Source organism: Lepus europaeus, chromosome X, assembly GCF_033115175.1.
Source record: "Lepus europaeus isolate LE1 chromosome X, mLepTim1.pri, whole genome shotgun sequence".
Classification (NCBI taxonomy): domain Eukaryota; kingdom Metazoa; phylum Chordata; class Mammalia; order Lagomorpha; family Leporidae; genus Lepus; species Lepus europaeus.
The window spans coordinates 16,087,061-17,240,493 of record NC_084850.1 but is presented as its reverse complement, the minus strand read 5'-3'; the positions used below and the strand labels follow the sequence as shown (position 1 = coordinate 17,240,493).

The 1,153,433-nt window shown below is 38.4% G+C and overlaps 3 protein-coding genes and 4 pseudogenes across 9 annotated transcripts; 3 read left to right on the top strand and 4 right to left on the bottom strand.

The window, feature by feature from the left end:
* Positions 1–87,493: 87,493 nt before the first annotated feature.
* Positions 87,494–222,805, bottom strand: LOC133752489 (securin-like; annotated as a pseudogene).
* Positions 105,482–105,573, bottom strand: LOC133753842 (small nucleolar RNA U3; annotated as a pseudogene).
* A 30,646-nt stretch (positions 222,806–253,451) lies between the features above and the next one.
* On the top strand, positions 253,452–254,192 carry LOC133752488 (putative MAGE domain-containing protein MAGEA13P). The gene is given in 1 exon segment (XM_062182996.1): positions 253,452–254,192. A coding segment is annotated over 1 exon segment (741 nt).
* A 27,390-nt stretch (positions 254,193–281,582) lies between these two features.
* LOC133752487 (trifunctional purine biosynthetic protein adenosine-3-like) lies at positions 281,583–306,226 on the top strand. Its single transcript, XM_062182995.1, has 2 exons — positions 281,583–281,647; positions 304,908–306,226. The coding sequence occupies exons 1-2, from the start codon at positions 281,583–281,585 to the stop codon at positions 306,187–306,189; spliced, it is 1,347 nt and encodes a 448-aa protein (XP_062038979.1). The 3' UTR covers positions 306,190–306,226.
* Positions 306,227–403,070: 96,844 nt separating this feature from the next.
* FGF13 (fibroblast growth factor 13) lies at positions 403,071–1,126,140 on the bottom strand. 7 transcript variants are annotated; one of them, XM_062183982.1, is made up of 8 exons: positions 1,126,101–1,126,140; positions 1,125,191–1,125,593; positions 1,080,315–1,080,524; positions 700,407–700,574; positions 530,693–530,803; positions 525,205–525,308; positions 405,981–406,179; positions 403,071–404,470 (listed from the first exon to the last, which is right to left on the bottom strand). In XM_062183982.1, exons 3-8 carry the CDS (start codon positions 1,080,361–1,080,363, stop codon positions 404,334–404,336), a joined length of 768 nt encoding a protein of 255 aa, XP_062039966.1. In that variant the 5' UTR covers positions 1,080,364–1,080,524; positions 1,125,191–1,125,593; positions 1,126,101–1,126,140; the 3' UTR covers positions 403,071–404,333. The 7 variants fall into 7 exon arrangements, with proteins under 7 accessions (XP_062039966.1, XP_062039969.1, XP_062039967.1 ...); XM_062183985.1 differs by lacking the exons at positions 1,125,191–1,125,593; positions 1,126,101–1,126,140 and adding exons at positions 701,188–701,284; positions 1,081,180–1,081,278; XM_062183983.1 differs by lacking the exons at positions 1,125,191–1,125,593; positions 1,126,101–1,126,140 and adding an exon at positions 1,081,940–1,081,957.
* Positions 994,728–995,386, top strand: LOC133753502 (serine/threonine/tyrosine-interacting protein-like; annotated as a pseudogene).
* Positions 1,126,141–1,129,072: 2,932 nt separating the features above from the next.
* On the bottom strand, positions 1,129,073–1,129,150 carry LOC133753836 (U2 spliceosomal RNA; annotated as a pseudogene).
* Between the last annotated feature and the right edge of the window lie 24,283 nt (positions 1,129,151–1,153,433).

Here is a 1,153,433-nt window from a genome sequence, read left to right as displayed (position 1 = left end):
AACTCTGCCACTGCAGAGTGAAAGCAGCAATAGATGGTATGTAAGTGAGTGAGTCTAGGTGTGTTCCAATAAACCTTTATTTACAAAGACAGAAAGCCATATTTGCCCACATGCTATAATTTATAAGCTACTGATTTAAGGCATATTACATAATATGACCAAGATTGATCCTGATGGAAAAAGGACATAAGACCCAGCCATTCTCCCTCATTGCCCAAAGGAGATAAACACTGGAATGTATTCCTTGCCCTTGAAACTCCATTGGGTCTCACACCCTATTGCTTTCATACCTCACTCTGCATTATTTTCCAGATTCCCAAGGCCTTCCCCAGTTCCTAGAATTCCCCTCTGCTGCTGCCCCCTACATCCACTGTCCATGGAAATTGGGGCTTTCTGCCACATGCTCCATCTTGTACACACAGGCAGTTGGTCACCCACCTCTGCAGATTTATTTTCACTGAATAAATTCAGTCTGGCTGTAAATTCGTTCACTGCCTCCTCTCTGTTCTATGACTCTTTTCCTAACATTTTGGTGCCCCATGTGAGGCAGCACCAATTGCAACTCTTTTCCTAACAGATCCTGTGTGGAAAAGCTAGTAACAAAATTAAGAATAAGGGCCGGCGCCGTGGCTTAACGGGCTAATCCTCCGCCTTGCGGCGCTGGCACACCAGGTTCTAGTCCCGGTTGGGGCGCTGGATTCTATCCCAGTTGCCCCTCTTCCAGGCCAGCTCTCTGCTATGGCCAGGGAATGCAGTGGAGGATGGCCCAGGTCCTTGGGCCCTACACCCGCATGGGAGACCAGGAGAAGCACCTGGCTCCTGCCTTCGGATCAGCATGATGTGCCGGCTGCAGCGGCCATTGGAGGGTGAACCAACGGCAAAAAGGAAGACCTTTCTCTCTGTCTCTCTCTCTCTCTATCCACTCTGCCTGTCAAAAAAAATAAATAAAATAAAACAAAAGATTTATTAAAAAAATAAAAAATTAAGAATAAGATCTCAAAATTCTTAGCATTATTAGTGTTCATCCTAGTATTTTGTTATAATATCAAAATATTATAAAGAACCTGTATGTCAAACAATAGATTGATTTACTAAATTTTACAGTAGAAAAGCAACAGAAAATTATGCAACCATCCAAAAGGGTAAAAAAATTATGGTGTTTGAGATGCAAAAGTATTCTGGAAATATTAAGTACAAAATCAGAATAGAAAAGGTTTGCTTGTGTTATTTCCCTAGGCTCATAACTAGAATTCTTACTTCAAAACATTCATGTTATCCCACAGTTAGAATAATAATTTAAGAATTAAAATTTAAATGTGTCACTTCCATTTTACAAATCCATCCATGAAGGACTTCCATCATATTGTATTACACCACTTTATGTTATCTGGCCTTCATCTATCTCTTTAGTGTCATTTGTTATTATACCCTTCTTACTTATACCCTATACTCTAGCTAGTACTATCAACTCCATTTATGCTCCTGGATGCCTTTTACACCTCAAGATCTTTGCATTTTCCATTTTCTCTACCTGTCATATCTTTCTTCTCATCCTTCAGATCTCAGTTGAAACAGCACCTTTCCCATAAGCAGCTCTATGCCCATATATCAGCTTGAAGAAAGAACTTCACCATGCTACCCCCATCAGATTACAAGTTACTTTTCTTGAATGGAGAATTTTAAGATAGTTCTGTAGCCTTACATGTGTGAGGAGCGAAAGAAAGTGGGGATTTTTGTGTGGACAGATGAGGGAAGAAATATAGAAGCAAACCATGGCAGTATACAAGCATTTATACACCAAAAGGCTTGTCCTTGTTCAATTATATTGTTGAGCAGGCATTTTGTGTTGTAGAATGAGGGTATACATGTAGTAACAAACCAGAATTCATACATCGAAAATCTTGCCACTGATCAACAACTTAGTTGGGTGTGCCCCAGCCCTCTACCTGAGGGCAGCTTAGGGAAATCTCATCTGACCTGCACTCAGGGAGCTATTAAGCCTATTATGAATTTCTTGGTGGAATTTTTGGAATTCCATACATGGGAATCCCTCCACCCAGCAATATCCTAGAAAGAGTGTGTGGGGTGACAAATGGAGGATCCAACCCCAAATCTGTAAAAATTCCAGTTTGAATGCAGACTGGGCTCTCAGATTTTTCCTGAGATGCCTGCCTGATCTGTCAGGTGTACTCGCTTCATTATTTCTCTTCATTAAACCTGGCTAGCATGCTTACAGCTATAAAAACAAAATAAAACAGCAACAACAACAAACAGCACTCCATTCTTTCTTTCTCAAGTTATCTTTCTCTAATTACTTGTTTATTTTCTTTGGAGCTTTTTAAAAATCTTTTAATTATTCTGCTTGTTTATTGTCTGTCTTCTCAATTGGTGTGTAAGTTCCAAAAGAACAAATGATTTATCAGAGGATACTACAGGCACATTGGAGACACTGAGAACACATTTGTTGAATGAGCAAATGAATCCCATGCATAACAGAATGTAACATTTTAAACAAATTTATTTATTTATTTGAGGCAGAGTTACAAAGAAAACAGAGAGAGAGAGAGAGGTGGGGTGGGGCAGAGAAATCTTCCACCCACTGGTTCTCTCTCCAAATGGCTGCAACAGTCAGGGCTGGGCCAGGCCAAAACCAGGAGCCAGGAACTCCATCTGGGTCTGTCTCCCACATTGATGGCAGGGGCCCAAGTACTTGGGCCATGCTCTGCTGCTTGCCCAGGCTCGTTAGCAGAGAGCTGGATTGGAAGTGGAGCTGCTGGGACTCCAATTGATGCTTGTATGGGACGCTAGTGTCATAGGCAGTTTACTTAACCAGCTGTACCACAACAGCAGTTCCACAAAAGCACAGATTTTAAACTGTTAGAATATGCCAATAATAGCAGAGCTTTTCTTATCCCCTCTCCACTACCCCCCCCCATAGCACAAATGGTTTGTACTCAAATAACCTGTTCGTTAAAGCCTCAGTAATATTATACTCAATGTTTTAGTAGTTAAAATTACTTTACACATAGGATTCATTTAAATTATTTACTGCCCTAAAAAGATATTCATGTTTCTTAAGAAACTAGTGACCCATTTTTTTTTCCTTTTCACAGAAGGTAGCAGATGTTTTCAACTAACAAGCAATAAAAACACAAGATTTTCATTAAATTTTCAAAGCTTTTTTACCCTTATGAAAAAGAGCATCCATATTCACTGGAAGTCTAGCTAGTGGTACTTTCAATGGCTATTGCATCTGCTTTGCATGTATATCACCTCCATGTAGCCAGAAATATCTAACTTGAAGAGTCTCTTAAAACATATACTGCCCCATGCAGAAGTCTATACTTATACATTCAGCCAGGAACATATTTAATCCCTTCCTTTAACCCAGAACACATGCACACATAGGCAAATAAACGGGCATAGTTAATTAGCCCAGATAGGCAGTTTCTCAAATTGGCTCAAATGCCAGTTTTTTCTTATTTGCACCAATACTATCTTGAGTTCACATCATCCTTTATTCCTCAAATTCTCCCTCTGTGGAATAGAAGTTGTTTAATGGGTATAATTCTTGGACAATCGCAAATTTTTAAAGCCATCTTAATGCCACTTGTTGGAACATGGTCCTTGGCCAATGGATCTGACCTGGGAAACATTGCTCACTCTGATTGTTTTTGATGTAAAACAGTGACTGTCGGACCCATTGTCAGTTATAACTAGTTCAGTTTAAAAGAAATCTTTTGCTCAGTTCAAATGATGGCTGAATTTAGGCAACTAAACAGTGGCAAATGTTCAACATCCAACTCTGCAGAAAGTGAATGTACGTGTAGCATACATAGTTTATTTAAATTTTGCTGATAATGGACGTTTAGCATTTGAGTAACAAACAAAAAATACAATGTTCTTATTTAAAAATTATATGCATCCAATACTTTCTCACACAATGCTTTCGTTGATTTCTACTGACCTCTTGTATCCATAGACAACATATGGCTAAAATGTATCCAGGATTTGACAAATGGAGTCACACTCCAAACACTGAATTCCTTTCTCAAATGTGTTATGTGGACTATGTTAAATTGTCACTCTTATATAAATTATATCAATAAACTAAAACTTCTTTTACCTTCAACATTATTGATTATGATAGTGCTATCAGATTAGTTTTTTGTAAAAATTGTTGGAATTAGATCATTTTACCTCCTGTATTGTTTAATTAATGGCTATGTTTAAGAAGTGGTGCACAAAATACCTAATAGTTAAACAATTCATTTTCTTTAAAAAGATTTATTTTACTTGAAAGTCATGTTACACAGATAGAGAAGGAAAGGCAGAGAGAGAGAGACACACACACACACACAGAGAGAGAGAGAGGTCTTCCATTCGCTGGTTCACTCCCCAGTTGGCCACAACGGCCAGAGCTGTGCTCTGAAGCCACGAGCCAGGGGCTTTTTCTGGGTCTTCCACACAGGTGTAGGCCCAAGGACTTGGGCCATCTTCCACTGCTTTCCCAGGCCATAGCAGAGAGCTGGATCGGAAGTGGAGCAGCTGGGACTCGAACTGGCACCTATATGTGATACCAACACTGCAGGTGGTGGCTTTACCCGCCACGCCACAGTGCCGACCCCAAAATATTCATTTTCATAAGTTGGTAAAACCTGATTCCGTGTGTATTACTGAGAAAACTGACCTAACTGCTTTTTTTTAAAAAGATTTATTTATTTGAAAGTTAATGTAAGAGCAAGAGAGAGAGAGAAAGTAAAGAGTGATCTTTCATCTTCTGGTTCACTCCCCAGGTGGCCACAGCTCTGCGGCTGAGCCAGGTTTAAGCAAGAAGCCAGGAACTCCATCCAGGTCACCCAATGGGTGGCAGAAGCCCAAGTATTTGGGCCATCTTCTGCTGCCTTCCCAGGCACATTAGCAAGAAGGTGGATAGAAAACGAAACGGCCAGGACTCAAACTGGTGTTCTGATATGGCATGCTATTATCACATGTGGTAGCTTAATCCACTGTGCCACAACATCAGCTTCATAATCAATTCTTAAAATATATCTATGGAGGCCAATGCTGTGGTGCAGTGGGTTAAAACCCTGGTCTGCAGTGCCAGCATCCCATGTGGGTACCAGTTCTTGTCCTGGCTGCTGTTCCACTTCCAGTACAGCTCGCTGTTTATGCACCTGGGGAAGCAGCAGAGGATGGTCCAAATCCTTGGGCCCCTGCACCTTCCTGGAAGACCTAGAGGAAGCTCCTGGCTCCTGGTTTTGGATCGGCTTAGCGCTGGCCACTGTGGCCATTTGAGGAGTGAACCCGCTAATGGAAGACCTTGCTCTCTCTCTGCCTCTACTTCTCTCTGTAACTTTCTTCAAATAAATAAAACAAATCTTTAAAAAAATATATATCTATGGTACATGTGTATTTGTATCTGTGTATACTAATTTATGTGGTTTCATTCAGTTTCATTATTATCATTAAATATTCTGAATCTTTGTCAAAGTTTTCACTCTCAGATATCTTAGAAGTTAGAACACCCTAGCCAACTCTAGCAAAGATGTTCTAATATAATGCAGTCACTACATAGTTTTATGAAGTAAAATTGACCTTACCTTTAACCATCTGATTTCTTTCTACTCTTCTTATCTCCTTCACTCAGAATCCATTTTCTCCTTTCTGGTATGCAAAGTTCTCCAACAACGAATTCCTTATGTCCTTTCTAAGTTCAGAGGAAGTTCTTATTTCAGAAATGTTCCAAACACCAAAGGCAATAGAGAGAATTCCTTCTAGACAAAATGTTTATCAGAGAGTAAACTGGACAAAACAGATTTTCTCATGTTTGGTGAATATCCACTACCCTTATAACTAGTCTAGGTATTCTATTTATGAAGCTTTAGTGTATACACTTAATTAAAATAATAGACTCCTTAATAACAAGACAAGTGATCTTCAAGAAATGGTGACATTTTGTCATACAAAAAGCCTACAAATTGCTCATTAAAAATTAAATAATGAGACAGAGGTCTTCATTCATGGTTGGGAAATCAGTTTAGAGACAGGAAATGAAGGGGAGTAAATCAGGATTACTTTTTATGCGAAAATGAGACATTTTCTCTACTGTCCTTTTTTCACTTGGTCAGCTTATACTCACCCTTAAAGTCCTAGTATAACCATCACATTTTAGGGAAGTCTTCTCTTACGTCCCTGGGTCTTCTATGTATTAGGTCAAACCATATGAAATTTTAGGTTACAAAAGTGATAAAATAATGGCATTATAATATGCCCAACTTAATACTTCTATCATCATAACACCTATCACACTGGATTCTAGCCAACCTGTTTACTTGTTGGTGTTCCCTATTTAATTTTGATCTTTGTAACTTGTCATTCTAGATCTAGTTAGAAATCTTTAGTGATATTTATTGAATAAATGTATGAACCAACAAGCAGTATAATCTTCTCAGGGCAAAACATGACACCAGTAACTTTTTTTTATTAAAATATTGATTTAAAAATAAGTACCCTGGAAATTTTCAAATTTACATTTGACAGTAAGTTACCTCAGGTGACAAACTTCTAAGCCAATAGAGTATTTATTGTTTATTTTGTAAAAGTTAAAAATAGGTAGCTAAATTGAGGTGCTTCAAATGGGTAGTATAGACTTCACTGGGAAAAAATTGGTTGGAAATCAGTAAAATTAGAAAGGATGGCCTGCAAGGTATGGTTTTATCCAGAAAAGCATATTGGAACTCATAGTAGATGGTTCTCTATTAAGCATTGAAGTTATCAAAATGCCATATGTTACCAGTAAGAGTCAGATGCCTATGTAGTCATTTCATAGACTGAACAGTGTAGCAATTCTAAATTTATATTTTCCTTTAATTATCTTTAATTAATTATGAACCAATGCTTATTACCTTGTAATGTGTATATGAATCACGTGTTAAAATGTTAAATGTTAAAATGCAGATTCCAATTTTGTATGTCTTCTAAGATTCTGCATGTGTAATAAGCCCCCATGTTCTTGATATCTGGAACATGTTTTGAATAGCAAGGAAGCAGAGGATAGTAGAGAATGCAACTAGAGAAGCAGGAGAAGAGGGCTGCTTTACTCCTATTTCCTTGGTGTCTAATAGTTATTCAGACTCAGACTTAACAAAACTTTATTGATCACCTAATAAGGACATACAGTCTGGACATTATACTAAGATCTTGCATGTATTCTACCTTATTAGACCATATGGACTGCTTGTTACTATTGCATTTTCTTTCTTCTTCTTTTGGAAAAAGTTTATTTATTTTCACCTTCTTGAAAGGCAGAGAGAGAGAGAGAGAGAGAGAGAGAGAGAATATGAATCAATTTTCCATCTGCTGGTTTACTTTCCAAGTGCTCAGAACAGCCACAGATAGGGGGCCAGGCAAAAGCCAGGAGCCCAGAATTCCATTCATGTCTCCAACTTGGGAGGAGACACTCATTTCAGAAATGTTTCAAACACTTAGGCTATCATCTATTGCTACTGAGATGCATTAGCAAGCAGCTAGATTGGAAGCAGAACAAGAGGGATTCAAATGGGCTCTCCAATATGGAATGCCTGGCATTCCAAGTGATGGCTTTACACACTGCATCACAATGACAGCCATTGATTTTTCCATTTAAAAGTGACATTGAAATCTGGTCTTGGTATTGTCAGTAATTTTCATCTCTCATTTGCTTGGCAAACCTGTATTAAGATCTTAGTATGTTATATGCACAACACCAAACCCTGATTTGAAATTAAATTCAGACCCACAGGTTTTTAATGGGTAGAGACTGAAGCCATGTAAGTAATTTGTAAGTACAGAGTTTTGGATTTGTAACTCCTCAGAGTTAATAAAAAATGGAGAGAAGATAATATGTCTTAGGCGGAATTGGTCAAAAGTCCCTGCTATATGAGAACAAACTACATACTGAGCACAGGGCACAATATCTTGGGAATCAATGGCACTTAACCAGAATTAATTGACCACGTGTGTAATGGCATGCAAAATCGTTACTGAGATGGATAGTAATTAGGCTGCACTGATAAAGTCATTTACTCTAATGACAGTAATGATCCTTTTTTGGATAAATTCTGATAATGAGTAGTTTGAGAGACAAATCTGGTACCCTGTGCCATGAAGAGTGAGTTGAATCCATGGCAACTATTGACAAGAACTTGGGCTTCAGGGTGCTGCACAGAAAGACAGAGAAGTAGATTAGGGAGACCTATTAGGCCAGTTGAACTTTGGCATCCTTCATATTTGGGATCCAGTTATAGATGTTGCTGAAAGCATTTAAATTAGGTTCTGAACTTCTGCAATATCCCCCTTTCTACAGTTTCTACCAATTCTCCTGCATTGTCAGTCTCTTGAACTATCCTCCCTGCTCAGATTTAGAATAGAACAGTTTAACAGCCCATATTTACATTGGCCAATGGCACTTGTTTGAATTAGAAACACAGAGGTTCCTAGTAGGGTGTTATCACCACCAAGTCCCTCCCTATTCCTTTCCCAGGCCATAACCAGCTTTTTAAAAAAAAAACTTTATGGATATGAATATTTTAGGTCATGTCTGACCCAGTCAATGGATCATTTTTTTAAAGATTTTATTTAATGAATGCATTTTTCATAGGTACAACTTTAGGAATATAGTGGTTCTTTCCCCCATACCTGCCCACCCACCCCAACTCCCATCCCACCTCCTACTCCCTCTCCCATCCCTTTCTTCATTATGGTTCATTTCTAGTTTAACTTTGTATACAGTGGACCAACTCTACGCTAAATGCAGATTTCAACAGTTCGCATCCCCCACATACAACTTATAAGGCACAGTTTGAGAACAAATTTTTCAGTTAATTCTCATAGTACAACTCATTAAGGACAGAGATCCTACATGGGGACTAAGTGCACAGTAACTTCTGTTGTTCATTTAACAATTAACACTCTTATTTATGACATCAGTGATCACCTAGGCTCCTGCCATGAGCTCCCAAGGCTATGGAAGCCTTTTGTGACCACAGACTCCATCAGTATTTGGATGAGGCCATAAGCAAAGTGGAAGTTCTCTCTTCCCTTCAGAGAAAAGTACACAATGGATCATTTTTAAATGATATCTTCTTCCCCATTATTTCTAGAAAGGGGAATTTTAAGAAAACAATTGAGGAGAATTGGTGGATTCAACAACATAAAAATTAACTGACAGTGGGCATTTGGCCTACTGGTTAAGACACCATTTGACATGCCTACATCCCATATAGACTGCTTGTTTGATTCCTAACTCTGCACCTGATTCTGGCTTCCTGCTAATATACAGTCTAGGAGGCAGCAGGTGATGGCTCAATTACTTTGGTCTCTAACACCCATGTGAGAAACTTGGATTGAGTTCTTAGCTCTTGGCTTCATCCTGACCCAGCCCCTGTTATTGTGATCACTTAAAAAGTAAACTAGTTGATGGGAACTCTTAACTCACTCTCTCTCGCTCTTGCTCTCACTCTATTTTACTATAAAATTAAAAATTAAAGTATAAAGCAAATTCATCATGAAGAAAATTAAATTTTAACAAAAATAGGAAAAACTTTGGTAATACCCATGATAAAGTATAAGGCATTTTATTTTATATATTTCTTATATTTTATAAACACACATGTATGCATGTAAACACACATATATGGCTCTCAGAAATCAAAAAAAAGTAAATGTGCTATATTATAGAGAACAGGTAAATATTGTAAATCTACTAATTAAAAATTTTAAAGTACAAGAAATGAAATATTGTGAAAAGTGTTCAAATAATCAATAAGAAGGAAATAAAAACAAGGATAAGTTACTTTTTCATATAAATATGACTACAAGTTGACAATATACAGCTTTGAGAATGGTAAAGGGAAACAAATAAGATAAGTTACTATTTTTATATATCCTTAGTTGGACTGTGATGTGCTATAATCTTTCTGGAGGAAAATATACTATTTGTTAATAATAACTACCACAAAGTTGTGCTAATGCTCTGACTCAGTAACATTGTCAGTTGAAATTTATTCTCAAGGATAAATGTTGTGTGGGCATTTAGTGCAGTGATTAAGATGCCATTTGGGATGTGTACATTCTATATCAGAGTCCCTTGTTCAAGTCCTGGATCCTCTGCTTCCTTTTTTTTTTTTTTTTTGACAGAGTGGATAGTGAGAGAGAGAGAGAGACAGAGAGAAAGGTCTTCCTTTGCCATTGGTTCACCCTCCAATGGCCGCAGCGGCTGCGGCCAGCGCACAGCACTGATCCGAAGCCAGGAGCCAGGTGCTTCCTCCTGGTCTCCCATGGGGTGCAGGGCCCAAGCACTTGAGCCATCCTCCACTGCCTTCCCGGGCCATAGCAGAGAGCTGGACTGGAAAAGGGGCAACCAGGACAGAATCCGGCACCCTGACAGGGACTAGAACCTGGTGTGCCGGCACTGCAGGTGGAGGATTAGCCTATTGAGCCACGGCGCTGGCCAATCCTCTGCTTCTAATCCAACTTCCTGCTAATGTGCACCCTGGGAGTTAGCAGATAATGACTACTTGAGTCCCTGCCATGCAAGTGGGAGACCCAGATTGAGTTCTAGACTCTTGGCTTCAGCCTGGCCCAGCCATGCGTTTTGTGGGCATTTGGGGAGCGAACCAATAGAATGAAAGACCTCTGTCTACCTAGCTGTCTTCCTGTCTCTCTCTACCTTTGAAATCTCTGACTCTCTGCTCTTAAAATAAATAACAATAAATATATTAAGATAAGTAAATAAACATTCTGAAAAGAATAAATTGATTATAACCAGGAATGTGTAAAAATGAGTGATATGGATACCCGTTTCAGTATTATTAGTAATATTAAAGTGTGGGAAAACCTATATGTTCATAGGAAATTTAATAAGTACATTGTGGTATATGCATATAATAAAATTTTATTCAGTCATTAAAAACAATTCTGGTGTGAAGTATTGACATAAATATTTTTAAAATTGAAAAAATGAGTAAATCATGTATCAGAAAAGTTTTAAAAATTATAAATATAAGTAGGAAAAAATTCTTGGTTACATACCAAAATATTTATAATGACTGACTCTGGAAGAAAGATTAATTGATTTTCTGCTTTACTGTATGGTCTTCAATTCATGTTCTTACTATGGAATTAGAGAAAAGATGATAATTTAAAACAAGAAAAAATTTATCACAAATTCTACTTGGAGAAAAAGGGCTTTAGATATTCATGTTATGAAACATTGTTTGTGAAAGCTAGTAGAAGCTCTCATGAACTATTCAAAAATGAAATGGGAATTTTAAAAGTTTTTTTTAAAATTGGGTATAAATGACATAATAAACAGATATTAAGTGTATAACCATGAATTTTGATAATTGTATGCATATAATAAACTACCACTCAATCAAGATATAGCAAATTTATAAAACCATAGAAATATTCCTTTGTGTCCCTTCCAAAGCAATCCCCACCACTCAATTCCCACATTTTTGGATATCTATTATGACAGATTTGGGTTATTCACTATCTTTTATTGAGTTTTAAGGAGTTCTTTATATATAATGTGACTTCAAGAAATTTGTGGAAATAATGAATTAAAAGATAAGCTTATTTGGAGACAAATTTTTTGAAATCTACACGTATGTATTCATAATATGCATTTCTGTGAAAATTTTGAAGATCCTGTATATTCATGGATTTCGACAAATTTTTACATCAAAATCATTGTATCTTTTAATTGCAGTTTCCATGAACTTTTTGATTTACCTTTGTATTCTTGATATAAATCCCTTGCTGCTCAGCATAACATGGGAACTTGTTAGAATTTTGGAATTTCAGGACCCACACCAGCATAACTGGATACAAATCTACATTTTTAACAATATCTCATAAACATATAAAGTTTGAGGAGTACTTATCTATGCAAAAATGTAACATCTCACCTTTAGTCTTTACTGTAATCTTATTGTGAGTTTTTCTTCCCACATCAATGTTATAAAGTATGTAGTGATAAAATACTTCTTTAACCTCTGACATTTTTAACATTAGGGTAAAATAAGTTTTGCCAACATGTGGATGGGTAGATTTGCATGTTCAGTTGTTCTTAGTCATCAATATTTAGTTCAACTTCAGATACTCTACTGCAACCGGGGAGTTTAAGTGGAACAGCTGGATTAGTTTATATATTTTAGAAAACTGGTTTCCTTGCATCACTTGAGCAACCACTGAGTCAAGCAATGCCTTTTGTCTACCATTTGCTAGTTCCTGTGGTAATTCATTTTGTTCCTGCTCTGACAAAATTCCATTTAAAACTCAGAAACTTATTGGGCAATCAATTTTTTTCCTCTGAATTCTTAGTTATTTTCAGAGTGACTTAAGGATAAATACACATTTTTTCCATTAATTTGCCCACCTCTCTTTAAAACATGTCAGTGCAGGTGAATTAAGTAATGTGAACCATGGCCTGAATAGCAATTGTACTTTACTGAATTATACTCTACTGAATTATACTGACGTCTGCACTTAAAAACATTCAAATGGCTAGTGCTGTTGAGCCAGCTTTTTTTTTTTAAGACTAACTTGTTTATCTGAAAGGTAAAGCAACAGAGAAAGGGGGAGCAACACAGAGAGAAAGACTTTGCATCTGCTGGTTCACTCCCCAGTTGGCTGCAACAGCCAGGGGTGGCCAGGCTAAAGCCAGGAGCCAGGAACTCCATTTGTATCTCCCACACGGGTGGCAGGGGCCCAAGCACCTGAGCCATCCTCTGCTGCCTTCCCAGCCATATTAACAGGAAGCTGGATGGGAAGCTGAGTACTGGGATTTGAACCAGCATTCTAATCTGGAAATCCAAAATCACAAACAACAACCTGTGACACTGCAACATAGGACAGTTGTTCAACTGCTGTTTTTTACTAGGGCATTTGTTGATCATTATGGCAGACATGTGCTTGCACCCATATGTTCCACTTTACTATGAAAATGAGGGTTGAGGTAGGCTTGAATAATCCTCCAAGTCTTAAATAGGGCTATTCTATTTTCTGTAGGCAATGAAATCACTGACTAAGGAATATGCCCAGTGGGTTGTGGAAACCTAGACTACAGGCCAAGTTCTCCTTACTAGCTATGTGAGTCTGGTTAAATTAACTAGCCTCCTCTTGTCTCAGTTTCCCTCATACATGAAATGGCATAAGAAAAATGTGGAGATCAAATTCAATAATGCCAGAAAAACATTTTGACAATTTTATCTATAGTATGTTTTCATAAATCATGCTGTAATATGCAATTGTTCTTTTATAGGTTCTTTTTTTTAGGATTTTATTTATTTATTTGAAAGGTAGAATTACAGACAGAGAGGGGGAGAGTCAGAGAGAAAGGTCTTCTATCCGCTGGTTCACACCCAGATGGCTGCAACAGCCAGAGCTGGGCCATCCAAAGCCAGGAGCCAGGAGCTTCTTCCGGGTCTCCTATGTGGGTACAGGGGCCCAAGGACTTGGGCCATCTCCACCACTTTCCCAGGCCATAGCAGAGAGCTGGATTGAAAAAGGAGCATCTGAGACACCAACCAACACCCATATAGGATGCTGGCACTCCAGGCGGAGGCTTAGCCCACTGCACCACAGTGCCGGCCCCTCATAGGTTCTTTCCTAGATTCATGTGATCATTATAACCCATAACTTTTTCCATCCTGGAATCTAAGTTTGCCTTTCTTGTATGTGTGCATTTAAGTATTCATGCATGTATGTAGGTTTACACACATGAATAGATGAGTGATGTATTTGCATTTGGGCTACCAAAGAGAGACTTGAAAAGCTGTGGATAATTAGTGCTGATTAAAGCAGGCAAGTAACCATTAAAACAGGTTTCTTAACCATTGCAATTAGATGTTTGTTTTGAAGTATTTCACCAGTGACTATGAGCAGCAGTGCTCAGAGATAGGAGTTGTTTCCAATGTTCCTTTTCATTATGCCAGCTGAAGGTGAAGGATAGATTCAGGACTTGCCATCTCTGCCTGCTAAAAAATAAAATGTCACATCATTTTTTTAATGTGCTGTATCAGAAATCCTGGGAGATCTCTGGACACAAGGTTAGAAAGGTGATAATTAAGCCTGCACAGAATTTTCTTCTTGCTAGGAAAAGATTTTTTTTTTAAATGAGAGAGTCTGCTGGGTCAGATAATATTCCGCAAAAAGAAATGACTGGTAAAAGGCACAGAACGACTTTTCATTTTCTGATACCAGCTTTTGGAGCAGGGCTTATTTCTAAATTTTCTTAAGTTCGACTGATTTCCAGTTAGGACAGAAAGGTCTGTAGTAAACTGTTTTCATTTGGAGTAATGGGCAAGCATATAAATGCAGAAACACAGAATGGCAACCAGTTGTTTGTTTTCTTTTCTTTTTTTCTTTCTTTTTCTTTTTTTTTTTTGGACAGTGAAAAGTCAGAGACTAAAGTTCTTTATGGTGTGTCTCCTGAGTTAAGAAGCTAAAACCCTCTCCACCTATTTCTTTCTCTCTCTTCCCTTGGCAGCCTACATAAAGTGTGTTTCATGATGTACCTGCCTCTTGGGATTTTATTTGAGTGTAAATTCATGAGCTTCTACTGCAAAGGTAAGAGCTTCATAGGAAATCAGCTTAATAGCTAAAGGTTACTCTTAAATATTACATTGCACATTTATTTTTATGCCCACCTTGCAAAAATGCTTACCACAGAGGTGTGTGCCAGAAAGCACTATTGATTCAAGAGCCTTTGCTGCATCTTGGTGTATGCTCTCATTAGGCCAGCACCTACGATGTGAAGGACACTCTTTCCTGCAGCAGGAAATACATGAAAATGGCTGGGAAAATAGTGTGCTAGTGACATCACATCCTTGTTCCTGCTTCTCCATTACTGAGTACACACTCCCTTAGCCTTTGATCATGTTGTTTCTCAGAATTCTGAGGTCATCAGAGAGTAAGGCGATGTTTCCCAGCTTGAATTCTCTTAGCATTCTGCAGCTAGCCTGCTTTCCTTATCCCATCTCTCTCCTGCTATTCACATTTGCTTGTTGCTTTCTCATTTGGTGACTGGATATCTAGAAGGAAGTGCATCAGCTTCAGCATTTTTAACTTCCTTTTCTTTAAAAAAATGATATAGTAAAAAGAACTATAAGACAGACTTGTGTTTCACCCTAGGCTTGGATACTGTATCAGTTCATTCAGGCTGCTATAATAAAATGCCATAGACTGAGCAGTTTATAAACAACGGAAATGTATTGCTCACAGTTCTGAAGACTGAGAAGTCCAAGATTGGAATGCCGGAAGATACAGTGTCTGGTGAGAGTCTGCTTTCTGGTTCATCTTTCTACCATATTCCCATGATAGAAGTGGTGCAAGACCTCTCTGGGACTTTTGTAAGGTCACTAATCTCATTCATAAGGGCATGATATAATTACCTCTCAAAGGCCCTATCTCCTATACTATCATCTTGGGGGTTATGTTTCAACATATAATTTTGGGGGAACCAAACATTCATACTATAGCAGTCACTCATTAGCTCTGTGCTCCTGGTCTGGTGACTTTATGTCTCCAAACTTCATTTTTCTGATCTACAAAAGCAAGATAATAAGAGCTCACCTACAGTTAACAGAAGAATTAAAATAAATAATATGTCTAACATTTGAGATAGTGTCTGATACATTGTAGCCACTTTACAAATGTTAATCTTTAAGACTTAATATTTCTCCAAGCCTGAAGCAGTCCTCATTTCAATACAGGATATCTCAGAGGCCCCAGGTGCTTCTTGCTGCCCTGAATCACTCAAGGACAGTAGCATACATATACTACTTGTCTTTCTTTCCTGATCCTGCTCACAGACTTCCTGGTATTTCTTCCATCTCAAACATGACTCCCAAATTCCTCCTATATCAGTATTACAAGGTTTTAGACAAATTAAAAGTAGCTCCTGTTCTCACAATCATTGAGGACCTTTGACCTGTAGCATCTGACAATCTCGTCCTTAACCTGGAGGCTTTTCTAATGGAACTATTACCTTATATCTTGGTGACTTGTGAAAGCCTTGATTTTTTCTCACACCCACAGATTCTTGATTCTAGCTAAGCTGTGAGGAGGAAGGAGGAAAAGTTTATCACTTACACCAAATCTCTGAACAAACATCATAATGACTGGCCATGACCAAGATCCAGCTGCAAGGCAGGCAGAGACATTGGGCTTCATTTAATTCACTTCAAGGCTTTGTGAACTTGAACTTGGCTAAGATACTTAAGTCAATTTTAGCATCATGGTATCTCATGATTGAAAAAGCAGAGCTCTAAGCAGCAGTTGCCAGTTTTCTGGTATCTAATATTAGGGGACTCTCATGTTTGTTCTTCAGTATGGGCCATTTGGACCTAGATGATCTGAAGATTTCCAAGCCTTTACTCCAGAGCTGGGAGGAGGCTAAATAAATCATCAGCTTTGCTGAATTTCCTGATTGCATCTACATAAACCTAAAGCAAGTAGTAGAAAGAAGAACAACTCCAATAAAGTTAGCTCTTTGGAAGTCCACCCAAAATAGGTTAGGTAGGGATTACAGGAAGCTCCTCAGAGGTAGCATTATCAAAGCAATAATTTCAATATCATATAATCTTACAGAACAGAGTGGTATACTGGAAAACACATGAGTCTTCGGTCTAGCGGAACTACCTACCAAACCATTCCATGCAGTGCTAAAGCCCCAAACTCCAAGTTAGTTTTTCCTTTTATTTAGAATAGAATACTCTCCTATAACTATTTTATATATTTTGTCTTTATTACTACAATTTGTGTTACCACTTTCAGAAGACATAAAACAAAACTTCTTTTGCCTTCTTATCCCTAATGACATAGTTTGATCCTTATTTCAGCAGAGAGTGGGGCTAACAAGACAGGATACCAGCTCTGGGTCCTACAGCAGGCTTTCCACCACTCAGGTCCAGCTTCTGCATCAGACAAGTGCACAATGATATACGTTGACTGATTGGATTAAGAAATGAATGTAAAATGAAAATAATAATCACACTCAGCCTGAAGCAATCTTTTGGAGAATAAATGAAAAGATATATGCATTTAGCACCATGCCTGGCACATAGCAGTAAGGGGTTCAATAAATGTGAGTTCCTTCCCTCTTGTCTGCTTCCATTCCTTGGCATCCACATAGTCCCTCCACCTTCCAGGCAGCCTTGTTCCAACTGCTGTAGCAAATATTTCATTTCAGGCTGTCTTCCCTCAGCACCTCCAGAGACTGCCTCCCACGCAGCTGGTGTGCGCATTCAGATGGCAAGTGACTCAGGGACAGTGTCAACAGGGTGATGGAAACCGCGACAGCAGAAAAGGGTAGTCTGCAGGCAAAAATAACTACTGTGAGCCCAAGTGCCCATTGATCAAGCTGAGAAGAGGCACTTTGGAGGATTGGAGGTTTTGCTAAAACTGAATTTGCTCGAATATTTCAAGGTTCTTACTCATTTTAATACTTTTCCAAATTAGAGAAATCCAACAGGAAGCAAGGCTGATAATTTACACACAGTATTACAGGGCATACACTAGGTTTCAAATTTACTTGAGAGATGATTTGTGCTCAGTGATACCCTAAAGAAATGGGGGCTGTGGGAGTAGTGGCTCTGCCACTCAGGACCCTGTGACACAGCCCAGGTTGATGAAATGGTGTACTCTTTTTGGACTCATCCTCCTGTCAGCTTTCTGTGACATGGTTTTTCCCTATTCTCTTGCCTTTTTGAACATTTCTATGTCATATGTGATGTTCCCTCCTTCCTCTTCTTTGCCTTCTTGTCCTTCCTTTTGTAAACTCCTTTCTTTCGGGGTCATTGATCCCCACCCCCACTCCCACTACACCACGAGTTCTCCTGTGCCTTATGTGACCTACAATTTGATCTGCCAGATTATCCCAGTTGTCTCATTCATTCTCAAGAGTTTATAGCTAGAAAGTATAGCATTTGAAAAAATTCTCAAGGATTAGAAGTCCTGGAAAAGAGAATGAGCCTCGTAGATAGGTCGTGACGTTCCCTTCACAGGAAGTACAAAAGCAGAAGCTCAAAGGCTCATTGATGAAGGTGTTGGCAAGAGGGTTTTAGTATCTCATCAATTATCTTAAGAATTCTGGGATTCTCTTTACTTAGTATATACTAAGCTGATCTTCTGTATATGAAGATAATTGAAAATGAATCATGATGAAGAATGGGATGGGTGAGGGAGTGGGAGATGGGATGGTTGCAGATGGGAGGGAGGTTATGGGGGAAAAGCTGCTATAATTCAAAAGTTGTACTTTGGAAATTTATATTTATTAAATGAAAGTTGAAAAGAAAAAAATAATTCTGGGATTCTATAGTCGTAGCAACACTAACCCTCTCATTTTACTTGAGAAAATAAAGGCTATACATTAAAGGACATGCAGTACCTGAACAGGTTTCCTGACTCCTGAACTTTTCTCACTATCACCCACTGTCTCTTCAGACTTACCTCTGACCTCACTTGCTCTGAAAAGTTCTCTCTGATTAAATGCATTTCAGGCTGGGGTGCATTTTATTTCCTATTAAACATCTTTTGTTCCCAAACAAATCCTGTTACCACCAATGACTCTACTCACACACCCACAAGGACAGGCATTACCATTTTTATGAAGAAATTTCTTTGTGCCAAGGTGCTCAATGTACCATTGCTAATAAAAATAATCAAACTTGGTAGGAGTTACTAGCAAATTTGGCTAGTAACCTCACCCTTTCAAGTTATGTCCATGCCTCTGTTCTTGATTACTTATGGTTACTTAGTCAAGGAAACTTGATTCTTGGCTGGCACTGCTAAGTAAAACTTTATGCAAGATGAAGCAGAACAAGGAACGTAGTCAGAATCTTGCCTTCAGAAGACTTAGAATCTTCTTGGGAAGATAGCACACATGGCAGAATGTGAGTTGAGAACAATTACAAGTGACATACCAATTGGCCGGCGCCACGGCTCACTAGGCTAATCCTCCGCCTTGTGGCACCGGCACACCGGGTTCTAGTCCCGGTCGGGGCACCGATCCTGTCCTGGTTGCCCCTCTTCCAGGCCAGCTCTCTGCTGTGGCCAGGGAGTGCAGTGGAGGATGGCCCAAGTGCTTTGGGCCCTGCACCCCATGGGAGACCAGGAGAGGCGCCTGGCTCCTGCCATCGGATCAGCGCCGCAGCGCACCTACCGCGGCAGCCATTGGAGGGTGAACCAACGGCAAAAAGGAGGACCTTTTTCTCTGTCTCTCTCTCTCACTGTCCACTCTGCCTGTCAAAAAAAAAAAAAAGTTCCCACAAGTGACATACCAATAAACACATAATTGTATTCTTTAACCTAAAACTGTATGTAAAGGCTTAGGGCATGTTAAAATAAAAAAATCAGGGCTACTTTTCTATCAAATATCATTCTTCATAGTTTGTCTTCCATTGTCATAATCAACAAACATCAATGGATACTTTCTTTGTTGGCTTGGGAGAAGAGAAGACGTCTATGTCAGGTAGGGGATCTAGACTGTGTATGCATCAGGCTGCAAAAAGCAGCAAGTGTTCAGAGCTAAGAATGTTTAGATATGTAAAGTACAGAGGTGGTGAAACCACAGATCCAGAAGGTCTGAAGAGAAATGGAAGGCAAAGGTGTGTCAAAGCTGTGGAATCTATAGAGAAAGGAGGTTTAGTTTGCTAGAAAGTAATCATTGGAGCTAATCATTGAAGATAGAAGAGCCCAATTGTGTAAAGCTCAGATAATACATTAAATAAAGGACTTTCTATTTATTCTGTAGCCACTAGGGCACCACTGAAGATTTTTGAAAGGAAGAGGATACATTTTTTTAAAAGTATTTGCTTGACTTCCAGGCATGGGTTGTTAGTAATAGTGGTGGAAGAATGATCATGCAGATGTGCTTATGGAGCCACAGTCTCAACATGTGGATTTTTCAGGAAGAAATGGGTAAAACTGGAGTCCTTGTTTTGGTTTTGATATTTATGGAAAACAATGCACTCCATTTTTAAAGGCAAAAATCAAAGGATGGTGTTTACTTAAAATCAGAAGAGCAGTCTTTAATGATATGGGGTATTTGACCTCTTCTTCTAGTTTCATGTTTTAAAGAAATACAAGAACAAGGTGAATATTGATTTCTTCTTTTCATTACGCATGAGTAACAGGATCTCATATGCCAGTGAATATTCTTCTTTCTTTAAGACTAAATATGCTGAAAATACTACTTATTTCCTAAATAACAATTCTGCCACATTACAATGAACTTTAAAAATAAGCTTTTGTCCCAGATGATACAATCCCTTGTTATTTACCATACTCACTTTCAGATTTAGTCCTAATATATAATTTATTTTCCATAGCTATTATTACAGCACTTATGTAATTGCCATTAAAGCCTATGAATTAAACAAATGTGTTTTAATAGATACCAAACCACATTAAATAAGCCAAGATGTTTATTTTAATACAGTTAAAATAAAAATGTTTTGACACATTCTACTATAACTCCTCAAACTTTACCTACACTTGAAGGTGTGCAAAAGGTTAGAAGTCCCTCTAATATTTTGTAAGTCTGACATCCCAACAGCATACACTGTTGAAATTTTTTAGGATCATTATACTTTTAAGAGCAGATGAAGAGGGCTTTAAAATCTAGTCTCTAACAGTTGTGATATTTATTTAATTCTTTCTGTAATAATAGCAGCTGCCTTTACTGTATGCTTTCTGAATGCCAAACTCAATACCAACCGACTTAATACATTAATTATCCAATTAATTTCTTTATAACATCCAAATAGGATAACAATTATCCACATTTTGCATTGAAGAGAACCAATGCTAGAAAGATTAGTGACTTCTCCAAGATCACAAAGTTAGAGTGGGATTTCAAATTTAGAGCAGCCTCATTCTTGTATCTGAACTGTTAACTGACAATCTATGATTTCAGTTTAGAAGGTAAAAGCAATAATTAGTGTTCCTGTTATTTAGTGCCTCACCCTCCGCTCCCATGTAATTATTTTGTTTTGTTGTATTTCAGTGGTAGCAAGAACCCTACAGAACTCTTGATGGGATCAATCAATGTGGTATGAGCCACCCTGGAGCTGACATTAAATGCATAGATTCTGTGGGTATTAGGCACATTGGAAAGCTGTCCTGGCCAAGCGTTTGGAGGATTCCACCTAGCAGGAAATTGTTTCTTTCTCCCACGATATTGATTTCCAGTTCCCAGCTACTAGGAATCACTTGCATAAATTATATCTTCTCCAATTTCTGTATCACAATTCCATCACAATTCCTATTGTGGTTACAAGATGAGGCTTAGCATGTAATTAAACTCAGATTTTATTTCATCAGTCCTTTAACAAATACTCATTGAATACCTTGTATGCATCTGACATCATATTTGATCTATTTTTGTTACTCACTTGTATTCATGTGGATGTTTTTTGCTGCTTTCACTTGAAGTTCAGTTCTCTTTTTTTGCATTATTTGTTGCTTATTTTTTCTATTATATATTTGGGGAAATAGAATCTTTCTAAGCAGTCTTCTCTTTGACCTCTGGGCTAGTCCTTTCAAACATGTCAGGAGTGATTCTTCAGAAGCCCTCTGAGCTCTCACAGTCAGTGCTGTAAGTGGAACAGGGTCAGTTTCCTGGGCATAGAAACTGTGCATTCATTCAGGGCTTGAGCTTAGAAGAATCTCACACATTATTAAATGTTCTACTGTCACTGTCTTGAAATTCTAAATGACTTTTGACCAAGGTGCCTCACATTTTTATTTTGCACTTGGCTTCACAAATTATAAGGCTGGTCCTGCGTGGACCCATGGTCCTATTGCAGCCAGGGAAAGCTGTACTCTTTCAAATGGTCCTTCCTAGTATCATGTAAATCCTCCAAAATTGATTAAATAAGAGTGAGAAGTTGAGGGGCTGGCACTGTGGCGCAGCAGGTTAATGCCCTGGCCTGGAGCTCAGGTATCCCATATTACGCCGGTTCGAGACCTGGCTGCTCCACTTCGATCCAGCTCTCCGCTATGGCTTGGGAAAGCAGTAGAAGATGTCCCAAGTTCTTGGGCCCCTGCAACCATGTGTGAGACCTGGAAGAATCCCCTGGCTCTTGGCCTAGGATTGGCACAGCTCCAGCCATTGCGACCAATTGGGGAGTGAACCACCGGATGGAAGACCTCTCTCTCTCTCTGCCTCTCCTCTTTCTGTGTAACTCTTTCAAATAAATAATTTTTTTTAAAAAGAGTGAGAAGTTGAATGGTCAATTTACCTTCTTCAGTGGAGTCTTCTCTCCAGTGACCAGTTTTAAACATCTTTGAATTATCTAACATTTTTAAATTTTTTTCTGCAGTCAGTCATATTCCTGGTTTTAAGTGGTGGAGTCATAAAACTTGGACTTCATTCAGTTCTGTCACTTACTCATAAAGTGATGTTAGTCACTTAGTATCTTTCGGCCTCCATTTCCTATCCTTACAATGGCAATAATAGTGTCTACCTTACATACCTGTAAAAATGATTGTGAAACTTAAATCTTTGGAAACTGTCAAATGTTGTTCAAACTTTTCAATTCAGTATAATTGTTGATTCTTTCAAAAGTTTATGTACAATAAATTAAGTTTCTCTATTTGACAGAATAAGTAGTTTTGCTTATAAAACAAATAAACAGAAAACTGTATTAATTAAGAAATGAATAAAAAATAGATAAAAAAGGAAACATTCAGATCAAATAGAGCAAAAAAGAAACTTTCAGAGAATGTTTGAAATTTCTTGTGTTGAAATGTATTAGAGTAATTAAACAAAAGCCAAGATATTTTCAGGGTCATGCTGCATTTCTCATTATTTTAAATAACAATTAAGATCTCAGGATGATCATTTCCCAGTTATAAATCTATTGTCCTTCTGTCCATTGGCTTAACACTTCAAAAAGTAGAACTGGACATATTTGGAAGGAATTACACCTATTTTTCTATCAAATCCCTTGTACTCACCTTTCTCCTGTCTTTTTATTTGTTGACAGCTAATATTAAATTCTTGCTGTTATTTTTAGAGAAAAGGAAGAAATATATAAAATGGTATTTCTCCTGTATGTCAGAAGCTACTGCCAATCTCCCACTCCCTTTTCCTTTTCTAGTTTGCTGTGGACAATTATCCAGGTATTACATTTACTGAAAAAAATTAATCACAGGAGCCTGCACCTGCCAGAACTACCAGTCTCCTGTCCTGTCAGCTGGTATGAAATGAGAAGCCTATGCGTTTTTTGTTTGTTTGTCTTTTTTTTTTTTTTTTTGCAGGTTGTACTCTGAAGTAATTTTCCTCTTCTCATCTGTGGCTGTTCTAACAATTTTCTGGAAAGTTGGTTCATCTACTGATTTATATAGTGAGTTCATTTTTAGGCTCATTTGCCACATTTCGTGAATAACATGCATAATGTGCATTACTGATTTACAAGCTGGGCTTTGTTTCTATTTCTTTCAAGTCTAGAATTTGCTTCTTGGCTAAAAACATCATATTTCCAGGTTAGTAGACAACTAGATGGGCCATATGCTCCTCCAAAAATTTAGAGGGCTTGGTTGTCTCGTTACCAATTCTAGGGCTGCTTCATCCCAAGCAGCTCGTTTTGAAGGCAGGCAGCCTTGCCTAATTTGTGCATAAATGATTCCAGCACATAAAATGTCTGCACAACAGTACCATTAAGGTGGTCAAAAATATTAATCAACCATTTGTTGCCCTATTTTGTTTATCATATAAACATGGATACACATGTAAAATTTAGAGTTAGAAAGCAATTTTAAAGTTTCTTATATTTCATTTCATTTGGTCATATTAGTGAGTCATTCATAAATAAACCTTTATGTTCCTATGGCTTAGCCTGTGGTCTTAACATACATCCTATCTTAGCACTTTGGCTGTTTTTTTTTTTAATAGTGTCCTCTGAGATGTTTCACTAGATTTGTCAGATTTACTTCTCTGCACATCAAATGCCCCAAGGCAGACTGAAGTACTTTGAAAGGCATATATGTGCATAGCTTTAAGCAAAATATATCACCTTTCAGAACATTAATGCCAATAGGGAAACAAAATGGAATTACATCATTTATCTTCAAACTAGCAAAGGAGGACTATTTCTGATTGGCTGTGTTTGAGCCCCTGAGATGAAGGTTGCTAATGGCAGCAGGGCCAGAAGTATGTACAAGCGTTCATGGAGTAATTGTCTCCCCAACAGGAGGCAGGCTGTCCAAGATCAAGGGAAGAACATTGTGCATGTGAATAGTATGCTCTACCTTTGATGACTTGGACAGAAGACAGCTGGTTGTCATCTCTTGGCTTCCAATTATGTGTATGGTTTCTTCTGTAAATCTGATGGGTTGCTAGCCTTTAGTAAGGAGGTGATAGATAAAACACTGTGGAGAATAGTGGCTAAGAGCAGAAATTTTGTAGCCAAGTTGCCTGGGATCAAATTCTGGCTTTGTCGTTTACTAGTTGGGTGGCCTTTGGGAAGTTTCCTCATGCACGGAAAGAAGTCTGCTTCACATTACTGTAAGAATAAAATGAACTCATATATGTAAAAAAAAAATGAGCACAGTACTTGGCATACTGTGGATGCTGGGTAGTAGCTATTGTTATTATTAGTGATTTGTAAGCTAAAAAGATCTGTAATTGCTGATTAGTATGGTATTTTGTCCTGGAGTCTTAGAAAACCCAAAATATCAGGACTTTCAGTGCACCTCAGCCATACCAATACTGAATACTGAGCCACTGTGCTCTTCATTTAACTGAGCCATTGATGTTGAATGGAATACTCCTCTGCCTCTACCCTCACCGTACACACCATACACACTCTATAACTCCTCCACAGAACTTTTCCTAGGCCATATCCATAGACATAGAACACAAGTAGGCCCATACATCACACTTTGATATGTTATTCAAAACACACTCACACATACTCTGCATATACCCACAAACACATGGTCTCTCTCTTTCCCTTGCTTATTCCAAGAACATTAAATGCAATAATGACATTGACAACATGTAGGTTTAGAACAGTGATCCTGGCCCACATTGCACCCCATCAGGCCACTTCTTCCATAGTGCTATGTGCCTCGCCCATCCTAATTGAAGCAATATACTCTGGCTGGCCTTGTACAACCCCTGTCCAGCTGGCTGCTAGGGAAATCAACATGCCTCACATTAACTAAATGAGTGAGACTTTCATTACCTGAAGTTCAAAGCTCTTCTTTTCTGACTCTATATGGGTGCCAAATCACTGAAAGAGTCCCCTCCTGCATCACCATTACTACAATAACTGCTGCTGCAGAGGTCAGTGAAATATTATAGCATGAAACATGAGTGAGTTTTATTCCCTTGCCTGAGCCTCTCTGTTGCTTCTGCAGCCTGTGTAAGCTATGAGTTGTTCTAACAGACATGTCATTTTCTTCCATAGTTTGGGAGCTGGGCATTAGTAATTATGTCAGAAAAAAACATAGCATATCTGAAGCTTTAACTTATTTGAACAACCTGAATTCTCTGCAACACTGGTCCAGGTCTCAAGCCAGTGGCTGAGAACAGTAGGAAGTAGGAAAGGCTGGTACTTGGTGGAAATTCAATTTCAGAAAATAAGAACCCCCCTACCTCCTGCTGTCCTTTCCAGCTGCCTGCTTAGGCAGTGGCCATCCCTTCAGGCTTAGGCAGCGTTTATGAAGCACTCTCCAGTCTCAAATTTTCTTCCACTCTTTAAAAACTCTTTCTCCCCAGTGCCCTGTCAGTTGATGCATCAGAGCAATAACACAGACATCAAGGTGTTATAGGAAAAGCACCCAGCCTCCATCTGACCACAATCCTGCCATAAGAACTTGTGCAAGACATTTCTCCACTTCTCTCTGGATGTTTCTCCATTAGCTATGTGAGGGTTATAAGCCATGTTTTTGAACTTCCTCTTTGGTGGATTGCCTGAGATTTACCATTTGTGGTTTACTCATTTATTTTAAAAGCAGAAGAGGTTATGCCCTAGGTCTAAAACATCCCTCTAGTATGGGAAGTGCATTTGTCCCTAAAACCAACAGAAATTCATGGACCAGGGCATTGAGTAAGGAAGCATGGCTTAAAAGACATTACTACTTGTAACTGGAAAGCACTTCACCATATGTCACTTTCTACATCTGAAGATATTTGTATTCTGAAGCCAGGACCAAGAACCCAGGAATAGTATGGCAAAATGAGAAGGAAAAGACATTGCAGTGGGAGAACCAAACTCCTGTCCTTCTACGCCATATACTTCTTGGGTTACCAATTCACATCTCCCCTGAAGATCCTTGAAAGATCTATCTTTCAAAAGGCAGAGTTGGATTAGATGGTGGCTTTTCCAGTTATTATGGTTGGTTGTTATCCTTAAGAGTCTCACATAGAATATAATCTGTTCTAGAGGCACACACTCTGTCCCCAATTTTGTACATGTGTTTGGTCGCCAGGGCAAACAGGAAAGCAGATGTGTATGACAGACCTTAGTGCCGCCACCAGTCACCAGGTACACATTGATACTGATGTCAATGTCAGCAGGTCACCTTGGTGTCTGGACAACAGCATATTCATATTACTTCCTGACTTAAATAAAAACACCACCAAGTGTCTGACAGATGAAGAATGTGGGTCCTTCATGGCTGCATTATCTACTCCCACTATCAAGGAAACTGACAATCTGATCATATGAGCTGATAGATATGGTGGAGCTGTGTAAAATATGAAGCATAGTAGATATGAGAGCTATTATTAAAATAGTAAAACACTTATTTAGATAGAAGTACTGATGAAACACTGTGGTCAGTTCTTGCCATTTCTACTGAAATAAGTGATTAATTGTAGCATGTACCTAATCTCAGTAAGGTTACCCACTGTTGTATTTATAAGACCCTCCCAGCATGAATGGAAGGGAAAAAAATCAGCTATCAGCCTTTTGGTCCTACAACACTTAATTTAGTTTCAGTAGAACTTTTAGATCTTCCTTAATAAGAAAATGCCAGATTTTTCTAGGCTGTAATCTAGTTATCAAATACCTTGCTAAAGTGATTAAAATTGATTAAAATGAGGAAGAAATACTCTGTTAAAAAGGAAAGAAAAAAATTATTGGATTTCTATGCTTTGGGAAAGATTGAATTAACTTGATTTTCATTGGATAAAGGACACTTTAAAAGATTCTAATCGTATTCCAAGTCTGAACATGGTTTTTTGGAATGCCTCAGGACAAGTGTCACTGTCACTTTGTTTCATAAACACAGATATCTTTTAATGCATAGGTAATGAACTTTACAGAGGCTTTTTTTTTTGACAGGCAGAGTGGATAGTGAGAGAGAGAGAGACAGAGAGAAAGGTCTTCCTTTTTGCCGTTGGTTCACCCTCCAAAGGCCGCTGTGGCCGGCGCACAGCGCTGATCCCAAGGCAGGAGCCAGGTGCTTCTCCTGGTCTCCCATGCGGGTGCAGGGCCCAAGCACTTGGGCCATCCTCCACTGCCTTCCCTGGCCAAAGCAGAGAGCTGGCCTGGAAGAGGGGCAACCGGGATAGAATCCGGCGCCCCAACCGGAACCAGAACCTGGTGTGCCAGCGCCGCAAGGTGGAGGATTAGCCTGTTAAGCCATGACGCTGGCCTACAGAGGCTTTTTGAAGCATACTCACTTAAAACAGATATTTATTTACAACTACTTTTGCTGAATCAAAATATAAAGGGCTTAGTTCAATTTTTTAAAAAATTATTTATTTTACTTGAAAGTCAGAGTTACAGAAAGGCAGAGGCAGAGAGAGAGGAGTCTTCCATCCACTGCTTCACTTACAAAATGGCTGCAATGGCTGGAGCTGGGCCAATCCAAAGCCAGGATCCAGGAGCTTCTTCCAGGTCTCCCATGCCAGTGCAAGGGCCAAGGGCTTGGGCCATTTTCTACTGCTTTCCCAGGCCATAGCAGAGAGCTGGATCAGAAGTGGAGCAGCCAGGACTTGAACTGGCACCTATATGGGATGCTGGCACTCTGCAGGCAGCGGCTTTACGCACTACACAACCACAGTCCCGGCCCTGTTAGTTCAATTTGAAACACTTGCATTTTCCAATCTGAATACAGAGAATTATGACTGCACAGCTTCTCATTTTCATAACCAAGAGGTGGCAGTATTACATCCATTATGTATTCACTGCACCATGTATCATTTAACAATAAAAATTGAAATGTGCAAGTAAAACATGTAACAAATATCTCTGTCCTTTCTAAATGGCTGCATCAGTGATAGCCACTAAAAAGCATTCATTAAAGTGTGATGTTTACTTCTAAACAGCAATCACCCTCTCCCCTTCAAAATAATCAAAGCTAGGAAGCACAATTTATTACCTCTAGTGAGTTTATTGCAGCTCTGGGAATCTGTGTGCATCTCCTTCACTTGTTTTCTGGCAAACACTCACCTCCTTCCCCAACATACATTAAATTTTTTTTTTAAATCACAAGATGTCCCAAATTAACATGCTCTATATATTTACATAAAATAATTTAGAAAAAACTAAGTGAATGAATTGAATATAAACATCATCATATTAACTCAGTAGTGCTATTAAAAATAGACATTTGAAATCAAACCCTTTTTGTGATTGCTCAAGATTTCTTTGAGCACCTGCTAAGTTATGACGTGTAACTTGTGACTTGAGTTAAGGTCCAATTAAATTTTATCTAAACTACATAAATCTGTTCTCCTTTATTTGTGGTTTTCTGTTTCTAACTAGTCTTGGAGGTCAAAGCCAGTAATAGCCAAACCAAAGAAACTTGAAAACTTGCATATTTTCGATCACCAGCTTCTTATAAAACTACTAATATTGCGGCCGGCGCTGTGGCATGGTGAGTAGAGCTGCCGCCTGCAGTGCCAACACCCCATATGGGTGCCGGTTTAGGTCCCAGCTGCTCCACTTCTGATCCAGCTCTCTGATGTGGCTTGGGAAAGCAATGGAAGATGGCCCAAATCCTTGAGCCCCTGCACCAACGTGGGAGACCCAGAAGAAGCTCCTGGCTCCTGGCTTCAGATTGGCGCAGCTCAGACCATTGCGGCCATTTGGGAAGCGAACCAGCAGATAGAAGACTTTTCTCTCTCTGCTTCTACTTCTCTCTCTGTGTTTAACTCTGACTTTCAAATAAATAAATAAATAAATAAATAAATAAATAAATAAATCTTTTTAAAAAACTCAAATTTAAAAAGCAGTACCATAAATGTATCTGAGCAGTCAGGAATGAGTATTTGAAATAGAAATTCTTAGAAAAATATTTTAAACAGAAACTGAGTACTTTACATTTGATCACATAGAAATTTAGGTATTTCAAACTTTCTGTCACAGGAAGATAGGATGTTATTTTAAACCATGAAGTACATTTTGCATTATTTTTAAATACCCACTATCGCCAGTACTAAGCCGTGTGAGTGTTTGGAAATATTTTGTTGTTTAGATCTATGCTACTGATAAAAATCAGTACATAGTATAACTGTAGAGTGTGTTTGTTGTACAGTTCTAAACATTATCTAAAAAAATTTATAGGGCACTTAGATCATCAATATTTGACATAAGTCAAAATATTTCCAGTTCTCAATTTCCGCAAAAGTATGTTACAGTCTAGATACGATACTGATAGTTCTGACTAACTGTGGGCATTAGAATGTTTTAGATATATCATTTTAAAATTCTTATTGTATATTCTGTTTTAAATTATAAATTGTAATTGTAATGGGAAAGAACATTGAGTATTTTTAATATATGGCATAAATAGTAAACACTTTCTCAGTGTGCTTGGACTGAGTATGTAGTTTTGGAAAATTTACTTATGGACAGGATTCAAAGAATACATGTGAAGATTATGTAGGAGGATGATAAAGAAAAGTGGTGTTGTGCCAGTGGCCAATTGAATAGATCAAATATTCCTTTACAATAACTTCAAAGTGAGAAAGGATTTTAATTTCTGAAAAGGGCAGGGGATTAATTTAATTATTTGTGATCCTCATAAGAAATCTTTCCATTTCATCATTCGGTGGAATAATCTTAAGTCTAGAATTCACTTTTTTTTAAAAAGATTTATTTTGTTTATTTGAAAGACAGAGTTACAGAGAGGTAGAGACAGAGAGAGGTCTTCCATCTGCTGATTCACTCCCCAGTTGGCTGCAATGGCCGGAGCTGTGCTGATCTGAAGCCAGGATCCAGGAGTTAGGAGCTTCCTCCAGGTCTCCCATGTGGCTACAGGGGCCCAAGGACCTAGGCTGTCTTCTAAGTGGAGCAGCCAGGACTCTAACCGGCGCCCATATGGGATACCAGCACTGCAGGCGGCGGGTTCATCTGCTACGCCATAGCGCCAGCACCTAGAACACACCTTTAATATAATTTGATACATTAGGTTGTCATCTCCCACAATGTGGAAATAAAAATGTATTTTAAAGTTGCAATTCAGTGAACATTTGCTTCCTTTATATGTGGTTGTGTCTGAGATGTGATGTTTCATAAACCCTCACAATCCTCTGTGTACGAATAATCCGGTCACACACTCATGTTCTCTATTTTCACACCTTGTTAAGAGATTTATTCCAGAGAAAGATGTAGGCTTGTCAGCAAGAGCTGAAAACTGTAAGAATAGCATGAACATTTGATTACTCTTTGATTAGTCACAATATACCAAATACTTCGCTCAGAGATTTCTATGATAATCCCATGTAATCTTTACAATCATCACTTCAGGTAGGAACTGTTATTATCCCTATTTGACCAATTAGGAAACTGAGACTCAGATGTGACCTGACTTGTTCAAAGTCACATAGCTCCTAATTGCCAAGTACATGCAACAAAATTCCACATTGAGGAGGCAACACTACCACTAATGATAACACCCCCTATTTACTGAGTTGCATTATGTGTTAGACACTATGGTAAGCATTTTACAAGCATCAGTTCATTTAATTCTGACAACAACCCTATAAAGCTGAGCAAATGGAGATACAAAAATTGCATAACCTGCATAAGGGTATATAGCCGGTAACCTGAGAGTCAAATCTAGGACTCTCTAGACTCCAAAACTCTTAAGTATTTGGCTTTAAAATAGAACAAAGAGTGAAAGGTGACTCAGCTTATGAAAGCACAAACAATTCTGGAGCTGTCCAAAGATGTGAAATTGAATTTGGTGCTTTTGTTTTTTAACTCCCACCAAAAGCAGAGCCTGAGACTCTCTCCATAAACAAACTCGAATGTTTTCCTTTCACTCAATATAGCATTTAGCTTTTTCCTATGAAAAGGGGCTACTCCATGAGGACACATACTAATGCCAACCTTCTGATTCTGGAAAATTATTTTTTAAAGATTTATTTATTTATCTGAAAGGCAGAGTTACACACACACACACACACACACACAGAGAGAGAGAGAGAGAGAGAGAGAGAGAGAGAGAACCAGAGAGAGAGAGAGAGAGGTCTTCCATTTCATTGGTTCACTCCCCTATTAGCCACAACGGCTGGAGCTGTGCCGATTCCAAAGCCAGGAGCCAGGAGCGTCCTCCATGTCTCCCACGTGGATGCAGGGGCCCAAGGACTTGGACCATCTTCCACTGCTTTCCCAGGCCATAGCAGAGAGTTGGATCAGAAGTGAACCAGCCGGGTCTCGAACCGGTGCCCATATGGGATGCCAGCACTGCAGGCGGTGGTTTTATGCACTACACCACAGCGCCGGCCCCCTGGAAAATTATTAATGACATCAACTTGAAGATCTTACCCATCTAGATATTACTTTACAGATACAAGTGGTTCCTTGCCACCATTCATACCATCAAGATATCATGAAAAAAAAAAGATCCTTTTGGATCTTACAGACACTTTAGAGTGGTGCTGGTTGACGGACTTTCTGAATTCTGGCCTGGCCTATTTGTACTCAATGGGACAAATCACTAAGGACTAAGATCTGAGATCTGAAGCAAGGAGTCTAAAGTGGAGATGTTTCATACAGATTGATAAATATAGCAATTATTTGCAAATACTTTTCATTTTATGGATTATAGTGCAGACCCAGTACTATAGAGCATCCTGTTTCTCAGCAAAAAATAAAGGAGGGGGGTGCTTTGGGGCATAAACTGTACCATGGGGCAGAGCCATCTACAAAAGATCACAATTAAAGCAAACTTTCTTTCACTTTGTGCCAAAGATATGATTTATACCCCAGTCTCCAAGCTTAAAAAAAGCTCATGTGCAAAGATAGAGACATCTAAGCCTTGAATTATTAAAGTTGTCAGTCCCTATTTTTAAAAAGTCAACTTAACGTGCAGTCAGTCCTAGATTTCTGAGCCTCATTTTCATTTGCAGAAGGCAGCAGCTAGGATGTTGGCGTCATCTCTCTATTTCTTTATTAAGTAATGAACAATCTGAAAATGTGAATTATTTGTAATCTACCCAAACATAAAAAAGACATGAAATCCAATCACCATCAGTTCAAGTTTGGGTCCAGTGGCAGTCTTGTCTTTGGAAATCTAAATATTAAATCGCACCTATCAGCATATGCATTAGAATGCATTGCAAGCTTGTCTGTTGGGCTTTGCCTTCTATTGTCAAGCAAGTTCTGGTAAATATTATGAAAGAGCTTGGTGATGCAGTCTTATCTCAGAAGTTTTCTGTTCAAGCATTGTGGACGAATATGGGTAATTTCAACCAGAGTAAACACAATGGAAATAGGACTTTAAGAGAAAACTCTTTCTCAATGCCCCAGATTTCTCTTGTTTAAAGTAGGATAGCAGATTCACACATACCAAGGTATTTTGGGACTATTTATTATATGCTAAACAATAAGGTTGTCACAATGAACAAGAAAGAGCCTTTCCCTTCATGGAACTTATAGCTTATGTGGAGAGACAGCCAGTAAATACATAAATAAATAATATAATTTCAGAGAGTGGTGTGTTTTGAAACATAAAACATGAAAAATAAATCAGAATAAGAGAATATAGAGAGATGGAAAAGATAGGTGGACTAACTTTTAAATAGAATGTTCCAGGAGGATTTCTTTGAGGAGAGAACTTTTGAGCCAATGCAAGCATTTTGGGGAAAATCTTTCCAGGCAGAAGGAAACAGAAAGTAAAGAAAGACTCTAAGGTAGGTGTGCTGAATATATCCGAGTTACAGAGTGAAAGTTGGATCAGATAGAGAAAATTTGAGGGCAGTAGAAGTGTGGTAAGATCATAGAAGACTTTCTAGGTGATGGTAAGGACTATGGACTTTCTAAGTATAATGGGAAGCTGTTGGGATTTAATCACGGTTGTGGTTTAATTTAATTTATATTTATTAAATGCTGCTAATGCTGTGTGGTCAATAGAGTATAAGAGGGACAAGGATGCAAACAATCCATAAAAGAAATTATGTTAACATAAACCTTGATTGTCATCAGTAGAGGTGGTATGACTTAGTCAGATTTGGAACATATATTGGAGTTAGAGCCAACACGATTTCTTTATAGATTAGATATAATATTTGAAGGAAAAGGAGGTGCCAAGAATGATTAGGAGGTTTTAGGGCTGACAAGTAAAAGGTTCTAGTTGCAATTAAGTGAGATCAGAAAGACTGAGAGAACACAGTGTGGGAGAAGAATCAAATTCTTGTAGAAATATGAATTTTGATGTTGTTATGGACTGAAGTGGAAATGATAAGGTAGCAGTTGAATATACGTATCTAGAGCTTAAGAATAGTTATATATAGTGAGAGGGTCTTGGGCATTTTCAATGTTATAGTTTTGAAACTGTGGAAATAGGAAAGGTAAATCCCTATGGATAAAGGGTAGGTTGAGAAGAGTTACAAAGATTAAACCTGGATCACTCCAATACTAAGAGGTCAATTCAGTCAACACTACCATGTACTGAAAATGTAGATCAACTTACTTAACAAAAATATTAATAAACCATTTACTGTGTGAATATGTAGAAACACAATGTGACCTTGCCAGGTATTGGTATCAGAAATTGATTAGCATTTGTCATAGTCTAAATATTCATACATAAATTTGACAGTTTATAAGCACTTTTTATTATAATCCAGTAAGATCAATATTGTTATTACATAATTTCTTTCTGACTCATAGTAGAAATAGTTGTCTGTACTCATTGTCTTTTTTTCTTTACCTGTAGTTGTCTTCTCAACCAACCGGCTTCACTATAAGTCTTAATTAACCACCCTATCATGTTTCTCAGTAACTTCTATGTGGATAGATTTTTGTCCAAATTCAAGTTTCATTATATTTAATCTCTCAGCAAATTTGATGATTTATTACCCCCCCCCTTTAAAAACACCTTTTTCTTCTGCTTCTCCCAACATACTAGCTGTTCCTTCTTAGTTTCCCTTTTTGGCTCTACCTCATCTTGATTGAATCAGAGACCCAATAACATGGAACACAAACCTGTGTCAAAGTTCTAGAGAGTGGGTTGAATACAGTGCCATTGCTTTGAAAATAGATTAGAGGACAAACCACATCTTGATTTCTAATTTATTTATTTATTTATATTTTTTAAGGAATACAAATTTCTTAAGTAGAACTTTAGGAATATAGTGATTCTTCCCACCATACCCACCCTCCCACTCACACTCCCATCCCTCCTCCTCTTCCTTCTCCCCTTCCCAGTCCCATTCTTCATTAAGATTCATTTTCAATTAGCTTTGTGCACAGAAGACCAACTCCATACTAACTAAAGATTTCAACAATTTGCACACACACACACACACACTAAATTGTTTGAGAACGAATTTTACAGTTAACTCTAGTAATACAATGCATTGACGACAGAGATCCTGCATGAGAGTTAGTGCACAGTGACCCTCTTGCTAATTTAACAATCAACACTCTTATGTATGTCATCAGTGACCACCCAAAGCTCTTGACATGAGCTGCCTAGGCTATGGAAACTTTCTGAGTCCACAAACTCCGTCAGTGTTTGGACAAGGCCATAAGCAAAGTGGAATTTCTCTCCTCCCTTTAGAAAAAAAGTACATCCTTCTGTGATGGTCAATTCTTTCCACTGGTATCTCACAGAGATCCTTCATGTAGGACATTTTTTCCAAAGTGTCTTGGCTTTCCATTCCTGAAATGCTCTCGTGGGCTTTTCTGCCAAACCAGAAAGCCTTAAGGGCTGATTCTGAGGTCAGATTGCTATTTAAAGCAATTGTCATGCTGTGAGGACTGCTTCCCATGTTAGAGCATTCTCTCCTTTTTAATTCTATCAGTATTACCAGACATTTCATCTTATTTATATGATCACTTTAACACCTAATCCTATCTATATGTTCACTTTAACAAAATATGATCACTTTATCAATTAAGATGGCATTTTTACCACCACACTTAATGGGATTTGAAGTCCCATGACAACTTTTTAAACTGTATCCTTAGAAACAAGTCCGTAGGAATGTATGCAGAACTTTACAGCTTTACAGTTACAAGCTTTCTCCTCGTTCTCTTATTCTCACTCTTATTTTTTACTGAGATGTATTTTCAGTTGACTTTATACACATATGATTAATTCTATGTTAAAAGTTCAACAAATAGTATGAAGAAAAAAATGAAAAAACAACACCAAAAAAAAAATGAAACTGCTCCTCAACAGTCAAGACAAGGGCAGCTCAAATCATCCCTTCTTGAAGTGCCAATTTCACTTCTACAGATTTTGTTTTAGGTGCTCTATTAGTTCCTACAGATCAGGGAGAACATATGGCATTTGTCCCTTTGGGACTGGCTTATTTCACAAAGTATGATATTTTCTAGATTCATCCATTTTGTTGCAAATTGATTTTTTTAAGTGAAGCAATCATTGGGGTGGGCATTGTGGCACAGTAGGTTAAGCCACTGCTTGGGATGTCTGCATTCCATATTGGGGGGCCTGGGATTGAGCCCCATCCCTTCTTAATATATAGCATCCTGCTAATGCATCTGCAAGGTAATAGATGGTGGCCTATGTATTTGAGTTCCTACCATCTACGTGGGAGACCCAGATGGAGTTCCTGGCTCCTGGCTTTGGTGTGACCCAGCCCCAGCTGGTAGTGAACATTTAGAGTGAACCAGCAGATGGAAGGTCTTTCTCTCATTCTCTGTCTTTTTGCCTTTGAAATAAATAAATAAATGAGTAAACTAATCTTTAAAATGATACAATCATAGAAGGGTGAGGGAAGCAAAACTTGTGTTGGAATAGAACTTTCAAAATGATATTAAGGGAATTTACATATGATTTTCAATTTTTTTAAATTCAATGTGTTTAAGAAATTTTTAGATCCTGAATCTATACATTTAAAATTGGGTTGGTGGAAGAGTTTTCGCCAATAAAATACTGATAGCATTAACTAGTTCTAGAGGTTCTTCTCATCACCAGTATTCTGAGTATTACCAAATGATACTTATAGTAAAAGAGAAACCAAATTTTGACATAAGGCAAAAAAAGAGGGGAAGCAGCAGATTTCATGGGAAATGTGTATTAGGAAATATTAGTCATGGATTTCTAATGTACATTTATATGGGGGTACAGGACATTATTTTAATATATATACACAGTGCAAACCAGTCAAACCAAGCAACTAGCCTTACATTGACTCTTCTTCCCTTAGTGTTTGGAGTCTATCACCTCTTTGCTTTCAGTTCTTTATACAACATAGAATATGTTATTGTAAACTCTAGTAACCCCACTGTGCTATGGTACCTGTTACAAAATGCCCCCTGTTCTCCCTTCTCCCACCCTTCCCGGTCTCTAATAATCACTATCCTATCTTCAGATTGACTTTTGAATTTTTTAAGATTTGTTTACTTATTGAAAGAATTAGAGGAAAGAGAGAGGGAGAGGGAGAGGGAGAGGGAGAGGGAGAGGGATCCTCCATCCACTGGTTCACTCCCTGAATGGCTGAAACAACCAGGGATGCACCAGACTGAAGCCAGGAGCCAAAATCTTTTTCCTGGTCTCTCATGTAGGTGTAGGGGCGCAAGCACCTGGGCCACCCTCTGTTGCTTTCCAAGGCATATTAGCAGGGAGCTGGATTGGAAGTGGAGCATCCAGGAGTCAAATGAGTGATCATATGGGATGCTGGCATTGCAGGTGACGGCATTATCTGCTACACCACAATGCTGGCCACACAGGTTGACTTTTTAATAAAGCTTTATTTATACATTTATTTGACAGAATTCCCATCAATTTGTTCATTGCCCAAATGCTCACAACAGCTGGGACTGAATCAGACTAAATCCAGGAGGTGATAGTTAATCAAAGTCTCCCACATGGGTGGCAGGGACCCAAATACTTGACCCATCACCTGATTTCTCTTAGAGTGCACATTGGCAGGAAGCTGGATTAAAGAGCAGAGTAGGGACTCAAACCTAGAATTCTGATATGGTGTGTAGATGTTCCAAGCAGAGTCTTAAATGCTAGGCCAAATGTCCACCCTTAACTACTTTTTTATTTTCCACATATGTAAGTAATCATGCAGAATTTGTATTATGTAAACCCATGAGTTGGCAATCAATAGGATGACAATAAAGTTTGAAGAAAAATGAAGTGAAGTTCCCAAGTTTATTTTGGAATTCAATACTTTTTAAAAATTTATTCATTTATTTGAAAGACAGATTGGAGAGAGAGGGAGAGAGAGAGGGAGAGAGGGAGGGAGAGAGAGCGCAAGAGAGAGACAGAGAGAGAGAAACATTTATCTGCTGTTCACTCCCCAATATGCTGCATCAGCCTGGTCTGGGACAGGTCAAAGCCAGGATCTCCATCATAGTCTTTCACATAAGTGGCAGACTCAAGTATTTGGGACATCTCCTCCTGCCTTCCCAGGTGCATTAGCAGGGAGCTGGATGAGAAGTGAAACAGCCAGGACTTAACCTGGCACTCCAATATGGGATGCCTGTGTCAAAAGCAGTGGCTTATCCTGCTTTGCCACAACACCAGCCTCTGGGATTAAATCTTTTAATTTTTACTTTTCATTTACCTTTTTGAAGTATGCTTGTATTGACTACCATTTGAAGGGTTTACCTGGCAGGCTTCATAAATCAAAGAATCCCCAGTGTGCCAAGGAAAGAAAGAGATCATCTCTCTGGGTGCAAAGCCTATAATCATGACCCCAGCCACTTTGGTAAATAAAGGAAGCTCTCAGCTTGGAAAAGAGCAAGAGCTTACAATGTGGATTTTAGTCATACATGCACACATACACACACACACACACACTCACACACACACCCCATATACAACCTAACAGTTAAAAATCAACTCCAGACAGTGTTCTTCGTGGGAAAATAGCCAAGCCAACACATGCATAAATTGTTGGTTGACACAATTATTCCCAGAGTTGATTGTTTAAGTTAATTTATCAAAACTATTGTCTTGATGAGAGCTAGTAAGGAGAAAGAGAAACAAACACCATAGTATTGCATAATTATAACCACATTAACCATTTCTTTCTGTTTCTCATCACGATGCAAGGCTTACCGTATATCACTGTGCACTGACAGCTCTAACAGAAGGAAAAATAAAGCAAACAATTAGCCTAGTGTAAAAGATATAAAATAATTCACAATTCATGAATTGGCTGCTCATTCATACTTTCTGTGATTCTAACAGAGTTGATGGATACAACAGTGAGTGATTTTGCACAAATTTGATTTAATCTTTGAAAACAACATTTGACATCAGGATTATTTAAAATACGATTTCTTGTTGTAGTATGTATGTAGAACAGGCTTTTTCTGACAGAGGTAAATCTCATTGATAAACTCTGGTATAACCTTCCTAGGTAGGCCTGGAACAAGACTCAGGGCACCATTGTCACTACTGCAAAAGTGCCATACAATGGACTAAATGTTTGTGTCTTCCGTCAAATTCAGATGTTGAAGCCTGAATCTCTAATGTGAGGGCTGTTTCAAGGTGAGGTATTTAGGATGTGATTAGATTACAAGAGTGGAGCCTTAATCAATGGCATTTGTATCCCCTTTGAAAAGAAACACACGAGAAGTGATATCTTTCTCTCCCTCTCTCCCCTTCCCTCCCTGTTCTCTCTCCCCCAGTCTCTCTATGGCACCTGAATATTCAATGAATTGACAATTATCTGCAAATGAGGATATGGACCAACCCTTTAAGTCAAACATACCAGCACCTTGCTCTTGTACTTCAATGGCCTCTAGAATTAAAGAAATAAATTTCTATTATTTAAACCACTTAGATTATGTTATTCTGTTACAGTAGCCTGCACAGACTAAAACACATGCCTGATGTATACATTTTAATTGGGATACAGTTTCACAGATATGGGCATAATTTGAAGTACTCATAATTCCTAGTAGATTCCAACTCAAATTAGCTTATGGAAAACTGAGAACTGATTTTAAAAATTATTTTTATTAAAAATTTAGATTGAGATGCAATACTTGTACATTCTTATGGGCTACAGTACAATATTTAAACACATTTACACACCATAAAGTGATCAGACAAGGCAACTACAGTTTTCCATTTTCCTTCATTGTTCTTTATATTTGGAGCCTACCAGCTCTTCTTTTCCAGTTCTTTAGACAGCATAGTACGAACTAGTCAACTAAACTCTACAACTTGTTACTTTTATCTGAATGTCTTTTGGTATCTATTATCCAAATTCCCTACATCCCTTTCCCTCCACCCTTCCCAATATCTAATAATCACTAGCTTAAGTTCAAATCAACTATTTTTATTAACTTCTGCAAATGAGAAAGTACATGTGATATTTAAGTCTTTCTGGGTCTGGCTTATTTCCCTTTCCATCCATTTTTGTAGTAAATGTCAGGATTTAATTCTTCTCATGTCCAAATACCATTCCATTTTGTGTATATACCACATTTTAAAAATCACTCACCATCGACAGACACATAGGTTGATTTAATAACATGGCTATTGTGAATAGTGCTGCAGTGAAAATAGAAAAGTATCTCTTTCAAATGTAGAGTTCAATTCCTTCAGATACATATGCAGAAGTTGCATAACTAGATTATATGCGAGACCTATTTTGAGTTTTTTTTTTTTCTCGACAGGCAGAGTTAGACAGTGAGAGAGAGAGAGAGAGAGACAGAGGGAAAAGGTCTTCCTTTTTCCGTTGGTTCACCCCCCAAGTGGCCGCTACGGCCAGTGCATTGCAGCCAGCGTGCTGCTCCAATCCGAAGCCAGGAGCCAGGTATTTCCTCCTTGTCTCCCATGAGGGTGCAGGGCCCAAGGACCTGGGCTATCCTCCACTGCACTTCCCGGCCACAGCAGAGAGCTGGACTGGAAGAGGAGCAACCAGGACAGAATCCAGCGCCCCGACCGGGACTAGAACCCGGGTGCCAGCGCCGCAGGCGGAGGATTAGGCTAGTGAGCTCCGGCGCTGGCCTATTTTGAGTTTTTTGAAGAACCTCCAGATTGTTCTTAAATGGATGTACAAATTTGCCTTCTCATCAGCAGAGTATAAGGGTTGTCTTCTCTCCACCTTCTTATAGCATTTATTATTATTATTATTATTGCTTTTAAAATAGCCATTCCAGTTGGAGATCCTCTAAGGGTAATCTGATGTTTCTCTCTTGCACATCTTAGAATTTTTCTTTATGTTTCACTGTGGTGAGTTTGAGGATCTCCAATTAGACTCACAGCAGACTTCTCATCAGAAACCCTACAAGCTAGAAGGGAATGGCGAGACATAGCCCAGGTACTAAGAGAGAAAAACTGCTAGCCCAGAATATTATATCCTGCAAAGCTCTCATTTGTGAATGAAGGTGAAATAAAGACTTTTCATAGCAAACAGAAACTGAAAGAATTTGTTGCCACTCGTCCTGCCCTACAAAACATGCTTAAAGATGTGTTACACACAGAAACACAGAAACATGGTCATTAATATGAAAGAGGTAAAGGAAGGAAACCTCACAGCAAAAGATCACAGGAAGCTCAATTTCTTTTTGACATAGAATTAAACTCTGATTCTCTGTTAAAGCAATGTGTTAAAGTAATCTATTATGTTCTCTTGATTTCTGTTAAATTCTAATTGTTCTCTTGATGTCTGTTAAATTCTAATTGTTCAAAAACAGCTGAATTTTTATTAAGAGCTATGGGTTATTTAAATATGTGCTTATTTTCAAAGATTTGAATAATCACCTTGTAAGAGTGATGAACTTTGGTCTATGTTATGTCATGATTTTAAGGAATCTTATTTCAACCAGATATTTTGGATTTTGAGCCTTCTTGGCATTCTTGACAAGCATTCAAAAAATCAAAGTTTCAAACAATCTGGTCTCTAAAATTTCCAGTAAATCCTGGACTTAGGCTTTTCCAGTTTGGGCCCAACTGAAAAAAATCGAAGGACCTATGTCTCTCATCTTATAGAGACACCAACTACTCAGGCTATTTGGATTATAGTAGAAGTACTGTCAAGATGTGATGTGGTAACAAACTTTAAGTTTCTATAATGGAAAATGTTATTAATACAAAGGTTTGAGAATTAAAAAATCTAATGATCTTGTGTTACTGGACATGATAGTTATCTTAATGAGAAAGCCCCAGAGGACTAAAGGGTTCAATAATTGTAAAATCCTACAGGTGCTTTGAAAAATACTGTGAAGTAAGCAAGTGCCTCTTGTTGGTTGATGAGTTTATAATTTTAAACATGGCGACTTAAAGTCTTTTGTCATCCACAGTTATATATGATGTGCTGCTCATAAAACTAAAGCGTTGTTGGTTCTGTGTTTAGCTGTCCTCCTATAGGTTGCTATGGACTTTTTCCAGCTACTTTTATTGTGTTCAGTACTTTGGGATGGCTCTGGAAACAGATGAAGCCAATAATGTATTAACAGTACCAACTGAGAGAAAGTATGGTTAACTGAGGTTACTAAAAACAAAAAGCAATTCAAATCAATTGGCAATCTACAAAAAGAGTTAAAGATTTTAAAAGCTATTATTAAAATTGCTATATTGGTCTATTATGCTATGTTATATGTGTGTACATATTGTATGTCCACATGGGGAAATTTTATTAAGAGTTTTATTTTAAATGGCTTATAGATAAGATTGTCCATAAATTTAAGCCGCTAAAATCAATCAAAGATACATTTTAATTTGTGTGACCTGAATCTGTGTATCATATGTTTTAAACGTGTTGGTAGAAAGAAACGAAAAACATTTTAGATGGTTGTGCTTAAGTTTACTGGCTAAACAAACTACACCATGTTAGATATTTAAGAGGTGTTTTCAAATACATGATTCTTAAAATTTATAGAAGGCATTGGACCTTCTGGTAAACGTTTTCTTAAGTTGTTATCTAATGGTTGAAACTATTTGCTAAGTATTCATATAATATTGCTATTGTCAGCAAGCGATCTAGGACTTGCTCCCTCATTTCTCTATTCTAAGCCCAACTTGTTCTTTCATTTCTCTATTCTCTTCAAGGTAGGAAACTAATTCTATTATGAAGGAATCTGTAGGATGCACAGTTTAATCTTTAGACCTTATAAAAGAGATGGCTAACATTTTTCTGTAATAGCATAGCCAAAATAAGAGATTAAATAATAATCTCATAGCTAGATTTACTTCACCATCAGCGAAGTATACAGTAAGTAGAAAAAACCTCACTTTCAGACCAAAGGGAAAGAAAGTTTTAAAGTGAGAATATAATTTTCCTCATGGGCATTGTCTACCTTAGAAAAACTACTGCAGAACATGCCTGTGACTATAGACTTGTAGTTCAGGCCACCGAAGATTAGAGATGGGACTTGGGCACTCCCTTGACTTGCATCCTCTGGTCTGCTTTAACACAAACCAGGAGGAAAAGAAAGCTTGCCATCAGAAGCAATGGGTGGCAGGCCTATTAATGGCTGATCTGTACAGTGATCTGCCCTCAAGGAGACCCAACAGGCCAGTTCACTGCAGTGGCTTTCAATGTGGTAAGCCTGGGCTTCAGCAGAAGTCAGCTTGTGAAGAACCCTGGCAGCTCTGCCAAGAGTTGGATCACTGGAAATGGACCTACCCTGGAGTCGAAGGATGCCTAGGTCAGAGCCACAGATCTTATTGGCTCTAAGCTGAAAAGCCCTTCACTCAGCCCAACTTCCAATGTGACCACTGCAGCTGAGGGGATGGCCAAGTAGGGTCAGCAACATTGCAGGCAGAACTGTAAATTTCTTGTTAGAGATGCCCCCTGCCTTTACCTGGCCAGCTCTCCTCCCAGGCCAGCCAAGTAATGAAAGTCAACAGAGTGCCTTCCCCTAGGAGGTTCACACCTCCCTTAGGATATACCCCATGTGAAGAGATAGATAGGTCTGGGCCTCTGAATTTACAAGGCCTAAAGCCCACCAGATTATTATCAAGCCCCTTCTATCAGGTTCTATTTGCCTCTCAATCAGAAAACTTAATTGTAGCTTAGACAGCACCTTTCTTAGCTCCTCTAGTGATGACTCTGTCCTTTGTTCTAGGCCCTGTCTAGTGCACTTGGGCCTCATTCCTTTGTAATCATAACCTCTACTCTACCACCAATGGCTCTACTCCCAACCTGTGTGTACTGATGGTCCTCTTCCCCACTTCATGCTGTATAATTGTTCAAACCTGGTAAATGCCACTCTTAGGATCATTGGTTACTATCCTCACTCTGTCTTTTATGACCTTGTCTAAATATGATCCGAGTCGGCAAACTTGGAAGGCTTCCATAGCCTTGGCAACTCATGATGACAGCCTAGGATGGTTACTGGCGCCATAAACTAGAGTGTCAATTTGTTGGGTCAACAACAGGAGCCACTGTGCACTTGCTCCTCATGTGGGATCTCTGTCCTTAATGTGCTGTACATTGAGATTTAATGCGATAACTAGTACTCAAACAGTCTGTTTCACTTTGTGTTTCTATGTGTGTGCAAACTGTTGAAATCTTTATACTAAATTGATCTTCTGTATATAAAGAGAATTGAAAATGAATCTTGATGTGAATGGAAGGGGAGAGGGAGCGGGAGAGGGGAGGGTTGTGGGTGGGAGGGAAGCTATGGGAGGGGGAAGCCATTGTAATCCATAAGCTGTACACTGGAAATTTATATTCATTAAATAAAAGTTAAAAAAAAGTTAAAAAAAAGATATTTTATTTTTGGAGATTTTGTAAATACTATTGCTCTCATAATTTCTTTTTCATTGAGTTCTTTTGGTGTACAAAATGCTACTGATTTCTGGGACTTTACTGACTTATCAGTTCTAATAGTGCACAGGTGGAGTCTTAAGTTACTCTCTACATAGAATCATATCATCTCCAAATAGGAATAATTTCACTTCGTTATTTCATACTTATATGCTTTTTATTTCTTCCTTTTCCCTAAGTGATCTGAAGTTTTAAGTACTAGATTTAATAAGAGCAGTGAGAGTGGACAACTTTGTGTGGTTATAGATGTTAGATAAATGCATTCAGGTATTCCCTATTCATTATAATGTTGGCTGTATATTTATTACATTGATGAATATTCCTCCTATACCTAATTGTACAAAGTTTTTATAATGAATGGATGTTGAATTTTATGAAATTCTGATTATGTTAAGACTTGGGCCATCTTTTACTACTTTCCCAGGCCACAGCAGAGAGCTGGATTGGAAATGTAGCAGTCAGGGCTTGAACTGGAGCCCCTATGGGATGCCAGCACTGTAGGCGGCTTTACTCATTATGCCACAGCACTGGCCCCTGTTCTGCTTTTTTATGTAGGCACTCCATAACTATATATTTTCCTTTCCTTTTCAAAATCTGTACCACTTTGCTGTCTTTCTCATTTCTGTGATGCAGTGTTTTCTTGATTTTATTCTACTCTCTGTATTCTCTGTTATCTCCTTGGGTATGTGTATAATCAATCTTTTGAATTCTTTACAAGGCATTTTGTCAATTCTCTCTCTCTCTCTCATCCTTTTCCTCTCTCTATCCCTCTCTTTAGTTTGTTACTAAACCATCATTGTGTTCATTTGAGAGAATCATAAAGCCTTGGTTTATTATACTTCCTGTGTCAATATAGCTACTTGCATCTCTGGTTGACTACTTGTTTCTATTCCTTTTAATGTGTGACTTTGATGATAAAAGACATTTTCCTGAAGATGTCTCTTCAGATATCAATTTGGTAGGCTACTTTAGCTTTATTTTAAGTGGTATCCCATAGTATAGTCTCCCTGCATCTTCTTCCACAGCAATTGATGGTATTAGCAGTTTGGGAATGGGGTCCTCTCCTCAGGTCTGAGAGGGGAGCATGATTCTTAATGGTAGTCTGATGGATAAATTCTGGGGTTGAAGGCTGCTGGCCCTCAGTGTTGGAACACTGGTCTCTTGGGTAGCTATGTTGACAGGAGCATTGTTGAGGTTATGTTAGTAAGACACATTCAAAGTTCAGCAAGTGCATTTGAGTCCCAACAGTGCCAGCCCCAGGTTTCTATGCAATGTTCTGCCCTCCAAGACCAATACAGCAAGGGATAGTGTCAAAGCTCCATTTTCTATGGGCTGCCTGCTGCTGAGGTGGACTTGTGCATGAGACCATGGAAACCAACCACAGATTATGCTGGCTGGACTATAAATCCAATCAACTGCATCCACGAATCTCACTTGAAACCAGGGCATATTTGGGACTCTGGCCACAGGCAGTGGCCTCAGAATAGGGACTGTTAGTATCTGTCCTGTGATGATTTTACCAAATCAGAGATTCAGTCTTATGCACACTTTGGTACCATACTATCCAGTGGCTAGAGTCATTTCTCTTGGTGTCTACCCATGGTTGGGGTAGAGATGATGAAAGCAATCCCTTTGCTACTCAGGCTGACCCTAAATAAGAACACACCAGAATCTTGCCATTACAGGGCCCCACACTCTCTTGCAAATATATTTCATGCCCTCAAGAGGCTGGAGGTGATGCAAACTGAAACACTTGTCTTCTTGTCAGTGTATAGATTTCTACGTTATGCCAAAGGAGATCTTGAGTCTCTCTAAGTACTGGTCTAATGGAAAGGGGTCTCTTGTCTCTATCTGGTGTTGGGTCTCACTATATTGGGACTGGTGCTGAGGTTTAAGCCAAAGCCCTGAGCCTAATTCTTGGCCCTACTCCCCTGTGGTTGAAATCTTACTCCGTGCTGTTGGCTTGAGGTTGGGGAGAGGTAATGGAGGCAGTCTCAGTCACTCAGGCTGACACTAATCTATCTGGATTGCACTTGGGTCTCTGTCACCAGCCCCTGTGCAGAGTCAGGGTGCCTGATGATGCTGGTGGTGATACAGGCTGAAATGAGTCCATCCCACTGGAGCACTTGTCTCTGCCTGATGCTGGCGCTGAGTTGCTAAGAAAAATCTTAAGTTGACTTTTTCAGCCTACTCCACAGTGGCTGGATTCTTGCTCTGCTGTCTGCTGGAGGTTGGAGGGGTGGAGGCAGTCCTTTTGCCAAAAGCTCAGTTCACAGGTACTGCCAGGGGGTCAGAGGCTGTGAGGCCCCATCTAACTTGAGATTCTACTGTACCAGTCCTGGTACTGGGATTCAAGTATAAGGTTTGGATTTTATCTCCTTTTCCTCCCTTGAGTGGGAAGCATCTCTCTTCAATTTGTGCAACTTGGAGCTCGAAGAGGGGGTGATGTGGCAACTCTCTTGCTTTATTCAACAAATCTTTTTCTTATTGTTACACTGAAACCAGACACTGCGGTCTTTCACTTGGTTTCATTGGATTTTGTAAAGTTGAATTGATACATGAATTGATCAAATTGATGTTTTGAAAGGTGAATTGATACATGAATTCAAATTGATGTCTCTGTAGGGAGATTGCCAAAGCATCTTACTCGATTACCATCTTGCTCCACCTCTGAGATTTATTGATTTAGTTTACCAAGTATAGAAGAATGAAAGATATACGTGGTTGTTTCCAATGACTGGAGCGAGAAATTTATTAATCCCTGAATTTACTCTTTTTTTTCCATTTCCAGTCTGTTTCTCAATGTATATTACTTATATTCACTCAGATTAGCATTTAAAATACTAGGGATGAGATCCTATTGTCCCAGCTTGGGTCAGGATCCCACTTTTACATCAATGAATGGTCTCTTGAGCACTACCTCTGTGTAATATAAGATTACTTATGCCCCCACAAAGCTTGTAGAAATCCTGGAAATGTGTTTTTTGGATATACGCCAACCATGTGGTTTTACCTGGAATTAGTACTGAAGAAATAGTTACTACTTGCTTGAGGTTTGAAGCTGTTCATATCTCAATCTAGATTGAAAGAAAACCAAACACAATGAAACAAGAGGAAAAATTTGTAACCACATATGTGTATATTCATATATGTTCAATAAATAAAGGGGTTTCATTTTGCTGGACTCCTTTCTAGACATACAGATACCTGTGTCGGGGTTGGCAGAACCTCATTGATCAGCCATCAAGAAACAGAAACAGAATCTGAGTGAAATTATGTATTTTTATAGTTGGAAGACGTGGTTTGGACCTCTTGCTGAAGAAATTCCATATTACTTCCACTCAAGTCTATACCATGAAACCTATATATGGAGCTAGTTGGGTTGATAGACCAACATTTACCCAGGTAGCAACATGGAAGATGAATGCAAACCTTGGGTGAAGAGGATTCAGAGGGACAAAGAGGAGAGACTTCTAGACTTGCCTGTATAACATACGTCTTAGACCCTGACTGAGTTGTCCTTACCCATTATGAAAGCAAGGGTACAGAGAAAAACAAGTGCTCCAAAAGGAAGAGCAAGCAATAAACAGATGTATATCTGCACCAAATGACACTTTTTGCCTATCTTGTCAATCATATAAATAATTTTTCTTTCACACCTGAGAAAAAAGTGAAAAGTAGAGGAGGCTTTATAATGTCTCTGATTCTACTTTCTCCTAGAGAGTGAATCAAAATGCTTTGACAGGAACATGAGGACTAAGGAATAGGATGCTTATTCCCACAAAATATTTTACATACCCATAGCATAATATAATTGCATTTTTACTTTACAGTTTTTAAACTTTTTGTGTCATAATTTCTGTTATTTACATTGTCTTCCAAATTATAATGACTGTAGAGTGTCTCATCATTTTGAAGATGACTGTTTTGCTATATAATTTATAATTATTAAATATTTAGGTGGTTTGTCATTTTTCTGCTCTAGACTGTTTTAAATGGATAACCAATATATCAGTGATAGGGGAATATTCCAATATCACTACCAACTTTGAGAGCACTGTGGATGAACAGAAACATTTTGGTTTTGAGTGCATTAAAGACTATAAGAGTCACTTCATTAATGTTCTCTTTCATTTCTTTGATTGTTAAAGAAATATATTCTTGTTTACTACTAGAATTTCCATTTATAAGTAGTGCTTATCCATTATTCATTTATCTATTTTCTAAATGCTTTTCTCATCAATTTTTATATTTTAGATTATATAGGCATTAACCCTTTGTTATACTTACTTTCTTCTCATCTATTGATAGTTTTATTAGTTTTGTGTGCATTTGGAAGTTTAATTTTTATGGAATCCACATTACTCATTTTTGCTTGTAAATTCTTCAACAGCCTCAAAGCTAAGAATAGTATCAACCTGTTGCTTTGATACCTTTGTGGGGATAGAGTTAGTAAAAAATCATGTCACACTTCCGAAAATGTTTCATAAGAATCAAAGCAACATAGAACTAAGCCACAGTTTGTAAATCAATTAGTTAAGCCTCAAGTTTATTTTTTCCTTGTTCATGCTGAAAAAGACTTTTTCTCTTCAAGCAACCAAATATGGATCACAGCGGGAAGTATTAACTTCTAACACTTTCTGAAGAGCACAAACCTTCTGTTATTCCATTCACATAAAATACCAGTTGACAGATGGTACTTGCCAGAAAATAGGGAAGAAAGGCATTTGAACAGAGATTTATAAATTGAAAATTCTCTCAAGAGAAGTACCTTTCTATTTGGTTGGATATTTAAGAGACAATAACTCTAGGGCCAGAATAGGAAAATGGAAAGAAGACAAGGAAAAAGGGAAATTTGAAACTAAGGCTTATTTGATTTTTAACTATCTTTGTGACTTTCATTCCTCTGAGCTATCTGATAGTTTTAATAAGGGGATTAGAATAATTTATTAAATCTATGTTCTGGTAGTATTCTGAATTTTCCATCCACCCATCTATTCAATAAATATGTCTTGAGCCCATAACTATGTGGCAGACACTCCACATGTTATTAGAAATTCAATGTGAAATAAGAAACAGTCCCTACCTTCACTGACCTTTAATAGTGAAGAGGAACACATAGGTAACACACTTAAATTCCTTGTGATCAATTCTATAGTGATGGTGGAGAGTTAGAACTATGCACTGGGTGCTAAGGGAACACAACTGAAGATCACCCTCTCTCCCACTCCCACTCCATCTTCATGCCTTCCTCAGCACAAGCTGGAATGTCAAGAAGAAGATTTCTGGGAGAGGGCACACTAAATTAAAACTTAAAAATAAGTGGGATTTAGCTAAACAGAGAAGAGGTATGGGCAGACAAGGAAATCTACAAAGAGGAATCAGTAGATGGGAAGGCTGAGTGACATCAAACAGTTGGAAGCATGTGGAGAAATAGAAGGTCTGATGGTACTAGAATTTGTAGTGTAAAGCAGAATAAATCAGTGATAAGACTAGAGAATAGGGTTCATCTCATGGAGGATTCCTTGCGTTAGGCTAAGGAATCTGAGATTTATTCTCTAAGAAATGGAAAGCCATTACAGAGTTTTAAGTATATTTATATCTTTGTCAGATTGGTATTATGGTAGAAGGATGCAGAGTGGATTGGAGGAAAGTACAGGTGGAGGCAGGATCAGGATAACACACTGAGAAGCTATTGTCACAAGCCAGGTGTGATTGCAAATTCTTAAAAAGAGAGTGATTGAATATGGTTGATCAGGTAGTTCATTGCACAGGAGTATGTGGCTAAGGAAGCCAAAGGAAGTTTGAAATCCAATCTGTGCTCCATTTTCCAAGTCTGTGCCTCAGTAAAAGGCTTAACCCTTTTGGAAAATGAGACACTGTTTTCTTTCTTTTTTTTATTAAACTTTTATTTAATGAATATAAATTTCCAAAGTACAGCTTATGGGTTACAATGGCTTCCCCCCTCCCATAACTTCCCTCCCACCCGCAACCCTCCCCTTTCCTGCTCCCTCTCCCCTTCCATTCACATCAAGATTCATTTTCAATTCTCTTTATATACAGAAGATCAGCTTAGTATATATTAAGTAAAGATTTAAACAGTTTGCCCCCATATAGCAACACAAAGTGAAAAAAATACTGTTGGAGTACTAGTTATAGCATTACATAACAGTGTACAGCACATTAAAGACAGAGATCCTACATGATATTTTTAAATATTAATTTTCTATGCCATTTCCAATTTAACACTAGGTTTTTTTTTTTCATTTCCAATTATCTTTATATACAGAAGAGACACTGTTTTCTAAAGGCTACATTGGTCCTGAAGGTGGATATTACATACATGGACACAAATTTGTGGAATATTTAGGAAGGGCGTAGGTAGTACTTTTAAAAATCACTGTTAGCGTCAACGAATTCAACTATTTGATATTTAAAAAAAGTATTAGGGGGCATTGATTGTTCCGTCACCGAATGTGCAATGCAGAAAGTCTTAACTATATAAAATTAAGTTCATTTATTTAAAACAAGTTCACCAAAGTTAACAGCAGTTGTTAGTTGGGACATTTCCACCAGCCTGTGTGGCACATGAGTGCCATCAGCTGAGATGGACTATGAAAGAGGTTGATAAGACCTGATATTGCCATAGTGCCCCATGATCTTCAGGCAAATTCACTTTCTTAGTTGTTTTTTACTTTAATACAAACATCCTAAGGAAGGCAGAGAAAATCGTCTTATTCCCTTAAATGAAGAGACCTAGGATCAGAAAAGTTAAGGGACTAGGCGTATTCTTACACATAGACACAAAATGAGAACACAGGTTCCTATGCTACTAGGCCAGTGTTCTTTCCTTCACACAAACATGCCCCCAAAACTACTCTGCCTATTGCAATATCATTGCTAAAATGAGAGACACTATAGATGAAATAGTCTGAGAGACGCTATAGATGAAAATTTATATATTTAATTTTTAGCAATCCTCATGTAGAAGTCATATTGATACTTAGAGTTAATTAGCAAAAACAGTTTGTTCAGCTAGAAAAAAAACTAAGTGTCAGTCTCATTAGACTGATGAAGCTATCTGAATTGGGGGAGGATCCTTTTCTCTGGCATTCATTATAGCATCTGTTCCTCTGGTTCCTGGGTGAGCTGTCAAAGGCTGGATAACAAATTAACCAACCCAAACCTCAGCAAAATAGATGAATGGATGCAACAACAAGTCCTAAGCATTTTATACATGCCAAGATCTACACTGAATGCTGGCTCAAGATCTTATTTCTGGGTTAACTATAGGACAAAGTGTCTGCTCTTTCGGGTCTTAAGGATTGGTGGGAAAGGCAAACAGTCAAGGGCAATGGACTGTGATGAGGACTTTAAAGGGAATGAGTCTAGTGTTCTAGATATTAGCTTACCAAGAAAGTAAGCTCTTATGTCACATTCTGTGATGGGGAGAATGAGGAAAATCATTACAGAAGAGCTATCATGATTAGCATCCTAAGGTAGAACTTAACATACCAAAGAGAACAAAGGCAAGTGGAGAAAGTATTATATCTGATAGCCAGAAAAGGAAGTGCAAAGGCCTAGCAAGAAAATGTATTTGAGTTGCAGTATTATTAGGGTTTTATGGAGGAAACAGAACCATATAAGATGTATATGTATATACAAGGATACTTAAAAAATTTAATGGAAAATGGAACAAATAGTTGCAAACTATGCAACTGATAAGGGATTAATACTCAGAATCTATAAAGAGCTCAAGAAACTCAAACAGAACAAAACACAGAATCCAGTTAAGAAATAGGCAAATGACTTGAGCAAGAATTTTTCAAAAGAGGAAATCCAAATGGCCAGCAGACACATGAAAAATGCTCAGGATCACTAACCATCAGGAAAATGCAAATCAAAACCACAATGAGGTTTTACCTCACCCCCATTAGAATAGCTTTCATACAGAAATCAACAAACAATAAATGTTGGTGAGGAATGGGGGGGTGAGTACTCTGATTCACTATTGGTGGGAACGTAAACTAGTACAGCTATTATGGAAGAAAATATGTATATTCCTCAGAAATCTGAAAAATAGGTCTACCACATGACTCAGCCATGTTTATTTAAATGGATTGGGAATTTATCCAAATGAAATGAAATCAGCATATGAAAGTTATCTGTACCCCCATGTTTATTGCAGCTCAGTGCACAATAGCTAAGATATGGGATCAACCCAGATGTCCGTCAACTGATGACTAGATAAAGAAAATGTGGTATATATATATATACACTATGGACTACTACTTAGCCATAAAATAAGAATGAAATCTTTTCTTTTACAATAAAATGGATGCAACTGAAACCATTATGCTTAGTGAAGTCAGGCCTCAAAAGACAAATACCATATGTTTTCCCTAATTTGTGATAACTAATAGAGTACCAAAATGTAATGTATATGAGTGATTGACATTTTGAGATTTGATTATTGTTTACAACCCTAATCTCTACTGTTGAGGAACAGTGTTTTTTGTTCTATATTTTGAATTCTTTACTTATTAGAGGGGTAAGCTTATGATTATAAAATAAACTAAAAGTATGTCATTGTAAAAATTAAAAAGAAAGAATAAGAATGGAAGGAGACAGGAGGGTGGGAAGTTATCATTACGCTCATAAATATCTCTCTCTATATATGCATATATATACACATATATATACACACAAATGAAATACCTGAAATTTGTTCAGATTTTATAAATAAAATAATTTAAAAATTTTTAAATGTAAGCATGTTTTTTATTAATATATATTTCTATGAACTTTTTGAAGAAAATGTTTTGTGCCAAAATAAACTTAGCTTTTAATTTTTGGTGAAATTTTTGAGGTACCCAAGTGTCTGAGTACGTGTGTAGGGGGACTGTATGTTTTAAAATAACATAAAGCTCTTTAGTCCAAAAATATTCCAATGAGTACCTGAACGGCAATTACCTGAAAAGTGTATGCATAGATTTGTGTTCATATATATAATATATATATATGAAATAATGTTAATTAGAGCAGAATACAGATATGCTGGCATATAGGCTCCCTACTAATGATCCTGATAAAGCAGCCTGGGTACCTGCCACCCATGTAGGAGACCCAGACGGGACTCCAGGCTCCCAGATTTGGCTTGGCCCAGCCCTGGCCATTGCTGCTATTGGAGGAGTGAACCAGTAGGTGGAAGATCTCACTGTCTTTCCCTTTATCTCTGTCTCTCCTTCTCTCTTTGTATCTCTGCCTTTCAAATAAAAATAAATAAATCTTCAAAAACAAACAAAAAAGCTACAGAGACATATGGGGTCCAATGGAAATGAATATAATTACATGAGAAAATAAGGATTGTATTTGAGTGCAGTGAAGAGCTACATAAGGCCCTGATATTTAACTTTACAGCAACTCATCTGACTACAGAGTAAAACTTGAGTAGGAAGGATAGAGCATGAAGGATTAGCAACTGGAAGACCAGGAAGGAGAAAAATTGCTGTGAGTTAAGCAACAGATGTTGTTATCCTGGACAAAGAAAATGGTTGTAGAGATGAAGAAAGTGGTTGGAATTCAGAGAAAATTTGGAGGTAGTAAGCCAATAATTGGTTATACCCAGCCTGATGCACTGCAGCCATCTGGGGAGTGAACCAGCAAATGCAATATTTCTCTTAGTCTCTCTCCTTCTCTCTGTAGCTCTAACATTCAAATAAAAATTATTTAAAAAGAAAAAGAGGAAGATGTAGTGTATAATCACACCAGGGTTTCAGTTTGGGGCACTGAGTAAATAGATATTTCACTTACTGAAATAAAGCAAAAGTAGGAGAAGGATGTTTTAAGGAATTATTAAGATGCCCTTTTATACATATTGAGTATTAGATATGCTGAACTTCTAGCTAGCATCATGAAGGAATATAGAGAGATATTTAACCTTATCCTTTCTAAAGCAGTGAAAAGTGTTTTTAGACTACTAGGATTCTATTACCATTTTTCTCTTCATCAGGCAAATATATTATAACTTCCTTTTTTGCTTTCTTAATTTTTAATTTTTTAAGGTGAACAAATTTCCTGTATTTCATATACAAAGATTAAGGAGCATAGTGATACTTCTCACCCTACACTCTGTCCTAGCCACACTCCCACCCTCTCTCATCCTTCTTTCTTAAGATTTCTTTTATTTATTTTGAAAGACACAGCTAGAGAGAGAGAGAGAGAGAGAGAGAGAGAGAGGTCTTCCATCCACTGGTTCATTCCCCAAATAGCCATAAAGGCCCAGAACTGAGCTGATCCAAAGCCAGGAACCAGGAGCTTCTTCTGTGTCTCCCACAGGGGTGTAGTAGGGCCCCAATGTTTTGGGCCATCATCTGCAGTTTTCCCAGGTGCATTGGCGGGAATCTGTATAAGAAGTGGAGTAGCTGGGACTCAAACCAGCATTGCCAGCTGGGGCTTTAAACCTACTGTACCACAATGCCTGCCCATTGTCCTTCTTTCTCATTATTTCTTATAATTTTTACAATGATTTACTTTGTTTATTTTATACTTATAAGATCAACTCTACACTAAGTAAAGAATTCAACAAATAGTAAGAAGAACAAAAAATCATTGTTCCTGAACAGTAGGGCTATAAATAATTATCAAATCTCAAAATGTTAATTTCACTCATATACATTATATTTTTGTACTCTATTAGCTACCACAGATCGTGAAAACATATGGTATGGGACTGCCTTATTCCCATGCTGGGACTGCCTTATTTCGCTAAGTATAATGGTTTTCAGTTATGTTCATTTTGTTGCAAAAGATAGGATTTCATTTTTTTTACAGCTGAGTAGTAGTCAATACTATACACATACCACAGTTACTTTGTCAATTCACTAGTTGATGGACATCTGGGTTGATTCCATATCTTAGCTATTGTGCAATGAGCTACAATAAACATGTAGGTACAGATAACTCTTTCATATGCTGATTTCATTTCATTTAGATAAATTCCAAGGCATGGGTTGGCTGGATCATGTGGTAGACCTGTTTTTCATATTTCTGAGGAATATAAATACTATTTTCCAAAATGGCTTACTAATTTATATTCCCACCAACTATAGATTAGGGGACCTTTCCCTCCCCTCTCCTTTCCAGCATTTATTGTTTGTTGATTTCTGTATGAGAGCTATTCTAACTGGGATGAGGAGAAACTTCCTTGTGGTTTTGATTTACATTTACCTGATGGCTAGTGATCCTTAGTATTTTTTCATGTGTCTGCTGGCCATTTGAATTTCCTCTTTTGAAAAACTCCTGTTCAAGTTATTTGCCTGTTTCTTAACTGGATTCTGTGTTTTGTTGTGTTTGAGTTTCTTGAGCTCTTTATGGATTCTGGATATTTATCTTTATCAGTTGCATAGTTTGCAAATATTTTCTCCCATGCTGTCAATTGCCTCTTCACTTTACTAAGTGTTGCCTTTGCAGCACAGAAGCGTCTCAGTTTGATTTAATCACATTTGTTTATTTTGGCTTTGATTGCCTGTACTTGGGGTTTTTCCAAAAAGTCTTTGCCCATTCCAATATCTTGCAGGTCTCCAGTGTTCTGCTCTAGTAAATTGAAGGTATCAGGACTTAGATTTAGATCCTGAACCACTTCAAGTTGAGTTTTGTGTAAGGTGTAAGATATTGGTCTTGTTTCATACTTCTGTATGCAGAGATCCAGTTTTCCTAGCACCAGTTGTTGAAGAGACTGTCTTTTGTACAGGGATTGATTTAAGCTCCTTGTCAAAGATTAGATGATTGTAGAAGCATGAGCTGATTTCTAGAATTTCTATTCTGTTCCATTGATTTACATGTCTTTATTATTTGCCACCATCAAGCTGTTTTGATTTTAACTACCCTGTAGTGTGTCTTAGAATTTGGTATTGTGGGGGACTGGTGCTGTGACATAGTGGCTAAAAAGCCATTGCCTGCAGAACCAACAACCAATATGGATGCTAGTTGGAGTTCTGGCTGCCCCACTTCCAATGCAGCTCTCTGTTATAGCTTGGAAAGCATTAGTAGATAGCCCAAGTCCTTGGACCCCTGAACCCACATGGGAGACCTGGAAGAACCTACTCGCTCCTGGCTTTAGATCATTGCAGCTCCAGCCATTGCAGCCATCTGTGTTATGAATCAATCTCTCTCTCTCTCTCCCTCTCTCCCTCTGCCTCTCTGTAACTCTGTCTTTCAAATAAATACATAAATCTTTAAAAAAATTTGTATTGTGATGTCTCTGGCTTTGTTTTTGTTGTTTAAGATAGCTTTTGGTATCTGTGATCTTTTATGTTTCCATATCGACTTTAGGTTCTTTTTTCTAGAGTGATATTTTGATTGGGATTGCATTGAATCTTTAATTTTCATTCTGTAGTATGTACATTTCGATGATATTAACTCTTTCAATCCATGAATATGGAAGATTTTTCCATCTTTTGTGTCTTCTATTTCTTTCTTTAATGTTTTATGATTTTTATTGTAGAGCTTTTTCACATTCTTTGTTAAATTTCTGAAGTATTTAAATTTTTTTATTCATTTAACCTTTAATTTCAGCATAGTTTTAATTTTACAAAACAAAAATCTTTAAGTAGGACAGAATGTGCCCTTATATTCCACATTCAACTTCTTCTGTTATTAACATCTAGATCAGTATCATACTAAACCATACCTAGCTTCCTCTTTTTTTAAAAAAATTAAGTTATACAAGTTTCATATATTTGATTGTTTATAGCCCTTGTCCCTTCCATTGAGGAATAATCTTTCACTTAGTTTGTTTTGTTTTATTTTCTTTTATTTTTTTTTCATAATATTTGCTGATCTCCTCTACTTATAGTAAGGTTTACTATATTATCACTAATTATACTGATAACAGATCATTGTAAAAATTCAGAATAGTATTTAATTTTTATGGCTATTGTGAATAGGACTGATCTTACAAGTTCTTTCTCAGCTGTGGCTTTGTACGTGTATACAAAGGCTACTGAAATTTTTGTGTTAATTTTATATCCTGCAACATTACCAAAATCGCATATAGGTTCCAATAATATCTTAGTAGAGTCTTTTGGTTCTCATGCATATGGAATTACATCACATGGATAATCTGACTTTCTCCTTTCTCATTTGTATCACTTTGATTTCTTTTTCTTGCCTAATGGCTGTGGCTAAATCTTCCATGACCAAATTGAATAGCAACAATGAATTAGACATCTTTGTCTCTTTCCAGATCTTAGTGCAAATGCTTCCAAGTTTTCTCCATTTAATATGATGCTGACTGTGGGTCTGTCATAAGTTGCCTTGATTATGTTGATGAATATTATTTTTTACCCAATATGCTTAAAGTTTTTATCAAGAAAGAATGTTGTACTTTATCAAATGCCTTCTCTGCATCTATTGAGATAATCATATGCTTTTTATTCCCCAGTTTACTAATTTGGTATATCATATTTATTGATTTGATTATATCGAACTGTCTTTGCACACCAGGGATAAATCACACTTGGCCCAGGTAAATGATCTTTCTGATGTCTTGTTGGATTTTATTATCTGGTATTTTGTTGACTTTTGCATCTATGTTCATCAGGGGTATTGGTCTATAGTTCTCTTTCTTGTGTCTTTTTCACTTTTGGAATGTAGGAGATCTAGGCATGGTAGAAGGTTTTTGGGAGGATTTCCTCCATTTCAGTTGCTTTGAATAACTTGATAAGAATTGGAATTAGTTCTTTTTAAATGTCTGGTAGAATTGAGCAGTGAAGCCATCCACTTCTGGGCTTTTCTTTGTTGGGATGGTATTTATTACTGATTTATTCTCCATCTTGGTTATTAGTCTGTTTTTGTTATCTATGGCTTCATGACTCAATTTTGGTAAATTGTATGTGTACAGCAATCTATATATTTTTCCAGATTTTCCAATTTGTTGGCATATAACTGTGTGTATTAATTCCCAATGATCATTTTTATTTCTGTGGCATCTGCTGTTACATCTCTTTTTCATCTCTAATTTTATTGATTTGGATCTTCTCCCTCACTTTTGGTTAGTTAGGCCAATAGAATATCAATTTTATTTTTTCAAAAAAAAACAGCTTTTCATTTCACTAATATTTTGTATGTTTGTTTCAGTTTTATTTATATCTTCCTTGATTTTAATTATTTCTTTTCTCCTATTAGTTTTGGTTTTGGTTTCTTGTTTTTCCAGGTCCTTGAGATGCATTGATAGCTCATTTATTTGATGCCTTTCCAATTTCTTGATGTATGCACCAATTGTTATAAATTTCCCTCTTAATACTGTTTTTGTTGTGTCTGATAATACAGCTTTTGCTGTATTAGATATGTTATATTATCATGTTCCTTTGTTTCTGGGAATTTTTGATTTTCCCTTTGATTTCCTCTATGAGCCACAGTTCATTCAGGAGTGTGTTGCTTAATCTCCATGTGTTTGTTTATTTTCTAGAGACTGTTAGGTTGTTACTTTCCAGCTTCATTCCACTGTGGTCAGAAAAGATATATGGTATGATTCCAATTTTTGAATTTGCTGAGACTTGCTTTATTGCCTGCATATGGTCTATTCCAGATAAACTGCTGTGCACTGATGTAAAGAATTTGTGTTCTTCAATTGTGGAATAATATACTCTGTAGGTGTCAGTTAGATCCATACTATTATTAGCTCTTTGTTTCTTTGTTGATTATCTGTAGTTAATATATCCATTGTTGATAGTGGTGTGTTGAAGCCCCCCATTACTATTTTATTGGAATCTATGTCTCCCTTCAGATTATTAACATTTGTTTGAATAGCCAGGTGACTTTGCATTGGGTGCATATACATTTACTACAGTCACATTTTTGTGTTGAATTGATCCTGTAGTCATTGCATATTGCCTTTCTTTATCTCTTTTTTTTCATTTTCAATTCTTTTTATATACAGATCAGTTTAGTATATATTAAGTAAAGATTTCAACAGTTTACACCCACATAGAAACACAAAGTGAAAAATACAGTTTGAATACTAGTTATAGCATTAAATCACAATGTACAGCATATTAAGGACAGAGATCCTACATGAGGAGTAAGTGCACAGTGACTCCTGTTGTTGACTTAACAAATTGACACTCTTGTTTATGGCATCAGTAATCACCCTAGGCTCTTGTCATGAGTTGCCAAGGCTATGGAAGCCTTTTGAGTTCACCAACACTGATCATATTTAGACAAGGTCGTAGTCAAAGTGGAAGTTCTCTCCTCCCTTCAGAGAAAGGTACCTCCTTTGATGACCTGTTCTTTCCACTGGGATCTCACTCGCGGAGATCTTTCATTTAGGTCATTTTTTTTTCAGAGTGTCTTGGCTTTCCATGCCTAAAATACTCTCATGGGCTTTTCAGCTGGATCTGAATGCCTTAAGGGCTGATTCTGAGGCCAGAGTGCTGTTTAGGACATCTGCCATTCTATGAGTCTTATCTCTTTTAACAGTTTTTGTGTAAAGTCTCTTTTGTCTGATATTAGGTTAGGTACACCTGGTCATGTTTGCTTTCCATTAGCATGGAATATCTTTTTCCATCCTTCTACTTTCATTGTGGGTTTATTTTTGTTGGTGAGGTGTGTTTCTTCTAGGCAGCAAATAGATGGTTCTCATTTTTTAAATCCATTCAGCTGGTCTGTATCTTTTAATTCAAGAATTCAGGTCATTTACATTCAACATTATTATTGATAAGTAATGACTTGACCCTGCCTTTTCTCCATAAATATTTCAATTGTTTGCTTTGGATTTCTTTTGTATTTTTACTAGGTTTTTGCTTTCACATTCTTTCATATTTATAAGTATCTTTCTTTGTTTCTCTGTTTAGCACATCCTTAAACATCATTTGTATGGCTGGATGAGTGATGGCACATTCTTTCTAGTTCTGTTTGTTATGGAAGGTTGGAAGGTTTTATTGTACCCCATTCATAAATGAGAGCTCTGCATGGTACAGTGTTCTGGGTTGACAGTTTTTTCCTTTTTCAACAATTATTTATTTATTTATTTATTTATTTAAAAGACAGAGTTATAGATAGAGAGAGGAAGAGACAGAGAGAGGTCTTCCATCCACTGATTCATTTCCCAAATGGCTGCAATGGCTGGAGCTGGACCAATCCAAAACAAGGAGCCAGGAGCCAGGAGCGAGGATTCTCTTCTGGGTCTCCCACATGTGTGCAGAGGAACAAGCTCTTAGGCCATCCTCTACTGTATTCCCAGGCCATGAGCAGAGAACTGGATTGGCAGATGAGCAGCCAGGACACAAACTGGTACCCATAGGGGATGCCAGCACTGCAAGTAATCGCTTAGCCTACTATGCCACAGTGAAGCCACTAAAGTTTTTTCTTTTAAGATTTTTACTACGTGACTCCATTCTCTCTTAGCCTATAGTGTTTCTGATTAGAAATCGGCTGTGAGTCTAATTGGCAATGCTCTGAGCATAATCTGACATTTTCCTTGTGTACATTTTAGAAAACATTCTGTATGTTTTCTGTTGAAATTTTGACTACAATATGTTGTAGTGAAGTTCTTTTCTGGTCATGTTTATTAGGAGTTCTACGTGCTTCTTGTACTTAGATGTGTCCTCTCCAAATTAAGGATGTTTTCTCTTATTATTTAATTGAATAGGCCTTCTAATCCAGTCTCCTTCCACACCTTCAGGAACTCCTGATATCTGTATGTTGGGTCCTTTGATAGTATCCCATAAATCTTGAACATTGTTTTTAATTTTTATTTCTTCTTCTTTTTTGTTGTTCTGAGATGTTTCCAAAAAATTATCTTCTAGCTCAGATATTCTTTCTTCTGCCTCACCAAGTCTGTTTTTAAGTCTTTACACTGCATTTTTTATTTGACATTTTGAATTCTTCACTTCTAATATTTGATTTCCCTTCAAAATCTCAATCTCATGGGAAAATTTTTCATCCATGTCATGTATGGATTTCTTTAATTCATGAGTTTACTTCTCATTGCTTTTGTGTAATCATGTGATCATTCTTTTGAATTCATTTTCAGGCATTTAATCAATTACTTTGTCTTCACATTCTAATATTCAAGTGTTTTTGTGTTCTTTGGAGGAGTCATATTGTCTTCCTTGTTCTTGTTTGTTAAATTTCTGGATTTATTTTTAGGCATTTGTGGAAATATTTGTTGTTTTTGTCCTCTGATGGATTTTAACTTTGAACTATACCTCTGCAGCTTAATGGAATGCCTGCTCTTTCAGTGAATACCAAGAGGTTTGTGCTGGGTGTAGCCATGGAGCTCTGGTCAGTGTCCAATGGTGGGGCAAGAATCCAGGGTGACACACCAATTGGGTGTGGGAGATCTCTATTTTCAGCAAGGGAGAGGATATTATTATGACTGTTGGCATGATCACAATCTTACCTTCTCTCTTCCAAGGTGATCACTGACCAGGTATAGCCCACAGTGGGTAACAAACTTCTACCCATGCTGGAACATGAACCGTACAAAGATTCTGTGTGGTCCTCAGTGTGAGCAGGGAACCTTCTACAATGACCACCTAGGCCATCAGGGAGTTCTGAGCCTCTGAAGCCAGACACAGTGATTTCCCAGAGACACAGCTACACCCTGCACCCTATCATGAAGTCACCAATTTACTCCAATCAAAAAATGCAAGGCTCCCATCATCATGGCATGTAGAGGATCCACTAAGCCCAATGAGCCTGCCATGTCCATGGACACAGCAGAGACATTCCAAGAGCCAGTTGCTTCTGAGTGCTCTGTGTTGGCAGTTTGAGCCACAGAGCCTGTGATAGTTTGAGAGGATGGGAGCATTTCACAGTCATATGTGGATGTCCAGCCCCCTGTCAACCCTCCCATCCACACTTAAATTCAGTGTATAACATGGCTTTTTCCCTCTGGTAAAATTTCTAGTCACAGGTGCAGCTAAGAGCCACTGCAGCCAGTACTGGTGTCAAAAATGGTGCCTTCTCCTTGCTAGTAGCCAAGCACCCATGTGGGGAGAAACAAATGTGTTTTTATTCTACTGGATTAGGCAAGTACCCTGACCCTAACTATGGCTCTAGGCTGGACTCAAAGACAGTGTGTTTCGCAAGGCTCTCCCATAGGCAATATCACCAGTGGCATGTGCTGCCTCAGGCTGCTCTCACTTCACTCTCCAAAGCTGGAATCTCCTCCAGCTCCTGGCTGTGGAGGTCATTGTTGCGCATCCTCACCTTCCATATTTCTCCCCAGTGTCCCTCTTCCTTCTGTATAATTTCCATTGCAAACTTCCCTTCAACTCTCCTCCCCTGGGAATACACTTCCTCTACATTTTTTTTCCCTGTAATTTTCCACTGGTCAGAATCAGCATGTTTTTTCCCTATTCAGCCATCTTGGCATCCTGCACCACTTCCTCTTAATATTTCCATAAACTAAAGATTGTCAGGGTTCCTCCACAGAGTTACTGCATATGTAATTTAAAATGACATGATGAAGTTGCACATAGTAGTAACCAAAAAACATTTTCCTTAACCTTGAGAATTTTAGATTAAGATGATATAATCAATTTGAAGGCACCATATTCCAAGCTATTTCTATTGTCTCCAGTGTCTTGGCAAATTACTTGACTTAGAATCATAAAAATTAAATTCAGAGGCCTCTGAATTTACAAGGCCTAAAGCCCACCAGATTATTATCAAGCCCCTTCTATCAGGTTCTATTTGCCTCTCAATCAGAAAACTTAATTGTAGCTTAGACAGCACCTTTCTTAGCTCCTCTAATAATGACTCTGTCCTTTGTTCTAGGTCCTGTCTAGTGCACTTGGGCCTCATTCCTTTGTAATCATAACCTCTACTCTACCACCAATGGCTCTACTCCCAACCTGTGTGTACTGATGGTCCTCTTCCCCACTTAATGCTGTATAATTGTTCAAACCTGGTAAATGCCACTCTTAGGATCATTGGTTACTATCCTCACTCTGTCTTTTATGACCTTGTCTAAATATGATCAGAGTCGGCAAACTTGGAAGGCTTCCATAGCCTTGGCAACTCATGACGACAGCCTAGGACGGTTACTGGCGCCATAAACTAGACTGTCAATTTGTTGGGTCAACAACAGGAGCCACTGTGCACTTGCTCCTCATGTGGGATCTCTGTCCTTAATGTGCTGTACATTGTGATTTAATGCTATAACTAGTACTCAAACAGTCTGTTTCACTTTGTGTTTCTATGTGGGTGCAAACTGTTGAAATCTTTATACTAAATTGATCTTCTGTATATAAAGAGAATTGAAAATGAATCTTGATGTGAAAAGAAGGGGAGAGGGAGTGGGAGAGGGGAGGGTTGCGGGTGGGAGGGAAGTTATGGGAGGGGGAAGCCATTGTAATCCATAAGCTGTACACTGGAAATTTATATTCATTAAATAAAAGTTAAAAAAAATTAATAGAAATAATAAGAAAGGAAGAAGTAGGCAATGTGTGAGTGAGGGAGTGATGGTGGGTAGGGTGGGAAATATAATTTTTCTCTTTAAACTCTGTATATAAAATACCTGAAATTTGTTCCCTTTATATAAATTTTAAAAATTATTATTATTGTTACATATTTATGTATTTTTATTTGAAAGGCAGAGAGGCAGAGAGAGAGAGAGAGAGAGAGAGAGATCTTCCATGCATTGGTTCACTCCCCAAATGGCCACAACAGCCACAGCAATGCCGATCAAAAGCCAGGAGCCAGGAAAATTCTTCAGGGTCTCCCACGCAGGTGCAGAGGCCCAAGGACTTGGACTGTCTTCCACTGCTTTCCCACGGCAGAGCAGAGAGCTGCATCGGAATCGGGACTCAAACTGGTGCCCTTACAGGATTCTGGTACTGCAGTCAGCAGCTTTACCCACTACACCACAGTGCCAGTCCCTAAAAAGGTATTTTAAAAAGCTATTTGACTCAGGTTATGTCAAATGGACTTCCAGGATTCTCGCCTATGTTGTTCTCTTGCATTTTTACCCTCATGGAATCCAGTGGGTTCCTTTTATTGTGTAAATAAGATAATGTTATTCCTTTGCTTTAACTTTCCCATAGCTGCTGAGTAAAAGCCAGTGCTGAATAATTCTTAGTAAAAGTCAAAGCTCTGCTAGGACTTGCATCATATAGCATCTGTTACCTGACTATTTCACTTGTCTTAGCCCATTCTCGCCCAAATTCCTCCTATTTTAGCTAAGGTGGTTTCCTTGGTATTCCACAAGTACACTAGGTATACCTCTTTTAGTGTCACCATATTTGCTTTTTTTCTTTTTCTGCCTAGAATGCTCTTTTGTCAAATGTCAATATAAATACCTTCAGTTTTAACTTTTATGCCACTTCTTTGAAGAAGCCCTCCCTGAAATAAAGTTTATGTAAACATGCCAAATTCAGTGCTCACCCCTTTCTCCTACTACATCCACCAGACAAGGAGAGTAACTTGGAATGCACAAATGAACAATTTTATTTTACAAAACATATCCTGAGTTAAGGCAGTGTGGTATGGCAGGAATCAGGAGTAAATACAGAAAGGACAATTGTGGATATAGGTGGCCTACTTCTGCCTAGTCTTTCCACTCACTTCTAATAACTTTTTCTTTTTCTAGCATTTCACTGTACAGGCATATTTCTAGTATTGCCTTCTGCTGTTTAAATGGAATATTTCTAGTTCTCCTAGCTCCAATTTCTCTGTCTCAGTTACCTAACTCTATAAGGAAGGAGCCCTGATTTGGCTTAATAAGGTAGAAGTCAGTGTCATAGTGATGGCTGGGGCTCTGGGACCTGCAGTTCCTCTTCTTTCTCCATGAGGCCCAGAATCTTATCATCTGTAGCCTCTTACTGCATTACATGTTTTTGTCTATTTCTAGCTCTTTTTCAAAAAGAATAGGGTATGAACTATCCTTCAAGAGAGAGAGAGATCTAAATTTTCTGTGGAGTGATGAATGGTTGTGTTGACTCAGAGACCATTTAGGGGGTGTCATAGGAGAGGACACCATCTGAAATCTAGCTCTTCCATTTTCCAACTCAGGAGTCTATGTCTTATTTCCCATTTGAGCACCTAGAATCAGATTTTTTTTTCATTTTCAATTCTCTTTATATACAAAGATCAGTTTAGTATAAATTAGGTAACGATTTCAACAGTTTGCCCCCATATAGCAACACAAAGTGAAAAAAAAATACTGTTGGAGTACTAGTTAAAGTATTAAATAAGAGTGTACAGCACATTAAAGGCAGAGATCCTACATAATATTTTTTAAAAAATTAATTAATTTTCTATGCCATTTCCAATTTAACACCAGGTTTTTTTTTTTTCATTTCCAATTATCTTTATATACAGGAGAACGATTCAGTATATAATTAGTAAAGACCTCATCAGTTTGTACCCACGCAGAAACACAAAGTGTAAAAATACTGTTTCAGTACTAGTTATAGCATCACTGCACATTAGACAACACATTAAGGACAAATCCCACATGGGATGTAAGTACACAGTGACTCCTGTTGCTGACTTAACAATTTGACACTCCTGTTCATGGCGCCAGTAATCTCCCTAGGCTCTAGTCATGAGTTGCCAGGGCTATGGAAGCCTTTAGGGTTCGCTGACTTTGATCTTATTCCGATAGGGTCCTAGTCAAAGTGGAAGTTCTCTCCTCCCTTCAGAGAAAGGTACCTCCTTCTTTGATGGCCCCGTTCTTTCCACTGGGATCTCACTCACAGAGATCTTTCATTTAGGTCTTCTTCTTTTTTTCTTTTCCATGGTATCTTGGCTTTCCATGCCTACAATGCTCTCATGGGCTCTTCAGCCAGATCCGAAAGCCTTAAGGGCTGATTCTGAGGCCAGAGTGTTGTTTAGGACATCTGCCATTCTATGAGTCTGCTGTGTATCCCACTACCCATGTTGGATACTTCTCTCCCTTTTTGATTCTATCAGTTAGTATTAGCAGACACTTGTCTTGTTTGTGTGATCCCTTTGTTTCTTAGACCTATCCAAGCCATCGAATGTGAACTGAAATTGATCACTTGGACTAGTGAGATGGCATTGGTACATGCCACCTTGATGGGATTATATTAGAATCCCCTGGCACATTACTAAGTCCATCATTTGGGGCAAGACTGATTGTGCATGTCCCAAACTGTGCATCTCCTCCCTCTTTTTCCCATCTCATATTTAACAGGGATCACTTTTCAGTTAAAATTAAAACACCTAAGAATAATTGTGTGTTAATTACAGAGTTCAACCACTAGTACTAGAACAACAACAACAACAACAAATACTAAAAAGGATAAAGTATTACATTGTACATCTAGAGTCAGGACAAAAGCTGATCAGGTCATTGTTTCTTATAGTGTCCATTTCACTTCAACAGGTTTCCCCTTTGGTGCTCAATTGTCGCCGATCAGGGAAAACAAATGATATTTGTCTGTTTGGGACTGGCTTAATTCACTCAGCATGATGCTTTCCAGATCCCTCCATCTTGTTGCAAATGACTGGGTTTCATTGTTCCTTACTGCTGTATAGTATTCTATAGAGTACATGTCCCATAATGTCTTTATCCAGTCTACTGTTGATGGGCATTTGGGTTGGTTCCAGGTCTTAGCTATTGTGAATTGGGCTGCAATAAACATTAATGTGCAGATGGCTTTTTTATTAGCCAAATTAATTTCCTTTGGGTAAATTCCAAGGAGTGGGATGGCTGGGTTGAATGGTAGGGTTATGTTCTGGTTTCTGAGGAATCTCCAGACTGACTTCCATAGCGGCCTAACCAGTTTGCATTCCCACCAACAGTGGGTTAGTGTCCCTTTTTCCCCACATCCTCTCCAGTATCTATTGTTGGTAGATTTCTGAATGTGAGCCATTCTCACCGGGGTGAGGTGAAACCTCATTGTTGTTTTGATTTGCATTTCTCTGATGGCTAGTGATGTTGAACATTTTTTCATGTGTCTGTTGGCCATTTGGATATCCTCTTTGGAAAAATGACTATTGAGGTCCTTGGCCCATCTCTTCAGTGGGTTGTTTGTTCTGTTGTTGTGGATTTTCTTGATTTCTATGTAGATTCTGGTTATCAACCCTTTATCTGTAGTATAGTTTGCAAATATTTTTTCCCATTCTGTCGGTTGCCTCTTCACTTTCCTGACTGTTTCTTTTGAAGAAGAGAAACTTCTCAATTTGATGAAATCCCAAATGTTAATTTTGGTTTTGACTGCCTGTGCTCCTGGGGTCTTTTCCAAGAAGTCTTTGCCTGTATCTATATCTTGCAGGGTTTCTCCAATGCTCTCTAATAATTTGCTGGATTCGGGTCATAGATTTAAGTCTTTAATCCACGTTGAGTGAATTTTTGTGTAAGGTGAAAGGTATGGGTCTTGCTTCAAGCTTCTGCACATGGAAATCCAATTTTCCCAGCACAATTTATTGAATAGACTGTCCTTATTCCAGGGATTACTTTTGGATCTTTGATCAAATATAAGTTGGCTGTAGATGTTTGGATTGATTTCTGGTGTTTCTATTATGTTCCATTGGTCTATCCATCTGTTTCTGTACCAGTACCATGCTGTTTTGATAACAACTGCCCTGTAGTATGCCCTGAATTCTGGGATTGTGATGCCTCCGGCTTTGTTTTTGTTGTACAAGATTGTTTTGGCTATTCGAGGTCTTCTGTGTCTCCATATGAATTTCAGCATCATTTTTTCCAGATCTTAGAAGAAGGTCTTTGGTATCTTGATTGGTATTGCATTGAATGTATAAATTGCTCTTGGGAGAATAGACATTTTGAAGATATTGATTCTTCCAATCCATGAGCATGGAAGATTTCTCCATTTTTTGGTATCCTCTTCTATTTCTTTCTTTAAGGTTTTGTAATTTTCATTGTACAGATCTTTAATGTCCTTGGTTAAGTTTATTCCAAGGTATTTGATTGTTTTTTTAGCTATTGTGAATGGGATTGATCTTAGAAGTTCTTCCTCAGCCGTGGCATTGCCTGTGTATACAAAGGCTCTTGATTTTTGTGCATTGATTTTATATCCTGCTACTTCCAGAAATATATTGAATAGCAGTGGTGAGAGTGGGCATCCTTGTCTGGTACCAGATTTCAGTGGAAATGCTTCCAACTTTTCCCCATTCAGTAGGATGTTGGCCATGGGTTTTTCATATATTGCTTTGATTGTATTGAGGAATGTTCCTTCCATACCCAGTTTGCTTAGAGTTTTCATCATGAAAGGGTGTTGTATTTTATCAAATGCTTTCTCTGCATCTATTGAGAGAATCATATGGTTTTTCTTCTGCAGTCTGTTAATGTAGTGTATTACGTTGATTGTTTTGTGGACGTTGAACCATCCTTGCATACCAGGGGTAAATCCCACTTGGTCTGGGCGGATGATCTTTCTGATGTGTTGTTGCATTCTATTGGCCAGAATTTTATTGAGGATTTTTGCATCTATGTTCATCAGGGATATTGGTCTGTAATTCTCTTTCAATGCTGCATCTTTCTGCGGCTTAGGAATTAAGGTGATGCTGGCTTCATAGAAAGAATTTGGAAGTTGGGCTGAGTGAAGGGCTTTTCAGCTTGGAGCCAATAAGATCTGTGGCTCTGACCTGGGCATCCTTCGATTCCAGGGCAGGTCCATTTCCAGTGATCCAACTCTTGGCAGAGCTGCCAGGGCTCTTCACAAGCTGACTTCTGCTGAAGCCCAGGCTTACCACATTGAAAGCCACTGCAGTGGACTGGCCTGTTGGGTCTCCTTGAGGGCAGATCACTGTACAGATCAGCCATTAATAGGCCTGCCACCCATTGCTTCTGATGCCGAGCTTTGTTTTCCTCCTGGTTTGTGTTAAAGCAGACCAGACGATACAAGTCAAGGGAGTGCCCGTGTCCCATCTCTAATCTTCGGTGGCCTGAACTACAAGTCTATAGTCACAGGCATGTTCTGTAGTAGTTTTTCTGAGGTAGACAATGCCCATGAGGAAAATTATATTCTCACTTTAAAACTTTCTTTCCCTTTGGTCTGAAAGGGAGGTTTTTTTTTCTACTTACTGTATACTTCGCTGATGGCGATGTGAATCTAGCTATGAGATTATTAGTTCTTATTTTGGCTATGCTATTACAGAAAAATGTTAGCCATCTCTTATAAGGTCTAAAGATTAAATTGTGCATCCTACAGATTCCTTCATAATAGAATTAGTTTCCTACCTTGAAGAGAATAGAGAAGTGAAAGAACAAGTTGGGCTTAGAATACAGAAATGAGGGAGCAAGTCCTAGATCACTTGCTGACAATAGCAATATTACATGAATACTTAGCAAACCGTTTCAACCCTTAGATAAGAACTTAATAAAACATTTACCAGAAGGTCCAATGCCTTCTATAAATTTTAAGAATCATGTATTTGAAAACACGTCTTAAATATCTAACATGGTGTAGTTTGTTTAACCAGTAAACTTAAGCACAACCATATGAAATGTTTTTAGTTTCTTTCTACCAACAAGTTTAAAACATATGATACACAGATTCAGGTCATACAAATTAAAATGTATCTTTGATTGATTTTAGCAGCTTAAATTTATGGACAATCTTATCTAAAAGCCATTTAAAATAAAACTCTTAATAAAATTTCCCCATGTGGACATACAATATGTACGCACATATAACATAGCATAATAGACCAATATCAAAATCCAAAATATCTGGTTGAACTAAGATTCCTTAAAATCATGACATAACATAGACCAAATCTGATCATTGTTACAAGGTGATTATTCAAGTCTTTGAAAATAAGCACATAGTTAAATAACCCATAGCTCTTCATCTCCTCCCTCTCTTTTTCCACTCTTAGATTTGGGGGAAGCCATTGTAATCCATAAGCTGTATAATGGAAATTTATATTCATTAAATAAAAGTTAAAAAAAAAAGAAAGAAAAGCAGTGGAGGATGACCCAAATGCTTGGGCCACTCAGCAATGTGGGAGACCCGGAGAAAGCTCCTGGCTTCCAACTGACCCAGCTCCAGGCACTGCAATAATTTAGGGAGTGAATAAACAGTTGGAAGACCTCTATCTCTGCCTCTGCTTCTCTCTGTGTGCAAATCTGCCTTTCAAATAAATAAATAAGCCTATTTTTTAAAAAAATAGATGAGGACTGGCGCTGCGGCTCAATAGGCTGGCTAATCCTCTGCCTTGCGGCGCTGGCACACCGGGTTCTAGTCCCAGTCGGGGCTCCAGATTCTGTCCCGGTTGCCCCTCTTCCAGACCAGCTCTCTGCTGTGGCCAGGGAGTGCAGTGGAGGATAGCCCAAGTCTTGGGCCCTGCACCCCATGGGAGACCTGGAGAAGCACCTGGCTCCTGCCTTCGGATAAGCACGGTGTGCCGACCACAGTGCACTAGCTGCAGCGGGCATTGGAGGGTGAACCAACGGCAAAGGAAGACCTTTCTCTCTGTCTGTCTCTCTCTCACTGTCCACACTGCCTGTCAAAAAAAAAAATAGATGAGACAACTTGCTCTACCAGATACCAATGATTATTATAAAGATATAATATTATGACGAAAGTGCTGATGGTACATGATAGCTGAGTAGACCAGTGGAAGGAAAAACACAGAAACAGATCAGTAAATAAAGAGACAGTGGTTTACAATAATAATGCCACTGCAGAGTGGTGGAAAATAATCTTTTCAGTAAATGGTATTGGATAGGTCAAATGAATACGCATGAAGAGAAAAACTGATCTATCATAGATAGAATCTATCCCAAGTGATTTGTAGGGATAGATGTTTAGCATAGGGGTTAAGACACCACTTGGGATGCTTGCACCCCATTTCAGAGTGCCTGGTTTGGGTCTTTGTTGCTCTGCTTCTGATGCAGCTTCCTTCTAATGCATACTTTAGAAAGCAAGTAGTGATGGGTCAAGAACCTGGGAATCTGAAACCCATACGGGAGACCCGAATTGAGTTTCTGGCTCCTGGCTTCAGTGTGGCTCCACTCCAGCGGTTTCAGGCATTTGGAAGGTACACTAGAGGATGGGAGATATCTCTCTGTTTCTTTCTCCCTGAGTTTTAAATAAATGTAAAGGATATTAATGTTAAAAAACAACAACAAAGAAATAAACAAGTGTTTTGCAGCTATATATATGAAAGCTGAATAATAAGAACATCAACAATAATAATGGAAAATAATATACAACAGTATTTTTAAGATCCTGGATTAGAAAACAGAATCAGCCCTTAAGGCATTCAGATCTGGCTGACGAGCTCATGAGAGTATTTCAGGCATGGAAAGCCAAGACACTCTGGCAAAAAAAAGAAAAACCTAAATGAAAGATCTCTGCGAGTGAGATCCCAGTGGAAAGAATGGGCCATCAAAGAAGGAGGTACCTTTCTCTGAAGGAAGGAGAGAACTTCCACTTTGACTATGAACCTGTCAAAGTCGGTGAACTCAAAAGGCTTCCATAGCTTTGTCAACTCATGACTAGAGCCTAGGGAGATTACTGACACCATAAACAAGAGTGTCAAATTGTTAAGTCAACAACAGTTAAGTCAGTTAAGTCAACTGTGTACTTGCTCCTCATGTAGGATCTCTGGCCTTAATGTGTTGTCCAATGTGAAGTAATGCTATAACTAGTACTGAAACAGAATTTTACACTTTGTGTGCCTGTGTGGGTGCAAACTGATGAAATGTTTACTTAATATATACTGAATCGATCTTCTGTATATAAAGATAATTGAAAATGAATCTTGATGTGAATGGAATGGGAGAGGGAGCGGGAGATGGGAGGGGAGAGGGTGGGAGGGAAGTTATGGGGGGAAAAAGCCATTGTAATCCATAAACTGTACTTTGTACTCTTATATTTACTAAATAAAAGTCTAAAAAACAAAACAAAAAAAAAAAGAATTTGGGAGGATTCCCTCTTTTTCGATTGTTCTGAATAGTTTGAGAAGAATTGGAGTTAGTTCTTCTCTAAATGTCTGGTAGAACTCAGCAGTGAATCCATCTGGTCCTGGGCTTTTCTTTGTTGGGAGCGCCTTTATTACTGTTTCAATTTATGTGTCAGTTATGGGTCTGTTTAGGTTTTCTATGTCTTCCTGGCTCAATTTAGGTAGGTTGTATGTTTCCAAGAATCTGTCCATTTCTGATAGATTTCCCTGTTTGCTGGCATACAAGTCCTTGTAGTAATTTCTGATGATTCTTTTTATTTCTGTGGTGTCTGTTGTTATGTTTCCTTTTTCATCTCTGATCCTATTGATTTGGGTCTTTTCTCTTCTTTTTTTAGTGAGTTGGGCCAATGGGGTGTCAATTTTGTTTATTTTTTCAAAAAACCAGCTCCTTGTTTGGCTGATTTTTTGTAATGTTTTTTTGGATTCAATCCTGTTGATTTCTTCTTTGATTTTAATTATTTCTCTTTTCCTACTGGGTTTGGGTTTGGTTTGCTGCAGATTTTCTAGATCCTTGAGATGACTTGAAAGCTCATCTATTTGGTGCCTTTCCAATTTCTTGATGTAGGCACCTATTGATATTAACTTTCCTCTTAACTCTGCTTTTGTTGTATCCCAGAGGTTTTGGTATGTTGTGCTGTTATTCTCATTTACTTCCAGAAAATTTTTGATTTCTCTTCTAATTTCTTCTATGACCCATTGTTCATTCAGGAGCATGTTGTTCAATCTCCATGTGTTTGCACGTGCTCTGGGGATTCCTGAGTTGCTAATTTCCAATTTCATTCCTTTGTGGTCGGAGAAGTTGCATGGTATGATTCTAATTCTTTTGAATTTGCTGAGACTTGCTTTATGGCCTAGTATGTGGTCAATCCTAGAGAAGGTTCCATGTACTGCTGAGAAGAATGTAAAGTCCTTAGATGTAGGATGAAATGTTCTGTAGATATCTGTTAGATCCATTTGGGCTATAGTGTCATTTAAATCTACTGTCTCCTTGTTGATCTTCTGTCCTGTTGATCTGTCTATCTCTGAGAGTGGAGTATTGAAGTCGCTATTGAAGTCCCCCAGAACTATTGTATTGGGGTCTAAGTCTCCCTTTAAGTCCCTTAACAAGTCTTTTAAATAAGCTGGTGCCCTGTGATTAGTTGCATATACATTGATAATCGTTATATCTTCCTGTTGAATGGATCCCTTAATCATTAAATAGTGCCCCTCTTTGTCTCTCCTGACAGTTTTTGTGGTAAAGTTTATGTTGTCTGATAATAAGATGGCTACGCCCGCTCTTTTTTCATTTCTGTTGGCATGGTATATGTTTTTCCAGCCTTTCACTTTCAGTCTGTATGCATAATTGTTGGGAAGATGAGTTTCTTGTAAACAGCAAAAATATGGGTTTTGTTCCTTAACCCAATCAGCCAATCGGTGTCTTTTAACTGGACAGTTCAAGCCATTAACATTCAATGTGACTATTGAGAAGGAGTAACTTTGCCCTGCCATTTGCCAAAGATATTTTCTAATATATGGTTTGAGATTCCTGTGATCTTTTGCTGTGGGGTTTCCGTCCTTTACCTTCTTTCATATTGATGACCGTGTTTCTGTGTTTCTGTATGTAATACATCTTTAAGCATCTTTTGCAGGGCTGGACGAGTGGCGACAAATTCTTTCAATTTCTGTTTGCTGTGCAAGGTCTTTATTTCGCCTTCATTCACAAATGAGAGCTTTGCAGGATATAATATTTGGGCAGGCAGTTTTTCTCTCAGATTTTTATTTCCTAGAGAATATGATTTTGTTTCTTTTCTGTCATGTTCCCTCTCATCAACTCTTTTCCCATGCTAGTCAAGGAAAATGGGGTCAGGGTGAGGGTTGAAGTAAATCAAAGGGACTGGTTTTCTTAGAATGTATCATTTGAGTTAGGTTCTATTCTTGTCGTGTTTCCTCATCCTCTGTATCTATAATGCCATGATTGTCCCTGAAGCATCAGGCTAACAAACACCACACGACTGAGAAAATTTTTACTATTGTTTCAAGGCAGTTGGAGTTGGCTTAGCAACTTGTCTATTATATTCAACAGACACATTCAAACTGTAAATAAGGTTTCATCATTAGCTCTTTCCATTTTAATTTCTCACATATGTACTGTATTTCTGCTTGCCAGAGTGACAGCTCACTATCATCGAGGAAACACAGGTATTGGAATAAAATTCCCAAGCAGAGAAATGGAAACTACACAAGAAATTCAATGTACATTCCGCTATGCTGCATCTTATCTTAGAAGAAGGAAGACCACATGCAGTTAGAGTTGGAAATCTAGGACAAGAAATGGGAATTCCAACTCCTGCAGCTCATTCGCTGTTTCAAACTAGTTAGTTACTTTATACTTCCACAGCTTTTCCAAGAGGCTCACACTACTGGGAGGACCCTCTTGGAGTGGACTTCCTCTACCTATCAATACCTGCTTTTCTTTCAAGACTCAAGTCAAGACCCACCTACTTTGAAAAACCCTCTAGTAATATTCAAAGACTGATTTTATTTTTCATGAACCTGTAACATTTTTTAAATTTTATTTTGGAAACACGTTTATAGAAGGTTACAAAGTTAGTATAGGTAATTTCTATAAATCATTCACTCAGCTTTCTCTGATGTTAACATCTTGCAGAATCATTGTAGTTTATTAAAACTAAGAAATTATCATTGTTTTCATACAACTTACTATATACCTTATTTGAATTTAATCAGTTTTTCTATTGATACACTTTTTCTGCTGCAGAATCCTATACTGTATCTAGCTGTCATGTTTCCTTAATCTTCTCCATTGTATTACAGTTTCTTAGTATTTCCTTGTTTTTCACAACTTTGATTCTTTTGAAGAACACTGGTCAAGAATTTTTTAGAATGTCATATTTTTCCACTGTAAAGTTACTATGTTTACCTTTTTATATTCTGTTCTTTACATCCTACATACTGCCCTCCCCAAAGAAGAGAAGAATCAAGTTCCATTTTCAGAGAGCTGAATATCAAAGAATTTTTAGATATTTATTAAAATAACCACAGTGACTAATAAATATTTGATTAGATATCCTGAGTCTGTGCATATATCCCATTTCTCCTGAAAGTTTTGCCATCAATATTTATCATTATAGTGGTTCAATAATGATTTTCTATTTATTTCATTAATTCCACATTTACAATTGGAATTTTTCCATGAGGAAGATTTTTCTTAAAAATCCATTTATTATCTTCATATGGACTCATTGGTATGTATTTTATATTTTATATTATAACATGATACTGTCATAATTTGTTTTCTTGATCATGTTTTCAAGTGTTACACATAGGGAGCTATTTTAGTTTAACTCCAAGGTCCTTTTGACATGACCCGTGACATATTATGATACTTTCTAAATATGAGTCCTCCTTTCCCAATGTGATATGAGTCCTGGAAGACAGATGTATTATATTTTCCATCTTTGTGTTCCTGAAACCTGAATACAGTGCTGGACATGCATAGTGGGTCCATGAATTAATTAGGGGAACAGAGAAATGGGAATGGAAGATTTATCACAGAAATAAAAGAAAAATATGTCACTTTACCGAAACACAAGAACATATGTGACTACAGGAAATTTGGACTCACAGATATTTGTAAGGAATTCATCATTTTCATTGGGAATTTACCTAACCTAGTTGTAGACTAATTTATAAATAGAATTGCTGCAGCCAAAGAAGGGGTAAGGATGAATGGGTGATCAGAGATAGGATGTCACACGTGTTGAAAATGTATATTGTGAAAAGCACTTGGAAGTAGTCAATATACCTTCCTTGAAAGTGGGGGTCTCAAAAGGTCTTTCTGACTGAGAAATCCTCACTGACACACCAGCCAGCCAGATTCCTTCCAGGATCAGGAGAGTAGTTGGCAAAGATTTTAGAGTAAAGCTATTCAGTCATATTGTTTGGCAAGATAATTTAATACTTAAAGATAATATCTCAATGTTTCTTACTTTCATTTTGGATCTGCATTTTTCAGAGAGAAAAAGCTAGCAAGTGGCAACATTTTAGAAAATCTCTAATTTTCATCCATTTTTGGTAAGGACAATGATACTCAGGTTTTTTTGGTAGAAAGACTAAAGTTCCTGAAGGCAAAACTGTATGAAACCTGGCCAGGATGTTCTTGGCATCAGCAAAGAGCTTACTGAGCTAGAAAAGGCTGTACTTTGGCTAACCCATAGCTCTCCTGGCCTCACAATGTGCAGAAGAGGAAGATGGCCATCATCTTTGGATGTGATGTGAAAAATTTTCTAGAACATTGTATAGTCGGCTGTGAAGTCAGCCAGACTGCTCTACCTCTTGTTATATAACCTTGAATAAATTACCTACCTTCCAACTTTCTCAGCCTCAGTTCTTTTATCTGAAAAGTGGTAATAAAATTACCACAAAGATAGTTGGTTTTAATGAGATCAGAGATATTAAGGCCCTAAAGAAGTGGCTGGTTCACAGTAGGTGATCAAAAGAATGACACCTATTTTGAAAGGTTTCCAAACCTCGTGTTCCTTAAGTGCTTCCTCTTGTGATCCAGTCTTCTTGTCTACCCTGTCATAAGTACTTGGTGCTGTCTTACTCCATCCCAAATGTGAGAACAATTTATCACCCTTCTTTCATACAGCCACCCCATCTCACCCTTTGGCCTGCAATCTTTCCTTCTGGTTTTGCTCATGTTTGTAGCTCTCCTGACAATGGCTCCAAAAAGGTTGCAACATGTTACCTGCAGCAAAATCTGCCCAGACCAACCTCTTTCTTGCATTTATTGCACTCTCATCAAACCATCTTGTGGCTCTCTTCACAACAAAGCATGTTCCCACAGCACATCCTAGCAACATGGGATGAGGTTTCTTGTGTTTTTCCCTGAGTAAACATTTTGCTTTCTGATCAAGTATCACAAGCTTCCCCCCTCAATGAAGTAAAGATGAGGGAAAATTTACTCCTCATCAGCCAGAATCCCATGAAAAAATTCCTCACACATGAGAATTTATCATCACTTGAAAGCCCTGGTGAGAATGCAGTGATTACTTCAGATTCCTTCACTTCTGAGTAACATGAATCTAAAAGCACAGAGTTCTAGTAGACATTTCATATTCCTCTGCCCAGTCAGACTGGCAGAGATGAATTTTTGTGTTATGAGCCTTTAGGTGAGACTCTGGCTTGCATAGCACATTACACCCTATAAGCTGACAATAAATAATACAAACATATCATAAATATCTATAAAATTATATGCCTGGGCCTCTTGCAGTGTAAGATATAAATCCTGTAATCAAGACCTAATTGACCATTTTTTAGGACACCAGTTTGCTGCCATAAATCTCCAGCCTCCAGGATTGTGATTTGATCTGTGCAGCTGAGAAGAAAGTTGGTAAGTGGGCAGGATATTTGTTTCTAGAAATTTGAGGAGAAACAATAAAAGAAAGAGCTGAAAATGATTCAGTGTGGTCAATGGGGCAAGAGAGAGATTACAGAGCTTAAATTGTGTTTTTCCAGGCATCAGGCGAGCTGTATCATTAAGGAAAACAGCACGTAACAAAAGGTGAAACAGAGGGTATCTCAAGACTCATCATTAAAATAATTTCACTGCCTTATATTTGTAAGCACTTAGTCAAGGATAGAAAGCTATAAGCTTCCTTACAGGATAGGTCTCCAGAATAGGAGGACAAGGTCAGCCAGTGTCACTCTGATTGGGATAATAAGAATTGAAAAGGAAATAGATGGGGTTAGCCATCTGTGGAAATCTTTTCAGAAGCAACCAACCCTAAGAGATGGCTTGAAAATGTGCTGCTAATGAAATGAAGGCAAGTTCCTAAAATTTCCTTGGGAAGATGCCAATCAAAATGTCATGCATTTAATATCTGCTGTAATCTCAGAATTGTTAATTTGATTGGGAGTCATAGGAGCTGGCATCATATAATTACTTGCTGAGTGACCTTGGGGAAGTTCTTTGACCTCTCTGAGACTCAATTTCTTCATCTGCAACATAGAAACAGCTTATACCTATGAGATAAAATTTCTGTGCTATGTGGAAGTGTTCATTGCAAACTATTTAGAAAATAAATGATAATAATCCTAGAATATTAGTTTCATGATGATGATGACGAGTATGTAAGTGAAAAAAAATCCCAGTAGACAAGGCTTTAGGAGAATTGTAGTGTGTATTCCTCTTAACTATGATTTTCACTAGAATTTTGTGCTTGGTTAGGCATATCTTAGGATGTATGCTACTGTTCCCTGCCTTCCTCCTTTAACACTGCCAGACATAATTGCCAATGATTTGTCATCCAAAGTTTTCACTTGTCTCAGAGTCATTCCTTCCACCTGAAGACAAATATCTCTCCTTTCCTTGCTGAGGTCTCTCCTTCCTTACTTCAAAGCACCTCCTACTTCTTGCCACCAACTTCATGTAATGGAGGTGGTAGAGAGAAATCATGGTGTGTTTCCCTATAATATGTTTCTCTTTTTTCCTACCACTTTTCTTTGGCTTATTGTTCCACAAATACATACACATGTAGAATAAGTCAAATTGAGGGGCTGGCACTGTGGCATAGTGGGTAAAGCCACCTCTTGCAGTGCCATCCATGAGGGTGCTGCTCCACTTCTGATCTAGCTCTCTGCTATGGTCTAGGAAAGCTGTAGAAGATGGCCCAAGTTCTTGGGCCCCTGCACCCAAGGGAGACCCGGTAGAAGCTCCTGGATCCTGCTTCAGATGGGCACAGCTCCGGCCATTTCGGTCATCTGGGAAGTGAGCTGGCAGATGGATGACCTCTCTCTCTCTGCCTCTCCGTAACTCTACCTTTCAAATAAATAAATAAAATCTTTAAAAATATTTAAAAAGAATAAGTCAAATTGAAAGAGTGTGGTGGGGCTGTCATGTAGCACCTAGATTAAGGTGCCACCTGCAAAACCAGATTCCCATAACAAGGAATCAGTTGGAGTCCCAGATGCTCTGCTTCTGGTTCTGCTGCCTACTAATGTACCTGGGGAAGCAGCAAAAGTTGGATGGAGTTCGTACCTCTTTGCTTGAGCCTGATCCATCCCTGGCTGTTGCCATTTGGGGAGTGAACGGTCTGGTGGAAGGTCTTCTCTCTCTGTCTCTGCTTTTCTCTCTTACGCTGCATTTCAAATAAATAAAATAAATATTTTTCAAAGGTAGATGCCATTCACTAGATAAATAATGTCAGCTTTTGATCTAAATTCCCTTTTGGGGAGAGATCACTTGGTTCATTTGTTTTGGGTCTCTCCTAGAATCTAACACCATGTTCCTAATTATATAGTGGCTTATGGTGCTATAGTCCTAGGAGACTAACAAGTTTCTATCCAATATGGTATTTTATCATGTGATTTTACAACTGATGTCAAGTCCATGTGCATTTTCTATCCATGCTTCCACTTCCACCAGCTGTTTTTGAAATCCTGCTCTAGAACTGCTTACTAGTCAAGATTGTATCAACTTTGCCAATGTATTGTTAAAAACATACTGTATTTTAATTGCTTTGGAAAACATTTGAGGCAGTCTTCTTCAATGAAAGGATCATTACATGAAGTTGTCAGGGGAATATGGGTTCAAATTATCAGACTACCATTAATTAATTATGTGATCTTGGACAAATAACTTTATCTATAGAACTTGAGTTTCCTCATCTGTGAACTTGAGATCACTGCTTCTCTGACTACCTCATGGAGCCATTGCAAGGTTTTCACAGAACCCTACATTTGTGTCTCCTATAGCATTGAATATGATGTGCTTTATTTTTATGCCTATCATTTTTATGATTATACTTCATGATTTATGTTTATGAATATATTTTATATTTTATTTTTTTTCATGCCTCCTCTGTGACAGCAGCAGTTTCCTGAGGACAGAACTCTCTGTATTCCAAGATTCTAGCAAAAAGCCTGGCACATAGAGGTGGTTAATGATATTTGTTCAAAGAAGGAGCACATGAATGAATAGGGTAATTATTGTAAAATTACCTTGATAATATAAAAATTATTCAAAATTGTTCCAAAATGTCTTTATAAGGCCAGCATTGTATCCATTTGCATTCTCATTTTATAGATAAAGTAACAGGGGTAAAGTGCATTGTCCAAAGTGATACAATGAGTTGGTGATGGAGAAAAGTGGAGCCCCGGTCTTTCTTTTTCTTTTAATTTTACCCCCAGTCTTTTGACTCCTAGTCCAGGTCGTTTTCCACTGTTGAAAACTGTCACTAGTATTTCTATCTGTATTGTTAATCTCATTGGCTGGAGTTTTCAGATATCTTACTATGCTTGTGGTACTCCTCAACGTGGCCTGGGCTAGGACTTTTCAGAAACATGATTGAGTGTAAAGGTGGTTAGTAGTGTGTAAGTGCCATCATGCAGCTTTATTTATTAATCAGTTTCCTTTTTCTTCTTTTTATTAAACTTTTATTTAATGAATATAAATTTCCAAAGTACAGCTTATGGATTACAATGGCTTCCCCTGTCCCATAACTTCCCTCCCACCCGCAACCCTCCCCTTTCCCGCGCCCTCTCCCCTTCCATTCACATCAAGATTCATTTTCAATTCTCTTTATACACAGAAAATAAGTTTAGTATATATTAAGTAAATATTTCAACAGTTTGCCCACACACAGCAACACAAAGTGAAAAAATACTGTTGGAGTACTAGTTATAGCATTAAATAACAGTGTACAGCACATTAAAGACAGAGATCCTACATGATACTTTCTTATTTTTATTTTTTTTTTAGTATTCCCAAGATGTAAACTTCTTTTTTTTTTAACTTTTATTTAATGAATATAAATTTCCAAAGTACAGCTTATGGGTTACAATGGCTTCCCCCCTCCCACAACCTCCCTCCCACCCGCAAACCTCCCCCCTCCCGCTCCCTTTCCCCTTCCATTCACATAAAGATTCATTTTCAATTCTCTTTATATACAGAAGATCAGTTTAGTACATATTAGGTAACGATTTCAACAGTTTGCCCATATAGCAACACAAAGTGAAAAAACTACCATTGGAGTACTAATTATAGCATTAAATAATAATGTACAGCACATTAAAGACAGAGATACTACATAATAGTTTTTTTTAAAAAATTAATTAATTTTCTATGCCATTTCCAATTTAACACCAGGTTGTTTATTTTCATTTCCAATTCTCTTTATATACAGAAGATCAATTCAGTATATAATTAGTAAAGACCTCATCAGTTTGTACACACACAGAAACACAAAGTATAAAAATACTGTTTCAGTACTAGTTATAACATCACTGCACATTAGACAACACATTAAGGACAGATCCCACATGGGGTGTAAGTACACAGTGACTCCTGTTGCTGACTTAACAATTTGACACTCCTGTTCATGGCGCCAGTAATCTCCCTAGGCTCTAGTCATGAGTTGCCAGTGCTATGGAAGCCTTTAGAGTTCGCTGACTTTGATCTTATTCCGATAGGGTCACAGTCAAAGTGGAAGTTCTCTCCTCCCTTCGGAGAAAGGTACCTCCTTCTTTGATGGCCCCGTTCTTTCCACTGGGATCTCACTCGCAGAGATCTTTCATTTAGGTCTTTTTTTTTTCCATGATATCTTGCCTTTCCATGCCTACTATACTCTCATGGGCTCTTCCGCCAGATCCGAATGCCTTGAGGGTTGATTCTGAGGCCAGAGTGTTGCTTAGGACATCTGCCATTCTACGAGTCTGCTGTGTATCCCGCTTCCCATGTTGGATCTTTCTCTCCCTTTTTGATTCTATCAGTTAGTATTAGCAGACACTTGTCTTGTTTGTGTGATCCCTTTGACTCTTAGACCTATCAGAGCCATCAATTGTGAGCTGAAGATAATCACTTTGACTAGTGAGATGGCATTGATACATGCCACCTTGATGGGATTGCATTGGAATCCCCTGGCACATTTCTAACTCCACCATTTGCGGCAAGTCAGATTGAGCATCTTCCAAATTGTACATCTCCTCCCTCACTTTTTCCACTCTTAAATTTAACAGGGATCACTTTTCAGTTAAAATTTAAACACCTAAAAATAATTGTGTGTTAATTACAGAGTTCAACCACTAGTACTAGAACAACAACAACAACAACAAATACTAAAAAGGATAAAGTATTACATTGTACATCAACAGTCAAGACAAGAGCTGATCAGTTCAATGTTTCTTATAGTGTCCATTTCACTTCAACAGGTTTCCCTTTTGGTGCTCAGTTAGTTGTCACCGATCAGGGAAAACAAATGATATTTTTCTCTTTGGGACTGGCTTAATTCACTCAGCATGATGTTTTCCAGATTCCTCCATCTTGTTGCAAATGACCAGGTTTCGTTGTTTCTTACTGCTGTATAGTATTCTATAGAGTACATGTCCCATAATGTCTTTATCCAGTCTACTGTTGATGGGCATTTGTGTTGGTTCCAGGTCTTAGCTATTGTGAATTGAGCTGCAATAAACATTAATGTGCAGATGGCTTTTTTATTAGCCCAATTAATTTCCTTTGGGTAAACTCCAAGGAGTGGGATGGCTGGGTAGAATGGTAGGGTTATGTTCAGGTTTATGAGGAATCTCCAGACAGACTTCCATAGTGGCTTAACCAGTTTGCATTCCCACCAACAGTGGGTTAGTGTCCCTTTTTCCCCACATCCTCTCCAGCATCTATCCTTGGTAGATTTCTGAATGTGAGCCATTCTCACCGGGGTGAGGTGAAACCTCATTGTGGTTTTGATATGCATTTCCCTGATGGCTAGTGATCTTGAACATTTTTTCATGTGTCTGTTGGCCATTTGGATTTCCTCTTTTGAAAAATGTCTATTGAGGTCCTTGGCCCATCTCTTAAGTGGGTTGTTTGTTTTGTTGTTGTGGATTTTCTTGATTTCTTTGTGGATTCTGGTTATCAATCCTTTATCTGTAGTATAGTTTGCAAATATTTTTTCCCATTCTGTCGGTTGCCTCTTCACTTTCCTGACTGTTTCTTTTGCAGTACAGAAACTTCTCAATTTCATGCAATCCCAAATGTTAATTTTGGTTTTGACTGCCTGTGCTGCTGGAGTCTTTTCCAAGAAGTCTTTGCCTGTGCCTATATCTTGCAGGGTTTCTCCAATGCTCTCTAATAATTTGATGGTTTCGGATCGTAGATTTAAGTCTTTAATCCATGTTGAGTGAATTTTTGTGTAAGGTGATAGGTATGGGTCTTGCTTCAAGATTCTGCACATGGAAATCCAATTTTCCCAGCACAATTTATTGAATAGACTGTCCTTATTCCAGGGATTAGATTTGGATCTTTGGTCAAATATAAGTTGGCTGTAGATGTTTGGATTGATTTCTGGTGTTTCTATTATGTTCCATTGGTCTATCCATCTGTTTCTGTACCAGTACCATGCTGTTTTGATAACAACTGCCCTGTAGTATGCCCTGAAATCTGATATTGTGATGCCTCCGGCTTTGTTTTTGTTGTACAAGATTGCTTTAGCTATTCGAGGTCTTCTGTGTCTCCATATGAATTTCAGCATCATTATTTCCAGATCTTAGAAGAAGGTCTTTGGTATCTTGATTGGTATTGCATTGAATGTATAAATTGCTTTTGGGAGAATATATATTTTGATGATATTGATTCTTCCAATCTATGAGCATGGAAGATTTCTCCATTTTTTGGTATCCTCTTCTATTTCTTTCTGTAAGGTTTTGTAGTTTTCATCGTAGAGATCTTTAACGTCTTTGGTTAAGTTTATTCCAAGGTATTTGATTGCTTTTGTAGCTATTGTGAATGGGATTGATTTTAGAAGTTCTTCCTCAGCCGTGGCATTGCCTGTGTATACAAAGGCTGTTGATTTTTGTGCATTGATTTTATATCCTGCTACTTTGCCAAACTCTTCGATGAGTTCCAGCAGTCTCTTAGTAGAGTTCTTTGGGTCCCCTAAATAAAGAATCATATCATCTGCAAAGAGGGATAGTTTGAGTTCTTCCTTCCCGATTTGTATTCCTTTAATTTCTTTTTCTTGCCTAATAGCTCTGGCTAAAACTTCCAGAACTATATTGAATAGCAGTGGTGAGAGTGGGCATCCCTGTCTGGTACCAGATTTCAGTGGAAATGCTTCCAACTTTTCCCCATTCAGTAGGATGTTGGCCATGGGTTTTTCATATATTGCTTTGATTGTATTGAGGAATGTTCCTTCCATACCCAGTTTGCTTAGAGTTTTCATCATGAAAGGGTGTTGTATTTTATCAAATGCTTTCTCTGCGTCTATTGAGAGAATCATATGGTTTTTCTTCTGCAGTTTGTTAATGTAGTGTATTACGTTGATTGTTTTGCGAATGTTGAACCATCCCTGCACACCGGGGATGAATCCCACTTGGTCTGGGTGGATGATCTTTCTGATATGTTGTTGCATTCTATTCGCCAGAATTTTATTGAGTATTTTTGCATCTATGTTCATCAGGGATATTGGTCTGCTATTCTCTTTCAATGTTGCATCTCTTTCTGTCTTAGGAATTAAGGTGATGGTGGCTTCATAGAAAGAGTTTGGGAGGATTCCCTCTTTTTCAATTGTTCTGAATAGTTTGAGAAGAATTGGAGTTAGTTCTTCTCTAAATGTCTGGTAGAACTCAGCAGTGAATCCATCTGGCCCTGGGCTTTTCTTTGTTGGGAGGGCCTTTATTACTGTTTCAATTTATGTGTCAGTTATGGGTCTGTTTAGGTTTTCTATGTCTTCCTGGCTCAATTTAGGTAGGTTGTATGTTTCCAAGAATCTGTCCATTTCTGATAGATTTCCCTGTTTGCTGGCATACAAGTCCTTGTAGTAATTTCTGATGATTCTTTTTATTTCTGCGGCATCTGTTGTTACGTTTCCCTTTTCATCTCTGATCCTATTGATTTGGGTCTTTTCTCTTCTTTTTTTAGTTAGTTGGGCCAATGGGGTGTCAATTTTGTTTATTTTTTCAAAAATCCAGCTCCTCGTTTGGCTGATTTTTTGTAATGTTTTATTGGATTCAATCCTGTTGATTTCTTCTCTGATTTTAATTATTTCTCTTTTCCTACTGGGTTTGGGTTTGGTTTGCTGCAGATTTTCTAGATCCTTGAGATGACTTGAAAGCTCATCTATTTGGTGCCTTTCCAATTTCTTGATGTAGGCACCTATTGATATTAACTTTCCTCTTAACTCTGCTTTTGTTGTATCCCAGAGGTTTTGGTATGTTGTGCTGTTATTCTCATTTACTTCCAGAAAATTTTTGATTTCTCTTCTAATTTCTTCTATGACCCATTGTTCATTCAGGAGCATGTTGTTCAATCTCCATGTGTTTGCACGTGCTCTGGGGATTCCTGAGTTGCTAATTTCCAATTTCATTCCTTTGTGGTCGGAGAAGCTGCATGGTATGATTCTAATTCTTTTGAATTTGCTGAGACTTGCTTTATGGCCTAGTATGTGGTCAATCCTAGAGAAGGTTCCATGTACTGCTGAGAAGAATGTAAAGTCCTTAGATGTAGGATGAAATGTTCTGTAGATATCTGTTAGATCCATTTGGGCTATAGTGTCATTTAAATCTACTGTCTCCTTGTTGATCTTCTGTCCTGATGATCTGTCTATCTCTGAGAGTAGAGTATTGAAGTCCCCCAGTACTATTGTATTGGGGTCTAAGTCTCCCTTTAAGTCCCTTAACAAGTCTTTTAAATAAGCTGGTGCCCTGTAATTAGGTGCATATACATTGATAATCGTTATATCTTCCTGTTGAATGGATCCCTTAATCATAATATAGTGCCCCTCTTTGTCTCTCCTAACAGTTTTGTGGTAAAGTTTATGTTGTCCGATATTAAGATGGCTACGCCCGCTCTTTTTTCATTTCTGTTGGCATGGTATATCTTTTTCCAGCCTTTCACTTTCAGCCTGTATGGATCATTGTTGGAAAGATGGGTTTCTTGTAAGCAGCAAAAAGATGGGTTTTGTTCCTTAACCCAATCAGCCAATCGGTGTCTTTTAATTGGACAGTTCAAGCCATTAACATTCAATGTGACTATTGAGAAGGAGTAACTTTGCCCTGCCATTTGCCAAAGATACTTTCTAATATATGGTTTGAGATTCCTGTGATCTTTTGCTGTGAGGTTTCATTCCTTTACCTTCTTTCATATTGGTGACCGTGTTTCTGTGTTTCTGTGTGTATCACATCTTTAAGCATCTTTTGCAGGGCTGGACGAGTGGCAACAAATTCTTTCAATTTCTGTTTGCTGTGCAAGGTCTTTATTTCACCTTCATTCACAAATGAGAGCTTTGCAGGATATAATATTCTGGGTTGGCAGTTTTTCTCTCTTAGTACCTGGGCTATGTCTCGCCATTCTCTCCTAGCTTGCAGGGTTTCTGAAGAGAAGTCAGCTGTGAGTCTAATTGGAGATCCTCTGAGAGTAATCTGACCTTTCTCTCCTGCACATTTTAGAATCTTTTCTTTATGTTTCACTGTGGTGAGTTTGATTACGACGTGTCGTGGTGAGGATCTCTTTTGATCATGTTTTTTAGGGGTTCTGTGAGCTTCCTGTACTAGGATGTCTCTGTCCTTCTCCAAACCTGGGAAATTTTCTGCTAGTATCTCACTAAAAAGGCCTTCTTATCCTTTCTCCCTCTCCATGCCTTCAGGAACTCCTAGAACCCGAATGTTGGGTTTTTTAATAGTATCCTGTAGATTCCCGACAATATTTTTTAGATTTCTAATTTCTTCTTCTTTTCTTTGGTTTGCCTGTTTCCTTTCCTGTTCTCTGTCTTCTAATTCCGATATTCTCTCTTCTGCTTCACCCATTCTGTTTTTAAGGCTTTCTAATGTGTTTGTCATTTGATCTATTGAATTCTTCATTTCATTATGGTTTCTCGTCACTATCTCTGTTTCATGTTCTACTAGTTGATTCATTTCATTTTGATTCCTCCTTAATATTTCATTTTCGCGAGAGAGGTTTTCTATCTTGTCCATTAAGGATTTCTGTAGTTCAAGAATTTGTTTTTGAGAGCTTCTTAATGATCTTACCAATTTTTTGAGATCCGCTTCTTGCATTTCTTCTATCTCATCATCTTCATAATCTTGGATTGGGGTGCCTTTTTCATTTGGGGGCATGAGAGTGACTTCCTTGCACTTGTTGCTTTGGTTTCTACGTTTGTTTGGCATCTTGGAGGTGTGGCCAAAGAGCTGTTTGGTTCTTCAGTGTTGCCTAGGCTGTGCTTCCAGCGCTGGGGCTCAAATTCTGTGGGTGGGCTTCTGTAGCTGGGTTTGCTGTTTTCCCAACTCTAGTGGCCCCCATGTCCGTGGCTCGATCAGTGTGGCTCGGGTCGGGTTGGCACGGCGTAGCTGGGCGCTGTTAGTTGCGGCTCAGGGCGGCTCTGTGTGGCTCGGCAGCTGGGCGCTGCTAGGTGCGGCTCAGGGCGGCTCTGTGCGGCTTGGCAGGGCTCGGCAGGGCTCGGCGGGGCTCGGCATGGCGCGGCGCAGCGCGGCGCGGCAGTGGGCCACCCCACACTCCTCGCAGGTCCTCCGTGTCACATCCACCAGATCCGGAAGAGTCTCCTCTGCAGTTTTTTCCTCTGAGTTTCTTCTTAAGGGTTCAGTAACTCCACCCTTGTTAAAATTTTTCTTCCCAAACTGCTGTGTGCGTCCTCACTCTTCCGCCATCTTGACTCCGCCCCCTATGATACTTTTTTAAAAATTAATTAATTTTCTATTCAATTTCCAATTTAACACCAGGTATTTTTTTTTCATTTCCAATTATCTTTATATACAGAAGATCAATTCAGTATATAATTAGTAAAGATTTCATCAGTTTGCACCCACACAGAAACACAAAGTCTAAAAATACTGTTTCAGTACTAGTTATAGCATCACTTCACATTAGACAACACATTAAGGACAGATCCCACATGGGATGTAAGTACACAGTGACTCCTGTTGTTGAAGTAACAATTTGACACTCCTGTTCATGGCGCCAGTAATCTCCCTAGGCTCTAGTCATGAGTTGTCAGGGCTATGGAAGCCTTTAGGGTTCGCTGAATTTGATCTTATTCCGATAGGGTCCTAGTCAAAGTGGAAGTTCTCTCCTCCCTTCGGAGAAAGGTACCTCCTTCTTTGATGGCCCCGTTCTTCCCACTGGGATCTCACTAACAGAGATCTTTCATTTAGGTCTTTTTTTCCCATGGTATCTTGGTTTTCCATGCCTACAATACTCTCATGGGCTCTTCAGCCAGATCCAAATGCCTTAAGGGCTGATTCTGAGGCCAGAGTGTTGTTTAGTACATCTGCCATTCTATGAGTCTGCTGTGTATCCCATTTCCCATGTTGGATATTTATCTCCCTTTTTGATTCTATCAGTTAGTATTAGCAGACACTAGTCTTGTTTGTGTGATCCCTTTGACTCTTAGACCTATCAGAGTCATCAATTTTGAACTGAGATTGATCACTTGGACTAGTGAGATGGCATTGGTACATGCCACCTTGATGGGATTGTATTGGAATCCCCTGGCACATTTCTAACACCACCATTAGGGGCAAGTCCGATTGAGCATGTCCCAAATTGCACATCTCCTCCCTCTTTTTCCCATCTCATATTTAACAGGGATCACTTTTCAGTTAAAATTAAAACACCTAAGAATAATTGTGTGTTAATTACAGAGTTCAACCACTAGTACTAGAACAACAACATCAACAACAAAAAATACTAAAAAGGATAAAGTATTACATTGTACATCAACAGTCAAGACAAGAGCTGATCAGGTCATTGTTTCTTATGGTGTCCATTTCGATTCATCAAGTTTCCCCTTTGGTGCTCAGTTAGTTGTCACCAATCAGGGAAAACAAATGATATTTTTCTCTTTGGGACTGGCTTAATTCACTCAGCATGATGTTTTCCAGATTCCTCCATCTTGTTGCAAATGACTGGGTTTTATTGTTTTTGACTGCTGTATAGTATTCTATAGAGGACATGTCCCATAATGTCTTTATCCAGTCTACTGTTGATGGGCATTTGGGTTGGTTCCAGGTCTTAGCTATTGTGAATAGAGCTGCAATAAACATTAATGTGCAGATGGCTTTTTTATTAGCCAAATTAATTTCCTTTGGGTAAATTCCAAGGAGTGGGATGGCTGGGTTGAATGGTAGGGTTATGTTCAGGTTTATGAGGAATCTCCAGACAGACTTCCATAGTGGCTTAACCAGTTTGCATTCCCACCAACAGTGGGTTAGTGTCCCTTTTTCCCCACATCCTCTCCAGCATCTATCCTTGGTAGATTTCTGAATGTGAGCCATTCTCACTGGGCTGAGGTGAAACCTCATTGTGGTTTTGATATGCATTTCCCTGATGGCTAGTGATCTTGAACATTTTTTCATGTGTCTGTTGGCCATTTGGATTTCCTCTTTTGAAAATTGTCTGTTGAGGGCCTTGGCCCATCTGTTAAGTGGGTTGTTTGTTTTGTTGTTGTGGAGTTTCTTGATTTCTTTGTAGATTCTGGTTATCAACCCTTTATCTGTTGCGTAGTTTGCAAATATTTTTCCCATTCTGTCGGTTGCCTCTTCACTTTCCTGACTGTTTCTTTTGAAATACAGAAACTTCTCAATTTGATGCAATCCCAAATGTTAATTTTGGTTTTGACTGCCTGTGTTTCTGGGGTCTTTTCCAAGAAATCTTTGTCTGTGCCTATATCTTGCAGGGTTTCTCCAATGCTCTCTAATAATTTGATGGTCTCGGGTCGTAGATTTAGAACTTTAATCCATGTTGAGTGAATTTTAGTGTAAGGTGATAGGTAGGGATCTTGCCTCACATTCTGCACGTGGAAATCCAATTTTCCCAGCACCATTTATTGAATAGACTGTCCTTACTCCAGGGATTGGTTTTGGATCTTTGATCAAATATAAATTGGCTGTAGATGTTTGGGTTGATTTCTGGTGTTTCTATTATGTTCCATTGGTCTATCCATCTGTTTCTGTACCAGTACCATGCTGTTTTGATAACAACTGCCCTGTAGTATGTCCTGAAATCTGGTATTGTGATGCCTCCAGCTTTGTTTTTGTTGTACAAGATTGCTTTAGCTATTCGAGGTCTTCTGTGTCTCCATATGAATTTCAGCATCATTTTTTCCAGATCTTAGAAGAAGGTCTTCGGTATCTTGATTGGTATTGCATTGAATGTATAAATTGCTTTTGGGAGAATAGATATTTTGATGATATTGATTCTTCCAATCTATGAGCATGGAAGATTTCTCCATTTTTTGGTATCCTCTTCTACTTCTTCTTTAAGGTTTTGTAATTTTCATTGTACAGATCTTTAATGTCCTTGGTTAAGTTTATTCCAAGGTATTTGATTGTTTTTTTTAGCTATTGTGAATGGGATTGATCTTAGATGTTCTTCCTCAGCCGTGGCATTGCCTGTGTATACAAAGGCTGTTGATTTTTGTGCATTGATTTTGTATCCTGCTACTTTGCCAAACTCTTTGATGAGTTCCAGCAGTCTCTTAGCAGAGTTCTTTGGGGCCCCTACATAAAGAAACATATCGTCTGGAAAGAGGGATAGTTTGAGTTCTTCCTTCCCAATTTGTATCCCTTGAATTTCTTTTTCTTGCCTAATAGCTCTGGCTAAGACTTCGAGAACTATATTAAATAGCAGTGGTGAGAGTGGGCATCCCTGTCTGGTACCAGATCTCAGTGGAAATGCTTCCAACTTTTCCCCAATCAATAGGATGTTGGCCGTGGGTTTTTCATATATTGCTTTGATTGTATTGAGGAATGTTCCTTCCTTACCCAGTTTGCTTAGAGTTTTCATCATGAAAGGGTGTTGTATTTTATCAAATGTTTTCTCTGCGTCCATTGAGAGAAGCATATGGTTTTTCTTCTGCAGTCTGTTAATGTGGTGTATCATGTTGATTGTTTTGCGAACATTGAACCATCCCTGCATACCTGGAATGAATCCCACTTGGTCTGGGGGGGATGATCTTTCTGATGTGTTATTGCATTCTACTGGCCAGAATTTTATTGAGGATTTTTGCATCTATGTTCATCAGGGATATTGGTCTGTAATTCTCTTTCAATGCCGCGTCCTTTTCCAGCTTAGGAAGTAAAGTGATGCTGGCTTCATAGCAAGAATTTGGGAGGATTCCCTCTTTTTCGATTGTTCTGAAAAGTTTGAGGAGAATTGGAGTTAATTCTTCTCTAAATGTCTGGTAGAACTCAGCAGCGAATCCATCTGGCCCTGGGCTTTCTTTGTTGGGAGGGCCTTTATTACTGTTTCAATTTCTGTCTCAGTTATTGGTCTGTTTAGGTTTTCTATGTCTTCCTGGTTCAATTTAGGTAGGTTGTGTGTGTCCAAGAATCTTTCCATTTCTGATCGATTTCGCTGTTTGCTGACATAGAAGTCCTTGTAGTAATTTCTGATGATTCTTTTTATTTCTGTGCTTTCTGTTGTTATGTTTCCATTTTCTTCTCTGATTGTATTGATTTGAGTCTTTTCTCTTCTTTTTTTTTAGTTAGTTTGACCAATGGGGTGTCAATTTTGTTTGTTTTTTTCAAAAAACCAGCTCCTCGTTTGGCTGATTTTTTGTAATTTTTTTTGTTTTGTTTTGTTTTAATCCTGTTGATTTCTTCTTTGATTTTAATTATTTCTCTTCTCCTACTGGGTTTTTGTTTGCTTTGCTGCAGATTTTCTAGATCCTTGAGATGACTTGAAAGCTCATCTATTTTTTGCCTTTCCAGTTTCTTGATGTAGGCACCTATTGATATAAATTTTCCTCTTGACACTGCTTTTGTTGTATCCCAGAGGTTTTGGTATGTTGTGCTGTTATTCTCATTTACTTCCAGAAAATTTTTGATTTCTCTTTTAATTTCTTCTATGACCCATTGTTCATTCAGGAGCATGTTGTTCAATCTCCATGTGTTTGCACGTGCTCTAGGGATTCCAGAGTTGCTAATTTCCAACTTCATTCCTTTGTGGTCTGAGAAGCTGCATGGTATGATTCTAATTCTTTTGACTTTGTTGAGACTTGCTTTATGGCCTAGTATGTGGTCAATCCTAGAGAAGGTTCCATGTACTGCTGAGAAGAATGTAAATGCTTTCTTTGTAGTATGAAATGTTCTGTAGATATCTGTTAGATCCATTTGGGCTATAGTGTCATTTAAATCTACTGTCTCCTTGTTGATCTTCTGTCCTGTTGATCTGTCTATCTCTGAGAGTGGAGTATTGAAGTCCCTATTGAAGTCCCCCAGAACTATTGTATTGGGGTCTAAGTCTCCCTTTAAGTCCCTTAACAAGTCTTCTAAATAAGCTGGAGCCCTGAAATTAGGTGCATATACATTGATAATCGTTATGTCTTCCTGTTGAATGGATCCCTTAATCATAATATAGTGCCGCTCTTTGTCTCTCCTAACAGTTTTTTGTGGTAAAGTTTATGTTATCTGATATTAAGATGGCTACGCCCGCTCTTTTTTCATTTCTGTTGGCATGGTATATGTTTTTCCAGCCTTTCACTTTCAGTTTGTATGCATAATTGTTGGAAAGGTGAGTTTCTTGTAAGCAGCAAAAAGATGGGTTTTGTTCCTTAACCCAATCAGCCAATCAGTGTCTTTTAACTGGACAGTTCAGGTCATTAACATTCAATGTGACTATTGAGAAGGAGTAATTTTGCCCTGCCATTTGCCAAAGATACTTTCTAATATATGGTTTGAGATTCCTGTGATCTTTTGCTGTGAGGTTTCATTCCTTTACCTTCTTTCATATTGGTGACCGTGTTTCTGTGTTTCTGTGTGTATCACATCTTTAAGCATCTTTTGCAGGGCTGGATGAGTGGCGACAAATTCTTTCAATTTCTGTTTGCTGTGAAAGGTCTTTATTTCACCTTCATTCACAAATGAGAGCTTTGCAGGATATAATATTCTGGGCTGGCAGTTTTTCTCTCTTAGTACCTGGGCTATATCTCGCCATTCTCTCCTAGCTTGTAGGGTTTCTGATGAGAAGTCAGCTATGAGTCTAATTGGAGATCTTCTGAGAGTAATCTGGACCTTTCTCTCTTGCACATTTTAGGATCTTTTCTTTATGTTTCACTGTGGTGAGTTTGATTACGACGTGTTGTGGTGAGGATCTCTTTTGGTCATGTTTATTAGGGGTTCTATGAGCTTCCTGTAGTAGGATGTCTTTATCCTTCTCCAAACCTGGGAAATTTTCTGCTAGTATCTCACTAAAAAGGCCTTCTAATCCTTTCTCCCTCTCCATGCCTTCAGGAACTCCTAGAACCCGAATGTTGTGTTTTTTAATAGTATCCTGTAGATTCCTGACAGTATTTTTTAAATTTCTAATTTCTTCTTTTTTTCTTTAATTCGCCTGTTTCCTTTCCTGTTCTCTGTCTTGTAAGTCTGATATTCTCTCTTCTGCTTCACCCATTCTGTTTTTTAAGGCTCTCTAATGTGTTTGTCATTTGATCTATTGAGTTCTTCATTTCATTGTGGTTTTTTGTCACTATCACATTTTCATGTTCTACTAGTTGTTTCATTTCATTTTGATTCCTCCTTAATGTTTCATTTGCCCGTGACAGATTTTCTATCTTGTCCATTAAGGATTTCTGTAGTTCAAGAATTTGTTTTTGAGAACTTCTTAATGTTCTTATCAATTTTTTGAGATCTGCTTTTTGCATTTCCTCTATCTCATCATCTTCATAATCTTGGATTGGGGTGTCTTGTTCATTTGAGGGCATCATAGTGTCTTCCTTGCTCTTGTTACCTCAGCTTTTACGTTTGTTGTTTGGCATGTTGGAGATAATTTATGTTTTTTTTTTTTTTGGCTGTGGTGTTTTTTTCTCATTATACTATTCCTCTAAGTGGGCTGTCTGCTTTGATGGATCCTTAGAGGCTGTGATGGGTGTGGCCAGAGAGCTCTGTTTGATTCTTCAGGTTTAAGGGTGTGGTAAAAGTGACTCACCCAGTTTGTTCTCTCCCTTGCTCCTTGCTGCATCTCTCTCTCTCTCTCTCTCTCTCTCTCTCTTTTCTGACTCAGTTGGGAAGTAATTCCACACAGCTGAGTGGAACTGAGGGTAGTTGAAATCTGGCCTCTGTGAGTATTCGTTTGATCTACCGCTGGGGCCACACAAAAAGTTTATGCAGCCCTCAATGTGTTCTCAAGTTTCGCCACAGTCCCAAGGTTACAGAGTTTGCGTACTTGGTGAGTTCGCTCCCCCCTCCTCAGATTTTCACAGTCTCAGATTGTTAGCTCCACCTGCTTTCACCAGATTCTAACCTCCTGTTATTTCTCCCGACCAGAGTCAAATTTTTCTGTTTGTCTACTCACGGTTGCTGCTTTACAGATGTAAAATAGCACCTGCTCTTTGTCCTGCTCGGCTTTGTAAGGTGAGTGGAGAGAGAGGCTAGTGTCCGTGCTGGTTCCCCTGATTTATTTGTTTTTTTTTTCTCTCCTCCAGTCTGCCTGGTGAAATTTCCTCAGTGGTGTCTCAGGCCTCTGCCTTCCCTCTTCAATGGCTCGATTTTCTGAGGTTTTTGTCTTACCTCCCATTCCCTCGCCAGGGAGATTCTGTGGCTTGGCTCCCGTGACTGGGCTTCCACGTGGTGGGCTCCCTCTGGGTCCTCTGTGTCACATCCACTAGATCCGGAAGCATTTCCTCTGCAGTTTTTTTCTTGAGTCTTTTCCTGAGGCTACAGTAACTCCACTTTTATTAAACTATCTTTTCCCAGACTATTGGTGCATGCCCTCACTATCCACCATCTTGGCTCCACCCCCCAGTTTTCTTTTTTATGTAGGACATTAGGCTAGTAAAGTCTGTGCAAAAAGATACAACTTTTGAGCCAGGTTTGGCTCAACAAGAAATTGATACCCCAAAACTGAAGCTAAAATATTTGCAAGAGTGACTACAATTTGCAGATAATCAGACAATTGACAGGAAGTCAGGCTCCTCTAAAGCATTCTAAACCACTTTCTTCTCAGGGAACCAAATAACTTGGCCTTACCTTATTAGGAAACTGTTACCCTATAATACTTTACAGCTAAAATGAATGTTGAAGGAGCAATAATCACCTTTATGAAACAAGTGTAGGCCAGATTTCAGGAGACCTGCAATTGCATTGTGGCATCTCAATCAATTACATTGAAATAGCAGCAGCTGCAGAGGCATGGTTACCATAGAAACAAAATAAGCAGAGCTTATAGAATTGGACAACAGGACCTAAGCACCCTATGCACTTCTATGTGAAGACAGTTCAGAGTGTAATTATGCCAACTCATGCAACACACAAATAGCCATATTAATACACAGAGCACAATCCCTGAAATCTTCCCTGAGGGTTCCCCTCTGGGACTGTATCACAGTAAATACACTGAGTAAACAAACCTAAATGGGCTCCACCACAACCCTGTACTGGACGTCATTCCGTGCTAGAATCGGTTGGTCATTCTGTATGCTCCACCATCATTCTCCTGCATTAAGTACAACTTATCCTTTCTCATGTGATCCTACTTTTGGATCAGCAATAACTCTCCCTTTATATTGTTACCAGAGTCATATTTTTAAAATTTAAGTATATGATCATGTTACTATCTAATAAAACTCTTTCCACAGGTTCCTCTCAACCTCTCATATTTTCAAAAATATATACTGGGGTTCCTTTACCCAATAAGTGTGAGAAGTGCTTCTGAATATATTCCCACTTCTCATAATTCACCCTACATACTGGTGTATTGAGAACTCTAAAAAGAGTATCATAGAAAATCTCTTTGTTTGAACACAGTGCTTCCATACTCATTTGGCCACAGAGCTTTTTTTTTTTAATTATACCTTTATCAACATGTCCAAGACAGTGTTACACTAACTTATCAGTCTCTTCAACATCTAAACCTTGTAACACTTTCGAAAAAAATAGTTGGGTAGTATGTCAATATCTGGAACAATTTACATATCCTTGGTATTTTGTTTAGTTTTGAACTTAATGTCCTTGTATTTTATTTTAAAATTTTATAATTCTACATATATATGGGGTACAGTGTGATATTTCAATATACGCTTAAAATGTGTACTGATCAAATCAGAGCATCAATATTTCCCCCCTCTTTGATTTTACTGTTAAAACTTGGAGCTCCTTTCTTCTATTTGTTTATAAAATACAGAAGAGGTTATTGTGAACTATAGTCTCCCCACTATGTTGTGTAACAGTAGGAACTAATACTTTTGATCTAATTCTGATTTAGTACCATTATCTAACCTCCCTACATGCCATCCAACCCCTAGGTATATATTCCTAATAGAAGTTAGAAATTGACAAGGAACTTCAATTCCTAGTGGATACTTAAGATTTTCCATAGAGTGAACCCTAATATAAGCTGTGAAGTTTGAGTGATGATGTTGCATTCATCAATTGTAACAGATTATACTGCTAGGGTGAGTGATGTGTGCAGTAGGAGAGGTTGTGCATGCATGGGGACAGGATTATATGGGAATAATTATATAAAACAAACAAAAAACCTCATATTTTCTAAGCAACTTGTAACTAAAAAGAACATGGGCTTTTTTTTTTTCATGTAACTAAGAGATAGTGTGTTTTCATTGACTCTTTTTTTTTATTTCTAAGTTGCCAAAAAAATCCTGGGGGTTATATTGATATGTAGCTCATTGGTTTGTTTTAGATAAAGTGATAAACTTTGTTTTGCTCAGCAATTTTAGTCCCACAGGAAAAAAAAATACTGATTGGAATGTACAGAGTTTCCAGATCTGTTAGAAACAAATTTCTGTTGGTAAACCAAAACAGCTTTCAAGCAGAGAGAATAACCCATGTAAAGGTAAAGTAACATAAGAAAAGAGGTTGTAAAGAGTGGTAGGTGATGAGGCCAGGTTGAAAACACCCTTTAGTGTCACTTTCAGAGTTTTTAAATCCAGTAGGCCAACAGGATTAAGTCAAAGGTGTGTTCATTTCAGCAATAGTGATGGCATTTTAGGAAAAATGTACAAGAAAAGCAAAACTAGTCAGGAAATGCAGCTGCAGCCAGTGAATGTTTCTGGAATTGACAAGAAAACTTTAAGATTGATAAAGAATGACCTGATTTTTAGGAGTGGGATTTTTAGTGTCCACATCATCTCTGAACTAAATTATCACAAGTGTATTTTAAATGTTCTCCCAAGTCCAGTCTTGTCCCCTTCTAGCCCCACCAACACAGGTTTTATATTCCAATCAGAGTCACAGATCAGTGGTTCTCAAAATTTAGTGTGTATTGGAATTTCCCAGAGGACCTGCTGAGCAATACCTTTATGGGAGGGCTGATAATGTATACTCTTAATATCTCCCAGATGATGCTTCTGATGCTTGTCCTTAAACCACACTTCGAGGACCACTGATATAAAAAAAAATGTTATCAACTTCCTGCTGAAAATGCCTCAATATTTCCTTGGTGCCACAAGGAAAAACCTAATCTGCCTAACAAGTTTGTAGATTATCTGGCCTTTGCTCTTGTCTTTCGTCTCATATCTCACCCCTCCCCTTGTTTCCAATTTTTGCTTTTTGTTTAATGTCTCTGTGACTATATGTATTTTCCCATCTGTGTGAAACTACCAATAGGTCACTTTCTCCATCAAACGAATTTCTATTTGTTGTTAAAAACTAAAATTATCCATAATTTATACAAATACTCCTCCTATCTGAAAGAGATGCTGTTTATTTGTGTTGCTAAAACATCTTGTATTAATGTCCATGGTTGTAATTACCATGAGATTTTACAATGTCTATTTGCATATTTGTTTTCTCCTCCAAAATATGTGCATGTGAAGGACAGGATTTTGTCTTGTGGTTCATTCATTTATCTGTTAGTTCAGAACCTAGCACAGTGCCTTCACATAAGGAAAACCCAATTAAAGTTGAATAAGTAAGAAAACTAATGAGTAAATAGGTCACAGCTTTGAAGGTAAGTGCTAGTATAACACTCATTGTAAAGATGAGGAAACTGAAGCCCACAGCCACAATCACAGCTAGTAGGCCATCACTAGCACCCCTGTATGTCTGGCCCCAACAGTTTCTTTTTTTAAAGATTTATTTATTTATTTGAAAGGAGAGTTGTAGAGGCAGAGAGAGAGAGAGAGAGAGAGGTCTTCCATCTGCTGGTTCACTCCCCAATGACCACAATGGACAGAGCTAGGCGATCTGAAGCCAGGAGCCTGGTGTTTTCCCCAGTCTCCTACACAGGTGCAGGGGCCCAAGGACATGGGCCACCTTCCACTGCTTTCCCAAGCCATAGAAGAGAGCTGGATTGCAAGTGGAACAGCCTGGACTCAAACAGGCGCCCATAGGGGATGCCGCTGCTGCAGACAGTGGCTTTACCTGCTACACTACAATGCTGGTCCACAAAACATTTTTATTTTAACCATTGTCTTGTATTGTACAATTGATTGGCTGTGTAGAACCAAGTGTCCTGTGAGATGCATCTACATTCACACATGTAAATATTAAAAATTACCATGGCCAGAAGGTATATCTGAGAAGTAATATTAATGTTACTGCTCCTTGAAATAGGCCTCAGAAATGCTCCTTCCCTTTATCCCTCAGTGAAGGGAAATTGGTACACAGCAACAAGACTCCATAGCAAAGCAAAAAGAAGAGACCAAGCTTAGGATATCAAAATCAAACACACACACACATACACACAGGAGCAAAATTGGACAGAGAGTTGAATGGTGATTGAGGCCTACTGAAGCTTCAGCCAACCCCATGAGGAGCTCTGTAGCAACTAATGCCCAACAGAGGTACCTCCAGTAGAAAAGGATGCCCAGACTCTTATACTCTCACCTTGCTATTGAATTATAGCCACCAAAGACAGAAATAATTGTGGATGGGGTGGATCAGATGAGACAGAATCAGAAGCAGCTCCCAGTTGAAGGTATTCTGTCCATTGCACTCTTCATACCTGGGCAGCAAGTTCTCCCTTCAAGGCTGAGCATCTCTGTGTCCACCAAAGTCCACTACTTCTGCCTTCCCCTGAGACTCACTTCATAAGAGTGAAGAGTAGTTATTCCAAACTTTTGGTAGGCCTCTTCCTGAGAAGAAACTCAGAAAAAGGAAGTTAGTACAACAAATATAGTACATTCCACTGTAGTTAGTCTTGCACTTGCAATTGATGCTTAGTGTCAGTCCTATAATATCCAATGTAAATTACCCTCATCTTTTCATATATTACTTGTTGGCATTGGTGGCTTCCCTGTCATGATGACCTTGATTCCATCCCTGAGTGATATGAGTCTCTGGTCACCATAACTCTCTCAGGCTAGACTCTTGAACTTCATTATTCAGAGTTACATTGACACAAGGTAGGTACAAAAAGATGTCCACGTTTACCACCTGGGTTCCTTTACTATTATTTTTTTAAGATTTACTTATTTATTTGAAAGGCAGAGTTACAGAAAGGCAGAGGCAAAAAGAGAGAGAGAGGGCTTCCATCTGCTGATTCACTCACCAGATGGCTGTAATGGCTGGAACTGAGCTTATCTGAAGCCAGGAGCCAGGAGCTTCTTCTGGGTCTCACACACAGGTGCAGGGGCCCAAGGACTTGGGCCATCTTCCACTGCTTTCCCAAGCCATAGCAGAGAGTTGGATCAGAAGAGCAGTAGCCAGAACTCAAGCCGGTGCTCATATAGGATGCTGGCACTGCAGGTGACAGCTTTACTGCATAGCGCTGGCCCCTCCATTACTATTTGTATAACAACATGCCTATCTCTTCTTGGTAATTAGTCAATGACTACCGGCAAGATGATGACTGTTTCCCCAAGGACAGATTATGAAGTCCTGTATTTGCAGTTGTAGATGGTAATTCAATGTTATATTGGCTGTAACCCCTAGTAAAAGTGTGCTTATTTTGATGAAAGGGACTACTACTATAAATATGTGGAGCCTACCATTCCAGGGACAGGAAGCAAAACATCACCAATTTGGTGATAGGGAGTAATAGTGAGTAGAGCCATCCCATTGCATTCATTCAATTGGTCTAGGATCACGTAGTCATCCTTTTGCATCACAACACTATATATGGCTTTGATTTAATTCATATATTTCATCCTGGATAATAGAACTCTATTCACACAATGGCCTTCAAGTTGACACTTCAGCTGTGTCTTATGTAGTCCTTAGCAGCAGTAATGTCATGACGGAAGAGACTCCTACCACCAATTTGTATCCTCATTTAATTATTCAGTAATGGCAACTCAGTGTTGGCTTCTACTCTCAGGAATTTGAACATTTGACATAATCAGAAGCTAAATCAGCTGTGGTGAGTGAGAACCCATCCTGTTGGTATCCTGTGTAGCCTCAATTTTTGTCTCTATGTACAGTTCTTGAGTGACCCGTGTCAGAAACTAGCAAATGTTAATAGAGTATCTCATTTTGTCTATGGTTTTTCAATGCCTCTATCATACTAGATGCTCTCTGGTGAGTGTTACAGTGTGAAAGAAAGTTCTATACACATTTACCTACTCATATGTTTCCAACTACATGCTGCTAGCATGGAGTCCCTTCTCCCTGACCTTCTAACACTTTTCTGTTTTCAGATAACTATTAGTCCAACAAGCCATTTGCCACTACTAATGATTAAATGGCAACTTTTTCTTCATAAAAAGGTAGATCTCATGGTGCATTGCTGAAATTATTGGGAAAATTGTTCAGCAATATTGTCTTTCCTGCCCACCAATGAATGACATTGTATTGCAGCTGCTATTCACTTTTGGTTTTCACTCATCTATCAAGCCAATTAATCTCTAAATCAAGCTTGGGTTTTTTTCATCAGTTAGCATGTGGGATACCCAATATGCCCATATGCATGACTGAGAGGGAAGATAGTGCAAATGTGGTAGAGATCACTGGGATCTGGGCTACTGGTTCACCTGGCTTCTTGGTACACTCTGATGTTACTTGCACTTGACCCCCTATGTTGTATGTCCTCCTTATGATGGGTTGTTTCTGGGTCTATAAGGCCTTTTGATTGGTGGGACTGACAAAACCCAACTCATAGAGGAAAATTATAGATGCATGGTCACTTGGGGTCCTAGGATTAGATAACTCTATCTATGCCAGTGCCATGTATCGTACCAAGAGTTTTTCCTTTCTTTTTTTCAGATGGCATTTTAAAATCCCTACTGAATTTACCATGGTCTTGATCCAGAACACTGGGAGCTCATATTGTTATTCTCCCACTGAAGCTTTCTATAAGCTTCCCAGATTATCTTTTCTCACATGGATATATCCAAAACCATAGGGTCTGCAATGATATGACTTAAGTAACAGGGATGCCTAGATGTTACCCTGCCTTAGAAATCTATTCTGCTCTATACCTGTCTCCATCTAGCAGCTTTGCTTTTCACTTTATATATGAACTAGATCAGTAGTTCAAAATGCAAAATATGTTCTCAGTAAAATGTAAAGATTCAGGGCTTCCTTCTTTGTAGTAGAGGCAGCATGTGTAACAGTTTGTCTTTTCCTTCAGTGAGAAGGTCCCAGCATACTTCTGACAGCTGAATGTTTAAAAACTATATTGATCTGAAAGGCTTTTGAATCTTTTAGTATTTATATTCCACCTCTTGGAGTAGACTGCATGTGTTTAATCAAGGTTTCCAGCTTGCTGACCTCATCTTGCTTATATTCCCAATTAGCACGAAATCATTGATTTAAAGGATCAATGTGATATTCTGCAGGACGTACAGATTGCTTAGATTGCTCCAGCTAACTTTATAGCAAGGGATCAGAGATTTCACACATTGTAAGGGCAAAACTAAAAATGTATTTAGATGCTCATCATTAAGCTGTTTTTGCTCCTATTTGTGATAAAAAATAATTTTCCAAATCAGTGGCCACATACCATGTAATCATATTAAAATCCTCTAATAACCATCTCATATGTACACTATGGCTTAGATGTAAGCCACATATCATCTAATATCTACTCTGTTTCTGCAGGGACCAGACTGGTGAATTACATGGAGATATGATGGAAAGTATCACCTCTGTACCCCTCATATCCTTAATTATGATAATAACTTCTGCTAACCTCAGGATATAATATTTTCTTCAATTTATTACCTTTATATGAAGTGAGAGGGCAGCTGCTATCTTGAAGGTGAAGGACACAGAATGTAGGTTGTTTCAACTAGTATGATGATTGAATTATTCCTTTGGAAACAGAGAAATAACCACTGGGTCAATTCATTGACCAGCAGACCGAGAGTAAGTCAGATCTTTGCCAAGATTTTGTTCATGATCTGGACTTCAGCATGTCTCGCATGTCTCTACCCTAACAGAAGAGGCATGACTTTTACTTACATCTTGTTTTCTACAAGTGGGTCAATGTAGCCACTTCTAGCTGTAGGAAAAACTGGCAAGGTGAGTACCTATGCTGATTACTAATCTAAATACAATCTGAGTTCTGTTAAGAAAAAGTAGAAAATAGTTAGTAGATAACTAAACTGTGCCTACAACAGTAATGCCTATTGGATCCAAGAGATTTATTTTTTGTTATGACACAAACATTTTGTACTTAATTTATATATAACCAGTTGGGAAGAATTACAACAATATTGAACACTGTTCTTTTTCAGTTTATGTATATACAATGCCGGAGTTTCCTGGCCTTGGTGAGGCCATATCCTTCGAAGCAATGACCATATGACTGAACAACATCTCTTTGTCCCAAGCTTTCCAGCTTTCCAGAATCCAATTTTCCCTGAACTAATGTGAACCATTAGCAATCCTTTGTGCTTTGTGCTTTCTATAAGGGAGAGAGAGAAAGCCAATATTTCATTAGTCTAGGATTATGGCCTTCCTACTTTTGGTGATAAAATTACCTTTTTTACAAAGTGATGATGATAGTAACTTTTAATTACATTGTAATTAATTTGCTTAATATCATTGGTAAAATTAAATTTCTAAAATATATGTAACACTAGAATTGAAAGGAAAGATGATTCAGATTTTAACCAATTTTTCTTACTGTCAGATAATGGCACACGTCAGTGTCCAGAAGAACTTTCAGTTTAATTATATATTTCAAATCATCTGAATTACACAGGATAAAGGTTGTTTCTTCAATATCATTCAACTTAGGCCAAGTTTCCTAATGCACATGAGGCCATCATTTGACTCAACTTAAACCATTTAAACAATCCTTTTCTATGGGAGAGGAACCTCTTTCTTTTTTAAAAAAAAGTGTTTTATTTGGGGCCAGTGCTGTGGCATAGTTGGTAAAGCTGCTGCCTGCAGTGCTTGTATTCCATATGGGTGCTGATTCTAGTCCCAGCCATTCCACTTCAAATCGAGCTCTCTGCTATGACCTGGGAAAGCAGTAGAGGATGACCCAAGTCCTTGGGCTCCTGCTCCTGCATGGGAGACCCGGAGAAATATACTGGCCCCTGGCTTCAGCCTGGCCCAACTCCAAATGTTGCGGCCATTTAGGGGGTGAACCAGTGGATGGAAGATCTCTCTCTCTCTCTCTATCTCTCTCTCTATCTCTGTAACTCTGCCTTTCAAATAAATAAATCTAAAAAAAATTATTTATCTCTCACATGAACACTTAAATCCACTGATTCTTCTTTCCCTCTGAACAGGACTATCAAGTGTTCTCATCAAAGGACATTTGATGGATTGCTTGAAGTGCTGGAAAAAGAGGGAGCTTTAGATTCTAAGAGATAAACAGGAAAAGTGTGAAAGAAGCTGTTACTTTTGCTTGCCTTTGGGGTAACATATCTAAAAAACAATCATATTTTATACATCTAAGATCAAATTTCTCTTAGCATTTTCACTCTGCATTATTAAGCTAAAATAATTTTTAGTTCCTTTTTGCATGTAACTGCAGGTCCAAAAAACAACATTAGTTATTCTGGCCTAGCTTTGTAATCCTAAGAAGCAAACCAGAACATGGAAGAAAATGCATCCCATTGCACCTATACCACTTACTACCTATACTATGATGTTTGAAATTTGATGAATACAATGAATTACAAGCGTATGAGAGCTAAATTATAGCAGACTTATACCACATCATTCAAATCATCTCTTGCATCTAAATATCATTTAAAGTTACTAAAGACCTGCTTTTAGCCATTACCTCATTTGATCTTCCTTGTTCTCCTATAAAATTACCAGAACATGGCAATTGTTAGTACTGATCACAAATATTTAAACTCTTTCTCCTTGCATTAGAAAAATTGCTCTTCTCTGCCCACTTAAAAGTATAGTCACAAGATTTGCCTTGGCTGATGAAGTATTAAGTGGAAGTGTCATATCCCAGTGGAGACCTGTAGAGCCAGTTCAGACTTTGCAACATTCTTTCCCTTTGTCAGAGCAACCAGCATTGTCCAAGCCTGGATCCCAGACAAAGAATGAGAATTTAGGGTAAGTACCCAGACTACAAAGAATGAATACGTATTATAAATGAAAAATAAACCTCTGTAGTTTTAAGTCACTAAGATTTTAAACTAGTTCATTATTGAGATTAGTTCATTATGGCAGCATACCCTAATTTATCCTGAGGTAAGGCAAGATTGCAGTGGCTTGATTCTGAGCAAAAAAATTGCCTGCAAAAAGCAGAAACCCATTCAAGCTATGTTGAGAAAATATGCTACAAATGTATTTCAGAAAATCCAAGTGTAAGAGACGTAGCCAATTCTTGCAAAATCTGTCAGATATTAGACAGTATCTTTATTCTGATTTCTCTCTCTCTCTTTGTTTTACTCTCTCTCTGTCTCTCTCTCTACACACACACACACACACACAGACACACACATCACATCACATTTCTTTCATTCCTTTCTCCTAACTTATCCATCTGCAAATGTCTCAGCATGCCTTCCCTCAGCAAATGGCTGCCTTATTCCTTGAATGAACATTAAACTTCTAGAGAATTAGGTTTCAAAACAGTCAGATGTCCTTCACTGGATCATTCAGCTCTGATGAAGGTCACAAGGTCATGTGAGAAGTAGGCTGCCCACTTTGCCCTGTAGGAGAGGCATATTCTCTAAGAGGGAATGGGCTGAAATGATAGGCATTTCCAGTTCACTGGTTAAAATTAGTATACTTCAGAGCAAAGAACAGAATTCAGATGTTCTGACTTCTAGCTCAGGGCTTTTCTCGTCACAATCATCTGCTATATCTTCAAACTGTAATATTTGGAAGAAATAATTGAATCTAAACTCTAATCCTAATACTTTTTATACTGGTTTGCTATTATGCATTTTTCTTAAAGTATGCACAAAACTAAACTCGTATATCACAGAAGATGCTCATGCTTCACTGGACAACAAATCAAAACTCCTAAAATTTATAGCTGTATAATATTCATTGTAATTGCCTTATTCTCTTGATTTTTTTGTATTTTTTCTGCACTAAATTTTCTTTGTACTAAATCCATTTAAGAAATCAGAAACAGAAATTTATTTTTGATGCTCTACACATTCAGAAAAACTTCTCTAGTAGGAAACTATAGAAATGATCCCTGAAAATATAGTCTTAAACTCATTTTTGATTATCTTCTCCAACTTTCAAAGTTAGTTATATTTTTCTATCCAGATATTTTGGCTCAAATTATCTCCCCCAAGTTATCATTAATAAAGAAATTGTAACATCATGAAGGTCAACTTAGTGAATTATTTACCCAAATTAATAAATATATCATTTTGAGTCTCTTATGATGTTAGTCTCATTTTTGTTGAGTTCTCTTAAATTTAATATGCAAAACTCAATATTCTTTGAAAATTTCTGCACAATTGACTGAACTAATGTACATTAAGTGAGCAGTAATAACTTTATCATATCTCTGTGAATAGAAATGCTGGGATTCCCATAGGGTCATTTAATCCCTAATATTGATAATAATTGTTTAATATAAGGATATAAGAGATTTATCTTCTCTTTTCTCCCTATACTACTTTACTTATTGTGTCTATTTAGGTACCTGATTATGGCATAACAGTGTTTTTTATCACATATTCTCATTAGTAACCAATACTTGAAATGTTTTTAAATTCACAGCTTTTAGGTTTCTAGACAAATGCTTAATGCAAAGCTTCATTTGGAGACAACATATTGTCATAGAAAGAGCTCATTCCAGAATTGAAAAACCTGAATTTTAGTTCTACTTTTGTTTCTTTATTAAATATAATCAACGTTCTACAAATCATGTAGATTTTGAGCTTGCATTTTCTCATCTGGAAAATATGAGCTGTAATGCTGCTCCCCCAATTTCTCATGCTCACTGTAGTTTCAAAGGTGATATACGTGAGAGTTGTTTTAGACACTGAGAAACAATATATGAATAGTACATACCATTGCCATTTTTAGGAACCTATCTCATAATAAGCTCTTCAAAATCAACACTCAGAGAAAACTTAAGAATAATCTTAAATAGAAAATACACGATCCCTGACTTAGCAGCATCTGAGTTATAAATGATTCATACACGCAGTTTGCCACAGTTATCCCAATTGTTATGGCCAATGTAAAACCAACTGGAATTTTCAGACAAACTGTAGGTTCATAAATGGAAGGAAAGAAGAAGATATATAAAAATATATCACTTTTAGAAGAGTACCAATGATAGATTCCTTGTCATACCTAATAGCAGACAACCAAATCCTAAAACTCATGTGCCCTCTTCAAGGTTTTTCACTGCAAGAAATTCTACCAATTATAGACTCCACCACATTAATGGGCATCGTCTTTGAAAATGTGAAAGCCTTTTCTTAACCCTTACTCTTTAAAAATTGAGGTTTTTGTTGAGATGAGGAGGTAGACATTTTATGGCTGGTAATAGTTTGTGGGGATGTAAATCTGGGTGATTTTCTCTGTTGGAGAACCAGGACAATATGAAGGTATTAGAATCTAAGACTAAGGAACAGGAGGGACGTTATGAGGATCATAAACATGAACTTCATATATTAGAAGAAGTACCTATGGTCACCCTATAACCTGAAATGGAAGAAACACTATTCCTTTACTTTTTCTTTCTCTTCCTCCGCTTCCTCCTTTTTGTCCTTCTTCTTTCAACACATGAACTCCGTGTTAGGGCATATGGTTACTAATATCCAGATGCTCCCTTTACCCCTACATTACATTTCGGGAATGCTGTACTCAGTTTGCAGAAATCAGAGCAATGAGATCAGATCTAGTTTCATTTCCAACCATAAATTGCATATGAAGACATACAGCCTTTTAGATCAATCCCCTTAGATTGACTGATTTTCTGTGTCTTAGATCAGTTTGTTTGTCTTATCACTCCCTGGATGTATGTGTGGGAAACATAGAAACATAGGAAGAAAAATATTGGATTATTTCAATAGTCACGTGTATATGAGACAACTGAAGAAAATGACACTGCTTTTCCATTTAAAATTCAATTTATATTTGAGGGCAAATTAAATTCCTCATCTTGAACTGTATGCAAAAGGTTAATATTGATAACAAATATTTTTTGAGCACTTGCCATATATCAGACAATGTGGTATATAATGTGATATATTTCAAGATATGGAAACCATTCTCCACATCGTAAAATAGCTTACTATCTAACAGAAAGCAGATGTAGACATCAAGTAGCATTGCAATATGAAAAATACTTTCTTAGGGGGACACACAAGGTTCTATGAGAGAATAGGAAAATTTTCTGAAGAACATGTTTTCAAACAAGTGAGGAAGAAATTAGAAGAGTACTCAAGAGAGAAGGAATATAATGTGCAAAGTTCAGCATTGAGATAAATCATAATATTTGAAGTGAAATTTCTCATTTTTTTTAGAAAAAAGAAGTTTATTCTCTTTTTTGTAACCTAGAAACATTTTACTTAATGCATACAAACTTCATGCATTTAAAATATATAAATTTAGGAACATAGTGATTCTTCCCATGGTACTATCCCTCCTGCCTGCACTGCTAACCTTCTTCCTCCTCTCTCCCTATTCCCATTCTTTTTTTTTTTTTTTACAATTAACTGTATACACATAAAATTAACCCTATACTAATTACAGACTTCAACAAGTACTATGGGAAAAAAAACCTGTTCCTAATGAACCAAGACAATGGGTGTTCAAAATCATCATATTCCAAAGTGTCAATTTCACTTCTATAGATTACCTTTTAGTTTACCGCTGATCAGGGAGAACATATGGTAGCAAATTTACAATTTGACTAAAAGGTAGAGTTAGGTAAAAAATGTGGGAAGATTAGCAAGAAACAAGACTGGCAGGGGGCCTTATAAGTTTTATTTTTAACATATTACTGTGGTTCTCCAATTACAAATGATGATAACTTGGAAAGATTTTGGAGTCAGATGAGGGCAATAAATAATACTTTTCTACCACATCTGAGGTCAGAAACAACTAATGGGGAAAAAAAGGAAGGCAGAGAAATGTAGATAAAAATATCAAATGTGGGCCGGCGCCATGGCTCAATAGGCTAATCCTCTGCCTTGCGGCGCCAGCACACCGGGTTCTAGTCCCGGTCGGGGCACCGATCCTGTCCCGGTTGCCCCTCTTCCAGGCCAGCTCTCTGCTGTGGCCAGGGAGTGCAGTGGAGGATGGCCCAAGTTCTTGGGCCCTGCACTCCATGGGAGACCAGGATAAGCATCTGGCTCCTGCCAACGGAACAGCGCGGTGTGCCGGCTGCAGCGCGCCTACCGCGGCGGCCATTGGAGGGTGAACCAACGGCAAAAAGGAAGACCTTTCTCTCTGTCTCTCTCTACTGTCCACTCTGCCTGTCAAAAAAAATATCAAATATGTTGGAAAGCATGTTTTTATACCTGTTATAATGGCAGGTAGACTTGTTAATATTGCATCCATAATTTGAATTTATGGATCAAAGTATAGGCACTATCAGAAAGCCATTGTCTTCTCTTACATCAGATGAGCCTACAAAATTATAGCATGGAGAATCAGAGAATACATGCTTCCTTCAAGGCAAATTGCCTTCCAAAATGGATCCTGGGAACTAAAAGACATGAGTATGCCAATGTACCATAATGTACAATAATAGATGCAACAGCAACAACTAACTCATCCAGACTTAGGAAATTAAAATATGAGAACACAAACATAAGAGTTCTCAAAACTAGCAAAATGAGATGGAAGAAAAAATGTTATACTACAAAAGAGGAAGAATAAAATTGGTATTAGATTGTTCACCAGCAATCTGTGTTTCTGTGCATTTATTGATTAGCCATCATCCTTCAATATGCTATTACACAACCACATAGTTGGATCATGCAAATGTGTAACTTCTTAAGAAAAAGTAAGGGACTATTTGGGATGAGATCAAACATGTTTGGTAAATTGTGTATAGAATTATAGGATGAAAATTATTGTCTCTTAGAAGGTTGAAAGTGTTACACCAATGGGTTTTCCAGCATCTTTGTTTTTCTTAATTTTCTGTAATAACCTCCCATCGTCATTTTAAAATTCTGAATATCCAGGTAATTGATTTCTTGGTTTAGCACTCTGTGTTTCTTATTTGTCTGATACATTCATTTCTTTTTTGATATGTTCTAAAATGTGTGCAATCTCAATAACATTTTCTTCTAGTATTTCCTGAGAGTTCCTTTTAGTTTTCTGATTGTCATTGCTTCATATGGACCTGCTCTTTCATGTCGCTGTCTTCAAATATCTAGTTAGGGTATGCCCTTCATATTTTAACATTTAGCAAGAAAAAAATATTTGTATATCCAAGAAGCTTGTTCATTCACAAATTTTGCTTTAACGAGGGAAATCGGAGGAAGGGTGGGAGCATTGGCAAGAGAGAGGGCAGGGTGGGATGTATCACTATATGCCTAAATCTGTATATATGAAACACATTGAATTTACTACCTTAAATAAAATAAAAAAAGAAAGCAAGAAATAGAAATTTTAAAAATCTAACTTTATACATAAAAAAGGAGAGCAATCTGTTTCATAAAGTGAACCAACAGGAGGCAAAATCATGGAGGTGCTATTATACTAGTTACCTTAATATCCCCAAATATGAACCATTAAACTTTTTAGAAAATTATTTTATGATTTTGTTTGCATTTTGTTTGTTTCCCTGGGAGAGAAATTCTGGTAGTTGGTGGTAAAAAGTTAATAAGCTTAAGTTTGTTGAGGTTGCATTTCTCTTTAACAGTTCCTTTTTATAAAAAGCAGTCTCTCAATGATTCTGCAAGTGAAAATAACTCTCTCCTCAGCTGTTTACTATAGCTCGTCTATCCCATTCATCAGTCACTACTCCTGCATCTACTCTAGAACATTTTCTAGAAATTTCTAGACATCTCTTTTCCATCAATGATTTCCTCTGGTTATTTTTATGATAGTGGGTTAAAGGGTGCCTCAGGGAAAAGTGGGGTTCAAAATGTATGTTCTGGGGCCGGCCCGTGGTGCTTTCCCCTGGGAAAGCAGTGGAAGATGGCCCAAGTGTTTGGGCCCCTGACCCACGTGGGAGACCAGAAGGAAGCACCTGGTTTCTGGCTTCAGATTGGCACAGCTCCAGCAGTTGCTGCCATATGGGGTGTGAACCAATGGAGGGAAGATCTCTGTGTGTCTCTCTGTCACTATCTGTAACTCTACCTCTCAAATAAAATAAATAAAATCTTTAAAAAGATGTATGTTCTGCTATCCTGAACTGGAAGCATTTGTAAGTACTTCAAATTCTGACACTGTTAGGTTTCTTCATCAAATGATACAATACTGACAGTATCAATACATAAGAGTGCCTGCTAGAGCATGAGAGAAATATATGTTCTCCATTTGATAAAGATATTTGTTGTAAAGCCAAGGCTATACAGACAGTTGTGACAAAGATGTGAAGACATATGAAACAGAATAGAGAACTCAAACAATCCTAATTATAGAAGTGTAATAGATATTTATATCTAAATATTGGAAAAATGATATGTGTACATATATATTACATTCTAGATTAGTATGTAAAGTACAAAATATTTAATAAAATTTGGAACAATGGGTTTTTCCATATGAGACAAAAAATTGTATCCCAGTTTCATATCACACAAAAATCAATTCCAACTGGAAATCTGTATATATGAAATATCTGAAATTTATAAACCTTAAATAAATTTTTTAAAAAGAAAAGCAACAACAAAACCATGAGTTTGAAAAAAAATCAAAATCCTTAAAGCAAAAAAAAGGTAAATTTGAAAGGAAAACTTTTTTTTACGTTTACATAATTTTTTTTTATTTAATGAATATAAATTTCTAAAGTACAGCTTATGGATTACAATGGCTTCCCCCCACATAACTTCCATAACTTCCCTCCCACCTGTAACCCTCCCCTTTCCCACTCCCTCTCCCCTTCCATTCACAACAAGATTCATTTTCAATTCTCTATATACAGAAAATCAGTTTAGTACATACAAAGATTTCAACAGTTTGCCCCCACGTAGCAACACAGAGTGAAAAAATACTGTTGGAGTACTAGTTATAGCATTAAATAACAGTGTACAGCACATTAATGACAGAGATCCTGCATGATGTTTTTTTTTAAAAAGATTGATTAATTTTCCATGTAATTTCCAATTTAACAACAAGGTTTTTTTTGTTTATTTTCAATTATCTTTATATACAGAAGATCAATTCAGTATATACTAAGTTAAGATTTCATCAGTTTGCACCCACACAGAAACATAAAGTGGAAAAATACTGTTTTAGTACTAGCTATATCATTACTTCACATTGGACAACCCATTAAGGACAGATCACAAATGGGATGTAAGTACACAGTGACTCTTGATGTTGATTTAACAATTTAACACTCTTGTTTATGGCGTCAGTAACCTCCCTAGGCTCTAGTCATGAGTTGCCAAGGCTATGGAAGCCTTTAGGGTTTGCTGACTTCGATACTATTCTGACAGGGTCATAGTTAAAGTGAAAATTCTCTCCTCCCTTCGGAGAAAGGTACCTCCTACTTTGATGGCCCCGTTCTTTCCACTAGGATCACACTCGCTGAGATCCTTCATTTAGGTCTTCTTCTTCTTCTTCATCTTTTTCTTTTTTTCCCAGAGTGTCTTGGTTTTCCATGCCTAAAATACTCTCATAGGCTCTTCAGCCAGATCCAAATGCCTTAAGGGTTGATTCTGAGGCCAGAGTGCTATTTAGGACATCTACCATTCTATGAGTCTGCTGTGTCTCCCCCTTCCCATTTTGGATCCTTATCTCCCTTTTTTGGTTTTATCAGTAAGTATTAGCAGAGATTAGTCTTGTTTGTGTGATCCCTTTGACTCTTAGATCTATCAGTGTGATCAATTGTGAACTGAAATTGATCACCTGACCTAGTGAGATGTCATTGATACGTGCCACCTTGATGGGATTGCATTGGAATCCCCTGGCATGTTTCCAACTCCACCATTTGGGGCAAGTCCGACTAAGCATGTCCCCAATTGTATATCACCTCCATCTCTTTTTCTCATTCTTATATTTAACAGGGATCACTTTTCAGTTAAAATTTAAACACCTAAGAATAATGGTGTGTTAATTACAGAGTTCAACCACTAGTACTAGAACAAAAAATATACAAAAATGGATAAAGTATTACATTGTACATCAACAGTCAGCACAAGAGCTGATCAAGTCACTATTTTTCATAGTGTCCATTTCACTTCAACGGGTTTCCCCTTTGGTGCTCAGTTAGTTGTCACCAATCAGGGAAAACAAATGATATTTGTCTCTTTGGGACTGGCTGAATTCACTCAGCATGATGTTTTCCAGATTGCTCCATCTTGTTGCAAATGACAGGGTTTCATTGTTTTTGACTGCTGTATAGTATTCTATAGAGTACATGTCCCATAGTTTCTTTATCCATTCTACTGTTGATGGGCATTTGGGTTGGTTCCAGGTCTTAGCTATTGTGAATTGGGCTGCAATAAACATTAACGTGCAGACAGCTTTTTTGTTTGCCGATTTAATTTCCCTTGAGAAAATTCCAAGGAGTGGGATGGCTGGGTTGTATGGTAGGGTTATGTTCAGGTTTCTGAGGAATCTCCAGACTGACTTCCATAGTGGCTTAACCAGTTTGCATTCCCACCAACAGTGGGTTAGTGTCCCTTTTCCCCCACATCCTCTCCAGCATCTATCCTTGGTAGATTTCTGAATGTGAGCCATTCTCACTGGGCTGAGGTGAAACCTCATTGTGGTTTTGATTTGCATTTCTCTGATTGCTAGTGATCTTGATCATTTTTTTATGTGTCTGTTGGCCATTTGGATTTCCTCTTTGGAAAGATGTCTGTTGAGGTCTTTGGCCCATCTCTTAAGTGGGTTGTTTGTTTTGTTGTTGTGGAGTTTCTTGATTTCTTTGTAGATTCTGGTTATCAACCCTTTATCTGTTGCGTAGTTTGCAAATATTTTTCCCATTTTGTCGGTTTCCTATTCACTTTCCTGACTGTTTCTTTTGAAATACAGAAACTTCTCAGTTTGATGCAATCCCAATAGTTAATTTTGGCTTTGACTGACTGTGCTCCTTTGGTATTTTCCAAGAAGTCTTTACCTGTGCCTATATCTTGCTGGGTTTCTCCAATTCTCTCTAATAATTTGATGGTGTCTGGTCGTAGATTTAAGTCTTTAATACATGTTGAGTGAATTTTTGTGTAAGGTGAAAGGTAGGGATCTTGCTTCATGATTCTGCACGTGGGTATCCAGTTTTCCCAGCACCATTTATTGAATAGACTGTCCTTACTCCAGGGGTTGGTTTTGGATCCTTGATCAAACGTGAGTTGGCTGTAGATGTTTGGGTTGATTTCTGGTGTTTCTATTCTGTTCCATTGGTCTATCCATCTGTTTCTGTACCAGTACCATGCTGTTTTGATAACTACTGCCCTGTAGTATGTCCTGAAATCAGGTATTGTGATGCCGCCGGCTTTGTTTTTGTTGTACAAGATTGCTTTGGTTATTCAAGGTCTTCTGTGTCTCCATATGAATTTCAGAATCATTTTTTCCAGATCTGATAAGAGTGCCTTTGGTATTTTGATTGGTATTGCATTGAATCTGTAAATTGCTTTGGGGAGAATGGACATTATGATGACGTTGATTCTTCCTATCCATGAGCATGGAAGATTTTTCCATTTTTTGGTATCCTCTTCTATTTCTTTAAGGTTTTGTAATTTTCATCGTACAGATCTTTAATGTCCTTGGATAAGTTTATTCCAAGGTATTTGATTGTTTTTGTAGTTATTGAGAATGGGATTGATCTTAGAAGTTCTTCCTCAGCCATGGTATTGTCTGTGTATACAAAGGATGTTGATTTTTGTGCATTGATTTTATATCCTGCTACTTTGCCAAACTCTTCTATAAGAGTTCCCATAGTCTCTTAGTAGAGTTCTTTGGTTCCCCTAAATAAAGAATCATAGCATCTGCAAAGAGGGATATTTTGAGTACTTCCTTCCCAATTTATATCGCTTCAATTTTTTTTTCTTGCCTAATAGCTGTGGCTAAGACTTAGAGAACTATATTGAAGAGTAGTGGTGAGAGTGGGCATCTCTGTCTGGTACCAGATCTCAGCGGAAATGCTTCCAACTTTTCCCCATTCAATAGGATACTGGCCGTAGGTTTTTCATATATTGCTTTGATTGTATTGAGGAATGTTCCTTCCATACCCAGTTTGCTTAGGGTTTTCATCATGAAAGGGTGTTGTATTTTATCAAATGCTTTCTCTGCGACTATTGAGAGAATCATATGGTTTTTCTTCTGCAGTCTGTTAATGTGGTGTATCACGTTGAATGTTTTGCGAACATTGAACCATCCCTGCATACCAGGGATAAATCCCACTTGGTCTGGGTGGATGATCTTCCTGATGTGTTATTGCATTCTATTGGCCAGAATTTTATTGAGTATTTTTGCATCTATGTTCATCAGGGATATTGGTCTGTAATTCTCTTTCAATGTTGCATCTTTTTCTGGCTTAGGAATTAAGGTGATTCTGGCTTCATAGCAAGAATTTGGGAGGATTCCCTCTTTTTCTAATGCTCTGATAGTTTGAGGAGAATTAGAGTTAATTCTTCTCTAAATGTCTGGTAGAACTCAGCAGTGAATCCATCTGGTCCTGGGCTTTCTTTGTTGGGAGGGCCTTTATTACTGTTTCAATTTCTGTCTCAGTTATGGGTCTGTTTAGGTTTTCTATGTCTTCCTGGCTCAATTTAGGTAGGTTGTGTGTTTCCAGGAATCTTTCCATTTCTAATAGATTTCCCTGTTTGCTGGCATAGAAGTCCTTGTAGTAATTTCTGATGATTCTTTTTATTTCTGTGCTTTCTGTTGTTATGTTTCCTTTTTCATCTCTGATTGTATTGATTTGAGTCTTTTCTTTTTTTTAGTGAGTTGGGCCAATGGGGTGTCAATTTTGTTTATTTTTTCAAAAAACCATCTCCTCGTTTTGGCTGATTTTTTGTAATGTTTTTTTGGATTCAATCCTGTTGATTTCTTCTTTGATTTAATTATATCTCTTCTCCTACTAGCTTTGGGTCTGGTTTGCTTCTGATTTTCTAGATCCTTAAGATGAACTGAAAGCTCATCTATTTGGTGCCTTTCCAATTTCTTGATGTAGGCACCTATTGATATTAACTTTCCTCTTGACACTGCTTTTGTTGTATCCCAGAGGTTTTGGTATGATGTGCTGTTATCCTCATTGACTTCCAGAAAATTTTTGATTTCTCTTTTAATTTCTTCTATGACCCATTGTTCATTCAGGAGCATGTTGTTCAATCTCCATGTGTTTGCACGTGCTCTAGGGATTCCAGAGTTGCTAATTTCCAACTTCATTCTTTTATGGTCTGAGAAGCTGCATGGTATGATTCTAATTCTTTTGAATGTGCTGAGACTTGCTTTATGGCCTAGTATGTGGTCAATCCTAGAGAAGGTTCCATGTACTGCTGAGAAGTATGTAAATACTTTCTGTGTTGGATGAAATGTTCTGTAGATATCTGTTTTGTCCATTTGAGCTATAGTGTCGTTTAAATCTACTGCCTCCTTGTTGATATTCTGTCCTGTTGATCTATCTCTGAGAGTGGAGTATTGAAGTCACCCAGTACTATTGTATTGGGGTCTAAGTCTCTCTTTAATTCCCTTAACAAGTCTTTTAAATAAACTGGTGCCCCGTAATTAGGTGCATATACATTGATAATTGTTATATCTTCCTGTTGAATGGATCCCTTAATCATTATATAGTGCCCCTCTTTGTCTCTCCTAATAGTTTTTGTGGTAAAATTTATGTTACCTGATATTAAGATAGCTACGCCCGCTCTTTTTTCATTTCTGTTGGCATGGTATATCTTTTTCCAGCCTTTCACTTTCACTCTGTGTGCATCTTTCTTAGAAAGATGTGTTTCTTCTTAGCAGCAAAAAGATGGGTTTTGTTCCTTAACCCAATCAGCCACTTGGTGTCTTTTAACTGGATTGTTCAGGCCTTTAACATTTAATGTGACTATCAATAAGTAGTAAGTTTGCCCTACCATTTTTGGGTTTCCTGTGATCTTTTGCTGTGAGGTTTCCTTCCTTTACCTTCTTTCATATTGATGACCATGTTTCTGTGTTTCTGCATGTATCACATCTTTAAGCATCTTTTCAGGGCTGGACTAGTGGCGATGAATTCTTTCAATTTCTGTTTGCTATGAAAAGTCTTTATTTCACCTTCATTCACAAATGAGAGCTTTGCAGGATATAATATTCTGGACTGGCAGTTTTTCTCTTTTAGTTCCTGGGCTATATCTCACCATTCCTTCCTAGCTTGTAGGGTTTCTGATGAGAAATCTGCTGTGAGTCTAATTGGGGATCCTCTGAGTGTGGTCTGACATTTCTCTCTTGCACATTTTAGGATCTTTTCTTTATGTTTCACTGTGGAGAGTTTAATTACAATGTGTCGTGGTGAGGATCTCTTTTGGTCATGTTTATTAGGGGTTCTATGAGCTTCCTGTACTAGGATGTCTCTGTCCTTCTCCAAACCTGGGAAATTTTTTGCTAGTATCTCACTAAAAAGGCCTTCTAATCCTTTCTCCTTCTCCATGCCTTCAGGAACTCCTAGGATCCAAATGCTGCTTTTTTTAATAGTATCCTGTAGATTCCCGACTATATTTATTAGATTTCTAATTTCCTCTTCTTTTCTTTGGTTTGACTGTATACTTTCCTGTGCTCTGTCTTCTACGTCCAATATTCTCTCTTCTGCTTCACCCATTCTGTTTTTAAGGCTCTCTAATGTGTTTGTCATTTGATCTATTGAATTCTTCATTTCATTATGGTTTCTTGTCTCTATCACAGTTTCATGTTCTACTAGTTGTTTCATTTCATTTTGATTCCTCCTTAATATTTCATTTTCACGAGAGATTTTCTATCTTGTCCATTAAAGATTTCTGTAGTTCAAGAATTTGTTTTTGAGAGCTTCTTAATGATCTTACCAATATTTTGAGATCTGCTTCTTGCATTTCTTCTATCTCATCATCTTCATAATATTGAATTAGGGTGTCTTTTTCATTTGGGGGCATCCTAGTGTCTTCCTTGCTCTTGTTACCTTTGTTTCTACGTTTGTTTGGTTTCTTGGAGGTGTGGCCAAAGAACTCTGTTTGGTTCTTCATGGTTGTTCTCTGTCTTGCTGTTTTGCTATTTTTTTCTTTTATTAAACTTTTATTTAATGAATATAAATTTCCAAAGTACAGCTTATGGGTTACAATGGCTTCCCCCCTCCCAAAACTTTCCTCCCACCCACAACTTCCCTCCCCGTGCAACCCTCCCCTTTCCCGCTCCCTCTTCCCTTCCATTCACATCAAGATTCATTTTCAATTCTCTTTATATACAGAAGATCAGTTTAGTATATATTAAGTAAAGATTTCAACAGTTTGTCCCCATATAGCAATACAAAGTGAAAAAAAATACTGTTGGAGTACTAGTTATAGCATTAAATAACAGTGTACAGCACATTAAAGGCAGAGATCCTACATAATATTTTTTTAAAAAAGTTAATTAATTTTCTATGCCATTTCCAATTTAACACGGTTTTTTTTTTCATTTCCAATTTTCTTTATATACAGAAGATCAATTCAGTAGATTATTAGTAAAGATCTCATCAGTTTGTACCCATGCAGAAACACAAAGTGTAAAAATACTGTTTCAGTACTAGTTACAGCATCACTGCACATTAGACAACACATTAAGGACAGATCCCACATGGGATGTAAGTACACAGTGACTCCTGTTGCTGACTTAACAATTTGACACTCCTGTTCATGGCGTCAGTAATCTCCCTAGGCTCTAGTCATGAGTTGCCAGGGCTATGGAAGCCTTTAGAGTTCGTTGACTTTGATCTTATTCCGATAGGGTCATAGTCAAAGTGGAAGTTCTCTCCTCCCTTCAGAGAAATGTACTTCCTTCTTTGATGGCCCTGTTCTTTCCACTGGGATCTCACTCACAGAGATCTTTCATTTAGGTCTTCTTCTTTTTTTTCTTTTCCATGGTATCTAAGACTCAGTTGGAACGAAATTCCACACAGCTCACAGGGTTGCCTAGGTTATGGAGTTTGTTTTACATATGTAAAATGGTGCTTGCTCTTTGTCTCCTAGTCTTTGTAAGGTGAGTGGAGAGAGGCTAGTGACCCTGCAGGTTCCCCTTATTTATTTGCTTTTCTTTCTCTCCTCCAGTCAGCCTGGTGCAGTTTCCCCTCTTGAGACCTCAGCCCACGCTCTATCCTTCCCGGCCAATGTCTCGGGTTACCTTTCCTTCCAGCGCTGGGGCTCAAATTCTGCGGCTGGGTTTCTGTGGCTGGGCTCGCTGGGTTCCCCGCTCTCACGGCTCCTGCAGCTCCCGTGCCGTGGCTCGGCGCGGTAGTGGGCCACCTTGTTCTCCACGTAGGACTTCTGTGTCACATCCACTAGATCAGGAAGAGTTTCCTCTGCAGTTTTTTTTTTCTGAGTCTCTTCCTGAGGATACAGTAACTCCACTTTTGTTAAACTATCTTTTCCCAGACTGTTGGTGCATGCCCTCACTCTTCCACCATCTTGGCTCCGCCCAGGAAAACATTTTTTTTTTCAAAAAAAGGAAGAGGGAATGTAGGAATTAGGGATGGAGATAGGATATTAAATCTATATATATGAAATACAATGAATCTGTTTCCATTATATAAATAAATTTTAAAATAAATAAAACAAATGATAAAAATAAATAAAAAGTCTCAGAATATAATGTAGAAGAAAATTTGTAGACCTCATGGTAGGTAATGATACCTACAAGATACAAAAATCTTAAACTACAAAAGATAATAAATTGTATTTAGAATTGGAAATTCTGATTACTTAAAAGCCATTTAAATATTGGAAAGAAAAACCACAGATTGAAAAAATATAGCCAACACAGTCACAAAATTTTATTTTCATGATATATATATATATATATATAAACATCTATTAACCAATTAATAAAACAGGTTACTACAAATTAAATCTATAGGTGTTTTCTAATTGTGAAAACATGAATGACAAACAACTTATGAAAACATGCTCAAGCTCATTAATAATAGGGAACAAAATCACGTATCATTCTATTATACTTGTCACATTGGTATATGTCTGAAAATGCTAAATATTTGGAAGTTGATGAAGCAAAGGAACATCATAAACTGCTGATAGAATATAAAAGGTATAACCATTTCAGAAAACATAGCCTGGTAAAGCTAAGCATGTGTATATATTACAACCTAGCAGCTTAATTCTAAGCATAGCCCCAAATCACTGGCTTTTAAATACTCATGACCCACAATGTACATCATGAACCAGTGTATATTTATTTACATGTATTTTAACCAACGTTGAAATGTATCATGTATGTTTCAAAACCATATTCTCTATTATTGCATTTATGCATTGTGATATTTTGTGGTCTATTTTCTGCTTATTTTCTTTGAATCCTGATTGGTATTCTACCACTAATTGATCATGTGTATGTTTCTGGAAAACATAGCTTTAAAAGAAGCTTTTAGGTATTCACCTGAAGACATGGAAAAGGACATTCATAGCTGTCCTCCTTAAAATTTCAAGAAAAAATATTTCAAATGTTCACTGACAGTCCAACTGATAATGAAGTTATGGCTCATGTACACAATAGAATACTGTTGAAGTGATGTCTGGGAGAATGAATGCCTTACAACTACACACCACAACATGAATGGCAACTTGAAATAAATTGAGTAAAAAGACATGTCAGAATATATTCATTTATATAACTGTTTAGATAAAAAATACACAAATTCCATACTATATTTTAGAGAAACATATTTATCTGATACATTATTGTGTGTAAGAAAAGCAATGTAATGATTTGAACAAAATTAAGAAAAGTGAATTGCTTGTGTAAATGAAATTTGGATGCCATGGAAGAGGGGTGCACTTGGCAAATTAACAGTATTGGAAATGTTCTCTGTTCATTTTATCAATAGTATTTATTTTTACAGTTCCATTTTATCTATAATTTACATATCTATGGGGTACAATGATACATTCATATACTGAGTGATTAAAAAGTATATATAATCGGGCTGGCGCCGTGGCTCACTACGATAATCCTCTGCCTGTGGCGCCGGCACTCCGAGTTCTAGTCCAAGTTGGGATGCCGGATTCTGTCCCGGTTGCTCCTCTTCCAGTCCAGCTCTCTGCTGTGGCCCAGGAAGGCAATGGAGGATGGCCCAAGTGCTTGGGCCCTGCACCCTCTTGGGAGACCAGGAGGAAGCACGTGGCTCCTGGCTTCGCATTGACACAGCGTGCCGGCCATAGTGGCCATTTGAGGGGTGAACCAAGTAAGACCTTTCTCTCTCTCTCTCTCTCTCTCTCTCACTGTCTAACTCTGCCTGTCAAAAATTAATAAATAAAAAATTAAATATATATATAATTGTAGGTTTTTATATAGATATTATATTTATAATTTTAAAATGTAAAAGAACATACTATTACTTTATTTAGCAAAATTTAGTAAAGGCTTATTAAGTTCTAGTTTCTAGGGATACAATAGTGGACAAAAAGAGAGACATTCCTGGTGTCACAATGCTTCATTTTAGTGAGGGAAGACAGACAATAAACAAGACTAATCAGTAAAATGATTTATATTTTAGATAACAATAATTGCTGAAGGTAAAACATAAATCAGGAAAGGAGAAACAATATTGTGGATTACGAGAAAAATAAGAGTAGAATATGAAGTCTGAGAAGTGATGAGAGCAGATCTAAATGAGCTGAGAAGCCATTATAAGGTGTCAGGCACAGCAGTGGCTGGGACTTGAGATATTTTCATGAGACCACTGTTACTTATAGTGATATAATTTGAATTAAAAATTTGCTGTCATAATTTTTCTCCTGTACTGTTTCCATGAATATTAAAAATAAATTTTTAAATATATCAAGTATCAAACTCTAACAAATGAGAACTGTTAATAATTTTGAATGTTTTTTAGCAGAAAAGTAATATAAGAGAAACAGTAGAATCTTTAAGAAGTCATTGTTGGTGAAGTGGCTAAAGTCAAGGAAATGGGATTGGCAGCTCTTATTGTAGTCCACCTGTGAGACAATGTGGCCACCTGGATTTTCTGATCAATATTAAAGTGGGGCTTCAGGGCATTTGCTTCTTTATCTTGTCTTGATATATGCATCAGTTTATCCAGTCCCCATTTTCTGTAAAACTTTCTTTTCACTTTGAAGTAGTTCCAAAAGGGAGTGACTATCAGGAATTCAGGTAGGAGCTACATGTTGTTATGTAGAGATCATAGTTTCTAAAGAGATGTTATCTGAAAAACCACACAGCTATTTATTATTCAGAGACTGGGAATACTTTCTAGAGCTAAATTTCATGCACCAAAGATGTCCTTAAAGAGAAGTTTGAAAAATAAGTGCAAAAATAATGGCATGGTTGTCTGCCTCATATGTCAGTCATCGTGTCTTATACTTTTCACAGATTCACTAAGGGAGTGAGCTGAAAAGCAGAAATTGATATTTATTTGCAGAATTATTGTTAAGTTCCACCTTAGATGATATGAATATGTGAGATTTAATGTGTAAGAAGTTTTGAAAAAATAAAAATGACAGAAGAGTGAATTCATACCATATAAATCATATTAACAAGCACATTCTTTGCTATTCATTGTAGCTCTGCAGGTTACCAATTTATTTTTCTTTAGAAGGTCCTATAAACTATATCGTTAGACATTGACCACTCAGCAAATTAGCATTTTCAAAGTCTCTCTGGTTTAGATAAATTATAAGAGACATGGGAAATGACAGGTATGTGGAGGGAAATATAAAGAGTCATTTTAATTGATTTACTTTCCTCATACCCAAAATCAGATACTAGACATGTAAAACAAGGGAACATCCTGATATTAATTTGACATTGAGATGTTAGGGCAAAACAAATACAAATGAGACATATATTCATGCCACAAGATTTGCTACCGACATAGAGGAACATTTTGGCTCCAGGCCATTGTTTAAAATGGAGCTGATGCTGCTCAGTGCTGTTACAATGTTCTTTAGAACTTTGGCCAGATTCCCTTGTTGTACAAGAATTTCATTTCACTTATTATTGCTTAAAATACGTGAATTGGAATTTAGATTTGGCAATTTTTTTTCTTTTCTTTCTTTTTTTGGACAGGCAGAGTTAGTGAGAGAGAGAGAGAGAAAGGTCGTATTCCATTGGTTCACCCCCCAAATGGCTGGCATGCCACGCCAATCCAAAGCCAGGAGCCAGGTGCTTCCTCCTGGTCTTCCATGCGGGTGCAGGGCCCAAGCACTTGGGCCATCCTCCACTGCCTTCCTGGGCCATAGCAGAGAGCTGGACTGGAAGAAGAGCAACCAGGACAGTATCCGGCGCCCCAACCGGAACTGGAACCCAGGGTGCCGGTGCCGCAGGCGGAGGATTAGCCTAGTGAGTTGCGGCACCGGCCAAGATTTGTCAATTTTGTCACTCCAAATTTGTATTAGGTGTATGGGATGATAAAAAGTATAAACTGAATGTCCTATGGTTGACGTAAGGTGTAGATTAATGGGGTTGAATGTGTTTCAATATAAACTAATGGTTTGTTTTCAATAAAAATTATTCACTCAGAAGTGAATCAGTCAGAAGCACCTTAGGGCAGATCCTCCTTCAGTTAAAAAAAATTAGCAAGGAAGCCAGGGAAAATGGTCTTATGTGATGTTCCTCAAGGACTAGCCATCCTCCATAAGGAAGACTGTCCCCAGAGGCCTGAAACCCTTGGTTCTCCCAGTGGTAGGAAAGTGTCAGGCAGAGGGGATACACCAAAGGAGGCTCTTAGCAAGTGAATGAGTAATGAAATAAACCAAGCCTTACATTGAATCCTACTGAGACTTAGAGAGCTTACATTTACCAAGATTTTTCTGAGGGAGAAGATTAAAGCCATTTAAATGTCAAATAAGTCATAAAATAAATTACCATTGTTTTACATTTATTTTTTGAGTCTTTACTCAGCTATTTCACTATTTCTAACACAGAACTGTGCTGAGCATTTTATTTGTTCATTCTACAAACATTTATTAGACAACAATGTGGCAGACATATTGCTCAGTGCAGGTATAAAATAATGAAGAAAATAGATATGATCCCTCTACTCAAGAATTCAATACTCTAGTATGAAAGGCAAATATTAAGCAAATTAATCTATAAATATTTGAATGGATACATGTATACAAATTGAGGTAAGTGCTCTAAAATAAAATAATTGTGTGCAATAAGGGAGAATAGTAGAGTTACTTACAACTAATTGTGTTAGAGAAGGCTTCTCAGAGAAACTAATTCATTTCATTTAAAACTCAAAATAACTATAAGTGAAAGGTATTGTTATTATCCCTTTTTTGTAGACAAGGGAGTTTTTTAGTATTGCTTTTTCATTTTTTAAAAATTTTGTTTTTTAATAGATTCAATATATTTCATAGATACGATTCTAATATAATGATATTCCCTTCCTGCTTCCCACTGTCCCTCTCACCCTTCTTCCTTTTCTCTTTCTCTCTCTCTTTCTTTCTCTCCTTTTTGAGATAATATATTTTAAATTTACATTACAGTAAAAAGGCTTAGTGCTTCACCAAATAAGAAGCTTAAAAAGTAAAAAAGAAAAGAAGATCTTAGTTTAGTGGGAATATAGACAATGGCTTATAAACAATAATTGAATACAAAAATGACCATTTCACCCATATACAGCAAATTTTAAGCTAATCACACATCATTAAAAATAGTAAGTGCCACCAGATAACTGAGCTTGTATCAGGAAGAAACTGGAATCAAACCATGGCTACCTTATCCTGTATTGTGTGCTCTTAACTATTGACCTATACCAGCATCAGGTTGAGCCTGAACTGCTTCTTCAGAGTTGTCTGTGCTGCAAACAACAACACATTCTGTACCACCTAACAATGGTTATCTTCTGACACTGAGCAAGGGATTGGATATAGTGCCAAGAGCCAAAGAGGTAATAAGACCCAGCCAAAAAGAGAGAGTCATGGATTCACAGTAAGACATATTGAAATGTTTCATATTTGTTTTTTGTACTTTGACATGAATCTGCTTAAAAATTGAAGTTCGTGTATATTTGTTCAATTCTCCACATTTTCCCAAAAAATGTTTAAGTACAGTTGTCAGGCTAGGAAATTTTTAGAATTGCTTTTATTAATAAGGCACCCAGTTGTATGTAGACCAAGTATTTGATCCAATAAATAAAAAGAACAACAAAATAAAATCAAATAAATCCGAGAAAATTTAATAAAAGCAAAATTAATAAACACAAAGAGCACAGAAGATATTAACAAAGGCAAAAACAGATACTTTGGAGAAAACAGATAGACAAACAGCCAGAAAGAGCTGCTGTCAGATGTAGGAAACATTTCCTTATATTTTCTATTGTCAAATGTACCATTTTTTGCTAATTTCATTTCTTCCATCACAAGAAAAAAGCAGCCCTGTTATTTAGCACAATGCCCATGGCTTTTCTTTACACTGAAGGAATACATATCTTCTTCCTTTTGTATTTTCCTAATAAAATTTAATTAGTACTGGTTACAAACTTACTGTGGACTCTGACCTGTGCCTGAGACCATATCCTGAAACGACAGAATGGTGGGACCAATACATGGGCTGATGCCTCACGCCCCTGGCTCGTGCTATATTGTCCTATTTGCTTTCACTTAAAAGATGCAATTTCTTAAAGAATACAATCATAAATTTCAGTACTGTGACCACAGAGCCTTAAACTTCAAGTGTGAGGTCATTCTGAACAAGGAGCCCTGTGTGACCATGTTGAAAATATAAAACCAACCATGGTGGATCAAATGATTGTACATTGCATAGGAACCTTTGCCAATTAAACTCTTGAAACTTTAATAGGCAAGCATACTGAGATAATTACACCAGATGGTACATTCTCAACAATATACCAGTAAAATATTTCTTCTATATAATGACTGTTTAATTTTTGGAAATGGATTCCTGAAACAATTAAATCAACAAATACTTGCACCCTCACTGTGCTCTGCCAGAAATCAACAAAGGTAGAGACCAGCTTTCTGTTCTCCAAAAGATTACAGTCTTGTTGGACAGGAGAAACAAGGGATGATCACTAAATGTATATCTAACTTATCTTTCTTAATAGCTGTATGATCATCCATCTTGTGCCACTATTTATTAAAATATTCCCCTGTTGTTGGGTAATCATATTGTTTCCAGTTATATTAGATTTTTTTTATTTCTTAAAATAAGCAGATAACTTTTGCTGTGTAATTAGCCACACCTAAATTTAATGGATTAAATAGAAATTATTTATTGATTTCCATGATTATATGAGTAGTTTGGGAAGCTTTTCTCTTCTGGGTCAACTCAGCTGATCTCTTTTGTGTTCACTCTTGTGTTTGACAAATTTTGCAAGATTGGTCCTCTGTGGTAGACTCACTCATGTCTCTGACAGTTGGTAGTGACAGTGCTGACAGGTACATGTGTCTCTCATGTAACATTCTGGATAGGTTCATTCACATGGTGGTCTTATGTTTATATCATATTTGCTAAAATCCATTGGCCAAGTCAGTTGCTTGGGTAGATTAAAGGGATAGAAATAGAATCCTCCTCGTAACTGGATAAAAGCTTAATTTTTACAATATCTCACACCAGTTTTTCTGATATTATGTAATTTGCTTTAGTAAATAAATTTCTACAAAGTTGATGATTTTGTTTCTCTAAGATAAAGTTCTGGAAAGGGATAGGCTAGAGTAATGTGCATTTTTAATTTTAATAGGGATTACAATTGTTTCCAGAAGCACTATTATCATCTATATTTTACCAGCAATTAATTACTGTTCTTTTCCTTGCATCTTCACCAGAAAAGATGTTATTGCTATTCTTTTCTTTTCATAATCAAATGGATAAAATGGTGTTTCACTATTTAATTTTTATGTTTTTACTACTAATTTGTAATAAACCTAAAATATATTTCAATGGATACATTTGTTGAAAAATTGTTTTTTTTATCATTTAGTCCATTTATTTTCATTTTATTTGAAAGAAACACCCACACACACACACACACACACATACACACAGACCTGAAAGATTATTTCTTAAGTTGATTGAGGACAAGTAGTGAAGAATGCTCAAATAATTTGGACATAGAACCTGTATATGTTTATTTATTGATATAAAACACACACATAAATCAAGCATTTGGATTTTAGAAGAATTTCATGATCAAAGAGCACATGGAGTGCATGTAATAGAAAGTATTGAAAGTTCTTTTTCAGATTATATGTCTCTTGCACCAATGGACAAAGCTAAATATAACAATTTCACCAGAAAAAAAGGGTACACACAAATAATGGAGATAATTAGATGTTTCAGTAGTATACAAATTACTATTTTGGATAGGTCCTAGCAAAAAATAAGCCATTTGTGTCATTCTTATTTTTACACTAAATACTGCATGCCTTCTGATGGAAGTGGTGAAGTGATTAACTGATGATGAGTTTCTTTTATCTTTAATCTAGTAATTGAGGAGTTGGTATTGAGTTCTGTTATTGTCTTAGGGAACAACATTTAACAAAGATTGGCATTGTTAAATTCATAATCTTAGTTAATAAATATTGGAGAAATCAAAGCCTAAAAATTAAAATACACTGGAGACATCCTTGAGTATGTATAAGCACATATATTTCCAAAGTATATAATGAGTCAAGTGACATTTGTGATTTCTTCCTATATATCATATCTAGGGTTAAGTATTCTGGCTAGCCAAAATTCTTTCATGACTCATTAATGTGCCAAAAATCATGTAATGCTTAATTTACATTATTGCATGTTTAAAAATTACGATAGTTTTCTTCATTATAGAATTAACTACAAATTATCTGATCTATGCAGAGATCATTTTCACATGATAAAGTAAATAGAAATGGCAATAGCCTTACCTCTATCCCTCCAGGAAAAGAAATGGAATATAATATTTTTCACTTAAAAAAATCTGTTATTAGGTAGATGTTCAGTGAAATAAGCCAGACATAGAAAGATAAATACTGCTTATTCTCCTGTATATATTGGAGCTAAAAATAAGAAAAAAACCTCAATCTGAAAAAAAAGGTGATTACTATAGGCTGGGAGGAGTAGGGAGAGAGTCTGGAGGGAGTTTGGATTAAAAAAAATGTGGGAAGCTGAGTGTGATTCATTAATTGTGGCAAATATATTGTATTAATATGGATTGTTACTAAAAACATAATCTTGTGTAGGGTATACAGGAACTCTTTGTACTACTTCACAATTTTTGTTTTGTACATATAAAATTATCCTGAAAAAAAGTTTACAGATAAAAGGCAATGATAGCTTTGGGAAGTGATTATATATTGTCCAAATCAGCCATTAAAAGAAGATTCACCAGAATTTTGTCTTCCTTCATTTTTATTAGCTGGTTAAAATATGAAATTTTGGATGGCCTGAGTTATGAATTCTGATAAACAAAATAGTTGCTGTTAAATATCAAAACATTTGGCTAAAAAAATGGCCAAAGAGGTCCAGGTATCAGTTAAGATGTTGTTTGGGGCCGGCGCCGCAGCTCATTTGGCAAATCCTCTGCCTGTGGCGCTGGCACCCCAGGTTCTAGTCCCGGTTGGGGCACCGGGTTCCATCCCGGTTCCTCCTCTTCCAGTTCAGCTCTCTGCTGTGGCCCGGGAAGGCAGTGGAGGATGGCCCAAGTGCACCCGCATTAGAGACCAGGAGGAAGCACCTGGCTCCTGGCTTTGGATCGACACTGTACGCTGGCCATAGCGGCCATTTAGGGGGTGAACCAACGGAAGGAAGACCTTTCTCTCTATCTCTCTCTCTCACTAACTCTTCCTGTTAAAAAAAAATGTTGCTTGGGACATCCATACCCCATAATAAAGTGTTGGATTCCAGTCCCAGTTCTGCTGTCAGTCAAGGTTCCTGTGAATGTGTACCCTGGGAAGCAGCAGTGAATGGTTCAAGTAGTCAGGTCCCTGCCGTATACATGGAAGCCCAAATTGAGTTCCCATCTCCTGGCTTTGGCCTGGCCCAGCCCCTGCTGTTGTGGACCTTCAGGGAATGAATCAGTGGATAAGAGGTTTCTCTGTCTTTGAAATAAATAAATGAATGAATACACAAATAAAAACTTTGTACAATTTGACAAGAAAAACCAATCCACAAATATATTCTGAGCACCTAAAATATAGACAATCTCACTAGATCAGACAATCTTTGAGGCCCTGTCTACTTGAACTGTCTAATCCTAGAGTGTTTATGAGTATACAAAAGACAAAAAGATCACTTCGATATATAGATGATGAGAAAAGCTAAATTTGTAGAACTTTGATGGATAACTGGAATCTTAATAGTTAGAAATAAGAAAATGGGCATGAGAAAAATGCAGGCAGCAAAATACAATGTGGATTCAGGTAATTGTACATAAACCATGCTTCTGTTGAAAACCATAATAATGTGGGAAGTTAAAAATCAATTTAAGGATTCTTTTTTACCTTATCCCCTAAGTAATAGAGAGTTGTAGAAGGTACTTGATTAGGAAAAATATATTTTTTTCTGTATTTCAGAAATCTATTTTTGTATTTGGAATACAAGTATGACAGCTGGCTAACTATGTATTGTGTGTGTCTCCTTATTCAAATTAAAGAAAACATGTAATTGAAGGTGCGTGAGGCTTTTTCCTTCCTTTTGCAGTCTTTCTTTCACAATGTCATGTGGTTTTATATTTTCTGTTTAATGTCAATCTAAGAAAAAGTGAAAATTTTTAAATTGCTACCATTATCATTCATCTTCATTTGGTTAATGTGAGTCCAGTAGTCAAAGAATATATCACATCTTTTCACTTGTATGCAAAATCTCTAGAAGTATACAATTAATGCTTTGTGGCCTATCCCTGAAGGGTGCCTAGAGTTGAACAGAAGGGAGAAGCACAAGCCAGACTTGGAAAGATCGAAAAGAGAAATAGAAAATACTCCTCAGACTTGGAGCTGGCTGACAGAGTTTGTACATGAGGCATATTCATGTACTCCTTTAAGCCTGACTACTGCCAGGTTGCTCCTCTCATTAGCCACTGAATCTATGCACTGCACTCTGGAAGAAAAAAAGGATTACAAGTGACTCCAAAAGGCATTTAAACCTGAGTATTGCAATGTGTTCGATATTTGTTTTGGAGGTGGTTGGGCAAGAGATTTATCTCCAGCAAGATGCTGGGCATCCCACTGGGCATTGGGATGCTGTCAGCATGGGATGGGAATGGCTGCCACCATTACCCACCCTGAGATATGGGCATGTATGCCTAACTTCAACACTCCTTATACTTTTACCTATGCTCCTGCTGGAAGCAGAGGAGAGAAGCACCAGAGCAGAAATGGATACCAGGAAGGGCATAAGGTGGCAGAGGGTAGGAGAGAAGGTGGCGAGAAAATGTCCTAGGAAATATGTCAGAAAGTGAGTCTACAGATGAGCCAAGAATCCAAACATCCAGAGTGTGCACCATTGTCACTTATAACTTAATCAAGCTTAAAAGTACACTTTTCAGGGCCAGCGTTGTGGCATAGTCCTGGATGCTGCACGTCTAATCCAGCTCTCTGCTATGTCCTAGGAAAGTAGTAGAAGATGGCCCAAGTACTCAGGCCCCTGCCACCCACGTGAGAGACTCGAATGAAGTTCCTGGCTCCTGATTTAGGCCTGGCCCAGCACTGGCCATTGCAGCCTTCTGCAGAGTGAGCCAACAGATGGAAGATACTCTCTTTCTCTCCCTCTCTCTCTCTCTCTCTCTCTCTCCAAGGTGTAATTCTGATTTTCAAATAAATAATTTTTTTTAAAGAAAGTACAATTTTCAAGAGAAAATACTTTTCAAAATGTTAAACTGCAACTTTGTTGGGTCTTAGTCCACCCGTACAAGGATGGACTGGGTCCGAGGAAAGGTAAGTGCGCCGCTCGCCCGTTCCCCAGCCTCCTGGTCCCGGAGACAATCAGACGCAGTGGGGAGCCAAGTCTAGCAAGGACCTTCTGCATAATAGTACCTTTTATAACACAAAACTGCAGAGTCATTGGGGCAGGGCTAAGGACCAACCAATCACTTAAAAAATCACCTTATGGGGGGATTTCTATAGGAATAGCCCTATGTCTATACACTTGTTACTAGTTTTGTTACCTCCCTTGTTGTTGCGCAGCCAATTAGTTTTAGTGGTAAACAACTTTGGATTCCGCCCATCTTACTTCCTCTGGGCGCCATCTTACTTGGCTCCAGCTCGGGCGGGGGCACCCGGGCCGGGCCTGGCCTGGCCTGGCCTGGCCAGGCTCATGCCCCACAGATTCCCCCTTTTTGTTTTAGCACGCGGTCCCTGTCTTAGGTTGCCCCCAGCCGTCCTTGCCCTTACCCGTCATTGGTAACCCAGGCAGCTTGGCCATGAGCCCTGTCTTAGGTTGGTGCAGGACGCTGGGTGCTTTACCCGTCTTGGGGTGTCGCGTGACTTGTAATTATGGGGGCGTGGTGAGCTTTCTCCACCGCCTGTCTTAGGTTGTTCCGGTCCATCTGGAATCTTACCCGTCATTGGCAATGTGGAGAGCACCGGGAGCGCTTTCCCAGTTCAGGGGATCGTAGCCCTCTATGGCTAGCAGCCTCTGGTAATGAACCTCAACCTGTCTTACCCTTGTTGCCTCTATGCGCTGTTGCATAAACTGTATAAGCCTATTCATTATGCATGGGCCAATAGCAAGGATTAAAAGCAGGGCAAGAAGCAGTCCAAGAAGAGAGAAGAGGTAGGGAAAGAGTCCATTAAGGCTTATCCAAAAGAGGCTTTCTTGGAGTTCTCTTCGTCTTTTTCAGGTCCTCCTGAAGTGTTTTGATGATCTCGTTTGGGTCATCAAATCCCCCGTCACTGGGCTGGGCACTTCAGGATCACAGCGAAGAGTAGTGTCCACATCATCGCCTGCCTTTCGATTTCCATCTCCATCCATTTCTGGAAGAGGAAAGACAAGGGGATCTCCCTCAGGGGCAAACTGCTCCCTGGGTGGGTTGTTACTTGCATCGGGCATAGGCCTGATATTTCTGGCCGGTATTCAAATTGGAGTCAACTCCCCTAAGGGGAACACACAGCCAAATCCTCTTCCCAACTGAATCAGCAGGTCAGGCCCTCTCCAGAGTGGGGTGAGAGGGTCTCTCCATCTCTGAGGTTTAGGGGTTAAATGTCCCCAATGTTTTTGGAACCTTGACTCCCTTGACCCTTTCAAAAAATTTAAAATATTGATGGTGAACAAGGCCTTATGTAACTGTAGATGGGGGGTAGCCACTCCCCCTTTTTGTTTTAATAACTGTTTTTTGAGGCATTGATGGTTTTTTTCCACCATAGCCTGTTCCTGTGGGTTGTGAGGAATTTTAGTAGAGTGTTGAATCATTTTACATCTTGGCAGCACTTTTAATTTAAACATCCCAATTGGTTATTATTGGTTATTATCTCTATAAGATGAGAGACATATCTTTTGACATCTCCAGGGGCCCTTTTGGAGATACCAAAAGTTTAGAGAATTTAGAACTTTGATTTTTAGAAAGTTTGTTAAAGGTGCCAAGAGAACTTAAGAGTATCTGGTTAGAATAGAATTTTTTAACATCCTGAAATGATAACCCTTCATTAGACAGGGTGATCTTAACACTTTTAGAGCAGATCTAATTATAACGATATTTAACAATGTTTTTTATTAATCTGAACTTAACAGAGACAGTAGAGTATACACTAGATTACCTTGGAAACCAGAAATAAACACCTTGAACATAAGAGTTAGCACACAAAATCCACACATAACTCAGAACTATTTAACAGAGCTAAAAAGGACCTAACTTTAGAAATGGCAGAGTAACCCATTAAGCAGACACTGTTAAAATAGACATTACGGTTTTTGTAAAAACAGATTCCAAGATTTACGATTGAGACCATTTTCAGATATTTGCCAACATTAGTACACATTTTTTTACTTTAACTTTAGGTCAATGTAATTTTGGCATTAGCACATAACTTAAAGAAAACTCTGTAAACAATTTTAAAGTTGTAAACCTTTTAAAACCTTTCATGACTTGCTCACACCTTCTGAAACTTTATACCTGTAGTTACTTTTACATAGTCTTGAATTGTCATGTATGGACAATCTATGAGAATACATGCTAACAAACTCAAAAAGTCTCTCTTATCGAATTTAAGATGTGAAAAGTACACAATACATAAGACACTGAGTTATTAATGAATACCATACCATTAACTCCTCCTGGACAGTAAACATGGACACTAGTACATGTTTACAACTTTGAAAAGATCTTCATCGTTAAGAGAAACAAATTTAAAGCATAAAACCGAGCAAGTGAGCTACCAAGCAAACCGAAGGGCTTTGGTATTAACTTAATTTTTTGAACCAATCTGTATTGGCTTACTTTAGTTAACAATATAAGGGCTTGTATATACAGAATTTACTCTCACTTTTATAAGACCACTCTAGCTGGAAAGCAAAAAACATGAATACAGCACAGGTCTGACATTATTCACAACATTTTAATATACTTTGCATAATTTGAATTGACTCAAACAGTTGTTACTTTAACAAATTTAGAGTCCCATCCATTGAGAGTTCCAGGGATCCTACTGGAAGTCCCAAAGTTGGTAGACTCCATTTGAGAATTTAAACTGTTAGAGAGTCAAACCACTCATCCAAAAACCAGTACGTATAACCTGAGTATTTTAACCAAGGCTGTGGGGTAGATCTGATCAGAGTTAGTTAATCACTCAAACATTAAAGACAGCAAATCCAATAAAACACGAAACCTTCAAGACACGTGCAAACTCTCAGATAAGTTAACTACAGCAGCACAGAAAAGATCTGGTCATCAGCATGGGAGCCCATTGCTTAGGACAGGGAAATACATCTGAAACAAAGCGGCAGGGAATGAGAGACTTCCGTAGTGCTGGAGAAAAAGTCTTATTAACTGCAAATAAAGACTCATTAGGTTGGAAAGGGTTAATGGATTGAGGTTTTTGTTCTTTTAGGTAAGGCCAGTGGTAGCCAAAGGCATTTTTTTTTTCTTCCCCCTCCTAGTGAGGACAGCATTAAATTGTAAATGGAGAGGAAAAAAGCAGCCCAAGGACTAGTCTCCCTAGAGTATCTGGCTGTGGCCTGCAAGGGTGCAACAGGCTACACTGACTGGAAGAGAGTGCAGAGAAAAGCCATGGTCCCCCATTTACAGGGAAGACTGTACACGTAGGGGCCTAGCAGGACTGGCTGTGGGGTTGAGTAGGCACGCTGTGTACAAGATGGCGGCTGGCGATTCAAGGGAGGGGAATAACCATAAAGGGGTGGCCACATGGGCGGAATTGGAGGCGCAGTGCGTTGAGGCAGTGTTGGGCTTTTAGGGGTTGCCGCCACACCTGAAAGTTCCACCTTAGTTTTAACTGCCTCTGGGGATTTATGAGCCTCCCTCAGGCCAGCGCAGGCCTTCAGATGATTAGCATTCATTTCTTCCCAAACAAGCATTTTAACAAACTGATCCCGAAGGTCCCCAGCCAGCAACTTACAACGGAGACTGTGTTTGACCCTAGCTACAAAATTTGGCAATGACTCTCCTGGCTTTTATCGCACCCTCGCGATGGGAGATTCGGTGGGCCCCTCATCCAGCTTGTACCAAGCATTAAGTCCTGCCTGCCTCACTTGTTCACGGTATGGAGCAGGCAGCGCAGCTTGCTGGATCCCCGTAGAGAACCCTTCCCCCATCCCAGTCCCAGCCAGCATAGCGTATGTAATAGGGATAGCTGGCTGGGCTACTCGGTTAGTTTCGGCCCTCACCCGGCACTCCTCCTTAAGGAAGGCGCACCACTTTATGAACTGGAAACTCGCGGGGACTGCCTTGGCCACGTCCAACCAGCCCTCGGGGACACATGGTTGATAAGCTATGTGTTGTAGCAGAGTTTGGGCCCAGGGGGAATTTGGCCCGTCTTCTGCCACTGCCTTGCGAAGCTCCTTTAAGTCCTTCGCTTCCCAGGGATACCACTCCAGAGCTCTGTTGCTGCCTGGAGCTAAATTAACAGGGTAGGCCTGAGGCAGCAGGTTCCCTGGCCCAGAGTTCACTTCCCTATGCTGCTTTATGTCCACCGGATAAGCTTCCGCAAAGGTCGCCTCATTTCTCTTCTCCCCTCCTGGGCAATCATAAGTGCCCCGATCACAAAGCTCCCTCCGTGGCTCTACATAGGGGGAGGCCGCCTCTGCCCCGGGGAGGTATGGGGGTGGTCCCGGCCCTTCTAGGGTGGATGGGCTAGGTGGGACGATTTTTACTTTTGTTTTTACCTCAACAGTTCTTGCCTCCACAGGCTCTCTGCATTCCTGACCAAACTTAGCCCATTTTCTCTCCCCGCCATCTTCCTCTGAGGCTTTAGGCTCTCCCAAGTCTTGCACTTCCTCTTTCTCCCTCTCGCCTTCCAAAGCTAGGGTTATAGCATCAGGGTGGAAGGATGCTTTAAGGGCGGTATCAAAGTGTCTCTCCCTCTTAAGGGTGAGTTTTTCCACCCATGACCAAGTGTTCCAAGAAAAGAGATTGGCCGTCTGAATCCAAAGGGCCAAGGTTATGACAGCTACCCAGACACTTTTTAACATATAGCGTAAGGCCTTTAAGGCCAGGTCCTTTTGGGACGAAACTGCATAAACCATACTAAGGTTTTCACTTACCCTGAGAGACTGCTTAGCCTCGGCCGAAAAGTAACTGTTCATGCCGCACGTTGGGCGCCAGATGTTGGGTCTTAGTCCACCCGTACAAGGATGGACTGGGTCCGAGGAAAGGTAAGTGCGCCGCTCGCCCGTTCCCCAGCCTCCTGGTCCCGGAGACAATCAGACGCAGTGGGGAGCCAAGTCTAGCAAGGACCTTCTGCATAATAGTACCTTTTATAACACAAAACTGCAGAGTCATTGGGGCAGGGCTAAGGACCAACCAATCACTTAAAAAATCACCTTATGGGGGGATTTCTATAGGAATAGCCCTATGTCTATACACTTGTTACTAGTTTTGTTACCTCCCTTGTTGTTGCGCAGCCAATTAGTTTTAGTGGTAAACAACTTTGGATTCCGCCCATCTTACTTCCTCTGGGCGCCATCTTACTTGGCTCCAGCTCGGGCGGGGGCACCCGGGCCGGGCCTGGCCTGGCCTGGCCTGGCCAGGCTCATGCCCCACACAACTTCAGAGGATTAAACCCTCAGTTCAGGGATTTTCTGAGCATAGAGTCTTCTGCAACTACACTGATTACATGGCTATGAAGCTGAGCCTCATGGCAGGCATGTGGGAGGTATGTAAAAAAAAGGTGGCTGGAGTTAAAGAATGGATTCAGTTGTGAGGCAGTTGTTATAGCTTGAATAAGAGGGCTGGGGCACAAGCAGTGTCAAAGTGGATGGAAGGAGGGAAAACCATTTGTGGACTGTGGTTAGAAATACATTTGGAGACATAGAGATGAGTACGTGCCAGGAAGTATATGGGGAAAGGAGAAAGAACTTGGAAGCTGAATGGCTCAGGGAGGCCAAAGGCAGTATTTTCTTGGATCAGAAATTGTGACCTGAGAACTTCCTCAGGATACTGCATTGGCAGAGTGCAGCACTGTAATGCCAAAGGCAAAATTATGTGAAAATGAGTTTAAAACTGTAAAGCAGAAAGGGAATCTTTCCCAGAGGTATTCAGTCCTTCATCTCTTAGCCTCTCTTACAGCTTTCTCTTTTTATCCTCTGTCACTGTAGCTACAGTCTCTGTATACATATTTCCAGGAATTCTTAAATTACTCTATGTTTTTACTCTGCCATTTTATGCTTCTCTGGGAACATAATTCAGCTTCTTGCTTATAGCTGTATGTCATCCTTGGATTGTTTGCCCATATATTGTGAGACAGCTACTTCTCCTATCTATATATAATGAACACTTCCTTTATTTTAATCATCCATATAGTTCTTTTTTTGAAGATTTATTTATTTATTTGAAAATCAGAGTTACACAGCAGGAGAAGGAGAGGCAGAGAGAGAAAGAGAGAGAGAGAGAGAGCGTCAAGGACTTGGGTCATCTTCTACTGCTTTCCCAGGCCATAGCAGAGAGCTGGATTGGAAGTGGAGCAGCCAGGACCTGAACCAGCACCCATACGGGATGCTGGCATTGCAGGTGGCGGCTTTCCCGCTAAGCCACTCCGCAAGACCCATGAACACTTTCAAAGACTCCTTATCAAAATGAGTCTTTTTGTCTTTCCCTCCCTGGCCTACATCTCCAAATTTCTTTTCTATTCCTCTCTGTGACCTTAAAGGAGCAGAGAAGAAAAGCCATAGCAGTATTTACCAAGGGTCTTTTCCTTTTTATCTATTTCTTTTCTTCCTGTACAGTAACATACCAGTTGCTCAGAAACTTTTGATGTTAAAGTTATTGATGCATACTTTTTACATAATTATATCTGTATGGTTTAAGAAATTTAGCTAAATGTATACCCTATGTAACACTACAGAAATCTCAATATAGAACATTTTCATTACTCAGAATGTCCCCTCATACACTTTGCAATCAGTGCCTGCACCCTATCATCTTATACAACTGCTGATTTCTATCAATGATAGAATTGCTAGTTTAATATGAGATAAAAATAGAGTCATCCAGTATGCACTATTCTATCTGGTTTCTTTCACTTAAGATAAGGACTTTGAGGTTTATTTATGTTGCTTCTTAACACTAAGTACAATTTCATTGTAAGACTCTGCAATTAATTTATTCATTCAATCAATCACTGATGGACATTTGAGTTATTTCCAAGTTTTTGTTCTATTATGAACAAAGCTGTCATGGACATTTATGTAAAAATCTTTGTATGGACATATGTTTTATTTCTTTTGGATTAATATCCAGGAGTGAAGTAGCTAAGTCATTAGGTAAGTGTATATTTAAATTCATATGAATCTGCCAAACTGTTTTCTATGATTGTTGCATCATTTTACACTCTAAGTAGCATGTATATGTGATCTAGTTGCTCCACACACTTGACAATATTTGATGTTGTCAATCTGTCCTATTTTAACAGGTTTAATGAGTAAAAAGTAGTTTTCCTTGAGTTTTCTTTCTTGCTTTTTAAAAATATCCATTAAAGAAAGGCTTTATTATTACAAATCACACAAACTACCCAGCAGTAAGATATTTAAATATCAATGTCATAATACACAGGGCGAAAAGAATGCTTAAAGGAGATGGCCACCAATCAGATTCCCATGGTAGAGAAGACATCTTTATAGGCAAAGAGGGTCCCAGCTGTAACAGCTTTTCGAGTTCTTTCTCCTTATCAAGGATCATGAGAGGCACTACATCCAAGGGGAGTTGTGTGACCTGGTGCTCTTCATGTAGGTCAAAACTCTGAAAATCTAGAGGATTTAATTAAAAGAATTTTTCTACTTCTGAATAGGTGTCATCTGAGACAGGAACAGAGGATTTTGCTTTAACGTACTTCTTGGTCATCTTTTAGGCTTGACTGTTTTTGTTTGACGGGTCCATTCATCTTCCTGGACTTTTCTGTAGCTCTGTTGACAGTTCTCAAAGCCTTTCTGGCAGCTTTATGTAAGGCTAGTGGAGCCTCAAACCGATTACCAACAAGTGGCTTTGAAACCTCAGATCTCCCATCTAAGGCTTTCACTGACAGCCCAGACCCCAGCTTCAGCCTTTCTGATACAATTCCCCATTAGCCGGGTGAGAGTCTTCTAGGATTTTTTTTTAAGAGGCAGAGACAGAGAGACAGAAAGAGACAGAGCTCTTACCTGCTAGTTCACTCCTTAAATTCCTTCAACAGCCATGGCTGGGACAATCAGTCGGGAACTGAGCCAGGGCCAGAGCTAGGAGCTGGGAACTCAATCTAGTCTCCCAGGTGGGTGGCAGGGACTCAATTACTTGCCTCTCAGGATGTGCACTAGCTAGAAGCTGGGAAACTAAGTTGAGCACTCTCATATGGCACATGGGTATCATAAGCAGTTCTTTAACTACCAGGTCAAATTCCTGCCCCCAACATTTGTTTTATTACAAGTCTGATGACAAATTATACCAGTTTTATGTATTGTAAAATATATGAGTATTTTATCTTCATTGTTGAAGACTATTTTGTTGGAAATAGCCAGGTGGAAACATTTTATTTTTTCTTTCAAGTACTTTAAATATGATACTTCACAGTCTGCTGGCCAAGATAGTTTTTAATGGGAAGACATCATCAATTCTAATGATGGCTACTTCTGTGTAATTGTGTTTTATACTATGGCTGCCTTCGAGATTTTATCTTTATTTTGGTTCAGTAATTTGATTATAATGTGATCTATTTTGATTGTTTGGGAGGTATTGAGAACCAGGATACATCCAATATGTTATATTTGGGAAAATTTTGATCATTACTTTCCTTCATTTTAATTTTCTTATGTGCACGTGTGTCCACGTGCGCGCGTGCGTGTGTATAGGAGAGAGGGAGAGAGAGAGAGAAACTGTTCCATTAGGGTTCCCTACCCCCGAAAGCCTGCAACAGCAGAGACTAACCCAGGGCCAGGACCAGAATCTGGGAATGTGATCCAGGCCTCCCATGAGGATGGCACGAACCCAATTACTTGAGTATCACCACTGCTTCTTAGGGTCTACAAGGGTGGGAAGTTAGAGTCAGGAGCTGGAACCTCAGCACTCCAATGTTACAAATGGATGTGCTAAACATCTGTCCCTGAGCATTAGTTACACATTTTTCTTTACTTTGTTACTAGCTTCACCTATTTTTGAGACTACAGTTACAATAGTGATTTATCTTTCACTATTATCCCACAGATCTTTGAAGTTCTGCTTATATTTGTCAATCTCTTTTTCTCTATGTTTAGATTGGATAATATTGTTTTCTGTGTTCAAATCACTGTGTCATTATTCTGTGATCTTCAAACCACAATCTGATGTTAAGTCCACATAGTAATTATTTATTTTAACTATTGCACTTTTCACTTCTAGAAATTCAGTTTTTATATTTGCACTTTCTGTGCTAAGATTCTTTATCTTTTCACTCACTAATATCATGTTTTGCTTTAAATGCTTAATTTTTTTATTTAAAAGGCAGAGAGATAAAGAAAGAGAGAGAGAGACAGAGATCTCCTATCGTCTAGACCACTTTCCAAATGCCCACAACAGGCAGGGATGGACCAAGCAACCATCACTGCTGCTTACCAGGATGTGCATTAGCAAGAAGTTGGATTCTGGAGCAGAGCTGGGACTCCAATCAAAGCACCCAGTATGGGATTCAGGTGTACCAAGCAGCATCTTAACCAAGATGCCAAATGTCTACACCATTCCTTTAATCATTTTAACAAATTTTCTTTAGTTGTTCCAATGTTTTTATGATAGCTGCTAGATAACATTTATGTGCTAAATACAAAGTCTGTATCATCAATGGGTCAATTTCTCCAGACTTTTCTCCCTTTGACTATGTGTCACATTTTCCTATTCCTTTGCATTCCTACTATTTTTAATTGGTAGCTGATTCTATTTATGACACATTTAAAACATTTTAGATTCAGTTATCTTTATATGGAAAGGTTTTATTTCCAATAACCGGCAAATTGTCTTAAATTGTAATATTTTAAGATTATACTTTATTATGTAAGATTCTATGAAAATTGCATATTATTTCCCAAGCTTCTTCTACTTGGTGTAACTCAGCTTCCAAACATCATATTCTCAGAAATTTTGTCAGGGTTTGGTTTTCATCTGTTAGAGTAAATCCAGAATTAATTAATGAATTAATTTTTTTAAAAAAGATTTACTTATTTATTTGAAAATCAGAGTTATACAGAGAGAGGAGAGGCAGAGAGAGAGAGAGAGAGGTCTTCCATCCACTGGTTCACTCCCCAATTGGCCGCAACAGCTAGTGCTGCGCTGATCCAAAGCCAGGAGCCAGGAACTTCTTCAGGGTCTCCCACACGGGTGCAGGGGCCCAAGAACTTGGGCCATCTTCTACTGCTTCCCAGGCCATAGCAGAGAGCTGTATTGGAAGTGAAGCAGCTGGGTCTCGAGCCGGCGCCCATGTGGGATGCTGGCGCTTCAGGCCAGGGCATTAACCCTCTGTGCCTCAGCGCTGGCCCCATGAATTAATTTGAAAGGCAAAGTGACAGAGGGGAAGCAGATGGTAAAGGGGGAGAGAGAGAGAGAGAGAGAGGAGAGAAAGAGACATCTTCCATTTGCCAGTTCATTCTCCAAATAGCTACAGCAGCCAGGGCTGGATCAGGCCAAAGCCAGGAACCAGGAACTCCATGGGAGTCTCCCACATGAGTGGCAGGGATGCAAGTATTTGAGCCATCATTGGATACTTTCCCAGTTGCATTAGTTATGAAGGTGTGTGAAACTTTATGGTTTCTCTGCTCGGTGCTCAGGATATTATTGAAGTGATAATGAGGGCTTTATACTTGGTTAATTCTGCCTTTCAATGTTTTCCAGAGCTGAGTGACCTCCAGTATCTCTGTTCCATTCTCAACCTCATAGCAGCTACTATCTAGGAAGCAGCATGGCCCTCACCTGCACTTGCAGAGGTCAGTCAAGAAACCATGCAGTGGGGCAATTCTTGTGTCAAAGCAGGAAAACCACCCCCTGCGACGCCAGCATCCCATATGTGTACCAATTCTTGTCCTAGCTGCTCCACTTATGATCCAACTCCCTGCTAATGGCCTGGGAAAGCAGCAGAAGATGGCCCAAGTGTTTGGGCCCCTGCCAACCACATGGTAGACTCATGAACCTCCTGACTCTTGGCATTGGCTTGGCTCAGTCCTGGCACTTGTGGCCATCTGTAGAAGTGAATCATTGGATGGAAGATCTCTCTCTCTCCCTCTCTTTCTCTCTCTCTAATTCTTTCCCTTTCTATGTAACTCTGAGTTCCAAATAAATATATAAATCATTTTTAAAGATTTATTTATTTATCTGAAGAGTTACACAGAGAGAGAAGGAGATGCAGGGAGAGAGAGGACTTCCATCCGCTGGTTCACTCCGCAGATGGCCGCAACAGCTGGAGCTGTGCCTATCCGAAGCCAGGAGCCAAGAGCTTCTTCTAGGTCTCCCATGTGGGTGCACAGGCCAGAGAATCTGCCCATATTCTACTGCCTTCCCAGGCCACAGCAGAGAGCTGGATCGGAAGTGGAGCAGCTGGGATTTGAACTGACTCCCATATGGGATGACGGCACTGCAGGCGGCAGCTTTACCCACTACCACAGTGCCGGCCCCAATATAAATCATTTTTAAAAATAAAAAGAAATATTGCAGTAACTGTCTTCAGAACCCAGGGTGTCCCACCTCTATGCAGCTCCTGTACTTGCAGTACACAAGCCTGCACATTCCAGGCATTTCAAGCTCCCCAAACTTTCATTTCTGCCTTATCAGTTCAATGGGACTTAAACAAGATTTATTTATTTATTTGAAAGGCAAAGTTACATATATATATATGTATGTATGTGTATATATATATATATATAGAGAGAGAGAGAGAGAGAGAGAGATCTTCTATCTACTTGTTCACTCTCCAGATGGCCGTTAAGGCCCAGGGCTGAGCCAGGCCAAAGCCTGGAGCTTCATCTTGGTCTCCAACATGGGAGGCAGAGTCCATCCTCCACTGCTTTCTTAAGCCAATAGCAGCAAGCTAGATTGAAAGTGGAGCATCTGGGCCAGAAAGCAGGACCAATGTGGGATGTGGGCATCAGAGGCAGCAACTTTACCTGCTACACCACAATGACCCCAATGAGACTTCTATTCTTTGCTTTGATTCAAGTCCTCTGTACTGTTCTTGAGTATTTGTCTTCAATCATAGAGCTGTCTGTTATCCAAAGTCTAAAAATTATTGCTTTATTTATTTTGTCCAGTCTTACACAGGGGAGGCTTATTTTGGTACCAATTATTGTATCAAGATAAAAAACATTATTGTGTTTGTTCAATACCTTTCTTTCTGGTAGCTTCTTGCAATCATCTTTTCTCTCATTCTGGATCTTTAATTTGTCTACTTTTAATATACTTATTGTAATTTCATAAAATTACACTTATAAAGCCTGACTTAGTATGTTGACAGTAAAGAGATAGTGTTAATTATACTAAATAATAGCACCTTGAAAGTTTCATTATTTGTATTGCTATTTACTACTTCATTTAGGAATTATTTGTAAGATTGTTAATTATGTACCATTGAGTTTTATAATTTTTCATATAATTAATGCATGTGGAAACTTTACTATGATATATATATATATATATATATATATATATATATATACATTTCGACACATACTATACAGATCAAATGCTTTTCCTCATGGAACTTATTGGCCAGTGAGGGAAGAAGACAAGTAAACAGATTATTGACACAATACTCATGTTGTTGGATTATTTACTGCAATATCTGTGAATAATAGAATAGTATTGATACTTTCCTGATTGATCTGTTGTAAATTATCCTTTAATGTGATTATTCCTGGACATCATATTTTTCCATCAGCCTATGCTCATACTTTTGTCATTTAGAAATCTTCCTTGGTATTTGTTTATCAGCTACAAAATCAGACCCTTTAATTCTTGCTACACCAAGTAACACAACATAAACTTTTTCAGATATAACATTTTAGACACATACACATAAGTCAGCTGAATTTTAAAGAGGTATTTTAATCAAACCTTATAAATATACCATAACAATAGTAAAAGAAATAAAATGTAATTCCTTTGTTCCTTTACATAGAATAGTTAATCATCCAATAATCCAACAGAAAATACTTTCATGATTAATCCACAACTGAGAATGTTATAGTTGGTCTCTCCAAATGTATGGTGAGAGAGAAAGGTTTAAGGAAAAGCACTAAAAAACCCAGCCTTCTCTTTAGAGTTGAAATAATTCTAGTTGATAGGTTAAGTATTGACCTATAAAAGTGCAGAAAATAGGCCAGGAAAGAAGGGGTAAGCCTGGCAGAAAGAAGTTGAAGTGTGGTTGCTTTAGAGTTATAAAACTCCTATACCTGATCAAAGAAAGGAAGGCCAAAGGGCTTCTTTCAAGTGCTGGAAAAGGAAGTTTCAGAACATTCTCATGAAAAATAAGCAATGAGCTTGCTAAACTGCTAACTGGGTTTCCTGGAGACATTTTCTGTCCTTTTATTACAACATCAGCAATTTAATCATTTTTATGAGAAGAAAGAAGAGCTTGTTAAAAACTCCTGCTCTGACTTTTCTCTTTTTTTCCCCTCTTTCTTGCATTCTGTTCAAAATCAACCAGTAAATGAAAAACCTACTCAGCTCATTAGTGTAAAAGGAAATAGGAGACATACTGAATAACAAATAAGTAACCAATCTTAAAAATACCTGCTAATTGGTGAAGTACTAAAGAGCAGTGCAAATGATGGACTTTTCATGGTGCTATATTTAATACAATTGCAATTCATCCATAAAAACTTCATTTTAGAGGAGATGGAAAAATGGAGCTTTATATGAGAAAAAAGTGGGTTTTCAAATATTAAATGTTCATAGGATATTCAGATGCTTAAGAAGATGGTATGAATAAAATCTCAGCGACAGGAGTAGATGTTTTGCATAGTAGTTAAAACGGGTGCTTGTGATGCTTGTTTCCCCAGAGTGCTTGAGTTTGAGTCCCAGCTCTTTTTCTGATTCCAGCTTCCTGATGATGTACACTCTGGGAGGCAGCAGCAGATGACTTAAGTACTTGAGTCCCTGCTACCCATGAGGGAGTCCAGGATTGAGTTCCAGACTCCTGGCTTTGGCCTGGCCCAGCCTCCACTGCTTCAAACATTTGAAAAGTGAACCAGTGAATGAGAGAACTCTTTCTGTCCATCTGTCTGCCTTTCCGTCTTTATCTCCATTTCTGTCTCTGGCTTTCAAATAAATTTAAATAAATAAATTTTAAAATTCTTTTGGGGTCAGGGTTGTGGTACAGTAGGTTAATCTATCCTTTGGGGAATGCCTGCCTCCCACATCAGAGTGGCAAGTTTAAGTTTCCATTCCTCTACTCTTCTGATCCAGATTCCTAGTAATGCATCTGGGAGGCAGCAGTCATATGATAGCTGAAGTACTTTGGTTCCTGCCACCCACATGTGGGACCCGAATGCAGTTGCTGACTGCTGGCTTCTGGCTTTGGCTCTGCTCAGCCCTGGCTGTTGCCTGCATTTGGGGAGTGAACTAGCAGATGGAAGATCTTTCCGTGTCTTTCCCTCTCTGTCACTATGCCTGTCAAATAGATAAAATAAATCATTTAAAATTGTTTTAAATTAAGTAAAATCTTGGCAATGATTTATTTGCTTATCTTGATTCTTTGAAATTTTAGCTTAGGGTATCTAGGTTCTTAATGCATTTCACAGAAAAATTGCATGGGCTAAACAGCAAATCTTTAGCATCAGCAAAACAAACAAAAAAACCTTGATAATTTCCTGATCTTTGTGGAATGGGGCATAGAAAATGGAAGAAAATGGATGTCTTCTCTCTTTGATTGTTAAGTTTCAAAAAACAATAATATATATGTTTATAGACAGAGCTTCCAACATTATTTGAAATGCTATGAGTGTCTGCTCAATCAAAAGAACAAAGACTCTAAAACACAAACTCTGTACATTCTTTCATTTTAAGATTGATTCTGTGTGAAAAATTATGATTTGTGGAGCCAAAATTCTTGGGTTCATATAATATCTTTGCAATTTATTTACTTAATTTCTCTGTACCTGAGTTTGTTCATTTTTTAATTGGACAAGAAATCATATCTTCTTTTCAAGGTTGTGAGGATTTAATGAAATTATTTATGTAAAATACCCAATAGAGTTTTGTAAAAAAGTGGATATTTAATAAATAAACATTGTTTCTAACCAAAATGAAAAATCCATGAAGTAGTAAACTCTGAGCTACTCATAATTGCCTGCCCTAAGTGTCAGATGCATAATAAACACATGATAAGTAAATATTGAATGAGTGACACAAATTACACTCTTTTTAAAATTACATGGATTTGGTCATAGCAAAGCTGGCCTTGGCTGCTATTGGTGAATTCTATTAGAAAGCAACCAGTTTAGCCAACAACAGAGTCCTAGGTAGGAAAAAGTTACTTCTGCCTTTGTTCCTGTATAATGCAGATGCTTACTACAACACCTAGCCACTAGAGGGCAGAGAGATAGCAATCTGGCCCTCTGTCAACATAGCAGATAGAATTTTAAAGAGAAATATGGTTTTGGTTCAAATTTTTTGGTATTTCGTCTTTAAATTATTCTACCATATCAGTAATATACAATAATATCTCTGACATGTAATATGCATCTAGAAAGATTCTTCCTGGATGCCATGATTTAATCTGTGTTTGTTCAAGACTAACAGATACAGCAGAAAAATTAAAAAAAAATTCATTTTTCTTTTTCTTTTGCTAAAGTGTTAGCATATACATTTGATCATCATTGACTTGGTTATAAGTAACCATAACAATATTTACACTTCTCTTAGTCTCTTACAATTTTGATTACTTTCTTAGTTGAATTGAGTCCTCTAGAAGAATACAAATATAAATTTCAAAATCCCAATTTATCAATAGTTGAAATGAGAAAATTAAGGGAAATGGTTAAATGTAAGATATTAGTAAGTTCTGATTTTATTAAACTATAGCAAGATCCTCATCTGAAAGGGAGCAGAGACAGTTGGCAACCCTCAAGCATGTGCCCATTGTATGGACAAGTGAACTCTGGTAAACCTTAAGAAGGAGAACCAACCATCTCTGAGACTTTGAAGATTACTGTGGTGCTAACAAGTGAATTTTATCTGAAATCCATGGTATTCTTACTAGAATTATAAATTTCTTTTTTCAGTACACTTTAAAAATATGTGACAAAATAAACATTTTAGTCTTTCTATTCTATTGACATATTGTGTGGTTACTTTTGTTTTTCTTATTTTACTTATTTGAAAGGCAGAAAGGCAGAGAGAGAAACAGTTATTCATCCACCGGTTCAGTCCACAAATGGCTGCAATGGGTGGCAGGGCCCAAGTAGTTGGGCCATATTCCACTTCTTTCCCAGGTGCATTAACAGGAAAGTAGAGCAGCAGAGACTCAAACTCACACTCCATATGGGATGCCAATGTAGTAAGGGGCTGCTTAACCCACTTTGCTACAATGCCAACCCCTAATTTTCTGACTATGAAGTTAACCTCAATTAATTGGAAAGTGAAATATTGTGGTGGATAAAAGACCTAGAATCAGAATCCATGCTGATAACATTTAACCTTTGATAATATCCCTTTGTCTTTCTGTATCTCTGTTTTTTCACCTATAAAACAAGAGGCCTGAGGCTGGCGCCTTGGCTCACTTGGTTAATTCCCCGCCTGTGGTGCTGGCATCCCATATGGGCGCTGGGGTCTAGTCTCGGTTGCTGCTCTTCCAGTCCAGCTCTCTGCTGTGGCCCGGGAAGGCAGTGAAGGATGGCCCAGGTGCTTGAGCGCCTGCACCCACGTGAGAGACAAGAAAGAAGCACATGGCTCCTGGCTTCAGATCGGTGTAGCTCTGGCTGTGGCGGCCATCTGGAGAGTGAACCAGCGGATCGAAGACCTCTCTCTCTCACTGTTTAACTCTATCTGTCAAAGAATTATATATATATATATATATATATATATATATATATATATATATAACAAGAGGGCATAATCCTCAAATAATGCAACTGTAAAGTGTTGCCTTAAGTATCAAATGCTCCTTCTTGTCTACTTTCAATATATTATATGATCCAAGAAACACAGAGACCTGCAAGTTTTAAATATTTTTTAGCTTTAGGTATGTAGATTTTCTTATTCTTATTAGTTGCTATTCAATATGATTAAGCATATTTAACAACATACATAGCCTTTTACAAAGCAGTACAGAAAGTTTGGAGCATTGTCATCACATTTCTTAAAAACGATCAACATATTTGCTATAAAAAATTTGCCAAAATGATAAAATGTTCCTTTTGACTACAATATAAGCAATAGACTGGGTAGCTTTCCATGAGTAGAAAACCTAGCTGTGTCACTTGGTTTTAAAAATTCTAGCTATTTTATTTTAGATTAGAAGTGTGTTGGCTTGGACTTTCTCCAGTCTTTCTAACCTATGCAATCTACACATAAGGGAAATAGAAATGACTAAGCTCATTTAGATAGGCACACAGATATCTGTCAATCAGTAACCCAAGCCTTCTTGCAGAACCAGTACAATTGGAGAAACTGACCTCTTTCATTTTAGGCTCCCTTAAGACTCAGAGGCAAATATGGAACTATTAAATGTACAAATGAATTTTGGCTAAGTTCGGGGGAAAGGGAAAAAACTGAAAAAAAAATTAAAAATTACTAGAAAATTGCTGTTCTCGTACAGAAGCATGACTTACTTTTATCACATTATTGCAAATAACTTAATTTTAATGGTTTTATTGGGACATATCTCACATTTAATAGAACTGACCAATATAAAGTGGAAAATTCACGGCTTTAGTATATTCACAGTGTTGTACAAACATTGCCATTATGTAACCTTGGGCTTTTTTTTGGTCACTCCAGAGAAAAAACTCTGTATTCATTAAATAGTAAAACGCTATTCTCCTCCTCCTTGCCCTTGGGAGTCACTAATTGACTTTCTGTCTCCGTGGATGTGCCTATTCTGGACATATCATGCCAATGGAATCATCCACTCTGTGGCCTTCTTTCACTTAACACATTTTAAGCTTCATCCATGTTCAAATATGTATTAGCACATTGTTCTATTTCATTGCCAAATAATTTTCAATTGTATAGATATATCAAGGTTTATTTATTTGTGTTGCTATGGACATGTAAATTACTTCTATTTTTAGACTGTTATGAGTAAAGTTACCATGCCAATTCATGTACAAATTTTTATATATCTTTAGGTTTTCATTTCTTGGTTGTACTTAGCAGCGGAATTCCTGGTTCATAGGATAATTATTGCGTTTTAAGAATTCTTTATATATTCTGAAATAAGTGTCTTGTTGATATTATCTTGAATATTTTTCACTTTGGATTTTTTCACATTATTGAAAATATCTTTTCACATCCAATGTTTAAAATTTTGATGAAGTCTATTTTATCTATTTTTCTTTTTTTGAGTGTGTTTTAGTGTCATGTTCAAAACTATTGCCCAAACCAAGTTTGCATTTTTTTACTCCCATGTTTTATTTTAGAATGGTGTCACTTTGGGTAAATTCCAAGGAGTGGGATGGCTGGGTTGTATGGTAGGGTTATATTCAGATTTCTGAGGAATCTCAGACTGACTTCCATAATGGCTTAACCTGTTTGCATTCCCACCAACAGGGGGTTAGTGTCCCTTTCTCCCCACATCCTCTCCAGCATCTATTGTTGGTAGATTTCTGAATGTAAGACATTCTCACCTGGGTGAGGTGAAACCTCATTGTTGTTTTGATTTGCATTTCTCTGATGGCTAGTGATCTTGATCATTTTTTTATGTGTCTGTTGGCCATTTGGATTTCCTCTTTGGAAAAATATCTATTGAGGTCCTTGGCCCATCTCTTAAGTGGGTTGTTTGTTTTGATGTTGTGGAGTTTCTTGATTTCTTTGTAGATTCTGGTTATCAACCCTTTATCTATTGCGTAGTTTGCAAATATTTTTCCCATTTTGTCGGTTTCCTATTCACTTTCCTGACTGTTTCTTTTACAGTACAGAAACTTCTCAATTTGATGCAATCCCAAATGTTAATTTTGGTTTTGACTGACTGTGCTCCTTTGGTATTTTCCAAGAAGTATTTGCTGGTACCTATATCTTGCAGGGTTTCTCCAATGCTCTCTAATATTTTGATGGTGTCAGGTCGTAGATTTAAGTCTTTAATCCATGTTGAGTGGAAATTATGTAAGGTGATAGGTAGGGGTCTTGCTTCATGCTTCTGCATGTGGAAATCCAATTTTCCCAGCACCATTTATTGAATAGACTGTCCTTACTTCAGGGATTGTCTTTGGATCCTTGATCAAATACAAGTTGGCTGTAGATGTTTGTATTGATTTCTGGTGTTTCTTTTCTGTTCCATTGGTCTATCCATCTATCCACTCCTTGGAATTTACCCAAAGAAAATTAAATTGGCAAACAAAAAAGCCATCTGCACATTAATGTGTATTGCAGCTCAATTCACAATAGCTAAGACCTGGAACCAACCCAAATGCTCATCAAGAGTAGACTAGATAAAGAAATTATGAGACATGTATTCTATAGAATACTATACAGCAGTCAAAAACAATGAAATCCGGTCATTTGCAACAACATGGAGGAATGTGGAAAACATTATGCTGATTGAATTAAGCCATTCCCAAAGGGACAAATATCATATGTTCTCCCTGATCGGCGGCAACTGAGTACCAAGGGGGAAACCTGTGGAAGTGAAATGGACATTATGAGAAACTGTGACTTGATCAACCCTTGTCCTGACTGTTGATGTACAATGTAATACTTTATCCCTTTTAGTTTTTTTTTTTTTGTTGTTGTTGTTGTTTTAGTACTGGTTGTTGAACTCTGTAATTAACACACAATTATTCTTAGGTGTTTAAATTTAACTGAAAAGTGATCCCTGTTAAATATAAGAGTGGGAACAAGAGAGGGAGGAGAAGTACAATTTGGGACATGCTCAATCGGACTTGCCCCAAATGGTGGAGTTAGAAATGTGCCAGGGGATTCCAATGCAATCCCATCAAGGTGGCATGTACCAATGCCATCTCACTAGTCCAAGTGATCAATTTCAGTTCACAATTGATGGTTCTGATAGGTCTAAGAGTCAAAGGGATCCCACAAACAAGACTAATGTCTGCGAATACTAACTGATAGAATCAAAAAGAGAGAGAACGATCCATCCTGGGAAGCGGGATACACAGCAGACTCATAGAATGGCAGATGTCCTAAACAGCATTCTGGCCTCGGAATCAGCCCTTAAGGCATTCGGATCTGGCTGAAGAGCCCATGAGAGTATTTTAGGCATAGAAAGCCAAGACACTCTGAAAAAAAAAAAAGTCGGCGAACTCCAAAGTCTTCCATACCCTTGGGAACTCATGACTAGAGCCTAGGGAAATTACTGACTCCATAAACAAGAGTGTCAAATTGTTAAGTCAACAACATGTTTCACTGTGTACTTACTCCTCATGTGGGATCTTTGTCCTTAATGTGTTGTCCAATGTGAATTAATGCTATAACTAGTGCTGAAACAGTATTTTACACTTTATGTTCTGTGTGAGTGCAAACTGATGAAATCTTTACTTAACATATACTAAATAGATCTTCTGTATATAAAGAGAATTGAAAATGAATCTTGATGTGAATGGAATGGGAGAGGGAACGGGAGATGGGAGGGGTGCGAGTTGAGGGAAGTTATGTGGAGGGAAGCCATTGTAATTCATAAATTGTACTTTGGAAATTTATATTTACTAAATAAAAGTAAAAAAAGAGAATTGTGTCATTTTAGGCATTATATTTAAGTCATTGATTCAGTTGGTTAATTTTCTGTATGATATAACACAGGTATTAAACATCCTCATTCTGCATGTTGTTGTCTAATTGTCCCAGCATCATTAGTTGAAGAGTCTGTTTTTCCCATCGAATGTTGTTGAGACATTATCAAAATCAATTGATCTTAGTTGTGCTTCTTTCTACACTCTCAGTTCTATTCTAATGATCTCTGTCTATATGTGTATTCCAATGATCTATATGTATATGTCTACCCTTCAGGTTGGTACCATACTTTCTTGATTATTATAGGTTTGTATTAGTGTTTTGAAGATTTCTTTGCCTATTATGGGCCACATAAGTTTCGGTATGAATTTTAGAATCAACTAATTTACCTCTGAAAAGACAAACTAACACACAATTGCATTGGATCTGTAAATCAATTTGGGGAGTATTGCCATATTAATAACATTTAAGCTTCCAATCCATGAACACAAGATGTTTCTCATTTGTTTAGGTATTCTTTAATTTCTTTCAATAAATAATTTTGTAAAACGAAAATTTTTCTGGGATGTTCTTTGGAAGTCATCCATCTCCTATTACACTATGACATATCTTCCTAGCATCCTTATTGTCTCATCTTTTGGATAATATAATATACTTGAGGTTCAAACATATCTGAGTTTAACACCAGCTCTGTCACTTAAAGTCTGGGGGATAATTTGAAAATCCATTCAGTTTTCTTTGTCCCAATGCCATCTTCTTTAAAATTGAAACAAGGATCTACTTTAGGACTGCTGTAAGAAATCAATAAATATTGGAAAATGTCTGCATGGTTTCTGGGACATGGTAATCATTCAATAATTGCTACTCTCCTTCTTACTCCTTAGTCACATCAAAGAAATATTGGGGCTGACATTGTGGCACAGTAGGTTAAGCTGCTGTTTGCAACAAGGCATCCCATATCAAAGTGCTGACTGGAGTCCCAGCCACTCCACTTTGAATCCAGCTCCCTACCAATTTGCCTGGGAAATCAGTGTATGATGGCCCAAGTGCTCAGGACCATGCCACCCCATGTGCGAGGCCTGAATAGAGCTCCTGACTCCTGGCTTCCACCTGGACCATCCCAGAACTTTGCAGCCATTTGGGGAGTGATCCAACAGATGAAGGATCTTGTTTTCTCTATGCCTCTCGGTCTTTCTCTGCCATTTTTACTTTCAAATACATAAATAAATAAATCTTTAAAGAAGAGAACTGTTTCTTTAAGGTAAATGGCAATGGATCAGGGGAAAACTAATCACTGGCACTGTGCTACACTTCTAGGTAGTAGATGTATTAAGTTTCTTAAAATAGTTATTTCAGGGGCCAGCGCTATGGCATTGCAGGTAAAGCCACCACCTGCAGTGCTAGCATCCCATATGGGCGCCGGTTCGAGTCCCAGCTGCTCCACTTCTGATCCAGCCTTCTGCTATGGCCTGGGAAAGCAGTGGAAGATGGTCCAAGCCCTTGGGCCCCTGCACCCGTGTGGGAGACCCGGAAGAAGCTCCTGGTTCCTGGCTTCAGATCAGCGCAGCACTGGCCGTTGCAGGTAACTGGGGAGCGAACCAGCAGATGGAATACCTCTGTCTCTCTCTCTCTCTCTCTCTGCCTCTCCTCTCTCTGTGTAACTCTGACTTTCAAATAAAAAAATAATTCTTTTAAAAAAGTCATTTCAGTAGCTATTGAAGGTTTTAGGACATTTGCCTTTCAAATCACACACTAGAATCCACTCCCCCATTTCTGCGTTAAACATTTACTATAGGCATGATTTTGTGATGAATCTATGTAAAATAAAAATAAGTATTTGCCTAAAGTTACTGACATTGGAAATGAGAATGCTGAAAATAAAAAGCTTTCATAAAGGTATTACCTGTAAGTATATTCTCAAGAGGATTTTTCAAAATTAGTGGTATGAGGCATCAGAGGAAGAAATGATCAAATGTGGACTTGAATGATCTGTAAGGCTTTATATAAATAAGGTAAACTTAGAGTTGGTGTTGAATAGCCTTAAATAGAAAGAGCAATGGGGGAAAGAGAATGGCATGAGTAAAGGCCATGTGACAATGAAGGTTATATGTTTGTAGGTGAGGTGTCCTTGCTCCAGGTTAAAAAGCTTTGTGTGATTTTTTAGGCCTGACTATACGTAATTACAAAGGCTTTACCTGACAGGCCTCACAAAACAAAAGTTGTCTTCCTCATACCAGACTAAGTTCACAGCCAGGGAATTGAAGTCTTTGAGGGAAGTCTCAATCAAGGACTTAGGCCCCCTTGGCAAGTCATGCTTTTCTTAACATATTTTCTTTCCTAGCCCTTGAATCTTCATTCTTAAGTCTCTCTGTCTGAGGCCTTGGACAGAGGTCTTCTCTAGATTCCTCTGCCAAAGATTTATTATTGAGGGGAAGGAAGGGAAAACTTTTTAAAGATTTATTTATTTTACTTAAAAGTCAGAGTTATACAGAGAGAGAAGGAGAGAGAGAGAGAGAGAGAGAGAGAGAGAGAGAGAGAGAGAGTCTTCAATCCTCTGGTTCACTCCTCAGTTGGCTGCAACAGCTGGGACTGTGCCTATCAAAGCCAGGAGCCAGGAGCTTCTTCCAGGTCTCCCACATGGGTGCAGAGGCCCAAGGACTTAGAACAACTTCCACTGCTTTTCCAGGCCATAGAAGAGAGCTGGATCAGAAGTAGAACAGCCGGGAGTCGAACAGGCGCCCATATGGGATGCTGGCACTGCAGGTGGCGGATTTACCCACTACACCACAGTGCCGGCCCCAGGGAAAACTTTAAAAATAATTTTCACCACTCTGATTCAGAGACCTGTACTTCTTTATTGGGAGCTTGCCCATCCTCTAACCAACCTCCTTTCCTAACTTTTGTTCAGGCTGAGATGACCTCCATGTTGGCACTGATCAACCTGACTCTCAATGTGACTACCATTCCATGGAAGAATGTGGAACACGGTGAGTCGGCATTTTCTTGGGTTCTAGCTTCTTACTTATACTACTGCAGTGAGTTATTAAAGATTTAACTCTTTTGTTTTTGCTGTGTTACTTTAATCAGATTCTCTAACATGTAGCAATTCAGCAATCTCTCAGCTCAGCTGAGCTCCTGAGAGCAGAAGTAAATAAGAAATTTTAGAGAACTGAAGGAAAAGTCATTGAGCCAAGGTTATGAAAGAACAGACAGCAGAGAATCCAAGGGAGTAGGGTCTAATTAACAACACTTCAGGGATTACATTCTGGATGAATCAGGTCCAAATCTTATGTTTAGTATTTATACAACTTCATTCTGAGTGAAAACTCCAGACAAAATGAGTTTGGCCCAATTTAGGACACATAACCACTTTGGGTATCTTGTTTGATGGTCCACAAGATGGAGTCCAATGGAGGATTGGGTAGTTCCCCTGAGAAAAAGTCACTACCAGAAGATGAAAGGATGCTGCTAGGGAAAAAAGACATGAATATTGTAGGGAACCAGAATTTGGATTTGAGAAACTATGGATTCTAGTTTCTGAGGTTCATGCAGTTCATGTAGAGGTGTAGTGAAGAGATTGAAGAGGAATATCCAGGGAGTATCATGAGGCATCTTAAAAGACTAAAAAATTGATTCTTTAGCCTTTAACCACAGGAAACCATTAAAATATTTTGTTAGTGAAACTGTGTGACAAAAATTTGATTTAGGATGATTAGCCTGGTAACATAGGATAAATTGGGAAGGTAAGTGGTTACAGTAAGAGTGTAAGTGAGTAGTATTATCTGCATGAGGGAGAATGAGTTCAAAGAAACTACTAGACATGATAAGGTAGATTTTTATAACTGGCCACTTGGATGAGGAGTTGGATAATGGAAGATGAAGCCTGGCCAACAGATAGTTTGGGAAGTGAAGTTCTCTTTTCTCTTACTTTGAGAGAGAGAGAGAGAGAGAGAGAGAGAGAGAGAGAGAGAGAGAGACTGGGACTGTGCCTATCAAAGCTAGGAGCCAGGAGCTTCTTCTGGGTCTCCCACATGGGTGCAGAGATTAGGCTATATTTCTATGGTGACTTAGAGCTCTCAATTTTCTTCATTATATGAGTCTAAAAAAAGTTTCTCCTAAGGAATAATTGAGACAGAAAAGATGCCACATACTTAGTAGATACTTGGATGTGTTTTGATTTATGCATATACGCATAACACAAACTTTCATTAAAATCAAGATAATGAATATATACATCAACTCCAAAAGTTTCCTTGTTTCCTTTGTTTTTAGTTTTATTTTTGTGTTATAAACACTTATCATGAGATCTAAAACCCTCTTAAATATGCTTTAAAATGCACAATATTGTTAAAGATTGAACTATGCTGTATGGTGGGTCTCTAAAACATATTCTTGCATAACTCAAACTTTATGTCCACTGAGCAACAGCTCATTCTCCCCTCTTCTCAGCCATTGACAACAACTTCTCCTCTCTGCTTCTATGAGCTTGACTATTTTAGGTACACCAGGTATGTGAAATCATGTCATATTTGTCTTTTTTTTTGTGACTGGCTTATTTCAATTTTTAAAAAGTTTTATTAAGGAAACAAATACCATGTATTTCGTATATAAAAGTTATAAGAGCATAATGATACTGCCTGTTCTACCATTCATCCCTCCCTCACTCCTACCCTCCTTCCTTTGTTATTTTTCTTTTAATTTTTATAGATATACTTTTAACTTACTTTATAATCACAAGCTTAACCCCCCACTAAATAAAGAATTCAACAAGTAGTAAGCAGAGAATCCACTTTTCCTCAGGAATGTAAGTAAAGACTATAAAAATTAATCAAATCTCAAAATGTCGATTTTGCTCATATACTTCAATTTGTTTGTACTCTCTATATCAGTTACCACAAACAAGTGGAAAGCATGATGTTTGTCTTTTTTGGGACTGGCTTATTTCACTAGCATAAGGTGTTTATTTCACTTTCAAAGACTGAATAATATCCCATTGTATGAATACACCATGTTTTATATATATATATATATATATATATATATATATATATACAATTATGGCTTTTACATATATAAGATATATATACATATATGCTTTCCATTTCAATTCTTTTGGATATGTGTCTAGAAGTAGAATCGCTGTATCATATGACAATTATATCTTAAAAATTTTTGAGCAATCTCCATACATAATGATTTCATTATTTTACTTCTACCAATAGTGTACATAGGTTCCAATTTCTTCACATCCTTTCTATCACTTGTTGTAGTTTGTCTTTCTGATAATAGCCATTCTGATGGATATGATATAAGATCTCTATTGTGGATTTTATTTACATTTACCTGATGATGAATAATGCTGAGGAACTTTTTTTTTTTTTTTTGACAGGCAGAGTGGATAGTGAGAGAGAGAGACAGAGAGAAAGGTCTTCCTTTTGCCGTTGGTTCACCCTCCAATGGCCGCTACGGCCAGCGCATCGTGCTGATCCGAAGCCAGGAGCCAGGTGCTTCTCCTGGTTTCCCATGCGGGTGCAGGGCCCAAGGACCTGGGTCATCCTCCACTGCACTCCCGGGCCATAGCAGAGAGCTGGCCTGGAAGAGGGGCAACCGGGATAGAATCCGGCGGCCCAACCGGGACTAGAACCCGGTGTGCCGGCGCCACAAGGTGGAGGATTAGCCTGTTAAGCTACGGCGCCGGCCTAATGCTGAGGAACTTTTATATAACTATTGGACACTTGTTTGTGGTCTTTGGATAAATGGCTAGCGAAGTCCTTTGCCCATTTTTAAATTGGATCATTTGTTTTGTTTTTGTTCTTACTATTGGGTTATACCATCTATCTCAGGGTTGTACCATATCTATTTTAGATATTAATGTCTTATCAGATAAATAGTTTGCAAATATTTTCTCTCATTCTGTATGTTTATTTACCTTGTTGTGAAACTGATATTTGGTTCAATATGTACCATGCATATATTTTTTTCTTTGGTTACCTGTTGTTTTGGTAGTATACCCATGAAATCTGATTTACTACTGTTGACATAACTCTAAAAAAATTGGAGAAGATGTATAACCCTGAGACTTGTTTATGAAATGGGAGGAAGAGGCATGGCACATGCATGTACTATACAAGCTATTTGATGCACTGCCCTAAGTAAAAGGGATTTATGGCTTACTACAGCCAGGCTTTGTAAAATTTGGAGAAGGTACACAACTCTGTGACCTCTCTCCTATAAGAGAATGAGTAAAGTTTAATGTGTGAAGCTACAGAATATGTTTGAAACATTCCCAGAATATATAACCATGCTTATTGGTGAAGTCTTCTTACTGTCAAAGCCAGTCTGTAAAGACTGGGAGTTATGGCTATTTCTTCAAATGTGCAAAATCAATCAACACTAAGCTGATAAGGAATACAAATAATCAGGAAAATAAAACACCCAAAGGAATAAAATCAATCCTGATAAAGAATTCAAAATAAATAGTCTTACAGAAGCTCAGTGAGTTACAAGAGAAAACAGACAATGAAAGGAAATCAGGAAAATGATGCATGAACACAATCTCTACAAAGAAATAAGTAGCCATTAAAAAAAGAACCAAACAGAAATTGTGGACCTAATACAATAAAGCAGATTGCTTAGCAGAAATTTTACAGGCCAGAGAGGGAAGGCTGATATATTCAAACTGTTCAAAGAAAATAGAACTGCCATATCAGCAGACAATGGCTCAAGTACTTGAGTCTCTGTCATCCATATAGGAGACCCTGATTGAGTTCCTAGTTCCTGGCTTGGGCCTGGCCTATGGGGTGTGAACCACCAAATGAAAAAAATCTCTGTCTTTCACACTGTGTCTTGCTACCTTTCAAATAAATGAATGGAGCTTTTAAGAAAGGAAAAAAACTGCCATCCAATAATAGTATATACAACAAAGCTAGTCTTCAAAAATGAAGGAGAGACTAAAGAAATTTTAAAACAGACAAAAGCTTAGGGAGTTCATTGTCACTGTACTTGCCTTACAAGGAGTGCTAAAGCAAATTCTTCAAGTTAAAATGAAAAGATGCTGCACAGGAATATGAGAACACACAGAAAAGCAAAGCTTATTGGTAAAACTAAGTATGTAGACAAATATACTGCAATACTCTAATAATATATAAACAGCATACATTTAGAATGAAAGGTTAAAAATGAAAATGTTAACAATTTTATGTATGGGGCAGGCATTGGAGTGCAGCAAGTTAAGCCACCACTTGGGATGCCACATCCTTTACTGGAGTGCTGATTTGAGTCCCAACTATTCTGCTTCCAATCCAGCTCCTTGCTAATGCACCTGGGAAGGCAACAGAAGATGGTCCAAATGTTTGGGTCCCTGGCACCCAAATAGGAAATCCAGATGCAGTTCTGGGCATGTGACTTCAGCCTGGCCAAGCTCTGGATGTTGTAGGCATTTTTTAAAATTTATTTATTTAAGACGTAGAGTTACAGACAGTGAGAGGGGGAGACAGAAAGAAAGGTCTTCCTTCCATTGGTTATCTCCACAAATGGCCGCAATGGCCAGAGCTGTGCCAATCTGAAGCCAGGAGCCAGGTGCATCTTCCTGGTTGCCCACGTAGTTGCAAGGGCCCAAGCATTTGGGCCACCTTCTACTGCCTTCCCAGGCCACGGCAGAGAGCTGGACTGGAAGAGAAGTAGCCAGGACTAGAACCAGTACCCATATGAGATGCCGGCACTGCAGGCGGAGGATTAACCTACTGTGCCAAGTTGATGGCCCCATGTAGTCATACTGAATTGAAGATCTCTTTCTGTCTCTCTCCCTCTCCCCTGCCTCTCTCAATCACAGTGACTTTCAAATAAATAAAAATCTTTAAAAGTAAAAATAATAACCATATCTGTAAGAGTTTGTTAGTGGGTATACAATATAAATGGAATTTATAAATTGTAGCATCATTAACGAAGTATGGGAATGAGACATAGACAAGACACATAGAGTATTTATATGTGATTGAATTTAAGATGTTGTCAGTATGAACTGTTACAATTATAAGAAAATACCTTTAAAAAATAGAAATGAATCAAAGCATATTACTACAAAAATCAGTGAAACGCAAAGCAAGACAGCAAGAGAGACAAAGAACAGAATATTTATAAGAATGACAGAAAACAATGAACAAATGATAATAGTATGTTCTTTATGAATTATTACTTTTTAAGATTTATTTATTTATTTGAAAGGAAAATTTACCGAGAGGCAGATGCAGAGAAGGAGAGAGAGAGAGAGAGATAAAGAGAGAGAGAGTGAGAGAGGGAGAGGGTGAGAGAGAGAGAGGTTTTCCATCTGCTGGTTCACTCTCCAAATGGCCGCAACGGCCAGAGCTGGGTCTATCAGAAGCCAGGAGCTGGGAGTTTCTTCTGGTTCTCCCACGTGAGTGCAGGGGCCCAAGGGCTTGAGCTATCTTCTACTGATTTCTCAGGCCATAGCAGAGAGCAGAATCAGAAGTGGAGCAGCCGGGACTTGAACTGGCATCCATAAGGGATGCCAGTACTGCAGGCAGCAGCTTTACCCACTATGCCACAGCGCTGGCCTCTGAATTATTACTTTAAATATATATATGTATATATATATGTATATATATATATATAAATGCACTAACCCCACCCATAAAAAGACGTAGGAGCTATAGAGTTAAAATATCAATATCTGATTATATGTCCTCAAATGAAGCTAGTTTTATATATGTATGCATATATATATATATATATATAAATTTTGTTTTAGAAAGATCTATAAGTAGGCCTGTGCATGTGTCATTAAAACATATATGACAATTCTTTAGACCTCATGCTGGAAACTGTTACTAAGCCACTTATTTTGGTTTGTGTCCCAATGCACAGGAGATAATTGGTCAGGAGTTGCTGTTTCCTACCATCCCACAGGAACAGACACATACATCCTTATATTTACATAGTTCTTTTCAGATAGTCTAATCTTTGCATTTTAATCTACTACATGTTTCACTCTGTGAGGTAGGAAATGCAATAATATATCCATTTTCTTGCTTAGAAAACCTAGGCCTAAGGAGTTGAAGTGACTTGCCAAAGGGAACATAGCTAAAAGGTAGAACTAGAACCAGAATTCAGTTGTTCTGATTCTTAGGCCAGGAATGTTAAATTATACTATCCTGTGAAAAGAGTTCATAGCCTTTGACCTTTGAAGGAATTTAGATTGAATATAAAATCCTAGGTGAAAGAGTGTAATAACAGATGACTATATTATAAGCATATGGATCCTCGAAAATCAGATAGATTAACTTTATTTCCAAGCAAGAATAAGAATTAAATAGAAGATGTGTGTTGTAGAATGATGTGTTTGTGGTAGTGTCTATAATTTCTCTTCTATTTTACAATATTTTCTATTATTTTAACACAACACGTGGTTAAGTATTAGGTGTTTTAAAAGAAGCATACTTGTTGAAAGGATTGATGTAAAAAGTGGAAAGGAGCTGGCCCGCGGCTCACTAGGCTAATCCTCCGCCTGCGGCACCAGCACGCCAGGTTCTAGTTCCGGTCGGGGCTCTGGATTCTGTCCCGGTTGCCCCTCTTCCAGTCCAGCTCTCTGCTGTGGCCCGGGAGTGCAGTGGAGGATGGCCCAAGTGCTTGGGCCCTGCTCCCGCATGGGACACCAGGAGAAGCATCTGGCTCCTGGCTTCCGATCAGTGCAGTGCGCTGGCTGCAGTGCGCCGACAGAAGTGGCCATTGGGGGATGAACCAATGGAAAGAAAGACCTTTCTCTCTGTCTCTCTCTCTCTCACTGTCCACTTTGCCTGTCAAAAAAAATAAAAAAAATTAAAAAAAATTTTAAAAAGTGGAAAGGTAGAAATGGATCAGTCACACTGTATTTATACATCTCATTCCTATCCCTTGTCTATAGTATGGAACATATTCATGAGTTGGGTACGGATATTACTTATTATGGATGATGATAATGTGTTCTAGAGCACTGGGCTCTATTTTTCTCACTTCCAAGGAGTGCTAGAGGAGAAGAGAGCCAGATTTCAGATTTCAGGGCATCATTTGCCCATCAGAGTGGAACAAGGTTCCCACTAATCCTTCACTCCAAGTCTGGGACTCTAGAAATAGGAGAGGGACTTAATAACTCATTGATTTGTTGCTTTCCAAAATACAAAGGAGGGGAAAGCCTAACAATATTGCCTCAGCTACATTATCTTCTTTAAGATGAAAAAAATTAAAACTCAACTCATTCCTCTGACTCAGTCTTTCCATCGCTGTTGTATTTTTCAAAGGAAATATAAAAAAGATACCAGTTAAAATCTGAGCATCAGGTTGTCTTTAGGCTTTATTTGTTACAAAAAGGAAAAACTCACAGACTTTATCATTATTTAACCCAATTTATAAGTTCAGATAATTACAAAGAGAACATTCAAAAATACATTCCTATGTCCATCAGTCCATCCATCCATCAAAATGAGGCAGAGGCATAGAAATCATCCTTTTGTGCCACTGCTTTTATCATCAAACCTCACAAATATTGCATTAGGAAAAGGTCATGATAAACACCTCATGAAATACTGATTATAATATGTGTTTGGTATTCAATTGCATAATGTTTATCTGTGTGGTGGTGGGATTAAATCAGTAGATATATATTTTTTTTTCAATTTGAATTGATTCCTCCCAAGAACATCTTTGTTTCTAAAGCCTCTGGCACTTGCCGCAACATGCCTGTTACTGACAACAACAATAATAACAAAATAATTAGCAAACGGAAAATGGCTACTACTAACAGAAAATCTTAGAATAAACTGATCTACTGGGCTCCCCCACCTCCATCAAATTACTATAACTTTACAGTATTTGGTAAAATTTTTCAATTTTTTCCATCAGTTTGGAATCCTTTTGAAGACCCATCTAAGACAGTGTGTATTTTCTGCTGGTACTGCACCCTGAAAATAAATAGCAGGTGTCTTGCTTGAAATATTTGCAATTTGAATCTGAAGAACCAATGTAAATAGAAAGGACACCTTAGTAAAATGAAGATTTAGCATTTCTTTTTACATTATATACATCAATTAACTGAGCTCACACAAAGTGCCAGGTACTTTGCTAATTGACAAGGACAGAAACCCAGATAGGAAAAGGTCCTTAGAATCACGGCCCTCAGGTTCTATTGGGAGATACAGAAGTAAAAGGAAATGATTCCAATATAGTGTAGTGAAAAACCTGATATAGTTGATCATATTACATGTACCAAACAGAGGAGGAGCCAAGCCACTTAGATGGAAGTAAAGGGAGGCTTTCCTGAGGTGAGGATATAGAATTTGGCTCTTAGAATATGACTAGAAATACTTAAGACAAAGTAAGATGCATAAGGACAATGTGGAAAGAGTAAAAACTGTTATGTAGTATGACTGGTAGAGCCAAATATGTGGGCAAAGTAAAAAATAAAATAAAATAAAAAAGGCCCACTGGCTTTTTGTATTGATTTAAAGCTTAATCATTTGAGTACAATGAATATTTAGAGACTGTATGATATAAAAAGAACAATCAGAATAAGCTATTATGTCTTCCTGAATCTCATTTAAAACCTAATTAGATCTGGTAGGAAGCTGGCAGAGTCCTGTCTGGGTGGAAGGAGATAGATCTGTCACTGTAAAAAAAAAATGTCAAAAGTCAGCTTATTTCTCCACAAGCCTAGCATTTCTCTTTAAACTCCAATTTGCAATGCCATAAGGGTAGGTACCCGTGTTAAAAGAGCCATGTTGGTTTATAAAGTTTTTCAGGTATGTTCTGATTCTTACAATACCCTTTGAGGTGTGGACAAATAGGACATGTGTTATCATCCATTTTACCTATGTGCCAACTGAGCACAGAAAAGTAAGGTAACTTGTCCAAAGTCAGAAAGCATGTCAAGTTGTGGAGCTAGGACCAAAATCCAGAATGTCTTATACTAAAACTTTTATTTTCTACTATGCCACACACTATTTACCAAAATCTGCAACAAATTATCCTATAAAATTATAGTTATACTTAACTTGTTCTATGGCAAATATTACTGAAATTGTATCACATTAATAAATTCTTCAAAATAAATCTACTTATATAATCAAATCCACCTTAAGAGACAGGTAGGTATCAGATAACTTTTATCCAGAAATCTTCAAAGTTGAAAATTATATATTCTTTTGCACCTAGTTCATTGCCCTAGGAGGGTTGACTTGTGTAGATTCATGCCAACAAGCCTCCTTGCCTTCAACTTCTCACTAGGTTTGGCCAATGAGAGACATTGTCAGGTGAGAGTAAAAGGGTAAAACGAAGTGCAGTATGTATGCCCCTGATTTCCATTCTCCTAACCAACAGTGAGATGGCCATGTTCCTCTAATGGTGGCCACAGTTCTTGTCAAGTGGACTTTTCAATATAATGCCTGCCTGGATTCCAGTGATTATTCTCAAGAACTATTATTTTAAATACAAATATTGCTGTGGACTTGCAACCCAAATTGACTTCCCTCTGACAGTATTTTCTTATACTTAAAATGGGAAGCCCTTGAGCATGAATTCTGTGTTGCAGATTAGCTCCTGCAGCTCTAGCAAAAAGAAAAGTGTCTATAAAAATCAGAGAGCTGCCAGCGCCATGGCTCACTTGGTTAATCCTCCGCCTGCAACACTGACATCCCATATTGGCACTGGGTTCTAGTCCTGGTTGCTCCTCTTCCAGTTCAACTCTCTGCTGTGGCCCAGGAAGGCAGTGGAGGATGGCCCAAGTGCTTGGGTCCCTGCACCCGTGTGGGAGACCAGGAAGAAGCACCTGTCTCCTGGCTTCAGATTGGAGTATTGCCGGCCATAGTGGCCATTTGGGGAGTGAACCAATGGAAGGAAGATCTTTCTCTGTCTCTCTCTCACTGTCTATACCTCTACCTGTCAAATAAATAAGAAAAAAATCACAGAGCTAATGGGAACAACTATCTGTATGTTAGAGCAAGTCCTGTATCAGTATATGCTCATTATATAGCTTAAAGGAGCACGGCAATTTGGAAAGTAAGATTTTGCAGGGTACCTTAACACTGAGGCATATTTCTGAAGTCCTACCTCAGACTGCTGTAACGCAGAGAAAGCAGAAACAAATATGGCAACAGATAAATGTATTTGGTGTTTAAACTTGCATTTATGGGGCCAGCATTGTGGTGTAAAGGATTAAGCCACCACCTACAATGCCTCCATCCCTGTGGGAGCTACACTCCTAATGTGCCTAGAAAAGCAGCGGCTGATGGACCAAGTCCTTGGGCCCCTGAATCCAGGTGGGGCACCTGGAGGAAGTTCCTGGCTTCTGGCTTCAGCCTGGCCTAGTCTCGGCCATTGCAGCCATTTGAGGAGTGAATCAGTGGATGGAAGATCTCTCTCTCTCTCTCTCTCTCTCTCTCTCTCTCTCAACTCTGCCTTCACATAAACAATAATAAAACTTTAAAATACATAGAAACCTACATTCAGCTATTTTTGATAGATTTGCTGATATGTTCAGTGAAACAAATTCTCATTTCATTCAAATAACTCATGCATTTTGCTGTTAGTGTTCATCAAGTTGAACATTTAACTAAATTATCAGTTGCAGTGGTTTTCTGTAGCAGACAGTAGGTTCTGAGGAACTCTTATGCATGGATGAGAGAAAAGTAACTTTTGAATGAACATCCACAAATGATTGCCAGAAATAAAGCACCTAGTATGATATAGCAAAAAGATTCTTAAATTATCCTGGCAACATTATTGAAAACTTTTAGAACAATGCAAACAATTTGGTAGTTACTTCTAAAATTGTATGAAAACTAGGACAGCTTCCCTACAAAGAAACAAAGTAAAGAATTGGTTGCCAGGATGTTTCTGGTTTCTGTGGGTTTTAAAAAGTCCCAGTTTTTCTCTCAATCTGGAACATCTAATTATTATCATGAAAAGGAATATTTGGTTCTGATGTCTTACATATTTACTGTCTTTAAAATATAACCAGGGGACTGTAGTCCTTAATGTTTACATTTATCTAGTCTCTTGTCCCCAGCTTTGCACTGCTTATTTAATCTAAATTAATGGACCATATTCAAATCAAAGAATGCTAAACTAATTAAAGCGGGAAAGTCTAATTTGACACTTTATACTCAAAGATTTATTGCAGACATTCACAATTTGAATTTGATTGCGCTTATTGAATCAAGCCAGGAAGCCCTTTTACTCTAATGATTGGGGTAGGTTAATCTATAACGAAGTTGAACCTAAAATTAGAGGTGGAAGTTAAATTCACTTCAACATTACAGTATATACTGTTTAGGTGCTAGAGACTGTGTGGATAGCCCGATGACTCAGCCTCATTCCTTACCTACTTTCAAGGAACCCACAGTCTACTAAGAAACATGGAAGAGAAGAGATAATATCATAAAGAGTGTATCTTTCTCTCTTCTGTCAGAATGACACTCTTCTGAAAAGACTCTATCTTCCAAAGATGCAGTTCAACAAACTTTAACAAGACACCTACTGTATGTTGGAAAATGGTACTTGTGTTAGGAAATGGTAATTTGTAGATAAAGTCTTTGTTTCTGTCATTGAGGTACACCTGAAAGAGACAGAAAAAGAAACAGACATTATAACAGAGTAGAAGCCGGCGCCGTGGCTAACTAGGCTAATCCTCCGCCTTGTGGCGCTGGCACACCGGGTTCTAGTCCCGGTCGGGGCACCGATCCTGTCCCGGTTGCCCCTCTTCCAGGCCAGCTCTCTGCTGTGGCCAGGGAGTGCAGTGGAGGATGGCCCAAGTGCTTGGGTCCTGCACCCCATGGGAGACCAGGATAAGAACCTGGCTCCAGCCATCGGATCAGCGCGGTGCGCCGGCTGCAGCGCACCTACCGCGGCGGCCATTGGAGGGTGAACCAATGGCAAAGGAAGACCTTTCTCTCTGTCTCTCTCTCTCACTGTCCACTCTGCCTGTCAAAAAAAAAAAAAAAAAAAACAGAGTAGAAATAGGGAGATACATGAGCACAATGAAGAGAAACACAATTTGTTATAGAAAAGTTAGAGATGATGTGGTATTGGCAATTGATATGTTCAATAAATATTGTAAATGCCCACTACATACCAAGCCATGGGTGTAAAAAGATGAATAAGACTTAGTTCATTCCCTAGAGGAGCTCACAATTTCAGTGGAGTTGTATATTGCAATGCTCTAAAAATGTTTACATCAAACAGGATATTTTAACCAAAAAATGTGTGTGTGTATGTATACGCACACACACACACACACACACACATATATATATATATATATTTACACATGATATATATTTTTGAAATCTTTGACCTTCTGAAAGATATATCACTGGATAAACTGAGAAGCCACTAAAAGTTTTTAGGATAGGCATAATAAACCATGTATACTTAAAGAATTGAACTGTCAGTTAGATGAGGTTAATAATTTTACTGAGTTGTAATTGTTTAAAAATAATTAAACAGCTAAAGTTCAAAAATAATTCACAATACAGTTACGTAAGTTATATAAATTAAATTATAGTAGATTGTTTCTTTTTTGGATTAAATTCTGATTTATGACTTCAGACCATTTATACAATATCAAAATTAATCTAAAAAGTGTAAATTTTTGTCTACTACTTTTTAGCTATTTTATGATAAATGATATACCTAGAAAAATAATACTTTTCTATAATATAACAATGCTCAGTGGTTCACAAAATTATTGCTTTATTATGCTTCTGTACAATCAGCATTTATGAACTAAGTAAAAAACTTCATACAGTTATATACAGAAATTTTTTTGTATTTATATAGGTCATTTTTTTCATTTTCTAAAATTCACAAATATTAAGACTGCATGTCATTTACCCCAACAACTTCCATTCTATGGCTAAGATTGGTTACATTTTTATGATATTTTACATACGTCACCAGCAGGTGACTTTCTTGTGAGTTCTATTCTTCCTCACATAAATTTTTATCACTGAGAACTACATGAGCTTGGCAGAACAGTCATGTCACTCTCAGAGGGCCATGCTTTTGAGTCCACTGTCTTCATTCAAGTAAATACTGAAAGTTGCAAGAAATATGAGAGGGAGATAAAACATTACATCATTGTTCCTGGGGGGTCACTTGAAAATATTGTAGGCTTCCAATATTAAATACAAGAGCACTGTTCCATACTATACAAAGAGCCATACTTTTATATTTTAACACACATACCTGACAATATCTCTAATGTTGGGCATACAAAACCAAGATCTTAGAAGTAAATTTGACCACCTCTCCAATCTTTCATATGGTTGTTGTCAAGTGTTGTATTTTCATCTTCCTTTTGGTGGTTTATGCCAGGGATTGGCAAACTTGTTCTGTAAAGATGGAATAGTAAAGTTTTTTATATTTACAGGCCGTAGGATGTCTGACACTACCATTTCACTGCTGATGTAACATAAAAGTAGCCATAGACAATAGGTAAATGAACAGGAGTCACTGTGTTCCGGCAAAGCTATGCTTACAAAAACAGGTGGTAGACTGCATTTGCAGACCCTAGTTTGTCAACTTGTGCATTGTATGAGCGGTTTTCAATAAGTTTATTGAAAATGTGTGTTCTCTTTTAAAAATTTTATTAACAATAATTGTACATATTTATGAACTAAAGTGAGGCATTTCAATATATGCACACAACTTATGCTGATTTAATTATGATAATCAAACATTTCCCCTTGTCTTACATTACTTTATAATTAGAACATTGGAGCTTCTTTCTTCTACTTGCTCATAGACTATACTAGGTTATGTGAACTCTGTTTACCCCACTATGTTGTGTAATAGTAGGAACTTATTCCTTCAATCTAACTCTGATTCGTTACCAGTAATCCAAACCTGGTCTATCCCCTTTATCCCTCCAAGCATCTAAAAATCGCTCTTTGTTCAGATTGAGGTTTTTAGATTTCACACAAGAAAAACATGCAGTATTTGTCTTTCTTTGTTTAGATTATTTCACTTAATGTGATTTCCTACAGTTCCATCTATTTTGATGTAAATTACAGGATTTTATTCTTTTTATTGGCTGAAAATGATATTCTATTGTGTATATATACCACATTTAATTCAATTTCTCTGTTAATATTTTGAAACTCTCATATAGTTAGAACTTTGTTCAGCTTTACTTTCACAATCTCTGCATTTATTTTTTAAAAAGATTTATTTATTTATTTATGTATTGAAAAGCAGAGTGGTAGAGAAAAATCTCTCTCTTTCTCTCTCTCTCTCTCTCACTCTCTCACACACACACACACAGAGAGAGGGAGAAGGAGGAGGGGAGAGAGAGAGAGAGAATCTTCAGTCTGCTGGTTCATTTTCTAAATAGCCACGTGTGCCGGGGCTGAGACAGGCTAAACTTGGGAACCTGGAATTCCATTCAAGTCTCTCACATGGGTAGCAGGGACCCAAGTACTTGGGCGATGCCCTGCTGCCTTCCTGGGTGGTGGATCCGAAACAAAGCAGCCAGGACTTGAATCAGCACTCCAATATGGGATACCTGTGTAGAATGTGGTGGCTTAAATGGCTACTCTACAATTCTGGCCCTCCCCCTTTTCTGTTAATTTTTGCAAGCCTTTACTTAGAGGTTAAATCAGCTTCGTGAAATACTTCCTTCATGGGCTTTTCAGAGAAGGTCTTTCAACCACAATCAGGGGCTGGCGCTGAGGTTTAGCGTGTTAAGCCGCTGCCTGCAGTGCTGGCATCCGATATGGTTGTTGGCTCCACTTCCGATTTAGCTGTGCTGTGACCTGGAAAAGAAGTATAAGATGGCCCAAGTCCTTGGGCCCCTGCATCTGCGTGGCAGACCCAGAAGATTCTCCTGGCTCCTGGCTTCGGCTAGGCGCAGCTCTGTAAGTTGCCATCTGGGAAGTGAACCAATAGAAGGAAGAACTCTCTCATCTCTCTCTCTCTCTCTCTCTCTCTCTCTCTCTCTCTCTCTCTCTGCTTCTGGCTCTCTGTAACTCTGAATTTCAAATAAAAATAAATCTTAAAAGAATCTTTATCTGAAAGCAAGAATTTCCTGAAAATTGTCAGTCTATCACTCCTAACTTAATTTGATTGATATGAATTTCAAGTTTTATATAAAAATTACAAATCTTGGTTGTTTTTTCAAAAAGACATACTCTAATATAAAATCACATCTACTCTATATTTACAACATTTAAAAATAATATAAATATGGATACACAAAGGACATGAATTTTTGAGAAAAATATTTTATTTGTAGGTGCTTATTTTTCTACTTACATTTGTTCAATAGATACATTTTCAGTTCTTGTTTCAACTGACTCAACTTTGTTTTCCTTGAAGAAAAAATATTTCTAGCATTCATCTAAGATGGTATAATATCAAAATCTAAGTAAAATGACATTGTTTCCCTTTTCAAATATTCCAGATTCTCAAAGACTACTTAAGGGGAAGTTCTTGAGAGCTCTCTGTAGTTATGTTGCTCAGATCACACAAGCATGTTGAATGCTAATTCCTAGGAGTATTTATTGGTTCCTTCCTCAGAGGCCTATGTGCCTACCTTGTGTACTAAAAATTGGTAGCCTCTTGGCATAGGGACTACATTACCTAGTCACAGTCCAAGTTCCATCAGTATTATTTGTGTTGTTGGTTTAATCTCAAATATATGTTGATTTTGTTGCCCTTGTCAATGGCTATTTGAAAAAAAAACCTGCTAATAGTGGGTTTAATATTTACTTTAATATTTCGCTTTAATATTACTTATTACATATTTATTATATATTTAATATTTACTTTAATATTTCACTTTAATATTAATTACTCTCATACCTTTTGATGGGGAATATCATAATGTAATATTCTTTATCAGTTATCTTTGTTTGCATAAGAAACTTCCTTGAAACTTAATGGCTTAAACAACTATGTCTTGTCTCTCAAGATTCTTTGAGTCTCCTAAGATATTTTTCTTGTATGGGATGGGCTGATTGATGTATGTTGATTCACTGATGTGTATGTGTTCAGCCATTGGTTGACTGGTGCCTGGCTGGCCTCACTCACAAGTCTTGCACTTGTCTGACTATTGACTGAGACACATTGATTCTCTTCTGCATGGCATGTAACCAAGGTTGTCCTCTTCAGGGCCAAGACATTTATGCCACACTATCTAAAAATATTGCTTGCTGACAACCTACTACTGAACCCCTCTCCCAACAACTGCCAAAAATTGCTTCTTAGCCCAATATCATACTCATTCACTAAGGGCAACCCTTATCTAATGACTGGTTGGTACAGAGATAAAACATGCCTGGCCCCTTTGCCTCAACTTTGAGTGAATTTGAAGATCATCTCAACTCTAGAGCTTTCCAAGGGATCACCTGAGATCTCTGTTTTAAATGTCTTGCAGTCCAACTTCACCCTGCGGCCAATCCTATGTTTGTTATTGTTTCGCTGTTGCTCCCCACACCCAACTCTCCAAAAAACAATAAAAAAATCCACTTCATACTTGGAAATCTCCATCCCTAAATCTGTTTTCTGGGGAGCATGACCAGAGACATCCTACATGTGACCTTTTAACCTCCATCAGGTTTTTCTGAGCTCACTTATCAGAGAGTTGTTCCAGGGTTCCCAAGCACACAAAATTAAGTCTGGTGTTTGGAGACTTGGGCTCAGAACTTGCAGTTTCTCTCTGTCACATTATTTTGATCCAACATCAGTTAGTAAAAATAAATTTGACTAGATTACATAATCTTTACAGCATTGATGATGATACTTTTTCAATGATTACTTTGTGCTAGACACTGTTCTATGCAATATATATATATATATATATATATATATATATATATACAACTTTTATTAATTCCATTACCTTATCAAGTAGGTATTGTTGCTACCATTTTTTTTACAAAAGAAGAAATGGTAGACTTTCTTCATATATTTCCCAAAACAAGCTAAATTGCATGAAATTTGTGAACTATCTCTGATTCTGTCTTGGAGGTGGGTGACAGAGTTCTGTGATATACAAACCAATCATTCCATTGGGTGATTTCAGTTTGGAAATTTAAATAATTGAACAATGCTGATGGTAGTTAAATTTTTGATTTATCTTAGAATTTTGCGAAGTGACTGAAATTAGTTGAAGGAAAGATATTAAGGGAACTCACTTATTTTGGTTTTTATTTGGACTCTTGGAATGTTGTAGCCTTTAGTGTGCTTGTGCTCATGCACCTTAACCATATTTTGTTCACTGAGGGATTCCAATGCTGAAAGAATTTCATTTGAAGAATCAGTCTAGTGTGTAGGCAAACCATTGCTGTGCACCAGAGCAGACATTTTAGGTATGAAGCCAGCTCATATTTGAGTAACGGTGGATTTAGTTACTGATCCCATGTATTTATACTGTCTGACTTTTATTTTAATGATTCATTTTCTCCAATCTCCCTTGATAATCAGAAGCTATTTTTAAGGCTATTCAAATATTGCAGAGGAAGTATGGATTTAGAATAGAACATTAACAGCCAAATACTATTTCTCTCTTCATTCTCATAACATAAAAGTCTAGAAACTATAAGAAAATTTGAGAGTGGTGTTGCGATATTTTCACTCCACTGAATGACAGGAAGAATATTTGGTCTGATTAGGTGTTTGGGTATTACTTTTCTCCCTCACTACTCAACATAAACTTGACAAAAAGACTGACCTTTCCATATGGTAAAGATTATCATTTAGTCATGGGAATACAAGATGCAGTTTCCCCCTTGCTAGACTTGTCAAACAAGCTTCTGTAGTTTAAATACCATGCAGTTTCAATGGTACATCTTTTTGTATCTTTTACTTGAAGGTCTAATAGTTCACTGTTACTTGCTCTGGAGCTAGAACCCTAAAACATGATTTACAATGAGAACATGTATACCATTTCCACATTAATATAATCAACTAAAAACCACTTTGAAGGTGGGGCACTATTCAGTTGTATTCTTTGATAACTGATTTACAAGGATTTTTCATAGAAGTTTGGTGAAGAGAGGATATAGCATAACTACTTCTTGTACAACATAGCCATTGGCTTCAAAATAATCAAAATCATGCCCATGAGACAATTAGTAAAATCACTAATGAAAGATGACTAAACACCAATAAAGTTTGAAAGATTCCCAAAGAATTGCAGCTAACCAAATCAGATTATTAATTTGTATTTTATTGAATTTATCACTTATTGAGGAAATCAAATTAACAGAGATCAATGTTAAGCTTTGTGAGCTCAGTATTATTATTGACATTACTCACAGAGTAAGATTTTCACCCACCCAGGGAAATAATTTTGATTAATTTCTCAGTGGACTAAGGAAAGATTCTCTTTCATTTCTAACTCCTAGAATTGTTACTTCATTCTCTTCAGTAGTTGGTGGAAAGCATAATTCTCTGAATTTTCTAGGTCATTTATGCCCCTTTTTTGCAATATAGTTTATTTTTTCTAGTATTTTTTAAGTAGAACAGGACCATAACCTTGATGACAGAATTCCTAGGGTCCCTTGATACTCTTCCCTACAGGCCACTGGGTATTGCGTCTGCCTGATTCAGTAAAAATTCTCTGTAAGGAAATTCCCCAAACTGAAAGATAAAATAATGTGCTAAAATACTTTCAGCAAATAATTTGTTATAACTCAGCTAAAAATGTATAGAGCTCCCTGATTTTTCAGCTGTGCCTCTATTTATATTTATACAATTGAGATTTCAAATAAGAAGAAATTAATATCATTTGAAAAATTTCCCCAAATAAGTCCAAATACAAGCCTTACAACAGTTTGTTTTCTTAAGTCCTCCAATTTCACAGATGTCATCCTGTTCCAAGAGAATTAAAATCGACTCATCAGATAATTGTATACATACACAGTTATTTTCTTCGGTATTCAAATCCCTTTGAAATTGTCTTCCCTTTAGCTCTTAATTTCTTATTAAGTGTGTTTTTGGTACACGACTGAAATTATCATTAAATTGCCACAGATGGTTCTGCCTTGATCACATTTTTCCTCATTCTTTCCCTTGATGTAGCTAGAAGCTAGCTTTCTGCTTTGATCTGATATTTAGAAAAATAAAAATGCAAATATCATTTTATACCACAAACTGGACTTTATTTTTATTATTCTAAGAATTCCTCAGGTGGTGTTTGTTAATACTGAGGTTTAGTTGTATGATTATTCCTAGCCATGTTCTTGTGGATTAATTTCCTGAAATACATTTAAACTGATTAGTTTTGGCAATCAACTGTAAGCCTTTATTGAGATCATCAAAATAAACCCATTTTTAATTCATTCATGTATTCACATGTTCCAGATGGATGCGTTTTCAGATCAAAATTTCAAGCCACATTCCCCAGCTTTTCAGTTTTCTGTAAATCTGGAGGATGGTGGCCCTTGCTCACAGCCACATGCCCATACACAAAAAAGGATTTCAAATGCCAATGTTGATTTTCATAACCAATTTTCCCCAGTTTGTGTGTGCTTTTTTGTTGTTGTTTTATGCTGGGTACCTAGTGGAAGTTCCTTCCCAGTATCTTTAGAGAAAAACTCACCCCTTGACTTCAGGTTGGGAGTTCTTTAAAGATAGAAACTTTGTTAACCTTGATTGTAGACCCTGAAGATCTGGTCTGATGCTGTGGACTGTGTGTACATTTGTGGTGAATGAAATATAGACTGATTATCTAGAAAACACAGGGTGCAAAGACACTATTAATTAGGATTTAAATTATATAATTTATTAAATAACATTTAATAAGTGCTATGAAATTAACCAAAAAGACATATCAGTGTCCTTTAAAATAGCCAACACTATTGAAATGAGAGAGGTAAATATGAATACAAACAGTTTAGAAAAAATGCAGCATCAGACTATAGCAAATAAAAGGCTTGGCCTTCCCACATCTAGCATGTGCCCTTAGTTCTTTCTTCTGCCACATCACCTGTGGAAGAATTAAAGAAGGGAAACTACATAGAAGGTGATGCTTTGCTTATCATTCTATTCTCTTGTGTTTTATCCTGTTCTTGGTAGGTACCTGTGTTTGTACACATGTGAAATAAATAGTAGTAATGATATAGAATTTGGAGCTTAAAATAACATACCTCAGTTTCAGTCCATTACTGTGACCCCAAACAGCAGCACAGAGAAGATGAAACTGGTTAATGTCCAAGTTGAATTCCTTCCGAATATCAAAATATTGATGATGTTAAAATAAAAGAGATAGGCTACAGAGTTAATTTTAATTATCTCATCTCTTAATGATCCATGTTAAAAATAAGCTACCAGGAAAAAAAAGAAAAAAAAAAACTCATGTGGAGTTTACCTCTATACTCCATTTTATCAACACTTTCAGTTCATTACTAATGGTTTTTGTGAAGCAAGAATGATGCATTTAAAAATAATGCACAACATGAGATGAAAGTACACAGTGACTCCTGTTGTTGATTTAACAATTTGACACTCCTGTTCATGGCGTGAGTAATCTCCCTAGGCTCTAGTCATGAGTTGCCAAGGCTATGGAAGCCTTTAGGGTTCGTCGACATCGATCTTATTCTGAGAGGGTCATAGTCAAAGTGGAAGTTCTCTCCTCCCTTCAGAGAAAGGTACCTCCTTCTTTGATGGCCCCATTCTTTCCACTGGGATCGCACTCGCAGAGATCTTTCATTTAGGTTTGTTTTTTTGTTTGTTTTTGTTTTCCCACAGTGTCTTGGCTTTCCATGCCTACAATACTCTCATGGGCTCTTTAGCCAGATCCGAATGCCTTAAGGGCTGATTCTGAGACCAGAGTGCTATTTATGACATCTGCTATTCTATGGGTCTGCTGTGACTCCCGTTTCGCATATTGCATTGTTCTCTCCCTTTTTTATTCTATCAGTTAGTATTAGCAGACACTTGCTTGTTTGTGTCATCCCTTTGACTCTTAGACCTATCAGAGTCATCAATTGTGAACTGAAATTGATCACTTGGACTAGTGAGATGGCATTGGTGCATGCCACCTTCATGGGATTGTATTGGAATCCCCTGGCACATTTCTAACTCGACCATTTGGGGCAAGTCCAATTGAGCATGTCCCAAATTGTACTTCTTCTCCCTCTCTTTTTCCCACTCTTATATTTAACAGGGATCACTTTTCAGTTAAAATTTAAACACCTAAGAATAATTGTGTGTCAATTACAGAGTTCAACCACCAGTACTAGAACAAAAAAATGCTAAAAGGGATAAAGTATTACATTGTACATCAACAATCAGGACAAGAGCTGATCAAGTCACTGTTTCTCATAGTGTCCATTTCACTTCATCAAGTTTCCCCTTTGGTGCTCAGTTAGTTGTCACCAATCAGGGAAAACATCATATTTGTCCCTTTGGGACTGGCTTAATTCACTCAGCATGATGTGTTCCAGATTGCTCCATCTTGTTGCAAATGACCGGCTTTCATTGTTTTTGACTGCTGTATAGTATTCTATAGAGTACATATCCCATAATTTCTTAATCCAGTCTACTGTTGATGGGCATTTGGGTTGGTTCCAGGTCTTAGCTATTGTGAATTGAGCTGCAATAAACATTAATGTGCAGATGGCTTTTTTATTAGCCAAATTAATTTCCTTTGGGTAAATTCCAGGGAGTGGGATGGCTGGGTTGTATGGTAGGGTTATGTTCAGGTTTCTGAGGAATCTCCAGACTGGCTTCCATAGTGGCTTAACCATTTTGCATTCCCACCAACAGTGGGTTAGTGTCCCTTTTTCCCCACATCCTCTCCAGCATCTATTGTTGGTAGATTTCTGAATGTGAGCCATTCTCACCTGGGTGCAGTGAAACCTCATGGTGGTTTTGATTTGCATTTCCCTGATTGCTAGTGATCTTGAACATTTTTTCATGTGTCTGTTGGCCATTTGGATTTCCTCTTTGGAAAGATTTCTGTTGAGGTCCTTGGCCCATCTCTTAAGTGGGTTGTTTGTTTTGATGTGGAGTTTCTTGATTTCTTTGTAGATTCTCTTTATCAACTCTTTATCTGTTGTATATTTTGCAAATATTTTTTCCCATTCTGTCGGTTGCCTATTTACTTTCATGTGGGATCTTTCCTTAACGTGTTTTCCAATGTGAAGTAATGCTATAACTAGTACTGAAACAGTATTTTTACACTTTGTGTTTCCGTGTGGCTGCAAATTGATGAAATCCTTACTTAGTATATACTGAATTGATCTTCCGTATATAAAGATAATTGAAAATGAAAAAAAAAACTTGGTTTTAAATTGGAAATTGCATAGAAAATTAATCAATTTTTAAAAAATGTCATGTAGGATCTCTGTCTTTAATGTGCTGTACATTGTGATTTAATGCTATAACTGGTACTCCAACAGTATTTTTCACTTTGTGTTACTATGTGGAGGCAAACTGTTGAAATCTTTCCTTAATATATACTAAACTGATCTTCTGTATATAAAGAGAATTGAAAATGAATCTTGATGTGAATGGAAGGGGAGAGGGAGTGGGAAAGGGGAGGGTTGCGGGTGGGAGGGAAGTTTGGGAGGGGAAAGCCATTGTAATCCATAAGCTGTACTTTGGAAATTTATATTCATTAAATAAAAGTTTTAAAAAAATAATGCACAACAAAAGCCATGCAGGAAGTGATATCCCATGACAGTGTGCATTGTTTGTATTCCCTTTCTCCCAACAAAGTATCTTTAGGTTATTTTGGATAAACTGCCCTTCGTTCCCTTCCAAAGTCTGGTGTCCCAGACTTCGTGCTCCTTTGCAACACTCTGCTAAATCCTTTGAGAAATATTTCATATATTTTGGAGAACTATAATAGAGTATTAGTACTTGGCCTCTTCATTCTACTAATAAAGATAGCAAGAATCAAGCAGAAAAGTATTTTGCCCAATGTGTAACAGCAAGATAGTTAACAATAAATGCCAATATAAAATAAATATACCACAATCAAAGACTTGAAAAACTGTTGTACATAGATTTTCAATGCATTACTGTTCCTACACAAAAAAAGCATTTGCAATGAAATGAGAATTTTGATAAAATTGAGTATAGAGTTAGGCCCCAAATAGAATGGACAATTTTCTTCTTCTTTTTTTTCTTTCTTTTTTTATATCATGGGTCTGAGCACAAAAACACAGCAAGCATGAAAACTAAGCATAGATTGTTAGAATTTTAGCACTGGGAAATGCTGATAATGACAATAATTATATCACCAACAGGAATAGATCCTCCCATTTATTTATTTTCCTTATAGTTGAAAGTAAAATCATATAGGCGGGGCAGGGGGGCGGGGAGATGGTGAGAGCTATTCCAGCTACTGGTTCACTCTCCAAAGGCTTGCTGCATCCAGGGCTGGTCCAGGCCAAAGCCAGGATCATGGAACTCAATTTGGATCTCCCATGTGGATGGCAGAGACCCAAATTTCTGGGCCATTATTAGCTGCCTCCGCGGGTGTACATTATCAGGAAACTGGATTGGAAGTAGAGAAGCTGGGACTTGAACAAGACACTTCAATTTCGGATGAGGGAGTCCCAAGTGACAATTGCTATGCCAAAAACCCACTGCATAGTTTTAGTTCTTTTTTTGTATAATCTATATAAAGTAGTTCTTTTTAATATAGCATATAGTTTCTCTCTCTCTCTCTCTCTCTCTCTCTCTCTCTCTCTCGCTACCTCTCATCTCTATATCTCTATCCTAATCATTTCTGGAAGTGAGCCAGAACTCAAAACCAGTTAGATTTCAGGTGTCCCAAGTGGCATCTTAATCAGTATGACAAATGTTCACACCCATGAACCTTGTTGTCTTTAATGTTATGGAATCAACAACTTTCCTTTTATAGATTCCTTTGGATTTTTACACAGTCATGTGGTCTGTGAATAAAGTCACTTTACTTATTTTTTTCTGCCAACGCCTTTTATTTCTTGCCATACTTCCTGGACTAAGTACTCCACAACACTGTCAAGTAGAACTGATGAGAGTTGACATCCTTACCTTATTCTTGACCTTAGGGGGAAACATATATTTTACTGTTAAGTGTAGTGAATGGTACTTATTACAGCTTAATAAACTAACATAAAACATAGTGAAAGCCACACCTACTTATTATTTCTCACAATCAATGGATTAGCCAGAGGCTTTCAGTGCTAGTAAATTGATCATCTAACTCACATGTTTGCATTAAACATGATATTCATCTATGGGCTTGACTCAACTTGCATCCTAGAGCAGCTAGGCCTCTCTCCAAAATTTTACAGTCTTTCTCTCCATGTTATCTTTATAATTCAATGATCTAGGCAAAATTTCCTTACATGGATGCAAGCAATTAAAAGTGGAAACTGTAACATCTCATAAAATGTAAGGATAGAAGTCACATAAAGACATTTCGCCCACAGTCTATTGGTCAATAGAATCTCCTAATTCAAGTAAAAGAGAAAGTAAGCCCCACTACGTTTTGATAATAGAGGTATATATAAATGGTTGTGAGAAATTGTTGGTTGCTATATTTACAGAAAATTTACTATATCGGCTGCGGGATTTTTAACAGATGCCATATATCTGATTATGAAATTACCTTAAAATCTTAGATTCCTGAGAATTTTGCCATAAGTGCTGCATTTTATCAAATAATTTTCCCATGTTTATTGAAATGGTCATAAAACACTGCTTCAGAAATTTCATGGGAAGATAGAATTGAAAAGGACACTTGAGATCCAAGATTGCTGAATAGTGAGAAGCTTTACTGACCTCAGCCACAGAGAGACACCAGAAAAAAATGAAGGACCACTTTCCCAGAGGACAGATTGAGAGAAATTTTCAGTGGAGAAATGACAAAACAGAACAAAGATTCTGTAGGGGCAGTGAGGGGATAAGACAGATGCATCTCTGTGGCCACCTGTGTTGCCAGCCACACATCTATACAACTGGCTTCTACCTGGAAACACTGTCTTCCCAAGACAAGGTATGAGGGAGGTGCCATGGCTACTGTACTGTCAGCTTTAGCTTAAGAAGAATGCCACAGTCCCCACTGATTTCAAATACAGCCTGGGGAGCTAACTAGAGTCTGATTGACTACTTTCCTCTGGAAAGGGAAGCCATGTTGCTTTCCTCACCTATCCAACCCCCTACCAGCCAGACTCAATTTGCTGTGGTAGGACCATTGCTGAAAGCTATTTTGACTTAGCAGACTGAAAGCAGTCTCGCTGCTACCAGAAGCCACTAGAGCCAGAGAAAGGACAATTTACAGTGGTGCAGAGACCCCCCTACATCCTGAAAACGTGGGAATACTGGACATAAGACTGGGAGCTGTGCTTACTCATTGTATGTGACCCAGGGAAGTTCCCCTCACATTCTTGGGACTAGCACCAGAAGCAGCTCATAAAACATCAGAGGACCAGACCTGAGGAAATTTCCTCTGTACCTGCTAGCACATGGTGCTGTGAGTCCCAGGAACAAGGCCCAACATCACCCTTGCCTACCACATGGAGACTGGAGGCAGTTCCATCTGTGCCTTTCAGAGCTGGGATTGTTTATCCTGGCATCACAAACTTTGGAGTAAATTGCACTCACTCAGAATCTTTGGATTGTTCTATCTGCATCAATCTTTTTCAGGTAGGTGGCTACTACCATCTTTAATTCTGGACTCCCACTCTGGGAAATGTGGATATTGATCCACTGTATCTTATAACACCAGAATTGTAAAAATCAATACTAACTTCTTCAAACCCAGTGGAATCTACCTGATGGGACCTAGGGAAGAACCTGCCGGAATACTACCTCTCTGGACTCATATCTGCCAGTGAAAAATCTCCTGTATATCTTGTAGTCATCCTGTAAGATTGGAACAGATTCCAGTTCACATCCCTTAGTTCTGGGATTTGGAATTTTGGTGTTATGATCCCCAGCAACAGTCACACTACCAGCAGGGTCTGGGGGAGGTCCCATCCATATCACATGGTCCTAGAGTTACAACTCATTCAGACTTACTAGAGGGACATGAGGACAGCTCTTTGTCTCTCAAGAATGAGGTGCTGACTATCACACGACCTAGTGTGACTGACAACCAACACCCTGGGGACAGAAAATACACAACCTAGGAAGCCCATATTCAACTGAAAGTCACACTTCTACCCCCCAAAAATGGTTATATAATAGACAATTGTGTTACTTATAGACATTGTTGTCCTTGACTAAAGGAAAAAAAGTAAATCAGAATTTATACTCTGGACTCACTTAGAACCAAATCAAAGCAACAAGCCAAGTGATGTCTTGCATTCCAACTAAACTATAAACTCCTTTCCAACAAAAAAGAGCAGAGACTATTACACCAGATGCACAGACTTCAATGTAGGAATACAAGAAACTTGAAGAGGTAACATAGCATCACACCTCTGAAAAAATAAAATAGTTCTCAAGAAATAGATACTGACCTAAAGGGAATCAATGAAATGCTAGAAATAAAATTTAAAATAACGATTATAAGGAAACTCAGTGCAATGCCAGAGAATACATATAGATAGCTTACAGAAACTTTGAAAACAATAGGTGACATGAATGAAAAGTTCACTAAGGATACAGAAATAATTAAGAAGAATCAAACAGAAATAACTTCAATCAAAAGTAAAACTAGGCCGGCGCCGTGGCTCAATAGGCTAATCTTCTGCCAGTGGCACTGGCATACCGGGTTCTAGTCCCGTTCAGGACGCCGGATTCTGTCCCGGTTGCCCCTCTTTCAGTCTAGCTCTCTGCTGTGGCCCGGGAGTGCAGTGGAGGATGGCCCAGGTCCTTGGGCCCTGAACCCGCATCGGAGACCAGGAGAAAGCACCTGGCTCGTGGCTTCGAATCAGCACGGTGTGCCAGCCGCAGTGCACCGGCCACAGTGGCCATTGGAGGGTGGACCAACGGTAAAGGAAGACCTTTCTCCCTGTCTCTCTCTCTCATTGCTCACTCTGCCTGTCAAGAAATAAAAAAAAAGTAAAACTAGACAAATGGAATTATATCAATCTCAGAACCTTCTGCACATCAAAGGAAACAGTAGCGTGAAAAGACATCTGACCAAATGGGAAAAAAAATTGTTGCAAGTTACTTACCTGCAATGGATTAATAATCAGAATACATCAATCAGTGATTCAAAAAACTCAACAAGAAAAAACCCACCAATCCAGTTAAGAAATGGGCAAAGGACCAAAATAGATAGTTTTCAAAAGAAGAAACACAAATGGCCAAAAACTATATGAAAAAATGATCAACATCACTCTCCATCAGGGAAATGCAAATCAAAGCCACAATGAGATCTCACCCCATCCCAGTCAGAATGTCTATTATTCAAAAGACAGCAAGAAATGTGGTTGAGTATGTGGTGAAAGGGTAATTTTTATACAGCGTTGGTCGGAAGTTAGTGCAGACTTCTGAACAACGGTATGGAGATTTCTTAAAAATATAGAAATAGACTTGCCATATAATCCAACAACCATACTTCTGGGTATATATCCAAAAGACATGAACACATTGTATCAAAGAGTTACCTGCACTGCCATTTTTATAGCAGCACTGTTTACAATAGTGGTATATAAGGTTTAATCACTTGTTTGACCACAATTTGAAACAAAGTTTGACAAAATACTACATTTGCACCAAAACAACTGTTTACAATAGCCAAAATATAAAATCAACCAAGGTGTCCATCATCAAATGAATGGATAATGAAAATATGGTACATATTAACATTGGAAATTCAGCTAAAAAGAAAGAAAAAATTTTACAACTTATGGAAAAAATGTATGCATCTAGATGACATCACGTTGAGTAAAATAAGAGGGACAGAGAAAGACAAATGCTGTACGTTCTCCCTTATTTGTGGGAACTAATTTTTTAAAAAATATGAAAAGAAAAAAATAGAAATGCCTGTGTATAATAGTTTTGGTGCAAATATAGTGTTTTGTCAAACTTTGTTGTAAATTGTGATCAAACCAATGATTAAGCCTTATATACTATAGTTTTGATTTGTGACTATTTTAAAATTATGTATATATGAGTGAAGTTCAAACATCTTTTCATTTAATTATTGTTTATAATAATTGTTTATTGCCTGTATTCCTGTTAAACTGTGGTCTTTTTACTTTTTTATTTGTTGAATTCTTTATTTAGTGGAGCATTAAGCCTTTGCAATAATATAAATTAAAGATATGTAATCTTAAAAATAATAAATATTAAATTAAGGTGATGCTGCCAAGGCTATGGAAGCCTCTTGAGTTCACAAAAATTCTGCCTTTATTTAGACCAGGCCATAATCAAAGTGGAATTTCTCTCTTCCCTTAAGAGAAAGGTACCTCCTTCTTTGATGGTCTAGTCTTTCCACTGGGATCTCACTCACAGAGCTCTTTCATTAGGTCATTTGTTGCTACAATGTCTTGGCTTTCCATGCCTGAGAAACTCTCATGGGTTTTTTAGGTGCATCCAAATGCCTTAAGGGCTGATTGTGAGGCCAGAATGCTGTTTATGGCTTTTGCTCTTCTATGAGTTTGCTGAAAAGATACACTTTTAAGTCCCAATACAGTAATCCTTTCTGGTATAATAATGATAAATGGTGTCTCTATCAGCATGTTAACTATGTCTGCAAATAACAGATCCCTTTACCATAAATCATATGTAAAAACATTGCTCAGATATGTTAAACTGTGTTTCACGTCCAATGCACTTTTGCTGCACACAAATTGTCTCTTAGTTAAAATATTTCAATATATTGCATCTTTATAATGTTCTGGAGTTATTGTTCCAAATACAGAAACTGGGCCATTGTCAAGAAGTAGCATCAGACCAGCGCCGCGGCTCACTTGGCTAATCCTCTGCCTGCGGTGCCGGCACCCCAGGTTCTAGTCCTGGTTGGGGCACTGGATTCTGTCCCGGTTGCCCCTCTTTCAGTCCAGCTCTCTGCTGTGGCTCGGGAAGGCAGTGGAGGATGGCCCACGTACCTGGGCCCTGCACCTACATGGGAGACCAGGAGGAAGCACCTGGCTCCTGGCTTTGGATCGGCACAGCGCGCTGGCTGTAGTGGCCATTTGGGGGGTGAACCAACGGAAGCAAGATCTTTCTCTCTCTCTCTCTCTCTCTCTCTCTCTCTCTCTCTCTCTCACTGTCTAACTCTGCCTGTCAAAAAAAAAAAAAAAAGAAGTAGCATCATATAACACAGACACCACTAGTGGTATAACATGAGGAACCCAAGGTGTGTTCTGCCCAGCATCATTTTTGCCACTCACCATTTACTGCATAACATTCAGACAGATGGAAAATCTCTTTTAAAATGCAAACAATCCAAGGTTAACATGTGAACTCAATAATAAACTCAAATAACAATTACTAAGACATGCATAGAACTCTGTATTTTATTAGCTATGATTACACCTTAAATAATATATTTTATCTTCCATAACTTATTTGATTTTCATTAGAACCATATGATTTAGAGGATTTTAGTAATAATATAAGCAGTACTAGTAGTAACAATTATAACCTTTATAGAATGCATACTATTCAGTAGACATTGTTCTAAGCACTTTATATATACTAATACATTTAATCATCAGAGTAACCTTAAAAGGTAAGTTATATATGCATATTACCAATTTTTAAAGATAATGAGGCCAGGCCAAGGAATGATTAAGTACCTTTCCCAAAGGAATAGGAGTTAGGTAATTGGTGACTCAGGATTCTAACCCTGGCATTCTGGTTCTTAGGCCCTATGTTATTAACCGCATGCCCAAATCCTTTATTTGTTCATTTACTCAGGAATGATTTACTGAATGCATACCTTATGCCATATATTTCTGAAGGCTTTATAGAGATCAACAAAGAACAGTTTTGATCTCTCTCCACAAAAGCTTTTATTCTGAACATGTTAAATAGTGAAGTAAATTTCAGTTAGTGATTTTATATAAGGAAAACAAAAGTAATGTGAAAGACACTCATGCAAGTGGAATTAATTTATTTTTCAAAGGTTTACTAAGGACTAATTGACAATTAAAATTGTATATTTTTAAGTTATGCAGCTTGATGATTAGACAGATGTATAGATTGTGAAGTAATCAACAAAATCTAGTAAATATACATTTTCTCACACATTGTTGCTATCTTCCATTCTTTCCTTCCTTTTCTTCTTCCTTCCCCCTCTTTTTTCTTCTTTGTTTTCTTTCTTTCCTTCCTTCATCTTTCTATCCATTTTCTTCCCTTTTTCCCTACTTCACTTCCTTCTTTCTTTTTTCCTGATGGTGAAAATAAGCTTCCCCCCTCTTAGCAAATTTCAAATATAATACAATATTGTTAACTAGAGTCACATTATTGTACCTTAGATTTGCCAGTCTTTCTCATCTGTGTATTTAAACTTTGTTCCCCTTGACCAGCATATCTTTATTTTCCCTCCTATTATTAGCCCCATCATTAGTTGCAATAGCCAAGATATAAAAACAACCTAAATGTCCATCAATGAATGAATGAATGAATTATGAAATGATGCTGTATATACACAATTAAATACTATTCATTCTTAAAAGCAGGAAAAAATTCCTGTCATTTGAGACAAAATTGAAAAACCTGGAGGACATGGTGCTAGGTGTAATAAGCAGGGCCCAGAAAGACAAATAGTAAATGATCTCACTCTTATGGGGTTGAACTACCTTTTTACTGGAATCTCAGAATAAGAGGAAAGAAGCTGTCATGTAGAAGATTTGGGGACAGAGTTCATCATGAAGTGAGAGAATAGTGATGGTTCTAAGGTGAGAATGGCTGAAAAGAAAGGGGAAATGGTAGGAAATGAATCTGGCTACAATGTAGAAAATGAGGAAATGTGTAGTGGAACCTGAAGTCAGAGATGTCAATGGATTTAATTCCATAGAAGAATGTTGGATTTTGCTCTGATTGTACTGGGGAGCAATGGAAGGCTTTATGCAGGGGAGTGTCATAGTGTGATTTAAGTACAAAATGGCTGTTTCTGGCTATTTTGCGGAGAAAGGACTTTACAGTGTCAAAGTGGAAGTGAGAAGACTGATTTGTGAGAAGTAAATGGATATGGGCATGTTTTGGACTCACAGGTAGGAAGGAGAAAACCTGCAGGAGAATTCAGGTTGTCTGCTCCTCATAAACTAGTTTCAATTCTAGCACCCAGGAAATTGCTATTTTAATTGTCTGGTAGTTGTGTGAGGGAAATGTACAGAAGGTAGAGAGGACAAGGACCAGGACAGGGAAGGGAAAGAGAAGAAAAGGAAGGGAGAAGAGAAGAAATATACCTTGATGTATGGAGCTCTGAGGAGTATCTTTCAAGTGAGTTGCCGCTGTTGGGGCTTTAGGCAGTAGAAAGTCTCTAGATTTGGAGGAATAGATACACAGCATTACAGAATAGTAGGAGGAAAATTCAGCTTAGAAACTCTGTTCATTAAAGACTAAAGTCAGGTAAATTCTAAGTGGCTTATAAGATGACAAGCACAGTATCTGTGTTTATGCTCATAAAAGTGATTTCCTCTTTATGCTCCCAATTGACACCTCTCCCCCAAATTAGCAAGATTTTAGAATTCAATCAAACATATTTTTTTTCTTTTGTGTCTTCCATTTTCCCATTTTTTTTCAAGTAGAAATGTGTACAAGCAAAGCATATATATTCCATACATCCCAACCAGTGTAGTGTTCTATGATAATGTTCAGGCTCTCTAATGATCTGAGTCGTCTTCACGGATATCTGTAGGCTCTTCTCTGGGATGTGAAGTCTACATTATTCTGGAAAGTAGTAGCACTAATGGATTGGTCAAATAGTTTAAGTATTAGTTGCAACCAGATCCAACTGATGAAACTGTGTTTTTAAGCATTCTGTATGTAAGGTACAATATATCCAAAGCCTCTTTGTATATTAAGTCAAGTTGCAGCCAATAGTTCCTGAAAATCCTTTGAACAAAGTTGGCAAGACTCAGAGGATCACGCTCTTTCAACCTTTGTTTTCCTTCACTGTCCTTCTCTCATCAATACCTGCTCTAAGGGAAAGATTTGAAAATCATTTTAGAAGTACAAGTATCTAAGAAGGCTCTTGAAAGTATCTATTTACTCCTCCAGGAAGATTCTCATTTTAACAAGTAAAGAAATCCTGAGCTAAAAAAAATGAAACTTAAGTTATGAAAACATTTGCTTTGTTGTTGTGGAGTTTCTTGATTTCTTTGTAGATTCTGGTTATCAACCCTTTATCTGTAGCATAATTTGCAAATGTTTTTTCCCATTCTGTCGGTTGCCTCTTCACTTTCCTGACTGTTTCTCTTGAAGTACAGAAACTTCTCAATTTGATGCAATCCCAAATGTTAATTTTGGTTTAGACTGCCTGTGTTTCTGGGGTCTTTTCTAAGAAATCTTTGCCTGTACCTATATCTTGCAGGGTTTCTCCAATGCTCTCTAATATTTTGATGGTTTCCGGTCGTAGATTTAAGTCTTTAATCCATGTTGAGTGAATTTTTGTCTAAGCTGAAAGGTAGGGATCTTGCTTCATGCTTCCGCATGTGGAAATCCAATTTTCCAGGACCATTTATTGAATAGACTATCCTTATTCCAGGGATTGGTTTTAGATCTTTGATCAAATATAAGTTGGCTGAAGATGTTTGGATTGATTTCTGGTGTTTCTATTCTGTTCCATCGGTCTATCCATCTGTTTCTGTACCAGTACCATGCTGTTTTGATAACAACTGCCCTGTAGTATGTCCTGAAATCTGGTATTGTGATGCCTCCGGCTTTGTTTTTGTTGTACAAGATTGCTTTGGTTATTCGAGGTCTTCTGTGTCTCCATATGAATTTCAGTGTCATTTTTTCCAGATCTGAGAAGAATGTCTTCAGTATCTTGGTTGGTATTGCATTGAATGTATAAATTGCTTTTGGGAGAATAGACATTTTGATGATATTGATTCTTCCAATCCATGAGCATGGAGGATTTTTCCATTGTTTTGGTATCCTCTTCTATTTCTTTCTTTAAAATTTTGTAATTCTCATTGTAGAGATCTTTAACATCCTTGGTTAAGTTTATTCCAAGGTATTTGATTGTTTTTGTAGCTATTGTGAATGGGATTGATCTTAGAAGTTCTTCCTCAGCCGTCGCATTGCCTGTGTATACAAAGGCTGTTGATTTTTTTTATTGAACTTTTATTTAATGAATATAAATTTCCAAAGTATAGCTTATGGGTTACAATGGCTTCCCCCCTCCCATAACTTCCCTCCCGCCCGCAACCCTCCCCTTTCCCGCTCCCTTTCCCCTTCCATTCATGTAAAGATTCTTTTTCAATTCTCTTTATATACAGAAGATCAGTTTAGTATATATTAGGTAAAGATTTCAACATTTTGCCCATATAGCAACATAAAGTGAAAAAACTACCATTGGATTACTAATTATAGCATTAAATAACAATGTACAGCACATTAAAGACAGAGATCCTACATTTTTTTCAAATTAATTAATTTTCTATGCCATTTCCATTTTAACACCACGTTGTTTTTTTTCATTTCCAATTCTCTTTATATACAGAAGATCAATTCAGTATATAATTAGTAAAGACCTCATCAGTTTGTGCCCACACAGAAACGCAAAGTATAAAAATACTGTTTCAGTACTAGTTATAGCATCACTTCGCTTAGACGACACATTAGGGACAGATCCCACATGGGATGTAAGTACACAGTGACTCCTGTTGCTGATTTAACAATTTGACACTCCTGTTCATGGCGTCAGTAATCTCCCTAGGCTCTAGTCATGAGTTGCCAGGGCTATGGAAGCCTTTAGAGTTCGCTGACTTTGATCTTATTCCGATAGGGTCACAGTCAAAGTGGAAGTTCTCTCCTCCCTTCAGAGAAGGGTACCTCCTTCTTTGATGGACCAGTTCTTTCCACTGGGATCTCACTCACAGAGATCATTCATTTAGGTCTTTTTTTTTTTCCATGGTATCTTGGCTTTCCATGCCTACTATACTCTCATGGGCTCTTCCGCCAGATCCGAATGCGTTGAGGGCTGATTCTGAGGCCAGAGTGTTGTTTAGGACATCTGCCATTCTATGAGTCTGCTGTGTATCCCGCTTCCCATGTTGGATCTTTCGCTCCCTTTTTGATTCTATCAGTTAGTATTAGCAGATACTTGTCTTGTTTGTGTGATCTCTTTTACTCTTATCCTGCTACTTTGCCAAACTCTTCTATGAGTTCCGATAGTCTCTTAGTAGAGTTCTTTGGGGCCCCTAAATAAAGAATCATATCGTCTGCAAAGAGGGATAGTTTGAGTTCTTCCTTCCTAATTTGTATCCCTTTAATTTCTTTTTCTTGCCTAACACCTCTGGCTAAGACTTCCAGAACTATATTAAATAGCAGTGGTGAGAGTGGGCATCACTGTCTGGTACCAGATCTCAGTGGAAATGCTTCCAACTTTTCCCCATTCAATAGGATGTTGGCCGTGGGTTTTTCATATATTGCTTTGATAGTATTGAGGAAGTTCCTTCCATACCCAGTTTGCTTACAGTTTTCAACATGAAAGGGTGTTGTATTTTATCAAATGAATTCTCTGCATCTATTGAGATAATGATATGGTTTTTCTTCTGCAGTCTGTTAATGTGGTGTATCATGTTGATTGTTTTGTGAACATTGAACCATCCCTGCATACCAGGTTAAATCCCAATTGGTCTGTGTGCATATCTTTCTATTGTGTTGTTGCATTCTATTCGCCAGAATTTTATTGAGTATTTTTGCATCTATGTTCATCAGGGATATTGGTCTGTAATTCTCTTTCAATGTTGCATCTTTTTCCGGCTTAGGAGTTAAGGTGATGGTGGCTTCATAGCAAGAATTTGGGAGGATTCCCTCTTTTTCAATTGTTCTGAATAGTTTGAGAAGAATTGGAGTTAGTTCTTCTTTAAATGTCTGGTAAAATTCAGCAGTGAATCCATTTGGTCCTGGGCTTTTCTTTTTTTTTTTTTCTTTTTTTTTTTTTGGGGGGGGGTGTTTGCCAATCTTTTTTTTTATTAAACTTTTATTTAATGAATATAAATTTCCAAAGTACAGCTTATGGGTTACAATGGCTTCCCCCTCCCAAAACTTTCCTCCCACCCACAACCCACCCCCCTCCCGCTCCCTCTCCCCTTCCATTCACATAAAGATTCATTTTCAATTCTCTTTGTATACAAAAGATCAGTTTAGTATATATTAGGTAACGATTTCAACAGTTTGTCCCCATATAGCAACACAAAGTGAAAAGAAAAGAAAAAAAATACTGTTGGAGTACTAGTTATAGCATTAAATAACAGTGTACAGCACATTAAAGACAAAGATCCTACATAATATATTTTTTAAATTAATTAATTTTCTATGCCATTTCCAATTTAACACCAGGTTTTTTTTTTTCATTTCCAATTATCTTTATATACAGAAGATCGATTCAGTATAAAATTAGTAAAGATCTCATCAGTTTGTACCCATGCAGAAACACAAAGTGTAAAAATACTGTTTCAGTACTAGTTACAGCATCACTGCACATTAGACAACACATTAAGGACAGATCCCACATGGGATGTAAGTACACAGTGACTCCTGCTGCTGACTTAACAATTTGACACTCCTGTTCATGGCGTCAGTAATCTCCCTAGGCTCTAGTCATGAGTTGCCAGGGCTATGGAAGCCTTTAGAGTTTGCTGACTTTGATCTTGTTCCGATAGGGTCACAGTCAAAGTGGAAGTTCTCTCCTCCCTTCAGAGAAAGGTACCTCCATCTTTGATGGCCCCGTTCTTTCCACTGGGATCTCACTCACAGAGATCTTTCATTTAGGTCTTCTTCTTTTTTTCCTTTTCCATGGTATCTTGGCTTTCCATGCCTACAATACTCTCATGGGCTCTTCAGCCAGATCTGAATGCCTTAAGGGCTGATTCTGAGGCCGGAGTGTTGTTTAGGACATCTGCCATTCTATGAGTCTGCTGTGTATCCTGCTTCCCATGTTGGATCTTTCTCTCCTTTTTTGATTCTATCAGTTAGTGTTAGCAGACACTTGTCTTGTTTGTGTGATCCCTTTGATATTTAGAACTGTCTAAGCCATCGAGTGTGAACTGAAATTGATCACTTGGACTAGCGAGGTGGCATTGGTACATGCCACCTTGATGGGATTGTATTGGAATCCCCTGGCACATTTCTAACTCCTTCATTCGGGGCAAGACTGATTGTGTATGTCCCAAACTGTGCATCTCCTCCCTCTCTTTTTCCACTCTTATATTTAACAGGGATCACTTTTCAGTTAAAATTTAAACACCGAATAATAATATTGTGTTATTTACAGAGTTTAACCACTAGTACTAGAACAACTACAACAACAACAAATACTAAAAAGGATAAAGTATTACATTGTACATCTAGAGTCAGGACAAAAGCTGATCAGGTCATTGTTTCTTATAGTGTCCATTTCACTTCAGCAGGTTTCCCCTTTGGTGCTCAGTTAGTTGTCACCGATCAGGGAAAACAAATGATATTTGTCTCTTTGGGACTGGCTGAATTCACTCAGCATGATGTTTTCCAGATCCCTCCATCTTGTTTCAAATGACTGGATTTCATTGTTCCTTACTGCTGTATAGTATTCTATGGAGTACATGTCCCATAATTTCTTAATCCAGTCTACTGTTGATGGGCATTTGGGTTGGTTCCAGGTCTTAGCTATTGTGAATTGAGCTGCAATAAACATTAATGTGCAGATGGCTTTTTTATTAGCCAAATTAATTTCCTTTGGGTAAATTCCAAGGAGTGGGATGGCTGGGTTGTATGGTAGGGTTATGTTCAAGTTTCTGAGGAATCTCCATACTGACTTCCATAGTGGCTTAACCAGTTTGCATTCCCACCAACAGTGGGTTAGTGTCCCTTTTTCCCCACATCCTCTCCAGCATCTATTGTTGGTAGATTTCTGGATGTGAGCCATTCTCACCGGGGTGAGGTGAAACCTCATTGTGGTTTTGATTTGCATTTCTCTGATTGCTAGTGATCTTGAACATTTTTTCATGTGTCTGTTGGCCATTTGGATTTCCTTGGCCCATCTCTTCAGTGGGTTGTTCTGTTGTTGTGGATTTTCTTGATTTCTTTGTAGATTCTGGTTATCAACCCTTGGACTTTTCTTTGTTGGGAGGGCCTTTAAGAGAGGGGCCAAGGACCTCAATAGACTTTTTTCAAAATGCCCATCAAAAGTAGACTGGATTAAGAAATTATGGGACATGCACTCTATGGAATACTATACAGCAGTCAAAAACAATGAAAGGCGGTCATTTGCAATAAGATGGAGGAATCTGGAAAACATCATGCTGAGTGAATTAAGCCAGTCACAATGAGACAAATATCATTTGTTTTCCCTGATTGGTGACAACTAACTGAGCACCAAAGGGGAAACTTGATGAATCGAAATGGACACTATAAGAAACAATGACCTGATCAGCTCTTGTCTTGACTGTTGATGTACAATGTAATACTTTATCGTTTTTAGTATTTTGTTGTTGTTGTTGTTATAGTACTAGTGTTTGAACTCTGTAATTGACACACAATTATTATTCGGTGTTTAAATTTTAACTGAAAAGTGATCCCTGTTAAATATAAGAGTGGAAAAAGAGAGGGAGGAGAAGTACAATTTGGGACATGCTCAATTGGACTTACCCCAAAATGGTGGAGTTAGAAATGTGCCAGGGGATTCCAATGCAATCCCATCAAGGTGGCATGTACCAATGCCATCTCACTAGTCCAAGTGATCAATCTCAGTTCACAATTGATGACTCTGATAGGTCTAAGAGTCAAAGGGATCACACAAACAAGACTAGTGTCTGCTAATACTAACTGATAGAATCAAAAACGGAGAGAATGATCCAACATGCACTCTGGCCTCAGAATCAGACCTTAAGGCATTCGGATCTGGCTGAAGAGCCCATGAGAATATTGTAGGCATGGAAAGCCAAGACACCCTGGTGAAAAAAAAAAAAGAAGACCTACATGAAAGATCTCTGCATGTGAGATCGCAGTGGAAAGAATGGGGCCATCAAAGAAGGAGGTACCTTTCTCTGAATGGAGGAGAGAACTTCCACTTTGACTATGACCCTATCGGAATAAGATCAAAGTGGGAAAACCCTAAAGGCTTCCATAGCCTTGGCAACTCATGGCTAGAGCCTAGGGAGATTACTGACGCCATCAACAAGAGTGTCAAATTGTTAAATCAACAACATGAGTCACTGTGTACTTACATCTCATGTGGGATCTGTCCTTAAATTGTTGTCAAATGTGAAGTAATTCTATAACTAGTACTAAAACAGTATTTTACACTTTGTGTGTCTGTGTGGGTGCAAATTGATGAAATCTTTACTTAGTATATACTGTATTGATCTTCTGTATATAAAGATGATTGAAAATTAAAAAAAAACCTGGTGTTAAATTGGAAATTGCGTAGAAAATTAATTAATTTTTTAAAAAATATCATGTAGGATCTCTGTCTTTAATGTGCTGTACACTGTTATTTAATGCAATAACTAGTACAACTACGGTATTTTTTTCACTTTGTGTTGCTATGTGGGGGCAAACTTTTGAAATCTTTACCTAATATATACTGAACTGATCTTCTGTATATAAAGAGAATTGAAAATGAATCTTGATGTGAATGGAAGGGGAGAGGGAGCGGGAAAGGGGAGGGTTGCGGGTGGGATGGAAGTTATGGTGTGGGGGAGCCAATGGAATCCATAAGCTGTACTTTGGAAATTTATATTCATTAATAAAAGTTAAAAAAAAGAAAACATTGGTTACAAAGGCTTGCTTCATTTGATTATGAAGGTTGGCAAGTTCCACCTACAAAATGGTCCAAGAAGCAAGTGTGCACTTTCAGTCCAAAGAGAATCTGTGGAAACTTGAGTGAGAATAGAAAATGTAGTCTTTAAGGACAAAATGGGTTTGAGTGTTCAGGAAAGTCTTCATGAGGTGTAGACTTTTCAAAGGAATTTAAAGAAGAGGTGAAATTTTTGTTTAATTATACTGAGAAGAAAGAATTACTGATTTAGAAATAGGAAGTCCTCTGTGGAGTGTATTGGTCACAGAAAGTTTCTGACTTTTGATTGCTTGACCTTGGATTTTATTGCTTTAGAATGGTGTGAAAGCAATGAACATTTAGTAGAAACTGTACTTCCACTCTTGAAATTTAATCTTTTCCCAGGCTAAGGAAATGGGATCCAATCCTCTCTTGCAATGATGTGTGGCTAGAGAAAGCAGCTCCCAATCAGTCCCACAGTCATGAAGGAGTAACAATGCACTCTATGTTGCTATGCTAAGATGATCAATAAGTTAAGTGGATTCAGTGCATTTGCTTTTACAATATTTTTAATTTACAATGGGTTTATTAAACTATAACCCCATTTTTAAGTCAAGTAACAACTATATATGTATTTATATGGTCTTATAATAGTAATTTGAGTCAGATGGGTCAAATATATTGTATCATATTGTTACCTAAGTGCTTTTATTTCTTCATCACTTTACACAATGGGTAGTTCGAGACATCCTAAAATATCTGAGTGTTAGGCATCTCTATCTGAAATTGTGAAGTTAGGGAGGAAGTGGTATTATCCAGTGTGTGTACAATGTACTAGAAAGAACTCCTTCCTCAATGATCTTTGCTCTCTAATTTCATAATAAGTAACATATAAAGTAAATAGCTGTTTTCATATGCCTCAGTAAAGGCTTAAGTCTGTCATTCATACTAAAGTGTGAATGATTTTGAGCAGTTAATTGAATACTATCTTTATGAACTCATATAATGTCAGTTAATTAGAGAGACTTACTAGATGTCACATCCCAACACTTACTGATAGTTTTGTCGCCACCAAGAGCTTTCCTCTTTGTGCATTCTCGAGATTAAATGTCTTTAGCTCCTTCAAATGCTGGAGGATGTTGAGGTTTCAAATCCAGTTGCCATCTTGATGCTTCTCCCTCAAATAGATCACTGTGTATATAAAGGTCCTACAAATGTCACACCAAGAATAGTATAAAATTTTCAGGTACATTTTCACCAGTGCACAGTTGAACAGGCCTAAAACCCTTTCTAGATATTGATCATCTATTAATATAGTGTCATTTCACTGTTGATTCATGGAATGCATTATTTAAAATAGCAAATCTTTCTCATGTCTTTCACTACTTATAAGTCAAATTATCACAAAATTGTGGTATTGTACCTGTGGAGTTTGTTTTACACACGAAGTAGGATGTTGAAATGCTTCACTATTGAATTTCATATGAAAATGTAAACTCAAGATGATATAAAGTGACAAAAAATATGGGAAAAATTGATTCTCAAAAAAAATCTATTCTCCAATATAATACTATCGTTACTGGCTTTGTATCTACTTATGATTGGATTAGCATATCAGCTATGTTGTCACTTCATTCATTAATATACATACATAATTAATATGACAAGGAATAAAATGGAGACCCAGTAGAGGTGGGTTAACACTGACCTACTAATTAGGACAAATGCTATTTAACAAGTCATGTATTAAAACAGTTGTCTGGTCCCAGTTTATCCATCTTATACAAAGGATACTAATACAGGTTTTATAAAATACCACATAGAAATAGTTATGCCACACCATTTTCACAGTATGCCCTTTACCAGTCTAACACAATTCACTATAATTCATCTCATTAACCTACTCTCAAAACATATTTTTCTCAGTGTCTCTACATCTAATAAGCCACTTATCCTTCTGGTCACTTAGGATTGAGTACTAAACCCTCTCTGATACTTTTATCTCTCTCTTCCCATGATTAATTAAACCCAAAGTTGATTGCTAGTTATTTTATTATAATAATCTGGCATTCTTATGTCTCAATTTTGTTCTTTCACCACACTAAACCAGGCCCTTATCACTTCAGACATGGACCACCGCAAAAGTTTAACTGATTTCCTTTTATCTGGTGACAGTGTGAAGAATGGTTCCCTCCGGTTTCTGTCACATTGAAAATGCAAGCATTTTTCTCTTCTGTAAACATTTATTAGACATTGTGAGGGCTCTTTCTTATCTCTTCCAACCTATTTTCACACAATTTTACGCCAAAGATTATAACATCAACTCCCATATCTTTGTTCACAAAATATTGCACAAATACTATCTAATAGCAGTTAATTAAAGCTTGAATCCACTGAATCAAGTCACTTATAAACAGTGTGTATGGGATATTTTTGTAGAACTTATGTGAACATGGATAGATGCAATTTTTTTTTTTTTGAAACAAGAACACCAAACAACATTGAAATCATCTGAATAGTATTTTGGTAAAGTATTAAGAATTTGTCACTTGAGAATCTTCCAAAGTAATGGGATGCAACTTGAAACAAATTTATTGACAGACAAAATGCTCTGAGTTCAATTCTTTACCTGTAGTGTTAGGCAGAATCATATTTGGCAGTAAAATCAATCAAAAGACCTCCAGAGACTCATTAAAACCAGATAATGCTGAAGCATAGTAAAATGGTTTCCATTTGGACCATGGTGCCAACTTAATAGATGTACAAAAATAAAATGATTAAGTATTTCTTGTAAGGACATACGTCTAACTACGCAGTTCCTAAAAACAGTAAATATATATACACTTATTCAACACAGTTGACCAAATTTGTTTGAACCATAAAACCTAAACACAAGTGATAAGAGAATGATGACATGATCCCATACCAAGCCGACTTCAGACTACTGAAAATGAATAAATGAATAAAATTGTTTTAAAATTGATGTGTAAGTACATAAATATCCATCACATGTATGATATAAAAATAAAAATAATCACTTTAAAGGAAAACTATGTATTGATAGGCACATGGTTCATTGGTACTCAGTCCTGCATATGATACGCATTTATCTTAGGTCTTACAGAAATTAGAAATTTTTTTTCTAGTCACAAGAATAATTCATTCTCATTGTAGAGCATATGGACATGGAGAGAATACAAAGAGAAAATGACATTTACCTGGAATCCTAACATTCAGATAACTTGTTACTCCTATTACCATTTGATGAAAACGTGTTTTAATATATTACAGTATATAATTGTGCATATTTGCAAATATGTATTTTCTGCAATAAGATAATTATTTTCTAAATCTTGTAATTTATATAAAGGGAATATATTTCATATATATTTTTAAGAGCATAATGGTACTTTCTACCCTACCCTCCCTCCTCCTTCCTTATTTTTCTTTCACTTTTTACAATGAAATACTTTAAATTTACTTTATAATCAGAATCCTAACCCTCCACTAAATAAGGAATTCAACAAGTAGTAAGTAGAAAAACCATTATGCATCAAGGGTATAGACAAGGGCTGTAAACAATAATCAAATCTCAAAATGCCAGTTTCACTCATGTGCATTACTTTTTTTTTTTTACTTTGTATAATAGTTACCGCAAACCAGAGAAAACAAATGCTACTTGTCATTTTCTGATTGCCTTATTTCACTAATACTATTGATTTCCAATTGCATTCATTTTATTGTGGAAAGAGATTTCACTCTTTTTTATGGCTGAGTAGTATTCCAGCATGTAGAAACACTATGATTTCTTTATCCAGTCATGAGTTGATGGGCATCTGGGTTGATTCCATATCTTAGCTATTATGTGGGTACAAATAACTGTTTCATAGACTGATTTCATTTCATTTGGGTAAATTCCCAGGAGTGGGGAGGCTGGGTCATTATAGTAGATCTATTTTCAGATTTCTGGGGAATCTCCACACTTTGTTCCATGATGGTTTTTACTAATTAACATTCCGCAAAACAGTATATTAATGTGCCTCCCCCCCCCCATCCTTGCCAATATTTGTTACGTTTGATGTTTGGATGATAGCCATTCTAACTGGGATGAGGTGAAACCTTATTGAAGTTTTTATTTGTATTTTCCTGATAGCTAGTAATCCTGAGAATTTTCTTGTGTATCTGTTGGTCATTTGTATTTCATCCTTTGAAAAATGCCTGTTTATATCCTTTACCCATTTCTTAACTCGATTGTTGGCTTCATTGTTGTTGAGTATCTTGAGCCTTTTATGTATCCTAGACATTAAACCTTTATTAGATGGGTAATTTGAAAATGTTTTCTCCCACTCTGTTGGTTGTCTCTTTACTTCATTGACTATTTCTTTTTCAATGCAGAACCTTCTTAGTTTGATGTAATCCTATTTGTCTATTTTTTTGCTTTTATTGCCTGTGCTTCTGGAGTCTTATCAAAGAAGGTTTTTCCTATGCCTGCATCATGCACTATTTCAACTATGTTTTCCTCCAGTATTTTGATGGTTTCAGGTCTTAGATTTAGATCCCTGAAGACTGCAATTTTTTTTTAAATTTTTGTATAAGGTGTAAGGTTATGTTCTGGCTTCACACTTCTTCATGCAAAGATTAATTTATCACCAGTGGAAGAGACTGCCCTTTCTCCAGTGAATGATTTTAGCTAATTTATCAAAGAATACTTGATTGTAGGTGCATGGATTAATATCTGGGGTCTCTAAGTTGTTATGTTGATCCACATGCATATTCATGTGCCAATACCAGACTGTTTTAATTATACCTACCTTCCAATATGTTTTGAAATCTGTATTGTGATGCCTGACAATTTATTTTTGTTGTTTAGGATTGCCTTAAATATTCAGGGAATCTTATGGTCACATATGAATTTCAGGTTCATTTTTTTCCAGATTTGAGAAAAATATTTTTGTTATTTTTGGTGGGATAATACTGAATCTAAAAATTGTTTTGGGTACTACGTGCATTTTGATGATATTTATTCTTCTAATCCAAGAACATGGGAGATTTTTTTCATCTTTTTAACTTTTGTTTAATAAATATAATTTTCCAAAGTACAGCTTTTGGATTACAGTGGCTTTTCCACCCCCCATAACTTCCCTCCCACCCGCAACCCTCCCATCTCCCACTCCCTCTCCCATTCCATTCACATCAAGATTCATTTTAAAATATCTTTATATACAGAAGATCAATTTAGTATGTATTAAGTAAAGATTTCAACAGTTTGCACAAACACAGAAACACAAAGTGTAAAGTACAGTTTGAGCACTAGTTATAGTACACAATAAGGGCAGAGTAAGTGCACAGTGACTCCTGTTGTTGACTTAACAATTGACACTCTTGTTTATGGCATCAGTAATCACCCTAGCCTCTTATCATGAGTTGCCAAGGCTATGGAAGCCTTTTGAGTTTGCCACCTCTGATCTTATTTAGACAAGGTCATAGTCAAAGTGGAAGTTCTCTCCTCCCTTCAGAGAAAGGTACCTCCTTCTTTGATGGCCCCATTCTTTCCACTGGGATCTCACTTGCAGAGATCTTTCATTTAGGTCTTTTTTTTTTCAGAGTGCCTTGGCTATCCATGACTGGAATACTCTCATGGGCTCTTCAGCCAGATCCGAATGCCTTAAGGTCTGATTCTGAGGCCAGAGTGCTATTTAGGACATCTGCCATTCTATGAGTCTACTGTGTATCCTGATTCCAATGTTGGATTGTTCTCTTCTTTTTAGTTCTATCAGTTAGTATTCACAGACACTAGTGTTGTTTATGTGATCCCTTTGACTTTTAATCCTATCATTAAGATCAATTGTGAACTGAAACTGAAACTTGGACTAGTGAGATGACATTGGACATGCCACCTTGATGGGATTGAATTGGAATCCCCTGGCACGTTTCTAACTCTACCATTGAGGAAGACCGATTGAGCATGTCCCAAATTGTACATCTCCTCCCTCTATTATTCCAACTCTTATATGTAATAGGGATCGTTTTTGAGTTAAATTTAAACACCTAAGAATAATTGTGTGTTAATTAAAGAGTTCAACAAATAATATTAAGTAGATAAAAAAATACTAAAAGGGATAAAGAAAAAGAAATTAAGCGGATACAAATTGGGAAGGAAGAACTCAAACTATCCCTCTTTGCAAATGATGTGATTCTTTATTTAGGGGATCCAAACAACTCTACTAAGAGACTATTGGAACTCATAGAAGAGTTTGGCAAAGTAGCAGGATATAAAATCAATGCACAAAATCAACAGCCTTTGTATACACAGGCAAAGCCACGGCTGAGAAAGAACTTCTAAGATCAATCCCATTCACAATAGCCACAAAAAAATCAAATGTCTTTAAAAAACTTAACCAAGGACGTTAAAGATCTCTACGATGAGAATTACAAAATTTTAAAGAAAGAAATAGAAGAGGATACCAAAAAATGGAAAAATCTTCCATGCTCATGGATTGGAAGAATCAATATCATCAAAATGTCTATTCTCCCAAAAGCAATTTATACATTCAATGCAATACCAACCAAGATACTGAAGACATTCTTCTCAGATCTGGAAAAAAATGACACTGAAATTCATATGGAGACACAGGAGACCTCAAATAGCTAAAAATAGCTAAAGCAATTTTGTACAACAAAAACAAAGCTGGAGGCATCACAATACCAGATTTCAGGACATACTACAGGGCAGTTGTTATCAAAACAGCATGGTACTGGTACAGAAACATATGGATAGACCAATGGAACAGAATAGAAACACCAGAAATCAATCCAAACATCTACAGCCAACCTATATTTGATCAAGGATCTAAAACCAATTCCTGGAGCAAGGACAGTCTATTCAATAAATGGTGCTGGGAAAACTGGATTTCCACATGCAGAATCATGAAGCAAGACTCCTACTTTACACCTAACACAAAAATTCACTCAACATGGATTAAAGATCTAAATCTACGATTTGACACCATCAAATTATTAGAGAACATTGGAGAAACCCTGCATGATATCGGCACAGGCAAGGGCTTTTTGGAAAGACCCTAGAGGCACAAGCAGTGAAAGCCAAAATTAACAATTGGGATTGCATCAAATTGAGAAGTTTCTGTACTTCAAAAGAAACAGTCAGGAAAGTGAAGAGGCAACTGACAGAATGGGAAAAAAATGTTTGCAAACTGTGCAACCGATAAAGGAGTAATAACCAAAATCTACAAATAGATCAAGAATTTCCACAATAGCAAAACAGACAACCCACTTAAGTGATGGGTTAAGGACCTCAATAGACATTTTTCAAAAGAGGAAATGCAATTCGCCAACAGACACATGAAAAAAAAATGTTCTGGATCACTAGCAATCAGCAAGATGCAAATGAAAACCACAATGAGATTTCATCTCACCCCGATTAGAATGGCTCACATACAGAAATCTACCAACAACAAATTCTGGTGAAGATGTGGGGAAAAGGGACACTAACCCACTGTTGGTGGGAACACAAACTGGTTGAGCCACTATGGAAGTCAGTCTGGAGATTCCTCAGAAACCTGAACATAACCCTACCATACAACCCAGCCATCCCACTCCCTGGAATTTACCCAAAGGAAATTAAATTGGCAAATAAAAAGCAGTCTGCACCTTAATGTTTATTGCAGCTCAATTCACAATAGCTAAGACCTGGAACCAACCTAAATGCCAATCAACAGTAGACTGGATAAAGAAATTATGGGACATGTACTCTATAGAATACTATACAGCAGTAAAAAAAAAAAAAAAACAAAAAAAAAAAAACAAAAACATGACATCTGGTCATTTGCAACAAAGTGGAGGAATCTTCAACACACCATGCTGAGTGAACTAAGCCAGTCCCAAAGGGACAAATATCATATGTTCTCCCTGATTGGTGACAACTAACTGAGCACCAAAATGGAAACCTGTTTAAGTGAAATGGACACTATGAGAAACAGTGACTTGATCAGCCCTTGTCCTGACTGTTGATGTTGATGATTTTTTCATATTTTGTGTCTTCTATTTCTTTCCTTAATGTTCTGTAATTTTCACTGTATAGATCTTTCAAATCTTTGGTTACATTTATCCCAAGGTATTTAACTATTTTTGTTGCTACTGTGAATTGGATTAATCTTATAAGTTCTTTCTCAGACATGGTGGTATGTGTATTCAACATCTATTTATTTTTGAGTGTTTATTTGATATTCTGCATGTTTGCTGAACTCTCTAATTAGTTCCAGTAATCTCTCAGTAGAATATTTTTTCCCGTATGTATACAATCACATAATCCCCAAACAGTCATAATTTGACTTCCTCCTTTCACATTGGTATATTTTTGATTTCTTTTTCTTTGCTAATGGTTATGGCTAAAACTTCCAAAACTATATTGAATAGTATTGATGAGAGTAGGCATCCTTATCTGATTCTGGATCTTAGTGGGAATGCTTCCAACTTTCCCCCATTCAATATGATGATGTATGTGTGTTTGTCATATATTACTTTGATTGTATTTAGGAATGTTCCTTCCATACCCAAATTAAACTATTCAAAACAATTCAAAGGTAGGGAATTTTCCCAAGCTCCCTTGATGAGGCCAGCATCACCTTAATTCCAAAGACAGAAAAAGATACAAATAAAGGAGAACTTTAGACCAATATCCCTTATGAATTGACTCAAGAATCCTCAACAGAATACTATTTAATTGAATCCAGTCACACATCAAAAAGATCATTCGCCTGAACCAAGTGGGTGCTGTGGCTTATTGGGTAAACCCCTAACTGCAGGTTTAGCTTCACATATGGGCACCTGTTCAAGTCGCTCCATTTCTGATCTAGCTCCCTGCTAATGTACCTGTTAAAGTAGTGTAAGATGGCTCATGGACTTGTGCCCCTGCACCATGTGGGAGACATGGAAGAAGCTCCTGGCTTCAGCATGGTCCAGTCCTAGTTGTTGAGGCCATTTGTGGAGTGAACCAGTGGATCAAAAATCTCTCTCTCTCTCTCTCTCTTCACCTCTAATTCTCTCTCTCGTAATTTTGCTTTTTGAATAAGGAAAATGTCTTAAAAAACAAGAATAGCTGTGAAGGACTGGCGTTAGTTCTTCTTTAAAAGTTTGGTATAATACAGTAGTGAAGCCATCTTGTCCTGGGCTATTCTTTGTGATGGTTTTTATTACTCATTAATTCTCTCTCTTGGTTATTGGTTTACTTAGGCTTTCTATATCTTTTTTTTAATTTTATTTAATGAATATAAATTTCCAGTGTACAGCTTATGGATTACAGTGGCTTCCCCCTCCCATAACTTCCTTCCCACCCGCAATCCTCCCCTCTCCTGTTCCCTCTCCCCTTCCATTTGCATCAAGATTCATTTTCAATTCTCTTTATATACAGAAGATCAATTTAGTATAAAGATTTCAACAGTTTGCACCCACATAGAAACACAAAGTGAAACATACTGTTTGAGTACTAGTTACAGCATTAAATCAAAATGTACAGCACATTAAGGACAGAGATTCCACATGAGGTGCAAGTGCACAGTGACTCCTGTTGTTGACCCAACAAATTGACACTCTAGTTTATGGCGCCAGTAACCACCCTAGGCTGTCGTCATGAGTTGCCAAGGCTATGGAAGCCTTCCAAGTTTGCCGACTCTGATCATATTTAGACAAGGCCATAAAAGACAGGGTGAGGATAGTAACCAATGATCCTAAGAGTGGCATTTACCAGGTTTGAACAATTATACAGCATTAAGTGGGGAAGAGGACCATCAGTACACACAGGTTGGGAGTAGAGCCATTGGTGGTAGAGTAGAGTTTATGATTACAAAGGAATGAGGTCCAAGTACGCTAGACAGGGCCTAGAACAAAGGACAGAGTCATTATTAGAGGAGCTAAGAAAGGTGCTGTCTAAGCTACAAGTAATTTTTCTGATTGAGAGGCAAATAGAAGGGGCTTGATAATAATCTGGTGGGCTTTAGGCCTTGTAAATTCAGAGGCCCAGACCTATCTATCTCTTCACATGGGGTATATCCTAAGGGAGGTGTGAACCTCCTAGGAGAAGGCACTCTGTTGACTTTCATTACTTGGCTGGCCTGGGAGGAGAGCTGGCCAGGTAAAGGCAGGGGGCATCTCTAACAAGAAATTTACAGTTCTGCCTGCAATGTTGCTGACCCTACTTGGCTGTCCCCTCAGCTGCAGTGGTCACTTTGGAAGTTGGGCTGAGTGAAGGGCTTTTCAGCTTAGAGCCAATAAGATCTGTGGCTCTGACCTGGGCATCCTTCGATTCCAGGGCAGGTCCATTTCCAGTGATCCAACTCTTGGCAGAGCTGCCAGGGCTCTTCACAAGTTGACTTCTGCTGAAGCCCAGGCTTACCACATTGAAAGCCACTGCAGTGGACTGGCCTGTTGGGTCTTCTTGAGGGCAGATCACTGTACAGATCAGCCATTAATAGGCCTGCCACCCATTGCTTCTGATGGCGAGCTTTCTTTTCCTCCTGGTTTGTGTTAAAGCAGACCAGAGGATGCAAGTCAAGGGAGTGCCCATGTCCCATCTCTAATCTTCGGTGGCCTGAACTACAAGTCTATAGTCACAGGCATGTTCTGTAGTAGTTTTTCTAAGGTAGACAATGCCCATGAGGAAAATTATATTCTCACTTTAAAACTTTCTTTCCCTTTGGTCTGAAAGGGAGGTTTTTTCTAATTACTGTATACTTCGCTGATGGCGAAGTGAATCTAGCTATGAGATTATTATTTAAGTTCTTATTTTGGCTATGCTATTATAGAAAAATGTTAGCCATCTCTTTTATAAGGTCTAAAGATTAAATTGTGCATCCTACAGATTCCTTCATAATAGAATTAGTTTCCTATCTTGAAGAGAATAGAGAAATGAAAGAACAAGTTGGGCTTAGAATAGAGAAATGAGGGATCAAGTGCTAGATCGCTTGCTGACAGTAGCAATATCACATGAATACTTAGCAAACAGTTTCAACCATTAGATAACAACTTAAGAAAACATGTACCAGAAGGTCCAATGCCTTCTATAAATTTTAAGAATCATGTATTTGAAAACACCTCTTAAATATCTAGCATGGTGTAGTTTGTTTAACCAGTAAACTTAAGCACAACCATATAAAATGTTTTTAGTTTCTTTCTAACTAAAGAAAGGCTTTCTATATCTTTATGACTCAATTTTAGTAAATTTTATGTGTCCAGACATCTACCTATTTCTTCTGGTTTTTCCAATTTGTTGGCAAAAAACTGTAGTAATTCCTGATGACTGTCTTTATTTCACTGGTATCTGTTGTAACATCTCCTTTTTCATATCAGATTAATTTGGATATTCTCCTTTTTTTCTTTGGATTATTTGGGCCAATGGTATATCAATTTATTTTTGAATTTTTTCAAAAAAAAACACACAGCTGTTCATTTCACTGATGTTTTGTATATTTTTTGTTTCAGTTTTGTTTATTTCCTCTGTAATTTTTATTATTTCTTTCCTCCTATTATTTTTTGGTTTGCTCTGTTCTTGTTCTTCAAGATACTAGAGATGAATTTTTAGATCATTTATTTTATGCCTTTCCAAAATCTTGACTTAGGCACTAATTGCTATACATTTTCCTCTTAATTTTGCTTTAGCTCTATCCTATAACTTTTGATATATTGTATTGCCATCTCCACCCATTTCTAGGACTTTTTGGCCCCCTCTTTGATTTCTTCTATGACCTGCTTTTCATTCAAGAGTGCACTGCTGAGTCTCCATGAGTTTGCATATTTTTAGTTTCTTTTTTTTTTTTTAGCTTTTTTTAAAAAAGATTTTTTTTAACTTTTATTTAATGAATATAAATTTCCAGTATACAGCTTATGGATTACAATGGCTTCCCCTTCCCATAATTTCCCTCCCACCCGCAACCCTCCCCTCTCCCGCTCCCTCTCCCTTTCCATTCACATCAAGATTCATTTTCAATTCTATTTATATACAGAAGATCAATTTAGTATAAATACTTCAACAGTTTGCACCCACATATTATTAATTTCTAGCTTCATTCCATTGTGGTCAGAAAAGATACATGGATGCAATTTCAAAGTTTTTGAATTTGTAAAGACTTCTTTTATGGCCTAACATGTGTTCTATCTTAGAGAAAGTTCCCTGCACTGATGAAAAGAATATTTAATCTGCAGCTGTGGGATGAAATATTCCATAGATATCAATTAGGTCCATTTCTCCAATGGTGTATTTTTTTCTGTTTTTGTTGTTGTTGTTGTTGTTGTTGATGATGTTGTTTATTTTTTGTCTAGTGATCTTTCCAAAGATGAAAGTAGGGTTTTGAAGTCCCATATTATTATTGTATTGGAGTCTAGGTCTCCCTTTAGATCCATTAACTCTTATTTTAAATAACAAGGTGCCCTAGCATTAGGTGCATATGCATTTACTACAATCACATCTTCCTGATGATTTGATTTCTTAATCATTACATAATGCCCTTCTTTGTCTCTTTTAACAGTTTTTGTGTTATAGTCTATTTGTCTGATATTATGATGTCAACTTCTTCTAATTTTTGATTTCCATTATCATTGGATAACTTTTTCCAACCTTTCTTTTTCAAACTGTGTATATCCTTGTTGCTGAGATGTGTTTATTATAGGCAAAAGTTAGATGGGTCTTTTTTCAATCCATTCAGTCAGTTTGTATCTTTTAATTGGAGAATGTAGGCCATTTGCATTCAAGAATATTATTAATTAGATACCATGGAAAAGAAAAAAAAAGAAGAAGGCCTAAATGAAAGATCTCTGTTAGTGAGATCCCAGTGGAAAGAATGGGGCCATCAAAGAAGGAGGTGCCTTTCTCTGAAGGGAGGAGAAAACTTCCACTTTGACTATGACCCTGTTGGAATAGGACCAAAGTCAGCGAACTCTAAAGGCTTCCATAGCCCTGGCAACTCATGACTAGAGCCTAGGGAGATTACTGACGCCATGAACAGGAGTGTCAAATTGTTAAGTCAGCAATAGGAGTCACTGTGTACTTACATCCCATGTGGGATCTGTCCTTAATGTGTTGTCTAATGTGCAGTGATGCTATAACTAGTACTGAAACAGTATTTTTACACTTTGCGTTTCTGTGTGGGTGCAAACTGATGAGATCTTTACTAATTATATACTGAATCGATCTTCTGTATATAAAGAGAATTGGAAATGAAAAAAAAAACAACGTGGTGTTAAAATGGAAATGGCATATAAAAGTAATTTAAAAAATATTATGTAGGATCTCTGTCTTTAATGTGCTGTACACTGTTATTTAATGCTATAACTAGTACTCCAACAGTATTTTTTTTCATTTTGTGTTGCTATATGGGGGCAAACTGTTGAAATCTTTACTTAATATATACCAAACTGATCTTCTGTATATAAAGAGAATTGAAAATGGATCTTGATGTGAATGGAAGGGGAGAGGGAGCGGGGGTGGGGAGGGTTGCTGGTGGGAGGGAATTTATGGGAGGGGGGAAGCCATTGTAACCCATAAGCTGTACTTTGGAAATATTTATTCATTAAATAAATGTTTAATAAATGAACAAAAAGAATATGATTAAGTAATGACAGTCTTGCCATTTTGTATAAATATTCCTATTGTTTGTTTTATATTTTCTTTGTATTTTTACTAGGAGGTTTTCTGCATTCATGTTCTTTCATGCTGATGAATTTCTTTCTCTGTTTTTGTCTGTAGCACATCCTTAACTATCATTTATAAGTCTGGATGAGTGGTGGCAAATTATTTCTATTTCTGTTTGTTTTAGAAGGTCTTTATTTAACTTTCACTTATAAGTGAGAGCTTCCCTATGTACAGTATTCTGGGTTAACATTATTTTTCTTTTAGTACTTGGATTATGTCTCTCTTAGCCTGTAGGGTTACCGATGAGATATAATTCTGTTATTCTAATTGCAGATCAGTTGAAGGTAATCTATTGTTCCTCTCTTGCATATTTCAACATTTTTGTTTATGTTTTATTTTCAACATTTGACTATAATGTGTCATGGTGAAGGTCTTTTCTGATAATTCCTATTAGGAGTTTTATGTACTTCCTTTACTTGATTATCCCTACCTTTCTCAAAATTAGGCAAGTTTTCTGCCATTATTTCTCTGAATATTCCTTCTTATACAACCTGTCTTTCCACACCTTCAGGAACTCATGAGACAAATATGTTTCATAGTCTCCCATAAATCTTAAACACTGTTTTCAGTTTGTCCAATTTCTTCTTCTTCTTCGTCTTTGTCTTCATCTTCTTTTCTCTGACTGAGATATCCATAACGATCTATATTCTAGCTCAGATATTCTTTCATATGTCTCACCAATTCCATTGTTAAGGCTTTTCACTGTATTTTCTTTTTGACATGTTGAATTCTTCATTTTTAATATTTCAGTTTGATGTATCTTTAAGATTTCTGTCTCCCAGCAGAATTTTTATTCCATGTCATATATGGATTTCTTCAAATCATATATTTGCTTCCATGTTTTCTTGAGTAATATTATGACCATTCTTTAGAATTCCTTTCCAGGCATTTTATCAATCTCTTCATCTTCACACTGTTATTGAAATGTTGTGTTCCTTTTGGGGAGTCATATTGTCTTGTTCATGTTTCCTGTATTTATGTTTATTTTTAAGCATCTGTTTTTCTCTTCTGAGTGTTTTATCTTTGATATATGCCTCTATGGCTTAGTAGAGTGTCTGCTCCTTCATCAGATATCCTGAGGCATGTGCCAGGTGGGGCCAGAGAGCTCTGGCCAGTGCTCAAGTATAGAGCAAGAGTCCAGAGTTACACTGAAGTTGGGCATGGTAGATCGCTACCATCAGCAGTGGGGAGGGTATGATCACAGCTAGCATGTTCATAGCTTAGGCCCTCTGCCAATGTGAACCAACTGCCCAGGGTGAACTTAGAGCACCAATTCACCCCACCACCCAGGTGCATGAACTGCACAAAACATCTGTGTGTCTCTTAGAGTGAACAGGGAGCCCTCTGCGATGACCCACTCCAGCACTCAGTTAACTCTGAAGCCACTGAAACCATACCTAGTGATTTCCCAAAGACCCAGCCACAGCCTATATCCTATGGAACAGTCATAGGATTCCCACAGTCACAGAGCGCAGGGCTCTCATAGTCACAGGTACTAGGGGGCTACTACTCCCTATCCGTGAAAAGATCCTTGGCCTTCCCAGAGCCAGGTTTTTGCCACAGAGATCAGTCAGTGCTGCTCCATGCAAGTCAAGTTTGGGAGTCTTGATAGAGTGTGTCTAAGTGAGGTGGGGCACTTCATAGGCCTAAGTGGGCACCCTGTCTCGTGTCAATCTTCCAGGCCAAACTCTAAGTCAGTAGTGTCCATGGGTTTATCCTTATAATAAAATCCCCCAGTTGCATACAGGCCACATCAGCCTCTACTGACCTTACCAAGATGGAGCTTCCTTCCCTGTTTATCACTTGGCAATTTGGTGGGAGGAGGGAAGGAAAGCATTGTGCTCTCCCTTCATGGAATTAGGTGGGCACTCTGCACCTCATCCCACTAGCGCTTCAGACCAAACTCAAAGTCAGTGGGGACTGTGAGATTCTTCCTCAGGCAATATAAGCAGTGCCATGGGCTGCCACATGCTCCTCTCACCTAACTTCAAGAAGATGATGTTCCCCCCAGCCACTGGCTGCAGGAGTAGCTGGCAGTGACTTGCTCATCATTGTGTGATTGTACCATCTCTGCTGCTCCATGATGTGGTGTCTCTCTTCTTTCTCGAGATTGCCCTATGAATATATATATATATATATAAATCTATTCTTATCAACTTTAAGCTTTCTGTTGATTTTTTATTAGAACAGGTAAAGTGAAGAACATATGTGTTGTCAAGATCACGATTGCTTATTTTACCAACTATTCTGAAGTAGCTTTCTAAAATATCTTCTTGAAGGCATAACAACTTCCAACAAAATGGGGAACATTTCAGTTACCATCAACAAGTGTCCGGTAGGTCCCCTTCCTTGGAAGACTGAGTGTTGTACTTCTTGGAAGCCTTTCCTGTAAGAAAAATTGGGTATTGTGAAGATTTCTTGTTAGTGAATCAGAAAACCTGAGCTGTGCTTCTGAGTGTGCCACTTAATTGACACTAACCTCATTTTGTGACTATATATAGAATTGGGGGTTTCAGGAGAGGGAAATATTTTAAATTATCTGAAAACTCACTGAAGACTTATTCTAATCTAGACAGAAAATGTGAGTGATTAATATATGACACTGAATATTGAATGATTGAACAGAACCTTTACCTCAGAAAGTCTAATATGTTTTAACTACAGCATTAAACTAACTAGAGATATAGGAAAGAACAAAGGAAAAATGTTGTGTCAGCCCTTCTGAAAATACTTTTCAGTGAAAACACCATAAAACACCATAAATAGGTCTCTTATAATTAAATATATAAAAATAATCATTAAACAATGTTAAGTCACTGATACTTTGAAGTTGGATTCTTGACCCCCTGTTGGCCCTTTTCTATCATAACATTCCTTTTTGCTTGTCTATTTTTATTCTTTTTTTAATTCTGAAGCCATGAATCCATGAAACTACAAGATAAACACCATGAGAAGCCTCAAATTGTGTAATTCATTACACAAAGGTTTTGAAATATAAGAGGTCTTTAAAAAGTTCATGGAAAATGACTATTATGTGAAAGCTATGTGTGGATTTTAAATTTTTGCAGAAAAATACTTATCTTTTAATTTCACTTTTCCATGAAATTTTTCAAGTCCTTCATGTATCATCATGTGTCTTATATTCGCTTTTTATAGTAAGAGATTTTTATTTTTAACAAAATGTTTAATGCTTAACTTTCTTAATGTAGAAATACGTAAAATATTCATTAGTATCCCCAGGTTTTCAGGGTTATTTAATCACAACATTTTGATGCATTTTATGTCAGTATTTTATTGATTATGTTTAGCTAAACATTTTAGATATTATCTTAAGATAATATATTTTTAATTTACAATTATAGAAAAAGTCTTAATGCTCCACTAAATAAAGACTTCAACCAATCTGTGCAGAGGTTTTTTTTCACACTGAGTTCTAGCTGTAAAACAATTTCCCATGTGACTACCAAAGATTCACAAGTGTAATTTTTATAGGAATAGCATATCCCATGATAGGATTTTTTATTATTTTACTTAACCATTGAGTGAAAATATTTGGAAGGCTTTGGCACATATTGTGAAATTTCCTTCCTGAAAATTTATTTCATTAAACCCTCTCAGAAGCTCCCATGGGAATATCCTCCTCTTGGACTCTCTGCAGCACAAAATGCACTAAGGCATTGCCAGTGTCAACACAAGAACTCAAGTGGTATTGATAAACAATGTGACCAAATAATATACAAGAAATAATGTATTTGAAAGTATTTTCATCTTGACTAATGGATGAAGTGCAAGCTAAAGAAAGAAATTAACAGTGAAATATCTTTTTTTAAAAAAACATGAACAAAGTATCTTATATTCATCTTAAAATAGACTAGGAGAACAACTGTATGAAGACCCTCTGTTTCTTTTTTGGGTGAATTTTATCAATTCAAGAAGGAAGAACAGCATCAACTATGTGATTCCTTAAGACCTTACAACTGATGAAGTAGAATAGGAATGACAGAGAACTCTGATGAGGTCTCACAGCGATAAAAGTGCTGGGGCCAGTGAAAAGCAAAAACCTGCAAATCTCATATTCCTGTCATTAAATCTTTATTTTTTTTAAACTTTTATTTAATGAATATAAATTTCCAAAGTACAGCTTATGGATTACAATGGCTTCCCCCCTCCCATAACTTCCCTCCCACCCGCAACCCTCCCCTTTCCCGCTCCCTCTCCCCTTCTATTCACATCAAGATTCATTTTCAATTCTCTTTATATACAGAAGATCAGTTCAGTATATATTAAGTAAAGATTTCAACAGTTTGCCCCCATATAGCAACACAAAGTGAAAAAATACTGTTTTAGTACTAGTTATAGCATTACTTCACAAAGAGACAAATATCATTTTGAAACAGTGACTTGATCAGCCCTTGTCCTGACTGTTGATTTACAATGTCATACTTTATCCCTTTTAGTAGTTTTTTTTTTCTTTTCTAGTACTAGTGGTTGAACTCTGTAATTAACACACGATTATTCTTAGGTGTTTAAATTTTAACTGAAAAGTGATCCCTGTTAAATATAAGAGTGGGAAAAAGAGAGGGAGCAGATGTACAATTTAGGACATGCTCAACTGGACTTGCCCCAAATGGTGGAGTTTGAAATGTGCCAGGGGATTCCAATACAATCCCATGAAGGTGGCATGTAGCAATGCCATCTCACTAGTCCAAGCGATCAATTTCAGTTCACAATTGATCACTCTGATAGTTCTAAGAGTCAAAGGGATCAAACAAACAAGACTAGTGTCTGCTAATACTAACTGATAGAACTAAAAAGAAGAGAACAATCCAACATGGGAAGCGGGATACACAGTAGACTCATAGAATGGCAGATGTCCTAAATAGCACTCTGGTCTCAGAATCAGCCCTTAAGGCATTTGGATCTGGCTCAAGAGCCCATGAGAGTATTGTAGGCATGGAAAGCCAAGATACCCTGGTGAAAAAAAATAAAAAGAAGACCTAAATGAAAGATCTCTGCATGTGAGATCCCAGTGGAAAGAATGGGGCCATCAAAGAAGGAGGTACCTTTCTCTGAAGGGAGGAGAGAACTTCCATTTTGACTATGACCCTCTTGGAATAAGATCAAAGTGGGAAAACCCTAAAGGCTTCCATAGCCTTGGCAACTCATGACTAGAGCCTAGGGAGATTACTGACACCATAAACAAAAGTGTCAAATTGTTAAATCAATAAGAGGAGTCGCTGTGTACTTATGTCTCATGTAGGATCTGTCCTTTATGTGTTGTCCAATATAAATCTTTATGTTTTCAACACCAATCACAGCTAACCTCAGAAAGAAAGGAAAGAAGCCACAATTTCTGGCCACCTGCCCTTTTCTTCTGCACTGTTTGTGGATTTGCCTTTTTTTTTTAAACTTTTTTTTGACAGGCAGAGTGGACAGTGAGAGAGAGAGAGACAGAGAGAAAGGTCTTCCTTTGCCATTGGTTCACCCTCCAATGGCCGCCGCGGCCGGCGTGCTGTGGCCGGCGCACCGCGCTGATCCGATGGCAGGAGCCAGGGGTTTATCCTGGTCTCCCATGGGGTGCAGGGCCCAAGCACTTGGGCCATCCTCCACTGCACTCCCTGGCCACAGCAGAGAGCTGGCCTGGAAGAGGGGCAACCGGGACAGAATCCGGTGCCCCGACTGGGACTAGAACCCGGTGTGCCTGCGCCGCAAGGCGGAGGATTAGCCTAGTGAGCCGCGGCGCTGGCTTGTGGATTTGCCTTTTTAAGAATTGCATTCTCCAAAAAGGGAGAGAAAGATGCAACATGGGAAGTGGGATACACAGCAGACTCATAGGATGGCAGATGTCCTAAACAACACTCCGGCCTCAGAATCAGCCCTCAAGGCATTCAGATCTGGCTGAAGAGCCCATGAGAGTATAGCAGGCATGGAAAGCCAAGATATCATGGAAAAAAAAAAAAGACCTAAATGAATGATCTCTGTGAGTGAGATCCCAGTGGAAAGAACGGGGCCATCAAAGAAGGAGGTACCCTTCTCCGAAGGGAGGAGAGAACCTCCACTTTGACTATGACCCTATTGGAATAAGATCAAAGTCAGCGAACTCTAAAGGCTTCCATAGCCCTGGCAACTCATCACTAGAGCCTAGGGAGATTACTGACGCCATGAACAGGAGTGCCAAATTGTTAAGTCAGCAACAGGAGTCACTGTGTACTTACACCCCATGCGGGATCTGTCCCTAATGTGTCGTCTAAAGCCAAGTGATGCTATGACTGGTACTGAAACAGTATTTTTATACTTTGCGTTTCTGTGTGGGCGCAGACTGATGAGGTCTTTGCTAATTATATACTGAAGTGATCTTCTGTATATAAAGAGAATTGGAAATGAAAAAAAAAAACAACCTGGTGTTAAAATGGAAATGGCATAGAAAATTAATTATTTTGGAAAAAAAAATTATGTAGGATCTCTGTCTTTAATGTGCTGTACATTGCTATTTAATGCTATAATTAGTAATCCAATGGTAGTTTTTTCACTTGATGTTGCTATATGGGCAAAATGTTGAAATCTTTACCTAATATATACTAAACTGATCTTCTGTATACAAAGAGAATTGAAAATGAATCTTTACATGAATGGAAGGGGAAAGGGAGCGGGAGGGGGGAGGGTTGCGGGCGGGAGGGAAGTTATGGGAGGGGGGAAGCCATTGTAACCCATAAGCTATACTTTGGAAATTTATATTCATTAAATATAAGTTTAATAAAAAAAAAAGAATTGCATTCTCTTCCCCTCATTCAGATTGTTCCCTTCTTTGCGTTGACCATTAAGAGGGCAAAGCCAGGAAGAAATATTGGGGATGAAGGAAGACAAGAAAACTTTTGAAAAACTAAGATTTTACACATGAAGTACATTGTCCTGTTATTCTATTACTAGACATAGGAAGCTGGAAGATGGGATTGTGTGTTAGTTGAAGGAAGGAGTAAAGGATAGGGAGCATGCTTGGTTTCTTCTCAATGACCTGTGGGGCCCTCTTTCTGAAAGGCATGGGAAAATTATAGGAGAAACAACAAAGCAATGTCATCTGCAATTTGATATTTTAAATCAGTACTACCTGGAAGCAAGAGAACAGAATTAAAGATACATAAATCTTCTGCATTGGCACTGGGGTCAACATACCACTAGTTCCTAGCAATACAGCCACAATCCCCAGCTGAGGACTTTGTTGAGAAGAACAGGGCATCTAAAGTTTGCATAGAATCAATGGGTAGTCTAAATAATATCAAGATAATAAGGGAGTGATGAAGAAGAAAGGCATTTAGGGAGGCAGCAAAAAGCTACTTTTTTGTTAAGTGATCTCTTCAGAGCTAATAAGATTTCTCAAGACAGCTCTTGGCAGAGCCTTTGGAGAAAAGAAAATTCAACCTTATAATGGAAAGCAAAGTATTAATTAATGACTGCTAAAGCATGTGTCAAATATTTCCTAATCACATGTCCCTAGAAGGAAAGCAATAGTAACTCCCAATCTGGTTGATCTTCAGTAACTTGTTCCTGTACTACTCTGCCTATTGTCTGCATCCATTTTAATTGGCTAGAGCCCAATTAGGCAATTGTCCTTCTTGAGGGGATTTTTAAATCATAAAATATCTTGCTTCATTTTGTCTGATATACTTCATGGCCATTAAGATATCTTCCAAAATGTCACTATGGCATTCTGGGGGATTCACATGAAGCAAACTTCCCTTATCTTATATTTAATAGCCCAATGCTGCCCCCCTGCTTAAGGGCTGACATTCATTATCTCATGGGGCTTGGTGAATGAGTAAATATAAGTTAAGTTTCAGGTACCAGATGGTTTAGGAGACCCAGGCAAAGCCTGCTAAGTCTCCTTGTTAGCTTTGCCTTCTATTACTCCTTGTAGGGCATTCTCATAACTGTTCATCCTCATGGATATGAAGAGACCACAGGACATGTAGCTACTCAAAAATTCATAGAGCAGGCGGCCGCATGGTTCAATAGGCTAATCCTCCATCTGTGGCGTTGGCACACCAGGGTTCTAGTCCCGGTCGGGGCACTGGATTCTGTCCCGGTTGCCCCTCTTCCAGTCCAGCTCTCTGCTGTGGCCTGGGAGTGCAGTGGAGGATGGCAAAGTGTTTGGGCCCTGAACCTGCATGGGGGACCAGGATAAGCACCTGGCTCCTGGCTTTGGATCAGCGTGGTGTGCCGGCCGCAGCACACAGGCCGCAGCAGCCATTGGAGGGTGAACCAAAGGAAAAGGAAGACCTTTCTCTCTGTCTCTCTCTCTCTCTCACACTCCACTCTGTCAAAAAAAAAAAACATAGAGCAAAACAAAGTCTAGAAAGATTCATTAGCAGCAGGGATACTTTGGGAAGGTGCCCTTGAACATCACCTATAATTGGCGGAGCAGTTGAAGCAATAGTAGTACAAAATGGTCAGTGGCTACATCTCTAAAGTTGACAAAGTCTGGGGTTGGACCCAGACCCAAGCTAGTTACTTGTAACTGATCTGTATATATAGAGAATTGAAAAATGAATCAATGTGAATGGAAGGGTAGAGGGAGTGGGAAAGGGGAGGGTTGTGGGTGGGAGGGAAGTTATGGGGGGGGGGGAAGCCATTGTAATCCATAAGCTATACTTTGGAAATTTATATTCATTAAATAAAAGTTAAAAAAATAAGCATTTAATGTCTTGCATCACATGGCTCTATCAAGTTTCTTGCTGCCATTTCAATCAGCTCATAATTAGTGGGTGAGGAGAAAAAGCACCATAGAATAAGAGCAACAACCATTCAGTCAGAGGTATGAATGTGGGAGAGGCTGTGAGTATGAGTAAAATATAGGTTAAAATTTAAACATGAAGATTCTAAAATGGAATATTAAGCCTATTCCTATAAGCAAGCATAGGAGTATAGTGCAGATGAATTAAAGTTCATGATGCCTGCACATAATCTCATAACATAGCGGTGGTCCTATCAAGAGACAGTGAGACTGTCTGTAATAGCCAAATATCTTTTATAGTTTGATATAATGCTATCAATGTCACTATCTGGACATGAAAACCTGTTTGAAAAAAGGTAAGAAATTCACAGAGATGAGTGATCTACAAAGTGGGAGGTATCATGGTATAATAAGGATACAGACTTTGGAGTCAGACAAACTCTAGGTTTAAATCTCAGATTTACCATTGAATGTATAATCTATGATTTCCATCCATTTGGCTTCAGTGTTCCCATTTGTCAAATGGAAATAATGATAACACCTACTATGAAGAATTAATGTAAGCCGGCGCCACGGCTCACTAGGCTAATCCTCTGCCTTGCGGCGCCGGCACACCGGGTTCTAGTCCTGGTCGGGGCACCGATCCTGTCCCGGTTGCCCCTCTTCCAGGCCAGCTCTCTGCTGTGGCCAGGGAGTGCAGTGGAGGATGGCCCAAGTCCTTGGGCTCTGCACCCCATGGGAGACCAGGATAAGCACCTGGCTCCTGCCATCGGAGCAGCACGGTGCACCGGCCGCAGCGCACTGGCCGCGGCGGCCATTGGAGGGTGAACCAACGGCAAAAGGAAGACCTTTCTCTCTGTCTCTCTCTCACTGTCCACTCTGCTTGTCAAAAAAAAAAAGATTATAAAAAAAAAGGAATTAATGTGGATTAACCAAAATAATGTGTATAAAGACCTTATCAATGGTCTGGCACATAATAAGTGCTCAGAAAATGGTTATTCATTTCCACTCCACTTTATGCTCATTTTCCCCTGGCCTCTTTGAATAAATTAAAAAAAAAAACTTAAGACACAGATACAAAAATGGGCCTATAAAGGGCAGAAAATGAAGGGTAATTAAGCATAACATTCTTTTCTACAGACTGAAGCCAGAAACATCTCATTTCTACCTTCTTTGTTATAAAGGTTCTTCAATAACAATTTGAGCCACAAAGAAAATGGTAATTAAAATAATTCATTAAACCATAATACTTAGAGGCCATTGTTGTGGAACTGTAGATTAAACTGCCACCTTTGATACCATATCCCACATGCATAGCCAGTTCAAGTCCTGGCTGCTCCACTTTCCATTCAAACCCCTGCTAATGCACCTGGGAAGGCAGTGGAAGATGGCCCCATGCTTGGGCCTTTGCCATCCATGTGGGAATCCCAGATGGAATTCTAAGCTCCTGGCTTCAGCCTGTCCCAGCCTTGGCCATTGTGGCCATCTGATGAGGGATAGCAAATGGAAGATCTCTCACTCTTGCTTTCAATTTTGCTCTCATTTTTGCGCTCTCTCTCTCTCTCTCTCTCCTCTCTCTTTCTCTCTCTCTCTAACTTCTGTCTTTCAAAAGAATAGATAAATCACTAGAAAAAACTCAGAACACTTAATATCATATTACAAGGGTAATGATGGAAATGTTAGTGCCTTTTAAATGTTCCTTTGTCTGGTCTGTGTATCTTTTCTCTGAAGACTTCAGAAAGATTATCTTGATAAGGTATAGGCTTGTCAGGGTAGGGTATGCTCAGTTGGGAGGCTGGGTGGTTTTCCAGTTTTACCCTCAAATACCTGAGAATGGCCCACATTCATGAAGATCTAATATTAATTCACTGGAGACATCTAGGAATTAGAATTGGGTTTAAAAAAATCTTTATCAGCATCCTTTTCTGAAAATGGTGGGGAAGAAAGCCAAAAAATAAATATTATTATTGGGGAGGATGCAAACAACAGTATTGCCAAGCAGGTGGCCCTACTTGTATCTTGCCTAGGATCAGCCATAAAGGTTTCTCTCCAGGAAAACTTATGGGGTAGTGGCTGAAAGCCAAGACATTACAAAGAATTTAATTCAGAAAATAGCTGAGAAATACAAATGCTTATTAGAGTCAAGTTGTTTCCCAATTAGACTCTGCAGGTGCATTAAGAACTGCTGAGAAAATGAAAACATGTTACAAATATATGTAAAACTCAAATTTCCTATGTTTAATTTACTTGGAGACAAAGTAGAAGTGATTTCTTTATAAAAAGATGCACACTAGGATTTTCTATCAATAGTACATTTAGAATGAGTTTTCTCTATATGCAACTCTGCACTAATAAGCCTATTGGGCAAAGGCATAAAATCCTGGATAAAAAAGGAAACAGGTGATGATTTACGATGAGCCAAAGAAAGCAAGCATGAACCAGTCACAACTCTTGCCATTTGTTCAACTTCCTTCTCGTTGGTCATACTGTGCTAACCAATCACCAAGAACAGCTAAAAAAATTACCTAAAGGACTATTATAAATGTAGCTACTGAATTGTCTGGAGCCAAATATTGCCATAAATTTCCTATATGTGCCAGCATTAATTAGTAAGTTTTACATTTGGTAGTTTCATATAGTTCAAACGTGTTAAGTATTGATTATAGGCACCCAGGTGGTACATGAATGTCAGCTCTAGCTCTTTGGTAATGGAGGAGAAACCATAATTTAGAAAAGCTAAATGGAAGTAAAATTACTTTCTATTAAAATTAAAGGAAATCATTAACTAACTTCATTAAGGCAAGTGAGAACTGTTAGGAATAGAAATTACATATCACAAAATCATAAAGTCTGCAGATAGAGCAGTAAGCGTGTAATCTATTTCTCTTCTAAATTTTTCTGATGTTACCTCAAAACCTTGCTAGAAACATAAATCATTTTCCTATGCCCTTTCCTAGAGTTATAAATGTTACATAAGAGATTCAAAGTATCCTGTATTATATGATACTTGCTAAATTGTTATTCATGTGTTATTTCCTGGTGTTGTATTCTGACCAAAAGAGTCTATACAATGAAGAGTAATGTTAAAATAATCCAAGTGTTTATTTAATATTTGTTTTTAAAGATTTACTTATTTATTTGAAGAGTAGAGTGGCAGGAACTTAAGTACTTGGACCATGATTGGCTGCTTTTCATGCACATTAGCATGGGTCTGGATCAGAAGTGGAGGAACTAGGACATGAATCAGTACTCGAATGTGGGATACAGGTGTATCAAGTGGCCTAACCCACTGTGTTAGCATGCCTGCCCCTTCATTTGCAGTTAAAGACTGCTATACTAGTCTCAGTAGTGCATGGATAGCAACCTCAAAGTCTATAATTGAAGAAGATTCAATATAAAGAAAAATTTTACAAAGTTGTATGTATGGTGGGGGAACTCAACAGAGATGGGGACAAAGATCTGGAGGAAAGCTGCTATCGTGTCTAAGACTGAAGGAACCAGGGGAGGACCTGCTGTTACTAGAACTCAGTGGGAGCTGTAGCTGTGGGAGAATGGTACCTCTATAGGAATTATAACCCTGAATAAAGAATGGCAACTGCTGCCAAAAGCATAGCCAAGTTTGGTGCAGAGTAAGGAATAAATACCATAGCCAATATCTTCCACTTTCCATTTGTTTTAAAGATTTTATTTATTTATTTGATAGGTAGAGTTAGAGACAGAGAGGGAGAGAGAGAGAGGTCTTCCATCTGCTGGTTCACTCCCCAATTGGCCAAAACGACCAGAGCTGGGCCAGGAGCCTAGAGCTTCTTCCAGGTCTCCCACATGGGTACAGAAGCCCAAGGACTTGGGCCATCTTCTACTGCTTTCCCAGGCCATAGCAGAGAGCTGGATCAGAAGTGGAGCAACCAGGACATGAACTGGCACCCATAAGGGATGCCTGGGCCACAGTTGGAGGATTAGCCTACTAAGCTGCAGTGCCCCTCCCCCAATTTTCCATTTTTACACTTTTGTCCTTTTGCCATTCACTGCCCTCACACCAATGCTGGAATCTGACCAGAAACCCCAGTTAGTCACATGGGAGATGCAGTATCTAGAACTTGCAGTAGCACAAACATAGTAGAGGATGATAATGAGTCTAAAGACCAAATGGAGACTAACCAGTATAACTAGGAATAAGGATTTGGAAACCAGAGAAGGTCTTTCTTTAAATGTCACTTTTCAATTTCTTCCATTTTCTTCACAAATCAGTTTCACTCCTCAGATCTTCTAACAATCCCTCTGTGTCTACCCTCTATGTACCTCTTATTAATGTCTTCTGCTCCTTAATTAATTTTCAGTTATTAATAATTTATCTCTTTACTGTTGATTCATTCTGCATCACAGGGCTACAGAAATGAGTTGATGAAGGGAGAATCCTCTTCACAGCCTGCAGGAAGAGAAATTGATATATATGAACCTTGAATTATCTCTTTTCAAAACCTAATTTTAAAATAAGACATAAAATAAGTGTGCATATGAGGGGGATTCAAAAATTCATGGAAAATCTGCATTATCTTTGAATTACATTCTTCCACAAATATTTTGAAGAACCTGTTGTGGAGGGGTCAGTTTGATGTTTTGATACATACAATGCATAATGATCAAATCAGATTTATTAGCATATATATCACCTAAAATACTTATCATTTCTTTGTGTTGAAAATTTTAAACTTCTCTTTTCTAGCTCTTTGAAAACATGTAATAATATTGTTACTAACTATAGCCACCATCCTGTGCAATAGATCACCAAAACTTATACCTCATAGCTGTAATTTTATACCTGTTAGCCAACTTCTCCCTAATCCCCTTCATCCTTTTCAGCCTCTGGAAACCATTATTCTGATGTCTACTTCTGTGAGATCAAGTTTTCTAGCTTCTACATAGGTGAAAACAGGTTGCTTTTGTCTTTCTTTCTTTGGCCTATTTCATGTAACATAATATCCTGGTTCAACCATATTGTCACAAATAACAGGATTTCTTTTTTCTTTTAAGGCTGAATGGTATTCAATTTTATGTCTATATCGACTTATCCATCAATTGATACTTTGATTGATTCCATATCTTGGCTACTATGAATAGTGCTTCAATAATTGTTGGGTTGCAGATATCTCTTCAACAAAACAATTTCATTTCCCTTGGTTATATGCCCAGTAGGAAACTGCATACTGTTTTGCATAATGACTACTAATACACATTTCCAGCAATGGAGCATAAGAGTTCCCTTTTTTCATATCTTCACCAGCACTTTTATTGTCTTTTTCCTAGTAACCATTCTAACTAGAAAAAGAAAATCGCTTACTGTGTCTTTGATTAGCATTTCTCTAATGAGCAGTGATGTGGAGAAATTCCTGTTGGCTATTTATGTCTTTTTTGAAAAATGTGTATTCAATTCCTTTGCTCATTTTTCAGTCAGATTGTGTTTTTGCTATTGAGTTGTTTGAGTTTCTTATATATTCTGAATATTAATCTTTTGTCATATGAATAGTTCACAAATATTTTCTCCCATCATGTACGTTGTCTCTTCACTGTTTTATTTTCTTTGCTGTGCAGCAGAAGCTTTTAGTGTCATTTAATCACATTTCTCTGGTTTTATTTTCATTGCCTGTGATTTTGAGGTCATATCCAAAAACTTTTAATCTTTTCCAATATCCTGAAGTCCTTCTCTTTATTTTCTTCTAGTAGTTTCTTAGTTTATGTTGTTAAATTTAAGTCTTTAACCAATTTTGAGTTTATCTGAGCAAACAAAATCATTGAATAATTCATTTATTAATACGTATTTATTAATGATTATATACCTTTACAATAGTGTTTCGAAAGTTATATTCTCACTTCCGCTTCCTTGCTGCAATTATTACCACCATTCAGTTGTCATTCCATTAAAACTATACTTCTATCCCTCAGGGTTTTTAGTCTTCTGTTTTGACTCATCCAGGATGGAATATCACCACGCTTTCCACAAATTCTTACCTCTTTGACTAGGAGTTGGAATATCCTACAAAGAAGTACAATGTTACTAAAAATAAACATCTATAAATTATATCAATAGAATTATTGGCCAGCAATTAGAGGAATTTATCATCTGCTGGGTGTGGTCAAATAAAGAGAGGTCTGTTGTGACCACTTTCATCCCTGTGTGCCTAAACTGTACTGGTACGAAGCAACATCACAGACCTCACATGGGAGAGAAAAATAGGAGTAATCCAGCTAGCCACTATAGAAATAGACAAGCAAATAATAACAAATCTAGGAAGTAATGATGAGGCCATTACCCAGAGCTGCTATAATTTATAATCTAAAATTTTCTATTTGCAAAGTTGGGGGAGATTGAGAGCAAGAGCAATATAGAGAGAGAATGAGAGAAAGCAATAAGAAAATCTGAGACATGCTGGATTCAAATCATACAACAGGAAAAAAAAAGAATCCTCTAAGAAGGGGTACATGTTGGTTTAACAGAATAGCTAATAAAAATGTGTTCAATGAATTAAAAAAATCTCCTTTGTTGTTGGTATAACATGGACAGATCTGGAGGACATGATGTAAGTAAAATAAGCTAGACACAGCAAGCAAAAATATTTCATCATCTAATTAATGTAGTGGAATCTTAAAAAAATCAAATATATAGAGAAAGGGGATAAAACATTATGCCATGTAAATGACAATATACTCTTGTTTAGCACATTATAAAATAAATGGAGGGGGGAATAGTGAGGGCTATTGGGGTACTAGTAATGTTTTGTTCTTTAATTGGAAGTTGATTTTAAGTGTGATCAGATGACCAAAAAACTCATTGATCTGCATATGTAAGTGTATTTCTTAGTATATATACTTCATTTTAATAAAATGTTTAAAAAATAAAACAGTGGTAATAGATGGAGATAGGGGAGATAATGAGATATAGGTCAAAGGATACAAAGTAGCAGTATGTAAAATAAACAAGTCTAGAGAACTAATGCATAACGTGAAGACTACAGTTAATAGAATTATATTCTTTTTTTTAATTTTTTATTTTTTTTGACAGGTAGAGTGGATAGTGAGAGAGAGACAGAGAGAAAAGTCTTCCTTTTTGCCGTTTGTTCACCCTCCAATGGCCGCTGCGGCCGGCACATCGTGCTGATCCGAAGCTAGGAGCCAGGCGCTTCTCCGGGTCTCTCATGTGGGTGCAGGGCCCAAGGACTTGGGCCATCCTCCACTGCCTTCCCGGGCCATAGCAGAGAGCTGGCCTGGAAGAGGGGCAACCGGGATAGAATCCGGCGCCCCAACCCGGAATAGAACCCGGTGTGCCGGTGCCGCAAAGCGGAGGATTAGCCTGTTAAGCCACGGCGCCGGCCAATAGAATTATATTCTACTGGGGATTTGTGTTAAATAATGGATTTTATTTTTTAAAGTTTTTATTTAATGAATGCAAATGTCATAGGTACCGCTTTAGGTGTATTAGTGGTTCTTCCCGCCATACTCGCCCTCCCACCCCCCTCCCATCCCACCTCCTACTCCCTTTCCCATCCCATTTTTCATTAAGATTCATTTTTACTTATCTTTTATACAGAAGACCAACTCTATACTAAGTAAAGATTTCAACAGTTTGAATTCCCCCACACACAATGTATAAAGTAATATTTGAAAACAAGTTTTACAGTTAATTCTCATAGGACAACTCATTAAGGACAGAGGTCCTACATAGTGAGTAAGTGCACAGTGACTTCTGTTGTTAATTTAACAATCAATGCTCTTTAAATAATATATTGTAACTATTCTTGTCACACAAAAAAGCAACTATGTGAGATGAAATGAAATATATGTCAATCTGCTTTACTATAGTAACTATTTTACTTTACTATAGTAACTATTTTACTATAGTAACTATTTGTATCCTATAACATCACGTTGTAAGCCTGAAATATACACAATAAAACTTATTTAAGAAAATAAATTTATTCTAAGAAACATGAACTAAAATTAATCTTGCTTTTAGAGGTAAATGGAGGTTTAATGACAATGTCTCATCAAATAGAAAATATCTATGAAGAGATAGAAATTATCAATAAATAATCTTGCATTTCACATCAAGGAACTAGAAAATGAAGGACAAACTGAGCCCAAAGTTGGCCAAAACAAGCAAATAACAAAAAAAGACATAAATAAATAAAATAGAGACTAGAAAAACAACAGAGAAAACTGACAAAACTGAGTTCATTTTGAAAAGCCATAAGTATCCCAATTTGCAACAAAATGAATACAACTGGAAACCATTATACTTAGTGAAGTAAGCCAGTCACAAAAGGACAATTTTTTTTCATTTATTAAACTTTTATTTAATGAATATAAATTTCCAAAGTACAGCTTATGGATTACAATGGCTTCCCCCCTCCCATAACTTCCCTCCCACCCGCAACCCTCTCCCCCTTGCTCCCTCTCCCCTTCCATTCACATCAAGATCCATTTTCAATTCTCTTTATATACAGAAGATCAGTTTAGCATATATTAAGTAAAGATTTGAACAGTTTGCCCCCACATAGCAACACAAAGTGAAAAAAATACCGTTGGAGTACTAGTTATAGCATTAAATAACAGTGTACAGCACATTAAAGACAGAAATCCTACATAATATTTTTTAATTAATTAATTTTCTATGCCATTTCCAATTTAACACCAGGTTTTTTTTTTTCATTTCCAATTCTCTTTATATACAGAAGATCGATTCAGTATATAATTAGTAAAGATTTCATCAGTTTGCACCCACACAGAAACACAAAGTGTAAAAATACTGTTTCAGTACTAGTTATAGCATCACTTCACATTAGACAACACATTAAGGACAGATCCCACATGACATGTAAGTACACAGTGACTCCTGTTGCTGACTTAACAATTTGACACTCTTGTTTATGGCGTCAGTAATCTCCCTAGGCTCTAGTCATGAGTTGCCAGGGCTATGGAAGCCTTTAGAGTTCGCTGACTTTGATCTTATTCCGATAGGGTCCTAGTCAAAGTGGAAGTTCTCTCCTCCCTTCAGAAAAAGGTACCTCCTTCTTTGATGGCCCCGTTCTTTCCACTGGGGTCTCACTCACAGAGATCTTTCATTTAGGTCTTATTCTTTTTTTTTTCCCATGGTATCTTGGCTTTCCATGCCTACAATATTCTCATGGGCTCTTCAGCCAGATCCGAATGCCTTAAGGGCTGATTCTGAGGCCAGAGTGTTGTTTAGGACATCTGCCATTCTATGAGTCTGCTGTGTATCCTGCTTCCCATGTTGGATCATTCTCTCCTTTTTGATTCTATCAGTTAGTATTAGCAGACACTAGTCTTGTTTGGGTGATCCCTTTGACTCTTAGACCTATCAGAGCCATCAATTGTGAACTGAAATTGATCACTTGGACTAGTGAGATGGCATTGGTACATGCCACCTTGATGGGATTGCATTGGAATCCCCTGGCACATTTCTAACTCCACCATTTGGGGCAAGTCAAAAGGACAAATTATTATATGGTCTTTCTGATCTGTGCTAACTAATGGAGTACTGAAAATGTTATCTATAGGAGTAAAACTGACACTTTGAGATGTGATGACTTTGAACAGCCCTGGCCTGGACTGTCAGAGAGCAATGTTTTTCTTGTTTGTTTGCTTTTGTTCTTTATTTAGTGTAGGTTTAATCTTATGAGTCTAAAAATTAACTGAAAATTGACCTCTGTAAGCATTAATAATGGGAAAGGAAAAGGGAGGAGGAAGAAAGGCGGGAGGGAGGTGGGGGGAGCATCATGTTTCCAAATCTGTATATATTAAATTCATGAAATTGCATTCCTTAATGAAAATTAAAAAAATAAAAGAACTGAAAACAAAACAAAAATAGAAACAAAATTAGGAACCCAAAATGGTAAAAAAAATTAGTGAATGATAAAATGGTTTAAACACTAGTTAATAAAAAATACAAGAGAAAAAGACCCATAAACAGTCTTCAAACTGTTAGCACTATGCTTTGAATAGATTCCCCAAAGTTCCTATATTAGACACTTGATCCCAACTGTAATAGTGATTGGAGGTGTGGCGCATTGAAAAGTGTTTGGACTATGGCAGCACCACCCGCATGAATGGATCAATGCCATTACCTTGGGTAAGGAACCCACTTGTGTACTCTGAAACAACTCAATAACAGGAAAGTAGCAATCAGATTTAAAAATATGTGAAGCACCTTAATAGACAGTTCCCCCAAGGAAGACATACAAACACCCCATAGGTTCATGAAAAAAAATGTTCAAAATCAATAATCCTTAAGGAAATACATATTAAAATCAGAATGAGATATAACTCCACACCTGTTAAAATAGCTATTATCAAAAAAATGAAAGACTGGAGTGAGTATTTGACACAGTAGTTAAGACACTGCTTAGGACACCCAAATCCTATATCAGAGTGCATGCATTTGAATCCTGACTCTACTTTCAATACCAGCTTCATGCTAATGTGCACACTTAAAGGCAGCAAATGGAGGCTCAAGTACTTGCCACCCATCCCCATCTCTATTTCAATCTCTCCCTGTCTTTATCCATTTCAAATAAACTTAAAATAACATTTTAAGAAGTAGAAATTGAACTGCTATTACATGATAATAAAAGTGCTGTACGACAAAGAAAAGGAGAAAAGCTTAGAGTTAGTGGGGGAGAAATGATCCATTACTAATAAGGGAACCCCAATAAGATTAATAACTTATTTCTCACAAGAAACATTGAAAGCAAGAAGGCAGTATAATAACATTCCAAGTGCTTAAAGAAATTATCACCCATGAATTCCACTTCCAGGAAAACTATTTTATAAAAATAAGAAAATAAGATTGCTACCAAATAAACAAAAACTGAGAGGATTCATTTATACCAGTTCTTCCTCATAATAGATATTATTGGAATTTCTTCAGGCTGAAAGCACATGACCCCAAATGGTAACTAAAGTCCACACAAAACAATAGAGAATTCTGGTGAAGAACATCATTATACATGATAGTAAAAATGATTCATGTCAGCATAAATGTTGGAGTGAGAAAATCCAAACTCCCATTCCATAGAAACATCAAACGTCACGCAGAAACTGCAAGAAACAACTTGGTCAGAATTATAGAAAATAGTCAAAAGTTTACAGTAATCAAGAAAATAGTGAATGTAGGAAAAGACAACTTAATGGGACAGGAAAGTCTCATAGTGTTTAACCTGCTTTTGCCCTCACCATCTTGTGGAAGTGGTTTTGGTCTGTAAGTAATCTTGGTTCTGGAGGGAGTAGAGCGGATCTCATTCACGGAATATTGTATGTGTCAGCTCTAACCTCTCTAAGTGCTACTTGAAAAACTGACATGAGGCAATCGTGCCTGCTTTTGCCTAGTTAAGATTCAGGCTAGAAAAAAAAATATTCAACTACATGAGAAATTGAACTAAAAAGTCTCAGATGCTGGGAGGCGAAAAACATAGTAGAAACATAGCATAGACCACTACGATAGTTTGAATGTGGTTTCTCTCCTCCAAAACTCATGTTGAAATTTGGTCCCTACTGTAATAGTGTTAAGAGGCATTGGGACCTTTAAGAGACGTTTGGGTCACAGTAGTGCCACCCTTAGGATGAGAAAATTTCCACATATTTGGGACTGAGTTGCTACTCAACCGAGTGGAGGAGTTCTCACTTTCTCATGACTGGATTAGTTACTGTGAAAACAGATTTTTTTTTTTTGACAGGCAGAGTGGATAGTGAGAGAGAGAGACAGAGAGAAAGGTCTTCCTTTTTGCTGTTGGTTCACACTCCAATGGCCGCTGCAGCCGGCGCATCTCGCTGATCCGAAGCCAGGAGCCAGGTGCTTCTCCTGGTCTCCCATGTGGGTGCAGGGCCTAAGGACTTGGGCCATCCTCCACTGCCTTCCCGGGCCATAGCAGAGAGCTGGCCTGGAAGAGGGTCAACCAGGATAGAATCCGGCACCCCAACCGGGACTAGAACCTGGTGTGCCGGCACCGCAAGGCGGAGGATTAGCCTGTTAAGCCACGGCGCCAGCTGAACAGATTCTTCTAAAAGTGAATTTGGCTTCCTAATTCTCTTTTCTTGCCACGTGATCCCTCCTGTCCTCCCACTGGGTTATTAAACACAATTAGGCCCTCACAGAAAGTTGAACAGATGCCAGGACCACGGTCTTGGATTTCCCAGGCTCCAAAACCATAAGCCAAAATAAACTACTAGTCTTTATGAATGATCCAGTCTGTGGTATTCAGTTGCAGCAACAGAAAACAGAATAAGAGTACCATCCAAGGTACAGGGAAAAAATCCAGGTGGAGTATTTCTTTGTGCACTAAGGATTGTCAAAGCAGCACTGCATATGTAGTAATTCAGAAAGCCATGTAGACACAGGGCAAGATACTTACAATGAAAAGACTTGAGAAGAATCTAAGCTTTCACATTGAGCTAAATCCTAGACTCAATGCGAGTTTACATGGCACAGAGCTAGCTAATCAGTAAAGACTGAGAGGTGTTGTGTATGCTTCTGGAGTTCGAGGAAATTTATTTCAAAACACTAGTTGATCACAGGCTACAGGACAGAGACTTCAGTGACAATACATGACATAGAATAGTTCTTACAAAAATAATTTTAGTCACTAAACAGACTACTGTGGCCTTTAATAATTAGAAGAAACAGCACACTCTAGGAAAGGGGGAGAATTTCATTGAGAAACTAGTGTTTGAGGTAGGCCTTAAGGAATGAGAAGATCTAGCTGCAATAAAATAATGAGAGTAAGGAGAAGAAAGATTTTTAACATTGAGAAATACCTTGAAGCCAGAGTATGTAAAACAACTATGTCTAACCTTGATTTTAGGGAAAATCAACTTCCAAGATATAAGGCCCAGACTCTCTTTGGAGGAAGAGAAGTTTAGTATATTATCCTAATTTTACAGATGAGGAAAACGAGGTAAAGAAATAAGACTTTAAAACCAACATTTTGAGGATCTAGAACATGAGCAAGGCCTTAAGTAATGGTTTCTAGTCTAGCTTTTATTATTATTATTATTATTATTCTCTAGTGTCATCATTTTGTACAACAGGGGAAATAAGTTCTGTGATACTAGAAAATAATTCACCAATGTCTTCTTTTAAATAGTTTCACACATCAAGGAGAAAAAAGCAGAGATATCATTAGTTGAAAATTTTTGTTTGTACATGTATCTAGAATCATCTATCAGTACTGAGGGATATTTAGAATCATCTATCAATCTTCCTTTGAGAGATTTTCTGACTTTCAAGTCTATTCTAAGAATTATCCTTAAGAGCATATTTTATACTGCTGCATTATACTAGATGAATATTTTACTCATTAAGCAGGCCTCACATCTTTCCCCTATTCTTCATGCCTACTGCCACTGACCCAAGCCAGGTTTTTGTTGAATCTTCTCTACACTGCTGCAATGGTATCTTCACTTTTCTCATATTCTTTAAATTTAGCTTTCATGCAACAACCAATGGGTTATCTAAATGCAGATCTAAGCATCTGTATTTGCTATTGCAAAAAAAAAAATGAACAAACAAGTAAAATTTAGCAATGTTTTAATCCAAATGGATTAATGCATTATTATGGAGGACTTCAGTCATGCAGTGCCACATAGTATCTCTCTGTATATAAGGGTACTTCAAAAGGTTAATGGAAAATGAAATTAAATGATAAGCTTACTATGAAATTCAGGCACAACTATTTTAAAATACGCATTTTCTATAAATGTTTTGAAGATTATGTTTAAATGCCTTCAGTGGTTTTAAAACTTTAATTGGAAAACAGAAATAACATTCACAACACCAGTACTCCAAAAGAAAAGGGTATATATAATTCAGAATTAGAATGTATATAATTAAGACCCAGATGCACGATAAAGGTACCATAGGAATTATTTTCTTAGTTTCAGAAAATGCTTTGAGGAAGTCTTTTTAAAAAGTAATTAATATACCTTTCAAGTGTCCATATTCATATGTATGTACACAAATGTAATTTTAAAACATTTTAACTGATGTAACCATTGTACATATTTATGGAGCACCATATGACATTTCAGTACATATATACATTGTATAATGTCCAATAAGAGCATACAGATCTATCTCTTTAAACATTTGCTATTCTTTACCGGGAAGTGTCTATATTCTTTTGTTTTACTTTTAGTTTTTGAAATACATGCATAAATTAAAACACATGTAATGCTGTACAATTCCATCAAGTTCTCAGACTCATTAATAATAACGATACCTCTCATGGAGACTCAGATTACTTTCCAGTACAGTTTTTCACACTGCTCAACACCTTCTCTTTCCTTCTTAGCCCTAATGGCTTTTCATGTTGCTGAAAGGAGTTTTTCCTCATCATCACAGTGAAATGCCAGGCTTATACTAACTACCTCCTGGAAACAGGAGCTAACAATCTATTACACCAAACTCTGAGAATCAATTAAGCTAGTTTATTGAACCAATGAGTCAAATTTTCATCAAGCATCCTTTCCAAGGCCCTAAAGCACAACCGGTCTTTCCTTAGATATCAGTTTGTCTCAGCATTTGCCCTTCTTTCTATTTTTCATTTCTATTTGTCCATTTTGTCAAAAGACATATGGTGTATTTGGGGGCCAGGGATGTAAGTATTAGTAAAGACCATAAATAAAAATTTGTGAAAAAGATGTTAAGGATGAAAAGGGAAAAAAAATCAAATGTTAACTATTTGAAAATCCTAAAAATTTTTTTAAAAATCTAAATCCACCAAAATGTCACAAAACCTTAAAGAAAGCTGCATGATAATAAAGTAATATATCTGTCTTGTTACTTAATATGAAGACTCCATAGTATATAAATTTTCATTTTTTTAAATTGCTGAATATACTAAATGCAAAAAGAATAATGAATTTCTGGAATTTGAAATTAATCTTCTTCTTTCAGGAAGAATAAATGTATGTGATTCATCAAAAATGTGTAAATGAAAAAAATTAGAGGGTACTTAAAATACAAACTAATTTTAATAGCATACTGTTATCACAGAAAAAGTTCATTCAGTGAAACAAAGTGGGAATTCTTGACAGATGGCTCATATATCAGTTATAAATACATAATTAAAATGCCATGACAGTTTAGTAGGAAAAGGAAAAGGAAGGGTGGCATACATGTTGTAACAAAATTCAGCAAACCAGTAAAACATTATATAAGGAAAAACTATGATGAAAAGAAAATTGAAGTCATATGACAAAGCAGAAAAAAATCCCTACTACATAAAGTCATATTGCAAATCAGTAAGTACAAGAGCAACATTTCCTCTAAGTTGGCAAATGTATGAATTCAAGAAAAATAAATAGAAGTCCAACATGAAGACAAGATAAAATATGAAAAAGTTCATTTTCAAAAATAATAAAGTAATGTAACTAGAAACACAATTTCACCTATTACATTTGCAAAATAAAATAAAATTATAATAACTCACACGGGCAATGGAATTGAGAATGGGAATATTGATAGAACAAATTAGAAAAGTAACCTGATGGGTCTCTGGAAATGATCCAGAAGCAAGTATTAAAAACCCTAAAAACGTGCATTAGCTAAGACACAGCTATTCTACTTTTAGGAATTTATCTGAAGTAAACATGGAAATATAGAGGTTTAACTGCAAAAATGCACACTTTAGTATTACACTTCATTTGGACTCCAAATCTAGATGCACCTCAGAATCATGTAAGTAATTCTTTTTTAAAATGGCCTTTTCTAGAGAATATGTCAATTCTGGTTTCTGATTTCAGATTTCACCAAAGGATACACATATTTAAGAAAAAAACAAAGATGTGAAAAATATAAATAGAAGAGCAGTAAAACTGAGATACAAAAACCAAAAAGAATCAACAAAATCAAGGGCAAGTTCCTTTGAAAAGTCAATAAAATTGATCAACTTCCAGCCAGATTGACCAAGAAAAAATACAAAACATATAAATATGAAGAATAAAAGAAAAAATTCTATTAAAAGGATAGTAATGGAAAACCAAGACAACACTATGGTGATAAATTCTATAATTTAAATGAAATGATAAAATCCTCAAAAGGTAAAAGCTCCCAAAACTTACTGAGGGAGGCCAGATAACCTAATAATGCCATGCAATTCTAAGAAATTGAATTTATAATGTAGAAACTTCCGAAAAAGAAAAAAAAAATTCTATTCCAGGTGGCTTCACTGACAAATTTAATGAAATTATCAAGAAAAAAGTAATAACTTTGCAGAAATTCTTCCAGAATATATAATAGGAAGGAACTCTTTCTAATTCAATTCTGAGAGTAACATTATGCTAATAAGGAACCAATGATGTGACAACAAAGGAAAACCACACTATATTCCTCATAAATATCAACCCCCAAATCCTCAGCAAAATGCATTCAACATTTCAAAAGGATAATGCATCATGACCAAGTGGAGTTTATCTTGGGCATACAAGGCTACTTCAACATTGGAGTAATTTACCATATCAACAGACAGAGGAAGAAAATCATAGGGTCATCTCAGTAGATATGAAAGAAGACTTTGACACAATTTAATATCCATTCATGATTAAAATAATAAATACCTTTCCAGAAATCTATTAGTAGAAAAGAATCTGGTAAAGGCTCTCTCAAAAAAGTCTGCATTTTTAATTGATGATCTACTTTCCTTGTTTCTTTACTAACTGAACAGTGACTTTTATTCACAGCAGAAAATTCACTACAATATTTTGAGACATGTGATTAGTGGGGAATGTTCTAAGTTCACCAATGAGTAAACATCTACCAGGGAGCCTAGGATCTTTCTACTGTTTGGTTCCTCCTGAAAATAAACTTCATGTCTCTTATTCTGTTCTGTTAGACACATAGCTATATTATTTGCTGTTAAAGATCAGGAAGTCTAACAGCATTTTAGCTAGATTTTTAAAATGATTCTTTTCCTTTCAGATCACCTCAAGTTCAACACACATGTTTTCCTGGGGCATGTGTAGTTTGGGGTCTTTTTTTTTTCACAAAAGCAATTTTATTTGTTTAACCCAGTAAATATGAACATAAATTACCTTTCCATTTTTATTCTTTTAAACTTTTATTTAAGGTATACAAATTTCATGTGTTTCATATATACAGACTCAGGAACATAGTGATGCTTCCAACCCTGCCCTTCCTCCCACCCACACTCCCACCTTTCTTCCTCTTCCTTCTCCTATTTCCATTCTTATTTTTTACTAAGATCTATTTTTAATTAACTTTATATACATAAGACTAACCCTAAACTAAGCAAAGAGTTTAACAAATAGTATGAAGAAAAAAGCACTGTTCCTCAACAGTAGAGACAAGGGCTGTTAGAAATCATCACATCTTAAAAGTGTCAATTTCACTGCTCTGGAGATTACCTTTTAAGTACTCTGTTAGTTACCACAAAGCAGGGAGAACAGACTGGCTTATTTCACTAAATATAATGGTTTCTAGTAGCATAAATTTTGTCGCAAATCACAAGATTTCATTTTTTACAGCTGAATAGTATTCCATAGTGTACATATACCATAATTTCTTTATCCAGTCTTCAACTGATAGACATCTGAGTGGATTCTATGTCTTAGGTATTGTTCGTTAAACTGCAATAAACATGAGCGTACAGAAAACTCTTTAATATGCTTAGTTTATTTCCCTTGGTAAATTCCCAGGAGTGGGATGGCTAGATCATATGGTAGGGCTATATTCAGATTTCTGAGCTTTCTCCATGCAGTCTTCCACAGTGGTTGCACCAGTTTACATTCCCATCAACAGTGGATTAGGGTACCTTTTTCAGTTTGGGTCTTCTAATCCAAAACTTTGCTCTCGCTTATCCAAGAAAAGTTAGTTCTCATCTTGTTATTTCTTTCTGTAACTGCTAATGTTTTGGTCCTTTCTGTTATGATAAGCCATTTACTATTCTTCTATCCACTGTTTATTTTCAAAATTTTGTTTATTGTTCTGTTGTGCATGTATCTATGTTTCTGATCCTTTTGTGGTTGTAATTTTGTATATATTTCATTTATTTGTGTTGTTTTAATGAGATTTAGGTTGGCAGCACAGGTAAGTACAAGTTTTCATGTACAATTTTAATAGCTTTATTGTTCTGTAATTTACAAAACATACAATTAGATCACTCTAGTTGTAGATTTCAATAAACTTAATAAATTTACAAAATTGTTCTATTTCCCTCCCAGTCCAGGTTTAGGACATTCTATCAAGTCCAAAAGTTCACCCCTGCCCATGTGTCATCAATATTCCCTCCCAGACCCAGAAGAAAGTGATCTGTCTTCTGTCTATATAGATTTATCTTATTTAGATGTTGTATATGAACAGAATCATGCAGTACATAGTCTTTAGTATCTGACTTTTTTCACTTAGAATTGTTTTTGAGGTTCATTCATGTTGTATAATTATAAGTTTGCTATTCTGTTTCTTCTTATTGATGACTAGTATTGCACTGTAGACAAGGTATATTTTGTTTATTCTTTCACTAGTTAATGGGTATTTGGATAGATTTCAGTTCATGACTATTATGAAAAGATGCTTCTATGAGAACATCTTTGCATACCCCGTGGTTAGATATCTAGGAGTAGAATAATTGTGTTGTTTGGTATGTTTGTGATTAACTATATCAGAAATTGTCAAACTGTTTTAAACGTGCTTGCAACATTTTACATTCTATCCAACAATGTATTTGGTTCTAATTTTTTCCAAATTACAGTTAACAGTTGTTGTTACACACATTTTAGATTATAGGCACTCTAGTGGGTGTGTACTGTTACATCATCATGGTTTTAATTTTCATTTTTTGTTGACTAATGATGCTGAGTATATTTTTCATGTGCTAATTTCCTATTTCTGTATCCTTTTTGCTGAAATGTTTAATCAAATATGCTCCCCATTCCTTAGTTGGGTTGTGTGCTTTATTGATGTGTAGGAAGGCTTTGATTATTATTGATACAGTCTTATCAAATATGCAATATGGATGTATTTTTCTCTCTGTTTTTCAATTGTCTTTGAATTTAGTACCCTTTGATGCATAAAAGCTTTTGAGTTAAAAAAGTTCAATTTGTCAATATTTTCTTTTATGGATTATGAATTTGGATGTCATATTTTAGAATGTGATTGGGGCCGGCACTGTGGTGAAACAGGTTAATCATCTGCCTGCAGTGCCAGCATCCCATATGGGCACCGGTTCTGGTCCAGGCTGCTCCTCTTCAGATCCAACTATCTGCTATGGCCTTGGAAAGCAGTGGAAGATGGCCCAAGTGCTTGAGCCCCTATACCCACATGGGAGACCTGGAATAGGCTCCTGGCTCCTGGCTTTGGATCGGGCCAGCTCCAGCCATTGCAGCCATTTGGGGAGTGAACCAGTGGATGGAGGACCTTTGTCTCTCCCTTTAACTGCCTGTAACTGTACCTCTCAAATAAATAAGTAAAAGCTTTAAAAAAAGATTGTGACTAATCGAGCATCACAATTTTTTCTAAAATTTTATAGTTTTACATTAGAATGATAGATTTTGAATTAATGTTTTAAAGATTTATTTATTTTGAAAATCTGAGTTACTAAGAAAGAGGGAGAGACAGAGAGAGACATCCATCCATTGGTTCACTCTCCAGATGGCTGCAATGGCCCAGGCCAGGCTATGCCAAAGCCAGGAGCCAGAATATTCTTCTGATTCTGCTACATCAGTGGCAGGATCCCAAGCACTTGGGCCATCTTTCACTGCTTTTCCCAGGCCACTGGAAGAGAGCTGGATTTGAATTGGAGCAGCTGGAACACAAACCAGTGCCCATATGAGACACTCCCATAGCAGGCAAAAATTAACTGTTATATAATGTGTCCTAGTAAGAACATCTTTTTGTATATGTTATCTAAATTTTCCAGGGCCAAATTTTCCAGGGCCATTTGTTGAGAAGGCTATCTTTTCTTTGTCAAGTTGACATGGCAACTTTATTGAACATCAACTGACCACAAATGTAAGGATGTACTTTGAGAAATTCTGTTCTGCTCTGGTAATAGATATGCCTACCTATACCACTGTCAGACTGATTTTATTAATGTAGTTTCATAGTAAATTTTGAAACTAGGAAATGCGGATTCTTAAGTGTTGTTCTTTTTTCAAGATTATTTTGCCTATTATGTATGTTTAGCATTTCCACATGGATTTTAGGAAGAACTTGTCAATTTCAACTGAAAAGCTGCCTGGAAATTTGACTGCATTGAACCTATGGATCAATTTGTCATTGTAACATTATTAACAGTTATCATCCATGAACATCAAATGTATTTTCATTTATTTAGATTTTCTTTAATTTTCCCAACAATGTTTCATTGTCTTTAGTGTAAAAAACTTACACTTTTTTCAAATTTTTCAAAACATTTTTCATTTTATTATGAAAAAAGATTTTCTTAATTTTATTTTCATTTTATTTATTGCCCAACAAGAAATACCTTATGATGGTTGTTTGCAGAGTTTTCATGTAAAATAATAATTGCATGATAGTGCATGAAAATATATAAAAAATATATTTTCTAGGACCCTTTTCAATAATTCCATGCATGCGCTAGCTCCCTCAGAAATCCATGGTCCAATGATTAATTACTTCTATATAAATAGAAACAACTGGGCACCTAGAAGTGTGATTTAAAAAAAATAATAAATCTTGCTTTCTAAATTTAGCATGTGTGAGAGGATGTGGCACTGGGGCGCAGCTTATTAAACTTCTATTTGCAAAGCCAGCTTCCCTTATCAGAATCCCAGTTCAAGTCACAGCTGCTCTGCTTCCAAACCATCTCCAATTGAATGGGTCTAGAAAGACAGTGGAAAATGACCCAGGTCCTTATCACCCATATGAGAGACCCTAATGCAGTTCCTGGCTTCTGGTTTTGGCCTGGTCCAGCCCTTGCTGTTGCAACCATTTAGGGAGTAAAATAGCAGAAAAATGCTTTCTCTTTCTCTCCCTTTCTCTCTCTCTCTCTCTCTCTCTCTCTCACTCTCAACATAATGGAATACCAGCATCACAGGCGGTGGCTTTACCCTCTGTGCCACAATGTGGCCTCTGAAAATCAGGTTTATTAGAGAGTGTAGTTAAATTTTAGAGGTATGATGATTAAGAAGTATGGAAATAAAATAATTTTGAGTAGATGCATTCTATAGGTCTGATTTCTTTACTCATGGCAATAAAATTTTTATTATGGCAGTAAACATTTTTACACGTCTTGAACGGAATTTATACGTTAACTAGGGCCACAATACACGATGTGACAAACAACCACACCATCTCATTGGCATAAATAGTAATCATTTCTGTAGCTCCCAATCCAGTTGATCAGTCAATCAAACTGAACTCTGCTGGACATCTCAGTTAATCTAAATTTTGCTTGCTTATACATTTAGAGGTCAACCAATCTAGGCTGGGTTTTGCTGTGGTACCAAATCCATTTCATTTTCTGTCATTCTTTTTGTTCTAATCACATGGCCTGAGTCATATTCTTATTCTGGCAACAGGAGAGTTCCAGACATAAGTGTAAACATGTGAGTCCCTTGAGCCCTAAATTTGAAACTGTCTTATTGTTATGGCCATCTTCTTCTACTCTCCAAGACAAATCACACACTCTTACTCCAGTTTGAATTTGGGAGCACACTACTCCCACATGTGCATAGGGAGGGTTCTGGAATTTGAAATAACACAATCAATAATAGTACAATAAAGATAATAGATTATTAAGTTCTGAAATCAACATGTGTTCAGTCGTGGTTACCCAAAACTTATTTTGACAGTTTCTCCCTTAGCTTCTCTCAAAATGACCACCAATAATGCCCACTAAGAATCACTCAAAGACTACTGGAAATATCTTAATATCTGTTCTTTTGTTCTGTTTTCTATGATGTAAGTAAATTGATACATTTCTAATACAGGACTGTATTTATATGGTGACCTACACAGTGTGTTCTAAATAGCAAACATTTATCTAAATAGTAATTTCAAATATCATAACTAATATACTTAATTTGATTTAAAAATGGCTTTGTACTTTTAAAGCTACTCTGAGCATTTTTCTTCATTTGGGCATTATTCCCTCTGTCAGCCAGCTCTAATGTATGTATGTATGTTTCAACATTCCCTTAAGCTTCTTGTATAGAGGAGACTTACTGGGTTCTTCAGCAGTTGGCCAGATTCACATAACTACTAAATGGTAGAAATATCTCAATGTGTAACAAAAAGAAAAGAAATATTTGACATGTAATTAGACTGTACTTATTTAGTAAATTATATTGAGAGAAGAGGAAAATTGCATTTTGAACAAATATGTCAAGAAGCTGGTATTCTATCCTAATTTGTAGTTTCACTATAGGTTTCCATTCAAATGTGACTAAAAATTATTTCACTCAGTGAATTCTAAATATAGGAAAAATGAAAAACAAAAACCAGTTTATTTAAACTCTGGATTTCCTACAAATATTTTTCAGTTAGTAAAAAAGCTTTATCCTGTTTCATAGTCTAAAATTCCGTAAGAAGTCACATGGCACTCAACACCAGCCCTGCAAAATGCTATGGAAACTAGGTGAATAACAAGTTTGAGTCTATTTAGCTATGTTTGGATAAGAGCTATTGGTTCAGTACAAGTCCTCATCTACCTACAAATCTATTGATCTACTAGGAAACTTGCTGCATCTCCTTTTGATTCAATTCAGTTTATTAAGTTCCTGCATTTACAAAGCCCATAATAAATTCTGAATACATTTGGACATGATTCTTAAAGGCACAAATTTAAGAAAGGAGAGAAATACTAATGATAAGAACTAGTTTACTAGTGCTTACTATGTACAAGGCAGGGTGTTAAGTGTGTTAAAATCACTATGTCATTTAATTGTCCCAACACTAATAAGTAAGTATTACCATTATTCTCATTTTACAGATGAAAGAACAGAAGCTTAGAATAGTTAAGTAACTGGTGTATGGCTTCACAGACAGTAAAAAGACAGGGATTGAATTTGAACAAAGTTCTGTTGGTTTTAGTATTCATTGCCACTATTCAATAAGTGATAAGTTAGGAAAAAGTTGCAATAGTATAAAAAGATGGAATATGTTAGATATTAAGGAAGGGGACCATAAGGGGTGAGATGCAGAAGGGAATTCCAGACAGAGAATGCATGAACAAATCTAAAATATTACAGAGCATAGTTGGGTAATTGCAAGGAATTCTGGCATGGCAGGTGCATTTGGAGTATGAGGGGGAGGGAAAATGTAGGAAAATGATCCTGAAATGATAGTTTGGAGTGAGTATGTCTCATATTTTGAATTTTTTTTATAAACTAGGTTTTATTTTCTGAAGGCAGAAAGCTTCCCCAGAGGTGTTTTAGAACACAGGGTGACAAGTTCAAAATAATGAGATCTTTGTGCTTGTTTAAGTGGTGCTGCCATGTGCTATTATTCAGAAAGCTGCAAGCTTCTATTATGATACACTAGGATTTATCTTGGGTATACAAGGCTGTTTCAGCATTCAAATATCAATCAGAATAATTCACTATATAAACAAAGATTGAAAAACCAGAAGAACATCTCGATAGACACTGAAGAAGCACTTGACACAATTTAACATCCATTAATGACAATTTTAAAAATCCCAAAAAGCAAGTAGTAGAAAGAAACCAGTATGAGTGGAGAAGAAAGTCAGCTTGAAAAGCTCAGGATTGGGACAATTTTATTACTAAACACATGAATGCTATATTAAATAATACTCATCTGCAAATGTTTGTAAAAGTTGGGCTATTTGAAATTTCTCAAGTGGGTAAAATTGAGAATAATAACTCAGGAATCTCAAGATTCTATTGGGAAATAGATGAATTACATGTGGAAAGAAATATGTGTATAAAGAAAGAAATGTGTATAAAGGTTTTTTCTGAAATTAATTCTTTAATGAGCCTGTACAATATCACATTAGGCCTGAAATAAACTTTGCTATCCTATTGAAGTTCTTGTTTTGTTCAATTTTTCCACCCTGACTATCCCTTAATTTGACATCAATGTCCTTGCACCTAATGATCTTTCTCCCTGGAATGGCCTTCCCCTGTTGTTTTGCTTGATTTAATTCTTTTTAAACTTTTATTTAATAAATATAAATTTCCAAAGTACAACTTTTGAATTATAGTGGGCCCTCCATAACCTCCCTCCCACCCGCAACCATCCCGTCTCCCACTCCCTCTCCCATTCCATTCTTCATCATGATTTATTTTCAATTATCTTTATATACAGAAGATCAACAGACAGATTTCAACAGACTGCACCCACAAAGACACACAAAGTATAGAGTACTGTTTGGGTAGTAGTTTTACCGTTAATTCGCATAGTACAACATATTAAGGACAGAGGTTCTACATGGGGAGCAGGTGCACAGTGACTCCCATTGTTGATTTAACAATTGACACTCTTATTTATGACATTAGTAATCATCCGAGGTTCTTGTCTTGAGCTGCCAAGGCTATGGGAGCCTCTTGAGTTCACGAACTCTGACCTTATTTAGACAAGGCCATCTTCAAAGTGGAAGTTCTCTCCTCCCTTCAGAGAAAGCTACTGCCTTCTTTGATGGCCCGTTCTTCCCACTGGGATCTCACTCACAGAGATCTTTCATTTAGGTCATTTTTTTTTTGCCACAGTATCTTGGCTTTCCATGCCTGATTCAATTCTAATGGGCATATAAGACTTAGCTTGGGGGGCTGGCACTGTCGTGTAGCGGGTAACATCACTGCCTGCAGTGCCAGCATCCCATATGAGCACTGGTTCAAGTCCTGGCTATTCCACTTCCAATCCAGCTCTCTGCTATGCCCTGGGAAAGCGGTAGAAGACGGCCCAAGTCCTTGGACCCTGGCACCCACGTGGGAGACACAGAAACTCCTGGCTCCTGGCTTCGGCTCTGCACAGCTCCAGCCGTTGCAGCAATCTGGTAAGTGAAGCAGCAGATGGAAGACCTCTCTCTCTCTCTCTCTCTCTCTCTCTCTCTCTCTCTGCCTCTGCCTTTCTGTAACTCTGCCTTTCAAATAAAAAAAAATTAAAAAAAAAACACTTAGCTTGGGCATTACCACCTTCTCCCATTAGCAACCTTAGCACATTTTCTCCACCCAAACCTTAATTACGTGCACATTTTGTGGGCAAATAAAACCTATTGCACTCACCTCTAGCTTCTATTATAGTTCTTCTTTACTGAATTGCAGTATTCTCTTTATTTTCCTTGTCCCAATGACAGTGAGGCTCATGAGTCATGAGTGAAAGGGCAGTTTTATTCATCTTTGTGGCTCTAATTTTTGTATTATATCCCCATATAACAGCATTTGTAATGAAATGTTTGCCAAATGAATGAATACATATGTTTCTGCACAGCTAATACCTCTAAGAGGCAATTTGACTGCTTACGCGCAATGATTTTAATGTTAAGTGCTATAAAATAAAATGAAATAGCCTTTTTTAAAATTAAAGTTTACTTTTATTTAATGGCTATATATTTACAAGGGAGAACAAATGTTGAAGCTAAAAATCAGATGAAAATGAACTATTGCATTACTCTTACTCTAAGAGTGAATACAAAGACACTTATATGATATACCGATCATTTTTAAATATTATATTCTTTTATCACAGCAAACCCAAGACAAGGTCAACTCTACTTCTGGGTGTTTTGCATTTGTTCATAACAGTCAATTTTAATTTCCTTAATTTTTTTTAAATTAAACTTTTATTTAATGAATATAAATTTCCAAAGTACTGCTTATGGGTTACAATGGCTTCCCCCTCCCGAAACTTCCCTCCCACTCGCAACCCTCCCCTTTCCCGCTCCCTCTCCCCTTCCAATCACATTATGATTCATTTTCAATTCTCTTTATATACAGAAGATCAGTTTAGTATATATTAGGTAACGATTTCAACATATTTAATGTCATATAACAAAGATGCTATGTTACAGAAATATTAATTTTGAACACTCATTGTGTTTGGACCAAGACATAGGATTCATCTTTTTTGACTTTCAACGCATTGACAAAAATATTTTTGTAGGCATACTTTAGTAATCTGAGGAAAGACATCTCATATATGACAAATTGAGTTTGTTATTATGTAATTAAAACCAACTCTCAGCTCTTCAGTCTTCCATAGAATTTTTAAGGATAAAAGTAGCTCCAAGGGACCAACGTTGTTGTGTGGAGAGTAAAGCCTCTGCCTGGGACATGTGCATCCCATATAGGAGCTGGTTCATGTCCCAGGTGATCTTTTAATTTGTTTTTGCTCAAGGCACTTCCTTTTACTAGCAGGCATGTGTCACCAGTTCAATGTGATCTCTATCTCTTTTTTTTCTTTTTATTACTATAAAGAGAACAGATTTCATGTATTTCATATGTACAACTCTTAAAAAGTCAACCATACTGCCCTCTTTCCCTCTATAGCTCCCTGCTAATGGCCTTACAAAAGCAGTAGAAGATGGCCTAAGATGGCCACCCACGTGAAGACCTGGAAGAAGCTCCTGACTCTTGGCTTTGACTTGGTCCAGCCCTGGCCATTTCAACCATCTGTGGAGTGAACCAGCAGATGGAGGACTGGTGTTTCTCCTTGTCTTTCTCTCTTTATGTAACTCTGATTTCAAATAAATACATAAATCTTCAAAAAATGTTGCCCTAAATGGTTTTCCTGAACTCCACATACAAATATACAGAAACTAGCTAGTTTTTGCATTAGCATATGAGACTACAGTACTACAAAATGCAAACATTAAATATAGAACTCCTGAATACGTCATATGTTACTCTTCGGTAACATAGCATCTTTGTTATATGACATTTTAGATGAATTATTTTCTTTTAGGAGGAATTTAGGATTCAAGCTCCCCCTTCTGTTAGGGATGATGCTTTTATCTACAATGATGACTTTGTGCCTTGCTTGGAATGTACAGGACCTGGAGATCCATGCTCTGCTGCTAGTTATACGATGGATTTGGCAGGCTGGTGGCTGAGCTGAGATTGGCCCAGAACATATTACACGGCAGTGCAGAAGTTCTGGTCTAGGTCTAGCATGGTTACTGCCTCTATAATCTAAGAATGATGTTTACACAATAGGAGCTCAATATATTTTATATAATCTAATTTATATACATATATATGTAAATTAGAAAATCATTCTACTTGATCATCTTTTTCAAATTCATTTGATTCTTGTATATACAGTGATATCATTATTTTATGTTTATTTTCATATATTTGAAAGAAAGAATGACAGACACAGACAAATAGACAGAGACAGATATTTTCTTTTTTTTACTTTTTTATTTTTTTATTTTTTTAAAATTTTTTATTTAGTAAAAATAAATTTCCAGTGTACAGTTTATGGATTACAATGGCTCCCCCCCCCATAATTTTCCTCCCACTCACAACCCTCCCATTTCCCGCTCCCTCTCCCATTCCATTCATATCAAGATTCATTTTCAATTATCTTTATATACAGAAAATTGATTTAGTATATATTAATTAAAGATTTCATCAGTTTGCACCCACACAGAAACACAAAGTGTAAAATACTGTTTCAGTACTAGTTATAGCATTACTTCACATTGGACAACAATTTAAGGACTGATCCCACCTGAGAAGTAAGTACACAGTGACTCCTGTTGTTGACTTAACAAACTGACACTCTTGTTTATGGCGTCAGTAATCTCCCTAGACTCTAGACATGAGTTTCCAAGGCTATGGAGGCCTTTTGAGTTCGCCGACTTCGATCTTATTCCGAGTGGGTCCTAGTCAAAGTGGAAGTTCTTTCCTCCCTTCAGAGAAAGGTACCTCCTTCTTTGATGGTCCTGTTCTTTCCACTGGGATCTCACTCACAGAGATCTTTCATTTAAGTTTTGTTTTTTTTTTTTTTTTTGCCACAGTATCTTGGCTTTCCATGCCTACAATACTCTCATGGCCTCTTCATCCAGATCCGAATGCCTTAAGGTCTGATTCTGAGGCCAGAGTGCTGTTTAGGACATTTGCCATTCTATGAGTCTCCTGCGTATCCCGCTTCCCATGATGGATCTTTTTCTCCCTTTTTGATTCTATCAGTTAGTACTAGCAGACACTAGTCTTGTTTGTGTGATCCCTTTGACTCTTAGACCTATCAGAGTCATCAATTGTGAACTGAGATTGATCACTTGGACTAGTGAGATGGCATTGGTACATGCCACCCTGATGGGTTTGTATTGGAATCCCCTGGCACATTTCTACCTCCACCATTTTGGTCAAGTCCAATTGAGCATGTCCCACATTGTACATCTCCTCCGAGAGACAGATTTTTTTCAATCTGCTGGCTCACTCTTCAAAAGCCTGCTACAGCCAGGGATGGACCAGGCCAATGCCTGGGGCCTGGAACTCCATCCAGGTCTCCCCATGGGTAGCAGAAACTGAGGTACTTGGGCCATCACTCATTGCCTTCCAGGATGCATTAGCTGGAAATTGAATCAGAAGCAGAGTATCTAGGTCTCTTTCCAGCACTCTGTTAGGAGATACAGTTGTCCCAAGAGGCAGCTTAACCTATTGTTCCCCACTGTCTCCCATAGGTAATTATTTTAATACCCTTGCTTAGATTGGACCTTATTTTTCAAATATATCATACCTTCATAATCTTCATAAACTTCTCCCAGAAACCAGAAGTTAGATTGTTATACATATCTTATTGAAATCATTGCCTCCTGGCAAGCCAGTTGTCAGGTCCAGAATTTCATTCACATGTATGATTTCAAAGTCTATACTTACATATATATCCTCATCCATATCTATAAATTAGTCTGTATATGCTTAAAAGGACTAAATTCTAGTGGGAATAGCTATATGCATTCCCAGTGTTGTTAGACCTATGCCTTTAAAACTATAACAAGATGTATGAGGGTACTTTGCAACTTTATAGCAACTTAAACCTCTCATTCAAAAACAGTGTAACTGAGATGTTAGTGTCCAACAAAGATGTTTTTGACATTATAAAGTCTCATATACTAAATAATAAAAATATATCTTGTTATAAATGAGATCATGATGAATAAAGAAATTAAAAATTCTCTCCTATCAACAGGAACAGTAAAAATTTAGAAATTAAATTGTCATATAGTATGTTGAGTATGTTTACTTTATGTAATGTTTTAAAAGTGTCTTGCATTAGATAGCTCTTAGGGAGTACATTATCAGTACAGCTTCTTTTCATATTGTATTATTGCTCTCTTAAAATCCAAGCATTTCTTTTTAAGATATCCTTAAGGAAAAACATGGTTTAATTGCAAGGAGAGAAACCAAAAGAAATACTTTTGGCACAGAAAGTTTGTACTCTGCCAGAATATACATACATAAGAACAGACAGAGGATAACAAAAATGAGTTTATTCTCCTTCCAGAGCACATTGTTTACTAGAGGCTCCTCAAGATGAAGGGAAGGAGGTTTGAATAACACATAAAGGGTATGATATTCACACTCAGCAACAAAAAGAAGATAAGCATAAATTCAATTAAACATTATTGAGTATCTCCTAAATGCCATAACCTCATCTTTGTTCTCCATTGTAACATATAAAATTTTGCTACAGGGCCATCGTACCATCTTCTACATACATGCATGCCTTTCCACTTCTGTTACCTGAAGACAAGTATATTTTTTTACTGACCTGTTGATTTCTAGGCTCCAGCAGTTTCTGGCACAAAACAACTGATTCATATACTTTTTTAAATACACACCGAAGTTCTGAGTATCTGCTTCACAGCAGGCTATGATACAGAAGGCTCCCAGAGCCATGTCCATTTTGATGAGAGCTGGCTACCAACGAGAGTGACAGCAACTTTCCAGTTAAAATGAGCCTCATGAAGGTGAATGAGGGTGATTACCCTACGTGGAAAGTTTGAGGAAGACATCAAGAATGTATGAGTTGTTTGGATGATCTGGTAAAATCATTCCTAGAAGAGAGAGCTGTGTGTGCACAGACATATAAGTTTCAAACAATGTAACTTTCATTGGTTAATGAAACTTCAACAGGTATGACACGACCCCCATTCTGACCCACAGCACAGGTGGAGGAAGGTTACACCTGCGCCCAGCCTGCACCTCAAGCTCCGCAAACCCATGCTCATCCCGGAGGTTACAGTATGCACTGTGAGTAGCCTGCACAAGAGGAAGGTGTGCTCAAAGAGAAGATGCTACTGACCTGCGAAGGAAGCAGCAGCACCTGTGTGCATGTGATGGTGTAGGTGTGAGTCATGAAAACCCATGCCACTGGACCGTGTCAAGTGTGTGGGTGCTGAGATGGCATAGGACTTGGAGCCTAGTGACTGGAATGGCTTTAACTGAAGCCCGCAGCTCCAACCCTTTGGGGCTCTTCAGCTTTAACCCTCACTTCATCTCCCCAACCTGATGCAGGATGGTGTGATTTCCTCGCCCCTCCCCCTGGTGTGTGTGGGAATGGAGTGTCCAGGGGCCTCCAATGTAGGCCTCACTCATATATCTCTCCTCTGCCTTCACTCCTGCCACTCACCTTCCTACCTCTCCTGCCTGTATTTCTCCATGTGCCTCTTTCTCCAGCCAGAAAAAAAATGGGTTGAGTCCTCAAGGAGGCTATCTGAGGAGGAAAGTGGAGGCATCTGGGGTATGTTTTCCTCTACTTCCCACTCCAAGCCAGAGGGGCTCCAGCCAGGGTTAGGGGAGAGAGCGGAGCTGGCCCTGTGACATTGCGCCACATTGCTGCTTCCCTCTCACTTCAGCCACCTGGGCTTCCCGCTCTTCCATTCTGCTGTTTAGGTGAGGAGGAATGGGGTGCAATCTATAACTTGTACCTCTCTGGTCTGTGTTATTTGGTTTTAAAAAACTCTTTTCTGTAGAACATTAAAAAAAAAGAACTTCCAGTGGATACTAGAAAAAAAAAAGTCATTCAGAACTCCTATTTCTACATCCTCCCCACACCCAATAAGTCCTCAGATCTTGTGGAATTTGCCTCTTACAAAAGATTCTGAATCTTTGATGCCCCTTTTATCCCTGCAGGCACAGGCTAGTTAGGTGGCTAATCATTTCATACCTAGACTCTGTCAGTAGCTTCCTAAGTGACTTTCATGCCTTTAATTGCACTGTTTCTTCTCCTTGCCCAGGCTATCTTTTGCATGGAAAACAGTGTGATTTGGGGCCGGCACTGTGGCTCAGCAGGTTAACACTCTGGCCTGAAGCATCGGCATCATCAGTATCCCATATGAGCACCGGTTAGAGTCCCAGCTGCTCCACTTCTGATCGAGCTGTCTGCTATGGCCTGGCAAAGCAGTGCAAGATGGCCCAGGTCCTTGAGCCCCTGCAGCCACTTGGGAGACCCGGAAGAAGCACCTGGTTCCTGGCTTTGGATCACGCAACTCCGGCCATTGCGGGCAACTGGGGAGTGAACCAGCAGATGGAAGACCTCTCTCTGTTTCTCCTTCTCTGTGTAACTCTGACTTTAAATAAATAAATCTTTTTTTTTAAAGAAAGGAAACAGTGTGATTTGTCTAAAATGTAAATGAAATTATAGTACTTTATTAGCTAAGTCATCTCTATGGATCCCAACAGTACATACAATTAATTTTATATTTTGTGTTGCATATGTGCCCTGCTACTTGTTTTTCCAGTCTCTGTAGGATGCTTTCTCATTGTTTTCCCATATTCAGGGTCAGAAAGTTAAAAACTGGTACTCTCATTGTAGGCATGGAAAGCCAAGATACCATGGGAAAAAAAAAAACCTAAATGAAAGATCTCTGTGAGTGAGATCCCAGTGGAAAGAACGGGGCCATCAAAGAAGGAGGCACCTTTCTCTGAAGGGAGGAGAGAACTTCCACTTTGACTAGGACCCTATCAGAATAAGATCAAAGTCAGCGAACTCTAAAGGCTTCCATAGCCCTGACAACTCATGACTAGAGCCTAGGGAGATTACTGACGCCATGAACAGGAGTGTCAAATTGTTAAGTCAGCAGCAGGAGTCACTGTGTACTTACATCCCATGTGGGATCTGTCCTTAATGTGTTGTCTAATGTGCAGTGATGCTGTAACTAGTACTGAAACAGTATTTTTACACTTTGTGTTTCTGCATGGGTACAAACTGATGAGATCTTTACTAATTATATACTGAATCGATCTTCTGTATATAAAGAGAATTGGAAATGAAAAAAAAAAAAACCCTGGTGTTAAATTGGAAATGGCATAGAAAATTAATTAATTTAAAAAATATATTATGTAGGATCTCTGTCTTTAATGTGCTGTACACTGTTATTTAATTCTATAACTAGTACTCCAACGGTATTTTTTTCACTTTGTGTTGCTATATGGGGGCAAACTGTTGAAATCTTTACCTAACATATACTAAACTGATCTTCTGTATATAAAGAGAATTGAAAATGAATCTTGATGTGAATGGAAGGGGAGAGGGAGCAGGAAAGGGGAGGGTTGCGGGTGGGAGGGAAGTTATGGGAGGGGGGAAGCCATTGTAACCCATAAGCTATACTTTGGAAATTTATATTCATTAAATAAAAGTTTAATAAATGAAAAAATAGTGGTACTCTCAGGATAGCTAATAATTTGGCTCCTGATCATTCAATATTCTTTCAATACAACTTCAACCATTTTTCTTTTTTTAAATAAAAATCTATTTATTTACTTATTTGAAAGGCAGAGTTACAGAGATAGGAAAGCACACACACACACACACAGTGAGAGAGAGAGGTGGGTGGAGGGAGAGTGCCCTTCTCTCTGCTGATTCATCCCCCAAATGGCTACAATGATAAGGGCTGGGCAGGGTGAAATCCCAGAGCTCGGAACTCGAGCTGGGTCTCCTATGTGGATGCCAGGGTCCCAGGCACTTGGGCCATCTTCTGCTGCATCCCAAGCCATTAGCAGGGAGCTGAATCTTAACTGGAGCAGCCTGGTCTTGAAGTGGTGCACATATAGGGTGCTGGTATTACAGGTGACAGCTTAATCCCCTGCACCATTAATCCATTTTTAAAAGTGAGGATAGGAACAAATGAATTTCCCAATGAAGAAACTTTGTTTTTATGTTTAATACAAAGAATTGATTTAATTTATTCGATACAATTTCCTAAGCTTGCTAACTTCTTAGAAAGCAGAGTGAACCACTTACAACCTAGTATTGTCTGAAATTTCTAATCCCAAATAAATTCCCCCATAGTTCCCTGTTGAACTTAGGTAACCAACCTCTGGTTGGGTTTAACTGTGCAAACTGTAGAAAGAACCTGCATCTCCCCTGTGGGTATCACAGTCAGCATTCAAAAATAAAAAGCATGAATACAATTTTTTTAATTGCTATGTTGTCCTGAATATTTCAATCAAAAAGTCTGATTTCTATTTTACCAGTTAAACAATTACATGCAGATTGAAACATGATGTCATTTATCTATTTAAACCATTTAATGTTTAGCACTCATAATAGATTGACACCCTGTGCAGCTGCATGACTGGTCTCCCCCTGAATCTGGTTCTGTCCCTGCCTAACTTTTGCCTGAACATACTGTATACTTGCAAGTTTTCAACGTGTCATAGTTTTCTTAACATTTGCTTTCTGGATATACTGTTCTTTCTTCTTCAACACCTGTCATTTTTTTTTCTCACTGAGTTTTTATTTTGGAAATATATGTTTTATTGAAAAATTATAAACACATATAATTATGGGGAACACATTGCTGTTATGCTATATGTGTACAGGGTGGAATGATTGAAACAAGGTAATTAACATAGACATCACCTTAAATAATAATCGTTTATTCCTCTTAACTACAACTTTCTACTCTTTGACCATCATCTCTACAAATCCCCCTTTCCTAGCCTTTGGCAACCACTATTTTCCATTCTGCTTCCATGAATTTGGTTGTGTTACCTTCCACATGCAAGTGAGAACATTCAGTATTTGTCTTTCTGTGTCTGGTTTATTTCTTTTAGTATAATGTCTTCCACCCTCATCCACATTTTGAAAATGACAAAATTTTTTGTTTCCTTTAAGGGAGAAATAGTATTTCAATTTTGATATATAGAACAATTTTTTATTCACTCATCAATGGGAATTTAGGTTGTACAACTTGGCTATTGTAAATAATGCTGGAATGAACATGGAAGTGGAGATTTTTCTTTTTCACACTGATGTCAAGATTTCTTTTCCATGTCATCTACGAAGCTTTCCACAAACCTCTCCCTTTGCTAAACTTCAAAAAGAGGAAGCTACTCCCTACATGACTCCTACGTTTGTCTTCAATCATTGCGTAGCAAGTATTATCAGGATAGATTATCAGATGTTTGTAATCAAAATTGGGAGTTAAACTTAGAAATGTTTAGATATCCGCAAAGATAACTGGTATTCCACTACATACATAGGAGTTTACAGTTCAGATGTGAAGTGCTGAGAAATAGCTTTCCATGTTTTCTCAGATTTTTGCGAAACTTGAGAGCAGAGCATTGTATGTGGAAGTTCTGAATGTGGGAATTTATTTCACATGGAGTTAGAATTCTCAAAAATACAGCAGAATTAGGCCATTCAAGATGTCAATTGTGATGAAAGGATTATTTAATGAAGGGTATTAACAAGTGAGAGCAACTACACTTTTGACTTAAAAAGAAAAAAAATGTGAGGCCTGCATTGAGGCATAGGGTAAAGCTGCCACCTGCAATGCTGACATCCCATATGGGTGCCAATTGTAGTGGCTGCTCTATTTTCAATCCAGCTCCCTGCTAATAGCCTGAGGAAAGCAGAGGAAGGTGGTCCAACTGCTACCTATGTGGGAGACGTGAAACAAGATCCTGCTCCTGCCTTTGGCCTGGCCCAGCCCCTGCCATTGTGGCCATCTGGGGAGTGAACCAGCAGATGGAAAATTCTTATTCTCCCTCTCTCTCTCTCTCTCCCTCCCTCCCTCTCTCTTCCTGTCTTCTCCTCTCTCTGTAACTCTTTCAAATAAATAAATAAATCTTAAAAAATAATGTATACTTCATGCCACTTGTCTGCCTTACAAACTCTTATTCATCATTTTGATTCTCAAAACAGTCAACACCTCTATGAAACTTTTCCACATTTCCTAGAAGAGTTAGATTTACCTTTCCAATGCTATATTTATATCTTTATCTACTTTAATGCTTTTTGAACAGTATAAATATTGCTAGTTTACATGTTTTTCTTTTTTTTCAAGGCAAGCAACAAATAAATAAGGAAGAATGCAATCATTCTCTTACAATTTACTTATTGTAAGTGGGTTCAATGTAAAAGGAGAAGAGGGATATCTGAAATTGGGCTGATAATAGGATAACTATAAGCAAATTGATAACCAGAGTAGCCTAATACATAGAACAAAGTATGATATAGTTGTGTGGTAGTGCAGAGGTGCTGAGGAATATTACTGCATGGTCAGTAAAACAACCTTGGGACATAACATTATGTGCTTATAGAGAGTATGTACAGATGATGATAAAGAGCAAGACACATAATATGGAGGGCATGGTACATAAAAGTTACATTGTTTGAGCTTAAAACCTTTATACATTATTTTTAGTAACAAGCATGCTAGAAAAGTTTAATGAAGAGAAATAATGAAGAGAGTACACCTGACAGAAGGAGAAGGCATCTTGGTAAAGAACTTAGAGCTCCATCTGCATCAGACTAGAGTTTTTATGGATGTTAGTGTGGGTCTTCTTTTTCCCCCTCCCTACACTCTTTCTGGGAGATTGCTGGGTGGAAGGCCTTCTGATGTGGAATTCCTCCCAGAACTTCATAATAGCCACCTTGATGAAGGGCAGATGAAATTCCCCTGAGCTGCCCTCAGAGAGAGTTCTGGGACATATCCAACCAGAGTATTGAACAATGACAAAACTTTTGATGTGTAAATTCTGATTTGCTTCCAAGGCTTGCTTCCTTGTTCCATAACATAGAAATTACCATTTTTCTTCTGCCTCTCATAATGCACATAGGTTCATGTCTGTCTACCTAGTTACCTTCACGTTCCCTCCTCAAGAAAAGTAACCACGATGTTATGGGGGTAACGTGGATGAAGGTTCATCTTCTGTATTTTCCTCAGAGCTGACATATGGGCACAGAGCTGCTTATGGGAATTCTTCTCTTGCTATCTGTCCTATGGTGTTTTCAGGTGGCCTAGAAAATGATTGCTTTGCATGGTCCAGAGGACTGATCATATTTAAAGGGATAGGCTGGAAGCCCTATCCGACGTACATCTGGAGCTGGTTGGCTTATACTCTGTTAAAGACAAAACAAGACACATGGTGCTGTTTGTCTATTATTTAGTTTAATATTTAAAACTTCACTACAATGTAGACGTTATTGTAATCATACAGCTTAGAGATTTTAAATAACTGACTCAGAGTTGAAAAACTGATAACTAAGAAAAGGTACAATACTATCCTAGAACTGCCTATGTTCAAAAGCATTTTCTAGTACATCAGTTTTTCTCAATTTGTGTTTAATATAGCACTGTTATATGCACAAAGTGCCAGAAATTGTTAAACTAGTGTTCCATAATATTGGATTCTGAGGTCAAAAAGTTAAGAACACTGAAATAACAATGTTATTCATTTATATAAACTGTATAATTCCTCTGACTTCTTGATATGCTGAGGTTCATTATGAATCAGTAATTTCCTAAATTAATTTGATTAGAGTATTCCTTTGTTCACAGGCCATTTATTCCCAACTCTCATCACACAAATTAAAGTTTGGGAAATGCTACTTTCAGCATTTGATAGCAAATATCATCTGTATAAAAATCATACTTTGTTTACAGAGGAAATGTAACCAACACAAAACTTTTCATGACTTTCACTCCCTCATTGTCACTCAGACATTATGAACAAGTGGATCATATGAATCAGAGATCCTATGATCCAGTTCACAGTGTTAGCCTTCAATCTGTCATTCTATTGCAGATGTACCAAAATGGACTTATTCCATGCTGGGGGCATTGCCATTTCCCTTTTCATGGGTTCTGGAGAAGAAATGCTCCCCTCTACCTTGGAAATACTAGCCAAGTATAATTAAAGATGAACAAAAATATACCCATGACCTTATACCAATTTTGGAAGTAAGAGTATAAGTCTTCTTACATTAACTATACTTTATATGTACAACTCCTGATTGCAAACTCCTTAGGAAAAAACACACTATTTTGTTATTATACAGCTAGGCAGTCTACCCACTCTTCTTTGATCAGTGCCTTACTTTATATGGGCATTTGATATTGAATTGTTCTCTGTATTTGAGAACCTATCCCATATTGTCGGATTTTGACTATGTAAAGAGAGGAAGATGAAGATACTAACTAAATAGTAGAGGCATCTTTTTTATATTTTTATGAAGCTGTGATTCATTTGAATTGCTTTACTATCATCACCTCAAAGTAAGTGTAATCTGCACCAACTGCTATTTTTTCAAAGGCAACTTACATTATAGTTCCATCTGATATTTAAAGTAAATACATAAGAATGAAATTTTAACAAAATTTTGCATAGCAGTTAGAACTATAAAGTCTAGAATCAAACCATGTGGACTCCACACCTTAGTATCAAGTTTTCATAAAATAAGTAACATTCTCTCTGTGCTTTGGTTTCCTCAACTATAGACTAAAGGTAATAATCATCACTGCCTTACAGAATTTTCAATGAATTTAATGAAGTATGACATGAAGGTACTTCCAATAGTTCATGGAAACTGGAGTTAAAAGATAAGTTTATTTGGTGTAAAAATATATGCCTAGCTTCTCATAATACATTTTTCTATGTACTTTTCATGTATTTACATTTTATTTATGTATTTGAAAGGCAGGATATCAAAGAGAAGGAAAGAAAGGGAGAAGACAGAAAGAAAGAGAGAGAGAGTGAGAGAGAGAGAGGAAAGAAGGAAGGAAGGAAGGAAGGAAGGAAGGAAGGAAGGAAGGGAGGAAGGGAGGAAGGGAGGGAAAGAAATTTCCATCTGTTGGTTCACTTCCCAAATGTAAATCCATTAAAGCCACTCTATCAAGCAAGTCAAGTGAGGGTTCCAGAATCCAAGAAGAAGGTGATGCAAGCATCATGCAGGCCCAATTAGATCCTGTATTCTTTCTCAGTGACATGCTAGAAAAGAAGGTGGCTGAGTTGGTGAAGTTCCTGAGTGTCAAGTATGTAACAAAGGAGTCCATCACAGAAGCAGAAATGCTGAAGAGTGTCATCAGAGAGCATGAGGATGACTTCTCTGTGATCTTCAAGAAGGCCTGTGAATGTGTGGAGGTGGTCTTTGGCATCGAGGTGAAGCAGGTGGATCCCATAAGTCACACCTATTTGCTCATAAAAAGCCTGGATCTCACCTAAGATGGGAGGCTGAGTGATTAGCAATGCATTCCCAAGAATGGCCTCCTAATCCTTATTCTGGGTGTAATCTTTATGGAGGGCAACCATGCCACAATGGAGAAAATCTGGGAGGTGCTGAATATGGTAAGCATGTTTGCTAAGAAGAAAGCTTTCATCTGTGGGGAGCCCAAGAAGTTCATCACCAAAGAATTAGTGCAGGAAGAATACCTGGAATACCAGCAGGTACCCCACAGTGATCCTGCATGCTGTGAATTCCTCTGGGGCCCAAGGGCTTATGTTGAGACCAGCAAGATGAAGGTCCTGGAGATTTTCTCTAGGATCAGTGGGAGTGTTCCCACTTCCTTCCCATCCTTGTATGAGGAGGCTTTGAGAGAGGAGGAGGAGAAAGCCAAAGCTACACTTTCCAACATTGATAATTTTGTGGTGGCCAGTTCACAATCAAGATCCATGTCCAAAAACTTGTGATTTTTCACTCTGTTTCTGAAGAGGGCAAAGTGTTAAGTAATGGAGAGCTGTATGTCAATTTATTCCCCCTTTGGTGTTTTTTCAAATGTTACTTCTTTTAAAAGGTGTAGTAGCTTCAGGATCCTGGTTCTTAAATCACACTGGTCACATTTATTTCTTATTAGCAGATTTAAGAATAACAATTTTGGCTGGCGCCGGCACCCCTAGTTCTAGTCCCAGTTGGGGTGCCGGTTCTGTCCCAGTCGCTCCTCTTGCAGTCCAGCTCTCTGCTGTGGCCCGGCAAGGCATTTGAGGATGGCCCAAGTACTTGGGCCCTGCACCCGCATGGGCGACCAGGAGGAAGCACCTGGCTCCTGGTTTCGGATCAGCGGAGTGCCAGCCATAGCGGCCATTTAAGGGGTAAACCAACGGAAGTAAGCCCTTTCTCTCTGTCTCTCTCACTGTCTAACTCTGCCTGTCAAAAAAAAAAAAGAATAACAATTTTGCTATTCTGTAAAACAAATTGGAAAACGTTTCTTCTGATTTTGTGATCTTAAAGAATGTAAGTTGGCATTGGAATAGGAACACCTTAGAAATGTGAAAGATCCTTCATGATTCTGCACGTGGAAATCCAATTTTCCCAGCACCATTTATTGAATAGACTGTCCTTACTCCAGGGATTGGTTTTGGATCTTTGGTCAAATATAAGTTGGCTGTAGAAGTTTGGATTGATTTCTGGTGTTTCAATTCTGTTCCATTGGTTTATCCATCTGTTTCTGTACCAGTACCATGCTGTTTTGATAACAACTGCCCTGTAGTATGTCCTGAAATCTGGTATTGTGATGCCTCCGGCTTTGTTTTTGTTGTACAAAATTGCTTTAGCTATTCGAGGATTCCTGTGTTTCCATATGAATTTCAGCATCATTTTTTCCCCATCTGAGAAGAATGTCTTTGGTATTTTGATTGGTATTGCATTGAATCTATAAATTGCTTTGGGGAGAATGGACATTTTGATGATGTTGATTCTTCCTATCCATGAGCATGGAAGATTTTTCCATTTTTTGGTATCCTCTTCTATTTCTTTCTGTAAGGTTTTGTAGTTTTCATTGTAGAGATCTTTAACGTCTTTGGTTAAGTTTATTCCAAGGTATTTGATTGTTTTTGTAGCTATTGTGAAAGGGATGGATTTTAGAAGTTCTTCCTCAGCCATGGCATTGCCTGTGTATACAAAGGCTGTTGATTTTTGTGCATTGATTTTATATCCTGCTACTTTGCCAAACTCTTCTATGAGTTCCAATAGTCTCTTAGTAGAGTTCTTTGGGTCCCCTAAATAAAGAATCATATCATCTGCAAAGAGGGATAGTATGACTTCTTCCTTCCCAATTTGTATACCTTTAATTTGTTTTCTTGCCTAATGGCTCTGACCAAATCTTCCAGTACTATATTGAATAGCAATGGTGAGAGTGGGCATCCCTGTCTGGTACCAGATCTCAGTGGAAATGCTTCCAACTTTTCCCCAATCAATAGGATGTTGGCCGTGGGTTTTTTCATAAATTGCTTTGATTGTATTGAGGAAAGTTCCTTCCATACCCAATTTGCTTAGAGTTCTCTTCATGAAAGGGTGTTGTATATTATCAAATGCTTTCTCTGCATCTATTGAGATAATGATATGGTTTTTCTTCTGCAGTCTGTTAATGTGGTGTATCACGTTGATTGATTTGCAAACATTGAACCATCCCTGCATACCAGGGATAAATCCCACTTGGTCTGGATGGATGATCTTTCTGATGTGTTGTTGTATTCTATTTGCCAGAATTTTATTGAGGATTTTTGCATCTATGTTCATCAGGGATTCATCAGGCATATTGGATTTCCACGTGCACAATCATGAAGCAAGACCCCTACCTTATAGCTTACACAAGAATTCACTCAACATGGATTAAAGACTTAAATCTACGACCCCACACCACCGAAATATTAGAGAACATTGGAGAAAACCTGCAAGATATAGGTACCAGCAAAGACTTCTTGGAAAAGACCCCAGAAGCACAGGCAGTCAAAGCAAAATTTTAACATTTGGGATTGCATCAAATTGAGAAGTTTCTATACTTCAAAAGAAACAGTCACAAAAGTGAAGAGGCAACAGACAGAATGGGAAAAAATATTTGCAAACTATACTACAGATAAAGGGTTGATAACCAGAATCTACAAAGAAATCAAGAAACTCCACAACATCAAAACAAACAACCCACTTAAGAGATGGGCCAAACACCTCAACAGACATTTTTCCAAAGAGGAAATCCAAATGGCCAACGGACACATGAAAAAAATGTTCAAGATCACTAACAATCAGCGAAATGCAAATCAAAACCACAATGAGCTTTCACCTCACCCCGGTGAGAATGGCTCACATTCAGAAATCTACCAACAATAGATGCTGGAGAGGATGTGGGGAAAAAGGGACACTAACCAACTATTGGTGGGAATGCAAACTCGTTAAGCCACTATGGAAGTCAGTCTGGAGATTCCTCAGAAACCTGAACATAACCCTACCATACAACCCAGCCATCCCACTACTTGGAATTTACCCAAAGGAAATTAATTTGGCTAATAAAAAAGCCATCTGCACATTAATGTTTATTGCAGCTCAATTCACAATAGCTAAGATCTGGAACCAACCCAAATGCCCATCAACAGTAGACTGGATAAAGAAATTATGGGACATGCACTCTATAGAATACTATACAGCAGTCAAAAACAGTGAAACCCGGTCATTTGCAACAACATGGAGGAATGTGAAAAACATTATGCTGAGTGAATTAAGCCAGTCCCAAAGGGACAAATATCATATGTTCTCCATGATCGGTGACAACTAACTGAGCACCAAAGGGGAAACCTTTTGAAGTAAAATGGACACTATGAGAAACAGTGACTTGATCAGCTCTTGTGCTGACTGTTGATGTACAATGCAATACTTTATCCATTTTATTATTTTTTTGTTTTGTTCTAGTACTATTGGTTGAACTCTGTAATTAACACACAATTATTCTTAGGTGTTTAAATTTTAACTGAAAAGTGATCCCTGTTAAATATACGAATGGGAAAAAGAGAAGGAGGAGTTGTACAATTTGGGACATGCTCAATCGGACTTGCCTCAAATGGTGGAGTTAGAAATGTGCCAGGGGATTCCAATTCAATCCATTCAGGGTGGCATGTACCAATGCCATCTCACTAGTCCAAGTGATCAATTTCAGTTCACATTTGATCACGCTGATAGGTCTAAGAGTCAAAGGGATCCCACAAACAAGACTAGTGTCTTCGAATACTAACTGATAGCATCAAAAAGTGAGAGAATGATCCATCCTGGGAAGCGGGATACACAGCAGACTCATAGAATGGCAGATGTCCTAAATAGCACTCTGGCCTCAGAATCAGCCCTTCCTTAAGGCATTTGGATCTGGCTGAAGAGCCCATGAGAATATTGTAGGCATGGAAAGCCAAGACTCTGTGGAAAAAAAAATAACCTAAATAAAAGATCTCTGTGAGTGAGATCCCAGTGGAAAGAACGGGGCCATCAAAGAAGGAGGTACCTTTCTCTTAAGGGAGGAAAGAACTTCCACTTTGACTATGACCCTGTCGCAATAAGGTCAAAGTCAGTGAACTCAAAAGGCTTCCATAGCCTTGGCAACTCATGCTAGAGCCTAGGCAGCTTACTGACGCCATAAACAAGAGTGTCAAATTGTTAAATCAACAACAGGAGTCACTGTGTACTTACTTCTCAGGTGGGATCTGTCCTTAAATTGTTGTCCAATGTGAAGTAATGTTATTACTAGTACTGAAACAGTATTTTACACTTTGTGTTTCTGTGTGGGTGCAAACTGATGAAATCTTTACTTAATATATACTAAATCTATCTTCTGTATATAAAGATAATTGAAAATGAATCTTGATGTGAATGGAATGGGAGAGGGAGTGGGAGATTGGAGGGTTGCGAGTGGGAGGGAAATTATGGGGGGGGAACCATTGTAATGCATAAACTGTAGTTTGGAAATTTATATTTACTAAATAAAAAAAAAATAAGGTAGACCCCCCCAAAAAAAAGAAATGTGAAAGATCCTAGTAATAACATAGATGATATTAGTAAATTCTGGAAAAAATGTGAAGTATGGTCAATCCTAGTATTCTTGTATCTCTTTATCTGTCATTTGAAAAATAAAAGATATATATTGCTTGGCTTTTTCAAGAATGTCTGAGAAATTAAACCTTAACAAATGGGATCCCTGGTTCACTTGCTCATTTCTCCTCCAATCATCCATTGAACATCTGTTCACTGTGAACCATTGCGTTAGTTGTGATACCAAGAGGAGCAGGGAAGATGATGATGAGATGTTTTCTAAAACATAAGGAGCAAGGAAAAGGAAGAATGAGGGAAGACTCGGCTGGCGCCATGGCTCACTAGGCTAGGTGTGCCTTGCGGTGCCAGCACACCGGGTTCTAGTCCCGGTCGGGGCACCGGATTCTGTCCCGGTTGCCCCTCTTCCAGGCCAGCTCTCTGCTGTGGCCAGGGAGTGCAGTGGAGGATGGCCCAAGTGCTTGGGTCCTGCACCCGATGGGAGACCAGGAGAAGCACCTGGCTCCTGCCATCGGATCAGCACGGTGCGCAGGCCGCAGCGCGCCTACCATGGCGGCCATTGGAGGGTGAACCAATGGCAAAGGAAGACCTTTCTCTCTGTCTCTCTCTCTCACTGTCCACTCTGCCTGTCAAAAAAAAAAAAAAAAAAAAGAATGAGGGAAGACTCCAGATGTGAGCAGTCAAATGTAGATGCCCTGATCCAAGGCAGTTTGAGGAAAGCTGTAGTTCTTTCTGTGGGAGTTAATTTTGAGTTAAGCTGTGGAATTGGGACAGGGGCCAGACTCTCAGACACTGTGTCTTACAGATGAGAGAAGAGCCTGGAATCAAAAATTGCTTTTATTAGTTTCTTCTGGATTATGGACAAATCAGAACGAAAAATAAAAATCTCTACCTGGGCCAGGTATAGAAGGTGCCCAGTGCTCTTGTCCTGGTGCGGTTGAGACCGTGCACAAACTAGCTGTGTGATACAAATCTGCAAGGATTTCCTGAGAAGTAGATTTTTAATTTGAGGTGGTGCTTAGGCTGGCTTCCTTCCCCTGGCATGGGAGGGCCAGTACCCACTCCATTAAAAGGATATTTTAATTAGGTGCACTGAATTGCAATTTGAACAACTGTAATGGGGACTAGATTTTTGGCGTGGATAAAAATAATGGTTTGGACAGAGATGGAGGGAAGAAAGGATTTAGTACATGACTAAAATTCTAGGAGCTTTGACTTGCATTCAGTTGGGAAAAATTCCACCACATTTCAAATTAAATAAGACCTACCAGTAATAGAAATTTATTGTATTTTATTTACAAAGCAATATTTCTGGCCCATTTAATGTATCATATTTTAGAATTCTGCATATTATCTGGGATATGTGTCTGTGTCTGATATCTGTATCTCCTCTCCCCCCTCCCCAGCCAACTACAACAGGCAAATACACACAGACACATACACAATCTCAGAGAAAGTGATAGATTAGATTTGGGGTAAAAATATTAGAAATAACTACCATTTGTTAAAGATCCAATATACATCAGGCACTGTTCTTTTAGTATTACATATATTGCAGCAGTTCTACAAGACAGGACTTATCAAACCCATTTTATAGAGAAATGAAATTGTGGCTCTTATCACTTGGGAATTTGCCTGAGACCACATGGCGAGTAAATGACAGGACTGGGACTTGGTCATTGACTTGAATTCATTGAGACACACCCTGTCTTCACTTCTCCCATCCTGAGAACGAACTTCTGTCTCAATTGATTTCTCTTTCAGTAGTTTTGCAGGCAACAAAATAAACCTACAGCCAAGATACTAAAAGCAGGCCTACAAAAGGTGGGCAACACAAGAATCAAAATACAACTTGGGGATTCTATGTGGGCTTTATTAATCTAGAGTCTTCCCACCTGAATCTCAGGAAGCTGGGGAGCTGACTCTGCCCTAGATCTGGCAGTTTTGTCCCAACCCAGCACTTTCACGCATTACAGTACCCTTCTCTTGTGTCCTCTGTGAGTCTACCCAGTGGAACTTGGTGTGCTTACAAGCTCATTACTGAGTGCTCTTCCTCTAATGGCTGTGCTCTTATCTTATAGAAGGGCCCAAAATCACGTGCCCTTCCCCTAACATAGAGCATTCCTCCTCCCTAATGAAATCTCCTGCATGTTCCATCCCTCTTTTTTGAACCTCTCTGATAGCAACAGCCCAATCAACCTAAAAGTGTACTTTGAGGGATGTTTTGACACCTAGTCATCTTCAACAATTTTCAAGTTGTTTCTCACATAGACTGATGAGTCACAGTTGATTTTCACAAAATCTAATAGTTCTGGGATTTAACATTAAAGTTAAGTGGGAGAGACTTTGAAATCAACCTGATGCTGGCAGTAGAGCTTTAATAAGATGTGTTAGTTGAATCAGTCCACTGAATACATTGACAGATGATGATTGAAACACGAAATTTCATAGGCAGATGAAGAAGGACTATAGAAATTACATGTTAACAAATAGTTACAAGAGGCCAAATTCTTCAAACCCTGGACTCCTCCTAGGAGGTGAGGAGTGGATGCTTGGTAGACATTCTAGCTCTGATAAAAAAAAGAATCTGTTTAACCATTCTTCTATTGCTCATGTCTGTTTCTGCCCCCACGGTGAAATCCTGATGTGCAGTTTACTAAACGCCACCTTTACAGATGTTCAGGAATGTTCAGTCAAGTGGAGAGTGGTGGATGCTCCTAAGTTAATTTTTTTCCAACACACACACACACACACACACAGGTTACCTATATTTTTATTGGAATTACACTGAATTATATATTAATTTGCAGAGGATTGATATCTTTAAAAATGAGTTTCATAATCCAAGGACATGGTAGATCTATTACTTAAATATTCTTTAATTTTTCTTGGCATAGTAAAACATTAGCTGTTTTACTATGGTAAATAGTGTGTCTTTTGATCACCAAGGATTCATTCAAAGTGCCTAGGAATTTTTGATCACCAAGGATTCATTCAAAGTGCCTAGGAATATAACTGATTAGTATACGTTGATTTTGTATTGGCAGCCTCTCTCAATAATTGACAATATGAATTAAGCAAAAATTAGGAAGTACATGGAATTTTTGACAAAGAAATGCCAACTCATTTAATTGACATTTATAGGATATTTTGCAGAACAATGGCAATACAAAAAAAGTTTTAAAGTGTGTGTGAAATATTTACCAACTTAGATGGTATTTTAGGCCAAAGAAAGTTCAAATAATTTAAGAAGATCTAAAGCCTACAAAGTATGAACTCTGGTTATGATGATAAGAAAATATATATAAATAGCAAAGATATCTGAAAAATCTCTAAGCACTTGAAAACTAACTAATACACATCTAATAACTCATGGTTCAAAAAGAAATAGGACAATGAATTCATTTGCTATGATCAACGATTAGAAACATCCAAACCTGAATAACAATATATCTAATAAAGAAATTGAATTTTTAATTAATAAGAGAGAATTTCCAGCCTAGTAAGATTTACAGAAGCTATTGCACAGGCCAATGTAGAATTTCCTGTTAACATTTAAAGCATTCTTTAAAACCTAAGTGTGGTCTTGTAATTGAAAGTAGCAGAAAAAGTTGGCAAATTTCAAGGTAAATTTGGTTTTCTCAGAAACGTCTACAATAAATTAAGAGGGTCACTATAAAAAGGAATGATTTTTTTATTTAGCATCTACTACATGACAGTTTATGGGAGAGGTTAGAAGTGCTGATCCACATCTTTTCTTCCTCTCTTTCCTGGACAGTTCAGCTGTCGGTAGGCAGGAACTAGCATGCCATTTTCATGCTGTTTCTCCCATTCAGCAGCAAACATGTCAACCACATGTCAAGACAGTGGAGGTGCAACATGAAAACAGCCTGGATAGCTGTGTGGCCTGAAACGAGAGATCCCCTCCCAATTCACATAAGATTAATGTGAATAAAAAACTCCACTTTTATCCTGTTAAGTCATTGAACTTTCAGATTTTGTCTGTTGCATCAGGTAGCAGTTACTTAGCTGCTTAATAGCTTTTATAATATTTTAACATCCACATAAATATATTAAATGTATGTTTATATTAATTTATGTTTATATTACTTAAGTATTTATATTACAAAAGAAACTGTGAAGATATATTCATTGCAGAAAATTCTTTTTTAAAAGATTTACTTTTTTATTTGAAAGTGTTGCAGAGAAGGAAAAACAGAGAGAGACAGAGAGAGAGACAGAAACAGCTTTCATTTCCAGATGGCCACAATGATGAAGGCTGGGCCATGCCAAAGTCAGGAGCAAGAGCTTCATCTGGGTTTTGCTCATGGGTAGCAGGAACCCAAACATTGGGCCATCTTCTTCTTTTTCCAGGCCATTAGCAGGGATATGGGTAAGAAGTGGACCAGCTAGGACAGGAACTAGTGCTCATATGGGATGCCAGTGTCTCAAGTGGCAGTTTTACCTGTTGCACCACAACACTGGCCCTAGAAAATTCTGAAAATAAAAATTGGTCACAATTCTTGACTTGACAAAGTTTCTCCAAAAATTCAGGCCCCTCCTCAGAGGTAACCACAGTGAACAATCTAATGTTTAATATTTTAAGGCTGTTCTAGGATTTCTTTCATAGATGGTTATGCTATAAAAGTATATTGTGTTTTTTTAAGTGGGTTGTTTGTTTTGTTGTTGTGGATTTTCTTGATTTCTTTGTAGATTCTGGTTATCAATCCTTTATCTGTAGTATAGTTTGCGAATATTTTTTCCCATTCTGTTGGTTGCCTCTTCACTTTCCTGACTGTTTCTTTTGAAGTACAGAAACTTCTCAATTTGATGCAATCCCAAATGTTAATTTTGGTTTTGACTGCCTGTGCTGTTGGAGTATTTTCCAGGAAGTCTTTGCCTGTGTCTATATCTTGCAGGGTTTCTCCAATGCTCTCTAATAATTTGATGGTTTCGGGTCGTAGATTTAAGTCTTTAATCCATGTTGAGTGAATTTTTGTGTAAGGTGATAGGTATGGGTCTTGCTTCAAGCTTCTGCATGTGGAAATCCAATTTTCCCAGCACCATTTATTGAATAGACTGTCCTTATTCCAGGGATTAGATTTGGATCTTTGGTCAAATATAAGTTGGCTGTAGATGTTTGGATTGATTTCTGGTGTTTCTATTCTGTTCCATTGGTCTATCCATCTGTTTCTGTACCAGTACCATGCTGTTTTGATAACAACTGCCCTGTAGTATGTCCTGAAATCAGGTATTGTGATGCCTCCGGCTTTGTTTTTGTTGTACAGGATTGCTTTGGCTATTCGAGGTCTTCTGTGTCTCCATATGAATTTCAGCATCATTTTTTCCAGATCTGAGAAGAAGGTCTTCGGGATCTTGATGGGTATTGCATTGAATGTATAAATTGCTTTTGTGAGAATAGACATTTTGAAGATATTGATTCTTCCAATCCATGAGCATGGAAGATTTCTCCATTTTTTGGTATCCTCTTCTATTTCTTTCTGTAAGGTTTTGTAGTTTTCATCGTAGAGATCTTTAACGTCTTTGGTTAAGTTTATCCCAAGGTATTTGATTGTTTTTGTAGCTATTGTGAATGGGATTGATTTTAGAAGTTCTTCCTCAGCCGTGGCATTGCCTGTGTATACAAAGGCTGTTGATTTTTGTGCATTGATTTTATATCCTGCTACTTTGCCAAACTCTTCGATGAGTTCCAGCAGTCTCTTAGTAGAGTTCTTTGGGTCCCCTAAATAAAGAATCATATCATCTGCAAAGAGGGATAGTTTGAGTTCGTCCTTCCCAATTGGTATCCCTTTAATTTCTTTTTCTTGCCTAATTGCTCTGGCCAGAACTTCCAGAACTATATTGAATAGCAGTGGTGAGAGAGGGCATCCCTGTCTGGTACCAGATCTCAGTGGAAATGCTTCCAACTTTTCCCCATTCAATAGGATGTTGGCCGTGGGTTTTTCATATATTGCTTTGATTGTATTAAGGAATGTTCCTTCCATACCCAGTTTGCTTAGAGTTTTCATCATGAAAGGGTGTTGTAGTTTATCAAATGCTTTCTCTGCGTCTATTGAGAGAATCATATGGTTTTTCTTCTGCAGTCTGTTAATGTAGTGTTTTTTTAACATGTATGGCAATGAAGTACATATTCATCTGACACTTACCTTTGCCACTTATGGATGCATGACCTTTCCATGACAACACATATAGATCTATTTCACTTTCCTAAGTATATCCTAAAATTCTAAAGAACATATTATCATAATTAATTAAATAGTATCCTCCTGATGGACACATTTATTTCTCATTTTAGCATGATTAATTGAACTTAACATATTTGAAAACACATTCTGGGGCAAATGTGTATTTTTTTCTCATAAGAAAGACATTTTAAAGTGGAAAGTTGGGCTAAAGTGGAAAGAATATTTAGTTGTGGGGCAAAATTATAGATGAGAAAATTTGTCTTAATGTTGTTTTAATTTATATTTCTCCATTTTCTCATTAAATTACATTGAAAAATTAAGTTAATCTCTCATCTATATCAAGCTGGATTTATATGGTGAAGTCCAGAGTAACAGGAATCCTCTTGGGTATGACTTAAAATTCTGAAACACCAACAGAACATTTTCCCTTTGCATCAGGGGGAGACAAGGATTTTGTGAGCAAGCAAGGGCAGGGAACACTAGAGGAATGCAGTAGAAAGCAATTGCCAGAGTCCGTGAGGAGAACACGTGCAACACCAGTTCTCAGAGGCTAAGGCTGGCTGTGGTTCACAGCTCTGGTATAATGTGAAGAAGTGACCAAGAAAAGAGAAGGCGAAGATCTTGCATGGGGAGCATGGTGGTATGAGACAACTGAAGAGAATAGGCTTGGGGAATCCCTTAAGCATTGTTGGTAGCCTGAAGCCTCAGTATGGCCTGGGTAGACAGGGAGTGGACTAGCAGCATGTCAGACCCAGGTCCTTGCTTCAGCATCACCCCTGTTTCCTGTCAGGAAGAGCATGGCTGACTCCATGCATCATTTTTGATGATCTTCCTTTCCTGACCACTCTACTGTTCTAGGATGTCCTAAGATGAAGTGATACTTGCTGTAGGCTGGCCCATGCCCCTCTTCTGTGGGCTATGGAAGCTCATGAATTGAGGGGCCTGGAGACTGGCAGATGAGACTGGCAGGAATGCCAATGAGCAGAGAGAGGGAGCACAGAGCAGGTAATCTCTAGGAAAAATTGCCTCATTGACTCTGCAGATAAAGGGTTTGGGGCAGAAATGCCTTGAAAATGTCACAGATGGTGTCTCCAGGTCAGACTGCCTCTCTTGGACTTGGTGCTATTGGCACCTTAGAGAACAGGTGTCCTGTGCCTGTGACTGCTGGCTCATGTTGCCGCCAGATGCTGTCTGGATAGAGGACTATCCCAGCGTGCAGATATTGCATGGAAAACCCATGAAGATGGCATGATTCCTTGTTAAAGTAGCAGGAGAATGTTGGGCCAAAAGCAAGATGCACTATGCATCAAGCTGTTGAGGTTATGCCGCCCTTTAAGATGATGTATAGGACTGGGGATGAGATATCCACAACAATCTCAGGGATGGTTTCCCATGAGAATTCTGAAGTTACCCGAGCCACTCTAGTAGTTTAACTTGTTTTCCCCCAGAGGGCCAAAAGTTCCAAGCATAATACAAAGTCCAAAGTTTGAATGAACAAATGTGATCCTCTGATGCTTTTTCAAATACATTCCTACATATATGCAGCAAACATTGAATGCATGTGGAGAAAAAATATAGATTTAGAAAACATTGAGGTTTGTGTACATCAGGGCTCATACCTCTCTTGAAGCATGATTGGTAAGCAAAATCACACAAAACTTCATGAATCTAGGGAATAGTTTAAAGGAAATACTTAGATAGAACCAAAGATAGACAAATAGGATTTCAACAAGCTAAATTGCTTCTGTGAGGCAAAGGAAATAATCAGCAGCATGAAGAGACAAGCTACAGAACAAAAGCAAATATAGCAAACTCTATGCTTGACAAATATTTAATACCTAGAATATATAAGGAAATCAAACAACTCAATAGTATAAAATAATAATCTACTTAAAATATTTCTGCATTTCTTAAAGGAATTCATACAAATTGACAACAGGTACATGAAAAAATGCTCAACATGGCTAATCACCAGAGAAATGCAGATCAAAACAGAATGATATACCACCTCACTCCAATAATTTGGCTATTTTCAAAAATACAAAAGATAGCAAGTGTTGGTGAAGATGTAGAGAAAAGACAACTTCTTTATGATGTTTATAGGAATATAAATTAGTACAGTCATTATGGAAAATAATATGGAGCTTACTAAAAATACTAAAAACATAGCTAACTATTATCCAGTAAGCCTAATACTGAATATATATCCAATGGAAATGAAATTAGTCTGTAGGCCGGCACTGTGGCTCAATAGGCTAATCCTCCACCTTGAGGCGCTGGCACACCCGGTTCTAGCCCCGGTCAGGGCACCGGATTCTGTCCCGGTTGCCCCTCTTCCAGGCCAGCTCTCTGCTATGGCCAGGGAGTGCAGTGGAGGATGGCCCAAGTTCTTGGGCCCTGTACCCCATGGGAGACCAGGAGAAGCACCTGGCTCCTACCATCGGAACAGCGCGGTGCGCCGGCCTCAGCGCGCCGGCCACGGCGGCCATTGGAGGGTGAACCAACGGCAAAAGGAAGACCTTTCTCTCTCTCTCTCTCTCTCTCTCTCTCTCTCACTGTCCACTGCCTGTCAAAAAAAAAAAAAGAAATTAGTCTGTACAAGAGATGTCTGCAGGCCCATGTTTATTGCAGCATTATTCAAAATAGCCAAGAAACGATAAGCCAAGTTTAAATCTAATGTGAATAGATAAATAAAATATGGTATATATACACAATTGGATAGTACTCACTTGCAGAAAAAGGATGGGATATTTGAAGCCACATGGATGTAATTGGAGGTCATGATGTTAAGTGAAATAAGCAAGCATATAAAGACAAGTATCAAACCATCTCACTAATTTGTGGAGTCTAAAAAGATAATCTTATAGAAATTAAATATAATGGTATTTGTCAGAGTCTACGGAGGGACTGGGGAGGACAGAAGGAGAAATGTTGATTACTGAGTACTAATTTTATAGCTAGATAGGGGTGAGAAATTCCATGGTTATACTACACAGAAGGTTGGCTACAGATAGTGATAATGCACTATATATTTCTGCATAAAGAGAAAAAAAAATAGAAGATAGGATGTTTGCATGTTTTCACCATGGGAAAATGTTAAGTGTTTGAAGAGACGAAATATATTTACTCTGTTTGGTTGGTATACAATGTATACATGCTTCAAAACATCATATCGTGCCCCATAAATATGCATGATTTTTATTTTTGTTAAAATATCTTGTAAAACAAAAATTAGAAAAAAATCCAGTGTTTCTTTAAATACACGCCAGTGTCCATGTCTGTATATTTGTGGCTTATAATGTGTGTGTGTGTATATATGTGTGTGTGTGTAGTTATATATAAGATTTTATATCTCAGATCATATTTGAGACTCTAGTATTGTAGGAACCAAGCCCAGACACTTACTCCTCTAAACTAATGTGTCTGTTTTAGGCAGATTGCAGCTCTGCAGTAATTAATGTTTCTCAAAAAAAAAAATAGGCAAAAGGCTGGATGCAATCTGGGTCTCAGGTTCTAGGAGGTCATGGCTCCATTATCCATCCTTCATCTAACTTAGAACAGTGGTGTCAAAATATTAGTTTATGGACCTGTCATTCACTCTGTAACCTTCTAAAGAAAATCAGTCCATGAACATGAGGAAAGCAGAGTACTGTGACTGCAGTGAGAACTGTAAGACTAGAATCCTGTCCATTCAGTTCCCTCCCTTCTGCCTTCAGTGTAGCAGGCCCTGGCAGTCAACCAGAAAACTCTAGGCTTCCCTTGAGCACAACTAGAAGACCTAGATGACCATTTCTAAGACATGAACTTCATCATACTCCTTTGCAGGCATCCATTTGTCAACACAGAATGGATTCCATTCTGAACAATGCACTGAATCCCAATTTTCCCTCTTAGCTGTCTGATATAATTAGCAATCCATGGCCCACCAACCTCAGCATCTCCAACATACCTTAATTTTGTTTAAACTATATTTTCATAGGTTATACAAAACTGAACTTATCTTTCTTTTCCTTTCAGTACATTTAAAGATAATACCCTAGGGGCCAACTTTGTGGTGTAGTGGGTAAAGCTGCTGCCTGTGACACGAGCAGCCAAGGAGTCCTGCTTTGTGCCCCGGTTGCTCCACTTCCAATCCAGCTCCTTGCTACTGTTATGCCCAGTTCAGTTGTCACGAGAGACCACCAAGGAGCCGATACCTCTGTAAACCGCACGAGAGTTTTATTGCAGGTCCGGGCCTGGACTCTCAATCAACACCAACGCAGTGGGCCTGAATTGAAAGCCCTGACCCTTCAGTTAACAGGGTTTTTATAGGGTTTTTAGAGACATTCTATACATCATGGTACCATTTAGCAAATCATCTCATCCCACGGGAAATTCAAAGGACATCTCTTAGAACTGATTGGTGCATCCAGTGGTGGGAACGGACCTACTAAAGGTGGTTGGATGGCTTTGGGGTTGATGCCTTTTGAATTGATTGGCCGAAGCACAGGGTCCGAGCTGCTGGGGTGTACGTACCGAACTGCAGGGTCTTGGGTAGCTATCAATCACCTTATCTGCCCTGAGAAGACACCAGGGACTCTAGGTATTTCTCTGTTATCTGTTAATCGGCTGTTGCTAAGAGAGTTTATTGCAAGGGGAGTTCATTTATTTACTTTTAGGAGCTTCTGGCTTAGGGTTCAGGGCCTGGTCAGGCCCAAGTTACAAGATGGAGGCCTAATTTAAAATAGTTACACCTTGATCCTGGCTCAGGTCTCACACTACTGACCTGGGAAAAGCAGCAGAGGATGACCAGAGTGCTTGGGCCCTAGGTCTCCAAGTGGGAGACCCAGATGAAGCTCCTGGCTCCTGGCATTGGCCTGGTTCAGCCCTGGTCTTTGTGGCCACTTGGGGGTGTGTACCAGCATGTAGAAAATTCTCTCTCTGCAATTCTTTTGAATAAATAAATAACTTTTTTTTTAAAAAAAGACAATATCCTACCATGCTTTGGTTTTTATTTCTTTTGACAGGAAATCTGTCACCCTTATTAGTAATTTGTATTTGTTTTTCCTCCAGTTACTTTAAAGATTTTCTCTTTATCTATGGTTTTAAGCAATATGATTATGATATTCTTTGGTAGAGTTTCTTCATGTTTCTTGGATCTGTAGTTCATATTGTATAGTGAATTCGCAACATTTTCATTAATTATTTCTTTAAATACTTTTTCCAAACCTCTTTGAGCCTCTTTTTCAGGATATCCAAAGGCATGTATACATGAGGGCCATGTGAAGTTGCCCCACAGCTTGCCAGTGTTCTCATTATTAGCTTCAAGCATTTTTCCCTTCTTTGTTTTTCATTTTGGAAAGTGTCAACTGCTCTATCTTCAAGTACATCAATTTTTCTTTTGCAATTTCTCATCTCCATTCCCAGTGTGATTTTTACTTAGACAATGTAATGTTCTTCTAAGTTCACTTGAGACTTTTCTTGTACCTTTAATATCTGTATTTAACTTTGCCGTGTATTTAGTGAACATATGAAAAACTGTTATAATAACTGCTTTAATATTCTTTTCTATTAATTCTATCATATGTATCAGTCTAAATCAACAGATTTTCCTCCTTAATATCAAACGTAATTACATGTTTCTTTCATATCTGGGAATTTTGATTGGATGTCACATATTGTGAATTTGAAATTGTTGAGTGCTAGATATATTAATACACACACATATGTATACATAAATTTTATCAATAGATATTTTAAGCTATTTTCTGGGACACAGTTAAGTTATTGGAAATTTAATGGTCTTTTCAGTTTTTGCTTTTATATTTTATTAGGTAAGATAAGAACAGTGTATTGTTTGGGACCAATATTTTCTTATTACTAAGGCAACACTCTCACTCTGCCTAAAAATTCTATTAATTATGATGATTTCTGCTCTGACTGTCAGAGAAAAGAACTATTCCCAGGCCTGTGTGAGCTCCAGGGTTTCCTCAATTCTAGGAGACTGTCAGTTCACCCTCTGTGCATTCTGGCCTGTATTATCTCCCCATGCAGTAAGTGGGGACAATTGTAGGGCTCACCTTATTGGTTTTTCATTTATCAGAAATCACTGCTCTTCATTGCCTGGTGTCCATTAAATTGAAAATGATTGTTTCATGTATTTTATCTGGATTTTTGCTACACCAGGTAGGAATGAAAATTCAATTCTGATCCCTATATCATGATCAGAAGCAGACATTCTCTAATCCAAATTAAAAACCTAAAAAATGATATGTCAAAAATTTCAAATTTACTGAAATAAAAACCAAAATTGAAAGACTGTGGGACATATATTTATGTTTATATAGACAAATTTATATATATCAGGGAGAACATGGAGCAAAATAGTAGCAATGTTTTCTCTGCTAGTTGAAATATAAGTTTCTTCATTACTTATGGTTTCAAAATTTAAAAATATTTCTGAAACATAGGAATTATCTTCATAATAATAAAATATTATGGATTTTAAAAATGTAATATAGACTACCAAAAATAAACATAACTTCTCTAGGTTGTTCCTTTGCAATACTGACCAATCTCTTGCTGAATTCTACTTAGCCTTTGGCAGCTCTGGTTATTTAACTGGAAAGATATAAAAATTTACCATCTAATTACTAGACTCTGATTAGTCATAAAACTTTCCCCACAATTTCAAATTTAATTCTGCACAGATGAAAATTCATCTTCTTTTGAAAGCCTTTGTGCCATAAAAAGTATTAACTTATATTTTCAAAGAGGGGATTATATTTATATCTAAACCATACTTTCTAAGACATAATTGAATCAAATATTTATATGAAGGATAAAATCTAAGTGATGTTAGAAGGAATTATAATGATCACATTTTTATTATGTTTCTTTATATTTTTCTTGTCAAAGCTCAGAACAAATAAATTATGTTATTTAAAATATATATTCTTCAGTCACTCTCACTAATTGCAAGTTGTGCTTAAAAACACACATTTATTTAAATACTCCTTGGTTTTCTTATGAATGATGCAATATTTTCACAATGGCAATTAACATTTCCTTTCACGCACTGTTACTCAATACATGGTTTCTTTATGTAACACATTTTTATCTTTCACAAAAGAAATACATGTGAAAATGTTGTGATTCATGATTTCATTATTACTTCTCTATACATTATATACTTTGTTGTTAATTAGATGTTGCATACTGATTTTCTGTGCTCAACAATTTCACCATTTTAATGTTTTCATTCAAACACTTTCCAAAGAAATATTAAAAGCCACTAACGTGATCCTGTACAATTTTTGTGCTTTGTTTCTCATCAGTGTATTATTTGTTGCTTTCTTTTTACTTTTTTTAAAATTTTTTTTATTTGCAAGGCAGAGTTACAGAGAGACAGAGGCAGAGAGAGAGAGAAAGAGAGAGAGATCTTCCATCACTAGTTCACTCCCCAAAATGGCCATAATGGCCGGAGCTGGGCAGATCTGAAGCCAGGAACCAGGAACTTCTCTCTTGTCACTCTTGCAGGTGCAGGGGCCCAAGGACTTGGACAATCTTCTACTGATTTCGCAGTTCATAGCAGCTGGACTGGAAGTGGAGAAGCTGGGACTCAAACTGGTGCAAATATGCAATGCTGGCACTGCAGACTGTGGCTTTAACCCACAGTGCTGGCCCCTTTCTTTTTGATGTTTAGAAGACTTACAAGACCTCTTTCCCTATGGAACATTTTGTTTCTTTGTATTTCAGACCATGGTCCTTTTTCAAAGTGTTATTTAAGGTATACAAATTTCTTGTATTTCATATATATAGATTTAGGAACATAGTGATACTTCCCACCCTACCCTTCCTTCCATCCACATTCCAAACATTTTCCTCTTCCATCCTGTTCCCACTCTTTACAAAGATCTGTTTTCAGTTTGCTTTATGCTCATAAGATTTACCCTATACTACATAAAAATATTGAACAAATAGTATGAAGAAAAAAAATACTGTTCATCAACAGAAGAGAAGGGCTATAAGTAATCATTGAATATCAAAGTGTCAATTTCACTCCAATACAATTCATTTTAGGTACTCTCTTAGTTACCACAGATTAAGGAAAACATATGGTACCACTCTTTTTGCAACTGGTTTATTTCACTAAGTATGATGGTTTCCAGTTGCATCCATTTTGTTGCAAATTACAGGATTCCATTTTTTATAGATGAGTAGTTCTTCATAGTGTATATATACCATAATTTCTTTATCCAGTAATCAGTTGATGGACATCCAGGTTAGTATCATATCTTAGCTATTATAAAATGAGCTGCAATGAACATAGGGGAACAGATAATTCTTTCATATGCTGATTTCATTTCCTTTGGGTAAATTCCCAGGAGTGGGATGGCTGGATCATAAGTAGGTCTATACTGACATCTCTGAGGTTACTCCATACTGTCTTCCATTGTGGCTTCACTAGTATACACTCTCACCAACAGTGGATTAGAGTACCTTCCTCCTGTATCCTCCCCAGCATTCGTCATTTGTTGATTTCTGTATGAAAGCCATTCTAACTTGAGTGAGGTGAAACCTCATTGTGGTTTTGATTTGTATTTCCCTGATGGTTAGTGATCCTGAGCATTTTTTCAAGTGTCTGTTGGCCATTTAAATTTCTTCTTTTTTAAAAATACCTGTTCAATTCCTTTGTCCATTTCTTAACATTTTTGTTTGTTTTGTAGCTGTTGAGTTTCTGGAGCTCTTTATAGATTCTGGATATTAATGCTTTTTCAGTTGCAAAGTTTGTGAATATTTTCTTCCATTCTGTCAGTTGTCTCTTCACTTTGCTGAGTGTTTCTTTTGCAATGCAGAAGATTCTCAGCTTAATGTAATCCATTTTTCCATTTTGGCTTTGATTGCCTGTGCTCCTGGGGTATTTGTCAAAAAGTCTTTGCCTATGTCAATGTCTTGCAGAGTTTCCTCAGTGTTCTCTAGTAATTTGATGCTATGAGATTGTGGATTTAGGTCTTTGATCCATTTTGAGTGGATTTTTGTGCAATGTATAAACAATGTGTAAGGTAGGGGACTTGTTCATACTTATGTATGGGGAGATCCATTTCTCCCAGCATCATTTGTTGAAGAGAATGTCCCTATTCTAGAGGGTGATTTTAGCTCCTTTGTCAAAGATAAGTTAGTTTTAGATGCAAGGATTGATTTCTAGTGTTTCTATTCTGTTCCATTGGTCTATGAATCTGTTTTTTTTTTTGCCAGTACTAGGCTGTTTTGATTATAATTGCCTGCAGTATATCTTGAAATCTGGTATTTTGATGCTTCTGGCTTTAATATCCATCAATCCCTGAGTTTTACAAAATGATTTGTATACAAAGTTGTTTCTATAGATTTTGTAAAACATGTACATCTTATTTATTGACAATAAAATCATTTCATAATATTTAAATTTTTCAATTTTAGAAAGGTAGGTTTGTTTTCTCAGTAAATATTACATGTGAATTAATGAGTTCCAATACTAGGGCAGGCATTGTGGTGCAGCAGATTTAATGGTTGCTGGGACTCCTCGCATCCCCTAACAGAAAGCTTCCAGTCCAGCTTCCTGCTAATGAGCCTGGAGCAGCGGCAGATTATGGTTCAGGTATTTGAGTCCCTGCAACCTACATAGGAGAACTAACTGACTCCTGACTTCAGCATGACCCAGCCCAGGCTGTTGGAGGCATTTGGGAAATGAACCAGTAGATAGAAGATTCTTTTTCTCCTTCTTCTGCTCTAGCTCATGCTCTCCCTCTCAATCCCTCTGCCTTTCAAATAAATAAATAAAACAGTTTTTAAAAGCACCAATATCTTTGCCTATGCCATTAAAGAGAAAAACAGAGAGCCCCAATTCCTATTTTCACTGCACAAATAACCACAAGGTTTTGCAGTAGGCAAAGCCAGGAGCAAGGAAATGAATCCCAATCTTCCCCATGTGTGGTAGTGATCCAACTACCTGAGATATTGCCTACTGCTTCCAGAGGTGCATATTAGGGGCCCACAATAGCAGGAAGCTATAATTGGAAGTGAAACTAAGACTTGAACTTAGATGCTTTGATATGGAGCATAAGTATCCCAAGTGGCATCTTATCTGATAAAACACATATCTTCCCTCAATATTGTTTTCTTTTAAACCAACACATTTAATATTTTTAAAGATTTATTTATTTATCTGAAAGAGTTACATAGAAAGAGAAGGAGAGGCAGAAAGAGAGAGAGAGAGAGAGAGAGAGAGAGAGAGAGAGAGGTCTTCCATGTGCTGGTTCACTCCCCAACTGGCCTCAATGGCCAGAGCTGTGCCAATCTGAAGCCAGGAGCCAGGAGCTTCCTCCAGGTCTCCCACGTGGGTGCAGGGGCTCAAGGACTTAGGCCATCTTCCCCTGCTTTCCAAGGGCACAGCAGAGAGCTGGATCGGAAGTGGAGCAGCTGGGTCTCAAACCAGCACCCACATGGGATGCCAGCACTCAGGCCAGGGCATTAACCCACTGCGTTACAGCGCCGGCCCCCATATTTAAAATTTAACCATCATTTTCTTCTTGAAAAAATAAAGCTATTTCCATTTATCACCTTGCTTGTTTTATGCATACTTGTTAAAGATCTATGTAATTTAGTGAATTTTGCACTTTGAAATAATTATAAACTATTACTATTTTATAATATATTTATTAATTTATATAATCATAATCTGCATCTTGTCATTTTTATCCCTTCTTCAAGCTTTTGTATCACATGTACTTTTCTTTATAAGAACATTTTCTACACTAAAGCTTTTCTCAAAAGCAATGCTTTTTAATTGTCTTACAAAATATTTTTTGGAAACTTCAGTTTATCTGATTTATTTGAAGCAAATTATTTTCCCATTGTTATTGTTAATTATATTTCTATTTTAACTATGTTGATTTGTGCTCTTGTCTATATTATTATTATCCTTCAGATTGCCTTGAGATTTTTTTTACTTCCTTACAGTTTCTTAAGTTGTACACTTGTGTCACTGAATTAGTATCATCTTCCTTTCTAAGAGCATTTTATGACATAAATTTCCAGTAAGCACTGCTTTAGCTCAATACCATAAATTTTGATATATTATTGTAAAATTTTCATTCAATTCAAAACATGTATAAATTCATCCAATAATTTTCTTTGAAGCATGAGTTAATAAAAATATACCACATAATTTCCAAATATCTGTGAACCTGTGAATATAGCAAAAATTAATATTGAGGCCTAATATATCAGAGCAAGGAGTTTTTCCCTAATGTGCTGTACAATGGGAGTCATTGATGATTTATGTGAAGTACACTGATATGATCAGATCTATTTCCAGAGAAATCAATCTTGAAGGAAAGAATTGCTAGCAGTTGGAAGTAGGTACGTAAGTAGGAGTTTGCAAGACATTCTAGCCATCTATGCCATATTATGCAGTCACATGTGTTGAATTTATCTCTGTTTCTAGTGGATCATTTCTCTAAGTAGTCATGTCACTTTAAATTTAAATCCCAATTTGAATGTACTAGCAAATGCTCTAGTTAGCTTCATCTAAAATCTTAATTAGTACATATTTTAACTAGCTACACGAATGATCAGTTTAACTATTATGCAAGCCAAGTCAGTGAAATCACTCAAAGGAGGTTAAAACTGTTAATGGAGCTATTTTCATTTAATTTACAATTTTCATACTGTATATAATTGCTACTTATCTACATATAACCTAGAATGTAACTGACATGAGACATTATTAGTATAAAATAAGAATCTTATAAAATTTTGCCTAATTATTTTGATTTGTGTACCTAGAAGTCCAGTCGGTACATACAGTTTAAAGCTTTTATGTTATTTTCAATTAGAATGATTATTTCAACAAATATCTTGAAACTTACAAATGCTATGAAAGTAAAACAATTATCACCTAATACGTATGACTTAAAATGTAAAAGATGGGCTAGACTCATAAAATCACATTATGTTTATGTTCTATTTAGTAAAGATTCTGCATTTTAAACACTTTCACTAATTTTTTAATATAGCTGAGTGTTATAACATCCATATTATATTAGTGGAAGAAGGGGCAAACATTTGAAGTCACAGCCCTACACTTAAAATAATCTAGTAGCACTTTCATGTTGATTTCCTCGGATTTTAAAAAAATGTTTTAATGTATTCACTTACTTATTAGAGAGAAAGAGAGAAAGAAAGAAAGAGAGAGAGAAAGAGAGAGAGAGAGAGAGAGAAATCTTTCATCCACTGATTCACTCTCCCAAATGAGTGCAACAGTTGGGGCTGGGCCATGCCAAAGCCAGCAGCCAGGAGCTTCATCAGGGTCTCCCACATGGGTGTCAGGGGCTCAAGGACTTTGGCAATCTTCAAAGCCCTGCTTTCCCAGAAACATTAATAGGGATCTGGATCAGAAGCAGAGTGTCCAGAACTTGTACTGGTGATCCCCATGCCAGTGTCACAAGTAGCAGCTTAACCTGCCTGCTATGCTACAATGCTGGCATCTATCCACTTTCTAAGTGGCTCTTTGGTGCTGTGGCATAGCAGGTAGAGCCAATGCCTGCAGTGCCAACATCCCATGTAGGCAATAGTTCTGGTTCTGGCTGCTCCACTTCAGATCCAGTTCCCTGGTAATGTGCCTGGAAAAGCAGCGGAAGATGGCCCAAGTCCTTGGTTCCCTGTACCCACATGGGACACCAAGAAGTGCCAGATTCCTGTTGCGGCCATATAGGGAGTGAATCACCAGATGGAAGACCTCTCTCTCTCTCTAACTCTGCCTCTCTGTAACTCTACCTTTCAAATAAATAAATCAATCTTTAAAAAAAATAAGTGGCTCTTTGCATTGGAGAGACACATGAATCATCAACTGGTGTAAAGGGTATTTCAAAGAGTATGTGGAAAATGGAATTTAAAGATACATTTACTTTGGTGCAAAACAATTTTGAAATCATTTCACAAGAAAGTCTCATTCTAAGGTCACAAGACAGCTTTCAAAGAACACTTAAGAACTTTGTCAGTGGCATCCTTCATATGGATTCAGGATGTGGACCTTTTTCTGAATGTGATTAAAGTTAGGGAAAAGGGAACTTTTGCCAAGAAAATTCTGTCCTATGTGAATAAAACTTCTAATTTAGGGGCTGCATTATGGCTCAGGAGTGTTAAGCCATAGCCTGTCATGGCAATATCCCATGTTGGGAACACTAGTTCAAATTCTGGCTGCTCTACTTCTGGTCCAACTCCCTGCTAATGCACCTGGGAAAGAAGCAGATCAGGACCCATGCAATTGGGCCCTGACACTTATGTGGAAGACCTGGGTGGACTTCCTATCTCCTGGCTTTGGCTTGTCCCAGCTCTGGCCATTGTGATCATTTGAGGGATGAACCAGTGGATGGAAGAGCTCTTCCTCTCTGTCTCTGTCTCTGTCTCTCTCTATGTCTCTCTCTCTCTCTCACTTTGCCTTTCAAAGAAATAAAATAAATATTAAAGTAAGAAAATGACTGGGGCCAGCGCTGTGGCGTAGCGGGTAAAGCTGTCACCTGCACTGCCGCCATCCCATATGGGTGCAGATTCGAGTTCCAGCTGTTCCACTTCCAATCCAGCTCTCTGCTGTGGCCTGGGAAAGCAGTAGAAGATGGCCCAAGTTCTTGGGCCCCTGTACCTGAATGGGAGACCAGGAAGAGGCTCCTGGTTCCTGGCTTTGGATTGGCCCAGTTCTGACTGTTGCAACCATTTGAGGAGTGAACCAGTAGATGGAACATCTCTCTCTCTCTCTCTCTCTCTCTCTCTCTCTCTCTCTGCCTCTCTGTAACTCTGCCTTTCAAATAAATAAATAAATCTTTAAAAAATGACACCTGTTCTAGAAAACATAATTTTATAATTTACCATATAATTTCAGAGAATTGTTATATTCCTCCCAGTTGTGGATTGAATTATATATCCCAAAAAGATAGATTGAAACCAACACCCTTTCCCAGTATCTGTTAATGTAATATTATTTAGAAATAGAGTCTTTGCAGATATAATAAAAACATTAGGGAAAGACTTAATCAAATGTAACTTGTATCCTTTCACAAAGAGGGAAGACACAGACACAACTGAAGGATGCCATGTGACTATGGAGGCAGGAAATCCATTGTTCATCAAATGTTTAGAGAAAACATAATGGTTAGTGTTATATATTTCTGTTAGCCGTCACAGAGCACACCGAAAACTGGAGTAAGGGAAAGAGTTTATTGGGAGAAACCCAGCAGACTGCTGGAGGGGAGGGACGAAGAAGGATAAGAGAGAGAAAGGGAGTATAAGAGAGAGAGAGACAGAGAAGAGGAGCTATTGAGGAGAAAAGATAGAGCGGAGAAAAGAGCCAAGAGAGCACGTGTTCAGGAACAGCTCCTTTTAAAATTTTGCCCTAGAACAGGCAGGAAAGCAGGAGCAGCGAATCCCATTAGGATGGGGGTGGAGCTTGACAACAGCGGTTGGGCCATGTGGCCACCCGGCTTTCAGCAATGGCGGTGGGAGCCAGGACATACGATGTAAATCAGGGTGTAGATCATGCCATAGATAAAACTGCGCCAGTTTCCTAACAGTTAGAATCAGACAATCAGTCATTCATTAAATGTTTAGTGCATGCCTGTCTGACTCCATGATAGACACTGATAACACAGAGACAAATAAGATACAGTCCCTACGCTCAAGGAATTTTGTTGATGGGAAAGACACAAAACAGTGAATATAGTACATGATATTAAGAGAGCCATCTGATCCATTCAGGGTTAGTGAGAGGGCATTTAACAGACTGTTGTCCTACGGGAGATAGTAATTGAGTTGAACTTTAAAATTGGCAAGTAAATTCCAGGGAGATGTTAAAGCATGAATTCAAGTTAAGAAATACTGTGCTACATGTGACATACATATACTAAAAATGCATTTTCTATTTATCTGAAATTAAAATTTAACTATGTGTCCTATATTTTCTAAATTTGGCAGCTCTATAAGTGGAGAACTGAAAGCATTTCCAACTTGTTGGATTATCAAGTGTAAAGCAGATGTTGTAAGAGATGATGCTGAAAAGATAAGCAGATGTCAGATCATGAAAAATTAGGTTTTCTAAGTCAGGCAGCTTGCATTTAGATCTGAGGAAACTAGTGACCCACTAACAAGTCCTTAGCAGAGTAGTAGTAAAATAATTCTCTCTTGGTATATTACTCTGACAACATGTGAAGAACATATTGACTTGAGAAAATTAGAGACAACAAATCTATGAAATGGCCTAAAATATTTGAAAGTTGGATTAATCCAGGAGAGATACTGGTAGCTGAAAGTAATGCAGTAGTTTGTAGAGCTAAAGATTTAAGTAGTAAATTACAGAAGTTGGTGACAGACTGAAGGGAATGTGAGCGATAAGAAGTCTACAATGACAACAAAGATCCTATTCTAGTGAAAAAAGGGCGACTCTTTTTAGGAAAGATGACAAGTTATGTTTTGCACATGTTGCTATGGTAGTGCTTGCAGACTAGCCAGTTCAAAATGACCAGAAGTCATCAGAACAATAGTCGATGCTGATAACATAGAATTAATAGTAATTAGGATAGAATTAAAATTATAAAAGACAGAGAACCAATTAAGAATGTTCATAGTTGTAGTAGGCAGAATTTAACTCTTCTTAATGGAAAATGCCACTCAATGTAATTCTAATTTTAGTTCATCCATATCCCACAAAAATTCAATACAATGGAAGTACAATTATGACTAAAGACTATACTCATTGTAAACCATGTAGTGGAGTTCTGGGTTGTATGATTCATGGATTTTTTTTTTGTATTTTATAGACTGGAATATAATGTTTAAAATTGAATCTAGCAATAAAGTAATTGTAAAAAAGCTAGCAATCAATATTTATTATAGTATGCATATATCATTCTCATCACAAGACATGGCCTAGCATGGACAAACAAGATGATTTATGAGGGTTGTTCATAGCAAATGGAATTTAAAAATAAGTTTATCTTGGTGCAAAAATATTTTTAAAATCCCTGCATAGTTTTTTTTTTCTTAACATTCATTTTCTGTGAACTACAGGAAGACCTTTCCCATTTGTTCAATGCAGGCATTTATAAAAGGAAATTATAGACTTTACTTCAGCTTAAAACTCACATTGGTTGTATGTTTAGATGTGAAATGAACTTGTTCAATTGAATATCATTGAATACAATGATGTGGGTGATAAGATGAAATTCAGATGAAGAGTAATTTAACTCAGAGCGTCAGGACATTTGTTAAATAAAACTGAGTCTTTCATAGCTTCTTAGGGCTCTAAAATAAGCACAAAAATAATAAGTACATAGGTGGATTATAGGGAATCTAACATGTTAGGCATAAAGCTAAAAAATATCTGCATGATATCTTACACAATTTTTATAGAAATCCTGTGAATTGGGTGTATGGTCATTCTTATTTTATCATTGAGAAAATTTAATCTTAGAGAAATTACTTAATATTTACAAAAATATAGTAATTTTCTAAGTCTACACTTAGGAATGTTATCCATATTCACAAATAGATTTGTTTCTATCCCTTTTGTATATGTTTTTATTAAGTAACAAATAAATATATGCACAAGAGCGATCAAAAGTTTCATGAAAAATGGAATTTCAAAATCAGATTTATGGGGCGGGTGCTGTGGTGTAGCGGGTGAGGCCGCCACCTGCAGTGTTAGCATCCTGTATGTGCACCGGTTTGAGTCCTGACTGCTCCACTTCTGATCCAGCTCTCTGCTATGGCCTGCGAAAGCAGTAGAAGATGGTCCAGGTCCTTGGACCCCTGCTCCGGTGTGGGAGACCCATAGAGGGCTCCTGGCTCCTGGCTCCAGATCAGCACAGCTCAGGCCTTTGCGGCCGACTGGGGAGTGAACCAGCAGATGGAAGACCTCTCTCTCTGTCTCTGCCTCTCCTTCTCTCCCTGTGTAACTGTGACTTTCAAGTAAACAAATAAATATTTAGAAAAATAGATTTATCTTGGTGAAAACAACTTTTGAAATCCAATATGTATAAGGGTGTCTTCAAAAAGTTCATGGAGATGACGTTCTGGAGACCACCTCCTCATAGAGAGCCATTTGAAAAGCTATTCTCTCACGGAGTCAAGTGAGATAGGTAGGCAGCTAGATTAGGATCACTGAGTTGTAGGTACCTGCAAGTCACTGCCCCTCTGCCCCATTTGTAATTCTATTTTACTTGTCAATCAAAATCCCCCCTTTCCCTGGATGCATCTGCTTCACCCAGGACCTGGGGGAAGACACCATGAAAATATGGATATTAAGTTCCATGTGGAATTTCTGCAGGTATCATAAAATTACCAGGTAGCTTCATGCATGTAGAGGCACTACCTACCCCCTCATGAAAGAGGCCTAAAACTTGGGAGAGGGCTCTTTTCTGCCAGAAATCATGAATGGAGTAGATGCAGGAGTTGCTGGAGTGCTCTTTGTACCTACTTTTCCCCACCCCATTCTGTTTTTGGGCCCACTGTCCACTCATTTAGGATATCTCTCTGTGTCAGGCAACCTATGATCGTGTGTGTGTGTGTGTGTATGTTTTCTCACCTTTTGAATAAAATTTGTTATGACTTTGTACACTATATATATATATATATATATATATATATATATATATATATAAGCGCTTGGAATGCTTCTCTTTGTGCTTGATGAGGACTTGGAATAAAAAATTAATACTCCACTCTCCCACATCAGAAGCCAGATGAGACTACAATATTTCATTTTGGTATAATAATAAGAAAAGTCCTATTTTAGAAAGCAGGAAAGAAAAAGCTACCTGTTTTCACCCCTCCCCCAGCTCCAAGAAGTGCTTGGAGACACTTCTTGTGGGGAAATGAATCCCAGTTTCAGGCTCACTGCAACAAAATTCACAGTCAGACTCCACCTTCCAGCATTTCCCTCCAGGACTATAAATGTAGGTCAGATATTTGGAGCCTCCAAAGCCAGGAAGCCTCCACCATCCCTCCCCCAACTGCCAAGAGAAGGTAAAGCAAGATTCCAGACTCTTTGGAGAGAATGAGAGGGCATTTATGGCATTGCCTTGGGACTCAAAGTCAAGTCTGCCTCCTGAAACCCAAAACCTGATAAAGCCCAGAGTTTTTATCCCCAATTGGTAATCACAAATAAAGCATCTGAACAGGCATGATATCAGGAAGATACTTATGCTTCAAGGAATGGACTCACCACGGCATGTATAACCAGGCCTCAAGCAGACCAAGTGGGAACCCCGAGGACTGAGGCCTGGTGACTCTGTGACCCAGACATGTGTCAGCCTAGCACCAGTCTAGGCAGCCACAGGGTTCAGTTTATCAGCTTCCTCAACCCTTTGCAGACAGCTAGATGTCAAGGTGCTCTGTCTTGGGATTCAATACAGAGTGATGAAGTCCCACATTGAGAAGATACTCATGGTTTCTATCCCTAGACAAGTGTCTATGAATGGAGTCTCTGAACTTGTCCTGGTATTAGGAAAAGACCTGTGCCTTGATGAGACTGATTTGTTTGGGCATGTATCATCATCAGACTCAAACAGGCCTGGTGTGAACTCCCAAGATTATGCAGGGCCTGATAACTGTGAGACACAAGTATGACCCATCTAATGCCTGCCAGTATAATTGTGGGGCTACCTCTATCATTCTTCCTAAAACTTTGTGCAGACAAAAAGGAATAATAGGGTTGTTTTGGGACTCCATGCCCGGCTGGTAAAACCCAACGTTGTGGAGACCCTAATGGTCCCTTTCCCCAGGCAAGTGCCTGCAGTCAGAACTGGACCTGCTTCAGTTCCAGCTAGAGTACTATGGTCCTAGTTGATCAGTCTTTTACCCAAAGCCAGCATCACCAGTAGCTAATAAGAACAGCATTGGGCAGTGAGTCCATCTCAGCAGTGGACAAACAACAACAGAGTAAGTTTGGTCCTACCCATAGGCTGCACTGGTCTTTGGGCTGTGGGGTTTGTGTATGATCCAGCACTGAGGCATTTGGTGGATACAGAAAAAGGATTCTGAGCCAATCCCAGCTCCAGGAAGAAGCTTGAGGAGATCAACTACTCCTTTTATGTATTCCCCAGATTTATTCTAAGCAACATATTAAGTGTTTATTTGGGACAAACTTGAGTTTGGAAGTTATTATAGAATTGAAATAGTGAAAAATGTCTACAGTGAATCTGGAGCAAACCACAGTTTAGTGTGCTATTTAGTGCTGAAACAGAGGAAACATCAATAGATTAAGAAAATAAACATTTAGAATTTCTAGAAGTCAAAAGTGAACCTAGATTACTAGAAATAACATTTCAATGTGAAGATGTCATATACCAACATGTATCAAGAATTTCCAAGGAACCACAATCTGCCTTAAAGTGCACAAAAGGATGCTGGACTCAGTTGGGAAGTAATTCTGCACAGCTGAGTGGAATTGAGGGTAGTTGAAATCTGGCCTCTGTGGGTATTCGTTTGACCTACCCGTGGGACCACACAAAGAGTTTATGCAGCCCTCAGTGTGTTCTCAAATTTCTCCACAGTCTCTCACCGGGTTGCCAAGGTTACCGGGTTTGTGTACTCAGTGAGTTCTCTCGACCTCCCCTCGGATTTCACAGTCTCAGATCGTTAGCTCCACCTACTTTCACTAAATTCTAACTTCCTTCCTGTTATTTCTCCCGACCAGAGTCAAGTTTTTCTGCTTGGCTACTCGTGGTTGTTGCTTTACATATGTAAAATGGCGCCAGCTCTTTGTCTTGCTTGGCTTTGTAAGGTGAGTGGAGAGAGAGGCTAGTGTCCCTGCCGGTTCCCCTTATTTATTCGTTTTTTTCTCTCCTCCAGTCAGCCTGGTGCACTTTCCCCAGTGGGACCTCAGGCCTTGTTCTGCCTTTCCCCACCAATGTCTCGGGTTACTGAGAGGTTTTTGTCTCACCTCCCCTTCCAGCGCTGGCGAACAGATTCTATGGCTGGGCTTCTGTGGCTGGGCTCCCGCGGGTCCCGGCTCTCGCGGCTCCACTCCCTTGGCTCAGCGGTGGGCGACCTTGCTCTCCCCGTAGGTTCTCTGTGTCACATCTACTAGATCCGGAAGAGTTTCCTCTGCAGTTTTTTTTCTGAGTCTTTTCCTGAGGCTACAGTAACTCCACTTTTATTAAACTATCTTTTCCCGGACTATTGGTGCGCACCCTCACTATTCTGCCATCTACAGGGCAGTAGTTATCAAAACAGCATGGTACTGGTACAGAAACAGGAGCTAGGGACTCCATCTGTATCTCCCACGTGCATGACATGGGTACAAGTACTTGGACCATATTCTGATGCCGTCCCAAGGAGCATTGTCAGAAATGGAGAATCTGGAACTCGAACCAGTGCTCTGCTATGGGATGTTGATTTTTCTAGCAGCAGCTTAACCCTTTATACCATGATGCTTACCTTGAAAAAAAATTTTTAAAGGTCATGGAAAATGTATTATGAAAAAAAATTGCATGAATTTCATTTTTTTTGCATAAAAACTTTCTAAAGTAAATAATTAATTTGAAAGTCAGACACAGAAATAGAAAGAGACAGACAGAGGATCCCCTATATGCTGATGCACTCTGAAAAAGCCCATAACAGTCAGATTTGGGTCAGATGGTATCCAGGAGCCAAGAACTCTTTCTGAGTCTCTCACAAGAGTGGTAGGAACCCAAGTACTTCAGATTTCACCTGAGCCTCTGAAGTTGTGCATTAGCAGGAAGCTATTAATGGCAGCAGAGGCTGAATTCAAACCCAGGCCCTCCGATATGGGGTACAAATATTCCAAACATCTTAACCGCTACATCAAATTCCTACCCCTTTACCTTTTAATTATATTTTCCACAAACTTTTGAAGTGCAATATATATATATATATATATATATATATATATATATCCATGTATATAAGAAAATAGGTAGCCTAAGAAAGGTGCTGTCTAAGCTACAATTAAGTTTTCTGATTGAGAGGCAAATAGAACCTGATAGAAGGGGCTTGATAATAATCTGTTGGGCTTTAGGCCTTGTAAGTTAAGAGGCCCAGACCTATCTATCTCTTCACATGGGGTACATCCTAAGGGAGGTGTGAACCTCCTAGGGGAAGGCACTCTGTTGACTTTCATTACTTGGCTGGCCTGGGAGGAGAGCTGGCCAGGTAAAGGCAGGTGGCATCTCTAACAAGAAATTTACAGTTCTGCCTGCAATGTTGCTGACCCTACTTGACCATCCCCTCAGCTGCAGTGGTCACTTTGGAAGTTGGGCTGAGTGAAGGGCTTTTCAGCTTAGAGCCAATAAGATCTGTGGCTCTGACCTGGGCATCCTTCGACTCCAGGGCAGGTCCATTTCCAGTGATCCAACTCTTGGCAGAGCTGCCAGGGCTCTTCACAAGCTGACTTCTGCTGAAGCCCAGGCTTACCACATTGAAAGCCACTGCAGTGGACTGGCCTGTTGGGTCTCCTTGAGGGCAGATCACTGTACAGATCAGCCATTAATAGGCCTGCCACCCATTGCTTCTGATGCCGAGCTTTCTTTTCCTCCTGGTTTTTCTTAAAGCAGACCAGAGGATGCAAGTCAAGGGAGTGCCCAAGTCCCATCTCTAATCTTCGGTGGCCTGAACTACAAGTCTATAGTCACAGGCATGTTCTGTAGTAGTTTTTCTAAGGTAGACAATGCCCATGAGGAAAATTATATTCTCACTTTAACACTTTCTTTCCCTTTGGTCTGAAAGGGAGGTTTTTTCTACTTTCTGTATACTTCACTGATGGCGAAGTGAATCTAGCTATGATATTATTATTTAAGTTCTTATTTTGGCTATGCTATTACAGAAAAATGTTAGCCATCTCTTTTATAAGGTCTAAAGATTAAATTGTACGTCCTACAATATGAAAGAAGGTAAAGGAAGGAAACCTCACAGCAAAAGATCACAGGAAGCTCAATTTCTCTTTGACATAGAATTAAACTCTGATGCTCTGTTAAAGCAATGTGTTAAAGTAATCTAAAAACAAGAAGCTTAACTTACAAGGCCTAAAGCCCAACAGATTATTATCAAGCCCCTTCTATCAGGTTCTATTTGCCTCTCAATCAGAAAACTTAATTGTAGCTTAGACAGCACCTTTCTTAGCTCCTCTAATAATGACTCTGTCCTTTGTTCTAGACCCTGTCTAGCACACTTGGGCCTCATTCCTTTGTAATCATAACCTCTACTCTACCACCAATGGCTCCACTCCCAACCTGTGTGTACTGATGGTCCTCTTCCCCACTTAATGCTGTATAATTGTTCAAACCTGGTAAATGCCACTCTTAGGATCATTGGTTACTATCCTCACTCTGTCTTTTATGACCTTGTCTAAATATGATCAGAGTCAGCAAACTTGGAAGGCTTCCATAGCCTTGGCAACTCATGACGACAGCCTAGGGTGGTTACTGGCACCATAAACTAGAGTGTCAATTTGTTGGCTCAACAACAGGAGCCACTGTGCACTTGCTCCTCATGTGGGATCTCTGTCCTTAATGTGCTGTACACTGTGATTTAACACTATAACTAGTACTCAAACAGTATGTTTCACTTTGTGTTTCTATGTGGGTGCAAACTGTTGAAATCTTTATACTAAATTGATCTTCTGTATATAAAGAGAATTGAAAATGAATCTTGATGTGAATGGAAGAGGAGAGGGAGTGGGAGAGGGGAGGGTTGTGGGTGGGAGGGAAGTTATGGGAGGGGGAAGCCATTGTAATCCATAAGCTGTACACTGGAAATTTATATTCATTAAATAAAAGTTAAAAAAAAATAAATAATAATAAAAAAATGGTGATTCTCATCTAAAAAAAAAGAAAATAGGTAGCCTAATTGCATACTATTATTGTCAAAGTAAACATTTTTTATTTCATTGCTGGGTTTATGATTCATATCATAAAATCTTCTTCAAAAGAAATAGTACAACATGAATCCCTGCCTCTGTAAACACCTATGCAATTAAACAGCAAACCTACTGTTTTGCCATATGTCAATTTTCCTTTCTCTGTTTGAGACACAGAATATCAGAATTCAAAACTGTTTTAAAGTTTATCAAGTCCAAGCCGCCTTTCTATCTCAGCATCCCTCTCTGATATCCCTGATATATTATTTTTATGTTCTTGCTCAAATATCTACAGTGATTAGGAAAACAGAGGTCACCCATTTCAATGCAAGCTTCTGTGGTAGGTCCTAAATCTGTTTTAGAATAATATGCTAAGGCACAGTCTGTGTAACATTAGTCTTTTTAAAGAACTCCTTTGTTTTTTTTTCCCCTTTAATTATCCAGGCCTTGCCTTCTATGATTTGTGTGGTGACTTAAAATATGCCTGCATATTCTTTCTTACAAGTCTTCAGAAATGGTTCTCAATCTACCTCTCCTCCACCTTTTGAGTACAAACTGGATTAGTGAGTAAAATATGGTATAATTGACTGCATAACTATGACATAGAAGGCACTGAAGTTTTTCTTTATTGTTCTTCTTGGACAACTTGCCCTGGGGAAATCCAGGTGCCATGCTGCAAGGTCACTCAGTCAACAGTAGGAGACATTCATGTGGTGAGGCACCAAAGCCTGACGCCAAAATCTATCAAGAAAATCAAATATCATGCCAAGAGCCATGCAAGTGCACCCTCTTCAAAGTAGATTCTTCATACTCCACCCTTCATATATGACTGAAGTCCTGATTGACATCTTAGCGGCAACCTCATGAAACATATTGAACTAGTGCTAACCTGTTTAGTTCTTTCAAGAAACTGTAAGATGATAAAAGTTTCCATTTTAAAGCTGCTAAATTTGGGGGGCTATTTGTTGTACAGTAAGAAATAACTAATATGATATAGTTTCCAGGTCTTTTCACAAACATAGCCTCATCCTCTGGACATGTTAAATTTTGTTGATGTATATCATAACATCTAACACAATAACAGATCAAAGTTATTCTGACTCTTGCCACTCTACTTATTGTGAAATATGCTGAACTATTTTAAGAGGTACAACATAAAGTGTGAACTTGCAGTGAACTGAATCCTCAATTTTTTTTTAATATGAACCTTTGACAAGTCATGCTTTGTGCATCCTATGCTTATATAACTGAATCTTAGAAACCTACACCACAAATTCAACATTTGTTTATATTAAATATTACCTTATTTGGTTTCAAACGCTTCCACAAAGCTGAATAAATCATGTTGCTTTTTATTTGATGATAACATGAAATTATAAGAAATAAGGATTCATATGAAATTGTTTTTATGAAATTGTAAGAAATAATACAGAGAGATCCTATAATAGCCTCTGGCAGTTTGTCCTATTATTGGTAATACTTTTACTTAACTATAGTACATCACAACCAGGTAATTGATTTTAATTCAATCTCTTAGCCTCACTCAGACCTCATGAGTTTTAGGTGCACATGTGTGTGTGTGTGTGTCTGTGTTATTTTCATCAAATATGTAGATTCATAAATCAACTATTACTGTCAAGTGCAGAACAGTTAAAAACCACCACAAGAACCCTTGCACTGTCCTTTTCTAACCACATCAAATTAACTTCCTCCCCTAACCCATCCCATACCCTTGTTAATCACTGATGCACTCCTCAGTGAAAATAGCCCAGTAGGTGACTGATAAGACATTGTGCCTGCATAGAAGCACTAAAATATTGAACAAGAGATGTCAGAATACCTATATCTGAACTCTGGAAAATAGGTGAATAGATACAGAAACAAATGAAACAAGAAACAGAGGGAGAAAACAACTTTGAAATGGTAGGAAAAATGTTTAGTGTTATTTACTTGCTCATGCCCTATCCACATCCCTGGCTTTCTAGCTACCCTGAATATAGCATTCCCCATGAGGTAGTCAGGTCATTCATTCTGAAGGGAACACAGCAGACCTTATTCTCAAAGCACTGTATTGATCTGTTTTGATCCACTTGTGGGTTATTCAAAGGACTGATGCAAAGTGCTTGTCTTTGTTTTGCCTGAATCAGAACCAAACCTCCCTTCTTCCTCTCTCCCTCCTTCCCTCCCTCCCTCCCTCCCTCCCTTCCTTCTTTTCTCTTCTTCCCTCCCTCCCTCCCTCCATCCCTCCATTCCTTTCTTCCTTCCTTCCTTCTTCCTTTTTGTCTCTTTCTCCCTCCCTCCCTCCCTTCCTTACTCCCTCCCTTCCTTCCTTCCTTCCTTCCTCCCTTCTTCCTTTTTTTCTTCCTCCTTCCCTCCCTTCCTTCATTCCTTCCTTTTTCTTTCTTCTTTCTTTCTTTCTTTCTTTCTTTCTTTCTTTCTTTCTTTCTTTCTTTCTTTCTTTCTTTCTTTCTTTCTCTTTTCATCTACTAGAAAGGCAGAGTGGGGGCCAGTGTTGTGTTGTAGCAGCTAAAGCTGCTGCCTATAACACTGGCAACCTATATGGGCACCAGTTTTAGTTTCGGCTGCTCCATTTCCAATCTGGCTCCCTATTAATGCACCTGGGAAAGCAGCAGAGGATGGATCAAGTGCTTGGGCCGTTGAACCCATATGGGAGACTTGGAAGAAGCTCCTGGCTCCTCTGTTATTGATCTGACCCAGCCCTGGCCATTGCAGCCATTCGTGGAGTGAACCAGTAGATGGAAGATCTCTCTCTCTCTCTCTCTCTTTCTCTCTCTCTCTCTCTTTATCTCATAAATAAAATAAATTCATCAGAAATTTAAAATGATATTTTAAGACATATGAACAATGTGCCACTGGAGGCCAGAAATCATAGATGAGGCAAACTGTTGACATATTGACAGCCTGGGAGGAAATCGTGGAAGAAAATTTCATTCAAAATTAAGGTATTGAAAATTTCCATATACAAGGGAATTTGGAAAGCCATGCATGAGTTCAGGGAAAGATCCATGTTCAAAAAGGTCTGAGAGTACTCTAAACTTTCACCTCTGATTAATCTTTAGGCTAAGTGCAAGAAGGAAATAAAAACAAAGGTACAATTGTAAATGACTAAGCTAAGTCTCAATACTGAGACAACCTGCAAAACACTTATACATATTTTCCACCTTTTGGACTAAATTATTCCTAAATATTTTATTCTTTTTGACACTATTATAAATGGAATTTTATTATTAATTGGCTGTTTTGTCTGCCTTGTTATATGGAAACACAGCTGATTTAAACACTATAACTCTGGAATAAACTACACACATAGACCAATGGAGTAGAATAGAGAGCTCAGAATACATTACCACACACAGGGCAACTGATCTTTAACAAAAGTGCCAAGAATACAAGAGGAAAATATAGTATCTTCAATAAATGGTGTTGGGAAAACTGGATATCCATTTGAAAAAGAATGAAATTAAATATTTTTCTAACAAAACTCACAAAACTATAAAACAAACTAAAACAAACTAAACTAACAAACTAAGCAAATAAACTAAGCAAATAAACTAAATAAACTAAATAGCTTCTGTACAACAAAATAAATTATCAAAAGAACAAAAAGGCAATCTATGGAATGGTAGAAAATATTTTCTAATTGTATATCTAAAAGGCTAATATCTAAAATTCATAAGAAATTCACATAATTCAATAGCTGAATAAAAGAAACAACCACCAAACAACCTAATCTTAAAAAGGAAAAGAACCTGAATAGGTCTTTATCCAAAGAATTACAAATGTCAAAAAAGATAACTGAAAAAGTACTCAACATTACTAATCATTAAGGAAATGCAAATCAAAACATAATGAGATATAACCTCACACTTACTAAAATGGCGATTGCCAAAAATACATATTGCAACATGATAAAAAAAAAAGTTGGTGAGCATGTGGAAAAAACAAAACCCCTGTGCAGTGTTGGTAGGGATGCAAATTGATACAGTCATTAGGCTTTCTATAGCTAAGGCTCATGGAAAAAGCAAAAGTACCATACAATTCAGCAATCTGTCTACCAGGTATATATGCAAAGGAAATGAAATCAGTATCTCAAAGAGATATTTGCACCCTCGTATCCATTGCAGCATTATTCACAATACCCATGATATGGCAACAAACTAAGTGTTCATTATTGCATTAATGAAAAAAGAAAACATAATATACTCAATGGAATATTAATCAGACATAAAAAGAAGGAATCCCTGCCATCTACAATGTGAATGAACATGGAGGATATTATGTTAAGTGAAATAAGCCAGACACACAGAAAAGACACATATTATATGATTTCACATAAATGTGGAATCTAAAAATGCCAAACATATAGAAGAAGAGAGTATAATAGTGGTTTCCTGGGGCTTGGGGTTAGGAAAAATGAATCAAAGAATACAAATTTTCAATTAAAAGAAGAATATGTTCTGGATATCTAAGGTATAATATTGTGCCTACCATTAATAATTCTATAGTGTTTACTTGAAATTTGATAAATAAGCAGATTTTAAGTGTCCTAGCCACATATACACAAACACAGAATTGATAATAATCTGTGATAATGAACGTGCTAATTATTTTGACTGTAGTAATAGGTACAAACTGTATACTGATTGCATTGTTAACTTGCAATTTTTATTTGTCAATCAAATGTTTTAAAATAAAAGGATAATAATTGATAGAATGGGATTTTAAAATATTTTGGGGTGTCAATTTTCTTTTTTTTTCTTTTTTCAATATTTACTTATTTTATTTGAAAGGCAGAGTTACAGAGAAAGAGGGAGAGACAGAGAGAGAAAGATTTTCCATCTACTGTTTCATTCCCCAAATGGTCACAACGGCCCGAGCTGAGCCAATCCAAAGCCAGGAGCCAGGAGCTTCTTCAGGTCCCCCATGCAGATGCAGGGACCCAAGCTCTTGGATCATCTTCTACTGCTTTTCCAGGCCATAGCAGAGAGATGGATTGGAAGTGGGGCAACCAGGACTCGAAACAGTGCCCATACGGGATGCCGGCATTGTAGGCGGCGGCTTTACCTGCTATGCCACAGTGCCAACCCCTTATAGAATGGAATTTTAAAAAAGTAGGTCCCCATATATGCTGTATATAAAAGACATTTTATTTATCTTTTTATTTAATCTCCTTGCTTTTGTCAGTTGTTAGAGACTACCAACATCCTTTGCCTAGTGTTCCCTACATTTTCTAACCATATCAACCCCATCTCCATTTCTATCTTCACAGTCTCTCTCTTTTCCCTAATTCTACCTTCAATTTATAATGATTATATTGGGTCCATCGGGTTATTTCAGGATACTATCTCTATCTAAAGTAATTTATTTAATCACATATACAATGTCCCTTTTACCATGTAAATTAATGTGCAGATTCTGAAGATGAGGAGGTGAACATAATTTATAGATCACTATTCAGCCTAACATATTTTGCTTAGCTGAAATCCAGACATATTGTTTAAACAGCCTAGTTAGTCTTTCAAGGATCACCAGTCAAATTCACTCATTTAACTGCAATGCATTGAATGAAATAGAAAAAACCACCATAAACTGGATATAACAACTACCCTGCACCAAATCCTGGACACACACAGACTTATCTAGGATCATGATAACTCTTATTTACTGCTAGTCACACACTTTGCCTATCTCAGGGCAATACTTGGAGTACTTTTCAGACTTAATGTAATTGGTTCATAATTCATTTCAACATATCTTCACTAAGATATTATTTTGGCTGTTTGTATTAGTGACTTTAATTTTCCCATAATAAAAATACAGTAATTATTTGTGTTGGTAAGTAGAACAAACTGATACTTAGGGGCCGGTGCCATGGCTCACTTAGTTAATCCTCCACCTGCGGCGCTGGCATCCCACATGGGCGCCGGGTTCTAGTCCCAGTTGCTCCTCTTACAGTGCAGCTCTCTGCTGTGGCCCGGGAGGGCAGTGGAGGATAAAATGTACCCAATGCTTATTGCTGTTCAATTCACAATAGCTAAGATGTGGAATCAACCCAAATGCCCATCAATTGAGGACTGGATAAAGAAATTATGGGATATGTACACCATGGAATACTAATAGAGGTTTAAAAAAAAAGTGAAATCCTGTTGTTTACAACAAAATGGATGAAACTGGATGAAATGGATGAAACAAAATGGATGAAAGCATCATACTTAGTGAAATAAGCCAGTTCCAATACCATATGTTCTCCCTGATCTGTGATAACTAATAGAGCACCTGTAAAGGTAATATATAGAAGTGAAATTAACATTTCAATATGCAATGACTTTGAGGAGCCCTTGTCTCAACTGTTGAGGAACAGTTTTTTTTTTCCATACTATTGTTGAACTCCTTATTTAGTATAGAGTTAATTGTATGTGTAGTATGTGTATAAAGTTAACTGAAAATAGATCTTAGAAAAAGTAATAATGGGAATAGGAGAGGAAGGAGGAAGAGGGGTGAGAGTGAGTTGGAGATTGGGTACAGTGGGAAGAATCACTATACTCCTAAAGTTGTATTTATGAAATGCATGAAGCTGGTATTCCTTGAAAAAAAAAAAAGGTTTCTGGGGAAAAAATAGTGCAGGAGACCAACCCTCTTCTTGTCCATATGAATAAGGGCTGCCATTTACTATAATCCACTCATTGTATAATAATCCATGACTTAGAATTTTTCTAACATATATATCTTGTATATAAGGTATATCATTAATTTTCCCCATCTGATTTCAAAGATGCAGAAATTTCAAAATTTTGACTAAAACATAAAGAAATACTGAAAACAAAAACACCTACAGTTTTTCCATTCCGAAATAACAACTATTAACACTGAAGTAACCTTCACATTTGTATAGATTTATGATGGATGATTTTGTGTGCATGGGATCATACCACACGTTCTATTTTGAAGACAAAATTTTCATTTAACTCTATGTTATGGGCATATTCCTAAATAAATGAATGTGAGTTTAAAAAAAAAACCTGATACTTAGTTATTATGACCATATTTACAAAAGACAAGAAAATAGATAAAAAACTTAGAAAAGCTAAAAAGTTCTTTAAATATATGTAAAAATAAAATGAGAATGTATTTAAAGTACTTCAGTATGTATTTAATACGTGCAAAATACAAAAGACTGTGAGGTACATATATACATGAATGTAAAAATATCTGTATAGATACATATACATATATATAGTTAATTTTCATGTAAAAACTTGAAATACATGCATAACTTTTCATAATTAATATTTTGTATGAAATTTTTGAAGAAATTTCTATATAAAATATGTATGTATATCCCCCCCTTAAAATGTGAAACCATATCCAAATGGTAGCAGGTTTTCTAATCCTTACCATACTAGATCTTCAAAGGAAGTTTCCCATTACCAACTAAAATTGATTCTTAATGTATAAAAGGAAATCTTTGTTCAGGAGTTCAGATTCAAAGTTCCATCAGTATCTGTGGCAATTTTACTGGCTGCAAATATTTTTTTAAATATTATGCAAAATTCCATTCTATCTTCTCCGCCAGTTGGTCACAAAGAGAGTTGTGGAATATTTGTTCTCTCATTGTTTGATTCCAAAATGATCTTAGAGTCTTATTGTTGAAACACTATCTGCTAGGTTTGTTGCATCTGTCTACTTAATAAACCTGTAGTCTAGGTATTCATCAAACATGTTGACTGAGTGAGGTCGAAAACAAACTAAAGCAGGAAGGTCCTTTTATACCCTTAGCAATATTTAGGACATTCTTTTTTGCAACTACTTAAGACTGCTTTAGGGTTTGCTAAGTTACCCTCCTCCTCTTTCCCTCTCCTTTCAGCTTATGCTATCTGTTTTGGTGATCAAGTGCTTTGCTTTTATTTACACATATATCTAGTTGGGTTATTTTAATATAAGGGAATTACTATGGATCTCTCTTTAAGCTTCATTTCTATTCTGTGCCACTAAATCCAAAGGATAGAAATCTTTTAGAGACTGTGGATGTTGTTAATACTTCTATAGTATCTACCACAGTTGCAGTTAGCAGCAACTGAGGATTTGCCTAACCCTTCTTTTCCACATACATCAAGTCACATGATTTTTTAAGTAAGTGGTATATATTGATATTTCATTGTTTCTGTGTTTTTCTTTGTTTCCGTTTGTCTTTCTAAGCTGTGAGCTGAGAGGGTTCAGAGCCAGACTTTGAAATGAGTCAGCTGTGTGGGGCCCAGACACTGAAAGAGGTTTCCGTAGCAACGGGAGATGTGTGGGAAAGCCTTCTGCACACTATAGCTTAGGAAGGAGGATTTACTGAGTGAGGTGCAAAGCCTACCCTCTATCCTGATGGTATTTTCTTAGTACAGGAATACTCGATTTGTGTTAGTTTGAGCTAATAAACATAATAAAATTTCTTCTCAAGGCAAACTGTTCATTATTTGAACACATACTGTTTTGAAAATAACCATGCAATAAATAAAGCACTATCAACCAAAGGAGGTAAGCTTTAGTCAATGGAAAATAGCTAAGGGATCTTATTGATCTAATCACAAACATGTTCACTGCAACAATGAATTCAGTCTGGTAAAGGTCTTTCCTCCATACTTTTCTTTATAAAGTGGTCCTTAAATATATAGAAAATATCTGACACCTAGCAGCCAGTTTTCTAGAAGATATATTCATCTTACAAGCAGTCCTTATTTGGCCTGCAGTTAGTTGACGCAATTGGTTATAATGGTACTAAGCAGGCCACGTTTTCTGGTTCGGTTCCCTATTCTCTAAACTCCGGGTATTTGCATTGTGATGCAGGTATTGGGCAGTAGTGAAAAAAATCAGTGTATTTCCACATCTAGTATTGAAGAAATAACTCCAAAATCATTCTGGGAATCTCATCCTTCTGTAATATAGAAGTTAAGTATTGCTTGAGGTTTTGAAAGTCCATAACAAAGTCTATCTGATCTAAAAAAATTCAATCAGACAATTAGAGTAACTGTAAATAAATCCCAAAATATGAAAGATTTTATGAAACATTGTATCTCAAACAAGACCCAAAGTTGTTTGTTAGGTCACGGGTATCACCCCATAGTCTTGGGGCTATGGTGAGAAATTGGTTTATTAAGAACCATTCTAGGCTGGCGCCGCGGCTCACTAGGCTAATCCTCTGCTTGCAGCACCAGCAATCTGGGTTCTAGTCCTAGTTGGGGAGCCAGATTCTTTCCCGGTTGCTCCTCTTCCAGTCCAGCTCTCTGCTGTGGCACGGGAAGGCAGTGGAGGATGGCCCAAGTGCTTTGGCCCTGCACCCACATGGGAGACCAGGAGGAAGCACTTGGCTCCTGGCTTCAGATCAGCACAGTGCGCCGGCCGTAGCAGCCCTTTTTGGGGTGAATCAATGGAAAGAAGATCTTTCTCTCTGTCTCTCTCTTTCTCACTGTCTAATTCTGCCTGTCCAAAAAAAATTTTCCATTCTCTACACTCATCTTTCCCTTGCGCCTTTTTTTTTTTTGGAAGATTTATTCATTTACATGAAAGGCAGAGTTAGAGAGAGAGAGAGAGAGAGAGAGAGAGAGAGAAACCTTAGTTCCACTGGTTCACTCTTCAATTGGCCGCAAGAGCCAGGGTGGGCCAGACTGAAGCCAGGAGACAGGATTCTCTTCTAGGTCTCCCATGTGGGCACAGGGGCACAATCACTTGGGCGATCTTCTGCTGCTTTCCCAGGTGCATTAACAGAGGGTTGGATCAGAAGTGGAGCAGTGGAGACTCAGATATATAGCCATATGGGTATAAATCATAGGTGGCAGCTTAATCTCCTACACCAGAATGCCAATCTATGCCCTAAACTCTTGTTACCATTCTGCAAAATAAATAAATAAATAAATAAATAAATAAATAAATTCCCTTAGAGAATTATTCATGGATTTCTGAAATGATATACATTCTACCTATAACTACCTCAAATTTGTGGTCACAATAATTAAAATATTAGTTGATCTTTTAAAATGGGACAGTTGGAGCAAGCATTGTGGTTAGTGGGTAAAGCTTCCATCTGCAATGCCAGCCGGTTTGTGTCCCATCTGCTCTGTTTCTGATCTAGCTCCCTGCTAATGGCCTGGGAAAGCAGTGGATGATGGCACAAGTACCTGGGCCCCTGCCACCCGTGTGGTAAACGTGGAAGAAGCTCCTGGATCCTGGCTTCATTGCTGCCAACTGGATAGTGAACCAGTGGATGGAAGATGTGTGTGTGTGTGTGTGTGTGCGTGTGTCTGTCTGTCTGTCTTCCTCTCTCTCTGTAACTCTGACTTTCAAAATAAATAAAATATCTCTTTAAAAAATAAAAATGATGTCTATGTACTTTGAGTACACAAAGAGGAAAAAATATATGAGTTTTCTCTTTTTAGGATCTTCAAATACAAATGTGGATGGATGAAAAGAAAAGGGAAAATAGTATACAGTCAATTAAGGTTTTTGATTACTAACCACAAACTGACTCTGGCTAACTTAAGCAAAAATAAAAACCGTATTGAAAGGACACTTGATAGCTCACAGAATCAACAACAGGTTTGAAAAAACAGATTCAGAAAATAGTCAATAACCAAAGGTAACTTGGTAGAGAGAAATACAAAGTCACTCCATAACACAATTGATAATATTGACCCATTACTGTCCCCTAAGTGTGAGCTGTGAAAGTTATCTTCACTGTCTGTCCTTGCAACTGTGTTTGGCTCAGTAGTGCTGTCCTCCCTACAAGCTATTACCTGCAGACTCTGCCATGATACATATTGACCAGATATGGTTGAAACAAAATTATGAGATATTATTCCTCTGTGCTCCATATTATATAAGAAATTAAGGGTATTAAGTTATGAGTTGCTTTAAAGTTATTTTCATGCATTTCACCAATATCATTCATTAATATCTAGTTCAGCCCTTCAAATTTCATAATGCCTCCCTTCTCAAACCACTCATTGCCCACAGGGAGTCCTCTTTTTTATTTATTTTCTTTTTTTAATATTTTATTTATTTATTTGAGAGGTAGAGTTACAGACAGTGAGAGGAAGAGACACAGAGACAGAGAGAGAAGTCTTCCATCCACTGGTTCACTCCCCAAATGGCCGCAAAGGCCGGATCAGTGCCGATCTGAAGCCAGGAGCCAGGTGCTTCTTCCTGGTCTCCCACGCAAGTGCAGGGGCCCAGGGACTTGGGCCATCTTCTACTGCTTTCCCAGACCATAGCAGAGAGTTGGATTGGAAGAGGAGCAGCCGGATCTAGAACCGGCGGCCATATGGGATGCTGGCAGTGCAGGCGAAGGATTAACCTACTGCACCACAGCGCCAGCACCATGTCCTCTTTAACTTGGGAAGACATTTTCCTTCAATACAATATTCTTAAAATTGGCTAATTTAATAAAAGGAAGGGGGGATTCATATTTAGCTGGCTACTCTGACTAGAAAGATACAATGCAGGAATTTTCAACCTGATTGCATCATGGTCATTAAAGGGAAAATGTGATTATGCTTACTTCACTTCTGTAAGAAAAAGTCCCAGTGCACTAGTTTTTACAGCATGCATTTTCCTCTCATTCAATAAAGCAAATTATTTGTTAGGGGCTGTGAGAGACCACATATTCTCCTGGTTTTGCTTCTATTCCAGTAAATGTCCAAAACTTGACTTCAAGTAGAGTGTTTTGGGTTTCAGTTCTGGTGGCATTTCTTTTAAATCAACACTCATTTGTCAAGAACTCCTAGAAAGCTAAAGAACAGTTTAACATCTAGGTACTGATAACTCCAAAAATTTACATTTCCATACTAAATGTCTCCTCTGATATCCAGATATCCATCTGTGCCTCTGTGTACTTATCATTTACTCTCTGATATTTCAAATTCAACTTTTCTACAAAATCTTACCCTACCACCCGGGTCTTCTTCCAAAAAGCCATGACTCAGTGAAAAGCTGTAGCATCCTTCCAACTTTCTAAGTCAGAAATTTAGGAGCCAACCACAGGGGGAATTCTAAAGTTGCATAGAAAAAAAGGAATGAAAAATAAGTTTATTTTGATTAAAGAAATTGAAACCATTATACTTAATGAAATAGACCAGTCCACAAGACACACACCCTGTGTTTCCCCAAGCTGTGGTAACTAACAGAGTATCTAAAAGGTAATGTATAAGCGTGAAATTGACATTTTGAGCTTCAATGATTGTTTACAGCCCTTGTCTCCACTGTTGAAGAACAGCATTATCTTCTTCTTACTATTTGTTGAACTCTTGGTGTAGGGTTAATCTTATGAGTATAAAGGAAACTGAAAGCAGATCATTGTAAAAATTAAGAGGGGGAAGAGGAGAGGAAAGAGGGTGGGTTGGGTGGGAAGTTTGTACACCTTTAATATAGTTTAAAAAGGAGAAATTGAAATCCACACGCATGAGAAGTCTTCAAAAGCTTCATGGAAAATACATATTATATAAAAATAAGCATGGCTTTCAAAGTATTTATGTGAAATAAACTTATGTTTTAATTACATTTTCTGTGAACTTTTTGAAAACTGTCTTGTCCCTCACTGCCTATAGCCAATCTATCACCCATTCTGTGACTATCCCCAGCTAAATATGCCTCTAATCTATCCTTATTGGTCCCTTTCTACAGCTATCCCCCTAGTCTAAACCATCATCTTGTTTAACATGGACAACCATAATTTGCTTTTTACACAGCAGACTTAGAATATAAGATGAATAGTGCCCTAGGAATTAGGAATTGCTAGATTCAGCAGTTCTCAAGTCATAGGAGAGGAATAAGTTCAGGGACTCATGGCCAAAAGTGAGTTGTTAGAACTGAGTGTGAAGAGATGCACAACCTTAAGAAAAATAATATGAAAGACATGCATTCATCTACAGAACAGTCTAGGGTCATAGTAGATGAGAAAATTTTAGTAGAGACTGTAAGGATTAGGATTAAGGAGTTGAGAAACTTGCATTCATTTTCTGCAGAGAAGGTAACTTGCACCAATGACTCTTAAGATGATCCTGAATCTGCCTTTGGGGATGAAACTTGGTCATAGTAAAGACTCATTATGTTGAGTTGGCACCTAGCATATAATTTGTCTTCCAGGAAGGTCTGCTCTAGCTCCTGGGTTAATTTAGTTCTGCCTGCTAAATCCAAATCTAGGGAAGGAGATAAAATGATAAACAGGGATATACTGATGAATACAGAGAGAAAGGGAACTGAGGTGCAGTTATTGAAAAGAGCAAGAAAGACGTTCTTAAACATTGGGGAGAGGCTTCACCTATAGCTAACTCTATTTTTCAAAATCCTCTTTCAAAAATCATAAGAAACTTTATCACACATTTACAATTAGACATGAGTATATCACAATACTATGCATCTCCTTTTACCAGTCTCCCCTTCCTTATTGCCTTCTCACCAATTCTTCTCTGCTATTCTTTAAACACGCTAGGCTTGCCCCAGCCTTGGGAATTTATACTTGCTATTGCTTCTGCCAAGACCCATCTTTTTTCACATACTCTCATCATAGTCTCCCTTTATCAGATGTTCTTCTTGACATTTTCCACCTGAAGTTTCTATCTGCCTTATTCTCCATACTCTCTCCCCAATAGAATCTACTAAAGTTCTCTCTCTCTCTCTCTTCCTCTCTTCCTCCTTCCCTCTCTCCCTCACTATCTCTCCCCTTACTTGTGATAACCATAGCATTTTACAATGGTGCCAGACTTCTAGTATACATTCAGTAAATATTTGTTACTTGAAAAACATGAATATGTAATCTAATGCAACCTAGTCATGAAATACCCTAGAGAAAACCCTTCATATTAATTACTAACAAATGCTAAGAAAGAAAGTTTTACTTACTTGAGAAGCATCAATCTGGTTGGATAGCATCCAGGAACTATGACAATCCCTGCCAACACCCACTCAGAACCCCCTTTGCCCCATCCATCTGCTAAGTGTTTCTATTAGTGTATTTGCCTTGCGGCTTTGTTTTCAGTCCCATCTAAACTTTCTCTTGCCCAAAGGAAGAAGTAAAATCTCAGTACATATTTAGCCTTTTCCTATTCAGGACTTCATGTTATTTCTTTTCCTAGGCCTTCTGAACCACAACGCCATCTCCTCAGTGGCTGTCCTCCAGCCAGACCACCTGCCCTGTTCACCACATTGCTGAATTAAAACAGATTCTGATTTTCCATAGACTTAGTGAAGTACCTGCCTCAAATTGGAAATGTGCAAACTAAATTGTGCATGGGTAGAAAAATTGTGGGAATACCTTTTCAAGCTGCTTTTAGTAGCTCTTTGGGTAGTTGTACTTATGACAATGAGTAGCATAAGATTGCATATATGCTCATTAAAGCTTAGAAAAATTAGCAAGAACTAAGTTTTTTCAGAATTCAAAAAGGGAAATGTATACTTATTTATACAAAACCAAAATAAGCACTAATTATAATACTGAAATTATTTTGGGCATTCATTTCTATGATGGTTTTACATGGGGTATTTTATGAAAGTGGCTAATCAAGTTTTCTGGTATAATAGAAAATTCAGCTCCTAGTGCACTAGAGTTTAGGAGCTATGGAAGGACCATGATATTTATAGTAAAGACATATTCAAAATTCCCACCTCTTCTTCAGAATGATTTTTCCAACATTAATTTTGGAGATAAGAAATAAAAATTCCTACCAGGTTGTTTTATATTTAGTTGTAGTTGGAATGTTTTCATGACTAATCTCAGGTTGAGCATGGTACAGATAAAAGAGACATGAAATGAGAACAAGAATATAGTCACTTACTGTACACACACAAAAAATTTCAACTCTCAGCAAGTTAACCTCACTTCTTTGAATCTCAATTTCTCCATGTAAACAATGAGGAGATTGAGTAATAACAGTTCTCAAGTGAGAGTTGTACAATATTCCTAGGGTGTATTTTGGAAACGTATAGTGGTATTGTCGCAATTTGGCAGGCATATGTCAGAGATATTAAGAGTTCTACAATATACATGACAGTTTTGTACAATCTAGAATTGTCTCTTTCAAAATGCCAATACTGCCCCTCTGGGGAAACACAGAACAGGATAATTTTTTAAAAATCATTTTCCAGCTCTGACATTCCAAGATCCTGTCATACTACCTCTTTTAACCCTACTGATATCCACATGTAAACTTCTTCTATTTGTAGCCAAATGAACACTTTTAAATCTTTTATTACAGTTGATACTTTTTATTTGATGGAAGTATGCACTGAATATGACAAAACAACACAAAATATGAAAGAAAGGGAAAATGGGCATATGCAGTTCCAAGGTTTCTATGTATTTTGTGAAGTGATAGAATATTAACTCTATGCAGACTATGAAAAGTTAAAGAAATATACTGTAATCTTTAGGGTAAATACTAAAATAAAAATCAGAAAGATATAAAGCTACTAGGCCAAAAGAAAAAATTAAATGAATTCCATTGAATAGTGGACAGGTAAAGGAGTATTAGAAGAAAAGCAACAAAAGGGACATTAGAAAATAATTAGAAAAATTGCAGACCTAAATCTAACCATAGCGAATAATATTATAAGTTTTGAAGGTAAATAAACATTCCAGCAAAAATGTGTTATCAGAGATACACTAGAAATATTGAAAAAATTTATTGAAATATTATTGATGGTAAAAAGATATAAATGTAAACAGTATACATAGGAAGGGAAGCGTCACAATATAGCATAAGATAAAATAAACTTCAACGAAAAAATGCTACCAAAGATAAAGTAGGGCATTTCACAACAAAACTGGGGGGTTCCGTTTATCAGGAAGACATAACAAACATAAGCTTATGACCCTAATACCATGTTACAAAATAATGAAACAAATTTGACAGTGTGAAAGAGAAAGTTATACACATCCGTAGTGACAGCTGGTGATGTGAACATTCTTCTTTCAGCAATCGAAGAACATGATAAAATAAATCTGCCAAGATGTACAAAATGTGAACAACTCTCTCCAATGATTATGAGTTAGTTTATATTTGTAGAACTCTGTACCTTCCAATGACAGAGTGTACATTCTTCTCAAGTGCAGATAGACCAATGTCTGGATAAATGAAGATGAAGTCTAACATATTTAATAGGACTGAAATCATTCAGGGTATGTTCTCTAATCACAATTGAATGAAATTACAAGTCAATAACAACAATATATCTCGAAAGAAGACGAACACTTGGGAACTAAGCAACTCACTTTTAAGTGATGAGAAGATAAAGCATTAATCACAAAGAAAATTAAGAAATATTTTCAACTGAATAACAACACTGAAACTATAACATATATGTTTTGTAATATAGATGAAGTAGCATTTACAAGAATACTTATAGCCTTAAGCATATAGAAAGAAGTGCTTCACATCAAAAAAAGCTAGAGAGAAAAGAGCAAAGATATCCTTTAATCTTCAATAAGTGAAAGGAAATAAATAATGAGTATAAAAAAAGACATCCATGTAACGGAAAACAGAAAAACATTAGTGAACATAAAGAAAATTGAAAGCTGAAAAATGCAATTTATCAAATAGAAAAATAAAACAGAAAATCTAAATTGGACAATGAACCTTAAGGAAATCGAATTTGATTTCACTTTTATCAACTGTTTAAGAAGAAAAAAAAAATAATCTTTAAAAAACTTCCTGGGTCCAGCATTGTGGCACAGTGAGTTAATCTGCTTCCCGCAATGCTGGCATCCCATATGGGTTTCTGTCCCCACTGCTGCTCCTCTTCCAATCCAGCTTCCTTCTAATACCCTGGGAAAATGGTCCAAGTGTTTGGGCCCCTGCCACTCATGTGCAAGACCCAGATGAAACTCCTTTCTGGGCCCCTGCCACCTACGTGGAAGTTCCAGATGAAGGTCCTTTCTCCTGGCTTCTGCCTCTCTCAGCTCTGGCCCTTGCAGCCATTTAGGGGGTGAACCAGATGGAAGATTCTCTCTGTGTGTGTGTGTGTGTGTATGTCTGTCTTCTCTCTGTGTAACTTCCAAATAAATAAATCTTTTTTAAAAAATAGAAAAGTATATATATCATAACCATTTATAATTTTCATCCTGGGAGCATAGGATTTTTTTTTTCAAAAACAAAACAACAACAACAAAAAGCCACAAGGATGGGAACTTGCCCAAATGGTTAAGATGCTGCTCAAGATGACTTGCATTCCATATCAGGTGTCTGGGTTTATGTCCCAGCTCTGCTTCCCATTCCAGCTTCCTGAAAGTTCAGACCTGTGGGAGGCAGCAGCTGATAGCTGTCACTCATGTGGGAGTCCCAGATTAAGCTTCCAACTTGTGACTTTGGTCTAACCCTGCTTGTTGCCAGCATTTGGGGAGTGAACAAGTCCAGGAATACCTCTCTTTGTCAATCTGTCTTTCTCTTTGTCTCTCTGCATCTCAAATAAGTAAATCAACAAATTTTTAAAAATCAATGTAATGTTCCATTTGTATTGAATAGAGGACAATTAGCATTTGGCAAAATTAAATATCCACTCATAATAAGAATCTTCTATAAACTGTGTATCAAAGGGGATGTTGTTATTGGGATAGCTTCATCCGGTCTTCACAGCAATGTATTTAGCCTTGTGAGGAAAATTGTAGCCCAGTCTTCACTTCAGTACTCCTCTCCAGCACCTGATGGTTGTGGTGACCAGATCTTAGGGGACCTACTTCTAACTCCAACAAGAATCTACAGCCATTCGCTGCTACCTGTCCTACGATCAGGTCATGTCAAGGCTTTTGTCCACATTACCAGTGGAGGATTGCTGGAAAATATCCCCAGAGTCCTCCCTCCGAAATGTGGTGTGGATCTAGATGCCTGGACCTGGAGGATCCCTAGGATCTTCTCATGGTTACAGCAAGAAGGGCAGCTCTCTGAAGAAGAGATGGTCAGAACATTTAACTTTGGGCTTGGGACTGCCCTCGTGGTATCAAATGATCAGACAGAGCGGATTCTGAGGGACATTCGGCAGTACCAGGAAGAAGCCTGGGTGATTGGCAGTGTGGTCGCTTGTCCTGAAGGTTCCCCTCGTGTGAAAGTCAAGAAGCTGGCTGAAGCCATGCAAATGAATGGCTCAGTACTGGAAAACAGCTCCCTGAAAAATCATTGCTCCGTCCAACCCAGAAAGGCAAGAGTGGCTGTCTTAATATCCAGAACAGGCTCAAACCTCCAGGCACTCATAGACAGTACTCAGGATCCAAATAGATCCTCACACATTGTTGTTGTCATTTCCAATAAAGCTGCAGTCACGGGCTTAGAGAAAGCAGAAAGAGCTGGTATTCCAACCAGAGTAATTAATCATAAATTATATGAAAATCGTGCAGAATTTGACAATGCAGTTGACCAAGTTCTTGAAGAGTTCTCCACAGACATAGTCTGTCTTGCAGGATTCATGAGAATTCTCTCTGGTCCCTTTGTTAGAAAATGGAATGGGAAAATGCTCAACATCCACCTATCCTTACTCCCTTCTTTCAAGGGTGCCAACGCCCATGAGCAGGCTCTGGAAGCTGGAGTCACAGTCACCGGCTGCACCGTGCACTTTGTATCTGAAGATGTAGACACCGGACAAATTATTTTACAAGAAGCTGTTCCCGTGAAAAGGGGTGACACTGTTGCAACTCTGTCTGAAAGAGTAAAATTAGCAGAACATAAAGTATTTCCTGCAGCCTTCCACCTGGTGGCCTGTGGAGCTGTATGGCTTGGAGAAAATGGTAAGATCTGTTGGGTTAAAGAGGAATAAAGCCTAATTCCAGAGTGGAGCTGTTTTGAAAGAATTGTGACTATTTACATGGTAGTGTTTTTTTGTTTTGTTTTGTTTTGTTTTATTGTGGACTTGGCCCAAAAGGCTACTAATGTGCCTGGAAAAGCAGTGCAATGGCCCAGATACTTGGTGCCTGGCTTCAGCCCTAGCTGTTGCAGCCATTTGGGGAGTGAACTAGCAGATGGAACGTCTCTTTTTGTCCCTCCCTGTCCTTCTCTCTGCCACTCTGTCTTTCAAATAAATAAATAAATAAATCTTTTTAAAAAAACTTTATCAGTCCTATAAAATGCACAAAACCCTGCAGTCACAGGTGTCTGGCACAGTAGTTAAGTTACTGCTTAAGACACCTGCATCACATATTAGAGTGCATGGTTTGGTCCCAGCACCACTTCTTATTCAGCTTACTGCTATTTGAACCCTTGGAGGCATCAGGCAATAATGCAAGTACTTGGGTTGCTGCCACACAGCTTGCAGACTCTGAGTTCTGGGCTCCTAACTTTATTCTGACCCAGTCCTGGATTTTGCAGATATTTGGGGAGTGAATCAGTCAATGGAAGATTAATTTCTCTCTCTCTCTCTCTCTCTCTCTCTCAAGTAAAATTTAAAAATTAAATAAATGATGTTTAAAAACCTACAGCCAACATTTTATTTCACAGTGAAATATTGAATATTTCTCCCCTTCAAACAAGGGAAGGTTTCTCAACTTTGTTGTATCTATTTAGAGCACTTCTGGATGTATGTATGTCAAGAAAAAAAGAAAAGAACAGCATAAACATCATTGAGGAAGAAGCAACAGAATTTTTGGTTTTGGATCTTATGAAGGTATATGTAAGAAATCACAAGAAAACTACTAGTAGAACTGATTTATGTTTTATAACAAGGTAGCATGATACAAGGTTAACATATAAAACCAGCCATATTTTCATAAAGAAATTGGAAAATTAAAAGTAAAGCAATACAATTTACAATAGCAAAAATAGTCATCAAATTCCTAGAAATGAATCTAATGACAGATGTTTAAGACCTCTAAACTGAAAACCACAAACCATTGCTGAGAAAAATTACAACCTAAATAGTTGGAAACAAATGTGTTCGTGAATTGTAAGACAATATTTCCCAAATGTCAATTATCTTCAAATTTATCTATAAAATCAACGGAGGTTAAACATAATTGTAACATGTTTTTTTGTACAAACGCACAATGTAATTCTCCAAATATGAGTCGAATTTAAGGGATCTAGAAAAGCGAAAGCCTGTGGAAAAATGACCATGAATTTGGAGAAATGCAGTACTTACATTTCGATGGGTATCACAAAATTCTATTTTTCAAAGCAATATGGAACTGGCTTAAGTATTAAAAGAATAAGGTCTTACTTTGGAAATTTATATTCATTAAATAAAAGTTAAAAAAAGAATAAGGTCTGCCAAAAAATCCACACATTTACAATAATTATTCCCTTTTAAAAGTCATTAAGACAATCCAACATTGAAATAACTATCTTTAAAAAATGGCTGTAGAGGCCGGCGCTGCGGCTCACTTGGCTAATCCTCCGCCTGCGGCGCCGGCACACAGGGTTCTAGGCCCAGTTGGGGCGCCAGATTCTGTCCCAGTTGCTCCCCTTCCAGTCCAGCTCTCTGCTGTGGCCCAGGAGGGCAGTGGAGGACTGCCCAAGTGCTCCCACATGGGAAACCAGGAGGAAGCACCTGGCTCCTGGCTTCAGATTGGAGCAGCATGCGCTGGCCGTAGCGGCCATTTAGGGTGTGAACCAACGGAAAAGGAAGACCTTTCTCTGTCTCTCTCTCTCTCTCTCACTGTCTAACTCTGCCTGTCAAAAAACATAAAAATAAAAAAAATAAAAAATGGCTGTAAAAAGACTTTTTCAAAAAATACTGTAAATAAATATTTAACTCTGGTTAATAATATGTATGCTCAAGCATTTCTTAATGAAGTGAACTGATACCTACTACTCATTTCAAAATGCATTAAAGAAAATGATATAAACTGATAGGTAAAATGATAGATATGTGATAAAGCAGGTGTTATAAATTATTAATTCTAAAATTTACATAATGTGTATATTGGTGTTCATTGGCAACTTTTTGAATTCCTCAAATATTTCATTATAAAGTGTTGGTAATAATACAATAAGCAGAAAAAGGCTATAGGTGAATATATTTATAATGAGAAGAAATTGTCTGCAAGACATATTAGGTGAAAAAAAAATCAAGGCACAGATCGGTCTGTGTAGTACACTTCCTTTTGTGGATTATATTTGTGTGGTTGTTTCTGTATATGTACATGTGTGGTATCAATATGAATATATATATATATTTTTTCCTGTATCTAATTCATATTTTTATGAATTAACATGATGCAAGCCGGCGCCGCAGCTCATTAGGCTAATCCTCCACCTTGCGGCACCTGCACACCGGGTTCTAGTCCCGGTCGGGGCACTGATCCTGTCCCGGTTGCCCCTCTTCCAGGCCAGCTCTCTGCTGTGGCCAGGGAGTGCAATGGAGGATGGCCCAAGTCCTTGGGTCCTGCACCCCATGGGAGACCAGGAGAAGCACCTGGCTCCTGCCATCGGATCAGCGCGGTGCGCCAGCCAAAGCACGCCTACCGCGGCGGCCATTGGAGGGTGAACCAACGGCAAAAGGAAGACCTTTCTCTCTGTCTCTCTCTCACTGTCCACTCTGCCTGTAAAAAAAAAAAAAAAAAAACAAAAAAAAACAAAAAAAACACAACAACAACAACAACAAAAAACAAAAAAAAACCAAAAAAAACATGATGTACTCCAGTTGCAATCATTTTGATGCAAATTATATTTCTTTTTTATAGCTAAATAATATTACTTTACATATAAATATACAAATATACACACATCTTATTTTTTTTCTATTCATATAATGATGGTCACCTTAGTTGATTCCATATTTTGACTATTGTGATCAGTACTGGTATAGACATGATGTTGAAGGTATCTCTTTGATACAATGTGTTCGTGTCTTTGGGAGTATATACCTAGTAGTGTGATTGCTGGTTCATACAAGTGTATTTCTAGTTTTTAAAGAAATATCCATATTGTTTTCCACAGTGATTGCACTACTTTACATTCCAATCAACCGTGGATAAGTGCTCCCCTAGCTCCACATCTTCACTAGCATTTGTCACCCTTTGTATTTTGGATTATAGGCATTCTGAGAAGGATGGGGTGATATCTCTTTGTGATTTTGATTTAATGCATAATATTTTTAATGAGTAGGCAAGATGGTTAATGATGATTGCATTATGGCTGCTTCAGTGTGTGGGTGCTGGGATTAGAGGGAGATGAACTTTTCATTGTATAGCATTCTGTATAAAATCTTACCATTTTAATGTATTACTTTATCAAATAGTATGTAAAAGCTAAAAATAAGTCAAATATTAAAAAATACAAACCAATTCAGACATCTCTTTCTCATCCCTATTTAATGAGTGAGCAATGGACACAGCTTATTAGGAGACACAAGAACTTGGAATCCAATTGCCCTATGCTACACATTTGGGCAGACAAGTAATCAATTTCAGGAAGAGCAGTATACACATGCACACCTGTATGGATTTTTAGACAAGTTATTTAAATTCTCTGAGCTTTTCTTGCTAATCTGTATTATAGAGATAATTATATAAGACTGCAATTTTTAATTGCATGGCGTATGCAAATACATGGGTGGAAGAAGTTCTCCTCAAAGGTCTTAACTCTCATAATAATAAACCCCAAGTAGAGTGGTGAAAGAAATTGACTAAACATCATTAGACTTGCTGAGTTTCAATGATACAAAGCATCTCTCTTCAAAAGAGACATCATATGAGCCCAAATGCTTGGGAAATCATTGATAAACTGTCAGAGTTCATTTATGTACTTGAGGAAAGAAATGCTGCATGCTATACAAGCTGATAAGGAGGGATCAGCTCATTTTTAATTCATCCCTGATGTCTGAATGCCTGGGAATTTTTTTTTTTCAGATGAATCCAAGTCCTATACTGACTTCCCTGCCCTTGACCCATTCATTAATGCCAAAAGTTATATAATAAATTATACAAAGAAATTCACTAAGCTATTAATTTTTCTGGCACTTAAGGATTACTCTTTATATAGCTAGAAAAATTATTTATGCAAACACTACTTTTCTTAGATTCTTCATTTGATGAGGCTTATTTAAATATCGGAAAGCTGTAGTGACATGACATAGCCATAATGATTATTAAAAATGCATATATACATCTGGTCCAGAGTTAGTTTTACAAATTTTCACATCTGATTCTGTACAAAAAAGAAAAAAAAATCATTACTAGGTAGGAGAAGGCTAATAGCCTTTCTATGTTTCCATTATTCCAATATATGGAGGTACTCCTGGATGTGTGTTCTATTAGATCAGCATTTGATAAATTCAGCGAATGCTGGAAGTCTTCAAAGAGCTCATGGAAAATGTGTATTATGGAAAATCTATGCATTGAATTTAAAGTATTTTGCACCAAAACAAACTTACCTGCTAATTCCAGTTTTCATACTCTTTTTAAAGTACTCTCATATTTATTGAGAGCCTAACTATTGTGCCCTGTGCTATCATAGCCACAGTAATGATAATGCTGTACAAATATTGGGTTCTAGTTTTTGTAGTTTTCATTCTTATTGGGGAAGATAGATAATAAATAAGCAAATAGATATGCAGTAAGATAGATTTCTTTCTCATTTTCATTTATTATTTTTCATATTTGAAAGGTAGACAGTAAGAGACCTTTCATCCACTGGTTCTCTCCACAAATGCCAACAACAGCCATAGCTGGGCCAGGCTGAAGCCAAGACCTTGGAACATGATCTGGGTCTCTTTTGTGATTAGCAAGGATCAACATATTTGAGCCATTATCTGCTGTTGGCAGGGTGCATATTAGCAGGAAGCTGAATCAGAAGCAGAGGAGCCAGGACCACAAATAGGCACTCTGTTATGCAATGTAGATATCTTAAATGGTATCTTAACTACTGTGTCAACCTCCTGCCCCTAGGATAATTTTAGATAGCATTAACCACTAAGAAGACAATGAAAGAGGATGGTGTGATAGTGACTTAAAGTGAGGGCAGAACATCTCTCTTTAGATTGGACAGGGAAAGCCACTCTGAGGGGGTGACATATGAGCTAAGACTTCAGTGATGAGAAAGAGTAAGCTATATGTGGATCTGGAGGAAGACAACAAATTAATGAACACCACTGACAAGTAACAACAAGGACTGATTTTTAAATATTCATGTACTCATTCAAATGACAACTTCTGGGCTCCAACTCCAACTATTCAGGTTCACTAGGCCAAAATTGCTCACTCACATCTGCACTTTAGCAAGCCTCACACCCACCCCCAGGATATTTTTGATTCTGACAACCTATGATTCACATTTTGAGAAACACGGACTTTGGGACTCTGTAGGTGGAAATATATTTTCATGATGAACCCCAATATAGGCTGGGGAATTGAGAGTTTTGGGCCTAGAGAAAGGAGCCCTATAATTGTATAACTCTAGAGGCATGGGTGACAATAGAATAAGTGTCCAGGTGGAATCTAGTAGGTTTATCAATCAAAGCTGGTAGACGATGCAAGCAGATAGATCAGCTTATGCAGACCACGGGTCTAGTCAGACAAGTTTGCCATAAGCAGAAATCATTGAGATCTCTAAGAGTTACTGGCTGTTCTGAAGACAGACTGCCTTCTTCCTTACTTCATATTTTTTACTGTGAGGGTGGAGACTTGAGCTTCCAGGTGTTGATTAACAAAAAGAAGGCTTCAGAACTCTGCATATGTACTCTGCCTAAGGGAAACGTGGGTTAAGATGTTAAGTTTTACCTCTCCCATTGCTGCATTTCTCTGTTAAAAGAATCTAAATATTGTTTACTGAGAGAAACCTGGGTAGCAAGGAGATGTAATCCACTTTTTGTTTCCAATCCAGATGATGATAATGAGCTTCACCGCATTCTAAATACAGATTTCTGTTTGGAGGAACATCTTGGCTTTTTCAATTAACAGTAATTTCATATGCTATTGCTTATCCTTTGTTCTTTTTCTCTGAGTTCATCCAATTACTGCATACTACTTTTGTTTTCTTAGCTCTAGACACTAGTTTTATACTTTTTTCTTATGTGGTTTTGGATTTTGTCCTAATTATAATCTATTTCCAATTGTATTTCAAATCATGGTGAAATGCTTTATATTTTTTGGCATGTATTAAAAGAGTAGATAAAGTATCATCTGCTATATGGGACATAATGTAAGTGAAAAACACAGTTATTAAAAATCTAAAGCAACACTTTTTATCTATTTAAACTATTTTCAGTGTATACTATATGCACTTTCAACTAAATTGCATCCTGTGTGGGCTTTGTGGTACAGTGTCATATGCTGCTGTGTGCAACTTCTGGATCTCATATCAGAATACTTTGTACTTAATTTGGTCTCTGCTCATAATCTAGCTTTCTGCTAATGCACCTGGGAGGAAAAGATGATGGCCTAAGAACTTGGGTTTCCACTGCCCATGTGAGAGATCTGGATGGAGGTCCTGGCTTCAGCCTGGCCCAGCCTTGCAGGTGCAGGCACTTGGAGAATGAACTAGTGGATGAAAGATATCTCTGCCACCTTACCTTTAAAATAAATGAATCTATTCAAAACATATCAATTAAATTGTATTTCCTTTTCAAACCAATGAATTCAGAAATAATCTTTTTTGTTGATTAAACAATCAACACAGGGACCAAGTCATACTTTCCTGGCTTTAACTTGGTGTGGAAATCAGATCATATGAGGAAAAAAGAGGTTTTACCATATTCCCAAAATATTTCAAAAGAAAGCAATGACTGGCATAAAATTTCCCAAGATACCACTGTTTATTTTTTGAGTAACAACTATCTGATAAGCCTTTTAATTAATGTCTTCCAAACAGTACTTGCAATGTATACTCTATACTTTAAGCTTTTGCAATGTTATATTGTTTTCAAACATAGCTATGGACTTTTGTATGGCAGGACACTTCTATCATGCTTTTCTATGATCCCATGATCTCAATCAAAATGCTAGGGTCAGAGTGATATCCCAAAAGTATACTCACGGGTATGAGTTTCAGTGTTGTTTCTCCTTCAATGCACTGGCTACATTTGTATTAAATAAACGACCATGAAATTGAATAACATTAATTTTTCTAACCCAATTGTTCATCTCCAACTGTACTGAATCATGCTTTTGTTCTTCTGTGGGCTCTTAGGCTAACTGATCTGGTGGGAAAAAAGAAATGTGGAATAGACAGGTGCTTTCAAAAATACTGTGAAGTAAGCAAGTGCCTCTTGTTGGTTGATGAGTTTATAATTTTAAACATGGCGACTTAAAGTCTTTTGTCATCCACAGTCATATATGATTTGCTGCCCATAAAACTAAAGCATTGTTGGTTCTGTGTTTAGCTGTCCTCCTATAGGTTCCTATGGACTTTTTCCAGCCACTTCCATTGTATTCAGTACTTTGGGATGGCTCTGTAAACAGATGAAGCCAATAATGTATTAAAAGTACCAACTGAGAGAAAGTATGGTTAACTGAGGTTACTAAAAACAAAAAGCAATTCAAATCAATTGGCAATCTACAAAAAGAGTTAAAGATTTTAAAAGCTATTATTAAAATTGCTATATTGGTCTATTATGCTATGTTATATATGTGTACATATTGTATGTCCACATGGGGAAATTTTATAAAGAGTTTTAATTTAAATGGCTTATAGATAAGATTGTCCATAAATTTAAGCTGCTAAAATTAATCAAAGATACATTTTAATTTGTGTGACCTGAATCTGAGTATCATATGTTTTAAACTTGTTGGTAGAAAGAAACTAAAAACATTTTATATGGTTGTGCTTAAGTTTACTGGTTAAAAAACTACACCATGTTAGATATTTAAGAGGTGTTTTCAAATACATGATTCTTAAAATTTATAGAAGGCATTGGACCTCCTGGTACATGTTTTCTTAAGTTGTTGTCTAATGGTTGAAACTGTTTGCTAAGTATTCATGTGATATTGCTATTGTCAGCAAGCGATCTAGGACTTGCTCCCTCATTTCTCTATTCTAAGCCCAACTTGTTCTTTCATTTCTCTATTCTCTTCAAGGTAGGAAACTAATTCTATTATGAAGAAATCTGTAGGATGCACAATTTAATCTTTAGACCTTATAAAAGAGATGGCTAACATTTTTCTGTAATAGCATAGCCAAAATAAGAACTTAAATAATAATCTCATAGCTAGATTCACTTCGCCATCAGGGAAGTATACAGTAAGTAGAACAAACCTCCCTTTCAGACCAAAGGGAAAGAAAGTGTTAAAGTGAGAATATAATTTTCCTCATGGGCATTGTCTACCTTAGAAAAACTACTACAGAACATGCCTGTGACTATAGACTTGTAGTTCAGGCCACCGAAGATTAGAGATGGGACATGGGCACTCCCTTGACTTGCATCCTCTGGTCTGCTTTAACACAAACCAGGAGGAAAAGAAAGCTCGGCATCAGAAGCAATGGGTGGCAGGCCTATTAATGGCTGATCTGTACAGTGATCTGCCCTCAAGGAGACCCAACAGGCCAGTCCACTGCAGTGGCTTTCAATGTGGTAAGCCTGGGCTTCAGCATAAGTCAGCTTGTGAAGAGCCCTGGCAGCTCTGCCAAGAGTTGGATCACTGGAAATGGACCTGCCCTGGAGTCGAAGGATGCCCAGGTCAGAGCCACAGATCTTATTGGCTCCAAGCTGAAAAGCCCTTCACTCAGCCCAACTTCCAAAGTGACCACTGCAGCTGAGGGGATTGTCAAGTAGGGTCAGCAACATTGCAGGCAGAACTGTAAATTTCTTGTTAGAGATGCCCCCTGCCTTTACCTGGCCAGCTCTCCTCCCAGGCCAGCTAGTAGTGAAAGTCAACAGAGTGCCTTCCCCTAGGAGGTTCACACCTCCCTTAGGATGTACCCCATGTGAAGAGATAGATAGGTCTGGGCCTCTTAACTTACAAGGCCTAAAGCCCACCACCAGATTATTATCAAGCCCCTTCTATCAGGTTCTATTTGCCTCTCAATCAGAAAAATTACTTGTAGCTTAGACAGCACCTTTCATAGCTCCTCTAATAATGACTCTGTCCTTTGTTCTAGACCCTGTCTAGAGCACTTGGGCCTCATTCCTTTGTAATCATAACCTCTACTCTACCACCAATGGCTCTACTCCCAACCTGTGTGTACTGATGGTCCTCTTCCCCACTTAATGCTGTATAATTGTTCAAACCTGGTAAATGCCACTCTTAGGATCATTGGTTACTATCCTCACTCTGTCTTTTATGACCTTGTCTAAATATGTTCAGAGTCCGCAAACTTGGAAGGCTTCCATTGCCTTGGCAACTCATGATGACAGCCTAGGGTGGTTACTGGCACCATAAACTAGAGTGTCAATTTGTTGGGTCAACAACAGGAGCCACTGTGCACTTGATTTGATGCCATAACTAGCAATCAAACAGTATGTTTCACTTTGTGTTTCTATGTGGGTGCAAACTGTTGAAATCTTTATACTAAATTGATCTTCTGTATATAAAGAGAATTGAAAATGAATCTTGATGTGAAAAGAAGGGGAGAGGGAGAGGGAGAGGGGAGGGTTGCGGGTGGGAGGGAAGTTATGGGAGGGGGAAGCCATTGTAATCCATAAGCTGTACACTGGAAATTTATATTCATTAAATAAAAGTTAAAAAAAAATCCTAAAAAAAAAGAGAAATGTAGAATAGACACATTTCTAACAGTTTTTTTTTCACTCTCCACTAGAAAATTCTACAGCTCTCTGCTGTGGCCAGGGAGTGCAGTGGAGGATGGCCCAAGTCCTTGGGCCCTGCACCCCATGGGAGACCAGGAGAAGCACCTGGCTCCTGCCATCGGATCAGCGCGGTGCACCGGCCACAGCACGCCTACCGCGGCGGCCATTGGAGGGTGAACCAACGGCAAAAGGAAGACCTTTCTCTCTGTCTCTCTCTCACTGTCCACTCTGCCTGTCAAAAAAAAAAAAAAAGAAAATTCTATAACCTTAAGTCCCCCAGTACTATTGTATTAGAGTCTAAGTCTCCCTTTAAGTCTCTTAACATATCTTTTAAATAAACCGGTGCCCTGTATGTAATTAGGTGCATATAAATTTATAATAGTTACATCTTCATGTTGAATTGAACCCTTAATCATTATGTAGTGCCCCTCTTCGTCTCTCTTAACATTTTTTGTGTTAAAGTTTATTTTGTCTGACATGAATATGGCTACACCAGCTCTTTTTTGGTTTATGTTGGCATGGAATATCTTTTTCCAACCTTTCACTTTCAGTCTGCATGCATCTTTGTTAGAAAGGTGTGTTTATTGTAAGCAGCAAATAGATGGGTTTTGTTCCTTAATACATTCAGCCAGTCTGTGTCTTTTAACTGGATAGTTGAGGCCATTAACGTTCAATGTGACTATTGATATGTAGTAAATTTGCCCTGCCATTTTCCCAAAAATATTTCTTTATATATGCCTTGAGCTTTCTGTGATCTTTTACTGGGAGGTTTTCTTTCCTTTACCTTCTTTCATATTAATGGCCATTTTTCTGTGTTTCTGTGTAACACATCTTTAAGTATCCTTTGCAGGGATGGAAGAGTGGTGACAAATTCTTTCAATTTCTGTTTTCTATGAAAGGTCTTTATTTCACCTTAATTCACAAATGAGAGCTTTGCAGGATATAATATTCTGGGCTGGCAGTTTTTCTCTCTTAGTACTTGGGCTATATCTTGCCATTCCCTTCTAGCCTGTAGCGTTTCTGATGAGAAGTCAGCTGTGAGTCTAATTGGAGATCCTCTGAGAGTAATCTGACATTTCTCTCTTGCACATTTTAGAATCTTTTCTTTATGTTTCACTGTGGTGAGTTTGATTACAATGCGTTGTGGTGAGGATCTCTTTTGGTCATGTTTATTAGGGGTTCTATGAGCTTCCTGTACTAGGATGTCTCTGTCCTTCTCCAAACCTGGGAAATTTTCTGCTAGTATCTCACTGAAAATGCCTTCTAATCCTTTCTCCCTCTCCATGACTTCAGGAACTCCTAGAACCCAAATGTTGGGTCTTTTAATAGTATCCTGTGGATTCCCAACAATATTTTTTATATTTCTAATTTCCTCTTCTTTTCTTTGGTTTGACTGTATACTTTCCTGTGCTCTGTCTTCTAAGTCCAATATTCTCTCTTCTGCTTCACTGATTCTGTTTTTAAGGCTCTCTAATGCATTTGCCATTTGATCTATTGAGTTCTTCATTTCATTTTAGTTTCTGGTCAGTATCTTAATTTCATGTTCTCCTAAATTCCTCATTTCATTTTGATTCCTCCTTAATATTTCATTTTCACAAGAGAGATTTTCTATCCTGTCCAATAATGATTTCTGTAGTTCAAGAATTTGTTTTTGAGAACTTCTAAATGTTCTTACCATAAATGTTTTGAAATCCATATCTTGCATTTCTTCTATGTCATCATCTTCATAATCTTGAATTGGGGTGTCTTGTTCATTTGGGGGCGTCATAATGTCTTCCTTGTTCTTGTTTCCTCGGTTTCTGCGTTTGTTGCTTGGCATTGTGGAGATATTCTTCGGCTTCTTCTTTTTTTTTTCCCTCACTGTGGTGGTTTTTCTCGTTATACTATGACTCTAGATTAAGTGGACTGTCTGCTTTTGATAGATCCTTAGAGGCTTGTGATGTGTGCCAAAGGAGACACACCTAGGTTAGGCGTGGTAAATCTCTCTCTCTCTCTCTCTCTCTCTCTCTCTCTCTCTCTGTCTCTTTTATTGAGAAGGGAAGTAATTCCTCACAGCTGAGTGGAATTGAAGTCAGTCAGTGTCTGAGCTCTGGCCCCTGTGGGCAGTGTCTGAGCTCTGGCCCCTGTGGGTATAATATTCATCTGCTCTGTCCCAAGGACCAGACAAAGAATCTGTGCAGTCCACATGTAGGCAACATTCCCAAAATATTGGGCAGTTTTTTCCACTGCAATAAATCATTATTTTGTATGAATAAATGATTAGCAATATGTCTGTGACCACTCCAATTCCATTTAAACTTGCTTAAAAGCTCCTCAATTGATTTGTGGCTTAGCTAGGGGAATGTGTTCTAAATGTTGGTCTAACTTCAGTTTTAAAATGTGGATTATGGCATGAATAGTAGAATAAATTCTAAACTACAGTTGGAAGAATTGATTCAAGGCCAGACCCTATCAGTTATTAGTCAGTGACTTGAAAAAATTATCACAATTCTCTAAGGCTCTGTAATGCTGCCTTTAATTTAATTTAACCAGTTCTGCAAAGCCCTTGTCGCTATACAAGGTAACATTTTGTATGTAGGAATTGAGGCCTAAATGTATTGGGGGGGCATTATTCAGTCTACCACTTGCTCCATTAGACCTGTGAGCTTCTTGAGGGCCTACTTTCTTATTAGCTTTTAAAATCTCTGGTATATCACACATAGCAAATGTTCAGCAAATGTTCCCTGAATGAATACAATTCTGTTTCATTCTCACACTATTACTGTAAATTTCTTCAACTAAGATATTGTGTCTTTAGCTTCTTCATAGCTCCCAATTATTCTACAGCAGCATAGATGTCAAGAAATGTCAATACAATAAAGGTGATATGGCAGGATAAAAACCAGGTTTATAACACACTGAATAATAGTGAACTTTAGGGCATTACTCCTGATTGGGCAAGTTTCATGGCATAGTGAGTAAAGCCACCTCCTGTGATGCTGGCTTCTCATGTGGGTGCTGGTTTGTGTCCCAGCTGCTCAATTTCTGCTTCAACTAACTGTTCATGACCTGGGAAAAGCACCAGAAGATAATTCAAGTGTTTGGACTCCCGCCACCCATATGGGAGAGCTGGATGAAGCTCCTGGGTCCTGGCTGTGGCATGGCTCAGCATTGGGTGTTGCAGCCAACTGGGGAGTGAACCAGCAGAAGGAAGTTCTCTCTGTCTCTCCCTCTCTGTTTTTCAGATAAATAAGCAAATCTTTACATATTTTTCACCTGAAAAAATAGGGTGTTCTCCTTTAAAAGCTTTTTTTTAAAAAAACGTTTATTTTATTTATTTGAAAGAGCTACAGAGAGAGGTGGAGACAGAGAGAGTGGTCTTCCATCTAATGGTTCACTCCCTAGATGGCTGCAATGACCAGAGCTGCACCGATCTGAAGCCAGGAGTCAGGAGCCTCTTCCAGGTCTCCCACATGGGTGTTGGGGCCCAAGGACTTCAGCCATCTTCCACTGCTTTCCCAGGCCATAGCAGAGAGCTGGATTGGAAGAGGAGCAGCCAGGACTAGAACTGGCGGCCATATGCGATGCTGACGCTTCAGGCCGGGGCTTTAACCCACTGTGCCACAGTGTCGGCCCTCCTTTAAAAGCTTTAAAAATTATTATTCTCATCCCTTCCAACCATAGTTATATTAAAGCTCAGAGAGGGAACTATGCTTACTGAACTTAATTTCTGAAACTACTGCCTTGAAACCATTGTGTTCAAAAGGTTAATAGGGCATTTCTCTCCTTTATTTGGGTGTTGCTAATGTTTCCTCTTGTTCACACTCAAAGGAAAATAGCATGAGTTCTAAGATACCATATAAGTATATTAGCAGTGGTGCAATTTCCAACAAGCAAAACAAGTTAAAAATCTGTAGCACAAATTCATATGTGCAAAAGCACAACAATCATTTGGAGAGAAAGAGCAGACCAGTATCAGTCAATCAGTAAGTCAGGCAATTTACTGTATGTAGTTTAATGGATTACATAAAACCCTCCTTGAAAGAAGGAATGGAGTGTTACTCATACTCACATGCATGAATTTATGTTAAATAGATGACACAATATCTCCCCAAAGGGACACATATCTTAGCTTGCATATTACATGCTCTGAACAACTTTAAATCAGTTCTATCAGTAAGACAGCCAAGCTGATCAGGTTTACTGTGGACCAATATTTGCATTCACTCGGATATAACTTATATTTGCTATCTCCAAACATCATCATACAGCTCTTAGAACTGACTCCCACACATTCAAGAAATGGTCAATAAAATTACTGATGACAAAGATCTTAGCTTTTCTTTCACAGATATCCACAGCTTTCCTGAAAATTAAAAAAAAAGTCAATCACAATTTCATTGTGTTGCATGAGAATCATTTTTGCATAGTCTGATCAGGTACTATTTGTGTGCCCTTAAGCAGACCCTTCCTAGTTTAGTGCATCACTTTTCCCATATGTAAAAAAAGAGAAGATTCAGACTGATGATCCTCAAATTTTTCTTCATGTTCTATTCTTTATTATGTATTATTAGGTAAGAAAATATTATCATTTTAACCTACTAAATTAGTTTTCTTAGATGTTTTCATCATTCAATATTTATTTAATGCTTACTAAGAACACAAGTTTTACTCAAACAGATAAAAAGAGCGCAGAGAAAAGTGTCAATTTCTTTAGTGATAGATAATATTCATTGGTATAAATTGTGATTTCTGAAAGTTTTATTCAAGTCAACCAAGAGTAACCATGGCAACATAGGTTAAAGTGACTATTGCTTTATTGTAAAGTGTCAAAAACTTGACAAATTCTTCCTCTGCAGCAATGGTAGGAAAGTAAGAAACCTGTCACTGGTTTCTGAACCTCAATTAGTTAAAATTAATGCAGTAAGTTGGGTAGCTTCAATGGTCTTTCTAGAAATTCTGTGACAGATCATTTATTGATTGGGGAACAACCGCTACCAACAAATTATGATTATCATATTTTAATGTCTCATTCTGTCCATACAATTTAAATCCAATGATATGAGTTCTTGACAAATGTGATAATCATTAAGGAATTCATACTGTAAGTCTTTGGTATAAATGTGAAGCCTGTTCAATTTTCTCACTGGTTAAAATTAAGTAATAATTTTTGTGCGTTTATTTTATTTTTGATTTTTAATCAGCTTTTAACAGATTCAATATAGTTCATAGATACAACTCTAAGATTATAATGATTTTCCTTCCTCCCTCTGTCCCCCCTCCCCCTCACACCCTGCTTCCCTATCCCTTTCTTTCTTTTAGTTTTTGATATAACATATTTTAAATTTACATTACAGCAAAAAGCCTAATGCTTCACCAAATAAGAAGCTTAGCAAGTAAAAAGAAAAAAGACCCTAGTTAGCTGGAATAGAGAAAACAGTTATAATTAATAATTGAATGGAAAAATGGCCATTTCAGCAGTATACAGTGCATTTTAAAATAATCGTGAATCATTAAAAGTATAATAATATAACATTATTAACCATTGGTTGACAAGGTAATAAAGGTATAATGCTTTACAAATCTACACTTGGAGCAATATTGGCACACACAGGCATGTCTTTCTTTTTTGTTTTTGCTTTTTTGATTTTTTTTTAAATTAGCTCCCACATATAAGGTTTAACATGCAGTATTTGTCTTTCTGTGCCCTGCTTATTTCACTCAGCATGATGTCCTCCAGTTTCATCCATTTTGCTGTATATGATAGAATTTCATTCTGTTTTTATAGGTGGATAATATTCTGTTGTGTTTATATAACAATTGTTCTTTATCCATTCATCTGATTATGGACACCAAGTTTGAGTCCATATTTTGGCTATTGTGAACAGAGTTGCTATAAACATGGTGGTACAGGTATCTCTGATACATTGTGTTCAAGGTTTTTGAGTATATACCCAGTAGTGAGATTGCTGGAACATATGGCAAGTCTGTTTCTAGATTTTAAGAAATCTCCACACTGTTTTTCACAATGACTGTCCTAATGTATATTCCTACCAACAGTGTATAAATGTTCTCCTTTACCCATATCCTCTCCAGCATTTATTACTCTCTGTGTTTTGGATTTTAGCCATTCTGACAAGAGTAAGGTGTTATCCCATTGTGATTTTGATTTGCATTCCCTGATGATTAGTGATGTTGAGCATTTTTTCATATATTTTTGGCCACTTTTTTTTTCTTTAGAGAACTGTCTATTGAAATCTTTTGCCAATTTCTTAAGTGGATTGTTTGTTTCTTGTTGTTGAATTTTTTTAGTTGTTGATATAATCTGGATATTAATCCTTCGTCAGGTAGATCTCAAATATTGTTTTCCATTCTGTGGACGTCTTTTCACTCTATTGATCATTTCCTTTGCTGTGCAGAAGTATCTAAGTTTGATTTAATCCCATTTGTGTAGTTCAGCTTTTGCTGCCTTTTTGTACTTTGGGGATTTGTCCAAAAAGTCGTCCCCTACATCAAGGTCTTGGAGTATTTCCCCTACATTTTATTCCAAGAATTTCTTTGTCTCTAGAATTAAATTTAGATCTTTGATCCATCTTGAGTTGATTTATATATATATATATATATATATATATATATATATTTGATCCATATATATATTTGATCCATCTTGAGTTGATTTATATATATATATATATGTATATATATATATATATATATATCCAGTTTTTTCAGCACCTTTAAGAAGAGATTATCTTTACTCTACAGTATGGTCTGAGTACTTTTGTCAAGAACAAATTGGGGGGTGGCGCTGTGGCACAGCAGGTTAATGCCCTGGCCTGAAGCGCCAGCATCCCTTATGGGTGCCATTTCAAGACCCAGTGGCTCCACTACCAATCCAGCTCTCTGCTATGGCCTGGGAAAGCAGTAGAAGATGGCCCAAGTGCTTGGGCCCCTGTAACCACGTGGGAGACCTGGAAGAAGCTCCTGGCTCCTGGTTTTGGATAGGTGCAGCTCCAGCCGTTGTGGCCAATTGGGAAGTGAACCACTGGATGGAAGACTTCTCTCTCTCTCTCTCTCTCTCTCTCTCTCTCTCTCTCTCTCTCTCTTTGTGTAACTCTGACTTTCAAATAAACAAATAAATATTTAAAAAAAGAACCAATTGGCTGCATGTATGTAGATTAATTTCTGGGCTCTCTGTTCTGTTCCATTGATCAGTCCTTATGCCAGTACCATGGTTGTTTAATTTTCACAGCTTTGTAGTATGCTTTGAAGTCAGGTGTTGTGATACCTCCAGTTTGAGTTTTCTTGCTCAAGAATACTTTGGCCATTCAGGATCTTTTGTGATTCCATATGAATTTTAGGATTTTTTTTCTAACTTTGTAAAGAATGCCCTTGGCATTTTGATAGGGACTGCATTGAATCTGTAGATTGCTTTAGGTAGTATAAACATCGTATTGATACTGATTCTTCCAAGGAATATCTTTCCTTGTTTTGTGTCCTTGATAACTTCTCTTATACATGTTTGCTATTTCATTATACAGATCTTTTATGTCTTTGGTTGAATTGATTGCTAAACATTTCAGTTTTGTGGCTATTGTGAGTAGCATTTCTTGATTTCTCTTTCAATGAGCTCATCATTAGCTTATAAAAAAGCTACAGGTTTTTTTTTGTATTTTTATTTTGTAACCTGTAACTTTACTGAATTGTTTTATCAATTCCAACAACTTTTTGATGGAGTGTTTTGTTTTTCCCAGGTACAACAGCCTGTCATCTGTAAACATGGATAATTTGATATCCTCTTTTCTGGTTTTGCTGTCCTTTATTTCTTTCTCTTCTTTAAATGCTCTTGATGAAGCAACCATTTCTATATTAAGTAAAAGTGGTTAAAGTGGACCTCCTTTTCTTGTTCCAGATCGGAGGGGACATGTTTTCAGCTTTTCCCCATTCAGTATGATATTGGCTGTAGGCTTGTGATATACAGCCTTTATAATTTTGAGATATGTTCCTTCTATACCTAATTTGTGGAGATTTTTTACTACCAAGATTGTTGAATCTTATAAAATGCTTTCTCTGGATGTATTGAGATGGACATATGGTTTTTGTTCTTCATTCTGTTAATGTGATTTATGTTGTTTATTGATTTGCAAGTGTTGACTCACTCTTGCATTTCTGGAACAAATCCCACTTGATTGTGATGTATGATCTTTTTGCTGTGGTTTTATATTTTGGAATAACCTGAAAAATATTGGAGTTAGTTCCTCTTTGAATGTATTTTAGAATTCAGTAGTAAAGCTAGCAGGTCCTGGATTTTTCCTTGATTGAATATTTGGATTACTGCTTCAATTTCATTGCTTGTTATGGGTCAGTTTTTATTGTCTATATTTTCTTGATTTAATCTTCTAGATTATAGATACCCAGGAGTGTATCTATTTCTTCAAGGTTTCCAGTTTATTAGCATATAGTTCTTCATAGTAGTTTCTTCTGATCCATTGTATTTAAGTGGTATTGGTTATAATGTCTCCTTTTCTAAATCTAATTTTTCTTTAATTTTTCCTCCTTTTTTCCCTTTGTTAGTCTGGCTAAAGGCTTATGCATTTTGTTTTAATTTCTCAAAAAAAAGAAACTTTTGGTTGGTCTGTATTTATTAGTTGAAATTTCATTTCTTTCTGCTCTGATCCTTATTATTTCTCTTTCCTGCTGATTTTGGGTTTGCTTTGTTCTTGTTTTCCTTAGTCTTGGAGATGCTTCATTAGATCTTTAATTTGAGATATTTCTTCTTTTTAATTTAAGCACTTAATGATATAAACTTCACTCTTAATACTGCTTTATACTTTATACTTGCTGTATCCCATAGGTTTTGATATATTGTACTTTCATTTATTTCAAGAAAAATTTTTTAATTAGACAGGCAGAGTTAGACAGTGAGAGAGAGACATAGAGAGAAAAGTCTTCCTTTCGTTGGTTCACTCCCCAAATGGCTGCTATGGCTAGTGCGCTGTGCTGATCCAAACCAGAAGTCAGGTGCCTCCTCCTGGTCTCCCACGCGGGTGCAGGGGCCCAAGCACTTGGGCCAACCTCCAATGCCCTCCCAGACCACAGCAGAGAGCTGGACTGGAAGGGGAGCAACTGGGACTAGAACCCGGCCCCATATGGGATGCCAGTGCCGCAGGCGGAGGATTAACCAAGTAAAACACGGCACCGGCCCCCTCAAGAAAGTTTTTTGTTTTCTTTTTAATTTCTTCAATGACCCATTGATCATTCAGTACCATGTTGCTTAATTTCCAAGTATTTATGAATGTTCTATTGCTATTCTTGTTGTTGATTTCTATTTGTATTCCTTTATGGTCTGAGAAGATATATGGTATGCTTTCAAACTTTAAAATTTGCTGAGATTTGATTTGTGGCCTAACACATGATCTATCCTAGAAAACGTCCAATGTGCCAATGAGAAGTATGTGTATTTTATAGCTGTTGAGTAAAATGTCCTGTAAATATCTATTAGGTCCATTTGTTCCATTGTATGCTTCAACTCCAATGTATCTTTATTGATTTTCTGTCTCCATGATCTGTCCATTGAAGGGAGTGGGGTGTTGAAGTCATACACCATGATTGTATTTGAATTTATCTCTCCCCTTAGGTCTAGTAGTATTTGCTGTAATATCTTAGTGATATTGTGGTGGGTGTATATATAGTTATGATCATTACGTCTTCTTGTTGAATTGAAAGTTTTATCAAAATATAATGTCCTTCTTTACCTCTTTTTGCATTTTTTGATTTAAAGTCTGCTTAACTGATATCAGGATAGACACTTTGCTCACTTTTGGTTTCCATTTACCTCATATACCTTTTTCAGTTTTTCACGTTCAGTCTGTGTTTATCTTTGTTTTTCAAGTGAGTTTTCTTGCAGGCAGCATACAGTAGGGTCTTGGATGTTTATCCATTCAGCCAATCTAAGTCTTGGCTGGAGATTTTAATCCATTTACATTCAAAGTCATTGATAGATAAAATATAAGACCTGCCATTTTGTTGATTGGATACTGATTTTACCTGCTCTGTTAGTGAAATTGATGGTGTCTTGTGTTTTCATGTTTATTTCTAATGCAGAGCTTCCTTCAGAATTTCTTGGAAGACTATCTGGTGGTGATGAATTATCTGTTTTTGCTTCTCTGGAAAATACTTTATTTCTCCTTTTCTTTTAAAGGAAAGTGTCACTTTAAATAATATTCTTGGTCTTAAGTTTTCTTTGAAAACCTTGAATATATAATCCCACTATCTTCAGGCCTGTTGGGTTTCCACTAAGAAATCTGATGTTAATCTAATTGTTTTTCCTTCATATGTAAATTGTCCCCTTTATCTTACTGGGTTTAGGATTCTTGCCTTTTCCTTCACTTTTGACAATTTGACTCTAATATGCCTTGGGAGAATATGTTTTTGGTTGAATCTGCTTGAGGTTCTTTGAGTTTCTGGTATCTGGATGTCCATGTCTCTTTCAGCACCTGGGTAATTTTCAACTAACATTTCATTTAGCAGGTTCTCAATGTCCTTTTGTCATCCTTCAGGAATACCTATAACATGAATGTTTGATCTCTTAATGGTATCCCGTATTTCTTATAGACTTTCTTCATTCTTTTTAATTCTTTTCTTTCTATTTTTGTCCAATTTGGTTATTTGGAAAGTCTCTTCCTAGAGGTCAGAAATTCTTTCCTCCAGTTGGTCTATTCTGCTGTTAAAGCTCTCATTCATGTTTTTTATTGCACCAATTGAAGATTTCATCTCAAAAATTTATTTTTGGTTCTTCTTAATTAATTCTATTCCTAGTAATATTTTCATTCATGTAATTTATTAATTTCTTTAGTCATTCATTCTGTATTATCTTGTAACTCCTTAATTTTCCTTATATTGATTATTTTGAATTCTATATCTGTCATCGCATAGATTTCCTGCAGTTCAGGATCTAACTCTGAAGGATTATTGTGTTCTTTTGGAGGTGTCATGCTACCTTGCTTCTTCATATCTCCTTTGTCCCTACATTGATGGTGGGCTGAAAGTTGAACAGCCAGGACATATTGGATGCCAGCATTGCAGGCGTCTGTTTAATCTACAATGCTGCAATGCTAACCCCACATTCCTTCTTTAGGGAGTAGGTTTTATTGGAAAAGAGTTTATAGCTTATTTGTAATGTAGGGTATTATGTGGCTTGTTGCTTTTGCTTTTGGTTCTAGATGAGGTGAGGAATGTAAGTCTCTGAATGATTTCTTTTGTTTTACTCAACATCAATTGTGTCTATAACTGACACGATGGTCTAGTCTACTGCAGGGATAGAAGTATGGCTTTGAGATGAGTATGGGTTTCCTAGGGTGTGTATCTTTAGTCCACAGAGATTTTGGTGTCAGTCTTGCCAGTTATCGTGATAACCAAGGCATTTTTCTTGGTGCTGAAGAAAACAAAGGTGAGTGTCTCATTGTCCCATTGGCAAGCCTGAATGGTGCTAGGGTTTGTGGCACCAATTGATGTGGCTCTAGGACTGTGTGATACAGATGGATGCTTCCTCAGGTCCAGCTAGGAGAGTCCAACTGATTCTGTGGTTTATAACCCCAACAGTCTTATTCCTGTAACTAGAGGATGTGAACTGAACCTGCTCCAGTCTTACAGGGTGACTACAAGGTATACAGGAGATTTTACTATGGTGGCAATGAGTTCAGATATGTGGAATGCAGTAACTACTTCCATACATTCACTGGGTAGATTCCATGGGGCACTGTGATATTTAGAACTGATGTTTATAGTCCTGGTGTTACAGTGTATAGTAGGGTCATTAGCAAGATCTCTCAGGGTGAAAGCAGGTTTTTTAATGGGTACTTCTGGTGTTAGCTCCCAGCAGCTAAGGTGAATCTGTCTGGCTCAGGTAGGATACATGAGTATAGCTCTGGGGCTAATTCCCCCAAACTCCCACAGTTGCAGGATGTAGATAATCTGTCCTTTGCCCCACACATGGCCCTGACTCTGATTCCGGCTCCGATTCTGCTTGGAGTGGACAAAAGTTTCACTGTGTGACTTTTCACTGCAGAGTATGGCACTTTGTGGGTGTTGGGGAAGGGGAGGTAAGCAATGAGGCTTTCCTGTTTACAAGCCCAGGGGTTGCTCAGACTCCAGTCAGCTCCACAGGCTGAAGTAAAAGTCTTGAGTGGCTAAAGCTCCAAGCAGCAGGGTCAGTGGCAATTTCTTCCTACCTTGTTGTGGTAAGGTGGCAGCTGAATGAACCACATGGCTAGATGCCGCGGTGTCTCTGTCTTCTCTCCTGTACCACAGAGTCTCCATTGTTTTTTCACTTCTTCACAGAAAATTTCTATCAGGCAGAACCCTGGAAACATGACCCTTCTTTTGTTCTTTTCACATCCCAAAGGAGCTGAAGTTAGAATTGTGTAATTAATATTATAAGAAAAGATTGATGAGAGGTCACATGATGTGTGGAAAAATTAAAAATAAACCACTGCATTATAAGAAATTATTTGAAAAAGATAAAAGAATTTAGAAACACCACTCTAAGATATCACTTAGAATGTATATAACATGAATTGCATTTGAATGATAATTTTCTCAATATTTATTTATGTATTTGAAAGGCTGAGCGAGAGAGTGAGACACACACAGAGAGAGAAAGAGAGAGAGAGAGAGAGAGAGAGAGAGGGAGAGAGAGAGAGAAAGAGAGAGATCTTCCATTTGCTGGTTCACTCCCCAAATGACAATAGTCAGGGCTGGGCCTGACCAAAACTAGGAACCAGGAACACCATACAGGTATCCTCCGTGGGTTGCAGAGACCTAAGTCCTTGGATCATCATCTGCTTCCTTCGCAGCTACATTTGCAGGAAGCTGGATCAGAAGCAGAGCAGCCAGGACTTGATCCTTCACTCCCATATGGGAAGCTGGTGCCACTAGTAGCGGTATAGTTCACTGTGCCACAGTATGGGGCCCTTGAAATTGTTATTTTCTTAATTTGTGGTAGTGTTATATTTATTTTTTTTTCAGTGAGGTGTAGGGAACCATTTTTCTGCCTAGGGCCATTTGGATATTTATAACATCATTCAAGGGCCATCTAAAATTATCAACTTAAAAACTAGCCTATTATAGATTTACTGAATTTCAAGTTCCACTTGTAGTTGTCTTGTCTGGGTCAGACCAAATGAATGTGCAAACCTTATATCCCCCAAAGGCTGGATAATCACTCCTGCCTAGGTTTTAACACATTAGCAGTATTTATTAACATCTTGAATGGCTTCCCAAATAAAGACTGTTGAGTGTTTCTGATTAGTTTCTCAGTATGAAATGTTAGGATTGCTGCCCACATATGTCAAGTCCCTAAACCTTCTTTAACTACTCTCACTGTCAAGTCAATTTTACTGAGAAGACACAGGACAACTGAAACCATGTTCACTGAGTTCCTTCAAGGGCTTTCCTTTCCACATAATTTTATTTATTTTTGGAAATTTAACACACATACAAACATTACATATATTTATGGAATACTATGTAATGTTTTGGCACATTTTATACATTGTGTAATTTCCATCAGGGTAAATACATTTATCTCTTCAAATTTTTAATAGCTATAGTTAACATATCCAAAATTCTATCATCTACTGAAGTCCTTTCTCTGTTCACTCAATCCCTTATTTTCTTTTTGTGTTTTAGAGAAAGAAGTGTTTGTATGATTTTATGTCTGATTCAGCCATACCACTTCTTTGATCCCATATTCATCTTTCTATTTTTTTTTTCAATCTGTACTTCCACCTTTAGTACTCACCTTTCTTCTAGGCTCCAGATCAAATCTTACCAAATGCTAAATGGAATGGATATTTTCACATAAATGCCTCTTAGACTCCTTAAACTCTATTTTATTTTTTTCTTTTTTTATTTATTTTTTATTTTTTTTAACTTTTATTTAATGAATATAAATTTCCAGTATACAGCTTATGGATTACAATGGCTTCCCCTTCCCATAATTTCCCTCCCACCCGCAACCCTCCCCTCTCCCGCTCCCTCTCCCCTTCCATTCACATTAAGATTCATTTTCAATTCTCTTTATATACAGAAGATCAATTTAGTATACATTAAGTAAAGATTTCAAAAGTTTGCACCCACATAGAAACACAAAGTGAAACATACTGTTTGAGTACTAGTTATAGCATTAAATCAAAATGTACAGCACATTAAGGACAGAGATCCCACATCAGGAGCAAGCGCACAGTGGCTCCTGTTGTTGACCCAACAAATTGACACTCTAGTTTATGGCACCAGTAACCACCCTAGGCTGTCATCATGAGTTGCCAAGGCTATGGAAGCCTTCCAAGTTCCCCGACTCTGATCATATTTAGACAAGGTCATAAAAGACAGGGTGAGGATAGTAACCAATGATCCTAAGAGTGGCATTTACCAGGTCTGAACAATTATACAGCATTAAGTGGGGAAGAGGACCATCAGTACACACAGGTTGGGAGTAGAGCCATTGGAGGTAGAGTAGAGGTTATGATTACAAAGGAATGAGGCCCAAGTGCACTAGACAGGGTCTAGAACAAAGGACAGAGTCATTATTAGAGGAGCTAAGAAAGGTGCTGTCTAAGCTACAATTAAGTTTTCTGATTGAGAGGCAAATAGAACCTGATAGAAGGGGCTTGATAATAATCTGGTGGGCTTTAGGCCTTGTAAGTTAGGAGGCCCAGACCTATCTATCTCTTCACATGGGGTATATCCTAAGGGAGGTGTGCACCTCTTTTTTCAATGAACCTGACCCTTGCTTCAAGAACTTCTATTTAACATGCTTAATGTCCTTATTCCTTATTTCATCATTTTGTTTTTTAAATTTCTCTCTTAATTTGAGAGAGAGAGAGAGAGAGAGAGAAAAGAAGAAGAAGAAGAAGGAGAAGGAGAAGGTGAAGGAGAAGGAGAAGGAGAAGGAGAAGAAGAAGAAGAAGAAGAAGAAGAAGAAGAAGAAGAAGAAGAAGAAGAAGAAGAAGAAGAAGAAGAAGAAGAAGAGTGTGTGAGGGCTCCCATCTGCCTATTCACTACCCAAATGCCTGTAACAACTGGGGCTGGGCCACGATGAGGCTTGGGGCTTATAACCAGGAGCCAGGAGCCCAGTCTTGGCCCCATACAGCAGTAGCAGGGACCGAAATAACTGAGCCATCATTGCTGCCTCCCAGGGTGCACATTACCAGGAAGTTCAATACAGATCAGAGCCAGTACTCTAACTCAAACATTCTGATGTGGGAAGTGGACTTTTTTTTTTTTACATATATCAGTGTCTTAACTATTGGGCTAAATGTTTGCCCATGATTTCTTCCTTTTGTTTAGTAGTATTATCCAATTACTCTGTATCAGCTGGAACCATGTTTTCAATCATTCTCCTCCCCATTCTCCATAGCTAGGAACTTATCAAGTCCTATATAACAACCTAATATGAATATCATCTACCCACTGTCTTGTGACCAATTTAACTTACTACAAACCTTCATTCTTTCTTTCCCAATATTACTGCAAAAGCCTAAGTCATCTGTTACTATTTTTCTCCTCTATTCTATCATTCATGCAATCACCAGGGTGATTTTTTTTTAATGTACAGCTCTAATGATATCATTTAGTTTCATAAACACTGTTACTAGAACACAGAACACAATCTAAACCAGTTAACATATTATTACATATTGTCAGCAACATAAACTGATCTCCCTAATAATGTCTCATATCTATTTAATAAGTTCGTCTGTCAGAGTTTTTCCTAGTACACTGTCATCTTTGGGGATCCTGCCTCATACATACTTAAGAATTTTTTCCTCATGTTCTTTATCAAATTTTAGGCCAGTTCAACTTTCAACTCCAGAAAGATTTTTTATTCCTCTCTTTAAAAATCAATATTTGGGGCCAGTGCTGTGGTTTAGCAGGTAAAACCACTGCCTGCAGTGATGGCATCCTATGTGAGCATCGGTTCGAGTCTTGGCTGCTCCACATCTGATCCAGCTCTGTGCTTTGGCCTGGGAAGGCAATGGAGGATGGATCAAGCCCTTGGGCCCCTGCACCCCTGTGGGAGACCCAGAAGAAGCTACTGGCTCCTGGCTTCAGAACAGCGCAGCTCTGGCTATTGCGGCCAGTTGGGGAGCGAACCAGTGGATGGAAGACCTCTCTCTCTCTCTCTCTCTCTCTCTCTCTCTCTCTCTCTCTGCTTCTCCTTCTCCCTGTGTGTAGCTCTGACTTTCAAATAAATAAATAAATAAATCTTTAAAAATAAAATCAATCTTTCCTTTTCTCCCTTACATACTCTATTTGTTCTTATCAGATTTTCACTTTAGTTGCTGTGTGCCTACATGTTCTAACATATTATAGGTGCCTATATATTTTGAATGAATTAAATCAATAAATAATTAGTATAATACGTTTTAGTATGACACATATGAGTCGTGCTCAGATTTTCAAGGCTAACAGTGAATCACAATGATGTATCACAAAGAAATGTCACCAAAAATATTTATTGGAAAACTCTCACTTGGACCATAGTGATATGCCTAAACATCTTGCATAAGAAAGATTTAATTTTATTTAGTTAATCAAATTCCTCTTTCAGGATAATATAGTCTTGTTGAACTTTACAAATGGACTAATTTCTTATTTCCTTCATTAAATTCATGATGATGTGTTCATAGAAATTGCCAAAGAAGATGGCTTGAATATGACTGGCATGATCATTCATCATGAAGAAACCAAACCATCTGTTTATTTCATCAAGCTTAACTATGATTCCCATATTTATGTCATGGTTTGATGAAAACCTCCTAGATGTCACCATGAACTTTGCTAAATCTGTGGAACTATTAAATATATAATTTGTAGGGAAAATAATTTTTGCAATCTAGATGCCCATCAACTGGTCGCTGGATAAAGAAAATGTCATACACATATATGCATGATGGAATATTACTTAGCTATAAAAGAATGCAATCCTGACACTTGCAACAAATTGGATACAACTGTAGAACATTATACTAAGTGAAGCCAGACCCCAAAAGACAAATACCACATGTTTTCTCTTATTTGTGATAGTTAATATATAGAGAGAGGATAAAAACTGTGTGGATATCAGATCATTTGGTATATAGTTATAAATGTTGCTTTACTGAATCACACCATGTAAATGACAATATACTATTGTTTCACACATTTAAAAAAGGAAATGGAAAAGAGGGGAATAGTAAGGACTCTTGGAGTGCTAGTAATATTTTGTTCTTAATTTGTGTGTTGCTTATGAGTATGATCATATGACAATAAGACTCATTGATGTGTACACTTAAGTGCATTTCTTGGCATGTATATTGTATTTTAATAAAATGTTTTTTAAAAACAATTTTCACATATGTGAATGAAATTCACTTGAAAATTCTTTGTAATGCACTTCACTTGAGTACACTGAGGTAAAGAGTTCTTAGAAATTAGTGGTGTAACAGGATGCCAATCAGAATATTTGGGTTACATCTTGTGCTTCCTCAACTACCAAATATACTATTACACTACAATTATATGACTTTATTGCCTTATATTTAATATTTCTTTTTTATTATGTATAGGACAAGAAATCTCCTTAGATATTAATCTATTTTTAAGTGTGTTTCAGATACTAAATTGTTCTGGTAATTTTAATTAATAGCATATTATGGACAGTGTAGAATAATTCATTAAATTTGAGCAGCTTATGACTGCTCATTATTGTATAAATGCTCAATAAATGATAATTGAAAATGCATCACCCAATTGTTTTTTAAGATTTATTTATTTATTTGAAAGTTAAGAGTTCCAGAAAGGGGAAGGCAGAGAGAGAGAGAGAGAGAGAGAGAGAGAGAGAGAGATTGTGCATCTTCTGGTTCATTCCTAAATGTCTTCAGTGGCCAGGGCTGGGCCAGGTCAAAGCCAAGAGCCAGGAGCTTCATCCAGGTCTTCCATGTGGATGCAGGGGCCCAAGGACTTGAGCCAACTTCTGTTACTTTACCAGGAGCATTAGCAAGGAGCTAGATTGGAAGTGGAGCAGCCAGGGTTGAACCAGCGCCCATATGGGATGCCAGCATTGCCGATAGCAACTTTACTCACTACACCACAGCGCAGGCCGCCATCCAGTTGTTTTTAAGTAATACATTCTTTGCCAAAATTTGATATCCATTCATTTCTCCTTTAGAACCTGAAAAGAAGGAAAAGGGTATCTCATGAACTGGCTTTCTAGAATATTTTCTGAGCTCAACCTATGTATCTCAGCCAGGATGAAGCCCTTAAAAACTTTTTCTACTCAGTGCCAAAATTGCAGTTGCCCTAAAACAAAAGCTCAGTAATTTTCTGTAAAGCTCCACCTTTAATTCTCTGTCATTCATCTTACTGTAGTCCTATACTGCAGGTCTCTATCTTATTTCATTATTTGTGTCCCTCACCCTGTGTTCTAACTCTTCTGTTTGGAATTCTTGGTAGGATTAGATGTTTATGTGCCTTTAATTTTGGTTTTATCTTGAATGCTGGTACTCAACACTATGAAGACCATAGGTCTAGATTCCTGTACCCTTGGAATTACAGCCCTCATATAGTACCTCTGTCTTCAGCTTGTCCAGGAAGAGAGTTCAGACACTTTGTTTTATCTAACACTTACAATTCTATAACCCCAAAATCAAATTAATATGACAAATGCTTTTGAAAGTTCACAAAATCAAGAATCAGAACAAATGTATTTTGATAGCTAATTTAAAAGTATTAATAATCAGGAAGGATTGGGGAAAGGAACAGTTCAACAAAGTGATTTGGAATTGGAGATGTAAGTGCAGATTCTTATTCAGACTAGATGAATAATTTCTGTAGGCTTTTATTTCTCATGTCTTCAATAGGATAACACCTTTTCTGCCAATATCTTTGCATTGGTGCAAGAAATAAACCAAATAGGAATAAAAATAGCTGTCAAGCAAAGGGAAATCATCTTTATTTAAATTATAAGGACAAATACCTAATATTTTGAAACCTTTAACACTTTACAAGTTGCTAACAAAATAATTACTTAAAATATTATGATTCCCTGGTAAATCCTATTGTCCTTCAGCTCCTGGAACCTCCTAGCAAAATTAATTGTTTCATGGTTGTTGTCGTATTTTTACTTACAATTTAACCCATACACCATCACTCTGATGTCTTACATGCAGAAATAGCTGACTTTGTATTTCATTCTTTTTTTTCAATATCTAGAGTAATGTACATGATGACATAAATAATAGTCAATCTGCCATAGCATACACTGCACCTCATAACATGATTAATTGCCCGGCACCGTGGCTTAACAGGCTAATCCTCCACCTTGTGGCGCCAGCACACCGGGTTCTAGTCCCAGTTGGGGCGCCGGATTCTATCCCGGTTGCCCTTCTTCCAGGCCAGCTCTCTGCTATGGCCCGGTAAGGCAGTGGAGGATGGCCCAAGTCCTTGGGCCCTACACCTGCATGGGAGACCAGGAGAAGCACCTGGCTCCTGCCTTCGGATCAGCGAGATGCGCAGGCCTCAGCGGCTATTGGAGGGTGAACCAACGGCAAAGGAAGACCTTTCTCTCTCTCTCTCTCTCTCTCTCTCTCTCTCTCTCACTATCCACTCTACCTGTCCAAAATAAATAAATAAATAACATGATCCATTGATGCAGTTTTGGACATGCAATGTTACTTGACTTGACTTTTTGGAGGACTAGTTTCCCTCTATGTTAATTTTGAGCATGGCTTATTAGCATTCTAAATCACAATGGTTTTACACTAAAGAATGATTTTGTATTTTGAGGGATACGCACTGTACCAGTAAGAACCATGGCTTGCAGACTGATTTTTTTTTTGACAGGTAGAGTTATAGACAGTGAGAGAGAGACAGAGAGAAAGGTCTTCCGTTGGTTCACTCCCCAAATGGCTTCCATGGCCAGCACTGTGCCGATCTGAAATCAGGAGCCAGGTGCTTCTTCCTGGTCTTCCATGCGAATGCAGGGACCCAAACACTTGGGCCATCCTCCACAGCCCTCCCAGACCTCAGCAGAGAGCTGGACTGGAAGAGGAGCAACTGGGACTAGAACTGGGTGCCCATATGGGATGCTGGAGCACAGGCGGAGGACTAACCAAGTGAGCCAGCATGCCGGCCCCAGACTGATTTCTTAGTTCTCATGCCCTTGTTTACATAAAGAATAACTGCAACACCACAATTTACATAATGATTGGCTTCACAAAGTATTCCATTTCTTTTTCATAATTTCCTTTTCATAGAAAGCAAGGCTGAGTTAGTAGAGATACAACCAAAAGTCTTTCAATCAAATGAGCACTCTATAAAATAATTAAGGATCATGCTGAGTGCAACCCTTCTCATGGCTTGTCTGCTTACTTGCAACTTAAAAAAAAAAAATCTCGGACTGCGCTGCGGCTCAATAGGCTAATCCTCCACCTTGCGGCACCGGCACACCAGGTTCTAGTCCCGGTCGGGGCGCCAGATTCTGTCCTGGTTGCCCCTCTTCCAGACCAGCTATTTGCTGTGGCCAGGGAGTGCAGTGGAGGATGGCCCAAGTCCTTGGGCCCTGCACCGCATGGGAGACCAGGATAAGAACCTGGCTCCTGCCATCGGATCAGCACGGTGCGCAGGCCGTGCCGGCCATTGGAGGGTGAACCAACAGCAAAGGAAGACCTTTCTCTCTGTCTCTCTCTCTCACTGTCCACTCTGCCTGTCAAAAATAAAAAAAATAAAAAAAAATCCCTCAGCACTTTTTTGGAGACTCTTCAAAACTGTGAGATATTCTCTTTGTTCTGGGATATCAACCATTTTCAAATCCATATACCTGTAAAGTCATGTATTTGTGAAGAGTCATTTCTTTATTTTTAGCTTTGCTAATGGCCAATTTTCACACAATAGAAAAACCTGACCAAACAGTGACCTGAAACAGCATGTTAAGGCATATGACATGTAGACCTGCTGCTACAATCCAAACTACTAGCTGTTAAAAGCTATATGTAGTAACAGTTAAATCCAAGGCTGTTTAAAGATGGCATACAAAGCACGACTTTGAGAAAGTTATTTTCAGCTCCGTTTCAGATAGATGCTGGATTCATGCTCTGGGACCACAGAGTAAGCCCTTTTATGGGTTAATGTTGGCATTTCAACTGATTGATAGAATGTTTCTTGAGTCCTTTCCATGTGTTCAAAGCTGTCAAAGTGACTACATTGTTTGAGTTAGAAGGCCAAACCAGCGTTTTAAGGCATGAATCAAACTTATGAATTGAAAAACTAAAAATTAAAATGCTTGTGCCAGGGCTGAGATGCCTTAAAAATTCTTCCAACAGGATGTCTGAAGATCAGACTGGAGCACAGCCATAGCAAGAGACAGCAAAAGCCATGGTACATATGACATTAGAATTGGACTAAGAAAATAAAGGTAGACTTCTGCTTATCATGCCTGCTTACTTCCGTAGGCAGCAACACCCTTTGGAGGATGCCTATACTCACTTTGACATACATGCAAACTAGTGAATTGGTAAATAGTAGTTGCCTGCGTGTATACTCGTCTAGAAGAGAGAAGATACAAGGAAATATAACATTGTATGAGCTCTGGATTCCAGTTGTGTGTAGTGTATTTCGAGAGTGAAAATATCTGGGCATAGTAATCCTGTACTAAATGTTTGTGCCATGTGCCAAATGAGAGGCAGACTTTACAAAGGTTATGAGAGTGCATAGTTCCCATCTGAACCAATTTTCACCTTTCTTCCCTGATTTCACCAACTAGGGCAGATTCTTTCACTACAGACTCCCCTAGAACCTTCATTTTTCTTGCAAGTCCTGTTCATAGGTTTGTAACACTTTTTTTTAAACTTTTATTTAAGCAATATAAATATCCAAAGTACAGCTTATGAGTTACAATGGCTTCCCCTCCCAATTAAATTCCCTCCCACCCGCAACCCTCCCCTTTCCTGCTCCCTCTCCCCTTCCATTCACATCAAGATTCATTTTCAATTCTCTTTATATACAGAAGATAGTTCAGTATATATTAAGCAAAAATTTCAACAGTTTGCCCCCACATACCAACACAAAGTGAAAAATACTGTTGGAGTACTAGTTATATGTAAGTACACAGTGACTCCTGCTGCTGACTTAACAATTTGACACTCCTGTTCATGGCGTCAGTAATCTCCCTAGGCTCTAGTCATGAGTTGTCACGGCTATGGAAGCCTTTAGAGTTCGCTGACTTTGATCTTATTCTGATAGGGTCATAGTCAAAGTGGAAGTTCTCTCCTCCCTTCAGAGAAAGGTACCTCCTTCCTTGATGGCCCCATTCTTTCCACTGGGATCTCACTCACAGAGATCTTTCATTTAGGTCGTTTTTTCTTTTCCAGGGTGTCTTGGCTTTCCATGCCTACAATACTCTCATGGGCTCTTCAGCCAGATCCAAATGCCTTAAGGGCTGATTCTGAGGCCAGAGTGCTGTTTAGGACATCTGCCATTCTATGAGTCTGCTGTGTATCCTGCTTCCCATATTGGATCGTTTTCTCCCTTTTTGATTCTATAAGTTAGTATTAGCAGACACTTGTCTTGTTTGTATGATCCCTTTGACTCTTAGACCTATCAGTGTGATCAATTGTGAGCTGAGATTGATCACTTGGACTAGTGAGATGGCATTGGTACATGCCACCTTGATGGGATTGTATTGGAATCCCCTGGCACGTTTCTAACTCCACCATTTGGGGCGAGTCCGATTGAGCATGTCCCAAATTGTACATCTCCTCCTTCTCTTTTTCCCACTCTTATATTTAACAGGGATCATTTTTCAGTTAAAATTTAAACACCTAAGAATAATTGTGTGTTAATTACAGAGTTCAACCACTAGTACTAGAACAACAACAACAACAAAATACTAAAAGGGATAAAGTATTACATTGTACATCAACAGTCAAGACAAGAGCTGATCAGGTCATTGTTTCTTATAGTGTCCATTTCACTTCCACAGGTTTCCCCTTTGGTGCTCAGTTGTCACAGATCAGGGAAAACAAATGATATTTGTCTCTTTGGGACTGGCTTAATTCACTCAGCATGATGTTTTCCAGATTGCTCCATCTTGTTGCAAATGACCGGGTTTCACTGTTTTTGACTGCTGTACAGTATTCTATAGAGTGCATGTCCCATAATTTCTTTATCCAGTCTACTGTTGATGGGCATTTGGGTTGGTTCCAGATCTTAGCTATTGTGAATTGAGCTGCAATAAACATTAATGTGCAGATGGCTTTTTTATTAGCCAAATTAATTTCCTTTGGGTAAATTCCATGGAGTGGGATGGCTGGGTTGTATGGTAGGGTTATGTTCAGGTTTCTGAGGAATCTCCAGACTGACTTCCATAGTGGCTTAACCAGCTTGCATTCCCACCAACAGTGGGTTAGTGTCCCTTTTTCCCCACATCCTCTCCAGCATCTATTGTTGGTAGATTTCTGAATGTGAGCCATTCTCACCGGGGTGAGGTGAAAGCTCATTGTGGTTTTGATTTGCATTTCTCTGATTGCTAGTGATCTTGAACATTTTTTCATGTGTCTGTTGGCCATTTGGATTTCCTCTTTTGAAAAATGTCTATTGAGGTCCTTGGCCCATCTCTTAAGTGGGTTGTTTGTTTTGATGTTGTGGATTTTCTTGATTACTTTGTAGATTCTGGTTATCAACTCTTTATCTGTTGCATAGTTTGCAAATATTTTTTTCCCATTCTGTCGGTTTCCTATTCACTTTCCTGACTGTTTCTTTTGAAGTATAGAAACTTCTCAATTTGATGCAATCCCAAATGTTAATTTTGATTTTGACTGCCTGTGCTTCCGGTGTCGTTTCCAAGAAGTCTTTGCCTGTACCTATATCTTGTAGGGTTTCTCCAATGCTCTCTAATATTTTGATGTTGTCGGGTCTTAGATTTAAGTCTTTAATCCATGTTGAGTGAATTTTTGTGTAAGGTGATAGGGGTTTTGCTTCATGCTTCTGCACATGGAAATCCAGTTTTCCCAACACCATTAATTGAATAGACTATCCTTATTCCAGGGACAAGTTTTGGATCTTTGATCAAATATAAGTTGGCTTTAGATGTTTGGATTGCTTTCTTCTTTCTATTCTGTTCCATTGGTCTATCCATCTGTTTTTGTACCAGTACAATGCTGGTATGATAACAACTGCCCTGTAGTATGACCTGAAATCTGGTATTGTGATGCCTCTGGCTTTGTTTTTGTTGTACAAGATTGCTTTAGATATTCGAGGTCTCCTGTGTCTCCATATGAATTTCAGGACCATTTTTTCCAGATTTGAGAAAAATATGTTCAGTATTTTGATTGGTTTTGCATTGAATCTGTAAATTGCTTTTGGGAGAACAGACATTTTGATGATATATATTCTTCCAATCCATGAGCACGGAAGATTTTTCCATTTTTAGTATCCTCTTCTATTTATTTCTTTAAAATTTTGTAATTCTCATCGTAGAGATCTTTAACGTCCTTGGTTAAGTTTATTCCAAGGTATTTGATTGTTTTTGTAGCTATTGTGAATGGGATTGATCTTAGAAGTTCTTCCTCAGCGGTGACAATGCCTGTGTATAGAAAGGCTATTGATTATTGTGCATTAATTTTATATCCTGCTACTTTGCCAAACTCTTCTATGAGTTCCAATAGTCTCTTAGTAGTGTTCTTTGGTCCCCTAGAACAAAGAGGGATAGTTTGAGTTCTTCCTTCCCAATTTGTATCCCTTTAATTTCTATTTCTTGCCTAATAGCTCTAAAACTTCCAGAACTATATTGAAGAGCAGTGGTGAGAGTGGGCATCCCTGACTGCTACCAAATCTCAGCGGAAATGCTTCCAACTTTTCCCCATTCAATAGGATGTTGGCCATGGGTTTTTCATATATTGCTTTGATTGTATTGAGGAATGTTCCTTCCATACCCAGCTTGCTTAGAGTTGTCATCATGAAAGGGTGTTGTATTTTATCAAATGCTTTCTCTGCGTCCATTGAGAGAAGCATATGGTTTTCCTTCTGCAGTCTGTTAATGTGGTGTATCACGTTGATTGTTTTGCGAACATTGAACCATCCCTGCATACCAGGGATAAATCCCACTTGGTCTGGGGGGATGATCTTTCTGATGTGTTGTTGCATTCTATTGGCCAGAATTTTATTGAGGATTTTTGCATCTATGTTCATCAGGGATATTGGTCTGTAATTCTCTTTCAATGCTGTATCTTTTTCCGGCTTAGGAATTAAGGTGATGCTGGCTTCATAGAAAGAATTTGGGAGGATTCCCTCTTTTTCGACTGTTTTGAATAGTTTGAGAAGAATTGGAGTTAGTTCTTCTTTAAGTGTCTAGTAGAACTCAGCAGTGAATCCATCTGGTCCTGGGCTTTTCTTTGTTGGGAGGGTCTTTATTACTGTTTCAATTTCTGTGTCAGTTATGGGTCTGTTTAGGTTTTCTATGTCTTCCTGGCTCAATTTAGGTAGGTTGTATGTGTCCAAGAATCTGTCCATTTCTGATAGATTTCCCTGTTTGCTGGCATGCAAGTCCTTGTAGTAATTTCTGATGATTCTTTTTATTTCTGTGCTTTCTGTTGTTACGTTTCCTTTTTCATCTCTGATTGTATTGATTTGGGTCTTTTCTCTTCTTTTTTTAGTTAGTTGGGCCAATGGGGTGTCAATTTTGTTTATTTTTTCAAAAAACCAGCTCCTCGATTGACTGATTTTTTGTAATTTTTTTTTGGATTCAATCCTGTTGATTTCTTCTTTGATTTTAATTATTTCTCTTCTGCTACTGGGTTTGGGTTTGGTTTGCTGCATATTTTCTAGATCCTTGAGATGACTTGGAAGCTCATCTATTTGGTGCCTTTCCAATTTCTTGATGTAGGCACCTATTGATATAAACTTTCCTCTTAACACTGCTTTTTCTGTACCCCATAGGTTTTGGTATGTTGTGCTGTTATCCTCATTTACTTCCAGAAAATTTTTGATTTCTCTTTTAATTTCTTCTATTACCCATTGTTCTTTCAGGAGCATGTTGTTCAATCTCCCTGTGTTTGTCTATGCTCTAGGGATTCCCGAGTTGCTAATTTCCAATTTCCTTCCTTTGTGGTCTGAGAAGCTACATGGTATGATTCTAATTCTTTTGAATTTGCTGAGGCTTGCTTTATGGCCTAGTATGTGGTCAATCCTAGAGAAGGTTCCATGTACTGCTGAGAAGAATGTAAAGTGTTTAGATGTAGGATGAAATGTTCTGTAGATATCTGTTAGATCCTTTTGGGCTATAGTGTAATTTAAATCTACTGTGTCCTTGTTGACCTTCTGTTAAATCTAAGAGTGGAAAAAGAGAGGGAGGAGATGAAGAGCTAAGGGTTATTTAACTATGTGCTTATTTTCAAAGACTTGAATAATCACCTCGTAACAATGATCAGATTTGGTCTATGTTATGTCATGATTTTAAGGAATCTTATTTCAACCAGATATTTTGGATTTTGATATTGGTCTATTATGCTATGTTATATGTGCGTACATATTGTATGTCCACATGGGGAAATTTTATTAAGAGTTTTATTTTAAATGGCTTTTAGATAAGATTGTCCATAAATTTAAGCTGCTAAAATCAATCAAAGATACATTTTAATTTGTATGACCTGAATCTGTGTATCATATGTTTTAAACTTGTTGGTAGAAAGAAACTAAAAACATTTTATATGGTTGTGCTTAAGTTTACTGGTTAAACAAACTACACCATGTTAGATATTTAAGAGGTGTTTTCAAATACATGATTCTTAAAATTTATAGAAGGCATTGGACCTTCCGGTAAATGTTTTATTAAGTTCTTATCTAAGGGTTGAAACGGTTTGCTAAGTATTCATGTAATATTGCTATTGTCAGCAAGTGATCTAGGACTTGCTCCCTCATTTCTCTATTCTAAGCCCAACTTGTTCTTTCACTTCTCTATTCTCTTCAAGGTAGGGAACTAATTCTATTATGAAGGAATCTGTAGGATGCACAATTTAATCTTTAGACCTTATAAGAGATGGCTAACATTTTTCTGTAATAGCATAGCCAAAATAAGAACTTAAATAATAATCTCATAGCTAGATTCACTTCGCCATCAGTGAAGTAAACAATAAGTAGAAAAAACCTCCCTTTCAGACCAAAGGGAAAGAAAGTTTTAAAGTGAGAATATAATTTTCCTCATGGGCATTGTCTACCTCAGAAAAACTACTACAGAACATGCCTGTGACTATAGACTTGTAGTTCAGGCCACCGAAGATTAGAGATGGGAAACGGGCACTCCCTTGACTTGCATCCTCTGGTCTGCTTTAACACAAACCAGGAGGAAAAGAAAGCTAGGCATCAGAAGCAATGGGTGGCAGGCCTATTAATGGCTGATCTGTACAGTGATCTGCCCTCAAGGAGACCCAACAGGCCAGTCCACTGCAGTGGCTTTCAAAGTGGTAAGCCTGGGCTTCAGCAGAAGTCAGCTTGTGAAGAGCCCTGGCAGCTCTGCCAAGAGTTGGATCACTGGAAATGGACCTGCCCTGGAATCGAAGGATGCCCAGGTCAGAGCCACAGATCTTATTGGCTCCAAGCTGAAAAGCCCTTCACTCAGCCCAACTTCCAAAGTGACCACTGCAGTTGAGGGGACAGCCAAGTAGGGTCAGCAACATTGCAGGCAGAACTGTAAATTTCTTGTTAGAGATGCCCCCTGCCTTTACCTGGCCAGCTCTCCTCCCAGGCCAGCCATGTAATGAAAGTCAACAGAATGCCTTCGCCTAGGAGGTACACACCTCCCTTAGGATATACCCCATGTGAAGAGATAGATAGGTCTGGGCCTCTTAACTTACAAGGCCTAAAGCCCACCAGATTATTATCAAGCCCCTTCTATCAGGTTCTATTTGCCTCTCAATCAGAAAAATTACTTGTAGCTTAGACAGCACCTTTCTTAGCTCCTCTAATAATGACTCTGTCCTTTGTTCTAGACCCTGTCTAGTCCACTTGGGCCTCATTCCTTTGTAATCATAACCTCTACTCTACCACCAATGGCTCTACTCCCAACCTGTGTGTACTGATGGTCCTCTTCCCCACTTAATGCTGTATAATTGTTCAAACCTGGTAAATGCCACTCTTAGGATCATTGGTTACTATCCTCACCCTGTCTTTTATGACCTTGTCTAAATATGATCAGAGTCGGGGAACTTGGAAGGCTTCCATAGCCTTGGCAACTCATGACGACAGCCTAGGGTGGTTACTGGCGCCATAAACTAGAGTGTCAATTTGTTGGGTCAACAATAGGAGCCACTGTGCGCTTGCTCCTGATGTGGGATCTCTGTCCTTAATGTACTGTACATTTTGATTTAATGCTATAACTAGTACTCAAACAGTATGTTTCACTTTGTGTTTCTATGTGGGTGCAAACTGTTGAAGTATTTATACTAAATTGATCTTCTGTATATAAATAGAATTGAAAATGAATCTTGATGTGAATGGAAAGGGAGAGGGAGCGGGAGAGGGGAGGGTTGCGGATGGGAGGGAAATTATGGGAAGGGGAAGTCATTGTAATCCATAAGCTGTATACTGGAAATTTATATTCATTAAATAAAAGTTAAAAAAATACCTCTCTTTTCACTGTATTTTATCTCTTCAGTATATACTCACTTCACCAACATATATTTTTATAGAAAACTTTTGTTTAATAAATATAAATTTCAAAAGTACAACTTTTGGATTAGAGCAGTTCTTCCCCCCATGCCTGTCCTCCCACCCCCAAACCATCCCACCATCTACTCCCTTTCCCATACCATTCTCATTAAGATTCATTTTTAATTATCTTTATATTCAGAAGATCAACTCTATACTAAGTAAAGATTTCAACAGTTTGCACACACACAGACACACAAAGTATAAAGTACTGATTGAAGACTAGTTTTACCATTAATTCTCATAGTACAACACTTTAAGGACAGAGATCCTACATGGGGAGTAACTGCACAGTGACTCTTGTTGTTGATTTAACAATTGACACTCTTATTTTTGACGTCAGTGATCAACCGGGCTCTTGTCATGAGCTGCCAAGGCTGTGGAAGAGTCTTGAGTTCAAAAACTCCGATCTTATTTAGACAAGGCCATAATCAAAGTGGAAGTTCTCTCCTCCCTTCAGAGAAAGATACCTCCTTCTTTGATGGCCCCTTCTTTCCATCGGGATATCACTCACACACTCACAGAGATCTTACATTTAGGTCATTTTTTTTTTGCCAGAGTGTCTTGACTTTCCATGCCTGAAATGCTCTCATGGGCATTTTAGCCAGATCTGAATGCCTTAAGGGCTGATTCTGAGGCCAGAGTATTGTTTAGGGCATTATATGAGTCTGCTGTGTGTTCTGCTTCCCATGTTGGATCTTTCTCTGCTTTTAAATTCTATCAATTGTTATTAGCAGACACTTGGTCTTATTTACGTGGTCTCTTTGACACTTAATCCTATCTTTATGATCAGTTATGAACTAAAACTGATCACTTTAACAAGTAAATTTGAAATGGCACCTGTCAACTTAATGGGATTTGGAGTCCCATGGCAAAATTTTAGCTTTACCCTTCAGGGTAAGTCTGATTGAGCATGTGCTGAACTGTACATCTCCTCCCTCTCTTATTCCAATTCTTATTTTTAACAGGGATCAATTTTCAATTGGATTTAAACACCTGAGAATAATTCTGTGTTAAGTAAAGAGTTCAACCAATGGTATTAAGTAGAAAAAGAAAATACTAAAAAGAATAAAATAGTAAGCTGTTCCTTGACAGTCAGGACAAGGGATGATCAAGTCATTGCTTCTCATAGTGTAAGTTTCACTTCTACAAGTTTCCTCTTTGGTGCTCAGCTGGTTGTCACAGATCAGGGAGAGCATATGATATTTGTCCCTTTGGGACTGGCTTATTTCACTCAGCATGATGCTTTCCACATTCCTCCTTTCATTACAAATGACCAGATTTCATTTTTTTACCACTGTGTAGTATTCCATAGAGTACATATCTCATAATTTCTTTATTTCTTTATCCAGTCTTCCGTTGATGGGCATTTAGGTTGATTCCATGTCTTAGCTATTGTGAATTGAGCTGCAATAAACACTGAGGTGCAGATTGCTCTTTTGTTTGCCAATTTAATTTCCCTCAGGTAAATTCCGAGGAGTGAGATGGCTGGATCATGTGGAAGGGCTATTTTCAGGTTTCTGAGGAATCTCCAAACTGACTTCCATAGTGACTTTACCAGTTTGCATTCCCACCAACAGTGGATTAATGTGCCTTTTCCCCCATATCATTGCCAACATCTTTGTTGATTTCTGTATGAAAGCCATTCTAATCGGGGTATGGTGAAACCTCATGGTGGTTTTTATTTGCATTTCCCTGAAGGCTAGTGATCCTGAACATTTTTTCATGTGTCTGTTAGTTGTTTAGATTTCCTCTTTTGAAAAATGTCTGTTTAGGCACTTGGCCCATTTCTTAAGTGGGTTGTTTGTTCTGTTGTTGTGGAGTCTCTTGAACTTTGTGTAGATTCTGGTTATTAATTCTTTACCATTTGCATAATTTGCAAATATTTTCTCCCATTCTGTAGGGTGCATCTTCACTTTCCTGTTTTTTTTGTTTTTTGTTTTTTTTTGTTTTGTTTTATTTTGTTTTGTTTTTCAGCACAGAAACTTCTCAATTTCATGTATCCCCAGTTGTTAATTATGGTTTTGGCTGCCTGTGCCTCTGGGGTCTTTTTTTTTCATTTCTTAAACTTTTATTTAATGAATATAAATTTCCAAAGTACAGCTTATGGGTTACAATGGCTTCCCCCCTCACATAACTTCCGTCCCACCCACAACCCTCCCCTTTCCCGCTCCCTCTCCCCTTCCATTCACATCAGGATTCATTTTCAGTTCTCTTTATATACAGAAGATCAGTTTAGTATATATTAGGTAAAGATTTCAACAGTTTGCACCCATATAGTAACACAAAGTGAAAAAAAAAAAACACTGTTGGAGTACTAGTTATAGCATTAAATAAGAGTGTACAGCACATTAAAGACAGAGATCCTACATAATATTTTTTTAAAAGTAATTAATTTTCTATGCCATTTCCAATTTAACACCAGTTTTTTTTTCTTTTTTTTTTCATTTCCAATTATCTTTATATACAGGAGAACGATTCAGTATATAATTAGTAAAGACCTCATCAGTTTGTACCCACACAGAAACACAAAGTGTAAAAATACTGTTTCAGTACTAGTTATAGCATCACTTCACATTAGACAACACATTAAGGACAGATCCCACATGAGATGTAAGTACACAATGACTCTTTCTGCTGACTTAACAATTTGACACTCCTGTTCATGGCGTCAGTAATCTCCCTAGGCTCTATTCATGAGTTGTCACGGCTATGGAAGCCTTTAGAGTTCGCTGACTTTGATCTTATTCCGATAGGGTCCTAGTCAAAGTGGAAGTTCTCTCCTCCCTTCAGAGAAAGGTACCTCCTTCTTTGATGGCCCTGTTCTTTCCACTGGGATCTCACTCACAGAGATCTTTCATTTAGGTCTTTTTTCTTTTCCATGGTATCTTGGCTTTCCATGCCTACAATACTCTCATGGGCTCTTCAGCCAGATCCAAATGCCTTAAGGGCTGATTCTAAGGCCAGAGTGCTGTTTAGGACATCTGCCATTCTATGAGTCTGCTGTGTATCCCGCTTCCCATGTTGGATCCTTCTCTCCCTTTTTGATTCTATCAGTCAGTATTAGCAGACACTTGTCTTGTTTGTGTGATCCCTTTGACTCTTTGACCTATCAGAGCCATCAATTGTGAGCTGAAATTGATCACTTGGACTAGTGAGATGGCATTGGTACATGCCACCTTGATGGGATTGCATTGGAATCCCCTGGCACATTTCTAACTCCAACATTTGGAGCAAGTCAGCTTGAGCATGTCCCAAATTGTACATCTCCTCCCTCTTTTTTCCCATTCGTATATTTAACAGGGATCACTTTTCAGTTAAAATTTAAACACCTAAGAATAATTGTGTGTTAATTACAGAGTTCAACCACTAGTACTAGAACAACAACAACAACAACAAATACTAAAAAGGATAAAGTATTACATTGTACATCTAGAGTCAGCACAAGAGCTGATCAGGTCATTGTTTCTTATAGTGTCCATTTCACTTCAATAAGTTTCCCCTTTTGTGCTCAGTTGTCACCAATCAGGGAAAACAAATGATATTTGTCTCTTTGGGAATGGCTTAATTCACTCAGCATGATGTTTTCCAGATTCCTCCATCTTGTTGTAAATGACAGGGTTTCATTGTTCCTTACTGCTGTATAGTATTCTATGGAGTACATGTCCCATAATTTCATAATTTCTTCATCCAGTCTACTGTTGATGGGCATTTGGGTTGGTTCCAGGTCTTAGCTATTGTGAATTGAGCTGCAATAAACATTAAAGTGCAGATGGCTTTTTTATTAGCCAAATTAATTTCCTTTGGGTAAATTCCAAGGAGTGGGATGGCTGGGTTGTATGGTAGGGTTATGTTCAGGTTTCTGAGGAATCTCCAGACTGACTTCCATAGTGGCTTAACCAACAGTGGGTTAGTGTCCCTTTTTCCCCACATCCTCTCCAGCATCTATTGTTGGTAGATTTCTGAATGTGAGCCATTCTCACCGGGGTGAGATGGAACCTCATTGTGGTTTTGATTTGCATTTCTCTGATGGCTAGTGATCTTGAACATTTTTTCATGTGTCTGTTGGCCATTTGGATTTCCTCTTTTGAAAAATGTCTATTCAGGTCCTTGGCCCATCTCTTAAGTGGGTTGCTTGTTCTGTTGTTGTGGATTTTCTTGATTTCTTTGTAGATTCTGGTTATCAACCCTTTATCTGTAGTATAGTTTGCAAATATTTTTTCCCATTCTGTCGGTTGCCTCTTCTCTTTCCTGACTGTTTCTTTTGAAGTACAGAAACTTCTCAATTTGATGCAATGCCAAATGTTAATTTTGGTTTTGACTGCCTGTGCTGCTGGAGTCTTTTCCAAGAAGTCTTTGCCTGTACCTATATCTTGCAGGGTTTCTCGAATGCTCTCTAATAATTTGATGGTTTCAGGTCATAGATTTAAGTCTTTAATCCATGTTGAGTGAATTTTTGTGTAAGGTGAAAGGTATGTGTCTTGCTTCAAGCTTCTGCACGTGGAAATCCAATTTTCCCAGCACCATTTATTGAATAGACTGTCCTTATTCCAGGGATTAGTTTTGGATCTTTGGTCTAATATAAGTTGGCTGTAGATGTTTGGATTGATTTCTGGGGTTTCTATTCTGTTCCATTGGTCTATCCATCTGTTTCTGTACCAGTACCATGCTGTTTTGATAACAAATACCCTGTAGTATGTCCTGAAATCTGGTATTGTGATGCCTCCAGCTTTGTTTTTGTTGTACAAGATTGCTTTGGCTATTCGAGGTCTTCTGTGTCTCCATATGAATTTCAGCATCATTTTTTTCCAGACCTGAGAAGAAGGTCTTTGGTATCTTGATTGGTATTGCATTGAATGTATAATTTGCTTTTGGGAGAATAGACATTTTGATGATATTGATTTTTCCAATCCATGAGCATGGAAGATTTCTCCATTTTTTGGTATCCTCTTCTATTTCTTTCTTTAAGGTTTTGTAGTTTTCATCGTAGAGATCTTTAACGTCTTTGGTTAAGTTTATGCCAAGGTACTTGATTGTTTTTGTAGCTATTGTGACTGGGATTGATCTTAGAAGTTCTTCCTCAGCCATGGCATTGCCTGTGTATACAAAGGCTGTTGATTTTTGTGCATTGATTTTATATCCTGCTACTTTGCCAAACTCTTCGATGAGTTCCAATAGTCTCTTAGTTGAGTTCTTTGGGTCCCCTAAGTAAAGAATCTGCAAAGAGGGATAGTTTGAGTTCTTCCTTCCCAATTTGTATCCCTTTAATTTCTTTTTCTTGCCTAATAGCTCTGGCCAAAACTTCCAGAACTATGTTGAATAACAATGGTGAGAGTGGGCATCCCTGTCTGGTACCAGATCTCAGCGGAAATGCTTCAAACTTTTCCCCATTCAATAGGATGTTGGCCGTGGGATTTTCATATATTGCTTTGATTGTATTGAGGAATGTTCCTTCCATACCCAGCTTGCTTAGAGTTGTCATCATGAAAGTGTGTTGTATTTTATCAAATGCTTTCTCTGCGTCTATTGAGAGAATCATATGGTTTTCCTTCTGCAGTCTGTTAATTTGGTGTATCACGTTGATTGTTTTGCGGATGTTGAACCATGCCTGCATACCTGGAATGAATCCCACTTGGTCTGGGGGGATGATCTTTCTGATGTGTTGTTGCATTCTATTGGCCAGAATTTTATTGAGGATTTTTGCATCTATGTTCATCAGGGATATTGGTCTGTAATTCTCTTTCAATGTTGCATCTTTTTCTGGCTTAGGAATTAAGGTGATGCTGGCTTCATAGAAAGAATCTGGGAGGATTCCCTCTTTTTCGATTGTTTTGAATAGTTTGAGAAGAATTGGAGTTAGTTCTTCTCTAAATGTCTGGTAGAACTCAGCAGTGAATCCATCTGGCCCTGGGCTTTTCTTTGTTGGGAGGGCCTTTATTACTGTTTCAATTTCTGTGTCAGTTATGGGTCTGTTTAGGTTTTCTATGTCTTCCTGGCTCAATTTAGGTAGGTTGTATGTGTCCAAGAATCTGTCCATTTCTGATAGATTTCCCTGTTTGCTGGCATACAAGTCCTTGTAGTAATTTCTGATGATTCTTTTTATTTCTGCGGCGTCTGTTGTTACGTTTCCCATTTCATCTCTGATCCTATTGATTTGGGTCTTTTCTCTTCTTTTTTTAGTTAGTTGGGCCAATGGGGTGTCAATTTTGTTTATTTTTTCAAAAAACCAGCTCATCGATTGACTGATTTTTTGTAAAGTTTTTTTTTTTTTTTGGATTCAATCCTGTTGATTTCTTCTTTGATTTTAATTATTTTTCTTCTCCTACTGGGTTTGGGTTTGGTTTGATGCACATTTTCTAGATCCTTGAGATGACTTGAAAGCTCATCTATTTGGTGCCTCTCCAATTTCTTGATGTAGGCACCTATTGATATAAACTTTCCTCTTAACACTGCTTTTGTTGTATCCCATAGGTTTTGGTATGTTGTGCTTTTATCCTCATTTACTTCCAGAAAATTTTTGATTTCTCTTTTAATTTCTTCTATTACCCATTGTTCATTCAGGAGCATGTTGTTCAATCTCCATGTGTTTGCACGTGCTCTAGGGATTCCCGAGTTGCTAATTTCCAATTTCGTTCCTTTGTGGTCTGAGAAGCTGCATGGTATAATTCTAATTCTTTTGAATTTGCTGAGGCTTGCTTTATGGCCTAGTATGTGGTCAATCCTAGAGAAGATTCCATGTACTGCTGAGAAGAATGTAAAGTGTTTAGATGTAGGATGAAATGTTTTGTAGATATCTGTTAGATCCTTTTGGGCTATAGTGTCATTTAAATCTACTGTGCCCTTGTTGCTCTTTTGTCCTGTTGATCTGTCTATCTCTGAGAGTGGAGTATTGAAGTCCCTCAGTACTATTGTATTGGGGTCTAAGTCTCCCTTTAAGTCCCTTAACAAGTCTTTTAAATAAACTGTTGCCCTGTAATTAGGTGCATATACATTGATAATTGTTATATCTTCCTGTTGAATGGATCCCTTAATCATTATATAGTGCCCCTCTTTGTCTCTCCTAATAGTTTTTGTGGTAAAGTTTATGTTGTCTGATATTAAGATGGCTACGCCCACTCTTTTTTCATTTCTGTTGGCATGGTATGTTTTTCCAGCCTTCCACTTTCAGTCTGTATGCATCATTGTTGGAAAGATGAGTTTCTTGTAAGCAGCAAAAAGATGGTATTTGTTCCTTAATCCAATTAGCCAATCTGTGTCTTTTAACTGGACAGTTCAAGCCATTAACATTCAATGTGACTATTGAGAAGGAGTAACTTTGCCCTGCCATTTGCCAAAGATATTTTCTAATATATGGTTTGAGATTCCTGTGATCATTTGGTGTGAGGTTTCCTACCTTTACCTTCTTTCATATTGGTGACCGTGTTTCTGTGTTTCTGTATGTAACACATCTTTAAGCATCTTTTGCAGGGCAGGACCAGTGGCGACAAATTATTTCAATTTCTGCTTGCTGTGAAAGGTCTTTATTTCACCTTCATTCACAAATGAGAGCTTTGCAGGATAGAATATTCTGGGCTGGCAGTTTTTCTCTCTTAGTACCTGGGCTATATCTCACTATTCCCTACTCGCTTGTAGAGTTCTGATGAGAAGTCAGCTGTGAATCTAATTGGAGATCCTCTGAGAGTAATCTGACGTTTCTCTCTTGCACATTTTAGGATCTTTTCTTTATGTTTCACTGTGGTGAGTTTGATTACGATGTGTCGTGGTTAAGATCTCTTTTGGTCATGTTTATTAGGGGTTCTATGAGCTTCCTGTACTAAGGTGTCTGTCCTTCTCCAAACCTGGGAAATTTTCTGCTAGTATCTCACTAAAAAGGCCTTCTAATCCTTTCTCCCTCTCCATGCCTTCCGGAACTCCTAGAACCCGAATGTTGGGTTTTTTAATAGTATCCTGTAGATTCCTGACAGTATTTTTTAGATTTCTGATTTCTTCTTCTTTTCTTTGATTTGACTATTTCCTTTCCTGTTCTCTGTCTTCTAATTCCGATATTCTCTCTTCTGCTTCACCCATTCTGTTTTTAAGGCTCTCTAATGTGTTTGCCTTTTGATCTATTGAGTTCTTCATTTCATTGTGGTTTTTTGTCACTATCACAGTTTCTACTAGTTGTTTCATTTCATTTTGATTCCTCCTTAATATTTCATTTTCACGAGAGAGATTTTCTATCTTGTCCATTAAGGATTTCTGTAGTTCAAGAATTTGTTTTTGAGAATTCTTAATGTTCTTATCAGTTTTTTTGAGATCCGCTTCTTGCATTTCCTCTATCTCTTCATCTTCATAATCTTGCATTGGGGTGTCTTATTCATTTGGGGGCATCATAGTGTCTTCCATGCTCTTGTTACCTCGGTTTCTGTGTTCATTGTTTGGCATGTGGAGATAATTTATGTTTTTTGTTTTTTTTGTTTGTTTGTTTTTTGTTTTTTTTTTTTTTGCTGTGGTGATTTTTTTCTCGTTATACTATGTCTCTAAGTGGGCTGTCTGCTTTGATGGATCCTTAGAGGCTGTGATGAGTGTGGCCAGAGAGCTCTGCTTGATTCTTCAGGTTTAAGGCTGTGCAAAAAGTGACTCACCTTGCTCCTTGCTGGATCTCTCTCTCTCTCTCTCTCTTTTTTTTTTTTTTTTGACTCAATTGGGAAGTAATTCCGAAGGCTGAGTGGAATTGAGGTAGTTGAAATCTGGCCTCTGTGAGTATTCGTTTGATCTACCCCTGGGACCACACAGTTTATGCAGCCCTCAATGTGTTCTCAAGATTCACCAAATTCTGAAGTTACTGAGTTTGTGGTTGTGCTTTAGATATGTAAAATGGCTCCTTCTCTTTGTTTTGCTCCTTGAGTGATAAGAGAGGCCTCTGCTTTTCCCCCCCAATGTCTCGGGTTTCTGCTGTCTTTGTCTTACCTCCCTCCGGTTCCTGCGCTGGCGAGATTCTGCGGCTCCTCTTCCACAGTTGAGTTTCCACGCGGTGGGCTCCCTGTAGGTCGTCTGTGTCACATCCACTAGATCCGGAAGTGTTTCCTCTGCAGTTTTTTTCTTGAGTCTTTTCCTGAGGCTACAGTAATTCCACTTTTATGAAACTTTATTTTCCAGACTATCAGCGCACGTCCTCACTATCCGCCATCTTGGCTCCGCCCCTCCTGGGGTCTTTTTCAAGAACCTTTGCCTATGCCTATATCTTACAGGGTTTCTCTGATGGTCTCTAATAATTTGATGGTATCAGCTCTTAGATTTAGATCTTTAATCTATGTTGAGTGGATTTTTGTGTAAGGTGTAAGGTAAGGGTCTTGCTTCATACTTTGCATGTGGAAATCCAATTTTCCCAGTACCATTTGATGAATAGACTGTCCTTGCTCCAGGAATTGGTTTTAGATCCTTGATCAAATATAAGTTGGCTGTGGATGTTTGGATTGATTTCTTGTGTTTCTATTCCTTTCCATTGGTCTATCCATCTGTTTCTGTACCAGTACCAGGCTGTTTTGATTACAACTGCCCTGTAGTATGTCTTTTGTTTTTAAAACAAAGTTGTCTTAAAATCTGGTACTGTGATGCCTCCAGCTCTGTTTTTGTTGTATAAGATTGCTTTAGCTATTCAAGGTCTCTTGTGCTTCCATATGAATTTAAGCATAATTTTTTTCCAGATCTGAGAAGAATATCTTTGGTATTTTGATTGGTATCACATTGAATCTGTAAATTGCTTTTGGAAGAATGGACATTTTAATTATATTTATTCTTCCAATCCATGAACATGGAAGAATTTTTCCAATCTTTGTACCTTCTTTTTGTTTCTTTAAAGTTTTGTAATTCTTATCATAGAGATCTTTGACATCCTTGGTTAAGTTTATTCCAAGGTATTTGATTGTTTTTGTAGGTATTGTGAATGGGATTGATCTTAGAAGTTCTTTCTCAGCATGGCATTGTCTGACTTCACCAATATATTTACAGAGTAACTTTCTCTGAATTTTCTAGGATTTTTCTCTTCCATATCTTTGACTTGCATGATATCTTAGCATATAGTAGAAGCAACTCTGGACCAGGGCTTTATTATATTCAATTTGAAAGGTCTACCCTACTGCTTATAAGTGACTCACTATTTAAAAGTTGCAAATTCAAATCATCAGGAAAAATAACATAGTTAATCCCAAACTGCAGGAAAGTTTATAAAGTAATGCTACATTTCTTGTGGCCTTTTGTTTTTTTGTAAGAAATTAGAAATAGTTATTCTTAGGTGAATTTGGTGCTCAGGATGCTGATATTTGGACAGCAAGCAAGATTTGCTACAGGAAGACAACGGCACAAGATACTAGCAGTAAATACCTCTGAGATTTAGGAAGATGTCAATGTTATTTTCCAAGATCAACAAAAACAAACCAATCTGCATATATAGTAGAATCACAGAGCTGAAGGTATAAATAGAAGTACAAAACAAATTATTTGAAAATTCATAATATGCTTGGCCTCATGATACTTCATGCTGGCAGATAACTGCATTATGATACTTAAACAATTTGGTAATGTTTTAATTTACTGTCCTCAAGAAATAAAGCAATACATGTAAAAAGAAACAATGAAGATTTTTCCAAGACATTGATACAATAGAATCCATAGAGAGGTTTGGATGTTTGGTGCAGTAGTTAAGCCACCTGATTGGATGCCCAAACCCCATATTGGAGTGCCTGAATTTGAGTCCCAGATCCATTCTCAATTCCAGTGTGCTGCCACTACATATTCTGGGAGTTAGCATGTGATGGCTCACATCTTCAACCTGGTCCAGCCCTGGTTATTTTGAACACTTGGGAAATGAACCAATGCATCAGAGATCTCTCTGTTTGTCTTACTGTCTCTCTGTCTCAGAAATAACGAAAGAGAGAGAGAGAGAGAGAGAGAGGATGGAGGGTGGGAAGGAGGGAGGGAGAGAGGGAGGGAGGGATTTTAAACAAATAGAGAAATCAATTTAGCAGGTATTTCCAGATTTAAAGTTCATTAATATGCCAAATTTAACAGCAACATTAACCTTGAAGCTGATGAAAGTCAGACAGTTCATTTTGTTTAACACTGAATAGGCTTTAAAATGAAAAATAAGCATTTCTTTTGACCCAGCAATTCCACTTAAATTGAATACACAGAAAAAGTTATATATGTTCAATTGAATATTATTGACAATAAACAATCAAAAGCTTCATGTTCAATAATAGGATACTATTTAAAACTGTGTATGGCAAAAGCATGCAATGGAATAATGGGCTAGTAATATTTATCTGTCATTTACCTATGTAAACATCCAAGTTCTAAGCATATTTTATGACAAGGAATTATAGTATTTTAATGTAAAAGTAGGTTATAAAGTTGTATATATAGCATTTTGTGATTTTTGTACTTTGTGGAATAATACTTAGAAAAGAAAGGTTGTATGTTCTTATTTTCATGGTGTTTTACTCTAGGTAGTGGATGGGAAAGCCTTTATTCTTTTTCTATGTTTTTTTTCTGAATTTTCAAAAAATTCTGTGGTGAGTGCATATCCTTTTTGTAAATATAAAAAGTGCATAATATTACCCTATTTATTAACTAGAGAGGTCTAGTATTGCAGATGAATGTATTGGTTGCTTCAGAACACATGACTTCTACAATAAGCAAATGCTTGCCCATTCTTTTTAAGTCTGTATTGATCCTGGGATTTGTATCCTAATGGGAAGGTTGTAGATGAGACTTATCTTTTTGTTGCATGGGGAGAACATGAAGAAGAATGAACTGATCATTTTTTAGGGCATAATTAGCAGAAATTCTTCCCAGAATCTGTCAGTGGGTTTACACTGAAACTCTGAATTTCAATCTTTTTACGTGCCTTCATTGGTGCTTTAGGGAGTAGTTGTGTGTCGCTGTATTAGAAATGTAAGTCTGCGGCCGGCGCCACGGCTCACTAGGCTAATCCTCCGCCTTGTGGCGCCGGCACACTGTTTTTTTTGTTTTGTTTTGTTTTGTTTTGTTTTTGTAGGCTAATTTTTTTAACTTTTATTTAATGAATATAAATTTCCAGTGTACAGCTTATGGATTACAATGGCTTCCCCCTCCCATAAATTCCCTCCCACCTGCAACCCTCCCCTCTCCCACTCCCTCTCCCCTTCCATTTGCATCAAGATTCATTTTCAATTCTCTTTAAATACAGAAGATCAATTTAGTATAAAGATTTCAACAGTTTGCACCCACATAGAAACACAAAGTGAAACATACTGTTTGAGTACTAGTTATAGCATTAAATCACAATGTACAGCACATTAAGGACAGAGATCCCACATAAGGAGCAAGTGCACAGTGACTCCTGTTCTTGACCCAACAAATTGACACTCTAGTTTATGGCGCCAGTTACCATCCTAGGCTGTCGTCATGAGTTGCCAAGGCTATGGAAGCCTTCCAAGTTTACCGACTCTGATCATATTTAGACAAGGTCATAAAAGACAGAGTGAAGATAGTAACCAATGATCCTAAGAGTGGCATTTACCAGGTTTGAACAATTATACAGCATTAAGTGGGGAAGAGGACCATCAGTACACACAGGTAGGGAGTAGAGCCGTTGGACGTAGAGTAGAGGTTATGATTACAAAGGAATGAGGCCCAAGTGCACTAGACAGGGCCTAGAACAAAGGACAGAGTCATTATTAGAGGAGCTAAGAAAGGTGCTGTCTAAGCTACAAGTAATTTTTTTGATTGAGAGGCAAATAGAACCTGATAGAAGGGGCTTGATAATAATCTGGTGGGCTTTAGGCCTTGTAAATTCAGAGGCCCAGACCTATCTATCTCTTCACATGGGGTATATCCTAAGGGAGGTGTGAACCTCCTAGGGGAAGGCACTCTGTTGACTTTCATTACTTGGCTGGCCTGGGAGGAGAGCTGGCCAGGTAAAGGCAGGGGGCATCTCTAACAAGAAATTTACAGTTCTGCCTGCAATGTTGCTGACCCTACTTGACCATACCCTCAGCTGCAGTGGTCACTTTGGAAGTTGAGCTGAGTGAAGGGCTTTTCAGCTTAGAGCCAATAAGATCTGTGGCTCTGACCTGGGCATCCTTCGACTCCAGGGCAGGTCCATTTCCAGTGATCCAACTCTGGGTTCTAGTCCCGGTCAGGGCACCGATCCTGTCCTGGTTGCCCCTCTTCCAGGCCAGCTCTCTGCTGTGGCCAGGGAGTGCAGTGGAGGATGGCCCAAGTGCTTGGGCACTGCACCACATGGGAGACCAGGAAAAGCTCCTGGCTCCTGCCATTGGATCAGCGCGGTGCGCTGGCCGCAGCGCACCTACCGCGGCGGCCATTGAAGGGTGAACCAACAGCAAAAGGAAGACCTTTCTCTCTCTCTCTCTCACTGTCCACTCTGCCTGTCCATAAATAAATAAATAAATAAATAAATAAAAAGAAAAGAAATGTAAGTCTGAAGTCCTCTGAAAACTGAATGTAAAGGGACGAGCATTTGACCTAACAGTTAAGACATTCATATTCCATATCTGAGTGTGTGGGTTTGAGTCTGCTCTGCTTTGGGTTCTAACTTCATGCTAATATAGATTGTATGAGTAAACAGGCAATGGCTCCAGTAGTAGAGTCCCTGTCACCCACATGTGAGATGCAGATTAAGTTCCCAACCCTTATACTGGCTTTGGCTTCAACCTAGCCCTATCATAGTGTGCCTTTGAAGGAGTGAGTCAATTAGTCTATACAGTGAAGATCTCTGTCTGTCTGTCCATCTCTCTTTCTCTCCATTACTACTACTAATAATCTGAATACAAAAATCATTTCTGTTGAGCTGCAATTCAGTTGTCAAAAGTTTGTGTGATGGTAGCTGAAGTAGGCAATTTTTCTTTTGTACTCTTACTTCAAAGACCAGTAATTCCTCTCATTTGTGCATGTATGATAGTTATATATGCCGGGCCTTGCATCCTGATATACTAGGGGAATTTGTTTTTGACCAGAGCTTTGTAATTCACCCCTAGATGCAAGAGAGGGATGTGATGGCAAGGACTGGGCTCTGGGAGCAAGAGAGTAACAGGCTTTGCTTCCAAAGGTTGCTTCCAAAGGCTGTTTTAACTTTTTGTTCGAATCAGGATTTTGAGGCCCATTCTTAAAGGGAAAACTCCCAGGAGTTTATGTTCAAGACCCTGGAAGCAAGGTTGTTCTCTTAGTCTGCAGGACCTTCAGACACCTTGAAGTAACTAACGTGCTTGGGGGAAAGATCTCCATGAAAATTTGATTACTCCTACAATAAAATTAAGATCACTAAAAGACAAAGAACAGCACACACATTCCAGTTACAACATATGTATTGGTAAAATTAGTCTTGTAAATTTTCTGCTAATGTGACCTTAAAATGAATACTCAGATACATCTACTTGCATGTAATTTTCATATAAATTGAGAAGTGAATTTTTTTAGAACGTTATTGTAATTTTCTCCTAAGGTAGTTTTCTTTAAAACTTTCTTTCCTTTTACAATTGTTTTTAATTCATTAGTCACCCTGAATATATATAATTAACTTATAGTTTTATGTTTAAAATAAAGTGAATTAAAAAAATCTGAAAACAATCATTCAAATATGATTTAGCAGCAGAAAAGGACTGTGATTTAGTTTTTTGCTAACCTTAAGTCAGTGTCATTAGTAATTGTATTTCAATTTTTGTTTCCAAAATTTACAAACCTGAAAAATCCTGAAAGCTAATATCAGGCTTTTTTCAACTTGAAGAAAGCTTGGAATTCATTTAAACCTAATTTCTCATTTTACAGGCTAGAGAACTAAGAATCATTGAAAGTAAATAAATAACCCAAGATCATACCACACAGTCTTTAAACCTTTATTTCCAATTTTCTTAAAATATTTGGTTATTTATTTGAAAGGCAGAGTTGAGAGAGAGAGAGATAGAGAGAGAGATTGATTGATTCCATCCTCTGGTTCACTCCCCAGTGGCCGCAATAGCACTGGGCCAGGCTGAAGCCAGGAGCCAGGAGCTTCATCTGTATCTCCCACATGGGGGATGTGGGCCAACAACTTGGAGTAACTTTCACTGCTTTTCCCAGGGCATTAGCAGGGAGCTGAATCAGAAGCATAACAGCTGGGACACAAACTGGCACCCATATAGAATACTAGTATCACAGATGAAGGCTTTACCTGCTACATTACATGAGATACTCAACTGTACAATATGCAGCCTGCAGGGGACATCATTGAATGTACACTATAACAAAATCCTGCACTTGTTTGTTGAGAAATTATTTCCTCTTTTGGAGGAAAAGGAAACTGAAACAACTACCACCTAGTGTGCTATCCCTTTAACTGCTGAAATTTAGCTCAGATTTTTAAAAAATGCATATATTGTAATTGCATAAATTCACAACCATTAGGGATGAGTCACTTGACACTCAAGTAAATTTTTATCGAGATTAATTTATGCTAATGAAAGATAATGGACTGTCCATGAACAATGGTATCAACTAATATAAATACATGCGCAAGATATGAGATTGGTTTCATAAGCCGGTTTTCAATGAAACACATCTCTTCCTCCTCTCTGTTGCAGCTGTAGACCTGTCAATCCTTCAAACTCCCTAAGGCCCATGCTTCTTAAGTGTCCAGGGCAGCTAGCAGGAACTAAAAGAATTCCTAATTCTTTCACAAAAGTCCTTCTGGCATTTAGCGTCTTGTTAGGCACCCAAGCATCAGATAAATCTCAACTTCAAGAAATCTGACTGTTTGACTCTGCTTCTAATGGAGGTGAAACTAAAGCAAAAGATCATCAATTTCTGACACCATCATGATTTCTTGCAAAATTATGTGACTATGTTATGTCACTCTGGTTTGGAACCCTCTAGCTGTTTCTCTGTGAACTTTTGCAGAATAGTTACTCATTGTCTTCCCTGGGAGTGTTATGGTTCCTGAATGATGCTGTTTTCCATAGAAATAAGAATAAAATTACTGTCCCCAATTGTATAAACACTGCCATCCCCATCCCCTGCCCATCTTACACGGGAAGTGATCCCAACCTAAAAATACAGGAGTGCCTTCAAACCAATATACAGCTTTTTAGGTTTCTTTTGGAATATATGGTTGCATAGTTGAAATAGTTAAGAGACCAGTTTGGAATAATGAAAAGTCAGTACTTGTGAATGTTGTACATGAAGAGCAACAAAACATTTTATGTGTGGAGTCCCTTTATGTTTCCAAAAGGCTTTCAAAACTGTTGTTTCCTTGGATCTTCAAAACAGCCCCATGCAGATCAGCATGCAGGTATCAGTGCCCTCATTTTCACTTCTGAGGAGACTGCAGGTCATATGGATTGAATATTTTCCCCAGAGTATTCAGAGTAAGGCATGCATTAGAGAGAAACTAGAACCTACATAACTTGACTCCTATCTAAGTGACTTTTCTTCTATACACAACAGGCTATTTTCATTAATGGATTTCCGAACATTATTTAAATTAAATTTACCTTGACTTATAGCTAAATGAGCACTTCCAAAGTGATTGAAAAGTGCTAATGACAATTGTGTCATTACAAAATTATTGCTGAGATATTTGGAATTTGGCATAGAAATGGCAAGGGATCAAAACATTCTAAGTAGAGCCGGTGCCGCGGCTCAATAGGCTAATCCTCCACCTTGCGGCGCCGGCACACCGGGTTCTAGTTCCCGGTTGGGGCACCGATCCTGTCCCGGTTGTCCCTCTTCCAGGCCAGCTCTCTGCTGTGGCCAGGGAGTGCAGTGGAGGATGGCCCAAGTGCTTGGGCCCTGCACCCCATGGGAAACCAGGAGAAGCACCTGGCTCCTGCCATCAGATCAGCGTGGTGTGCCGGCCGCAGCGTGCCTACCGCGGCGGCCATTGGAGGGTGAACCAACGGCAAAAAGGAAGACCTTTCTCTCTCTCTCTCTCTCTCTCTCTCTCTCTCTCACTGTCCACTCTGCCTGTCAAAAAATAAAAAAAAATTAAAAAATAAAATAAAAACATTCTAAGTAATACAAAAATACTAGAAAACAGTCTGTTGTTCTCTCATCACCAGTTGTCCTTTTAAAATGGCAAGATGAGGTCAATAGGTACAATAATTGGAATATAACTTGTTTCCCAAAGGTTCATGTGTTGGAAGCTTAGTCTCTAGTGTGGTGTTTTTAAGAAGCAGTGGAACCTTTCAGAGGTAAGACATAGTGAGAAGTGGTTAGGTCATCGGGGCACCTCCCTCTGAAGGAGTTAATGTTCATCTCATGAGACTGGATGGGTACCTTGAGAACAGCTTGTCATAAAGGGAGTTTGGCTTTCCCCGCTTGCTATTGTTCTTCCTCTCTTATCATGTGATATCTCTCTGTCTCTCTTTGTCTCTCTCTCCATCTCTTTCTGTTTTTCTTTCTCTATCTCTTCCTGTCTTTTATCTCTTCCTTCCTTGCATAAAGTTTTGCCATATGACTCTCTCCACTAGGACACTCTTACCTCTTTCAAATCCAGAACCGTGAACTAACCAAACCACTTTTCTTTATAAAGGACCCAAGTTCACATACTTTGTTTTAGCAACACAAAATGGACTAACACACAGGACTATCATTTACATTTAGCATATTCAATCTCGTTTTTCTTATAAGTATAAATTTATGATTGAAGAAAAAGGCGTTATTCATATTTTTGATAGTCATTGTGTGTCCTCTTTTCTTCTTCCTCACTTACATTTTACATTTTTTACCAAGAAATTTGTCTCTACCAGAAAGCTTTGCTTTTCTGGTACATTGAACTCCAGGGGAAAACATCATATCCACTTTTGGTGGCACCTAGCTTGTATCCTCATCTTGCTCTCTTCTCTTACATACTAGACATTCTTTCTCACTGCTTAATTTATCACGTGATATTATAATATAGCATAGTACTCTTGCTAAAAACACAGATTTAGGAGTCAGACTGCATAGGGTTCTATATTGTCACTTACTGTCCTAGACACTTCTTAGTCATGTGATGATGGAATCTTTACTTAGGATGCTTAATTTTTTATCTGTGAAATAGTATTCTTGTGTAAATTTGCATAATTGGAAACAATTTTACATAACAGGTATATGGCTGAGACAATACAGGGATTAACACTAAATGTTCCATTGACCATTAAACCAGTTTGGTTTGAAGACCCTCTTATGTCACTTAACTTGGTTGTTACAACTGTTGAATTATAATAGGTAGGTAGGTTGGTACATAGATTATAGATCAAAATGGAGATAGAAATAGAGACAGAAATAGAAAGATTGATAGATAATATCTAGATTCCTCCAGGCTTAATTAATTTGTTACAATACAAATATAGAAGTTTCTCCTATGTAAGTATATTTGTCACAACGTTTCTGTAATTCAACCCTGAATTCTTCATCTGGAATTCTATAAGGATATTAAGGTTGTTAGTAACAGAATATCCAAATAAAACCTGACAACACAATAGAGATTTATTACATTACTTGTTAAGAGAACGCTGTAGCTAGGCCTTTCTGGAGTCTATGATGGCACTGCTTTGAGTTGGTTTCCCTGCAATTATTTTGACTTCCTTCTCATGGTTGCAAGATAGCTACCACAGCTCAACATATCACATTGCAAGAGAATCTGTCAAAGAGGGTGAAGAACTGCACATCTGCTATTCATTAGGAAGAAAATCATTCACAGCAGTCCATTCTATCTCTGTGGAAGAATTCCCCTTAAAACATCTTTAGTCAAATCTGTGTCACATGCTCACCCCTAAACAAATCACAGGCAAAATGGCAATAGGGTTACCATGTTTTGTTTAGACAGGAGATATCCATCTTTTCTGAGCTTATCCTGAATAAAATCAACGCTATGATAGCAAGGTAGGAGGGGGCAGGTCAATCACACAGGTAATAAGCAGTAGTGCCTGCCATGGGGATGCAGAACCTATTAGTCAATAGGTTTCCAACAGTTTTGACCTGACACAAAGATGAAATGCCCCCTTGACCTAAAACTGGAAAGGAAAGCCCCAGTGACTTCCTAAAAGGTAAGGTAAATTATAAGAAGCCTTTTTGTTGTTGTCTTTCTTCTCTGATGTTGAAATGGAATTTGATTCAGCAAACTACATAAGCTGAAACTGAAATTGAGGAGAGTAATTGGGAGTATTACCACCAATAGAGAATTTCAAGGTTGGAAGGAACATTAGAAGATGTCTCTATTTATGTCTATATATATTATGGATCATTAGAATGATCCATTGTGTAAATTTTGCAATGATGCATATCTAACTATTTTCTTGAACATTTCTCACTACTAGAAATTTAACTTTTCCTAACTACAAAAGCAATATTTTCAACCATTAATTCTAGTTTTTGAACTTAGGGCATCAGAGAAATGATTTAATCTCTCATCTACATTCTAGAAATACAAAAACTGCTCCATCCCTTTTCATTGTAGCAACTCTGCAAATATCTGAAGAAAGTTATTGTGTACCCTTATGTCCCTTCTTCTTCATATATAATTTTTAAAGTTTATATAAAGGAAAATATTTCATATATTTCATATATAAAGTTTTAAGAGCATAGTGATACTTTCCATCATACCCTCCCTACCTCCCTTGCTCTCATCCTTCCTTCTCCTTCCTTTCTTATTTTTCTTTCAATTTGTACAATGACATACTTTTAATTTATTTTATAATCAAAAGCTTAACCCTCCACTAAATAAAGATTTTAACAAGTGATAAGTAGAAAAACCACTATTCCTCAGGAATATAGACAAGGGCTATAAACAATAATCAAATCTCAAAATGTAAATTTCACTCTTTTTTGTACTCTGTATATTAGTTACTACAAATTAGAATGTTGAAGTTAATTGTCTCCAGATCTTGCATGGTAACCAGTCCCATCACCATCTTGGTCCATTGAATGTAGCCTTTGCTTATCTTAAAAGTGAACCCACAAAGAATAAAGTCCTCTGGAGGGAACTGACAAGTTCAAAGTAGAGAGTAACTCAACTCCATCATTCAAGATATTAAATCTTAAATATTAATGTGGTCCAAATGTGCAGAACTCCTCCAGGATTAATGCACCACTAAATATAATATTCAACAACTAAAAAGTCAAGATACCACGGTTCCACATGAGTATAAACAAGGGCCAATTAAAGTAATCAAATCATGAGATATCAGTTTCATCTATATATATATTTTTGTAGTCTATGTTAACTACCACATATCAAAGAAATCATATAATATTTGTCCTTTGGGGACTGGCTCTATTTCATTAAGCATAGTGGTGCAGAACATTTATGATGACACATAAGTTATATGCTCATACTAAGGTACTTTTTAAATATGTGGGAGTCTTTTTTTTTTCATGTGCTAATATTGACTTCCAACACCTGTATGTTACAAAAGTACTGTTTTAACTATTTGTGGCGTATTTTAAAAGGATAGCCCTTCACTCAGCCCAACTTCCAAAGTGACCACTGCAGCTGAGGGTATGGTCAAGTAGGGTCAGCAACATTGCAGGCAGAACTGTAAATTTCTTGTTAGAGATGCCCCCTGCCTTTACCTGGCCAGCTCTCCTCCCAGGCCAGCCAAGTAATGAAAGTCAACAGAGTGCCTTCCCCTAGGAGGTTCACACCTCCCTTAGGATATACCCCATGTGAAGAGATAGATAGGTCTGGGCCTCTGAATTTACAAGGCCTAAAGCCCACCAGATTATTATCAAGCCCCTTCTATCAGGTTCTATTTGCCTCTCAATCAAAAAAATTACTTGTAGCTTAGACAGCACCTTTCTTAGCTCCTCTAATAATGACTCTGTCCTTTGTTCTAGGCCCTGTCTAGTGCACTTGGGCCTCATTCCTTTGTAATCATAACCTCTACTCTACGTCCAATGGCTCTACTCCCTACCTGTGTGTGCTGATGGTCCTCTTCCCCACTTAATGCTGTATAATTGTTCAAACCTGGTTAATGCCACTCTTAGGATCATTGGTTACTATCCTCACTCTGTCTTTTATGACCTTGTCTAAATATGATCAGAGTCGGTAAACTTGGAAGGCTTCCATAGCCTTGGCAACTCATGATGACAGCCTAGGATGGTTACTGGCGCCATAAACTAGAGTGTCAATTTGTTGGGTCAAGAACAGGAGTCACTGTGCACTTGCTCCTCATGTGGGATCTCTGTCCTTAATGTGCTGTACATTGTGATTTAATGCTATAACTAGTACTCAAACAGTATGTTTCACTTTGTGTTTCTATGTGGGTGCAAACTATTGAAATCTTTACTTAGTATATACTAAATTGATCTTCTGTATATAAAGAGAATTGAAAATGAATCTTGATGTGAAAGGAAGGGGAGAGGGAGTGGGAGAGGGGAGGGTTGCGGGTGGGAGGGAAGTTATGGGAGGGGGAAGCCATTGTAATCCATAAGCTGTACATTGGAAATTTATATTCATTAAATAAAAGTTAAAAAAAAGAAGGATAGAATATGAGTAAAGAATGTTAAATATAGGCCAGCACCATGGCTTAACAGGCTAATCCTCCGCCTTGCGGCGCTGGCACACCGGGTTCTAGTCCCGGTTGGGGCACCGGATTCTATCCCGGTTGCCCCTCTTCCAGGCCAGCTCTCTGCTATGGCCCGGGAAAGCAGTGGAGGATGGCCCAAGTGCTTGGGCCCTGCACTCGCATGGGAGACCAGGAGAAGCACCTGGCTCCTGGCTTCAGATCAGCGCGATGCGCCGGCCGCAGCAGCCATTGGAGAGTGAACCAACGGCAAAAGGAAGACCTTTCTCTCTGTCTCTCTCACTATCCACTCTGCCTGTCAAAAAAAAAAAAAAAAAAGAATGTTAAATATATTTACCTTAATTTCATCACATTAGGTTAAATGTCCTCTTTCAAAAAATCTTATGTTTTTTGATGCAAATTGTGATAATTGCTGAAATTATGTGAGACAAAGGAAATTAAGTATTTGTTTAGATAAGTACTGTCAACCTTAGCTGCAAAGCAACATCACCCAGGAGACTGAAAACAAAATATCAGAGACAAGATCCCTAATGTGCAGGAACTTCCCTAAACAAATTAAATTCAGATCCTCTGGAGATGCACATGGGCATTGCTACTTTTTGCTAAAACTTTGCAAATCATTCTTAAACGCAGTCAGGATTGAAAATGACAGTGTTATATTGAGATAGGACTGGAAGTTCTGAACAACTTAGAAAAGAGTCCTATTATTTTTAAATTATAGCCTAATATAATAGAAACAAGATAAGCCTCCTGGATTCAGATATCTTTCCAATTTTTTAAAATATTTTTAAAAACAAAATAAAAATATTTTACATTAGTACATGTAAAATATAACCATTTATCCCCCCAATAACACTATCAACATTTTGTATGCTTTCTTAGTTTATATGATGCGTCTCTCTCTTATTTAATTAGATTTTAATCATATCAATTAAGGCAAAATATTTTCATATGCTGTTCTATATTCCTTATAGTTACCTGTTAAGTGAATATGCAAATTTCCAATGAGGGGATCTAACATACTTTCTTTAGCTATTTTCTTGCCATTAGACATTTAGGATGGTTGTTCTAAGAAATGCTGCATTGAACACTCATCCATATTACATTTACTGAATTTTTTAGTAATTTCCTAGGCATAAGACCTAGAAGTGAAATTAATTAGTCGAAGGGTATGAATATATTATTGCATATTTTTAAATTGCTTTCCAAGAGGTCTATAAAGTTTTCAATGAAATTCTGTATTCTTAGGAGCTTGGTTTTCTCACTCTGATGCCAATATTAGTACATATGATGTAACGTTTTTACAAATTAATAAGTAAAAAATTACTTACTTATACTCCTTTTTCAAAAAAAAACTGACTTTCCTTGATTATCAAGAGGATCAAATATGTGCCTACTTGTAAATATTTTATCAGCCTACTATTTGTCTTCCCCCCAAAAGATGGAGTGAAAGGTTAGGTTTTGGGGAAAATAGTAATAATAATGTTCTTAAAGGGACCATGAATGTCTCAATGATAATGTGATTTGATCTGAAGATTTTATCAATACAAGTCTGTGTACCTAAGGCTTTAGATTTCTATACATAGAGCACAATCAATGATATCCTCTGAACTCTAATCTGGACTGAGGGAAACCAGATTTGCAGGACAAACACTCTTGGATACCCCAAAGTATGAGTGAGGAAGGCAAGGGAAGGGAGCAAGGAATTATCTTTCATTCTCTTATTTTGAAAATACAGACAACATTAAAAGAAAGGTGACATAATGTACAATCCACTAAAGAAAAAAAATGCCTGGAAATATAAATTACAGGAATTTTCTTGTCTCTATTATATGTAGGTCATTTCAGTCTACCTTCTTGGTATTTATGAACATACTTTAAGTTTTGACAAAAATACACAGATTGTCTATCAACTTGTGATAGTTTGGCTCATTTTTCCAAGGTATAGTGACATGAAGAAGAAGCCACAGTATGAGTTTGGAATTTGACTTTTCCTGGGCTAGCAATATACAAGGAAATACTATCTAGCAATGTTGTCCAGGGACAGTCTTTGCAGGAGCCAGGCATCACCAGGGTGATGAGAGAAAACAACACTCAAGAAGGGTGTACTGTGTTGCTAAAGCTAGGCTGTTTGGTACGTTAAGTGTAATAAATATGTTTGCCACTTATGGTATTTTTAACTCATTATGGATTTATCAGAATGTAACCCCATTATAAGTTGAGAAGCATCTATAATGTGTGTGCTGCATTTACATAAATAATATTGTATTATACATCTAATCTTTTACTTTTTTACTGAACAATATATTGTTCAGATATATTCTACTCGATTTCATTTGTTTTTAATACTATACTTACAATGATCCATCTATTTTATATCCTCCAATATTTTACTATTACTAAAACTTCTACCACACGAACACTCCAACATATTTTTGAGTGTCTGTACAGAAATGTTGCTGGACTCTATACCCAGGAGTGGAGTGTCTGGATCCTGGGAAACATAAATTTCTGTTTTCATTAAAATCTTCCAAATGACTTTTCATAATTACTGCAACAGTTACACTTATACCAAATATCTCTGTGATTTTTTTGAATATTTACGGACTTTCTAGCATTCAGTTTTATTCATGTTGTAAAATTTGGGCTATCTGATATATATACAGTAATAACAATACATTGCTATTTTGTTTTGCATATTTCTGATTACTGATAACAATGATCATGTCTTTATTTGTGTTGTCCTTAAGTTTACTTCCTTTTGATAGTCTTTATCCATTTTTGTATTCTTCAGGTCCTCTTCTTATCATGTTTATTGGTATGACTTTCTTGATATTTAAACTAATTCTTCCCTATGGCAGCATCACTATTCCCAAGGGATATTTTGGAAATTTGTAAGAGAATTTTATTAGTCTCAATGATTGGATATTATTAGGTTTTATTGAGTGAGAGCAGGGAATGTTAGACATCTTGCACAGCCACAGACACACAAATTTTCTTTTTTTTTTCAAATTACTTTCAAATGTTTTGTGAGATATTCATGTAGGTGACAAATATGTTTGTACAGAAAATGTATTGGCTTTCCAGTTCCGATAATTTTAAGGAAAAATAGTCATGTGCTTTGTCCATGAACACAACTCCTTTATCTCCTATTTTTACCTGAGTTTGTTTGGAAAAGCAGATCACTAATGGCAACAAAGTTCAATAATCTGTGACTAAAGTAAAATACCAAAATTATTTTACATTTGTAACTGTTCTGTTCCCAGTGATTGTTGCCATAGAGATGAGCAATTTTGCACTTCCTTAGATCTTTAGTGTATTAGCCCCCAAAATATACATTTGAAATATATATATAATTATTATACACTGTTTTCCTTTTATTTATCTTGATATAGCAATTAGAGCATTATGATTATTTTATATGTATTGGCAGGTTATATTATTAATATTTTTATTTTTGGTTAATATAGGATGGTAACAAATCAATAAAAGAGAGAAAGTTCAATATGTTAAGATTGAGATCCACTCTTTCATGTATGAGTGTTTGTGTTTTTGACATAGCAGATGATCTAGCCCTAATAATTACCTCAATATTATTTGTCTATAGTATCTTCTGATAAATAGTTTAGGATTAAGAAAGGTCAAATGAATTTTTTCTATTGTGTTTTTCTTGTTACAACTTTCTTTAAAAATGCTTTTGAAACCAATCAATAAATGAATTTTCTTATGTTTTCTTCTAATAAAGTTACAGGTTTGCTTTGTATCTGCAGTTAAGTTTTTGTATATGGTGAAAGGTAGAGATTTATGTTCTCATGTGTTAAATCAATTTTTCCAGATTCATTTCTTAAATAAGTTATACTTGACTTGTGATACTACAATGTAATATGTTTTAAAATCTTATAGAGTGAAATATTTCTTTTTAAGTAATTTTCTTGTATTTGTGAGCATTTACTGTTTCCTATAAATTGTAGAGTCTGTTTAATTACTCCCAAATTAATGTTAGATTTTTTCCTATAATTTCATTAAAAGTACAGATTATCTTTGGTATAAGTGCACACAGATATGGTACACATTTCTATTTATTCAGATATTCTTGGAAACACTTTGTGGGGACTCACATTGTGGAACAGCAGATTAAGCCACCAATTGTGACTGCAGTGTCCCATATTGGAGTGCTGGTTTGAATCCTGGGTGTTCCACTTCCAATAGAGTTCCCTGCTAATGAGCCTGAGGAAGCAATGGATGTGGGGCCAGCATTGTGGTATAGTAGGCTAAGCCTCTGCCTGAGGCACTGGTTCATGTCCTGACTGCTTCTCTTCTGATCCAGCTATCTGCTATGGCCTGAGAAAGCAGCAGAAGATGGCCCAACTGTTTGGACCACTGCACCCATTGGGACACCTGGAAGAAGCTCCTGGTTCCTGACTTTGGATGGGCCCAGCTCTGGATGTTGAGCCAGTGGATCGAAGACCTCACTCTCTGTCCTCACTCTCTGACCTCACTCTCTGTAACTCCACTTCTCAAATAAGTAAATAAATATTAAGAAAAAAAGAAAGCAGTGGATGATGGACCAGAAAAAGAATGAATCTTTTTTAAACAAAAGTTTTGTGAATATTTACATTTTAATCATTAGCATTTATGCTTCTTTGGTTAAGTTAATTTTATATAGTTTACAATATCATATAATATTATAAATTATAGCTTATATTACATTTTTTAAACTTTTATTTAATAAATATAAATTTTCTTTTTTTATTAAACTTTTATTTAATGAATATAAATTTCCAAAGTACAGCTTATGGGTTACAATGGCTTCCCCCCTCCCATAACTTCCCTCCCACCTGCAACCCTCCCCTTTCCCGCTCCCTTTCCCCTTCCATTCATGTAAAGATTCATTTTCAATTCTCTTTGTATACAGAAGATCAGTTTAGTATATATTAGGTAAAGATTTCAACATTTTGCCCATATAGCAACATAAATTGAAAAAAACTACCATTGGATTACTAATTATAGCATTAAATAGCAATGTACAGCACATTAAAGACAGAGATCCTACATAATTTTTTTTTCAAATTAATTAAATTTCTATGCCATTTCCATTTTAACACCAGGTTGTTTTTTTTTTTTTCATTTCCAATTCTCTTTGTATACAGAAGATCACTTCAATATATAATTAGTAAAGACCTCATCAGTTTGTACCCACACAGAAACACAAAGTGTAAAAATACTGTTTCAGTACTAGTTATAGCATCACTTCGCTTTAGACGACACATTAGGGACAGATCCCACATGGGGTGTAAGTACACAGTGACTCCTGTTGCTGATTTAACAATTTGACCCTCCTGTTCATGGCGTCAGTAATCTCCCTAGGCTCTAGTCATGAGTTGCCAGGGCTATGGAAGCCTTTAGAGTTCGCTGACTTTGATCTTATTCCGACAGGGTCATAGTCAAAGTGGAAGTTCTCTCCTCCCTTCGGAGAAGGGTACCTCCTTCTTTGATGGCCCCGTTCTTTCCTCTGGGATCTCACTCACAGAGATATTTCATTTAGGTCTTTTTTTTTTCCATGATATCTTGGCTTTCCATACCTGCTATACTCTCGTGGGCTCTTCAGCCAGATCCAAATGCCTTGAGGGCTGATTCTGAGGCCAGAGTGTTGTTTAGGACATCTGCCATTCTATGAGTCTGCTGTGTATCCCACTTCCCATGTTGGATCTTTCTCTCCCTTTTTGATTCTATCAGTTAGTATTAGCAGATACTTGTCTTGTTTGTGTGAACTATTTGACTCTTAGACCTATCAGAGCTATCAATTGTGAGCTGAAATTGATCACTTGGACTAGTGCGATGGCATTGGTACATGCCATCTTGATGGGATTGTGTTGGAATCCCCTGGCACATTTCTAACTCAACCATTTGCGGCCAGTCCGATTGAGCATGTTCCAAATTGTTCATCTCCTCCCTCTCTTTTTCCACTCTTAGATTTAACAGGGATCACTTTTCAGTTAAAATTTAAACACCTAAGAATAATTGTGTGTTAATTACTGAGTTCAACCAATAGTACTGGAACAACAACAAATACTAAAAAGGATAAAGTATTACATTGTACATCTAAAGTCAGGACAGGAGCTGATCAGTTCATTGTTGCTTATAGTGTCCATTTCACTTCACAGGTTTCCTCTTTGGCACTCAGTTGTCACCGATCAGGGAAAACAAATGATATTTGTCTCTTTGGGACTGGCTTAATTCACTCAGCATGATGTTTTCCAGATTGCTCCATCTTGCTGCAAATGACTGGGTTTCGTTGTTTCTTACTGCTGTATAGTATTCTATGGAGTACATGTCCCATAATTTCTTTATCCAGTCTACTGTTGATGGGCATTTGGATTGGTTCCAGGTCTTAGCTATTGTGAATTGAGCTGCAATAAACATTAATGTGCAGATGGCTTTTTAATTTGCCAAATTAATTTCCTTTGGGTAAATTCCAAGGAGTGGGATGGCTGGGTTGTATGGTAGGGTTATGTTCAGGTCTGAGGAATCTCCAGACTGACTTCCATAGTGGCTTAACCAGTTTGCATTCCCACCAACAGTGGGTTAGTGTCCCTTTTTCCCCACATCCTCTCCAGCATCTGTTGTTGGTAGATTTCTGAATGTGAGCCATTCTCACCGGGGTGAGATGGAACCTCATTGTGGTTTTGATTTGCATTTCTCTGATTGCTAGTGATCTTGAACATTTTTTCATGTGTCTGTTGGCCATTTGGATTTCCTCTTTCAAAAAATGTCTATTGAGGTCCTTGGCCCATCTCTTAAGTGGGTTGTTTGTTTTGTTGTTGTGGATTTTCTTGATTTCTTTGTAGATTCTGGTTATCAATCCTTTATCTGTAGTATAGTTTGCGAATATTTTTTCCCATTCTGTTGGTTGCCTCTTCACTTTCCTGACTGTTTCTTTTGAAGTACAGAAACTTCTCAATTTGATACAATCCCAAATGTTAATTTTGGTTTTGACTGCCTGTGCTGTTGGAGTATTTTGCAGGAAGTCTTTGTCTGTGCCTATATCTTGCAGGGTTTCTCCAATGCTCTCTAATAATTTGATGGTTTCGGGTCGTAGATTTAAGTCTTTAATCCATGTTGAGTGAATTTTTGTGTAAGGTGATAGGTATGGGTCTTGCTTCAAGCTTCTGCACGTGGAAATCCAGTTTTCCCAGCCAGCACCATTTATTGAATAGACTGTCCTTATTCCAGGGATTAGATTTGGATCTTTGGTCAAATATAAGTTGGCTGTAGATGTTTGGATTGATTTCTGGGGTTTCTATTCTGTTCCATTGGTCTATCCATCTGTTTCTGTACCAGTACCATGCTGTTTTGATAACAACTGCCCTGTAGTATGCCCTGAAATCAGGTATTGTGATGCCTCCGGCTTTGTTTTTGTTGTACAGGATTGCTTTGGCTATTCGAGGTCTTCTGTGTCTCCATATGAATTTCAGCATCATTTTTTCCAGATCTGAGAAGAAGGTCTTTGGTATCTTGATTGGTATTGCATTGAATGTATAAATTGCTTTTGGGAGAATAGACATTTTGATGATATTGATTCTTCCAATCCATGAGCATGGAAGATTTCTCCATTTTTTGCTATCCTCTTCTATTTCTTTCTGTAAGGTTTTGTAGTTTTCATCGTAGAGATCTTTAACGTCTTTGGTTAAGTTTATTCCAAGGTATTTGATTGTTTTTGTAGCTATTGTGAATGGGATTGATTTTAGAAGTTCTTCCTCAGCCGTGGCATTGCCTGTGTATACAAAGGCTGTGATTTTTGTGCATTGATTTTATATCCTGCTACTTTGCCAAACTCTTCGATGAGTTCCAGCAGTCTCTTAGTAGAGTTCTTTGGGTCCCCTAAATAAAGAATCATATCATCTGCAAAGAGGGATAGTTTGAGTTCGTCCTTCCTGATTTGTATCCCTTTAATTTCTTTTTCTTGCCTAATAGCTCTGGCCAAAACTTCCAGAACTATATTGAATAGCAATGGTGAGAGAGGGCATCCCTGTCTGGTACCAGATTTCAGTGGAAATGCTTCTAACTTTTCCCCATTCAATAGGATGTTGGCCGTGGGTTTTTCATATATTGCTTTGATTGTATTAAGGAATGTTCCTTCCATACCCAGTTTGCTTAGAGTTTTCATCATGAAAGGGTGTTGTATTTTATCAAATGCTTTCTCTGCGTCTATTGAGAGAATCATATGGTTTTTCTTCTGCAGTCTGTTAATGTAGTGTATTACGTTGATTGTTTTGCGAACGTTGAACCATCCCTGCATACCGGGGATGAATCCCACTTGGTCTGGGTGGATGATCTTTCTGATGTGTTGTTGCATTCTATTGGCCAGAATTTTATTGAGGATTTTTGCATCTATGTTCATCAGGGATATTGGTCTGTAATTCTCTTTCAATGTTGCATCTCTTTCTTGCTTAGGAATTAAGGTGATGGTGGCTTCATAGAAAGAATCTGGGAGGATTCCCTCTTTTTCGATTGTTTTGAATAGTTTGAGAAGAATTGGAGTTAGTTCTTCTCTAAATGTCTGGTAGAACTCAGCAGTGAATCCATCTGGCCCTGGGCTTTTCTTTGTTGGGAGGGCCTTTATTACTGTTTCAATTTCTGTGTCAGTCATGGGTCTGTTTAGGTTTTCTATGTCTTCCTGGCTCAATTTAGGTAGGTTGTATGTGTCCAAGAATCTGTCCATTTCTGATAGATTTCCCTGTTTGCTGGCATACAAGTCCTTGTAGTAATTTCTGATGATTCTTTTTATTTCTGTGGTGTCTGTTGTTATGTTTCCCTTTTCATCTCTGATCCTATTGAATTGGGTCTTTTCTCTTTTTTTAGTTAGTTGGGCCAATGGGGTGTCAATTTTGTTTATTTTTTCAAAAAACCAGCTCCTCGTTTGGCTGATTTTTTGTAATGTTTTTTTGGATTCAATCCTGTTGATTTCTTCTTTGATTTTAATTATTTCTCTTCTACTGTGTTTGGGTTTGGTTTGCTGCAGATTTTCAAGATCCTTGAGATGACTTGAGAGCTCATCTATTTGGTGCCTTCCAATTTCTTGATGTAGGCACCTATTGATATAAACTTTCCTCTTAACACTGCTTTTGTTGTATCCCATAGGTTTTAGTATGTTGTGCTGTTATCCTCATTTACTTCCAGAAAATTTTTGATTTCTCTTTTAATTTCTTCTATTACCCATTGTTCATTCAGGAGCATGTTGTTCAATCTCCATGTGTTTGCACGTGCTCTATGGATTCCTGAGTTGCCAATTTCCAATTTCATTCCTTTGTGGTCTGAGAAGCTGCATGGTATGATTCTAATTCTTTTGAATTTGCTGAGACTTGCTTTATGGCCTAGTATGTGGTCAATCCTAGAGAGGGTTCCATGTACTGCTGAGAAGAATGTAAAGTCCTTAGATGTAGGATGAAATGTTCTGTAGATATCTGTTAGATCCATTTGGGCTATAGTGTCATTTAAATCTACTGTCTCCTTGTTGATCTTCTGTCCTGTTGATCTGTCTATCTCTGAGAGTGGAGTGTTGAAGTCCCCCAGTACTATTGTATTGGGGTCTAAGTCTCCCTTTAAGTCCCTTAACAAGTCTTTTAAATAAGCTGGTGCCCTGTAATTAGGTCCATATACATTGATAATCGTTATATCTTCCTGTTGAATGGATCCCTTAATCATTATATAGTGCCCCTCTTTGTCTCTCCTAACAGTTTTTGTGGTAAAGTTCATGTTGTCCGATATTAAGATGGCTACGCCCGCTCTCTTTTCATTTCTGTTGGCATGGCATATCTTTTTCCAGCCTTTCACTCTCAGCCTGTATGGATCATTGTTGGATAGATGGGTTTCTTGTAAGCAGCAAAAGGATGGGTTTTGTTCCTTAACCCAATCAGCCAATCGGTGTCTTTTAACTGGACAGTTCAAGCCATTAACATTCAATGTGACTATTGAGAAGGAATAACTTTGCCCTGCCATTAGCCAAAGATACTTTCTAATATATGGTTTGAGATTCCTGTGATCATTTGGTGTGAGGTTTCCTACCTTTACCTTCTTTCATATTGGTGACCGTGTTTCTGTGTTTCTGTATGTAACACATCTTTAAGCATCTTTTGCAGGGCTGGGCGAGTGGCGACAAATTCTTTCAATGTCTGTTTGCTGTGAAAGGTCTTTATTTCACCTTCATTCACAAATGAGAGCTTTGCAGGATATAATATTCTGGGCTGGCAGTTTTTCTCTCTTAGCACCTGGGCTATGTCTCGCCATTCTCTCCTAGCTTGTAGGGTTTCTGAAGAGAAGTCAGCTGTGAGTCTAATTGGAGATCCTCTGAGAGTTCTGGCGTTTCTCTCTTGCACATTTTAGGATCTTTTCTTTGTGTTTCACTGTGGTGAGTTTGATTACGACGCGTCGTGGTGAAGATCTCTTTTGGTCATGTTTATTAGGGGTTCTATGAGCTTCCTGTATTAGGATTTCTCTGTCCTTCTCCAAACCTGGGATATTTTCTGCTAGTATCTCACTAAAAAGGCCTTCTAATCCTTTCTCTCTCTCCATGCCTTCAGGTACTCCTAGAACCCGAATGTTGGGTTTTTTAATAGTATCCTGTAGATTCCTGACAGTATTTTTTAGATTTCTGATTTCTTCTTCTTTTCTTTGATTTGATTGTTTCCTTTCCTGTTCTCTGTCTTCTAAGTCTGATATTCTCTCTTCTGCTTTTCCCATTCTGTTTTTAAGGCTCTCTAATGTGTTTGTCATTTGATCTATTGAATTCTTCATTTCATTATGATTTCTCATCACTATCACAGTTTCTTGTTCTACTAGTTGTTTCATTTCATTTTGATTCCTCCTTAATATTTCATTTTCATGAGAGAGATTTTCTATCTTGTCTATTAAAGATTTCTGTAGTTCAAGAATTTGTTTTTGAGAACTTCTTAATGTTCTTATCAATTTTTTGAGATCTTCTTCTTGCATTTCTTGAATCTCCTCATCTTCATAATCTTGAATTGGGGTGTCTTTTTCATTTGGGGGTGTCATAGTGTCTTCCTTGTTCTTGTTAGCTTGGTTTTTGTGTTTGTTGTTTGGCTTGTTGGAGATATTTGGTTTCTTCACTGTGGTGTTTTTTCTTGTTGCACTATAGCTCTATATTAAGTGGATGTATGACTTTTGGATTACAGCAGCTTTTTCCCTTCATAACCTCCCTCCCACCCACAACCATCCCATTTCCCACTCCCTCTCCCATCCCATTCACATCAAGATTCATTTTCAATTATATTTATATACAGAAGATCAATTATACAAAAGATCAATTTAGTATATACTAAGTACATTTTTAACTGTTTATTATTGGTCTATGGAAGTGATATTTGTTTCTATATGTTGACTTGTAGTCAGGAAATTTTTTGAGCTCTTAGGTTAGTTGTAATTGTGGATTCTCTTCTGGTTATTATGTAAATTATTATATCATCTACAACTAACAATTGCCTTATGTCTTACTTCTAAAATATCTTCATTCACATTGAACCACAAGTGACAAAGCTGAAATTTACTGGAAGGAGCAAAGCAGTATCACCTACCTCCTATCACATCCAAAAAGAGTGTCAAAAATATTTGTTGAATAGCTATAATGACTAAAATTTGACAATGAATATGAGATAACATATGCCTTAAAGGAGATCTAAGTTTCTGGTCTGTGCTCACAAATAATTACAAAACAAGGCAGACTTTAAAAAAAAAATAATAAAAGGGAGATGAAGCAAAGAATTTGAGAGCTTTGCAACGGGAGGAGAACCACTTGAATATGGTGATATCAAAGCACATCATTCTCTTCTCCAAAGTTGCTCCCTTCATATTCAAATTGTAGGACCAAACTAATCTTGATGGTGATCATGTTCATTAGATATTAGTTGCAGGCACCTCACACAATACATAAGCCTGAAGATTTTCAGATGCACTGCATATAAGAGCTGGACATATATGTGAGCTTGAGTAAGAAGACCCATTAGTTATTGAGCTTGATCTCTGATTTAGCTCAGGATGGAGGATAAATTTTAGGTTCATGGAAACAATTCCATTTAAACCCTGTCATAGTGCTTATTCTGGAGTCGCCATCCAAGTCAAACTTTTCTCAGAATATGTGCAGTCAGATCTGAAATTTTTCCACCCACACCAGCAAAGTCAAAGTGAATCTCATAAAAGCAAAGCAAAATAAAACAAAACAAAAAAGCTTTTCAAGGATTGTAGTTAAACATTGGGTATCAAAGACAATTACATTTTGGAGCATTCTATTTCCTGTTCAATGTTCACTGAATTACTGCTCAATTCTCTTTAATCATACTGTGAGTGTCTCTCAGTGGTTTGAATTAAAGCATGTTTTATTTATTAATTTAGCTCTGATGGGGCTATTAGAATGTCAATGAAAGCCTCATTATATACGGAACTCTTAGATGGATTTTCTCTTATTTGTGGATTTCTATTTCTCTTACTATTTCTTTCATATAACCTCTGGATAATAGTTAGCTGAATTTCTACCAAATTCTTTTCTCCATTTCTGATTTACTTCAACTGAAGAAATCTTATGTCAAATTATCTTGACCAGACATAAATGATCCCAAATCTTCACAGCTCTCAGAATCCCAATCCAAGACCCACTGTTTGACTCATGGTGTGTATGCTAAATACATCTATGTTCATCTATGACACCCATGAATACATATTCTCCTTGGAACTATTTGTCTGTGTGTATGGTCCTCACAGAGGGATGCTGCAAAGAAAATTCACAGGACTTTCTGCAACCATTCAATTTGTTTATGCAAAAGTTTATATTTGTCAGTTCTTTATGTAATTTAGGGAGACAGAGAGGATACCAAAAAACATTAATATGTGTTTTTAGTAGCAGGTAAAATCACAATTATTCCATGCTAGAAATAGTTTCAAATACTATGAACTGTTTTCAAATACTATGAACTGCTTTTATTCAAGCAAAATATTTTTATTAATAGTCCTATCATAATAAATCCACATAAAAGATTTAACAAAATTACAAACAGTTTTGTGCCTTCTCTTTTGTGGATTTAATGTAGAACATGCATTTGTCAATCATATTCTCAGAGACAAAAAGAGTTGTCATACACCAATTCAAAGCTTCAGGAATTCCTATTCTTTTTTTTATTAAACTTTTATTTAATGAATATAAATTTCCAAAGTACAGCTTATGGGTTACAGTGGCTTCCTCCTCCCAAAACTTCCCTCCCACCCACAACCCTCCCCTTTCCCGCTCCCTCTCCCCTTCCAATCACATCATGATTCATTTTCAATTCTCTTTATATACAGAAGATCAGTTTAGTATATATTAGGTAACGATTTCAACAGTTTGCCCCCATATAGCAACACAAAGTGAAAAAAAAACACTGTTGGAGTACTAGTTATAGCATTAAATAAGAGTGTACAGCACATTAAAGGCAGAGATCCTACATAATATTTTTTAAAAATTAATTAATTTTCTATGCCGTTTCCAATTTAACACCAGGTTTTTTTTTTCATTTCCAATTATCTTTATATACAGAAGATCGATTCAGTATATAATTAGTAAAGATCTCATCAGTTTGTACCCACGCAGAAACACAAAGTGTAAAAATACTGTTTCAGTACTAGTTACAGCATCACTGCACATTAGACAACACATTAAGGACAGATCCCACATGGGATGTAAGTACACAGTGACTCCTGTTGCTGACTTAACAATTTGACACTCCTGTTCATGGCGTCAGTAATCTCCCTAGGCTCTAGTCATGAGTTGCCAGGGCTATGGAAGCCTTTAGAGTTCGCTGACTTTGATCTTATTCCGATAGGGTCACAGTCAAAGTGGAAGTTCTCTCCTCCCTTCAGAGAAAGGTACCTCCTTCTTTGATGGCCCCGTTCTTTCCTCTGGGATCTCACTAACAGAGATCTTTCATTTAGGTCTTCTTCTTTTTTTCTTTTCCATGGTATCTTGGCTTTCCATGCCTACAATACTCTCATGGGCTCTTCAGCCAGGTCCGAATGCCTTAAGGGCTGATTCTGAGGCCAGAGTGTTGTTTAGGACATCTTCCATTCTATGAGTCTGCTGTGTATCCCACACATGTCCCACACATGTGCCTTCTCTTTTGTGGATTTAATGTAGAACATGCATTTGTCAATCATATTCTCAGAGACAAAAAGAGTTGTCATACACCAATTCAAAGCTTCAGGAATTCCTATTCTGTAGCTACAATTTTACACTTTCTTTACAAATGTGTAAAATGTGCATCCTATATAGAGAGTTTCAGTACGTAAGCTATAAAAAATATATTAATTGTTATAGTGTAAATTTTATCAAATGTTACATATTACTATTATAAATTTACTGTCTCTCCTAATTTTTAGGTGATGACATCCTTTCTTTTACTGAGAAAACAGAAATAATTAGAAGACAATTTCTGCATCCTCCCACTTGCAAATATACTAACCCATTTACATTGTGTTCAAACACTCTGCCTCATCCTTGTTCCTAACACACATAATTCCTTCACTTAGGAATTATGTCCATACACAATGATTACAACTATCACTTCCTTCTACTACATCATTGTAAGCTGATGAAAATGATCCATGAGCAATAGGAATTGAATTTGCTACAACTTCCACAAAAAGAAAAAACAATCCTTTTCTAAAAATCTGTAATCACTCTCCCCATTTTCACCCTATCTCCTGGGGATATATTTCAAGATTCTGAGGCGACATCTGAAACCAGGGGTAATATCAAACCAACAACAATAGGGTGTAATGAAATTTACAGCATCATCAAGCTTCAGTTTTAACTAGGATTACCTGAACACAAGTGTTGATACAGTGTGAACAGTCAATCTGATAACTGAGATGGCTCCTGAATGACTTAATGGGTTGGTAGTATATAATGTGGATAAAATGAACAAAAGAATGATTCATGTCCAAGAGAGGGACACACTAGGAGTGCATTCATGTGGCTATAACAAAATTCAACAGTCTGGGTCCTTTGTAAATAGTAGAAATTTATTTCTCACAGTTCAAGAGAATGGGATACCTAAGTCCAAGTCACCAGCAGATTTAGTGTCTGCTGAGGGTTCACTCTCTGATTCCAAGATGCCGCCATGTTGTTGTATCCTCTGGAGGGGACAAATGCTGTCTGCTCACCCAGCAGAAAGGACAAAAGGAAGCTCTAGAGCTCACCTGAGCCCCTATTATAAGGACACTAATCTCACTCATGAGAGCAGAGCTTTCATGACCTAATCAACTCCTAGAGGTGGCACTTACTAAATTAAAAAAAAAAATTACTAACATATATTACTTGCATTTTTCTAGGATACTGTGCATATATACAACATAGAGAGGTCAAAGCAGCCTACCACCCTTTCTACAGTATATAATATAGTGTTATAATCTATAAACATCTATCATCACCCACTGTTCAATAGAACACTAAAACTTATTTCTCCTAACTATGACTTAGTATTTGTTGACAAACCTTTTTTCTTTTATATTTTTTTTAGAAAATAGTAGCCTTTGGAGCTGGCGCTGTGGAATAGTGGGTAAAGCTACTACCTGTAGTGCCAGCATCCCATATAGGTGCTGGTTTGATTCCTGGCTGCTCCACTTCTGATACAGTTCTCTGCTATGGCCTCGGAAAGCAGTAGAAGATGGCCCAAGATCTTGGGCCCCTGCACTAGTGTGGGAGACCTGGAAGAAGCTCTTGGCTCCTGGCTTCGGATTGGCCCAGCTTCAGCCCTTGTGGACATTTGGGAAGTGAACCAGTGGATGGAAGACCTCTCCCTGTCTCTGCCTCTGCCTCTCTGTAACTCTGACTTCCAAATAAAACAAATCTTTTTTTTTTTAAAAAAAGTAGCCTTCTGCTATAATTTGAATGTTTGTATTCTTCCTAAGTTCATGTTGAACTAAACCCTCAATAGTATTAAGAAACAGGGCCCTGGCCAGCGCCACGGCTCACTAGGCTAATCCTCCGCCTGCGGTGCCAGCACACTGGGTTCTAGTCCCTGTTGGGGCGCCGGATTTTGTCCCAGTTGCTCCTCTTTCAGTCCAGCTCTCTGCTGTGGCCCGGGAGTGCAGTGGAGGATGGCCCAAGTGCTTGTGCCCTGCACCCACATGGGAGACCAGGTGAAGCACCTGGCTCCTAGCTTCGGATCAGGGCGGTGCGCAGGCTGCGGCGCACTGGCCGCAGCGGCCATTGTGGCGTGAACCAATGGAAAAGGAAGACCTTTCTCTCTGTCTCTCTCTGTCCACTCTGCCTGTCAAAAAAAAAAAAAAAGAAAGAAAGAAAAAAAGAAGCAGGGCCCTGACATTTACAGCAAATGGATGAAACTGGAAGTCAGTATATTAATTATTCCAGAAACAGAAAGACAAACACTGAATGCTCTGTCTCATATTTGGAAGTTAGATAACAGATGCTGAGGCACACTCAGATAGAAATTAAAAGTTTTAGTGTCCCACACTTGAGAATTGTATATATTCATGAGGTCTCACGCAATGTTTTGAACATGTATACATTGTGTACTGTTCCGATGATGTTAAGAATATCTGTTTCCTCAAATAGTTATCATTTCTTAGTGGTGAGAACATTCAAAATCCCTTGTTTTGCTTTTTTGGAATTTATAAAACTAGAACTTATAGCAACAAAGAATTCCCTCTTCCACACCATTGAAACAGTTCACCTTGCAAAAGGTAACTCCATTCTAAGCCCTTATTTAGAGGATTTATAAACAACATTTGACATGAGCAAGCATAACCTTGTTCTTGAAAGTCTTTATTCATTTGGCTTTTAAGACTCCATTGTCCCTTTTTTCCCCTGATAATACCACTGGCTTTTCCTCACCAACCTCATTTGTTGGCTTTTCTTCTATCCTATATGTTCGGGTTTACAAGGATTTACTACTAGAAATTCTCATCCCTAAATTATATCATCCATACTCACCAATAATAAGCCTATAGATCTTAAAATGTACAGCAAGACTCTTAATTTCTACTCATGAAGTTGATTTCCCCTGTGTTATTCCCCATCTCATTAAAAAGCATCCCCACAAACACATTTGTCTTGGTCATTTTTCAAATTGTACTCCAATTTATATATCTAAATTTCCATCCATCCTTACCACTTTCATTATTAGCATTTTGATCTATGCCACCATCTCATTTTGCCTATATTAATGACTCCAGAGTGAGAAGTAAGAACTTCAGAGTTTGATATTGTGGCGTAGTGGGTAAAGCCACAACCTGCAATGCAAGCATCCCATATGGGCACCAATTGGAGACCTGACTGTTCCACTTCAGATTCATCTCCCTGCTAATGGTATGGAAAAAGCAGAAGAAGATGACCCTAGTCCTTGGGCCCTTGCCAAATACATGGGAGACTCAGATCAAGCTCCTCACTCCTGGCTTCAACCTGGCCCAGCTCTAACCATTGCAGCCACGTTGGGAGTGAACCACCAAATTGGAGATCCTCCCTCTCTGTCTGTCCTTCTCTCTCTTTAACTCTGACTTTCAAAATGAGTAAGTAAATATTAAAAAAGAACTTCAAAATCCACTTCAGAAAATCTTTTGGAATATACAAAGAACATATTATAATTTCACTATTTTTCCTTTTTATTTTAACATTTTATTTCAGCATAGTATTAAATTTACAAAACAAAAATTGTAAGATAGTAATGCAAAGCATTCCTATATACTTCTCCCTCCAGTTCTCTTATTAACATCTCACATTAATATATTTGTCACAGGTTATGAACCAGCCACAGCTTTCCTTATTTTGTTTTAACCAAACTCCTTTTATTCCACCCACCTTTCCCAAACTCTATTAATCAACAGTATGAGTTCCACCCACCTTTCCCAAACTCTATTAATCAACAGTATGAGTTCAGATTGAGATTTATTTTTTTTAATTTTAGCTTACATATATGTTTATATAATATATATATATATATATATTTAAGCATGCATATATTATACAGTGTGCTCTGAATTGCTTACTTTTAAGGAACAAATTGCAAATATTTAACCTGGACTATTACCATAGCCTTGAAGCTTAGATTTTTCATTGACTCCTTATATTCTACATAAGTTTGTGTGTGTGTGTCTTCAAAAAGTAGCATAATATTTGCCATCTTAACCATTTTTAATGATTCATTTACTTATTTGAGAAGTAGAGTTACAGAGAGAGGGAGAGACAAAGAGAAAGTTCTTCCATCTGCTGGTTCACTCCCCAGGTGGCTGAAACTACAGGAACTGGGTCGATCCAAAGCCAGAAACCAAGAATTTCCTCTGAGTCTCCCACACAGGTGCAAAGGTCCAGGCACTTGAGCTACCTTCCACTGCTTTCCTAGGCCATCAGCAGGGAGCCAGAGTGGGAAGTGGGAAGTAGAGTAGCTAGGATATAAACTGGCACCTGTATCAGATGCTGGCACCACAGGAGGAGGCTATGCCACAGCGCTGGCCCCATCTTAACCATTTTTAACTTAAATGCCTTAGTATTAAGTACATTTACATAGTTGTGAAATAGATGCTCAGAACTATTTCATGTTGCAAGTATGCAAATCTGTACTCATTAAACACAATTTCCCTCTTCTTGCTTCCCTCTACCCCTATCCACCACCCTAATTTCTATTTCTGTTAATTTAACTATTTTAAATATATTTTATTTGAGAGGGAGAGAGAGAAAAGAAAGAGAGAGAGAGAGAGAGAGAGAGAGAGAGGCAGAGAGGCAGAGAAAGAGAAAGAAGAGACAGAGAAAGAGAGCATTATCATCCACTGGTTCACTCTCAGAGTTTTTTGCAGGAGCTAGGAACTTAATTAATAGTTTCCATGTGGGTCATAGGAATCCAACTACTTGAGCCATCACTGTTGTCTCCCAGGTTTGTATCATTAGGAAGCTAGAGCCAGGATCTGGAACCAGTAGTCCAATTTGAGATATGAATATTTTGACTGCTACATCTTAACTGCTAGGCCAAATGACAGCTCCTAACTACTTTAGATACCTCATAAAAGTGAAATTACAGTATTTTAGTTCTTGTTGTGCTGTTATATCTGAATACTACAAACTGAATAATATATAAAAAAGACATTTATGTGTCTCCTGATTCTGGAGACTGAGAACTTTAAGGCTGAAAAAATATTCATTATTTTTGTGTATATTAATGTTATTTATACAAATTAAATTACAGAAAGTGTACAAACATATACAAAGAAAATGATACTCATAGACACTCTTGTGACTATTTTTACTATATGTTATATCAATTTGTTTTAAAGAGTTAGGGAGTTGCAATTTATTTTATATGAGTACATTTATATATATATATATATATATATATATATATGGAAAACACTTCATTTAATCATTTCCTTATAAATATATATATATATATATATGGAAAACACTTATTTAATCATTTCCTTATAAATATATATATATATGTATATATATGGGAAACACTTCATTTAATCATTTCCTTGTTGGAAATTTATGTTGTCTTCATTTTCGTTAATATTTGATTAATATCTATAAAATTGTAGGTATTTATGGTTATTTAACAAGACTAAGAACCCTACAATTAAAGTTTCTAGCTGACAGAATATGTAAAATGTTTTTTTCCATATCACTAAATTTCCCTGAGAGATGATTTTTTAAAGATTTATTTAATTATTTTATTTGAAAGAGTTGCAGAGAGAGGGAGAGGGGGAGAGTGAGAGAGAGAGAAAAAGAAAAAAAAAATAGAGAGAGAGTATGGAATATTATACAGCTCTAAAAAAGAATATTATCTGTTTTCGCAACAAATGGATGCAATTGGAAGTCATTATTCAGTGAAATAAGCCAGTCCCATAAAGACAAGCACCATATTTACTATATGTTTTCCCTGATCTGTGGTAACTAATAGAGTACCAAAAAATGTATTGTATATGAGTGAAATTAATATTTTGAGATTCGATGATTGTTTATAGCCCTCGTGTGTACTGCTGAGGAGCAGTGTTTTTTTAATTATACTTATTTGTCGAACTCTTCATTTAGTATAGGGTTAATCTTATGATTATACAATATACTGGGAGTAGATCATTGTAAAAATTAAAAGTTGTAATTGGAAAGGAAGGAAGAGGGAGGGTGGAAGTATGGGTGGGAGGGAGGGTAGGGTGGGAAATGTTACTATGTTCCCAAAACTGTATATATGAAAAACATGAAATTTGCTCAGTTTAAAAACAATTTTAAATAAAAGATTCATTTAAAAAGAAAGTAATGATTCACTGATTCCTTCATTCAGCACATGCTTATTCAGTACCCAATCTGTGTGGACATTGTCCTTCACATTAGGGATATACCCAGCTACAGAACAGGACAGATGGTTGCTCTCATAGCAGAAGAAAAATGATGAATACCAAAAACAATCTTCTACCCTATATCAAATGGTGTTATGTGTTATGAAAAATGGAGAAGGGAAAGGTAATACAGTGTAATAACAGAGGAAGTTTGTAATTTTACATAGGATGATTGAGGAAGGATGCTAGATAAAGTGAGATTTTTGAAAAAGACTTCAAGGAAGTTAGAAAGTAAGCCATGGTAGGATCTCAATTAATGTAAATAATGTTCCAGATAGAGAAAGGAGTGCATGAAAAATTCTACCTTGAGGTAGAAATAAGTCTGACATTTGCAAGGGATAGTAAGAAGGTTAATGTGCCTTGTATGTGGTGAGCAAGAGGGAAACTAGTAGGCGATGAGGGTCAGTGAAGCAGTGAGTGTGGCAGATTATACTCTAGGTGGGATGTAAAAATCATTAAAGGACTTTAATTAAAAGAATGACATGATGTGACTTAAACTTTATAATCATTTTTGGTTTACTCGAGGAAGGATAGACTGATGCAGAAATGAAGAAGCACAGAAACTTGTAGTTACATGACTATAGTCCCGGCAAAAGGTAAGAATGTTGACAAGAGCTAGGGTGGTACTGTCAGAGGAGGTGGAAAATATCCAGATTGAAAATAGATTCTGAAGGCAGAATTGATAAAAAGCTTCTGGTAGATTTGAGATAATTTTTTCTAGAAAAACTATAAAGTGTAGACTGAAATAAAATTCCTTAATATTTGATCTGAACAATTAAGTTAATGACCTAGCAATTTACGCAGATGCAGAAATCTAAGGAAGGGTTAAAATTGACATGGGGAAACAATCAAGAATTCTCCTTTGTACACATTACATATCAGTTTACAATTAAACATCCAAGTGGAGATGTCATGAAAGCAATTGAATATATAAGTCTGAGTTCATAGGGGAGTTCTAGGCTAGACATGAAGTTTGCTTTCACCTATTTGTAGAGAGCAATTAAACCTAATGGATTGGATGAGATCATTACATGATTTTGTGTATGGAGATCTCAAAGTCTGAAGCCTGGGACACTCTAACATGTATATGTCACGATTTCTCAAAGCAACAGAATGTACAGTACCAAGTGAAACAATGTAAATGATGTACTTTATGTGATAATGATGTGTAAAAATAAGTTCATCAGTTATTAACAACTGGAGATCATTATACTAAGTGAAATAAGCCAAATCTAAAAAGACAAATGTCACACACATTCTCTTATTTGTGGTGGTTAATATAGAGAGATAGTACAAAAATTGTGCCATTGTCATATCATTTGGTATATAGTTATAAATATTACCTCACTGAATCATATCATCTAAATGACAATATACTTTTCTTTTCCAAATTAAAAAAAAAGAAATTGAAAGAAAGAGAATAGTGAGGAATCTTATGGTACTAGTAATGTTTTGTTCTTAATTTGGGTGTTGGTTATCAGTGCGATCAGATGACAAAGAAGTCATTTATTTGTACACTTATATTCTTTTCTTAGTATGTACTCTGTAATGTAATAAAAATATTTAAAAACAGAGTATAATATAGGTAGACAGATAAATCAATAGATAGATTTTAGATAAATCAATAAAATAGCCAATACTATGGAACTATTGCTGGTTCAGAATAACTAAAATGTTTCTAATTAATAATTTTCTAGTTGAAATAATATAAATATATTCTATGAAATAGGAATAAGTTACTATTGCATCAGTCAATATTATTTGGAGGCTCAAATGACAAAAACCCAGCTCAAACTAGCTTAAAGCAAAAAAAGGAATGCATGTATTGTTTACAAAACTATTTCTTGAAATCCAGTCTATCACATGAATATGAATATTTTTTCCATAACTGGCAAGTAAAAAGATAATACTGGTAGGTGATGTTTTAGTCAGTGATACTAATGATAGCATCATTGTTTTTTTTTTTTTTTTAATTTTCATTGAAAAGGCTTGGACACAGAGAAACACAGATCTCCCATCCACTAGTTAACTCCTAAATGCACATAATATCTATGGCTGTTAGACCTATCAGAGCCATCAATTGTGAACTGAAATTGATCACGTGGACTAGTGAGATGGCATTGGTACATGCCACCTTGATGGGATTGTATTGGAATCCCCTGGCACATTTCTAACTCCACCATCTGGGGCAAGTCCGATTGAGCATGCCCCAAATTGTACATCTCCTCCTTCTCTTTTTCCCATTCGTATATTTAACAGGGATCACTTTTCAGTTAAAATTTAAACACCTAAGAATAATTGTGTGTTAATTACAGAGTTCAACCACTAGTACTAGAACAACAACAACAACAAAAAATACTAAAAAGGATAAAGTATTACATTGTACATCTAGAGTCAGGACAAGAGCTAATCAGGTCATTGTTTCCTATAGTGTCCATTTCACTTCAACAGGTTTCCCCTTTGGTGCTCAGTTTTCACCGATCAGGGAAAACAAATGATATTTCCCTGGTCTAAGAGTCAAAGGGATCACACAAACAAGACAAGTGTCTGCTAATACTAACTGATAGAATCAAAAAGGGAGAGAAGGATCCAACATGGGAAGCAGGATACACAGCAGACTCATAGAATGGCAGATGTCCTAAACAACACTCTGGCCTCAGAATCAGCCCTTAAGGCATTCGGATCTGGCTGAAGAGCCCATGAGAGTATTGTAGGCATAGAAAGCCAACACACTTTGGCAAAAAAAAAACAAAACAAAACAAAACAAAAAAACAAAAAACAAAAACCTAAATGAAAGATCTCTGTGAGTGAGATCCCAGCGGAAAAACGGGGCCATCAAAGAAGGAGGTACCTTTCTCTGAAGGGAGGAGAGAACTTCCACTTTGACTATGACCCTATCGGAATAAGATCAAAGTCAGCGAACTCCATAGTCTTGGCAACTAGAGCCTAGGGAGATTACTGACGCCATAAACAAGAGTGTCAAATTGTTAAGTCAGCAACAGGAGTCACTGTGTACTTACATCTCATGTGGGATCTGTCCTTAATATGTTGTCTAATGTGCAGTGATGCTATAACTAGTACTGAAACACTATTTTTACACTTTGTGTTTCTGTGTGGGTGCAAACTGATGAGATCTTTACTAATTATATACAGAATCAATCTTCTGTATATAAAGATAATTGGAAATGAAAAAAAAAACCTGGTGTTAAATTGGAAATGGCATGGAAAATTAATTAATTAAAAATATTATGTAGGATCTCTGTCTTTAACGTGCTGTACACTGTTATTTAATGTTATAACTAGTACTTCAACAGTATTTTTTCACTTTGTGTTGCTATGTGGGGGCAAACTGTTGAAATCTTTACTTTATATATACTAAACTGAACTTCTGTATATAAAGAGAATTGAAAATGAATCTTGATGTGAATGGAAGGGGAGAGGGAGCGGGAAAGGGGAGGGTTGCGGGTGGGAGGGAAGTTGTGGGAGGGGGGAAGCCATTGTAATCCATAAACTGTACTTTGGAAATTTATATTCATTAAATAAAAGTTTAATAAATGAAAAAGAAATATCTATGGCTGGGCCAGATCAAACCCAATATCTAGGAAATCAATTCAGCTCTTCCCACAGGGATGGCTTCCAAGATGCACATTAACAAAAAACTGGAATCTGCAGAAGAGCTAGGACTCAAACTCAGGGACTCTGATGTGAGATGTGGTTGTCACAAGTGATAGCCCACTCCTACCCCCAAATTCCATCACTTTTTCCTTTCTTATAGTTGGCTTTCATTTTGTTGTCTTTACCTCAGGTTGATTCTATGTTCACACAAACTTCAGCAAAATTTCCTGGCAGGATTTTTGGCCAGCTTGAGATATATACTAATCTCTGAACAAATCAGTAAATGGTATACTGCAACCAGGCCTGTGCTCAGTACTCATTCATGTAGTGATTCAAAGAAAGGTCAATCTCATTAGAAGCACATCAAATGGGTTCCCAAAAGGAACAGAAAACAAGGGAAATGAAAAATGTGCTACATACTTGAAAACTGTTATGAATTACATATTACTATGAGTGCTTTTTCACTCTTTATTTCATAGTCTGCCATTTAAGATCAAGTTTATTACTTTTAGATTAGTTTTTTCTTGTATATCTTTTCCAGGCCATAGTCACAATATCTAAATTATGGTTTTAAAAAATGTACTGATTTAAGTTTTATTTGAAAGCAGAGAGAGAGGGAGGGAGCGTGGGAGGGAAGGAGAAAGCAGAGAATAGAGAGGTGAGAGGAGAGAGGATAGGCGAGATCTCTGTCCATTGATTCATTTCCCAAATACCTGCAACATCCAGGAAGGGCCAAGCTGAAACCAGGTGTCAGGAACTCCGTCTGGGTAGCCCACATTAGTAGCAGGAATTCAAATTCTTGAGCCACTATCTTCTTCCACCCAGGGTACTCATTATCAGGAAGCCGTATCAGAAGCGGAGGAGCAGGAACTTGATCTAGGCACTGCAATATGGGTTGCAAGCATCTCAAGTGGTTACTTAACTGTTGTGCCAAACACTCACCTGTTAAATTATGTTTTACAACAGAATATAACCTGTTCATTAAATGACTAGGGCTCCAGCAGGATTGGAAGAAGCTCATTGATTTGTTCTCACCAATTCCTATTTGTTTTTCTATCAATTTACTTCTTCTGTTTCCTTAGAAAACTACTGGACAGGATTCATGGGTTTTCTGGTAATTCTTTTAGATAATGAAGAATCCAATTTGGTGTAAGGAATATCAATGCCACGTGCCCGAATCAACTAAAAGCATCTCTAACCCCTCATCTTCAGGTTGCTACAGGTTGGGAGATCTCGTAAGGAGAAAGGGAGTTTGGTACTTTCTATCATTTCTTTCTCCATTTGTACCCCCAACCCACTGTTTCTGTCATATGGAGTTTTAATGATCAATCACAAATGTAAGAAAAAACAGGTCAAGAAGGTAGAAAAGATTTTACTTCACCAGTGCACCTGTCATAGGGGTGCCCTAGAAGTAGTATATTCCAAATGACAATTTTTTTCACTCATAAGATAATTTTGTAAATTCTGACAAACTCGTCATTGGAAGTATGTCACCTGTAGTTTCTTTCACAAGGTGATGTCTTTTTGAGCTGGTCTCTTAGTAGCCCTTGGTTTCATGGTTGCCCATCTTGTGGTCACTTTGTCTCTCCAGATGATCCTCCTGAGCAGTCTCTCTTATGGATACTATACCCAGTTGCCTTTCAGAGAATGCATCAAATCATTGAGAAACTCATTCATCTGTTGCCTCTCTGAGCTCTAAATGTACAGCCATGTTTTTTTTTCAGACTTACAACAGAGTAGTTGATCAGCCATAGCCTCTCACCTTTAAAATTCTCAGGAAGAACTTACGTATCAGTCCTTGTGTCCCACATAGCTCAGGGGACACATGTCAAGTTCTCTAAACTGTTATCGTGAAGTAGCCCTCATTTGGCTTGTGGGAGAGGGAAATATATTCCCCTCCATTCCCATGAGTGTTTGGGAAGGACTAATTTTTCATTATCTTCAAATTATAAAAGAACTCTTCGTATTTGCGTATATTTCTCAGAGATTGTTGATCAGCAAAAAATATACATCCAGTATAGTGACATACCCTGAAAATCCTACAGGGTAGATTTAACTTTAGAATAGAGGCTTCACGACACCTATTTATCTCAGCCTTTGGAGTTTTGGCAGACACAATGACGCAGTAGGAAAGATTCATGAAACAATCAGCTACATGAAATTCTAGCTATTTAAATTTGAATTTGTACTGACCAGGTTTCTGAAGTCACCACCTTTTTTCTGACATGATTTGACCATATTTTGGGTTATTTATTTTGATGCATATTACTTTGGCTGGTGAATACCCCTGACAATACACACACACATACATGCTGTCATCTTTTAAAAACGATTAGATTTTCTCATACACATAGAGACAAATGTGAATAGACACTCACAGACAAATGTGAATCAATTCTCCTTGCATACATTGTGTGAAAATCATGGCTGTGCATTTAGAGAATAGGCTGATACATATTCACAATGACAATACAAATGAAGCAGAATAGAGAAGAGTTTGGTGCTTTCAAAAGCCTGACAAAGAGATTTTCATATTTCTGTGATACATTTCCTGTGTTTGGTAAAGCCACTGAGCTGTGAGACAGCTTTCTGTATTCAGATATCTTTTTAGCTTAGCCTCCATTCTAGGTATTTGATGGCTCTGCCTGGCCTTCTTACTGGGTCTGTTGTCAGAAATGCAACCATCTGTATAGATGGCTGTCTGATTCTGATAACTATGTGCATCCTGGAGACTCTAGGGTAGCAGCTTATTGATATGATGGCTCTTCATTGGCAACTGGGGCTTGAGGAGGCTTGTTACACATCAGCACTTGTCTTTCCAAATGAGGTAGTGATGACTGGCTATTCCTAGGATGACCTATACATATGGTCATGATTCTATGAAGCCTTTTCAAAAGAGAATTGACACTAGGATTTCTTCAGTATGGTGGCATGTTCATTGTCAAGGAATTCTTTGAAATTTCTAGTATATGAATAACATCCTTGCTTGATCCCAGAAATTGAATAAACCCCCGCCATCTTCATTTGTTGGTTCAATATTTAGAAAGAGATTGACAATTTTGTTTAAGTTCTATCTTATACAGAGTTCCTGAAGTTTATCATAAACTTATGATAAACTTATATTTGGAAGGAAAACCAAATATCTAATTTCCAAATTCAATGTCTTCCTCCATGACACCTAATATTGAATTGTATGTTCCTCTGCCCAATCAATGTGGTACAGTTTGAAATTTATTGTTCTGGAATCTAAAGTCTCACTTACCAAATATATGACCAGGATCAAGGGGTTTCAATTTCTCTGTTTCCTCATCTGTAATAAAATGTTTGCATTAGAGTATATTTTCCAACCAAAATTAGATTGAGAACTAGTAAACTATATAATGTATGTAGTGTGAGTCTCAACAATAAATTAATAGGAGAGGAGGAAATAAGAAGGAATGATTTTAAGGCATAGAATAGTAGACAATAAGCTAAGCTTTCTTCTAGTCCTATATTCTACTGCACCAGCAATTTCAGTATGTGAGAGGGCATTTCTTGAAATTACCACAATCCCTTCACAAATGGGCTTCCACATTCTCATGAGTTATAGACAGAAGATAGATGATAAATAGATACAGATGGACAGATTTATTCACATATATAAACAGTGATTATTTTAAATTTAGTGATTTTTATATTTTTCAAATTCTCTACAGAGCTTTGCATTATATATTTAATAGTATAAAAGGAAGTGATCTTTCTTTCCTCATAAAGAAATACTCATTTTGTCAGAAGGTTGTCTAAGACAGACCAACGGGCTATGCAATATATTACTGTCAGTTTCCAAAAGTGATCAAAATGAGAGTTGCAGCAGCAGTAATAATGATAAAGAACTGAGCACATATTTTACCCTTTGTTTTCATTTTATGCTTTTATTTTTGTGCTGTATAATATTATTATTTTTTTCTTATTCACTGTGTCAGTCCTTGTTTCCACTTCTTTGATTTGTAATATTCACAAGAAACCTATTTTTATTATTATTAACCCTATTTAAGATAAAGAAACATAGGTATCTGGGGTTCTACCTGATTTGAATGATACACCATTAAAGGAAACAGCAGAAAGGATCCAAACCAACTCAAAGAATTCTGCCAAGGTGAAGTCTAACAGCAGAGTGTGTAAGAAGGGCTGTTCCAATTCATTCCAAACAGCTCTGGATCTCAGTTTTGTTCACTTGACACATAAGTTCTGAAAGGTTTTCAGACATAATTGCGATTACGAGTTCAAAGATCAAAATTTGCTAATACTGTACTTTTTAAAGGCTGTTTTTTATTTTTAAGTGTACAATTCATTTCTTTTCAGTACATTCACAAAACTGTATAGCCAAAATTACTGTCTCATTACAGAATATTTCAGCATCCGGAAGGAAACCCTATGCCCATTAGCAGTTACTTATCAATCTTGTCTTATCCCCCCCTCTGTGGTGGAATGAGGTGAAAAGGTCATGCCAAGATGGCCGCTGACAACAGAAACTGCCTGGCAACAGGCCGTGATTGGGTGGCTTCAGAAACCACATGACAACAGAGGAAACCACATGACAACAGAGCCTGACTGACGGCAGGCCGTGATTGGATGGTTTCAGGAACTGCCTGGCAACAAGAGCCTGACTGGCAACAGGCTGTGATTGGATGGCTTTGGAAACTGCCTGGCAACAGGCTGTGATTGGTTGGGGCATAGACCGCCCCTTGACCAGATTGGCTGATCTTGGCTATATAAGCTGTTGTACCAAATGAAATAAATGAGTCTGTGGGCTGCTTGCCTCAAGCCCGCTTTTACCCAACTCCCGGGGTCTGTGTGGTGACTCTGCGCCTCTTGCCCCCACCACACTCTTCCTCTCAGAAACAAATACACTGCAACATTGTTGAGAAATCAACTGCAACACACCTCCAACCATATATTAATCTACTTTATCTCTTCATGGATGTTCCTATTCTATATACTTAATAGAAATTGAACCATCTGTAGTATTTTGTGTCTGCTTTCTTTCACTTATCATAATGTTTCCAATGTTCACTTATGATGTAGATATGCTGGTATTTAACATCTTTGTATGACATAATAATACAAATACTGTAAATAATACAAAATATTGTAACCAATATATCAGTTGGTGGCATTTGGGTTGTTTTGCCTTTTAGTTATTATGAATATTCATGCAAAAGTGTTATTATGATATTTCATCTATAAATTTTATTTTATTTATTTTTTGACAGGCAGAGTGGACAGTGAGAGAGAGAGACAGAGAGAAAGGTCTTCCTTTTGCCGTTGGTTCACCCTCCAATGGCCGCCGCGGTTGGTGCGCTGCGGCCGGCGCACCACGCTGATCCGATGGCAGGAGCCAGGTGCTTCTCCTGGTCTCCCATGGGGTGCAGGGCCCAAGGACTTGGGCCATCCTCCACTGCATTCCCTGGCCACAGCAGAGAGCTGGCCTGGAAGAGGGGCAACCGGGACAGGATCGGTGCCCCGACCGGGACTAGAACCCGGTGTGCCTGTGCCGCTAGGCGGAGGATTAGCCTATTGAGCCACGGCGCCGGCCTATAAATTTTATTAGTAAAATTTTTCCCAAAGAAATATTTTATTTAAGGAATACAAATCATGCACTTCACAAATACAATTTTAGGAACATAGTGATTCTTCCCACCATACCTGCCCTCCCACCCACACTTCCTTTTTAAGTGAAGTGTTTCTACTTACTATTTGTTGAACTATTTATTTAGTGGAGGGTTAAGCTTGTATAAAGCAAACTGAAAGTATAAAGCAAACCAAAAGTAAAAAGTAAATGAAAAAATAAGAAAGGAAGGTAGATGGAGGGTGGGAGTGAGTTAGTGAGGGAGGGTAGGGTGGGAAGTATCAGTATGCTATTTAATCTGTATATATGCAATATATGAAATTTGTTCACCTTATATAAATAAAAAATTAAGAAAAAGAGTTGCAATGGTGTGTGCTAAGAGCTAAATAGTACTTGTTAAATAAGAACACTTCTTTGGAGAATTGTTATATTATCCACCAAGTAAAAGGAAGATGGATCACTAGAAGTACCATATTAAGTGGGGAGTCACCATGAGCTCTGGCAGCTTAGAAACACTTTGCTCCCTGAAAGCTATCCCTAGATACTTTGGATTCTTAGAGTTCTTCAAGTCATATTGGATACCACTGCTCAAATACATTCTTAAAACAAAGAAAAGCAACCTAAAAGACCAATCAGGTGTTGAGAGTTTTCTATACACAGAGTTAGTAAGAATGACAGCGTGTCTTGGTGGGGATCTAGGAATAGACTTCCGACCATAGGAAAAGTGGTGCAGGAAGAGGAGGAGGCAAGGCTACACTAACAGCTCAGGTGTTTGAATAGGCTGCCTAGGCTCTTCTAGACTGCTATGACAGGAGGAAGCTAATATAGGCTTGAAGTTTTAGAAAGCGCTGAAGGGATCTGAAAATGCTATATATAGTATGATTCCCATTTCATAATATTCTGAAAAATGTGCAACTATAGAGACAGCAAAAAGATCAGTGGTTTCCAGGGCTTGGGAATAGGAAAGGATGAAAAGATGAAACACAGAGTTTTTTTCATGATGGCTTTCTGAGAAAGTTCCCATTTTTTAAAAGTAATTTATCTTTTATCAATATAGAAAGCATGTTTGATGTATTTCATAGAATTCTATAATATAATGCTTCCCTCCCTTCCTCCTCCTCCTCCCTTTCTTTTTCAAATTTTGTTATATTTTTAAATTTACTTCATAGCCATGGGCTTAATGTTCCACTAAATAAAAGTGTTCAACAAGTAGAAAGACCACTGTACAGCAAAAATGTAGACAAATCCCAAGATGTCAATTACATTCATATACATTCTCTTCTCTGCTCAATTTTTTAATGTTTTTATAAGGAAAGGTGTTGGATATTGTCAAGTATTTTTATGCATTTATTGAGATGATCTTTTTACCTAGATTAAGCTGGTTCAATTCATTATTTTGATTTATATATGCTGAATCAACCTTGAATTCCTGGGGGGGGGGGAACCTCCATGTTTGTGCTCTGCTACAGAAATTTAAGGATTTTTGCATCTTCATTTGTAAAGCAAATTAGTCTGTTTTTGCTGTATTTTGAAGTTCTGCTGGTAGGTGCCTATACTCATATTTATAATTGCTGTAACGTGATTGACTTTTTATCATTCTAAATCATTTCTGTCTAGTATTTTTTAAAATCTATTGTTCCAGTTTTAATATAGCCACTCCTCATGTATTACGATTACTTTTGCATGGTTCATCTTTTTCAATACATTTGTTCATAACCTATTTGTGTCTTAGATGCTGAAATGAGTTATTTTAGATATCTGAAACAGATCATGGATCATGTTTTAACTGATTCTGTAAACCGGTGACTTTGATTGGAGATTTTAATTCAATTATTTTGTTTTGGTAAATATAATGTAAAATTGACCATTTTGAATTTCATGTTTGTCATTAATATAATCATTGGGCTTTTGGTGCCATGTCGAATCCATTTAATACATTAGTAATACAGTAAAATTAACATATGCTATTTTGATATTTGTTTTCTATATATCCTACATGTTTTTGCTCCTTTTTTCCTTCATTACTGCCTTTAAAAATTTAAAAATTTAATAGCTATTATCTACTGTACTAGTTCATTTTCCTTGGCATTTTTGGTATATATTTCTAAATTATTTTCTGTGTTTACACTCAAGATTTCAATTAACATCCTAAGTAATAATTGTGAATTTCAATTTGATAACAACTTTAATTCAGTAAATAATATTTTTTTCCTATTTCTGTTCCCTCCCCTTCCTCTGTGCTATTGTTGTTGTACAGTCAATATTTATATATTATAAATGCAGCAACATAGTTTTACATTTATCATAGTCCAAGTTTGATTCTTGCATGTCTATGAATTTAGACAGTTTGCAGAAAATAAATGTGCATTTTAGTTTAGCACAGTTTAATCACATATTATACATACTGCATGAGACTCCAAGGAATGTTAAAAGTCCTTTTTAGCCAAACTTCCCTGAGAGTGGAAGTAGCAGGACTTAGTGCACTTCTCTACAGCATGCATACACACACACACACACACACCATAAAGCAGTTTTTGCATGTATCTGGCATTAATATGTTTGTGAAGGTAATGGTGATGTATTTCAGATAGTTTTTCATATCCATGAAACTCAAACATTGCTGAGGCTGCTTTGAAAAAACTGTTTTACATTAAAGAGTGAACTATAGGATAGTCAACCTTTGAGAATTCATTCTGACTTTAAAGTTGTTAAAAGAACACTTGGGGTATAATCATCCAGTTTGTACATGGGTATTACTGAGGGAGAGGGTTACATATGTAAAGAATATAAAACTGAATAGGTACTTCCAATGGAAATTCTTCTTTATTAAACACAGTGAGGAAAGAAAAAAGTTCCTGCAGCTAACTCCAGAATATCTAGTTTTCTATAAGATAAGCTCAGTTTTAATCCATTTATCTTTGTGTGAATTTTTTCTCCAGGCCTCAACAACATGCTGTGCAGAATTGACAGTTTATAAAGATAAATATCCATAGCACCAAAAAGCTGAGCGATTGACTCAAAGATGAGTTTTTACTCAAACACAGACCCAAATATTTCTCTAACTGTTAATGTTATACAGCATTTAAAATTGAAAGTACATTTTATTTGAAGTATGAAATGTGCAGATATGCCAACATGCCATGGGACAAGCTTGGGCAATACTATATAGTGCAAAGAAGTGTCATAACTTGTAGGGCAGCTTTAGAAGTCTGGGAACCCTACATTTGTTACTTGAGTCATCACCTTATGAATAGATAGGATCATTCTCCCAGACTACCAGAGAGCATCACTGATTTCTTTTGGAGACATGAATGCATATGCACATGTGCATATGTGTATGTGTGTGTGAATAATTTGTAAGAAAGATAAATAGAGATAATAATACAAAAGGAAAAAAATAGATGGGTATGTGGTTAATTAGTTGACAAATCTAAAATTGTAAATCATCTGTTGTGTTTTCTAGAAAGACTTTCTGCATGAAAGCAGAATTGCAGGTACTACAAACCTCTTAAAGAATTCCCACATAGAAATTGGAACATCTTGAAAATGATGCCATATTTTTTTATTTAATAGGAAGTATGTGATGAGAAATATCAGACACTTATGTGATACTATCAAAGGGCTGATTTGGCAGAGATATTGTTCTCTGTGCAACAAATTCAAACAAACTTCAAACTTGCAGCATAATGTTTACAGATATAGTTATGGTTTGTAGCCATCTCAGTCATTAGGGTGAAAGAGCATATCTGAAGTGAGAGAATAAGTTAGCATGGCAGCCAAGTGTTTTCAATCCAGGAGGGCTAAATGCATCAAGTCAACCCATTGGACCACAACTTTGTGGCTAGAATAATGAAAGGTAGGATGAATTATCAGCAGCATTTGGTGAGCACCTCATGCTGCTTTATACTTTTTTAAAGTTTACTATCTAAAGCTTGGAGTCTGTGAACTCAAGAGGCTTTCAAAGCCTTGGCAGCTCATGACAAGAGCCTTGGGTGATTATTGACATCATAAATAAGAGGGTCAGTTTTTAAATCAACAACGGGAGTCACTGTGCACTTAACTCCCCATGTAGGATCTCTGTCCTTAATGTTTTGAACTATGTGAATTAATGGTAAAACTAGTATTCAAGCAGTACTTTATACTTTGTGTGTCTGTGTAGGTGCAAACTGTTGAAATCTTTACTTAGTATATACTAAATTGATTTTCTGTATATAAAGATAATTAAAAATGAATCTTAATGGAGAATGGGATGGGAGAAGGAATAGGAGATAGGATGGTTTGTGGGTGGGAGGGTGGTTGGGGGAAAAACTGCTATAATCCAAAAGTTGCACTTTTGAAATTTATATTTATTAAATAAAAGTTTTAAAAAAGAAAAAAAAATACAGTTATGAATTTGGGATACCAGTGGTCTGCCCCAGCTACAGTTCACTGATTGTTTTTGTAATTAGAAACAGTCACCTATTATGTCAGTGCCGTATCCGTGGATATATATCGCTTCTGTCACGTGAAGTGCTACCATAATCAATTGCTAATGTGCGGAAATGGCTTTTAATAGAAGTAGAAAGGCTCTTAAGAAGCATAATAGAAAAACCTTACCTCATCTTGAAGTGTTTATTAGTAGAAATACAGAAGAACCTTAACAATTGTGCCAATGAAGGTACATTTCAATTTAATCCATGAATGACACACTTCAACTGATAAGGCTTCTAAGCTACAATTGGATGAAATTAGTTCCAAATGGTTATTATTTCTGTCCCCACCACTACAATCTACTGAGTAGTTAAATGCGGTTGGTGTAGATGGGGAGAAGATCCCATGAGATATTCATTTTCTCTCATGTGTTCACTTTGATGGAAGATGGATGGAAAAGTGGAAAATAAGTAGCTGCAGTCTTTGATAAGTTGTTCAGTGAGCTCAACTGGCTTAGCACTGGGATGATGTGATGGAAGGGAGGTGCGGAAGTGCCACAGATCACTTCCCCGCTAAATCCTGTCAAGATTACATAGCAATCAGCACTTGCTCCCTCCACGTACAAACAAAACTCCTGGAGAAGAAATGGAGCTTGTTTTGTTTTTAAAGAACTGCAGGGGCCAGCACTGTGGCGTAGCGGGTAAAGCCGTCGCCTGCAGTGCTGGCATCCCATATGGGCGCCAGTTTGAGTCCTGGCTGCTCCACTTCCCATCCAGCTCTCTACTATTGCCTGGAAAAGCAGTAGAAGATGGCTCAAGTCTTGGGGCCCTGTACCCATGTGGGAGACCTGGAAGAAACTCCTGACTCCTGGCTTCGGATCGGCACAGCTCCGGCCATTGCAGGCAACTGGGGAGTGAACCAGCGGATGGAGACCTCTCTCTCTCTCTCTTTCTCTCTCTCTCTGCCTCTCCTTCTCTCTGTGTAACTTGGGCATTCAAATAAATAAGTAAATAAATCTTTAAAAATTGCAATTAGCTTGAAGGAAGTGGTGGTTTCCTTTTCCATATTCTACTCAAGACTAAATACAGCATAATGGTTGAAGATATCATCACAGATAGTGGTGACAACATGAGAACAAGTGCTATGCCATCAAAAAGCCATTTTTAAGCTGGGTTGCACATTTGATTCCAATTTCATGCTAAGCCTAAAACCAAAAGGAAGCATAGAAAACACCACAGGTGATTCAGGTACCCACAAATGCTAAAGGACCCTACATACTACTCCACTACATTGTTATTAGATACTTTGTGAAAATATGGCTGTGTTGTCAAATCAGTTTGTGTATCTCAGTATTTCCCAAAGTTAAGCAGACTTCCTTATCAAGGGAATCTTCAGAACTCAATATGCTAGTGCACACTTCAAATGCCAAAGAAGGTACTAGTGTGTGCCAGTAGTTCTGAAAGTGTGGTTCTCCAGCACTACCTTGGAGCTTGCTGGAAATGCAGTTCCATGGGTCATACCTTAGACCAACTCTTTCAGAAACTATTGTGCTGGGTTTCAGCAGTCTGAGACCTCTAAGCCTTCAGGCCATTTTGGTGTGTGCTAAGGTTTGAGAATCAACAGTGTTTGCCAAAATGACTTGTGCACAAAATCTTTTGTTTTTACTAAGGATGTGACAAGACTAGTGTTTTCTGCCATGGGGAATGCTAGTGAAGTGTGTGTAATAAAGATGTGTGAATGTGTTGGCACCATTACTTGCAGAGAGGCTCTTTGAAGGCTATTTACTTACTGATTTGTTTAAATACAACCTTCTGTTAAAAACTACCTGAGACAGCTGAAAAAGAATGCTGGGACTAAAGGATTTTCCTTGGGAATTTTGGCCCATTAATATTTCTGCCAGGCTTCTCTGAGATACCAAAGTGCATATTTGTTTGTTATTAGCAGCCCTACACTATCCCTGAATTAGGAAACAGTATGATCAGAAACAAAAATACTAACAACCAAAACCTAGTGGAGATAGAAGGAGGCAATACAATCAATCCTTTTCACTCTGGATTAACAATAGGAAAATCAGTAAGAATTCACATGGGGAAGAGCTAAATGAAAAGTCTACTTGTGTTTAAAACAGGATAAAAGGCTCCAGTGTTTAAGATAGGTAGGCAGCCTCATCACGTGCAGGTGTGTTTTAGAGCACAGCAGGGCGGGGCTGGGCTGGGCCGGAAATGAATGGTCAACTTCCCAATCTTGCAAAAGCATGATGCTTGTTGTCCTGGTAATGTTGTTTTGCCTCTGCCCTGAGAAGTACCAGTCAATTATATTTTAACCTGTTCCACCACTCTTCTCTCTCTCTATATATATTTATTCCTAATCAGCCAAAGTCAGACAATGAAAGCTCTAGGAAAGGCATCAATATTAAGGGATGTTTACATTTGCCTTCAATTCTCAGAGATGGAAAGGACTTCATTTATTCCTGTGTATTTCCCTCACAGAAAAGAAATCATCAACAGGGAGAGTGAATGGCAGAGTTAATACTTGGGTATAGGTCTCATTTAAACAATTCAATCACTGAATGGGAATGAGAATTCTCTACCAATCTGAAGTTCAACAACTAGTACAGTAAACTCATTTTAAAGAGTTTTCACATTAATTTGAATCTCCAGAGTGTGATTATATGAGGGCAGCAATCCTATCTATATAGTTCAGTATATAACATCAATTTCTACTATAGTTAATGGCACAAAAATGGACAAGCACTTTCACTTTGAATGAATATAAAGAGTTTATTCAGTGCGTATTTGGGTATACAACAACAAATATTAAACAACTTTTTTAAACTTTTTTTTTTGTGCACAGGACAGAGAACTGCCTGTACATGCTATGTCCACTTTTGGAACACAGATTTTAACAATTATTAATGCACAAAATCTTACATATCATGCAACTCTATGCCAAGATTCCAACTTTCTTCCATGCAACAGATATGAAGATCTAAATGGAAACCTAGCTAAGTCTTAAACACTTTTCCAGTAGCAAGTATATTATATGTTATTGAGGGGTAACCAGTCTTAACATTTCCTTGTATACAATATTCACGTGCCAAATACAATGACAGGAAGACTCATACATATACAGATAAGACATTTCTTAATTTAACAACACAAAAGAAAACGTCACAGTTCCACAGTTCTTGCCTTTACACAAGAAGCCACAATAGTTTAACATGATACACAAATGGAATTAAGAGAAATCTACACTTTAGGATAATCTTTTTTGAAGTTATTTTTGCTGACTGGGATTGACAATACAACTCAATTTCTACGCACGGAATATAGCACACAAAAATTTGACCAGGATACTACAAAAAGAAAAAAAAAATGTAAAATCACAAGAACACTGTTACCTTGAGCCTGAGCCTGAGATGCCAATTCAAATTCAACCCTGAATTTGGTTGGTTTGGAGTAAGTGACACGGGGTCAATAGAACCATTGAATTTCAGAAATCATAAAGGTATAAAGGTACACTATTCCAAAGTAAAGAGTATATTTGAATCAAGCATAGATAGAAAACATTAAGCCAAGTAAACAACACAATTCACATACTTTTGTTTGCCCCTACAAAACATTTAAGCAGTTAAATTTGTTATCTTTTGTTGGATTTGTTTTTGAAGAACAAATGTGGTCTTTAAATTGTCTTGGTTGGAGAGCAAATTTTGATCAGCATTAGTGCTGTGAAATATTTTTGGTTTGTCATCCCCAACGTATAGGTGAGATCATGAGAAAATTTGGCAGTCCTTCTCCCAGATTTAGTTCAATGATTATGCTTGGCATTCCTTTGCACAAGCTCAATCTAAATTATGGGGCTTTAGTATGAATGATAAGAAGGTATAGCAGCAGAGAGAATAGTCAACTCTGCCCCGTTTGGTAAACGTCACTGACAAATTTGAACTTTTGGGTGAAGGACTGCTAGAAGAATTCAACAGCACCTGGAGGTAAGGTTCTGTTTTAGAGCCCTTGTCTTGCCCTCACTGGCTACGTTGATTCATTGTGGCTCATGGATTTGCCTCCATTCAGCACGCCGGAGACACTTCTGCTCTTGGTTGGGGTCCCACTTCCGGATCGGGAGAACTCCGTGAGATCGTGCAGTGACGGTTCCTTGTACATAGCCACTAAAAAGCACATAGAGACAGTGTGAAAGCCCCTTGAGTGGGTATTCCAATTAATCGTATGCTTGAAAAGTGTTAATAGAGTGGATGTGTCTTCAACACAAAAATAAGCATGTGAAGTAATAACTATTAATTACTTCAATTTAGACATTCCACAATGTGTGTATGTGTATGTTTCAAAGTATTTTGTCATAAACAAGACATATATACAGTGTTTTATTTGTTGATTAAAAAGGTAAGTTTAAAAAGGAAAAAGGAGGACAAATGAAAGATTTTTTTTTTTAAATGAGAACACTGCATTGATCTTCAACTTTTCTTTTGCTGCCTGAAATCAAACATGAAAAACACTAAATTCTAGGACTCCATAGAGAGTGGGCTGGATCAGATTGAGGAAAATTTAGCCTTAGTGTGCAGCAGTATGTAAAGAATTTTAATGCTTCGCTTCTATCATGTATGGTTATATGCAAGAGGATTAATGAAAAATACATTTAATAAGCCTCTTAAAAGTTTAAACATGATCTATAGCATACTGTGCAAGCCAAATATTAATATTTAAAGCATTTTATAGGACATGAATTCTATCATACTCTAAAGTAAAATTCTCCAAGTATTTGAGTATTAAGTGCAATTATTGGTATAATAAATGAAAATTATTATTATTCTTAAGTAACAGCACTATCTTACATTTATAGAGTACTTGTAACATAAGTACTCTTCTACATTCTTCACTTTCATTACATAATTTAGTTAATATAAGAATCCTATGATGTAAGTAATTAGTTTTATCTATATTTTATAGGTGAGATTTAGGCTGTTAAAGATCATCTGGTTAATGAAGGGTGAAGCTAGGACTCAAATCCAGAGAGTCTGGCTCCAGAAAACACACTGTGGAATATAATGATATACTATTTTGAACTGGGTGGTCTGTCTCTACTCTAAAAAACCATTCTAACCACAGGCTGCTAAACTCTTGCAGATCTTCCTTTGCTTTCCCTGCATTTTCTGTCCCTTCACTATCATGTCTCATTACTTCTAATATCCCATTTCCACTATCTATTTATATCCTTTCTAATTTCCTATTAATATGCTAATAATGACTGGAAAACGCAACTATGAAGGAAAATTACTGGAAAAATAGTGTCGGTATACTTAGGGCCCAAGAAATTTTCCTAAAAGTGTTCAGTCCGGGAATCTGTAATAATCTGGCGATCTTGGCTGCCCTAGGGTTAGAAGTTAAGCTGCTACCATGTAATTGAGGTATCACTATATAAATATGTAGATGTACCATGGAAAAATTAAAGTCAGGATACTAATGCTATTGCCAATGCCTTAATATTTTTTATGATTTTTAAATTATTGCATCAATAGTTTTAATGTTGTCAAATTCTATAGATTTTTGTATAAATACCTTAATGTGGAAGAATTATATTCCACTTTCAAATGCAGAATAAAAGATTGATTTAAATTAGTCTTGTGGTAACATAATCCATAGCGCCCACAATATCAAGTTTACCTTTCAGTGGTTTGGGCAGAAAATGGGCTGCCGGCTTGTTCTTCTTCACATGGTTGCCTTTCATGATCTCTCCTTCTTTGTTCAGCCCCAGATACCACCCTCGGCCTGACTGTTGCTGACGGTATATCATTGAAGAATATGTCACATAATAATTTTCGAACACTGATTCTTTGAATTTGCATTCAGGTGTGAAATGTTCCTGCAACAAAAGAAAATAAACAAAAGTTCAATGTTTACAGATATGAGTTTTACTGCAATTACCTTTCAGAAGTTTAGGATAAACTTAGCTAAAGCTTGTATGAGGACTGCTCTATTTTAACAGAATAAATTATCATCATTGGAAACCAGGAGACTAAATATAACACTTCACATGAGGCTTTAGTAAAAGTGCTACTGAACAATGATTAGCTCTCTTCAGAATAGGTAATGTGAAAATTATTACAAGCCACATAAGTGTAAGACATTGGACAAACACAAGAGCCAAGGATTGAAAATATAATCATAAAGCTGTCATAGGTAGCTGTATTACCTTCAGGAATAAATATGAGAAAATAAATATTTGTTCATTCTACTTAAATTTCACAGATTCTTGACTTATTATATACTATGGTTGTCAAATGCCCAAGGCTGAAACCTGTATTACAATGTTGTCTACCTATATTTCTAAAAAGGATGTTACAAAGAATGTCTACCTTTATTTCAAGGTAAACTGAATTGATTTTTTTAAGACCACTGGACCTTGACTTAAAAAAGAAAAAAAAAATCCCCCCACCTCATCCTTGCCTTACAGTAACATTTACAAGCAAATCAATATAAAAGCAAGAAATTGACAGTAATTCTACAAGCAAACAAGAGAACAGTCCAGGGGGCATGAACCATGGAATGTGATTTCCTGCCATGTAATTGTCTTATTTACTTTGGAGTGTGCCATTCAAATGAAGTGCTCCTGACCCAACAGATGCTTTCAAGGGAAACAAATAAAAGCAACTTCCTTTTAATAGTGTGTGTGTGCATGTGCATGTACATGCATGCACATAACAGCAGTTAAAATGACTATAAGCCAAGTGGAATGAACAGCAGATTTTAACTTATAAGTGAGCCACAGAGTAGCAGAGAGTCCACTTGGAGTAGATAATAGTGAGAAAAATTCTAAATGAGCTATATGTGATAGAGGCTAATTTCTGAGATGTTATCAAGAGTAACTTGATAATTTCACACACAGGTGCACACACACACACAAACATACATCTTGTAAAAACACTGCCAGGTTTTGTTGACTCCAGATTTTTCTGAAAAAATATTTCCCTGATTTTACCTTCCTTCATTTTTGTACTTCAGGTTATTCTAAACAATGCACACTAGCTGAATAACAACACCTGAATACCTTCAGTCTCCTGAGTCAAGAGGAACACATTCCTCATGCAAAAGAGCTTTTATCTGAAAGGGAATTATCTGAAAGTGAATTACTCAAGAACTTTCTTTTCCTTTTTCTTGGAATCCACAACCTGTGTTTCACTTGGTAATCTGACTGATTTTCCTCATCTGCTCTCCAGAGTTTATGGATTGGAGGGAGTACCTTCTGTGGCTATTTCAGTCTATGTGAATGCTTGATAAATCCTCAGAGGATTCACACAAATTCAACCTACTCAAGAAGTGTACTTCTAAGGCAACTGTCACATGGAAGGAACCAAAGTATTCTATTTATGAACTGTGAAAACTCATCTTTGTAGGATTTCTCAACATAGGGAAAGCCAAGGTTTGCCTACAAAGAAATTGGCTAAATTTCTCCACATTTCCTCTAGTGATGAGGATAACTGCATAGAATGTTGCCGAAATTCTTTGGGGATTAAATCACCATTTGGAAAAGAAAACCTTCACCCTTAGAGTAGATTTTACTTTCATGAAGACCCATAACCTATTCAAAACAAATCTGGTGATTAATACACATCATCAAGGCAGGTAATACTGTTCAGCCATATAAAATGTCTGATTCACCTCCCAGTGATGAGATGAGAATCACCATGTGTTCTACAGCAGGTGCTCAAAGAAAGCTGCACTTGACATCTTGTGTGATGGTAGCATTCATCCTTTCATTCTCCCTTTCATTCTCAATGATCTACTTTGTATGTACTTGGGTGGTGCTAAGATTCATAGGTAGATAATACATGACCTCAGACAACTTACCATATGTTTTCAGGAGTCAGGAATGGACCCAAATGACACAGACACAAGGTGTGCTACCATAAGTACAGAGAGAGAGACACAAAGATTGTGTTGTTTAAGAGCAGAAGAATCCAGATTTAATTGACTGGAGGACTGAGGAGGGCTTCATAGATGTTAACTTAGCTGAGTTTTGAAGAACTGTTGGAATTCAATACAGAAAAAAAATGAAAAAACAGTACTTGAAGCACATGGCCATTCATTCCAAATTCTGTGTTCTTTGTCTCAGTATTGGGAGTCCATCTTCTTGGCAGTTGCTCACACTTTAAATTTCAGGGAATTTTTCACTTCATTTACATGGTATCCAGGCCTGGTAATGATCTTTGCTTCTCATTCCCACTGTTGCTGCTTTAGTTTTTGCCCTTATTATTTCTTCACTGAACTCCTATAATGACCTCTAACTGGTCTGTTTTCTTCTGGCAGATTGCCTTCCTAAAGCAAAGTTCTCTTCTTTGGGAGGGGAAGTACCTTGTCCACAGTATAAACAATATTATATAGCATTAAAACTTCTCAACAATTACGTACTATGCATTTGAGTGTCATTCTCCACCACAGAACCATGTGTGCCTTTGTTTATAATAGCATTCTTTGGGGCCAGCATTGAAGAGTGGGGTAAGCTGCTGCTTGTAATGCTGGCATCCCATATATAAGTGCCTATTCCAGGCCCAGATACTTTGCTTCCTATCCAACTCCCTGTTAATTCACCTGAAAAGGCAGTAGATGATGGCTGCAGTACTTGGGTCCCTACCATTCCCAAGGGAGACCAAGTTGGAGTTCCTTGATCACAGATTCAGCCTGGCCCAGCTCTGGCTGTTGTGGGCTTTTGAGGAGTAAAGGGTGGTTGGAAGATCTCTCTCTCTTTCTCCATCTGTAGCACTGCTTTTCAAATAAGTATATACATTAATAAAAAAATAGAATGTGGTCCCTCTACTTCTCTATCTACGGTCTCATTTATCAAGGCCTAGCTCAAGTATAACTTTTTCTGGATTCATGTATGATCTTCCCCAATCAGAACTGTATTCCCATAAACTTTATCTGCATCTCTAGCATGGTCCTATGACTCATGCATATGCATCATTAGCTCCAGATGGTAGGAAACTTGTCTTTATTACTTCTGAAATTACAACCCCCCCCCCCAAAAAGGTCATATTGCCTAGCACATGGCAGGCCATTCAATTATTATTTATAGAACTGGGATTTCAGATATTCGGGTTTAAATATTGAAAGTTCCAGGAGTTAGAAGTATTAACTAGTAAAAAGTCTTCAGAGAATTCCCTTATTCTGCACAATGAAATGAACTGCATATAGAAAGAGGCTGTCCTTGCACAGAATGGTCCTAAGTGCATGATTTAAGATCCATTAAGAATAACAAGGCATTTACAATGTTAAGGGAAAAAACGTGCTAATAGTTACAACTATTGGAAAAAGGCAAGGAAGGACTCAATGAACTATATGCTATCACATCCTGGCAACTTCTTAGTCATAGCCACTAAATTTGGACTAAAAAGCTCAGTAGAGAGGGAGGAAAATGAGACCAAAAAAAGAATGTTGAAGCAACCAAAGGAGTGTTCTGTTCTCTGTGTTTGTGACACTGTGTGTGTGACACTGTCATTTTAGAATGAGTAGACACAAGTGTCTTCATTTTTATCAAATGTGAAAAAACGAAAGTATCCAATTCAACACAGGAAGGTTCAACAAAGAGGACAGAGGTATAGTTGCATCTGTCTATGTCTCAGTAGTTTACCATATAAATAATAGATATTGGATTTGACCCAGATCAGGAAAGTCTTATTCAGAGGAGGCCAGATAGACATATGCCAAGGAAATAACTTACTTTGAAAAGGAGATGCTCACTAGTGCTGTAGATGAAGGTGTCATAGTGGTCTTGACATATATGGCACTGAATGCAGGCAACAATCACTGTTCTTCAGAATCAATAGGAACTAAATAAATATCTACTATTATAATGAATGAATGAACTAAACAACAAATGAGTTAAAATGTTACCTGTTCCATGAATAATCACTAGAAGTTACTTGGCATGAGTACAAAGAAAAGGTGTTTTATATCTTATACATTTTAATGCATTGATTTCCCTTAAAAGTCATTTATCTGTCTTGCATATTTATATTTTCAGAGAAATAATGTCTCTTCAATTATATTTTTTTAGTTTTATTTGAAGATTAGAGAGACAGAGAGACAGATGACAAAGCTAGATCTATCCACTGATTCACTCCTTAAATGCCTGCAACAGCCAGGATTGGGTCAGGCTGAAATCAGGAGCCCAGATCTCAATCCCGATCTCCCATGTGAGTGACAGGAACCCCACTCCTTGAGCATCACCTGCTGCCTCCCAGTGTGCACATTAGTAGGATGCTACATCAGAAACGGAGTATCTGAGATTTGTACCAGGCACTCAGATATGGGATACTGGCATTCCAAGTGGTTACCCAACTGTTTTGCCACGCACTGTGAAATAATCCATCTGTCTCTAGTAACTTTTCCTCAGTATAATCACCTCTATTTTCTTTAGAGGTCAAGGTTTGTTTCTTCTCAGTGACTGATGAACCTTTTATCTATAGAATCCATACTAGTGAGTTACACTGCTCATAGTTTGGGTAAGGAATGAGGAACAACTGGATCTAGAAGCAAACTCTCACACTCCTTTCAAACATTTTAGTCACATTACTAAAGGGAAAATAACTCTTTTAAAATTGAAATATCATTGAATAAGATAAAATAAATGAAATCCTTGATATCATTTTAATATAACATATGGGGAAATTCTATTTTTTAAAGATTTATTTATTTGTTTGAAAGGCAGAGACAGAGAGAGACAGAGACAGAGAGAAAGAGAATCTTCGATGTCCTGGCTCACTCCCTAAGTGGCCACAACAGCCAGAGCTATGCTGATCCAAAGCTAGGAGCCACTAGGTTTACCGGGTCTCCCACATGGCTGCAGGGGCCCAAGTATCTGATGCATCCTCCACTGCCTGCCCAGGCTCATTAGCAAAGGGATGGAACAGAGGTGGAGCATCTGAGACTCGAACTGGCACCCATATGGGATGTTAATGGACAGTTAGCTTTGCTAAGGCATATTATTAGTAGCTATAACCAAAAAGTTGAGAGCTAGAATATATCTGTATATCATTTATGCCAACAGAAGGCCTATATATCATTCATGTCACCAGAAGACCTCAAAGACATCTCAATACCAAAATATTGACACTATGATTGAATATTTTCCTAATTACAATAAGTACATTGACAAGTATAAGCCTTAATAACAAGTTTTTCATACTTTTGTTTCCCACACTTGTATTTCTCAGCTATGGTAACATGGACAGGGTGACACTATCTCCTTTCCTTATTTCAGTAGGATGGAAAGCTTTGAGGATTGCTTTGTGGACTGTAAGTGTTTCCTCATAACACATTCCACTCAAAATAAATGTTTTTAAATGAGCTACACTTTTTCCTTGGATCCAGAGAGACCAACAGTATACTGAAATTGTCTATATATAAAATGGCAACACTAAGTCTGTACTGTGTGGAATAAAGCCTATAATAATAGCATCGAACATTCAGTTTAACCTTTCATATACATGATGTTATGCCAAGTGAATACATCTTGGTATAGTTAGTTTCTCAATATATTTTATTTAATTCACATGTAACATTTTTGAAGAAGGAATCATAGGACACAGAAACAAAAACAGTTTATAGATGTATGAGTGTACATTTAAAAATGTACTTGGTTTATTTACTTTAAAAGCAGAGAAACAGATGAAGCTCTTCATCTGCTGGTTTACTTCCCAAACACCTGCAACATTTAGGGCTGGGCCAGGGCAAAGCCAGGAGCCTAGAACTCAGTCGGGGTCTCTCATGTAAGTGGTAGTACCCAAAAACTTGAGCCAAGTTATTGCCTCCCAGGGTGCACCTTAGCAGGAACCTGGAATGAAGTACTGAGTCAGGTCTAGAACCCAGGCACTCAGATACAGGAAGTGGTTGTCCCAAGTTGAATCTTAACTTTTCCATCAAATGACTGAATAAACATTTGAAAAAACAATTTGATAATGAACCTGGAAACACATGGCTTCTTATTCTCAGCAGGTTCTAAAATAATGTACTGTTCCCTTCAATGCTCCCACTTTCCTCTATTCCAGCCATGTTTTGTGAACGATTTAACAATTAACTGCCAATCATCTAAATCAATGATTAATTTAACATCTGATTAGTTTAGAGGTTGCTGCCAATAGCCAAGGTCTCTTCTAATTCTGTGCTATGGTCTGATGATAATTAATTTTCTAGATTTAAAGTTACTGGGTTATTTAAACAGGCCTGTCTTGTGTGTCAATTATTCCCTAGCCTAATGAAAAATAATATGCAGATTAAAATTAGATTTTTAACTCTATTAAAAATTAAAAAAAAACCAGAATCATAAAACATATTTGATACCCATGGGGGTGACAATGTAACTACCTATATTCTCAATATAGGGTTCTCCTTCATCAGTGATTTAAAAATCCAGGATTAATTATTATGTTCAGGTCTTTGATGTTCTCTCCTAGGGTATATTTGATGTGAATGAACTTCATTATTATTGAGATCAAAGCATGGGAAGAAAGGGCATGGAGAAGAGGGAATCTATATTACCAGTACACTGTAGTGAAACAAAATTAGTTTGTGATTTAAGAGTATAGTTTGTTCATGCAAACATCCCCTGAACTATGAGATACTTGAGGGCATCTACTAGCATAAGGCTTGCATTATAGTACATGATCAAATAATTATGATGATGAAATAAATGGAAAATGGAATATCATATGAAGGGACTTGAATGTACATTAAACAAATGAAAAAGAGGGTTAAATGTGGCACTACATTTTTCAAATGAATTGATAGTATTTTAAAGTAGAGACAGATTAAATCAGAAGTAACCTGTGAACTTGCATTGGAAGACAGTAAAATTGGTAAAAGAAGGAAAGTGGCCTACAGATAAATTCAATATAAAACACTAAAAGAATGAGAGGAATACAAAGGAGAAGAGGAAGGAGGAAGAAAAGAAAGAATGTTAAAGACAAAGCAATGTTTAAGCTGTAAGAAGAAAGGGAGTTCCTGGCAATCAAGACTGGCATGAAATATACTCTTGGTTTTTGGGTCTGCAAATAGCTAAAAGTTTCAATTACATTCCATTAGTCTGATTTTTTTGTAAAATGGAGCAAAAAAAAAATCAACCAATCCTGTTGACCTTCTTGGGTTGTTGTACAAGGACCCAATAAGATGATGTATTAGAAAGAAGCTCTGAAAATGGTAAAGCCCCATAAACATGAAATGTGGAATTACTTCTTATAACACATGCCCAGAAAACCAAGGCAAAGTAAATAAATAGTCTTTTCTTTTCAAGATTCTTTTTTCACTATGGAATCAATTTACAAAAAAAGGGTCTGCCTATACATGTTTTATTAACATGAAAAGATATAAATTCTGCGAAAAATTAGGACTACACATGAATTACACTTTGTGTTTAGTGTTCTCCTCCAAGTTTGGTTCCCAGAAAACTCTTTTACCTCCTTTCATTTTTCATTTCTATCTTCAGTAGTCTGAAATGGCTGCAGTGTTTGAAACTGCAGTACTAAAGAAATGAGGTGTTTAACATGGGCTTCATGAAATACCATACCACAAAATGATATGATAGTGTACATGTTAATTAGAAACCATTTATAAAGAAATGCAAATTTTAATTAACAATATGCACATGGGACTTTTTTTTTCTCATATGGTTACAAAGAAACCTCTTGGTGACATTTTTCTATTCCAAGGCATTTCATAGAAATTTTAATTTATCTTATGGTGATCCCACAAAATAATTCACAGTATTGCTTTTTCTCCTTAGTTCTTCACAAACAAAAATGAGAAAAATATAAGGGGGCAGTCAACCAATGGTCTTTTGGAAACAGAATCAGGATCCATATATAACCATCTTTTAGCCCCAGAGTTCATTTAGTCCTCTTTATTTGGTTGCTCTAGATTCTTATACATTTCTATAAAGTAGTATCATGCAATGGATTATTCAGGTTGTCGATTTTTATAAAACAATTTGTTTTTTTTTTAAAAAAAAATAGTGAAATAAGCCAGAAGAATCACACAAACAAAACAATGAGGCTAAGAGGGGCTACTTGTCATGATATGAACACTGCATGATCTGCACACCCACTCAGCACTAAGCCTGGTCAGTAAATATATTCTGAAACAGAAGTAACTTGTTGAGAAGGACAGTCACATGTCTTTAAGATTCTGTTACTACCTTAAAACAGTTAGTCTGACTGAAACCATCTAGAAGAATACAGATTGTTTGGGTGATTGATTTAGGTGGCAGAGAATATACTTCATTTTACTTAAAACACGTTCCAGAAGGACTGTGTGAACCTCAAGTATATTTCAAAACTTAACAGAGAATTTCAATGTTTAACAGAAATCTGTTGAAAGTTTTTTTTTCAAGTGAAGAATACTGTAAGGGGTATAAATCCCCTAAAACATGCTCTGTCTAGCATGAGCATTAACTCTGTATATTAGCTTTCTTTTAATGGCAGAGATGACCTACATTTGAAAGGTAATTCAACTATCAAATATGGTTTCTATACTTAATCTTACCCAATAGGCAGAGAAGCAATCAATATGATTTCTAAAAATAAATAGTCATATCTTTTGGCTGGTTACCAGAATTCATTTGTAATCATTAGATATATATTCCCTGTTACTTGAATGCTTCTCATTTGTATCAGTGCTCTTCTCTGTAAAGTAGCTTCAGAATGGGATATAAATTCATCTGAAAGAGAACAAATTCTGGAGTTCTTGTAGTTAGCAGAAGAGCAAACTTGTAGGTTGTATCTTTCTTAATAACTATTGGAGGTTCCAGATTGTAAATTCAAAGCTTAGGCACTCTGAAAAAAAAAATTCCCAGAGATTCAACCAACTGTCATGTAAAGGCGAAAGTTTCTTTCTGCCTAAATCAATTAAAAGGCTCTGGCTAGGTAGGTAGCCTGTTAAAAATAAATCATACTAAGGTGGGTGCATATGATGTTCTAGTACTTCAGGAAACTTTGCAGATCATACTTTTGATGTGTGCTGAGTAGGAGTTGAGTTCAATTTGATTGGTCTGTCTCTGTAGAAGGGTGACACAATAACCAGGAGTGTGTGTTTTCAAAGACTTTCTTACATTTTCTTCTGCACAGGTAGGAAATCAATGCTAGATGTCAACTACTCAAATAGAAGTCACCAATGTATGCTATCAAGTACAAAGCATAAAACATGGTATTACGGGGCAAGGTGAAAGGCCTCTTCTATAGACAAAGGATTAGCAATATGTTAAAGAGGGTTAGTGGACTACTGTATTATATTACATCTGTAAAGTATTTCTGCAGATAGAAAGGGGTAAATATAGGAATCCTTCTATAAACAGAGTGCCTTTCTAGTATCATCTGCCCCTTGATGGGAGAGGATTCTAGCAGCAATCACTTGTTACAAGTATGAATAAAGGAAGGTGATCTTAATGGAAGAATTCATTCTGATCTACTACTTACTGAGATATCATTGTGTTCCAAGAATTGGGGCATCCCCCTTTGTGTATATGAAGGTATGAAGGTACTTATAAAAGTTTGTAGAAAATGTGACTAAAATATTATTTTAGGGATAGGCATTAGCTTAGCAGTTAAGAAAAATTATGTAGGATCTCTGTCTTTAATGTGCTGTACATTGCTATTTAATGCTATAATTAGTAATCCAATGGTAGTTTTTTCACTTGATGTTGCTATATGGGCAAAATGTTGAAATCTTTACCTAATATATACTAAACTGATCTTCTGTATACAAAGAGAATTGAAAATGAATCTTTACATGAATGGAAGGGGAAAGGGAGCGGGAAAGGGGAGGGTTGCGGGCGGGAGGGAAGCTATGGGAGGGGGGAAGCCATTGTAACCCATAAGCTATACTTTGGAAATTTATATTCATTAAATAAAAGTTTAATAAAAAAAAGATGTCAGTTAAGATGCCTGTGTGCCATATTAGAGTCCCTTTTATGGCTCCTGACTACAGCTTCTTGATTATGCACACTTTGGGAGGCAGCAGTGATGGATTAAATTACTGGGTTTTTGCCACTGACATGGGGGGCCTGGATTGAGTTCCTGGCTCCCAGCTTTGGCCATAACCTGGGCTGGACCATTGTGGTTATTTGGGGGAAGGAATCAGCAAATGGGAACACTCTCTATCTCATTCTCTATGTCTCTATGTCTCTTTTTCTTGCTTTCTGCCTCTCAAATAAATTTTTGAAAATTATAAATGTTACATATTTTGGTACAAAAACTTTGAATCCCATGCATACAAGAGATCATCAAAAACTTCCTGGAGACTATTTTCTGAAAAAAAAAAAAGGACTTAAAAATTTTTGCACCAAAATAAGCTGTTTAATATTTTATAAATTTATTATTTAAAATTATTAACATGTAGCAGTTATATATTTTATATGCTACAGTGTTATTACAGATGTATAATATAAACCAATAAAGCCAAGCAATCAAGCTTTCATTTCCTTATTCTTTGTGTTTGAGGCTGATCATCTCCTCTCTTCCAGTTTTTTTTATAAAAATACAACACATCTTTTTGAACTATAGTCATCTTTCATGGTTTGGAACACTAGAACATGTTACTTCTATTTGGTTGCGTTTTGGTGAACGTGGATCAAAGGGGACCTTTCCACACTGCTGGTGGGAATGCAAATTAGTACCACCCTTATGGAGAACAGTATGTAGGTTCTTCCAAAAGCTAAAAATAGGTCTACCATATGGTCTGGCTATCTCACTCTGGAAATATACCTGAATGAAATGAAATCAGCATATAAGAGAGATATCTTCACCCCAAGTTCATTGCAGCATTTTTTACAATAGCTAAGATATGAAATCTACCTAGGTGTCCCTCCATTATGAGTAGATTAAAAAAAGTGTGGTATATAAACACAATATTATTTGGTCATAAAAAAAGAATGGAACTCTGTCATAGGCTTATCTTTTAATTCCAATTTCTATGGATTTTCCTTTCCACTCTTGTACAATTATCTGATTTAATCCTAACAGTACCTCTCTCTAATAATTTCAATGTGGATCTATTTCTTTCAGGTCTGAGAGAGGATCTTCCTCAACTCATAAGTGAGCAAATTAAAGGAAAGAAGCCCAATCAAGTAATTTACTCATAATCCAATTACAAGTGCACATTTGCACCCAGGGAATCACCACTATGTAGAGAATAGCTGCAACATCACTCTTTAGATGTACCATTGCAACATTTACTGATGGTTCAGCTTTCCCCGCTATTAGTGTGTAATGGCCCTTTGAGTACTGAAGAGCTCTGTTCGAAACTGCCTCTTCTAGTTTCCACCTTAATGACTTTGGGCACTATATTTGTGCTCTGATCCTGCATCAGTGAGGTATGAGCAGCATGATGTGTCTCACCAGGAGTACCGCAGAGGGCATGGAAAGCTGTTAGCATGTACATAAATGCTCTATGTCTGCTGGATCCCTTCCCTTGTCTTATCTTGCAGTTTATGAGATACATTGAAAATAGTATTCACTTCTCCTTACCCCCAAACTTGAAACTGTGTATGGAAAACTAGTGGTTGTCAATGGAAAGAAATGAAGTAGACAATCTCCTTTCCATTTCTTCTAAGGGTTAATATTACACATTAAGTATATGTATAAGACTTGTTTTCCTGGTAATTCTTTTTCAAGTGAAACAATGAATAAGATTATGATTTAGGGATTAAAATATGCAAAGATTCTAAAAGGAGAATTACTACAATGTGTGTCATTGAGCCCACGTGCTATCAAAGGGATTTCTGAAATAATCCAGTATTAATGGGCCAAATGACATTTGCACATCTCATTTTAATTACTATGCCACAAAAAGTACATTATTATCTCACTTCTTTTGTTCTGAAGTACAGTTTTACTAGTTCTACTTTCATAATGTAGATTACTAATAAAAATAGTGAAAAAAATCTAATAGTACCTGATATTTAAGCAGCGCCTACTTTTTCTATAACTGCTTGTATAATGATGGCATTCAAGTGACAGGTTAGGGACCGCTTAATAATGATGATGATAACAAAGGTAACAATTATAATGGATTTTGCTAGACCTCTTTTTGTTCTCTAAAGAGCTTTTTGTAGTGTCGAAGAAATGGAACCAGAGATGATAATACACTGAAACCGAGCTTTTTTTTTTTTTTTTTTTTTTTTGACAGGCAGAGTTAGACAGAGAGAGAGAGACAGAGAGAAAGGTCTTCCTTCCATTGGTTCATCCCCCAAATGGCTGCTACGGCTGGCTAGCATGCTGCGCCGATCCAAAGCCAGGAGCCAGGTACCTCCTCCTGGTCTCCCATGCGGGTGCAGGGCCCAAGCACTTGGGCCATCCTCCACTGCACTCCTGGCCCACAGCAGAGAGATGGACTAGAAGAGGAGCAACCAGGACAGAACCCGGAGCCCCAACCAGGACTAGAACCTGAAGTACCAGTGCCACAGGCGGAGGATTAGCCAAGTGAGCCATGGCGCCGGCCTGAAACCAAGCTTTCACACTTGCTGCTGGAGAATGAATCTCCAGAAGCCAGGCAGCTCCTTCTACAGGAAGCGAGAAAGTTAAAAGTAGCTAGTGCTGACAAGGAATACAGGCCCTTATCCTAAGGTGTCCTTATCTCTAAGATGCTCCTGGGGCTGCAAGACAGTAAGGGTTAAGTAGCCCTAAATGGTCCTGTGTTGCACAAGGAGGGAAACATTTTCACACAGAACAGAAGCCAAGTCAGGCAGTCTGTCCCCTAGGTTACTTCTTTTTCCACCACACGGGGCGAAGTTTTCCATTTACCTTATTTAAATCTGTTTGATAGTGTCACAGACTCCTCCTACCACTACTCTGCCCCAGAATTCCTGTAACATTTTGACTTAACATTCTACTAGATTATGCTATGGAAACTTCATTCTTCCTATACTTCTTTAGGTGCAGATGTAAGTAGTAAATCTACAGAGAAATATAAATTAATTTAGTCATGGTTTTGTGTGTTTGTGCATATATACATATATGTGAGGGACAGAAACCGAGAGAAAGAAAACAGAGGAAGATAACAGAAAATGAAAACATCGTTTTACTCAATTCTACAAATCAATCCTCTGGGCTCTCAGACATGTCCAGCTCTCTCCAAAAGTTTAATGGGGAAAGTGGGTAAATCAGTTCTGCATCTTTGCTGGAGGGATCTGTTTCCTGTCCAAACACCTGCTGTGCTCAGAGCGCAGGGTAAGATTATGTTCTTCTGTAAAGTTAGTATCAATAGAGAAATAAGAGGAATGAATTTATGACTTTAGAGTTTTTCCTATGTGTAAAGCAAACATATCTCTGGATAAAAACAAAACAAAACAAAAAGGAAATCAGGTCTCTTAAGAAACTTTGAATTGATGCAAAAAAGTCCTGTGAAAATTCATGGAGACACTTTGAAATATTTATGTAACTATAACCAAGTGAATCACATTTCCACAGAGGATATGTAATGCTCAGATGCATACAGTTCCATATTTGTGAACAAATTGCCATCACCTGTGATGCAGTTTTTTTTTTTTATTTTTATTTTTTTGACAGGCAGTTAGAGAGAGAGAGAGAGAGAGAGAGAGAGAGAGAGAGAGAGAGAGAGAAAGGTCTTCCTTTTTCCGTTGGTTCACCCCCCAAGTGGCCGCTACAGCCGGCACATACTGCTCCAATCTGAAGCCAGGAACCAGGTGCTTCCTCCTGGTCTCCCAAGCGGGTGCAGGGTCCAAGCACTTGGGCCATCATCCAGCTGCCCTCCCGGGCCACAGCAAAGAGCTGGACTGGAAGAGGAGCAACCGTGACAGAATCTGGCGCCCCAACCAGGACTAGAACCTGGGGTGCCGGCACTGCAGGTGGAAGATTAGCCTAGTGACCCGCGGCGCCGGCTGTGATGCATTTTATTATGGCTATGTAGAAACACCGTATATTATGGTTATGTGGGAAACTTGAGAGTAAGGCCTGAATTCTACAAACATAATGCTTTAGGTGTTGTTTAAACCATGTATATGGCTATAATTCAAAACTGAGCTTCTAAGCATTTAGATTAAAGTAAGTATTTAGTTCTGTATTTCTTGAAATATCACATTTTATATTAATATTTAAAGGATTTTGATATTACATTTTGAAACAGGCAACTTACAGTTTTTATCAAAATATGCAATTTAAGTTTTCAAATATTTGCTACTTACATATCACTATAATTGAAAACACAACAATGAAATAATGTAAACTATGAGAATATATAAAATGATTAATACTTCATAAGCTTTGTACAGCCTTTACCTATTTGGAATAATTTTCAGCTTTCATTTCTCAAAAGTGTAGAATGTTAAATCATTTGCATGAGAAAGCAAAATGCATAAATTATCCCTGTAGGAAGCAGTTAAAACTTAAGGTAATTATATAGCATAGAAGTGGTTTCAAATAACTCAAACAAAATAACAAATAATTCTATAGTCACTCTTTAAAATGATTATTATTCTGTGTTACCCGTGATGATGATCACTCAAAAGCCTTCTCCACAATTACAGTCACATGATCAATTCCTATTTTGTTCTTTTATCATCAAGCTTTTACAGCTGGCTCTGAAAATTTGCATGCTTAAAAGCTGAACTATACAGTTAGTAGAGATGAATCCTTGGTTAAATTCATGCTGCGAACAGAAGCGTAACACTCCCTATCTTATCATTGCACTTTTGTACTAAACATGTACCCAAATCAAGTCCTATTTTTTTTACATTCCTCCTGCTCAAATCTTTTAATGGCTCCCTGCTGTCTATAGGATAAAATGCAAACTCCCTGGCCTGGCGTTTAAGGCTCTCAACAATCTGGCATTTTCTCTCCTACAACTCTAGACTAAGATTCTTCAACTCAAGCCAGATTGGAGAAATCAGGCCAGGATGAAAAGCAACAAAGATCTTTTTTACTTATGAATGCAAAACATGTTCTACAAATCAAGAACTATGCCTGAGAGGCAGGGATATTTACCATGGTTATAAAGAGAATCATTGGGTCACACAATGATTACAGAACTAAATGATCCTACATTTCTTTGTTAGATTCTCTATTATTATGTTTTTAATACTGAAAATTTGCTTGCACTTCTTGAACATCCCAGTTGTCTCCTGTTGTGGTTCGTCTCATTGTGCTTCTGCATGGTCTGCCACCAGCTATAGAATTCTTTGGGGATCACTTGATAGTAATCAACACCTCTTCTTTTCACAATGTACAGAGAAAAAGAATCAGATGCCAGCATGTCAGAAACCTCCAGACTCAGCTTTGGCTGGAATACAAAAGTGCTTTACAATTGATTATTTCTGAAGACTTCACAGCATCAAGGAAGAGAGTAATGAAATTTATTTGAACAGAAGGAAGCTAAATTATTTATCCCATACTAATTTTTACCAGATGGCTGGTGGTGAAAAATCTATACTGGCAAATAAGCTGTATATATTACCTTAAAGAATATCAAGGGGACTCAAACTTTAAATATTTGCACTATAATTATATTTGTTCTTATGGCTAATATTGATTCCATACAAAATTCTCTAAGTGCACATAATTGGTATATAATAAGATATATCACCAAGTCATCATAGTTTGCATCATCTATTCACATCATAATAGCAGTTTGATCATTTCTCTTTTGTAACTCTGAGATATAATAAATTTGGGATGTCACTACATTTATATTGCCTGGTATATCCCTAAACATCAAGAACTTAAAAATGACCTCTTTGCCCATGAGAAAGAGAAGGATATTGTCCTTCAGGGAAAACATATTCCTCAGAAATAAACTCTCAGCTTCAGGCAGGACTGGTTATATGCTGACTTTTAAATAAAATAAACATCAGCTGATGGAGGTAGCCACTGTAAGGGAGACAGGGTGTAGCAGATGTACATCCTTTTACTTTCCTAAGTGATGTCTCCAGGTGGAGGGTTATGTAGGCTTATCATTCAGTTTGTCCCTCTGCCTTATCATACATGCATTTTTCTCTTTGCTTTGAAGTCCATCACTGGGGAAGGAAGGTATGGATCTGTTCTTCTATCGATTTTCAAATGTCAATTGTCCAGGAAAGAAGATAAGATATTCAATCATGTGTGCCTGTTCATTTAAAATAAAACATGTTTAGTTGAGCTTAGCTCTTCTACACTGTTCTCTAGGTAAAGCACGTAAATGCTGTAGACACAGAAAGGACTTTTTTAAAAATTAATTTAAAAAAAATGTATTTGAGTGACAAAAATGAATGTGTGTGTGTGTGTGTGTGTGTGAGAGAGAGAGAGAGAGAGAGAGAGGGAGAAATAGAGAGAGAGAGAGAGAGAGAGAGAGAGAGAAATAGAGAGAGAGAAACTCCCAAATCTCTGCAATGGCTGAGGGGCTGGAGGTCAAAACTGGAATCCGGGAATTCAAAGTTTGTCTCCCATGTGAATGGCAGTGGCCCAAGTAATTAAGCCACCAGTTGCTGCCTTCCAGATTGTGCATTACCTGGAAGCTCTAACTGGAAACCAAACTAGAACTCACATCTAGGCACTGATACATATGTGATATGGTGTCTCAACTGGCTTCTTAACTGCTATGCCAAATATTCACTCCCTGACTTCATAATTATTTTGTAAAGAATCACAATGCATGGCTTGCCTAGAGAATCAGATCTTCTTGAAAAATACATAATAGTTGTTGTTTTGCAGAATGTACAGTGTCACCTCTAGCTGCCTTATGAACACCAATTAGTCTACATGCAACTTTATGGGGAGTTTACTCATTCAGGTCAACAAAGATGTCTTGAGCATTAAATATGTGTCCCGGTTTTCCTCAATTAGATTCTAATAATCATGACGCATAGCACTTGGGGAATAAGCATATGGCATTCCCAGATAGTTCTTCAAAGGGCATTTCCAAGACCTTAGTCTGAAATTATACAGTATCCAAAGTGTGTTCTTACAGTGAAAAGGCAACAGACCAAAACTGCGTCCTGTCTGCACTGAGCATGATACAATCCTACTCTACGTGAAGGTCTTCCTACAAAAAACAACATAATTGAGCATTTATTCCATTATAACATGATTTCTTTGATAATTTTACCTGTTGTATAATTAGTATTCTCATCAATAGCAGCAGCTAAGCACTTACCAAAGTCTTTGAAAAAATGTGACCATACTATATCAAAGTATAGATTAAAATTGAAATAGCTTATGTTAGGAAGGGTGGGAGTGTGGATGGGAGGGAAAGTAGGGTTGGAAATATCAGCATGTTCCTAAATCTGTATATATGAAATACATGAAATTTGTATACCTTAAATAAATAAAAAAGAGAATAGCCTATGTTGAAACCCAAACACAGATTCTTCAGAATCGAGCATGACCAATGCTGGTGCCATAATACTACCTACAAGAACATACAAATCATACATCCTATGGCTAGCCAAATATAAGCCAATTTAATTATAGGCTCCATTTTTAGAATACTTTCTTGCATGATAAGATTACTAATATTTGAACCACTGGAACAAAATATGCTATACTTTCACATGAGATACTTAGGTTTCACTGAAGTTGTACTTTCTGCAATTCAGTTCTACTGAGGGCATGTTTACTGAGGGCTGAATATGTGCTGAATATCATAGGGAAGAGGATGGAACAGTGGAGCCTTCAGTCAAGTGACAAGAATGAATAGTATGTAGACTGAGCAAACACTAGTAGAGCTGTAGAGTTTCAAACCTCATAGCTTTGGAGAAGGCTCCATAAACTAAGCCTAGTTGTCAGGGACTCATCTCTTTTTTCTAGTGTTACAAACAAATGTGAGCAGAAAAATTAAGCCAGTGTGAAGTCATTAGAAAAGGGATGTGTAACTCTGTGAAGACTCAGTAAGTTATGTACACAACTCCAATGAGAAAGCAGGGAGATGGATGTACAAACAGCAACCAGTCACTGGAGGACAGATATATACATATGTGGTGTGAGAATGGCTGAACTTTATATATTTGTTTTCTTAGTGTCACGCTATATTTTTCTAAATAGTAGCAATATTTAGCCACAGTTGCTTACTGCATGTTGTGTAAGCAATAATAGGTTCAATTTCCCTAGCTTGAGTCACAGCCTGGTAGTAAATTAGGTACTTCAGAAGGTGCTTTACTTCCTCGAGGCCATTGAGCCATCATTTGAAGGCATAATATGCTTGCCTTGGTTTATGAAGATGCTCCTGACTCACTTCAGTGGGAGTTGTTTTTGCTGCACTGCTGATGGCTGAGTTAAATGAATGTTTTCTCTTTTTTCTCCTTGCAGTATGGGTGGGGTAGCCTGAGCTTACACTTTCTTGCCAATTGCATTGTGACACACAGAACCTAATGTTGAAAGATTTTATGTTCCTTCTGTGGCTGTGTGACAAAGCAAAGCCAATGAGAACACATTGGTGTGTGTGTGTGTGGGGGGTGTCTGGGAGGTGGGAATATGTACATCCAATAATTGACTGTGTAACTGAAGAGTACCATGCATGCCCTAACTTTACTTACAATATAAGGCAGATCATGTCACCCCTTCACTGAACACTGTCCAATGTTTCTATTTACTGAGGGTCAAAGCTGAAGTTCCTGCCATGGCCTCTATGATCATTCAAGTTAATATGATCCTCACCTCCTTTTGGCTCTTATGGATCACTAACCCTCCTTTCCACTTTATGTCAGTCATATTGGCTTGATAGTTTTTCCCTTGAACTACAAAGCATATTACCACCTCAGGACTGATATATTTGCTAATACCTCTGACTGGAATATGCAGGTGGGCACAAAGTTCATGGACAATGCATATTATGAAAAAACTATGCATGTATCTCAAAACAAAAATATTTCACACCAAAAATAAACTTTTAAATTCCATTTTCTCACAAACTTCTTAAAGTACCCTTATAGTTTTTCTCCCAGTATCTACCTGAATCTTTCCCTCTCATCCTACAAATTCCACATGAACACAGAAGCTCTCCCTGTCCACCCTCTATCAAAGAGAACAATTTATCTCCAGCAGCTACTATCCCTTTAATCTGCTGGGTTATTCTCCAAAGCAAATGATAAATTCATTTCTTTGCCTAATGTCTACCTATCCCCTCTAGAACACAAGCCCTATAAAGACAGGGACTGTGTTTTGTTCATTGCTTGTATTCTCATATTTGCATAAGTAACTGGTGCTCTCTTCATACTGTAAAACTTTGTTGGATGAAATCATGGATGAATCCTTGTGGTCTGGTATATTGAAGGGACAAATTCTACCAGATTACTAAGATCTCTGTATAATTATTAAATAATTAGATTTTTCATAAAAAAGCTATGCTTCTAAGGGGGCACAGTTTTAAAGCTTTAATTTTAATTATGGTTATGAACTGAACTATAATTATAAAATAGCATTTCTACTGAAAGAAACAAAATAAACCTTTACTAAAGCTCTTTTTAGCTAAACATGCAAGGCTATTTATAAAAATGGCAGGGCAAGATGAAAGGAAATAGCTAAAGAGAATACCTTTGAAAAGAGTGTCAAAAGTTAATCATTGACAGCAGTAAATCCTGGTGGCTAGTAAATTTCAAGGGCTTACCTCAATAATATACAAAAGTAAAATCTCAACACATTTGAAATATCCATTCATTGTATGAGTAATGAACCAAAAAAAAAAAAAAGAGGACTACATCTCTCCAAAGAAAATGTTGTAATTTTGATGACTTAACTAAGACATATTGAAGATTAAAACATTAAGAGATTAGACAGTGACCCAGTGTTCACTGCGCTGTGGTTTTCATGGGGGCTTAAAGCCTATTATCATTCTTGGTTAAATCACTCTGTGGGACAGATATCTCCAATTGAACATATATAGTGTTGAAAGGTTCACAGCTAACTCTTTGCCTTGGACCACATTTTGTTTCCAATTTAGCAAAACAAAAATAAGAATCCTTTTCAGAAAGGGAGACATTAGGTAAGCAATAAATGCCACAGCTTCCTAATTAAAGACAATGGGATACGATAATAACTTCAAGGCCATACTTCCAAGTTGTTATAGAAGAGGGGAATCTGAAACAAAGTATAGTGAAGAATAAAACAAAAATAATGACTTAAATTGTGAACTCTGTGCAAATAAACACTTTCTTAATAGAAGTAAATACTAAATGTTCAATTATTCCACTTACAGAGTGGCCATGGCTATGAGAGGCAAGTGGAAACATCAAGACACCTGGACAATGCACCTTGCTAATAAGTAAACTCAGAAATAATTGGATCTAAGTTCCTGGCACGATTCAGTTAGAAGCAGAGATTCAGAGCCCTGATCTAAGATTAACTAAGAGAATGGCTATATTCCCTGCATGATAGTCTCTTTTGAATAGAAACTAATGGGCTAGACACTGGACCCATAATAAGACTAAGACAGCAAGAACATTAGGGCTTGTAGTTGTTCTTTTCACAGAAAATGGCTTTTAAGATATTCTCACTTCAATCAACTGTCTTGTTTGCTAACTTTGGCACACACAGAAAAGTGCATCCTGACTAAAGGCTCCTGGAAAACAGCTTCTCAGAATTATGTGCTCCATATTATTTTGCTTTTCATTATATGTTCTATATTAAAACAACCTGGCATTTTGTGTAAGATAATATGTTGTAAAGTCAGTAAGAGGCAGAGTGATACTGACAAATTTGGTCAAGTAATATAACCTTTGTACCTCAGTTTCCTCATCTCAAGATAGGGGTACTTTCTTCACAGGGATGTTGGGAGGATAAGATGTCAAGATCTATAAAGGCCTGCCTAACCCATAATAAAGCATGGAGTTTTCTAAAACAAATGTTTATAAATCCAAGGATGAATGTTATATTTTAGGATGTTTGCATTCATATAAAACAATTACTTTTTGCCTAGCTAAAATATCAGCACAGTGGTTGCTGCTCGCAGATTTACATCACTCCAAAATACAAACCATAGCAAGACTGACAATTAGCGCCTATAATCAATATCGAATCTGTTTCACAGTGGGTGATTTGTATATTTGATTCCCCAAATGGAGCAATAGCAGGTTCCAAAATTCTGTGAACTCATATTTTTATAAAGTCTACTGTTTAATCTGTACTTAAAGCATAGGTTAGGATCTTCTACCTTTAATAATTTAAGCTAGGGTTTCTTTATTTTCTTCTATTTTTTTGTCTTTTTTATTATTATTTAATAAATGTGAATTTACAAAGTACAACTTTTGTATTGTTGTGGCTCCCCCCCCATCCTCCCTCCTTCCCACGGCCCTCCCCTCTCCCACTCCCTCTCCCATCCCGCCCTTCATCAAGTTTCATTTTCAATTACCTTCATATATAGAAGATCAACTTAGTATATACTAAGCAAGGATTTCAACAGGCTGCCCTCACACAACTGCACAAGGTATAGGGTATTGTTTGACTAGTAGTGTTGTTTTTAAGTTTCATAGTAAAACACATTAAGGACAGAGATCCTACATGCGGAGCCTGTACCCAGTGACTCCCGTTGTTGATTTGGAATGGTTTCTCTTCCATTCCTCTGTGCTTTCTCAGCTTTTCAGGAGTGAGGTCACTTCTCCTCTTGCCATGAAATGACTTGCAAGAAATTAATTTTTAAATGTTTTTATTTTAATTTTAATTAGTTTTTTAACACATTCAATGTGATTTGTAGATAAAATTCTAAGAAGATAATGTTATTTCCTTCTTCCCTCCCTCCTTATCTTTTTTAGTTTTTGAGACAACATTTTTAAATTTACATTACAGTAAAAAGGCTTAATGCTTCACTTAATAAGAAGTTTACAAATAAAAAGTAAAAATATCCTAGTGTAATGGGAATATAGACAAGGCCTATAAACACTAATTGAATAGGAAAATGACCACTTCCCTCAAACACAAAATCTTAAAGTAATCGCAGATCATTAAAACTATAGCAGTATAACATTCCTAACCATTGGTTTTACAAAAGTATAAAACAAAGTTTTACAAAACTATATTTATAGCAATACTGATACAGACAGACATTTCTAAGAATTTAAATTTTGATAGTGGCCTCCTAAAAAAGCATTTCACTCTAGAGCACCTCCTTCTTATCCACATCATGGGTCCTAGATTCTTATTGTTTTGTTAGTACTCCCATTTTAATACTGTAAAAAATGCTGCTCTGCAATAGTAATCTGTGCATGGTAATCTTGTTTCAGTGCTTAGATAGTAGGAAGAAACGGACCTGGAGTAGGTACTCAATTACATTTAGCAGTTCAATATCTGTTTCTGCCATTTGATAACTAGCTTAGGGAAGGGAAGAGCTCCATTTGGCAAGGATCAATCTATGGATTTCTGCTGAATAAATGAATCAATGGACAGACAGATGCAAGTGAGCAGACGCACGCACACACACACACACACACACATATGCATACTATAGGAATCTATCTTGAAAGTGGTGGGAGGAATACAGATAGAGCAAAAGATGTCTTTATTTAGAATCTTAGTGGTTACAGAAAAATGAGAAGCTTAGATTAAGTGTATTTGGTACTATCAATAAGACGTAGAAAAATGATGAGTGAGAAAGTTTTTATATGTTCAAAATAGTAGCTACCAGAGTTTTTGTATGTGGTGACAATTATTTTAGAGGTAAATGTATTTTAGAGGTTGTTACACCAAGCAGATTTTAACCAGTCATCAGAAAAGATATTGAATAATGCTAGTAAAAGGATAATTATTTATTATCAAATCAGCAGATTTATAATTAATATTCAAAGTATTATTACTATGTTACATCCAATCTGAGGTTAATATTGGGAGCATAATTGCTGATATTAGGAGTTTTCATCTATTCATAGCACATACATTGATTGTACTAATCCTATGGTTTGAGGGTATGCCTTTGTGGACCAGTCTCATTCTGTAGGAGTCATTCAGTACCTGTGACAGTCAGCCACTATATTTAATCATTCCACAATCATGGGACACCAACTACAGGCATGAAAAGTTCAGATACTTGGTTAAGAACTAAGTATATAGCAGTGAACAAGTCTTAGCTATCTCCTGTCCTTTCAGAATTTACAGTCAGGTTAATGAAACTGGTGAGATAAATGAGCCAGTACTTTTTGGCATGATGAGTATTGCAATAGAAACAATAGTGCACTATGGTGACTCTGAGAACACACAGCTCTCTCGTTAGGGAAGGAGCTTTTGTTTAGTAAAAACAAACCAGACTTGATGCAACAGCCATTTCACCTTAAGGCCCCCCTAGAGGATCAGCCATAAAAACAGATATTTGATAATAGATATGGCTAAAATTGACTGAACAGTATGTTGGCAATATATATGTGTATTTACATACATTTTCCTAGAGAATAGGATAGAGCATTATATGTGAATCCCACAGGTATTGTGGAACAAAGCTGAAGTTTTCTAAGGAGGCTTTCACCAGGCTGCAGTAGATCTTCAGTGCTGATAGTGAACACGTAGCATCCCTGAATCAGTATGAAGTTCCACTGAGTATGTTAAAGGAACAAAGAAGAGGGGCCGGCTCTGTGGTGCAGTAGGTTAACCCATGTGGGCGCCAATTCTAGTCTCAGCTGCTCCTCTTCCAATTCAGCTCTCTGCTATGGCCTGGGAAAGCAGAAGAAGATGGCCCAAGTCCTTGGGCCCCTGCACCCACGTGGGAGACCTGGAAGAAGCTACTGGCTCCTGGCTTCAGATTGGTGCAGCTCCAGCCATTGCGGACATTTGGGGAGTGAACCAACAGAAGGAAGACCTCTCTCTCTGCCTCTCCTTTTCCCCTTCTGTAACTCTACCTCTCAAATAAATAAATAAACTATTTTTAAAAAGGGAATAAAGGAGAATACTTTGAGGTTTCATGCCAGCAAAGGAAAGACAAGATTCAAATAGCTATTCCACATTGCCAGTCACCAGAAGCAGTTGCCAGTAGATCACCAGCTTAATGCTACAGATTTAAAATTGAAAAATGGGGTAGGAGAACACAACTTCCATTTCAATCTTCTATAGTGTGAAACAAATGACAGGCAGCCTCCTCTGAACCTTAGAAAATATACACACTAGGCCGGCGCCGTGGCTCAACAGGCTAATCCTCTGCCTTGCGGCGCCGGCACACCGGGTTCTAGTCCTGGTCGGGGCACCGATCCTGTCCCGGTTGCCCCTCTTCCAGGCCAGCTCTCTGCTGTGGCCCGGGAGTGCAGTGGAGGATGGCCCAAGTACTTGGGTCCTGCACCCCATGGGAGACCAGGAGAAGCACCTGGCTCCTGCCATCGGAACAGCGCGGTGCGCCGGCCGCAGCGCGCTACCGTGGCGGCCATTGGAGGGTGAACCAACGGCAAAAGGAAGACCTTTCTCTCTGTCTCTCTCTCACTGTCCACTCTGCCTGTCAAAAAATAAAAAAAAAAAAAGAAAATATACACACTATCCAGGAAAGCAGAGAAGACTGGGAGATCAAAATTTGGGAATACTATGGGACACCTTAACCAGGGTAATGTTATATACAGAAATGATCAAAATGCTAGTTATAAACATTGTTAAAGTCTAACTTCCTCAACTGTACTGAATATCATTGAATTAAATAATCTCTTGTATTTAATCACTTATAGGTGGCATTTTTTTCAGAAATGATGGCATTTCATAGATCACCTTTTTGCATTCTGAGCTCAATGACCAATCAATTGGCAATATGACTTCTATGTACGGTTCTCTTTGAATGGGTCCTTGCTATTTAGAAATTATAGATAAATTTTAACAAGAACAAATTGATTAATTGGTATACATTTCTTGATTTCCTATTGTTATGATACTATACTATGAGATTCTTGCAACTAAAGATTTAGTTGTAAATTTAGTTTTCATCTTCTAAGGTATCATTTCTCATGAATAAACACAACTCACCAATCTACAGTTTAGGTGTCAATATGACACCTACTAAAATAATATACATACTACTAAAATAATATCAATCACTCTGTTTTTTTTCAGTGATATTATTAAAAACACAAACGCAGATATACTCCTATCCAAATACTAACCAGGCCCAACCCTGCTTAGCTTCCAAGATCAGACGAGATTGGGTACTTTCAGGGTGGTATCGCTGTAGACAACAAAGTTTTATATCTTTGAAAATCACTGATTTCACACCAGCATGCACATTTTTTTATTTTTTATTTCATAAATGTGAATTTACAAAGTACAACTTTTGTATTGTTGTGGCTTCCCCCCCAACCTCCCTCCCTCCCGTGGCCCTCCCCTCTCCCTCTCCCATCCCGCCCTTTACCGAGTTTCATTTTCAATTACCTTCATATACTGAAGATCAACTTAGTATATACTAAGCAAGGATTTCAACAGGCTGCATTCACACAACCGCACAAGGTATAGGGTATTGTTTGACTAGTAGTATTTTTAAGTTTAATAGTAAAACACATTAAGGACAGAGATCCTACGTGGGGAGCATGTACCCAGTGAGTCCCGTTGTTGATTTAACAATTGGCACTCTTATTTATGACGTCAGCAATCACCCGAGACTCTTGCTATGAGCTGTCTAGGCTATGGAAGTCCCTTGAGTTCACCGACTCTGAACTTGTTTAGTCAAGGCCATGTCACAGTGGAGGTTCCTTCCTCCCTTCAGAGAAAGGCGCCTCTCTCCTTGATGGCCTGTTCCTTCTGCTGGGGTTTTGTTCACCAGGGTCTTTCATTTAGATTGTTTTTGCCACCGTGTCATGGCTTTCCATGCCTGTGAGACTCTCATGGACCTTTTAGCCAGATCCGAATGTCCCAAGGGTTGATTCTGAGGCAGGAGTGCTGTTTTGGGCATTTGCCATTCTATGAGTCCAGCATGCACATTTAAATACAAACATTTGTATTCACCTTCAAAGAGTCTATGTTAGGAACTTTTGCCTCAACTCATATATGTATGCATAAACTGCTTGAAAATACTTCAAATTTTGCACCAAATATCATACAATAATATTGTACATGACATTGGTACTGCATTGACTACTTATCACAATTTTCTACTTCATGGAGTGGCTATGTGCTTAAGGAAAAGAACTTATTGATGACTGGGCTTTATGGAGACAAATTCTGGTTATCCAGAACAGAAATTTAGTTTATTTCTGAGAAATCTGCCTGCTGGGAAAAACAACACCCCTGTATCATTATTAAATTAATATAATATATCATAATCTGAAATACTTTATTAACGTAGATATTCAATGATTCTGTTTCTTCCCTAATTACTGTATAGGATAATAGAGAATTGCAATAAAGATCTCACATTAGTTGTTGGCCTCTTTTTTTTTTAAAGATTTATTTGTTTTGCTTGAAAGTCAGAGTTACACGGTGGGGGGGCCCTTCCATCTACTGGTTCACTTCCCAATCAGCTGCAACAGCTGGAGTTGTGCTGATCTGAAGCCAGGAGCTTCTTCCGGGTCTCCCACACAGGTGCTGGGACCAGAGGGCTTGGACTATCTTCTACTGCTTTCCGAGGCCATAGCAGAGAGCTGGATTGGAAGTGAAGTAGCCAGTTCTCAAACTGGCACCCATACACGATGCTGGCGCTGCAGGTGGCGGCTTTACCTGCTATTCCATAGTGCCGGCCCCAGTAGTTGGCCTCTTATCTTTAAAAACACTATGTCCAAGTTGGTAGTTCAAATATTTCTTGTTTAATTGGTTATTCACTTTATGTTTCTTGAGGATCAGAAGCTTCCATTTGTAATTGCAAAATCATACTGACATCAAACAGCTAATGAACTTGAAAAATGTATTTTTACCAGGACTACAATATTTGTGATCAGGAGAGATGGATTTATTTTCTAAGACAGAAAGAAAAATAAAATTTCTGCACTCAAGTTAGCATGTCAAAACAGGTAAATTTTCTTTAAAGAAATTGCCTTCACTGCAACAGCTATCAGCAAGGCTGCATAGTACACATAAAAAATTAATCCTTAATGTCTTGTTTTCTTTTGTATAGATATCTCAATGAAAGCAACTAGATAGTCCAATTATTCCAATTGTACTTTTTAAATTAAAATTTTTGGTTTATCTAGGTTAGGTTAGGTAACGCAGAAGTTACAATCATGACAAATTTGAATTCAATTTATGAATACAGAAGAATAATAATTCTTATATAGTATTACAAGAAATAACTCTTTGGTTTGTCTTAAAATATTTTTTTAATTTTTTATATTTTATTTAATGCATATAAATTCCAAAGTACAGCTTATGAATTACAATGGCTTCCCCCCCTTAACTTCCCTCCCACCCGCAACCCTCCCGTTTCCTGCTCCCTCTCCCCTTCCATTCACATCAAGATTCATTTTCAATACTATTTATATACAGAAGATCAGTTTAGTATATAGGAAGATTTCAACAGTTTGCCTCCACATAGTAACACAAAGTGAAACATACTGTTTGAGTACTAGTTATAGCATTAAATATCAGTGTACAGCACATTAATGACAGAGATCCTGCATGCTATTTTTTTTTAAAAAATTAATTTTCTATGCTATTTCCAATTTAACACTAGTTTTTTTTTTTCCATTTCCAATTATCTTTATATACAGGAGATTGATTCAGTATATACTAAGTAAAGATTTCATCAGTTTGCACCCACACAGAAACACAAAGTGTAAAAATAGTATTTCAGTACTAGCTATATCATTACTTCACATGGGAAAACCCATTAAGGACAGATCCCACATGGGACGTAGGTACACAGTGACTCTTGATGTTGATTTAACAATTTAACACTCTTGTTTATGGTGTCAGTAATCTCCCTAGGCTCTAGTCATGAGTTGCCGAGGCTATGGAAGCCTTTAGGGTTCGCCGACTTTGATCTAATTCTGACAGGGTCATAGTCAAAGTGGAAGCTCTTTCCTCCCTTCAGAGAAAGGTACCTCCTACCTTGATGGCCCCGTTATTTCCACTGGGATCACACTCGCTGCGATCCTCATTTAGGTCTTCTTCTTATTTTTTTTTTCAGAGTGTCTTGGCTTTCCATGCCTAAAATACTCTCATAGGCTCTTCAGCCAGATCCGAATGCCTTAAGGGCTGATTCTGAGGCCAGAGTGCTATTTAGGACATCTGCCATTCTATCAGTCTGCTGTGTCTCCACTTTCCCATGTTGGATCCTTCTCTCCCTTTTTGGTTTTATCAGTTAGTATTAGCAGACACTAGCTTTGTTTGTGTGATCCCTTTGACTCTTAGAACTATCAGTGTGATCAATTGTGAACTGAAATTTATCACCTGGACTAGTGAGATGGCATTCGTACATGCCACCTTGATGGGATTGCATTGGAATCCCCTGGCACGTTTCAAACTCCATCATTTGGGGCAAGTCCATTTGAGCTTGTCCCCAATTGTACATCTCCTCCCTCTCTTTTTCTCATTCTTATATTTAACTGGGATAACTTTTCAGTAAAAATTTAAACACCTAAAAATAATTGTGTGTTAATTACAGAGTTCAACAACTAGTACTAGAACAAAAAATACTAAAATGGATAAAGTATTACATTATACATCAACAGTCAGCACAAAAGCTGATCAAGTCACTGTTTCTCATAGTGTCCATTTCACTTCCACGAGTTTCCACTTTGGTGCTCAATTAGCTGTCACCGATCAGGGAAAACAAATGATATTTGTCTCTTTGGGACTGGAAAAATTCACTCAGCATGATGTTTTCCAGATTCCTCCATCTTGTTGTAAATGACCGGGTTTCATTTTTTTTGACTGCTGTATAGTATTCTATAGAGTACATGTCCCATAGTTTCTTTATCCAGTCTATTGTTGATGGGCATTTGGGTTGGTTCCAGGTCTTAGCTATTGTGAATTGAGCTGCAATAAACATTAATGTGCAGATGGCTTTTTGTTTGCCAATTTAATTTCCTTTGGGTAAATTCCAAGGAGTGGGATGGCTGGGTTGAATTGTAGGGTTATATTCAGGTTTCTGAGGAATCTCCAGGCTGACTTCCATAGTGGTTTAACCAGTTTGCATTCCCACCAACAGTGGGTTAGTGTCCCTTTTTCCCCATATCCTCTCCAGCATCTATTGTTGGTAGATTTCTAAATGTGAGCCATTCTAACCAGGGTGAGGTGAAACCTTATAGTGGTTTTGATTTGCATTTCTCTGATTGCTAGTTATCTTGATCATTTTTTTATGTGTCTGTTGGCCATTTGGATTTCCTCTTTGGAAAGATGTCTGTTGAGGTCTTTGGCCCATCTCTTAAGTGGGTTGTTTGTTTGATGTTGTGGAGTTTCTTGATTTCTTTGTAGATACTGATTATCAACCCTTTATCTTTTGCGTAGTTTGCAATTTTTTTTTTCCCATTCTGTCGGTTTCCTATTCACTTTCCTGTTTCTTTTTCAGTACAGAAACTTCTCAATTTGATGCAATCCCAATAGTTAATTTTGGTTTAGACTGCCTGTGCTCCTAGGGTATTTTACAAGAAGTCTTTGCCTGTGCCTATATCTTGCAGGGTTTCTCCAATGCTCTCTAATAATTTGATGGTTTCAGGTCGTAGATTTAAGTCTTTAATCCATGTTGAGTGAATTTTTGTGTAAGGTGAAAGGTAGGGATCTTGCTTCATGATTACGCATGTCGATATCCAGTTTTCCCAGCACCATTTATTGAATAGACTGTCCTTATTCCAGGGATTGTTTTTGGATATTTGATCAAATATAAGTTGGCTGTAGATGTTCGGGTTGATTTCTGGTGTTTCTATTCTGTTCCATTGGTCTATCCATCTGTTTCTGTACCAGTACCATGCTGTTTTGATAACTACTGCCCTGTAGTATGTCCTGAAATCTGGTATTGTGATGCCTCCGCCTTTGTTTTTACTGTACAAGATTGCTTTATCTATTCAAGGTCTCCTGTGGTGTCTCCATATGAATTTCAGCATCATTTTTTCCAGATCTGAGAAGAATGTCTTCGGTATTTTGATTGGTATTGCATTGAATCTGTAAATTGCTTTGGGGATAATGGACATTTTGATGATATATATTCTTCCAACCCATGAGCATGGAAGATTTTTCCATTTTTTGGTATCCTCTTCTATTTCTTTCTTTAAGGTTTTGTAATTTTCATCATAGAGATCTTTAATGTCCTTGGTTAAGTTTATTCCAAGGTATTTGATTGTTTTTGTAGCTATTGTGAATGGGATTGATCTTAGAAGTTCTTCCTCAGCCATGGCATTGCCTGTGTATACAAAGGCTGTTGATTTTTGTGCATTGATTTTATATCCTGCTACTTTGCCAAACTCTTCGATGAATTCCAGTAGTCTCTTAGTAGAATTTTTTGGGTCCCCTAAATAAAGAATCATATCGTCTGCAAAGAGAGATAGTTTGAGTTCTTCCTTCCCAATTTGTATCCCTTTAATTTCTTTTTCTTGCCTAATAGCTGTGGCTAAAACTTCCAGAAATATATTGAAGAGCAGTGGTGAGAGTGGGCATCCCTGTCTGGTACCAGATCTCAGCGGAAATGCTTCCAACTATTCCCCATTCAGTAGGATACTGGCCGTGGGTTTTTCATAAATTGTTTTGATTGTATTGAGGAATGTTCCTTCTATACCCAGTTTGTTTAGGGTTTTCCTAATGAAAGTGTGTTGTATTTTATGAAATGCTTTCTCTGCGTCCATTGAGAGAAGCATATGGTTTTTCTTCTGCAGTCTGTTAATGTGGTGTATCACGTTGATTGTTTTGCGAACGTTGAACCATCCCTGCATACCAGGGATAAATCCCACTTGGTCGGGGTGGATGATCTTTCTGATGTGTTGTTGCATTCTATTGGCCAGAATTTTATTGAGGTTTTTTGCATCTATGTTTATCAGGGATATGGGTCTGTAATTTGTATCAATGCTGCATCTTTTTCTGGCTAAGGAATTAAGGTGATGCTGGCTTCATAGAAAGAATTTGGGAGGATTCCCTGTTTTTCGATTGCTCTGAATATTTTGAGGAGAACTGGAGTTAATTCTTCTTTAAATGTCTGGTAGAATTCAGCAGTGAATCCATCTGTTCCTGGGCTTTCTTTGTTCACCCTCCAATGGCCGCTGTGGCCGGCGCATCTCGCTGATCCGAAGCCAGGAGTGAGGTGCTTCTCCAGGTCTCCCATGCGGGTGCAGGGCCCAAGCACTTGGGCCATCCTCCACTGCCTTCCCGGGCCATGGCAGAGAGCTGGCCTGGAAGAGAGGCAGCCGGGATAGAATCCAGCGCCCCAACCGGGACTAGAACCCGGTGTGCCGGCGCCGCAAGGCGGAGGATTAGCCTGTTAAGCCACGGTTTCGGCCTCAACAAGTCTTTTAAATAAACTGGTGCCCTGTAATTAGGTGCATATACATTGATAATCGTTATATCTTCCTGTTGAATGGATCCCTTAATCATTATATAGTGCCCTTCTTTGTCTCTCCTAATAGTTTTTGTGGTAAAATTTATGTTATCTGATATTAAGATGGCTACACCCGCTCTTTCTACATTTCTGTTGGCATGGTATATCTTTTTCCAGCCTTCCACTTTCAGTCTGTGTGCATCTTTGTTAGAAGGACGTGTTTCTTTTAAGCAGCAAATATATGGGTTTTGTTCCTTAACCCAATCAGCCACTCGGTGTCTTTAAACTGGATTGTTCACGCCATTAACATTTAATGTGACTATCGATAAGTGGTAACTTGGCACTACCATTTTTGGGTTTCCTGTGATCTTTTGCTGTGAGGTTTCCTTCCTTTACCTTCTTTCATATTGATGACTGTGTTTCTATATTTCTGTGTGTATCACATCTTTAAGCATCTTTTTCAGGGTAGGACGAGTGGCAACAAATTCTTTCAATTTCTATTTGCTATGAAAGGTCTTTATTTCACCTTCATTCACAAATGAGAGCTTTGCAGGATATAATATTCTGGGCTGGCAGTTTTTCTCTCTTAGTACCTGGGCTATGTCTTGCCATTCCCTTCTAGCCTATAGGGTTTCTGCTGAGAATTCTGCTGTGAGTCCAATTGGAGATCCTCTGAGAGTAATCTGACGTTTCTCTCTTGCACATTTTAGAATTTTTTCTTTATGTTTCACTGTGGTGAGTTTGATTACAACATGTCGTGGTGAGGATCTCTTTTGGTCATGTTTACTAGGGGTTCTATGAACTTCCTGTACTAAGATATCTCTGTCCTTCTCCAGACCCGGGAAGTTCTCTGCAAGTATCTCACTAAAAAGGCCTTCTAATCCTTTCTCCCTTTCCATGCCTTCAGGAACTCCTAGAACCCGAATGTTGGGGTTTTTTAATAGTATCCTGTAGATTCCCAACCATATTTTTTAGATTTCTAATTTCCTCTTCTTTGGTTTGATTCTATACTTTCCTGTGCTCTGTCTTGTAAGTCCAATATTCTCTCTTCTGCTTCGCCCATTCTGTTTTTAAGGCTCTCTAATGTGTTTGTCATTTGATCTATTGAATTCTTCATTTCATTATGATTTCTCATCACTATCACAGTTTCTTGTTCTACTAGTTGTTTCATTTCATTTTGATTCCTCCTTAATATTTATTTTTGCGAGAGAGATTTTCTATCTTGCCCATTAAGGATTTCTGTAATTCAAGAATTTGTTTTTGAGAGCTTCTTAATGATCTTACCAATTTTTTGAGATCTGCATCTTGCATTTCTTCTATCTCATCATCTTCATAATCTTGAATTGGGGTGTCTTTTTCATTTGGGGGCATCCTAGTGTCTTCCTTGCTCTTGTTACCTTGGTTCCTACGTTTGTTTGGCATCTTGGAGGTGTGGCCAAAGAGCTCTGTTTGGTTCTTCAGGATTAAGGGTGTGCCCAAGGTGACTCACCCAGATTGTTCTCTGGCTTGCTCTTTTGCTCTTCTTTTTTTTTTTTTAACAGTTGGGAAGAAATTCCACACAGCTCTCCAGGTTGCCTAGGTTACAGACTTTGTTTTACATATGTAAAATGGTGCCTGTTCTTTGTCTTGCTCATCTTTGTAAGGTGAGTGGAGAGAAAGGCTAGTGACCCTGCAGGTTTCCCTTATTTATTCGCTTTTTTTTTCTCTCCTCCAGTCATCCCGGTACAGTTCCTCTCCTCCCCCGCCGTGGGATCTCAGACCATGCTCTAACCTTCCTGGCCAATGTCTCGGGTTACCATTCCTTCCTGCGCTGGGGCTCAAATTCTGCGGCTGGGCTTCTGTGGCTGGGCTCGCTGGGTTCCCCACTCTTGCAGCTCCTATCTCACGGCTCCAATCTCGCAACTCCGCTCCCGCAGCGTGGCACGGCGCGGCAGTGGGACACCTTGCTCTCCCCGTAGGTCTTCTGTGTCACATCCACTAGATCCAGAAGAGTTTCCTCTGAGTTTTTTTTTCTGAGTCTCTTCCTGAGGGTACAGTAACTCCACTTTTGTTAAACTATCTTTTCCCGGACTGTTGCTGCGTGCCCTTGTCTTAAAAAAATTATTGAGCATTCATGTGTCTGCAGCAGGTTATATTCAAGTCTAATTGCATTATTTTACATTTGGAAGTTCCAATGCAGAGGTTTCTTAGGATGTGTCACCAATTTAATGAAGATGTATACTACAATGAATGCTTTGAGTCTTGTGTTTCATAATTGATACAATGGAAAGAATGATAATTAGAGTACTCATTTTCAAGTTAAGGAAGGATGAATATTATTTCTATAAGGCTATATAATCACAGCTTGATTCCAACATTGTCTTTAAAGAAGTTTTTTTTTTAAGTGTGAATAAACCCACATCTCCTACATATTCTAACAAATTACCTCAAATTTAAAGAAATTCGCCCACATCACAACTCAATAACACAATCCAAAATACAGGAACTTAACTGAAGCTTATGGGGAAAATAGGCTACTTTTTCTATTCACCTTATATAATATTGAAAGTTGAATTTATTATTTTGGTAATCCTTCTGAAATAGGTAGAACATGTGTAAATAGCTTGAAAAAGTGAATGAAAAATCTTCACTATTAAAATATTACCTTCTATGTGTCTGTTGGCCATTTGGGTTTCTACTTTGGGAAAATGTCTATTGAGGTCCTTGGCCCATCTCTTAAGTGGGTTGTTTGTTTTGTTGTTGTACAGTTTCTTGATTTCTTGGTAGATTCTGGTTATCAACCCTTTATCTGTAGCATAGTTTGCAAATATTTCTTTCCTATTCTGTCGGTTGCCTATTCACTTTCCTGACTGTTTCTTTTTAAGTACAGAAATTTCTCAATTTGATGCAATCCCAAATGTTAATTTTGGTTTTAACTTCCTGTGCTTCTGGGTTATTTTCCAAGAAGTCTCTGTACCAACACATGAAAAAATGTTAAAGATCACTAGCAATCAGAAAAATGCAAATGAAAACCACAATGAGGTTTCACCTCACCCCAGTTAGAATGGCTCACATTCAGAAATCTACCAACAATAGATGCTGGAGAGGATGTGCGGAAAAAGGAACACTAACCCACTGTTGGTGGGAATGCAAACTGGTTAAGCCACTATGGATGTCAGTCTGGAGATTCCTCAGAAACCTGAATATAACCCTACAATTCAACCCAGCCATCCCACTCCTTGGAATTTACCCAAAGGAAATTTTTTGGCAAACAAAAAAGCCATCTGTAGGCCGGCGCTGTGGCTCACTAGGCTAATCCTTCGCCTTGTGGCGCTGGCACACCGGGTTCTAGTCCCGGTCGGGGCACCGATCCTGTCCCGGTTGCCCCTCTTCCAGGCCAGCTCTCTGCTGTGGCCAGGAAGTGCAGTGGAGGTGGGCCCAAGTCCTTGGGCCCTGCACCCCATGGGAGACCAGGATAAGCACCTGGCTCCTGCCATCGGATCAGCACGGTGCGCTGGCCGCAACACGCCTACAGCGGCAGCCATTGGAGGGTGAACCAACGGCAAAAGGAAGACCTTTCTCTCTGTATCTCTCTCTTTCACTGTCCACTCTGCCTGTCAAAAAAAATTTAAAAAAAAAGCCATCTGCACAATAATGTTTATTGCAGCTCAATTCACAAGCTAAGACCTGAAACCAACCCCAATGCCCATCAACAGTAGACTGGATAAAGAAATTATGGGACATGTACTCTATAGAATACTATACAGCAGTCAAAAAAAATGAAACCCGGTCATTTGCAACAAGATGGAGGAATCTGGAAAACATTATGCTGAATGAATTAAGCCAGTCCCAAAAAGACAAATATCATTTGTTTTCCCTAATTGGCGACAGCTAACTGAGCACAAAAATGGAAACCTGTTGAAGTGAAATGGACACTATGAGAAACAGTGACTTGATCAGCTCTTGTCCTGACTGTTGTTGTACAATATAATACTTTAACCATTTTAGTATTTTTTTGTTTTAGTACTAGTGGTGAAACTCTGTAATTAACACACAATTATTTTTAGGTGTTTAAATTTTAACTGAGGAGTGATCCATATTAAATATAAGAGTGGGAAAAAGAGAGGGAGGAGATGTACAATTTGGGGCATGCTCAATTGGACTTGCCCCAAATGATGGAGTTTGAAACATGCCAGAGGATTCCAATACAATCCCATCAAGGTGGCATGTACGAATGCCATCTCACTATTCCAGGTGATCAATTTCAGCTCACAATTGATGACTCTGATAGGTCTAAGAGTCAAAGGGATCACACAAACAAGACAAGTGTCTGCTAATACTAACTGATAGAATCAAAAAGGGAGAGAAGGATCCAACATGGGAAGCAGGTTACACAGCAGACTGATAGAATGGCAGATGTCCTAAATAGCACTCTGGCCTCAGAATCAGCCCTTAAGGCATTCGGATCTGGCTCAAGAGCCCATGAGAGTATTGTAGGCATAGAAAGCCAACACACTCTGGCAAAATAAAAAAAAAAAAAGAAGACCTAAATGAAAGATCTCTGCGTGTGAGATTCCAGTGGAAAGAATGGGGCCATCAAAGAAGGAGGTACCTTTCTCTGAAGGGAGGAGAGAACTTCCACTTTGACTATGACCCTATCAGAATAAGATCAAAGTCAGTGAACTCTAAAGGCTTCCATAGCCTTGGCAACTCATGACTAGAGCCTAGGGAGATTACTGACCCCATAAACAAGTGTGTCAAATTGTTAAATCAACAACAGGAGTCACTGTGTACATACATCCCATGTGGGATCTGTCCTTAATGTGTTGTCCAATGTGAAGTAATGCTATAACTAGTACTAAAACTGTATTTTTACACTTTGTGTTTCTGTGTGGGTGCAAACTGATGAAATCTTTACTTAGTATATACTGAATTGATCTTCTGTATATAAAGATAATTGAAAATGAAAAAAAAAAAACCTTGGTTTTAAATTGGAAATTACATAGAAAATTAATCAATTTTTAAAAAATCTCATGCAGGATCTCTGTCCTTAATGTGCTGTACATTGTGATTTAATGCTATAACTAGTACTCCAACAGTATTTTTCACTTTGTATTACTATGTGGGGGCAAACTGTTGAAATCTTTACTTAATATATACTAAACTGATCTTCTGTATATACATAGTATTGAAAATGAATCTTTATGTGAATGGAAGGGGAGAGGGAGCAGGAAACGGGAGGGTTGCAGGTGGGAGGGAAGTTAATGGGGGGGAAGCCATTGTAATGCATAAGCTGTACTTTGGAAATTTATATTCATAAAATAAAAGTTAAAAAAAATACCTTCTAGAGTAATGAGCCAAAAAATGTTCTATGCAGAGATTTTAAGAAAAATGTAAAATGGACATTGTAAACTTGACCATTATTCCTATTTCCATAACCCAAATATGTTTAACTCAATTGATCCATGATGTAAGCATTCATGTCTAAATGAAAGTATCACCTAGTTTATAAACTCAATGTTGGTTGGAGAAGAGGATTAGATTTCTAATTTAATTTGTAAAAGGAACTCACTCTTAGAAGTGACATAATATAGCATTCCCTGACAATCCAGTGGGGAACAAAGAAGTGATAGAAGTCTCACAGTCTTTTTTTAAACATACTTGCATATTTTATTTAAATAATTTACACCTTGATTAGGAAGGCAAGCCAATGATGTTAAGTGCCCTCCTTATATGTTCTCTATGACATAGATTTAATTTTAAAAATAAAGTAATTTACAATGTAACATATTTCAGGGAAAATGTATTCATTTAACATTAAGCTAAGAAAAATACAACTAGGAAGAATCATTTCTGCCCGAAAATCATTTTACACAATCCAAAGATACAAGAGAAAAAATTTGAGGAGTTTGTTCCTTTAGACACTACACACTGGGTAGTCATTCCTGAAATCTACTAGCACTTTACTAACTCATTAGAGGAGTTAGGTACAGTTAATGAATAACAAGTGACCCAACCTACATTGGTTACTTGGCAGGTATTATGTGCATGTAATTTTCCTTCCTCCACCTACTTCCAACACAGCTGTTACTCAGCCTACTCCTTTAGGTGCACACTAAACAGAAAGGAGCTTAGAAAAGTTTACTAGAAGCACCATAAACCTCAGATAGTCCCTCAGATGCTTGCTGCTCCTCTACAATTGGAATTTTCGGATACAGAGTAATGGCTTGCTTTGTACCTCTTACGTACAATCAAACTATGATTCGATTAATTTACGAAGAATTTACAACTATGGATGGCTCTAGTTTTCTAAGCTCTGGCACTGAGTCCTATTGATGCTCTGGAGTTCCAGGAGGGGTGAATGAAAATAATTCACTGTCAATTTTGATGATGTTACTGATGCTGCATTAGTGACATTAGATGCTTTTCATACCAGGAAGTCCCAAAAATTTTTTAATGTTTCTCACTCTTTTGTTTTCAACAATATCAGACAGTAATTTAATATTTTTGTCACAGATTATGTTGGTTAAACAAATTAGGAAGAGGGAGAAGGAAAAGGAGAGGGAGAGAGGGGAAGAAAGGGGAGAGAGGGGGAGAGAGGGGGAGAGGGGAGAGAGGGGGAGAGAGGGGGAGAGAGGGGGAGAGAGGGGGAGAGAGGGGGAGAGAGGGGGAGAGACAGACATACCACTTCAGGTGAGAAATAAAGATAGAGGGTACTTTTTGTTCATTTGCACAGGTAGTTTGACATGTTCATATGTTTCATTCTATAATAGTTTTGTTTCACTTGAACTGGTAATTGGAATATAATGAGAAATAGAATCAAGCTGTGAAAATGTTCACGACAAAATTCTCACTAAGCACTATTTCTTTAAATGTGATGCAAATTTTATCAGTGGAATCCAAACTTCTTTTTCACCTCAGTTTTGGGGGAAAATAAAGCACAAAGCACAATAAAAATTCTAATTTGCATATTAACCAAGATTTGCTTCTCTTTGGAGGAGGTAGAATAAAAATGCAAATAAACAATGCATGAATGTAAGAGATGAGGGAATTTGCATTTACGTAAAGACTCATCCAAGTCTATATGAGAAATATAAAAAAATCTATACCACTTAAGTTGAAATTCATGAGGTCCTAATGATGTTCCCTGGATTCCATAAGCCTAGTATTGAATGATTCACTTCCTGAGCACTGACAAAATCAGATGCATTGTTACTTTAATTTCATTATTTATCCTATAAAATAGTTTCATTTCAGACAAAAGTATAGTGATAGGTAATGACAAGTACAATAAAAATGAAAATGTTCCCAGTTAACAATGAGTGATTAAACTGTCTCAGTAGCAGTTGATACAGTTCCATATTCTTGCAATGTAAGAGATGACTTTGGAATATGCTTAAAACATCATTTTAATATACCTTGTTCTGTATGGAAAAATTAGTGTACTAAATAATGCTTTCTAAAAAGCATCTGAAATTAAATGCAGCAATCAGCAATACATACTGTAGCCATGTTCAGAAAATTTCCATTTTTAGATGGAATGAAGCATGCATCCATAGTAGAGGAAAAAATGTAATTTAGGTATAATGGCACATCTGACTCTGAAAAGAGCATTTTGATTCTGATCAAAAGGTACATCAAAACACAAAAAGCAGCAAGGGCCTGCTCAATTTTCCATTTGCTAATTGTTTCTAATCTATTCTGCAATAAAAACTATGGTGTACTAATGGATAATCATTAAGAAGGAGCAAATGGCTTTCAGCTTGCTCCCATCCTCTCCAAGTCCAGAGATGACCTCAGCTAAGGTCTGGAGGCTCTGATGACTGCCGGGTAGCTGCTGCATGCTAGCACCACCAGCCAACATACAGCATGAAAGTTGGGGTGTCTCTTTGGTCCAGAAGCTTCTTAGCTTTCACATTTCTTATATATTGTCTGGTCCAAAGCCATATTCAGGGTTTCTAAACTACCTATGTTTTGTACACAGTTTCAGGTTGGATAAGACTGGCTCCTTCCTAATGCCCAAAGCCTAGATTCTGAACTAATGCAAAGTAGGGGTGGGGGACAAAACACATTATCCAAAACTAAAAATTTCTCTTTCTCTTTCAGCACATGCTCACTCGGACTTACCCCTAATGGTAGAATTAGAAACGTGTCAGGTTATTCCCATTCAATCCCATCAAGGTGGCATGTACCAATGCCATCTCACTAGTCTAAGTGATCAATTTCAGTTCACAATTGATCGTGGCAATAGGATTAAGTGTCAAAGGGATAACATAAACAAGATTACTGTCTGATAACACTAACTGACAGAATTAAAAAGGAGAGAAGCAGGATACACAGCAGACTCATAGAATGGCAGATGTCCTAAACAGCACCCTGGCCTCAGAATCAGCCCTTAAGGCATTAGGATCCAGCTAAAAAGCCCATGAGAATATTTCAGGCATGGAAAGCCAAGACACTCTGGAAAAAAAAAAAGACCTAAATGAAGATCTCTGTGAGTGAGATCCCAGTGGAAAGAATGGGCCATCAAAGAAGGAGGTACCTTTCTCTGAAGGGAGGAGAGAACTTCCACTTTGACTATGACCTTATCTACATACGATCAGAGTTGGGGAACTCAAGAGGCTTCAATAGCCTTGGCAGCTCATGACAAGAGCCTCGGGTGATTACTGACGTCATAAAAAACATTGTCATTTGTTAAATCAACAACAGGAGTCACTGTGCACTTACTCCCCATGTAGATTTTTGTCCTTAATGTGTTGTACTATGTGAATTAACAGTATAACTAGTATTTAAACAGTACTTTATACTTTGTGTTTCTGTGTGGGTGCAAACTGTTGAACTATTTACTTAGTATATACTAAATTGATCTTCTGTATATAAAGATAATTGAAAATGAATCGATGTGAATAGGATGGGAGAGGGAGTGGGAGATGGGATGGTTGCGGGTGGGAGGGAGGTTATGGGGGGAAAGCCACTATAATCTAAAAGTTGTGCTTTGGAAACTTATATTTTTCAAATAAAAGTTAAAAAAAGAAAATAATAAAGAAATTTGTAAAAAAAAAAAAAAGAACAAATGACCTGAAATGTGTTTCTTTTGTAGTTTGTATCATGCAATATGGTATTCAGGGTAGGAATTTATGTTGGTATTTATATTTTCCTTGGGCAAATATTATGATGGCTGTGCATTTTCTGAGCATCCTCAGACAAGTGTGGACAGGCTAAACAAGTCTAGAGCTAAAATTAAAATATTTCTACAGACATAAGTCAAAATTTCCCATCTGCTAATTCATTCTAATCAATCCTGAGTCAAATTGCTTTACAAAATGCCTAAAGCAGTTAACATTATCATTACTATTTATACACATATAGTTGAAAGCTGACTAATGAGCTTCAGGGAGCAAAATCTACAAGGCAACTGATGCACATCGAGAAAATATAGACATTGAATCCATACCACAAACCAGAATGGCCATTTCTAACCTCATATTTTGAGTACAGACACCCACTAAAATCTCAAGCATGGCAATATTTGAGTTATATATGCATTCTATATCTAATCTCAAATAAGTCATCCACCACTACTCTCCCTCACCTTCTAGTATGTAAGCTCATTAATAACAAAGGAACATGTGGTCGTGGATAATCTTAGACACCAAAATAAACAGGCACATATTTATTTTATTATAAAGCAAACTGGCCACTTACTTAAATAAAATTAATACCATAAAAATAGTCTGGTCTACAATTTCAGTGTTATATACTTCATTCAGCCACACCAAAATTGCAATTTTAGTTATGCCAGAGTCACAGTGGGAAAACACTACAGGATGTCCCACAGCTCTTTCTTCTGTGATTCACTTGTCTCTTTGGTATTCTTTGTCTTCTGATCATCTACTAGTCTAATTTAGGTCTCATTTAGCACACCCAAGGCTGCTCTTACCAACGAGCAGCTGCTTGCGAGAGCATCTCCTTAAAACACTCCAGAAATGAATAAGTAAAGAGTATGGCTGTTCCAGTGGCCCGATTTGGCTCAGTGGCACAATTTCCCAGCTGGCAAATTCCCCACTAAAGTAACCACTACAACAACAATCTGTTTTGTGCAGTGAAGTCTGAAAACTTCTATGGTATGAAACTCCCTATCTACATTGTAGTGGAGGAAATTTTGTCTCCCGTAGTCCCTTGAGAACAATAAGGTGAAAGCCCACCTTTGATTTTCTTTGTAAAGGGCCCTGAAAAAGCTCAAACTTATTCAAAATTATTAGTCAGTTATGAAATATTATACTCAGTACCGGTATAGGTCCCCCCAAAACATATCACATTTTTCATTCCATGAAGTTATCTTATTTAATTGATCTTAGGAGAAAACATTCAGAAAAACAAGTGATAAATTACAGCTGCAAAAAAGGAAGTTGTTACAAAGCAGATCAGTGGCTCATTGATCTTCCAATCCTAAAGAAGGGGTGGGGGGTGCTGGGAGACAGGAGGGAAACAGAGGGAGAGGAAAATAAAATAATTTAAAAAATGAGAAAAAATACTTCCACAGATGGTTGGTTATAGAACACTTGGCAGTTAGAAAATGCCAAGAGGGTTTCCCACATAGGGCCAAGAAAATGATTTTCTTTCTTTTTCTAAAGAAGCAGTGGAAGAAGGACCAAGAAGCAGGGAAACAGAGAAAGACACAGGTGATAAATCTGAATCTCGCTCCCCTGATAGCCACTAATGGTCTGGCTCCAAGAATTCAGGCAATCACTTAGTTTAGTTTGATTCTGAGAAAAGTCCAAAGAAACAAATAGAAGGAAGTTCCCCTTTCACCCTTTTCTACCTTCCTCATCACTGTTCCACTCAGTTTAATTCCCATTCTGCTTTTCAATTCAGTATGCACTGATTTAACATTCAATGACATGCTGAGTCCAGTGAGCTCTCTAAAAGTGAAGGAACAAAGCCAAGATCCCTCCATGAAAGGAGTGCTTAGTGACCTGAAGTTTGCTGCTTTAGTCCTTTCAGAGCCCTCTAGTCTTGGAAAGAATATCTTATCTCATAGTTACCAGAGATCACTCCAAGGCAAGATCCAGTTCTTGCTGAAACCTAAAATACCTTCAGTCATGACTAATTTGAGGGGACAAAGTCAGGCTTCCTGCTTTTGCTAGGTCCGGTGAGGCCTGGGGACCTTTGCCAATTATCTTTCTAGTGTCATAGGAATTTCTGTACCTACCTGGGGTTTGATTCAGGTCAAGGCTCTTGTCATCTTAAGTCATTTCTTATTTCATGGTGTGATTAAGTTAGCCTCATCCCTGTGTACTGAGCAGCCATGGTACCTACTGACAACTATTCTTGATTGGTTTTAGGTGATACTGGGTGAGCTGATATCTGTGCCATTTAATCCGACATGTGGAAAATAATTTGGAGATTTCATAAATACCTAGAATTGATGTATCTACATTATAATAATTCTGGATGGATCTTTGCCAAAAAAAGGGTGTCATAAGCACCTAGGTTATTAACTGTCATTAATATCCAAGCATTAATTCTGAGAAACTGATACTACTAAAATGATTTCAGGTGTTGGTATCATGCTGTGGTTGGTAAAATTGCTGCCTGCAATGCTGGCATCCCATTTGGGTACTGGTTTGTGTCCTGCTGCTCCACTTCCAATCCAGTCCCCTGCTAATGGCTTGGGAAAATCAGTGGATGATGGCCCCAGTGTTTGAGCTACTGCTACCGATGTGGGAGACCCTGATAAAGGTCCAGCTCCCGGTTTCAGTCTGGCCCAGCCCTGCTTGTTGTAGCCAACTGGAGAGTGAATCATAGAACAGAAGATATTCATTCTCTCTCTCTTTCTCCTCCTCCCTCTAATTCTTTCAAATAAATAAATAAATCTTAAAAATGCATTTCAATGCTACTTATGAAGAATATGCAGATTACTTTGTGTTAGACAATATCTCTGTATTCTCCAAATGCTCATTAGATGGAATGACACTTAATTTTTCAAGTAAAAACAGAAAGTCTTTACCTTCAAGTAAAACAGATGGCAAAAGTGCATTCCTGACTAGCTTTTAAATAGGCATCAGGATAAAACAGGGCAGCAAATAGTGTTATTTTAAAATAAAACATGAACAGAAATCTACTGTGGAGACAAAAAACGTGGGTGGCAATAATGCCATAAATTTAATTTGGGCTGATACAAGAAGATAGACTCAGGATCATGCGTTTCCCAGGTGAGGAGGAATCCCACTCACAGTGTATTTTTATTTTCACATGTATCCTATCTTCTCTTAAAAATGTGTTTATTTGAGAGGTAGAGCAGGAGAGGGAGAGGGCTGGACAGAAAGAGACGGGAAGGGAAGGGAAGGGAGTCAGGGCGAGGAGGGAGAGAGAGCAAGCTCCCATTGTATCCTCTCTAAGATATTTTGATAGTTTTTATACTATGATTAAATTCCTTGGTATACTCACTATATTTTTAACCTGATTATCCAAATTTTGAATCAAGATGTTCAACTATAAATTATGATAGTCTAGACTCTGCAAACTGTTTAGCAAAAGCAGATTTTCTTATCCCCCCCAAAAAGCCTGAGTTGCTCTTTTACCTCATAAACTTCATCAAAAAAATCCAAATCTAACAGTTTTTTTCCTAGGTAGTATTAATATATAGCACATTTGCATCCCTTAAAGAGAAAAAAATGTCTTTATTGTTAAAATCTAGCAATATTCAGTATTCTACTAATAATCTGATAAGGTATGATTCAAAAAATGTGTAAGTAGTGAATATTTGAGTAAGAATTAGAAGCACTCAAAAAAACTAGAGACTTTGGCACAGGGCAAAATGTACTGGAAATAGTATTATTTGAGTTAGAAGACAATTTAAAATTTAAAATTCCAATTTTCCCATTTATTAATTTTGTGTCCTTTAGAAAATCACTTCTCTCTGAACATCACTTTCTTCATTTATGAAGACAGAATAATAATTCCTTCCTTGTCTATCTAATGTTTGCAAGGAAAGTACATGTAAAAATGCTATAAATTATAAAGTTTTGCACATGTCAATTCCTAATATATACGAACATGATACAGAAACATACATAACTCGTATAATCAAATGATCATTATTAAATATTTAATTTATTAACATTTTTCAAAGATTCAAGTACCTGATCTAGGTATGGAGGTCACAGACATTTAATTGTTAAGGAGGTCACAAACATTTAAATGTTAAAAGAAAATAAACAGAGAACAACTGAAAAAGACAATTGATATTCAGCCATTACAATGGTTATGTGCAAGATTATTTAAATATAAGGGAGAACATTCATGACAAAGAGAGAAAAGTAGGCTTCATAGATGGTATGCATGCAAATATTCCATATATACCTTTATATTATACCAGAAGCCTTCAAAAATTCACAGAGATGCATATTATGAAAGCAATACATGCATTTAACTTTTGCACCAAAAATAAATTTATCCTTTAATTCCATTTTCCATGAACTTTTTCCAAGTATCTTCACATATATGTAAGAGGGAGAGCACACATATGCACATATGCCATCCAGTCAACCACTGTAACTAACATTGATTTTTTTCTGGCTTGAAGGAATTTCTATGGGTATCTTTGTGTATTGTCCATTTTTTTTACAAAGGACATATATTACATCAATAAATGGAACAACCATATGCAAAATCAATGTATCTTGTGAAAGAAAGAGCTCAGTTTCAAACTTAAAATTCTTGTTCAACCTAAGACTAAGAGCCCCACATTTCAATAAGTAATGAAGAGATTTACAAAGGCTGATTTTCTTCTTATGAGAAGATCTCTTGAATTCTCATGAAGCTTTGAGTTGGTGGATAAGATTCCAGGTGAAATGGCTTTGAAATTGAGTTCCAGTCAACCTTTCTCATGTGGTGGTAGCCTGTGCCCTCTGTATGGGAAACCCTGCCCTGCGCTCCCTTCAGTATGCATACAGATAGAGTGCAGACCAGGGTCTCCCAACAGCAGCTAATTCAACATTCCACTCCAGATTTTCTCTCTTCAATTGTGATTTTATGTGGGAAATGGATGAATTTTGAGTGTTCTCTCCTTTTTGAAATGTCCTGCTTCAGTGATTGGCACTGGCTGATGAAGGTAGATTGTGGACTTGACTTGTAGATCAGATTGTGCCCTGTAAGTAACTGTTCTTTCAGACTGTATATGACTCTTACTAATTTGGTCTTTAAAAACAAAATATGACAATGTAATACATGGTAGGATCCCATAGTCTTCCAAGAATGATAGGTGGCTATGTATTGGCCTAAAGTCAGTATGTTATTATATAGACCATAAAAGAAAATAAAAGTAACATTCATTAACTTGATGTGCTTAACATAAAATGCTGTGCATTTATCATCCCAGTTAATCCTCTTAAGAACCCTATTACTGTACTACATGAGGAAACTAAAATTTTTTAAAAAGGGATTAATTCTTTGTCAGAATACATAAACTGAGTTTCATAACCACAAAATCTGGGAAAGCCTTCCATATAATGACTGCAGGTATTGTGAAGACAAATATTATGTGTCATTTTTTAATGATGGAGTCTGTTTAAACAAAGGACATCAGGAGGTTGAAAGGAGGGGCTATTCTGTTCGATTTCAAAGATAGAGACAATGACTCCATTGTTGGCTATTTGGAGTTTGAAGAGTCATTGTGACAAGTCTTGTGTGCAATAGCCAGTTGCATTCACAGATCTAGCTCTCAAGAAGGAAGTTGCCTGATATGGATAATAGATGAAGCCACAGGAAATAGAAGATATCTACAAAGGATGGAAACTGGAGGAGGAAAGACACCAAACATTTAAGAAGAGAGGAAGGAAGAAGAAAAAATAGTAATGACAGTAATTGGGGATATTAGCAAGAGCAGTTCAATGATGGTGATGCAGATAGAAGACAGAATGGAGAGGTTTGAGGGATAAAGAAATAGATGAGAAAATGAAGATTGCAAAGGTGATATTGGCTTTGTTCATCCAGGGTAAAGGGACAAGTAAATGGTCTGTGTGGAATTCCATAAGGGACTTGTTAGGATGGACAGTCTTCTATTTTTTTTAAGATTTATTTTATTTATTTGAAAGACAGAGTTTCAGGGAGAGGCAGAGACAGAGAAAACGGTCTTCCATCCGCTGTTTCACTCCCCAGATGGCAGCAATGGCCAGAGCTGAGCCAATCTGAAATCAGGAGCTAGGAGCTTCCTCTGGGTCTCCCACATGGGTGCAGGGGCCCAAGGACTTGGGCCATCTTCCACTGTTTTCCCAGGCCATAGCAGACAACTGGATTAGAAGAGGAGTAGGCGGGACTAAAACTGGCGCCCATATGGGAAGCTGGCGCTTCAGGCCAGGGCTTTAACCCACTGTGCCACAGCACCGGCCCCAGGATGGACAGTCTTGAAATGATAACTGACATGCCTAGGTCAACATAGCTCTAACAAGCAATAGAATCAATGGAAGGATACAGGGCATAATTATGAAAAAGAAGAAAAGCATTTCTTTTGGAGACAGTGGTTGAATCAAATGACCTATGAAGTCCATCACAACACTGATGTTCTTTGATAAAGGATGGAAATATCTCAGAGATATTGTAGCGAATGTATAAAAACTAGGAAGAGAATAAACTTCTATTGCATTAAATTGGCAGGTACCAATGCCATCTTACTAGTTAAAGTGATCAGTTTTAGTTCATAACTGATCATAAAGATAGGATTAAGTGTCAAAGTGATCGCATAAATAAGACCAGTGTCTGCTAATAATAACTGATAGAATTAAATAGGAGAGAACGATCCAACATGGGAAGCGGGATACACAGCAGACTCATAGAATGACAAATGCCCTAAATAGCACTCTGGCCTCAGAAAGAGCCCTTAAGGCCTTCAGCTCTGGCAAAAAGCCAATGAGAGTATTTCAGGCATGGAAAGCCAAGCCACTGTGGCAAAAATGATCTAAAAGAAAGATCTCTGTGAGTGAGATCCAAGTGGAAACAAGGGGCCATCAAAGAAGGAGGTACCTTTCTCTGAAGGGAGAAGAGAACTTCCACTTTGACTATGGCCTTGTCTAAATAATGCTGGAGTTTATGAACTCAAGAGGTTTCCATAGCCTTGGCAGCTCATGACAAGAGCCTCGGGTGATTATTGACGTCATAAATAACAATGTCAATTGTTAAATCAACAACAGGAGTCACTGTCCACTTGCTCCCCATGTAGGACTTCTGTCTTTAATGTGCTGTACTATGAGAATTAACGGTAAAACAATTCTTCAAACAGTACTTTATACTTTGTGTATCTGTGTGGGTGCAAACTGTTGAAATCTTTACTTAGTATAGAGTTGATATTCTGTATATAAAGAAAATTAAAAATGAATCTTAAGGAAGAATGGGATGGGAAAGGTAGTAGGAGATTAGATGCTTTGAGGGTAGGAGGCTGGTCATGGGGGGAAGAACCACTATAATCCAAAAGTTGTACTTTCGAAATTTATATTTATTAAAAAAGATAGAATAAACCCCTTAGGGCTTCAGCTGGATGTATATGGTACAAAACAAGGTCACGTTACATATATCTAGTTTATTTTAGACAACTGCCAAAACCCTTTCATTGGATGTTAAACCTAAGCGCTTTATATAAACAAAACATGATACCTTTGTATAAAGGTGATTTGCAGTGCCATAAGTGATTTCATATGAATATATTAGAAATGTGTCACTTTAATTATGTGGATTGGGGCTCCCTCCCTCACTGTTGGCCTGGATTCTGTCCTTACTGTCTCTGGATTCTCTCTCCAAAAAATTCTAGGATTTCTTCAGTGCACATAAAAAATAACAGTATGATTTACATCTTAGCAATTCTTCAAAGAGGTTTCCAAATGCTAGGTTGAAAGCAGTATAAGATATTGTGTTTTTTCCTTTAGATCTAAATATTCTGAATCTCTGTATTGCTCATGGGAACTGTTTCAAAGGCTGAAGTGTCAGAATCAGAGAGGAAAGAAATGTGTGGGTAGGAAATTCTACACGCAAACCTTTCACACTATTCTTTCATTTTCAGACCTGAATATACATATATGCAGAAATTACAGCTTATTCCAAAAGTTTTTATTGTTAGCATCAAATATTGCAAAAATGCCAAGATGATCAGATTGGTATATTTAGGTGAAAATGTTCAACAGACTTGATGACTTGATCTTAAACATAAATAGCTCTATTTGTTAATGAACCATTTCATTATCTTTGTACTTTAAGAGAAGACGACTCTGGGGGCAAAGTATAGGGTAAAATTTCATTTACTCAAGTTTCACTACTTTGAAATTTGTAATATTATTAAAACAGAATAGGAGGAAACTTGCTTTTGTTTAGTGATTCATTCACACATAGTGCACCAAATAATGACAATGAAGAAGAAACAATAAATATAAAAAGTAATGTATATGAGTGAAATTTACATTTTGAGATTTGATTTTTGTTTACAGACATTGTCTCAACTATTGAGGATTGGTGATTGTTTTTCTTTTACCATTTGTGGAATTCTTTACTTAGTGAAGGGTTAAGCTTATGAGTATAAAATAAACTGAAAATAGAGCATTGTAAAAATTGAGATGGAATAAGAGAGGAAAAAGGAGAGAGGGTGAGAGCCTATATGGGAAAGAGTTTAGGGTAGGATGTATCTCTATGCTCCTAAATCTGTATATATGGAACATATAAAATTTTTTCACCTTATATAAATAAAAAATAAAAAATACATAGAAACCAAATTATAAAGATACATACATAAAAATGTTCACTGAATTGTTTTATAACAAAATCAACAAAGGGAAAATTTCATCAACATAGGACTGTATAATAAAATTGTGGTACATACAACTGAATATTATTCATCCTTAAAAATAATGATGTGGCTATATATCTATTGACAGAAATATGTGCACAAGATGTGAGTGAAAATAAGAGGTTACAGAACAGCATGTATGTTAGTCCCATCTTAACCATGGTAGATTCATTCCAAGAAGTTCAGTACATGCCTGATACCATGGATAGTACCAGACTCTATGTTATTATTTATACATATATTCCTATAATGAAGATTAATTTATAAATCCAGCATATCAAAATATCAATGACAATATTAAAATGGAAAAATGATAATAATGTACTAGAATAATAGTTATTTCATAGTTATGAGATGCTTATTTCTGGAAATTTCCAATTAACATTTTTGGACTCTTATTGACCAAAAGTAGCTGAAATCACCAAAAGAGAAGCTGTAATAAGGGGGGAAGGAAGGTCTGCTATATAGAATTGCTGTATTTATATAGTCAATTATATAATGTTTACATACACACAGAGAAGTATATGAATGCTAGAACCCAACATCCTTGAGTGGTGAGTCTGGAGTGATTTTTTACTTATTTTCATTTTACTATCAAATAAAAACTAGAAACAAAAAGCACCTGTGAACAAACTTTTCTGAATACCTAAAAATAACTTAAATTTACATGGAAACAAATCAGACACCAATCATACATCATTTCATTAAATCTGGTCACCTCAGAATCTATACTAAATGAGATTTAGCAGAGTTTGAGTTCATCTAGGCAATAAATATAACTACATCTCTTTAAAATACACTTTATGAAACTGAATCAATTCGTAATTTTTTTTTTTAGTCGTAAGTAGCATGTGTGAACTGAACAGCAACTTTCAACGGTATTATTCAGGTGTGGCATATACATACATACACATCACCACCACTACCATCTCTATTACCATAAAGGGTATTGAAATGTTAACGTTTACTACAGTGAGAGAGAGTGGCTGACCAACGAACCCCAGGCACAGACACGTAAGGGCGAACATAGGAACAAGGAAACCAGCCCCTAAGGGGCAGAGATTGGCACCTCAAAGCCCTGACACCAACCCACGCAAGCTACAAAAAAATAAATAAATAAAATAAAAAAACAAATAAACAAACTCTAGAAGGCAGAGCAGCCTGCTTACACTAGATATTGGTAAAGACTCACAGCAGTCTATAGCAGAGGGAAATCAACCGGAAAACCACCCAGACAGAATGCCAAAAAACAAAACAAAAACCCACAATAAGAATATAGAACATATAAACTCACCAATGGAGCAGACTAAACCAACCATAACAGAGGCTGAAGAAGAAGAATTTGAAACCATGCCAGAAAAAGAATTCAGAAAATTAATAATAAGATTACTAAGAAGTAATGAGAAACAGTGTCAAGAGCTGAACGAAAAACAAGCCCAAGGATTAGAGATCCTAAAGAGAAGCCAGAATGAAATACTGGAAATGCAAAACTCAATTGACCATATAAAAAACACCATGGAATCCCTCGGAAACTGAACAGATGAAATAGAAAACCAAATATCAGAATTTGAAGACAAACTTCCAGAAATAATACAGTCAGTTCAAACGCAGGAAGAAGAAATTAAAAAAATTAAAAAATTAAAAAATACAGTCGGAGACATACAAGATTCAATCAAATGGTGTAATGTTCGGATAATAGGAGTCCCTGAAGGGGTGGATAGAGAGAATGGATTGGAAGGTGTTTTCAATGAAATAATATCAGAAAACTTCAAACAGAGGCAGCTGGATATCAACATCCAAATACAGCAGATAACCAGGAATCCGTATAGGGTATACTAGAAGAGAAATTCACCGTGACACATTGTGGCAACACTCAGCTCAGTGACACACAAAGAACAAATCCTAAAATGTGCCAGAGAAAAACGACAAATCACATTCAGGGGTAAGTTAATCAGACTCACCCCAGACTTCTCATCGCAAACACTACAGGCAAGGAGACAATGGCATGATATATTTCAAGTTTTAAAAGACAAACAATGCCAACCTAGAATACTATACCCTGCAAAGATATAATTTATGAATGAAGGGGAAATAAAGATCTTCCAAGACAAACAGAAACTGAAAGAATTTGTATCCACGCGTGCAACCCTACAACACTTGCTCAAAGACGTGCTGCACACAGAAATACAAAAACAAGAACTTCACTACAAAAAAAAAGTGAATGTAGAGTAACCTACAAACAAAGTTCAAAATACATAAACAGCTCGTTTCAGGAAACATGAATGGGAAAAGACAGTACTTAACAGTAATCACGGGGCCGGCGTCATGGCTCAATATGCTAATCCTCCGCCTTGCGGAGATGGCACACCGGGTTCTAGTCCCGGTCGGGGCACCGATCCTGTCCCGGTTGCCGCTCTTCCAGGCCAGCTCTCTGCTGTGGCCAGGGAGTGCAGTGGAGGATGGCCCAAGTGCTTGGGCCATGCATCCGCATGGGAGACCAGGATAAGCACCTGGCTTCTGCCACCAGATCAGCGCGGTGCGCTGGCCACAGCACACCAGCCATGGCGGCCACTGGAGGGTGAACCAACGGCAAAAGGAAGACCTTTCTCTCTGTCTCTCTCTCTCACTGTCCACTCTGCCTGTCAAAAAATAATATATAAGGCCGGCACCGTGGCTCAATAGGCTAATCCTCCGCCTTGCGGCACCGGCACACCGGGTTCTAGTCCTGGTCGGGGCACCGATCCTGTCCCGGTTGCCCCTCTTCCAGGCCAGCTCTCAGCTAGGGCCAGGGAGTGCAGTGGAGGATGGCCCAAGTCCTTGGGTCCTGCACCCCATGGGAGACCAGGAGAAGCACCTGGCTCCTGCCATCGGAACAGCGCGGTGCGCCGGCCGCAGCACGCCAGCCGCATTGGCCATTGGAGGGTGAACCAACGGCAAAAAGGAAGACCTTTCTCTCTGTCTCTCTCTCTCACTGTCTACTCTGCCTGTCAAAAAAAAATAATATATATATATATATATTAAAAAAAAACAGTAATCACACTGAATGTGAATGGTCTTAACTCTATGACCAAGAGACATAGACTAGCTGATTGGATCAAAAAAGAGAATCCATCTATATGCTGCCTTCAGGAGACACACCTTATCAGCAAAGATGCACACAGACTGAAAGTGAAAGGATGGAAAAAGATACTCCAAGCTCACGGAAATCAAAAAAGAGCTGGTGTGGCCATCCTGATATCAGACAAAATAGACTTTAACATAAAAACTATTAAAAGAGACAGAGAAGGGCACTATATAATGATTAAAGGATCTATCCAACAAGAAGACATTACTATTATAAATGTATATGCACCTAATTACAGGGCACCTGGCTACTTGAAAGAATTACTAAAGGACTTAGAGTGAGATATAGATTCAAATACCATAGTAACACGGGACTTCAACACCCCACTCTCCCCAATGGACAGATCAACCAGACAGAAACTCAACAAGGAAACGACAGAGCTAATTGACACTATAGACCAAATAGACCTAATAGATATCTTCAGAACCTTCCACCCCACTGCCACAGAGTTCACGTATTTCTTCCCAGTACATGGAACATTCTCTAGCATTGACCATATGCTAGGCCATAAAGGGAGCCCCAAAAATTCAAAAAAAATTGAAACTATACCATGCAGCTTCTCAGACCATATCACAGTGAAACACGAAATCAACAACCCAAGAATCTCTACACCATATGCAAATATATGGAGAATGGACAACATGATCCTAAACGAACAGTGGGTCATCGAAGAAATTAAAAGAGAAATCAAAAGATTTCTAGAAACAAATGGAAATGATAACACAACCTATCAAAACCTGTGGGACACAGCAAAAGCAGTACTAAGAGGAAAGTTTATAGCAATTGGTGCCTACATCAAGAAGCTGGAAAGGAACCAAACAAATGAACTCTTCATGCACCTCAAGGATTTAGAAAAACAGCAGCAAGTCAAGCCCAAATTCAGCAGGAGGAAAGAAATACTAAAGATCAGAGAAGAAATAAACAGAATTGAAACCAAAAAAAAAAAAAAAACAATACAAAAGATCAACAAAACCAGGAGCTGGTTCTTTGAAAAAATAAACAAAATCGACACACCATTGGCCCAACTAATCAAAAAAAGGAGAGAGAAGACCCAAATCTGTAAAATCAAAGATAGTAATGGAAATGAACAACAGACACAATAGAAATAAAAAGAATCATTAGAAACCACTACAAAGAGATGTATGCTAACAAATTGGGGAACCTGGAAGAAATGGATAGATTCATGGACACATACAACCTTCCTAAACTGAGCCATGAAGATATAGAAAATCTAAACACACCCATAACCGTGGAAGAAATTGAATCAGTAATAAACACACGACCAAAAAAGAAGAGCCCAGGACTGGATGGCTTCACTGCCAAATTTTACCAGATATTTAGAGAACAGCTAACCCCAGTTCTGCTCAAATTATTCAAAACAATTGAAAGGGTGGGAATCCTCCCAAATTCTTTCTACGAAGCCAATATCACCTTAATTCCTAAGCCTGGAAAAGACACAACAGAGAAAGAAAACTACAGACCTATCTCCCTGACGAACATAGATGCAAAAATACTCAACAAAATTCTGGCAAACTGAATCCAACTGCACATCAGAAAGATCATTCACCTGGACCAAGTGGGATTTATCCCTGGTATGCAAGGATGGTTCAATATTTGAAAGTCAATCAATGCAATACATCACATTAATAAATTGAGAAACAAAAATCATATGATTATCTCAATAGATGCAGAGAAAGCATTTGACAAAATACAACACCCTTTCATGATGAAAACCCTAAGCAAATTGGGGTTAGAAGGAACATTCCTCAACACAATTAAGGCAGTCTATGATAAACCAATGGCCAGCATCATATTGAATGGGGAAAAGTTGGAGGCATTTCCATTGAAAACTGGCACCAGACAGGGATGCCCACTCTCACCACTGTTATTCAATATAGTCCTAGAAGTGTTAGCCAGGACCATCAGGCAAGAAAAAGAAATTAAAGGGGTACAAATGGGAAAGGAGGAAGTTAAACTATCCCTATTTGCAGATGACATGATACTATATATAGGGGACCCGATAAACTCCTATAAGAGACTATTGGAACTCATAGAAGAGTTTGGTAAAGTAGCAGGATACAAAGTCAATGCTCAGAAATCAATAGCCTTTGTATACACAGATAATGCCAGGGCCGAGGAAGAACTTCTAAGATCAGTCCCATTCACAATAGCCACAAAAACAATAAAATACCTTGGAATAAATTTAACCAAGGATGTCAAAGACCTCTATGATTAAAATTACAAAACACTAAAGAAATAAATAGAAGATGACACAAAAAAATGGAATAATTTCAATCTGCAGTTGGTTGAATTTACAAACAAATTACTCCGGGAAAGGACCCAGTATATACAAATAAGCATTTTATTCAATAAATACATATGTAACATATTTAACATGACTTGACCCAATTACTTGGGCTATATAAACCATAGACATATAAATAATGGATAATGGGAGGTGGAAAATGATGGTGACAAAGTGCTATTTTAAATTAAGCCATCAAGGTAGCCTCTTTGATAAAGTAATATCTGGAACAGAGAACTGAATGCAATGAGACAGTGAGGAATGGGGCTATTTTGGGAAGAGTAGTCCAGGCAGAAGGCACAGCCAGTTCACAGGCTCCCAGGCATGGGTAGGCTGGTCACAACCTGATGGAAGAATAGGAAAGCCAACATCATTGAAGCATAGAGAGTGGGGAGTACAGAGCTCCTAAGTGTTGGGAGAGTGTAGTCACACAGACAGCATGTGGACAATGTCACAAATGGCCTTACAATCCATACTACAGACTTGGGACGTCACCACGAATACTGGGGGATCTGAAGAGAGGAGTCATTACATGATCTGACTTACATTTACAAAAGATAACTGTGGAGAATAAGGATAGAAGCAGGGAGACTAATCAGGAGGCTGTTTAATGACCCAGGTGTGAGAGGTTGATATAGAAAGTAGAAAGCTTGGTCCTGGAATTCATATATCTTGAAGGAAAAGTCAATATTTGATGACACATTGGGTCGGTAGTGTTAGAGAAAAGAGGGAAGGGTAGCTCCAAGGAGGAATTGATTTAAACAATTGGAAAGATGAGGTTGCTTTTATTGAGTTAGACAAATGGGCACATAGAATACTCAGGGAAGTGACAGGAACATTTCTGTTTGGATATGTTAACTTAAAGCTGCCAATTAGGCATGCAAATGGAAATGTCAAGGAAGCAGTTGGAAATGACTCTGGGTTTTACATAAGGGATGTAGGTTGGAGAATTAGGATAATGACCAGTATATAGATTTTATTTGAAGTCACATGAGGCATGATTTCAAAACAAGCACCTCAAGAGAGGGAATGAAGAAAGACAAAATAACAGACTCTAGAACAGAATCTTGTATCCAAATACATAAAGCAAGTATTAGATCTATAGGCAAAGATGAATTCTAATACAATGATAGTTGGGGATTTCAGCACCCAACTTTCATCATTGGACACATCATTCAGAAAGAAAACAAATAGAGATATACTGGAGCTTAACTACACTATAGAGCAAAAGGGTATAACAAACATTTATATAATATTTCATACAATTGCAGAATACACATTCTTTTAATCAGCACATGGAACATCTCCAAAATGGACTGTATTCACATATCAAGTCTCAAAACATTTTTTTATTTTTTATTTTTTTTGCAGACACATACTTTGGCCAAGTTTATCACATCTAAAAAATTCATATATAAAACAAGTATCAGTTCAAAATATAGATTACTTTTTAAGAAAAGTCTGCAGGAAATATAAAAATAAAATTGGTGGAAAGGAATGTTAAAACAGCCTGAAATTGAAAGGACATCAGGTTAATGTATGTTACATTATCATTAGGTACCAAGGCACCCTAGGTATCTTGTTTTACTCTTTAGACCAAAGGTACTTAACGTGGATCTTCTAATTCAAGCAACTCAGAAGTGCCTTTAAAGTGCTCCATTTCCACTGCCTGGCACTCAGTGCATCAGTCAGTGAAATTAAAACTAAAAATCTATGAAATTAAAAGGTGTTGGCCGGCACTGCGGCTCAGTAGGCTAATCCTCCGCCTTGCAGCGCTGGCACACCGGGTTCTAGTCCCGGTAGGGGTGCCGGATTCTGTCCCGGTTGCCTCTCTTCCAGGCCAGCTCTCTGCTGTGGCCAGGGAGTGCAGTGGAGGATGGCCCAAGTGCTTGGGCCCTGCACGCCATGGGAGACTAGGATAAGCACCTGGTTCCTGCCATCAGAACAGTGCGGTGCGCTGGCCGCAGCGCGCCTACCGCGGCGGCCATTGGAGGGTGAACCAACGGCAAAAGGAAGACCTTTCTCTCTGTCTCCCTCTACTGTCCACTCTGCCTGTCAAAAAAAAAATTTAAAAATAAGGTGCTTTTTTGAAAAGTAACATGAAATAAACAACCCTTTAGCCAGACTAACAAAGAAACAAAGATAGAAAACTAAAATAAATAAAGATTAAAAAGGAGATCTTACAACTTATACTACAGAATGCAAAGGATTTTCAAAACCATCGTGACCAATTTTACTCCAACAAATTGGGAAAATCTATAAGAAACGGATACATTCCAGGATACATACAACCCACCTAGGTTAAATCAGAAGAAACAGAAAATCTAAATTGTCAATAACAAGTAATGATACTGAAGCAGTAATTGAAAGTTTCTGAAGAAAGAAAAATCCAGGAGCTGATGGCTTTAGAGCTAGATTGTATAAAACATTTAGAGAGAAATGAATATGAACTATTCCCAAACCATTCCAAGAAAGTGTTAAAGAAGAAACTGTTTATAAGTCCAGTGTTACCTTGATACGAAAATCAGGTAAAGCCACAATAAGACAGAATACTACAGACCAATATCATTTATGAATGCAAATACAAAATCGTCAACAAAATACTCACATCAAAAAGATAAGAAATCATGTTCAAGTGGAAATTATATCAGGGATACAGGTTGAATGGTTCAACATTTACATACCAATAAACAATAAAATTCATTAACAGACTTAACAACAAAAACATAATATTCATAACAGTAGATGCAAGAAAAGCATTCAGCAAGGCTCAACACATGTTCATGAAAAAATTCTCAATAAATTAAGTATACAAAAATACACCTCAACATAATAAAGATAAATATGACAAATCCATTGTCAACATCATAAAAAAAATGAGGAAAGCTAAAATGTTTCCTCTAAGATCTGGAAAAAGGCAAAATTGTCCACTTTCATCTTTCTTGTACAGCATACTACTGGAAATCCCAGCAAGAGTAAGTAAGCAAGAGAAATAAAATGATTCCAAATTGGAAAGAAAGAAGTGAAATTATCCCTATTGGCAGACAACATAGTTTTATGTATAAAAAATGTAAAGAATCCATGAAAAAGCTGTCAGAACTGATAACATGAATATAGTAAAGTTGCACGATACAAAATAAACATATAATAGGAGCATTTTTATATAGCAGTAATTAAATTGTTGGAAAAATCAAGGAGATAATCCAATTGACCATAGCTACAAAAATATCTAGGATGTGAGCATTTGGCACAGCAAGTTTAAGCCACAACTTCCGAACCCTTCGTCCTATACCGGAGTCTTTGGGTTTAAGTCCAAGCTCCATTCCTGACTCTAGTTTCCTGTTGGTGCACACTTAGGGAGGTAGAAGGGAATGGTTCAAGTACTTGGGTCCATAACACCCATGTGGGAGATGCGGATTTAATTCTAGGCTCCTGATTTCACCCTAGCCCAGTCTGGCTGTTGCAGGGATTTGGGGAGAAAATCAGTGGATTGCAGAGCTCTCTGTGTCTCCCTTTCCCTCTGCCTCTCAAATAAATACACAAATAAATTTTAACATATCTAGGAATAAATCTAACAAATCACTACAATGAAAACCATGAAATACTGATGAAAGAAATTCAAGAGGACATACACAGAAAGGGGGGAGAAATTCGCATGTGCATGGATTGAAAGAATTAGTATTGTTAAAATGACTCTATGTCCCAATGCAATCTGCAGATTAAATGCAAAATCCATCAAAACTCCAATGCCATTCTTCACAGAAATGCAATTAAAAAAGCAATGCTTAAATTCAAATGGAATTACAAAAGATTAGGAACAGCAAAGTGAGCCTGTGCTGTGGCAAGGCGGGTAAATCCAACAACTACAATGTCAGCATCCCATACGGACACCACTTTGAGACCACTTCCCATCTAGCTCTCTGATAATGTGCCTGAGAAAACAATGTAAGATGCCTGTGCACTCACATAGGAAACCCAAAAGAAGCTCCTGGCTCCTGAATTCTGTCTGGCCCAGTCCTGGCCTTTGCAGCCATCTGGGGAGTGAATTAGCCAATTGAAGTGCTAGCTTGCTCATTCACTCGCTCGCTCTCTCTCTCTCTCTCTCCTTCTCTTTCTGTGTAACTCTTTCAAATAAATAAATGACTCTTAAAAAAAAAGACTAGCCAAATCAATCTTGAGCAAAGAAAATGAAAAAAAAAAGCTGGAGGTATAATCTTACTTGGCTGATGAGCCCATGAGAGTATTGTAGGCATGGAAAGCCAAGATATCATGGAAAAGAAAAAAAGAAGAAGACCTAAATGAAAGATCTCTGTTAGTGAGATCCCAGAGGAAAGAACGGGGCCATCAAAGAAGGAGGCACCTTTCTCTGAAGGGAGGAGAGAACTTCCACTTTGACTGTGACCCTATCGGAATAAGATCAACGTCAGCGAACTCTAAAGGCTTCCATAGCCCTGGCAACTCATGACTAGAGCCTAGGGAGATTACTGACGTCATGAACAGGAGTGTCAAATTGTTAAGTCAGCAACAGGAGTCACTGTGTACTTACATCCCATGTGGGATCTGTCCTTAATGTGTTGTCTAATGTGCAGTGATGCTATAACTAGTACTGAAACAGTATTTTTACACTTTGTGTTTCTGCGTGGGTACAAACTGATGAGATCTTTACTAATTATATACAGAATCGATCTTCTGTATATAATTAGAAATGAAAAAAAACCTGGTGTTAAATTGGAAATGGCATAGAAAATTAATTTTTAAAAAAATATTATGTAGGATATCTGTCTTTAATGTGCTGTACACTCTTATTTAATGCTATAACTAGTACTCCAAAAGTACTTTTTTTTTTCACTTTGTGTTGCTATGTGGGGGCAAACTGTTGAAATCTTTACTTAATATATACTAAACTAATCTTCTGTATATAAAGAGAATTGAAAATGAATCTTGATGTGAATGGAAGGGGAGAGGGAGCGGGAAAGGGGAGGGTTGTGGGTGGGAGAGAAGTTATGGGAGGGGGGAAGCCATTGTAACCCATAAGCTGTACTTTGGAAATTTATATTCATTAAATAAAAGTTTAAAAAAATGCTACAAAATTATGTTCACCAGAACTGGATACAAACTGATACATAGACCAATGGAATAAAATAGAGAATTCCAAAATTTATAAGCATACATATAGTCGATTTTTTTTTTACAATCACACAAAGAACATTCATATGGAAAGGGGAGGCTCTTTAATAAATGGTACTGGGAAAACTTGATGTCAATATACAGAAGACTGAAGCTAAATTTCTACCTGTCACCATGTAAAAAGTCAATACAAAATGGATCATGACTTAAATGAGGACCCGGCATTGTGGCTTAGCAGGTAAAGCCACCATCTGTGAGTCAGGCATTCCATATGGGAACCAATTTGTGTCCCAGCTGCTCCACTTCCAATCCAGCTTACTGCTAATGTCCTGGGAAAAGCAGTGGAAGATGGTCCAAGTTCTTGGGTCCCTGCCACCCACAAGGGAGACTGGATAAAGCTCCTGGATTCTGGCTTTTATATGGTCCAGCTCCAGCTGCGGTGTCGATAAGGGGAGTGAACCTACAAATGGAAGATTCTCTCCCTCTCTCTCTTTCTTTCTTTCCCTCCTCTCTCTCTCTATCTCTATCTGTGTGCGTGCATTTCTGCCTCTCTGTATAACTCCTTCAAATAAATAAATAAATCTTCAAAAACAGAAGACCTAAATGTAACACCTGAAACTACACAACTAGTAGAACCAACAATAGCGAAAATATATCAAGACATTAGGAGTTCCTGAAGGCGTGGAGAGAGAGAAAGGATAGAAGGCCTTTTTAGTGAGATACTAGCAGAAAAATTCCCGAGTTTGGAGAAGGGAAAAGACATCCACATACAGGAAGCACATAGAATCCCCAATAAACATGACCAAAAGAGATCCTCACCACATGTTGTAATCAAACTCACCACAGTGAAACATAAAGAAAAGATTCTAAAATGTGCAAGAGAGAAAAGTCAGATTACTCTCAGAGCATCTCCAATTAGACTCACAGCAGACTTCTCAACAGAAACCCTAAAGGCTAGGAGTGAATGGTGAAATATAGCTCAAGTACTAAGAGAAAACAACTGCCAACACAGAATATTATATCCTGCAAAGCTCTCATTTGTGAATGAAGGTGAAATCAAGACCTTTCATAGCAAACAGAAATTGAAAAAATTTGCCGCCACTTATCCAGCCCTGCAAAACATGATTAAAGATGTGTTACACACAGAAACATAGCCATGAATACGAAAGAAGGAAAAGGAAGAAAATCTCCCAGTAAAAGATCACAGGAAGTTCAAAGCATATGTGAGAAATATTTTTGGGGAGCAGCAAGATGGTAGCATAGGAAGGGGGCACACTGATAGTCCGGGGAGAGACAGTTTAATAAAAGTGGAGTTACTGCAGGTTCAAGGAAGAGTAGGGGAAGAAACAGCAGAGGAAACGCTTCTGAAACTAGTGATTCACGGTGGACCTGCGTGGAGAGCATGGGAGCCCAAGTTTGGGACACCAGTGGCAGACTCAAAACACCAGCGCTAGAATGTGAGGTGAGCCGAACCTCAATAGCCCGAGACACCGGCGGGCAAGTGGAAAGAGGAGACTAGAGGGAACGAGGCTTGAAACCCCAGGGGGAAAAGTTCATCAGGCTAACTAGAAGAGAGAGAGAAGAATAAAAGAAAAAAAATGACCGATTTGGACACGAGTTTCTCTCCGCTCACCACTCAAAGGCAAGCAAGACAAAGGGCAGACACCATTTTGGACATATGTCATAAGCGGGGCGACCTCAGGTCTGCACCGGCCCTGAGCCTAGCAGAAAAACCTGGCTCTGGTGTGTGTGTGTGTGTGTGTGTGTGTGAAAGAACAGGAGATTAGGATCTAATGAATGTATGGTGCTAATGAACTGAGACTGAGAAAAAAGAGATGGTGGGGGAGAAAACTCACAGAATTCACATGAGTACTCTCCAGAGACGCTAAATTCAATAACCTTGGCAACCCAGTGGGAGACTGCAGGAAAATTGGAGCCCACGCTGAGGGCAGCAGAGATTCCCTGTGTAGTCCTTGGGACAGAGCTTCTGATCTCTGGCTCTTGTGGGTATATCATTCGCTAAAACTACCTCCAATTCCATTCAGCTGTGTGGAATTACATCGCTTTTGAAAAGGAAGGAAGGAATGAAGGAAGGGAGGGGGAAAGGAAGGAAGGAAGGAAGAAAGAAAGGAAGAAAGGAAGAAACAGAGAGAGAAAGAAAGAAAAAAGAGAAAGAAAGAAAGAAAGAAAGGGAGGAAGGAAGGAAGGAAGGAAGGAAGAAAGAAAGGAAGAAAGGAAGGAAGGAAGCAGAAAGAAAGAAAGAAAGAAAGGAAGGAAGGAAGGAAGGAAGGAAGGAAGGAAGAAAGAAATGAAGAAAGAAAGACAGAAAGAAAGGAAGACAGAAAGAGAGAGAGAGAGAGAGAGAGAGATTGATTGATTGATTTACCACACCTAACCTGGGAGTGTCACCTTTGGCACACCCTCAACCCTGAGGAACCAAACACAGCTCTCAGGCCACACGCATCTCAAGCCTCTAAGAGTCCATCAAAAGCAGACAGTCCACTTAATCTAGACTCATACTATAAAGAGAAAAAGAAACCACAGTGAAGAAACAAAATATCTCCAAAATGCCGAACAACAAACACAAAAACCGAGGTAACAAGAAAAAGGAAGACACTATGACACCCCCAAATGAAAAAGACGCCCCAATCAAGATTATGAAGATGATGAGATAGAAGAAATGCAAGAAGCGGATCTCAAAAAATTGATAAGAACATTAAGAAGTTCTCAAAAACAAATTCATGAACTACAGAAATCCTTAATGGACAAGATAGAAAATCTCTCTTGTGAAAATGAAATATTAAGGAGGAATCAAAATGAAATGAAACAACTAGTAGAACAAGAAACTGTGATAGTGACGAGAAATCATAATGAAATGAAGAATTCAATAGATCAAATGAAAAACACATTAGAGAGCCTTAAAAACAGAATGGGCGAAGCAGAAGAGAGAATATCGGACTTAGATGACAGAGCACAGGAAAGTATAGAGTCAAACCAAAGAAAATAAGAGGAAATTAGAAATCTAAAAATATTGTCGGGAATCTACAGGATACTATTAAAAAAACCTAACATTTGGATCCTAGGAGTTCCTGAAGGAATGAAGAGAAAAGATTAGAAGACCTTTTTAGTGAGATACTTGCAGAGAACTTCCCGGGTCTGGAGAAGGACAGAGACATCTTAGTACAGGAAGCTCACAGAACCCCTAGTAAACATGACCAAAAGAGATCCTCATCATGGCATGTTGTAATCAAACTCACCACAGTGAAACATAAAGAAAAGATTCTAAAATGTGCAAGAGAGAAACGCCAGATTACTCTCAGAAGATCTCCAATTAGACTCACAGCAGACTTCTCATCAGAAACTCTACAAGCTAGAAGAGAATGGCAAGACATAGCCCAGGTACTAAGAGAGAAAAACTGCCAGCCCAGAATATTATATCCTGCAAAGCTCTCATTTGTGAATGAAGGTGAAATAAAGACATTTCATAGCAAAGAGAAATTGAAAGAATTTGTTGCCACTGGTCCTGCCCTACAAAACATGCTTAAAGATGTGTTACACACAGAAACATGGTCATTAACATGAAAGAAGGTAAAGGAAGGAAACCTCACAGCAAAAGATCACAGGAAGCTCAATTTCTCTTTGACATAGAATTACAATCTGATTCTCTGTTAAAGCAATGTGTTAAAGTAATCTATTATGTTCTCTTGATGTCTGTTAAATTCTAATTGTTCAAAAACAGCTGAATTTTTATTAAGAGCAATGGGTAATTTAAATATATGCTTCTTTACAAAGATTTGAATAATCACCTTGTAACAATGATAAAATTTGGTCTATATTATGCCATGATTTTAAGGAATCTTATTTCGAACAGATAGCTTGGATTTTGAGCCTTCTTGGCATTCTTGACAGGCATTCAAAAAATCAAAGTTTCAAACAATCTGGACTCTAAAATTTCCAGTAAATCTTGGATTTTGGTTTCTCCAGCTTGGGCCGAACTGAAAAAATTGAAAGACCTATGTCTCTCATCTTATAGAGACACCAGCTAATCAGGCTATTTGGATAATATTAGAAGTACTGTCAAGATGTGACGTGGTACTAAATTTTAAGTTTCTATAATGGAAAATGCTATTAATACAAATGTTTGAGAATTAAAAAGTCTAATGATCTTGTGTTAATAGACATGATAGTTATCTTAAGTAGAAAGCACCAGAGGCCTAAAGGGTTAAATACTTGTAAAATCCTACAGGTGCTTTCAAAAATACTGTGAAGCAAGCAAGTGCCTCTTGTTGGTTGATGAGTTTATAATTTTAAACATGGCAACTTAGAGTCTTTTGTCATCCACAGTTATATATGATTTGCTGCTCATAAAACTAAAGCCTTGTTGGTTCTGTGTTTAGCTGTCCTCCTATAGGTTCCTATGGACTTTTTCCAGCCACTTTTATTGTATTCAGTACTTTGGGATGGCTCTGTAAACAGATGAAGCCAATAATGTATTAACAGTACCAACTGAGAGAAAGTATGGTTAACTGAGGTTACTAAAAAGAAAAAGCATTTCAAATCAATTGGCAATCTACAAAAAGAGTTAAAGATTTTAAAAGCTATTATTAAAATTGCTATATTGGTCTATTATGTTATGTTATATGTGTGTACATATTGTATGTCCACGTGGGAAAATATTGTTAAGAAATTTATCTTAATTGGCTGGTAGATAAGATTGTCCATAAATTTAAGCTGCTAAAATCAATCAAAGATACATTTTAATTCATGTGACCTGAATCTCTGCATCATATGTTTTAAACTTATTGGTACAAAGAAACTAAAAACATTTTATATGGTTGTGCTTAAGTTTACTGGTTAAACAAACTACACCATGTTAGATATTTAAGAGGTGTTTCCAAATACATGATTCTTAAAATTTATAGAAGGCATTGGACCTTCTGGTAAATGTTTTCTTAAGTTGTTATCTAATGGTTGAAACTGTTTGCTAAGTTTTCATGTGATGTTGCTATTGTCAGCAAGCGATCTAGGACTTGCTCCCTCATGTCTCTATCCTAAGCCCAACTTGTTCTTTCATTTCTCTATTCTCTTCAAGGTAGGAAACTAATTCTATTATGAAGGAATGTTTAGGATGCACAATTTAATCTTTAGACCTTATAAAAGAGATGGCTAACATTTTTCTGTAATAACATAGCTAAAATGAGAGCTTAAATTATAATTTCATAGCTAGATTTACTTTGCCATCAGCGAAGTAAACAGTAAGTAGAAAAAACCTCGCTTTCAGACCACAGGGTGGGAGGGAAGTTATGGGGGATAAGCCATTGTAATCCATAAGCTGTACATTGGAAATTTATATTCATTAAATAAAAGTTAAAAAAAAAATTAAAAAAGAAATATTTTTGGGAAAATGGCAGGGCAAAGTTACTACTTATCAATAGTTACATTGAAAGCAAATGGCCTCAACTCTCTAGTTAAAGGGCACAGACTGGATGAATGTATTAGAAAACAAAACCCATTTATTTGCTGCTATAAAAAATGGTAAGATTCCTGGACACACACAACCTATATAATTGAACCAGGAAGACATAGAAAACTTAAACAGACCCACAACAGAGACAGAAATCGAAACAGTAATAAAGGCCCTCCCAACAAAGAAAAGCCCAGGACCAGATGGATTCACTGCTGAATTCCACCAGACCTTTAAAGAAGAACTAACTCCAATTCTTCTCAAACTATCCAAAACAATCGAAATAGAGTGAATCCTCCCAAATTTTTTCTATGAAGCGAGCATCACTTTAATTCCTAAACCTATAAAGGATGCAGAATTGAAAGAAATACAGACCAATATCCCTTATGAATGCAGATGCGGAAATCCTCAATAAAATTCTGGCCAATAGAATTCAACAACACATCAGAAAGATCATCCACCCACACCAACTGGGATTTATCCCTGGTATGCAGGGATGGTTCAATATGTGCAAATCAATCAATGTGATACACCATATTAACAAACTGCAGATGAAAAACCATATGCTTATCTCAATAGATGCAGAGCAACCATTTGATAAAATACAACAACCTTTCATGATGAAAACTCTAAGCAAACTGGGTATAGAAGAACATTCCTCAATGCAATCAAAGCTATTTATGTAAAACCTATGGCCAGCATCCTATTGAATGGGGAATAGTTGGAAGCATTTCCACTGAGATCTGGTACCAGACAGGGATGCCCATTCTCACCACTGCTATTCAATGTAGTTCTGGAAGTTTTAGCCAGAGCTGCTAGGCAAGAAAAAGAAATTAAAGCGATACAAATTGGGAAGAAAGAAGTCGAATTATCCCTCTATGCAGATGATATGATTCTTTATTTAGGGGATCCAAAGAACTCTACTAAGAGACTATGGGAACTCATCGAAGACTTTGGCAAAGTAGCAGGATATAAAATCAATGCACAAAAATCAACAGCCTTTGTATACACAGGCAATACCACAAATGCCTGTGTATACAATACACAAATGCCACAATCGCTACAAAAACAATCAAATACCTTGGAATAAACTTAAGCAAGGATGTTAAAGATCTCTATGATGAGAATTACAAAATATTAAAGAAAGAAATAGAAAAGGATACCAAAAAATGGAAAAATCTTCCATGCTCATGGATTGGAAGAATATATATCATCAAAATGTCCATTCTCCCAAAAGCAGTTTATAGATTCAATGCAATACCAATCAAAATATCAATGACATTCTTCTCAGATCTGGAAAAATTATACTGAAATTCACATGGAGGCACAGGAGACCTCAAATAGCAAAAGAAATCTTGTACAACCAAAACAATGCCAGAGGCATCACAATACAAGATTTCAGGACATACTACAGGGCAGTTATAATCAAAACAGCATGGTATTGGTACAGAAACAGATGGATAGACCAAGGGAACAGAATAGAAACACCAGAAATCAATCCAAACATCCACAGCCAATTTATATTTGATCAAGTATCTAAAACCAATCCCTGGAATAAGGAAAGTCTATTCAATAAATGGTGCTGGGAAAAACTGGATTTCCACGTGGAGAAGCATGAAGCATGACCCCTACCTTACACCTTACACAAAAATCCACTCAACATAGAATAAAGATCTAAATCTATGACTTGACACCATCAAATTATTAGAGAACATTGGAGAAACCCTGCAAGATATAGGCACAGGCAAAGACTTCCTGGAAAAGACCCTGGAGGCACAGGCACTCAAAACTAAAATTAACAATTGGCATTACATCAAAAGACACAGTCAGGAAAGTGAAGAGGCAACCAACAGAATGGGAAAACATATTTGTAAACTATACAACCAATAATGGATTAATAACCAGAATCTACAAAGAGATCAATTCACAATAGCCAAGACATGGATTCAACCTAATTGCCCATCAACAGTAGACTGGATAAAGAAATTATGGGATATGTACTCTATAGAACACTATACAGCAGAAAAAAAATGAAATCCGGTCATTTGCAACGAAATGGAGGAATCCTGAAAACATCATGCTGAGTGAATTAAGCCAGTCCCAAAGGGAGAAATATCATATGTTCTTCTGATCAGTGACAACGGGGCACTTTAAAGGAAACCGGTTGAAGTGAAATGGACACTATGAGAAACAATGACTTTATCAGCCCTTGTCCTGACTGTCGAGAAATAACTTACTACTTTGTTCATTTTAGTATTTTTTGTTCCACTTAATACTATTCATTGAACTCTTTAATTAACACACAATTATTCTTAGGTGTTAAAATTTAACTGAAAAGTGATCCCTGTAAAATATAAGAGTGGGAATAAGAGAGGGAGGAGATGTACCGTTTGGGACATGCTCAACCGGACTTGTCCCAAATGGTGGAGTTAGAAACGTGCCAGGGGATTCCAATTCAATCATATCAAGGTGGCATGTACCAATGCCATCTCACTAGTCAAAGGGATCAGTTTCAGTTCATAATTGATCATAATGATAGGATTAAGTATCAAAGGGATCACACAAATAATACTGATAATACTAACAGATAGAATTAAAAAGGAGAGAATGATCCAACATGGGAAGCAGCATACACAGGAGACTCATAGAATGGCAGATGTCTTAAACAGCACTCTGGCCTCAGAATCAGCCCTTAAGGTATTTGGATCCCACTAAAAAGTCCATGAGAGTATTTCAGGCATAAACCAAAACACTCTGGCAAAAAATTTTAAAAATGACCTACATGAATGATCTCTATGAGTGAGATCCCAGCGGAAAGAATGGGCCATCAAAGAAGGAGGTACCTTTATCTGAAGGGAGAAGAGAACTTCCACTTTGACTACGGCCTTGTCTAAATAAGATAGGAATTGGCAAACTCATGAGGCTTCAATAACCTTGGTAGCTCATGACAAGAGACTCGAGTGAATGCTGACCTCATAAATAACAGTGTCAATTGTTAAATCAACACAGAAGTCACTGTGCACTTATTCCCCATGTAGGATCTCTGTCCTAAATGTATTGTATTATGTGAATTAACAGTAGAACTAGTACTTAAACAGTACTTTATACTTTGTGTTTCTGTGTGGGTGCAAACTGTTGAAATCTTTACTTAGTGTATACTTAATTGATCTGTATATAAAGATAATTGAAAATGAATCTTGATGTGATTGGCATACAAGAGGGGGCAGGGGATGGGATTGTTGTGGGTGGGAGGGAGGTTATGTGGGGTGGTGGGAAATCCGCTATAATCCAAAAGTTGTACTTTGGAAATTTATATTTATTAAATACATGTTTTAAAAAAGAATGTAAATTATTATAGTCATCATAGAAAACAGTATTGGGAAAAGTAAAAAAAAAAAACCACTACCATGTGATCCAGCAATCTCAGTATTCAGTATATGTCCAAAGTAAATGAAAGCATTACATCAACAAGTTCCTGCACTTGAAAGATTAATTGCAGCACTATTCACAATAGCTAAGATATGGGAGCAACCAAGGTATCCATCAGGGGATGAATAGATGAGGAAAATATGTAATATATTCAAAACGTAATATTATTCAAACATAAAAATAATGAAATCCTGCCATTTACAACAGAGAAAAAAAAAAAAACTAAAGACCAATATCCCTGATGAACGAAGATGCAAAATTCCTCAACAAAATACTAGCTAATACAATCCAATAACATCATAAAGATCATTCACACAGTCCAACTGGAATTTATTCTTGGTATGCAGGGATGGTTCAACATTTGCAAATCAATATATGTGATAGATCACATTAACAAACTGAAGAATGATACCATATGATTATCTCAATAGATTCAGAGAAAGCATTGATAAAATAACAGCCTTTCATGATGACAACGTTAAGCAAATTGGGTAAGAAGGGAACATTCCTCAACATAATCAAGGCAATGCATGACAAACAGCCAGAATCTCACTGAAAGGGGAAAGATGGAAACATTCCCACTAAGATCCAGAACCAGACAAGGATGTTCGGTCTCACAATTGCTATTCAATATAGTTCAGGAAGTTTTTGCCAGAGCCATTAGGAAAGAAAAAGAAATCAAAGGTATACAAATTAGGAAGGAGGAATTCAAACTACTCCTATTTGCAGATAATATGCTTCTATTTATAGGGGATCCAAAAGTCTCCACTGAGAGACTACTGGAACTAATAAAATAATTTGGCAAAGTGATAGGATATAAAATTAACACTCAAAAATAAATACCCAGAATTGGATAGCTTCCAAGATGCTGGAGTAGGCACGGAGCTTGCTACTCTAGTCTAGGAGAAGATAGTTTAAAAAAAAGTAGTGAGAGTGCCATCTCAAGGAAGAGTTAGGGAGAAAATGGCAACAAACTCTACACAAATTAGGGAGACAAAGTGTTCCTATGTGGAGGGTATGGATGCCCACAATTTAGGACCACAGCAGCCGAGAGCCTACATACCAGTGTTGGAGAGTGAGAGGCATAGTAAAAAGAAAAAAGCCACCACAGCAAAAAAAAAAAAAAGCACACAAAGAAACCATTAGGTATCTCCACAAATGCTGAATAACAAATGCACCAATTCAATAAATAAGAATAAAGAAGACAACATGACATTCCCCAAAATAAAACAACACTTCAATACTAGATAGTGGAGATGAGACCGAAGAAATTCAATAAATGGAATTCAAAAAAATTGATAAGATTACATACAAGTCATCAGAAGCAAATACATGAAATATTGAAATCCGTGTAAGACATAATTTCTTACACGGAAAATAAGGAAAATTTCTCCCATAAAATTGAGCTATTAAAAAGAAATCAAAAGAAAATGAATAATTCAATAGAACAAATTAAAAAATGCAGTGGAAAGCCTTAACAATAGAAGCAGTGAAGCACAGGAAATTACACAGTCAAACCAAAAACAAGAAGAGGGAATTAGAAATCTAAAAAACACAGTTGAGAATCTACAGGATACTATTAAGTGACCCAATGTATGGATTCTAGGAGTTCCTGAAGGCATGGAAAGAGAGAAAGGATTAGAAAGACTTTTTTTTTAGTGAAATAATAACAGAAAACTTCCCTTATTCTGAGAAATGAAAGAACATCCAAGTACAAGGAAGTACAAAGAATTCATAATAGACATGACCAGAAAAGATCTTCACCATGACACATTTTAATGAAACTCACCACAGTAAACCATAAAGAAAAGATTATAAAATGTGAATGGCAGAAATGCCAGATTACTTTCAGATTATCTCCAATTAGACTCACAGTGGACTTCTTATCAAAAACCCCATGGGTTAGGAGAGAATGGCAAGATATAGTCCAAGACTTAAGAGAAAAAAAACTGTCAACCTAGAATACTATAACCTGCAAGGTTCTCATTTATGAATTAAGGTGAAATAAAGGGTTTCCATAACAAACAGTAATTGAAAGAATTTGTCATCACCCACCTAGCCCTACAAAAGATGCTTAAGGATGTCCTGCACAGAAACACAGAAACATAGTCATCACTATGTAAGAAGGAAAAGGAAGAAAATCTCCCAGTAAAAGTTCAAAAGAAATTCAAATTAAAAAAATAGGAATATTTTTGTAAAAATGGCAGGGCAAATTCATTACTTATCAATAGTCAACTTGAACCTAAATGGCCTCAACTCTCTAGTTAAAGGACACAGACTAGCTACATGGATTAAAAAACAAAATCTATCTATTTGTTGCCCACAAGAAACACATCTCACCAACAAAAATTCATACAGACCAAAAAGGAAAGGATGAAAAAAAATGTTACATGCCAACATAAACCAGAGTTGGTGTAAGATTCCTAATATCAAACAAAATAGACTTTAACACAAAAATTGTTTAAAGAGACAAAGAAGAACACTAGTAATGATTAAGGGATCTCAACAAGAAGATGTAAATATTATAAATGTATATGCACCTAATTACAAGGCACCTGGCTATTTAAAAGAAATGTTAAAGAATCTAAAGGGAGACATAGACTCCAATACAATAGTAATAGGGTATTTCAATACTCCAGTTTCAGCAATGGAGAGATCAAAAAGACAGAAAATAAGCCAGGAAACACAGAGTTAATTCACACTATAGACCAAGTGGACCTAACAAATATCTAAAGAACTTCTCATCCTACAGTTGCAGAATACACATTCTTCTCACTGGTGCATTAAATTAGATTTTCCACATACCAGGCCATACAGCAAGTCTCAGGAAATTCAAAAAATTCAGTCATACAATGCATCTTCTTGAACCACAATGCAATGAAGCTGGAAATCAACAACTCAGGAAACTAGAGCACATGCAAGCACATTGAGACTGAACACCATGTTCCTGAATGAGCAGTGGGCCATAGAAAAAACCAAAAGGGTAATAAAAATGCCTGGAAACCAATGAACATGACAATACAACATACCAAAACTTACAGGATACAGCAAAAGCAGTGTTTAAGAGGATAGTTTATAGCAATTGGTGCCTACATCAAGAAAAGGGAAAGGCACCATCAATGAACTATCAATACATGTCAAAGATCTAGAAACAAAAAAAAACTGCAAACCAAACCCCAAACTAGTAGGTGAAAAGAAATAACTAACATTAGATAAGAAGTAAACAAAATTGAAACAAAAAATAAAGGTCAACAAAAGAGTTGTTTTTTTGAAAAAATAAACAAAATTGACACACCATTGGCCCAACTAACCAAAAAAAGAGAGAGAGAAGACACAAATCAATAAAATTTGATATGAACAAGGAAATGTATCAATAGACACTATAGAAAAAAAAATCATCAAAAATTACTACAAAGAGGGGGCGGAGCCAAGATGGCGGATAGTGAGGACGTGCGCCGTAGTTTGGGAAAATAAAGTTTCATAAAAGTGGAATTACTGTAGCCTCAGGAAAAGACTCAAGAAAAAAACTGCAGAGGAAACGCTTCCGGATCTAGTGGATGTGACACAGACGACCTACAGGGAGCCCACCGCGTGGAAACTCAACCGCGGGAGAGGAGCCGCAGAATCTCGCCAGCGCAGGAACCAGAGGGAGGTAAGACAAAGACAGCAGAAACCCGAGACATTGGGGGGGAAAAGCAGAGGCCTCTCTTGTCACTCAATGAGCAAAACAAAGAGCAGGAGCCATTTTACATATCTAAAGCACAACCACAAACTCAGTAACTTCGGAATTTGGTGAATCTTGAGAACACAATGAGGGCTGCATAAACTCTTTGTGGGGCCCCAGGGGTAGATCAAACGAATACTCACAGAGGCCAGATTTCAAATACCCTCAATTTCACTCAGCCATTCGGCATTACTTCCCAACTGAGTCAAAAAAAAAAAGTGAGAGAGAGACAGAGAGAGAGAGAGAGAGAGCAATCCAGTAAGGAGCAAGGGAGTGAACAATCTGGGTGAGTCGCTTTTTGCACAGCCTTAAACCTGAAGAATCAAGCAGAGCACTCTGGCCACACCCATCACAGCCCCTAAGGATACATCAAAGCAGACAGCCCACTTAGAGGCATAGTATAACGAGAAAAAAACACCACAGCAAAAAAAAAAAACAAACAAACAAAAAAAAAAAAACAAAAAAAAACATAAATTATCTCCAACATGCCAAACAACAAACGTAGAAGCCGAGGTAACAAGAGCAAGGAAGACACTATGATGCCTCCAAATGAATAAGACACCCCAATCCAAGATTATGAAGATGAAGAGATAGAGGAAATGCAAGAAGCAGATCTCAAAAAATTGATAAGAACATAAGAACATTAAGAAGTTCTCAAAAACAAATTCTTGAACTACAGAAATCCTTAATCGATAAGATAGAAAATCTCTCTCGTGAAAATGAAATATTAAGGAGGAATCAAAATGAAATGAAACAACTAGTAGAACATGAAACTGTGATAGTGACAAAAAACCACAATGAAATGAAGAATTCAATAGATCAAATGACAAACACATTAGAAAGCCTTAAAAACAGAATGGGTGAAGCAGAAGAGAGAATATCGGAATTAGAAGACAGAGAACAGGAAAGGAAACAGTCAAATCAAAGAAAAGAAGAAGAAATAAGAAATCCAAAAAATACTGTCAGTAATCTACATGATACTATGAAAAAACCCAACATTCAGGTTCTAGGAGTTCCTGAAGGCATGGAGAGAGAGAAGGGATTAGAAGGCCTTTTTAGTGAGATACTAGCAGAAAATTTCCCAGGTTTGGAGAAGGACAGAGACATCCTAGTACAGGAAGCTCATAGAACCCCTAATAAACATGATCAAAAGAGATCCTCACCACAAAACGTCGTAATCAAACTCACCACGGTGAAACACAAAGAAAAGATGCTAAAATGTGCAAGAGAGAATCGCCAGATTACTCTCAGAGGATCTCCAATTAGACTCACAGCTGACTTCTCATCAGAAAACCTACAAGCTAGGAGCAAATGGCGAGATATAGCCCAGGTACTAAGAGAGAAAAACTGCCAGCCCAGAATATTATATCCTGCAAAGCTCTCATTTGTGAATGAAGGTGAAATAAAGACCTTTCACAGCAAAGAGAAACTGAAAGAATTTGTTGCCACTCGTCCAGCCCTGCAAAAGATGCTTAAAGATGTCTTACATACAGAAACACAGAAACACGGTCATCAATATGAAAGAAGATAAAGGAAGAAAACCTCACAGCAAAAGATCACAGGAGTCTCAAACCATATATTAGAAAAAATCTATGGCAAATGACAGGGCAAAGTTACTCGTTCTCAATAGTCACATTGAATGTTAATGGCTTGAACTGTCCAGTTAAGACACCGATTGGCTGATTGGGTTAAAGAACAAAACCCATCTTTTTGCTGCTTACAAGAAACCCATCTATCCAACAATGATCCATACAGGCTGAGAGTGAAAGGCTGGAAAAAGATATACCATGCCAACAGAAATGAAAAAAGAGCGGGTGTAGCCATCTTAATATTGAACAACATAAACTTTACCACAAAAACTGTTAGGAGAGACAAAGAGGGGCACTATATAATGATTAAGGGATCCATTCAACAGGAAGATATAACCATTATCAATGTATATGCACCTAATTACAGGGCACCAACTTATTTAGAAGACTTGTTAAGGGACTTAAAGGGAGACTTAAACCCCAATACAATAGTACTGGGGGACTTCAATACTCCACTCTCAGAGATAGATCAACAGGAAAGAAGAATAACAAGGACACAGTACATTTAAATGACACTATAGCCCAAATGGATCTAACAGATATCTACAGAACATTTCATCCTACATCTAAAGACTTTACATTCTTCTCAGCAGTACATGGAACCTTCTCTAGGATTAACCACATACTAGGCCATAAAGCAAGTCTCAACAAATTCAAAAGAATTAGAATCATACCATGCAGCTTCTCCGACCACAAAGGAATGAAATTGGAAATTAGCAACTCGGGAATCCCTAGAGCACGTGCAAACACATGGAGATTGAACAACATGCTCCTGAATGAACAATGGGTCATAGCAGAAATTAAAAGAGAAATCAAAAATTTTCTGGAAGTAAATGAGGATAAAAGCACAACATACCAAAACCTCTGGGATACAACAAAAGCAGTGTTAAGAGGAAAGTTTATATCAATAGGTGCCTACATCAAGAAATTGGAAGGCACCAAATAGATGAGCTCTCAAGTCATCTCAAGGATCTTGAAAATCTGCAGCAAACCAAACCCAAACCCAGTAGGAGAAGAGAAATAATTAAAATCAAAGAAGAAATCAACAGGATTGAATCCAAAAAAAAATTACAAAAAGTCAGCCAAACAAGGAGATGGTGTTTTGAAAAAGTAAACAAAATTGACACCCCATTGGCCCAACTAACTAAAAAAACTAGAGAAAAGACCCAAATCAATAGGATCAGAGATGAAAAGGGAAACGTAAGAACAGACACCACAGAAATAAAAAGAATCATCAGAAATTACTACAAGGACTGGTATGCCAGCAAACAGGGAAATCTATCAGAAATGGACAGATTCTTGGACACATACAACCTACCTAAATTGAGCCAGGAAGACATAGAAAACCTAAACAGACCAATAACTAACACAGAAATTGAAACAGTAATAAAGGCCCTCCCAACAAAGAAAAGCCCAGGACCAGATGGATTCACTGCTGAGTTCTACCACACATTTAGAGAAGAACTAACTCCAATTCTTCTCAAACTATTCAAAACAGTCGAAAAACAGGGAATCCTCCCAAATTCTTTCTATGAAGCCAGCATCACCTTAATTCCTAAGCCGGAAAAAGATGCAGCATTGAAAGAGAATTACAGACCAATATCCCTGATGAACATAGATGCAAAAATCCTCAATAAAATTCTGGCCAACAGACTGCAACAACACATCAGAAAGATCATCCACCAAGACCAAGTGGGATTTATCCCTGGTATGCCGGGATGGTTCAACGTTCGCAAAACAATCAATGTAATACACTACATTAACAGACTGCAGAAGAAAAACCATATGATTCTCTCAATAGATGCAGAGAAAGCATTTGATAAAATAAAACACCCTTTCATGATGAAAACTCTAAGCAAACTGGGTATGGAAGGAACATTCCTCAATACAATCAAAGCAATTTATGAAAAACCTACGGCCAACATCCTATTGAATGGGGAAAAGTTGGAAGCATTTCCGCTGAGATCTGGTACCAGACAGGGATGCCCACTCTCACCACTGCTATTCAATATAGTTCTGGAAGTTTTGGCCAGAGCTATTAGGCAAGAAAAAGAAATTAAAGGGATACAAATTGGGAAGGAAGAACTCAAATTATCCCACTTTGCAGATGATATGATTCTTTATTTAGGGTCCCAAAGAACTCAACTAAGAGACTATGGGAACTCATCGAAGACTTTGGCAAAGTAGCAGGATATAAAATCAATGCACAAAAATCAACAGCCTTTGTATACACAGGCAATGCCACAGCTGAGGAAGAACTTCTAAGATCAATCCCATTTACAATAGCTACAAAAACAATCAAATACCTTGGAATAAACTTAACCAAGGATGTTAAAGATCTCTACGATGAAAACTACAAAACCTTAAAGAAAGAAATAGAAGAGGATAGCAAAAAATGGAGAAATCTTCCATGCTCATGGATTGGAAGAATCAATATCATCAAAATGTCTATTCTCCCAAAAGCAATTTATACATTCAATGCAATACCAATCAAGATACCAAAGACCTTCTTCTCAGATCTGGAAATAATGATGCTGAAATTCATATGGATACACAGAAGACCTCGAATAGCCAAAGCAATCTTGTACAACAAAAACAAAGCTGGAGGCATCACAATACCAGATTTCAGGACATACTACAGGGCAGTTGTTATCAAAACAGCATGGTACTGGTACAGAAACAGAAGGATAGACCAATGGAAGAGAATAGAAACACCAGAAATCAACCCGAACATCTACAGCCAACTTATATTTGATCAAAGATCTAAAACTAATCCTTGGAATAAGGGCAGCCTATTCAATAAACAGTGCTGGGAAAATTGGATTTCCACGTGCAGAAGCTTGAAGCAAGACCCATACCTTTCACCTTACACAAAAATTCACTCAACATGGATTAAAGACTTAAATCTTCTACCCGAAACCATCAAATTATTAGAGAGCATTGGAGAAACCCTGCAAGATATAGGTACAGGCAAAGACTTCTTGGAAAAGACCCCAGGAGCACAGGCAGTAAAATCCAAAATTAACATTTGGGATTGCATCAAATTGAGAAGTTTCTGTACTTCAAAAGAAACAGTCAGGAAAGTGAAGAGGCAACCGACAAATGGGAAAAAATATTTGCAAACTATACTACAGGTAAAGGGTAGATAACCAGAATCTACAAAGAAATCAAGAAACTCCACAACAACAGAACAAACAACCCACTTAAGAGATGGGCCAAGGACCTGAATAGACATTTTTCAAAAGAGGAAATCCAAATGGCCAACAGACACATGAAAAAATGTTCAAGATCACTAGCCATCAAAGAAATGCAAATCAAAACCACAATGAGGTTTCACCTCACCCCGGTGAGAATGGCTCACATTCAGAAATCTACCAACAATAGATGCTGGAGAGGATGTGGGGAAAAAGGGACACTAACCCACTGTTGGTGGGAATGCAAACTGGTTAAGCCACTATGGAAGTCAGTCTGGAGATTCCTCAGAAACCTGAACATAACCCTACCATACAACCCAGCCATCCCACTCCTTAGAATTTACCCAAAGGAAATTAATTTGGCTAATAAAAAAGCCATCTGCACATTAATGTTTATTGCAGCTCAATTCACAATAGCTAAGACCTGGAACCAACCCAAATGCCCAACAACAGTAGACTGGATAAAGAAATTATGGGACATGTACTCCATAGAATACTATACAGCAGTAAGAAACAATGAAACCCAGTCATTTGCAACAAGATGGAGGAATCTGGAAAACATCATGCTGAGTGAATTAAGCCAGTCCCAAAGAGACAAATTTCATTTGTTTTCCCTGATCGGCGACAACTAACTGAGCACCAAAGGGGAAACCTGTGGAAGTGAAATGGACACTATAAGAAACTATGACCTGATCAGCTCTTGTCCTGACTCTAGATGTACAATGTAATACTTTATCCTTTTTAGTATCTGTTGTTGTTGTTGTTGTTGTTGTTGTTCTAGTACTAGTGGTTGAACTCTGTAATTAACACACAATTATTCTTAGGTGTTTAAATTTTAACTGAAAAGTGATCCCAGTCAAATTTAAGAGTGGAAAAAGAGAGGGAGGAGATATACAATTTGGGACATGCACAATCTGACTTGCCGCAAATGATGGAGTTAGAAACATGCCAGAGGATTCCAATACAATCCCATCAAGGTGGCATGTACCAATGCCATCTCACTAGTCCAAGTGATTAATTTCAGTTCACAACCAATGGCTCTTATAGGTCTAAGAATCAAAGGGATCACACAAACAAGACAAGTGTCTGCTAATACTAACTGGTAGAATCAAAAAGGGAGAGAAAGATCCAACATGGGAAATGGGATACACAGCAGACTCATAGAATGGCAGGCGTCCTAAACAACACTCTGGCCTCAGAATCAGCCCTTATGGCATTCGGATCTGGCGGAAGAGCCCATGAGAATATTGTAGGCATGGAAAGCCAAGACACCATGGAAAAGAAAAAAAAAGAAGACCTAAGTGAAAGATCTCTGGGAGTGAGATCCCAGTGGAAATAACGGGGCCATCAAAGAAGGAGGTACCTTTCTCTGAAGGGAGGAGAGAACTTCCACTTTGACTATGACCCTATTGGAATAAGATCAAAGTCAGCGAACTCTAAAGGCTTCCATAGCCCTGGCAACTCATGACTAGAGCCTAGGGAGATTACTGACGCCATGAACAGGAGTGTCAAATTGTTAAGTCAGCAACAGGAGTCACTGTGTACTTACATCCCATGTGGGATCTGTCCCTAATGTGTTATCTAATGTGCACTGATGCTATAACTAGTACTGAAACAGTATTTTTACACTTTGTGTTTCTGCGTGGGTACAAACTGATGTGATCTTTACTAATTATATACTGAATCGATCTTCTGTATATAAAGATAATTGGAAATGAAAATAAAACCCTGGTGTTAAATTGGAAATGGCATAGAAAATTAATTAATTTTTTAAAAAAATGTTATGTAGGATCTCTGTCTTTAATGTGCTGTACACTCTTATTTAATGCTATAACTAGTACACCAACAGTATTTTTTTTTTCTTCACTATGTGTTGCTATATGGCAGCAAACTGTTGAAATCGTTACCTAATATATACTAAACTGATCTTCTGCATATAAAGAGAATTGAAAATGAATCATGATGTGATTGGAAGGGGAGAGGGAGCGGGAAAGGGGAGGGTTGTGGGTGGGAGGGAAGTTTTGGGATGGGGAAGCCATTGTAACCCATAAGCTGTACTTTGGAAATTTATATTCATTAAATAAAAGTTTAATTTAAAAAATATTACTACAAAGAGCTCTATGCTAACAAACTGGGAAACCCAGAAGATAAGGCTAGATTCCTCGACACATATAATCTACATAGATGTAGAAAATCTAAACAGAACCATAATCAGGATGGAAATTGAATCAGTAATAAAGACCCTCCATCCCAAAAAAAGTCCAGGACCAGATGGCTTCACTGATGAATTCTACCAGACGTTTTAAGAACTCACTACGATTCTTCTCAAGTTATTAAAATAATCGAAAGGGAGGGAATCCTTCCAAATTCTTTCTATGAAACCAGCATCACCTTAATTCCTAAAACTGTAAAGGATGCAACAGAGAAAAAGAACTACAGACCAATTTCCCTGATGAACGTAGATGCAAAAATCCTCAACAAAATTCTAGCCAATCAAATTCAATACACATCAGAAAAATCATCCACCAAAACCAAGTGGGATTTATCCCTAGTATGCAGAGATGGTTCAACATTCGCAAATAAATGTGATACAACACATTAAAAAACTGAAGAACAAAAGCCATCTTATCTCAATAGATACAGGGAAAGCATTTTTTAAAATACACCACTCTTTCATGATGAAAACTAAGCAAATTGAGAACAGAAAGAATGTTCCTCAACAAAATCAAGACAATTTAAGACAAACTCACGGCCAGCATCCTATAGAATGGGGAAAGTTGGAAGCATTCCCATTGAGATTTGGCAGCAGACAAGGATGCCCATTCTTACCATTGTATTCAATATAGTCCTGGAAGATTTAATCAGAGCCATTAGGCAAGAAAAAGAAATTAAAGGGATGCAAATTGGGATGGAGGAAGTCAAACTATCTCTCTTTGCAGTTGGCATGATTCTATACATAGGGGATGCTAAAGATACCACCAAAAGACTATTGGAACTCATAGAAAAGTTTGGTAAAGTAGCAGGATATAAAATCAATATACAAACATCAACAGCCTTTGTATACATAGACAATGTCAAGCTGATATTGCACTTCTAAGATCAATCACATTCACAATAGCTACAAAAAATAAAATACCTTGGAATAAACTTAACCAAGGATGTTAACGATCTCTATGATGAGAATTACAAAATATTAAAAAAGAAATAGAATAAGATATAAAAAATGGAAAAACTTGCAAGTTTCTGGATTGGAAGAATCAATATCATTAAAATGTCCATTCTTCCTAAAGCAATTTACAGATTCAACATGATACCAATCAAACTACCAAGGCCATTCTTCTCAGATATAGAAAAAATGATACTGAAATTCATATTGAAACAAAGGAGATCTTGAATAGCTAAAGCAATATTGTACAATATGAACAAAGCTGGAGGCATCACAATACCAGATTTCAAGATATACTACTTGGTAGTTATAATCAAAACAACCTGGCACTGGAACAAAAACAGGTGGATAGACCAATGGAATAGAATAGAAACACCAGAAATCAATTCAAACATCTACAACCAACTTATATTTGATCCAGGAGATAAAACCAATCCCTGGAGCAAAGACAGTCTCTTCAACAAATGGTACTGGGAAAACTGGATTTCTTATGCAGACGTATGAAGCAAGACCCGTACCTTATACCATGAACAAAAATCCACTCAAAATAGATTAGGGATCTAAATCTATGACCTAACACCACCAAATTATTAGAGAACACTGAGAAAACCCTGCAAGATGTTGGCATAGGCAAAGAGTTCCTGGGAAGGTTCCCAGAGGCACAGGCAGTCAAAGCCAAAATTAACAATTGGGATTACATCAAATTGGGAAGTTTCTGTACTGCAAAAGAAATAGTCAGGAAAGTGAAGAGGCAACCAACAGAATGGGAGAAATTATTTGCAAATTATGCAACTGAAAAAGGATTAAAACCAGAATATACAAAGTGCTCAAGAAACTCCACAACAGAAAAACCCAGTTAAGAGATAGACGACCAGACTTAAACAGACATTTTTTCAAAAGAGGAAATCCAAATGGCCAACAGACATATGAAAACATGTTCGGGATCACTAGCCATCAGGGAAATGCAAATCAAAGCCACAATGAAGTTTCACCTCACCCTACTTAGAATGGCTTTTATATAGAAATCAACAAACAACAAATGCTGGTGAGGATTTGGGGGAAAAGGTACCGTATCCACTGTTGGTGGGAACATCAACTGGTAAAGCCACTATGTAACACAATATGGAAATACCTCAAAAATCTGAATATAGATCCACCATATGACCGAGCCATCCCACTCCTGAGAATTTACCTAAGGGAAATGAAATCAGTAAATAAAAGAGTTCTCTGCCACATATTTATTGCAGCTCAATTTACAATATCTAAGACATGGAATAAACCTAAATGCCCCACAATTGATGACTAGATTAAGAAATTATTGGAATGTGTACACTATGGAATACTACACTGCAATTAAAAAATTAAACCCAGTCATTTGCAACAAAATGGATGAATCTGGAAAACATCATACTTAGTGAAATAAGCCAGTCCCAAAGGGAAAAACACCATATGTTCTGCCTGATCTGTGAGAACTAACAGAGTACCTAAAACAAAATCTGTAGAAGTAAAATGACACTTTGAGAAGGGACGACTTGAGGGAACCTTGTGTTCACTGTCGAGGAACTTTTTTTGTTCTTGCTGTTTTGGTTTTTTTCTTCATAGTATTTGTTGAACTCTTTACTTAACATAGAGTTAATCATATGTGTATAACTCAATTGAAAAATAGATCTCAATAAAAAATAAGAGTAGGAATAAGAGAGGGAAGAGGAAGTTTGTACATGTAAAGCTGTATAGTTCTGCATACATACCTACAGACTTACTTCTAAGGGTACTATTTCAAGACTTGGCATGGGTCCCCAAATCCCACTAAGATGGATGGTAAAAATTCCATCCTAACTGTTAAAGTGATCATAGTAAGTGCTAAAGTGAACATATAGATAGGATTAAGTGTTAAAGTTATCATATAAATAGGATCAAGTGCCTGGTAATAATAATAGATAGAATTAAAAAGGAGAGAATGTCCAACATGGGAAGCAAACCACACAGCAGACTTACAGAATGACAATCACTTTAAGTAACACTCTGTCCTCAGAATCAGCCCTTCAGGCTTCCTGTCTGGCTGAAAAGCCCAGGAGAGCATTTCAGACGTGAAAGCCAAGACACTGTGGCAAAATATGTCTTACATGAAGGGTCTCTGTGAGTGAGACCCCAGTGGAAAGAAGTGGACATCAAAGAAGCATGCACTTTTCTCTAGCAGGAGGAGAGAAATTCCACTTTGCTTATGCCTAAATACTGACGAAGTTCGGATTCAAATGGCTTCCATAGCCTAGGCAGCTCATGTCAAGTGCCTCGGGTGGTCACTGATGCCTTACATAAGAGTGTTAATTGTTAAATTAACAACAGGAGTTACTGTGCTCTAACTCCCCATGAGGGTCCCTGTTCTCAATGAGTTGTATTATAAGAGTTAACTGTAAAACTAGTTCTAAGAGGTTTGTGTGTGTGTGTGTGCGTTTGTGTACAAATTCTTGAAATTTTTACTTAGTATAGAGTTGGTCTTCTGAACATAAAGTTAATTGAAAATGAATCTTAATGTAGAATGGTACTGGGAAGGGGAGAGGGAGGAGGAGGAGGTGTGGGAGGTGTGGGAGTGTGGGTGGGAGTGTATGTATGGTTGGAAGAAAAACTATATTACTAAAGTTGTACTCATGAAAATGTATTCCTTAAAAAATAAAGTAATTTATTTAAAAGGTCAGAAAAAAGTATTTTACAATTATCAATTTTTTACCTTTAATAAAATAAACATTTTTAAAATTAAAAAAAATCAATAGCCTTCGTATACACAGACAATGGCATGGCTGCTGACAAAGAACATCTAAGATCAATCCCATTCACAATACTTACCAAAAAATTAAGTATGTTAGCATAAATTTAACCAGGGAAGTCAAATACCTCTATTATGAAAATTACAAAACATTATAGAAATAAACAGAAAAAGACACACAAAAAGAAAAAAAAAATCTTCCATATTTGAGGACTGGAAGAATTAAAATCAGTAAAATTTCCATACCACCAAAAGCAATTTACAGATTCAGTGAGATCCCAATCAAAATACCAATGACATTCTCCTCAGATCTAGAAAAAAGATGCAAAAATTCATATAGAAACACAACAGATCCTAAATAGCTAAAATAATTTTATGCAAAAAAAAGCCAGAGGCATTGCAATACTACATTTCAAGACATATTATAGGGCCATTCTAATCAAAACAGCCTGGTAATGGCAAAAATAGACACGTAGATCAATGGAACAGAATACAAATTGCAAAAATTAATCTATGTATCTACAACCAGCTTACCTTTGACAAAGGAGCTAAACTCAATCCCTGAAATAAAGACAGTCTCTTAAACAAATGGTTCTGGGAAAACTGGATCTCTGCGTGCAGAAGTATGAAACTAGATCTCTACCTTACACCTTACACAAAAATCCACTCAGAATGGATCGATGATCCAAATCTACAACCCAATACCATCAACTTTCTAGAGAACATTGGGGACAATTTCAAGGCATTGGCATAGGCAAACACTTCTTGTAAATGACCCCAGAAGCAAAAGCAATCAATCCAAAATTGACAAATAAGAATACAACAATCTGAGAAGCTTCTGTACTGCAAAAGAAACACTTAGCAAAGTGACGAGGCAACTGAAAGAATGGGAGAAAATATTTCTAAACTATAAAATTGATAAATGGTTAATATATACAATCAAGAAACTCAATAAAAATAAAACAAACAATCCAGTTAACGAATGGGCAAAGGAATTGAGCAGGCATTGTTCAAAAGAGAAATTCAAATAGCAAACAGACACATGAAAAATCTCAGGATCACCAGCCATCAGGGAAATGCGAATCAAAACCACAATGATTTTTCACTCCATCCCAGTCAGAATGGCTCTCATACAGAAATCAACACACAGTAAATGCTGTTGAGGATTTTGGGGAAAAGATACCCTTATCCACTGTTGTTGGGAATGTAAACTGGTATAGCCACTGTGGAAGATAATAATGGAGATACCTCAGAAATCTGAAAATAGATTTTCTATATGACCCAGCAGTCCCACTTCCAGGGACTTACCCAAACAAAATGAAGCCAGCAGGTGAAAGAGTTATCTGTACCCCCATGTTCACTGTAGCTCAATTCACAATAGCTAAAATAGGGAACCAACCCAGATGTCAATCAACTGAAGACTGGAAAAAGAAATTATGGTTTTTATACACTATGGAATACTATACAGTGATAAAAACAAAAGAATCCTCTCTTGTGCAACAAAATGGTTGCAACTGGAAACCATTATACTTAGCATTGTAAGCCAGTTCCCAAAAGGCAGATATATTTTCCATAATCAATGGTAAATAATAAAGTATCTAAAAGTAATGTTTTTGAGGGAAATTTACATTTTGTGTGGGGAACCGCAGGCTGGCCACCTGTGGGAACCTCCTCATCTGCATAGCTTGCAGCAATTGGTTGACTACAAGGCCTATGAAAACAACCAGGTGAAAACGGATGAAACAGAATGGACTCTGCATAAACAAGGAAGAACCAGGTGAAACAGATGAACTTTCAACCTGAGACTATATGCGCCCTTTCATCTGATTGGACGATATCAGCATAAAGGGACATTGGGATCTGGGTGGGCCGCCACTGCTGGTGGCCGCCATGGCAGCCCCTACTCCTCTTTTCTCCTCTCCCCGCTTTCCTTTTGCCCCCACAAGTAAAAGTTCCTTGAGAACCGATGAACAGTGACTGTGTCGTGACTGCGTTGGACCCTCACAGGCGAGGGTCCGACATTTTGAGATTCAATGGTTGTTTACAGCCCTTGTCTCTACTGTTGGAACTTTGTTTTTTCTTCATGCTATTTGTAGAACTCTATTAGTGAAGGGTTAATCTTATGCATATAAAGTAAACTGTAAATAGACCTTTGTAAAAATTAAGAGTGGAATAAAAGAGGGAAGAGGAAGAAGGGTGGGAGCGTGGATGGGAGGGAGAGTAGGGTGGGAAACATCACTATGTTCCTAAATCTGCATATATGAAATACATGAAAATTGTAAACCTTAAATACAATTTTAAAACTTAGGTAATTTTAAGATTCAATCTAATTTATAGATACAAATCTAAGATGATAATGATTTTCCCTTCCTTGCTTCCTCCCTCCTTCCTGTTACCCTTGTCTGTTTTTAGTTTTTAAGATAACATAGTTCAAATTTACATTACAATAAAAAGGCTTAATATTTCACCAAATAAGTTTAACATGTGAAAAACAAAAAGACTAGTTTAGTGGGAATATAGATAATGGCTATAAACAATAATTCAATGTAAAATGACCATTTCACCCATATACAAATTTTTGTCAATTTGTCATTCATAATTGCTTTTAATGAAATAGAACCAATTGCATTGTAACATCTAAATATTGTGTGGTTACAAGATACCAATTAAGTTCATTTGGTTATTAGGCCATTTTGTTGGAACAGTTTATGGATAGAAATAATTTTATGCAGAGTACAATGCAAAAAAATTATACATTACAATTTTGTACTCTATTAGTTACCACAGGTCAGGGAGAACATATGATTTTCTTTTTTTGGACTGTCTTATTTCACTAAGTATAATCATCTCCAGGTGCATCTATTTTTTTGCAATCATTCTTTATTATGTTTAAGTAATATTTTACAGTGTATATATACTATATCTTTATCCAGTCATCAGCTGATGGACATCTGGGTTGATTCCTTATCTTCGTTATTGTGAAGTGAGATACAATAAACATGGGGGTAAATATAATTCTTTCATATGCTGATTTCATTCTGTTTGAATAAATTCTCAGGAGTGGGATGTCTGGGTCATATGGTAGGAATTCAGATTTCTGAGGTATTTCCATACTGTCTTTCACAATGGCTGTACCAGTTTACATTCCCACCAACAGAGGATTAGGAAACCTTTTTTTCTATGAACTTGAAGTCTCCTCATAGATACAAATTTTATGAGTCAATATCTAATTTCTCTCTCTCTCTCTCTCTCTCTCTCTCTCTCTCTCTCTCTCTCTCTCGGTGTCCTGGAGCTCACCAAAGTCTAAACCAAAGGAAAATGAGAAATAGCCAGTGAAAGAACCTTAGAGGGATCAGCCAGTGCAGTGTGACGAAAATTCAAAGAATATGGTGTTCTGGAAGCCAAGTGAAAAATATTTTTAGGAGGAAGGAGTTATGAATTGTATCAATCACCAGCATCAGCTCAAGTGAGAAGGCTGAGGACTGGACATTAGACTTGGAAATGTAGAGGTAATCAATAACTTCGACAAGAGTGATTGGTTAGAAGAGCTGAGGGGGGAGAAAGGTGTAAATCCTGATTGAAATAGCTTTAAGAGAAAATAGGAAGAGAAGTGAAAATGAGGAGCATGCAATTATTTGAGGAGTTTTCTATAAAGGGAAACTAATAAATGAATGGTACCTGCTGAGAAATATATAATAAAAGTATTTTCTATTAAATTGGGATATATGAGATAATGTTTATGCATTGATGGAGATGATATTGTAGACAAAGAAATTTGAAGATACAGGTACAGGAGGGAAAGAGTGAGATGGAGTGGAAATAATTTCTGGACCAATAAACTTCAATAAAAGATATGGGGCTGAATTTAGTATAAAATTTTAAGGAATGGATTTATTGAAGAACAAGGAAAGTAATCCAAAACTACAACAACAATGACAGGGAAAAAAGACAGCATGAAGGCACAGATATAAATGGGAGTGTTGATGTGGTGGTGGAAGTACAAGGAATTTTTTTTCTCTGTGAAATAAAAACCTTGGACCAAAGACGGGAATGAGACATTCAGGATTTCAGGAAACAGAAGGTATTCAGTAATCAACTATGTTGGTTAAAAAGTAATCCAGCTAGGGAAAATCTAATGACACCAATACTAATAAGGAGAAGGGGGAGCAGAAGGAGAAGCAAACATTTAAACACCTACTAGGTGGTAAACTGGATTATAACATTCTCTATATATGGCAACACATTTAAATCTCTGTCTTGACCACATAATTTTATATGATCACCATAGCACTGATGAGAGAACAAGGTTGTCAATAACTCATTTTAGCAGAAAGCTTACTGGACTTCAATGATGTTCATGAATTAAAACTGAAACCAGTCAGATGGTTGTGTTTTCCTCCAATAGCAGTGGTTAGAGATGCTGAATTAGCATAATAAGGATTAAATATGGCTGGCTGGGGTATTGCCAATTGATTAATAATGGCCGGAGACCTGGAAAGTTGAATCAGTAGTGTATGAAAAAATGATTATTATGAGGACTGGGACACCTAAGCTGGAGAAAGAGGAAAATGAGGATATGCACTTGAGGAAGTCTGCAGGAAATGTGAAAAGGTATTAGAGTGAATATACTGTCCTTAGTGAGATCAAGAAATTATAAGTATTTGCAGAGCAGAAGAAATGAACCTTAAAATTAGTGATAGTCAAAGAGTAGGAAACGAAATTGGGACTGGGGTGCAGAAGTTACTGTTGATGGTATCTAAGGTTTTCTACTTTAACAATGTTTAAGAGTGGACAGGATCATGGAGAGACAAAAAATTAAGGAACTGAGAGTTAAGAACACATGAGAATCATCTATATGGATACCGAAATCATCAAGACTTATAGAAAGAGTAATGCTACAGGGTGTGACAATGAACTAGCAGACCAAAATGTCAAGGAACAATAGATAGTGCTGTTGGAGAGGGGTGAGAGGAGGGTGATGGGGATAGGTTGGATAATGGATACTGAGACCCACCAGAATTATGTAACACATTCTGGTGTTTTGTTGCAGGACTGGAAAATAGGAGCTGGAAGACTTCACACACAAAGAAAGTTAAGGAAATTGAACCACATCAAGCAAGGAGCAGTTCTTTTAAAGAAACTAGGTATATGTGTTAATGTTGCACTGTGTCTCTTAAAAATGTGCACGTACTACATGTTAATGAAAAATTAAATGATTTCTAAAAAATGAAACAATCAACCATAAGAAAGAATTTCAAAGGGACTCATAGTCCCTTTGTAGAAGGCACAGTCAAGGGAGAACTAAATAGTGAAGTACAGTACAAGGCACATCAATAATGAAGGACAAGCATTACACAGTTCCCTTAGTTATGGTTCTGACGAGTACCTCAAATTCTTGTTATTTTCCCAAAATTTAAATCCATTGCTCCTATAACTTTGCTATTGAATAACTTCTATTGCTAGAAGCTTGTTAATTATATTGTTTCTGACTCTCAAGCTCCTTTTTCCCAAAGAAGCAAGCTAGACTTTGCATGATGCAAAAGCAGGGCTCATTCCAAACAGAAATGTTAACAGTACTGGTGTTGTGGCACAGCAGATCGAGCTGCTGATTGCCACTCCCGCATACCATACTGAAGTGTTGGTTCGAGTTCTGGCTGATATATTTTAATTTTTTTAACTTTTGAAAAAAATATTTAATGTATACAAATTTCATGTACTTAATATATACAGATTCAGCAAGATTGCAGTGATACTTTCCACCCTACCTTCCCTCCTGCCCACTTTTCCATCCTTTCTCCTCCCTCTCCTATCCCCATTCCTATTTTTCACACAGATCTATTTTCAGTTAACTTTTAATTCCTGGTCATCTCTCCCAAGAAATAGAATTTATTCAACTGTAAGGCAAAGGATAACTGAAATCAAAATTTTTCTGAAAGTTACTTATGATTTTGTTATGAACTCAATAAGTCATAGGTATCCATTATATTTTAACTTTATATTAAATATTGCATGTAATCATAATTGATTTGGAAAGTGATATTTTTAAAAAACTTATTTAGTTACCTATTTGAAAGGCAAAGTGACAGTGCGAGAGTGAGTGAGAGACTATTTCATCCTCTGGTTCATTTCCCATTTGTCTGCAACAGCCAGGGCTGGGTCAAGCTGAAGTCAGGAGCCTAGAGTATCATCTGGGTCTTCCAGTAGATGCGGGGGTCCAAGTAATTGGGCAATCATCTTATGCCAGATAGATTTCTTAACAGGAAGAAAGACTGGAAGCAGAGCAATCAGGATTCAAACCATCCATGATATGGGATGTTGACACTGCATGTGGTGGCTTAACCCGCTGTACTACAACAGCACCAGAAGGTGTTGTGATTTTTATGTTTTAAAATTATTTTTACTACATTTAAGAAATTCTGATAATCTAGTATGCATCTTACTGATTGCCACAAAACAAATCTACACATAAACAAAAGAGTAAGTTAGACACTGTCTAAAGGGTCCATTGTTTTCAGTTTATTCTATTATAAGGGTAATCCAATAAAATTAATTTTAGAAACTTTGAAAGAAGCATAATGGTAAGAATTACACATGATTATGCCATGTGGTGATAATTATTTTGTCATGTTTGTCATTGGCAAGGAATGAGACAAGAGATGAGGCCTTAGTCTTCCAAAAGTTTATCTTATAGCTGCTGTACTCTCTCAATCTTAGTATTTTGTCAGTAACTCATTGTTTCACTAAATCATGAGAAAATGACAGCTGTGGTTTCATTACTATTACTTAAGGCTTTTGATCTAGATGAAAACTGTTGTTCAGAATAAACAGAAAACATTTTTGATCTGCAGTAAAATGGTTTAGTACAGAGATATCTGAGCAGGGAAAACAATTGATTAGAAATAGCAGATGCCCTAAATAGCACTCTGACCTCAGAATCAGCCCTTAAGGCATTCGGATCTGGCTCAAGAGCCCATGAGAGTATTCTAGGCATGGAAAGCCAAGACACTCTGGAAAAAAAAAAGATCTAAATGAAAGATCTCTGCGAGTGAGATCCCAGTGGAAATAACGGGGCCATCAAAGAAGGAGGTACCTTTCTCTAAAGGGAAGAGAGAACCTACACTTTGACTATGACCCTATTGGAATAAGATCAAAATCGGCGAACCCTAAAGGCTTCCTTCCATAGCCTTGGCAACTCATGACTAGAGCCTAGGGAGATTACTGATGCCATAAACAAGAGTGTCAAATTGTTAAATCAACAACAGGAGTCACTGTGTACTTACACCCCATGTGGGATCTGTCCTTAATGTGTTGTCCAATGTGAAGTAATGCTATAACTAGTACTGAAACAGTATTTTTACACTTTGTGTTTCTGTGTGGGTACAAACTGATGAAATCCTTACTTAGCATATACTGAATCGATCTTCTGTATATAAAGATAATTGAAAATGAAAAAACTTGGTTTTAAATTGGACATTGCATAGAAAAGCAATTTTTAAAAAATATCATGTAGGATCTCTGTCCTTAATGTGCTGTACATTGTGATTTAATGCTATAACTAGTACTCCAACAGTATTTTTCACTTTGTGTTACTATGTGGGGGCAAACTGTTGATCTTTACTTAATATATACTAAACTGATCTTCTGTATATAAATATAATTGAAAATGAATCTCGACGTGAATGGAAGGGGAGAGGGAACGGGAAAGGGGAGGGTTGCAGGTGGGAGGGAAGTTATGGGGGGAAAATGCCATTGTAATCCATAAACTGTGCTTTGGAAACTTATATTCATTAAATAAAAGTTAAAAAAAGAAATAGAAAATGAGAAGGCAAAAGCTAAAAAATACTTACATGCTTTAGACCTTTTTAGGGTCCAATGAATCTGCAGTCCCCTGTTCCTAGCCCTATCAAGCTTACAAGGTCTGTCAGTACAGGAGACTAAGAATATAAAGTGAGGGGACGGCAAGGTGGCATAGCGGGTAAAGCTGCCTTCTGCACTGCCGGTATCCCATATGGGAACCAGTTAGAGTCCCAGCTGCTCCACTTCCTATCCAGCTCTCTGCTATGGCCTGGGAAAACAGTAGAAAATGGCCCAAGTCTTGGGCCCCTGCACCACATCGAGACCCGGAAAAAGCTCCTGGCTTCGGATCGGCACAGCTCCGGCCATTGTGGCCATCTGGGGTGTGAACCAGCAGATGAACAACCTCTCCCTCTCTCTATCTCTGCCTCTGCCTCTCTGTAACTGCCTTTCAAATAAATAAATAAATCTCTCTGTCCTTCTCAGGCCCTCCTGCCCACAGAGCCTCCTGCCGGGGCTCCTCAGAACCACCGCCCCTCCCTCCCCCACCCACTGCTCCCCTCCTTCCCTGAGCTTCTCCTTCCTGGTGCTGCTGGGCTTCCAGGCTCAGCCTGGGTTTCCTAGGTAGGGACAGACGAGCTGGCCAAGGGCTAATACAAATATTTTTTTTTAAAGAAAATAGAGTGAGTTGGAAATAAGGTGTGGGCTGAGTTTATGGGGCCATTCAGGGTTCAAAATCGTGTTAAAGCATGGATGGGATTAATTGCACCAGGAAAACACATTTAGATGTGCAGTAAATATTTATTTCTATGAATACATGCTTTCTTTACCACTATGTTTCACTGACTTCAGAATGCCATAACTGTGTCCTCAGTCTCCCAATCTATAAAACACAAAGGCAATGAAGGGTAAATGGTTACATTACCTGAGTTCAAGAGTGGATCATCTTTATGGAGACTATCATGATTTCTTTATAAGAAATTTACAAGGCTATGAAATCTTTCCCATAAATCAGCCAATCAGAAATTTAAAAAGCTAATATTCTGATTAATATTTAAAACCAGAACTTTCTTCAAATTCAGCTGATCTTTTCAGAGTATTTCATATTTCACTACATTATGTACAGCCTGTTATAATCATGCACTGATGGAACATCTCTGCAAAACAGAATAGCAGGAATAGTGATGAACTGTGGGATGATATCTCAGGAGATAAAGTATCATTTCAAATAAATTATCCCTTGAAATGGAAAACTAAGCTTTTAGATTCAGCAATATCGCTCTTTCAGTAGCTTTAATGTATTCTTTGCTTCTTTCTGATATACAGACTGTAATATTCACACTCAAATTGCATCCACAAAAGAGTTAGAAAGAAGAAGCTACAATTATGATAGTATCACAGTGCCATGTATATTGTGGATACTTTATATGGATCATATTTTTAATGCCAGTCAGGTGAGCAATAGAAAGCCTTAGCTCTGAATGATCCCAAACTTACATAAAATGAACTTGGATGACTATAGTGTTTTTCAACCGATATTCTCAGCTCATTTAACTTAGAAGAGCTTTCAGCCTGTAATGAACAAAGTAGTACACTCAACCAAATAAAAGAGGGTAACAAAGCACCCACAAGAGATGTTTTTCTTTCCAAAATGTTTCATAAAGAAATTTAAAACATTCGACTGCTTTTCCATGAGCTGCGCTTCTAAATCAAAATTAAATTTTAGACTCCCAATTGCATGAGCCTCAAGAAGTGTTGTCCAAACTTGTTAAACAGAGGAAGGTGGCCTCAGTCCAAAGTTCACTCATCCAGTAATGGTGAGGCAAATATTTACCGAATACCTGTAAGTGACAGGTAAGTCCCATAAGTTATCTCATCAAACCCAAGGAATAGGCAATACCCTGTTTTAATAAGAATTCTGAAGTTCAGAAATATGTGGTAATTTGCCCAAAGCCACACAGGTGGCAAGAGATAAGCTATGCAAGTGTACTTCGAGAGGTTCATGGAAAATGCAATTAAGATAAGCTTTTTAGTGCAATAACTTTTTGAAATACAAACATAATCTTTATCATATGCATCTCCATGAGCTTTTTGAAGACACCTTGTACATGTTTACAGTACCTGTATTGAGTATCAGGGATGGGTAGTGCTTTACTTCTATTTTCAGTAACCCTACATACATAGAAAACAAATTTTCATTGCTACCAATGTAATTTTTTCCTTTTATTTATATAATATGAGATGAAAAATTTCATGCAATGTTATGTCTAAGTACTTAAGAGTTCCCCCCAAAAGTTGTATAACTGAGATGGGATGTCTTTCTAATATAGAAAATGTTATCAGTGGAAAGCTACCTACTAGAATGCTTCAGATTTATCTTATAAATCAAATGAATCCATAATCCTCAAAGTTAACAGAATCACACAAATCTCCATCTTCAAATACATTTTTAGAGGGAGAATGTGGAAACAACAACCTTACTGTTTCTCTAAAATGAAATCATTAATCACACTGTCATTTAGAGACCTATGAAAGAAATCTATAAACTATGAAACAGCTTTTCCTGCTTCATTTATGAAGGAGCAGGACAGAATTCCTCATATTTAATTTCCAGAAATCCCACATACCAGCATTTTTTACACTTGATAAAATTAAGAGAATAAATAATCAGAAATAAGTCAAATTTAGTTTTTAGCCCTTCTTACTCCACACCACCAACCTTGGACATTTTATCTGCTAATTTCTCTGAAGAATTCTCAAGCATGTATTCTTGACTACCAAATTGATATAAAATCTAGGCAATTATTACTTGATAAATTCATAAAAGATTTCCATGAATATTTCAGAATATTGCTGACATTTTGTAGTAACACTAACAAAACCTGTTAACATAGTATGTAAATAGGGTACCTTTAGGAACAAGTTTATTTTAATGTGACCTATGATTACCTAGCTTGTATATTCAGCTATGCCCAGATATTCCCTTCTAATAAATATCAACTTTGCTAATACTGGTTTACTGAGTTTGGAATGAAATTATGGATTGGATAATTACCATCTGAGAGAGTAAAGCCTCTAACTACTACAATTACATACATTAATTCAAATTGCATGAAAAGAAAAATAGCAAATGTTTGGAAGTCTGCACCATGGGGGAAATTAAACAAAACAGCACAAAGAAAGACCTGGTATTAACAGAGGAAGGGAATCATGTATTTTTCTCTTGCTTTATGGGCAAATGATATTTAAGCATGATGCCCACTTAATTAGTTGACTGGAAAATTATCAATGGTGCAAGAATACTCAAACAGTCTCGGCAGATGAGTCTTAATTAGATGGTTTAATAACTATTTGTACCATAAAATTATATTTCTAAGTCCAAATGATCAATTTTTTCAGTTTAGAAATATCTTGCTACGTCTTTACTGCATTCAAAAGCTGTCCCTGTCTACCTTCCTTTACATATAGCAAAATGCTGTATTTTGACATTATTCACACATTCATTTGTTGTATGAGTCATAGACCATGGAAATGTGACATTTTCCATAGTTCAGTGGGATGAAGAGCAGGGACATTAAGCGGAGGCAATTAGAAGATACAAACAGTCATCCTTTATTGGACAAGTCCAATTATGTCTCCAATGGAATCCTAATGTTACTTTTATATAAACAAAGCACATAATTAGAGGAAGAAAAGTAATAGAATGCTTATCATGAAAGATACAATAGAAAACTACGTCCACTGTTTTTTTAATAAATAGAAAATAATTGTTCACTTCCCCAAATGTATTACATAATTCAAAGATGATCCCTCTGGACACCCAGTACTAAGGCATATTCATTATATGTGTACCCTACTCACCCTCATTGCTGTCGATTTCATGAAAAAAATAAATAATGGATACAAAGTTAAGATCTTTACTACTTGCAAATTAGATTCAAGGAGCCAAAGAATTCAAATAAACATTCTCATTTAATATTTGAGGTTATGGAGAATCTGACCAAAAATGTAGCAGCCCAAGTTCACATATTAATTGGAACAGGGTTTAGAAGCTGCCGTTCTTGGTTTCTACTTCATTATACCCATGTTGTGACGTGTGATGTAATTGTGACATTCCTAGTTGTTCAACCAGAGCTTCTCATGTACAAAAAGCTGTGAATCACACAGCATTTTATTCACCGTTACTCTGAAAGTGACAAAGACTGGCAATACATACAGCCTCTAGGAGGAAGAGGCAGAGAGGCACATGTACACACACAGAAACACACAGAATTTGAACCTCCAAGTGGTTGCTAACTAAAGTGTAGAATTCTTGATCCAATCACCAATTAGTACATAAAAGAGAAAACAAATCACCCCTTAGTATGTAAAAGAAAAATAATTTTCTGTCAATCTTCAGCCTATTAGATAATTTCTATCATCTATTTACTAAAAATTAATAGAAAATCTACTAGGTATTTAGTAATGAATTTGTCATGTGGAAAATATAAAAAGAGGAGTAGGCCAAAATAGTGTAAAATATACTTTAAGGGATACCAGACTTACACAGAAAAATATATCTGGACATGAAAGAGGTACATGATAATATTACATACATTGTGCTCTGGAAATTCCACATGGGTACTCTGATGTTTCTACAAGCTTTTATGAAACTTTAACACTACAAAGAAATAGTTGATATTATATAATACTTCTTATATCTAATCTCTGTATTTGAAATTGACTCAAAGAAACCCACACATCATCTGACCTCAAGGACATGCAATGCAATCTTTTCTGAAGAGAGATTTGGTAAATAAAAATGTGAAGACAGTGATTCCTCTCATGAACAGTTCAGGACAGAAGGGAATAAGGAACAACTGTAGGAAAAAAAAAACATAGCAAAACAAACAAGAAACCCTATCTCATTTGAATTCAGAATGTCACAGCTGAATGGAAAATGAACTATTACGTATCCTTAAAAAAGACAATTTCAATTAAGAGCAGGAAGTAGAACTGAGTTGGTATGTGAGATTGTTGCATTTAGCAACCACAAGGAGATAAAATAAAACTTTCTGGAGGAGCATTTTTCTTTTTTACTCAATATTGTAATTTTTTATTGAATTTGTCAACATTTTCCATCAATACTGTGAGTCTGAGGCTAAGGCTAGGAAACTCTTGCACTACAGACCCGGTATCCCTGGCAAACTCCATTGCCCGCAATAGTATTTAACAAAACTACAAAAGCCAGCACACTAAACTACTTCCATACTGTTCTAAGCTGTTCTTATCTAGAATCTCAGTTGCTACAAAACTAACCAAGTGTGAATGCAGAATACAGGGCACACATCAACAGATTCTTCACAGAAGAAATTAGTGGTCATAGAATCTCCAGAAGAGTCACCTGTCCACGAGTTCTGGGCCGCTTCCTCCCGCCCCACAAACACACACAATTCAGCACCATCACCCACATCTTCTCAACTTTCTCACCAGTTTCTAAGGGGCATAAACAGGGATGAGTGGAAGTCAAAACTGCTTCAATAAACTTTTGATTTTTTCTCTTTTGCTGTGCATCTCTGGGGACAAGGACAACCGGGATGACCACTAACATAATTGCTAAGAGACTACCATCAATGTCACAGCAACAAGAAAAACTTTCTAATTTCTTTGTAAGTGATAAATGTACTTTACCTACAACTTCTAGAATAATAAAAGCCTTTGAATGTGATTCTTTGCCACAAGAAAACTATAATGAATGGAAAAATTAAGGAACAATGAATTACAAGCTTTTACTTTTTATTTATTATTGGAGCAAGAACTGGGCCAGTGTCTCTATGTAAGATCTATATCCAATACAGCTACTTGTATTGGGCTCAGGTAAAGAAGTTAACCTAGAAATAACAACAAAGTATAGCTTGAAGAAAGGAAAAAGTATCCACCCCGGACAGAACCTCACAAAAGGAATAGGTACCAATGAAAAGTCTGAAATGGAAAATGAAGACATGAAAGTTATAAGTACATAGTTGAATCTCTGTAATACTGATTTTTCTAAAGAATGTTTCATGGAATATAATAAAGGTAGTGAAATGGAAACAAAATGTATCTAAGTGGATTTAACAATAAATTCAGCATATCAAAACCAGTAGTTTTTCTTGACTACTTGACAAGTGCATGCACTATGTTGTAGGTAATATTAGGCAACAGGGCTTTGAATTATAATTCATCATACTTAGTATTATGGATTTTAATACTGTCATACTGGAATTTCTATAATCCTTCCCTCAGTGTCCTACAGGCAGGGCACCCTTGGAAAGGAAATTGCTTGTTTTAGTAAAATTTCTTTGGTATGCCACAACCTAAACTCCCTCAAATGGGATCCTCTTTTATTTGCTAAAGACATTTACATAAATGATCTCCTATGAACTTTTAACCATTATTGTATCCTGATACAGCAGACTTAAATGTGGTCTAATGAAAGAATAATTTATTCAACATACTGAATGACAGTCATTTGTGGTGAGATGGTAATAGGCTGTGTAGCCACAGTAAAAGCAAAAATACAAATCAAACAAAAAACAAAACTTTATTAAAGTCTCATCAAAATGAAAAATTCGCTACTATGGCTATACTTAAAAAAAACCATGATTTTTCATGGGGAATTTATCTAACTTTTATTTAAGAAATATAAATTTCCAAAGTACAGTTTATGGATTACAATGGCTTTTTCCCCCCATAACTTCCCTCCCACCCGCACCCCTCCCATCTCCCACTCCCTCTCCCATTTCATTCATATCAAGATTCATTTTCAATTCTCTTTATATACAGAAGATCCATTTAGTATATAATTAGTAAAGATTTCATCAGTTTGTACCCACACAGAAACACAAAGTGTAAAAATACTGTTTCGGTACTAGTTAAAGCATTCATTCACATTGAACAACACATTAAGGACAGAGATCCTACATGAAGAATAAGTGCACAGTGACTCCTATTGTTGACTTAACAATTTGACACTCTTGTTTATGGCGTCAGTAATCTCCCTAGGCTTTTGTCATGAGTTGCCAAGGCTATGGAAGCCTTCTGAGTTCACCAACTTCGATCTTACTTAGACAAGGTCATAGTCAAAGTGGAAGTTCTCTCCTCCCTTCAGAGAAAGGTACCTCCTTCTTTGATGGCCCCGTTCTTTCCACTGGGATCTCACATGCAGAGATCTTTCATTTAGTTGTGGGTTTTTTTTGTTTTTGTTTTTGTTTTTTATTGTTTTGTTTTGTTTTGTTTTTTGCCAGAGTGTCTTGGCTTTCCAATGCCTAAAATACTCTCATGGGCTCTTCAGCCAGATCCAAATGCCGTAAGGGCTGATTCTGAGGCCAGAGTGCTGTTTAGGACATCTGCCATTCTATGAGTCTGCTGTGTATCTCGCTTCCCAGGATGGATCATTCTCTCCCTTTTTTATTCTATCAGTTAGTATTAGCAGACACTCGTCTTGTTTGTGCGATCCCTTTGACTCTTAGACCTATCAGAGCCATCAATTGTGATTTGAAATTGATCACTTGGACTAGTGAGATGGCATTGGTACATGCCACCTTGATGGGATTCTGTTGGAATCCCCTGGCACATTTCTAACTCCACCATGGGGCAAGTCAGCTTGAGCATGCCCCAAATTGTACATCTCCTCCCTCTCTTATTCCCACTCTTATATTTAACAGAGATCACTTCTCAATTAAATTTAAACACCTAAGAATAATTGTGTGTTAATTACAGAGTTCAACCAATAGTATTAAGTAGAACAAACATTGTGATTATTGTTAACCATCCTGCTGCTAAGTTTAAAGAACATAGGTTAATTTTAAATACTCTAAGAGAATATACAGAAGGGATAACTGGCTGGCTTCACATATGAGAATGCAGTGTAGCCACTCAGTTGGTTGAACCCATATAGCTAAATTTATAACACATAAAGTCATTGATTCATTAAGAAATAAAATGTTGGTGACATGCAGTAAAAATGTTATTGTGTTTATGAAAGTGGAATGGGAACACGATGGACAAATTTGTGAATTAACTAATACAGCCAGAAATGAACAACCTATTGGTGCTACTTTCCAGGGTATTTCTCAATGGAACCTGTTTTCATTTCCCCTGATTTGAAAACACTATATGAAACCTGAGACCCAGCAAGCTGAAGAGTGCTGAAACATACAAAAAGCAGGATTAAACTATGATGCTATTTAAGACATATAAAGATGCTATTTATTCAATAAATATATGGGTTTTTATCTCATACTCTTATGACACAGTTCATATAGAGAAATTTTGATATACTCTTTTCTCTTACTTCCATATAAATGACATTGGTATCTTGATAGAATTTTTTAGATTACTAAATTTTGGAGTTGATGAAATCCCTATAATATCAACTAAGAAAACTATAATATTAAAGTAAGGACTCAAATTGTGAAAATGAAATCTATACTTGAAGTTTAGTTATACTTAGAAAAAAGCGATAGTGTATATATGTGAAGCCTCTCAATGGTTGATTCAGTCACTATTCAACGACAAATAGTAATATCTCAGGATGTGATAACAATTAAAAACACTCAATTAAGCAAGAGTGGTTAAAGCAAAAGTAAATCCAAACCAACTAATTATACATCTTCTTTTAGTATGCTTTTTTGTAAGCATTTAGCCAATATAATAAGCACCACAGCAATAATCAAGTCTCATTATGGTTCCAGTTTTTAAACTGAGGCAGTTTACTACAGTACTGGCAAAAATGGCAAGTACTTTCTCTCCTGAATGGAAGATTGACCACAAAAGAGTATTCTACAAATGCTTTTATAGTCCCCATAAAAAAAATTGTCAGATATTCTGATAGAAAGTGTTAATTAGTGGCCTGCAAGTGGTGCAGTAGGTTAATCCTCCGTCTGTGGCGCCAGCATTTCATATGGGCGCCATTCTAGTCCCGGCTGCTCCTCTTCCAATCCAGCTCTCTACTGTGGCCTGGGAAGACAGTAGAGGATGGCCCAAGTCCTTGGGCCCCTGTAACCACGTGGGAGACTGGGAAAAAGCTTCTGGTTCCTGGCTTTGGATCGGCACAGCTGCGGCTGTTGCGGCCATCTGGGGAGTGAACCAGTGGAAGGAAGACCTTTCTCTGTTTCTCCCTCTCACTGTCTGTAACTCTACCTCTCAAATAAATAAAATGTTTAAAAAAGAAAGAAAAAGAAAATGCTAATTAAACATTAGGAAAATCTAACACTTAGGCATGAAATAAAACCATTTGAAATCTACTTATATGGACACTATTAGCATAGATATGACTATTAGAACAAATTAGGAAAATAAGCAATGCTAAGGTTATTTGAAAATTTCTGCCTCATGTGATTACTGAATCATAATTTCTTCCATTTTATGACTGGGTTGGGGACAGGTACATGGTATCTGGACCAGTAGCTACTAAATTGTTGAACCATGAGAGTTAAGCTTAATATTGAAGGCTAGTCAGAATTTCAGAGAGTACAAAAAAAATTCCAGAAATAAATGGTATTTCATTTTGATTTTGGTCCCCTGAAACTGCCAAGACTGAAGTGCCCTCATTGCCAAAAGGAAAGCTACCTGCGTCTGAAACAAATCATGTCCACAATTGTTTCAAAAACATCTGGGATTCTCATATTTCTTAATTCTTCACCTATCTGCTTGCATTTTTGAAAGTCTTCCTTTTTACAGAATTACAAAAGCAACATGGCCATCCAGGTAGCTTGTTGGAAAATAACTGCTTCCATGAGTCCACACCCAGGTGCAAGCATCAAGATGCAAAGCCCTTGCCTCTCTAACAGCAAGGGCCATTATCGGTTGCTGCAAATAGATGACCATCACTAGAATGTGTTATACATACTGAAAAAGCAAGCACATAAAACAAAATGTGTCTCCTCATGCTGAATCTCCACTAGTATCATTCAGGAGTCAGAGGTTAAAGACACCTGCTGGTGAGGAGAGTTGTGAATAAGAGGATGAGTTATGGGTAGGAAAAAAGTCTCACTCCAAGATGTGGAGTGAAAACAAACCTGAAGTGATAGTATACTGGAGAATGGGAAAGAACCACTTAAAATAAACCATTTAAAATAAAATGCTACTCTGTTGGCCTCTACCTGGACAGAAAATGAGCCAAGGTCCACAGCAAAGCATAACACTGAGCATAATCATCCATCAGGGTTTGACCCTTATTCTCAAGGTTAATTATTGGTTTGAATAAAGTCTCATGCCTGAATCAGAGACTAGCAGTTAGTGCTTGCTGAACATACTTTCTCATGTGAAATTTAATAATTGTTAGCTTCAAATATCCTTGTGAAATGCAAATGCTTTGATTGGCTGGTAACCCTATCGGAAGCAGAAATTTTACACTTGAGCAAATGATTCTGCTTGTGAAAAGAGGATCGGATTGATAAGAAACACAATGATGTGGCCAGGTAGTTTCCCTTGCTGATAAGGATATTAGTAATATAAATGTAATACATAGTTTTAATAATGTGGCTTTTATTCACCTACTCTTGCTAGTATTAACCATCCATCTATGAGGGATCTTGAAGCAAAGAGGAATGGTATGGTCAGCATCTTGCTCCATTTCCTCCTCACTCTTGAAATTCAATGATAAAAGCAAAAATAAATTTCTTCTGGAAAAACTAACATTTGCTATTCCTCAACATACCAACTGTTAGTATATTTTGCATATTATAATTCCAAGAAGTTGTATCTCTATCTACGGGTCAGCATTATTTCCAATTGCTATGCTCATTACTGTGAAATTATAGAAAAAGAAGGGAAAGATACACCTGTTTCATCATGCAACCACATGAGGTAGCTTCTGATACAACTAAAGGTGTTGGTTGCTTGAATCTACTGCAATACCTATTTGTTGTGTAAGTAGGAGAGATTTTTCGAGTCACACACTTATAAAAAATTTAAAGTGCTCAACTCATAACATTTTTGATAATAGAATACCATTTGTCTATTGCATTCAATTTTATCCCCCATAACATATAAACCTGGTCTTATTGTGACCTGCTGAAGATTGTGATACCAAATAACCAACATATATTGTTTGATGCAACTAGTTCAATTCCATAATAATGCACCCTCACCCACCTCCATGCCCAAAGACATTCAAATTGTTTCCTTATATGGAACCTTCTTACAGTGAGTTCTGAACTAAAAATAGCATTGCTAGGCTGCAGAATGTGGGGATGAAAGCACTTACATAGATATTTCCTACAGCATATCAACTACTAACAATTAGTTCTCTGAAGTTAGGGAAAGTAATGTACACTGTGAACTCTAGATCAATGTGATCACTGTTTGGGAGTGCCTACTATTTTATGCTATTCAAAATAAGTAATTGGTTGGCAGTGCTTCTGGATCATTTAAGGCTTTGGCTTTTCTGGGAGCTTATGTATGTGGCTAGGCTCTCTGAGACTAGAAGAAAAAGGGGAGTTCTCAAATTCAGTTTATGACATAAGACAGAAGTATTCAACTTTAGGTCTCCCCTAGGCTCTATTTTCTTCAGTACAAATAGCCTTCCAAGAGGTCCTTTGGTTAACATTTTTACAACAGTGAACCACTGTCATGGTGGGGGCAGGAACCAGGAAATACTTGAGATAATAGTTTTAATAAGTCCCCATGTTCCTAAATTTGTACTTATGAAATGTATGAAGTTTATATATCTTAAATAAAAGGTTCCTGGGGAAAAGAAAAAAATAAGAGGTCATTTAGAAAAAAATAAAATCAACGCGCACATACACACATGCAAAAGTCTATAATCAGACCAAGAATGAAACACTCGAACAGTCCTCTTTTGTTATAGCTTTGCTGATTTTGGTAGTCAGGGTTTGGCCCTGAATGTGTTATGTACAGGCCTTTTTGTTACAGTATTTGCTATATGCAACTGAGTCTTACCTGTTTGAATTTCATTTCTGAAAGCTACCACTTTTTTTTCCTGGTGTCTCATTGCCAGTTTTGAAAATATTACAGAATGATTTATATTACAGAATGATTTATATCCTACCTATGTTTAACACTTTTCATCCTCTGTCTTAGTACTTGACATTATATATATTTATATATGTATACATATGTATATATATATATATATATATATATATATATTTCACTTTTCCAAATCCTAATAAAATATATTTTTTGGTAAAAATGAATTCTACCCCTCATTTTGACTTACTGTGATAAGCTGTGCCAAAACTGCTAGAGACATCCAGGCCTTTATATAAGGAGATATTTATACATTATTACTACTGGATATATGTGAAATCCATCCAAAAAATCAATTGAGTGTTTCCCCATATTTATATTTCTAGGACTGTCAAAAGTGGTTATCATCAGAATATCTGATGAATAACTTAATCAGAATTTTAGAACAGACATGTTATCTATTCATACATTCAGCCTCACCAAAATATATTAAACATATTAGTCCAGGACTTGCCAGTTATTAACCTTGGTTACCGCTGTTATAATCAGAGAAATGCTTTCATTTCATGTCCCTATTCAGTAATCACAATTCCCTTTAAGCAGTATAATCACTGAGACCACACTACACCCTTCATTTTTTCCCATATGCCTCAATAATCCACTTATTTATATAATCCTGAAAAGTTAACACTTATGAGGACCTACAAAAGGTTATAATTGGGTCTTTTAACATATTTTATATACTCAGAATCTGGAGAGGCTAGCAATGTAGTACAGCGGCTTAAGCCACTGCCTGTAACACTGGCATCTCATAAGGGTGCCGGTTTGAGTCCTGGCTTCTCTACTTCCAATCCAACTCCTGCTAATGCACCCTGGAAAGCAGCAGAAGATGGCCCAAGTGCTTGGGCCCCTGCAACCATGTCAAAGACCCGGAAAAAGCTCCTGGCTCATGGCTTCAGATTGGTGCAGCTCCAGCCATTGCAGCCATTTAGAGAATGAACCAGCAGATGGAGGATCTCTCTATATCCCTCCTTCTCTCTATAACTCTGAGTTTCAAATAAGAAAAAATCTGGGCAGAAATAATAGTGCTTTATCATATGTATCTATTAATTATTTTAATAAACATATTGATAATACACTTCTTGCTAGACACTCCTCTTATTACTAAAGGGGGAATAGAAAGAATAAGTTGAATAAGTTATTACTTAATGAGTACAGTGTTTACTAAGCAAGCTATTTCAAAGGACAATATTCACAAAAAGAATAGCAACATAGAAAAAATGTCTGGACAAGCTCTCTGGCTTTTTTCTAGTTCATTATGGACACAAACTGTGACAGAAACAAGAAGTCAATGGCTAAAAACAATGTGTTCACCAAGTACACGACTCACTGTATAATCACATAAAGCTAAGGTGAAATGTCAAAATACAAAAGGCTCAGAAAAAAAAGCATGTCATAGATATATAGAAAGAACTACTTATGGAGCAAATACTGTAAAATGAAATGAGTAAAGGGTGAATGAAATTATTATTGTTAATTTTATATTTCCTATAAATTTCTATATTTCCAAATAAAAAGGTTTTTAAAGGAACTAAAATTGGTCTCATACATCCATATCTTTTTTTTTCATTTTCTTTTCTTTTTTTTTTAACTTTTATTTAATGATTATAAATTTCCAGTATACAGCTTATGGATTACAATGGCTTCCCCTTCCCATAATTTCCCTCCCACCCGCAACCCTCCCCTCTCCCGCTCCCTCTCCCCTTCCATTCACATTAAGATTCATTTTCAATTCTCTTTATATACAGAAGATCAATTTAGTATACATTAAGTAAAGATTTCAACAGTTTGCACCCACATAGAAACACAAAGTGAAACATACTGTTTGAGTACTAGTTATAGCATTAAATCAAAATGTACAGTACATTGAGGACAGAGATCCCACATAAGGAGCAAGCGCACAGTGGCTCCTGTTGTTGACCCAACAAATTGACACTCTAGTTTATGGCGCCAGTAACCACCCGAGGCTGTCGTCATGAGTTGCCAAGGCAATGGAAGCCTTTTGAGTTCGCCGACTCTGATCATATTTAGACAAGGTCATAAAAGACAGGGTGAGGATAGTAACCAATGATCCTAAGAGTGGCATTTACCAGGTCTGAACAATTATACAGCATTAAGTGGGGAAGAGGACCATCAGCACACACAGGTTGGGAGTAGAGCCATTGGTGGTAGAGTAGAGGTTATGATTACAAAGGAATGAGGCCCAAGTGCACTAGACAGGGTCTAGAACAAAGGACAGAGTCATTATTAGAGGAGCTAAGAAAGGTGCTGTCTAAGCTACAATTAAGTTTTCTGATTGAGAGGCAAATAGAACCTGATAGAAGGGGCTTGATAATAATCTGGTGGGCTTTAGGCCTTGTAAGTTAAGAGGCCCAGACCTATCTATCTCTTCACATGGGGTATATCCTAAGGGAGGTGTGAACCTCCCAGGAGAAGGCACTCTGTTGACTTTCATTACTTGGCTGGCCTGGGAGGAGAGCTGGCCAGGTAAAGGCAGGTGGCATCTCTAACAAGAAATTTACAGTTCTGCCTGCAACGTTGCTGACCCTACTTGACCATCCCCTCAGCTGCAGTGGTCACTTTGGAAGTTGGGCTGAGTGAAGGGCTTTTCAGCTTGGAGCCAATAAGATCTGTGGCTCTGACCTGGGCATCCTTCGACTCCAGGGCAGGTCCATTTCCAGTGACCCAACTCTTGGCAGAGCTGCCAGGGCTCTTCACAAGCTGACTTCTGCTGAAGCCCAGACTTACCACATTGAAAGCCACTGCAGTGGACTGGCCTGTTGGGTCTCCTTGAGGGCAGATCACCGTACAGATCAGCCATTAATAGGCCTGCCACCCATTGCTTCTGATGCCTAGCTTTCTTTTCCTCCTGGTTTGTGTTAAAGCAGACCAGAGGATGCAAGTCAAGGGAGTGCCCAAGTCCCATCTCTAATCTTCGGTGGCCTGAACTACAAGTCTATAGTCACAGGCATGTTCTGTAGTAGTTTTTCTAAAGTAGACAATGCCCATGAGGAAAATTATATTCTCACTTTAAAACTTACTTTCCCTTTGGTCTGAAAGGGAGGTTTTTTTTTTTTCTACTTACTGCTTACTTCGCTGATGGCAATGTGAATCTAGCTATGAGATTATTATTTAAGCTCTTATTTTGGCTATGCTATTACAGAAAAATGTTAGCCATCTCTTATAAGGTCTAAAGATTAAATTGTGCATCCTACAGATTCCTTCATAATAGAATTAGTTCCCTACCTTGAAGAGAATAGAGAAATGAAAGAACAAGTTGGGCTTAGAATAGAGAAATGAGGGAGCAAGTCCTAGATCACTTGCTGACAATAGCAATATTACATGAATACTTAGCAAACCGTTTCAACCCTTAGATAAGAACTTAATAAAACATTTACCAGAAGGTCCAATGCCTTCTATAAATTTTAAGAATCATGTATTTGAAAACACCTCTTAAATATCTAACATGGTGTAGTTTGTTTAACCAGTAAACTTAAGCACAACCATATAAAATGTTTTTAGTTTCTTTCTACCAACAAGTTTAAAACATATGATACACAGATTCAGGTCACACAAATTAAAATGTATCTTTGATTGATTTTAGCAGCTTAAATTTATGGTCAATCTTATCTAAAAGCCATTTAAAATAAAACTCTTAATAAAATTTCCCCATGTGGACATACAATATGTACGCACATATAACATAGCATAATAGACCAATATCAACATCCAAAATATCTGGTTGAACTAAGATTCCTTAAAATCATGACATAACATAGACCAAATTTGATCATTGTTACAAGGTGATTATTCAAGTCTTTGGAAATAAGCACATAGTTAAATAACCCATAGCTCTTACTAAAAATTCAGCTGTTTTTGAACAATTAGAATTTAACAGACATCAAGAGAACATAATAGATTACTTTAACACATTGCTCTAACAGTGCATCAGTGTTTAATTCTATGTCAAATAGAAATTGAGCTTCCTGTGATCTTTTGCTGTGAGGTTTCCTTCCTTTACCTTCTTTCATATTGGTAACCATGTTTCTGTGTTTCTGTGTGTAACACATCTTTAAGCATCTTTTGCAGGGCAGGATGAGTGGCAACAAATTCTTTCAGTTTCTGTTTGCTATGAAAAGTCTTAATTTCACCTTCATTCACAAATGAGAGCTTTGCAGGATATAATATTCTGGGCTGGCATTTTTTCTCTCTTAGTACCTGGGCTATGTCTCGCCATTCCCTTCTAGCTTGTAGGGTTTCTGATGAGAAGTCTGTTGTGAGTCTAATTGGAGATCCTCTGAGAGTAATCTGACGATTCTCTCTTGCACCTTTTAGAATCTTTTCTTTATGTTTCACTGTGGTGAGTTTGATTATGACGTGTCGTGGTGAGGATCTCTTTTGGTCATGTTTATTAGGGGTTCTATAAGCTTCCTGTACTAAGATGCCTCTGTCCTTCTCCAAACCTGGGAAATTTTCTGCTAGTATCTCACTGAAAATGCCTTCTAATCCTTTCTCCCTCTCCATGCCTTCAGGAACTCCTAGAACCCGAATGTTAGATTTTTTAATAGTATCCTGTAGATTCCCGACAATATTTTTTAGATTTCTAATTTCTTCTTCTTTTCTTTGGTTTGCCTGTTTCCTTTCCTGTTCTCTGTCTTCTAAGTCTGATATTCTCTCTTCTGCTTCGCCCATTCTGTTTTTAAGGCTCTCTAATGTGTTTGTCATTTGATCTATTGAATTCTTCATTTCATTATGATTTCTCGTCACAATCACCATTTCTTGTTCCACTAGTTGTTTCATTTCATTTTGATTCCTCCTTAATATTTCACTTTCACGAGACAGATTTTCTATCTTGTCCTTAAAGGATTTCGGTAGTTCAAGAATTTGTTTTTGAGAACTTCTTAATGTTCTTATCAATTTTTTGAGATCCGCTTCTTGCATTTCTTCTATCTCATCATCTTCATAATCTTGAGTTGGGGTGTCTTTTTCATTTGGGGGCATCATAGTGTCTTCCTTGTTCTTGTTACCTCGGTTTTTGCGTTTGTTGTATGGCATGTTGGAGATATTTGGTTTCTTCACCGTGGTGGTTTTTTTTTTTTTTTTCTTGTTATACTATGACTCTAGATTAAGTGGACTGTCTGCTTTTGGTGGAGCCTTAGAGGCTTGAGATGGGTGTGGACTGAGAGCTGTGTTTGGTTCCTCAGGGTTGAGGGTGTGTCAAGATGACACTCCCAGGTTAGGTGTGGTAAATGTCTCTTTCTTTTGTTGATTCAAAAGGGAAGTAATTCCGCACAGCTGAATGTAATTGGAGGTAGTTAGCAGGCAAATGATATACCCACAGGAGCCAGAGATTGGAAGCTCTTTACCAAGCACCACACAGGGAATCTCTGCTGCCCTTGGTGTGGGCTCCAATTCTCCTGCAGTCTCCCACTGGGTTGCCAAGTTAGATGCTAATCTCCAGTTATTTCACCCCTCCCCCCAGAGTCAGGTTTTTCTGCTAGGCTCAGGGCCGGTGCAGACCTGAGGTCGCCCTGCTTATGACGTATGTCCAAAATGGCGCCTGCTCTTTGTCTTGCTCACCCTTGAGAGGTGAGCGGAGAGAGACAAACTCGTGTCCGTTTCGGTCACTTTTTTTTTTCCCTCTCTCTCTTCTAGTTAGCCTGGTGAACTTTTCCCCACGGAGTTTCAAGCCTCGTTCCCTCTAGCCTCCTCTTTCCGCTTGCCCGCTGGTGTCTCGGGCTATGGAGGTTCGGCTCACCTCGCATTCCAGCGCTGGTGCGTTGATTCTGCTGCTGGTGTCCCGAACTTGGGCTCCCACGCTCTCCACGCAGGTCCACTGTGAATCACTAGTTCCGGAAGAGTTTCCTCTGCTGTTTCTTCCCCTACTCTTCCTTGACCCTGCAGTATCTCCACTTTTATTAACCTGTGTCTTGCCGAAGAATATCAATGTGCTCCCTTCCTATTCCGCCATCTTGGATTCCTTTTTTTTTCATTTTCAATTGTCTTTATATACAGAAGATCAATTTAGTATATATTAAGTAAAGATTTCAACAGTTTGCACCCACATAGAAACACAAAGTACTAGTTATAGCATTAAATCACGATGTACAGCACATTAAGGACAGAGATCCCACATCAGGAGCAAGGGCACAGTGACTCCTGTTGTTGACCCAACAAATTGACACTCTAGCTTATGGCGCCAGTAACCACCCTAGGCTGTCATCATGAGTTGCCAAGGCTATGGAAGCCTTTTGAGTTCGCCGACTCTGATCATATTTAGACAAGGTCATAAAAGACAGGGTGAGGATAGTAACCAATGGTCCTAAGAGTGGCATTAACCAGGTCTGAACAATTATACAGCATGAAATGGGGAAGACCATCAGTACACACAGGTTGGGTGTAGAGCCATTGGTGGTAGAGGTTATGATTACAAAGGAATGAGGCCCAAGAGCGCTAGACAAGATCCAGAACAAAGGACAGAGCCATTATTAGAGGAGCTAAGAAAGGTGCTGTCTAAGCTACAATTAAGTTTTCTGATTGAGAGGCAAATAGAACCAGACAGAGGGGGCTTGATAATAATCTGTTGGGCTTTAGGCCTTGTAAGTTAAGAGGCCCAGACCTATCTATCTCTTCACATGGGGTACATCCTAAGAGAGGTCTGAACCTCCTGGGGGAAGGCACCCTGTTGACTTTCATTACTTAGCTGGCCTGGGAGGACAGCTGGCCAGGTAAAGGCAGGGGGCATCTCTAACAAGAAATTTACAGTTCTGCCTGCAATGTTGCTGACCGTACTTGGCCGTCCCCTCAGCTGCAGTGGTCACTTTGGAAGTTGGGCTGAGTGAAGGGCTTTTCAGCTTAGAGCCAATAAGATCTGTGGCTCTGACCTGGGCATCCTTCGACTCCAGGGCAGGTCCATTTCCAGTGATCCAACTCTTGGCAGAGCTGCCAGGGCTCTTCACAAGCTGACTTCTGCTGAAGCCCAGGCTTACTACATTGAAAGCCACTGCAGTGGACTGGCCTGTTGGGTCTCCTTGAGGGCAGATCACCGTACAGATCAGCCATTAATAGGCCTGCCACCCATTGCTTCTGATGCCTAGCTTTCTTTTCCTCCTGGTTTGTGTTAAAGCAGACCAGAGGATGCAAGTCAAGGGAGTGCCCAAGTCCCATCTCTAATCTTCGGTGGCCTGAACTACAAGTCTATAGTCACAGGCATGTTCTGTAGTAGGTTTTCTAAGGTAGACAATGACCATGAGGAAAATTATATTCTCACTTAAAAACTTTCTTTCCCTTTGGTCTGAAAGTGAGGTTTTTTCTACTTACTGCTTACTTCGCAGATGACGAAGTAAATCTAGCTATGAGATTATAATTTAAGCTCTTATTTTGGCTATGTTATTACAGAAAAATGTTAGCCATCTCTTTTATAAGGTCTAAAGATTAAATTGTGCATCCTACAGATTCCTTCATAATAGAATTAGTTCCCTACCTTGAAGAGAATAGAGAAATGAAAGAACAAGTTGGGCTTAGAATAGAGAAATGAGGGAGCAAGTCCTAGATCGCTTGCTGACAATAGCAATATCACATGAATACTTAGCAAACAGTTTCAATCATTAGATAACAACTTAAGAAAACATTTACCAGAAGGTCCAATGCCTTCTATAAATTTTAAGAATCATGTATTTGGAAACACCTCTTAAATATCTAACATGGTGTAGTTTGTTTAACCAGTAAACCTAAGCACAACCATATAAAGTGTTTTTAGTTTCTTTCTACCAACAAGTATAAAACATATGATAGAGAGATTCAGGCCACACGAATTAAAATGTATCTTTGATTGATTTTAGCAGCTTAAATTTATGGACAATCTTATCTATAAGCCAATTAAAATAAAACTCTTAATAAAATTTCCCCATGTGGACATACAATATGTACACACATATAACATAATAGAGCAATATAGCAATTTTAATAATAGCTTTTAAAATCTTTAACTCTTTTTGTAAATTGCCAATTGATTTGAATTGCTTTTTGTTTTTAGTAACCTCAGTTAACCATACTTTCTCTCAGTTGGTACTGTTAATACATTATTGGCTTCATCTGTTTACAGAGCCATCCCAAAGTACTGAATACAATAGAAGTGGCTGGAAAAAGTCCATAGGAACCTATAGGAGGACATATCTATCTTTCTTTTTTGAGAATAATTAAGGAAGTCAACAAATACTTATTGAGAACCCAATAACATGCACTCATCAAGGCACTTGGAACACAGTAACAAAAATTTTTTTTCAAAATGCTTACACTCTCATGACAGATGAGGAACAAACATGAAAAATAATTTAAAATGGTGTTAAGGGTTTTAGAAAGATAAATTGACATAAAATACAGTCAGTGGTCACATATGGGCTATCAAAGAAATGTCATTCCATTTGAGATATGAACAATGAAAAGGAAATAGCTATATAGGTATCTGGGTCTACATTACAAATGTCCATCACTGGATCACGAAATGTGGCAGAGCTATAGTATGAAGTATTATTCAGTTTTTAAAAGGAATTAAATACTAACATATGCTACAATATGTATGAATCTTAAACTTTGTTAAGTGAAAGAACTAGTCATAAAAGGTCATATATCATATGATTCCAATTTTTTGAAATTTCTAAAATAGGCAAATCCATAGAAAGTAGATCAGTGGTTGCCTAAGACTAGGAAAGGGATGGGACATATTCGGTTAGTGATATTTCATTTAGGGTGATACAAGCATTCTTGAATTATATAGTGGTGATGGCTATACAACCTAATGAATAAACTAAAAACTATTGAGATAACACATAGAATGGATAGCTTACTGTTCTGTGAATTCTGAAACAGTAAACTTACTTTTAAAAAGATAGAGGAAAAAGTCAATGGTCTGGAGTATGACAAGGTCAAATGTTAAGATTATGAGATTTAAGAAGGTTGAGAAATAAGAAAATTCCAAAAGGTCAAAGATCTGAGAGATCAAGTTGTTAGTTCGGTTCTGAAGTCACCAAGAATGTTAACAATCTCAGTATCAGTGTCTTTGAGAATAAGGACAATGTCAATACACTTGGATTATATGCTGTAAATGTCACATCTCAAGCTCACATATCCCTGTCCACCACTAAAAATATTTTGTATTTGTGCATATTTCCACACATGCCTACTTACAGAAGAGGATTCAAAAAGCTCTTAGACAAATGAAATCAAGAGATAAGCTTTATATTGGCATAAAAAATTGAAATCCATAGTTTATTTTCATAATATACGTTTTCCATGAACTTTTAAAGGCCCTTCCAATATACACAATTCAGTTATCAAGTATATTTCTAAAAGTAATATTTTACAGGAATGGTCACATGGAGAGGTTTTCCATTTAATGTTTCTATTTATAATATTTACTTTGTTTAAAAAGTGAGTCCTGTCTTTTTCAGTGGCTAAAATTTTATATTGGTTACTAAAAACTCATACAATTATTAAACTTCATGAATGCATTTTAATCTAAAATCAATAAGAATCATAAGCCATTTTTATTCTTAAAGGAAAGCAAACCTACATTGTAAACAAAAGCAAAGCTAAGGTGCCCCAACTACTAAAAGGATGATATTTTTTTCATTTGTCACTATTTCTGTTAGTAATTCCTCTGAAGACCAATGTATTATAAGAAGTTGTGAATAATATATAATGTCAACTTCATGCGATGGGAGAAGAAACCTGGTTAATTTTAAGGTATATGGAAATAACCCAGGAGCAAAAGTGAACCCATCCCCTTAATTCAAATCCCAAGTCTGCCTGGGTCCCTGGGGTCAAAAAACACAGACTGCCTCATTCCCATGGCATCAAACTGACTCTTGAGAGAGACCTGTTTTCTGGTCTTGCGTCCAGTCCGCTGAAGTAATCCCAGGTCCATAACACATGGCAATAACATCACTCCCCCAAGTCTCCTTTGGAAACACATCAATGGAAGCCTTACTTTTCAAAGAAGTTTTACTTGTCTACACATTTAGTTGCCCCTGCCTAAACTCAAGCAATATTTTTATAACAGGTAAATACTTAGATGGATAAAACTGTTGCTGTAAGTTCTGGAACATATCAAAATAAAATAGTGCTTGGGGCCAGGGTTGTGGCGCAGGGGTTAAGCTGCTGCCTGTGACACAAGCATCCCATATAGCCCTGGTTTGAGTCCCGGTGGCTCATTTCTGATCCAGCTCCCAGCTAATGCACCTGGAAAGGCAGCATAAGATGGTCCAAGTATTGGGCCACAGCCAACCACATGGTAGACCAGGATGGAGTTGCTGGCTCTTCACTTTGTCTTGTCCCAGCCTCGCCTGTTGTGACCATTTGGAGTGAACCAGCAGATGGAAGATCTTGGGATTTCTCAGTCTGTCTTTCTGTAATTGTCTTTCAAGTAAGTAAATAAACCTTTAAAAAATAAACTGAAGGATTCTATATTTTTTTAATTTTTTGAAAAGAGAAAAAATTTTAAATGAATGCTTTACTCCTATTACAACAAAACTAGGACACAAACATATTTTCATATTTAATGCTCATGATTTTCTATAATGTTTATTTGAGGCAGTTTTGAGAAATTACAAATAGCTTGCAACTGTGAAATATTTATACTATGAAACTTTGAGGAACCCTTACAGGGTTACAGATACCTTTGGTTTTTCTCAGCCAATTTTAGGTTAAGAATAAAGTTCTCCACACACAATGAAGGATAATTTACTTTTCACTCAAAGAATTTTATCATGGACAAAAGTGATGTTATGAAATAATGGCTAATTATGATTCTCCATGTCACAGATGGCTGCTCACTGACACTTGAGCCTACAACAAGTCTGTCCCCATGGCATCATGAAAAAAAAGGGAGGGGAGGTACACTGCAAGAATCCCAAGATTGATCATGGAAAATAAATTACTATCTCTATAACAATAGTGTTGTTTCTTTACTTAATGAACAAAAGGAGGGAAAGAAATTGTTTAAAAATATGTAAAATTGAAATTGAAGGGTATCAAAGCAGAAGTGTAAAAGAGAATTGAAAAAAAAAAGGAGATAAAATAAGAATGCTCTACCAAGGATCAGCATTTTCCATCATCTTAAGAAATAGCCCTTCATGGCCAGCGCCATGGCTCACTTGGCTAATCCTCTGCCTGCGGCGCCAGAACCTCAGGCACCGGGTACTAGTCCCAGTTGCTCCTCTTCCAGTCCAGCACTCTGCTGTGGCCCAGGAGGGCAGTGGAGGATCGCCCAAGTGTTTGGGTCCTTGCAGCGCATGGGAGACCGGGAGGAAGCACCCGGCTCCTGGCTTCGGATTGGTGCAGCTGTGGCATCCATTAGGGGAATGAACCAATAGAAGGAAGACCTTTCTGTCTGTCTCTCTCTCACTGTCTATATATATATATATATATATATATATATATATATATATATATCTCACTGTCTAACTCTTCCTGGCAAAAAAGAAAGAAAGAAATAGCCCTTCAGAAATGTAAAGGCAATTTGCTTGCAAGAGTAGAAAGAGATTGGTATCAGAAATTGTGGATAAAGGATGAAGTATATATAAATTCCTGGTTTCTGACTTCATTGGGGCATCTTTGATGCTACTCAACAGTCATTTTTCTTAGCCACAGATCAGTGGTTTCAACACAGGCTACACATAAACATCAGCTGGAGAACTTTAGAAAATATTCAAACACAGACACACCCACAGATACTATGATTATAATTGGTCTGGGTGTAGAAAAAATTGGATTTTTTACAAGTTCCCAGGTGATTCTGTTGAGTATCTAAGGCTGAGTCTATGAAACAGCAAAAAGTTTGTCAAAGGATCAACTTATTTAATAATTAATTTAGGTTTTATGGGATATAAGGTCTCTATTGCAACTTCAACTCTGCTGTTGTGGTACAAAAGCAGTCATAGGCAGTAAATAAATGGAGTTAACTATGTTCCAATAAAACTTTATTTACAAAAACAAGTGGTGGGCTGGATTGCCCATGGATATTGTTTTCCAATTCCTGGTTATTAGGCTGTTCAGCCCTTTCCCAAAACAACTGTTATTCAAAAATATCATTCCTATGCCTCTGACTTCAGCAGATGACCTGCCATTCTACTTCCATGGGAAAATACAAGTTATCTGGCACAAAATCCTTCAGCTTCCTCATCTATCACCTGCATACTCAGAACCTGCATTTATCTGGCATTTATCTCTTTACTTCCTATAGTAGAAAGTGAATCTAATCCTTCAATTTACACATTTTATTCCATTACTCTCCCATTTCCTCCATATATCCACTCCATAAAGGATCCCATTTCCTACCTTTAATGCTTCTTTACTGGCTTCCTTCCTTCAGTTCAAAAATATACCTAAGGGTCTTACAGTTAGCCAAAGAATTATCAGTCTTCCTCAATCCTCGGTCCTCCCCTAAATACTCACCCTTGTGGCTCCTTCATTTAAGAATTCAATGTGTCCTGCCTCTGCTTCCTCTATTCCCATACACTCCTTAAGATATTACCGTCTGGCTTCTGTTTCCACTATTCTAATGAAACTGCTTTTGTCAAGATCACCAAAGATCTTTATAGGTGAATTCATAGTTCTTGCTTTCTCAGAAGCATTTGACATTGACGACGACTCTTAAAACTCTAAACTGTCTCCCCATTTAGCATCTGCACTATGATTATACCTTCTGCAATTAGTTCTTCATTTGCTGGCCATTTCCATGCTGGTATTTCATATTCCCAAATATTTGACAAATTTTCTTCTCTTTTGTGCTCTCAACCATGGCATCAAGCACCATGTACATCTACAAGCTTTCAAGTTTTATCTCTTGCTCACATCCATTCCTTAAGCTCTAAGTTCATATTTTCAAATATTTATTTAAACTATCCTCAGGAAACTTCTTTACAAAGTCTGCACTGTTTCTTTTATTCCAGTTTGGTTAAAAGCTTCACCATCAACCAAAAACAACAAAATGTCAAATTTTGGCTCTCACTCACAGCTCCTAATAACTCACTGAGCACTACTTTTGAAAATTTGTTAAAACAGCTTCTATCTAAAGACACTTCATTTTTATCTTTGAAGTGAGGGGCAACTATATGTTTTCAGCCATATATGGTGGCCCTGCTTTCCTTCCAAATGTCCAAATCTAATCAGCAACCAAATTCCAAATGCTAAGATATCTCAGCAATTCATCTTTTAGCCATTAACACTGTGTATATTTTAAGGCAGATTCTAGTCATTCCTTACCAAGATTTTTACAATTCCTTCCCCCAGTTTTTTAATTGCCTGCATCAGTAGTCCTTTACATCCTTTCCCTTACTCCTCTGGTCATTGTCTTATCTTATATTGACTTTGCTAAGAAATGGTTAATCAAACTACACACAGTATTTCTGTAGTAGTAGTAGTAGCTTCATGGATGTATGCACGGAAGAGTGGTTCTTTCTCTTTTGTCTTCCTTTCCTCTTGATGAAGTATCATACTGCATTGAACTTTTTGGTTTCAGCAACACAAGTTGATATATTAGTCATTAGTTTACAGTTCCATCCTGTTTAGAGTTTAGGCACCATATTTTATAGAAGATGACAACAAAACAAGGTGGTCACTGAGTATGGTGATAGACAAGACAAAGAAATTCCAAGCCGCAATCAATAAGAAGTATTGGGAAGAATTGGGAAATATATCCTTAAATCATTTCTTTCCTGAAGTAATTTGGATAGATTTCCTATATGAACTCCGAGATCATTAATCAGCATCTTTCCTCCTTAATAAGAAATACATACAAAGTGTCCCACATTTTGCTATTGATCTTCCTACCATGGAAAAGAAGTCTACCAGTTTACAATGCTAATTCCCAGGGGATACCTTTCTTAGTGATGAATTTACATGGAAATTTTCCAATTTACTAGAATAGGTCATTTTGAATGGTAGTTTACAGATTCTCAATGTCAGTTTCCTACATGTGATACATATTGCCTTAATTTTCTTGAATGGGGGCACCTGACGTATTACTCTATTTAAATAGTTTTCCCATTTTTACTTAAATGGTATTTCCAATACGTGTATTTTTTAAAACACTGTATTGTAGCAAGATTTATTTTTAATTAGCCTTTTACATCGGCGCTTCATAATGATGACTACCACAATTCAGTGAATTTATAGATGCCTTGCCAATACATATTTCCTATGTTATCCATCATTTGCCTTCTTGAAAGTATGCCCAGGATTCCTTACTATTATATTTTCTTTTATGTCTGCATACTAGTTTCAGAAAGCATGTCTTTCCTTATAAACCCTACCTTTGCATCTGGTCCTTATGTGGTTGGTAGTCTGATATAAATGAGGTAACTAAAAATTCCTCATTATTAAATTATCTTACTTTAATGCACAAATCTGAAAAATAAATCCCTTTGCCTATCACTTATAATAAAAGCTCTATATTAATAACATGAACAGATTTCATGAAGTTTACAATAAATGCAAACCTATCATTTAGTAAAAAGTATAAAACCCCTGCATTTATTAACTGGATAGGTTAAACTGAGAGTGACCAGGTTTGAAGTGCATGCTGATAACTATCTTTTTATTTTTTATTTTTTTGACAGGCAGAGTAGAGAGTGAGAGAGACAGAAAGGTCTTCCTTTTGCCGTTGGTTCACCCTCCAATGGCCGCCGTGGCTGGCGCAGTGCAGCCGGCGCACCACGCTGATCTGAAGGCTGGAGCCAGGTTCTTATCCTGGTCTCCCATGGGGTGCAGGGCCCAAGCACTTGGGCCATCCTCCACTACACTCCTAGGTCACAGCAGAGAGCTGGCCTGGAAGAGGGGCAACCGGGACAGAATCCAGTGCCCCGACCGGGACTAGAGCCCGGTGTGCCGGCACCGCAGGCAGAGTATTAGCCTATTGAGCCATGGCACGGGCCCCTGATAATTATATCTTTATCACAATCTTTTGTCTTTATAGGAAAAGGATCACATGGTTTACTAAGTGAATGGGCCTTTTTTGGTCTGATTCTTCTCCTATATCTCTTTCCCTTTTTGGTCTCTGAAATACAGGGTTACAACATGGTTTCCAATATGCCTACAATGAGTCTTAATATACATCTGGCTTTGAGATAAATTCAGGGATTGGGGAGAGGAAGAGTGCTTAAAAAAGGTAAGTGTTTTATTTTCAGTTTGAGGAATACATTTATATCGTCAAAGTAAAAACCTTTTTCAAGGCTAGCTACTAGGAAGCTTGACAAGCAATTTTGTCTATTTTAAACACTTTATTCTGAATTCATGCATTTTAAGAAAAAAATGAAGATTTAAAAATACTCATCTAGTGAAGTCTCCTATGAGACTAAATCCACTGATAAGAATGAAACCCTAACTTTGGTATTGTACTGTTTTCACTTATATTTAATGTGAAACTTTTTTTAAAAGTTCAATTTGTTTCCAGGCTTCTTATTGAATTAAGTCTACTATATTTGATTTTTCCCCAGAAAAAAGATTGTTTTTCAGTCCATTCACTCCAAACTTGTAAGAAAAAAACAAGCAAGAATTTCTAAGGAGAGGCTGAATTGTACATGATGGAAAAACTATGTATAAAGCAGAGGCAGACAATTGTGTCTCCACTGAACTGAGGATAAGAAATGAAACTCCAGTATGGAACTCCAAATACACTTGTAGGACTGGTCTTTGTGTCCTAGAGTTGATCCAAGGGAGATTTCAATAATTCCTTTAGGGATAAATATGGATCAGAATGTGCTGAACCGAGTTAAGAAATGGCTTTGTTTCCCATAGCTGCAATGCAAGAGAATAAGATAAACCACTTTATGCCACACAATAATCTAGATGGCATTGTATATAAAAATCTTCAGTGAATCTTTGATTTTAAACTAAAAATATTAACTTCAAATGGTTAATTAGCAACAGCTATAATTTTTACAGTGTTAATCTGTCCTTTCACACAAGACATTCTCATAAAGAACACTTCCTGTCATCACCAAAATCAGTACACAAACATATACAATTGCATTTTCTTTCCTAGAACCATGAAAGCATGCAAATTGTCAAAGCCTTACCGAGGTGTACAAATATCCCTCGCTGTTCATTGCCAAATACAGCTTGCTCTGAACTCCTTGAATAGCCACCACTCGAAGACCCACAGGGATGAGGTTAAACAGAGCTGACATTAAAAAGAATGTGAAAACAGTGTTAAAAATCCTGAGTTTCACAGTTTTTCAATGTTTGCAGCAGGACTGTCTGGTCCTCCCAAAGTAGTATGTAATTGGTAAGGATGGACAGATGTATATTTAGACACATGCAGATAGACAGGATTTCATTCCACATTTTAGTATATTTGATTCATGGTTCCAGTAGCATAACTGGAACTATAACTACATTCTCAACACATTGGACAAATTTGAAGACTTTGAGCACAATTCCATATCTTTACATTTTATAGTGTTGCAGATGGAGAGAACCAGTCATAGAGTTGGTATACTAAATAGCATCATCCTCAACAAATTACAGTATGACCCTCTATAAAATTTCTAAAATTCTCACAGGCACAGTTAAGATGGACCAGTTGTGGAGAACTTTCTTGACTCAGAAGTGACACTAGACCAACCAATGCACTCATCCAAATTATCTGTATCATTCCCAATGCAAGAACCTCAAAATAAATCTGAGCCTTGCTAAAATGTTATTTTGTAGTTAGTCCTATGTTCCCAGAGTAGTATTTCTTAAAGAATCAACATTTTCCAAGATACAGTTGAGAGAGCTCTTAGCTTTTTGGTCTCTAAGAGCAAAGTTATATGAACAAAAAAAATAATGAATTTGTTTTCATTTTATCATTTTTTTCTGCAAAATAGTTACAAGTGGGCAGCCAGTTGGTGCCAACAAGGCCGTCATTTCTCCATTTAAAGGTTTGCGTGAAACTTACATCCAGGCGCTCCTCACAACCACACACCACTCACTGGAGACAACCAGTGGGTATCCTCCCACTACCAGCTGTCTACTCCCTCCCACACCATGAATAAAAATAAAGCAGTACATTTATAAAATGTAGTGTTTGCCACACACATCTTTTGAAAATAGCCTGTGCACCTTTCCCTCGGGAGCCACTGACCAACATTGGTGATTTTTGCCTTGTTTTGTGTGTTTGTTGTAGATGATATATCAGTCTGGTATCATTTTTGTGAAGAATAGAAAGGATTCACCCATGGGAAATAAGTTTGCTTGGGACTGCTTATCTGTCTGCATATATATTCTGCTGTGGTGGATGTGGTAATATGGATGAGAAATATCAGTGAAGAATCAAGTATTCCTTGGTGAGCCTACAATTTGTCTTTCCCTTAAAACCAGAGTGTTACTGAAGAGGAGCTAGGACATATTGTACAGTTCAAAATACAAGTGTTCCCTAACACATGCCACTAATGGCACTTCATTCAATACTCATCATATTAAAACACTGTGCCCTTCTGTTATATGAGGTAAAGGAAAAATAATTGCACAGATTGCAAGCCAGGATCTCATGCTATATTCAACAACTAAACTCACAGGCAAGAAATCTGGTATCTTTGAGCATGTCATATATATGTCATATCTTTCTGTTGATGATGCCTTGCTCACAGCAGGTGCTCAATAGGCACTTATGGTTTGAAAGCAAACTTTATGGTGAAACCATGATAATGTATTTTTGAGAAGTAATATACCACAATTTCATCATAAAAACCCAGTTTAAAATTCCTGATATAAAGCACCAAACCAAAACTTCCACATACGTTTGGTTTAAAAGTCAAAGTACTATAATATCACTTGACCACTATTACAACTGTTACGGATGAAACCTAGGTAAGTCATAGTAGTAGATACTGGAGAAGGATAAATGAAATTCAGAATTACTTCTAGAACTTCATCTTTTGCAACATTCTGAACTTTCTTAGTTCTTTGAATGCAGGTTGTAAGAAGAGGGGAGAGAAAGAGGGAAAGAGAGGAACAGATTTGATTTTCATGTTCCCCAAGAACTCTCTGATTTGGGTTTTAATGAGCAATTGAATGCTTAAATTTCAAACACCAGATAACAGTAGGAGGAAGAAAAGCAAAGATCAGCAACCCATATCTGAGATTATCTGTTCCTGAATAATGGTATTAACTATATCATGGAATATTATTTTTTCACTATGTACTATAAATTCCTATAAAGCCTGATTCAAAAACAAATCCAAAACAGAAATTTGAAGACAGCAGAAAATATAGAGTGGCTAGCCGTACCAGTCCAATTTAGTCTTTTCTTTAGACACTCAAGATTATAAATGAGCTGGGTTATAATCTGGCTAAAGGAACAGTGTTCACAGATCAAAATGCAAAGAAATTATTTCAGAGGTGAGTTTGGAAAGGATCAATGTCATCCTATATGTCTCTGTTTCTCCAAATGTACAGAACTTCTTCATAGACTTAAGATATGCTAAACAGGGGATAACATTGCGGTACAGTGAGTTAAGTCACCATCTGCAGTGCCAGCATCCTATATGGGTACTGGTTTGAGACCCAGCTGCTCTACTTCTGATCCAGGTTTTAGGATAAAGGGCAAACCATGCCTTTAAAACATCCTTCACTGCATCCAATACAGATGTAATCAAATTACTGCCATGAAATGTCCATCATTTTTCCCTCTTCAGGGGAAAATACATAATTTATAATGGCTGATTTGCTCATGATGAAATTTCATTGGACTAGGGGCCAACGGCTGGACTGATATTTACCATTGTAATAAATCTACATAAGGTAAGGTTAAATACACATCAGTTTTTAGAAATGGATGTCTGGATAAGTGTGAACTGATTTGTTTTTATATGATCTTGCTTATCATATCAGAATTAAAATAGCAAAATCAATCAAATTGAACTGAATGATAAAAATAGTATAAGATTGAGTTAGAAAAATATAAATACCAAGAATACATATTAGAGAAATCTTGTATAAACAAAAAAATAACAGATTGTTATTTCACTCACTTGGAATAAATAATGAAAAATTCCTGCTAAGGAAGTTTCATGGCTTTAGGGGAAGAAACATAAATTCGGATGGATACACTTCCATTTTCACAGATAAACTTAATCTTTTAACATTCTTACTGTGCCCCACAATATCCTCAATGAAGAAGCTAAGGGAGCTCCTTGACAGTATGGTTACCCTTGCCATCAGGGGTGGCATTTGTATGAACCATGTTATGGTAACACCTTTTTACCTTTGGTTGACTTGCCTCTTTTTGTTTCTATGTGCCTTAAAACAGATTCCAGGGGCCGGTACCCTGGCACAGTAGGTTATTCCTCCTCCTGCGGTGCCAGCATCCCATATGGGCACCGGTTCTAGTCCCAGCTGCTCCTCTTCCAATCCAGCTCTCTGCTGTGGCCTGGGAAAGCAGTAGAAGATGGCCCAACTGCTTGAGTCCCTACATCCACATGGAAGACCAGGAAGAAGCTCCTGGCTCCTTCCTGTCTTTGGATCGGCACAGCCTCCGGCCATTGTGGCCATTTGGGGAGTGAACCAGCAGATGGAAGACTTTTCTGTCTCTCCCTCTCACTGTCTGTAACTCTACCTCTGAAATAAATAAATAAAAATCTTTAAAAACATTCTAGTTACAAGTAACTAGTTTTTCTAGTTACATTCCAGGCTATGTTCTTTTAACATCTTCTAATATCATTAGTATACAGAAGCATCACATGTATTAGTGTTAAGGCAACCAAAGGCAGAAGATATGCATATGTAGATACTGAAGAGTAAAACTGACTATGATTTAAGAATTCATGGTTTGAAAAGACTAAATTTATGTATGTATGTATGATATGTGTATATCCTCTAAAATGGTTAAATACAGTGTGATCTTGATGGATTTAGCACATCACTGTTAGTAAAACACAGCACATAAACTTTTTTTTTCCTTTTCAGAATGCTCTTGTGAACACTCGACCCAAAATACTTCTTTGATTTGTACCTGGAGAAGATGTTAAAAATAAATGGGTGGGGGAGAAGATGTGACATTGTGGAGCTCTCTGCCAGTTAATCATGAACTTCCCCCTTCCACCCATTTCCACAGGCATTCTGAAAAACAGTTCAGCTTACATCCCATAACTCCTCCACCCAAACACTGATCTATACTTATAGTTTTTAGAAATGTTATGTTGGATTATCAGTGTACTAACTGCTATTATATGATTAAAACAAATCCTTCTAGTCACACTTGGCTAATTGTTTCAAGTAGAGAGTATGCACAAAACATTAATATCACAAAAGTGACAGCATTTCACAAAACAGTGAAGAACCACTTGGTATGGAGGTATTTTATCCGAGACACCAACAGAGATTTCTTCAAGGGTAACTAAAGGTGACCTCCTCTTGAGGTCACAACTTTGTTATGAGCCCCAGAAGCATTCGTAAAAAGTGTGAAACTCTTTATCACTTACCATTGGGTCCCCTTCTCTATGGCTTTGTTTTCCATAACCATGATCTCTAAGAAAGCTTTATAGTACCCATTAGCATTCAGTCCTATTTTCCTTGACCATGTCTGAGTTGACAATGGGACTATTTCCCCAAAATTATCAAAATCTGTGAGAAATTTTGTAGCAGTGCGGGAAAACAGAACAAATTTTGAAAACTAAGTGATTTTAGCCTCATAGAATAACTACAGGTCTGCAAGACTCTATGAATTGCAAGCAAACATCAATTACTATAATTGAAGAATAGAGTGTACTATTAGTGAGGTTATATATTTATTATCCCAAATAAATAAAGAATATGTAATAAAAGGTCCTGTGACATCATATAATCAGCTTTCTTCAATAATTGCAACTAAAAATTATATTTTCTGATGTGCTTCCTTTTTAAGTTCACCATTATGGTCTCCAATCTGGTCTTATTTACATATATATTTTATTTAAGTTATACAAGTTTTGTATATTTTCTTTATACAATTATAGGAACATAGTGGCACTCCCCCATACCCTCCCTCCCACCCACGCTCCTACCATTTTTAATTTAAACCATGGCTAAAAATAAAGCACTAAATGAAATCTCTTTATCCACCTGTGGGAGGAATCTCACTATTAAAATCCCCATTAGTCTTATCAGTGTGTGTGTGTGCGTATGTGTGTGTAGGGGGTAGCAGAAGTGATAGTGTATATGAAACCACTCCTGTCTCTTGGGATGAGATTGGCTTCTTAAGAGTAGATAACATGCTATTTCAGGATCAGTATGTGGGTGAGTAAATTTTCTGTGGGAAAAAAGTAATAAAACCCAAAGGACAGCCATAAATCTATCTAGATTACCATGGAGACGACATTTGGATTGCGCTTCAGATGGTGTCAACATTATTTGCTCTAGCTCACTATTTTAGATATTTTCATGTCCAACTTCCTTTTGGTTAACTTGAGTACACGAGATTATACAGTGTGGACATATTTTGCATTCACTTCAGGATTTAGTAGGGGTTGTTTATTTAAGAAAAAATAAAAGGAACACAATGTCAACAACATGCTGGCATATAGTATTTATTTTGCAGTCACTTACTGTAAGTGCTGTCTTCGTCTTTGGTGCCATCAATGGTTCCATCTGCCTGCAGTTGCAAGTGGTAGCCTTGCCGGCTGTATAGTTTGGTAACTATACCCTTAAGCTGAGGCTCTGCAAAGAGAACAATGGTTTATATCAATTGATAAAGTGTGTCTACATGGTTGAAAAGATCCAGAATTCAAAATTTTAACTTCATTTACATATTTTAGTGGAAAAGGTGAAGCTATACTTTTAAAGAGTCCTCTAGAAGAATGAAATTGAACTATAAGTTTCAGAATAAATCTCGAAACTGAAGAAAGGTTTGATTGCTGCTTTACAGTGTTGCTAAAGCCCTAACACTCTGACAGGGTCTCCAATTTCTGACAGCCAGTCCTTTGGCTTATAGAATGGGTTGCTCTTTCATTGAACATTTGGGATGGGCTAGCAAATGGCAAATTCTGCCTTTTAACAATGTGCCATTTGTCATGTAGAAGGAAAAAGAGAAATAACAAAGTTAATTTGGAGTTTGCAGACCAACAATCAGAAACCTGCTAACAAAGATTTATTTCAGAATTACAATTTGAATAAATAATTCCCTCCATTCTAAGAAGGTTAAAATGCATAAATAACTTGGAATTCCATCAAAGGACATATATTTATAAAACTGAGGCTTCCACACAAAAGGGAAGGGGGATAAAATAACTATCGTATATCACCATATCCTATCCTATTAATTATCCCTAAAGGAAAATGTGTGTGAAAACAGCAGGACTTATGTTGGTGGGGAGAAAATTAGTACATATTTATTTTCAAATTTAGTAACAGACATATGATTATCCAAAATATGAGTTCTTAATTAAAATAATTTTTAACTATGAATCACAATAGGTTAATCAAGTACATAATTCACCAATAACAGCAAAGTTATCCAATATTTGCTTTTATTGAATACAGCCACCTGCGCTGAAATAATATTTACGTGATTACTCGAGCCACATAAGCATGCTTTGCAATCGCTTTAAGCCTTTTTCAACTAAGCTTAATTTAGAGCTAATGCATTAAAAAAGAACTTTCTGCAAACAGAAAACCTATGTTTAGGTTTCCATTCCATGGTGTCTAGAACACACAAACAGAAAAGAACAGCCTGATGAGTAAATCCGATTTGTGGTAATATTCTTATCATAATGGGTAAGAAGATCGTGTAATAGATTCATTTGATTCAGGCTGGCAAATAAGCTGCATTTTCCACTGAAGGTTTACCTTGACGCAACCCAACACCTATGGCTGTTTGAATTCCCCCTCACCTGAAAATCGCGCTACTCTTATCACTGGCATGATTCAAAAAGACCCACAATCTGGTTATGAATTTAAGTTCCCTGTTCAATCCTGCATTTTAGTTATAAGTAATCAGTTTCTAGGAGTCTAACTAGATCACTGAGCTCTTTGCGGCAAGGTTCTAGAAGCCACTCCTCCCCCCCCCCCCAGCAAACATTTTAAAGCTGCACCACAAGTCAAGTCTGTCCCGAGAAGCTAAAAAGTAATCAAAGAAACGGAAAACCTAGATAGCGGAAGCCCATGTCCCTTGGGAGTGGAAGCTGTAGGGAAGGGTCTGACAGGCAGAGACAAAGGCAAGAGAGGGGGATTCCCCAGATTCCCCTGCGACGGGCGGAGTGGGGGGGGGGGGGGGGGGCGACAGTGTCTGCTCAGTTCCACGCCCGCAATTTTCACACCTTACACGATAGGCATGGCTGGTTCACACCTGCCTAGAGACCACCGGGCATGCATGCATACACATACACACACACACACACACACATGTGCCATGTCTGAAGCTGAGGGCGCGCCTCCAGGGCTGGATACGCCCCCAGGCTGTGCGCCTGTCCCAGGGCAGTTGCAATGCAGCAAGCCTGTTACTGTTATGAAGGAGGCGAGAAAGCAATCGTCTTCCCACGCACGCACGCACACTGGCTAGGTGGCCTCATCCGCACAAGATGGGCCACCAGCAAACTACCTACGCATACATACTCGCCCCCAGACCCCGAACACTCGTAAAGTCTATGTATATAAAAAAGCTTAAAGCTCTTTCCGACCTGGTCTCCTTCTACGCCTCTTCTTGGAGCCGAAGAGTTTGACCCGGGAAAAGACATTTAACTTGTTTTTGTCGCAGCTGGTCTTGCCTTTGCTGGGGCTGCTGACACACTTGCAGGCGTTGGATTTCTCGCGCTCGCGGGCTTGTCTCTTCTGACGGATCAGAGAGCTGGCGATAGCCGCCGCCATGGCCACGACGCCCACCACCACCACTTCTTTTGCTGCCCCTCTCTGGGTTCGCCGCCTCCTCCTTCTCCTCCGCTGCTCGCCCGCTCTGCGTCGCGCTTTAGCCGCCTTGGTCTCCTTAAGCCGGTGCTTGCCCGGGCTTCTCCGCACTCGGGCTTCAGCCGAGGAGGGGGCTCAGCATGCCTTCTGAGCTCCTCTGGCGGTGGTCCGGCTCCTGCACGGGCTGTTGGCTGCCTGGGTCCGAGCCGACGCCACAGCCCGGGGCCAGGATCACAGGCGAGACTGGCAGGCGGAGGCAGAGCTGCGCGACTGCGTGCGCTCGGCCCCTGCGCCCCGAGGACACTGTGCAAGTCCAAGTGGCTTGGGTCGGAGTTTCGCAGCACCCCCCGCCCTGTGCCTCGGGGATGGGGCCAGAGCTGAGAGGCGGGCGGAGGGAGAGAGCGCGGGCGGGGGAGAGGCCGGGAGCGCGGGCGGCAGGCAGGAGGAGGGGGAAGGCAGCGTGCTGGGGAGCGCGCCCTCGCCCTGGCCCCTCCGAGTCTTCCACTAGTCCTTGCAACTTCTTGGCCTGCTAATCGGGAAAAGTTGGCCCGTGCCAGCTTTCCGACAGGGATCAAACAGGTAATGGCCTCGCATCTTCGCCGTGGCTGCTGCTCTGGGCGCGGCACAGGCGCTGCAAACGGATTCAGCCTTCACAGGCACCCTCGCGAAGAGCGCGACGGCCTCGCTGCAGCCCCCTCCCCCCGCGGCGGCCCCTCCCTCCGCGCCGCCGGCCGCCCCCACCCTCCCCCCCACCCCCCCCCGTCCCTGGCCAGCTGCCAGGGCTAACACCTGTAGGGGCTTAGGCACTTCCCCATCACCCAAGTGCTTCTCCTATTCCCGAAAGGATATTCGGGAAGAAACAGTGATGGAGGAGGCACCAGGATGAGGCAGTTGAGGGGAAGGAGCGGAGGTTTGCTTGGCGATGGCGGGTGGTGGGGCGGGGGTGTTTCCATAGTGTTTGACTCTTAGCTGGCCAGATCGCGTCCGGACTGCCGCCCCAAGGAAGTTCCCCAGACCCCTGCCCCAGATTCCGACTCACCGACACAACCCCCCACCTCCACTGAGGTATTTTGCGTAGCGACACTTGTAGCCTTTCCGGAGAGGCCAGGTGCCCAGACGGGCTCAGCCCCCGCGGCGGCAGCAGCAGCAGCAGCAGCAGCAGCCGGCACTGCAGAGCTGCGCCCGCACACTACGCTGCCACCCAGTGGTTTTTGCTGACTTTTCATTTCAGGTTAATTCGTGAGATCCAAACCCCGCTTTTCCTCTGCTCCCCTTTATCTGTCCGTTGAGGTTTGAGATCCAAGCAGAGGGCTTGGGTCGTGTATCCTAAGCGGTATTGGGGAAGTGCCTAGCAGAACCTCTTTATTCTAAGCTCTGGCCCACCTCCAATCGCCCAACTGCTTCCTTCTTTTCTCTGCTCCTCAAACTCAGGCAGCCTCTCTCCCTCTAATTCAGGATCAAGCCTAGCTTTTTACTAGCCTCTTTTCCCAAGGTGTGCCCGCCTCCTGTGCTATAATTTATTTGGAAGAAAAAGATGGGGTTTTGAGGCCAACAAGGCAGCAAACAGAACAATCCATGCACATCCTTATCTTCAAAGAGACACAGTTATTTTTTACCATTTTACAGAAGCCCCAAGTAGGGTGGTCCCATCTTACTTGACTCTTCTTCTCCACTCCATGCCTTCTCAGAATTTATGTAGATACAAAATCAAATGCTCACTGTATCCCCAGAACAGCCCTTTTCTCTTCCCTGACCTCCCAATAAGCTCATAGTTAATAATACTGAAACTCTCTGAGGCTTCTTAGTCCATCATGTGAATCATCTGATGCTTCTGCATTTCATTGCTTTCCTAGAGGAGCTGCTTCTAACTCCCACTACCCTTTCCAAACTTGAAATGTCTCTTGCTCCATCAGAAGCACCCTTCGAGGATTTCCAAGGCTGACTAGGGTGGAGGTTGCAGGGGCTAAAGGGCCCCTGCCTACCCCTTTCCAAAAGAAAAGGGAGGTCAAGGTACAAGAGTTTTAGCATCTTAATTCAAATAGTCACTCTTTCAGAATTTAATTCATGGAAAAACAAAATAAAACCATGGGCTGCTTCTACCAGACCTTGAATGCCTTAAACATTGGAAGTAGGTCTTATCCTCCACTTTATTACCATCTCCTGGCACAATTCCTGCTATACAGTCAATGCCCAATAAAAATTTGTTGAAAATAATTGATGAATGACTGATTTAAATTGATTCTGAACGGTAGGAGGATGTTTCCCAGTTCAGAGCACATGTGATTGTTGGTCAAATTCCAGGAACCATGGAGATGAATCATTTCACCAAAAAACAGGTCTAAAAAAGAGGGCCAAATATTTTGGGTGTGGGATGGAAAATCCAGAAGTTCCTGCTAAGCACTAATGCCTGGAGCGTCTTATTTTTCTGCTGTTTATTCTCAAGATTGTGAGCAGTATGCATGAAAAAGCTAAAGAAGGAAGAAGTTCTGATTCAGGAAAGGAATACTCCTTAGGAAAAATGAGGAGATGGAATTGAAAACATGAGGCTTACTTTTCCACACCTTTTCCTCCACTTCTCCTAAGTGAGAGGGCTCACAGTTTGCTCATGCAAACTCTATCCACAAGCTACTTCCAGGATGCCCATATAATTACTGGGATGGTCACTTTGAGGTGGATATTAGAGGTAAACATACTCAGAGGAGACTTTAGGAATATTTAATAAGGGGGAAGCACTTACTAAAAAGTTGTAACAACAAACATAAACAAGTTAGCTCTGTTTTTCTAACCCATATCTAATACCTATAGCATTTTTGATAGACAATCAAGCTCTATGCCATGAACTCATGGAAGCACTGCATCAAAGCTGATGACTGGCTGCTTCTATAGGTACGTGTAGGGATGCCTTTCTTGCTCTATTTCCTTTACCCCAAATTAAATATCATAATCATGAAAAATTAGGACTAAACACTCCCCCCCTGCTATGTGCTCTTTGTCAGCCTACAAATAGTACCTGTGACTTTTTATACCCATCCTTTATTCTTTGATCTCCATGAACAGGAAAATATATGGCACATTATTGGCTGAAAGGGGGACTTTAATTCTCTGTGAGCTGTCTACCTACAGACCACATCTCATCCATCAAGAGAACGCACAAAAATCTGTGACTTACACAGGGTAAATTCAGTGGACAATGAAAGAAGATCATTTTGAACTTTGATCCAAACCATTAGCCATGAATAAAGCAAATCTTTTCATGCTTTCCAAAATGTTCATTTTCTAGGTGCTTGAGAACTCAAAGAGTAAGAGTACCACTCTCAAATTCTCAAAGGGGAACTGTGTCAAGGCGCTTTCCATATCAGGGAGGCATGTGTGAAACCCAGAATTGCAGTCCATCATAGAGAAGCAGATTTTGCCTTTCTTTTCTGTCTCATTGCCATCTCAAGCCAATAGTATGGACACAAAAGGAAGGACTGTCTTTTCGCATCCATTTCAAAATACTTTTTTCTCCTTTTATTCTAACAGTTCACAATTGTATCTTTGTATGGAACTTCAAGATCTGCTCCAGATTCACAGACTTTCAATGTTGTCTGCTTAGTTCCAGTGCTCCTAACTCCTCTAAGCAGGGTGAATCTACTCTCATTTGATCTTCCAGCCCTCCTCTCCTTGTCCAGGTTCAGGAAAAAAAATGATTCTTAGCTCCTGTCCTCATACTTCCTGTCTTCATAATTCTCATCTCTCTGTTCTCTTCCCATTCCACGAGAATATAAAATCTAAATTGCATTCCAAAGACTCCACTCTGAGTTCACTTGAGAACCAGGTTTTAGCATTCTTTCCAGAGAGAGTTATATGAGTTATCAGAGCATTGAATGCTGATCATTTTCTGCCAATCTCTTTTGGCAGGCCTCAGATGAGCTGTAAGGAAGCTGAGGGGACCTGCTCTCAAGAGACATCTCCAGGGATTTCCCTATTCACTGACAAGGGCAGCAAAGGGAGTATTTAAAAGTGGGGTAGCAAGTACCACTTTTTCTTGTCTAATTATCTCCAAAATCCCAGAGAAACAACTGGATAGAAATACAGATGAGATTAGTGAAAAGCTACTAGAATAAACTCTTGCCACTTTAACTCCAAGCAGGAAGAAAAATACAGTTTAAGGAAGTTTTGTCAATGTCACACTGGAATTCTAGGGACAGAAAGTGTGACTATTGTATTCTGTACCACAACCTGACATATTTATTAGCTGGCAAAGAGTCCTCCTAACCAGATCATTTCGGGGGAGGTGTTGTACTTCAGAAACAAAGGTTTCCAAAACCATTTTTTTTTAGAAATTGATTGGCTCTGCTAATTTGTATTCATAATGAAAAGCCATGGGACTCTAGGTTTGTATTGAACTAGGATGGTGACTTGGCTTTCATTATGTCTTCTCTGAGATCATTCTCCAAATACTTAAGCTGCAGAACTTAATAATTTCAGCTCTGATTTATATTTAAAAGTCAATTGGTAAAACACTGATTACTTCTGATCCTTAAGAATAAAAATCCTATAACATAAAAATTTCATTGTTTGGTTATATTTTATGAACATTAAAACCATAAAACACCATGATGGTATAAATCATACCTATAAATTCAGATCGTTGCCATTTAATTAGCCAGAGCAGCTGTAACATACAGAGTTCAAGGCCTCTGATTACGTGTGAGGTCATTTAATCAAGAAAGGCTGGAGAGAAGTAGCAGACTGCTGGGGTGAAGAGTTCTCCTGACCATACGGAGAACACACTTAAATGAGCTTAAGCTTCAGATGTGAGAATTTAAGTTTTGTATAAGGGAAACATTCTGCTGACTTTTTCTTCCATAGAAGCTTTTGTGAATACAACACAAATTTATCTACCTGGGTGGATATGTGGGTTGATTTCTCTTAAGACTCTCATTCTGACATAAAAACTACACTACTATTTATATACCCATGACCTGCAACAAAGAAGTGCTCACAGGAAAAAGGTAAGGGGGCAGTGACACCATTATTGTGAAAGCTTAAGGTCTCTACTGATAGGGAATGGAGATAGTGAGTGCCTTTGCCCATGGAAAATCATGTTACATGAACTTGGAGCATGTGAATGAATTCAGTCACACTGATTTCCAAAGCTTCTCTCCTCCAAACTGTAGGAGAAAAATTTGTTGGAAACAATAAATTTATTTGTAACCAAACACGTTGCTTCTGTGATGTCAGAGCATGAGAATGAGCAAAACTGAATGAGTCTCATTCAGTTTTATTCAATACTATCTTAAGATCATGAAAGAACAGTTGCTATTTGATAAACTGCTGCTAACAACCATAAATGAGGTAATACTATGATGAAACATTTATGGCAACCTAAAAATGTGCAAGACTCAGAGGTAAAAGATCCATAACACTGGGTTCATTTCTTGCCCAGGGAACTAAGGAATTTAAGTGAAAAACTAGGATAAAATGATGGAGGATTTGAGGCAAAAGCAGACAATTTAATTTTGGGGGATATAAACTGTTTCAGGAAATAAGGTTACTGGAAGAAGGTGACATAAAGTCAGGATTTTAAATAGAGACTTCAGTATTTCTGGATGATTTAATGTTCATTATTATTTAGCATATCAGGGCAGGATCCTCAAGCAGAGAAAAGGATGCTAGATTGATTTCCTACTTGTCAATAGCAGCATTTCCACAAATTTCCTCTAGAAGAATTTTCATTTTTTAAAGGAGAAGAGAGGTATTTGGGAAATACTTCAGTGGTCTCTCAGGATTAAGAGTCTTAGCACATCTCTTTTCAGACACTGGTCAGGATTTTGGCCGGAAAGCCTGCTGAATTTGTAGGAAATATTATCCTCCAAATTCTAAAGAAGGGACAAAGGAAAGTCCATGATCAACTTGAGAACTGTGCAGACACTCTGGGTGATTTTTAAGCTCTTCACTCTGCTTTAGAATATTTATTTTTTGCCCAAACTGGGTTCTCAAATGATGGTAATATATAACAAATAATATGGTTGTAATTTGACAAGCAACTTGCTATCTAATACAACTCTATTTCTTTTAATATGTAAAACAACCAGAAAGGTATGTATTATTATCATTATTGCCATGTTAGAAGGAAATTGAAGTCTAGGGAGAATAAATGAAACACTTATGGTTTTCTGGCTAGTACACAAGTAGCAGTGCCAGTATTTAAATTAAGAATCTTCAGCCAATAAAATTTATGTGTACAAGGCCAGCCCTTTGAATACTACCTCTTTCTTTGTTGGCACTAGATCTGTAAATTGGGTTGCTGAACAGCAGTTCCTGGATATGGGTACCTCCTGGCAAGGGTAACTGGGGAAAATGGAATACGGCATGATTGTCAATTCAGTTCTGTATTTTATTTCTTTTACAAAAGTGAATTATGCAATTATCAAGAACAGATATGGTCCATGCATAGTTATGAGCATAATTTGTAATACTTTTAACAATAACTTCTTAGAGTGATATTTAAAGAAACTGATAAATTTCTCACCAAAATTAAATGATTATAAATCAATACTTATTGTCATCCTGGGGTTTCCAGTTACAGAAACAGTTTGACACTAGTATCCTGTTCCACTCTTGTGATCTGAAGCTTTGCAATGCTATGACACCCTAAGGACACTGCCTATTCTTCATCTCCATAATTGCTAGTGGCGACAAGCACTCTTGATTCTCTCAGTTCTTTGCACTTAGGGAAAATTGGCTTTCTACACTATAAGCTTTTTGATACCATCTGCTTTTATCAACAGGAAGCTTTAGTTCAGCCAAAAGAAAGAAAAATATTACGCACAATGAATGAGTCTGCGAACTCAAAAGGCTTCCACAGCCTTGGCAACTCATGACGACAGCCTAGGGTGATGCCATAAACAAGAGTGTCAATTTGTTAAGTCAACAACAGGAGTCACTCCTCATGTAGGATCTCTGTCCTTAATGTGCTGTACATTGTGATTTAATGCTATAACTAGTACTCAAACAGTATTTTACACTTTGTTTCGGTGTGGGTGTAAACTGTTGAAATCTTTACTTAATATACTAAATTGATCTTCTGTATATAAAGAAAATTGAAAATGAATCTTGATGCGAATGGAATGGGAGAAGGAGTGGGAGATGGGAGGGTTGCGGGTGGGAGGGAAGTTATGGGGGGGGGGAGCCACTATAATCCATAAACTGTACTTTGAAAATTTATATTTATTAAATAAAAGTTAAAAAAAGAAGCCTATGACTATCCTTTTGCAATCAGGTATTTCTCCAGTCTCCATTCTATCTAATTTGCTCCCATTTCTCCCTTCTTCCAAACAGCTAAAAGTACAATCTACTGATCGAACTTATTTAGTAACTTCTCTTGCAAGCACTGATGGCCTCAAACAATTTCAGAACCACTTTCATAAATGGGACCTTGGCACTCACCTAAGGATCTCATTATAGAGAAGAGATCTGAGGCAAGATAACTTAAATGCATTTGTCATAGGCCATTTATTCATTTATTAGGATTTACTGAGAACTAGTTTCCAAGTACTGAGCCAAGATCTGAAAAATACAAAGTTATTAATAGCTAAAATATATTGAGCATTTACTTTATCCCAGCCTTTATTCTAACTACTTCATCCCTGTTTATGCATTTAATTCTTATAACATTATAGGCTTATCTCCATTTAACAGTTAAAGAAACTAAGCAAATAAATAGAGGATTATGCACTCATTCAAGTAGGAAGTGGTGGAACCAGGATTAAAAACCATATATTCCGACTTCATGTCACAGATTCTTAAATCTACTGCCTTCCTAGTGCCTGTCTGACTACATGTGGAGGAAAAAGAGAAGTAAATAAATTAACAGAAACACTAATATTGTAAGCACTATAAGAGTGACATTAATTTTTTAAGTGTTGGAGGAATTCAAAAGAAGGCACAGCTAACTCTGCAAACGGAAGGTCAGGATTGAGTTTAGCTTTGGAAAAAAATCCCACTGAAGATGGAATTTGGAAGATGAGGAACTAGGAAATTAGAGAACTTCTAAGATTCTTGGCACTGCGTTCCTTTCAGCATTAAGAACTTATAAAACCTTGGATTTTTATGCTTCTACACTTCAAATCACTTGATGATAAGTTGGTCTAACATTGTGACTGCTCTTCATCAGTGTACTTTCCTGTGTAAAGTTGATTACTAGTTTAGTCATGAAGCATGCTGGAGGATGGGGGAAATCAACAGTGCTATACACATATTCTGATGGACATTTTGTGAGGTTTTCTTCTTGCCTGGAAACCAGTTGGCTTCCCTGCCCCAATGCTTGCATTCAGTATATATTGTTAACAGCGATGTTTAAGTATACATTCATTATTGATTTATGGCTGCCATCAGAAGGCTTAGTAGAAGTAATTCCTTTAGAAATATGCCAGTCAAAATGAAAGTTACATTGCCATGTATGCCAGAGTCAGTCAGCCTTTCTCTTCTTGAAATAACGGAGGTAAGCTCCACCAGAGTTAGAAACCAGAGGTTTGTATGCAAGCAGTCATGAAATGATTTTTATTATGATAATAAAACTTCAAATTAAAAAATATTAAAAGTTTATAGGGAAATGACTGTCCAAGCCAAGTAATCCTAGTAACCCTCTATGTAGATTTCAATAGTCCTGGGGGAAATGGACAAGTAGTGTTTGGTTGGCATTTGAATATATTGAAAACATATTAAAAACCTTCCTACTCACTGCATTCCTCTTCCTGTCCTCAAAATACCACTCCATGTTTCTTTGCCAGAATATTGGTATCATTTGATCCAAAGCAAAAAAAAAAAATACTTAACAGGATCGTTAAGGAAAAGAACAATGTCCTATCTTACTGCAACAATCAACACAACGTCGTGTGTGTGTGTGTGTGTGTGTGTGTGTGAACTACAGGCAAGCCTCAGGCAATGCTGTGAAGTCAGCATCTCAGCCCAGATGCCCCCGTCCTTGTGGTGCCATATAAGAACCTGCTCTTCCAGGCAAGTCTTTAGATTCCACACCTTCCTAATTCTTCTCTTTCAATAAAATGGTCCTGTCTTGCATTTCTTCCCTGGGTCATTGCTTTATAATAAAACAGTTCATTAATCAGGTCCTTTTCTTGGTGTTGGACTAATGGATACTAATCTGTTTTCTAACAGGGATTTTATGGAAGTAATATTACATGAGTATACTTCAAAAAGTCTATGGAAGATGGAATTGAGAGTTTATTTTGGAAGAAAACAAATTTTTGTTGCAAAATTCCTTCATAATACATGGAAATATGTATTATGAAAAAATAAAAACATTTGAGTAACTGGTAAATAGAATTTCTCTCCTTTCCTTCCTCCCTCCCTGTCACTCTACCTCTCAAATAAATAAATAAAAATAAAGAAACAAAGGTCCCTTCCCTGTTCAAACCACTACTGGCTCTATCAATATGTTTGCCTGTGAGCATACGCATAAAGTCAACTCTACATAGATTTTAATAGTCCTACCAGAGAGGAACAACAAGGATTTGGTTGGTATTTGAATATATTTAAAACATATTTAAAGACTTTTTACTCACTGCATTCCTCTTCAACTGTGTCCCTTCAATTGTTTTTCATTAATGCTGGAAATTTAATCATCAGTCCTTCATCTACTGCCTCTCTTTAAATCTTCCTATTCATATTCTTCTTCCAAGATTTGTACTAGGTACATATTAATTGTCATTCTCTCCTTCGTGATTCCATACTTCTATTTCCTATTTCTATTTATTCATCTTTCTTTGAAGAATCTGAGTAATTCATTGGTTTCCTCTTCAGCCAGGTTCAGTCTGTTGTTTGATTTTTGCTTTCATTTTTTTTTCATTTATTAAACTTTTATTTAATGAATATAAATTTCCAAAGTACAGCTTATGGGTTACAATGGCTTCCCCCCTCCCATAACTTCCCTCCCGCCCGCAACCCTCCCCTTTTCCACTCCCTCTCCCCTTCCATTCACATCAAGATTCATTTTCAATTCTCTTTATATACAGAAGATCAGTTTAGTATATATTAGGTAAAGATTTCAACAGTTTGCCCCATATAGCAACACAAAGTGAAAAAACTACCGTTGGAGTACTATTTATAGCATTAAATAAGAGTGTACAGCACATTAAAGACAAAGATCCTACATAATATTTTTAAATTAATTAATTCTCTATGCCATTTCCAATTTAACACCAGGTTGTTTTTTTTTTTCATTTCCAATTATCTTTATATACAGAAGATCAATTCAGTATATAATTAGTAAAGACCTCATCAGTTTGTACCCACACAGAAACACAAAGTATAAAAATACTGTTTCAGTACAAGTTATAGCATCACTTCACATTAGACAACACATTTCACTGATATACATATATATACTATACTATATATTATAATTAACATAATTATAAATACATGCATATTAAATATATCCATATATATACAATTTTAATAGTTGTCTTTTTTAATGTACTTGCAATTGTTTTCCTTTCCTATTCAGAGCTTATGGAATATTCATTTTTATCATGTTGAACATTTTGAACTTGTGTTAAAAGTTCTTTCACATTGTCTTATTTCAGGAATATGGGTTATCCTGTTCATTGCCACTATCTACTCTCACTGTTGTGGTTTATTCTCCTCTTGCAATGTAAATTTGACTACAGACTTACCTTCAGGTCAAGAGTTATGTTCTGTAGAAGTCCCACAAGAACCCTGGGTAGTAGAGCAATCTATCTGTATAGGTGTGTAGTAATAAACTGTGATCAATGCTATAAAACAATAGGACAAAATGCTGTTCAAGAGTATAGAGGAAGCTGAGATAGACGGTCAGAGAGGGGCTGGCACTGTGGCGCAGTGGGTTAACACCCTGGCCTGAAGTGCCAGCATCCCATATGGGCACTGGTTCAAGTCCTGGCTGCTCCACTTCCAATCCAGCTCTATGCTATGGCCTGGGAAAACAGTAGAAGATGGCCCAAGTCCATGGGCTTCTGCACCTGTGTGGGAAACCTGGAAAAACCTTCTGGCTCCTGGCTTCGGATCGGCTCAGCTCTGGCCAATGCGGCCAATTGGGGAGTGAACCAGTGGATGGAAAACCTCTCTCTCTCCCTCTCTCTGCCTCTCCTCTCTCTGTAATTCTAACTTTCAAATAAATAAATCTTTTAAAGAAAAAAGGTCAAAGAAAGCCTCTGAAAGGAGACATCATTTTGCTGACTCTTGAGATATGACACAAACCCAGCCACATGAGTAGTACAGGAGAGAATTATCATTTATACTGTGACAACTCTAAGATCTCTGTTGCTTTCATCAGCTGAGATGGCTACTCTGAGTTCCATATATGGATAGAACTACCCAATTGCCTCGCAGGATTTCAAACTAAACAAATGGAATATTGAACTCATCTACCCACAATGGTTCCTTTTCTTTCTTTCCATGTGGCGATTGTATCCTACCCTTTTCTGGATGCATCCACTATCAACCATGCAAAAAAGCCTTGCCATTCTCTTGAACTCTTTCCCTTTCCTCCCAACCTACCACCAAAGCACAACAAAGTACTGAAAATTGTACCTCTTAATATCTCTTCTAAGTTTCTATTTTTAAGATTTTACCCTTTATATTTAATCATAGCTACCTGTTTTCTCTCCTTCCTCTCTCACCTGTTATCAAACTACTCTGTTAATTCCTGCTTTCTAATCTACAAATTTGATCATACTACACTCTTAACAAGTCTTCAGTGGCTCTCCATTACGTACAAGCCCTCTAATATCTGGCCTCAGACTTCCTTGTCATATTTACTTACTGTCACTCTCTCTCTGACACACTTATATTTCAGAATACTGAAGTACTTCATTTAGCTCAAATACTCCTTGCTACACTTTGGCCACTCCAAGTACTGTATCCTTGAAAATCCAATGCTCTTACGTCTTCAAAATTGATATCAGGTATTAGCTCCTCTGGGAAACCTCTTCCAACAACCCAATGTAAAATCACTGTTTTCTTTTTCTCTGCTCTATGGCCCCCAATATGTGTAGCTATTAGGGCATGTCAGATTAATTTTGTCTACTTGTCTGTCATTCCCACTATACAGTTGAATTCCTTCATTTCTGTGTTCCTACATTCAGATAGAGCAGGAGCACAATGAATGATAATTTTATGAATAAATGAATTAACTAATTTTCCCTTTGTCCATTTGGAAAGCATTCAGGAGGCTGCTGAAGCAATGAAGTGCAGGAAAGGTCCATTCTGTTGCAGTAAGTTTGTACACTATATATATTATAGTGGTACTTGAGTTAGGCTATGCTTTAACTACAGATAGAAGCCATGTCAGGTACTGAACTATAAGCAGGTTATGGCTCCTTTTGAAAGGACAAGTTAAATCAGCATAGCAATTACATTGGCCTATATTTATCTCATATTTTGATATTAAAATAATTTTTATAAGTATAAAACAATTTAAGGGTTGATATATCTTGTCTTATTTGATTTGTGTGAGAATGATATAGGTTTCAATTGGTTCCATTTTACAAACCAGGAAACAGTGTCCCAGGAAGAGGGACATCACACATTTTATTGACTAATTGCTTTAGACTATATTTCTATCCAAAGCACAATTTCAGTGGATTATAAGAAGGCACACAAGAAAATAAAGCTGAAATACAAATAAAAGGACACCAGAGTGAAGGAAGAAAAATTAGTATAGTACAGTGTAGGAGTCCAACAGAGTCTCAAATCTAAGGTTGCTGAAATCAACTCTCATTCCTTTTCAGCCCTGTTAGGCTTCCTCCAAGAGTTTTGAACTACTAGGTGTAGTTACTGGCAGTTCTGCTGGTATAAGAAAAGCAGCAATAATTCTGACCTCACCAAGCAAGTACCCAGTATATATTTAAATAATGTCCCATCAAATGTAAGCACTGAAAATCAAATTCAAACTTGAATATATTCATCCTGTTCAGGCTATAAACCAAATAAACCAGCAGGCAAAAGCAAAGTGAGATTAGCTTGAGACAGCAAAGAAAATTGACCATAATAAGGCAGGGGATATTATATATAACATTAAAAAAGATACACATTGTTTATATGTACATGTATATATATGTATATGTAGATATATAGATAGATAATGATAGATAGGTAGGTAGATAGATAGATGAATCTGTTTCTGAGGTAAACTAATTCAATTTTGTTCACATAGCACTTTATGGCTATCCCCCCCTTCTTGTGCATTTTGATGAGTGTTTAAGCAATAATATAGCTTTCCTTGGATCCTTTGCCTCAACTGTAATCAGTTACATTTTCCTGAAGTGCTACTGAAATTGAAAGTGATAATACCTATTTAAACATCTCCAGCACTGACATTTCCAAGTCTCTTTTCCAGCATAAACAAAATTAGAAAATGTAAAATATAATCTTTCTCACATGGTGATTTCTTTGCAGGGCTTCAACTGAAAGGTAGTCTATTCCAGAACCATGACCAACATGCAGGAATAATAATAATAATAACAGGTCATAACAGTAATAGCACCAACACTTTTACTGAACATTTACTCTGGGCCATGTATGGTTCTAAGTATATTATATATGCTAACTTATCCAAACAACACAACCACCCTCTGTCATATATGAAGAAAAGGAAGCACAGTGAGGTTGAAAACTTTTCCTGAGGTCATACAGCCAATGAGTAGTCAAACTAGGATATTAATCCAGACAATTTTGCTATACACTGATATACCAAAATCATAATTTATAGTTATTTGTCAGATGGATGTATTATATATTGTATTATTATATTATTATTATATATATAATATATATATTATATATTCCATGGATTATTTCTGACCTTCTGATAATCCCTGTTGCTTTCTGTTTCTATCATTGCAAATTAGCCTTCCAGTAGTAGCAGATGAGAAGGCAGAGATACTACTAAATTCATAGAAAGCTGTATGAATTTCTTCAAAACTGGGAATACTTATTGCCTCAATTCTCTTCCTTTATGCTCCCTGCAGTGATTTCTATCATCCTTTACACCTTTAAAGTCACTTTTTCACATGTCTGTAGATAACCCTGGTGTTACCATGTAGATTGGATCAATGTCTTGAGCCAGGGCCTAATTTGCACAATCTGTTGATTAGCAGGGGGTATTTGCTTAACTGTAGCAAAGCTCTCCCATCTACTGCCATGACTAATCTCACCAGTTAATATATGGGATTCATGAATGTTAGGAACTGATTCTTAGGTTATTTAACACTTCAGTACTATTCAATAACAGCTTAATTAAACCTCAAGGAAAAAAAAAAGGTCAACAGAGAAACAGAATTAAATCTCTTAAGAAATTAGTTAATGAGAAGGGAAAGTTAGAATTCACTGCTGTCAGGCAGAAGAAAAAATATAATGCAATAAAACATAAATTGTACATTTTATCCTGGGTATTCAGTAGTTGATCATCCTGACCAAAAGGTAAGCATGATTTGGGAAGAGTCTTTTCTGTGCCTATCACTGTACTGGATGCTTCAATACTTATTTCATTTAGTTATCACAACCACCCACTGAAGTAGGTGGATTTTTTTTTTTACAGATATACACAGCCCAGAAAGGTTGAGTCATATGCCCAAATCAAGATACCTACCAAGAGTGATACTATGTAAACAAAGATAGGACCACCTGAATGTTTTTGACTCCTTACCAGTGCAGTAGGACTATATACTATATATATATATTTTTCCATGAAAAATCTTGATTCTCTGGAGGATAGAAATGGGGCCAATGAGAAGTTACAAGAAACCAAAGCAGAGCCCATTTGTATAATGACATTTTTAGTAACAGAGACTACCCAAAAATGCGTAGCATGGACTACCCAAAGATGCATAGCTGGAATGTCTTGGGAAGTAATCAGTGTGCTGCCACATTAAGAATACACAGACGGGCTGTGGGATTGCACAGATCCCTGTGAGTATGTACAAAAAGCTATTATTAAAATTGCTATATTGGTCTACTATGCTATGTTATATGTGTGTACATATTGTATGTCCACATGGGGAAATTTTATTAAGAGTTTTATTTCAAATGGCTTATATATAAGATTGTCCATAAATTTAAGCTGCTAAAATCAATCAAAGATACATTTTAATTTGTGTGACCTGAATCTGTGTATCATATGTTTTAAACTTGTTGGTAGAAAGAAACTAAAAACATTTTATATGGTTGTGCTTAAGTTTACTGGTTAAACAAACTACACCATGTTAGATATTTAAGAGGTGTTTTCAAATACATGATTCTTAAAATTTATAGAAGGCATTGGACCTTCTGGTAAATGTTTTCTTAAGTTGTTATCTAATGGTTGAAACTGTTTGCTAAGTATTCATGTGATATTGCTATTGTCAGCAAGCGATCTAGGACTTGCTCCCTCATGTCCCTATTCTAAGCCCAACTTGTTCTTTCATTTCTCTATTCTCTTCAAGGTAGGAAACTAATCTATTATGAAGGAATCTGTAGGACGCACAATTTAATCTTTAGACCTTATAAGAGAGATGGCTAACATTTTTCTGTAATAGCATAGCCAAAATAAGAACTTAAATAATAATCTCATAGCTAGATTCACTTCGCCATCAGCGAAGTATACAGTAAGTAGAAAAAACCTCGCGTTCAGACCAAAGGGAAAGAAAGTTTCAAAGTGAGAATATAATTTTCCTCATGGGCATTGTCTACCTTAGAAAAACTACTACAGAACATGCCTGTGACTATAGACTTGTAGTTCAGGCCACCGAAGATTAGAGATGGGACTTGGGCACTCCCTTGACTTGCATCCTCTGGTCTGCTTGAACAAAAACCAGGAGGAAAAGAAAGCTAGGCATCGGAAGCAATGGGTGGCAGGCCTATTAATGGCTGATCTGTACAGTGATCTGCCCTCAAGGAGACCCAACAGGCCAGTCCACTGCAGTGGCTTTCAATGTGGTAAGCCTGGGCTTCAGCAGAAGTCAGCTTGTGAAGAGCCCTGGCAGCTCTGCCAAGAGTTGGATCACTGGAATTGGACCTGCCCTGGAGTCGAAGGATGCCCAGGTCAGAGCCACAGATCTTATTGGCTCTAAGTTGAAAAGCCCTTCACTCAGCCCAACTTCCAAAGTGACCACTGCAGCTGAGGGGATGGTCAAGTAGGGTCAGCAACGTTGCAGGCAGAACTGTAAATTTCTTGTTAGAGATGCCCCCTGCCTTTACCTGGCCAGCTCTCCTCCCAGGCCAGCCAAGTAATGAAAGTCCACAGAGTGCCTTCCCCTAGGAGGTTCACACCTCCCTTAGGATATACCCCATGTGAAGAGATAGGTAGGTCTGGGCCTCTTAACTTACAAGGCCTAAAGCCCACCAGATTATTATCAAGCCCCTTCTATCGAGTTCTATTTGCCTCTCAATCAGAAAACTTAATTGTAGCTTAGACAGCACCTTTCTTAGCTCCTCTAATAATGACTCTGTCCTTTGTTCTAGGCCCTGTCTAGTGCACTTGGGCCTCATTCCTTTGTAATCATAACCTCTACTCTACCACCAATGGCTCTACTCCCAACCTGTGTGTACTGATGGTCCTCTTCCCCACTTCATGCTGTATAATTGTTCAAACCTGGTAAATGCCACTCTTAGGATCATTGGTTACTATCCTCACTCTGTCTTTTATGACCTTGTCTAAATATGATCAGAGTCGGCAAACTTGGAAGGCTTCCATAGCCTTGGCAACTCATGACGAAAGCCTAGGGTGGTTACTGGCGCCATAAACTAGAGTGTCAATTTGTTGGGTCAACAACAGGAGCCACTGTGTACTTGCTCCTCATGTGGGATCTCTGTCCTTAATGTGCTGTACATTGTGATTTAATGCTATAACTAGTACTCAAACAGTATGTTTTACTTTGTGTTGCTATGTGGGTGCAAACTGTTGAAATCTTTATACTACATTGATCTTCTGTATATAAAGAGAATTGAAAATGAATCTTGATGCAAATGGAAGGGGAGAGGGAGCGGGAGAGGGGAGGGTTTTGGAAGGGGAAAGGGAGCGGGAGAGGGGAGGGTTGCGGGTGGGAGGGAAGTTATGGGAGGGGAAAGCCATTGTAATCCACAAGCTGTACACTGGAAATTTATATTCATTAAATAAAAGTTAAAAAAAATTAAAAAAAAAAGAATTCTTGCATTTAGTGGATGGTTGAATCATATCCTCATGAACCCCCTTTGTCAAATACCCTACACAAAGTCAACCACAGAAACGTGTGAAAAATGTGAAAAATGTTAAGTGAGAGATAGTACCTCTTTACAGAGTATCCTTTGCAGTGCAAAATGGAGAAATGCGGCATGGAGCACTTCTAAGGTCTTAGAAGCTGGAGTTGGTCGATGTTTAGGGCAAAACATTGTTAAGTATCGCTCTTACAAATCAAAGTCAGGATTTGGCAACTAGATAAGTTGCTGAAACTGTCAATAGTCTTATTTTTGCGATACATGAGCTGTGTGGAGTTACAGATAAAATCGTTTCAGCTAAAAAACAACGAAACATGAAGAAACTGTCACAGACTAGAGGAGACAAAGGAGACAATGATGATTAAACATAATCTGGTATCCTGGATTGAAATCTGGAACATAAAAAAAAGGGCTTTAGTGGAAAAACTGGTGAAATCTGAATAAAGTCTGCGATTCAATTGGTAGTAATTTACCAGTGTTGGTTTCTTAGTTTTGAGAAATGCACTAGAGTATGTAAGATGTTAACTTTAAATAAAACTTGATGAAGGATATGAGTACTCAAAATAATATCTTTGTAACTTTTCTATAAAAGTAAAATTAGGGCAGGCGCCGTGACACACTTGGTTAATCCTCCACCTGTGGCGCCAGCATCCCATATGGGCACCCAGTTCTAGTCCCAGTTGCTCTTCTTCCAGTCCAGCTCTCTGCTGTGGCCCGGGAGGGCAGTGGAGGATGGCCCTAGTGTTTGGGCCCCTGCACCCGCATGGGAGACCACGAGGAAGCACCTGGCTCCTGGCTTTGGATCAGTGCAGTGCCGGCTGTGGTGGCCATTTGGGGAATGAACCAATGGAAAGAAGACCTTTCTCTCTGTCTCTCTCTCTCACTGTCTAACTCTGTCAAATTAATATATATATATATATATATATATATATATATAAGTAAAATCATTCTATAAAGTTTATTAAAATTTTGAGTTTCATTTATCTTGCATATCATGATTTCATATTAATGTACCTATGTTTTGCATAATAGTTCAATATATTTTACAAATTGTGATTTGTTTCATTTCTTGCCTTGATCTAGAAACCACCTCAGAAGCCATCTGGTCTTAACAGATTTTCTACTTAACCTGGACTATGGGGAAGTAAATACCAGAATTTTATGGGATTGGAAAAGATGTGTCTAAAATAAAACCTATTATTCACCTATTCTTTTTTCTAATTTTCTAATGTCTTGGGTTAAGAAAATCATATGAGTACCCAAATAATACTGTTCCAAAAGGTAAACAGGGAAAGGTATTTACACCATGCTAACAGAAAAGCAACAAATACAGACTAGTGATGCCTATGACATGGTTATTCACCAGGGCATACAACTTCCTGGATCTACCAGTGAATAGTTAAAATAGGTCAGGAACACTTCCTTTATGTCTCATTGAGTCAGAAACTGCACCCTTTTTTCTTCCTAAGCAGTACTGTGCTATTTCTTAGTACTAAGAGTGTCAGAAGCAGATATCAAAAATTTGAAGTCTTTAGCTCTTCAGAGAAGCCAGCCAAAGATGGTGTCCATGATTGCAATAGAGGAATGCCATTTAGGGCAAAGAGTATTGATAATATAATGGCTTCTTTCCTAACTGAGGATATTTGGCATCTATTTCACCAATGCTTACTTTTCAAATTTATTTTTATTTCTTTCAGATTTATTTTTTATTTACTTGTAAGGCAGAGTTATAAAGAGAGGAGGAGAGACAGATCTTCCTTCGGCTGGCTCACTCCCCAAATGGTCGCAACAGTGAGGGCATGGCCAGCCTGAAGCCAGGAACCAGGGGCTTCTTCTGGTCTCCAACGTGGGTACAGGGGACCAAACACTTGGACAATCCTCTGTTGCTTTCCCTGGTGCATTAGCAGGGAGCTGGATCAGAAGTGGAGAAGCTCAGTCTTGAACCAGCCCCCATATGGATGCCAATGTTGCAGGAGGAGCCTTAACCTCCTATGCGATGATACTGGCTTACCTGATACTTACTTTTAAACACTAGGGAGACTTAAAGTTTCTTCCCCATACCTCCTTGCAAAAACACTAATATTATTGGTAATGGACAAAGCATGACTTCGCATTTCTAAAAGTTAGTACCTGGCAATATAATAAGGTAATTTTTGTTATGAATTTGCATTTGATCATTAGAACCAGTATTTAGTACACTTTTAATTTAGTAAATTTTCATTTCCATTTTTCAATCTATAGTCTTGATAGCGTGATAAATTCAGGACTCCTGGGTGAGTCTCATTTCCCCTACTAACTAGTCTTGATAATTTAGGAAAGCTCTGTCTATACTCTTGGATTTTATTCCCTCACCTATACAATGAGAGACCTAAATTACATGGTATCAAAGACATTGACATGAAATCTCTTTGAATTTAATTAGTCTACCACTAATCAGAAAGCAGGTGTTTTCAAGAGCTAATCACATAGCCATAGATCTATCATATTCACTTGCTCCATCAAATTGAAAAAGTCATGAAGCACAGGAATCCTATAACCATGGGGCAAGCTCTTGATTTAGTGTAGAAAACAGTGAATTATGGCAGAGTGGTTAAGAACATGAGCTTTGTACCTAATAAATAGTTGTGAATTTTGGTTTGGTAGCATATTAGAAATATGACCTTAGAATAGTATCTACTTTCTGTGCTCCTCAGCTTCCATGACTGTAAAACGAAAACAACTATAGTATCTGCATCTTAGGTTACCTGTAAGAAATAAATGGTTAGTATATGTAAAGGGCTTAGCAGGTATGTGACATGTAATACACACTCAAGAAATTGTAGTTGCTGTTCTTGTTATTCCCTTATTGATATCTGTTTTTCAGGCCAGCATTATCTGCACCTGTATCTTGACCAAAAAAAGTCAAACCTCCCAGCTATTGTAGACCAATGGAAATGATTGATTAAGTAACAAAGGCCTCCTGTCTGTTCAGCTTACCCTGGCCTATGCCATCCAGACTGAGAAAAGAGTATAGCAAATCCTGACACTGCAATTATTTGGTGTGCCTAATAATGTTTTGTTTTCTGTTGTGTTTTAATTGATCCAATCCTATGGATGAGGTAGGTACTATTACTATCACTAACATTGTGATTAAAATATTGATGCATAGCAAGGTTAAACAAATTGCTTATGCAGAAGCTAGTACATATCAGAGCCAGTATTTTGTCCCAAATATTCTGGACTCATAGTACATGCTTTTATCACTTTGCTAGGGTACCATGCTAATAGCTCATAATTTTAAGTGCCTATCAATACCATTAAAAGCCATATCTTTAATACTTAAAATGACCCTACAAAGTAGGGATTGTTTATCTCAATTTTTACAGATATTTGAAGTAATGCAGAAAGACTAAGTAACTTTCCCAACATCATAGAGTTAGGGAATTCTAGAGTCCAAGTCCACAACCTGTGTTCTGTTGAATGTACTACACTGTTTGTTTGCAGGAATGAGATTCACTTTTGTTTGAACTTACATATTTTGTAGTGGGAGATTAAGGCAAATTTTTCTCGGTGTCAAATTTTTGCAAGAGTTGGTTAATTACAACATGAATATTCTCTCAGGAAAATATGCATATATTGCCATTAATGAGGCACAAAAATCAGTTGCCTTCAATGAAGTTCCCCTGCTGCTAGTCTTGCCCCTCACCACCCCCAGGCACTGGGGAGATCTGTAGATATCTCCAATAAGAAAAACTCCTCTCATGTAAAGTGAGTTACTGAAGCACATAAAGAAAGCTATCATATGAATTTCAAATGTGTTCAACCTTCCTGAGAATGAATCTTAAGAGAATAAAATATCATTCTGACTAAAGCTCATAATCATATAATTTTTACATGATGAAATCCAATGAGATGCATGAAGGAAATAACTGTGAAACAAATTCACCTTATTTATTTCTATGGGAGAATAGTTCTTCTAGAGTTACCCTAGAAATGCATATGATATCAATGAGGCCAAAATATTTTTTGTGATCTACTAAACAAAAAGTAACTAGTAAAACTGTGGCATCAAGGCAACGATTAACAGATCCTTGGCTTTAAATTAGATGCTTGGGTGTGTGAGCCCCAAAGAATGATCCAAACGGTATTAACATTGAACAACAGAAAGTAGGAAAAACATGCCAAGTTTGTGATTTTATGCTTTTCCCATTGGATATTAACTTAATATAACTCTTTATTGCAATGTTGTATAAAAATGTCTCCTAAGTTTAACAAGGTCATAATACTAAATATGAAAAAGAAAAGAAAGTTGATGGGAAAACTTATATTTTAACAGTGACTCTAACTCACCCAGTATTTTAGTATTATTGTATCCATTTCAAAGCCACAGTTGACATAAACTAAAGAAAAATGTCTGAATTCATACTCTGCTGAGGATTTTTTTATGGAGTAAAATGTGAACACATTTATACTAAATTGAAGCCTTTTATGAGCATAATCCATCATGGAATGGCTTATTTGCTTATATTCCATTGTAAACTGATATACTTCTTGCAGCTTTCCTGTTGTGGCTTTGCATTATTCCTCCAGCTTTTATAAAGTTTCAAAGTAGAATCCATTTTCCATGTAGCACTTAAATGTTAGTAGATAGAGATAAAGATTCCTTGTCCCCATTCCCAAATATTCCACTCTTGGAACCATAGTTCCTTGACTCTTCAAAAGCCTTTCATTTAAAATTTAATATGGGCAAACTTTGACATACAAATTGGAGATTTGAACCAGGCCATGTATGGAATTTTCACTTAGTCAAGCATCTAAAGGATTTGTGTAAAGTATGTAGTTGGTGTATATTTTATTAACATTATATTGAGTTCCCTTATTTCTAAAATAATGGTGCTCAAGCAGAAGATACAATAGTAAAAGACATTCAGAGAATATATTAGAACCCTCCCACAGTCTATGCTTTACAATGAGTAGGAATCAATTGTTATACATGGTGGGAGAGCTTAGACATTTCCCACCCCAAATCCAAAATGGCTAATGCAGGGAGAGCAAGGATGATAACTAAGAGGAAATACATAGGTACTGAGTATCTTCAATACACTGAAGACCACTCAATGGAACTATACTTCTGTGAGGGCCAATAGCTAAAAGAGTCAACACCCATTCCTGCCATTATTCTGGCCCAAAGAGCATGCAGAAATATGGGGCTAAGGAAAAAAGAAAAAAAAGACAAAACACTCAAGTACTCAGATCTAGAAACCCACTAAAGCAAGACTAATCTAGTAGAAGATCAATCTCAATCAAAATAGTAATGTTCTAATAAAAAATATTCTCATTTTGGGACATTGATACATCTTGCTTCGCTTTCTGTTCTTTCACATATGGTAACATATTCAGAAATTAGATAAACCCCCAAAAAAATAAAGACAAAAAAGTAATATGAAATATTCTCAAGAGTTAGTGGATAAAGCCAGTCCTAGAAATGGCCCAAATAAATAAATGATCAAAAATTACTTTTAAATTACCATGATAAATATTTTAAAAGATCTAGTGGACTGCCTACACAGGCTGGACAATACAGATCATTATGTATGGACCTGAGCTGCGGGTCACTCCTGTGAGACAAGCAAGTCATCCAGACCATCGCTGAAGAAGAGGGGAATCAGGCTCAGCTCTGACATGGAGGTATGTTGGAGGGCATTGTGCATCTGTTTCAGTATCACCGAACTCCCCCAGCATACCAGAAGGTGAAGCATAGGTTGTTATTTCAATAAAAGAAGCCAGTAGCCTGCACAGCTGTGGGCTCCCACAATTCAGAGTTCCCTTAAAGGTTGTATGCGTCTCCTAGGGCTGAGGCGCTACATCATGGCAGCCATCAAACTCCTTTGTCTGGAAGGAAAACAGGAAAATGACACAATGTCTACTAACTGCCTGCATTTTAATGTTTTCTTTTGAAAAGATCTATTTACAGGGAGAATTCCAAAATGGCTGAATAGGGAAAAGACATGCTGATTTTGACCAGGGGAATATAGCAGAAGGTAAGTGGAGGAAGTACATTCCCAATGGAGAGCTGGAGAAAAGTTTGAAGTGGAAATCCCACAGAAAGAAGAGGGACAACATGTGCATCAGCAAGTGGGCACACCATACATGACTCCCACAGTTGGGGGTTAGAAGACATGCCAGCTTCTGAGAGCAAGCACAGGCTGCTGGATATCCTCTGAAGGAGCAGTCACTCCACTAAGCCACAGAAGCATAGTTCAAAGATAAAGCCTCTCAGATGAGAAAACCAACAAGCGTTTCTACAAATGCCTGGAAATAAAGGTAGAAATACAAAAAACAAGAACAAGGAAAACAACATGACTACTCAAAAGGAATACAACACTTCAATTTTAGAATGTGAAGACAGGTTGGTGAAATGCCTGAAAATGAAATCAAAATAATCATAAAATTACTCAGAAACACAAAGAAACAAATTCATGAGATAAAGAAATCCATACATGATATGTGAAAATTTACCTGAGAGAATGAGATATTGAAGAGAAATCAAACTGAAATATTAGGAATGAGTAATTCAATATGTCAAATAGAAACTACAGTGGAAAGCCTCTACAACAGACTTGCTGATGCAGAAGAAAAACTGTCCAAGCTAAAAGGCAAATACTTTGAAATATCTCACTCAGACAAAAAAAAAAGAAGAAAAAGAAAACAATAGAAAAACTGAAAAGTGCTTGAGATTTGTCAGATACTATCAAACAACCAAACATACATGTCTTAGTACTTCATGAAGGCATGGAAAGAGAAAATGTATTAGAAAGCCTATTCAGTGAAATAATAGCAGAAAGCCTCCCTAATTTGGAGAAAGAAATTGATATCCATGTACAGGAAGCACATAGAAATCCTAATAGACACGGTCAGAAACCATGACACATTACAGTCTAACTTTGAACAGTAAATCATGAAGTTTCCAAAATGCACACAAAAGAAAAGCCAGATTACTTTCAGAGGATTCCCAATTAAACTAACAGCTGATTTCTCATCTGAAAATCTACAGGCTGGGAAATAATGGAGAGACATAGTCCAAGTCTTAAACAAAAACAAAAACTGGCAACCTGCTATTTGCTCCCTATAAGAAACACACCTCACTAATAAAGATACATGCAAACTGAAAGTAAAATGACAGAAAAAGAAATTTCATGCTAATGGAAAGCAAAAAAATGAGCAGGTTTATCCAATCTAATATCAGACAAAATAGACTTTCACACAAATAATGTTAAGAGACAAAAATTGCATTGTGTAAAGATTAAGGGATCAATTAAATAGGAAGATCTGACTATAATATATGTATGCACACCCAATGCCAGGGCACCTGGGTATTTGAAACAAAGGTTAATAGATCTAAAGGGAGACACAGACTCCAATACAATCGTACTGGGGGACTTCAACACTCCACTTTCATCAATGGACAGATCATGTAGAAAGGAAAATCAAGAAAGAAACCACAGAGCTAATCTACACTATGGACCAAATGGACGTAACTAATATCTACAGAACCTTTCATCACACAGTTTCAAAATACACATTCTTTTCATCAGCACATGGGACTTTCTCTAGGATAGACCATGTGCTATTCCACAAAGCAAGTCTCAGCAAATGCAAAAAGAAATTGAAATCATACCATGTATCTTTTCTAACCACAATGGATTGAAACTGGAAATCAACAACTCAAGGATCTCTAGAACATATGCAAAGACATGGAGACTGAAAAACATGTTCCTGAAAGAACTAGTAGGCCATTAAGAAATCAAAACAGAAATCAAAAAGTTCCTGGAAACAAATGAAGATGGCAATACAACATATCAAAACTCATGGGATACAGCAAAAGCAGTGTTAAGAGAGAAGTTTATAGCAAATAGTGCCCACATCAAGAAATTGGAAAGGCACCAACTAATTGAGCTGTTGATGCACTTCAAGGGCCTAGAAGAGCAACAATAAACCAAACCCAAAACTAATAAGAGGAAAGAAATAATTAAATCAGAGTAGAAATAAACAAAATTGAAACCAAACATATAAAAATTCAGTTAAATGAAGAGGTTTTTTTTTTTTGAAAAAATAAGCAAAATGGCTACACCATTGGCCCCACCAACTAAAAACAAGAGGGAAAGACCCAAATCAATAAAATCTGAGATGAATAAGATGACATAACTATGGATACCATAAAAACAAATAGAATCAGCAGAAATTAGTACAAACAGCTATATACCAACACATTGGAATATCTAAATGAAATGGATAGATTCCTGGACACACACAATCTACCAATATTGAGACACGAAGATATTGAAAACCTAAGCAGACCAACAACCAAGACAGAGGTTGAATCAGTAGTAAATATCCTCCAAACAAAGAAAAGCCCAGGAACGAGTGGCTTCACTGCTGAATTCTACCATATCATTAAACAAGAATTAATTCCAATTATTCTCAAACTATTCAAAACAATTGAAAGGGAGGGAATTCTCCCAAACTGCTTTGATGAGGCCAGTGTCACCTGAATTCCAATACCAGCAAAAGATACAACAAAGGAAGAGAAATATAAACCAATATAACTGAAGAACATGAAGATGCAAAAATCCTCAACGAAATACCTAGCTTATCAAATCCAATACATCAGAAAGATCATTCACTCAGATCAAGTGGGATTTATCTTTGGTATGTATTAGTAGAATGGCACAGTCTTATCTATGGTGCAATCTACACCCCTACACCATCCTAGGCTCTAGCCCCCTCCACCATTGCTGAAAGACAGGTGGCCACATGGCCCAACTACCGGTGTCAGCTCCACCCCAATCCTAATGGGATTCTCTGTTCCTACTTCCCTGCCCACCCCCCCAGACAAGTTTTAAAAGAACCTGTTCCTGAACACGTGGCTCTTTTCTCTCCATCTCCTGATCTCTTTGTCTCTCTGTCTCTCTTTCTGTCTCTTGATCTCTGGATCTCTCTCACACTCTCCTTCTCTCTCTCTTTTTCCTTCTTCTCCCCTTCCCTCTGGTAGGTAGGGTTTCCCCCAATAAACTGTTTCCCTTACTCCTGTGTTTGGTATGTTTTGTGGTGGACATATGGTATGCAGGCATGGTTTAGCATACGCAAATCAATAAATGTGATACATCACATTAACAAACTGAAGATTAGAAACCATATGATTATTTCAATAGATGTACAGAAATCATTTGATAAGACACAGCATCCTTTCATGATAAAAATCTTTAGTAAATTGGGTATAGAAGGAAAAGATCTTTAACCCAATCAAAGCAATATATGAAAAACTCACAGCTATCATCCTACTGAATGAGGAAAAGTTGGAAGTATTTCCACCAAGATCTGGAAGAAGGCAAGGATGCCCACTTTCACAATTGCTATTCCATATAGTTCTGGAAGTTTTAGCCAGAGCCATTAGGCAAGAAAAAGGGATACAAATTGGATAGAAGAAAGTCATATTATCCCTGATTGTAGATGACATGATTCTGTATAAAGGGGAACCCAAAGACTCCACTAAGAGACTATTAGAACACATAAGAGAGTTTGGTAAAGTTGGAGGATGTAAAATCAACACATAAAAATCAATAGCCTTTGTATACACAGATAATATCATGACTGAGAAATAATTGTAACATCTGTCCTAATCATAATAGCTACAAAAAATTCAATACTTTGGAAGTGATGGAACAAAGATATAAGCCTCAGCAATTCTTGCTCATCACCCAAAAGATAAATATTGGAATTTATTCCTTGCCCTTGAATCTCAATTGGGTCTCACACCCTATTACCTTCATATCCCACCCCAGCATTCTTTCCCAGGTTTCCAAAGCCCTGCATGGCCACCTGAAGGACCAATTCCAGGAATTCCCTTCTGCCTGCTACCCTACCCCTACCCCTATACCTAGCCCTCCTAAAATATAAAAATGCCCAGCCCCTGGGGTCAGGGCTTTCTGCTACATGTTCCATCAATGTGCACAAAGGCAGTTGGTCACCCACATCTATGAATTTATTTTCTCTAAATAAATTCGATCTGGCTGTAGATTCATATACTATCTCCTCTCCATTATGTACCTCTTTCCCTAACAGGAAGAAATTTAACCAATAGGTAAATGATCTCTACAGTGATAACTACAAAACATTAAAGAAATAAATAGATCATACAAAAAATGGAAAAGTCTCCCAAGTTCTTGGATTGGAAAAATTAATATTATCAAAACTACATATTACCCAAAGCAACTTACAGACTCAATGAGATCCCAATGAAAATACCCAAGAGATTCTTCTCAGATCTAGAAATGACAATGCGAAAATTCATATAGAAATGCAAGAAACTCTGAATACATAAAGCAACCTTAAGCAACAAAAACAAAACTGGAGGCATAACAATACCAGATTTCAAGATATATTGCAAGGCAGTTATAATCAAAACAGCCTATACTGGCACAATAGAAACCCCAGAAATTAATCCACACATCTATAAACAACTAATCTTAGACAAAGAAGCTAAAATAAATCCCTGGGGAAAGGACAATCTCTTGAACAAATAGTGCTGGGAAAATTAGATCTATGCACGCAGAAGTAAAAAACAAGATCCCAACCTTACAGCTTATACAAAAATCAACAGGAAATGCATCAACGATCTATATATATGTACTGATACCAACAAATTACTAGAGGAAAACATTGGGGAAACTTCTTGGAAAAGACCCCAGAAGCACAGGCAGGTAAACAAAAAAATAAATGGCCCATGCCATGGCTCACTTGGCTAATCCTCCGCCTGTGGTGCCAGCACCCCAGGGTTCTAGTCCCAGTTGGGGTGCCAGGTACTAGTCCCGGTTGCTCCTCTTCCAGTCCAGCTCTCTGCTGTGGCCCAGGAGGGCAGTGGAGGATGGCCCAAGTGCTTGGGTCCCTGCACCTGCATGGGAGACTGGGAGGAAGTACCCAGCTCCTGGCTTCAGATCGGCACAGCGCCGGCCATAGCGGCCATTAGGGGAGTGAACCAATGGAAGGAAGACCTTTCTCTCCGTCTCTCTCACTGTCTATAACTCTCTCTCTGTCTCTCTCTCTCTCTCTCTCTGTCTCTCTCTCACTGTCTTACTCTGCCTGGCAAAAGAGGGGAGGGGAGGGGAGGGGAGGGGAGGGGAGGGGAGGGGAGAGGAGAGGAGAGGAACGGGGTTGCATCAAGCTAAGATGCTGATGTACTGCAAAGGAAACACTCAACAAAATGAAGAGGCAGAATGGGAGAAAATATCTGCAAACTATAGCACTGATAAATGATTGCAATCCAGAATATATAAATAGCTCAAGAGACTGAACAATAACAAAACAAACAATCCAGCTAAGAAATGGGCTAAGGAACTCAAGTGAGCAGCCATTCTTCAAAAGATGAAATTCAGATATCCACCAGATACATGAAAAAATGCACAGGATCACTATCATCAGATAAATGCCAATAAAAACCATGAAGGGGTTTCTCTTTACCCCAGTTAGACTGACCACTCTCCAAAAACAAAACAAAAAAAACAATAAATGCTGGTGAGAATGTGGAGAAAAAGTTATTCTAATATACTGTAGGTAGAAATGTAAACTAGTACAGCCATTGTGGAAGATAGCATGTACATTCCCCCAAAATTGGAAAATAGATCTACCATATGACCCAGCCTTCCCACTCATGTGAATTTACCCAAATGAAATGAAATCAGAATATGAAAGTTATTTTTACTCCCATGTTTATTGAAACTCAATTCACAATAGCTAAGATATGTAATCAATCCAGATGTCTATTAACTGATGACTGGATTAGAAAATGTTATATACACACATGATGGAGTACTATTCAGCCATCCAAAGAATGAAATCCTATCTTTTCCAAGAAAATGGTTGCAACTGGAAACCATTATACTTAGTGAAATAAGCAAGTCCCCAAAAGACAAATATCATATATTTTCCTGATCTGTAATAACTAATACAGTACATAAATGTAATGTATCTGAACAAAATTGATATTTGAGATTCAACGATTGCTTACAGCACTGTTTTCACAGTTGAGGAACAGTTTTTTTTTTCTTCGTACCATTTGTTGAATTCTTTAGCTAGCAGAGGGTTAACCTTATGTTTATACATTAAATTGAATGTATGGAATTGTAACAATTAAAACAAAGAATAAGAAAAGAAGCAGTAGGGAGGGTAGGAGCATGAGAGGGAGCATAAGAGGGAGGGAAGGATGGAAAGCATTACTATGTTCTTAAATATGTATATATGAAATACATGAAAATAGTTCAGCTTATGTAATAAAAATCATTTAAAAATCTACTGGAAAAGGTGAATAACATGCAAGCATAGATACACAATTTGAGCATTAAAATTGAAGCTATATAAAGAGCAAAATGGAAATGTTAAAACTGAAATGTAAAATGTCAGAGATGATGAATTCTCTTGAAGGGGTAATTAGTTAACCAGATATAGAAGAGAAAAAAAATTTTGTGACTTAGACACTTTAAGAAAAGAGAACACACAAAGCAATATAATGAAATCAAACAATAAAATACTATCACAGAATGTCTGATATCTGTAGAAAACAATGTGGCAAATGAGTAATTGGGATTTCAGGAGAAGGAAGATACAATCATGGAGAAGAAATATGTGATAGCAAAATAGCCCCAATTTATTCAAAAATTATGAAAGATATTATCTTTTATATCCAGGAAAAGCAAGGAACAAAAAGAGAGATTAATAAAACAAGTAAACAAAACAATCTACATACATAACAAACTTCTAATAAGCATAGGTAAAGAGAAAATCTTGAAAATATTCACAGAAAACAGAAACACTACAGTGGTACAAAACTAAAGGTGATATATAGCATTTCACTGAAACAATGAGGTGCAGAAAGCAATGGATAATCTTTAAAGCATTGAAATAAAAATAAAATATGTTAAACCTGAATCACAAATTGAGCAAAAATTTCTTAACCATGAAAGTAAAATTAATAAATTTTCAGAATAAAAGCTAAATGCAGTAGACATGCACCACAATAAATGTGCAAAATTGATATTTAAACTGAAGGAAAATACTATTTTGAAATTCCATTATGGAAAGAGAAATTTAAAACATAAAAAAACAAATATAAAGGATCTTTATTTTTACAAATGTACCAAAGGATTTGTTGACATAAATTGTAAAATATATGAGACAGGATTCATGAAAGTAAATGAGTGGGATAATTGGAAGAGTAATGCTATCAATGTTTTACCTTATTTGTGAATAACATGAAGTAATAGAATATGTTTTAATAACAGTAGAGATGAGTCGAATATGTATATTGTAATCTTGCATAAAACATAAACAATTTAATATGCACAAACCCAGTAATCCAGAAAAAAAATACGTGACTCATCCCCAAATTGCTGGGGAAGAGCAATGGGGGACAAAGAGATTGTGGGACAAAAAGAACTCAAACACAAAAATGAAAAGCTTATATCCAAATATATCAACAATTATAATAAATATAAATGAATCTTAAAAAAAAACAAATAAGAGGTAGAACTTGGGGACTATATCAAAAAGAAAGCTTCAATTATATAGCACCCACAAAAAATATACTTTAAACCTAAAGACACAGAGGATGAAATTTAAAAGATGCAAATATACATATTGCAAATACTGAGCCTAACAAAGATGATGTGTTTCAACTCATATATGATGGGTTTCATGGTGAAGAATATTATAACACATGATGACAAAAAGTTCATAACTATAAAATGGTCAATTCATCAAGAATACAAGAATTCCTTCATGTATTTGCACCTACTAACAAAGGTAGTGCATGCTTTAAGCAAATATTGATAGCACTGAAAGGAAACATATTAATCCATAATCATGATTGGAATTCCCAATATGCATCTCTGAGGAACTGACAGAATGTACAGATTAATAATCCAGAATATGGAATAATTGAACTATAATCAATACAATTTGATAAATTTTTTTAGAAATTCCCAACAGCAAACAACACATTCTTAATGGAATATTCTTCAAGTAAGACGTAAACTGACTCATACTAAAAGATTAAGTAAATTTTTAAGAATCAAAGCTAAACAAAAATACTTGTATATTATCTGAATGCAAAATAGCAAACCTGAAATCAATGTCAGCAATATAAGTATAAGAGCAGACAGTTATCTCAGTGGTGAAGATACCTGCAGCCCACGTCAGAATACTTAGGTTTGAGTCCTGGCTTCACTTCCAATTTCAGATCCCTGCTAATGCGGACCTGAGAGACAGCTGTGATAGCTCAAGTAATTTAGTCTCTGTGGTAGACCTGTATTGAGTACCTGACTCCTGATTCTGGCCTCATTCTGCCCCACCCTGTGTGGACATTTGGGGAGTGAACCAATGGATGGGAATGTTCTCTCTATCCCTATTTCCCTCTCAAATGAAAAAAAAAATTAATGTTAAAGGATGTAAAGAAGTCAGACTCTAAATATGGAAATCAAATATCACAATAAGTCATCAGTAAATTAAATATTTGAAAGGATAGTTAGAAAATACTTTTAATTAAAAGACAAATAAAGTACCATATATCAAAAAGCAAAATGCATGTAAAGCAATCATTACAGGGAAATTTGTAGCTTTAGATGTATTTAATCAAAAAGAAAGTTATTTAAGAAATGATTTATGCTTCTACATCAAGAAACTAGAAAAAGAACTAATTAAATTCCAAATAAACCAGAAGGAAGGAATAAACATAAGAAAGAAAATCAATGAAGAAACCAGAGATAAGCATCAAAACCAAAGGTTTTTCATTGAAAAGATTAATAAAATGTTGTTTTTAAGATTTATTTTCTTGAAAGAGAAAATAGAAAGGAGAAAAGAGAAAAGAGCAGGAGGGAGGGAGGGAGAGAGAGAGAGAGAGAGAGAGAAAGCGAGAGAGAAAGCGAGAGAGATAGAGGGAGAATGAGAGAATATGAGAGATAATATTCTATCTGCTGGTTTACTCTCTCCAAATGGTCACAATGGCCAATACTGGGCCAGCCCAAGCCAGGAGCCAGTAACCCCATCCAGTCTCCCACATGGGTGGCAGAAGCCATAGTATTTGGGCCATCTTCTGTTTTTTTTCCTGGGTGCATTAGCAGGAAGCTGATCAGAAGTGGAGCAGCTAGATCTTGAACTGACACTCAGATATAGGATGCAGGCATTGCAAGCGGCAGCTTTACCCATGTGCCACAATGCTGGACCCAAAGATTAATAAAACTTTAAACTAGTAGCAAGAAAGCCAGATGAACTAAAAAGAGAAATTAATACAGATAATTACTGAATAAACAAGTGGGGATACTAGTAGCAATGCTACAGTAATAAACAGGTTAATGAGGGGTTATTACGACGAACTCAAAAATAAGACCCAAAATGTTAAAATATGCAGAAGATTTGAGCAGGTTGACCACAAAGGAAGATATACAAATGGCCACTCTATATCCAAAAACATCTTCAGCAGCAGTAGTGATCAGGCAAGCACACATTAAAAGCAAAATTCAATTCCATTATATGGATGCACAAGAATGAGTATGAAAATAATTGATAACCTCCAATTTTTGTTATTATGTATATCAGAATTCTCATGAATTTCTGGAGGGATTATAAAATGTTACATACACTTGAGGAAATTATTTGACAGTAAATTAAAACGTTAAATCCTTGACCCAGCAATTTCTTTGCAAGATGATTGTTTAAAATTTTACAAAGTTTATCTGTAAAAGATTTTCAAGAAATGTTTATAATAGCTTTGTTCATTAAAGCCAAAACCTGGTTTTAATTATTTAAAAACAATTCAGATGTCCCTAAATACAAGAATAGAAAAACAATCTGGAATATTTATGCAATGGACTACTACTCAGCAATAAAATGTGGTGACTTACTGATAACAATATCAGATTTCAAGACACTCAACAAGGCAGTTATAATCAAAACAGCCTTGTACTGACCTAGAAATAGACATGTAGACCAATGGAACAGAATAGAAACCCTAGAAATTAATCCATGCATATGCAACCAACTAATCTTTTACATGAGCTAAAATCAATCCCTGGAGAAAGGACAGTCTCTTCAACAAATAGTGCTGGGAAATTTGGATCTACATTTGCAGAGTTATGAAACACAACCACTGTCTTACACCTTATATAAAGATCAACTCAAAATGCATCAAGGATCTAAATCTATGACCTGATATCATCAAGTTACTAGAGGAAAACACTGGAGAAACTCTGTAAGATATTGGCACAGGCAAAGACTCCTTGGAAAAGACCTCAGAAGCATAGGCAATAAAAGCAAAAATAGATAATGGGATTATATCAAGCTAAGAAGATTGTGAACTGCAAAGGAAGCACTCAACAAAATGAAGGGCCAACCAAAATAATGGGAGAAAATACTTGCAAACTATGCCATTGATAAAGGATTGCAATACAGAATATAGAAATAGCTCAAGAAACTCAACAGCAACAATACAAAACATCTAGTTAAGAAAGGGGCTAAAGGTCTTGAACAGGCATTTTTCAAAGGATGAAATTCAAGTGGCAAACAGATGTGTGATAAAATGCTAAGGATTACTAGCCTTCAGACAAATGGAAATAAAAAACACAATGAGGTTTCACCTCACCCCAGTTAGATAGATTACCATCCAAAAATCAAAAAGTAATAAATGTTGGTAAGGATGTAGAGAAGCAGGTGCCCTAATCCAATGTTGGTGGGAATGTAAACTAGTACAACCATTATGGAAGATGGTATGGAGATTCCTCAGAAATCTGAAAACAGATCTACCATATGACCAAGCCATCCACCTCTAAAAATTGTCCAAATGTAATGAAATCAGAATATGAAAGAATTATTTCTACCACCATGTACATTGCAGCTCAATTCACAAAAGCTAAGATATGGAATCAACCCAGTTGTCCATAACGGATGTCTGGATTAGAAAATTTGGTATATATACACTATGGAATACTACTCATCCATAAAAATAATGAAATCCTGTCTTTTGTAACTAAATGGATACAACTGTAAATCATTATGTTTATTGAATTAAGCCAGTCTCCAGAAGATAAATATCACATGTTTTTATCTGCTATGTGGTAGTTAATACAGAATACAAAAATACCCACAATGTATACAAATAAAACTGACATCTTAAGATTTGGTTATTGGTTTTAGTCCTTGGCTATACCCTTGTGGAGCTGTGGTCTTTCTACTTTTTACTTGATAACATTATGGTTAGTGGTACATTAAGCCTATGATTAGAAACTAAATTGAAATTAACTTATTACAAAAATTAAAGGAAAAAAAGGAAGGGTGATTGAGCGATTAAAGCATGGTTATCTTCTTAGAATTATATCTATGAAAATACATGAAATCTGTTCTCTTTATATTATTAACAATTTGAAAATATAGTCATTAGTAGAGATTAATAATTACAGGAAGATTTACAAGTGAGATATTTACATGCAGTCTTTCTGTATCAGAATCATATAGAGTGCTCATTAAAATGTAGATTTTTTAAAAAGATTTATTTATTTACTTGAGAGGAAGAGCTACAGACAGAAAGAGGCAGAAACAGAGAGAGAGGTCTTCCATCTACTGATTCATTCTCCAGATGGCAGCAACAGCCAGAGCTGGACCCATACAGAGCCAGGAGCCAGGAGATTCTTCTAGGTCTCACATGCATGTGCAGGGGCCGAAGTACTTCAAGCTGCCTTTTACTGATTTCCCAGTCTATCAAAAGAAAGCTAGACTGGAAGGTGAACAGCTGGGACTTGAATCAGCACCCATATGGGATGCTGGTACCATAGGCAGATACTTAACCTATTATGCCACAGTGCTGGCACCATAATGTGGATTCTTTGGGTAAGCATTTGGCCTAGCAGTTAAACAGCTGCTTGGAGTCCTGCATTCTACATCAGAGTGCTTGGACTGAATACTTGCTCCACTTCCTCTTTAAGGTTTATTCTATTTATTTGAAAGACAGAGTTACACAGATAGCGCTAGAGAGAGAGAGAGAGAGAGAGAGAGAGAGAGAGAGGTCTTTCATCTGCTGGTTCACTCTCCAAATGACCACAAGGGCCAGAGCTGAGCTGATCCAAAGCCAGGGACCAGGAGCTTCTTCCGGGTCTCCCACGCAGGTGCAGGAGCCCAAGCCCAAGGACTTGGGCTATCTTCTACTGCTTTCCCAGGACATAGCAGAGAGCAGGATGGGAAGTGGAGCAGCTGGGACTCGAACCAGCGCCCATATGGGATGCTGGCCCTGTAGGTGGTGACTTTAAACTGCTATGCCACAGAGCTGGCCCTTCTCCACTTCCTCTTGAAGTTTCCTGCTAATGCAGACCTTGGGAGTCAGTAGGCTATGAATGAAGTTGTTGGTTGTCTAGAAGATCTGGATTGAGTTCTCCACTCTCAGCTTTGGCCCTCATGGTCATTGCAGGCATTTGGGGAGTAAACCAGTAGACAGGAGCTCTCTTACATGTTTTAGGTATGTTTTTATTTTTTGTTTTTGTTTTGTTTTGTAATGTACTCTTGTGTTTCAACCAACTCATCTTAGAATCTCCAATTTCAGCCAGTTTCATAGATGATACTGATGGCACATACTAAAATCTGGGAACAGCTGGGTTGAAAATTTTTCTATATAGAAATAGTGTATTCAGATAACACTGAAGCTAATCACTTGAAAAATGAGTTTGGGTATTTTCATGAGTTAGGACTGTTATGAATCAGCTTAAACGTCTATAAAATCAGATTATTTTATTTTATTTTGTTTCTTTATTATGAGTTCATAGTCATTTTATTTGGATGTTTGAGAATTTGAGCATCTGACAGAAACTTTTTGACATCTAAATCTTCCTATGTTATTTTCATGAATTGTCATGTGTTCATATAAAAATGTTCATGATAAATGAGTTATTGTGCATCAAAACAATAGTTTTGCTTTTATTAAATATAAAGCATTCAAGTAATTGCGAATGTAAAGATACATGGCTGTGATTTATAGTAATCAAAGACTAGCAATCTTTTACATTGTAATTTCAAGTATACAAAGATCTTTCAATCAGAATAGTAGCAATCTACAAACTTATTTATGAAAATCTCCTATACCTGGGATGGTATAGCATTACATGGACATTTTTTTTATTTGACAGATAGAGTTAGATAGTGAGAGAGAGAGAGACAGAGAGAAAGGTCTTCCCTCTGTTCCTCTGTTGGTTCACCCCTCAAATGGCCACTACAGCCGGCACTGAGCCAATCCGAAGCCAGGAGCCAGGAGCCAGGCGCTTCCTCCTGGTCTCCCATGCGGGTGCAGGCACCCAAACACTTGGGCCATTATCCACTGCCTTCCTTGGCCACAGCAGAGGGCTGCACTGGAAGAGGAGCAGCTGGAACCAGAACCTGGCACCATATGGGATGCTGGCACCGCAGGCAGAAGATTATCCAAGGGAGCCACGGCGCCGGCCCCAACATGGACTTGTTTTAAAGACTGGCTCCAATGTTAATAAGGGATTTGGATCCTATATTTAACCTCTTCGAACTTCAGTTCCCTCAGTATTACTATGAAGAAAATATTAAACTATGTTTAAGGGTTGTAAGAATTAGTTATATGTGCACAGTATTGAAGCTGGGCACTAGCCCGAAGCTGATGATTAAATACTAGTCATTATGTGTTGGTCACAGAGTTTAATAGTTAGGGTGATCCTTCAAGCCTCCTTTTCTTTTTTTATTTATTTTTTCTGCTTTTTTATTTTTTTAAACTTTTATTTCATAAATATAGATATCCAAAGTACAACTTTTGGATTATAGTGGCTTTTTGCCACCATAACCTACTACCCACCCACAACCATCCCATCTCCACTCCTTCTCCCATCCCATTCTTCATCAAGATTCATTTTCCATTATCTTTATATACAGAAGATCAACTCAGTATATACTAAGTAAAGATTTCAAAGCATTGTTGGTTCTGTGTTTAGCTGTCCTCCTACAGGTTCCTATGGACTTTTTCCAGCCACTTCTATTGTATTCAGTACTTTGGGATGGCTCTGTAAACAGATGAAGCCAATAATGTATTAACAGTACTAACTGAGAGAAAGTATGGTTAACTGAGGTTACTAAAAACAAAAAGCAATTCAAATCAATTGGCAATTTACAAAAAGAGTTAAAGATTTTAAAAGCTATTATTAAAATTGCTATATTGGTCTATTATGTTATTTTTTTTTAGTAAATATAAATTTCCATTGTACAGTTTATGGATTACAATGGCTTCCTCCCCCATAATTTCCCTCCCACTCGCAACCCTCCCATCTCCTGCTCCCTCTCCCATTCCATTCACATCAAGATTCATTTTCAATTATCTTTATATACAGAAGATCAATTAGTATATATTAAGTAAAGATTTCATCAGTTTGCACCCACACAGAAACACAAAGTGTAAAATACTGTCTCAGTACTAGTTATAGCATTACTTCACATTGGAAAACACATTAAGGACAGATCCCACATGAGAAGTAAGTACACAGTGACTCCTGTTGTTGACTTTACAATTTGACACTCTTGTTTATGGTGTCAGTAATCTCCCTAGGCTCTAGTAATGTATTGCCAAGGCTATGGAAGCATTTTGAGTTTGCTGACTTTGATATTATTATGGCAGGATCATAGTCAAAGTGGAAGTTCTCTCCTCCCTTCAGAGAAAGGTACCTCCTTCTTTGATGGCCCCATTCTTTCCACTGGGATCTCACTTGTAGATATCTTTCATTTAGGTCTTCCTCTTTTTATTTTTTTTAGCAGAGTGTCTTGGCTTTCCATGCCTAAAATACTCTCATGTGCTCTTCAGCCAGATCCAAATGCCGTAAGGGCTGATTCTGAGGCCAGAGTGCTATTTAGGAAATCTGCCATTCTATGAGTCTGCTGTGCATCCCGCTTCCCATGTTGGATCCTTCTCTCCCTTTTTGATTCTATCAGTTAGTATTAGCAGACACTTGTCTTGTTTGTATGATCCCTTTGACTCTTTGACCTATCAGAGCCATCAATTGTGAACTGAGATTGATCACTTGGACTAGTGAGATGGCATTGGTACATGCCACCTTGATGGGATTCTGTTGGAATCCCCTGGCACATTTCTAACTCCGCCATTTAGGGCAAGTCCGATTGAGCATGCCCCAAATTGTACATCTCCTCCTTCTCTTTTTCCCATTCGTATATTTAACAGGGATCACTTTTCAGTTAAAATTTAAACACCTAAGAATAATTGTGTGTTAATTACAGAGTTCAACCAATAGTACTAGAACAAAACAAAAAATAATAATAATATTGATAAAGTATTGCATTGTACATCAACAGTCAGGACAAGAGCTGATCAAGTCACTGTTTCTCATGGTGTCCATTTCACTTCAAAAGGTTTCCCCTTTGGTGCTCAGTTAGTTGTTGCCGATCAGGGAGAACATATGATATTTGTCCCTTTGGGACTTGCTAAATTCACTCAGCATGATGTTTTCCACATTCCTCCATGTTGTTGCAAATGACCGGATTTCACTGTTTTTGACTGCTGTATAGTATTCTATAGAGTCCATGTCCCATAATTTCTTTATCCAGTCTACTGTTCATGGGTATTTGGGTTGGTTCCAGGTCTTAGCTATTGTGAATTGAGCTGCAATAAACATTAAGGTACAGACAGCTCTTTTTATTTGCCAATTTAACTTCCTTTGGGTAAATTCCAAGGAGTGGGATGGCTGGGTTGAATGGCAGGGTTATATTCAGGTTTCTGAGGAATCTCCAGACTGACTTCCATAGTGGCTTAACCAGTTTGCATTCCCACCAACAGTGAGTTAGTGTCCCTTTTTCCCCACATCTTCTCCAGCATCTATTGTTGGTAGATTTCTGAATGTGAGCCATTCTCACGGGGGTGAGGTGAAACCTCATTGTGGTTTTGATTTGCATTTCCCTGATTGCTAGTGATCTTGAACATTTTTCATGTGTCTGTTGGCCATAAGGATTTCCTCTTTTGAAAAATGTCTATTGAGGTCCTTGGCCCATCTCTTAAGTGGGCTGTTTGTTTTGATGTTGTGGAGTTTCTTGATTTCTTTGTAGATTCTGGTTATCAACCCTTTATCTGTTGTGTAGTTTGCAAATATTTTTCCATTTTTGTCGGTTGCCTTGTCACTCTCCTGACTGTTTCTTTTGCAGTACAGAAACTTCTCAGTTTGATATAATCCCAGTTGTTAATTTTGGCTTCGACTGTCTGCACCTCCAGGGTCTTTTCTAGGAAGTTTTTACCGGTGCCAATATCTTGCAGGTTTCTCCAACATTATCTAATAATTTGATGGTGTCAGGTCGTAGATTTAAGACTTTAATCCATGTTGAGTGAATTAAAGTCTCAGCAAATTCAAAAGAATTAGAATCATACCATGCAGCTTCTCAGACCACAAAGGAATGAAATTGGAAATTAGCAACTCGGGAATCCCTAGAGCACGTGCAAACACATGGAGACTGAACAACATGCTCTCCTGAATGAACAATGGGTCATAGAAGAAATTAAAAGAGAAATCAAAAACTTTCTGGAAGTAAATGAGGATAACAGCACAACATATCAAAACTTATGGGGTACAGCAAAAGCAGTGTTAAGAGGAAAGTTTGTATCAATAGGTACCTACATCAAGAAATTGGAAAGGCACCAAATAAATGAGCTTTCAAGTCATCTCAAGGATCTAGAAAATCTGCAGCAAACCAGACCCAAATCTATTAAGAGAAGAGAAATAATTAAAATCAGAGAAGTAATCAACAGGATTGAATAAAAAAAATCAGCCCAACGAGGAGCTGGTTTTTTGAAAAAATAAACAAAATTGACACCACATTGGCCCAACTAACTAAAAAAAGAAGAGAAAAAACCCAAATCAATAAAATAAGAGGTTAAAAAGGAAACGTAACAACAGACACCACAGAAATAAAAAGCATCAGAAATTAATACATGGACTTGTATGCCAGCAAACAGGGAAATCTAACAGAAATGGATAGATTCCTAGACACATGCAACCTACATAAATTGAACCATGAAGACATAGAAAACCTAAACAGACCCATAACTGACACAGAAATTGAAACAGTAATAAAGCCCCTCCCAACAAAGAAAGCCCAGGACCAGATGGATTCACTGCTGAATTCTACCAGACATTTAAAGAAGAACTAACTCCAATTCTTCTCAAACTATCCAGAACAATTGAAAAAGAGGGAATCCTCCCAAATTCTTTCTATGAAGCCAGCATCACCTTAATTCCGAAGCCAGAAAAAGACGCAACATTGAAAGAGAATTACAGACCAATATCCCTGATGAACATAGATGCAAAAATCCTAAATAAAATTCTGGCCAATAGAATGCAACAACACATCAGAAAGATCATCCACCCAGACCAAGTGGGATTTATCCCTGGTATGCAGGGATGGTTTAACGTTCACAAAACAATCAACGTGATACACCACATTAACAGACTGCAGGAGAAAAAACATATCATTATCTCAATAGACGCAGAGAAAGCATGTGATAAAATACAACACCCTTTCATGATGAAAACTCTAAGCAAACTGGGTATGGAAGGAACATTCCTCAATACAATCAAAGCAATATATGAAAAACCCACGGCCAATATCCTATTGAATGGGGAAAAGTTGGAAGCATTTCCACTGAGATTTGGTACCAGACAGGGATGCCCACTCTCACCACTGCTATTCAATATAGTTTTGGAAGTTTTAGCCAGAGCTATTAGGCAAGAAAAAGAAATTAAAGGGATACAAATTGGGAAGGAAGAAGTCAAATTATACCTCTTTGCAGATGATATGTGTCTTTCTTAGTAGAGTTCTTTGGATCTCCTAAATAAACTATTGGAACTCATAGAAGAGTTTGGCAAAGTAGCAGGATATAAAATCAATGCACAAAAATCAACAGCCTTTGTATACACAGGCAATGCCACGGCTGAGGAAGAACTGCTAAGATCAATCCCATTCACAATAGCTACAAAAACAATCAAATACCTTGGAATAAACTTAACCAAGGACATTAAAGATCTCTATGATGAAAATTACAAAACGTTAAAGAAAGAAATAGAAGAGGATACCAAAAAATGGAAAAATCTTCCATGCTCATGGATTGGAAGAATCAATATCATCAAAATGTCTATTCTCCCAAAAGCAATTTACAGATTCAATGCAATACCAATCAAAATACCAAAGACATTCTTCTCAGATCTGGAAAAAATGATGCTGAAATTCATATGGAGGCACAGGAAACCTCAAATAGCTAAAGCAATCTTGTACAACAAAAACAAAGCCAGAGGCATCACAATACCAGATTTCAGGACATACTACAGGGCAGTTTTTATCAAAACAGCATGGTGCTGGTACAGAAACAGATGGATAGACCAATGGAACAGAAGAGAAACACCAGAAATCAACCCAAACATCTACAGCCAACTTATATTTGATCAAGTACCTAAAACCAATCCCAGGAATAAGGAAAGTCTATTCAATAAATGCTGCTGGGAAAATTGGATTTCCATGTGCAGAATCATGAAGCAAGATCCCTATCTTTCACCTTACACAAAAATTCACTCAACACGGATATTATGTTGTGTTATATGTGTGTAGATAATGTATGTCCACATGGGAAAATTTTATTAAGAGTTTTATTTTAACTGGCTTTTAGATAAGATTGTCCATAAATTTAAGCTGCTAAAATTAATCAAAGATACATTTTAATTCGTGTGACCTGAATCTCTGCATCTTGTTTTAAACTTGTTGGTAGAAAGAAACTAAAAACATTTTATATGGTTGTGCTTAAGTTTACTGATTAAACAAACTACACAATGTTAGATATTTAAGAGGTATTTCCAAATACGTGATTCTTAAAATTTATAGAAGGCATTGGACCTTCTGGTAAATGTTTTCTTAAGTTGTTATCTAATGGTTGAAACTGTTTGCTAAGTTTTCATGTGATATCGCTATTGTCAGCAAGCGATCTAGAACTTGCTCCCTCATGTTTCTATTCTAAGCCCAACTTGTTCTTTCATTTCTCTATTCCCCTCAAGGTAGGAAACTAATTCTATTATGAAGGAATCTGTAGGACGCACAATTTAATCTTTAGACCTTATAAAAGAGATGGCTAACATTTTTCTGTAATAGCATAGCCAAAATAAGAGCTTAAATTATAATTTCATAGCTAGATTTACTTTGCCATCAGCGAAGTATACAGTAAGTAGAAAAAACCTCGCTTTCAGACCAAAGGGAAAGAAAGTTTCAAAGTGAGAATATAATTTTCCTCATGGGCATTGTCTACCTTAGAAAAACTACTACAGAACATGCCTGTGACTATAGACTTGTAGTTCAGGCCACCGAAGATTAGAGATGGGACTTGGGCACTCCCTTGACTTGCATCCTCTGGTCTGCTTTAACACAAACCAGGAGGAAAAGAAAGCTAGGCATCAGAAGCAATGGGTGGCAGGCCTATTAATGGCTGATCTGTACAGTGATCTGCCCTCAAGGAGACCCAACAGTCCAGTCCACTGCAGTGGCTTTCAAAGTGGTAAGCCTGGGCTTCAGCAGAAGTCAACATGTGAAGAGCCCTGGCAGCTCTGCCAAGAGTTGGATCACTGGAAATGGACCTGCTCTGGAGTCAAAGCATGCCCAGGTCAGAGCCACAGATCTTATTGGCTCTAAGCTGAAAAGCCCTTCACTCAGCCCAACTTCCAAAGTGACCACTGCAGCTGAGGGGACGGCCAAGGAGGGTCAGCAACATTGCAGGCAGAACTGTAAATTTCTTGTTAGAGATGCCCCCTGCCTTTACCTGGCCAGCTCTCCTCCCAGGCCAATTAAGTAGTGAAAGTCAACAGGGTGCCTTCCCCAAGGAGGTTCCCACCTCCCTTAGGATGTACCCCATATGAAGAGATAGATAGGTCTGGGCCTCTTAACTTACAAGGCCTAAAGCCCAACAGATTATTATCAAGTCCCCTCTGTCTGGTTCTATTTGCCTCTCAATCAGAAAACTTAATTGTAGCTTAGACAGCACCTTTCTTAGCTCCTCTAATAATGGCTCTGTCCTTTGTTCTGGATCTTGTCTAGCGCTCTTGGGCCTCATTCCTTTGTAATCATAACCTCTACTCTACCACCAATGGCTCTACTCCCAACCTGTGTGTACTGATGGTCCTCTTCCCCACTTAATGCTGTATAATTGTTCAGAATTTCTCTACAGACAAACTCCACTACCTTCAAAAGATGAGTGACTTTTCTCCCTGTTTTGGCTGGAATCAGCTTTAAGCCACATTCATCAAACTGTCCCCACAAGGATCCAGAGACCCCCCCTCTCCCCCATTTCCTCTCCTCTATTAAATCCTCTCATTACCTGGTTAATTCCACTCTTAGGATCACTGGTTACTATTCTCACCCTGTCTTTTATACTACAGTGTCTAAGTGTTTACAGCAGGTTATAATGGAACAAACAAAGGCCCTCAACAACCAGGCGGTCAACCAAATGTTGCTACAGGGATATACTCGGGTCCCCACCCAGGAGACAGTGGCCTGAGACATCGCCCCATGCCAGCGAAGAGTACCTCGTCGCCCCATGTCAGCAGGAAGTAGCTCTAAAGACAGATCATCATCCCTCTACCCCTCCTGGACTTTTGGGACTAATGTAATCCCATACAACTCCTGCTTTATAAAAAACAAAAGGGGGGAATGTTAGGAAACTGGCGCACAGTTCTAGCCAGGTGGCCACACGGCCCAGCTACCTGGGGGCTCCACCCCCATCCTAATGGGATTCACTGCTCCTGCTTCCCTGCCCGCTCTCAGGCAAAGTTTTGAAAGGGCCTGTTCCTGAACACGTGCTCTCTCAGCTCTTCCCTCCTGTTCTCTTGGTTTTTCTCTCTTGGCCCTTCTCTCCTGCACTCTCTTGGCCTCTCTTGGCTCCTCTCGTCTCTCTTCTCTCTCCTCTCTCTTAGCTCCTCTCCTCTCTGTTTCTCTCTTATGCTCTCTTTCTCTCTCTTTCCTTTTGCCACCCCTTCACTCTGGTCTGTTGGGTGTTCCCAATAAACCCCTTCCCTTAAAAAAAAAATAGGGAGGTGCCTTCCTCTGAAGGGAGGAGAGAACTTCCAGTTTGACTATGATCTTTTCTAAATATGATCAGAGTCGGCGAACTTGGAAGGCTTCCATAGCCTTGGCTCATGATGGGAGCCAAGGGTGGATACTGGCACCATAAACTAGAGTGTCAATTTGTTGGGTCAACAACAGGTGTCACTGTGCACTTGCCTCTCATGTGGGATCTCTGTCCTTAATGTGCTGTACATTGTGATTTAATGCTATAACTAGTACTCAAACAGTATGTTTCACTTTGTGTTTCTGTGTGGGTGCAAACTGTTGAAATCTTTACTTAATACATACTAAATTGATCTTCTGTATATAAAGATAATTGAAAATGAATCTTGATGTGAATGGAAGGGGAGAGGGAGCAGGAGAGGGGAGGGTTGTGGCTGGGAGGAAAGTTATAGGGGGAAGCCATTGTAACCCATAAGCTATACTTTAGAAATTTATATTCATTAAATAAAAGTTAAAAAAAAAGATTTCAACAGTTTGTACCCACACAGAAACACAAAGTATAAAGTACTGTTTGAATACTAGTTATACTGTTAATTCACATAGTACAAAACATTAAGGACAGAGATCCTATATGGGGAGTAAGTGCACAGTGACTCCTGTTGTTGATTTAACAATTGAGCATGCCGCCTTTTCTTAAGGAACAAAAATACTGTTGTCCAAGAACAGATAACAAGTGGATCACACACTTAACAATTAAATGCTTTGGAGAAGAAACAAATAAAAACCCAACATCTTTGACTATGGTCTTGTCTAAATAAAATTGGAGTTGGCGAACTCAAGAGGCTTCCATAGCTTTGGCAGCTCATGACATCTTGCCCTTGAATTCACTTCTCTAGCTTTTGTAGTATGAAGATTTATAGAGAAGGGTCATGATATGATATGAGGAAAAGGACCAAAAAGCTGATTGATTTGCTTCCAGACTATATATTCCATGTTTTATTCAATGCTATATACCTAGAAGCTATCACAGTGCCTGGAGTATATAGGTTCTGAGTACATTTTAGGTAAAAAAAATGAAGGAGGGCAAAGGAAGTATTCACAACTTGTATACAGTCTAGTCTACATGACTGGAAGACTATATTAAACTTTGGGTTTAAGTTTCCAGCTAGTAGTAGTCAAGTTGACTAGCTTAATTCTGATGATCAGGGTATACTACTATGTAGCAGTGGCTAACTGAGAAGTCAAGGGATTCTCCAGATCCAACAAGCTTTTTTTCACATAAAGGACATTTTTAGTTACTGTGATCACTAGTCTTGTATTGTTAGTTAGGGAAATGACAAAAAAAAAGTATTGGATATTTGCCTTGCCTCCTGGAAATTTATAATCCAGTGGGGGAAATAAGCACAAAGGTAGACATGATATGAGGGAGTTTAGGATGAGTGCAATATAATTGGTTTAGCAGTAAGTGCCATGAGAGTTTTTGGAGAAAAGAAGACCCAGCATGTTTGAGGAATAGAAAAGACATCTCCAAGGACATGAACTAAAGTCACACACATTTAAATCCCTGGTTGAATCACATCTCCCCAGTGAGGCTGTCCCACATGCAACCATCAGAAGGCATCTGTTCTAGTCCTATTCCCCTGTTTTTTTTTTTTTTTTGATATTTTGATTATAGCACTCATCAGAATATGTCTAGCTGGGCAACCAGACTGTGTCTTCCTGGGTCTATGGCTCCTTCATAATGGCACCTTCCTGAGTATCTAGTACATCAGAGAAGTCATTGTATAGAGTACACATTACTGGATTGGACAAATTCCTCTAAGTCCAGAGCAGGTGACTGAGTTAACGGAAATAGTGCTTGGAGGGAAGGAAGGAGATAGGACTAGGTATGTTGAGAAAGACTGTTGTGGCGTTTGCTTGTACAATAACATCAGCCACCCTGTGCCTCCACTGGTTGGCATTCAAAGTGAGACTAGGAAATGTTTTTATATAAAGCAGGAACATGATGAATGTGGCATTTGGAGACCTTATTTGTGTCCCATTATATTAGCTTGTATAAGAGCTGGAAAATGCCTTATTACTCATATATCCAGTTAAGCTTGAGTGGAAAAACAACTACTACAAAGAATACTATTACTTTTGATATTTACACAGTGATGAATACACATAACCAACCAAAGATAGAGTCCCAGTAAACATCAACTCTGACTCCTCTGGAGTTATCACATATGCTTAATCCATTGCACATGGAGAGACTCCCAATGCACAACTCATAATCCTTTAAGGACAAAGTAAAGGATAGAAAATGTTGGGAAAGATTCAATATTTGCAGCTACATGTTTAACTAGACAAAGAGAATTGGCATGGGTAACAGATGGGCCCAGGAGGTGCTATGTGCCCTGTTTAAATATGTAAGTAACTATACCTGCTATTTAAATCCCTTTGGAAAAGGTTTAAAAAACCTATTTAAAAGACAATAGCATAATGCCAAATCAGATAATAGCTGCAAAATTGTAAAGAACACTAATAAGCTACTCAGAAACTTACAAAATAAAATAAGCAGATGTAAATATTACCATTTTAACAGTCTCACAGAAAAGGCCTTATTACATTAAAACATAGGCAGGCTCAGCAAACCCTGTTCAAATAATTCTTTTTTAGCATAATGCAGAAACCTCGTTTTCATTCTGGTATAGATAAACCACACTTTTAAATAGATAGATTAAAGAATAATCATTTTAATATATCTATTACACAAGAAGTCTCCACTCTATAGAAATACTCACAAAGAAAGCTCCTTTCCTATTACATACCCCACGTAGATTTCAAATGGGACTTGACTTACATATAATTTTCTGGAAATGACTTTATTGTATTAAGCAAGACAGTGTTGTACTTCCAATTGAGATATGCCTAAACGTTTTAGATCCTGCCTAGTGGCACTAGTGAAATTAAAAGAAAAATTATTTTATATTTATCTTTTTCCCACAGGGATGGTTTCCCAAAAGCAACTTACAGGACTCTTTCTACCCAGGAGGCACTGGTTTCCTGTGAATACTCTCCTTCCTTCACAAGAGCTTAGCTGCTGGGATAAATTGTCCTACCAACCAAGACTTCTTCACTTCAACTCTAAAGCCTCCAGTTTGTAAAGCAAGTGCAAAAAGCAAATATAGATTTTCACTGTACATGTTCTAAAGACATGAATTGAAGAGAGTCATTTTTAGTTTGCTTTGAAAGATCAGCTTAGATTGTCTAATCATTTGTTCTAAGAAAATGTGTTGAAATATTTTTAGTTTCTATGCAGTCATTTTGTAGCATATGTATGTGTGTATATATATGTATAATCACTCAACACACACATAGCTAATATATACAATAATCCTGTGTCCAAACAGTCAGAACTGCATATTATGAGGAAGAGCTTTGAGGCACTACCCAGGTGACAATAGCTTTGATGCTTTGAAACAAGTAATCTAGTAACCTGAAAGTATACATGTGTATCCCTCAAAAAATGGGCTAAGGGGTCATTGGCAAAAATAAATAAATATGTCATTTCCTAAGTTCATATAGCTAAGAAAAACTGATAAAAAATATTTTTCCTATAGTTCCCTAAAAGAAGAGACTCTGTTTTCACATGTTCTGTATTTTGTAAACTCTAAGTCATTATGATATGCTGGCTATTAGTAAAGCATAGGTATGGCTGTTCAACAGAAGGCCTATAACCAGGCAGAAACAGAAAAAAAACATAAAAAGGACCCTGAAAGGTTGAAGAAGGTGTCGGACATGCAGGAGGAAGCACAGCAGGGACAACACTTAGAGCTAAAACAGGGTAGGTGAAAAACAAGACTAATGTGTGTACTAAAGAAACGTGGATTCTTAAATAAAAATGATCATGAGGGCTTCCAGGTTGTGAGGGATTACACAGAACACAGCTACTTTAGTTTCCTTGAGGGCCAAATGAGAGGCACCAGACTTAACTGGAGAATGGGGGACTTAAGGTGAATGTTCTTGCCTTGAGAGCTGCTGAAGTGAGTTCTTTAAAGAGCTCATGGATGTGGCAGCTGGGATAGTCTCATTTGTATACCAATGGTGAAGTGTTTTTCTGTCTGAAGGCAAAGAGATAAACTATCAGACCTGTCTTGGACCATGCATTCTTTGCATAAGCCTTTCTCCCAGTCTCATTTGAATTCTGCTACCATGAACTCAGAGCCTACCCTATATGGCATCAAGAACTTTTAACATTCCTTTCAAAACGGAACAACTGGAACATCCCCTATCACTGTGGATCTGCCCCATAGTTTTCATTCATTTCTGCAAAGAGGCCCTGTTTCCCATGAGCATATATCTATTAAAAAGGACATGTTTATTTACAACTTTCATTAATCAATTGAAGTGTGTGTGTGTGTGTGTGTGCGGGCTCAAATCTAACATAGCTATGTAGCTGGCAATCTGAAGATCTACAGTTAATAGATGCACATATCAATGTGTTAAATGTTTGGTGAGAATGACCTGTGTCACAGCCCTTACTCAGCAAAGAATTGATGTATGTGTTCACTAAAATATTTTATAAGCAGAGTGATGAGTGTAAATGGTTCAGCCACAGATTCCAAATCCTGATTTTAGTGACATACAGTCTACAGTCACTTATTTTAAGGATGATAACCCATCTACCATTAGGCAGATAAAAACTCTGGTGGGTTTATCAGAGGCATGAATTTTGGGAATGGACAGAAAATTAAATGCTAAACTGAACTCACAAACTCTGTAATCCTTTTCATCACTAATATTGCCCTTGTTGTGCTAACATTTTAAATGAATCTTTTCTTTCTTTTCATGGGGAGATCAATTAAAAATAACCAAATAAATAATGTCCATGCAATATGACAGACCAATATGTACCTTCATCAAAGATGATATAGGACCATTCCAAGTAGTCCAGGGGTTCCTGTAAAGTACTCAGAAGAGCAAGCCTATTAATTGTAGATAATTACACAAATAAACACGTTCTACTCAGCAGTTTCAGGAGAGTGGGAAGGATTTTGAAGAAACAAAAAATCGTGATGAGTAATCACTTCTCTGGGAAAAATGTTCTAGCAAAATAAAACATTTAGACAGGTTAAAATTTTTTGGAATCCTTTCAAGATCAATGAAAAAGAAATTACAAAGGGTTTTAATAGAAAAATTTGCTTGATGAGGTTACTGTATCTGAATAATACAAAAATTACTAAAATGTTTTCTAAGAAACAATGTTGTTCTTTATTTCATGTATTAAAATTTCCCATCAAAAAATAGCCAGGGAGTTATTTCAACCCTCCAAAAAAATCCCCATCCTCCTATTTTCAGCATCTTGAAACTGGCTACGGCCACCCTAGCTCCGCTTGTTTTCCTCTGCTAGCTTGAGGTTCTTGGGCGTTGGTTCCATCAGCTATCTGCGGCATCTCTCTTGCAGCCATAGAAGTAGAGATACTCTCCTAGTTTCCCTTGGACATTATGCAGTGTCTATCTTTTGTGATTTCCCTGAAGATACACCTAATAAGATTCTCAGAATTAATGTGTGACCGTATCCACCTTTCCTTAGTTTTGCATCACCTCTTTCTCTCCTTTCACTAAGCTAAAAGAAAAAATACATTTAAAGCCAATTTGCACTATGTATTCTGTTTTCTTCTCTTGGAAACTAAAATTAATGCTTTGTGCTGTAGGCATAGAGTAAATGCAAATCTAGAGCTAGGAAATCTCTTTTGAAACGGCTAGTGCCACCATTTTCTAAGTACAAATAGGGCTTAACTAGTCAGATATACACATTCATTCTGGTTTGATAACATCTTAAATCCCTCTTAAGAAACCTAAAGTAATAATTTTCAAAGAGTTTACGTCCAACAGCCAAACATGGAGTATAGGGAAACAAGATCCCCTGTCCCATCCGGAAAGAAAAAGATCTCAGCACAAAGATTCCTGACAGAATTTTGTTAATTTCTACAAAGGCATAATGTCTAGGAAAGCTTACAATTCTCTCTTTCAAAAACATTGCTTAAGTAAATCTTACCTGAGTACGACTTCCTTAACAAAGCCATGCTTCTTTATAAGCTGGTCCTATCCAGACAATTGCTGTCTACATTTGGAGCAGACACGGAGAGAGGAGATCAGAGAAAGTTTAAGGCATATCTAAAGTATTCTCCAAGGTACTGGCCAGAAACATCAAGCCCATACCCGTGGTATAGAGAGATCATTAATGGGCATTAGTGACAGACCATTATGACTCTCACAGATCATTAATGATTCATCATGTAGCAGTATTGTTCTGGCAGTAATCAGACCATTGCTTCGATGCAGATATAAGCTTTGCCCATACTATTTGCTTAAACTTATTATTTCCAAGCATAAAATTTTATTTTACCTTCTAGAATTACGAAAAATGGTCTGTAACAGGATCCCTAAGCACATTAGTGGAGCCTTTGGATCTAGCTGCCTTATTTAGTAGACACTTCTCCCACAGTCAGGAATCTTGTAGTCTAAAAGACTCCCCAATAGCTTTTGGGATGTAGAAATGTGTCTTTTATTTTGAAATTGAATTATTGATGAATAGAAAATGCTGCAAGCAAAATAGACATTTGCTAGAATTACAGTTGCTCAATTCTCTGTAACAATTACTAGCAAAATGTTGAAATTCTACCTGAATTTTCAGTTCTTTGCCTAACTAACAAATTTCACATCAAAGTCCTTTGTTAAATAATTAGAGCATCTACTAGCAGCCTATGAAAAGGTTTCAGTTAATTATAACAAAAAAGCAAGAAATAGATCATTTTAGCATTATACCACACACATTACTCAAGCACTTAGCAGTGTTAATACAGGAATCAAAATTTTAAGGAAAAACAAACCCTTGAGCCAAATTGCCATTATTTTTATTTTTGCAACATGAAAGATACACTATTTTGGTTAGAAATTCAAATGAAAATGGAAATTTCAGTTATTCTGAGAGCAAATGAGTCTTTCGTATAGAACAGATTGGATTCTCCTTCTGTGTGGCTCTGAGAAAACTTCCCTTGAGTCAGACACATAGGAAATCTGTCTCAAGTTCTGAATATTGTCACTATCAATGAATATTGAAGAATTACTGACACCCACAGGGAGCTATATTTACTGAACCCTCTCACCCATATTCAGTGTTACATGGAAAGGAAGATTATGTATACCAAAAAGCATTCCATGAACTTACATTCTTTTCCCTTAAGGTTCTCTCCATAATCAAAATTGTCTTGTGCTCTCTCCCTACACTTTTCCATCCAACACTAAGAGTGCAACAGACACAGCTGCAAATGTTAGCCCCTCCCAAAGGGATCCAGCCTCAAGCGAAATTGGTTTAGCTATAAGGACAGGATTTCAGCAGGAGGCAAGGATGGAGAAAATGTGTTTTTGCCTTGAAATCAAACACACTCTCCTATCCCAAATAGCCATCCACATTAGGAGCCTTTAGGACTCAAAAGAGTCTAGGAGCCATTCCTCTGTGGGGATGACTTCCTGGACTTGTTAACTGTGCAGTCTCACAGGGATCTGCTTTAAGAACTGCACTTGGTTTAATGCTTTGCTGCCAATGTTTTGAAATTCTTTACAATTTTTAACTATGGGCCCTGCATTTTCATTTTGCTCTAGAACCTTGCAAATTTTGTGGTTAGTTCTGGCCCTTAGAAATCCATTTGTTAACTAGTTAGTCAGCTTAAAGAGGCAGATGATCACCCTCAGAGTGCGAACATGGGGTATTCCCCACTGCCCCTAAATTGAGAAGCTGAGCTAGTGCTCAGGCCACCAGGCACACAGTTGCATATGTTCATATCTCTGTTTGCAAACCAAAATGACTAATGGAAGAATTTAGGCTTCAGTAAACTCCTTGCACAGGAGAGATGCCAACTTCCTTCTAACAAAAATAGAAAACCCTAATATGGAGGCAGTCTTTCTTGGCCAATATGAGAGCGCTTTTAAAAAGGCATTTCCCAAGGGACAACATTAAGTCATCTCCATACTAGTGGTCTTATCAAGCCTAATCAAGAGACAGACTTTCAGCTGTGCCATGGCTTCTTATAATGGCCCTGTATGGGTTGCACTGGTCAGTAAAGGGGAAGGTATCCCCGGAGGTGGTAGAACCTCAAGCTTTTGATGTCTAGCCTGCTCAGAAATAAGCAAAATGAGGGCTGATGTGGAGACAACTTACAACACAGGTGAACTTTATTTGTTAACCTTCCTCTCATTGCTCCTGAAATAATTCTTAGACTCAGGGACTTCGTGCTGTTCTCTATCCACTTACAGTCCAATGCAAGATGAAGCCCTGTCCACATAGTACCCTTGCTCCTACGTTCTCTTGGAATTTCACATTTCCCTAAACACCCCACCCACATCCCCAGTCTTCAATGTGAACTTGGTTAGAAGCCATCAGATTAAAGAAATTCACATACATGCATCCATTTTCTTAAGGAATTTTCACTTTTGAAAATGTCTAGTTTTTCAATTGGCAGATTATAGAGTAGTGTGACAAAAGGAAACAAAAGAAAGATTTTAGGCAACAAAAACACATGAGGTGGCTTTTGACATCTGTAGTACTGCTAGGACCCACCAGTTCTACCAACACATTGTGATATATTTCAAAGACTCCATCATGTCTTTATTGATTTTCAATTCCAATCTTTAGGACTAAGGTCTCTCCACCATTTCAAAAGTGGTAGAAGGTACAGGTTTGTGCTGAACCAGCCCCTTGGTTCAGGGTACCACACCCAATTCCACACTGTCACACTGAGTACTCTGAATGTACCAAGGTTGTTTCACACCTCCACATCTTTGTTCAAGATCTACTCTCAGCACTTCTCCCTTTGTCTACCTACTAATCTGTCAAGTAGGGCTTTTTCCAAGAGCGTCTTTACACCTCTCAAGTTGACCGTGGCCTCATTGGCCTTCTCATTTTGCCCCAAAATTTTCTATCAGACTATCGAACTTGATTGCATTCAGCTGTCTACATGATTTTCTGTGAGTGTCTAGTGGGCAAGGACTACGTGGGATATGGCAAGCACCTGTGAATAAACAAAATCATTAGGGAATGGCATATCCTAAATTGTGAATGCATTAGAAGTTTTAGACTGTGTGGCTGTCATAATTGCAGCACATTTACATTCACAGACTGTAGAGTGCAATTTTGCATTAGTTGAGCAGGAAGCAACTGCATGGCTGACCTTCACTTGCTTTATAATGGTTTTTAGTCCAAATAGAGTCAATAGTAGGATCAGCACTTGCTGCTGTGTCACTCATGCTATTTCAATAGATGTCATCAGCAGTGGACACAGGCTCTGTATTGCTTTCTCTGTCGATCAAGCAATAGTACCCCTCAAAAGTCACAATCTATCATCCGTCCCTACAGGCAGTGTCCAACTAAACAGAGGCTGACAAATCTAATTAACTTGTTGGCAAGTGGCCTTTAATCCCAGAACAAGAAGTTACAGATCTCCAGGCTTTCATTGCATTGTGGTCAAGCAGCCCAAGTAAGCTTCCTGCCTTCCTGGAGGCCTCAATCAATACTCTGATCTCTTCTTAGAGCCCAGACACATCAAAGGCAATAATGCCTGAGATTTAATCATTTTCTATTAAAATGCAAAGCTCTGTCTCCAGGCCTTCTTGATAGTTTAATTGTTTTAAAATGTCTGGAGAAGCTGATGTAAACAGATTTGTAGTACATTGTTTACTTGCTGTACCACCACAGCCTCTTGTCTAATTAATAAGAGCATTATGCTTCAAATTGGGTATCTTGGCTGTGCTGGTCACTCATCTTAGACAGAACATATGGAAAAGAAGAATTCATGGGAGTAAACACAGATACATTTTTTATTAAAACATACTGGGTACCAATGAGTTGAAATCTAATATCCACACAACAACCTGAACATGGAGGTGTGTCATAATCTTATTCAAAATAGTCAACACTTGGAAGCAACCAAGACATCCTTCAGTAGATGTCTGGGAAATAAATTGTGGAACATCCAGACAATAGAACATTATCCAGCATTTATAAGAAATGAGGTATCAAGCTGTAACAAGACATGGAGGAACCTGCACTACATGTTTCTGAGTCAAAGAAGCCAATCTGGAAAGGCTACATATTAAGTGACTCCAACCCTATGACATTCTGGAAAAGGTAAATCTATAAAAACAATAAAAAAAAGTCGGTGGTTTCTAGGGGTTAGGAGGAGAGAAGGATGAATAGGCAGAATGAAATTGCTCTGTAGGATACTGTAATGATATACACATGTCATTACATATCTGTTCAAATGTATAACACCAAGAGCATATCCCAGTATCTACTGTGGAGCATGGGTGAAAATAATGTGCCAATGTAGGTTCATCAGTTGTAATGATGTACAATTCTGGTGGGGGATATTGACAGACAAGAGCCTGCAAGGAGTGGGTGGGGGTCAACTATATATGGGGATTCTCTATATTTTATGTTAAATTTTGCTGTGAATCTGAGACTACGATAGAGGGGCCAGCACTGTGGCATAGCGGGTTAAAGCTGCCGCCTACAGTGCTGGCATCCCATGTGAGCACTGATTTGAGTTCTAGCTGCTCCACTTCTGATCCAGCTCTCAGATATAGCCTGGGAAAGCAGTGGAAAATGGCCTAAGTCCTTGGGCCCCTGCACCCACGTGGGAGACCCAGAGGAATCTCCTGGCTCCTGGCTTCAGATCAACACAGCTCTTCTCTCTCTCTCTCTCTCTCTCTCTCTCTCTCTCTCTCTAACTCTGCTTTTCAAATAAATAAAATAAAGCTTTAATAAAAACTACTACAAAAACAAAACTTAACAAGGAAAGCAAGTAGTCATCATCTAACATTTTCCAGGAATATATGTGTTCTCATGTAATCCTCCTGATAATCCTGCAAGGTTTTCTTTATTTTTCTTTTATTTTTGTAACTGAGGAAACTCTGACTAGAAGAGGTGAAGCTCCTAGTCCTACATCACATGGCTCCAGGGGTTTCCAAAGCTTGCTTTGTGGTTAAACCAGATACGTTCCTTTTCTTAGATTTATTTATTCATCTGACAAGCAGAGCCACAGACAGAAAAAGGGAGAGACAGAGAAGTCTTACATCTGCTGATTCACTCCCCAAATGGCTGCACTGTCCAGAACTGAGCTGATGCCAAGCCAGGAGATTCTTCTGGGTCTCCCATGTGGGTACAGGGCACCAAGCACTTGGGCCATCCTCCACTGCCTTCCCACATCATCAACATAGAGCTGGATCAGAAGAGGAATAACCAGGACATGAACCAGTGCCTATATAGGATGCCAGTGCCACAGGTGGAGATCTAATCTAATATGCCACAGTGCCAGCCCCATAAACCTGATACTTTTGATGGATTCTCCCAACACAGTGTTTCTATGATTCTGCCTTTCCTCCCCTATAAGGCATTCTCCAATTAATTCAGTTGTTCAAAGTCCATCAGCAGTGGAGTTACTCACTTCCTATGATAATAAAGAGTTCCATGGAGGAAAGAAAATGTTGCATGGGTAGCCCCCCCCCCCCACTGCATTCAGAAGATCAGAACCCTTCATTGCTGCCATCAACCATGAGCTGAACTTCCTTCTCATTTTCTCTGAGTGTAGCAAGAGGAGAGAAGATATCCAGGAGATTGCTGCACCTCAAATTAACACAGGCATCAGCTTCAATAATAGCTCACTGGCTACTCTGTGCACTGAGGTGCTGAGGTACAAAAGGCACAGGCAAAGATTTATATGTATCAAAGAACATCATCAATTTGAGTATTTTGATAAAAATGCCACAATCATGTAAAAGAAATAGATGCCAGGCAGTGGGATTGAGGAGATAATCATTTCTTCATTGGGCTATCATAAAAAGTAAATTAGATAAACATATAAACTCCTTAGGAAATTCCTGGCACCTTGTGAGAAGTCAGTTAGTTGTTTTCTTTTCCCCTTAGTTTCTTCTTGCGCATTTACTTGTCTCCCTTTTAATCTCATTATCCTTCCTGAAATTTTGGCAGCATTTTCCTTTAAACAGATCAATAAGCAAACAATCCACAAGCATCAACTGAGTCCTCATAATGAACCACCATGTTTGCCATATGTGAGAGTTACAAATATGAAAAGCAGAAACACACACAGACTGTTGGCTAAAGGATGAATATGAAGGATGAGACAGACATAAATATGGTTCAATAGTATCACTCAAAGTCCATGGCCATAGGGATATACTGAAGGCAGAAACTGGGGACAGGATGTGAAAGACGAAATTTGATTTGCCTACATCACTGGATACACAAACTACAACTTCCCCAAATATTGACTGTGTTTTGTGTGCTCCCCATTATGACTCTGTAAGAAACAATTCTGAACTAGTGTACACAGCTGCTACTTCTGTGCCTGGGTACATTTAGTGACAAGAGCTCACTGTTGTTCCATCTCTGCTACCTGGCCAACATTTCTTTTCTAAAAAAGTCTATTATATGTCAGGGTTAAAAACAACATAGCATGTTTTTATTCTGCCGAATTCTGCCTCTCACAAAACACCTACATTTGTTAACAAATTCCGAAATACCACAAATCATTTATCCTTAAACTCAATGCCTTAATGTTTAAAATTGTGTGTGTGTGTGTATGCACACTTGTATCTTATTAGCAGGAAGGCATTTTGCAGGCATACCTAACTCTCGCATGATGGGAGAAAATCATTTCTTGCAAAATTGTAGGCCATGTAGGGAAAACAGAAAAGCTATTTGGTTTCTGCAATTCCTCTCTCCCAAGAACAAAATAATGGAGACTGGTTTCTTTTTGTGTTCATAGTGCCCCCTGGTGGAAATCTAGCATATTTCAGTTGCATGCTGATCCCTGACAACAAGATACCAAACCCTGTTTTCAATAAATATTTTTTCTTGTCAAGAGTTTCATGGAGTAGGAAATCAAATATTTAGATATTCCAGTTTTATATCTCATGACTAAAAGGATAAAATATCAAATTGCGCTCCTCTTTGTTGATTTATTTTGAGGATTCTCTTGTCAATTTAAAAATTAATTAAAATACTTACTCTATTTTAAGGAAACTTCTCTTTAATTGATTCAACAAACATTTTCTGAGGACCTATTATGTCTTAGGCCTTTTTCTGGGTGCTTGGGATTCAGAAATGAGCCTGTAACCCTGTTGGGAAGGAGCTTGTCCAGAGCTACAAAGTACCTGTGGAAGGCAATCAGTGTCATCTTCAAAAATGCCAGGCTTCGTGACTGTGCCAGGCCTGGAAACACTAAAAAACAGTAATGGGAACCAGAAAGGTTTCATTGAGCAGATGATAGTTGAACTGAGCATTGAGAATTGATCGTTCAACCCCAAAGAAAATGGGTTGAAGAGGGATATAAAGTATCCCCGGCAGAAAAAGTAGAGGGAAAAAGACTTAGAGATGAGAAACAACCTGAAACCTGATACCACACAACAGAAACCCAAGTCACTCTTTGCATGGCCAAGGGCTAAGGAATGACAGCTGGCAGAGAGGAGATAATTTGGGTGTTCCACACTGAATAAGTAGGCAGGGGAAGAATGTAGGAAACCAGTTTAAGGAGTTTGGACTTTGTCCTAAGGGCAATTGAGTTTTAAATCAAAAGGATTGTAATTGCTTTCAGACAGGTGACCTAGACTGCAATGTGGACAATGTAAAGGGGAGGGGAAATATGTGAGTCAGGGAGTCCTGTTTGAGATCTCAATTACTATCTCATCGTGAGGGTTAATATTGGAGTTTTAGGCTCCTTCTTAAGATCCTTCAGAGCCCGGATCACTGTACAAGGAAGATAGTTCTCCTGATAGCAAAAACAATGTTCTAGAAACAATTGACTCTTGGGATGGGGGAGGCAGGTAGTTATTATTCCAAATAGTTATCTAAGGTAATCTTAAATTTAGTCAATGCAATGCAGAAGCAACAGAACAAAGTGGCAAAAAGCATGGGTTCTAGATCCACACAGGCATGGATTTGAATTCTGGGTCTGCTACTGATCGTAACTATGTTTCCTCAGGCTTGTTTCCTCATCTCTTTGGGCCTCCATGCTCTCTTCTGTAAAGTACATGTAATAATTGCATCTATCTCAGGGCAATTGTGACAACTCAATTAGGTATTGTGTGCAAAACTCTTACTACAGTGGGACATAATAGGCAATTAAGTTGAATTTCATTCATCTTCTTCTTGCCTGACCAATGTTCCCAGGCAAATTAGTCTTTTGTAAGATGGCTAATAGGTAAGTCCTGTGGTACACTCTCCTGGGCTGTAAGGAAGGCCTCTATTTGAAAGGTATCTGGTGATTTATCACTTTATTTTCCTTCAAAACAGCAGAGTTTAAGCCAGCTTCTCAGATAGAGCTGGGAACAAGCCAGGTTCTCACAGTCCCAAGGGTCTAGTCGAGGAACCTGCCAGTTCTCACTCACGAGCATGGAATCTGGAAACAAGGCTGGCAGTAGAATGCTATGGGATTTCTAAATCAATTGTGAAAAGGGCAAACAGAAGAAGCCAGTCCAGCCAAGGTAAGACACACATGGTTTTATCATCACTGGGAGCCAGAGGGTAAGTGATACAGGGAGGGAGACAGTAGTGTCATTCTTGAGTCAAGGTACACATCATACCAGTGGCTTTTTACATGATTCTTCTTAGAATTCCTAAAAGTGAATCCTGGGAAATATTAATTCTATCAAGATTCTCTGACTGCAAGGTTCCTGCGATCAGTAATATTGGGAGAGGTTGCACACCACCCCCTCTCATGGAGATTCACGTTAGACATTTAGCTCACTGAAGGTTAAAATAAAGCCTAAATAAACCTACTCAGTATGAGAAAGTCTGAGTTAAACACATGAATTTGACTCCAGAATACTTTATATCCCACAATAACTACTCATGTACTTTAATAGTAGTGTTCCATGAAAACCACTTTAAGGATATTCCAGACCAGTGTCTTCTAGCAGTCTTTATTCAGGACTGACAAAAACACTCAGAAAGCCCTCCAACATCTTAGTGGCCTTCTCAAGGGACTTAATCCAGTTTGTCACTCCATTGTTTCAGGCATTTGTAGTTTAGAGCCTTGGACTCTATTAGGGAGCTTTTGGATGCTAGTAGCTACGAAATGATGAAATTGAAATCAGTAAAGAAAGCAAATCCCCTTGACCTGGACAGAACGGAGCTGTTGGTCTTGAAGCACTATTTCTAAGCTATGATATCATTTGTCACCTCCAGGGGGTCCCTGGAACTCCCACTAGTCCCTGTTTTGCTCCATCAGCACAAGGCCCCTCCTTTGACTGTAAGGTAACTGCCACTAAAAGAGTTTGATCATTATTTTCAAGCAATTCTGCTGCCTCGTTCCAAGGCAATTTACATGCAGCATTTCATTTAATTGCACACAGTATTTACAGTATTTGATGTGTACCACTTTTATTAATGATTTATTTATCTATTTGAAAGGCAGTGTTAGAGAGAGAGAAGGAAAGACACACACACACACACACAGAGAGAGAGAGAGAGAGAGAGAGAGAGAGAGAGATCTTCCTTCTTCTGGTTCACTACTGAAATGGCCACAAAAGTCAAAGCTGGGCAAATCCGAAGCCAGGAGCCAGGAGCTTCTTCCAGGTCAACAATGTGGATGCAGGTGCCCAAGCACATGGACCATCCTCCACTGCTTTCCCAGGAGCATTAGCAGGAAGTTGGAGCTGGATAAGAAGTGGAGCAGCCAGGACTTGAACTGGTGCACATATGGGATGTGGGCACTACAGGCCGTGGCTTAACCTACTGTGCCACAGCACTGGTCCCATGGAAGTATATCTTTTAAAAATGATTTATTTATTTAAAGAGTTACAGAAAGAGAGAGAGAGAGAAAGAGGGAGAGACAGAGAGATCTTCCATCTGCTGGTATACTTCCCAAATGGCCACAATGGCCAAAGCTGAACCAGGACAAAGCCAGGAGTCAGGAAGTTCATCATGGTCTCCAATGTGGGGAGGAGGGGCCCACACACTTTGGCCATCTTCCTTTTCTTTTCTCAGTCCATTAGCAGGGAACTGAATTGGAAGTGGAGCAGCTGGGACTCGAACTGGTGCACATATGGGATGTGGGTGTTGCAGGCAGCAGCTATATTGGTTATGCCACAATGCCAGCCACAGATGTTTCCCTCTTATTGATTGAATTAAGTCACCCTAAATGCATATGTTGAAATCCTAACCCTCATTGTGATTGACAAAGCCTTTAGAGAAGTAATTATGATTAAATGAGGCCACAACCTAATCTGATAGAGCTGGCATACTGATTAGAAGAGGAAGAGACACCAAAGAACTCTCTTTCCACACACAAACAGAGAAAAGACTGTGATGACACAGCAAGGGTGATCTATTAGCCAGGAAGATAGGCCTTACCAGAAAACAAACCTTACTAGTGTCCATAACTTTGACAGAATACATTTCTGCTCTTTAGGCAAAGAAATCTGTGGGATTTTGTTACGACAATCCTATCAGACTAATACAGCACCCATTTCTTTTAAACATATGTTCCTTTGCCATTTATTTTTTATACAACCCCATATAGATGATAAGATAATAGTCCAAACTTGGAAAACTATACAACACTTGGAAAGATTGATGCAACTAGGAATGGTTTCAAAAAGAATTCCATTGTATAACATTGTGCTTATAGTTAACAATATTGTATTTTACAATTAAAATTTTTAGGGTATATTTCATGATATGTGTTCTTATCATAAGAAAAAAAATAAATTAAAAAATAGTAAGTTTTAATTAAGGACAAATAAGGCAAACTTACAATCTCCAAATAGGATGTGAATCAGCAAGTGTTTAATGAGTACCTAATCTGTTCTGGACTCTGTGATTGGATATAGAAAAAACAGGATTTGGATAATACCTAGTCACATTCATCAAGGAGTACAGCATTGCAGGGGTGGAAACTTACAGCCCATGGGCTATATGAAGGCTGTGAAACTATTTTTTTTGTCCATGCCAAGGCAACTGCAGGTGGGACTTCAAACTCAATAAATCTATAGTAGGCTAATTTTTAATTTGATAGTTTTTATGACCTGTGAATGATATTATAAATACTCCAATGGCCCTTGGAAGAATAAAAGGTCCCCACCACTGCAAGGGAAGTGACAGATACGTAATTGGGCACTTGGAATGCAAAGGAGAGGTTTTGTGCTACAGAGGAGTGAAATCTAGCTTGTAGGTTGGGGTTGAGAGGTTAGAGTTAAGGAAAGCATCTTAGAGAAGGTGATATTAAGCTGAGAATAGAATAAAAAAAACCAGGAGGAAACCAAGTGAAGTGAGTAATTACTCTAAATATTGGCAGAATCCAGAGAAATCATATAATGCCTCTAAAACCAAACTAACTCTCTCTCTCTCTCTCTCTCTCTCTCTCTCTCTCTCTCTCTCACACACACACACACACACACGCAAAACACACACACACAGAGTTAGCTTATAGCATGGTAAGTACAATGACATGGAAGTATGTAGTGGAATGAGAAGGCCATGCCAAGGTGGCCACTGGCAAGTGAGCGTCAGTTACTCAGGAATGGCTTTGAAACCCACCTGGCAACGGAGCCTGCCTGGCAACAGGCTGTGATTGGTTGGGGCATAGACCGCCCCTTGACCAGATTGGCTGGTCTTGGCTATATAAGCTGTTGTACCAACTGTAATAAACGAGTCCGCGGGCTGCTCACCTCAAGCCTGCTTTCACCCGACTCCCGGAGTCTGTGTAGTGACTCCGTGCCTCTTGCCCCCACCACGCTGCTCCTCTCAGAAATGAACCCACTGCAACATTGTTGAGAAACCAACCGCAACAGAAGTGGTACAAGGCATTATGAAATCACAGAGGAGGATACCAACCAAACCTGTCTTCAGAGGTGGTCAAGAAAATTTTTGTCAGAGCTGAGTCTTCAAGGTCAGTGATCATTCTTCAAATCAGTTGAGGGGAAGGTGAAAATCTGTGAGGCCCAGAGGATTCAAAGAAGAGGGAGCAACAAGAATAAAGCTAAACAGGCTTGGGACAATCTTTAACAATTTAGAAATGCAGGCAGTTTGGAATAGTCAAAGTGCAGATTTCTAGGGACTGGATGGGGGATCAAGCTCTAGAATTTGCTAGAAGCCAGGCCATGTGGTGCCACGTAGACCATGGAAGAGGATGTGACATAAACCTGTATACCATGGAGAACCATGCCATGATTTTAAGCAAGGGAGTGACATAATCCATGGTGGCATTTTAAAAATACCTCAGTGGGTACAGCTGTGGAAACAGATGCAGGGAGACCTTTGAAGATGATATACATTATCCACGCAGCAAGGTTTGTAGCCTTAATGAAGGAAATGGCACTGTAAATAGAGGAAATGCAACAGATTGCAGAGTCACTGTGAGTGCACAATGGACCAAGAGAAGGAGTTAAGAAAGAGTGAGGTGTCAAGAAATACTCTAGGTCAGCATCGTAGCTCAATTGTCTAATCCTCCGCCTGCGGCGCTGGCACACTGGGTTCTAGTCCTGCTTTGGGCACCGGGTATAGATCCCGGTTGCTCCTCTTCCAGTCCAGCTCTCTGCTGTGGCCGGGAGGGCAGTGCAGGATGGCCCAAGTGCTTGGGTCCCTGCACCCACATGGGAGACCAGGGAAAGGCACCTGGCTCCTGGCTTCAGATCAGCCATTTGGGGAGTGAACCAATGGAAGGAAGAACTTTCTCTCTGTCTCTCTCTCACTGTCTATAACTCTACCTGTCAAATAAAAAAACAATTACTTTAGGGTTTTTGATTTTGGTAACTGTATCACTGGGATCTTGTATGTCACTGAGATAGGGAACCTTAAAGCTCATTCGCCCAATTTTCTAATTTTATGGGAGAGGAAACTACATCACTCAAAAAGTGAGTTACAGCTGGTTCTAAACACTAACATTTGCTGATTTTTTGTCAGTAGTCTCCCTGTGCATATCCTGTGCATAGCTGCTTGTGTTGCATGTATACTCACACACATATTCCACATATTCAGTGTTGCATATGCCTGTAGGGAGTGGTGGTATGGGTGATCTAGAATTAGTTGATTTTGATCTAGAATATAGAAGAGGGTCCAAGATTGAAGATAATAACCCTATAGTGATGAGCAAATGGATCACAACTGTAGTCACAGCAGGGGTATGGAAATAGGTGAGATGACCTAGGAAGAATTAACTAAGAAGAGGGAGCAAGAGGAGAAGAAGGCTGAGGATGGAACCACGAGAGACACTAACATTTATGACGCAGGAAGAGGAAGCAGTGAAAGAGACCAGGGAAGAACAAATGAAAGGTCAGGTAATAATGGAGTCACAGAAACTAAGGAAGGAACGATTTCCTTGAAGGAAGAAGAACCTCCTAAGAGTTCAATGAAGTGCTTTTGAGAGATCTGGTTGCTTCAGAATGGTATATATCCACTGGCTTTTGTAATCAGAAGGTAGGTGCAGTGGGCTGGGGAAAGAGAGGGAGCTGAGGAAATTATTCCTTTTATCTCTTTCTCCTTCTCAGCACCCTCTTTTGTACCATTGCCAAATCACAGTATGATCCTGTACTATTCTCCATACTAGCAGAATCTGAGCTCTAGAGGTTAGAAAAGCAAAATGTGAGTGCCTAAAAAATTTTTTCTGGCTTAATTTGTCTCTTAGTTCAAAATGATCCACACTCATGGGCATATATAGACACTGATGGAATGGAGAAGTAGAGGGAGAGTCACTCTATGTCTCATAGTTGATTAGCTTCAGTCACCCTTTCAACTTGAATTGTCTCTTGGTCTTGCTTTTATACCATTTGCAGTAGCATCTTTTGTTTAGAAGCACCACTTTCGGAGATATACTTGAAGAGAGTGAGCACCTTATCATTTTTTTGTTTGTTTGTTTTTCTTCAAGGCCATCAGCAGAAAATTATGCCCACAAGCTGGAGCAGAATATCAAGTACAAACAGGTCCAACTTCAAAATCCTGGGTGTGGAATGCATCATGTCACTGGACTATGAGAGTACTCCAAAAGATTTATAGAAATGGAATGGGAAGTTAAGTGTATTCTGCTTCAAACAAATTTTGAAATCTATGCCTAGTTTTTTAACTTTTATTTAATGAATATAAATTTCCAATGTACAGCTTATGGATTACAATAGCTTCCCCCTCCCATAATTTCCCTCCCACCTGCAACCCTCCCCTCTCCCGCTACCTCTCCCTTTCCATTCACATCAAGATTCATTTTCTAACTTTTTTTTTCTTTCTGCTTGACAGGCAGAGTGGACAGTGAGAGAGAGAGAGAGACAGAGAGAAAGGTCTTCCTGTTTGCCATTGGTTCACCCTCCAACGGCCGCCGCAGCTGGCACGCTGCGGCCGGCACACCGCGCTGTTCTGATGGCAGGAGCCAGGTGCTTCTCCTGGTCTCCCATGGGGTGCAGGGCCCAAGGACCCGGGCCATCCTCCACTGCACTCCCGGGCCACAGTAGACGGCTGGCCTGGAAGAGGGGCAACTGGGACAGAATCCGGCGCCCCGACGGGGACTAGAACCTGGTGTGCCGGTGCCGCAAGGCGGAGGATTAGCCTATTGAGCCACAGCGCTGCATAAGATTAATTTTCAATTCTCTTTATATACAGAAGATCAATTTAGTATATATTAAGTAAAGATTTCAACAGTTTGCACCCACATAGAAACACAAAGTGAATCATACTGTCTGAGTACTAGTAATAGCATTAAATCACAATGTATAGCACATTAAGGACAGAGATCCCACATGAGGAGCAAGTGCACAGTGACTCCTGTTGTTGACCCAACAAATCGACACTCTAGTTTACGGCACCAGTAAACACCCTAGGCTCCCGTCATCAGTTGCCAAGGCTATGGAAGCCTTCCAAGTTAGTCCTGCACGCCATAGGAGACCAGGATAAGCACCTGGCTCCTGCCATCGGATCAGCGCGGTGCGCCAGCCTCAGCGCGCCTACCACGGCAGCCATTGGAGGGTGAACCAACGGCAAAAGGAAGACCTTTCTCTCTATCTCTCTCTCACTGTCCACTCTGCCTGTCAAAAACAAAACAAAACAAAACAAAACAAAAAAACCAAAAACAAACAAACAAACAAAAAAAAAACCAAGTTGGCCAGTTGGCCGACTCTGATCATATTTAGAGAAGGTCATAAAAGACAGGGTGAGGATAGTCACCAATGATCCTAAGAGTGGCATTAACCAGGTATGAACAAGTATACAGCATTAAGTGGGGAAGAGGACAATCAGTACACACAGGTTGGGAGTAGAGCCATTGGTGGCAGAGTAGAGGTTATGATTACAAAGGAATGAGGCCCAAGTGCACTAGACAGGGTCTAGAACAAAGGACAGAGTCATTATTAGAGGAGCTAAGAAAGGTGCTGTCTAAGCTACAATTAAGTTTTCTGATTGAGAGGCAAATAGAACCAGACAGAGGGGGCTTGATAATAATCTGTTGGGCTTTAGGCCTTGTAAGTTAAGAGGCCCAGACCTATCTATCTCTTCACATGGGGTACATCCTAAGGGAGGTCTGAACCTCCTGGGGGAAGGCACCTTGTTGACTTTCATTACTTAGCTGGCCTGGGAGGACAGCTGGCCAGGTAAAGGCAGGGGGCATCTCTAACAAGAAATTTACAGTTCTGCCTGCAATGTTGCTGACCCTCCTTGGCCGTCCCCTCAGCTGCAGTGGTCACTTTGGAAGTTGGGCTGAGTGAAGGGCTTTTCAGCTTAGAGCCAATAAGATCTGTGGCTCTGACCTGGGCATCCTTCGATTCCAGGGCAGGTCCATTTCCAGTGATCCAACTCTTGGCAGAGCTGCCAGGGCTCTTCACAAGCTGACTTCTGCTGAAGCCCAGGCTTACCACTTTGAAAGCCACTGCAGTGGGCTGTCCTGTTGGGTCTCCTTGAGGGCAGATCACTGTACAGATCAGCCATTAATAGGCCTGCTACCCATTGCTTCTGATGCCTAGGTTTCTTTTCCTCCTGGTTTGTGTTAAAGCAGACCAGAGGATGCAAGTCAAGGGAGGGCCCAAGTCCCATCTCTAATCTTCGGTGGCCTGAACTACAAGTCTATAGTCACAGGCATGTTCCATAGTAGTTTTTCTAAGGTAGACAATGCCCATGAGAAAAATTATATTCTCACTTTAAAACTTTCTTTCCCTTTGGTCTGAAAGGGAGGTTTTTTCTACTTACTGCTTATTTCGCTGATGTCAAAGTAAATCTAGCTATGAGCTTATTATTTAAACTCTTATTTTGGCTACGCTATTACAGAAAAATGTTAGCCATCTCTTTTATAAGGTCTAAAGATTAAATTGTGCATCCTACAGATTCCTTCATAATATAATTAGTTTCCTACTTTAAGGAGGATAGAGAAATGAAAGAACAAGTTGGGCTTAGAATAGAGAAATGAGGGAGCAAGTCCTAGATCGCTTGCTGACAATAGCAACATCACATGAATACTTAGCAAACAGTTTCAACCATTAGATAACAACTTAAGAAAGCATTTACCAGAAGGTCCAATGCCTTCTACAAATTTTAAGAATCATGTATTTGAAAACACCTCTTAAATATCTAACATTGTGTAGTTTGTTTAACCAGTAAACTTAAGCACAACCATATAAAATGTTTTTAGTTTCTTTCTACCAACAAGTATAAAACATATGATACACAGATTCAGGTCACACGAATTTAAATGTATCTTTGATTAATTTCAGCAGCTTAAATTTATGGACAATCTTATATATAAGCCATTTAAAATAAAATTCTTAATAAAATTTTCCCATGTGGACATACAATATGTACACACATATAACATAATAGACCAATATAGCAATTTTAATAATAGCTTTTAAAATCTTTAACTCTTTTTGTAGATTACCAATTGACTTGAATTGCTGTTTGTTTTTAGTAACCTCAGTTAACCATACTTTCTCTCAGTTAGTACTGTTAATACATTATTGGCTTCATCTGTTTACAGAGCCATCCCAAAGTACTGAATACAATAGAAGTGGCTGGAAAAAGTCCATAGGAACCTATACGAGGACAGCTAAACACAGAACAAACAATGCTTTATTTTTATGAGCAGCAAATCATATATAACTGTGGATGGCAAAAGACTTTAAGTCGCCATGTTTAAAATTATAAACTCATCAGCCAACAAGAGGCACTTGCTTACTTCACAGTATTTTTCAAAGCACCTGTAGGATTTTACAAGTATTTAACCCTTTAGGCCTCTGGGGCTTTCTCATTAAGATAACTATCATGTCTAGTAACACAAGATATTAGGCTTTTTTAATTCAAACATTTGTATTAATAGCATTTTCCATTATAGAAACTTAAAATTTAGTACCACATCACATCTTGACAGTACTTCTAATATAATCCAAATAGCCTGATTAGTTGGTGTCTCTATAAGATGAGAGACATAGGTCCTTCAATTTTTTCAGTTGGGCCCAAACTGGAAAAGCCAAAGTCCAAGATTTACTGGAAATTTTAGAGTCCAGATTGTTTGAAACTTTGATTTTTTGAATGCCTGTCAAGAATGCCAAGAAGACTCAAAATCCAAAATATCTGGTTGAAATAAGATTCCTTAAAATCATGACATAACATAGACCAAATTTTATCATTGTTACAAGGTGATTATTCAATCTTTGAAAATAAGCACATAGTTAAATAACCCATAGCTCTTACTAAAAATTCAGCTGTTTTTGAACAATTAGAATTTAACAGACATCAAGAGAACATAATAGATTACTTTAACACATTGCTTTAACAGAGAATCATATTTTAATTCTATGTCAAAAAGAAATAGAGCTTCCTGTGATCTTTTGCTGTGAGGTTTCCTTCCTTTACCTTCTTTCATATTGGTGACCATATTTCTGTGTTTCTGTGTGTAAGACATCTTTAAGCATCTTTTGCAGGGCAGGATGAGTGGCAACAAATTCTTTCAGTTTCTGTTTGCTATGAAAAGTTTTAATTTCACCTTCATTCACAAATGAGAGCTTTGCAGGATATAGTATTCTGGGCTGGCAGTTTTTCTCTCTTAGTACCTGGGCTATATCTCGTCATTCCTTCAAGCTTGTAGGGTTTCTGATGAGAAGTCTGCTGTGAGTCTAATTGGAGATCCTCTGAGAGTAATCTGGCGTTTCTCTCTTGCACATTTTAGAATCTTTTCTTTATGATTCACTGTGGTGAGTTTGATTACAATGTGTCGTGGTGAGGATCTCTTTTGGTAATGTTTATTAGGGGTTCTATGAGCTTCCTGTACTAGGGTGTCTCTGTCCTTCTCCAAACCTGGGAAATTTTCTGCTAGTATCTCACTAAAAAGGCCTTCTAATTCTTTCTCTCTCTCCATGCCTTCAGGAACTCCTAGAACCCGAATGTTGGGTTTTTTAATAGTATCCTATAGATTCCAGACAATATTTTTTAGATTTCTAATTTCCTATTCTTTTCTTTGGTTTGCCTGTTTCCTTTCCTGTTCTCTGTCTTCTAATTCCGATATTCTCTCTTCTGCTTCACCCATTCTGTTTTTAAGGTTCTCTAATGTGTTTGTCATTTGATCTATTGAGTTCTTCATTGCATTATGGTTTCTTGTCACTTCACAGTTTCATGTTCTACTAGTTGTTTCATTTCATTTTGATTCCTCCTTAATATTTCATTTTCGTGAGAGAGATTTTCTATCTTGTCCATTAAGGATTTCTGTAGTTCAAGAATTTGTTTTTGAGAACTTCTTAATGTTCTTATCAATATTTTGAGATCTGCTTCTTGCATTTCTTCGATCTCATCATCTTCATAATCTTGAATTGGGGTGTCTTTTTCATTTGGGGGCGTCATAGTGTCTTCCTTGTTCTTGTTACCTCCGTTTTTGGGTTTGTTGTTTGGCATGTTGGAGATATTTGGTTTCTTCACTGTGGTGTTTTTTTCTCGTTATACTACGGTTCTATATTAAGTGGACTGTCTGCATTCGATGGAGCCTTAGAGGCTTGAGATGAGTGGGGCCTGAGAGCTCTGTTTGGTTCCTCAGGGTTGAGGGTATGCCAAAAGTGACACTCCCAGGTTAGGCATGGTAAATCTCTCGTTCTTGCATTCTTTTTTTTTTTTTAATTCAAAAGGGAAGTAATTCCACACAGCTGAATGGAATTGGAGGTAGTTAGCAGGCTAATGATATACCCACAGGAGCCAGAGATCAGAAGCTCTTTCCCAAGGACCACACAGGGAATCTCTGCTGCCCTCAGTGTGGGCTCCAATTCTCCTGCAGTCTCCCACTGGGTTGCCAAGTTAGATCCTAATCTCCTGTTATTTCACCCCCCCCCCCCCAGAGTCAGGTTTTTCTGCTAGGCTCAGGGCCGGTGCAGACCTGAGGTTGCCCTGCTTATTGATGTATGTCCAAAATGGCACCTGATCTTTGTCTTGCTTGCCTTTGAGAGGTGAGCAGAGAGAGAGAAACTCGTGTCCGTATCGGTCACTTTTTTTTTCCTCTCTCTCTTCTAGTTAGCCTGGTGCAATTTTCCCCACAGGGTTTCAAGCTGGTGTCTCGGGCTATTGAGGTTTGGCTCACCTCGCGTTCCAGCGCTGGTGTGTTGAGTCTTTCGCTGGTGTCCCGAACTTGGGTTCCCACGCTCTCCGCGCAGGTCCACTGTGAATCACTAGTTCCGGAAGAGTTTCCTCTGCTGTTTCTTCCCCTACTCTTCCTTGACCCTGCAGTATCTCCACTTTTATTAAACTGTCTCTTCCCGGACTATCAGTGTGTTCCCTTCCTATTCCGCCATCTTTCCACTCTCTATCTATGCCGAGTTTTTTATAATATATATTTTCCATAAACTTTTTGAAGGTTCCTTTTATGTACAGATTTTAAAAAATTTTGCCCCAATATAAAAGTACCATGTAATCCCATTTTTTCCATGAACATTTTGGCTCATTCTATGGATAACAAAATGAAAGCCAAGAATATGTATAGTAGAATCTGTTCAGGTTCACATAGTAAGCAGTAGGACTTGAACTTGAACTCCTTCAGTAATTCAGCAAATATTATTAATTTAACATCTACCATGGATAATAATAGTCCAGGGAAGAATTTTCCACATGGAAAAGTATGAGAACAGCCTACTGGAACTTAAGTTTATGTATATAAACTTGTATGTTTATATATATTTTATGATATAATTAAGATTCAAAATATGGTTAGATATATGCATATACATCAGTTATACATAAATAAGTATGGACACTCAGGTAAAGGTGTGTGATTAAAAAGTTTACAGATGGCTATTGTATAGAGTGGTAAACAAGATTTCATTACTGAGCTTCTAGATTTCATAGCCTGAGCCCATGCTCCTGAGCCTTGGGGGCTGGCATTGTAGCATAGCAGATTAAGCCAGCATCTGTTATTCCGGCATCCCACATGGGCACCAGTTCCTGTCTTAGCTGCTCCACTTCTGATCCAGCTCCTGCTAATGTGCCTGGGAAAGCAGCAGAGCATGGTCCAAGTCCTTGGGCCCCTGAATCCATGTGGGAGACTGGGATGAAGCTCCAGGCTCCAAGCTTCGGCTGGCCTAGCTCTGGCTGTTACAGCCATCTGGGGAATGGATCAGCAGATGGAAAACCCCTCACTCTCTGTAGCTCTGATTTTCAAATAAAGAAAAATAAAGTATTTAAAAAATTTTTACACTGCATTGAAGTACACAAATCTTCACATTGTTTGGACCATAGCACAGACCATGGGTTTAATCTAAAATATGTTTTTGTGAACAATTTATTTTCCAGACATCTACCCTCACAGGCTATTTTTCATTGTCAGAAAAAAAAAATAAGAGGTATCTCGGTTTGAATCAGTACCTTTCATAATTCATTTTTATTGATGATTTTTGTAGTTGAAACATGAAAAGAATCTTAAAATTGTGAAATACATATCGAGATAACTAACCATATTAAGGGTAAGCTTCATTTTCACATACTCCCTGGGAACATTTTGTATTTGTATTGAATCCACCCATTCAATCATGCATTCCTCAGATATTTATTGAGAACCAGTTGGGTCTTGGGCCCTGTTCTGGGCATAAAGGAATTCAAGCAGTAATTCAATTTGTATGTCAGCATGTCTTGAATATTTGTCATTTCCAAGAACTAATTGCGAGGGACTTTTTTACTTTTTTCTCACTGTTTCTTAGCTACCTACAGTAGAGAGGGAGAAGCATTGTCAGTTTCTAATCTTTCACTGTCAGATAAGAACATGCAAATATTTAGGAATGTATTGTAGTGGTAGAAATGAAGTCACAGTTCCAGAAGTGGTTTCCCATTTTGATAACTTAGAGTTACACTCTGGATTGTTACAGTGCATATCTGATGTATGAAGTGTCTATCTGCATGCTAGAGTTATAAGAAAGCATAAATCAGATGAAAATAAACAGTAACACACAATTATTCTTAGGTGTTTAAATTTAACTGAAAAGTGATCCTTGTTAAATATAAGAGTGGGAATAAGAGAGGGAGGGGATGTACAGTTCGGCACATGCTCAAGCTGACTTACCCCTAACAGTAGAGTTAGAAACGTGCGAGGGGATTCCAATTAAATCCTGTCAAGGTGGCATGTACCAATGCCATCTCACTAGTCAAAGGGATCAGCTTCAGTTCATAATTGATCATAATTATATGATTAAGTGTCAAAGGGATCACACAAATAAGACTAGTGTCTGCTAATACTAACTGATAGAATTAAAAAGGAGAGAACGATCCATCCTGGGAAGCGGGATACACAGCAGACTCATAGAATGGCAGATGTCCTAAACAGCCCTCTGACCTCAGAATCAGCCCTTAAGGCATTCAGATCTGGCTGAAGAGCCCATGAGAGTATTTCAGGCAGGGTAAGGCAAGACACTCTAGTAAGAAACAAATAAACAAACAAACAAACAAAAAACAAAAACACCTAAATGAAAGATCTCTGCGAGTGAGGAGTGAGAACCCAGTGGAAAGAATGGGCCATCAAAGAAGGAGGTACCTTTCTCTGAAGGGAGGAGAGAACTTCCACTTTGACTATGACCTTGTCTAAATAAGATCAGAGGTGGTGAACTCAAAAGGTTTCCATAGCCTTGCCAACTCATGACAAGAGGCTAGGGTGGTTACTGATGCCATAAACAAGAGTGTCAATTGTTAACAACAGGAGTCACTATGCACTTACTCCCCATGTAGGATCTCTGTCCTTAATGTGTTGTACAATGTGAATTAATGCTATAACTAGTACTCAAACAGTACTTTACACTTTGTTTCTGTGTAGGTGCAAATGGTTGAAATCTTTACTTAGTATATAATAAATTGATCTTTTGTATATAAAGTTAATTGAAAATGAATTTTGATGTGAATGGAATGGGAGAGGGAGCGGGGGATGGGAGGGTTGCATGTTGGAGGGAAATTATGGGGGGGGAATATAATAAAAAAGAGAAAATAAACAGTAACAAACTATGAGATTTCTAGAAGCTTTTAGGTAGGTATATGAAGCCTATAACCATCCCAAACCCTAATCTGTGGTCAAATATGAATAATATTTGAGCCTAATATAACTCTGTGAAAGTAAATTTCTCCTTCATGAAGTCTCATATTCAGTTGAGAGCCACTCTCATTGGCATGATATTGAGATTGGCCCAAGATGTGTCCTGGTTGAGTATACTAAGCAGCTAACAAAAATAGTTCACTTTATGAAAGAGTATTCTTTTTTGTTTAATTAAAATTGACCAAATACCCTTTTCTTTGAATAAAACTGACTTATCTGTTTTCTGGACTGGCTATGTCTTACTGCTCTACAAATAGCTAAAAGGTTAACAATAAGAAAATCATGCTGTTAACGCATAAATGTATTTTTTTAATTTTTTTATTTTTGACAGGCAGAGTGGACAGTGAGAGAGAGACAGAGAGAAAGGTCTTCCTTTTGCCATTGGTTCACCCTCCAATGGCCGCCGCGGTAGGCACACTGCGGCCGTCGCACAGCGCTGATCCAATGGCAGGGGCCAGGTGCTTATCCTGGTCTCCCATGGGGTGCAGGGCCCAAGGACTTGGGCCATCCTCCACTGCACTCCCTAGCCACAGCAGAGAGCTGGCCGTAAGAGGGGCAACCGGGACAGGATCGGTGCCCCGACCGGGACTAGAACCTGGTGTGCTGGCGCCGCAAGGCGGAGGATTAGCCTAGTGAGCCGCTGCGCCGGCCTCGCATAAATGTATTTTTGATCATAGGACCCACAAATGACAAAATGCCAATGCTCATGGTTATAGGGTCATCAGATGGCTTCCAATAAAAATGTACCTAATCAGCATTTAATAGGTATGATTAATAGATTAGTATCACAGAAGCATAGCTGGAATTTTTGACAGAAGTTATATTTCTTCTAATCAGTGTGTGCTAAATATATATAAATGTTCTTTTTAAAAAGAGATTTATTAATTTGAAAGTCAGAGTTAGAGACAGAGAGAGAAATGTTTTTCTGTTTGAAATTGGAGAGAAACTATCCAATAAAATGTCTACAGTATAGTTCAGTTTATACACATATCATGTACTAAAATATGGGCTCCATAAGGACACAAGCATTTGTTTGGCTCTCTGTTCAATCCTCAGCACCTTATATAACATCCATGTAAGGTAGGTACTCACTATGTGTTTTTGCGAATTAATGAATATATACAAGTATCAGGGAAACTGTGGACTTGATTAATTCAACTTCTTTCCCTCTCCTCTTAGGCATACAACACTTCTTTTATTACCACAGGTAAAGCCATCTTCCCTCTTGCTATTGGGCTTTTGTATCTTTTGTTGCTGCTCTTCTGTTATCTGGAATGCTCATTTCCAGAAAAGTATCCTATCTCTCTCTATCTCACACAGACACACACAAACACACACACAATTTTGTTTCACCAAGTTAACTGATGTACGACTGCTATCCTTAGAAAGGCCTGCATGCACAGTTGCCTCTTGGATGATGTCTGTTAACTTGGCTGGCAAAAATTCCCTATATTGATAAAGAACTTTTTGAATAACTGATAAAAGTCTATTGCTCTCTTTAAACAATTTTGTACAATGTGATTTATGCTGAACACCAATCTGCTTTCATTCTGGGCATCTAGAATTTGAAACAAACCAGACAGCAGTGCCTACATGGCCAACCCTCAGTAGAAAACCTGGGCACTCTTAGGATTTTACCTAATAGACAACATTTCAAACATGCTGTCACTTGTTTGACAAGGGGACTGCACTAAGAGAGGATCCTTGGAAGCTTGCATCTTGTTGCCTCCAGATTTCTACCCATATTCCTTCCTCCTTTGCTGGTTTTGTTTCTATTTGCTATACTAAGTCTTAGCCATGAGAATAACCACATGTTGTGCCTTAGAAAACCTTATAGTTAATCACTGAACCTGAGGGTGGTTCCAACATAGCTTGTACTACATGCTCATTAGATATAATGTGATAAACAAAACAGGCACAGATCCACACCAAACTGTGAGCTCCATGAAGGCATGGAGCTGATATCATTCACCACAGTGTACACAGCATGTAGCACAGTGCCTAGCTCAATGCACACCATGGATAGCTGAAATATTTCCAAAACACAAGGACCAATGAAAGTAGAAAGAAAGGAAGGAAAGAGAAAAAGCAAGCAAGCAAGAAACTAGAAAACTCTGTATATGCAATTAAATCTTTCAGACTCTACACTTACAAACCCAGTTAATTTCAATATTAATAACTAATGAATTATATTAATTAATAACTATATTATATTAATTATATTAATTAATAACTAAAGAATAGTTAAATTCAATATTAGTTATAATTTTACACCTCAGGGTCCAGTAATTTCTTGTGAAATATGTCTAAAATTATACCAAGGGCTAATTAGAAAATATGATCTAATGCATTCAACTTTTTTCTTTTGCATTTAGCCTAGCACATGACATACATGAGACACTAAAATGATTGCTTAATCAACAAAGGAGTGAAAATAAACAGCAAGTTTAAATGCTATTATGAAATTAATCAGTTTACTCTCAGAATAAGAAATCAGCCTAGACTGTGAAAATCCATTCATTAACAAGTCATCACAAATTTGCTTCTCTTTTATGAAAAACTTATTTGTAGTAACTAGAATCACTTATTTTTATATAATATCTAAGCTTCTAGCACTAATATATTTATGGCAAAGATCCAGAGAAAGAAATAATCAGGGTCCCCTATTAACTGCAAATTGATGTTATAAATTATTGTATCTCCCTCAAATTCACTCGTTGTGGCCATGACCCTTAGTACCCCAGAATGTGACTATGTTTGGACATAGGACCTTTATGGAGATGACTGAGTTAAAATGAGGCCTTTAGGGTGGGCTTTAATCCAATCTGAGTGGTGTCCTTCTAAGCAGAGGAGATTAGGATGCAGAGACACCAAGAATGTAGACACCCACAGAAAAGTTCATCTGAGGATACAGTGAGAAGGTGGCCATATGTAAACCAAGGAGTCAGACCTCAGGAGAAAACCAAACTTGCCAACACTTTGACCTTATACTTCTAGCTTCCACAACTGTTCAGAATACCTGACTGTTGTTTAATTCCCCCAGCATTTTGTGATGGCAGCCCTACCAAACTAATACAAGAGTTTTCCCATCCTTCAGATGACAAAATTTGCTATGCATTCCTGTAGTGTCAGAAAAAGGAGAAAGTCAAGAATGTTAGAAGCCCCTGGAAGGTTCTCCCTCCCACCATAGGTCCAAATTTCAGGCTAGAGTTCCATGCCAGTTACTGGGAGCTGGGGATGATGTAGGGATGAGTTTGCCTGGGCAGCCAGTTTGAAAGGAGTCTGCTGTGTGCTGGATATTATTAGCAGGCAGGTTCCTGGAGATGGCAGTATCAGCTAATAATTACTCCTTCAGGCAGTTATAGCTTCCTTTTTGTTTTTCCTTAGCAATTTGTGGCAAGGGAGGATAAGCAATGAACTCAAATAAAGCAAGGCCCCTTGCCAGGGCCATATGTTTCCAAGTGAGATAAGGAACTCTAGCAAAGCTTTGAGAAAAGACCTCTTTCTCTTTGCTAATTACAATTCCCCCACTCCAACCATTTAGCAGAGTATAATCATCTAAAAATGCCAGGCTGCTTGAGGAACAATGTACCATCACACTGTTCAGTCTGGGTTGTAAATTCCCTGTATCAGTCATCCTGTTGAATTCACAGTCTTCTCCACTCCTCTAGTGTCCCCTCCTCAATATGCCATGCGTATTTCTGGACTCATGCTTGTGTTTCTACTGCATATACCATCTGAACTGCCCGCCTTTCTTTTATCTAATTCCAGCCCTTTACCTACTTCTAGGGTGAACCATAGCCTTGTCCTCCATGAAGCCTTCCTTAGACTCTACAACCTGCAGTAAAGGTCTCTTTCCCTAAGTTACAATGATGCAATGTGACAAGACACTTTTAATAAAGCTAAGGAGCATGGAAGCACAGACAGGATCTGGGGCTGGGTGGGGGCAAGAGGGAAAATAAATGAGAAACAAGACTGTATGTGGTGCACCTAGTATGACACCAACTGCTTTGGCACCTAATCATGTTCTGCCTGAGGAACATGCGTCGATTGCATCATGGTTTGACCTCTAGGTCACATTATATTTTATGCATGTTAGTCAAACACAACTGCTGTCACAGGGCTTCCCCTGCCTACTTTACCCCTCTATTCCCACTCCTTTCCCACTGTTTGGGCTGTACCTGTGACATGTGTCACTGAGTACTCATTCAAGCTGCTTGGAATCTTCTGAAACTGGTGTTGAGTATACATTTAGAGGTGAATTTAAATCTAGTGTGTCGGGGCCGGCACCGTGACTCACTTGGTTAATCCTCCGCCTATAGCACCGGCATCCCATATGGGCACCGGGTTCTAGTCCCGGCTGCTCCTCTTCCAGTCCAGCTCTCTGCTGTGGCCCGGGAGGGCAGTGGAGGATGGCCCAAGTCCTTGGGCCCCTGCACCTGCGAGGGAGGCCAGGAGGAAGCACCTGGCTCCTGGCTTCAGATCAGCACAGTGCCGGCCGTAACGGCCATTAGGGGAGTGAACCAATGGAAGGAAAACCTTTCTGTCTCTTGCTCTCACTGTCTATATCTCTACCTGTTAAATAAATTAAAATAATATATTTAAAAAAATAAATAAATCTAGTGTGTCACCAAAGTAAATTTCCAAGAAAACCTACAACTATTTTGGTATTGTTTTCTGTCAGCATTAAAATATCAGCCAAGGGTTTGAAGAAAAAGTGAGCTGCTCTCTGTGTTCTTTTTTGCCTAGAATTGTGTACAAGGAAACAGTGAGTTCATAGTATACTCGATGCAGCAAAGGGGCACAGATATGAGACACCAAAAAATACCTAACACAGCATTCCTAATCTTGAAATACTTAAATAATGAAGACAGGGGCAGACATTGCGGCACAGTAGGTTAAGCTGCTGTGTGGGACACCCACATCTCATATTGGAGTGCCTGGGATTGAGTCCTGCATTGATTCAAATCCAGCTTCCTGCTTTTGTGCCAGGGAGGCAGCAGATGACAGTCCAAGTACTTAGGTTCTAGGTTCTTGCCACTCATGTGGGAGACCTGGATAAAGTTCCTGACTCCTGGCTTCAGTTTCACCCAGCTGTGACTGTTGGAAATATTTGGTGAGTGAAGAATATTTGGTGAGTGAAACAGTGGCTGGAATATTCTCTCTCTCTCTCTCTCTCTCTCTCTCTCTCTCTCTCTCTCTCTCATTCAGATAGAAAGATAGATAGATGCATATATACATACAAATATACAGAGATGTTTATAAAAATAAGGAAGACAATGTCTTGAGTGTTATAATGAAGGACAGGCAAGATATTGGAGCAGAAAGAAGGCCAAAAGGAAATTAGAGTAAGGAATATTTAGTGAGACCCTACTATATACCAGGTTCTAAGATAGTTGCTTTACATGGATTATCTAATACCCATTTTTGATGTAACAAAAAGCAAGGTTTCTCAGATCAGGTGGACTCCAGTGGCTATGTTTACCATTGTGCTGAACTGGCATATGCAGTGCTACACACAGTCCTCACAAAATGCTTCAGCTCTCCGTGGTGAATTGATTTTTTTTTTTTTTGGTAGGAATAAGGAAGATGTGTCTGCTCCTCTAAATCAAGTTGGAAGAGGAGGAAAAAAATGAAGAGGAAGTAAGAGCAATCCCTAAAGCTCAGTATCAATTCTCTTCTTCCTCCCATCAGAATTTGGATGGTCTCCTCCCTCAAAGTACAAGCTTGGGGATTGCACTATGGGGAAGGGAAAGGGGCCCGCTCTGGGTTCACACATCATGTCTTCATGACTCTCAGTGTACTTTCCTTGAGTCCTGATTTTACTCCTGAAATGTTATGCCTTCTCTAAGCAAAGGCCATAACATTCTCTACACAGTCTTTTCCAGACACAGCCTAGCTAGGGGAACCAATAGCTAAGGTCTCAACAACCGGGCCACTGAAATGACTGGGGAAAGAAGGAGAGTTCCTAGGTCTTAGGGCCCAGCATTCAAGATCTCAAATTCCTTCTCTTCTGGTTCCTAGACCCTGTATTCTCAATGGTCAGTACCTAATCCTTAAGATTTTTCTGGTCTTCTCCCTGTCATATAGGAAATGTCAGTCCTATGGTGCACCATTTGTGCTTTCCTTAAACAGATCAGCTTCCCAGGCCCGCCTGAAGCATTCTGGTCTTACAGCTCTTTTTGCTTTTCAGTAAAAAAAATTAGTTTTGATTATAAATATTCTGAGAAGTAAAATAATTTATCTTTGTTGAACTACACAGTGAAAATCAATATATGCATTCCATCCTAGAAAGTCATCATATGCTAATTAGATAATAGATCCATATTCATTTTGGGGCTATTTGCTAATAGAAAATAATGAAACTGGTGCATGTGAATAAATTCAAGTGTGCCTTTAAATCATTTGATGAAGGTCTGCACACACTTTAATACAAGTGTGCTCACCTTCCATGTCTGTTTGATTTGTAGGTATGTCCTATCCTTGAACATTAACTTGTTAAAAGCAACAGGGTAGCAAAGAGCAAATCTGCAGCCCTTTTGTAATTAAGCAGAATGAGAGGATGGAAAGTTTACTGTGTGTGGCCCACACTTAGCTTCCACTGCAGTTGGATCTGACTCATTGTTGGCTTTGGGCTCATGAGAAAAGCAGCAAGTTTCTGCTTAATTATAGATACCCCAAACATGGGCTTGGAATGATATGAATCTGATGAAGCCAAAATCTCTACACTCTTAATTTTCTGTGCAGGAACATCACATACACTCAGGAAATGCTAGTGTCTTGACATATCTTTAGGGTTTATTTCAAACTGATCACCTTCCCTGTAAAATGACATTTATGGCAACTGGCTGAGAGGAGCTATTTATAGTTAACAAAGCAGGGCGCTGTTCCGGCAGACATCTCAAATGTGCTTTTTTCATCACCTGTGTCTCTGGACAAGCTAAGAAAGAAAGAATGAAGTTCTATTACAGGCTAAAGAGAAAGGAAAAGAATGGAACAGCTACATGGGACCAACTTGCCCTTCCAAGGCCTTGGATCCCAAGGAAATGCAATGATCTTTAATCCTGGCAAGTGTTATACTGCCTGCCTTGTTCTGTGGCCTACTCCTGGACACTGCATTGTCTCTGTTGTGCTACTTCTCTGATGCAGTTTGGACAAGTGGAAAGTGCACAGGCTCTGGAATTAGAGGAACATAGACTATAGAAATAATGTAACTTTGGGCAGTTAGGTCACCTCTCTGAACTTTAGCTGCTCATCTGTAACTTGAAGCCATACAGGGTTGTCATGTGACTAACAGCAGTAAAATGGCTGTCATATCATAGGCCTTCAGTAAATGGAAACTGTTTTTACTAATACTGAAAGCCAGGATCTTGTATTTCATGTCTCCTCTATTCCTGAAAATGATTAGCATAGTGATTTAATGAATGAAAGGAGCCTTTGAGAAGCCCTTTCCATATTCCTGGAATACTGTTAGATGCTATGCACAATTTATTGGGGCATATGATGGTGAGATGGGTGTGAGTAGGGGGATAATTGTTATAATTAAAGGAATTATCGGCTTTCTGAACTGCTATGATCCTCAGCAACCATTACTAATCCTGCAGATGCTCCTGTCAAAGTTTCCAAACTGTGCAGTTAAATCTAGATCAGTTATTTACATGATATTTCACATAAGATGTTTATCCTCTAGCAACAATTCCTTATGCTGACCCTATATGGAATAAGTAGAAAGGCACCAGTGTAATTTTTTAAAGATTTATTTATTTGATTGAAAGGCAGAGTTACAGAAAGAAAAGAAGAAACACACGCACACACACACACACACACACAGAGAGAGAGAGAGAGAGAGAGAGAGTGATAGATTCCATCCACTGGTTCACTCTTCAAATGCTTGCAATGGTCTAGGCTGAGCTAGGCTGAAACCAGGAGACTGGAACTCTATCCAGATCACCCACATGGGCAGCAGAGGCCCAAGTACTTGGTCATCTTCTGCTGCTTTCCTGAGTGCATTAACAGGGATCTGGATTGGAAGTGGAGAAGTAGGGACTCAAACTAGTGCTAATGTTGGATACTAGCAACATAGGCAACAGATTAACTCACTGTGCAACAGTGCTGACTGCCCATCGTATGGTTTGAATGACCGTTCATGTACATATGTGTGCACACCCATGCTGAAGAGAAAGGAACGGAATAAAGGCTCTTTTCAAGTATTTGAAAAATTATATATATATATATATACATATATATATATATATATATTAAGCACCACACCTTTTCTTCTGAATTCTAATGTTGATTTTTTTTTGGGGGGGGACAACTGGACAGCTGATAGAAGCCTGCCTTGGGGTTAGTCTCACTTTATAAAGTTGAAGCCATCTTAGAGAAATTAGATTCTTGAATTCTCCAGTATCAGTTAGGAAGGATACTGGGGGATTTGGCCAAAACAAAAAAGGAAATTACAGACATTTAATTACATATAAGTAAACTGAGAGCCAGAATGCTTGCCTTTGTCAGTACCACTCTCTTCATCCAGCCCTTGCAAAATTCTCTGAAACTCAGAAAAGTTAACCTACCTTATCCAAGGCCACACAGCTAGTAAGAGACATAGCCAAGATTCCACTCCTACATGGTCTCACTATCATGGCCTTCAGTTTAACCCCCAGCACTGTAATACAGCAGAGAGACTTTATTGATAGAGCTGTATTAGAATTCATCTGTAAACTGTGTAATCCAAGTCCTTTAATACCTTACCACAAGAGATGCTTGAAAACTATAAATATAAAGAAAATCTGGGGCAATCAAGTAAAGACAGTTCAAAGTGAAAGTGAAACTTTCTCCCAGTTTCCAGGAATACATGTCTGATCATACATTGCATTTTCACAGGTACTTCATCAAAATCCTGAACATGCAGATTTATGTTCCTCTCTAGCCCTGATCTCAGCAGGATCACCACGTTAAGTGCACCTAAAAGAACCCCATGTGGTTAATTTAAGTCAACTAAAACAGCTCTTGCCAATACTTTTTATGGCCCTGAAGATTCAATATTCTCCACAACACTACATGTTTTCTCTCATTTGCAATTCAGATCTTATTAACAATTACTTATGATTTCAACAAAAGTCACACATATAATTTTTTACTCTCATTACCGAACTCAGTCATTATCGTTGAATTGAAAAGTACTGCTCTCTCAGAGCTCTGAGCTTTTTTCTCACTTCTGGAATTGTTTTGGAAATGTTCAAGGCCAAAAACTTTGGAAGAGCCACTGAGGCAGCAGACAAGAGGAATTTTTCTGTCCACAGGGTTAAAGCCAGTGGCAAGGCAGGCTCTCAAAGGGCAAACTGATAGAGCAATTCTGTTGTGTGCCTCCCCCCATTGAATGTGAAAGCAGTGGCTAGAGTTTGGGTCCTCCACTGTCCAGTAAACTGTCAGTGACAAAGCAGCCCCATCAGCAGTGCCTTGCAATGTGGCACCAAGTGTCTACCCCTTTACCCAAACCAGAGAATAGTTTTCAACCTTTAAATTGAAGACCTGTTGCCAGTGTTTGATACTGAGAATCACACTTTGTTCTTTGATATTCCCTCACCCTTGGATTTCTTGATCCTGCAGGACAATTTCCTGTTTATCTTTCCACCTCTTTCAGATCCTTTGTCTCCTTTACTACCTCATCTTCACTTCTTAATTTCTAACTGAAGGTGGCACCCAAGGTCTGTCAAGATTTTCTTTCACTTCCTTTCTTTCTCCCTAGATCAGAGATGCCTGGAAGTTTCTGTGATGAAAAGAATGTTTTAAACCTTGTTGTCCATTATGGCAGCCATTTATTATATGTAGCCATTGAGTAATGAAGTGTGCCTAGTGTGGCTAAGGAATTGAATTTTACATTTCATTAAGTTGTAATTAGTTTAAATTTCACTGTCCAGTGCCTCTCTTATTGGATATCTCTGCTCTAGACACTTGCAGGTTGTAATCTCGTCTCATTTCATGTGTATGAATGCATGTGTATGACTCTTCAGCGTCCTTTGACTTGATGCCAACTCCCCACTGTTCCTTTGGCCTGATAACCAACTGGGTGTGTAAGAGTCTCATGGTTACTCCCTCCAGTAAAATTTCTACTTAAGGGTATAGCACATATAATAAATCCTTGTTAAATGAAAGGATAAACACAGGACAGCGAATTTTAATTTCTTCCATTTTTGTGAGCATTAGATTTTTAAATTGAGAGCTAGATTGTTCGAATAAAGAATAAATTAATTGGCTGGATGTTCAAAATTAAAACCTATGTTCCTCACCAAGCTTGCTTGCTTGCTTTCATTATTTCTTTCTTTTCTTTTTACATTTCTTCATTACATTTCAGATCTTAAGAAAAGAAAGATCTTACATTCTGTCCTCTAGTGAGGCAGCATAGTGTTATGAATGAGATCATGCTCAGCTTAGCTATGCATAAGAATCTTGGTTCTATCACTTAATTACAGGTGGTGCAACAGCAGGCAACTTACCTATCCTCTCTATGCTTCCATTTCCACATCTGTGAAAGCAGGATGACAGTGGTATCTATTTGATAAGCTTATTGTGAGAGTTTAAAAAATCATTCATAAAATTACACCTATGGCAATATATGCATAGCATAACAGTGATAATAATAGCTAACACCAACTGGATCAGCCTAAGTTTGCTAAATTCGGCATATACTTGTAATCCATTGGGATATCCAGATTATCTAGATGTCAGCTTGAAAATGAGAAACTCTTAAGGAGACATCCAAGACCCAGAAACTAACTGGCAGAGCTGCTCATTAGGCACAGTCCTACAGACTCACTTCTAGAATGCTCTCTACCCCTGAAGCTTCAAGCCTTGTAATGGTTTCTTTTTTTTATTTTTATTTTTTTATTTTTGACAGGCAGAGTGGACAGTGAGAGAGAGAGATAGAGAGAAAGGTCTTCCTTTTCCGTTGGTTCACCCCTCAGTGGCCACTCCAGTGGTGTGCTGCGGCCAGCACACTGCGCTGATCTGAAGCCAGGAGCCAGGTGCTTCTCCTGGTCTCCCATGCGGGTGCACGGCCCAAGCACTTGGGCCATCTTCCACTGCACTCCCGGGCCACAGCAGAGAGCTGGCCTGGAGAGGAGCAACGGGGACAGAATCCGGTTCCCCCAACCAGGACTAGAACCCGGTGTGCCGGTGCCGCAGGCAGAGGATTAGCCTAGTGAGCTGTGGCACCGGCCTGTAATGGTTTCTTTCAAGTTAATATAATTGTTATAATAGCTGCCTATAAATTTCCTGAATATATTCTGGATTTATAAAGGGATAGTTCTAAAAATAACTGAGTTTTTCACCATATCTAACTATAACTAGAGAAAATGGAGCACCCTACTCACAGCAGACTTTGGAGACAATGCTTATGCTCAGGCATATGTATTACAGAATACATATAGATGATAATATATGCTATATATTTTTCCAACCCTTTTTTGAGTAAGATATTATATATATATACATATATATTATTGGTATACAAACATGTGCTATATGCACAGAAGGATTTCCCTTATATGAAGGAATCCTTAATACCTACAATTCTAGCTAGGAAATCATGTATATTCTTGTTGGCTGTGGGGCAAGATACATGGCTCACTCCACAATTGTTTTAAATTCTCCTGAGTCATGTGCACCACATTTGCCTGTGCAAAAAAGTGTGGCTCTTGTGTCAGTCAAGACAATGTCTCTTGCATGGCAAAAAAGATAATTGGCTAATGAGATCTTGAAGTCACCATTTGTTTTGAGATTGAATGTTCTGGTCACAGCTAATTAACATACTCATTCATAGTGTTTCCCTCTATCCTTAAATCATGAACCTTAACATGAGGAGCTGCTTCAGTAGATACTAAAGAGTTGGCATTCTTCCCCTTAGCACATACCCTCCCTGCCTTAAATTCACCAGCCATAAAATGAGGCTTTCAATTCTTTTTCCACATGGCAAATCACAGTTATGTTTCACATCTAGCACTACAAATATATATTCAGCAATGGGACAGCACTATCATTCTTGTATCTATGTAGTGCATAAAGAGAAATGATTGTACCACTGTAGTACGTGGACTGTAAGTGTTCACACTGCCAAAGGGTTGATCTTTAGGAAGAAGCAAGGCATCCTCAACCAGAAACCTTACTGTCTACCCTGTGCCTGAAGCAAATTAGGAAGACAGAAACTATCAGATCTAAAGATCCAATCATCAATTGCAAACCATCCTCTCTTCCCCCTGCATGAGAAGCCTTTGTTTACCATGTTGCTAGTTTTATACCCTGAGCTGAGAAGCCTGTTACATTGCCAGGGGGCATCAGATCCAGGCCCCATGAGAACAGGCCAGCAGCTCAGGAATGAACTATGAATAGGCAGCATGTGAGCTCTGAAGTTGGGCCAATGGACTCTTGGCAACTTTTCTAGATGAAATATGTGTAACTAACCCATGATATTCTAGCTGAGTACAACAAAATTCTATTGTTCTTCCTGAACTAAAATTTTAGTATGGGGCAAGCCTCTTATCCCTGATGATGTAAACATCCATATTTTTATGAAGACTGTAGCAATTACTAGGCATGAATTTATAAGCATGCTGCTTAATTTCGTAGTGCTGGGTTTGGCAAACTGTGGCCTAAAGGTCAAATATGGCCCATTTCCATCTGCTTTGTACAACAGAATGTTAAGAATAGTTTTTTACATTTTCAAATGTTGAAAAATCAAAAGAAGAATCTTTCATGATACATGAAAATTATATGAAATTCACATTTCAAGGTCCATAAGTACAGTTTAATTGTCCATTTGTTTCTATATTATCTGTGGCTGCTTTCTAACAGTAGTAAAAAATTTGAGTAGTTGAGACATATATTACAAGCCTAAAATATTTGCTGTCTAGACCTTCACAGAGAAACAATTGCTAACCTCTGTCTGAGGGCTCCGATACTCTCTTTTATAAACATGTTTATTAACTGTACCTTTAAGAATTTGGTAGTGATACAATGTATTAATGATTATAAATGTGCCTTCTTGGGAATTTAAAAGGCACCACAGAGGCAGGAAAGAAATCTGGGGTCATCTGAGAGATGGTTGTTACTTCCTCTTTGCAATTAGTTCCTCTACAATAATGACAAGAGTCTATTAAACAGAATACATATACAGTGATCCTCTGAATGGCAAAAATTTTGCTTAGGAACTCAGGAGTTTTGGGATATAAGGTCTATCACTTGATTCCACTTGATTAATATGTATCTTGGAAGTCTTGTGAGTTCACTGAGTCTCTTTCCTTATCTGCATAATGGGATAACAATATGAGGATACTTTAAAACATTCATGGAAAACCAAATAGAACCAAATAAGTTTATTTGGATGCAAAACCTTTGGAAATACATGCAGTTTTTTTTTCATAATGTGTATTTTCCATGAATGTCTTCAAGTATCCTTATGTAACACCCATTTAGTCTTCATAGTAGTCTGCTGAGAGAAATAATTAGGTTATGTTAAAATGCCCTTAAAGCAAAAGTGCCTTGAATTCAGTATGGTTATTATTTTGAGAGGTAGAAAGACATAGTGACAAGAGAAAGAGTTGGAGACAGAGAGAGCTCCCATCTGCTGGCTCACTCCTCAGTATCTGCAACATTCAGGACTAGGCTGGAGATGATGCTGAGAATTGGAAACCCAATTCAGATCTCCCACCTGGGTGGTAGGGAGCCAACTATTTGAGCCATCACCTGCTTCCTCCCAAGATGTGCATTAGCAGGAAGCTGGAATGAGAAGCAGAAGCAGGACTGGAACCCAGGCACTGGGATATGGGATGCAGGCATCCTAAGTAGTGTTTTAAAGGCTTTGTCAAATATTAATCCCATTGGTATGATTATTAATACACATAGTCTGTTCCCTATTAGTTTGCACAGTCACTCCTTCAAAAAATTCCAGATCTATTAAGCACTGTTTCCCCTTACAGAAACTAACTGCGCATGCTGTCTTTCTCCATTTAGTATTACTGTAGTCACGTCTCCTCTTAAACATTCCACCAGTTTATTTATTTAGTTTTTTAAAGATTTATTTTATTTATTTGAAAGACAGAGTTACAAAGAGAGGTAGAGACAGAGAGAGAGATGTCTTCCATCTGCTAGTTCACTCCCCAGATGGCTGCAACGGCTGGAGCTGTGCCAATCCCAAGCAGGAGCCAGGAACCTCCTCCGGGTCTCCCACGCAGGTGCAGGGGCCTAAGGACTTGGACCATCTTCCACTGCTTTCCCAGGCCATAACATGGAGCTGAATCAGAAGAGGAGCAGCCAGGACTAGAACTGGCGCCCATATGGCGCCAGGGCTTTAACCCATTGCGCCACAGTGCCAGTCCCTCACCAGTTTATTTGACATAGAAAGCTAGACTTATCACAGTGGTGCCATGCCGGGCACTCTGTCCCAGTGCCCATTTGTCACATAGTAGAAAGCACTCGAGACACATTTTCAAAAAATCAAGGCACAATTTGAATTCGAAATAGCCTAAAGCTTAAGACCTGGAGGAGAGCTCAGAAAATTGCAGCCACATAGGAATAAGCACCATACTGTCATGGTTAAGCAACCTGGGTCAGCAGTCAGATGGGTTTGGGTTTGAATCCCTACTCTTCCCCTCTTCCGTGAGGCCTGGAACAAGCCAAACTCACTTTTTAGATCCTACTAAAAACCCTGCAAGGTCTCTCAATTGCCCTGGACACAGCATCACCATTCCTCATATGCTCATCAAGATCATGTGCAACCTCACTGAATCTTTCTCTCTGTTCTGGAACTTTAGTTGGCTTGTATCAGTCCCTGAATGTTCTGTGTTCTTTCCCTCCAAGGGACTGTGTGTGTGCAGTTTCCTCTGCTGAGAATGAAATCCCAATGACCATTCTACTTTCTCACCCACTTTCCCAAGTTTACACCCATTCATCTTTCAGAGCTCACCTCACGTTAAATAATATTTTTCTCTGCAAAGCCCTTCTTAACTTCACCCCGACATCCATGCAACTGGTTTAGTACTTCCTTTTGACCACCCACTGAACCTGCTGCCTCTGTGTCCTTGCATTTCACACCAATACTTACCCAATAAAGCACAGTTTAGGTCCTGTTCACCGCTTTATCTTTAGCCCCTACATTTACTTTTGTGCCTCTATACAGTATCGGTCAATAAATCCTTATTGAAGGAATAAATGACTGATTTTGTGATGTGCTCTCATTACTGTGAAATATTACAACAAATCTGCTTTACAATGTCACAGAACTAAAGGGTTCCAGTGGTTGACAACTGTGCTGATGAAAAAATGCCTTGGAGAGCAGAAATAACTTTTTCTAGTAGCAGTTGGAACCTCCCTGATGACATGATTTTATTGCAAACTCACTTTGTTCCTGCAAGTCAGAATACTATTAGAAACCAAATAATATGGCTCATATTTAGAGGGTTTAAGTGTCTTTTTAACACTGCTTATGATTTAGGCATCGCTCAGGTAGCTGATGTTTTCATACACTGCAGCAAATTAAGGTGTCTATTTTCCAGAGCACGTGTGAGAATACTGTAAATCCAATTAATGCTAATGATAACACGTGCCTGCAAAGAGAGCAAAGTGAATGAGGGAGGCTGTGCCTATGTAATCTTATCAAAACCTCCCATTACCTCAACAAGGCAGTGGAAGTGAGTTCTTGAAATGACAAAATCAATAATCTCACCCATATTTTCCATATATAATTTTCACACAAGTGTATTTTAGCAGAGTATACTAAAATCTGTTCCAGTGGTGCTTCATCAAATGTAATGTGTGTATAAATCATATGAGCTTCTGGTTTAAATTAAAATTCTCATTCAGACAGCCTTGGATGGGGCCTACGATCTTTTAGTTTAATGCTGCTTGTCCATGTACCATACTTTGAGAAGCAAGACTATATGGGATACTTCAGTCTTTCTCTGGTGTCATCAGTAATAAGTGCTATGATTAATGCTCATTCTTAGGTCCTGAAGATTCCTTAGGGACCATTCCCAAATAGCAGAAATTAAAAATATTAATCTGAAATTCTTAGGACCAGAGCCAACAATTCTCTAAATTGAGTGCTCATTTTGCACAATAGTTAATATATGGCGTGGGATGCTATCATCCTTTATTAGAGTGCCTTGGTTCAAGTCCCAGATCTGCTCCTGATTCCAGCTTTCTGCTAAAATGCACTCTGGGCAACAGAAGCTGATGGCTCAAGTAATTAATGCTCTGTCACCCACATGGGAGACCCAGATTGAATTCTGGCCTCCTAGCTTTGACTTGGCCCCACATAGGCTGTTGCAGGCATTTGGGGAAGTGAACCAGCAGATGAGAGATTACTCTTCCTCTCTCTCTGCATTTCCAATAAATAAAATTTTTTTAAAAAAGTAAGATTTTTCCAATGAAGTTTCTGTTTCAGAAAGCATGAGTTATTTTACACTTTTTTTGATATATACAAGATCACTTCAAAAACTTCACGGCAAAATGGAATTAAAAGTTTATTTTGTTGCAAAAAATTTTAAAAGTCATGTACATGAAAGGCGAACAAAAAGTTTATAGAAAATGCATATTAAGATAATTATGCATGGATTTTGAAGTTTTTGCACCAAAATTAACTTACTAGTTAGTTTAATTTCCCATGAGTATTTTGAAATGTCTCATGACACCTACAGGTAGAGGTTCTTGTTAAAACAGATATTGTTTTGCATCCTTGCTCAGTCATTTACTATGTGATCTTGGTCAGGGCTTTTGACCTTTCTGCGAATCAGTTTTCTAATCTGTGAAAAGGGAATATGAATTCTGGAGGGGGAGTTTGAAGGTATATGAACTATATAGAGTGTTTACAGTCTTGCAGTGATTATTATCAGCACAGCTAAGGGTCACCTGCTCAGCCCTGTTAAACATGATTGCAACAGAGACCCATAATACCTGTTATACCTGGCCAACTAAGCTTCCTTGTAGGCAGACTTGTTTTTTGCTTGTTTTTCTTTTTCTCCCAGGAATACCTCCTCAAAAAGGCCTTTGAAGGGTTCTTCAAAGCTTAAGGCTTAGAACATGGCCCTCAAGCCTTTGAGATCAGGACTATTACAACTCCCTCTAGGGACAGTGTCCCGGAAGTATCTCTTTCAATAGCCATAGTTCCTGGCTCCCCTTGTGAATAGCCACAGCTACTCTTTCAGGCATGGCTAATCAGGTGACTGTCATTTTATCTTCAAATATTATGAAGCCGGCGCCGCGGCTCACTAGGCTAATCCTCCGCCTTGCGGCGCCGGCACACCGGATTCTAGTCCCGGTCGGGGCACCGATCCTGTCCCAGTTGCCCCTCTTCCAGGCCAGCTCTCTGCTGTGGCCAGGGAGTGCAGTGGAGGATGGCCCAAGTCCTTGGGCCCTGCACCCCATGGGAGACCAGGAGAAGCACCTGGCTCCTGCCATCAGAACAGCGCGGTGCGCCGGCCGCAGCGCGCTTACTGCGGCGGCCATTGGAGGGTGAACCAACGGCAAAAAGGAAGACCTTTCTCTCTATCTCTCTCTCTCACTGTCCACTCTGCCTGTCAAAAATTAAAAAAATTTAAAAAAATTAAAAAAAAAACATTATGGAACACTTTTTCTTAAAACTAGAAATATTCTTCCCCCCTTAGAATTTCACAAGGTTTTTAAACTTTTTAGAATTTTATTTGGGAGAGGAAGAGTGAGAGGGAGGGGCAGAAGGAGGGAGAGAGAGAGAGAGAGAGAGAGAGAGAGAGAGAGAGAGAGAGAATGAATATCTTCCATTTTCTGTTTCACTCCCAAAGTGACCCCAATAGCTAGAGTTGGGGCAGGAGGAAGCCAGGAGCCTAGAATTCTGTCTGGATCTCCCAGACAGGTAGCAGGGACACAACTACTTGAGACATTATCCTCTGCCTTGCAGGGTATACACTTGTAGGAAAGTGGATCAGAAGCAGAGGAGCTTGAACCAGCCACTCTGATATAGGATGCAGGTCTCCCAAGCAGCAGCTTAACTGCCACAACAAATGCCAATCCCAAGGTTTGTAGTTGTATATATGCATCATCTGACACACAAGCATAAGCTCTGGAGTCACATGGTACACATTTCATGTTTGCCATCTAGCAGCCTGACCATTGTTTCACCTCTTTTAGTTCCATGCTGTCCAAATTCAGGATAAATATAATCCTTAGGAGTTAAGTGATCCGAGCAGCTCTTTTTGGGTGCTAGTAATGTCTACACTCTCATCTGTGTGCTCATTATTTAGGTGTATTCAGTTTGTAAATATTAATCCTTAGGTATAATATGTGTACTCTTCTTTATGTATGTTACACTTTACAACAATAATAAAATATGTCATCCCTAACAAACTGTCTGCAAAGGCTATATGAAATGAGTTGAATGAATGCTTTTACATGCAAAAACAGGAATAATATAGTACTTCTATACAAGTAGAATGTGTGCGTGTACTTTTGTGTGTATAACACGTGGTCAATTTCTGAGCTAACAGTTGGCAAGGTGGCATCTCATTAATCCTCACCATCAGCTGATTTCCTTTTATTCTGGACTATGTGTGAGAATATTGAAGAAGCAGGCTCATGAAACCCTAGAAAACCCTAGAACCCCTGAGGGATGGTGCAGTTTGGGGCCCAGTACAGTATACTTGACTGCTTTGGTTCTGTCCCAGGTTGTGTCTAATTGTATTATACTCTGAGTAGTCAACATCCTGCATCAGCCACCAGTTCCACACTGCTATAAATTTGCATGAACCTCTTCACCCACCAACCTCCTTCTGCCTCACTAACCTCATTCTTCCATTTCGAGGTTGCTCAAGCTCCAACTTCTTAAAGAATTTATCCTAGTTCCACACTACTAGGTTGAAATACCTTCCCTCCTCTTTGCTTTCATCTTGCCCTGTGCACACCTCTGTGCCTCGTTTTGTAATAATCTCTTTACTTGTGTGCCCCACACCAGACTTTGATTCCCTAGAAGGAAGGATCCATGTGTCATCCATCTCTGTATTCCCAGAAGTTTACACAGTGCTTGGCTCTCAGTAGTGACTTTGTAAATGAGTGTTAAATGTTTGTGAGAATCAGAGCCAGCACTGGCCTTTATTCAAGTTATAAAAATGGAACCTCCTCTGAGAAGGCACCGTGGGTGTCATTATCTGGCAAGTGTAAAGCACATGTGTGCATGTGTGGGTGGAATTGTGGTAAGGAAGGTGTGAGGTGTCCTTTCTTATAGCTACAAGGTCTAGGAAGAAGAATGTGGGCTGGTCTTTGTCCCCAGTTTATCCCTTTGGCCTGGCACTTTTTTTTCAGCAATCCAGGCATGAATAAATGAGGGTGCAAGGCCAAAGTAGGGGATTTGTGAAGGGACATTATACAAATTGACATCTGTAGACTCTGCAGAATCTAAAACATCATAATTCTAAATATGAGTAACTAAAGGAAAAATTCTATGCAAGCCAACATATAATTGGCATGTTTCCTTTCTCTTGGTTAAAATACTGTATAAGTTGGTTATACTAAACTGATGGCCCATTCACCAAATCAGACAGCTGCTGCTCATTTGTCTCTGAGGAAGTGAATATCACACAGCAGGATTCCTACTATAAGGAAACAAGTTAAAATTTATCTTACTGCTATCTCATTTGTGCAATCTTCAAATTATAAATAGCAGTTAGGGATGCCAGATAAATATAGGATGTCCAGTTAAACCTGAATTTCATACAAACAACAAATGTTTAAATACAAGCCTATTTTATCCTGTATTTGGGCAGACTTACACTAAAAATTAATTTGCAGTTGTTTATCTGAAACTCAATTTTAAGTGGACATCCTCTGTTTTTCTCTCCTAAATCTAGAAACCTTACATGCGTTGACTTTGTGTATTAACATCTAAATTAGAAAAGATCTTCCTTGTACTAGTCCTTCAGAAATAGGTACATTTTGAATACTAATTATTACAGACACAAGGATAGTACCTGGTCATTACTTGACTACAGAATAGAGTATACAAGGAGAAAGTATAAAGTCATAATTCTGGAAGAAAAAGCAGCATTTGTCTCAGAATCTCAGAAAGGAAGGGGTAAAACGCAATTTGAAAGGGTTTACAATATCAATGTTGGGTTGCTAAATTCTCAGGAGGCTTTGATAACAGATACATTTACAGTGAAAAGTAGAGAATGCTTTTGTTTTTGTTGTTGATTTGTGAGGGTTGTTTTTCTCTTTGCTTTCAGACAGCATATAATTTTCTCTTTAAAATTATTTTTTTGAAAATATTATAATGAGCATGCAAACACCTAGTTCTGAAGATTTTGGAAAAGTAAAAATTAAATGAGGTAACACATTTTAAGCACCTTAGAGGAGTAAGTATTCTAGAAACTGGAGCTGCTAATATTGTCATCTCTGTTACTGTTATTATTTTTACATCTGGAGCAATATATCTAATAAGAATTTCTATTCTTCCAATACATTCAAGAGGGACTTTTCACATCTCAAACTTCACCCTCAAGTCTGTATTTGTGCTCTCAAATTATGGCATCCACAACAATAAATGTTTTACCATGACAAAATCTTTATTCTGTTTATCTTCACACATTATTTTGTGTTTCAGTCCTTTAACATCATGTTGTTTTCAACCATTTTTAAATATTGACGTTGAGGAACATTTACTAAATTTGTTATTTTGTTGGTAAATTGCAAAGATACAACCCACAGAGATTTTATCTCACTTTCTACGCAGAAGCTCAAACATATAGTCAGAATGGAAATTAGAAACTTGAACTGCCACTAATTCATCCACCATGGTTTTGGCCAAGTCACTTTTACTTTTATTTCTGTGACCTATTTAATAGGTCATTAGCTTTGAAAAACTTCACAAGCCATGAAGTACTCTAACTACAGATAAATCATTTGTCTAGCTGCTGCTACCTCTCATATGATTATTTCCTAATAAGAATCTGGATAAATATCATTCAGTGAATCTTGCTGATAGAACTAGCTGTGAAAGTATGTACAGTGGACTCAAATAACAGCAGCATAGAAGAACATTTCTGCACCACTGAGAGAGCTAACTGCCGTGTCCCTTTTTAAATTTAAAATTGATGAGTGATCTATATTTTGCAAAAAAAAAATGGCTTCATTGAAAAATTACAGAAATGATTACTTGAGAATCAACACAAGCAAATGATAGTTGTCACATAAAATTAAAAGAAAGATCAGGACTTTGATAAGCAAGTCAATTCAAATAAAACCACAGGATCAGTCAGTCTGCTAAGGCCTTTGCTCCTTACAGTGTAGTGTGCCTGGGAATATGTCCTGATGTACAGTGCTGTTCCTTCCTGCAGGGTCCTGTAAAGCTCTTCCAGAGACATCCTGATATCACTGGGCCCCTACACTACAGAGCAACAAAAGAGGACTTGACAATGGATACAGCTGAAAAGCTTCACAAATTTTAGTGATCAGGTTGAGGAGAGTGCAAACACGCCATGTCTCACACTTGGACATTTTATGAAATATTTAACACCCCAAATCATAGCCCACCAGCCTAAGAAATTTCAAATAACAAATCTGGATCTTAATACTCAAATGATGAATATCCATGTTTTAGGTGGTTAAGGCATTATGATCAAAGTGAAAATTCAATTGTTTTTATCCCATACCAACTAGTGTGTAGAGTCTCATTTCTTAGCTGTAAATATTTTTGCTATGGAACAAAAATAATTTATGAATAATAAATAAGAAAATATATTTCATGGAAGAGTTACTTTACAGCTTGAGGATACAGAGAATTCAGCATTGACCAAATATCTCCAGCATAGGCATAAGGCATTATAAGCCAACAGTGGCACAAACCCTAACTCTGTATCTTCTTTGCAGTTATTACAACTGATTTTGTTAAAGCCAATCCATAATGGGGCCTTGTAATTATTTATTTGAGGGGTAGAGAGACAGAAATAGCTCCATCTGATGATTCAATCCCCAAATGCCTACCATGGCTAGGACTGAACTGGGCCAAGTTTGGGAGCCCGGAAACCAATCCTGATGGAAGGAACCCAGTCTTGATGGAAGGAGCCATCATAGGTGCCTCCCAGGGTCTGCAATAGCAAGAAATTGGAGTCAGGTGATGGAGCTGGGTGTTGAACCCAGATACTATGTTATACGATGTGAGCATCTTAACTAGCATCTTAACCAATAAGTTAACACCCCCTCACTGTTAGAATGGGTTTTATCTTCAAAGTATGCACATGAATACATTCAAATAAAATAGGTCTTCCTTTACTCTTATGCACATTTGACACAGGCTACCATGAACCACATATCCCAGTGACAACAGTCTTACCATCCTCTCTGTCCTTTAATTTTTACACACTTTAGCTCGAGCTTCTACTTCAAGCCTAAACTTTACAGAGGTGATGAAATAGTAGAACACAGTCAAGGGTGTTGTTACCCATTCCTCACAGAAAGTGGGAAAAGTGGGAACTCAATAAGTAAGTAAAATAATGAAAATAATTAAAGAATGAATTACAAAATTTAACTTGTCCTATAGAGCACAACTCAAATGCTTCCTCTGTAACAATAATGATAATAATTATGATGATGATAACATTGATGATTAAGGTATCTAAAACTCCTCAGCACTTATTATATACATAGAAGTATTCTAAATAACATATTAACTCATTCAATCTTCACTTCAGTCATGGGCATGTAGGGTAGGCACTACATGATTCAAATTTGTAGAGGAAGAAACTGAGGCATACATACATAACTTGCACAAAGTCACCCAGCTGTTAAGTAGTAAAAATGAGACTGCTTGGTGCCAGAGTCCTTGTTCTTATCCACCATTCCAAATTGTTATGCTTTCCAAGAGCACCCATAGCCCCTCCACTAAATTTGGCTTAAGATAACACTATTGGCACTTAAACAAAAATGACTAGAATATGAGGCATGTCATTTAAGTGTTTGCTTTCATACCAAATAATAGGATCCATGAGAGCAGAGCCCATGTTTTATTTCTCTCTGCATCCCTCAAGACTTAGCACGGTATCTGGATCTATGATATGCTCAGAATAATTTTTAAGTGACCTGATTTGGAATATTAGGCTGATCCATATGAAACTGCCATTTCTGTAGGTCTAATTAGTTGACTGTATTAAATCTCATTTAATCCAGCCTAACAGAGTAAGTGAAACACTCACCAGGTCTGAAACTAGCCATATTTTTCACGTTCTTAAAATCTGCAGCACATTGATAATTGGAGGAAGAGAAAAATACCACCAGAGTCAACACCCTTAGCATTAACGAGGCCAAAATAAGAAAGTGCTTGTAGTCCTTGATTTCCTCATGTGAATAACTTATCCTTCACTTTCCTCAATATCAGGTACATAATAATGCAACAATACAGCACCATATTTAAAAATCTCCAAATCAACTATGGATGGTGCATAAGACATTTTATCAAGATGACCTTCAGATGAACCTGGTTTCTACCCCATTTCTATCTCTTATCTCATTAATTCATTTATTCAGCAAATAGTTATTAAGGTTTTCGTCCAGACTAGGCTTTGGGTATACAAAGAAAGATATTCATTTCCCATGGGTGGTTTCATGACCCTTGAGTGGTAATGACAGATTATTCCACAAGATGGCACTGCTAATTCTTCTTTGTATTTCTTTCCATCATGAAAGATGCGGTGATTTTTCCACTGTTAGAAAACAATTAGAATTATGATTTCTGTTTCACATGTTATATAGTGGACTGATCATGTTAATAATTTTCAGACATGAGAAACCATTTAGTTTTCTCAGGGACTTTCAAATGTTACTGTGGCAGGGGACGGGTGGAGCATGGATGCTATAGTATGAAAACATGTTGTGATATGTGATATTTGCCTTAACAGGAAAAGGAGAACAGAAAGTGGCCTGTAACACTGAGGCAAGTAGTGCTTCAGCAGACTGAAAACCAAGGATAGTGCAGCTCAGTGGCCAGTGGGCACTCAACTGGACTTCCCAGGGAAGTTCAAACTTCTCATTCCCTTGAACCATCCTTACTATTCCTATCAAGACTAGTCCCAGGTGTCTGTGTGTATCCACTTTCACTTAAACTCTCTCTACCAAAAATATAGGATTGAGCTGATTTTGCCTCAAGGAAATATCCTAAGGCTGAAAAGAACAATTATAAGACTTATAATATTTATTAAGCGCTATATATCAGGTGGTTTGCTATGTACTTTGCAGAGTATATCTTATTTAATATTCATAAGAATCTTATGAAATATTTTAAATAGATAACACATTCTTCTTATCAATATCTTATTCTAAGCACCTTTCAATAGAAATCATTTCAATTAATCATGACATTCCTATGAGGATATATGATATTATTTCAATTTTATGAGAAACTGAGAAACAGCAGGACGTAAGTTATTTGCTTAAGTTCTCATAGCTGGATAGAAGAGCAGCTGGGGTTTATATCCAAGGAAGTCAAACTTCAGGGTCTAGACTTTTACGTCTCTGTTTCACAGACACATAATTAGGCCCATCAACGAAGAATGTCCTGAAATTCCAGCTACCAAGCCTACAAACATATCTGAATCTGTATCTTTCTCTCTTCTTCACCCCTTGTTAACGCTCATATTATCATCCATGTTCTTTTTATCTTAGCTCTCACTCTGCTTACTGGCCTCTCTTTCTGCTTTCCCGTTTGGCATTTGAAACAATCACCCTTCCAGTCCAGACAAGATGGTACAGACACATCTCTCTCTCCAAAGGAGAACTCTGAATACTGGTCAAAGGAAGGCTAACTGGTTTATGATGCAAAGACTGGTGAAATAAGGCAGTGGCAGGGTTCTTGTGACTCCCAACACACACATACACTGACAGAAGAACCCAGCATTTTCTATCCCCAACTGAAGAATAGAAGGCAGCCCAGGGATTCTCATTTCTGTCCTGGAACAAATCCTAAGCCCTCTGACAACATCAGGTGAAGATAACAACGTAATTATGGGGAGCCAATTGGGAGCCCTGCAGTGAGGGAAGCACTAGAAAAGTTTTTCTCTTCAGAACTGACACAAAACAGGGGCATTCTACCACAATCACCCCACAAAGGTCACAATGGGACTCAAGTCTCCTTTTCCTTGTCAGGGATGCTGGAGCAAGAAATAATGGGAAGGAGTTCAGTCACACTAAGTTGCCTGCCCTGGAAGGCTCTTTATTACTATGGGCCTAGGAAAATACCCTCTGCATCTTTAAGCTGTACCAGCACGGTCCACTGGGTGCTCCTGATGTACCAGATGCACCAAACTGGCCAAAATACCTCTTTCAAAGCTATGATTTTTAAGCAGCTATCATAAACAGATTCAAACAGAAATTACAAATTCTCATGATGGAAGAATAACCACAAAAAGAATGAAACAGATTTTGCATATTTCATATATACAATTTTAAGAATAAAAATTAAAAAGAGAGGGGCTGGCACTGTGGCACAGCGGGTTAAAGCCCTGGCCTGAAGCACCAGCATCCCAAATGGGCACCAGTTGTAGTTCGGCTGCTCCTCTTCCAATCCAGCTCTCTGCTATGGCCTGGGAAAGCAGTAGAGGAAGGTCCAAGTGCTTGGGCACCTGCACCCATGTGGGAGACCCAGAGAAAGCTCCTGGCTTCTGGCTTTGGATCGACGCAGCTCCAGCCATTGCAGCCATCTGGAGAGTGAACCAGTGGATGGAAGACCTCTTGCTCTGTCTCTACCTCTCTCTGTAACTCTGTCTTTCAAATAAATGAAATAAATCTTAAATTTTAGTCTACCTGATAAGTGCATAGTGGCATTGTATTGTATTTTTATTTACATTTCCCTGATAGCTCATGACTTTTGAACATCTTTTCATATGCTTACTTTCCATCTATGTATTGCATTTGGTGAAATATCTATTCATGTTTCTTGTATATTTTTTTAATTGGATTCCTTGCTTTTTACTGTTGAGTCTTAAGAGTTGTATATAGATTCTAGATATCCCAAGAAATTTATATCAGATACATGCACTTACCAGGTAGACTAAAATTTAAAAAAAAATAACAAAACAAAATTCTGGTGAGGATACAAAGAAACTGGATCATTCATACATTGTTGGTGGCAATATAAAGTGGGTACAAGTACTCTGTAAAGAATTTGGTAGTTTCTTTAAAAATTAAACAAGAAACTACCATATGAACTTAACAATTGCACTCCTGTACATTTATTCTAGAGAAATATAATCTTACAAAAACCTGTATAAAAAATTTTTAGAGAAACTTTATTCAGAAGAGCTAAAAACTAGGAACAGATCAGCTGTCCTTTCATGGGTGAAATCAAACTGTGGTATATGCATATCAAGGAACTCAGCAATAAAACTATTGGTTTGCAGAACACCTGAATGAATCTCTAAGCAATTATGCTAAGTGAGTAAAGTCATTTCCAAAGTGTACAGACTATGGTATTGTTTTACACAGCCTTAATTAAATTAAAACATAGAAATTAAAACAGAAATGTTTGCAAGCAATAAAGAGACACTGAGTTGGGATCAGTGTTTTTTAACAGTGTGATATTCCAGTTGGCATAACATATTGGCACACAATTGGGGGAACCTAGGAAGCTGGTGCACAGAATCACTCTGTATTTATTCTTCTTATTATATTTGAATTATAATTATCTCAATAATAATTATAATTAGAAAATAATCAAGATTTTCTCAACTTAAAAAAATCCCTTGTGGTATATAAACACTATGGGATATTACTCAGCAATAAAATAGATGAAATGCTGTCTTTTGCAACAAAATGGATGCAACTCAACATCATTATGCTTAGTGAAATAGGCCAGAACCCAAAAGACAAATATTACACATTTTCTCTGACTTGTGGTAGCTAATATATGCAGTATGAAATGTATGAGTGAAATTGAAACCTTAGAATTTGATTGTTGTTTATAGCCATTGTCTATATCCTGCTTAACAGTGGAATTTCTACTTTTTACTTGTTGAACTCTTTAATAGTGGAGCATTAAGCTCTTGATTATAAAGTAAATTAAATTAAAAAGGAAATAATGAAAGGAAGTTGGTGGAGAGTTAAGCATCATTATGTTTTTACAATTGTATCCATGAACTACCTGAAATCTGTTCTCTTATAAACATGTAAATAAAAAAGACTCTGTATCTACCTACCACATATATTGTATATCTTCCTTCACAGCAAACAGCCTGCAAAGCTCTTATGATTGCTATTTCAATTTCATTATTACCCAATCTTTAACTGGTGACAAAGGATTCTGTCACTCCATTGAAGTGGCTTATATCAAAGTAAACAATTACTTCTTATCATTATACCTAATAGTCACTTTTCTATCCTTATTTTACTTGATGTATTTGGTGGTTGGCTGCTCTTTCCTTCTGAAAACACTCCCACCCAACCTCACTGGCCAGACATTAATCTAAATTTTGAGCTCTTATGAAGGTACTTAAAAATATTTGTGTGAGCAGGCGTTGTGGCGCAGCAGGTTAAGCTACTGCTTGGGATACCCGTACCCCGTATCAGAGTGCTGGTTCACATCCCAGCTGCTTGGCTTCTGATGCAGCTCTCTGCTAATGTATCTGGGAAGCAGCAGATGATGGCCAAAGTACTTGGGTCCCTGCCACCTATATTTGAGACCTGGATGGAGTTTCTGGCTCCTGGCTTCAGTCTGGCCCATTCCCAGCTGTTAGAAAAATTTGGGGAGTAGACCAGCAGATGAGAGATTTCTTTATCTCTGTCTCTCCCTCTCTGTCACTTTGCTTTTCAGATCAATGAATAATTAAATATTTTCAAAGGTTGAGAAAAATTAAGTTAAAAGATAAATGTATTTTGATGCAGAAACATTTTGAAATGCATGCATACAGGAGTACTTAAGAAGGTCATGGAAAATTCATTTTATGTAAAACTATGCATAGATTTCAAAAGCATTTGAACCAAAATAAATTTGTATTTTAATTCTATTTTTCTATGAACTTTTTGAGGTAGCCTTGTAATTATCTGCCTACTTGTTTTCCTTGCAGTGCACTTACCACATTAATCTCATTCTATAATACCTGAATTTCATCAAAAACTTAAAGGTACTAATCTCAACAGTTTCTCATGATCCATCATCTACATTGTCTTCACTTCTTTCTAGCCAGATCTTAGATTTGATAATCCATTATATTCACTCCCTTCTAAACATGCCAAAATCTATAATTTATGTCATCCTCTATCATATTTGCCTTACAAAGTTTCAATACTATGGAACGTGCCTTTCTGCTTAATTCATCACTATTTTAGTAGCTGAGTGTTGCCTAAGAAAAACAGCCGTGCTAACATGTTTCACTTTAAGTCATAGTTATACATTTGAAATGAGCATATTATGTTGCCTGAACATCCTGTCACACTTCTGATAAATGTCCACATTCCAATTTATAAAAAAAAAACAATGTTTTTATGGCTTTTTCTCTCATTTCAAACCTACAAACACAAACAACATCCATCCTTTCCCTGAGAGATGTTGTTCTTGTCTCATTAATTGACCAAGCAGGAGCACTATGGTAAAACATCCATTTCTTTCCTCTGCTTGTGCTCAGTATCCATATCATCCCACCTGGCCTTATCTAGCCTCTCTTTCTTTGGTTTTACATTTTCCTTATGCACAGGATCACCAGCATCAGCAAACAGGCATGACATAATTATCTCCTATGTTACCCCAACTCTCCATTCCAGCAGCAACCTCTCATTACAACAACAAACCCTTTCACGACAAAACCTCTTTCACAAGTAGTCCATACTCAATATCTTCAATTGTCTATTCTCGTTTTTTCCCTTCAACTCACTCCATTGTAGTTTCAGTCTCCATAAATCTATAGAGACTATTATTTGCCAAAATCATTTCATGCAATCAAAGTCAGCATTCTCTTTTCTGTTCTTCATTTCCTTGAGCTCCCAGGGCTTGATATGTCCAACTATTCCATCCTTCTTTAAAGTATTTATTTATTCAAAATGGAGAGAGAGAGAGAGAGAGAGAGAGAGAGAGAAAGGACGGACAAGGTCAACAAACACGTGTGAGATTTCCATCCAAAGGTTCACTCCCCAGATGGCCACAACAGCCAGAACCAGGCCAGAGGATAGCCAGAAGCCAGGAATTCCCTCCAGATCTCTCATATGGGTGGCAGGGTCCCAAGCACTTGGGCCAAAATTTGATGTCTTCCTAGGTACACTAGCAGGAAGCTTTGTTGGAAAGAGAATATCAGAAACTCAAACCAGCACTCCAAAATGGGACGTTGGTCTCTCAATAGCAGCCACACCACCAGCCTCCTACTCTATTATTTATTTATTTACTTATTTACTTATAAAGACTTATTTATTTATTTGAAAATCAGAGTTACACAGAGAGGAGGAGAGGCACAGAGAGAGAGAGAAAGAGAGAAAGAGGGGTCTTCCATCTGCTGGTTCACTCGCAAACTGGTCGCAATATAGCTGGAGCTGCGCCAATCCAAAGCCAGGAACCAGGAGCTTCTTCCAGGTCTCCCACATGGGTGCAGGGGCCTAAGGACATGGGCCATCTTTTACTGCTTTCTCAGGCCATAGCAGAGAGTTGGCTTGGAAGTGGAGCAGCTGGGACTCAAACTGGCACGCATATGTGATGCCAGCACTGCAGGCGGCAGCTTTACCTGCTACACCACAGCGCTGGCCCCTCCCCCATCATTTTAAAACTTATTTATTGAAAAAGCCATTTTGGGAGCTCCAAGATGGCAGAATAGGGAGGAAGCACACTGATAGTCCTGAAAAGATAGTTTAATAAAAGTGGAGATACTATAGTCTCAGTGAAGAGTTAGGAAAAAACTGCAGAGGAAACTCTTCCAGAACTAGTGGGACACAGTGGACCTACGTGGAGGGCATGAGCACCCATGGCTTGGGACCCAGCCACCAAGTCTACACACCAGAGCTGGAAAGGGAGGTGAGGCGAAACTGCAGTAGCCCAAGACACTGGTGCAAAAGTGGCAGGAAGAGCCTAGAGGGAATGAAGCTTGAAGCCCCATGGGGGAAAGTTCACCTGCCTAACTAGAGGAGAGAAAAATAAATAAATAAAAGGGAGTGGCATGGGCATGATTCTCTCTCCCCACTCTCCTTACAAAGGCAGGGAAAACAATATAGCAGGCGCCATTTGGGACATATGTAACAGCTGCATCAGCTCAGGACTGTGCCCGCCCAAAGCCAAGCAGAAAAACCTGACTCTGATGGGGAGAAATAACAGGAGGTTAAGACCTAGTGAATGTGTGGAGCTTCTGAACTGGGACTGTGATAAAACAAAAACAAAAACTGAGGGTGTGTGTGAGAACTCATGATGTGGCTGAGACGTGAGTAGTATCGTTGGGAGATGCTACAAAATTGGTAACCTTGGCAATCCGGTGGGAGACATTTCAGTGGAATCTGAGCTGGCACTGAGGACTGCACAGATCCTTTGTGTGGTCCTTGGGACAGAGCAGATGAATATTATACCCACTGTGGCTAGTGCTCAGGCACTCACTGCCATCAAGGAGAAGAGCTCAGCTGAGCGAAATTATTTCCCTTCTGAATAAAAAAGAAAAGAGATTAACCCTGCGAAACCTGGGTGTGTCACTTTTGGCATACCCTTAACACTGAAGAACTGAACAGAGCTCTCTGGCCACACCCACCACAAGCCTCTAGAGATTCACCAATGAAGACAGTCCATTAATCTAGAGTCACAGTATAATGAGAAAAGCCACCCCAGGGAGAAAAAAAAAAAAAGAAGAAACCAAAGAATATCTCCAGAATGCCAAATAACAAACGCAAAAACCATGGAAAGAAGAATAAGAAAAATATCATGACACTCCCAAATGAACAGCACACTCCAATACAAGATTATGAAGATGATGAGATAGAAGAAATGCAAGATACGGATTTCAAAAAAAAATATGTTAAGAACATTTAGAAGTTCTCAAAAACAAATTCATGAACTACAGAAATCCATACAGGGCAGGACAGAAAATATCTCTCATGAAAATGAAATCTTAAGGAGGAGTCAAAATGAAATGAGGAATTTAGTAGAACATGAAATTGGAATATTGAAGAAGAATCAAAATGAAATGAAGAATTCAAGAGAACAAATGAAAAACGCATTTGAGAGCCTTAAAAACAGAATCAGTGAGATAGAAGAGAGAATACCAGACTTAGAAGACAGAGCACAGGAAAGTATACACTCAAACCAAAGAAAAGAAGAGGAAATTAGAAACATAAAAAATATGGTTGGGAAGCTACAGGATACTATTAAAAAACTGAACATTCAGGTTCTAGGAGTTCCTGAAGGCATGGATAGGTAGAAAGGATTAGAAGGCCTTTTTAGTGAGATACTGGCAGAAAACTTCCCGGGTTTGGAGAAGGACAGAGACATCCAAGTACAGGAAGCACATAGAACCCCCAATAAACATGACCAAAAGAGATCCTCACCACGACACATTGTAATCAAACTCACCACAGTGAAACATAAAGATTCTAAAATGTGCAAGAGAGAAATGTCAGATTACTCTCAGAGGATCCCCAATTAGACTCACAGCTGACTTCTCATCAGAAACCCTACAGGCTAGGAGGGAATGGTGAGATATAGCTCAAGTACTAAGAGAAAAAAACTGCCAGCCCAGAATATTATATCCTGCAAAGCTGTAATTTGTGAATTAAGGTGAAATAAAGACCTTTCATAGCAAACAGAAATTGAAAGAATTTGTCACCACTTGTCCAGCCCTGCAAAGGATGCTTCAAGATGTGTTACACACAGAAATACAGAAACACGGCCATCAATATGAAAGAAGGTAAAGGAAGAAAACCTCCCAGTAAAAGAACACAGGAAGTTCAAAGCTTATATTAGAAATATCTTTGGGAAAATGGCAGGGCAAAGTCACTACTTATCAATAGTCACATTGAATGTTAATGGCCTTATCTCTCCAGTTAAAAGACACAGACTGGCTGAATGGATTAAAAAACAAAACCCATCTATTTGAAGCTTACAAGAAATACATCTTTCCAACAAAGATGCATACAGACTGAAAGTGAAAGGTTGGAAAAAGATATTCCATGCCAACAGAAACCACAAAAGAGCTGGTGTAGCCATCTTAATATAAGACAAAATAAACTTTAACACAAAAACTATTCAGAGAGACAAAGAGGGGCACTATACAATGATTAAGGGATCAATTCAACAGGAAGGTGTAACTATTACAAATGTATATGCACCTAATTACAGGGCACCGGTTTATTTAAAAGATATGTTAAGGGACTTAAAGGGAGACTAAGACTGCAATACAGTAGTATTGGGGGACTTGAATACTCCACTTTCAGAAATAGACAGATCAACTGGACAGAAGATCAACAAAGAAACAGCAGATTTAATCGACACCACAGCACAAATGGATCTAACAGATATCTACAGAACTTTTCATCCTACATTTAAAGATTTTACATTCTTCTCAGCAGTGCATGGAACCTACTCTAGGATTGACCACATGTTAGGCCATAAAGCAAGTCTCAGCAAATTGAAATGAATCAAAATCATACCATGCATCTTCTCAGACCACAGTGGAATGAAGCTGGAAATTAGCAACTCAGGAATCCCTAGAGCATATGCAAACACATGGAGACTGAACAACATGCTCCTGAATGAACAGTGGGTCATAGAAGAAATCAAAAGAGAACTCAAAAACTTTCTGGAAATAAATGAGGTTAACAACACAACATATCAAACTTATGGGATACAGAAAAAGCAGTGTTAAGAGGAAAGTTTATAGCAATAGGTGCCTACATCAAGAAATTGGAAAGACACCAAATAAATGAGCTATCAGTGCATCTCAAGGATCTAGAAAAACTGCAGCAAACCAGACCCAAATCTAGTAGGAGAAGAGAAATAATTAAAATCAGAGAAGAAATCAACAGGATTGAATCTAAAAAAATTACAAAAAATAAGCCAAACAAAGAGCTGGTATTTTGTAAAACTCAACAAAATTGACACCCCATTGGCCCAACTAACTAAAAAAAGAAGAGAAAAGATCCAAATCAATAAAATCAGAGATGAAAAAGGAAATGTAACAACAGACACCACAGAAATAAAAAGAATCATCAGAAATTACCACAAAGAGTTGTATGCAAACAGGGAAATCTATCAGAAATAGATAGATTAGATACAACCTACCTAAATTGAACCATGAAGACATAGAAAACCTAAACAGACCCATAACTGAGACAGACATTGAATCAGTAATAAAGGACCTCACAACAAAGAAAAGCCCAGGACCAGATGGATTCACTGCTGAATTCTACTGCACATTTAAAGAAGAACTAACTCCAATTCTTCTCAAACTATTCAGAAAAATCAAAAAAGAGATAATCCTCCCAAATTCTTTCTATGAAGCCAGCATCACCTTAATCCCTAAGCCTGAAAAAAAATTACAGAACAATATCCCTTATGAACATAGACACAAAAATGCTCAATAAAATTCTGGCCAATAGAATGCAACAACATATCAGAAAGATCATCCGCCAAGACCAAGTGTGATTTATCCCTGGTATGCAGGTATGGTTCAGTGTTCACAAATCAATAAATGTGATACACCACATAAACAAACTGGGGAACACAAACCATATGATTATCTCAATAGATGCAAAGCAACCATTTGATAAAATGTAACACCCTTTCATGATGAAAACTCTAGGAAATTTGGGTATAGAAGGAACATTCCTCAATACAATCAAAGCAATTTATGAAAAACCCACGGCCAGCATCCTATTGAATAGGGAATTTCAATAGGATGGGGAAATGTTGTTACATTTCCTTTTTCATTCTCAGTGGAAGCATTTCCACTGAGATCTGGTACCAGACAGGGATGCCCACTCTCACCACTGCTATTCAACATAGTACTCTAAGTTTTAGTCAGAGCCATTAGGCAAGAAAAAAAATTAAAGGGACAAAAATTTGGAAGAAAGAAGTCAAAATAGCCCACTTTGCATATGATATGATCCAAAGAACTCTACTAAGAGACTATTGGAACTCATAGAAGAGTTTGGCAAAGTAACAGAGTATAAAATCAATGCACAAAAATCAATAGCATTTATATACACAGGCAATGTCACAGCTGAGAAAGAACTTCTAAGATCAATCCCATTCGCAATAGCTACAAAAACAATCAAATGCCTTGGAACAAACTTAACCAAGGACGTCAAAGATCTCTATGACAAGAATTACAAAATCTCAAAGAAATAGAAGAGGATACCAGAAAATGGAAAAAAAAATTTCCATGCTCATGGATTGGAAGAATCAATATCATCAAAATGTCCATTCTTTTAAAAGCAATTTAAAAATTCAATGCAATACCAATCAAAATACTAAAGACATTCTTCTCATATCTGGAAAAAATGATGCTGAAATTCATATGGAGGCACAAGAGAACCCAAATAGCTAAAGCAATCTTGTAAAACAAAAACAAAGCTGGAGGCATCACAATACCAGATTTCAGGACATACTACAGGGCAGTTATAATCAAAACAATATGGTACTGGTACAGAAACAGATGGATAGACCAATGGAACAGAATCGAAAAACCAGAAATCAATCCAAACATCTACAGCCAACTTATATTTGATCAAGGATCTAAAACCAATTCCTGGAGCAAGGACAGTCTATTCAATAAATGGTGCTGGGAAAACTGGATTTCCACATTTAGAAGCATGAAGCAAGACCCCTAACTTACACCTTACACAAAAATTCACTCAACATGGATTAAAGATATAAATCTATGACCCAACACCATCAAATCAATATAGAACATTGGAGAAACTCTGCAATATATAGGCACAGGCAAAGACTTCTTGGAAAACACCCTGGAGGCACAGGCAGTCAAAGCCAAAATTAACAACTGGGATTACATCAAACTGAGAAGTTTCTGTACTGCAAAAGAAACAGGAAAGTGAAGTGGCATGCAACAGAATGGGAAAAAATATTTTTAAACAATGCAACTGATAAAGGATTCACAACCAGAATCTTCAAAGAGATCAAGAAACTTCAAAACTACAAAACAAACAACCCACTTAAGAGATGGGCCAAGGACTTTAACAGACATTTTTCAAAAGAGGAAATCCAAATGGCCAACAGACACATGAAAAAATGTTCATGATCACTAGCAATCAGGGAAATGCAAATCAAAACCACAATGAGGTTTCACCTCACCCTGGTTAGAATGGCCCACATTCAGAAATCAACCAACAGCAGATGTTGGCAAGGATGTGAGGAAAAAGGGACACTAACCCAATGTTGGTGGGAATGCAAACTGGTAAAGCCACTATGGAAGTCAGTCTGGAGATTCTTCAGGAACCTGAGAATAACCCTCCCATACAACCCAGCCTTTACACTCCTTGGAATTTACCCAAAGGAAATTAAATTGGCAAATAAAAGAGCATCTGCACTTCAATGTTTATTGCAACTCAATTCACAATAGCTAAGTCCTGGAATCAACCCAAATGCCCATCAATATTACACTGGATACATTATGGGATATGTACTCTATAGAATACTATACAGCCGTAAATAACAATGGAATCCAGTCATTCGCAATAAAAAGGAGTAATCTGGAAAACATCATGCTGAGTGAATTAAGTCAGTCCCAAAGGGACAAATATAATATGTTCTCCCTGATCGGTGACAACAAAATGAGAACCAAAGGGAACCCTGTTGAAGTGAAATGGACACTATGAGAAACAGTGACTTTATCAGCCCTTGTCCTGACTGTCGAGGAACAACATAATACTTTATCCCTTTTAGTATTTTTTTTGTTCTGCTTAATACTATGGGTTGAACTCTTTAATTAACACACAATTATTCTTAGGTGTTTTAATTTAACTGAAAAGTGATCTCTATTAAATATAAGAGTGGGAATAAGAAAGGGAGGAGATATACAATTTGGGACATGGTCAATTGGACTTGCCCCAAATGGTAGTTAGAAATGTGCCAGGGGATTCCAATACAATCCCATCAAGGTGGCATGTACCACTGCCATCTCACTAGTCAAAGTGATCAGTTTCAGTTCATAATTGATCATAATAATAGGATTAAGAGTCAAAGGGATCACATAAACAAGATTAGTGTCTGCTGATACTAACTGATAGAATTAAAAAGGAGAGAACGATCCAACATGGGAAGCGGGATACACAGCAGACTCATAGAATGGCAGATGTCCTAAATAGCACTCTGGCATCAGAATCAACCCTTAAGGCATTGGGATCTGGCTAAAAAGCCCATGAGAGTATTTCAGGCATGGAAAGACAAGACACTCTGGCAAAAATTAAAAAAAAAGGACCTAAATGAAAGATCTCTGCAAGTGAGAACCAAGCACAAAAACAGGCCATCAAAGAAGGAGGTACCTTTCTCTGAAGGGAGGAGAGAACTTCCACTTTATCTATTACCTTGTCTATATAAGATTGGAGTTGGCGAACTCAAAAGGCTTCCATAGCCTTGGCAACTCATGACAAGAGCCTAGGGAGATTACTGATGCCATAAATAAGAGTGTCAGTTGTTAAGTCAACAACAGGAGTCACTGTGCACTTATTCCTCATGTAGGATCTCTGTCCTTAATGTGTTGTACTATGTGAATTAACAGCATAACTAGTACTGAAACAGTATTTTACACTTTGTGTTTCTGTGTGGGAGCAAACTGTTGAAATCTTTGCTTAGTATATACTAAATTGATCTTCTGTATATAAAGTTAATTGAAAATGAATTTTGATATGAATGGGATGGGAGAGGGAGTGGGAGATGGGAGGGTTGGAGGTGGGAAGGAAGTTATGGGGTGGAAAAAGCCACTGTAATCCAAAAGCTGTACTTTGGAAATTTATATTTATTAAATAAAAGTTAAAAAAATAAAACCTATTTATCCTGGGCTTCTAGGATACTGCACTGGCCTGGTTCTATTTTTATCTCCCTGGCCATTCTTTTTCAATTTGTTTTTCAGCCTCTCCTCTACATAAGTAACCTCATGCAGACCTTTATATTTAACTACTATCTATCTGTTGCTGATTTCCAAGTCTATGTTTCTACTCATATGTCAAACTTACTACCTGACATGCACATTTTGATATCTAATATGCACCTCAAAGCTACCATGGCCAAAGTCAAACTCATGATTTTTCCCTTTCACGTTGTCTTCCTTAGCCATTTCCTGATGCTCACAAAGGACCTAGGATTGATTCTAGTCATTCTTTCACATTATGCCCACTTTTTTCACAAGTCCACTTGAGTCTACCTCCAAAAATTTATCCCAATTCCATTTATTTATTCCATCTAATGTCATCCAGCATACTCAATTTGTACAAAGCAATTGCTTCTGCTGTTTTTTTATTCTTGGCATCTTTAACTACATAGCATAAATTCTCCATTCAACACCACAGTAATACTAAGGTTCTTCAAAAAGTTCATGGGAAATGTGCATAAACTTTTAATTTCATCTTCCAAAATGTTTTGAAGTATCCTTATATTGAAAAAAAAATCAAGTAATTCAGTTGGTTCTTTGAAATCTTCCAAGGACTACATCAGACATAATAAAACCCCAAATTATTTTTAACCTATTTTCCCAACCAGTCATGTGAGAAAATCCAGAAGGAGATTAAGTTTCCACTTTCCAGGGTGGAAAAAACTCAAGGAGATGGGAAGAGAATTAAAATATAAACAGCCACTGTGTATCTACACCTGAGAAGGAGAAAGTTTCTATATTTGCAGGAAGTCAAAAGGCCAAGAAAGTTATTTCCCAAGTTTGGGTTACTCAGTCTTACCACCTCCAGGGCCATCCCTGGGGGAGTGATTTCCAGATTTCTCTAAAGTCCCTGTTTCAGGCAGGCGTATTCCTTCAAAGTGTCACAGTGAGTCAGAGAACTTCCTGCCTGTAAGAGCTTGTTAGTATTCCCCCCACTCATTGCCTTATTTGCCTATTATTTTCTTCCCATATATCCAAACAACCATCATTCACAATCAAGTCCAGGGGGATAACATTGACCAAAGCCAATCCAATGAATACTTCTGACCTCTTGTCCTCTGCTCCAACTAGATCTTCAACTAAGTAGCTCTGTAATGCTGGGCAAGCCACATAACTTCTCTATGCCTTAATATGGTTGAAATGGTCCCTATTAACACTAAAATCCCATAATAAACATCCATTTCTCAATTCACAGCACATCAGCAACTCTACTAGCCCTAAGTTATAAAGGAGAAATGAAAATAATTTTGGAAAAATCACTGGTCAATTCTATTTTTTCTTGGAAAGTCTGTATAGTTAACCAAGGCTATTATATTTCTTTTGTGAGATAGAGAAATCTTAAGCTCTGAACCAAATTCCTAATATCTGCCCAGTTTACCAGATCACAATTTGAAACTGTTTTAGACTAATTTCTTTCTTTTTTGTGATGGGTCTTGCTTGCGTTTTCAAGAAGATTTTTACTCATTATCTTCACATGTTTGAAAAGAAATTAAATGAGGAAAGATTAATTGATATTTGAATTAGCTGTTAATCAGCCAGCTATGGAAGCTTCAGGGAAACATAGTCTCTGGTGGCCCAGAGTTTGCTGCAGAGATAAAGAGCACTGCTTCTCAACCACTGGGTGTCTGAATTGCCTGGCTGCTATAACAAATGATCCCACTCTGGGTGGCTTAAACAATAAACACTGATTTATCACATCAAGTTCTAGAGCCTTGAAGTCTGAGATCAGGGTGCTAGCATGGTTGGGTTTTTATGAGGGCCTTCTTGAGGGTGCAGAAAGTCAAGTTCTCATTGTATCCTCACACCACAGAAAAAGAACTTATCACTCTGTCCTATTCTTATGAGGGCACCAAGCACATAATGAAGGCTCTGCCTTTATAACCTAATCACTTCCCAAAAGTCCCACAACTTAATTCCATCACATTGGGATTCAGTTTCAACAAGGGAATTTGGAGTGTGTGCAAAAACATCCTCTCCATTGCACTTGGGCAAACTTGAACTGCCTACTCAAAATCCAACAGCCAACAATTAGCCTCACAGTCTTCCTGCTTCTGTTATCTTTTTCTTCCCTATGTTCTATCTATCATCTGTTCCTGGAAATATTTCCCAGATAAGTCTAGAACTAAATAGTCAACTTTGACCTAGTATATACTGTTTGTGTTTCCTCCCCCTCTATATTTTTGTCTCCTGCCTTTAATAAAACCTCTGGTCTAATTTTCCTGGTTTGCTCTCATTCTTACTCTTGGATGCAGCTGAGCATCGTCCTCTACAAAGTCCCCCTGGACTCTACCAGTCATAGGCCTGCTTCTCTCTCTTCGTATTCTCCCGATTGTTTGCTCATACTTTTTCCCAAATGTGCTCAAGTGAATCACAGTTACTGAGTTTTCCTGTTAAGCTGGTTCTTCTTTACCTCTGTATTGTTAGCACTTGGCCATGGCATAAGGTGTATTTGAAGTACAATCAATCCTGGAGTCCAGAGAGTATTGGTTCCAAAACCCCACCCACCACCTCTACCACAGATAATAAAATCCACAGATGCTCAGACCTCTTAAATAAAACCTATACAGACCTATACAGGCCCTTCTATATTTCAAGTCATCTCTATATTATGTGTAAATATTTTATAAATAGTTGCTATACTATATTGTTTAGGGAATAATAGCAAGTAAAATAGTGTATATGTTCATCACAGATGTAATTATATGTATATATATGTGTGTATGTGTGTATATATATATATATATGTATATATATATATATATATATACACACACATAATATCTCCAGTTGACTGAACCCGAACCCATAGATGTGGAACCCTTGGATACTGAGGATTGACTGAACATAGTTTTTATCTACTGAATAAATGAGCATAAGAATGGATACTCCAAAACTCATTTTCCCATTCATGGAACAAAATGTTACATTTCCTTTTTGTAATCACTATGAAAGCTAAGCCTCCCTAGCTTTTATTTCAAACTGTTAATGGAATGAGTTATTTAGGAAGTGCTTTTCTTCTGCCATTGGTTGTATTGCTGCATTTGAACTGATCAACTTAGCTGTTGTGTTTCATTTAGCTGTAATTAATGGAGGAAGTAACAAGGTTAGTGTGTATTCTTAGATTGCTATCTTGGAAGGCTCCCTTGGTGGTCTGCAATGCAACATCTTGACATCTGTAGCAACATTCTAATTTCTGTACAAACCAAGATCTTTATGAACAGTCAAGCTGGTTTTGTCACTCTATTGACCCTAACTGGGAGTTGCCAGTAAAACAAGAAGGGAAACTGCATGAGTATTTAACTATAAAAGTGAAATGCAATTAAAAAGGGTTCATACATTAGTCATCTGCACTTCTCAACTTATCCTCAGGACATATTTAAAATCTGTGAATTTTGAAAGAAAAGACATTAGCTTTGATCTGTGATCTTGATAGCTAAATGCTCACCATAGCTAAAATGTTTGTTCATTGAAACTTAATTCTCCCATAGCTTCTTCATTCCTTTCTAGACTCCTCAAATTTATGCAATTCACCCAAGAATGAAGATGAGTTAATTGTATCCTCAGGAAATATTTTTGGGGTACATACATGGAGAGGAGCTGCTAATTTTTCACAATAATATTATCTTTCCACTTCTAAGTTCAACCTTATCTACAGGACTGAGATGCATAGGTGTATTGTTCCACAGCGCACAGCAGAAGGTCTGGCATAAATTAGACACTGTGACTTATAGCTAACAACAGTGGTGGTGATAATAACAATAATAAATTTAATAAACATGCACTAATATCAACTATTCCCTGTGCATTTTATTATTAAATCCCAATATCACTGCAAATTGAAATATTGTCAGTATTCTTCAGGTGAGAAAATTGGGGTTTAAAGAGTTCCTGTGTCTGCTGAAAATAGCATGGTTAGTGGGTGGCAAATCCAGGAAACAAATCCATGTCCCTCTGACTCCCTAGTCTATGTGCTTTTTTCCCATCAAAGCCCCTGACCAAAGTGAATTTCCTTATATCCTTTCTAAGGAGGGTCTTCAGAAAGTTTGTAGAAAATGCATTGTATGGAAAAAAATTGCATGAATTTTAAAAAATGGCACCAAAACATTTATTTTTAATTTCATTTTCCAAGAACTATTTGATGCATAATCATATTCTGCAGGTAAATAATCTGAATCCTAGAGAGGTTAAAGTAATTTGTACAAGGTCACATCACCAAGAAATATTGGAAGAGCTTTTAACTCAGTTCTGTCAGACTCCTAAATTCATAATCCTCCTGGATTATCTGAGTGGGATCTAAATCCAATGACATGTGATTTTACAAGAGAAAGCCAGAGAGATGATGCAGACAGAGGAGTAGATACTAAAGAGGAAATGGCATGAAGACAAAGCTTGGAATGCTGTAGACACAATATAAAGAATACCACTAAAAGCTAGAAGAGACAAGAAGCAAATTCTCACACAGAGCTTGCAGAGGGAGTACAGCCTACTACCAACATAATTTTGGATTTCTGGCCTTCAGAAATGGAAGAAAATAAAATTATGTTGCATTAAGTCATCAAGAGTATGGTCAATTATTACAGCAGCCACAGGAAGCTAATATATGACCTGCATGGCTTGAAGTACCTCTGGCTGTAGGCACACAAGAGGTCTAGAAGTGACTAGTTTGATTCTAACAAATACCCCAGCCAGGGGATCCAGAATGCTAAGTGTCCAGGGAGTAGACCGAACTTCTTGGGTTGAAAGGTACAGGGAGATAGTAGGGGGTAGTCATGGTTTAGCAAAGCTCTGTGATGGAAAACATCTCCCAGTCTAATATGTGTGGTAGGAAATTTTGGATAGGTGTGAAAGTAAGGATTCTACGAAAGAAGAAATTAGTAATACATAAGATCTATTAACTTACAAGCACAAGGGTTTCAGCTAGGCTTCAAACAGGACAGTTTGCCCTGCCTTTAAACTTCAACTTTAGGGTCCAGTAATGTGGGATATTGGGTAAAACCTCTGCCTGTGACACCAGCATCCCCTATAGGTGTTTGTTTGAGTCCCAGTTGCTTCATTTCTGATCCAGCTCCTTGATAATGACCTGAGAAAAGCAGTGGATGAGGAACCAAGTGCTTGGACCCCTGCCACTCCTGTTGGAAAAAAAAAAAAGAATTTTGTGTTTTCAGCCTGGCTCTACCCTGGACATGTGACCACTTGGAGAGTGAACCAGTGGATGGAAGATTTCTCTCTCCCTCACTTTCTCCCTCTCCTTATCCCTGTCTCTGTAACTCTGACTTTCAAATAAATATTTAAAAAAAAATGAAATTCATCTATAGCTTCAAGATGTGGTGAAATGAGCATGGCCAAATAGTTACTGAGCTTAATTGACCAGATATTCCTCAGTTTTCTTATATGCAACATTTAGATAATGACTATACTTGTTTCTTTTTTTAAACATTTATTTAATAAATATAAATTTCAAAAGTACAACTCTTTGATTATAGCAGTTTTCCCCCCATAACTACCCTCCCACCTGCAAACCATCCCATCTCCTACTTCCTCTCCCATCCCATTTTTCATTAAGATTCATTTTCAATTATTTTTATATACAGAAGATCAACTTAGTATATACTAAGTAAAGATTTCAACAGATTGCACCCACAGAGACACACAAAGTATAAAGTACTGTTTGAGTACTAGTTATACCATTAATTCACATAGTACAACACATTAAGGACAGAGATCCTACATGGGGAGTAAGTGCACAGTGCCTCCCGTTGTTGATTTAACGACTGACTCTTATTTATGACATCAGTAATCACCTGAGGCTGTTTCATTGAAATGTCAGGATTAAGTTAAGTATTACAATTTCACTTCTGTAATATCTTTGACACAGAATAAATGCTTACTAAGTGGCACTACTTCTTGAGGTGGTTTGGGAGTATGGAGCAGAGGCTCTGTTCTGATGTACAATGTTATAACCTAAGAGGAAGATGGATTAGAACAATAGCCTTCCCTCCATCCTATACCCAATTCTCAAAGGAGGGAAGGGGTGAAATCCAGTGTATTTTATAAGATTAAAAAGAAGTGATAACTTCTCATTTCATATGTTAATTATTTCTCAGGTCTTACAGTGAAATTGCTTGGGCCAATGATATAATTTTTCCCAATAACTATTTTTGCAACTTAGTATAAATTTTAATCACATTTATTAAATATATGACACATAGGAGTTACATTTAAGAAATGAAGTCAACAAAACCATATAAGCGGCCATCACAACTAATGGAGTAGACACTGTGACGACACTCAGTGATGGTGGACACTTGGGAGAGTTTAGAGAATGCAAGGAACATGGCATTTGAAATGAGTACTTTCTAGGAAGTTGCATTTCATTTGCATTGTGATTTAAAATGACTCAATTCATTTTCATCTGTTATGCTTAGTTCCCAGATTTTACCAGCAGTCAGAACTTTTTAAAGGTGTTGCAGTAAAGGTCTTTTCTCATGATGGGTGGTCTGTCTCTATTATTGTTCAGTGTTCCTGTAATTTGGGATTCTGACAACCAAGAATATTATTGCAACTTGTTTTGTCAGAGTAACACATTATCCTAAAGGTAATACTTTTCTTTTAAAATATTCTTTAGGAAAGGAGAAGCCAGGATAGAGTTAACCAAATCCTGTGTGCTTTTTAACAGTTTCTATTACTGTTATACACCCACAGGTTAACTCTCCCTTCTGAATGAGAATGATTTAAGAGAGAAAAAAAAAACAGAATCATAAATAACTCCAGCCAGGAATAGTACATTGCATGTGTTCATACTTAACTGAAGAGGTATTTTGACATTTTGTGCTGCGCCTGACATCCTAGAATTTCTCTATGGAAATACCAAGAAGTCAAACTCAGTCCAAGTGAGGTTATATTTATTCTATTGGGAGTTCTCTTTACAACTATGAACATGGGGTATAAGAAGGTTCAAGCTATTCTCTCAAGAAGCTAAATTGTAGGTGGAATGGAGCCAAATTAATTAAGTCCTACATAGGCTTAAGTTATTTATAAACCAGAGAAATAAGCACAGCCTGGATTTCCAAGTGCCTCTGGCTAACACACTTAACTCTTTAGTGACCAGTTAAAATATCTTGACTCTCAGTTCTATACTGGAGAAAATTTAGTTTGCCCACATTGGTTCTTCCAGCTGAACATGCTCTTCACATAAGATGGTTCAGCAAAAATATTAACAATAACCAAAATGACCCAAAAGTCCTAAAATGAACACCATGCATTCAGGCTAGTTATTATCATGTATTATAGGCTCACTCTGAATGATCAAGATCAATCCAAATTGAATGGCTCCCATGGACACTTGGCACATAACACATGAATAGTAGTTCTGGGGTAGGTGAGTTCGGGAATGTAGCCAATGCTGATAAGACACTGATGCTGACAATAATTATTTTCATAGAGCACATGCCCCATATAGAGGTCCCATTCCAGTCAAGTTCATGCTAGGAGAAATTTGGGATTGTACTAGGCCACATGAGTATGGAGAAGTGGGCCATAAATAATAATTTATTGTCCATTTCAGGACATTTTTGAAGATATAATGGGAGCTATGAATAATGATACCAAGAAGTAACTACAAGGCAGGGGGCAGGCACAGCTAATTTTATACTTCATTTGCAACAGACAGCTAATGCCTTGTACAATATCTGATTCACAGTAGAAATCAATAAAGGTTTGCTGAATGAATAAACTAAAATTGTATTATTTTACTTCTCCAATATCTTTCAGGCACAGATCACTGATGTTGGTGGTCTTGATCTACTTGTGGTATAAAAAGGGAGAAGATGTTATTCTAATCACCAAACCGAAAGGCTTTGTCTTTACTCACACACCCTCCTTGATCTTTTGGTGTATGTGTTTTTATCCAAAAATGCTTCTGTTATCTTGACTTCCACATTATGCTGCCCTGGTTCTCTCCTTACCTTTCTGACTTCCACTTCCTGGATAACCCCCTTTTCTAGTTTCTCTTGATCTTTTCCTCCCTCTGCATTAAATCAGGTTTTTGCAGGTGTCCCATCCCTGCTTCATTTTGCTCTTTTTTGATCTATATTCTCTCCCTTAATGCAGTGGTCTCATCAAATCACACAATTCTCAAATTTTGGCTTCCCTCCAAAGTATCAATTATGTAATGCTATGTTGATCAGTACTTTGGGATCATAATATTTGAAACAGAACTCAACATACTCAATCTACTCTTCCTTCTGAAGTCTTTATATGAGCGGTATCTCTATTTGTAAAGGAACCTAGCCTAGATTTGAATATCTAAGTTTATCATTTTTTTTCTTTTCTCTCTGTGAGCCACATATTTAGGAAGATATCAACTTCTCCTGGACGATTTAAGCCAATTACTGCTGCACTTTCCCAACTCTAATGGCAGTTTCCTTGGTTTAGGCCCATCACATCTCTTCTTTGCTATAGTTTACCTTTCCTCTAAGTAGCCTTTCTACCTTCATTTCTAGTCTCACAATTCAGCTCACTAGGATTTGCAGTCTCCTCTATTTGGATGTCAAGACATGACCTATATTAGGTGCATGATTGCTACTTATGAAAGCAAGTGGGAGTGATTCTGAGGCACTACAATCACCAAATCAAAATTTGAGTAGAAATCTCTAAGAGCCCTGCAAACATTTAGTGGTGAAGATAGGAGATAGGGGTCTAGAGCTGGATCAGGTTGAGGGTACTGATCAGAGGTATAATTTCATATTTATTGAGGTCTACTCTGTGTCACTTAACTCTCCTTGGGCTAGTCTTTCTCACATACTTGTTGAGCTGGGTGGGGACTAGGCAGATCAGACAGAATAGTCAGGGTATTCATATCCACAGCCTGATGGATGAGACTAAAATGAGTACTTCCCATAGAATCTATTTTAAAGGCCAAACTCACACATGGTACCTGAGTCTCAGGATGTGATTTTTAACTTTCCAGTTTGTGAAACTGGAAAAGATAGTGCCTCCATTATCTGAGTAGGGATTCCCCTGGCTACTATAGCAATCAATTTGCATGCCCTTCCTGAATGGCTGATAGTGTTGGGGCCTAGAGTCCTACTGAAGCCTTCCTGTCTTCCACACAATTCCACAGTGTTTCAGAAAAATATCAATAGCATAGCTTTCATAAAAGCACACATTTGTAACTACTTTTACTTCCTTCTTGGCAGAGTTCATTGGATTTGATGCCAGATGTGGTTGGATCTGTGTTTGATTTGGGACTAAAAAAGGAAATTTAAAAAAGAAAAGATACTCCAAACAATAGTGCCACCATTACTGCCCAAGTTCTAGAAAGGAAGCAGTTCTCTAGGTGACCCTTTCAAGCAGAAACACACATTACCACATTTTGATTTAATGTGTTTTAGAAAATGTAACATACTTTGCTCCACCAGAGTTCAAATTTTCTTCTTCATTCACTTAAAATATCCTTAGCTCCCTAACAAGGAAAAAGTGTTGAAGGTAAATGGCAAGCACTCAGATTCTAATTTATCCCTTAACACCTATCCTGAGCTTGTTAGTACCATTCACTTTACTCTCATGGACAGCTAGATTCTTCAAATGTGACATTATACTTTCTCACAAAATATTCTGTTTCATTGTCACAAATCCCCTGGCCACCATCACTACCTGCCATATATCACTTGTACTTGACTGCACAATTCACTGTACACAAATTTCCCGGGGTATATGGACACATTCATAACCTGGAGTCAATAATACTTTGATCAGGACCAGTGCTGTGGCATAGCAGGTAAAGCCGAGGTCTGCAGTGCTGGCATCCCATGTGGGCTCCAGTTCGGGTTCCGGCTGCTCCACTTCCAATCCAGCTCTCTGCTATGGGGTGGGACAGCAGTGGAAGATGGCCCAAGTCCTTGGGCACCTGTGCCCATGTGGGAGACCTGGAGGAAGCTCCTGGCTCCTGGCTTCAGATCTGTGAAGCTTCGGCAGTTGCAGCTATTTGGGAAGTGAACCAGCAGATGGAAGACCTCTCTCCCTCTGTCTCTCCTTTTCTGTGTAACTCCAATTTTCAAATAAATAAAGAAATCTTTTAAAAAATGCTTTGATCAATGGTGCCTTTTACGAAAATACTTTCTGGTTCATAAAAGGAGAATCATTAACATGATAGATCACTTGATGCGCTTCATGCACTTTTCAGATTTGTCCATTTGACTTAGGTTCTATTTGTATAAATATGCACATTATGTTTTTAAAGACTTCTTACAATTCCAATCTATGTTGAATAATTTACTTATGTCAAAAGAAACAGTTCAATCTTGCCTTGTGCTATACTGTGGAGGTTTTGAAACAGATGACTATTCAATTTCTCAGACTCCCATTTTTACTGAAATACATTCAAGTAATTTTAACCTTAGAAACAAATTCTTCATAGTCTTACTGCTTCACTTCAAAATGTGAGTTCTAAAAGATTCCACTAAACTTTTAAATAAATAGTGAAATATAATATTAATATTGCACAAAGGTTGATAGTATTATTAAATGGTATCGTGAATCAATTGAGATTTAAAAAACTCAAAAGTTATTTATTATTCCAATGTGGCTGAATAGGGAAAAGATGTGTTGATTTTGACCAGGGGAAGATAACAGAAGAAAAGCAGAGGAAGTACATTCCCAGGGGACAGTTGGAGAGAAATTTGCAGTGGAAATTCTACAGAAAGAAGAGAGACATCATAGAGCAGCATGGACAGTACAAACATGCAACAGCAAGCAGGGCCACCACCCACGAATCCTGCAACAGAGGACTAGAGAAGACATCATCTTCTGAGAGTGATGTAAGAGTAAAAATGAGGCAGCCCATGCCACTGATATTACTGCAGGAGGGAAAATCTTGCATACCACACTGATTTTGAGCCTGTCCTGGAGTGCTAACTAAGGGCAGAGTACCCAGCTGATCCCATGGTGGAACAGCACACTTCTTTTTCCTCATTCTTTAACAAGGGCACCCAGGCAACCATCAGTGAGAAAGTGCCATCTTAATGTGGGTAGAGGCTGAGGCAGTTCATGAATGCATATGACTAGGGGATTTGATCAGAAGAATAAATATGCATGCCACAATGACTTTGAGTCTGGCCTGGAGGATAGGCAGTGGACTGAGCACCTACTTAAGTTTGTGAGGCACTACCATCCCCCACTGTATCACAGGCTTCTGGGCTCAAACTGAAATGATGGAAACCCCAGCGGTCTCTGGAAATACTTCTACTCTCTCTGTAGGTGGGGCAGGCTCCTGGGGGTTAGAGTGGATACCCTGCACTCTGTGACTGTGGGAGCCCTGTGACTGTGGGAATCCTGTGGCTACATGATAGGGCATGGTGTGTAGTTTGATCTCCAGCCAATTACAGGGTCTCCTTTCAGAGGCTCAGATTTCCCTGAATTCCTGGGGTAAATCATTCTAAAGGGTTCTGTGTTCATAGTGAGGAACGCACAGACCTTCTGTGGGGTTCGTGTACCTGTGTGCATGGGCGTTGCAGCAACTGGGGGCTAACCTTGGGTATTGATCACCATGAAAGAGAGGAGGTGAGGCTGTGATTATGCCAGCAGATGTGATCATACCCTCTCCCGTGTTGACAATAGAAGAAACTGACCTTGCTCAGTGTGGGTGTCACTCTGGACTCTTGCTCCACAGTTGAACATTTGATAAGTGCTTCCTGGCCCCACCAAGAACATGCCTCTGGATATCCACTGAAGGAGCAGACCCTCCATGAGGCCACGGAGGAATATTTCAAAGAAAAAAGACATAAGAGGAGAAAAGCAGGGTACAAGTTTTATGGGATACTATTAAATTATCCAACATACACATCTTAGTAGATCTTGAAGGTCAGGAAAGAGAGAAAAGATTAGAAGGTCTATTCAGTGAAATAATAGCAGAAAACTTCCATAATTTGAAAAACAAAAGGGACAACCAAGTTCAGGAAGCACATAGAATACCAAATAAACATGAGCAGTAAAGATATTTATCATGATACACTGTATTCAAACTTTCAACAGTAAAACATAAAAAAAAGATTGTAAATGTGCATGAGAGAGATGCCAGATTAACTTCACAGGATCTTGAATTAGACCACAGCAGACTTCTCATCAGGAACCCTACAAGCTAGGAGACAATGGAGAGATATTGTCTAAGACTTAAAAGAAAAAAAAAAACTGTCAACCCATAATATTGTACCCTCCAAAGCTCACATTTATGAATGAAGATGAAATAAACATTGAAATAAACATCTTCCATAACAAACAAAAATTGAAAGAATTTGTTTCTACTTATCCAATCTAACAAATGATTCTTCCCCCCCCCCCCCCACAGGCAGAGTTAGACAGTGAGAGAGAGAGACAGAAAGGTCTTCCTTCCGTTGGTTCACCCCTAAAATGGCCACTATGGCTGGTGTGCTGCGCTGATTCAAAGCCCAGGAGCCAGGTGCTTCCTCCTGGTCTCCCATGTGGGTGCAGGGCCCAAGCACTTGGGCCATCCTCCACTGCCTTTCCGGGCCACAGCAGAGAGCTGGACTGGAAGAGGAGCAACCAGGACAGAACCGGTGCCCCAACCAGGACTAGAACCCAGAGTGCCAGCTCCACAGGCAGAGGATTAACCTAGTGAGCCGGGGTGCTGGCCCTACAAATGATTCTTAAGTATGTGCCACACACAGAAACACAGAGAGATAGCCATCATTATGAAAGAATGTAAAGGGAGAAAATATCCTAGTAAAAGTACAAAAGAAATCCATAGCAATGGGAAAGTTTATAGAAAAATAGCAGGGCCAAGTCGTTACTTATCAGTGATAACCTAGAATGTAAATGGCCTAAATTCTCCAATTAAAAGATACAGACTTCCTGAATGGATTAAAAATAGGACCCATCTATTTGCTACATGCAAGAAACACACCTCACCAACAAAGATACATGCAGACTGAAAGTGAAAGGATGTAAATAGATATTCTATGCTAAAGGAAGGCGAAAATTAGACAAGGTATAGCCATCCTAATAACAGACAAAATAGATGACAAAAATTGTCAAAAGAGACAAAGAAGGGCATTATTTAATGATTTAGGGATTGATTCAACAGGAAGATGTGACTATAGTAACCTGTTAATGGATTAATAGCCAGAATCTATAATGAGCTCAAGAAACTCAACCGTAAAGCAAACAATCCAGTCAAGAAATGGGCGAAGGACACAAACAGGCATTTTTCAAAGGATGAAATACAAATGGCCAACAGACACATAAAAAAATGCTCAGGAGTACTAGCCATCAGGGAAATTTGAATCAAAACCACAATGAGGTTTCACCTCACCCCAGTTTCTATGGCTATCATACACAAATCAAAAACAATAAATGCTGGTGAGAATGTGGTAAAAAAGGTACACTAACCCATTGTTTAGTGGGAATGTAAACTAGTACAGCCATTGTAAAAGACAGTATGGAGATTCCTCAGATATCTGAAACTAGATCTACCATATGACCCAGCCATTCCACTCCAAAGGAAACGAAATCAGCACATTAAAGAATTATCTGTACCCCTTATTTATTGCAGCTCAATTCAAAATTAATAAGATATGGAATCAACCTAAATGTCTATCAACTGATGACTGGATAAAGAAAATGTTGTACATATACACTATATAATACTACTTAGCCATAAATAAAGAATGAAACCATGTCTTTTGGCAACAAAACCAATGCAATTGGAAGCCATTATGCTTAGTGAAATAAGTCAGTCCCAAAAAGACAAATATCATGTTTTTTTTTCTGATTTGCAGTAATATACAGAGCACAAAAAATGTAATGTATATGAGTGAAAATGACATTTTCAAATTTGATTTTTGTTTATAGCACTCGTCTATATTATTGAGGAAAAATGATCTTTGGTACCTAGTACTTGTTGAATTCTTTATCTGGTGGGGAGTTAAGTTTGTGATTATAAAAGAAATTATGTCATAAAAATTAAAAGAAAATTAAGAAAGGAAGGAGGAGGGAGATTGAGAGTATGGGCAGGAAGGAGGATATGGTGGGAAGTATGATTATGCTCTTCAGTCTGTATATATGAAATGCATGAAATTTGTTCACTCATATAATAAAAAATAACAAATTAAAAATTGTTTGTTGAAACCAATCCAATTAAAAACACAGAAATTTTAGCTGGGTACAAATTCAGTCAGCTGTTAAATTGGCATGGGTTTAAATACAAATTTGGATATAAGTGTAGTTCAAAAAGTATTGGTAATGAAATTAGAAGTTTATGTTGGTGCCAAAAACACTTTGAAATCCACATATAGTTTTTTTCATAACAGGTATTTTTCATAAATGTTTTACAAGCCCTCATATGTATGGACTTCAAAAAAGTTTTGCAATTAAATAAATTTATTTTTAATTCCATTTTCCACAGACTTTTTGAAGTACCCTCATGACATATTATACATCCAGCTTTATTTATTTCTTGAAGTTTTTATTTATTTGAAAGGTAGAGTTATACACACACACACACACACCATCTGAAATCCCTTGTGAGTGGCAGGGACCCAGGCGCTTGGGAGATCTTCCATTACTTTCCCAGGTGCATTAGCAAGGAGTGGATTGGAAGTGGAGCAGCTGGTTCTTGAACTGGTGCTCATTTGTGATGCTGGCAGCTTTAGCTGCTACACCACAATCTAGACCCAAAATGACTACTTTTAAGAAAATATTGGTAAGAACACATGAAGCCAGTGTCTCAACACATGATGAAATTTTTCCTGAACAGATTTTTGTGTACAATATATTATTGTTGACAAAAATAGTATTTAACAGCATATCTCTAGAGTTTATTATATCGCCTAACCGAAAATTTTGTGCCCTTTGATTAGTAAGTAATTCTCCATCTAACCCTGCCACTTTTAATCCTAAAAGGAAATTGGGGGATGTTTGGGAACTACCAAAATTCTAGGATGGCTGACTATTATTTGAATAAATGTGTCTACAATTTGTATCGAGTTCATCTTTGTGGCCCCAGGATGGATCATGTTCCTTTGTACACAGTGAATGTTCAATAAATGACTGCTATGGATGACAAAAAGATCCTTTAAAACACCATTGCTTTCTAAAATGTTCTTTTAATGGAAAAATGCTATATATATATATATATATATATATATATATATCTATATATATATCTTCATGCCAACCTTTGGTTCTTTAGTCACTAATTCTGAAGGCTTATACTTCCCTTAAAACGCACATTATCCCTGATGTATGATTTAGTTAATCATAAAAATGTCATGTTATACCCATAAAATATATCTCTAGTACAACCAGTTTTCATTATCTCCAGCATCACTTCAGAATCTAGGCCAAACACAATCATCGTCAGCTATTATTTCACAAACACTCTCCTAACTGAGTTCTCTGCTTTTGATGAGAGCCATTACACCATTATAGTTCACTTATTTATTCTCCTTCTCTCTTTCTTCCATTACCAAAACTCTTTGTTTCCTGTCTATGTTACTTCTTGTTCTTGCTTTGCAGAGTAATGATGAACTCCTGACATCCATTTATCAAAAGATAGGTAATAATCCCAAGGCGCCTGTTGTTTACTTCCAATATCTCCAGCTCTTCCAACTTTTCCTCCCAGCAGATGTTTGTATGATATCTTTTTTTTATTAAACTTTTATTTAATGAATATAAATTTCCAAAGTATAGCTCATGGGTTACAATGGCTTCCCCCCTCCCATAACTTCCCTCCCGCCCGCAACCCTCCCCTTTCCCGCTCCCTCTCCCCTTCCATTTATGTAAAGATTCATTTTCAATTCTCTTTATATACAGAAGATCAGTTTAGTATATATTAGGTAAAGATTTCAACATTTTGCCCACATAGCAACGTAAAGTGAATAAACTACCATTGGATTACTAATTATAGCATTAAATAGCAATGTACAGCACATTGAAGACAGAGATCCTACATAATTTTTTTTTTAAATTAATTAATTTTCTATGCCATTTCCATTTTAACACCAGGTTGTTTTTTTTTTTTTTCATTTCCAATTCTCTTTATGTACAGAAGATCAATTCGGTATATAATTAGTAAAGACCTCATCAGTTTGTGCCCACACAGAAACACATAGTATAAAAATACTGTTTCAGTACTAGTTATAGCATCACTTCGCTTTAGACGACACATTAGGGACAGATCCCACATGGGGTGTAAGTACACAGTGACTCCTGTTGCTGATTTAACAATTTGACACTCCTGTTCATGGCGTCAGTAATCTCCCTAGGCTCTAGTCATGAGTTGCCAGGGCTATGGAAGCCTTTAGAGTTCGCTGACTTTGATCTTATTCCGAAAGGGTCATAGTCAAAGTGGAAGTTCTCTCCTCCCTTCGGAGAAGGGTACCTCCTTCTTTGATGGCCCCGTTCTTTCCACTGGGATCTCACTCACAGAGATCTTTCATTTAGGTCTTTTTTTTTTTTCCATGATATCTTGGCTTTCCATGCCTGCTATACTCTCATGGGCTCTTCCGCCAGATCTGAATGCCTTGAGGGCTGATTCTGAGGCCAGAGTGTTGTTTAGGACATCTGCCATTCTATGAGTCTGCTGTGTATCCCGGTTCCCATGTTGGATCTTTCTCTCCCTTTTTGATTCTATCAGTTAGTATTAGCAGTTACTTGTCTTGTTTGTGTGATCTCTTTGACTCTTAGACTTATCAGAGCTATCAATTGTGAGCTGATTTTGATCACTTGGACTAGTGCGATGGCATTGGTATATGCCACCTGGGTGGGATTGTGTTGGAATCCCCTGGCACATTTCTGACTACACCATTTGCGGCCAGTCCGATTGAGCATGTTCCAAATTGTTCATCTCCTCCCTCTCTTTTTCCACTCTTAATTTTAACAGGGATCACTTTTCTGTTAAAATTTAAACACCTAAGGATAATTGTGTGTTAATTACTGAGTTCAACCAATAGTACTAGAACAACAACAACAACAACAAAAGAAACAGTCAGGAAAGTGAAGAGGCAACCGACAGAATGGGAAAAAATATTCGCAAACTATACTACAGATAAAGGGTTGATAACCAGAATCTACAAAGAAATCAAGAAAATCCACAACAACAAAACAAACAACCCACTTAAGAGATGGGCCAAGGACCTCAATAGACATTTTTCGAAAGAGGAAATCCAAATGGCCAACAGACACATGAAAAAATGTTCAAGATCACTAGCAATCAGAGAAATGCAAATCAAAACCACAATGAGGTTCCATCTCACCCCGGCGAGAATGGCTCACATTCAGAAATCTACCAACAACAGATGCTGGAGAGGATGTGGGGAAAAAGGGACACTAACCCACTGTTGGTGGGAATGCAAACTGGTTAAGCCACTATGGAAGTCTGTCTGGAGATTCCTCAGAAACCTGAACATAACCCTACCATACAACCCAGCCATCCCACTCCTTGGAATTTACCCAAAGGAAATTAATTTGGCAAATAAAAAAGCCATCTGCACACTAATGTTTATTGCAGCTCAATTCACAATAGCTAAGACCTGGAATCAACCTAAATGTCCATCAACAGTAGACTGGATAAAGAAATTATGGGACATGTACTCCATAGAATACTATACAGCAGTAAGAAACAACGAAACCCAGTCATTTGCAACAAGATGGAGGAATCTGGAAGACATCATGCTGAGTGAATTAAGCCAGTCCCAAAGAGACAAATATCATTTGTTTTCCCTGATCGGTGACAACTGAGCGCCAAAGGGGAAACCTGTTAAGTGAAATGGACACTATAAGCAACAATGAACTGATCAGCTCCTGTCCTGACTTTAGATGTACAATGTAATACTTTATCCTTTTTAGTATTTGTTGTTGTTGTTGTTTGTATGATATCTTAACATCACTGATTTCTCTTAACCAGATTATCTCTGGTTTGTCAATGTTTCCCTTAGTCTATAATGGTCACAAATGAAGAGAGTGCCACCTATAGGTTGATGCAAACAAAGCTGTGTATTACTTCCATATATCTGGCAATTGCATGTGTTTTAATGAAACCTGGATGAACATATTACCTGAATAGCTGATAAATAGAAAGTCATCAATTTAGAAATTTCCTCTTGATTCCAAAAGCTGAGTCATTTTTTCTTGACTTTACTTACACGATTCTACCTTTAAATCTCAGTGTAATACCCATTGAATTTGGGTTGATTATTCCCAGACTATAAAAGTGCTTCTGAATCTTGAACATTATGAGTAATGGCTGTCAATCATTACAACTATTATCTTGGGTTTTAGAAAGACTGCACACTGGTTTCAGTAAAGTCATTATTAAGGGAAAGTGAATAAAGAAATGCATGAGGTGGTAGGCTAGGACATTTTCATCTTCAAAGACAATTGGAAAATATTTGGAGCAAATTTTTCTCTTGGTATAACATATATAGCATGATCATTAAATATACTTTTCTAATTCTGAATAATTTTAATATTTCAAAGGAAAACCTATTTTTCCTAATTTAAAATTTTTCCACTCACAAAATACAGAAAAGAGACTTGAAAAAAATAGAAAGACATTTCTTATTTCTTGATAGGATCATTCAACGATACAAATGTCAACAAACTTAATAAATTTTACACAATCCCAAGAAAAGTGTCAATAAGAATTTAGAAGAGTTAGGCAAGTTGTCACTGAATCTTGTGTGAAAAGATTAACAGTATCCGGAAGACCACCTAAAGTGAAAAACCACAAGCAAGGTTTTTTTTTTTTAAATTTTTTTTGACAGGCAGAGTGGACAGTGAGAGAGAGAGAGAGACAGAGAGAAAGGTCTTCCTTTGCCGTTGGTTCACCCTCCAATGGCCGCTGCAGTTGGAGCGCTGCGGCCAGCGCACCACACTGATCCGATGGCAGGAGCCAGGTGCTTCTCCTGGTCTCCCATGCGGGTGCAGGGCCCAAGCACATGGGCCATCCTCCACTGCACTCCCTGGCCACAGCAGAGAGCTGGCCTGGAAGAGGGGCAACCGGGACAGAATCCGGTGCCCCGACCAGGACTAGAACCCGGTGTGCCGGCGCCGCAAGGCGGAGGATTAGCCTAGTGAGCCGCGGTGCCAGCCAAACCACAAGCAAGTTCTAAACCCAAAATAAAACATACTATAAGCATTTGTAATTAAAAATGTGTGGGGATTATATCGAAATAAAATGCTCCTGCTCAGCAAAGTAACCAATCTTCCAAATGAGGAGACAATTTACAGAATGAGAGCAGCTATTTAGAAACCACATATATGATAAAGGGTTAATATCCAAACTACATAAGGAATTAATACAATTCAATAGCAAGAAAACAAATCATTCTATTGATAGTGGGCAAAGTATCAAAACAGATGTTTCTAAAAGAAGAAATACAAATGGACAACACATACATTGAAAACCATGCTTAATATCATTAATCATGAGGGAAATGAAAATTAAAACTACTATGAAATAGCACTTCACATCTGTTACAATGGTTATTATTTTTTAAAAAAGACAAAGATATCAAGGGCTTGTAAGGATATAGAGAAAAGTGAATATACACACTGATATTGGGAATATAAATTAGTACAGTCATTATGGAAAACTATGCATTTGCTTTAATAAACTAAAAATAAATCTACCATTCGATTCATCAATCCCAATTTGGGGTATATATTCAAATGAAATGAAGGCAGTATTTGGAAGAGATATCTGCATTCCTATGTGAACGCAGATATGAAAACAACCTAAAAGCATCCATCGACAGGTGAGTAGATAAAGAACTATGGTATATATAGGAGGATATTTCAAAAATCTCATGAAAAATGAAATAAAATATAAGTTTGTTTTGGCACAAAACATTTTGAAATCCATGTATAATTTTTCAAAGTATGAATTTTCCATTAATTTTTTGAAGAGTATGTGTGTGTGTGTGTGTGTGTAATAACATTCAGCTTTAAATGGAAGGAATACTGTCATTTGCAACAATAGAGTAAACCCAGAGGACATTATGCTAAAGTGAAATAGGCCAGGCACACAAAGGCAAATACCACATGATCTCATACACTGATATATAGAGAATCTAAAACAAATCAAAGCTGCGTAAGCAAAGTCAAAGAGTGTAGGGGTGATAAAGTTGATGAAATTCTATGAAGTTTCTATCATATAGGATAAATCAATTCTGGAGATTTAATTGTACATCATGGTTACTATAGTTAATTATATTGTATTGCTACTGAGGTGATAAGTATGTTACATGTCTCATGTAATCATTTTGCAATGAATACATGTATCATTTGTTAAAAAGAATTTATCAAAATATTTATCACTTTGTACCCTATACATTATGCAATTTTTGTTTGTCAATTATACCTTAATAAGCTGAGGCAAAAGTAATTTGTGGAACAGAACATTAGTGGAGGCCAGTGAAACAATATAGAAAGTCCAGAAATACATCTGGGTTCAAATTCTGGTTCCTGGGCTTCTAGTCCAGCTTGCTGTTAATGACCACCTTGGGAGTCTGCTGGTGATGTCTCATATAATTAGATCCCTGTCACCCACATGGGAGGCCTGGATTGTATGCTTGGCTTTTGGCTTTGGCCTGATGTATCCCTGGCTGTTGCAGACATTTGGAGAGTGAACAAGTGGATGAGAGATCTCTCTTCCCCCCTCCACACTCTGCCTTTCAAATAAACTGAAATTAAATAAAAAATAAAGTATTAAAGTAAATAAAATTTGAGAGAGAAAAACCAACCAATCTGAGACAGAAAAATGGCTAAATATGATGATAAATCATAAAAATTAAAGTGGCCTGTGAGCTTTTGAAAAAATATTAACCCTTACTTATAATAAAAGGTGCAAGTTAAAACTAGGTTGAGATACCATTTCTCAACTATTAAACTGGCAAAAATATAAAACTATAACACACTTTGTAGGTGAGGCAGTGAAGAAACAGGTCCTTTCAAACATGGTTGGTAGAGATGCAAACTGCAGCAACCCTTCTGAAGGAAATTTGACAGTATTTAACTATATATGTAGTTTCAACCAGCAATTCTAATTATCAAAACTCACCCTGAGTGAGTATTAACAACATGAAAATATGTAAGTACAATATTATGTATTGCAGCACTGTTTATCATAGCAAAAAAAAAAGATGGGACAAAGATATACTATAGAGTACTATCCTTGTCATTTTTCTAGAAGTCAGAAATCATCTCAAAATTAAAAGTTAAAAAATGATTTTATCCTCTAAGAAGACTTTCAGGAGTTTATCTGAAGAATATTCAGGACTCCCATTATCATATCATTCATTTTACATTATACTTTGAAAATAGACAACCTGGATCTATAATATATAAGTGAAGGGAATATTTAACAAATTGTTAATTGCACTGTTGTAGTCTTCTCATGGTTGACAATAAGTTCTAGAAGCAGTAAGTCAACAACACTTGTCTTGGAAATTTGAACTACGTGTAGAGTACTTAAAGCTGCCCTGTATTCTATTAGGGTAAATGTGATGGAGATGATTCTGGTTATTGTTCCAAGTCCACCCTAAAACTGGTTATTGATTACCTTTGAGTCTTGCTTAGCTGGACTCCAGTACATGACTAGCACAGCAACAGCATGGCCACAGACATTGGGCTTTTATCCTTCTATGGGAAGAAGTGCACACCCTAAACCCTTATTCTCTAAAGAGATTCCTACAAATTAATTACTTCAGTGTGGTCCAGATACAGGCTGAAATTGTTTAATGCAAAAGTCAAACGATAATATGAAAATCGGTGGTTCGTAGTCTCTTTTAGAAGGCAAAGACCACCTATGAACTTCTCTTGCTCCTTCTGCATAAATCTTCAGGCTAAATTGTATACAACTTTGCCACTTCTCTGTGGGGAGTATGTGTTTTCACCTTTTAAAGAGATGTCAGTACTATATCATGTATGCTGTGTAGGTAATATGTAGAGGAATGGAAGGGAAATTAGGACAATTACAGCATCTAAGATGTCTTCCCACTCAAATAGCATGATAATCTGGTTTAATTCCTCTGTAAATGTTCTGGTCTCTGCTCAAGAAGCAATTACATGTGCTCTGTTTCTCCTTCCTTTTTTTGCAGTTAGGCTTTTTAATTTTTTAAATTTTAATTTTAATTAGCTTTTAAAAGATTCAATAGAAATCACAGATATAATTCTAAGAATATACTGTTATTCCCTTCTTCCCTCACTCCCTCCCATCCTTCTTCACTTTCCATTTCTTCCTTTTTTTTAGTTTTTGAGATAACATATTTTAAATTTATATTACAGTAAAAAGGCTTAATAATTTATCAAATAAGAACTTTAACAACTAAAAATCAAAAACACCCCAGTTTATTGGAAATATAGGAAAGGGCTACAAACCATAATTGAATGAAGAAATGACCATTTCACCTACATACAGCAAATTTAAAGTAATCACAAGCCATTAAAACTATAATAGTATAACATTCCTAACGATTGATTCAACACAGCATCTATAAATTTTGTATAGTAGTTCACATACTGTCAATAACTTGAGAATGCTAAGAAAGCAATGTAGAAACCTAAACTCTAAGCCACATACTGTCAATAACTTGAGAATGCTAAGAAAGCAATGTAGAAACCTAAACTCTAAGCCTAATGGTGGGAGTGCAGGTGGATAATGAATGTCACTATCAAATAGAAAGCCCTCCTAGAAATGGAACTCTTTGATGATAGCTCTTCCACCTTTTGCCCTCATAACCATAAAGCCTCTAAGCCTTGCTTTGTCCTTCAAGTGTTTCTTTTATGAAGGTAAAACTCAAACATAGGGTCCATTTCCAAGATTTTCTTTCAGAATTCAGGGTTTAAAATACAACATTAAAAGTTATGGCCAAGTGACCTTTGGGTGTTGTTACTCAATTAGTATAGAAGTATCAATGACCACCAATTTTCTACCCCATAAAGGAAACTTTCAATAATGTTTGACTCTAAGCAACATTAAAATCAGTGCAGGGGCTGGAACTGTGGCGTAGCAGGTAAAGCCACTGCCTGCAGTGTCAGCATCCCATATGAGTGCCAGTCCAAGTCCTGGCTGCTCCACTTCTGATCCAGCTCTCTGCTATGGCCTGGGAAAGCAGTAGAAGATGGAGCAAGGCCTTGGGTCCCTGCACCCATGTGAGAGACGGAGGAAGCTCCTGACTTTGGATCGGCACAGCTTCAGCCATTGCGGCCATCTGGGGAGTAAAACAGCGGGTGGAAGACTTCTCTCTCTCTCTCTCTCTCTCTCTCTCTCTCTCTCTCTCTCTTTCTAACTCTGCCTTTATAAATAAATAATTTTTTAAAAAAATAATCTGTGCATACATTGCATATTTCTCCATTCTCTGTGAAAGAACAATAGTTGTTTTTGGTTTGTTTTCAGAATATCTATGTTATGTTCACAATACTCACTATAAAACTGCATATTGCATTCACACACACTTCAAGTAGTAATTTGAAAATGAGATATTATAATTTGCACTAAAGAATCAGAAAATAACACTGAGAAGTTAGGTCAAGTGTCTTATCCAAAGTAACCAATTAGGCCAAAGATCAAGTCAAGACTTGAATTCACAGCTTCTGGCATTTAATTATACGTTAGAGACACTCAGCTTCTCTGGATTTAATCAATTTTTGTCCTTAGGAAATAAGTAAAATCAAATAGAAATGATAGTACACATGGTAGATGGTACATAGTATTAAATAAAAAGTCTAAAAGTAGAACAAAAGTTGTTTTCTTCAAGAGAACACAATATGTTCAAGATCATAAAGATTTCCAAAAGGGGGTAGAAAGGATTCCTGTCCTCTAAAGTCTTATTGATTATAGACAGAAACATCAACTTTCATTTAACTTATACACTGAATTAAATTAAACATATACACTGAATTAAATTAAATTCAGTGTATCTCTTGCAATTCCACAAACATTTCCTAACTTCTTTCCATGAGCTTGGTGCTGTGTAATGCACTTTTGAGGATTCACAAGAGAGCTCTCATCCTCTAAGACAAAGATAGGTAAACTTTTACTGTAAAAGCCAGATAATACATATTTTAGGCTTTGTGGGTCATTAAGTCTGTGCTACAACTGTTCAGCTCTGACACTGGAGCATGTAAGCAGCTATAGACAATATGTAAATGAATGAGTGTGGCTGTGTTCTAATAAATTTTATTTCTCAAAACTATTTGAAAGGAAGAGTGATACAAAGAGGGAGGTGGAGGAAGAGAGACATCTTCCATCTGTTAGTTCCTTACCCACATGGCCACAAAAGCCAGGTCTATACCTGGTTGAATCAAGGAGCTGAAAAACTCCATCTAGTCCTCTCACATGGGTGGCAATGACCTACGTAACTGGGCCATCACCCATTGCTTCCTAGATGCATTCCAGGGAGTTGGATCAAAAGCAGAGCATCCAGAATTTTAATGGGTGCTCATCTGGGATGCTGGTGTCACTGTACCACAAGGCTGGTCTTAAAGAAAACTTAAATTTTCTAAACCATGCAATTTGGCTTGTGGGCCTTTGTTTGCTGATTCCTGCATTCAACTTCCAAACTAGTTCATGAGGCAATCAACTCATACCTGAAGATAATATGATGAAAAAATTGTACTGAAATATGAATGGGGAAATCAATTCTACCTAGCAAAAGAGCTACTGCAAAGCTTCTTATCAAAAATAGCATTTGAGGAAGGAAGTATTATATTAGAATTCTATCTATGAACTACACTGAATCTATTCTTTTTGTGTGAATATCACATTAACATGAGAATTGATTAACACTGTGTGGCAATAATTGTCATGTATTTGCTGTGACCCTGAGAATCTCATGTATTAATAAATTCCTTAAAAGTAAAAAGAAAAAAGTAGATTAAAAATGGCATTTTCTCTGGGCCCTGAGGAAAGAATAGAATTTGGAAGAAGTGTGAGTGAAATTTTGTGTGGTCCTTTGTGCATGGCACAGAGAATACTAGTACATTTACCACAGGAGAACAGATGAGAAACGGCAGAATAAGAGGCTTTGCAGGTTGACAGAGACTAGGTCAGGGAGGGCCGAATAGGCCATGTTGAGGAAATTGGGCTTTACCCTAGAGACAACAGTGGGCACTGCAGAATTTTTAAATGTCTGTTTGTTTGTTTGTTTATTATCTATATGAAAGACAGAACGAGAGAGAGAGAGTGATCTTTCATCTGCTGGCTCAGTTATAAATGTCTACAATAGAAAGGACTAGTCTAAGCCAAAGCCAGGAATTGCAGCCAGGTCTCCCACATGGGTAGCAGGGGCCCAAGAACCTGGGTCATCATCAAATGCCTTCCCAGGATCATTAGCAGGGAGTTGGATCAGAAATAGATCCAAGTCAAAGTGCTGGGACTCAAACCAGCACTTCAACATGGTATGTAAGCAGCACAAGCAAAGGTTTAAGCCACTGTGCAAGGTTTACCCTTGAATAAGTCCGAATCAGTAAACTGATGTGACTAGATATATGTTTTACCAAACTACTTCAGGAATCAGTGAGAATGTTAGGCTTCAGTGAAGTACAAAGAAGCTGGATAGCAGAATGTAGTAATAGTGCAAACAACCAATGGAGAAGGCTTCATCTTATGCTTTATTAGTGAAGTGGAAAAAGGAGATGCATTATGGAAATAATTTACAGCTATATGTACCAAGATATTATATACTATTATGACAGAACTCTGGAGCCCTCAAAATGTAGTTAATGTGACTTAGCAACTAAATATTTCATTTGTTTAAATTTTAAGTCAGGTTTGATTTAAATGTAAAAACCAGTACTGGATTCAATTATCTGAAAACCTTCAAGTTTATTTGGAAGAACTTGGGTATTATGGATCTACTTTGTCAACTGTAAATTTGATGAAATCAAAATACAGACCAAACATTTCCACAGAATATATGGTGTATCTATTGAGATATAATATAAATGTAAAAGATACAACAGGTTTTAAAGACTTTTTCTTTCAGAAGCACACTAATTTGCTAAAAGTTTTCATAATGATTAAGTGTTGAAATGGTTTAATACTCCAATGAATAAGAAGTTTAACCAATAAAAAGCAAAAAGACCTTAGTTTACTGGGATATAGATAACAGCTACAAACAACAATTGAATGGAAAATGACCATTTCACCCATATACAATAAACTTTAAAGTAACCATAGATCATTAAATTTATAGTAGTTTTCTTGGGGCCTGTGCTGTGATGTAGTGGGTTAACGCCCTGGCCTGAAGCGCATCCCATATGGGCGCCGATTCTAGTCCTGGCTGCTCCTCTTCTGATCTAGCTCTCTGCTATGGCCTGGGATAGCAGTAGAAGATGGCCCAAGTCCTTGGGCCCCTGCACCCGCATGGGAGACCCAGAAGAGGCTTCTGGCTTCAGATCAGCACAGCTCCGGCCGGTGCGGCCATCTGGGGAGTGAACCAATGGAAGGAAGACCTCTCTCTCTCTCTCTCTCTCTCTCTCTCTCTCTCTCTCTGCCTCTCCTCTCTCTGTGTAACTCTGACTTTCAAATAAATAAAATAAATCTTTTTAAAAAACTACAGTTTTCTTAAACATTTATTTAACAGAGGTATATAAAAGTTTACAAAACTATATTTTCAGCAACACCTATACACAGATATTTCTTTCTTCTTTATTTTTAGTTTTTTTTTTTTAAATTTTAGTTCCCACATAAAAGGAAGAACATGTGATATTAGTCTTTCTTGGTCTGGCTTATTTTACTCAACATTATGTCTTGCAATTGCATCAATTTTGCTGCAAATGTAGAATTTCATTTTTTATAGCTGAACAATATTCCATTGCATACACACACACACACACACACACACACACACATATATATATATATATATATATATATATATATATGTATGTATTTCTTCATTCATTTGATGGTGGACACCTTGATTGGTTCCCAATTTTGGCTATTGTCAACAGTGCTGCTATAAATATGGTGGTGCAGGTATCTCTTTGATACACTGTGCTCAAGTCTTTTGAGTAAACACCCAGCAGTGGGATTGATGGATAATATGGCAAGTCTATTTTTAGTTTCTTTAGTAATCTCTATACTGCTGCCCACAGTGGCTACAATAATTTAAATTCGCACCAACAATGTATAACTATTCCCTTCTGTCCACATCCTTGCCAGCATTTGTTATTCTCTGTTTTGGATTTTAACCATTCTGATAGGGGTAAGGTGATATTTCATTGTGGTTTTGATTTGCGTTTCCCTGGTTGCTAGTGATGTTGAACATTTTTTCATATATCTGTTGGCCATTTGTACTTCTTTTTTTGAGAACTACCTTTTGAAATCCTTTCCGCATTTCTCAACTGTACTAGTTGATTTTTCGTTGTTGCTTTTGTGTTTTCTAATTTGCTTACATATTCAGGATATTAATCCTTTGTCAGATAGGTGGTTTGCAAATAGTTTTCCCATTTTGTTGGATGTGTTTTTGCTCTATCAATTGTTTCTTTTGCTGTGCAAAAGCATCTGAGTTTTATACTGTCTCATTTGTTTAGTTTTGTTTTTGTTGCCTGTGCTTTGGGGGTCTTGTCCAAAAAGTCGTCCTCTACATCAATGTCTTGGAGTGTTTCCCCTATATTTTTTCCTGCAACTTCATAGTCTCAGGTCTTAAATTTAGGTCTTCAATCGATCTTGAGTTTATTTTTGTATATGATGAGATGTACAGATCTGATATCATTCTTCTACATAGGTATATCCAGTTTTGCCAGACAATTTATTGAAGACATTATCCTTACTCCACTCTATGGTCTGAGCACTTTTGTCAAAAATCCATTGGTTGTATGTACATGGATTAAGTTCTGGGTTCTCTATGCTGTTCCACTGTTCTATGTATCGGTTTTTATGCCAGTGCCAAGCCATTTTATTCATTTATTTATATATTTTTAAAGATTTATTTATTTGAAAGCCAGAGTTACAGAGAGGCAGAGGCAGAGGCAGAGAGAGAGAGAGAGAGAGAGAGAGAGAGAGGTGTTCCATTCACTGGTACACTCCGTAAATGGCCAATCTGAAGCTAGGAGCCTAGAGCTTCCTATAGGTCGCCTATATGAGTACAGGGACCCAAGGACTGGGCCACCTTCCACTGCCTTCCCAAGACATAGCAGAGAGCTGGATCAGAAGTGGAGCAGCTGGGGTTCCAACCAGTACTCATATGGGATGCTTACATTGCAGGCATTGGCCTTACTGGCTAAGCTCCAGCTCCAGCCCCCCCAACTGTTTTAATTTCCATAGCTTTGTAGTATGCTTTGAAATCAGGTATTGTGGTGCCTCCAGTTTATTTTTTCTTCCTCAGGATTGTTTTGGCTATTTGAGATATTTTGGGATTCCATATGAATTTTAGGATCCTTTTTATTTAACTCTGTAAAGAATGCCATTGATATTTTGATAGGGATAGTCATTTAATCTGAAAATTACTTTAGGTAGTATAGACATTTGTTTTTTATTTATTTTTTATTTTTATTTTTTTGACAGGCAGAGTTAGACAGTGAGAGAGAGACAGAGAGAAAGGTCTTCCTTCCGTTGGTTCACCCCCCCAAATGGCCGCTACGGCCATCACGCTGCACCCATCCAAAGCCAGGAGCCAGGTGCTTCTCCTGGTCTCCCATGCAGGTGCAGGACCCAAGCACTTGGGCCATTCTCCACTGCCTTCCTGGGCCACAGCAGAGAGCTGGACTGGAAGAGGAGCAACCGGGACAGAACTGGCGCCCCGACCGGGACTAGAACCCGGGGTTCCAGCACCGCAGGCAGAGGATTAGCCTAGTGAGCCATGGCGCCAGCCAGTAGTATAGACATTTTTAATGATATTGATTATGCTCAAGATACAAGGGATCCTGAAAAAGTTCATGACAAATTACTACTAAGTAAAACTAACTCGATTCCATTTCTTGGTATCAAAACAAATTCATATCAACTAGATATAACATGTCTAACAGGATATATGAGCAGAGATATGGGGTGTATTGAAATGATTAGAGCAAGGATAAAAATGGATGTTTGAATAAATTGACTTTTTAGGTCAGTTTTCAACTTGATCTTGCCAACCATTAGAGAACTATGTAGAAAATTCACTTCTGAATGAAAAGATCTGATCTCCTCATATGAAAAACAAATTAAATTTTTTTAAATACATCTGCAGATAATGACTAAAATTCCACTAAAGCATGAGCTGTCCTAAGGTTGCCAACTTCAAAAGAAAGCAAAAATCCCAATCCCTTGGCTATAGGAGCCATGCGTTCCTTCTTCAATTTCTTGCCTTCCAGAATCCTACCTTTGACCCTGTCAACAAGACTGAACCTGAGCTGATTGGAATCTCTTGTCTGTAACTCTCTCCAAAATCTAAACTGTGGCCGGCACCGCAGCTCAATAGGCTAACTCTCCGCCTTGCGGTGCTGGCACACTGGGTTCTAGTCCCGGTCAGGGCTCCGGATTCTGTCCCAGTTGCCCCTCTTCCAGGCCAGCTCTCTGCTGTGGCCTGGGAGTGCAGTGGAGGATGGCCCATGTGCTTGGGCCCTGCACCCCATGGGAGACCAGGAGAAGCACCTGGCTCCTGCCTTCGGATCAGCATGGTGCACCAGCCGCGGCGGCCATTGGAGGGTGAACCAATGGCAAAGGAAGACCTTTCTCTCTGTCTCTCTGTCTCACTGTCCACTCTGCCTGTCAAAAAAAAAAATCAATCAAAATCTAAACTGTACCTTGCCCCTTGGATCAAAGTGTAAGTTTATGATAATTACTGCCCCCAAATTCACTATGTATATTCATACACACTGAAGAGGGATAATGGCAGTGTTGTGTTTCAATTGTTGAGCAGCCACTAAAATCCCCCAGACCCTCAGAGAGAGGTGAAAGAAGAGTGGCTGAAAAGGGATTTTTCTTATTGGAATCAATTATTTTTAAGAGGCTACTTGCCTCCTATAGTGAAGAAGTTAAAAGTCTCAATTTTTCAGCATCCATTGGAACATAAACAAGGGAACCAAATACTGCATTAACTTCCAATCTATAGAATACCTGCTTTAAAATTTGAAAAATGAGTCTGGGAATTTGGACCAGCAGTTAAGACATGACTTGGGACACTTGCATCCTATATGGGAGTGACTTGTTTAAGTTCTAACTCTGCTTCTAATTCCAGCTTCCTGCTAATGTGCACTCTGGGAGTAAATATATGATAGTTCAAGTACTTGGGTCACTGCCACCCATATGGGAGACCTGGATTGATTTCCAGGCTCCCAGGTTTAGCTTGGCTCACTCCTGCCTATTGTAGGCATTTGATGAATAAATCAGTGCATGGAAGATGTCTCTGTCTCACTTTCAAACAAATTCAAATGAAATTTAAAGATTAAAAATAATTTTTTTTCTCTTTTTTTGACAGGCAGAGTGGACAGTGAGACAGAGAGACAGAGAGAAAGGTCTTCCTTTGCCATTGGTTCACCCTCCAATGGCCGCCACGGCCAGTGCACTGCAGCCGGCGCACCGCGCTGATCCGATGGCAGGAGCCAGGTGCTTCTCCTGGTCTCCCATGGGGTGCAGGGCCCAAGCACATGGGACATCCTCCACTGCACTCCCTGGCCACAGCAGAGAGCTGGCCTGGAAGAGGGGCAACCGGGACAGAATCCGGTGCCTCAACTGGGACTAGAACCCAGTGTGCCAGCGCCGCAAGGAGGAGGATTAGCCTATTGAGCCGTGGCACCGACCAAAAATCAAATTTTAAGAACTTAATGTGATCAAGATTTTGTGATCATATAGTTCTGTACCCTGGTGTGCAGTATAATGGGGATAGAATAGTTGTTCATTATCACAATCATTAAATTTTTATCTAGTACCCAGGCATTGGAGGTACCAAAGTGAACTTACTCTAGTCCTCTGGCAGTAGATGGAGAATCAGAGTCAAGTATGAATACACACTGGCGGTGCATTACAAATAGAGGTAACCAACTCTTCCCAGAATAGTGTGAGGACCAGGTAAACAGCACTGATCACTAAACATCTTTCTAGGTCTTGTGGGGAGGAGGCAAGGCAGAGGAGTCAGAATGAACAGCATGAATATTCATGAGGCATGGAAGTCCAAGACTGGGGTGTGGCAAATGATCTAATATGCCTTGAACAAGGGAGATGTTGATTGTAAATGTGACTGGGGGGAAAATTGGATAATTCAAATTATAGTACATTACACACTGTGACAAAAGCTTTAGCAGTAGACTATAGATCCAACTTTGTACTTGCAGAAGTAAAGGCATTGTGAAGGTATTCCAGTTCCGTTATTCCATAAAATTACTGTTGGTACTGCTGTTACAACTACTATCAATAACACCAAGATCATAATTGTTATCATTTTTTAGAACTTACTAGTTGCCAGTTTCTATATTTTGTGATACACATTGTTAAATGAGATGATATGCATTGTTTCATTTGATCTTCAAAAGAATCACACTGTGTCCATATAACATATCCACTTAAAAGACAAGAACCTTTTATTGATGGGTTATTTTTATACAGGGGAAGAGTTGAAGCATGGGAGTGAATCTGTATCTCATTTTCCTATATTTTGTATTCCTGCCAATTACTATCTAAGACATCCAGTCTCCAGAGCCCTTTTACCTGAACATATTTATATGCTGAAAGACAGCACAGCTAGTGAAGTGAAAAGGAAGAAGCTAGAAATTTAAGAGAAGGAGGGCTGATTGAAATCAAGGTCATTGATGGGGCAGGAAGAATGTGATTCAGAGCACATGTGGAAAGGAAAGATGGGATTAATTTTGAATAGGAAGAGATATATTTCCTGTCAGATGGGAAATAAGGTGGAAAGTAACTGCACATGCTGGTAAGTTTGAGGGCCCAAAAGAAGGAAAGTAAAGGAGTTCATGTGGCCTTTCTTATGCAAAGTTGGAAATTTATCCACTGAATAGAAACTGACTTTTGGTAGGTCAAAAGTTCAGGGATATGGGGAGGCCTTTGGAGCAGCTGTTATGTTGCTGCTTGGGATGCCTGTATTGCTTGTTAGAGTGCCTAGGTTTAACTTCTGGCTCTGTTTTCCATCCCAGTTTCCTGCTACTGTGCTCTCTGAGAGGCATCCGGTGATGGCTCAAGTACTTGGAAGCCTGCCACCCATGTGGTAGACACAGATTGAGTTACTAAGTCATGGCTTCTTCTTGGCCCACTTCTAGCTGTTGTGAACATTTGGGGGTAAACCAGCAGATTAGAGATCTCTTGTCTGTCTACCTTTCAAATGAATAAACACAATGTTTTAAAAAGTTGAAGAATAACTGAAGAATAACTGAAGAATAACAGCAACATCATATTTTTAGTAATAAAATTATGTCTTGAGTGGAGCTATGGCAATGATCTTCACCACAAATACAGCCAGATTTCAGTTATGTCTAAATTCCTTCTAAGCATATACAAAGAGCCCATACTATTTGTCTGTAAAGAAAAGAGATTGGGCATGTTTAGAATTTCCAATGTTAAAATCTCTCTAACTTACATCTCTCTCTTCACTTGGCTGCAGCTTCATGGCCCCTAAGGAAAAGGAATGATGTCTCTCTGCTTCAGTAAGCAGACTATTACATCTTGCTGCAAGGGAATTATACACCCTACTCCATTTGTGCTTAAGAACGATATTTGTGCTCAAACATTTTCTCCTTTGGGCATTTCCTCTACAACTCAAGAAGCTCCCACCACATTGCTTAAGCATATAGAACCACTAGGCTGAGGACTTGAGGAAAGCATTCCTTTAAAGAGGGTGACTCTAGGCCCACTAAATAAGACCATGGAAAGGTTGAACCGTCTTTTCACTTATCTCCCCTTCCCTCTTATGCATCAATATATCATTATGCTTCTGAGAAAGCCACATAAATGTTGTGAATGTTACAATGTTTTTAACTGGGGCAATATGTACATAATGGTTAAAGGACATAGTATTTTTGGAGTCAGGCAGATTAAGGTTCAAATCTCAGCTCTACAATTCACTAGTTATGTGATCTTTGGCATTTAAATTCAAATTCTCCATTTTCTCATCTCCAAGTTGGAGGCAAATAATGAAATCAGACTTACAATATTTTATGAGCATTATAAAAGATAATGCATGCAAAGCTTTAGTATAACACCTGCCATTTAGTGGTGTGATATAATGTGCAGCTAAATATAATTCAGTGTTTCTCTTGCCTTTGTTTCAGAGACAAACAACTCTTTTATCTTTTATGTGTGTGTGTGTCTATCACTAACTTATACATCTTATTTTTTATTCTTTTTAATATTATTTAAAGTATACAAATTTCATGTGTTTCTTATATACAGATTCAGGATGTCCATGATAAGAAAACTTCATCAAAATCCACTAAGGTTAAGAATTTGACCTCTGTACTTCTGATTGCCTAGATTTGAGACACAGTTCTATTATTTACAAGCTGTGAACTTAGGCAAGTTGTTTTTCTATGCCCCAGTTTTCTCATTTTGAAAATGGAAAGTAAATGAAGTCATGTATGTAAAGCAAAGTGATTAGCACTGATAAACACAGCAATATAAGCTATTGAAACTTTTATTGGGTAGGTTTACTCTTAGCTCATTAAGACAAGCTGAGATTTTTTTTTCCAGATGTAGTCTGATAAAAATTGAATTCTAGGCTCCCTAGCAGTAGTGTGCACAGTTCTGCACTATACTTGGTTCCATGGTAGCAGCCAAACCTACATCAGGAAATTTTATTGCTTGGCTTCTTAAACATGGAGATTTTTAACTCTTCAGGCAATGAAGAAATAATTTGGTTATGCTGAGCCAACCTGTAAAGACTTCTAGAACTGTGATTATGGTTCTCATAATGTGAGCAAGGGCATTTAAAGAAATAGCATCAAATAGCAGTCTTTAATGAAAAGAAATTAATCCCCAGTCACTACCGGCACAGCATTCTGAATTATAATTTTTTGAGAAGATCATTATATCTCTCCTTAAATATTTGGCTGTGCTATTTCCCATTGTACCTTAGTATTATAAGTCTCCAATTTTAGGATGATTCACCCCTTGCATTAGGTACTCTTGGGGATGGGTTTGCTATTTCTGGGAAGCTATTAACTCTTTTAGGCTAAATGAATACCATTAGAAAATATATATCTACAAGGAACTAATAGATCCCAGGTGACGTAAGATTGGCATACCCCTTAAATGTCTAACTCATTTCCCTTCAAGTCATTTATAGTATTCAAGTAAATTTCTATCCAGAACAAAATCAAAGAATGATACCTTTCCACAGAAATATGAAACATAAAACTGCTGAAATCTTTACTTAGTATATACTAAGTTGATCTTCTGTATATAAAGATAATTGAAAATGAATCTTGATGAAGAATGGGATGGGAGAGGGAGTGGGAGATGGGATGGTTGTGGGTGGGAGGGAGGTTATGGGGGGGGAAAGCTGCTGTAATCCAAAAGTTGTACTTTCAAAATTTATATTTATTAAATAAACGTTGAAAAAAAAACAACCTAGGTCTGAAGTACACATTTTTCAATGGCAAAAGGAATGACCGGATGGTAATATGTAATAAATATTCTAGTCATGAAAGTTTCTTCATGATATGCTGACTATGCAGAAAGAAAAAAAATAGATCCAAAGAATACTGCTAAGAGATGGAATCAAACCACATAACCCAAGGCAGCTATCCTTTACTTTATCTAATAAAGTGGTTTGATATATTGAAAGTTGCACATAAATCAATACTTATTTAAATATACTATGGAACGGCATTACAAAGCAATCTTGCAGTGGGTCCATTAGTAAAGTGAATAACTGTTCCCATTTGCCTCTTATAAATTCAAATGTCCAAATACTAATACTTACAGTGGGATTTTTGCATGACCTAAGAGACCCTATCCTAATAGATATACACCTTAAGCAAATTTTATTGAAAGATAAACCTAACGGTACTACACTGGTACATGGTGTATTAATGCACGGTAAATGGAAAAACATGTCATAAAGCTTATGACATCAAAAACTGTAGCATGATGGGTGCACATATGGCAAATAGCCTCTTATTTAAGAGATTGCACTCCCTATTCACTACCCACACTTCAAAATTCAACTAGCATCAAAGGAAGTCTTCCAGTTACTGAAGCATGTTGCAATTCTGGAATAATGTCTATACAAGGTGGAAAATGTCACTGAGACACTTGTAATGAACAAATCAGAATGTTTTATGGTCCTGGTGGCCTGATCACAGTGGTTACAACTGTAAAGCCCCTGCCTATTGAAGGACTCCCCTGTATTTCAGTGAGAGTAGAAGAATGTCAAGGATCTTGAACATAGAAATAAATGCAGCAGGAACAGAAGAGCTCTCATGGGGAGAGTGTTTTGTTATTGCAAAAATAATTTCATAAACATACAAATAACTATAGGGCTTTTAGAGTCATTAATATTCTAGTGTTCAGTGCAAATCTTCAGGGCAGAGATATGACAAGCATCTGTTTCCCAAAGAGTTTTTAATTTTGGGACATTCCTAAGGGAGCATTTCTTTTGGGTCACATATTGGGAAGTGCTGATCTAAAGATAATTTTTAACAACATCTAGAATAACTGGTATTTATTAAGTACCAGAGACAGATGTGAAACTGAAGAATAGTCTACAGAATGCAAGAGAGGTCCCAGTGAGTAGTTTGAGAGAGTGGATCATATCTGATGAGAATGCTAAATGTCCATTTATTTATGCATGGCAATGGTTATTTAGATTTAAGGATGACATGATGAGTTCAAAGGCTCACCTAGAATTTAATCATCACAATCATTAACAAAAACAACATTTCCCCTATTGATCACTTGTGATGTTATAGGCACTATGCTCAATAAATCCCCAAGATAAGCATATAAGTTTGATTTCTATTATTAACCTGTATTTTACCCTCATTTGCCCCCTATCACCTAAGAAATCAGTGGCACAGGTAAGGTTGAAACCCAGGTTTGTTCAACTGGCCCTATGTTCTTTCATTCTACCAGAACTGTCTCTTATGGACATACTGGTGGAGACAAACTCTGAAAGACCTCCATGATATCATGTATAGTGGTTTGTGCTACAGTTGATTGCACCCAGAGGAAGGTACTAGGAGAAAATTATATATATATGAATTGATTATCACGGCTCAGAATTTAAAATACAGAAAAATATGAACAGCAACCCAAATGTTTTTTAACCTGAAGTAACCTGCAAGAAATTTCTATGTGGAGGCTAATTGCCTTGATAAAGTAATGACTCTATTGTTCCCTCTGCATTTCAAAATTTCTATTAAGGTAAAACAGCACTCATGAGACAGACCTTACTGTGTGACACATTCTGTTAAAGTTACTTGCCAATAAGAAAAAACATGTCCTTAACATTGACGTAAAATACACAGTATTTTACAATTTTGAAAGGTATTCTTTTGTGCATTAAGAGGTAATAGAGGGTTCTGTTTTGTTGGCCACCTTGCCTGCTTCCTAAAACAGCAGCGTTGTAGTCTTCAATAGAGAAGCATATATTGGACACCTACAAAACAACAGGAAGAAGACACAGGACTTGACCTCTATGGGAAGAAAAAACCTTTTAATTATAGGCAGGCAGTGATAAGAACCAAAATTTAGAAGCTTAGCAAAGTGCCAGGAAATCAGAAGCAAGTGATTGATTCCAGGTGTACCTCAGGATGAGCATATTGGGAATAGATATTGGAAGGCAAAGGACAAGGTTGACTTCAAGAAAGGCAGGTTTCTTCAACTTGATCAATTTTGAACTTACAAGGATGAACTATGATGCCTGCAGTAAAAGACCTCAAGTTATTAAAAAGTTCAGATATGAAGATATTCAATATATATGCCTTCTACTTATGTGCCAAGAGACTTGAATGTATATCTATATATGCAGCTACCATTTTTATAGGTAACAAGAGATTTACCACTATGAGGCTTTAAGTGTCCAGTGTAGCTATTACTCTAGAATAAAATATTTTAAAAATAAAGAATATAAATTTAAATTTAGTCACATTGTAAATAACATTTCAAGTCACCAACCTAGGTGATACCCAAGTGGTTTTGCTCATGTATAGTTTAAAATTTAAATCACATCTATTTTTCAAATCTACTGGATTACTTGACTAATAGTATGTCTGAAGAGATTAGAGAGTGTATAGGTAGTATGTGGCATTGATGTAGTCTTCAAACAAATTGTGATCACATTTATTGCTACTCTAATCTAATCCCAGATGTTAGAAACTGGGGTGAGGAGAGATGATATACAGACCTACCTTGAAGTATAATTCTATAGTTTCACATTTTGCCATTAAAACTGGAATATCATTTTGTGTTCCTAAGTATTCCTTAAACTATTCCATCACCTAAACCATCAAAATCAGGAGTCGTTTTAGGGATATTAGGGATTAGAACAGCTGTGGTGCTCACAGAGAAGTTGTCCTGATTCTGTGGAAGACAGGCTGCCACCTAAAAGAAAACCAGGTCCTTTAGAAAGCTCTATACTTTTTATTAGAGGAATAAATATCCCCCTATTGTACCTACATTCACCTAGGAAGCAGTTTACACATAGGGACAATGTGGATTGTTATTCAGCTTCCAACAGAAATAGGCAAATGTGAGAATAGATGGATGGTAAAATTCAATATACACAAGTCCTCCCACGTTCGTATACTTCTTCACTGGGGAAACTAATGAAGTGGTGAGTTTTAAAATGAAATGTGGGGGTGGCACTGTGGCAGTGCCTGTATCCCATGTGGCCACCAGTTCTAGTCATGGCAGCTCCTCTTCTGATCTCTCTGCTATGGCCTGGGAAAGCAGTAGAAGATGGCCCAAGTGGTTGGGCCCCTGCACTCATGTGGGAGACCTTCAGGAAGCTCCTGGCTCCTGGTTTCAGATAGGCCCAGCTACGGCCATTGTGGCCACTTGGGGAGTGAACCAGCAGGTGCACGACCTTTCTGTCTCTCTCTTTCTCTCTATTTGTAACTCTACCTCTCAATAAATAAAAGATAAATCTAAAAAAAAGAAATGGGTGGGGGGAGTGAAAGTGTATCTGGTTCCCTTCACAATGCAGCATCCACATACCTGAGTCTCTGTGTGTTTCAGGAAGGAAAGGGTGGAGATGTAGGCAAGAGGATATGAACTCCACTACAGACCCAAGATGGGGTCTGCTGAATTGAGGAGTGATATGAAAATTCATGTCTATGATTCTGAATAGAATTCAGAAACAGAAGTATGAATTACAAAGGCTGGGGTATTGGTCTATTGCCAGCATTCTCTTTATACTAGACCCTTACTTTCTGCCTATGGCAAGGGGATCCTCCTTACTCTAATGTATTTCTACACACAAGGACACAAAACTGAAGTTATTCACATCAGGGTCATGAGTGTATTAAGTTCCTGAAATCAAAGTTAGAGGCACTGAAAGGCACTTACAGGTAATGCATAATTACCTCCTAATCCTCCTCTAGGTGACTCTTTACAATCTCCCTTTTGGAGAAAGCAGAGCTCAGGTTATAAAAGAAAAATTGGTTTTGTACCTCATTTCCCCCATTTTCTAATGGTGCAATTTGGGTAAATTCTTAGCAATTTGTTTAAAGCAACTTATTTTTAATATGAAGTCAGTCAAGTACTCAGAAAGTTTTACTTTTCTTTCTTCCAAGCCTACCACCAGGCCATACCTAGGCTTTACTCTTCTCATAGGTAGCCCAGTATCAAGATCACATGCTTCAGCAAGAATCTGGACATAGAGAAGCTCATATGGCCATGAAGCCCTCCAGCTCAATAGAAGCAGCAAAATCCTAAAAGTTTCATTTAGTTAGGCTACAACAATACATATTAGTCCAATTTCCATTCTGACTGTGTATAAAGTGGTTGGAAAACATAGTAACAAATTTATTCTTGCTTTGAACTATCCTAAGATATATCAAAAAGAAGAAAATTCATTATACATCAGTTCATAATTTTCACTTTACATATAAGGATATGGAGTCCTAAGGGAAGAATGCACATATTATCCAAACATACATAACTCACTGGGGGCATTTTACTGTAATAAAGGAATAAGACTAAGTTAGCAAACAGGAACCAGATAAACTGCAACTGCCTTTGAGAAAATTAAATCAAAATGTATAAAATAAACTGAGAGGTAAATTTAATTTTTGATGGTCCTTTGGAGTATTAACTTCTCTGGACTTTGATGAGGTTAATTCCTGTATGTCCCCCAAATTATTATGCAAAGCTTCACAAAATTCCTTTTTTCTTGATCTCCTGTATTTATTGGCACTGTAAAGAACAAAGATGACGTAGAGAAAAGTGATAGTTAATTTTCAGGTTTGTTCTAAAGCCTAAATACTTTGAAAGAAGCAACTAGCCCGGTGCCTGGCACAATTATAGGTACCCAATGTTAATTGTCTGTGAATGGTTCAACAGAATGTTCTAAGAGCTTGAATTTGGAACTAAATATAAAAAAATTCGAAAGAAAATATTAAGGAATACCTTTAGCACTGTTCACATGGGTTCTACTGAAGAAAGACAAGACTGGCAAAAAAAAAAAAATTCTCAAAGGCTAGTACAGTGTAAAAATCTTCCTGAGTTAGGCTATATTCTCACATGAGACAAACTGACTTAATTCCTCTCATATTTGAGAGTTCTGACTCTAAGATCCTGGAAGGCAGGATCTTAGAGTCATATTTCCTCAGATATCCTACAGTAAACAAAATGAAAATATTAAGTTGCCACTCATTAAATTATAGTGGAATGACTAATAGGACTAATTTAATTTCAGTTTTCTTACAACAAAAAATTAAGCTGTGCTCTACTAAAAACTCTTTTTTTGACAGGTAGAGTTATAGATGGTGAGAGAGAGACAGAGAGAAAGGTCTTCCTTCTGTTGGTTCACTCCCCAAATGGCCACTACGGCCAGCGCTGTACCGATCCAAAGCCAGGAGCCAGGTGCTTCTTCCTGGTCTCCCATGCGGGTGCAGGGGCCCAAGCACATGGGCCATCCTCCACTGCCCTCCCAGGCCACAGAAGAGAGCTGGACTGGAAGAGGAGCAACCGGGACTAGAACCCGGCGCCCATATGGGATGCTGGCACCACAGGCAGAGGATTAACCAAGTGAGCCACGACGCCGGCCCTCTACTGGAAACTCTTAAAAGTTACTTAGATAACTTGAAAGATTTGGAGAGGGGTTAAGGATGAGAGAAATTATAATATGGATAAGTTGAAACTACTAGTAATATAAGGAAGGCAAATATTTGTTGTGATTAAAGAAGCATTTTGAATGGTTCTTACAGAAATTATTTTAATATCATATTTGTTTAAATTCTATAGTTATTACATAGCCAGTGGTCTTTAATCAAGTACTTTTTTTTCTCCTGGAGGAAAATTCGGCCATGTCTGAAGGTAATTTTTGTTCTCTCTCACAGTTGGGGTGAAGGGGATCACTGGCATCTAATGGGTACAATCCAGGGTTGCTGCTCAACATCCTAAAATGTACAGGACAACCCCTATGTACAAAGAGTCACATGGATTCAAAGATCAATACCACTGAGGTTGAGAAATCCTCCGTAGCTCAACACAGGGCCTGCTACTACTGTTTGAAGGCAAATAAATATATCAACTATTTACAGCAGGAAGGAAGTATTTAACAAGCATGGTCACTAGGTTTTAGTGTTTTGTGCTTCTCAAGTTAACTTGGTGTAATTTTTAACCTAATGTTGCTCATTATCAAGAATCAGAATGTATTGGTTGATTTTTCCAAGCAAGCCAAGTAGACAAAATTTAGGCACCATTGCATAAAGATTAGAAGCACTAAAGGCCCAAAGTACTCTGGGAGCACAGATTAGCTTGTGACTTTTTTGTGTGTCTACTCCTTGCCTTCCCAGCAAGAGAAAAGAGAAAATTAAGTTTGTGTGTCAAATCTAACCTTTTTCCCTATATCTGCAGGGATCTTTCACCTCCCCCTTCAGTACCCTTTCTCAAGGCTAGCAAATGGGTGAGAAAAGAATGACTAGATATTCTTCTCAAGCTGCAAGAATATACAGACTCTCTAGTTAACTTACATATTCCACTACTGAGACCCAACCTAAATTTAAAGACCCTATTTCAGTCCAAATTAATTTAAGATAAAGTCAGGAATGAAATTAGTACTGGATCGGGCAGGCATTGTGGCACAGCAGGTAAAGCCATCGCCTATAGTACCAGCATTTCATATGAGTGCCAGGTCAAGTCCAGGCTGCTCCACTTCCAATCCAGTTCCCTGGTAATGTAATGTGCCTGAGAAAGCAGTGGAAGGTGGCTCAAGTACTTGGGCCCCTGCACCCATGTGTGAGACCCGGAAAAAATCTCCTGGCTCCTGGATTCACCCTGGCTCAGCCCTGGCCGTTGTAGCCATTTGGGGAGTAAACCAGTGGATGGAAGACTCTCTCTCTCTCTCTCTGCCTCTCTATATCTCTGACTTTCAAATGAGTAAATAAATCTTTTTTTTAAAAAAAGAAAGTAGTAGTGGATGTGCTAAGGAAAAAATGGATTGAAATTGGGAATAGGTACATGAATATGGTATTTTTCACCACGCAATTTTCCTGTCTTGAGAAAAAGTGTATAGTAGCTCTAGTCTGTGGAATTAAAGGGTATGCCAAGTATAATACTTCCTTTGGAAAAAAAAATTGGCCCCAAATACTTTACTTCACATTATGAAAGTGAATTGATTTCCTAGTTTCTAATCCTGAAGACATAAAGCTTCTCTCCTCACATGAGGCCACTAAGGAAGAGTTGTTTGACCTTGGACAAAGAGCATACAATACACAGAACACATAAATCCAATTATGCATGGGAAGTTAACACTTCTTTGGCACCCAAAATTTCAAGTGCCAGATGATAACTCAGCTAAATTCCATAGGCCCTATATTATACTGTCAAGTCAACATTTCTTCATTACAAAACTGTGTATTTATTCTTTTTAAACATTAGTTCTTTGATTCAGCAAGAAACTTTCTCTTGTAGAATCAATTTCCATGGGGATGTTTGTAAAGTTGTCAGAAAACTTGCTTTATTGGAAGCTCATCCTTGATTGTAGCATATTAATACAACTCCAATGTATGTCAATTTAAGATTTTTATAAGATATATTTATTTATTTGAAAGGCAGAGTTACAACAAGACAGCAAGAGAGAGAGCAAGGAAGAGAGTGCTCTTCTATCCAATGGCTCACTCCCCAGATGGCTGCAATGGCCAGGGCTGGGTCAGGCAGAAGCCAGGAGGCCAGAACTTCTCCACATAGTCTCCCACATGGGTGGCATGGATCCAAGCACCTGCACCATCTTCTGCTGCTTTTCTCAGGTGCATTAGCAGGGAGCTGGATCAGAAGTAGAACAGCTGGGACTCAAATCAAACCCCAGATGGGATGCAGGTGTAGCAGGTATTGTCCTCATTTGCTATCTCACAATTCTGGCCCCATTTTTAATTTTTTAATTCCCAGTGATCCATTATTTTTAGTCTATTGAAAAAGATTGAGCAACCTTAACTACATTATAAGAACAAACAACAAAAAACAAATTGGTATTACTTAAACTTCAGATGCATTGTGCAGAAGCAAAATCAATGATACCTTTACAACGACTTATTATTTATTTAGCGGTTAGGCAGTATGTGTTCCTCATCACCTCATCTATCAAGGATATTCTAATCCAATCCACTTCAATGATTTATGCCAGTTATTTCCAAAGGCATGAGGGGTAGACAGACAGTTGTTCTTCCTTAAAATTAACAGCACTACAGACTCTAGATGGTAAGAGGTAAATATGAAAAGCTTACATTAAATTAGCAGCTCCTCACTTCACAGTACTCTTCTCTACACCATTCCTGAACCCTATTCTTGGCATCTGAAGCACTTCATTCTCTTCATTTTCCTTCTTTCATTCCTGAGGAGCTCCTTCTCTTCTGTAATAACTTAAATGCAGACTGCCCCAGGGCTTGCTTCTCTATCAACTCTTTTTCTGCAGGTATTTCCTTTACTCTCACACATTTAATACTGGCCACAGGATGATGGCTATCAGCCAAGAACACATTATTCATAAATATGAAAGTAAGTCCATGCAGTGCCTGAACATGGAAAAGTTGCTTCCTAAGTGTTGAATGAACAAATGAGTGAGTGAAATAGAAAATGGATTCATGGAACTTGAATGAAGAGACACATGGAGGAGAGCCAAGTTGCCTTATACAAACCCACCCTGTAACAGTCACAGCCACCCTGCCTAACCAGTTTAGTATTACACTTTCAGGGTGTAAAGTGCTTGTGGCATTCTTATACTTGGCGCCCAGACAAGACAAGCAGATGCACCCTACCAACCTATAGCCTAAGAGAAATAAAGAGTATTTTTCTGTTTTAAACTATGTTTTAAAATAATTTAAAATGCAATACAATCCAGTTAATAGACTAGTTTGAATCCCTCCTTTCTCTTTTAGTCTAATTCTTCCCTGAGAGTTGCTATTGTCTGAATGTGTCTACCAAAGTAAGTGTATTGGGAATTTAATCCTAAAATTTGCATGTTGATGATATTTGAGGTATGACCTTTGGAAAGTAACTAAAGTTACATGAAGACCAGAGTGTGAGGTCCCTATGATGGGATTAGTGGCATTATAAGAAAAGGAAGAGAGACTCAAGTTCATGTGGTCTCATCTATATCTCTCTTACCTTTTGGTCTTCTTCCATAGTATGATACAACATGAAGGCTCTCACCAGATACCAGCACTGTGCTTTCTTGGACTTCCCAGCCTCCAGGGCTATGAGCCAAATAAATCTCAGTTATTTATAAATTATCCAGTCTCTGGCATTTGATTATAGTAGAAAATGGACTAAGACAAAAGGAGAGACAGCATCTCTCTTATTATGCTGTTCCTAGTGCCCAGCATAATGCCTGAATCTTGATGAAGAATGGGATGGGAGAGGAAGTGGGAGATGGGATGGTTGCAGGTGGAAGGGAGGTTATGGGGGGAAAATCTGCTATAATCCAAAAGTTGTACTTTGGAAATTTATATTAAATAAAAGTTGAAAAAAATATACCAAGTCTTTTAATGGAGTTTAAAACCACTCAATCACTTTGTTGCCTAAAATTAGGACAAATGGCCCATTGAACTCAGAATATAAAAATTTGTTATATGAATGATGTATGATGATAACCATTAATTCAGCACTAATTATTGCCAAACATTGTACTGTGCTTATGATATTATTTAATAAAATTCTATTTAGTATAGATAAAACAAAGGTTGTATATTCAGCTGGAGTCCTGGTCGGGAACAGATACAGATCTTTTTTAAAACACCAGGAGCTGTTCCCAAAGTAAAAGCTGTACCAGAGGAAGAAAAGTTCCTAGACTATTCTGATTTGATTTGGAGATTTTTTTATTTTTCACAATAAATATTCTGGGTATATTTAACCAATATCCACTAAGTGAACAACTAAACATGTTTGCCAATTAGAGAATTACTGAATCAGTTCACGAATCTTTGAGCATGGATCCAAAATGCTACTTTCTCAGAGATAAATCAAGTGAGTATGGAGAGAAAAATGGCTAAAGAAGGAAAAAGAAAGAAAACTTACTGGCTGGTAGCTTCTATAATCCCTATTTTTTGAAATGCCCTTTGTTCCTTCCTTGTTGCATGAAAAGAACCATATTTCCATTCACACTCTGAGGCAGCCTGATAGACAAATATCCTCTCTGTATGAATGGCTTGCTTGAGCCCATATTATCCCATTGAGGGCTGTGATTAGTCTGGGCCTTGTTGGGCTACATATATCTTAGAAAGGACTCCAGTAGAAGGACTGTGTAAGCTCTACTACTTTTCTCCCTGTTAAGTGTTTTTCCCCCAATAAATTCTTTAAACAGTGATGTGAGTCCATGTGTGGGTAGGGTTTATGTATCCACATCTTCTTGCAACTAGCAACCATAGAGGGGTGCATTTTCCTTGTCTCATTTTTTTTATGAAAGGGAAGAATTGACTGTGCCACCATGGAGGCAATGGAAGAGCCATGGTAGAATTCAACCAAAATAGCTCGAGATTGAGGTCCTTGGTAAAGTATCTGCACTTAATTTAGGGATAGTCATCTGTGTTTACATAAAGAGAGACAGAATGAGCAAATAGTCACAATATTAATATATGAGGCCTATAAATTCCCTGTATTGTGAGTAGACTCTCCTAAAAATGGGGCTGCCCCTCTCTGTGCAAAACATCCCTAAAATAAAAGGTGACCACAAAAATCTAGAGCAAGAATGGGACCTGTGACCTCCGAGAGTGCTCAAATCCAAATGATTTAAAAAAAGACCTCTCAGGGACCAGCGCCGTGGCACAGTAGGTGAATCCTCCACCTGCAGTGCCATTTGAACGCCAGTTTTAGTCCCGGTTGCTCCTCTTCCAATCCAGCTGTCTGCTGCAGCCTGGGAAAGCAGTGGAAGATGGCCTAGGTGCTTGGGCCCCTGCACGCACATGGGAGACCGGGAAGAAGCACCTGGCTCCTGGCTTCACATCAGTGCAGCTCTGGCCATTGCGGCCATTTAGGAAGTGAACCATTGGAAGGAAGACCTTTCTCTTTGTCTTACCCTCTCACTGTCTGTAACTCTACCTCTCAAATAAATAAATAAAAAACTTAAAAAAAAGAGAGACCTCTCTGTGCACATGAACCCCCAGCTCAGAATCCTAGCAGTTTCCTTCCTTTTTTTTGGGAAGACAGATCATGTAGAGTAAGTTACAGTTTCTCTAAGGTTTATTGGTTCCATGAGGTAAATTATGGGTTTGAAGTATTCCTCCAATCAAGCAAACATAATGAGGAAACATAATCTGCAGTGAGTATGCTTACATGGAGAACGAAGTGAAAGAACACGAGAAGAATCTTGGGATGCTAATTTGATCAGCCCCTTGCCCACTGCTTATCTGAATATTGAAACCCAAGTTGTGGAGAACACACAAAGGAAAGCCCTCATTGGGTACACTGGGTAAGTACACTCTACTGAGAGCCTAAAGAGAATTCTATGGTTTTTTTCTAAACAGTAGCTCTCACAGCCATTCAGCTTTTGCACGTGAAAGGATGAGTAAGGACATAGCAGGAACTGAGGTTACAAAGTATGTATGGTAGAGATGAGTTGGTTTCAAATCCCTGTTAAGACACTGATTAGTTGCATGACTTTAAACAAGTTAGTTCACATCTCTATGTTGCAGTTTCCCCTCATGCCCTTCAAGATTGATGGTGCATATGTCATGGGGGAATTGGGCAGATTACCGATAATAAACTTGAAGTGCCTGGCACATAAAACATGCGAAAAACTGATAGCTGGGTATTGAGCCAAAGCATAATACAGAATGTCCTGCACAGAATATGTCATGAAATTTCATAAGACCACTTTCTTCATACCTGTGGAGGGAAATAGGCCATTGCACACAATCACATTCTTTATGAAAATCACAAACAATATTTTGACAGTGGCCCACTCTGTCTTGGCAGGATTTTTGCCTGATGTACCTTACTTTACTTATCACTAGATAAGGGAAGTTTGGTCAGACAGGGACTTAAATCATCAGATAATATTGTGTGAGACCAGATTTTAATGCAGAATGTCAGAAGGTCAGTTTGCCTGAACTGATCAAGAACTGGCCTGCGGTGGAGAAGCATACAGCAGGAGAATGAATAAATTCTGACTCTGACATTGCAGATACTAAAGTATTTTTGACCATGTCAAATTTGGTGAGAATTTGCCCTGAAAACATTTGAGAGTTAAAATCTGGTTGTAGGCCGGCGCCGCGGCTCACTAGGCTAATCCTCCGCCTTGCGGCGCCGGCACACCGGGTTCTAGTCCCGGTCGGGGCACCGATCCTGTCCCGGTTGCCCCTCTTCCAGGCAAGCTCTCTGCTGTGGCCCAGGAGTGCAGTGGAGGATGGCCCAAGTGCTTGGGCCCTGCACCCCATGGGAGACCAGGAGAAGCACCTGGCTCCTGCCATCGGAACAGCGCGGTGCGCCGGCCGCAGCGCGCCTACCGCGGTGGCCATTGGAGGCTGAACCAACGGCAAAAAGGAAGAACTTTCTCTCTGTCTCTCTCTCTCACTGTCCACTCTGCCTGTCAAAAAAAAAAATCTGGTTGTTTCTCTTTTTCTCTCATGAACAGGCTATCTTTTAGCCTATTGTTTTTCTGACAGCAGGCAAAAGGTTTCTCCACCTCTGATTAGTTTTTTTTTTATTTGACAGATAGAGTTATACAGTGAGGGAGACATAGAGAAAGGTCTTCCCCCCAAATGGCTGCCACGGCCAGAGCTACGCCGATCGGAAGCCAGGAGCCAGATACCTCCTCCTGGTCTCCCACGCATGTGCAGGACCCAAGCACTTAGGCCATCCTCCACTGCCTTCCTGGGCCACAGCAGAGAGCTGGACTGGAAGAGGAGCAACCGGGACTAGAACCCGGTGCCCATATGGGATGCCGGTGCCGCAGGTGGAGGATTAACCAAGTAAGCCACGAAACCGGACCCTCTTCACCTCTGATTAGATTCAGCAAGATGTCTAAATAAAATGTCACCAGAACAACTACAGAGCAAAACGGGAGCTCCTTCTAGGACCACTCAAGGTATGAGACACATTCTTGTGTAACTGAAAGATCACAGACTTTGGAGTGAGATAAGTTTCATTTGAGTATCACCTCTACCATTTCCCAGTCAGATGACCTTGGACAAGTGATTTCAGTTGAGTGTCCTCCCTAAAATGGAGAAATGAAAATACTTACATAGCTTCAAGGACTCTTGTGAGAATTAGGATAATGTTAGATAAAGTCTGTAGCATACTTTAAGTTCTGAATAATTCTCAGTTATTGTTTTCATTATTAATTATCTTAGACAAGTGGTCAGGGCTCCCACAAGTCATGAAAGATAATCTGTTGCTAATATCCAGATGTCTGGGTGATATCTAATCTTATGGCGCTGGGCAAGTAATCAGGGCAAGTCTTTTTATTTTATTTATTTATTTATTTATTTATTTATTTATTTATTTGACAGGCAGAGTGGACAGTGAGAAAGAGAGACAGAGAGAAAGGTCTTCCTTTGCCGTTGGTTCACCCTCCAATGGCCGCCACGGTAGGCGCACCGTGCTGATCCGAAGGCAGGAGCCAGGTGCTTCTCCTGGTCTCCCATGGGGTGCAGGGCCCAAGCACTTGGGCCATCCTCCACTGCACTCCCAGGGCACAGCAGAGAGCTGACCTGGAAGAGGGGCAACCGGGACAGATCCGGCGCCCCGATCGGGACTAGAACCCGGTGTGCCGGCGCCGCAAGGCGGAGGATTAGCCTAGTGAGCCACGGCACCAGCCTAAGGGCAAGTCTTACTAACACTTCAATCAGTGGTGCTCATTCTATTGCACCAAAGGAAATTCAGCAATAGGATCAGTTTTTTAATAATTAGAAATGCCCTTTTCTCATTGCTACTATTATAGGTAGAAAGGAGCATCCTCTAGCTTAGAGAGTAGGCAAATGATCTATTTATTACAGGTCTAGAAACTGAATTGCAAATTAAAATTAACTGTTCACTAAGCATTGTACTATTTACTATTTTGTTGTATGCCCTGACAAAGTCATCAGTCATCACCTTGTTGAAGGTACAAACCTTTTTTTTTTTTTTTTTTGACAGGCAGAGTGGATAGTGAGAGAGAGAGAGAGAGAGAGAGAGAGAGAGAAAGGTCTTCCTTTTTGCCGTTGGTTCACCCTCCAATGGCCACTGCAGCCGGCGCATCTCGCTGATCCGAAGCCAGGAGCCAGGTACTTCTCCTGGTCTCCCATGCGGGTGCAGGGCCCAAGGACTTGGGCCATCCCCCACTGCCTTCCCGGGCCATAGCAGAGAGCTGGCCTGGAAGAGGGGCAACCGGGATAGAATCCAGCACCCCAGCTGGGACTAGAACCCGGTGTGCCGGTGCCGCAAGGCGGAGGATTAGCCTGTTAAGCCACAGCGCTGGCCAAAGGTACAAACCTTTTTTATTAACTCTTTCTGAGTGGTATAGCCTACGCCTAGGCCCATGAAATCTGCTTATGACAATCTCCTACTCTCACAAGACTGAGAATGGACTGTGCACAGCATTTTAATATTAAAAATGTTGGCCGGCGCCACGGCTCAATAGGCTAATCCTCTGCACACCGGGTTCTAGTCCTGGTCGGGGCACCAGATTCTGTCCTGGTTGCCCCTCTTCCAGGCCAGCTCTCTGCTGTGGCCCGGGAGTACAGTGGAGGATGGCCCAAGTGCTTGGGCCCTGCACCCCATGGGAGTCCAGGAGAAGCACCTGGCTCCTGCCTTCAGATCAGCATGGTGCGCCGGCCACGGCGGCCATTGGAGGATGAACCAACGGCAAAGGAAGACCTTTATCTCTGTCTCTCTGGTAGTAGCAGCCTCCAACTGTAAGGGTTTGGGTGGACCTGTCTCTAAGGGGTTTTGCACAATGCTGGCCCTGTATGGAAAAGTGGCCTAGCAGTATGGTGCTCTCTGCCTTTTGCCCTTGTAGTTCTGGTCTGTGAGCCAGGGTCCACTTGTTGCTTCCAATGTTGGACATGCCCAAAGGTTGCCCTGGAGCTGTTCTGAGAATATATATCTTAAAATAGCTGAGGCTTATAAGTAGACATCTGCCAGCACCTGGGGGAAAGTAAACATGTGATTTTCATGTGTTGGAGTGTGGATATTGGCCAAAAGGCAAGAGGAAATGCTGATAAAATGAAGAATGTAATGCCTCTTGTTCAAATTTTCCCATAGGCAGTATTCAAGCTGCTCATTTTTAAGCATACTAAGAAATGCTGTAGAGTATAACAAATAGATACTTGAATTAGTGTAATTTACAGTGCTCAGAATAATTTATAAATACAGATAGCAATCCATTCATGTCAAAGTCAATTCCACATAAATGCCTCTATAATAATTGTATGATGCAGTAGCTAATTATGTCTGTATGAGAAGAAGGCAAGGCCTGGATAATGACATCCTCTAGTACAACTCAGAAGCAGACACCCAGGCTAGGAGCAGATTGAGTTAAGTTTCCCATCTCTCTCTACAGCAGTAGGAATCAAGAAGGAGCAGTACCTTTCTGGCATATTGAAACACCCTTTTCTCCTTCTCCATCTTCTTCTTTAAGTGTATTCATACATGAGTGCTGACAAACTCTTCCACCCAGATTTGCAAGCTGAATCAGAGATTGAGAGTAGAGCATTGTAACAACTGCTTGCAACATAGATGTTGGTCACAAGGTGGCAGATTACCACACTCCTGTGAAGAAGCCACCTGATTATTTTTTGAAAAACACAAAGTGACAAAAAGACAAACTTCATAAAGGTGTGCTCACATGTGTGTGTGTTTGTGTATATGAGCACACACATGTGTGTACACACTGTGGGGGGCAAGAAAGAGGGATACCTTATATGGAGATGGTTCTAAAGGTCATGTAAGTACTGCCTGTCCAGTTTGCCCTTGAGTCACAGGGTACCTCCTTAAGAGCACTATGCAAGCAGCATGATAACATTTCTAAACTGATAGCTGACATCACTCAACAGGCCTTATGCCAAGGTGATTTTTTTCTAAGACAGCAATTTCAACCCTGTTAACACATGAGAATCACCTTGAGAGATTTTCAAAAGGTACCTGATTTGAACCTGTACCACAAGAGATTTTGCAGTTTCATTTTAGTTTGGTTGTTTTTGGTCTGATGTTGGGCTTAGAGATCAGAAAGGTCCTCAGGTGACTCTAATGTGTAGACAAGTTCGAGATCATTGATTTAAACCAGTGTTACTAGAAGTACGACCCACAGAGCTAGCACTGGACTGTGAACTGTGTCATTGAGCACATTTTTATTTAGTTCAGCAGACATCTCTAAGAGTGGTGTGAAATTTGGGAAACATGTATTTGATCACAGAATCTGTCTTTTCAGAAAGATATCGTGTTTCATGGAACATAATTGGAAAACATGGACCCGTTGATTATTTAAGAAGCTGTGAAAGTCTACTTCATAGCTATGGTCTCGGGCAAAGCAACCTTCTTCTTCAAAATCTTGTATCACACAATATTATCTGATGACCTAAGTCCCTGTCTGACCAAAGCTTCATTACCTAGTGAGATGTCAATTAAAGCACATGAGGCAACAGCATATTCTTGTGTACCTCTTGAATAGAGGCCAACTTCTATATATTAGGTTGGGGGCTTCTTTTGAGGAATCTGCTAAAAGTCATTCCAGCTATACCTTTATGGACATGGGTCATAGTGTAGCTGGGTCGCACATGCATATATTCTTAAGTAGTTTTATCAACTGATTGTGAAAACAAAAAATCCAAGAAGAGTTTCTGAGACATCACATACCAGTAGCAACCAGTAGCATGTTGGCAACAAGATCTCTAATACAATGGCTTTCAACAGGGCAGCACTTTCATGAGTGGATAATTAGCAGATTTCTTTAAATATGATATTTTTTATTTTACTTTTTTTTGCATTAAAATCACCAACATATAATGTCATTCATATGGTAGAATTTCAGAGCACTTTCACAGGGTGGTGTCATCTTAAAAATAAATGCCTGAAATGGGCAATGGGCTTAGCAGTTAAAATGCCACTTGGGCATCTGCATCCCTTTTGGAGTGCTTGGGTTGGAGTCCCAGATCTACTTCTGATTACAGCTTCCTGATGATGTGCACCCTGAGAGAAAGCAGGTGATGGCCCACATTGTTGAGTTTCTGGTGCCTGGCTTCAATCTGGCTTACTCTTGGCTGTGTGGGCATCTGGGCTGTGAACAAAAAGATGGGAGCTCTCTCTTTGTCTCTTTCTTACTTTCAAACAAATAAAAGAAAAATAAAAATTTCAGATGTCTAAAATATCAGTGCCAGCTTCATACAGCTGACATATCTGTCTCCAATATAAAGTAAGAGAAATCTCAGTCAAGAGAAATGCACAGGAGGGGTCAGTGTTGTGGCCCTGCAGGTTTAACCATCAACTAAAAAGAGCCGGTGCCGCTGTAGCTCGATAGGCTAATCCTCTGCCTGCAGTGCTGGTACACCGGGTTCTAGTCCCAGTTGGGGCGCCGGATTCTGTCCCGGTTGCTCCTCTTCCAGTCCAGCTCTCTGCTGTGGCCCGGGAGTGCAGTGGAGGATGGCCCAAAGTGCTTGGGCCCTGCACCCGCATGGGAGACCAGGAGAAGCACCTGGCTCCTGGCTTCGGATCAGCGCGGTACACTGGCTGCAGAGCGCCGGCCGCAGCGGCCATTGGGGGGTGAACCAACTGCAAAAGGAAGACCTGTCTCTCTGTCTCTCTGTCTCTCACTGTCCACTCTGCCTGTCAAAAAAAAAAAAGGTGCTTTTAAAAAAAGCACCATCAACTAAAAAGCCAGCATCCCAGATGAGCATGGGTTGGAGTCCCGGCTGCTCATTTCCAATCCTGTTCCCTGCTAATGTGTCCAGGGAAAACAACAGAAGATGGCCCAACTTCTTGGACCCCTTTTACCCATGTGTGATACCTGGAGTTCCTGGTTCCTGGGTTCAACCTGGCCCAGCCTCAGCCTTTGTGACCATTTGGAGAGTGAACCAGCAGATGAAAGATATTCTCTCTTTCTCTCTCTCTCTCTCTCTCTCTCTCTCTCTCTCTCTCTCCCTTTCCATTTTTCCCTCTAACACTTCCTTTCAAATAAATAAATAAATCTTTAAAAAATAAAAAAAAGATGAGAGAAAAAAAGGAAATTGCACAGGAGAGATTTCTTCAGCTCGGGGAAAATAACATCAATACCATGATGGAAACACCCAAGCAACAAGGGAGGAAAGAGGCCTGTTGCTTTAATAAGTGAATCATATTTTCAAAGAATGAATGGTTATTAGTTTCTACAGTAAAAGCCAGCCTGGAGACTGAATTGAGATGCATATATTCAATAAGAGAATAATAAATGCCCATCCTGTTCTAAAACTGAATTATTGGCTGCTAAGTATACTTCCTTGATTAGATTATGAGTTTGACAGAGAGTGGAAGCTATCCCCTAAATATAACTCAATTTCATATTTGCTTCTATTCAGTGAGGGAAATAGGAGTGAAGAGAGAATTTCGTTTCAGTGCCATTGCTGGTGTCCTAATGTTATCAGAGTATAACAAGTTGTTTTCTAAGAAATAATTGATATGCAACTAATAGGAACACATTGAACACTTTGTGGGAAGAGGCTAGTGTTTACTCATTGCTAATCACCACTGTTTTCAGATTTCTGGTTTTAATACAAACCAATACTTGTCTTCCTTGTGACTCTGTAATTATGCTGACCTTTGCTTCAATGAGCAAAGAAAACACTCTGGTGTCATTTTGTCATATTTTGGGTCATAACTCAAAGACAGTGACCCTAAGCCTTATACACTCTGACATCAGAAAATTAAGAACAAAGTTGTTTGTTTCTTCAGAGTTGCCTAAACTCATGACTTCATGTTTTCTAGTTGAATAGTAATATCTCCTTCACGTTACTCAAGAGGATATACTTGGAACCCAGTCAAACCTTTCCTGGAAATCAAGACATCTGCAGGCATCCAGCATTACAGGTTGCTATACCCAATTTTAAATTAGTGACAAAATGATCGCACAACAGTTTAATTTCATTGAACCTATGATTAAATCAATTTGGTGCTGGCTCTTTTTTTTTTCTCAAGAGGAAAAATAGTATTAAAATGAGGCAGACACAACAGCAGGAGACAACAACATTTTTAAAAAAATTAATATGAAATGAAAAATATTTCCCTTAGCATGCTTCTTGAAAAGCTTTTACCTTTTTTCTCTCCTACCATTTAAACAACACTGATATTCATGTTGACATATGCTCTTTCTGGAATAAAGAAATCAAGGAATTATCAAAGTAATAGTAATTTTACTAGTTGCAAGTAAATATACCTCCGTGACATTTAGAACATAAGTTTGCTTTCTTTGGTTTGTGAAAACTGCTGTATTTCATCACAGTCTTGAGCACAGATTATCTCCTCCAAACAAAGCATTGCTTGTCTGAATAAAAAGGTTACTGATGACCTTAGGGAGATGGAATGCATGTGTGCAGGTGTGTATGTGCATGCATGTGTGTGTATGAAAATAATTTTAAGTTCATGGAAAAAGAAATTGAAGGGTAAATTTATTTTGGTACAAATTCTTTTTGAAACTCATGCATAAATTTTTTTCATAATACGCATTTCCAAGAAATTTTTGAAGTACTAGGGTGTGTGTAATCACATGAAAACAGGACCAAATAGAAAAGAGGCCAAATGCTTGATTAAAAGACGATAAGTTGATGAGCTCTGTAATATTTTGCTACATTATGTTAAGTCCTTCAAATTTACTACTGTAATCAGAACTGTTAATCCTAAAAGCAAACACTATTTTTCTCTGTACTTTCTCAATTCTATCTCCTGCAAGTATGCCTATATTGGTGTGATTCCTCTTAACAATCTTCAAACATTAGTAAAAGCCCAATGAATGACATCTAGGATGCAGCTACTATGCTGATAATAGATTGGCTTCCAGGATTTACTCTAAATCAGTGATTTCATTTTGGCATATATGACATAGAAAGAAAAAGTGAACAAAAGAGTAAAGCTATGAAGATTATACTTGCTCTTGCCAAAAGGCTTTTGGAACAGTAAGAAAAGATTTTGGTAATGATTTCCACTCTCTATGTGGCTTTTTTATAACAAAGAATGTTGCTGGTACTGGGCCAAATTAGACACTCTCATACTTGTATGTGCTTCCTCAGCCAAATTCCAGTACTCAAATAAGTACTCACTTATATTCATAAGTGGTTTTTATGGAAATAATCACATAACTGAAAATCACAAGTATTTGAAACAGATTAAAATAATTTGTTTAGAAACTGGCTCTTCATAAATAGAAACCTGATTTTGTGAAGTATAATTTGGCCTTGTATTTTGAAAAGCCAGTGAGATAGTTCAGTTTGTCTATGCATTACTTTACATGGATTCTGAGTGTTCTGGACATAACACAAAAACAACTTCAAATTATAGATGATTGTGAATTCTCTTAAATAAGTCATTTGTACCAAATCTCAAATTATAATAATCCATGGAAATAACCTGGTCCTAACAAATTAGTGCATACAGAAGAAACACCAAGAGTTTACCTATATTAAAACAAAAATATCTAGTTGATTTTATCAATTCAATAAGGAAAAATCCAATTAATTTCCACTGTAACTTATCACACATTGAAGTTCTTTGACTTAATCATTTCTAAAACAGACAACTGAAACTTATTTTCTCCAAATTTAAAATAAGTTTTACACTTAAAGATTTTTTGAGACTATCTGAATGCAATCTCATTAGAAGAGGTCATTTTGGCAGGCTGGAATGGCTTAGACCAATAAATGGCTTACCCATTTGCCCACTGTGAAATTGGTGGGCATTCACAGCCAACATCAATTAAGGTCTCATGCTTTGGCACAGAGACCATTAGTTGGAGTATCTTTTCAAATACATCACATGAGAATTAAATATTTCAATGCATGGGTATAGTTTGGGCAAAAGATAGTATCCATCTGCAATAAAGAGGACTTTTATTTCTACTAATTGTAATAAAATGTTGCAGCAACTTTGTAAACCATAGACTACCTTATAGCATTTAAAAATCGGACATGCAAGAATATCTTTCAGGTTTCCAGATTCACCACTGAACCATTCCAATCCCACAGTTACTTCACCTCTTGGAATTGACGAGCTTCAATATCCTACATGAGGTAACCATGCTAATTTCTTGGCATTGTTTCCTTGTTTATTCAAGGTCTATTCCACAGCATGTTTTCTTTAGCTCCCATATAAGGTCTTCTGGATCACGGTCATTTGTACAGAGATCAAGTATTTTCATTTTAAGGTGAAGGGGTTCAGTAAGATTGTAAATAGTATTGCAGTCTCTATATGTCAGCTATCACCTATCGCTATTTTTATAATTTTATACAGAAGAAAACAAAATACTGGAATGCATTTTATATAGTAATTTTCACTGGCTAAAACTTTTTGTTTCATTAAAGAATATCAAATTACTATCTTCTCTACTAAACCACTCAAAGATTGATTTTATTCACTGTAAAGATCACCATTTACACCTCCAGATGAACAAATGTTGGCACTAGAACTCACACCCAAAATCAATAGCTTTGTATACCAAAAGTCTTGGTTGAAAATAAATGTAAATGCTCTCACTGAAATAGAATTAAACATAGAAGTAGGTGTCTCGTTTTGTGCCAATGAACAGTTGCAAGAAATAGAAAGGGGAATTCTGAAATGTAAATCCTTTCTTCCCAATTGATGGACTAGAGTCCATCTGGAGTAATTTCTTTACATCAAATTTTAAACAGAATCATGTGGGAATCTTTTCTAGATCAGAGAGACAGTTATGTTGAGGACTCCCATATGTTATAAAAGGCCAACTTGAAACCATACCAGAACCCTTAGCAGTTCTATAACAACCATTCATGCAAAAATGAATACAGCTGCCAAAGCACCAGTGAATGTTGTCCCTTCCAATGTCAGTCATTGATAAACTGCATCAATGGTATTTGATATGAAGAGGAAAATGGGTTGTTTCATCAGTTTTAAATTAGTATACATGTTTATCATTCTGAAGTGTCACTTTGAAAGTTGAAATATGCATAGAATGCAGTAAATTTATTACATTTTATTTATATTGTGAAAAATATTCCTGTTTGATATATGCAAAAGAGTTAGAAAAATAAACAAATACTCTTTCAGCCAGATATTTAGAGATTTGTGATATGGATTAGAATGAATACCTTATTAACCTCAATTTAAGTAACAGCGATTAGCATTGTCCAAAACTGTACTTGAGCTGAAAAGAAAATGAAACTACTCATAATTCCCTTGAGGCATGCATTTCACTATGGCAAAGTGCAAGTGGACGTGCATTACATGGGAAGTCCAGGCTGGCTTCAGCGAACTAAGTAGATCATGAGCATTCTTCCAGAGCAATGCAGAAGCTTTATGAGTAGAGGAGTTGGAAAATTTGAAACAGTCTTCTCTCATTCTTTCGTTTTAGAAGTATCATTCCTCAGCTGACTGATGCTTCAGGAATGCAATGTGATGGGAAAAGACTTGGCCGGATGTTGGCTACAGGAACAAGCAATTTCGACAGCCAAAACAGGGCAGTGTGATGACACCAACTGAAAATGTTTTAGCTTCAAAAAGCAGGAGCACACTGCACACTGTGCCAAGGATGACTGTATTATACAATGTCACAACTGAGACTGCATAACACATTCACCATCGAGACAGGGGGTCCCCTAGCTATGGCAGGGGCTAAACAACACACAGCACACCAAAGGGCAACATACAATCCGAAAGAAAGAGAAAGAAGAATGAAAGAAAACAAGCAAAACACGCGTCTGTCGTGCACAAACCTTCGGGCTCTGTGTTCTCTTTGTGGTGTACTTGCTTCAGCGGGCAGCAGAAGATTTCGTGACACTTAGCACGAAAGGGGGACTCTTTTTTCTTTAATTCCGCAGATTGGATGGAATCTTGCCGTAACATAATGTATTCCTGTGTGCCAGGGGGGGCGTCATCCAGAACTGTGGTCACCACATAACAAAATGAACTTAAGTTAGAGCTTCACGAAAGCAGAGAACTTCTTAAATCAAATCTACTCCCAGGGAAGACTAAAGAAACAACATTCCTAAGAAAGACTTCAAAGACGAACATCTAGTAGCTTGGCAATTTTATTTTCAGGGGCTCAGTTTAAAATATTAAAGCCCTGGGGATAGCTACTCAGTTATACTTGCATATACCTCTATTGCTAGTACATTGAAAATTTAACAGTGTTAAATTGTACATGAAGTGCCATAAAATATTTTAATATCAATACCCATGTTGTACCTAAATAAACACCATAAAAAGCTCACATTTTTAAATAAGGGGTAATATAAATATTTACAGATGAAATTGGCTAAATATCCACAAATTATAACTGAATTTGCTTATGTTATTTTCTTGGTCTGTTCCTGGTGAGAGCTTGACTTCCAAGCAGTATATACTGAGTCTGACAGAAGAAATAAAAGCACTGCTCTTCACTCTTCTATTTCCTAATAGAATTGGGGCTGTTGCAAATATTCTTAAGATGTTCAAAATCTCTTAATGAAGACAAGCAATTGCAGCCTAAGGATCATCACTGGATCATAGACCTACCTCATTAGATTCTGGAAGAGCTGGGCTTGGTTTCCTAATTTTGGCCTTATGTATACACTAGGCTCCTCTCAGTCCACATTTTCTTACTATATTTCCCCTGAAAAAAAACAGATGTCTATCTCTACACTTCCACTCCGATATACGTTAGTCTGAAAACCACCCATTAAGTAGGTGCAAATTTGAACTGTATTTGCAGAAACAGAATTGACCCCAGAATGGACTTTTTTCTTTCACACCCTACCCAATGTGGCCATTTCATTTCAACAGGAGTGAGTCAGTGCCTCAAAAGCTGTGATTAATGATGTGCTGACTCATTCTACACCCCCAAATGCATACACTTAACAGGTATTTAGGAGGACTGATACCACCAGCAAACTTTTTTATGGGGAGAATAATGCTGCCATTTTTTTTAAATAAACAACTTATGGCTGAATAAACAATTTATGGCTGAATTTAGATGGGATCTGAAGCTTCTGTGTATGTCAAAGCACTTCTAGTTCATTGGCTGAGATCTTAATGGACTTTAAGAACTTTTTTCATGTTGCAGGGGAAAAAAGGCATAAAAATCTACATAAGTCTTTAGTATTATGAGTTTTGAACAAGTTCTTTTTAGGTTGCCTGTAATTGTATTTATTGTCTTCCTTTATAATATATTAAATTATGCCAGAATGTGATAAATATTATAGTCAGTTCTCTATTTTCCTCTAGCATTCAGCAGTGGTAACCAAAAATATTATCTATCCACACCACCAGCTTTTCCTGGCAGAAAGTTAACTTCTATCAGGTTAGTGAAAATAGCTTCTTATAATCTAGTTGCTGGATTCACATCTTCGCTAGAAACAGCTGCTATTCAAAACATTTGCAGCCATTTCTTGCCATGAGCAGATACTGATGATAACGCAGACACTTATCAAATTCTAGGATCACAGTTGAAGACAAATTCTGATTCTAGCATCCAAAATACTAAAGAAAACTATCAAAATTGGAACTTTTTTCCAAAATCAGCCACAATTATATGCCAAAGTACAACTTCCATTTTCATGCACTACTATATGAGAAAAACATTTTTAGATTTAAGTGCAATTGGAGGATTTAAAAAAAAAAGTGACATTTGGATAGTGCATAGTAAAGTTTTATTCAGAATTACATGATAAATATGAATAAATTTTCTTTCATTTTCATTGTTCAAAACCAATAATGACATCACCAATGGGCATGTCTGCAGATTAATGGTAGGCTGAATAGCCTTTGGCTGACTCTCCAGCCTTCAAACATTCCCAGCTGGTCATTAATTTCCAGAAAATGCCCTGCATTACCATCATTATTGTTTAATTAGACACAACTTTTATCTGTAACATAAAACAAAATTCTAGTGAAAGTGACATGCTGACTTGATACAAGAGTTAACCCCAAAATTCATCATGGTGGGGGAAGCATGAAGGTCACAAAAGTGCAGGATAATTGCTTTCTACAAAATTGTCACACTCTCCTGTTCTTTTTTCAAACTGAATTTAGCAAGCATAAAAGGTGACAAAATAAGAGCATTTAAGGAACCATCTGAGTAATAACCACAGGCTTGGTTATTTCCTTAGAAATTGTGAACATCTGGGAGTTAATAGTTCAATTTTTGGTCTCAGGCTGTCTCAATGCCTTGAACAAGAGTCAATTCAGGTATACTGGGAAAATAATGAATAGTCAATCAAACAGTTGCTTGGTGTTATGTTGACACAAGAGCTAGGAATATTTTGGATTTTTTCTTAAAAAGAATTGGCTCTGTGTAGACAACACCTCACTAAAATCTATAAGATATCTGAACTTGAGGTATTTGTGATGAAAAATTAAAAGATTATTTCAAATTCACTGATTCCCTGGACTCCCTTAAGTAGGAGAGTAACTGAATGTGCAATTGACAGCAGCAGGAGAGAGAAATAGCACTTCCCATATGATCTAAGAACTATGGCAGGTGAGTGCCTTTGTTTTACATTTGCCTAGAGAAAGGGATGAGGATGAAATATTTCTAAGGGATATCAGCTCTAGACAGGGGAAGAAAGGCTTGCAAACAAGTCAGCTCATCAAAATAGGAAAAAAAATGGAATTCTTTTCCAAGCTTATTCTAACATTTTCTGCTAATTTCCTCCCTTCTACTGTATTTCCTCCTTGTACATGACCTCTATGATCTGACAACCAACCCTCCCTTTGTTCATTTGCAGAATTTGTTCACATTTTTCTTAGTAACTCCTGCTGTCCTTCACAGCAATGCATTTATTAAACATTAGAGGTGGAAATAATTCCAGTACCAACAGACAGGCACCAATAGACAGGCACTTGATTTGCACAAAGCTTCCTATTTCAGATTCAACTTGATTCTTCAGGATAGGTAAGGGGTAAAAGCAGCTCATGGCTGATTTCTGCATTCACAAGACCAATTCTTGAAAAGCTGCTGAGCTCCATGAGAACAGGTGCCAAGGAATATAGGCTTCTGCATGGAAATGTCACCAGTATAGCATTGCTCCCAAACTTGACCATACAGCCCACCCACTGAAGATTCCAAAGTCCCACAGGTGTAGTACGGATTTGGAGGAGAAAAGTGCACAGATGCAAATTCACATATCCATACTCACACAGACACGGACAGGTGGCATACTCAGACACAGAAGTGATAAGGATAAATGACCTTATTGGCAAGATGATAGTTATGAGTACCGTTTATGAAAGAGTTAGTTCCAACTACAGAAGAAATTCTACAGTCTAACCAATAGGCAGGCAAACCTGCTTCCAGATTTGGTTTGACACTGGATCATCTCCACTCTTCTCTAGGCCTCTCAGTAATCACTAAGATCAAGGACAGAGGCAGGAAAAAGTCATGGTAAGAGAGGAGAGTTTGATAGTGCCTAAGCCTGTTGACTTGGCTTAAGGTTATCATGTTCCTAGAAATATTCCCACCTCAAATTAATGATAAAGAAAGCACCAATATGTAACAAACTTTATCCTTTGGTAAAATAAGATAATCTAATGTAATGCATCTTTTAAATTAATTTTGTAATTAAAGAAATTATCTTTCCTACGTTTAGAAATCCCAATAATTGGTTTACTCTACAAAGTGGTATTAATAAATATGAGCCTCATAAAGTAGCTTCCAAAATATTGAGCTATATGACAAACACTATGATGCAATAATACTCCATGCTATTATAAAGAAAAATTCTTTAGAGGTAAGTGAATGCAATGTCTTTGTCTTAAAATATATGGGAAATAAAGCTCAGAAAGGGAGAATGACTTGATAAAGTCACACAGTATGTTATTTGAAAAAAGAAAAAAAAAACAACAACCTAGAAGTCAAGATTTCCATGTTTGGTGGCATGTCTAAGTAAAGACTACTTTGTAAAAGCACTGATACTTTCAACTTCAACCTCATTCATTAGTATTTTTGGTACTAGGATTACCTTTCTCTCCAAAGAACTTTTCTTCATTTCTTCAAAGAAAGAAAACAGAGACAGACTCGCGGCAAGATGGCGGAATGGGAATGGAGCACACGATTAGTCTGGGGGACAGACAGGTTGATAAAAGTGGAGATACTGCATGGTCGGGGAGGAGTGGGGGAAGAGACAGCAGAGGAAACTCTTCTGGAACTGGTGATTCACAGTGGACCTGCGTGGAGAGCATGGGAGCCCAGGTTCGGGACACCAGCAGCGGACTCAGCGCACCAGCGCTGGAGCACGAGGTGAGCCGAGCCTCAGTGGCCCAAGGCACTGGCGGGGAAGCGGAAAGAGGAGACTAGAGGGAGCGAGGCTTGAAACTCCGTGGGGAAGGGTTCACCAGGCTGACTAGAAGAGAGAGAGGAGAAAAAAAAAAAAGGTGACCGATACGGACACGGGTTTCTCTCTCTCCGCTCACCCCTCGAGGGCTAGTGACACAGAGAGCAGGCGCCATTTTGGACATGCGTCATGGGCAGGGCGACCTCGGGTCTGCACCGGCCCTGAGCCTAGCAGAGGAACCTGACTCTGGGGAGAGGGGTGAAATAACAGGAGATTAGCATCTAACTTGGCAACCCAGTGGGAGATTGCAGCAGAATTGGAGCCCACACTGAGGGCAGCACAGATTCCCTGTGTGGTCCTTGGGAAAGAGCTTCTGATCTCTGGCTCCTGTGGGTATATCATTTGCCTGCTAACTACCTCCAATTACGTTCAGCTGTGCGGAATTGCTTCCCTTTTGAATCAAAAAAAGAGAGATTTACCACGCCTAACCTGGGAGTGTCATCTTTGGCACACCCTCAACCCTGGGGAACCAAACACAGCTCTCAGTCCACACTCATCTCAAGCCTCTAGGGCTCCACCGAAGGCAGACAGTCCACTTAATATGGAGCCATGGTGTGACAGGAGAAAACACCACAGTGAAGAAACCAAATATCTCCAACATGCCAAACAACAAACGCAAAAACCGAGGTAACAAGAGCAAGGAGGACACTATGACGCCCCCAAATGAAAAAGACACCCCAATTCAAGATTATGAAGATGATGAGATCGAGGAAATGCAAGAAGCAGATCTCAAAAAATTGATAAGAACATTGGGAAGTTCTCAAGAACAAGTTCTTGAACTACAGAAATCCTTAATGGACAAGATAGAAAATCTCTCTCGTGAAAATGAAATATTAAGGAGGAATCAAGGTGAAATGAAACAACTAGTGGAACAAGAAACGGTGATGGTGACGAGAAATCATAATGAAATGAAGAATTCAATAGATCAAATGACAAACACATTAGAGAGCCTTGAAAACAGAATGGGCGAGGCAGAGGAGAGAATATCAGACTTGGAAGACAGAGAACAGGAAAGGAAACAGGCAAACCTAAGAAAAGAAGAAGAAATTAGAAATCTAGAAAATATTGTCGTGAATCTACAGGATGCTATTGGAAAATCCAACATTCGGTTTCAAGGAGTTCCTGAGGGCATGGAGAGGGAGAAAGGATTGGAGGGCATTTTCAGTGAGATACTAGCAGAAAATTTCCCAGGTTTGGAGAAGGACAGAGGCATCTTAGTACAGGAAGCTTGTGGAACCCCTAATGAACATGACCAAAAGAGATCCTCACCACGACATGCTGTAATCAAACTCACCACAGTGAAACAGAAAGAAAAGATCCTAAAATGTGCAAGAGAGAAACGTCAGATTACTCTCAGAGGATCTCCAATTAGACTCGCAGCAGACTTCTCATCAGAAACCCTACAAGCTAGAAGGGAATGGCGAGACATAGCCCAGATACTAAGAGAGAAAAACTGCCAGCCCAGAATATTATATCCTGCAAAGCTCTCATTTGTGAGTGAAGGTGAAATTAAGACTTTTCATAGCAAACAGAAACTGAAAGAATTTGTCGCCACTCGTCCTGCCCTGCAAAAGATGCTTAAAGATGTGTTACACACAGAAACACAGAAACATGGTCACCAATATGAAAGAAGGTAAAGGAAGGAAACCTCACAGCAAAAGATCACAGGAAGCTCAATTTCTCTTTGACATAGAATTAAACTCTGATGCTCTGTTAAAGGAATGTGTTACAGTAATCTATGATGTTCTCTTGATGTCTGTTAAATTCTAATTGTTAAAAAACAGCTGAATTTTTATTAAGAGCTATGGGTTATTGAAATATGTGCTTATTTTCAAAGATTTGAATAATCACCTGTAACAATGATCAAATTTGGTCTATATTATGTCATGATTTTAAGGAATCTTATTTCAACCAGATATTTTGGATTTTGAGCCTTCTTGGCATTCTTGACAGGCATTCAAAAAATCAAAGTTTCAAACAATCTGGTCTCTAAAATTTCCAGTAAATCCTGGACTTTGGTTTTTCCAGTTTGGGCCCAACTGAAAAAATCGAAGGACCTATGTCTCTCATCTTATAGAGACACCGACTAATCAGGCTATTTGGATTATATTAGAAGGACTGTCAAGATGTGACGTGGTACCAAGTTTTAAGTTTGTATAATGGAAAATGCTATTAATACAAATGTTTGAGAATTAAAAAGTCTAATGATCTTGTGTTACTAGACATGATAATTATCTTAATGAGAAAGCCCCAGAGGCCTAAAGGGTTCAATAATTGTAAAATCCTACAGGTGCTTTGAAAAATACTGTGAAGTAAGCAAGTGCCTCTTGGTGGCTGATGAGTTTATAATTTTAAACATGGCGACTTAAAGTCTTTTGTCATCCACAGTTATATATGATTTGCTGCTCATAAAACTAAAGCGTTGTTGGTTCTGTGTTTAGCTGTCCTCCTATAGGTTCCTATCGACTTTTTCCAGCCACTTTTATTGTATTCAGTACTTTGGGATGGCTCTGTAAACAGATGAAGCCAATAATGTATTAACAGTACCAACTGAAAGTATAGTTAACTGAGGTTACTAAAAACAAAAAGCAATTCAAATCAATTGGCAATCTACAAAAAGAGTTAAAGATTTTAAAAGCTATTATTAAAATTGCTATATTGGTCTACTATGCTATGTTATATGTGTGTACATATTGTATGTCCACATGGGGAAATTTTATTAAGAGTTTTATTTCAAATGGCTTATAGATAAGATTGTCCATAAATTTAAGCTGCTAAAATCAATCAAAGATACATTTTAATTTGTGTGACCTGAATCTGTGTATCATATGTTTTAAACTTGTTGGTAGAAAGAAACTAAAAACATTTTATATGGTTGTGCTTAAGTTTACTGGTTAAACAAACTACACCATGTTAGATATTTAAGAGGTGTTTTCAAATACATGATTCTTAAAATTTATAGAAGGCATTGGACCTTCTGGTAAATGTTTTCTTAAGTTGTTATCTAATGGTTGAAACTGTTTGCTAAGTATTCATGTGATATTGCTATTGTCAGCAAGCGATCTAGGACTTGCTCCCTCATTTCTCTATTCTAAGCCCAACTTGTTCTTTCATTTCTCTATTGTCTTCAAGGTGGGAAACTAATTCTACTATGAAGGAATCTGTAAGATGCACAATTTAATCTTTAGACCTTATAAAAGAGATGGCTAACATTTTTCTGTAATAGCATAGCCAAAATAAGAACTTAAATAATAATCTCATAGCTAGATTCACTTCGCCATCAGCAAATTATACAGTAAGCAGAAAAAACCTCCCTTTCAGACAAAAGGGAAAAAAAGTTTTAAAGCGAGAATATAATTTTCCTCATGGGCATTGTCTACCTTAGAAAAACTACTACAGAACATGCCTGTGAATATAGACTTGTAGTTCAGGCCACCGAAGATTAGAGATGGGACTTGAGCACTCCCTTGACTTGCATCCTCTGGTCTGCTTTAACACAAACCAGGAGGAAAAGAAAGCTCGGCATCAGAAGCAATGGGTGGCAGGCCTATTAATGGCTGATCTGTAGAGTGATCTGCCCTCAAGGAGACCCAACAGGCCAGTCCACTGCAGTGGCTTTCAAAATGGTAAGCCTGGGCTTCAACAGAAGTCAGCTTGTGAAGAGCCCTGGCAGCTCTGCCAAGAGTTGGATCACTGGAAATGGACCTGCCCTGGAGTTGAAGGATGCCCAGGTCAGAGCCACAGATCTTATTGGCTCTAAGCTGAAAAGCCCTTCACTCAGCCCAACTTCCAAAGTGACCACTGCAGCTGAAGGTATGGTCAAGTACGGTCAGCAACATTGCAGGCAGAACTATAAATTTCTTGTTAGAGATGCCATCTGCCTTTACCTGGCCAGCTCTCCTCCCAGCCCAGCCAAGTAATGAAAGTCAACAGAGTGCCTTCCCCTAGGAGGTTCACACCTCCCTTAGGATATACCCCATGTGAAGAGATAGGTAGGTCTGGGCCTCTTAACTTACAAGGCCTAAAGCCCACCAGATTATTATCAAGCCCCTTCTATCAGGTTCTATTTGCCTCTCAATCAGAAAAATTACTTGTAGCTTAGACAGCACCAAACACCAGAATACAGTGCTCAATAGCACTATCTCTAGCACACAGAATTGCATCTGCTACAGCTACCCCTTACTTTGTGTTGGCTAGGTGCCAGAAAGTGTGCTGAAATTGTTGCAATTGTTATCTCTACTTCCTAACACACACCTTCAAGGTAAGCATGACATTGCTAGAAGGTGCTCATTCTGTGCACACACAACTTGACCTGCAGAGTGTTCTGGGCCACTGGGAAAGAGAAGATAATCCCAAAAGGTGTTGAGACTTGGTTCTCACCTTGTGGATGTAGTTCTTGCCCTGTGGGAGCTTACAGTCACATTGTGGTGGAAAGGCAGTCATATTAAAATAATTATTAGCCCACCGTTTCAGTAAAAGCCCATGATATTAGCTGAAAATGAGACTTTGTACTGAAGCAGATATATGATGATGCATTCCTGCACCCTGACCCTTCCTCATCAGTTCCTCATGTTATCACCTCAGCCACAGGGTCCATATTAGAACCATTTCAAAGTTTATAGCAGCTACAACCTCCAAGCTGTTCAAGCTTACAGTCACAAAATGGTGCTAAGGATTAATTGGGAACCTTGTTGGTGACTGACTAAATACACTGGACCTTTCTCTCACAATCATAAAGAAAATAGTACCAAGAACTCACTGGAAACACTTTTGGTGACTGGCTACTTAAATATATTGGACCTTCTTTTACGACATCACAGAAAAGAATATTAGGGTTATATTTTCTAGAAATTATTCCCTTGAATGCTGTAATTCAGTGGTTCTCCACAATTGCTGCACATCAGAATCACCTGGGGAACTTGGATAAATTGCCCACGCCTGGATCCCACATCCAGAGATAATGGTTTAATTGGTATATGAGTGGGGTTTAGGACTTTATGCTCTGAAGAGTTTTCCAGGTAGTTCTAAGATGTGGCAAGGTTGGCAAACCAATGTGTCTAACTGAAGGAGTAAGAAAAAAAAAAAAACACACACACAAGTGTAAACACAATTAACTCCAAAGAAATGTTTTCCTGAGCAAAAAGGGAAGAACTATAGAAGAAACTAGGACTTTAAACAAGCAAAGACTACAAATGGATCTCTTACAGAGCAAGTTACAAATGCCAGACAGTGCAGTACTACACACAAACAAAAAGCTTAAAACCAACCTGCTCTGGTATCAAATTATGGTTACCCCACCACTCACCTCAGTGTTACCTTGGGAAAGTCATGTTTCTTCTTTGAGGCTTGGTTTTCTCACCCATAGAATGGGGATATGCTGGCAAGGATATAGGGGAAAAGGTACCCTAATCCATTGTTGGTGGGAATGTAAATTTGTACAGCCACTATGGAAGACAGTATGGAGATATGTCAGAAATCTGAATATAGATCTGGCATATGACCCAGCCATCCCACCTCTGGGAATTTACTCAAGGGAAATGAAATCAGCGTATGAAAGAGTTATCTGTACCCCCATGTTTACTGCAGCTCAATTCACAATAGCTAAGATATGGAATCAACCCAAATGCCTGTCAACTGAAGACTATAAAGAAATTATGGGATATGTACACCATGGAATATTACACAATGGTAAAAAAAATCTAGTCATTTGAAACAAAATTGATGAAACTGGAAAACATCATAGTTAATGAAATAAGTCAGTCCCAAAAGGTCAAATACCATATGTTTTCCCTGACCTGTGATAACTAATAGTTACCTAAAAGGTAATCTATAGAAGTGATATTGACACTTTGAGAAGCAATGACTTTGACCAGCCCTTTTCTTGACTGTTGAGGAAGTTTTTTTTTCCCCATACTATTTCTTGAACTCTTTACTTAACATAGAAGTTAATCATGTGTGTATAAAGTTAATTGAAAATAGATCTTAGTGAAAAATAATTATGGGATTAAGAGGGAGGAGGAAGAGGGGTGAGAAAGTAGGTCGGGGGGTAGGTATGGTGGGAAGAATCACCATGTTCCTAAAGTTGGAATTATGAAATGTATGAAGTTTGTATTCTTTAAATAAAAGGTTTCTGAGGAAAAAAAGATTACTTAAATATTGATCCCTGGCTTTGCTTTTGTAATAAATTCTGACTTTTCCTCCATGCATAATTAAGAGGGTCTCTGGTGTATTTCACGGTGAAGATTCCCAGGTAATTCATTGCCCATGGTTGCTTTACCAACCAGCTCTACCCAGTGTGTGTGTGTGTGTGTGTGTTTGTACACATGCCTTTTGTTTTAATAACTATAGTACAGAAGGTTTGATTAGGATCACAGAATGATATCATGGCTACTCACAGAAATTTTCTTACCTGAAATCTTCTCAACCTTTGATCTCAATACCTTTTTCAGGTAACATCACACTCTAAATTGCTAGAGAAAGCCTATTTTCTCCTCTCAATCTTTTCCATTTTTAGAGCATTAAATCTCAGAGGGTTTCATGACAATATACTCTAGAGTGTACTCTCCAGCTTTACACCTGTGTCTTCCTAGAAAATGTGTCCTTTAACACCACACCTCCTCTCATGGCATGCTACAAGAGCCCTGTGCTACTTGGCAGCATGATCCCCTTCCGACTTTTATTTTATGTTTTGAAAGCTAATCTCTGGTCCAAATCTCATGGGCTAAGGGAGAAGTTTGGTTCTTGTGATTGTCTCAAGCCTCCTGGGATGTCTTGGGAGCTCAAAAAACCACACTTTATGGGCTCTGTTGGCAGCTAGAAATTCTTTGTTCTTAGTGCTAATTGCTGAAAAATTATATACAATGTTGTTTTAAAATACTATGTTTTGGGGAGTGATCAATGCCATGAAGATCACTCACACCTCTTCATAACACCAACAAAAAGTAAATATCTAAGTAGCAAACTCATTTTATTAGTAAATACTACTCTTATTTTCAAATAAACATATTTTTCATCTTTCTCCTTTCTGCCAGTGTTCCGTGACCATATCTTCTGACACCTAGTATTGCCTCCATCCAACCCCCACGATAGTAAAGAATATTCATTCAAGTACATCAGCAACCCCTCCACCTCAACTGACCCTTTGCTGGGAACCATGCAACAAATACTAATAAATGAGTTGACCTATAAAACCCATCTATAAAATACTGTGAAGTTATGTGTATGGCATTGTGACTTTGTATTCCCTGGAATTCTATCATATGGTTGTGTCAGGCATAGTGGCAGGAAAATGTGGAAGGGAGGCAGGAGAAGGCTCTTCTAATTGATCAAGCCTTGAGTTATGGCTACTCTTGCTTCATTTATAATATGTACTGGGAGACTGGGACCAAGATGAATAAATAGAGAGAAGCCTCACTCATCTCAAACGCAGAAAAATGCCAGTACAACAAAGGAAGGGCCATATTTCCAGGTGACTAAGGGAAATTTTCAGTAAAGGAGTGACAGGAACAACAAACAGCACAGAGACTCCAAAAGCCAGCAAAAAGAGAGGAACTAAATATGCCACAGCCACTACTGCTTCTGTACTGGCTCCATAGCCTGGGGGTGTGTGTGTGCTATCTTCCTGGGAAAAGGTCATAAAGCACCCTGGCCCTGCCACCACCACAGACCAGCAGCCCTAAATATGGGGAAATTCCACAATCCTCACTGACTTTAAATTTATATTAGAGAGTTGACTGAGCTTCCAGTGACTTGCTACAAAAAAGGAACCCACATTGCCTCCCTCCCCTAAAAGCTTGAGGCTCCAAGCTGCTGGGTTGTGTCACTGCTCAACTCTATTCTGACTTAAGGGACAGCAGTGAGCAACACCGCTACCAGAAGCTGCCAGCATCACAGAGAGGACACTTTTCAGGGTAGAGAACAGATCCCCCTGTACCTTATAGCTATGGAAATTCTGAGCACAAGCCCCACAGCCATGCTTGATCACATGCTCTGTGTAATCCAGTGATCCAGGGAAGTTCCTTTCAGCCTCTTGGGGCTCAGCACCAATACAGCCTGTAAAAAATCTGAGAAGACCAGACTTGAGAAAGACCTCTCTGCATCTCAGTGGGTATTCAGTGTATAGACTCCAGCATCACCCTTGTATTGTGTTAGGGACTGGGGGCAGTCCCCTTTGTGTCCTGTAGATCTGGGAATGTTAATATTGGTGCCATAATCCCTGGAGAAACTCATTCAGCTTAAGTGTCTGGAGAGCCCTATTTGCATATTTATGGTGTATGCTGCTGGCTGCCAATCTACAGCCCCTAACAAAACTGGCTCTTACCCTGTGAGACCTGGGTAATAACCCCACTGCATCCTGAAGCTCCAGAGCTGTGATATTAGTACTTAATTCCTCAGAGTCACCAGATCTCATGGGACTTAGGGAAAAACTTATCTATATTTCACTACTCCAGACTCACAGCTGCCAGTACAAAATCCTCAGTATGTCTTGTAGTCACCCTGTAGGACTGGGGAAAGTTCCTCATCACATCCCTCTCACACTGGACCTAGGGCTTTTGGTGTTAAAGCCTCAACACCTGTGAGCCTCTCCTGGCAGGAACTAAGAAATGACTCTTCCATATCACATAGTCCTAAAGCCAAAGCTATGGTGCCACAAGCCCCAGCAGCACTCCGGTTTGCCAGGCAGGATAAGGGAACATCCCCTGTCTTGTCCCTCAGCACTGAGAAATAGGATCCAGCCACCAAAAACCGTAGTGTGAATGATAGTCAACTCTGTGTGAATGGAAGATACACAACCTAGGAAGCCCAGATCCACTTCAAGGTCATAATTCTACCTCCACAAACTTCTACAGACTAGACAACTGTGGCACTTGTAGGTAATGCTAACATTGACTACAGCTAAATAAATCACTGAGGGGTTACATTTCTATGCTCACCTAGAACAAAGATGAAAGGAACAATCCAAATTAAATACCACATTCCATCTAAACAAAAAAAAACTTTTCAGCACAACCTACTCCATAAAAAAGAAGGAATTATTGCAGCAGATGTGCAGATATCCACAGAGGGACACAAGAAACATGAACAAACCAGGATGCATTAGTACCTCCAACAGAACACAAGAGTTATACAGAAATAGATCCTTAACTGAAGGAAAACTATGAAACACCTGAAAAAGAATTAAAAATAATGTTTCTGGGGGCCATCTCTGTGGTACAGTAGATTAATCCTAAGTCTATGGCACCAGCATCATATGGGGGCTGGTTCCAGTCCACGCTACTCCTCTTCTGATCCAGCTCTCTGTTATGGCCTGGGAAAGCAGTGGAAGATGGCCCAAGCATTTTGGTCCCTACACTTGTGTGGGAGACCCAGAAGAAGCTCCTGCCTCCTGGCTTTGCATTGGCCCAGCTCCAGCTGTTGTGGCCATTTGGGGAGTGAACCAGTGGATGGAGCACCTCTCTATCTCTGTCTCTCCCTCTCTATCTCTCTCTCTCTTTCTCTCTCTCTAACTCTACCTCTCAAATAAATAAATAAAATAGCTTAAAAAGTAATGATCCTGGGGCCAGTGCTGTGGCACAGTAGGTTAAAACCTTGGCCTGAAGTGCCGGCATCCTATATGGGCACTGGTTCTAGTCCAAGCTGCTCCTCTTCTGATGCAGCTCTCTGCTATGGCCTGGGAAAGCAGTGGAAGATGGCCCAAGTCCTTGGGCCCCTGCACCCACATGCGAGACCCAGAGGAAGCTCCTGGCTCCTGGATTTATATCGGCGCAGCTCCGGCCATTGCAGCCATCTAGGGAGTGAACCAGCAGATGGAAGACCTCTGTCTCTGTCTCTACCTCTCTCTAACTCTTTCAAATAAATAAAAAATTTAAAACAAAAATGATCCTAAGGAAAATCAATGAGATGCAAGAGAATACAGCTAGACAGTTTAAAGAAATGAGAAACTTGGGCCCGGCACCGTGGCTCACTTGGCTAGTCCTCTGCCTGCTGCACCGGCATCCCATGTGGGCTCCGGGTTCTGGTCCCAGTTGCTCCGCTTCCAGTCCAGCTCTCTGCTGTAGCCCGGGAGGGCAGTGGAGGATGGCCCGGGTGCTTGGGCCCCTGCGCCCACATGGGAGACCTGGGGGTTGGGGGAGCGCCTGGCTGCAGGCTTCGGATCAGCTTGGCGCTGGCCGTGGTGGCCATTTGGGGGGTGAACCAACGGAGGGAAGACCTTTCTCTCTCTCTCTCTCTCTCTCTCTCTCTCTCTCTCTCTCTCTCTTTCTCTCTGTAACTCTGTCAAATTAAAAAAAAAAGAAATGAGAAACTCAATAAAGATATAGAAATTAAAAGAATCAAACAGAAATGTTAGAGCTGAAAACTTCAATCAAATATAAAAAATATAACTGAGAGATGTAACAGCAGAAGAGACCAAGCAAAGGAAAGAATCTCTGGTGGACAAGACTTTTGAAATAACCCAGGCAAAAATAAAAAAAAAAATTAAATGTATGAAGAAAGCCTATGAGACATATGGATATCATTAAGTGAACAATTATTTGTATTATAGTGAACCTGAAAGAGAAGATAAGGAAAAAGGCATTGAGAACTTACTGAATAAAATAATAGTTGGAAACTCCTCAAGTCTAGACATCCTGATACAGAAATCTCAAAGGTTTCCAACCTGATTCGAAAAAAAAAAAATTTTTGTTGAAGGCATACTATGGTCAAATTGTCAAAACTTACGGACAAGGGGAGAATACTAAAGGTAGTGAGAGAAAATGTTGTTATAAATAAAGGAAAATCAATTAAATTAGTAGAAGCCTTCTCAGCAGATACTTCACAGGCCAGAAGACAATGGCATAATATACTCAAGATTATGAAAGAAAAAGACTTCCAGCCAAGAATATTATATCCAGCAAAGATATGCTTTAAAAGTGAAGGAAAAATAAAGTATTTCTCAGACAAGCAAAACTGAGAGAATTCATCAACACCAGACCTTTACAAAAAAAAAAAAAATCAAAAGTATTATGAGGGAAGCTTATAGCAGTAAGTGCTTGAACTAAATAAAAGAAAGTAAATAATCTCACAATCCATGTCAGGGACTTAGAAAAATGAGAACAACCCAAACCCAAAATCAGCAAGAGGCAAGAAATAATAAAAATCACAGCAGAAATAAAGGAAATTGAAACTAACAAAAGATTACAAAAGGTCAACAAAATGAAGATATGGTTTTTTGAAAAGATAAACAAAATAGACAAACCTTTAGCCAGACTAATAAAGAGACAAATAATAAATAAATTAAATTAGAATTGAAAAAGGAGACATTACAATCAACATCACTGAAATACAGAAGATCATAAAAAACTACTGTAAAAAGCTATATGAGAACAAATTGGAAAACCTTGAAGAAACAAATCCATAGATAAATACAACCTGTAAAGATTAAACAAAAATATATAGAAAATCTAAATAGACCCACAGCAAATAATGAGACTGAAGCAATAATTAACTCTCCCATCAAAGCAAGGTCCAGGACTTTAGGGCTTTACACCTAAATTCTATAAAACATTTAAAAAGGAACTAATTCCAATACTCTTCAATGTATTCCACAATATTGTAAGGGATGGAACTCAGCCAAATTATTTATATAAGGAAGCCCTATGTAGATACCCAAAGATAAAAACAAACAAAAAGAAAACTACAGATTAAAATCCTCAACAAAATATTGGCAAATTGAAACCAATACTATCTCAAAATGATCACATGTCATAATCAATTGGGATTTATCCCTGTGATGCAAGATGGTTCAAAATTAACGAATCAATAAATGCCATAAATCACATCAACAGAATGAAAAACAAAAACCATATCTCAATAGATGCAGAGAAAGCATTTGACAAAACTGAACATTGCTTCAAGACAAAACCCTCAACAAATTATGTATAGAAGGCACATAGCCTCAAAATTATAAAGGCTATACATGAAAACCAAAAGCCAATATCATACTGAGTGGGGAAATGCTATCAGCATTTTTCTTCAGATATGGAGCAAGATAAGAATGTCTGCTTTTACCACTCTTATTCAATTCAATATAGTATTGGAAGCATTAGAAAGAAGAATTAGGGAAGAAAAAGAAGTAAGGGTATTAAAATTGTAAGGGAAGAAGTCAAAATATCCATATTTGCAGATAATATGATTTTGTACATGGGAAAAAACTACACCTTCCATCAAAAACTGTTGGAACTGATAAACTGATTAAGTAAAGTAGCAGGATACAAAATCAACATTCAAAAACAGTAGCATTTTTATGCACTAATTATGACTTTGCAGAAAAAGAAATCAAGAAATCCCATTCACAATAACTATACAAATATTAATATTTAGGAATAAACTTAACTAATGAACTGAAAGATCTCCACAATGAAAATTATGAAACACTAATGACAGAAAACATCAAAGACACACAAAAAATAGAAAAATGGAAAGATATTCTATCTACATGGATTAGAAGAATTAATATCATTAAAATGTCCATACTACCCAAAACAATCCACAGATTTAATTCAATACCTATCAAAATGCCAGTGGAGCTCTGTGGTGTAGTGGGCTAAGCCTTTGCCTGTGGCCCAGCATCCCATTTGGGTACAGGTTCAAGTTCCAGCTGCTCCACATCCAATCCAGCTCTCTTCTATAGCCTGGGAAAGCAGTGGAAGTTCGCTCAAGTGTTTGAGCCCCTGCACCCACGTGGGAGACATGGAAGAAGCTCCTGGCTCCTGAAGTGCTCAGCTCCAGCCACTGCAGCCATTTGGGGAGTGAATCAGTGGATGGAAGACCTTTCTGTCTCTAACTCTCTGTCTGTAACTCTAACTCTCAAATAAATAAATAAATAAAATATTTTAAAAATGTCAATGAAATTCTTTACAGAATTAGAAGAAAATTTAAAATTCATACGGAATTACAATAGTCCCAGATTAAGCAAAGAGAACATGAGGGAAAAAGTCATGCTGGAAGCATCATAATAACTCAAAGCTTATTACAAAGGTACAGAAAATCCAGAAATTAATCCACACACATAGAGCCAAATGATTTTTGACAAAGGTGCCAAGAAAATACATCAGAGAAATGAGAGTGTTTCCAATAAATGGTGCTACCAAAACTGGATATAAATATGTAGAACAATGATATTAGATTCCCATCTCTTACCATATACAAAAATCAACTCGTGATGGAGCGAAGAGCTAATTATAAGGCTAAACTATGAAACTGCTAGAAGAAAATATATAGAAAACACTTTAGGTCATTGGTATAGGCAATATATTTTGGATATGGTTTCAAAAGAGCAGGCAACAAAAGCAAAACTAGACAAATAGAACTGTATCAATCTCTGAAGCTTCTGTATAGAAAAAGAAAAAAAAATAAAACAATAGAGTCAAGAGATACCAGCAGAATGGGAGAAAATATTTGCAAGTTATTTAGCTGACAAAGGTTAATATCCAGAATATATAAATAAATTAGAAAACCTCAACAAGAAAACAACAAACAAATAAATCCAATAAAGTAATGGTCACAGGACCTAAATAGACAGTTCTCAGCTAAAGAAATACATACAACAGATGTATGAAAATATATTCAGCATCACTAGCCATTAGGGAAATTCAAATCAAAACCATGATGAGGTGTCAACTCACTCCTATTAGAATGGCTATTATTTAAAAGAGAGAAAGTAACAAATGCTGGGAATGATGTGGAGAAAGGTGAACTCTTATACACTGTTGGTGAGAATATAAATTAGTACAGTCCCTATGGAAAACAGTATGGAGATATCTTTGAAAAACAGAAATCAAATCCCTATATGATCTACCAATTTCACTATTGGGTATATATCCGAAAACATGAAATCCTTGTATCAGGGATACCTGTTCAACCATGTTTATTGCAGCACTGTTCACAGTAGCCATATATGGAATCAACAGGGTCTATTATCAGATAATAGATAAAGAAAATGTGATACACACACACACACACACACTGGAATGCTATTCAACCATAAAAAACAAGTAAATTATGTCATTTGCAGCAAACCAAAGAAATGGATGGAACTAGAGGATTCCATATTAAGTGAAATAAGTCACAGAAAAATTCCATATTTTCCCTCATATGTGGGAGATAATAGAAAATATTAATATGAACACAGAATGTGGATAACTAGAGGATGAGAGGGTTAGGAGGAATAGAGAGAATTCTGGTTTAAAAAAGTGGGGTGTTTGTTGTCACTTACGGATTGTGACAAATATATATTAATAGGGTAAGCTGAGTGTGAATATATGGGAGCTCTGTACAACTCTACATTCTTTGCTTTGTAAATTTAAATCTATTCTGAAATTGAATGTTAAAAATAAAATATGCATTGGTTAAATGCTTTTCTTAGGGCCGGCACCACAGCTCACTTGGTTAATCCTCTGCCTGCGGCGCCGGCACCCCAGGTTCTAGTCCCGGTTGGGGCGCCGGATTCTGTCCCAGTTGCTCCTCTTCCAGTCCAGCTCTCTGCTGTGGCCCGGGAAGGCAGTGGAGGATGGCTCAAGTGCTTGGGCCCTGCACCCACATGGGAGAGCAGGAGGAAGCACCTAGCTCCTGGCTTCGGATCGGCGCAGCGCGTTAGCCGCAGCGGCCATTTGGGGAGTGAACCAAAGGAAGGAAGACCTTTCTGTCTCTCTCTCACTGTCTAACTCTGCCTGTCAAAAAAAACTGCTTTTCTTCCAATTAGGCACAAGCTTCCCTGAAGCTCATCAAAAGGCAGTTCATTCAATTTGATCTCCACATCATATTCATCAATTTGCAAGTCTAAGTGATCCTCAACAACTCCAAAAAATGCAGTTCTCTGCCTGTACACTATGGAGGAATGTTTCCCCCTTATGTAGTTAAAAAGAAGTACATTTTTAGCTAATGTAAAGCCCTAGAACATTAATCCAGATTACAGTAGTTTAAACCTAGAAAATAATTTGAAAAATAAATAAACATTCCAATTAAATGGGTGCTTTTATTTGCAAGCATGCCTGCCACAGTATCTAACTCTCTATTCAGTGAAGAAAACTAACATTTCTTCTCAGAAGAGCTTGTCCTTTCAGGGATTACAAATGGAAGAATACATTGTGCCAGGTTAGAACCCACTCCACATTTGTTTGAGAAAATTTTCTAAGCAAATGGTATTTGAGTTTGTTTACTCTTGGCAGGATTTCTGTTTAAGAAAAAGGCATTATGATTATTTTTAAAAGCCTCAAGCTATCCAATATCTTTAAAATAGCATTTAATGATTTAGGTGTTAGTGAATCATAAACATTTAAATTTAATTTTCCCCTCATTCCTTATAAACCCATCTGTTGATGTGAGGTTTTAGTAAAAAAGCAATTTGTCTATATTCCATTAAAGGTAAGGTCTTCCAATGTAAGTACTAATATGGCTTTAGCACTTAGATATAGACCATTAGGAATTCTCAAATTATTTTTAAAAGTATACTAAAATATCATTCCTGGTATGTACCAAACACTTTCACATATCATTTCCAATATTCACAGCAATATACAAAGTACCTAATATTATTTCCACGTGACACAGAGAAACTGGATGCCAAAGAGATTAAGTAGCATGTCTCAAGTAATGCAACAGATCCTAGATGGTTGAAAAGGGAAAAGATGTACTTATTTTGACCAGGAGAAGATAACAGAAGAAAAGCAGAAGTGTATTCCCAGGGGACAGTTAGAAGTTTGCAGTGGAAATTCTACAGAAAGAAAAGAAACACCATGGAGCAGGGACAGGACAAACTCAGAGCACGGAACGGGGACACCACCCCTGACTCCCGCAGGCAGTGGCTAGAGGAGATGCCATCTTCTGGGAGCCAGGTGAGAGCACACTGTGGCAGCCTGTGTCATTGGTGATATTTCCTAGGGGAAAACCCTGACCATACTGACTTTCAGTAAAGCCTGGAGTACAAGCGGGAAGAAGGGTGCTCATCTAACCCTGTGAAGGGAGAGCATGATTATTTCTCCCCATCACGCCAATAAGGGCACTTAGCAGGGAGAATGTGTGCCATATTAATGCAAGTACAGTCTTTAGTAGCTTATATATGCATGTGACCAGGGATTTTATCAAGAGGATAAATCCGTATTCCTCACTGACTTTAAGACTGACCAGGAGGGTTGGCAGAGGTCTGGGCACTCTCATAGGACTATGAGGCATTCCCATCTTCCCACTCTATCACAGACTCCCAGGCTCAGATTGCCAAGATGGACCACCAACAGGCAGCTTGCTCTGGGAACACCTCTGCTCTCTGCATAGACAAGGCAGGCTTCTGGAGCTGAGAGTAGATTCCCTGTACCCTGTGACTATGAGAGAATTGTGTGCTATGACTGTGGGAATTCTTTGACTGCATGATAGACCATGGAGTATAGCTGGGTCTCTGGGCAACCACTGTGTCTGCCTTCAAATGCTCAGAGTTCCCTGATTGCCTGGGGTGGGTCATTGCAGAGTGTTCCATGCTCACATTGAGGACTGCAGATTTATTGTGTGGTTCATGCATCTGTGTGTGTGTGGGGAGGGGGGTTGTGGCCAATATGGGTTAATCCAATCCCAGGCATTGATTTCCTTGGAAGAAAGGAGATGAGGTAGTGATTACACCAGAACACATGATCATCCCCTGCTGACAAGAGAGGACATCTACCAAGCCAAAGTGGGGTGTCACACTGGACTCCTGCCCACCCTCAAGCACTCACCAGAGCTCCCTGGCCACACCCATCATATACCTCTGGATATCCACTGAAGGAGCAGACAATACACTAAGACACAGAGGCCTTGTTCAAAGATAAAAGCCATCAGAGGAGAAAACCAACAAATGGTTCTACAAATTACTAAAAATAAATGCAGAAATACAAGAAACATGAACAAGGAAAATAATATGAATCCCCCAAAGGAACACAACAACATTTTATTATAATGTGAAGTCAGAGATTGATGAAATGCCTGAAAAAGTAATTCAAAAAATGATCATAGTATTACTCAAAAACACAGAGAAACAAATTCATGATATAAAGATAGCCATACATGATATGGGTGAAAGACTTTGCTAATATAAATAGGGGTATTAGAGAGAAATCAAACAAAAATATTAGAAATGAGAAAATCAATATGTCAAAAAGGACAGTGGAAAGCCTCAGCAACAGACGTGGTGAGGCACAAGAAAGAATATCAAAGCTAGAAGACAAATCTTTAGAAATATCTCAGACAAAAAAAGAAAAACCAAAAATAGTGTTTAAGATTTATGGGATTCTATTAAACGACTAAACATACATGTCTTGGGGGTTCCTAAAGGTGTGAAAAGACAGAGTGGATTCTAAGATCTATTCAGAGAAATAAAAGCAGAAAACTTCCCTAATTTGGAGAAATAAATGGACATTCAAGTAAAGAAAACACGTTGAACTCCTAATACACATAAGCAGAAAAGAACTTCACCATGACACATTGTAGTTAAACTTTCAACAGTAAAACATGAAAAAAAAAAATTCTAAAATGTGCATTACAGAAATGCCAGATTAACTTCAGAGGATTTTCAATTAGACTAACAGCTGGTTTCTCACCAGAAACCCTACAGGCTAGGAAAGAATGGAGTGATATGGTCAAATTTCTAAAAGAAAAAATAAAAAGCTTGTCAACCCAGAATACTGCAACCACCAAAGCTCTCATTTATAAATTAAGGTGAAATAAAGATTTTCCATAACAAACATAATTTGAGAGAATTTATCACCACTTGTCCAGCTTTACAAATTACTTTTAAGGATGTGCTACACACAGAAACAGTGAACAATAGTCATCTTTATGAAAGAATGTGAAAGCAGAAAATCTCATAGCAAAAGTGTATCTCACCAACAAAGATACACACAGATTGAAAGTGAAAGGATGGAAAAAGTTATTTCATGTGAACAGAAAACAAAAACTGGCAGATGTAGCCATTTTAATATCAGACAAAATAGACTTTAACACAAAACTGTTAAAAGAGAAATAAGGATGTTATATAATGATTAAGGGATCAATTCAACAGGAAGATCTAACTATAGTAACTGTACACACACATCATACAAGGACATCTGGCTATTTATGACAATTTTAATGCTTCTAAAGGGAGACAGAGACTCCAATACAATAATAATGTGAGACTTCAACATCCTACTTTCATCAATGGACAGATCAACTAGACAGAAAACTAATATGGACCAAATGAACATGATAACCATATAACATTTCATCCCACAGTTGCAGAGTACACATTCTTTTCATCAGTGCATGGAAATTTCTCTAGGATAGACCATATGCTAGACAATAAGCCAAGTTTCAGCAAATTCAAAAAAAAAATTAAAAATCACACCACGCACCTTTTGTGACCACATGGAATAAAGCTAGAATTTAGCAACTTAAGAAATTCTAGAAAAAATTCCAACAAATTGAAAATGAACAACACACACCTGAATGAACAGTGGATAACAGAAGAAATCAAAAGGGAAATAAAAAATGCCCTGGAAATGAATTACAATGACAGTACAACATATCAAAATATATGGGATACAGCAAAAGAAGTGTTAAGAGGGAAGTTTAAAGAAATTACTATCCACATCAAGAAATTGGAAAGACATCAAATAAATGAACTATCAATGAATACCAAGGACCTAGAAAAAACAACAAACCTAAACCCAAAATTAGTAGGAGGAAAGAAATAATTACAATTAGAGAAGATATAAACAAAATTGAAACAAAAATACAAAATATCAATGAAATGAAAAGCTGATTTATTGAAAAAAAATAAACAAAATTGATACATTTGCCCAACTAACCAAAAAAAAAAGATAAGACTAAATAAGATCAGAGATTTTATTGAAACGAGATACAACAATGCATACCACATAAATATAGGAATCTTCAAGAGTTACTACAAACAACTATATTTCAAAAAAATGGAAAATCTAGAAGAAATGGATAGATTTCTTGCCACGCGCAATCTAGTATAATTGAGTCATAAAGACATAGAAAACACAAATAAACCAATAATCAAGATTGAGATTGAATTAGCAATAAAGACCCTCCCAACAAAGGAAAGCCCAGGACCAGATAGCTTCACTGATGAATTCTACCAAATTTTGAAGAACGAATTACAATTCTTTTCAACCTATTCAAAACATTTTTAATTTAAAACACCAGCTTTATTGAAGTAAAATTGACATACAAAAGTGACACAGATTTAAAGTATACAATTTGACAAGTATATGAACACACATACCCATGAAGTCATCATCACAATTGACATAAGGAATATATTCATCACTCCCAACCATCTGCTTGTGCCACAATTTATTGTTTTTAATTTTTATTTGAGAAGCAAAGAGAGAAAAATGAATGGAGAGGGAGAGCTTATATCTGCTTCTTTGCTGCTCACCCCCCCCCAAAAAAAATTATTCAACAGCCAGAGCTGAAGCCAGGAACCAGGAACTTAATCCAGGTCTCCCATGTAGGTTGCAGGAACTTAAGCACTTGAGCAGTTACTACTGCCTCTAATAATCTGCATTAGCAGGCAGCTGTAGTTAGGAGTCAGCACTGGGTTTGGAACCTAGGCACTTAATCATGGGACATAGGTGTCTCAATCAACATCTTAATCAATAGGCCAAAAGCTTACCTTCTGTGCCTCAAATATTTTTTTAAGATTTATTTATTTATTTGAAAAGCAGAATGACAGAATAGTCAGATAGACAGACTGAAAGAGATCCTGCATCCACTGGTTCTCTGCCCGTGACCACAATGGCCAGGGCTGGAGCAGGCTGATAGGAGCTTTGGATTCTACCATGTGAGTGCAAGGAATGCAAGTACTTGGTTCATTTGCTGCTGCTTTTCCAAGCATGTTAACAGGGAGCCAGATTTGAAGTAGAGTAGCTGGGACCAACAATCTGATAAAGGATGTCAGTGTCATAATCTGTAGCTTAACTGCTGTGCCATAACACAGGCCCCTTGTGGCTCAATTTTAATCCTCCTCCCTTCCTTACTTTTCCATCTTGAGGCAACCACTGATCTATTTTCTGTAACTGGATTACTTTGCATATTCTAGAATACTATAAATGAAATAATACATACTCTTTTTATCTGGTTCTTTCAACATAATTGAGATTTATCTGTGTTGTATATATCAATAGTTAATTCTTGTCTATTTTTGACTAATATTCAATTATGTAGCTAACCACAAGTTTTTATTCCTTCACATGTGAATAGACATTGGCTTGTTCCCATTTCTTGACTATTACAAATAAAGCTCTTAACATGCATGTATAGGTCTTCATATGAACAGAGATTTCTTTTCTCTTGAGTAAATACCTAGAAGTAGAATGGCTGGGTGATACGTAGGGGTATATTCAACTTTGTAAGAATCTGCCAGACTTTTTTCCTAAGTTGATTGTACCATTTTACCTTCCTATCAGCAATCTATTAGAGTTCAATTTCCTCCCCAACATTGGCAAGACTACCTGGTATGGTTATTCACACACACTCATACACACACACACACCCACATACAAACACACACACACATAATTATGGTTTTAATTTGCATTTCCCTAATGACCAAAGATGTTGATTATCTTTTTGTGACACATGGTTTTAATGTAAAATGTAATGTTTTCTATACCCCGAATGAGAGGAAAGGATAATTCCTATAATACATTTAATACATTTCATTTTTAGAAACTTATCTGTCAGATAATTAAAGAGGATTTATGGTAAGAAAATTTCACTGGGGCTGGCGCTGTGGCATAGTAGGTAAAGCCCTGGCCTGCAGTGCTGGCATTACATATGGGCGCCAGTTTGGATCCCGGGTGCTCCACTTCCAATCCAGCTCTCTTCTATGGCCTGGGAAAGCAGTAGAAGATGGCCCAAGTCCTTGAGCCCCTGAAACCACGTAGGAGACCTAGAAGAAGCTTCTGGCTCCTGGCTTCAGATTGGTGCAGCTCCGGCTGTTGTGGCCAACTGGGGAGTGAACCAGTGGATGAAAGACCTCTCTCTCTGTCTCTCTCTCTCTGCCTCTCCTCTCTCTGTGTAACTCTTTAAAATAAATAAATCTTTTAAAATATTATTAACTATTGATAAATGACATGAGATTATAGAAAATATAATATATATATATATCTTAATGCAAATTTGAGTTCTTAATAAAAGAACTCCTAAGCTTTTACATTCAACTGGTACCTTGGAATTTCCTGTTACTCGAGTATTTGCAAGGAAAATTTTATATAGTCCATAGTTTTGGTAGCTGGAAGTTAAAACAACATAGTGCTGGCTACAGCATGGGCCTCTTTCACTGTGTCACCTCATGGCAAAGGGCACTGAAATTGTGGCAAGCACTTGTGAGAGGGAGAAATCACATGGCCAGACAGGAAGCCAGACAGTAGAGCAAGGGTCAGGCCCAGGAGTTTACAACAACTCTACTCCCCAGGACCACTATTCTCTTCCACAGGCAGGGTTTCTGATGACTTAAGCACCTCCTACTATGCCCTACCTGTTAAAGGTTTCATCATTTGTCATGTCACTACATTGGGGACCAAGCTTCTAACACATGAACATGTAGGGGACCACATGTAGGGGACCACGGTAACATTACACACTGATTGACCCATGCATGTTTCCTGCACTGCACTGAGAAGCGAATCTACTACCTCTGCTTTTTCCTTCTTGATCATTCTCCTTTTGAAATTATAGTTATCATAAACAATTTAATCAAATAAGTTAAAAATAATCTTTCAACTCTCCTGACAACGTTCCAGCAGTTTTTTTTTTTTAAGATTTTAAAGGCTGAATAGAGATCAATGTTTTGTGTCAATATTAATATATAAGATGAAGTCTTTTGAACACCATAGATTTCTCCATAAAGGAACGTTAGAGAACTTTTTTTGCTAAAGTTTATACAATCTAGCCTTCTGGGGTATTAAGTACTATATCATCAACAGCAGAAAGTATGTATTTCCAAATGTTTGCTCCAGTCGGAAGATCATGTAACAACAACAGTTGATCTCCTTATAATCAATTTAGTAAATAAAAAATATTACATATACTCTATGAAACACCTCATGTGAATGGGATATGTACTCATGGGATATGTACTCTATGGAATACTACACAGCAGAAAAAATAGTAAATCTGGTCCTTTGCAACAAAATGGATAAAACTAGAAAACATCATACTTAGTGAAATAAGCCAGTCTCAAAGGGACAAATACCATATGTGCTCCCTGTACTGTGAGAACTAACAGAACACCTAAAAAAACCTGTAGAAGTGAAATTGACTCTTTGAGAAGCAATGACTTGAACAGCCTTGTCTTGACTGTTGAGGAACAGTTTTTTGTTTGTTTTCCTTCTTAATATCATTGGTTGAACTCTTTACCTAACAGAATTAATCATAAGTATATAAAGTCAGTTGAAAATAGATCCCAGTGAAAAATACGGGGGGATAAGAGTGGGAGGAGGAAGTCTGTATCTGTAAAGCTGTATATCCTGCATACAGTCCTATGGACTTACTTCTAAGGGTACAGCTAAAATCTTGCCATGGAACTCCAAATCCATCAACTGGGTGGTAATAATGCCATCTTAAGTGTTAAAGTGATCGTATTAAGTGTTAAATTGATGATATAGATAGGATTAACTGTTAAAGGAAACATATAAATAATATGATGTGTCTGGTAATAACAGTAGGTAGAATTAAAAAGGAGAGAATGATTCAACATGGGAAGCAGGCCACACAGTAGACTCATAGAGTGACAAATGACCTAGGCACCAGTGCTGTAGTGCAGCAGGTTAAAGCCGTGGCCTGCAGCTCCAGCATCCCATATGGGCGCTGGTTCAAGTCCCAGCTGCTCCACTTCCGATCCAACTCTCTGCTATAGCCTGGGAAAGCAGTGGATTATGGCCCAAATCCTTGGGCCCCTGCACCTACATGGGAGACTCGGAAGAAGCTCCTGGCTCCTGGCTTCAGATAAGCTCAGCTCTGGCCATTGCAGTTATTTGGGGAGTGAACCAATGGATGGAAGACTCTCTCTCTCTCTCTCTCTCTCTCTCTCTCTCTCTCTCTCTTTTGCTGGCTCTGCCTTGCTCTGTAACTCTTTCAAATAAATAAAATAAATCTTTTTTATGACAAATGATCTAAACAGCACTCTGACCTCTGAATCATCCCTTAAGGCATTCAGGTTTGGCGGAAAAGTTCATGAGAGCATTTCATGCATTGAAAGCCAAGATACTGTGGCAAAAAAAAATGTCCAAATTAAGGATCTCTGTGAGTAAGACCCCAGTGGAAAGAAGGGGACAACAATGAATGATACACTTTTCTCTGAAGGGAGGAGAGAACTTCCACTTTCCTTATGGTATTTTTTAAATACTGACAGAGAATGTGGACTCAAAACGCTTCCATAGCCTTGACAACTCATGTCAAGAGAGTCAGGTGATCACTGACATCATAAATAAAAGTTTTAATTGTTAAATTAACAAAAGAAGTCACTGTGCACTTACTCCCCATGTAGCACCTCTGTCCTTAATGAATTGTAGTATCAGAAATGATTATAAAACTTGTTCTCAAACAGATTTTTATATTTTGTGTGTCTGTATGTTTGGCAAATTTTTGAAAGCTTTACTTAGTGTAGATTTGGTATTCTCTGTATAAAGTTAATTGAAAATAAATCTTAATGAAGAATGGAAATGGGATTGGGAGAGGGAGGAGAAAGTGGGGTGGGAGGGCAAGTATGATGGGAAGAATCATTATATTCATAAAGTTGTATTTAAGAAATTTTTACTCATTGAGCCAAATGGTGGAGTTAGAAACGTGCCAGGGGATTCCAATACAATCCCATCAAGGTGGCATGTACCAATGCCATCTCACTAGTCCAAGTGATCACTTTCAGCTCACAATTGAACACACTGATAGGTCTTAGAGTCAAAGGGATCACACAAACAAAGCTAGTGTCTGCTAATACTAACTGATATTCCATCCTGGGAAGCAGGATACACAGCAGACCCATAGAATAGCAGATGTCCTAAATAGGACTCTGGTCTCAGAATCAGCCCTTAAGGCATTCAGATTTGGCTCAAGAGCCTATGAGAGTATTTTAGGCATGGAGAGCCAAGACACTCTGGCAAAATCAAACAAACAAAAACTCTAAATGAAAGATCTCTGTGAGTGAGATCCCAGTGGAAAGAATGGGGCCATCAAAGAAGGAGGCACCTTTCTCTGAAGGGAGGAGAGAACTTCCACTTTGACTATGACCCTGTCGGAATAAGATCAAAGTCGGCGAACCCTAAAGGCTCCCATAGCCTTGGCAACTCATGACTAGAGCCTAGGGAGATTACTGACGCCATAAACAAGAGTGTCAAATTGTTAAATCAACAACAGGAGTCACTGTGTACTTTCATCTCATGTGGGATCTGTCCTTAATGTGTTGTCCAATGTGAAGTAATGCTATAACTAGTACTGAAACAGTATTTTACACTTTGTGTTTCTGTGTGGGTGCAAACTGATGAAATCCTTACTTAGTATATACTGAATTGATCTTCCGTATATAAAGATAATTGAAAATGAAAAAAAAAACTTGGTTTTAAATTGGACATTGCATAGAAAATTAATCAATTTTTTAAAAATATTATATATGATCTCTGTCTTTAATGTGCTGTACATTGTTATTTAATGCTATAACTAGTACTCAAACAGTATTTTTCACTTTGTGTTACTATGTGGGGTCAAACTGTTGAAATCTTTACCTAATATATACTAAACTGATCTTCTGTATATAAATAGAATTGAAAATGTATCTTGATGTGAATGGAAGGGGAGAGAGAGCGGAAAGGGGAGGGTTGCAGGTGGGAGGGAAGTTTGGGGCAGAAAGCCATTGTAATCCATAAGCTGTACTTTGGAAATTTATATTCATTAAATAAAAGTTTTTTAAAAAAATTTACTCATTGAATAAAAGGTTTCTTACAAATGAAAGAGAAGATATGGAAGGGGACTTCAAAAAGTTCATGGAAAATATGTACTATGAAAATGTTATAGGGCTGGTGATGTGGTGTAACGGGTAAAGCCATTGCCTGTAGTGCTGGCATCTCATATGGGTGCTGGTTCAAGTCCAGGCCACTCCACTTCTGATTCAGGTCTCTTCTATGGCCTGAGAAAGCAGTAGAAGATGGCCCAAGTCCTTTGGCCCCTGCACCTGCGTGAGAAGACCCGGAGGAAGCTCCTGGCTCCTGGCTTTGGATCAGCCCAGCTCCGGCCATTATGGCCATCTGGGGAGTGAACCAGCAGATGGAAGACCCCCCCCCCTCTCTCTCTCTCTCTCTGTCCTTCTCTCTTTCTGTAAATCTGACTTTCAAATAAATAAATCTTTAAAAAAAGAAAATAAAATGTTATGTATGATTTCTAAAAAAATGAATGAAAATAGTTAGATTTTAATTCAATTTTCCATGAAGTTCTGAAATATCCTTGTATGTATTATGTTGATATGGTAACAGACTTGTTTCCCACAGGAACCATTTTAGACACCATGCACAAAGTTTGCAACCTTAAAAGCTTGGCTAGGCAAATTGGGAGCTACTGGAAAACTTAAAAGCAACCCTGGGAAGGAAAACACCATTAGACATGGATTATTCAATTAAGGTCTGTCAGCATTGCCTCTTCAGAGAAAATTACTCCAGACAACTTTTTGTTTTCCTTTTTGAATTTAAGTACTACAACAACAACGACAAAAAGAGTTGAAGGGGGTCCCCCGAACAGGCTGAAGAACTGTACTTTCAAAGTAAAACATAAGGATTTAATCAGCACCTCCACATACTTAGCTGCTGGAGTAGATGGCAGTGCTGTTTTTCACTGAATTAAAGGCAACAAACCCCTAATTGTTTCCATGTTTTGTCAAGAAAATTATAAGTAAGTTGTGCCCCCTGGGTTTGGCATGAATCTAAATACAGGTGGGTATATATAACCACAGTTTGTGAATGCTGTTATTTAGAGGCAGGTGTACCACTGGAGTAGGAGGAAACAGTAAGAGCTTCCTTAGCCAGATGCCCTACAGGAGCTGCCCTAGCTCAGGTGATTGCTATCTGAAGCAGTTTTTGTCTTGGCCAGATTTATTCTTTTCAGTTGGGTGGGGCATGGTGCCAGCCTAATGGGTGTCTAGGCATCTACAAAAAGGTGTAGTAGGCTTCTCTGGTAACTCAACTTGTCCATTCCATACATAGCATGAATGAATTTATGATCACAGTTTCATATATATGCCATGTGCATTGATCAATCATCTCACTAATGCATACTCCTGGGCATAACGTAATAAATAAAGTAAGAGTGACTCCAGATAAACCAGTCCCACTATCAGAAATAGAGGCTGAACAGCATCTCCAAAGGCCGAGCTATTGTCCAAATCATCAAATTCTGGGAGCTGTCCTATCTAAAATATGACAAACCAAAAAGATAGCTCGTCAAATTTCTACAGAATGAAGCTCCTAGAAAGTTTCGTTTGAGACCCAGAAAAGGGGCTCAATCAATATTTTTTCATTGAATTGCTTTCCTTTTTCCATTTTTAAAATAATGGCCAGCAGGGGAGGTCCCTGCCTACTCTGATGCTCTTAATCACTAAGAGAGTACTACTCTCTTCTGCAAAAGAAAATATAAAAAAAAAAAATAGCTACTAGTTTCTCCATAGGGGGCCCAGTACTTATTCATCTATTACTTCCTCTCCACCATCTTACAACCTACTCCTTTATCTGTAAAACTTTGACCATTAAGTTGAATGGAAGCAAGCTAGGGGCTGGCACTGTGGCATAGCTGGTAAAACCACTGCTTATGGCACTAGCATGTCATATGGGCACTGGTTCAAGTCCCAGTTCTAGCTGCTCCACTTCTGATCCAGCTCTCTGCTATGGCCTGGGAAAACAGTGGAAATGGTCTACGTATTTGGGCCCTTGCCTCCACGTAGCAGAGCTGAAAGAATCTCCTGGCTTCAGTCTAGCTCAGCCCTGGCTATTGCGGCCATGTGGGGAGTGAACCAGTGGATGGAAGATCTGTCTGTCTCTCTCTGTCTGTCTCTCTGTAATTCTGCCTTTCAAGTAAATAATCTTTTTTAAAAAAAAAAAAAAGAAAAAAGAAACCAAGATCTAATATGTGGTAGACCCTTAAAAATAAAAAAAAAAAATGAAACAAAAAGAAAGAAATGGAAGAAAGATTATCCCCACAAACTGAGTTGAGTTGGTAGGTTACCCGCTCTCTGTTTATTTGCTATTAGCAAATCCTGGGGTAGTCACTGGAGCTTGAGTATATAGGCATGGGTGGCACTGAGATCAGATCTCAGGAGTCTATAACCACATGCTATATATGACAGTATGGCATTAATTGATGATATTTTTCAATAATAACCAATCAGAAGCCAAAACAATAAAAAGGAAGTGGCAAATAAGCTGCCAGGTGACAGAGATGGACAAAAGAAACAGGTGGCTAGGCAACTTATATAAAGTAATGCAAAATGAGGCCAGGGACAATACAGACACAATCCAGAAACTCAAGGCTCACAGAATCACTTTATGGGAAGCACAACCAACCACCAGAAGGCTTCAGTGAGGAAAGCAATATCTTAGAAAATTACTTGAAGTAAACAATAATTTTGCTGGAATAATTGAGGTTGCATTGGCATCCCCAAAATGAGAGGAAGTTGGATGACCATACTCATAAAACCAAAGATAAGTCATTGCCTTTTCCTAACACTGTTCTATGAAAGGACATAGCAGTAAAACTATATGGGATGTTCAAGAGTACTTTGAAAATTTTATGAAAAATGAAATTTAAAATAAATTTATTTTGGTATGGAAAATCTGAAATTCATGTACAGCTTTTTCATAATAGGCATTTTCCCAGAGCTTTTTGAAATATCCTTTGAATATCTTATTCTGCCACTTACTAGTATATGATCTTGGGTAAGCCACTCAAATCTCCAATTCTTATTTCTGCAAAGTGAGGACAATTGTGCCTCCCATGACTACTTAACTGAGTAGTATTAATTAAGGTCAGAGGGCAATTGACACTCTCTGGACTATTCTAGAAGAATATATAGGAGGAAGAGAGAAAAGGGTAACAGGGATATCTTATGTGTTGCCCTGGACAAAGAGGCTTTGTGAAAGGGGAATAAAATGTTCTCAGGATCATGGCCAAATTCTATGCCAATGGTAAATAGTGGAGAACCTTAGACAGTTGAAGAGGCCCTTCAGGCTCACTACAGTCAATGCAAAGGAGAAGGCCTTCAGTTGGAGTTTTCTTAATTACTTGCCAAAGTAGCAATTTATAACTAGACTCTTATTACCCAAAACACTTGTTCTCTAAACTGCACCCCTGGTAACTAAATAAGTTTTTCCACACTGAGGAGAAGTAAGGAAAAGGCAATTTAATCACTTATTATTTAGGTGGGTTCAGATTTTCCAGATACAGCTTATTTCCCCTTTCCAAAGCAGAAAGCAGGAATCAAAAGCTACAGTTAGACAAAAGAAATATAAAACACTGAGGTTTCTCATAAAAGGACAGATATTATATTGACTCACAATTTCAAGATTGTAAGAAAGAGTCAATATGTATTAACTATAGGATTTCAAGTAACTAAAGTGAGGCATCTAAAAGGGCCCTCCTGTGATTCACTTACCAATGTGAAAATGAATCAAGTACTGTAACACAATGCCATCAAGCCCTAGTTAAAATGTCCTCATCCACTGCACAGCAGAATTAGACACACATTCACAGCTGTTCACAATGAAGCATTCAGTGTTACCTAGCTCATAATATATCTATATCCTTAAGAAAATGGAAGGTAGTAGAAACTTAATTGAATGATCTGCCTCACCATAGGGCACTAGACTATAACCCAAATCAATATCTGAAGGGAAAAAAACCTGAATACACTAAACATTCCAAAATTATGTTGCTGAAAAGTTGTTTTCTTAGGTCAGTTTACCTAGAAGCAGATCTAGAGACAGGGATTCCCTGGGGGAGAAGAGTAAGATCGAGAGGGCAGGGCAAGGAACTAACAATACAAGACTGTGATGCTACAACCAGAGATCCAGAAGGAAAACCTTCCAGGCAAGGTTGCTCCTATTACAAAGAGGAGGACTATGGGCCTCAGCAACCAATACTCCCAGAAGCTGAGGGATTGATACACCTGCCTGGTAAAGGGAATCTGGGCAAGATACCAACAGTATCTACTACACTAGTTGAATATCACCAGGTACTTTGTAAGCCAAACTTTCTACCATGTGATGACCAGCTCCCTGGCCACCTCTTAGACCTCATCTTCTACTGTCCTCTCCCTTGCTAACTCCACTAGAGCCACATCAGTGTTTACCACCATTTTAAGGCTCTGCAATTTTTGTTCCCTCTGCTTTTTTTTCTCATCACACATATGTCTGCATCACCTCTTCTCTCCCCTCTTTTAGGTCATTATTCAAATACCATCATGTCAATGTAACCTTTGCTAAATCACCCCCAACACTGGTACTTTTCCTTGCTTGAAGTTTCTCTATATACTTACCACCATCTCATATAAAATAAGTTTTTCTCTTTGCTTTTAAAGATTTATTTATTTTAATTTAAAGGCAGAGTTAGAGAAAGAGAGGGGGGCAGAGAGAAAGAGAGAGACGGACAGACAGGCATTATCTTCCATCCACTGGTTCCCTCCCCAAATGGCTGCCAATGCCAAAGCCAGGAGTTTCATCTATGTCTCTCAGGTAGATGACAGGGGACCAAGTACTAAGACCATCTTCTGTTACTTTCTCAGGCACAGTAGCGTGAAGTTGGAGTACAAGTGGAGCAGCCAGGAGTTGAACTGGCACCCATATGGGATGCCAGTATTGCAGATTGTAGCTTAACCCACTGCACCGCCATGCCAGTTCCAAAAGTTACCTTTCTAATGTCTATTGTCTCTCCTTCCTCTCTGAAATGCCAAGTCCTAGTGGGCAGGGATTTGCCATTTTTTTTGTTTCTCAAATTCACTGATGTATCTCCAGTGCCTAAAACAATACTCAGCTCATTAAAAAATATGTCGTATAAATGAATAGCTCTGGATTTTTAATACCCTCTCACCTATGTTTGAACCTTCTAAAATATATTTCCAATGTTCATATTTCCCTTCTATTTCATCTACACATTTCCAGTGCCTTAGATGCCCTTTAAAAACATTTACAGTAATGGTCTTGTTTATTCCCAATTCATATTTTCAAATGTTCAACTACAGTCATTGCATCCACATGGATTATGAGTCATGTTGATTTTGAAAGTAAAACTGCTTAAAGCCACCAATTCTGCCAGCCATGAGGGACAAAACACTACAAGAATAAACTGTCACTTGTCAAGTGGACAGATACAATGGAATGAAGGTGTATTATGTATTCTAAAAGGGACCCAAGCATTCCTCCACATCCCATTAAGCTGTACCTTAAGCATAAATCCATGTAGTTTTATCAATGAAAGATCTCTGTAATACACTACTTATTTTAGGGAACCTAGAAAATAATTCATACTACTTTTTTTGTATTCATTGTACAATGTATAGTACATTGTTTATGGACACAATCAATATTTAATGAATGAGTTTTCTGGATATAGAATGAAGAATAAAACCCTAGTATTCCATTGTATTCCTCCATACTCAGTAAATATTTAATACTTTAGCCTTCTTAGTATTTGTTGTTGTTGTTGTTCTAGTACTAGTGGTTGAACTCTGTAATTAACACACAATTATTCTTAGGTGCTTAAATCTTAACTGAAAAGTGATCCCTGTTAAATTTAAGAGTGGAAAAAGAGAGGGAGGAGATGTACAATTTGGGACATGCTCAATCAGACTTGCCCCAGATGGTGGAGTTAGAAATGTGCCAGGGGATTCCAATACAATCCCATCAAGGTGGCATGTACCAATGCCATCTCACTAGTTCAAGTGATCAATTTCAGTTCACAATTGATGGCTCTGATAGGTCTAAGAGCAAAAGGGATCACACAAACAAGACAAGTGTCTGCTAATACTAACTGATAGAATCAAAAAGGGAGAGAAAGATCCAACATGGGAAGCGGGATACACAGCAGACTCATAGAATGGCAGATGTCCTAAACAACACTCTGGCCTCAGAATCAGCCCTTAAGGCATTCGGATCTGGCTGAAGAGCCCATGAGAGTATTGTAGGCATGGAAAGCCAAGATACCATGGAAAAGAAAAAAAAAAAAGAAGAAGAAGACCTAAATGAAAGATCTCTGTGAGTGAGATCCCAGTGGAAAGAACGGGGCCATCAAAGAAGGAGGTATCATTCTCCGATGGGAGGAGAGAACTTCCACTTTGACTATGACCCTATCGGAATAAGATCAAAGTCAGCGAACTCTAAAGGCTTCCATAGCCCTGGCAACTCATGACTAGAGCCTAGGGAGATTACTGACGCCATGAACAGGTGTCTCAAATTGTTAAGTCAGCAACAGGAGTCACTGTGTACTTACATCCCATGTGGGATCTGTCCTTAATGTGTTGTCTAATGTGAAGTGATGCTATAACTAGTACTGAAACAGTATTTTTACACTTTGTGTTTCTGCGTGGGTACAAATTGATGAAATCCTTACTAATTATATACTGAATTGATCTTCTGTATATAAAGATAATTGGAAATGAAAAAAAAAAACAACCTGGTGTTAAATTGGAAATGGCATAGAAAATTAATTAATTTTTTTAAAAAAAATTACGTAGGATCTCTGTCTTTAATGTGCTGTACACTCTTATTTAATGCTATAACTAGTACTCCAACAGTATTTTTTTTTCACTTTGTGTTGCTATATGGAAGCAAACTGTTGAAATCTTTACCTAATATATACTAAACTGATCTTCTGTATATAAAGAGAATTGAAAATGAATCTTGATGTGATTGGAAGGGAGAGGGAGCGGGAAAGGGGAGGGTTGTGGGTGGGAGGGAAGTTTTGGGAGGGGGAAGCCATTGTAACCCATAAGCTGTACTTTGGAAATTTATATTCATTAAATAAAAGTTTAATATTAAAAAAAGAAAAGCCTAATGTTTTACTAGTTAGTTTATTTCACGAGGAGCATAAAAACAGAAACACATGCTCTGGTAGGCTTCCCAAAGAATGGGTTTGCTTTCACTCATGTCAAATAGCAAAGGTGCCCAGAGCTCTAGCGTCATGATCTTGGGCTCTTTTAGACTTCCATTTCCTGAACTATGAAATTAGAAAGGCCCTCTTTTGGGTTGTTGTGAGAATACCATCTTGTCATGGATATGAAAGAACTCTGTAAACCCTGACATAGATACAGGTTGGTAAATCTGGCCTCTCAACAGGTTTTTAAAATTCAGCTTATGTAAGTGTTAAGTTTTATAGCTTTAATTACTCAGGAAAAAAAATCTAGGAGGATACAAAGGGCTTATAAACTATGACCACAAAGTGTTTTGGATGTGATGGCATGAAACTTGGATTAAACAGTCATTTCTTGTCAGAAAATTAGCAGATGTGGTCAATCTGTTCCTCTAAGTCCAGTCCTGTGCTTTTGTACCTGTTAAACAACTATAACTGGGAGTCCTGCCAGGAAGAACAATCTTTGGCCTTTATCCCAGAATGTTCCTTTGTCTCCAGACTGGTATAATCTACTTCATGTTAGCCTGGTAAGAAGAGGCAGAATAGCATGGTGATTAAGAGCAGCATGGGGATTAAGGCTTGGTCTATGGAATCGGACTACATGAGCTTGAATCCTACAGCCCTGAATTATGAACCAAGCAAACTTAATAATACAGTTTATATTCCTGAGCCTCAGCATTCTCATTTAGAGAATGGGCAGTTAAGAGTGTGTATTTACCTCAGATATAGGATTAAATACATGACTAGTGTATAAAACATCAAGCTCAGAGAAAACTAAAAAGATCCCGCTGTGCTGAAATTCTATTTTTATTTCAACTTTACATTTTGTATTTTCAGGTTCCCACTGTGCTTAATCAGCATTTAAGGAAGCCCTCAGTAACTATTAGAACAAAAGTTAAGCTGCCTCACCTGGCCACGTCATCATGGCTATGACTGACCAGGCCTAATCCTTGTTTAGGCACCAAGTCAAAATACTTCAAATTTCTGCCCTCCTAAATACTAGCTCTATGATGTAGGCTAACTCCTTCAACTTCCATAGTAGAATGTTAGTTCTTGAGGGGGAGAGGCCATCCCTAAATGCATGCAATCAGTTCCTGCACACAGTGACTCAAATTCAGGAAGTACTTGATAATGGTTTGTTGAATGAATTAAAGATACAAATCTGTCAGAGTCTCAATTTCTTTATACATTCAAAGGTGGCAACAACACCAGTTAGCTTCAGTAATGTTCATGGAAAATTCACATATTTGAATTCCATTTTTCCACTAAGATTTTGAAGCCCCTTGTACTTGTGCTCTCAAGACCATTTGGAGATTGAGCACTGGCTCCTCCAATAACCACTCATTCTCCTCCCAAAGCATTTATCCCATTGAATTGTGACTGCCTTTTTACATTGGTCTCCTCTACTTAGTAGAGTGTCTCTTATGATTTCTTTCCTCTTTCTATTCCATTTTAGTTTGATGCCTTTTCATCCAGCAATTCTCAACATAAGAATTCCTTTCTCTAATTATTAGCAGCTCTTCCTGCTGATATATAGCTTTTTCCCACCCACATCCTGTGGAACATAAATTATATTTTATCTGTATGATGATATAATATACTTTTCAAGACTAAAATATCAGGGTAGGGCCCTGACTATCTTGCTCACCATTATATTTCTTGTAATTTGACTAATTGCTAACCCATATGAACATTTTAATAAATGGCTGTTGGATATTAGTTTAAGGCTATCTCCATTTTATTACATTCTAATACTTTTAGTAATACCACCTTGTAAGTCATATTATTTAACAGGAAAGATGCACCATAAATATTCCAAAATACTGAGAAAGCCAACACTGTACCAGAGTCTTTCTAGGTACCATCTACCTCATTTTGGTAACAAAGGGACTTTTTTGTCCTTGGACCCTCACTATCACTTCTGCCTCTAGGATAAGAGCCACCATGCTCCCTTTTCTTCGGTTTGGAATAGACACTGTTTTAGTGATCTTCTGTTCTGGTCCTCTAAGTCCCATGATCAGCAGATCTTCACCTGGAGTAACACTTCTCACACTCCCTTAGGTTGACAGCTGGTGTTTTACACTCTCTTTGGCTTACCAAATATGGGGAGATGGAAGAGGTAGGAAAAGGGAAGGCACATAATATGTTTTTGCTTCCCTGCCATTTTTCCTTCTCCATCCTACTCCATGTTCTCAGGACCAAGGAAAAACGGAAACTCAAAATTCTACCTGTTGTTATAAGAATCATCAACTATCTCTCTAGTGGATCTTCTCACAACCTCTATAACCTTCCAGATAATTCAATATTATTATATTATTATTCCTATGTTATGAATGAAGAAGCTATGAGCAATATATCTTTGTCCATAAGAAGCCATCTGTGTGATATATGACATAAGACACTATCATTGTTATTCTTGCTACCCACCATGCATATTATAATCATTCATACAATTAATATGAACACCAACCTGGGCTTTGGCCTGTTCCAAGTACTAGACAAGACACAGATCTTCAGAAATAAGAGAGGGGCAAGAAGACACACGTAAAGTAACAAATCAGTACAGTAAGTACTATAAAAGGAGAAACAAAGTAGTTGTCAGGATATAGAAGACCACTCTATAATGTAGGTTGAGGGTGCCAACAGAAAGAAAAGGAATTCTTTGCTGAAGTAAGATGATAATGCTCAAATCCAAATAGGTGAATAACATAATGCATTTCCAGTGGTCCCTCTACAAAATGGCCATTTCATCAACAAATATCTACAGCATACTTACTATGCCAAGTATTGGTGACATACATTGGTGATGCAAAAGCAAGCAAGGCAGTGGTTCCTGCCCTTAGATAGAAATTTGAACCAGATGGACTCAAAGGGCCCACAAGAATGTTTAAGTGCTTCCCCCACCCTGATAAAACAAAATCTCTGATTTGATGTCAGTATTGCAAACCCCAAGGGTAAAAACAGGCAGTCTATCCAAGATTAGGATATCTTGGAACCCTACAAGAAGAAAACCCATCAAATTTCTCTGGTGCCTTTGATAAGACAATGCAAATGGCTTTCACAACACAAACCATAGCTTAGCCCTCTTAAGAAGGCCCCTAAAGGAAATAAGAAATAACTAGAAGCAGTAGGCGTAGGGAAAGCTCCAAAAAATCATTCTTATTCATATGACAGAGAACAGTTATTACTGTGGCATCTTTGCTTATAGCTGTATATCAAGGATAGAACAGAGCAAGTTCTTTCATAAGAAAGCAACCCTGTGCAACACTGAAACAGAAATTCAGGAGCTCAGAATGGAAAGATTGGATGGTAGTATATATTGGAAACACACTTATTTCAAAACAAGGGGAAGATGTTATCCAACCTCTAGCTTTGAACTTTTTTCTATGTAGATCCGTAAGCATTGAGAGGTCTTGCAATCATTCAATCACTTGTTCATTCTATAAATATTTTGTTATGTATTAAGCAGATTGTCCAGTTATATTTGAGACAATGATAAGTCTTCTCTTTCCCTAAGACATATAGTCACTGATGTCATTATTAACCTCATCCCTTCCCATTTTTATCAAGTTGTATACTCTAACAGGAAAACATCAACGATATTAACAACGCTATCAATAGCTGAAACATACAGGGTTTTCTCTTTACTAGCTCTGTCCTAAGTACATACTATATGAATATCAATTCATTTATTCTACATAATAATAATCAACCTCATGAATAAAGTACTATTATTCTTATTTTACTGATAAGTAAATAAGGCACAGAGAGATTAAATAACTTGATTACTAAGTTGTAGCATTCTTTTTACTTAATAACTCAACCTGGTGTTGAAATAAATTATATCGGGAATGATTTCAATATTTTACCAACTGCCAAACTAAGACATGCTGTTCTGGCCTTTAATGATGTTAACTCTTAATTATTAAGTAATCAAGATACCTACAAATTTTGAGGACCAAAAAGGTTCCTGGATTGTTCCAAGGTACAAACAGATATCTTTTAGTCAATCTATAGTATTTTGCTACAGCGAAACTTTATTGTAGCAAAATACTACAGATTGAGTGGATTAAACAAGATACATTTATTTCTCAACAGTACTAGAGTATAAATTCCTGAGGCCAGGGTATCAGCATGTTTCGGTTATGGAGAGAGTTCTTCTCACATGGTGGGGAGAGAAAGCTCTGGTATCTCTTCCTCTTTTTATAAATACTCTAATCCAATCATGGGGACTTCATCGCTCATATCACCTAAATTTAATAATTCCCAAAAAGCTCTACTTCCTAATACCACCACAATGGGAGTTAGTGCTTCCAAATACAAACTGGAGGAAGGACACATTCATTCAGTCCATACATGGTGATAAGATTTGGACATCAACTCAAACTCATATCCTCAGCTAGATTGTTTTAATTCATAGATTCATAATCATGTAGTTAAGAATGCAGGTTCTAAATTCCTACGAGGACTGAATTAAAATCCTACTTTTACTAGAGACAAATTCAAAAAATTCATGAAGAAAATGAATTAAAAGATAATGAATTAAGAGACCATCATTGTGGTAGAGCAGATTAAGCCACCACTGGCAATGCCAACATCCCAGATGAGCATTAGTTTGAGTTCTGGCTGTTCCATTTCCAATCCAGCTCCCTGAAAATGTGCCTGGGTAAGTAGAGGAGGATGGCCCAAGTGCTTGGCCCAGTGCACCCACATAGGAGAGCTGGTTGGAGTTCCTAGGTCCTGACTTTGGCCTGGCCCAGTCCTCACTCCTGGCAAGAACTTATCATGCAGCCTCCAATTATAAGATTGATTGCTTTAGATGACCCAGAAAGAGGAGTTGAGGGCTCATCTATCAGTTGGTTCTACAGACTGACTGACAATTAAGGAAGAACATATGTGGCTGGTAAATATCATTAGGTAGCTGAGAGTTTGTCTCTTTTCAAGTTTAAAGTGTCTTAGAAGACACCCATTTAATACTTACTGAACATGTACCAGGACACAGGAATTCATAGATAAATGTGGGAAGGAAGCAAAGGAAGAAAAATAGGAGGGAGGGAATGAAGAGAAAGTGAGGTGATGTGGCAGAAAGCTAGAAAACAGACAACAAGGGACAACCACTGAGGCAGCTCAACATGTCCATGAAATACTTGAAGCTCAGTATATAGAAGAGAACACAACTAACCAAGAGACTTCAAGGAAAATGAGGATGATCTTAGAGGTAATTGTGTGGGCTGGGCAAGTCAGATGGTATTGTTAAACTGGCCTTACTGTGGTGAGAGCTATCCGCCAACCCTCTGAAGACCCTTTGCTCTTTGAGATATCCCTCCAATTCCATTTTGCCCATTTGTCTCCCAAATGGGAATCACAGTAAGTTGAGACATAGAGTTGTCCTTTTGTTTATTTTCCCTCCTTATGTTGCATTGGTACTTTGAAGCTCACAAAGTGTCCTCATATTTATTATCCATCAAGATCTCTACAACTTTATTGTCAGATATGTTGGAAAAGGATTATCACTCCCATTCTATAGGTATACATTAGTCTGCTAAATAAAGTGAGAAATCCAGTATGACCACCACCAAAATGCTCTCTTCATCCTACTATGCTGTATGCTGCCTTTTTTTTTTTTTTTTTTTTTTTTTTTTTTTTTTTTTTTTGCAGTGAGCCAAGCTTCCTGCTTCAGGATGATTTCATCTGTTCAGTATCAGATCTTAGAACAAAGCTCCACCTGAGGCCTGAATTATTCAAGTTCTTCCTATGTGGAAAAATTTGTGAAAGTTTGAATAGGTCACCTAACATGCAGTTGAGACACTTGGCATAGTAACCCATCTGAGTTACCCAGATTTTGCTGAGAAAATAGGAGCTACTGTAGTAAGCAGAACAACAGTGGTAACACTAATTGCACCTTGTCCACAAAGTGTTCCTTAGTACTCTCTTCAGACACAGCCATAATCTGAATGAGCCAAACAGAGGGTCCAGCACTGTGGTTCTCTTCTATTTGTAATTATATTTGTTATCTTAGAATAACACTAGTTTGTCATACTTTATCATCTTATCAGCAATTACAAACTCTGAAACTCTTTAAAGACCAAAAGTCAGGGCTGGCACTGTGGCATAGTAGGTTAAGCCTCTACCTCTGGCACTGGCATCCCATATGGGCACCGGTTCAAGTCCTGGCTGCTCCACTTCCAATCCAGCTCCCTGCCAATGGCCTGGGAAAGTAGTGGAATATGGCCCAAGTGCTTGGATCCCTGCACCCATGTAGGAGACCCAGAAGCAGCTCCATTTGTGGAGTGATCCAATAGATGGAAGACCTCTCTCTCTGTTTCATCCCTCTCTCTCCCTGTAACTCTAACACTCAAATAAATAAATCTTTAAAAAACTATAAAAGACTTTATATATATATATGTAAAATGTAAATAAATATAATAGTGTGTGAAAATAGAAATATTTGGCAGCAAAATTCAACCTGAGCTGCCATGAGGCTACTTATTGTCTTTATTTATCCCACAGTATTATCATTCTAATACACAAAAATACTTTGTATCCCAAAACACATTGGTCCCTGGCATGGTTGAAGGAAAGACTGAAGGACCTATAGTACCTTCCCTGATGATCCTACTCAATTCTTCTGAGGAAAACATTTAAATCATTTCTAATATCCTAAGAGTTCATAAGGGGAAAGGACTCTGTGAAAATCAAAGTGACTAGCATACAATTTGGAATTGCATCTATGGGAAGGAACTTGTATTATATCTTTTAATCTATGTGGTTGCAATGATTATAGAATCATTGAAAAAACAAGACTAAAAGTTCAATCCACCAGGAAGGCTGGAAAGCCACTAATTCTGTGTAAGTGATTAAAAAGGTTTTACATGGATTATGATTTTTACTTTCCCATACAAGGGTTCTGTTGGCTGTAGTTGATTTTCCAACATAGTCTGACAATGGGTACGCATCAAAGGTTGGTTCTTGTGTGATCTCCCTAGCCTCTAAATTCTTTTAGAATTTAGCCTGTGGCAATTTAATAGTATCATTAAATAATTTATATATTGATAATTTGATAATTTTGAATTAATAATTGATAATTTTGAATTAATCCTGTGACAAAGAAGTTTCTTTATATTTTCACATATTTTGATTTGGAAGAGTCTTCAGTCTCCTCTGATTAAATCCTCAGACTCAATACTTCATTTGAAAAATAATAACAATAAGTGAAACAGCATCCGAGTTACTACACCCTACTTATCATCTCTGTGTTCACAACACAGAGTCAAAGAGGTATCTAATTTTGAATACTATGCTATTATGACCAAAGATGAAGTGATAGTTTCACAAATAAAGAAGTGAAACAAGTGCATGGTATGACACATTCTCTGCAGCCTGTTTGCTTGGCTAAATCTCTAGTGTACCAAATCCAGTTACTTGTAGCAACTCATTCCAATTTTCCTAAGAATTTGTAAAGTTGTGCTGCATACAGCCACAATCAATATATTTTAAATGTAGTCTATAACAGTGATTAAAAATTTTAGGATCAGTCTCCAAACAGAATTAGTATAGTTTTTGTGGTTTTTAATTTAAACAGTACTTTTAGTTGCAACACATTCATTGGAAAACCAAGTTCTTCCTGCCAGAGTGACCCCATAAGAATATTATTGCATCTGTACTGTATTCATAAATACCACTTGAGAGATTCAATTCAGCAATTCTATGAGTCTCACAAACAATGAGTAACTCAAGGGAGTAGAATGGAAATGGCACTTTCAGAAAACAAATGAAACACAAGAGCAACATTTATTTGCAAAGTTTCCTGAAGCCTTACTAAAACATTATGGTCAATCCAATTTAATTTATATGCATACAATGTAAATTAAAATAAATAGACGCTGATCTATTGCTACTGCCCAAGTAGCTGCTCCATTCTAATCACCTTCCCATTGGGAATGACATGTATGAGATCAGTATGAGACCAGTAATAGGATGTACTCAAGAGGGGAAAACAAGTACTAGGCCCACTTCCTTTTTAGATAATGTTATATTGACATGAGCTAGTGGGCACAGAATTGATCATACTATGTTAAATGAAATCTATGATAACCATCCAACCTCAAATTACTGAAATGTAATTCAAAAGGACTTTGTATCTATTTTTGACTCAAATTTGTGTCATAGGCATGTGTAAATTAACTCATTTTTGTTATTAATGTTGTACACATTTATTATGGAAAATTTGGAAATTAGAAAAGTCATGAAGAGACTAACAATTACACATAAACCTAACAAATAGAGGTAATCCTCTACTGATATCTTGACAATTTTTTTCTTCCAATTCCCTTTCTCTACAGATTGTCAAATTTTCTCCCATACAATTAGAGTCAAACTTCTAATCTAATCTTTTCACCTAAACTTATATAAAAGGCATTATTCATGTTACAAAAATTCATTGTCAAGTCAATTTTAAAAGGCCACATAATATACTACCAAATAATTTCCCACCATTCAACATTAATCAAAAAGCAGTAATGAACATCCAGATCATATTTGCAGACAATGACAATTAAATTTCTTAATTTAGGCTCTAAATCTGGGATGACAATGTCAAAGGTTATGCACATTTTAAGGTTTTACATATGTCTTGTCAACACAATTTCCTGTGAGAGTGTTTGAATGTTCCTTTCCAATCACATGTTCTGGAATACCAATCTTAATGCTCTTCAACAATGAGCTGAAACCACCATTTGTCAATTTGATAGATATAAAATAGATACCTTATATAGTAATTTGGATTTCCTTCATCATTAGGGAATGAGGTAAACCACTTTCTCAAAGCTTCAATTGGCTGTTTGAGACTATCAGATACTAAAATTAAATAACCTATTTCTGCCTCAGTCTATGGAATGCAATTGTTGAGCTAGCGTGACTCTCAGCTTCTTAAATTCCCTTTATTTTTTCCTAAGACAGTTGGAGGAGATAGGATAAAAAAAATTATGCTAGGGATACCTTATGGTTAATAGAATTATGAGGATCCAAATCTAAGAGTCACTCAAAATGCAATATAGTAAATTTACCCTCTAGCAGGGAATGAGCTTTCAGGGCCAGATTACACAGGCAGTCAGGGTGGGGATAGTTATCATTCTTGCTCTCATTGCTTATGTAACTATCGTGGGAAGTGCCCTTTTTGCCCTCAGATTCATGATCAAAGTAAAGGTATACAGCCTGCAGGCTAAAAGATCATTTTAGAGAGTGTCAATGCCAAGACCTCAGAGCAATGTAATCCTCTGGGCAGCAATACCATCCGGGTGTTCATTCATGCCTGTTGGTGGCAAGGACAATTAATTAGTCTGTGTCCTCAGGGCTTTCGCCAGTATGCATTGTGGCCACATGACCTCTTGGCAGCAAAACAAAACAAAACACCCACTAATAATTGTTTGTTCTTTCTTCTGACTCCCTAGTCCCTCAGCTCCCAGGGTCACACTTTCTATCTTGGCCCTGAAATGGCTCCAATATAGTCATGCTTATGTATTCTGTCTCAGAATGCAGAAGACTCAATTTGGCTGTGTATGCATGCTTTATAATTCTCCAGGTCACCTCTTGTTTGACAAACTCTTTTTTTAGCTTTATTGAGGTATGATTGACAAATAAAATCTATAAGTTCAAGATGTACAACCTAAAAGATCTGATATACATATAAACTATGTAATGATTACCACAACCCATTTAAGTAACACAACCATCATCATCTATAGTTTTCATTTAGTCACACGTGTGTTGGAAGATGAGAACACTTATACCTGATATGGGGTTAATATCTGAAATAATAGGGAGTACACATCAAGAAACCAAATAACTAAATTGAAAAAATGAGCAAATAAGCTGAATACACATTTTTCCACAGATATACAAATGACAACAGGCATATGGAAAGGTGTTCAACATCACTAATCATCAGAGAAATTCAAATAAAAACACCAATGAGGGGCAGTCGTTTGGCTTAGCAATTAAGACACTGCTTAAGACACCTACAGTCTATATCAGAGCGCCTGGGTTCCCATCTCAGCTCTGCTCTGGATTCCAGCTTCCTACTAATGAATATCCTCAAGTAGTCTGGTCAATGCCATCCACGTGAGAGACTTGGATTGAGTTCTCAGTTATTAGATTCAGCATGGCCTAACCCACATTGTTGCAAACATTTGAGGAGTGAAACCTGTGGTCTGAAGCTCTCTCTATGCCTGTCTGTCTTCCAAAATAAACAAAGAAATGTAAAAACCCCACAATGACATTCTACCTCACACCTAGGGTGGACACTATCAAAAAGACAGGATATAAATATTGACAAAGATATGGAGCAAAGGACATTTTCCCCTTTACACTGGTAGTGAGGATGTAAACTGGTACAGTAATTAGGGAAAAATAATATGGAGAGTCCTCAAAAATAAAAAGAAATATAATATGGTCTATAATCCTACTTCATGGTATATATCCAAAGAAATGGCATCATTATTTTTGAAAGGATATTTGTACTCCCGTGTTTATTATAGCACTACTCACAATAGCCAAGGTATGTTGTCCATCAATAGGCATTTGGATAAAGAAAGCATAGTATATAAAAACAATGGAATACAATGTGGCCTTAAAAAAGGAAACACATTCTGTCATTTGTGGTAACTATAGGATGAACATGAGGTATCTTTGTCTTAAGTGAAATAAATCCAGACACAGGCAGTCAAGCACTGACTGTTCTCACTCATACGGATAAGCTTAACAAAGTCAAAGTCACAGAAGTAGAGAGTAGAATGGTAGTTACCAGAGGCTAGGGAAGGATGGGGAAAAACGCTAATCAAAGTATTCAAAGTTTCAGCTAAACAGGAGGAACAACTTTGTGGGATCTGTTGTACAACATGGTGACTGTAGTCAATAATAATGTATATCTCAAGATTGTTAAATGAATAAATGTCAAAAGTTTTGAACACAAATAATTATAAACATGCATGACTGGTATGCTCATTAGCTTAATTGATTGTTCCACAGTGTATAAATAAATCAAAGTAGCACACTATATTCACAAATATATACAATTGTTATTTGTCAGTTAAAAATTAAAAATGCACTTGTGATAAATATTTGATAAGGATATTAAATATCATTAGTTCAATATACAGTCATGAGTTCTAGTCATTTATACCTATTCTTTTACAAACATTCCAACTTGTCTATTTCTAGCCCCTCTTTGTTAACCCATTCTGCACAGCTACCAAATTAATCTAAGTCATTTCTTTTATTATCGAATTCCCCTCCCTTTCAATGTCCCCCTACTTCTTTAAAAGATACATGGAAACTCCTCAGCATTGCCATAAGGTGATAAGGTAACCTATACATAGAATGCCCACGAGTACACAGGCTTTTTTGTTAGACAGACGTGGGTTTGAATCTAGGTTCTGCTACATACTAGTTATGTCAACTTAAGCAAAATGCTTCACTTCTCTAAGCCTCAGTGTCCTTCATTCATTAAACGAGGAAACAATTGCTCCTCCACATATGAGAATTTTATAGGTTATCCCCTCTTCCTGGACTCCTTTCCCCAACCCTTCCTCTGCCATTTATATATGAATGGCTCCTACTTATCATTCAAGACAGTGCTGTAGTAGCAATAGCCCACTGGATTGAAGAAATTTTAGACAACATTTGGGAGCAAGCTCTAAAGCATCAGGCATAGTTTTTGAAAATCTAGAAGGGAAACTTGGCAGTTAAGTAGGAGAGTGAGTCACAGCCGGAGATGCAGAAGTGTCACATCTCTGTCTGCTGGGCTAGCACTATTTCCATTGCGCTGGGGCCAGAAGACATTGAGTGAGCTGCTAAATGTTGAACATGCTTTCTGTTAAAACTGGGGACAGCAGACATAGACCCAAAGAACTCACTCTACCAAATTACCACTGGTGAGTTTCATCCCTCACACTATATCTAGGGCCTGCATGAGTAGCCCTGGCAGTTTGGTATAAGAATGCATTGTAGACAGATTTAGGGCACAGGTCCAGATTCAGGTCTGTATCTGGCTTATTTTCTCTGTGAAGAAGGAACACAAATTCCAAGGTTTTGTTTTTCCTTGATGAGGCCAAACATTCACTGTACTCTCACAAACAATTGACAGATCAGGAAACACCCACTTGAGCTTTTGATAGACTGCTGACAAATTACACCATATGTATAAAGTTTAGATATAACATCAACTGCCTCTGAAGTTAAATCCCAGTTGCTTAAGTAAATGCCAAGAGATCCTTCTCCAGTTACAAGAAGCATATTTGTTCTTCTATTTAGAATGCTTCCTCTGACATTAACAATAACAATGTGAATTAAGATTTCCTAGTAGAGATAGAGATGAGCAAGGCAAAAAGAAGGGAGTATGAGAATTACTTCATTTCACTGCAGACCCTTTAACTATGTACAGTCTGTGGGTTGTCTTATGGCAAGCACTACCTAAATTATTCACCTCTGTATCATCAGAGTCTAAAGCAGGGTCAAAGCTCAGAGCAGGGGCTGGCGCGGTGACACAGTAGGTTAACCCTCCACCTACAGTGCCAGCATCGCATATGGCACTGGTTCTAGTCCCAGCTGCTCCTTTTCCAATCCAGCTCTCTGCTATGGCCTGGAAAAGCAGAAGATGGCCCAAGTCTTTGGGCCCTTGTACCCACTTGGGAGACCTGGAAGAAGCTCCTGGCTCCTGCCTTTGGATCAGCCCAGCTCCAGCCATTGCAGCCAATTGGGGAGTGAACCAACAGACAGAAGACCTTTCTGTCTGTCTCTCCTTCTCACTGTCTATAACTCTACCTCTCAAATAAAATAAATAAAAAATTTAAAACAAAAAGTCAGAGCAGCTGGTTCACATATATTTCTTGAACATCCACTGTCAGGCCAGACATTTGACTAGGCACTAAAGTAGGTGCTTGGTAAATGTATGGTGAATTGAACGTAGGGCATTCCCATGTTTACTTCTACTCAGTCAAATGAGGCAGATATTTAAGTGCAAAGACTCTGAAGGGCTGAACACCCACTTTATACCTCAGTTCTTTGAGGGAGAATTATGAGGGATTATTTCACCATCATTCAGCGTTTCTAGAATCCCCCTTTCCTCTGTATCCTCTCATTACTTTAAAGCATTCATGGGTTTTAAATAGAAAGGTCAAAAAGCATTGAGGGATGATTTATTTATTTATTTATTTTTAACTTTTATTTAATGAATATAAATTTCCAAAGTACAGCTTAAGGATTGCAATGGCTTCCCCCCCCCATAACTTCCCTCCCACCCACAGCCCTCCCCTTTTCTGCTCCTTCTCCCCTTCCATTCACATCAAGATTCATTTTCAATTCTCTTTATATACAGAAGATCATTTTAGTATATATTAAGTAAAGATTTCAACAGTTTCCACCCACATAGAAACACAAAGTGAAAAATACTGTTTGAGTACTAGTTATAACATTAAATCACAATGTATAGCACATTAAGGACAGAGATCCTACATGAGGAGTAAGTGCACAACGACTCCTGTTGTTGACTTAACAAATTGACACTCTTGTTTATGGCATCAGTAATCACCCTAGGCTCTTGTCATGAGTTGCCAAAGCTATGGAAGCCTTTTGAGTTCACGGACTCTGATCATATTTAGACAAGGTCGTAGTCAAAGTGGAAGTTCTCTCCTCCCTTCAGAGAACGGTACCTCCTTCTTTGATGACCTGTTCTTTCCACTGGGATTTCACTCATAATCTTTCATTTAGGGTGTTTTGTTTTGTTTTGTTTTGTTTTGTTTTTTTGCCAGAGTGTCTTGGCTTTCCTTGTCTAAAATACTCTCATGGGCTCTTCAGCCAGATCTGAATGCCTTAAGGGTTGATTCTGAGGCCAGAGTGCTGTTTAGGACATCCACCATTCTATGAGTCTGCTGTGTATCTTGCTTCCCATGTTGGATCATTCTCTCCCTTTTTTATTCTATCGGTTAGTTTTGATCAGCCCTTGCCCTGACTGTTGATGAACAACTTAATATGTTATCCCTCTTAGTATTTTTTGTTTGTTTGTTCTACTTAATACTTTTGGTTGAATTCTGTAATCAATACACAGTTATTCTTAAGTGTTGAAACTTAACTGAAAAGTGATCGCTGTTAAATATAAGAGTGGGAGTAAGAGAGGGAAGAGATGTACAATTTGGGACATGCTCAAGCTGACTTGCCCCGAACGGCAGAGTTTGAAACATACCAGGGGATTCCAATTCAATCCCATCAAGGTGGCATGTACCAATGCCATCTCACTAGTCCACAGGATCAATTTCTGTTCACAATTGATCATAATGATAGGACTAAGAGTCAAAGGGATCACATAAACAAGACTAGTGTCTGTGAATACTAACTGAGGGATGATTTAAATGACCAAAGTTTGTTGGGGATGGGAAGATTTTTCAAAACAGAGACTCAAAAAGGGAATCAGCTCTTTTCACTTCTTCATAAAATATCAGATAAATTTTATACATGAAAATGAAAAGATTGCATCATCTGCCTTCTGTAGTCAATGGATAGTTTGAGGAAGAAATTATTGAGAAAGGCTGTTTGGTGATTTAGTGTTGTCTTCTTTCTCTTTACTTCAACTCTCTCTCAGGCACATTGCAGTGGCTCAGAAGGAGACTTCCATATTAAAATTGCTGGAACCATTTCTCTCACTGAGTAGAGACATTTCTGGCATTTGCTTTCAAGCTGGTGGGACTGGTTTTCTATCCTTGCTCCACCACAATGCAAATAATCAGATCACTGACTCAACCTAGATTCAATGATCCTTTGTGTTGTCTCTCAGGCTCTCTAGCCTTTAGTTCTTTTTTTAGGCTAAGTTGGTTGTCACTGTGGCTGGCATATTGGAAGGGTGTAGATGAGATAAATAAGAAAAAGCTTGTGAGGGTGGGGTGTGGGTTAACAGAACTTGGAGAAATTGAACACTTACTAGCTGTAGGGTGAGGTTGATATATATGAGTAGGAGAAACATGGGGAAATGGAAGCCTATATTTAAATATAATTTTCAATGTCATGGTTAAGTAGACTGCTGTCGCCTCTCTCTCTCCCCACTGCCATGTGCAGCACAGAATCCTGTCCAGGTTCTACATTTTACTCATATCCCATAGAGCAGACTTCCAGGCTGGGGAAGGTTATCTTTTCACTCTTTTCCTTAGTGCAAAAAAACAGTTATGCCTACACAGTTCTCTCCATTTTGAGATGGTATTGTTGCCAAAGGTGACATTCTAGAAAAGCTTGGAAAGGTTTTATAAGAAACTGGGACTGCTTGCTTCAAATGACATATGCAGAGAGAATCCTTCTGGATCTCTAACCAGAAAGCAACCAGAATTAGAAAGTTTCAAATCTACATATGTAATGGGCCAATATAAGAATGAGGTAGTCATCATCTACCTTGGATTTATCCAAAGAAGACATTTCCATGTAGTGTATCTACTTCAAAAAGTTTATTTTTAGCTTTTCATAAGTAACTAATAGATGAATAACTAATGCACATATCTATCAAGCAACTGCCTGCAAGTTAGAAGCATAAAGTAGACATTCAGGGTAGATCATTACGTGAGGTCACTTGATTGTGGTAAGAAAATTGAAAATAGCATAATAATATGTGTGTATGAATACCTCATCGTATGTGTATGAGTATACATGTGTGTGTGTCCTTGGAGAGGGAAAATGAGAAAAGAGAAAAAAGAATAAGAATTTAAGTTGTAAATGATCAAATGAAGGGTCTTAAAAAGTTGGCAGAAATTCATATTATAGAAAACCTATGCATAGATTTCAAACCTTTCTGCACCAAAATAAACTTGTCTTAATTCCATTTTCAAAAACTTTATTAAAGATTTATGTTTTTATTTACTTACCTATTTAACAGGCAGAGAGAGAGAGAGAGAGAGAGAGAGAGAGAGAGAGAGAGAGAGAGATTGATCCCTGATCCTTTGGTTCACTCCTAAAATGGCCACAATGGCTGGGGCTAGGCCAGGCCAAAACCAGGAGCCTCGAACTCCACCTTGGGTCTCCCTTGTGGGTGGCAGGGACTAGAGTATTTAGTCCATAATTTGCTGCCTTTCCAGATTCATCAAGAAGCTGGTTCACAGTGTAGGTGGGACTCAAACTGGCACTCTCATATGGAAAGCAGATATCCCAAGTTGGGGTTTAAACCCCATGCACAAAAACACCTCACTCCTTCGTGAACCTTTAAATATACCAGATATGTCTTATGGGGCCTTTGAAGTCAACCAGGGTTTTTGTTTCATTTGTGTAACTCAAAACCATTTTTACTTTACACCAAGTGACATTTTTGGGCTCCTACTGGACTCTCTGTCACATTCTAAATACCATAAGCTGACCATGTTACTTTTGAGCATACAAACTTCGACTAATGTAAGGTTACATACAAGGTTACATGCAAACTTCTTAGAAACCCATCATTACACATCATCTGCACATTAATCCTCTATCCATTGGCAATTCTGGATACTAGTTTCCTCACCTCTGTTCTTCCTCTGAATCTTCCTCATGGCAATAAAAGTCACCACCAATTAAAGCAGTACAGAAACTTGGTTGTACTCTTTCTATACACTCAACTGCAACATATTAGCACATTCTATGGGCTTTACATAAAAAAATTGGTACAAAATCCAACCACTCTCGTCATCCTCAATACTACTACCCTAGTCCAAATTACCACTACTCCTCTGCTGGACTCCACTAATAGGGGACTAGCTTATCATTCCAATTGCATTTTTGCCATTTTAGCAATCAATTGTTTATACAATATTCTAAGAAACACTTTAAAAACTGGGATCTGGGGTGGGAATTTGGTGTAGCAGTTAAGATGACGCTTGGGATGCCCACTATACTAAATCAGAGTCCTTCAGATCAAGTCACAGCTCTGCTTCCAACTCAAGCTTCTCCCTAGTGTGCAGCCAGGGAGGTAATGGATCAAATATTAGTCCACACCACACATTTGGGAGACTTGGATTGAGTCCCCAGCTCCTACCTTTGGCCTGGAACAGTTCCAGCTGTTGTGGATATTTGGGGGGTGAATCAACAGATGGGAAGTCTCTGTTTACCTGCTTTTCTTTCTACATTTTACCTCTTGAACGTAATGGTTAGTGGTACATTAAGTCTGTTATTATAAAGTAGAGTGAAATTATGTTTTTGCAAAAGTTAAAGAAAAACAAGAAAGAAAGGAGGGAGAGATGGAAGGAGGGAAGTATGGTTTTCTTCTTAGAATTGTACCTATGAAGTACATGAAATCTGTTCTTTATATTAATACAAATTAACATTAATGAATTTTTTAAAAGCTAAAATCTTATTGTTATGCCTCTCTGCTTAAAACTGTCCAATGGTGGCCAGCTTTGTGGTGACATGGGTTAAGCTGCCCCTTAAACATAGGCATCTCATATCAGAGCACCGGTTCAAATCCCAGCTGTTCCACTTCCAACTAAGCTACTTGTTTTTTTAAGATTTTTATTTATTTATTTGAAAGTCAGAGTTACACAGAGAGAGGAGAGGGAGAGAGAGAGAGAGAGAGAGAGAGAGAGAGAAAGAAAGTCTTCCTCTGATGGTTCACTCCCCAATTGGCCGCAATGGCTGGAGCTGTGCCAATCTGAAGCCAGGAGCCAAGAGCTTCTTCTGAGTCTCCCACGTGGATGCAGGGGCCCAAGGAGTTGGGCCATCTTCTACTGCTTTCCCAGGACATAGCAGAGAGCTGGATGGGAAGTAGAACAGCTCGGTCTTGAACCAGTGCCCGTACTTGAAGCCGAAGCTTCAGGCCAGGGCGTTAACCCACTGTGCCACAGTGCTGGCCCTGCTAGTTGTTAATACATGTGAGAAACAACATAAGATGGCCCAACTTCTTGGGCCTCTGCCACCCATGTGGAACAACAGGATGGAGTTCCTTTTTCCTGCCTTCATCCTGGCCCTGCCTTGGATGTTGCAGGCATTTGGGGAGTGCACCAGTGGATAGATGGTCTATCTCTGATGTGTGGTCTTTCAAATAAAGAAATAAATAGTTTTAAATGTTTTTAAGCTCTCCAATGGCTTCCCATTTTTCTTAAAAGAAAGTGAGAACTTCTTAGCAATAACCTACATTACCTTACATGAAGTGTCTTCCACCCACTTCCTTGGCTTTATCTCCTCCTGTGCCCTCTCTCTGTAGTTCATGATTCCTGCCTCTCCTTTGGAGATTGCCAATGTGCCCATTCCTTAGAGGCTTTGCATCTCCTTACCCCAGGTATGAAACACTAATTCACCTCTTTCTTCATGTAGGCTAGCCGCTTCTCATCTTTTAGGTTCCTCTCATAATAACAACTCAGATCCCCTGCTAGCTAAAGAATAGTCCCTGATTACTCTCTGTCCACTCATGCTGCTGTCTTTTCTTTAGAATATTTCTCACTTACTAACTTTAGTTCTGTATTGCTTTATATGTTTACAGTGCATCTCCTCACTTTGATAAGTGCTACATACATAGGGACATTGTCCGCCTTGTATCCCTAGCATAATTAGGGTCTTCACAAAGTTCATAAAAGTGTGTATTAAAAATAACATTGGGGGCTGTCGTTGTGGCGCAGAGGGTTAAAACCCTGACTTGCAGCACCGGCATCCCATATGGGCGCCGGTTCATGTCCCAGCTGTTCCACTTCTGATACAGCTCTCTGCTGTGGCCTGGGAAAGCAGTAGAAGATGGCCCAAGTCCTTGGGCCCCTGCACCCGCGTGGGAGACCTGGGAGAAGCTCCTGGCTCCTCTCTTTGGATCGGCACAGCTCCAGCCATTGTGGTCAATTGGGGACTGAACCAGCAGAATAGAAGACCTGTCTCTCTGGCTCTACCTCTCTCTGTAACTCTGTCTTTCAAATAAATAATAATAAAAAATAAAAATAAATAAAATATAACTTTGGATGCATTTAAAAGATTTTTATACCAAAATAAATTTTATTTAATTAACATTTCCATGAACTTTTTTGATGTATGCTCATATGTTTTCTGGCATATAATCAGTAAGCATATGCTAAAAGTCAGTCAGGAAATATTTTTGTATTTTTAAGACGGTGATGCATCTTTCCTCCCCAATTTCAATGATGCTAAAGGCGGGACTGTTTGTTGGAATCTTACTCAAAGCCTGGAAGATCTGCCACAGGCCTTAAGTCCATTGGCTATCTTGTATCTGTCTGTCTTACATCACGAGGTAACCTTCCTGGAAGAGCTGGGAGCTCAGTGTTCTGAGGGCACAGCCAGGACAGAGTATTATATAATCCCTTGTGGCCAAAAGCATTCCTCTTATTAGGAGCCATCGATATGCCAGCCCAAGGTATGCTAGGCTCCATGAATCTTTGAACCTGTGGATAACACAGTATTTCCTTTTTCTCTTCTATACCTTTTCCTCTTGGCAAACTCCTAATGATCCTACGAAACTAAGTTCAAGCACTGTCCCTCTGCAAATATTTCTGATTCTAACTCCTTCCTCTGGCCCACTATTTTCATGACTTCTTGTCCAATGCGTAAGCACTATGAGGTTAAGGACTGGGTTTGTCATGTTACTGTTTCCCTAGCAACTAATACAATACTTGTACATAAGGGAATTGGCCATTCATTCATTAAACACTCATTTAGCACTTGTCATCAGGAAAGGAATCCAAGGTCAGTGCTCTTTCCACCACAATTCACTTTATTTTTTTAAAGATTTATTTATTTGTTTAAAAGGCAGAATTACAAAGCAGGAGAGGCAGAGAGACAGAAAGGTCTTCCATCTGCTGGTTCACTCTCCAGATGGTTGCAAAGCCAGAAGGCCAATCCAAAGCCAGGAGCCAGGAATTTCTTTCGGGTCTCCTATGTGGGTACCCAAACACTTAGACCATCTTCCACTGCTTTCCCAGGCCATAGCAGAGAGCTGAATCAGAAGTGGAGCAGCAGGAACTTGAACTGGTTCCCATATGGGTTGCTGGTACTGTAGGCAGTGGCTTTACCTGGCACATAATCAGTAAGCACATGCTAAAAGTCAGTCAGGAAATATTTTTATATTTTTAAGATAGTGATGCATCTTTCCTCCCCAATTTCAATGACACTTAAGGTTGGGCTGCTACAAGGCTTTACCTGCTACACCACACCACTGGCCCCCACAATTCACTTTACAATTACTAATGATGACATCATGACCATATTCCTAACACCACTTGAATTTCCAGTTAGTTTTTTTAAAAAGATTATTTACTTGAAAGGCAGCATTACAGAGAGAAAAGGAGAGAGAGAGAAGGGGAGAGAGAGAGAGAGAGAGAGAGAGAGAGAGAGAGAGAGAGAGAGAAAGAGAAAGAAAGAAAGAGAGAAAGAGAGAAAGAGAGAAAGAGAGAGAGAGAGATTGTTTCATCTTTCATTTGCTGGTTCACTCCCCATATGGCCTCAATGGCCAGGGCAAAGCCAGGAGCTTCATCCCAGTCTCCCATATGGGTGCAGGGAAAAAACTTGGGTCACCTTCCACTGCTTTTCCCAGGCCATTACCAGGGAACTGGATCAGAAGCGGAGCATCCAGGATCTGAACTGACACCCATATGTGATACAGGCATCTCAGGCTATGCTATAACAACAGTCTTCCAGTTACTTAGAAGTTATCCAGGATTCATGAAAATTAGATGATTAAAATTCTTTTGTGTTTTGAATCCGCACATATCTGTACAATCAGTAAACTTCATGTTTTCTGAGAAAAATTCTCAGACTGCAGTACGGAGAAGTAAACAGATGAACATTATAAAAATAAGGTTAATAACATATGGAAGGCAAAAATGAAGAATGCCCACCAAAATCTAACAGGATTTATAAAGGTAGATAATAGAATTGGCATGAGGAAATATTTCAAGACATAATGACAAAAATTTACAAGAATGGAATAAAAAGACATGAATCCTCAGATTTAAGAAACATGCTGTTTTCCAAATCCATCATGGAGACATTGTCATGAAACTGTGGGACATTGAAGAAACAAGAAAATATTTCAAATGATTGAAGAAACACAGAAGATTTCCTATAATGAGATTAATATACTTCTCACCAGCAACAAAAAGTAGTCTTTTAAAAGTGCTGAGGTTGTCAGTGTGGATAAGAACATCTCAACCCAGGTAACACATGAGTAAAAGAGTGTAAGTAAAATTTCAGTCTCTTCAGACAAAGTACAATTGAGTTGATGGCTTATAAAAATTCACTGAAGGTATACACTGTAGTTCAAATGGAAGGCAACTAAATCCAAATGAAACGAGTAGGATGCAAGGGATAATGGCAAGCCAAGAAGTCAAAGTGAATAGGAAAATAATGCCCAAAAGATGGTGTTCTGTGGAAAAACGGAGGAGCAAAATACTTGTAGACAATAATTTGGCATGTGGTAGTTGGGAGATCACAGGTTAAGCATTCTAAGTTTATTACAATCATTGGGAGGAGAATAGATAAGCTGAATAGTTTTAGATTTGTGAAGTTAATCATACTTAGCATTTTAAGAAAGACTAACCAGATGACAGTAACAGGTCCTAGAGAGAGATTTGCTCTTCATGTGCTCAACTGAATGGTGACACTGAAATCTACTTTACAACAGCATAACCTGCTGAGTTACACATTCAGTGATGTGAAATATTCTGGTAGACTGCTGGAGCAGAGCACTCAATAGTTGTTATTTTGATAGGTTCCACATTGACATTTTGGTATAACTATCTTGTGCTTTACACAAACATTCTTGATGTTGTCTACCCACTGAGAAATGAGCTGAGAGAATGTTTCACTTATTTTAGTTACTCAATCTTATTATCATCTAATTGGCTCCTTGTTCTCAGAAGGAAACCCTCTCTCCTTTTGGAATAAGATTTAATCACCCTGAAACCTTTCTTTTCTTTAGACAGACACTGTTCTAGTCTCATTCTAACTAACAATCTCATCTTTCTCTCTACTGAAAATGGGAAAAATACCTAAACTGGAGTTTTATTTCTTCACCAGGCTTCTGTTAGTGTGATAACAATAAGTAGTAAATATAAAAGAGGAGGAATAGAAAATTATAGTCATTAAAACCTAGCATAAGGGATTAGCATTATTGCACAGAAGGTTAAGCCACCTCCTGAAAAGTCAGCATCCCATATTGGAGCACTGATTCGAGTCCTGGCTACTCTACTTCTTGTCTAGCTCCCTGCTAATGTGCATGGGAAGGCAGCAAGTGATGGATCAAGTATTCAGACTTCTGCCACCCATGTTGGAGAGTAGATGGAGTTCCTGGCTCCTGGCATCAACCTGATCCAGCCCAGGTTGCCTCAGTCATTTTTGTAAGTGAAAAAGCAGATGGAAGATCTCCTTCTCTCTCCTACTCTGACTCTCAAATAAATAAATAATTAAACCTTTGAAACCTAGCCTAAGGAATATCTTGATAGATACTTAAATACCAAAAATACATATTCTTTCAATGGCTCTTTGAAATCTATGAAAGAATACTGAATACATTTGCTAATCATCTCTACATTTAAAACAACACAAATTAAATGTAGCCTCACCTCAACTCTACCCAAAGGAAATTAATTTGGCTAATAAAAAAGCCATCTGCACATTAATGCTTATTGCAGCTCAATTCACAATAGCTAAGACCTGGAACCAACCCAAATGCCCATCAACAGTAGACTGGATAAAGAAATTATGGGACATGTACTCCATAGAATACTATACAGCAGTAAGAAACAATGAAACCCAGTCATTTGCAACAAGATGGAGGAATCTGGAAAACATCATGCTGAGTGAATTAAGCCAGTCCCAAAGAGACAAATATCATTTGTTTTCCCTGATTGGCGACAACTGAGCACCAAAGGGGAAACCTGTGGAAGTGAAATGGACACTATAAGAAACAATGACCTGATCACCTCTTGTCCTGACTCTAGATGTACAATGTAACACTTTATCCTTTTTAGTATTTGTTGTTGTTGTTCTAGTACTAGTGGTTGAACTCTGTAATTAACACACAATTATTCTTAGGAGTTTAAATTTTAACTGAAAAGTGATCCCTGTTAAATATACGAATGGGAAAAAGAGAAGGAGGAGATGTACAATTTGGGGCATGCTCAATCGGACTTGCCGCAAATGGTGGAGTTAGATACGTGCCAGGGGATTCCAATACAATCCCATCAAGGTGGCATGTACCAATGCCATCTCACTAGTCCAAGTGATCATCTTCAGTTCACAATTGATCACACTGATAGGTCTAAGAGTAAAAGGGATCACACAAACAAAGCTAATGTCTGCTAATACTAACTGATAGAATCAAAAAGGGAGAGAACGATCCATCCTGGGAAGTGGGAGACACAGCACACCCATAGAATAGCAGATGTCCTAAATAGCACTCTCGCCTCAGAATCAGCTCTTAAGGCATTCGGATCTGGCTGAAGAGCCCATGAGAGTATTTTAGGCATGGAAAGCCAAGACACTCTGTCAAAAAAAAAAAAAAGAAGAAGAATTTAAAGAAGACCTAAATGAAAGATCTCTGCAAGTGAGATCCCAGTGGAAAGGATGGGGCCATCAAAGAAGGAGGTACCTTTTTCTGAAGGGAGGAGAGAACTTCCACTTTGACTATGGAAGCCATTTGTGACCATATAAGAATCGACTTCAAATCTTATTCTCAAACTGTACTTTATATGTTGTGTGTGGGGGGGTGCAAACTATTAAAATCTATGCTTAACATGGAGTTGGTCCTCTGTATATAAAATCAAACTAAAAATGAACCATAATGAAGAAGGAGATGGGGGAGGGAGAGGGAGGTGGGATGGGAGTCGGGATGGGAGGGTGGGTATGGGAGAAAGAACCACTATATTCCTAAAGTTGTATCTATGAAAAAATGCATTCATTAAATAAAAACTTAAAAAAAAAAGAAAACACATTTAGGCAAATCTTGAAAAGAACTGATAAATAAAAAGAGGTTTTGGCTCTTATATGGGAAAGAGAAGCACTGGGTGATTAAATTTGAGTGTAGACAACTGAATTGGGGATAGAGTTAACTTTTCATTATTTGCTTTGTTAAGAAACAGGTTTAGGCCGGCGCTGTGGCTTAACAGGCTGATCCTCCGCCTTGCGGCGCCGGCACACCGGGTTCGAGTCCTGGTCGGGGCGCCAGATTCTATCCCGGTTGCCCCTCTTCCAGGCCAGCTCTCTGCTATGGATGGGAAGGCAGTGTAGCATGGCCCAAGTCCTTGGGCCCTGCACCCGCATGGGAGACCAGAAGAAGTACCTGGCTCCTGGCTTCGGATCAGCGAGATGCGCTGGCCGCAGCGGCCATTAGAGGGTGAACCAACGGCAAAAAGGAAGACTTTTCTCTCTGTCTCTCTCTCTCTCACTATCCACTCAGCCTGTCCAAAATAAATAAATAAATAAATAAAGCTTTAAAAAAAAGAAACAGGTTTAAATAAAGTTCAGTTTCATGTATTCTGAGATCTGCTATTATTTCTAGAAATGGTAAAAAGAATAAGAAGAAAAAAAGATCTAGCTCCTAGTGAAAGAATTTCAGGTCCACACATTAAAAAATCAGCTTGACAATGAAAACCATAAATAAATATACTAATTACCAGATATCGTCAATCATCAAAGGATAAGCTTGATGACTGACTCCTGCATACAAGCCTCTTAGATGGCTATAAAAAGCAGCTCTCCAAATCCCCATTACAAAATATGCCAACAGTCAAATTTTAAGGTTGATATATTTCCAGAATATGTTATTGTAGAAAAGATAACATGAAAACTGACAAGTCTATAAAAATTAAAATGGCAAAACAAAAGTAGGGTCCAATAAAACTATACATCATTAGAGGGAAAGCAATCACCCTAGTCTAGGGAAGTGATTTCTACTAGTACAGCCACATCAATGGCTATTTAATAGGGCATAATCCAGCACTGCAAAGTGTTAATGAAGTTGTTTGAACGCATCCCATGTATCTCAATCACATTGCAGGTCAGGTGGAGAATGGGTTTTTCTCACAAAAGCACCATCTTTTCTTTTTTTAAAAAAGATTTATTTTATTTATTTGAAAGACAGAGCTATAGATAGAGGTAGAGACAGAGAGTCTTCCATCCGCTGGTTCACTCCCCAGTTGGCCACAACAGCCGGAGCTGTGCCAATCCCAAGCCAGGAGCCAGGAGCCAGGAGCCAGGAGCTTCTTGCAGGTCTCCCACGTGGGTGCAGGGGCTCAAGCACTTGGGCCATCTTCTACTGCTATCCCAGGCCATAGCAGAGAGCTGGATTGGAAGTGGAGCAGCCGGAACTAGAACCGGTGCCCATATGGGATGCCAGAGCTTCAGGCCAGGGCATTAACCTGCTGCACCACAGCACTGGCCCCAGCACCTTATTTTCATAATGGGTTTGTGTATTTCTTTTTTAAAATTTGTATAAAGAGAACATATCTCATATATACACCTTTAAGCCAATAATGATACTTCCCACCCTCTCCCACTCCTTTCCTTACCTTTCTTTTTTCCTTTTAAGTTTTATAACATACTTTTAATTTACTTTATAGTCTCAGACTTCATCTTCTACTAAATAAATAATTCAATAAGTAGAAAGAGCATTCCACAGGAGTATAAACAAGGGCTATTAAATAATAATCAAATCTTGAGATGTCAAGTTCGCTCATATACATTACATTTTAGTGTGCGTGGACCTTGTGCTACATCATGATCATTGCTACTTCCAAATAAGAAGTCACCAAACTCAGAAAGGATTAATTCCAAAGGACACAGGCATGTGTCAAGACACTTTAAATATGGTTAGAGAAGCAATTCAAATAAGATTTCAAAGAAGCACTTTGCAGTTTCCAGGAAGATATGATTTAGTATTTGTACATTGGGGGAGGAGGTTCTAATGAAATATTGTTGGAACTTCATTGAAATTTCTGGACACAATGTCACGAGGTGACTGGCGCAAACTGAATTGTTTGGAACACCTATTATCCTCAACATGCATGTGCTGAGTAACTACCAGATTCCAGGCCCTTTGCTAGGCACTTAGAAAGCAAATGGATTCACTTTCATCCCAAATTAGTGGTTCTCAGTCAGCACTGACTCCATTAAAAAAACCCTCTAAGGCTAGAGTGGAGAGAATTGGCAATTCCATATTTCAGTTGTTCCTGCTCTTAGGTACATTAAAATCACCTATGGCTGAAACCCCCAACATTCTGATTTACTTTGCTTGTGGTGGAGCCTGGACATGGATAATTTTAGAAGATATCCCAAGTGATTTTAAAATGCAGCCATGGTGAGAACTGAGTTAACTGGGAAAAGAGACAAATGCAGCAGGAGAATTCATATGGGCTACTTTTATTTTTGATGATTTATGACTTGAATTGATAGAATATGTTGAAAAGTGAAACTTTGTAAAAAAGAAAACAGACTTTTACCTAGCATGATAGAAATCCAAGTATTAGGAACCGATGCTCATTCTATTAGGGACTTATTCATTATCTGCAAATCAATACAAAATGCTGAAAAGAAATTTGAAATCTCAGTGAATTTATAATAGATGTAATATAAATCAAACCCATTCAGAAAGAAGAAAGAATGACTCAGGGAATCTGGCGATGGTTTGAAAACTGAGAAGGAGCCTAAGTTTAGATCAGGTTGAGTGGCACGGAATTCACATGAAATCTGGGGCTGTTGGGACAAAGAGCTGACAGCATCCAAAGTATGTGATGTGGGAGCTTGCCAGTTCTTTGGAAACAAAGTAGTGTCCCCTTGAATCTTTCATGTATAAACAACCCCTCTCTTCCTCACTCACTTGCTCAAATTTAGGCCTCTAAAAGGAATAATAAAACTATTTAACTGGTTAATTATCATACAAATCCATGATACATACTTTTTAACATTTAATAAACCCAAGATAATAATGTGACTACTCTGACAATGGATGGCCCCAGGTGCTGCCTTGTGGATAAACCATGCAAGTTCAGGATGACACAAAGACTCCATATACTCTGCCACCGAAGAGCCTGACAGCCCCCAGAAGAAAATGAGCTTCTGCAGGGACCTTGGCAACTTTAGCATGCACATACAAACGTGCACTGCCCTTGGGGAGCTCAGTGGGCTGTTGTTTATTTGGTGTGTTTTTGTGGTCTGATTTGGTTTTGTTGCACTTTATTTGGAAGGAAGGGATATTTACAAATTGCAGTTTCATGAATGAAAAAAGTGAACAGGAAGCCCTTACATGTTCTGGCTTCGTGAAACACAACAAGTAGGTAAATTGGTAAATGGTGCTTGTTTCCTCCAGCAGGAGGAAGTTTACATGAGAGCATGTCAGATTGGTCACTAATTCTAATTCCTAAGCTTTCAAGAAAATGAAGTACCATCTTTCTGATCAGCCTTCACCATTGAGCCACAAGTGAGCCAAAGGATGTATCATGGGCACTTGTTGCCAAAGAGCAATGAGGTATATTCTTCTCTGCTACTTTAGGTTTATGATGACAAGTGAATGGATGTTACAGGTTAAGTAGACATAAAAAGAAGAATCCATTTTCTGAATTCATTTTAGTGCAAGTGTTATAGAACTGGCTAAGAATCATAGAAATAAATTAAAAAATAAAAGTGAAAACCCAAAGCAAAATACTATTAAATTAATCTTCAATTTAGTATGTCTTAAATCATTGTGCCCAAATCCATGATCAAACACTAGTTCTGTCATTTATTCATGCTGTGATCCCAAGATCACAGAGGCAAGTCATTTACCCCACAAAAAAACATGATGCCTGTAATACTATATGCAGTGCAGGAAAAAAAAAAAAACAGTAATGCAGGCTAAACGAAAGGCAATGGCACAGATTACTTCAAATAGAATGCCAAAGAAGACTTCACTGAAGGTGATATTTTTTAGAGACCTGAGGTTTCAATAATGCTGATGATTAGGCCACCTATTCTTTCAAATTCAGTCACTCATGCAACTGGTATAGCATCCTTCCTCAGCCCTCAGTTTTGTGACACAGTCCTGTGTCTCCCTTTCCCAGTGTTTCAGTTTTGGTTGTCCAGGGATGTGTGATTATGCGGACAGCATTGCAACAAGGTAGGCAAAGGTCTCATTTGCAGCCCAGCTAAAAATATTGAATGTTAAAGTTTGGCAGATCGTTATTCCACCTGCCCATCCCTAAAGAGTAAGCTACTATCTTTTCTTTCCTCTTCTAAAAATAGATGGCTGTTTCACTAAGGTGCTGTGTAACAAAGAGGCTGCCTGCCTTTCCATCCTATTTATTTTCTATTATTCAAGCTGGCTAGGACAGTAGAGTGAGTTTCTACCTTCACAAGGAATTGTGTTCAGAGAGAGAGACACAGATAATGTGGATGTCCTGTTAGGAAAAATCTTGGGGAAACTTCTTAAAACTATTTAACTAAAGGAGTGGAGAACAAGAAGGGGTGGTTCTCTTACTCTCTCCCCCTGTGCACAGGATGATATAGCATAACCTCTACTAAGAAAGAATCTACTAGAAGGACATTCTGACTTATCTCACTTGCCCTCAGCTACATTTCTGGTAGCTCCCTCTTCCTTCTCCCTAAGAGACCCAAAAAATCAGACTAAGAATGAGATTGTGGGTTGGGAAGATAACAGAGAGTGAAAGTGCAGGCTGCAGCTGGAGTTCTAGTAATTCAGCCTTGGGAGAGAAAACTGAAGCTGAGTCAAAAACGCCTAGGGCTTAGGCATTGAATTTCTGACATTAATAAGACTACAGGAAGCATCCCATGTGGCTTTTTCATTTTCTGCTCTGTTTCAGGGAACATAGAGGCTATGTTCAAAATAGAGTTCATGCCACTGAGCATGCTTCTTGAGGGCAGGGTTGGAATTGAGCATTTTGAAATTGCTCTGGGAATCTAGTATTGTACTCGGCTTTCTGTTCTAGGGCATCCTGGCAAGCTGATCCATTCATGACTTCATTATTACTCCTATGTTCTTAATGAGCCATATGTGTTTGGGGGCTCATTGGCCCCTTTACATTTTTGAGAATGTAAAACCTAACTATTGTTTATCAAATCTCAAAGATGCTGACTTGGGGTAGGTTTTGGTGCAGTAGTTAACTTGCTGGTTGGTATGCTCACATCCCAAATTGGAGTGTCTGATTAGAGTCCCAACTCCTCCAATTCCAATCCAGATTCCTACTGATGGGCATCCTGAAAATAGGTGATAGCTCAAGTGGTTGGGTCTCTGCACATCCACATGGAAGACCCAGACTGAGCTCCAGGTTCCTGGCTTCAGCCTGGCCTAGTTCTGATTGTTGCAGGCATTTAGGAAGCAAATCAGTAAATGGGACTCCTCTCTCTCTACCCACCCTCTCCTTTCATATAAAATGGAAAAAAAATATGCTGATTATGAATGCAGTCTTATAAGATGGATGAAATACTGAATGTGAGGTCAGAAGATCTGGGTTTAATATGTTTCCAAGTAGGTGAAAAAGACATACAAAGAGAGAAGACAGAATGTAAGGTATATGCTATTTGGTGTACCAAATATAGCAGAATAATAATGTTGGGTATCTCCTATGGAGTGAGATTATCGGTGTTCCTTTTCTTATTTTTTTAAATACTTAAAAGGAATTTATTTAACGAGCAGGTCAAATCAAAACAGTGGCATCGGGCTTAGATGGTGATTTTTAGCATGTATTCCTCTGTTACTTTGAAGCCAGGTACAGTCCCTGCCGTCTCTCCTTAGTTTTTCCATCTATAAAATAAGAGGTAGGGAAACTGGAGAAGGAGACTTCAGTTTCAATGTTCTGTGCTGCTATCATACTTTTATTGTATTATTTTAACTGGCAATTCAAAGAGTAGAGACATTACCACAACTTCAAGTAGCATGACCAGTGGTGCTATGAGCCATGTGAGCTAATTATTTCTTCAGGGTTCTCTCAATCCAAGAGCTTGCAGGTATTGTTATTATTCTGAATTCACCTGTGAGCCACAGTCAGCCTGATATTGTATCTTCAAGTGCCATAGCTGTTGAAGTGTGAGACTAACAGCAAACTATTCATAACCTCTGTCTTCAGCTAAAGCAATTTCTTTATTTCAAATTCTACCTTGGAGTGTTCATCAGACACATAAATAACAGAGTTCATCAATTAATTTTCTCATTTAATGATTATAACTATACTAAGAAACAAGGATACATATTATTATCCCAAGTTTATCAATAATATTAACTGAGGCTCAGAGAAACACAGATAGGTACCAGAATTTGAATTCATTGTCCGGTGCTGTGGCTCAATGGCTAATCCTTCGTCTGGCAGTGCCGGCACACCAGGTTCTAGTCCTGGTCGGGGCACCGGATTCGGTCCCGGTTGCCCCTCTTCCAGGCCAGCTCTCTGCTGTAGCCCAGGAGTGCAGTGGAGGATGACCCAAGTGCTTGGGCCCTGAACCCGCATGGGAGATCAGGAGAAGCACCTGGCTCCTGGCTTCAGATCAGTGTGATGTGCCGGCCGCAGCGCACCGGCTGCGGCGGCCATTGGGGGGTGAACCAACGGCAAAGGAAGACCTTTCTCTCTGTCTCTCTCTCTCTCACTGTCCACTCTGCCTGTCAAAAATTAAAAATTAAAAAAAAGAATTTGAATTCATGTCTTTTCAACCATTGGAAATGCTGCTTAGGAGTTTGAATGAAGCAAAACATAGGTGACTAGGTTTTCTGGGAGGGACTGAGCTTCTAATTGTCTCTATGTAGTTTTCCTTTGTGATTTAGGGATATTGAATTCTCAAACAATATATATTGTGTTGAGTGCTACGTCCCTGGTCCCTGGAGTCTGGAGATGACAATAATCACTACGCAAGTTTCTACTACCACTCCCACATAGAGTGAGGGTCTTAGGAGTGGATGTGGGTGTGGAAGAAGCTAACAGAGTCCCCTAGTAGAATAGGTGATAATTATGCTGTGATCCATGCTCCTCCCATGTGAAAATTCTCCTGAACTCAGAAAGAAGTAAAGATGGAAGCAGATCTATGGCAAAGCTCTTGGGTATGGGACTGAATGACATACTGGTGGAGATTTCCTGATATTACTTAATACTCTCAGTTCAATTTGACCCCAGTGTAGAATGCATCCATGTTCAAGATTCAGGGAGTCAACATCAGTTTCTGATTGGTATGGGCATCCTATGTTAAGGCATTTTTCCCAAGTTTATGTTAAGATGCCACTTTTACCTGAAAGGTCAATGGGAGGGCTTTTACATACAGGTATAGTAATTGTGGCAAAAGAGCAGCAAGCCTTCCAGCTGGTGTGTGCTACTCTGAAAATTTTTAGCTATGTGATGTTTGAAAAGTCCTGCAGGGGGCCGGCACAGTGCCTCACTTGGCGGAGGAATGCCTGTGGTGCCGGCATCCCATGTGGGTGCCTGTTCTAGTCCCGGTTGCTCCTCTTCCAGTCCAGCTCTCTGCTGTGGCCTGGAAGGGCAGTGGAGGATGGCCCAAGTGCTTGGGCCCGTGCACCCACATGGGAAACCAGGGAGAAGAACCTGGCTTCTGGCTTCGGATCAGCGCAGCACCGGCCATGGCAGCCATTTGAGGAGTGAACCAATGGAAGGAAGACCTTTCTCTCTGTCTCTCTCTCACCGTCTATAACTCTACCTGTCAAATAAATAACATTTAAAAAAAAAAAGAAAAGTTCCACAACCTCTTTGAAGTTCATTTTTTATCAGTAAAGTGGAGATGATAACTCTATCCCATTGTGTGTTTATGAGGATCAAATTAGGTCATTTTCTTAAAGCGAGGGGGAAATACGTATGTTAATGGGCATTTGGTGGGCATGTATATGAACTAGCATGCATATGAACAAGGAGATTATCATGCTTTAATGAGTCTTAGAAACACTAAGTTAAACCAAGTTGAGTAATTTTTTTTAAAGATTTATGTATTTGAAAGACAGAGTTACAGAGGCAGGTAGAGACAGCGAGAGAGGTCTTTCATCTGTTGGTTTACTCCCTAGATGGCTGCAACAGCTGGAACTGCACTGATCTGAAGCCAGGAGCCAGGAGCTTCCTCCAGGTCTCCCATGTGGGTGCAGGGGCCCAAGGACCTGGGCCATCCTCTACTGCTATCCCAAGCCAAAGCAGAGAGCTGTATCAGAAGAGGAACAGCCGGGACTAGAATCAGCACCCACATGGGATACCGGCACTGCAGGCCAGGGCTTTAACCTGCTGTGCCACAGTGTCAGCCCCAATTTGAGTAATTTTATCTGTAGCTCTTATACCACCAACTCCCTGGCCTATTATGGAGTCTAGAAGCTGCTCAGAAGCCCCCTTGGAAACTCAAGGCAGACAAGAGTATAGTATCAGGCTGGCCTGGGTGAGATATCCTTGACTATCTGCTTGTTCTGAGTATGTAGAGGCAATGTCAAGCCAGGAAGCACAGGTCCTCCTGCCTTTGCATAAAGGGCTTCATTTATCAGCAGCCTTTGGGGTTCATGAGTCCAGTTCAAGTCAAACAAGTACTCCAGCTGGCCCCAAATCAGTACCCAAGGCCCACAGATAAAGCTGGTCACTTCTAACCACTGATAGCAGCCCATAAGATTTGGCAGAAAGATTTGCCATATCCAAATACCAGAGTACATTTAAGAAGACATAAGGTAGATTAATCTAAAGGCAACAATGATATCTGGGTACCATTGTGGTCAAGCTTCCAAGAAGACAGGATAAAACCAGCAAGATTAAAAAGTTTAAGCAAGTAGGAGCCAAAGCACAAAAAGTTGGGAACAACAGCTTAAAGCCTCAAATAAGTTTTAACTTTTTGGTAGCAAGTCCTGAAGGATTGGTCTTTGTTTCTGCTACATGAAGAATATTTAAAGGGTCATCTCAAGATGATACTGGCTAAAGTCAAGCCAAGAGGTGAGATTTGAAGGAGACATAGTATGTTATTAAAAAGCAAGAGAAATACACTTTCACTCTCTGGAAATCCAGGTGAGCATCTTCCATCTCTCTTTGACTTGGCCTCCACAATCATGACCCAACTAGTTAATTTATTGAACATTTACAATGTACCATTTATACTGCATATATTACATTTAATGATTACACAATGTGCCAAAGATAACACTAATGGCATGGATCAGAATTGAAATCCAGGTTGATCTGATTCCAAAACCCAATCCTTTTCATGAATAATATGAAGTGAGCAAGTTGTTTGGGCTTCCTTAGTCTCTTAGCCTTTGTGTTTCAGTAACATGTTCCAGTGTTAGATCCTTACCAACATCCCACAACTGGCTCCCCATGCCTGAAGGACTTCTGCCATTTACTCATTTACATATCTCACAGGTTCCAACATTTTTGGCTTTTTTTTATGAAAGGGAAATATTGGGATACTTGGATATCTAACACATCCTGAACTCTCAGCTTATGTTACAAAAGAGGAAATTACACTTCTTCCAAGACAATTTGAAAGTCTTTCAATATATTTTGAACACAATTTCCAACATACCTTCCCTGTTCAGACCACCAGGCCCTTGCTCCAGGTTTTTTTTTAATAGGAGTGAATTGTTTACTAAGAACTGTTATAGAGACTATATATGAAGTTTGGGTGCATATTTTAAGAAGAATTCAATGTGAGAGAATTGTATTTTTCAAAATTGCACTGAAAAGTTATAGGATTTTGAACTAGGCTGTCAGGGTTTCAATACTGACTCACTAGCTTTGTAACCCCAGAAAATCTACTTTTCCAGCTATTTTCTATATTGGGAATGCCTGAGGCAGATGAAATCCTGTGCCTTTGTCCAAGTCTCTCAAGTCTTGTTTTCCACTCAGAAGTATCTGCTCATTCTCCTAGCATGCAGAGTCCTGCACTTCTCTGATTTTTCCATTACAAATTTTTACCTTGTTTCACAGGCAACTAATAATTTTCCTCTACCCTACACTTCAAAACCATTGCCATAAACTTGTCAAACAAGGAATTGTATATTCCTCACACCTGTATGCTTGTAAACACCCAGAAATCACACCTTGTTCCAGAAGTAACTTGGAACAATTCCTTGACACAAACTGATATATAAATGACCAACACATATCCTGACAGAAAAGTTATTTCTAGCTTTGCAGAAAAAAAGGAATAAAGGGGAATGATGCCCTAAGTCTCTAAGCAAACATCTCCATATACCTTCTAGGGGACTGATTTTTGCTTATGTTTGAGGAAAAGTAACATGGTCCATTTTATAAAAAGGTTTTGGGTTGACATGAAAATACTAACTCAGACAAATTCTGACCATAAATCTATAATTCATTTTAAATCATTCTACTTAAGATGGTAAGCAGAGATTGATTAATCCAAGGTTGATGGATGGATAGTTTCATCCCCCTAATCTGTCTTCCCCTTCACCTGCTGAGTATACATGTTTTACTGACAGCATAATGTCTCCATGGCATTACATTTTGAACTTTTCACAATAATTATCATTTTGTCTTCAGCATGCTAAATAAGAGTGGTCCATACAGGAGACTGAGAAAGACTCAACTGAAGAGATGTTAAAGGTCACCCTTCAAATCAGAGGACTACCTGAGAAGAGAACACTGATCTCAGACCTGGACTCTGAAGGCATATTAATCAACAAGCAAGCTGTCCATATGTAGTAATGACAGAAAAACAGAACTGAATTAGAGTTAGAAATTCCTTCTATCAGTATACCATTGTTTAGTTGAGGTATGATAATGGGTTGGCAAAAATTGACCAAAAAACTCAAGAAGCAAGTAAAAGAACATATTCCCCAGCTCTACCCAATACTCACTGAATGAACATCTTGGCAACTCTGCCCAGGGATCTGCATTTTAATAGACTCCTGAAAAATTCTGTTATATAACTAAGTGTAAGACCATGAGTTTATGTTACTGTAAATAGGTTAGATTTGAATTCTCACTCCTCCATTCTGTTTTGCCTTTCCTTTAATTCTCCACTGAAAATGGCAGTAAGGATTAGGTAAGGGCATGTATAGTTCTCAAGCTGCATCCAGCAACCATAAACTCCTTAAAAAGCACTGAGCAGGTCTCTGGAAGAGAGCATCCTAACCTTTCCTCTGATTTTACCCAATGTTTGCCCCTGACATTTACTCAGAGCCAGCTTTTCACTCTAGTGCTATCTTAGTATGGAGTGAAAACAATTCCCTATCAAAAACAACTCATTCAGACCCAGGATACAATTCCACAGTAATAAACTGCAAATATAGTCTTATTACATCCAAACCCATTTGCAACCAGACAACATAATTCCTCTTTTAAGGGCAAGACCCTCTTAGGATTTTCTTCTCTTGTACCCGGGCAGAATGAACCTCTACCATTTAGAAATCTCAATTATAGTTGGGTTACTGTTATACTCGGAAAAATCTGATGAGTTAAATTACTCAGAATTGCAATGAATCAGACAAGAAACAGAAAGAAACTACCATGTTGTACAAGGAACATTTTTAAATGAGCTTTAGGGGCCAGCACTGTGGTGTAGCATCCCATATGGGTGCCAGTTCTAGTCCCAGATGCTACTCTTCTGATCCAGATCTCTGCTATTGCCTAGGAAAGCAGTAGAAGATGGTCCAAGTCCTTGGGGTCCTGCACCCACGTGGGAGACCCAGAAGAAGCACTTGGCTCCTGGCTTTGGTTTGGCCCAGATCTAGCTGTTGCAGCCATTTTGGGAGTGAACCAGTAGATGGAAGACCTCCCCCCCCCACCGTCTCTCTGCCTCTCTGCCTCTGTGTAACTCTGCCTTTCAAATAAATAAATCTTAAAAGTAAATTAGCTTTAAAAATAATATGATTTGTCCAGTTTTGCCAACTTAACGATGGGAGGAATTTAAGAGCTTATTTTTGGTTTCTGGTGAAAAGATAAGACTTCAGGAAGAAATAATGGAAACAACATGTGTCTTCCCCAGGATTAATACCAGACCAACCTGGAGGGAAGTCTCTCACTGCTATCCTGTTAGCAATATTTGTACTGTGATTATGCCAGGTGAGCTAATGCCTCATTAGAGTAAGGCCACCACTGAGATGATTCTTCCCTTTCCGGGCCCTAGAAATAAATACAAAAAGCAATGGAAAATTTTCCTCTGCCTTAGGCAAACTTCATTGACTAATTACCAATCAATCATCAGTCCTCTCAGAGATGCTACTTTTAGGGCCTGTTCTGGTAAAGTTCCCACCTGCATCTCCTACTACTCCCCTGGAGAGCAAACAGCAAACAGCAAACTGCCAAGTAATTATTGAGATCCAAGATAAAGGGCAGTAGATTAGATGATTCTACTCACTGATGCCCTCAGAGCAGCCATTGCCTTTCATAAAAATATTCTACTTCTTTAAGCCACATCCCTTGTCTTGGAATCCTCCTCCCCCAATTATTTTGTAGTTATCCCATAAGGTACTGCAAGCCAACTTCCTGTCCTGAACCTACCCTGTTTCCCATTCCCAAAAGACAAAAAACTAGTCTAACCCCTCTCCCTACACTGCATTCCTTGTTAGTTTCCCTAAACAGGAGGGCTGGGACCACACATGGCACAGGATATACTTCGTTCTTCCTTTTTCTTTAATGACAATCCACGTGACAGCACATTTACAACATTCAAGTCCATGACTGGTTTCCAGAGCTTTTGTAAACCAAGACTTCACTATTCTTTCTGATCCTTTCTTGGACCTTTTTTGCCTTATAAAAAATAAAGAACAAAAGTATCCTTAAATTTTTTATTTGAACAAAAAAACTCATCCTTATGTAGGGAGAATCCAGGTGACAATTCCCTACGGAGAAAAGAAAGTAATGGGAAAGTTGCTCTGTGGACTTACTTAGCCATAGAAAATTCACTGGGTGGTTTCTGGTCCTATAGCCAGTGCTGAATTATATATACCCTATTCATAACCTTTTGGTTCAGTTTGATTATGTAGACATGAACAGCTTTCTACTGCAAATATCTGCAACTTGTGGCCCCAGGAGTTTGTTCAGCCTGAGCAGAGGGTAAGCTGGACTGTCAGTGATTGCCAGCGTGTTGATGTTCCTAGGAGTAGCCCCTAGCCAACACAAGATAGGAGTTAGCTAATAAATACTCCAATTTTTTCAACTCTGAAGCATTTTCAGGATGATTCCTAAGGTCCCCAGGATGACTGAGTCCCAGTTGCCCATAGTCATAACCTGCTCATTTATATACTCTGTATTGGTTTACATTCCTTTCTTCCATCCTCGACTCCATTTATGGTGCTTCCTGGAGTCACCTCCCAAATAAACCACTTGTACTCAAATCCTGCCTTCAGGGAGAAACCAATGGAAGGACTTTATCATGATCATTAGACCGAATAAGTTTAGAAAAAGGATGTGGGTATGTTTAGCACAGCTCCTTCAGCTATCTTGGGATCTGATTGCTTGAAGGGACATGTATCCTTATTTGCTTGGCACAGTCCTAAGACATAATCTCCAAACAGCTTTGTCAGAAATTAGAAGTTGAAACGATATGGGGATACTTCAAAAAGTTCATAGAAAACTGAATTTTAAATATAATGCACATTTTTCCAGAAACTTTTGAAGTAGCCTTATATTTTCATCTCCATATACCTCTCTACTGAATCTCATTTTCATCAGGATTCATATACCAGGATGAAGGAGTGTTATTTATCAAAGCCTCAATAGAAGCTTGTTTCTTGTCATCATCCATTGACAGAAGGGCTGTACAGATGAGGAACCTCAAAATCCTCAAGGTTCAACCTGCTGGGTCCATGCTCTTCTCTACATTGTCAAAGATTTCCATATAGACTCTTCAGAGTGGTAAAGATACTCATTTTTTTGCTATGTGAACTTTGGAAATATGTTGAAATCTCTCTGAATCTCCCTCCTAGGTTTTTGTGAGGATTAAATATGAAGTAAAGTGCTGTTTTAAAATACCTGGTATGCAATATGCGTAGAACAAATGGTAGATAAATTTAAGTTGAACTATCTTGGCCTCTTCAAGTTCTTCCTGGTCCTAGCAACTTCACTGATAATATTTTTTACCCATGTCACAGCAAACAGTTTTGTCAATATATCTTTGCTCTGGATTATAAGAAGATACAAGATGTCAACCTCAAGCAACTCAATTATGTTTGGGTAATTTTCTTCAGTTGGTCCTGGTGATATTGCATAAATGTGCTCTAGAGCACTTGGAGGCCTATTGATCATATAACAACATCTGCACCATGGTCCTTGCTATATCAATTCTTTGACAGAAGATGACTTAAAAATCACATATTTGGGCCACCATGACACTGCTAATCCATGGTCAAACAGTCCAAACAATGTTCAGAACACGGACCCCTGGTCTCTCCCCAATTGACTGGAGTTGACAAGGTGAAATGAATCTATTTGTAATCTCTGATTTGGTTAAACTAGATAATGGAAGTCACAGGCTTCCTAACATAGGGAAGCTTGCAGGTATGTGTGGATGACCATGCAAAGGAAGGTTCTGCATTCTGACAGAACACCATCAGAAGGGGGCAGCAATGAGCCAGAGAAGAGCTAACTTTTAGTGCATGGCATTGATTATAAATCCCAATTCCTGATGTTGCCAGAGATATTATTAAGAGAAATATAAATATGAGGCAAGCTGACCAAATTAACTCCTTTATGACAAATTGAATGTTTGAAAAAGCAGCTTCAGTTAGGAAAATGATTACATTTTGCTTGCTGCTCAGCTATCACATCTATGGCAAATTGATTAGTAATCATATTTCAGTGAGAATAATATGAGCTGCAGAAGAAGGAACTTTAGAAATGAAGTTGTTCAACTCTCTGTACATAGATAAGAAAACTGATTTCTATAAATGAAAAGGAACGTGCCTAAGTTTGTACAGTGAATTAAGAGTCTTGAACACAGCTAAGATATCCTGGCTTCTGGACCAAGGCTCTTTTTAGTAAACCAAATTATCCTTAAATTACCAACACAAAACAAAACAAAAAGGAGGAACAAGACTCAAGGAGAGAGAAAGACAGAGAAACAGCAAAGAGAGTATAAAACATGAAGAATTTTAAGCTATCCTGACTTCAACTACATAGTAGCTTCAAAGAACACTATTAATTATGCAAGAATAACAAGAAATAAAGAAAATGAGCACTATATTAAATAACCATGCAGCTGAAGACTTAGGTAAACGCATGTTTAGATTGAGCCACCTCCACTGTTATGGACTTGATGTCTGTGCCCCCCGCCCCCAATTCACATGTTGAAGTACAACCCCCCCCCCAAGTGATGGTAACAGTAGGTGAGGCCATAGGGAGTTAGCTAGGTTTAACTGAGTTCATGAGGGTGAAATTACCATAATGTCATGGCTGCTCCAATAAAAGATATCAAATCTTCCTTTCTTCTGACATATGAACGTATAGCAAGAAGGCAGCCATTTGCAGTAAGGAAGACAGCACTCACATGAATCTGACCAAGCTGGCCCTATTCCTTTGGATTTTGTCTTCGGAATTGTGAAACATAAATATCTACTGTTTAAGTCACCCACTCAATGCCATTTCATTACATCAGCCCCAGTTAAGAAATTCAAACTTCACTTTATGGGAAAAAAAATTTGAGAGACCACAGAGACAGAGAGATGGACAGAAAGTTTCCACCCCATAGTGTTCTCCCCAAATATCCATAATGGCCAGGGAATCTGAAGCTGGGAGCTCAGAACTCAATCCTGGTCTCCCACATTGGTGGCAGGAATACAACCACTTGAGCCATCATTATTGACTCCCAGGGTCTGCACTAGCAGGAAGCTGGGGTCAGAAGCCAGGGGCAAGTATTGAATCCAATCACTCAGATATGGGATGCAAGTAAGCTATGACTTCACTGCTAGTCAAAATGATTACTACCACTTTATTTTTTGAATATCCAGTCTCACCCAAAGGAGTTTACTTTCCCATAATTTACAATCAATTCCAAATGTTAGTTTACTAGCGGACAATTGAAGAATACCTATGTGTGTTCACCATATCTCATTCTTTTTTTGAGTTTGCTCTTTATTTTCCTTTTTCTTTAAGATTGCCTTGCTATGAGTATATTTTACTATAGGCAGCATCTGGGAGTAGGTATTTCAGATCCCACAGGTTACCATGACACAAGATTAGGCTTTCAGCTCTCTAATTAAAAACACCCATGTCACTTCACAATAGTAGTCAAGTTCAGGAGCAGCAGTAACTGACTGGAAATGAGGCCCTATTTTCTCCTCACTCACCATCAGAACAATTTTCCTGAATTATGATGAGTCTGAAAGGAATCCACATGACCATTTCATCTGAAATAAAGATCTAGCAGGGATTTTATAAAGTCTGACCCATCTCCCTTGGAAAGAACACTCTATGTTTAACCATTTTCCATCAAAAAATTACAGAATAATTCAAACACTTCTCTACTTCCTTAAATAGGGAACAACAAAATTATGACTCCCTGTGTACTTGTGTTTCAGCGTTATTTTCATGTAGTGCCTGATTCTTGACACTGAGGCTTGCTGTTCATACATGCTGTCTCTTGGAAGTGGACTTGGACTTTCCTTCACTCTCACATACTTAGCTGAATCCTTTCAGTACCAAGGCCCCAGTATCTTGGGGTGTAACACACACACTATAGTCTGTGGTTCCCAGATGCTATTCTCTAAGCAGTTTAACCTACACAGCTCTATCCAGTCCTGTTTCTTCCCTAAGGAAGGAAGTTATGAACCATGATATTTCCTTCAAACCAAGTACACTAAGTCTGCTAATGCTCTGTGAGATCTTATGTCTGCTTATTTTAATTGCATCTCTTCATCCTTACACCAGTAGAGTCACTGATAACTTAATATAGATCATGTATTATACTGGGAGTACAAATGTTAACCTACAGGCATATACTCTTCTCTCATAGAGCTGAGTAAGGAACATAGGCAAGTAGACATGAAATTACACTGCAGTGTGACAAGTGCCATAACGAAGAGAGCATAGGGTGATGCTTAAACATAAGGAGCTCAGAAAATGTTTTGGGAAATAGCAAGAAAAATTTCCCAGAAGTAATATTTGAGTCCTGAAAGATAATTAAAAGTAGATAACTGACTAGCAAATAGTATGCTTAATTGAGATGGGTCAAAAAATCATCATTGTTTATTTTTCTCACAATATCTATCTATAGAATTTCCCTATTCCTTCCAACATACTACTTCTAATGTGTCATGTGCTTGCTTCCAGATTCAATCATCAGGAATATTAGTATTGTGTATTAATCAAGAATAAAGAGACTGGTGGGGACTTATCTAGGAAAAAATTGTAAGAGGATTTCTTCTACAATACTATAACACCCACAAACCATAAAGGAAATAACTTATAATGCGATTACATTAAAATTTAAAGCATGTACATAAAGAAGGCAACATGAACACATCACACATTGGACAACATATATATTTAATAAAAAGGATGAGTATTAACAATAAATGAAAAACTTCAAAAAATCAGTAACAACAGAGCCAGAAGCTTATTAAAAAAATGTGCCAAAGACATGCATGGAAACTTAAAGGAAGAGAAAATTCTAATGCCTTTCTCACATACAATCTTGAAAATGTGAATTAACAAGTGGCAGAAAGTACAATGGCTCAACAAGATAGTCTGGTAATATCTTTCAAAATTAAACATGGACTTACCATACAACAGTGTAATCGCACCCTAGGGAATTTATCCCAGAAAATTAAGGCACAGTTTTAAAGCTGTAAATTATCGAAATGTCCTTAAATGAGTAAATAGTTAAACTATAATACTCCCATATTACAACAAGCAATAACTTGGAAGCAACTAAGGAAGTTATACTGAGTGAAAAGGATGAGTGAAAAGGATCAATCTCAAAAGGTTGCATTCCATACGACTCCTTTTATTGAATATTTGTGAAGTAACATAAAGATGAAGGACAAATTAGTTACTAGGGCCGAGGGAAGAAGAAATTAAATGAGTGTGGCTACAAAGGAGTAACACAGTATGTTGACTGTGGTGGTGGTAACACAACACTAAACATAACTACACACACACACACACACACTGACATCAAAGAATGCATATATAACCATTGAGCTATTGAAATCCATAAAAGCTCTAAGAATCTTACAAATAGTTTTGCTAACTGCACTATAGTCGTGTAATATATTAATACTTGAGGAAACTGGGGAATTTCTCTTTTGTAATTTTCTGTGAATCTATAATTACCTCAAAATAAAAAGTTTCAAAAATTAAAAGGGGAGGGTAGATCTGAGGCAAAATAGACAAAATATTCACTTTTGCTTTATTTTGTCAGCAGTCATATGAGAGCAGGTACTATGAAGGGGCTTTGAAAAATTTATTGAAAAGTGGGATTCAAAAATGATTTTAATTTCCCATGAATATTTCAAAGCCCATTCATATTATTTTCTGAACCAATATTGCACATTTAGATTGTTTTGATAATAATAAGTAATAATTTAATAGGTTTAAAGTCAAGTATTCCTATTTTAAATCTCATCTCTGTGACTTATTAGTCGTATGGCCACTAGAAAATCACTTAATCTACCAGAGTATCAATTTCCTCTTTTTAAAGTCAGATTAATCACCCATGCCTTAGAATTCTTTTTGTAAGATTAATTAAAATAATGGATATAACATGCCTGGCATATACTACAGATGTGATAAATGGCTTGCATGAAATGATGGTAATGATGGTGATAAAGGTGGTTCCTTTTTATAAAGCCTTAGACGAAATTAATTTGACATGTCTCCATAAAACAAGCCAAAGATTAATCAAGTTAGCCTATAGAGGCTCTTTCTTTAATGAGAACAAGTCTACCTTTGGTGGATTTCCTCACTTGAGCAGCATCAAATCATTTCATCCTATAGATAATTTCATAGAACGCCATAAAATATTACACACAAAAGACAAATGGTGATAACTGATGTGTTATCAACTTTACCATAGAGTGGCAGGACTATTGTTGAATGGCTCAACAAAAGAAGAAAGTAGGATTGGAGGAGAGCAACTGCTGGTAACAACACTCAATATTCTCTTGGCCTTTCTTATCCTCTATCTTAAAACCATAGATTAAGGCTCCAGCTGTTCTCGGCAAGTTTCCATGACCTCAGCCAACTATGCACAAAAGAACTGGGATGGATTTTAATGAAGTTCCTCTATTCTACAAACTGTATAAGTTTGCTCTGAAAAGCACAAATCTTAGATTTAGCCCTGTGTTACAAGAACTAGCTCTAGGGTCTGGCACTGTGGCACAGTAGGTCAATTCTTTGCCTGTGGTGCCGGCACCCCATATGGGTACTGGTTCTAGTCCCGGCTGCTCCTCTTCTGATCCAGCTCTCTGCTATGGCTTGGGAAAGCAGTGGAGGATGGTCCAAGTGCTTGGTCCCCTGTACGTGTGTGAGAGACCTGGAAGAAGCTCCTGGCTTCAGATGGGCTCAGCTCTAGCCATTGTGGCCATTTGTGGAGTGAACCAGAGCATGGAAGACCCTTATCTCTGTCTCCCCTTCTCACTATCTGTAACTCTACCTGGAGTTGGGTCATCTTCTACTGTTTTCCCAGGCCATAACAGAGAGCTATATTGGAAGTGGAACAAACAGGACTCGAACCGGCACCCATATGGGATGCCAACATTGCAGGCAGTAGCTTTACCCAGCATGCCACAGCACCGGCCTCCTTGATGGTGTTTCAAGTATCTATCTAGCCTCATAACTCTAATTGTTGTGATGTAGTTTTATCAACAAAAGACATTTGAGTGTATGCTATGTTAGTTCTGCAGTGAGCATTGAGGGACATTGAAAAATTATGAGGTAGAACCCATAGTTCAACAGAGCTGAAAATTCATTGAAGAGGGAAAACTTCCATACATGAAACAACTAGAGGAATCACCTAGCCAGGTTTTTCTCACGAAATTCAAAATTAAACAAGATCTCCATATCACTGTTATTCATCTTAAGTCTACCATTCAGAGTATCAATAACTGATTTTGCTACTGACCATGCCTAAATAAATCACTAAAATAAATTACTTCCCATTTCTGAAAATATCTTCATTGCCATATTTTCTCATATAAAGTGAACTTAAATTAGGGATTCCTAAATAATATCCTGAGTGGATGCATTTTTATTATAAACATATCAGTTCCATCATCCAGAATTCAAATAGGCTCCCAATGGCAGACTTTGAATGTTATTTCTTCCACAGAATAGGTCTTGAGTCCCAAACCCAGAGGGACCCAATGGATCAAATCACACTCACAAGGAAAGTCATGGTGGGGTACTGCAGTGTGGCCTGCATGGTGCTCTGCAAGCCTTAGTCAGGGAGGATTCCATTCTCTGTCTACATTCCCTTCCTAGATGAGTTCAGTCATTTTCATGGCTTTAGCAATCATCTTTGGGTTGAAAATTCAAAGCTGAATCTTAATCTTCAGGAGTTAACGTAATGCTCAACTCTAGACCTGCCTTACAGATATTCATTAGCTTCCCAAACTAGATTTCCTATAGTATTCCCAATTTTATCAAGAGTTCCATAATTGGGGCCAGCACTGTGGTGTAGTGGATAAGGCTGCCCTACACTGCTAGCATGCCATATATGAGCATCTGTTCGAGTTCCAGCTGCTCCTCTTCTGATCCAGCTCTCTGCTATGCAATAACAGCAAAGGATGGCTCAAGTCCTTGGACAAGCAGTAGAGGATGACCCAAGTCCTTGGACTTCTGCACCCACATGGGAGAACTGGAAGAAACTCCAGGCTCCAGGCTTTGGATGGGCCCAGCTCTGGCCATTGCAGCTATCTGGGGAGTGAACCAGTGAATAGAAGACCTCTCTCTCTCTCTCTCTCTCTCTCTTTCTCTCTCTCTCTCTCTGCCTCTGTGTAACTCTGCCTTTCAAATAAATAAATAAATCTTTAAAAAAAAGGAGTGTCATAATTTTCCCAGGTACCCACTGTTGAGTCCATAGATTCACACTGTGCTCCTGTTTCTCCATGTTTCCTTACATCTCATTTGTCACCGAATCCCTAAAATTTACTCCTTATTTCCATGATCACTTTTCATAGCTCATGCTAATATTTTCATTGATTCACAGTACTAAAAATGTTTCTTCATAGGATGTCCTGCATTGTCTCTTGTTCCCACAGAAGTAGAGCCTTCTTTATAGATTGCAAGTCCATATCAAATGCTGTATTTATTGAACTGCAATGAATTGAATTATAGTACCATATCTTTCTATATTTCAGTTTCTTTATCTGGAACATGTACATATTAGCAATTTATGGATGCATCACGTGCTGGAGAATAAATTTGGTTTCGAGATATTATTCAGGCAAAATGTCCTACAACTTGAAAAGAAAAATTTACTTCTACCTATTATATTCACATTCTTTTAAATCATCAGCATGTTTGCAATATGATAAACATGAGCTGCATAACACTTATATAGTAATATTGTAAACTTCTATTTGTAGCACCACCCTTCAGAAAACAATAAAAGTTTCTGAGAATAAGGTACTTGCTTGGAGATAATGTATACAACTATCTCATCTGGGACAAGAGGAAGAGAATCATCAAATTAAGCCCTAGTGATTGTGAGAGGTTAATTTATTTCCCAAAGTTGAGCCATTTATTTTAAGCTCTGCTAACTTACTAAGGGATCAAACAGAATACATTTAACTATATGATCAAAACAGAAGGATGATTCATTGACTTTTCTAGGTTGGTAGTACAGCAATTGATTTGCTGATACAACCTTGCAAACACCATCTTACTCAGCTATACTGACTTACACAGTGACAGGCAAGCCACATTGTAAGGTTATTGCATAAATGAAGACCTTTTTGCTGCCTTTATTACTCATTTTTACCCCTGTCCCATGTCAGAAAAGAATAGATGCCCAGACTGCTAATTTTTCCTCAAGTCATGCCTTCTCCTGGGAAATACAGATGACCTTTGCCCATCTCTCCTTTCTATCCATCTTCTTTTTCTCAAAGCTCTGGCCACAAGAACACTCTGTAGAGTTTTTAAAACAGCATTGAGCTCTTTGCTGTCTCTGGGCCTTTATACTTGCATCCTCCTGTACCTGGAAAGCTCTTTCTCTTGATAAGCATGTATCTGGGCTGCTTCTCATCATTCAGTTTTCATCTCAAATGTCACTTCCTTTATTTAAAGGAGCAACCCTCACTACCACCTCAGGTGTTCTTTAGTACATTATCAAGATATTCTGTCTCCAGTGACATCATTATCCATGCACTCCTGAATTTATCAAGGCAGGAAGAGATTATCCTGTTGAAACTTTGATACTAGAATTTCTAACCTTTTGCTAATGAAAAGTTTCTTTTGATTTTCCTGAAGATTTGGGTAGTGGAGAGAGAATGTTCGACGCCTCCACACATACCTTTTTTTTTTTTTAACTACAAATGGCAGAAACCCCATTCCAATTTGTTCTAGTAACAATGTAAGCGTATTGGCTTATAAATGGGATGTCCAAGGGCATATGATGGCTTTAGTTATAATAGGACCCAAGTATTTTGAAAAAGACCAGAAGTACTCTGCCAATTGTCCATTTCTCAGCTTTGCTTCTCTCTGTGTTTTCATTTTTAGACAGACTTTTGCCACATTTGGAAAAGATGGTCACAAGAGGCAGTGGCTCTGGGCCAAAGACTTATCCATGAATAAGAAAGACATAGCCCTTGCTTTCTTGGAGGCAAAATAGGGGATGATGAGCTGTCTGTGCATCTACCCTTCTCTGACACAAAATGAGAGTAAAATGGGAATAATGCAAGAAGCAAGCATGTATACATGTGCAAATAAAGAAATGGTGTAATTGCAGATGGTGGCATGTACTATTTAAAACACCTTGAGGACATCTAGGCCACAACATCCCAAACATTTCAATTCTAGCCAGTCTTTATAAAACACATGTTCTATATTTGCCTATGCTTAAAGATTGGGAGTGCACTGTTGAACAACCAAGTCCCTGTCTTTGAAGGGCAGACACACAGTTCTATACTATATTCAGATAACTCAACTAACCACCCTAGTAAGCAGAATAGGATGGAAACCATAAGTGACATCCTAAGCAAGGGCTATGGACCAAATGGTTGAGGCAAGGAGAAAGTTGAGAAAAATATATTTCTTGAAAAGTCCATATATGAAGTGATGAAAGGCAGAACTAGTGGGCATGGCAAATGAAAGAAAGGATCAGCCATGTAGGAGTCTGGTTGATTGGTAGCTTCCTGAGAGGTATAAGGAAGTCAAAAAGTAGTAGATCTCAATGGAAATAGGCAAGGAGTAATAAGCTTGCTTTTGGATATGTTAATCTAAAGGATGTATGGAAATAAGTGAACACTTTCATTTCCTGTGACAATTTCTTGAAGGCCTATATGCTCCAAGAATTAAGTTTAATATACATTATTGCATTTAATTACACATATAGTGACTCTTAAAGGATATATTTTTAGCCACCCTTTTTATTTATGGGGCACATGAAACTCAGGGTAGTCACAGAACTCATGCACGGTGATACAGCAGGTTAATGACATAGCACGTATTTGGCCCTATACCACTATTGGATACTTTCTACCAGACATCACTTTGCCTCACCACAACCTACACCTTCAAAACAGGCAACCACAAAGATCTTACCAGCTTCCCTTCCCATTAAAATCATTTCCAGTTGGAGAAAAAAGCAAAGGGGATGACTAAATCCCAACTGGAAGGTTGATTTATTTTGGAAGACTTCACAAGACTCTTTAAGGAGCCCTCTGACAGTGCTAATTTTAACCAAGTCATTATGAAGCAACCTTGGATTCTGCAGTGCAAGGCAAAGTACAAACACAAGAATATGACTCAGCACAAACCAGCTGTGGCTGTCCCTCTACCGCATTACCCACATCCCAAAAGGGTGAGTAACAGTTCCCAGATTCACTAAATAACAGAAAAGATGCTCAGAAAGCCCCCAAGTCCTCCATCCCTCCAGTTTCCCATAGTGAGGCGTTTGCACCACTTTCCAGAGTCTACCCCGATTAATCTTCTCATAATCCTCTCTTGTCCTGGAATTAAAGGTAGGGATGAGTTGGGCTATGGGGCACATCCTACAACCATGGCAAATAGTGGCAATTAGCATCTATTTTATGGGACTTATGCGCAAAGGGAGAGGTGGGCAAAAAAGTGCTCAGATTGGAGTAACAGCATCAGTAGCAACAGTCATGGAAATCTGGTCTCAACTTTCAGATGATATCCTTCACTTAAAAAGTTCTGAGATGCTGTCCTTTATTACTGTCACTGAAATAGAGCCTCCCAGGAAACTCTAAACCCAAATTCTTCCCATCCTTTTGTCCTGTCTCTCCTGTGGATTTTATCCTTATTCCCAAGAAGTGGAAAATGGTGATTTTTCAGCTTTAATCTGGAATCCACATGGGAGGTGTTCTCCCTTTTTCTTCTGAAGATACAAAGAGCCTCTTTAATGTTACCTACCAATCACATAATCAGTTATGCATTTCACAAACATATAATGAGCCATTACTCTGTGTATGCCAATTTTAGGATTCAAGGATGCAGCATGACTGAAACGGATTCATGCTTTTATGAAGATGCATTACCAACAATAAGAAGTTGACATAATTAATAAATAAATCATGCAATGTATTAAAAAGTATAACACAATTTCAAGCTAAAAGGAAAATGTGAGAAGGATAAGGGACACTAAAAATGCCAAAGTTGGGAGTGGGTTGTGGTACTCAAAACAGTAGTCAATGTAAGCATCATCAATGTTGTAAGAGATGAACAAAAAATTGTATGATTATATCCATTGGGCATTCCATGCCCAATGAACAATGAGTGCAAAGTCCCTAAGGTGAGAGCATGCCTAGTATAATTGAAGAATAACAGTGAGACCTCTGTGGCCAGAGCAGAATGAGTCTTGTTCTGCTCTTCAGAAGGCCAAGATGTTTCACTTAGACTCTATGGGGTAAACCTTGAACCAGTTTTATTAAATAACACATTTGAACAAGCTACCTGAACAGGAATACCAATGTTATGATCATAACTGCATCCTCACTACAAAAACAAGCTTGAATCAAAACAAATTATTAAATGGATGAATAAAAGAATGAAAACTAACGAATGAATGTAAAACTTGAGATCTTTTTAACACCAACTGATTTCCATGCACCCGATCCAGTTCACACTTAGTCCCTGGCCTTGGGATCCTTAATCCTGTCCAACTGGGCTCTAAGGATCGACACACTTTTTCCTGGAACTAATACAAAGTCTATTCTGCAGTTGTTGTGCTCCATAGACTAGAATGCACTATAACTTTAACAAGTTTCTCTCCATGACCCTATTGGCTTATATCAAGTTCCAGTGCATTTAACAACATCACTGCTCACTCGCCCTTCACTTATCAATTTCATCTCTCTACTGCTTCCATTTCTCCACATGCTTAACTTCTTGAATTCCCTACAGACCTGAACAAATCATATGTCATTATAATAGCTCTTACTACCTTGTCTTTCATTATGGTCTACTCAATAAACATGCACAGTATGCCTAATATGTGCTGAGCACTATGAAAGAAGCAAATTTCATGGTTCCTACCACAGAGAAACTTTCCCCCTATCAAGCTGATATAGCTCACATAACATGCTATCACTTAGCACCAACAAGGATGGGGTAGTCTGCTGCTCCCATATGCTGCTGGTAGAAATATAAATTGGCAAACAATTTAGAATTATTTAAGACATTAAAATCCCTCAAATTTTTCCCTATTCATTTCAATTCTTAAAGTCTGGACTAAAGCTTTAGATATCTGGTCAAATGTTTACCTATAAATGTATTTATTTGAATCATTACTTAGGAGGGAAAATCTGAAAATTAAATTTCTTAAGATAAGCAAATATTTAAATATATTATTGTCCAACTATATAGACACCAGGAATATTTAATGACATGGAGAAATGCTCAATATATATGACTAAGGAAAAAAGGATGCAAAAATGTATGTGTGGCACTGTTATAATTTTACTTTATATAACAGAACACATAAAACATTGGAAAATATAATAAAATGCCAAACTATCCTTCTTTGGATATTGTTTAAGTATTTTCTGTAGGTTTCTGCATCCCTCATGAGAAAAACGTTTTAATTTATATAGTAGATTTTTATAAATGCATAATTTATAAAAGCACAAATTAAAATTATTTAGATAACATTAAAATAGGCATTAAAATGTGCATAACTTTTGGAATTTTCTCAAAGGGGCACATGTGTTACATTATACATGCTAGACAGCAGGAAGTTAAAGACATTTTATTTTCTACCTTTTAAGGACACAGTCTTCTTGTAGAAAGATGTTTTCACAGTGTTCTCAGAAGTTAGAAGGCCAGACCCCGGGGTACCCTCACCTCCCAGGAATCTCCTGAAACCCAGAGGACAGCAAAGTCTTCATAGGGAAAGAGAAACCAACAAAGTTCATCTATGGGAGGAATCTGAAGGAGCCTCAAATCAAAGAACTTGATGCTAGGAAACATTAAATCAAAAATGTTTACTCCAGTCCAACAGTGCCCCACCAAGACCAGGCATATTTTCCACTGTTTCTCTGTGAGTTGGCCAGTCAGAATGCGACAGAACACAGTGAGACCTGTGTACTTCCCTAATCCATGCTACAATATTTTTCTGAAACATGGACCACTCTACTTATCTTTCCATTCTACATTATTACCACTTCCCCTCATAGAGAGCTTGGTTGTAAGTGACACTAGTCTCCCCACTGTTTACCAAATACATCCTTTTTTTGGTTAGAACATTGGCTTCTAAGACTTTTCTCTCAACAATGACTGCACTTGATGGGGCCGGCGCTGTGGGGCAGTAGGTTAACACTCTGCCTGCGGTGCTGGCATCCCATATCAGTGCCAGTTCTAGTCCCAGCAGCCCCTCTTCCAATCTCGCTCTCTGCTCTGGCCTGGGAAAGCAACAGAAGATAGCCCAAGTCCTTGGGCCCCTGCACCCGCATAGGAGACTGGGAAGAAGCACCTGGATCCTGGCTTTGGATCAGGACAGCTCCAGTCATTGCAGCCATCCAGGGAGTGAACCAATGGAAGGAAGATCTTTCTCTCTGTCTCTCCCTCTCACTGTGACTCTACCTCGCAAATAAATAAATAAAAATCTAAAAAAAAAAAAAACCAATGACTGTACTTGAAATGAAAATCACTTCTCTTGCTATTTTCTGAGGCACGTGACTTGACCACTAAGCATTGCCGATTGGAACAGAATAGATTATTGACCAAGCTAGGCTACTCTGGCATCAGAACACAGGAATTTTAGTTAATCTCTGTTGTATAGATCTTTAAAATAGGAAGTAAATTTAAAGTTAAGGATGACAGCTCCGGCCCTTGCAGCCATTTGGGGAGTTAATCAGAGGATGGAAGATCTCTCTCTCTCTCTCTGCCTCTCCTTCTCTCTGTGTGTAACTCTTTCAAATAAATAAATAAATAAATAAATCTTTTTAAAAAATAAACTTAAGGCTGAAGTGGCCACAAAGGTGTGAAAACAGAAAAGATTCCCCATGCTTGCATGTGAATTCATGTGAGTATGTGTGTATCCATATTGATGTTTACTGTTGGGAAGAAAAAACAAAAAATAAGATTAAATCAGCCTTAGAAATCAAATCAATGTCTGTATGACCCATGAGGATAAATAATTGAGTTCTTGAATTTTAGTTGTTGGATCCTGCCACAGGATTCAGGAGCAGGCTGTTAATATGAACTCCTCCAATGTAATCCCTCTTCTTTCATTTAAGCAATTGAAATGGATTCTCAACTTTTTAGAACAATTTTTATATTCGTCATAAGTTAGCCAGTCAGTGAAAAATAATTAAAATATTTTTTCACACTAGATAATATGCTCCATGATAGCTCAGATGATGCCTGGCTCAGTTCTTCTTCACTTTAGCACATAGCAAGTAAGAGGCACCACAACAACTATTTGCTTTAATTGAAAAACACCACAAATCCCTGTCCCCTGTGCTAACAATATCCTTCTAATTCTCCTTAGTTTAGTTCATGCTACATTTTTGCAAAGCTTTTCCCTGAATGCATGAGTCCAAAGCAATGATATCCTTTCCCTGTAGTATTCTACAGCAACCATGGTCCCCAATAATAGCCCTCTTTACCTCTCTCTATGTGTACTTATACATATTTGATCTTCTCCAAAGAATGTATGCTGTTTGAAGGCAAGGGATACCTTATCTTTATTAGGTGTCTAGTACGATCTTAGTCCAGAGAAAATGCTTGATAAATGCATGCCTAACAAATAAAGCATATACTCTAAACTTTCCTTTTCCAGCTTCAAGGCCAGTCTTTGGGAGGAAACATAAAATTTTTATGACATGTACTTGAACCAGCTGGGTATTGAGCACCTAGCAGTAAGTGGCCTGAAAGAATATAGCTTCATCAACTCTGAGAGAATACAACTTGTTTATATTGAGACCAACACATTTGCCAAACTCCTGGTAAAACATGTGCTGTGCTTGCATGTTTGATTTTTTTCTGTTGTGTTTATCCCATAATAAAGTAATGCTTCTATCTGAAATCTGCTTGAATTCAACTAATAACTACTGTGTTCATTTATTTCATAAAAACAAAGTATAGGTTACAGGGTTTTGTTATTCTAGGAGTCAAATAATCAAAGCAAATGGACTGTAAAATGCAAATACAGTGGAAAATATGACCCACTACTTTCTGGATAGTACAATTTTCCCCTCAAAAGATGACTTCTCCAAATCAATAGAAAAGGCAAAAATGAAGATATATGAACAAAACTTTCTGCTGCCACTTAGGAGTGCAGATCTGAAAATATTTTACTCTTTTCTCTTTAAGGTCAAAAGTATTCACTTGCCAAGCATTATTTTTTATAATGAACCTAAAAATCTATGCTATAAAACTCTACCTACTTTTACTTCCTACATCATTATCTGCACACAGTTATCTTAGTAGTTTAGTGGAGAGGATAACAGATAAACCAGAACTGCTTTGGTACTGCAGTTGTTTACCAAAATCCTGTCATAGGGACCACACACAGCTCAAACCACAACTTGAACAAATGGATTTATAATTGAAGTTGAAAAGTCAAGAGCTGTGGAGACTCTGCAAACCTCCCTTGGCTGCTCTGGGCTGAAGCACTTTACGTATCCTTAGCAACTTGGGTCACTAAGGTACACATGCAGCCTCCATTTAATAATTGGTTGTCTGCAGGAAACAAAGAATGAAAAGACAGCAGAAATGAGAGGGAAAATATTTAAAATCAATTCTCTTTTGTAGTAAATTCATTAGGAATTGAAAATTGAAAAAGATTTTCTTTCATAGTCAGAATTCTAGTCATTATTTCCCCTCATGACCACTCTTTGGGGCTATTTACTTCCTTTTTAAAGGTTTTTTTAAAGATTTTATTTATTTATCTGAGAGGTAGAGTTACAGACAGTGAGAGGGAGAGACAGAGAGAAAGGCCTTCCTTCCGCTGGTTCACTCCCCAAATGGAGGCAATGGCCGGAGCAGCGTCTATCTGAAGCCAGGAGCCAGGTGTTTCTTCCTGGTCTCCCATGCGAATGTAGGGGCCCAAGCCCTTAGGCCATCTTTCACTGCCTTCCCATGCCATAGCAGAGAGCTGAACTGGAAGGGAGCAGCCAGGACTAGAACCGGCGCCCATATAGGATGCTGGCACCACAGGTGGAGGATTAACCTATTGCACCATGGCGCCATCCCCAGGGGGCTATTTACTTCTTAACTACCCAAAATGCTTAGCTATGGGGAGTACATGCTGGAGGTGATACTCCAATACCTGGGCACTATATAGAGGCTGTTTGCTATGTCTGATTTGGTTCCTTACTAAAGGAATATGGCAGAAAAAGGATCCTCTTTTTTGTAACTGTCAATTTGTCCCTTGCCAGTAGTGAGGGCTTACAGGCCCATCAACAGTTAGAGAATAGAGACTGACAGGGACTCTTCCATCTGCAGGTGCTTAGGGGAAATTTTCGAGGGATCACTGTCTAGGATAGCTTGAATCTCTTTTGCTTTAGTGCAGGTGTTTGTGAAACTCTAACCCACCAGGGAGCTGAGAGGCTAAGCAGAATCCTTTTTACAAGAATCAAAATGATGAACCAACACCTCTAAGCTAAAACAGGAAAATAAACTCATTAAAAATAGAACATGTCACATTATCTAGTTTTAGGGCTGAGTTTTCTGCCAGTCTTAAAAAACAACTCTTGGTAGCCACATTGCTGCAGGCCTCCAACATACATATTGTATCTATACAAGAACAGGGTCATTATCCTCTGCAATTGGTACACAAAAGCCTGTGTTTCTAGTTTGAATCAAGATATGGAGATGGTAGAATTTATTGTTTGCAAACACTCAGATGTAATCTCCTCAGCTATATACTGAATGCATAGGATTCTAGTGTGAGAATAGCCTAACAAATGGTGATTTGCAGCATTCAAATAGAGGTTTACCCACAAGGAGGCTTCACCTCACCACAGTTAGAATGGCTTCCATGCAGAAATCAACAAAAAATGCTGGCAAGGATATGGGGAAAAGCTACCCTACTCTACTATTGGTAAGAATGGAAACTGGTGAGTTTGCGGCAGGACTGGAGGCGGCAAGATGGCGGAATAGGAACGGAGCACACGATTAGTCCAGAGAGAGAGACAGGTTAATATAAGTGGAGATACTGCAGGGTCAAGGAAGAGTAGGGGATGAAACAGCATAGGAAACTCTTCCGGAACTAGTGATTCACAGTGTACCTGCGTGGAGAGCGTGGGAGCCCAAGTTCGGGACACCAGCAGCAGACTCAATGCACCAGCGCTGGAACGCGAGGTGAGCCGAACCACAATAGCCCGAGACACCAGCGGGCAAGCGGAAAGAGGAGGCTAGAGGGAATGAGGCTTGAAACTTCGTGGGGAAAAGTTCACCAGGCTAACTAGAAGAGAGAGAGGAAAAAAATAAAAAAAGCGACCGATACGGACACAAGTTTCTCTCTCTCCGCTCACCTCTCAAAGGCGAGCAAGACAGAGCAGGCGCCATTTTGGACATACGTCATAAGCAGGGCGACCTCAGGTCTGCACCGGCCCTGAGCCTAACAGAAAAACCTGACTCTGGGGGGAGGGGTGAAATAACAGGAGATTAGCATCTAACTTGGCAACCCAGTGGGAGATTTCAGGAGAATTGGAGCCCACACTGAGGGCAGCACAGATTCCCTGTGTGGTCCGTGGGAAAGAGCTTCCGATCTCTGGCTCCTGTGGGTATATCATTTGCCTGCTAACTACCTCCAATTACGTTCAGCTGTGCGGAATTACTTCCCTTTTGAATCAAAAAAGAGAGAGATTTACCACACCTAACCTGGGAGTGTCATCTTTGACACACCCTCAGCCCTGAGGAACCAAACACAGCTCTCAGTCCACGCTCATCTCAAGCCTCTAAGGCACCACTGAAAGCAGACAGTCCACTTAATATAGAGCCATAGTGTAACAAGAAAAAACACCACAGTTAAGAAACCAAATATCTGCAACATGCCAAACAACAAACGCAAAAACCGAGGTAACAAGAACAAGGAAGACACTATGACACCCCCAAATGAAAAAGACACCCCAATTCAAGATTATGAAGATGAGGAGATTGAAGAAATACAAGAAGCAGATCTCAAAAAATTGATAAGAACATTAAGAAGTTCTCAAAAACAAATTCTTGAACTACAGAAATCCTTAATGGACAAGGTAGAAAATCTCTCTCGTGAAAATGAAATATTAAGGAGGAATCAAAATGAAATGAAACAACTAGTGGAACAAGAAATGGTGATAATGACGAGAAATCATAATGAAATGAAGAATTCAATAGATCAAATGACAAACACATTAGAGAGTCTTAAAAACAGAATGGGCGAAGCAGAAGAGAGAATATCAGACTTAGAAGACAGAGAACAGGAAAGGAAACAATCAAATCAAAGAAAAGAAGAAGAAATCAGAAATCTAAAAAATACTGTCAGGAATCTACAGGATACTTTTAAAAAACCCAACATTCGGGTTCTAGGAGTACCTGAAGGCATGGAGAGAGAAAAAGGATTAGAAGGCCTTTTTAGTGAGATACTAGCAGAAAATTTCCCAGGTTTGGAGAAAGACAGAGACATCCTAATACAGGAAGCTCATAGAACCCCTAATAAACATGACCAAAAGAGATCCTCACCACGACACGTCGTAATCAAACTCACCACAGTGAAACACAAAGAAAAGATCCTAAAATGTGCAAGAGAGAAACGCCAGATTACTCTCAGAAGATCTCCAATTAGACTCACAGCTGACTTCTCTTCATAAACCCTACAAGCTAGGAGAGAATGACGAGACATAGCCCAGGTGCTAAGAGAGAAAAACTGCCAGCCCAGAATATTATATCCGCAAAGCTCTCATTTATAAATGAAGGTGAAATAAACACCTTTCACAGCAAACAGACATTGAAAGAATTTGTCGCCACTCGCCCAGCCCTGCAAAAGATGCTTAAAGATGTGTTACATACAGAAACACAGAAACACGGTCACCAATATGAAAGAAGGTAAAGGTAGGAAACCTCACACCAAAAGATCACAGGAATCTCAAACCATATATTAGAAAGTATCTTTGGCTAATGGCAGGGCAAAGTTACTCCTTCTCAATAGTCACATTAAATGTTAATGGCTTGAACTGTCCAGTTAAAAGACACCGATTGGCTGATTGGGTTAAGGAACAAAACCCATCCTTTTGCTGCTTACAAGAAACCCATCTATCCAACAATGATCCATACAGGCTGAGAGTGAAAGGCTGGAAAAAGATATACCACGCCAACAGAAATGAAAAGAGAGCGGGCGTGGCCATCTTAATATCGGACAACATAAACTTTACCACAAAAACTGTTAGGAGAGACAAAGAGGGGCACTATTTAATGATTAAGGGATCCATTCAACAGGAAGATATAACGATTATCAATGTATATGCACCTAATTACAGGGCACCAGCTTATTTAAAAGACTTGTTAAGGGACTTAAAGGGAGACTTAGACACCAATACAATAGTACTGGGGGACTTCAATACTCCACTCTCAGAGATAGACAGATCAACAGGACAGAAGATCAACAAGGAGACAGTAGATTTAAATGACACTATAGCCCAAATGGATCTAACAGATATCTACAGAACATTTCATCCTACATCTAAGGACTTTACATTCTTCTCAGCAGTACATGGAACCCTCTCTAGGATTGACCACATACTAGGCCATAAAGCAAGTCTCAGCAAATTCAAAAGAATTAGAATCATACCATGCAGCTTCTCAGACCACAAAGGAATGAAATTGGAAATTGGCAACTCAGGAATCCCTAGAGCACGTGCAAACACATGGAGATTGAACAACATGCTCCTGAATGAACAATGGGTCATAGAAGAAATTAAAAGAGAAATCAAATATTTTCTGGAAGTAAATGAGGATAACAGCACAACATACCAAAACCTATGGGATACAACAAAAGCAGTGTTAAGAGGAAAGTTTATATCAATAGGTGCCTACATCAAGAAATTGGAAAGGCACCAAATAGATGAGCTTTCAAGTCATCTCAAGGATCTAGAAAATATGCAGCAAACCAAACCCAAACCCAGTAGGAGAAGAGAAATAATTAAAATCAGAGAAGAAATCAACAGGATTGAATCCAAAAAAAAACATTACAAAAAATCAGCCAAACGAGGAGCTGGTTTTTTGAAAAAATAAACAAAATTGACACCCCATTGGCCCAACTCACTAAAAAAAGAAGAGAAAAGACCCAAATCAATAGGATCAGAGATGAAATGGGAAACATAACAACAGACGCCACAGAAATAAAAAGAATCATCAGAAATTACTACAAGGACTTGTATGCCAGCAAACAGGGAAATCTATCAGAAATGGACAGATTCTTGGACACATACAACCTCCCTAAATTGAGCCAGGAAGACATAGAAAACCTAAACAGACCCATAACTGACACAGAAATTGAAGCAGTAATAAAGGCCCTCCCAACAAAGAAAAGCCCAGGGCCAGATGGATTCACTGCTGAGTTCTACCAGACATTTAGAGAAGAATTAACTCCAATTCTTCTCAAACTATTCAGAGCAATCGAAAAAGAGGGAATCCTCCCAAATTCTTTCTATGAAGCCACCATCACCTTAATTCCTAAGCCAAAAAGAGACACAACATTGAAAGAGAATTACAGACCAATATCCCTGATGAACATAGATGCAAAAATACTCAATAAAATTCTGGCCAATAGAATGCAACAACACATCAGAAAGATCATCCACCCAGACCAAGTGAGATTCATCCCCGGTATGCAGGGATGGTTCAACATTCGCAAAACAATCAACGTAATACACTACATTAACAGACTGCAGAAGAAAAACCATATGATTCTCTCAATAGATGCAGAGAAAGCATTTGATAAAATATAACACCCTTTCATGATGAAAACTCTAATCAAACTGGGTATGGAAGGAACATTCCTTAATACAATCAAAGCAATATATGAAAAACCCACGGCCAACATCCTATTGAATGGGGAAAAGTTGGAAGCATTTCCACTGAAATCTGGTACCATACAGGGATGCCCTCTCTCACCACTGCTATTCAATATAGTTCTGGAAGTTTTGGCCAGAGCTATTAGGCAAGAAAAAGAAATTAAAGGGATACAAATCGGGAAGGACGAACGCAAACTATCCCTCTTTGCAGATGATATGATTCTTTATTTAGGGGACCCAAAGAACTCTACTAAGAGACTGCTGGAACTCATCGAAGAGTTTGGCAAAGTAGCAGGATATAAAATCAATGCACAAACATCAATAGCCTTTGTATACACAGGCAATGCCACGGCTGAGGAAGAACTTCTAAAATCAATGCCATTCACAATAGCTACAAAAACAATCAAATACCTTGGAATAAACTTAACCAAAGACGTTAAAGATCTCTACGATGAAAACTACAAAACCTTACAGAAAGAAATAGAAGAGGATACCAAAAAATGGAGAAATCTTCCATGCTCATGGATTGGAAGAATCAATATCATCAAAATGTCTATTCTCCCAAAAGCAATTTATACATTCAATGCAATACCCATCAAGATCCCGAATACCTTCTTCTCAGATCTGGAAAAAATGATGCTGAAATTCATATGGAGACACAGAAGACCTCGAATAGCCAAAGCAATCCTGTACAACAAAAACAAAGCCGGAGGCATCACAATAACTGATTTTAGGACATACTACAGGGCAGTTGTTATCAAAACAGCATGGTACTGGTACAGAAACAGATGGATAGACCAATGGAACAGAATAGAAACACCAGAAATCAATCCAAACATCTACAGCCAACTTATATTTGACCAAAGATCCAAATCTAATCCCTGGAATAAGGACAGTCTATTCAATAAATGGTGCTGGGAAAATTGGATTTCCACGTGCAGAAGCTTGAAGCAAGACCCATACCTATCACCTTACACAAAAATTCACTCAACATGGATTAAAGACTTAAATCTACGACCCGAAACCATCAAATTATTAGAGAGCATTGGAGAAACCCTGCAAGATATAGGCACAGGCAAAGACTTCCTGGAAAATACTCCAACAGCACAGGCAGTCAAAACCAAAATTAACATTTGGGACTGCATCAAATTGAGAAGTTTCTGTACTTCAAAAGAAACAGTCAGGAAAGTGAAGAGGCAACCAACAGAATGGGAAAAAATATTCGCAAACTATACTACAGATAAAGGATTGATAACCAGAATCTACAAAGAAATCAAGAAAATCCACAACAACAAAACAAACAACCCACTTAAGAGATGGGCCAAGGACCTCAATAGACATTTTTCGAAAGAGGAAATCCAAATGGCCAACAGACACATGAAAAAATGTTCAAGATCACTAGCAATCAGAGAAATGCAAATCAAAACCACAATGAGGTTCCATCTCACCCCGGTGAGAATGGCTCACATTCAGAAATCTACCAACAACAGATGCTGGAGAGGATGTGGGGAAAAAGGGACACTAATCCACTGTTGGTGGGAATGCAAACTGGTTAAGCCACTATGGAAGTCTGTCTGGAGATTCCTCAGAAACCTGAACATAACCCTACCATACAACCCAGCCATCCCACTCCTTGGAATTTACCCAAAGGAAATTAATTTGGCAAATAAAAAAGCCATCTGCACATTAATGTTTATTGCAGCTCAATTCACAATAGCTAAGACCTGGAACCAACCCAAATGCCCATCAACAGTAGACTGGATAAAGAAATTATGGGACATGTACTCCATAGAATACTATACAGCAGTAAGAAACAACGAAACCCAGTCATTTGCAACAAGATGGAGCAATCTGGAAAACATCATGCTGAGTGAATTAAGCCAGTCCCAAAGAGACAAATATCATTTGTTTTCCCTGATCGGTGACAACTGAGTGCCAAAGGGGAAACCTGTTAAGTGAAATGGACACTATAAGCAACAATGAACTGATCAGCTCCTGTCCTGACTTTAGATGTACAATGTAATACTTTATCCTTTTTAGTATTTGTTGTTGTTGTTGTGGTTCTAGTACTATTGGTTGAACTCGGTAATTAACACACAATTATTCTTAGGTGTTTAAATTTTAACTGAAAAGTGATCCCTGTTAAATCTAAGAATGGAAAAAGAGAGGGAGGAGATGAAGAGCTATGGGTTATTTAACTATGTGCTTATTTTCAAAGACTTGAATAATCACCTTGTAACAATGATCAGATTTGGTCTATGTTATGTCATGATTTTAAGGAATCTTATTTCAACCAGATATTTTGTATTTTGATATTGGTCTATTATGCTATGTTATATGTGCGTACATATTGTATGTCCACATGGGGAAATTTTATTAAGAGTTTCATTTTAAATGGCTTTTAGATAAGATTGTCCATAAATTTAAGCTGCTAAAATCAATCAAAGATACATTTTAATTTGTATGACCTGAATCTGTGTATCATATGTTTTAAACTTGTTGGTAGAAAGAAACTAAAAACATTTTATATGGTTGTGCTTAAGTTTACTGGTTAAACAAACTACACCATGTTAGATATTTAAGACGTGTTTTCAAATACATGATTCTTAAAATTTATAGAAGGCATTGGACCTTCCGGTAAATGTTTTATTAAGTTCTTATCTAAGGGTTGAAACGGTTTGCTAAGTATTCATGTAATATTGCTATTGTCAGCAAGTGATCTAGGACTTGCTCCCTCATTTCTCTATTCTAAGCCCAACTTGTTCTTTCACTTCTCTATTCTCTTCAAGGTAGGGAACTAATTCTATTATGAAGGAATCTGTAGGATGTACAATTTAATATTTAGACCTTATAAGAGATGGCTAACATTTTTCTGTAATAGCATAGCCAAAATAAGAACTTAACTAATAATCTCATAGCTAGATTCACATCGCCATCAGCGAAGTATACAGTAAGTAAAAAAAAAAAACCTCCCTTTCAGACCAAAGGGAAAGAAAGTTTGAAAGTGAGAATATAATTTTCCTCATGGGCATTGTCTACCTTAGAAAAACTACTACAGAACATGCCTGTGACTATAGACTTGTAGTTCAGGCCACCAAAGATTAGAGATGGGACACGGGCACTCCCTTGACTTGCATCATCTGGTCTGCTTTAACACAAACCAGGAGGAAAAGAAAGCTAGGCATCAGAAGCAATGGGTGGCAGGCCTATTAATGGCTGATCTGTACAGTGATCTGCCCTCAAGGAGACCCAACAGGCCAGTCCACTGCAGTGGCTTTCAATGTGGTAAGCCTGGGCTTCAACAGAAGTCAGCTTGTGAAGAGCCCTGGCAGCTCTGCCAAGAGTTGGATCACTGGAAATGGACCTGCCCTGGAATCGAAGGATGCCCAGGTCAGAGCCACAGATCTTATTGGCTCCAAGCTGAAAAGCCCTTCACTCAGCCCAACTTCCAAAGTGACCACTGCAGTTGAGGGGACAGCCAAGTAGGGTCAGCAACATTGCAGGCACAACTGTAAATTTCTTGTTAGAGATGCCCCCTGCCTTTACCTGGCCAGCTCTCCTCCCAGGCCAGCCAAGTAATGAAAGTCAACAGAGTGCCTTCCCCTAGGAGGTTCACACCTCCCTTAGGATATACCCCATGTGAAGAGATAGATAGGTCTGGGCCTCTTAACTTACAAGGCCTAAAGCCCAACAGATTATTATCAAGCCCCTTCTATCAGGTTCTATTTGCCTCTCAATCAGAAAAATTACTTGTAGCTTAGACAGCACCTTTCTTAGCTCCTCTAATAATGACTCTGTCCTTTGTTCTAGACCCTGTCTAGTCCACTTGGGCCTCATTCCTTTGTAATCATAACCTCTACTCTACCACCAATGGCTCTACTCCCAACCTGTGTGTACTGATGGTCCTCTTCCCCACTTCATGCTGTATAATTGTTCAGACCTGGTTAAGGCCACTCTTAGGATCATTGGTTACTATCCTCAACCTGTCTTTTATGACCTTGTCTAAATATGATCAGAGTCGGGGAACTTGGAAGGCTTCCATAGCCTTGGCAACTCATGACGACAGCCTAGGGTGGTTACTGGCGCCATAAACTAGAGTGTCAATTTGTTGGGTCAACAACAGGAGCCACTGTGCAGTTGCTCCTGATGTGGGATCTCTGTCCTTAATGTGCTGTACATTGTGATTTAATGCTATAACTAGTACTCAAACAGTATGTTTCACTTTGTGTTTCTATGTGGGTGCAAACTGTTGAAGTATTTATACTAAATTGATCTTCTGTATATAAATAGAATTGAAAATGAATCTTGATGTGAATGGAAAGGGAGAGGGAGCGGGAGAGGGGAGGGTTGCGGGTGGGAGGGAAATTATGGGAAGGGGAAGCCATTGTAATCCATAAGCTGTATACTGGAAATTTATATTCATTAAATAAAAGTTAAAAAAAAAAAGAATGGAAACTGGTGTAGCCATTGTGGAAAACAGGATGGAGATACCTCAGAAATCTCAGTATAGACCTACCATATGATCCAGCCATCCCACTCCTGGGAATTTACCAAAAGAAAGGAAATCAGCATATGAAAGAGTTATCTGTACCCCCCTGTTTATTGAAGCTCAAGTCACAATAGCTAAGATATGGAATCAACCCAGATGTTGATTCCATAATAACTGGATAAAGAAATCATGGTATACCTATACCATGGAATACTACACAGTGTTAAAAAAAATAAAGAAATCCTGTCATTTGCAACAAAATGGATGCAACTAGAACACATTATACTTAGTGAAATAAGCCAGTGCCAAAAAGACAAATACTATATGTTCTCCCTGATCTGTGGTAACTAATAGAGCACCTAAAATGTAATAATTGTTGTAGAAGTTAATTGACACCTTGAGATGTGATGAATTTGAACAGCCATTGTCTTGACTGTTGAACAGTTTTTTTTTTCATACTATTTGTTGAACTCTTTACTTAGTATAAGGTTAATTTTATGTGTATAAAGTTAATTGAAAATAGATCTTAGTAAAAAATAAGAATGGGAATAGGAGAGGGAGGAGGAAGAAGGATGAGTGCAGGTAGGAGGGAGGGGAGAGTGGGAAGTATCACTATGTTCTTAAAGTTGTATGTATGTATATATACATTTACTTTAAATAAAAGATTTCTAGGTTAAAAACAAGAATAGAGATTTATGTACTCAAATAAAAATCCAGTATATAAACAAGAAAGAATGACCAAGGCTCTGTTTTTAAGAAATGGACTTGGACTCTGTAAGTTAGTGTGTTTCCCATGTATGGTCCCCAGCAGCACCCAGCATAGATATCTGGTCACAAACAATGAAAAGGCAGTAGCAAACTTTCCCACTTCTCCATTTTAAATGTTACTCCTCCATGGAGTCTGAGATAGCTCCCTCCTTGTAAAGATTGCTGGTGGTGCAATCTCTCTAAAAAAAATTGATGGTCAGAGGCTGCACTGTGGAGCAGTAGGCTAAGCCTCCACCTAAGCTCTAGCATATTATATGGGCACTGGTTCATGTCCTGGCTGCTCTTCTTCCAATCCCAGCTCTCTGCTATGGCCTGAGAAAGCAGTAGAAGATGGCGCAAGTGCTTGGGTTCCTGATCCTGCATGGGAGAGACCTGGAGGAAGCTTCTGGCTCCTGGCTTCGATTCGGTCCAGCTCCAGCCATTGCAGCAGCAATGGTAGAACTTTGTCTCTTGCGCTCCCTGTAACTCTACCTCTCAAATAAATAAATAAATAAATAAGTCTTTGAGAAATTGATGTTTCTAACATTTGCTGTTCCTAACATAGTTTCCAATAGGGTGTTTGTCACTACCAACGGTATATTTTTTTTTCTTTTTTTAAAGATTTTATTTATTTATTTGACAGGTAGAGTTACAGTCAGTGAGAGAGTGACAGAAAGGTCTTTCCTCCAGTTTTTCACTCCCCAAATGGCAGCAATGGCCGGAGCTGCGCTGATCCAAACGGTATATTTTTAAGCCTAAATATCTCTACAAAGATAAAAGGTGTGAGGCATAAAGGCAGAAGAACTTCTGTCTTTTGCAGTGAAACAACCCATTAATGCAGCCTTTCCATACTGGATCAGAGTTTACTGAGCAATTACAAACAAATCTGTTCCAGGAACTAAACTGAAACTAAACTGATAACTCCAGAGGCCAGCACTGTGGCATAGCAGGTAAGGCTGCCGCTCGCAGTGCTGACATCCCATATGGGCGCCGGTTAGAAACCTAGCTGCTCCACTTCCAATCCAGCTCTCTGCTATGGACTGGGAAAGCAGTACAAGTGCTTAGGCCCCTGCACCTTCGTGGGAGACCTAGAGGAAGCTCCTGGTTCCTGGCTTTGGATTGGCACAGCTCTGGCCATTGCAGGCATTTGGGTAGTGAACCAGCAGATGGAAGACTTCTCTCTCTGCCTCTGTCTCTTACTCTCTGTAACTCTTCCTTTCAAATAAAATAAATAAATATTAAAAAAAGAAAGATAACTCCAGCTAAAGACAGAAAGTGTTAAAACAAAAAAGATTCATAGAATGGCAAATAGTCTAAACAGCACTCTGACCCCAAAATCAGCCCTTAAGGCATTTGGATCTGGCTGAAAGTCCATGAGAGCATTTCAGGCATGGTAAGCCAAGACACTGTGGTAAAAAAAAATGATCTACATAAAGGATCTCTGTGAGCGAGACCCCAGTGGAAAGAAGGGGCCATCAAATAACAATGTATTTTTCTCTGAAGGGAGGAGAGAACTTTCACTTTGCTTATGGATCTGTCTAAATACTGACGGAGTTTGTGGACTCAAAAGGCTTCCATGGCCTTGGTAGCTCATGACAAGAGCCTCAGGTGGTCACTAACATCATACGTAAGAGTGTTAACTGTTAAATCAACAACAGGAGTCACTGTGCACTTACTTCCCATGTAGGACCTCTGTCCTTAATGAGTTGTACTATGAGAATTAACTGTAAAACTTGTTTTCAAACAGTACTTTATACTTTGTGTATCTGTGTGGGTGCAAATTGTGGAAATCTTTACTTAGCATAGAGTTGGTCTTCTGTATATAAAATTAATTGAAAATGAATATTAATGAAGAATGGGATGGGAGAGGGAGTAGGAGGTGGGATGGGGATAGGGGTGGGAGGGCAGGTATGAGGGGAAGAACAGCTATATTCCTAAAGCTGTACCTATGAAGTTTCTATTCATTAAATAAAAGCTTTCTTTAAAAAATGCCAGATGTGTAATGTGTTTGTTTGTTACATTGTAAGCATGTTTGCCTCTTGGTTGTTTTTACCTTGCTACAGTTGTCACCTAGAACCCACAGCCACCCATTTTAGTCCAAGTTTCATTGCCAGTTTCCCTGCTCTGCAGGACCTAGCCTGTAGAGGTCCCAATACCTCCTCCAGCCTGGAAACAATTTTGTTTGATGGGGAGGCCAGAGTGCTCATGGTTGGGACTTCACTTGAGACTTACTCAGCTCTGTGAATGCTTTGTGAGAGATCGAGTATAGACAATATGATTCCTTCTGGTCTCACAAGTCTAGTTCACTTGACGAAGGCTAGGGTTGCACAGCTATGATGGGAATCAAAGCCCCAGAATGTGTTCTTTTATGTATATCATGGAATAAGTTAGCAAGGACTTGGAAAATACAAATATTTCTAGCACAACTCATAATAACACATAAAAACACACAAGTTGGACTTGATATCCCCATCTATATTCATTTCTGTCGTCAAGCCAACCCTTTGTGATACTTAATACTGTCTTGTGATTGCCTGCTGACTAACTTTATAAGCTGCATGTGAGCTACAGCTGTATCCAGGTCCTCAGGTATCCCTAATGTCTGCCATGGTGTTGAGGTAGCCCATTAATATTTCCTGAAGGAATATCTTGTGACTATAAACACATTAATGATATGGGAGTATATGCCTATTTCTAATTTACCCATGAAATCACATATCTCAGTGCACTGTAATTTTCTGTCCCCAATACCTACCACTGTGTCTGCAACTAGTACTGTGTCTGACACAGAATAAATTACCTGTTAGATTCTATTGAAAGAGTAACTCTTGGGGTAGGAATTTGACACAGCAGGTAAGATACTACCTGGGACCCTACATTCCATATAGGAGTGCCTAGGTTTGAGTTCCATCTGTGTTTCTAATTCTAGTTTCTTGTTAATGCATACTCCAGGAGGCAGTAGGTGATAGCTCATCTTGGCAGATTCCCACCTCCTATGTGGGAGACTCAAACTGAGCTCTTGGCTCCTGGCTTCTGCCTGGCCTGGATATGGCTATAGCAGGCATCTAAGGAATGAACCAGTGGATGGGTTCATTCTTATTATCATATTCATTCATGTTCATTCTCATATTCATTCATTCATTCATTTATTCATTCATTTATTCATTCTCTCTCTCTCCTCTGCCTGTAAAATAGTTTTTTTTTTACAGAAAGAAGAAGAGTAACTCTTCTGAATATTGTAGAAAACCAAGGAGAAAAAGATAAAGTAACTCTCTACAGTTACCATCACTTCAGTATTCTGCTTTAGAGAGGATACAATATTTACTGTGTTTAATATGTATTGTATTTAATACATTAGGGAGAAAGGATGAGGATTGGAGACAGAAAAATAGAAGAAAACAGCATAAAAATTAAAACACAGGGAATAGATGAACTCTGTGGGAAGTAGGATGTAGATGGAGAGAAGAAAGCCAAGAAGCAAACCATAAGAAACCCTATGATTCAGAGTATGCTTAGAGAGGGGGAGAGGAATTCAGTATGGGTGTCTGAGGAGTGGCCAGTAAGGAAAGATCATCAGGAGAACATGAAGTCAAGTAAACCAAGAGAACAGTCAGCTGCTAGCTGTTGCTAATGGAGCCAATGAGATATAAAAGGATAATATCATTCTATCAGACAAAACTGGTGATCTTTAAGAATTCTTCCTGGGGCCAATACTGTGGCTTAGTAGGTTAAGCCTCTACCTGTTGTGCTGGCTTCCCATATGGGTGCCAGTTTGAGTCCCAGCTGTTCCACTTCCGATCCAGCTCCCTGCTAATGGCCTAGGAAAGCACTGGAAGATGGTCCAAGTACTTGGGCCCCTGTACTTACACAGGATACCTGGAGAAAGCTCCTGGTTCCTGGCTTCAGATTGGTCCAGTTCTGGCCATTGTGGCCATTTGGGGAGGGAACCATAGGATAGAGAACTTCTTTCTTTCTCTCTCTCTCTCTCTCTCTCTCTCTCTCTCTCTCTCTCTCTCCCTCTCTCTGTAATCCTGGCTCTAAAATAAATAACCTTTTTTAAAAAGACTTTCTCTCACCAGTTTATTTTCCAAGTAATACATGTGTAAATAACGCCATAATTTTATATCCTTACACAACTTGGTAGCAACTTTTAATCCAGCCTAACTATTCTGAAAATTTATTCTTGAATTTTTTCCCTTTCTAGCACACACCAGAGAGAACCATGGCCTTGTTTGTTGGAAGACCCTGACTTGATAGGAGCAATTTCGATAGATAGATGGTTGGAATTGGTTGAGAAAAGAATAGGAAAATGAACATAAAGACTAAGTGCTTTATCCAAACTTCAGGGAAACAGTCTGTTTACCAATCCCTTAGTACTTCATTTCCTGCCCACTTACCTGAAAAGACATTTCTCCTGGCCAAATCATAGTAGTTCTAGGATACAAATAACTGAAAATGGAACCACAGCAGCAAGTTCTTGGCCTAGGAGTTACTGGATTCTGCAGCCCCAGCCTATGCTAGCCTCTGTTTGCTACTGGACCCCTGACACATTTTCACCCATGCCCTATCCATTCTATGCACTAATAATGACATCATTGCAATCAAACACAAGGGAAGATTTGGATCATATCAAGGAAAAGTTACAACAAAACACTTTACTATTCAATGATGAATTTTTAGATGAAACATATAAATGCAGACTTTTTCCCCAAAAGATGTTCTGATTTGAGGCTGAGCTTGATGTACTTCCAAGAAACTGTCTAATTACAAATTAAGCCCTAAACCTATAGACTTAGGTAAGTTTCTTATACAGAACACAATGGCTGTCTTTTCTACACAGTTTCTACTGCAGGGCTAGGGTACAGAACAAGGATAGGACTACATAAGTTCTGAAAAGGGGATTGTCCATTAGGCCTCAAGAAGCATTTTCTAAGGTCTCCCTGTTGTTGGGGTGGTTGGCCTTCAATGTAATGCTAATTTTACTTTACTTTTATAGTGCTTGGGGGAACAAAGGCTGGTATTTAAAGCCATCTCCTAAAACAAACAACACAAATCTGAAATATGATTTGTCCCAAGATTTTTATGCTTGATTGTGATCATACCAGGATGTAAAGAAACTAGGCCTAGTCTGGCCTCTTGCTGACAAACTTGCAAAACTGTCATTGAGGATTTATTTATAGAAATCAGGCCAATGGTCAAGAGGTCCAGGATAGGACCTAAGTCAAATGATGTCTCCCTTTATTCATATGCTAAAAGAAAGAAACCACAGATGTTGCTTTATATTTCACAAATTGCAAATCTCCAGTCAGGTACAGAAAGTTTGCAAACACTATACTATGACATTCAAGTGGAAATTCCCTGCATCTAAAGTTTGGGTTGTATTGATGGTCCCTAATTCTTCTGAATAAGTGGCACACCTGCCAATCCATAGGCATCAAATGCCCCCTTTCCACTAATTTGTCTGTGTTCAAGCTCTTTCATCTGAAGTTCCTTGAAACAAAGGACACATCTGAAGGAGCACCCTACAGAGCTTAAATCTTCTGTCTATAGACTTGTGTCAGAATTTTTTTCTTCAGTGAGACTCACTGGCCCAAAAGGGGAGGTCCTCTCATTAGCATCATGTTCAAACAATCAGTTGACAAATCACACAGTCCTGTCTTACAAACTGTATCATTATTATCAATTTTTATAGAGCAATTACTTGTGATATGTTTGGCATTATCAGAAAGGTTTTTTTTTTTTACATGAATTATCTCATTTGATCCATACAATGAGCTTTGGCATTTATTATTATTATTTCCCCCATTTCATAAGCAAGCAAGCTGAAGCTGACAGAGGTGAGCCACTTACCCCAGGGCACATATGTAACAAATGAGAGCTTAGACCACAGAGCCCTTGTTCCCACTCCTGCATGCTGCTCTTCTGGTGCACAGAGCCTGCCTTAGTCAATAGGCACAGAATGTCACCCCCATTTGGAAGGATGCCACCACTACACCCAAAGAGCCAGGGCTGAAGTATATGTTTTTAACACATACACATCTAAATAACAACATGGCAAACAAAAGAATGTCTTGAGGGCAGCCTACAAGCTTTAACACTAGGTCATCTGTGAATCAGGCGCAGCTCCAGGTCCAATAAACCTGGTTATTTTAGCAATGAGATAATGTCCTCTTTGATACTTCTCTCCTCCCTCAGCTTACTTGGAAAAGCTAGTAAGAAGAAATGTACCCTTTTGTTTTCTTGCTACTGAGCCAATTCTTCATGTCCTTAGAAAGAGCCTTTCTTAGAATTTTACCTCAAACACTGAATCTCTGGGCAGTTAATTAAGAATCCATTCTTAACTAAACTCAAAGGTATTTTTTGTCTCTTTAGTTCACAAGGGAAAAAAGAAATCTCAATATTGCAAGAAAAACACAATGAGAAATTCTCATTATATTGCTCCTTGCACATTGTGCTCTTCAAGTATCTTGTTTGTTTTGCCATTCAACATATAACTTTTCATCTTAGAGATTGCTCTAGGCCATTTACAAGATTGAAAAATTTTATGTGAGCCCAATGAACAGTTTCTACAAACATTAGACCATCCAACTTTGTACTTTGCTCATGAAATTTATATAAACTCCCTTTACCCTCCTCCCCCAAATGCACCTGCTCTCTCCTTTTGTTCATAAACCCGCCAAAAGGATCACATTGTGTAATCTATTCTTTTTTGGCATCATAAGATATATGGGAGGGTACAATCAATTACTAATCAGTCTCTTCCTCTCCTAGACATCAACTTGTGTTCCAGAGCTGTGCATAAGGATGTTACTGGCTCACTCATGCAGCCCACAGTCTACAGTAAGACTTCAGAGGCCCCTGAAAAGTCCAGTATGGATTGTGTATTAGGGCCTCACTATCTAGTCTTGTAGACATGTCTGTGCACAATTCACTCTGACTGGTATGAATGGCACCCTGCATGCAGAACAGTACATAGCAACTAAAGACCTACAATTGTGTCTCGATGTTTCACTAAGCTATAAGAGTATGTGCATGCCAGAGCTCCCAAATATGAATTCCTTATGAGTATGCACTGTTGAATCTTTATTATAGACCTACTGGGAAATAGGTATACCTGTCTGTCAAAAATGTAATTAACTAAGATAGACCAATCTTAGTTCCACATGGTTAACTGAGAGCATATTTAAAAAAAATCTTTTTATAAAGGTGAAAGTCAGAGTTACACAGAGAGAGAAGGAAAGGCATATATAGAGAGAGGTCTTCCATCTGCTGGTTCACTCCCCAGTTGGCCACAATGGCCAGAGCTGCACCGATCTGAAGACAGGAGATTCTTCCGAGTCTCCCACACAGGTGCAGGGGCCCAAGGACTTGGGCCATCTTCCACTGCTTTTCCAGGCCACAGCAGAGAGTTGGATCAAAAGTGGAGCAGCCGGGACTCGAACCAGCACCCATATGAGTCTACAAGGAAATGCCGAAATCATTCACAGGAAGGATGGAGACTTGATACAAATTAGTTTCCAGGTTATTTAATGAATCAATCATAGATGTGTTTTTTTTATCTCCTATGTAACTCCACGAGGTATTACTGTTTCTACTCTACCAACTCATCATATTTCATATTCCATGGTGCCTTTTGTTATCCAAAAGATCTGTGCCTGAAAACTGCCACTCTCAAAGATCTGCAATTATAATTTGCAAATCCCTCCTTCTCATTTCATTATTAAAAAGCCCTTGTCATCAAGGAGTAAAACATATTAATAAGCTCTTAGATTTAAGGTGCTTGAAAACTGGGGCCATGGACAAAGAGGAATGATACCCAGGAAATAGGAGCTTTGGTCCTTCCTGGCATTGCCTTGCTTTGTGACCTTGGACCACTGACATTTTTTTAAAGATTTATTTATCTGAAAGTCAGAATTAGAGAGAGAGAGAGAGAGAGAGAGAGAAGGAGAGGCAGAGAGAGAGAGAGGTCTTCCATCCACTGCTTCACTCCTCAGTTGGCTGCAATGGCTGGAGCTGCACCGATCTGAAGCCAGGAGCCAGGAGCTTCTTCTGGGTCTCCCATGTGGGTGCAGGAGCCCAAACACTTGGGCCATATTCTACTGCTTTCCCAGGCCATAGCAGAGAGCTGGATCAGAAGTGGAGCAGCCAGCACTCAAACTGGTGCCCTTATGGGATGCCAGCACTGCAGACAGCAGCTTTACCTGTTATGCCACAGTGCCAGTCCCTGAAATTTTACCTTTTAAATTTATTCCCCTCATCTTTCCTTATAGAAAGATAAGACAAATCGCTCTCCACAGGATTATAAGAAGGTTGTATTGGGAGTCCATGAGCTGTTTTAAGATTTCCATATGCCGAAGGGAGATGAATTTTAAAGATCACTAATATGAAGCTGACTACTTGAGAACTCAATCACCGAGTACCTTCACTATGGGAAGGAATTTATATCAGCTTATCATAGTCACTCTGGTTATTGCTTGATGACCAGATGCCCTAATGTGCAGCCATCAGTGGCTCTGAGTGGCAAACAATAGGAAAAGAAACTGTTTAGTAACCCCATTTTTCTTTTTTTTAGAGAATTTTATTTATTTGAGAGGTAGAGTTACAGACAGTGAGAGGAAGAGACAGAGAGAAAGGTCTTCCATCTGCTGGTTTATTCCCCAAATGGCTGCAACGGCCAGATCTGGACCAATTCAAAGCCAGAAGCCTGGAGCTTCCTCCTGGTCTCCAACGTGGGTGCAGGGGCCCAAGCACTTGTGCCATCTTTCATTGCTTTCCCCAGCACATTAACAGGGAGCTGGATTGGAAGAGGAGCAGCTGGGACTAGAACCAGTACCCATATGGAATGCCAGCGCCACAGTCAGAGGATTAACATACTGTACCACTACGCCGGCCCTTGTAGTAGTCCTTATATTTCAAAACATAGAATGGGAGGAATTAATTAAAGGTGACCTTGGCAATGAACAACCAGCCTATATCATCTCTAAGGTCCCTTCCAGCTCCAAAATCCTCTAAAGCAATCCTGAGTAACCAATAGATCACAGGCCACATCTTACAGCCAGGCAGGCTAATTGAAAGATTTAAAAGCAGCTTATGTGTTGTGTTCCTCAAATATGTTTAGATATTAAATATTTTTAGTGGCTGAAAAGTAGTTGCAATTTCCTCACTTATATTTTTCTATTCAGGAAACAGGTGATCTAAACTTTAAAGAATAAATATTTCCCACCACCTCACCAACATCATGGGATTAATAAAACCATTATAATTTTGAAAACTACCAATGATTCCTTCCTTCCAACATAGACCTATGTATTATCTACTATATGTTCTATACACAGTTTTGTTTTCCCAGTTTGACCTTCCATGAAAGCTGTTGGGAAGCATTGCTCTAAGAGTCTTGTTCTCAGTGGGGTTGGCCTGAGATGACATATTGAGTGCACAGAGGCAACCTGCAATAGGGAGATGTCAGCGAGCAATGGCAAGGAACAGCTTCATAAAAGGATAGATGCTAGAGTCAGAACCTGTGAGTATTATTCACTTCCTAAATTTTGATATCCAAGATGCTGTTATTTACTGCTGCATGATGAAGAGTCCATGGGATTTGCACTCAGCCTATTTCGATGCGAAGTTCTGAGTCTGAAAGCATGTGGAGTCCTGAAGATGATTTGTGTAAGGGCTGCTCCTCTGCTCAGACACAGATGCTAACTTTCTCCATCTTGTGTGATGAGGGTAAATGGCAGGGTAGCACCAAAAGTAGTCAAATGTCTCCAGATCATTCAGGCAGTGAATCTGAAGGAAGACATCTTAGTTCAACATTCCTGTCTGCTCCAATGAATAAGGGGGTCCATTTCTAATAGAAGAACTCTGTTGAACAGGGCTCTATATTATGATTTTTATTAGCACTACATGCCAACAGGACTTACTAAACCTTCAGCAGAAAAGTAAGACTTATCTTGGTAAGTATGTTTTCCAATAAATGATTTTGCATGAACTAAAAGCAACAGGCATATGGTAAAAAGATTCAGTGAGTTGGAGAGATGGTATTTTTTAATGATTTATTTATTTATTTGAAAGGCAGAATTTCAGAGGCAGAGAGTCTTCTTCTAGGTGTTGGTTCACTCCCTAGATGGCTGTAATGGCTGAAAGTGGCCAATCCAAAGCCAGGAGCCAGGAGCTTCTTCTTGGTCTCCCATGCAGATGCAGGGGCCCAAAGAATCGGGTCATCTTCTACTGCTTCGCCAGGACATAGCAGAGAGCTGGATCAGAAGTAGAGCAGACGGAACTTGAACTGGTGCCCATGTGGGATGCCGGCACTGCAAGCAGTGGCTTTACCTGCTACACCACAATGCCGGCCCTCAGTTTTATATGAGGAATGAGCAAAGGAGGCATCCTTTGTGAACATACAGTGCCTGTGAGTTATCCTCAGAGAAACTTGCTTTATAACATAAGCTTTCCGATCAACTATAGAAGACTATTACCAAATTAGATGATATGGAGAAATTGACAATTTGGCTTTCCTAGGTATGTATTGTTTTCCATTGAATTTTATAAGATTATTTATTTTTGTCAATATAGTTTCATTTTGTAAGATTTATTTCATTTATTTTAAAGGCACAGTTATGGGGGAAGAGGGAGAGAGATAGTAATAGAAGGGAAAGAGACAGAGACAGACACATCTTCCATCCACTGGTTCATTCTGCAAATGGTTACAAAGGCCATGGCTGAGCTAGACTGAAGCAAGGAGCCAAGATCTTTTTTCCAGGTTTCCCACATGGGTGCAGAGGCCCAAGCACTTGGGCCATTTTCTGCTTCTTTCCCAGGCACATTAGCAGGGAGCTGGATCAGAAGAGCATCAGCCTGGACATAGATTGGCACCCATATGAGATGCTGGTGTCACAGCCAGCAGCTTTACCTGCTACACCACAATGCCAACCCTATCAATCTATTTTCCTAATGAATATATTCCTCCAAGCTATAACTTCTAAATAACTGAGGCAAAAGTACACTGGATTTAAAGAGTTACAGCAGTTTAAAGTAATGATCTGGAGAAGGACTGGATGAGTTAAAGTTGTCACCCTACCACTATTATTTCTGTGAAATCCTTTGAGAAAATTATTTAATAGGTTCATTCTAGTTCCACATTTTTAAGTTGAATATGATAATATCTGTCTTGCAGAGCTATTGTGAAGATTAGAAATAGTATATAACAAAGACTTGTCATATGGATGGTTCAAAAAATTATGGCTATTATGACTTAGCAGCAAGAAGAAAGCACTGGGATAGAAGACTGAGATATGGATTGAATTCACTAGATGTTCTGCTTCAAAGAGCCTAGGAGAAAACAGCCCCAGTATCTTCATTGGCATCCACTGTGATACTTGTATTTGAAACTAATAAACAACTATTAAGGGACCCTATTCTTTTTTTTTAACTTTTATTTAATGAATATAAATTTCCAGTGTACAGCTTATGGATTACAATGGCTTCCCCCTCCCATAACTTCCCTCCCACCCGCAACCCTCCCCTCTCCCGCTCCCTCTCCCCTTCCATTTGCATCAAGATTCATTTTCAATTTTCTTTATATACAGAAGATCAATGTAGTATAAAGATTTCAACAGTTTGCACCCACATAGCAACACAAAGTAAAACATACTGTTTGAGTACTAGTTATAGCATTAAATCACAATGTACAGCACATTAAGGACAGAGATCCCACATCAGGAGCAACTGCACAGTGGCTCCTGTTGTTGACCCAACAAATTGACACTCTAGTTTATGGCGCCAGTAACCATCCTAGGCTGTCGTCATGAGTTGCCAAGGCTATGGAAGCCTTCCAAGTTTACCGACTCTGCTCATATTTAGACAAGGTCATAAAAGACAGAGTGAGGATAGTAACCAATGATCCTAAGAGTGGCATTTACCAGGTTTGAAGCATTATACAGCATGAAGTGGGGAAGAGGACCATCAGTACACACAGGTTGGGAGTAGAGCCATTGGTGGTAGAGTAGAGGTTATGATTACAAAGGAATGAGGCCCAAGTGGACTAGACAGGGTCTAGAACAAAGGACAGAGTCATTATTAGAGGAGCTAAGAAAGGTGCTGTCTAAGCTACAAGTAATTTTTCTGATTGAGAGGCAAATAGAACCTGATAGAAGGGGCTTGATAATAATCTGTTGGGCTTTAGGCCTTGTAAGTTAAGAGGCCCAGACCTATCTATCTCTTCACATGGGGTATATCCTAAGGGAGGTGTGAACCTCCTAGGGGAAGGCACTCTGTTGACTTTCATTACTTGGCTGGCCTGGGAGGAGAGCTGGCCAGGTAAAGGCAGGTGGCATCTCTAACAAGAAATTTACAGTTGTGCCTGCAATGTTGCTGACCCTACTTGACCATCCCCTCAGCTGCAGTGGTCACTTTGGAAGTTGGGCTGAGTGAAGGGCTTTTCAGCTTAGAGCCAATAAGATCTGTGGCTCTGAACTGGGCATCCTTCGACTCCAGGGCAGGTCCATTTCCAGTGATCCAACTCTTGGCAGAGCTGCCAGGGCTCTTCATAAGCTGACTTCTGCTGAAGGGCCCCTATTCTACTCATAAAATTTTCCAGGAGGGCAAAATGCACAACAGTTTAAAGTGAATGAACACAATGTATTGCACTAACAAAGAATAATTTACCAGAGAGTTAACAGTGATCAAAATACTTGGGTGTTTTCTCCATCTCCATTTAACCTCTTTGAACTTCAATTTCTCCATCTTGAAAACAGATATAACAATCCCCGACTGATCACTTCAATATGTTTTTAGAAAAATCTAATGCAATATAAAAAGGCCCTGTAAACTCCAAAGAATTCAACAGTAGGAAGTATTGCTATTTGAACACTACCATCATTTTTAAATGGCCCTCCAATCCCTGTAATGTATTCTGTTTGTCACTAGAATTTCCAACACCCCCTTCATCTGCAAAGAATCAATCCTTAGAAACTAAATCATTCACTAGGTAGAAAGAGTATCAGAAAATGTGTCTCAATCACAGAGAATGTTCAGAGAACTGTGATGCTCTGGACTTTTCCTATATAGTTTGTGTCTATTGCCAGAGTTTGGGAATAAACTTCAAAAGAAACAATACACATAAACAGATCATTTTTGGCATTGCAAAGTAATGTGTAATGACAAAGCAAACTGAAGCTTGATGGCAAAGGCCACGGGACAAATCTGAATCACTTCATTACACAAATGTTGTTGAAAGGACTCTCTGCCCCATCATGCCCCTAAAACCCACAAATCTTTTATTAAAATTTATAATGAACCACTCTGCTGTCACCATTTCTGATTCTTCAGTAGTGTGAGGTTGTATGACAATCTCTGAAACAGATGCAGCAAGAGAGGTCATGCTTAACATGCATAGTATCAGTACATGATAAATGGAAATATGAATAAATGATGACCATTAACATGTACCATTCATATAATTTTTTCATTCAAATGAGACAGCTTAAAATGAGAAAAATATACTTTTTTCTATTATAGTTAATGGACACATGTGGAAAGGTCATATGTTTGTGGTGAGAGAGACTTATACTCAATTCCCAAATCCAGTACTTACTTATTTTGGGACTTTGAGCAAATCACATTGGCCTCTCTGAATCTTAATTTCCTCAGCTGGAAAATTGAGGTAAATGTATTTATTTTGCTGAATGATTGAGAGGAATAAATTAAAATTCCTATTATAGTGCCTGGCACATGGTAGGTATGCATCATATGTTAACTAATTCATTGTCTGTTCTATGATGAGGAAAACCTGTGAATTATGTTTGAGTAATTTCTATGTACATGAAGTTAAAATCTCAGCACTCAGAGGATATGATATTTGGAGAACTAAAATAGAATAATAAATCCACCTCAAAGTAATGACAAAGCCATTTTTCCTCATCACAAGCTACCAAAAGGGCTATTGTAGACTGAATTGTGGTGGCCCAAAATTCAAATATTGAAGTCCTAAACTTTAGTAATTCAGAAGTTGACTGTATTTGGAGTTAGGACCTTAAATGAAGTAAATAAGGTAAAATGAGGATTTTACAACTCTAGAGTTCAGAAACTAAACTGTGACTTTCCCACTCCTTTATAACCCTGTCTCCTAGTTTATAGATGAAATTTCTGGCATAGAAAACTGGATTTCTGATACTCTCTATTTTCACACTGTTTCTCTACAATTGATAGGTGCTCCATACTGTTTTATAGTGCACAAATCAGTAGTGGGGAACCTTTTATTTGCCATTGCCATTTGGGTATTTATAATATCATTTTGGGGCCAATTTAAAAAACAGCCTGCTATATATTTATTGAATTTTGAGACCTGCCTGCAGTTGCCTTGTTAGGGCAGACCAGATGATTTTGTGGGCCTTATATGGCCTGTGGGCCAGATGTTGTCCACCCCTGCATTACTCCCTGAAATTGTAACAACAGAACTAATACTCCTAATAGAAAATTTTTGCAATGAGATTACACAATAGGTAAATCAAGACAGGTAAAGAGAGTCATATGTATTGCCCTAACAGTCCTATAAGTAGGCATTATTATTTCTGTTGTACAGGTGCAAAATTCAGTCAGTGGCTGGGCCAGGAGTAGAGCCAAGTTTTTCCTAGCAAGCAAGTTTGTGATCTTTCTACTTTGGCACAGCTTCAGAGGTCAAGAATGAGAAATTACTTCTAGTTAAAGGAAATTGGGAAGATACCATATTTGAGCCTGACCATGAAAAGGGGTGTAATAATTTCCTGCTGCTGCTATAAAAAATTACCATAAACTAGGCCATTAAAAACCCTAAAAATTATTCTTATGTGGTTCTGGAGCCTAGAACTCCAAAATCAATATGTTGACAGGGACTTTCTTCTTCTGAAAGCTCTGGAGAAGAATCTTTACTTTCCTACTCTTAACTTCCAGGAATTGCCTACAACCTTTGGTACTCCTTGTCTTGGAGCTGCATCACTCTAATCACTGCCTGTTTCATCACATAGTCCTTTTTTTTAAACTTTTATTTAATGAATATAAATTTCCAAAGTACAGCTTATGGATTACAATGGCTTCCCCCCCCCATAACTTCCCTCCTACCTACAACCCTCCCCTTTCCCGCTCCTTCTCCCCTTCCATTCACATCAAGATTCATTTTCAATTCTCTTTATATACAGAAGATCAGTTTAGTATATATTAAGTAAAGATTTCAACAGTTTGCCCCCACATAGCAACACAAAGTGAAAAATACTGTTGGAGTACTAGTTATAACATTAAATCACAACGTACAGCACATTAAGGACAGAGATCATACATGATATTTTCTAAAAATTGATTAATTTTCTATGCAATGTCCAATTTAAAACCAAGTTTTTTTTCATTTTCAATTATCTTTATATACAGAAGATCGATTCAGTATATACTAAGTAAAGATTTCATCAGTTTGCATAGTCTTTTCAACTGTGTGTCTTTGACTTTGTGATATCACATGACTACCTATAAGGACAGCAAGATTAGGACCCATTCTAACCCAGCATGATTGCATCTTAAATAATTACATCAAAAATCCTATTCCCAATAAAGTAACATTCTGAGATTCCATTGAGGGAGCATTATTCAACTCATATCTATTTTTAGCAGGTAGATACCAGAAGAAAGGATTATTAAGTTGATAAGTTTGAACAGCATGAATAAAGATGCACACATTATAAAACATGGGGATTATCTGGAAAACAATAAATGATTTACTGTGGTTAGAAAAAGGGTATGGGTTATAGGCAGGGTGACATCTGAGTGTGATTTGCGTAGAATGATTCCCAATGGAAAACTTCAGTCTATTGTATTTCCATAAATTTGATTAAAGTCTTTGATGCCTTTAACAGGCAAATGGAATGCTCTGTAGATAGATTTTCATGCCTTGGTCTGTATATTCACCCAGAAAACAGCAGCCACAGTAGCAGCAGAAACAATTTATGTGCATAGCCATCTCCCTTCTTTCCCCACCATAACAGGAAGATGCTAAATGAGGAACTGTATGCATCGAATACCACATTATTCTTCAATACATGGAGTCATTCAAATGTTTGTTTCCATCAATTCAGACATGACAGATAGCCAGGGATCTTCCTCTATGATTCAGAAATGCATTGAATCAGTGAGCTATCTGGAAAATGACCTCACATATCAGATAGATTCTGTGAATTAAATTCCAGAATGTAGAGGAGAAATCCATCAAAAAATATTTAAAACTCAATAACTATCCTTCACTTTTTCAATATAAAAGTCATTTTTTAATTCAATACACTACCTTAGTTTGCTGTTGCATATAAAAGCAATTATAAAAGCCTCTACAAGTATGAGGTTAACCTGAAAGTACCATTCCTGAGGGCCAACTGTGTGTCAAATAGTGTAATCATTTTCCACAAGGCACTCAGAAGACATTCTCCCGGATTCATTTTTTAAACTTTTATTTGACAAATATAAATTTCCAAAGTGCAGCTTATGGATTACAGTGGCTCCCCCCCACCCTAACTTCCCTCCAACCTGCAACCCTCCCATCTTCCGCTCCCGCTCCCATTCCATTCACATCAAGATTCATTTTCAATTATCTTTGTATGCAGAAGACCAATTTAGTATATATTAAGTAAAGATTTCAACAGACTGCACCCACACAGACACACAAAGTATAGAGTACTGTTTGAGTAGTAGTTTTACTGTTAATTCACATTGTATAACACATTAAGGACAGAGATCCTACATGAGGAGTAAGTGCACAGTGACTCCAGGATTAATTTAAACCTATAATACAGATGATAGAAGTGAGGCTCACAATAAAGTAATATTTCTACACATTCAAGTTCCATTTTTGTTTTATCTCAACATTCCTGTTTTTCTGTGCAACACTGACTTAAGACTCTTCTAAACATCTGTATTTAAGCACACTTACAGCATGTTGCATTCTGGAAAAAGCATTACATGTGTTTTTTCACATAATTTCAGTTTTCAGAAAATTCTCTGTGCCAACAAATTGTATAAACACATCTTCCATATCTATCTTGGAATATTATAATACTAGTATTAATGAAATGTATGAAGAAAATTTATATGCATACTATGTCCATAAATACAGCCTATCTCTTCATAGTGGGTCATGTCTATCTTCAGTGGATCTATGAGAAGTCTGATGGGAGAAGGAAAAGTAACTCTCCCTGTATTTGCCTCGGGATGAAAAACTCCTGGTGAGTTTGGTATGATAATAATCAAAGTGATTATAGCTATAGCAGGTATCATTTTTTGAGGACTTACTATGTATTATGCCCTGTGCTAAAACATGATCATATACTTATGTAATCCTCATAATTACCCTGTGAGATAAGAAGCTGTTATCATTCTCCTTTTACATTGAGAGAACTGGCTATAAAGAAAAATCAGGGATTTGTCCAAGGTCACACTGTTAGTGTTAGAGCAAGGATTCAAATACAGGTCTCTCAAACTTCAAACCTTTCATGCTGAATTCTGCAACATACTATCTCCTGTCACCTCATTCTGATAAAAATTATCTGATAACCTAGTAAATCTACTACAAAAAGTAAGAGCAAAGACAAGGTACATGTTGTAATCATTCAAATATAAGCTTTTAGTGGTACCAAAGGAGGATATCTTCAAGACACTAGTGGTAGGCAAACATTTCTTAAGCCTTAAATGATAAATTTGACTTCTTAAAAATTAAATGATTCCATATAGGAAAAGAACAGAAAAGAAAAAGTAAATCACAATCTGGAAAAAAATATTCACAAAAAGCATAGCTAACAGAGAACCTAAATCCAAAACATAGAAACAACACCTATAATTTCTTCATATTAATACAAACAATTCAACAAAATAGGCAAAATAACAAAGATCTGGCAAAACAAATAAATATATATGAATGGTCCATGAGACACAAAACAATGCTTATTGGTGAAATACATATTAAAGTCACAATGAAGCAGCAGTACATCATACCAGAGTGGTGGAAATTTGAAAAGACTGCTGGAAAAGATCTGGAGCATCTACAACTCTCATGCATTGCTGATGGCAATGTAAAATGGTACAGACTATATGGAAATATAATTGGCAGTTTCTTGAAATATTAAACATGCTCTTTCCACATCACTCAGGATATCCACATCTAGATAAACACATGAAAAAAAGAAAATGCCTATCTGTAAAACACCTGAAAACCAATGTTCTTTATCTGTAATAGCAAAAAAATGAAAACAATTCAATACCCATCAACAGAAGAATGATAAACACATTCCAGTATTTTAATTACTGGAATATTACCAGGTAATAAAAAGTAATTACTAATACACAGAATACATGGAAGGATCTTTAAACCATCACACTGAATGAAAAAGCCAGACACAAAGGAGTTCATGTGATTCCACTTATAAGAAATTCTGGAAAATAAACTAATCTTTGGTGAAAAAATCGAAAAAGCCTTTGTCTCAGTGGGTAGGGCAGTTGACTAGGAAGAGAAAAAAAGGAAATTTCTAGGGTGAAGGAAATGTTCTATACCTTGACAGGGATATGACTTACACACATGTAAGTTCATAAAGTTGTACACAAAATATTCGTGCATTTCATGGTATAGAAATGTAACATAAAGCAAGAACATGTGTGTGTGTGTATGTATGTTTGTGTGTGTAAGAATTACTTAAAAGTGAGCTTTGAAATCAGACAGACTTGGATTGAACCCAGGCCCCAAACTTAATTTATTCCACAACTGTTTATTTATTTATTGAGCCTGTTACATTCCAGACACTGTTCTCATTACCTAGGATACAGCAGTGACCAAAACAAACACACATCACTGAACTCACAGAGTTGTCTGGATACTTTGTTAAGGGTAAAGAATAAGTCACAGAGGAAGTTTATAATAAAGAGCAACATGATCCAATTTGCACTTTATAAAAGATAATTCTCATCTTTGTTTTCAGATGTGCAGCCTTAGGTAAGTCATTGTATGTCCCCAAGCATTATCTACCTTGCTTTAAAATTGAAAAAAAAGAAAAAAAAATAATACTTATCTCAAGGATTATCATAAGGATTATAGATATACAGGTAAAAAGTGTCACTTTGAAGATGTTCAGTAGCCATTACCATGATCTACCCTAAAACAGTTATACTCTAATACATGTATTGTTAAACTTGATTACTTAGGCTTCAGTCACAACAGAGAATACATGCATTTATTAAGTAATCATGAGAGATCAGTTGGGGAAACCGATAGGGAAGAGAGCCCTCAAAATTCACCCTCTTCTGTATTATAACCCCTGGAATCTTACATCAAGCCACTAAAGGAGAAACAAAATTTCCATGGGGAAAAAAGCTTATTTTGGCTATCTAGAAAAAGTGTAAATGCCCTCATCTTTTCTGTGTGGAAATCAACATGTTTGAGTGGTACAGGAATTGGGGTGCTGATTAATGGGGAGACAATTGCATAAGAGTAAGAAGTTCTAAGATGGAAGGAAGTCTGGAAGGGAAATCCTTTGGAACTCAGCTGGATCAGTGGCTCCCACACTCTTCAGATTCACCCGGGGGACTAGCAATATAAAAAAGATGCTGTGACCACACCCTAGAGCTCCTCAAACTGGGAATAGCACCTGAAAATCTTCACTTAAAAAGTCTTATGATGATTTTAAAATACTCAAGTATGGGATCCGCATTCAGAATAACTGCTCAAGTGCAAACCTATCACTCCATTATGTGGAAAATAAGACTAAAGAGAAAGGAGGAAACTAAATAATTATTTACATAATAGTGGTAAACAGGTGTTCTTATCCCCAGCATTTCCTGCAGCATTTTCTGTGTTCTCTTCATTCAGTATGGATACTGACAATTGATGGTGAATACAACACTCAGAATACACAGTCTGCTTTGCAGTTCTCATGAGGACAGGCAAAGGAAGCAAACATTTGTTAGTCTCTCTGTTATTCCTCAAAACACTTTACTAAACCTGGTTATTATTTTCTCCATTTTGATAAAGGAAAGGAGGCCCAAGAAGAATGAACTAACTGAACTAACTTGGTCAAGGTCATACAGGTAGTAATGATTCAAATTCATAACTAACTGGATCCAAAGTGTGCACTTTGGATCATGATTATGGATCCAAAATGTGCACACTTAACCACCATACTGTACTATTCTCCTCATTTAGAACCCCTGTCCTAGAAATCTTTCATTTGTTTTTACTCTCCCAGTAAGCTGAAGTTATGTGTAAGGGAATCTCTAGCCTGGTAGACAAAATCTCATTGCTTGTGATGTAACACAGAGAAACACACCAAAAGAAACATCATTCTTAAGCCCAGGAAGTCTTGAAACTACCTTGCCTCTGTTGCCAACAAATGTGTCTGTGAATTGCCTTTGTGCTACCTTGAATTTGATTATCTCTCTCTCTCTCTCTCTCGCTCTCACTCTCGCTCTTTCTCTCCCCCCTCTGCTACCCATCCTGGACATAATACAGCAAAGGGAAACCAGAGAAGACGAGGCCTGGCATGCCCATAGTCAGGCCAATAACATGTAAATACTGCGGCTAGGGCTCAGTCGCAGTTTCCTGACTGTGACAAAGTTGGTTGAAAGATTGGGTGGAGACCAGCCCAATAATAGCTTGAATTGTCCAGCCAGCGGCCTGACATCAAGCAGGCACAATGCCAGGGCCATGGCCAGCTGCCATTTCTTCAAGAATTATGCACAGAGAGTGTGTTTGTAGAAAGCCAACAGGGTGAGACTTTGTTGAGGACAAGGAGGATGCTTTGGACCATGGTGTTTATTTAAATAAAGCACAGGTATAAAATGGAGGCATGTTACAAAGACATGAGAGCTGGCAGGAATGAGAATACGGGGACAACATATAAGTAAATTGCATTTCCTTTACCCAATGCTCCAATGACAGGGATCATATATAATTATGGATTTCAAATGAGCTGTGTCCAGGTTCTTTGTGAAGCTAATATTGTTAGGAAACTGGCACAGTTTTATCTATGGCGCGATCTGTACCTTGATTTACATTCTATACCCCGGTTCTGCTGCCATTGCTGAAAGCCAGGTGGCCACATGGCCCAACCTCTGTTGTCAAGCTCCACCCGCATCCTAATGGAATTCGCTGCTCCTGCTTCACTGCCCGACCTCTATCTTCCTGCTTCCCTGCTTCCCTGCCTGCTCTACCTTCTCTCCTCACTAGCTCCTCTCCTCTGGCTCTCTCTCTTATACTTTCTCTCTTTTTTTTCCTTTGCTGCCCCACCCCTCTGGTCTGTTGGTTGTTCCCCAATAAACCTTTTCCCTTACTCCAGCATTCGGTGTGTTTTGTGATGGCTAACAAATATAGTATGGGTGGTAGGAGGTTTACATTAGAAGAGAAATAAAGATGACTGAGATTTGGCCTGGAGCTCAAGGAAATGGACTTAAGTCTCAGCTCTGTCCCTGACAGGATGCATGACCTTGTACTGGTCACCTCTGCTGTCTTTGAATCAATTATCTCAAATGGGGCCAGCACTACAGTGTAGCGGGTTAACGCCCTGGTCTGAAGTGCCAGCATCCCATATGGGCACTAGTTCAAGACCCAGCTGCTCCACTTCTGATCCAGCTCTTTTCTATGGCCTGGGGAAGCAGTAGAAGATGTCCCAAGTCCTTGGGCCCCTGTATCTGCGTGGGAGACCTGGAGGAAGCTCCTGGCTCCTGGCTTGGAATCAGTGCAGCTCCTGCTTTTGTGGCCAGTTGGGGAGTGAACCATCGGATGGAAGACCTCTCTGTCTCTTTCTCTCTCTCTGCCTCTCCTTGCTCTGTGTAACTCTGACTTTCAAGTAAATAAATAAATCTTTAAAAAAATTATCTCAAATAAAAAAATGAAGGGACAGCACTAAATCATGAGCATTCAAGAGCATTCAAGCTGTCTTCTTCAGGACCTCCTCAAGAGCCATTTTGGGGGTGGGTATGGTTGGGTGTTCTTCATGTTCTCCCTTGCTTTCAAGCAGTGGATTCTGTGGTTACAATAATTTTGGAAACTATGGACTGGCTCTATGGCACAGTAAGATAATCCTCTGCCTGTTTCACCAGCATCCCATATGGATGCCAATTCTAGATCTGGCTGCCCCTCTTCCAATCCAGCTCTCTGCTATGGCCTGGGAAAGCAGTGGAGGATGGCTCAAGTGCTTGGGTCCCTGCACCCGCATGGGAGACCGGGAGGAGGGACCCAGCTCCTGGCTTTGGATAAGCGCAGCTCCAGCCATTGCAGCCATCTGGGGAATGAACCAATGGAAGGAAGACTTTTCTCTCTGTCTCTCCCTCTCACTGTCTGCAACTGCCTCTCAAATAAATAAATAAAATATTTAAAGAATAATATTTTGGAAACTAGTGAATTCAATGATCTATAGGGTTATTGTGGCACTGAAAATCTAAGGTCTTCATGTATTATAGGCAAATATCTGTAGGTGAGCTAAATCTTTGGAAACCCTATAATTGATGCTGAATTATATGCAAAAGTACACTTATCTGGGGTAAGGGTCCATAGCTTTGATCACATTCTCAAAGGTGTCTATGGTCCTGCTAAAAGGCATATAGAATGTTTAAAAGGCCCATCACAATGTAAATCGAGACTGGGTATAAATTATTACTTTAATATATGTCTACATTAGAAGAAGAAACAAAATGAAAAGGAAAGAAGGGCAAGGGAGAGATCATCTCCCATCTAATCTATTACATCAGAATTAGAGAAATTGACATAAGCCACACAGACCCTCTTCACAGAGGGGATTGGGAGCATTGTCCAAGCTAATTATATGCATTGCAGTAAGGAGCAACAATGAATAGAACCACAACACAGTATCAAATTGTATAACTCATTTCATGGTATTCAGAAAGGCTCAGCCCGGCTGCTGTGTACTATTTAGTAGAAGGTGGATGAAGAGTGAACAGGCACAGGGACAGATTTACTTTTACCTATAAATAAGATTTCTGCTCAATTTGAGACAAATAAAACAGAAAAAATGTGTTAAAAACAGAAAACAGTTAAAAGTTCTGCCACCAGAAATGGAGTCCCTATTTGACTTTCTTGGCACATAGTAGGCATTCAATAAATACTCACTGATGAGTTAAGAGACTGTCCCAAATTGTAGACCAGTAGAAACATTAGACCCTTGGATTCCTTTCTAATTAATCGTTAAGTCTCTTCTCTAACTATCTAAGCATCTGCTAAAACTCCCTGCCTAGAAAGGCTCTCTGACCACTACCATTGCCAAACAGTTGTCAACATTCCTGCTACTACTAACATAACAGATTCAGGAAAACATTACCTGAGAAAGAGTTTATGAGTGCCCCTTAATACCTGCTTTTCAGATTATGGTTCACTTTGCATTGGCTAACCAATATCCATGTAGGTAGGTACCTCTGGAGTGTCAAGAGCCTCAGGGACTCCCCCTTAGCAACTGACCCTGACCTTCTCTCTGCCCCCATCTCACCACAGAAGCCTATACCTTACACAATCTTTGTACTTGTAATACCCTTCCTTGGACTGTTCCATTTATTTCTTTGTGGTTGTCTGACTTTCCCTATTATATTGCATGACCCATGAGAATAAGAGTAAATGAAGCAAATAGAATCTTCATGAGTGGTGTATGCTTACAGAAAGCCTAGGTAACTTACCTTTTTATCCAATTTCTCATTTTAATGATTAATTAATTTATCTTAAATGCAGAGTCACAGAGAGAGAAGGAGAGACAGAGAGATCTTCTATCAACTAGTTCATTCCCCAAATGGCTGTAATGGCTGCGGCTTTGCCAGGCTGAAGCCAGGAGCCAGGAGCTTCTTCTGGGTCTCCCACCTGGGTACAAGGTCCCAAGGACTGGGCTTTCCTTCACTGCTCTCCCAGATGCACCGGCAGAGAGCTGAATCAGAAGTGTAGCAGCCAAGACTCGAATCGGCCCTCATATAGGATGGCAGAAACACAAGCAGCAGCTTGACCTGCTGTACCACAATGCCAGCCCCAATTTGTTACATTTCTAACCAGTCATTTTTTTAAAGATTTATTTTATTTATTTGAAAGACAGAGTTACAGAGACAGGTAGAGACAGAGAGAACAGTCTTCCATCTGCTGGTTCACTCCCCAGATGGCTGCAATGGCCGGAGCTGTGTCGATCCAAAGCCACGAGCCAGGAGCTTCTTCCAGATCTCCCATGTGGGTGCATGGGCCCAAATACTTTGGCTGTCTTCTACTACTATCCCAGGCCATAGCAGAGAGCTGGATTGGAAGAGGAGCAGCCAGGACTAGAACCGGCACCCAAATGGGATGTCGGCATGTCAGGCAGAGTGTTAACTCGCTGCATCACAGTGCCAGCCCCTCTAACCATTCATTTTTAATATTTAACCAAGTCAGTGTGGATAGCTAGAAATCTGTTTTTGTTTTTTCATCTAATAGCTCTTTGACTGTGATTAGGATCAATTAACTATGTTTCAATGTCATTGCATGTGAAACGGTGATTGTAATATTTCACTTACTCACAAATACATTTAACAAATACCTGTGGAGTAGCTATTCTCAACAAAGTAGTAATCTTGGAGCTTTGCTTGAACTGTGTTTAAAAGGCAGCTCTGAACTTTATTTTCATTAAGTATCCCAAACATAAGGAGACTTAAAAATAAAGCAAATATAAATAGTGAACTTAAAGAATGATCTATAGCTTAACATGGAATTCCCAAGGATGTTACAGAGAAATACAGCCACAGTGAATAAGTTTCTTCCCTAATCTGTAGAGCATGAAGGATTTTCTAAGGGTGAAGAAAGGCCTAGAACAGAAAGGGGTTGAGGGAAAGTTTTCTAGATAAAGGAAAAGCAAATGCAAACAAAGGGTCCGGGGCCTGAAAGAGCTTAACTAGATCACAACTCAGGAAACAGTGGCTCATGGAATTAATCTGGAACAACATGGTTTTTCTGTGGCCTGCAAGCTAAAAATTGTGTCTGGCTCTTCAAGGGCTCACACAAATCTTACTGGAATTGGAGTAGGGTTTTCCAAGTATCCAGGGGGTGATCAGGTATCTTAGAAGTAAGACGTGCATTGGATATTTCTCCTTTCATTCAGACATCAAACAATATGTAGTTTAACTCATCCAAAAAAAGAAAATACAATAGTATACAACTTCTGATGGCTTTAAATCTCCTAAGCAGAAGCCATCTATTTGTGCCATTCACACCTGAGCCCAGACATGACTAATTCCCAGTGCTGGTCAAGTTTTTGTGCTGATGAAAGTAAAGCAGGAAAACATACTGTTTCCTTTGCCTGAATGCCATTTCCAGGCTATGTCTCTCAACTCTATCTCTTTTCTTACTTTAGGTCTTAGTCTGGATATCAATTCTCTTTAAAAATCCTCCTTACCTCTTTTCTTAGGCCATCAGGGGCCTGTGCTCTGTTTCTCCACAGTCTGTAGTTATCACCACATGATATGGTGGTCTTTTAATTTAGACCCACTCCTCCTCCGAAACACCAATCAAAGAACCTCCAGAACATGCATCTTGCTCACCATTGTGTCCCTTGTGTAGCATAGTGCTTGACACAAAGGATAGATTGTTAAATATGACATCAATGAAGGACATGAATGAATGAATGCCACAGTATATGGTGCACTGCCAAGCTATGACACATGTAGAGGGCAGCCTATGTTCACCTCCAAATTCAACTTCACTGAGAAGGTGAATACCTACAAGAGGATTTGATACAAAAAGACCAACAGGGAGCAGGAAGGATCTAGAATGATTCCAGTAACTCAGGACTGCCTGTACAACTTGTGAAGCACAGTGCAAAATAAAAATGTAGGGTGTTGCTTATTCCAAAGGTACGAATTTCAAGATGACAACAGAAGAGCATTAAGGACCCAAGTACAGGGTCCTTAATGGGACTTGTGGGACTGAGAAGTGGGACTTGTATGATTGACTATACACATCAAATACTCACGAAACTAATCCTGAAAAGCCTAAAGTCCAGAAGTCCCTTAAGTACTGCCAAAAGCCAATGAAATAAAATGTTAAAAAAGGAATAGTTTTATGTTTGATATTTTGATGACTGGAAGGTTTTATGTTTTTTGTTGCTGTATCATTTTTATCAATTATGTTCTCTATTATTTGTTTTTGACTTCATACTCAAAAAAATGGTTCCATATTCCAAAAATTGCTCAACATTAAACCTTATTCTTTTACTAATACATTTTCTTACACATTTAGCACTATGCTACACGAGGGATGCAATGGTGAGCAAGATGCATGTTCTGGAGTTCTTTGATTGGTGCTTCAGAGGAGGAGTGGGTCTAAATTAAAAGACCACCATTTTATTCTTACACATTCATTTCTTACACATTTAACTCTTTAATATAGTTGAAATTTAAGTATCTATGCTTCAAGGTAAAAATTTTATTTGATTTTGTCCTTTAGTGGCCAGAAAACTACCCAATCCCGCATTCGTTGTGGTTAATTCTGATCATCTTTGCTTACATGGTTTCCTTATCATAAGCTCAATAGACACAATTTAATTCCTCTTGAAAAGAGTACCATTAAAAAAAAAGAATGATGCTAGATTCTCAGCAGCATGCCTTCTATCATTACATTAACACCAAAGAAAAGAAATAGAATTAGGCAAGGGATCTAGGACAAAGAAAGGCAGAAGATGAAGGAAAAAGGGATTAAGGGAGATGGCAAGAACTGGGGGAGAATGGTCAAGACTCCTGGGAAATCAGCAACATCTTGGTAGAGAAAGACAAGCACAATTTTGAATAAAAGGCAACTGCATGATGCCTTCAGAGTCTATCCCTTGAAAAGGCAAGAAAATACAGTAAATAGAATATAAGGCTATAACAAATATTATTTAAATTATATCCTACAAAGCTCTCGTTTGTGAATGAAGGTGAAATAAAGACCTTTCATAGCAAACAGAAATTGAAGGAATTTGTCACCACTCGAACAGGCCTGCAAAAGATGCTTAAAGATATTTACACACAGAAAGACAGAAACACAGACATCAATATGAAAGAAGGTATAGGAAAAAAATCTCCCAGTAAAAGATCAGAGGGAATTCAAAGCATATATTAGAAATATCTTTGGAAAAATGGCAGGGCAAAGTTACTACTTATCAATAGTCACAATGAATGTAAACGGCCTCAACTCACCAGTTAAAAGACACAGACTGGCTGAATGGCTTAAAAAACAAAACCCATCTATTTGATGCTTACAAGAAATACAGATTTACAACAAAAATGCATGCAGATTGAAAGTGAACGGTTGGGGGGCGGAGCCAAGATGGCGGATAGTGAGGACGTGCACCGATAGTCTGGAAAATAAAGTTTCATAAAAGTGGAATTACTGTAGCCTCAGGAAAAGATTCAAGAAAAAAACTGCAGAGGAAACGCTTCCGGATCTAGTGGATGTGACACAGAGGACCTACAAGGAGCCCACAGCGTGGAAACCCAACCGCAGGAGCCAAGCCGCAGAATCTCCCCAGCGCGGGAACGAATGGGAGGTAAGACAAAAGTCTCAGAAACGCGAGACATTAGTGGGGAAAGGCAGAGGCCCCTCCCTCCACTTGAGCAAAACAAAGAGCAGGCACCATTTTACATATGTAAAGTGGCAATGAGTACACAAACTCAGTAACTTTGGGACTAAGGTGAAACTTGAGAACACATTGAGGGCTGCATAAACTCTTTGTGTGGTCCCAGGGGTAGATCAAATGAATACTCACAGAGGCCAGATTTCAATAACCCTCAATTCCACTCAGCCATTCGGAATTACTTCCCAACTGAGTCAAAAAAAAAAAAGAGAGAGAGAGAGAGAGAGATCCAGCAAGGAGCAAGGTGAGTCACTTTTTGCACAGCCTTAAACCTGAAGAATCAAGCAGAGCTCTCTGGCCAGAACCATCCCAGCCTCTAAGGATCCATCAAAGCAGACAGCCCACTTAGAGGCATAGTATAAGGAGAAAAAATCACCACAGCAAAAAAAAAAAAAAAAAAAAAAGAACATAAATTATCTCCAACATGCCAAACAACAAACGCAGAAGCCGAGGTAACAAGAGCAAGGAAGACACTATGATGCCCCCAAATGAACAAGACACCCCAATCCAAGATTATGAAGATGAAGAGATAGAGGAAATGCAAGAAGCAGATCTCAAAAAACTGATAAGAACATTAAGAAGTTCTCAAAAACAAATTCTTGAACTACAGAAATCCTTAATGGACAAGATAGAAAATCTCTCTCGTGAAAATGAAATATTAAGGAGGTATCAAAATGAAGTGAAACAACTAGTAGAACATGAAACTGTGATAGTGACAAGAAACCATAATGAAATGAAGAACTCAATAGATCAAATGGCAAACACATTAGAGAGCCTTAAAAACAGAATGGGTGAAGCAGAAGAGAGAATATCGGAATTAGAAGACAGAGAACAGGAAAGGAAACAGTCAAATCAGAGAAGAAGAAAAAATCAGAAATCTAAAAAATACTGTCAGGAATCTACAGTGTACTATTAAAAAACCAAACATTAGGGTTCTAGGAGTTCCTAAAGGCATGGAGAGGGAGAAAGGATTAGAAGGCCTTTTTAGTGAGATACTAGCAGAAAATTTCCCAGGTTTGGAGAAGGACAGAGACATCCTAGTACAGGAAGCTCATAGAACCCCTAATAAACATGACCAAAAGAGATCCTCACTACGACACGTCGTAATCAAACTCACCACAGTGAAACATAAAGAAAAGATCCGAAAATGTGCAAGAGAGAAACGCCAGATTACTCTCAGAGGATCTCCAATTAGACTCACAGCTGACTTCTCTTCAGAAACCCTATAAGCTAGGAGAGAATGGCAAGATTTAGCCCAGGTACTGAGAGAGAAAAACAGCCAGCCCAGAATATTACATCCTGCAAAGCTCTCATTTGTGAATGAAGGTGAAATAAAGACCTTTCACAGCAAACAGAAATTGAAAGAATTTGTCGCCACTCGTCCAGCCCTGCAAAAGATGCTTAAAGATGTGTTACATACAGAAACAAAGAAACACGGTCACCAATATGAAAGAAGGTAAAGGAAGGAAACCTCATAGCAAAAGATCACAGGAATCTCAAAGCATATATTAGAAAATATCTTTGGCAAATGGCAGGGCAAAGTTACTCCTTCTCAATAGTCACATTGAATGTTAATGGCTTGAACTGTCCAGTTAAAAGACACCGATTGGCTGATTGGGTTAAGGAACAAAACCCATCTTTTGCTGCTTACAAGAAACTCATCTTTCCAACAATGATGCATACAGGCTGAAAGTGAAAGGCTGGAATAAGATATACTATGCCAACAGAAATGAAAAAAGTGCGGGCATAGCCATCTTAATATCGGACAACATAAACTTTACCACAAAAACTGTTAGGAGAGACAAAGAGGGGCACTATTTAATGATTAAGGGATCCATTCAACAGGAAGATATAACGATTATCAATGTATATGCACCTAATTACAGGGCGCCAGCTTATTTAAAAGACTTGTTAAGGGACTTAAAGGGAGACTTAGACACCAATACAATAGTACTGGGGGACTTCAATACTCCACTCTCAGAGATAGACAGATCAACAGGACAGAAGATCAACAAGGAGACAGTAGATTTAAATGACACTATAGCCCAAATGGACCTAACAGATATCTACAGAACATTTCATCCTACATCTAAAGACTTTACATTCTTCTCAGCAGTACATGGAACCTTCTCTAGGATTGACCACATACTAGGCCATAAAGCAAGTCTCAGCAAATTCAAAAGAATTAGAATCATACCATGCAGCTTCTCAGACCACAAAGGAATGAAATTGGAAATTAGCAACTCGGGAATCCCTAGAGCACGTGCAAACACATGGAGATTGAACAACATGCTCCTGAATGAACAATGGGTCATAGAAGAAATTAAAAGAGAAATCAAATATTTTCTGGAAGTAAATGAGGATAACAGCACAACATACCAAAACTTATGGGATACAGCAAAAGCAGTGTTAAGAGGAAAGTTTATATCAATAGATGCCTACATCAAGAAATTGGAAAGGCACCAAATAGATGAACTTTCAACTCATCTCAAGGATCTAGAAAATCTGAAACAAACCAAACCCAAACCCAGTAGGAGAAGAGAAATAATTAAAATCAAAGAGGAAATCAACAGGATTGAATCCAAAAAAACATTACAAAAAAATCAGCAAAACAAGGAGCTGGTTTTTTGAAAAAATAAACAAAATTGACACCCCATTGGCCCAACTCACTAAAAAAAGAAGAGAAAAGACCCAAATCAATAGGATCAGAGATGAAAAGGGAAACGTAACAACAGACGCCACAGAAATAAAAAGAATCATCAGAAATTACTACAAGGACTTGTATGCCAGCAAACAGGGAAATCTATCAGAAATGGATAGATTCCTGGACACATACAACCTACCTAAATTGAGCCAGGAAGACATAGAAAACCTAAACAGACCCATAACTGACACAGAAATTGAAACAGTAATAAAGGCCCTCCCAACAAAGAAAAGCCCAGGACCAGATGGATTCACTGCTGAGTTCTACCAGACATTTAGAGAAGAACTAACTCCAATTTTTCTCAAACTATTCAAAACAATCGAAAAAGAGGGAATCCTCCCAAATTCTTTCTATGAAGCCAGCATCACCTTAATTCCTAAGCCGGAGAAAGATGAAGCATTGAAAGAGAATTACAGACCAATATCCCTGATGAACATAGATGCAAAAGTACTCAATAAAATTCTGGCCAATAGAATGCAACAACACATCAGAAAAATGATCCTCCAAGACCAGGTGGGATTTATTCCTGGTATTCAGGGATGGTTCAACATTCGCAAAACAATCAACGTACTACACTACGTTAACAGACTGCAGAAGAAAAACCATATGATTCTCTCAATAGATGCAGAGAAAGCATTTGATAAAATATAACACCCTTTCATGATGAAAATTCTAAGCAAGCTGGGTATGGAAGGAACATTCCTCAATACATTCAAAGCAATATATGAAAAACCCACGGCCAACATCCTATTGAATGGGGAAAAGTTGGAAGCATTTCCACTGAGATCTGGTACCAGACAGGGATGCCCACTCTCACCACTGCTATTCAATATAGTTCTGGAAGTTTTGGCCAGAGCTATTAGGCAAGAAAAAGAAATTAAAGGGATACAAATCAGGAAGGAAGAAGTCAAATTATCCTTCTTTGCAGATGATATGATTCTTTATTTAGGGGACCCAAAGAACTCTACTAAGAGACTGCTGGAACTCATTGAAGAGTTTGGCAAAGTTGCAGGATATAAAATCAATGCACAAACATCAACAGCCTTTGTATACACAGGCATTGTCACTGCTGAGGAAGAACTTCTAAGATCAATCCCATTCACAATAGCTACAAAAACAATCAAATACCTTGGAATAAACTTAACCAAAGACGTTAAAGATCTCTACGATAAAACTACAAAACCTTAAAGAAAGAAATAGAAGAGGATACCAAAAAATGGAGAAATTTTCCATGCTCATGGATTGGAAGAATCAATATCATCAGCATGTCTATTCTCCCAAAAGCAATTTTTGCATTCAGTGCAATACCAATCAAGATACCAAAGATATTCTTCTCAGATCTGGAAAAAATGATGCTGAAATTCATATGGAGACACAGAAGACCTCGAATAGCTAAAGCAATCTTGTACAACAAAAACAAAGCCGGAGGCATCACAATACCATATTTCAGGACATACTACAGGGCAGTTGTTATCAACACAGCATGGTACTGGTACAGAAACAGATGGATAGACCAATGGAACAAAATAGAAACACCAGAAATCAATCCAAACATCTACAGCCAACTTATATTTGATCAAAGATCCAAATCTAATCCCTGGAATAAGGACAGTCTATTCCATAAATGGTGCTGGGAAAATTGGATTTCCACGTGCAGAAGCTTGAAGCAAGACCCACACCTATCACCTTACACAAAAATTCACTCAACATGGATTAAAGACTTAAATCTACGACCTGAAACCATCAAATTATTAGAGAGCATTGGAGAAACCCTGCAAGATATTGGCACAGGGAAAGACTTCTTGGAAAATACTCCAGCAGCACAGGCAGTCAAAACCTAAATTAACATTTGGGATTGCATCAAATTGAGAAGTTTCTGTACTTCAAAAGAAACAGTCAGGAAAGTGAAGAGGCAACCAACAGAATGGGAAAAATATTTGCAAACTGTACTACAGATAAATGGTTGGTAATCAGAATCTATAAAGAAATCAAGAAAATCCACAACAACAAAACAAAGACCCCACTTAAGAGATGGGCCAAGGACCTCAAGAGACATTTTTCGAAAGAGGAAATCCAAATGGCCAACAGACACATTAAAAAATGTTCAAGATCACTAGCAATCAGAGAAATGCAAATCAAAACTACAATGGGGTTCCATCTCACCCCATCTCACAATAACTAAGACCTGGAACCAACCCAAATGCCCATCAACAGTAGACTGGATAAAGAAATTATGGGACATGTATTCTATAGAATACTATACAGCAGTCAAAAACAATGAAATCCAGTCATCTGCAACAAAATGGAGGAATCTGGAATACATCATGCTGAGTGAAATAAGCCAGTCCCAAAGGGACAAATATCATATGTTCTCCCTGATTGGTGACAACTAACTGAGCACCTAAAAGTAAACCTGTAGAAGTGAAATGGACACTAGTAGAAACAATGACTTGATCAGCCCTTGTCCTGACTATTGAGGAACAACTTGCTATTTTATTCCTTTTTGTACTTTTCTTGTTCTACTTAATATTATTGGTTGAACTCTGTAATTAACACACACTTATTCTTAGGTGTTTAAATTTAACTGAAAAGTGACCCCTGTTAAATATAAGAGTGGGAATAAGAGAGGGAGCAGATGTACCATGTGGGACATGCTCAGTCTGAGTTGCCCCAAAAGGTTGAGTTAGAAATATGCCAGGGATTCCAATTCAATCCCATCAAGGTGGCATGTGCCAATGCCATCTCACTAGTCCAAGTGATCAATTTCAGTTCACAATTGATCATACTGATAGGACTAAGAGTCAAAGGAATCACATAAACAAGACTAGTGTCTGCTAATACTAACAGATAGAATTAAAAGGGAGAGAACGATCCAACATGGGATACACAGCAGACTCATAGAATGGCAGATGTCCTAAACAGCACTCTGGCCTCAGAATCAGCCCTTAAGGCATTTGGTTCTGTCTAAAAAGCCCATGAGAGCATTGCAGGCATGGAACTCCAAGGCACTGTGGGGAAAAAAAATGAAATGACCTAAATGAAAGATCTCTGCAAGTGAGATCCCAGTGGAAAGAATGGGCTATCAAAGGAGGTACCTTTCTCTGAAGGGAGGAGAGAACTTCCACTTTGATTATGACCTTGTCTAAAAAAGGTCAGAGTCCATGAACTCAAGAGGCTTCCATTGCCTTGGCAGCTCATGACAAGATCCTCGGCTGATTACTGACGTCATAAATAAGAATGTCAATTGTTAAATCAACAACAGGAGTCACTGTGCACATACTCCCCATGTAGGATTTCTGTCCTTTGTGTTTTGTACTATGTGAATTAATGGTATAATTAGTACTTAAACAGTACTTTATACATTGTGTGTCTGTGTGGGTGCAAACTGTTGAAATCTTTACTTAATATATATTAAATTGTATATAAAGATAATTAAAATGAATCTTGGCCGGCTCTGTGGCTCAATAGGCTAATCCTCTCCCTGCAGTGCCAGCACACCAGGTTCTAGTCCTGGTTGGGGCGCCGGATTCTGTTCCGGTCACTCCTCTTCCAGTCCAGCTCTCTGCTGTGGCCCGGGAGTGCAGTGGAGGATGGCCCAAGTCCTTGGGCCCTGCACCCACATGGGAGACCAGGAGAAGCACCTGGCTCCTGGCTTCGGATCAGCAAAGTGCGCTGGCCACAGTATGCTGGCCGTATTGGCCACTGGGGGTTAAACCAACGGAAAAAGGAAGACCTTTCTCTCTGTCTCTCTCTCTCTCACTGTCCACTCTGCCTGTCAAAAAAAAAAAATGAATCTTGATGTGAATGGGACGGGAGAGAGAGTGGGAGACGGGATGGTTGCAGATGGGAGGGAGGTTACTGGGGAGAAAAGCCAGTAGAATCCAAAAGTTGTACTTTCCACATTTATAGTTATTAAATAAAAGTTAAAAAAATAAAAAACAAATATTATTTAAAATACTGGAAAATACAAAGTTGTATCTTTTGGAGGAAATGAAATAAAAATTAAGGCAGTCTATAACTAGTCAGCATTCAATTAATATATGTATTAAATTGCCTGGAAGAAGGAAACCAAAATGACACTACTAAAACTGGAGGCAGTGCAAAGTGCAATTGGTCTGTTTCCTTCCTTTCCCAGGTGAGGAAAGGAAGTTAGCTGCTAAATGACAGAACGCAAACTAGATTTTAGGTCTTCTGACTCCATTCTTTCCATTTCATCTTGTCACCTCTCAGAAAAACAAATGATTAAAATAAAATATATACTTATTGAAAGCTCAGACAATTGTTACATAGTAAAAGGATACGAGGACAAAGTTTAATTCACCTATTTGTGAAGGAGAGTTAATTTAATTTCTTTAATATTCATCTCTAGATATAATGATGAATAAAACAAATCACAAGGGGAAATATTCATTCCTTCCATAATATTTAAGAAAATTATCAGTTATAAAATTTAGTGACATTTTCTGGACTATCCAATCCCACTGGGTCATGATAATTAAAAAAAAAAAAATCCTAGCTTTTCCAAAGTCAAGAAGTGGGACTAAATTGACTTTCTCTTTTCTTTCCTTTTTCCCTCCCTCCATGATTACCTCCCTTTCTATTTTCCTTTTCTATTTTTTTCTACTTCCTTCCTTTTCCTCTCCCTTCCTTAATTTCTCTCTCTCTGATCCCTTTTTCTTCTTTTCTGTCTCCCCCCCTCCCTTTATTCCTCCCTTACTTTCCTCCTTCCATTATTCTATGAATCCAAATACCTTTTATGAGCCTTCAATGCAGGCCCAGTGCTGGGTACTGTGGAGGCAATGAAAAAATGATACTGTTCCATTAAATAGAGAATGTCATTGGCACTAGGTGTGACATGCAAATAATGAAGAACAGCAAAGCAGATGCCATATTGAAACTATGAAAATGCGCAAAGGAAAAAGGAAAAAAAAAGCAGGCTGAAATCTCCTCTTAGATGTAATACTTAGAAGCTGATTCCTGAAACAGGAGTAGCCAATTACTAGATGAATGTAGAGTAAGGAAATTACTTCAAGAAGAGGTAACAGCATATGGAAAGTCACAAAAATTGTAAAAATAATGAATGTGCTTTGTGTTTGTTTCTCCCCCTAGAATGTGAATCCCCAGAAGAAAGGGTCTTTTGTCATACTGTCCAGGGACTAGAGAGGTGCCTGGCACATAAATATCCACAGAATATGCTATATTCTGAAAAGGTAAGTATCATAGACTACTAGAAAAATAAAAAACCAGGAATGACCAGCATCGAAACTGGATGGAGAGGGAACATGCAGAACTTTGCATATCATGCTGAGGAGCTGGGTTTCATTCAGATTAGAAAATGGGAGCCACTCAAAGTGAAAGTGACAAGGTCAACTATGTGTCACAAAATGGGGAAGGATTTACTGGAGGTAAGGAGGCCTGTTAGGTTATTGCTATAATCTGTGGCTGAGATAATGAGAACATGAACTAAGGCAGTGGCAGTGGAGATAGAGATATATTTAAGAGGCAAATGCAAGAGAACTTTGTGACCAGACAGATTTTGGAAGTAAACGACAAGATGAAACAGTAGGCTGACTTTTGTATTTCTGAATTCTCTAGTGGTATCACTTATAAAGATCTTAGCAGCTTGTTAACGAAGACAAAATAGGACACACAATTATAATATAAATTGCTTAATGTCTGAAAAATAAAAAATGAGCTTATGGGATGTCATGTTTATGAAATTTTTCAAAAAATAGCTTGGCACATTTTTCATTATGTAATGTTATTTTCTTACAAGAATACTTATTTCTGAACCCCAATGCAACATATTAGGGGTGCCTTTTAAATTAGTATATCACTGCAACAATTTAGAGACCTGATAACATGTCATTGCTTCCTGTGTATAACCAGAAGCAGGAAACTAAATTTGAAATTCTAACACCAATAGAAACTCTAAAGCCACATGATTCAATGACTATACCCATATATCCATCCTATTTTTTGGCAGGAAAGTCACTCAAAGCAAATCAATTAAACCTGGTCTCAACTGACTGATTGACCCGCCATTAGGGCTGTATGTGAAAAGGGCAATAATCTTATACTAAAATAATAAGTGTGAGTGATATGACTCTTGTGTGCTCACACACATACCTATATATGTATATGTCTGGGACTATATTGCATTTCCATATCATGTATAAATAACACCATAATGCCAAAGTGGAGAGAAGAAAAGGAAATTCACATTTTGTTACCACTAGATGTGTTTTGAACCCTTTACATCCAGCAGTAACAATCTTCACAGCAGGTTTACTGACCAGAAGGTAGACAAAATCTCTTAAATTTTAACTTTCATGGGTGTATGACAGTGTCTCTTTTATTTGCTATTGTATCTACAGTGCCTGGAACAGTGTCTGGTGCATGGTTGAAATCAATAGATATTTTTAAAAATAATTGAGTAGAGGGAGAGAAGGAGGGCAGGCATCAAGGCCCATTTTAGAGTGAGTCAGGCAGTTAGTAAGAGACACAGCTGGGATTTATATGCTCTTTGCTCCCATAGACTATGCTACATCAATTCATCCATATTGTTCTCTACAATGACATTGGACTGTAAGAAGAACAATGTGCCACTCTGTTTTGGGGCCTGGTGGGCTATAGAAAGCTCCTAAAAACAGACTTCCTGAAATGTCTTTGATCCACAGCATCCCATGATGTTTCTAGTTCAAGAATGCTACCAGTAATACCTAAAACACCTTCAGGAGAATTTTCTGTCCCTACAAAGCACCAAGCACCATGATATTTGCTCATGAATAAAAAGTACATTTGGGAGTTAACAGATGACTTCTAAAGTGTCTTTTTGCAACTTGAGATTCAAGTTCTCCTCAATTCTTGCCCATTATCCATACTTTTTGGTGTAATCAAAATTTATTTTCAAATATGACAATGAATAAAATGATTTTAAGTACTACACTTGAGAAATTATAGATAAATACTAAATCTAGATGCTTAAAGCTCTTCTACACCACAGCATTAAAACACAGTACAGAATAAAGGTCTTTAGTATAACTGTGGACTCTGGGAAGACTCCTTAGAGGAGGTAGGATTTGAACTGTGATTTGAATAATAGGTTATTCTTTGGCATATGGACCCAAAGGAAAAGGCCCTGGGGGAAGAATATTATAAGCAATGAGAGATGGTATAAAAGCATGAGTGATAGCAAGAAAGCTGAAAACAGTTCAATGGTGCTCCAAAGAACATAATAGAGGAGAGACTGACAATGATGGAAAGATCAAAGTTGCCAAGGATTTTGACATTTAAACTAGAAAAAAAAAACTACATCTGGTAAGCAATAAGGAACTACAGCAAGTTTGAAAGCAATATAAGTCAAGGCCATTATGTTATATCTGGGTACTGGGTAGTTAAGGCAGCAACTGTGTGGAGAGTATACTGGGAAGGTGGCAGTTTGATGTATGTAGGAAATGAAGCTTGCAGGAGTTGTCTGGAACCCACCATATTAAATTTTGAGCCACTATTCATTGGATACTTCTCATTGTCTTGCAATATGAAGATATGTTTTAAATCTTGGTTTGTATTCATGAGCATTCACTGACAAATGTTTCCATGCCTGTCTTCTAACACTATATTACCTGTATTATATGCTCAAGACTCAGAAAAGCTCCTGAGCCCTGGAACCACCCCAAAGTAATGCCCACTTTTCTATCACATTCTGAGTGAATAATTTTAATAACCTACCTTGCTCAGCAAAGATGTGTGGGAGCTTTCAACAGTTAACCCTATTTTAAATAAAATAAAAAATAGTTGAGAGAATTTGTTGGAACAAAGGGGGCAACTGCAAGTAGATTATGGTGAGTTATTACCAGATAGATGGAATGACATCTTATGCAAAGAAAACACACACAATAACACATTTGGGATTTGATTGTTGAAATTATAGTCCTCGTATCCATGGTCAAATGGAATAAAAGGTCAGAGTCAATATTTTCTCTACAGAAAGCTGCTGAAGTTATAATTTTTTAAAAATTTTTATTTAGTAGATATAAATTTCCAAAGTACAGTTTATGGATTACAATGGCTTCCCCCCCATAACTTCCCACCCACCCACTGAAGTTATAATTTTAATATGGATGGATTCCACAAAGAAGAAGAGGTTTTATGGTGCTCTATAAAATAGCTTCTTTCATAATAGCAAGTGTTCATCATTTAAAATATTAAGTATGACTCAGTGCACATTTAGAATATTCAAAATACTAACAATGAGATGATTTAACCTGAATGTTAGAAATGCAGAATTAACTTGTTTTAGAAGGTGCATAACTTTGTTCACATGATGAACTTTGGTCCCAAATACTACCTGGATAACAATATTAGTGGTTCTCCTCTAAAGTGGACCACCCAGTTACTTCTTTACTTTCCAGATATATTTCATGGAATTCATTTTTTATGTACCTTCAGTGTTTCTCTTTCCCTTAAATTATTAGTTAAGCTGGCAAAATATAGCATGTTATTAGATGGGGGATGTATTGAAATGTCATCTCTACCTAGCTCCAGTAAAATTGGGGGAGGTTTTCTGACAGTCCACAAAAGCTTAAATGACTTTTCCCAAGATCTCTTACTTAACAGATTAATGAAATCAATAGTAAATTGAGAGAGAATGAACATCTGTATGATAATAGTGTGAGAAGGAGGCAGCTTCTTTTTTGCCATAGCTTGCGATTTCCATATAATCACCTCTTTTTCCTAAGGAAATCCGGCTTAGCAACAGAGCTGTCTCAATACACTTCTTCATGGAAAGTTTACTGATCTTACTGATAAGAACATGCCTATATGTGCACAGGTCTCAACATATATTTGCATGAAGGATCTGGCTGAAAGGAACCAAGGAAGAATGAAGGTGGAGAATACAGATGGAAGGTGGAAAAGAGGAGTAGAACTTGAAGGAAAGATGAAGGGGGTAACAAAAGAATGGATAAGGCTGGAGCATATTAGGTTCCATTTGAAAATGGCCCCTAATTCCAAGTCACCATGATCAACCACATAGAATTCACTGTTTCTGAGCCAGTCTTATCTTCACTCTTGTGATGATATATGTAAGCTTGCTTACTACTCAAAAATTAATGTAACATAGAAAAACAAAACTTGAACATGTGCTGGCTAAGATGTTAGCCACAAGCCATACACACTTATAAATTTAACTGTAAATGAACAGTGAATGAATGAAAAATTCAGTTTTTCATTTGGATTAGCCACATTTCAAGTGCTTATGAGTCACAGGTAACTATTGTTTACTATATCAGACTGTATACATGTAGGCTATTTCTTTAATCTAGAAAGTGCTACTGGACAGCATTGTTACAAAACCATTTTTTTTGCAGATGTGGCTTGATGAATCTTCCATAACACTGCCCCGCCCTGTTCTCCCTCTGGTCCCCTCTCTCCCCTCAGAGCTTTCCTCCATGTCACTGTGATGTACTTTTTTTAACAGAAAACTTTTGTTTAATATTTTAAAAAGTACAACTTTTGGATTATAGCGGTTCTTCCCCCCATAACCACCCTAACACCCACAAACCATTCCATCTCCTACTCCCTCTCCCATCCTATTCTTCATTAAGATTCATTTTAATTATCTTTATATACAGAAGATCAACTCCATACTAAGTAAAGATTTCAACAGTTTGCACCCATACAGACACCCAATGTATAAAGTACTGTTTGAAGACTAGTTTTACCGTTAATTCTCATAGTACAACACATTAAGGACTGACATCCTACATGGGGAGCAAGTGCACAGTGACTCTTGTTGTTGATTTAACAATTGATACTCTTATTTATGACGTCAATAATCATCCAAGGCTCTTGTCATGAGCTGCCAAGGCTATGGAAGCCTCTTGAGTTCATGGACTCCGACCTTATTTAGACAAGGCCATAGTCAAACTGGAAGTTCTCTCCTCCCTTCAGAGAAAAGAACCTCCTTCTTTGATGTACTTTTTGACTGGTTTAGTCTTAATAGGCTAGCCACCTGGTGCTCTTGAAGTTAGATTAAGGTTTCAACCAATGTTGATGGTAACAGTAGATAACATTTATTGAGTACCTATGATTACACCAAGTCCTTCTAAGCCCTTGACTTATATATTCAATCATCACAATTCACTTTACAGAAGGGCCAACTATGGTATTAAAGATTAGCAGTATGTCCAAATTCATATTGCTAGGAGGTGACAGACCGACATTTGAATCAAGGAAGCTTGACTCTGGAGCCCTTTGTGTTCTAGACTACTGAAATTTTTAGAAGATTTTGACATAAATAAAATTCAGTGTTTAGGCACTTTGAAACCTTACAATTAAATCCAGTGCACTTACAAAATGAGGTAAACAGTGAGCTGTTCAAATAAATTGATAATAACAAAGAGGTTTCAGTCCCATAAAGTGTCTTTTTCACTAATATAGAACATGCTTAAGTTACAGGTTTTTGAATGAAAGGTTGTTAAGTAGTCACCTTACCCAATTACCCAAAGTAATGTCAGTACAGATACAAACAAATAAGTACCAACCTCATCTTCTTTGTGTGCACACACCTCCCTGTGAATTGATATCAAAGTCAGACCTCTTAACTTCTGTGAGAAAGTCCCATTGTGACTAACTAAATAGATTACTGTTACTTAAATATAGGGCAAATAATGAGGTATCATGTGGAACACATCCGTTGAGAAATCAGAATACCTATAGTCTATACCTGGCTCAGCCACTGGTTAACAAGCATCTCTATCTTGGGTGAATCTACTCTTTTTTTCTATGTCTTAGTTGTTCATCAGTAAAATGAGGGAGGAACAGATAAGAGCTTTTCAAATTTGGATCCCTGGCTTTCCATAGGTGAGTAGCCTGGGATATCTGCATAATTATTTGTAGAGTCTCCTTTCTCATCTCCATTTGCATCATCTCTCTTTTCCTATTTTTCCTATTTGCCAAAAGAAAGACCTTTTGACAATAACCTGAATGTTAGAAAAGAGCATTGTCCCAGGGAATAAACCACGTGCAGTACCGAACAACAAAGGCAGGAATCAAGAACATAGAAGCTTCTGAAAGAAAGTCCCTGGCAAGCAAAGCAGAGTGTCTGGGTAAGAAATATTGATGGCCCGGCGCCGTGGCTTAACAGGCTAATCCTCCGCCTTGCAGCGCCAGCACACCGGGTTCTAGTCCCGGTCAGGGCGCCCGATTCTATCCCGGTTGCCCTTCTTCCAGGCCAGCTCTCTGCTATGGCCCGGGAAGGCAGTGGAGGATGGCCCAAGTCCTTGGGCCCTGCACCCACATGGGAGACCAGGAGAAGCACCTGGCTCCTGGCTTCGGATCAGCGAGATGCGCTGGCCGCAGCGGCCATTGGAGGGTGAACCAACAGCAAAGGAAGACCTTTCTCTCTGTCTCTCTCTCTCTCACTATCCACTCTGTCAAAAAAAAAAAAAAGAAATATTGATGAGGCAATGCTTTTATTTCATCCAGGTGACAAACCAAGGAAGGATCCAGGCCATATCTACCGACCTTCATGTTGTAATTTCATTGTGAGATGTCTGACTCAGGGGGATATAATGAAACCAGACTCTTTCAAGCAGAAAACCAATCTGAGTTAGCTGAATGGTTTGACAATGAAGACTAGACTCACTATTAAGGATATATGGTGGACATTTTCCATAAACTGATTGAATTAAATGAGCAATGCCAAAATTGTGATGAAAATATTTTAGAGTATATACTAAATAAACAATATGTTGAAATACATTATCCCTTTTAGTATTTTTTGTTCTAGTTAATATTATTGGTTGAACTCTGTAATTAACACACAATTATTCTTAGGTGTTTAAATTTAACTGAAAAGTGATCCCTGTTACATATAAGAGTGGGAATAAGAGAGGGAAGAGATGTACAGTTTGGATATGCTCAATTGGATTTGCCCCAAATGGTGGAGTTAGAAACGTGTCAGGGGACTCCAATTCAATCCCATCAAGGTTGCATGTACCAATGCCATCTCACTAGTCCAAGTGATCAATTTCAGCTGACAGTTGATCATACTGATAGGTCTAAGAGTCAAAGGGATCACACAAACAAGACTAGTGTCTGCTAAAACTAACTGATAGAATAAAAAAGGGAGAGAACGATCCAACATGGGAAGCAGGATACACCTCAGACTCATAGAATGGCAGATGTCCTAAACAGCACTCTGGCCTCAGAATCGGCCCTTAAGGCATTCAGATCTGGCTGAAGAGCCCATGAGAGTATTTTAGGCATGGAAAGCCAAGACATTCTGGCAAAACAAACAAACAAACAAACAAACCTAAATGAAAGATATCTGTGAGTGAGATCCCAGTGGAAAGAACGGTTCATCAAAGAAGGAGGTACCTTTCTCCGAAGGGAGGCGAGAACTTCCACTTTGATTGTGACATTGTCTAAATAAGATCGAAGTCAGCGAACTCAAAAGGCTTCCAATAGCCTTGGCAACTCACGACAAGAGCCTAGGGAGATTACTGATGCCATAAACAAGAGTGTCAAATTATTAAGTCAACAACACGAGTCACTGTGTACTTACTCCTCATGTAAGATCTCTGTCCTTAATGTGTTGTCCAATGTGAATTAATGCTATAACTAGTACTGAAACAGTATTTTACACTTTATGTTCTGTGTGGATGCAAACTGATGAAATCTTTAATATATACTAAATTGATCTTCTGTATATAAAGATAATTGCAAATGAATCTTAGTGTGAATGGAATGGGAGAGGGAGCGGGAGATGGGAGGGGTGCAAGTGGTAGGGAAGTCATGGCGGGGGGAAGCCATTGTAATCCATAAACTGTACTTTGGAAATTTATATTTGCTAAATAAAAGTTAAAAAAAGAAAATTATATCTCATTATATATATATATATATATTATGTGTATATATTTATATACTATCATTTAAACTACATACAAATGTGTGTATTTATGTGTATACATGTAGTTTTTCTAAATACTTTTGTTCCTTAAGGGAATATAAACAAACAAACAAACAAACAAAAAAACCTGAGGCCCATTGAGCTACATACTTTTTTTTTAAGGATTTAATTTATTTATTTGAGAGAGATGAGTTACAGACATTGAGAGGGAGAGACAGAGAGAAAGGTCTTCAGTCCGCTGGTTCACTCTCCAAATGGCCACAACGGCCCGAGCTGCACCGATCCGAAGCCAGGAACCAGGAGCTTCCTCCAGTCTCCCACACAGGTGCAGGGGCCCAAGGACTTGTGCCATCTTCCACTGCCATAGCAGAGAGTTGGATGGGGGGAGGAGCAGCTGGGACTAGAACCAGCACCCATGTGGGATGCCAGCGCCAAAAGTGGAGGATTAACCTACTGCGCCACAGCACCAGCCCCTGAACTACATACTTTTAAAAGCCTTTCCACGTCTATCATTCTGAGTTTTTTTTTTTTTTTCTTATGCCTGTGCTGCAGGCCAGGGCTTTAACCTGCTGTGCCACAGCACCGACACTTCTGATCTACTCTTTTTTTTTTTAAATTTATTTGACAGAGTTAGACAGTGAGGGAGAGAGACAGAGAGAAAAGGCTTCCTTCCGTTGGTTCACTCTGCAAATGGCCGCTACGGCTGGCGTGCTGCGCCAATCCAAAGCCAGGAGCAAGGTACTTCTTCCTGGTCTCCCACTCAGGTTCAGGTGCCCAAGCACTTGGGCCATCCTCCACTGCCCTCCTGGGCCACAGCAGAGAGCTGGACTGGAATAGGAGCAACCAGGACTAGAACCTGGTGCCCACATGGGATGCCGGTGCCACAGGTGGAGGATTAACCAAGTGAGCCAAGGCGCCGGCCCCATTCTGAGCTTTTCTAATGCTCAGAAGCACCTTTACCCATTCCTTTTAATTCCTGAGCCAAAACTCGCCTGATTTGATGTCTTCAGTATTTGTACCCCTACCTTCTGCAAATTTCCTTGAAACACATAATGTATTAGCTTTCAAATCTTTAGCTAGGAATCAAAGAATCTGCCACTTCATCTCTCTCTTTACTCACAAATAGTGAAAAGTAATAATTTCATGCTGTCTTTACCATGTGGACTTGATTAGAGAAAGAATGTTTTATTTTAAAAATCAAATTTTGCATTAGTTGTTACTTTGTTCCTGCAATTAGCTACAAAATGCGAAACGATTACTAACACTCTTCCTATGAAACAGCTTTTTGATAAATGCTAATAATCTCCAGGCCAGTCAGCACTACTGATGCTTCCAGAAGTACTTTTTTCACAGTAATGGAAATGCATAAGAGAATTCAAGTTTAAGAGAGAGCCACACCATTTCCTGGATGGTAGAAATAAATAGGGTTGGTTTGTCAATGCCCATCAATTTTGGTGACTTCTTGATCTATATATTCAGTTTATACACAAAACAATGGAAAAGGTGACCAAAAAGGTCAAATGGAGCAGACGAGATAAATAGAAAAAAGGTTTCCAAGCACACATCCAGAAAACAGACATTGAAAGCCTAATAATATGTGCCAGCTCATGGGTTAAGCACTAGAGAACAGAAAAGATGAAAACAACAAAGCCTCTGCCCTCCATGAGCTCACAGTTCAATATGGGATGAGATCAGCTAAAAACTGTCAAGTTTTGTTGATTTCATTCTTATAGTAATGATGCCTTAAGATTGCTGACATGTGAACACACAGAAAAGGAATATCTGGGGGAGTACTAAAGTCACCAAGAAAAATGTGGAAGCTTGCTAAGACAGGAAGTTTGAGCAAGAGTTAGAAGGAAAGGGCATTCCAGGAAGAAACATGGCAGGGTTAATTGGGGAGAGGATGTGAAAGAACATGGACCACCCAGAGAACCAAAGTTGTAAGAGCAATGTATATGTGAACACGAAAGAGGGTTGTTTGTTGTGAAAAATGAGAATCAGGAATGACAGATGCTATATGAAAGAACACAAGAATTTCCTGTATAAATGATCCCAAGTTGAGCCACTACTATATGCAAGTATATGTCAATATCCTAATATCCCAAGAGTGAGGGGGGGATATGTGAGAATGGGGAGGACATATCTCATTAAAGGTCCCACAGACCCCATTATTTACACTATCATTCACCTACACAGGATCAGAGAATATTTTATCAGTCCCTCCCTACAGGTTCAGGTTATATACTCCAATGGTGCACTTGGACTACAGTCCACATAAGTGGTAAAAATTTGGGAGCAGCATACCACATTCAACTCATTTGTAATATCTATCCACAAGCACAGGGAATTATTTCTAGGAACAGGGACCATACTATAAAACTCCTCTCATAATCAATATCTATATCCTTTTTCTCACTGCTTATTTCTACCTCCCTCTCACAACACCTCTTGATTTAATTCCTTTGACCCATCCCCTACTTTAGATCTGGCTTCCAAAATTAGTCATCAGTGGGTAGCTGGTGAAGATCAAGGAACAGACTAGTCATCTTATCAGAGCTGAGCAGTTTTTCAGGGCTTCAAAGAAGAGTCAGGGTGTGTTCAGTACGGTTTGGGTATTGGCACTTGGGAGAGCATGGCAGTGGAAGTCTTGATTAATTTGGTAGAAATGTCTCAGGTGAAGTTGTTCTTTCAAGCTGAAGTTTAATATAGGTTGGGGGAAAGTCCTTAGGGTCAGGAAGGCAGGAATGACCAGAAATAAAGTATGGACACATTTGGGAAAAATACCTGGGGCCAGTGCTGTGGTGTGGCAGGTACAGCCGCCACCTGCAGTGCCGGCATCCCATATGGGCACCTGTTACAGTCCCAGCTACTCTACTTCTGATCCAGCTCTCTGCTATGGCCTGGGAAAACAGTAGAAGATGGCCGAAGTACTTAGGCCCCTGAACACACATGGGTGACCCAGAAGAAGCTCCTGGCTTTGGATTGACACTGCTCCAGCTATAGCGGCCAGTTGGGGAATGAACCAGTGGATAAAAGATCTCTCTCTCTCTCTGCCTCTGCCTCTGCCTCTCTGTAACACTGCGTTTAAAATAAGTAAATAAATCTTTAAAAAAAAGAAAGATACCTGAGTTGTGGGTTATTGCCAGGATTCAGGGATCTGATTTGAACTAAGGGCTGTAGTTGTACTTGGAACATAGTGTGGGCTGGGAGATGTGTGGGAAGTCAGTACACTTCCTTATTCTCTGATTTCAAACCCCCTAGCATTTCTTTTAACATACGAATATCTTCAGCCATTCCTCTATGGATTGTCATAATCTTGTCCAGCCTGTCCACATAGTAAGGATATTGCTACACTAAGAAAAAACAAAGAACACAAAATTCGGACTCAGACTGCTTTTGAATGAAGAACAAATTATTAATAGGGGAAATGGCTTCTGCATTTCAGTAAAGGGTTCCTGCATGGAAACTCAAGAAGCCATAGAGAAAGTTATACAAGGAAGGCTGAGGAAACAATCATTTCAGATAAATGTGTTAGAATGCATACCTTCACAGACTGATAAAAAGAAATATATATATATATATATATATATATATATATATATATATGATCCAACATTTGAGCAGAAATTAGTATAACCCAGAGTGGGAAAATAGTGACTCAATTCCCTATGTATTTTGGATATTAACTTCTTGTCAGATATATGATTTGCAAGTATCTTCCTGCATTCCATGGTTTGCATTCTTTGTTGTTTCCTCTGCCATGCAGAAGCAGTTTTAGTTTGACATAGTCTCACTTGTTTAATTTTGCTTTTGTTGCCTTTGTTTTGGGGTCATATCCAAAAAACATTGTCAAGAACAATGCCAAGGGGCCGGCGCCGTGGCTCACTAGGCTAATCTTCCGCCTGTGGCACTGGCACCCCAGGTTCTAGTCCCAGTTGGGGTGCCGGATTCTGTCCCGGTTGCTCCTCTTCCAGTCCAGCTCTCTGCTGTGGCCCAGGAGTGCAGTGGAGGATGGCCCAGGACTTTGGGCCCTGCACCCGCATGGAAGACCAGGAGGAAGCATCTGTCTCCTGGCTTCGGATCAGCACAGCGCACCGGCCGCAACGTGCAGGCTGTAGCGGTCACTTGGGGGGTGAACCAATGGAAAAAGGAAGACCTTTCTCTCTCTCTCTCTCTCTCTCTCTCTCTCTCTCTCTCTCTCTGTCTAACTCTGCCTGTAAAAAAAAAAAAGAGAGAGAACAATGCCAAGAATCCTTCTTTCAGTTTTCTTCTAGGAATTTTATAGTTTCAGATCTTATACTTAAGTTTTTAAACAATCTTGAGTTTTTGTGTGTGGTATAAGATGAGGATCCAATTTCATTATTTTGCATATGGATATTCAGTGTTCCTAGCATATTTTGAAGAGAGTATCCTTTCACCATTGTGTATTCTTAGCACCTTTATATATATATACATATATAGATAGATAGATAGATACACATACACACACACACATATATGATTATTTCTGAGAAATGCAAACCAAAAACAATGAGATGTCACATCACACATTTTGGGATAGCTAGTATAAAAAAAAGAAGCAATGATAAAGTGTTGTTGAGGAATGTGGACAAATTGGAAACCACGTACATTATCAGCAGGGGAGTAAAATGGTGCAGCTGCTATAGAAAACAATATGAATGTTCCTCAAAAAAACTAAAAATAGATCTACCATATGATCTAGAAATACCACTCCCAGGTGTGTGTGTGTGTGTGTATACAAAAGAATTAAAATCAGGATCTCAAAAGATATTTTTGCACAACAATGACATTTGGATATGGAAACAACCTAAGTGTCTATCAGTACACAAAGTGATTAAAATATTATATATTCATATGCATAGAGAGCTATTACTCAGCATTTGAAAAGATAGAGATCCTGTTATATGCTACAATATGGATGAACCTTGAGGACTTTATGCTAAGTGAAACAAGCCAGTCACAGAATAACATATTCTATGTGATACAACTTAACACAATATATAAAAAAAATCATCAAACACATAAAAACAGTGGGTAGGATGGTGTACACCAGAGGCCGGGGGAATGGGGAAGGGGGAGTCGCTATTCAACTGCTGTGTAGTTTCCATTCTGAAAAATGAATAATTAGTGGAGCTCTGCTCTACAGGGTGGTACCTATTGTTATATCATGATAGTATTATGCACTTAAACATTTGTTGAGAGGCTAGATTCCATCCTAAGTGTTCACAGCACAGTTTTTAAAAATGACAAGCTTTGACTAGTGACTTAGGAAGACCAGAACTAGAAAGGAACTCAGGGCTTTGTACATTTGTATTTTTTTTTTATTTTTAAGCATACAAAACTCAAAAATATAATGTACTGAGCTTCCATGTCAGTTGATTATATGAGTTTTTAATATTTATTTTTTTCTTTAAAAGCAATGAAGCAACACTTTCATTAGTTCTCATTAAAATGAGAGCAGGATGGCAGATGTTTCCCAGCCACAAAACTTATCTATAGCATTAATAAGATAAAGGCAGTTTGAGGAAATACTAATGGCATCACACTAATACCTTTAAGTTAGATAGTAACTTTTTCCCAGAAAGGGCAAATGGGGCACCCCTACTTCTAGCACATTTGTTTTCATGCAACCCCTGTGAAGAAGGAAGAGGTTAGCATTTGTCATTAGGCCTATATGGAAAAGAAAGTTAAAGCTGTTTCCAGGTGACAACAAACACATTGTGGAAAGAAAATCAATGTTTCTTTCTCTATCAGGTTACAAGTTCCTAGATACAGGGAAATAGCACTGTTCCTAAACCAGGCTCTTGACAGGCAGCCAAAGCAGAGCCCCCTCCTTTGAGGGAAAGAGCAAACCACAGCCTTTGCTCAGCTAAAGGATGCTATAACTAAAGCCCCTGTGCTAGGACTGCCAAGCCCAGAGAAACCCTCCCAGCTGTACATCACTGGGAGGCAGGGAGTCGCCTTAGGAGGGTTAACTCAGGATCTGGGACCTGTTAAGCAACCTGTGGGCTACTTTTCTAAAACCTTAGACATGGTTGCACAAGGATGGCCTCACTGCCTAATGACAATGGCAGCAGCTGCCTTGCTGACAGAGGAGGTACCTAGAATTACACTGGGGCAAGATATCGCCCTTCATACCTCACATCAAATAAATTCTCTATTAGAGCAAAAGGGCTCTCACTGGCTCACATATAGTAAAATACTAAAATATCAGGTCCTCCTTCTAGAAAACCCCCAGGTAAAAATAAGGCATTGCTCTACTCTAAACCCAGTTACTTTAATGCCAGTTCCAGGGGAAAGTGGTCCCCTCCACTCCTGTACTGAGGCTATAGACTTGATCTATGCCAGCAGAAGGGACCTAAAAGACAGCCCCCTGACTAATGCAAATAAAGTTTGGTTCATAGATGGAAGCAGCTTTGTCAGACAGGACCTGCTTCTCAGGGTATGCAACAGTTACAGCATGGCACGTTATTGAAGCGTGCTCTGTTCCCAGAAAAGAAAGAAATATTGGACATGCTAACTGCTGCTCCGAGAGGTATCTGTGCCATGCTCCAGGAAGAATGTTGTCTCTGGGTCAATCAGACTGGACAGGTACAAACCCAAATTTGTACTTTTCCTGGACAATTCCAAACAGCTCCAGGACCAGGCCAAGCAGGGCTGGGATTTCTGGCCTGACATCTGGTCATGGAAATCCTGCCTATTTCCTCTCCTTGGCCCAATAACTTCTGTAATCTTGCTGCTTCTCTTTGGACCTTATGTTTTTAATGCCCTTGTTCCTTTTGTCTCTAACAGACTAAAGGCTGTCAAACTCCAAATGGTCGTCAGACAAGGCTTCCAGCCAATTCCATTGGACGACCTGAGCACCCCCTGGACCGAGCAGCACAGTATTTCCAAGGCCACTGTCACACACCATAAGACAGATAGCAAGAAGAAATACCCAAATCTCCCTCGACGCCCACATGCCAGCTTTGAAGAAGTTACAGAAGACGGAACTCCATCCATAATCCCAAAAAGAATTTTGGGTATTACCTCTTGAGGGGGGAATGTTAGGTAGGTAGTCAGTTATGAGCTTATGTGTGTGTAACAGGCCTAAAGAGAAGACATCTATGTCCAGCATATGCATCTGCATCTCAAAGTCATCCCCATAATGTTTCAGGGGCAGCCTGGCCCTGGCATCCTGCCCTGCCCCCTTCTGCCTGCCACAATCTCCCAGGTGCAGCCTAGTATCTGCATCTCAAACACCCTGCTCCCTTCCTGCGGTCTGATAACATTTGCATCCATAAAGTCCTTTATTTCAGACCTTCAAGAGAAGTTTTTCTATTTATATCCAAAAAGCCCTTTGTTCCAAGAGGAGCAGAGGTGGGGAAGCAAGACCCATCTCCTTAAAAACCCCCAGCCTCAACTGGACTGCCCGCTCAGCTCTCTGCATCTTTGCTGAGCCGCCCACCTGGCCTGGTCAGGTGTAATCTCTCCACTCAACATGTAACCTGTAACCTCCCTCCTTCGTCCCCCCCCCCAGTCTCTCAGGCTCTGTCTGGAGAGGTGCCCATCCGTCCTTACAGATGTTCCTTCCTAATAAACCTTGCTGTTTTACCTCCCACTAAAAAAAAAAAAAAAGAAAAGAAAATCAATGTTTCAATCATTCACAGATAGAAACTGATGTCCCAGTATTTTGTTTCATTTTTAACAAGCCAAGCAAGTGAAATTCATAGAATCACAAAGTTTCATAGATACTCCAAGAGAGGAGTGGCAGTGAGTAGTGGCAGGGATGGAAGAGAATTTGTGTCTACTGTTTCTCAGTCTATGGCTTTCTGCCTTGTTTCTGCCTACCTAGTGTTTCTGGTAAACAGGATGGAGTTTCTTAAGACACTCATTCTGGTTAATCACAGACAACAAAATAAAAGGGTCCCATATTTCAAATCCCCTGCCAGCATCTTTTTGAGTACAATTTAGAATATGAGTAATATTCTTAGCCAAACAGGCTAGAAGAGCTTGAAAGTTCTTTCAGGTTATTCCCCCAGGTTACTCTGGACAAGTTGTAATTTCAAGCAGAACCTGCATCAATCTGCTTCCCTTCAGACAGTCCAGGGAAGAAGGAGAAAGCAGCCTCTGGTCAAATAATGAGAAAGGAACTTTGTAACTCCTAAACCCTTGGAAGATGGTTATCTACAAACATTAGTGACTGCTCAAAGTGGTTCAAAATTTACCAAAGGCTGGTCTTAAAGAAATGGGCTAGATCTGGTAGGCATGGAAAGCCAAGATACCATGGAAAAGAAAAAAAAAAGAAGAAGAAGACCTAAATGAAAGATCTCTGTGAGTGAGATCCCAGTGGAAAGAACGGGGCCATCAAAGAAGGAGGTATCATTCTCCGATGGGAGGAGAGAACTTCCACTTTGACTATGACCCTATCGGAATAAGATCAAAGTCAGCGAACTCTAAAGGCTTCCATAGCCTTGGCAACTCATGACAAGAGCCTAGGGAGATTACTGAGGCCATGAACAGGAGTGTCAAATTGTTAAGTCAGCAACAGGAGTCACTGCGTACTTACATCCCATGTGGGATCTGTCCTTAATGTGTTGTCTAATGTGCAGTAATGCTATAACTAGTACTGAAACAGTATTTTTACACTTTGTGTTTCTGCGTGGGTACAAACTGATGAAATCTTTACTAATTATATACTGAATCGATCTTCTGTATATAAAGATAATTGGAAATGAAAAAAAAAAAACCTGGTGTTAAATTGGAAATGGAATAGAAAATTAATTATTTTAAAAAATATTATGTAGGATCTCTGTCTTTAATGTGCTGTACACTCTTATTTAATGCTATAACTAGTACTCCAACAGTATTTTTTTTTCACTTTGTGTTGCTATATGGGGGCAAACTGTTGAAATCTTTACCTAATATATACTAAACTGATCTTCTGTATATAAAGAGAATTGAAAATGAATCATGATGTGATTGGAAGTGGAGAGGGAGCAGGAAAGGGGAGGGTTGTGGGTGGGAGGGAAGTTTTGGGAGGGGGAAGCCATTGTAACCCATAAGCTGTACTTTGGAAATTTATATTCATTAAATAGAAGTTTAATAAAAATAAAATAAATAAATATTTATCCATTAAAAAAAGAAATGGGCTAATTATTACCTAAATTATTGTTGCTTGAAAATAAGTAAATAGCAAATTACAATATAGTTTCCTCAGAAAAATAATTAACATTCAAATAATCTTATTAGAAGAGACTGAGTTTTTGATGAATAAAATCCCTCTGATTATAAAATTAAACATGGCTCTTTTTCTTTACAAGCTGTCTTGAGAGAGAAAAAGACAGCTGGCATTATGTGGTCTGTATGGATACCATACAGCTTAACTTCTTGAAAAAATATTTAGCAACCTGTTTATAATCAACTCTTGGAGCTAAAGGTTTTACATACAATAACTCATTTTATTTTTATAAGAATCACATAACTCACACTATTATTAAACTCATTCAACAGATGAGAAAATTTATGCATAGGTAAAGTGAGGAACACACACTAGGTCCACACAGTTTGTAAGATCCAGAGATAGGATTCAAACTCAAATAGGGTAGCTCTAGAGCCCATTCCCTAAACCACTATATGTTTTTGCCAATGTGCATGGAAACTCACCAATGTCTTCTGTTTATGTGCTTGAAAACTTAAAAATAATGAGACATTCTCTCTCTCTCTCCCTCCCTCCCTCCCTCCCTCTCTCAATCTCAATCTACACACACACACACACAATCTCATCATAATCATCATTATCATCATCACCCTATATATGAGCAATAGAATCTAGCTCCATGGCTGATTACAACCAATGTAGCCCTCTGAAAGCTCATCTACTACAATTCCTCTCACTAACTCATGAGGAACATGAGGCACAAACCATGTCCAACATGAAATGACAAATGAATGGCAGAGCTAGGAATTCAAACTACGTGCCATGACCCTCTACTCACCCCAGCTTCACCATGCTGAACACGCAATCTACTGAGTTAGCAAGTCCACTGAATCACTGCATCATCAGGAGCATGCACTGCCCTACATGGACAGAAGGGCACATTCTCCCACATAATGGAAACTTTTTAAAGAAAACAGTGAAAACAGTGACATACCAACTTAATTAACTCTAGAGTAGATTTCTGTGAAGCTACCAATTTTCCCATTGAATGCATTTTAAAAACAGAAGTGTATTACATCTGACATTCTTACCTGATAGGAAACATATCATATAGTCAATGGACAGACATGGGGGGCTGGTGCTGTGGCGTAGCGGGTAAAGCCGCTGCCTTCAGTGCCGGCATCTCATATGGGGGCCAGTTCAAGTCCTGGTTGCTCTGCTTCTGATACAGCTCTCTGCTGTGGCCTGAGAAAGCAGTGGAAGATGACACAGGTCCTTGGGCCCCTGCACCTGCTGGGGAGACCTGGAGGAGGCTCCTGGCTCCTGGCTTCGTATCGACACAGCTCCGGCCATTGCAGCCAGTTAGGGAATGAACAAGTGGATGGAAGATATTCTCTCTCTCTCTCTCTCTCTCTCTGCCTCTCCTTCTCTCTCTATGTGGCTCTGACTTTCAAATAAATAAAATAAATCTTTTAAAAAAACAAGGACTGACAGGGAAGAATTACAGAAATGGAACATTTTAAAAGAATCACACTTCATCCTGCCACCTCTTCAAGCCAAATATTTAATATTCTTATGGTGTTGCTGTGAAACAAATATTTTAAATGAATAAAACTCCAAAAACCTGCATAAAAGAAAAGCAGCCCAGCCTTTCTTTTTAAAGATTTTATTTATTTATTTGACAGGTAGAGTTACAGACAGTGAGAGGGAGAGACAGAGAGAGAGGTCTTCCATCCACTGGTACACTCCCCAAATGCCAGCAATGACGGGAGCTGGGCAGATCTGAAGCCAGGAGCCAAGAGTTTCTTCTGGGTCTCCCACATGGGTGCAGGGCCCCAGGGACTTGGGCCATCTTCTACTGCTTCCCCAAGCCATAGCAGAGAGCTGGATCTGAAGAGAAGTAGCCAGAAGTAGAACTGGTGTCCACATGGGATGCTGGCACCGCAGGCGTTGGATCAAACTACTGCACCACACCGCCGGCCCCAGCCCAGTCTTTTACATGGACATGTTCCTGTGGAGTCGTGTATTGAATTAAGTGACCATGTCACTTAACGTGCAAGCAGATTTGATCCCAATATAGCAAAGAACTGATAATATGGGTAAGAGAGAGAAAAGGTCCATTTTTCAAATTGATGCATGATATTTGTACATAAGTATGGGGTACAGTGTGATAAATGTATACAATGTATAATGAGCAAATCAAGGTAATCAAAATTTCTATCTCCTCAAGCATTAATTAATATGTGTTGGGGACTTCACACTCTTTTTTTCTAATGATTTTAAAATATATCACAGGTTGTTATAGACTGTAGTTACTTTACTGTGTCACAGAAACCCAAAACTAATTTTTATTATGTAACTGTAATTTGGTGGCCATTACCTAATCTCTCTCTATCACTTCTCCCTACCCCACCTCTCATTCTCTAATGACCACTATTTTAATATTTTCTTCAATGAGATCAATTTTTACATTTCCACAACTGAAAGAAAATATGCAGCATTTTTCTTTCTGTGTCTAGCATATTTTATTTAACGTAATATCCTCCAGTTCCATCAATTTTGCTGCAAGTGACAAGATTTCATTTTAATGGCTGATTACCATTCGTGTGTGTGCGTGTGTGTGTGTGTATTCATTCTTAATGTTTTGTTTATGGGTGGGGGCACACACTTTCATTAGCTGGTTCACTCCTCTAATGCCTGAACTACTGGGACTGGTCCAGATCAAAGCTGGGAGCTAGGAAATGAATTCAGATCTCCCAAATGAGTTATAAGGACCCAATCATTTGAGCCATCACTCACTGTCTCCCAGGGTCTGCAATAGCACAAAGCTACAGTCAGGAGATGGAGTCAGGCATTGAACACAGGCACTCCAATATGCAACATAGGTATCCTAAATGTTGTGATAAATCCCCATAACCTCCTCCACTTTTTATTTATTCAATTATCCATGGATGGACATCTCATTTAATTCTATATCTTAATTATTATGAATAATGCTGCCCATAAACATTGGGGTGCAGGTATTTCTTTGATATGCTGACTATAGTTATAGGAATGCTGTGTCACATCCATAAAAACTGCAACAGTTTTGATAGGACTAAGTGTAAGTATTCTGTTTTGCCAGGGATCTGATTATTTTAAATATTCACATCTCCCTGTGTCATTGGTTATTCTGCCCTGTCCTTTCCATTCTGTTAGAGTGCTTTCTCTTAAACCCTGCTTCAAATCTACTGATACCCCCCTGGGATATTCTCAATGCTGTACTCAAACTACTGAAACCAGGATCAGCAGCAAAATCTAAGGTGTACATCCTGCAGTTCCCATATATGCATCTCCATAGAGAGAACACACATGGCTTAAATTCATTTAATCAAATTTTGAAGTTCAAAATTGAATAACTTATGTTAACTTAGTTGAATAATCTTAACACTGACCAAAATGACTTCCTATGGCTCAGTTGATAAGGTACTGATCCAAATGATGTATAAAAAATGTTACCAAGTATGTTTTAATTTTCCCTCCCTGAACTTTTAAATAAACTCTTAAACAATACTACCATTAGGAAATTAGTTGTTGAACGCAGCAGTAAGATATATATATGGGAAAATAAATGAATCCCAGAACTCACACTGGAAATTTCTGAGATGATGGTTGGGTTAGCATTTGTTTTCTTAACAGCTATGATTCAACTTTTGTCTATAAAATATATATTTAACATGTTGGTTATAAAGTATGTATATATAAAACATATAATTCATTTGTGAGCTCAGCCTTAATGCTGACAAAAAACAAAAAAATAAACTATGATTTTTCATAACCTATAATATCTTTGAATATAGGAAAGAATTTTCTCATGAAAATAGCCCACTATTTTATGGTTACATATAAAATAATACTTCTTTGATTGGTAATGATCAATCACTGTTCTCTCTGGTTTTCTCTTGTTCCCTAGTTGCCAAAAACAAGCATAACCATTTTCCACCTAACTCATCCTGTATGGGCGCCAGTTCAAGTCCTGGATGCCCCACTTCCAATCTAGCTCTCTGCTGTGGCCTGGGAAAGCAGCAGAAAAGCACCCAAATCCTTGGGGCTTCTCACCCGCGTGGGAGACCCAGAAGAAGCTCTTGGCTCCTGGCTTTGGATTGGCACAGCTCCGGCCATTGCGGCCAACTGGGGAGTGAACCAGCAGATGGAAGATCTCTCCTCAACCCTCCCCACCTCTTCTTCTCTCTGTGTAACTCTAACTTTCAAGTAAATAGATAAATCTTTTTTAAAAAAATGCTAGTGTTCGAAAGGCTGCTGCTTTAACCTCTTTCTCTTTTCTTTATACTCTTTCCTGGTGTAAATATCATCTGCTCTTGGGATTCAACTATCCACATACTAATAACTCCCAAATTGCCTTGTTTTTTATAACAGACTAACTTGGTATTTACATCAGCAAATCAGAACTCTGATTTTCATTATAGGTGAAAAGGCACATACTAAGTGTTCCATATAAATATTTTCTGAATGAATAATTGAATGTATCTACCCTGTATAATAGAGGAGCTGTTATCACAGACTCCAGCTGGGATCTCCAAATCATGATATATAAAAATGTGGGGATACATACAGATTGAAAATGTACCAAATTTTGTTAACATTTTTCCAAAACGTTCCAGGTTCAGAATGTAAATGATGTTATCCAGAATAGCTCTGCTCTGCCATTAGCATTCAGAAAGAGTACGCTTGCAGGGGTTTGCAAGCACTAATATATGTATGATTGTAAGATGTGCATCACACAGGGAACATAAACTTCCCATGGTTCTGGAACTGAAGCACATCATTTACAAGTTAGGTGAATGAGACAGCCACTCTGCCCAGCTGCATCATTTTAAAATACGATCATAGAAAGTAGGAGCAGGAACTAGCAGAAACAGTTTTGAGGTTTAAGTAATTGGTGAGAGAGAAAATTGTACACTGATGCCTAACTCTGAGTGTGCTTGCTGGCATCTTCCTTATTGTCACTGGTCTCTCCGTGAATTTCTCTATTTTATTTATCTATCCACTAGGAAGTATAGAAAACTCCCACAAGACTGCAGAAGTTAATAATGACTACATAATAGTTTTAGCAGCAAGATAAGGACTAAGGATTTTACATTCATCCCTTCAACATATATCCCTGACTGCTACTATCACTTAAAGATGAATCAAATCTATGTTCTCCTTCACAGCGAGATGGAAAATAAGTTTCTTCATTCATACTGACAATATGTATAATATCTCCAACAGAGAAAGTAGCAAGTGGAAACTAAGAGAGAAATGGTACTCGGGTTTAATTACCAGAAAGGACTCCTTATTAACTACATCAAAATGGAAAATGCCCTCTCTGGAAGAAAGTTGGTCAATATGGGAGAAGTCCATTTAGCAACCAACTTGGTGACCTAAGATTTAACTTATTGTTGAGTTGTCCTGGCCAGAACATCAGGAGGCTACACTGATCACAACCATGCTTCTCACTAGAGCCTCATAGAATTTTCCTATAGATGGGATGGGTAGCTGGCCATACTCACCCTAAGAATTTCCTAACCCAAAGTATTTCCTTTGAAATGACCCAGAACATGGTAAATACTATTATTAATTTTACACATTTAGAAATTTTGAGCTAAAGAAACTTCTTAGTGCTGTCATAAATACCTCGAATATGCAAATTCCATCTGAAAACTACAATCAAAATTAGAGTTATGGCATTTCATTTCAAGAAGTTTTGAGAAATGCATACCTCTAAGTAACTGTGGCCATAGTAAGATATAAAACAATTCCATCACCCCATAAGTTTATTTGTAGCCCTTCCCAGTCAACCCAACCCTCTTCACACTTCAGATTTCCAATAATCTGCTACCTGCTTTTGATGAAGTTTCACATAAATGACATCATACAATATGAAATCTTCCTTGTTAGGCTTATTTCAGTCACCATGTTTTAAATTTTTCCCAGTTTGTATTGAAAGAAGATGATATATTTTTAGAAATATAGAAATCATCACAGTTCTGGGAAATGGCTCACACATCTAACCACAATAGGCGATAGATTAAATTGGAGAGTTCAAATATACAATGACTATGATACAGACATTAAAGTAAGGATGTAAAAAGATAGTGACGGGGCCAGCACCATGGCTCACTTGCTTGATCTTCCACCTACGGCGCCGGCATCACATATGGGCACTCGGTTCTAGTGCCAGTTGCTCCACTTTCGGTCCAGCTCTCTGCTGTGGCCCGGGAAGGCAGTGGAGGATGGCCCAAGTGCTTAGGCCCCTGCAGCCACATGGGAGACCAGGGAGAGGCACCTGGCTTTTGGCTTCAGATCGGTGCAGTGCCAGCCATTGCGGCAATTTGGGGAGTGAACCAACGGAGGGAAGATCTTTCTCTCTGTCTCTCTCTCTCTCATTGTCTATAACTCTACCTGTCAAATAAAAAAAATTTAAAAAAAAGATAATGACATGGGAAAATATCCCTGATATGCTACCAAGTGGAAAAAAAAAGAAGGTTACATCTGTCAGTGAGGTTAAATGACCTGGCCAGATTTATATAGCTTCTGTGAGGAAATACAAGGAAAAGAACCAAGCTCACCCAACTCCAAACCATGTACATACCCCTATGCCATATTAAAGTCCCGTATTCATGATTGGAGTGCCCAGAAAAGCTATATATCCAACAGCCTTCAATTCAAGGGAGCCTTATTGGGTAGGCATTTGCCCTAGGTATTGAAACTTCTGTGTCCTATACTGGGGTACCTGGGTTTGAGTCCTGGCTCCAATTTCCTGCTAATGCAGATCCTAGGAGGCATCAGTGATAGTTCAACCAGTTTGATTCCTGCTACCCTTATGGGTGACATGGATTGAGTTCCCTGCTTCTAGCTTTAGCTCTGACCATTGCAAGCATGTAGAGAGTAGACAAGTAGATGGGAACTGGCTTTGTCTCTCTGCACCTTAATTAAATAAATAAAATTTTAAGTCTTATAAACTAAATAACTGGAGTGTTTCTGAGTAGATTTTTTTGACAGGCAGAGTTAGACAGTGAGAGAGAGAGAGAGAGAAAGGTCTTCCTTCCATTTGTTCACTCCCCAAATGGCCACCATGGCCGGTGCAGTGCTGATCCGAAGCCAGGAGCCAGGTGATTCCTCCTGGTCTCCCATGCGAGTGCAGGGCCCAAGCACTTGGGCCATCCTCCACTGCCTTCTCGGGCCACAGCAGAGAGCCGGACTGGAATAGGAGCAACTGGGACTAGAACCTGGAGTACTGGCGTTGCAGGTGGAGGATTAGCTTAGTGAGCCGTGGCGCCGGCCATTGAGTAGATATTTTAAAAAGAGATTTTGTAAAAATAAAGAAATGCTGAGAGTAATTTTTTTGACTTTTTTATTTTGTTAACTTTTATTTAGTAAACATAAATTTCCAAAGTACAGCTTATGGATTACAATGGCTTCCGCCTCTATAACTTCCCTCCCACCCGCAACCTTCCCATCTCCCGCTCCCTCTCCCATTCCATTCACATCAAGATTCATTTGCAATTCTCTTTATATACAGAAGATCAATTTAGTATAGATTAAGTAAAGATTTCAACAGTTTGCACCCACACAGAAACACAAAGTGTAAAATACTGTTTGAGTACTAGTTACAGCATTAATTCACATTGGACAACACATTAAGGACAGAGATCTTACATGGGGAGTAAATGTGCAGTGACTCCTGTTGTTGATTTAACAATTGACACTCTTGTTTATGGCGTCAGTAATCTCCTAGGCTCTTGTTATGAGTTGTCAAGGCTATGGAAGCCTTTTGAGTTCACCGACTTCGATCTTATTTAGACAATTTTAAAGGAATCTTCCTGGATAGTGTGTGTCTGGGCCCTAACTCTTCCTAACATTGAGACATTACAGATTTCCTCTTTCCCAGAAATTTAATATGTGATACCATTAGAATGAGCCCTTTTGATCTGTATTCTGTAACCATGTTCAGGTCACTTAACCACTGGGGGCTGAAATTGTGGGTGAGGTTTGGATGAGCTATCTCTAAAACCTCTTGCAGCTTTCTCAGTGGAAATTTTAAAATACAGACTTTTCAGTAAGGATGGAAAAACACAGGCTTTATATTCAGATGGACTTGCATTTGAATCTTTTTTTTCTTTTTTTTTCATTTATTAAACTTTTATTTAATGAGTATATATTTCCAAAGTACAGCTTATGGGTTACAATGGCTTCCCCCCTCCCATAACTTCCCTCCCACCCGCAACCCTCCCCTTTCCCGCTCCCTCTCCCCTTCCATTCACATCAAGATTCATTTTCAATTCTCTTTATATACAGAAGATCAGTTTAGTATATATTAGGTAAAGATTTCAACAGTTTGCCCCATATAGCAACACAAAGTGAAAAAACTACCGTTGGAGTACTAGTTATAGCATTAAATAACAGTGTACAGCACATTAAAGACAGAGATCCTACATAATATGTTTTTAAAATTAATTAATTTTCTATTCCATTTCCAATTTAACACCAGGTTGTTTTTTTTTTCATTTCCAATTATCTTTATATACAGAAGATCAATTCAGTCTAATGTGAAGTGATGCTATAACTAGTACTGAAACAGCATTTGAATCTTTACCAGGGTCTCCAGTAGCCTATATGGCACCTCAGCCAGAATTAGAAAAGCTGTCCCTTCAAGGTAGACAAATGTGACCTGCATCTTTGGGAAAACAGTGTTACTTGGGGATAGTCATCCTGAAGCCAGGGCTTCAGGCTTAGTTAGCAGAACATAGGCTGGATTCTAGTCCCCATTTTCACCCTCTCTAAACATCTTTGTGCATTGCACAAACTGAAAGCGTTCTTTGATATGGGAGCTCCAAGATTGGTGCAGTTCAGGCTTATAAAAGCTCAGCATCAAGTGCTAAGTAAAAAAGGACAATGGTTTTGGCCCCAAATGTAGTATTTCATTGTCTAGTGATGTCTTTCCATGTTGTTAAGGCTATAAACATTGATGGACTGCTGACACTTATGGATCCCAGGAGAAGTATTACTGATGATCACAAAAATAAACTGTATGCTTTCTCTCAACTTTCATACTAGGAAGACACATTCTTCTGATGGAATGAAAGTGGAAACTTGTACCCTTTGAATGAAGCAGTTATTATTGTCCTCACATATCGTGGGCCTAATAGGGGTCTGGTATTTTGCATGCACTTTGCAAGAGATGTAGAAAATTCTGGTCAAGATTCTGTTCTTCCAGTCTTAGTTCACTATATGATACACTTGAAGTCACAGACCTGCTCTGGCATCATTACCTCATCTAAATCATTTAGGGATGAACTTGATATTCTCTAAGGTCTTCTCATGTCTGACATTTATGACATACATATATGCTCATTTTCCATTTAGAAAAAAAGTCATATCCCTGAGTCAAGTAGGTAGTAGGAGGGTAGCAGAAGTAGCAACACTAACAAAAATGGAGACACCTGGAATTTTGAGGCTTCGAAATCATGACTACATTTCTCTAAAGCTTAAAAAATAATGTGAGGATGGATTTGGGCAAGTATTTCAAATATTCAGAAATGTTGGTTGGACAAGCTTATGTAATACAACTGATATTACTAGTGACCTTCAGGAACACCATAAAGCAGCCTTCTCCCAATGTCACCAGAGAGGAAATACATTTTTTCTTTAACTACCATATAACCTCCATGTGAGGAAAAATTCCCTTTCTGCACTAGGTTGCATTCCTATCAGTAATGATAAGAGGACATCTCCATAGCTTTGCCAAAAGAAAATGTTGTCATATTCTTATATTTTCATGATAAATGAAGGAAATGGCATATCTGTATTGCTTTAAATTACACTTCCCTAATTATGAGTGACTTTAAAGTTCTCTATGTTTATGGAACATCTTTATTCACACATGTATATAAGGATTTATGTATATGAATTTTTGTCTGGTTGTCTTCTTTCCATATTTCTATCTGGGTTTTAGTTATTTACCCCATAATTTCAACAGTTCTTTATATATTAGGTCTTTATATATTAGTCTTTTATGATATGTTGCACATATTTTCTTCTTATTTTTCAGTTGTCTACACTTTATGAGGTTATCAGTGCAAGTGATCTTAGTTTCATGTTGTTTATCAATCTTTTCTTTTTATTTATTTGACAGATAGAGTTAGACAGTGAGAGAGAGAGAGACAGAGAGAAAGGTCTTCCTTCTGTTGGTTCACCCCCCAAATGGCCGCTACGGCAGGAGCTATGCCGATCCGAAGCCAGGAGCCAGGTGCCTCTTCCCAGTCTCCCATGTGGGTGCAGGCACCCAAGCACTTGGGCCATCCTCCACTGCCCTCCTGGGCCACAGCAGAGAGCTGGCCTGGAATAGGAGCAACCGGGACTAGAACCCGGTGCACATACGGGATGCCAGTGCTACAGGCGGAGGATTAACCAAGTGAGCCATGGCGCCAGCCCCTATCAATCTTGTATTTAATTATAATGCATCAGAAATTTGAATGGTAGTTGGAAAATGTTTCCTTAGAAGAAATTTTAAGAGGAATTCACCCACATTTCCTTCTAGCATTTTTATATTTTAATTGTTTACATTTATTTGTTCCATTTGGAGTTTATTTATACAATGTGGCATATAGGAAAAAAATAAATTATTGCAGTGTGGGGTATAATTCACATAACAAGTAAAAATCCCAGAGTATATACTGATAAAATGAATGGTTGAATAATTGAGGAAAGGACAGATCTTCCATACAGATTTTAAATTAATACATGCCGAGGTCAGTGTCATGGCACAGCAAGTTAAGCCACCTAAAACATTCCTGTTATATATGTGCACGGATTTGAGCCCTGACTTTTCAACTTCCAATTCAACTCCCTGCTAATGCACCTAGGAAAGCAGCGGAAGATGGCTCAAGTACTTGGGACTACGAGAGTAACCTGGATGTTCAGGCTCCTGGCTTTGGCCTGGCCTAGCCCAGGTCATTGCAACCACTTGGAGTGTATACCAGTAAATGTAAGGTTTCTTTATTGTATTTTCTTTTTCTCTTTCTTTCCTTTCTTTTCCTTCTTTCCTTCTTCCCTTTCTTTCCTTTCTTCCCTCCTTTCAACTCTTCCTTTCTAGCTCTATCCCTAATTGTATCTCTCTTTCAAATAAATAAAATACATCTTAAATAAATGTAAAAGTAATGATACAAAAAGAATAATACCATGGGGCAAACACCACAAAAATAATTGTAGCAGTTAAGAAATACAGATGGATGCTGAAATTACTGAGAGAACGTGAAAATTAAGGTACTTCCGTAATCGCAAAGTATTTCCCTATAAAATATTAGTTAATACAAAGAGCAAACAAATTTCTTTATCTTGGAATGATCTGATGACATCATATCACCCAAGTGATGCAGGTGTACTTTCTTTGCACATCTGTCAAATTGAGGCAATCCTTTCTCAGACATAAAGTGAAATGAGGATTCATTGACATACTCTGCTAACTATTAAATGAGTTAAGGTATATAAGTGCTTCTCAGAGTGTGAGACACCTATGGGATGCTTCATAAACAGTAACTACTGTTTTCATTATTTTTATTATCATGGCAGTTGACCCAAGCTTTCCTCTTAGGATCAATGCATATACAATTATGAAAACAACTTCTGGCAATTGGAGACATAATGATTTGCCTACACTGTCAGACTAGAGACTGCTGGAACTCTGAAATAGGAAGAATCCTCTCCAGTTTTTGTTGTTGCTATCATTGATCTTAGCCTGCTAAGGCTATTGCAAAAAATATTTGACATGACAGTTTAACCAACCGATATTTATTTCTCAGAGTTTTGAGGTCTGTAAGTACAAGAGCAGGGTACTAGCATGGTTTGATTCGATAAGAATTCCTTTCCTGGTTGCAGATAGCTGCTTTTTTGCTGTGAGTTCACATAGCAGAAAGAGGAAGCTCTGGTGCTCTTCCCCTTCTTTTTTAATATTTTATTTCAGATAGTTTTAACAAAACAAATATTGTGACACAGTAATACAAAGAGTTCTCCTGCACTTCTTATCCCATTTCCCTTATTAATATCTTCTATTACTTTGTCACAATTAAATGACGTCAGCACTTTGAAAATCTTTCAGAAGCAGAGGGACAGAACAGGAGAGAAAAGGGGGTTGAAACAGTTGAAGGGGGGGAGGAAGAGGGAGAGGTAGAGACAACATGCTCACATCTGCTGATTTACTCCCAAAATGCTCTTGGATGATTAGGGTTGTAAAATCAGGATACTGAAACTCAATCAGTCACCCATGTAAATGACAAGGACCCAAGTACTGGAGCCATCACCTGATACCTCCCAGGGTACACATTAGAGAGGGAGCTGGAATTGGAAGTGGAGCCTGAACTCAAACCCAGGCACTCTAATATAGGATGCAGGTGTCATAAGCAACATTTCGTTTTTTTTTTAATTTTGTATAGAAAGATTTTATTTAATGAATACAGATTTCATAAGTACAACTTTTGGATTATAGCGGTTCTTCCCCCATACCCCCCCTCCCACCCCCAAACCATCCCACCTCCTACTCCCTCTCCCATCTCATTCTTCATTAAGATTCATTTTTAATTATCATTATATACAGAAGATCAACTCCATACTAAGTAAAGATTTCAACAGTTTGTACCCACTAAGACATCCAAAGTATAAAGTACTATTTGAAGACTAGTTTTACCGTTCTCATAGTACAACACATTAAGCACAGAGGTCCTATGTGGGGAGCAAATGCAAAGTGACTCCTGTTGTTGATTTAACAATTGACACTCTTATTTATGGCATCAGTAATCTCCCTAGGCTCTTGTCATGAGATGCAAGGCTATGGATGCCTCTTGAGTCCACAAACTCCAACATTGTATAGACAAGGCCATATTCAAATTGAAAGTTCTCTCCTTCCTTCAAGAAAGGTACCTCCTTCTTTGATGGCCTGTTCTTTCTACTCGGATCTCACTCTCAGAGATCTTTCATTTAGGTAATTTTTTTTTTTGCTACAGTGTCTTGGCTTTCCTTGCCTGAGATACTCTAATGAGCTTTTTAGCCAGATCCGAATGCCTTAAGGGCTGATTCTGAGGCCAGAGTGCTGTTTATGGCATTTGTCATTCTATGAGTCTGCTGTGTGTCCTGCTTCCCATGTTGGATCATTCTCTCCTTTTTAATTCTATCAATTATTATTAGCAGACACTTGGTCTCATTTATGTGACCTCTTTGACACTTAATCCTATCTTTCTGGGCTTCTGTCTTCAGCCTATCTCAACCCCCAATTTTGTGGGCATTGAGGGCATAAAGCATTGGATGCAAGGTCCCTCTTTTCTTCCCACTCTCCCTAACCCTCTCCCTCTCTGCCTTTCAAATAAATGAAAGTGAAATATATAAAAATTTAAATATTCTCCTTTTTAAAGAAAAAATTATTTGAGTCAGAGTTCCAGAGGTAGAGACAGTGAGATCTTCTATCTGTTGGTTCATCCCCCAGATGGCTGAAATGGCCTGGGTTAAGCCCAGCCAACGTCAGATCATCTAGGTCTCCTATGTTAATGGAGGGGTCAAAACACTTGTGTCATCCTCTGATGCACTTCCCAGGCCATTAGCAGGGGGCTGGATTGGAAGTGATGCAGCTGGTACAAAAACCAGCACCACTTGGGATACCAGCATCACAAGCAGAAGCTTTATCCACTACGCCACAGAGCTGGCCCCCATTTTCCAATATTAATGCAAATGAAGATGTTACTATCCATATGAGTATTTAGGGTGATAAAATATTTGGATATTAACAACTTTGAAATAAAGAACTTTACCTGAAAAAAAAAAAAAGAAACTCAATCCAGATCTCCCACATGGATGTTAGTAACCAGCTACTTGAGCTATCAGTGCTGCCTCCCAGCATCTGCAGTGGTAAGCAGCTGGAACTAGGAGCCAGAGGTGGGAACTGAACCCAGGAGGATGCTGCAAAATATGCTTTAAATAATTGCATTGTGTTTTATTATGTGTCCCATCTTCTCATTATTGCATAAGAGGCTGTATCTAATATTGTATTGTGAGAAGTGACTCTTCAACAAGTTTCTTTGTAAAAATATTTTTGTGCACATCTTTGATTTATTCTAAATGAATTCCAAGAAGTGGAACTGATGAATCAAGAGATTTCAACCTTTCCATGTTTTGAAACATACTGTCAAGGTATCCTCAGAGAAGCTAATATCAATGCTCACTGGAAGACTATTAAAGTGACAATCTTCCTGCATCTTTACCAATATGTATCATCTTTTTAAAATCTCTGCTATATAGGGGCCAGCACCGTGGCATAGCAGATAAAGCCACTGCCTATGGCACCGGCATCCAATATGGGCACTGGTTTGAGACCCTGCTGCTCTGGTTCTAATTCAGCTCCCTGCTAATGCACCTGATAAAGCAGCAAAAGATGGCTCAAGGACCTGGGCCCCTGCATCCATGTGGGTGGTGCTGTGTGAATAAAGCGCCTGGCTTCAGCCTGAACCTGCCCTGGCAGTTGCAGCCATTTGTAGAGTGAACCACCAAGTGGAAGACTTCTCTTTCTTTCTCTCTCTCTTCTCTCTCTCCCTCCCTCCCTCCATTTCTCTATAACTCTATTATGTCTCTATAACTCTATTCTTTATTTTTTTTTTGACAGGCAGAGTGGACAGTGAAAGAGAGAGAGAGAAAGGTCTTCCTTTTCCGTTGGTTCACCCTCCAATGGCCACTGCGGCCAGCGCGCTGTGGCTGGCGCACCGCACTGATCCGAAGCCAGGAGCCAGGTGCTTCTCCTGGTCTCCCATGCAGGTGCAGGGCCCAAGGACCTGGGCCATCCTCCACTGCACTCCCGGGCCACAGCAGAGAGCTGGACTGGAAGAGGAGCGACCGGGACAGAATCCGGTGCCCCGACCGGGACTAGAACCCGGGGGTGCCGGTGCCGCAGGCGGAGGATTAGCCTATTGAGCCGAGGCGCCGGCTGTATTCTGACTTTCAAATAAATGAATAAGTCTTTAAAAATAAAATAAAATCTTTGCCACAAGGATAATTCAAAAAGTTCACAAGCGGGTAGGCATTTGATGCAGTGGCTTAAGTTGCTGCTTGGGATGCCTGGTTTGAGGACTTGTTACCCTTCTTCTGGCCCAGCTTTATGTTAATGTGTATGTCAGGAGACAGCAGAAGATGACTCAAGCATTTGAGTCCCTGCCAATCATGTGGGAGACCTACATGGAGCTCCTGGCTTTGGACTGACTCAGCTCTGACTGTTGCAGGCATTTGAGGAGTAAACCAGCAGACAGAAGATCTCTGATCTTGTTCCCTCCCTCCCACCCTCCCTCTTTCTTCCACTTTCTCCCTCTCCATCACTTATTCCCTTTCAAACAAAAAAAAGAAAATATTTTCTTTAAGTTCATAGAAATGAAATTAAAAGTTTATTTTAGTGCAAAATTGTCTTGAAATTCAGTTTTTTTCACAGTGCACATTCTTCAAGACATTTTTCCAGACCCCTCATTACTTCAATATGTAGTACTTTTTCTATTTTTTTTTTCTAGTTGAGCCAAAGATTTTAGTTGCATTGAAATGTGAGTTATTTGAACTTGGGGAGAGATTTAAAATCATCTGTTTGGTGCTTTATATTTTGATAACAAGCAATATGTGAAAAGGGCAGGGAAAGTATTATTACCTCTAATTTTGAAAATAAGAAATTTGATATTCAGAAAGTAAGAGAAATTTTTCCAAAGTCAGTGAAAGATCAGGCCTTCTACACACACTTCCTAGCTTCCTCCCAACCTGCAGTTGCTAAGTAAACATGGAGTGGACAGGCAATCCAAACATTTCCAAGTGCAAATAAAAATGTTACACATATAATTCAGTGATGGAGTTGGCTCAGCTCTTCTTCTCTTCTCACTTTTCCCTTCTAGAATTATCTTGGCAAAAGAAAGTAAAGGGAGGAGGAAAACGGCAGCTGGGCTCAGGAGGTCTCCCAAGCATAACTAGAACGTATTTTATTCACTTTAGCATTTTGCTCCACAACAGTACTTGAGATGACAGTCTGTGAGGTGCCTCAAGGCCAATCACATAGCTTCCCTACCGATGTCCTATCTAGGTTGCTCAGGCCTCTCTGGTCCCAGTATGTCTCCAGTTTGCCTTTTGCATGGAGATCCAAGAAAAAATTGACTACTCAAGGGAAACTTGCTTTCTCTCACACCATACAAACTTCTCACTTTCTAATTTTTGCTTCTTTGTCTATAAATGAAAGATTCTTAATTGAACCAATTAATCACATTAACCAATTAATCACATCTGATTTTGTCTTTCCAAAATATTCACGTCTTTTCCTCACACTATTCAAAGCTGATCTCTATTGTAAATAGTTACAACCCTCTTTCAAATGATGGAATCTTCAGTAAGCATCAATTTTACTCTATAATATACACAGATGTATACACACAGATGTAATACATGTGTATCAATATATATATATATAAACATATTGATAAGTGCTCAATGGATTCTATAAATGGATGCACTAGATATATATTTATTATCTGCCTTTACAGATTTGCCTTTTCTTGACATTTCATATAAATAGAATCTTTCCATTTTTTAAAAGCAACTTTGAAATGTAGTTGTTTTTACTTCTTATGAAGAAGACAATGAGCATTCAGAGAATTTAAGTCATTTGTCCATGGACACATAGGTAAGTGGTGAAGCCAGAAAATCAAGCAGGGTGCACCTGGATCTAAATACTATGTTTTTTTTTTTGGAGGGGGGAGCGGTGCCATGGCTCACGTGGTTAATCCTCTGCCTGTGGCGCTGGCATCCCATATGGGCACCGGGTTCTAGTCCCGGTTGCTCCTCTTCCAGTCCAGCTCTCTGCTGTGGCCCAGGAAGGCAGTGGAGGACGGCCCAAGTGCTTGGGCCCCTGCACCTGCATGGGAGACCAGGAGGAAGCACCTGGCTCCTGGCTTTGGGTAAGTGTAGCTCCTGCCGTAGTGGCCATGGAGGTGGTGAACCGATGGAAGGAAGATCTTTCTCTCTGTCTCTCTCTCTCACTAACTCTATCTGTCAAATAAAAAAAAATGTATCATTCCATCCCATAACTTCTAGAAGACCTGGGCACCAGCCTTGCCCTAATCACTATTTTTCTTTGTGAAATGGAATGATTCAGCATATACTTTTGATTAAAAAAAAAAGACTTGGTGTTTTTCTATAGGGATGCAGACACAGAGATCTCTGGCTAGAGCAACTGAGTGAAAGAAAGTTTCCATTTATGAAATGAGTGAAAAGTGGAAAGAATAGCATGTTAAAACACATTAAGATCCAAACTAACACTACATTTTCTCTGATATGTGGCAGCAATATAGAATACAAACAATATATAGGAATGAAATAGTCACTTTGGAATATGATTATCATTTTTAGCTATGTATATACTCTTGGGGAAAGTAGATCTTCCTACTTTTTACTTGTTGAATATTACGATTAATGGAAAATTAAGCCTGTAACAGAGTGGATTAAAATTATATCCTTGTAAAAACTGATAAAGAGAGTGGAAAGAGGCAGGGGAATGGAGGAGGAACAGGGGAGTGAGGGAAATATGGTTGTCTTCTTGGAACTGTACTATAGAATGCATAAAATCTGTTCTCTTTATATTAATAAAAATTAAATTAAAATAAATAAACCAAATCTTCACATTCTGAAGATCTCCAGAGTATAAAAGTGAAAACTAAAACAAAGGAGAGACAAAGGAAAATGGGTAAGGAAGGGCAAAGCTGATTTCAGCATCATAGGCACTTCTGTGGAAGAAACCAGAATAATTGGAAGACAAACAACAAATAAAAATATTACCAAGGAAAACATTTTTAAAATATTTATTTGTTTATTTGAAATAGTTACAGAGAGAGAAGGAGAGACAGCGAGTTCTTCCATCCTCTGGTTCACTTCCCAAATCGCTGCAATAAGCTGGGTTAGGCCGGGCTGGGCTAGACTGCGCTGAAGCCAGGAACCAGGAACTTCATCTGGGCCTCCCACATGGGTGCAGGAGCCCAAATGCTTGGGCCACCTTCTACCGCTTTCCAAGCACATTAGTAGGGAGCTGGATAGGAAGTGGAAGAGCCAGGACACGAAACAGAGCCCATATGGGATTCTGGCATCACAGGCAGTGGATTTATCCAGCATGCCCCAATGCCAGCCCCAGACAACATTTTTAACCTGAGGAAAAAGTTGATATTGATAAATAGGTTCCCCAAATTAAAGGCAAAATCAGCGAAAAGATCTACATCAGGATAAATATGATGTGTGTGTGCATGTGCACACATTAAAAAAAATTTAATCCATTCTTTTTCAGAATAGAAGAAAGAGATTAATTATTGTGGCAGGCATCATAGCACAGTGGGTTAAGCTACCACTTGGGGAGCCCATATCACATATCAGAATGCTAGTTGGAATATTAGCTACTCCACATCTAATTCAGTCTCCTGCTAATGTGCCTAGGAAGCAGTAGATGATGGCTTAAGTACTCAAGTTCCTGCTACCCACATGAGTGACTTGAATAGAGCATGTGGCTCCTAGCTTCAGCTGGCCCAGTCCTGGCTGTTGTTATGTGTGCAGTGAACCAATGCATGGAATATTTCTCTCTCTCTGTAATTCTGCCTTTCAAATGAATATTTTTTTAAAAAGATTTATTATAAAACAAAAACTATAAGACTAGACTTCTTGGAGATTTTTTTTTCTTCCGATGTTTACAAAAGCAAAATTTTGTTGGGAAAAACTAAATATTTAAGGAGTTGAAAGTCACAAAATAAAAAGACTAGCAACAATTGTTATCATCATTAAAAACTATCAAGTTGGGCCATGAAGAATTATAGGGTAATGGAAAAGCTGTCACACTAGCTATCCTGGCTAGTGGTATTGGTCATAAGAAACCATTCAACCTCCATGAGATTGCCTTTATTGCTATTTAATATCAGGATAATTATACGTTCTTATGTTTTGTAAGAAGGATAAAAAGTGATGATTCATTCATACTTAGAATTAAAAGTTCACCATACCTCTACAATACCTGGGTTCCAGCAGAATAAGACTAATGATTTCCCCTTTCCTTTCAAAAAGTTCAGTTCTGTCATTTCCTTCTCCGCATTCAAGGTTTGTATTTGAGACAGTATGACCCATGGAGACATAAAAACTTCCCCTTCCTTACTCTCAAACTACCATCTCCTCAATGTTGCTACAACACAACTACAAACATCTTTCTTTTGCACATGGAGTAGCAATTCTTTTGACAGTTTAGGTCCACCTGAATGTGTTCCCATCCTGCTTAGTGAACTGTATCCATGCCCCTCTCAAGAGTGAAACTGTGGGTTTGCTACATGTGCTACAACAGTTTGTTAAGCCACCTCCTGACATTAGCTTCCAGCTAATGCACTTGAGAAGGCAGCACATGATGGCCAAATGCTTGGGTCTCTACCACCTATGTAGGAGACTATGATGAAATTCCTGGCTCCTGGATTCAACTGGCCTAGCTGTGGCCATCTATTGCAGCCATTTGGGGAAGTGAACCTGGAGATGGGACATCCATCCATGTCTGTCTGTCTGTCTCTGTCTCTCCCCTCCCTCCCTCTCTCCCTCCTTTCCTGCCATTCTATCTTTCCAATTAAATAAATAAATCCTAAAAAATAAAAAACAAAAAAGTGAAGCTAATGGGTTTTCCACTGCATTACTGATGCCTAACATACTTCCCATCACCCACTCTGTGTTACGGGGCCTGATCATGCCTGCCTAGTACCTTTGCTAAGGGGAGTTGGCTTAGCATTGAGGAATAGATCAACATTCAGTTTAAATTATATCCTATGACAATTTCTCCAAGGACTGCCACCATTATTGAAATTTTGTAATACTATGATGTAAATAATGTGGTTGATGCTCAAATCACATTGCTTAGTTTCTATACTTAACAATTTGGTCCTGTTCTATTTACTATTTTAGGTATATTTGATTGTATTCCAAAGTTCGTTCTAATTTCATTGTCTGTTAAGGATGGAAACATATGATGTTCAAAAAGAATTTGTAACGGCATCAGAAATGTTTATGGTACAGTGAAAGTTAAAACAAATCAAGATATAATATTGCATTTGACATACACTCTTAACCAAATGTACGGTGTGGGGGAGTGGGGTTGGGGGAGGCACTGTGGCATAGTGGGTAAAGCCACAGCCTGCAGTGCTGGCATCCCATATGGGTGCTGGTTTGTGTCCCGGCTGCTCAACTTCCGATCCACTCTCTGCTATGGCCTGGGAAACAGTAGAAGATGGCCCAAGTCCTTGGGCCCCTGCACTCGTGTGGGAAGAGCCAGAAGCTCCTGGCTCCTAGCTTCGGATCAGCAGAGCTCCTGCCGTTGTGTCCAATTGGGATGTGAAACAGCAGATGGAAGACCTCTGTCTCTGCCTCTCCTTTTTTCTCTGTGTAACTTTGACTTTCAAATTAATAAATTAATTAATTAAAAAATGTACAGAGGGGCCGGCGCCGCGGCTCACTAGGCTAATCCTCTGCCTGCAGCGCCGGCACCCCAGGTTCTAGTCCCGGTTGGGGCACCAGATTCTGTTCCAGTTGCTGCTCTTCCAGTCCAGCTCTCTGCTGTGGCCCGGGAACGCAGTGGAGGATGGCCCAGGTCCTTGGGCCCTGCACCCGCATGGGTGACCAGGAGGAAGCACCTGGCTCCTGGCTTTGGATCAGCACAGCACGCTAGCTGCAACACGCTGGCCGTAGTGGCCACTTGGAGGTTGAACCAATGGGAAAAGGAAGACCTTTCTCTCTCTCTCTCTCTCACTGTCTAACTTCGACTGTCAAAAACATAATGTACAGAGGAAAGAATGGAAGAATGTATAGTGAAATGTTGGCAGTGATGATGACTGGATGATGGGATTGCATGTCATTAGAATATATGTATAGATAAAAGAGATAAGGATGAATTAAAATTCTCACAGCAACCAAATAGTTAAAAATTAAGATATATACTTCAGGAGGTAAATATCCTGTGCCCATCTCCAAATAGTGTAATCCTTCTAAAATGTGAGTATTTGTCTGAGGCTTTGTTTTTCAGTAACTGTATCAGGGAAAAAAGATGTTTATTGTATAGTGAATAAATGTAAAATACATTTAGAAAGTTGCAATATAGGTTAAAATAAGTCATATAAAATGTCATGCTAACAAGAAAAGCATCAATAAACCTACAATTGTAGAAGAAAAGTTTTAATACACTTCTCTCAGTAACTGGCAGATCAATCAAGCAAAAGAATTATTGCAGTCATAAATTTGAACTACATGATTAACAAGCTTGATCTAATTGAACTGTATAGATCCTTGCACCCAATAATTAGAAGATACACATTTCTTTCAAACACAGGTAAGACATTAGGAAATCTGATCACATATTAGTCATGAAGGAACTCAAATTCCAAGGAAATGCTTTAGAAAAGAGTGCAAGCTCTTTCCCAAAATTCCAAGATCCAATAACAAATAGTAACAAAGGAGTGAGAAAATATATATAGTCTTATATGTTTAGAAATTGGAAAGTCAATTGAATAACGCATAGGTCAAAGAAAATATTGTGATGTCTCTAAAATACTTAAACACAGTAAACAAGTAAATACTCAAAAGGTGAATATGTAAGTAAATTGCTGCCATAACAAATCTGCATTCCATTAGTCTGAATGATTGAGAACTGATTGTGTTATAGGAGATTTCAGTGACTGATTTCTTTTATCTATGTTGAATTTCCTGCTTTGAATTCCTCTAAATATCAAAGAAGACCTGTGATAAAAATTTATGCAGAAAATATCACTTGGGATGTTTGAGAATTAAGAGAGAGAGAAAGGATAATTGATGAAGCAAGGTGAACAATTTGCCAAGTAGGGATGTGGCAAGAGCAAGAGAAGGAAGGGGGCGTAGGACTAACAGTTCAATCATGGTAGAAAAGGTAAGACTATTTTCTTGTGAAATGAGATACAACAGAAAAGAAAAAAGATGGAGATTGAAAGATGCACAGAAAAAACTGAAAAATTAATATAAAGAGTATAATAACTTCAATCTTTAGTTACATGACAACCTTTGGGTACTAAAATATTTTCTAAAATAGACTCAAAATCTTGCATTTCCTATATTTTCTTCTTATCAATCTTAGGCACATAATATATATAAAGCATGTGAAAACTGTTTCTCTGCATCTGAAGTAAAAACAATATTCATCAAATTAAAAAATTTTCCCTTCTCCCTGCCTCCCTTAACTCTGTCAATCCTCATGTCCCTCTTTATATACTCTTTACCCAGACCAGTTCTTATTATTCACTTCACTGAAATCATGCATTGCAGGAGCATTTCTAATCAATGTACTGCTGATGTGACTAACCAAAGTACCCAAGATGTCACTAACAAGGCCAGCAAACTGAAAGATGCTACTTGATCAGGGAAACATTTCCAACACGCTAGCCACTTAAGGGAGCATCTGCAAGTCCTCTGGAAGACACATGTGTGTCAAACATGCATGTAGTTCTCCAAAATAAGAAAGTTCATACTTCCCACCTTTAAAATGAAAAGCCTACTCTTCCAATAGGACACTTTGCAGTATGTATTCATCTTCTTTTTTTAAAATATATATTTATTTATTTGAAAGTCAGAGTTACACAGAGAGAGAAGGAGAGGCAGATAGAGAGAGAGGGCTTCCATCCACTGGTTCACACCCCAACTGATGGCAAAGGCCGGAGCTGCGCCAATCCGAAGCCAGGAGCCTGAAGCTTCCTCCAGGTCTTCCCATGTGGTGCAGGGGCCCAAAGACTTGGGCCATCTTTAACTGATTTCCCAGGCCATAGCAGAGAGCTGGATCAGAACTGGAGCAGCCGAGACATGAACCAGCACCCACATGGGATGCCAGCACTGCAGGAGGTGGCTTTACCTGCTACGCCACAATGCTGACCCCAACCGTCTGTCTTCTAATAACACCGATTGTCATTTCTAGACCAGACACTGTTTCTAGCACTTCAAATCTATTAAGCCTTTCACTCTGCACAAAATACATGTGACATTGTCACTGTTATTAGCTCCATACTACAGACAAGGAAACTAAGGCTCTTACTTACAGCAACAGATTTGAAAAGCAAATTACTCTAGAATCAACATAAAACATTGACATTATCCATCATTTTCTAAACCCTACTGATACAAAATAGGACTCATTAAACTTTTGTGATAAAAAGCCAGATGTAAAAAAATGCTTTCAGGATTCATGGACCATATATACTCTCTGTTGCAATTACTCAACTGCCAAAGTAGTATGAAAGCAGCCAGAGCTGATGTATAAACAGATGCATGTGGCAGAGATCCAAAATTTTTTAGTGAACACTAAAACTTAAATTTCTTACAACTTTCACATATTACAGAATTTCCTTCTTCTTTAGATTTTTCCAACTATTTAAAAATATAAAATGCATTCTTGTGAACCATACAGAAACAGAAGGCAGGCTGAATTTTGCCCATGTGCTGTCCTTTGTTGACTCCCATTTTAAATCAGTAACACCTCTGATAATAAATTTACAGTATAATGTCAAGGATAAATTTGATTCCAAGTGTAAATTGTAACACAAAAATAAAGATAAGAAAGCATGAAAGAAAGAAAAAAGGAAGAGAGATAGAGGAAACTGGTAATGAAGAAAGAGGCAGAGGAAAATGCTTTGAACCAGTCATATTTCTGGGTTTGTTTTTTAAGATTTGTTTTATTTATTTGAAAGACACAGTAACAGAGAGCAACAACGAGAGCAATCTACCATAGACTGGTTCACTCCCCAAATGGCTGCAATGGCTAGGGCTGGGCCAGACCAAAGCCAGGAGCCCAGAAGTCCATCCAAATCTCCTATGTGGATGACAGGAGCCCAAGCACTTGAATCATCTTCTGCTGCATTCCCAGGCATATTAGCAGGGAACTGGATTGGAAGTAGATCAGATAAGACTCAAACTGCTGCTCATGTGAGATGCTAGAATCACAGGTGGCAGGTTAACCAGCTGCATCTCAACATCAGTATCTAGTCTATATGATTTGAAGAATCTATCTTAAGTAATCATGAGAGTATGCACATTGATTTCTCCTTTTAAATGTTTATGCCAGCATGGTATATACTACTCAAAAAATGAAAATAACTCAAATTGCATGAGGAATTCAGCTGATTAGATGCAGAAGTCATTGAATATCACATTGTGAAAGTATTAATGATATGATCATGTTCATTAGAAAATAAGTACAAAATAGAAAATATTTTAATGATTTCATTATTGCAAAAAATCATATATGTAGTGAATTATTGAATAATGTACATCAAAATATTTACAGTGGATATCTCCAGCTGGTGAGTCTAGACAGTGCTTTTTCTTATTTTTCACTTTTCCATATATTTTACACTGAATATGATTTATTTTCATAGTCAAGAATAAAAGAAGTCAGACGACTTACCTACCTACACTCCAGCAAAGTAGTGCTGTAGATTTCTGAAGTTTCTAAATATTTCACCTGCTTTAAAACATAAGCCAAAAAATGTTACTCTCACTTGTAGTCTCATTCTCTTCCTGCTATGCTGCATTCCTCTGGCTGAAGATCCACTGCTGTCTTTGTGCAGAAACCTGTTCATTATATGTTCTGGGTCATTCAGATCACAGTACATGAACTACCTCCCTAAAACTTTGACAGGATACTCCCCCAACTGAATACCTTTACTGGAACCTGACTCTTTTCTGATGACATCACTTTCCCTGCAGGTCCTCAAGTAATGACTGGTTATTCTTTCATCTGCTTCTAACACCTCTGCATCAGAATGGAGGCAATCTTATCTTTTTCTTTACTAACCTGGATTATGATCATTATTCCTAAATCCCTATATAAAAACCTCTGGTCTCTTGAAGTGCTTGTTTCCTGGCTATATACCTGTCTAGGCCTCCTAATAACTCTGCCACATTCACATTCTACATAGAATGATATTGGAGCATACTTTAACTGTTCCTCCATTCCATCCTGACATCATCTTCAGAGCCACCTATGGTCCATTGGTCTTTGCATTTCCTCCCAGCCCAGCTGACTTCCATCTTCACTCCCTTTTATACCAAGCCTGGATCCAACGACTACATAGTCGTTCTAGTGACCCTCAAGCACTCCCAGCTTCTTCCCACCATTGTCCTTCTGCCACAACCTAAAATCCCAAACGTTGCCCAAGCATCAAAGCTACCTTTTATTTTCTATAGAGCTAGATAAAGTCATACAAACCAGGAAGTTTAGCATTATTACCAATTCTTGATCTGCAACCTTTGCTGGAGTCTCAGCAACATCTCTTCATAGCTTTCCAAAGTCCATTCACTATCCTCCACAATGACCTTGAAAGACTTTATCTTGCCCCCAAGTCCCACTAAACCCTTGCCCTTTCCTGTTTCAATATTTGGCTGGCCTCCCTACATCATTAGGACAACCAAGGCCTTCAATATGATTCCCTTAAGTTTCCACATCAGGACACATCTACAAATCATGAATGAGGATTGAGAGTCCCTTCATCCATTTAAAGACCAATCATTTCCCCTGTGTACTGGCCTGTATCCCTTCCTGTCACCTCTGGAAAACTGGTCTTCAAATGCTTTCCTATGTTTCAAACCATTATCTCCATTTGCTTTCAATATCTAATTATGCTACAGATTTAAATGCCTTATTTAAAAAGAAATGTTCCTTTTAGAAACCACAATGTTTTTCCAGAAAAACCCTTCAAAGAACAAGACTATTAACTTATTCTATATCTTTGCTTCCTATCCTTCCAATTTCACATAAGGGGCTCTTGGTAAGGTTGGTATTGACCTCCTAAGTGCAAAATCTTACAGCTACAAAGGCTATTTTCAGCCTTTATCATTCTGGAGCTCTTTTCCATGTCTAACAATGTCGCACTTGCTCCCTACTGAAATTTCCTCCTCTTCAGCATCCACAACAACACACACTTTCCTTTTTCTATTTGCACCTATCTGGCTCATGACCTCTGTTGTAACAGCTGTCACAGGACTCAGGACTAGCCTTCATACACTTAATGTTTAATGGTGTATATTATGTTCCAACTCCTATTGTGCCATCTTGCCTGATCTTACACTACTTCATCAGTGATATATACTTGTGAAAACTTTGAATGCTTACCTAGGATTTCAACAATGATACATCTCTTTTAAAATATAATGCTCTCATCATCTATATGACACATTATGTGATATAATTTTATTTGTAAAATGTAAATATCTTTTCCTTACACTTACGGGAGCCCCATCATTGGATTAGAGAGACAGCCATGGTTTAATCATATGAGAACAAAATATCAATATTACTTTCAAAATGTATGAAGACTGTGGCCAGCTCTGTGGCACAGTAGGTTAATCCTCCACCTGCAGTGCCGGAATCCCACATGGGCACCGGTTCTCACTCCCGGCTGCTCTACTTCCAATTCAGCTCTCTTTTATGGCCTGGGAAAGCAGTAGAAGATGGTCTGAGCACTTGGGTGCCTGCACCCACATGGGAGACCCGGAAGACGCTCCTGGCTTCGGATCAGCCTAACTCCGGCTATTGCAGCTATTTGGGGAGTGAACCAGCAGATGGAAGACCTTTCTCTCTGTCTCTCCCTCTGTCTGTAAATCTACTACTCAAATAAATAAAAATAAGATCTTTAAAAATAAATAAATAAATAAAAATGTATGAAAATCAAATAAGATAAAAGTGACAGAGTGACCAGAACACTGCCTGGCATAAGTGTGTCACATAACAGATGATTTGTTGAATTCAGATCTACAGTTATTTAGTTTTCTTGGACATTAAACAAATAGTCAACTGCAAAAACACAAAGTCAAGTAAAGCCTGCAGTCCAACAAATTGTCTAGTGTATTCAGACCTCCATTAGAGGTCAGTATCCCCCAGCATATATACCAAAGTATGCAAATGATTACATGATGCTCCATTGTGTCTGATAGAAAGTTCAGTGACCCTCCCCATGAATTAAAGAGGTTGAAGAGCTAAAACCTAAGCTCCCATGATGATTTTTTTTTGGGGGGGGGGCAGGCAGAGTGGACACTGAGAGAGAGAGACAGGGAGAAAGGTCTTCCTTTACTGTTGGTTCACCCTCCAATGGCCGCTGCAGCCGGCATGCTGCGGCCGGCGCACCATGCTGATCCGGAGCCAGGAGCCAGGTGCTTCTCCTGGTCTCCCATGCAGGTGCAGGGCCCAAGGACTTGGGCCATCCTCCACTGCACTCCCGGGCCACAGCAGAGAGCTGGCCTGGAAGAGGGGCAACCAGGACAGAATCCGGTGCCCTAACCGGGACTAGAACCCAGTGTGACCAGGACAGAATCCGGTGCCCTAACCGGGACTAGAACCAAGTGTGCTGGCGCCACAGGCCGAGGATTAGCCTATTGAGCCATGGCGCCAGCCCCCATGGTGATTTGATGGACAGTTGGCTATTGCCACTCCAACAAGAATTCAATAAGCATTCTCCTTATCTCACTGTAACCTACCACATTTTGGTACACCCCTTTATAAAGTTAACAAACACCACCCTTAAAAAAAAAACAGTGTTAAATGGAATGGATCTTGATTTCAACAAGAGTCATTTTGCTATCATGCAACCTGTTTTGAGTGTTTCTCTTCCCCAAGATTAATGAGGTCACCATGGGAGTTTGTGAATAGACACAGGAGGTGAAACTGCCACATTTCTTTAGCTCCTCTTTTTGGGCTGTCAAGTGAAATTACCCAGTGTGGCTTTAGTAGTGCCCAAGGCAATCACAAATTTAGCACACATTACACATATCCATTGCATCTCTTCTACTGTGCCCCTTATTCAAAGTGGCATTTGATTGTTTGGGAAAATATTTGTTATTATGTAAGCTTCCTTAGACCTTATAAAATGTACTGTCACTTGAAATCTGACAGAAAGATGTTTACAAAACTCATCTTTTCGAATTCAGGAGTGGCATTAATGCTTAATACTTTTCCATAATGGGTTGCAGGCTTTATTCCATATTCTCCTAAAAATACAAATGTTTAGAAACTTCCATATACAGTTAGTAAACTTTATGATGTAGGGAACTTTTATAGCAAAGTATTACAACAGACCACACAAATTATCTTTTAAAAAGACTCATTTATAAGTCTTTAAATTTCTCAAGCCACATATCCTCCTCAATACAATCTGATTCAGACTTTGCAGTTGCTACATAGATTCAGTTTGCATTTCAGTGTATACACTGATGATGACATTTATAATACACATCAATTAACATCTGTGCTTCCTTTGTTTAAACATAGACAAGTTAGGTTCAAGTCAAGTTTTCACTCAATACTAGTAGGCTATAAATAGAGATATATCTTTAAACATGTTAAATAAATGACCAAAGGCCTTGTGTACCCTTTCTTTAATGTCACTGTAAATAAAGAGGCATAGAATAAAAGCGGACAAAGAATGAAAGGATTTAAACTCAGAGAGGAACAATTCTAGCAGAAAAATATGTCTGCTTTTCCAAGCTAGTCATTTTGTCCTAAATTTTAGAAACATCAGGAATTGTCATAAAACAATATATACAGGTATATATTTTTGTAAATTGACTACAAATGCATTCAAAAATGCATAATATATAAATGTGTCAGGCAGACAGTATCAACCATACAGAATACCTCAACATCCATATTTAAGCACATATCCTTCCAATTGTCTATACATAAGCTAATATACACATCTCCACCCAAATAAATCATGCATGCAAACCTAAGACCACAATATATACAGATTTATATCACTACCATACTATGAAGATTTTCTCATATCACTAGATTTAGAATCACAGCTTTTAATATTTGCATATGGAATTCAATCCATATGGAAGTACAAAATTAAAAATAGATATGTAAAAAATGGTACTCAAATTCTCTTGTATTCAATAGGGAAATCTGGAACTTGAGAGTGGTTAAAGCTGTCACATGTCACACTAACAAGTATAGTGGTCTCTCACTGTTTTATCAATTATATTGAATGCCTTGGGAATCCCTGGAATTGAGGAAAGAAATAATGAAGTATTTGTGCCATAGAGACAACAAAGACCAAATTATCATGGCCCAAATATCATGTTATTCCTTCTTTTGTTATAAGTCCTGAGGATCACCCTGGTTTTTGGTTAAGGCTGAAGTGTGTGTGTGTGTGTGTGTGTGTGTGTGAGAGAGAGAGAGAGAGAGAGAGAGAGGGAGAGAGAGAGAAAGGAGCAGTGTGATCACAGGAGCACCTTGATAAAGAAATTATGCTTTAATCTATTTTATATACATTTGACCCATTGGTGGCTTTTTTGAGTAACAGAAGATTCTGCTGCCAAATATGTAAATACATACAATCAGTAAAATAAAAGTTTAAATAGCACTGATATAGTAAAAAGAGCACAGTACTTAGAGACCTTAGACTGATTCACATCCTAAGTCAGTCATGTGAGCAGCCATATGGCCTTAAGGAATTATGTTTTTCTCTAAAAGTCTCTAATTTCTGTATTGTAAGTCAGGGACAAAAGTACCTACATTGGGGTGGACATCTGCATAGCATTTAAGCCAATATTTGGATACCCACATTCCACACAGGAATACCCAGGTTGGAATCCCAGCTCTGTTCTCAGTTCTATCTTCATGCTAATGCACACCTGGCAAGCAGGAGGTAATAGCGCAAGTATTGGGTCCCTACCATCCATGTAGGAGACCTGTCTTGAGTTCTTGGCTCCTGGCTTTGACCTGATCCAGCTGTATCTGTGGTGGATACTTGGAGAGTGTACCAGTAGATGGAAAATCTCTGACTACCACTTTGTGTTTCAAATACAATGAAAATATATTAAAATGCCTACATCATAGGATTATTATAGGTAATATTAAATAATAATATGAAATAAACCACTTACTAAAATATACTTAATATATGTCAGACAAGGCTGAATTGTCTGCTTGGTAGTCACCAGAAAAAATGAAATTAGAAAATTATCATGAAGTTAGTTTCTCAGATTTAGTCTAAGTATCATGTTGCACATAATTTAAAATATCATTAATCAGTTAATTCAGTGGCTTAGATCAGGGTTTGGTAAAAATTTTGTGTAAGATAATACATATTTTTGGCTTTGCACACCATACCATTCTGTCACATATATTCAAGTCTGCTTTTGTAATGTTAAGCCAGTGATAAACCTTATGTAAACAAATGAGCATCTCCCAATAAAACTTTATTTAAAAAATCAATTGACCTGCTTGCATGCAGACCCTACTTTGCTAATCTCTGGTTTGATCTTTGCATGGGTTTAGGCTGGCAAGTAATCTGAGGACACCAGTAGAAAAATCTGCCATAGAACTAGCCTTCAAAAAAAGAAAGGAGATATGAATTTGGATACCAAGGAGTCTAGTAGAGATATAAGTTGTATTGTTTTCTTTCCCCAGTGGTCTTAACTCTATTACAAGTGATTATGTTGACCTGAGAACTAGCCTCAGTTACTTAAGTCAATGTCAATCATTGTAGGCCATATCACAAGGAAGTCCTAAGTCCTCTAACAATCTGTCATGATACCCTTCTAGATGCTTTGCATAACACACTAAAGTTTGTATTATTATGTGCTTGAACCCGTGTGAGATTTGGGCATATGTTTCAGTTATCTATCGTTATGTAAAATTATTTCAAACAATAAGTTACTATTGGGTTAACTACATTTCTCCTGTAGCTGCTGTCAAATGACACTGGAGTCCTGCAAAGCTTCATTTGGGTTGAGTGTGCCAAATAGCTTTATTACTTATACACCTGGCACTTCAGTTAAGGATGGCTAGTGTAGCAAGAGCTAAGGGCTTGTCAGAATTCTGTATCTTATGTGGCTTGTTCATAATAAAGTTTCCTCAACATGGTGGGACTAAGGTAGTCAGATTTTTCCTAGTACCTAGCTTTTTCTAGATTTAAACATTCCAGGAGACTCAGATGGAAACTCCAAAACTTCTTATCTAGCTTAAAAAGTCATTTGGTGTGACTTCTATCACATTCAATTGGTAAAAAGGCAGTCCAGGTTCAAACTGAGGGGCTGAATATGGGGAAACATGATTTGCCACAGGCATATGAAAAGGTACCCATTTTGAAGATCTAGTTTTTGTATCTTATTTAAAAACCTGAAGTCAAATAATATCACAAACTCTAAGCTTGTATTGTCTACTATAAATGTGTATTTCCCTAGACTATCTGGCTGTAGAGTACAAGATGTCATAAGTTTTGGTCAAAGTCTCCTCATCTTCCTAAGGAATACACAGAGCCACTTTACAATAAAGATATAAAATATCTTCAAATAAGCTGACTATTTTAAGACTTTTTTAAAGCTGACTTTTGAGGAGAAAAACACATTGCCCAAGATCCTACCCATGAAATCTATCTGAAGGTAAATCGAAAGAAACAGCTTCTGGATTACTCAATAAAACATAGCAGAAAGTATAAACCAATAGAGACTCTAAGAGTGGATCTAATTCATTTTTCCACATAATACAGATACTCTTTTTGCAACAGATTTTATGGAGATGAAATTTTTACGAAGTACTCCATTCCTTATATCACACTAAATGGCACGCATGATATCTTACTAATTCCTTACAACAAACCTATTAGGTCATTATAAAGTTGGCAATATCATGAAGTTCATTTCACAGATAAGGAAACCGATCTGATAATTTGAATGAATTAAAGGAAATTGATCTCAGATAAGTAGAATGGATTTGCTCAACAACATGTATGTAGAAACTGGCAGCAACAGAATCTAAAACCCATTCTGGGTGATGCCAAACTCAAAGTCTTTTTCTATTATATTGCCCTGACACTCTGACCAAGCAGCATCTGTATATGTAAGAGAATCAAGCATTAATTCTCTCATTAAATAGACCATTGCAATATTGTATAGATCCAGTGATTAGGGGAAAATGAACTTTCTTAATTATTTACCCCCAACAGTTTGTGTGGTCAATCAAGAAGCTTTCCCTACAGGGATCCTTATCCTCAGAGTGTGTGGAAGAGTTTCACTGTACCAAATCCCTTGAAATAATGTGCAAATTGTACTGTTTACGGGTATATTTTGTGTCAGTGGTTCTATATCTTTGATCAGAATCTTTAAAAAGGCAACTTCAAAAAGTTTAAGAGCAACCAATGTAGAGTACAGAGTTATGCAAATAGGAGCTGACCAGGTGTTTATTCATAAGAACAGCAAATATGTACTGTGATCTTCATAAGTTCTCATTCTACCTGATCAGATAGATGATGCAGCTATGCAAGCACAGCAGGTACAATAAACAGGTCTCTACACTGCTATGGCTATAAGACAAAAATGAGCAGATGCATTCCACTAAAAATTTTTAGTGATCAGACACTTTCTGTAAACGAAATTTCATGCTAATGCCAAATATGAGATAAAGATTAAAATAGAACTTATTTAGTAAAAAAAAATTCCCCACAGTCTTTTCTATTCAGCCTTTCTTGAGCACCAAACCACCCATCTTCCACCAGCTTCCTCCTTATGAAGCCCTGGATGTCTAAGAATCCACATATCTCTTTACTTCACTGCAGAGCTATGTTTTTATATTGTGGCTAAGAACCAGGGCAGCCATTATAGTGTACTAGGTTAAGCTACAACTTGGGATACCTGCATATTGGAGGGTTTGTATCCAAGCTACACTGCTTTCAATCCCACTTTCTGTTAATACATCTGGGAAAGCAGCGGATGATGGCCTAACTACACTTGGGTTCCTACTACCCAAGTAGGAAACACACATGAGGTTCCTGATTCCTGGCTTCAGCCTGGCCTAGCCCTGGCTGTTGTGGTCATTTGGGAAGTGAATCAGTAGCTGGAAGATCTCCCTCTCCCTCCCCCTCCCCCTGTCCCTCTCCCTCTCTCTCCTCCTCTCCCTCTCCCTCTCTCTCCTGCCCTCTTTTTATGTTACTCTGCTTTTCAAATAAATAAATGAATCTTAAAAAATACTCAGATGAGCATATAGTATGTTCTTAGCTATGCTGCACAGAAAGGTTGCTTGGGACTGAGAGTAAATGAGGAAGAAATTCCAAGCAGGAAATAGAAGTACCCTCAGAGCCTTAGACAAAGGAGGACTTGGCTTAGATATTGCAAGGCACGGGTAGGGTGGCAGACAATATCCAAACCACTGAATAGCTGAAGAAGTTCTGATGCAGAACTCATGTATGCACTTTGCAGCTCACCACTTTCTGCTCTGCTGGGTCTGAATAACATAGAAATCATGACAACTGAGATAGATGGATGTTTCTTCACCTAGTCCTCTACCACCTTCCTGCTGCAAGTTAATAACCTCCCAGTCTCAGGAGGCAGGTTGCAAACATTTCAAAGGAACTCAGGAAGACTTCAGTGAACTTTATGTTCTTTGAATTTTCTAGTACCAAGGAAGATTCAGGCTTATTTGCCAGTTCTCCTTTTCTGGCCTGGTGAAATAACTAGAAAACTGGAGTCAGATATCTGATTATACTCAAAAAGAAATGTAGTTGATATTCACAGACTAATTCAGTGAGATCTTTTGGCCTTCTTTTTCCTCTCATCTCTGTAGGGAAACTCCCAGTTTGCATCTGGGTTACATCAAAGCAGAGCAAAATTTGAGTTCCTGGGAGCTATTGCTTTATTAAACAAATCAATTTTATATAGAAAGGTAAATTATATGTTACATTTTTCTTTTCTTTCCATATCCGATATACAGAAGAGTACTATGTAAATAAGTATTAATAATAACAATTAAAATAAATTCATTCACAAATTTTGAGAAAGATAAAAGCCAGAAAGTTCACATTTATTGTCTCAAGGGCTTATACTTCCTCCACATTTGGAATTAGCAAACCTTCATTAATCACCTGCTTGGGCATTGAGAATTTTCACCATAAGATTTACATTAATATCCCCACTTCAGACATGAGGAAATCAACAGTCACTGTGATCTGTTGACTTGCCCAAAGTAACAGTTAAGAAGTAAGAAAATGGAGAATTTTTTTTTTTTTTGACAGGCAGAGTGGATAGTGAGAGAGACAGAAAAGTCTTCCTTTTTGCCGTTGGTTCGCCCTCCAATGGCCGCTGCAGCTGGCGCATCATACTGATCCGAAGCCAGGAGCCAGGAGCTTCTCCTGTTCTCCCATGCGGGTGCAGGGCCCAAGCACTTGGGCCATCCTCCACTGCCTTCCCGGGCCATAGCAGAGAGCTGGCCTGGAAGAGGGGCAACCGGGATAGAATCTGGCGCCCCGACCAGGACTAGAACCTGCTGTGCCGGCACTGCAAAGCAGAAGGTTAGCCTGCAAAGCCACGGCGCCGGCCCAGAAAATGGAGAATTTTTATTCTGAGTTCAAAACTAATCATGGGTTTTATTTTATAGCAAAACATCCAAGATCTTATTGAGGAGGAAATGCAATATAAATGCACATGGGATTTCACAACATCCATCTGTGTGTTTTTATTCTCAATTGTCATATTTCAGGCACCTTCCCCTTTCTGGCCAAATGACTGCAGCACAGGGCAAAGCTGCAGAAACTCCTTTGAATTTTTGAAATAAGCAACTGTCCTGGAATCACTCAAACTACCAACTAATATTACCTTTTCTTACATAGAATAAGTGCTAACTAAAAGTGAAAATTAGTTTGGGACAAGCATATTTTTCTCCATTACTACATGTCTTATTGTGATCTCTAACATAATATCTGGAAAGAAAGCAATCAGAGGGAAAGTAAAGTCCATCTACAGAGTCCATGGGCTGCCAGAGCATTCTGTTTCCTTTTAATGAATGGTTATGGCTGTTCTGCTCCAAAAATGTCTGCCATCAGAACTATAGACATTTACCAAGTGCCTGTCAAACATGGACTACAGATATTTTGCAATCACAATAGTAATATGCATTTGTTGAGTATTTGCACTATGTCAGTAACTATTGCTGGAAATATACTGACAAAGTCAGTATTCTAGAACTTATAGCAGGTGAGATAGATGGTCACCAACTACCTTCAGTGGGGGAAATGAGTCTACAAACTCAGAGAAGATCCAGTAGGAAGTGGCATCTAAGCTGAAACTTGAAAACAATGGGAGGGGTGTGGTTAAATGTGGTAAGGCAGGTGAAAATGTGATTCAGACAGAGGAAAGAGCATGTACAAAGGCCCAGAGGCAAGAGACAACATGCTTTAGAAGCTTATAAAAGTACATTATGACAAGAGTTGTATGTGGGGGCAGAGAGGAAAGAAAGTAATGAATAGTTCGAAAGCTGAAGAGGTAAATAACGGCCCATTCTTAGAAGACTGACATCCAAGTGGTAAGGCAATAAAGCAAACGGCTTGCTGTCCCTACATTCATAGAAGGCAGATGTGGAGTCCAACTATGAAGGATGTTTTAAAAGTCCAGGGAAGATACATATTATAAAATTATGCATACATGTCAAAAAATTTCGCACCAAAATGAACTTTAATTCCTTCTTCCACATACTTTTCTACTTCTAATGACTGCTTAAACAGAAGCCCTCTGGGGACAGATTAGTGTTCTGAAAAAAATAAATGATTTTGTTGTCATGTTGGAGGATTAGAATTAGGAATTGGGTTTTTTTGAGAGAGAGGCAGATAGACAAACAGAGCTCCCATCCACTGGTTAACTCTCCATATGCGCATCACAATATTTGGGGCTGTGCCAGGCTGCAGCTGAGCACCAGGAACTCAATCTAGCTGTCACACATGCATGGCAAGAACCAAATTATTTGAGTCATCACCTGCCATTTCCAAAGGTCTACATTAGCAGGAAGCTGGGGTGTCAGGAACCAATCCAGAAATCAAACGGAAATAGTTCAATGTGAAAAGCAGACATTTTGACCAGTAAATCAAACATCCATGCAAGATTTTTAGCTTTTTAAAAATATTGCTGGGGGGCGGACCCAAGATGGCAGATAGTGAGGACATGCACCAATAGTCTGGGAAAATATAGTTTCATAAAAGTGGAATTACTGTAGCCTCAGGAAAAGACTCAAGAAAAAAACGGCAGAGGAAATGCTTCCGGATCCAGTGGATGTGACACAGAGGACCTACAGGGAGCCCACCACGTGGAAGCCCAGCCGCAGGAGCTGATCCGCAGAATCTTGCTGGCACGGGAAGGGGAGGTAAGACAAAAACCTCAGAAACCCGAGATATTGGTGGGGAAAGGCAGAGGCCTGAGGCCCCACTGGGCAAAGATCACGAATAAATCAGGAGAACCAGCACTGACACTAGCCTCTCTCTCCACTCACATACAAAAGCTACCAAAGCAGAGCAAAACAAAGAGCAGGCACCATTTTAAATATGTAAAGCGGCAATGAGTACACAAACTCAGTAACTTTGGGACTATGGCGAAACTTGAGAACACATTGAGGGCTGCATAAACTCATTGTGTGGTCCCAGGGGTAGATCAAACGAATACTCACAGAGGCCAGATTTCAAATACCCTCAATTCCACTCAGCCATTCGGAATTACTTCTCAACTGAGTCAAAAAGAGAGAGAGAGAGAGAGAGAGAGAGAGAGAGAGAGAGAGAGATCCAGCAAGGAGCAAGGGAGAGAACAATCTGGGTGAGTCACTTTTTGCACAACCTTAAACCAGAAGAATCAAGCAGAGCTCTCTGGCCACACCCATCACAGCCTCTAAGGATCCATCAAAGCACACAGCCCATATAGAGGCATAGTATCACGAGAAAAAAACACCACAGAAAAACGAAAACCATAAATTATCTAAAACATGCCAAACAACAAATGTAGGAACCGAGGTAACAAGAGCAAGCAAGACACTATGATGCCCCCAAATGAACAAGACACCCCAATGCAAGATTATGAAGATGAAGAGATAGAGGAAATGGAAGAAGCAGATCTCAAAAAATTGATAAGAACATTAAGAAGTTCTCAAAAACAAATTCTTTTTTTTTTGACAGGCAGAGTGGATAGTGAGACAGAGAGACAGAGAGAAAGGTCTTCCTTTTTGCCGTTGGTTCACCCTCCAATGGCCGCTGCAGCCAGCGCATCTCACTGATCCGAAGCCAGGAGCCAGGTGCTTCTCCTGGTCTCCCATGTGGGTGCAGGGCCCAAGCACTTGGGCCATCCTCCACTGCCTTCCCGGGCCATAGCAGAGACCTGGCCAGGAAGAGGGGCAACCGGGATAGAATCCGGAGCCCCAACCAGGAATAGAACCCGGTGTGCCGGCGCCGCAAGGCGGAGGATTAGCCTGTTAAGATACGGCGCTGGCCCAAAAACAAATTCTAGAACTACAGAAATCCTTGATGGACAAGATAGAAAATCTCTCTCATGAAAATGAAATATTAAGGAGGAATCAAAATGAAAAGAAACAACTAGTAGAACATGAAACTGTGATAGTGACAAGCAACCATAATGAAATGAAGAATTCAATAGATCAAATGACAAACACATTAGAGAGCCTTAAAAACAGAATGGGTGAAGCAGAAGAGAGAATATCGGAATTAGAAGACAGAGAACAGAAAAGGAAACAGTCAAATCAGACAAGAAGAAGAAATCAGAAATCTAAAAAATACTGTCAGGAATCTACAGCATACTATTAAAAAACACAACATTCGGGTTCTAGGAGTTCCTGAAGGCATGGAGAGGGAGAAAGTATTAGAAGGCCTTTTCAGTGAGATACTAGCAGAAAATTTCCCACGTTTGGAGAACGACAGAGGCATCTTAGTACAGGAAGCTCATAGAACCCCTAATAAACATGACGAAAAGAGATCCTCACCACAACATGTTGTAATCAAACTCACCACAGTGAAACATAAAGAAAAGATCTTAAAATGTGCAAGAGAGAAATGCCAGATTACTCTCAGGGGATCTCCAATTAGACTCACAGCTGACTTCTCTTCAGAAACCCTACAAGCTAGGAGAGAATGGCGAGATATAGCCCAGGTACTAAGAGAGAAAAACTGCCAGCCCAGAATAGTATATCCTGCAAAGCTCTCATTTGTGAATGAAGGTGAAATAAAGACCTTTCACAGCAAACAGAAATTGAAAGAATTTGTCGCCACTCGTCCAGCCCTGCAAAAGATGCTTAAAGATGTGTTACATACAGAAACACAGAAACACGGTCACCAATATGAAAGAAGGTAAAGGAAGGAAACCTCACAGCAAAAGATCACAGGAATCTCAAACCATATATTAGAAAAAAATCTTTGGCAAATGGCAGGGCAAAGTTACTCCTTCTCAATAGTCACATTGAATGTTAATGGCCTGAACTGTCCAGTTAAAAGACACCGATTGGCTGATTGGGTTAAGGAACAAAACCCATCTTTTGCTGCTTACAAGAAACTCATCTTTCCGACAATGATGCATACAGACTGAAAGTGAAAGGATGGAGAAATATATACCATGCCAACAGAAATGAAAAAAGCGCGGGCATAGCCATCTTAATATCGGAAAACATAAACTTTACCACAAAAACTGTTAGGAGAGACAAAGAGGGGCACTATATAATGATTAAGGAATCCATTCAACAGGAAGATATAATGATTATCAATGTATATGCACCTAATTACAGGGCACAGGCTTATTTAAAAGACTTGTTAAGGGACTGAAAGGGAGACTTAGACCCCAATACAATAGTACTGGGGGACTTCAATATTCCATTCTCAGAGATAGACAGATTAACAGGACGGAAGATCAACAAGGAGACAATAGATTTGAATGACACTATAGCCCAAATGGACCTAACAGATATCTACAGAACATTTCATCCTACACACAAAGCATTTACATTCTTCTCAGCAGTACATGGAACCTTCTCTAGGATTGACCACATACTAGGCCATAAAGCAAGTCTCAGCAAATTCAAAAGAATTAGAATCATACCATGCAGCTTCTCTGACCACAAAGGAATGAAATTGGAAATTAGCAACTCGGGAATCCCCAGAGCATGTGCAAACACATGGAGATTGAACAACATGCTCCTGAATGAACAATGGGTCATAGAAGAAATTAAAAGAGAAATCAAAAATTTTCTGGAAGTAAATGAGGATAAAAGCACAACACACCAAAACTTATGGGATACAACGAAAGCAGTGTTAAGAGGAAAGTTTATATCAATAGGTGCCTACATCAAGAAATTGGAAAGGCACCAAATAGATGAGCTTTCAAGTCATCTCAAGGATCTAGAAAATATGCAGCAAACCAGACCCAAAGCTAGTAGGAAAAGAGAAATAATTAAAATCAAAGAAATCAACAGGATTGAATAAAAAAAAAACATTAAAAAAATCAGCCAAATGAGGAGCTGTTTTTTTGAAAAAATAAACAAAATTGACACCCCATTGGCCCAACTCACTAAAAAACGGGAAGGAAGAACTCAAACTCTCCCTCTTTGCAGATGATATGATTCTTTACTTAGGGGACCCAAACAACTCTACTAAGAGACTATTGGAACTCATCGAAGAGTTTGGCAAAGTTGCAGGATATAAAATCAATGCACAAACATCAACAGCCTTTGTATACACAGGCAATGCCACAGCTGAGGAAGAACTTCTAAAATCAATCCCATTCACAATAGCTACAAAAACAATCAAATACCTTGGAATAAACTTAACCAAAGACGTTAAAGATCTCTACGATGAAAACTACAAAACCTTAGAGAAAGAAATAGAAGAGGATACCAAAAAATGGAGAAATCTTCCATGCTCATGGATTAGAAAAATCAACATCATCAAAATGTCTGGTCTCCCAAAAGCAATTTATACATTCAATGCAATACCAGTCAAGATACCGAAGACATTCTTCTCAGATCTGAAAAAAATGATGCGGAAATTCATATGGAGACACAGAAGACCTCGAATAGCCAAAGCAATCTTGTACAACAAAAACAAAGCCAGTGGCATAACAATACCAGATTTCAGGACATACTACAGAGCAGTTGTTATCAAAACATCAGGGTACTGGTACAGAAACAGATGGATAGACCAATGGAATAGAATAGAAAAACCAGAAATCAATCCAAACATCTACAGCCTACTCATATTTGATCAAAGATCCAAAACTAATCCCTGGAATAAGGACAGTCTATTCAATAAATGGTGCTATGAAAATTGGATTTCCACATGCAGAAGCTTGAAGCAAGATCCCTACTTTTCACCTTACACAAAAATTCACTCAACATGGATTAAAGACTTAAATCTATGACCCGAAACCATCAAATTATTAGAGAGCATAGGAGAAACCCTGCAAGATATAGGTACAGGCAAAGACTTCTTGGAAAAGACCCCAGAAGCACAGGCAGTCAAAACCAAAATTAACATTTGGGATTGCATCAAATTGAGAAGTTTCTGTACTTCAAAGGAAACAGTCAGGAAAGTGAAGAGGAAACCGACAGAATGGGAAAAAATATTTGCAAACTATACTACACATAAAGGGTTGATAACCAGAATCTACAAAGAAATCAAGAAACTCCACAACAACAAAACAAAGAACCCACTTAAGAGATGGGCCAAGGACCTCAATAGTCATTTTTCATAAGATGAAATCCAAATGGCCAACAGACACATGAAAAATGTTCAAGATCACTAGCAATCAGAGAACTGCAAATCAAAACCACAATAAGGTTTCACCTCACCCCGGTGAGAATGGCTCACATTCAGAAATCTACCAATAACAGATGCTGGAGAGGATGTGGGGAAAAAGGGACACTAACCCACCTTTGGTGGGAATGCAAACTGGTTAAGCCACTATGGAAGTCAGTCTGGAGATTCCTCAGAAACCTGAACATACCCGAACATACCCCTACCATACAACCCAGCCATCCCACTCCTTGGAATTTACCCAAAGGAAATTAATTTGGCAAATAAAAAAGCCATCTGCACATTAATGTTTATTGCAGCTCAATTCACAATAGCTAAGACCTGGAACCAACCCAAATGCCCTTCAACAGTAGACTGGATGAAGAAATTATAGGACATGTAGTCCATAGAATACTATACAGCAGTAAGAAAAAACGAAACCCAGTCATTTGCAACAAGATGGAGCAATCTGGAAAACATCATGCTGAGTGAATTTTTCCAGTCCCAAAGAGACAAATATCATTTGTTTTCCCTGATCGGTGACAACTGAGCACCAAAGGGGAAACCTGTGGAAGTGAAATGGACACTACGAGAAACAGTGACCTGATCAGCTCTTGTCCTGACTCTAGATGTACAATGTAATACTTTATCCTTTTTAGTATTTTTTGTCATTGTTGCTCTATTACTAGTGGTTGAACTCTGTAATTCACACACAATTATTCTTAGGTGCTTAAATCTTAACTGAAAAGTGATCCCTGTTAAATATAGTGATGAGAAAAAGAGAGGGAGGAGATGTACAATTTGGGACATGCTCAATCGGACTTGCCCCAAATGGTGGAGTTAGAAATGTGCCAGGGGATTCCAACACAATCCCATCAAGGTGGCATGTACCAATGCCATCTCACTAGTCCAAGTGATCAATTTCAGTTCACAATCGATGGCTCTGATAGGTCTAAGAGTCAAAGGGATCACAGAAACAAGACAAGTGTCTGCTAATATTAACTGATAGATTCAAAAAGGGAGAGAAGGATCCAACATGGGAAGCGGGATACACAGCAGACTCATAGAATCGCAGATGTCCTAAACAACACTCTGGCCTCAGAATCAGCCCTCAAGGCATTCGGATCTGGCCGAAGAGCCCATGAGAGTATTGTAAGCATGGAAAGCCAAGATACCATGGAAAAGAAAAAAAAAGAAGAAGAAGAAGACCTAAATGAAAGATCTCTGTTAGTGAGATCCCAGTGGAAAAAACGGGGCCATCAAAGGAGGAGGTACCTTTCTCTGAAGGGAGGAGAGAACTTCCACTTTGACTATGACCCTATCGGAATAAGATCAAAGTCAGCGAACTCTAAAGGCTTCCATAGCCCTGGCAACTCATGACTAGAGCCTAGGGAGATTACTGACACCATAAACAAGAGTGTCAAATTGTTAAGTCAGCAACAGGAGTCACTGTGTACTTACATCCCATGTGGGATCTGTCCTTAATGTGTTGTCTAATGTGCAGTGAGGCTATAACTAGTACTGAAACAGTATTTTTACACTTTGTGTTTCTGCATGGGTACAAACTGATGAAATCTTTACTAATTATATACTGAATCGATCTTCTGTATATAAAGATAATTGGAAATGAAAAAACACCTGGTGTTAAATTGGAAATGGCATAGAAAATTAATTTTAAAAAATATCATGTAGGATCTCTGTCTTTAATGTGCTGTACACTGTTATTTAATGCTATAACTAGTACTCCAATAGTATTTTTTCACTTTGTGTTGCTATATGGGGGCGAACTGTTCAAATCTTTACCTAATATATACTAAACTGATCTTCTGTATATAAAGAGAATTGAAAATGAATCTTGATGTGAATGGGAGGGGAGAGGGAGCGGGAGGTGGGAGGGTTGCAGGTGGGAGGGAAGTTATGGGAGGGGGGAAGCCATTGTAACCCATAAGCTGTACTTTGGAAATTTATATTCATTACATAAAAGTTTAATAAATGAAAAAAATATTGCTAATAGTTCTGCCTACTGACTAAAAAGTGAAAGTGCTATGGGATATTGTTTCATGATAATATCACAAAGGACAATGTTTTCTGTTAGTTCTTTAGCAGAGTTGGCTAATGCACTGTCATTTGCAGTATCTGATGTGTTGAAATACCCCACAGTAGTAAATATATTCAGTAAAAGCACTGATAATCGTCTTTCTGTCATCATCTAGCACACCAATCGTTCTTTTGCCTCATTTGAAAGATAATTTGTAGCAGCTCCAATAAATACATAATGAAAATATGATTTTAAAAATAAGTGAAGAGAGAAGGGAAAATCTGATCATCTAAGATTAAGCCAAGTTCAAAAGTTCACCCAAAAATGTACATTAAATGTCCTGTAGAGCTGTTAGAAAATGCCCCACACTTGACTTTGAGCTTTCCAGTGTCCGAAGTAGAGAGTTAACTTAGCTACAATAGTGACTTTCAACTTTAGCTGTTCATTAGAATCTCTGGAGGGCAGACAGGGGCCTTTTGATTTTTCAATCCTTATTTTTAATTTGTTATTATTTAATTAATTTATTTGAAAAGCAGAGAGAGAGATACAGAGGCAGACACAGAGAGATCATACATCTGTTGGTTCACTCCAAAAACATCTGCAAAAGCCAGGGTTCGAAAAGGCTGTGGTCAGGTGCTGGGAACACAATCAGGATCTTGCACATGGGTGGCAGGGATCCAGGTAGTTGAGCCATCATCACTGCCTCCAAGGATGCACACTAACAGAAAACTGGAATCAGAAGCAGAGCAGAGACTCGAACCAGGCACTCCTTTTGCAGTTGCTTCAAGTGTCATTTCAACCACTGTGTCAAACACCTGCTCAGACAGAAGCCTTTTGAAAAAATTATCCTCACTGTAAGAGAATTAAATTCCTGAGAGTGGGACCATACATTAACCTATCTAATATGCAGCCATAATTTTATTATTCATTCTGACCATTTAATAAATTACAAATGCCCAAAATTAAAAAAAATAATCTCACTAGTTGCTCAAGACAAACACAGCTTCTAATGTCAGAGAGAACTAAGATAACTCTCTCTCTCCTGTGATGTTTCTAAAAGGAACAGAATGGGTCATATCAGGCAATGCTCCCAATACTCTCCCTGCCATAAACCCAATGGCGATTTCAGATGAAAAGAAGTTGACAGTGGAATTGTGGTAAGCAGAAGTTGAGAAGAAGAGGGGAAGGGAAGGATGAAGAGAGGTCGGTCAGTTACTACGTTATTGTTAGATACAAAGAGAATTCCTGGTGTTCTATTGTACAGTAGGGGGCTATAGACAGTGAAAATGTACTGTACATTTTTTAAAAAAATCTGGAAGAAAGAATTTTGAATGGTTTTACCATAAAAGTAACTGTATAAGATATTTTACCCTGATTTCTACCTTATAGAATATATACATACCTTATAGAATATATACATTCACCAAAACACATAGTACCTCAAAAATATACACAATTTTCCGTGCCAATTAAAATTAAGTAAGTAAAAAAGGACGAAAAGGTAAGAAGAGTTCTTTAGAGAGCCTCCATTGGACGTCTAGCATCCAATCCTGAAGTACATCTCTGTCAATGCCGTTGGCTTAGGAGAATTGAGGTGTACTTGAGGGACACGACTCTGATGGGCTCATTTCATTCAGAAAGGGCATTTCTAGAGGATACAGAAAGCAGAGTTTCTTCACCCAGCCCCAACAAAGAAATTCTATGAAATTCAAAGCTGGTCCTCAGTAGCCAGTTAAAGAAAGAGCTCCATGTACAATAATTCCAGATGTTATATCTCAGGTATTAGAGATATGAAACAGCCTTTTGTTTGCCAAGGGACCATTAAGTAATCCTTAAAGGGCATTTTTATGTCAAGCAAATGCTTAAAAAGAACAGATAAAGCCAATAATTATATATGGAATAATAGGACACCTTCTCTATGAAATAAGGGATGATTTGAGAATTCTATTGATTTTGACCTTTACCATTGCTACACAAACACACTGTCATCACAAATGTGTTTAAGATTCATGGGTTAAGGAGTTCCAGTGTTTATAATGCACTTTAAAAATCAACACACCATGGGGCCAGTTCTGTGGCTTAGCAGGTAAAGCCGCCACCTGCAGTACCAGAATCCCATATGGGAGCCAGTTCCAGTGCCAGCTGCTCTACTTCCAATCCAGCTCACTGCTATGGTCTGGGAAAACAGATGGTCCAAGTCCTTGTGCCCCTGCACCCACATGGGAGACCTGGAATAAGCTCCTGGCTCCTGGCTTTGGATTGGCTTAGCAGATGAAAGATCTCTCTCTCCCTCTCTCTCCCTCTTTCTCCCTCTCTCCCCCTGTCCCCCCCTCTCTCTCTCCCTATCTCTCCTGCCCTCCCTCTCCCCCTCTCCCTCTCCCCCTCCTTCTCTCTCCCTCTCTCCCCCTCTCCCCTTATCCCTCTCTCCATCTCCCTCTCTCCCCCTCTCCATCTGTCTCTCCCCCTCTCCCTCTCTCTCCCCCTCTCCCTCTCTCCCTCTCTCTCTCCCTCTCTCCCTCTGTCTTCCTCTCCCTCTCCCTCTCTCTCCCTCTCCATCTCCCTCTCTCCCCCTCTCCCTCTGTCTCTCCCTCTCTCCCTCTCTCTCCCCCTCTCCCTCTCTCTTCCTCTCCCTCTCCCTCTCTCCCCCTCTCCATCTCCCTCTCTCCCCCTCTCCCTCTCTCTCTCCCCCCCACCCTCTCCCTTTCTCTCTGTGTAACTCTGATTTTCAAATAAATAAGTTAATCTTTTTTAAAAAAAGTCAACATCCCAGATACTATCATATGAATGACATTCTGTTACATCTCAAAGCCATCCTCAAATTGGGAGCTGGAAGGCCAGGCTTCTGAGGGTGTCCAAAAACTCTGTTCCGCCCTCTTTCATTAAACTCCACAGAGTTTAATGAGCCATCACCTGTGGGTGTCTACTTTTTTTTATTATGTACAGTGGCAATTTACAAGATGTCCATCATTATTTTCAAATATCTCTTTAGTCCTAGAATCTTTTAATGAAATCTTTAAAATTTAAAAATCTTCTTTTAATGAAAGTTGACCTAGAAATCAAATATCTAAAACATATGAGTACTTAAAAAATTGATGGAAGTGAAATTACAAGAAGCTTATTTTGGTGCGAGAATTTTTTGAAATCTATGCATAGATTTTTTCATGATACACGTTTTCTAGGAAATTTTTGTTGAACCCTTGTATGCATGGATTTAATTTTTTCTACCAAAATAAATTTATCTTCTGCGAGTGAGATCCCTTTAAATTATATTTTCCATGTACTTTCTAAAGTTCCCCAGGAGAAAAGCATAGAGCTCCTCTGGTTGAAGAAAGCACATTATCCTGCTCTCATCCTTTCTCCCCTCCAAAAAAGCTCCAGGCCTCTGGGATGTTCATCTTGAAAACTGATGCTTTGCAGCTAAACACGTTTAGGTGAAGGTTATTTCCTGAAACAAAGGACAAAGGTAGGCTCATAGCATGCAACAGAATATGGTATATAGAGAGAGCTCTGCCACTTTTTATTTTACCACCTCCTTGTCCCATAACTCCCTGATGCCTGGCTTTCATCTAATTCTTTGCAGCAGAAAGTCTGGTGTTAAGGGAAAATAACTGCATTTGGAGTCAGGAAAGCTGAGTTTTATCTTTGGGTGCACCATTTACTAACTATAGGAAAGACTACAGATCTCTGACACTCTCTTTCCCTATCTATAACTGAAGAAAATAATTCTTTCCTCACTGAATTGCTGTGTATATTAAATGAGGTATGGTTCACAAACCTGCTTGGTTCAACTGAAAAACAATATAAAAATAGAAGGCTATTTATTAGTTTCCTACTGCTGCTATAGAAAGCTACCACAAACTAGGTACCTGAAAACAAAACAAATTTATTATTTCACAGTTATGGAGGTTAAAATTACAAAATAGGTTTCATTGGCTGAAATCAAATTGTCATGAGAGTCACATTCCTTCTGGCACCTCAAGGGGAGATTTCCTTTCCTTTTACAGCTACTAGAGGCTGCTGGCATTTGTTTCAGGGATTAGGACAGGGATATGGGGTGGGGCAAGGGGATCAATCTATCTAGCACAGTTGCATATTAGGCATTGTGCTATGCAGCCTCAATTTGTTTCTCTGGCTCTACGCTTTCCTCCTTTCCATCTGCTCTTCCTATTGCTATATCCTAATCATTTGGATTTCAGGATATCATCTCTTATCAAAAGTTTTCCCTTGGCCGGCACCGTGACTCAACAGGCTAATCCTCCGCCTAGCGGCGCCAGCACACCAGGTTCTAGTCCCGGTCGGGGTGCTGGATTCTGTCCCGGTTGCCCCTCTTCCAGGTCAGCTCTCTGCTGTGGCCAGGGAGTGCAGTGGAGGATGGTCCAAGTGCTTGGACCCTGCATCCCATAGGAGACCAGGATAAGCACCTGGCTCCTGCCTTCGGATCAGCGCAGTGTGCCAGTCGTAGCACGCTGTCCGTGGCAGCCATTGGAGGGTGAACCAATGGCAAAGGAAGACCTTTCTCTCTGTCTCTCTCTCTCACTGTCCACTCTGCCTGTCAAAAAAAAAAGTTTTCCCTATTTCCCTGATTTAAATTAGATAACCATAATTCTTTTTTTTTATTAAACTTTTATTTAATGAATATAAATTTCCAAAGTACAGCTTATGGGTTACAATGGCTTCCCCCTCCCAAAACTTCCCTCCCACCCACAACCGCACTGCTTGTTTCTCTCAAGACATTTTGTCACCATTTATAATAATTTCATTAATTAATTAGCTTGATTTTTTGTCTCCACAAGGGAAAGGGTACATGTCTATCTTATTCTCCACTATACCCCCCTGAGCTGAGCAAAGGCTCTAAAAGTATTTGGTAGTGAACACCAGGGGGAGGACTATTTTCTACACAAGAACATTGGATATTTGATCTCACTTAATACTTAGAAAATCATGTGAATGTGTAGATATTAAATTTCATTTTAGAGGCAAATATTTAGTCTAGCAGTTAAGATACCAGTTAAGATGCCCACACCCACATTGTAGTACTTGGGTTCAAGTCCAACCTCTACTCCCAATTCAAAATTCCTGCTAATGCATACCATGGGAGGCAGCAGTGATAGCTCAAGCAATTAAGTTCCTGCCTCCCACATGGGAGACCTGAATTGAGTTCTTGGCATCTGGCTTTGACCCAGTCTAGTCCCAGTCATTGCAGGCAGCTGGGAGCTGAACAAACAGATGAAAGTTTTCTCATTCATATTCTGTGTGTGTGTATCTGTGTGTGCCTCTCAAAAAATTCATTTTCATAGAAAAAAGTCAATATCCAGTGATATTAAGTGATGTGCTGAAGGTTAATCAGATAGTAAACTTGGAAAACAGATGTGAAACCAGGCATCTCTTATACTGTGGATCTTGCTAATATAACACCCAACATTTACTGAGCACTTCCTTTGTGCTAAGCCTTTACAAAGTGCTATATAGTCATTTCCTTTGCAGCATGAATTTCTCATCCCTTAGAATAGTATCAGAAGCACTGAAGCCTAGAACAATGTAAAACATTACTAAAGAGAATATGCTTCATATTTTCCAGAAGGGATGAAAGCGAAAGCACCAGGCTTGTTCTTGGGAACAGCATGCTGTAATCAGAAGAGAGTGAAAGCAGAGATTTTCAAGTTCTATTTTGTTCCTATATCCTCCATGAAATATAATGAGTTGATGAATGGAAAATGCATAACTAAGGTAGTCTATAGATCATAATGGTGGTAAGGGTACAGAGGATACACGAGGAGACTGGAAAAGAACTCCCTACCTTTTCTAAGTGATTTCTACTTATTGGGATAGAAGCTCTGTTAAGGCCAGGGTGATGTTCTGTAGAATCTATATCACCAGAATGGCAACTATCATGTAGCAAGCAGTCTTTTATGAATGAACTAAGTCTCCTGACACATTTAGATGGCAAGCCACACAAAGAGTCCCAGAAGATTAAGTTTCCGAGGGATCTTAAATTAAGGAAGGGCGAAGACAAGTCAGAAGACTAGTGATGAACAAACCATTTTCAAAAGAGTTGAATATTTATATTTTCTTTTTTTTACAGGCAGAGTTAGACAGTGAGATAGAGAGACAAAGAGAAAGGTCTTCCTTTTTCCGTTAGTTCACCCCCCAAGTGGCCACTACGGCCAGCGCATTGCGGCTGGCACACTGCGCTGATCTGAAGCCAGGAGCCAGGTGCTTCCTCCTGGTCTCCCATGGGGTGCAGGGCCCAAGTACTTGGGCCATCCTCCACTGCACTCCTGGGCCACAACAGAGAGCTGGACTGGAAGAGGAGCAACTGGGACAGAACCGGCGCCCCAACTGGGACTAGAACCCGGGTACCAGCGTAACAGGTGGAGGATTAGCCTAGTGAACCATGGTGCCGGCTGAATATTTATATTTTCAAACAGATTGAATGACAAAATCAGATATCTCCTGAGATGGGTTTTTTTTAGCATGCTATTCTAGGAGACTGTATGAAGAGATAGTGAAGAACCCAACATCATTTTTTGTAAAATTAATTGAACATTTAATGTATACAGGGATTGTACAAGACATTTCAAGTGCTTCATTTCTTTTAATTCTCATAATGGTCCTAGAATATAAGTACTATCTTTACTCTCTTTGCACATGTGAGGAAAGTCAGGTCCAGAGAACTTGAGTAACTGACTCTAGTCTGACCACCAAAATCAGGCCTTATCATAGCTGCATCTCAGCACTGTAATAACTAAAACTGCCAAGGAAGTTGAATGCAATATTTAGTTATACAATTCAATTAAGAGGCTTACAAAACAAAGAATTTGATTGCATTTAAACATTATTGGGGAAAAGCATAGAGATAGGGAACAAGAGAGAAGCACAACATCTTGAATTGGAATGGACATTAGGCAATATCAAAAGACACCCAAGAATCAAAATCCTTGTAGGCATAGAGGGAGATCAAGACATGCCTAAGAAAACAGAAGCACAGACAACCTTCAATTGGTCAATATAATATGCATAGTAACACAATAAATGGGTTTTTTAATACCATATTATGTAGAAGGGAATCATCTGATCAATTTTCTATTATAACACATTTAAATGAATGAGATAGAGCTCTTGAGAGGATTAACTAGGATTATAACATGCACACAGAAACACTCGTGCTTATACAGGCATGTGTTGCTCATCCTTAGGCCATTTATGACTGCTAGAACTTCATAGAGTATGCTACAAAGCAACAAAGTTACAACATCTCTATGTAATATAATCTTATAAGACCACTGTCATACATGTTGTTCATCATTGACCAAAATATTATTATGTGGTGCATGACTGTATATGGTTAGCTATGTCAGAAATGAAATTTCTATGAGTCTCTTGTGAAGGATGGACTACTTCTATTGACACCTTAAATTATATTAGGGGTGAATTACCTATTTGAATTACTACTCATTTTTATCTACTGAACTGACACTGAGCACTTAGCATATTTTCAGCATTTTCTTGGTCATATCTCAACTTTGTACTTTCACATAAACCCAGGTACTTTAATAGAACTCAGTTGCTTAGAAGAACCTTATTCTATGTCCTAATTGTAATCATAGTTTCCAACATTTTTCAAGTAACCCTAGTAGGTATTTTTAAATTACATTGACAACATCAACTTGTAATTTAATTAAAAAAAACTGGCATATGCACACATCACAACCTTTAATGTCTATGGTCTGACACCCGCAGAATTTTCCAAGTTCAGTTATTAAACTGCAAAAGCATACACTCTAGAAAGAAAATGATTCCTATTATTCTGTCAAAACCCTCAAAAATTATTTATTGTGCTTAGTAGCCTGTCAAGGAAAGGAAATAGTCTGAACATTCAATCACATGAGTAAAACTGCTGACCTGTCAGACTATTCCATCATGGTATTTGACAATACAAGGCATTTAGCCATTAACTAGAAGAATGGGTATGTCTAAATTACCTAAAAGTTTTAATGAAATTTACACTGAGCAATAGAAGCAGCATTGTTACCTGTGCCTATTTCCATTTCAAAAGCCTGAGTATGTTCTGTCTATAGAATACCATTGTCAGGCCTGCGCAGTGGCACACTAGGTTAATCCTCTGCCTGTGGCGCTGGCATCCCATAGGGGCACCGGGTTCTATTCCTGGTTGCTCTTCTTCCAGTCTAGCTCTCTGCTGTGGTCCAGGAAGGCAGTGGAGGATTGCCCAAGTCCTTGGGCCCTGAACCCGCATGGGAGACCAGGAGGAAGCACCTGGCTCCTGGCTTCAGATCGGCACAGCGCCGGCCGTGGCGGCCATTTGGGGAGTGAACCAACGGAAGGAAGACCTTTCTTTCTGTCTTTCTCACTGTCTGTAACTCTACCTGTCAAATAAATAAATAAAAATAAAAATAAAAATAAAAATACTATTGTCATTCTTAGTAGATGAGATGGGTGTACTCTGTGGACCACACTAATGTGGTACTCAACCATGCAGAACACAGATATAGGGTATTTGGAGGCAGATCCAGTATAGATGAATCATTTGGACCGGGAATCATCCTGAAATGGCATGTTATGTTGGTGTAGTATCCCAGGTAGTGCCACACAATGGCTGAGAGGAGTAGGAAGAAATACAATCAGCTCATTAGTAGTGCCTGCACTCAGGAGTTAAGGGACACATCACATAATGATGATAAATTCCCTCAGCTGTAAATTGCAACTGACAAATATAATGTAATTACTGTAGTGTACATTGTCTACCTATTAACATCCATTTATGTAAAAATATTTGATTTTAATTTTAATAAAGTATAGCTAATGATTCTGTTTCATATTTTAATTTAAATATTATTTTAAAACACAGATGAACGACAGTAATTCATTCAGTTTCGTGCCATGCTCATCTCAGCCAAGTTATGCATAATGTTTTTGGACATGGATCTTTAAATATTTAATGAGCTGACATAATGTGAGAGTAAGGTCACTTATCATTGAGAGATATCACTGTATAATGTTAAATTTGTATTTCAGAGAATTGAATTTTAAATGTATTAAGGATTCTGATTAGTACATTATTTTAAAAAATCTATGCTCAGTTTTTAGAATGTGAACAATGGAGGGAAAAAGATTTTTCTTTCTTTCTGTATCAACAATCGTTGGCAAACTACCTGTTACATTATAGGTCCTCAATAAGTTTTTGTTTAATGCATGGAAATCAGTCATTCCTTGTATCTGTATGCCATCTTTTGAAGGTGACATGTGCCGTTTTCCTGCCCTATCTCTATATCTCATAGGACTTCAGTTGGCATAAAAGTTCTGGCTTTGTACCCACCTATAACTTATTCCACTTCAAGAAGGAAGAGTAAATTATCTAATTGGTGGTGACACATTCACTGGGTTACACTTCTCAATTTAATGAATATTGAAAGATCACAAGTATAGAAAAAGCAATTTGGTGGTTTCTTAGCAAGGTACTATAGAATTACTATACAAGCCAGTGATTTCACTCTTAAATTACTACTCAAATGAATTTAAAGCAGGTATTCAAACAAATATTTGAACAACATGTTCATAACAGCACTAGTCACAATAGCCAAAAAGCAGAAACAGCTCAACTGTCCATCAACAGTTGAATGGATAAACAAAATATGGTATAGCCATACAAAGGAAATACTAACCAGTCATGAAAAGGAATGAAATACATACTGATACATGCTACAATATGTGTGAACTGTGAAAACATTATGCTAAATGAAAGCCAGACACAGAAAGTAACATACTATATGAGTCCATTCATTGAAATACTCAGAATAATTTAATTCATAGAAAACAAATTGGTAGTTGCCTAGAACTTAAGGGAGGGGAAGTTGTAGTGGTAAGTAACTTGTGTGGGTAGGAGGTTTCCTTTTGCAGAAATGAGAATGTTTTAGAGGTGATGATTACACAGCATTGTGAATATACTAAATGTCACTCAATTGTTCAGGTTAAAATGGTTAACATGCAAATTGTATACATATTTAACCGCAATAACATTTGGCTACAAGCACTGGGGATACATATGCTATCTTTTTCTGCCCAGGATGAGTAAAAGGCAGTACCCGGGGTAAGTATAATTGCTCATGTGAATGCTCAACCATCCCCTCAAGTTTGCTGTCCCAGTGTATGTACTTGAGATAGCTGTGGATGCAGAAGAATGCAACAGTTAGCAAACCCTTTTCACTACATACCTAAAGCCAGATTCTCCAATCAGCTTTAATAGTAACAGTGTAGGTATTCTGTCTCTATCTGGCTGCCTCTTGAATCTTATTTCTCACTTAATTTTTAACTTAGAAAGGAAATAATGTATTTTTGCTATGATTTGTAAGTTGAGTGTCCACCAAAAGACTAAATGTTAAAGGCTTGGTCCCGGGATGGTACTATGAGGAGGTAGGGCTTAGTGCAAAGTCCTTAGGTCATTGGGGGCATGTCCTCATAAAATGGTTCTCATGTGATCTCTTGAGTTCTCATGAGAGGGTTGTTATACAATCCTGAGTTTGGGCCCATCTTCTGTCTTTGTGTCCTGGTTTGTCATGAGATCCTTCCTCCACAAGTCCTCTGCCATTGCCATCCACTGTGGGAATTTCACCAAAGCCTGCATCATGATATTTAGAATTTTAGCCTCCAATATTGTGAGCTAAATAAACTTGACTTATAAACTTCTTTCCTTCATTACTATCTCCTCCAAGATATTTTGCTGTAATAACAAAAGCTGACCAAAACAAATGGGAACTCATTTATTGCCAACTCCCAACCACATCAACAAAATTGAAAAATCTAACAATCATGGCTCCTATGGATTCATCCAGTTTGATGATTTGAAAATTGAACTCTAAAGGTTAAAAAATAGAGCAGGACCTGTAGCATCCCCTCCACTACAGTCCCTCATCCTGTATCTATAAATGCAAGCTGAGCATCCAATCTGAGAATGCAAAAGTAAAGAAAAACATCTGTGTTTTCTTTTGTTACTGGAACAAGGCAAATATAAATCTTTAATTCACTCATTCATTCATTCAGCACTCTAATAGTTCAGTTATTCAAGTCTCTCACTCGTGTATCCCCCTTGTGGGATCTTAGAGGCATGCCCAAGTTTGCTGTGTGAGTTAGCAGTGAAGCAAAATCAGTAGACTGAATTCCCTGGCTACTTGAATCCTCTATGAACTATAAGGCACCTCAGATCAATGCTAACAATCTCTAGATATATTTTCTTAATAATCTAAGAATTCATCTAATTATGCAACCTTCCCAGGTTCCTAATAGTGCAAAATTCAAAACATTTTTTGAAGAATTATCATATTTATTATTTCCATGGCTGGTTCCACCATGATAAGTTCATCACCTAGAAAAGTTTAACTTCTAAAATAAAGGTTTAACTTTCTATTTAAAGTTTTAATTTCGAATTGGCAAATGAAAATTTTATATATTTCTAGTACACTGCACTATGTGAAGTTTGGATGCATTTATATATTATGGAATGAGTTAGATCAAGATAAGTAACATATCTGTAACCTTACATACTTACCATTTTATGTGATGAGAACATTTAAAAATCTCAATTACCAATTTTCAAGTATGCAATATGTTATTGTTCATTATGGTCACCATGTAGCACAATCAATCTTGAGAATAAATGGCAGTACTGCACTTTGGCCCTGTAAGACCTCAGACTAGTAAGTCAAAATCACTGAGTCTCAATTTTCCACCTGTAGCTTAGAGAAGTTTGCATTTCACGTTTGAACAATGAGTTGGAAGCTTGAATAAGAAGATGTATTTCATATGGTTGCCCTGCACATGGAACAGAGTGGGTGTTTCACACATGTTATCTTACTCCATTTGTAATGGCATTGCTTTTTTCTGTCCTCTAATGGGGGTTACTTAAATTCCAAGGGTGTTATTGCTTTAAGGAAAATTATAGTGACTTTCAACATTGTAACCTTACTGATAACATAGTAAGGAATTAAAGTAACAGTATTATTCTCTTACATCCTGATAAAAAATTATCAATAGATATGTGTTTGTGTTTCTATATAACAAACAAACACATTTGCCCATACATACCTGGGGTTCTGTTTTAATGAAATGGGATTAACTAGATATATACAATTATAAAACTTACTTGCTGTATTTAATAATGAACAGTGAAAAGTCCTTGAAGTTTATAAACAGTTAGATGAGTCTTGAGTAATGTCACTGGCTGCATATTATTCCAAAGTACGGGATTGCCACAATTTATTCAACTCTTTCCTTGCAGATAGACAGTCAAGCTACAACAAAATTTTCTGTAAATATTATGAGTTACTTTTTTCTATCCAAAAGTTTCCAGAAATAGGACTACTAGATTAAAGCATGCCTGCATTTAGGTGCTACTAATCTCCCAACAGGTTGCAGTCATTAGCAACCTTGCCAGTAATGTAAGGAAGTACAATTGCTCCATAAACTTGACAAATATGAATGCTATTAATCTGTTTGATTTGGGCCAAAGTGATGAGATTTCATTTCAATTTGCTGTTACCTGATACTTAGTTACATTTAGAACTTTTTTATATTTTCCCAATGATGGTATTCAGTTTGTTAATATTAAAAATACTTCAATAATTTCATAATTTCTCCATTAAATTGTCTATTCATTTTTGTTCATTTATTAAGAAATTCTAATTTGTTTTATACTCATAAGGGTATTTTTTTATTTCATAAATGTGAATTTACAAAGTGCAACTTTTGTATTGTTGTGGCTTCCCCCCACCAACCTCCCTCCCTCCCTCCCGTGGCCCTCCCTTCTCCCTCTCCCATCCCGCCCTTTATCGAGTTTCATTTTCAATTACCTTCATATACTGAAGATCAACTCTGTATATAGTAAGCAAGGATTTCAACAGGCTGCATTCACACAACCGCACATGACACGGTGGCAAAAAACAATCTAAATGAAAGACCCTGGTGAACAAGACCCCAGCAGAAAGAACAGGCCATCAAGGAGAGAGGCGCCTTTCTCTGAAGGGAGGAAGGAACCTCTACTGTGATATGGCCTTGACTAAACAAGTTCAGAGTCGGTGAACTCAAGGGACTTCCATAGCCTAGACAGCTCATAGCAAGAGTCTCGGATGATTGCAGACGTCATAAATAAGAGTGCCAATTGTTAAATCAACAATGGGAGTCACTGGGTACATGCTCCCCACGTAGGATCTCTGTCTTTAATGTGTTTTACTAAGGGTATTTTGTATATTAGCAACATCAACATTTTCCCATCAGATATATGCAAATATATTCTCACAACTGATTGATTTTATTTATTTAAATCTGTAGAGTTATTTTTTTCTTTAAAGAATATGGATCCTACCTTCCTTAAGGAACATCACCCTATAGTCATGTTCACATTCCTTTTACTATATTTTCTAAAACATTTTTCATTTTACATTTCACCATTAATATGTCCAGAATTTGCCTTTCCATATCTTATAAAGAAGTAATTATATTTTGATATCCTTTTAACATTCATAAATTGAAAGAGCTAATATTTCTTTATTAACTGTAATAACACATTTAGCATATAGTAGGTTCCCATATATATTTGAATCTGTATTCTTCATTCTGTTCCACTGCATTGTTTGCCCATTTAGATCAACATTATACTTGCTTATACTTAATTTCATATCTGATGGGAAATTTTCCTTCATTCTTCTTTCTTTTCCAGTTTTATTTAGTTATTTGAAAGGCATACAGAGACAGAAAGTGAGATGAGGTAGGTAAGAAAAGAGGGAGGAAAAGAGGGAAGAGGAGAGGGAGGGAGGGATCCTCAATCCACTGGTACATTCCCTAAATATATGAAACACCTGGGGCAGGGCCAGGCTAAAATAAGGAGTCAGGAACTCCATCCAAGTCTTCCACACTGAGCAGCATGGATGCAAACACTTGAGCCATATCCTAGAGTGTGCATTAGCAGGAAGCTGGAGCAGAAGCTGAGTAGGGACTCAAACCCAGACACTCCAATATGCCAAGCAGGTTTCTTAACTGTGTCAAACATCAACCCATTCATTCTTCTTTTTTTATAATAGTTCCTTAATAATTCTAGCACAATTGTTCTTCCATATGAACTTCAGAATCATGATCTCAAGTTGAAAAAATATCCAAATTGTTTAAGATACCATTTCTTGCCATCCAGGGGGATATGGTATGTTTTTCACTTTTCACAAGCCTTAATTTTTGCTATTAAATAAAATGCTCTATCTTTTTACATACATTGTATCTTTCTAATTAATTCTATTCTTGAGTGATTTGTTTTTAAATTACTACCTTCTTTGTGAATGAGATTTCGTCCTGCTTCTATCTAGTTAGCTCAAATATAAATAAAAGCAATTTTTTTAAACATTAACTTTGCATCAAGACATCTTATTAAATGCTTTTCCTGCTGATTATATAGTTGATTTTTGAATTTTTAAAATACATGACATCATATTCAAATAAGGATAATTTTGTCACATTTTCTGTTTATAAAAGTAATTTATCTTCCTTGACATGCAATGAGTACCTGTAAAATAATGTTGAATGACAGTAATAATGGGATAATTTCTGCTTTGTTCTGGATTTTAATAGAAATGGCATTTGTATACCTCTATTTATGTTGAATATTGGGGTTCAGAGTAAGTGCTTCATCATGTCTAAGAAGTATCTTTCTATTCTTATTTTACTTAACATTGAGCAGTCAGAGTTTTTAAAACTATATTCCCTTATTTCTTTCTTCATATCTACTGATGACATGGCATTCTGCTGCAAATCTTTCATACTGAGAGTTGTATCATACTGATAAATTACCAATTATTGAACTAGCCTTGCATTTCTAGAAAAAAAACTTTATAATTAAAATACAATTTTTTTTCTGTTACTCTTCCCTTCCAATTATTTCTCTTCTCTGCCGAAATGTCAACTTCAGTCCATGGAGAGGAATATAGAGTAAATAGAAACGATTTGCTGGGCAATGTTAATAGAATAGATCCTGTGACACCTCTGGCCTTTCTGGTCTGCATGCACAATGGTTAGAGAGCCTCTGCTCTGTTGTTCCTGTCTTTTCCAGGCTGGAAACTTGCCATGAGTCACAATGGTAGCTGGGCTTCAGAAGGAAAGTGGTCTGAGTTTGCTAAGCTGTCTGCCTTGCAAATGTTATTTCTATCTTGCTGACTAAATGACTTTTCATAGTTCAGCCATACATGGCACAGATGGCAGTGGGTTTTGGAATCCCTTGGCATTCCTTCTGATTTATGGGATCTGCACTTGTATAATGAGCAGTCAGGCAAAATATTTTCACTACCTTTCTGGTACAAATATTTAGGAGCCCTCTAAATCTTTTCTTGCCACAATTCAAAGCTCAGTCAATAAAATCTTTCTGGTTGAGAATAACAGTTTAAAACAATGTATAGTGACACATCTTCAGCATGTGTTACTGAGTCATCTTTTTCTAGAACACTTCCTTCAGTTATGTCCCAGATTCATTTCTATCATTCATTGAAGTTATGCAGAGCCAACTCTGTAGCAGTGTGCTAGACTCGGGGCATCCCACATAATCAAAAGAAGCTCTAAAGGCACTTCATTTAATAGAGAAGAGGCATTATGTAAACAAATCAATTGTTAATGGAATGAGGTACAGTAAAGGAAGGAGATACAGGACCCATGTCCTTCAAGTCTTCCCCTCCATTGTCCATCTTTGATAATAGAAAATTATTTTCATTCTCTAGTTTTAATCAGAGGCTTTACTCAAGGTAATAATTGTTCAAGACACAAACCATCCAAAGTGCAATAACGTACTCAGAATAATAGCTCATCATCTTGTATCCCCAGAAGTACCTACCACAAAGCCTTGCTCTGAATCAGTAGGTTCCAGTCCTCTGTGTTCTGGATTACATGACAGCGTGAAGGCAATCAAATATCAAAAATATTAGAATCTATATAGGTAGCAGGAAAAAAATAGATGAATGAATAGATGAAGAGGCTGAAAAAACGGAGAGATGTGGATACAAATATCACTGGTTGCATGAAGTTCTCTTAAGTAAAACATTAACAGCACCACCGTCTCTCTCAAAAGAAAGCAATTCTATTTTAAAATGGAATGTGCAATATGCCTCCAGTTTATTTTCTTGGAGATGTTGGGTATATAATGACAAAACCTAGATTTTTTTCTTTGTCTTTGTGTTTTTAGTCACTTGAAAATATAACAGTTCAGAAGGACCATTTTCAGACATAGTTAATTCAGGTTGCCTGAAATAACTCTATGCCTCAAATAAATAAGCCTTTACTAGTTGTTTATAAAAATATCAACAAATACTTCATATATACTTCACCTCTTTTGCTCTTCCTCAAAATATAAGTGTAAGAAACACAGTCCCAAATGCAAATCTTTCATTGTCTGATTAAACAAACATTCAACATCTTGGAATAGCTAGGGAACTGCATGTACAGTTTAATGAATATTCAAGTTATTGAAAACAAACCATATATATTTGGAGACCCATGTAATAAAATACACACAGAGAACGACACACAACAACGAGATGACAGTAAGTCAAATTTAATCATTATCCTGATTCAGAATCCAGTAATCCAGGTAGCATGGCAGGTCATTCATCAACAGCTATTATATATTACCATCATCATTCCAGACGTAGGGTCATCTAATATATCACGCATAGATATGACACAGAATGTCCACAGGCACGTCCTTTTGATTATTCAGATATCACAGAACTTTAAAACTCAAAGAAACCCAAAGATCAGTTAGCTTGGTGGATTTATATATTGGTCATGCTTTAGAAATTTTTTATTCCAATGGAACCATGACAAGAACCCCTTATATTAGAGAGGTCTTTAAAATATTTAGGGAAATACATTCTATTAAAAATTATTCATGGAAGATGATGACTTAAGTAGTTGGGTCACTTTCATCCACTCTGAAGACCTGAATTGAGTTCTAGGCCCCTGGTCCAGATCTAACTATTGTGGCAGGTGGGGTGCAATATCCCTCCCCATCTCAAAAAAAAATTAAAAATTATTCAGAGTTTAAATAATTTTGCACCAAGTTATCTCTACTTTGCCATAAACTTTTTGAAATGCTTTCCTTACAACCAATGGAAAATGGAACTAACTATTTGGATTTGAGTTGGGGGCTTGGAATCTCAGAGTCCTTCCTTCAGTGATTTCTGAGGCAATTTTGTGGAAGCCTCGGACTCTGTACAATATAGTTTCTAATTAAGAGTTTTTACTAAAGCAGTACTTTTTGGATGAAGAAAGTGAATTCCACAATATCAAAATGACGTGCTCAGGGACACACTATAAAGCAGTGATTGATCTAGAATTAGAAACCAAGTCTCCTAGCTCCCACTCAAAGGGTATTTTCTGCCCCTTGCATTCCACCTTTGCTATTTCCCTCATCCTAAATTTATCTTAGGAAATACGAATAAGAACTGGTTTTTGAGAAATCGGTCTATGTTAGCATAGGAATTCTTTCAGCCATGTTCTTAAAGGACTTATAGCAAAACTAGATTTTTGTTTTTGTTTTAGGCCATTAATCCAACAATGAGATATCTCAGATCCAGGAGTTGGCATAAATTCTAAGTCTCTGAAGCTTTATTTCTATCATTTGTTCAGATAACAGAAATTGCTTTACAGTCCATTTAATTGTTCATGTTTTCATGTGATATGTGATATACTGGTCCTTCTAATGAAACATTATTTCCAACATTGTTAGCCTTGTTTTAGTATGCTAGTCCCTAGCACTGACAGTCATGATTATTTATAAAAATCATGAAAATAATGAAAAATAGAACATGACATGCTTGAAGTGGAAACTTTGTTTTTACAACACACACACACACACACACACACACACCCCGATACATGTTTAGGAGACAGTCAATATCTTCTCAAAAATTGAATGAATAAGTAGAAGAGTTTGGGATTTTTGAGGGGTGTGAAGAATTAGCAAAGCCCACTATTCTTATTCCTAATCCATAGTCTACAGACTAGCAGAGAGTACAACAATAACTAGTTTATAAGGAATACTTACTAGCACTAGCTGCTATACAGAAATTATTTCTCTGAAATGAATATGATTATAACATCTTATAGCCTTGGAACTGATGGTCAGATAATTATTTTTAAAAAGCTAACATTCTGGGCCGGTGCCGTGGCTTAACAGGCTAATCCTCCACCTTGCAGCGCCGGCACACCGGGTTCTAGTCCCGGTCGGGGCGCCGGATTCTATCGCGGTTGCCCCTCTTCCAGGTCAGCTCTCTGCTATGGCCTGGGAAGGCAGTGGAGGATGGCCCAAGTGCTTGGGCCCTGCACCCGCATGGGAGACCAGGAGAAGCACCTGGCTCCTGGGTTCGGATCAGCGAAATGTGCCGGCCGCAGTGGCCACTGGAGGGTGAACCAACGGCAAAAAGGAAGACCTTTCTCTCTGTCTCTCTCTCTCACTACCCACTCTGCCTGTCAAAAAGAAAAAAAAAAAAGCTAACATTCTTACATTTAAAATAAATTCACAGGAAAACAAGGGGTAAAACCTTTAAATCTAACCAACAAAAAGACAGGAATTAGTTTTTTATATATCAATATTAACTTCACACGTAAATTAAATCCTTCAATCAAAAGACAACGGCTGGATGAATGGATTGGAGAAATAATAATAGTAATAATAATAATAATAAAAAGAACACACTAAATGCTGCCTAAAAGAAACACACTTCACAGGTAAAGATACCCATAGACTGAAAGCGACAGATTAGAAAGATATACCGGCCGGCGCCGTGGCTCAACAGGCTAATCCTCCGCCTTGCGGCGCCGGCACACTGGGTTCTAGTCCCGGTCGGGGCACCGATCCTGTCCCGGTTGCCCCTCTTCCAGGCCAGCTCTCTGCTGTGGCCAGGGAGTGCAGTGGAGGATGGCCCAAGTGTTTGGGCTCTGCACCCCAGGGGAGACCAGGAGAAGCACCTGGCTCCTGCCATCGGAACAGCGCGGTGCGCCGGCCGCAGCGCGCTACCGCGGCGGCCATTGGAGGGTGAACCAACGGCAAAAGGAAGACATTTCTCTCTGTCTCTCTCTCACTGTCCACTCTGCCTGTCCAAAAAAAAAAAAAAAAAAAAAGAAAGATATACCATGCAAATGGAAACCAAAATGTGTGAGAGTATATATACTCATATTAGATAGCCATTAAAACTGCAAAAAAGGGAAATAGGTCATTACATACTGTTAATAAGATTAATTCACCAAGAAGATATGATAATCATAAATAGGCACCCAATATAAGAATTTCCAGATATAAACAATACACCTAAAAGAGAGGTAAACTCCAATACAGTAACACCAAACGTCATCAATGGATAGATCATCCAGACAGAAAAATCAACAGAGAAAACAGAGTTCAACAAGATTATTGAGCAAATTAACCTAATAGACATTTACAGTACATTCTGCCCAATAGTTCCAGAATACACATTCTTCTCATCAGCAATGGAACATTTTCTAGAATATAAAATATATTAGTCCACAAATCAAATCTCCATCCATTTAAAAAGATAAAAATCATAGGATGCATCTTCACTGACCACAAAGTTATAAAACAAGAAATCAATAACAAGCATAGAAATTTTTATAAAGATCTGGAAGTTATACAACATAATACTGAATAAGCAATGGGTTGTTGAAGAAATAACAATGGAATAAAAAATTTCTTGAAACAAGTGAAAGCGAAAACATACTATATCAAAACCTGTAGGTTACAGCAAAGCAGTGTTAAGAGAAAAGTTTATAGCAAAAAATGCTTAAATTAAAACAACAGAAAGATCTCAACTAAATAATTCAATAACACACCAAGGACTTGTAAAAATAAGAAAAAGCCAAATCCAACCCAAAATTAACAGATGAGAAATTATGAGAATCAGAATGAAAATAAATGAAATTCAAATAAAAATATGAGATCACCAAAATAAAAAGCTGCTTTTTTGAGAAGATAAACAAAATGGACAAACCCATAGCTAGACTAAGAAAAAATAGAAAAAAAACTTAAATACAATTAGAGATAAAATGGGGCTAATACAAAGAATACAACTGATGATAAGAAACTGCTATGAATTATATGATAAGAAATTGAAAACTTCAAAGAAATGGTTAATTCCTGGATACATTCTAACTACAAATATTAAGTAAAAAAAGATAATGAATATAAATGTGCAAATTCCTAACAAAATATTGGCAAACCAAATCTAATACAACAAAAAGATCTTATATCATGATCAAGAAGGATTTATCTAAGAGATACAAGGGTAGTTTAACATTTGCAAATCAAAAAACATCACAAATCACACCAACAGAGTGAAGAACAAAATCATATGGTCATCTCAATAGATGTAGAGAAAGCATTAGGTAAGATTCAACATCTCTTCATGATAAAAACTCAGCAAAACGGATATAGAAAGGACATACTTCAATATTATAAAAGCTATATAACTGACAGTCAATATCATTCTGAAAAAGAAAGAGCTGAAATTATTTTCCCTCACATCTGGAGCAAGACAAGGAAGTAAACTTTCAACACTGTTATTTAACATAGCATTGGAAATACTAGTGGGAACAATTAGGGAACAGAAAGAAAGAAAGGGCATTTAAATTGGAAAAGAAGAAGTCAAAATACTCAAGTTGACATGTAACATGATGTTGTATGTGGAAAAACCTAAACACTCCACCCAAAAGCTGTTAGATGTGATAAATCCATTCAGTAAAGTTTCAGGATGCAAGATTAACATATAAAATACAGCATTTTTATAAATGATTTTACTGAAAGAAAAATAAAGTAATCCCATTCACAAAAACAACAAAATTACATATTTAAGAATATGTTTAACAAAATAAGTGAAAGATCTCCAAAATGAAAATTATAAGAGTGAAGAAATAAATCATCAATGACACAAAAAACTGAAAACATATTCTTTGCAAATGGATTTGAAGAAAAGTTAAAATTGTAAAAATTATTGAAAACAAAATAAGAGAGGGAAGAAGGGGAAACCAGGATGGAAGAGTGGGTTGAGGGAAGTATGGTTATCTTCTTAGAACTTTAGCTACGGAATACATGAAGTCTATTCTCCTTATATAAATAAATTTTAAAACTAAAAAATGCTATAATACCTAGAAAAATCTAGATTCAATGCAATGTCTTTCAACATTCCAAATACATTGTAACAGAATTTGAAAAACAATAAATTCTGAAATTCATATGGAATCACAAAAGACCCAGAATATCCAAAGTGATCCTCAGAAAAAATTTAATCATCATCATCTTTGTCATCATCATCATCCACCTGGAGGCATCATAATCACTGATTCAAAAGATACTACAAAGCTAGAGTAATTAAAAAAGCATAGTACTGGCATAAAAACTAGCACATAGATCAATGGAGCAGAATAGATCCCAGTAATCAATCTACGTACTTACAGCCAACTGATTTTGACAAAGGTGCCAAGAACATATGTTGAAGAAATGAGAGTCTTTTCAATAAATAGTGTTGGTAAAACTAGACATAAAAATGTATAAGAATAAAATTAGATCCCTACGTTTCACTGTAAATAAAAACAACTCAAGATGGATCAAAGAACTGACACTATGAATGTGCCTGAAGAAAATACAGGGGAAACACTTCAAGACATTGGTATAGAAGTCCAAAAGCACAGGTAACAAAAGCAAAACTAGATATATGAGGTTATATCAGACACAAAAGTTAATGCTCGCAAGGGAAACCATCAACAAAGTGAAAAGACATCTGACATGGGAGACACCTCTAATGGGAAAAAAATATTTGCAAGCTACTTTATCTGACAAAGGATGAATACCCAGAATATATCAGTAACTCAAAAAAAAAATTCAACAACAAAAAACAACCAATCCAGTTAAGAAATGGGCAGAGGATCACAAAAGATAGTTCTCAAAAGAAGAAATACATATGGCCAAAAAAAATAGAGAAAACTGTTCAACATCACTAGGTATCAGGGAAATCCAAATGAAAACCACAAGGAGATCTTATCTCACCCCTATCAGAATGAGTATTATCGAAAAGGCAAAGAGTAACTAATGCTGGCATGGATGTAGAGAAAGGTGAAGTCTTACATACTGATGGTGGGAATGTAAATTAGTATAGTTATATGGAAAAAGAGTATAGAAATTTCTATTTTAAAAAATTTATTTATTTACATATTTGAACGACAAAGTTAGAGAGAGATAAGCCATTCTGAATTAAAATAGTGAAGAAAAAATAGTACATCCCCCTTTCTATTAAAGAAAATAGAAAATGTAATTAAGGAAAAACAAAATAAAAAAATCCTGAAACCTGGACAGCCAGTGAATTTCTGTATCTCATTAGAGTAGAAATAACAAGATTAACCCAGGGCAGTCTCCACTTAATGCAGATTAGGAAGTTCATGTTTATAACCTTTTTCTTAATCTCTTTAAAAGTACAAACTCCATGAAATTACAGAGCATTGTAGTTATTACAAGGATTTTGAAAACTGCTGAATGTTCTTTAAACTCAAAAGATTGTGCTGGGAATCATTTTAATTCAGATTCTCACTTGATATGAAAACAATAAACATCTTTTTAAAAGATTTCTTTCTCTGCTCTAAGTATTTATGAGTAATAATGTGGGTGTAAATCTTCTGAATTCTTCCTGAGCTATTTGGAATTCTTAATCATTATCAGAGTATAAAACAGAGCAAGATATTATGTTTATGATTAAAACTGTATTTGCTGAAAGTTCTCTTTAATTTTTTTTCTTGAGCTTAAGTGATAGTATTTCTCAATAACTGGGCATGCAAACTTATAAAGATAAAAAATATGCTTCCTCAACTTTCAAGTTAAGACCTGGAAGAAAACAGAAACTCCAGAAATCAATCTATGTTTCTACAACCAATCTATCTTTGACAAAAGAGCTAAAAGCAATTCTTGAAACAAGGACAGTCTCTTCAACAAATAGTGCTGGGAAAACTGGATCTTTTCATGCATAAGTATGAAATAAGACCCCTACTTTATACTTATACCTTACACAAAAATCCACTCAAAATGGATCAAGGATCTAAATCTATGACTCAATACTATCAAATTACTAGATAACATTGGGGAAACTCTGTAAGACATTGGCATAGGCAAAGACTTCTTGGGAAAGATGCAAGAAGCACAGGCAATCAAAGCCAAAACTGACAAATGGGATTACATCAAGCTAAGAAGATTCTGCACTGCAAAAGAAACACTCAACAAAGTTAAAAGGCAACAGACAGAATGGGAGAAAATATTTGCAAACTCTGAAACTGACAAAGAATATCCAAAATCTATAAAGAGCTCAAGAAACTCAACAATAACAAAATGAATAATCCAGTTAAGAAATGGGCAAATGACTTGAACAAGCATTTTTCAAGAGAGGAAATTCAAATGGCCAGCAGACACTTGAAAAAGTGCTCAGAATCACTAGCCATCAGGAAAATGCAAAACAAAACCACAATGAGTTTTCACCTCACCCTTGTTAGAATGGCTCATATATAGAAATCAACAAACAATAAATGCTCAGGAATTTGTAGGGGAAAAGGTACCCTAATCCACTGTACATGGGAATGTATACTGGTGTAGTCTTTATGGAAGATAGTATGGAGATACTTCAGAAAGCTGAAAATAGATCTACTATACGACCTAGCCATCCCACTCCTGGGAATTTGCCCAAACAAAATGAAATCAGCATATGAAAGAGTTATCTGTACCCCCATGTTCTCTGTAGCTCAATTCACAATACCTAAGATAGGGAATCAACCCATATGTCCATCAATTGAAGACTGAATAAAGAAATTATGATAAATATATTCTATGAAATACTACCCAGCAATAAAAAATGAAATGGTTTCTTTCACAACAAAGTGGATGCAACTGGAAACCATTATACCTAGTGAAATAAGCCAGTCCTCAAAAGACAGATACCATATATCTTCCCTGATTTATGACAACTAACAAGTTACCTAAAATATAATGTAGTAGAGTGAAATTGACATTTTGAGATTCGAAGATTTTGAACAGTCCTTGTCTTGATGTCAAGGAACAGGATTTTTCCACCTCTTACTATTTGTTGAACTATTTAGTTTAAGGTTAATCTTGTGAGTATAAAGTAAACTGAATTTAGATGTTTATAGAAATTAAGAGTAGGAATAGGAGAGGGAGGAGGAAGAAGGGCAGAATATGGGTGGGGGAGGTAGGGTGGGAAGCATCAATATGTTCTTAAAACTGTATATATGAAATACATGAAATTTTATTGAAAACAATAAATTGAAATAAAATTGAAAACAAGAAATAAAAAAAGTTAAGCCCTGGAAATACAGTTTTGTTTTTCCTGATAAATATTTAATTTCAATCTCTGTAAATTAACACAGAAATAAAAAATGCTGAATGAAGAAGTTGTATGGCAAGGTAGAAAATAATCTGGAATAGGAGTCGGAAGATTTGCCCAGTAGGTTTATGTTGGCTGTCCATGTCCATTCTTCTCTCTGAGCTTCAATCTCATCTATGAATTGATGGCACTAATTCAATACCTCTAAGGCCCTCCTAGTACTAGGAAGAAAGATTCTATAAGATAATGTGATATAGTATGGTCTATCAGTAAAACTCAGTAAAGGTACACTGAGTACCTATTTTGTGTCAGGCCTCTGCTGCAAGACATTAAGAAATGGATCTTTTGAAGCCACCAAATGTAGACTGAGTAAAGAAAAGTCAGGGATGTCTTTCCAGTGGAAGTGGCATCTAAGCTTAATCCTGAATATTTTCTCCAAATACTTTACAAAGGAATAGGAAATATTTGCTCCTCCAAATAAAGCCCTGTTGAGGAAGACCTAAGGAAATCTAATTTATGAGTTATTGGTTTGAATTATTTTCTAAACATCACATCAAGATTTAAAAACCTATAAAAAACAAAATGACTTAGAGTTCCCAACAGAATAGTTAAAATGAAAGACATTGACTATACTAAATATTGGCAGGATGTGGAGTAACCTATACTCTTACAAGGGGACATCAAAAAATTCAAGGAAAGTTGAATTAAAAGTTGAATTTATGGCCAGCACCGCGGCTCAATAGGCTAATCCTCTGCCTGCAGTACCGGCACCTGGGTTCTAGTCCCAGTCAGGGTGCCGGATTCTGTCCCGGTTGCTCCTCTTCCAGGCCAGCTTTCTGCTGTGGCCAGGTAGTGCAATGGAGGATGGCCCAAGTGCTTGGGCCCTGCACCCGCATGGGAGACCAGGAGAAGCACCTGGCTCCTGGCTTCGGATCAGCGTGGTGCGCCGGCCACAGCGCACTGGCCACGGTAGCCATTAGAGGGTGAACCAAAGGCAAAGGAAGACCTTTCTCTGTCTCTCTCTCTGTCCACTCTGCCTGTCAAAAAAAAAATTTCATTTCTGTTGCTGCAAAAATTTTGAAATACATGCACTTTTATCATGATGCTTATTCCCAAGAACTTTTTGAAGATTCTATTTATACAGTACTAATATGAGTGGAAAATGGTATAGCCATTTCATGAGAACAATTTTTCATATGACTCACCAATTATACTACTGGCGATATACCTAAGAGAATTAAGTAAATATACAAAGAGAAATCACATACCCAAGAGAATTGAAAACATATACACACCAAAAATGTACATTAATATTAATAGGATAATTATTCACAACAACCACAAAGTAGAAAATACTCAAATCTCCATGAACTGATAAATGGATTAATAAATTTGAGGGGTGGGTGCTGTGGCTCAGCAGATTAAGGTGACATGTAGGATGCCTGTATCCCATACCACAGCGTCAGTTCAAGTCCCAGCTGCTGTTTCCAATCCAACTCACTGCCAATGCACCTGGATAACAGCAGATAATTGCTCAAGTGCTAGAGCCCTTGATACCCACAGAACAGTCCCAGATTGAGTTCCTGGCCCCTAGCTTTGGTCTGGCACAGCTTGGGCCATTTTGGAAGCAAAAGAACAGGTAGAAGATATTTTTCTCTTCCTTTGTCACTCTTCATTTCAAATAAATAAATAAAACCCTAAAAAAACCAAATTTTAACCATTCATTCAATGCAATATTATTCAGGAATAAGAACTAGTGAGTTACTTATATATGCTGTAATGTGGATAAACTTTGAAAACATTATGGTAAGTGAAAGAAGACTGGCACAAATGCTTCATTTTGTATGATCCCATTTATATGAAATGTACAGAATAGGAAAAGACAATCTATGGCGTTAAAAGTTACAGTGGTTACCCTGTGGTGAGGAATAAGCTTTGGAAAAGGACAAGCAGACTTCTGGATGCTGGTGATGTTATCTCTCTTGATTTTGTTACTGATGACTATGGTTTTTCAATATGTAAACATTTAACGAGGTATACAATTAATATTTCTGCACTTTCCTGCATTAAAACCTTTTTGCTAAACTATAAAAAATCTCAAGAGATTATTTATAATTCAGCTGCTTCTATCTTCTGGGAGAATATTAACTTTATACAATCAAATACTTGCATCATCTTGAATGCTATGTTTGAACACAAAACCAGAAAGGAGCAATGTAACTTTGATGTGATTTTCTTCTCTTACTGCCTGGAAGGGCTTCAAACATTTTCAAAATCATAAATAGAAAATTCCTGTGGCTGGCACTCTGGGTAGCCAAAGCAAGAGGACAGGCATTTTAAATATGAAAGGCAACATTCCTATAAAGTGAATACCTTCTTCATGGTATCTCCTTTCAGGCAGATTTCTCCCTTTTGTCGTCCTTCCTTTGTCCATCCATCCATCTATCTATCCTTCCTTCCCTCCTTCTTTCCTTCCATCTACTGGCCCAGTAAAGTGAACAAATATTGAGTTTTAAATTTCCACAGTCATATATCTAGTTATATAAATATAGTTATATAAATGTAAATAAATTGGACCCAGTACACATGCAATGTACTGGGTCCAATTTCCTATGTTAGTTGCTGAATCAACTATCCATTCAATACATTAAAACTATCCATACACACTGATTCCAATACAATGTCTAGAGAAGCATACAAAAATAATGTAGGGAAATCCATAAAATAATGATAGCAGAATTATTAATAAGCACAAAGCTACATATCAACAAATACATATAATACTTGCAGGCCCTCAGAATAAACAAAGTTAGAGAAGAATGTATAATTCAGCTACACTGTTTCATATATGCCGAAAGGATTTCAAACACTAGGACACATGAACACTACCACCTAAACTGTGGGGATGGCAACACAGGTAGCAACACATGATGAGGTCCTGATTTGATCTCTGCTGGCCTTCCTTTTATTCTCTCTTTGAAAGTTATACTGAGTTCAATTAGATTAATAAATCAAAAAGTTTCTCTTTAGAATTGTCTTCATCTTTCGTGCTCTGAGATTGAAGGAAAAGTGGGCTGGGGAAGTAAGGAGAGAAAAACAGACTTTGAGTATCATTGTCATTATTAGTATAGCCAAAAGGGTGAAAATGCTGCTAAATTTTGAGAAATGGATTTCTAAACTATAACAAAAAGCAACCAAAAGCAAAGTGATTTTAAAAATAACCACTGGGCCATTTTGTTTCGAAAGAATTTTCAGTGATGTATAACAGGGAAAAAAAAAAGCAATTTAAGTTCCTCTGTTCCTCTGGTTCAGCTTGTAAACTGGGCCTTTTAATCTAGAATCCTGACTCATTTGACACCTCAACTCTGCTCAACCGAAAGCCACCACATAGTGTACCTGAGTCATTGCCACAATAATAGATAGTGCTATACCAGGCTTTCCTCAAGGGTAAAGGGGAAAATGTCTAAGTAAAAATGTTCAGGAGGGTCTCTCTGCCTCACTGCTTCAGGTTTGCCAGGCATGAGGAGATAAAACTGAATTGTTCCAAGACTCTCATCAGGGAACTTTATTATTTGTGTGTGGTCCACTACACAAAAGCCCTGAGAAACCCCACAGGCAGGACCAATTTTATTGTTCTCTGACACAATGTTCTATACATATCTTTTTTTCTTTTTTATTGATTTATTTGACAGGTAGAGTTATAGACAGTGAGAGAGAGAGACAGAGAGAAAGGTCTTCCTTCCGTTGGTTCACTCCCCAAATGGCCGCCACAGCTGGCGCTGCGCTGATCCTAAGCCAGGAGCCAGGAGCTTCCTCCATGTCCCCAACCTGGGTGCAGGGGCCCAAGGACTTGGGCAATCCTCCACTGCCTTTCCAGGCCACAGCAGAGAGCTGGACTGGAAGAGGAGCAACCGGGACTAGAACTCAGCGCCCACATGGGATGCCAGTGCCACAGGCAAAGGATTAACCAAGTGAGCCACTGCGCTAGCCCCAATAAACATATCCTTTTTCAAATCACTTCTATACTCAGTACTATTATCCAGATACATGTTTCTTGAAACATATGTAGTTCATTCAAACTGCTATATAGCCTTCCATTTTTAATATGACGCTATCTATATTAATCAATTTTCATATTGTTGGAATTTTAATGTTAATAAGCATTATTTTGTCCCCTTGTATACATGTGCAAAGATTTATCTACAATCAATATACAAAAGGGAGTTTCAGGGATTGTCATAAGATGCATGCATCTTTGACTTTGCTAAATATTGCCACAATGATCTTCAAAGGAGGTGCATAAATTTGTACTGCCTTAGAAGTCCTAGTTCCTCACATCTTGTCAGGTTTATGGCCACTAGGTTTGATCCTGTTATTTAGTGTTTGCTAATTTAATGCCTGTGAATTATTCAGAATATAGTTCATATTTCCCTCATTACTAGTGAAGGTTGGAACCTTGTTTTCATATGTTTATAGGTGAATCAGATTTTCCCTTCTGTAAACTGCCTGCTCACATCCTTTGCAGATTTTTCTAATGAATTATCTTTTACATAATGGCTTTTTGAGTATTTTATAGCTTCTGCATATTAGTTCTTCATTATTTTCTAGGAGCTAAAAATACCTTCTACCAGCTCATTATTTTAAGCATTCTTTGTGGTCTATTTCATCATATATGAATTTTTTTATTTTTAATGAGGTCAAGTGTATCAATCTTTTTATGGGCTCTGTTTAGGTGTTTTTTTAAAAATATTTATAATAAATAAATTTTGAAAGGCAGAGTTATAGAGAGGCAGAGGCAGAGAGAGAGAGGTCTTTCATGTGCTGATTTACTCCACAGATGGCCATAACAGCAGGAGCTATGCCAATCCTAAGCCAGGAAACAGGCACTTCTTCTGGATCTTCCATGTGGGTGCAGGGGCCCAAGAACTCGCGCCCTATTCTACTGCTTTCCCAGGCCATAGTAGAAAGCTGGATGGGAAGTAGAACAGCTGGGTCTTGAACCGCATTCATATGGGATGCAGGCACTGCAGGCAATGGCCTTACCTGCTACACCACAGTGCTGGTTCCTTCTGTTTAGTTGTTTTAAGAAATCTTCTACTATGTTGAGGTCATGAAGATAGTCTTAAAAACATTCAGGAGCTAAGAATTTTTTCCTCTAACATTTAAGTCTTTAATCCAACTTGAATTTAATTTGTTTATGGTATAGAGTGGGGAGTTTTATTTTCCATATGAACAACCAATTGTCCCAGCACTATCAATTCATCCTTCATCCATTGATTTTGGAGTTTCCTCTGGCATATCCTAAGTTCTCATATATGTGTGATTTCATTTCTGGACAATTCTATTCTATTAGTATATTTGCCTATCCCTATAACAAAATTCCATTTTTATTAATAAGGTTTAATAATACATTTTAACATTGTATTGTTTCCCTCCAAGAGAATCTTGGCTAACACTTCCTTTTCTCTTTTCATATGAATTTTAGAATAAAAATTTTGAGTTCCATGAAAACAATACATGTAGCTTGATTAAAATTACATTAAATTTAAAAATACATTAAACTCTAAATCTGTGGAGAATTGATATCTTTTTGATGAATCTTCCAATTAAAATTTCATAGTTTCCTTAAACATAGAAAATACATCTTCTTCTTTTACATTTTCTTAAGTAAAATTTTATAGTATATCCTTAAACATAAAGATCATATACTTATTTTGTGAAGTGTACCCACAGATTTGGGTAGAGGGAAGAGTGTCATGATTGTGAAGGGGATTTTTTTCCTTTCCAATTTTGGAATTTATCTTGCAAATAAATTCTAACTCTATTATGTATCCACAAATTAAATAGCTAAGGAAATAGATCTTGTGCTCTTAAAAGTAGCTGATATCTTGAGCTCACCAAATTTTAGTCAATTTTGTCCCTTTATTAAACAAAATATCGAAATTCCCATTATGTTCAAGGACTGCTTTTTAACTTGTGTGAATTTTTTTTTCTAAAGATCTATTTATTTGAAAGGCAGAGAGAGAGAGAGAGAGAGAGAGAGAGAGAGAGAGAGAGAGAATCTTCCATCCACTGGTTCACTCCCCAAATGGCTGCAATGGCCAGGGTTGGTCCAGTCTGAAGCCAGGAGCCAGGAGCCTCTTCCAGGTCTCCCACACGGGCTCAGAGGCCTAGTACTTGGGCCATCTTCCTCTGCTTTTCCAAGGAGCATTAACAGGGAGCTGGATTGGAAGTGGAGCAGCCAGGATTCAAACTGGCACCCAAACGAGATGCTGGCACCATAGGTGTTAGCTTTACCCACTGTACCACAGCACACAGCACTTGTCCCTAAAATTTTTTCTTCAAACTGTGTTTTAGAAGTGATTTTTCTGTTATAACTATATCTACTTCTCCTATATAGGACTTTCCTCCATACCAATATTTCTAAATGCAAACTTTTCTTTTTATTATTCTTTAGAAAAAAAATATATATATATATGTATATTAGTGTTTAATTTTCATTTAATGGATATACTTGCTAAAAACCATTTTTTCCTCCTTAGGAAGCTCTAGGTTTAGAGAATATAGTATTTACACACACACACACACACACACTGCTCCCATATCTGCTTTTTTCTGCATAAACTTCATCTTCCTGATACTATATACTTCCATTTGCTTTTATATGCAGTTATAACTGTTTTCCATTTCTGTCATTCTGTCCTTATTTTGTTCATTAAATTTTTCACCCTCGAAGAACACTTCTTTATAAACAATGCAGCTTCTTTGCCATGTTTCTCTTGTTATAGACATAGACTTATTTTTTAAAAAAATGTATGTATTTATTTGAATGGCAAAGCTAGAGAGAGAGGAGAAGATACGAAAGGTCTTCCATCTACTGATTCACTCCCCAAATGGCTGCAATGACCTGGCTGAGGCAGACTGAAGCCAGGAGTTAGGAGTTTCTTCCGGGTCTCCCACATAGGTGCAGAGGCCCAAGTAGTTGGACCATCCTTCGCTGCTTTTGTAGGCACATTAGTAGTCAGATGGATCAGAAATGAAGCAGATGGGAATTGAACAGATGTCCATATGGGATGCAGGTGCTGCAGTCCATGGCTTTAACCTGCTGCACCACAGTGTTGGTCTTTATTTTTTTAATAGGCTCATTTTCTTTAGTAATTCAGAACTCAGTAGTAAAGAACTATCTTCCATGAATTTCGCATCTCCTTATTCTGTACATTAAAGTTTCTGTTCTCAGCTATGGAATTTCTAGCAGGTAAAATGGATGCATATTCATCTAAATGTTCATATTTCCAATCATCCAAAATCACTTTCTTTTTTTTTTATTAAACTTTTATTTAATGAATATAAATTTCCAAAGTATAGCTTATGGGTTACAATGGCTTCCCCCTCCCATAACTTCCCTCCCGCCCGCAACCCTCCCCTTTCCCGCTCCCTTTCCCCTTCCATTCATGTAAAGATTCATTTTCAATTCTCTTTGTATACAGAAGACCAGTTTAGTATATATTAGGTAAAGATTTCAACATTTTGCCCATATAGCAACATCAAGTGAAAAAACTACCATTGGATTACTAATTATAGCATTAAATAGCAATGTACAGCACATTAAAGACAGAGATCCTACATAATTTTTTTTTCAAATTAATTAATTTTCTATGCCATTTCCATTTTAACACCAGGTTGTTTTTTTTTTTTCATTTCCAATTCTCTTTATATACAGAAGATCACTTCAGTATATAATTAGTAAAGACCTCATCAGTTTGTGCCCACACAGAAACGCAAAGTATAAAAATACTGTTTCAGTACTAGTTATAGCATCATTTGGCTTTAGACGACACATTAGGGACATATCCCACATGGGGTGTAAGTACACAGTGACTCCTGTTGCTGATTTAACAATTTGACACTCCTGTTCATGGCGTCAGTAATCTCCCTAGGCTCTAGTCATGAGTTGCCAGGGCTATGGAAGCCTTTAGAGTTCGCTGACTTTGATCTTATTCCGATAGGGTCATAGTCAAAGTGGAAGTTCTCTCCTCCCTTCGGAGAAGGGCCGCAAATGGTTGAGTTAGAAATGTGCCAGGGGATTCCAACACAATCCCATCAAGATGGCATGTACCAATGCCATTGCACTAGTCCAAGTGATCAATTTCAGCTCACAATTGATAGCTCTGATAGGTCTAAGAGTCAAAGAGATCACACAAACAAGACAAGTATCTGCTAATACTAACTGATAGAATCAAAAAGGGAGAGAAAGATCCAACATGGGAAGTGGGATACACAGCAGACTCATAGGATGGCAGATGTCCTAAACAACACTCTGGCCTCAGAGTCAGCCCTCAAGGCATTCAGATCTGGCTGAAGAGCCCATGAGAGTATAGCAGGCATGGAAAGCCAAGATATCATGGAAAAAAAAAAGACCTAAATGAATGATCTCTGTGAGTGAGATCCCAGTGCAAAATCACTTTCTAAATCTCCACCAACTTTCCTAAGTTTCAAGCATTCTTTAAGGTGATATCATGCTTTTGTTTTTCAAACCATAAAACCCTCTTGCAATGACTCGTTCAAAAGTAAAAATTTTTGGTCATTCCATTTCTTATATCTTTTCCTTAAAATTTTCCAAAACAGCTTTTAAAAATCAAGGGTAATAGCTTCTTAATTAAGAGATTTAATTTTATGTGTTTAATGTTTAAAATATGTTATAAAGTATATAGACATTGTGGAATGACTACATCTAGCTAATTAACATATGTATTACTTCACATAACTATCATTTTTGTAATGAGAACACTTAACATCTACACTCTAATAGTATTTTTCAAAAACACAATACACCTGAGAAAACTATACTTAGATTTGACAAAATTTTGCACCAAAATAAACTTTTAATTTTATTTTCTCATTAACTTTCAAACTTTTTAATTTTCTTTTTCATTTATTTTAAAAGCAGACAGAAAGAGACAAAGAGGGGGCTTCTGTCTGCTGGTTCACTCCTGAAATGCCCAAAACAGTTGGTGCCGGGCCAGGTCAAATTCAGAAGCCTGGAAATCAGTATGTGTCTCCCACATGAGTGGCAGGGACCTATGTACTTAAGTCATCATCTATTGCTTCTCAGGGTGTACATAAGCAGGAAGCTGGATAAGAAACAAAGCAGGTACTGGAACCCAGTTACTCCAACATAGGATGTGGATGGCTCAATCTCTGCAGCAAATACCCACCCACCTCCTATAAACTTTCTGAAGTACTGTCATACATACCACATTTTCTTTATCCATTTATCCCTTCATATACCCTTGGTTTGATTCAGTATCTTTGCTATTGTGAATGTTGCTACAATGAATATAGGAATGCAGATTCCTCTTTGACATACTGATTTCATTTCTTTTGTATATGCACCCTGTATTATTGCCATCTGAGTAATGAACCAGTGCATGGAAGATATCATTATCTCTGTCTCTCCTTCTCTATCTGTCACAATGACTCTCAAATAAATAAATCTTTTGAAAAAGGGGTTTGTAGGCCAGCGCCATGGCTCACTAGGCTAATCCTCTGCCTGCGGTGCTGGCACTCCGAGTTCTAGTCTCGGTTGGGGCACGGGATTCTGTCCCGGTTGCTCCTCTTCCAGTCCAGCTCTCTGCTGTGGCCCAGGAAGGCAGTGGAGGATAGCCCAGGTCCTTGGGCCCTGCACCCACATGGGAGACCAGGAGGAAACACCTGGCTTCTGGCTTTGGGTCAGTGCAGCATGCTAGCCAGCTGTAGTAGCCATTTGGGGGGTGAACCAATGGAAGGAAGACCTTTCTCTTTCTCTCTCTCTCTCTAACTCTGTCAAAAAAAAAGTTGTATTCTCTAATTCTTCAGTTCTTGAAGGGTTGTACAAATATCTATTCAATGAAGCGTAACCATTTTGTTTTTCAAACCTTTTATATTCTAAATATTTGCTTTTTAGCAGCTTATGAGCACAATGTTAAAATCTTCTATTATTGTGTACCTGTCAATCTCCCTTTATAATTCTATTAATTTCTGCTTTATACATTTTTGAAGATATATTGTTAGATGAACAAAGTTCAAGATGGTCATATTCTGTGTGGAATTATTGTTAATTAACATTTTAAAATTAATTATGCTTTCTTTTTAGTGCAAATTTTTTCAGCTGTCTAAACTAGTTATTTGTCTGATGTCACTTTTTCCATCTGATTACTTTCAACATTTTCATATTTAGGAATATAATAACATAATAAGAGTTGAGTTCTTTAGAAAATTCTGAGAATCTTTATCTTTTAACCTTAAGGCAATGTACTCTACATTATTATAATTACTAATTATGCCTACTATCTAGTTTTTAGTTATATACTATGTTTTTTCTACTTCTCTACCTACCATTTCATTGATAAAACTTTCATTTTTTTTCAAATCTATGCTTGCTATTGGATTGGAAACTCTACATTTTTTTTAACTTTTATTTAATGAATATAAATTTCCAGTGTACAGCTTATGGATTATAATGGCTTCCCCCTCCCATAACTTCCCTCCCACCCGCAACCCTCCCCTCTCCCGCTCCCTCTCCCCTTCCATTTGCATCAAGATTCATTTTCAATTCTCTTTATATACAGAAGATCAATTTAGTATAAAGATTTCAACAGTTTGTACCCACATAGAAACACAAAGTGAAACATACTGTTTGAGTACTAGTTATAGCATTAAATCACAATGTACAGCACATTAAGGACAGAGATCCCACATGAGGAGCAACTGCACACTGACTCCTGTTGTTGACCCAACAAATTGACAATCTAGTTTATGGCGCCAGTAACCATCCTAGGCTGTCGTCATGAGTTGCCAACGCTATGGAAGCCTTCCAAGTTTGCCGACTCTGATCATATTTAGACAAGGTCATAAAAGACAGAGTGAGGATAGTAACCAATGATCCTAAGAGTGGCATTTACCAGGTCTGAACCATTATACAGCATTAAGTGGGGAAGAGGACCATCAGTACACACAGGTTGGGAGTAGAGCCATTGGTGGTAGAGTAGAGGTTATGATTACAAAGGAATGAGGCCCAAGTGCAATAGACAGGGTCTAGAACAAAGGACGGAGTCATTATTAGAGGAGCTAAGAAAGGTGCTGTCTAAGCTACAAGTAATTTTTCTGATTGAGAGGCAAATAGAACCTGATAGAAGGGGCTTGATAATAATCTGGTGGGCTTTAGGCCTTGTAAATTCAGAGGCCCAGACCTATCTATCTCTTCACATGGGGTATATCCTAAGGGAGGTGTGAACCTCCTAGGGGAAGGCACTCTGTTGACTTTCATTACTTGGCTGGCCTGGGAGGAGAGCTGGCCAGGTAAAGGCAGGGGGCATCTCTAACAAGAAATTTACAGTTGTGCCTGCAATGTTGCTGACCCTACTTGACCATACCCTCAGCTGCAGTGGTCACTTTGGAAGTTGGGCTGAGTGAAGGGCTTTTCAGCTTAGAGCCAATAAGATCTGTGGCTCTGACCTGGGCATCCTTCGACTCCAGGGCAGGTCCATTTCCAGTGATCCAACTCTTGGCAGAGCTGCCAGGGCTCTTCACAAGCTGACTTCTGCTGAAGCCCAGGCTTACCACATTGAAAGCCACTGCAGTGGACTGGCCTGTTGGGTCTCCTGGAGGGCAGATCACTGTACAGATCAGCCATTAATAGGCCTGCCACCCATTGCTTCTGATGCCGAGCTTTCTTTTCCTCCTGGTTTGTGTTAAAGCAGACCAGAGGATGCAAGTCAAGGGAGTGCCCGTGTCCCATCTCTAATCTTCGGTGGCCTGAACTACAAGTCTATAGTCACAGGCATGTTCTGTAGTAGTTTTTCTAAGGTAGACAATGTCCATGAGGAAAATTATATTCTCACTTTAAAACTTTCTTTCCCTTTGGTCTGAAAGGGAGGTTTTTTCTACTTACTGTATACTTTGCTGATGGCGAAGTGAATCTAGCTATGAGATTATTATTTAAGTTCTTATTTTGGCTATGCTATTGCAGAAAAATGTTAGCCATCTCTTTTATAAGGTCTAAAGATTAAATTGTGCATCCTACAGATTCCTTCATAATAGAATTAGTTTCCTACCTTGAAGAGAATAGAGAAATGAAAGAACAAGTTGGGCTTAGAATAGAGAAATGAGGGAGCAAGTCCTAGATCGCTTGCTGACAATAGCAATATCACATGAATACTTAGCAAACCATTTCAACCATTAGATAACAACTTAAGAAAACATTTACCAGAAGGTCCAATGCCTTCTATAAATTTTAAGAATCATGTATTTTAAAACACCTCTTAAATATCTAACATGGTGTAGTTTGTTTAGCCAGTAAACTTAAGCACAACCATCTAAAACGTTTTTAGTTTCTTTCTACCAACAAGTCTAAAACATATGATACACAGATTCAGGTCACACAAATTAAAATGTATCTTTGATTGATTTTAGCAGCTTAAATTTATGGACAATCTTATCTATAAGCCATTTAAAATAAAACTCTTAATAAAATTTCCCCATGTGGACATACAATATGTACACACATATAATATAGCATAATAGACCAATATAGCAATTTTAATAATAGCTTTTAAAATCTTTAACTCTTTTTGTAGATTGCCAATTGATTTGAATTGCTTTTTGTTTTTAGTAACCTCAGTTAACCATACTTTCTCTCAGTTGGTACTGTTAATACATTATTGGCTTCATCTGTTTACAGAGCCATCCCAAAGTACTGAATACATAAAAAGTGGCTGGAAAAAGTCTATAGGAAACTCTACATTTTATTGCCACTCATTTATTAGTCCCCATATCTTTCTTGTACGGTGCTTGACTTAAAAGCATGTAGTTAATCAGTATCTCTGATTCTCTTTTATGCAACATGAGGATTTATAGTACTTTAAATATAATTATTCCTATCCATGTTCTATGTTATTGTTGTCTGTAATTTTAGTTCTACCTTATTTTAACCTTCTTAAATCTTGATTAGCATTGTTTTATGTTGCACATGTTTATTTAGATTTACATACTTGTTTATCAATATCACTGATCCACATTGTGATATCTTATATATTTTCCTTCTTTGTTTTAAATAATTTCCAGTATAGTCTATACTATAATAATACTTTTACCAAAAGACTTTTTAGTCATAAAATCCTTCTGATTCTTCAATCTCAAAATGCACTTGTTTTAAGATCCCTTTTCAATATGGATTCAATTGTATCCTCCTCAAAATCATACATTAGAGATCTAATCTCCAGTGTGGCAGTATTTGGAGATGGGGCCTTTAGGGATGTGACTGAGTTCAATTAAGTCATAAAGGTAGGGCCCTTATCCAATAGGACTGGTATCCTTCTTTAAGGGAGGAGGCACCAGATATGACAAACACACCCCCACCCCCAGCCCTGCCTCATTGTTTCTCACATTTGCATTCCTTCACATTCCCTCCCCTCACCTCCCCCACACCTACCCCTCCCCCTCTCCCTCCAAGCAAACTAAGGAAAATCCATGTAAAGACACAGCAATAGGCAGTCCACTGTCTGCAAATCAGGAAGACAGGCTTTATCAGAAGCCCTTTCTGATAGAATCTTGACCTTGGATTTCTCACTTCTAAAATTACCAGAAAATATGTTTCTATTATTTAAATCACCCAGTCTGATATTTTTCTATGGCAGAACTAGGTGAGTAATACTTTAGCTGAATACAGAGTTCCAGTTTAGTATTTTTCCTCACTAATTTGAAGATTCTTTTTATCTTTATTGCTGAAAAGTTACTGTTCTTTATTAACAATCCTTTGTGGGTAATTTATTTTCTCTCGGATTTTTTTTCTTTTCTTTTTTTTAAAATAATTTATTTATTTATTCGAAAGTCAGAGAGTTACACAGAGAGAAGAGAGGCAGAGAGGGAAATCTTCCAGCTGTTGGTTCACTCCCCAGTTGGCTGCAACGGCTGGAGCTGCACCAATCTGAACCCAGGAGCCAGAAGCTTCTTTCAGGTCTCCCATGCGGGTGCATGGGCCCAAGGACTAGGGCCATCTTCCACTGCTTTCCCAGGCCATAGCAGAGAGCTGGATCAGAAGAGGAGCAGCTGGGACTAGAACCAGAGCCCACATGTGGTGCTAATGCCTCAGGCCAGGGCGTTAACCTTCTGTGCCACAGTGCTGGCCCCATCTCTGATTTTTTCTTAAGATTTTCTTTCTGGTGTTTTATAACTTCACTACAATGTGACTAGGTTCATTTGTTTTTATTTTGTCTTAGGATTCAATATGATCCTTAAAATTGAAGATCCAAATCTTTCTGTGAAACTCAAAAATCTGGAGCCATTATCTATCTGAACTTTGATTTTCCTGTATTTTTAACTTTCCTTCTTGATAATTTATTAGCTATCCAGTGGGTCGCTTCATTTTACCTTCATTTTATTTGACCTCTCTTACACATTTTGTTATGGTTCTGTGTTAAATTCTAGATGGTTCCTTCAAATATACTTTGAACTATGTCAATTTGAATATATTTGAACTTCCCTTTTTAAATTTCAAGATGTATATGTCTTTTTTGCTACAAGTTGTATTTTTCTTTTTAAGGATTTATTTACTTATTTGAAAGGCAGAGTGAGAAGGTAAGAGAGAGACATAGAGATAATGAGAATCTTCCACCCACTGGTTCCCTCCCCAGATAGCCATAATAGTCAGGGCTGGACCTAAATGAAGCCACAGGCCAGAAATTCCATCTGGATTTCCAACACGGGTAGTATCTGAGCCATCATCTGCTGCTTCCCAGGCACATTAGCAGTGAGCTGGATGGGAAGAAAATTAGCCAGGACATTAACTGGTAATCTGGTATAGGAAGCAGTCATCCCAAGTAGCAGATTGACCATCTGCTCCCCAAATGTCAGCCCCATATATTTATTTCTTTTCAAATACTTCATTAAAGTATACTGTAAGTATAGTATACTTACAACAAAATTTCTAATGTTTTTATATGAGCTAGGCAGAGAGCTAGTGAAGGAAAGGGAGCTAAGCGACTGAGTATTCTCCTTGCCACAGCCCTGCACTACTAAATCTCCCCCCACTTCTGAGCCAATCCAACATAGCTATAGGCATGGCACACCTACTTTCCCATCATGCAACTGAGTTTTGCTTTTCCATCATGCACAAGAATCCATGCTGACCACATGTATGCTGAATTCTACATGTAAACCTATAACACCTTCCGAGAGATCACCATTTGCATTGAAGTCCTGTGCAAATTCCAGCTCATTAGTATATTCACTTAGGGTACCACCTCCTACCTAATAAAGAGACAACCTGAATGTTGGTAAGGGCAGTAGTAACCACTCTTTCTTTCTGGAGAGAGGCTGCCCACTCTCTGATTATGTACTATTCCTTTAAATACATCTTGTTTTCCCTCTTGCACCTTATCCATGTCTCTTCTTTAACTTTTTCTCTCACATTGAGACAAGAACTTGGAGTAAATACAGCTGGGTTTCCTTTCCACACAATATTTCCTTTATCCAGTTAATTATTTCAGCATTTTATTTTATTGTCTTTTGTGCTATTTAACTTTTTCTAGCTCAAAGATGCTTGTGGGGTCCTTTCCTACATCTTCTGTTTCTCCCTCCACTTCTACCTCAAGATCTGCATTTTGAATTTTACATCTTTTTTCCACAAAGCTCAAGAATGCTTGGCTTAAGCTGCTCTATACAGTGCAAAGAGCATATGTTTTGGAGTCAGAATAACCAAGGCATGACCTTGGACAAGTCACTAATCTCTCTAAGCTTCAGATCCCTCAGCTTCAAAGTAGGAATAATAATTTAAAAAAAAACTTCATAAGAACCTTTAGGGAGCTCAAGGAAAAAAATGAGATGAAGGTAACTGGTATACAGAAAGATTTTAATCAATATCAGGTTTTAACCATGTCTATATCACTTACTATTCCTCTTTCTCTCAAGATTTTAAGGTTATAATCATCTATCCTTCTTCTATTATATATCCTTGGGTACTAACTTTTGTCTCCCTACTGGAGAAAAGTATTCCTGCTTAGTCAAATGAGAGGAGAGGAAGTGATTGGGTATCCCCATCACTGCCTTCTCTGAAGATGCCTAGCACAAAGCCTTGCCTAGAGAACCAGTACCACAATAAAGAGCAATCAAATGAAAATATATTTGAAAGATTTAACTACTTAGCTTCATGTTTTCCTTCTACCCACTGAAGATGATTTGTGTATACCATAATCAATGGTTTCACTCAGAGAGCTATTTCTTTACTATCACAACTGGACAGTGTTCAAATTAGAGGATTTAGTGTGGTGAGCTGGAAAGAAATGCTTGCCAAATTTTGAAGGTTTGAGGTGAAGATATAATAACCCTGAAAGCAATTTATGTTTAATTCTGTTTGGAAGGTTTTGTAACTCTCAAAACATATTGTAGTCCTTGGGATGTCTTTTTGCAAGTAAGTAAAAAACTATTTACTATTATCAGTTTCTTAAATAGGTGTATTTGTATTTAAACACTGCCAAATGCCAGGGAGACTTCTGTTGTTCCTTTGGTTTAGTTTAGGATGAGCAGAATAACAGGTGTGGTGTTATGTGGATGTTCTTTTTTTTTTTTTTTCATTTCAAAACCAATTTTTATCACAAAGATATCTAACTCATTTATACTACCCACCTCAAGGGATCACACTTAATACAGTTCTAAAGAAATCCTAAAGACTGCAAACTATCTCTATCTTTCCTTCACAAATCAAGTGCTGACAGAATGTTTTCATTGAATAGTTGACACCTAAAGGGGGTTAAGGCACAGCAGATAATTTGATCAGTAAAGCTCAGTTTCTCTTAATTCATTAGACAGCTTAGGCTAAACTTGAAAGAAAATAAACAAAATTAGGTTCAGAGAAGCTAAGTAACTTGCCTAAGGTTATACAATCCATCCATTTTTCTCTTTGCTTCTGCCCTACACCAACTTGCCACCATGCTTTGCCCAGACTATTGCCAACAGACACAACCTCCAGGGTGGCTCCTGCTTCAAACCACTTTTCCCTTACACTTGCCATTTAAAATAACATCTTACATAAAATCTTCCAGTGCCTTCTCAATGTTCTTATAGCAATGTTCAAGTATTTCACCATTGACAGGTAGGCCTGGAAGGCTCTGCAGTCTTACTTCATCAGTCTTGGATTTTGCCTCTTTGTTTCCATCATGTGCTATTTTAAGGAAACACTGGCTTTCATGAAGTACATTAAACATACTATTCTCTTCTTATGTCTTGGAATTTTAGAAGTGTTCTCTCCTCTTTCAGCAGTGTTCCATTCACACATACTCTCACCTAAAGAAGTCCTTGTTTTTCATAATCATTCCTCTTACCTCAACTCTGGCTTCACTTCCTTAGGAATGGCTACAGATGCCCCAAACTAGGCCAGTTCTCTCATAACATGTATGTTCTCTATATCACATCCATCATGCTTGGATGGGTAAGTTCAATGCCTATTTGGCAAATGTATGAATCATTTGATTAATGTTCTCTTCATAACCAGGTGGCAAGCTCCCAAAAGATCACCAGTTTTACAGTAGATTCAGGATTTGATTCCCAAGGTTCAACCTCTCCCTATTCTCTCCAGTTTCCTAGTCTCCCTGCTCTGTCGTTTTTCACTGTTCTGTTTCTCTTTCCCTACTTGTCTGGCCAGTGGTCTCCCAAGAGGCATTACCTGATCCCAGTGGTGACTTAGTGAAGGCTAATCTCATTGCCAACTAGAGACACATTGACAACTACTCTTTATCCAGGGAAAGTCTCCTTCACAGGCAGAAGAAGCAGTTATCTGCTAATATCTAAAACACCATCCTCAGAGTATCGCTTCTTTTTACAAGGATAGATGCCTCCATTATAGCCCTCTATAGAACATTCATAAGCCTATTGTGGGAATTACAATGCTTGCCTTATCCACAACTCAATGTTTTTATGAGTCTACTCTCTTCACCTGGTTCAGAGTGGACTGAGCCACTCAAATAATTAAAGGAAGGAAGGAACTGAAATCAAAAGAAATGAAAGAGAAACAAAAGGCTCTGAATTTGACCACAGACTAAATCTGCCTCCCTTTTCCCATTCATCTTTCCATTTGCTTTAGTTTGCAATGGATAATTTAATTTTTAAAACTGTATATTAAATTACCCATAACAAATCAATGGCAAATCATGTGTATATATATGTAATTCTCCAAGCACCTTCATTTATAGAGTTTGAATCTATAGCAATCATCTCACATCACCCATAAGGAAAAGTGCTCTCTAATGATTATACTGGTGCTCATTTCTGGCCATTTAGAGCTCTAGGCATAGATACAGCCTTCCTTATATTTAAAATTCCCCATTAGCAAAAAAAATTCATCTAAATGGCGTCTCTGGTCACCTAACACTGAAGCACTCTGCAGGCCATGAGTGCATTCTGGATTAGAAAACTCATAAAGTGGAAAATGGGAATTTGTGATCTCAATGTGGCCTAATTATCCTATGGTCAAATACAATCAGTGCAATCACTGGAATAAATGCACCAGCTTAGAAGTATAATTTGCACTCTTTGGATAACTATTTACTTTCAACAGTATCTGGTTTTCATGTCCACCAGATCCTTAAAAAGTAAAACGAAGGGGAAACCACAACATCTTATGCATACACAGAGATAAATTTTCTTTAAAGCAATCAACATTAGTGGGTTATATCCTTTTTATTAATGACCTTATGTGTTCATCTATTCTGTCTCAAATATCAAAACTAAGACTCCTAAAGATAAATAGGAACAAAATGTAAATCTATGCTATAATAATGTTTCTAATAATTTATAGTAATACAATTGAACACTAAGAAAGTTAAAAGAAAAGGATCACTTAATTGAGGCTGGAATCTGAAACCTACCTGGGAATTGGGTAAGAGGGAAATTTCCACCTTTTTTCTCAGTACTCCACCCCCTCCCCCCATGATCCTCTGATATTTTGGTAACTCCATTTTGAACTCAATGTTTTGAGACTGGTAAGACCACCTGGCCCATGTGACAAACTATGTCTCTGAGGTCTTCCTAGAAGTATCATAGAAAATATTTCAGCCTACCCTCTCACTGCAGACCACGAAGAAAGCTGCATCTAGCACAGTTGTGTTTATTTGGTGACACAGAAGAGAAGAAAGTATGTTCTCTCTGAAATGTTCAGATTTGAAGAGGTAGATTTTGTGGAACTCCAGTACTATTTTTATCACTGCACCTGAAATGCTTTGGGTAGCAATTAATTATTCTGCAAAAGGACAGAACAGCATGATGCTGACTGGCACTAAGGACACAGCTTCAGTTCCAGTGCATTTATTCAACACTTATGCCATTGCTTTCGAGTAGGCTGTGGCTGCCCATTCACCAGACCCCTTGGTAGCATTCAACAAATTCCAGATGAGCCTTAATAAAAAGTGCTTCCATTAAAATCCGCTGAAATGTAACAAAACTAAACTACCAATGGAGCATTTGTTACTGATTAGTATATAAAAATAATTTTGTTTGCAGAAGCTTAGATTTATTAGAAATGAATTCTACCTTTAAATGCCACAAAGAATTTTTGCTATCCTATGTTTGGAAATACTGTGCCACTTCATTACAAAGCAGAATGTAGTATCAGGTGACTCCATTCTTTTTTTTTTTTTTTTTTTGGCAGGCAGAGTTGACAGTAAGAGAGAGAGACAGAGAGAAAGGTCTTCCTTTGCCGTTGGTTCACCCTCCAATGGCCGCCGCGGCCGGCGCGCTGCGCTCATCCGATGGCAGGAGCCAGGTGCTTCTCCTGGTCTCCCATGGGGTGCAGGGCCCAAGTACTTGGGCCATCCTCCACTGCACTCCCTGGCCACAGCAGAGAGCTGGCCTGGAAGAGGGGCAACCGGGACAGAATTGGTGCTCCGACTGGGACTAGAACCTGGTGTGCCGGCACCGCAAGGCGGAGGATTAGCCTGTTGAGCCATGGCGCCGGCCTAGGTGACTCCATTCTTAAGAGTTAGAACCATGCTCCATATTCTTTGTGTCCCCAACACATAGCACACTGCCAGGAGTAGCATATACATTTAATACATTCTTAACATATCAGGATTCTTCAAAATGTTTATGGGAAAATTGAAGGATTTTTTATATTTCCATGAACTTTTTGAAATACCCTCATACATACATATGTACTTTTTTAGGGTGGTATCATTGTATGGAATCTGAAGCAGCCATTGAGTACAGACTTGAAGTAGCTGTCTCATATAGCCATCTTTTAAAAATTTTTTAGAGTGGGGATTCTCAGTGGGGATGGACCTCTAGATAATGCATGGAATCCTTAAATTGCAGAAGCCTTATTGCTACTTAAGAACTAGTTATAGGAAGCACTCAAATATTAGGTATGTAACATTCATTCAGTCCTAAATGCAACCCTATGAAAGTAGAGCTATCATTTTATCCACTTGACAAATGCAGAAATTGAGGAGGTTTGAAGAAAGTAAATGATTTGTCCAGGTGCACATGACTAGAAAGTAATGGAATCAGGATCTGGGCCCAAATCTATGTTATCCACTTTTTCCTACTGTTTTCCATTTACTTGAGCTACTCAACAACTCTGGATCCAGGATTCAAGCTTATGTTATTGTTTTTTTTAGTTTCCATGGTGATTCTGTTTCTCATGGCTAGTTAAGAGTAAGTAATTTAAGAATGATTAAAACATGAAAGTAGGGTGGGAAGCACACAACTCAGGCCATTAGTACAGTTCTCCAAATCTGAATAAGGCTATATGAAATAACTCATTTCTGTGAGTCAGTCAGAAGAAATTGGACCCTTACATGGCTGGGAACCATCTATGCAAGCACCCTAACATTTCTGCTGCTGTTGGCTGGCAGTAAACGATCTGTAAGCAAATAGCAAGGATGTCCTAGGCATTTCCAGAGATGGCATCATGATGTACATGGTGTTCACCAGGTCTGATAGGTGGGATTATAAGGGCAATGCCCATCTATGTTGTATCCAAACTTAATAGCAAAGAGCAGGTGTTATTTACCATTACCCATGCTGATTCTTTTCCCCTTTGAATTTTTAGACTTTGGAAAATAGTCTAAACCTCAATGTTATTGCAGGATCAAGAAGCAACTATGGTTCCAGTTCCATAACGAATGCAGATCAAATACATTTGAATTGGAAAAGTAAATTTTATTTGCAGGTTTCTGTCTATATGTTCTGCTTCTATTTTCTTTGATAGATTAGTGAACAAAGTTCAGAGGACTTTTTCAGTTCAAACGTTTTCCCATAATGGCAAATCAATCTGCTCAGGCTAAAAGAATATCAAAACGCTAACAATGATGAGCTATCATTGGAAGCTCATCTGATTTACACATAAATATATCCACTAAAGTTTAAATGAAACTTTATAAACAAAATTGGCTAAAAGATTTTTTTAGATTTTTAAAGCAGCTACTACAATAATAATGGCAGAAGTTTATACCTATCATGCCAGCTCTCATCAATCTTGTGTATTTCTTTTACACTGTTACAAAATACATTTCATAGAAGGGAAGAGCAAGCTCACAGCAGGCAAAATGTGGTGGCTTAAATCAAGCATAGATAATTTGCTGCTTAGGACAGATGTGATGTATAGAATTAACCAATTTAACCTGATCAGTTGTAATATGGAGGACCAACTCACAGCATGTGTTGCTTCTATGAGTTTTATGTTGATGAAATTGTACTCTTGGATCCAGAAGGATAGAGGAGATGGTGGCAGTGTATGAGTAGAAAACATACTCCATTTTACATCCTGGCATTAAGTATGGTAAGAAGGCAATTTGGGGGAGGCCGGCACCGTGGCTTAACAGGCTAATCCTCTGCCTTGCAGCGCCGGCACACCAGGTTCTAGTCCGGTCGAGGCACCGGATTCTGTCCCGGTTGCCCCTCTTCCAGGCCAGCTTTCTGCTATGGCCCAGGAATGCAGTGGAGAATGGCCCAGGTCCTTGGGCCCTGCACCCGCATGGGAGACCAGGAGGAAGCACCTGGCTCCTGCCTTTGGATCAGCGCGATGCACCGGCCGCAGCGGCCATTGGAGGATGAACCAACGGCAAAAAGGAAGACCTTTCTCTCTGTCTCTCTCTCTCTCATTATCCACTCTGCCTGTCAAAAAACAAAAACAAAACAAAACAAAAACAAACAAAAAAAGGCAATTTGGCATGCATGCCTGATGAAGTGAGACAAAGCAGATCTGACTGAGGTGAAAGTACATAGGGTGAGGCTGGGCCAGGACAGGATGATACCATAGAGAATAACAAGAAAATAGACTAATATCCATGAACTAGAAAAACTAGAAGATATTTCCAGGTCTCAGAGATAAATGAGGCAGAGGTTTGGACCAACAAGCTTTGTCATCAGACTCCAAGTATGAACTCAGAACACAAGTCTCTAGAACAGATTCCCAAGACTGACCCGACTACCCCTATAGCCCATTTTATAATCCTTTTCTGAGCACAAAAAGGATGAAGGATATGGAGCTGAACTCCATCCACACATTTTCTCCAATGCACAATTAACACAATGACAGCATAGGGTAAGTAGCAAATGGATAGAGATACAGAAGAGAGTACCAACTTTGACATGCAAAATCTTGCACGTTGATAAGCAAATGAAGGAGTGGTTAAGAGTGTGGACCATGGGATCATAAAGCTCTGGGTCCAAAACCTAGCTCTGAAGCTTATTATCTATGTGATATTGGAAAAATTATTTACCTCATCAAGATGGTGGAAGAATGAGGGCGTGCACCAACAGTCCGGGAAAAGATAGTTTAACAAAAGTGGAGTTACTGTACCCTCAGGAAGAGACTCAGAAAAAAAAATGCACAGGAAACTTCCGGATCTAGTGGATGTGACACAGAAGACCTACGGGGAGAGCAAGGTGGAAAACTTCCATGTGGAGCCGTGCCGCGGGAACGGAGCCGCGAAAGCGGGGAACCAAGGGAGGCCAGCCACAGAAGCCCAGCTGCAGAATTTGAGCCCCAGCGCTAGAAGGAGAGGTAACCCGAGACATAGGTGGGAAAGGTCTGAGGTCCCACTGGGGAAAGTGCACCAGGCTGACTGGAGGAGAGAAAAAAAAGTGAATAAATAGGGGAAACCAGCAAGGTCACTAGCCTCTCTCTCCACTCACCTTACAAAGCCCAGCAAGACAAAGAACAGACACCATTTTACATATGTAAAACAAACTCTGTAACCTAGGCAACCCAGTGAGCTGTGTGGAATTTCTTCCCAAATGAGTCTAAAAAAAAAAAGAGAGAGAGAGAGAGAGAGAGCAAGAGAGCAAGCCAGAGAACAATCTGGGTGAGCCACCTTGGGCACACCCTTAACCCTGAAGAACCAAACAGAGCTCTCTGGCCACACCCATCATAGACTCTAAGGATCCATCAAAAGCAGACAGTCCACATATTCTAGAGTCACAGTATAATGAGAAAAACACCACAGCAAAGGAAACAAAGAACATCTCCAAGATGCCAAACAAACGTAGAAACCAAGGTACAAAGAGCAAGGAAGACGCTATGATGCCCCCAAATGAAAAAGACACCCCAATTCAAGATTATGAAGATGATGAGATAGAAGAAATGCAAGAAGCGGATCTCAAAAATTGGTAAGATCATTAAGAAGCTCTCAAAAACAAATTCCTGAACTACAGAAATCCTTGATGGACAAGATAGAAAATCTCTCTCATGAAAATGAAATATTAAGGAGGAATCAAAATAAAAAGAAACAACTAGTAGAACAAGAAACTGTGATAGTGACAAGAAACCATAATGAAATGAAGAATTCAATAGATCAAATGACAAACACATTAGAGAGCCTTAAAAACAGAATGGGTGAAGCAGAAGAGAGAATATCGGAATTAGAAGACAGAGAACAGGAAAGGAAACAGGCAAACCAAAGAAAAGAAGAGGAAATTAGAAATCTTAAAAAATTTTTCTGGAATCTACAGGATACTATTAAAAAACACAACATTCAGGTTCTAGGAGTTCCTGAAGGCATGGAGAGGGAGAAAGGATTAGAAGGCCTTTTTAGTGAGATACTAGCAGAAAATTTCCCAGGTTTGGAGAAAGACAGAGACATCTTAGTACAGGAAGCTCATAGAACCCCTAATAAACATGATCAAAAGAGATCCTCACCATGACACATTGTAATTAAACGCACCACAGTGAAACATAAAGAAAGATCTTAAAATGTGCAAGAGAGAAACGCCAGATTACTCTCAGAGGATCCCCAATTAAACTCACAGCTGAATTCTCATCAGAAACCTACAAGAGAGGAGGGAATGGCGAGATATAGCCCAGGTACTAAGAGAGAAAAACTGCCAGCCCAGAATAGTATATCCTTCAAAGCTCTCATTTGTGAATGAAGGTGAAATAAAGACCTTTCATAGCAAACAGAAATTGAAAAAATTTGTCACCACTCGTCCAGCCCTGTAAAAAATGCTTAAAGATGTGATACATGCAGAAACACAGAAACACGGTCCTCAATATGAAAGAAGATAAAGGAAGGAAACCTCACAGCAAAAGATCACAGGAAACCCAAAAAGGTAGGGCAAAGTTACTACTTATTAATAGTCACATTAAACATTAAAGGCCTGAGCAATCTAGTTAAAAGACACCGATTGGCTGATTGGGTTAAGGAACAAAACCCAACTATTTGCTGCCGACAAGAAACACATCTTTCTAACAAAGATGCACACAGACTGAAAGTAAAAGGCTTGAAAAAGATATACCATGCCAAGAGAAATGAAAAAAGAGTGGGCGTAGCCATCTTAATATCAGATAACATAAATTTTACCACAAAAACTATTAGGAGAGACAAAGAGGGGCACTATATAATGATTAAGGGAACCATTCAGCAGGAAGATATAACGATTATCAATGTATATGCACCTAATTACAAGGCACCAGTTTATGTAAAAATCTTGTTAAGGGATTTAAAGGGAGACTTAGACCCCAATACAATAGTACTGGGAGATTTCAATACTCCACTCTCAGACAGATCAACAGGACAGAAGATCAACAAGGAGACAGTAGATTTAAACGAAACTATAGCCCAAATGGAACTAACAGATATCTACAGAACATTTCATCCTACACACAAAGCATTTACATTCTTCTCAGCAGTACATGGAACCTTCTCTAGGATTGACCACATACTAGGCCATGAAGCGAGTCTCAGCAAATTCAAAAGAATTAGAATCATACCATGCAGCTTCTCAGACCATAAAGGAATGAAGTTGGAAATTAGCAACTCCAGAATCCCTAGAGCACATGCAAACACATGGAGACTGAATAACATGCTCCTGAATGAACAATGGGTCATAGAAGAAATTAAAAGATAAATCAAAAATTTTCTAGAATAAATGAGGATAACAGCACATCATACCAAAACCTATGGGTGTTAACAGGAAAGCAGTGTTAACAGGAAAGTTTATATCAATGGATGCCTACATAAAGAAATTGGAAAGGCACCAAAAAGAAGAGCATTCAGTTCATCTCAAGGATCTAGAAAATATGCAGCAAACCAGACCCAAAGCTAGTAGGAGAAGAGAAATAATTAAAATCAGAGAAGAAATCAACAGGATTGAATCCAAAAAAAAATTACAAAAAATCAGCCAAATGAGGAGCTGGTTTTTTGAAAAAATAAACAAAATTGACACCCCATTGGCCCAACTAACTAAAAAAAGAAAAGACCCAAATCAATACAATCAGAGATGAAAAGGGAAACGTAACAACAGACACCACAGAAATAAAAAGAATCATCATTATATTACTACAAGGACTTGTATGCCAGCAAACAGGGAAATCTATCAGAAATGGACAGATTCCTGGACACATGCAACCTACATAAATTGAGCCAGGAAGACATAGAAAACCTAAACAGACCCATAACTGACACAGAAATTGAAACAGTAATAAAGGCCCTCCCAACAAAGAAAAGCCCAGGACCAGATGGATTCACTGTTGAATTCTACCAGACATTTAAAGAAGAATTAACTCCAATTCTCCTCAAACTATTGAGAGCAATCGAAAAAGAGGGAATCCTCCCAAATTCTTTCTAAGAAGCCAGCATCACCTTAATTGCTAAGCCAGAGAAAGATGCAGCATTGAAAGAGAATAACAGACCAATATCCCTGATGAACATAGATGCAAAAATACTCAATAAAATTCTGGCCAATAGAATGCAACAACACATCAGGAAGATCATCCACCCAGACCAAGTGGGATTTATCCCTGGTATGCAGGGATAGTTCAACATTCGCAAAACAATCAACGTGATACACCACATTAACAGACTGCAGAAGAAAAACCATATGATTCTCTCAATATACGCAGAGAAAACATTTGATAAAATACAACACCCTTTCATGATAAAAACCCTAAGCAAACTGGGTATAGAAGGAACATTCCTCAATACAATCAAAGAAATGTATGAAAAACCCACGGACAGTATCCTATTGAATGGGGAAAAGCTGGAAGCATTTCCACTGAGATCTGGTACCAGACAAGGATGGTGCACTCTCACTACTGCTATTCAATATAGTTCTGGAAGTTTTAGCCAGAGCTATTAGGCAAGAAAAAGAAATTAAAGAGATACAAATTGGGAAGGAATAACTCAAACTATCCCTCTTTGCAGATGATATGATTCTTTATTTAGGGGACCCAAAGAACGCTACTAAGAGACTATTGGAACTCATCAAAGAGTTTGGCAAAGTAGCAGGATATAAAATCAATGCACAAACATAAACAGCCTTTGTATACACAGGCAATGCCATGGCTGAGGAAGAAATTCTATTCAATCCCATTCACAATACCTACTAAAACTATCAAATACCTTGGAATAAACTTAACCAAGGACATTAAAGATCTGTACGATGAAAATTACAAAACCTTAAAGAAAGAAATAGAAGAGGATAACAAAAAATGGAGAATCTTCCATGCTAATGGATTAGAAAAATCAACATCATCAAAATGTCTGGTCTCCCAAAAGCAATTTACAGATTCAATGCAATTCCAATCAAAATACCAAAGGCATTCTTCTCAGATCTGGAAAAAAATGATGCTGAAATTCATATGGAGACACAGAAGACCTCGAATAGCTAAAGCAATCTTGTACAACAAAAACAAAGCCGGAGGCATCACAATACCATATTTCAGGACATACTACAGGGCAGTTGTTATCAACACAGCATGGTACTGGTACAGAAACAGATGGATAGACCAATGGAAAAGAATAGAAACACCAGAAATCAACCCAAACATCTACAGCCTACTCATATTTGATCAAGGATCCAAAACCAATCCCTGAAGCAAGGACAGTCTATTCAATAAATGGTGCTGGGAAAACTGGATTTCCACATGCAGAAGCTTGAAGCAAGATCCCTACCTTTCACCTTACACAAAAATTCACTGAACATGGATTAAAGACTTAAATCTATGACCCAAAACCATCAAATTATTAGAGAGCATTGGAGAAACCCTGCAAGATATAGGTACAGGCAAAGACTTCTTGGAAAAGACCCCAGAAGCACAGGCAGTCAAAGCAAAAATTAACATTTGGGATTGCATCAAATTGAGAAGTTTCTGTACTTCAAAAGAAACAGTCAGGAAAGTGAAGAGGCAACCGACAGAATGGGAAAAAAATGTTTGCAAACTATGCAACAGATAAAGGGTTGATAACCAGAATCTACAAAGAGATCAAGAAACTCCACAACAACAAAACAAACAACCCACTTAAGAGATGGGCCAAGGACCTCAATAGCCATTTTTTCATAAGAGGAAATCCAAATGGCCAACAGACACATGAAAAAATGTTCAAGATCACTAGCAATCAGGGAAATGCAAATCAAAACCACCATGAGGTTCCACCTCACCCTGGTGAGAATGGCTCACATTTAGAAATCTACCAACAATAGATGCTGGAGAGGATGTGGGGGAAAAGGGACACTAACCCACCTTTGGTGGGAATGCAAACTGGTTAAGCCACTATGGAAGTCAGTCTGAAGAATCCTCAGAAACCTGAATATAACCCTACCATACAACCCAGCCATCCCACTCCTTGGAATTTACCAAAAGGAAATTAAATTGCCAAATTAAAAAATTAATTTGCACATTAATGTTTATTGCAGCTCAATTCACAATAGCTAAGACCTGGAACCAACCCAAATGCCCATCAACAGTAGACTGGGTAAAGAAATTATGGGACATGTACTCCAGAGAATACTATACAGCAGTAAGAAACAACGAAACCCGGTCATTTGCAACAAGATGGAGGAATCTGGAAAACATCATGCTGAGTGAATTTTTCCAGTCCCAAAGAGACAAATATCATTTGCTTTCCCTGATCAGTGACAACTGAACACCAAAGAGGAAACCTGTGGAAGTGAAATGGACACTATGAGAAACAGTGACTTGATCAGCTCTTTTGCTGACTGTTGTTGTACAATGTAATACTTTATCCATTTTAGTATTTTTTTTTAGTACTAGTGGTTGAACTCTGTAATTAACACACAATTATTCTTAGGTGTTTAAATTTTAACTGAAAATTGATCCCGGTTAAATATAAGAATGAGAAAAAAAGAGGGAGGAGATTTACAATTGGGGACATGCTCAATCGGACTTGCCCCAAATGATGGAGTTAGAAACCTGCCAGGGGATTCCAATACAATCCCATCAAGGTGGCATGTACCAATGCCATCTCACTAGTCCAGGTGATCAATTTCAGTTCACAATTGATCACACTGATAGATCTAAGAGTCAAATGGATCACACAAACAAGACTTATGTCTGCTAATACTAACTGATAAAATCAAAAAGGGAGAGAAGGATCCAACATGGGAAGGGGGATACACAGCAGACTCATAGAATGGCAGATGTCCTAAATAGCACTCTGGCCTCAGAATCAGCCCTTAAGGCATTCAGATCTGGCTGAAGAGCCCATGAGAGTATTGTAGGCATGGAAAGCCAAGACACTCTGGAAAAAATGAAAGATCTCAGTAAGTGTGATCCCAGTGGAAAGAACGGGGCCATCAAAGTAGGAGGTACCTTTCTCTAAATGGAGGAGAGAACTTCCACTTTGACTATTATGCTGTCGGAATAAGATCAAAGTCGGTGAACCCTAAAGACTTCCATAGCCTCGGAAACTCATGACTAGAGCCTAGGGAGATTACTGATGCCATAAACAAGAGTGTCAAATTGTTAAATCAACAACAGGAGTCACTGTGTACTTACGTCCCATGTGGGATCTGTCCTTAATCTGTTGTCCAATATGAAGTAATGATATAGCTAGTACTGAAACAGTATTTTTACACTTTGTGTTTCTGTGTGGGTACAAACTGATGAGGTCTTTACTTAGTATATACTGAATCAATCTTCTGTATATAAAGATAATTGAAAATGAAAAAAAAACTTGGTGTTAAATTGGAAATTACATAAAAAATTAATCATTTTTTAAAAAATATCATGTAAGATCTCTGTCCTTAATGTGTTGTACACTGTGATTTAATGCTATAAGTAGTACTCCAACAGTATTTTTCACTTTGTGTTGCTATGTGAGGGCAAACTGTTGAAATCTTTACTTTATATATACTAAACTGATTTTCGGTATATAAAGAGAATTGAAAATGAATCTTGATGTGAATGGAAGGGGAGAGCGAGCGTGAAAGGGGAGGGTTGCGGGTGGGAGGGAAGTTATGGGGGGGAAGCCATTGTAATCCATAAGCTGTACCTTGGAAATTTATATTCATAAAAGAAATTATTTACCTCATCTAAAAATAAAGATAACATTACTGAATTCCTATGCATTTAAATGCATAGGGATTAAATGAATTAATGCAACCAAAGCAATTAAAAATGCCTTGTACATGGTAAGCACTGAGTAAATGTTAGTTATTTATATTAGCAGCAGCATTACCAATACATAATCAACAAATTTTAAGAAGCCATTGACACATAAAATAAAAACACTGTGCTACCTCAATCATAAAAAAGCAGAATCATGAGTTGTTTTTAAGATATCTGTTATAAAGTTTTTTAATATTAAATGTTCCCCATGCTCTGTGTTAATATCCCTTGCTAAAATACAAATTCTTCTGCTGGGACACTGCCATTCCCTCACGGTCTTCCCTCTATTTGTAAGCTACAGAGGGGCACACACCATATCTGTGTAGAAGTATTACCTGCCAAGTAGATGGAGGGAGATTAATCCAAAATGAGGATTGTATATACCTCAATTCCCATTACCCTCTCTTCCTCTATCATGTACTCTTGGCAAATTCCCAACTCCAAGTCAAATTAAATCTGGGTTGATTCTATGCTTGCTTGCTTGCTCCCAAGAAGGTTAATATGGCTGGTAAAACATACAATCATGTTTTCTGTTCCCCTTTAAACTGATAACCTCAAATGTCAAGTGAGGGGCCTCAATGCTATATGCTAACTACCCTTTTAGAAAACTATTCCATATGTTCTCTTCTCCTCAAACACTTCTAACTCTTTCTCCCTCTTCACTCTTAGTGAAGCCCAAGCTCCTTATTTCAATGAGAAAATAGAAGCAATTAGAGGAGAAACTCCACATCCTCCTACTATCACACCTACCCACCTACTAGCAACTGTACAATGCATAATATTTCATCATTTCTTGGCTGCCCAAAGACTCTGCTCCTTCAATTATTCCCTCTTACATCTATATCACTGTATTATCCTCATAATACTGTAAATATTCCCATCTTTTAAAGAATAAAGGTATTCCACACCAGTGTTCTCCCCCTCTTCCAGCTACCACCCTACCTTCCACTTCCACTTTAGAAAGTTCTTAAAGTAGTCATCCATTCAAACTTATTGTTCCACTTTGTCTCCTCCTATTCTCCTTTATTTTTTCAAAACCATTAATTGACATATAATAATTTATGCATTTCTGAAGTACAGTATGATAATTCCATACATGTCGACAATATTTAATGATCAAATCAGTGCAGTTAACATTTATCATTTCTTTTTGTTGCGAACTTTGGAACTCCTCTCCTGATATTCTCTTTTGAAACATCCTGTGCCCTGCCAAACAGCATTTCATCACCACTACACCCCTAAAATTATTCTGATCAAGATCATCAACAACTTGCTTGTTACATCTGTAAGAACTTTTTAAAATTTATTTAAGAGGAACACACATGGAGATTTTCCATCTACTGGTTCACTCCCCAATTGTTCACAATAGCCAACGCTGGGCTGGAGCCATAGCCAGGAGCTAGGAACTCAATCTGGTCTCACATGTTCATGGCAGAGATAAAACTACTTGAGTGACTACCTGCTATCTACTATGTACATAATAGCAGGAAACTGCAGTATGGAACTGGAGTAGGAAATCTAACCCAAGCACTCCTATATGTGACATGGGAATCTTAAATGGCCTCTTAACTAGGCCAAACACCCACCCCCAGAAGAATATGTGTAGTCTTCATAGAACTGAACTCTCTGCAGTATTCATAGGTTCATTGGGTTCTGGGATATTTTACTCTCTTGATTTTCTATCTAGATTACCCATCATTCCTTCTTATCTCCATGATGGCTCCTTCTTGGAATCTTACTTTTTACGTTGGAGTATCCCAAAGCCCTATGCTTGGAATTCATCACTTCTCCATCTATACTTGCTTGTGAGCTCATCTAGTTCCATCTCCCTGTTGATGGCTTCGAAATTTCTAGTCTCCAGCCCAGTCTTACCCCTGAATTTCAATCTTGTATATCCAATTACCTCTCACACATGATCTCTACATCTGATATGCACCTTACACTTGTTGGGTCTGAAAATTGTCCTGGTTTTTCCCCTGAAAGCCCCCTCATTTTGGAGTCTTCATCATCTCAGTAAATATCACAACATTCAGTGTTGCTGAAGTCAAACACCTTGACTTCTCTGTTTCTCATATCTATTTCACTAATAGTATCTCATCTGGTAACTTTTAAATACCTCCATTCTGACCATTCAAGTTCAAGTCACCATCATCTTTTGCCTGGATTTCTACACTAATACCCAACTTCCCCCCAGGATAAACTACTTTTGCCTGCCTGTTGATTTTCCACACAGCCTCTATAATAACAATTTTCAGAAGGAAGTCAGATTTATTTCCTGTTAATTTCCTGCTCAAGCACTTCCAAAGGCTTTATTCTTCTTTTGGAATAATAACCAAATTCTTTCCCCTGAAATTCAAGGTCCTGTGTGACATGAGCCCTGACTACTCTGATCTTATTTCCTACACTCTTATCCATGCCTTCACACTGAATCCCAGCTGTGCTGAGCTCTTTGTTCCTCCTCCAGAATATCAAGCACACTGTAGCCTCATAGCCACAGCATTTAGTCTCCTTTTTGTCTAGAATGCTCTTCCCCCTGCTATTCTTATAACTGGCTCCATCAGTTCTCACATCAAATTCTCACCTCCACACTCAGAGGCATTTCCTGATCATTTTATCTAAAAGATTAGTTTTAATTATGCTTTACCTTTCTGTAGTGAGTTAAATAGTACTTCCTCTCCATTTAAAATTCCTGTCTACCCAGAATCTCAGAATGTATGTTTATTTGTTAAACATTTGGAAATTTCAATGGAATGAATTATATGAAGCCATACCAGATCTGAGTGGGCCCTAAATCCAATGACTCTTGTCATTATCAGAAGAAGACACACAGACAGACAGGACCATGTGACAATGAGATCAGAGATTGGAATGATACAGACACAGGCCAAGAAATAGAAAGAAGGGCCTGCACTGTGGCACAAAAGTTTAAGTCACCGCCTGCAGCACCAGCATCCCATATGGGCACTGATTCCAGTCCCAGCTGCTCTACTTCCAATCTAGCTCCCTGCTAATGCACCAGGGAAGGGCAGGAGAAGATGATCCAAGTACCACTGTCATCTATGTGGGAGACCCAGAAGAAGCTCCTAGTTCCTGGGTTCAACCCTGTCTAGCCCTGGCTGTTGCAGCCATTTGGAGAGTGAACCAACAGATGGATCTCTCTCTCTCTCTCTCTCTCTCTCTCTCTCTCTCTCTCTCTCTCTCTTTCTCTTTCTCTCTTTTTCTCTCTCTCCTTCTAACTCTTTCAAATAAATACTAAAAAAATTGAAAAAGTTTCCATTAGCCTTCAAAATCTTAAAAGAGTCATGGAAGGGTTCCCTACACTGTTAAGAATGATCATGACCCTACCAACACATTGATTCCAGACTCTGTCCTCTCAAATTGTGAACAAAAGAACAAATTTCTATTGTTTTAAGCCACTCAGTTTGTGGTAATTTGTTATGGCAGCCCTAGGAAATTAACAGCTTATTTATTTTTCTCCACAGCACCATGACATTATAGCAATTACCTAATAATATAATATGTGTCTATTTATTAGCTTACTGTCTGTGTCTGCCATTAGAACACAAACTCCTTGAGGATAATATTATATCCTGGAACCTAAAGTAGTGCTGGTACTACTCAAAGAACATTAATGGAATGAAGGAAAAAATGACAGAAAAAAAACCAACTTCTCACTAAGTGTGAAAATTTTTTGCATGCTTATAGTCTCAGTCTCTCAGTCTTCTTTCCCTCTTCCTCTGCCACTTCCATGCCTCCCTCTCATATCTTTGGGAGACAAACCTAATCTCCCATAATGCTAGGTTATTAAAGGGTATTGCTCTTCAGGGAGTTATATCCTGTGCATTCATGGAAGTATTGGTGACTACATACAATTTTACCTTGGCTAAAGAGTGCCAATGATTCCTCACTTACAGAAGGGTCAGCCAGGAAATATTGAAAGTGCTTGTCAAGCAAAGATCCATTTAGAATCTGGATCCAGTGACAGAAAAGCTTCTTGACTTCCTTCTTTTCTTATCATGGACACTGAGGCTATGCTAGAGGAAGTCCCTACAGAAAGTATCCAAGGGAGGAGGTCCCTGGCTTGTATACACCATTTGCACAATGTTCAGGTAGCCAGTCAGCCTCGATGGAGAGGGTTCATTGGCTTATACTTTATGTTTGAGAATAAGTTCTTAGTACAGTGGCCAGAATGGGTTATGGATTAAATGAGATTACATATGTAATAGCAGTTTGATAATTAGATAATGTACATAATCTACACATACAAACTTTCATGAATATAAGAATGGAGATGAATAAAGAAAAAGAGGAGAGACAGAAGCAAAAGTTAAAGTGGGGAAGAGGAGCAAGAGATGAAAACGTAGAAGAAGTGGAAGAGGGAGAAAATGAGAAGAGAAATACTTTCTACACGTTATTGGTGAATATAATGTAAACTGAAGATTCAAATCTGTCCACTAAACTCTTGACACTCTGGAAGTCACTGGTTTGGACACCATGGATATGTTCCTTTCCTCTGGGCCTTTGTTTCCCAGCCAGTTAATGCAAGAAGTTTGCACCTTAGATGATCTCCAGGACTTTTGCAGTACTGACCTCTGTAACTCCATAATCTTTGCAGTCACCAGTTTGGCTCTGTGATCTGGGTCACTGGAGCCACAAAGTATCAAGGCCAAACGAAACACAGATTGAGAATTTAGCAGATGTCCTTCAATACAGGCAGAGACTCCCAGTGCCAAAATTATTACAGTCTGTGAATAAAACCTTAGTTGCCTTTCATAGCCCCCAAGTTTATTCCCAGAAAGACATTCTCCCTGGCAGCCTACTGATGTATATGCCTCATTTTACAGCTTCTTTCTCCTGAAATATAGTTCTATCTTTTGTTCTTCAGCACAAAACAGTCCATTGAAGTTCAGCCAATTTGTCCTTTAATATCTTTTATTGGCTGCTTAATGATGAATTCATTTGAGCACTTGGCCCAGAACCTAATTCATAGTGACTCCTAATGTAAATGAGACCTCTCCCAATCTCTGCTCCTGACCTCTTTTGAACTTTCATAAATCACACCTGGCTACCTCAGGAATAGCCACTGTAGTATGATTTTGGGAAAAGATCTAGAATGGCAAACATCCCACTTACAGTTGCACAGAATCTAACCACAGGCAGGCATCCCCAGAGGAAATGAATATGGAATGAGAATGGAAGGGGTACTGTCTATGTTCATTATGTTGCTTTCCTACTGTTAAGTCTTTCTAAGATAGAATTTAGACCTCTTGTCCATATATAGCTTTGGAATATGATGTAACTCAAAGAGGACTGGTTGTCTAGTGAGAGGAACACTGAACTAGAACCCAAAAGACTGAAGTAAAATTATTTTGGCTCTTCTACTTATCATACTTTGGATAATTTACAAAATCTCTGAGCTGCATGATATTCCTAGTCTCTAGAAAGGGATAATAGTAGTACATAACATTTAAGCTTGGATAGGGTATCTTTTCACCTAAAGCACATAGCTCAGTGTCCAGTACATATATGTGAAACATTAGCTAGTAGTACTAAATGAAATAAAGTTAATGTGTAAGCTACATAAAATATGAACCACCATCAAAAGTGTATTTACAAAATAGCAAACTCTAATGTCAGTGACTATCTGTGCCCCAGTTTCATTTATATGACATTATCATCATGAACAAAGGACATATATTCAAATTTGACTAATGTAACTATAGAAGTGGGCACAAATGTAGACACATGTTGTAGCAATTTCATAGCTGAAAATTGGAAACCACCTAAATGTCCAGAAAGGGGCCTGGTTGAAGAGATTTTAAAATATACATGCAATTAATATTAGCAGCAGTAACAATGATGCTGTGAAAATTTATTTATAAAAACTATGTCTATGGGGCCAGTGCCATGGCATAGTAGGTTAATATTAATTTTGACAAATGTAGTCTCAGCATGTACTATATGATCTCATTTCACAAATATACAATATACATGTTAAAATGCAAAGAACAATTTCCAAAGACCTTACCCTAAGTGGTGATTTTGTCTGTGTAATTGAATTTAGATTTATTTGGATTTGGTTGAACTTTCTGGGTTTTTTTAAGGAATTCCAATTTTTTATTTTCTTTATTTGAAATGCAGAGTGACAGAGAGAGAGGGAGAGAGAGAGGGAGAGATTGATCTTCCATCCATTGGTTCACTCCCCAAACGGCTACAATGGTGGATTCAGGAGCCAGGAACTCCATGCAGGTCTCACACTTGGGAGATGGAGGCCCACATACTTGAGCCATCTTCTGTTGCCTATCTAGGCACATCAGCAGGGAGCTGGATCAGAAGTGGAACCACCAGGACTCAAATCAGCATTCCAATATGAGATGCTAGTATCACAGGCAGCAGATTAACCCACTGTCCCATAATGCTGGTTCTCTGGGCCTTGCTTTTAATTATTTGTTTTAAACAATGAGTGTGTATTGGTTCAATGCCATGACAGATAGGTCCACATAGCCCTAACTCACTAAGTCTAACTAGCCAAAACATGGTTTCAAAGAATGTTGAGCCTCCCAGAAAGCACGTTCAGACACCTATTTGCTGCCCCCTAAATTTAATCCATCAGAGATAAAGGCAATGGGTACATTTTAAGATATGCCAGCCTGGCCAGCTTTGGCTGTTGTGGGCATTTGGGAGTGAATCAATGTGTGGAAGCAGACTTTCTCTCTCTCTTTCTCTCTCTCTCCCTCCCTCCCTCTCAAATAAATAAATATCTTTTAATATGTCGTTTTGGGAAAAAGAAAGGGAGAAGGATTGCTTAAATGGGCATGGGGTTTCTTTTTGTCATGATGAAATATTTTGGAATTAGAATTGATGGTCACACAACATTGTGAATGTACTAAAACCACTGAAATGCACAATTTAAGGTGATTACTTGCATGTTGTGTGAGTTCACACACTCCACCTCAATTTAAAAAAATTAATACATTAAAAGGAAATGTAACTTAATTATGTATGTAAACAATGCCTCTTTAGTTTTTGTGTCTCCAACATGTAAACATGGCACACTTAAAGAAAATTTCAAATGAGTGTTTTTTTTTACTTTGTTTGGGGAATTGTATATTATTAATTAATATGTAGTTTTCATCATGTCATTATCATAGTCATAGGATATCAGAAGTAAAAAATGGCTCAGCCAGTTCATTTTACAGAAGAGGAAACCAATTGCTTCTTGGCATTTTGGCTAAGATCAAGTGCAAAAGAGGAAACTGGAATACAAGAATTGAACACACAAGTTAGAAAATCAGATTTAGAATTTGAGTGTTCTTGCCTAGTATTCTTTCCATGAAAATATACTGCTAATATTTTCATCATTTAATTTTCATGGCCTCTTTGCAATTATTTTTAAATAAACATCTACTATTTGATCAGATTGTCTGCCTACATGCCATTTCCCAGAATTTGCTTTGTGCAGCCCAAATCCTTTGATATACTGCACATTGGCTCTATATTTTGATAGTTGTATTGAGCAAACTCATCCTGGTTTAATAGAGTTATTTCAGTTGTGAGAAGTAGGTGATGAGTTGTGGATTAACTCAGTAATACTCCATACTTTCTTGGCCCTACCATTTTATCCCTAGGAAAGCTAAGGATCTGTGTTTCATATAGGTCTCAAAAACACTGTCACTAACACAGTAGTTTTGGTATCCGCAACTCTCATACCGCCCTTACTATATAAAACCAGCTAACTTATTTATCTGAGGGACAAAAAAACTTTTCATCCATAGTCAAGAAAACTGTACCTTACTCATTCTTTGTATAGATTAATTTCTATAAAGGCCTCTGATCAAATTGCTCTCAAATGTGTTTCTCCATATTTGAACAGTATGGTTGTCAGTGATCTGCTATCTGAAATCAAAGGAGCATTGACATGAGTGAAGCATCAAGAACTTTCTAGAATATATTAAGTTATAAGTCACCAATTTGAAGTCTCATGACACCTCCTTAAAGCCATTTGAAGTTTGTAGTCAAGTGTGTCATCATTACAAATGGAAGGTTTTTGAAAACATCCTGGAAAGCTCTGGCATTCTTAAGAGTCTACATAATTTAGAGGAAGCCCTCTTAATTAAATCTGGATCCCAGCTACCAGAGTTTTGCCTATCACACACCCCAGCAGTAAAGCCCTAGATGCTGACTCAAACTCACTCTAGACTCCAGAGCAAAAAAGACAAAGGAATACAACTTGTTTCTTGCCTCTCCAAAAGCCAATGATGACATGTGAAGTGATAACTTAAACAGGAAGGGAATCTCATTTGTTAACATATCCCCTCTGTAATCATAATCAGCTTAGAACTAAGGCTAATTTTATGATTGGGCTTTTAACAAAAGGGAACAACCTACAGAATTTTCCCAGGCATACTGAACAAAGGCAGCTATAGTTGGATTCACTTGGCATTATTTACAAGAAAATTCCCCCAAAACAAATAACCCCTGACACTAACTTTGGCTACTACACATAGATAGGTTTAGATAAAACTTCAAAAGGAATGCCAATATGTCCTCTCACAGAGTTTCCAATCCAAATGAGAAGGTCAGAAATTTGCTTTGATTTTCATGGTAATTTTGCTCATGATGACACACATGCAAAGAATCTATTCCTGGGGTGGTGTTTATATAGTCTGAAAGTTTGTGTCCCCCCAAAACTTCTCTGTTGAAACCATTGTGCCCAAGGTGATAGCACTTGGAGTTGAGGACTTTGGGAAGTTATTGGGGTGGAGCCCCTATGAATGGAATTATTCTCAACAAGAGGCCACAGAAATCTCCCTTGATGTTACTAGCTTTGTCTTCGAAGACACACAGCAAGACGGCACCATCTACATGCCAGAAAGTGGGCCCTCACCAGACACTGAATCTCTGGCTCCTTGGTCTTGGACTTCCTAGCCTCCAGAACAGTGAGTAGTAAATTTTGGTCCTTACACAGGGGGTTACTCTGATTATACTAAAATCCAAAAGTAAGTTCCACTGTGTGTTGTTGTCGTTGTTGTGATTGTGGTTGTGAAGGAAGCAGAAAGAACCAAGGCAGTGGAACAGTGAAAGCAAGGTTACTAGAGCACTCCAGGAGAGTCCCAGCATAGAGAGCAGCAGGTGGCTCATGGATTCTGTTAGTATATTCTAATTTATCTCAAAAGGTAAATCAAAGTTGGAAACTCCTGTACTATATAAATACTAATATCCTTTGTGCTCTTTTAAATAACTGAATTGAATCAAAAGTATTAACATTATAAGATTTTAAATGGCCAAACATACTTGTAGTCTTGTCCACATGGAACCTAACTAGATCCTTTTACCACAGTAAAAACAATGTTTCAGTTGCCCTGTTTGTGTCCTTGTAGACCTCCACAGTGATGATTCCATTCAATGATTATACATTCATAGAAATGATAAAAGTTTTGGAGACAAAAGACCTGGACTTGAATCTTGCCTGTCACTGACTACCTTTATATGCCTCAGTTTTTTCATCTGAACTCAAATCCTGAGGCAACCTTGTGTAACTTCCTCAACTTCTCTATAGTTTCTTTCTCTATCTATGTAATGAGAATTAATAATAGTATTTCTTTCCTCAGGTTTTTGTTCAGGATTTAATGAAATTATACTTGTAGAGATCTTCAAGCTTTGTATAGCAGAGAATGTGCTCAACAAATGTTAGTGATAGATAATTGTATGCCACCTTGTTTCCATTATTATTAAGGTGCTTTTCTTTTTTATAGATTTATTTATGTATCTGAAATTCAGAGTTACACAGAAAGGAGAGGCGGGGGGGGGGGTCTTCCACCCATTGGTTCACTACCCAATTGGTTGCAATGGCCAGAGCTGTGCCAATCCGAAGCCAGGAGCCAAGAGCTTCTTCTAAGTCTCCATGTGGGTGCAGGGGCTCAATGACTTGGGCCATCTTCTACTGCTTTCCCAGGCCATAGCAGGGAGCTGGATTGGAAGAGGAGCAGCCGGGACACAAACCTGCACCCATATAGGATACTGGCACTGCAGGCAGTGGCTTTACCACTATGCCACAGAGCCGGCCCCAAGGTGCTTTTCAAAGCTCTCAGAATACATTAGACACTTAAAGTTGGATTTGAATGAATTCATTAAGTTCCTATACTTTAATAATGCATATAATACTACTGCTACTAATAATAACAATAGGTACATTTTTGCCGGCACTGTGGCTCAATAGGCTAATCCTCTGCCTGTGGTGCTGGCATACTGGGTTCTAGTTGCGGTCGGGATGCTGGATTCTGTCCCGGTTGCTCCTCTTCCAGGCCAGCTCTCTGCTGTGGCCCGGGAGTGCAGTGGAGGATGGCACAGGTCCTCGGGCCCTGCACCCACATGGGAGACCAGGAGAAGCACCTGGCTCCTGGCTTCAGATCAACGCAGTGCGCTGTCTGCAGCGTGCCGGCCGCGGCGGCCATTGCGGGGTGAACCAATGGAAAAGGAAGACCTCTCTGTCTCTCTTGCTCACTGTCCACTCTGCCTGTCAAAAAAAAAATAACAATAGGTACATTTTTGAGTTATTATTTGTAAAGTACTATGATCATGGTAGGCAGTTCAACAGGAATTGACTTAATATGAACAATATACCTTCAAGACAAATCTCTAATACAAATTTCCAAAAATCAAGGAAACTTACATCACTAGTCATACCACTGGTACATGACAAAATCACGGTTTCAATTCAGGTCTGTACTATGTGAAACTGATTATTAATAACTAAAATAGCAATCCTTCATTGAGTGCTTACTATTTGCAAGGCATCATACTCAATGTTAAACCTGCAATATAATGGCATCAGGAGGATTCTACAAGATTATAAAACACTGTCTTTATTCCAGAGTCATAATTCAGTAAGTAACTGGAAATATTCAGAGAACTGAAGTTTTAGCAGGTGAAAGAATGCAGAGGCTATCCTTTGATCTCTGTCCTTGGTGAAAGATGGAAGCAAAGGTAGTACAAGCCCATGTTACAGAGGAAATAATTTGGGCTCTAGGTGAAAAATAGAATAACACAAATCCTTCTTGGAAAGTTGAATGATACCATAGAATCCTAGAGCTAACCAGGACCTTGTGAAGCAATTTTTGCAAAATCCTTATTATTAGACTTGAAGCCCTGAGGAAGAGTGAAATAGTCTTTCATCACTTCCTACAGAATCTTGGGATTTTTGCAAGCTTTAGTCAGTCTGTTTGGTAAAGGCATTCCAACATTTTCCAGGGCTCTGTTGGGGCTCCAAGGCACAATAATGACAATGAATCTGGGACAGTTCTTGGCCCTCAAGAAGGTCATCATCCATTGAGAAAGACAAGTCATGAGCACTTGAATTTAAGTCAATCACTAGGCTATGTGGGTTCAGATAAAAACACCATTTCCAGTTGGATGAAGAGTCTCAAGGAAAGCTTAGCAAAATAGAAATAATGATGAATGACAGGTAAAATTATGAAAAGGGGAAACATCTTTAGGTAAATAGCCACAGCAGAGGCAAAAATATTTGGGGTGTGTATTAACAGGAAGTAAGGGGTCCAAGTTAAAGAGGAACATAGGGACATATGATGTTCAGTTGACTGTAGAGAACCACGGATAAGAAGCTAACAGGAGACTCTGCTGTTAGAGAAAAGAACTAAGTTGAGAGAACTAGGTCTTATAAAGATGTATGGGGCAGTGCTACATGGGACATGCTAGAGGACAAATTGGCCAGAAGGGAAGCTTGGGAAGTTGAAGTACAGTTACAAGGCTCCTTGCTGCAATATAGAGAAAAGAAGTATCAAGAGCCTGAAGTAAGACAATGGTCTGAAAAGTAGAGAGGAGCAATGGCTGCCAAATATACTTCTCCTTCTCTCCAACTAGGTCTGTGCTAAATTGCTAAATGGCACTCAAATGATCTGAAGCAACAAGTAGTTCTAGCTCACACCTACCTTACTTATTAGAGGCTTGGGCCCTCTGAAAGGATGTGACTCAATAAATGGCTTTTGATTACTCAGTCCTTGTATACCAGGCTACATTTGGTATAACTCTAACATAATTGAATGCCTTTTGACATTTTCAAATCTTACACTTTATGACCTCATCAACACATTCCTACCATTTGCTTTTTGTTCAGGGAAGAATATGAGGGTGAGATGTACAGGCAGAACCCAGTCCGTTCAACAAAACTATTCAATTCCATTTAATGATTATATATTGATAGAAACATTAACAGCTGCATCCCATTATCTGTGACCACTACTTTTTTAGATCTTGGTTCCTAGGTAGAGCTTTTCACTGGAAGTCTTCAAACATCCAAAAGTACATGTCTCCCTGGGTCAGTGGTAATAGCAAAAGCTACTTGGGGGAGCTGACATTGTGGTGTAGCAGGTAAAGTGGCCAACTGCAATGCCAGCATCCCATATGTGTGCCAGTTCATGTCCTGGCTGCTTCACTTCCAATTCAGCTCCTGCTAATGGCCTGCAAAAAGCAGCAGAAGATGGCCCAAGTGCTTGGACCTATGCTATCGAAAACATGGAAGAAGTTCCTGGCTCCTGGCTTTAGCCTGGCCCAGTACTGGCCATTGATAGCCATTGAGGCCATCTGGGAGTGAATCAGCAGATGGAAGAGCTCTCTGTCTCTGTCTCTGTCTCTCCCTCTCCCTCCCTCCCTCTCCCTCTCCCTCTCTCCCTCCCTCCATCTCTCTCTTTCTCACTCTGAATTTCAAATAAATAAATAAATCTTTAGGAAAAAATTAAATGGAAGATCTCTCTGTGTGTCTCTCTCTGTGTAACTCTGACTTTCAAATAAATAAACAAATCTAGAAAAAGTAGATGGAAGATCTCTCTCTCCCTCTCTCTGTAACTTTTTTTAAGATTTATTTATTTATTCGAAAGTCAGAGTTACACAGAGAGAAGAGAGGCAGAGAGAGGTCTTCCATCCTCTGGTTCACTCCCCAATTGGCCGCAACAGTCGGAGTTGTGCGGATCCGAAGCCAGGAGCCAGGAGCTTCTTCTGGGTCTTCCACGTGGGTGCAGGGGCCCAAGGACTTGGGCCATCTTCCACTGCTTTCCCAGGCCATAGCAGAGAGTTGGATCGGAAGTGGAACAGCCGGGTCTCGAACCAGCGCCCATATGGGATGCCAGAGCTTCAGGCCAGGCAGTTAACCGGCTGCGCCATAGTAACTCTTTCAAAAAAATAAATAAATCTTTAGGAGAAAAAAAAAGCTGACGGAAGATCTCTCTGTGTGTCTCTCTCTTTGTAACTCTGACTTTCAAATAAACAAACAGGGGCTGGCGCTGTGGTACAGCGGGTTAACGCCCTGGCCTGAAGCGCTGGCATCCCATATGGGCGCTGGTTCGAGACCCGGCTGCTCCACTTCCGATCCAGCTCTCTGCCATGGCCTGGGAAAGCAGTAGAAGATGGCCCAAGTCCTTGGGCCCCTGTACCCACGTGGAAGACCCAGAGGAAGCTCCTGGCTCCTGGCTTCAGATAGGCACAGCTCTGGCCGTTGCGGCCATCTGGGGAGTGAACCAGTGGATGGAAGATCCCTCTCTCCCTCTGCCTTTCCTTCTGTGTAACTCTGACTTTCAAGTAAATAAATTTAAAAAAAATAAATAAACAAATCTAGAAAAAGTAGATGGAAGATCTCTCCCCCCCCCACCTCCCATAACTCTGTCAAATAAATAAATAAATCTTTAGGGAAAAAAAGCCTATTTAGGAATTACATATGTCCATTCAGTGGATAGTATTTACCAAATGAAAATGAAAAATTAGCTGAGAGGCATAGAGCAAAGAGAGACTCCTGATTAATTCTCTACCATGTCTTAGACAACCCAAGAAATCCAAAAGCCTCACCAAGAAAGTAATCATTAGCAATTCATGCTTATGTTTGACCTACTTAGAGCAATTTACACACTTGTCCCAACACTCCCTGAGGATACATGTTGAAAATTAACTAGATTGTTTTTCTCCCAAGATGAGTTTCTTATTTTAGCATAAGGCAGTAATACTAGAAAAAGCCATACCTGTACCAGTAGAACACATCTCAAATCTATATCAAAACACAAATCTAACAAAGACTGAAAATGAAACAACCACAAGCAAACAAAAGAGCTTGGAACAAGAAGGAAACAGTCTTCCAGGGATGAGGGCTAGGGAATGCTACAAACCCCTGTGGAGCACTATTTACCAGAGCCAACTACAAGCAAAGTCATCCCTGAAAAGAGATGTAAAATTAATGGCCTGGTCAATCGTCTGCAATACACTAGATAGAAAGTATGGTTCTAGTGGCTTGGGGATAGTCCTTAGCATCACAGACCAGCTTTCACAACCATGTGATTCCTTGCCTTCAGAATTGTCATTTGCTAATTCTAACTTTCTTCCCTGCCTCTGCTCATAGCTTTCAATAAGCTTATTTTTGGAAGATGCCTCCATCTATGCCTTTAAAAACCTGCTATTGTGGGGCTGGCAATATGGCATAGTGGGTAAAGCTACCACGTGCAATGTTGGCATCCCACATGGGCGCTGGTTTGAGTTTAGGCTGCTGCACTTCTGATCCAGCTCTCTGCTATGGACTGGGAAAGCAGTAGAAGATGGCCCACGTCCTGGGGCCCCTGCACCTGCGTGGGAGACCTGGAAGAAGCTTCTGGCTCCTGGCTTCAGATTGGTGCAGCTCCTGTCATTGTGGCCATTTGGGGGAGTTAACCAGCAGATGGAAGATATCTCTCTCTCCCTCTCTCTTTTTCTGCCTCTCTGTTACACTGTCTTTCAAATAAATAAATCTTTAAAGAATCACTGCTACTGCTAGGAGAACTAGGGGACAGTACAGAAGCACATACAATGGAATATTATTCAGCTATAAAAAGGAATGAAATACTATTGTTTGCATCAAAATAGTTACATGAAGAACATCATGTTGAGTGAAATAAGCCAAACACAGAAAGATGAATACTACATGTTCTGTCTTATATGAGGCAGCTATTAAAAAAAAAACATAAAAAAGAAAAACCTATATCAGTTTTGCTTTAAAGAGTGTTTCCTCAAACTTTGCTTTAAATCTTTCTCAAACAAATTGTTAAGAATTATATATTACTATAGTTTTAATGATTTTGTGACTTAAAATTTATATGAGTGAAAAAAATTAAAATGCTAAAAGAAAAATCCAGAGGCAGTTGTTTGAAGCAGCAGTTAAGATGCCCCCCCCCGGGGGGGGCTGTGTTGTGGCATAGCATGTTTTTTAAGATATATTTTTATTTATTTGAAAGACAGAGTTACAGATAGAGGTAGAGAGAGAGATAGATAGATGTCTTCCACCCACTGGCTCACTCCCCCAAATAGCGACAATGGCTGGAGCTGATCTCAAGCCAGGAGCTTCTTCTGCGTCTCCCATGGGGGTGCAGGGGCCCAAGGACTTGTACTATCCTCCTCTGCTTTCCCAGATGCATTAGTAGGGAGCTGCATCAGAAGTGGAGCAGCCAGGACTCAAACTGGCACCCATATGGGATGGTGGTCCTGCAGGCCAAGACTTCAACCCACTGTGCCATAGTGCTGATCCTGGCATAGCATGTTAAGATACCACCTGTGATGCCAGTATCCCATATAGTTGCCATTTCAAGGCCCAGCTGGTCCACTTCCAACCTGGCTCCCTGATAATGCACCTGGAAATGCAGCTGAAGATGGCCCAAATTCTTGGGCCCCTGTACCCCACACAGAAGACTCAGATGAAACTCCAAGCTCCTGCCTTTGTCATTGCAGTCATTTGCGGTGTGAACCAGTGGGTGGAAGCTCACTCTCTCTCTTACTCTCTGTCTCTCCCCCTTCCTCTCTCTAATTCTGCCTTTCAAATAAACAAAATAAAAATTAAAATCTTAAAAAAACTTTAAAACAAAACAGTTGCCACTTGGCACACCTGCAACTCTTATCAGAATGCCTAGGTTCAAGTCCTGGCTTTGCTTCCAATTCCAACTACCTAGTAATGTGTACCCTGGGAAGTAGCTGATGAAGGTCCAAGTATTTGTGTACCTATTATCCAAAAGGGAGATCCACACTGAGTTTCTGGCTCTTGGTTTCAGTAAGGCCCAGCCAAGGCTGAAGCAGCAATTTGGGGACAGAGGCAGCAGAGGGAAGATCTCTCTCCAAGCGCTGCCTCCCCACACACCAATTTTCAAACAAATAAAATTTGAAAAAGTATATGTCAGAAGTATGCTTCACAAAGGTAGCTGAGATTCAAAGTAATAAGTAGGAAAATAGGGTTTAATTTTTTATTGGAAAACTATGCTGGAATTATACCAGAAAAGGTCTTGAAAGTATTCCTGCGATTTGTATAATTATATGATTTTTTTAAAATAAAGATTTATTTATTAGTTTGAAGGTTAGAGTTAGAGAGAGAGAAGGAATGACACTGAGAGAAATCTTCAATCTGCTGGTTCACTCCCCAGATGGCCACACTGGCCAGGACTGGGCCAGGTGGAAGCCAGGAGCTTCATCTGGGTCTCCCACATGTGAAGCAAGCACTTGGTCCATATTCTGCTGCTTTTCCCAGACCATTACCAGGAAGCTGGATCAGAAGTGAAGCAGCTGGGACAAAAATAGATGCTCAAATGGGATGCTGGTATTGTAGGCAGTGGCTTTACCTACTACACCACAATGCCAGCCCCAGTTCCAAGTCTGAATAGCATTGCTTTGGTGATTATATATGTAGACTTTGAAATAAAAAGGAATAATACCAGAAGTAAAAGCATGAATCAAGAAAATATTAAGAATTTAAAGGGTCATAACTTTAGATGCAATAAAGAATAAAAATAAGCGGCCAATGCCATAAGCAATTTTTACTCATAAATTTGGAAATTCCAATAAAATATTCAAATAATTTTTAAAAATTATAAATTTCAAAATTGATTCATGAATGGTCTTATACCCATTTATAATTTTCTTCATTAAGCAAATACCAGCCAAAATCAGCTAAATATTAAATAAAAATATATTTCCAACCTTAACATGGACTCTTCCAGGAGTGAGGGGAAAGAAATACTTCTAAATTCATTTTATAAGACAATCCTCACCCTGGCACCAAAAACAGACAATATGAGAAAGGAAAAATGCATACTAGTAAGTACAAATGCAAAAATCACAAAAATATTATCCAATTAAATCTAGTCATTTATAAAACAAAATAAATAATGACGAAGTAGAGTTAATCCTTAAAATTTAGATTTAGTATTTTTATTTTAAAAAAGTTTAACAGACATAAAATTGTGGGGTACTATGGGATTTAAAAATCAGCAAGAACCAATCCAGCTTTCTATGGCCTGGGAAAGCAGCAGTAGATAACCCAAGTGTTTGGGCCCTTGAACTCATTTGGGAGACCCAGAGGAGCTCCTGGCTCCTGGCTTAGGATTGTATAAGCTCCGGCCATTGTGACTATTTGGTGAGTGAACCAATGGATTGGAGACCTTTCTCTCTGTCTCTCCCTCTGTCTGTAACTACTTTGCAAATAAATAAATGAATCTTTTTTTAAAAAAAAAGATAAGGAACAAAAGAAGAATGTCTAAGTGGTACTACTCTGATTGAACATTACATGTGTTAAGCAGTGCAGTAAGAAAAAAATGGAATAGATGTCATTACTTTTGAAAAGGAAGAAATAAAAGTGTCATCATTTGCTGATTATATGATTAGCTAAACAGAGTAATACAATCTTATAAATCACTGGAATTTTATTAGGAGAATTCAGCAAGGTTGCAAGATAAAAGCAATATCCTATTTCTCAAGCTGTACGATAGATAAGTGGAGGTTCATTTTATTTGTCAAATTGAATTATTTTTACTCTCCATGCATATTCCATACACTCTTTTGTGAGAATATTTCACCATAAACATTAAGAAATGAACAAAAAGTTTGGAGGAAGAAAGAAAATGCTGTGCTTTCCTGGGGAGGGCTTGACACAGAGCAATGGCAGTACAGATGGGCCAGCTTAGAGCCTTTAAAAGAAGCTTGCTACTACCTCTCGCACAGAAAGGAGTGGAGAGAGGAAAGGCTATCTGAATATGGCAGCCTGGGTCATGCCTCACCTGCATGTCAATGAGCACTTCCCTCCATTAGCAACCTTTGCCTCAGAGCCCTTTTCCTGACAGTATACCTGTGCATCTCCTGCTAGAAGAGAGGAAGCTTGATCGCATGGGCCTCCCATGGCTACAACTAGTATTCTCATTACAGTTCCCTGATTTGCCTCCTCTGGCCACTCCCTGCCTGCAGGCACAAAACCATCTTAGCCTTAGAATGATTTGTCAAATGATTCAAGCAAATATGCATTTACTGGGTCTGGCTGACCCAGCCTCACTTCTTGGAATACTAACTGGAAATAACAATCTCATTATAAGATGAGAACAGATCTTACTGACTTAAATAATTTCTGTTAAAGGCATCACAACCCCTCAAGCTGCTTCTCAATGCTGGCTCTATCTGGGGCTTTTGGTTGCAGGGAATAATGGTAGAGAAGATCCTTTATGTTTCACAAAAGAAAGGATGATTCTATATTCTAAGCCTCAATACTGGCCAGACAGCTGTTAGAATTGTGGCACAAACGCAGAATCAAGGGTTGCCCTTTTGATTCATTGAGGACTAATGACTGGGCTTCTGGCCACAAGGTACCTCAACTTTCCACCCTTTAGTATTTCTGCTCCTGTCTGCTCCCCTGCACCTATATCTGATTCTCACTGATGAATAGAAACAGAAGGGGACCAGTCCAGAGGTCTATCAAATGCTGCTCTGAAGAACAATAGCTGAGGCTAGGGAGGAGCAAGGAAAGCACTGAATTCTCCACTTACATCTCAAGCACAGCAGCTCCAATTTGACCTGTTAGAAATAGTGGCCTCTGAAATAATATTTCAGGGTAGATATTTTAAAAATCCCTGTTAGAAGAAAGCAAAGTTAAAAAAAAAAGCTGTGAAAACTGCTATATCTATACATCTCTGGTCATGAAAATGACAACTTATTCCTAGATCAATAAGCCCAAAAGTCCCAAAACCATAAGATTAGATATTGGCAGCAATTGTATGAGTCCAGTGATTATTAATAATTCCAGGGTAATGCAACAGCAATGTGGACAATCTTGCCTTTTACTGGAGAAAGTGTATACACATGGGTGTGGGCATGTGCATGCCAATGTACACGTACACACACACACACACACACTGCAGCAACCACCATGGAGGCAAAATAATTTCCTTGGGATTGGAAATCAAGAAAGTATGGCATAACAAAAATTTGGTATAGGGGCCAGCACTGTGGTGTAATGGGTAAAGCCACCACCTGCAGTGCCAGCATCCCATATGGGTGCTGGATCAAGTCATTGGCCACTCCACTTCTGATCGAGCTCTCTGCTATTGCCTGGGAAAGCAGTAGAAGACGGCCCAAGTCCTTGGGCCCCTGCACCCACACGGGAGACGCAGAAGAAGCTCCTGATTGGTCCAGCTCCAGCAGTTGCAGCCGTTTGGGGAATGAACCAGCAATGGAAGACCTCTCTTTCTCTTACTCTCTCTCACTTACTCTTTGCTTCTGCTTATCTGTAACTCCACATTTCAAATAAATACATAAATCTTTAAAACAAAAAACTTGGTATAATCTGGAACTTGCAGAGCAGTTGGTCAACTGTGGAACACTGTTACAATGCATAATCGGTCATATACTAAGACTAAGTAGGTGAGGAAAAGCTATTAATATAGGTAAGTAAGTACACATAAGCAAGTACACTAAAGGCATGCTAGGGTTTAGAAATGAAAGGAATGATGGGATGGAGAGGGGGAAAGAAAGGGAGAGAAAGCAAGAGAGACACAGACATGAATGGACAAAAGAAAAAAAGATAGGAACGGTAGGAAACAGAAAATAGGAAAGGGAATAAATAAGCAGATGAGAAAAGAATAGGAAGTCCTGAGCAGCACTGGCAGTAAGCACCACTAGGCATTTGATTAGAAACCCAAAATCCAAAAGGGGTCAACTCAGGAAAACACAGACTACCACCTCAAAAAATCTTGGCGCTTAAAGGATCACACTGAGGAGTCTTTGGTGGAGCTATAGTATAAACAGGAGGAAGGGAAGCCTTTTTTTTCCCTTAGAAAAATATGAATACCTGCAAACAATAGGATTCCTCCACTAGGAATGACAAAATAAAGCCTCCCTTAATAATTACCACTTTGGCCGGCGCCACGGCTCAATAGGCTAATCCTCCACCTGCGGTGCCGGCACACCGGGTTCTAGTCCCGGTCAGGGCGCCGGATTCTGTCCCGGTTGCCCCTCTTCCAGTCCAGCTCTCTGCTGTAGCCCGGGAGTGCAGTGGAGGATGGCCCAAGTCCTTGGGCCCTGCACCCGCATGGGAGACCAGGAGAGGCATCTGGCTCCTGGCTTTGGATCAGCACGGTGCGCCAGCCACAGCGCGCTGGCCGCGGTGGCCACAGGAGGGTGAACCAATGGTAAAGGAAGACCTTTCTCTCTCTCTGTCTCTCTCTGTCTCTCTCTCTCTCTCTCTCTCTCACTATCCACTCTGCCTGTCAAAAAATAAAAAAAATAAAATAATTACCACTTTCTTGAAAAGTAAAGGCCCAAAGCTCACGCTGCATTTCAGAAGACAACACAGCATTTCTAGGGCTTTCCGTCAGGAATGTGAAATCTCATATGCCTAGAGGGACAGACAGATCACTAACTTCACATGTGGGCCACCCTTCTCCACCCAGGTGTAAGAAATGGATATACTACCATCCATTCTCTGCCCTTTTCCCACAATACCATGTGAAAAGAAAGGCAGTTGTCATGGCTTAGCATCTCAGGAAGATACTAAGGAAAGATCAAGCAAAAGGGAAAGTCATCTGCAAGCGTGAGGTTTTTTTAGTTTGTCCAGTCCCCAAATGTGAATCATTCAAACTGAAAAAGTCCATCAAGAGCAGGAACACTTTGCTGCTATACCATAGATGCCCTGGGCTCAGAGATCCAACTGTGACCTCTGCTGAGAAGCTGCTGCTAGAACAAAAGTTTATCCTCGCCTGAAAGCTATTGTGACGAGAAGCCAATAGTCCAGTATCCCTCTAGAGATTATTAATATTTTGGTTTGGTTAGAAATCAATACATGTAATTTTTAATCATCCTTGAAGCCAAAAATTATTGAATAGTCTGCTGCAAATACCTAAAATATTACACAAATTATTTTACTGCTGTTCGAACAACATGATTATATTTGCACACACTCTTATTTGTGGTTTATAATCAGACATAGTATAATATTTTAACTGAGAAACAAATTTAAAATTTTGAAAAAGAATATTCAGTGGATTGAGTATTACTTTGCCTTTCAAGAAAACTGTACAGATTTGAGGTATAAAATTAGGATTTAAGGAAGTATAGATTTTTTTTAAAGATTTATTTTATTTATTTGAAAGACAGAGTTACAGAGAGAGTAGAAAGAGAGAGAGAGAGAGAGAGAGAGAGAGAGAGAGAGAGAGATCGAGATCTTCCATCCACTGGTTCACTACCCAGATGGCCACAATGGCCAGAGCTGCACCGATCTGAAGCCAGGAGCCAGGAGCTTCATCCAGGTCTCCCATGAAGGTGCAGGGGCCCAAGGACTTGGGCCATCTTCTGCTTCTTTCCCAGGCCATAGCAGAGAGCTAGATCAGCAGGGAAGCAGCCAGGACTAGAACCGGTGCCCATATGGGATGCTGGTGCCTCAGGCCAAGGCTTTAACCCACTGTGCCACAGCACCGGCCCCAGGAAGTATAGAATCTTTAGAAGAAAAATAAAATACCATGGCAAAGACATGGAAATAAATAAAGCCCAAATCTATACACTTTTCGACTGTAGTAATTGAAATAAATCCAGTTTCTAAATAGGTTTACTAACTCAGCAGCCCCCAGATGTACTGCCTGCAACAATTCTGTTGCCATGTGCTATTGAATGGTTTTGAATAGCAGAAGGAGATAGTGCTCCAGCCATACAAGTGTATAAAAAATGATGGATTATTGCGAATTTCAAGTTGATTTTTGTGTATTGATTTTATAACCTGCAACTTTATCAAACTCACTTATGAATTCCAATAGTCTCTTAGTGGAGTCTGTAGGTTCTGCTATAGATAGAATGATGTCAACTGCAAGCAGGGATAATTTGACCTCCTCCTTTCTAATTTGTATACCTTTGATTTATTTTTCTTCACTGATGGCTCTGGTTAAAATTTCCAGAACTATATTGAATACTAATGGTAAAAGTAGGTATCCTTGTCTGGTTCCATATCTTAGTAGAAATGTTCCCAGCTTTCCCCCATTCAGTATGATTCTGGCTATGGGTTGATTTGTCAAATACTGCCTTGATCATGTTGAGGTATATTCCTTCCATACTCAGTTTTCTTAAGGTTTTATCAAGAAAAGATGTATTTTAGCAAATGCTTTCTCTGCATCTATTGAGATAATCATGTGGCTTTTACACATCAAAATTTTAATGTGATATATCACATTTATTGTTTGGCTATATTAAACCATACCTGCATACCAGGAATAAATCTCACTTGGTCCTGGTGGATGATCTTTTTAATGTGTATGTTTCTAGAAATCTACCCAATTCTTCTAGATTTTCTAATTTGTTGGCATATAGCTCTGTAATACTTACTAATGATTCTTTTCATTTAAATGGAATTAATTGTAATATCTCCTTTTTCATCTCTGATTTTAATGATTTGAGTCTTCTCCACTTTTTCTCAGTTAGTTGGGCCAACATTTATCAATTTCATTTATTATAGCATTTTATGCACAAACAATGCCATGACTAAAAATGATCTGTTTCATTCATAATAGCTACAAAAAATTTAAATATCTTGTAATAAATATATACAAGGATGTGAAAGATCTCTACATAAATATTGACAAAAACTTGAAGAAATAAATGGAAGGAAATTAAAAAAAAATTGGAAAAAGCTTCCATGTTCATGGATTGGAAGAACTAATATCAAAATGACCACACCACCCAAAGCAGTTTATAGATTCATGTGATTCCATTCAATAAACTAAGGACATTCTTCTCAGATCTAGAAAACTGTTTCTAGAATTAATATGAAAATGCAAGAGACACCCTGAATAACAAAAGCAATCTTAAACAATAAAGCCAGAGGCACCACAATATCAGATATCAAAACATGCTACAAGGTAGTTATTATCAAAATAGCCTGCTACTGAAACAAAAATAGACATGTAGACCAATGGAACAGAAAAGAAGCCCAGAAATTAACCCATGTATCTACAACCAACAAATCTTTGAAAAACCAGCTTAAATCACTCCCTGGAGAAAGGACAGTTTCTTCAACAAATGGTATTGGGAAAATCAGATTTACGTATGCAGAATTATGAAACAAGATCCCTATCTTATACGTTAAACAAAAATCAGCTCACAATGGATCAAGGATACAAATCTATGAACTGATACCTTCAAACTACTAGAGGAAAACATTGGGTGAACTCTGTAAGACACTGGCATAGGCAAAGACCTCTTAGAAAAGGCCCCAGAAGCACAGGCAAAAAAAGTGAAAAAAGACAAATGGGATTGCATAATGCTAAGAAGCTTCTGGACAGCAAAGGAAACACTGAACAAAATAAAGAGGCAACTGACAGAATGGGATATAGTATTTGCAAACTATGTAGCTGTTAAAGGTTTAATATTCAGAAATATATAAGGATGAAATACCAATGGCCAATAGACACATGAAAAAAATGCTTAAGATCACTAACCATCAGAAATGCAAATAAAAATGACACCCACCCACAGCCAAGCAGGAAAACCTTACTCTGGTGGGGAGTAATAACAGGAGACTAAGACCTAGTGAATGTGTGGAGCTTATGAACCGGGACTGTGAAAAAAAAAAAAAAAACTGAGGGTGTGTGGGAGAACTCATGGTGTGGCTGAGACATGAATAGTCTCGGTGGGAGATGCCACAAGCTCGAGTGGACTTGACTATGTTGTGAAACACATTGCAGGGGAATCTGAACTTACACTGAGGATTACACAGATCCTTTGTGTTGTCCTTGGGACAGAGCAGACGAATATTATACCCAATGGGGCTAGGGCTCAGGCACTGATCACCATCAAGGAGAAGAGCTCAACTGAGTGGAATTACTTCCCTTCTGAATAAAAAAAGAGAAGATTTACCACGCCAATCATGGGTGGGTCACCTTTGGCACACCCTTAAGCCTGAAGAACTGAACAGAGCTCTCTGGCCACACCCACCGCAAGCCTCTAGAGATTCACTAAAAGGAGAAAGTCATCTTAATCTAGAGTCATGGTATAACGAGAAGAGCTGCCACAGTGGAAAAAAACAACAAACCAAAGAATATCTCCACAATGCCAAACAACAAACACAAAAACTGAGGAAACAAGAACACGGAAGACAACATGACACTCCAAAAAGAACATGACTCTCAAATACAAGATTATGAAGATGATGAGATAGAAGAAATGCAAGAAATGGAACTCAAAAATTTATAATATTTAGAAATAATCAAAAACAAATGCATGAAGTGAAACAGACACTATGAGAAACAGTGAATTGATCAGCCCTTGTCCTGACTGTTGATGTACAACTTACTAGTTTATTCCTTTTAGTATTTTTTTGTTTTACTTAATACCATTGATTGAAATCTTTAATTAACACACAGTTATTCGTAGGTGTTTAAATTTAACTGAAAAGTGATCCCTGTTAAATATAAGAGTGGGAATAAGAGAAGAAGGAGATGTACAATTTTGGGACATGCTCAAGCTGACTTGCCCCAAATGGTGGAGTTAGAAAAGTGCCCGGGGATTCCAATACAATCCCATCAAGGTTGCATGTACAAAAGTTATAATTTTAATCTCCCTGCATTATCACTTAATGAGAATATGACCATGAAATAGACACCCTACTTGTCTGATATTTAATGTTCTCATATACAAAATGAGTGATTATTTTTAAAATTTAGTTATACAAGTTTCATATATTTCATATGTACAGATTTAGGAACATAGGGATATTTCATTCCCTTCCACCCACGCTCAAACCATTCTTCCTTTCACCTCTCCCATTCCTACTCTTAATTTTTACAAAAATCTACTTTCAATTTACTTAATGACTGTATAGTTAAACGTATACAAAGTAAAAGAGATCAACAACTAGTATGAGGACAAAAACAACTATTCTTCAACTGAAGAGACAATGGTGGTAAACAATTATTGAATTTCAAAATGTCCATTTGACTCCAATACAGTACATTTTAAGTACTCCATTAGTTACTCCAGATCAAGGAAAACATATGATATCTGTCTTTTGAGGACTGGCTTATTTCACTAAGTGTAATGGTTTCCAGTTGCATGCATTTTGTTGTGAAAGAAACCATTTCATTTTTGCATTGCTGAGTAGTATTTCATAGTGTATATATACCATTCTTTATCCAGTCTTCAGTTGATGGACATCTGGGTGAATTTAGCTGCAGTGAACATAGGGGTACAAGTCACTCTATACATATGCTGATTTCATTTCAGTAAATTCCCAGGAGTGAGGTGGATGGGTCATATGGTTGATCTATTTTTGGCTGAGATATCTCCATACTGTCTTTTACAGTGGATGCACGAGGTTACATTCCTACCAACAGTGAATTAAGGTACCTTTTTTCCCACATCCTCATCAACATTTGTTGTTTATTGATTTCTGTATGAGAGCCATTCTAATTGGGGTGAGGTGAATCCTCATTGTGGTTTTCATTTGCATGTCCCTGATGTTCAGTGATCCAAAAAAAATTTTAAGTGTCTGTTGGCCATTTGAATTTCCTCTTTGGAAACATGCTTTTTCAAGTCCCTTAACTATTTCTTTACTGGATTGCTTTGTTGTTGAATTTCTTGAGCTCTTTATGGATTCTGGATATTAACCCTTTTTCAGACACATAGGTTGCAAACATTTTCTCCTATTCTGTCCATTGCCGCTTCACTTTGCCGTGTGTTTCTTTTGCAGTTCAGAAACTTCTCAGCTTGATGTAATCTCATTTGTCAATTTTGGCTTTAATTACCTGTGCTTCTCAGGCCTTTTCTAAGAACTCTGCATATGTCAATGTCCTGTAGAGTTTCCCCAGTGTTCTCTAGTAATCTAATGGTATCAGGTTGTAGATTTAAGTCCTTGATCCATTTTGAGTGAATTTTTGTGTAAGGTATGGGTCTAGTTTCATACTTCTGCATGTAGCATGCACAGATCCAGTTTTCCCAGTACCATTTGTTGAAGAGACTCTCCTTGCTCCAGGGCTTGACTTTAGCTCCTTTGTCCAAGATCAGTTGTAGATGGATGTATTGATTTCTGAATTTTCTATTGTGTTCCAATGGTATACACGTCTATTTTTGTCCCAGTACCAGGCTGTTTTGATTATAACTGCCCTATAGTATGTCTTGAAATCTGGTATTGTGATGCTTCCAGCTTTGTTTTTCTTGTACAAGATTGCTTTAGCTATCTGGGGTCTCTTCAGCTTCCATATGATATTTAGCATAGTTTTTTCTACATTTGAGAATAATTTCATTGGTATTTTGATTGGAGTTGCACTGAATCTATAAATTTCTTTTGGTAGTATGGACATTTGATGATGTTGATTCTCCATTCCATGAACATGGAAGATTGTTTCCATTTTTAGTCATCTTCTCTTTTTCTCTTTTGAATGTTTTTTAATTTTTTTAAAGATTTTATTTTTATTTATTTGAGATGTAGTGTTACAGACAGTGAAAGGGAGAAACACAGAGAGAAAAGTCTTCCATCCATTGGTTCACTCCCCAATGTCCTCAGTGGTTGGAACTGTGCTGATCTGAAGTCAGGAGCCAGGTGTTTCTTCCCAGTCTCCCAGGTAGGTGCAGAGGACCATGGACTTGGGCCATCTTCCACTGCTTTCCCAGGCCACAGCAGAAAGCTGGGTTGGAAGAGGAGCTGCTGGAACTAGAACTGGCACCCATATGGGAGGCCAGCACCACAGGCAGAGGATTAACCTACTGCACCACAGCACGAGCCCCAATATTTTGTAATTTTCATCATAGAGATCTTTAACATTCTTGGGTAAATTTATTCCAAAGTATTTTAATTCTTTTTGGAGCTATTTTGAATGTGCTTGATCTTAAAAGTTCTTTCTCAGACATAAAATTGTCTCTTTCTACTAAGGTTATTGATTTTTATGTGTTACTTTTATATCCTGCCACTTTACGAAACTCTTTTATGAGTTCCAATAGTCTCTTAGAGGAGTCTTCTGGACCTCTATAGATAGAATCATGTCATCTGCAAATAAGAATACTTTGACTTCCTTCTTTCAGACTTGTATCCCTTTATTTTTCTTGCCTAATGGCTCTGATTAAATCTTCCAGGATAATATTGAGTAGCAATTGTGGAAGTGGGCAACCTTGTCTGGTTCCAGATCTTTGGCAGAATGCTTCCAACTTTTCCAACCCATTCATTGGCTGTGGGTTTGTGATAAATTGCCTTGGTTGCATTGAGGAATGTTCCTTAGATACCCAATTTGCTTAAGGTTTTCATCATAAAAGGATGCCGCATTTTATCAAATTTTGCATCTATTAAGATAATCATGTGGTATATATGGTTTTTTTCTTCAGTTTGTTAAGTGATGTATTGCATTTATTGATTTGTGGATGTTGAACCATCCCTGCATACCAGGGATAAAGCCCACTTAGTCCTGGTGAATTATCTTTCTGATGCTTTGTTAAATTCAATTAGCTAATATTTTGTTGTGGATTTTTGCATCTATGTTCATCAGGGATATTGGTCTGTAGTTCTCCTCTGTTGTACCTTTTTCTGATTTAGCAATTAAGATGATGCTGGATTCACAGGGGAAGTTTGGGAGTATTCCTGCCAATTGCTTTCAATAGTTTGAGAAGAACTGGAATTAGTTCTTATTTAAATGTCTGGTGGGATTCAGCAGTGAAGTCATACAGTCATGGGCTTTTCTTTTTTGGGAGGGACTTTATTACCAACTGAATCTCCGTCTTGGTTATTGGTCTGTTTAGGTTTTCTATGTCTTCACAACTCAATTTTGGTAGATTGTATGTTTCCAGCAATCTATCCATTTCTTGTGGGTTTCCCAATTTGTTGGCATACAGCTCTTTGTAGCAATTCCTGATGATTCTTTGTGTTTCTGTGGTATCTGTTGTTACATTTCCTTTTTCATCTCTGATTTTATTGATTTTGGTCTTTCTTTAGCCTTTTGTTTTGGCTTGTTTGGCAAATGGTGTGTCAATTTATTAATTTTTTTTCAAAAAACCATCTCTTCATTTCACTTATCTTTTGTGGTTTTTTTGGTTTCAATTTTTTTTCTTAAATTTTTCTTTTCTCTTACTAATTTTGGGTTTTGTTTGTTGCTGTTTTTCTAGGTCCTTGAGATACATTGATAGCTCATTTATTTTATACCTTTCCAATTTCTTCATGTAGGCACCAAATTCTATAAACTTCCATTTTAACTCTGCTTTTCCTGTATTGCTTGAGTCTTGATATGATGTATTGTCTTCATTTGTTTCCAGAAATGTTTTGATTTCTCCTATGACCCACTGTTCATTCAGGAACATGTTGTTCATTCTCCATGTGTTTGCACATGATTTAGAGATTCTTGAGTTGTTGATTTCCAGCTTCATTCCATTGTGATCAGAGAGAATGCATGATACGATTTTGCTTTTTTTAATTTGCTGAGACTTTCTTTATGGCCTAGTATATGGTCTATCCTAGAGAATGTTCCATGTACTGATGAGAAGAATGTGTATGCTGCAACTGTGGTGTGGAAACTTCTGTAGGTATCATTTAGGTTCATTTGGTCCATAGTGCTGATTAGCTGTGTTGTTTCTTCATTGATTTTTTGTCTAGTTGATCTGTCCATTGATGAAAGTGGAGTGTTGAAGTCCCTCATTACTATAGTATTGGAGTCTACGTATCACTTTAGATCCATAAAACTTTTTATATAGCAGGTGCCCTGTAATTAGGTGCATATACATTTATTATAGTCACACCTTTCTGTTGAATTGATACCTTAATCATTACATAGTTTCCTTCTTTTTCTCTTTTTTTGGACAGGCAGAGTTAGAGAGAGAGAGAGAGAGAGAGAGAGAGAGAGAGAGAGAGAGAGAGAAAGGTCTTCCTTTGTCCATTGGTTCACCCCACAAATGGCCACCATGGCCGGTGCATTGCAGCTTGCACGCTGTGTCCATCTGAAGCCAGGAGGCAGGTGCTTCCTCCTGGTCTCCCACGTGGGTGTAGGGCCCAAGCACTTGGGCCATCCTCCACTGCCTTCCTGGGTCACAGCAGAGAGCTGGACTGGAAGAGGAGCAACCAGGACAGAATCCGGTGCCCCAACCGGTACTAGAACCCGGGGTGTCAGTGCCACAGGTGGAGGATTAGCCAAGTGAGCCGTAGTGCCAGCCTTCTTTGTCTCTTCTAATTGTTTTTGTTTAAAAGTCGATTTTGTATAATATTAGGATGGCTACACCTGCCTTTTTTGTTTTTTTGTTAGCATGGAATATCTTTTTCCATCCTTTCACTTTCAGTTTGTATGTATCTTTGTTGGTGAGGTGTGTTTCTTGTAGGCACCAATAGATGGGTCTTGGTTTTTAATACACTCAGCCAGTGTATATCTTTCAACTGGAGAGTTGAGTCCATTTACATTCGAGGTACTATTGATAAGTAAGGAGTTGACCCTGCTATTTTTCCATACATATTCCTATTGTTTATTTTGTATTTCTTTTGTGAGAGTGATGATTAAGGAGGCAGAGGAGAAAGAGAAATTGTAGGAACAGGAAAAGAAGTCATTGTCTTCACAGCATTGTAGAGATCACAATCTTGGAAGTCAAACCTGAGATCTATCACTTACTGAGACACCAAATTTAAGTTACTGAGGCTTCTTGAGATTGTTTCCTCATCTCTGATTCTGGATAATAGTTCCTATCTCTCATGCTGGAATAATAGTTCCTACCCTGATGACTTGTCTTGTTAGTTGATGAACGTAAGCACCCAGTATTAAGCCTGGCAAAATATAAAGCTTTAAACAAATGATAGGATTATCATCATCATCATGAACCAGTTTTTATCCCTAACTTCAAGAGGTACGCAATTCAGCAAGAGAAATGAAATAGAGAAGCATCACTCTCTACGTGCAGCAGTACACCATGAGGGACAAAATTGGTAGCACAAGTTATGGCCTGGGACCTGAGAAAGAAAATAAAGTTAACTGAAGGCTGAAGCAACATGGTAAGGCTCCATGTACTCATATAAAGAGAATTGAAAATGAATCTTAATGTGAATGGAAGGGGAGAGGGAGCAGGAAAGGGGAGGGTTGCGGGCAGGAGGGAAGTTATGCGAGGGGGGAAGCCATTGTAACCCATAAGCTGTACTTTGGAAATTTATATTCATTAAATAAAAGTTTAATAAATGAAAAAAAGAAAGGTTTAAACAGGCCAGATTTTATCAGCAAGACAACACAAAGGTATTTGAAGCAGAAGGAAGATAGTGAAAGAAACAGATTTGAAAACTAATGCTTGGATCTACCTAAATATAAGAGTTTATGCTGATGATCTGGAGATATGAGACACAGGAAGGATAAGGGCTCAGACAAGCAGAGATCCCTCACTACTTCTTCCCCAAAGAAAGTACCCATTCAACTTCTTGTCCTTACCCACAATAAAACCCAAACTCAGGAGCTTAAAAAGCACCATAGAGGAGATGGGAAGACAGTGAAGACTTTTGATCAAAGTGTGATCTGATTAGAGCTGCACTTTATAAAAATTAAGCTAAGAGTGTAATGCAGAATATATTTATTTAAGAGGCTAATGACTTCAACAAATCAAAAAGTTGAAAAAAAAACCTTTAATGCCCATCAACTAATGCCTGGATAAACAAAATTTGATGCGTCCATCCATACAATGTAATATTATTCAGTCATCAAAGTGAATGAGATACTGATACATACTATGTGGGAACTCTAAAAACACTATTCAAAGTGAAAGAAGCTAATCACAAAGGAACATGTTTTAAATGAGTCCACTTATATGAAAGTCCAGAACAGACAAATCCAAGCAAACAAAGTAGATTAGGGGTTACTTAGGGTTCAGTCAAGGGGAAACATGCTGAACAGGGAATACTTGCATGATAGCTTGGGGTTTCTTTTGAAGGTTATCAAAATATTCTGAAATGGGCTATGGTTATAATTATATTTATATGTGAATATGATAAAATACTGAATTTAAAGCTTAAATGGATGAACTGCATTGTATGTGACTTGTATCTCTATAGAGCTGTTTTAAGAAAGGTCCAATTAGGAGCTACTGCAGTGATCCCAGTATGAAGTACTATAGGCCTGATAGAAATGTGTGAAAGCTACAGCATAGACTTAAAAAGGGGCTTTCGTGTTCTTTACAAAAGAGTTTTAAGCTCTTTATTGTCAAGCAGGAAAGAGTTTGGTTTTGTTGATACAATCAATATCATGAAGGCCAGGGAGAATACCAATAAGACTCTATGAAGCTAGGGAAGGAAAGCAAGAGATCTTTAGCAACAAACTCTTTAGGCTACCATCACTCCAGCAGAACAAATAAGAAACTTGAACCTCTGGATTGTTCCAGAAGGTTTCAAAAGCTTATAAATTATCCTTTTTGAAAATTCCATACTATTTTTACATTGCTATTCCACTTTTAATATGTACCAGGCCCTGGGGATACAAAAGTGATTAAGACACAGTCCTACCCTTAAGGAATATCCAGTGTAAAGTGAGGAGGAGGGATACTAACAAGTAAATTGGCAAGTAGAGTAAAGTGTGACAAACAGAAACATATGCTAGGGATTAGCATAAGGGGCACCTGGTCTCTTACAATAATTCTTCTAGAGTAGTTTGACATATAATATTATGATCATGAGGAGAGAAGCATTTTTTTTATTTTTTACTTTTATTTAATGAATATAAATTTCCAATGTACACCTTATGGATTACAATGCCTTCCCCCTCCCATAACTTCCCTCCCACCCACAACCCTCCCCTCTCCCGCTCCTTCTCCCCTTCCATTTGCATCAAGATTCATTTTCAATTCTCTTTATATACAGAAGATCAATTTAGTATATATTAAGTAAAGATTTCAACAGTTTGCACCCACATAGAAACACAAAGTGAAACATACTGTTGGACTACTAGTTATAGCATTAAATCACAATGTACAGCACATTAAGGACAGAAATCCCACATGAGGAGCAAGTGCACAGGGACTCCTGTTGTTGACCCAACAAATTGACACTCTAGTTTATGGTGCCAGTAACCACCCTAGGCTCTTGTCATGAGTTGCCAAGGCTATGGAAGTCTTCTAAGTTCGCCAACTCTAATCATATTTAGACAAGGTCATAAAAGACAGGGTGAGGATAGTAACCAATGATCCTAAGAGTGGCATTAACCAGGTCTGAACAATTATACAGCATTAAGTGGGGAAGAGGACCATCAATACACACAGGTTGGGAGTAGAGCCATTGGTGGTAGAGTAGAGGTTATGATTACAAAGGAATGAGGCCCAAGTACGCTAGACAGGGTCTAGAACAAAGGACAGAGTCATTATTAGAGGAGCTAAGAAAGGTGCTGTCTAAGCTACAGTTAAGTTTTCTGATTGAGAGGCAAATAGAACCTGACAAAAGGGGCTTGATAATAATCTGGAAAATCTATTATTAAAACTGCTATATTGGTCTATTATGTTATGTTATATGTGTGTACATATTATATGTCCACATGGGAAAATTTTATTAAGAGTTTTATTTTAAATGGCTTATCGATAAGATTGTCCATAAATTTAAGCTGCTAAAATTAATCAAAGAAATATTTTAATTCATGTGACCTGAATCTCTGCATCATATGTTTTATATTTGTTGGTAGAAAGAAACTAAAAACATTTTATATGGTTGTGCTTAAGTTTACTGGTTAAACAAACTACACCATGTTAGATATTTAAAAGGTGTTTCCAAATACATGATTCTTAAAATTTATAGAAGGCATTGGACCTTCTGGTAAATGTTTTCTTAAGTCGTTATCTAATGGTTGAAACTGTTTGCTAAGTATTCATGTGATATTTCTATTGTCAGCAAGCAATCTAGGACTTGCTCCCTCATTTCTCTATTCTAAGCCCAACTTGTTCTTTCATTTCTCTATTCTCTTCAAGGTAGGAAACTAATTCTATTATGAAGGAATCTGTAGGATGCACAATTTAATCTTTAGACCTTATAAAAGAGATGGCTAACATTTTTCTGTAATAGCATAGCCAAAATAAGACCTTAACTTATAATCTCATAGCTAGATTTACTTCACCATCAGCAAAGTAAACAGTAAGTAGAAAAAAACCTCCCTTTCAGACCAAAGGGAAAGAAAGTTTTAAAGTGAGAATATAATTTTCCTCATGGGCATTGCCTACCTTAGAAAAACTATTACAGAACATGCCTGTGACTATAGACTTGTAGTTCAGGCCACCGAAGATTAGAGATGGGACTTGGGCACTCCCTTGACTTGCATCCTCTGGTCTGCTTTAACAAAAACCAGGAGGAAAAGAAAGCTAGGCATCAGAAGCAATGGGTGGCAGGCCTATTAATGGCTGATCTATACAGTGATCTGCCCTCAAGGAGACCCAACAGGCCAGTCCACTGCAGTGGCTTTCAATGTGGTAAGCCTGGGCTTCAGCAGAAGTCAGCTTGTGAAGAGCCCTGACAGCTATGCCAAGAGTTGGATCACTGGAAATGGACCTGCCCTGGAGTCGAAGGATGCCCAAGTCAGAGCCACAGATCTCATTGGCTCTAAGCTGAAAAGCCCTTCACTCAGCCCAACTTCCAAAGTGACCACTGCAGCTGAGGGGACGGCCAAGTAGGGTCAGCAACATTGCAGGCAGAACTGTAAATTTCTTGTTAGAGATGCCCCCTGCCTTTACCTGGCCAGCTCTCCTCCCAGGCCAGCTAAGTAATGAAAGTCAACAGGGTGCCTTCCCCCAGGAGGTTCAGACCTCCCTTAGGATGTACCCCATGTGAAGAGATAGATAGTTCTGGGCCTTTTCACTTACAAGACCTAAAGGAGAGAATCATATTGTAACATGTTCCCATAAAATGGCTTTCCCTGAGACAAAAGCAATGGGTTACTTGTCATGACTCTACGAATGAGAAATCTTTTAAAAAGTCAAAGCAACAAGATAAACTAGGCTCTGCAGATGGAAAGTAATCAAAAAGCCTTAGGTCATTGATAAAATATGCTGATCCTGAAATATTTATCCTTCACTGCTGAAAAGAGAAGGATCAGGTTATAAAAGCTGGCCTTTCAGGTCATCTGCCAGAGCTAAGTCTGAAACTCCAGTGAATCTGGGGAAGCAAAGTTTAAAACAAATATCTATAGAAGCAACCACAGAATGAGAGAAAACTGGAAGGAGGTAGGGAGGAACAGGCAAGAGGAAGGTAAAATGAGATGCAACAGTGATGACTATGTCTTCAATTTCACCTCCCTTCTTCTGGGAAGGGTCTAGCACATGTGGATTATGAGGATCATTCATGAGCAAAGATATTCAGTCCCCCCAAGAAAAATTATTAAATAGCATAAGGATACTAAGTATAAATAGATGGAAGAGACAATTGTAACAACAGAGATGGAAAGGAAGTAGCAGAGAAGTAGCACCAACAGTAGTAGTCATTTTATGGACTACTTAGTAGTATCTCACTTAATGAAAACACTGTAGTAACATAGTTAAGAGTCAGAGATCTGGATTCAAGTATTAGCTTTGCTACTTTCTAGCTGGCCAAGGCAGCTTTTAGTTTTTCACCTGTAAAATGAAATAATACCCCTTCAGGAGGACCCTGAAGACTAAATGAAATGATGGAAGTAAATAAGTCATGCAAACTCTGAAATTGCTATAGAGATGTTAGTTATCCATTTTCATAATTTTATTTGCCATAAGGGAGCACTGTTTGGCTTTGATGTAAAATAATGTACCTTTTCAAGTCCCTTATTAGTTGTAGGTCTAAGTAAACTAAAGTAAGGCAGACACAAAGCTATGAACAGAAATATCTTTAAAGATCAAAATTCACAAACCTTGAGATCTCTGATCACTGGAAGTTCTAAGCTATGCACAATCTTGGAAATGCTCTAGTCAGGTGTCTAATGAGACTCAAATGCCTTGTAACCCCAGCTCTGTCCAGATAGATGACATTAAAGAGTGTTATATTTGACTGGCTTGGAAGCAGACACACAAAAGAAAGACATTTTATGTGCTCAGCTTTAAGAAGATGCCAATTCAGGGGCCAGTGTTGTGGCATATTGGGTAAAGTCACCACCTTCTACACCAGCATTCCATATGTGTGTAGGTTCATGTCCCAGTTGCTACAGTTCCAATCCATATCCCAGATAATGTCCTGGGAAATGCAGCAGAGCTTGAACCAAGGACTTGGGCCCCTACACCCACATGAGAGATCTAGATGAAGCTCCTGGATTCAGCCTGGCCAAGCCCTGGCCATTGTTGCCATATGGGGAGTGAACCATTGGATGGAAGATCTGTCTCTCCCTCTCCCTCGGACATTTCATAAGCAAATAAATGTATCTTTAAAAGACAATAATAAACATTTTACATTGTCATTCTATTCTTACAAAACGCATATAAGCTCATGATAATAAAAATCGGAATATAAATATTAAAAAATTAAATAAAAAGTGTTATTACTGTACTACTTACAGACAACCAAGGTTAATACTCTTTACAATGTCTTTTCAGACTTCATTCTATGCATATAAATAGAGGTTTTTAAAACAATGATATGTATATATAGTGATATTTATCAAAATAAAAATATTTTCACAAAAATAAATGGTTTTATAAAACAAGAGTAACATATAATAAATGTCTGGGAGAAATGGAACAATATATTCTAGAAACTGTAAAGTTTTCTACTGTTTACTCTCCTGACAGCTATGACAACATGGTCCTCTGGTATCTGTCCCTGCTTTGGGATATGGGACAGGTCATTCGTGTTTATCACCAACAAACCCAGCAATGAAAAAGGCCTCTAGCTGTCAACACATGCCTTATGTGAAGCACTTCAGTATGAACCAAGGGAATGAGAAGCATAAGGTGTAGGCCAGAGTACCTGCAGAATGGTTTTGTATGATGACAGAGATGGAATAGGATACATGGAAGGAGGGACAGAGGATGAGGTCACAAATTCAGTCCCTAATTGTCATTCTGTTTGAGAAAATGAAGGTTTTCTTGGTGATGAAGAGGACAAGTTTTGAAGTCAGGCAGTTATGATTTGGCATTTAAACTCAGCCACTCAGTATAAGTGTGACCATGGACCAGTCCCTTCTCCTTCTGGGCACCCATTTCCTCACATGTGAAATAGGAATTAATAGAGACACAAATTTCCTCATGTGGTTATTGAGAGGCTCAAGGGAAGCAAAGCACATTGAGTGCTTAGAACATAGTGTAGCGTGGAGCTAGAGAATTGTAACAGTAGGTCTTTTTGTGGTTGCTCTGTGAAACTCAACCTAAGGAACCCTCAGATATATAAGCTAGAAGGGAATTAGAGATCATTGACTAGAAGCCCTCCATTTCTCAAAGGAGAACACTGAGATTAGAAAAGGGAAGGAGTTCCAAGAGGGCAGAGTAGGGAGGGAGCTTAATGCTCTAGTCCACAAGAAGATAGTTTTTAAAAAGTGAAAAGATGGCCGGCGCAGTGGCTCAACAGGCTAATCCTCCACCTTGCGGCGCTGGCACACCAGGTTCTAGTCCCGGTCGGGGCGCCAGATTCTGTCCCGGTTGCCCCCCTTCCAGGCCAGCTCTCTGCTGTGGCCAGGGAGTGCAGTGGATGATGGCCCAAGTACTTGGGCCCTGCACCCCATGGGAGACCAGGAGAAGCACCTGGCTCCTGGCTTCGGATCAGCGCGGTGCGCCGGCCGCAGCGCACTGGCCGCGGCGGCCATTGGAGGGTGAACCAACGGCAAAGACAGACCTTTCTCTCTGTCTCTTTCTCTCACTGTCCACTCTTCCTGTCAAAAAAAAAAAGTGGAAAGAGTGCAGACTCAGGGAAATGTTAGGGAGAAGATGTCAGAGGACACTCTAGGGAAATTAGAGGGACATGGTGGACCTCTGTGGAGGGCGTGAACACCCACAACTCGGGACTCCAGCAGCCTAGAGCCTACACACCAGCATTAGAAAGCAGGGTGAGACCAGACCACAGCTTCCCAGGCCACTGGTGATAAAGCTGCAGGAAGAGCCTAGAGGAAACCTGGCATAGAGCCCCTTGGGGGATAATATACCTGTCAAACTAGAGGAGATAAAACAAAAGGCAGGATGGGCATGTTTCTCCCCAATCACTTTACAACAGCATCCTGTAACAAGCCGATAGATTGGGCACCAATTTGGACATAAGTAACAGTTGCACCAGCTCATGTCTGTGCCTAGCAACTACCTAAGTAGACTCCTGACACTGATGGAGAGAACTAGCAGAGGACTGGGAGCCTGTGATTGTGTGCAGCTTCCGTACTAGGACTATGCAAAAAATTGAGGGTGTGTGGGAGGACTCATGGTGTGGCTGTGACTTTGGGCAGTCACAGTGCAAGACTCCACATGCTCAGGGCTTCTTGTTTACCTGGTGAGAAACATTGCTGTGGAATCTGAACTTATACTGAGGCCTGCACAGATACTTTGTGTGGTCCTTGGGATAGAATGGATGAATGTTATACCCACTGGAGCTAGCACTAGGGGACTGGTCTCCTTTGAAGACAGGAGCTCAGCTGAGCCGATAAAACTTTCCTTCTGATTAAAAAAAAGAGGATATTTACTGCAACAAACCTGGGTCTGTCACTTAGGCATACCCTTAACCCTGGAGAACTGAACAGAGCTCCCTCGCCACACCCACTACAAGCCTCTAGATATTCACTGAAAGCAGACACTCCACTTATCTACAGAGTCATAGTATAAAGACAAAAGCCTCCACAGCAAAAAAGGGGGAGGGGGAGGAGGGGGAAAAGGAGAAGAGGGAAGAGGGGGAAGAACCAATGAGTATTGCCATAAATGCCAAACAACAAACAAATCAAGAAAGAAGAATAAAGAAGACAACAGCATGCCCTCAAAGGAACACAACAATTCAATAATAGATTGTGAATATGATGAGATGGAAGAAATGCAAGAAATCTATTTCAAAAAATTGATCATAGGATAACATAGAAGTAATCAGAAGCAAATGCACCAACTACTGAAATCCATACAGGACATGAAAGAAAATTTCTCCTATGAAATTAAGATCATAAATAGAAACCAAAATGAAGAATTTAATAGAACAAATAAATTCAGTGGAAATCCTTAACAACAGAATCAGCAAAGCAGAAGAAACCATATCGCACAAGAAATTATACAGTCAAACCAAAGGCAAGAAGAGGATATTAGAAAACTAAAAAACACCATTGGGAATATACAGGATACTATCAAACAACCCAACATACGGATACTAGGAGTTCCTGAAGTCATGGAAAGAGACAGGATTAGAAGGCTTTTTTAGTGAAATGATAGTAGAAAACTTCCTTAATTTGTAGAAAGAAAGGGGCATCCAAGTACAGGAAGCACACAGATCTGCTAATAGACATGACCAGAAAAGATCTTCACCATGACACATTGTATTCAAACTCACCACAGTGAAACATAAAGAAAAGATTCTAAAATGTTCAGGAGAGAAATGTCAGATTATTCTCAGAGGATCTCCAATTAGACTCACAGCAGACTTCTCATCAGAAATGCTACAGGCTAGGAGGGAATGGTGAGATATAGCCCAAGTACTAAGAGAGAAAAACTGTCGACCCAGAATATTATACCCTGCAAAGCTCTCATTTATGACTGAAGGTGAAATAAAAAGCTTCTACCAGAAACAGAAATTGAAATATTTTGTAGCCACCCATCCAACCCTAAAAAAGATGCTTAATGATGTGCTGCACACAAACACGCAGAAACATGGTCATCAATATGAGAGAAGGTAAAGGAAGAAAATTTCTCATTAAAGTTCAAAGGAAATTCCAAGTAAAAAAATGGGAATATTTTTGGGAAAAATGGCAGGGCAAAGTCGTTATTTAGCAATAGTCACCTTGAATGTAAATAGCCTCAACTCTTCAGTTAAAAGACACAGACTGGTTGAATGGATTAAAAAACAAAACCCAGCTGGCACCACAGCTTACTTGGCTAATCCTCCGCCTGTGGCGCCAGCACCCTGGGTTCTAGTTCTGGTTGCTCTTCTTCCACTCCAGCTCTCCGTTGTGGCCCGGGAAGGCAGTGGAGGATGGCCCAAGTGCTTGGACCATGCCTGGTATCCGCATGGGAGACCAGGAGGAAGCACCTGGCTCCTGGCTTTGGATCGGTGCAGCATGCTGGCTGCAGCATGCCAGCTATAGTGGTCATTTTGGGGATGAACCAATGGAAAAGGAAGACCTCTCTCTCTCTCTCTAACTCTGCCTGTCAAAAAAAAAAATCTATTTGCTGCCCAAAAGAAACACATCTCACCAACAAAAACGCATGCAGACTAAAAGTGAAAGGATGGAAAAAGATATTCCATGCAAACAGAAACCAAAAAGAGTTGGTGTAGCCAGCCTAATATCAGACAAAATAGAGTTCAACACAAAAACATTTAAAAGGGACAAAGAAGGGCACTATGTAATGAAAGAGCTAAATCTACGACCCAACACCCATCATATTATTAGAGAACATTGGAGAAACCCTGCAAGGCATTGGCACAGGAAATGCATTATTGGAAAAGACCCCAGAGGCATAGGCAGTCAAAGCCAAAATTAACAATTGGGATTACTTTAAATTGAGAAGTTTTTGTACTCCAAAAGATACAGTCAGGAAAGTGAAAAGGCAAGTGACAGAATGGGAGAATTTATTTGTAATCTATGCAACTGATAAAGGATTAACAACCAGAATCTACAAAGAGATCAAGACACTCCACAAAAACAGAGCAAACAACCCACTTAAGAGATGTGTCAAAGACTTTAACATTTTTCAAAGGAGGAAATCCAAATGGCCAACAGCACATGAAAAAAATGTTCAGGATCACTAGCCATCAGGGAAATGCAAATCAAAACCACAATGAAGTTTCACCTCACCCATCAGAATGGCTTTCATATAGAAATTAACAAACAACAAATGCTGGGGAGGATGTAGGGAAAAAGGGATCCTAACCCACTATTGGTGGGAATGTAAACTTATAAAGCCACTATAGAAGACAGTACGGAGATACCTCAAAAATCTGAAAATAGACCTACCATATGATCCAGCCATTCCATTCCTGGGAATTTACCCAAGGGAAATGAAATCAGCATATGAAAGAGCTATCCCTACCTCCATGTTTATTGCAGCTCAATTCACAATAGCTAAGACATGGAATCAACCTAAATGTCCATCAACTGAAGATTGGAAAAAGAAGTGATGGGATATGTACACTATGGAATACTACACAGTGGTAAAAATAAAATGAAATGTGGTCATTTGCAACAAAATGGATGAATCTGGAAAACATCATACTTGGTAAAATAAGCCAGTCCCAAAGGGACAAGCACTGTAAGTTCTCCCTGATCTGTGAGAACTAATAGAGTACCTAAAATGGAATATGTAGAAGTGAAATTGTCACTTTGAGAAGGGGTGACTTGAGCTATCCTTGTCTTGACTGTCGAACAGTTTCATTTTTTTGTTTTCATACTATTTGTTGAACTCTTTACTTAACATAGAATTAATCATATGTGTATAAAGCCAATATAAAATAGATCTCAGTAAAAACTAAGAGTGGGAATAAAAGAGGGAGGAGAAAGTTTATAACTGTAAAGCTGTACAGTTTTGCCTACATTCCTACAGACGGATACAGCTTAAAAACTTGTCATGGGACTGCAAATCCCATTAAATTTGGTGGTAAAAATGACTTCTTGTTAAAATGATCATATTAAGTGTTAAAGTGAATATATATATATGTATATGTATATATGTATATGTATGTATATATATATATATAGGATTAAGTGTTAAAGAGATCATATAAATAGGAACAAGTGCTTGGTAATAATAATAGATAGAATTAAAAAGAAGAGAATTTCCAACATGGGAAGAAGTCCACACAGCAGACTCATAAAATGACAATGACTTTAAGTAACACTCTGACCTCAGAATCAGCCGTTAAAGCTCCCTGGTCTGGCTGAAAAACCCGTGAGAGCATTTCAGGCACGTAAAGCCAAGACACTGTGGCAAAAAGAATCTCTGTGAGTGAGACCCCAGTGGAAAGTAGTAGCCATCAAACAAGCATGTACTTTTCTTTAAAGGGAAGAGAGAACTCCCACTCTGCTTATGGCCTTGTCCAAATACAGTCAGAGTTTGTAAACTAAAAGGCTCCCATAGCCTAGGCAGCTCATGTCAAGAGCCTAGGGTCATCACTGACATCATACATAAGAGGGTTAATTGCTTTTTATTTTTTTTTTATTTTTTAATTTTTATTTAATGAATATAAATTTCCAGTATACAGCTTATGGATTACAACGGCTTCCCCCTCCCATAACTTCCCTCCCACCCACAACCCTCCCCTCTCCCCTTCCATTCACATCAAGATTCATTTTCAATTCTCTTTATATACAGAAGATCAATTTAGTATATATTAAGTAAAGATTTCAACAGTTTGCACCCACATAGAAACACAAAGTGAAACATACTGTTGGACTACTAGTTATAGCATTAAATCACAATGTACAGCACATTAAGGACAGAAATCCCACATCAGGAGCAAGTGCACAGGGACTCCTGTTGTTGACCCAACAAATTGACACTCTACTTTATGGTGCCAGTAACCACCCTAGGCTCTCGTCATGAGTTGCCAAGGCTATGGAAGTCTTCTAAGTTCGCCAACTCTAATCATATTTAGACAAGGTCATAAAAGACAGGATGAGGATAGTAACCAATGATCCTAAGAGTGGCATTAACCAGCATTAAGTGGGGAAGAGGACCATCAGTACACACAGGTTGGGAGTAGAGCCATTGGTGGTAGAGTAGAGGTTATGATTACAAAGGAATGAGGCCCAAGTACACTAGACAGGGTCTAGAACAAAGGACAGAGTCATTATTAGAAGAGCTAAGGAAGGTGCTGTCTAAGCTGCAATTAAGTTTTCTGATTGAGAGGCAAATAGAACCTGACAGAAGGGGCTTGACAATAATCTGTTGGGCTTTAGGCCTTATAAGTTAAGAGGCCCAGACCTATCTATCTCTTCACATGGGGTACATCCTAAGGGAGGTCTGAACCTCCTGGGGGAAGGCACCCTGTTGACTTTCATTACTTAGCTGGCCTGGGAGGAGAGCTGGCCAGGTAAAGGCAGGGGGCATCTCTAACAAGAAATTTACAGTTCTGCCTGCAATGTTGCTGACCCTACTTGGCCGTCCCCTCAGCTGCAGTGGTCACTTTGGAAGTTGGGCTGAGTGAAGGGCTTTTCAGCTTAGAGCCAATGAGATCTGTGGCTCTGACCTGGGCATCCTTCGACTCCAGGGCAGGTCCATTTCCAGTGATCCAACTCTTGGCATAGCTGTCAGGGCTCTTCACAAGCTGACTTCTGCTGAAGCCCAGGCTTACCACATTGAAAGTCACTGCAGTGGACTGGCCTGTTGGGTCTCCTTGAGGGCAGATCACTGTATAGATCAGCCATTAATAGGCCTGCCACCCATTGCTTCTGATGCCTAGCTTTCTTTTCCTCCTGGTTTTTGTTAAAGCAGACCAGAGGATGCAAGTCAAGGGAGTGCCCAAGTCCCATCTCTAATCTTCGGTGGCCTGAACTACAAGTCTATAGTCACAGGCATGTTCTGTAATAGTTTTTCTAAGGTAGGCAATGCCCATGAGGAAAATTATATTCTCACTTTAAAACTTTCTTTCCCTTTGGTCTGAAAGGGAGGTTTTTTTCTACTTACTGTTTACTTTACTGATGGTGAAGTAAATCTAGCTATGAGATTATAAGTTAAGGTCTTATTTTGGCTATGCTATTACAGAAAAATGTTAGCCATCTCTTTTATAAGGTCTAAAGATTAAATTGTGCGTCCTACAGATTCTTTCATAATAGAATTAGTTTCCTACCTTGAAGAGAATAGAGACCTGACGTCACCCTGCTTATGACGTATGTCCAAAACGGCACCTGCTCTTTGTCTTGCTCGCCTTTGAGAGGTGAGCGGACAGAGAGAACCTCATGTCCGTATCAGTCATTTTTTTTTCCCTCTCTCTCTTCCTGTTAGCCTCGTGAACTTTTTCCCACGGAGTTTCAAGCCTCGTTCCCTCTAGTCTCCTCTTTCCGCTTGCCCGCCGGTGTCTCGGGCTATTGAGGTTTGGCTCACCTCGCGTTCCAGCACTGGTGTGTTGATTCTGCCGCTGGTGTCCCGAACTTGGGCTCCCACGCTCTCCACGCAGGTCCACTGTGAATCACTAGTTCCAGCACAAGCAGCTTGAGCTCCCAGCATGCGTCCTTCCAGTTCCAGCGAAGCTGCCGCTTGATCTCGGCGCTGATGCGCTGGGACTCCTCCTCTGCGGACAGGCAGCAACAGCCGGCCATGGTGCGTGCTACACCTGATGGCACAACGCCTCTCCGAGCACGCGGATCCTCGGCCTGGCCAAACTGGGCCGGTCACCAGGGTCTGGACGCCCCAGGCCACTTGGTCTCCTACGCGCAAAGTGCGACTGGGCAGGAGTGCGCTGGCTATGCGCTTGCCGTTGTTAATCTAACAACAAGAGCCACTGTGCACTAACTCCCCATGCAGCGCCTCTGTCCTCGATGAGTTGTATTGAGAGTTAATTGTAAAACTAGTTCTTAGTTTTTATGTATGTGTTTGTGTGTGTGTGTGCAAATTGTTGAAATCTTTTTAGGATAGAGTTGGTCTTCTTTATACAATGTTAATTGAAAATGAATCTTAAAGGAGAATGAGACTGGGAATGGGAGAGGAAGGAGGAGGGTTGTGAGTGCGGGTGGAAGGGCAGATATGGTAGTAAAAATAACTATATTCCTAAAGTTGTATTTATGAAATTTGCATTCCTTAAAAAATAAATTTAGGTGCTGTGCCAGATCCTGGGCCACAGGAGGGGCGCAGAGACAGAGGGGAGGGGAGACAGTGGCAGCATGGGGGCAGGGTGCGAGCAGCCCAATCCTCTTCCCTGCTGTCGCCACCGCAGTCACCACAGTCACTGGGCTCTTTTGGTCTGGATGTGTTCCTTGTAAGCTCGCCTTCCCTTCGGCCAGTCTGCTCTCACTTCAGTGGCCATCCTTGCTTTAGCCACCACTGCCAAACCCGAGGGTCATGCCCACCGGGAAATCACCATCCCACCCCACCCACCACCAGCCCTGCGGCCGAGAACCATGCACGACATGAAACTGGAGTTCCCCTCACTCCCCCAGTGTAAAGAAGAAGCCGAGGAATGGACCTACCCTATGAGGCGGGAGATGCAGGAAATTTTACATGGATTGTTCTTAGGCCCATATTCTTCTACTATGAAAAGCAAGCTACCTATACTACAGAAACATGGAATAACCCATTTAATTTGCATACAACAAAATATTGAAGCAAACTTTATTAAACCAAACTTTCAACAATTATTTAGGTATTTAGCCTTAGTTATTGCAGATAATCCAGTTGAAAATATAGTACTTTTTTTCCCCTGTGACTAAAGAATTTATTGATGGGAGCTTACTAACTGGAGGGAAAGTTCTTGTCCATGGAAATGCAGGGATCTCCAGAAGTGCTGCCTTTGTTATTGCACACCTTATGGAAACCTTCGGTATGAAGTACAGAGATGCATTTGCTTATGTTCAAGAAGATTTTGTATTAATACAAATGTTGGATTTGAAAATCAAATTCAGGAATATGAAGCCATCTATCTAGAAAAATTAACAATACAGATGATGTTGCCACTTCAGATAGATCATTATCTGTTCATTCTGGAACCAGTTTGAAGAGAACACATGAAGAAGATAATAACTTTAGAAACATGTAAGTGGCAACTGCACAGAATGGCTGAAACAAGAGGAACACTGTAGGGTGTGAATTTCTGTTTGGAAAGAAGAAAATGGTAGAGATAATAATAACATAAACTGGTAAAAAAAAAAACAAGTAGTTTTTTTTCAGTTATATGTTGCTTCCAGACATGGTTCGCTGCAGTCTGTGAACAACGTGTGAAGATGTTGGACTTCTGCTGTAGATGGCAGTAATGGTTTTACTCTTCAAAATAAAAAAATCCTTTATAGTTTTATTATAAACCAAGAATTTTGGACTTCAAAGAGGTATTATTGCAATAATGCCCTTTCATACTTGAAATTTGTTTGTATGATATAGTTATTACTTTAAACAAAATGCAACTTGGGGGTAGTTTATAAAATCTGGGTAATTTATAGTGAGAATTTCCTAAAAGTTTGCTAAAAATTCATTTTGTGTTCTATATATTACATTTTTAAGATAACTTTTACAGTTCAGTTGTAGGGTGGAGCCTCTTACAGAAACAATAAAGTGCAAGATTCTGCCATTTGCTTCTGTAAACTTCGTGTCCCTTATTAACAAACTTTAGATCATGATACTAGCTAACTATTGTTACTTTAACATAATCCAGTTGATGAATGCTTCCTTTCCCGTTACCTTCTTGATTTGTTTATCCTACAGAAAAAGATGAAAGGAAGATATTTTGCTTTACAGTATCTGATACTCAAAAACAAGGATATAGTGTTAGTTTTTAAGTGAGTTTTCCTTTTTTTTGTAAAAGCCAATTGTTGTATTTGTTCCTTTCAGAGTTGCCTAGCCCTTTTTTTCTTTGTCCAAAATAGTTTTTTTTTAAACTTTTATTTAATAAATATCAATTTCCAAAGTACAGCCTTTGGATTACAGTGGTTTTTACCCCCATAACTTCGCTCCCGCCCAAACCCTCCCAACTCTTGATCCCTCTCCCATTCCATTCTCATCAAGATTCATTTTCAATTCTCTTTATATACAGATCAACTTAGTATATATTAAGTAAAGCTTTCAACAGTTTGCACCTACACCAAAACACAAAGTGTAAAGCACTGTTTGAGTACTAGTTATAGCATTAATTTACATTGTACAACACATTAAGGACAGAGATCCTAAATGGGGAATAAAATCAACAACAGGAGTCACTGTGCACTAACAATTGACACTCTAGCTTATGGTGTCAGTAATCTCCCTAGGCTGTTGTCATGGGTTGTCAAGGCTATGGAAGCCTTTTGAGTTTGCCAACTCCGATCTTATTTAGACAAGGTCATAGTCAAAGTGGAAGTTCTCTCCTCCCTTCAATCCCTTCAGAAAAAGGTACCTCCTTCTTTGATGGTCCATTCTTTCCACTGGGATCACTTGCAGAGATTTTTTTTTTTTTTTGCCAGAGTGTCTTGGCTTTCCATGCGTAAAATACTCTCATGGGCTCTTCAGCCAGATCCAATGCCTTAAGGGCTGATTCTGAGGCCAGAGTGCTGTTTTGGACATCTGCCATTCTATGAGTCTGCTGTGTATCCAGCCACCCATGTTGGATCATTCTCTCCTTTCTAATTGTTTCAGTTAATACTAGCAGATACTAGTCTTGTTTATGTGATCCCTTTGACTCAATCATTTCATTATGATCAATTGTGAACTGAAATAATTACTTTGACTAGTGAGGTGGGATTGGTACATGCCACCTTGATGAGATTGAATTGGAATCCCCTGGCATGTTTCTAACTCTATTGTTTGAGGCAAGTCCGAGTGAGCATGTGCTAAACTGCACATCTCCCTCTCTTATTCCCACTCTTATATTTAACAGGGATCACTTTTTAGTTAAATTTAAACACCTAAAACAATTGTGTGTTAATTAAGAGTTCAACCAATAGTATTAAGTAGAACAAAAAAAAACTAAAAGGGATAAAGTATTAAGTTGTTCATCGACAGTCAGGACAAGGGCTGATCAAATCACTATTTCTCATACTGTCCATTTCACTTCAACAGGTTTCCTTTTAGGTGCTCAGTTAGTTGTCACTAATCAGGGAGAACATATGATATTTGTCCTTTTGGGACTGGCTTATTTCACTTAGCATGAGGTTTTCCAGATTTCTCCATTTTGTTGCAAATGACCAGATTTCATTGTTTTTTTACTGCTGTATAGCAGTCTATAGAGTACATGTCCCATAATTTCTTTATCCAGTCTTCTGTTGATGGAATTCGGGTTAGTTCCATGTTTAGCTATTGTGAATTGAGCTGCAATAAACATTAAGGTGCAGACTGCTTTTTTGTTTGCCAATTTAATTTCCTTTGAGTAAATTCCAAGGAGTGGGATGGCTGGGTTGTTTAGTAGGGTTATATTCAGGTTTCTGAGGAATCTCCAGACTGACTTCCATAGTGGCTTTACCAGTTTGCATTCCCACCAACAGTGGGTTAGTGTCCCTTTCCCCCCACATCCTCGCCAGCATCTTTTGTTGGTAGATTCTGAATGTGAGCCATTCTAACTGGGGTGAGGTGAAACCTCATTGTGGTTTTGATTTGCATTTCCCTGATGGCTAGTGATCCTGAACACTTTCTCATGTGTCTGTTGGCCGTTTGGATTTCCTCTTTTGAAAAATGTCTATTGAGGTCCTTGGCCCATCTCTTAAGTGGGTTGTTTGTTTTGTTGTTGTGGATTTTCTTGATTTCTTTGTAGATTCTGGTTATTAATCCTTTATCGGTTGAATAATTTGCAAACATTTTTTCCCATTCTGTCGGTTGCCTATTCACTTTCCTGTTTCTTTTGCAGTATATAAACTTCTCAGTTTGATGCAATCCCAATAGTTAATTTTGGCTTTGACTGTCTGTGCCTCCGGGGTCTTTTCCAAGAAGTCTTTGCCTATGCCTATATCTTACAGGGTTTCTCCAATGCTCTCTAATAATTTGATGGTGTCGGGTGGTAGATTAGGTCTTTAATCTATGTTGAGTGGATTTTTGTGTAAGGTGTAAGGTAGGGGTCTTCCTTAATGCTTCTCCATGTAGAAATCCAGTTTTCCCAGCACCATTTATTGAACAGACTGTCCTTGCTCCAGGAATTCGTTTTAGATCCTTGATCAAATATAAGTTGGCTGTAGATGTTTGCATTTAATTCTGGTGTTTCTATTCTGTTCCATGGGTCTATCCATCTGTTTCTGTACCAGTACCATGCTGTTTTGATTATAACTTCCCTGTAGTATGTCCTGAAATCTGGTATTGGGATGCCTCTGGCTTTGTTTCTATTGTACAAGATTGCTTTAGCTATTCGAGGTCTCCTGTGTCTCGACATGAATTTCAGCATAATTTTTTCCAGATCTGAGAAGAATGTCTTAGGTATTTTGATTGGTATCGCATTGGATCTATAAATTGCTTTTGGGAGAATGGACATTTTGATGACATTGATTCTTCCAATCCATGTATTACTGAGAAGAATGTAAATTCTTTAAGTGTAGGATGAAAAGTTCTGTAAATATTTGTTAGATCCATTTGTTCTACAGTGTCGATTAAATCTGTTTCCTTGTTGATCTGTCTGGTTGATCTATTTCTGAAAGTGAAGTATTGAAGTCCCTCATTACTATTTTATTGGAGTCAGTCTCCCTTTAAGTCCCTTAACATATCTTTTAAATAAACTGGTGGCCTGTAATTAGGTGCATATACATTTATAATAGTTACATCTTCCTGTTGAATTGGTTCCTTAATCATTAGATAGTGCCCCTCTTTGTCTTAACAGTTTTTGTGTTCAAGTTTATTTTGTCTTATATTAAGATGGCTGTGCCAGGTCTTTTTTGGTTTCTGTTGGCATGGAATATCTTTTTCCAACCTTTCACTTTCAGTCTGCATGCATTTTTGTTGGAAAGATGTGTTTCTTGTAAGCAGCAAACAGATGGGTTTTGTTTTTTAATCCATTCAGCCAGTCTGTGTCTTTTAACTGGTGAGTTGAGGCCGTTTACATTCAATGTGACTATTGATAAGTAGTAACTTTGCCCTGCCATTTTCCCAAAGATATTTCTCATATATGCTTTGAACATCCTGTGATATTTTACTGGGAGGTTTTCTTCCTTTATCTTCTTTCATATTGATGGCCGTGTTTCTGTGTTTCTGTGTGTAACACATCTTTAAGCATCTTTTGCAGGGCAGGACGAGTGGCAACAAATTCTTTCAATTTCTGTTTGCTATGAAAAGTCTTAATTTCACCTTCATTCACAAATGAGAGCTTTGCAGGATATAATATTCTGGGCTGGCAGTTTTCTCTCTTAGTACCTAGGCTATGCCTCGCCATTCCCTCCTAGCCTGTAGGATTTCTGATGAGAAGTCTGCTGTGTGTGTAGTTGGAGATCCTCTGAAAGTAACCTGACATTTCTCTCTTGCACATTTTAGAATATTTTCTTTATGTTTCACTGTGGTGAGTTTGATTACAATGTGTCATGGTAAGGATCTCTTTTGGTCAGGTTTATTGGGCGTTCTATGAACTTCCTGTACTTGGTTGTCTCTGTCCTTCTCCAAACCCGGGAAGTTTTCTGCTAGTATCTCACTAAAAATGCCTTCAAATCCCTTTTCTCTCTCCCCATGCCTTCAGGAAATCCTAGAACCCGAATGTTGGGTTATTTAATAGTATCCTGTAGATTCGTAACAATATTTTTTAGATTTCTAATTTCCTCTTCTTTTCTTTGGTTTGATTGTATACTTTCCTGTGCTGTCTTCTATGTCTGATATTCTCTCTTCTGCTTCACTGTGTTTTTAAGGCTCTCAAATGCATTTGTCATTTGATCTATTGAATTCTTCATTTCAGTTTTATTTCTCTTCAATATCACAATTTCATGTTCTACTATATTCTTCATTTCATTTTATTCCTCAAGATTTCATTTTCACAAGATATTTTCTATCCTGTCAAGATTTCTGTAGTTCTAGAATTTGTTTTTGAGAACCTCTAAATGTTATCATAAATTTTTTGAAATCTTTATCTTGCATTTCTTCTATCTCATCATCTTCATAATCTTGAATTGGCGTGTCATGTTCATTTGGGGGTGTCATAGTGTCTTCCTTGTTCTTGTTTCCTCGGTTTCTACATTTGATGCTTGGCATTTTGAAGATATTCTTTGGTTTCTTCTTTTTTCTTTCCTCACTGTGGTGGCTTTTCTCATTATACTGACTCTAGATTAAGTGGACTGTCTGCTTTTGGTGGATCTTTAGAGCCTTGTGATTGGTGAGGCCAAAGGTGACACACCCAGATTTGGTGTGGTAAATCATCTTTTATTCAGAAGGGCAGTAATTCAACACAGCTGAGCTATTCTCCTTGAAGGCAATCAGTGTCTGCACGCTGGCCCCTCCCTTTCCAGCGCTAGTGCATAGACTCGGTGGCTGGTATCCCAAGCTGTGGGCACCCATGCCCTCCACGTAGTTCTACCATGTCCCACTAATTCTGGGAGGGTTTCCTCTGCAGTTTTTTCCCTAACTCTTCCCTGAAACTACAGTATCCCCACTTTTATTAAACTTCTTTTCCTGGACTATCAGTGAGATCCCTCCCTATTCCGCCATCTTGCAGGACTCCTGTCCAAAATTGTTCTAAGGAGAATAAACCAATGTAGCATTATTTTTTCTCAATGAAGCCCCCCTCCCAAAAAAAGGAAAAATGCCTTATATCATCAAAAAAATAATTTTAATCATTATGACTTTTCAATTAGTATGTAGAACAGTGAAAAGTTTTTTTCATTTTTCTGTAATTTATTTTTTTTAAACCATTAGTTTAGATTGAAAGTATGGGGCTTGAAAGAACCTTAGTAAATTATTTGTAATATGGAACCAGTTACTCTTTTTTTACTTAATGAATGCATTTTCACATAGATACAACTTTAGGAATACAATGGTTCTTTCCCTCATGCCCCCCACCCTACTCCCTTCCCACCTCCCATTCCTCTCCCATCTCCTTCCTTATTATGGATCATTTTTAGTATGACTTTATATATAGAGGACCATCTCTACGCTAATCATAGAGTTCAACAATTTGCCCCCACGCCCACATACAATCTATAGAGTACTGTTTGGGGAGAGAATTTGCAGTTGATTCTCATATTGCAATTCAATAGAGACAGAGGTCTTACCTGGGGAGCAAGTGCACATTGACTACTGCTGTTCCTTTAACAATTTTGTCAGATTGTTCCAGCTCCGACAAGCTTTTCTTGGAAGATGCATTTATAGGGAAAAGTGATTTGTGGGAGACGTCAGTGTGTTTTAAATTGGTGTTGTCATCAGTTCTTTACAATGAGTTAATCCAAATTTCCCCCATAATTTGCATTACCAAAGACACTTTGGATCTTTTGCTCTGTTTTTATTTATATGTATAAAAATTGTTCAAAGAAAAACTGTTTTTGGCCGGCGCTGTGGCTTAACAGGCTAATCCTCCACCTTGCGGCACCGGCACACCGGGTTCTAGTCCCGGTTGGGGCGCCGGATTCTATCCCGGTTGCCCCTCTTCCAGGCCAGCTCTCTGCTATGGCCCAGGAGTGCAGTAGAGGATGGCCCAATTCCTTGCGCCCTGTACCCGCATGGGAGACCAGGAGAAGCACCTGGCTCCTGGCTTCGGATCAGCACAATGCGCTGGCCGCAGCAGCCATTGGAGGGTGAACCAATGGCAAAAGGAAGACCTTTCTCTCTGTCTCTCTCTCTCACTATCCACTCTGCCTGTCAAAAAAAAAAAAAAGAAAGAAAAACTGTTTTTGCTATTTTATGTATGAAGTGAAGGAAGAAGAGGGTTTTTAACTTTTTATAGTTGATGACTTTAGCACAAACAGAACTCCATGTATCATTTTTCTCAGTCCTCTCTTGAGGTACTTTACTGAAGGGAATGATATTCACACATTCCCTTAGTACCAAGAGGTACTATGCAAGGTAACCTATTACACCAAGTTACTTGTTTTGCATTCCTCCTATTATGTAATAATAGAGTAAAAGCTTTTTTTATCCAGCATGGTAGGAGAATGGGAATTAGTTAAAATCGCTCTGTTAAAGTTAATTGCTATTGACCCAGGTAGTTTCCTCTTTTGATTTCCCTTCTATATCTCCACCCTGAAACATACTGTTAACCTCATTGTAGTCCAGTATCCAGTTGTATGATTAGGTCATTTGGTGTAGTGGTCCTGTGGCATCAAGATTGCATTGGGTGTTCAAAAGTTCCAGTTGGTAAACTACCAGGTAACATAATTTTGCTGTATATAAATAACTATTGGATAGGTAAGCAGACATCTCTCAATCTAGTAACTGATGATGCTTCATATTATTATTAGGTTTCAGAAATGAAGCAATTAGCAGGATTTTTTTGTTTTTTTATTTTCACAAATACACATACCCTCTCTGGTAATCTGGCCAATAATATGGAAATTTGCTATTCTTTAAATTATAGCAAAAGAAGGAGGTACCTTTCTCTGAAGGGAGGAGAGAACTTCCACTTTGACTATGACCTTGTCTAAATAAGATCAGAGTTGGCAAACTCAAAAGGCTTCCATAGCCTTGGCAACCCATGACAACAGCCTAGTGAGATTAATGATGCCATAAACAAGAGTTTCAATTGTTAAGTCAACAACAGGAGTCACCGTGCACTTACTCCCCATGTAGGATCTTTGTCCTTAATGTGTTGTACAATGTGAATTATTGCTATAACTAATTCTCAAACAGTACTTTACACTTTGAATTTCTGTGTGGGTGCAAACTGTTGAAATCTTTACTTAATATATACTAAATTGATCTTCTGTATATAAAGATAATTGAAAATGGAAAAAATTATAGCTGGTCATTTCCCACTTTTTAGAACCACTATAATTTTTATATTGTCACCAAATTACCTGTGCAGCACTGTATATTAAAGTATCATAAATGGTGAAAAGGGACTGCAGTCATTTTTTTTTGACAGGCAGAGTTAGACAATGAGAGAGACAGAGAAAGGTCTTCCTTCTGTTGGTTCACCCCCTAAATGGCCGCTATGGCCAGCGCCCTGCAGCCGCTGGACCGCGCCGATCCGAATCCAGGAGCCAGGTGCTTATCCTGGTCTCCCATGTGGGTGCAGGGCCCAAAGACTTGGGCCATCCTGCACTGCACTCCTGGTCACAGCAGAGAGCTGGACTGGAAGAGGGGCAACCGGGACAGAATCCGGCGCCCCGACTGGGACTAGAACCCAGTGTGCTGGCGCCGCAGGCAGAGGATTAGCCTAGTGAGCCGTGACGCCGGCCTGCCATCATCTTGAGTACAATACTAATGAGAACAAAACAAGAGGTTGTTCTTTCTTCATGTACACGGCAAACTTTTTGTTGGATCTATTTATTCACCTAAGCTCTTCCCGTAACATTTGTTGTGTTTGATTCCATTTATGTAATTCCTGTACTTCCACTGATGTTTTGCAAGTTAAATTAACCAAGTTTATCCAATCATGACTTATTTTCTCAAGATTCTGAATAATGTATGAGTGACCATGTGTTTTTAACATAAAACAATCTGGGCACATCAAAACTACACTATTTTCCTTTTCAAAAGTATGAAACTTGAATACTGAAAATATTCAAAATAGAATGGCAATTTTACCTTTGAATTTCAGTTAACTGGTTCATGTTAATTTCTTACTGATTAGATGTTTAAACAGCAGTTACCTTTGTATGCATCCCATGATGGAAAAGTTAAACCATGATAGTTTTTGCTGCCAACTCTAAACCACTTAACCTCTAGAGCAGAACATTCTTTTTGAGAGGATATTTGACTTCATCTGCGTTTACAAGTCTTGTCAGAAAATGTTAAGCATGTCCTTTTTGAGAATATATAAGGTTTCTAGTTGTCTTATTACCATAGTAATTCAAATGAATTACATATTTAACTTCAATCTTGAATTATAAAGTTGAGATGTATATATCAGGCTCTCAACTTGATGTAAAGTAAATGAGCAGTTACCTGGCAGATTTTTTTTAAATAACTGGCTTAATCCACAATCCCATAACAAACATAGCTTCATTTATATATTTACTTTATCTTTCTCCATTAAAAGGTGTTCCAACCAGGAAGGAAAATATAGGAAATGGCTGAGGATTTTAGGGGATATTGTTATTATTATTATAAAAATAAGTTTGAGGTCTTCAAAGGCTGGATTTTCTTTGTCTTTCCCATCTGTGGCAGCTAAAAAATATCACTCAAAATATTCAGGTTTGCATGTTAGCTCTCTCACAGGGAGTTGCCATACCTCACAGTTCCAAGTGTATTCTATAGATCAGTAATATTATACTAACATGTAACAGCAATTTACTATGCAGCAAAAATGATTCAAGAAGAAAATAACCTACAATGTCTGTTTATCTTTGTGTAGGAAATTACTTATGTTACTCTGCTTTTAATATTTGTAATTGGAAAAATGCTTATGTATGTCTAGTAATGTCACAGTGCAGGCTATGTATGTCTAGTAATATCACAGGCTGCTAGCCTAGGCACAAAGTATTAAAGCTATTTTGTGGAGATTGGTGGTTGTATTAAAATGGTGTGCTATTATACCTCAAAAAAAAACTGCAAAGCTCATTCATACTGAAAAAAATAAATTTAAAAAAAAGAGGGGAAGATGGTTTAGCAATGGCATGCACCTATTTGCTATTAATTCAGCAAATATTCATCAAGCATGTGGACAAAACACTATGCTGGGAGGGGGAATAAATGTGTTCCACAGGTAAAGAGCTTACAATCTGGACAACTGACTATGCCCTCAGTTGCTTCATCTTAAAAGGGGCACAATTATTATATTTATCTTATAAGAATGAAATAGATTAGGATAACAGAGTGATTATATGTAAAGAGTTTTGAACACTGCTGGAGACATAACAAGCTATTTATGCTTACTATGTAACAGATTAGAATGTTCAATATATACTTAGAATAGATGTGTACATAAATTATTTTTCATTTTTATATACTTATAGTTTAGAAGACTAGAGTTAAGACAAATGCTAACTTCCTCCATAAATCTCCAGCTATTTAGTTTTTCATTCTTGGTAAGCAAAGTAGTAGAGATATGCAATATTCTATGGCAATACTACAGTGTCCAGGTGCTAGGTTTGTGGGTGTTGAGACAAGTTCAGTGCAGTGCTGATGGCCTCCTTGCCCCGCAACGTAGCCCAGTGTTTCAGTGGCAGTCACCAAATTCTGTCCCCTTTGGTGGGACTGTTATACAGTGGTATTCTGTGATTCCTAGACATCCAGCCTACAGTCCCTGCCTCCACAAACCCCAGTGATTTTGTAACTACTTGAACCTAATTAACAGCATTAAAATACTAATCTTAGCTTTTATTACCTATAGGATAATGCTGGCTACCTGCCATAGATGGGTAAGATCTCAAAAGGCAGAGTGGGGAGAGAACTTCTACTTTGACTGTGACCTTTTCTAAATAAGATCAGAGTTGGCAAACTCAAAAGGCTTCCATAGCCTTGGCAACCCATGACAACAGCCTAGGGAGATTAATGATGCCATAAACAAGAGTTTCAATTGTTAAGTCAACAACAGGAGTCACTGTGCACTTACTCCTCATGTAGGATCTCTGTCCTTAATGTGTTGTTCAATGTGAATTAACAGTATAACTAGTACCCAAACAGTACTTTACACTTTATGTTCTGTGTGGGTGCAAACTGTTGAAATCTTTACTTAATATATACTAAATTGATCTTCTGTTTATAAAGAGAATTGAAAATGAATCTTGGTGTGAATGGAAGGGGAGAGGGAGCGGGAGAGGGGAGGGTTGTGGGTGGGAGGGAAGTTATGGGGGGGAAAGCCACTGTAATCCAAAAACTGTACTTTGGAAATTTATATTTATTAAATAAAAGTTTTTTTTTTTAAAAGGCAGAGTGGGAAGGGAGAGAGAGCAAAGGCACAACTGCAGGTGGGAACAGCCTGCTCAAAGCTGGAGAGGAGAGTTGTGTGGCATATGTTCATTTGACCAGGAGTAAAAGGGGCCTCCTGCCAGAGCAGACCATCACAGCCAGACTGGAAAAGGCTTGCTATGGGGACTGACACACCAAAATGAATCCTGTGATCATATTATCAGATATTAGAGAGGACTGGAAATATTGCATACCACCCTAGCGAGGCAAGACTGAGAGATCCTTGGTACCATTACAGAGGCCAGGAGTTCTCTTTTAGAACTAGGGGAAGAAAATCTGGGAATATATGTTTACGGCGTCATACTCCATAGATGGAAGATGTTTTTGGTGGGAAGACTAAGGATAGGACTGAGGCTGTCTAACACTGAATGACTATATTGCCTCTAAACACAAATTTTTGATTAAAGTCTATCATTATTAACTCTATTTTATAGGACTTCAGTATTTCTGCCAAAGCAGTTCTGTTACTGTGCCACAGCAAATGTCCACTAATGAAACTGTTTCAGTTTATGAATGCTATCTATTTCTAGAAAAAAACACTCACTGCTGCTTTTCATAAATGTGGAAAGTTTACATAAGAGAAACAAAACACAACACCCAAAATGAACAGTACATTTAAAATAAAATGCTTCAGTACTGCCAAAAATGAACAAAACAAATAGCTGATATATTTCCCTATTCTAAATTTCTTATACATGAAAAATTCTTAATCTCTGGTTTTTACATGATATAGCCAAATTCAATCATTAAATTGCTGGGTGGGATCCAACACTGTGGTGCAGTGGATGAAGCTATTGCCTGTAGTACCAGCTTACCATATGGGCGCTGGTTTGAGTTCCAACTGCTCCACTTCTGATACAGCTCTCTGCTATGGCCTGGGAAAGCAGTAGAAGATGGCCCAAGTCCTTGGGCCCCTGCACCCACATGGGAGACCTGGAGGAAGCTCCTGGCACCGGGCTTCAGATTGGCCCAGCTACAGCCATTGCAGCCATTTGGGGAGTAAACCAGATGATGGAAGACCTTTCTCACTCTCACTTGCGTTCTTTCTCTCTCTCTCTCTCTCTCTCTCTCTCTCTCTCTCTCTCTCTAACTCTTTCAAATAAATAAACAAATCTTTTAAAAAATTGCTAAATGAACAGCCTCCCCAACTTCTATATGGAAAAAATGAAATTTGGGCAGTGATGTAGCAGAAACACATTGAAGTTTTATTTCATTGCTATTTGGTGGTAGGCACAACCATAAATTCAAACACTATTAAAATTGGGGCCATATTTTAATATCAAAAGGAAAATCAATCACTTCCTTATTTTTGGAAGATAGGAAAACACAAGCTTTAAAACCAGACAAAAGGCTGGTGCTTGGCATAGCAGGTAAAAGCCACCACCTGCAGTGCTGGCATCCCATATGTCACCAGTTCAATTCCTGGTTGCTCCACTTCCTATCCAGCTGCCTGCTAATGCACATGGGAAAGAAGCAGAATATGGTCCAGGTCCTTGGGCCCCTGCATCCATATGGCATATGCAAAAGAAGCTCCTGGCTCCTGGCTTCAGATTGACCCAGCTCCAGCTATTGCAGCCATTTGGGGAGTGAACCAGCAAATGGAAATACACTCTTTCTCCTTGTCTCCATCTCTCTGTAACTCTTTCAAATAAATAAATCTTAAAGAAAAAAAGACAGACATGAAGCTGAATCTTGATTCCACTGTTTACTAGGCATACAGTCTTGGGAAAGTGTTTCAATCTCTTTCAGTCTTGATTTCCCTGATTATAAAATGGGGATTATGATATACTTAATTCACAAAACTGTTGAGATTAAATAGTAATTTTAAAACTATTAGCAAAGAATAAAACATATACTAAATTCTCAATTAGTATTAACCATCAAGTTAACCAGCTTTTTTTATAACAGCTTTGAAATGTAATTTACATAGTATATATTTCACTCATTTAAAGTATATAATTACATGATTTATTTTTATTATAAAATCCCAGTTGAGCAACCATCACCACTGTCTTAAAATATTCTTATCACCTCAAGAATAACCATTATACGTGTTAGTCATAATAATCCATTTTCGTCCTCATAAAAAGCTGCTTAGACCTTAGGCACTGGAACTAGTTACAGCTGGGTTCAAGTCCAAGCTCTACAATGTATTACCTACATGACTTTCAGCAAGTTGCTTCACTTTACAGACCTCAGTTTCCTATGAGAGGAAATTATATAATAGTACCTACTGAGTAAGCCAATTGTAAGGAACCAACGAGACAATGTGTATATAACTTTTAATAGCTGGTCCATAGTGAGCCTCAGATAAACCACAGCTATCATCTGTCATCCTCCTCCTTTTCATTCTACTTGTTTTCCTCTCCCCATTAACCTGTTTTTCATGTCATTCTGACTGTTGTTCACATGCAACCATTCTCCATGCAGCTATGGGTATGGTCTGGCATGCGATTTACACCCTTAATGGTATTCAGCTCCATGAATACTTATCAGAGGTGAAAGACCTCCTGCAAGCAGATCACCTTGGAAGCCAATCCTTAGTTTGAGTTTGTTTTGAAAGGAAATTATTAATATTGTATCCAGGGAAATGTAAATGTTTTTTTCTAAAACTGGTCATTGTTTCTAAGATTTATATAATTGTATAACATAAAAACATTTTTAAATGTCATGTCATTCTGTTTCAACAAATTTCCAGGCCCTGAAAAAGTGCCTCATGCATAGTAAGCATAGTAAGTGTTTCACAAATTCATTATTTAATTATGTAGTGTGTGTGTGTGTATGTGTGTGAAGAGAGGAAGCATAGGGAGAGAGAGGGAGGGAGTTAGTTTACTTCTTTTTATTTAGATCAGGTTCTTCTAGCAAATATAAGTAAAGTGCCTTTGTGAATAGGAGTAAGGCAATATGAATACAAAAGGCCAAATTTTCATATCTAATAACTAGAAACAATTTTATCCAAGAGCTGTATCTATCGACACTGCTACAAATTACCAAAATCACTGTCTAGTTTCAGCCACAAGAACCTTATCCTGAAGCCTCAGATCAAGCTGCCATCTCTCAACCAGCCCTTCTCACATCTTTCAAATGTATAAACTTATACCTTGCATGTTCTCCAATAGTTCTAAAAACGTTCCTACCAAAACTCAAATAGTACATTATGAAGACATAACTTAAAACAGGCCATCTGACACCAAAGGCTGTGCTCTCAGTTATATCACACTTCTTTGTTAGAATCATTCATTTTTTTGCAGGAATTAAAAAGAGAAAAGTATATTTCATTCATCCTGCATTCTGCAATGGTAGCAGGAGACACAGAAGTAGAAAACACTGCCAAAAAATAACCATTCAATATTCAATAGTAGATGTTGCTATTTCACACCAGGCTGGGGGTTGATTATACTTGGTTTATTATTTGAAATGCATAGCTGATTTTTAATGAATTCTCTTATGTATTTAGTAAAAATTCATTCACAATTTCTAACACTTGTGACATGCTCAATCTGACTTGCCCCGAACGGTAGAGTTAGAAATGTGCCAGGGGATTCCAATTCAATCCCATCAAGGTGGCATGTACTAATGCCATCTCACTAGTCCAAGTGATCAATTTCATTTCACAACTGATGACTCTGATAGGTCTAAGAGTCTTGTAGGCATGGAAAGCCAAGACACTCTGGCAAAAAAAAAAAGACCTAAATGAAAGATCTCTGCGAGTGAGATCCCAGTGGAAAGAACAGGGCCATGAAAGAAGGAGGTGCCTTTCTCTGAAGGGAGGAGAGAACTTCCACTTTGACTATGACCCTGTCGGAATAAGATTGAAGTCAGCGAACACAACAGGCTTCCATAGCCTTGGTAACTCATGACTAGAGCCTAGGGAGATTACTGACGCCATAAACAAGAGTGTCAAATTGTTAAGTCAACAACAGGAGTCACTGTGCATTTATTCCTCATGTAGGATCTCTGTCCTTAATGTGTTGTTCAATGTGAATTAATGCTATAACTAGTACTCAAACAGTACTTTACGCTTTGTGTTTCTGCTGTGTGGGTGCAAACTGTTCAAATCTTTACTCAATATATACTAAATTGATCTTCTGTTTATAAAGATAATTCAAAATGAATCTTGATGTGAATGGAATGGGAGAGGGATTGGGAGTTGGGAGGGTTGCGGGTGGGAGGGAAGTTATGGGGATGGGGGAAGCCATTGTAATCCATAAGCTGTACTTTGGAAATTTATATTTATTAAATAAAAGTTTAAAAAAAGAGAATGCCTTTTATGTACTGAATAAATGATAGCATGATAGAGTAGAAAGAGAACTGGAGTGGGAGGCCACTAGGTGCTTGACTTGGACATGTGCCTTTGCTACTCCAAATTTCCATTTCCTCTTCCTGCAAAAGAGGGGGACTAAACCGGAGATGATTAAGGGCCTTCCAGCCTTAATATTCGCAGATTCTCTGGTCTCTTTACGCAAAGCAAAACTGACTTTGGAATCTCTTAACACCCACTGAATTTAAATAATTAATGTCCTTACAGCCTAGGATGGCAACTCATCAAGTGACTTAATTATGATCTACTCAGAAAAGCAAAAAGCTCAGGTTTCTTATCAATGCCTTGGGGCCTGGTTAACTGGAAGCTGGCTCACTAAAGGGAATGAGAGAAAAATCATGTTCATGGAAAAAATGCCTTTGTGTAAAATGATTTGCCTTGGAAGGTCTGCATTATTTTGCCTTGAAGTAAACAAATTCCATTAAAGAGAGAGAGACAGACAAGGCAGACAGAGACAGAGAGAGAATGATTCTGCTTTTCAAAAAACAATTTATCAAAAATGCAGATATACAAGATAGATGATTCATGAAGCAACTGTTTTCAATACAGAAGAAGATGGTCTTATAGTCCAACAGACCTGGATGAATTCAAATCTCAACTCTGACAAAGAAATATTAGGTTATGTGAAACAGCAAGGCCAGTTCTATTGAACTGCACACGTATTTGGTACTGACTAAAGGGTAGTTCCTGAGTCACGGGACAGGGCTACCAAACTCAATACAGTTAGTCCCTGCCCATGAAGTTCTTTTTCTCGAGGGTAGGAGCAATGCATAAATAGGAAGCTGTCCTAGAGACCATGACACTTGAGCAAGTGTTTGAAGTTACCAAAAAATCTCACTAAGCCTTTATTTCTTCATCTGTTCAATAAGGAAAACGAAGTCTGCCTCACAAGACTGATATGAGAGTTTAATGAGGCCATCATATAGAAACTGAGCACAATAACTATCCATAGTGATAGTATACTCTGATGTTTTCTCAATTTTATATTAATCTATTTTATGTTAATTATTTCTTGTCTATTTAACCAACACAGCATCCTATATGAGGACAAGGATCTTTATCTTGTCCCCAGTACCTAGAATGCTGCCTTATTTGTAGTTAAGTATTCATTATATAATTAGAGAAGGAAAGAAGGGAAGGAAGAGAGAAAGAGAGGGAAGGAGGAAATTGTTGTTTTAGCATTACATAAACTAGAATCTAAATTAAAAGTGTATGTATTATACAAACACATCTTCACATTTAATCTCTAAGATCTCTCTTCCAATCATAAGTTTTTCTTTTGTGAAATCCTGGAACTCACATGAGAAATATAATGGCAGTTGGTGGGTATTATGGTACAGCAGTTAGGCCACCACTTGGGACACTGGCATCCCATATCAGAATGAGTACCTGTTGAAGTCCTGACTGCTCTGCTTCTAGTCCATCTTCTTGCTAATGCACCTGAGGAGAAAGAGAAGATGGCCCAAGTGCTTCAGTCCCTGTCACTCAGGTGGGAGACCTGGGTATTCCAGGCTTCTGCCTGCAGCCTGGCCTAGCCCTGAAGATACTTGGGGAGTGAACCATCAGATGAAATATTCATTCTTATTCATATATTCATTCATTTTCTTTCTCTCCCCCCCTTTCAAATAAATAAATCTTTAAAACTAAAACAAATACAGTGTTATGTCAACCTAAAAACTCCACTGGAATTCTCACAGGTACCTCAGACTTAATGTGTCCCAAACCAACTATTCCTCCAAACCTATCCTTCCCAGCCTTCTTCATCTCAGTGTATGTTACCATCCACTTTTACTCTTGACATCCTTCTGGTCTGTTTCAGATCTACTAGTTGGGTATCCAACATATACTGTCTCCTTCTTACTAAAAAATCCTTCAATTTATTCAGTATGACCATATGTACAAGGCTAAAAGATATCATGTCCTGGCCTTCTTTGTAATTGGCAGTGATTTGATCCAAATATTATGTTTCAAAAAGACCATTTTACCTCTTCCATGTCCATCCTTATTTCCTGACTGGAAGGTCAACAGGCATTGTGGAACAAGAAGTTAATTTAAGGGTGTAAGCTACATTCTGAATCTGGGGGAGGTCGAAAAGCAGAAGGCTAGAAGATACCTGTGTCCCAATTACATCATTGACCAACTATACCTATCATGGCTGCTCACCTCCCAAATTCTTTTATGGAAGACAAACATATTTACCCAATTAATTTGTGTGTCTTCTGTTATCTCAAATTGATATTCACTGCCTTTGTAGCATTTCTTAGCAGTTTTCATTAAGTTATTTCTTTGTGCTTTTGTTGTTTTGTTCTTTGTCTTTTCAACTAGAAATGTCAATTCTATGACTACAGCAACTGTGACTGCTTGGTTCACTATCTCACAGCATGTGCCTTGCACAAAATAGAAGCTTAATAAATGTTTCAAATGAACAATTCAAGTAGCTTGAACATGTTCTGACTTTTGTGGATTTATTAGGTCATTCTCATTTATAAAAAATCATGAGGAGAGGGTGTCTTTAATTCAAAAAATACACAGCTCTGAAGTATAACTTAACAAAAGTTTATTGTGTATCTATTAGGTGCCAGCCCCTATGCGATAGACTAAAGGAAAATTTTCTCAAACATTTATTCCATAGCAATTCATACAAAAACTATCAATTTGAATAGTAAATTATCCAAAGAAACCAGACTCTGATGGTGGATGAATTTGAAATCTTCACCTGATGAAGATGAGTAATCACTGCTAATTTTCAGCTGGCCCACTTGGCTAATCCTCCGCCTGCGGTGCCAGCACCGGCATCCCGGGTTCTAGTCCTGGTTGGGGAGCTGGATTCTGTCCTGGTTGCTCCTTTTCTAGTCCAGCTCTCTGCTGTGGCCCGGGAGTGCAGTGGAGGATGGCCCAAGTGCTTGGGCCCTGCACCCCATGGGAGACCAGGAGGAAGCACCTGGCTCCTGGCTTCGGATCAGCGCAGTGCGCTGGCTGCAGTGCACCGGCCGTGGGGGCCATTTGGGGGGTGAACCAACGGGAAAAGGAAGACCTTTCTCCCTGTCTCTCTCTGTCTAACTCTGCCGGTCAAAAAAAAAAAAAAAAGGAATATAGGATGAGTAATCACTGCTAATTTTTAAAATAGTGGGATACTCATAATATGGCATTAGGATTAATATCCTTAATTTATTTTCCTCATTACTAGTATACTTTCTCTGTCTATGTAAATCTAGAAACAGATATTCCTAAATTTATGCCAAAAGACCAACTCATTGTGGGTAATTAATATACAACAGGCCATAATAATTCCATTGTATCATTATTTATTCTTATAGTTGAATTCTCATGAATATTGTTTTTGAAAAAGTATGAATATTAATATGAAAAACACAAGTATCTCTTCTCAGTGCAAATCTGAAATCAGATTTTAATTGTCTTTCCATGAAAGCAGCCTAAAGTGACACTTGAAGTTATTCTGGAGGTTGGATCCTGTTGCTATTCTAGTTGGTAAAGAAAGGAAAGGGGAAGAGTAGGAAAAAATTCCATTTTGCTCATTAACCAGGAAGAAAGAAAAGAACACTGGGGGCAATGTTGGTGAGGAAATAAAAGACCAAATTGAAGAACATACAGCAGGAGGGAGAACGGTACAGAGTGACCATGCTCCTGTCTCCACCATGGCAACCACCTGATTACTGATGACTAGACTTCCCTGGGGACTGCTAATGAGAAAGAAAATCAAACCATTTTGCTTCCCAAGATGAGATATGCTATCAACTTAGACATTAAAAATATCAGCCATAGGATGAGATGAGGAACAGCCAAGCTCTGAAGGGAAACATATAACAATATATTCTGGACATTAACTGAGAACTTCAGAAGTATCTAACACTGTGCTATGATCTCTTAGGGATAATCACTTGGGTGATTATCACTTATGTCCAAAAAGGCATCAGAGATCATTTAGGCAGTGGTCCTCAGCTGGGGAAGATTTTGCCCTCCTTCCCAAACAGGTGAAGTGGTACCACTGGCATCTAGTTGGCAGAGGCTTTAGAAGCTGAATATGTTAAACTACACAGGAGAGTCCTGCACAACAACGAATTAAGCAGTCCAAAATGTCAATGCTTAGGAAGTCCCAATTAAGCTCCACTCCTTATGGTACAGAAGAGGAGGTGTTGGTCCAAAAGGAATGTGTAATGTGCAAGGTAATTATCATTTATATGCCTATCACTTCTTCCTTCCATCTATCCATCCGTTTTAGTCTATCTCTGGTATCTTCACTCACTCAATCCATACATCAGCTCTATGAGATAAACATCATCTTCCCTATTTTCAGATATGAGGAAACTGAAGCTCAGAAATGTTAAATAAATAATTTGTTCAAGGTCCCATAGCCAAATAGGAAAAGGAGTTGGGATTGGGATCCAGTCTGACTCCAAAGTCCATGCTCTTAACCACTATGCTATGAGCTCTATGGAATGATGAGCTAGCTTGGATCTCTCCAGATAGATTTTATATTAAGCCACAAAGCAGAAATACCAAGCTCTAATGAAACAAAAAGCATTTTAAAGCTGCAACACTATAGGTCTCCAAGAGATCTCCCCCTAGGTTGTCTCCATGGGCCCTGATCTGTTAGTTCAGGACATGTCCACCATCATCTCTGGCAATTACAGAACCTGGGTTCCTGGCCCTCCAGGTCCCTATGGGCCTTGGGCCAGCAGGAGGACTCTAGCCCTTGGCCCCTAGTCCTAGACTGAAGTCAGGCCTGAACTGACAACCACATTCACTATCAAAATACAGATGACTAATGAAGGCAGAGGAGGTGGGGGAAATGACAAAAATATTACTCATTTTTAAACCACAAACATACTATTATAATGTTACTCACCAATAATTTCAGGTGGCACTCTCCTGACAAATAAGGATGACTCTTTGCATGTGATAAGATCATTTTATGGTAGCAAATGGTATAGGGAGAAGCATATAATCATTTATCATTGTTTTTATTTCTCTTAAGGGCTTCTGATGTTGTGATTCTGACATCCCTATAATTTACTACATTTCCTTATTCTCATCAATATAGCCCGTTGCAAAATGAGTTACCAATTTTCATCTTGCATGAAAAGATGGTATAAGATTTAAATGTTAAGGGTGTTTTTGTGAGACTGACATTTCTATATCATTTGTAAAATATGCTCATCCATAAGGTAAAAGAAAGAGCTTGTGTCCAGATTTTAGGAATTTGGATTCAAGGAGAGGATCCACTACCACCTGTGTGACCACTGAAAAAAGCAGTCAGCATGCTAGGCATGTTTTCATGGAACCCAAGATTTGTTTTAATCAGATGTGGTAGGATATATGGACATGGTAATAACTGCCATGAATGAAGGGGTTTGTTATACTACTCATATTTCCCTAGAAGCCATAGGCATACCATACCATGCAAAGCCACATGAGGAAACAACACGGCCAGTAAGGAGGCAGAGACAATAAGATGAAAATGTGGGTAAGAGCCTTTTGGTGGTTTCTACAGGAAGGTATAAGTAAGAAAAGAAACAGGTGCAGGATTATCTTGTTTGAATAAATTCAGGAAGCCCTAATACACAAGGGTTGTCGCTAGTAGCCTGGTACCTGGCCCTGGGGTGATTAAGGCAGGGGGATAGTGGCCCAGAATGTGATAGCCTAGGGGAGGTGGTTGGGATGTGGGCTCTAGGTTAGTTGGTTTGCACATGAAAGATACACTCAGAGATGAGTTGCTTACTATCTCTAGCAAGTAGCTAAAACTGGAAGAGGCAGTCCCTCGGGGATCATCTAGGCCCCAAAGATGTCAAAGCATCAAATTACCAAACATAAAAGAGTTAATACAAAACCTCAGTTCCCTACTCTATAATGCAGGGAAAACAATTGTGGTATATTTTGAGTCAACATCATCTTTGTAAACATGAGCTCCTCCACAATCTTCCAGAGTCACCCAGAAATAAAGCTGTTGGGTAGAAATCACAGGGAAGCAGGTTTTGATTCAAGAAATTTCTCCAGATTTTTATCTCTATAACTCCACATGCACCAAGATTGCCATAATTACCAGTGATCTCCACATTACCAAATACAACATGCAATTGCCAAGCTTCTTCTCATTTAACCTTGCTGTTGCATTGGGCACTCGACACACTCTGTGTACATGGCTTCTGTGACCACTACTCTTAATTCCCATTCTTCTTGTTTGGCTATTACTTCTCTGTCTCCTTAAATAATCTTTAGATATAGATCAGGCTTCTCAAAATCAATGTGTTCTATATCTGTATAACTCAATCCAAACATTTCCTTCAAGGCATCTTCACCTTAGTTCCTGGGACCAAAATCACTGACACCATCCTTGACCCTTCTTTTTCTTTCACAACTATAGGCAAGCAATCAGAAGACCTTCTTAGCTCTACTTTCAAAAGTATATCTCCAGAGAAGGGTTTCTCAGCTTCAGCACTATTGATAGTTTGAGCCAGATCATTTTTTGTGGAAGACAAGAGTAGATGTTCCACACATGGTAGCATGTTTAATAGCATCCCTGGTCTCTACATATTTGATGCAAGCAGCAACCAACATTCCCAAGTTGTGGCAATAAAAAGTGTCTCCAGACATTGCCAAATGAGGGGGTTACAAAAACACCCAATTGCAAACCCTAAATTAATTACTTCTTACCACCTCCACTCAAGCCCAAGCTACCATAAGTTTTCTCCTGGAGTAGGACAACAATCTTGCTCCTACCTCTGCCTTCCTAGAATTTATTCTCAAAACCTACTGATCCTTCAAAAATCAAATACATCAAGGCATGTCACTGCTCTGCTCAAAACCCTCTAAACAGTTCTTATTGCATTAAAAAAATAAATGCCTTCCCACCAACAGTGGGTTAGTGTCCCTTTTTCCCCACATCCTCTCCAGCATCTGCTGTTGGTAGATTTCTGAATGTGAGCCATTCTCACCGGGGTGAGATGGAACCTCATTGTGGTTTTGATTTGCATTTCTCTGATTGCTAGTGACCTTGAACATTTTTTCATGTGTCTGTTGGCCATTTGGATTTCCTCTTTCGAAAAATGTCTATTGAGGTCCTTGGCCCATCTCTTAAGTGGGTTGCTTGTTTTGTTGTTGTGGATTTTCTTGATTTCTTTGTAGATTCTGGTTATCAACCCTTTATCTGTAGTATAGCTCGCAAATATTTTTTCCCATTCTGTTGGTTGCCTCTTCACTTTCCTGACTGTTTCTTTTGAAGTACAGAAACTTCTCAATTTGATGCAATCCCAAAGGTTAATTTTGGTTTTGACTGCCTGTGCTGCTGGAGAATTTGACACTAACCCACTGCTGGTGTGAATGCAAACTGGTTAAGCCACTATGGAAGTCTGTCTGGAGATTCCTCAGAAACCTGAACATAACCCTACCATACAACCCAGCCATCCCACTCCTTGGAATTTACCCAAAGGAAATTAATTTGGCAAATAAAAAAGCCATCTGCACATTAATGTTTATTGCAGCTCAATTCACAATAGCTAAGACCTGGAACCAACCCAAATGCCCATCAACAGTAGACTGGATAAAGAAATTATGGGACATGTACTCCAGAGAATACTATACAGCAGTAAGAAACAACGAAACCCGGTCATTTGCAACAAGATGGAGGAATCTGGAAAACATCATGCTGAGTGAATTAAGCCAGTCCCAAAGAGACAAATATCATGTGTTCTCCCTGATCGGTGACAACTGAGCACCAAAGGGGAAACCTGTTAAGTGAAATGGACACTATAAGAAACAATGACCTGATCAGCTCTTGTCCTGACTCTAGATGTACAATGCAATACTTTATCCTTTTTAGTATTTGTTGTTGTTGTTGTTGTTCTAGTACTAGTGGTTGAACTCTGTAATTAACACACAATTATTCTTAGGTGTTTAAATTTTAACTGAAAAGTGATCCATGTTAAATTTAAGAGTGGAAAAAGAGAGGGAGGAGATGTACAATTTGGGACATGCTCAATCAGACTTGCCCCAGATGGTGGAGTTAGAAATGTGCCAGGGGATTCCAATACAATCCCATCAAGGTGGCATGTACCAATGCCATCTCACTAGTCCAAGGGATCAATTTCAGTTCACATTCGATGGCTCTGATAGGCCTAAGAGTCAAAGGGATCACACAAACAAGACAAGTGTCTGCTAATACTAACTGATAGAATCAAAAAGGGAGAGAAGGATCCAACATGGGAAGCGGGATACACAGCAGACTCATAGAATGGCAGATGTCCTAAACAACACTCTGGCCTCAGAATCAGCCCTTAAGGCATTCGGATCTGGCTGAAGAGCCCATGAGAATATTGTAGGCATGGAAAGCCAAGATACCATGAAAAAAAAAAAAAGACCTAAATGAAAGATCTCTGCGAGTGAGATCCCAGTGGAAAGAACAGGGCCATCAAAGAAGGAGGTAGCTTTCTCTGAAGGGAGGAGAGAACTTCCACTTTGACTATGACCCTATCGGAATAAGATCAAAGTCAGCGAACTCAAAAGGCTTCCATAGCCCTGGCAACTCATGACTAGAGCCTAGGGAGATTACTGACGCCATGAACAGGAGTGTCAAATTGTTAAGTCAGCAACAGGAGTCACTGTGTACTTACACCCCATGTGGGATCTGTCCTTAACGTGTTGTCTAATGTGAAGTGATGCTATAACTAGTACTGAAACAGTATTTTTATACTTTGTGTTTCTGTGTGGGCGCAGACTGATGAGGTCTTTACTAATTATATACTGAATTGATCTTCTGTATATAAAGATAATTGGAAATGAAAAAAAAAAACAACCTGGTGTTAAATTGGAAATGGCATAGAAAATTAATTAATTTTAAAAAAATATTATGTAGGATCTCTGTTTTTAATGTGCTGTACACTGTTATGTAATGCTATAACTAGTACTCCAATGGTAGTTTTTTCACTTTGTGTTGCTATATGGGACAAACTGTTCAAATCTTTACCTAATATATACTAAACTGATCTTCTGTATATAAAGAGAATTGAAAATGAATCTTGATGTGAATGGAAGAGGAGAGGGAACGGGAAAGGGGAGGGTTGAGGGCGGGAGGGAAGTTATGGGAGGGGGGAAGTCATTGTAACCCATAAGCTGTACTTTGGAAATTTATATTCATTAAATAAAAGTTTAATAAATGAAAAAAAAATGCCTAGGGTCCCTCTGAAGGCTTACAAAGCCCTAAATGATCTGACACCTGTCTATCAAACCTTACCTCTAGCCACTCTGCCCCTCACGCCTTCCTTGTTGACCCTCAAGCATAACAAGCAATTTCTGAGCATAGAACCTTTGATACTAGTCTACTCTCTCCCAGGCACACTCTCACCCAGTTGTTTAGATAGATCACTATGTATACAAAAGTCTTAGCTTAAATGTCACCTCCTTGAAAAGATCTTTCCTAGCTACAACTGCACACTAATCAGTATCTGCTACTTATCCTTCAAAACACTGAGCACAGCCTGATAATGTAGATCTTTTTATTTAGCATTAGAACATCAGCTCCATGAGGGCAGGGACTTCGTCTTATGTAACAGCACATCCCCAGAATTAAGAATGGTTCTCAGCATGTAGCGGGTATTAAAAAAAAAAAAAGAATGATGATGAATATATGTAGTCTAAGGCCTAAAACTGAGGCCCAATATTATGTGCTGTTTTTTTTTTTTTTTTTTTTTTTTTTGGTTTTGGTGGTTGTTTTTTTTTTTTTTTTTTTTTTTGACAGGCAGAGTGGATAGTGAGAGAGAGAGAGAGAGAGAGAGGAAGGTCTTCCTTTTTGCCGTTGGTTCACCCTCCAGTGGCCGCTGCGGCCGGCACATTGTGCTAATCCAAAGCCAGGAGCCAGGTGCCTCTCCTGGTCTCCCATGCGGGTGCAGGGCCCAAGGACTTGGGCCATCCTCCACTGCCTTCCCGGGCCATAGCAGAGAGCTGTCCCGGAAGAGGGGCAACCGGGATAGAATCTGTCGCCCCAACCGGGACTAGGACCCGGTGTGCCGGTGCCGCAAGGTGGAGGATTAGCCTGTTAAGCCACGGCGCCGGCCATGTGCTGTTTTGACTGGCAGTAAAATTAGGAAGGCCTTGAATGCCCTAACCACTAGTTTTCCTTCTCACTCTGCTCTTGCAGATAAAGTCTCCTAGCTAAACAAACCTCTTATCATGGGACAGGCACAGTTTCTACTTATATATGAGTAGAGAATTTTACTTCCTTGCCAGCCTGTGGTATTACTTGAACAAGTCAATTATGTCCTCCCAGGGAACCAATGTACTCTATCTCTTGATACTACAAAGGCTGCAGCCCACATTTGTCCCTGCACCACATGTGGTACACTCCTCTCTGTGCTGTGAGTACATGTAACTGCTAGCAGTCTCACCTGTCTAGCATCAGAGGTTGTCTGCCAGGCCATCCACACAACCCCAGAGTACAAATCTCCCTTTCTCCAATGGGATGAATACAAGGCAAGTAAAGCAATGCATGAATGAATATAAAAATCCTTGCACTGTTAAAGCCCACCAGATGCAGCAATTTTGTTATTGCTTCCCTGTGAGTCTTTTCTTCTCCAGAATAAACATCAGCTAGTCCTTTCTGTGCCCCCACAAGCCTTGACTCCTAGACCCTTTTCATCCTCATAAACTATCACGCATGGCCACTTCACACTCGCCTTACAACAAAGGGTCTATAAGTGAGTACAGGAACTTCCCTCCACAAGAGGGCTGACCACAGAATTGAAAACAGTACAGGCTGTGGAGTTAGACAACTTGGGGGTCCAATCAGAACTCTGCAGCTTCCAATCTGAGGTTTCCTGGCCAGGGGACCTCACCTCTTGGGGTCTCAGTTTCCTCATATGGAAAACCAGAACCCAGGCAAGTTCTTCACAGGGTTTTAGCGAGACTCAATCAAGAGCACATTTGCGTGGAGCCTGGTCCAGAGCTGGTGTTCAATAAGCAGTTGCTATTATTACTACAATCAAGTCAGAGAAGACAAATGGCACACAGGAGTAAACCAGGGCTGGGGGCGGAGGGCGGGCTGAGAGTGGGCTGAGGCTGAACACAAGCAGCCGAAGCTTCCAAATGAGATCTCTCTTAGATGGTTCTTCTAGAAAGAGGGTGCTACTACTAAGTCCCATCTCAGCTTCATAGACAGAAAATGTATTCACATGTTTCAAAACAGAAGCCCAATTTCCGAAATACTATTTTTTCTATTTCCTGGCCAGGAGCATTGAACATAAAGTTTAACCATTTTCCCCTGAATTATGAGCACAAAACAGTCATGATGTGGAACAAGGAATCAACTAAATTCCATTATGGAAGCAGGGAGGGGCTAGTTGCAAAATTAGAAATTTCCACACATCTGAATTCAGGGGTATTTTTAAGTCTCCTTAGAAACAGTCTCCCTATGGGAATATTCATATTTAGGACTGATTATTCCATAAATGTCTTCAATCTGATCCAGGAAAAAAATGTTGTCACTAACACCAGCAAATTTTTTTGGCAATGAAAAGATGTTCAGTTCCTTTTTCAGCTTGCAAAATTATGGATTTTGTAGTGTTCCACTTGCAATCCATTGAAAAAATGATTGGTTAAGAATGAAATCTATTTTCTCCTCTTTGGGGAAGAGCCAGTATAATCTGGAAGGATTCCTATGTTTATGATGCAGTTCCATAACCATTAACTGAATGATGGTAAATCAATTAGCCAAATGTGGGTGGAGCAGCTTCCCAGTGCCTGTGCCCTGTGATAGAGAAGACACTATGAATGAAGTTGCATGGCTGATAGGTCCATAGCCCCTACAGAGCAAAGGCCTTGGAAATGGGTGTTCTGTTAGGTAGCAAAGGACAAAAATAGAATATGGCAATAGGTCTGCAGTACTACAACCAGTCCTGGCTCTCACGGCCCAGTCAATGCCCAGCTCCTCCAGCTCACTCACATGCTATATCCTTTGTGCACACCTGACCCCTGCTACTAGTACCTGTATCCCCTTGTGCCTGGACTTCATCTGTTTACATGAGGTGCTTAACACACATGTGCTTAGCTGGTTGACCTTAAGAAAGTCATTTCACCCTATAAGCCTCCATTTCCTCACAAATAGGGATGATAAATGTACCCCTACCTCATATGGCAAGGCACACTTCAGCAGTCAGCAATTGCTGGAACAGAGTCAAGTTCATTTGTTTATATATTGTCTATGTCAGCCTTTGCACTATAAGACAGAGTTAAGTAGTTAGAAAAGATAATGTATGGCCCACTAAACCTAAAATACTTACCATCTGGCCCTCTACAGAAAAAGCCTGCAGAATCCTGCCCTAGCATGTTACCCTATAAGAACTACTCATCTTCTAAAACTCAGCTCAAGAGTCTTCTCTTCAGAGCCAGGGTTGTGGCACAGGCTGGTTAAGCAGCTGCCTATGATTCCAGTATCCCATATGAGCACTGGCTCAAGTCCTGGCTGCGTCACTTCCTATCCAGCAACCTGCTAATGCTTCTGGGCAAGCAGCTGATGGCTCAAGTACTTGGGCCCCTGCCACCCATGTGGGACACCCAGATGGAGCTCCTGGCTTTGGCCTGGCCCAGCCCCAGCTGTTGAAGCCATTTGGGAAGTGAACCAGCATACTGAAGATCTGTCTCTGCCTCTCTCTGTAAATCTACCTTTCAAATTAATAAATAAATCTTTAAAAAAGAGTCCTTTCCTCTAGGAAACTTCTCATACATTTTACTCTGTCAAGGGAATACTCCAAGGAAATTTGAAACTTCACCTTAGCTTGCACCCCACTCCAATTTGTACTTAATTCATGCTCCTATCAAAATACTAATCCTGCCTGCCCTGCCCCCTTTTTACCTGATAACCTGCCAGGTGGAGGCCCTCACCCCTCCTGCTTCCTGCCTGATAAATCTTCCACAATCTCCCAGGTGCAGCCCAGTATCTGCATCTCAAACACCCTGCTCCCTTCCTCCCGGCTGATAACATTTGCATCCATAAAGTCCTTTGTTTCAGACCTTCAAGAGAAGTTTTTCTATTTACATCCAAAAAGCCCTTTGTTCCAAGAGGAGCAGAGGTGGGGAAGCAAGACCCATACCCTTAAAACCCCCAGCCTCAACCGGACTGTGCGCTCAGCTCTCTGCATCTTTGCTGAGTTGCCCGCCTGGCCTGGCCTGGCCAGGTGTACTCTCCACTCACCCATGCAGCCCCCCCCCTCCCCCAGTCTGAGGGACTGGGCACTCTCTCTCAGGTCCTGTCTGGAGAGGTGCCCATCCGTCCTTACAGATGTTCCTTCTTAATAAACCTTGCTATTTTACCTCCCACTAAAAAAAAAAAATACTAATCACACTGGATTGGAATTACTTGTCTGAAACCCAAAACAACTTCTCCAGAGGCAGGCTAATCATTTATGGATCCCAAAACACCCAGTACACAGGAATTTGCCTGGAGATGGTACTAAATGGATCCATCTCAAATAGACAAGCTTTGCTGGCCTTTATTGTTAACATTCACACAAAACAGTACCAGTCATCATTCTTCAACAATCACCTTGGACCTTACTTGAAGTCATAATCCTGGTTCTTCTGTGAGAATAATGACCTCTGGAGGGCGCTGTTCTGCAGCAGACATCTGTGGAAGAGTCCAACCTGCACCTGCTATGTACTGGGAATGCTCATCCATCAGGCTTCAAACCCTAAAAGCTATTTCCAGATCTTTTTTTAAAACTTTTATTTAGTAGATATAAATTTCCAAAGTACAGTTTATGGATTACAATGGCTCCCCCCCCCATAACTTCCCTCCCACCCGCAACCCTCCCCTTTCCTGCTCCCTCTCACCTTCCATTCACATCAAGATTAATTTTCAATTATGTTTATATACAGAAGATCAGTTTAGTATATATTAAGTAAAGATTTCATCAGTTTGCCCCCACACAGAACACAAAGTGCAAAGTACTGTTTGAGCACTAGTCATATCATTAATTCACATTGAACTACATATTAAGGACAGAGATCCTACATGAGGAGTAAGTGCACAGTGACTCCTGTTGTTGACTTAACAAATTGACATTTAAGATTTAATTATTTGAAAGAGTTACAGAGAAGCAGACAGAGAGAGGTTTCCCATCAGCTGGTTCACTCCCTAGATAGCCACAATGTCCAGAGTTCGGCCAATCCAAAGCCAGGAGCCAGGAGATTCTTTCGGGTCTCCCACATGGGTGCAGGGGCCCAAGGACTTGGGACATCTTCCATTGATTTCCCAGGCCATAGCAGAGAGCTGGATCAGAAGTGGAGCAGCCAGGACTTGAACTAGGACCTATATGGGATGCGAACCCTGCTGGCAGCAGCTTTACATGCTATGCCTCAGCACTGATTCCCAAATCTTTTGCCACTCAGATATCAGCTCTAGTACAGATTCACCAGGGGACTGTTTTCTGAGTCATGTCCTACAACATTGGGTTCTCTTGCCTCCTTCATGCCAGCTCACCACACACAATTTCTACCAAACACCTACCCAGCATACCACATCTACCATGTCTTCAGTACTACCTCACTCTCTCAAAACCAGCATGTTCAATGTGCCAAATTTTTCACTTAGCCATTTTCTTCTTAGATTCTAATCTTAATATTAGAGATGGGGCTCAGTGCCACAGAAACAAAAGAAAAAGCACTGGACTTGGAGTCAGAAGATTCAGGTGTACTACTGGCTCCCCAACTCTCAAAATGTGAGAACTATGAGTATCTCAGCTCTAAGCTTCCAATTTATAATTGAGAGATAATACTGCCCACCTGATTTGAGGCAGCAAGGCTATAAAAGAGTGAAAATGCTCTCCTATTTGGGAAGTAGTCGTTCTCAAGCAAGAAGGGCAGGCACCCCTAACTAGAGAGGCATTTCAGAGTTATCTAGGGTACTTTATCAAACTATATCCACCTCTGACAAGATCCAGAATTATATCCTTCCTCTTCTGAGAATCAGAAGTTGGCAAGGTTCCTTTCTTTACCCATGGTGGGTAAAAGTCTGAATAGGAAAATGCTTGAAGCCCAACACTCTGGAGTTGTATGAGTTATCCTTGCAAAGTGCTTAAGAAGAAGTCAACAAGGAATTGAGCTCCAGTAATACTTTTCAACCAATGTTCATCTCATGACATTTAGCAAATAATTCCAATTTTAAGTGGCATATCTGGGGAAGCAGCTGAGGCTATGGGCACCACAGGAAATCAAGGGTGCATAGTCCCAGTAGTTATGAGGACCAAAGGGGAACAGCCTACCAAATAAACCTTAAATCATTTTTTCAGCACATCATTGGGAATTGTTCTCTAGGAGAAGTTGATCACTTCAAGATATATGACCATCTTTTTAGGAGCAAGTGAACCAGCTGGGCCACTGAGAACTCTGCCTTATCCCCCAAAACCAGTAACTGGCACCTTGTCTTATTTCTCTATATCTAAGGCTGTGTTCCCCAGTAGCTTCAGGAATGGGCTATTTTTTAGAAAGCTTTTATTTAATAAATATAAATTTCATAAGTACAACTTTTGGATTATAGCGGTTCTTCCCCCCGATATGCATCCTCCCACCCCAAACCATCCCACCTCCTACTCCCTCTCCCATCCCATTCTTCATTAAGATTCTTTTTTTTTTTTTTTGACAGGCAGAGTTAGTGAGAGAGAGAGAAAGAGAGAGAGAGAGAGAAAGGTCTTCCTTTTTCCATTGGTTCACCCCCCAAATGGCCGCTATGGCCGGTGCATTGTGGCTGGCGTGCTGCGCCAGTCCGAAGCCAGGAGCCAGGTGCTTCCTCCTGGTCTCCCATGCGGGTGCAGGGCCCAAGGACCTGGGCCATCCTCCGCTGCACTCCCGGGCCACAGCAGAGAGCTGGACTGGAAGAGGAGCAATCGGGACAGAATCTGGCGCCCCAACCAGGACTAGAACCCGGGGTGCCAGCACCGCAGGCGGAGGATTAGCCTAGTGAGCTGTGGTGCCAGCCCATTAAGATTCATTTTAATTATCTTTATATACAGAGGATCAACTCTATACTAAGTAAAAATTTCAACAGTTTGCACCCAGACTCACAAAGTATAAAGTACTGTTTGAAAAACTAGTTTTATCATTAATTCTCATAGTACAACACATTATGGACAGAGGTCCTACATGGGGAAACAAGTGCAACAGTGACTCCTGTTGTTGATTTAACAATTGACACTCTTATTTATGATGCAGAACTGGGCTATTGCCTTATGCCTTTTTGATCTCTGAGGGCCTGGGATGCACACACTTAGGCTTGACTAGGGCCCCGGTCACCACACATCCACTCCATAATTGCCTGTCACCAACCTCCTGGATCCACCTTGCTCTGTGAATTCCATGCTATGAATTTTTTTTTTTGGTAAGTACTTGATACTAATTGTTCTCCCCAATGTATGTTCATCCTGTCTGGGATGTCTACTCTCTATATCTATGTCCTTCTAAGCCCTGTTCCTCCCTAGTCCATTGGGTTAGAAAGGCTCTTTCTACTATATGACCTAACTGTTAAGAGATTTGGTCTTTGGCCAAGACATGGGGTAAAATTGCAGCTCTATGCTCACTAGCTATATGATCTTGAACAAGTTAATCTACTTCAACATTCTTGTTTATGAAATGATAATAAGAGTATTCATCTTACAGAGTCTTTGTGAAAATTAATAAAAAAATATTGCGTTCATTCATCAAACAAGTGGTCGAGTTTGAGGCCTAGATCTAGTTAGTCACAGGGCAGTTGGATATGCTGATACAAATTGGGAAATACTCTACAACTCTCATAATAATGATAATGAACATCAGAGACCATTCCCTGTTAAGTTTTCAAGATTCTCTGCAGTATATTCCAGGAACTACACCACCTATGTAGGAATAGCAACACTATAATCAGTTTGAAATGGTACCTAATTTAATATCTTCTTTCAATAAATGTATGCAGGGTGGCACCTCTACACAGCTACTCTAGATCCCTTGAATATGAATCACCAACATCACTCTAAATGTCTGAAATCTTTCTATTCATCTATGAGAAAGACAAAGACCCACTGGGTCCAAAGATCCATAGTTTGTGTGGGTTTTGGATTTCAACATTAATGCTCTTTCTTCTTTCTTCCACTGTTACTGGTTTACTCATGGTTTCTGTTTAATTTTGCATGAGTTTTTATATTTCCTATTTTTTTAATGAGTTACTTATTCCCACTCTTTACCTGAATTATTTAGCGCACAGCAGAGTATTGTTTCTCTAGAAATTTCTAAATCATTAATATTTGTTGTAAGATCACCTGTTTCATTTCTAATTTAATTAATCCCCCCCCAATTAGAAAAACTGTTGTTCATTTTCTCAAAAATAAGCTATAAAGTTTATCAGCACTTTTTCCAATAATTTATTTCTGCTTTTTTGGTTTTATATTTCTTCTGTCCATTATTTCCACTTACTGACATTGCTCCTATTTAAAGATACCTAGGTGCAAGCTTAATTGATATATTTTACCTTTCCTTTATGAACAAGATAAACACCCAGAGTAATGCAATTTCCCCAATTGACCGCAATGGCCAGAGCTGCACTGATCCAAAGTCAGGAGCCCCGAGGTTGTTCCAGGGCTCCCATGCAGGTGCAGGGGTCCAAGGACTTGGGCCATCTTCCACTGCTTTCCAGGCTATAGCAGAGAGCTGGATCAAAAGTGGAGCAGCTGGAACTCGAACCAGCACCCATATGGGATGCCAGCACTATAGGCGGTGACTTTACCCGCTACACCATAGTGCCAGCCTCCAGACACACTATTAAGCTTTATGATTTAATCTGTATATATTTGCAAAGAAATGCTATAATTTCATTACTTCTTTTCTAACAATTGATTAGCACTTACCAATGTAATATACACTTAGTATTGATGGGAAGGAAGTGAGTAAAAAGTTTCAGTGGTCACATTTGGGAAATTCTAGGTTACATACATGTTTTCTTAATGTAAACTTTGTTTCCTTATATATTAGTATAATTTATGATTCTCTGAAAGAAAGATATTGGTTCCTGATATTAAAAATGGAACTCTTCATTGCTTAGCATTTTTTCAGATGGAGAGAGAAAGAGAATCTTTCATACACTGATTTACTCTACAAATGCCCATAAGAGCTGGCACTGGGCCAGACCAAGCCAAAAGCAAGAAACATAATCTAAATTCTCCCACATGGAGAGCTAGAGTCAGAAGCCAGAGGTGGGTATCAAAATCAAGCACTGCAATATGGGTGTCTTAAAATGGTACTTCTATTGCTAGGCTAGGCTGAAGCCAGGAGTCAGGCAATTCATCTGGGTCTCCCATGTGGGTGCAGGGGCACAAACACTTGGGCCATCTTCCACTTCTTTCCCAGAGCATAGAGTCATTGAACATTTTTGAAAGGAGTCAAATCAAATTATTTATTGTACAAAACCTATTTCATTTAAAATTATATAATGTCTTTTGCTTCACACAGCTAACTTCTTAATACCATTCAAGATTCAAGTCAAATGTTACCTCCACTAAAAGACTTTTCTACACATCCCCTCTGAGCTAGGGGAAATGCTCCTCCTCATGGCTAATCCATTCTCCTGGACTAATTTACTGTATTGTAAATTATAAGCTAACATATCAGAATTTCTATCTAGAAGTGTGATCTTTCTATAAGCTAACATATCAGAATTTCTATCTAAAGTGTGATCTTTCTAAAGGCAAAAGGTGTGTCTTACATTAATATCTATATCCATGTCAAAGGTCTCAAGATTACCTCTAGATTTGATGATTCACTGGGAAGACTTGAAGCATTCAGCAAACTGTTTCAGACACAGCCATAATGTATTACAATACAAGGACACAAACTGTAGCAATAGGGAAAAGCACATAGGGTGAAGTCCAGGAGAATCCAGAACAAACTTCCTAGAGTCCTCTCCCTGTAAAGTCATACAAAACACACTTAAATCCCACAGACTAGACAAAATAGGCATCCATTTAAAGGTATCAAGAATACTTGGGCTTTCAGAATTGTATTATGGTGGTTGAAATGGAGGAGGGGAGTTGTTCTGCTTTTAAGATGATCTTTATGCATCTTAAAAAAGATAACTTAAATACAGTAAGATCTTTCATTCTGTGGACTCATTATAGATTAATTCATTCAGTTGCTCAACAAATAACTGAGCAGAACTATGAGCTCATTTCAAAAAGTTTGAGGAAAAGGATTTAAAAGATATGCTAATTCTGATGGAAAAATTTTCTAAATTCATGCATAGTTGTACATACCAGTAACTACACTGGTTGCTAGGCATAAAAGGTAAAATAAGGTACAATGTAAAAGACATATGCAGAGAAGGGTGAGAGGAGAAGTGTAGGTACTAGAAATAGTGTGTGCAAAGGCATTGAGGCAACAGAGTATGGTGATTGTGGTTAACTACTTTTCTTTTTGAAATACTCTACACTTGGCTTTTGTAGAGCATACCTTCCTGATTTTTCCTCCCATTCCTTTATATGCCTTTAAATATTCCATTTCCATCTGTTTTAGTAATAATTCTACTCTTCCCAATGTTTAAAAGTAGTGTTCCTCAACTTGAATCATGCCTTTTTTCTTCTCACTATAATTTTCCAACAAGCTCATTCTTAATCCACGTTTTCAATTCCCATTTATATCTTCTTCTTGATAAACTCCGAAATTGACATCTGCAGCCTCAGCCATGCATCTGAAATCCAGGCTCACATAATGATCTATAGTTTTCTTCACTTTCAGGTTTTACAGTTCAAGCAACAGGTATCCACTCACCAACAAAATGCTCTACATCTCATGCTCCTCCAGACACCCAGGAATCTTCCTTTACTCCTCTGTTGCCCTCATTCCTTATATCCCAACCCATCAGCAGCCCTGTTGGGCAGCTCTGTGTTTCTGTGTTGTATTTATCAGATATGACTGCAACTCTCCATCCTCAGGTACAGAATACCATCAGCTTTCTTCTAGTCTCTTAATGTAAGGGCAAAAGTAGGCTAAGGGGTGGGGGTGGGGAGGCTTCCTGTTTTTATTCTTGCCTTTGTTCATATTACTTCTATATGAAATAATTCTGATCTTACCACCACTACACAAATTTCTTGGTCCAAGTCTTCATCTCCATGTCTCCCATTTAGCCTTTACAGTTTATTTCAACATAGCACTGGGTGGGGGGCAGGTGGGGAGCATTCAGACTGATCCTGTTAAAACATTATGCACATTGTATCATTCACCCAATGGCTTCCCACCTCACTCAGTATGAAAACTAAAATCTTCATGTTGATCACCAAGGTTTTCCATGATCTGGGTCCCTACTGTCTTAGAGCTTTTGGATCTGATCATTCTCCTTTGTTCACTCCACTCAGCCAAATTGACCTTGATGCTGAGCCTGGAACATACCAATTCTCCTACCTTAGGGCCTTTAAGCCCACTCCTCTCTGCCTGGAAAGTCTTCCATGTTTCCATCTCTCACTTCTATCACACATTTCCTGAAATGATACCTTCTGCTAGAGGCCTCCCCTTGCCACCCTATATAAATTTGTACTCTTTTTTTTAAAAGATTTATTTTATTTATTTGAAAGTCAGAGTTACACAGAGAGATAGAGAGAGAGGTCTTCCATCCACTGGTTCACTCCCCAGGTGGCCATAATGGCAGGAGCTGTGCCGATCCGAAGCCAGGAGCCAGGAGCTTCTTTCAGGTCTCCCTTGTGGGCGCAAGGGCCCAAGGACTTGGGCCATCTTCTACTGCTTTCCCAGGCCATAGCAGAGAGCTGGATTGAAAGAAGAGCAGCCGGACTAGAACTGGTGCCCATATGGGATGCTGGTGCTTCAGGCCAGGACTTTAACTCACTACGCCACGGCACCAGCCCAATTTGTACTCTTTCCTTCACTGATCACTCCTGGACCTTTGCTGCTCCTTATAGCATTTCTCATCACACAGTATGTTCCATATTTGTAGATTTCTTTACTATCTCCCTTTACCACCTCACAAGAATCTAAATTCCACAATGGCAAAGCATTTTTTAAATCTATTTTATTTCCTGGCTTATTCCCAGAGTCAAAGATAATACCCAGAATACAGTAAATGCACCATAATTATTATATTTTGTCCATTACAAAATTTAAATGAAAATTGAACCCTATTACCCCAGGCTTAAAGTCCTTTAACGACTTCCTATTACGAGGTTCAAATCCAGGGCCAGTGTTGTGGTGCAGCAGGTAAAGTCACTGCCTGTGACTCCAGCATCCCATATGGGCACTGGTTCATACCCTGGCTGCTCCACTTATGACCTAGATCCCTGCTAACTGTGTGGGGAAAGCATCAGAAAATGACCCAAGTGTTTGGGCCCCTGCCACCCATGTGAGAGACCCAGATGAAGCTCCTGGCTTCGGCCTGGCCTTGCACAAGCCGTTGAAGCCATCTGGAGAGTGAACCAGTGAATGAAAGATCTCTGTTTCTTTCTCTCTGTGTTCCCTCCTCCCATAACTCTAACTTTTTAAAATAAATACATACATACACAAATCTTTTTTTTAAAGAAAAAGGTTCAAATTCAGCATTGTCTCATGTCACCTTCTACTCAATTTGCTCCAGGCCTGCTGGACTTCTCTGGTTTGTCTACAATGCCATTGTTTGTTCCACTAATGTGTCTTCACATATGCTGGGTCCTCTACCTCTAACACTCTCCTCCTTTGTCCTTATTAACCCTTCCTTCCTAGGAAAGCATCCTCTGAATCTCTAGATTAAGGCAAGTTCCTTGAATTTATGCATCCTCCACAACCTTTTCCACTTCTCATATTAACTTACTGATGTTTCTATTGTCAACACTCAACTTCCCCTAATAAAGCACAAAAATGGAGACCATACCTGTCCTAAGTACTATGGTTCCTGATAGACACATAGTTTGTACTCACTAAATGTTTAACTTAATGCTAAAAGTACCTGCTATTGCAACTCAAATCACACTAATGTCTATAAGCACTAGGATATGCATTTGATGTACCCTGAGACCTATATACTCATTAGTCACAGGACCAGGAATTGAGTTGTCTGGAGTTCAGGCTACCAGGAGACACTGCAAGGCTCAAGGTGCATGCTTTGCATGAGGATCCCATACGATAAGTGAGACCACTTACTGTTCCTCCTGTGGGATCTAAATTGGTGTTGTAAACACCAGTTCTTTACAAGTGCATCTGTCACCTGAATAGGAAGACAGCTTCCAAGGCTGATCTACGATAAATATGTTTCACCACATTTTTTTCTAAGCTGCAAGCAATGTCTGAGCTGTTTTTGTCAATATTTTAGTTGTCAGTAAGAAAATAGCACAGATAATCAGCTATAGGCTCAGTAGATAAAAATGACAGCTAACAGAATGAAAAATATAAAAATATCACCATATAAAAACATCGTAAATGGTATCACAGACAATAAAAATAGGCAAGGTATAAACTACTGTAGTGTTACAAAGTACTCTTTCCAAGAAAACTTTAATTAAATATACAGTGACTCAAAATTTGACACTAAATAGTACATCTTTATAATCCTTAACAGTTTAGGGGAAGAAATTATTTTTGGCTTTTAGGAATAGAGTAACGGTTTAAAAAGAGAACTTGTATACCAGCCTGCCTGGATCCAGCTCCAACATCAGTTACTTTAAAGCCAGAGTTTTCACCTCACCTGTAGAATGGAGCAAACGGAATGCCTCTAAGCTTGTTGTGAGGATTAAGTGCACTCATATATTAAAAAGATCAGAATGAGCACCAGTCAAATGTAACTCATTTTCGTTGGAGTAGTGGTTGTTGTCATAATCTACATAGAACATGAGCTAAAGGCCAGAGAATTTCTAAAAGACTTTTTAAAGAAAAAAAGAATGAATGTTTGCAGAATCATCTAATGCCATGACAACACAGTGACAAAGATAGGCCTAACCATATAAACCATCTTCTCACTCATTTTGATAAGCAAGATAAGCAATACAAGGAACTCATAAGATTAAAAGACCAATGGGAAATGTCCTGCCTCTGAGAAATATGCTATGAAGATTTTTGAAGGGAGTCATAAGTCTTTCAGCTCATTCATGTGTGGGTATTGATTTGGTAATCTGGGTTACTAAGCTTACATTACTCTTGCCCACACTGATAGACTGGGTAGTCTGGAAAAGCCCCATGACTCCCATCGTCATGAGCAAGGTGCCTAAGGGCATTTGTAGGTGTCATACTCTGTGAAAATGGATAGGCTTCCACTTGGCAGCCTAAACACAGGCCTGACTAAATGTTAACAAACAGATAACATGGTTATAAAAATCAACATTACAGCCCTGGTTCCATCTAAATGGGCATTGATTTTGGATTATTCAGATTCAAATTAGCAGACCTTTACTATAGTTCAAATGTATATGCCTGGGGCTGGCACTGTGCTGCCTTGGATTGGGCCTCTACCTGCAACACCAGCATCCTATATGGGTACCAGTTCAAGACCCGTCTGCTCCACATCTGATCCAGCCCCCTGCTAATGGCCTGGGAAAAGCAGCAGCAGATGGCCCAGGTGTTTGGGCCCCTGTCACTGTGTGGGAGACCCAGATGAAACACCTGGCTTTAGCCTGGCTCAGCCCTGGCCCTTGTGGCCATCTGGGGACTGAACCACAAAACAGAAGATCTCTTTCTCTTTAACTCTGCTGTTCAAGTAAATAAATCTTAAAAAAACACAACAGGCCAGTGCCGCGGCTCAATAGGCTAATCCTCCGCCTTGCGGCACCGGCACACCGGGTTCTAGTCCTGGTCGGGGCACTGATCCTGTCCCGGTTGCCCCTCTTCCAGGCCAGCTCTCTGCTGTGGCCAGGGAGTGCAGTGGAGGATGGCCCAAGTGCTTGGGCTCTGCACCCCATGGGAGACCAGGAGAAGCACCTGACTCCTGCCATCAGATCAGCGCGGTGCGCCAGCCACGGTGCGCCAACCATGGCGGCCATTAGAGGGTGAACCAACGGCAAAAGGAAGACCTTTCTCTCTCTCTCTCTCTCTCTCACTGTCCACTCTGCCTGTCAAAAAAAAACACAACAAAGCAAAACAAATTATATATTTCCATATATATGTGTGTGTGTGTGTATATATATATATATATATATATACACATATATACACATATACACATATATACATATATATTCCCCAATAGCTTCTGCAGACTGTGGAGGAGACACTGCAGAGTGGTTCTCTATGGAAGACCTGACTACTCAGTTTGGGAAAGCATCTCCTGTTTATCCCAACTTGGACCTACATGTCCCCAAATTTTCTCTGGAGTTGAAGACAAACTAACCTAAATAAAGAGCTGCTCTTCTAGGTGATGGAGGCTACTTTCTTTTTTTTTTTTTTTTTTTTTTTTTTTGACAGGCAGAGTGGACAGTGAGAGAGAGACAGAGAGAAAGGTCTTCCTTTGCCGTTGGTTCACCCTCAAATGGCCACCGCGGCCAGCGCACCGTGCTGATCTGAAGCCAGGAGCCAGGTGCTTCTCCTGGTCTCCCATGGGGTGCAGGGCCCAAGCACTTGGGCCATCCTCCATTGTGCTCCCTGGCCACAGCAGAGAGGTGGCCTGGAAGAGGGGCAACCGGGACAGAATCTGGCACCCCAACCGGGACTAGAACCTGGGGTGCCGGTGCCACAAGGCGGAGGATTAGCCTATTGAGCCGCAGCGCCTGCCTAATGGAGGCTACTTTCACACCCATGATTCCTCCAGTACATGCAGAGATGGTGACTGCATCAAAATCTTCTCCTGAGGGACTTCTAGGCACAGTGGCCTTTAATACTATCCCATCAAGCTCACCAGTCCTCTGAACTGCCTTCTGATGTGGTCTCATATTCAAAACAGTGACTCCCCTTGCTTCCCTAATATACACATGCCAATCCAGAATTTCTCATAGTCTCTGCCTCCATAGTTTACTTCCAGTGGTCAATCCACCAGCTGAAGCCCAGACTTAAACCAAGAAAAGGTGAACTGGCAGGATGAAGTACTCCTTCCCTTTCCCCCTTGCTGTTTCTCACCAGGAGCTGCTAGCCCCAGGCCCGTGAGAAGCCACTCACTTGGCTGTAGCCCTCATTGCAGTCTCACTCCTCAGTACACCAGCTCTGCATTAATTAGGGAAGTCTGAATCACCACTGGACAATGTGCAAAGGACTCTGATTTTCAGTCCCACCTTGCCCAGTCAGCCATCTCCCTCTCCCCTGATGGTGTCCTGACAGTCTAGCCAGAAACCCTGTAAACAAGAAGCTGCTTCCCTCTTAACTACCCAGTTCACATTCACATGCTATGGGAAATAAACTCCTGAGACTGCACAAGGGCACTTCAAATAGTCTGTGGAAAAACAAATTTATTATAATTATTTTGGTGCAAAATTAGATATTTTAAGCAATGCAGAGTTTTTAAATACACATTTTCCAAATATCATAAGAAATTTCTTTTTGCTCCAGGCATTTTTTGGCAGTAAAATAAATTTATACTTCTACTTTTATCTTCCACCAACTTTTTGAAGTACCCTCATAACCTCTCCTCCTATCCTGATTATCCTCCAAGCAGAGTCACTTCTCACCAGACCCCACTGCTCTGTCTCAGGTCAGGTGTTCATTCTCCCTTGCCTGGACTCCTACAATGGTCTGATTCCTGCTCTTCCTGCCCAGGATTATCCCATCCTTATGCTGCCAAGGAGGCTTTTTCTAAAACCAACTGAGACAGCAGGCATCTGGCTTGGTGGTTAAGATTCCTGCATCCCAAAGTCCCACATTAGAGAACCCGTGTTCAACCTGTTCCAGCACCAAGAACGTGCATCCTGGGGAGCATCAGTGATGGTTCAAGTGTTTGTGTTCCTGCCATCTATGTAGGAGACCCGGACTGAGTTCCTAGCTCCTGACTTTGTGAGCATTCGGGGAGTGAACCAGCAGATGGGAGCTACCACTCTTCTTTCTCTCCCATCAATTAAATGCATACAAATTTATAAAGTAAAATAAAACCAAGCCAGCTCCTGTCATTCCTCTTCTAAAATAATCTTCCATAGGTACTCGGGCTATTTAGGGAAAGCAATTCTATAAACATTAGCATAGCCCAAAACCCTGTATAGCAGTCATCCCAAAACTTTTTATCTCGGATCTTGAGAATTATTGAGGCTGGCACCACGGCTCACTAGGCTAATCCTTCGCCTGCGGCGCCGGTACTCCAGGTTCTAGTCCCAGTTGGGGTGCCGGATTCTGTCCTGGTTGCTCCTCTTCCAGTCCAGCTCTCTGCTGTGGCCCAGGAAGGCAGTGGAGGATAGCCCAAGTGCTTGGGCCCTGCACCCACATGGGAGACCAGGAGGAAGCACCTGGCTCCTGGTTTTGGATCGGTGCAGCAGCCATTTGGAGGGTGAACCAATGGAAGGAAGACCTTTCTCTATGTCTCTCTCTCTCACTGTCTAACTCTGCCTTTCAAAAAAAGAAAAAAAGAAAAAAAAGAAAATTATTGAAAGGTGGCAGGAAAAAAGGGGACAATTTCTTAAAAAGCATGCTGAATACAACAAAGAGTTTATTTGTGTGGGTTGTATCAGTCAATATATATTCAATTATAAATGAAAACAATTTTATTTAAGTGTTTAGCTACTGATGCATTTAAAATTAACAAATTTACTATACATTCACATAAATGACATAATTACATGGAAACATATTTTATAAAACTATATTTAGTTAATATAGAATATAAAAATGTATAGGAAGTCAACAGACATCCCTTGTTTATATGGAGTCAGGTAAGAGTAAGCTAGGACACATTTCATCTGAATTTTTCTCACATTGTTAATCTTCTTTGAAACAAGACAAGACACCAAAATAGATCAAAGCTGTCTATGAGCAGATGAAGGAACCCCAGGATGAGCAGCCTAGTATTAAAGGCCTGTTAGAAAAATCCGTTCCTCTATGTCCAGGGTCCCCCTATCCCCATACACACACAACACACACAACACCAAAGAAATGGCCAGAGCCACATGCTGCAGGGAATGTCCTGAGGGCAGGGAGCACACTTAGCCCTCTCCAATCCTCCAAGTGCCTGGACAACTGCAATTCCAGCCATCAAATTATATATATATTATATATACACATATATATACATATATATATGTGTATATATGTATATACATGTGTGTATGTGTGCTTTGAGTGAGGCAGGACTTCCTCAGTAAGATTCAGGTTCCTTGTTCATTCAGACCTTCAGATATAAAAGGTATTTTGAGGGCCTACCTGCCAGGGTCATCACAAATCCTTATTAAGAGAGTCTATTAGTTTCCTAGGGATGCCATAACAATACCACAAATAGGGTGGCTTAAAACAAATGTGTATTCTCTTGCAGTTCTGGAGGCTATAAGTCCAAGGAATCAGTAGAGTCACACTTCCTCTGAAGACTCTTCTAACTTCCTATGCATAATTCTAATCGCTGCCTCCTGCTTTGCATGGCCCAGCATGTCTCTGTGTTTCCAAATCTCTTTCACCTTATGAGAATACCAGTCATTAGATTTAGGGGCCACCTTAATTAAGTACAATCTTATCTTAACTTGATTACATCTGCAAAGATTCTATTCCAAATGATGTCACATTCTTATGTTCTGCATAAACATGAACTGAATTTGAGGGTATAGGGAAGGCCACTGCTCAGCCCAGTACACAGTGTATGCGTGAAAGTGCCAGGTGCATAGTAGGTAGTAGATGAGGTGTCCAGCTCACATGAACACCACCCCTTCTTCTTACAAAGGCAGAACAGTAGCACAGGTTCCCTTCACAGAGGAAAGACTGGAATATTGAGGACTTTCTACTTAAACACTAATTAACACAATGGGAGTAACTGGAAGGCAAATGAAAGACAGCAGCAGATTATAACTATTTTCCTTCTTAGCCCCTGTCCTACTCTTGTTTGCCCTGCTTCTGTTTTTCCACAATCCCTCCCTCAACACCCACATGGTCAGTCTGACACAAACACACCCCTGCCTATTTCAAGTAGAATTTCAAATGCCATCCAGGAATTGTCTCCTTGCACTTAGTGACTATAATTTAATGCTGAATTGCTCAGTGATGGGGATAGCATTTCCCAGTGAGAGTATGTTGTGTGCAGCCTGCACAATAAATCATAAAGGTATTTTTTTTTCAAATGAGAAAAAGGCAAAGAATGACTCAATGAAATTACCCTAAAGATGCCTTTCCAACTAGCTCTCATCCAGAAAGCTGCAATGGAATTGGACTTCCTAATGCCAGTGGCCACTGGTTTAAAAAAATCATGCAATATTATGGAAAAGCATCAAAAGGTTCCATTGAAAAGCAGAAACAAGTAAACATTGTATGTCCATCTTTAACACTGGAAAGCCAGGAAGGTTCAACAAAACCCACACTGGGGAACACGCACTTGAGCTGTAAACTGTAACAAGTGTGCTCCTAATGTCAATTTCACTTTAAGTATGTAACAAACTGCCAGCCCACAGAGGCTGGATACTTGGGAAGTGTGGTGACAATCACAAGGGCAGATCTTGCAGGGTCCTGATCCCCTGGCCTAGAACATAGGATTTGTCAGACAGTGAGGTAGGGGGCCTCAAGTCCTGCTGTGATTCCCTTTTGTGTAAAATACCAAGCGTTAAGAACAATTTTGAGTTACTCAAAACATCATTACTTCTCAAAAGCAACTTGGACTTAGTCTCCTGCAATGTTAAAATGGCCTTGACCTTTTCTGCTGTCAGTCTTGGTGATTTGGTGATGTATCTACAAAACCCTATTATTTCTCTGGAGGATTCTTTCTCCTCTTCCTGTTTTTCCTGTTCTTTACTCTCTAATCTATTCTTACACAATAGTCATATACTTTTTTCCAAAGTGTGATAATTAATACATCATTAATTTGCATCATTACAAAGGATTTCCATTTCTAGATCTATCTACATAATAAATACTATCGACATAATAAATAGTAAAACATCAGGAGTGGTTAAACTTTTTTTTTGTCAGGGGCCATTTGGACATTTATACCATCATTCATGGACACTTTCAAGTCCCACCTCCTGTTGCCTGGGCAGGGCCAGACCAAGCATTCCTCACCCCTGTGTTAGATTAAGAATTAAAAGATTAAGTTAGAAACATGGGAGTGACTTCAGTTGAGATAACACATGCCATAATACACTGAGAATATATAATATTCATAGGTTCTGAAAATAGGGCTCCTATTATAAGGGCTACTAACATTATATCTGGATAGTACGTTTGGTGAAAGGAAAGTATGCTTAAGTTTGAAATGTCCTAAGAATAACAGCTAAATTTGTGGATCAATTAGCACTTCTTAAAAACACTGCTACTTGATAAGATGATTGGAGCAGGTACATTTTCATAATGTGCAAAATATCCCAAACCTGCCCCCTCCATGGGTTACTTTTCCTATGAAGTGGAAATCTGTAGCTTCTTTATTCAAAGGTGAGCTCCTACTAAAGGAATTTTGGACCGTATATTAAGACAGAGATAAATGTCAAGGATTTACTCTCCATAAACTCTTCTGTGAAAAAAAGTTATATTAATCACTTGCTTCTCCAGCACAAAACCTATCAATGCATTTCACCCATCAGAACTCAGGGAATACTGAGAAGAGAGGCAAAAGCATTATGTAGAAGTACATAATTGGGGTCAGCACTGTGGTGTAATGGGTAAAGACACCACCTGCAGTGTCAGCATCCCATATGGTTCTGGTTCAAGTCCTGGTTGCTCGACTTCCAATCCAGCTCTTTGCAATGGCCTGAGAAAGTAGTAGAAGATGGCCCAAGTCCTTGGGCCCCCGCACCCACTTGAGAGACCTGGATCAAGCTCCTGGATCCTTGCTTCAGATTGGCATAGCTCCGGCCATTGTGGCCATCTGGGGAGTAAACCAGTGAATGGAAGACCTCTCTCTCTGTCTCTCTTGCTCTGCCTCAGCTTCTCTGTAACTTTGCCTTCCAGATAAATAAATAAATCTTTAAAAAGTACACAGCTGTGCTCATACATATGCATGCCCACACTCACAAACACACAAAGTTCCAGAAATTTTATACATAGGGGATCTTAACTTAATCAAGAACTTCATTTTTCTCATTTTACACAGTTATTACACCTTGACTACTGATCTCCATTTGAACATCTTAGAAATATCAAATTAGAGGAAAAAGAGCAATTAATAGTAGACCTCAAACAATTCAAAGTGATAACTACTATCCTGTCAAAAAAGGTGACAGAAAAACTCAGAAATGTCAACCCAGGCACTCAAGGATTGGTCTGAGACCATTTGGTGCAGGATAAAGTGATTCCCATACCCAGGAATTGATATTTATTAGGAATATTTTTAATCTCTAATAAAAGACAAAATACTTCCAGCAATACATGCTTCAAAAAAGCAAAGTAGTGACTGGTACATTTTAGAAAAAGACTCATTCAAACTTCTCAAATAAAAATCTTTTACTATCCAAAAGACAAATGTTCAAACTCAGATATCTACAATTAACTCCCTTCCTGGTGATCAGGTAGAAGAGTTCATGTTAAAAAGAAGGTGGCAGATAGCGCTATGTAAAGCCACCACGTGTGGTGCTGGCATCCCATGTGGGTGCCAGTTCAAGACCTGGCTGTTCCACTTCTGATCCAGCTCTCTGTTAATGGCATGGAAATGAAGCAGAAGATGGCCCAAGTCCTTGGGCCTCTGCACCTGCATGGGAGACCTGGAGGAGGTTCCTGGCTCCTGAGTTTGGATTGACACAGCTCTGGCCATTGTGGCCAACTGGGGAGTGGGCCAGCAGATGAAGGACCCCCCCTCTCTCTAGCTCTGCCTTTTAAATAAAATAAATAAATCTTAAAAAAATAAACAGAAGGTGTTGTTTCAAGGAGGTGGATTGAAATTCTTATCCAATACCACATCATCTTTGTCCTTCTGGAGCCAGCCTTCACCTAACCTGTGAAGTAGGCCTTGTCCATCTACAATAACTCCTTCTTATTCTATCAACAAACATTTACTGAGCCTTTTCCATGTCCCAGGCACTGTGCTATGTACTGACAACAGGAACAAGACAGAAATGGCCGATGCCTGCACAGATGTAGCAGACTAGACAGATTCTAAAATACCAATTACTTATTGTATGATAAGCACTGGGACACACTGAACCCAAGAGATATAAGAACCAAAGAGGAAATCTAACCCTACTTTGACCTTATTGCTATAGAAGCCTCGCACTAGTTTGTCAGATACCTAGTTTTGATGCCCCACTTGTTATACTGGCCTACAGCCATAATGCATGCTCTGAATCTTTACTGATGCTCTGTACTCTTAAATACATAGTTGTAATAGGCCCTATATGCTAGGGAGTTAAGAATCTTTGACATAATTGGACAAATCATGTATTCTCTACAGGGTATATATCACCTCCAAGGAGGTAAAAATTGGTTTTAGTAAAGAGAGGCAAAAAAAGGCTTACATATTACAATTGTCTGTGGCCCTCCAAAGTTCAACTCTACCCAACAAGATTTTATATGACTATTATTTAATTGTCCTCTTGAGTTTTCAGGGGATATCATACAAACAGCATTGACACTGAGTTCATGGAAGATATACAAAATGTATGCAAAATCAGTGCCACAAAACTATGGTGAATACATGGCTATGATTAGAGACTTCTGATTTATTATTCATTCTATAAGTTATATAGTAGTAGGTGACCAGTATGTGCATAATGGCTGACACTAGCTTCCTTGTGAATCTTATTTATATTTGATCCTTAGTTTATATTTCATTATTTAATTATTTATCCTATTATTAGTTATGTGAAATCCAAGGGAAAAAAACTTTCAGCAAGGCCTGAATGAATATTTAGCAATGAGTAAACTAGAAATTATTTCTCCCTATCAAGCAATAGTTAAATGGGGCCAGCATTATGGCACAGGGGGTTAAGCTGCCACCTAGGACATGTGTATCACATATTGGCATACCATTTCAAGTCTTGACTGCTCTGCTTCTAATCCAGCTCCCTGATAATGCACCTAGGAAAGCAGAGGAAAATGACCCAAGTACTTGAGCCCCTGCCACCCATGTGGAAAACCCAGATGGAGCTCCTGGCTTTGGCCTGGGCCAGCTCCAGCCATTGCAGCCATTTGGAGAGTAAACCAATGCACAAAGGATCTCTTTCTCTCCCTCTCACTTTCAAAGAAAAATCTTTTGGGGGCTGGTGCTGTGGCGTAGTGGGTAAAGCCACCACCTGCAGTGCACACATCCCATATAGATGTCGATTCAAGACCCAGCTGCTCCAGTTCCGATCAAGCTCTCTGCTATGGCCTGGGAAAATAGTAGAAGATGGCCCAAATCCTTGGGCCCCTGCACTCACATGGGAGACCTGGAATAAGCTCCTGGTTCCTGACTTTGGATCGACGCAGCTCCGGCCATTGTGACCATCTGAGGTGTGAACCAGCTGATGGAAGACCTCTCTGCCTCTGCCTCTACCTCTCTAACTCTGACTTTCAAGCAAACAAATAAAGTCTATTTAAAAAAAAAAAGAAAATCTTTTTTAAAAAATTGAACTTGGGCCAGTGCTGTGGTGTAGCAGGTAAAGTTGTCGCCTGCAGTGCCAGCATCCCATATGGGTGCTGTTTTGAGTCTCAGCTGCTCCACTTCTGATCCAGCTCTCTGCTATGGCCTGGGAAAGCAGTAGAAGATGGCCCAAGTCCTTGCCCCCCTGCACCCACATGGGAGACCCAGAAGAAGCTCCTGGCTACTGGCTGCAGATCAGCACAGCTCCAACAGTTGTGGCCATCTGGGGAGCTGATGGAAGACCTCTCTCTCTCTGCTTCTGCCTCTCTGTAACTCTGCCTTTCAAATAAATAAATCCTTAAAAAATATTTGTCATTCTTAGTTCTGCATGTTACATAAGTAAGCTTTATACTTTTTATGTTTAAAGCAAAAATATACATACAATACATAAATAGGTATACAACATATCTTCAGTATTAAGATTTCATGGGGGGGGGGGGCAATTAGGGAAAGCTGTCCAGAAATGCTCTTTTAAGGGAGCAATAAAAAAATTAAAAAGACTTGGCCGGCGCCGCGGCTCACTAGGCTAATCCTCCACCTTGCGGCACCGGCACACCGGGTTCTAGTCCTGGTCGGGGCACCGGATTCTGTCCCGGTTGCCCCTCTTCCAGGCCAGCTCTCTGCTGTGGCCAGGGAGTGCAGTGGAGGATGGCCCAAGTGCTTGGGCTCTGCACCCCATGGGAGACCAGGAGAAGCACCTGGCTCCTGCCATCGGATCAGCGCGGTGTGCCGGCCGCAGCGCACCAACCGCGGCAGCCATTGGAGGGTGAACCAACGGCAAAAGGAAGACCTTTCTCTCTGTTTCTCTCTCTCACTGTCCACTCTGCCTGTCAAAAAATATATAAATAAATAAATTAAAAAGACACTGCTGGGCTACACTCATGATGTGAAGGGGTTTGAAGCAAGGAGTTTCTCAAAAGGAACATCTAATTCCATTGTGTGCCTAAAGGATGGTTTTTATGTAGAAAAACATAGTCACCTTGTGATTCAACTTTCAGTGTCTTAATTTTTTTGTACTTTGACAGTTTTTTTTAATTGAATACTTGAGCCTTTTGTTGACTTTCCTTTGTAAGTTATGTGACATACTTTGTTATGGGATATTTTGCAGAAGTCATAGGCAACAGTACCTCTGTGGTACCTGTCTTCTTTTGCATTGCTATTTCGACTGCTTAGAGTTAAGACTGTCCCTTCATCTTCACCTCCTCTTGGTAGAAGGGCTAGCTCCCCAGTCTAACTCTTGGGGCTTAACACTCTGCTCCCTTCTTGGCTATTGTAAGATGGGGTGGCCTGTTGCCTCCCTTCCTACACCCCAACCATCTACCCCAGTGCCACGGGAGCTGGATCTGTCAAAGGAGACAGCATTAAGGTGTGGAGTTGGGGAAGCAGTTGCCTGTTACTGTGAAACTGTAGACAGAGCAGGAGCCCTCAAATATTTTTAAGATGTGAATGTGAGTTGAAGGCTCAAGGCCTGAACAGGCGGTGCTTCTAAGCTTTTGGTGTAGATGTTGCTGTACATAGATGTTACAGACTTGTAAAAAAAAATAAATAAAAATAAAAAAATAAATTAAAAAGACTTGAGAAACACTGAGATAAATTAATCTGCATTGATTGAACAGGAACTAATTGCAACATCATTAATGGAGCTTGGGTAACAAGAGGCTGCCTCTATATACTTGAATTTGAGGAATTCCCCGAAGATGGAAAACACATGGAGTAAGATAAACAAGAGAGGAAAAAATCATGGCTGAAATCATGTGCAGGAAAGTAAAACACATCCAGAGAAACACCAAGTTCAGAGCAAACTACCATAGAAAGATGGAGGAGACCCTGGGACAATAACCAGGGTGATTAATTTAAAAAACAAGGCCAGTTTATTCTGGGCTGTAAATGTTCCTGTGTGGGCCCTTAGTGAACAGAGGCTGAATCTACAGACTAAAACCCAAAAGAGAACTCTCTAGCTCCAGGGCCTGAGGTGGATGCTGGAGTTAATTCTGAACCAATAGATACATGGAGGCTGGGGAGAGGCTGGAAAGATAGCTCTGTCTAGAATGGAGAAGCCTTCTTTGTTCAGAATAAAGCTCTCTCTGCTCATTTTCATTTAGGAGTTGAGGTTCCCAGCTGAACTCTATGGCCAAACACCTGAAAAGTCTTCCCATTGCCCTGGGGGGGAAAAGAAGCTAAGAAATGTTTACAAAAACTCTTCTTGATGCCTCCCATACTCTGAGCTTCAGTCAAACTGAAATTGCTCTCATTATTCCAACATGTGTTTCTCTCACTTGCTTACCTTCAAACCCTCACACATGGCCCTCCCTTTGCTGGGAACAGTTCTGCATCTCCAACCCTTTTCTGTTTAACTTCTACTCATAGTTTGGGGTCTCAGCTCCCTGACCTTCCTACATTTTATTCCACAGATCAAATGAGGTGCCCCTACTCTGTGCTTTTCTCACAGCCCTCTGACAAATGAGCAAATGATTTGAGTTTAGCATTTTTTAAGCACATTGGACTGTGAACTCCATGAAGGCAGGGAAAGTTTCTACCCTTCTTATCAATGAAAATCCAGGGCTAAAGTAAGATTAATAGCTTAATTAAAATATTGATCAGATGGGACTGAAATAGGTGAAAGAGATTAAGAGTCTGGCAAAACTTTTGGCTGTAAGTTCACTCTCCAAAGACAGCCAAGAACTCTATTGGCAGATCCAGTTCCATTTTCCTGGCCATTTCTGCTTTTATAAGAATTTGCATCAATATATTTTTTAAAGATTTATTTATTTGAAAGTCAGAGTTACACAGAGAGAGAGAAGGAGAGGCAGAGACAGAGAGGTCTTCCATCTGCTAGTTCACTCCCCAGATGGCTACAACAGCCGGAGCTGCTCCGATCCAAAGCCAGGAGCTTTTCCTGGGTCTCCCATGTGGGTGCAGGGACCCAAGTCCTTGATGGGTCATCTTCTACTGCTTTCCCAGGCCATAGCAGAGAGCTGGATCAGAAGCGGAGCAGCTGTGACTCGATCTGGCACCCATGTGGGATACCGGCACTGCAGGTGGCAGCTTTACCTGCTATGCCACAGCACTGGCCCCTGCCTCGAAATATTTTGCCACATGAGGTTTTTAATCATAACTGCCAACATGTCTATCAAGAGGTAATACAAAAGAAATGAAAACAAAAAGGTTCTGACCTGGGAGTTAGGAAACTTGAACAATTAGATAGCTGGCTCCATCCCTTACCAGATTTCTGATCTCAGCCAAGTACCCTCCTATCCCTAGGCCTCATTTGGTTAAATAAGAGAGATGGGCTATAAACCACAGCTAGGATCTTCCTTCTCCTCTGACACAGAGCAGTTAAGCAACTTGTCAAGAATCATCACACATCACTTAGCTTGTATGTTCTACATAGAGAATCTCAAACCAAGCAGTCAGGTTCCAAGTCTATGCTCTTAATCCTCTATTACAACAGTATGCACATACTTGGGTAAAAAGGGACACATGTACTACAGGTTATGTTAATCATTTAGTCTATAGCAAATACTGGGCGTGCATATTTAGCAGCTAAAGCAGGACTTGTGTGCTGGGACTCAATGTGGAATATTTAAAATCTAGTCCAGTTCTATCTTTCTACAAAAGGCCCTTCTAGGCCAGTATTAGCTAACAAGTACCTAAAGCCCTCCAACGGTAGGCAAAGAAATGCCCCAGTCCTCAGATGGCAGTAGATGCAGGGATGTAATGTCCTTTAATTTCTTAGGTTGACTCCCATAAGTTATCTTAAGGGGAATGCAGCTAACTGTGAGTGCTCTAACTCACCATGCTGGGGTAGAAACTTGTGAGGTCCTGGGGACAGAAAGAAAAGCAGAAGCATCAGAAGCATTCAAATGCTCCTACTGGCCACAATACAGGAGCCTGATCCCTGTAGCCTTCAGAGGTGTGCTTCACTGGACATGTAGAGGCCTGGCACAAAGCGGATGGGTACAGAGGAGCATGGCAAATGCTTACCTGAGAAAGGGATTTTCTCCCCTTTGCTTAACATGAGCTCCCACAGAACACTGAATCAGATACTAAAGCAGTCTTTTGGAACTCATCTTTTTCACTCTTCATTGAGAACCTGGAATAATGATTTAGGGATTCCCACTGCCACTGACCACCTCCTGATAACAACTGGTAGACCAGTGTTAAGTAACCTACAGCTGGGGGCTCTGTAAGAGTGAACCCTGGGAAGCAGTCTTCTCCAATGGAAGAAAAGGAATCATCAGAAATGAGGCCCCAGGGAGCTGCTCTTCTTATTGGTAATGGGTGGCTTTTCCCAAGACTACAATAGATTACTGAGCTCCAGATCCAAGAAACTGTGTACCTGTCATCCCCATTCAGCTTTTCCATATACCATGAAGGTCAAAGTTTGGCAAGACCTGAAGTTTTTACAATGGTACCTCAAAATGATCATAGAAAAATTAAATTAAAAGTTTATTTTGGTGCAAAAACCTTTTGCAATCCAGGCATAGTTTTTTTTTTTTTCATAATATGTATTTTCCATGAACTTTTTGAAGTGACTTTGTGTGCAATTTAAGACTGTTTTTAGAACTGAATGTAAAATTATGAATAAAAAATTAGGCATATGGCCTTGGAAGTAGTCATGCAAAGACAGGGCCCCAAAGCTAAAATGTTTTTTAGATTCATGCTAAATCCATCTTTGCCTCTAAGTATCTTAAATACTACACATGGAAAACTGAATTCACTGTCTTCCCTTCTCCCCTCACAGTCTGCAGAGACAGATTCTAATGTGCTCCTCATGAGTAATAAGGGGAGAATGGAAAGAAAAGTGACATTTTCTGAGCATTGACCACATGCCAGGTATGTGATAGATATATGCTTTAATAAGGGTACATACGAGTACGTGTGATATATGAATATTTTGTCTTCATGGAACCTGACAATGTAAGAATTGCCATGCTATTTCACTGATGAGCAAACTGAAACTGAGGAGTTACATCACCTGCCCAAGGTCACACAGCTAGTAAGTGATAGAGCAAAAACTCAAACTTGTCTGATTCAGCCCCAGGCTCTCTGCACTATACCAGGACATAATGGGGCCTCACTTTCTACCAGTAACTTGGCTATAGTTTCTCCAGGCTGCTACCAGAGAGTCCTTCCTAAAACCCACTCTGAACATTCCACTTCCTAAAATAAAATTTCCCATTAAGTCCCAACGACCTGAAAGTTAACCCCAAGAGCCATGAGAATGTTCATGATATGGTCAAGCCTCTCTCTTAACTCTACACATGCTTCCCCACCTTTGCAAATTATATCATTTCTGCATTTCAATTTGGCAAACTTCTACTTATCCACCAAGATGATGTCAAAGATCTCCTGCCCTGAGAAGCTTTCCTTAGGCAATTATCCTATGTCAATAAACATCTTCTTCCATTTATGTTCTTTTAATACACTGTGTACTCTTACAAGTCAATTGAAGCATGTTCCAAAGCATACTGTCCTTCCCTTACTGAATGGTCAGCTCTTCAAGAATAATGTAATCTTGGGGCCAGTGCTATGGCATAGTGGGTAAAGCTGCCACCTGCGGTGCCGCCATCCCATATGGGTGTTGGTTCGAGACCTGGCTGCACCACTTCCAATCCAGCTCTCTACTATGGCCTGGGAAAGCAGTGGAGGATGGCCCAAGCCCTTGGGCCCCTGCACCTGCATGGGAGACTTGGAAGAAGCTCCTGGCTCCTGGCTTTGGATCAGCGCAGCTCTGACCATTGCAGCCAATAGGGGAGTGAACCAGCAGATGGAAGACCTTTCTCTCTGCCTCTCTTTCTCTCTCTGTGTAACTCTGACTTTCAAATAAATAAATAAATCTTTAAAAAAAAGAATAATGTAATCTCTATATACCCTGTATTTGGCATTATAGTTGGCATATATTTAACATTCAATAAATGTTTATGGGAAATGGCAAGTTTTATCTAAATATCAAGATAAAACATATTCCAATTATAGAGATAAAGATTAGCAAAAGTCAAGTCAGCAATTACATGTGCATATGTGCATATACTCACACACACGCACACACACACACATCCCAGTGTGTCAAAATTTAATTAATTATAGCAAAATAGAGGTTCAATTAATGTGTCAAGTATCTCAACTCATCCGGCTTAACCTTCTATTATCGATAACTGAAATAAGAACATTGACAACTCCTAAATATAAGGATAACTCAACTCAGGGATGTGGTAAGAACTGTGTGACAGATAAGTTATTTCCAACAATGCCAATACATCAAATACATGGCAAAGTGCTAAAACCTCAACTGACCCTGATCCCTCCTGAAGGATGCATAATGATACAAAAAAAAATGATTGCCAATATCTCTGGAGTACCAGTTGGTAATTTTAGAGCCCATAATTGATATCTGCACTGGTAAGTCACAAGTTTGATCCAAAAGATAAATGTGGCATCATTTATCAGCCTCCACAAATTCCACTTAGCAAAAATGCAGGATGATGACATAACAGACATGCCATAAACTGCTTTGTTTCCAAGAAAAGCCTAACACTCCTTGCAAACATTGAAGTGTAAATGCTGCGGAGTAATAATTTGCAAACTATAACAACACAATTTTATCAGAACATAAACTACAAATACCTATCCTTTTAAAAAATCATACAATTTTACCAAAAGAGAAGACATCATACTTCACAAGTACAAAACTGTGGAGTTCAAAATGAAAACAAAGATACTATTTCATGCTTAAATGAATAAAGATGAGAGCACAGTTTACAGATGCATGATGTTTCATTTAAGACCTTTTGTGAACTGAACTATTTTTGATCAAATTTTTCATGAGTTTTATATTTAATAGTCAAGAGGCCACATTTCTGAATCCAAGAAAGGGTTGTGTAAATAGAATTGTGGAAATTTCATCCATAAAACCATACAAATAAGGTTTAGCAAGTTACAGCTTTTGCACCCTATTCTTATGTGTGGCCTGTAGGTATATCAGAAAAAAATCAAAAAATTGACTCTCTTGTGCATAAAATCCTTCAAAGTCCATCTCAAATACACTTGCTGTTTACAAATAGTCTTTTTATTTGACTATAAAAAGATTTTCTCCATAGTAAATAACATTTTTCCTTCACTGCCTTACATACAGCAATGAGTATATATTATTATATATGGTAAGTAAATATGAGGGGAATAAAGAGAGTTGCAGGAGAATAAATGTTGCAAGAGGCCTTCCATATAAAGTTAAAATAATGAAAAACAAATGATACATTCTTTCTGGGTAACTCTCAATGTAATAACAATATCAAAACATTCAAGGGAGTAATTTCACATCAAATTCCAAATTCTGGTAACCTCCAAGCAGGGCTTCAACTACATCAGGAAATATTTTGCTACACTAGGTGGTGGGCCCAAGAGTTCTCACTGTATCATTCTTCCTATCATTTTTGTATCTGAAATATATCCTAGTAATTTTTAAACAGTCAAGCTGATGCTAACTCCTTGAATTCCTTTTACAAGACATAACTAAAACATACAGAATGATCATGTCACTGAACTGAAATAGTAAACACATCTACCAAGATATGAAGCCTGAAGCTTTCTGCTATTTAGCAGATAGTCTTCTGATTACAGATAAAGAACATTGATTACCAAAATGTATCACTTAATATGTGACAGATGTTATGCTACATATGTATTTATTTATTTATTTTAAAGGCAGAGTTACAGAGAGAGAAACAGAGAAATAGAGACAGCTCTTCCTTCTGCTGGTTCACTCCCCAGCAACAGGCGACAACAGCCAGGGTTGGGCCAAGCCGAAACCAAGAGCTTCATCTGGATCTCCCACATAGGTGGCAGGGACCCATGTGCTTGGCCTATCTTCCATTGCTTTCCCCATCCCATCATCCGGGAGCTGGATTGGAAGGGGAGCAGCCAGACCTCAAACCGGCATCACAGGCAGCAGCTTTACCCACTATACCACAATGCTGGACCCACAAATTATTTTCTTTAATCTTCATAATCCCACTGGAGGAGGTACTAGTATTATTTATGTTTGATAATGAAACTGATGCTCCGCAAGGTTAGGGAAGTTATGTAAGTTCACATGCAGAGCAAGGTTTGCACAGAGACTTGACCGCACCTCTTGTTTTGCCACCTCTTCACTCTGCCTTCTCAAATACCCAATGTTAAAGCATAAGGTGCTTCTGTGTGAATTAGAAAAAGGTGCTTCTTCTGGATGGATGCAGCCCTTCACCAGCTGCCAAGTACATCTGGATTTTAGCTCCACTCATCCAAAATACCAGGTGTCCCTGTGCAATGGCCCTGCCACCTACTCCCCTTGCTTACCTCTGGCCTAAGCCCTCTTATTTTCCTCCTAAAACTCATTAATCCCTTCTATGAACTCATCCTGATTAGAGGACAATTTTCCAGAATGCCCCAGGAATGACCATTTACCTAGGTGTCAAGGAGTACTACAGATATCTCACCACTGAGACCTAACAGGATAAGTGAGAGCCTCTAAAAGAGGCCAGGCAGATTGTCCCCAGACAAGTTTGTCTTCTCAGAGGCCACTTTCCCTCTCCCAGCAGCATGGAACACAATAGACTGAGCTCTTGGTGGAGCACACAGATCCTTTCAGAGCAATGGCTTTTCAAACTGCATTTGGTGAGCTCTTTGGGATTCAATGGAACAACTTTGGGGGTGCAGGTAGACATGGATCCAGGGTCCATACCCACCTGGATCTATTAATTGGAGCTTATGTAAGAAATCCTTTGGGCAAAGAGTCATATTGCTAAAACTACCAAATCAATTACAAGCATAAAAACCACTCCTCTTCAGTACATCCTCTATCTTTCCTAGACACCAAGTCCCAAACACAGCTAACATATTTTGAGATGGCCACACCTCCCTCAAACAAATCAAGCTATTCTAATTTGTGCTATCATACCATCCTCCCTACATGTTTCTTTTTTCTAACATTTATTTATGCATTTGAGAGGCAGAGTTACAGAGAGAGGGAGTGTGTGTGTGTGTGTGTTAGAGAGAGAGAGAGAGAGAGAGAGAGAGAGAGAGAGTTAGTTCTTCCATCTGCTGGTTCACTCCCCAAAGGGCCACAACAGCTGGAAATGGGCCAATCCAAAGCCAGGTACTTCTTCCAGGTTCCCCATGCTAGTTCAAAGTCCCAAGAACTTGGGCCATCTTCCAATGCTTTCCCAAGCCATAGCAGAGAGCTGTAATGGAAGAGGAGCAGCTGGAACATGAACCGGCACCCGTATGGGATACTGGCACCATAAGCAGAGGCTTAACCTACTATGCCATAGCACCAGCCTGGATTGATTTTTCTTTTTTTTTAACTTTTATTTAATGAATATAAATTTCCAGTGTACAGCTTATGGATTACAATGGCTTCCCCCTCCCATAACTTCCCTCCCACCCACAACCCTCCCCTCAATCGCTCCCTCTCCCCTTCCATTTGCATCAAGATTCATTTTCAATTCTCTTTATATATAGAAGATCAATTTAGTATAAAGATTTCAACAGTTTGCACCCACATAGAAACACAAAGTAAAACATACTGTTTGAGTACTAGTTATAGCATTAAATCACAATGTACAGCACATTAAGGAATATGCCCCTTTCCTGAGCATGGCCATTGAAGTCCAAACTGCTTAGCCAAGCCTCCCAGGTCTGCTGAGATCTGATCCCTGCACTCTTCCTGACTTTATCTCTTGCTCCCATATACTTGCACTCTACCCAAAGTAATTGCCATTCTCCCACATGACATACTTCCTCAAACTTTGCTATTATTTCAGGCTGGAAAACCCTTCTGCAACTTATCCCCTTAAATCATAACCACCCTTCAGGTCTCAGTTGAGTCATAATTTATGAAACTTTCTTGTCCCTCTCCCCAGCTTTCCCCACCGTGGTAGCTCAGTAGCTCCTTCCTCTCTGCTTCCAACCATTTTGCATATTTTTCTCTCATTTTTCTTGCCTTAATACACTGTAAATATCAGTTTATGAGACTGGATAGCTAATTCTCTGGATATGTCTTAGCATCACCTATAAATAAAGTCCAAAAGACACAGACCTGCCATTCAAGGTTGTGCTTGCCAATCTAGCTTCAGCTTATATTGCTAACCTAACTTCCCATAATTTCTCTTCCCAAGCCCTAGACTTCAAAGAAAATCTCATTCTCACCATTAGCCAGCATGTGCCACACTTTATCAACCCTGTGATTCCTCTCTGCCTCACCCACCCCATCTTTTCATGCCCACATCCTATCTGTCAAAATCCAGCTCCAACTGCCCTCATCCATGAAGATTTTCTTGAATCCCCTCACAAAAACCAATTTCCTCATCTCCTGGATTCCCATAGGCCTTTGATGATGTCTTTATGTTTATCTTATCACATGTGACCAACTAGATCATGAGCTTTTGGTAAGTAGGATGTGCCCCATTCATCTTTGTATTCCCAGAGCTAACAGTGAATGTCCAATACAGTTTTACTGAAAGAAAAAAAAAAGATGCATTCTCAGAGCTATTTTTAAATGAAGAATCCTTATTAGGAACATGTGAAATGTAAATTCCTGATTGTGCTCCTTTGCCTCCTTAAAAAAACTATTATTAGATGCTGAATTTTTCTCAGGTTGTACAACGGAGTAACCAGAGAATACTGAAAAAAGCTTGTGAAAGAAACAAGTGCAAGGGAATGGGTAAAAGAGAATGCCTCTTAATTACTTTGGATGGGAGGGTCTAATCTAGTCTTATCTTCTATATTATTAGACTATAATTTCCCTTCATCAGAAATGGGGTTATGAACAGACCCTGTACCCCAATCCCATGTTGCCTTGTGTATCTGCCTACTTGCCTATCCCTGATAGTAATGGTTTTTAACATATAAAAAGGAAAAAGTCAGTCTTATTTCAAATCTGAGGTTTTTTTCTAAAATATATAAGGCATTAATAATAAATCATTATGCCCATTATTCAGTAACTTCCTGAGGAGGCCTAAGCACTTATAACTGTAAAAGAGTATGCTAATTGTTTTCTTTCAATGTGTGATTTCCAAATGAGTGAATAACTGAGAAGGCTAATAGCTTTATATAAGAAAACAACGAATTATCTTCTCTACATTGTGATTATGATATTGCTTTGACATAAGCTGCTTCATAAACTTTTCAGGAGTGAAGAATATGCATTGTTCTATTATTTTCCTTCATCAACACTCAAGTCACTTCAATGTAAATGGGTCTCTCCTGAACAGAAAAAAAAAAAAAAACTGAAGATCATACCTAAAAGGTGGTTTACCCCATAGTCTATAATAGTTTAAAACTAATTCAGGGGCCAGCGCCGCGGCTCACTTAGCTAATCTTCCACCTGCAGCGCCAGCACCCCAGGTTCTAGTCCCAGTTGGGGCACCAGATTCTGTCCCTGTTGCTCCTCTTCCATTCCAACTCTCTGCTGTGGCCCAGGAAGGCAGTGGAGGATGGCTCAAGTGCTTGGGCCCTGCACCTGCATCGGAGATCAGGAAGAAGCACCTGGCTCCTGGCTTCGGATCAGCACAGTGCGCCGGCGGCAGCGTGCCGGCTGTAGCGGCCATTCAGGGGGTGAACCAACGGAAGGAAGACCTCTCTCTCTCACTGTCTAACTCTGCCTGTCAAAAAAAAAAAAAAAACCCTCAGGGATGGACATTTGGTACAGTAGTTAAAATGCCACTTGAGATTCCCACATCCTATATCAAGTGCCTCAGTTGAGGCCTCAGCTCCTTTCTCAGTTCCAACTTCCTGAGAATGCACATGCTGGGAAGAAGTGATGATGGTTCAAGTAGTTGGGTCCTTATTACCAACATAGGAGACCCAGTTTGAGTTCTGGGCTCCTGCTTTTGGTGTGCCCCAGTTCTGGCTGTTGCAGGCATTTGAGAATGAACCAGCAGATGGGAGCTCTCTAATAAAATATTTTTTGAAAACTAACTCAAATATGATTCTGTGTATTTTATTATCTTAAATGCCCACTATTCTATATAAATCCTATATACTTTCACAATCACTTGAAATGGTTTTGAATTTAACTATTTAATATAAGGACTATATGTGACTAATTTGATGGCACTTGGGCTAGTGTTGCTGCAGGCAGAAAGTCCAGTCTTGACAGAGGGATGCATTAACACTTTCTGACCTGAAGGTCATCAGGGAAGATGGCAAGCAGCCAGGCCAGATGACGGGAGCCTTGTTTCCTGATACAAATGTCAGGCTTGTGTCCAGACTCCTACTTGCATTGCTTACACTTTGTTTCTTCCTTCTTCTTGCCCTCTCTCCATTTTCCATCCTCGCCCAATCTGGCATCCACATTCTTGGCTTATAATACAAAAGAGGTATTTGATCCATCCTTGGTCTCCAAGGTTCTGATTTTAGGAGTAGAACATCACTCAGTGAACCTTTGTACAAAGCTCTAAAGACAGAAATCTTTAAAGGAGAAACCAGACCAACTCTGTCACTACCAGCAGACACCAGAAAGCTCTGGAGACAACTTAGATAGTATTCCTAAACCCTATGCCAGAATTTCACAACCTCAAATTAATCTTTATATCCACGTTCCAATAGTCAGAATCTTCTGGCAGGCACAGATTTTCAAAAATCAGGAAACAAATTTTACATATCCCCTGATTAGGATATGCAACTTGCAAATTTTATTACCTGTGATTTTTTTTATCCTGAGCCAAGAACCAAAAGACTTTAATTTCCAGATATATATTAGATGGATGCCAATCCCCAGTTGACTTCCACCATCAGGCAATCAGCAAATATTCATGAAGCATATATTATAAGCTGGCTACTAAGGGAGATTCAAAGGTGGTATAAAACCTGCTTGGCCCCTATTATATTGTTAGAGAAACAAAATATAAAAAAATTATTAGAGTTAATTACCAATCTAAAGCAATTTGCAAGTGCTAATGAAATGGTAATTCAAAGAGTGATGCAGGAGGTACTCCTCTGACAGACTCAATCCAATAGAAATGTCTGTTCAGAAGCATTATAGTATCCCACTAGAAATCAGAAGATCTAGGCTTTATTTCCAGCTATGCCACTATCTCTTGGGCCATCATTTTAACCTCCCCAGCTTTGATCTGTCTCTTCTATATTTGGAACAAAGCAACATGCCCCACCTACCCCATCGGATTTTTTTAAAGAGCAAGTGATAGGATCAAGGGAAAGCATTTCCAGAAGCTATCCTTTGCTATACCAAAAAAAAAAAAATGGAAAAGTCGTTTATTCTTCTCCAGGCCTCAGTTCCTTCAACTGCAGATACAAATGTTGAGTTGATCTCTAAGGCAGCTAAGTTTAGGATAATGAGGGAAAAATAGGAAAGGATGTGAGAGATGTCACTTATACCATACTGCCAGAACAAACTTCTAAACATCAACATTTAAGTCCACTTAAGCCTAACAGCTCCACCAAAAATGCTGCCAGGCATAGAAGTATTTTCATACTAATACTCTATAACAATCCCATTAGACTCATAGCCGAAGCTCACACTCCATAACGTGTCACAAAAGGAATCTGTGCACTACCACAAATTTTGAAAGTCTCCATGAATACTCTAATAGGCATAAGAGCAAATCCAAAATGTGATTACCAGAGACAGAATACTCAACAGTCAGCTCTATATCCAAGGGCTTTAAACAAGAAAATTATGCCTAGATTTTTTTTTAAAAAAAAAAAGCTATACCATGTGTTTCATGTGGTCTCAATCTGCATAATTTGAGTGCCAGGTCTATAATCATAATTTTGGTGTAAGGTCTATAGTCACAGTCAATTTCCTTCTTTCATTCTCTGTCATAAACTCATCCCAGTTATCTCCCTAATTTCTCCTCTAATTGCAGCAAAACAATAAGGGATTAAGCAGCATACTCTGTCCTAGATCCTTGTATATCTCTCTCTTTATATTAAAATTATCGACTCAGCAAATGGCAGAAATCTACCCCCTAAACTACTCAACAGACTTTCTTTTAAAAAATACTTAGGGTGGGCATTTGGCACAGTGATTAAGGTGCTCCTTGGGATGCCCGCATTCCATACCAGAATATTTGGGTTCAAGTCCTTACTCTAGCTCCTTATTCCAGCTTCCTGATAACGTGAACCCTGGAAGGCAGCAGGTGATGCTTCAGTACTTGGGTTTTTGCTACCCACATAGGATACCAGGATTGAGTTCTTGGCTCCTGGCTTCAGCCTGGCCTAGTCAAAGTTATTGTGGGCATTTGGGGAGTGAACCAGTGGATGGAAGAACTTTCTCTCTCCCTCTCCCTCTCCCTTTCAAATAAAATTTGTAAATACATTTATAATCTATAAGACAGCAAGATCAAGAAGCAGCATGTGCAGATGACTACATAGCACATTTGACTTTTTAAACAATGGTTTTACTTTATAGGACATTTAAATCTAAGGTCAGTATTCCATGATTCCATCTGTATCCTTCAATCAAGTATTTTAGAAAGAAATAATTCACAACAATCAAGAATGGTGTGAAGGAGAAGTGATTTGACATGGAATAATCCTGCTGTTAAGTTCTCATTTTTAATCAACATCCTCTCCAAATATTTAAGAAAGCCTCAGTATTCAGGAATTAGTTTGGATGGGCTCCACAATTGCATTGGGACACTGAAACAAGAAAGAAAAACATGGGACAAGAGATCCTGACAAATTAAAGTATCTCAGAGTGGACTACTTCGGCAATTCACTCAGATGTGACCCTTTCTTATTTTTAGTGCTTTGTTCACTTCATGACATGTCTTCAAACTTTTCATAACTTCCTGAGTTGATGACAATTTTCCCATTCAGCAAAACCATTCTTTCATTTCTTTAGAAGAAAGATGCATCTTTTCCCACAGAAAATTAGTTTCCAAACTTCATTCCTATTCACACAATATTGAGTTGAACAGTCTTGTAATATCAAGACATAAAGAAAACCATTCAGAAGAATTGGATTCATGGTCCAGCTCAGCTACTTCTTAGCAGTGAGATCACAAGCAAATTGCTTAACTGGTGTGTCTTAGTATATAATCTAAATTCATAATCAAAAATTCATAATACCAGTACATAATCTCATAGATGATGAGAGACAGAGATAAAAGAAACAACTTTATAGGATTGCTGGGAGGATTAAGCCTGCCTCATGTAAAAAGCACTTTGAAAAATGGCAAATAGATGATTGTATGTTTTATTGTATACATCTACATGGACTATGGTAGTGTACTGAACTGACATAATTTATTTCAGTATCCTCAGTATTCAACACCAACTGAGGCCCAAATTAGAAACTTAATAATGGTTAATGAATGTACAATTGACTGATGAATAAAGGAATGCATTCCTTGTGTGTCCACATGGTATATTAAGACAACAGCAGGGTCATGTTCTATATATCTCTGAATTCTTAGTATCCAGCATAAGCTTGGCCCAAAATAATTTTCAACTGGTGAATGAGTATCTGTTCATGACAGGTCCATTATCAGGACCTCATATTCATTTTACCTTCATTAATTTGGCTTCCACTCACCTGCTGTTTTCATTGTAGGGCCTTTTCTGACACCCATTTCAGATACAACCATTTGAGATTAGAATTCAAACCCTTTTGGGGCAAAGACCAACCTTATCAATCTGTCAAATTTTTGTAAATGACTGGTACCATGCAGGACACTAAAATAAATAGTCAACTGTCCAGCTGCCCACTACAAAAAATTTGCAGGTACCTGGCCAGGCAGTGACTTAAGGACATTGGTGGCTGACTCTAGTCTAGACCTGCAGAGAAAGCAGTGAACACAAGGAAGAGCAAACCTAAAAGGGAAACTGTCCTGCTACTATCAACAACCCGTGAGCATCAACTGCCTTCTACATATCCCAGGCCCTGTGCTGAACTATACCAGTATGTGTCTTCATGGAGCCCATAATCTAGTGATGGAAAGATGAATAAACAGAGAATATGATGTCATCTGGTAAGTCTATAATCCAGGAACTTACTAATAAAGTACTGTGATAAGAGTGGAAATTGTCCAGTAGGCTTAAGGAGAAAGGTAGGGAGAGCTGATGTTTGAACTGGGCCTTTAAGGAACTGGTAGGGCTTTTCCAGGTGAGTGAAGTGGTGAAAAACCTTTGTGACAGATGTTGTTGCTTCATTGCCAAACATAATTTATCACCTCTTTTTTACCTTTCTAACAGAAGTCAAACTTTATGCTTTAGACAATAATCACTATAATAGGAACTTAAGAAATAATAGATGACAGTATCAAACACTTAAATACAGTACAGCTAACTAGGTGCCTTTTACTTTTCTAAATATCATATATATTAACTGACTTAATCCACAGAACAATCTAGTGAAGAAGGCTCTATTGCCATCCTCATTATACAGAGGGAGGAATCAAGGCACAAACTCTGCATGTTTAATCACCCCATCATATTACCTCTTTATTATGAAATGCTGAAGGTCCATACAGAGAAAGGGACTTAGATGAGAAGTCTCAGGAGTACCTTGGTTTGAATATGAAAAGGAAAATCTCTGGAACTGAGATACCAGCGAGGTAATTCCTAAATAGTTTAAATTGTCCTTCCAAGCTTTGAATTTCAATAGGACCATCAGTCTTTCATGTTAAGTAAGTTGAAGTATCATAGGTTGCTTCTTCTGAAACTGCATATTGTTCTAGTTCATAGAGTATTAAACATTCTATAATATTTCCATCACTGGATGACAGCAAAGCAGCAGAAATGCAAGCTCTCCTGCTGATCTGGCCTGTCACTTTCACAGTACATTATCTTTTATTTGTCAATAGTAAATTCTTCACATTTTCCCTTGGGGTGAGGTGGGAAAGGTAGTAAAATGAAATAATCTGGGCTATGGAAGCTTAGAAATTAAACATGTCATTTCAAATGTGAATAATGCTAATTTGGGGAAATCTGATTAAAGACTATATTCTTTGGGTGACTGAACAATATTCCACCAGGAACGGTCTTGTAGAAAGTCTGCCTGTTCATTTAGAAAGTATACCTCATGTATAGTTCTATACCAGAGTCTTTTGCATACCATATCTCATTTTATTCTCCAACAAGATTAGTAAGTGTTTAACATTATTACTGTCCTTGTAGAAGTTCATAAAACTGACACCCAGGGAGATTAAGAGGCTTATCCAAGTACACCCAGTTCCTGCTCTTTTCCAGAAATACACTCAGTTCCCTCCTCCCTAACCATCCCATTTAAAACTTTATATAATAAATGAACATCCTCACTCATATGTTGAGTCTAAATATGTTAATCTTATAGAAGAAGAAAGTAAATAGTGTTAATCAGAAGTTTGTAAACGTGGGATGGGGAAGGGGTTAGAGAGGCTGATCAATGTGTACAAAGTTAATTTTGAATAGGAAGAATTCTGATGTTCTATTCCACAGTAAAGTGGCTATAGTTAACAGTAATTTACTGTATACCTCAAAATATCTAGAAGAAAGAATTTTAACTGTTTTACCACAAAGAAATGATAAATATTTGTGATGACACATATTCTAATTAACCTGATATGATCATCACACAACATATATGTACATTGTATCTCACAAACTTGCACATTATGTGTGGGGATTTAAATTTTTTTAAATATGCATATTAACTTTATATCTTTGTCAAACTAGTGGTTAAGAATACTATACTACTATAGTTTTAATGATCTGTGATTATTTTAAAATTTCCTATGCATAGGTGAAATGGTCATCTTTCCATTTAATTATTGTTTATAGTCCTTCCCTATATTTCTTTTGAACTAGTGTCTTATCACTTTTTACTTGTTGATCTCAAAAGTTATTGGAGCATTAAGCTCTTGACTACAATGTTAATTAAAATATGTAATCTTGAAAAATATGTAACATCAAAAATTAACAAGGAAGGATGAAGGATAGCATTATATTCTAAGAATTGTACCTGTGAACTATATGGAATCTGTTTTTTTGTGTTGAAATTACATTAACATGAAAAAATAAAGTACCAGAAAAAAATTTAAAAAGTCATGAAAAATAAACATTTATTATTAAGATCACACAATACGCACTTAACTGGAGACAAAGAGGAAGGGCAAATCTCCAACTCTTTTCTAACTATAATAGCTACTTCTCTTAGTATGAATCCACCCCCATGCTCTATATGTTTGCATAAAAATGGCAAGCTGGACATGCCAAAAAGCTAAGTATCACATGCCAAGATTTTATCCCAGGGAGGCTGGTGCAGTAGCTTTTCACTTTGAGTTTGTGTTCTCATTACAGTAATCACTTTGCCCTTCAAGCCCTAATGGGTCTTCCCTACATATCCATGTGGAAGCAGCAAGTATTAACAGAACATTGTTCAGGGAGAAAGAGAATATATCTACTAGTCCTAACATTTGTCCACAAGTAATACTGAACTCCTTATACCCTTGATTCACACATTACTCAATGCAAGTACTTCAATACTGTTCTTGTCTGTACCTTGCAGTTCCTCAGAAGAGGCTGATCTATCTAGCTGATATTTCTCCCTAGTTTCAGGAATCAAATGGCCTCAAGTAGCCCACGCTAATCCTCTGTACAGGGAGATGCTCATTCGTCCAAGATATCAGAACAGTTTATACTTCCTTTGGCATAAATGAAAATCTAGTATGCTTGCATTTGCAAATCTGCAAGTAGTTTCAATGCCAAAGCAGGTATATCCATGGTTCCATGCCAATTTAGTATGTGCAAATGTTATCTGTATGCATATGTAGAAATTTCAGAGACTGCAATAAAAATGCTGTTCATGCACTTTTAAGATTGAAATAACTGGAGACTGTATTTGAAATTCTCCTTTGCAAAATTTATACAGGAATGCAATAGAAAACAACTTTAACTGACTAACTTCTGGGTAACACAATTTTTATTCTTGAGTGTTTTTCTTTTGCCCAGGCAACATGGAAAAGTTAGCAACTAGCAACTATCTTCCTACAGATATGTGTGTGGATGCCTCTCAGTATTTTATTCAAATATCATCTTCTCAGTGAGTCCATCTCTGACCACCATACTCAAAACCTCAGCCATACCACATACACACACACACACACAATCCATTGTTTTAGTTTCCTCTGTAGCACTTGTAAGCAAATAACATCACTTTTTATCTATTTAGTTTGCTTATTGTATATGCTCCAGAGAGAGAGAATGTAAGCCCAAAGATCTTTATTCACTGTAGCATCACCTATGTCCATTCACAGTTGTCAGCACATAGAGGGCCCTGGATGCTCATGTGTGTTAGCCCCTCCCTACTTCTCTAGGCTCACTCACTTCTCTCTAGCCATAATGCACTTATTCACATTTATATGTGTATTCATAGTCCTTCACACCCCCCCTCCATTCTTTCCTTGCCCCATACCTAACTTTGTCTTCACATATGCCATTCCTTCTCATTGAAACTCTTTTCTCCCTCCTCTTTGCCAGGCTAGCTGCTAATCACCTTTTTGATCCCAGCAAAATCTTTCATCAGGGATCCTACCCTAATTCTTCAAGGCTGAGTCAACTATTCTGCTCTAGGCTTGCACAGTTTCTCAAGATTCTCTTATTACAGCACTAGTCATACTGTGCTTATCCAAATTGACTATTTTCTTGTCTGTTTCCCATTACACTTTGAGCTTCATGACAGCAGGGACCATCTATAGCTTGGTCACCTTTTTCAAATATCTAGAATCAAGTCTGACACAGAGCCAGTTCTCAGTACGTGTTCACTGAATGAGTGATATAAATGAACTGTCTTGAAATATCTATGTGGCAAAATCCAGGCACATGTCTGTGAAAGTACTTTTACTGTAATGAAAGTGTTGCAGTCAAAGCTGAGATTCAGTATGAATGATTAACTTGAAATCAGAAATGAGTTAAGTCCTCCATGGCAACAAACTTGGAAGGCTTCCATAGCCTTGGCAACTCATGACGACAGCCTAGCATGGTTACTGGCGCCATAAACTAGAGTGTCAATTTGTTGGGTCAACAACAGGAGCCACTGTGCACTTGCTCCTCATGTGGGATCTCTGTCCTTAATGTGCTGTACATTGTGATTTAATGCTATAACTAGTACTCCAACAGTATGTTTCACTTTGTGTTTCTATGTGGGTGCAAACTGTTGAAATCTTTATACTTAATTGATCTTCTGTATATAAAGAGAATTGAAAATGAATCTTGATGCAAATGAAAGGGGAGAGGGAGCAGGAGAGGGGAGGGTTGCGGGTGGGAGGGAAGTTTTGGGAGGGGGAAGCCATTGTAATCCATAAGCTGTACACTGGAAATTTATATTCATTAAATAAAAGTTAAAAAAAAAACTCAAAAAAAAAGAGAATGGTATTATCTATTAAATATCAATGGTCTTTTTGATTTAATAAAAAGTCATGACCTAATAACACTTCCCATGTAACTATATACTTTTATATTGATAAAGTTGATTAAGCTGATTTCTGGGCTGGATGTGTCTTACTGATAAACAATCCATTACCTGAATAGTGAAGAGATTATCTCTCAGTCCAGTTACCAATAAAAAAAAAATCACAGCTTCAGGCACATATTTAGATTTCTGGTCATAGTAACCATAACTGATAAAACCCCAAGGTCTCTGATCTTAGCAGCAAAATAAATATCTTCTACTTAAAATCTAATGAGTTTTATCCATTTAAAAATATAGCATCCTGAGGTTTTGTTCATAATTGACATTTAAATCATAGAATTAAGTTATCATTGAGACTGTCTCTTTTTTTATGTTTTGCTATTTTTTAAAGGCAGAGTTAGAGAGAGAGAGAGGAAGAGACAGATTTCCATCTGCTGGTTTACTCTCCAAATGGCCACAATGGCCAGGGTTGAGCCAGACCGAAGCCAGGAGTAAGAAGATTCCTCCGAGTCTCCCACATGGATGCAAGGGCCCAAACACTTGGGTCATCTTCTACTGCTTTTCCCAGGCCATTAGTATGGAGCTAGATCAGAAATGGAGCAGCCAGGACATGCACCAGTGCCCATATGGGATGCTGGCATCACAGGTGGTATTTTTACCATGTACACCACAGTGCTGGCCTCTGCCTCTTTCTCTCTTCATACATTTCTTCCTACTAGGAAATCTCCTTTTAATTGCATAGAAAGTGGTATTTTTTTACATTCTTACTTAAAAATTGTAATCGATGAGACTGTTTCCTGAAATGAAAGTAATTCAGCACATGCAAGGACTGTCCAAGTAAGTACAGTGACTTGCTTCTCTGAGTATACTGAACCTCCTTCAGTTCTGTAATCTATGTTCTTATTTAACAACTAGCCTGTAATGTGATGTTCCCATTTTCCAGGACACTCTTCCTCATCATCATCAATTGACAAATTCTTACCCATCCTTCCAGTATCAGGTTCCTAAGACCACTACTACCACCAGCAACTTCATCAGCTCCCTTACCTATATTTTCTGGAGTTTCCCTAGCTCTTCATGTTCTCCAATCAAGGGCACTGCTTCCTTGCCTATTCCACCCACTATCAACTCCTGAAAAGCAAGAACAGGGACTGTCTTCCTCACCAGAGTTTCCCCAGTGCCTGCACTGAGCCTGCCATATGGCTGATGCTCTTTGAATGAATAAAGACCAGATTCTCAGGCATGTGTCTCTAATGTATTGTCTATCACCTGAAAATAAATGTATCTGCATGCTTTCTCACATCAATGGGAAAATGAATATATTCAACACTGCTGGAGCCTTTATTAAAAACCAAAGTCCACTTTGGGAGATTCCTATTTCAAGAAACTTATAAACATGTTAGAGAAGATTCAGAAGAACGCAGGGACATGAGAAAAAAAGGCTTAAGAACCAGTCCATGGAGTAGAAAACCTGTGCCCTGATACACACCGAACACTCAGGGCACTAGTTGCATAACCCAAGGCCACACACAATACTTCTGCATATCATCTCCAGAGGTGGCTAGGAAGAGAGATATTTCACAGGGAAAATATCCAAGGAACTTACCAAAATCAAAACTAAAGCCCAGGCTTGGCTATTTCCTCTATGTGATGACAAGTACTCAACAAATATTTCTCTCATTTTCCACAAAGGGTTAAGGAAAAAACTGTAATTGTCACATACTTAAGTTTAATTTGTGCTCCTGAACATAAGCTATGTCTCACACATAAAAGCATATTAAAAAAAAACAAATAAAAATGTCAAATTATTTCAAGAATTACTAGAAAGTGAACTATTTCCAATGGAAGAATGAGTCAAATTTATATTCAATGGAATATTATCCATTAAATAGTATCTATTCAATGGAATTCAGTATTATCTAGTCAATGGAATATTATCCAGTGGTTAAAAGGAAGAAACTTTTCAGATATGGTATAACACCAATGAACCCCAAGGACATTATGCTAAATGAAATAAGTCAGTCAAAAACTGACAAATACTGTATAGTTCCTCTTATATGAAGTATCTAGTCAAAACCACAGAAACAAAGTATAATGGTGATTGACTTAGACTGGGGGAGGAAGTTGTGGTTTAGTGGATATAGAGATTCAGATTTGCGAAATATAAAACAGTTCTGAAGATTGGTTGCACAACAATGTTAATATACTACCCACTACTGAAGTGTACACCTAAAAATGGTGAAGTTGGCAAATGTTGTTACCTGCGTTTTACCAAAATTAAAAATAAAATTTTAAATAAAGTTCATGTCACAGTGCTACATGGTGCAGTTATTAAGCTCTATTCCGAGAAAATGTGTGGTACACAAAGATCCCAAATGTTTAACTTCTGTAGAAACACTATACTCCATCTAATGAAAGTTTTCTCACCTAATATATAAATAAGAGAAAAATGCAAGGTTTCAGTTCTTTTTTCCATGGGCTAGTACAATGGTATGAGAGGGGATTGAATATACTTTTAAAACTCTTCTTCTGTGGGTAAAAAACAATACAAGCAACCTTATTTAGGTCACAGCATTTACTGTAAACATCCCAAGGAAAGCTTATTAATAACTGCCACCCACAAAGGACCTGGTTTCATCCACTGAATGTCATGGAGTCAGTGAAAGGGAGGCTTAGGGAGAATTCTCCATGATCTTAGAAATTGGAATATTAGCATCTTTTTGAAGTTCAATTTGTATTTACAAATAGCAAATAGAGCCAATTTTTAAATAAAGAATTTGAACTAAACAGTCTCTGAAGGGCCTTCTGGCTCTGGACCACAAAAATCATTTGTTTACTTGCTAACAGAAAAATCAGAAAAGCATCCAAAACATTTATACCAGTAATTGATTCTGCTATCAGTTGAGTAAATGAGGCCACCTGCCTAAACTGGTCAGTGTGTTGACATGGAAATGCAGTGGCCTAGTCCCTAGCTTTGTTCAATGAACTTTGTGGTCACTGCCCCTTTGTGGGCCAGATTCCTCTTCTCTGTAATGGGAAGATTGGATCAAGTGATTATTAAGATCCCTTCCAGCCACTGTAATCCATGATTAAGAACCTGGGGTGGGGTCAGCACTGTGGCACAGGTTAATATTCTGCCTGCAGTGCTGGCATCTCATATGGGCACCAGTTCTAGTCCTGGCTGCTCCTCTTCTGATCCAGCTCTCTTCTATGGCCTGGGAAAGCAGCGGAAAAATGGCTCAAGTGCTTGGGCCCCTGCACCTGTGTGGGAGACCTGGAAGAAGCTTCTGGCTTTGGATCAGCCCAGCTCTTGCCGTTGTGGCCACTTTGGGAGTGAACCAGCAGATGGAAGACCTTTCTCTCTGTCTCTCTCTCTCTATGTGTAACTCTACCTCTCAAATAAATATGTAAAATCTTTAAAAAAAGAAGAACCTGGGGAGCAGGGTAGTGATGTTTGCAGAATAATGTGAATGTATTTAATGGCACAGAACCACACACCTACAGATGGTTTCAAAAGTAACTTTTATGTTGTGTATTTTATCACAATAAAAATTAAAAATTTTTTTTTTACAATTGTAAGAAGAATCTGGGAAGCAAAAATAGCCACTCTTGTTAACAGTTTATAATAAGAATTGCAAGGAACTCAAAAGTTTCAAGAGGCCTCTAGGCTTGACTTTTATTTCTTTATTTTTCATCAAATAGTCCTCAATCTCTAAGGAAATATTCAAGTACACTGGAGATGCTACTATTAAAAGAAAAACTTTTTATAAAATAATAATTCTTTCACTATTATGACTCCCTCCCGATTTACCATTTGAGTTCAACTTGTATGTATAAGGTTTTGAAAAATTTCAAAAATAGAGTTTCACCTATATACAATATGTTCAAAAGAGATTCACCCTGGACAAAATCCCACTCTCAGTGGGGCAACTACTCACATTTCTTCCAGCTGTGTAAACTAAGCAACTCAACTCTGGCTCAAAGGCTGGGGAACAAGTTTATTACCTTCTACTGGGTTTTTCAGATCCTAGGGAGAAGGCTGTGCACTAAAAATCAATACAAGATATTTCAAGGTATTCAGTTTTGTCACTTGTCTGGAGACAATGGCCTCAGAAAAGAAGATGAAGTGCCTTACTTCTCTCTCCTCCCTTTTTGTGCATGGTACCCTTTAAAGGCATGCTCTTTGTGTCATAAATTCAAAGGTTGCTTTTATGTTCAGTGGGGTGGCGGGAGAAAACTGGATTTTTTTTTAAATGGTGAAGTTTGTCAAAGTCCTAAAGGCTCTTGTAAAACAAATCAGGTCATCCTATGCAGCCTGAACCCCCAATTCTGTAAGTGAAGTAGAAACCATTTATACCTCAAACTAGCGGTAATAGGTCAATGCACTTGATTAGTCATGAACCAATCATATAGACATCACCTGTTGCCTGAAAGATTTGAAGAGGTGGGCGTGCATCAAGACATAGTCCAACCCTCATATCCCCCTCCTCTACCTCCTACCCATTACCAGGTATACAGAGGAAAGAGATGTTCAAGAAAGAGGGGGAACTCCCCTGACTCCTCTGAATCATCCTGCTCTAGACTGGCAGAGAGCTATCTTAGAAGAAGTCCTGCTACTACCCTCTTATCTCAGCATTTTAAGATCCACTAAGGTTCAAGCTACCAAATAGGTCAAAATATCTGGGCACGGACCTCTGCTACCCTTACAGTTATATGGGGACTGCCAGCTATGAAAGGTACCCTTAAGGCTCCTTCCAAGTCCTGTTTTCTTTGGATGGGCCCAGGATTTGGAATCCTCTTCTTCCCCATTTTATCTTAAAGAGAGTACAGGCAAGAGGAAGACTAGAGGTAAGGTTGGCAATAAGAGAGGAGCAAGAAGAGAGTAAGGAAGTTTCCATATACAACATTTGTATCTGGAATATAAATAATGGTCAGAGGAACTTTACAGGTTACTTAATTCAACCTGTGAGTAAACTGAAGAGCCAAATTGCATAGCTGACCACAATGCTGGATCCGGACATCAATGGCTCCACCTCTAGTAAAAGTTTTGTAATCCTTTACCCCTTTGAAAACCTGTGGAAAGCTATGGACCCTACCCACCAGAAAAATGCACATTAACATGTAATTTCTATTTGATTAATTCTAGGACAGTTTCCCCAATTTTCTTGATGACAAAACTCACTGGGACACTGGTTTACAATTCAGATTACCAAGTTCTCTTCTTAAAATTCTGGTTCAGAAGTTCAGGGGTAGGGAATGTTTGGTTTTTGTTTTTGTTTCAAACAAACTGTACAGGTGATTCTTAATCTGGGGCAATCTTGAAAAATCACTGCTCAGAGGTATTAAGTCCCTCAACCAGCTGTGCAATAGAATCACTTGCCCAGATCTACTAAATCAGATTTTCATAGCGGGAAATATATGTGGCTGGAGGTGATGCTGATGCCCAAGCAGGATCAGGAACCACAGATTTAGTGATTCAGATATACTTCTGACTCCATCCAGCTTGTCCCTTTGCCTGGCAAAGAGTCTCTTTCATCACTTAGCCTGGTGATGGACAAGATAGGTACCAGGTCACTAACATACCACTTACAAGGAGCAGAGTGCTTCACGAACTAGAAGTGTGGTTTCCCAAAGTAAACTTAGAAAATATGAGATCCATAAAGGCAAGGATGAATATCTGTCCAGCTCACTGCTGTATTTTCAGTGTCTAAAGCAGAAGCTGACACACAGACGTTTCAGTGAATACTGAGTGAACCAATGGATGAATTAATAGTGAATTTGTATAACTGAAATCCCTTAAGATGGAATATGACTGTCAGAAGTGTAAACCTATAGATTTGTTTCTATACCCGGCAAGCCCTCTCACAAGAATTCTGTTACTTGAATTATGACTACAAAAATCATTACTATTTTAGTAATATTATCAAAATAATCATGACTAAATTCTAAGTAGCTGACGTGGTTTTTAATGCTTTCCATATATTATCCCATCTGATACTTAAAAATAACCCTGTGAGACAAATATAACTGTATTCATTTTTAATAACTGAGGCTTAGAAAGGTCATTTGCCCCCAAATCATTCACCAAATCAGTAGAGGAACTTAGATGTGAACCCAAACCTCTAAAATCCATACTTTTTAACCATGTATCCATTCTGACATAGAAGATAACCCATAGTAAAGTAGCAATTACATCCCAAATTAGCCATATTTAACCCAGCTGGAATGCAAAGGGCTTTTAATATAGAGCTTCAAAGTTATAGGAGCAGTTAAATAAACTCCGGCAACATCCTGAACATTGCCATTAAGTAATTCATTTCGCAAACATTTGTTTTGGGAGAAAGACCCTTGAGGAGCATACATTCTAGTTGGGTATATAAGACATAGGCATGGATACTTGTCTTTAAGTATATGTAGGGCAACACTCTGAATATACTTAAGATAGAAGTAGGTGAAGAGTTAATTACAAGACACACCCCAAATCGCTCACAGGTATTGCATGATGGGTAACCCAGAAGCCCCAGGCAAGGAGTAAACAGTTCCTGCTAGGATGGTAAAGAAATGCTTCCTGAGGGATGGATTTTAAATTGCAGGATCACAAAATGCAGAAACAATAAAAAGGGCGTTCCAGATAAAGGAATGGTAGGAACTGGAGCAGAGAAGTCAGTTGAAAAATAATCTATAAAAGATATTTTTGTTTTTTATATTAATATAATTACACATGTACATTGTAGGGAAAATATAAAATACGATTAAAAATTATAAAGCTTCTATAAGTCAACCACTTAAAGTTTCCTTTTGGTGTATATTCTTCCAGGATTTATACTAAGCATATTTCTCATGCTGTTGTTTACACATCTGAATCGTTGTAAACATATACTTAATTTGGGATTTGCAGACTTACACATGCATATGTCTCCACACATGCATATATGTATCCCCACATATGCACATATGTACTTTTATAAAACACTACATAGGGCTTCTGGAGTCCAGTGAGAAGGACCTTAAAGAAGTGTAGAAAAACATTTCAAACTTACAAGCACTAAATCACTATCTCTCCTTTGTCACACATAAGCAATGATGGTGCTGATTATTTAATGACATAGAATATCATCCTAACACGTTGTTGAGGAAAAAGGGCAGGATATAGCATATTCTGAATGACACCCTACATATACTTAAAGTATCCGTGCCTATCTATTTATTACAATATGCAAAGAAAAAGACTGGAAGAAAAATCTCAAAGTTAACTACGAGTGAAACCTTAGGTGATATTTTCTTTTCTATACTTTGATGATGTTCCAAATTGTCCCCAGTAAACATGCATTATGTTGTAATCCGAAAAAAGCAATGCAATGAAACATAAGCAACACGAAAGCACAAAAATAAATTCAAAACAGCCTTGAGCATTCTGCTCAAGATGAAGCCTAGGCTTTTGAACAGCTGAAGCCGAATAGTATTAAAGCAAAGCTTTTCTGTTGGCCAAGCCCTGACTTCAAGGCTCTGATTAGAATCTTGGCCCATGTGCCTGTCTTTGAGGCGCCCAGCGGGGAAGTCAGGTGTATGGAGAAGGACGCCTTGTTAGGTGTGGGTAGTGGGACAGAAAGCGTGCCCTCCCCTCCGCCCCGCGGCCACCAGCGCTGCTCTGTCCACCACCATCTTAACCCTGCCTCCCACAGGCTAGACAGGATGCCGAGGGCTGCACCAGAGCGCAGGCCCCTTCCCACCCCCTGCAAGAGCCGCACCGCCGGCGCCCTAACTCGGCGCCGTGCCTCTGTTTTGCGGCGCCTCCACAGCAGCCGGCCTGGCCGTGGTCACCGAGGGCAAGTGGGCAAAGCGCTCGGCTGCCCGCCGCCGCCGCCGCCGCCGGTGGAAGGAGCTTTGTCATGCCCGGCACCGCGCAGTTGTTCGACAAGTTTCACCTTCGGTGACACAACTTTTCCGTGCTTTTTTAGGCAGCTGCCACATCACGAGGCTAATGAGCACACTGAGGTTTGTAATAAACTCGCCTGCCAGGTTACATGGCGACCGGGGAGCGATACTGGTTGCCCAGACCATTGAGCGCGACTGTCCGGTTCCTAGCCAGCGGGGAAAACAAATGCACCCTGCAAGGAGAGCATCCAGGAGTGCCTTGCCTTGTTTCCAGGAGAATGGCTCACATGGCTCACATTGTTGTCAGAGCTCGGAAAGCCTCCCGCAAATCTGAGAGCTCTGGGAAGGCGTCATGTTCAATAAACCCCTCCAAGGGAAGAGGCAAGCATATACATAGAGTATCAAAGGCAAAATAAGCAGGTCAATTCTCACTACTTTCAAAGACATGGTTGAAAGATTCTGAAAATATCCATGGGCATATTCAAGAACTGCACTCAGCCTGCCTTCTTCGGGCTGTTTACTTCTAGTTTTTAACAGCCAAGATAAATATTTTAAGAACGCAAAGTGTTTACTAACCCTCAGTTCCAAAGCAGCAAAAATGCTACCTACATGCTTTGGAGGGATTTTAGGGAACTGTTTCATGTTTGTTATTAAACTTACCTATAGCCATGCAATAGACCCATCACTGTTAATTACTGCTGTTAAACATAGATTCCTGCAGCACACAGAAACACTAAATGATTCCCAACTTTGAAAACTATAATTAATGTTCATTCAAGGCATGTGTCTCTGTTAACAAGATATATTTTTGGAAATATTATCTAACTGAAGGCAGCATAAATAGTATAAAAAATAAAGCTCACACTTTTTTTCCATTTGAAATGAGTTACATAATAAGTAGTGAAATGCTGCCTCTGTGGAACTGCATTTTCAGAGGGGAGGGCATTTTTCTTCCCTGTGGTTAATTTAGCTATCTCAGGGGAAAAATCCAGAAATGAGACTCCTCCAAATAGCCCAGTACACCCTAAGGAACCCCATTCACTTAATAAAAGCCACTGGCATCTGTTGACAAGACAAGCAGGAAGGGGATAAAAGGGGGCAACAGAGGGAGAACTGGCAGGATTGAGAAATAAATGTAGAGAAATGAGACATGCGATTCTGGTGAAAGATTGAAAGTATATGTCATGTGGTGAAAAATAAGAGTTTTACTCAATAGTGAATTAAGGGGAAGGGTAATCTTGAAAACACAGATAAAACAAGCTCACAGAAACAGTTCTGGAAAACATTACCAATGTGTTCAAATGGACAAATGCTCCCATTTTGACAGCCACAGTTGACTGACCAGTACCTGTAGCAAGGATGCAAGGGAATAAACTGAAGACATGAAGTGAGAGGCACACCGGGAAATGAAAAGTCAGAATTTCAAGTCCAAAAAGGAAGAAAAGGGCACCTGTATGGTATTACTGGGTATCTTTCATCTTAAGCTAAGGCCCAGAACAGTATGGTACAGAAAAGACACTGAAGAAGTATTCAAACATTGGTTCAGCTGAACAAAAACATAACCCTGGAGTATAAGAACACTCTTCTTCATTACTTCCATATTAGCAGGCACAAGTAATTGTGTCTGTGCAAATCTAGCTTAGAAAAGAATAAACTGTGTTGCCTAGGAAGGCTGTATATTGGGGTGGTTACTGGTTAGGAGCTGGATTTGGAGTCAACCAGACCTAGCTCAAATCCTCATTCCAGCTCAGTGCCTTCAGAATGGCCTCAATATCTGAGACTGAGATTTTTCATCTATCAAATGAGAAGAACATTTGAGGCATCCGGCAGGTGGGTCAGGTGTATGGAGAGAAGGACACCTTGATAGGTGTGGGTAGTGGAGCAGAAAGCAACCCCCCTTGGCCCCGCCCCATGGCCACCAGTGCTGCTGACTGCCACCATCTTAACACTGCTTCCCACTTGCTGCATAAGCAACAGTGCACACCAGAGCACTGGACCCTTCCCCTTACCTCCTGCAAGAACATTTATATATATATTTAAGTGTGATTATATATATATGTGTATATATATATATAGTGTGTATGTATATATATTCTCCTCCATAGCTCATTATGAAGATGTAATATTTCATGTCAAATCCATGGTATACATAAAATGACTTCTGATATATGTATGATAAATTCATTCAACATGCATCATGCATTCCTTGATTACTACGATATTACAAATAATAAGCAATGCACTAATATTTGCAACCCACTAGTTGTGTGATCTCAAACAATACAATATCTCAAAGTTTCAATTTTCTCACTTCAAATTTCTATGTGCTGTATACCACTAGCTACTTCATTTGGTTGTTGTGGGAAATATTATATATATATATATTATATAAAAGCAATTATTCCTAGTAAATAGCAAGGGCTCAATAATTCATAAGCAACTATCACAATGATAGCAACATGACTGTTACTAATAAAGTATACTTCTGTTTAAAGGAATTCCCTTCCTTGCCAAATCACTGAACAACTATTACTTGTAGCTGAATCAGGTACAAGAACTTATTGAGTGCCCTACTGTGGGACAGGATGGAAGTCTTCCAAAAAACCAGAGGACAAGACAGAGAGAAGGGATATTATCAGCGGAAGGAAGCTTACTGAAAAGGGAGGTGACCACAAGTGTTGGAAACCAAGGAATGCATACAGAGTGATTCCATTTAAATGAAATTCAATGACAGGCAAATTAATATATGACAGAAATCAAAATTATAGCTGCCTTTGAGGGAAGTCTGACTAGAAAGCAGCCTCTGAGAACTTTGAGTTGATGGAAATATTTATCTTGACTTTGTGCTGATTACATGGGTATAAATGTTTGTCAAAATTCATTGAGATACACACTAAAGATTTATACACATTATTGTACATAAACTTCAATTACGAAAAAAGGAAATTGAGTTTGTGCCATCTTTAAGAAGATAACTCTTTTTTAATTTAGTCTCTAACCAGGCCTACCTTTCACCAGAAGATTATCTCCTTCTTCCCAGGTCTGGGTCCAAAAAGGACAGACTTTCCCAGTGGGGAATTCTTTATAGCCACATAGTGAGCATCCAGACCTACTCTGATGTCTCTGCAGCAGATCGAACAAGTGACCCAGCTCAGGCCAGCCACATTGTACTTTCTGGAGTGTCAACCAAAACATTACACACCAACAGAAACCAAGAGTACTCTAAGATTCAAAAGAATCAACAGAGACACCTATGAGTCCTTTGCCTGGGGTGGGGGTGGTGGGGGGGAGTCACTAGGCAGTGACTGTTGAATTTGAAAATCAATGTTAAAAGTAATTTCAAATGGCAGAGGCAGAAGTCAAGCATGAGAACTGATTTTCAGTAATCTCCATAAACAGTAGTTATTTAGGCTTGATTTTAATTACAATGCAAATACCCTAATAAAGTAGTCCTTCATATTTCCATCATGGTCCAAAAATCAAGATTTTTTCTCCTTTCTGTTATAAACCCCAATTTTCAGGGGTAATATCCTGCAAAACATTGGTTTAGAGAAAAAAAAAATGGCCATCCTATTTAAGGAGAAATCGGAGACAAGGGCTAGAGTGGTGGTCACAATGACTACTATATATTATTTTACTTTCTTTAGGAAATTAGTGCATTTACTCAGAAATCCACACCCCACAATAAATGTTTCCTCAAGATAAGACTTTCAAAAGAGTGCTAAAATGACATGTTAAAAAATGTCAGCAGTAAGATTTGACTGAGTTTGCATAATCAGTATTATCACAAATAGATAACTTACATTTCAAGTTGATGAAGATGGACTAACCATGTTACATATGACAATGTGCCTGAAATCCACCCCTCAGTCTGTTATGATAAACCCCATTGATGACATGTGTTCAGGACAAGCAAACAAATTGGTGACTGCAGAAAATGAGTCATGCAGACATGTGTGTTCTGTACTAATTGTTAAAACCTGATTAGGTACCTAATCTTCACATTTCAAAGGTAATGTTGAACTAAGAGACATCTAGGATCTCCTCGACCCATGACACTTTAATTCATGTGTTTTTTCCTCCTCAAATTGGTTAATCTTGGCAATTATTTTCCATTATTTTCCAAGTTTCTCAACTCAAAAATATAAGCCATAATGAAACAGACAGTAAAAATCCTGTTGATTTGATATATTTGAAAAGCTGCAACACATTACAGTTGCTCTATGTTGATTATATTTCCCAGATGAGTTGATTTGGACATGAAATAGCACAGCTACAAAGAGACCTGGGATGATAACAATTTCATCACCCTACTCACTGGCTAACAAGTCAGTCTTCCAACTTAACTCCCAAATTATATTCAAATTCTGTCCCCAGTCTTGATCCTGTCTTCAAAGGCACTATACATTAATCATCTACCTACTGTGGACTATCAACTTCTCACATGTTCCAATCCAGTTTCCATTCCCATTCCAAAGTCACCAACATCTCCAGCCCTAGGAAGTATCCTAACTTCTTTTAATAATAATAACTCTACTCAAAGGAGACTTTGAGTAAGTAGTATTAAGATAGGGAGAAGATACAAGACCCCTAACCCATGCCCTCAGTTGTTCCGATTTTAGCTGCAGCATCTGTCAATAAAGAAGTTTCAGACCACTAGAAATGATAATGGCAGTAGGCATTTGGCCTAGTGGTTAAGATTAAAATGTTGGCATTCAATATTAGAGTGCCCGAGTTAGATTTCCTGCTCCATTTCCTGACTCCAGCTTCCTAGTACTGCAGACCTGGGAGGCAGCAGATGTTAGCTCAGTTGTTGGGCACCTGCCACCCATTCTGGAGACCTGGACTGAGTTTCCAGGACCATGCTCTAGCCCAGCCTAGCACAGCCCAGGTCACTGTTGGTATTTGGGGGGAGGGTAAGCCAGCATATGGAAGCACTCTCTTGTTTTCTCACTTTAATTTAAATGTCTTTTTAAAATGATAATGCAGAGGATTTGCAGGCATTGTACCCTCATCTCCGCCTATCCTCAAGAACAAAGTAACATTTCTGATTAGAGATCACCCCAGCCACAACTCCTTACCCAAAGCTGTGATCACCACCTTCAATTAGCACAGAAGATAGTAGTACTTATACCCATAAATCCACAGGTCCATGATAACAAGGTAGTAAAAACAAGTCCCTACATGACTACTAAGTAGATAGTTAATTTTTAATAACAATTCACCAACATCATGATTTATTATAACATACCTCTAAAAACACCCAATTTACTGGGCCTGAGCCTGATAAAGACATCTGATAGAACCATCAGGTAGTAAACCATCAATACCAAAATCATGGGCATCACAATCAATCACAGCAGCATCTATGGAAGTGGCCGGCTTCTTGAACTATTTGTAGAGTTGCCTTTCATTGTCCAGGAGACAGCATGAACCAGCCTGACACTAGTGATGATTCCAGAACCTCCATGGTTTTGAAATTTGCCTAAATATGGTGGGTTTTGGGCCAAACACAGAAGAGTTGTTGAAAAACATGTCCAACTCTAAACATGTAGCTACAAACCAAATGACAAATGTGAAATTGAGAATTGACTAGCACTTTTATTCAGTCCAGAAAAAGATTTGGTTTTATCTGTAATAGGCTACAAGTTTTCTGATACCACAGGGAAATGGTTGTAATAAACCAGACACAGCCCTCACTGAGTGCTTTTCCAACAGAGGACTGCTGAAAAGATTTTATGTGACAAGGCAGAGAAGAGTGAGTCAAAGCTAAGTGAATATCTGCTTGAACAAACAAATGTTATGCTTTCTTCTTCCCTGAAATGGAAACAAATCCTCTGGTTCAGGAGCTGTATCACCCAAACTATACACGTATCTGCCAATTTTAGTGTTTATGGAAGGTATAAATAAATATACAAAAGTAATTGGATAAATAAGAGATCTTTTTCGTAGTTTTCATCAGAATAAAGATTCCAGCCCCCATCCCAAACAGAAGTCTATCTTGTCTGGCTATATTATTGAAAAGATTACCACAAAGACCATCATCCATCATTACTCTTAACCTTAATGAATTAAAGAAAATATCATTTAAAAGTGCAATCATCAATTTATATGTTCTCATATGAACTCATTATAACAACCTGTGCTTGAAACCCACCCACCCCCCACCAAAAAAAGCACTGTAGTCCATGATAATCTTTGTGGTAATGACAGGCTGTGGTCATAAGCCCCAAGTGATGGGCTAGGAGGTTGAATTTAAACAAGCAGTAGGCCCTGAAAACAGATTGGGAAATTGAAACTGTTATATTATTTGACTTGATTCAATCATTTGTCACACCATTGTTGAAGATTAAATGTGAGTTCAAGATTTCTATTAGATGTTTGATCACATATTTTTCTATGTTACAAAGAATATGCTAATTAGTCCCTTAGCTTAAAAAATCCAAAACTGGCTGATATGAGAAATTTGTAAATAATCAAACCTCTTTATAAATATGATCAATATAAATAAACTTGGTTGGCTAAAAATATGAGTTGACTTGGTATCCTTCATCCCTAATACCAGAAGTAGGCTTTAAAATCTAGTCACGTAACACTTTTCATATATTTGAAAAAATATTAATGACTATTAAATGTTTGCTATTTTGACTATGTTCTAAATTTAAGAACAAAAGGCAGAAACAGCATTCTTGCTCTTAGCAGCTAGAAGATCCCAAATCTCCTCTCATTGAGAAAGTAAACTCTCATCTTAAAAGTTGCCTTATACAATTATTTTGTTCTAGTAACAACCATAATTCCAAATGCTATTTACACAGTTCCTCTAGAGAGGTATGCAGTTTCACATGTGGCAAGACAATGTAAAAACATGTCATGACAATGCCTACCAAAATAATTCATTACTGACTTACAGAAGCCTGTCATTTCTAGATTTCTTAATCCATTCTGGACAATTGCAAATGACATTCCTAAAAGAGCAACTTACTTTTCTGTAAATAAGTTTGGCTTCAGAATTCCCCAAAGGTAGCCCAAAATAAGCCTTAGGTAACCACCTGATAGAAATCAGGCACCAAATTCCAAAATCAAACCTTAAAAACACTCAGAAACAGAAGCAAAATGACTTGCCTAGATCATTTGGTGCTAGAATCTTTGATTGTATTTACCTTTCTGGGCCTTCAGTGGAAAACAAAACCTTTTAATGACTATGAAATCGGTGTGCTTTATCCTATGAATGCAAGTTTGAGACTTTCCACAATTAGGAAAGCCCTGAAAATGTATAGCAGCAGTTTTACTTTGCCAAGTTACTCTTTCAATTAATCTGGGCATCTGAAACAGCCAACGTGAATGGCTGGGTTGGAGAGAATTGAATTCTAGCCGGGCTGGTGGCAACACTGAGCCTCTGGACACCAGATTGAACTCCTCATAAACTTCCTCAGCCTTTCCTTAACCCCTTTGTAAGTTAAAGAGATATTACTCCATTTAAAAAATAAGTATAAAGGTCCTGAGCTGAAGACTTTGACAACTTTTCTCAGGGGGAGGGCTGACGCTGCCCTAGAATCTCCTGAGAAGGAAAACTCGGAGATGAGGAGAGGCAAGGAGGAGATGAGAAAAAGGAATAGAGAAGAGTGAGAGGGAAAGGGGCCCAAGGGCTCAGGGAGGAACGAAAGCTGGGGCTCCCCCTGCTGCAGTCCCACTTCTGCAGCATGGACTCGGCATCGGGCGCTGCAGTTGAAGTGTGTGGGGCACTCAAGGCCAATCCAGCCCACTTCAGGGTCTGCTCTGTGGCCATTCCGAACACTTGCACCTAAGACAGCTGCCATTTGCCACTGCTCTTCCACACTTTCTCTCTGCGCCTGTCTCTGCACCCAGGTCTCCAAGGCTGCCACCTCCAGTTTACATTCCGGAGCTCAGCCAGATCCTCAGCCAACACAGGCGGCTGTGTGTGTGACCAAGGTGAGAGCGCCCCTTCTTTAGCCCGAGTTCTCCCCAGTATAGTCCTGCTCTGCTGCGCCTCCCCAACCTGCCAGTGGGAGGCCCAAGCCGAGAGGCGCACTCTAGGTGGGGAGTATTGGGGGCCGGGTGTCTTGGGCCAGGTGGCTGAACCCAAGCAAGTGAAGGGAGGGGACTGCCCCCTCCCACGGAGGTCCACTCTCTCCGGGCACTAGTGGCAAGGGAACAACAGCCTTTGTTCTCCCAGGGCATGGCTAGGCTGAGCTTCCAAGGCACAGCGCGGGCGGCGCTGAGGCACCGAGATTGCTCACTTTTGCACTCGGCTTGTCTTAGGGTGCAAGCTCCAGCCTTCCACAGGGTGTAGGACTGGTAGCGAGTTGGGGAGTATGGGGTGTGTGTGTGTGGGGGGAGAGCGTGTAGGGGGAGGGGTTCTGCATCTCGGCCAGGCTCTTTGTTTGCATTGGGGGCGGGGAGAGGGGGCTGAAGCTGGGTTCAAGCTTGGGTTCGAAGAACGGGGCAGATTTCTGAGTATGTCACCATGTTGCATCCGCGCAGCACACATATGTACAGTCGCTCACACAAACACACACACACACATGCACTCGCACAGTCAGGCAAGCGGCCGTTGGCAGGCAGCGCGGTTCCTGGCGCTCCGAGCTGCAGCAGCTTCATCTGCCCGCAGCGCCACCACCGTGCGTCCAGAGGGGGAGTGGAGGAAGCTGGAGCCACTCGAGGGGCGACAATTCCGTGAGGAAGAAGAGAAGCGGTGCAAACCCAGACCCCACAGCGGCCCCGCCCCTCCCTTTTCTCGCCCCGGGTCGCAGAGGTCACGGGCAGCTTAGGCTCCAGGAGGGAGGCTGGGAGCCACCGGAGGGCGGCGCGCACGCGAGGGGTCGAGGGAAACCAAGAGAAGGGAGGCAAGAGGGCTCGGCGGGCGGGCTTACCCTTAGAAGCATCTTTCTCCTCTTTGGGCTTGGTCACCTTTCCACTCATAGATCCCAGCTTGCTTGACAGGGTTCGGCCAGGAGACGGAAGTCCTCGCCGAGCGGGTCGGACTTGGGAGAGCGCTTAGGGCGGCAAGTCGCGACCGCGAGCTCCCCTCGGTGTGGCTCGGGGCGGAATCCGCTTTTCCCCACCGCTGCTGCCGCCGCTGCCTACGAGAGAGTGGGGAGGAAAGGAGAGGAGTGAAGGAGGAGCCGCCGCCGCCGCCGTCGCCGCCGCGAGCCCGAGCGGCCGGCCACGGGAGGAGCAGCTCGCCGCGCTCAAGAAGTGAACAAAGCGGTACGATGCTTCCTCCGCGCCCCGCGGCCGCCGGCCCAACGCCGCGCTCACCACCCTCAGGGCGGCCGAGAGGCGCGGCTAGGACTCCCCGGCTTTGCCGCCGGCCTCCCCGGGCTCGGCGCAAACCGCTCGCCGGGCCAGCGCGGGCCGCGCCGGGAGTTGCTTAGGTGGGCTGCCGGCGCACTGGCGGGCTGCTTTCCCCTGCCTCTCCCAATCCGCTGCGGGCCGCCAACTCAATCAAAATAAAGCCCGGAGGAAGGTTTAAAAAAAAAAAAAAAAAAGCAAAGACGAAAATATTCACTTAAAAATAACGAGCCTCCCCGAAAGGGAAATGTTTGCACATGTGATGAGCAACGTGTGAGCCTGTTACACCGCAGAACCGCGCAGCTTTTCGCCCGCGGAGAACCAGGTTGGGGGGGGGGGTTCGCCTCTTTCTTTCTAATTAATGCATTTCGGGGTCCTATTCTTTGGCCCATAGGAGGTCCCCAGTTGCTCGCGGGCGGAGGAGCGGTAACAAATGGCCCTTACCTGCTCTCTCCCTACACCCACACCCCCTCGGAGATCGCCCGCTCCCTGGCTCGCGCTCTCCTTCCAAAGAACTCTCAGGTCCCAGAGAGCTGCGAACGGACACCGCGGCGCCTTCTATATAAACGACAAGGTGTGGGCACGCGGGGGGCGGGGGCCGGCGAGGGCGGGGCTCCACGGAGCCGCCTGCCGGCTGTAGTAAAAGCAGAGCTCGGCAGGGGCGCGCCGACGTCAGCCGCCTGCCGGCCGAACCGCGGCGAACCCCGCGGAGCGCGGGCGCGCGTGTCAGTCGGGCGTCCCCCGAAGCCTTCCGATGCGTAGGGCCCGCGCGGGCGCTGCCAGAGCGGACTCCATTGTTGGTCGCCAGAATTAAAACTGGGCGGTCCCCCTCTGTCCGTTACTCCTGTTCCCAGCTCCTGCTTCTCTGGCTGCGCTGCCCCGGTCAGCGCAGGGAGCTACCTACACTTTGGGGACTCAGCTGTTGGCAACTGCCTGCGCGGAGCAATGGAATCTCAGTCCGGGATACCAGGAGTCTACGCCTCAGGCCAGCTGCCTAAGTTAAAACACCGGGGCTCTCTGGGATGAGAGAAGAGCGCGCTGGGATCTGGGTGACACCAGGGCAGAGAGTAAACTGACTTCAGCGGCTGCCACCTCCCACTCCCACCCCCACCTCCACCCCCACCCCCACCCCCATCCCCACACGTAGGTCCCTCCTCTTAGGGCTGGTCGCTGTGGTTGGCAAACTGGACCCAAGAGTACCCACCGTCTAGCAAGGCCAAGCCCAGGAAAACAGGCTGAGGGTTGGACTTGGGACAAGTGCTGGAGAAGAGTAAGTAGGATCGACATTTCGTCTGGGGTATGCTTCTGACAAAATCCTCGGGAAGGTCCCCTGAAAATTAGAAGTCCAAGGAGAACTTCTCAGAAATTATCCTATTGGGGTCAGATGGGGAAGAAGGAGGAGTCAATGAAAGGGAAGGGGGGGGGGGGGGCAGTGCAGATGGAAGTTGGGAATCAGCTCCTGGGACCGTCCTGGGAAATCTTTTCTGGGATGGTCCTTTCTGAGCTTGCAGATCACTGGAAGCCTGGCACTCATTTAAAGGACTAAGGTGACCATAAGCAGAAGTTGGCCTTTAGAGCAGTCCACTAATCAGACCAAAGACTTCAGCCTCACTATGCAGATGCAGAAAACCCGTTTCCCCCACTCTCGTCAATTCAACCCCACCAGCTCCCTAATTCGGTTTCGTTAATAGTATTAAACCAGGCGAAGAAATCATATAGATGGATTAGTCCTACCAAATCCCAGGACGTAACTCAATTATGAGAGCCTGCTGTGGCTTTCAAGACCAGGAGTGTGGGCTGCCACTGCTGCCAGCCCAGGGCTAAAGGTCAGCAACCCTCTAAACTCAATTTGCAGCCTCCTTTCTCAGTCTGGGAGGAACTGGAGGCCTGCTTTGCTTGTAATATCTAATAATCTGGAGCTTGATGACACAATGTGATTACCCAACCCAAGGTTAGACCATTAATTAATATCAGTAGTCCAGGAAGGAAGGAATTTCTGTTCAAATGATCAGAATTCAAAAGGGGTGGAGGCTTGGATGGATTTAGAGGAAAGGGCCAGGGGAAGAGGGTAAAGAGTTCCTAAATAATTTACATGCAAAGATAATTACAAATGACTTATTTCCTAGCTAATGCCAAACAATGAACTCAACACTTTATTTACTTCATAATCTTAGCTTCACAATCAGACATAGGGAGTGTTGGTACTGTTGTGATTTTCTTTTTACAAATGAGGACATGGAGACTCAGAAACGTTAGATAACTTGCTGGAAGTTTGCACAGCTGATGGTTGCTGGAGCTTGAATAACTGGGAGTCTGCATAGGAAACCAGGTGAGTTTGCTTTAAAATCAGTGTTCCTCTATTACACCACATGGTCTCTCAACATACCTAGCAGCCTCTTGAAAATAGCACATTTTCACTGGACCTGTCTGCCAATCCTAAATTGCTAAGTCCTTTTAAACTTTCATATCTTATCATATGCAAACAGACACACACAAACAATTCTCTCATGTGTATCTATACCATTTGCTTTTCTCACCTCCTCCCAATAAGCAACAAGATTTTCTTTAGGAAGAAAGGGTCAGCCTTGGTGTTTGGAGATACTGAGCATGGCACTTGTGCACATTCTGAATGTCTTTTCCTGTCACATGATTTATAGAAAAGTTCTTGGCACAGATTGCACAGGTAAGATCTGCCTCCCTTCACCCTCCCCAAGCATAGTAGACAATGGCACCTCTAGCAAGGGTAACATCCAGCTGGGTGCTAGATATCACTCTGTTCTTTAAAGAACTCTAATAGTCAACATATGGCTAAAACTAGGGTAGTTAACATGACTGAGGTGAATTGAGATATGTGCTTGGGAGTATTAGTGAAGTCTGCCCATGAACACAAGCAGCTGAAATAGATTCTTTCTTCCCTGAAAACCCCTTGCCACAAAGATAACCAGAAGAAAAAGAAAATAGACAACTCAAGCAAGAACACTTCCCTGGCATATGTCCAGATAGGGGCAAATAAATGACTTAATAGGAGCATTCCTGCCAAGATCATGGTTTATAAAGATTTAAGTGCAAAGACAAGCAATCTCATTTAAACAAAGATTCTGAAGACCCTGCTAGAGAAGGCAGGGATAGCTTGAGTTGTGAAAGGAAGGGGGTCCTCCCCCTTTTAAAATTTCATTTGATGTTTAATATGAACAGTACTGTTGGTACTGGGTCAGAAAGGCATGATCCAATGGCTAGCCCCAAGCAACTTGATAACAGAATGTTTAGCTGGAAGATTTGACATCTGTGTGCAAAATTGGTTGAAAGGTTGGGATTGTCCTTTCCACACCACCAGAGTCAGTCTTGAAGCATCTCAATGGAGTATGGGCTTAGCTTAAAGCACTTACTCTTCCCATCTGGTTCCATCTCCCATATCCCATTGTAATGGAAGTACCCTTCATTTTCAGGCTAGCAGTTTGCTCTATATGGTCACTCTACTTATCTCTGCCTTATCAGTGTGATAAAATGTGTCACATCTAATCTCCCTGATGGATAATTCCATAGACCTGAGGAAGTAGGGGCACAGGTGTTACTCTGTCGAGTCAAATGACAATCCTGGATTTAAAGCAATATTCTAAATCAAAACCTTGCATGACCATGCCTCTAAAGAGGGCTGGGGTGTTTTCTGGAGTAAGCAAAGAGGGCTGAGCCTTTGGCAATAATCTGGGAAAAGTTCTGAGAGTTACCCTCTTGGCCTTATTGTCTCCCTGATGTCTGTTTCCTGCCAATCTCCAAATGCCTCAAGACTTCAGCCTCTGGATTCTAGGTTAGTTCAACCTCCAGAGGCCCTGAGCAGTATTTCTAGGCAAGATGCCATGTGGTTCCATTGTCTTTGCTAGAGGGTAAGGTTGAAGTTAACGGGTTATGGAGGGGCACACACACTTAAGGCTTTGTCCTGGACATTTTGAATTACTTGAATATAAAAACATTCTCATGAGGCACCATTGAATTAGATATTTCAGTGACAAGATTGCTCGCTGGACAAAACATTTTTCTTTTGTGAAAACACAGTAGAAAGCTGCTTCCAAACCAAAGGAGGCAGCCTGGCAAAACTACACTTTTAGCCAGGATACTTAAGATACAGAAGGGCCCACTGGGCCACGATCTAGTATTTGAAGGTGACTTTAATTTTTAAGCTCACAGATCAGCAATTTGAACTTTCATAATCAAATGCTAGGAATTTAAAAGGCATTCATTTCTGATTCAAACTCTGCAGTGTTTTTCTACATCATGATTTAATGTTGGTTTTTATCACAATCAGGTGAGTTGGTATATTTCTGTAACACAACAGCTGGGGAAGATAACCACTGTGGTAGTTTCAAAACATGGCTACTGATGGGGCAGCAATATGTACTCTCTCCTCCATTGTGGCTGAGCCTGTAGCAGTTTCACCATATAGAGCATGATAGAAGTGATGCTCTGTTAATTTTAGGCTGGGTTAGAAAAGGCCATGCAGCATCTACCCAGCCGCCTTTGGACATTTGCTCTAGGGAAAGCCAACCACCATGTATGAAGTTTGCCCACCTTGAAAATACCATATTAGAGAGTTCATATCTAGGCTCTACAGCTGACAGTACTGGCTAAGCCTCAAATAACAGCCAGTATTGCTTGCCAGCCAAGCAAGAGATCAACCTTACTTGTCCAGCCCAGTCAAAACTCCAGATGACTGGAGTCCCAGCTGACATCTGATTGCAACCCCAAGAGAGACAACTCAGTGGAGAACTATTCAGTGGAGTTCTCAAATTCCTGATTCATGAAATTGTTAGCAAAATTAAATTGTTCATAAGTTTTAGGGTAACAGACTGTGTAGCAATGGTAACTGGAATAGTGACCCACAAGTTCTAATCCTGCAGTGCATACTAATTCACCCCAATGTTTATTTTCCTTCTCCTTGAATCCAGACTTGTTTGGTGCCTTGCTTTTACCAATAGGATGTGCCAGAAGTAATGCTGTGCCAGTTCTGGTCCAAGCCTTTCAGGAGACTTGGCAATTCCACTTTTTCTCTGAAAGAATCCAGCCACCACGTAAGACATCTAATACCCATGTTATAAGAAAACCTAAGCTGGCCACATGAAGAAGCATGTGAAGGAGAACTGGGAACCTGAACTCATCTGATGGCAAGAACCAAGGTCCCTGACATATGACCCCAGCCACCTCCCAGCCACTCAGACTGAGACCCTCTAGATTTCACGGAACAGAGAAGAGCAATAAATCCCTGCTGCATCCTGTTCAAATTCCTGACACAGAGATGTGTTGTTTTAAGCCACTCATTTTTGTTGTAATGGTGGGGGCACTTTGTACATGGCACCAATAACTGAAATAACAATACCGGAATCTTTTTGGGGCTAAGTCTTCTCTGTTCCCTTAGTTTATATACTACAGACAAGAGTGGGGTTTTAGAGTCAGGAACATTATGAGAGAAAGGTCAATGATTTTTCTGACAACACCAAGACTTTTCCAATCTCAGCAAGCAGACACATGAATTTCTGCCTCCCATAAAATTGAACATTCGGACAACTATCACTTAATATTGGAATGCCTGTCAGGAACAAACATCTTTAAATATTTTGTCACTTCCTTCTCCAGTGAAGGAGGAAACAATGAGCCAGTGCTTATTCAAGGGATTTGGTCTCACTCTGAAACAATGAATATCGCTGGGCAGCATCAGCCCTACACCCAGAAACCTATCATTACATGACATTAGGAATCTTTCATGTCAAAGAGGGGTGGACAATCAAAGCTGGCCTTTTCTTCACAGCATGATCCTCACTTTCTCTACATCCAAAACGGAGGACCTAGCTATCATCTTTCCCAATAAACAACACACACAAAAAAACTTGACCTTTCTCAGTTTGCAGAAGATTTTCAGATCCTGCTCTTGCCTTGACTCCAGTAGTCATACTGACATGGTAAAGGAAAAAAAGCTAATTTTACTTTTTAAAATATTTTTTGATATATTAGTAAGTTGTTAGCATACCTAGACTTGCTTATATTTTGACTTCTTTCAATAATATTATGAATTCCTGGATGACAAGGACCATGTAAAACTTTCTAAGACTGACTCCTATGCCCATCCCATGATATAACATAGTGGCTGGCACATAAAACATAATAAATATCATTATCATCATGCCAATATTTTATTGCATTTCTTGATTGTACTAAATATCTATATTATGCTATTTTCTACTCAAATCAACTATTACAGCATGGATACTAGTTTGGGTATCCCCCAAAGGCCCATGTGTTAAAATCTGGATCCCCAAAGTCTTATGTTAATAGTTAATAAATTAATTTTAATAGTTGCTGGTTTAAGGGCAGAGGCTACATCCAAATATGATGTTTGTGAGGTGAGGCTAGTTGGAGGTCCTTGAGCATGCCCTTAGAAGGTAGTTCTCATGAAAGGTTGGTTATATAAGCCTGAGTCAGCCAGTTGTTTCTCTTTGCTTCCTGGCTTGCCCTGTGATTCTGCCTCCACATGTGCTCTGCCATCCTCATCCTCTGGCCACATCAGGTGGCTGAACCAATGGGTCCACCCAGTCTTAGATGGCAAAATTCCCAAATTGTGAGCCAAAATAAATTTCATCCCTACATACGAATCTTATTTGTTATAGTGATGAAAACCTAAATTAAGGCAGCAACCCTCTGAATTAGTGACTATTATTATCTACATTTTTCAGATGACAAAAGAAGTACAGAAAGGTGAAGCAGTTTACCTAAGACCATACAACTACTGATTCAAGGATTGTGACTCAAGGGGATCCTTCTACTACCAAAGTCCCTGCTCTTTCCACCACATGCCATGGCAGAATTTTGTAAATATTATGGACTAACAAGTACTTTCTTTAAAACTTTCCCAGAGATAAAGTGAAAGCAGAGGTCTCAGGCCTTACTGGACTTTGATTCATTTACAGTCAATGCCTGATGCCCCATGTGGTTGACATTAAAGGTGTGCTGTCCAGATTCCCCTTCCAAGAGAGGCTTAGTACCCAGCTGAGGGGAGTGAGATGAGTGTGCAGACTCTAGCTGTCATCTCCATCAAAGGTTGGCCTCACTGTAGAACTGCTTCCACTGAGATTATGCCCTTCCTGTGGCAGTCCAAATCCAGTGGCTGAGTGAGGCCTGGCCAGTTTTCCTCAACATAGCCCCCTCTGATAGACAATACTCATTCCAGAGCTCCCTGTCTTGTTTGCTGGAGCTTTGTTGGTCTTACATCATAGTTCAGCTTTTTGCTTTGCCCAACCCCGCCCTTCCCCCTTCCTTTCACAGTTATTGTTGATTCCTAATGAATGTCTTCCATGCCAAATCCCTCAAAGACCCCAGTTTCTCTGTTTCTCTCCAATCCTGTCCTTTCCCAGGCTTCCAGTAAGGAGAGATTCTGAGAATTTTTCTCTCCTTTATGGTTTAAGTGACCTTCACTTTTGCCTCTGGTTTCTCTGTGTTTTGGGGTAGTTGCTTGAAGTACCCTCCCACAACTTTTTAAAGTACCAAGGGTTAGGGTGTGGATTTATCCATGCCCACAGATTCCTGGTACCCATTGGTTCATACAACTGTTATATTTTTATGGAAAGAAGAATGACTTGCTGATGGCCAAGAAATAACAAGCTGGGGCTGGCATTGTGGCCTAGCAGGTAAAGCTGCTACCTTCAACATCATCATCCATATGGGTACTAGTTCATGTCCTGGCTGCTCCACTTCCCATTCAGCTCCCTGCTAATGACCTGGGAAAAGCAGCTACTTGAGCTCCTGCTACCCATGTAGGAGATCCAGATGAAGCTTCTGGCTCCTGAATTCAGTCTGGCCCAGCCTGGCCACTGGGGCCATTTGGGTGAACCAAAGCAATATCTCTCTCTCTCTCTCTCTGGGTAACTCTGACTTTCAAATAAATAAATAAATCTTAAAAAATGAAATAAAAACCTGAGTTTCTAATGATGAAATACTTATACCTGTACCTTCCTTCTCTTGAAACTGTAACCCAGTTGGTGTTATTATTCCCTGGCACAGAAGAATATGTCTGTGGCACATGGTTGAAGCGAACTGCTCATCACATTGTTGTCATAACTGGACCTACCGCAGTTATTGTGGCTAATTGTGGTTTTCTCTAAGCCACCTTCCTACTCGTGGGCTCCTCTCGGTTTCCTACTTCTGCAATTCCTTATTCTTCCCCCATTCCACTTCTCTCAACACAGCCTCTGATGTATTTTCCTTTACTTGGTCTCATCCCCTTTCCTTTGTTTTCAGATTTATTTGAAAGTCAAAGTTATACACACACACACACACACACACACAGAGAGAGAGAGAGAGAGAGAGAGAGGTCTTCCATCCAGTAGTTCACTCCCCAGTTGGCCATGATGGCCAGAGCTGTGGATGATCTGAAGCCAGGAGCAAGAAGCTTCCTCCAGGTCTCCCACATGAGTGCAGAGGCCCAAGGACTTGGGCCATCTTCCACTGCAAGTCCCAGGCCATAGCAGAGAGCTGGATCAGAAGTGGAGCAGTCAGGACTCGAACCAGAGCTCATATTGGATGCCTGCAATGCAGGCAGCGGCTTTACCCATTAGGCCACAGTGCCAGCCCCTCATCCACTTTTCTAATACAAGGGTCTAGCATGATTGCCATTATTATATTTTCCCTGTATTCAATCCACTCTAATATATAAAAACACCCCTCTCTTCCCTACATCAGATTGCAAAGTAAGGATTTACTTTTGCCTGTTTTGGAAGATAGCAATTCAGATTAGTGATTACAGATTATGACAGTAATAGAGGAGGCCCTTTAAAGAGCCACACTTGCTTAGGATTGAAATAAGTAAGAGCATCATTTTGCTTTGCTGTAGGCAGGCAGCAGAAGCATTGTCAAGACTGCAAGACTAATGATCAAAAACAAGGAGACAATTGCTATATGGATGCTTTATGTAAACTGTCATCACATACTTTTAAGTGTCCCAACCATTAGATATTATACATTACAAATAGTGAAAAGTGCCAAGAAAGTGCAATTTGTGTGCTCAGGTTTTCAGAGCTATATATAGCACTCTTAGAATTTGCACTCAGGTCTTTCTGTTGCAGGCTGCTATTGTGAAGAGAGCTCTGATTGGCATGGGCCAGAGGATTCTGGAAGAATCCATAAATAGTGAGTGATGCTCTAGCTTTGGTATTAGTGGAGAGGACATTTCTGAGAACCACATCAAAGCACAGCAGCCAAGCAAGCTATGACACTATGGCTAATGGCAGAAGAGTCTTCTCCAAAGGCTTCCTTAGCCACATCCATAATTCCACACTGCTCTTTGTACTTCCTGCTGGGATACTGCACTGGATCAAGTGTTGCAAACTCAGCTACCACTGCCATTTCTGGTTAACACTGAGAACTAGGTTTCCCAAAACCCTTTCCCTGTATAGATCCAGGTTAAAGATTACCACTGGGAGGAACACATTTGAGACTTTGAGGATGGTATGAAGCAAAATTAACTGTTCTAAGGAGGCTGTGTCAGTCAATGTAGCTTCACGGCTCTATGAGCTCCTACTTCCTTGTAGCCTTACACAGCTAGATCCAGAGATTTCTCAGAATTTCTGAGTTTGTTTCCTCACCTCCTCCACAACTTCCTATTCAAGTCATGAACCTTGTATAATTTCACTCTCCTAACTCCTCCTGCTTTCATTTTTTAAAGATTTATTTTATTTGAAAGGCAGGATTACAGAGAGGCAGAGAGATAGAGATAGAGAGTCTTCCATCCACTGGTTCAGTCCTCAGATGGCCACAATGGCTGGAGCTGCACTGATATGGAGCCAGGAGCTTCTTCTGGGTCTCCCACGCAGGTACAGGAGGCCCAAGGACTTGGGCCATCTTCTACTGCTTTCCCAGGCCATGCCAGAGAGGTGGATCAGAAGTGGAGCAGCCGGGACTAGAACCGGCGCCCATATGGGATGCCGGCACTGCAAGTGACAGCTTTACCTGCTACACCACAGCACCGGCCCCAACTCCTCCTGCTTTCTATGAGCCTAGTTTTTGAACATTTTACATTGATTACCACTGTAATACATTAGTGGCCCTATTTTCACAACTATGCCCTGATATAGGAACATCATCACCACTTCTGTGTTATGCTAAAGTGACACCCTGGAAAGTACTGCAACTAAAGTCCCGTCAAATAAAAGGTCATTTTCCTTTCTTTAGAAATTACAAAATGTTCTGGAAAGATGATGATAGGCATGGCTTGTTTCCCATTCCTATCTCCAGGCTCCCTACCTCTCTTCAGCTATTAAGACCTATGGATAAGAGCTGGATTGTGAGTGAGGGTTAGATGTTGTAGAAATCTCAGGAGAAAGAAGTATTGTCAGACTTTCTCCCTTGAGTGTCAAGCAAGGCCTGATTCTGGCACCAGAAAGGTCCAACACAAGACATTGGAAAAGCAATGTCAGATCTGTGTTGCTGGTCTCCTAGACCTTTAAGAGGCCAAAAAGGAATAAAGCAAATGAACAGATAAGGTCAGTGCAAATCTGAGCTTCCTTCAGATACTAAATTTCCCAGAACTCAAGGGCCTACTACTACATAAGGCACTCCCCTCTACCATAAGCTGGCCTCAGTGGGCTGACATCAAAATACCTTATAGCCATCTCTGTGGATCCAGCAACCAGAGAAATGTCTCTTAAGTAACACATACCACCAAATGAATAAATAAACTTGTAGGAGGAGAGACAAGTGTCTACTTGAATACCAAAAACAATTACAAAATAGGAGCATATAAGGAGAATCGGGTTCAACATAAAAATAAACTTCCTGGGAATGGCTGTTTGGTGCAGCAGTTAAGATGCCACTTGGGATACCTGCATCCCATATCAAAGTGCCTGGGTTTGGGTCTTGGTTTGCTCCCATTTCCAGCCTTCTGCTAATGTACACCCTGGGAGGCAGTGGTGATGGCTTTGAGTACTTGGGTACCTGCACCCAAGTGGGAGCTCTGCATTGAGTTCCAAGCTCCTGGCTTCAGCCTGGCCCAGCCCTGGTTGTTGCAGGCATTTGGGGATTGAACCAGCCAGTGGAAGATCTCTCTCTCTCTCTCTCTCTCCCCCCTCCTCCCTCCCTCTCTCCCTCTCTCCCTCTCTCCATCTCTCCCTGCCTTTCTCTCTCAAATAAAATTAATTTTAAAATAGACTCCCTGAAATTGCAAATATATTATTTACAAAGTCAATAGATAGGTGATTTGAAAGAGAATGATCGTGCTCAATATTGTGGCCTGGAAGATAAAGCAGAAGAAGAATCACTAAGCACAAAGTCAAAAATACTAAGAAAAATCACAAGGAAAAAATGTAAAAGATTTTGGAGGATGAATCCTGAAGATTATATGGCTTCTAGAAGGATAAGAGGGAAGAAAAATAAGGAAAGGCAATAAATTTAAAAATTGTTTCATATATGTAAGAACTTTTCTGAACATAACAGCTATTAAATTTAAATAAATATGCAAAAATAAAATAAATAAATAAATAAAGGCCGGCGCCGTGGCTCAACAGGCTAATCCTCCGCCTTGCGGCGTCGGCACACCGGGTTCTAGTCCCAGTTGGGGCACCGATTCTGTCCCGGTTGCCCCTCTTCCAGGCCAGCTCTCTGCTGTGGCCAGGAAGTGCAGTGGAGGAGGGTCCAAATGCTTGGGCTCTGTACCCCATGGGAGACCAGGAGAAGCACCTGGCTCCTGCCATCGGATCAGCGGGGTGCGCCGGCTGCAGCACGCCAGCCGCGGCGGCCATTGGAGGGTGAACCAACGGCAAAAAGGAAGACCTTTCTCTCTGTCTCTCTCTCTCTCACTGTCCACTCTGCCTGTCAAAAAAATAAATAAATAAATAAATAAATTTAAATAGATATGCAAAGAAACTGATTAGAGTTGTTGGGAATGCAAACTGGTAAAGCCACTATGAAGTCAGTCTGGAGATTCCTCAGAATCCTAAATATAACCCTACTAAACAACCCAGCCATCCCACTCCTTGGAATTTACCCAAAGGAAATTAAATTGGCAAACAAAAAAGCTGTCTGCACCTTAATGTATATTGCAGCTGAATTCACAATAGCTAAGACTTGGAATCAACCCAAATGCCCATCAACAGTAGACTGGATAAAGAAATTATGGGACATATACTCTATAGAATACTATAAAGCATTAAAAAATGAAATCTGGTCATTTGCAACAAAATGGAGGAATCTGGAAAACATCATGCTGAGTGAAATAAGCCAGTCTCAAAGGGACAAATATCACATGTTCTCCCTGATTGGTGACAACTAACCGAGCACAAAAAAGGAAAAGGAAACCTGTTGAAGTGAAAGGGACACTATGAGAAACAGTGAGTTGATCTCCCCTTGTCCTGACTGTTTATGTACAATGTAATAGTTTAGCCCTTTTAGTATTTTTTTTTGTTCTACTTAATACTATTATTTGAACTCTGTAATTAACACACAATTATTCTTAGGTGTTTAAATTTAACTGAAAAGTGATCCCTGTTAAATATAAGAGTGGGAATAAGAGAAGGAGGAGATGTACAATTTGGGACATGTTCAAGCTGACTTGCCCCAAATGGTGGAGTTAGAAAAGTGCCTGGGGATTCCAATACAATCCCATCAAGGTGGCATGTACCAATGCCATCTCACTAGTCCAATTGATCAATTTCAGTTCACAATTGATCATAATGATAGGTCTAACAGACAAAGGGATCACACAAACAAGACTAGTGTCTGCTAATACTAACTGATAGAATAAAAACGGGAGAGAAGGATCCAACGTGGGAAGCGGGATACACAGCAGACTCATAGAATGGCAGATGTCCTAAACAGCACTCTGGCCTCAGAATCAGCCCTTAAGGCATTCAGATCTGGCTGAAGAGCCCATGAGAGTATTTTAGGCACTGAAAGCCAAGACACTGTGGGAAAAAAATGACCTAAATGAAAGATCTCTGCGAGTGAGATCCAGTAGAAAGAACGGGACATCAAAGAAGGAGGTAGCTTTCTCTGAAGGGAGGAGAGAACTTCCACTTTGACTGTGACCTTGTCTAAATAAGATCGAAGTCGGTGAACTCAAAAGGCTTCCATAGCCTTGGCAACTCATGACTAGAGCCTAGGGAGATTACTGATACCATAAACAAGAGTGTCAAATTGTTAAGTCAACAACAGGAATCGCTGTGTACTTACTCCCCATGTAGGATCTCTGTCCTTAATGTGTTGTACTATGTGAATTAACAGCATAACTAGTCCTGAAACAGTATTTTACACTTTATGTTTCTGTGTGGGTGCAAACTGATGAAATCTTTACTTAATATACACTAAACTGATATTCTGTATATAAAGATAATTGAAAATGAATTTTGATGTGAATGGAATGGGAGAGGGAGCCAGAGATGGGAGGGTTGTGGGTGGGAGGGAAGTTATGGGTTGAAAGCCATTGTAATCCATAAACTGTACTTTGGAAATTTATATTTACTAAATAAAAGTTTAAAAAAAAGAAATATAGTTCTAAAACACCATTGGGTAAAGTGAAATTATAAACTATCTAGAAAGCAATTAAAATAACACTTTATTTCAAAAATTGTATGATACAAAGAATTTATAGTCAGAAAAAAATATTAAGTATCTTCAGTGTTAATGAAGAAAGTTGAAAAAGATAAATGAACTTAGTATTCATCTTGAGACATTTGGTAGGAGAGGGCATCATGGTGCAACAGGTTTAGCTGCTACTTAGGTATCAGAGTGTTAAAGTTCCGGTTCCTCTGCTTCTGATCCAGCTTCTTAATCATGCAATGAATAAATATTTACAGGATTTGAAATGAAAAAGAAGACATAAGCACAAATAAAGAAACTATTTAAATAATTATAAAAGATATTAATCTATTCATTTGAAAACCTTGAGAAAAAAGGATAATTTTCTTAGAAGCTCATATTAACCCAACAATATGTGGGAAATTTGAATGACCAATTATCACATAAGCAAATGAAATGATGAATAAATATATACCACTGACAAAGTCATCATTACTCATAGGTTCCTTTGTTTTATTTCAATTCAATTTCAATGTCATTTAAACTATTTAGGCAACAAAAAGGGAAATCCCCTCATTTATTTTTTATGAGGTGAACCTAAACTTAATTTTCAAGCCTACAAAGGGACTTAAAACAAAAACTACACTCTTGTTTTTGAATGCACATGCTGATATTTTGAATAATACAACCCAGCAATCATTAAATAATGTAAAATTATAACTAGGATATGGTGGATTATAGTATTGGTCCCAATTATTCACTCCTCCTTATGTCCAGAAATTTTTCAAGGTGTACATTTCCATGTCCTTAGTTTTAGAATCAGCCAAGTGACCCACTGTAAAATGAGGTGGAAATGTGTTAGTTCCCAGCCTAGGCCTGAAGAGGCCTTGTGCATTTCCTCTTTTCCTCTTGTGTCAGCAGTCACCTTGATATTAGCCTAACTAGTCTACTTGTCCTGAAGGAGGATAAGAATTACCTGGGGCAGAACCATGCCTACTACCACAATCTGAAGCCAAGCAACCTAAAAGACCATCAGACACACAGCAACGTAAAACAAAATCTGAAAAAGGAATAAATGAACGAATCATAACATTTGATATCATAGAACTTAAATTCTCCCAAAGTCAATATTATGTTTATAAACTTCAGTTTAAATCCTGAGTGTAATTTCTCAGGGAAAACGAGGATTTATATGATATAATCTTAGTATTTATATAAAATATAAATACTCTAGGATAGCTAGGAAAATAAGAAAAATGAGAGAAAAATATCCACATATCAGAATATACTCTAAAGTCACTATATTCAAATCAAAACATGATAGTGAAAACAAATTAAAAAAAAAAACATGTGGTCTGAGATAGTGGCACAGGAATAAGAGAAAATTAGATGAAATGAACAAAATAGAGAATGCAGAATTAAATCCCATATATAAGCATTTACTGCATGACAAAGGTAGTATTTCATTTTAGTGGGGAAAAGCTGAATTGTTAATGAAAACTACATATGCAACTTGCTATTTTGAAATAGAATTGTAACTCTATATTATACCTAAATTAGATACAGTTTCTAGGTAAAGATATATTTCAAAATGAAAAAAAAAAAAAAACATAAAAGCCCCGCAAGAAAATCTAAGCAACTATATGCACAAGGTACTAGTGAAGATATCCTGTTAGACACTTATCAAAGCAGAAGTTATAAAAGACATTTGGCAATATACATTTTTAAAAATTTAGTATAAGACAAATGATTAAATAATAAAGCCAAATAAATAATTAAAATCAATAAACAATAAGTTGGAAACATAGCTGTGCACAGAGAACAGAGTAAGAGCTCATAGCTCTAATACACAAGGAGTTCTCACAAATTGATACTATCCAAAAATAGGCAGAAGATATGCAGAATCACTCATAGAGAAGGAAATTCAAATAGCCACAATTGTTTTCATAAAATACTCAGTAAGCTACCAGACAACCTTAGGTAACAACAAGAGGATCATTTTACTGGTAGGACTGGCCAAATTTAAAAAGAGCAGTTAGATTAACTGTTGGTGTAATCGCAGGAAAAAGTGCAAAAGTACACTCCCATTCATTGCTGGTAGAGTTTAGAAGTTATTACATGCCTTTCAGAAAGCAATACAGGAATACTACATGTAATTTTCAAATGATATACAGGCATTCTTCAACCTAGCTATTCCATTCCTGTAAATCTGTTCCAGAGTAAGAAAATCAAGAGTATGTAAGGGTATATATACAGAGGTGTTTATTGAAATGTTGCTTTTTAGTGGAAAAAAAATAGAAGGAAAGTGAATATTCACTAAAAATGTAGTGGTAGGTTACATTATTTTGCATCCACATCATATCCACATCATAAAATGTTGTACAGCCTTTAAAAAAGAGTGAAACTAAGTAGTTGCACTTGACTTTCAAGTTTTGTTGAATGGCGGTAATACTAACAATGATGATACCAAATATTCATATACAGCACTGTTTTACATCTTTTACTTGTATTGACTCACTGAATCCCCACAATGACCCCCTGTGAGGCGTAATATTATTGTCCTCATTTTCGCAGTGAGGAAACTGTAGCCCAAAGAACCTAAGATCACAAAGCTCATAAAAGACAAGAGTAAACAACAGAAAACTGAGTAACATGCCATACTTTCTGTAAATAATCTATAACAAAAAGAGAAAGAGCAGATGGACACCAATGTCCCATATCAGAGTGCCTGAGTTTGATCCCCAGCTCCAACCCCTGACTCCAGCTTTGTACCAGTGTAGATCCTGGGAGGCAGTGGTGATGGCTCAAGTTACCAAGTTCCTGACACCCACTTGTGGGACCTGGATTGAGTTTCTAGCTCCCAGCTTTGGCCTAACCCTGGCCATCAGAGATATTTGGGGAGTGAACGAGTAAAAGAGATATCATTGTCTGTGAGTCACTCTGCCTACAAATATATAAGTAACTTTAAATGGGAATATGCATGTGTGCATATGCATATTATATATATATATGTGTGTGTGTGTGTGTGTGTGTGTGCGTTATATAATTATGTTAGAATGGAAATGTGTCAGGATAGGAGCATAAATACTAGGTTAGTAAAATGGATTATCATTTATATTATATATATATATGTGCAATAAATTAAAAGGAATTAAGAAACCACAGCACTTCAGTAATGGGCAATTCCAGAGCAGCTGTGGTTGCTGGGCCAGATGAGGCAACACAGAGAAGCCTGTCCCAAGTGGAACCTGTCCACATCCCTTCAGCCAATGCCTTTTGCCCGTCCTCTGCACCCCTTGGCACCATGCGTGTCCCTCCTGTACAGCAGAAATGCTCTATTTAGAAATACCAGGTGCTTCCCAGCTTAGTTAAGCCAAGAGACTTCCTGGAATCCAGTCATCACTGTGGTCTGAAATTGTCCAAGCACAGGCAGCTTTGAAGATTTCACTCTGGTGTACATAAATCTCAGATTTGGGGCATGGAGACAGACAAATATCTGCCTCATTCCTCAGGAAAATAAAGCATCATCTTGGAATACTATCCCCTCTCGATCTCTGGAAGAGATTTAAATTTTACCACCCCCACTAACACATTCCATATTCATGCCTAAAGTGTTCACAGAGATAACGTGTAAGAGATCTTTTCTCTCAAGAAAGTTGGGTTTTGGAGAAAGATATGCCTTTTATATTAGGTATTCAATGAACATTTGTTAGGCTATGGAAATGATCACATACAGGAATAATTCAAAGAGCAAAGTGTTAAATTATACCACTGCAAACAAAATGCTATGGGCATTAGAGTGGGGAAGGAAAAATATTTCCAGGAATTGCTTTGTAAATAAATGTCTTTCTGTCTCTCTCTCTCTCTCTCTCTCTCTCTCTCTCTCTCTCATAGAAACTGGAAAAGACAAGACAAGGCAAGAACAAAGGAATGGGCATTCGGCATAGCAGTTAAAACACTGATTAAGTTCCTGAGTTTGATTCCTGGCCCCACTCTTGACTCCAGCTTCCTGCCAATGCCAACCCTGAGAGCCAATTATGATGGCTTAAATGACTGGGCTCCTGCCACCCATGTGAGAAACATGCACTGCGTTCCTGGCTCCTTGCTTTGGAATGTCCTGGAAATGGTTTTTGTGGGCATTTCGGGAGGGAGCCAGAGCTTGGAAGATTTTTCTTTCTCTCTCTCCCTCCTCTCCCCTGTGTTCTTCTCCCCCCACTTCTCTTCCCTCTCCACTTCTCTTTCTCTCTCTCTCTCTCTGCCATGAAAATATTTTTAAAGAGACGGAATTTGAGCCAGATGCAGTATTTCTGAACATGTGGTCAGCTTCAGATCCCCCAAGATGCTTAAGAGCTCCAAATTTACTGAATCAGAATTCCCAGAAGTGAGGCTTGGGGATTATTATTTTAAAGAAGCTCTACATGGGGCTGATGTTCTGGGCTGTGGCATAGCTGGTAAAGTACTGCCTGTGGCACTGGAATCCCATAAGGGCAACAGTTTAGAGCCTCAGGTTGTTCCACTTTAGATCCAGATCACTGCTATGGCCTGCGAAAGCAATGGAAGATGGCCCAAGTCCTTCAGCCTCTGCACCCTCTTGGGAGACCTGGAAGAAGCTCCTGGCTTTTGGCTTTGGACCAGTGCAGCTCTGGCTATTGTGGTCATCTGGAGAGTGAACCAGCAGATGGAAGACCTTTCCTCACTCCACCCTTCTATGTCTCTCTCACTCTGTAACTCTGACTTCCAAGTAAACAAATAAATTTTTTAGATTTATTTGTTTACTTGAAAGTCAGAGTTACACAGAGAGAGAAGGGAAGGCAGAGAGAGAGAGAGAGAGAGAGAGAGAGAGAGAGAGAGGTCTTCCATCCGCTGGTTCACTCCCCAATTGGCCGCAATGGCCGGAGCTGTGCTGATCCAAAGGCAGGAGCCAGGAGCCAGGAGTTTCTTCTGGGTCTCCCATGTGGGTGCAGGGGCCCAAGGACTTGGGCCATCCTCTAATGCTTTCCCAGGTCATAGCAGAGAGCTGGATCGGAAGTGGAGCAGCCGAGTCTTGAACAGGCGCCCATATGGGATGCCAGTGCTTCAGGTCAGGGCATTAACCCTCTGCACCAGAGCGCCGGCCCCATCAAATAAATAAATATTTATATAGAAAAATAAGCTGTACACATCATTCTTATGTACAGTCCATAGGAAGTGGGGTAGATTTTGGTGTGCAGAGAAGTGAGGAAGGGAATAGCAAATGAGAGCAATAACATGAATAAAGGTGGCAGGCATGAAAGCAAAATAGAAAACAGTGGCCAATTCAGCTCCACAGGAGGTGTTCCAGGTGGTGAAGTGGGATAATGAGGAATAAGATTTAAATGGTGGATCTAGAGTGTCTGGAGAATGTCAAGTTAAGGGGTTTGAATATTAGTCTGAAGACAAAAGAAAACAATTAAGAAATCTGAGACAAAAAAATAGGAGGGGTCTTGACTTGCATGGTGCTTCCTAAACCTATCCCTGCATCAAAATTCCCAGGATTGTTTGCTCAAAGCCCATGTTCTGGAGCTTCATCTCTCAATTTTCTACATCAGAATTCCCAGGGATATTACCAAGAAACAATAATTTTAAGCAATCTCTTCAGGCGATTCCTGGATATGCAGCCTGGCATTGGCTCATGAAATGGAGTTTGGGAACAACTGCTTTACTGATGAATGTGTTGCTGAACAGTTGTTTGTACATGAAGATTTTAGTATTGGAATCATTTGTTCAAAGTACTAAGCAAGTGTGCTATTTAGAGGCAACCTCCAGCGAATCTCCTTGTTCAGCAAAAGCAAAAGAAATCACTTTCTCTAGAGTGTATCGATAAAATTCAAACCCAGTTTAAATGCAAAAATTCTGACAAATTTTAATAAAACGTGACAGCATATTTGTATGCCTGGTATTAGGGATGCCATATGGCTTCACAAATGCAACATGGGAAAATCATTCAAAATGTTCAAGTTGCATCTACCTTTGCAGGAAAACAAATGAATCTTAAAGTGGTATTAGAAAGGATAAGGGCCTAGTAGGATGTGATGCTGATAAAGTGACAGCTTCAAATGGAATTCTCAATCATGCAGCCAGTTTTAAGTTGCTGGGAAAGTTGAGGCAAAATTCTAGGGAGAGACCAGATAGTCAATGCATCACGATTGGTGCTCCAATAAGGGTTAGACAATATGACTTCCAAGATGTTTCTGCTAGCTTTAAGATTTTAAGTTTATGTTACTTGAACATTCATCTACCTTAAAGACTGGCCAAAGAAAGAGGTGGGGAGAGGATCTGATGTTCAAGTATCAGTCTAATACATTTTTCTAAAATATGATTCTGAATCTGAAGGTTTCCTCAAGTCATGTGATATTTTAAGATTGTGATGTTCATTTAAAGAAAGCATATCTGTTACTAAATTTCTCTTCATTTTCATGAAAACACCTTGGTTTGGCAAGCTGGAATGTTGGCACAGGAGTTTGCTTAGCACAATGCTCAGAAGCCAACTTTCAGCAAGATCTTGCCAGTGTTTAACCTTCCAACAGCCTGATTCTTTCCCTCTTAGTGAGATTCTAACCTTACCCTAGAATTTTCCAGCTCCCCTTCAATTCCTATTCCTGTTTTAAGGTTCACTGCTATAAACAGGATAGAAATCAGAGATTAGTCCTGACAGCAGTATTTCAGAAAGGAAACAGAATTCAAGCAAGTCTTTGTGTACCTGGATTGGACTCCCTTAGATAGGGACTGCTGAATTTTAGGAATCCCTGTTATAGGTGGCTCTGTATTACCCTCCATAGCTGTACTGAAGAAGAGGCATACACTAATGCTCAGAGCCAAATTCAGATTCACGTGGAAATGGCACAGGAAGAATAAAGCAAGTAGAATAAAAAAACTCCAGGTAGAAACATTTAGGAAGGATATAGTGAACATTTAAGCCATTTTCTTAGTGGCTAATACCTTGACTTTCAGGTAGGAGAATTCAAGGAAAGGAATTAATTCCCAACCATTCCTCTGGCTTGATTAGTGTGTTGGAATCATGGCCTTGCATGTTTTTTTGGGGTGGGGTAGGCTATGTCTTGCCCTGAATTTGTCTCCCTGCCCCAGGCAAAAGAAACCTGGGCCTTGGTTACTCAAGAGAACACCCATTACCATAGCACTTTCCCCAATGAGTTTAATTTCACCTACCTTTGAAGTGCAGATGCAACAGGCCTGGTGGTGAGGAACAAGCAAGATCCCACCATGGACCAAAATCTTAAAGGACCGTGTTGTTATCAGTGCCAATAGTCACGCACTCCCGGGGGTAGGAAGCTTCTTGGTCATATCGTCACCGTATGTTTCTGAGAATTGCAAAGATCTACATCTGAGCCAAAGCACCTCCAGTTCCTTAAGCCCCTCCTGGCTTCAAGGGTTCCAGGCAGGAAAAGCAAATAGTCCAGAGTGTTCGCAGGGGTCAGCAGACCCTGTGTACTGCATATCAGACTGTTCTGAGGAGTGGTAAGTCACAGGGTCTATATTGCAGCTATTTTTAGTGAAACCAAATTCCTTCCCCAAGTTCTCTTGCTTCCAACTTGTTCTAAGTGTAGGAGACCAGCTGTGGTCATATCATCTTACTGCACCAAGTCTCTGTCAAGGCAAAGGGACCAAGCCAGGGAGGTGGAGTAAAGAGCTCAAGAATGCTGGTGCTTTGGCCCTGACTTACTGTATCAGACATCTCCAGAGGAGGAGAATCCTTTGGAAAGGAAAGTGTTACTACTCAGGGGAATGGGCATTCCCCTCCAACCTGGCAGAAACTTAATAGCTAGATGACATGAGAGGAAAAAATTGGGAAGTTGCCAGTCCTTTCCCTCTCTTTCCCAATTCCTACACAAACACACACACACACACACACACATACCCAACAGTCTCAAACCCAGATCTTGGATAAATTTGTTAGAAGGGTCTAGAAAAGAATGTCATCATCCAAGAACCAGACCAGGGGTGAAAGCATGCACAGGACTTATGCTTTGTCACTTCTCAGCTATCATTCATCATTCTAAGAGGTAATTTTAATAGGCAAGAAAATACAAGGAAGATTTATTTTGGCCTCAGACCCTGGCCAGAGGTGTTAATTCAGATAGACAGCTCTCTGGGCTCCTGAGAATGCTAATTGCCTTTCCCAGATTCATCTAGGTAAGTGTTTTACAAACTGTGGGCTATGGCCCATTTGATATTAATGGACTTTATTTCATGGACTATCATCTTTTTAAAATAAAAAAGGAAGAATTTGCTTCATACCTCTTTCATCTTTAAAAAAAATGAAAAGAAGGATGTGAGGGTGATCTGGCTGCGACATCTGTCACACCATTGATCGCCAGGGTTGATTAGGCTGATCTGGCTGGATAGGCGGGTGTCCCCTTCCTCCCTCACCGCTCCATGTGCGTCCCTCTCGAACCTGCGCGCTAGGTCCAAGAGGACGACCTTCCCCGCTAGAGGAGGACAGGTCTTCGGTCAAGAGTATATGAGTAGCTGCGCTCCCCTGCTAGAACCTTCAAAAAAATGAAAAGCAATAAAATGAGTAGAGTAGAATAGAATAGTGAATAGAATGGGGTGCATTATACATACACAGGCAATTCAAAAAGTTAGTGGAAAGTGAAATGGAAAGATGTTTATTTTGGTTTGAAAAGTTTCAAATTCATGCATATTATGAAAAAAAGAATGAGCTTCAAGATTTTTGCACCAAATAAACATATTTTAATTACATTTTTCTGCACTTTTGAAGCTTCCTTATATGTGCTTTGAAACTTTTATTTTTTTATGAATATGTGTTCTCAATCACCACATACAATATATTTTTAACCATTGTTTGTGGAAATGAAGAAAGAGAATATCATAATATTCTTAGAATTGCGAAATAAATAAAAACTCACTTTCTGGGAAAACACTGATCTGGATGATTTGATAGAGAAAAGCATGGAGATAAACCCCTAAGCTACCCTCAATTGCATAAATAGTACTTCTACGATAACTACTAATTTGGGGGTGTTCATTTGTGTCAGGTACTGTCCTAAACATTTCAAGTTCATCATATTATTTAATCCTTATGACAAATTTCTATGGTAAAGTTATTTAGCTTTACAGAGGAATAGCAGCTGAGGCTCAGTATGAAATTCAACCAGTGAGAGAAAGTGCTGGGTTAGGCCGGCGCCGCGGCTCACTTGGCTAATCCTCTGCCTGCGGCGCCAGCACCCCGGGTTCTAGTCCCGGTTGTGTCGCCGGATTCTGTCCCAGCTGTTCCTCTTCCAGTCTAGCTCTCTGCTGTGGCTCGGGAAGGGAGTGGAGGGTGGCCCAAGTGCTTGGGCCCTGCACCCACATGGGAGACCAGGAGGAAGCACCTGGCTCCTAGCTTAAGATCGGCGCAGTGCACCTGCTGCAGCGGCCATTTGAGGGGTGAACCAACGGAAAGGAAGACCTTTCTCTCTCTCTCTCTCTCTCTCTCTCTCTCTCTCTCTCTCTCACTGTCTAACTCTGCCTGTCAAAAAAAAAAAAAAAGAAAAGAAAAGAAAAGAAAGTACTGGGTTGTGAATCCAGGCCTGTCTCTGGCTTGTATTCTTAACAAGTATATTTTCCTCCTTAAGTGGTCAATATAGGGTTAAATTCATTAATTAAATGATATGAACATTTTGGTTGTGCTTGGTCTTGGCGTAAAACATGATGAAAATGTTTAGAAAAAAACTTAGATTCATGGAAACCTCCTTATAAAATTCGGAGCTTTATTTTGAAAATGTAGCCCCAAACCCAGGCATCAATACTTTCCAATGGGCACCTGAAAAATCAGCTAGAGGAAAACATTTCAAGATATTATATTTTCACCCCCTTGTCCCTCTAGTTGCTTCCATTCTATTCCACACAGAAATCTTGCCCCAGGATTCAGTTGGGTTCTGTCTTTTTATAGTTTGAGCTAAATCAGTTTAACCACTTTTGAGTTGATGAGGGGAAAAAATCACTTCCAAAATAAGCTTCTCTTCTGGGTACACAGAAAGCTTAGAAAAAGCTGAAACTTTAAAACTTCCCACTTCACATATGGGGACTGGTAGGTCCTCATTACTTTTAAATTTACTTTAAAAATTCCCAGTGATTTGTTCATTTTGCAAACTCCTATGTTCTGTTTTCATTTCTGTAATTCCCATGGCACACGTCCAGTGTGTTTGCCCATTATGTTACAGACCAGAGGTACTGTCCTCAGCAAGTGTCATCATGTGGAAAGTGTGTGTGCATGTGCATGTGTAGCTGGGGGCTAAGAAAGGGAAGAAACTGAAAACAGCCTCCAGCAGAGCCCCTGTGCTGTGGGAGAGCAGGTTAAGTCAAAGAAACCCCAAAGGGAAGGGCCCCTTTTACTTTTTGTTTCCTCGCTGTTTACACGGGCCAGAGCAACACTGCATGGCTGCTGGCTTCTGAACAGGATTCTCTCCAAACCAGGGAAGTCTGAAATTTGACCTAACTGGTGGTTAACTTCTCTATGGCAGTTCTTGGCTACTCATCAGAGGTTCTCTGATCTCTTTGTTTGGAATGAAAATTAATTGACTCATAAACACGTGCAGAATTTCCAGACAAGTTTTCCATTGTTCCAGCATCCTGACTAGACACTGGGGCCACAGGTGCTGTCAGGAAGTCCAACTCAGATCTCAGCTCCTCACCACTGGGGCCCATCAGTTTCCTGGCTGGGCTTCATTCTTAGGGGCAGACATTTAGTCCACCTGCAGCCACATCCTTCCGACACTTCAAAACAGGAACAGTTGTCTCAGTCCTCACAGTCTCTTGGCTATTCTATTTTTTGCTGGGATGGAATAAGATATTACAGGCTTATCTGGCAAGACCTGGGCTGACTTGTCTAAAGGGAGCCCAGGACTCCCTGGCCTAGGACTCCCCAGCCCAGGGCATGCTCCTAGCCCTGCCAGTGCCAGTCACTACACTCATGGAAGCAGTATGTCAAGGGGCTCCACTTCCCAACCCTACCACTCTGCCTGAAGCTTCTAGGAACAAAGGACATTTAATAATAGAATTGTACCTCTGGTGTATATAGCACCAATTACTCAAAGCTATCTTAGGCTTTATTTTTAAAACCCCAGCCTTTGTCACAACCTCCCTAGGAACTGAAGCAGAAGGTAGGTATTAGCAGCTCCACTTCTCAGACAAAGAAACTGAGGGATTAGCGAGGAGAGACTCTTACAAGGATGGACAATAAGCAAAGACTGCTAAGTGCAGAGCCCATTCTATCTCTGTACCAGGATCATAAGGCCATGGTGCTTCACTATCTCATTGATTCATTCATTTGCCCAGCATTAAGTTCTTATTCTTTTCTAGCTGATGCCCTAAGCACAATGGATACAGAGACAAATAACATATGTTCTACTCTTTTATCAACAAATAAATTTTAAGGAAACAAAATGAGGATGAACTTAGTAATTAACAGAGATTTGAAAGATGTGTCAAGTAAACATAATGTGTGAAACTTTTTTGGAACCTGAATTAAAACACACCAAGTGGTGTAAGAATACCTTTATGAGACAATAGGGGAAATTTTACTTTTACACTCAGATCTGGAAAAAATGATGCTGAAATTTATATGGAGGCACAAGAGACTTCAAATAGATAAAGCAATCTTGTACAACAGAAACAAAGCTGGAGGCATCCCAATACCAGATTTCAGGACATACTACAGGGCAGTTGTTATCAAAACAGCATGGGACTGGTACAGAAACAGATGGATAGACCAATGGAACAGAATAGAAACACCAGAAATCAACCCAAACATCTACAGCCAACTTATATTTGATCAAGGATCTAAAACAAATTCCTGGAGCAAGAACAGTCTATTCAACAAATGGTGCTGGGAAAACTGGATTTCCACATGCAGAAGCATGAAGCAAGACCCCTACCATATGCCTTACACAAAAATCCACTCCACATGGATTAAAGATCTAAATCTATGACACGACACCATCAAATTATTAGAGAACATCTGAGAAACCCTGCAAGATATAAGCACAGGCAAAGATTTCTTGGAAAAGACCCCAGAGGCACAGGCAGTCAAAGCCAAAATTAACATTTGGGATTGCATCAGATTGAGAAGCTTCTGTACTGCAAAAGAAACAGTCAGGAAATTGAAGAAGCAACCGACAGAATGGGAAAAAAATTGCAAATTATGCAACCAATAAAGGATTAATAACCAGAATCTACAAAGAGATCAAGAAACTCCAGAACAACAAAACAAACAACCCACTTAAGAGATGGGCCAAGGACCTCAACAGACATTTTTCAAAAGAGGAAATCCAAATGGCCAACAGACACATGAAAAAATGTTCAGGATCACTAGCCATCAGGGATATGCAAATCAAAACCACAATGAGGTTTCACCTCACCCCAGTTAGAATGGCTCACATACAGAAATCAACTAACAACAGATGCTCTCCATGTAGGATCTCTGTCTTTAATTTGTTGTATTAAGCGAATTAATGGTAAAACTACTACTCAAACAGTACTTTATACTTTGTGTGTCTGTGTGGGTGCAAACTGTTGAAATCTTTACTTAGCATATACTAAGTTGATCTTCTATATATAAAGATAATTGAAAATGGATCTCGATGAAGAATGGGATGGGAGGGGCAGTAGATGGGATGGTTGCGGGTGGGAGGGAGGTTATACGGGAAAAGCCGCTATAATCCAAAAATTGTAGTTTGAAAATCTATATGTATTAAATAAAAGTTGAAAAAAAAGCCTTAACTCTTCTCTGGGATTCTTCTGACAACACTTCAGTGAGAAGGTAGAGGGGCATGGATTTGAAGTGGTGTTAACCAACTAGGCCACAGTGCCGGTCCCTCCTCACTGAGTTTTGTAACACTAGGAACTTATTTTCTCTATATAACTCTGATTTGGTACTATGATCCAAACTGAGGGAGAAATTTTAAGATTTACTTTATTTATTTATTTACTTATTTACTTGAAAGGCAGGGTGAGAGAGATAGAAAGAGAGACACACACACAACACACACACAGACAGAGACAGAGACAGAGAGAAAGGTCTTCCATCTGTTGATTCACTCCCTAAATGGCAAACAGCAGCCAAATTTGGATCAGGATAAATCCAGGAGCCATGAACTCACTCCTGGTTTCCCACATTGGTGACAGAGACCCAAACACCAAGACCATCTTCTGCTGCCTTCCCAGGTGCATTGGCAGGGATCTGAATGAGATGAACAGCTAGAAGTTGAATCAGTATTCCAATATGGGATGCTGGTGCTGCAAGCACTGGCTTAACCCACTATGTCACAAATCTGGCCTCAAACTGCGAGAGAATTTCTAATACAGATTGGATATTTAATAGTTAAGGAACTCTTAACGTTTAGACATGATACAATTGTGGTATTTGAATTACCTTATCATTTACAGATTATATATATATATATATATATATATACTAAATTATTTGTAGATGAAATTATATGATGCTTGAGACTGGAGGGAATGGATAAGAATATACATGAAACAAATATGCCCTTAAGTTGCTGACTGTTGCAACTGGGACATGGGTACAGTGCATTTTCTTGTATTGTTCTTTTTAGTTTTGTTTATTGTTGAAAATTTCCACAATAGATGTATAAAAATAATTTTAACAAAGAAAAGAAACCTGATACATGCACTGCAAGAATATCCAGAGTGTGCATTTCCTGGAGAGTTTTCTGAGATCCATTTGCAATGAATCTCACCTCTCCAGGACTACAGCAGTCAAGATAAAGGAGCATGGTGCCACAGTTCAGAAATGTGTTAGCTGGAGTACCGATGAGGCAGGACTGAAACATCCCTGGCTGATATGGGTCCTGATGTCATTTCTCCCACCATTAAATACTCACCAGGTAATGTTTGAAATGGAAGGGCCATGAAATCTCGAGGTGGAAAATTGAATCTGAGAGCCTACACAGCCAACAAGTGGCACAATCAGCAATCAGAAATATGGGACCCTTGATTTCCACAGCAGAACTATATGCTTTAAACATTTATAGGATGCTTCCTACGTGTTAGGAACCATGCTACTTATGACAGTGCCATCCACCTCTAAATCTGCAAAGGGAAAGATATCTATATTTCTTCCATACTATTGCCCCTTGTCCAATATCTTCTACACAGTAAGAACTTGGCTGGATTTGGATTTAATTAGAGTTGGGGTCATAAAGAGCAAATTTTCCTTTTCTTGATCTGGCATATATTCTGGGATGAATTGCATCCCCTCTTCCCAGTCTTCCTAAATTTCCTGTGTTGAAATTCTGACCTCCAGTAACTCAGAATGTAACCATATTTGGATACAGGGTCCTTGGAGATGTTATTAGTTAAGATAACGTCATTAAGATGGTGGACTTTGATTCAGTATGACTGGCATCTTTATAAAAAGGGGAAAATTGGATACAGAGATAGACTCACATGGAAGGCAAGAGAACATGAAAAGACATAAGCAGCAAATGACCAACTGCAAGCAAAGGAGAAAAGCCTGGAATAGATCCCTCCTTTATAGCCCTCAGAAGGAATCAGCCTTGCTGACACCTTGATATTGGACTTTTAGCTTCCAGAGCTTTGACACAATACATTTCTGCCATTGAAGCCACTCAGTTTGTGGTACTTTATTATGGCATACTTAGAAAACTAATACAGGATATCTGTATAGGTGTGTGAGTGGGAGAAGAAGCTGCCAAAGGTGGATTTATGGAAAAAGGCTTCATTCCACAAATGCACATTGTGCCCCTGTGATGTGGCAGGTACCAAGCAAGGCACCACGGAGACTATAAAGATAATATTTTGCTCCCAGTGCCCTGATAAGTGGTACTCATAGATATCACATGCTGACTCACAACTAAAATACAGGGCAGAAAGTAGTCAGAACCATGAAGGATGTATTGATAAACTGCCAGTAGAATTCAGAATAGGAGGGACTGACATTGTGGCTAAGTGGGTTAAGTCACTGCTTGCAACACCAGCATCCCATAGCAGAGTGTCAGTTCAGGTTTTGGTTGCTCCACTTCCAATCCAGCTGCTTGCTAAGTGCCTGGGAAGGCAATGGAAGATGGTCCAAGTACTGGGCCCTTGCCACCCCACTGGGAGACCCAGCTGGAGCTCCTGGCTCCCGGCATTGGTCTGGCCCAGCCCTGCCTGTTGTAGTCATCTGGGGAGTGACCTAGAGGATGGAAGATTCTCTCTCTCTGTCTCTCACTTTCCTTTCAAATAAATAAATATTTTTAAATATTCAGAACATGAGGATGATCCTTTTCAGTCAAGAGAAGGAGAGAATGCAAGAAGACTAAATTCAAAGAGTACCAGGTAAGGCAAAATTTGGACAGGCTGAAATATCAGGAAAAGGCATTCCCAATGAAGAAAAAGCAATTCATAAGCAGGACAGTGACATAAAAAGGGGAACTTGAGTGAAAACAGTGGGTAGCTCTTTAGGACAGCCAGAGGTGAGCAAAAAAGGCTGTGAGGAAAAACTCAAATGGTACCCAGAAAACTGATAAGAAGGCAGTTGTCAGAGTATAGATGAGATACATGGAGGTGACCTGAAGTCCAACACAGATATAGCAGAAAGTTTGAGGCAGAGGATGTAGCCCAGAATGGACTGAAGGTAATTTCCTCCAGGTTCAGGGCTATGGTGAGCCAAAGAATTGTAAGTCAGCTAGTTTAGTAAACTAACTGTACTAAGTTCATAATAGGTCTTGACCAAAGCCCATAGACCCAGCAGTGGGAAAAATAATAGTCACTATCTTCATGAGACTTGAGGTGGGGAGGGAGTGGCATATATTCATATAATTGCATTTGTTTCATTCTACTTTGAGAATTTCTAAGAAGGAGAGACATAGTATGCAGAAGGAGGAAAAAATGGAAAGGGAGAAGAGGGAACAGGAGTAGATGGAAGCAGAGAGAGAGAGAGAGAGAGAGAGAGAGAGAGAGAGAGAGAATATGAATTATTTCCTTTTTTTAACTTTTATTTAATGAGTATAAATTTCCAGTGTACAGCTTATGGATTACAATGGCTTCCCCCCTCCCAAAACTTACCTACCACCCGCAACCCTCCCCTCTCCCGCTCCCTCTCCCCTTCCATTCACATCAAGATTCATTTTCAATTCTCTCTATATATAGAAGATCAATTTAGTATAAAGATTGCAACAGTTTGCACCCACATAGAAACACAAAGTGAAACATACGTTTGAGTACTAGTTATAGCATTAAATCAAAATGCATAGCACATTAAGGACAGAGGTCCCACATGAGGAGCAAGTATACAGTGGCTCCTGTTGTTGACCCAACAAATTGACACTCTAGTTTATGGCGCCAGTAACCACCCTAGGCTGTCGTCATGAGTTGCCTAGGCTATGGAAGCCTTCCAAGTTTGCTGACTCTGATCATATTTAGACAATGTCATAAAAGACAGAGTGAGGATAGTAACCAATGATCCTAAGAGTGGCATTTACCAGGTCTGAACAATTATACAGCATTAAGTGGGGAAGAGGACCATCAGTACACACAGGTTGGGAGTAGAACCATTGGTGGTAGAGTAGAGGTTATGATTACAAAGGAATGAGGCCCAAGTGCACTAGACAGGGCCTAGAACAAAGGACAGAGTCATTATTAGAGGAGCTAAGAAAGGTGCTGTCTAAGCTACAAGTAATTTTTCTGATTGAGAGGCAAATAGAACCTGACAGAAGGGACCTGGTAATAATCTGGTGGGCTTTAGGCCTTGTAAGTGAAGAGGCCCAGACCTATCTATCTCTTCACATGGGGTATATCCTAAGGGAGGTGTGAACCTCCTAGGGGAAGGCACTCTGTTGACTTTCATTACTTGGCTGGCCTGGGAGGAGAGCTGGCCAGGTAAAGGCAGGTGGCATCTCTAACAAGAAATTTACAGTTCTGCCTGCAAAGTTGCTGACCCTACTTGACCATGCCCTCAGCTGCAGTGGTCACTTTGGAAGTTGGGCTGAGTGAAGGGCTTTTCAGCTTAGAGCCAATAAGAGCTGTGGCTCTGACCTGGGCATCCTTCGACTCCAGGCCAGGTCCATTTCCAGTGATCCAACTCTTGGCAGAGCTGCCAGGGCTCTTCACATGTTGACTTCTGCTGAAGCCCAGGCTTACCATTTTGAAAGCCACTGCAGTGGACTGGCCTGTTGGGTCTCCTTGAGGGCAGATCACTCTACAGATCAGCCATTAATAGGCCTGCCACCCATTGCTTCTGATGCCTAGCTTTCTTTTCAACCTGGTTTGTGTTAAAGCAGACCAGAGGATGCAAGTCAAGGGAGTGCCCAAGTCCCATCTCTAATCTTCGGTGGCCTGAACTACAAGTCTATAGTCACAGGCATGTTCCGTAGTAGTTTTTCTAAGGTAGACAATGCCCATGAGGAAAATTATATTCTCACTTTAAAACTTTCTTTCCCTTTGGTCTGAAAGGGAGGTTTTCTCTACTTACTGTTTACTTCGCTGATGGCGAAGTAAATCTAGCTATGAGATTATTATTTAAGTTCTTATTTTGGCTATGCTATTACAGAAAAATGTTAGCCATCTCTTTTATAAGGTCTAAAGATTAAATTGTGCATCCTACAGATTCCTTCATAATAGAATTAGTTTCCTACCTTGAAGAGAATAGAGAAATGAAAGAACAAGTTGGGCTTAGAATAGAGAAATGAGGGAGCAAGTCCTAGATCGCTTGCTGACAATAGCAATATTACATGAATACTTAGCAAACCGTTACAACCATTAGGTAACAACTTAAGAAAACATTTACCAGAAGGTCCAACGCCTTCTATAAATTTTAAGAATCATGTATTTGAAAACACCTCTTAAATATCTAACATGGTGTAGTTTGTTTAACCAGTAAACTTAAGCACAACCATCTAAAATGTTTTTAGTTTCTTTCTACCAACAAGTATAAAACATATGATGCAGAGATTCAGGTCACACGAATTAAAATGTATCTTTGATTGATGTTAGCAGCTTAAATTTATGGACAATCTTATCTATAAGCCATTTAAAATAAAACTCTTAATAAAATTTTCCCATGTGGACATACAATATGTACACACATATATAGCATTGCATAATAGACCAATATAGCAATTTTAATAATAGCTTTTAAAATCTTTAACCCTTTTTGTAGATTGCCAATTGATTTGAATTACTTTTTGTTTTTAGTAACCTCAGTTAACCATACTTTCTCTCAGTTGGTACTGTTAATACATTATTGGCTTCATCTGTTTACAGAGCTGTCCCAAAATACTGAATACAATAAAAGTGGATGGAAAAAGTCCATAGGAACCTATAGGAGGACAGCTAAACACAGAACCAACAATGCTTTATTTTTATGAGCAGCAAATCATATATAACTGTGGATGACAAAAGACTTTAAGTCGCCATGTTTACAATTATAAACTCATCAACCAACAAGAGGCACTTGCTTACTTCACAGTATTTTTGAAAGCACATGTAGGATTTTACGAGTATTTAACCCTTTAGGCCTCTGGGGCTTTCTCATTAAGATAACTATCATGTCTAGTAACACAAGATCATTAGACTTTTTAATTCTCAAACATTTGTATTAATAGCATTTTCCATTATATAAACTTAAAATTTAGTACCACGTCACATCTTGACAGTACTTCTAATAAAATCCAAATAGGCTGCTTAGTTGGTGTCTCTATAAGATGAGAGACATAGGTCCTTCGATTTTTTTCAGTTGGGCCCAAACTGGAAAAACCAAAGTCCAGGATTTACTGATAATTTTAGAGTCCAGGTTGTTTGAAACTTTGATTTTTTGAATGCCTGTGAAGAATGCCAAAAAGGCTCAAAATCCAAAATATCTGGTTGAAATAAGATTCCTTAAAATCATGAAATAATATAGACCAAATTTGATCGTTGTTACAAGGTGATTATTCAAATCTTTGAAAATAAGCACATATTTAAATAACCCATAGCTCTTAATAAAAATTCAGTTGTTTTTGAACAATTAGAATTTAACAGACATCAAGAGAACATAATAGATTACTTTAACACATTGCTTTAACAGAGCATCAGAGTTTAATTCTATGTCAAAGAGAAATTGAGCTTCCTGTGATCTTTTGCTGTGAGGTTTCCTTCCTTTACCTTCTTTCATATTGGTGACCATGTTTCTGTGTTTCTGTGTGTAACACATCTTTAAGCATCTTTTGCAGGGCAGGATGAGTGGCAACAAATTCTTTCAGTTTCTGTTTGCTATGAAAAGTCTTAATTTCACCTTCATTCACAATTGAGAGCTTTGCAGGATATAATATTCTGGGCTGGCAGTTTTTCTCTCTTAGTACTTGGCTATGTCTCGCCATTCCCTTCTAGCTTGTAGGGTTTCTGATGAGAAGTCTGCTGTGAGTCTAATTGGAGATCCTCTAAGAGTAATCTGACATTTCTCTCTTGCACATTTTAGGATCTTTTCTTTATGTTTCACTGTGGTGAGTTTGATTACAACATGTTGTGGTGAGGATCTCTTTTGGTCATGTTTATTAGGGGTTCTATAAGCTTCCTGTACTAAGATGCCTCTGTCCTTCTCCAAACCTGGGAAATTTTCTGCTAGTATCTCACTGAAAATGCCTTCTAATCCTTTCTCCCTCTCCATGCCTTCAGGAACTCCTAGAACCCGAATGTTGGGTTTTTTAATAGTATCCTGTAGATTCCCGACAATATTCTTTAGATTTCTAATTTCTTCTTCTTTTCTTTGGTTTACCTGTTTCCTTTCCTGTTCTCTGTCTTCTAAGTCTGATATTCTCTCTTCTGCTTCACCCATTCTGTTTTTAAGGCTCTCTAATGTGTTTGTCATTTGATCTATTTTATTCTTCATTTCATTATGATTTCTCATCACTATCACAGTTTCTTGTTCTACTAGTTGTTTCATTTCATTTTGATTACTCCTTAATATTTCATTTTCATGAGAGAGATTTTCTATCTCGTCCATTAAGGATTTCTGTAATTCAAGAATTTGTTTTTGAGAACTTCTTAATGTTCTTATCAATTTTTTGAGATCCACTTCTTGCATTTCTTCTATCTCATCATCTTCATAACCTTGAATTGGGGTGTCTTTTTCATTTGATGGCATCATAGTGTCTTCCTTGTTCTTGTTACCTTGGTTTTTGCGTTTGTTGTATGGCATGTTGGAGATATTTGGTTTCTTCACTGTGGTGTTTTTTCTTGTTACACGATGGCTCTATATTAAGTGGACTATCTGCTTTCAGTGGAGCCTTAGAGGCTTGAGATGAGTGTGGACTGAGAGCTGTGTTTGGTTCCTCATGGTTGAGGGTGTGTCAAAGATGACACTCCCAGGTTAGGCGTGGTAAATCTCTCTCTCTTTTTTTTTTTGGATTCAAAAGGGAAGTAATTCCGCACAGCTGAACGTAATTGGAGGTAGTTAGCAGGCTAATGATATACCCACAGGAGCCAGAGATCGGAAGCTCTTTCCCAAGGACCACACAGGGAATCTGTGCTGCCCTCAGTGTGGGCTCCAATTCTCCTGCAGTCTCCCACTGGGTTGCCAAGTTAGATGCTAATCTCCTGTTATTTCACCCCTCCCCCCAGAGTCCGGTGTTTCTGCTAGGCTCAGGGCCGGTGCAGACCTGCGGTCGCCCTGCTTATGACGTATGTCCAAAATGGCGCCTGCTCTTTGTCTTGCTCACCTTTGTGGGGTGAGTGGAGAGAGAGAAACTCGTGTCCGTATCGGTCACTTTTTTTTTTCCCTCTCTCTCTTCTAGTTAGCCTGGTGAACTTTTCCCCACGGAGTTTCAAGCCTCGTTCCCTCTAGTCTCCTCTTTCCGCTTGCCCGCTGGTGTCTCGGGCTATGGAGGTTCGGCTCACCTCGCGTTCCAGTGCTGGTGTGTTGAGTCTGCTGCTGGTGTCCCGAACTTGGGCTCCCACGCTCTCCACGCAGGTCCACTGTGAATCACTAGTTCCGGAAGAGTTTCCTCTGCTGTTTCTTCCCCTACTCTTCCTTGACCCTGAAGTATTTCCACTTTTATTAACCTGTGTCTTGCCGAACTATGAAGTGCTCCCTTCCTATTCTGCCAGCTTGCTGCTTGTCCCCGAGAATATGAATTATTTCAGTTTAAGCATTTATAGAAATAAAGCTTCTAAGAACATGTGATACAGAAATTGAGATAAAAAAGTAAAGGAATTTAGTGAAGGGCAGGGGATGGGAGGGAAACTTCTCAAGTGGAAGCAAGGCTCTGAATTGGGAAAGGCTTTGAGAGAAAGCCAATGTTTCTGGGGCATATAGAAAACTAGGGACGAGTATGGCATGAGATGAAATTATAATGCTAAAGAGGTAACAGATGATACATGGCCTTACGGACCATGTTAAAGAGCGGGGATTTTATCCTAACAGCAATGGGAAGCAACAGATTGACATGCTCAAATTTTAATTTTGAAAATATAATTTTAAATCCCAGTGGAAAGAATAGGTCATCAAAGAAGGAGGTGCCTTTTCTCTGAAGGGAGGAGAGAACTTCCACTTTGACTATGACCTTGTCTAAATAAGATCAGAGTTGGTGAACTCAAAAGGCTTCCATAGCCTTGGCAACTCATGACAAGAGCCTAGGGTGATTACTGATGCCAGAAACAAGAGTGTCAATTTGTTAAGTCAACAACAGGAGTCATTGTGCACTTACTCCTCATGTAGGATCTCTGTCCTTAATGTGCTGTACATTGTGATTTAATGCTATAACTAGTACTCAAACAGTATTTTACACTTTGTGTTTCTATGTGGGTGCAAACTGTTGAAATCTTTACTTAATATATACTAAACTGGTATTCTGCATATATAAAGAGAATTGAAAATGAATCTTGATGTGAATGGAAGGGGAGAGGGAGCGGGAGAGGGGAGGGTTGTGGGTGGGAGGGAAGCTATGTGGGGGGGAAGCCATTGTAATCCATAAGCTGTACACTGGAAATTTATATTCATTAAATAAAAGTTAAAAAAATAAAGATTATTTATTTATTTGAAAGGCAGAGTTACAGAGAGGCAGAGAGAGAGAGAGTGAGAGTGAGAGAGAGAGAGAGAGAGAGAGAGAGAGAAAGGTTTTCCATCTGCTGGTTCACTCCCCAAATGGTTGCAATGGCTGGAGTGTGCTGATCTGAAGCCAGGAGCCAGGAGCTTCTTCCGTGTCTCCCATATGGGTGCAGGGGCCCAAGCACTTGGGCTATCTTCTGCTGCTTTCCCAGGCCACAGCAAAGAGCTGGATCAAATATGGAACAGCCGAGACTCAAACTGGTGCCCATATGGGATGCTGGCACTGCAGGCAGTGGCTTTACCTGCCACATCACTGGCCTCTAAAATATAATTTTAAAAAGATTTATTTATTTACTTGAAAAGCAGAGTTATACAGAGAGAGGGAGATACAGAGATCTTCCATCTGCTGATTCATTCCTCAAACGGCTGCAACAGCCAGAGATGACCAGGCCAAAGCCAGGAATTGGGAGCTTCTTCCAGAACTCCCATGTAGATACAGGAGCCCAAATACTTGGGCCATCTTCTACTGCTTTCCTTGGCCATTAGCAGGGAGCTGTATTGGAAGTTGAGCAGTCAGGACTCAAACCAGGGCCCATATGGATGCAGGCATTGCAGGCAGCAGCTTAACCTGCCATGCCATATTACTGACTCCTAATTTTTACAATATCTTACTGATAATGTTGTGGATCTTGATTGGTGGAGATAGGAATAGAAGCAGGGGACCAAATGGCTAGCTATAACAGAACCAGGTGAGAGCCACTATGGCCAGAAATAGGGAGATGGAATGAAGATGGAGAGAAGAGCATAGATTTTATAAGAATATAAAAAAATAGAATCAACAGAATTAGGTGCCTATTGAGAAGTGGGGGCACAGTGGAAGGAGTCAGGGATGACTTCTAGGGTTTTGGCTACATCAGCTAGATGGCAGGGGTGGGTTAGAGCAAGCATGTTTAGGAAAGAGTGACAATCACAAGATCATCTTTGGTGCCCAGTGCTTGCTGAGCAGGACAGCAAGGGTGTAGTGACTCTACAAGGATGAAGGCTTGCTTTGTCTAATATCCTCTCCCTCAGAACTATCTCTTGGCTAAATCAATGAGCATCCTGGGATGTCATGGTATTTTGGTCCTCATTATTGTCCCATGCATATTTCCAAGAGGATTATGCAGGATTTGTGCTCCCTGTGATATCTGTTCTCTAAAAACATCTTATATGGGGCCTTGCAGGGATGGTTCAGCCTCTGGGCAGGATGCTACAGACAGAATTAAAGGCAAGGAGACTCTGAGTCAGGCTGGAAGTATTAAGACAGACCACAAGACTACTACCACTCTTACCTCCCCCTCAAGACTCTCAGAGAGCTTTCTTAGCTCTGGGATCAACTGCTTTTCACAACAGCATTGTGTTGAAGACAGGAAATAAATATCTGACAGATGTAGAGACTGAGGCCAGACAGATTAAATAATCTGTTGAAGTCACCCAGCAAATGATTTCATGGGCATGCTTGAGGACTGCAACTCTTTCTCTCCTTATCCCTCTTCCTCCCCGCTCCCTCCCACACCTAGTATGCAGCACATGGCTTGGAACAGGGAAGGGCAAAGCAAGCATTTAGTGAAACATGTAAAATAGTATCATTTGTCTTAATTCAACAGCAGAAACAGCAGCCCCTTCATAAAAGCTCTCTAGACACTACCTAAAGTTCCTATTTAAAGTTATCTGGACACTCTTTTCAGAAATATAAAACTTTCCCTACACAAGCAGTAGTTGGAGCAGCTGATTTTATTTGTTGTCATCTATTATATATATAACACAATTCAAAGTGTCACATAGAGTAAATGGTGAGGCCTAGCTGTCTAGAAGCTGCATGAGCCTTAGGAAAATAATCTAATCAATGGAAGTACCTTTAATAGGCAGAGACTGTCATCTGGGAAAATGAAACTTGCAAGGGGGGCAGCAAACTTACATCCCAGAAACCTGGGGTCAGCATTAGAATTGGCAATGCTAGAGATGGGAGGCCAGATTAGAGTGACATTGCAAGATGAAAACAGCTCTCTCAGAAGGAGAATTCTAGAGGTAGAGACAGAAGCAGAAGGCAAGGACCTGAAGAGGCCAGTTTTGGAGTTGCTTTGGTCCTTCAGGCTACAGTCCTCATGTGCTTAGGGGAAATTTATAAAGAGACCCTTTGTAGGTTTCCCTTTGTGGTTTGAAAGGGAAAGGGAAACGTCATATAGGAGCTGCCCTGAATGTATTAGTTAGCAGCTTTGAATGCAAGTGGCAGAAACCTAACTTAAACAGGCTTTTGCTATCAGGCTCCCTTTTTAATAACCTCAAAAATGCAAGTCTACTGAAAAAGGGACCTCTTTCCTAGTAATTTCTACTAAAATTCCAGAACTGAGTCTCACTGAACTGGAGTGAGTGTCTTAACTAATCCTAAACCATCACTGCAGCAGGAGATTGGAATTCATTAGTAGGCAAGACTCAGGTCATGTGCCTACACCTAAGGGATCCATGGGAGTTCATCCCACCCAAACCAATTCGATTCAAATTAGAAGCTGAATGTTTTCTCAATGAAAAGTTTGTTTCATCTGAAGATGAGGAAATGATTGCTGGGTAGGTAGAAACAGCAGAAGTCCACTGGGCTGGAGCATGAGACTGGAAAATAATATACATAAAAACCTTTGGTTGGGGAATGAGCCAATACAGGAGATGAGGAAACAGTATTGGATGTGAATGGGAGAAGAGTGTTGGCAGAGAAAAGACAGCCTGTTGAAACCACTGGGATGCCCTTCACAGATGTTTGCCTTGTGTTTGGGGCTGAGACAGAATTCTTGATGAGACTGATATGAAAAAATCCTTCTCTGCTGGCTTAGTCACAAAAAGGAGGACCTCAAGCTTCTCTTGTGTTAAGTAACAGCAAAATACTTGTACACCTATTGTTGATTCTTTGGTTGTTGTGTGTTTGCATGATTCCGCTGTCAAACCACCATAGTACAAGCTTCATAAATCTTAGCTATTTCAAAAATTAACATAGTACTGTGTAACGGAGCTCCTAGAGTTGAGTCATATCAGGCAATGATTCGTGTACCATCAACCATAATCAGGCTCTCCAAGTTAGCAGGGGTATTTGAGAGATGGTGGGAATAACAGACTTAAGTGCTATCAGCCCATTGGGGTCATTCTGTCTCTTTGAGTTTTAGTTTTCTTGTTATAAAGTAGAGATAATATGTTTGGGAATACCCGTCATCCTATCTGGTTCGTGTTAGAGCCTCAAAAATGGTAGCTCCTCTACTTCTCCTGCCCACTCTACCCACCCAATACACACCTGAAGGTAACAGAGAAATCCAAGACTTTCCTAAAAAGCATTACTTGCTCTTCAGCCACAAGTTAGTCTGAAAACAGCAATAAAACATCCTATCCTTCTGTCTCTCCTCACTCCTTGTGGTCAATTGTAACTGCCTGCTGGCTTGCTCCCTCTTAACTTATGAGGATGTGAGATGTTAATATACTGACTTTCACAGTTAACTGGCATGTGACTGGCCTGCTCATTCTGCTCATCCTGCCCTACCATCAGACTGAGGGGCTCAAAATATTTCCCAAAGCTCAAGTGAGCCTTAGAGGTCATCTAGTTTAATTCTACCCTGCATATTATAGAAAAAAAAGACTTAGGCACAGAGACTTCATGAGGAGAAGGTGGTTCAAGGTTACTTAGGGAACAAGTAGGGCACAGAAATCAGGAATAAAACGTTGTTGCTCTTTCCACTACTATGCAACTGCTACACAGATATTTGTAAACCTGTTTTTGTTTTCATCAAATACAATATACTTTATCGCTAAACCAACTTCTTTCAACATGAATCCAAAGGGATTTCAGAGATGAGGCAAAGGGATTAAATGAGGATTGTTCTTCCAAGGAAAGGGTAGTTCTTCTATTGATCGAGCCAGTGCTGATTACACAGTGTGTGTGAAAAGGGCCCCTGGGCTTGAGCCACATATTCACAAAGGGACTAAAAATTAAACTTTGAAAGATTTATTTATTTTCATCTACTCGAAAGGCAGAGTAACAGTGGGGGGGGGATGAATACATACGCAAATCCACACACACACTCACACAAAGAGAAAGGGAGAGAAAGAGAGAGAGAGAATCTTTTTTCAGCTCACTTCTCAAATGCCCACAATGGCCAGTGCTGGGCCAGGTCCAAACCAGGAGCCCAGAACCCTATCCAGGTGGCTAATGTGAGTGGCAGGGGCCCAAATACTTGAGCCATCATTTGCTGCCTCCCAGGATGCAAAAAGCTGGAATGGAAGAGAAAGCAGGAGTTGAACCAGCACTTGAATATGGAATGTAGGCCTCCCAAGCTGCGGCTTAACTCACTATAAAACATCTGCCTCTCGGCTTTCACCATAATCTTTAAATGACAATACGAACAATAGCCAACACATAGTACTTGCTATGTATTAGGTCCTATTCTGAGCTCTTTCATAGAAAATAATTGATTTTAGTAAAGTAAGATTATACTACAATAAAATTTTATGTTCACATTAACATTTTAATGTAAATAGTATAAACAAAGCATGGATGTTGTAAACCTATGTTGACTATTACTGCTTAAGAGAACACAGGCTTCAAGTTTTGAGAAAAACCTGGGCCTATCAACCTTGAAAAGACATTGCCACATCTATCATCCTTCTACCCACTCACCATCCATCCAACCCTCCAACATTGCTGAGTTTCTCCCATATGCTGAGACCTGTGGTTGGTGCTAGTTATAAAGAGATGGACAGAGCACAGTGCTGCGCTTAACCTGTTCACAGTGTGATAGAGGAAGAATAAGAATGAATAGACCACAGAGCACAGAAACTGCTGTGGAACAGTAGCATAGATGCACAAAGGAGGGGCACCTAATTCGATCTGTTTGATTGTTTTAGATGGAAGTCTCAAGCAAAATTTGACCAATGAGATGACACCTTAGAGGAGACGAGAATAATAATAAGAGACTCAAGCAAGAATTCTGTACCAACTGAGGCCACAAAACCCTTTGAAATTCTGATGAAAATTTGTTCTCAAAATAAATACATATATGTATTAGTGTGCATAGTTCTCCTTTTCAAAGGTAAATTTAAAATCCAGCTATACCACCAACTAGCAGTGAAGCTTTGGGGCTCAGTTACTTAACGAGTAAAATGAGAGTAACAATAGTTCTTGTCTTCCTTTCAGAGAAGTTGTGATGATGAAATGCAAAACTGCGCATTAAGCACCTGCAGAGACTTCAAAATCAATAAGTCATAGTTCTTTTTCCTCTCCTAAGTGGAATTTAATTTTCAAAAGCAATGAGATGAATATGTAGCCAAGAGGGTAAATTGATCTTCTCTTATTTCATGTGTAAGTCAGCTTTTTGTTACTACAGCTAAAATACTTGAAAGGAGCTAACTTATAAAGGAAAAGGTTTATCTTGGCTCACAGCTTGGGAGGTTAACAGTTCATGATTGGGCAGTCCTATTAATCCAGCCTCCGATGAAGGTGGAAGCTAGTGATGGCAAAGTTTTTGCACAGGAAGGATTACATGGTGAGCCAGGAAGATGAGTGACAGGGAACACATTGGTTCTCCATATCCATATGTCTAAAAATCATGATGATTCAATCACAAAGACCCATCCCTGGCAACTTAATCCAATCTAGTCACTTCCCAAAAGCTCCAACTTCAGCCACCAAAATTGGACTAAGTCTCTAATATTAATTTATTAACTATTAACATTAACCTATTAAATATTAACATAATAGTTTGGGGTCCAACTTGCCAACATGTGGGCATTTGGGGGACATCCAAATTCATATACAAACCATAAAATTTCATAGAGTTTATTCTGCCTCTTCCACCATGCAGTTTAGTCTGTCTGGCCTCATTTTCCCAAGTGACTTCCTATGGCCAGCCCTTTAGGTTATTAGGATCTACTTATAGTATCCAAAGAGATCTGTTCCTTGCTTCAGGAAGAAGACAATTCTTTCCTTTAGGAACATTTTTTCTACTCTTCCTGAAAGGACTTCAGTATCTTTTCTTTCAGTTCTCTTAAGAATTCCCCAGTGACATACCTTTCCCTGATTCTAACAGAGTAATGGTATGAATGGGAAATGCTGGGTTAAACTTTCAGGAAAATACCTTTACCTCCTCAATCTCTCCACTTATCTTGTAGGGTTTGTATTAGTATCATAGGCTGCTGTAACAAAGTTCCACAAACTTGGTGGCTCCAAATAATACAAATCCATTTTCCCGTGCTTTGGGAGCCAGAAATTTGAAATCAAAGTATGAGGATGACTAATTTCTGATTGCAGCTGTGGTGGAGAATCCATTCGCTGCTGTCTCTCTCAGAACGTCTGGTGGGTGCCAGCAACTATTGGTGTTTATTGGCTCCAGTTTCTGCAGCCATCTTCACAACTCCTTTTGTGTAGCTCTCACAGTGTTATGTATTTCTTTTCTTTATTTTACATGGACATTTGCCATTAGATTTATGACACATCCATATAATCCAAGACACTTTAATCTCAAGATCTTTAATTCAATTACATCTGCAAAGAGCATTTTTTTTCAAATACATTCCCATTCATAGGATCTGGGAGTTAGGATGTGAACATATCTTCGTTGAAGAGGAGGGTTTCCACTTTACAACCTACTATAGGTCTTATTTTTTTAAATGAAGTTCAGTTTTCTTCAAGTCTGGTAGTTAGGCTTTTCCATGATACAACTACCTTTGAGTAAAAAGAAATAAAATTACAAATCGTGCCAGGTACAGTGCTGGGGGCTATATATGAATATTTCATTTAACCCTTATTTAAGATTTTACTTATTTATTTGAGAAGTAGAGTTACAGATAGAGCTAGAGACAGAGAAAGGTCTTCCTTCCACTGGTTCACTCCCAAATGCCCGCAATGGCCAGAACTGCGCCAATCCAAAGCCAGGAGCTAGGAGCTTCTTTCCAGTCTCCTATGTGGGTGCAGGGGCCCGAGGACTTGAGCCATCTTCTACTGCTTTCCCAGGGCATAGCAGAGAAGCTGGATTGGAAGAGGAGCAGCTGAGTCTAGAACTGGTGCTCAAATGGGATGCCAGCACTGTAGGGGTAGGCTTAACCTACTGTGCCACAGCGCCAGCCCCTCATTTAATACTTACAGCATCTGTAGGAGTCAGATGCTATGATAATCTCTTTGTTGCTGAAAGTGCTTCAATAATTTGTCTCACTTGCATGCCTAGGATGGGATGAAATGCATTCATACTCATCCCCCACATATCAAGAAACTGAGGAACAGAGAGATTTTTAGTAACTTTCTCACAACAATACAGCTAAAAGACCAACCACAATTCTATATGTCTTTCATTTCTAGGATTAGAAACACAGGTTTACTTAACATCTACATGACAAGTATTTTTATGTTCTTCACATTGTAACCTTCCTGGAAAACTGTGAAACAGATACTATTATGATTCTGCTTCTTCAAGAAAGGAAATGGAGATTCAGAAGGGTGAAATGACTTTCCCATGCATGATGGAAGTGGTACATAAACCCATCTCTTCATCATTAGCCAGCTGTACTTCTCCCGCTAGCCTTCACTGCCATCAAGAGCCATAAGTATGTAGGGAGACAATGCTGTGACTGAGACTCACTTTTTAAAAAAGGGTCCATTAAAGAGTTACTGACGCCATAAACAAGAATGTCAATTGTTAAATCAACAACAGGAGTCACTGTGCACTTACTCCCCATGTAGGATCTCTGTCCTTAATGTGTTGTACTATGTGAATTAACAGTATAACTAGTACTCAAACAGTACTTTATACTTTGTGTTTCTGTGTGGGTGCAAACTGTTGAAATCTTTACTTAGTATATACTAAATTGATCTTCTGTATATAAAGATAATTGAAAATGAATCTTGATGAAGAATGGGATGGGAGAGGAAGTGGGAGATGGGATGGTTGTGGGTGGGAGGGTGGTTATGGGGGAAAAAGCCACTATAATCCGTAAGCTGTACTTTGGAAATTTATATTTATTAAATAAAAAATTAAAAAGGGTCCAATGGTAAACTAAATGATTATCAGTATCCTTGTAGTACTCCTACTTTCTGTCATCATCACTGTCATTGTTTTCATCATCAAAGTATTATTGCAATTATTCCACCTGAAAAAATCCAAGGCCAGCGTCAACCATGCTGAGGAATGCTACTGACTCTGACAGCTCTGATCTGATTCTGACACTTTTTAGGAAAACAAATTGCATGACCTAAGGGAAGGAGGATGAGTTGCCATGAAGTACACATGTTGGTCACATTACTGTTGTGCTTGGAGTGTCTAATCAAGTATTAAGTGTGTTCTTAGCAAAACCAACATCAGTTACAGGACAGTGCCACCTGGGAAATAAGGACATAGATGCCCTGTATAGAAGTGATGTTGAAAAGTTGGACCTTGAGTGCAATAAGGTTTATTTCATATATAATTTCTATTTTATGAATATATAATGGTGAGATATGAGAAAATATGTCTAAATAAATGTATAACAGTTCTATTAGTAAGCTAGAAATAGAAATCTCAAGTTAAAAAAAAACCTGAAAAGAGGACCAGGAGAGACCCTTACACACCCCAGTTACACAAGGAGCTGAGAAAGTAGGACATGGAGATGCAACAGAGTCATGAGGCACTAATATAGGGACAGGGTAGGGGATGGGAAGAGGCCAGAGATGATGCCATCAGAAATGCAGTCTACTGAGGCACACTAGAGATCAAGGGCAGCATATATCCAAGGACTCAGGTCATATTCTCCAATATACCAGTTTTTCCTGTGTTTCTTTTTGAATGATACAATTGGGCCTGAAATTTCAGCTGGCCTTGACTGTTTCTATACCCTTACCTTCTGTGGAACTTGCACTGTGGTTGTAGTCCTGGCTCCAGAATTCTCCTCAGCTGTTTCACCCATGATCCATACCTCTCTTTTGAAAAATGGTTCCTGGGGCCAGTGCTGTGGCTCACTTGGTTAATCCTCCACCTGCGGTGCCAGCATCCCATATGGGCGCCGGGTTCTAGTCCCAGTTACTCCTCTTCCAGTCGAGCTCTCTGCTGTAGCCTGGGAGGGCAGTAGAGGATGGCCCAGGTGCTTGGGCACCTGCGCCTGCATGAGAGACCAGGAGGAAGCACCTGGCTCATGGATCTTGGCTTCAGATCGGCGTAGCTCCGGCTGCAGCGGCCATTCGGGGGGTGAACCAACAGAAGGAAGACCTGTCTCTCTGTATCTCTCTCTCACTGTCTAGCTCTATCTGTCAAAAAAGAAAAAAGAAAAATAGTTCCTTTTCCACTGTGACTATGACTCCTGGGAGCTGCTATTCATAGAAACCTCAGCTTTTATCCCTGTTGCTGCTCTGGAGGTATATCCAATAGATAGTGCTCAGAGGCAATATACTTGGCCAGCCTATAGCCTTTTCTGGGATTTAAAAACATTCATTTATGTTATTGATTTGAAGAGAGGTAAGCAGGGAGAGTGGGAAGGAGTGAGCAAAGGAGGGAGAGAGGGAGGGAGGGAGCGAGAGAATATCTTCAGCCTCTAGCTCACTCTCCAAATCCCCACAACAGCCATGGCTGGTGGCCAGGCTGAAACTAGGAGCTGGAAATGCAATCCAGGTCCCCCATGTGGGTGGCAGGAACCCAATAATATGAGCTATCACTATCACCAGTTGATCAAAGGATACCTCTGTCCTCAGAAGGTGAAGACAGAATCCAGGTAGGTCCAAGTCAAAGGGGCAAAAGAATCAAGATTCTGTGCTTACCTTTGGTCAGGACAAGAGTCAGGGCCCTCCAGACTAGCTCACCAGAGGAGGACTCATCCAATAGGAGGATATGGGGTCAGAGAACCAACTAGTAATGTGTTTTTGGTAATGACTTAAACCTTCAGGAATCTAGAGCAGTAGGAGGAAATGGCCTGAGGATTAGTAAACTTGGAGATCCAGCCAAACTCTTTGTAATATATAAGGACCAACTGAGTGTTATTTCCCCAACTATCAATTACACCCATTTCTGTTATTTCCCCCATTGCATAATATATTTGTCATTATTTTAGTTCAGTTATGTTGGCATTTCAAGGAAACACTTTCCCTATAAAGCAGAAGTTTACAGGGCACCAGATTCTGTCCCGGTTGCCCCTCTTCCAGGCCAGCTCTCTGCTATGACCAGGGAGTGCAGTGGAGGATGGCCCAAGTGCTTGGGCCCTGCACCCCATGGGAGACCAGGAGAAGCACCTGGCTCCTGCCATCGGATCAGTGCGGTGCACCAGCGGCCATTGGAGGGTGAACCAACGGCAAAGGAAGACCTTTCTCTCTGTCTCTCTCTCTCACTGTCCACTCTGCCTGTCAAAAAAGAAAAGAAAAAAATTGCTATATCATACTAAATGACTAAGCAGTTAATGTTTCCTTCCATAATCAATAATAATAAATGGCTGTGCTCTCTCATTCCTTTTATTCAACATGCATTGGACATCCTAGTAGAAGTAAAATATTACAGATTTGAAAGGAGGAAATAAAAAAAAGAAGAAGTTTATGTAAGGTAATATTTATACATTCTCTCAGGAGGCTGAATTATTGAAGCCACCAAAGAATCTCATTATCATACGTTTTACTAATGGAAATCCTAGCATGCGGTCTTTACTATCAGTTTTGAACAAGATACCTGTTTTTAAATATATAATTTATAAAAATATAATTTATAAATATATTTATATATTTATATATATCTTAGCTCAAAAGTTAGAGCTTCAAAATCAAATACATATATATCTTAGTGGAAAGATATCTTTATTTGATATAGAAATTGTAACACTGGACTACTATATCAGTAGCTGAAAGAAAAACATGTGAAAAATTCTTCTAACAGCAATTTGGCCATAAAAAATATGTTGATATATCCACTGTGTTTCAACTGCACTTCTAGGAATTCTATTAAGAAATAATTAAAGATGAATAGATGAAGATAGTGCTTCCACTTCAGATATAGAAAGGTACAACAGGCTGTCCCTTCCACTCTAACAATGAGAACAGACTGTATAATTAATAAGAACATAACATTACTTGAGCCAGAAATCTGAAGTCACAGGGCAACCATATAAAATGAGTACTAACCTCTCTAAGGAGAGATGAGACACATCATCTGTTTCATCTTTAGCAGAGCAGAAAGGAAAATGAGGCTTCCATATAAGTAGTTAAAAAGAAATCAGATCAGATTTTAATTAATTTTTAAAGGCCAAGTGTGGGTTAGCGTATCAGTTTTGAATATTTAAGAACCACAGGATTGAGGAAATATCACACTAACTTCAATCAACTTCTATTAAGTATTCACTGGAAAAGTGGAAGGAAAGGAAGGAGAATGGGGAGAACCCATTTCAGTGACACAGTCACAGGTGATTGACTACTGCTTGGGGACCAACACAAAGTCTTGCCTTCTTCCCTGTATTTTTATCTTTCTTTTTTGAAGCAAAAAGTTTAAGTCCCTGGAGGGGAATTACAACAATATTTTTGGTCCCAAGCTCAAAGGAGAGATATAGCACTTCAGAGAAAAGAAGTGGAAGCAAAATCCTTCTACTTTGGAAAGAAGGGCAAGACTCCATCTCAGCCTCAAGATACCAACAAAGGAGAACAAAACAAGACAGAGCTGGATACCACAGGAGAGAGAGGTAGGAACACTGAGAAAACGCTACTCTTGAGCCCCAGATGCACAGGGTTTTCCTAAAAAGAGGCTGAATCAGAGCAACAGAAAACCTTTCCATCCCACACCATGATCCTGGAACAGAGTGACAAGCACCAGCAGGTCAGCAAAGTATCACCAAACCTGCATTGAGCATATTCTACCTCCTCAGTTATCCTCGAGTCTAGACTTAATGCAGCCTGAAACCTAGAAGTGGAAATTGGCATGAACAGAGAAAGGTTCAGGAAAAACTCTCTATTTATTGCATTAGAAGCAGAAAAGTAACTTCCCAATATTCATAGTGATTTTTTTCTAACTCCATTACTTTTAAAAAATGTATTAATATAACATGAACAGGTTACATGTAGTTTATAGACACAATTCTAAGAATATAATGTAATGATACTTTCCTCCCTTTCCCTTAGTTCCTTACTTTATTTCTTCTTTAATTTCTATGATAACATTTTTAGTTTACTTTATATATACAGGCTTAATGCTACACTAAATGAAGAGTTCAGTAAGTAAAAAAGAGACCACTGCTTAGCAGGAACATAGACAAGGGCCATAAATAATAATTAAATCCCAAGATGTCAATTTGCTCATATACATTATTTTTGTACTCTGTATTAGCTAACACACATCACAGAAAACACTTGATATTTGTCTTTTGGGGGTCTAGTTTATTTCATTAATAATAATAGTCTCCATTTTCATTCATTTTGTTGCAAAAGACAGGATTTTATTCTTTTTATGTCTGAGTAGTATTCCATCATGGAAATGTGCCACATTTTATTTATCTAGTCATCAGTCAATTAGCATATGGGTTGTTTCCATAACTTAGTTATTGTGAATTCAACTGTTGTAAACATGGTAGCACAGGTAACTGTCTCATATGCTGATTTCAATTTCTTTGAAAAAATTCCCAGGAGTGGGATAGCAGGGTCATAAGGCAGATCTATTTTTAGTTTTTTGAGGAATTTTCATGGTGTCTTCCCTAAGGATTATGACAATTTACATTCCCACCAACTGTATATTAGGGTACCTTTTCCTCTATAACCTTGCCAGTATTTGTTATTATTATTTTTTTAATTTTTGGAGGATAGCAATTCTACACTTGATCTTAGCCAAAAGGCCGAGAAGCGATGGAGGATAGCAATTCTAACTGGGTGAGATGATAGCTCATTTTGGTTTTCATTTTCATTTTCCTGATGGCTAGTGATCCTGAGCATTTTTTTTCATGTGTCTGTTGGCCATTTGTAGTTCATCCTTTGAAAAATGCCTGTTAATATCCTCTGCTCATTTCTTAAATATATTATTCATTCTGTTACTGTTAAGTTTCCTGAGTTCCTTATATATTCTGGATATTAGTCCCTTATCAGGTGTATTTTTTTCTATTTTCTCACATTTAAGTCTCCAAGCAATACTGTATCAGTGGCAGTATCAGCAACAGAAGCAGCAACAGGAGCTGGTAGGAGCCAAAGCTTCTGAGGAAGGGAAATATACTCTCAAGTAAAAGCTGTGGCTCTACAATGGTTGGCTGAACTTGATATAGAAATCCTAACACTGAACTACTATAGTAGTAGCTGAAGTAAAAACATGTGAAACTCTTCCCATAAGTCTTCCCACAAGTTGGTGCCAAATATTGGCATAGTTATAAAAAGTGCACAGCAGTATAAAGTAAATACAGCATCAGCTCTTGAGTGAAGGGACCAAAAAGAGGAGACCTATAGAACCAAAAGTACTTGTGAGACAAGAGCATGAGATGGAGAGGGTACAAAAGATACCAAATGCATAAAGGTGTTTATGAGATCATGTGCATATGTGATTCAGACCCTAAAAATCATAACGTACACTTTGAGAACCAAGAGGTGGCCTACAACTCAGGTCACAGACTGGCCATTGGGTGGTTCACACATGGGATATATACAAGTAGTACACAAATGATTTTGAAACGGAACATTAAAACCACAATACACAGATAGCTGGTGTAAACCTGTGACCTGTGAATTGCATGCAAAACTACAATACCAACATTCCCACTAGACAGGAACCAAAGTTTCATAATATAACATTTTAAATGCTCAGGACACAATTCTAAACTACTCAGCATACAAAGAAGGAAGAAAATGTAGGCCGGCGCTGTGGCTTATGGCCGGCACTGTGGCTTAACAGGCTAATCCTCCGCCTTGCGGCTCTGGGTTCTAGTCCCGGTTGGGGTGCCAGATTCTAACCCGGTTGCCCCTTTTCCAGGCCAGCTCTCTGCTATGGCCCAGGAAGGCAGTGGAGGATGGCCCAAGTCCTTGGGCCCTGCACCCGCATGGGAGACCAGGAGAAGCACCTGGCTCCTGGCTTTGGTTCAGTGCGATGCGCCGGTCACAGCGGCCATTGGAGGGTGAACCAAGGGCAAAAAGGAAGACCTTTCTCTCTGTCTCTCTCACTCACTATCCACTCTGCCTGTCAAAAAGAAACAAAAATGTAAACTTGTATGGAAAAAATCCACAGACCCAACATCCAGTATACCAGATGTTGGGGTATCTGACAAAGTAGCTCTTTAAAATGAGCTGTTTAACAGAGTTGCTATAAATTTCTCCCCAAAATTTATGGGTGAAAAATAGATGCAAATATCAGCAAACAACAGTAAATTTTAGAGTTCATAATACAATTAAAAAACACAATGGAAATCTCAATAGCAGAATGGAAATGACTCAGAAAGACTTAGTGAACTTGAAGATACACTGATACAAATGATCCAATATGAAAACAAAGGAGAAAAATAAACTTACTAACAGAGCCTCAGGTTCATGGGGACACCCAAATGGTCTAGCAGTTATTTATTTCCCTGCAGTTCAAGAAGAGTGAAATTCTGAGCAAATATTTGACTAAATTTTGGATGAAAAACTCCCAAATTTGATGAAAGACAAAATTATAGCTTCAAGAAGCTTCCCCACAAAAGATAAGCCCAAATAAATTTATGCCCATCATAATCAAAGTATTGAGAAATAAAAACAAACTATAAAAGCAGTCAGAAAGAGATAGCACGTCACCTTTGGGGAATAATGATGCAAATGACTATGGGGTTATCATAAATAGCCATAGAGATCAGAAAGAAGAGACAACATTTTTAAGTACTGAAGAAAGTAACAGCTAACTCAGAATTCTATATCCAGCATACATATTCTTCAAGAATAAAGGTGAAGCAAAGACATTCTCAGATAAAGGGAACCTATGAAGATTTGGAGTCAGCAGATCTGCTCTAAAAGAATTGTTACAGAAAGTGGCTCAAAAAGAAGGGAAATGACACCTGAAGGATAAACCAGGAATGAAGAAAGAACGACAGATATGGTAAATATCTGGGTAGACTATAACAGATCAGCCTTCTCAAATTCTTTAAAATATGTTTGATGGTTGAAACAAAAAAAAATCATCAGATGTAGGTTTCTGTGTAGGTATACATAAAAGTAAAAATTATAACATAGAGCAGGGCGGGTAACAGGATCTATACTGTGGTAAAGTTGGTAAAGTTTCTGTGTTCCAGTTAAAGGTGATAAAATATTTATGCTAATTACACAGTGGAAATTCATTAGGAGGTAATTACTATACATAATCTCTATAACAACCACTAAAAATATACAGGGATATATTTAGAAATATAGGATAAAAATTTCGAATACCCCGAAAGAAGACAGGAGAAGGGAAATGAAACAAAGGGGACCAACAGAAAACAAATTATGGAATAGTATACCTAAATCCAAATATATTAACAATCACATTAAATATAAATGGTCTAAATGTATCAATTAAGACAGAGGTTGTCAGAATGTATTCAATTTCTTTCATCAGCATTGTGTAGTTATCAGCATAGAGGATCGGAATATGTTTTTATAAATTTAGACCCAAGTGTTACATTTTTGGAGTGACTTTAACAATATAGTGTTTTAACTTGTTTCTGCATTTGCATTATTATAATACAAAAATACCATTGTAAACTTGTTAAACTCACAAATTAGCTCTAAGAGGTTGTATTTATGTAGATATTTGGGAAATTCTGTGAAGATGGTCCTGTCTTCTATAAATAGGGGCAGTTTTATTCTTTCCCTTCCAAACTATGCCTTTTTTTCTTGCTTTATTTCAATGGCTAGAATTTCAAGTATAATGTTGAATAAGGGAATGAGAGTGAACATCTATGCTTTGTTTGCAAATTTAGGGAGAAAGTGTTATGTCTTTCATCAAAAATACAATCTTAGCAGTTGGGATTTTATAGAGAAACTTTGTTTTATTGCTATTTCAATAAGAGTTTTATCATGAATGAGTGTTGAGTTTTGTCAAATGCTTATTTATTTGTTTGTTTACTTGTTTATTTATTTATTTATTTTATTTATAAGGCAAAATGCCAGAGTAGGAGAGGGAGGAAAGGAAGGAGAGGGGGAGGGAGGGAGAGTGAGAGGGAGGGAGAGGAGAGAGAGAGAGAGATCTTGCATCCATTATTTCACTTTCCAAATGGCTCCATCAGCCAGTGCTGGACCAGGCTGAAGCCAGGAGCCAGGAATTCCATCTGGGTCTTCCACATGGGTGGCAGGTATACAAGCACTTGGGCCATCTTCCACTGACTTTCCAGGTGCATTAGCAGGAAGCTGAATTGGAAGTTGATCAGCCAGGACTTAAACTAGGACTCTGATATCAGATGCCAGCATTACCAACAGTAGCTTTAACCCACTGCACCACATCACTGGCCCCTGAAATGCTTTTCTTTACAACTTGATATGACAATGTGATTTTCTTTTTATGTCTTTTGATATAGTAGACTGTATCTATTGATTTTCAAATATTGAACCAGACTTTAATCTTTGAATTAATCCCCACTTGATCATGGTGAATACTTTTTTTATGGATTGCTGATTTATATTTGCTAGTGTTTTGTTAAGGATTTTTGCTTCTGCATTCATGAGGAATATTGTTTTCAAATTTACTTTTTTATGCCGTTTTTGTAAGGTTTCAATGTCAAAGTATTACTATTTCATAAAATGAGTTGGGAAGTGTTCCCTCCTATTCTGTATGCTAGAAGAAGTTGTGTAAAACTGGTGTTAATTACTCTTTAAACTGGTAGAATTCTGCAGCAAAATTATGTGGGCTTGGAGATTTCTTTTTATGGAGTTTTGAAATTAGGAATTCAATTTCATTAAGATTTATAGATCTATTTAAATTATTATTTCATATTAGGTGAGTTGTGGCAGGTTTTGTTTGGGAGGAGTTGCTTGACAGTTCTTTTGTTTCAGCACTTAAAAAATGTTGTGCTAGATTCTTCTAGAATACATAGTTTCTGATGAGAAATCCAACCATTTTGTCATTAAATATAAAGTATCCTTTTTTTCTTTTACTGCTTTGAAGGTTCTTTTTCACCTTTATTTTGCAAAAGTTTAATTATTCTTGCTATATTAGTCCATTTTCTGTTACTGTAATGAAATATTTGAGGCAAGCTAGCTTCATAAAGAACAAGTTTATTTAGTTCAGTTTGTGAGATGCAAGGGAGAGGCACTGGCATTGGCTCAGGCCTGGTGAAGTTCTCACTGTGGATGGCAGATGATATCACAATAGCAAGAAAATGTGTAAGGAGGAGGGCTCACATGTTGAGAACAGGGAGCCAGAGAGATATTCGGGCAGACATCTGGTTGAGGCTTTTGTAACAACTCACTCATGCAAAAATTCATTCTAGGAGACTAGCTTTCCATACTGAAAGCATGGTTCCCAAGGACCTAAGGGCCTCCTAAAGGGCCCCACTTGTTAAAAGTTTCACTGCCTCCCACATCACCACACTGAGGACCAAGACTTCCATATGTACAATCCGGGAGAGAAATTCAAACTATATCCAAACTGTTATCAATTGGTATGGATTTGTGTTCACCGTTTCATGATTTGTTTAGCTTCTTCAACACATAGATTTATGTCTTGGCCAAATATGTGAAATTTTCTGCCATTTTTTTTGGGTATTTTTTCATCTCTCTTTTCTCCTCTAGGATTCTTATTTCATTAAGTTAGATATTTTGTTATAAGTCCACTATAGAGGCTCTACTAATTTTTTTCATCTACTTTGTTTCTTTTCTTCAGTATGGAAAATTTCTATTATTCTATCAACTCACAGATTCTTTCCCTTTGTCTTTTCCATTGTTCCATTGAACACATCCACTGAGATTTTTATTTCAGTTATTGTGTTTTATGTTCTAAAATTAACAGTTTTACTTCTTTATGTACACCATTTATTTATTGAAGCTTCCTGTTTATTTGCTGGGGCTTTTTATTTTTATTCTTTTTCAATCAGGTTTGTAATTAATCCTTGAAGAATTTTTTTATGATAACTAACTCTAAATCTTTTCCAAATAAGTCTAACACCTATGATATATATGTTTTGGTATATCTTGAATGCCCTTTTCACTCAGTTTGACATCTTCCTGGTTTGTGTTGACAAGTAATTTCTAATTGAACGCTGGGGAATTTTGTAATTATATTATGAAAATCTGGATTTAATATTTAAAACATATTTTAGTTTGCTTTCTTGGAAATCACTCTGGCAAGAGGAGGGTGACACATTCTCACTTTTGACAAGTTTGGGTAAAAATACCAAGTTCTGTTTTTGGACTTTGCTCTCACTTGGGGGATGTACTTCAATGTTGCTGAATGGGGAGTGGGAGTTCTTGATACCACCAGGCCTCAAATGGTACTTCTCTGGCTGGAAGTGGTGGGAGTATATTTTTGTTAAGATTTATTTATTTGAAAGGCATAGTTACAGAGAGGCAGGAGAAGAGAGAGAGAGAGAGAGATAGAGAGAGAGAGAGAGAGGTCTTCCATCTGCTGGTTCACTCCCCAGATGGTCGCAACTGCTGGAGCTGTGCCATCCAAAGCCAGGGGCCAGGAGCTTCTTCTGTGTCTCCCATGTGGGTGCAGGGGCCCAAGCCCTTGGGCCATCTTCTACTGCTTTCCCAGGCCATAGCAGAGAGCTGGATCAGAAGTGGAGCAGGTAGGACTTGAACTGGTGCCCAAATAGGATGCCAGCACTGCAGCCGGCAACTTTACCTGCTACACCACAGTGCCAGCCCCAGGAGTGCTTTATTTTTGCTCCCCACGTGATTTCCAATGAATCATGTGGTAGAGGAATGGCTTCATGGCTACTGGTGTTAGTTAAAGCCTTAACTCTTCTCTGGGCTTCTTCTGACAACACCTCAGTGGGAAGGTAGAGGGGCATCCTGTTATAGCCCAGTTGGGATGGAATTCCAGTGCTCCACCTGCTCCCAATGATACCATAAATAGGGAGACTCAAACATGGTCTTCTCTGTCACAGTTCTGGTGGCAGTATTGACTTGACTTGTTCCAATCTACAAGAGTTGAATTCTGACTTCACCGTATTGTCTTTATTTTTTTGGTGACGGTGAGAATATAGATTTTCTCTGGTGCTTGATTGCATTATAGGGGTTATGGTCCAAAAGTTTCTGTCCTGCTGAGCTTCCACATTCATATCCTTTGACTAGAGAAATCATAGTTTCTTTCTTTCTTTCTTTCTTTTCTTTCTTTCTTTCTTTCTTTCTTTCTTTCTTTCTTTCTTTCTTTCTTTCTTTCTTTTTTTCCTTCTTTCTCCCTCTCTCCCTCCCTCTCTCCCTCCCTCCCTCCCTCCCTCCCTCCCTCCCTCTCTTTCTTTTTTCATCAGCATCAATTAGAGTTTCTGAGTTGCTGACTTCCATTCCAGGTTTTGGATTCATGAGATAAATGTAATTTCCAGGGAACTTAGTAGCATGTCCTACAAGAGGCCCTGAGGCTCCTAGACAGTTTGAATTTATTTTTCCATGCTTCGGAATATTCTAACATTTGTTTTTGCTTTTTTAAAAAAGAAAGATTTATTTATCTGTAAGTTTGAGTTACAAAAAGAGAGGGAGAGGCACACACACACACATGGACACACACACACAGAATTTTCCAATCACTGGTTTTCTCCTCAGAGGGCCACAATGTCCAGGGCTGGGCCAGGCAGAAGCCAGGAGCCAGGAGCTTCTTCCAGGTCTCCCACATATGTAGCAGGGGCTCAGCCACTTGAGCCATCATTTGCTGCTTTCCCCAGGCCATTAGCAGAGAGCTGTATTGGAAGTGGAGCATCTGGGACCTGAACTGGTGCCCATGTGGGATGCCAGGCTTGTGATGGCGATTTCATCCACTATGCCACAATACCAGCCCTCTTACATTTGTTTTATACATAGTTTTCAATTTTAGTTCTATTTAGGAGGAAAAATGGATAGAGGAGTTCTACTCCATTTCCTCAATAGAAGTCGACCAGAATTGACAGTCTACAATGTCTGTTCTCTAGCAACAACAGAATTAAAGTAGAAATCACTAACAAAAAACTATCTGAAGCTTCCTTAATATTGGAAATTAATAAATACATTTCTAAATAACTTATGGGACAATAGGGAAGCCACAAGAAGTAGAAAATATTTCAAACGGAATAAAAGATGTTGGCTGCAGATAAAATAGTATTGAGAGGGAAATTTATAGTACTAAACGCATAGATTAGAAAATATACGTCTCAAATAAATAATCTAAGCTTCTATTCCAAAGAAACTAGAAAAAGTAAAGGAAATTCTACTCTAAACAAGAAAAGAAAATAATAAGGATCAGTAAAGAAAAAAATAAGTGATTTAACCTGGGTTTAACACAGGAATATAAGATTGGATCAAAATTCAAAAACTACAGAATACTGAGAAACTTATATTTCTTAGTTGCCCTAAAATCATCAGCATATTTTGGTCCTGCTGAGGCAGACTAGCTAGCTTACCTTTTACTAGCAATCCCTTCCCCAGGCACTTTTAATGGTAAGCATTATGCTTATTGATCAAGAAATGAAAGAACAAACACTCATAGTATTCCCAACAAAGAGTGCATGAGGAAGTGTGGAGTGGTGCATTATCAGAGAATACAGGCCCTGTTGGGCACTGTGTGATAGACCAGTTATTGTGTATCAGCTGAAAAGGGCTATCTAGGATGAGAGAAAATGAATTGGGAAAGAGGCAAAACTAGTGGCAGAACATTGTGGGCTCAAGTCAGGTGATAATGAAATTCTCTTGAATGTTTATTAATGTAGATGACCTAATGTAAGCAACAATATAAAAATTATTTCAACATCACATATTTTAAAAAATTATTTAATAATATGACCATGCAGTGATTTGATAAATGCGAAAGTATTATTTATGTCAAAGGAAAAGTGTATTTGATAATTAAGACAAAAACTGTCAAACTAAGCAAAACTTGAAATGAAAGGATATTCATAACTTTCCTTATGGTATATTTCACTGAATATAAATCAAAGAAAGTATATTTTTGTCACTCCTAAGTCCACAAACTGTTAAAATAAATCAATTTCTTTACAACAAAATTTAAAGACCAATAATGTAATTCACCATAACAGTAGATACATTTTTTTAAAAAAATAATCATCTAGCACTAGATGCAGCAAAACTATTTGACAAGATTCAACATAGTTTTTAAAAAATTTTTTTATTTATTTTTTTATTTTTGGCAGGCAGAGTGGACAGTGAGAGAGAGAGACAGAGAGAAAGGTCTTCCTTTGCCATTGGTTCACCCTCCAGTGGCCGCTGCGGCTGGCGCACCACGCTGATCCGATGGCAGGAGCCAGGTGCTTCTCCTGGTCTCCCATGGGGTGCAGGGCCCAAGCACTTGGGCCATCCTCCACTGCACTCCCTGGCCATAGCAGAGAGCTGGCCTGGAAGAGGGGCAACCAGGACAGAATCCGGCGCCCCGACCGGGACTAGAACCCAGTGTGCCTGTTGAGCCACGGCGCCGGCCTCAACATACTTTAATATTAAAAAAACTCAGGTGGGCCCAGCACTGTGGCATAGCGGGTAAAGCCACCACCTGCAATGCCATAATCTCCTATGGGTGCCAGTTAAAGTCCCTGTTGTCCCACTTCAGATCCAGCTTCCTGCTAATGTGCCTGGGAAAAGCCACAGAAGATTACCCAAGTACTTAGACTCCTGCTACCCACTTAGGAGACCTGGAAGATGCTTTTAGCTCCTGGCTTCAGCCTGGCCCAGCCCTGCCTGTTGTAGTCATCTGGGTAGTGAACCAGTGGATGGAAGATCTCTCTGTCTCTCTTACTCTCTCTGCAACTCTTTCAAATAAATAAATACATCTTTTAAAAAAACTCTTAAGAAACAGGAAAAGAAGAGAAATTCCTAAAATTGAAAAAGGGTATCTATTAAAAAATCCCTCTAGTCAAATCTTCTCTAGAAAAAAAAATTGCTGGCTGGCGCTGCGGCTCACTAGGCTCATCCTCCGCCTTGTGGCGCTGGCACACAGGGTTCTAGTCCCGGTCGGGGCACCGATCCTGTCCCGGTTGCCCCTCTTCCAGGCCAGCTCTCTGCTGTGGCCAGGGAGTGCAGTGGAGGATGGCCCAAGTGCTTGGGCCCTGCACCCCATGGGAGACCAGGAGAAGCACCTGGCTCCTGCCATCGGATCAGCGCGGTGCGCCGGCCACAGCGCACCTACCGCGGCGGCCATTGGAGGGTGAACCAACGGCAAAGGAAGACCTTTCTCTCTGTCTCTCTCTCTCACTGTCCACTCTGCCTGTCAAAAAAGAAAAGAAAAAAATTGCTATATCATACTGAATGATTAAGCAGTTAATGTTTCCTTCCATAATCAATAATAATAAATGGCTGTGCTCTCTCATTCCTTTTATTCAACACGCATTGGACATCCTAGTAGAAGTAAAATATTACAGATTTGAAAGGAGGAAATAAAAATGTTTCCATTCATAGAAGACATAATTGTTCCTGTGAAATTTTTCATATAATCTACTAACAAGCTTCTAGAACAAATATGTGAGTTTAGCAAGGTTGTAGGATAGAGGGCTGTAGATATATAGAAGTAAATTGCATCTGGATTATTTGACTATATCACATGTTTTTATCTAATTTGTAGAAGTCAATATAGTGAGTTTAAAAATTGTGTGATGTCATATCACTTAGTACTTAATAATAAATATTGTTTCACTGAATCATACCATGTAAATGACAATATACTTTTCTCTCCTCGCTCATGATCATTGTCATGAATCCCTCACTGGAATAACTGGAATATTAATATCTCTGTTTTCAAGAAAACATTATATCTATAAAAAACATACTATATATGTGTATGCAAAAAAAAAGGGAAAAAGGGAAGGGGCTTGGTTTGGTTCACTACTGTGTCCCCTTTCCCTAGAGCAGAGTGTGAAAGGCAAAATGCTCAATATGTTGAACAAATGATAAACACTATTTCTGGGATCCTTCTCTTTACACAAATCCTATTTTCGTGAAAACTTGTTTGTAAATAAAAATTTCTTAAATTTTCCTTGATAAAAAAATAAGTGAATTGCATTTTGATATACTGGCAACATACAATGAACAATTTGAAACTGACATTTAAAAAGAAGCATTCTATTTATGATAGCAACAAACTATGAAATTTTTACAGGTAAATCTAACAAATATGTGTAAGATCTGCTCCTTAAAAATATAACTGACAGTTCGTATCATGTATACATTTTATTCAGATACTGCTAGAGAATAGAATTTCTATTTCACTTGTACTATCCGCTTCAGAAGAAATTACCAACTTACATATTGAAATTATTACTACATTAAAATATTCCTCAACAGAAATCAGATACTGAATAGTCAACAGACTATTTCACCTGATACTTTCTCTGAAAGTCACCTATTCTCTACTCCCATTCACAGGATTGTGGAAGTCATTACACACTGGTCATTCACTGGATTTGAATGAGAAAACTGACCCAGGTCTCTAGCATTTGACAATGGAATTCAGAGAAAAATCAATACTGGTAACAGAATTAACCATAACATATCTGCAGCCTGGCATACACCGGATTCCACATCTTGGCTAACTGACCCCAGGACCTAGGAAAAATTATTCAACCTCTGTTGCCTTCCATTTCTGTCTCTGTAAAATAGGTGTATTATTAGCACCTTCCACAGACAGAAGCTATGAAGATGAATTAAATCATTACATTCAAAGCACTTAGAACAGTTCCTGCTACATAGTAAGGAGAAAATGCGTACTATTTGTTTTTACTTGATAAACTGGCAGTTTGGAGTGAGGGATTCAGGGCACAGTGAAATGAATATTAGATTAAGAGGCCCTAATTGGGGCCAGCATTGTGGCACAGTGTGTTAACGCCCTGGCCTGAAGCGCCGCCATCCCATATGGGCACCGGTTCTAGTCCCAGCTGCTCCACTTCCTATCCAGCTCTCTGATATGGCCTGGGATAGCAGTAGAAGATGGCCCAAGTCCTTGGGCCCCTGCACCCACGTGAGAGAGCTGGAGGAAGCTCCTGGCTCCTGGTTTTGGATCAGCTCAGCTCTGGCTGTTGTGGCCATCTGGGGAGTGAACCATCAGATGGAAGACCTCTCTCTCTTTTTCTCCCTCTCCTATCTCTGTGTAACTCTGACTTTCAAATAAATAATAAATCTTTTTAAAAAAAGATGCCCTAATTAATCTAATGACAACTATGTGGCTGCAAAATACATTAATATTTACTTTCTAAGTACTGAATACAATGTACTTGCACTAAATTCAATTGCATAGCATTATCTAGATTAATATAATTCCTTCCAATAATGCTATCATTTAAGTATTAGCATATCTACTTCATTAGCAGTGTAGCATAGTGGTTAGAAATTCAGGCCTAGAAGCAGACTTTCAAAGTTTTAATTTGGCTCTACTGCTTATTAACTATGAAACCTTGGGCAGATCACTTAAACATTTTCCATGGTGGGGAAGACTTTAAGCAAAAAGTCTACATCATAGGGTAACTAAGAAGGTTTTTTTTTTCTTTTTTTTATCTTTTATTTAATGAATATAAATTTCCAAAGTACAGCTTATGGATTACAATGGCTTCCCCCCCCCATAACTTCACTCCCACCTGCAACCCTCCCCTTTCCCGCTCGCTCTCCCCTTCCATTCACATCAAGATTCATTTTCAATTCTCCTTATATACAGAAAAGCAGTTTAGTATATGTAAAGTAAGGATTTCAACAGTTTGCCCTCAAATAGCAACACAAAGTGAAAAATACTGTTTGAGTACTAGTTATAGCATTAAATCAAAATGTACAGCACATTAATGACAGAGATCCTACATGATATTTTTTCAAAAAATTGATTAATTTTCTATGTAATTTCAAATTTAACACCAAGTTTTTTTTATTTTCAATTATCTTTATATACAGAAGACGATTCAGTATATACTAAGTAAAGATTTCATCAGTTTGCACCCACACAGAAACACAAAGTGTAAAAATACTGTTTCAGTACTAGCTATATCATTACTTCACATTGGACAACACATTAAGGACAGATCCCACATGGGACGTAAGTACACAGTGACTCTTGATGTTGATTTAACAATTTAACACTCTTGTTTATGGCGTCAGTAATCTCCCTAGGCTCTAGTCATGAGTTGCCGAGGCTATGGAAGCCGATAGGGTTCGCCAACTTCGATCTTGTTCCAACAGGGTCATAGTCAAAGTGGAAGTTCACTCCTCCCTTCAGAGAAAGGTACCTCCTACCTTGATGGCCCCATTCTTTTCACTGGGATCACACTCACTGAGATCTTTCATTTAGGTCTTCTTCTTTTTTTTTTTTTTCAGAGTGTCTTGGCTTTCCATGCTTAAAATACTCTCATAGGCTCTTCAGCCAGATCCGAATGCCTTAAGGGCTGATTCTGAGGCCAGAGTGTTGTTTAGGACATCTGCCATTCTATGAGTCTGCTGTGTCTTCCACTTCCCATATTGGATCGTTCTCTCCCTTTTTGATTTTATCAGAATTAGCAGACACCCGTCTTGTTTGTGTGATCCCTTTGACTCTTAGACCTATCAGAGCCATCAATTGTGAACTGAAATTGATCACTTGGACTAGTGAGATGGCATTGGTACATGCCACCTTGATGGGATTGTATATAATCCCCTGGCACATTTCTAACTCCACCATTTGGGGCAAGTCCGATTGAGCATGTCCCCAATTGTACATCTCCTCCCTCTCTTTTTCTCATCATTATATTTAACGGGGATCACTTTTCAGTTAAAATTTAAACACCTAAGAAAAATTGTGTGTTAGTTACAGAGTTCAACCACTAGTACTAGGACAACAACAACAACAACAAATACTAAAAAGGATAAAGTATTACATTGTACATCGAGAGTCAGGAGAAGAGCTGATCAGGTCATTGTTTCTTATAGTGTCCATTTCACTTCAACAGGTTTCCCCTTTGGTGCTCAGTTAGTTGTCACCGATCAGGGAAAACAAATGATATTTGTCTCTTTGGGAATGGCTTAATTTACTCAGCATGATGTTTTCCAGATCCCTCCATCTTGTTGCAAATGCCTGGGTTTCATTGTTTCTTACTGCTGTATAGTATTCTCTGGAGTACATGTCCCATAATTTCTTTATCCAGTCTACTGTTGATGGGCATTTGGGTTGGTTCCAGGTCTTAGCTATTGTGAATTGAGCTGCAATAAACATTAATGTGCAGATGGATTTTTTATTAGCCAAATTAGTTTCCTTTGGGTAAATTCCAAGGAGTGGGATGGCTGGGTTGTATGGTAGGGTTATGTTCAGGTTTCTGAGGAATCTCCAGACTGACTTCCATAGTGGCTTAACCAGTTTGCATTCCCACCAACAGTGCGTTAGTGTCCCTTTTTCCCCACATCCTCTCCAGCATCTGCTGTTGGTAGATTTCTGAATGTGAGCCATTCTCACCGGGGTGAGATGGAACCTCATTGTGGTTTTGATTTGCATTTCTCTGATTGCTAGTGATCTTGAACATTTTTTCATGTGTCTGTTGGCCATTTGGAATTCCTCTTTTGAAAAATGTCTATTGAGGTCCTTCGCCCATCTCTTAAGTGGGTTGTTTGTTTTGGTGTTGTGGAGTTTCTTGATTTCTTTGTAGATTCTGGTTATCAACTCTTTATCTGTAGCATAGTTTGCAAATATTTTTTCCCATTCTGTTGGTTGCCTCTTCACTTTCCTGACTGTTTCTTTTGCAGTACAGAAGCTTCTCAACTTGATGCAATCCCAAGTGTTAATTTTGGTTTTGACTGTGCTTCTGGGGTCTTTTCCAAGAAGTCTTTCCCTGTACCTATATCTTGCAGGGTTTCTCCAATGCTCTCTAATAATTTGATGGTTTCGGGTCATAGATTTAAGTCTTTAATCCATGTTGAGTGAATTTTTGTGTAAGGTGAAAGTTAGGGGTCTTGCTTCAAGCTTCTGCACATGGAAATCCAATTTTCCCAGCACCATTTATTGAATAGACTGTCCTTATTCCACGGATTAGTTTTGGATCTTTGATCAAATATAAGTTGGCTGTAGATGTTTGGATTGATTTCTGGTGTTTCTATTCTGTTCCATTGGTCTATCCATCTGTTTCTATACCAGTACCATGCTGTTTTGATAACAACTGCCCTGCAGTATGTCCTGAAATCTGGTATTGTTATGCCACCGGCTTTGTTTTTGTTGTACAAGATTGCTTTGGCTATTCGAGGTCTTCTGTGTCTCCATATGAATTTCAGCATCATTTTTTCCTGCTATGAGAAGAATGTCTTCGCTATCTTGATTGGTATTGCATTGAATGTATAAATGGCTTTTGGGAGAATAGTCATTTTGATGATATTGATTCTTCCAATCCATGAGCATGGAAGATTTCTCCATTTCTTGGTATCCTCTTCTATTTCTTTCTTTAAGGTTTTGTAGTTTTCATCGTAGAGATCTTTAACGTCCTTGGTTAAGTTTATTCCAAGGTATTTGATTGTTTTTGTAGCTATTGTGAATGGGATTGATCTTAGAAGTTCTTCCTCAGCCGTGGCATTGCCTGTGTATACAAAGGCTCTTGATGTTTGTGCATTGATTTTATATCCTGCTACTTTGCCAAACTCTTCGATGAGTTCCAGTAGTCTCTTAGTAGAGTTCTTTGGGTCCCCTAAATAAAGAATCATATCATCTGCAAAGAGGGATAGTTTGAGTTCTTCCTTCCTGATTTGTATCCCTTTAATTTCTTTTTCTTGCCTGATAGCTCTGGCTAAAACTTCCAGAACTATGTTGAATAGCAGTGGTAAGAGTGGGCATCCCTGTCTGGTACCAGATTTCAATGGAAATGCTTCCAACTTTTCCCTGTTCAATAGGATACCGGCTGTGGGTTTTTCATAAATTGCTTTGATTGTATTGAGGAATGTTCCTTCCATACCCAGTTTGCTTAGAGTTTTCATCATGAAAGGGTGTTGTATTTTATCAAATGCTTTCTCTGTGTCTATTGAGAGAATCATATGGTTTTTCTTCTGCAGTCTGTTAATGTGGTGTATCACGTTGATTGTTTTGCGAATGTTGAACCATCCCTGCATACCAGGGGTAAATCCCACTTGGTCTGGGTGGATGATCTATCTGATGTGTTGTTGCATTCTATTGGCCAGAATTTTATTGAGTATTTTTAACAAATTCTTTAACAGATTCACATAGACCTCTGAACTCAACCAATGGAGAATTTGCATTACTGTTAAATACATATGTTATATGCCACAAAGGACAATACGATCAGTTCCAAGATATCAAAGACATATAGACTATTTTCTTTAAATATACTTAATGCAAAAGAGGTCAATAATGAAAGCATAGCCAAAATTTAGACTCCAGAAAATACACACATAACATCATAATCAATGTAATTAAATAACATTTGCAATAAACAATGAAAGAGATGCATATTAAAATTTGTGAGATATAAATAAAGGGGAATATATGGGAAAATTTTGATAATTTCATGTATATATAGTATATATGTATATGTATTAAGGAAAAAGGAAGATTGACATTTAGTAATATAAAACTTCAAATCAAGAGGTAAGAGAAAAAGAATAAATTAACACAAAGCACCAATAACAGAATGATGACAATAATAGTCAAAATTCATCCATAGTTCATGATAATATATTATATTCTGAAGTGATGTTGAAGCTTATCACATGCTTTTTCTGCATCTATTGAGATGACAATATGTTCTTTATCCTGTTGATGTGATTAATTACATTTACTAATTTGTGAAAGTTGAACCATGATTGCATCACTGGGATAAATCCCACTCAATTATGCTCTATGATCTTTCTGATGTAGTGTTGGATTTGGTTTACTACTGTTTTGTTGAGAATTGTCACATCTATGATCATCAAGGACGTTTGCCTGTAGTTTTTGTGTTAGTGTCTTTGTTTGGTTTTGGTATCAGAGTAACTCTGGGCTTGTAAAAATAATTTGGAAGAATTCCATCATTTCTAATTTTTTTGGAATAGTTTGAGAGGTGTTGGAGTTCTTTGAATGTGTTGAAGAATTCAGCTGTAAAGTCATCAGGTCCTGGAATTTTTTTGATGAGAAATTTTTAATTACTGCTTCAATCTCACTACTTGTATATCTTCTTGATTTTATATTGATAAGTTGTATGTGGCCCAGAATAGATGAATCTCCTCAAGATTTTTCAGTTTGTTGGTATATAGTTGTTCAGAGTATATTTTCTTATTCTTTTGTATTTCTGTGGTTTCAGTTGTAATGTCTCTTTTTTCATCTCTTTGTGTTTTCTTTTTTCCTTACTTTTAATTTTTAAAAAAAGGATCATTAATATAAACAGTAATTGACAACATCATAAGTTGTTTATCTGAAAAGACAAATGCTAGAAATGTAAAGAAGATATTGCTACAATATAACATAAATGTAAAAATAAAGTATTATGAACAATATATGCTAACACATCTGAAAATACAGACAAACATAATTTCCTTAAAAATTACTTAAACTGGGGACCGGCGCTGTGGCAAATCAGGTAAAGCCACTGCCTGCAGTGCTGGCATCCCATATGGGCACCAGTTCAAGTCTTGGCTGCTCCACTTCTGATCCAGCTCTCTGCTGTGGCCTGGGAAAGCAGTACAAAATGGCCCAAGTCCTTCGGTCCCTGCACCCACGTGGGAGACCTGGAAGAAGCTCCTGGCTCCTGGATTTGAATCAGCTCAGCTCTCACTGTTGCACAGCCGTTTTGGGAGTGAACCAGCCAATGGAAGACTTCTCGCTCTCTGCCTCTCCTTCTCTCTGTGTAATTCTGACTTTTAAATAAATAAATACATCTTTTTAAAAAATTTACTTAAACTGGGCCAGCGCTGTGGCTCACTTGGCGAATCCTCTGCCTGTGGCGCCGGCACCCCAGGTTCTAGTTCCGGTTGGGGCACCAGGTTCTAGTCCCAGTTGCTCCTCTTCCAGTCCAGCTCTCTGCTGTGGCCCGGGAGGGCAGTGGGGGATGGCCCAAGTGCTTGGGCCCCTGCACCTGCATGGGGGACCAGGAGGAGGCACCTGGCTCCTGGCTTCAGATTGGTGCAGCACCAGCCATAGCGGCCATTTGGGGAGTGAACCAAGGGAGGGAAAACCTTTCTTTCTGTCTCTCTCTCTCACTGTCTATAACTCTACCTGTCTAATAATTTTTTTTAAAAATTACTTAAATTGATTCAGGAAACATATACAGGCCTAAAATCACTACAGGAAGCTAATAGGCAGTCAAAAAAGAAACTTTAACCTCAAAATAAACACTAGATTAAGAAATTTTCCAGAAAATTTCCTAGAGCAAGCCTGCAAAGAACAGACCACTGTAATCTTCTATAAATTGTTTGGGAGAATAGAAAAATAAGCAAAGTCCTCAACTCCTTTATGATCCCAGTAAAACCTCAATTTTGAATTAAACAACAACAAAAAAATCAAGGTCAAAAAAAGAAAGTATAATTATAGGTGAATTCAACTTCAGGGACAAACACAAAAGTCCCAAATTAAATATTTGCAATCTGGATCCCATGAGGCAATTTAAAAAATTGCATTATAACCAAGTAGTATTAGTTCCAGGAATCAAACAGAAAAAAAATAACCTCTTGATATGCAGAAATCATTTAATACATTCCCTATAAATTTGTGATTCAAAAAATTCTTAGCAAAAGAAATGAATAGAACTGGAGATCATTGTGTTAAGTAAGTCAGACAGAAAAATACACAATCTCTTTCATATGTGGAGGCTAAAACTAAAGTTAGTCTGAACACAGAATAATGTTGCTAAAGACTAGGAAGGTCTGGAGGGAGATAGGAGATTGGATAATGGCCAACGTAACACACACAGAATATATTATTGTGTTCTACAGCACAGTGGGAGTGACTATAGTTCACAACAACCTATCATCTAGTTTATGATGAATGAGAAGAGAGGAGTTGGAAAATTCCAAACAAAATAATGATAAGAAATTGGAAATATTACTTGCTCTGATTTGATGAGTATATACTATCTATATACATATATTGAAATAACTGTACCCCAGGAAAATGCACATATATTATTTGTTCATCAAAATCACTTTTACTACTTGGCCAAATAAGAAGTTTAACAAGGGGGCCGGTGCTGTGGCGTAATGGGCGAAGCTGCCACCTGCGGTGCCAGCATCCCATATGGACGCCGGTTCGAGTCCCAGCTGCTCCACTTCTGATGTGGCTCTCTGCTATGGCCTGGGAAAGCAGTAGAAAATGGCACAAGTCCTTGGGACCCTGGACCCACGTTGAGACCTGGAGAAGGCTCCTGACTTCTGGCTTTGGATCGGTGCAGCTCCGGCTGTTGCAGCCAATTGGGAAGTGAACTATCGAATGGAAGACCGCCCCCGCCTTTTCTCTCTGTTGCAGCCAATTGGGGAGTGAACTAGCGAATGGAAGACCTCTCTCTCTCTCTCTCTCTCTGCCTCTCCTTGTCTCTGTGTGTAATTCAGACTTTCAAATAAATAAATCTTTAAATATATATATATATATATAAGAATTTTAATAAGTAAAGAACATGTTTACTGTAATGTAAATTTAAAATATGTTACCTCAAAAACTAAAAGAAAGAAAGGGAGAAGGAAGGTGGGTGGGAGAGAGAAATAGGAAGGGATGGAGGGAATATCATTATGTTCTTAGAATTGTATCTACAAAGCACATTGAATCTGTTAAAAACTAATTAAAATGTAAAAATTAAAAAAAAACCTTTTAAATGTTTAAGAAAATCAAAATAGGGACAGCACTGTGGTGTAGCTGGTAAAGCTGCCGCCTGCAGTGCCAGCATCCCATATGGGCACCGGTTCGAGTCCCGGCTGCTCCACTTCCAATCCAGCTCTCTGCTATGGCTTGGGAAAGCAGTACAAGGTGGCCCAAGTCTTTGGGCCTCTGCACTCATGTGGGAGACCCAGAAGAAGCACCTGGCTCCTGGCTTTGGATCATAAGGTTTCCGGCCATTGCGGCCAATTGAGGAGTGAACCAGCAGATGGAAGACCTTTCTTTCTCTGACTCTCCTTCTCTCTGTGTAACTCTGACTTTCAAATAAATAAATAAATCTTAAAAAAAGAAAATTAAAAAATATCTATTATGTTTTTATCATTACACATTGTATACATATATAGAAGTACCACAACAAATTTCTAAAAAATGTACAATATAAATAATAAAAATAAAAAGTCTTATTAGAATAGTTATAAAAGGGAATTTCTACAACCTTGTATTACAAATGGCTACAAACAAAAACTACAGCAGACCATATAATTTCTAATGAAATGTTAGGAACATCAAATTAAAGTCAGAAGTATGGCAAAGGAGCTGATTACCTTTTAAGTTATTCAATGTTGACAAGTTATCTTGATGAAGATATGAAAAAATTATTAGAAAGAAAGAAACAAAATTTTCATTTCGGTAGGTGAAATGATTACCTTAGAAAATCCAAGAGAACCTGAAGCTGAACTATCAAAAACAATATGTGTTTGGCAAAATTTAAGAATCAAGGTAAATAAACAAAAATAAAGGTATCTATAAACCAGGAAAAATAGGCAAAAATAAGATATCAAAAAATAAATTACAATAAACAGGTGTCTCTCATAAAAAAAGCTATTGTAGAATTTTATGAAAGGATTTGAGAGACCTAAACAGACAGGTGTGCTCATCGATGCAAAGACACAAAATGATAAAGATGTCAGTGTTACCAAAGTAATTGGCAAATACATTGTGACCCCAAAGTCTCAATTGATTTTTCCATGGAATTTGATCAACTGAACTTAAAATTCATATAATAATTGGAATTTTTCAAGTGATAGAATTTTCATGTTACCGTTCTTATCTGATTCTACACTTGTAGTTCATTTTGATTTTTTTTTTATTTTGACAGATAGAGTTAGACAGTGAGAGAGACAGAGAGAAAGATCTTCCTTCCATTGGTTCACCCCCCAAATGGCCGCCACGGCTGGTGCTGCGCCGATCTGAAGCCAGGAGCCAGGAGCTTCTTCTTGGTCTCCCATGTGGGTGCAGGGCCCAAGCACTTGGGTCATCCTCCACTGCCTTTCCTTATTTTGATTTTTAAGAATGAAGTACACTCCTGCACACTTTAAAGTTCACATTTTTTGTCATTTGTAAACAGGTACAAGGAGCATAAATTTTCACATACTTTGAATAAAGTAAAAATATTAAATAAATCTACTAATCATCATTATCTACTTTACTTTTTTTTTTTTTTTGAACAGGCAGAGTGGATAGTGAGAGAGAGAGAGACAGAGAGAAAGGTCTTCCATTTTTGCCGTTGGTTCACCCTCCTATGGCCGCTGTGGCTGCTCATTGCGCTGATCTGAAGCCAGGAGCCAGGTGTTTCTCCTGGTCTCCCATGTGGGGGCAGGGCCCAAGCACTTGGGCCATCCTCCACTGCCTTCCCGGGCCATAGCAGAGAGCTGGTCTGGAAGAGGGGCAACCGGGATAGAATCCTGTGCCCCAACCGGGGCTAGAACCCGGTGTGCCGGCACCGCAAGGTGGAGGATTAGCCTGTTAAGCCACGGCGCCGGCCAATTATCTACTTTAAATATACATAGTTCCTGTTTTTCCTTGACTACATACATCCATTTCATTCCTTCCTCAGATTTTTTCCATCATGTAATATATTTTTATGCTTGAATATCTATAATTTCTTCACATCAAAATATAAATTAAAATTTAAAAATATGAATATCAGGCTCTATGTGTTATTTTCTTTAATATTATATTATCATTAAAATGATCAATAACACATTTTTAAAATAATATAAATGAATTAAATATTTTGATAAAAATTATGAATCCCACAAGAAAATCTTCATCAGAAATGAGTCTTTGAATGAATTAAGAGATTATGCATGTATTTTCAATTAATTTCTGTGTCTCAGAAGGAATACTACTTTTTGACAGAATGAGATACAGCTCAGTCTCGATTCTCTCTATTTTCTTATATGTGAGGGCTAAGAAACATTCATTAAACAATGTCACTTAATTCCTTCTGAGTTATATGCCAAAATCACCAAAACATATTTCATGAAAAATTGTTTTCTTCACATTGTTGATGAGAATGTAACTTCGTATAATCATTGTTGAAAAAGAGTATGGAGGTTTCTCAAAAGACTAAAAATAGAAATGCCATATGACCCAACAACCTCATTACTGGGTATGTGCTCAAAGAAATCAAATCAGTATTCTGAAGAGATTCCTACATTCCCATGTTCATTCAGCATTATTTACAATAGACAAGATATGGAATTAAACGAGTGTCCACTATTGGATGAATGGATGAGAAAATGTGACATATATACACAATAGAATGGTTTTCAGCATTTTAAAAGAATGAAATCCTGTCATCTGTGACAACATGAATGATACTGGAGTATGCTGAGCTTGTGAAATAAGCTGGGCTCAGAAATACAAATACCACATGATCTCATTCATATGTGTAGTGTAAAAAATTGGAACTCACAGAAACAGAGAGTAAGCTAACCAGCTTACTGGTAGATCATTATCTGCTGCCTCCCAGGATGTGTTAGCAGGAAGCTGGATTTCAAGCAGAGTATCCACGATCCAAATCAGCACTCTGATGGGGGTTGCAGGTGTCCCAAGCAGCATCTTAACCTGCTGCACCACAACACTTGCCATTCTCTATTTAGATTATCTCATTTAACATGACATAATTCATTCCAGCCTGACAACAGAGAACAGGACCCAATGAGCACACTCTGCTCAAGTCTGCATGTAAGCCACACTGGCTGTCTAGGGCATTTGTTTTCCCTTTTTTTAAGATTTATTTATTTATTTGCAAGCCAGAGTTACACAGAGAGAGGAGAGGCAGAGAGAGAGAGAGAGAGAGAGAGAGAGAGAGGTCTTCCATCCGGTGGTTCACTCCCAATTGGCCACAATGGCCGGAGCTGCACCAATCAGAAGCCAGGAGCCAGGAGCTTCTGGGTCTCCACGTGGGTGCAGGGGCCCAAGGACTTGGGCCATCTTCCTCTGCTTTCCCAGGCCACAGCAAAGAGCTGGATGGGAAGTGGAGCAGCCGGGACTCGAACCAGCACCCATATGGATGCTGGCATTTCAGACAGAGGCTTTACCAGCTATGCCACAGCTCCAAACCCCCCAGGTTTTCTAATTTCTAACTTATAGATTGGTAATCTCCAGCCAGAGAGAGAGAGAGAGAGAGAGAGGTCTTCCATCTGATGGTTCACTCCTCAGTTGGCCACAACGGCCGGAGCTGAGCCGATCTGAAGTCAGGAGCCAGGAGCTTCCTCTTGGTCCCACACGGATGCAGGGGCCCAAGGACTTGGGTCGTCTTCTTCTGCTATCCCAGACCATAGCAGAGAGCTGGATCGGAAGTGGAGGAGCTGGGTCTCGAACTGGTGCCTATATGGGATGTCGGTGCTGCAGGCCAGGGCATTAACCCACTGTGCCACAGCGCCGGTCCCAGGCATCTGTTTTCCTTATGGCATTCAGTCACTCTGATTTATCAGATTTCACTGTGAAATTAAAAATCTACCATTTCAAACAACCATTTACAATTCACTGAAGAATACACAGAGAAGGTGGAGGCTTGTCAAACTTAAAAGCCCCAGGTACAGAGCTGATATGCATGTATGTTTGCCAGCCTCCACCACCATGTCCATGCCACCTATCCATACCCCCACCCACACACTCGGAAAATGTTTTGTGTAAAGGATGCTTGAGAACAAAATTATAGCCAATGTTTGGTAACCAGGATATTTGGACCAACTGATGGGGTTGGGAGAGGGCTGTAAATGACTCTGAAACCATGTAGCCTGAAGGCAGTGGCATAAGCCATAAATGCTAAGCTTGAATACACAGCTTATATAGCCAAAATATAGTTTAGTCAAGAAGTGTTCAGTGAGTAACTACAACACCAAGGCTGTATGAATATCATTGCAAATGCAGCACAGTCGGTGTGGCAGACCTAGGAGCCACAGTGACCTAGGCTCAAAACCTGGTTCTTTTGCTATATGATAACCAAGTGATCACAAACATACTATTTAATCTCTGCAAGACTTAATTTTATCACTTGTAAAAATGTGAGTTATATCATCTATCTGAAAAGACTGTTGTGAGCATTAAATTAAATGAGGTGGTTTTATGTTAATACATCCTGATCAGGCATGGCATAAATGTTCATTCAAAATATGTTCCTTTAATTTTGTCCTTCTTAAAAGCATGCTCCCATCATTTTAGGCATTAGAGTTAGAGATAAATAACATATAAACATGTAAATTATATTTGGCATTTTTAGCATTCAGGAACTTATGAGTTCTCAGTGGACACTCATATGCAAGTATGGGATAATGCACTGGTTAAAGATCTGTTGTCCAACTTTATAATTCCAGTCTCTATCATTTCTAGACCTGTAAACTTAGCTAGAACTTCCAGGGTAATATTGACTAGAAATGGAAAAAGCAAGCTTTTAGTCTTTTACCATTGAATACAATGCTCACTGTGAGTTTTTTATAGATGCCCCTTACCATGTTGAGGAAATTCCCTTATATTCCTAGTTTGCTAAATTTCTATCATAAAATAGTTTAGGACTTTATCAAATGCCTTTTCTGCATTGAGATAATCATGTAATCATGTAGGTTTATGACTTTCATTCTATTAATGGGACATACTGTGTTACAGACTGAATTCTTCCCCCACACCCAAATCCATATGTTGAAGTATTAATCCCCAATGCAATTGTATTTGGAAACTGGGCTTTTAAGGAAGTAATACAGGTTAAATTAAGGCATACAGGTGGCCCCAATCCATATTACTGGTGTCCTTAGAAAAGAAAAACCAAAGAGGCATGCCCACTAAGGAAAGGCCAGGTGAGAACAAAGCAAGTAGGTAACCATCTACAAGCTGGGAAGAGGTCTCTCCAGAAACAAAACCGCCAACAAATTGATCTTAACCTTTTAGACTCCAAAATTGAGAAAATAAACTTCTATTGTTTAAGCCAATCAGTCTGTGGCATT

What these genes read in the sequence shown, in the direction of transcription:
- LOC133752487 (XM_062182995.1), top strand. Translation starts at nt 281,583, where the DNA reads ATGACGTTCTGGAGACCACCTCCTCATAGAGAGCCATTTGAAAAGCTA. An exon ending in CTATTCTCTCACGGAGTCAA is followed by an intron (nt 281,648 to 304,907) that starts GTGAGATAGGTA and finishes TGTATTGAATAG; the next exon opens with AGGACAATTAGCATTTGGCA.
- FGF13 (XM_062183982.1), bottom strand. Translation starts at nt 1,080,363, where the DNA reads ATGAGTGGAAAGGTGACCAAGCCCAAAGAGGAGAAAGATGCTTCTAAG. An exon ending in GGAGAAAGATGCTTCTAAGG is followed by an intron (nt 700,575 to 1,080,314) that starts GTAAGCCCGCCC and finishes TGGTGACCACAG; the next exon opens with TTCTGGATGACGCCCCCCCT. An exon ending in AGGGATATTTGTACACCTCG is followed by an intron (nt 406,180 to 525,204) that starts GTAAGGCTTTGA and finishes CTTTTGTTGCAG; the next exon opens with GAACATTTCACACCTGAATG.